We start from the raw sequence: 1,153,433 nt of genomic DNA, 5'->3' as shown, positions 1-1,153,433 counted from the left end.
GATGACATTGTTGCACGATGCATCGGTGTTAGTAATACAGTGCGTTGCTGTGCCGGGTGATTGTGGTTGATAGCGTAGAAGTACAGATCGGTGTGGATAGGGTTTTTCTACAGACGTGGCCAAGGCATCCATTTCGTTTGCGGCGGATGAGGACTTCGAGGAGCAGCATACATTGTCTTTTTTCGTCTACCTTTCTAAAATTTGATCTGACGAGGGCTGGAATGCTGAAACCATTACCCGTTTAAATAAATTAAAAGTGTCACCAAGACTACGAATTCTACAGTTTATTAGATTGCGTAGCCAGCATGCGCGTAGGATAATCGCTTGTAACAGCTCCTGCATATTTTAATTTACTGGCGAATACAAAATAATAAAAAAACCGTTCTTAAACGCAGTGGAGCTAAAACACACTACTGCATTTCCAAGGTAAGTGCAAATGGTTCGGCGACAGCTTAGAGATGCGAAACAACAAAGCAATCAAATGACCTTCAAGTAGAGTCTTCCCGAAGAATTAATTCTGCTGATGAGCGTTTGCTACGTATATTTATTTATCATGTTCTGTGGAACCATGAGATCTAATGCTACTTGTTCATGGAATGAGCAAGTACATAGTTTGCAGAATGTTGCTTAGAAAATGTATAAACAGACACAAAGAATTAATAAAAAACGAAAACATTAAGAGCCAGTATACGAATAAATAACAAATTACAGAGGGAAGTTCTCAACTATAGCGAGGAACTCCTGTGCAGAATGGAAGGAGTGTGCCACCAAGAAAATATTTTTACTTGGATTTGAATATGTGGGGGTTCATACCCCATTTTTTTCAGTTCTGTTGGTAGCATATTGAAAGTGAAACCCGCTGAACAGTCAGTGCTTGATTTGTGGCGGTACGCGCTGGTACCTCTGACGAAAAAAAGCATTAAAATAACATTTTAATAGGTCTAAATTAAAAAAGAGTCTCTCTCTCTCTCTCTCTCTCTCTCTCTCTTCTTAATGAAGCACGTAATAGTAAACATTATTCTGCACAATATTTAAAGCAGTGTTATCCAAGTGTGTAAAGTTTTTTCATCTAGTCTCACTGAATGACTGTTTCAATTTCTTTTGGAAGATCACTGTTGCCAACAACAAATCCCACCATGGAACATATGTACAACGACAGCAGAGTTAGAACTCCGAGACACCTGACCGACGGCCAACACGAAATAGGCGAATCGACATCGCAATGAGTAGCCGCAAAATATAACCGTATGATATAATAGAGTGAAAGGAAGCAAAGCTGGCAAGCCTTCAAATTCCAATGGAGATCAGATTTTAGCTTTCAGTATCTGTACGTGATCTTGAACATAATACTTTCAAGAAAGCTTTTTATCTAACCTAAGTCCTAAGACCCCTCCACGAACCATGGACCTTGCCGTTGGTGGGGAGGCTTGCGTGCCTGAACGATCTGAAGAAACTGCAAAAAGGTATGAATTTAAGAAGATGGGACCTCGATAAACTAAAAGAACCACAGCAGATTGTGGTGAGCTTCAGAGAGAGCATTAGGAAACGATTGAAAAGAACAGGGCAAAAGTCTACAGTAGAAGAAGAATGGGTAGCTCTGAGGGATGAAGTAGTGAAGGCAGCAGAGGATCAAGTAGGTAAAAAGATGAGGGCTAGTAGAAATTCTTGGGTAACAGAAGAAATATTGAATTTAATTGATGAAAGGAGAAAATATAAAAACGCAGTAAACGAAGCAGGTAAAAAGGAATACAAAAGTCTCAAAAATGAGATTGACAGGAAGTGCAAAATGGCTAAGCAGGGATGGCTAGAGGACAAATGTAAGGACGTAGAGGCTTATCTCACTAGGGGTAAGATAGATACTGCCTACAGGAAAATTAAAGAGACCTTTCGAGATAAGAGAACCACTTGTATGAATATCAAGAGCTCAGATGGAAACCCAGTTCTAAGCAAAGAAGGGAAAGCAGAAAGGTGGAAGGAGTATATAGAGGGTCTATACAAGGGCGATGTACTTGAGGACAATATTATGGAAATGGAAGAGGATGTAGATGAAGATGAAATGGGAGATATGATACTGCGTGTAGTGTTTGACAGAGCACTGAAAGATCTGAGTCGAAACAAGGCCCCGGGAGTAGACAACATTCCATTAGAACTACTGATAGCCTTGGGAGAGCCAGCCGTGCCAAAACTCTTCCATCTGGTGGGAAAGACGTATGAGACAGACGAAATAACCTCAGATTTCAAGAATATAATAATTTCAATCCCAAAGGGAGCAGGTGCTGTCAGGTGTGAAAATTACCGAATAATTCACGGTTGCGAAATGCTAACACGAATTCTTTACAGACGAATGGAAAAACTGGTAGAAGGCGACCTCTGGGAAAATCTGTTTGGATTCTGTAGAACGTTGGAACACACGAGGCAACACTGGCTCTACGAATTATCTTACAGGATACGTTAAGGAAAGGCAAACCCACGTTTATAGCATTTGTAGACTTCGAGAAAGCTTTTGACAATGTTGTCTGGAATACTGTTTCTCAAATTCTAAAGGTGGTGGTGGAAAAATACAGGGAGCAAACCGCTATTTACAATTTGTACAGAAACTAGATAGCAGTTGGTTGGTTGCTTGGATTAAGAGAGGGGGAAAGGGACGGAACTACGAGGTCATCAGTCCCTCGTTCCGAATAAAACAATGCCACAAATGTGAGAATAAAACAAACCAGACTGACAACCCAAAACGGAATGAAAGGAAAAATCACAAGAACAATGGAGGGCAACAAACTCGTAAATGGACAAAAGGGGACAAGAAAACCACAGAAACGCAAGAAACGGGATGAATACATCAAAACAACAAAGGTTACCATGTCTGGCTGCCCATGAGAATAAAAACGGAGAAGCCAACCACTCAGCAACACATTAAAAACTCCAACGTAGAAGCACTACGGTGGAGGACACAGAGGGACAAAGGACATGCTCTAAAACTTAGATCAAATGATAAAACCCACCCTCACGAATAAAACTTAGAACTAAATCAGCCAATGAGGCGTTGTAAGATAAAATTAGCGGCAACGAGTCCGCTAACTCAAGATTTCCTCGCTGGGCAGTCAAAGTGGAACAGTGCACTAGACTATGGGCCACTGTCAACCGGGCGCCGCACCGACACTGAGGCGGGTCTTCACGGCGCACGAGTTAACCGTGGGTCGCCCGAGCGTCGCCAATGCGGAGCTGGCAGAGGACAACTGATTCCCTGCGAGAGGGCCGCATGGAAGGCTTCCACACATTCGTAGTCTTCTTAATGACACGCAGTTTGTTGTGTGTACTGTTATGCCATTTCTTCTCCCAAAGCCGAAAAACCCTACGGCGTAAGTCAGAACGCAGGTCAGGTTCAGAGACGCCCATCTCCTGAAGCGGTTTCCACGTAGCCTGTTTGGCCAGCCTGTCGGCAAGTTCGTTGCCTGTGATTCCGACGTGTCCTGGGGTCCACACAAACAACCACTGAACGACTGGACCGGTCCAGGGTATAGATGGACCCCTGGACGGACGCTACCAAAGGATGGCGAGGGTAGCACTGGTCAACAGCTTGCAGGCTGCTCAAGGAGTCAGTGCACAGAAGAAACGATACCCTGGAGCATGAACGGGTATACTGGAGTGCACGAGAGATGGCCACCAGCTCTGCAGTGACAAAACTGCAGCCATCGGGCAAGGAGTGCTATTCAAAATGGCCTCTGTTGACGTAGGCGAAGCCAACATGACTATCAGCCATCTGCGACCTAAGTGTACACCATGGAGGTGCATGCAGACGGACCTGGATGGGAGGTAGTAAAGGGAAGGACTCCAGACATAAGGGATCGCTCGCGAACCGCAATCGTTAGCCCTGACCTGGGCCGCCGATGCGGGAGATTAACTGCCGCAGGTGGAAGGAGGAGGACTACGAATGTGTGCAGCGTAACTGGCGAGCAGTTGTGCACGTCAGATCTGCAATTGAGGGACTCCTGCCTCCACAAGGATGCTGGCCACCGGACTCGTCCTAAAAGCTCCTGTCGCTGGGCGAACGCCACAAGGGTGCACTGGGACGAGTACACGCAACGCTGAGGGCGCCGCTGAACCATAAATCAGACTCCCATAGTCAAGGCCGGATTCAACAAGGGCTTTATAGAGCTGCAGCAGAGTAGAGCGATCTGCACCTCAGTTGGTGTTGCTCAAGCAGCGGAGGGCATTGAGGTGCTGCCAGCAATTCCGCTTAAGCCGACGAAGGTGAGGTAGCCAAGTTAATCGGGCTTCGAAAACCAGTCCTAAGAATCGATTTGTGTACACTACAGTGAGCGGATCGTTATGAAGGTAAAGTTCTGGTTCCCGATGAACGGTACGACGCCGACAGAAGTGCACGACACACGAATTAGCGGCCGAAAACTTGTGGATGGCTCCTTTTGGGCGACGCTCTGCAACACCAGTACTGGTGGAGCAGTACGAAATGCAGAAGTCGTCTGCATACAGATAGTGTGGGACAGACGGCCCTACAGGTGCTGCTAGACCGTTAATGGCCACTAAAAATAGTGACTCACTCAATACAGAGCCCTGTGGGACACCATTCTCCTGGATATGGGGGGAACTATGTGAGGCACCAACATGGGCACGGAAAGATCGGAGCGACAGGAAATTCTGGAAAAAAATCGGGAGCGAGCCTCGAAGACCCCCACCCGTATAATGTGGCAAGGATATGATGTCACCAGGTCGTGTCATACAGGTCGTGTCATACGCTTTGCATAGATAAAAAAAGACGGCAACAAGGTGTTGGCTCTGGAAAAGGTCGTTCAAATGGCATAATCGAAGGACACAAGATTATCAGTGGTAACCCCTGGCGGAAGCTACCCTGACATGGAGCCAGTAGGCCACGTAACTCCAGGATCCAATTCAACCGCCGACACACCATACGTTCCAGCAGCTTACACACAACGTTGGTGAGGCCCAGGAGCTGTGTCGGGGCAATGTGGAAGCGCACTGAGTAGCTCCCACTGCTTAAGTGGGACATCATAGGGTTCACTGTGGCGTGTAGTGAACGAGAGGACTTTCCTTTCCATCTGCTAGTTGTGGGTGCGAAGGCTGGGTGGGTAGTTCTCAGACGCAGAGGCTCGAGCATAGTGCTCAGTAAAGTGCTCACGCAATCGCGTTTGCGTCGGGACGTAACTCGACACTGATAGTAACACCAGGGACACCTGTTGGTGTCTGCTACCCAAAAAGACGTCTGATCTTCGTCCAGACTTGGGAAGGTGTCGTATGGCACCCAATGGTCGACACATATCTCTCCCAACACTCCTGTTTCTGTCGTTTTATAAGCTGGCATACACGGGCATGGAGCCCCTTTAAAGGCTATCAGATGCTCTAGGGAAGGGTGTCGCTTATGTCGCTCTAGAGCTCGCCGACGCTCTGTAATTGCCTCAGCGACTTCTGGCGACCACCAAGGAACTGTCTTCCGCCGGGGGCATCCTGAAGAGCGGTGATATCAGAGGTGAAAGTTTCCCAGTCCGCCTTGTTTAAAGTCCATCTAGGCAGGCGTCCATGGGCATGAGCCGGTGCAGTGACAGGAAGATGGGGAAGTGGTCAGTACCACACATGTCATCATGTGGTCCCCAGTGGATAGATGGGAGAAGTCCTGGGCTGCAAATTGATAAATCAATGGCAAAGTAACTACCTCCAGCCACGGCGGCCCCAGTATTTAAGAGGCAGAGGTCGAACTGAGACAGTGAAGTTTCGACATTTTTGCCTCAGCCAGTAAGCACGGTGTCACCCCACAAGGGGTTACGGCCGTTTAAATCTCCCACAAGTAGGAAAGGTTTATTAGGGAGTTGATCAATCAGTGCAGCTAATGCATTCAGGGGTACTGCACCATCTGGAGGAAGATATACGTTGCAGAAAGTTATTTTCTGCATCATCCATATTCTGACAGCAACAGCTTCAAGAGAGGTTTGAAGGGGAACAGGTTCATTACAGGCTGAGTTTAGGACATAAACGCAAACTCCACCTGACACTCGATTATAGTCGCTACGGCTCCTGTAATATCCCTTGTAGCCACAGAAGGCAGGGGTTCACATTGCCAGGAACTAGGTTTCCTGGAGGGCAATGCGGAAAGCAGGTGTAAAGCTTAACAGTTGCCATAGCTCAGCCAGGCATTTGAAAAAGCCGCAATTCCACTAGAGGATGACATCATCGTGAGACTGCAAAGGCATGGAACAGTCAATGAGGAAGTTTACGCCTCCGTGTCACCTGCTGCCACCGACGTTTTGCCTGAGCAGTCTATATCCATTGTGTCTGAGGGTCTGGAGAGATCTAGGTCCTCAGCAGACGCCAGAATCTCCAACCCATCCTCAGACGCAGAACTTGTAGGTAGCGGTGGTGTGGGTGACACCGCAAGTTCCTTGTTCTTTGGGGGTTTTCTTTTTTGATTTCTCGCGCTGTTCCTTGAGTTTCCGTGGCTGGGAGGACTTCATTGAATCAGTCTCAGGGACTGAGGGTGAGCATGAAGCCCTACGACCAGTTGCTTTTGGTCTCTTCAGCCGCTGGTGAGTGTCATCTTTCCCACTAGCAGAAACCTGGGAAGGGAGTGACGCAAGGGACCCCTTCCTAGCGAGAAGAGCCAAAGAAGCCTTACGCTTCTCTGGCTCAGAAGTGGGGACTGCAATCCCTGATGGTTGGGGGAGGGGGGGGGTGTTGCTCCCAAAGTAGGTGGTGCAGGAGCAACATGGAGGGAAGTCTCCCAGTTCTGAGAGGAGACAGGAATTCGAGGAACTGATAGGGCAAGAACTGTTCTCATAGCAGCGGCATGTGAGGTGGTCATAGCTACAGGATATAGGCGCTCAAATTTCCTCTTAGCCTCAGTGTAGGTCAGTCGGTCCAGGGTCTTATATTCTATAATTTTCCTCTCTTTCTGTAAAATCCTGCAGTCTGGCGAGCAAGGTGAATGATGCTCTCCGCAGTTGACACAGATGGGTGGGGCACTTGGAGTAGTGGGATGGGATGGACGTCCACAATCTCGACATTTGATGCTGGAACTACAGCAGAAAGACATATGGCCGAACTTCCAGCACTTAAAGCAGCGCGTCCGGGGAGAGACCATCACCTTGACTATCTCAGCCAACGTGTCACCCTCGAAGGCCAAGATGAAGGCACTGGTGACAACCTCGTTTTCCCTTGGACCCTGATGGACGCGCCGGACGAAATGAGCACTTCGCCGCTCTAAATTGGCGCGCAGCTCGTCATCAGACTGCAAAAGAAGGTCCCTATGGAATATAATACCCTGGACGATATTTAAGCTCTTATGAGGCGTGATGGCAACAGAAATATCCCCCAACTTGCCACAAGCGAGTAATTACCGTGACTGGGCAGAAGATGCTGTTTTTATCGAAACTGACCCAGAGCGCATTTTGGACAAGCCCTCCACCTCCACAACCTTGTCCTCCAAACGCTCCGCCTCCACAAACTTGTCCTCCAAATGCTCGACAAAAAACTGAGGCTTCATGGACATGAAAGATTCCCCATCAACTCTCGTAAATACGAGGTACCGGGATGAATAAGCTTCACTGCCATCCTTAGCGTGTCATTCCTCGCATGGTGTGGTCAGGGAGGGGAACGACTTGGGGTCATATTTCTTGGCATTAAAGTTAGACTTTGCCCACTTAGAGAGTGCTGCCGGCGGACCACCAGCAAGAGATGGCGTACTATGCTTCATGGCGTGTCAACCGCCCTGATACCACCCACTCCGACCAGTGTCCCTCCCCACAGGTGCCACCCAGCCGCAGCAAAGGCAACAGGGTAGTATGGCCATTGCCGGGAGTCCCGATGCCCTAGGGTGACTGGCATCTACTCCTTGGCATACGTGGATAGTTAACGGCGCAGGCATCAGCAGAGTAGCCCCGAGTGATTCCTGTGTTGTCAGGGGGCTACAACCAACAGGGTACATAGCAGCCCTACCACAACAGACTGGCTACCGTGCTGGATATGACGTACAAAGAAGTCCACGGTCATCGTCGGCACAGAAAGTGACATGGCATAGTGCATGTTGGAAAACGCACCCAGGAAGGTGTCCTCGCCCAAGAGATGGAGAATGGGCGGGACTGCAATGCGACGACGAGAAAGTGGGCTAAAGATCTCAATGCACGATGGACACGATACATCATGTAAGGCGCCATACCCCAATAGGCTTACTCTTCGGATAAATTTTGAAAAATGGAGGTCAAACTCTACAGAAGACCATCACACAGCTGGCCAGGGTGATCGAGCGGTTATAGACGCTACAGTCTGCAACCGTGCGACCGCTGCGGTCGCAGGTTCGAATCCTGCCTCGGGCATGGATGTGTGTGATGTCCTTAGGTTAGTTAGGTTTAAGTAGTTCTAAGTTCTAGGGGACTGATGACCTCAGATGTTAAGTCCCATAGTGCTCAGAGACATTTGAACCATTTTTGAACCATCACACAAAAGCCGAAACGTGAGAGACTCCTTTTAGTCGCCTCTTACGACAGGCAGGAATACCTCGGGCTATTCTTATCCCCCGACCTGCAGGGGGTTAGATGGCAGTTATGAGAGTCTAGGGGCACGAAACGAAAGCAGTGATTGAGAAGGGAGTAAGGCAGGGTTGTAGCCTATCCTTGACGTTATTCAATCTGTAGGTTGAGCAAGCAGTGAAGGATACAAAATAAAACTTTGGAGTAGGAATTAAAGTCCAGAGAGAAGAAATAAAAACTTTGAGGTTCGCCAATGACATTGTAATGCTGTCAGAGACAGCAAAGGACTTCGAAGAGAAGTTGAAAGGAATGGACAGTATCTTGAAAGGAGTATATAAGATGAACATCAACAAAAGGAAAACGAGGATAATGGAATGTAGTCACATTAAATCAGATTAGGAAATGAGACAAAGTAGTAGCTGAGTTTTGCTATTTGAAAAGCAAACTAACTGATGATGGTCGAAGTAGAGAGGATATAAAATGTGGACTGGCTATCGCAAGGAGAGCGTTTCTGAAAAAGAGCAATTTGTTAACATCGAGTACAGATTTGTGTGTCAGGAAGTCCTTTCTGGTAGTATTTGTATGGAGTGTAGCCATGTATGGAAGTGAAACATGGACGATAAATAGTTTGGATAAGAAGAGAATAGAAGATTTCGAAACATGGTGCTACAGAAGAATGCTGAAGATTCGATTGGTAGATCACGCAACTAATGAGGAGGTACTGAATATAATTAGGGAGAAGAGGAATTTGTGGCACAACGTGACTAGAAGAAGGGATCGGTTGGTAGGACATGTTCTGAGGCGTCAAGGGATCACCAATTTAGTATGGAGGGAATCGTGGAGGCATCAAACCAGTCTATGAACTGAAGACGACGACGACGACGATGGGCGGCAGTGCATACAATCCGCTGTGTCAATTTCGACCCGAAATATAACTGTCATAGCACATTTGGTGTCTCTCTCGAGCAATATTTGCTGGATATCACTGAGTGGACTCTGCCTGTATGCTGCCTATTCTCACATTGTGCTCATTTCTCTTTTTCCATTATCATTATAGGAGTGATAGTAGTAAATTTTATTATTAGGTAGGGTATTTCATAATTCCGATTAAAATCTCCTAGTGGTTGTAGAGGAGACTTAAAAAAGTTTTGGTTAGGAATACATTTCTGGAAATTTACCGTTTGGGTGAAAAATAAGTTTAATAAGATGGGATCACTTTAGAATCTATCGCTTTGTGGTACGCAAAAAGCTCATTAGCTCCGAACTGTGTGTTCTACAGGAGCTCATGGCATGTTGAGTGTTTCGAGTACTCGTTGTCAGGTTCCTTTCTACGTGATGAAGGACGTCCTCTTCAAATATGAGAGTGCGGCACTCCATGGAGCACCACAGTTAACCCTCCTATTGCGAACGTACATGCTGTTTCTTGCACCCTTTGTTGTAGTCTGACAAAAATGGTATATGATGTAATTACAACAGGAAATGACGGGCCCCTCTTCTCAGTTTGTGCGTGCTGTGAGTGAGCGACTCGAAAGGGATCAGATTTTCAAATTATTTTATATCAAAACGTTACAAATAAATGGTTCAAATGGCTCTGAGCACTATGGGACTCAACTGCCGTGGTCATTAGTCCCCTAGAACTTAGAACTACTTAAACCTAACTAACCTAAGGACATCACACACACCCATGCCCGAGGCAGGATTCGAACCTGCGACCGTAGCAGCAGCGCGGCTCCGGACTGGAGCGCCTAGAACCGCACGGCCACCGCGGCCGGCCAAAACGTTACATTTCCGGACATGGCTTCCTTATCAAAACGTGCTCTACTAAGTTGCCTCTACAACCCCTAGAAGCCTGTAATAGGAATTGTGAAATATCCTGCATATTATGGCGAAATTTTGGAAGACCCCCTACTCCAGCCACTCCCCCACTAAATGGAGACACAATTTCCCTTTAAGACGACACAGGCCAGCAGACCTATACTTTAAAGACAAATGCGCATGCATGTTACTTAGTGTGTGGCAGGGTTGTGTGTTGGAAACTAAGCAATTTTAAACGCCATCAGAAGGACCATCCGTCTACTCCTGCAGTGCATAAATACAGTTAGGATCATCCTTTGTAGTGCTCGTCTCAGGAAGCGCCAAGTAAATAACAAACCTATCAATTCGTCTGCCTTAACTGCTTTTGTTCTTCAGCTATAGAACGTGCTTAGGTGGTCGGATTACAATCGTTGTATGTGGTTGGAGTAGAGTTGACCAATCTCGGCATACAAGATAGATCCTGCATTTCCCAGTGTTATTCTGGGCTGCTGCGGCGGCTATGCACAGCTTGGAATTACGGTTGCGCTGTCTGATGTGCCTGACCTGAGAGGTTTACCCCCAGTCCCGTACAATAGATAGTGGTAGTTGTCTCTTTCTGACAAGATGTCTCAGTCAACAATTTTTCTCATCTGCTTTGTGTCCGATCTTATGGGGAGGTAAGCACAAGCACAAAAAAATGGTTCAAATGGCTCTGAGCACTATGGGACTCAACTGCTGTGGTCATTAGTCCCCTAGAACTTAGAACTACTTAAACCTAACTAACCTAAGGACATCACACACATCCATGCCCGAGGCAGGATTCGAACCTGCGACCGTAGCAGTCGCACGGTTCCTGACTGCGCGCCTAGAACCGCGAGACCACCGCGGCCGGCAGCACAAGCACAGAATGAAGTTTGTTACTTTTTGGGGGAAATAGTAGACGTGTCAGAAAGGAGAGTGTGCATTAAGTGTGAAGTATGGCCGGGAGGGTGCTAAAAAGGAAGGAGGAAGGGAGGGAGGGAAGGGGAGTATCGAAGTGCATGCATTAAATCAATTAATGTCGTGTGAGATAAATTAAGGTTGTGTGACGACTCGAACACGTTACAATAACAATGTTAGGAAATTACTATGAAACCAAATCGTTTCACAGCACTCTCATGAAGTCAAAACAGTGTTGACAAACAAAGCTGAACGAAATGGAAACAAGCTATGTGAGCATTCAGTGAACTTATCAAAAAGATCACATTGACAGTATAGCCGCCGGCCGGGGTGGCCGAGCGGTTCTAGGCGCTACAGTCTGGAACCGCGCGACCGCTACGGTCGCAGGTTCGAATCCTGCCTCGGGTATGGATGTGTGTGATGTCCTTAGGTTAGTTAGGCTTAAGTATTTCTAAGTTCTAGGGGACTGATGACCTCAGAAGTTAAGTCCCGTAGTGCTCAGAGCCATTTTGACAGTATAACCTAAGATTTTCTGCGCTGCATCAAGACAGTCAAGGGATCAAAACAATCTGTGTCTTGCACTTGATGATAATACCGAAACGAAATTTGGAAATTGTGCTTTCCGAAATGGGATCTTTCTACAAAACCACTTAACAGATCCTCCTTTAGATTGTCATCTGTGTGCAGATATAACAGAGATTAACAACAAAATAAAGAAGTTAATGTCTCTCAATGGAGGGAAAGCCACTGGATTATTATTATTATTGATTGATTGGTGGTGGTGGGATTAAAGGGGCTAAACACCTTGGTTGTCAGTATTTCATTTCACTGGAAATTCACGTAAAAGAAGTAAAATGACAAAACGAGAATTGTCAACTCCGGTGTGTGTGACCATTACGTCGTGGTTGAAACGTGCATGACAGGAGCTTTAGTCATATGTTTAAAATTGAGAACAAACCCAGGTAACTGAAAACTGTAGTGTCCACTGATAGATATACCAAAAAGGATCACCATAGGTAGTAAGAATAAAATGGGATGAGAAAATGAAGACTGTATGGATCAGAGAGCTAACTAGCGCAAACAGTTAGTAAATAAAAAACCTACATATAAATTTAAAAGTACATGACAGTGCAGAGGGAGAAAGTAGCCTGAGGCCACTCGGGGCACACGCTACAGTGAGAGGTACTCCCTTCACATCCATTCCTGACACAGAACGTTGACGTTCATTAAATTTTGTTATAAAAGCCGCATTTCACCAGGAAACAAAAGACTTTGTTAGTTACTATCCCATCGTCTGTATTTATCTGGGATAAGTAGGTAGACAGGCTGATGGCTCATCTCAGATCAGCCAGTAGGCACACACTGCGAGAATATGGACTATTGTGAAATGACTACCACAGGCGCGTTGGAGGGCAGTCCTCTTGATGTGAACGAACCCATGGGTAAGTTTGGTGTGGCCGATACACAGTTGGCACTATATGATGAGACTTGGAGAGAAGTATGTCACACCTCGGTGGTCCCCTTGACTGCCCTCAGCATGTTGTTGTAAATGGTGCATTTTCTTTGCAACTCAAGTTTTATTTTGTGTTATTCCCTTGCTTATACAGGGTGAGTCATGAACTATTGCCACCAGGAATAACTCCGAAAGTATGATAGGAGCTGAAAAGTTTGTGGGACAAAAATTGTATGGGACAACCGAGGCCATAATACGACGTTGGTTTTTTGTTGCTGGGTGGGGTCGCTTCAGAGATATGAAGATAAACTTTGTTTTTTAAGTGGGATGCTATAGTTTGGCACTTATTTTCTAATAGCAACTGTCGAGACGAATCCAATTATGTGTAACAGTAAGGTCCTTGAAGATCAACGAAGGTCAAAAAAGGTAGCATGAACGTCCAGTTACAGAAGGTGTTCGAAGTGATGACCATTGGTATCAATGCAGTGCTGCGATCTCATCATGGACGGAGTGGTATTCTTCATCACATCAGGACTTATCGAAGCATATGCTCTGACAATTCTCTCTCGCATATCTTCAGGTGTAATTGGAATGTCTTTATAATCAATGTATTTTACGAATCCTCACAAGAAAGAATCTAGATGCGTCAAGTCTGGCCTCATTTCTAGCCATCAGCGAAAAATGTGCCGAACATCCATCGTGTTGATACCACATTCTGTTCCTTGTTCCTAAAGGTATTTCTTCCAATAAAAGACCTAATGTTTCTTGCATGGACGTGGTGTACTGCATACCATTAAGATTTCTTTCGATGAAATAGGGGCCTATAATTCTGTCCTTCAGAAGCCCACACCATGCATTCACCGACCACGTTTTTTGGTGTGCAACTTGCCGCAATCAGTATGGATTTTCAGTTGCCCGATAATGCATGTTATGCAAATTTCCATGGTTCGTTTTGTTCTGCTTTAGGGCGCAAAAGACAACTGGGGTCATACGCGCCCAAGTCAGAACTGCAGAACACGAATACAGAGAGGAGTACACGACTATACGTCAGTCCCCATTGACAGAAGAGAAGATATCTAAAAACAGGCACGTTTAGAAAGGGCAAAAAAAGACATCATACAGAAACGGAGGTCAAAACTAAAAAGTAAATTGCCTTCGGCAAATTGCTTCGGCGGAGAAAAAGTAAAACGCGGTTTACAGCCCGCGCGTCATAAAACGGCTGATGACTCAGACGGCAAACACAAGCTGGAACGTAAATGGTTAAAGAAAGGACAATCCATCAGGAAGTGGCGAACAGTTAAAATGTGGGGGCAATATGTACAAAGTGGTGGGGTAGCGCCACTCAGCAAATGACGATACCAAAAAGGCAGTGCCCAATACGCAGCCGTGCTAAAATAATCTCCTCACGGCGGGAGGACCGTGAGGTCGTCCAAGGCGCTGGGAGAGGCTTAATAATCCGAAGCTTATTCCCGTGATGGGAGGACGATTGGCGACGCCAAAGGGATACCACCTCCTGACAGACGGCAACGCAGAGATCATCGGGGGGAATATAGGTACTCGCAGGATGAGGTACGCCTTGGCAGCAGCGTCGTTTCTTGGCAGACCGACATGACCAGGAACCCACAGAAACACGACACTGGCTCCACCAAGAGTGAGCAAGTGACAGTTTTCCTTGTCCCGCTGCACTAAGAGATGGGCTGTGTTCAGCGCACATAGACTTTGAAGGGCACTGAGTGAGCCTGAGCAGAGGACACAACTGAAAAGCCTGTGACGCCGGGTGTACTCCGTGGCCTGATGCAGGGCGAAGAGCTCGGCTGTAAATACTGAGGAGTGTGCCGGAAGCCAATATCGAAAGATACAGGTGCCAATGACGAAGGCATACCCGACCCCACGGTCAGTCCGAGAGCCATCAGTGTATACAAAGGTACTATCGCGAAGTTCCATGCGAAGGTCGTGAAACTGAAGGCGATAGACTGAGGCTGGAGTAGTGTCCTTGGGAAGCGAATGAAGACCAAGGTTAACATAGGTCACTTCACGAAGCCAAGGTGGTAAAGGGTTCAAACCCAAGGGGGAAGTTGCGGGTAGTGTGAAGTTAAGCCGCCGTAAGAAGTGCCGAAAGCGGACTCCAGGAGGTAACAGAGAAGAGGGACGAGCCCCATACTCACCATCAAAGGAATCATCAAAGAAGGAGGCATAGGAGGGATGGGCACGCATGGCAGACAAACTGCATGCATACCTGCTGAGAAGAAAGTCACGGCGGTAGGACAGTGGTAGTTCAGCAGCTTCAGGATACAGACTCTCAACCTGGCTGGTGTAAAAGGCACCTACGGCCAAATGGATGCCACGATGGTGGATAGTGTTGAGACGGCGTAAGGGGGATGGGCATGCAGACGCATACACAAAGCACCCATAGTCGACTTTCGAACGGACAAGGATCCAGTACAAACGGAGGAGGGTGGTTCAATCGGCACCCCAGGAAGTACCATTGAGGACACGTAGTACATTCACCGACTGCGTACAGAAGACTGCCAGGTAAGATACATGGGAGGACCAAGGGAGTTTCCTATCGAGCAGGAGCCCCAGGAATTTCGTAGTGTCAACGAACGGAGGGGCAACAGGCCTAAGATGGAAAGCCGGCCGATGTGGCCGAGCGGTTCTAGGCGCTTCAGTCTGGAACCGCGCTGCTGCTACGGTCGCAGGTTCGAATCCCGCCTCGGGCATGGATGTGTGTGATGTCCTTAGGTTAGTTAGGTTTAAGTAGTTCTAAGTCTAGGGGACTGATGACCTCAGATGTTAAGTCCCATAGTGCTTAGAACCATTTGAACCTAAGATGGAGAGATGGTGGGAGAAACCATTTACGCCGCCAGAAATTCATACAGACGGTTTTGTCAGTGGAAAAGCGAAAGCCATTGTCGATGCCCCAGGAGTAAAAACGATCAAGACAGCGCTGAAGCTGCCGCTCAGTGAGACATGTCCGTGGAGAACTGCAATAGATGCCAAAATCATCAATAAAAAGAGAACCGGATGCCCGATGGGAGACATGCCATTATAGGTTTCATGGCAGTAGCAATGAGGACGACGCTCACGACGGACCACTGAGGCACACCATTTTCCTGGATACATGGGTCAGACAATGCAGAACGCACACGCACCTTGAAAACTCGGTCTTGTAAAAATAACCGAAGAAAACAGGGCAGGCGCCCACGGAAGCACCACATATAAAGAGTATGGAGGATACCAGTTCTCCAGCAGGTGTCGTAGGCCATCCCCAAATCGAAAAACACGGCCACAGAGTGGGATTTCCGCAGAAAACCATTCATAACATGGGTGCACAAAGTAATGAGATGGTCAACTGCAGGACTCCGCACTCTAAATCCACACTGTGCATTCTTTAGTAAATGGCTAGACTCGAGCCACCACAGCAGCCGGGCATGAATCATATGTTCCATCACCTTGCAAACGCAGCTGCCAAGAGAGATGGGGCGGTAGCTAGAAAGAAGGTTTTTGTCCTTACTGGGTTTTGGTATGGGTATGACGGTGGCTTCGCGCCATTGTCCAGGAAATATGCCCTCTGCCCAGATGCGATTGTACATGTCAAGTAGAAAGTGCTTGCCCGCAAGAGAAAGGTGCTGCAACATCTGAATGAGTACATCGTCTAGCCCTGTGGCGGAGGATAGAGATGAACTGAGAGCATGATCTAGCTCTCTCATAGTAAAGGCGGCATTGTAGCACTCACAATTCGGAGAAGAGAAAGGTATCGCCCGAGCCTCCTCCGCTCGTTTCCGATGGAGGAAGGCAGAGTGATAGTGGGAAGAGCCCTAAACTTATGCAAAATGACGGCCCAAGGTGTTGGAGATAGCAATAGGGTCCACGATGACATCGTCAGCTACTGTCAAGGCTGGAAATTGGGGAATGGATCTTGGTTCTAAAGAGCCGTCGGAGGTAGGCCCACACGACAGAGGAAGGTGTTGAACTGTTAAATAAGAACTAGTGAATAAAAAATCCAGCTAGTTCTTTTGCTATCCCGAAGAACGCGACGACACCTTGCACGCATCTGTTTATAATGAATGCAGTTTGCCTGCGTAGGGTGGCGGTTAAAAACGCGGAGAGCACGTCTCCGTGCGCGAATTGCGTCGCGGCATGCCTCAGTCCACCAAGGGACCGGTAGACGACGTGGTAAAGAGGAAGTGCGGGGGATGGAACGTTCTGCAGCAGTAAGGATAACGTTTGTGAGATATTCCACCTGGTCATCACAACTGGGGAAATCTCGTTCTTCGAAGGTCGCCAGGTAGGAGGAAAGCCGCCAGTCAGCCTTAGGAAGCTGCCATTTGGGCATGCACGCAGACGGAGTAGGAGTCAGCAAATGGATAGCACATGGGAAATGGTCGCTCGAGTAGGTGTCAGAAAGAGCGGACCACTCAAAACGAGGGGCAAGCTTGGCAGTGCACAAGGAGAGGTCCAAATGGGAATAGGTGTGCCAGGAGTCGGAAAGGAAAGTGGGTGCTCCAGTGTTAAGGCAGAAGAGGTTAGGTTGGTTAAGAACGTCAGCCAAGAGGGCACCTGTCTGACAGGTCCTGGGAGAACCCCAAGAGGGGATGATGCGCACTGAAGTCACAAACTGTCCTGGTGACAGCGAATGATGGAGGGACATATATGGTACAGAGGGAAAATCCATGGTTCTTGAATGTAGCCTCATCAGTAAATAAAATCAAATTAAATCAATAAATGTGTCATCCGTCTTAATCTGAAGTTGAGCCCATCGGCAGAATTCAATGCGACGCATACAATCCATACCAGTTAATGCTTGGTGGATAATGATATGGTAAGGATGATATTTATGGCGATGCATAACACGAACAACACTACTCTGCCTCATGCCAGATTCCCTTGCAATTTGACGCCGGCCGGAGTGGCCGAGCGTTCTAGGTGCTACAGTCTGGCACCGCGTGACCGCTACGGTCGCAGGTTCGAATCCTGCATCGGGCATGGATGTGTGTGCTGTCCTTAGGTTAGTTAGGTTTAAGTAGTTCTAAGTTCCAGGGGACTGATGACCTTAGTAGTTAAGTCCCATAGTGCTCAGAGCCATTTTGCAATTTGACACGAACTAACACAAGGACAAGACTACCAATTTCCGTTTCCTCATCAGTAACTTACCTTTGCTGAATATGTTTCCGATGCGTTAAAGATCCAGTTGTTCTCAATTTATCATACACATATTTAAATGTACGACGTGTAGGATGAGTACATTGAGGATATCTTTCAGCGTATAATTCTCTAGCTCTCACTGAATTCCGTTGGCAATCTCCATAAATGAGAAGCGTATAGACTTGTTCTTCGAAGAAATACATCATTCACACTCGCTTGATTCGACGATACTAGTCTTACCATTCCTATTAGTGTTGTACTGTGAAACCATCGAATGGTGTTTACACGTCAATGGCACGTTAGATGGATACGCCATTTTCGGCGAATATTTACTATTTGCAAGATATATGAGAGAAAATTGTCAAGAGCATGTGCTTCGGTAAGTGCCGATGTGATACAGAATACCACTCAATCCATGGGAAGAAGATTGCAGCACTGCGTTGATACTAATGGTCATAACTTCGAACACTTTCTGTAAATGGACGTTCATGCCACCTTTTTGACCTTCGTTGACAATCAAAGACCTTACTGTTACACATCATTGGATTTGTCTCGATAGCCGCTATCAGAAAATAAGTACCAAACTATAGCATCCGATTATTAAAAAAAAATGACCTTCATATCTCTGACGCGACCCCACCTAGCTACAAAAAACCAACGTCAATACTATGGGCCCCGTTGTCCCATGCAACATTTGTCCCACAAACTTTTCAACTACTATCATACTTTCGGAGTTATTCTAGGTGGCAATAGTTAGTGACTCACCCTGTATTTTATTGCTGCAGTATTATTCTGCAGTAGCAGTCTAAAGAAAGCATATTTGCTAGAACATCAGTTCTTACCAGTCAAAATTACAAAAATTTAACTGAAAACTAAAACAACAAATAATTCCCAGATTTTTCCCTGATTTCTCCCGGCTGAAAAAATTCCAGGGTTTTTCCTGGATATCCTGGAATGTATACACCTTGTCCCACCTACAACGGGAGTGAACTGTGAAAGGTTTTGCACTGACTGAAGAGGATTGTTACACTGTGTCTCAATGTGATTGTGTATCTCGCAACTGAGAACCACAGTTTGAAACTGTTGGAAAAGTTGTTGCTAAGGCCCATACGTTCGCATTGCTGAAAACTGGCGGTGGACTCTGGAAGCACTGCTGCTACTCGCATATAACCCTCTGACACACCTCAACCATCTCTTCAGGAAATGTCCTTTGTCCCAGAATTTGTTCAGAACAAGGGAGGGGGAGAAGGGATAGAGGTGACCTTGGGAGACAATGGCTATTGTCCCAGAACTGGTAAAGGGGAGGGAGAAAAGTGAGGGAGGGATAGGTGACATTGGGAGACAATGCCCATTGACCTAGAACCAGTGGAGAAGAAGTGGGAGGGGTAGCAGCGCCCTCTGTGCTGGAAGCTGCACAGTTATACTGCTATTTGAATTTCGTACCAATTTATATTTAAAACAACAGACCTACTTCCACTGTGATGTCTGAGGGTGTGGGGGGTGTTGGTCATTAAAACTGTAGCATTTTGAAAACTGTGCAATTGCTGTTACAGTACAGTTAAACCTTAGCCCGGACCCAGAACTGTCAAAGGGATGGGAAATTCTCGAAAAAAAAAAAAAAATGAATAAGCAGCCGCAGAAGCACATTCATGCAGTGTAAACAGGATTTGATGGTGCCTTTTGCAGCTCAAAGGACACAGTATCACTATTTCGGCAATATATGAAAGCACTGCACACAGCAGATTCCAAATAAATCAACTGGTCTGCGGTGGGCCAGACTGCCCTAAGTCACTCTGAAATCGCGGAAAATATCTTCAGACTCCGATGCACCAACATAATGGGTAGTTGACTATTCTTCCAATTAATTTACGCAGCCCATTCTTTAGAGAGATTGGTCGATCATTAATCAAAATTTGAGAGTCTTTTCCTGGTTTCAGGGTAGGAATAATAATTCCCTCTCACCACTGGGAGGTAAATACCCCTTGAAACGAAATATGATTGGAAAACCCAACAATGTTGTTCCTAAGGTGCTTAAGCATTCGATTCTGGATTTTATCGGGTTCAGGGCTACATTTCAACACTCTGATCATGTGCTGCGCAATTCACATTCATTAAATGGAACATTGCATGACTCAAGGCCTTGTGCATGGAAGGGTAAGTAGTTTACTCCGCCAGCTGTTTCTTGGTAAGGAAATTAGGATGTCAGCTACTGTAAGTGGACACTTCAGTGAAGTTTGTGCCAGTGCCAAAAATTTAGCAATGACTAGGGGATTACATATGTTGTCATTGAGGAAGATATCAAGAACTACTGTGGACAATGGGTGGCTGCAAATGCGGAAGAGTTTAGTCCATACTTGAGAGGATGGATTATGGGCCCTTGTAGTTCATACACACAGTTCCCATTATTCCTGCTTTGTCTCTTTCTTTAATTAAAAACTGTGCCCTCTGAAAGTTTCTTTAATACTACTAAATGTTTCGTAGACTGATCTTCACGTGTATCCAGTGGGGAGGGCCTAAAGAAGATGGTACCATTACTTCTGTGACACGTATAATCTTGTCAATAGTATTCTGGTACCGCGCGCCGCGGAATTTGAATCCGCGCCAGACGTCATGAACGTCGAAGACCCATAGAGGTCTCTGCACCATCGCGCCGTAAGCTGTGGCGGCGCGCGTCTCCTGGCCCGCTTCTAGTGTGAGGGCGCCACAGCGGAACATGCGTTTCCAGCGGCCAATATTGGCGGCCCCGAAAACGTACTTAAGCGCCTGCCTCTAGCTCAGCCAGCGTGGCCTCCTTCCTCTCCCACCGCCCCTCCTATGTTACCATCCATAATGCCAATTCCCACACCTTCTACCCCTCTGCAGGTGTGCCCCAGGGCTCTGTCCTCTCCCCTCTCCTCTACCTCCTGTACACGGCAGATATGCTCCAACCCCCCCCCCCCCCCAGTGCACCTCTTGCAATATGCTGATGACACCGCATTCCTCGCCCTCGCTCCTACCCTCCAACGGTCCCAATGCCATCTCCAGAATCACCTTGACCTTTTTGCTGCATGGTGTAACCAGTGGCTCCTGAAAATCAATCCTTCCAAGACCCAGGCAATCATCGTAGGTCGTACCACTCGCTCCTTCCGGCTCCTGGATTTCTCCCTTACTGTCTGTGCCCGTCCTGTCGCCTCACCCCCACCATCACCTACCTTGGCCTCACCATTGAGCGTCACCTCACCTGGATCCCTCATCTCCGCTCCATCCAATCCAAAGCCCACAACCGCCTCCAACTCCTCAAACTCCTCTCTGGCCGGACAAGGGGGTTGCACCCCTCTACCATCCTCCACACCTACAAATCCTTAATCCGTCTCATCCTCTGTTATGCCAGTCCTGCCTGGATATCTGCCCCCCCCCCCCCCTAAATTCTATAAGTCCCTCCAGATCCTTGAGCGTCATGCACTCCACCTCGCCTTCCGTATACGCCTCCCGTCCCCCACGCAGATACTCTATGATCTCATTCCTTTCCCCCATCTGCTCCTCTTCCTCGAACATATCCACATCCTCTACACCTCCCGCCGCCTTGAACCCCCTCACCCCCTGGTTGCTCCTCTCCTCTCCTCTCCTCTCCTCTCCTCTCCTCTCCTCTCCTCTCCCATCCCTGCCCCCTGCCACATCTTCACTGTTGTATCCCCTACACCCTACATCTCCTTTCCCAAGGTGGCTTCCATCAACTCCCCCTCCCAGATGGTGCCCTCTCTCCCTCCATTTATCCCTCCTATCAACTCTCATCCTCACTCCCCTCCTTTCCTCTGTCCTTTCCCTGGGCTCCCTCTTCCTTCCCCCTTCCATCCTGTGTTTTCTCCCTGCCTACCCTCTCCCTATCTCCTTTCTCCCCCCCCCCCCGAGTCCTTTTGTACTCCCCTCCTCTGCCTTCCCCACTCCCTGGCACGTCTGCTCAGCACCCCCCACCCCTCTTATGGATCCTCATCTTCCATTGGCTCCTTTCCCCCCTCCCCCTTCACTTCTCCTCTCCTTCCCCCTTTTTTTCCCCCGTCATCTGACCAGTTTCCCCCCACCTGCTCTCGGGTGTGGTATGTCATATTTGTGCCAACTTTTTAGTGCAGTGTTTAAGTGAGTGTTCAGTGTTGTGCGTCTTTCCACTGTGTTGCGAACAGAAATCATGCTGTCGCTGGGTGTGCATTTTATATCTCTCTTGCAAACAGAACCCAGACTGTCGCCGTGTTTTTTTAATTGTCTGTCTATTATTTTTCTGCTTCCTGTGTATTTTATTAGCCTCATCAACCCTGTGTTTTATGTTTTAAGCTCCAGAATTTTCTGCCATTTTATCTTTAAGTCACCGATTTTATCGGCAACTGTTATTTTTTATTATCTTCATCTTTTTTAAAACAAATTCTGTAAGCTGAAGAGCGGCGTAACGTAATACGCTGCTGCCAACCCCCCCCCCCCCCCCCCCCACCTTTAGGGGAATCTAAAAAACTCAGCCAGCCAGTGTAATCACGCGTAGGTCGGTTGACACCGCGCCTCACGTTAGACAGTTTACTTCCTTGTTCTGTGTACGAGTGGACGTGCTTGTTTGCTTGTGACTCCGTGGTTCGATCTTGTTGTGTTCGTTCTGTCCTTCGTTGGTCGTGTCCGTCCTCTCCCGTTGTGATGTTGTTCGCGGGCCTCTCCGCGGGTCCCGCCGCGCTTTCCGTCATTGCTACCCCGCGACAGTCCCGGTCGCAGTTAGAACAAGTATCTTGAACCACGCCCGCCCGGTTAGCCGTGCGATCTAATGCACTGCTTTCCGGGCGGGAAGGCGTGCCGGTCCCCCGCACGAATCCGCCCGCCGGCCAGTCTGTGGATGGTTTTTAAGGCTGTTTTACATGTGCCTCGTCGAATGCGGGCTGGTTGCCATTATTCCGCCTCATTTACACTACGTCGGCGATTGCTGCGCAGACACTTTCGCCATGTACGCGTACACCATAATTTCTCTACCACGCAAAGATTGGGGCTACACTCGTCTGGTGTGAGACGTTCCGGGGGCGGGGGAATGCTGGGTTCGGTGTGGTGGGGCGGCGGTGGGGTGTGTGGACTGCTCTTGTTGTGGGTTTGTGAACCACTGAGAGCTACGGCGGGGACAAAACCTCTCCGTCGTTTCTAGGTCTCCAGTTCCATACAATACAATACAATCTTGTATCACTCCTTCAATATCCTGTTCTTGACTGCATTCAAAAGTTGCTGTGGAGATGAAAATTTGCCAGTTGTCTTTCCGAAAGTACCAACGTGGTTGTATACTGCTTGAGAAAGAGATAGTGATAGGAAAGTGTTCACTGTAACAGAGTTCACCGTGGATAAAGGGTGAGATTCTCGGGCTGCAGACAATAATATCTAGGTCTGAGTATGTTCCATGGACCATATTGAAATGTGTTGGAGCTCCTGTATCAAGCAGGCAGAATTCCAGTTACGAAATTAATTACTCTGTTATTTGAACCCTGCTGGATATGTTTGTGCTGCCCCTCAGTTGATTGGTGGTGTTGAAGTTCCCCAGTATGATGAAGGGTGGAGGAAAATGTCCCACTAGTTCCGCCAGCTCGTGATATAATAAACATCTGCCTGGAGATAAAAATATAATACGAGGGTGAGTCAAATGAAAACCTTAAATATTTTTTTTTAAATATTACTTATTTTGCAGAAGTGGTACAACACTGAAATACTTTTAACATAATTTCCCCCAAGTGCGCCAGCGCTTACAAAGTGCATAAATTCCTTTAGAAAAAATTTCTTTTGGTAGTCCGCGCAACCACTTGGGCACCGCGTGGCGTACCTCTTCATCAGAAAGGTACTTCTCTCCTCCAATTGCGTCTTTGAGTGGTCCAAACATATGGAAATCACTTGGGGCAAGGTCTGGTGAGTATGGTGGATGAGGAAGCCACTCAAAATGCAGCTCTGATTGTTGCAACTGTTCTACGGGCAGTGTGGGGCCTTGCATTGTCATGTTGCAAAAGGACACCTGCTGACAGCAATCCACGTCGGTTGATTGCAGGCCGCACATGATTTTTTTTTTTAGGAGATCTGTGTATGATGCACTGGTGACAGTGGTCCCTCTAGGCATGTAATGCTCCAAAATGACGCCTTTTTCGTCCCAAAAGAGAGTCAGCATAACCTTCCCTGCTGATGGTTCTGTTCGAAACTTCTTTGGTTTTGGTGATGCGGAATGGCGCCATTCCTTGTTCGCTCTCTTCGTTTCCGGTTGGTGGGAGTGACCCAGGTTTCGTCCCCAGTAACGATTCTTGCTAGGAAGCCATCAATTTCTCGTTCAAAGCGCCGAAGTAGTTCTTCACAAGCATCAACACGTCATTCTCTCATTTCAGGAGTCAGTTGCCGTGGCACCCATCTTGCAGACACTTTGTGAAACTGGAGCACATCATGCACAATGTGGTGTGCTGACCCATGACTAATCTGTAAACATGCTGCAATGTCATTCAGTGTCACTCGGCGGGTTTCCTTCACTATGGCTTCAACTGCTGCAATGTTCTGTGGAGCCACAACTCGTTGTGCCTGACCTGGACGAGGAGCATCTTCCACCGGAGTCACCATTTGCGAACTTCCTTCTTCATTCGTAGACTTGCTGCTGTGACAAACATGTATCACCACACTGAACCTTCATTCGTCGATGAGTTTCAATAGGTTTCACACCTTCACTACGCAAAAACCGAATAACAGAACGTTGTTCTTCCCTGGTGCAAGTCGCAAGTGGGGCGGCCATCTTTATACTGATACTGCGATGGTATGTGTGTGCACATGCACTATGCTGCCACCTACACGCCATTCTGCACGCTGTTTATAAGCACGATTACCAACTTACATGATAACGGCGCGAAATTTCGATTTGTTATTACAAATTTAAGGTTTTCATTTGACTCACCCTCGTACATACTGTTACCCAAACTGACAGGTGGACACTAACAACCACAGCTTGTAACACAGTGTTTAATGGCACTTGCTGAGTGGGAGTGTCCGAGTGTATTATTTTTCAGATTCCTCCAGAAGCCTTCTCAGTGTTAAAGCCATTTTTATAGCGGGATCTGTAATTTCAACTAGTACGGAGTTGGTTCTCTGTCACGACACGTCAACTGCAGAGTTGCCCCGAACAGCGATGGTAGCCATTCCAGTTCCATTGAAGCGACGTCAGCTGGGATCTCAGAAAGCAGTGACAGGATAAGAAGAGTACGAATTATTCTGCTGCTGAGTAGTGCTCCACCTGAATGTGCGATTATTCATTGGTATTCACTGGCTCAGGATCGACGTGGGGGTGGGGGGTTGTCCCGCTGACGTCTTGGTTTCTGCGACAATTTTTCTATCTTGAGTTCTGAGACAGAGGGTTTCGTCCCTGGTGGCACCTTGGCAAGTGTCCTCTTCCAGGAGGAGGAGGAGGAGGAGGCATATCTGGCTGTGCTGATGAGGTGGTTACCACCAGTGCTGTGGGTTTTGGGGTTCGAGGGATCTGATATCCCCTTCCCTGAGTGAAAAACGGGCTTTTCAAGTGGCTGAGAGTAGAAGTTGCGCTCTGAGATGTTTTCAGTGTGCTGGTGTGGATTCTGACATAATATTTCCAACGACAGACGTCACATTTGATTGGCTGGAGTCGTTCAGTATTTATCTTAGTATCTTGAAAGCATTTAATATTCCTGGATTTCCTTCTCCCACTTGAAAACTGAACATGGCGGCGATAGAGGCGTGTGGTGTTCTGGGCCGTGTACACACGAAGGATGTTGTTTGTACGGACTTCCCTCATGCATTCTCCTTCTCCTCATTACCACAGTGGAAGGACAAGCGTCCAAACCTCTGACACCTAAAATATCTCACAGGCAGAGGAAAACACGGTTTGATATTAGACCTATAAATCATGACCTTAACTTTCTCAGGTAAAACATTTCCATAGAAGGCTTGGATGAAAGCTCCTGTGTCCACCATACTATCCTTAGGTCCTCTCTGAATGTGACGAACAATATTTATTCCGGGCCACTCTAGGTTAGTGTGCAGAGCTTCATCTGTTTGTGGCTTCAGGTCATGATGGAAAATGACACCTTGAATCATGTTGAGTTTGTTATGAGGAGAGATGGTAACTGGTACATCCCTGAGCTTGTCACAGTTTTTGATCAACAAAGAACTATTTCGCATTTTTTCTATTTCAGTAACTTCTCCAAACCTACCCTCAAAATTTTGAACGAAAAACTGTGGCTCCTTTGTTGCAAAAGGTTCTTCTCCAGTCCTGGCGCATACCAAAAACTGGGCTAATTGTTTACCAAGACGGCTGTGTTGGTACGGTCACCAGTATGGGAGAGTTTGATCCGTTTCATTGCGGGTCGTCTGCCCTGATGCCACTCACTCTGATCCGAGGCTCTACCAATGGGCGCCACCTCACCACGACATAGTAGCAGTTGTCCGGAATCGCAAAGCCCTGGATTGGACAGGCAGCTACTCTTCGGCATACGTGGGGAGGTTAAAGCTCAGGCATCAGCACTGCGATCCTTAAGTTGTCGGGAGGCTATCAACCGTGAGGGTACGTGACGACGCATTCCCCCTCCCCCCCCTCATCAATGACGAATTGGCAACGCGCTGGAGTTTGGGTGTGAACATAAATTTCGTCTAACAGTAGGCGCAGAAGAAGATGCACAGGGTGGATATATCATGCATCACGTAAGGCGTCCTTCCCTAAACGGCCCGCACTTTTGTGATATTAAGAAAAGTGGAGATCAAACCCTGAAAGGAGGCCATAAGTAATTAAACCAAAAATGTTGACAGAAAAGTGGTGAAATGAAAGAATTGGTTTGTCGTCGAGCAGCGTTACTACTAAGCGCCCCCAATCTGACTGGAAGGAGGCACAGTTCATTATAGGTTTTCAAACTAATGCTAGGACATTTGGGGAGCAGAAAAGGCATTTCGCTGACGTCAGTTTATTGTAAAATGATGGGCAGTGTTTTTTCATGTCACGTGACAACATTCATCTTAACACGGTTCCGGAATTGCATAAAACTGTGCTAGCTCTTTTCGATCACAAGAGCCAGATCTGCAGAAACAGCAGCTTAGATACATCCCGTGCTTGTTCACTTCGCAAAGTCTATGGCCCAATTCTGCACTGCTGAGTAACAGGCCAGGTATGCTTCAGGACTAACTTTTCGATTAGCATTCGTGATCTTGTTTTGTAGATGATGTCGACATTTCTCCGAAGCTGTTTGCAGCCGACACAGTTTTACATTCGGAGACGATATCTTCAGAAAATTACTACGAAATGAATCAAGACCTGTAGATGAATGCTGCTCGGTGCAGAGAAAGGCACCTGATCTTTTGCAGAGAACGGCACCTGATCTTTCAGCAGCAAATTTACAGTAACACACGAAAACACAGAAGACTGCGGGCCCTTCGATCAATTGAAAGAGTCCGTAACAAACTTCCAAATATCCATCCGGAGCGACTTAAGCTGGAACGACAACAAACTTAATTTGAGGAAGATTATGGAAGTATCCTGAAAAAGAGTAATTCATGGCCACAAGAGTCTACTTGCAAATCTTCCGTCTGAATGATTCTTGAATGTGGGATCAATAACACGTTGGATCAACGGGAGGGAGGAAAGGAGGGCGGGTAGAAAGAGAAAAAGAGAGAGAGAGAGAGAGAGAGAGAGAGAGAGTTGTGTGTGTGGGGGGGGGGGGGTGCGTGTAAGACTTGCGCGACATGTAAAGAGCTTATTTAGTCAACGCGAGAACTTCAAAGACATGTTCACCGAATTCCAGCGTAAGGCGGTACTAAGAAGTTACGTACAAGAGGCGTACTGGTAAAATTCCGAGAGCAGACGTTCACAAACGAGCCACGAAACCTATTACTTCTTGCAACATACAGTTCGCATAATAGTGATGTCAGAAACAGCAATTCATGCTTGTATATAGGAGCATTGATAGCGTATCCTCCTAAGCATGAAAGGCGAACGGATTGAAATGCTTACACACTCCTCGATCGCTAGCCAAATGCGAAAGTACATGTTTTTATTTCTTGTTTTGTACTATGTTCCGTCAAAACACATAATTACAAATGTTGAGTGATTTCAATATTAGTGTCGTGGCACTGTGGTGCCATTTGCTTCTGGGATACATATCGTCTAGTTTAGGTGTGTGTGTGTGTGTGTGTGTGTGTGTGTGTGTGTGTGTGTGTGTGTGTTTGTTTGGATCTTACGGGCGCTCAACATCGAGGTCATCAGCGTCCGCCTAGTTTAGATAACATCTGCGGATAAATGTTGTGTGGTCAAGTATACTAAACACTCCCTCGTGCCTAATCGGGTGCAGCATCCGTCAGAAGTACAAATCAGTGTGCGGCGACTTTTAATACATGTGTCTCAATACGACATCAGAATTTCTTCTGGCCGGATCACAAAGGACAGGAACACACCCAGAATTCCCCTCCTCTATGCTAAGAAGGTATAGAGATAATAAAAAAATGGAAGTTCCAACTAACGAATCGTCCTTACACCAATGAGCGGTACAGTGAGCTTCCAACACTGACGCCTCTAGTAATAAATAGCTATGCAAAGCTGAATAAGTTCGAATATCGCACGGAAGAATTAAGTGAGATTTCTCGATTCCATAATTTAGATCAAGTGAAGGTTCCAGCCCTCTCCTCTCAAGCATGTGGTACCAACTCAATCAGTACAGGCACCTTACTGAACAGGAGAATAGTAACTGCCTCCTCCTGAGAGTTAAGGGAAGCCCCCCCCCCCCCCCCACACTCAAGGCTAGATTATATTACAATCACATAGAGAACCTTCTTTGTCAATTCCGTAGCTGCTACGAGGTACAATGATTGTCATCTGCCCGGGGTGTAATGTTGTGAATTCCACATCGGTTTTTTTCTTTTTTTTTAATTTTGTAGAGGAGGGTCAATTCAATCCTCCGAAGGGCGTCCGTTGGTATTTATTGCAGGATCTTTAAGGTCGTTAGGTTTGGTTACTCTGTAAGATACCATCGGTATCTGAGCAATATTGCGTTCTGGAGCCAGAATAAAATAGTTACTGATGACACTGCTTCTCCAGTTGGGTTCCATTAGGAAAACACCGGATATTTTGATTCTACTTCTCCTCTTTCATCCGTCTTGATGTTTACATTTTAGTTGAGAAGGTGGGGAATTTTTTGTAGCGCTCTGATAAGATGGAAATAAGTGCATCAGATGTCACCAAGACATGGAGCAATTTTACCTATTAAGACTGTAGTTTATCAACATGGCTACAAACTGTTTACAAGAAATAGGACCATGAACAGCATTTAACTCGCTGAATAATTAGTACTAGTGGTCAAGCACACAGTTTGGGTTTGCTGTGTTTCAAAATTGCATCTCCCAACAGATCGCTTGAAGCTTAACCGCATAGCGGTGTGACTAGATGTATGATATATTAAAGCACCGGGTTGATGTTCCCGGTTATAGCTGGTTAACTCGGCCCTACTATAGATGAAGATGAGACTGGGGATTGACATTACGAGAAGAATTTGATAGAACACTGAAAGACCTAAATCGAAAGAAGGTCCGTGGAGGGGAACGAGTCCGGCTACAGGACATGTATACATAATTAGTGTTGACACTGATTAACTTTTTTTAGTGCTGCTCATACAACTACACCTACAAAGTATTTCTTTACAGGGTACCAGTTTTGAACTAAAAATTTGTCCATGGAATGGACGGAGCTATTCAGGAGAAATAATTGTAGGTTAGATTTAAAACTTGCTTTGCCACCCGTCAGGTATTTCATCGTCAGGTATTTCATGTCACTGCATGCTGATCTCCTTCCTAAGTCTATACAATAAAAGGCGATTGTCCTGACTGACTGACTCATCATCGTCCATATTATCACAGCAAGTTCGACCAGCATCTTCAACATAATTCTATTTCCTATATACTATTACTTGTATTGGATGTAAGTAATTACTATCTTTTCTCACATCCAGTTAAATGAACATCACAAAGCGTAGATTCATTAAGTACTAAATTGATATATCAGTATTAGACGTAATAACGAAAATAAGAGAAATTGTTAGATTCATAAAACGCCAACACCAATGACCTTTTGAGAGACGAGCGAAAAATGAGAGAAATCCTCGAAGGAAAAACCTTCTAAATGACATTGGATGTGAGAACAGAGTTTGACAAAACAAAAATATTATCAGGGCTAACCTATGCCGTGACAAGAATGTCAATCTCCCTCCTGAGTTTTCCCCCTCCAGTCAGTAATAGCATACACTAAAAAATTAACCTTGGCCATCAGCTTGAAAACTGATCTGAAAGATTTTGACAGGACACTTAAGGACAGAGAGTAGATATTTAGTTATTTTTTTGTTTTAGGGTGCAAAACAACTAAGATGATATGCGCCCAAGTCCGAAACGTATAACACGACGACGAAATAGGAGTTAAAAGCGACTACACGTTAAGGTTAAGTCCAATTGACAGAAGAAAAGATAGCTAGAAACAGGAGCTTTCTCTTGGAGAAAGGTCCATAAAATACACCACAGACACAATGGAGGTCCCGAGCTAAATATTAAATGTCGTTCGCCATAATGCTACGACGGATAAAAAGCAAAACGCGGTCAACAGCCCGCGCTGTTCGCTAAAACGGCCAATAACGCAGACGGCACTATAATTAGAACGTAATTGGTTAAAAAAAGGGCATTCCGTCAAGAAATGGCGAACCGTCAAAAATTGATGACAATGAGCACAAAGTGGTGGCGGATCACCACGTAAAAAATGGCAACAGCCAAAACGACAGTGCCCAATACACAACCTAGCTAACCTAAAATGATCTCCTCGCGGTGAGAGGTTTAATTTCCCGGAGCTTGTTCCCATGAGGGTAAGACCAGTGATGATGCCTAAGTGACACCACCTACTGACCGATGGCAACACAGAGAACATTGAAAGGAATGAAAGAACTAACGGGGCGAGGTAGGAGGACTGCAGCCTTGGCAGGAGCGTTAGCAGCCTCGTTTTCCGTTAGAGCGTCGTGACCAGGGACCCTACATAAACATCAAAGTGGCTCGATCAGCAGTGAGCAAGTGAAAGCTTTCCTGCACCCGTTGCACTAATGGATGGGCAGTGTAAAGCACACACAGGCTCTGAAGGGCCCAGAGAGTCAGAGAAAATGACACAATTGAGAGCTCAGCTGTAATTGCTGAGGAGTGTTCTAGAAACTCGTCGGTGCCAATGACGGAGGTACACCCGACAACGGTCAGTTCGAGAGCCATCAGCGTACACAACGGTACTATCGCAAAGTTCCGTGCAAATGTCGAGAAATTTATGGCGATAGAGCGAGTTTGGAGTAGTGTCCTTAGGAAGCGAATGAAGTCCAACGTGAACACGGGCCGCCGCATGAAACCAAGGTGATGAAGGGCTCACACCCATCAGGATAGTGGCAGGTAGCGTGAAGTTAAGCTGCTGGAGCAGTAGCCAAAAGCAAACTCCAGGAGGTAACAGAGATGAGGGACGCGCCCCATACTGGCAGTCAAAGGAGTCATCAAAGAAGCAGGCATAGGATGGATGGCCAGGCATGGCAGGCAAACGACGTTAGTATCCATGAGGACAACGTCACGTCGTTGTAACAGCGGTAGTTCGGTAGCTTCCGCGTACGGACTTTTAACTGGGCTTGTGTAAAAGACGCCAGTGGCTAAAAAGTTGCCACAATGGTGGATTGCACTGAGATTTCGTAAGATGGACGGACGTGCAGACACAAACGAAAAGCCCTAGTCTAGTTACAAACAAAAGATGGTGGTCTGATCCGCTCTCTAGGAAGTACTGCTGAGGACACGTAGGACATTGAGGTTCTGGGCCCAGTGGGCGGCCAGGTAGGACACGTGGGAGGAACAAGAAAGTTTCATCTCGAGCATTAGCCCCAGGAATTTCGCCGCTTTCAGCGAACGGAAGAGTAACAGGCCCAAGATGTAAAGACAGTGAAAGTAACCCATTGCACCGCCAGATATTCATACAAACGGTGTTATCAGTGGAAAAGAGAAAGCCATTGTCGATGCACCACGACTAAAGACGACCGAGACATCGCTGAAGACACCGCTCAAGGAGACAAGTCCATGGAGAACAGCAATAGATCGTAAAATCGTCAACGAAAAGGGAACGAGACATGCCCGGCGGGAGACAGACCACAATACGGTTAATGGCAATAGCAGAGGATGACACTCAGAACGGAACCCTAAGGCACACCGTTTCCCTGGATAAAGGTGTCTGACAAGGCAGAACGCACACGGAACTTTAAAACTGTGTCTTTTAAAAATTCCTGAAGGAAACGGGGAAGGTGGCCTCGGAAGCCCCATGTGTACAGAGTGTGGAGGATACCAGCCCTCCAGCAGGTGGCCACAGTCTCTTATTTCCTCAGAAAACCATTCACGACATGTGTTGGCAAAGTGACGAGATGGTCCACTGCATAATTGTGCGCTCGAAATCCACACTGTGCAGTGGTTAGTAAATTGTGAGCCACGAGCCACCCTACCAGCGGGCATGAATCATACGTTCCATCACCTTGCAAAACCTAGCTGATGAAATAGGGCAGTAGCTCGAAGGACCGTGTTTATCCTTATGAGGCCTAGGTATCGGTATGACAGTGGCTTCACGCCAGCGTCTGGGAAACGTGCCCTCTGCCCATATGCGGAGATGATAGATAAACTCCAGTGGAAGACTCTGCAGGAGAGACGCTCAGTAGCTCGGTACGGGCTTTTGTTAAAGTTTCGAGAACATACCTTCACCGAAGAGTCAAGCAGTATATTGCTCCCTCCTACGTATATCTCGCGAAAAGACCATGAGGATAAAATCAGAGAGATTAGAGCCCACACAGAAGCATACCGACAATCCTTCTTTCCACGAACAATACGAGACTGGAATAGAAGGGAGAACCGATAGAGGTACTCAGGGTACACTCCGCCACACACCGTCAGGTGGCTTGCGGAGTATGGATGTAGATGTAGATACGTATTAAGGAGGAAGTGCTTGCCCACAAGAGAAATGTGCTGCAACATCTGAATATGAACATCGTCTGTCCCTGGGGCGGAGGATCTGGAAGAAGTGGGAGCTTCATCTATCTCCCTTATAGTAAAAGTGGCATTGTAGCACTCACGATTCTGAGAAGGATATCGCCTGAGCCTCCTCCACTAGTTTCCGATGGAGGAAGGCAGGTTGATAGCGGGTGGAGCCCGAAATCTCCGCAAAATAGCGGCCCAAGGAGTTGGCGATAGCAACAGGGTCCACTATGACATCATTTGCTACGGTCACGCCGGAAATTGGGGACTGGACCTTGGTCCAGACAGCCATCGGAGGTTGGCCCAAATGACAGAAGAGGGAGTGGAACTGTTAAAAGAACTAGTAAATGAAATCCAGATAGCTTTTTTGCTATCCTGAAGAAAGTGTCGACACTGCACATGCAACTGTTTATAACGAATACAGTTCGCCATCGTAGAGTGACGATTAAAAACGTGGAGAGCACGTCTCTGCGCGCGACCTGCGTCGCGGAACGCCTAAATCCACCAAGGGGCCACACGTCGCGGCGCAGTAAAGCTAAAGTGCGAGGAATGGGATGTTCTGCAGCGGTAAGGATAACGTTTGTAAGATATTCCACCTGGTCATCACAACTAGGGAAATGTTGTTCGTCAAAGGTCGCCAGGAAGGAGTAAACCCTCCAACCGGCCTCAGAAAGCTGCCATTGTGTTTGCACATAGGTGGAGTAGGAGTTAACAAACGGATAGCACAGAGGAAATGGTCGCTTTAGTACGTGTCAGACAGAATGGACCACTCGAGACGACATGAAGGTGGGCAGTGCAGAACTAGAGGTCCAAATAGAAATAGGTGTACATGGATTCTGAAAGGAACATGGGTGCTCCAGTGTTACGGCAGATGATGTTGAGCTGATTCAGAAAGTCATCCAAGAGGGCACCTCTCTGACAGGTTCTGGGAGAACCCCAAAGGTGTGGTGCACATTAAAGTTATCAAGCAGCAAAAAAGGGGCGAGGGAGTTGTCCATTAGCTGGAGGATGTCTGCCCTGGTGACATCGAATGACAGAGGGATGTAAACGGTACAAAAGGATAAGATGATGCGAAGAAGGAAGATACAGACTAAAACAGCTTGCAGCCGGGTGTTCAGGGAGATAGTTTGACTATGATCATCATCCCGGATGAGCAGCACGACTCCCCCTTGAGACAGAATGCTGTCCTCGGTAAAAGCAGACCTGAAAGAAATGCGACAGGTCTAAGTGGTTCTGAGGACGCAATTTTGTTTTCTTGATGCAGAGAACAAGTGGACGCTGTGATTCCAAGAGCAGCTGTAATTCCTCCTTGTTGGATCTAAGATGTTCCATTGGGGGATAGTCATGACGAGGAAAGGGAAGGAGGGAAAAACATGAAGGGGTGTCACCTCGGCAGCTGCCAAGTGCCAGCCTTCGAAGATGCTCTGCTACAGGGCTCAGAGGTTGGAGGCTATTGCTCCTGAGATCGACAGAGGCGTTGGCATCCTCCCTCAGTCTGTCCAGGGCAAAAGAACGATTGGCGGTTCGCACCAGCGACATGGAGGTCGGCCGGATGACGGTTTCACGCGGCGACACCATTGAAGAGGATCTCCGAGTCGGCGAAGGAGAAGACCGTTTGCCTTTGTTTGACTTCTTGGACCCTTTGCAGTTGGCAGATGGCGATTCAGATGTTTGCTATCTGGAAAGACGTAAAAAGTCTTTACAGGAGTATACCTTCTGTCCTTCCCCGCCTGCTGGTTGTGCAGCAGGTGATTTTGCCGAGTGAGACGAAAATCTGGTGCCTTGTTCCACAGGTGGAGGAGAAGGCAACAGGGATGCTACTGTGACACTGGACGATTTTACAACCGCGGTGCTGAATTTGAGGTCGCCTGTCAGCATGGCCATGTCTTTTGTGGAGCGAGATGTAGCAAGATCGGTACTCTAAGTGTCATATGGTGAAACGCTGGGTTTCTGATTGCCAACAACTTGCAAGTTACAGGGTAAGGCACTTTTTCCTTCACCGAGGTCTCCTCATCGAGATACATGGAATAATCTCGGGAGGAGGCTGCATGGTCGCCATTGCAGTTGATACAGCGGGGAGAAGGCGGAGGACATTTGCCCCTGTGAGCATCCCTGCTACAGGTTACTTATTTGGCCAGGTGTGGACAGTACATTCGAGTGTGGTTATAACGATGACACTGGTAGCACAACGGGTTCGGAATGTATGGTCGGACTGTGATAACTTCATAGCCTGCTTTGACCTTTGATAGAAGCACTACTCTACCCTACCACGTATGAAAAAAAGTGTGTGTGTGTGTGTGTGTGTGTGTGTGTGTGTATTTTTCATCACCTGATGGACTGCAGTGGTGACCTGGTCAGAGCGGTAAGTTCGGATTTCTGTCTCAGTCAGACCATCAAGCAGCCTAGTGTAAATAACACCACGCGAAGAACTCAGCATTCGATAGGCCTCGGCATAAACAGGATAGCTGTGGAGGAGTGAAGTTGCAAGCAGTTGTGTTTGAGAATCACAAGTAGAGTCCAAAACCAAATTGCCATTACATAAACGAGAGCAGGACTTCGCAGGGCTGGCAATTGCATCAACACCTTTCTGAATAATAAACGGATTAACTGTAGCAAAGAACTGAGGGTCTTCAGTACATGAAACCACGAAGAACCGAGGTGCAGCTGGGAGGGTCTTCGAATCGTTAGCCTCATTCCGTTTACATTTAGTAGACATAGACTGAGATGAAGATGTTTTGCTCATTGCAAGGAAATACCCCATGATTGCCAGCGTCTCCAATGGCGCGCTCTTTCCAACTGGGGGTCCCGGGTCCCCCTCTGTGGGGGGGGGGGGGGGGCTCTGCCACCTTAGGTGATTGTTCACACCTCCGGAACACTTGACAGAGGAATTAATTGGCAAATTGGGAAGGTAACAGCTCAGGCAATCACCCCTCCCAGGGCCTGGCCTGTACGTGCGAGCCCTACCTGTCGACCCGGGGTCGGGAATTACGCATTACCCAGTCACCTGTTACGCATCAGACGCGTGGTCCGGCCTTTAGGAGCGCACAGGGAGGAAGAAGAAAAAGAGTAACCTCAAACGCCGAAGCGGAGGAAGGATACGATAAGGGGGGAAGAAAGAAAGAAAGAACGATAAAACAGTGAAGAGACTGTTCTGATGTCAGGCTACAGTAAATGCAGAACAGATTCCCAGAAATATCCCAGCCATGTTCTCCAAGGTAGGGGAGAAAGAACAACAAGAGGACTGACATGCAGCACGGAAGGGAAAAGATGCTGCTAAGACTGGAGCCCCGCAGTAGCCAAGCACGGACTCGCCGAAGAGTGGTGAGCCCCCTGAGGGTCGGATACGGAGACTGAAATGGAAACAATGAGAGATACTTCAGGTATGTACTATCACCAGGCTCTCTCACTAAACACAACCAAGAATGTAGGAGTGCCTTTGCCTTGAGCTGCGAATCTTGATTTTGCAGAAAAATCCCTTCGCTTTTCAACAACTGTAGCTGACATTAAGAGACTGAGCCCTATAGAAATGTGAGAAAATCTCAAGAATATGCACCCAACACTATGTTTCAGGAACCAAGTGTTTGAGTGTTTTTGCGATTTCTGTACCAACTAAGAGACTTCTTTCAAATGACGGTAAAGCCATTACCGAAAAAATTATTTTTGGAAGTGAATGCCACAGCGATATTGGAGGTATTTTATTTGTAACTGCAGATTATGACATATGCTCAAAAATGAAATACTCTCTCTATTACTACAGAGAAAAATAGGCCTGTAGAAAAAATATTGTTCTCAGTTTTAAAGATGAACCCCATTTAGAATTTTGGTGCTGAGGGGCCATAGCCAGTATACAGGTGGTCCATTGATCGTGACCGGGCCAAATATCTCACGAAATAAGCGTCATACGAAAAAACTACAAAGAACGAAACTTGTCTAGCTTGAAGGGGGAAACCAGATGGCGCTATGGTTGGCCCGCTAGATGGCGCTGCCATAGGTCAAACGGATATCAACTGCGTTTTTTTTTAAATAGTAACCCCCATTTTTATTACATATTTGTGTAGTACATAAAGAAATATGAATGTTTTAGTAGGACCACTTTTTTCCCTTTGTGATAGATGGCGCTGTAATAATCACAAACGTATAAGTACGTGGTATCACGTAACATTCCGCCAGTGCGGACGCTATTTGCTTCGTGATACATTACCCGTCTTAAAATGGACCGTTTACCAATTGCGGAAAAGGTCGGTATCGTGTTGATGTAGGGGTATTGTGAGCAAAATGCCCAACGGGCGTGTGCTATGTATGCTGCTCGGTATCCTGGACGACATCATCCAAGTGTCCGGACCGTTCGCCGGATAGTTACGTTATTTAAGGAAACAGGAAGTGTTCAGCCATAAGTGAAACGTCAACCACGACCTGCAACAAAAAATGATGATGCCCAAGTAGGTGTTTTAGGCGCTGTCGCGGCTAATCCGCACATCAGTAGCAAACAAATTGCGCGAGAATCGAGAATCTCAAAAACGTCGGTGTTGAGAAGGCTACATCAACATCGACTGCACCCGTACCATATTTCTAACACCAGGAATTGCATGGCGACGACTCTGAGCGTCGTGTACTGTTCTGCCACTGAGCACAAGAGAAATTAGGGGACGAGGACAGATTTTATGCACGGGTTCTATTTAGCGACGAAGCGTCATTCACCAACAGCGGTAACGTAAACCGGCATAATACGCACTATTGGGCAACGGAAAATCCACGATGGCTGCGACAAGTGGAACATCAGCGACCTTGGCGGGTTAATGTATGGTGCGGCATTATGGGAGGAAGGATAATTGGCCCCCATTTTATCGATGGCAATCTAAATGGTGCAATGTATGCTGATTTCCTACGTAATGTTCTACCGATGTTCATATCCTAGATGTATCAGGCTGTCGGAGATGAAACGTCAGGAAATACACTGCCCGACAAAAAAAGTGACGCACTCGGATGGGGAGAAGGAAACGAAATGAAATTTCACAATTTTAGTGCTTATAAAGTAGAGTGAAATTTACAAAGAATCTGACAGTATGAACTCACTGATCAGGATGAAGTAACCCCCCGCGTGGCCTGTATATTTGCACCGATTCGGTTGGGAAGGGTGTCAAAGCCGTTGCATCTTCTTCTGCGGCAAGTTGTCCCACAACTGTCGTAACTGGTCCTCGACATCCTGGGCACTGGCACGGAGTTGACGATCGACGTCCACTGCCACGTGTTCCACAGGTGACATGTAGGGATCGTGCTGTCCGTGGGAATACCTCACCACAGGCAGATAGTTCACTGAGACACGTGGCATGTACGGACGAGAATTGTCCTTTAGAAAAGTGGCACCAAAATCCTGTCCCGCGAGAGGTACAGACACGAGGATGCTGGTTGTCCGTATTATACCATTGTGTCGTCACCCAGAGTTCCCTCAGACACTGTGAGCCGTTCCTGAAGTCTCTCCCGGTGGTGGCTCCCAACACGCCAGGGGCAACACCGCAATGCCTGTCCAAAACACTGAAAAACTGAGACTCACCCTAGGCCGGCACCATACTCGCCGAAGATGGGCATCCGCCATTCACGCCTCCGAGTCACGGCACCACTCCAAAGGCAGCCGTTTGTGTTGCGGTTTGAACGGCAGCCCGCGCGTGGGACAGTAATTCCCTGGTCCAGCTGCTGCTAGGCGTGGGAAGCAGGGAGTACATTACTTATTCTCGGATGGAAGGCGCAGATGTGAAGGAGTTGCGATGTGCTCCCTTCTGACGTTCAGGCACTATCGACCACAACCTTAGAAGTATGCCACCTGCACGTTCCCACTCAGTCTAACGGCAGGCCACTGTTACATCCGAGTGCCCCACAAATCTGTATATTGCACGATTCGACCATCCGGCCAAACGGAGATCCACAGTGAAGCTCCCTTTGAAACTCTGCTAGGTGCTGATAACGGTGACTCATCACAAGAGTAGGCCGGTATGCGTCACAGTGATCACTGAACATTTGACGCTGTTCACGCCGCTTATTATCCAACAAGTTTGGTAAAAAAACTAATTATGTCTGGTCGCCGTCCTATCTGTCACAGAGAATTGCAACTTAATGATTTGCATACCTGACAATGGTGTGTACTTGTACAAAGTTACAGGGGCATCCGACCATGTCTTCTGGGTGCTTCACTTCTTTTGTTAGGCAGTGTAGCTTTACACTCGTATACTGACCATTGCATCTCAACCTCAAAGTTCTAACCGAAGTAAACATTAGCCGCGAAAGCGTACCTTGTATGTTTAAAGTTGAATGATACGGGATTTTCCTCGTCTTCATTGTTTTTAAGAGTGAACTTATTATTATATTGATGATTTTTTGGTAGTATTTAAATTGAGACAACTTTTAAATATCATTATTTTGGGACAACTTTCAACTGAGATACTAAGCCCCACTTTGAAGTGTTAATTTTGCTCTTCCCCAGTAGTATTTCTGATTTAGAATAACTATTTCCTCTTTGAATTAATGTAAGGTCAGTTTAGTTAACTATCTATAAATTTTATTTTATAAGCAATGAAAATCAAGTTTTTACCTATAAAAATGCAACAAAATTCTTGAAACAGCTTGTTTGTAAATCAACAATTTCAAGTCTGTAACAGAAAAATTTAAACAATAACATGTTCCTTTATCAAAATAATGAACTTTTTTCATTTAAGAAATTTTGACATAAAGAAAACCGACACACGGAAAAATAGCAATAGTTTTCCTTAGGTATATTGCTTGCATCGATACCATTCAGAAGATTTATCGAAAGGTATATATATACCGATACTTCGGAAAATTTTGCCATATCTATGCAGGAAAGAAACCCGTAGCTCAGCCTAAGCGCATCCTACAAAGTTTTAACTGGTAAAAGAACGACTTTCAAAGCAAGGTCAGTTAGGATATTTGGAATATTCATCGTTTAGTACAGACTTGACTAATTATGCTGCGCCAGACACACGGAGTAGTGTGGAAAATACTCCCGACTTGCAACCAGATATGCTAATAGAAGGCACCGAAAATAAGGAAAAAATATTTGAAAAAAGCAAGCAGATTTGCTGAAACTGATAGGAATGGTAGGAACTGAGAGCTGCTTGAATAATTCTAAAAAAACTGATCATCAACATGAGGTATGAAGATGAATCTTCTGAACGCAACACGTACTTCATAAAATACTGTGTAACAGCCTGTCAAAAGACAAATAGCTGTTGGTGTATCTTAAGGCGCTGTGCGGCAGCTTGCGAGAAAGGGAAATGAGCCAGAACCGTATGGGATCCCAGCGACGGATTACTGATCGTTGGTCTGGTACACCAACCAACGTACGCATGGCATTACGCAGTTTCACACACTCGTTTGGGCAAATGCTGAGCTTGTCCCCGAACCCCGCCTCAGAAAATAACGATATCCAAACGGTTAGAATACAACACAGAAAACTAAGTTTACACAAATCGTAGACAGATGGCGCACACGACTATTCTCCCTTATATTCACTAGCAAACAAGGCGAAAGCAGGGCACTTGTCACAAAGTTAAATCCACATAAATTTGCCATATCACGAAACCCGAGGAGCCCGTACGACGGAATAAACGCTAGTAAAGAAGGGGTGCTTCAAAGACAACAAATTAGAACATGTTACGTAGGTGTCTAGCCTGTAATGACTCCGTTGACAGCTGGGAACCTGAATTTAGTCGTTTGACGTGGCTAGCGCCAAACTCGTGCTTCAGTTAAATATCCATCACATCTGGTTAGGGCCTTGTAGTTATTGAGGCAATTCGTCTCTGACTATGTATATCACCAAATTATTAAACATCACTAAATATGAGGAGGGTAAGTAAAAGCCTTAGACGTAAAAAAAAGCCTATAAACCTGTAACTTCATGAGGCAGGAAAGTATGCACACAAACGACCTCGCACAATTGATTTTAAGTTTGGTATTTTCTGTTAGAGTTTTACCATCTCGCCAGAATAGGAAACAAATGGCTTGACATACTACTCTCTAACAGTGTGCGAGTGTTTTTCATCTCCCACTGTGACAAGTTTCAACCAGATCGATCAGCACAGAGGCAGTGGACGAGTACCTTTCTACAGACGCGTTTTTGAAAAGCCAAATCGGCGGAATTCCTGCGCGGCGTCAGTAAAAACGACACGTACAAATGTTTTAGCGGTGGAAGGAGCGAATTCATACGACTGTGGAGTCGTATGCTTCCGACTACATAGGCAACCACCACCAGTTGTTTCAAATTTATGTGCTTACCAAACATGTTCGTCTGTCTCGTTTGTGTCAGACCTCGTACATATTTTCCGACGCAGCACAAAAACATGTGTGTTGTAAACTGCTCGTCCACTGCCACTAAGTGGATCAATTCTGAAAAAAAAGAAAAAATACCAATTCACAGTCTACGGATGGTCACGCACTAACATGCCACGACAAATAGTCCCTCCGTAATATGACCATTTTCGATTCTTCTGCATCACAGTAGAAAGTAGTCGGAATGTTTTCGAAAAAATATAGATGTTAACTCGTGATGACACGGAAACTACCTTTGAAAATATGCCTATGGCACTTGCGACAAAGACATCACATTAAATCTAATGTCTACGATTGCGTAGATGTGCTTTTTAAGACATTAAGTCCTCTGGGAACTAAGAGACTACTATTTTTCAATAAGGAATTATTTATATTACAACACAAGGTATTCAGGGGTCTTAACTTTTTGGCTTGGAAGGTCTCCTAATAAAAATTAATTGTACTTAAATACAGAAAAATTATTAGTACACTACCAATAATTTCTGACACACAAACGTCTTTGCTATGAAAAATGTCTATGAGCGAATTAGCAGACGGGTGGGAAAGGTTTAACATTTCTGATTCTACAGATTTCTATGTTACTTAAGGGCTCAAAAAATTAACCATCATAGCGAGCATGCTAAAAATAATTAGGACAAGACAATGCGGTTCTCTGGGTAACGTACTTCCAAGCTGTCAGCTATATTCGGTGCACAAGATATTATTCCAAATAGATACCTTTTGAGAAGCTATTAAATATAAGGGTATGCCGAGAAGTAAATCCTCCGAATTTTTATTGAAAACTCTGAAAGCTGTTTTTATCACACTGGCGACGAACACATTTCTCCCAACGAGAGATCAGTTTGTTGATACAGTCACTGTAGAATGTTCGACTTTTTGACAGAACCACAAACTCACATCTGCTTGCACCACTTCATCACCGTCAAAGTGAACCCGTCGAAGATGTTCTTTACGTTTTGGAAACAGATGAAAATCGGAAGGGGTCTAGCGGACATGACGTGTCTATAGACTGCACAGCTCCTGCTAGTTCTGCAGCGCAGATAAGTGAACAATCGAAAGCCTTGAAATAACGACGTAGTCTGACACGAGCGTGTTTACACCGCAATAGCCGATTCCGACCGATTTGCCTTTGAATTTTGGAATATTTCTCGGATTCTTTTGCGAAAGGTTTCTATATAAACACTGCCAAACGCTATATCACTGTACTCTTCTTTTCAAGCGCTTTGGATGACGTTAAAAAAGTTTCATTCTATTTAAAAAATAATACTTGCTTCAGTATTTCAATCGACACAAGAGTTAACACTCTTAATCACATACCAAAGTACATGCCCCTTAGCGTGCTATGATTTGCCGAAAAACTACCTGGAACCGTTCACGACATAAAGGCGGTGTTATGTCTTACGTGACTCACCCTGTGTATCGCACTCTGACAAAAACAGTGACAATTCAGATTGTAATACTAGAGAAACTTAGACTTAAAGAACTAATTCTATAAAACTTATATTTCAAATAGGATAACCTTCCATTAAATTTCAAGTAAGTATTGTTGGCAGTAAATTCCATTATTTTTTCGTGCACGTTGGGACATATGGTTCAAATGGCTGTGAGCACTATGGGACTTAAATTCTGAGGTCATCAGTCCCCTACAACTTAGAACTACTTAAACCTAACTAACCTAAGGACATCACACACATCCATGCCCGAGGCAGTATTCGAACCTGTGACCGTAGTGGTCGCGCGGTTCCAGACTGTAGCGCCTAGAACCGCTCGGCCACCCCGGCCGGCCACGTTGGGACACCTTACACGCGTATTTCAGTAATAAATTAAAAATTTCCGATTTTCGAAATGTGTCACTTTGCCTGCCAGGGTGAGATGTTCACTATGTAATCAAAAGTATCCGGACGCCTGGCTGAAAATGACTTACAAGTTCCTGGCGCCCTCCATCGGTAATGCTGCAATTCAATATGGTGGTGGCCCACCATTAGCCTTGATGACAGCTTCCACTCTCGTAGGCATACGGTCGATCAGGTACTGGAAGGTTTCTTGGGGAATGGCAGCCCATTCTTCACGGAGTTCTGCATTGAGGAGAGAGATCGATATCGGTCGGTGAGGCGTGGCACGAGGTTGGCGTTCCAAATTTCCCACAGGTGTTCTATAGGTTTCATGTCAGGACCTACTCTGCCACAGGCGTGTGCTCGATCGTGTTGAAAGATGCAATCGCCATCCCCGAATTCCTCTTCAACACCGGGAAGCAAGAAGGTGCTTAAAACATCAATGTAGGCCATTGTTGTGATAGTGGCACCCAAAACAACTAGGGGTGCAAGCCCCCTCCTTGAGAAACACGACCACACCATAACACCATCGCATTCGCATTTTACGTTGGCACTACACACGGTGGCAGATGTTCACTGGGCATTCGCCATACCCACACCCTGCCATCGGATCGCCAAATTGTGTACCGTGATTCGTCACTCCATACAACGTTTTTCCACTGTTCAATCGTCCAATGTTTACGCTCCTTACACCAAGCGAGGCGTCGTTTGGCATTTACCGGCGTGATGTGTGACTTACGAGCAGCCGCTCGACCATGAAATCCAAGTTGTCTCACCTCCCGCCTAACTGTCATAGTACTTGCAGTGGATCCTGATGCAGTTTGGAATTCCTGTGTGATGGTCTGGATAGATGTCTGCCTATTACACACTACGACCCTCTTCAACTGTCGACGGTCCCAGTCAATCAACAGACGAGGTCGGCCTGTACGCTTTTGTGCTGTACGTGTGCCTTCATGTTCCCACTTCACCATCACATGGGAAACAGTGTACCTAGGGATGTTTAGGAGTGTGGAAATCTCGCGTACATACGCATGAAACAAGTGACGCCTAATCACCTGACCACTTTCAAAGTCCGTGAGTTCCGCGGTGCGCCCCATTGAGCCTCCCACGACGTCTAATGACTACTTAGGTCGCTGAAATGGAGTACCTGGCAGTAGGTGGCAGCACAATGCACCTAATATGAGAAACGTATGTTTTTGGGGGTGTCCGGATACTTTTGATAACACAGTGTATGTAACGAATGTGTTATGTTCCATATCTCTTCCTAAACCACTGACCAATTCCACCCAAACTTTGTATACATATCACTTACTGTTTGGACAGCTCCTCTGTGGGGGTAAGAACCACCTAACTATCAAAGGGGTGGGGGTGAAAATGCAGTGCAGCACACGACGCGCTAATAGCCACACTTTAGTCATCCAGTATTTGAGAATGAGAACACATAGTGACTTTGAACATACTTTGTGCGTAATTTCAAACCTTTGCGAAACGTTCTCTTGCTGAAAACCCACAAAATGATGAAAGGAAAAAAGTATCTGTTACCACATTTTCGCTGTTCATGCAGTAAACCGCTGCATGAAGCATGACGTTTTAATTTATTACTTCTGTACTACTAATTATATTCTCTACACATTTCGCAGACAGTAGTCACATATACCACTAGATGTAGCTGCAAATTTGTATCACTGTACAACACACATTTCAGGATACAACGTCATAAACATTGTGCTGCGTGAAAATGAAACAGCAGGGCGCAATTCGGCTACACATACAGGTGCAATATATGTACAAATGCGTGTGAAGTATGTTGGATATATTTGATATGTGCCTACGCTGACAACGTCACGAGTAAAAATCTCATCCAAAACCCCTGGAATGATTTCAACAAAATTTGGTACGCATATTAGTTACGATATGGAAAGAACCATCTGGTCGTACTCTGCCGAGCTTGATAACGTGGAGTGACAATGGTGAGGAAGAGATGGACCGGGGGGGGGGGGGGGGGTGAAGGATGAGGTGGACTAATAGAAGAATTGGTAATTGCATATTACACACTACGACCCTCTTCAACTGTCGACGGTCTGTGCGTCGACATTATTAACGGCTTCGCTACGTTCAACACAGCGACCTTCCAAGAACAAATTCTCTAACTCGCCTGTTAGAAAGTATAGGCGAGTAGACTTCAGTCGAATATTTAAAACTGTCTTTTCTTCCCCATCCACCAGTCCACCCTAATATTTATAATCTGTATCTACCAAGTGATTCTTACAAGTACGAAGATTGTTCAATACATAATGCCCCCCCCCCCTCCCGATTTTTTTCTCAGAACATTTTTTTCTTAAGAGTTAGAATTTGGTGACAAAACCAGTCAACATTTCTTTTGTGTGTAAAGCAACGCCGGACACTCAACTTATGAAGAAACACGTTGATGTTAACAACGTTTCTTTATTTACAAAATTTTAAGCGTTTTCACCTAAAAATTCGAAGACCTTACTTTTCAGAATGCCTTCTTACAATATTGCTTTGCAAGGGCGTTATTTTAGAATGTAAAAACGTACTGTTATACTGTTGTCACACTGTTTACAGGAATTACGTATTACACATACTTAATATGTGATCTTTCTCTGATTAAGTGCTCAGACTGCTACAATCGTAGGAACAAATGGTATATGAAGACACCAAACAGGTCACATTCAACAATTATTATTGTGGATCACAATGAGTTCCGATATGAGACAAAGATATCACTCACTGTCTGCCTATCTTGTTCAACGGACGTGACACAGCGAATGATAAAATTTCTATCTCACCAAATACTAGCCTATGACAAGTGATCCAAATTTATTCGCCTAATTATTAACAAATGTATCCATTTCTCAAACAGTGAGAAATACTTGCGTATCAGCAGTTCTTATGATCAGGTAGCATAAAAGAAACAGCAAAAACAACTGAAATTAGTTGAAAACATGTCGTTTTCAACTCATAGTCCACTAAAAACTTTCGATAAACCTTTAACTCTTCGCGAAAAAAGGCATTACAGCAACCAGTTTTTTAGAGGTTTCAAAGTCAAAAAATAACGCTCTTTGTAATTTCGACGGTCGTTGTATTTTGTTGTGTCTTGGCGATGCCAAAGTCGAGCGGTAAGAATCTTGACTGGCAGCGCCTCAGGTGGAGTCAGCGCATGCCTCTCGACTTTCCCAGTTCCTGGAAGCGGAGCCAACACACGGCTCTCGGCCGAGGGACCCGGACTGGGCGATAAGGACTCGGCACTCCACAAGGCATGTAGCGGTTGCGTCTGCAGCAGTCAAAGGGTTCCAACTGATAATATTTCTTCGAAACCAACGGACTCCACCGCTTCTACGTACCAGATTTGTGCGTCGACATTATTAACGGCTTCGCTACGTTCAAGACAGCGACCTTCCAAGAACAAATTCTCTACTCTACCTTTGTTAGAAAGTACAGGCGAGTAGGCATCAGTCGAATGTTTAAAGTTGTCTTTTCTTCCCCATCCACCAGTCCACCCTAATATTTATAATCTGTATCTACCAAGAGATTCTTACAAGTACGAAGATTGTTCAATACATAATGCCCCCCCCTCCCGATTTTTTCTCAGAACATTTTTTTCTTAAGAGTTAGAATTTGGTAACAAGACCTGTCAACATTTCTTTTATGCGTAAAATATTACTTCACAGTCCGCAGTACCTTCTAGGGCAGATCTGCTCAAATATATATGTACATAGAAATCGAGGAGGATTTGCATTTGTAAAAACAGGCGGATCCCACCCACTCCTTTAATTATCTCTGGAAATCAGAGAAGTCCTTGGGCGCTAGATCTGGGCTATGGCTGGGGGAGGCAATAATGTGGCGATGTGTTTCCCGGGTTCTGAGAGTTGTGTGTGGGCGTGCATTGTCGTTTTGGATCATGATTTCTTTTGGATTCTTGCCAGACAGAACAGGTCGGAAAAGACTCTTGAGTTTCTTCAGAGTTTTCACACATGTCTCTGAATTAACGGTTGTCCCTTTTGGCAACATTATCCCAAAAGACCCATCGTGTCTTTGTTAGAAGAGGGAGCTACCTTGACTTTCTTCTTTTCTGTGATTGTAGGTTGTGTCAGTCCAGTGAGCGCGTTTATGTTTCTGGCTCAAAGCGATGCATCCAGGTTTCGTCACCTTCAACGAGCCTTGACAGAAAGGCATCTCCATGGGCCTAAAACTGCTCCGACAGTTCAGACGGAATAGCTCTTCCTTGAATCTTGTGATATGTTGCGAGGATTCGTGGAATCCATCTTTAGCACACACTCTAAATATCCGAATATCCAACGCCACCTGTAAATGTAGTGCCAATATTGTCGAGTTGTGATGCCTTTGTATGCAAGAAAAAAATGTATCCGCACAAATCACCATGTCCGGCACAGTGGCTGCGACAGGGCATCCCGAACATGGTCGATCGTGAAGCGCAGTTTCTGAACTGGGGGGAGGGGGGAGAGGGGGGAGGGGGGAGAGATCTAACGAAGATTGGTGCGATTCGTCACGAGGTCGCTAAGTGTCAGACGCTAGAACAGAGTCGTTATGCATCATAGAAAGGTTTACTACTGAAACTTCGAGAGTGTACGTTCCGGGAAGAGTTGGGAAACGTATTATTTCCTCCCACATGTCTCCCGAAAGAACCTAAATTCGAAAAATTAGAGCTAATAGGGAGGTTTACCGACAGTCGTTCCTCTCACGTACCATTCGTGAATGGAACAGGTAGGAGAGTAAGCAACAGTGGTACCAGAATAACCCACCGCAACACATTTCCAGGATATAGATGTAGATGTAAAATTACTGATGCGCCTTAGTTCAGCTTCATTTGCTAATGCACTGCTAAAGAAGGTTTGAAGATCAAGAAACTAGTGTGTTCTGCATATTTCTACTCACTAATGAGTTATGGAATAACTTTATGGAGTATCCACATTACGGGAATCCTATTTCCGGAACAGTGAAGTGTGTTACAAAAATAATATCTTGTGACAGATCTACAATGTTCTGCAGAGCCGTTTCTAGAAAAAACTTTCTGTTTTGGCAACTGCTTTACTGACCTTACAGCCGAAATCCATTGAAATATCGATGTACACTTTTTACTCGGGTGTTCATCGGCGTGTCTAAAGAAACAAATTTAGGATTTCCAGATGTGTCAGTTACATTTACATGGCTACTAGAGATGAAACGGATATCCAGCAACTATCTGGTATCCGGCCGATCCATCATAATTTTCCTATACGGAAAAGTGAGCGAATAGCAGGTCAATATCTGCCTCATACCGGATTTTCAGTCAATTTTGAAAATTTCATGAAATCGACATTTAATTTGTATGTACGATACGCTAAACACAAATAAAACCACGGTATCTTGAAATTAAAACATTGTGTATTATTCTTTCTAACAAAATTAAATTAGTACTCATACTGAGCAAGAGTCAAGTTATGGTGAATGAAAGCAAATATATCTACAATAAGAGTCAATAAATGTTCTCTTTTGTCTTTATAAACAAGTCCAGCTTCAGGGAAAAGTCTTTCGCTATATATAGGGTAGACTGGGTATGGTTGTGACAATTTTCATTTGATTCCCTATATTGTTGTTACTATGCGAGTTAGATGGAGTAAAAATGTTTTTTATAGTACAGTGTACATTTGTCTAAATGAAAATATTAAAATTTTGTCGCTAGTTACAATGGTTAGAAAAAAAATGAAAAATGTCACAACCGACCACACCCCTGGGGCGGTTGTGACAGTACCTGGGGTCGGTAGTGACACGTTAAATATTGCATCAAAATAATATAAAATCAGTTTTATTGCAACTAATATCTAACATAATAGCAACATAACCTTCTGTAAAAATTTAACTTTTATGCATCAAAAGAAATATAATCTTGGAACACTTTAATAGCTTGTAATTAATAAGGAACTCTAGCATCTATAGCTGTTATTATAACAGTCATCATATTACAATCAGCAAAAGAATTTAACTAAAATATCAAACTATACAATATAATAAGTGTGTTGAAATACAAAACATATAAATAAATAGGCATTATAAAAACCAGTGAAACAAAAATCTTAAAATGCCTTATTCAAGGAAAATCTAAGCATTTGTGTAAATATGATCACAAAAAAAACAAAGGACAGTAGAAATATAAGGCTGATTCTTAAGTTCTAAAAGTGCAAAAGGACGACACTGAGATCTAGTCTGACTCATCACTCCAAGTGGGACTAGAGCTCACATTTTCCTTGACATTTTATCCATTTTTCGCCAGGCCTACTTTTTGAATATGGGCCTAAGCAAACCAGACAGAAATAATCTTCTTCATCCGATGACGATGGTGGTATCTTCCTTTTCTTTGCTTTGTTTTTTCCTTTTCCTTTATTTATTCCTCTCGATTCAGTAAGATGTTTCTTTACCTGCTGAGCCTTCAATCGTTTTTCTTTTTCGTCATATTATTGCCTAACTGCCTCTTTTTCAGGCGTGTCTGTATAAATGGTTGACTTTTTATTTCTGGAACCTCTTGTTTTTCTTTGCGGAGCCTCAGGAAAAGGCCGAACAATTTCAGGCGAGAAAACAGGTGCAGTGGCTGAGAATGACGCAGTTAGCTCAATACTACTTGAACTTGGGATTGAAGATTCGCATAATAAAGAAGCTGAAAGTGGCTCCAATTCATCATTGCGTTCAGGATTGTTCTCTCCAGAGTCAGGTCTTTCTATTTCAGACGATGGTGAAAAGCCAAATTCTTGTGTTAAAAACTGTGGTATTTCATTGTTAACTCCAGCATTGTTTTTCCCAGTCTCAGGGTTCGGTGTGTGCATTTCAAGAGATGGTGTTGCACAAGTGTTCTTTTCTGTGTCAGGGTTTGCTCTGTCCGTAACAAAGGAAGATGCAAAGTCAGGTTCTTGAAATACATTACGATTATAGGGGTGAATACCAGTTTTGCAAAAACCAGCCTGAATGTTCGATTGTGTGAAAGCCAGAGGCATAGCAGTTTTGAAAATATCTGGTATATCGTAGATTGTCATTGTTTTTCCAGGGTGACTCCGCATCCAGCCATCACAAGCAGTATTTATAGCTTTCTTGAAGGGTCCGAACACAGATCTATCCAAGGGTTGAAGTTTGTGCGAACAGTGTGGAGGAAATGAAAGCAATGTGATTCCATTTTATTTACAAAAATCCAGTGTGTTGATGTGGATGTGTGAGAAATGGTTATCCAGCAATAGCAACACTTAATGCGTTTGAGAAGCATTAGAGAATTTCTTAAAATGTTGGAGAAATACTAAGAACGATTCATCTTGCATCCATCCTGAAGGATTTGCAGTCCCAATTGCTCCTACAGGCCCATCCCTAACAAAATGATCACGATAACGAACCTGTGGAAATATAAATAGAGGAGGCATAGTATTCACCAAGGCATTTACTGCAAAAGCAACTGTGACTAATGTGCCTCGCTCAGCTGAAGTAAGAGCTCCCACTTGGCGTACCCCACGTCTTGCTACTACCTTGTCAGGTTTTTGGACAGTAGTGACGCCTGTTTCGTCAACATTGTATATATCCTGTAGTTCATATTTCTGTCTCTCCATAACAATTTGCAAATTGTCATAAAAAGCTTTTACATTTGTTTTATTAAAGCTCGTTGCTCTTGAAAGGCTAGTTGCTTGAGCTACGCGAACAGAGAGTGAAGGATTTCTATTCATGAATGAACGAAACCATTCCTCGCCAGCGATCTCATTCTCGAGCCAAGTAGCAGGTCGCTTCAGATTGTATTTAGTACTAACAAGGGGAGGCCGCCAATTGTGAAATTCAGATTCGATTCATACTGCGCATAATAAAAGCTCATGGCCAGATGTGAAATGTGGCAAAGCACCAAGATGCACTTCTCAGCCGTTGTCGAGAAAATCGACAGTTAAAAGAAACCGTTGCGGTGAAATACTCTCTACGATTGATGATTTTGTGTAGCGTCGTGGCGCAGCGGTAAGCGCTCGGGTTCGTAATCCGAAGGTCGCCGGATCAAATCTCGCGCCATGCAACCTTTTTTTTAGATTCCCGACAATCAGTTGCAACAATTATGCATATAATAAGTTGCTGAAAGTCGTTTGTCGTGGAAAAACTGACGACTTCGAACATCATTATGTTTTCCGCAAGCAAAGTTGTATTTCACAAATGTTATTAATTGTCTTCATAATGTTAACCACGTATAGTTAACGGAAGACGTAGAAACGGTATTCCGAAACGAATACGTATAGCGTACGTCAAACGTTCGAATTAGAATAGAGACCCCACGAACACAAATTTGCTGCGGCAGGTATGCAATATAAACTCCGTTACTGGCTCGTTACACTTGAAGGACAGATGTTGAATGGGCCGAAACGAGCCGCCGCATAACAGCGTAGTTGCCTGCTAACTTCGAAAGAAAGTAGATGCGGTCCCTAGCGCAACTTATAACATCGTCGAAAATCAGTGCGGACGGGAGAGCTTTGGTACACCCTGTTAAAAAAACGGAAAAATGGAGGCGGTACAATTGGAGAGCGATCCGCCTTCACCAACATGCATAAGCAATTCATTAATAGTTATATATATATATTTCAAAAAAATAATAATAATAAAATTGCATGGCGCGAGATTCGATCCGGCGACCTTCGGATTACGAACCCGAGCGCTTACCGCTGCGCCGCGACGCTACACAAAATTATCAATCGTAGAGAGTATTTCACCGCAACGGTTTCTTTCAACTGTCGATTTTCTCGACAACGGCTGAGAAGTGCATCTTGGTGCTTTGCCATATTACACCTCTGGCCATGAGTTTTTATTATGCGCAGTATGAATCGAATCTGAATTTCACAATTGGCGGCCTCCCCTTGTAAGTTCGAAAGCTAGCTTCCGCACCTCTTTCGGAGAAAGGCCAAAATATATTTCTGCGCATCGTGTTATATAAAGTGCCAGCTGCTCTTCCTGCTCCTCAGAGAACACTTTATTATGTGCGACATATCCCATGCTGACGCTGTCATCATTCTGGCCTGCAGTGACTCCATCGCGTTTAAGAATGTATCGTAGCAAAGACATGCGATTAACTTCGTGCATTTCCGCGGCTCTGCGTATAGAACTCCCGTTTTTCACTTCTTTATAAGCGTCTTCATATTTTGTAATACCACACTGCCCTCTGTCAGTCTTCCTCAACCTCTTTCTGGGCATCTAGAAAAAAATAATTATCTTCGTGTCACAACGGTACCCAGAAAATATGTCACAACCGTACCCAACGCACTCCTCCACAAGAAAAACATCGCAATGGCAATACAAAATTTTCTACGTGCGAAGTAATCACTGATATAAAACTACTAATGTTTAACGATTAACGAGAAGAAACTCTCATTACTTTATCAGTACACATATAGCAACGATCATTAAAAGAAATGGAATCAAGAAACTTACTTTTGACTGTTGAAAAGTAATGTAGACCGCTGGTAGCGTTATTGTCGCGCGACGGCTGACGCAATACTGTGACACAAGTCCAGATAGGCCCGCCGCTTTTGTCTCCCTCCCACTCTCCACGTTATTCTTTTTTGTTTGGCTAATATGGCGACTGTCACAACCTTACCCTGGCACAACCGTACCCAGTCTACCCTACTGCTGCAAGGCCCTGTATAAAAAAGTCCAGCTTCAGGTAAAAATCTTTCGCTATATAAATTCTGGCAAACACTGTCAAATTCAGGTATCGTGTCGCATTAGCTGACCACGAAATTTAAGGGTCGCATTTGTGATCTATACGAACTGTCTTCAAACAATAGTCAATCTAGCTTGAAATCACGATTGTTTCTTGACATCACACTGACTACCATTTTCATTTGTCATCTCGTCAAAACTAAACCAAAACGTGACGTGAGCTTCGCGAGTCAGTTGATAGAATCTCGTCTCTAGTACATGTCTACTCCGTAATTCACACTTAAATGCCTGGCAAGGGTCCATCCAACCATTCTCAGACTAATTCTCTACAGTTTTACTATCGATAAGCGCGCGGGGAAAAATGAACACTTAAATCTTTCCGTGTGAGTTCTAATTTTTCTTATTTTATTACAATGATCTTTCTCCCTATGTGGTTTGGCGCCAACAAAATATTTTCACATTCAGAGGGTTTCAGTTGGTGATTGAAATTTCATGAAAAGATCTAGCCGCGACGCAGAACGTCTTTGTTTTAACGACTGCCATCCGAACTAGGTTCTTATATATGTGACACTCTCCCCTATTTCATGATATTACAAAACGGGCTTGCCATTCTTTGAAGTATTTCGATGTCCTCCGTCAGTACTATCTGATACGGATCCAATACCGCGTAGCAATATTCCAGAAGAGGACAGGCAGTCATAATGTAGGCAGTCTCTTTAGCAGACTTGTTGCATCTTTTAGCAGCCACTGCAGATGAACTGCTACTGGTGGAAGGCTTTAATCTTCATGCCAGGAAATAATTGTTATTTCTTCATAGGGCATCGAAAGCCAAACACTCTCTTCCATCACACGTCACTGATGAGACATCAAATTAGCTAGCGTATCGTCATCAGACACATACAGAGAGATACCCTGTCTTTGTTCCAACAAGCGCTGTACCATATTAAAAGTGGAATTCCACTGCGTGCTGATATCTTGCTCACCAGTGGATGATCTGGTAAATTTAGGTCATTTTTAATAGCAAACAGTTTTTCTTGAAATAGGCTCGAATGACTGAAGAGCGTTACCAGGCATCTACCGGTATACATCATTCCTACACTCCTGGAAATGGAAAAAAGAACACATTGACACCGGTGTGTCAGACCCACCATACTTGCTCCGGACACTGCGAGAGGGCTGTACAAGCAATGATCACACGCACGGCACAGCGGACACACCAGGAACCGCGGTGTTGGCCGTCGAATGGCGCTAGCTGCGCAGCATTTGTGCACCGCCGCCGTCAGTGTCAGCCAGTTTGCCGTGGCATACGGAGCTCCATCGCAGTCTTTAACACTGGTAGCATGCCGCGACAGCGTGGACGTGAACCGTATGTGCAGTTGACGGACTTTGAGCGAGGGCGTATAGTGGGCATGCGGGAGGCCGGGTGGACGTACCGCCGAATTGCTCAACACGTGGGGCGTGAGGTCTCCACAGTACATCGATGTTGTCGCCAGTGGTCGGCGGAAGGTGCACGTGCCCGTCGACCTGGGACCGGACCGCAGCGACGCACGGATGCACGCCAAGACCGTAGGATCCTACGCAGTGCCGTAGGGGACCGCACCGCCACTTCCCAGCAAATTAGGGACACTGTTGCTCCTGGGGTATCGGCGAGGACCATTCGCAACCGTCTCCATGAAGCTGGGCTACGGTCCCGCACACCGTTAGGCCGTCTTCCGCTCACGCCCCAACATCGTGCAGCCCGCCTCCAGTGGTGTCGCGACAGACGTGAATGGAGGGACGAATGGAGACGTGTCGTCTTCAGCGATGAGAGTCGCTTCTGCCTTGGTGCCAATGATGGTCGTATGCGTGTTTGGCGCCGTGCAGGTGAGCGCCACGATCAGGACTGCATACGACCGAGGCACACAGGGCCAACACCGGCATCATGGTGTGGGGAGCGATCTCCTACACTGGCCGTACACCACTGGTGATCGTCGAGGGGACACTGAATAGTGCACGGTACATCTAAACCGTCATCGAACCCATCGTTCTACCATTCCTAGACCGGCATGGGAACTTGCTGTTCCAACAGGACAATGCACGTCCGCATGTATCCCGTGCCACCCAACGTGCTCTAGAAGGTGTAAGTCAACTACCCTGGCCAGCAAGATCTCCGGATCTGTCCCCCATTGAGCATGTTTGGGACTGGATGAAGCGTCGTCTCACGCGGTCTGCACGTCCAGCACGAACGCTGGTCCAACTGAGGCGCCAGGTGGAAATGGCATGGCAAGCCGTTCCACAGGACTACATCCAGCATCTCTACGATCGTCTCCATGGGAGAATAGCAGCCTGCATTGCTGCGAAAGGTGGATATACACTGTACTAGTGCCGACATTGTGCATGCTCTGTTGCCTGTGTCTATGTGCCTGTGGTTCTGTCAGTGTGATCATGTGATGTATATGACCCCAGGAATGTGTCAATAAAGTTTCCCCTTCCTGGGACAATGAATTCACGGTGTTCTTATTTCAATTTCCAGGAGTGTATTTCAAGCTGGACCTTCAATGACTCAGTTGCAACCCCATGAAGCGAATGGATAAAACATCTAGCAGAATCATACTCAGCCACTTGAACATATTTCACCATGTTAGCGCCACTGTCATTAATGAATGAGTGTATTTTGCTCTGATCAACATTCCAGCGATCTACGATACTATTTAGCTCCCTTGCTATACTTTCTCCAGTGTGTCAACCTTCAAAATGCATCATAGCAAGAACACCATGTTCCAGCTGGAATTCCGGAGACAAACATTGAACTGTGAAACTCAGGCAGCTGGAATTGTTATACAAACAGATCCATATACTAGAACAGAAACCACGACAGCACCTGAAACGTTTCTTTCTATTTTTTCATAAACTTTTTCCCAGATGTCAGGAATAATTTTTGGGGAAATGTATGTAGGCTTGGCATTTTATAGCTAGGTAAAGCATGTTCTAGGAATCTTGTAAAATCCGGTCCTTTCTACAGTAGGTAACCACTCACTGTCTGGTGTAATCATTTCTTCTAGTGCATAACGATACTTTTTGGCGTTTTCAGCATTTAAATCTTACAACTTCCTTTCAAACGATACTGACATTGTTTTTCTGTCGGTGTTTACATTGTTTTGGGATGGTAAAAAGGTACTTTAGGCACAGCAGCGACTGTATCTTTATTATTTCGTCGATTTCACCTGGATATTTCGTTTTCAAATGATTTTTCACAGTTGAAGTACGGATGAAAATGTATTTCATTGGGTTTAAAGCACGTTGGGTATTTTCAATTGGCTCAATTTTTTTTTTATAAGGAGGTACCATAAAAACATCCGCACATCCCTAACAAGTTTAATTAAACCGAGTATTCGCATGTAAATAGGTGCCTACTTAATGATATTAATCATACCTATGGAACGACACCTTGTTGACCAGTGTGATAAAACAATTAATAACAAAAATGCTTTTTTGCATATCCTCTTTTTTTTTCCTTCTGCGCCAAAAAAATCTAAACTCGGGCACAACGAACTAACAGCATTTTCTTATTGTCACTGTTTATATCAAAATATTCTCAACCGACGTTTTAAATAATTTATCTGAAATTAAACAAAATATTTTCAGTAGTAACATCAAATAACAACAAGTGAAAGTTACCGCAATACGCAACTAATCAAATAGTCAAGTCAGTTAATCAATAAATATGCCATTCGCTCGCTTCACTCATAAACGATGATGCCCGAATTTATCCGAACCCGCCCGATCGTTCGCGCCGGACTCCCGCAGGCTCCCTAACACGCACAGAGTTACGAGAAGCTCCGTGGCAATATTTGGCCGAATTTCCGGTTTATAGGATGGTCAGACATCCGATATCCGGCCAAACAGCTATCCGTTTCATCTGCCATTTCTATTCTACAAGCCACCACGCGATATGGGTGACGGAATACGGTACAACAGAATGATTTTCCCTCTTTCTGCGCTATTCGAGGATGGTATACAGGAATAACGAGTTTCCGTACTCCTCTCAATGTCTCATTTTACCGGAGTGGGCAAGTTGAGCGAAATGATCCAGTTCTCTACTCATACTGAAACACAACATCCTGGCACTTTGCAATAAGACTTCCGCGAGGCAGAACGCCTTTGTTGTGACGTTTCACACAGCAGTTTCTAGACTCTATCAGTCACTATTAAATAATTAGTGTGAGATCGCCGATTCTGTAACGTCTCCAGCAGCAGAAAACTGAGGTGATATTTGCAATTTCTTTTTCACAATTTGCAGCAGAGTACCGCACCCAATCGCATTTTCTGCAAGCACGGCAACGTATGACGCTATTTACACGTTTGAGACAATTTCTAACCATTATATCGATGTTCATCCACTTTTTTAGGTCATCATCTTAAAATACATGTAAATATCAGGACTTTAAATATTAGACAATTTCCTTAGTGTGGTATTTTCACAAATACACCAATATACCACGTTAAACAAGCAGCACAGCGCAACAAATACACTCTTGCTACGTGCCAATGCAATGAACTGGACCTAGCATTATTAGTTGGCTGTAACAATGATGTCACTATAAGGTCGCCTAAGAGGAGACTAACACCACGCCATTACTGTGGACTTGTAAATAACGAGTAATGATGGCTTCGATCACTCACTGTCTTGTGTAAGTCTTTAAAAATTCTTCTTCTTTTAACAAGCCTAATGTGCAATACGTATTAAACAGATATTATGGGGCACCTACCACACATAATTCTACCACTTTATACCAGTAGAGCACACTCGACAGCAATTGGCTAAAATGTGTATGCCTATCCACAGATGCGTAATGTAATCCATTCCAGCATCTTAATAGCGTACTGGTGTACCATCTGCACCCAATACAACAATTCTATGTAAAACAAGGTATACGACTTGAAATGCTTATGAAATTCACGTCTGATATGGTTTGGCAATTGTATTATCTTTCCTTCATTCTGATACAATGATCGTCACGAATGTATCAACCAGGAACTAACGTTAAAATTGCGGTAGATTGCTCTCCTTTTAGTTGCCTGACAGTTCGCCGTGTGTCCCTCGTAGGAGTCATCACGTGCATCTGTCTCTGCCGTTTTGGTATATATCTGCAATTTCGCTTTTTCCAATTTGTAGCTGGAGTCGAGTCAAACAAATAGTATTGACTGTGTCTTTAATGCGTCGCCCAGTGTTGACAGAAAGCTTCGGTTTGTTTCCTGTTACCAGGAGAATGATTTTCACTGTTGTAGCGGTTAGATATATAGGCATTCCCTTCTAAGGGTGACGTATTGTTAACATACCACCACAATGATTACATACTTTCTTCTGTAGCAAGATATGTACAGTAACCATTTTTACATTATTAGTAGATTTAAGGGAGTAATGATGGCTATGCCAACGTCATTGCAGTAGCGCACTGGATGCAGCAAGGAATATTCTGGCTTCGAACACTACCATATGTAATTCTCAACACACCTAAAGTGCAAAACGTACTAAACAAGGTTCCTCAGTAAAGTGTTCACATCACTTCGCAGGTGCAGGCCCCCAATTAGTATAGTGCGATACCCGTTTAATCGGTATCTATTATTAGGGACGCAAAATATATACCAAGCACCCTCCTCCACGCACAGTGATCTGTGGTATACATATGGAACAAAACATGGGTTTAATACTTCGAGGTCTACATCACTTATCAGTAGTAGTCATACAACAACGAGATAGGTACTGACTTAGTGCATAGTTAGTTTTTTACCATCCGCTATTCGAGAGTGGAATGACTTCACTATGCTACTTAGGGTAGGGTAGCACAGCTGTCTTCCATCTTCTGCAGGAACCAAGGAGCGATTTCTTTAACGAAGATCTGTCTTAGTGTATTACAAAACACCACCTCATTTCCTTAATATTTGTAAACTTACAGTATTTTTTTCTTAAAACCTATGGAATAACAAAATGTAAACTGTCCAGCCTACCACAAGCCGATTCAATGAAGCCATCCCTTTTGAAGCAAATAGGTGTTTTGTAATATTCTCGAAAGCATATCAATTGTAAATACAGATTATCTACACTACCTCATGTCAGCTCCATTTTAGAGTCTTGCTGTGTGATACCCTTTTCCTCATATCCGTGCCATTTAACAAGTGTTCCATTAAAACTAAAGTCTTCGATAAATAGTACTTGCATCACCAACATCCATCTGAAACTCAACATGCTTCTTGTTATCACCTCTTCTCTTTATTTAATCCCTAAATCGTGATTTGCCAATCATCCAACAACGACTAATCTATAGTTTTTTTTTTTTGTAGCAATAACCTCATTCCACAACTACGAAACTGTCTGTTCCTATGACTAGTGCATGACGGCGAAGAACTGCAGGATATTACACTACTGGCCATTAAAATTGCTACACAAAGAAGAAATGCAGATGATAAACGGGTATTCATTGGACAAATATATTATACTAGAATTGACATGTGATTAAATTTTCACGCAATTTGGGTGCATAGATCCTGGGAAATCAATATCCAGAACAACCACCTCTGGCCGTAATAACGGCCTTGATACCCCTGGGCATTGAGTCTAACAGAGCTTGGATGGCGTGTACAGGTACAGCTGCCCATGCAGCTTCAACACGATACCACAGTTCATCAAGAGTAATGACTGGCGTATTGTGACGAGCCAGTTGCTCGGCCACCATTGGCCAGACGTTTTCAGTTGGTGAGCGATCTGGAGAATGTGCTGGCCAAGGCAGCAGTTGAACATTTTCTGTATCCAGAAAGGCCCGTACAGGACCTGCAACATGCGGTCGTGCATTATCCTGTTGAAATGTAGGGTTTCCCAGTGATCGAATGAAGGGTAGAGACACTGGTCGTAACATATCTGAAATGTAACGTTAACTTTTCAAAGTGCCGTCAATGCGAACAAGAGGTGAGCGAGACATGTAACCAATGGTATCCCATACCATCACGCCGGATGATACGCCAGTATGGCGATGACGAATACAAGCTTCCAATGTGCGTTCACCGCGATGTCGCCAAACACGGATGCGACCATCATGATGCTGTAAACAGAACCTGGGTTCATCCGAAAAAATGACGTTTTGTCATTCGTGCACCCAGGTTCGTCGTTGAGTACACCATCGCAGGTGCTCCTGTCTGTGGTGCAGCGTCAAGGGTAACCGCAGGCATGGTCTCCGAGCTGATAGTCCATGCTGCTGCTAACGTCGTCGAACTGTTCGTGCAGATGATTGTTGTCTTGCAAACGTCCTCATCTGTTGACTCAGGGATCGAGACATGGCTGCACGATCCGTTACAGCCATGCGGATAAGATGCCTGTCATCTCAACTGCTGGTGATACGAGGCCGTTGGGATCCAGAACGGCGTTCCGTATTACCCTCCTGAACCCACCGATTCCATATTCTGCTTTGGATCTCGACTAACGCGAGCAGCAATGTCGCGATACGGTAAACCGCAATCGCGATAGGCTACAATCCGACCTTTATCAAAGTCGGAAACGTGATGGTACGCATTTGTCCTCCTTACACGAGGCATCACAACAAAAGTTTCACCAGGCAACGCCGGTCAACTGCTGTTTGTGCATGAGAAATCGGTTGGAAACTTTCCTCATGTGAGCACGTTGTAGGTGTCGCCGCCGGCGCCAACATTGTGTGAATGCTCTGAAAAGCTTATCATTTGCATATCACAGCAACTTCTTCCTGTCGGTTAAATTTCGCGTCTGTAGCACGTCATCTTCGTGGTGTAGCAATTTTAATGGCCACTAGTGTATAAAAGTTCATTCGTTCTCGATGGTAGCTCTGATAGCAGATTTAGGTTAAAGCGGTGTATATATTCTATCACATATGCAGTACAAATGCGTATAGAGACAGTTATTTTAGAAACATAGCTTCTTTCCAAAGACGGAAGCGCATTGTAGTTTAGAGCCTCTAGGTGGCACGTGGATGGTATTTACCTGGTGCACAAAGGCTTAACATCCACATATGGAATTCCTATTCAGAATCACTGAAACCAGTCCCTATTAAAAATTTTGAGTAAGTAACATAATACGCCGATGAGCCAGAACATGACAACCGCCGCCCATCGCGATGCTGAATGCCTCCTGATGGTATTACGGGCACTTGAAGTACATGGTCCGGCATAAAAAAAACTCCCCGCTTACAAAGTAACGTGCAGCGGACAGTAGAAGGAGCAGAGTGGTGGAGGGCGCGTCGTTAAGTAGCTGCCTACGTGCCGTTTTCAGTGTACGCCATGGCGTGGTCTGGTGAACATCGTGCCTTCGTAGTGGAAGATTTTATTCAAAATGGCGAATCGCCTATTAATACTCAACGTGCTTTTCGCGTTCGCTTTGCGCTCGGACGACGGGACCCTGTTCCCGATAAGAAAACAATTTATTCTTGGGTTGCTAACTTTCGTGAGACAGGTTCCGCATTAAAAAGGAAACCACCTGGACGACCACGGACTGCAACAGGCCCCGGAAATGTTGATGCAGTTAGAGCTTCAGTTCAACAATCTCCTCGACGATCGGCTAAAAAGCATGCGGCAGCATTACGGATATCTGATCGAAGTGTGAGAAGAATCTTGCATCGAGATCTTAAAATGCATCCTTACAAAATTGTAACTACGCAGGAACTGAGTGAACGAGACTGTGGTGTCCGTGTAAGTTTGTGCCAAGACCTTCTTCGGGACATTCGTCCCAACGATATTGTGATTTTTTCTGATGAAGCACACTTTCACCTTGCCGGAACAGTGAACAGCCAAAATTGCAGGTACTGGTGTGAACACAATCCCCAAAGAACTTCATCAACGACCACTTCATAGCCCTAAAGTAACAGTATGGTGTGCTGTTTACAATTCCGGAGTGATCGGTCCTTACTTTTTCGAAGAAAATGACAGGAATTTAACCGTCAACAGTGAACGCTATTGTGCCATGCTCCGCGACTTTCTCCAACCGCAACTAAGGGAGCTTTTTGGTGAAATAGAGAACGTGTGGTTCCAGCAAGATGTTGCTACAGCCCACACAGCGCGGCAGTCACTGGCATTGGTGAAGGAAATGTTTCCTGGACATGTGATCTCGTTGCGTGGAGACATTGGCTGGCCCCCACGATCGCCGGACTTAACGCCCTGTGATTTCTTTCTTTGGGGCTAATTAAAAGCAAAAGTTTATGAACAACGTCCACAATCTTTACGAGCCCTGAAAGAAGCAATTACACAAGAGGTTGAAGCTATTCCACCTGAAATGACTCAAAGAGTAATGAATAACTTCAGGAAAAGACTCAATCAGTGTGTCGACAGTGCAGGAAGCCATTTAAGGGATGTTTTATTTAAAAAGTAAGACCATAAGAGTATTTTCTAAAATGGCATAATATGTACTTTTATTTAGTATAAATAAAATTGTTCTACCTTATTTGGTTTTGTTTTTATTAGCTTTCCTTAAAGGGGAGGTTTTTCTGCCGGACCTTGTAGTAAGGAAAGAGTATAAGTGTGTTGGCGTACGCCTTCGCCAGCACACCGGTCGGCACTAGGAAAGATTATATAGCAAGCGCTGAACTAAGTGCTCCTATGACAGGAGAAGACCAAGACACGCCCCCTAGGCAGCGTGCATATAGGCACGACGACGACAAAGTTGTCCCACTGTCAACCTCAGTACCTCGCATCGGACTGAGTTCGCATTCCACCTCAATATGTCGCCACTGTGCTCTGGTCTTCCACAGTCGTAGTCGTCGCCTCGCATCGTAGCTAGCTGTGAGGGAACGTTAGTCATTGTATGCAGGGTGTTACAAAAAGGTACGGCCAAACTTTCAGGAAACATTCCTCACACACAAAGAAGGAAAATATGTTATGTGGACATGTGTCCGGAAACGCTTACTTTCCATGTTAGAGCTCATTTTATTCCTTCTCTTCAAATCACATTAATCATGGAATGGAAACACACAGCAACAGAACGTACCAGCTTGACTTCAAACACTTTGTTACAGGAAATGTTCAAAATGTCCTCCATTAGCGAGGATACATGCATCCACCCTCCATCGCATGGAATCCCTGATGGGCTGATGCAGCCCTGGAGAATGGCGTATTGTATCACAGCCGTCCACAATACGAGCACGAAGAGTCTCTACATTTGGTACCGGGGTTGCGTAGACAAGAGCCTTCAAATGTCAAGAGGGTTGAGGTCAGGAGAGCGCGGAGGCCATGGAATTGGTCCGCCTCTACCAATCCATCGGTCACCGAATCTGTTGTTGAGAAGCGTACGAACACTTCGACTGAAATGTGCAGGAGCTCCATCGTGCATGAACCACATGTTGTGTCGTATTTGTAAAGGCACATGTTCTAGCAGCACAGGTAGAGTATTCCGTATGATATCATGATAACGTGCTCCATTGAGCGTAGGTGGAAGAACATGGGGCCCAATCAAGACATCACCAACAATGCCTGCCCAAACGTTCACAGAAAATCTGTGTTGATGACGTGATTGCACAATTGCGTGCGGATTCTCGTCAGCCCACACGTGTTGATTGTGAAAATTTACAATTTGATCACATTGGAATGAAGCCTCATCCGTAAAGAGAACATCTGCACTGAAATGAGGATTGACACATTGTTGGATGAACCATTCGCAGAAGTGTATCCGTGGAGGCCAATCAGCTGCTGATAGTGCCTGCACACGCTGTACATGGTACGGAAACAACTGGTTCTCCCGTAGCACTCTCCATACAGTGACGTGGTCAACGTTACCTTGTACAGCAGCAACTTCTCTGATGCTGACATTAGGATTATCATCAACCGCACGACGAATTGCCTCGTCAATTGCAGGTGTCCTCGTCGTTCTAGGTCTTCCACAGTCGCGAGTCATAGGCTGGAATGTTCCGTGCTCCCTAAGACGCCGATTAATTGCTTCGAACGTCTTCCTGTCGGGACACCGTCGTCCTGGAAATCTGTCTCGATAAAAACTTACCGCGCCGTGCTAATCCATACATCAAATGGGCATCTGCCAACTCCGCATTTGTAAACATTGCACTGGCTGCAAAACCACGTTCGTGATGAACACTAACCTGTTGATGCTACATACTGATGTGCTTGATGCTAGTACTGTAGAGCAGTGAGTCGCATGTCAACACAAGCACCAAAGTCAACATTACCTTCCTTCAATTGGGCCAACTGGCGGTTAATCGAGGAAGTACAGTACATACTGACGAAACTAAAATGACCTCTAACATGGAAATTAAGCGTTTCCGGACATGTCCACATAACATATTTTCTTTATTTGTGTGTGAGGAATGTTTCCTGAAAGTTTGGCCGTACCTTTTTGTAACACCCTGTATAGTTGTGATATGGGCACGGACAAGATTAAAGAATTAGTACATGATATTTGATTGCTGTTAACCACAGAACTTTAGATTGGATGTAATTGAAGTTAAGCACTCAGATGGTTCCTGTAATAAAGTGTATTTTAATCACGTGTGTATTTTGTGTTGGAGTGAGAGGAAACCGGCCACCCACCTACCATACCACCCTCCATCCAGCCAGGAACCAAAAAACACTACATGAGGGCACAGCCACAAAAAGTGGCGACGAGTCTGAACAACAAATTGGTTTGCTTTTCATGTGTTTTAGCTCGCTGCAGTTGAGCTGTCGTTACAGTGATTCTATTTGGTCATTTGTTCTTGTTGTTGCATGCATTACACGAGGGGAACTGCAGAAAAAAATCTATTTTTCTTTTCAGAGGCTCTGCACATTGCTTTTGTACGAGGGTTATTCGGTCGCGAAATGGAAACCACAAAGAAAATCCGATGACGCTACACAGGTGTGTTGGGCAGTGTTTCTAGTATGCCCGTCGATCGCGTTACGTGGTTCTTTTTAGTTCTGAGCACACAGGGAGCACATAAAGATACCCAGACCAATAGTGTCTCCCGAACGATGGGGCTGGTGAGAAATTTCGCCTGAAGCTATGCAGCCAACATTACATAACTGTCGTGCGTTTTCTTCTTCAAGACAATTCTCATCCGCATTCTGCAGGGGCAATGAAGATGCTCCTGCATCATTTTCAATTGGAAATGTTTGATTACCCACAATACAGCCCGTAATTGTCTCCCTCTGAGTTTCATCTGTGCTCACATGAACCGCTGGCCATGAAGACAACATTTTGGCACAGACAACGAGCTGTAGGCCAGCGTAGAGAATTGGCCGAAAGCACTGGCGGCTGCCTTCTATAACGAGAGTATTGGAAAGTTGGTACAACGCTACGACAAAAGTCTAAGTCGGATCGGCGACTATGGATATAAGTAGCTGGAAGTTGTAGCTAACTGTTGCAAATAAAAGAGTTTTGATTTTCACAGTGGTTTCCATTTCGCGATCTATCGTTCCTTACTTTCCGAATAGCCCTCGTATTTGTCTTTTTATATTTTGCTGGAATTTGTTAGCGTAAGAATGGCTACCGCCCCCTACACCCCCTGCTCCTGCGCCTCTTACCCAAACGTCCAGATGTCAAGCACTCAGATTGGTACCAAATTTTGTATGTCGATAGAGTACCAACCAAAACACCGATTTACACACATCAAAAAGAGTTTTGCATCACCTCGGTTCCGAGAGTTCCGGAAGCTGTACAGAAAATTGGAATAGAGATAAACATAAACAACATTTCCGCCCTTTTTATTGCTCATGAAAATCATACATTGCATGTTGTACCACCATACAGCGAGACCTTCAGAGGTGGTGGTCCAGATCGCTGTACACACCAGTACCTCTAATGCCCAGTAGCACGTCCTCTTGCACTGATGCATACCTGTATTCGTCGTGGCATACTATCCACAAGTTCGTCAAAGCACTGTTGGTCCAGACTGTCCCACTCTTCAGCGGCGATTCGGTGTAGATCCCTCAGAGAGTGGTTGGTGGGTCAAGTCGTCCATAAACAGCCATTTTCAATCTATCCCAGGCTTGTTCGATAGGGTTCATGTCTGGAGAACATGCTGGCTACTCTAGTCGAGCGATGTCGTTATCCTCAAGGAAGTCATTCACAAGATGTGCACGATGGGGGCGCGAATTGTCATCCATGAAGACGAATACCTCGCTAGTATGATGCCGATATGGTTGCACTATCGGTAGGAGATTGGCATTCACGTATCGTACAGCCGTTACGGCGTCTTCCATGACCACCAGCGGCGTACGTCGGCCCCACATAATGCCACCCCACCTTGCTGCACTCGCTGGACAGTGTGTCTAAGGCGTTCAGCCTGACCGGGTTGTGTCTAAACACGTCTCCGGCGATTGTACGGTTGGAAGCATATGCGACACTCATCGGTGAAGAGAACGTGATACCAATCCTGAGCGGTCCATTCGGCATGTTGTTGGGCCCATCTGTACCGCGCTACATGGTGTCGTGGTTGCAAAGATGGACCTCGCCATGGACGTGGGAGTGAAGTTGCGCATCATGCAGCCTATTGCGAACAGTTTGAGTTGTAACACGACTCATGTGCCTGCACGAAAAGCATCATTCAACATGGTGGCGTTGCTGTCAGGATTCCTCCGAGCCTTACTCCGTAGGTAGCGGTCATCCACTGCATCCGTTGGGCGGTCTGAGCGAGGTATGTCATCGACAGTTCCTGTCTCTCTGTATCTCCTCCACGTTCGAACATCACCACTTTGGTTCACTCCGAGACGCCTGGACACTTCCCTTGTTGAGAGACCTTCCTGGCACAAAGTAACATTGAGGACGCGATCGAACCGCGCTATTGACCGCTAGGCATGGTTGAATTACGGGCAACACGAGCTGTGTACTTCCTTCCTGGTGGAATGCCTGGAACTGATCGGCTGTCGGACCCCCTCCATCTAATAGGCGCTGCTCATGCATAGTTGTTTACGTCTTTTAGTGGGTTAAGTAACAACTCTGAACAGTTCAAATGGCTCTAAGCACTATGGGACTTAACACCTGAGGTCATCAGTCCCTTAGACTTAGAACTACTTAAACCTAATTAACCTAAGGACATCACACACATCCATGTCCGATGCAGGATTCGAACTTGCGACCGTAGCAGCAGCGCGGTTCCGTACTGAGGCGTCTAGAACCGCTCTGTCATAGCGGGTAGCCAGGTCTGTAAATCTAGTGCAGTCTTGCCCTAGCTGTTTTGCTCGCCGTAAGCGGCAAGATTGCCCGTCGCGCAACGCGACATGTTCCTCATGTGGACAGAAAGGCCATGTCCAGGCAGTTTGCTTGCAACGGCAAATGAACGCCAATTCTGCCCGCTCTCGCAACAACAGGTCTCACGCACATTCTGTGAATGCAGTGTTTTCAAAACCGACTACAGGTGCTAGCAATAATTCAAGTAAGGTTGTGCTCTTATCTCGCCCCAGTGCAGTGCAACGCCATTCCAAAAAACTATTTGTAGCACTATAAATTGCTGGCCGTCGCGTTGACCTTCAATTGGACACTGGTGCTTCTGTAACCTCACTTAATCGTGCCGCGTACCAACATATAGGCTCACCACGCCTGTCAAAATGTAGCACGCACCTCACTGCATACAACGGACAGGAAATCCCAGTACTTTGACAGTGTAGTTTGTCTGCAATTTACAGAACTTACACTAGGACAGTGTTGCAATCGCGAGACAGTGGAAATCTTTTTGGCTTAGATTCGTTTGACTTGTTTGGCCTTACTATCCAAGACAATGTACTTCAGTGACTGCTTTTAATCCAAAGGACAGTGTAGCTAGTTTGCTTAAGCACTTTTCTGAACTCTTTTTTGGTGGACTTGGAAAAGCTAATAATTTTGTAGCGCATATTACCCTGAAAGACAATGCACAGTCTAGATTTTTGCGGGCTCGGCCCGTTCCCATTGCTTTACGAGACAAAGTAGCCAGTGAATTAAAAGAACTGCGAGACAATGGTGTGATTGCTCCAATACAAGCTAGTCAGTGGGAAAGTCCATTAGTTTTGATGTCAAAGTCTTCTGGTCACATTCGCATTTGTGTTGACTTTAAAACTACCGTCAGTCCACAGAGAGTTATTGACACCCGTTGCCTCGCCCTGAGGAACTTGGCACAGGCCGTTTCTTTTCTAAGATAGATTTGTGTGATGCCTATTTGCAAATACTGTGGTGTCATTGCCAGACACCACACTTGCTAGGTGGTAGCTTAAATCGGCCGCGGTCCATTAGTACATGTCGGACCCGCGTGTCGCCACTGTGTGATCGTAGACCGAGCGCCACCACACGGCAGGTCTCGAGAGACGTACGAGAACTCGCCCCAGTTGTACGACGACGTTGCTAGCGACTACACGGACGAAGCCTTTGCTCTCATTTGCCGAGACACAGTTAGAAATGCCTTCAGCTAAGTTAATGGCTACGACTTAGCAAGGCGCCATTAGCCTTAAATAGCTTGTACACTCCTGGAAATTGAAATAAGAACACCGTGAATTCATTGTCCCAGGAAGGGGAAACTTTATTGACACATTCCTGTGGTCAGATACATCACATGATCACACTGACAGAACCACAGGCACATAGACACAGGCAACAGAGCATGCACAATGTCGGCACTAGTACAGTGTATATCCACCTTTCGCAGCAATGCAGGCTGCTATTCTCCCATGGAGACGATCGTAGAGATGCTGGATGTAGTCCTGTGGAACGGCTTGCCATGCCATTTCCACCTGGTGCCTCAGATGGACCAGCGTTCGTGCTGGACGTGCAGACCGCGTGAGACGACGCTTCATCCAGTCCCAAACATGCTCAATGGGGGACAGATCCGGAGATCTTGCTGGCCAGGGTAGTTGACTTACACCTTCTAGAGCACGTTGGGTGGCACGGGATACATGCGGACGTGCATTGTCCTGTTGGAACAGCAAGTTCCCATGCCGGTCTAGGAATGGTAGAACGATGGGTTCGATGACGGTTTAGATGTACCGTGCACTATTCAGTGTCCCCTCGACGATCACCAGTGGTGTACGGCCAGTGTAGGAGATCGCTCCCCACACCATGATGCCGGGTGTTGGCCCTGTGTGCCTCGGTCGTATGCAGTCCTGATTGTGGCGCTCACCTGCACGGCGCCAAACACGCATACGACCATCATTGGCACCAAGGCAGAAGCGACTCTCATCGCTGAAGATGACACGCCTCCATTCGTCCCTCCATTCACGCCTGTCGCGACACTACTGGAGGCGGGCTGCACGATGTTGGGGCGTGAGCGGAAGACGGCCTAACGGTGTGCGGGACCGTAGCCCAGCTTCATGGAGACGGTTGCGAATGGTCCGCGCCGATACCCCAGGAGCAACAGTGTCCCTAATTTGCTGGGAAGTGGCGGTGCGGTCCCCTACGGCACTGTGTAGGATCCTACGGTCTTGGCGTGCATCCGTGCGTCGCTGCGGTCCGGTCCCAGGTCGACGGGCACGTGCACCTTCCGCCGACCACTGGCGACAACATCGATGTACTGTGGAGACCTCACGCCCCACGTGTTGAGCAATTCGGCGGTACGTCCACCCGGCCTCCCGCATGCCCACTATACGCCCTCGCTCAAAGTCCGTCAACTGCACATACGGTTCACGTCCACGCTGTCGCGGCATGCTACCAGTGTTAAAGACTGCGATGGAGCTCCGTATGCCACGGCAAACTGGCTGACACTGACGGCGGCGGTGCACAAATGCTGCGCAGCTAGCGCCATTCGACGGCCAACACCGCGGTTCCTGGTGTGTCCGCTGTGCCGTGCGTGTGATCATTGCTTGTACAGCCCTCTCGCAGTGTCCGGAGCAAGTATCGTGGGTCTGACACACCGGTGTCAATGTGTTCTTTTTTCCATTTCCAGGAGTGTATATAAAGAGTCACTTGTATCGCCACAATCTCCAGATGTCTCATCAAGAACGATGTATACAAGGATGTATTAAAAGTTAAGTATATTCCAAAGATACGTATTTTCTTTATCACATTCATTAAGTCTCCTGTTTCAGACCTCACTCCATCCTTCGTGAGTTAGCGCGTGCATCTTGGCCGCCTCTTTCAATTAGTGTGCGTAGTGTTGGCAAGTCTGCCGACACTACAAATACCGCTAGATGAAGAAGCACAGTAAGTTTTTGTTTTTAATACGCACTTAGGCCTGTTCAAGTATTTGCGTTTGCCCTTCGCCAGTGCCTCCTCACCCGCCATTTTTCAACGTTACTTGGAACAGCTGACTGCTTAAGTGCCTTTCTGTTCGAACTACCTTAACGATGTTGTTGTGTCAGGTCGTACGCCTGAGGAACACATTATTAATTTGCATACTCTTTTTCGAGTGTTCTCTGATGCACGACTCAAGTGTCGTCTCGAGAAGTGTGACTTTTTTCAGACAGAACTGCAGTACTTAGATCATGTGATAAACAGTCAGGGTGTGCACCCCTTCCAGTCTCATTTGCTTGCAATCCGTGACTTGCCTGTTCCTCGCAATGTATCTGAACTGCAGTCAGCGCTAGGCAAGTTGACATACTACATTCGTTTCGTTACAACGCTTCACAGATCGCGGCTCAATTGCATCGCATGCGTAGGAAAAATGTGCCTTTCGTGTGGACCAAAGATTGTCGCGACGCATTTCAGGAACTCAAAAATGCCTGGGTCAGTGACAGATGTTTAGTACCTTTTGATCCTGCCAAACCAACGATTTTGCAAGCAGATGCTTCCTGTTGGTGCACAAGACAGACCTATTGCTTTTGCCTCAAAGTCGTTAACTCAAACTCAGTGCAGTTATTCACAAACTGAAAATGAAGCTTTCTCTATTGTGTATGGTGTGACAAAATTTCATCACTATCTGTTGGGTCGCAAGTTCTATTTAGTGACAGACCACAAGCCTTTGCTGGCCTTGTTTCATCAGTCAATGCCAGTTCCTACACGTACTGCTCCAAAATTGCAACGCTGAGCATTCTTTCTATACCAGTACCAGTACGAAATTGTGCACAGAACTACGGCAGAGTATGGGAATGCTTACGCCCTTTCTCGCCGTCCGATCGGCCTCGAGGCGAAGAACTCGTCAAGCGACGTTCGGAGCGCATATTCTTGCGGAAAGGAAGTTGCTTGAAGGTTATTCGACAGAGATCGGAAAAGGTGAAAATCTGAGGGCACAAGGTCAGGTGACTAATGCGGGTGGAAATGACTTCCCAACCAAACTCCTGTACAGTGTTTTCTGTCAGTCTAGCAGAATGCAAGCGGCCGTTATCGTGCGGTAGAATCACTTCACGCAGACTTCCTGGTAGTTGATCTTGGACTGCGTCTGCAAAAAGTCTCACTTGTTGACAATACATGTCAGCAGTGATGGTCACAACTCGTAGAAGCAGTTCATGGTACGCCACACCGTCGCTGTTCCACCAGATGCGTAACTTTATCTTTTGTGGATGCACGCGGGTCTTTGTACGGATAGTTGCTGTTTTGCTTGGACTCAGCCATTCCTTTCTTTTCCTTGTGTGTAAGTATAAACACACCATTTCTTGTCACCACTAACGATACAGGATTGGAATGGTCGGTGTCGTTCACGAGCCAAATTATGATGAACAAGCAGAGATTTTTTTCTTTTTTTTTTTGCCCTGAGCGTGCGGTACCCACACACCCGATTTTTGAACATTCATCATTACATGCAGTTACGCACGATGACGGAATGATCATAGTTCATCACATTTGCCAGTTCTCGTGAACACGGACGTGGATCATTGTGTATTAATGCGTTTAACCAATCTTGGTCAAATCCCGAAGGTTTTCCAGAACGTGAAGAGTCACTGATGTCAAAAAGATCCGAAAATCACTTTCCTACTGTTTCTCTGTTCAGTGTCATTATCGCCATACACGGCGCAAATGTTTCTAACTGCCTCCACTGCTGTCATCCCTCTGTTGAAGTCCAACGCAGGAATATGTCAAAAATGTTTCGATATCTCCACTCGCTACTTCATTTTGTAGTGTGCACAGATTCACTCACTACCTCCAAATGATAAAATGACAGTATTTAAACTCAGTAGCAACAGTTAACTACAAATAAACAACGACAGTCGATAAATAAACCCACAGGAACCGGTATACCAATATGTAAAACAAAAACGCTATGAACTTCACACCAGCCTAGTACTTCAGTAGCTTCCCTGCAGCTGACACGGCGAGGGCCGAACGAAAGGTGTGGCGGGATGGGCCTCCGGTAACGGGGCAGACACATAAGGGTGAAAAAACTGACAATAAAGGAAGTAAAGACGGTTTAAGAATTAACCGAGAAATGCGAACGAGTTCTCGAACCCCTCCTGTTGTTACCTTCTGCCTACGAGGAGAAGCCTTTCTCTCGGTCCGTGACTGTAAACGCTGTTGTCACCATGTCATTTCATCACTGTCATTTTTACCATATCATTTCATCCGTATGACATAATAATGGAGCGATTACTGATAAACATACATCTGTCACTAAAATGGTTTGTGTGGCAGCAGTGCATTTGGTTCACATAGCTGCCACTACACAGTTCACTCATGTTCAACAGCGGAATTCTTGCTGGTACTTCGATAGTGTTGTAGAAGTTTGAAAATCTGCGAGCGGTAGTTGGAGCAAATATAAGATTATACCTCTGTGGTTTCAAAGTAAGACAAGATACACAGGAAAATGACGTATCAGTGGATAGAGCATCTCTCCAAGTTTCGATCCGTAATGCACGCCGTGGTGCAGTGCAGAACGCCCAATAGGTAGCAGGCGTGTCACAATACGTAGAAAAATCGTCAACTCCATCATGTTCCGTCGAATTAGTTTGCGGCTGCCGATAGGTAGCCCAATGAACAGATTTCAAAAACGGGCTGCTATCACTGCACTTTTCCGGGTGCAAGACTTCAATAAACTGCAAGCATTCACTGACGTTTGCTGTGTCACAAATGGTGCCCATATTAAGCGCCCGCAATGTGAATTGAGAACTCTATCCACTGGTATGTGGCTATTTTCCGTACATCTTGTAGTTTTGGCATACTCGTCTTGTGGATCAGCAGAGGTACTTATGAATAACCCTGTATGCTATCTGACCTAATACGATCCGTGGCGATTCTTGCCCATTGAGAACTGCGCGAGACGCAGCTCTGGAGGAAGCAAGCAGAAACATGCGCTGTCAGACCAGAAGTATCCGGAAACCTATTAGTGGAAATTAAAATCGGGTGTGTCCTCCTTAACCTTTATGACGGCTTGAACTCTGCTAGGGACAGTTTCAATGAAGTGTCGAATATCTGTGGAGGAATGGAAGCCCATTCTTTCTCAATAGGCGAAATCAGAGAAGGTAGTGACGTTGGACGCTGAGTTCTAGAGCATATTCGACATTCTAACTCAACCCAAAGGTGTTCCATTGGGTTGAGGTCAAGACTTTGGACAGGCCATTCCATTTCAGAAATGATACTGTCCACAAACCACTCAGAGACGCTGCTTTAAGACAGGATGCGTTATGCTCATACAAACGATCATCGTCTCTGAAGTGTTCCCCTACTGTTCGTTGTACACAATGATTTAAAATGTGTTCATATCCTTCTGCATTAAGTGTTTTCTTAAGCACAATAATAAGACCACATCCTAAGCACGAGACAAATCCGCATACCGTAACGTTACCTCCTCTGTACATCATGGTTGGCACTACACATGATGACAAGTAATGACCTCCAAGCATTCGGCAGACCCAAACCCTTCCATCGGATTGCCGCAGGGTATAGTGTAATTCATCATTCCAAATCACTCGTTGTTTTTAAGTCACTATGCACAGTCATTCTGCTGGTTGGTTTGTACGTAGCACTCTGGAACTCACGAGTCATTCCTTTCGCTGACTCATGTGATTTTTTTTACAAACAACTGCCCCTGTCCGTCACATGTCGTCTGCGTGGACTTTGTTTAGCTGTGGTTGTTCCTTCGCGTTTCCACGTCACTATCACATCACCAACATTCGACTTGGGTAGTTTTATAAGGATTGAAATGTCCCTGATGGATCTGTTACATCCAATGTCTAGTTCACAGTCGAAGTGATCAGACAGTGTACATGACTGTGTCTATGTTGTTACACGTAACATCGCGAAGCAGCGCCAAAACAACTTGCAGAGGTACAAATACGAGTACACTGAGCATACAGATGTAGAAACAAAAGTACTTTCGCTTAAAGATTTCAGTTTACGCTATCGTTTACTTGCCACCACGTGACAGAGTGACGTTTATAACAGCAAGCGGAGCTGAACCTCTGGCTGCGAAGTGCTGCAGGAATTTTGAGCACTACCGTAAGACGAGCCGAGCCGAGGCCTACGAGAAAGACAGGCCGCGGCGCGTACGTCACGAAGGTAGGCCTGCGCTCTCCCGCTCACTCAACTCGACAAACTACTTTTCTACACCTGTTAACTCGTAACTAAGTGTGTACGTACAAACTATAATTGTATCTTCTACTGGAATCCGCTTTTATGTAGTCTCACGGTTATTAGTCCTACAATGTTCGGAAGTTCATAGCTCTACTTCGGTTACGGTTGTACTGGAGAACAATAAAATTAAAATCATGCCAGAATGATTATCAGTTGCATAAGGCACCACTTCTTGTATGAAATGAGAACTGTTAAACAGAAGAGACTAAATGCTATAAGCAAGCCGTTATACCATTTATATCGAGCATTGATCTTAAATTAAATTTTGCCATTTATATCGAGTATTGATCTTAAATTTTGTTGTAGTACTGTTAATCAGTAAGACTTCATAATAGCAGATTCCAGTAGAAGATGCAATTCTCTTTAGTACGTACAAGCCCAACTGCGAGTTAACAGATTTGTCTGCTGAGGTGAGCGAGCGAGATCAGTCTACTTTCGTGACGTACGCCGCCCCGCGGCCTGTCTTTCTCGTGGGCCTCGAGCCGAGATCGCGGGCTGGCTGCCGCCTGGGAAAGAGCCTTCGGGTCTCGACAGCTTTGCACCACAAACCGCCCCGTGGCAGCAATACAAATATCCGCGATGGCAGGGTGCAGCAACGGCCGCTCCAATGAAGACCCGCCGAGGTCGCCGATCACCAAAAGCACACATCTATAGCGTCACAGACTGCAGCTGTTCACATCAAACACTCCATTACAAATAATGAGATTCACTCCATTAGGAACTAAGCGACAAAAGATGAGTTATATCGAACAATTATCAACCTAATAAACGACTACAGCGCGTGTTGGTGACAATTTAAAACTGCGTACCAGGCAGAGATTCGAACCCAAGTCCTTATCTTTCGAGGGCATAACGCATTAAACTATGCGCTCCATGCCATGAGGTGGTTAATGTGGAATGCTCTGGTAGTGTTACCTGTAGCGCACTGATAGCGGAAGTCAGGAATCCGATATCGGTCTGCGAAAGAATTTTAGTTATCACATAACTGCTGCAGCAAATGCTCTGCAGACTAAAAGAAATAACTCCCAGTTACGATGCGTGTATCCGTCAGTCGTACACAATACACGCGCCAAACAAACTTCTGATGTCTACGACTTCCCCGTTGTTGGCTATTTAAGGAACAGTCTCACTGTTTACCCAATAACAGTTAATCGTCAGTCACTTCTCTGGTACGTGTGTTGTTGTTGTGTTGGGCGAGCTTCTGACAAGAACCGTCTGAACATCTTCGTAACGCTAGGGTTTTCTGAGTAGTGTGTATAGCACCCCGAAGACATACGTTGAAATCTAACTCCACAAATCACGACGCTTTTCCCAGTTTTACACGAACTTACGAAATATTAACAGCAATGGCTGCTGATTAGTAGAGAAAAAAAAAGCACATTAGACATTGAAACGCCTTGGCGGTTTCGAGTGAGTGGCGCCTTTGTCCTGCTTCTTTTTAGATGACAGCCAGTGTTAACTCAGAGTTGCTGCTAAAATGAATACATGGAGATTCGTGTAGGAAAACCTGCAGGCCTACTCACAGAAACGCCAGAAAAGAAATGTTCTACGATGGAGATGGCTTCTTAAAGTTGGAGCGTTTCCATTTTATTCAGTGACTTATAAGCCATCCCCCCCCCCCCTCTCTCACTCACTCACTCACTCTCTCTCTCTCTCTCTCTCTCTCTCTCTCTCTCCCCGCCCCTCACCCCCTCCATGCTAAGCTTGGTGGTCGGGACACATTTTAGCCATGGCTTTTGTGTGTGTGTGTGTGTGTGTGTGTGTGTGTGTGTGTGTGTGTGTGTTTCCAAATACGCCAGTCATGGAACAAACACCGTAATACAACAAACTCAGTCATGGAACTCCTTTTATTACTATTGCGGCGTCTCATCATCAATACAGTATTACTGATAAGTTCTGATGCTGAATACGGAATTTGTAATTCGTGAAGTATGAGGAATAATTGTTGCCAGATTTTTCGGTGAACTTACCGGGTACGCAATCGGGCCTCTAGGGCCGTGGACGAGAGGGACGGGGAGTCCGTAAGGATAGCGTATCTCTCTTGTTCATCCCATCATCCCCATGATGTTCCACATGGCTCAGGACGCAGCCTTGAGCAGCTCAGCCCAGTAAATCAACCGATTTCTTTTAGAGTATGATACAGTGTTACTTATTCTGGGAACAGAAGAACTACGGTGCTGATATGTCGGAGTCTAAGCTGTTACTGTAGAGATAGAAGCATGTTACTGTCTAAATACTTTAAACACGTACTTCCGTTCTCACAGATGAAAACCCACAACGCGTGAAAATGGACAGACTAACATACCGCTTCCACTGAATACCACTGTCAGCACATCTAACACCATGAGACTAATTTTCCCCGATGAAGTTGAACGATTTTTTTTTCTCGAGAAACAGAACTACCTGGTGCAAACAGATGATACAGAAGGTGACTGGGCTGAAATAGTCGTTTCGTCAAGTTTCCGCCTGCGATTTCCGTTGTGGAATGGGCCAGGGCTTATTTTTCTGCGTCAACTGTCTTTGGCATCCTTCCCATACAGGCTGCTTTTATCGTCAGTCACGCAGCAACAACCACGATATTTGCTGCACTACGTTTCGTCCGTGTGAGGTAATGTCTCAAAACTATGTAGTAAATATCATCCCTATCGATAATTTGAACGGTGTACCAATAATAACTAATGATTATCTTCTGCACCAAAACAACCACGTGACTGTTTCTTTCTTTCCTACGTTATTGTTAATACTGGACAGCAGTAAGTTACTACAGACATACCGTAACAATCAAAGCAGTAGCTCATAAGGATGCCTGACAACTTCATCGTGTAGTGTGTTTTAGAGGTTGGAAGCCTTAGGCTTACCAAATCGATGACTAGGTTTAGTATTTCACCTGGCGCTTCCATTTCACAGTAAAATCGCTAACAGAAGACTTCGGCTCGTTCGGACATGTAACCATTTTTTTTTCTCACAATAGCAGAAAATGCGTATCGTGCTTGTAATAACACACCCTCTGATGCACAGCCTGATGTCCCACACAACGCTTTTGACGGCAAGTTGGAAGAGCTTTGACCACATCGGATTTCTTACCGCAGAGAGGATCTTATTTATTGTGAATATGGAAGCCCTGGTCATTTGTTAAACGAATTTAGGATTTACACGATTTAAACATTTTGATGAGAAATTGTGGACTCTTTACAGTTAACAGTGTTTTCGTGTCTGATCACTCTCAGTCGGTGACCTTTATCGAGGAAGCACGCTCAGATCACGCTGTCGTGCGTCCTACTATGTCCGGAGACTCCTGATAGCAACGGTCCAAGATAAATAAATTCCTGTTTCCCTTTGGCGGAGACGGGAGAGTCACAGACATAGGGGAGTACAAACGACTGGGCACAGGCGGTAAGCATATGGCGCGAGAATTCTTGCTGGAGCTGTTTAGGATTGATGAGAGTAAATTCGTTATAAAGAAAGGAAGATTAAGACCCATCAAAGACGACGTTATTAGAAACGCAGAACACGGTTCGACTGGGGAAAAATTGGGAAGGAAATGGTCTATGTATTTTTCATAGGAAGCGTTCAAGCATTTGGCTTAAGGGATTTAAGGAAAGAACGGAAAAACTAAACCTGCATGGCAAGTCGGGGGTTTGAGCCCTTGTCCCCTGTCAGTCATAGGATTTTTATTTGTCAATCACTTCTTTTACATCTGCCAATATTTGCTAATGTGAAAAATGCCTAGTTGCACTGCGGTTCGGAATCCAAGTTAAACTGTAGATATCCTTATAACCGGGTGGGTAAGGCAGTTCTAAGGCGTATCACCTCCAACGGGTGCGTGCCTTGTAAAGCACTGTGGTGTTTAAAACAATATTCCGTTTGATGACGGGTTTACTTTACCCTACCTACCGAACCCGAGTCCCGTGTGCTAACCACAGCTAACCACTGAGCCATTTCGGTCGCTAATTCGTTATGAAGCAGACAACAGAGTTGAGTTAGAATAAAAGCTATAATGACAAAAAGTTATTTAACAGAAAAGTGAGGCTACCCGGCAGCCAGTTTATAGGGGGACGTGTGGTTAAATGTTGACTTTGAACCACAGAAAATCTTCGCATTTTTCCGCGCATACAAATAATTGCTTGGACTACGAGGATAACTGTTTATAGGAAACCAGCAAGACCGACGTTTTGTATGAGCGGACCATCGAACAAGCGTCAGCAAACAAATACTCGCCCTAGGTCTGATTCTATGAAATGACAGTGTGGCATTGTTGGCCGGGAGGGCCCAACTGGGGAAGTTCGGCCGCCGGGTGCGAGTCTTATTTCAGGTGACGCCACACTGGGCTACTTGCGCGTAGCAGATGATGAGAACAAAACACCACCCAAGTCCACGGGCGGGGAAAATGCCCAACCCGGGCCCGCTGCATTGTAGGCAAATACGTTACTACTCAGCTAAGCATTCTATGAATAATACCACGTCCACAACTTCTTCCTGGAGCACACTAACTGAATTTCTTGGGTTTCAAAAACAAAGAGTTAACTAAACACCACCAATATCTAATGATGTTATGTCTCGTCTGTTATTTGGATCACTGGGCCCTACTGCCAAGCATTGGCGGGTACAGAAAAACCTCAAGGAGGGGGCGCTAAAGATATGTTGAGCTACCTTTACTTTTACCGTAATAAAAAATAATCAAGTTACGTGAAAAGTTTAAGAAAGTTTTATTTAAACTGATTATACACATATACCACGCAATGCCATATTATGATATAAAAAAGTTACAATTGTGGTTCTCCTCCTTAAATGATGAATTCTGTGCGCCTATTCCTCCTGGCAAATTGGTTAATTACATCGTCAATAGGACAATCAATGTCAGAGTGAGTGTTCAACAGAGCTAAGCCATTACAGAGAGAAACGTATAAAATACGATGACGCGGATGTGCGTGCTACATAGGAAAGTACAACTACTCGATTCAGCCCAGTCGACTGACGGAAGAAACGAATAGCGTGCGGGCTGACTGGCGCGTGTGGCAATGCGGGCGGCCCGGCAAGGGGGGAGCCCTGCGCGTCCCACCCTACGCATCCGCCGCCACTGCTGCCAACAGGATTCTCTACGTAGATACTTCGTTTTTACCTTAGTGGCATATTTGCGAAGATTTTTGTCCAACTAAAAATTGAGTTTCTAACAACTGCTTACGCGAAACGTACGAACAGCACACAGTAAAATGTGACCACTTTTATCAAAATTTATTCAAACGGAAGAGGCAGTTCTCTCATTTGATGTCACACCGCCGCTTGATTGTGTTTGTATAAAAACAGTTATCTGGAGTAATGATTTGACGATAGCTATACTACCACATTCAAAGAGAGATAGCTAAATAGAGAGAGAGAGAGAGAGAGAGAGAGAGAGAGAGAGAGAGTGTGTTCACGAAAAAATGTATTTTCTCTTCACAATTCTCTGTCATCAAGTCAGGCGAGGATATTATCTCTATCACATTATCGCAGTAATTTCCCCATAATAATGGGACTGAAGCTAATAGTTTCGTGACAACGGACGATTTTTTGGAAGAGCCATCCTGCGCTTTTAGTTTCCCGTATCACTAACGAGGCAAGTTCTACGGAACTGACTGCAGTGGATCTCGCAGAACCGCAATTGCTGACCGTACATTCGGAAAAAACTTAGCTAAAATCCCGTTTGTCCTATTACATTAGAGATTTCGCGTTGTTTATCCAAATCACTTCAAACCAATGACAGTAAGATTTCTTTTCAAAGGACACAATTTTCTTCACTTCAAAGCTCGTGCTCGTCTCTGATGAACTTGTCGTCAACGAGAAGGCAGACGCTAACCTGCCATCTTCAAACTGGCAAATAGTCTGTATAGATGTATGCGTGCCGTGAGAATTTTATTGTCATTACCGAAAAGAGTTAGTGTTTACTGGAAATAATCGTAATCAGTAACGAAACGAAATTTTATGTTAACTGAATCTTCCGTCGGTTCTTGGTAGAACAACGTTATAATAAACGAAAAGCGCTAGTTTGCTTTTGTTCTACATATAATTTTTTCTGTTAACCGTTTTTCGGCTTACAAGGCCATCTTCATGTCTGAAGATGGCCTTTTAAGCCGAAAAACGGTTAACGCAATAAAAGTAATACTGTAAAACAGAAGCAAACTAGCGCTTTTCATTTATTATAAAACGAAATGTCATTTGTCTGAGAAAGTCAGCAGTTAAGCTGTTCGACTATTTCGATATGAGAAACGCTGCATTGTTACTGAGATGGAAATCTTACCGTGCCGTTTGAAACAACGAGTGTGCTTTTTTTCCTTTTTTCCGCTGTAAGCACCACAGGGCATGTATACTTGCACATATTTGAAAACTTAGTTAATGCCAGAAGTCACAGCAATGGTGGAGAAACCTGAGTTTATTTGTCGATGAGACGGAACTGCGAGTACACCAAATTGGTATGTAAACGTCAGGTCGCTATACAAAGAAGTTTCATAAAATGTTTTACGGTGAAATGGGGTACCTTTTCTAAAAGCTAGAGCGTGGTCCTATCTTTCATCATAGATCTTTGATAGTGAAATACAGGCCTAAGGCAAGTAATACAACGAAGACAGAAGTGGCTTTCGAAAGCTTGTCTCCAGTATAGATTTCTGATATTGCCCAAGACGGTGATCTTTCTTGCAGAGATTTACATGTAACAAATATAGCCATTCTGTAACACTCTCGACTAGCTGAACAGGCCGGTTACATAATCTACAAGCACACCTCAGAAGTGTTTCGACCTTCCCCTTTAATCTTTAAGGATCACAAACATTCTCGCAAATTTCTGTCTTCTTTGCAGATACGTTAACACTAGCCAAGAATTTTTTCAATACATCTCTGTCGTCCGTTTACCCGGCCTAGAACTCATTGTTCGTATTATTTTCACATCGTGCGTGTATTCGCTATTGCGATATTAAGTGGAACGAGATAGTAAAATCGTTTGCTTATGAGAGTGGAGGTACGGTTCCGGATTGATTGGTTGGATGATTTGGGGAGGGAACCAAACAGCGAGTTCGTCGGTCCCATCGGATTAGGGAAGAATGGAAAAGGAAATCGGCCGCGCCCTTTCAAACGAGCCGTTCCCGCATTTGCCTGAAGCGATTTAGGGAAATCACGGTAAACCTAAACCAGGACCGCCGGACGCGGGTTTGAATCGTCGTCCACCCGAATGTGAGTTCAGTGTGGCAACCACAGCGCGACCTCGCTCGGTGAATCGGGATTGTCGGAAGAGTCCAGGTACAGCATTTCTGCCAAGGGCATTGCTAACGTGACTCTCATGGAAAATATTTTTGGGTACTTGGGATTTTTAATAAGACACGTTGGCACGATCATATGCATCAGTTTATACTACAGCAGTTAGGTGGCACTCCGCAACTTGCATACCATCCGTGCAAATACAGGGACATATTGTCGATTGGAAATGGCACAAACTGTGAAACAATTTTACCCATGTGACCGTAGAATCAAGTGACTTACATTTATGCATAATTATCTTAAGTATCTTTTTCTTAACGCAAAAGAAAGCCGATAAAAAAATCGAGCTGATATAACTTATAAATCGAGAGCTTCTGCGAATTATGTAGAATTTTTGAACTTCCGACTTTTAGATTTAGGTAACAACAACTGTTTATGTTTCGCGTTGACTAAGATAATGCCCCATGAAATTTTCTAATAAACTAAAATTATTATGTGTTGATAAAAGCCCGCATCTCGTGGTCGTGCGGTAGCGTTCTCGCTTCCCACGCCCGGGTTCCCGGGTTCGATTCCCGGCGGGGTCAGGGATTTTCTCTGCCTCGTGATGGCTGGGTGTTGTGTGCTGTCCTTAGGTTAGTTAGGTTTAAGTAGTTCTAAGTTCTAGAGGACTTATGACCACAGCAGTTGAGTCCCATAGTGCTCAGAGCCATTTTTTTGTTGATAAAATAGCTGACATGCAATCCTGGTTTACAACGTTAAAAGATGGCTCTATGCGAATTCGCAATTCGTTGATGCTAACTGCTGTATAGCGCAAAGATTGTAGTAAATAAGGTATGGCCTCAGGTTTTAGCTGGTTGAGAGTAACACAGAGTTCGCCGCAGACGGTATCTATACTCGTGCATAACAGCTATCGTGCAATATAGTTATCCGGTCGTTTTGTATCACACTCTACAATAAATACTGGAACATGCAGTCAGGCATAGTTCCGTGGGATGCGATTGTGGTAGCGCAGCATATCAGAAAATGCAAACTGATAAAATCTGCTCGCTGTTCCGAAATAAAACCCCCACAAAGTAAATTTGCGAATAGGAAATCGTGAAGGGAATGCGTACTATCCGTTTCATAATGATTGACCCCTGATCTTGAGATCATATTCTGGTTACATCGCATGTCGAACATCGGTGTGTTGGAATTGTGGAAATGCATATTTTTATCTGGTATATGAATATTACTTTTTAGTTGAAATGCTATCGACATAGTGATAATATTTAAGACAAGGCGTACTTTTTCGAGCATATTTTGGCGCGTCTTAAATTTTAGGTGTCATAGAAGTCAGACTGTAACTGGAAAAAAACATTTCCTTTATACAGCATAAAGATATAATCTTCAAATTTTTGTTGCTTCACTATTAGTCATTTTATCGTAATAATGGCGGATGTGAATTGCTGCAGTTCACCTAGTGGTGGTGCGTACTAACAAGACGAAATGCATAAATGCAAGCTCTGTTGTTGCCTTTAACAGCTGTTACGTTTTTACACACAAATCTACAGGACGCCCTAATATCACATCTTTAATTTATTTGCTTTTGCGTCTTCATGCACCGCGTGCACGAAAAAATGCTTAAAATACGCATGAAAAGCGTCGAACGTGCACAATCAAATAATAAAAAACATAGTAGTTGCTGCATGTGATATACACTATCTGACGAGAAGTAACGGGACACTCCCAAAAACATACGTTTTTCATATTATGTGCATTGTGCTGCCACCTACTGCCAGGTAATCCACTATCAGCGACCTCAGTAGTCATTAGACATCGTGAGAGAGCAGAATGGGGCGCTCCGTGACACTCACGGACTTCGAACGTGGTCTGGTGATTGGGTGTCACTCGTGTCATACGTCTGTACGCGAGATTTCCACACTCCCAAACATCCCTAGGTCCATTGTTTCCGATGTGATAGTGAAGTGGAAACGTGAAAGCACAAAAGCGTACAGGCTGACCTCGTCTGTTGACTGACAGGGACCGTCGATAATTGAAGAGGGTCGTGGTGTGTAATAGGCAGACATCTATCCAGACCATCACACAGGAATTCCAAATTACACCAGGATCCACTGAAAGTTCTATGAAAGCTAGGCGGGAGGTGAGAAAACTTGGATTTCATGGTCGAGCGGCTGCTCATAAGCCACACATCACGGGTAAATGCCAAACAACGCCTCGCTTGGTATAAGGAGCTAAACATTGGACGATTGAACAGTGGAAAAACGTTGTGTGGAGTGACGAATCACGGTACACAATGTGGCGATCCATGGCAGGGTGGGGGTATGCCGAATGCCCGGTAAACGTCATATGCCGGCGTGTGTAGTGCCAACAGTAAAATTCGGAGGCGCTGGTGTTATGATGTGGTCGTGTTTTTCATGGAGGGGACTTGCATCCCTTGTTGTTTTGCGTGGCACTATCACAGTACAGGCCAACACTGATGTTTTAACCACCTTCTTGCTTCCCACTGTTGAAGAGCAATTCGGGAATGGCGACTGCATCTTTCAACACGATCGAGCACCTGTTCATAATGCACGGCCTGTGGCGGAGTGGTTACACGACAATAACATCCCTGTAATGGACTGGCCTGTAAAGAGTCCTGACCTGAATCCTATAGAATACCTTTGCGACTTCGTGCTAGGCCTCATCGATCGACATCGATACCTCTCCTCAGTACAGCACTCCGTGAAAAATGGGTTGCCATTCCCCAAGAAACCTTCCAACACCTGATTGAACGTATGCCTGCGAGAGTGGAAGCTGTCATCAAGGCTAAGGGTGGGCCAACACCATACTGAATTCCAGCATTACCGATGGAGGGCTCCACGAACTTTTAAGTCATTTTCAGCCAGGTGTCCGGATACTTTTGATCACACAGTGTATCTCCAAGTTGAACCTGTGGATACCGATTGTGAGGTAGAGCGCCGGCCACGGGAAAAATCGGGACATCTAGAATGTTCATCTCATGATCTGCATATTTTGTGGTAGGGGTTAGGCAGCGTATTTTTCGAGATTAGTTTTTAAAAAAAGTGCAAAAAAGAAAACGCCCATCATGTTTCAAATATTGTTCCTTCTTTCCTATTGTTGTCGATAACAAGCAAATGCGATGAGATTTAGTCGGCGCGAAACAATCTATGAGCACAGGTCCAGCTTCGCGATACATCACACGCAGAAGGACACGCACAATATACAATAGGAACTCTTTCAACAACATTATCTTTTAATTCATATTATTGGACTGAATTATCCTTTACAAATTTTTTGCTACTATTGTAAAAATAAACGATCAGGTACTGTTCCAAATGTTCGGTAGTAAGATTGTGCCTTCGATCACTCAAAACTACATTTATGAGTAGAAAAGGACTGTTCTACATCAATTGAGATAACTGCACAGTATTTAAATTTGGGTGCTATGTTGGCACGTATAATTTCTGGCAAAAGTTCACCAGGTCTGTTACCAAAACTGTCAATTTGGGACAAAGGTTCAAAGCCAAACTTTTCTTTGACTAAATTCATTCATTAATTGAATAGATTCAGTCATTGCCAAACCTTGAGTTTCAAACTTTTTCAGCAAGGTGACGTACTCAGTGAGCCAAAGCACGTCACATGAATCAAACTGGTACAAAATACTTTGAGGGCTTTTCCTGCTTTGATTATATGGGGACCAGCATCTGAGAGAAACACAAACACCCTTTCATCTGCAGAAGGTCCTGGAAATATTTTTCTGATATCCTCATTCACAAATCTGGCGATTGTAGAACGATTTGTCTTTTCAAGTTCTTCGCAGGCCACTAAATACGAAGAAGAAGGCTCTTGTTTTAACGCACCAACAATTATATTTGCAATGTAACTGCCCAAATGTCGGTAGTTTCGTCGGCTGAAATTCAAGTAATGTTATCCTCGAGTTCATTGCGTATTCCATCCAGGACATATACCTAAATTGTCGGTATGTAATTTTTACGCAATGTTGTTATTTTGGTTTAAACAATATTTGCGTAGGAAACCTTTGAGGATATGGTCTGCAAGTTTGTGAAGAGGAATATTACTTGCAATGAATGCTTCACATATATCCAGATTAAAGCGATTTTTTTTTTTTGTTACCTGTGGAGCATAAATCCCTGCTACTGCTACTTGCCGCTGTGAAAAGTAGTTGTTGTGGGCCTTTCTTTTGCATTCCTGCGATATGAAGGGTTGACTGGGCATGCTGGTCTGTTTGAAACTTTGTTTGCACGAAAAGTTTTTCTCGCAAACTCAACAATATAAAAAGAAACTTTGTACAAATAAAAAGAGAACTAAACTGACACAATGGGCGTGCGACTAACAACTTGCGTAATTTAATTCAATTGTTGCCAACGCGTGGGGTATGACAGGAGAGGAGATACAGCGGGGGCGCGGGCGGGGGCGGTAAGCGCGACTCCGCCTGCCCGACTCGCGCCAAAAAAAAAAATAAATAAATAAATAAAATAAAAAATGCTCCTAAAAGCACGTTTTCTCTTAAAATATTGCCGCTAATGTCGCTCGCATTTCAACTAAAATGTAAAATTCCCGTAGTCACTTGTTCGAGGCTTTTCAAAGTCTTTGTCCGCAAACTTATCATCACCTAAATAAACAAGTGTGGTTGTGAAAAGTTACGCAAACTGGTCATTTGTTCCCGTGGGACCTCTTTGATATTTCTATCAGTGTTTGGACATCAATGATGCGCGACTAACTGCATAAAAAAATTCACAGTTCACTGAGTATACACTACATGTGCTACACAAATAGCGTATAGTCAGCGAGCTGTAATATTTTTTATGCAACTATTCGCGCATCATCGATGTCCAAAGATCCAAAGACTGATACAAATATCAAAGAGGTCCCCCTCAACAGCTATTTCGTGTGTCTCATTCCCTCGTGCCGCTCTAAGGAAGGTTAACGCCTCGTCTATACAGACGTCACTAGAGATGGAGTAGAAAATACCATAAGTAATCGGGTGTGGCTTAGTTGAATGAAGCATTCCGGCAGTTGCCTGAAGTGATTTAGGAGTACAACGGAAAAAATAAAACAGTATGGCCATACAGGGATTTCTGCTCGTTTTGAAAACCATGTGATAGTGAAGGTTTCATGAACTTCGGTGTACTTTTCCCTACACGACATATTTCAAAGCAAATACAGAAAAGTGTACTGGTAATCTGCGCGCTGGAACGACGTCTGGTAGCCTAATAATTATTTCTGGTTAGTAAATTTAAACACAGAATTTTTACACGTCAGGAACCACTGTTTGTCCCGCAATACGAAAGGGCGATAATATCAAGACGTCTGCTAAAATTTATTATATATCTTGATCGCAGCAAAGTGTACAAGATTCACTGTTTACGGTATAGAATTACCATCTTCAGATAGTTACCAATCTTTATTACAAATACCTCTTCAGGATATCATCGTGCAATATGGCATACCAGAAATGGAATGAAACCCAATTTTTAATTCCTATTTCTGGCAAACGATAAAGACGGATAACATAGTTTTAATTACAACCTGGCTATGTCACCGTCTGCCGAAAAGGTACCTTCATGATAGTGATGTAATCAACTGATGATTGTTCGAACATGGGATTAGGCTCGTAGTCCCATGTGAGAATTGTAAAAAGTGAATAACAATGACTGACAGATAAATTTAACACAAGTCTGATATATTACAGACGAGAAGTGAACAGTTTTTAAGAGACAAAACTAAGTTATCGCAAAGAATTTAACAAGCCAAAGAGGAGGATACAGACAAAACGCCATACTCGATTACAGAGACAAACAAAGTGCGAGAAAATGCCATATTAGTGGATGCTGCTTTTGGTAATTCAATCTACGGGGACTTCAATGTGTGTTTTACAGTGGTTAGTCTCATAGGAAACGTAGGGGTCAGAACGGTGTGGTGGTGATGTGGTGCGGAAGGCTTTTGGGCGGGTACTGTACTAAAGCACGACTTACATCATGACAGGAGACAAGTCTAATGACTAATATATTTCCTGCTGGATTTCGCACGGTCACAAACGGCTGGAAGAGAGAAAAAATACTTAACCACATATTAGTAAAGTGAAGGAAAGCTTCATACAATTACGTCCTGCTGCTGTAGGACAAAAGCTTCATAAAATGACTTGTTGCAGCTGCAGGACTCTCACATTCCTCATTCTATAGGAATATTAGACCTTACGAAAAAGTAACCTCCTCTAGAATGGATTTTCTCCTCTCGAATGTTTTTTTTTAAATCAGAAACCTTTTTATCAATACTTTTTCGACAGCAAGAAATCGGCACATAATGCCACTTGTGAAATGGAGGTAAAAGAAAACCTGCATTCTCTGCGCAGTTCAGTAGAGTTCCAATCATGGACGGAGGAATGCGGTTTGAGCACACTGTTCACTTCATCGGCATGCCTAGATGCTTCATTTCATGCTCAGACCGCGTGTGCAGTCACTACGGCAAGGAAGGTTATCAGCAAGGGAAGCTGCTCGTCATATTGGCGTACACCACTGCGACGCCATTTCAATATTCGACCGTGATCGACAGACACACATTACTGATGGTCTGCATCGAATTGATCGTAAGTAGTTAACAACAACAGCTGATATGGCTCCTAGGTACCCCGAGAGGACTGCGACAGCTTTCTGTGCTGCCGTTTTATTTGGCAACCGGGATTGTTGTGTCAACCCAGACAGGACGGTCAATTTGGCATCTAGGCGTCAATTTCGAACGACAGTACAAACTCACATTACCGTGGTGTGCGAAGAAGGTGAACATGGGAACACCTGGAATGGAACTTTAATCAACTGAGGTTGGTTCTCTTCAGAGACGAGTGTGGACTCGGCTAGGTCGTCCATCATATATCAGGCTTGCAATCCCACGGGTTAAGCAGGTGTGTCATGTTTTGAGCCAGAATCATGTACGAATCGGACTCCTTTCAACGCAGTCGAGAATAGTTTGAGGGCTGCAAAGTATCGGTACATGATCCTGTTTACTGTCTAGCCCTACAGACAACATTTCGCTGCTGGGTCTGTATTTCACGGCGAAATGCGCGAGTACATCACACCCACACCGTGCTCACCTCTGTCCAGGAGGCAGGGATCAGCCAAATATTTGCTGACATGAACCAGCTTTGTTGGGACCAGTTGAAACTTGCAGTGCGTCGCAGAAATACGACACACACACACACACACACACACACATTGTGTCAGCAGGGCCACCGTCTAAGCGTGGGACACGATTGAGCAGCACCATCTCAACCCCTTTGGGACATTATGCCGAGGAGGGTCCAAGCATTTCAGAATGCATGGGGTGGAGATTCGCGGTATTTGGTGTTATCCAGCCGCAGGTTTTTATTTTACAATTCTGCAATGTTGAACACCTTCGGAGATACTGTCTTTGTTTTGTTAATTTTTATATATGTAGCGGATACTTTTTCCGTGCTCCCCTTGAATATAAGCCGACACACGATCACAGATACGAAAGCGGTACAAAACTTTTTTTCATTTTATCATCCTCTGGTTGTAGTGGTTTATATGTCTAATCCACTGAGTTGTAAGGTCACCGGACAAAATATTTGTAGCACCTGTGTCTATGGACTGCTGTAGGTGGCGTAGAACTGGTATCAGGCGGTCATGTGACCTACCACCGTTGAGATTAATCATGACAGTGAAGTTGTGTGTATGTGTCAGTTTGTTGTATAGAATCAGCGCAATAAGACGAATCGACGAGGGGACGTAGCAAAATGGAAGAAGGGAGTTATCGAGTTTGGACGTGCCCATGACCACATTGTGCATTAATTTGCCAGATTCGTGGACTGTTCAACGTGCCTAGAAAGAATGGTTCAAATGGCTCTAAGCACTATGGGGCTTAACACCTGAAGTCATCAGTCCCCTAGACTTAGAACTACTTAAACCTAACTAACCTATGGACATCACACACATCCATGCCCGAGTCAGGATTCGAACCCGCGACCGTAGCAGCAGCGCGGTTCCGGACTGAAGCGCCTAGAACCGCTCGGCCACAGCGGCCGGCCTAGAAATAATGATATACCACTCGCAGCCTTGTGTAATGTGGTATAAGAACAGAGGCCGCAGAAGGATTCTTACCGACAGGGATTGGAGCGGAGTGTCACGGACTGTCAACAACAATCGGTTTCAAACCCGACAGGAGTTGCCACTGCCCATCTCAAACAGCTTAGCTGCGAACATTGTGAATGAAACTGAAGGCAGTGAACATCTGAAGTCAGGTACCTTGGAAAGGGCCATTGCTGAAAGTGGCAGATAGAGTCTCATGTCAGTTGGCCACAAAACACAAACTCGGCAGTAGCTGGCTGGAGGCGTGCAGTGTGGTCCGATTAGTCGCGATTTTGCCTCTTTTCATGTGATGCAAGGTGTCGACTGCACTGACGGCCCAGTGCTTCATTTAACGTGGAATGTGTGGAGGGTGTAATGAAGACCGGAGGTGGTCGTTTAGTGTTGTAGGAGCGTTTGTCGAACCATGACCTGGGCCAGCTCATTCGGGTTACCATGAACATGGATTGGATTGTTTGAGGGAAGAGACCAAACAGCGAGGTCATCGGTCTCATCGGATTAGGGAAGGATGGGGAAGGAAGTCGGCCGTGCCCTTTCAAAGGAACCATCCCAGCATTTGCCTGGATCGATTTAGGGAAATCACGGAAAACGTAAATCAGGATGGGCGGACGCGGGATTGAACCGTCGTCCTCCCGAATGAGAGTCCAGTATGCTACCACTGCGCCACCTCGCTCGGTACCATGAATATGAACTGGGGCAATTATTTCAGCATTCTCGGTGACAGAGTGTTACCCCTTCTTTTACATCTTCACGATGAGTTGAGTTGCTGTAGACACATCTTCCAGATGACAACAGCTATGTTGACACAGGTGCGCACGCACGCACACACGCACTCGTGTTCATGATTTTACGAACACGCAGGCACTCTACAGTATCTCGACAAGTCCGCTAGACCACCCGATATTAATCCCGCAGAAAATGTCGGATTATTTGGAAACGTAGCAATCAACATCCCCGCAAATCTTTGGGTCCTGAGCATAAAGAAGTGGCTTCAGCTGGATGTTGGGAATATGAAGAAACTTGTCGACTCTCCTCCTCGTCGAAATGAGGCAGTTAAAAAGGCTGGAAACGGTGTTGCGTTTCCTAAGGCTAACTTATTTTTTTGTCTAGTGCGCGTCTTCAGGGGGTTTGTTAAAGATTTGCCACAAAATTTTCTGACACTGTAAGTAAAAAAACCACCATCAACGTCCAACAATTCTCCACAAGCCACCGTTCGGTGCTTGGAGGAGGGTGCCTTGTACCACTACTGGACATTTCCTTTCCTGTTCCACTCACAAACAGAGTGTGGAAAAACCGAGCCTCTATGTCTCCGTACGAGCCCTAATTTATTGTATCTTATCTCCGTGGTCCTTACACACCATGTATGTTGGCGATAGTAGGCTCGTTCCGCAGTCAGCTTCAAATGCCGGTTATCTAAATTTACTAAATGGTGTTTCTCCAAAAGAACGTCGCCTTCCCTCCAGGGATTCCCACTTGAGTTCCGAACCATCTCCATACACTTACGTGTTGTTCGAACCTACCAGTAACAAATCTAGCAGCCCGCCTCTGAATTGCTTCGATGTCGTCCTTCAATCCGATCTGGTACGGATCCCAAACACTTGAGCGGCACTCAAGAATAGGTCGCACCAGTAATCTACATGCGGTCTCCCTTAAAGATGAACCACTCTTTCATAAAATAACCCGAAGTCGACTATTCGCCTTTCCCACCACTGCTTTCACATGCTCGTTCCACCTCATATTGCTTTGCAAAGCTATGCCCCGATATTTAAACGACTTGATTGTGTCTAGGCCGGACACGACATTTTTCCACATTTAGTGCTAGCTGCCATTCATCACCCCCATCTAGAAATTTTGTTTAAGTCATCTTTCAGCTTCCAACAGTCAATCAGCTTCGATACCTTACCGTACACCACGGCATCATCAGCTTCGTCTAGAACTTATCGACGGTGCCTACACGCTCGATTCATCAGCTGCGACTTTCACAGGGAAGAGCATAAAACCAACGGCGGCTAGACGTCCCCAACAGAATTTGAAGTGGTGACGGAGTGTCAAAGGGTTCTGTTGTGATTCCAAATCAGGCTTCAATTTACCAAAGAGAGCTGCTGATGAGTTTCGAGGAAAGTAAATTACTACAAATGTATGATTGCTCCTGCCTATATCAGAGATGCTTCCATAACAAAAATTACTGAATAGAAACCACTGCTGACAACTCAAACAGGTCTGACACCATATTTCCAGTTTGTTCTATAACAGCAAGAATATCTGCAAAGCAACAATCTGTTCAAGGCTGATACATAGTTGGTGGACCTGGAAATAAAATCGCCTTAATTCCTTGACTGCTTAGTTTCGGAGAAACAACAGCTTGTCTATGATCGAGATTTACTTATTGATTCTGCTTCTCTGGCACTCCAAGGGTCACCAGAATCGCTAAAACGCCCTAAATAGATCAGATTTAGAAATGGCGTCTCCCGTCGGCACAGATTTTTGTGGAATAATGTTTACTTAGAATTTAATGCTCTTAGCAAAAGTCACGGCGTCTATAGACGGATCGATCACTTTCCTCACCATCTCTACACTTACTAGAAACTCTTTACACATTATACCGAGATATTTTAAAACACATATCGATGACAAGGCCTATCCAGTGATGAATATAACCAACTCAGAAAGGCTAGAGAATACCGTAGCAAATAAAGGAACTGCGCACCAACGCCATCATAACGAAGTTATCTCAGTTCGAACAGGTGACTGCACTAAAATCTCTAGTTTTTATCAGCCAGCGCCGGGAAAATATTTGTTGCCGACATTGACACAATGGACAGTCTCGTATAAAGTAAAGCATGTGTTATGAATGGAAAAAGCGACCGACGGCTGAGCGTAAAATGATGTTTATAACAGCTCGGTGATGTTCGCTCTAACTGATACACGCCTCCTCAACAATTGCTGACACACCCTTCGCAGTGTTAGGTACTTCCGTGACAATTTCTTCACAGGAGTAATGTGCAGTCATGCGCCTCGTTTACGGCACTGCACCGGATAAGCAAAAGCTGCAAGACAGCCGGATAAGCAAAAGCTGCAAGACAGCTGTATAAGAAAAATACAAACAGTTTACACCAACAAAAACATTTTACTCGGGTATGGTGAATGGATCATGTTCAGCAATCATTCCGCCAAGGCTCGAAGTCTGCCGCACACAACATTCGGACAATATTAGTGAAACCCAGGGCAGCCTAAAATTGCGTTTATTCGTTTTTTACGCTTGTATTACGTACATATGGTTTAACTAACTCGAGATCTGTATTTTGTATAGTGGTTCTCTGTACCAGTTCTTTAATTCCAGCGAAAATAAAAAAATGGACATTCATTAAATCAATTCCCTTGTCACTTGGCTTTCCCCATGACAACCAACCGTGATACATAGTACCATGGTGGGAGGGAGAGAGGAGGGGAACACGCGATCTTTGCTCGGGTGGAGTCGCGCTGTGTGTCGCATGGATCCCCACCCTCGCCTTATAATCTACCGCATAGACTTCTACAAAGCGCCGATGTTACGCGGTCTTGCGGCTCTTTGCTCCCGGCTTACATGGGCGCAGACTAAAGTTCCCATCATATTTCTCGATTTTATGAAACTCAGTTGAACACTGGGAAACAATTCCGTTTTTGTAAGTCGATGTGTGATGTGATACAATACAATACAATAAATACTTTTCCTCGTTTATGAAGCACCCTATCATACCTCTGAAGTAACCTTCGGAGTTTATCATGTGCAGATCTTCCTGCATCTGGCAATACTTTTCTAATGATACAACTTCCCGGCACACGACATCGCAGGTAAACACTTTCAGAGCGCTACAGACGTTCTCTATTGGGCCGGTACGTGTTTAAAAAGGAGTGATGTGAAAAAGCTCTGGGTAGAAATACGCGTGAAGTGTGTTTCAAGTAGCGAGGAGTATGTGAACTCGTGCTCCGACGTGCGATTTTTTTATTTCATAATACAAGAAGTGGGAGGTAAACAAATCTTGGGTATTTTTGTCCTCTCACGTGGAGTGTGACTTCGGTTCAGTAGCAAGAAAGGGAGCGGATTGAAATAACGTTTACTGTTTGACGGTACACTGTCGAAAAGGAACTGTAACTATTAATTATCCCGTGTGAGCGAAGGAACGAACTGGCAGGCGAGCATTGTCATGTATAATAATAATAATAATAATAATAATAATAATAATAATAATAAGAGCTGGTAGTAACAAAGCACAAGTAAGCCTTCTTCCAGGGCGAATCCACTGTCTGACAGCCATGTTCAGTGCCAAAAACCATATCGACAATAATTCTGAAATTCTCTAAAAGTTCTCCGTGACGATAATCAACTTCCTGCTACGAAAAATGATAATTGATCCGTTAATACTGAAGCTCCGTCTTGAAGTGATAAATTTGATCCAGCGTTAAGTCTGTAGGCGTTCCTTAATGATTGTGGGAAGGCAAGACAAGGTCTGTCGGGAAAGCGAGTTTGTATCAACGAAATTTTGGTTTCGTTATGTTGTTTCATGCTGTGCAATAACTCAAGTGTCAGCTGACTTGCGGAAAATTTCGGTTTTTCCACCGTATTAATTCAGCTGAGCTTTTGTTTTGTTACTATACATAAGCTCGAGTGACCTACCACTGTAAAATTCTTTGTTTTGAACGGTACACCGCCGACAGAGACCATTCGACAGTTAGCGAACGATTCTTACTAGTCACCTTCTTAATTTTCTAACAGTTAAGGAATGAGACGGTACATTTAAGCGTGACCCTGCTCCTCTTGAAGGTGATCCACGGGAAGGACGTCTCAAATATGAAATTATGTATAAGAACTATGAGAAAGGACACAATGAAATATTGAACGGTCGTTGACTGAAGACGTGAGTACGAGATATAAGACAGCAAAATCGTAAAAATGAATACAGAACATTTTTAATGAGGAATTAACTACGACAAAGGTTTGTGCTTACATTATTGGATGCTGAGGAAATGCTAATTTGAAAACCAGTTTCTCAGCTACGTCTGGATATCTGATTCACTAGATTTTATTTGACACTTTGTCATAGTAGATGAGACGTGGGCCCGCGCTTATAAGTCACGGGGAAAAAAATAATAATAAAATAATAATCTATCCAGTTGGTGCAATCCAGTTGCCCAGCACATGGAAAGAAGTTGACCTGATGTGCTAGAAAGTCTACGTTCAGATTCTGGTAGGCAAAATGGTTTATTCTTGTTAAAACAATTTACAGTCGGGTGACGTCGTCGACAAGCGCCGATTTTCAACAGGAGTACAGCCTGCCATTTTCAAGGCAACACGGCAGCAAGAAGGTGCAGAGGAGTTCGTGGCAGAGTGTGATCCTGTCGAAATATAGGTGGTTGGGTGGCTGCATTCCCTTAAGCTACTCGAACACTGTCTACGCCGGGAGAAAAACAAATCTCTCACGATTTGTTCTTACTGACTACCCTGCCAAGGTAGAAGCAGTAACTAGCGAACACTCGTAACGTCTTCGGGCCGACTGGAAGAAAAAATGGGTTACAAGACACCTGGATTGCAAAAGAAAATCACACTTCATCAAGACACTGTAGCTAAAGAGTCCGCAGCTCGTGGTCGTGCGGTTGCGTTATCGCTTCCCACGCCCGGGTTCGATTCCCGGCGGAGTCAGGGATTTTCTCTGCCTCGTGATGACTGGGTGTTGTGTGATGTCCTTAGGTTAGTTAGGTTTAAGTAGTTCTAAGTTCTAGGGGACTGATGACCATAGATGTTAAGTCCCATAGTGCTCAGAGCCATTTCAACCATTTTTTTTTGTAGCTAAAGGTAAACGTAATTTGGCAAAGGGAAAAGTAAGGGATTTGAAGCCACAATTGTTGGAACGTCCATCCCATTCATATTTCCGACATCGACCTGCTCCCACATCTAATGATATTTGTGGCTGGAGCACGTGACCTAAATATGGATTATGTCGAAAAATATGTGCAATTTCTTTTAACAAAAAGCAATCTTTAACTGCCCAGTTAAAAACCCTTCCTTGCATCAGAAATGACAATGTAACCACAGTTAAAAGCATGTCATGTTCTTTGGGGCACACTGGTATTTTACTTATTGAAATGTGTGGCATGAGGAAATTTCCAGGAGTTACACTTCCTCACGCTGTCATCAGGTAGCAGTAGACGAAGCATTCGAAGTTTTGGCGGTGTTTAAACATTTAGAAGTAAGCTAGTAGGAAAATAATGGAGATACAATTGAGTTTTACAACTGGAGTGTTGTCAAATCAAATGTAGTGGAAGACTGGAACTCATAGATGGCAAAGCATGGATGTGATAATAAGATATTTAAAAAAAAACTACCAGGATTACTTATCGCTTCCTGCTAATCAGAAACTGAAAAAAGTCCACAGACATGTTACACATATCATTATAGCATGTAGCTCATCTACTAATAAGTCTGGCAGGGAATATTTGACACAGTCAAAGCCGTGTAGAAATGCAATACATGCTTAAGAAGAATGCAGAATAATCAGCTGAAATAGATCAGTGGGAAAGGGGATGGATGGAGAACATACGGATCACGAAGTATGTCCCATAAAAATTGTCATTCATTATTAGGTAACACTCATTTCGGACAATGGCAAATGAAAATGTTAGATCACGGTTTGCTTATTACCAGAACAATCATCATTCAGTTTCCCATATGTTTATGCACTGGAGAACAATAAAAACTGAGTTAAGTCATAAGCTATATAAATCCTCCATATGAGAACTTTATTTAGGAGATATGTATTTATTTGTCAGGAGGTTTTTTTTTTCTATTCATCTCTGGGTGTGTAGTAAGCAAATGAAGGTTAACAATTCATCCTTTGAAAATGAGATTGCAAAATAATGCTCTGTAACATACTGAAACAGACTAAATATAAACATTATCTCTGCACTTCTGGCTATTCCTTGTGATTGATCTGCGCAGTTGGTCTACAGTGCCTTCTTGGAAATGTTACTGCAAGAAATCGACTTCAAGGCCAAGGAAAAGACACACAACACATTAAAAACTGGTTGCCACATAGGGGAAAAATGGATAGAAAGTATGGCTTTATTCAAGTGGTACATCCTGCTTGCTGAAACATTTTGAAGGCAAGATAGTGCTGTGGCACAGATTCATTTTTCCTCTAGAATTCCAAGACACTTTTAATTGCTTGTGAAATTCATGCATAAAATTGCAGCTGATATAAATGACAGAAGATCAGCTACACACATGACTGTATTGATCCTGCATCCTCAGAGAAATCTGGCCTATTACAAGTTTAATGATGACAGCAGGAATATAATGTTGATTGAAGAATTCAGTTTTAATAAAAGATATGTGTGGGAGAGGGGCATGGATGAAAATTTGGAGCAAACTAGAGAGGTCCATCTCAGTTCTCTGTTTGGCAGAAAATGGTCAACTCCTAATATGAACTCTGTTAATGGAATAATGCTTTCCAACTTACTGAAAAATTCTGTTTCAACCAAAGGAGAGGAAGAGAACATTTTCCTGATTAGTAAAGGACTGTCTTGATGGACTCAGTATATGTAATCTAAAGACATGATAGTGCAATGACACAGCCTAGCACCACCACACCACACTTTATTTACTGTCTTAGATATGTAACTACTTGCCAAAAATATTCAGCAAAAACTAACTGTGGAAAATAAGGAGATTTAGTTAGGAAAATTAACTTAAGGAAATATTAATTGACAAAAATATGGTCTTGTATTTTTAGACATCCTGGAATGATATATTAGATGAAAATTATAGTAAGGGTAAGTCAGTCTATAACTGCAAAAATACCTTTTTTTAAATTTGACACTCCATCACTGAAGAAAAGGTTCTTTGCCAAAAATTAATTGCATACTGTAACTGACTGCATTACCAATTATACTAATGCTTAGTGACACAATCACAGACCAACTGATGTAAAATTCCACAAGGCTTACACAAAATGAACATATAAGCTATCTTAACATATGAGCATTTTCCTCACTGTCAGGTTCAGAAAACAGCTGTTATCTACTGAATTATGAATCAGCTGGTATGGGAAAGTAAACAGATTGTCAATTAAGAACAAAAGAAAAAAAATCTAGTTCTGTAACATATTTTCATTATGGAAGAAGTTCAGTGGACTTCGTCTCAACAGACATGCATACATGAGTTTCATTGCCGCAAAAACTGAGCTATAAAAATTTAAGCAAAAAGTAAACAATTCTCAAAACAATTTTTTGCTGAACAACCCAAATTAAATAATTTGTTACGAAATTTCGTCTATTATGGCGAATGTGTCTCATTAAGGAAATGTGACTTGTAAAAATGTAAACAAAACCATATTTATGGCCTTTCTAAATCTTGGGGAACAAAAAACTCCATCAACGACGTTAATTCAGGTAACAAGTCTCACTAATCGAAGGAACCTACTGAGGAGAAGCACTAGGAATGTGTAGTTAAAGAATTTATGTAGGCATTTGTATGCACCAGTTTGGAAAAGCTACGGTAAACGTAAACCCGGACGACGAGACAGGAAATTTACTCACTAAGCCTCAACCGTCGCTCGGAACCACAGCACACAGCGGAAAAGGTTACAAATGATTGACAGGTAGCAAGAGAAATGGATGGAGCATCAGTAATCAGAGCATTATCAAGCTTTTGAAGAAAAAAAACTTTTCGTAAATAGGATATATAGATTTTTCTACCTGCAGGCTGTATACCATTAACTATCTCAAATAAATAAATAAACTAAACTTCGGTTATAACTATGAACAGCCGGTTATGCAGATGCAGATCAGTTGCTTTACGTAACAGTTGTATTCGTATGTGTGTATGTAAAAAAGTACGGGAGGAGGTTGGGGGGGGGGGGGGGTATCTCACCCCCTACAATCATAACAATCAAACAGTTGGTATATACCACAAACATTATCCGAAGACCTGTGAATCATTGGTCTTCAGCATATTCTATGTACAGTGTACAATGTTTGTGAAACTGAAAACAAACCTTCCTTATTTCCGTTAAACAACACGAAAACAAAATATCTTCCAGCAATAAACACGTTCTACCGTTCGTGACATTTATCTAGACACTAAAAACAGGATCTGAAATCGTGTTCTATGATTGCGCAATGATAATCTCGCCTCTCGTAAAAGTATTATCTATCAGGCCCGGAATCACTGTATGATTCGTTTACAAACATTAAATTTGTGTCTTGTTGATCACGTAACTAGTACGCGTTCTATACCCGCGACTGCATTTCTCTTTATGGCTAACAGTGACGAAGTCTTCTTTTACTGTTTCACTTGGTACTAATAAATCCTTGTTTCGTTGTCACGAGAATTGCACTGTGGTCACTAGAAAAAGGCAACACTATAAAATACCAATAAATGGCTACTGTTTACACTTCAAATCAATCTACAATCATGTTTAAATTCATTGATTTCGTTGACGACGGGACCTTCGCTGCTATGCTTTGCACACCTGATAAGCAAGTTAAAAAAAAAAAAAAAACCTCGATAAATTATGCAGCTTATTACAACCTATCTCCAAGTAACACAGTTAAGTAAATGCAAGCAAATTGGAATGGTTTGGTGGTAAACTTACCAGTTCACCAAAAGTTTGTTCATGTTCATTTCCTTGCCAATCGAGTCGCCTCGGCAGTATCTGGAATAAATGTTAAAAATTACTATTCTGGGTAAACTATTCGAGGCTTATAACAAATATTTTCGGTCAGTGACCTCCCCATACCGAATGTTTTGACTGTCAAACCACGTGCTACACGCGCGATTACAGCTCGACAGTCAACCGGGTGACAAAACAGTGAGTGATACTAACCTTCAGACGCTGAAGTTCTTGTTTTAACACCTGAAAAATTAAAGAACACATTAAAACTACGTCGTAAAAATACACCTATAAACAGCATCACAAGTACTTACCGCTGCTGTCTGATGACAAGGGCTAGCATCCAAGAACTTCGTAATTAGAAAATACAATTCTGTGGACAAAACAATCGCTGTTAAATTCGAAAACAAATTTCCACCTCGGTATATAAAACACTATAAAGCGTAGTTACCTGAAGCACATTGAGACCGCTGTCTTATTATTTTGTTTTCCATATTTACAGTATCATGATTATGTTTGCAAAATCCTACGGCAGAAAAATTATTCCACCCGCCAGTACAACTCACACAGACGCACAATCACCAAAACAGCCGCACGACTCACACAGCCGAAGTCCATGGTTTTAGCGGTAGCTGCCGTGCGATGCAGTTGTATCGATTTGTTGCATTATACTTGTTTCACAAAACACAACACAATGTATATTTTTTCAACGCTTCCAGGTATGCATACACACGTATAACCACATCAACAAATACAACTCCACTCCGTGCTGACTAAGGCTACGCCACTTTCTTCCATCTTTGTTTTTGCAACGTTTCATATAATACACAGCCCAGTGCACACTCGTTTCGAGAACGCGCGGTAACAGGAAAATCTTCGCCTAAGACTGATCGTAATGAATTCTGTTGTTTACTTGCAGTTAATCAAATATAATCTTGACCGCTCAACCATGAAAATAGTTATGGAAGTCTCACCTTTTATCGGCCGAAAGACGAACTGAAACTAAGAGTGTCTTTGGATTATTCGAGTTCGAAGGTGCGAATTTGAAGTCAAAGTATCCTATATTTGTTTATGTTAGTGACAATACCAAGGTTCAGGTGATTTACCCGGTGCAGTTAATTTATATTATTTGAGAAAAATAACGGTACTTGAAATTTGTTACGTTTAATATCAAATACCATATACTAGAGCATCATAAATGTGATGTTACATGCCTTTGAAGTTTGGCAAGTACCCACTAAAAGATGTGACTATACATGTTCAAATTCAAGTGTGGCTTCGGTTTTTCATTTTTCTCATTCAGTGTTTAGTTATGCTGGTGCTATGTTTGAGAAATCGTGAACTTTTCTGTCACAGCTTGTTACCTGCACAAAAAAGAACATCTAAATCTATGGTAATTGATACAAATAACTTTTATTTCAAAATAATTTTGAGTCCAGTGTACATAATAAATCATTTACCATGTTACTTTAGGCCTATACCCCCCTTTATTTACTTTTACATAATAATTTTGCTCGTGGAAATACAATTCTTGTCGAGACATTTATTTGTTGTTGTAGAGTGCAACTTGTTCTGATGTTTCGAACTGATTTGTTATACTAACATGACAACCAAAACAACCACATCAGCAGCCAGAATAAAGATGTGCATACATCTCTCACAACTACTGTTTAATAAAGTGTCAACATTAACATGAAACAAAGCATCAAAATCAGTATGTAAAAATATGATATAATGTGAGGCAAATAATACAGGATAAAAAAATTGCAAGGGAACAGTTTTATGGGAAATGACAATGAGATATGAAAGGCTACTGGAATACTGTGGCAAGTTAGTGGAATCAGCAAGAACATACATTATCAGCTAGCGAACACTACACTGTATCTTCAGTAGTACATTTACAAGGACATTAGATATGTAATATCATTACAGTTTTTTTAAGGTTAAGTCATACATACAGGCACTTACATATTTATAGGTTCAGTTTGGTAAGGATGGGACAGGTGGGTGCGGTGGCCTTATGGAGAGAACCATCGTGGCATTTGCCTGATGTAATATAGGAAACTGCAGAAAACATAAATCAGGATGATTAGATGTAGATTAAAAGCTATGGCCAGTCTTTTTAAAATGGCTCAACTTCATCTTTAGTGTATAGTTTCATTCATAGACCTAGTGAGTGAGCAAGCCCGAGGGAGTATGAAAAGACAGAAATGATGTGGAGGGAAATTGCAGCTTTTAATCTCTCTAAGAGGCATGCCTAGCTAAAAACTATATGAAAAGCAGAATCTTGAGTGAATGTGGAAGAGGTTCAAAATGCTTTTGAGCTTAGACTTCTCACACTCTGGCATTAGCACAGATTGGAACAAAGGGGGAAATTTTATTTAGATGCTAACAAACTGCAGGATTGTTAACTAAGTTTAGAATGGAGAGGCTGAAGGTAATGTTCATTTAATGAAAGGAGGTGTCAAAATAACATAAATTCCAAAGACACGCAACACACATTAAGTTAATAATGCAAAAAAAAGTTTGCATACTAAAGTAGGCTTTGTAGTGGCTTTACAAGTAATTGCAAATGTAAGTGAATGCAAGAAAGGGTGATAGAATCTGTGAGAAAATGACTGGAGAGAAGGTAAATTAATCATAAAGTAGAAAATAACAGAGAATCAATAAGTTGATGTCTGAAGTACACATATAAGAACATTAGAGTATAGAGAAAAAATGAGAGAACAAAGAAATAATATATGTTCCGTGACAGTCACTCAGCTTTGAGATCCTCACACTTGTTCAGTTGAAACTAAGTTTGCAAAGTACACAGGCTACTCTAGACAATGTCCCCATATTACATGTAGACATCTATCATGCATACTCCTAAAATAGAGCCACCATCATATCAGTTCATTTACCAATACTGGCATTCTTGTGTCATGTGAGTAGTGTATTTGTCAAAGCAGGGAACAGTAAAATATGGATAAGTAGTTTGGAGGACACAAAAGTTACAATAGGCTCAATGGATTATTGAGTGTGACCATATTGAAAACTGGATAGATGTGAGTTCTACATCTCGACAGGATGAGTTGTTGCAGTCTCTATGTTATGTTCAATCACATGTTAGCAAGATAGGTGTAGGAATGTTTGGGAGGCAATTTCACTTCCTCCAAGGAAAATTTTGTATGACCTAAGGCACCTTTATATATTATTGTATTTGGCACAATATTTACAAATAATTTTTAGATGACACAAAAAATGTGTGTGTAAACATTTAACTTAGTCCAATGCAGATTTATCTGATTTGACACACATTTTAATGATATGCTATATGTAGCTCTCAGTTCTGTCATACCTTGTGTAATATGTTGATTGTATTCTTCATTTTACATTGTGTATGTGACCAGCCTGACTCCTTAACATGTTCACACACAGATACAAATCCATACTTTAGTTTTACATATTTTTGATTGGCAGGATGGAGTCAGATTGGCCACTGCATAATGTAAAAGGAAGGGTACCAACAAACACATTATACTGTGAGTGGAGGGGGGTGGATGGATCAAGAATTGCACTTAATACAGAATGAAAATATTTGTGCCTAAACAGATAAATAATTGGACTCGGTTACATTTTTATACACACATTTTGTGTGTATAAAAATATTGGAAATATTGTGTCAAATGCAAAGACAAGATTTATGAAATTTATTCACAATTGCGGAATCTTTCTGACATTAGCAGCATTAGATATGAAGATATTACCTGTTTGTGAGACATGAAAATTTGTGCCAGACTGGGACTTGAACCCAAATTTCCTGCTAATCCCATTCTTCACACATTGTTAAAACTAAGTATCTCTATAAGAGTTAAATTTCAGTAGAATTAAACTGAGAACATAATAATTCTTACCCCAGACTGAACTAAATGGTCTTATCTTTAAAGCATTCAACTAGCATTAGAGGGGAATGTGATTCAGATCACCATTTTCCCATATAGAGTTATGTTTTCGATGATTTACTAAAATGGTCAGTGTGAATCATATTATGGTAACTTAGAAAATCACACTGATTCCCTTCTCCCTATGAACTTGTTGCTGACTGGGCATTAAACCACAAGTTTTCCTTCCTTAATCCCTATGTCAGCAGAACACTAGGTTTTTGTGAACAAACTGTTATGTAAAACTTTTCGTTAACAATGTTTCTGTTATGTAAGGTGTATTTTCTTGAAATCATTATATTTAATATAAATATAAGCTAAGTAGATGACAAGTATTGTCTTACTGTGGTTCAGTCCTTTCTTTTACATCCTGGACTAGATAAATGCATCTCAGTTTTGAAAGTCTTTATAGTATCTTCCTGTTCCGTCTTGTTTTGGTTACATGTTGTGTTCAGTCACTGACATTACTTGCTATCACATTTAAGCCTCTTCTCCATATTTTGTAACTTGACAACATTTTTTATAACATCCATTGTAGGGATCTTCCCTGTGTTCGTAATTGTGTGGTTATGTAGTGTACAATATATCTATTTTTGGGTCGACAGAAGCGTCCGATCCCACGCGTCGGCTTTGACCCGTGACGTAAGGGTGTTGTCGTGTGTGATGTCATGACGGCGCGGAGTTTGGTTTGAGTGTGGCTGTCTCCAGTTCTGTTTTATCTTATTTTATTTACTTTTCTGATCTGTTCGTTCTATCCCGTGAGATTTTTTTTTTTTAAAGACAAAAATCACTAATCAGCTACTGAAGCATCTTTATCTTCTATGGGTTGCAGGGTTACGACCCCTGGGGAGGTGGGTGGATATTCATGCATGGCTGTCTTCACTTACACGTTGTAGCTACGCAAAGCGTCTAAATTTGTTTATATTTAGTTTGCCCCCCCCCCCCCCCAACCATAACACCCCATTTCCCACGCTTGTCCCGTTAGTGTCATTAGGCTTCTTGTGGAAAGTGTGTGTGTTTGTTTTTGTTTCCGCCATATTTGTGACGTCATGGTCAAAGCAGACGGATGGGATCGGACGCTTCCGTACTTCCCTATTTTTCTTTAAACTGCCTTTATGCTGCTTAAAACAAAATTGATTGCCTATAATATCATATCAGATATGTTACACGAAGGAAACTATAGAATTTAAAAGCATGCGAATATTTTAAGTGTGTGGTAAATATACTGTTGGGTGTACAAGAAAACAGCTATGGGGCAGCACATTAACATGACAGTTTGTTCTTGACTTGTTTTTATGCATAGTATCTTATCTAAATTTTGTTGGCTTTTGTGAATTATAGACTAATTCCAAAAATGACAGTGTTGTTTTGGACTGTTGTGAAAAAATAAATCCAGGCAGAATATCTTGTTTCAGAAGTACTGCAGAACTGTGAACCTTAGTAAAAGAAGAAAGAATATTGACTTAGTGTTTGCAATGCTACTATATCATGGGTTCTTTACAATTCATAACTTGCATTGCCTTTGTAGCTCTGAAATTTTCTATCTGCTATGATGGACTTGCAGTGCAACAGAATGCAATAACAAAGTCGTTCACTGCAGTTGTTCATCATTTTCCCAGGCACTGTAAGTGCAATGGTAGTGGTTTCTTTTCATATCATGGTCTTTATTATCAAGTGGTTCCAAGGAATTGTGCTTTGACTTTATCTTTTTATGTGTCACCAAAGGGAAAAAAGTCACTGGATCAAATCAAGGTGATTGGACAAGTTAAATGAGGTCATCACACAGAGAGAACAGATTACCCGTTAGCCATGAGAGATTAACAAGAAGTTTGAGCTCTGGTTCCACCCTGTTGACTTGATACTCCCACTTCAGATTCATCTAATTCTATACTGTATCACAATAACAATACAGTGTCATAGCTACAGTCACACGTTATTTGCAGCAGGTACTTGTTAAGATCATAGAGTTTTACTACTACTCGGTACTATGTTTACGGTGTCACGAAGATGAAAATGTGCATTTCTGTATACAGGGTGTACCAGGAGGAATGGTCAGTGTCAGGGATACGACAAGGATGCTCATTTGAAGCAAAAAAACTTCATACCAAGATATGCCTTATTCTGTATGGTTTCTGAGATAGACCACATTTAATGTATATTTGTTTTTGGGCTAGTGCACACAAATATGTGTCTTACCCACCCAACCTCTTTGTTGTTTTCAACCTCTTTGCTCAGGGATGCCTTTCTGCCATTAAACTAGCCCGTTGAATGTGCAGTTGTCCATTATGTCTTGTGAGTGAAGTAATGTGAGGGACTGAGAGTGTCTCAGAAAAGCATCGGTTAACTCTGTTTGTACATGTGCTAGCTAAAATGTTACACATGTACACTGATGAAGAATATGTGATTGTAGTGCTGTTGCTACAGTCGAAGAATACTGTTGGCACTTTCAGATATGTCGAATTCCTTATCGTAGAGTGTTCACCAGAGTTTTCAGCACATTGTGTGTAACAGTTGTTCTTCCAAGTTCCCATTATTCTTCAGAATGTGTAGTTCAACCACCTGTGCAGGAATAGCAACACGTTGATGAAATGGTACAGTGTAGTCCTGTACATTAAATGTAATCTGTCTTGGAAACCATTTGGAACAGGGCATATGTCCACATGAAGCTTTTTGCATCAAGTGATTGTTCCTGTCGTATCCCTGAGTATTGACCATTCTCCTGATCCTGTGTATAGAGATAATGCAACTATTGTACATACGTACATTCATTCGTTAATACTTGTTCAATAGATCATGAATACGACATTTCATGATGATGTGGAATGTGTCACTTTAACATAAGTTTTCTTTACACATAACTTTTTTTTTTTTTTTTACTCTTTTTCATAAAAAGGTCATCTATTAAGAGACAAAGGACTCCTGAACACAACATAGAGGGATATGTCAAGGGAAAAAGACCAATAGGAAGACCACGACTGAGGTACATGGATCAAATTGTGAAAGATGTGGGATGTAACACCTATAAAGAAATGAAGAGAAAAGCTGAAAGACGCACAGAATGGAGACAAGCTGCCATTGTAGCTGTTGCAAACCAATCCTTGGATTGACCACTACAGAAGAAGAAGAATCTTTTGCTTATTTCTTGTACTGACATCATGTAGTCACCTGTGCTGACCACTCAACTATGGTGGTGGACAAGAAAACTATTTCCTCAGTATATTATGTACACAGTGGTCAGCAGTGGATATCATTTCTTTTTATTTTTGAATCTTGTTCCAATCATAATATTCAAGCTGTCCTGTAAGTTGAACAGTTGTTTCGCTATAAGAAGCATAGACAAAATAGAGAGTAATATTTATGTATTTATAATGTTCTGGGGTAACTCACCTATAACAAAGAAAGTGCTCTGTGCCTGAAAACATGCTGTAAGGATGCTGTGATGCTCATCCATAACCATCTTATAGACATCTGCTTAATGAGTTGGACATTCAGTCTACTGCTTCACAGTATATTTATTCCCTCATTAAGTTTGTTGTAAGTAATTCTCTACAGTTCAAAAGGAACAACAATGTATTTAATTAAAATACAAGAAGGAAAAAAGACAGTCATTACACCACATATGAATAATAATAATAACTTAGAAATGTTCAGCACATAACCGCATTTACAAATTAATTTGCGATGTGAATGTAGAATAACTCGTTCAACAACATTACGATTTGTCGTGCAGAATGATCCATGGAATGTAAAAGTAACAAACTACGATTTGTCATGCAGAATGATCCATGGAATGTAAAAGTAACAAACTAACTGCTTCTAATGCCATCATTGTCAAGACAGTGTTAAAGCCTAACCATTCTCTTATTTTTCCAAATGTGAGCCCAGTGTCTTAACTCATACCATGTTACTCAATAATGAAAAGAAAGAGGTATTGATAACTAATATGTAAAAGGCTGTTACAGCCAGAGTTGCAGTCTTGGGAGTCAAGATTGATAATCGCTAGAAATATCAGAGGTTGCTTCAATTAAACTATTTCAGCCACCACAGTATGCTCTGGCCACACTGTCACAGTGTCGTGAACTATTTGTCTGGGTTTTTGGAGACTTAACCTTCACCCATATGAGTAGAGAACTTATGTAAGTTTCATAACCACTACATACCATGTTATCATGCTGAATGTTTTAGGTGTGTTGAATCCGTACCAATTTTCATGGAAACACTCTGCCACAGAAGTGAAGGAATGTGGTGATATTCTCCTGTGTCATAAGTGGAGGAATGTTCTAAGAATCAGTTACAGGGGATAATGTGTATATGTGTATCCAGGGTTTTATTTCTAGGGGGGTTCACAGTTTGATGTTGTCCCCCTCTCCCCTTCCCCCAAAAATATATCTTGCTGTCCACCACTTTTAATTTGCTACAAATGTGTATGGTTTTAATATTAATTATTATAGTTTAGAATTAATAACTATAGAATGTTTTAATAATAATAAAATTGTTTAATTATGGTATAATACATAAACTGTTTATATTATTATTATTATTTGCTTAGAGGAATACAGCATCCAAAAAGCATTTGTCTGAAAACTTTGGAAATATATGTACCATGAAATTGACTTAAGAAGTGTAATAACAACAAACTCTCACAACTTTCACTATCGGCTTACAGAAAATAAAATTGAAATGTGCACCTGCTATTACCAGTATTTCATTTAGCACTAGCACTGTGGACAAAGGTCTGCGGACTATGGCTGTGTGAGCTAGTAAGTGTGGAGATACCATTTCTTTGTCATTTCTGCTTCTGTTCACAAAATCAGTCTCTCCATTATATTTTTCCTAGTGGAACGATTTTGTCATCAGTCTCGCCCAGCTCAAATTCCTGTGGTTTGCGAGTTCTACCTGTGTGCTCATTCATGAGCCATGTTGTATTTGTTGTGTTGATGATAGGTACAATCAGACTGTGAATGTGTGCCTTTTCCTGGCTGCAGTGTTTTCTGTAACCAGTCAGTCTGCAGGTCTATCGCTCACAGAAATAACTGAAAAGTTCCCTGTGTTCAAATTAGCCTGTAACTTCTAGAGTGCCTTTCATTTTCGAAACTTTGTTTTCAGGCTATTTTTTATTCCCTAAAAGTTAGCCATGGAATTTGGAAATGGATGTAGTTCAAGATTCGCAGAAAGGAAGTATGTATCTGAAGTTTCTATTGATTTGTTTATTTCACAAATTTTTGAAGATGCATCCCATCTTATAGACTAGAGCTATGGTGGGACTGTAGCATGTCTTTACTTCATTAGGATGCTGTTTTATCCTGAGGCCTATTTCAACAAATTTCCTGAAATCATTAATGTAGGTCAGGCTTAACAGCAGAAAAGAGGAGGATGTAAGTTTTACATTAACATTTTGTAGTAAAAAATTGAAGATCATTTTAAATCAAGTTTTTTGTATTTTAACAGATGTCTGTGTTTGCTTTCATGTATAAAAATTGGGGGCGATATCCACTACTTCCCTCATTCAGTGAAAAGAGCATTCCTGTGCCCGTATGACGAAAAAATTCAACAGGTCACCATTACTTTATATGGCAGCAAGTTTAATTTTAGAGCATCAAAGTTATTTGTGGAGGAATTGTAGTAATTCAAGCCTAATGTTTATGAACTATTAGAAGTGTTTAGGGAAGTGTACATATATTATTTACATATTTCCAGTGGTGTTAGGTGTCAGCATCAATATTTCAATATTAGCATTGGATTGATGAGACCACTGTGGTATCTATATTAGGTTGGTGCATGAGCTCATAGCATTTTCCCATAAGTTTAATCAGTACAACAGGTACACATAACAGAGAATTTGGTCATTCATAGCATATTCTCCTTCATTATTTAACCCAGTCTGCCAGTGCTGGGATAACTTTTTGAGTCTGCGACAGTAGAAATCACATGGTTTTGAGGCAAAGAACTCGTTGATCCATTTTGGAGTGCATTTTCATCTGGAAAACAAGTTCCTTGAAGGTTGTTTGATAGTATGTGGAAAAAGATGAAAATCTGAGGGCACAAGATCAGATGAATAAAGTGGGTACAGAATGACTTCCCAACTCAACTATATATAATGTTTTTTTGTCAGTTTAGCAGACTGTGGGCAGCCGTAATCACGGAATAGCGTCACTCTACACAGTCTTCCTGGTGGTTGTTGTTGAATTGTGTCTCCAAGAGGTCCAGGTGTTAATAAATGTCAGCAGTTATGATTAGGTCTTGGGGAAGCACTTTGTAGCTCACCACACCATCAATGTTCCATCAGATCCATAACATTATCTTTTGTGGATGTGCATAGGTCTTTATATGGGGAGTTGCTGCTTTTTTTGGACTCAACCATTCCTTTATTTTCTTTATGTTAGCGTAAAGACACCATTTCATGCCACTGGTAATGACAGGGGATAGAAATGGTTGGTGTTGTTCATGAGTCAGTTGATGAAGAGCAAGCAAATACATATATGGCCACCCACTGATTTTTGCGATTTTGGCTTGAAGCATGTGGTAGCCATACACCCGATTACTGAACCTTCCTCATTGCATTCAAATGTCGCACAGTGGTGGAATGGTCATGGTTCATCACATTTGCCAGTTCTTGAGTGCACTAACGTGGATCATTGTGGATTAATGCATTTAAATGTTCTTCTTCAAGCCCTGAAAGTCTTCTTGAGTGTGGAAAGTCATTAATGTCAAAATGATCCTCCATAAAGTGAGAAAACTGTTTTCTTGCCATGCTCTATCCAGTGGCATTATACCCACACATGGCACAAATGTTTCTGGCTGCCTCTGCTGCTGTCAGCCGTCTATTGAACTTGAACAAAAGAATATGTCAGAAATGTTCCAATTTATCCACTTGGCATTCCATTTTCTAGCATCCACAGCTCCACTCACTATCTTCAAAAGACAAAAAAACAACATGTAAACTCAGACAGCAACTGTGAACCACAAACAAAAATTGACAATCAATAAATCAGCCCATAGGAACCGGAATACCAACATGCAAATGAGATGTGTGATTTGTATAGAGACAGATTAGTTACAGAAGCAATTTGTTGGTTGGTTGGTTGGTTGATTGATTGATTTGGGGGCAGTGACAAAACAATGAGGTCATTGGTCCCATCAGATTAGGGAAGGATGAGGAAGGAAGTAGGCCATGCCCTTTCAAGGGAACCATCCTGGCATTTGCCTGAAGTGATGTAGGGAAATCACGGAAAATCTAAATCAGGATGGCTGGACACAGGTTTGAACAGTCATCCTCGAGAATGCGAGACCAGTGTACTAACCAGTGTCACCTCGCTTGGTGAACATTCTGTGTTTCACGTTTTGCAGAATGGTGTCTAGTTCATGACCCACTCATGGTTATACCAAAACCATGCTGGAAATTATTGTCCGGCATTGGAAGTTTACAACAATGTAGTCATTAAGATTGCCAAACATCAGATGGCTATGGAAGTTCAATCCCATCAGCTGTAGATAGTTAATGGGACATGCAACTGTCATAACTGCCAAACTACCTGTTTCCTTCCCCAGTACCATTTGGGAATAATTCGTTAACAGTTTACAACAGTGCAAGCCTCCTGTAGTGTTCCCTTAAGTGAAGTTCATACACTGAGTGAGTCTTCAAAGCCAAGGCCATCCAATTGTGCAGACAGAAGAATGCTGAAGATTAGATGGGTAGATCACATAACTAATGAGGAAGTATTGAATAGGATTGGGGAGAAGAGGTGGCACAACTTGACCAGAAGAAGGGATCAGTTGGTAGGACATGTTCTGAGGCATCAAGGGATCACCAATTTAGTATTGGAGGGCGTAGGGGGATGAATTTAGGCAGAAGTTTTTGTGAATCCTTAGTTCTACATCCTAACTTCCCCATTCAAAGTAAAATACACAATGTTCACTAACACTGAGATTCAGACAGCATATTGTGTTTCACTAAATAGAGATAGAATGTACTTTAAGTAATGGATTTTTATATGGTGTGACAAAACGAAGTACAGGTTGTAACATAAGATGGAATTTTCAACAGAGAACAGGCCACATGACACACAAGATAGCAGCGAGTAGGTGGCGTGCACAGATATCAATGAACTCGAGACACCTAACTTGGATTTTGACAGACAACATATGCCCCACATCAGCTTTGAATTATTTTCCATAATACACAGCTGTTAATGTGGAAGACCTTGAGCCACGAGCAGGTGGCACACACAACCACAGCTGAACTTAAGGCAGCTGAGTGCATCTAACCAGACACTTTATACAACATGCAAGCTGTGAACAGTTCTGCAAGCCATTAATGTAGACCAATTCAACTGTTGAAAGTGCAAAAAAAAAAAATTGCAAATTGAATGAACATGTAAATCTACATATATGACCACCAAAGCTAATGGACAATGTGTAACGAGAGTACTTCATATCAATATTATCAGCTTCCTCTTGCATTACATCTCCTAGAAAAACCAACAGTGTTCAAGCTTAGAAAACGCTTATGTATGCTGTGGTAGGTAGGCACTAATATTGGTTTGCAATTATTCATTTCCATGTGAGTGCCACAACGCCTTACAGACAACAATGCCATACTATTTTTTCCAATTACGTAGGACTTATAGCTGCAGGGTAAATTGTGATAGATATGAACTAAAAGAGGCTAATTTCATTACTTACTGGAAGCAACATCTAGCAGAATTCCATTAACAACTTCACCGCCTTAAATAGTTACACTGTTTTTGACATAGCACCTATCTATTTCACTAACACCTATTTTCAATTTTCAATGCTTATCAATCACAAAAAACTGCTCTTACCAGTTTTATCAATACTCGCTTTAAAAGACTAGAGTAACTAATTGAAGTCAGAAGTTCATAAATTAATGCTCAGCTTTCTGGGCTCACATAACAGTCCATTACATTTCACAAATAATATTACAGCTGCCATCACAAAACAATAAACCATTACATATATGCATATATTTAATAAATAATATTTTTTCATGCTCACATTCTGCCAAATGAAGACAGGATTGAATCCACATCATAGAATACATAATAGCAACCAGGTTTTTTCCAAATGTCTATCACTACAACACTGAGATTCAATTCACAAGCCATCATTGCAGTACAAGACAAGCTGAGGGGTAAAGTGGTTACACATCAGATTCTGGTATTTCAGTAATTCCATGTGAGCTACATAGTGATGCAGGCTAAGTATGTAGCCACTTAACAAAGCTGTTTCATTGTGACATTTAACTGTTATCATTTGCTGTTTTGATGAATTGAGGTTAGGGAGCATTTCTCTCTCTAGTTTCCCATCATCAGTGAGAACCTTCTGTTTCAATAAAATCAACAGATAGAATAGCCATTCTGGTGTACTTTGTTAACAGAGGTGACTAAGGATGGGGGGCTAATAAGCTTACCAAAATGGATGGCTGAAGCAGAAATAGGTAAGTACACACTCAACATTTATCATCATACATTTTAAGACATTGCTGTTGTTGAATCTCTCTACAACGCACTGTTGTTGTTGTTGTGGTCTTCAGTCCTGAGACTGGTTTGATGCAGCTCTCCATGCTACTCAATCTTGTGCAAGCTTCTTCATCTCCCAGTACCTACTGCAGCCTACATCCTGCTTAGCGTATTCATCTCTTGGTCCCCCTACGATTTTTACCCTCCACGCTGCCCTCCAGTACCAAATTGGTGATCCCTTGATGCCTCAAAACATGTCCTACCAACCGATCCCTTCTTCTAGTCAAGTTGTGCCACAAACTCCTCTTCTCCCCAATTCTGTTCAATACCTCCTCATTAGTTATGTGATCTACCCATCTAATCTTCTGCATTCTTCTGTAGCACCACATTTCGAAAGCTTCTATTCTCTTCTTGTCTAAACTATTTATCGTCCATGTTTCACTTCCATACATGGCTACACTCCATACAAATACTTTCAGAAATGACTTCCTGATACTTAAATCAATACTCGATGTTAACAAATTTCTCTTCTTCAGAAACGCTTTCCTTGCCATTGCCAGTCTACATTTTATATCCTCTCTACTTCGACCATCATCAGTTATTTTGCTCCCCAAATAGCAAAACTCCTTTACTACTTTAAGTGTCTCATTTCCTAATCTAATTCCCTCAGCATCACCCGACTTAATTCGACTACATTCCATTATCCTCGTTTTGCTTTTGTTGATGTTCATCTTATACCCTCCTTTCAAGACACTGTCCATTCCATTCAACTGCTCTTCCAAGTCCTTTGCTGTCTCTGACAGAATTACAATGTCATTGGCGAACCTCAAAGTTTTTATTTCTTCTCCATGGATTTTAATACCTACTCTGAACTTTTCTTTTGTTTCCTTTACTGCTTGCTCAATATACAGATTGAATAGCATTGGGGAGAGGCTACAACCCTGTCTCACTCCCTTCCCAACCACTGCTTCCCTTTCATGTCCCTCGACTCTTATAACTGCCATCTGGTTTCTGTACAAATTGTAAATAGCCTTTCGCTCCCTGTATTTTACCCCTGCCACCTTCAGAATTTGAAAGAGAGTATTCCAGTCAACATTGTCAAAAGCTTTCTCTGAGTCTACAAATGCTAGAAACTTAGGTTTGCCTTTCCTTAATCTATTTTCTAAGATAAGTCGTAAGGTCAGTATTGCCTCACGTGTTCCAACATTTCTACGGAATCCAAACTGATCTTCACTGAGGTCGGCTTGTACCAGTTTTTCCATTAGTCTGTAAAGAATTTGCGTTAGTATTTTGCAGCTGTGACTTATTAAGCTGATAGTTCGGTAATTTTCACATCTGTCAATACCTGCTTTCTTTGGGATTGGAATTACTATATTCTTCTTGAAGTCTGAGGGAATTTCGCCTGTCTCGTACATCTTGCTCACCAGATGGTAGAGATTTGTTAGGCCTGGCTCTCCCAAGGCTGTCAGTAGTTTTAATGGAATGTTGTCTACTCCCGGGGCCTTGTTTCGACTCAGGTCTTTCAGTGCTCTGTCAAACTCTTCACGCAGTATCATATTTCCCATTTCATCTTCATCTACCTCCTCTTCCATTTCCATAATATTGTCCTCAAGAACATCGCTCCTGTATAGACCCTCTATATACTCCTTCCACCTTTCTGCTTTCCCTTCTTTGCTTAGAACTGGGTTTCCATCTGAGCTCTTGATATTCATGCAAGTGGTTCTCTTTTCTCCAAAGGTCTCTTTAATTTTCCTGTAGGCAGTATCTATCTTACCCCTCGTGAAATAAGCCTCTACATCCTTACATTTGTCCTCTAGCCATTCCTGCTTAGCCATTTTGCAGTTCCTGTCAATCTCATTTTTGAGACGTTTGTATTCCTTTTTGCCTGCTTCAGTTACTGCATTTTTTGTATTTTCTCCTTTCATCAATTAAATTCAGTATTTTTTCTGTTACCCAAGGATTTCTACTAGCCCTCGTCTTTTTACCTACTTGATCCTCTGCTGCCTTCACTATTTCATTCTTCAAAGCTACCCAGTCTTCTTCTACTGTATTTCTTTCCCTCATTCCTGTCAACTGTTCCCTTATGCTCTCCCTGAAACTCTCTACAAACTCTGGTTCTTTCAGTTTACCCAGGTCCCATCTCCTTAAATTCCCACCTTTTTGCAGTTTCTTCAGTTTTAATATACAGTTCATAACCAGTAGATTGTGGTCAGAGTCCACATCTGCCTCTGGAAATGTTTTACAATTTAAAATCTTGTTCCTAAATCTGTGTCTTACCATTGTACAATCTATCTGAACAACGCATAACATTAATTTTATTTCATCTCCAGAGTCAGGGAAAGGATAATAACAACAAAGGAAGCTGCTATATGAGCACAGCTATTGTAGTTCAGAGGAGATTTTCCATCCACACCTAAAGGAAAGAAATTTGTGTGTGGTGTGATGCATTATCTCCATACTACATTGACCAGCCAGAGATAATTTTCTAACTATACCTTATATGAAAATTTTCTGCATTTATATTGATTATTTTTCATCTCGTAAGGTGGAATCACTGGCCAGGGAATCTATACCACCAGTGCTACAATGAGAGCAGATCCTGATATCATTGCACACATGGGCTGCGTATGGTGAGGCAAGAGCATTGGGCATGTGGCGTTATGTGAGGTGAGAGTGGGCACATAACGTTATTCATCTATGGGCAACAATTTACCAATAGCTGTCAGCTGCACCACTCCACATTTCCGACCATCTGTCAGCATCTGGATGAAATGGATGGTTTCACATTGCATCGACACAACAGTGGTTGCACACGAAGCATACACAAGCCACGATTTGTGGAGGATGCACTAGAGAGATTCAGTGCAGACACATCTGCAGTCACCTGCAATGTGGCACATAAAATGCAAAGCTCCCACTCATCCATGTGGCGGGTGCTGCATGAGGAGGAAAGGCATCCATTCCATCTTTATAAGCACAGGTGTTGTTAGTCCACATATTTGCTCCACGTGTGGAGTTCGGGCAATGGTTCCTGCAGCGTTGCACCAGACAGCTGTATTACGCTGCATATGTGTTGCCCATGGGTGAAGCATCTTTCACATGTGAGGGTGTGTTCAACCCCCCCTCCCCCTCTCCAGTTGCCATGTGGCAGCAGAGTTGAGCCCTCACACAACCCACCAATGAGGTCATCAGGAAAAGTTCATCATTGATGCGTGGGCCACAATTACTTGATTCCCCTCTACATGTCTCCCCCTTACTCACTGGCAACAGCTATTCATCATTCATGTGGGAAATGCTGCCGGAATTACTATAGGAGGTGCTTCACTCAGATGCCAGAACCCAGATTGGACAGATATTTTTGGATTGCTGGATTCATCAATGTGGGCTTATAATGTGGTCGCATCAGTCACCCAGCCTGAACCTGTTGGTCTTTTTCCTGTGGGACCATCTGAAAAATGTTATGTATGAAACCCTAGTGAAGTCTGTGGAAGATGTAATGGTGAGGCTACATACAGCATGTGAGGCTGTTTTCACTATGCCCAGTTTGTCTGAGTGAATGCGGCATTCTATGATACGCAGACGTCAGACATGCTGTGACACTGGTGGCAGGCATTTTGATCACCTACTGTAATTGTGTTTAATTTGCAAGTGGTGAAAGCATTGTTGTGGGGAGTACCAACAATCCATTAAAATAATTTAAAAAAGTGAAGAGTACAGTCTCGATTGCAATGGAACATTTAATTACTAACATTTTTTGCATGTGTTGTTTATTTTGTACAATGTATTTATTTTTCTGTGCCAATGGAATAAATGATAATGAGCATTCCTTCTTTCCTCTTTGAAGCCTGTCACAATGTGCATATCTGTGATATCTCCATTTTTCCTTGATTTCATTGTTCCTATCTTTTAAATTCAATAAAGGTGCTGATGTCTCGGAATGTCTGTTGTTATTCATGTAATGTGGCCCATTGCCACACACTGCAGCTGAGTAGCTGGTAATGGCTGCTGCATAGGCTGTTGTTTGCCATTGTAATTTGGGTGCTGTTGTTCTTTGTCTGTTACGTCCTGTATATATACCATAAAACATTGAAAATTGTATAGAGGATTGTGGGAGACAATACACTGAGGATAGAAGCGTATGTCTGACACTGTCAGCCACCACGGCAACAGAGCATCGCATTTACACAAGACAAGGCCTGTCTGTGCAGCAGCTAGCTCCACCTGCTATACTGATGATCTTGGCAATCAGTCAAGATCACTGAATTAAAAAAAAAAAAACACAGGTCTCAGCGTGCCCACGGTCTGTTCCTATACATCAGGCATGCTGCTGGTGGGGAGGCCTAGTATCAGGTGCTGGTGCCCATAACTTTGAAGCTCTGTAGCATCATTGGATGATGTTTCCAGGCACAGGTACCTATCCTCATATTGTTGCTCAAGGCCCCTCAAAGTTTGTCGATGTAATTTTGAAACACCGTATATATCCTTTTCTAGGAAGGTGATTAAGAATATCACAGTATGGTTCATAGATACCTTTATTTCATGTGATGTTCTTTAGATCAACTTGTTGTAAGATTCCAGGGAGATGAACTGCGTTGTACAAAGTCTGCCAAGCCTGAGAAGTTCCACCTGTTACCTAGTAACAGGTGGAACACCAGGGCTTAACAGGTTGAACATCAGGGCTTAACAACTGGCCGATTTTGAGCGCGAGTACTCGCGTCTGCTCAGGCCCGTGCTCGCGAGCAGGTGCAAGGTCGTGGAGTAGGGAGGGAGGGGAAATGCGCGCGCACGTTTGAATAGGGCCGCAGCGTGCCTATTGACTTCGCGCCGACTGTGTAACGTTTAAAGTACTACGATCAGCTCTAACAGTCACTTCGCTGGTTAAGAATCAAGTCAAGTCGCCGTTGTGTAACCCCAAGCATGCTTTCGCAGTTGAACCCCCACTGGGAGGAATTGTATATGTTTACAGGAAAAGATGGTGTTGCAAAATGTTTAGCATGTCACAAAACGCTGAATTCTTTTAGGAAATTTAATTTGCAGCGACATTATATGTCGTACCACGCGAAAGACTACGGAAGAGGAAAATGTGATGGACCAGATCGTGCACGGGAAGTTATTAAACTTAAAAGGAAGCTATCCGAAAAAGATCTGGACGACGAAGAAAAATCAACTGAGGCAGCTCTCAGAGTGAGCTACAAAATTGCTTTGCTTTTAGCAAAATCCCTGCGCCCCTTCACTGATGGCGATTTAATAAAAGAATGTTTGGTAGTTGCAGCGGAACATTTGTGTCCATCTCAAGTTTAACAGTTTCGGATTGTGCCATTATCTAACATGACCATTATGCGTCGCATACAGGACATGGCAGACGACGTCCATAGCCATCTTGCAAATATCTGTAAAGATTTTATGGCGTATTCTCTAGCTCTGGACGAATGTGTTGATATCACTGGAACAGCGCAGCTTGCCATATTTATTAGAGGTGTTAATAGAGATCGTCAGGTAAGGGAGGAGCTCCTCGATGTAGTAGCCATGAAGAACACTACAACCGGAGGTGATATTTTAAGTAGTGTTGAAGAAAGTGTTGAAAATATAGGATTGTCGTGGAATTCTTTAGTTTCAGTGTCTACAGACGGTGCACCAGCGATGACAGGGAACAAATCAGGTTTCGTTGCGCTGTTGAAGGAGAAAATGCAAAAACTGACCGTGCCGAATAAAATAAGGGGCGTTCAGTGTGTGATCCACCAGGAAAACTTATGTGCAAAGAGTATCACTCTAAAAAATGTGATGAGTGTTGTTGTTCGTACAACCAATTATATAAGGAAGCATGGGCTATAACACAGGCAATTTAAAAGCTTTCTTGAGGATGTAGAAAGGCAGTATGGTAGCCTGCCTTATTACAGCGAGGTCCGCTGAGTTAGTCGTGGCGAATTATTAAATCGATTTTTTTCCCTAATAGATGAGATAAATATGTTCATGGAAATAAATAACATGTGTATTCCTGAATTGAAAGAGCCTTCATGGAACTGTGATCTCGCGTCCTTAGCAGATTTAACTAGCCATCTGAATGCTTTGAACATTTCACTACAAGGTAAGGATCTGCTAATTACTCATTTCATAGATCGAATATGAGCTTTTAAAATGAAATTTACACTTTGGGTGAGTCAGCTGGAAACAGGAAATCTAGCTCATTTTCCTAAATTATCATCCATGCAAGATGTTCACAAAGACTGTGAACGTTATTCACATAGTTTAGTTGCCTGTAAGGAAGAATTTGATCAACGCTTTCAAGATCTGACAGCACTAGACAGTGATTTTGATCTGTTCTCCTCTCCATATTCAGCGAATATTGAAGAGATTCGTCCTGAGCTGCAACTAGAAATTATTGACCTGCAGTGTGACAGAGAATACAGAGACAAATTTCAGAACAAGAAAAACATTTTGGAATTCTACAGACACTTCCCTCAGTATAGATTTCCTTGTTTTCACAAACTGGCGGCTACAATAATATCAATGTTCGGTTCCACGTATGTTTGTGAACAACTGTTCTCTGCAATGAAATGTAACAAGACGCGCCTGAGAAACGCATTGTCTGATCGAAATTTAAACCGCTCGCTGCGCCTACAATGCGCAAGAACATTACTTCGAACATAGACGCAATTGTAAAGGGCAAAAAGTACAAGCTAACCGAGAATCCCACACTTCAGTGACACCTTTTATTGTGTAACAGTTCACAAATTAATACGAATGTAGATGCATACACTAAGTAAAATTATGTGGCACATGTACATTCTCCTTTATTTGTTTCATTTGTCGCAGTAATAATTCGTGGGTGATATCCCTGCGGGTGGCCGCAGATTTACATTGACTGGCGGCAGCCGTTGTGTGCCCCACGTGCCTCTCCCCACTCTCCGCTCTAGTCCGGTAGTGGGGGTAGAGTGCTCGCGCTGCTCCGTGCTCGCGCCTTGCTGCTCACAGCTTGCTCCGCGAGCACGTATGTTGTGAAGCCCTGCCATACACTATATTTATTTATTTAGACTGATCTGATCAGGGACATCAGGTGCTCTTTTACATCGGACCAGGATTTCACACATACAGTATCTTTTTTGCATCATAATTACCTAAGAAATAACAATTTTAATGTGACAACTAGTATTAAAACTATTTGAGTGTCTGAAGTGGCAGTACAAGTTAATTATAGTGACTATGAAATAATAAAGTTATTACTCCTAGTACTTGTACTACTACTGCAGCTGCTGCTGCTAATAGTGATAATAGTAACAGTAAATACACTGAAGCACCGAAGAAACTGGCATAGGCATGCATGTTCAAACACAGAGATATGTAAACAGGCAGACTATGGTGCTGTGGTCGGCAATGCCTATGTAAGACAAGTTTCGGCGCATTTGTTAGATCAGTTACTGCTGCAACAATGGCAGGTTATCAAGATGTAAGTGAGTTAGAACGTGAAGTTATAGTCAGTGCACAAGTAATATGACACAGCATCTCCAAGGTAGCAATGAGATGGGGATTTTCACATATGACCATTTCACGAGTGTACCGTAAATATCAGGTATCCGGTAAAACATCAAATCTCCAACATCGCTGTGGCTGGAAAAAGATCGTGCAAGTATGGGAGTAACGACAACTGAAGAGAATTGTTCAACGTGACAGAAGTGCAACCCATCTGCAAATTGATGCAGATTTCAATGCTGGGCCATCATCGAAATGGGCTTTTGGAGCTGAAGGCCGACTCGTGTACCTATGATGATTGCGCAACACAAAGCTTTACGCTTCGCTCGGGCCCATCATCACCGTCACTGGACTGTTGATGACTGGAAACATGCTGCCTGGTCAGACGAAACTAGTTTCAAATTGTATCAAGCAGATGGGCGTGTACGGGTGTGGAGACAACCTCACGAATCCATGAACCCTGCATGTGGGCAGGGAACTGTTCAAGCTGGTGGAAGCTCTGTAATTGTGTGGGGTGTGTGCAGTTGGAGTGATATGGGCCCCCAGATATGACTCTGATAGGTGATATGTACTTAAGCATTCTATCTGATCACCTGCATCCATTCATGTCCATTGTGCATTCCGACAGACTTGGGCAATACCAGCAGGACAATGTGACATCGCACACATCCAGAATTGGTACAGAGTGGCTCTAGCAACACTCTTCTGCATTTAAACACTTCCGCTAGCCACCAAACTCCCCTGACATGAACATTATTCAGCATATCTGGGATGCCTTGCAACATGCTGTTCATGAGAGATCTCCACCTCCTCGTACTCTTACAGATTTATGGACAGCCCTGCAGGATTCGTGGTGTCAATCCCCTCCAGCACTACTTCAGACATTAGTCTAGTCCATGCCACATCGTGACATCATGTTGCGGTTCTTCTGCGTGCTTGCGGGGGCCGTACACAATATTAGGCAGGTATTCTTTGGCTCTTCAGTGTATAATGACAATAATAACAATACTGATAGTGGCGGATATGAGAAGAATTTGTAGGTGTACAAAATAGATGTTTTCTGATACAGCAAGTTCTGGGGAAAATGAAATTTAAGGAGACTGCATCGGCTAAGAATACTTGGAAATTAGGAAGATTAAGTTGGAAAGGGGTATGTATGTTGACTTGGGAGAACAATTATCTGAAACCAAGTTGATACTTCTTAATAAATTTTTTACTTAAACTGAAGTAACTGAGAAGGGGAATCTTCTACATTTTTACTTAAATTGCTGAATTCAACTGAACCTACAGTCACTTAAATTGTTTTTATCATTTCAACACTGACCTACAGAATTTTCCCTTACAAATACAACTCAAACTTATCCTATTCATTTATGACCCACAATATACAAACACAATGCAATCTGACTGCAAATAATTAACACTAAAGAATGGCCCTGAATTAGAAGAAATCCTAACAATAACCCATACATTTCATAAGTCACTTACCTCACAGAAAATCTTCATTACTTGTACTGCAGCAAGCAGCAACTACAGCCAGCTAAATAAAAATATTCTAGCTACTATAGGCTCTAATTACTAATAGGCATGTGGTTAGCAAAGGTAAGATTTTGTTGCAGAGCAAATAATGTATTTAGCAGATTTTACCTTATTCATGCGACATCCAGTTTCATTATATGATCATCAATAATTCCATTACCCAAACATTAGCGGATACATCAATCATCATCATCATTTTACAATCCATTTCCAACCAATACTAAATCTACATGATGGACACAGGTCCAGACCATTCGCTTGCTTTAACACTGCCAACCTCTAACACTGCCAACTATTAACTTCCAACAACGAGTCCTTCCAGCCACAGAGTCTCTTCCCGAAGGTGCAGAGTGCTGTCAGTGATATTAATACAGTCTATGGTGCTACCAACATATAAACAGGCTACTGACATAGTCCCCCTGCTCCCCTCAAAAAATTTTATAAAGTGTTTTGGGCAGTGGCCAAGACTAACTTGTTAAATTTTTATATTAACTATGTCAAATAGATCAGATGCCCACAATTAGTAATGTACTGTTGGTCAGTAAAGAAAAAATTCTCCTCACACTCCTTAAAGATAGTCCTAATCATTCATGAGAAGAAAGGTCTATGGCAGTTTTATGCACAAAGGCTGAGCAGTTAAAGAAAATGCACTCATAAGTAGTGAACCACCATGCGCGCGCGTGTGTGTGTGTGTGTGTGTGTGTGTGTGTAAGCTTAGGGACTGATGACCTTAGCAGTTAAGTCCCATAAGATTTATCACACTTTTTTTTTTTTCTTTTTCTTGATATGAAGATTTCAGTAGGAAAGACCAGCAGCCATCCATTGCAACTGTGCGGGTGCACAATCACAATTGAAGAGACTTGAGGATAAAGTAGCAAGTGCATGAACCACCACTTGTGCACTCACAATTTTTTTTTAAATATCCGTAAAACCAGCAGTGCTGTTAACCAGTCCTTTGCTGAATTGTCAACACACGTGCAAGAACTAACACAGTCATATAACCTCTGAGATTTTATACATATGGTATGACCAACAGACAAATATGTGCAGTAAAATGAATCCCTACTATTTACCTAACTTGGAGAACTGTTGTCTATACAATTACAATTTTACAGCATAAGAATACAATTACAAATGTAAAGAGAACAACATTACAGTAAAGAAAATGATGATACATATAACATTTATAGTAATACAGGCTTTACAAACAGAATAAAAATAAGCATATACATGAGTATTACAGGAATTATGACATAAGAAAATGAATGAAAAATGAGAATATCATTGGAAACATTAACTTGACACATGAGCACTAAAAGAAAACATAACAGAATAATGTCTGAACATCTTCCCAAAGTATAGAATGTGGTATAAAAACAGCTTAGATTTGAGGATAACAGTATTTCTCATCATAGTGAATGCAGCTTAGTACTAGAAGGAAAAAATTCTACCAAATTTATCTTATCAGGTAAACACACAGACAGGAAGAACACAGATACACATGGGTACACATAAACATAGTGGAATAACACAAAGGGAAAGGACAGGCTCAGAGTTTTCAGTGTAACATTTGGTACTGCAATACTCGTGCGCATTTTATACCTCTGTTTCATTTTTCTTCTTTCAATAATATCCTTCGTGCTCATACCTCCTTAACTTTCAACCAAAACTACTTCGTTTCCAACCAAAACTTCATTTACCTCTCTTACTTCAACATTTGTTCCCACAAAAAAATTCTATGTAAGCATGCTTTCTGTATTTGTACTTTCATATATTTTTTACCTCATCATTTGTTTCGAAGAAAATGTTATCTAAACCTGTTGTCACTATACCCTACTTATCTCCGTTCATTTCCTCTTTCAAAGTATTTGCTCCTCATTATGCAATACTTTTTGGCCAAACCTTTTCCTTATAGCTTCTCAATGCATTTCTTCCCGACTCATCATAACTCATTTTCTTATATAGCATACCCCCATAGCTAACTTAAATCTACTGGGCTCAGATACATAAAGTAGAGAACCAGGCAATGTAGCAGCACAAAATATTAACACAAACAATGACAAAAATACAAATTGGCAAAGCAAGCAGCAGCATATCTAAATTAGCCAAGCAAATGCAACATTACAACTAATATAAGGCAATATGCAGCAAACAAGAGAAATAAATCAGTGGTAAAACTTGCTTATCACAGTAACACAAAGTAAAATTCAGTAGGACATTGTCTGACAAACAGCAGTATCAATGCAATAACTTATACCTAAACATGGCAAGGCACAAACAGAAAAAATATTACAGTAAAGACAGCAGTGCAGATAAGGGAAATGTCTATTCACATCTTAATGTCTATGTCACATCTTAACATTAAAGTGGTGCACCACAACAACTTATTCTACCAAAAAAATTACCAAGTCCTTGAAAAGAGAATTGTGTATGCAATTCCTGTTACTAGTTCCCTCTCCTTATCGTTCTTTCCTTTCCAAGTGCTCTTATTTAAGAATGTGGATCATAAAATTATTATTTAATAGTTCTGTTGACAGAAAGTGTTTTTATCAGCATACATATTAAATTTTATTTTATAAAACGACTGCTGCAGGGCAGCTAGAAACTAGATATCAAAGAAAATAAGCAAACATGTACAAAGCAAAACACCATTCAGCAGCCATGTGGCAATTCATAAGTCAGTAAAAATTCTCTCAACCCTCATAGAAAGACGCTTGTCATAATCAGGTGCATAAATGTAACAATATTTCTCATCAAATCATAAGCATTTCAATAAGTACCACAAAGTGCTAACTCCAAAGTGTAATCATATGTTTCCCAGTAATAGTGTGTTGTGTTTGTGGCATGTTCTGCAAAGAAATGTAAATAGCAAGGCGAATGGCCTCTCTTTTCTACAGCTGTGCAAGCACTTGTGGGAGTGCAGTGAGCTTAAAAGCAGCTAAAGTGACACTATTTAAGGTGACAGGCAACACAACAATGGGTTTTTCCCACTGGCTAAAGTGCGCGTCATTTATGTTGGCGGCCGAGTTTAGGTTCGTTCTGCGCAACTGACGTCACAAAACACATTCAGCCAATGAACAGAGAACGACGTTGCCAGAGCTCAACTGCAGTGCAGAGCACTGACGAGTGTCTTCAGTTTTAGAAATGTTCAGTCATAAATAAAGTAATTGAACAAAAGCAATGTCTTGATAGCAGACTTTCTTTTATAGAAAGTTTGGAAAAAGCAATCTTTATACCAATTGCTTCATATTCTATTAATTAATTAAACCAAACAAGCAATAAGCTTCCTAATTAAGGCGATAGCAACGAAAGGTGTTTGTATCATTCTCACTAACTGGTTTTTCGCAATAAAGAGCAGCGGTAATTGTTTATTTCCTATTGTACTTCGACGAAACGTGAGTAATTCATAGTCATACAAGCATTGTTTGTCAGTATTTTGCGTGGTATTTTAAAGTCCTCCGGGAGTACTACAGAATGAGAAGCTGCGTTAGCGTAACGGTTAAAGTGAGAGGCTGCTGAACGAAAGGTTCTGGGTTCAGTGGTGCTTCATATTTACTTTATTTTAAAAACAATATCGAAGTGTCTTACTTCACGAATTTTATTCGTTTGAATGTAATTTTTTGAAATTTCTAGTGGCAACTAAAATCGACCATATGGAAAGTATACGCTATGGAGTTTTACCTCTGCAAACTCTTAAAAATTTCGTGCACTGGTTTACTACATCTAATGCTGCAAAATAACTGCGTTGAACATCGAAACAAAATTAAGTCATTTATGGGGGGAAGGTATCAGTCAAGAAGATGAGTAAAAATAAAATTTTTGGGCCAAATAGTTTTTGTGAAATCGAATGATAAAGTGTGTCAAAGCAGTCGAAACACCATGTGTCTGCACAGGCGAACAGTGCAATGATGACAAAATCACGGAATGCGAGGAGCACGTCTCTGTAGCAGCGAAAGGGTTAATGCGGCCGTGGTGGCTTTTACTTCATAAACTGCGCGCTCCCCCCTAAACGTAAGTTTGCGAACTATACTATGGCGCTGCTTCTCTTAGCGCGTACAACTGGCAACGCAGCAATCTCCCGCGTCTGGGTGGGCATGCGCGAACCGCCAAGATAAAAGAATTGAACTATAGCGTGCAGCCCAGCACAGCAGAGCATTAGATCAAGGTCACACACAAAATACATCACTCGAAGATCTCACAGTATTACAATGATTCTGAAAATATATGAACAGTTCACAAATATCAGACAAAGTACAATTTCCTAAATGCAAAGTAATTACGTAGACGTGTCACTGAAACATTATATGATCATCAATAATTCCATTATCCAAACATTAGAAGATACATAATCACCATTTTACAATCAATTTCCAACCAATGCTAAATCTCCATGATGGACATGTGTCCAGACCGCCTGCTTGCTCTAACACTGCCAACCTCCAACACTGCTAACTGTTATCTTCCAACAACAAGTCCTTCCAGCCACAGGATCTCCTACCGAGGGCACAGAGTGCTGTCAGTGATATTAATGCAGTCTATAGTGCTGCCAACATACAAACATATAAACAGGCTACTTATAAAATTACTGGATAAATCATTGTATTAGCTGGAGAGGAAATTACAAATCCTGGCTATCAACTTACTGTGAAGTTGTGGGAAGAGGTTAGTGTAGTGTCGGCAGACTTGCCAACACTACGCACACTAATTGAAAGAGGCGGCCAAGATGCACGCGCTAACTCACGAAGGATGGAGTGAGGTCTGAAACAGGAGACTTAATGAATGCTATAAAGAAAAGTACGTAGCTCCTTGAATACTTAACTTTTAATCCATCCTTTGTATACATCGTTCTTGATGAGACATCTGGAGATTGTGGCGATACAAGTGAGACTCTTTAAATACATGCAATGTTACAAATGGCGCCTTGCTAGGTCGTAGCCATTAACTTAGCTGAAGGCTATCCTAACTGTCTCTCGGCAAATGAGAGAAAGGCTTTGTCAGTGTAGTCGCTAGCAAAGTCGTCGTACAACTGGGCGAGTGCTCATACGTCTCTCGAGACCTGCCTTGTTCTCTCGAGACCTGCCTTGTGGTGGCGCTCGGTCTGCGATCCTGACAGTGGCGACACGCAGGTCCGACATGTACTAATGGACCGCGGCCGATTTAAGCTACCACCTAGCAAGTGTGGTGTCTGGCGGGACACCACATTCCTCCCCCGCAAATCGGCGAACGGTCGTGTGATAAGGCTTCCGCCCGCCGTGGGGAGGACCCCATGTTGACGTATGCGATGAGGTGGGGAGCCTAAGAACAGGCGAGGCTGTGCCACCCGCACCCGGCCATTCGGTCCGAGGGGAGCTAGGAAACGCCTGAAAACCTAGTCCAGGGTGCACGTCAACATGCGGTGTATGCGCCCGTAGAGAGACAGGAGGGGCCGAAGGGTCGACCTCCATAGCGTCGGGGGATCCGACGCGCGATGACGCCATGTGGTCCGGAGCGGGCAAAAGTTCCATGGCGGAGGACAGCTGGTCACGGGAAGCGATCGGCGGCGCGTGACCCTGGGAGGCGCCAGGCGGTTGCAGCGAAGCGTCCACTGCGGGCGGCGCCGGCGGGAGAACAGGCGGCGGCGGCGGCAGCGGCGCGCCCCCGTGGGGCAAAATGGAAGGCATCGTCGGTAACACCTGGGGATGAGGCGAGCCAGTAGATGGGTCCCCAGGGTGCTGACCGGACGGCACCGTCGCTGAAAGCAGACGGGGAGCGGCAGAACCCAGGCGACGACAGAGGTGCAGCTGATTGAGATGCCGACGCACCTCACCAGAGGCCCCCAAAACCAAATACATCGCGTGGCCGAGGCAGCGAAGAATGCGCCCTGCGAGCCAACGCTGTGAACCGCGATAGGTGCGATAGAATACAACGTCGCCTGGAGCAAAAACAGGAGTCTGCCGCTGCACAGGAACCTGATGCGGCGGATGCAGCAAAGACATCAAGGTTCGATGAGGACGACCGTGCAACAACTCAGCCGGCGAGCGACCATCGCGGGGCTGAGAGCGATACGAGGACAAAAAGAGCAATAACGCGTCCTCCCGAGAATGCGACTCTTTCAACTTCAACATCTGTGACTTGAAAGTCCGGACTAATTGTTCAGCGGCACCGTTTGACTGAGGCGAAAACGGCGCGGATGTCAGATGTTGAATACCATTGGCCCTGCAGAATGACTGAAATTCTGCGGACATGAATTGTGGGCCATTGTCGGAAACAATAGTCTGTGGAAGACCTTCAATGCAAAAAATAGCGGATAACGCTTGGATGGTGGCAGAGGACGTCGTGGAAGACATCCGGACAACAAAAGGAAAATTACTGAAAGAATCGACCACAACCAACCATTTAGCATTCCAGAACGGACCAGCAAAATCGCTGTGCAAGCGTTGCCAAGGGGAAGTGGCTTTTGGCCAGGCAAAGAATTGCCGCGGTGGTGCGGACTGGTGTTCAGCACACGCCATGCAAGAAGAGCACATATTCGTAATCGCAGCATCGATTCCGAACCAAGTACAGTGCTGACGAGCAAGTTGTTTCGTGCGCACTATACCCCAATGTCCTTGGTGAAGAAGCCGTAAGACAGAGGACTGTAATGAACGTGGGACCACGACTCTGGACTGATCATTATCAGAACGCAACAACAAAACACCACGTCGTACAAAAAGTCTCTCCTTGTGAGCAAAAAATCGGCGAAGCAACAGATCCTCGATCCGCGACTTTGACAAGGGCCATTGCGTAGCAACAAAACGCAAAACGGTAGCAAGGACAGGGTCAGCAGCTGTGGCGGTAGCTACACGACGAAAATCAATCAGAAACAATTAGACCACGTTATCGGTTTCCGCATCAATGAACATACAAGCAAGTTCGGAAGAATCGAAAGCTCTAGCCTCAGCAACAGGCAAAATTACTAAGGGTGAGGCCCAGAGAGAAGCCTGCACACGTTCAATTACACCTTGTGATTCTAAATCATGTAACGTTCTTGCGACCTCATCACGCAATGCATGGGGAACATTGCGCGCCCTGAAAAATTTCGGTTGCGCGTTCACTTTCAGTTCCAAATGTGCTTCATAGTTCTTAGTGCAACCAAGGCCCGGTGCAAAAATGTCTGCAAATTCCTCACATAGACGAGAAACACTGGCGGAAGGCACAGTCCCGTTCACTGATAGGACCTGATTTACGATTGACAAGTTAAACAACTGAAATAAATCTAAACCAAACAAGTTCACTGCAGAAGAAGAACGAAGAACGTAAAATGACACAAGTTTTGTTTGTCCCTTGTAAGTTGCAAGAAGAGTGCACTGTCCTAACACAGGGATAGCTTGTCCTGAATAACTATTTAACTTAACATTTGCGGCACGCAACGGAGGTTTGCCCAGTTGTTTGTACGTGTCGTGATTGATCAATGAAACTGCAGCTCCGGTATTGAGCTGGAATGGTATCACTTTGCCTTCAAAGTCCAAGTCGACAAAAAGTTTATTGTCCTGCCGACGACAAGAGTGACTTGCTCGTGCAATTTGAACTGATACTGGTACAGAAGCACTGGCGACCTTACGGGATTTCCGGCGACGTCGAAGCACACTTTTTGTGGGACGATCAGTGTCACTGTTAGAGAAAGCGGCACTGGACGGGGTGGAATGAACTACATGAATGTCCATGGGCGAAGGTTCACGAGCCTGATTGTCCTTGGTTCGATTCCGGCGCGAAGCAAAGGGCCTGGAATGGTTGTGATTGTCTGATCTGAGCTTTTTCTGGCAAACACTTTGAACATGTCCTTTCTTATGACAGTAAAAGCAAATAGCTTGGCGTGACGGGCAATTGTCACGCGAATGTCTAGTTGCACACCACGGGCATGATTTCACTGCATTTGCTTGCCTACGCGGCACATGTGTTTGAGAGCTAGGCCGCAGCTGCGCGGACGTGCGCGAGGGCTGTTTAGCGGTCTGTGCAGCGCGCCCGGCGGGCCGGTTAATGTGACACACGGCTGGCGAAGTTTCAAAGGATTCCTGAGCAAAGTCAAGTGTGTCTTGCCTATCTAATATGTCTATCACTTGTTGAAGGGAGGGATTAACTAGTTTCAAAATCTGTTCCTGTATACGAACATCAGAAACGTTCTGTGCTATGGCATCACGTACCATTGTATCTGAATAAGGGAGTACACATTCACACTCAAAAGCACAATCTCTAGTAAGGCTTTGCAAAGTTGCAACCCACTCACGATTAGTTTGACCGGCCGTACGTTCTGTACGAAAGAACGTATACCGTTTTGCAACTACATTGACTGTTTCTTTGAAATAGGCATCTAAAGCAGACAAAATTTCGTCGTAGGACAGAGTTGCTACGTCGCGTCGGGGAAACAATTTCACTATCACACGGTACGTTTGCACCCCTACACATGATAATAAGTGAGGCTGCCGCTCAATACCTTGAATTCTGTAGGCGGCGAGATGGAATCCAAATTGGCGTGACCACTCCGTCCAGGTTTCCTCGTCCGCGTCAAACGGACGAAACTAGGGTGCAACTGCGTGTTGTGGCTGCGGCAGCGGTGAAGCGGCGGCGGCCGCATCGTGTTGCAGTGCACGTTGACCCTGGACGAGCTGTCCAAGGGCATCCAATAACGCCTGCGTCTGCTGATTCTGCAAGCGATAAAATTCGGACAGTACATCTGGCGAAGCCATGACACAAGGAAATGTAAGCAATTAGAAAGAACAAGATCCTGATTGATCCGCGTCGCCAAAATTGTAGTGTCGGCAGACTTGCCAACACTACGCACACTAATTGAAAGAGGCGGCCGAGATGCACGCGCTAACGCACGGAGGATGGAGTGAGGTCTGAAACAGGAGACTTAATGAATGCTATAAAGAAAAGTACGTAGCTCCTTGAGTACTTAACTTTTAATCCATCCTTTGTATACATCGTTCTTGATGAGACATCTGGAGATTGTGGCGATACAAGTGAGACTCTTTAAATACATGCAATGTTACAAATGGCGCCTTGCTAGGTCGTAGCCATTAACTTAGCTGAAGGCTATTCTAACTGTCTCTCGGCAAATGAGAGAAAGGCTTCGTCAGTGTAGTCGCTAGCAAAGTCGTCGTACAACTGGGCGAGTGCTCGTACGTCTCTCGAGACCTGCCTTGTTCTCTCGAGACCTGCCTTGTGGTGGCGCTCGGTCTGCGATCCTGACAGTGGCGACACGCGGGTCCGACATGTACTAATGGACCGCGGCCGATTTAAGCTACCACCTAGCAAGTGTGGTGTCTGGCGGTGACACCACAGTTAGTGTTCCAAATCTGGGTGAATATGCAAGATACTCTGATGTACACATACTTTCAGAAGTTTTTGAAAAATTCAGGAGTTTGTGCATGACAATGGACTCTCTAGATGCTGCACATTGCTTCACAGCATCAGGGTGAGCTTGGGATGTAGTGTTAAAACTGTGCATATCGAGATACAGTTTTTACAGGATATTGATATGCTGCCGTTTTTTTTTTAAATGGGGCAATTGTGATGAGATTTGTCAGTGTGTCCATAGACACGACTTGGCAAGTAACCCGCATAATTTATGTTAGTGTTCAGCCCAGACTTTATATGTAGACGTAAATATTGTTTATGGCTGGGCAATGTGTGAATATTTACCATTTTTAAGGGCTTCACTGGGTCAGTAAGAAATAGCTCATATTGATTTCACAAGCATTTCACCTCCTTTGGGGTGTGTTTTAGAAGCAGATATAGCTCACCTCTTTAATTTAAACAAAGTGACAACGACCTACCACTACATGTAGATGATCAAACCTTGATCTGCTGACGACTGTAATGGAAAAAAAGTACGTATTGCGTTACAAAAACCTACAACTGGGCATACATTTAGGAATGGAGGTAATCAAAAGCCACTGCATTATTGGTATCAACCAAAACCCTTATTTGAAGAAATACATTCATTTAAATTCTATAAATTTTACTGCCATGAGAAATGATTTTCAGAAAGACTTCTTGAAATTAATGAATAATTCAGTTTTCGACAAACCTATCGAAAATTAATGTAAGCATTGGGATATTAAACTATATAATAGCCGGGAGGGGTGGCCATGAATTCGGTGGCCCGCGTTCCATAGTGTTCAGTGAGACTGCAATTTCACCCCACCGCCACGCCGCCGGGTCTGCTTGGGTAGAGGGAAAGAGGGGTAAACGGTGAAAGCGCCATATTTAAAAGGCATCGCAGTTGCGCTGCATACAACTTGGATTCATATTCCTCAAAAACGTAGATCACAAGTGAAACAAATGTTCAGTATTACGTAATTATTTTTGGCACACTGAAGACATAATTTTTATCTGGTACAAACCGCTATCATACAGACAGACAGATGGAAACAATTTCACAGATTTTCGCACTCAGATTCCCACTTGTTTGTGACTTGTTTAGTTCCACTGTGGAAAAAAACCCTCGCGCACATATTCTGATTGACATATTTTATTACGTTTCTTAACCCATTATGGACACAAGGAAACTCTCCCTGAGGAAAGCAATGTAAACGTTCTGGACAGTTTTAGTGTAAAAGGATTCGTCTCTAAAACGGGAATTACATTGCAGATAGATCAGTTACATTTGTTCATACACAAGGGTACTTTCAACTGAAATGGCAAACGGTCTCGAAAACAGATGTAAAATTGGCAAATGCTCCCAAAATTCAAACCTCGTGTTTTCTTTAACGCCTGTGAGCTTGGGGGATCGGACTGTGTTTCCTGTCAGAATTTGTCCATTCTACAGTGCATCAAATCAGAAATATGTCTTTTTCTTTTATAAACTCAACTACAGCAGGTTTTAAATCGTTCCGGGAATGCCCCTTGTCTTAACCCACGTACTTCGCAGTAATATACAGGGTGGTCGGAAATTCCCGTTACAAATTTCTAGGACTTGTAGTGGGGAGTGAGTACATAATATTTTGAATATTTGCTAGGTGGTAGCCTTTAAATCGGCCGCGGTCCGTTAGTATACGTCGGACCCGCGTGTCGCCACTGTCAGGATTGCAGACCGAGCGTCACCACACGGCAGGTCTAGAGAGACGTCCTGCCACTCGCCCCAGTTGTACAGCCGACTTTGCCAGAGATGGATCACTGACAACTACGCTCTCATTTGCCGAGTCGATAGTTAGCATAGCCTTCAGCTACGTCATTTGCTACGACCTAGCAAGGCGCCATAGCATTTGATATTATTATATGAAGCATGTACCATCAAGAGCGATGTTCTGCAATTATGAATTAAAGTTAAGTATTCCAGAAGCTATGTACTATTTTTGGCTACTATAATTCCCGTCATTGTTCCAGACCTCACGCCATCCTGCGTGAGCTTAACGCGTGCTATTCGGCTACCCGTCCTAGTGGATTGGCTATCGGGTCAGTCCACTACACTTTCTGCTCGGTATTGTGATGTTGTTTGATAGCAAATTTGCAGTACACTTCGATTATGCAACTGCATTATAGACACTAAACATTATCATAACTCTCTTCAGTCATTCACATTCATTTTTAAAGGTTTATGACGAAAGATTGCTAGACTGCCTCAGTTTGTGCAAACAGCCACTGGACCTGTAAACGTCCGCCATACCACGAACAAATGGCGAATGGTAAACAGCGCCGGCACCATGACACTACCGAATTAAAGAGAGTCGTGCTGGCTGATAAATGCCCCACTGCAGCGCTAAATGGAACGTCGCGCTGTACTGACAAGTGAACCTCCCCATCGCACTCCCCTCAGATTTAGTTATAAGTTGGCACAGTGGATACGCCTTGAAAAACTGAACACAGATCAATCGAGAAAACAGGAAGAAGTTGTGTGGAACTATGAAAAAAATAAGCAAAATATACAAACTGAGTAGTCCATGGCAACATAGGCAACATCAAGGAGAGTGTGAGCTCAAGAGCGCCGCGGTCCCGTGGTTAACATGAGCAGCGCTCCTGAGCTCACATTATCCTTGATGTTGCATACCTTGCGCATGGACTACTCAGTTTGTATATTTTGCTTATTTTTTCATAGTTCCACACAACTTCTTCCTGTTTTTTCGATTGATCTGTGTTCAGTTTTTCAAGGCCTGTCCACTGTACCAACTTATAACTAAATCTGAGGGGGGTGCGATGGGGAGGTTCCCTTGTGAGTACTTCCGTGGGGGGAGGGGACGAGCTAAGCTGAGCCTGTAGCCCGCATGACGTTTGACACGCCGTGGCTGGCCCTGTTCTATAGCAACGCAGGCACACTCCACATGTGTGTATTCACGAAGAACTTACCTCTGATCTAAAGTGATATTTAAGATATTTAATTAGATTTAAACCAGCAAAGTTGCCCACTTCTTTAGCTACCCGGAGTGGAAGGAAGTTACTAACGGCGGTGTCAGCAAATGTCTACAAGGGTGCTTGATTACATTTACAGAGATTTAGCGGAGACGAAGTGTGTTAGTCAGTACTTGCACTTCACAACTATTCCCCTGTGATGAACAAAACTCAAATTAGTATCGTTGACGGTCGAGTCGAAGCTCTTTAGAGACGTATGTATTGTAATGCGGCTTGGTATTCATAAAGCAGACATCTACAACAATTAACACAGTTTACTGAGTCGAGTTTGTGAGAGGACTTAATGGGTAAAGGTTTTCATCAGATTTTGATGGAGAATTCCTCCTAGCAATTTGCAGCTGCATTAAATAAAACGGAAAATAAGAACCGTGAGTGTACTGGTCTGCACCGAGATTAGAACTGACCACTGACACGCCATTGCAGTACAAGACACGTGCAGAACCACGTAGATAATGAGATGCTACTGGGAGCACGTCTCTCTCATCGCAGTAAAGGCCACAGAGCATGATAATGCAACGTTTAAGATACGAAATGTTGTTACTTATGTGAAGTATGCCATTCCTGGAGTCAAAAAAATTAAAGTTCCTGTCTCAGTGTCTCATATTACATGAGGATTCCGTACCATACGTTATCGAAGTGGAAACGAAATGACAAGTGAATCTAGTGGAACAATTCAGGGCCACACGCGGAAGTAAATACACTGTCATTGGGTTGCCAAATACACTACTCGGGGGGAAAAAAATTGGTACCACCTTTTAGAGGTTTCCAGTTTATTCAAGATTTATTGTTGCAACAGTGCTTATGGAGTATATAAACTGATTACGTTTACGGATCAATAGCAGAAGCAGTTCTGAGGTAGCAGGTATCGACCCATGCTGAAACATCCATGTTAGTACATGGTGTATCCTTGACTGGCGGCAATGTAGTCTTGACTGGTGGCATCCAGTCGATTGTACAGATGGCGAATACTGTCCTGGGATACGTTATTCCGCTGAATGTTGCGAGTTTGGACTGAGCAAAGGTTGGGAATTTGTACGGGCGCTGATAACCGCGTAGTTGAGCTCCCCACAAACCAAACATCATCATCATCATCACGTTATTCCCCGCCTGCTCGAACTGTTCACGCAGTTCCGTAAGAATTGTTGGTTGATGAGTCGCACGATTCACTTTCCGTACCATCATCCACACGTGTTTGGTTGGAGACAAGTCTGGAGATCGTACTGGCAAGGGAAATTGCTGCACGTTTTACAGAGCATGTTGATTTTCACGGGAAGTGTGTGGGCGAGCATTATCTCGTCGGAAAAACGTCACCTCCCTGTTGCAAGAATGGGTCTAATAGCATTCTGGTTTGCGTCCCCTCTGGAAACACCAAAGATGAACGAGAGTTGTAGCTTTTAGCACTCCAGACCGTGAGGCCTGCGATTGGGCCAGTGTGTCTTGGACGAAAGCAGTCTGCGAGACAGCGCTCACTAGGTCTGTGAAGTATGCCCAAACAACCATCAATTGTCTGCAGACAAAATCTGCTTTCATCGCAGAAGGCCATGGCGTGCCATTCCATCTTACAAGTGATCCTCTGAATGCGACGGTCGTGCTACGCACGTCTATGCTGTGGCGTGAGTGGATGATATACATGCCCACAGTCCCACTGCAAATAAGCAGTTCGCAACAATTCGTGCGTAGACACGTCTGAGCTCACAAACCCTCTTATCTGTTCAAATGGCTCCAAGCACTATGGGACTTAACATCTGAGGCCATCAGTCCCCTAGACTTAGAACTACTTAAACCTAACTAACCCTAAGGACATCACACACAACCATGCCCGAGGCAGGATTCTAACCTGCGACCGTAGCAGCAGCGCGGTGCCGGCCTGAAGCGCCTAGAACCGCTCGGCCACAGAGGCCGGCCCTCTTATCTGTGCTGTGATAGATGTACGGATTGCCACTGCTGCCCTTACAATATGAGGATCGTTGGCGGGCGTCTGTGCTGCGTGGTCTTCTATAACCTCGTCTACAGGTGTGAGAATTTTTATGTGACCAGTGATATCAGCAACTGACGATTCACGTCCAACTTGTGTGGCAATTCTGCGAAAAGACCATTCCACAACTCTCAAGACCACATTTTGACCCCTTTCAAACTCTCATACTTGGCTGCAGGAAGCACAAGTGCATTTCCGTGGTGCGATTGCCTGCATGCTTCACACGTTTGCACTACACAGCCTTCTGTCTGTGAGCATTCTCTATTAAACGGTAGACACGGACGGTGCACTGGTAGCTACGCCACTACGCTATCTGTTGACGGACGCTATTGAAACCATTATCAGTACATCTACTATCCCCAAGGTGGCATATGCCGTCATCGTATCAAAATCAGCGTCGTCTTTCCAGGTGTAATAATTGTTTATTCTGGCAGTGTATTTGCAACGATGTTGCCAATTCGTAACAGTGCGACACTCCGCAAGTCCAGAATTGTTACAGAGTGGCTCCAGGAACACTCTTTTGAGTTTAAACACTTCCGCTGGCCACCAAACTCCCCAGACATGAACATTATTGAACACTGCATCGTGGTGTTCAGAAGAGATCTCCACCCCCTCGTACCCTTACGTACTTACGGACAGCCCTGCAACATTCATGGTGTCAACTCCCTCCAGCACTACTTCAGACATTAGTTGAGTCCATGCCACGTCGTGTTGCGGCACTTCTGCGTGCTCGCGGGAGCCCTACACAATATTAGGCAGGTGTACCAGTTTCTTTGGCTCTTCAGTGTATAACTAGCAGCTGAGTCAATAGTAAACCATGGGTGTGGTCACACATTCTTAGCTATCTGGAGCTGTGACAGAGTCGATACTACATATTAGATTGTTGAGTAATATACTGCGACGCGAATTAATCCGTCGTCACGGTGTTAAATCAACAGAAATTGTTGCCGATTCTGTCTGTGTCACCGGTCTCACACTATCGTCTTCTCTCATTAGGTTTTTTCGATTGCCATGAAAACGAGAAGCCGAGATAAATGTGCGCATTCTGTATATCGAAACATCCAACATTCCATTCTTCCAAGAAAACTGATCATGTGCATCGGTACCACATAGCGATTGGAAAGCTCTGGCTAGTGAACGAATAAAAGTAATAATGGTAAGAATAACTAATAATGAATGCCAAACTTCGTCAGTTATATCGCCAAGTCTCACCTTGACTAGCAATATGAAGAACTTTATGGACAACTCACGACGTCTTCACTGTTGTCCAGTCCTCAGTGAATTGCAGTGCTGGACACTAATCTAAGGGAAGGCTTCAAACTGCCAGCAGATTTCACCACTGAAAAATACAAATCACTTACACACTTACCCTGTTTGGCTTTTAGAAGAAGCTTACTTTAACGAAACTAAAAATGTTTACAAGACGGCCTTGTCCAAAATTTCAAAAACCAGTGAGGCACCAACACATCGTTGACCTAAAACGGACAGTATTTTCATCCAGTCCTGTATCATAAACAACTAGAATATCAGGAATACCACTATAATGTGGATGATACACTAATACAACGAAGCTACGGAGTAATAAATCAAACTGGGGATTCACAAGAAAAAATTGAATGTACAACTACTGAAGCAGAAACATAACAGAAGAAATTGGAAAATGAGCAGTTACGCAGTTTCGTACATTTTCACCTCCAGATCTACCATAGGTAAAGCATACTATCAAGTTTGTTCATTGCTGCCGTAATTTATCCCATCTTTTTTGACACTGAGATGATGAACAAAATTCAAATTTGTGTCAATGGCAGTTGCTTCGAATGTGTTCAGAGACTTTCCCTTATCATGTTGGTGATATAACTTGGGTTCGCGAAGCTGACGAATATGGTTACTCCTACGAGGTTGCCAGGAGACATACTGCTGTGTCGTCCGAACAAGACATAGCCAGGAAAAGGCACCACAGGCGCAAAGATGCGAGTTTGTTCCAGTGCCCTAGAGACTCGCCACTTGAGCGAGTTCCACCAGCTTCACGGGCGGCGCTAAGGATGAAGATATCGACTTCGCCTCGGCCAGTTGCCGGCCGAGTACAATCCGCCAATGACCAGACGACAACGGACGGAAGTCAACTCGAAAGGCAGAAGAGCAGCTCTCGCCCACTTGGTTGTAGATGATCGTCCAGGGCTGACTTAGACAGGGAACATCGTATAGTGAACTCTTAGAAGTGAACAGACATTTGTTGCAAATTGCAGTTGCTAGGTACTGTGAAGTTTACCTACGATTATTTTCACTTAGTCATTGAGGACCTTTTTTGTGTCATATTACATGCAGCGTTGCAGACTTCATTGTTCAACAAGTCACACAGATAAGTAAACCTTTTTAAGGGGCTCCGGAACGCCCTATACTTGCAATGTTAAAATAACGCTTATAAATTACATCTTTCCTCACAAAGTATTTGAGGTAGGAAGTTGAAATTTTTACACATTATTTATTGGAATATGGGCTACAACTTAACACAAGGATTTTACAAAATTTTAGTTCAGTTATTAAAGATGATTTTTTTCAATTGTAATGAAAATTCACAACATTTTTTTGCAATTTTTTATTTATATATTCAAAAATATACAGTTTTTTGGAAAAAGGCTGTGTTAAATTATGCAGAAGGTACTGTGTAACATTTACTGAAAGTTTTAAACAAATATGTTTGGAAGATCCTTAGAAAACATGTAATTAGTATGAGAAAATAAAAGTTTTGGGAATCGAGCGACAAAGATTGGATTAACTTTTTAGTGCATTCCAGGTCCATAGGATGGATTATCTTCATCCTCTGCAGTCCATAGGATGGATTATCTTCATCCTCTGCAAACTCCTCCTCCAGCTTCCTCTTGTTCCTCCTCCTGTTTACTCTTGCTTGTATTTCTAGACTCTTTACAGCCCTGTCTGCAGCCCGAAGGCGTTCCTTGTCTAAAGCAAGCATCGCTCGTACCATTTTAGAACCTATTCTCCTTTTCTTAAAAGCCTTCAGAGGATTTCTAATAACTTTACTTTTACTCATTATTATACTTCAACAAAACAGAGACTCAAGAAACAGAATTAATTATGAATATTTTCGAGATAACGACAGAGTAAAGAAACATGAAACAATCGACAATCACACCAGCGATATATATTGAACCATCACAGGTTAGCCACAACACATACTTTATCTCACATCACTAAAATGTACCTGATGAACACGGACGTTAATAATAACACCATTTGACAGCAGTTTAACAGCGCCACAGTGGGTCACGCCCATGTAGAACACATTTCAAAGAAAATTTAAAAATAGTTGTAGTCTTCGGAATTGAATAAATTATATATCTATTAAAAGGTAATAGTCTGCAGATTCAGAAAACGCAAAAAAGTAAAAATTGAACTGTTCATGATTTTGAGCCTTTCCGGAGCCCCTTAACTCATTTGTGTGACTTTGTTACTGATTTGTTGGAGTGTTGTAGAACCTTCGTTCTCCTATTCTGTTACCTGACCCAGGGGCATAGCTGTGTTATAGTGGTAGGGAGAAATTGTCTTAGCGGTGTACTGCACCAGAAGCCGTTTCACGGACTCTCAAACTCGGCTTACCGTAACAACAGTAGTAACTCGGCCTCCCCAGCAGTAGCGACGAGGCCTGTACAAAACTGGCGACGAGGATTTACAAACTGCAGACGAGGGTTTTCAAAACGGGCGACGAGGGTTCACCAAACATATGACACGGAGGTTTAAGATTCATAGCTTCCTTGTGACAGCTAGCAGCTCAATTAAAGTAGTGGCGAAAGGAAGTAATAAGGCACAGCTTTTGCAGCGAAACGGGAACTGATTTCGAAAGCAGCTACCATCGTAGTAAGCAGACAGGACATTTTTGCCATAATCGTGGCTGAGATAGCAAGCAGTGTGAAAGGTGGGGGTTAGGATAGCTTATGCATGAAACGACCTTCTTGGAATCAGAAAAATTTGCTTTATTTACTCGATGTAATGTCTTAGTTGGAAATTATTCTGAATATTTCATCGAAACTACAAGAAAAAGTCAAGGAAATTTAGCAGGATAAATCAGTCTCACACCCGAAAATACCACCACTTCACTAATATATTTAATGCCGCAGCCAAGGCATCCTGACGAGAAAAATGAATTAAGCCTCTCCCTGTACAGAAATTACATAATTATGTTAACACCATGGGAAACAGACACAGGGACATATGGAAATGCGGGTCGGTTTCAGACGCATTCTCGGATAGCTGGAGTGGTTAAGGCAACCAGTTGCGACGAATGGGAAATCCGGGTTCGAGTCCCGGTCTGGCAAAATTTTCTTATATTTCAAGTAAATTGTATAGCTGTTGCGGTTCTGCATTTGAAATTTGCGAATGCATTTCATGAAACAAAATAGAGTGGTGTTACTTCTGTCTATGACGCACCATGATGGAAATGTTGATGAACCAGAAATTGTCATTTTCTATAACCTTGCTATGGGTAGAGTTGACGTGATAGACGGAATAAGTGTAACGTATAACGTAACTAGAAATAAAGAAGATGATCAATGGTTGTATTTTATAGTATCATGAACAGAGCTGTGATAAATGGCAGTATTATTTTCAACACAAATAAGAAAGAACAACTGAGAAGAACAGGGTTCTTGGGGGAGCTTTCTTTTAAACTAATGCAAGACCATCCTCAGCAAAGGGCAATACAAAAAACTTTGCCAAAAAAAGTAGCTGAGAGAATTGGAGAGCTCTGCGGTGTGAAAAATTCTGAAGTAGGATCATTTGCGAGCTCATGAGCATGTTGTGTGTACTGCTAAAGCAAAACCGAAAAACCTGGTAAATTTGTAAAAACTGTAAGAAATACATCTGCCTTGAACATTCTGTTACTGTGTGCTAAGTCGGTATTGACAAAATATCCCATTACATATGTGCATTATTTTGATAGCAGCTAATTTCTAGGTATGTCCATTTTGCACAAATGCCTTTGACCAAAATACAACCGCGTGAACCGTCGGTTTAATACCAATACCAGCAACCAAACATTTCCACAAAGCAGTATTTGAAACAGCTAATGCGTGTCACCTGCTTAAGATCAACAGTTCTCAGAAGGCACTCTCGGTGCAGCCAAGCGTGCTGTAGTCAGATGAGAAAAAGTCCAAAACCACAAAGTCAGAGGTATACTACCTTTAATTCCCCCTGCCATTGATTCATTAGCTAGCGGGTGTGCTGCTATTTTTAAAGCCGTTCAGACAGCACGAAATGAAAGAATGCACATAAGAAAAAATGAAGTGCAATAAGGTGATGGAAGCAGTTGACATCGTTCGAGGTTTGTACCTAATGCTTTATTGTAAAAGTATGGGCATGTTGATGAAAGGAGTGGTAGGAAAAAAGTCAACTCCTTTATCAGTCGTTCCCAGACTACCACTTTACAAATAACATATTTAAGTAGGCTACCCCACCCCTGCAAAGCAGCAGGAAGATGGTTTCACTGCATCAGAATTCTTCATCTGCTAAATGTGTCAGATGTCATATTTTATCTATCAGGACAAACCGCTGTGCTAAGGCACATTTTTCCCAACAGTCGATTTAAGTGAAGGTGTATGTATTAAAGGATTAGTTGATTTTCAGACAACTAATTTTATTCCAAACATCACAACAACAAACAAGAAATTTTATTATTATACCAAGGATTACACAGTAAGGAAGGTGGTGATTCTGGTAAGCTCCTATAGTACAGCCGTTGTTAATGCATACATTTATCATTTTATCAAAGATATTGTGATTCACACCAACGCTAAGACACTCAAGTGTGAAATAAAGACTGTTATCCCTATTGATTTTGGAGGTGAAAATTCACTGGGTTCTCTGGTAGAATTTTCTTCAAAACAAGTCTTAACATTGAAAGCGGAAAATTACATGAATCAGATTTACCTGTTCAGATTTTTCCTATGACTGCTATACGAATAGAGTGTAATAGAGTCACCAACTCGCAATAACAAGTTAGCACACACTTCCTGAATTATTCGCGGGTGTAGCTCCATGCTACAAAGTGACTCAAGTGCCTACTAACATTATATACTTATCTATAACGGTTTCAGCTCTCAGTCATTTAGAAATTAGAATTGTAGATCAAGCCAACCGGTGAATTTCCGAGACAAAGTCATGACTCTTAAGATTTTACTTGCAGAAAAAATCGTGATGGGGAATCTACTATAAGACATCAACTCCCCCTAAATCAAGTGTTTGTTCACCACCAAAGCTGAAACGTTATCATCAGCTAACATTGAATTTTTTGGGTCACTAGTATATGGATTCCAATTTAATGGCGGAATTCTAGACATGACAGCAAAAACTGTCTTTGATGACTCAATTACATGTTGTAAGGATTTTCTAATCAACTCCATACATCATCTACATAAGAAAAGTACAACATCATGATACAATAACATTTTTTTTCAAATAGTTTCTTACGTATCAAAGGGAAATTTTTGAAGAAAACAGATGGAGTGGTCCTTGGTTCCAACACATCATTTTTAACGCAAGAGCTACGCTATGAGCTTAATGGTGAACAAATTGATACAAACAGAAATGTTGGTATTGCAAACTCATTAAAAACAAATGTTTCATAAAGTGATTCAGAAATATGAGCAATTGATAATGCTGAGCGGACAGGTGGATGGCTGGCTCTGAGCACTATGGGACTCAACTGCTGAGGTCATTAGTCCCCTAGAACTTAGAACTAGTTAAACCTAACTAACCTAAGGACATCACACACATCCATGCCCGAGGCAGGATTCGAACCTGCGACCGTAGCGGTCTCGCGGTTCCAGACTGCAGCGCCAGAACCGCGCGGCCACTGCGGCCGGCGGACAGGTGGAAAAACGCTGATAGGTGGTGATGGAAGCTTCAATGTTTACATTGCACTGAAACTGCTTTTAAAATTCTTTAAGGATATATAGCGGATGAAATTACACATCAAACAAGAAGACATATTAGTACATGATCCATCTTATGATAATTCGTATATTCATGTGAAGGTGTGTCTCTAAACGAGTAATGTAATCAGTAAGCTGTGCTGAAAGACACCTCACATATAATTTTCAAACATTGAATTACGAACGTGTTAAAGTGTTGCACAGAGTGAGATTCTTACATCTCACTGCCCTGGGAACTGTATGAGTGTCCAGTAGTGTTAACAGCATCTAAACGTATTTGGGCAGTTAAAACAAGTCATACATCTAGAAGCATGTGGGTATATGATTCTAGGTTTCCAGAGACATAGAAAGGTAACCCTGCAGCTCACACTAGTAAGTCTGAGCACTGCAACTTAACCAGTGTACTAGTAAATCTCAATTCAAAATTTTACCCATATGAAATCTAAATCTGAATTTCAGAGAAAATATTATTGCGTTGTTATATGTGTATTCTCAGTTCATGACTTAGTATAATGAAAGAGAAGGCATGTCACGTCTTTTAGGACCAGACAAATTAAAAGATCGTTCACGAATAGCCATTATGTACTGTTCGTGACAGACAGAAGCATTAAAAGCAGTTTATCGATATATGTATCGAGTACGATAGCTATACTCATATCTTTGGAAGCACAACAGTTCATTGTCTAATTTTACATGATGGCATTGTAGAGTATACGCCTCTGACTGGTATTGTATGTGGATTAGTTAAGATACTCATCTATCATTTGCTACAGAATCAGTCTACAATAATGGAATGTAGAGTGATGACTGTTGACACTCAAGGCTGTTTGAATGATGTGAAGACGTTTATATTCAAAGAGGTGTCATTACACAACATAAAAAAATGGAATGCTGGTATGATGTTAAGATTTCTCAGTAGGTTCCCAACATCCTCTGAAGGCTGAAAGTGGTGCAGTACAACCTACAGAATGGTTAGCAGACGATTACTATGGACTTAACTTGGACGATGACAGAATCTCTTACAACAACATGGTGGGCCTGCTCTAACTCTGGAAGGAAGCAAAGAATTACAGTACCGTATATGTTAAGGGACATGAAAAAGTGAACTGGTTTGAACTGGTTCTGTTAATATCAGACATGAGAAACATTGAGGACTATTGCAACTGTCTGGCAATTTATACACTTAGGGAGACAACGCTCCCAGTACTGAAGTTGATACAGCTGTGCCATACAGTCTGTAGCTTTTCTTGTAAACCGGATGTGTGAAACTATTTCTCCTTTCAAATAAAAATGTAAAAAAATACATGTCATTCTTTTTTCACCTAAATAAAAATGCAAGACAGTTTTTTACGACTTTTTTTTAGGAAAATAGTGTTCCACTCTGAAACACTAACTTTTATATGCAGAATGAAATTTTGACTCTGCTCTGGAGTGTGTGCTAATATGAAATTTCCATTCGTATTAAAATTATGTGCCAGACCGAGACTTGAACTCGGGCCTTTGCCTTGCGCAGACAAGTGCTCTGTGGTACAGCACTTGTCTGCTGTAGGCAAGGGTCCAGAATTCGAGTCTCGGTCTGGCACACAGTTTTAATCAGCCAGGAAGTTTCATTACTAGTCCCACAAGTTTCGCAGGGGAACCTCTGTGAGGTTTGGAAGGTAAGAGACGAGGTAATGGCGAAAGAAAAGCTCTTTTCCCGCAATAGCAAAGGTTCCAAGTTCGAATCTCGGCCTGACACACAGTTTTAATCTGCCAAGAAGTTTCAACTCATATATGCTTTAATTTCTGCAAGTAAACAGCTTGAATCAAGGGACGAAGCTTCGACTCCACGTTCCGCCACATATTTTATAACACTGTCGAAATCAGTTCTGGCTTGCAACTGCTAACGATCCAGTCTCTCAGTAAGCAATAAACGAGGCATGATATAAATCTCGAAAATTTTCAGTGGTAGAATGTTTTAGGTACACAGACTGAGCAGAGATTCCTGTCTTCAAAGCAATGTTCAGAGTGCTTGGCCTCTTCACCTGAACGAGAAGTAACGTATGACTAAAGGGATCAGTTGTAGGAAACAAATAGTAATCTGTGCTCATCATACAATATATTCCACCTTCGTATACAACTGCTACAACTGCATTTCATTGACCACCACCTTCGTGTGAAGGCATGTGCTATCTGCTTTGATTACAACTTCACATTTTCTATCAGGCGCTACACCAGCAGTCACATATTTTGAATCACTCCATGTTACCTTGTACATACAAAAAATCGCAACACCAAGAAGGAGTTGTGCGACATACGCGAAAGTTAATAGGCATTTTTGTACTTATGAAAGACAATATCTGTTCAAATTTCGCGCCAGTCGCATAAGAGTAGCGCTAGTAGCCCCGCTATGAGGATGCAAATCAAGTTTGCTTTAAATACACGCTTTAACGGCCGTGAGCGTTAGGTACCTTTGAGAATGGACGTGATGGGATGATGTCAGTCAAGGATCCTTCTAAGACGATAAACACGCTGGATGTTCCTTCTGCGATAATGCGGAAATACTTGGCAGAAGTCCGCAGCTCGTGGTCGTGCGGTAGCGTCCTCGCTTCCCGTGCCCGGGTTCCCGGGTTCGATTCCCGGCGGGGTCAGGGATTTTCACTGCCTCGTGATGACTAGGTGTTGTTTGATGTCCTTAGGTTAGTTAGGTTTAAGTAGTTCTAAGTTCTAGGGGACCGAAGACCAAAGATTTTAAGTCCCATAGCGCTCAGAGACATTTGAACCATTTTGAACTTGGCAGAAATGTAGCCACTGTACATAATTGCTGGCAGCGGTAGCCACGAAAATGTATCGGACTCCGGACGGCCAGGTAGCATTACCGAGAGGGAAGACCATAGTGTTCGACGTATGGCTTCAGTACCTCCGAACCAGACGCCCTGTAGCGTGCAATCCGCTGACCCCAAACCACCACCATTTGCGACTTCAGTGGTGTCAAGCGAGAGCTCATTGGAGGTGAGGGTGGAGGTCTGTTGTGTTTCTGATGGAAGCTGATTCCGCCTCGGTGAAAGTGATGGTCGTGAGTTGGTTAAAAGAAGGCCACTTGAGGGCCTGCAACCAATCTGTCTCTGTGCCAGACACACTGGACTTCCCCTGGAGTTATGGGCTAGGTTCCGATTTCCTGTAACAGCAGGAGTTCTCTCGTGGTTGTACCACTCACACTGATTGCAAATTTGTTCGTCAGTCTGATGATTCGACCTGTTGTGCTGCTATTCATGAACAGTATTCCAGGGGGTGTTTTCTAACAGGATAACGCTCGTCCACGTACTACTATTGCAACCCTACATGCTCTACAGAGTATCGCAATGTTACCTTGACCTGTTCGGTCACCAGACCTGTCTCCAATTGAGCACATGTGAGACATCATCGTACGACAACTCCAGCGTCGTCCACAACCAGCATTAGCCACCCCTGTATTGACCACCGAAGGGAAATAGCCATGGAACTCCATACCACAAACTGTACAACACAATGGATGCACATTTAGCCATGGAACTCCATACCACAAACTGTACAACACAATGGATGCACATTTAGCCATGGAACTCCATACCACAAACTGTACAACACAATGGATGCACATTTAGCCATGGAACTCCATACCACAAACTGTACAACACAATGGATGCACATTTGCATGCTTGCATTCAACATTCTGGCCGTTGCACCGGTTATTAATGTGCCAGAATTTCACATTTGCAATGGGCGTATCTCTCACAGTAGCCGGTGAGCTTGCAATGTTAATCACTTAAATATGTTACCTAGGCAAATATATCCCCGAAATTTCATTACTCTACATTAATTATTTTTTTTTGGTATTGCGATTTTTTCCCGTCAGTGTACAAGAGCACACACTCTCTAGCCCTACGGCTTCTCTATGTACAGCAGCTTCATCTGCGAACAGTCTTCTAGAGCCACCAGCATTTTCCTCTGTGCCATTTATACAGGGTGGTCAGAAACAGTCTGCAAAGCTTGTAAGGGTGTTGTAGGGTAGGCTGCGCTGAGAAATGATTGTTAAGAAAAAACTTTGATACGTTGCACCATTTCCGAATTAATTATTACTGAAGTTAGCCAATCAGGCAAATTGAAGCGGGGAGGCAGAGACGGTGTCGCTAAACATGTTCTTCGTCTTGTTTCCTAAAGCCGAACAAGAGAGCGATACAAAAATTGGACATGGGATGGTAGTATGGATCGAATCCGAGCCAAAGGCTGTGCCGTCTCGTGCACTGTCATCTACGCTATGAGAACAACTGGCACTAACGAGTGTAAGAGAGTTCAAAAGAAGCAAACACGTGTGTTGGCTTGGATGCTCCACCATTTCTGAGAAAACGACGGCCAAAGTTTTCGAGACATTTTATCTGCCTTTTAGCGAGTGGCATCACACAGTTTTGCGTCCCACGTTTGAAACCCATTGTTTTTTTCATTTTTGTTTTTCGTTTATCTACCTATGTCCGCAGAAGATTCCTACAAGAATGTTTTCCAATCTATGTTGAAACAGCTTTGTCATTATACGTCTGCTAATTGTATATCCGGTAAATGGATTAAAACATAAATGATTGAGAAAATTATTTGAAATTGTTTTCGGAAAAAATTTCTGTAGTTCATCTTGATTCATAATCAACTGCAAGCGTCAGATTTCGCTAAAGTGATTCGTTATGCGTGGTTTGATGCGAAAATATTGCCAACGCGTGAAGTCTTCAGCAATGTTAATGACATTTCTTTCGCGAGTGAGTTTCAGTAGAAGAAATGTCACTAGCCACTGTGCCTCAATTTCGACTGAGACTGTCGCTCGCTAAAAGGCGTATAAATTACGTCGATAGTTTAGATCATCGTTTTCTCAGAAACGGTCGAGTATCTACGGATACACCAAGACACGTTTTCGCTTATTTTGATCCCTCTTCCACGGACGAAGTTTCTGGGAAATAACGTTACGCTACTTGGCGTGTTCTCCTCGTGACGCAGTGGTTAGCACACTGGACTCGCTTGCAGGAGGACGACGGTTCAATCCCACGTCCGGCCATCCTGATTCAGGTTTTCCGTGATTTCCCTAAATCGCTTCAGGCAAATGCCGGTATGGTACCTTTGAAAGGGCACGGCCGACTTCCTTCCCCATCCTTCTCTAATCCAATGAGACCGATGACCTCGCTCTTTGGTCTCTTCCCCAACCAACCCAACCTCTCCTCGGAAGTGTATTTGGCGGGCAGCTTAAATTTGTGCCCACAATGGCCTGATTGGCTAACTTCAATGCTAGTTATCTCTGAAACGGCGCAAAGTATGGATTTTTTTCTTAACAGTTATTAAACAGCACACCCTGCCTTGCAACACCCTTACAAGCTTTTCAGACTACTTCTGCCCATCCTGTGTATACCGTGAACAGTCATGATCCTGAAAAGCTCCTTTGGGATACATACGAGCTTACTTTCACGTCCGACGATTTCTCTCTGTTAAGGAAGACGTGTTGCGTTTTATTCGCAAGGAACTCTTCAATCCAATCATTAGCCTGGTCCGATATTTCATACGTTCGTATTTTGTTCATTAGGCAACAGTGCGGAATTATGGAACACCTTCCGGAAGTCAAGCAAAACGGACTCAGCCAAGGAGCCGGTTCCTGCTGTCTTGTGGGTTTCACGGTCGAAAAGAATTTGCTGAGTAAGAAAAAAAAAACTGGCTTCAGCGATATAGGTCTATAGTTGTGTTCAACTCTTCCACAACGCTTCCTGAAAACAGAAGTGACCTGTGCATGTTTCGTTCGTCTACCGACCTACGAAAGACTGCTGCTAGAAGAGAAGCAAAGTTTGCACCCTCTGTGTAGGAGCGTTTAGGGATCCCATCAGGACCAATAGAATTTCCTCTGTCAGGCAGTTTGGTTAATTTTATAATCTATATGACTTATCTCTATGACATTTTGTTGTTGAGAGAAGGAACCTAATACGATCTCCTTCGATGAAACAATTTCGGATAAAGGAAGGGCTTTTTCTCTGTCATTCTGCTTTTCTGTGCTAGTTTGTTCACTCACTGACTGGTTAGATGAATGACACCTTGTAAGTAGGCTGTTTATGTTTTCTTATTGGCAACGTTACGTAGCGCTCTGTATGAAAATCACTGGCTGTGCTGTGTGCAGTCTGTGGCTAGTTTGCATTGTTGTCTGCCATTGTAGTGTTGGGCAGCGGCAGCTGGATGTGAACAGCGCGTAGCGTTACGCAGTTGGAGGTGAGCCGCCAGCAGTGGTGGATGTGGGGAGAGAAATGGCGGAGTTTTGAAATTTGTAAGACTGGATGTCAAGAACTGCTATATATATTATGACTTTTGAACACTATTAAGGTAAATACATTCTTTGTTCTCTATCAAAATCTTTCATTTGCTAACTATGCCTATCAGTAGTTAGTGCCTTACGTAGTTTGAATCTTTTATTTAGCTGGCAGTAGTGGCGCTCGCTGTATTGTAGTAGTTCGAGTAACCAAGATTTTGTGAGGTAAGTGATTTGTGAAAGGTATAGGTTAATGTTAGTCAGGGTCATTCTTTTGTAGGTATTATTGAAAGTCAGATTGCGTTGCGCTAAAAAAAATTGTGTGTCAGTTTAAGCACAGTCTTGTATAATTGTTCAAAGGGGACGTTTCATATGGCGACCCTGCCAGGATACCTCACTGGAATCTTCTGATTTTTTCTTGTAGTTTGTGTAACCAGTGTAGCTTTTGTTTATTGCTAGCACGAAATTGTAGAGAGAATCTCCTTTGTAGTTGTAGTCTTTCATTGTTGTACAGTAAAACAGTTGTGGCATGCATGTAGATTTGCACCAAGTATTTTGCAGCTGTGCTTGCAATTAACTAGATATTATTTTCAGTGCTATGTTAATGTGTTCTCTTATTTTTGCTCTTAAAATTGTCCTTTTCTGTGTTGTCGTGTGAAATATTGTGACAATAATGGTGTGTGAAAAACTTAATACTAGGCTCCAAAGTAAACTGAGAAATGACAGTGAAGACGAAAGCAGTGTGTTAGCGCCACTGTGTAATGAATTAACTAATGTTCAACATAGTAATTTGGTAATTGTGCATAGGGAAATGGAGCAGGCAGCAAACAATGGTGTAGACAGTGAAACAATTAGTGAACAGGGAAGCATTATCGATCGATCGGTCAGCAACAGTGCGCCTCAGGAATCGGGAATGACAGGACACAATCTTGCAAATACTGCAGATTCAGGTTTTGGGTCCTCACCGTTTTCTCAAATAAGTCAAGACACATTTTCTGCTTGTCAAAATGTGAATGTTGCCGGTGCAACTTCACTGCCGAAAAGCACTGAGGAACATGTTTCAGACATCAGTGCATTATTATTACAGTTAATGCAACAAATGGGACAAAGGCTACAAAAGTTAGACACAACGCTTGAACAAAATCAGAAACAAATGGGACAAAATCTTCAAAAGTTAGACACAATGGAACAAAATCTTCAAAATTTAGACCCAATGGAACAAAATCTTCAAAAGTTAGACACAATGGAACAACACCAGAGACAAACACAACAACAGTTAGACACAATGGGACAAAATCTTCGGAAGTTAGACACCACACTTGAACAAACACGTGAAGATTTAACTACTGAGTTACATAACATTGAATCGAAATGTCAAAAAGTCTGTAATGACGTAAAAACACAAATTTGTGAGCATTTCCAACCTATTTTTTCGCGGCATGAAAATACATTACAGAATCACGAAGCAGCCATAAAAGAACTGCAAACTATTGTTCATGAAAATCATGAGACCTTGCAAGCTAAAATTGACTCAGTTGCATCTACCGATTCGGTTACGCAACTTGCAAAAACTCAGGAAAACTTAAAGGACACAGTAGATACGATTTCAACACAAATGGACACTCTGAAACTTGGTTCAGAAAAACACAATGAGGAAATAAGTACACTATCGGAGAAAGTAACCGAACTTTCGGATCAGTTCACTAACTTATCTACAAAAGTAGATGATGATCTGAATGACACAAGACCTGTAGCCATCACTGACACAGAAATTCAAACAAAATCAGAATCAAATTGATGTGCAACACCAAAGAGAAATCCGGGAAGTACAAGATCAGCTGACACAGGTAATACAAGAATTACGTATTTCAGAGGACACTCACGCCCCAATACGGGAAGAGGGACATAGAAATATGGAACAGCCACAAAATAATAACACAGGGCATTTCGGAAATTATGAAAGAAATTGGCAAGGTGCACCGAATTATGAAATGGAACCGCCGAAACGACGTAACAATGACCGATATGCGACTCGCCGACATGATGATTTTGACTATAAGCTGTTCATTACTACACGTAAATTTAAAACATTTAAGAATTCTGGCAACGACATTCATCCACCAGCGTGGCTCCATCAATTCTCTCATTTTTTCCCTCCCAACTGGTCATTAGAGCACAGATTAGAATTTATGTGTGGCTACTTAGAGAATGAACCAGCTGAAAGAATGCGATCGGTCATTCACGATTGTCACAGTGAAGGAGAATTTTACCATGCCTTCCTCTCAGCATATTGGTAAAACATAGCATCATGAAGATGAAACACTTTGAACAATCTGAATTTTCCAGTCTTGTCAAATATTTTGAAGACATGTTACATAAGAATCAATATCTTTCAAACCCATACAGCCCTTCAGAACTCATCCGCATTTGCTTAATGAAATTGCCTGAACATTTAAGAAATATTATTTTGGCAGGACGTTGCAAAGACGATATTGAAGCTTTTCAGGGACTCTTACAAGAATTAGAAATTGACACAGACAGTCGCGGGATGCGAAAACAGGAAGACAATCACAACAGGTCACATCTGTCACAATTCCATGACGACAGAAACAATAACTGGACACGACAAGTCTATTTTTACAACGCAAATCATGACCAAAACAGACACCACCCATATGTCAACCACTGGCAGAGTAATAATAGTTACAGAGAAAGATCGCATTTCCGTAGTAATGAATATGACAGAGATTACCATAGAAACAGACAATATGGGAACAAAAACAATTATTATCAAGGGAGACAGAATAACTTGAGACTCAACAGTTCAGCGCGCTGTTACGATTCCGGGAGAAATTCTCCACCACATGACCGACAAACAAGAAACTATGTAAACTACCGACAAAACGACAGACCTGAATTCCATCAGAACTGGTGGGATTCAAACAGAGCAGGGCACTCTCGACAAGGTGAATTTGTAGAAGTTAGGTCTCCTAATCCCAATAACGACGCACGCCAACAAAGAGACAGACAATGACTCGCACCGCAGGCAGCCACATGCGCCGGCTGGCTCAGGGAAAAATTACATAGACGCTAACCTTGAGAAAAATTTTAGCATTCTTTGCCGATGTACCATATACCACATGATAATTCCACTGAAGCTGAAACTCTGCGTACTAGGAAGAGTAAAGGTTTACACCACATTTCATATGTAAAACCATTTATTGAAAGATAATCTGCTTTTTAACTTTGTCTTTGCCATATAACTTTTCACTTTACATTACTAGTATGCTTTGTCACACTTAGAAACTGTTAACATGCAACAATGTTTGAAGTTAAATATCTAATCAAGAACCAAGAGAACTTATTTAAACAGAAATTACGAATGCATTGTTATAGTGAGCAGACGACACAATTTTTAGTTTATTTGACAGCTACACGACTATATCACGACGCTACTAATGAGTGACACAATTTATATTACTGCTTTTGCGCTGTATCTGTTTTATATCTGCACAGTTTTTCTGTATTATTCCGGAGAGTAAAACATGTTTTAGTAGTAACTTTTGTGGTATAGCTACAAGGAGACAGCCTTTTCCGTAGCACAACAATACGTTACAGCACAGTACTTTCTTCATCACGGCAATAAGCGTAATAACTGAGATATCTATACGCAAAGCATTTCACTTTTGTTTATCATGAGGTAAGTACATTGACTTGTGCAGAACTTAGCTTTCGGAGGACGATAACTACGACACTTCCACAGAGATTATCTTACAACAAGGCGCACAGTTCAGCGCTACAGGACACGCATTTGAGTGATGAATTTTGTACTTAAAACATTTATTTTTAAAGATTTTTGAATTACAAAGAAAGTTTTCCGTGATACATTTCATTCCATTGCTGTATTCTGTAACACCTGAGGGTATAATTACATTAATCCTCAGGGGGGTACACGCCTACTTTGTGTACCATGTGTCTGGCAACCTCAAGGAGCCCTAGCGAATATGGTATTTGCTTATACAACTTTACACATCGGTACCGTATTTCTCTAACACATAAATTACACAGCTCTCTGATCATTTAACTGAGAGAGACAAACATTTTTTTTACTACATCAGTGACACATGTTTACACAATTACACAGTTGGCTAACTTCACACTTATGTAACTGTATTTTGTCTGTACTTTGTGAACTGTTCATATTTTTTCTGAACCATTGTGATACTATGAGAGCTTTGAATGATGAATTTGATATGGGATCATGATTTTTAAAGTACGTTTGAGGTAAATGACACTATTTAAATGAGCAGAGAATTCTTTTTGGGTTCTGAAATTATTGCAGAAATCTACGTCGATTTTGAGATTTGACTGAGGTGTTATGATGTTATTATTACGACGATCATGTGTATTTTACTGTTGAGGTATGTTTATGATCAATAAACTGATGCTATATGAGGACTTTATTATTATGAAATATTGAAGAAGTGTCGACGAATATGTATATGTGTGATAAGGTAAGGAATAATGAGTAATGGCTAGGAACTCTGATTTGTGACAAAAGGATGTTGGAAACCAAGAATCGCACTTTAAGAGTTATGAAATGTGTGTAAATGTGTGAATGTATCACAATGCCGGCGAAAATTTTTGGTCACTGTTATATTCATAGGATTTTGTTTCTACACATTTGTAACGCAAATTTTCGACCTGTGAAAATTTTTATATGAGACTCACTGTAGCGGAAACTGCTGTCGTAAATATTTCGTTCAGAGAGGTAAGTGACCTTGACGTAATGCGTTTTGGGTGCCCAGCTGAGAGATAGTCGTCTGACAAAAGAAAGCCATTAGGTGGAAAAAAAGAGGCCATTATCCTCGCTATTGACATTTCTTTGTCGAAAGCATCGCAAATACGACATGCTCAAACTTGAAAACATATGATTACACTGTGGAGCTCTTAATTAATGATATTTACTAAAAATGCCTAATGAAATGATGAGAAACATTTTACATCTATTGTATTGCTAGTTGAGAGATTTTTTTACTCACTTATGAAATGCCACATGGCTATTGAATAATGTTTTTATGCTTTGTACATAGTTGCTTATTGCATTTGATATCTGGTTTCCAGCTGTGTTGCAGCATTGGTTTTATAAAATAAAATTAAATGCATTTGTTAATGTGAACACTTTTTGTCAACAGATCTGTTAGATAATAATTTTATGATCCATATTCTTCAAAAAAAGGAGCACTTGGAAAGGAAAGAACAATAAGAAGGGAATAGTAACAGTAACTGCATACATAATTTTCTTTTCAACTAATTGGTAATATTTTTCGTAGAATAAGTTGGGTGCACCACTTTAATTACATAGACATTAAGATGTGAATAGATATTTCCCTTATCTGCATTGTTTTTCTTTAGTGTACTATTTTTTCTGCTGCAGCTTTGTCATACTTAGGTATAAGTTATTGCATTTGCTGCTGCTGTTTGCCAGGCATAGTGCTACTGAATTTCACTTTGTATTACTCAGTTAAGTCAGTTTTACTACTGATTTATTTTTCTTGTTGCTGCACATTGGCTCATATTAGTTGTAATGTTGCAATTGCTTTGCTAATTTATATTTTTTTGCTGCTTGCTTTGCCAATATCCATTTTTTTTGGCATTGCTGTTTGTATTAATTGTTTTGTGCTGCTGCATTGCCTCGTCACTTAGTTTAGCATCTGAGCTCAGTAGATTTAAGTTAGCTTAATATGGGGTAGGCTATATAAGAGAACGAGTTGTGATGAATTGGAAGAAATGCATTGAGAAGCTATAAGAAAATGGTTTGGCCAAAAAAAGTATTTTGAAAGAGGATATGAACAAAAAAGTAGGGTTTAGGGGCAACAGATTTAGGTAAGATTTTCTTGGAAATAAATGATACAGTAAGATAATGGAAAATAAATAATGAGGTTAGAAATATGTGAACATATAAATACAGACAGCATGCTTGGATAGGATTTGTTTGGGTGGAAACAAATGTTAAAATAAGACGAAAGCTATGGAATGAAGTTTTAGGTTGGACTGCAGTACCAAATGTTACACTGAAAACAAACCCTGTCCTTTCCTCCTGTGTTATTCTGCTATGTGTTTGTGTACCTGTGTGTATTTGTGTTCTTCCTGTCTTTATGTCTATAGCTAATAAGATTTATGTTGTAGAATTTTTCAAATACTATGTTATTTTCTTTGTAAAGATGTTTAGACATTATTTATTTGTTCTGTTTTAATGTTCATGTGTGAAGTTGATGTTTCAAAACTTATTCTGATTTTTTATGTATGTACTTATGTCATAATTCTTGTAACACTTGTGTACATGTTTATTTCTATTCTTTTGTAAAGCCTGCATTACCAAAAATGTTATCTGTATTGTTATGTTCTTTAATGATGTGTTTTGCACCTTTGTTATTGTATTCTTATGTTATAAAATTGTAATTGACAGCAGTTCATCAAATTAAGTAACTTGTAAGTTACATTTCACTGCACACGTTTCTGTTGGTCATAGTATATGGACAATATGTGAGAAGTAGGGACTGTTAGTGTTTGCACGTGTGTTGATAATTCAGCAAGGGACTGGATAACAGCATTGATGGTTCTAAGGACATTCCAAAAAGTTTTGTGAGTACACAAGTGGTGGTTTATGGACTTGCTATACTGTCCGCAAGACTCTTCGATGGTGATTGTGCACCTGCACAGTCGCAGCAGATGGCTGCTGGACGTCTCTACAAGGACTACAGTGGGTCTACAACTTTGATGATCCACCAATACCATAATCTCTACCAGGACTGCAGTGGGTCTGCTCTGTGATGACCTACCTACCAATATTCTTCAAAACTTCGACTGACTCTACTGTGGGTTTGCTCTGTTGTGGCCCATTACCTGCCTGCATGTCAAGAGTCAGCACTGTCTTTCCGTTGGAAGGACAACGCTACTTCTTCAAGACTGCATGGAAATCCACTACTTCCGTGTGCATTTTCTTTTACTGCTCAGACTTTGAGAAAAACACTGCTATTTTACTGTGATGAACGATCAGGACTGTCTTTATGGACTGTGAGAAAATTTTAGCTTTTGACCAACATTGTATCAAATAAGTGTGTGCATTTGATATCTTTGTTATTGTAATTATGAAAAATTTTATCAAATCATTATTGGCCACTGCCCAAAACAATTTGTAAAATTTTTTTGTGGGGAGCATGGTGGCTATGTAAGTAGGCTGTTTATGTTTTCTTATTGGCAACGTTACGTAGCGCTCTGTATGAAAATCACTGGCTGTGCTGTGTGCAGTCTGTGGCTAGTTTGCATTGTTGTCTGCCGTTCTAGTGTTGGGCAGCGGCAGCTGGATGTGAACAGCACGTAGCGTTGCGCAGTTGGAGGTGAGCCGCCAGCAGTGGTGGATGTGGGGAGAGAAATGACGGAGTTTTGAAATTTGTAAGACTGGATGTCATGAACTGCTATATATATTATATCTTTTGAACACTATTAAGGTAAATACATTCTTTGTTCTCTATCAAAATCTTTCATTTGCTAACTATGCCTATCAGTAGTTAGTGCCTTCCGTAGTTTGAATCTTTTATTTAGCTGGCAGTAGTGGCGCTCGCTGTATTGTAGTAGTTCGAGTAACGAAGATTTTTGTGAGGTAAGTGATTTGTGAAAGGTATAGGTTAATGTTAGTCAGGGCCATTCTTTTGTAGGGATTATTGAAAGTCAGATTGCGTTGCGCTAAAAAATATTGTGTGTCAGTTTAAGCACAGTCTTGTGTAATTGTTTCAACCTGTTTACTGACTTAATGTACTAAAACTTTAGGATATCTTGTCAGATCAGTAGATACACTACTGGCCATTAAAATTGCTACACCAAGAAGAAATGCAGATGATAAACGGGTATTCATTGGACAAATATATTATACTAGAACTGACATGTGATTACATTTTCACGCAATTTGGGTGCATAGATCCTGAGAAATCAGTACGCAGAACAACCACCTCTGGCCGTAATAACGTCCTGGATATACCTGGGCATTGAGTCAAACAGAGCTTGGATGGCGTGTACAGGTACAGCTGCCTATGCAGCTTCAACACGATACCACAGTTCATCAAGACTAGTGACTGGCGTATTGTGAGGAGCCAGTTGCACGGCCACCACTGACCAGACGTTTTAAATTGGTGAGAGATCTGGAGAATGTGCTGGCCAGGGCAGCAGTCGAACATTTTCTGAATCCAGAAAGGCCCGCACAATACCTGCAACATGCGGTCGTGTATTATCCTGTTGAAATGTAGGGTTTCGCAGGGATCGAATGAAGGGTAGAGCCACGGGTCGTAACACATCTGAAATGTAACGTCCACTGTTCAAAGTGCCGTCAATGCGAACAAGAAGTGACCCAGACGTGTAACCAATGGCACCCCATACCATCACGCCGGGTGATACGCCAGTATGGCGATGACGAATACACGCTTCGAATGTGCGTTCACCGCGATGACGCCAAACACGGATGCGACCATCATGATGCTGTAAACAGAACCTGGAGTCATCCGAAAAAATGACGTTTTGCCATTCGTGCACCCAGGTTCGTCGTTGAGTACACCATCGCAGGCACTCCTGTCTGTGATGCAGCGTCAAGGGTAACCGCAGCCATGGTGATACGAGACCATTGGATCCAGCACGGCGTTCCGTATTACCCTCCTGAACCCATAGATTCCATATTCTGCTAACAGTCATTGGATCTCGACCAACGCGAACAGCAATGTCGCGATACGATAAACCGCAATCGCGATAGGCTACAATCCGATCTTTCTCAAAGTCGGAAACGTGATGGTACGCATTTCTCCTCCTTACAAGAGGCATCACAACAACGTTTCACCAGGCAACGCCGGTCGACTTCTGTTTGTGTATGAGAAATCGGTTGGAAAAACTTTCCTCATGTCAGTACGTTGTAGGTGTCGCCACCGGCGCCAACCTTGTGTGAATGCTCTGAAAAGCTAATCATTTGCATATCACAGCATCTTCTTCCTGTCGGTTAAATTTCGCGTCTGTAGCACATCATCTTCGTGGTGTAGCAATTTCAATGGCCAGTAGTGTAGAATTTAATTTTCAGATTCGTCCAGTGTTTCACCCATGGCTCTACCTACAATCATTTTGGCTTTGCTCAGACTTTCTTTATCAACAAGGCTTTTCCTACGTTTAAATCGGTGATGAAGTTCTCTTTGCTTTTGGAGCAACTTTCGAACACAGCTGTCGAAGAACGGCATGTCCTTCTCATCCCTATATCTCTTGACTCAACTGATAGCGTGTAAGGAATATTGTACACAACATTTTCAGTCTTTGAGATGAATATTTCGTGTTGACTGCCCAGGTAATCTTACATCTGTTGCTTGCTGCTCTTACTAAGCAGAAATGTTTCCCTACTTTTCTATACAGTCCTCTTCATCATAACGCTACAACAGCCTTATTTTTATTACTTCCCTGTTGTACATTAATTGAATCGAAAAGTTTAGGCTCATCGAAAAGTTTGGGGATCTAAGATGTTGCCTTGACAAGCTGGTCCTGTCATTAACAGGTTAAGATAATTTTCGGATAACACATTTAGGAGAAGTCACTCGAATCCCTGTACCTAGCTCCACCCTAATCACTAGAATCTACCAGTCTGCATCTTCCTATATACTCAGCTGAACACTTCAAGGTGTGTGGCAGGGGGTACTTTGTGTACGAATGCCACTTTCCCCCACCTTTCCTGTTTTCCACTATATCATTTATATAGCTTTTGAAGAATAATGATCCTATAAAACAGCCTTGTGTACACCCAAGGTGACTATGACGTTTGAAGATTTTTCTCCGTTTAGAATGGAGTTCTGTGTTTTATAGCTGGTAACCTGAAATCTCCTTTGAATAGTATAACATTATAAGAACATTTATGCACGACCTTCTCCAAGAAGATGGCCCTTCTCCAAGTTTGAATGCTGTGCTAGTACAGCTTCTGAGGTAGGGAATCTGAAATGGCACCCGAATGTCACATTTGATCCCTTTTTAACAAATTTCGCATTTAGAATCTGTAGTAATCTCAGTAGATATTCTCGTACTATAAACATCCCTTTAGCAGCTGCCTGCAGCACTTATTTGGGAGATACATTCCAGCCAAAATTTAAAATTTTATTGCTATTCACTTATGGTTTCAGCCGGCTTTCTGTTCCTAGTACTATGCGGTAGTGAACTGCAGGAATGTAGTTCCTCAGCAGCTTGGTAGGCCTCAGACATGCAGAGTTATACCTGACGAGTGCTTGCGTGTGTGAGAGCACTGCTGGCTAAGTGAAGCCAAACTGTGTGAAAAGCGGATGAGTGCGAGCAACTGCCCCTGCCGCAACTTTGCTGCGTGGCTGCAGTGCTCTACTTATTACCATCGACAAGTGAGGCTAGTGAGAGGATATTTCCATGTACGCTCCAGCAGATAACTAATTCTATGTTAGCATTTTCCTTCTTCGATTTGCTATGACACACGCTACTCTCTGTAATTAATGAGGCTAATACTCTACCATCTGCGGAATCAGTACCTAACTTTTTTATCAGGTGAGTGGCAGGGTTTCGCTATCCTAAGGAACCCACATGTGCATGTAACATGTACCCTGTTACCCTAGTAGCCACTTCCAGCATCTAGTGCACATGTGACCTATTAACAGAAATCCAACAATTCTCCACCCTACAGCAGATGTCGAGTAATTCGCGTCAAAGATCGTAAAAGAATTGTTTGAGACTCTTGTTGAAGCCCTTCACTCGGCTCCCAAACAGTGATGCAGAAGGCTATCTCAGCTTCCACCCCAGGTGTGAGGCTAACTATTTTCACCAGTTAAGCCAGCCACCTGTAGGATCTAAAGATGGCCTTTGGACCTAGCTCGTAGGCGTCATACTTTCCGACATGTGTCACAATTTGCAGCCAGTACAACTCCATTCATTTTTTTAGTTAGATGCGTTTGGCATACTATGTACACTACTGGCCATTAAAATTGCTACACCAAGAAGAAATGCAGATGATAAACGGGTATCCATTGGACAAATATATTATACTAGAACTGACATGTGATTACATTTTGACGCAATTTGGGTGCATAGATCCAGAACAACCACCTCTGGCCGTAATAACGGCCTTGATACGCCTGGGCATTGAGTGAAACAGAGTTTCGATGGCGTGTACAGGTAGAGCTGCCCATGCAGCTTCAACACGATACCACAGTTCACAAGAGTAGTGACTGGAGTACTGTGACGAGCCAGTTGCTCGTCCACCATTGACCAGTCGTTTTCAATTGGTGAGAGATCTGGAGAATGCGCTGACCAGGGCAGCAGTCGAACATTTTCTGTACCCAGAAAGGTCCGTACAGGACCTACAACATGCGGTCGTGCATTATCCTGTTGAAATGTAGGGTTTCGCAGGGACCGAATGAAGGGTAGAGCCACGGGTCGTAACACATCTGAAATGTAACGTCCACTGTTCAAAGTGCCGTCAGTGCGAACTAGAGGTGACCGAGACGTGTAACCAATGGCACCCCTTACCATCACGCCGGGTGATACGCCAGTATGGCGATGACGAATACACGCTTCGAATGTGCGTTCACCGCGATGTCGCCAAACACGGATGCGACCATCATGATGCTGTAAACAGAACCTGGATTCATCCGCAAAAATGACGTTTTGCCATTCGTGCACCCAGGTTCGTCGTCGAGTACACCATCGCAGGCGCTCCTGTCTGTGATTCAGCGTCAAGGGTAACCGCAGCCATGGTCTCCGAGCTGATAGTCCATGCTGCTGTAAACGTCGTCGAACTGTTCGTGCAGATGGTTGTTGTCTTGCAAACGTCTCCATCTGTTGACTCAGGGATCGAGACGTGGCTGCACGATTCGTTACAGCCATGCGGATAAGATGCCTGTCATCTCGACTGCTAGTAATACGACGCCGTTGGGATCCAGCACGGCGTTTCGTATTACCCTCCTGAACCCACCGATTCCATATCCTGCTAACAGTCATTGGATCTCGGCCAACGCGAGCAGCAATGTCGCGATATGATAAACCGCAATCGCGATAGGCTAAAATCCGACCTTTCTCAAAGTCGGTAACGTGATGGTACGCATTTCTCCACCTTGCACGAGGCATCACAAAACGTTTGACCAAGCAACGCCGGTCAACTTCTGTTTGTGTATGAGAAATCGTTTGGAAACTTTCCTCGTGTCAGCACTTTGTAGGTGTCGCCACCGGCGCCAACCTTGTATGAATGCTCTGAAAAGCTAATCATTTGCATATCACAGCATCTTCTTCCTGTCGGTTAAATTTCGCGTCTGTGGCACGTCATCTTCGTGATGTAGCGATTTCAATGCGCAGTAGTGTATGTGTAAGTTAGTCAACAAGTAATGCAATTATCTTTCTCAGACAGTTTCCATTGACAAAAGGCAGAATTCGTTGTGGGACATCGTGAAATAATCCGGCTTCATCCTCTGCAGTTTCACGAAATTCCGATATGTGTGTGCACTATACGTAGCCTTCCAAGTGGCATCGGTAGCAGAGCTGCGTTCTAAACAGAAAGCTGTCACTGAGTTTCTTTTGGCGGAACACCAGAGCATCACAAATACGAGGGCAATTCAATAAGTAATGCAACACATTTTTTTTCTGAAACAGGGGTTGTTTTATTCAGCATTGAAATACACCAGGTTATTCCCCAATCTTTTAGGTACACAACACTATTTTCCTACGTAATCTCCATTCAATGCTACGGCCTTACGCCACCTTGAAATGAGGGCCTGTATGCCTGCACGGTACCATTCCACTGGTCGATGTCGGAGCCAACGTCGTACTGCATCAATAACTTCTTCATCATCAGCGTAGTGCGTCCCACGGATTGCGTCCTTCATTGGGCCAAACATATGGAAATCCGACGGTGCGAGATCGGGGCTGTAGGGTGCATGAGGAAGAACAGTCCACTGAAGTTTTGTGAGCTCCTCTCGGGTGCGAAGACTTGTGTGAGGTCTTGTGTTGTCATGAAGAAGGAGAAGTTCATTCTGATTTTTGTGCCTACGAACACGCTGAAGTCGTTTCTTCAATTTCTGAAGAGTAGCACAATACACTTCAGAGTTGATCGTTTGACCATGGGGAAGGACATCGAACAGAATAACCCCTTCAGCGTCCCAGAAGACTGTAACCATGACTTTACCAGCTGAGGGTATGGCTTTAAACTTTTTCTTGGTAGGGGAGTGGGTGTGGCGCCACTCCATTGATTGCCGTTTTGTTTCAGTTTCGAAGTGATGAACCCATGTTTCATCGCCTGTAACAATCTTTGACAAGAAATTGTCACCCTCAGCCACATGACGAGCAAGCAATTCCGCACAGATGTTTCTCCTTTGCTCTTTATGGTGTTCGGTTAGACAACGAGGGACCCAGCGGGAACAAACCTTTGAATATCCCAACTGGTGAACAATTGTGACAGCACTACCAACAGAGATGTCAAGTTGAGCACTGAGTTGTTTGATTGTGATCCGTCGATCATCTCGAACGAGTGTGTTCGCACGCTCCGCCATTGCAGGAGTCACAGCTGTGCACGGCCGGCCCGCACGCGGGAGATCAGACAGTCTTGCTTGACCTTGCGGCGATGATGACACACGCTTTGCCCAACGACTCACCGTGCTTTTGTCCACTGCCAGATCACCGTAGACATTCTGCAAGCGCCTATGAATATCTGAGATGCCCTGGTTTTCCGCCAAAACAAACTCGATCACTGCCCATTGTTTGCAACGCACATCCGTTACAGACGCCATTTTAACAGCTCCGTACAGCGCTGCCACCTGTCGGAAGTCAATGAAACTATACGAGACGAAGCGGGAATGTCTGAAAATATTCCACAAGAAATTTCCGGTTTTTTTAACCAAAATTGGCCGAGAAAAAAAATGTGTTGCATTACTTATTGAACTGCCCTCGTATTTATAGGCGCTTGCATAATGTCTACGGAGTGCAGGCAGTGAACAAAACCCGGTGAGTTGTTGGGCGAGTCGACGGCAGCGTCGCAACAAGGTCGCGCAAACCTGTCCGATCTCTCTCGCGCCGGCTGGCCACACACAGTTGTGATTCCTGCAATATTGGAATGTGTGGCCAGTCTCATTCGAGGTGATCGACAGATCACAACCAAATACCTCGCTGCACAACTGGATCTCTCTATTGCTAGTGCTGACTCACTCGTCCTCCAATACTCACAAGGGAACCTCCCCATCGCACCCCCCTCAGATTTAGTTATAAGTTGGCACAGTGGATAGGCCTTGAAAAACTGAACCCAGATCAATCGAGAAAACACGAAGGAGTTGTGTGGAACTATGAAAAAAATAAGCAAAATATACAAACTGAGTAGTTCATGCGCAAGATATGCAACATCAAGGATAATTTGGGCTCAGGAGCGCCGTGGTCCCGTGGTTAGCGTGAGCAGCTGTGGAACCAGAGGTCCTTGGTTCATGTCTTCCCCCGAGTGAAAAGTTTACTTTCTTTATTTTCGTAAAGTTATGATCTGTCTGTTCGTTCATTGACGTCTCTGTTCAGTGCAATAAGTTTAGTGTCTGTGTTTTGCGACCGCACCGCAAAACCGTGCGATTGGTAGACGAAAGGACGTGCCTCTCCAATGGGAACCGAAAACATTTGATCGCAAGGTCATAGGTAAACCGACTCCTCCACACGAAAACACGTCTGATATATTCTATACGACACTGGTGACGGCATGTGCGTCACATGACAGGAATATGTTGTCGACCCACCTAACTTGTACACTTGGCGAATGGGTAAAAAGATTCTTCTACCTTGCCCGATTTAGGTTTCCTTGTGGATGTGATAATCACTCCCAAAAAAGTGTGTTTCGATGTTTGTTTAAGTGTAGCGTCCCCATACTACGGCGCAGTTACCTCGCATCCGACGGACGGAGATTACCTCAGAAGTTGAGTCCCATAGTGCTCAGAGCCATTTGAACCATTTTTTTCGAACAAAGTAAGTTGACTTTGTCAGAAGAGTATCATGGAGAAACGAATTTGACAGTGTTATTAATAGGGAATATAAATGTGTGAAAGGTTTAGGTTAAGTTAATGAGCGTGGCAGCTGAACCTGTGTCCACACAAAAGGCTACAGGTTTGGTGGCAACGGTTAAGGAAATGGAAATCCCTTGCAGTTCCTGTTCAAATGGCTCTGAGCACTATGGGACTTAACAGCTATGGTCATCAGTCCCCTAGGCAGTTCCTGTGCAGTGTGTCGCACAACATGTGTTTTGGCGGCAGTCTGTACCAAGTCAATTCCCATATTGTCCTCTGAGAACGCAGCCACGCGGGGTAGCCGTGAGGCCTGAGGCTCCTTGGCACGGTACGCGCGGCTCTTCTCCCTCGGGCATGGCTGTGTGTATTGTCCTTAGCGTAAGTTAGTTTAAGTTAGATTAAGTACTGTGCAAGCCTACGGAACGACGACCTCAGCAGTTTGGTCCCATAGTCCTTACCACAAATTTCCAGCTGGGAACGCATTTTTAAATTTCCTTCCGCTGTTGAAACAGACGTTTTGCAGGTGACCTTGTTTTCTGCAGCCATGGCAAACGGCTTTGCAATTGGGGAAGCCTGCCAGGGTGATGATGTTTGGTTTATGGGGCGCCCAACTGCTTTGTCATCAGCCGGCCGATGTGGCCGAGCGGTTCTAGGGGCTTCAGTCTGGAACCGCGCGACCGCTACGGTCGCAGGTTCGAATCCTCCATCGGGCATGGATGTATGTGATGTCCTTAGGTTAGTTAGGTTTAAGTAGTTCTAAGTTATAGGGGACTGATGACCTCAGATGTTAAGTCCCATAGTGCTCAGAGCCATTTGAACCATTTTTTTGCGCGGTCATCAGCACCCATACAAAGTCCCAGTTGTTACACAGTCAAATTTTTTCACAGTCGAGTCTAGCCACTGTCACAAATGATGATAATGATGATGATGAAATGATGAGGACAACACAAACACCCAGTCCCCAGGCTGAGAAAATCCCCAACCTGGCCAGGACTCGAACACGGGACACCGTGATCCAGAGGCGCCTGCCCGGGTGTGTGGAATGCTGCAATGAAAAAAAAAAAGACTTGAAGTTGGTGGGTGTCCGCTGCGCTAGGGCGACGACGAACCACGTTTACCGTGCGCAGGCATCACTGCGGTCATGCAGATGAGGTCTGCTGCGCCGATGAACCACTGCTTTATCCATAGCTTCCGAGTCAGTAAATTCAGCGACCTGGCGATTAGTTTCATAGGTTTGGGCCACTCTCTTAACATTGTGCAACGTTGGGCAATCCAGTTTAAAAAGCGCCTGCTGCGATATCAAGTCAGAAGTATTCTGGATTATGATGTCTCGAATTATTTGAGAATAAAATCGTGGTTTACAAGTAGTAAAAGAAAAATCACATTGCTTTTGTAAGCCTTGAAGTTCAACAATCAGATCAGAATATGACTGCTCTGGTTGTTTAATCTTCCAAAAAAACAAGAATCTGGAAGCAGTGATGTGTTCGGGCTTGACGAGATGGGTCTCAAGCTTGTTTGCAAGCTCAGTGAATAAGAGGTCAGTGAGCACAGTCATAGGGCTTTGCAATTGAGGGAGCCTGCCAGGGTGATGATGTTTGGTTTATGGGGCGCCCAACTGCGCGGTCATCAGCCGGCCGGTGTGGCCGAGCGGTTCTAGGGGCTTCAGTCTGGAACCGCGCGACCGCTACGGTCGCAGGTTCGAATCCTCCATCGGGCATGGATGTATGTGATGTCCTTAGGTTAGTTAGGTTTAAGTAGTTCTAAGTCTCAGTAGTTCTATACGTCTCAGTGATGCACCGCGTAATAAAGAAGGCTCTTGGTCTAGATCAGCGGTGAGATGATAGATTCTGAAGAATTTTTGCATTCGCTCGGCATAACTGCATAACGGCTTGGCATCCTTACAGTAACCTTCGAAAAGCTACTGGCTTGTCTCATTGTTTGAAGCTGTAGGAGTTTTCATTTGTTCCTAGACACTCTGCAAAAACTGCCATTGTCTGTCCAGGAAGGCTCGCACAGTTTGTCCTGTCTTTTACACTGAAGCAGATATGGTTACATAAATGTTATGTACGGAATCAGAAAGAGAACACAGAAACTCAGAAGTAATGCGTGCAACAATAATCAGTAATGAACACTCGACACGCAGACTTTTCTGATAGTGGTCCTGATAAAATCACTATCCTCACGATTTCCTCCTTGTCGCCACTGTAGAATTCGTGGCGAATTCCAAAAATGCATGAGTAAAATAAGCAGCTCTTAATTCTAACAAAGTAAAAATTATTTCCTTTGCGAGAAATGAGATTATTTAATCTCAGTTACAATAGTTCGGGTACATAACGTATCTGGACTTAACTCTGTCACTATAGTAAGTAATAAACAAAAAAGGTTCGCTAATACATTGAAGAAGTGTGCGGCACAGTTCCTGAATTAAGACGTGTCAATGTAGCAGAGATGAAAAAGCTATCACAGTACATGTTGTATACTTAAAGTGCGGTACTGAACAGTCCGTTTCCAGGTCGTCTTCGGCAGTGCTAGAGAACCCATATCAGATTTCTGGGCGTAGTCCAGGTGAATAAGCACTCGGTTGGAGTTCAGCGTGATGAGTCGTCATTATCCAGGAAGCATAGGAAGCAGTGAATGTCTCTCCTGCTTGCTGCGCGTTGGTTTGATAGCCCGGAGGGATCGTAGTAGATTCAGTAGGTCTCATGACGAATTCAGAGTGCATTAGGCTCCCAACGAGATGTACTGCAGCGATCCACACACTGTCTTGACGGATGGCAGTATTATGTTTTAACTAACGCCAATTTCCACTCCCGGTACGCCTTGGTGTGACTGAAATTTGATGTCGATGTAGACGAAACGTTAAACTCAAGCCATCCTTCCTACAAACAGGACGCGATCTAATGTCCGGGCTAGTACCGCAGTCTTAAGCGACTCCCCACACAAATTTTGTACATATGACATCAAACATTCCCAACAGATTTCTATCCACAACTCAGCTGTAGCGTCCAGGCTCACTACCCATTAAGAATATATTGGAGCAGTATGCAGAACTGTTTCCAGACGAACTCCATGATACACTCGCAATTGTTTCCGGACTTCCATTTTCCACTATCTTCAACGTTCACATCACTAACATCACGTAGCGCAGCTATGGATGTTGCGTAACTTTCTGCGACGTCAAATGCGTTGTAATAGAAGATTCAGCGAACCGAGAGTTCAGTGTAGTGGTAATTAACGAAAATCCACATTTTACTGATATGAAAGTAGTGCTGCCAGGTTATGATTGATACCAATTACGAGAGTTGCCCAGAAAGTAATGCACCGCATCTTTTCTCGGCCGAAAACATTGCTACGAATGCGGAACGTCACGGATGTATTATTTGAAGTCTCCCGAGTTAGCGCGCCAAGCTTCCGTCATTTCCGATAGATGGCTTCTGTAGGTGATGGGCGTTACAAGCAACGTGCCATCATTGAACTTCTCACTGCAGAGAAAATAAAATCATGTAGAATATTCACAAACACTTGTGCTAAGTCTATGGAGCATCTGCTGTCGACAGAAGTACATTTAGTCGCTGGGCACGGAGGGTGAGGTCATCAGAAGGCGGTTTGGCGGAGCTCTACGATTTGCAACGGTCGGGGAGACCATCCACAGCTGTCACACCTGACATGTTGCAGCGAGTTTCCACTTGTTTATGCCATTAAAGGATGCCATTCGTGGAAGACATTTGGAGGAAGAAGAGGAGGTAAAAAATGTTGTGTGACTAGGGCCTCCCGTCGGGTAGACCGTTTGCCGGCTGCAAGTCTTTCGATTTGACGCCACTTCGGCGACTTGCGCGTCGATGGGGATGAAATGATGATGATTAGGACATGAGCGGAGAAAATCTTCGACCCAGCCGGGAATCGAATCCGGGCCCTTAGGATTGACATTCTGTCGCGCTGACCACTTTTTTTCGGTGTTGTTCGTTGCGTTTGGTCTGGGCGGACGTCACAAGACATCCGCTCAAGTTGATCGTTGATTCCTTTACTCAGTTTTTTTTTTTTAATTACAGAGGGCGAGCAGCCCTCTAACCGAACACGCTGAGCTACCATGCCGGCTACCACTCAGCTACCAGGGGCAAATGATGAGGACGTGATTCACATAGTGAAGCACTGGCTCCGCCACCAGGACAAAGACTGGTACCGACAGAACATACACCCCCTTTTTCCGCGCTGGAGAAAGACCATAGAACTGGATGGAGATTACTTGGAAAAATAGGGTGTGTAGATAAAACACCATTATTTCGGGTGTGTAATTCTCATGATGTTCAATGATGAATTGTTGAAGAAAGCCGGCCGGCGTGGCCGAGCGGTTCTAGGCCCTACAGTCTGGGACCGCGCAATCGCTACGGTCGCAGGTTCGAATCTTCGAATCCTGCCTCGGGCATGGATGTGTGTGATGTCCTTAGGTTAGTTAGGTTTAAGTAGTTCTAAGTTCTAGGGGACTGATGACCTCAGCAGTTAAGTCCCATAGTGCTCAGAGCCATTTGAACCATTTTGTTGAAGAAAGAAAATGCGGTGCGTTACTTTCTGGGCAACCCCTGTATATCAGAATTCAGCACAAATAACTGCAATGTCCAACTCTCAGGCGCTGATACTGTTAATGGATTGCAGTCTGCAAGAACTATCCAAGAACAGTGATAATATACATAAACAATTGAATGAACTGTGGCAGAATCCGGCCGAAGTGGCCGTGCGGTTCTAGGCGCTGCAGTCTGGAACCGCGAGACCGCTACGGTCGCAGGTTCGAATCCTGCCTCGGGCATGGATGTGTGTGATGTCCTTAGGTTAGTTAGGTTTAACTAGTTCTAAGTTCTAGGGGACTAATGACCTCAGAAGTTGAGTTCTATAGTGCTCAGAGCCATTTGAACGATTTGAACTGTGGCAGAAGCCAGAACAATAGGGGACTGACTTACTAGGACATGTACTGAAACTGTGAAATAGTGCATCGATAACGGCTAGGCACTAGGCAAAATGTAGATTTGCTTTAATAAAACCTGAAAGGAAAGGGCGACTGATTGCTGCACTCCATCATTTTGAAAGAATAAATAAATAACATATTTTGACAGTTGGCCACGACGAGCTACGATGCGCCACACTTTACGTTATGGCCCGCGCTATGCGCGTTTGTGGCTAGTGCTTCTCCTTCGTATTTGGTATATGAAGTCAGCTACAATGACGCTTTAAGTTAACAGTACGTTAAGAGTTATTTTCATTTTAAAACGAGACATAGATAAAAGCAAATCCAGCGACAGAATTAGCTGTATACTGTATAAGTAAATTTTTCTTGTCTGGACTAAAGTTTCATTCACGAATTATTCAGTAACTGTTTTCTTTCACATAATTCCGATCAGATGGCGTGTGATCGAGCGAGCAGTGATTGTGAAATGGAATTTTGCTTCTGATATAACTAGAGTATACTATGTTCTGGGTGTTTTATGCGTACCTATTTTATGCTTGCCGATTTGGGATTCCTTGATGCAGGCAGTGTATATGAGGCAAAACACAATTTTGCATAGTTTTGTAACGGTTATTACGCAATTACTTACGTTATCTTTGAAAATATAGGATTTTTTTTTTTTTTTTTTTTTTACTTTCTTGGACGAACAACGTTTTGTGCGCTTTCAACGTTGTGCTGTTGAAACTCTTTGGTTCCTCTCTGTTACTTGTTGCAGAAACAGCAACCATTTTTTGATAAAGTACAACAATACAGGTCAAAACACATAATGTTTCTGAAATAAACATCTGTCCAAAGACCAGCAGCAGGTACAGAAAAATTTTACAGCAATCCTGTAGCAATTACACTAAACATGTACAGTCAGCGTTACGTTTTCTGTATTTAACCAAAAGGTTTTGCTAGATGGAAGTGCTAATCCAATATCACCTGGTACTCGCTCATAAAAATTCCATTTTTGAGCTGGTATGTACCGCCACATGTCAATTAAAGCATTATTCTTGGTTCTTTTTATTGGTAGAATTGCATCACACAATATAGGAAAAACTAATATTACACTACTGGCCATTAAAATTGCTACACCAAGAAGAAATGCAGATGATAAACTGGTATTCATTGGACAAATATATTATACTAGAACTGACATGTGATTAGATTTTCACGCAATTTGGATGCATAGATCCTGAGAAATCAGTATCCAGAAATACCACCTCTGGCCGTAATAACGGCCTTGATACGCCTGGGCGTTGAGTCAAAGAGTGCTTGGATGACGTGTACAGGTACAGCTGCCCATGCAGCTTCAACACGATACCACAGTTCATCAAGACTAGTGACTGGCGTATTGTGACGAGTCAGTTGCACGGCCACCATTGACCAGACGTTTTCAGTTGGTGAGAGATCTGGAGAATGTGCTGGCCAGGGCAGCAGTCGAACATTTTCTGTATCCAGAAAGGCCCGCACGGGACCTGCAACATGCGGTCGTGCATTATCCTGCTGAAATGTAGGGTTTCGCAGGGATCGAATGAAGGGTAGAGCCACGGGTCGTAACACATCTGAAATGTTATGTCCACTGTTCAAAGTGCCGTCAATGCGAACAAGAGGTGACCGAGACGTGTAACCAATGGCACCCCATACCATCACGCCGGGTGATACGCCAGTATGGCGATGACTAATACACGCTTCCAACGTGCGTTCACCGCGATATCGCCAAACACGGATGCGACTATCATTATGCTGTAAACAGAACCTGGATTCATCCGAAAAAACGACGTTTTGCCATTCGTGCACCCAGGTTCGTCGTTGAGTACACCATCGCAGGCGCTCCTGTCTGTGATGCAGCGTCGAGGGTAAGCGCAGCTATGGTCTCCGAGCTGAGAGTCCATGCTGCTGCAAACGTTGTCGAACTGTTCGTGCAGATGGTTGTTGTCTTGCAAACGTCCCCATCTGTTGACTCAGGGATCGAGACGTGGCTGCACGATCCGTTACAGCCATGCGGACAAGATGCCTGTCATCTCGACTGCTAGTGATACGAGTTCGTTGGGATCCAGTGCGGCGTTCCGTATTACCCTACTGAACCCACCGATTCCATATTCTGCTAACAGTCATTGGATCTCGACCAACGCGAGCAGCAATGTCGCGATACGATAAACCGTAATCGCGATAGGCTACAATCCGACCTTTATCAAACTCGGAAACGTGATGGTACGCATTTGTCCTCCTTACACGAGGCATCACAACAACGTTTCACCAGGCGACGCCGGTCAACTGCTGTTTGTGTATGAGAAATCGGTTGGAAACTTTCCTCATGTCAGCACGTTGTAGGTGTTGCCGCCGGCGCCAACGTTGTGTGAATGCTCTGAAAAGCTAATCATTTGCATATCACAGCATCTTTTCCCTGTCGGTTAAATTCCGCGCCTGTAGCACGTCATCTTCGTGGTGTAGCAATTGTAATGGCCAATAGTGTATCTGGTAGCAGATTTCTTTTCCCTGTATCTCTCGGATTTTTTTGCAGTGCTTTGACAAATCCACGGTTGGGTGGTGTTATGACTTTTGTGTCCCCTTAGAGTAGTAGCCTGACATACTCAGTTATTTTGAATAAGCCTCTTTGTAACCATTGGCCTTGTGCGCTAAGATCCCTGAATCCTCAGGTTCCATCTTGACCGGTAGGAATCCGTTGTTCTTGACGTTGGCAATTACTGGAATCCAGTTATGTGGCTGAAAGTATATTTTGTTCCTGTCTGTAAGGACCAAATCTCTATCAAATGGTTGGAAACTATGCCCTGTAACGAGGAATTTTTTTGTTTACGACAGTTAAATATTTATGAACGGTCAGATTTTGGAAGAGTGTCCTAATCTTTTGAACAGTTCTCGCAAAATTTGCAATTTTTAGACGTACGTTCAAACGAGAATCAGGTGAAAAATAGGAAATGTGATAAGAGCATTTCATTTCGTTACTTTTCTCTGAATTCTGTCCTTCACTTTGTCCAACGCAGTACAGAAACACTTTTGAGACATTCTGAAAAAATGCTGGAAACGTTCGGGATACATTACGTCGAATGTGCGATATTTTCTCCCTTTTTTGCAACCGTAATGGTTGTACCCGAGATCTTCTTCGCAGCTCAACATTCACGAGTTAAAAATATCCACTGCATCAACATATTCATATGATGACGACGATACATTCTGACACTTTTGTAGCACGACCTTCCAACGCCTCTCTGACAGCGCCACTTCAGTGTGAATCGGTCACGTCTCGCCCGCACCACGCTTCTGACTCGCCGCTGCCACGCGTCCCCGCCGCGCCTATTAAACTAAACTAAATTTCATCCGAACAGGCCCCGTAAGGCCCAACGGTACCGATTGCCGTGTCATCCTCAGCCGATAGGCTTCATTCGATGCGGATATGGGGGGGGGGGGGGGGGCACGTGTCAGCACACCGCTCTCCCAGCTGTTGTCAGTTCCCGGCCCGGGTGGTCGAGCGGTTTTAGGCGCTACAGTCCGGAACCGCGCGAACGCTACGGTCGCAGGTTTGAACCCTGCTTCAGGCATGGATGTGTGTGATGTCTTTAGGTTAGTTAGGTTTAAGTAGTTCTAAGTTCTAGGGGACTGATGACCTCAGAAGTTAAGTCCCATAGTGCTCAGAGCCATTTGAACCATTTGTTGTCAGTTTTCGCAACCGGAGCCGCTGCTTCTCAGTCAAGTAGCTCTTCAGTTGACCTCACAAGGGCTGAGTGCACCCAATTTGCCAACAGCGCTCGGAAGACACGAACGGTCATCCATTCGAGTGCTAGCCGAGCCCGACAGCGCTTAACTTCGGTGATCTGACAGGACAGTGGCGGGCAACCAGCCACGCCACATAGCTAAGGCCGTGTCCTGCGTGAGCGACAGCGTGCGACAGCTTCAGGCGACAAAACACAACCGCAGGTGTAGTTACGGAAGTGTCCTACATGAGCGACATCTGTGTCGCTGCCTGTTCAGAAATGGTTCAAATGGCTGTGAGCACTATGGGACTTAACATCTGAGGTCATCACTCCCCTAGAACTTAGAACTACTTAAACCTAACTAATCTCAGGACATCACACACATCCATGCCAGAGGCAGGATTCGAACCTGCGACAGTAGCGTTCGCGCGGTTCCAGACTGTAGCGCCTAGAACCGCTCGGCCACAACGGCCGGCTGTCGCTGCCTGTCTCCCGCTGCAAATGGCGACGTTTGAATTCAAACGTGTTTGAATCTTGTCGCTGCAGTACGCGCGACACAGAGCGACAGCCACGTGTCTTCTTGACAAAGCAGTGGAGCGGAGGCGACGGCAGCTGTGAATTACTTAACATCCGGTTTTAAGAAAACTATTCAGTGTAAAATTTGATTCTTCCGCAACCTATAGCTTGATGTCCTTAACTGATAAAGGCCAGAATTTATTTTCGTTATTCGTCATAGTTACTGTGGTGCACGAAATTGAGTACATGGCTGCACGAAATTTTTAAGAATTTGCAGAGGTAAAGTCACATTTTGTAGACTCTCCATATAGTTCATTTAAGGCTATACATAATTGCATATGAAATGTAACCAATATATCTAAATTGCATTTAAATTGCGACCGGTATTACATCTCTTTTCATTCTTGAGATATTGGTTGTTATATCCGCGGGCGGGTCGCTCGCGGCGCGTCCGAACCTTACCTGCGCTTCTGGAATCAAGTGGTCGTAAAAATCGTTGTGTCTCATAAAAGGTTCAAGGTATCGAAACGACGAATTTTGAAAATGACAGTACGCAGAAAGAACTATTTTATCCTATGATTAACACTCGATACGTTTTTGTAAACGCGCGAGCAGAGCGAAAACAAAACTCCCTATAGCTTACACCATGAGGTTTTGTCCAAATGTTCATAGCCAAATAAAGGGAAAGAACAGGTAGACGGGGTATCAAAGTGACCAGCATCAGGTCTAGTTTGACATGAAAGTATTTAACTGCTTGAAAGTAATCAGGGTAATTAGCGAAAGTTAATTAATAAGCTGAAAAAAACTTGAAATATTTCACGAAAAGCTGCTGCCAAGCTACGTAAATGAAGTATCAAAAATTTCATCTGTTCAAGACCTAGCTATTTTGCACATAAAAAGATATATTGGTGTGGTATTTAAACGTCAAAAAGGCTTCCTTCGAATCAAGTAAGTTAGGAAGGCAAACAAGGAGTCAGTAAGATCATGCTTTCTGAATAAAATCTGAAGTTCAAAAATGGAAGAAATCTGTCATATATTTTATGAAATGATTTGTGTAAAAGAAATAAGTAGATCAGAGAAACGTTCTACGTGCCTTTGAATGATGCTCGAAATCATGAACAGAAAATGAGGTGCACCAACTTTTAGACAAATCATTACACAAAACGTTTGACTTTCTTTTAAAAAATTTTGGAAGTTTTACTTTTACAGACTATTTAGAGTAATTGAAACGCTTGGCCATAACACTGACTGCTGATGAATAACGTTCGCAACATCAAGTATCCGTAAAATTTCATTGTTCATTGTAATATATTAGGAATTAAATGTGTGTGATATACTGGGTTAGGTGTGAAGATCAAGTTCTTTGGCAAGACCTTAAAAATATACTTAGCGATCCAGTGTAAACAGTACACATGAAACTTGTATACAGAATCGTAACTGAATCAGTAAAAAGATAGAAACGGCTCAGATTCGAACCCGGGATCTTTCCCTCGGACATAATCATGAATTATATACACTACCCCTACACCACAGCTAGCTACTATGCACGAGTATCAATTTGTGTGCTTATCTTTGTATTTAGCGTAGTTAGTCATGTAACAGTCATTCCTCCACAGTTATTGGCTGTTAAAAGTTCTTGATCATGTAAAAAACCGTTCGTATTTCATTTATTGATGAGATAGCCGAATGCTCCTCTGCTCATTCACGTGTATTCGAAGAATTTGTCTGGTGATCTTCGTAGTTGACAATGCTTATGAAATTCTCCATGGAGATTCCTCCCTTTGTAAATTTCATGCACAGCATTCCTTTTCGCTTTATTTTCTTAAGTAAACCTAATTCTGTAGCCTTACTCTCCAGCTACGCTATTCTACAGGTTAAGGACGCCGTTTTATAGAAACAGGTGGTTGGCTCGCAGCCATCTTGTAGCGGTAAGGCGGTCTGCAGCAGCGGCACGCTGCAAGCAGTCGACAGCTGGTCAACGCATGTTTCGGCACACCGGTCCGAATCGGAGTAGTTTGCAACACCAGAAGAGTTGCAGGTGCAGCGCAAAGTTGAGTTGAGCAGCAGGCACACTATTGTAATTTTCAGCTCGCTTCATCAGGCACAGCAGTGGAGGAGAAAATTAAAAATTCACCGAGTGATTGTGAGCCTCTAAGCCCACGGAGGAAAGAAGAAGTTGGGGAACTGTTGATGAGTGCTCGGACCTGAATACCATGGAATACCTATGGACCAAACTGAAGCTTTGGTAAAGGAAGATTGAGGTTCAACGTCCCGTCGCCATGCGGTCATTACTGATGGTGCGTTAGTCGGATTGAGGAAGTACATCGGACGTCACATTCTTAAGGAAACATCTAAGCATTTGCCTTAAACGACTTAGGTTAATCACGGTAAACCTGAATGTGGATGGGCAGATGGGGTTTTGAACTGCCGTTCTCCCGTAAAAAATGTCACCGTACTGTAGGAAACACGGAAGAAAGTTCCAACTGAGGTTCGTGACTGGCGAGTTTGGAACGAACGGCACTATGAATCTGTAAACTTACGGCACTTAGTCGTAGCTTATCTTGCTATAACGGCCACACACGAGTGGAAAACCAGCGAATGCCGAGTCAGGCAAAATAATCTCTAGTGAGATAAATGGGTCACACCAAACTAGAAACACAAAAATGAAATGTTCCCGACAGTAGAAGTGCGAAAAATAATTGCCTGAAAGGTTTTAGTTTCTCAATAAAGAGTCTGTAGTTTGAAATGGTTCTTCTGTCTTACGAAATTCGTGACGGAACTGTAAATGTAGCAGCACGCATATGGTGAATATGTTGTACGACAAACAGCAGGATGTCGTCGATTCAAACATTATGAAGGCCGTACAGTACGTATATGAACGACGTCGTCATCGGACCGGTTTTCAGCATAATACTGGAAGAACGCCGGCGACAATGAATATACTAGCAGAGATGCTAAATACTTCCCGAGGCAATCCGTTCAATGTTTCGCTAGTTTGCCTGCAGGTGAGGCGCACTGCGGATTCCGAGACAGGCAGCACTAAAGCAATCGGTGCGCGGGCCGTGCTTTCGAACGTCAACGTTCTGCGTGCCGAGTTCAACGTGCTGCTGAACGCTCAGAAACGATGCACTTTGTGCACAAGGTAAGTGTTGAAGTGGGACTTTAGGTCTCCATTATAAAAAATAATTATCTAGACCTGAAGGACAAATTATCTAAGCAATTATTCCTTTAATTACTTTTTTCTAAATGAAATGTAATTAAATTAAGTAATCTGTAATAGTATATAGATATATTCAACTTGAGCGTGAGGACGTTACAGAGTGAGTTACAGAAGAGAAAAATGCGTATCAGAAGTTATTTCAAGTTGTGTTCCAAAAGAACCTTAGAGAAAATGATTCTCCGACAAGGAACTGAAGTCCATATAGCTGCACGACGACCGAACTTCTACACAGGATCCGACGAACAATTCATACGTCATTGCCTCTTAGACAAAATAATAGATACAGCGTACTGTCATAAGTGACTAACGAAGCTTATAAGAATAGAGAACCGTTCTGTATAAAAAAAAATACTCTGTAAGAAGCTGGTTTAATTACGCTGTGATTGGGAACTAAATGATGATATTGTAGGACTGTATCTACAGGTATCACAACTTCCAGTTCAACACATTTAAATATAGAGATATATTCTCATTTATATAATTAAATAACGTCTCTTTATTACTCATGTTTTACAATTTAATTACATTTCTATTTTAGATCATGCTATAGTGTTCTGAACGTGGTACACGCTCTAGCGGCAGTAAGTATCTCGCACATCACCCTGTTTACGAAATGGACAGGCGTAAAATTAATGCGTTAGTTCAGTTAAAACGCACATTTGCTCCCTTATCCACATGCTATTCGTATTGTTCTTTCTGTAGGATAAATAAATGAAAACTTAAGTATCCATGGACGTGTCATAAGACGAAAAGGAAAGTACCACGTCCAGTCAATAAGGACATCAGCTCATAAAAGTTCTATTACACGCAGCACAATAAAAATTTACGATAGTTCTCCACATAAGATAAAAAGTATTTCATTAGTCTCACTTTTTAGTAAAATACTAAGCTCATTCTTAGTTGATTTCTGTTCCTACCCAGCAGCAGAATCTTTACAACATGTGAAATGCAAAACTTAAATACTGCAAGTAGTGCGAGCTGTCTTGAAGATTAAGCAAATCGAATAAACTAACTTCTCAGAAAGAGCGCACTTGTATTTAGATAACGTCGAATATTATAGAATATACTTTTATTAAACTAATCAGAAAGAATCAGATCCCATTAGGAAACGCGAGGGCTAGTAAAATATTGTTTTGGATCCAGCGAGACGTAAAACAACAACATATCAGCCACTATGTTGGAAATCAGCGACTCCACTCATTGCGCAATAGCGTACATGAGCGCAATACGACGATACTTTGCATCTTATCGTCTCCCGAAAGCTTTCACCGTAGAAATGTTATCGACTGACACTTCATTATAACGAATTGTACCAAGAATATTGCATTTGTTATTGATCCTCAGTGTGCCGTTTGCTCATAACACGCAGCTTACAATAATTCTTTAACCGGCAATATGACGTTTCCCATCATTTTATTACAACAAATCACACAATTAACGACGAGTTTTCGAGAGGTCCTGAATCTGCTGCAGCTTGGAAACTGTACCGATGCATTGGACTACTACTAAAAGCCAATATGGCGTCTGACGATTCTGTACTGAGGAGAGAATGGCGTCCATGTGACGTAGTTGACGTTCTTCCATCTCATCGTTCAACGTCCGAAGGTACGGTCCGTGTGCCAGTGGCTTAACCTGCACCTTGTCGACAAAAGCCAGGTTAAAAAAAAAAGAACCGTACCACACAGAACCAGCTAGTTGGTGTGTTGGTTCAGAGACAAGACTCTTATCGGAATGTGCAGGATTTAAATCTCCGCTTGACGATCGTCATTACGGTTTCCCACTGTTACACTATATCAGACTTTCGTATGAAAATTCACTGAATGGCTTCTAAGCATTTCCATATAAATTACACGGAGTGATTAAAAGCGTAGTAGGATATTTTAACGTCATCTAGCGCCTCGACACAGCAGTCTCTTGTGCGCGGTCTCCGTGGCTCGCTGAGTGCAGGATTCTGTCTGCAGCTAGTGATGCGGTTAGCGTTGCTCCAGGGACTCCTTCCGCGGCCCGTGACACCCACAACACCCACGCCCTCGCCGTCGCCGCAGACGCACTCCCACACCCCACAAAAGTGATGTGTTTAAAGTGATAAGTGAAAACCGATTCAACGTCTCATCTTTTTAAAGTATATCTTGCATTTCGCAAACGAAATACACTGACGGGAAAAAAAATCGCAACACCAAAAAATAATTAACGTAGATTAATGACATTTCGGGAATACATTTGTCTACGTATCATATGTAAGTGATTAACATTGCAAGAACTAAGGTAAATGTAAGCGCGAGATAAGCCGTTGGAAATGTGAAACACTGGTACAATAATAACCGGAGTAACCGCCAGAATGTTGAATGGAAGCGACCAAACGTGGATGCATTGTGTTGTACAGATGCTGGATGTCAGTTTGTGGGATGGAGTTCCATTCCTGTTCCACTTGGTCGATCATTACGGGGGTGGTTAAGGCTGGTTGTGGATAACGCTGGAATTGTCGTCCGATAATGTCTCATACGTGCGCGATTACAGTTGTGGTGATCGAGCAGGCCGGAGTAACATATCGACATTCTGTGGAGCATGTTGGGCTACAACAACTACATATGGGCGAGCGTTATTCTGCTGGGGAACACCCTTGGAATGCTGTTCATGAATGGCAGCACAACAGGTGGAATCACCAGACCGACACACAAGGCTGCAGTCAGGGTGAGAGGGATAACCACGAGGGAGCTCCTTCTGTCATACGAAATCGCACCCCAGACCAAAACTCCAGGGGGGGTTGCAGACCCCCATTGGCCTCCTTCTAACCAACACGTGGCCATCACTGGCATCGTGGCAGAAGCAGTTTTCATCTGAAAACACAACAGCGTTCCACCCTGCGCTTCAATGAGCTCTCGCTTGACACCTCTGAAGTCAGTGGAATGCACGCTACAGGGCGCCCGGATCAGAGCTGTACTTGAAGTAACCGATTTGTAACAGTTCGTTGAGTCACTGTGGTGCCAGCTGCTGTTGAAACTGCTGCTGCAGACGCAGTACGACGCGCCACAGCCGAGCGCAATGGTCTTCATTCGTTGTAGTGTTACGTGCCCGTGCGGAGTCCGGTCTTCTTGCCACCGTACAGTGTTCTGACCACCGCTGCCATCAATCATGTACAGTGGCTACACTCCTGCCACGTCTTTCCGCAGTATTACTGAAGGAACATCCAGCTTCACGTAGCCCTATTACACGACCTTGTTCAAACTCAGTGAGGTACAGCGAGCATTCGAAACGCTTGAAATGTGCTGACATTTTATGCACAATTCAGCAGTACTAATATATTATCAAACTGTTTGCTGTAGATTTAATGTGCGTTATTACTAATGGGGAACCGTCTTTCTTAACATCGTCTACATGGTTATAATTACGTATGATTATGTTCCTGGATATCCGACGTACAGTACAAATTACACTACAGGCCATTAAAATTGCTACACCACGAAGCTGACGTGCTACAGACGCGAAATTTAACCGACAGGGAAAAGATGCTGTGATATGCAAATGATTAACTTTTCAGAGCATTCACACAAGGTTGGCGCCGGTGGCGACACCTACAACGTGCTCACATAAGGAAAGTTTCCAACCGATTTCTCATGCACAAACAGCAGTTGACCGGCGTTGCCTGGTGAAACGTTATTGTGATGCCTCGTGTAAGGAGGAGAAATGCGTACCATCACGTTTCCGACTTTGGTAGAGGTCGGATTGTAGCCTATCGCGATTGCGGTTTATCGTATCGCGACATTGCTGCTCGCGTTGGTCGAGATCCAATGACTGTTAGCAGAATATGGAATCTATGGGTTCAGGAGGGTAATACGGAACGCCGTGCTAAATCCCAACGGCCTCGTATCACTAGCAGTCGAGATGACAGCTATTTATCTGCATGGCTGTAACGGATCGTGCAGCCACGTCTCGATCCCGGAGTCAACAGATGGGGACGCTTGCAAGACAACAACCATCTGCACGAACAGTTCGACGACGTTTGCAGCAGCATGGACTATCAGCTCGGAGACCGTGGCTGTGGTTACCATTGACGCTGCATCACAGACAGGAGTGCCTGCGATGGTGTACTCAACGAAGAACCTGGGTGCACGAATGGGAAAACGTAATTTTTTCGGCTGATTCCAAATTCTGTTTACAGCATCATGATGGTCGCATCCGTGTTTGGCGACATCGCGGTGAACGCACATTGGAAGCGTGTATTAGTCATCGCCATACTGGCGCATCACCCGGCGTGATGGTATGGGGTGCCATTGGTTACACGTCTCGGTCACCTCTTGTTCGCATTGACGGCACTTTGAACAGTGGACGTTACATTTCAGATGTGTTACGACCCGTGGCTCTACCCTTCATTCGATCCCCGCGAAACCCTACACTTCAGCAGGATACTGCACGACCGCAAGTTGCAGGTCTTGTACGGGCCTTTCTGGATACAGAAAATGTTCGACTGTTGCCCTGGCCAGCACATTCTCCAGATCTCTCAGCAATTGAAAACGTCTGGTCAATGGTGGCCGAGCAACTGGCTCGTCACAATACGCCAGTCACTACTCTTGATGAACTGTGGTATCGTGTTGAAGCTGCATGGACAGCTGTACCTGTGCACGCCATCCAAGCTCTGTTTGACTCAATGCCCAGGCGTATCAAGGCCGTTATTACGACCAGATGTGGTTCTTCTAGATACTGATTTCTCAGGATCTATGCACCCAAATTGCGTGAAAATGTAATCACACGTCAGTTCTAGTATAATATATTTGTCCAATGAATACCCGTTTATCATCTGTATTTCTTCTTGGTGTAGCAATTTTAATGGCCAGTAGTGTATTATCTAACTGTTTGCTGTTGATTTAAAGTGCGTTATTACTAATGGGGAACCGCATGTCTTGACATCGTCTACATGATTATAATTACGTATTATTATGATCCTGGGTATGCCACGTAGGCCGGCCGCTGCTGGCCTAGTGGTTCTAGGCGCTTCAGTCTGGAACTGCGCGACCGCTACGGTCGCAGGTTCGAACCCTGCCTCGGGCGTAGATGTGTGTGATGTCCTTAGGTTAGTTAGGTTTAAGTAGTTCTAAGTTCTAGGGGACTGATGACCTGAGATGTTAAGTCCCATAGTGCTCAGAGCTATTTGAACCATTTTATGCGACGTACAGTACAAATTAGTTTACTGATTTCGCACGATACAAGCACAAGCAGCTTTTGTTAGTTTAGAACTGCCTGAACATCGTGACTGTGAATACGATTTTCATTTTATGAAATCTATCTTTTTTTGTGGGACTATTTTCACACAAAGCCATAAGAGTATTGTTCCTGAACACAGCTATGTATGTGTATGTTAGACTAAGTTTATCGTTAGCCTGTGTTAATTACGAGGTGCGTTCAATAAGGAATGCAATACATTTTTTCCTCGGATAATCTCGGTTGAAAAAAATGTGGAATTTGCTGTTGGACATCGGGGAACAGTCCCGCTTAATCTCCTATTATTTCATGAATTTCCGGTAGGTGGCGGAGCTACAGGTAGCCTCCAAAATAGCGGCTGCGTTCCAAGCAGAGAGTTGCCATTGAGTTTCTTTTGGCGGAAAACTAGAGTATCGCAGATTTTCATAGGCGCTTGCAGACTGTCTACAGAGACCCGGCAGTGAACAAGAGCACGGTGAGCCGTTGGGCGAGGCGTCTGTCATCATCGCAAACCAGTCCTCTCCCTCCGCGTGTCGTCCGGCTGCACACAGCTGTGACTGCTGCAACCTCGCTGCACAACTGGAAGTCTCTGTTGGTAGTGCTGACATACGCATCCACCAGTTGGTGTGCCGCTGGGTTCCTCGCCGCCTAACACAAGACCATAAAGAGCAACGAAGGACCTTCTGCGCGGAATTGCTTGCGCATTACGAGGCTGATCATGACACTTTTTCGTCGAACATCGCCACAAATCTTTATTGTACTACAGTCCAAATCAAATGGTTCAAATGGCTCTAAGCACTATGGGACTTAACATCTGAGGTCATCAGTCCCCTAGACTTAGAACCACTTCAACCTAAGTAACCTAAGGACATCACACACGTCCATGCCCGAGACAGGATTCGAACCTGCGACCGTAGCAGCAGCGCCTAGAACCGCTCGGCCACAGCGGCCGGCCCTACAGCCCAGATCTCGCATCTTCCCGACTTCCATCTGTTTGGCCCAATGATGGATGCACTCCTCAGGAAGCAGTATCTGGATGGTGGGGAGGTTATTGATGCAGCAAGACGTTGGCTCCGACGTCGACGAGTAGAGTGGGACCATGCGGGCACACGGGCACACTGACCCTCGTAGCAGTCAGGTGGCGTAAGGCTGTCGAACTGAACAGAGGTTATGTTGAAAAGTAGGGTTTTGTAGCCAAAAGAGCGAGGAATAATATGGTGTACTCGAATCCTGAATAAAACGAACCTGGTTTCAGAAAAAAGTGTTGCATTACTTATTGAACGTCTCTCCTATTTTTCCTATACTCTCTTTTTCGAATCAGTGTAGATAACTGATCTTTTTGTCGTTTTCCATATTGCATCGCTATAAGCGAACAGCAGGCATACTGAATACATTTGACACACGGTATTGGGAGGCAATCACAAACAATTGACTCTACTTGAACCGAACAAGGTACAAGGCCCTGACACAATTGCAGCTTCTTTCGTAGCTCATACTTATCGAGAACCTCTTGGTAGCGAACTGTCCAGTAAGAAACTTTAAAAAGTTTTGACAATTTTGTACGTGGTGCAATGAATGAAAACTCTATGTAAACGTGGATAAATGTAGGTTGATGCCTGTAATATAGAGAAACAACCCGATAGTATCTGACTGCAAGATAAATGGTGAACACCTTGAGCTGATCACATCTTCCAAGTGTACAGGGGTAATACTAAGAAGCGATATGAAATGGAACCATCACTTAAAATTGGTATCTGGGAAGTCGACTGGAAAACTTAGACTTGTCGGAAGGGTTCTGGCAAAGTGCAATGCATCTATGAAGAATAACACGTCAATAGATGAGGATGAGCTTTCAGAGTGCATCGACAGCGATCAGTAGAACTATGGACGGAGTTTTGCCTCCCCCCCCCCCATATTGTTTACATTAATAATGTGTACAGCAGACCAGGCAACCGCTCGCATATGGCCGGCTTCTGTCTCTGTGTTTCATTTCATCTTGTTTGTATTAATGTACGACTGTCTCGAAGAGACATACGTATCAATAAATGTGATATTCGTCTAAGAACAATAAACCGTAGTCTCTGCAAATTAGGTTGAATGAAGGAAACCCCTGATCTATGAAACAGTATTCCCGTCACGAGCATTTCTTGTTGCGGTTGGTTTGCTCAACACAGCGGTGATCAAACATTCCATAGCTAACAAAGGCGGAAAAGTTAATACGATCGTCACTAGTTTACATTACTGCGTCGAACATCTCATTGAAGCAGCCTAGAACAAAAGTTAAAAAAGTGACAGGAAGGGCATCCGGCCACCCCCTACCACTAACATCGCTAAATCCGAAAATTAACGTGCCGATCCAGTGAAGATACGGGATCAAGACCAGGAAAAAAAAGAGTGTCATAACGTATTGTCTCATGGCCGTATCTCAATGATTTGTAATTGTGTAACTGTACTTAAAGTCTACAGTTGTTTTGAATTGCACAGCAAGTCCCGAAGGAACTGTAAATGCTCATTACAGCAACGAGGATAACTATATGTGGAAACGGGACTCCATTCTGATAAATAAGTGTATTTATCGTATCTCGACTTCGTCAGCTTTGAATAAGCGTTTTTTGAAGCGTATTGTATAATACACAGCTATATTGTTTCTTAATTAGAACAATTATTTCAGTCTATACTGGCACCAACCTCGAATTATGAAAGTAGTAATCAATTTTGCATCCTACAAAGTAAGTGAGATCCTTTATCATAAATTCTAAATGCTCCATTGCAGTAAAACTGTTTAATCAGTAGGTAGATTGTGTGATTTAGTTCCACTCGTGTTACAGACTGAATAGTAAAGACCGGATTGAAAGAATAAATTTTTTTGCAGACTTTACTACAGTCGAAAATTCCAAACTTCCGATAAGGGGTTGCATTTGTAGCATGCACTACAACTGACTACTGCACTTATGATCCGAAGATGGTCCAAATACAGACCGAAATCGATTGTTGTTGTAGAGGAACACTCATGCTTAGTTTTCTTTTCCCAAGCGTTTATCCTATGTACCACTGGTTTAGCTTTTTCACGATTTATAAAATTTTATTTTGTTTTTTAACTATGTGGCCAGATGCCCTTCCTGACGCCACAGTCCTGAAGGTAAGCTATGGGTGGGAAGTCGTGTGCGTCAACTGATTGTGAATCGTCTAAGCTTAGTTCTCTGCGTTAACATAATTTTAACTGTTTGCTTATCGTATCCTATGCAACGGATTTGGGGCCCAGCCAACTATTCGGAAAAATGTGCTTGAGAAACCGCCAAAAAACACACTCAGGTTGGCCAGTGTACCACAGTTGACTGTCGCCGATGTTAGACTGTGAATCAGTATCTTCAGCATCTATGGTTGAAAGTGTGCTGATTGGGTAACGTACATGACGCCACAAGGAAGGCATCTGACTATAACTAACGCTATCTGGTGACATTCGTCTATAACTTGTCTTTCGATGTAAGTGACGTCACTCACCTGTTGGACAGAGATCTGTAAAAAAGTTAGAACACCTATCAGTACTCAATGGAGTGCTGCGTGCATTTTCGGTGACGTGTAAGTGAAATGTGTTGAGAAACAGGGTTCCATTGTTATAAATTTCGTATGTGGTAACAGATTAATCCGTAGTGTACTTACACATTTGACTTTAACTTAACAGTCTGAAGCCAGTGAATGTAACTACGAATTATTAGTAGAATGACAGGATAATTTGTACCACGTACCATGATCTAGGTTGTAACTTTAATCAGAAAACTGATGAGTATATTGTCGGTATCTTCATTTCCCTCAGATTCACTTACGAATACTTTATTTTAGGAAAATGATGTAGTTGTCTAGGTGCATATATCTTAGAATCTGGTAAGTGATTGAAATATGATCAGTAATGGTCATGTAACTATAAAAATTAGTTCTATGCCACTTTGCTTTAATTATACATTGTGTCTCCATAGTTTTGAACATAACTTATTTATTATTTTCAATCATTAAGAATATAAATGCAGTTAACTGAAGCCTTCGACAATGCTTCGCCAACTCACAACCAAACTGTCACCTGTCAACGTATCCTAGGGATTGGGGTACGCTACCATCAGTATTCCACCACAATTAAGATATCGTAATCACATTCGCTGGCTTCGCTATCACACAACCAAACTGTACTAACAGCAGTTCCGTAATCAGACAGATGCCACAAAACAGAACAAACCCATTCCTGAGAAGCTGTGCCCTTATACACTGACGGAAAAAAAATCACAGCACCAAAAAATAATTAATGTAGGGTCGTGACATTTCGGGAATGCGTTTCTCTAGGTAACATAATTAAGTGATTCACATTGCAAGATTGCAGATCAATGTAAGAGCGAGATAAGCCATTGCAGATGTGAAATGCTGGTACATAATGTCCGGTACAACCGCCAGAATATTGAATGCAAGCATGCAAACGTGCATGTATTGTGTTGTCTAGGTACCGGATGTCAGTTTGTGGGATAAAATTACATGCCTGTTTCACTTGATCGGTCAATACTGGTAGGGTTAATGTTGGTTATGAATGACGCTGGAGTTGTCGTCCAATGATATCATGTGCTCGATTGGATGCAGGTCTAGTGACTGAGCAGGCTGAGGCAGCATGTCGGCAACCTGAAGATCATGTTAGGTCACAATAGCGTTATGTGGGCGAGCGTTATCCTGTTGGAAAACAGCCCCTGGAATGCTATTAATGGATGGCAGCACAACAAGTCGAATCTACAGACTGACGCACAATACTGCAGTCAGGATGCATGAGACAACCACGAGAGCGCTCCTGCTGTCACACGAAATTGCTCCCCAGACGGTATCTCCAGGTGTAGCGCCAGGGTGTCTAGCACGCTGACACTTTGGTTGCAGGACCTCAGCTGGCCTCTTTCTAACCAAATGGCCTGAGCACTATGGGACTTAACTTCTGGGGTCATCAGTCCCCTGGAACTCAGAACTACTTAAACCTAACTAACCTAAGAGCATCACACACATCCATGCCCGAGGCAGGATTCGAAACTGCGACCGTGGCGGTCGCGCGGTTCCAGACTGTAGCGCCTAGAACCGCTCGGCCAACCCGGTCGGCTTTCTAACCAACTCAGGGCCATCACTGGCACCGAGGGAGAACAAGCTTTCATCGGAAAACACAACAGAGCTCCACCCTGCCCTCCAATGAGCCCTCGCTTGATACCACTGAAGTCGCAAATCTCGGTGGTTTGGGGTCAGTGGAATGCACACGACAGGGCGTCTGACTCGGAGTTATCCTGAAGTAACCGATTTGTAACAGTTGGTTGTGTCACTGTGGTGCCAACTCCTGCTCAAATTGTGCTGGAGGCGAAGCACAATCCACCAGAGCCATACGCTGAACACTATGGTCTTCCTTCTCGGCAGTGCCACGTGGCCGACCGGAGTCTGGTCTTCCTGCGGCGTGACCACCGCTGCGAGCAATCATATACAGTGACTACATTCCTGCCAAGTCTCTCTGCAATATCGCAGAAGGAACACCCAGCTTCTCGTAGTCCTATTACACTAACTCGTTCAAACTCAGCGAAGTGTTGATACTGGCGCCTTTGTCGCTTTAAGGGCATTCTTGAGTAACATAAACTCACCACGCCCAATCTCAACTAAAGCCCACGACCGTTACAGCGTGTATTTAAAACAAACCTAATTTGCATCCTCATAGTGGCGCTAGTAGTGCCACTCTTATGCGATTGGCTCGATATTTGAATAGACATCATCTTTCAGGTGCAGAAACACGCCTACAAACTTTCGTTTATGTCGTACAACTCCTTCTTGGTGGTGTGATTTTTTTCCGTCAGTATATGTAAACAACATCGAATATTGCAGAACATGCTTGTATTACATTAATAAGAAAGTCCAAGGATCTGTAACAAGTGTGAATATGAGAGACACGAACCTATTTATTTCTACTCTGTAACTCTACAGCTCTAAATTCACAAGACCGCAGGAAACTCAGTTTTCACTGTTATTATCATCCGTGCTGAAATCGTTCAAATGGTTCAAATGGCTCTGAGCACTATGAGACTCAACTTCTGAAGTCAGCAGTCCCCTAGAACTTAGAACTACTTAAACCTAACTCACCTAAGGACATCACACACATCAATACCAGAGGCAGGATTCGAACCTGCGACCGTAGTTGCCTAAAACCGCTCGGCCACCCCGTCCGGTTGCTGAAATCGTCATTAATTGACATTTAATTGTAAGAAAACGTACCAATAGTGAGTGCTTCTGATAAGTCTTCAATGCGCCGTTGCCATGAAACTCCACACTGCCGTAAAACGCATGTTATAGTAGAAAAACAACGAGATACAAGGAAATCAATATGGTGTCTCGAAATTTGTCGCCTGCTGTCGTCGAATGACACACCATTTTGACGTCTCTTCCGATGAAGCTGAGTATGTCAGGAACCCGACTCTTTGAGGGATAGCTGCCTTCTAAAAGCAAGTAGCGATCCTGATTTGGCCGGCCGTAGTGGCCGAGCGGTTCTAGGCGCTACAGTCTGGAACCGCGCGACCGCTACGGTCGCATGTTCGAATCCTGCCTCGGGCATGGATGTGTGTGATGTCCTTAGATTAGTTTGGTTTAAGTAGTTCTTAGTTCTAGGGGACTGATGACCTCAGAAGTTAAGTCCCATAGTGCTCAGAGCCATTTGAACCATTTTTGATCCTGATTGGCTAGAATGGTTGGCCAATCGCTATCAGTATCTGAGTGCAGCCTAACATTGGAGAGACAATACTGGTGTACCACCCTATGGCTGGTTGCGTTCTTCATCAACAGCTCTATTAGAATACATTTCTTTTACCGCCGTTAATTTGATCGTAGCGGTAAAATTAAATGGCATGGGAACTCCAGAACCCTCAGGAATTCAGCGAGCACGAAAGAAATTCGCCTAAAGTAAACGTGTTTTATTTCATTCCCCATGGAAACGCGTAAAACCTATTCTTATTTAGAAAAACATAGCGCCTGGAATAAACTGTCTTGTAACTTTGCAGCTGTGGCTTTTTCAACAACTTCAGGAGCACCATGATGATTCCATACTCCAATAGAATGTAACTGCCTTTCAATTGCACGACGGTGTACAACAATTTCTCAACGACATTTAACCTCATCGCTGGGTGCAGCATACGGGATTCCAAAACACTGCCCTAATTTCTTGGCCTCCAAGATTTCCAGGTATTGACCATGTGACTTTTACTTGTTTGTTCCTGAAGGAATATGTTTCCGTTCCACATTTAGTTCATGATAAAAATGAGACCAAAACTTCTTTCCATGAAGAATTGTTATATAGAACGCATTACGAATTTAGATATAGTCTAGATGTTGTCCGCTTGTGGTGGACACACAGAGCATCTGTAATAACACAGCAACAATTTTGGATTTTTGTGAGTATTTTGGAAGTTGTTCGTGCTTTTTGGCATTTTCCATCAATAGAAACAAACTGCTAAAAAACAGGTCATTTTCTTCGAAACGTCCTGTAGACTTAAAAGAAGAAGCTGAGCCATTAGAGATGACAATTTGCAGGAATGCTACAAACCAAGTTGCAATAGCTGTCGCTCCTATAACGTATTCTTTCAGTTATGTGATTATGTCTCCCTGAAGAACCACGGCACACCATTCGGTTATCATCACAGATCCTGCATCACGATTGATAGCCAGAACAATGGAAAGACTGATTGAAACCAACCTCGGGGAAGATCAGTTTTGCTTTCGCTGAAATATAGGAACCCATGAGATAGTATTTATCCCACGTCTTATCTTAGAAGGTAAACGAAGAAATCGGACAGTGGTAACAGAGAAGTCGCGGGAATGAATCCCAGTCGGACCATGGAAATATAGCCTTCATTAGTCAGAGATGTGAGGAGTCGCCAAGAATGACACGTGCTTTGGATTACACGTTAAATTATAGGTCCCCATTCGCTCGGTTGGATAAATGGAGTGGATCAGGGACACTCAAGTCGCCGAAATGGCGTCCAATTGAAAGAAATGTACTCTGCCATTGAGCCACGCTTTCTGAAGAAACAGAAATCTACGTTTATAGAATGTGTAGATTCAGAGAAGACCTTTGGCACTATTGACGGGGATACACTATTTGAAATTCTGAAGGTAATAGGGATAAAATACGGGGAGCGAAAGGTTCTCTACAGGTTGTAGAGAAACTAGACTGCGATTATAAGAATCGAAGGAAATGAAAGAGGGGCCATAGCTGAGAAGCGCGTGAGATAGAGTTAACTACTATCTCCGATATTACTGAATCTGCATATTGATCAAACAATAAAGGAAATCAACCAGAAATTTGGGAAGGGAATTAAATTTCATGGTGTAGAAATAAAAGCTTTTAAGGTTCACCAAAGACATTGTAATTCTGTGATAGACGGCGAAGGACCTGGTTCAAATGGTTCAAATAGCTCTGAGCACTATGGGACTTAACATCTGAGGTCATCAGTCCCCTAGGACTTAGAACTACTTAAACCTAACTAACCTAAGGACATCACACACATCCATGCCCGAGGCAGGATTCAAAACTGCGACCGTAGCGGTCACGCGGTTCCAGACTGTAGCGCCTAGAACCGCACGGCCACAGCGGCCGGCGAAGGACCTGGAAGATCGGTTAAACGGAATGGATAGCGTCCTGAAAGGCTATAATATGAATATAAACAGAAGTAAAACAAGGGTAACGGAATGTGATGTAATTCAACAGACGATTCTGAGGGAATTACTTAGGAAACCAGACATCAAAATAATTTGATGAGCTTTGCTATTTGAGCAGCAAATCAAATGACGGTGGCCGAAGCAGAGAGAATATAAAAGACAGATCGGCAGTAGCAAGAAATGAGTTTCTGAAAAAGAGAAATTTGTTAACATCGAATATAAACGTATTTTCTGAGGGTATTTGCTTGGAGTATTTCCTTCTACAGAAGTGAATAGTGGAAGACAATACAATTCAATGATGAAGAGAATGGAAGCTTTTTAAATGTGCATCAGTAGGTGGGCAACTAATGGAGAGATTCTGAGCCACATTGTGGAGGAAAGGAACTTGTGGAACAGGGTAATTAAAAACGGGGAACAGTTGACAGGTTATGTCCTGAGGCATCAAGGGGTTGACAATTTGATTATGGAGGGAAGTGTGGGAGGTGAAAATTGTAGAGGAAGGCGAAGGTTGACTACAGGTACAAGTGGATATGTGTGTGACAGTAGTTTTGCAGAGATGAATAGGCTCGCTCATAACATACTTGTGCGGACTGCTGCATCAAACCAGTCTTCGAACTGAAGACAGTAACAACACTACATACTTATTCCCTCCAGTAACACAAACCACAGTAAACAATCACAGACGGCGAACCTGCTTGGTGTGGAATAATTCATTAATTTCTTCGAATTGGTCTCCTGCATATATACTTTCTTGCAGCTGCAAATATAATTTAGATATTACGCGAATATTTACGAGTTACTTGCATATACTGACCGCTTAGAAGTGGTTAAAGACACAATAAGGTGAGAGAGTAAACCGTACAAAATTCTGTGTAAGTATAACTTCTAAATAATGGGAAAATAATTCCACTTAATAGTATACGCTACACATACTTCTGTTCTTTCGGACATGTCCGAACAGACACCACATATACATAATTAAGGCACTGACGGCCAATGATCGCTCCAATGCAGATGCACTCCAAGCTCGAACTTTTACGGGAATCGGCGAGATGCCGTGAGTAATGGGACTAATGAGTAGGGGCAGTGGTCTGTGGTGTAAGTTGAGAATTTGGGCCTAACGGGAGACATGCTAGGGCAGTCCGTGCAGTCGCGGTGACTGCTGTGTCCGGATGGCGTGGTCAGCGCATCTGCCTAGTAATAAAGCTACAGTTGCACCATTTTTTAAAGAAAGATTCTCGTGGCTGAAGCAACACAAGTAATGTACAAAATTATTTCAGTTTATCCTTTGAATCACATTTTTGGCAACATTTATAACTGTCATTCATACTTGTTATAATCATATAATCATGTAAAAGAAAAAGAAAAGAGTATGCTGGAGACCTGGGTTCAAGTCCCGGTCAGGCCCAAATTTTCAACTTTCCCCATTCATTTAAATCAATGCCTGCTGGCAGCTAATGTCTTTAATTCCTTTGTGTCTTAATATACGCTATGTTTGGGAAAACAGTGGAAATGCTTTGCGCTAATTAACACCATTACTACAGCGTTGTCACGAAGCATTTGCTTTCAAACCCTTGTCTGCTAGGAGAACATACTTGTTTCTTTTCTGGCACATAATACAGCATGTACCCTATTTGGCTGGACGCCGCTATACGAAACTCCTGATTCTGATGCTACTAGAGACGCTATAACGGCGCTCCTGTGGCCCAGAGACGGTTGGGTGAACAGCTGTCGAGCTTTGTAAGCGACGAGATACCTGGTTTTTTGTAGCGCGCGGGTTCCCCGCCGTCTGACTTGCTCAACCGTGCTCCTGCCTTCATCCCTAATGAGAAGCAGGCTTTTCCCTCTCACGCTCTTAACATTTGGCTCACCTATTTTCACTTCCTTAAAATGCAGTTTTTGCTGCAAGGGTGCAATTGTAGGCAACTGGGTTGAACCAGGCGCAGTTGTACGTCTACCGTATACTCCACAACCCACTGTGCAGCCCGTAGCGGAGAGCACTTCGTATCAATAATAGTAAATTTTTGTCCTGTTCCATTCGCGTATTGAAAGATCTCTCTGCTCTTATTCTCTTGGCCCTTACAGGTTGTACACGGCGATGGCAGCAGAATTGTCATACAGTCTATCTCGACTACCGGATCTCTGAATTTATCCAGAAGAGTTTTTCGAGAACGATGTCGCCTTTCTTACGAAGATTTGCATTTACATTTGTGGGGCGTCAAAAATTGGAACAGTACACTAAAACTGGTCGTACTAGCGCCTAATCTGCTATTTCCCTTACAGATGCGTAGCACTTTTCAACAAATCGGAGTCTTCCATTCACCTTCCCTAATACTAAATCGCTTCTTAGTTTTACCTCCATACACTTACAGGATGTGCCGTGCTCTAGATATTCATTACTTGTCTTGTAATCAGATACTATCGGTCTCCTTTTCTTTGTTACAGGCGTTATCTTACATTTATTCACATCTAAACAGAGATTCTGTTCATTAAACCGAGTAGAAATTTTGTCCATACCTTTCCACTTTTCCTTACAAAACAACCATACTTTCACACAGACATCGTCGGCTAACACTCTTATAGAGCTACTTGATCATACGTGATTAACCTTTTATCTACAGTGAAAGCCTTAGAGGTCCTAATACGCTTTCTTGGGGTGTTACTTTCTGTGGTATATTCGCCGTCCAGTATAACATAACGGATTCTATTAGTCAAAAATATCATCGAGCCAATGTCATGTATGTCGGAATTGTGCGTACTATTTTATCTTGATTATTAATCGACAATGTGGTACACTGTCGAACGTATTTTGGAAATCTTCGAAGAGAAAACCTACCTGTTGACCTGACCTACCATTAACAAGATATTGTTAGCGAATCCTTAAACTGTGTTTCACGTAAGCGATTCTTCCCGAATTCGTGCCGATTCTTTGATAGAAACTTATTTTTCATGTTTGAGCTTATAGACGTTACAATATTAGTCTGAAATTCTGTGGGTTCGTTGTTTTACTCTTTCGTAGGGAGGAGTAATCTTCGCTGATTTCTAGTCTCCCGCGACTGTTAGCTGCGCAATATATCCTTCATAAATATTATATAGGAAAATGTCCAATTCCGCTGTATATTCACTGTTAAAAACTTATAGGAGTTCAGTCAGCGACCACTTTCTCGTTCGCTTCTTGGAGTGTTAATGGTTTTTTAATGCCGTGGATGGTATTTCAATCTCTCTCATTTATGTCACTATGGTGCTGAAAAATCGGTGTCTTAATATTTTCATTACTGAATAGCCCACATTTATAAATGCGAAATTTAATATTTGAAATTCCTTTCTCTTGTCCTCAGTTTAAACACCAGACCCATCTAACTGAGGTTATACGGAAGATTTTGATCTCTTCAGTGACTTTACACATGACAGAACGTACTACGATTTTCTAATAAATAATTCGTCAGGATGTTATTGTGGGGATTATTGTATGCTTGACGTGTAGCCGTTGGGCCAGGTGATTCGTTGCCATATTTTATTTACTTGTTACGTACACTCATGTTCAGAAAAAAAACAGAACACCTGGAACGACTAGAGATAGGTCGTTCATATTCACAGGAAATGTACGTTAGTATGTTCTGCATGTCGGCCGCGGGTTCATTGTCAGCATCGATATCGCGGCGCAACACCATCTACCGGTAAAATGTGCCTACGGCTCTCGTTGTCCCTATAAACCGAAGGTAATGGATAAGTTTCACTTGGGCAGAAGTGCAGGATGCATCGCAGACGTATGCACGAACCTTTCCGTCAAATCAGTGAGTTTGAAAGAGGGCGCATTATCGTCATGAGAGAATGTGATGCATCCATCCAGGAAACTGCTGCTCGTATGGGACGAAGTGTTTCGGCAGTGCGACGAGTGTGCGCAGAATGGTTCACGGAAGGCCGTAGAACATGACGAGATGAGTCAGATCGCACCAGCCAGACCATCCCTGGTTCAAAAATGGCTCTGAGCACTATGGGACTCAACTGCTGAGGTCATTAGTCCCCTAGAACTTAGAACTAGTTAAACCTAACTAACCTAAGGACATCACAAACATCCATGCCCGAGGCAGGATTCGAACCTGCGACCGTAGCGGTCTTGCGGTTCCAGACTGCAGCGCCTTTAACCGCACGGCCACTTCGGCCGGCTCCAGACCATCCCTCATCCGAACGACATTGCAGGACAGATCTGCGCCCTCCTCGGCTCTGGCGCAACAGTCGAACAGCGTAATACATCGTACACTTTCAGAGGTGACAGTCCGTCGCCATTTATTACGACAGGAGTTACGTGTGCGTCGTCCATTTTTCTGCCTACCTTTGGCGAATATTCAGCAACATGCTAGGTGGCAGTGGTGAATGGAGCGACGTCATTGGGAACAGGAATAGCATCATATAGTGTTTCCGGACGAATCCAGGTTCTGTTTGTCTCAAAATGACGGCCGCATTTTGGTTCGCCGCAGGCAGGGGGAGCGGCATCACAGTGACTGCATTCACATAAGACATACAGCGCGGACTCGAGGCGTTGTGGTGTGGAGTGCTATTGGGTGCAACCACAAATCACAGCTGGTGTGTGTCCAGGACACTATGACCAGTGTGATCTACGTGAATGACATCCTTCGAATTGTAGACATACCTTTTCTTCACAACACCCCAGACGCCATTTTTGAGCAAGACAATACACGACTACATGTTGCTGCAAGAAACGTGCCTTCTTGGTGTCACAAGATGTCAGCCTTTTTCCCCGGCCCGCCAGATCATCACACTTGTTCAAAAATGGTTCAAATGGCTCTGAGCACTATGGGACTTAACTTCTAAGGTCATCAGTCCCCTAGAACTTAGAACTACTTAAACCTAACTAACCTAAGGACATCACACACATCCATGCCCGAGGCAGGATTCGAACCTGCGACCGTAGCGGTCTCGCAGTTCCAGACTGTAGCGCCTTTAACTGCTTGGCCACTCCGGCCGGCATATCACACTTGTGGCCAATCGAAAATGTGTGGCATCTGGCGAAATGAAGGGTGCAGCGTTGTGACGCAATGCCAACCACCACAGACAAACTTTGGAACCAGGTGAATGCAGCATGGATGGCTGTACCACAGGGTGACATTGACGCCTCGTAAGCGCCGATGCCATCACACATGGGCCAAGTTATCAGGGCCCATGGCGGATCCTGTGCCTACTATGAAACAGGACACATGCTGAACCGACGTGACTGAAATGCTAATCATTTCTGCAGAAGATACTAATGTGCATGTCCTGTGAATATGCACGTCCTATCTCTAGTCGTACAAGGTGTTTTGTTTTTTCTAAGCATGTGTTCAAATGGTTCAAATGGCTCTGAGCACTATGGGACTGAACATCTAAGGTCATCAGTCCCCTAGAACTTAGAACTACTTAAACCTAACTTACCTAAGGATATCACACACATCCTTGCCCGAGGTAGGATTCGAACCTGCGACCGTAGCAGTCGCGCGGTTCCGGATTGAAGTGCCTAGAACCGCTTGGTCACCGCGACCGGCTCTAAGCATGTGTATTTTGATCTGGCCCGCGCTTGATGAACACTTTGAGTTTTAACGACGCTTCCTCCGCGTTTTTCGGATTTGTATAAAAAGAAAACTCAACAGATTATAGCTGACGATTTAGAAAGCTATAACAACCATAGCTATTGGCTAAAAAACAAAAATAATAAGCTTCAACAGAGATACTGAGCCCCTCGAAATTAGGTTCGGTAGTTTTTCTCGGCAAAAATCCTCCTAGTAAGGTCGATACTTTCTATATTATTGTTCAGATTTAAATAAAGCAAGAGGTGTAACTTTTGCGAGTATCAGGGCTTGCTCTGTCTCGTACGACTCATCGATATGTTCTTAAAATGAAAAAAATGCCTCTGTGTTGGGACATCCAAAATAAACAGACTTATTTCTGTACGTAATGGAGACGCGTGCGAGAGCATGCATCACCTACTTGTGTTGTGGCACTGTCTGTATCGAGCAATCTACTTAATTTCGTAGATCACACATTACTTAATGCATCTGGAATGTATATATTTCCCCATTACTTTCTTTTTTCTTTTATTTCGTATAACAAAATTATATGTCCATTTCGCAAATAATATAGTTGACCAAGAGATTTACTGTTGCACTGAAAGAGCGCAACTAATAGCTTCCTAGGCATGTACCGGTAAATGACACTAAAGTTGTACATATAAAATTAGTTCAAGCAGACAGTGATAAAGATTTTGGTCTGCACGCATGCAAAAAAATATTATAACGTAAAGTAATTACTGTGCCTTGTCAAAGTACTCATAACAGCCTGAGATAAACAACTTTCTTGTGTTATAGAACAAATGTGAAGCCACATGACGATTCTCTGCAGTGCGTAGTTCACCTTTTTAAGACAGTACATGCCTTTAGCGATTTGGCACGAAGTAACTAAACGACTGTGGCACAGAATGGCAAAAGACCACAACCTAATTGACCTTTTACAGAAAGTACTTATGACTGATGCTCTGGTTTCCAACTTCTTTTTCAGTAAGCGCTGCTTATCTCTCCCTGTGAGGCTCCGGATTGACTGTCTGTGCGCAGCGTCGGTGGAGGAGGAGGAGGAGATTAGTGTTTAACGTCCCGACGACAACGAGGTCATTAGAGACGGAGCGCAAGCTCGGGTCAGGGAAGGATGGGGAAGGAAATCGGCCGTGCCCTTTCAAAGGAATCATCCCGGCATTTGCCTGAAGCAATTTAGGGAAATCACGGAAAACCTAAATCAGGATGGCCGGAGACGGGATTGAACCGTCGTCCTCCCGAATGCGAGTCCAGTGTGCTAACCACTGCGCCACCTCGCTCGGTAGCGTCGGTGGAGAGAAGGCGCGAGTGGAAGTTGAAATTCCCAGCAAAATTAATTGTTACTCTCTTGTATACCTATAAATTCTTTTTATATCAGGGACTGTTATTATTATTATTATTATTATTATTAGTGGCAGCAGCTGCAGTACTGCCAGCATTTACTTTATTAGTTTATAGTCAGTATTATTTATTCACATCGCCACTTATGACACTCATATAACTTTAATACTACACTCCTGGAAATTGAAATAAGAACACCGTGAATTCATTGTCCCAGGAAGGGGAAACTTTATTGACACATTCCTGGGGTCAGATACATCACATGATCACACTGACAGAACCACAGGCACATAGACACAGGCAACAGAGCATGCACAATGTCGGCACTAGTACAGTGTATATCCACCTTTCGCAGCAATGCAGGCTGCTATTCTCCCATGGAGACGATCGTAGAGATGCTGGATGTAGTCCTGTGGAACGGCTTGCCATGCCATTTCCACCTGGCGCCTCAGTTGGACCAGCGTTCGTGCTGGACGTGCAGACCGCGTGAGACGACGCTTCATCCAGTCCCAAACATGCTCAATGGGGGACAGATCCGGAGATCTTGCTGGCCAGGGTAGTTGACTTACACCTTCTAGAGCACGTTGGGTGGCACGGGATACATGCGGACGTGCATTGTCCTGTTGGAACAGCAAGTTCCCTTGCCGGTCTAGGAATGGTAGAACGATGGGTTCGATGACGGTTTGGATGTACCGTGCACTATTCAGTGTCCCCTCGACGATCACCAGTGGTGTACGGCCAGTGTAGGAGATCGCTCCCCACACCATGATGCCGGGTGTTGACCCTGTGTGCCTCGGTCGTATGCAGTCCTGATTGTGGCGCTCACCTGCACGGCGCCAAACACGCATACGACCATCATTGGCACCAAGGCAGAAGCGACTCTCATCGCTGAAGACGACACGTCTCCATTCGTCCCTCCATTCACGCCTGTCGCGACACCACTGGAAGCGGGCTGCACGATGTTGGGGCGTTAGCGGAAGACGGCCTAACGGTGTGCGGGACCGTAGCCCAGCTCATGGAGACGGTTCCGAATGGTCCTCGCCGATACCCCAGGAGCAACAGTGTCCCTAATTTGCTGGGAAGTGGCGGTGCGGTCCCCTACGGCACTGCGTAGGATCCTACGGTCTTGGCGTGCATCCGTGCGTCGCTGCGGTCCGGTCCCAGGTCGACGGGCACGTGCACCTTCCGCCGACCACTGGCGACAACATCGATGTACTGTGGAGACCTCACGCCCCACGTGTTGAGCAATTCGGCGGTACGTCCACCCGGCCTCCCGCATGCCCACTATACGCCCTCGCTCAAAGTCTGTCAACTGCACATACGGTTCACGTCCACGCTGTCGCGGCATGCTACCAGTGTTAAAGACTGCGATGGAGCTCCGTATGCCACGGCAAACTGGCTGACACTGACGGCGGCGGTGCACAAATGCTGCGCAGCTAGCGCCATTCGACGGCCAACACCGCGGGTCCTGGTGTGTCCGCTGTGCCGTGCGTGTGATCATTGCTTGTACAGCCCTCTCGCAGTGTCCGGAGCAAGTATGGTGGGTCTGACACACCGGTGTCAATGTGTTCTTTTTTCCATTTCCAGGAGTGTATTTGTCATATTAAAACTGGTTTTTCTTAGGAATCAATGATGTAAAAACGGTACTATATGTGTGAAAACCTGGTTCGATGTAAGAGTAGAACTGATGGCCCTAATCATATCGGGTTAAATAGATAAATAAATAAAAATAATATGCCTGTCCGTCGCTCAATGCTTACTCTGTGGCAGTCTTTCCTCATACCATGCTATACCTCCAGCCGAAAAACCTCCGTTAAGGATCACAATAACCACTGACACGACGACAGACCACCATTGATATGTGAGCAGTATCATGCGTTAATCACCAACAAAATGTAGCACATGGCAGCGGAAAACGTGCAGTTGAAAATCTACAACCATGTATGCGATCCTTTCTTTACCGAGAACTCGCCTCGGCCAGCATGGTTAACAAGGAGGCTGTTGCTTTTTTGTTGTTGTTATGTTCAAATGACCACAGAGTAGCTTTGTTCATATAACTTCTTGAAGTAGTCCTACACATGTTTTGTTCCAAGGGATACACTAGAACATGATTTCTTCGTGCTGCTTATCGACATTGGCAATTCATTAAAAGTTACTAGCAGTTGAGTTAGGAACTGGACAGCTGTATCCAAACGTACCTTGAAGATGATTCATGTGAAAGACGTCCCAAAATTGCAAAATCAGATTGAAGTAATGACAAAGTGTTCAACATTTAGTGATTGTAGGTGATTATATGTACAATTAAAGGAAAGGTTGTGATACATTTTAAAGGGCGAATTAAGTAGCACGAAGCTTCGTGCAGTATGATGATCATTGACCAAAGAAATAACGAGTTGTGTTGCAATGTTGGCTGGGAGACCCCGAGATGTACTTTGAGCCGCTCCATCGGAAACGCCTTCCTACCCCTGAACGCAATGGCCTGCTTCTCCGTGGTGTGTGAGCTGCGCCGTAAGTGTATCTGTCGAGCATGGTGTTATGTTTATTTTGCACGCTGATGAGAGGAGGGAAGAGGTGAAACTTGGTGCCGACACGTAGCAGATATCATCTCGAATAGAGGCAACTGGGGTTTGGAGCTAAACTTACCCATCCGAAGAACGGATCACCATCAACAGTTTCACACGCTCTCATTTCACGAGACACTGCGATGGCGCAAAGTTTAGTAATCATTTAAGGGGAGTTGGAACGCCCTATCCCGACAATGTTAAATTTAGTCACTTGGCTTCCCAGTATTTCTGGAACCTCTATAGCCATTCACATGAAACTTTTACAGGACATTAAACTGTATGTTCTGAGTCTACTGAACTACAATAATTGCATTTCAGCCACTGCTTTCGGAAATACAAATTTTTAATTACACGGTTAAAATTTTATGTGCTTCTTTGTACGTTATCCTAAATAATATTAAATAAATGTAACATAATGTTCTTCTTTTAGTTCAATAGACTCAAGATATGTATGTTATAACTCCCTGAAAATTTGAATACTCTAAGTGGTTTCTGAGATTTTGGAAAGAATGAAACAGAAAATGTAAATTTTCAGAAACGGCTTCTAAAGTTTCAAAAGACTGTAACTCACTTAATATATACTTAATTTTTTTTTAGTCATTCAGAAGCACCATACACCTTACCGTATATCATCCTCTTGATCTTTTTCCAAATTTTTTCTTCTTTTCTTCTTTCTGGACTTCTTAGTGGCCAACTGTGCTGCATACTCTGCTTTATCAATGCGAACCTTGGCCATCCGTTCAAGTTTTCTGATGCAGTTTGCTCCAGGATTAATTCCCATATGCTGTAGCACTTTCACCCTACCAATATTGCCATCATTAAAAGCAATAACAGCATCACTGGTTCCCCACTTTAGTGTCGTCGTTCTAACAAAAACAGTTTTTGGTAAGCGAGTCCATATAAGTTTATTGAATAAGTCACTTCTTCAGTAATTCAGGATTTGCCAGGCATCTGTAAATAGGTTTTATGATATCCATGACTGCTGCTGGGATGGAATGTTTATGGCTGTATGAACTGTTTGAATACTGGGCATTGCGGTAATTGCACCATGAATCAGGTCCAGGAGGGCATAGGTGGTGTACTGGTTTTTCATCAGTTGACAGTCTGTGGAAGAAGGTAGCCCATACTGCCTGCTTCATTTTCAGCAAAAAAATGTTCAGATGTGTGTGAAATCTTATGAGACTTAACTGCTAAGGTCATCAGTCCCTAAGCTTACACATTACTTAATCTAAATTATCCTACACACACCCATGCCCGAGGGAGGACTCGAACCTCCACCGGGATCAACCGCACAGTCCATGACTGCCATTTTCAGCAAATCCTCGGTATTATTTTTAATGGCCATAAATCATTTTGTCTGTCAGCCTGCCTCTGATGGTTTTATCATCAGAAAGTTTCTTGTCTCTCAAACTTTGGACTTCCTCAACCTGGTGCCCATCCTCTTCTGGACATGACCTTTATAAAACAGCAATCCACAGCCTTCTATATGAAAAATTACCGATTTTGCTAGATCTTTAAGTAATTCATGTAAAAATTTTGGCATTTTCAACTGGGTGTAGATTATATTTAAAAAAATAAAATAAAATACTTCCTATGTGAGTTTATAAGTGATATGCATCATTTTATTCGGAAAATTGCGAATTTTATAATGAGATAAGAATCCGAAAATGTGAAAAAAAATTTTTTTCCATTCTAACTCCCCTTAAGCCACCATAGGTTTTCCTAAACCTATTCCCCCATATCGCTTCTGATTTGCCGTGTAATCACTCCAAAATCGATTTGGAAATGTATTTATAGCTGCAGGCTATCCTCTTACACAGTCGATATTCGCTTCCATGTAAACGAACTCTTTTTGAAACGTCCTTGGAATTTCTATGAGGTCGACTAAACTGTACTTTTTGTGCAGCGAAGAAGAATAAATATTAGACTGAGCAAAAATTATGTACCTCCTATATTTAACTGAAGAGGAATAATCATCATGCAGATAAAATCGGAAATCGAGTAGCTGATTTTAAGAGTCGTAAAACAACTGACGATAGGGAAACTGATATCATACTGGACTAGCAAAATCGATTCAGACGTTAACATGTAAAGTCTTCAGCGGAAAACTGATTTCCGCTATTTGATTTTCGTCTTCAGGAAGTAGTATTGCAGGTAAACGTAGGATGAAACGTAAGTCGATGACTTCTCGCCAGGAAAGAAACAACAATAAAAGCAGTGGGTCGAAGTCGGTGTCCCAGGACCAAAAAAAGCGAATTAGATTCCATCTTTCAGAATGGTTATAGACAGCATTTTCTGGGATGCGAAAACGTATCTTCTTATTATGTACACTGCGAAGAGTAAAACAGTAACTAGCGAATAGTATGCACTTCTGCTAAATTAGTAGGATAACAAAACGTTCAAGAGAAGACCAGGCGTACAATGGGAAAAAAATTTTTAATCAGGACGTTGCATCCGACTATAAATGTGTTTTCACAATGGGGAAAAAAGATGAATCTGAAGACTGAATTGTTGGCGAATATCACTCTCTGCACTGTATTTGGCAGACTCTTATCTTCGACCTATTCTTACATGGGGATGACTTGCGATTGTAAAACTTCTAATGCCCGATTAAGCGATCATGGTAGTCAGTATTAGGGTAATGGGGCTCTTACCACAATTTTGATGTCACATTGATTTGCAAATTAATTAAATTGATCAATTAATTCCCCCCACTGACCACACCTACCCCCACCCCGAGCTGACATCATGTGTTTCTATCAGCCTGCACGTGGGCCCCAGCCCCTCCCCCTCTTCCTACCTATACTATCGGTGGGAATTTCGAATTTTTGCGGTAATTTCAAATTTTGCCAGGAATTTCGAATTTTGTCAGGAATTTCGAATTCCGGCGGTAATTTCGAAATTTTGGCTGGAACTTCGAATTATAGTGGGAATTTCTTTGTCCCAGGGCTGTGCTGACATTCCACACTACTCCCCGCCCGGGAATAGGCGGGAAATTAAATTGGCACTGCCCTTTCTGGGACTCGAACCCTGGTCCTTCTGGACAGAAAGCCCATGTCCACCCCCCATCGCATGGAGACTGCCCAGATGCAGGAGAGGAACTAACATAAAGATCGGTCATAATTATGTAATTAATCAAACAGATCGGTCCTAATTACACAGCTATACGCATAGCGCTACACAAGGAATCCCTAAAATCGCAACACAGCTCAAAAATTGACGATCCCATACAACTGTGGTGTTATCCTGCTGGCAAAAAATTTCACAATACCATTCAAACTACTGACAGCCACACTCAAACTTTACCCTTCACGTACAAGCTGACAGGAAAAAGGCTGGGGTGTAAAGATAATCTTTATTCTTTTTGGCGGGAAAGATGTTCTACTGACGAGATGCTGGTGTTGGATAGAGAGGAGTTTAATAATTGTGTTACCTGTAAGCATACAGCTGAGGACTGTATCTATCATTATTTGACGTCAGAGTCCGCTATAGACGCCTGCTCAACAATCATCCTGCAACCAAGCTAACTGAGGTCATTTCAAACTACCACAACTGATGGAAAAAATGCATCATTGCTCTAATTACACTTAGAAATTGTCATGAAAAAAAAGCATTTCGGGTCACAATGCGACATATGTACTGGGGAAAAGTCCTAAAAGACTGCAGAGGGGGTGATAGTTGAACATGCATTCTCCTCGGTAGGCACTCATAAACTGCTGAAAATTAGAGGCCCCTCTTACCTCCCCTCATGCCTCCGCTCCCTCCATCCACGTAAGGGGGGGGGGGGGGCGGCAGGCTTTTTTAAACGGCCAGCTGTTCTGCCGAGCACCTCGTGGCCTTTTAGCGGCCCTCTGTCCTGGCATGGCACAAGTTCGCCGCGGTCACTGACCGCCTTGAGGTGATGGTCCTTCGCCACCACAAAAGTGTGTGTAATCAACACAACACAAAAGGACGATAGCCACAAGTGCAACTTGTTCGTCTAAAATATGGTGACACAGCCCCAACCTCGCACGCTGCCCCTAATGGTCAGGTGGCAATCTCACACAGGCTAGGCAGGCCTACAACGCCTCCAACAGGCCTGTCTTTCTGCAATGGAGAATACTTTTATTTAACGTCAACGCAACTGTTTCTTGCAATCTGTTAAACGTATTTCTCGGAAAGACACAGACATCCAGAAAATATAGCAAACACACTGTAGTTGTAGAGTATGTGGTTGGCGGTGACTGGATGCATTCGAAAACAGTGCTATGCGTGCCGTCCGATCAGAAAAATAGTGCATTCGCCCTGGGTGTTGACAGCTGTACTACATTTACAAGCAATTTTAGAATACGTAGCAAGAAGTGATGTCATGGTCCCATGGGCAGAGTGACATAAAATCGATAAAATTACGAAAAATTATGAAAAATATGTATAAATTGAGGGAAAATACGCCGAAATAGAGGGAGAATTGAGAGGAATGAGTGGGTACATGCTTGTCTTCTGCTTGGTGCAGGACAATTCTTCTGCATGGGAACAAGTATGCGACAGCAAGAGGAATACGAGAAAAAGTTGACATGAAAGCACCTGGAACCAGGGAAACAGTCATTTTTTGTCGGCAGCTATAAGACGGTTGCGATAAAATATTTAAAGTGGATGACCATGAACTGTAAAGCAATAAATTCATATATGTCGGGTCAAAACCCCAGGTGTGACCCCAAAGTTATCTTCAACCGCCTTATAAATTTTTATAAAGTGTCCTTAGCTAAAGAACGTTGTATTATCACCTGGGGTGACTGCAATACACAAATACAGAGTGGATTGCGTGATTGAACCTCTGCAGGACTGTTTAGGTGTTTTCAACGCTAACAAACTGTATTTACAATGTGATTCTCTGTGCTCTCCACCAATCACAGTCAGGCGGTCTGGACTAACAAAAGCCTTACGAACAGTTGCTGAATGGCTTTTTTTTCTTTTAGCAACTTTCTATTGTATGTCTATTGGGGTAATAGTGATACATGGAAGTTGACTGCTGTCTTTGATGCTTTCCTGGAAAACAAGAGCCATCTACAAGTTCCTCTAAACTGCCTGGATCTGCATTACAGAATGATACAAAGTGTATGGAGTGATCAGTTGAGATGGATTGTAGCGAGGTATGATTTAATGGTAGACTGATGATGCGTACTACGGAGAGGGAGATGTTGCTGCATGCCATTTATCACGCATTTAACCATTTTTTTCCGTTTTTCTCTCGGGGTTGTATCAGTTGTGTGGCATAACCTGCGATCGACTAGTATACAATTGCATATTCTGTGTTTGTGACTTAAGGCACTTTCCACCTGCGATCGTTAGCAGCAAACGTCTCCATACCACAATCATCAGACGGCTTCCAACGCATGTGTGATGATGAAACATATACGTCAATGGAAAACTTGCTTCGGCGCCCTCGTCTATACGAACGAAAATGTATTTCATGTACTCCATTTCTCTGTCACATTCTGGACATAAATCGCGTCTTCAGTTTCATAGAGGTACGAAGCGGCTGTTACTATACTTTTCATGTTCGTCATATCCAAAATGAATTCAAGTGTATCATCGGGGAGGGGGCAGGACTTTTTAGTAGGTTTGTGTATAAGATGCGTAAAGATTCCCGTAGAAAATCAAACAGCACATGGATATGTCAGCAATATGACCATATACATAGGGAAAACTGCGGAAAAAATACGGGAAATGACATAAAATCGGTAAAATTCGAGGAAAACCTGGTATAATTGCACCGGAGCAATACCTCCTAACATCGGGCCACAACTTCTGTGTGCAAGAGGTAGGTTACCAGGGGCGGTGGTGAACTGCAGTGAGACTGTTACATCTCCTCTGGCTACTGATCGTGGTGTTTATTTCTTCGTATGAATTTTCGGCTGTCGACGATCATAAGTGTATCATAATTTCCGAACCATAATCGGGCTTGAACTTCGTAAACGACAGGCGTCATACACCTCTGGAAGCCTGTGAAGTGTTTGTGTTACAAAAAGTCGATGTTTTCTTTGTGTTACGAGGTAGTAGCTTTATACTTTACAGTTTGTCACCATAGTTTATCGTAGAGAAACTTGCAGGGAGAAAGTATGTCAAATATATATTTTACATTGGAATATTAACAATGTTGTATTGCACACGACTAATAGGTCGGCAGCCGCGCACTGTAGCAATACAACGTGTTTTAAGTGCAGAACCGTGTAGCCTTAGGAATGTATGTGTTTATGTTCCATGAGCATTTCTCTCTTAACAATATCTTATTGGTACTGACCCCAGACACTTGAGAAATACTTCCGAATTGATAGCACAGTTGATTTACGCAAAATGCTTCAAACTACGTCCGTCTGGAGCTCCATCATGCACAAACGACACATTTCTTCTTCATACCCATCTGCTATATCGTCACAGCACCCTCATATGTGTTATACAGATGCGCGCATCTGGAGAGATCTTGTACACTTGAATGGGCTCCGTGAGTAAGATTAATGCGGAACAATCTTCGCTGAACAGCAGTTACGGACTCGTTTCGTTCTGTTCCTTCACGAGACGTGGAGTGTAGTGCATATAGTAGCCTCCTACTTCCGGTCAGCTGTAAATTAAATCTGTGACATAGTTTCAGGGAGAGTTGGTCAAAGACAATGCGGAGAGTTCTCTCAATCACCAACTTCATCCTAAGAATGCGAGAATGCTCTGTGACTCTCATTCGCATAGGGAAAGATGGGCAATTGCAATCGTAAATAAGGCACTATGATCGAAGTACTAGAAATATGTATTTCAGTATAGGATGCTGTCTGGTATACTTCGGTATATATATGTTCGAGAATAAACAATGAATGGACGTACTGCACAGTCATCTATCTACATTCGCAATCTTGCATATGGTACTCGCAAAGTAGTGGAGTACAAATGGTTCAAATGGCTCTGAGCACTATGTGACTTAACATCTGAGGTCATCAGTTCCCTAGAATTTAGAACTACTTAAACCTAACTAACCTAAGGACATCCCACACATCCATGCCCGAGGCAGGATTTGAACCTGCGACCGTAGCGGTCGCGCGGTTCCAGACTGAAGCGCCTAGAACCGGTCGGCCACTGCGGTTGGCAGTAGTGGAGTAGTATTGACTTAGCGATGATACAGAAACAGCGAAGCATGCTGCTGCCTCATTGGTCGGTGTTTAAATTACGGAAAAACTTCTAAAATTGGGGAAATTGGTCACATTATCAACTGTGGTGCTTATTATAGTAAATCGACATCGTCTTTTCCATTCCATCCATCCAACGGTACGCTGTTGATTACCACATGATGATTGACTGACATCACTTGTTTCATATGGAGAGAGGATCTTAGTGGCCTCAATACCCTCCGAGGATGGTCTGCACCTAAGCAGTGATCGCGCACGTGACTGCAAGATGACGGATCAATCGAAACGGGGAATCTGGACATCTGCTACCACGTCACTGTGAAAGATAGCTTTACATGCAGAGGTCATCAGTCACCCTCAGACATCTCTTTGGAAACTCCCCACAATGCCACAGAACTCTACCAGTTTCCATATGTCATGGTGTCTTCTGCATTTTTTTTCGATAAGAAACACCGATTCTGTCTTTTATTTCAATCATCCTGTGTGTATTGTTGAAGCAGTAGCAGCATAATTCACACCATGCGATGTTCTGTTTTCTATAAGAGCCAATGGATCGAGATGTGTTATTGTAGGTTTAGCATCTGACACAGACCTCGAAGTTGTGATGGAAAAAACAAAATGATGGCGGTGCATGTAGCTATATTCATGCACTGCTTGGATGTGTTACAGCAGAAAAAAAACATTGTATCAAACAACAACACAGGGACCCTCTCTTGCGATTGATAGTCTGTGGGATATGGTTCTCCTACATTACAAAAAATGGTTAAAATGGCTCTGAGCACTATGGGACTTAACATCTGAGGTCATCAGTCCCCTAGAACGTAGACTAAAGCGCCTAGAAGCGCTCGGCCACACCGACGAGCCTACATTACAGGTGACGAAACTTTACACTGGTCTGTGGAAGCGACTTCGATCACGAGCCACCTGCTCCATTGAACCAATACCTGTATATTTAATAGGATCGCCACATATGGTCAGTGCCGGCATGTAGACTGTATCTGTTTTCGGTATATCAGAAGACAGGGACACAGTAACATCAAATTCTGTTGATGTTGTTAGCGGAGTTTTTGTAGTTCGTTGTTTTTCTCTGTTGGATGGTACAAAATACTGAGGTGGCAGAGAATGGTTGGGTAACAGACATGAATGCACCCTGAGAGACGCATATCTCCTTCATACTACAGTCCCTGTGTGTAGTTTGGAGATATACCGCAATGCAGTACCAACCTCCTTGTCCATCTTCCATGCCCTATATGATGTGGAGTCTTCCTGATTTTCCCAACAAGAGAAACCACCGTAACTGCTCGTACTATCTTTTCTACTACCTCGTGTTGAGGGGAAAGCTTCTTTTGGTGCTGGCCTTTCACACTGAACACGGTTGGCGTAGCTAAGCTAACACGTTCCCATTTCCACCGAGTGGTCAAAACGCGGTCCTGTCGCATTAACTCAGCTCGTCCTGTTTCTCCATGGGATGCAGAAGGTCTTAGATATAGCGCTCTCTGACTTCTGTTTAGGTCCAATTTAAATAGGGATAATCACATGGACGAAGATGGCGGGACAGAGACTGAGGAGCAGTGACGAGATGCAGAGGGGCTGTCTAAAAAACTACGCTGGAGTTTTTGCTGTATGCGATCCTCAGCAGATTGGTTCGAAAAAGGTTACTCGTTTCGAGATATGAGAGTGGCACGAATATGTTTCACCAGTGGCTGTAATCATTAAAAGATGTCCCTACAGGATCCAACGCAAGTTTGTGGTTGAATGGATATATTTGATTGCAAATCGCTGACATCATTTCTAAGAGAAAGCGTAACGCTATCAGCGATTCGTGTATGCCTGTAGACTCAAGACCACTTTTTATGCAGTGTGACGGTAACACAGTCATTATGGTCGTGTTTTTAATAGTGCAGTCATTTCGCAAAATGTATGTTGTGGGTTGTAGGCTCCCTCTGCAGTCAGCTTCTAATGTTGGTTCTCAATAGTGTTCCTCAAAAAGAACATCGTCTTCCTTCCACGGATTCCCATTTGACCTACCTGGTGAATGTAATCCGACTGCTGAAAATCGTGCAGGCTTAGAAAAACACATGACGTCATCTGAGGGTGGGGCTGGGGATGGGCGCGATCGAGAGGGGTGGGAATTAATTGATCAAATTAATTAATTTGCATATCAATTTGATATCAAAATGGGGACTATGTGGAAACATAAGTATGTTTTTATCTAAAAACTCAGTCTTTCGCTGTTAGGCTAAAAAAAAGTTACTCGTTGCCCTCGTACCGTGCTGTGTCATATTTGGTCTTGGAGTGCTGCAGTAATTGGAAAACAATGTTGGATGATTACCGGGGACAGATCCTGGAACCTACATGCATCAGCTGTCGCGACTGTTTTCTGCATAGGAGCTGGTACCCTAACGTCATTAAATAATGAGGATATGATGATCTTTAATAAAATGGATTCTGGGTGATTCGAACAAACGCCGCTGGAGAGGTAATGTTCTTGTAAAATTTCTTATTTTTATCAGCCGGTCGAAGTTAAGTGTAATATTTGGAAGAACACCGCTAGCGCCTTTGTTCCCTGGTGCGCTCCATACTGCAATCACGGGGTCGGGGCCGTGTGGCGCGGTAACGATTTCAGATAGCGGTTCGCTTCTCCCCGGACGCTCGCTATTCGCTTTATTGCACACTTTCTGCGCACATGGTTTCAGATCAGTGGTGCAGAGTACGCTCTTGTTTTCTGCTCTTATTTTGTGAAGAAACTTCATTTACACTGGCTGCATAATAACTCACTAAAGTCTAGCTATACACTGAGGTGGTAAAACTGATGGGATAGCGATATGCACGTATACGCGTGGCGGTAGTATCCCATACACTAGGTATAAAAGGGCAGTGCATTGGTGGAGCTGTCATTTGTACTCAGGTAATGCATGTAAAAAGGTGTCCGACGGGAAATAATAACAGACTTTGAACGCGGAATGGTAGTTGCAGCTAGACACATGGGACATTCCGTTTCGGAAATCGTTAGGGAATTCAATATTCCGATTTCCACAGTGTCAAGAGCGTTCCGAGAATACCAAATGTCAGGCATTACTTTTCACAACGGATAACGTAGTGGCCGACGGCCTTCATTTAACGACCGAGGGCAGCGGCGTTTACTTAGAGTTATTAGTGCTAACAGACAAGCCATACTGCGTGAAATAACCGCAGAAATCAATGTAGGACGTACTACCAACGTACCTATTAGGAAAATGCGGCGAGTGCCATTGCTAACAGCTCATCGCCTGCAGCGCCCCTCCTGGGCTCGTGATCATGTCGGTTCGACCATAGAAAGCTGAAAACCCGTGGCTTGGCCATATGAGACCAGATTGCAGTTGGTAAGAGCTGATGGTAATGTTCGAGCGTGGCGCAGACCTCACGAAGCCACGGAACCAAGATGTCAACAAGGCACTCTACGAGCTGGTGGTGGCTCCATAAGGGTGTGAGCTGTGCTTACATGGAATAGACTGGGTCCTCTGGTCTAATTCAACCGAACATTCGCTGGAAATGGTTATGTTCGGCTATCTGAAGACCATTTCCAGCCATTCGTGGACTTCGTATTCCCAAATAACGATGAAATTTTTATGGATGACAGTGTGCCACGTCACTGGACCATAGTTACACACTTTTGATTTAAAGAACATTCAGGACAATTCGAGCAAATGATTTGGCCACCCAGATTGCTCGACAGGAATCCCATCAAACATTTATGGGATATAATCGAGAGGTCAGTTCGCGCACAATATCCTGCACCGGCAGCACGTAAGCAATTATGGACGGTGTTGTGTACGTAGTTCTGCGTAGTCAGCGCGTACACAACTTTCCCACTAGAGCGCGCCCCGCTAAGCACAACAACGCAGGCGCAGCGCTCGTCTGTCTCCGCACTACAAGATGGCGCTGCCTTAGAGACGGACCAAATTCTGCTTCCACCGATCCGCGTATTAATATGTAATGCAGCCAATGAGATTGCTGCTAACGTAGAACGTTTTCTCCTCACGGATCACACTCGCGCAGTGATACCTGAACGCGCGAGGTATTATAACGAGTGTACAGACCTCCAATTAGTCAGTCTGCATTAGTCTGTACGAGTCTGCATTTATCTGCACCTGTCTGTACCAGTCTACATTTGTCTGTACCAGTCTACAGTCAAGTTTCAGTCTGCGCCTAATAAGATTACCATATTCCTGTACATAGCCGTGAAGATAAATGAACAGACACTTTGTCAAGTATCAGAGATATGTGAGAATAAGATTAACGTACCAAGACCAAAGGAACTTCAGATTGTCAATTGTAAACAGCATCCAGAATCAAGTTACGTAATGTCTATGCTTTTTATTATTTTAATAAATGTGTGTGAAAATTAAGCAAGTTCTGTTTAAAGTTGGTCACTGTCAATCTGATACTCTAAGCGTGCAAGTGGCATTTCTATCGTCTGACCTAACGGCAGAAGATAAACACGCCACGATAAGACCACGAGACATATTGCTGACACTCGTCTACTTCATTAGAGCGACAAGTCAAATAATCTGATGGTGTGTGTACCGAAGGTCTTACAGTACGCACACCACAGACGGTTATATAGGCAGGATGTTTTAATAGTTCTGCACGGGACTTCCAACAACTTGCGGACTCCACGCTACACCAAGTTGCTACCCTAGGCCGGGAAAAAGGAGGTCTGACACAATGTTAGGAGGTATCCCATGACTTTTGTCAACTTAGTGTATAGCTCAAGTGATGTTCACAATTACATCTACCATGCAGGAAGTTAATAATTAACGGTTACCATACGTCGTGCTAATTCAACAAACTCATGTAAGCTTCTATTTAAAGAGCTGGGTATTCTTACGCTCAATAAAAGATAGGCGGTCAATTTTTACGTGCTGAGCGCATCTTAACAAATGTCGAGCACGGCAGCATTCTGTGACGCACAATTTGGAAAGGCTTCCGATAGAGCTGAGGGGTGTTGGAGATAAACGGCAGGCTTCAAACCCACGTTGAAGGCGTTTCTAATGGCAAAATCCTAGTCTGTGTCGGAATATTTTAGGTCTTCAAAATTATCCTACCAGTAATCCCCACCCCCGATTCTTTGTACAATCGAACTCCCGTGTCTAAAACTCCTTGTAAAACACCGTATGAGTACAGCCTAGGCAATCTGCACTTCGTTTTAAGAAAAGCGAGTTTTTCACGCATCTCAATAGTTATGATGTCTTATCTCCTGAACTATTAGTCGCACAATGATATAGTTTTGTAGGTACGTTCAGTGGAATATTTCAGGAGTATTCAACATTTCTACCTAACATCCATTTTTGTACCTCTGTCGGTAGTAAAATTAAAACCCCCGCCGGTTCCACTCTAATGGTGATCTGTCACGAAGAGAAGTAACTTTGCATTATAAAATTGGTAATACAGATTTACAGCAAGCTAAAGCATGTAACAGTAATTATTTACCAGATGCAGTACGTTTAAATTTTGTAAAAACCTAATGACAATGTTTTTAAAAACCCTACCGTCTACCGATCGCTTTGACAGCTGGAACACCCACTAATCGGTGGTAGCGACCAGGTTCACTATTACTGGTGTATGTGGTTACAGTCTGCAAAATATGTTACGAATAGAGTTACACTATGAGATCAGAAGTATCCGGACACCCCCAAAAATATACGTTTTTCATATTAGGTGCGCCGGCCGAAGTGGCCGAGCGGTTCTAGGCGCTTCAGTCTAGAACCGCGAGACCGCTACGCTCGCAGGTTCGAATCCTGCCTCGGGCATGGATGTGTGTGATGTCCTTAGGTTAGTTAGGTTTAAATAGTTCTAAGTCTAGGGGACTGATGACCTCAGAAGTTACGTCCCATAGTCCTCAGAGCCATGTTAGGTGCATTGTGCTGCCACCTACAGCCAAGTACTCCATATCAGCGACCTCAGTAGTCATTATGCATCGTGAGAGAGCAGACTGGGGCGCTCTGCGGAACTCACGGAGTTAGAACGTGATCAGGTGATTGGGTGTCACATGTGTCGTACGTCTGTACGCGATGTTTCCACACTCCTAAACATCCCTAGGTCCGATGTAAGCGTAGGCTTCCGCGGCCGTTGTCTTCTTCAATAAAATTCTTCAGGGTATCAGACCGCATCGTCATAATTTAAAATGCGCCAACATTTCGGCCAGCGTTGCAGCTAGCCTTCATCAGGGCCTTACGTTAACTGCTAAATGGACACACTTGGTTCCTTAAATAGCTGCACGAGAAAACCGTGTCGTTACTTGATTGGCTGTAAAAGGAGGAGGAGGAGGGGTGAAAGGTATGCTTTATTGGTGTTTCCTTTATTATCTGTCATTGGTTGAAATAGCTGTTTTCTATTGGTCTTTATATTAATCCACCCCATTGGAGGAGACGGACGAATAGCGAACAGGTGATGGCTGTGACGTCACACTGTTTCCATGCTGTCCAGAAGCCGGCTGCGGCATGCCATTGCTTTGTGTGCTCGCGACCACTACTGCGGCTCTCCGCGTGTCTGCATGGGCCGCCACGGCTCTGCCGCCGCTCCGTAGCCCTGCTATTGCAGGCAGCCAAGACCTCGGAAGCTTGTACCCGTCCTCTCTATTCATGTTGGCGGGTCTTTTGGCTATTTCTATCGCCTCTCTAATCTTTCTTTTGAAAGTGAGAGGCTGTTTCGCCAGGACGCGGGCTTCTTGAAAAAATATTGGTTTCCCGCACTCGTCTCGGTGTTCCGCCACTGCTGACTTAGTGTGTTGTTGTTTATTGAAGAATCCCTAGGTCCACTGTTTCGGATGTGATAGTGAAGTGGAAACGTGAAGGGACACGTACAGCACGAAAACGCACAGGCCGAACTCGTCTGTTGACTGAGATCGCCGACAGTTGAAGAGGGTTGTAAAGTGTAATAGGCAGACATCTATCCAGACCATCACACTGAAACTTGTCAGGATACAAAATCTATTAAATCTGCGTACTGCAGGGTAATAAATCAGTCAGAAACAGATAATTTTTTGAGATTGTTCAAAGGCATGAACTGAATAGATGTTTACAATACTTCTGAACATCTATTCAGTTCATGCCTTTGAACAATTTCAAAAATCTGAATAGATGTTTACAATACTTCTGACCTCCCCCCATGAACCATGGACCTTGCCGTTGGTGGGGAGGCTTGCGTGCCTCAACGATACAGATAGCCGTACCGTAGGTGCAACCACAACGGAGGGGTATCTGTTGAGAGGCCAGACAAACGTGTGGTTCCTGAAGAGGGGCAGCAGCCTTTTCAGTACTCGCAGGGGCAACAGTCTGGAGGATTGACTGATCTGGCCTTGTAACACTAACCAAAACGGCCTTGCTGTTCTGGTACTGCGAACGGCTGAAAGCAAGGGGAAACTACAGCCGTAATTTTTCCCGAGGGCATGCAGCTTTACTGTATGATTAAATGATGATGGCGTCCTCTTGGATAAAATATTCCGGAGGTAAAATAGTCCCCCATTCGGATATCCGGGCGGGGACTATTCAAGAGGACGTCGTTATCAGGAGAAAGAAAACTGGCGTTCTACGGATCGGAGCGTGGAATGTCAGATCCCTTAATCGGGCAGGTAGGTTAGAAAATTTAAAAAGGGAAATGGATAGGTTTAAGTTAGATATAGTGGGAATTAGTGAAGTTCGGTGGCAGGAGGAACAAGACTTCTGGTCAGGTGAATACGGGGTTATAAGTACAAAATCAAATAGGGGTAATGCAGAGGTAGGTTTAATAATGAATAAAAAAAATAGGTGTACGGGTGAGCTACTACAAACAGCATAGTGAACGCATTATTGTGGCCAAGATAGACACGAAGCCCACGCCTACTACAGTAGTACAAGTTTATATGCGAACTAGCTCTGCAGATGACGAAGAAATTGATGAAATGTATAATGACATAAAAGAAATTATTCAGGAAGTGAAGGGAGACGAAAATTTAATAGTCATGGGTGACTGGAATTCGTCAGTAGGAAAAGGAAGAGAAGGAAACATAGTAGGTGAATATGGATTGGGGCTAAGAAATGAAAGAGGAAGCCGCCTGATAGAATTTTGCGCAGAGCATAACTTAATCATAGCTAATACTTGGTTTAAGAATCATGAAAGAAGGTTGTATACATGGAAGAACCCTGGAGATACTAAAAGGTATCAAATAGATTATATAATGGTAAGACAGAGATTTAGGAACCAGGTTTTAAATTATGAGACATTTCCAGGGGCAGATGTGGACTCTGACCACAATCTATTAGTTATGAACTGCAGATTAAAACTGAAGAAACTGCAAAAAGGTGGGAATTTAAGGAGATGGGACCTGGATAAACTGGAGGAACCAGAGATTGTACAGAGTTTCAGGGAGAGCATAAGGGAACAATTGACAGGAATGGGGGAAAGAAATACAGTAGAAGAAGAATGGGTAGCTTTGAGGGATGAAATAGTGAAGGTAGCAGAGGATCAAATGGGTAAAAAGACGAGGGCTAGTAGAAACCCTTGGATAACAGAAGAAATATTGAATTTAATTGATGAAAGGTGAAAATATAAAAATGCAGTAAATGAAGCAGGAAAAAAGGAATACAAACGTCTCAAAAATGATATCGACAGGAAGTGCAAAATGGCTACGCAGGCATGGCTAGAGGACAAATGCAAGGATGTAGAGGTTTATCTCACTAGGGGTAAAATAGATACTGCCTACAGGAAAATGAAAGAGACCTTTGGAGAAAGGAGAACCACTTGCATGAATATCAAGAGCTCAGATGGCAACCCAGTTCTAAGCAAAGAAGGGAAAGCAGAAAGGTGGAAGGAGTCTATAGAGGGTCTATACAAGGGCGATGTACTTGAGGACAATATTATGGAAATGGAAGAGGATGTAGATGAAGATGAAATGGGAGATATGATATTGCGTGAAGAGTTTGACAGAGCACTGAAAGACCTGAGTCGAAACAAGGCCCCCGGAGTAGACAACATTCCATTAGAACTACTGACAACCTTGGGAGAGCCAGTCCTGTCAAAACTCTACCATCTGGTGAGCAAGATGAATGAGACAGGCGAAATACCCTCAGACTTTAAGAAGAATATAATTATCCCAATCCCAAAGAAAGCAGGTGTTGACAGATGTGAAAATTACCGAACTATCAGTTTAATAAGTCACAGCTGCAAAATACTAACGCGAATTCTTTACAGACGAATGGAAAAACTGATAGAAGCCGACCTCGGGGAAGATCAGTTTGGATTCCGTAGAAATGTTGGAACACGTGAGGCAATACTGACCTTACGACTTATCTTAGAAGAAAGATTAAGGAAAGGCAAATCTACGTTTCTAGCATTTGTAGACGTAGAGAAAGCTTTTGACAATGTTGATTGGAATACTCTCTTTTAAATTCTGAAGGTGGCAGGGGTAAAATACAGAGATCGAAAGGCTATTTACAATTTGTACAGAAAGCAGTTGGCAGTTATAAGAGTCGAGGGGTATGAAAGGGAAGCAGTGGTTGGGAAGGGAGTGAGACAGGGTTGTAGCCTCTCCCCGATGTTATTCAATCTGTATATTGAGCAAGCAATAAAGGGAAAAAAAGAAAAGTTCGGAGTAGGTATTAATATCCATGGAGAAGAAATAAAAACTTTGAGGTTCGCCGATGACATTGTAATTCTGTCAGAGACAGCAAAGGACTTGGAAGAGCAGTTGAATGGAATGGACAGTGTCTTGAAAGGAGGGTATAAGATGAACATCAACAAAAGCAAAACGAGGATAATGGAATGTAGTCGAATTAAGTCGGGTGATGCTGAGGGAATTAGATTAGGAAATGAGACACTTAAAGTAGTAAAGGAGTTTTGCTATTTGGGGAGCAAAATAACTGATGATGGTCGAAGTAGAGAGGATATAAAATGTAGACTGGCAATGGCAAGGAAAGCGTTTCTGAAGAAGAGAAATTTGTTAACATCGAGTATTGATTTGTCAGGAAGTCGTTTCTGAAAATATTTGTATGGAGTGTAGCCATGTATGGAAGTGAAACGTGGTCGATAAATAGCTTAGACAAGAAGAGAATAGAAGCTTTCTAAATGTGGTACTACAGAGGAATGCTGAAGATTAGATGGGTTGATCACATAACTAATGAGGAGGTATGGGGAGAGGAGCTTGTGGCACAACTTGACTAGAAGAAGGGATCGGTTGGCAGGACATGTTCTGTGACATCGAGGGATCACCAATTTAGTATTGGAGGGCAGCGTGGAGGGTAAAAATCGTAGAGGGAGACCAAGAGATGAATACACTAAGCAGATTCAGAAGGCTGTAGGTTGCAGTAGGTACCGGGAGATGAAGAAGCTTGCACAGGATAGAGTAGCATGGAGAGCTGCATCAAACCAGTCTCAGGACTGAAGACCACAACAACAATACTTCTGACGCAAAAATCTAAAATAAAAATGATTCATTAATAAAGTTACTTCCTCATTTGAAAATTGTTTTCCCTGAAGGTAACTCAAATCAAACCGACCCTAAAAATAAACCGTGGGTTACACAAGTTATAAAGGTATCATGTGGGACAAAAAGAAAACTGTATCTACTGTCTGATGTTAGCACTGTAATGCATTACAAAGAATACAGCTAAATATTGAAGCAAATAATCCAGAAATCTAGGCACCTTTATTATGAGGAAAAGATAATTATATCAGGCAACAAAAAAAAAAAAACTATATGCTATATCTTGAAGACAGAGACTGGTGGGTCGAGAAAAGAAGAGGGACAGATATCTCTAGAAGTAATTAAGAAATTGGTAACAAGTGCATGTAGTGTTGTAAACCTTTTAAACAAATACTTTGTTACCTGTACTGACAACTTGGGGTTTTCAGATGCAGTAAACAGTGTAGTCGAATATCAGAGATCTGTCTCTACAAATAACTTCAGTGAAATGGAAGTGACGTTCGTTTCTCTCAAAGAGGTAGCACCTATCATAAATTCCTTAAAATCAATTAGTGGTTATGCTGACATATCAACAAAGTTAATCAAAGAGTGTTCATGTGAGTTCAGTTCTACCTTAATTTATTTGTATAATCAATCTCTTATCAGTGGAATACTTTGAGACTGGCCGACATATGCTTAAGTTAAACCTCTTTACAAGAAGTGGCGTAAGGAGACATAATCGAAAATATTTGAAAAGGTCGTGTTCAAGCATCTGCTTAAGGGTCTGATTGCAAAAAATGTACTGTCCAAGTCACAGTTTGGGTTCTTTAAGGGTTCTGATAGAGGGAATGCTATTTACATGTACAGAGAGAATGTACTTAATTCATTAGATAACAAATTACTGGATACATAGTATCAATGCTAGAAATAAGAACAATTTACGTAAAGATGTAAAATTACCTTGGTCCAAAAAGGGGTCCGATATTCAGGAACACACATTTTCAATAAATTGCGAGCAGTCATCAAAAATTTTATTTCAAATAAAGTACAGTTTACACAGAGTTTGAAACACTTTTTGGCATAGTACTCCTTCTATTCTATGGATGAATATCTTAAGAGGGCTGTTACACCAGCTTAAGTAAAAATGTCTGTTAGGTTTCAATTAGGACAGAACGTGGTTACAACTGTCAAGCTTAGGTATTTGGTCTATGACAAATTTATTAGAAGTGCATAACTCTGTTTCATTCTGACAGTGTATAATTCTGTAAAATTAGCAGTTCCAGTTTACTTTAATGTATTCACATATCTTGACAAACTCCTGGCAAAAGATCCGAGAAGTGAGTATTATATTCAAATGATCTACAATTTTTATGTTATACTTTCTAACATGTTACACAGCCACGAAAATCATGTCATTTTTGGGTCTATGGAACGAGAACTGAATCTAATCTAATCTAATTGCAATGTTTTCTGGAATTTGTTAATTTATGTGTCCATCAGAGTTCCAGATAATATGTATTTTTATTAGTGACTAGCTTCTAACATTTTCGTTGATTCTCAAACCATTACCTGTAATAGAAGGTACAATGTAGCTTCTAATATAGGTAATGGTTTGAGAATGAACGAAATTGGTTGAAATTAGTCTACGATAAAAAGCAATGACGAAAATATTAATTAAAAAGATACAGATACCCACATTGCATCACAAACACAACACATTACCCTGCCTAACACGGCTGGCATTCAAGACGGCTTCCAGCCATCTCGGACTGGATAAGAACTGGTTCTGTACAGTTTGCAAGGTAATTTTATACCGTTATGGAATTCCAGCTAACCCTACAGTTGACTGCTTCTGGAGCTGACAAGACTCACGAGTATGACATTCAGCGCTGCAGTGTCCTTTATAGCTGTCGTCCTTTCATGTTTCGTCTCAGTCGTCTTCAATGACCGTCCATCTCGATTAATGAACACACCCTTTCGTCCACATTTTGACTTAACGGATGACGTCTCTCCACTTTCCCCGTATGCGATATAAATCTTCAGTATGGTTCCTCTTGAAACACCAAAGACTTGAGCTCTCTTGGTGTGTGCTCGCTGGGTTCCTCACAGCCTATCAGAAGACCATAAAGAGCTGCGAAATATCATCTGTATGGAAGTGTTTGCGCGTTACGAGGCTCATCGTGTCTTTTTTGTTTTGTTTTTTTCGAACATCGTTACAGTCAATGAAACGAGGGTTCCTCAGTTCGAACCAGAAACGAAACAGGGGTCCATGGAGTAGCGTCACCCACCCCCTCCCCGCCTCCCCCCCCCCCCCGAAGTAAAAGTGCAAAGATGAGGAAACGACTTCAGAGTGTTCGTCGCGACAAAAATGCAAAAGAACTTCTCCTTATCCGTGACAAAGCAAGACTTCACGCAAGTCTGTGCACCCGATAGGAGCTTAGAAAACTTCACTGCACTGTTCTTTCTCATTCATCGTACGCCCGGATCTCGCAACTGCCGACTTGTACCTGTCTGGCCCAACGAAGGATGCTCTCCACGGGAAGCAGTACGTCAGTGAATGGGAGGTTACTGATGCAGCAAGGCAGTGGCTCTGAAGTCGACCAGTAGAGCATACAGGCCCCCGCAGTAAGGTGGCGTAAGGCCGTTGCACCGAACGGAAATTATCTTGAAAAACAGGGTTTGGTAACCAGAAGAGTAGGGAATAATATAGTGTATTGGTATCCTGAATAAAACCAACCTGACTTTAAAAAAAGAAAAGTGTTGCATTACTTACTGAACGCCACTCGTATCGTAGGATATCCAAGACTACACAAGAATTCGGAATGCTGAGATTATCAGTGTCTAGGATGGGTCGTCAGCGATGTTTCGACACGCGTAAATCGTCGCTGAGGAAGGGCCGTTGCTTGGTGTTTTGCCGCCCTAGGCGAGAATCTTTCTTACTACCATCGGTCTCCCCGCCATCCCCCCCCCCTCCCCCCGCCACCATCAGCAATATCCAACGACACAACAATGCCCATCACCTATTATACTTTTAATCATTAAACTAAGGTGACCAGATGTTCTCATTTTCTGTGACAGTTCTCAGTTTTCATTCATTGCCCTCAGTTCCTAAAAAAACATTGACGACAACAAATGTCCCCGATTTCTTATATTTTATCCTCACTTTTCGAAATTTCCAAAAATAATTGAAATAGGAAGAGTGTGTGAACATTATAAACTAGAACTCAACTGAATACACCACTGCAAACGAATTTGGCATCAATTACTTATTTTATTTAAGGGGCTCCGGAAAGGTTCAAAATCATGAAATGTTCAGTTTTCACTTTTTTGCATTTTAAAGTCCTACAGACTTTCTGCTTTCAATTGATATATAATTTATTCAGTACAGAAGATTACAAATACTTTTAAAATATTTTTTAAATATGTTCTGCATGCGTGTGACCCACTGTGGCACTGTTAAACTGCTGTCAAATAACGAACTCATGAATCTACATGCTCATCCTGTACATTTTGATGACGTGAGAGAAAATAAGTGTTATGGCTAACCTGTGATAGTTCGATATATATCGCTCGATCGATTGTCGTGTGTTTCATGTTTATGTACTCTATTTGTCATCCTGAAAACATTCGTAGTGAATTTTGTTCATTGAAGTCTCTGTTTTATTGAAGGATAATCATGGGTAAACGTAAAGTGACTAGAAATCCTCTGAAGCATTTTAAGAAAACGATAAATGTTGGAAAACATAAACAATAAAGACGATAACCAAGTGTGTGAACCTAACTTTCCTGGTACACCTGCCCATTGTAATGAAAGTGAGAAAGAAAGGACTTCGCAGAGGAAATTTGGTTGAGTTAGTGAAAAATATGAATGTTTTATGGCCGAATCGGATGTGAGTGAAATACGTATTTGATATGTCAGTTCTCAACGGAATATTTGGAAACTGTGTAAGATGTATTCAGTGTAGTGAAGCCGGTCTGGAACTCTCTATAAAAAAAACATGTAGGACCTGCCAGAGAAGTGGAACTGAAGTGTGGTAAATGTTCATACATGACCACCGTTTGGAACAGTATTGCAGTAACTCCAAATGAAGAAAATAGTAGCAAAATCTATAAACACAACATTAGGTTTGTTCATGCCTTGCCTATAGTTGGTAAGGGTGCTGCTGCAGGTGCAGTTTTCTGTGACATGATGAATCTCCCAAATCCCCCAACCAAGTTTACAAACTATAACAAATTTATAGGGTATAAAGTAGATAATGTCTGTATAGAATCTACTAAGTAAGCTGTGGAAGGGGCAGTAATAGAAAACTGCTGAATTCGATGGTACGTGGCATAAACGGGGACACACACCTCTTCATGGTGTAGTATCTGCCACCAGTATGCATACAGGGAAAGTTTTAGATGTAACAGTAATATCTAAATATTGTAGGTGTCCACAAAAAGTAAAGGTACACATGAAAAATATTGCACAGCTAACTACAGTGGCTGTAATGGAGGAATGGAAGTGGCTGGTGTTGCTAGTGTATTTCGACGTTCTGTTGCGTGTGATGAAGCGCGACATGTGAATTACCTTGGTGACGGTGATTCAAAAATTTTCAAGCATATTCAAGAACTGAAGCCCTATGGTGATGATGTTGTAGTGCAGAAATATGAGTATGTTGGACTGGAACAGAAACGAATGGGATCAAGACTTCGGCGAGTGTAAGTTTCGTACAAGAAACAAAAACTCAGTGATGGTAAAGGATTGGGTGGGAAGGGAAGGTTAACTGACAGTGTAATTGACAAAATACAGAACTATTAATGAATGGCTATTAGGCAAAACACAAAGTGTCTATGAAAAGAAGAAGGCTGTTCGGGCTTTTTTTTTCGTACTTCTTTAACCGATGAAAATCCCCATCATTACTTGTGTTCCAAAGGAGAAAAGAGTTGGTGTAAGTATACAAGGGACTGCTAACTGATGAAGTGCACACTAACAACCATAGTCTGCCTAATGCAGTAATGGAGGTAATGAAACCTATTTTCAGAGACTTTGAACTGTTGAAAAAGTGTGCTCTTGTTTCAAATATTTGAGGGCAGTCTCGAACGCATCTTTTGCTCCAGAGTGGTCGATCTTTTCATCTTCCTTTTCTTCATCATGCGACTCCTCTTGCTCAACATTATACTGTTGCAAAGCAAGATCGATGATCTGATCATCCTCAAGTTCTTCATTGGTGACAGCAGCACCATCACCTTCTACTACTCATTCCTCTACATCGGTGTGCTGGATACAATTCCGAAGAGTCTGAAGCTGCAGGGTCTGATTCACTAGATTCTGGAAATTATTGCTCTTGGTTTAGGGTACGACAGACTTTATTCCATGATTTTTGAAGAGTAGTTTTCTTAAGTTCTTCCCAAACTTGAACGACTGTGTAAATTGCATCTTTAAAGCTGAAGCTTTTCATTGCTTCAAAAAGACCACAACCCACTTCTGTTTTCTGTAACAAAGTGCTGACGTATTTCCTCCTATAACGTCGTTTTAACCACTCAGTAACACACTGGCCCATTGGTTGGATTATTGAAGTCATGTGGGGGAGCAAAAATCTTTCATGTCATCTTGTTTGAGTCCTGGCTCTGAGGTGTGGTCTGGGGCGTTGCCTAGCAATAAAAATTTACGGGGTTGCAAGTTTTATGATTTGAAGTATTTTTAGAGGCTAGAGCAAATGCATCAAAACACTATTCTTTAAACAAATTACCATTTATCGAAGTAGTTTATATCTTTGTAATGAAAAGGGAGTGCCGATGTGTTTGTTTTTGTAGCTGCTTAGTTTCTTAGAATTGCGTTTTACAAACAACGGCAATTTGTAGTCACCACTTGCGTTCTGCATGTTGCAATGGTCACCCCTTCCTTTTCTAGTCTCGTGCCTGTGGCTGTTTCGTTCTCTGAGGCAGCGGTTTTTTAAGGAGCATTTTATGGTTTAGCCCAGTCGCATCAATGTGTTGTGTAACTGATTCGCTATCAGTTTATTTTCTGACACATTTTTTTCAAAATTTTCTACAAACTCCCTACTTGCATTATCATCATCAGACAGATTTTCACCTGAAATAGCAACTTGCCTAACACCGTGACAATATTTCCACCCGTGAAGCCGAACTTCACTTGCTTGGAATATGTCTTTTTCATCACCCAGTTTTTTCTGCAACTGAATGGCTTTCTTTCACGATGAGACCAGATAGTTTGGTCCTCTTACGTCTTTTATGACAAAACCAAACCCACACAGCGTCATCCAAGAGCTCAAGTTCTGATTTTTTTTCCCAATGCTTTTCTAGTTTTCAAAGCGTTTCATCACCTACAGTCAACGAAAAAGCTTCATACATTTTCGGTTGTTTTTCCAGTATTTAATGGTTGTCACTCCAACACTCATTTCAGAGGCTAATTTAATAACAAGCTCACCTTTGTAAAGTCTGTGCAGAACACTTACTTTCGGTTCGATTGTCCACACAATACGTTCCCTTTTCTGATTTGTGGCGTTTTTAGTCTTTAAGAATCCCTTGCCTTCTGTTCACAACTGAGCGTGCATGAAGAGCCTGACTCGGACGGACACCTGTTGCTACAGCAGTAAAATCGAGCGGTAACGCTAGCACGCTTTTCGGGGCGGAGCGCAGACCGACGTTGGACCCAATGGTTGGATAATCCGTGGAGTCGGTTCATCGAAGATCGGATAATCAAGAGTCGACTGTAAAGGTTTATTAAGCGACTGTTTCGCATGCTTTTGAAAACAGTTCAGTATTTCAATTTTTCCTCTTTTTCATTTTTTTCTCCTAATTTACTCAATTTTTTCGCTGTTGGATTTGAAATTAATTTTTTTCGCCCTCTGCTGCCCATACCATTTTGCTACCCTAGGCGGCCTCCTAGTCTTGCATAATTGAAGAAACGGCCTGGCACACTGGACGAACACGACTGTCTGAGTGACGAACGTCACATCGTCCTCACAGACTTATACGGACCGATCGATGCCGCTACTGTTCAACTTATACATCGAAGACGCAATGGCGGAAATAAAAGGAAGGTTCAAGAGTGGGACTAAAACTCAATTTGAAAGGATATCAATGATAAGACGCGCTGATGACATTGTTGTCCTCAGTGAAAGTGAGAAAGAGTTACAGGACCTTCTGAATGGAATGATCAATCTAATGACTACAGAATATGGACTGAGAGTAGATCGACGAGAGACGAAAGCAACGAGAAGTAGGAGACATGAGAACAGTGAGAAACTCAACATCAGGATTGGTGATCACGAAGTAAATGAAGTTGAATTCTCCTACCTCGGCGGCAAAATAATCCATAATGGACGGAACAAGGAGGACATAAAAAGCAGATTAACTCAGGCAAAAAGGGCATTCCTGACCAAGAGAAGTCTAATAGTATCAGACATAGGCCTTAATTTGAGGAAGAAATTTCTGAGAATATACATTTGGAGCGCAGCATTGTATGATAGTGGGAAAATCGGAAAAGAATTGAATTGAAGCATTTGAGATGTACTGCTACAAAAGAATGTTGACAATTAGGTGGATTGATAAGGTAAGGAATGAAGAGGTTTTCCGGAGAATCGAAGAGGAAAGGAATGTATGGAAAACACTGACAAAAAGAAGGGAAAGGATGGTAGAACATCTGTTAAGACATCATAGAAAAACTTCCATGCTACTAGAAGGTAAGAACTGTAGAGGAAGACAGAGATTGTAATACATACGGTAAATAATTGAGGACGTAGGCTGTAAGTGCTACTCTGAGATTGGCACACGAGAGTAATTCGTGGCGCATCGCATCAATCCAATCAGAAGACTTACCCTGACGACTGTCGCGTCAGGAAGGGTATTCCGACGACAAAGTAAAATAGTTAGGTGAAATTTCCGAAATTCCGAAAAAGCGCGCCCTGCACTAGACGGAATAAACGCCAGGGAAAAGAAGAAGCAAGTGTTTCAGATAAGGTGATTTTCTCTGTAATTTACGAAATAATATGTGAAAGGAATGTTTATTGAGATAGGTATACATAACATACGAGGGTTGTTTTTTAAGTAAGGGTCGTTCGCGCGTATAGTCCCGTAGTTCGCGCGGACGCCGCAACAAGCCACCGCGCCACTTGCCGGCATCCTTCCCGTTCACACTGATGCAAGTTGCAGCTCTGTAGCTGACGTGTACGCATCGCTGTGCTACTTTATAATGTTTACGATTATTAAATCGCCCGCCGCGTGTGAGATACGGTCAGTAATACGTTTTTTGACCGCGAGAAGCCTATCAGCTGCTGAAATTCATCGTCAGCTAACAGAAGTTTATGGCTTGAATGCAATGAGTGAAGGTAAAGTGCGTCAATGGGTTAGAGAGTTTAAAAATGGCCGTCAAAACGTCCATTACGAAGAACGCTCAGGCCGGCCCTCTGTGATCACTGATGATTTGGTGGCTGCAGTCGAAACAAAGATTCGTGAGGACGAAGATTCACAATTTCCACTCTTTCTTTGGAATTTCCACAAGTTTCAAGATTGGTTTTGTACAAAATTGTGTCTGAGAACCTAAACTTTAAGAAACTGTGTTCTCGGTGGGTACCCATACTTCTCACAGAGGACCACAAAGACAAGAGATTTGCCACTTCATTGGACTTTTTGATTCGTTACGAGGAAGAAGTGGATGACATGTTGAGTTAAATTGTCACTGGAGATGAAACATGGGTATCCCATATCACTCCCTAAAGCAAGCGACAATCGATGGAATGGCGACACACAACCTAACCCGTCAAGGTCAAAGCCAAACAGACGCTGTCAAAGCGCAAGATTATGGCAACTGTGTTCTGGGACCGGCGCGGTGTTTTGCTAGTGGACGTTATGCCACGAGGAACGACAATCAACTCAGATGCCTACTGTGCAACTCCAAAGAAGCTCCGCAGAGCAATTCAAAACAAAAGGCGCGGCATGCTGACAAAAGGAGTTTTGCTCCTGCACGGTAACGCTAGGCCTCACACCTCTCAAAAGACTCGGGATTTGATTGATTCTTTTGGCTGGGAAGTTTTAGACCATGCACCATACAGCCCCGACCTTGCTCCAAGCGATTTTCACCTTTTCCGGTACCTGAAACACCATCTTGGCGGGCAGCGCTTCAATGACGACAATGAAGTGAAAGCGGCCGTGAACTCTTGGCTGTCAGAGCAGGCGGCCGAATTCTTTGAAGAGGGAATTAAAAAATTAGTTGTAAGGTATGACAAGTGCTTAAATAAACAAGGCAACTATGTAGAAAAATAGGTAAAAGTGTGTAGAATCAGAAAATAAAAGTTTTTTTACAAAAGTATTTGTATCTTTTTTTTAAAATAAAAACGGCCCTTACTTAAAAAACAACCCTCGTACATAATTTTTTCTGCGGAGTTATGAACATAGTTTATTTACTTATTTTACAGAGAATTGCAACAAGTTATAATTTTATACAGAACATTATTTTTACTATCATTGCTGACGTATTTATATCAGTCTGTTCAAATTTCACCTGCCAGGATAGCTCTGCGTGTTTAAGGCGCCGCCTGGAGGACGGAGAGGTGCTCCGGCCCCAGACCGAATCCGCCTGCCACCCCCCTTCCCCCCTCTCCAGCAACCTCCCGTCGGCGTGCTGCCTTGACTGGATGTGGTTTTTAGGTGGTTTACCACATCTAGCTAGGTGACTACTGGGCTGGTACCCAAGTCCCGCCTAAGCTACACACTTTGCAAACATTTAGACAATTTTTGCACATGGATCACACTACATGCAGACACATTCTATCCTGGGGAGTAATGGGGTGGTGACAGGAAAGGACTCTCCTTAAACTAGCTGCGTCAAATCCGTTAATAACCTCGCCGACCATGTGCAGATGGGGGACAAAAGCACAAGAGAAACATAACAAATCAAATTTCTATCAGTTCTGTTATGTAGCAACAAACTTTCAAAATCTTGCAGCTGGATTCAACATGCTGTACATAATTGTCTGTACTCAGTGGATGTTCAGGGGTGGAATGTACATTTAAGTGAGGTGTTCGAATCAGTACCCATTTTCCATACAGATTTACTTATTTTCCGATGCTTGACGTATTCAAATCATGCACTCGATAAATAATGTAGAGCACATATTTCTTTTTCTCACTCCAATAACAGCTCTTCCCACCTGTCCTTCATTTGCAGGTATCGTTGCTGGCCACTACTGCATCTAAGTGTTAAATTATGTATCTGGACTAATTACGCCTGCCACTAGGACATATACTCTTCAGCGTTATCTGCTATGGAGATCCACGCTCCCCATTACTATCTCGGGATCAGGCAGATTTCCCTTTAGGGACTGATCGTCATATTAAACAGCCAAAAGCATAGAATTTCCGTAAACATTAAAACTACTGTTAGGCTATAGAGTAGCTACTACTCTAGAATGACGTTAGAGTAGTGGAGAGAGGGGCATGTTTGCAACAGAGTACAACGCAACATCTGCATTTTTTCATGAAGTATCCTATCAGGTGCAGCCATCATATGGAGGCCCTTTCATCTCCGTGGTATCTTCATTGTGATGGTCGGATTTGGCGCTAGAAGCCGTTTTTCTTTGTGTTCTCTTCCTTTGGTCGAAATCGTCATTGGTGTTTACCTGTTTATAGTTCTAAAGACGTTGTATTTGCAGGGTGAACATTAATAAAACCGAAAAACCGCAGGGATAGATTTCTGACTGGAAATGGTGGAAAAAAGGTCGTATGAACATGTGTCCGGGAATGCATCGTTGCCACGGTAGATGGCGCTGACGAATGAACGTTCGCCTGACCACGTGCCCGGTTTTCCTTGTCTGTTGCAGGTTGATTGACGCAGAGTACTGTAAGCAGCTAAGTGATCCAGTATTCATGCAGGGAACAAGTCGATATGGTGTTTGTGTACGGCTAAGCAGGTGGAAACGGTCGAGAGGCAGCACGGCTATACTAAAACAAGTACCCTCACAGACACCAACCACATTAAACAACATTTCAAGCCCTTTTGGCTCGTTTGTGTGGTCATTGGTCCTTTCAGAAAGACGAACGCGCATGGAGGAGCAGACTGTGACTACACCAGATTTGGAGGACCAGGTTCTACAGGATGCTGACCCTAGAACAGCTTCCAGGCAAGTGGAGCGCGAACATGGTGTAAGGCAAAGTACGTCGACTGTCTGAAACAACCCATGGTCACACAAACGTCTAATAAGGGCTTGAAACGTGTGGTGTGTTTGATGCTGTGAGGATACTTGTTTTGGTATAACCATCCTGCAACTCGACCGTTCCATCTGCTTGGACGCACGCAAGCACCAATCGACTTGTTCCCGACATGAATACCGGACCCTTTTGCTGCTTACAGTACGCTGCATCAGTGAACCTGCAACATATAAGGAACACACTGCACGTGGTCAGAGGAACTTTAATTCGTCAGCGCCATCAACCGTGCCAACGACGCATTTCCGGACACATGTTCGTAGGACCTTTTTCCCTCCATTTTCGGCCAGGAATATGTCCCTGTAGTTTGTAGGTTTTATTAATGTTTACTCTGAATATTAAGACTTTCGTTGACCTAGATTAAATTTAACACGTGATAAATGGTTCCATTTGAAGTTTATCAATGTAAGAACTGATTTTAAAGTGTTTGTTGGGAAGTTTACTTGTGTTTTATATGGCAGTGCGATGTGGGGCATGTTCCAACGCAGTGTTGCAACATACCCCACCCTTAGTTAGGCAGACATATTATGCCTGCTGGATAATGTAGTCCTTTTATTTTTCCTTTCTTGTATTTACTTTCATGTAACCGAAATGCTTCCTTAAAACCGCAAAACAAAAAGAAGTTTGGCACCTTTAGACGTGAGTCAGAGAGCAGTCACTATGGCTCGGAAAAGAACGATTATTGTATAAGAAAAACTGCACAAGAATGTAATATTTGTTACTGTACTCTCTCTCGATTCATCAAAAAGAAAAAAGAAACAGAGGGAAAAGTTACCTGTGCGTACTACAGGGTGCTTTTTTCCATCGTTTACAAATTCTAGGGATTGAGCGATCGCCGGCCGGAGTGGTCGAGCGGCTCTAGGCGCTTCAGTCTGGAACCGCGCGACCGCTACGGTCTCAGGTTCGAATCCTGCCTCGGGCATGGACGTGTGTGATGTCCTTAGGTTAGTTAGGTTTAAGTAGTTCTAAGTTATAGAGGACTGATGACCTCAGCTGTTAAGTCCCATAGTGGTCAGAGCCATTTGAACCATTTTTGATTGATGGATGAGAGAGTATGGAACATAAAAGTCTAATGAAATTATGTCCGGAAATGCATGGTTTCTATGCTAGAGATCATTTATTCAGGCATACTTTGTTACAGACACTGTGGTCTAATACGCGCAGTACCATGCAGGCACAGTTACAGTACGCATAGTTTCCTCCTGGAGGGTGCTACTGTTCCCCATATGTCATGCCCTAGCCCCCTCTCTTGCCATTGTCATTGGTAATGTTGTGTCCGATACACTTCCATTGCTGACTCACCTTGTAGTGGATGTGATACAGCGTTGTACACAATGATTCCCTGTTCGAATCGAGAGCTTCCCGACATGGTGTTTACTTACGGAAAGGCAAATGGGAAGGGACGGCGGGCAGCAAGGTTGTATCAGGAAACCAATCCCCGCAGAAAACAACCACAGCAACAGTGTTTCTTCGTTTATCTGAGACAGGGTCGTTTCAGGAAGCAGCAAATCATGAAGGACGTACCCGAAATGTTCGGATTCCAGACCTGGAGGAAAATGTGATTAACATTGCTGAAGGCGACGGCCGTGTCAGCACCAGGCAGCTGGCCCGCCAGTACAGGGTAAGCCAGACGACCGTGTGGAACGTCCTCCACGACAACTGTTACTACTCTTATCACTTACAGCGGGTGCAGGGTTTACTAGCGACAGACTTTCCACATCGGAAGCAGTTTTGTCACTGGTTTCTTCACCAGCCAACCACGATTCCGGCATTTGTGTCATCCATCGTATTCACAGATGAGGCCAGCTTTACGCGGAGTGGTATCTTCAGCTTTCATAACAGTCATGTGTGGGATAGTATGCAGAACCCTGATGGTATGGTGACAGCGAATCATCAGTATCGTATAGGCCGGGATAACTGGGGACCTCATTTCCGCCGGAACTATCGGTGTTTCTTGTGCGGGACTTGGCCTCCCCTGCTGGAAGAAGTGTCATTGATAATTCGAAGGGTTATATGGCTGCTACATGATGGTGCTCCAGCCCAATTGCCCGATGACATCCGGACGAATCTCAGTCGCGTCATTCCTGGTCGATGGATCGGACGAGGGGGTCCTGTTGCATGGCTTGCTCGTTCACCGGATCTCAAACCATGCGATTTCTGGTCATGTATGCACAGCCCATTCCAGCGTATTCCTGCTGCCTTTGACACTGTTCGGATGCAGCCTGGCCGGTGTGGACGTGTGAGACAGAACATGCTACGGCGTGTACACGCATGCGTTGAGACACAGGGAAACCATTTTCAGCACCTACTGAAACTGTGGCTGCATGGTGCAGCGCGTATTATACCACAGTCTCTATAACAATGTATGACTGGATAAACTGTATCTATCATGGAAACCATGCATTTCCGAACACAAGTTCATTAGAGATTTTTTGTTCCGTATCCTCTCATCGATCAATTCCTAGAGTTTTTACACGGTGGAAAAATCACCCTGTATAAACACATGAAAGTATTTTCAGTCAGTCAGTCAGAAAATAATACTCAGGGATTATATCACGAGCTCCAGCGAAATTATGTTCGATTTGACCAAAGGCGATGTACGAAAAGTGGGGTGTCTTTCTGCTGAATATTTTAGCTTGAAAATGGCATCATACTGTTTACTAAAGGAAACAGCTGGAGCTGATTGGCTTTCAGCATTTTTGGAGGGAAAGAATGATCTTTCCATCAGACTACCCGAACGCACAACAGCGTTTAATTAAAAAAAATGTTGGGGATCTTTAGCCAGAAATGTGGAGATGTTTATTCTCGTCATCCTCTTCCGACTTCCAGAATATGGAACGTGGATGAAACGGGTATAATTACGGTGTTGAAACCAAACATGATACTTGCGCAGAACGGCGTAAAAAATTTGGAATTGTGAGCTCCGCCGAACGGCGAGAAATGGGAACAGTAGTAGCTGCTCTATGTGCTCAAGAGACCTTCACTATACCCATGATAATTTTTCAAAGGAAAAATTTGAAGGATCGTTTTATCCGTGACGGGGCCCACTGGATGCATTGGTGCCATCACAGGTTTGGACCTAGCGAGGTGGCGCAGTGGTTACCACACGACACGCATTCGGGAGGACGACGGTTCAATTCCGCTTCCGGCCATCCTGATTTAGGTTTTCTGTGATTTCCCTAAATCGCTTCAGGCAAAGGCCGGGATGGTTCCTTTGAAAGGGCACGGCCGACTTCCTTCCCCCTCATTCCCTAATCCGATGAGACCGATGACCTTGCTGTTTGGTCTCTTCCACCAAATCAACCCAACCCTACAGGTTCTGGATGGATGGTGCAGCAATCTTTTTTAACATTTCTCAATCATTTTATCTGGAAAACCAGAACAACTAAACAGGATCTTGTTCTACTACTGCTGGACAACCATTCGTCCCATCTTAGCATGTTGTTGTTGTGGTCTTCAGTCCTGAGACCGGTTTGATGCAGCTCTCCATGATACTCTATCCCGTGCAAGCTTACTCATCTCCCAGTACCTACTGCAGCCTACATCCTTCTGAATCTGCTTAGTATATTCATCTCTTGGTCTCCCTCTATGATTTTTACCCTCCACACTGCCCTCCAATACTAAATTGGTGATCCCTTGTTGCCTCAGAATATGCCCTACCAACCGATCCCTTCTTCTAGTCAAGTTGTGCCACAAACTCCTCTTCTCCCCAATTCTATTCAATACCTCCTCATTAGTTATTTGATCTACCCATCTAATCGTTAGCATTCTTCTGTAGCACCACATTTCGAAAGCTTCTATTCTCTTCTTGTCTGAACTGTTTATCGTCCATGTTTCATTTTCATACATGGCCACACTCCATACAAATACTTTCAGAAATGACTTCCTGACACTTAAATCAATACTCGATGTTAACAAATTTCTCTTCTTCAGAAACTCTTTCCTTGCTATTGCCAGTCTACATTTTATATCCTCTCTACTTCGAACATCATCAGTTATTTTGCTCCCCAAATAGCAAAACTCCTTTACTACTTTAAGTGTCTCATTTCCTAATCCAATTCCCTCAGCATCACCCGACTTAATTCGACTATATTCCATTATCCTCGTTTTGCTTTTGTTGATGATCACCTTATACCCTCCTTCAAGACACTGTCCATTCCGTTCAACTGCTCTTCGAAGTCCTTTGCTGTCTCTGACAGAATTACTATGTCATCGGCGAACCTCAAAGTTTTTATTTCTTCTCCATGGATTTTAATGCCTATTCCGAACTTTTCTTTTGTTTCCTTTACTGCTTGCTCAATATACAGATTGAATAGCATCGGGGAGAGGCTACAACCCTGTCTCACTCCCTTCCCGACCACTGCTTCCCTTTCATGTCCCTCGACTCTAATAACTGCCATCTGCTTTCTGTACAAATTGTAAATAGCCTTTCGTTCCCTGTATTTTACCCCTACCACCTTCAGAATATGAAAGAGAGTATTCCAGTCAACATTGTCAAAAGCTTTCTAGCATAGAAGCTCTTAATAAATGTAAGAATAATAATGGTGTAGTGCTTCTGTCATTTCCTCACCACTGTTCTCACAGATTACAGCTTCTAGATGTAAGCGTTCACGGCCCTTTAAAGAAGATAGGCAGCAGGGGAATCAATGCCTTATTGAAAGCAAATCCAGGAAAGACACTAACAATTTATGATTTGCCTTCCACTATAAATAAAGGACTTCTCACCACTTTCGCGTCAGAAAACATCACTTGAGGATTCTCAGCAACAGGCATATTTCCATTTGACCAGGACAAATTCCAAGAAAGTGATTTTTCTGCATCACTTGTGACCGATAGGGCTGTTTCAGAAGAAACATTTTCAGATCCTCTGGTTATCTCTGTGAACGTGGCGAATGGTGTTAATGCTGTTCCAGGAACTTCAGCGGAGAAACGTTTTCCCCCCGAGCACATTCACTTTTTCCCTAAAGCTGGACCGAGGGAAAAAGAGCACTCTTGGAAGATAGCAAAGGAAGTGTGCTATCTTAACAGACGCACCTGAAAAACAACACCTAGAGAAGAAAGAGAGGAGAGAAATGATAAGAAGGCACAGAAGGATGAAAAAAAAAAAGAAAAGGAAAGAAGGGAGCAACCACTAGCAGCAAAAGAAAACTGCAGTTCCATCCATCTACAGGAGAAGAAGAAGGAGAAGAAGAAAATTACTGTTTTATCTGTGGGGATGTTTACAGAAAGATAGAGGAATAGGTACAGTTCACTAAATGAAAATTATGATCTCATTGGTCATGTGGAATAATGGTCCACTCTACGTGTGCGCAGACTGTGGAAACAGTGAAGACACTTCCCACACGCCAAACATTTCAAGCTGAGTAGATTATTTCCAGTGAAATTTTGGTAGATTGCAGCGTGACCCGTTGTTGTTGTTGTTGTTGTGGTCTTCAGTCCTGAGACTGGTTTGATGCAGCTCTCCATGCTACTCTATCCTGTGCAAGCTTCTTCATCTCCCAGTACCTACTGCAACCTACATCCTTCTGAATCTGCTTAGTATATTCAACTCTTGGTCTCCCCCTACGATTTTTACCCTCCACGCTGCCCTCCAATACTAAATTGGTGATCCCTTGATGCCTCAGAACATGCCCTACCAACCGATCCCTTCTTCTGGTCAACTTGTGCCACAAACTCCTCTTCTCCCCAATCCTACTCAGTACCTCCTCATTAGTTATGTGATCTACCCATCTAATCTTCAGCATTCTTCTGTAGCACCACACTTCGAAAGCTTCTATTCTCTTCTTGTCCAAACTATTTATCGTCCATGTTTCACTTCCATACATGGCTACACTCCATACAAATACTTTCAGAAACGACTTCCTGACACTTAAATCTATACTCGATGTTAACAAATTTCTCTTCTTCATAAACGCTTTCCTTGCCATTGCCAGTCTACATTTTATATCCTCTCTACTTCGACCATCATCAGTTATTTCGCTCCCCAAATAGCAAAACTCCTTTACTACTTTAAGTGTCTCATTTCCTAATCTAATACCCTCAACATCACCCGTCTTAATTCGACTACATTCCATTATCCTCGTTTTGCTTTTGTTGATGTTCATCTTATATCCTCCCTTCAAGACACCATCCATTCCGTTCAACTGCTCTTCCAAGTCCTTTGCTGTCTCTGACAGAATTACAATGTCATCTTATATCCTCCCTTCAAGACACCATCCATTCCGTTCAACTGCTCTTCCAAGTCCTTTGCTGTCTCTGACAGAATTACAATGTCATCGGCGAACCTCAAAGTTTTTATTTCTTCTCCATGGATTTTAATACCTACTCCGAATTTTTCTTTTGTTTCCTTTACTGCTTGCTCAATATACAGATTGAATAACGTTGGGGAGAGGCTACAACCCGGTCTTACTCCCTTCCCAACCACTGCTTCCCTTTCATGTCCCTCGACTCTTATAACTGCCATCTGGTTTCTGTACAAATTGCAAATAGCCTTTCGCTCCCTGTATTTTACCCCTGCCACCTTTAGAATTTGAAAGAGAGTATTCCAGTCAACATTGTCAAAAGCTTTCTCTAAGTCTACAAATGCTAGAAACGTAGGTTTGCCTTTCCTTAATCTTTCTTCTAAGATAAGTCGTAAGGTCAGTATTGCCTCACGTGTACCAGTATTTCTACGGAATCCAAACTGATCTTCCCCGAGGTCGGCTTCTACTAGCTTTTCCATTCGTCTGTAAAGAATTCGTGTTAGTATTTTGCAGCTGTGGCTTATTAAACTGATTGTTCGGTAATTCTCACATCTGTCAACACCTGCTTTCTTTGGGATTGGAATTATTATATTCTTCTTGAAGTCGGAGGGTATTTCGCCTGTTTCATACATCTTGCTCACCAGATGGTAGAGTTTTGTCAGGACTGGCTCTCCCAAGGCCGTCAGTAGTTCCAATGGAATGTTGTCTACTCCGGGGGCCTTGTTTCGACTCAGGTCTTTCAGTGCTCTGTCAAACTCTTCACGCAGTATCGTACCTCCCATTTCATCTTCATCCACATCCTCTTCCATTTCCATAATATTGTCCTCAAGTACATCGCCCTTGTATAGACCCTCTATATACTCCTTCCACCTTTCTGCTTTCCCTTCTTTGCTTAGAACTGGGTTTCCATCTGAGCTCTTGATGTTCATACAAGTGGTTCTCTTATCACCAAAGGTCTCTTTAATTTTCCTGTAGGCAGTATCTATCTTACCCCTAGTGAGATAAGCCTCTACATCCTTACATTTGTCCTCTAGCCATCCCTGCTTAGCCATTTTGCACTTCCTGTCGATCTCATTTTTGAGACGTTTGTATTCATTTTTGCCTGCTTCATTTACTGCATTTTTATATTTTCTCCTTTCATCAATTAAATTCAATATCTCATATGTTATCCAAGGATTTCTACTAGCCCTCGTCTTTTTACCTACTTGATCCTCTGCTGCCTTCACTACTTCATACCTCAAAGCTACCCATTCTTCTTCTACTGTATTTCTTTCCCCCATTCCTGTCAGTTGTTCCCTTATGCTCTCCCTGAAACTCTGTACAACCTCTGGTTCTTTCAGTTTATCCAGGTCCCATCTCCTTAAATTCCCACCTTTTTGCAGTTTCTTCAGTTTTACTGTGACCCGTTGGTGGGATAAATTGAAACACGTGTCAGCATCTCTCCTGTATTTTATTGTTGCCATTCTCATGGGTGACTCGGACATTTTATTTGCGATTTCTATGTGTAAAATTATTTAATTTCTCAATATCATTTTCAAATTTAATAAAAATAAAAAAAATTATTTTTTTTAATTTTTTTATTTTTTATTTTATTTTATTTTATTTATTTTTTTTTTTTTTTGCTGCATCATGCCCCTCCCTAGCCTATCCCGTTCTTTCTGACTATTTTTTCATGGATCACTGAATTTCCTTAGTTCTTTCTCTTTGCGCTCGCTTGGGATGTGAATTCTGCAGAAGCTTTGGTTTTTTTAATGACAAACTAACAAGAGCCATACCATTTGGTACTTGTGTAGAACAAACAGAAGGTACGTACGTCTGGAGGTCCCTTCCTTATAGCTCGCTGCTGAAAACGCATGTTACACCACAACACAGACACAAATTTAAATACAGCGAACAGACACATCAATGACTGTACGGGCAGTTCATAATTCTGTGAAAAAAGGAAGAAATATGAGGCAAGTGGGACATTTGAACACGGATCTCCCCTACGCAGTGCAACACCGTCACCAGAGAACCATGACGCTGTGGCTCTTCCAGTTCTATCGATATTGCACATCTTGAGTTCGGACCGTTTACTGTTTCGATTTTGCTCCATTTTACACAGCTTAGTACACCTTCTTCCTGATTTTTTTGCTTGATCTGTTTTCAGTTTTTTGATGAGCTATCCACTGGGACATGTTACCACTAATTATAAAGGGGGTGCGATGGGGAGTTTTCCCTGTCATATCGTACTCACAGTGACTCAAGGAACTCAAAGCGCAAATAGAGGACGAATGCTGTTTCTGTTTCCAACAGTAGGGGTCTGTCTATGTCAAATTCATGAATGTCCGACACCCCACTCCCTCGCCCAAATTCTCCCTTAAAGGTCAACGACAAGATCTCCCGCTTCTCCCTCACCTCTTCTCTTATCCATGGGCGCCCGCAGAAATTTTTTCCGGATTGGGGGTGGGTGGGGGGGGGGCGGGTAAGACTCTAAAAATTGCCATTTTTTATATAAATGAGTTGGTCAGTTTTGAGACATGACATGATACAAAAAACCTATTACATCCTACAAAATAAAGGTTATCCACTCAACATGTGGGTAAAAACTCTGTACTCCAGATATCAAGTTGGGGAGAGGGATCAAGTGGCTCCCTCTTGCCCCCTCTTGGACGCCTACGCTCCCATACCACTCCTTATAAAGCATCTAGCCCACTGGTGCTTTCAAGACATCGGAAATGGCAAAACCGGTGTTTGTAGGTATCTACTACTATGTTGGGGTAGCTCACCTATTCTACCTTAAAATGTTCACAATCACCCCTCTTCCCCCCATCCCTCTATTCCTCCCTATTTCCTCCTGCCCATGTTTGTGTGTGAGCTTTTATTCTCAGTTATAACCAATTAAGCCAGAGCATTCAGCATATGAGGGCTAGAGCAGTTAGTGTCCACGTCTGTAAATTGCAGGAACCGGGAGATGGCTTTTGACTGGGAGCTCAGACCACTCCCAGAAGCTGTCATTGGGGCTGTAAGGCCTTAGTTTTCTTACATATCCATGGCTGCATATGTGGATGCTGCAAGAGTAGGAGAAACGCAGCTAGAGCTTCAGGCGACACCTAACTCGCTATAGGGCGAAGGTCTGGGACAATTTTTTGAACGATATACAGCTCCATCACACACCTGTATGAGCTTAAAGAATAAGAATGGTTCACTATGGGATGGAATTGTGTGTGTTTCAGGTGTCCGCATAATAATAAGTCAGGTGTGTCACAATGGGGCTGTTGGGGAACACAGTAATGAGATATCTCGTGCTGGGGTGCACGCCACCCACCTTCTTGCCTTAACTAGCCTACCGTATTGACTGAGCTTCCTGGTTCCCGATGAAGCTCAGTGTTTCGTGTCTGGTGCTCTGTACCCCCACCATCTCAGTTAGCTCCTACCTTTATACACTAGTATATAAGTAAGCATACTCAGTTCATTCGGACAATGGATATTCGAGATGCAAGACGTACTGCTATTTATTCCATCATATGAGCTGAATGCTGGCTCTGAGCACTATGGGACTCAACATCTGAGGTCATCAGTCCCCTAGACTTAGAACTACTTAAACCTAAGGACATCTCACACATAAATGCCCGAGGCAGGATTCGAACCTGCGACCGTAGCATCAGCGCGGTTCCAGACTGGAGCGCCTAGAACCGCTCGGCTACCTCGGCCGGCTATGAGCTGAATGCCTGTGATACGAAATGTGTTCTCATTAGCATGTCTTCAAGGTGTCAATACGAGCCTGTTGTAACAATTGAAAATTCCCAATGTAACGAGAAAGTGTCAGCTGCACAGCAGTTCGTTGCATAGTGTGTCAATGTTCGAACAGAGAAGACCATCTCCAGATGTAATATTGGGTAGTTGTAGGATATAACAGGCATTGTGGCGACCACAGTCGTTATGAAATACATGAAATGTATTCGCAGTTGCGAATAGGATCAACCATCAGTTGTATAAGGGAATGATGATAAGGAAATTTTGTGCCAGACCAGGACTCGAACCCAGATTTCCCACTCAACTGGTTAGGCTACCTGTGCAAGACTCACGGTCAGACCCAAACTCCCACATATCATCATTCCTGCATCATTACGTGTACTCGTACATACGTTATGTAATTCCCATACAAGGGAGGAGGTTGTTAATTGAAAGTCGCTACCTGATATCGACAGATGAATACGATATTGCAATACATGTGTTGTTAAGAATGTAAGTAGGCTGTTTATGTTTTCTTATTGGCAACGTTACGTAGCGCTCTGTATGAAAATCACTGGGTGTGCTGTGTGCAGTCTGTGGCTAGTTTGCATTGTTGTCTGCCATTGTAGTGTTGGGCAGCTGGATGTTAACAGCGCGTAGCGTTGCGCAGTTGGAGGTGAGCCGCCAGCAGTGGTAGATGTGGGGAGAGAGATGGCGGAGTTTTGAAATTTGTAAGACTGGATGTCATGAACTGCTATATACACTCCTGGAAATTGAAATAAGAACACCGTGAATTCATTGTCCCAGGAAGGGGAAACTTTATTGACACATTCCTGGGGTCAGATACATCACATGATCACACTGACAGAACCACAGGCACATAGACACAGGCAACATAGCATGCACAATGTCGGCACTAGTACAGTGTATATCCACCTTTCGCAGCAATGCAGGCTGCTATTCTCCCATGGAGACGATCGTAGAGATGCTGGATGTAGTCCTGTGGAACGGCTTGCCATGCCATTTCCACCTGGCGCCTCAGTTGGACCAGCGTTCTTGCTGGACGTGCAGACCGCGTGAGACGACGCTTCATCCAGTCCCAAACATGCTCAATGGGGGACAGATCCGGAGATCTTGCTGGCCAGGGTAGTTGACTTACACCTTCTAGAGCACGTTGGGTGGCACGGGATACATGCGGACGTGCATTGTCCTGTTGGAACAGCAAGTTCCCTTGCCGGTCTAGGAATGGTAGAACGATGGGTTCGATGACGGTTTGGATGTACCGTGCACTATTCAGTGTCCCCTCGACGATCACCAGTGGTGTACGGCCAGTGTAGGAGATCGCTCCCCACACCATGATGCGCGGTGTTGGCCCTGTGTGCCTCGGTCGTATGCAGTCCTGATTGTGGCGCTCACCTGCACGGCGCCAAACACGCATACGACCATCATTGGCACCAAGGCAGAAGCGACTCTCATCGCTGAAGACGACACGTCTCCATTCGTCCCTCCATTCACGCCTGTCGCGACACCACTGGAGGCGGGCTGCACGATGTTGGGGCGTGAGCGGAAGACGGCCTAACGGTGTGCGGGACCGTAGCCCAGCTTCATGGAGACGGTTGCGAATGGTCCTCGCCGATACCCCAGGAGCAACAGTGTCCCTAATTTGCTGGGAAGTGGCGGTGCGGTCCCCTACGGCACTGCGTAGGATCCTACGGTCTTGGCGTGCATCCGTGCGTCGCTGCGGTCCGGTCCCAGGTCGACGGGCACGAGCACCTTCCGCCGACCACTGGCGACAACATCGATGTACTGTGGAGAGCTCACGCCCCACGTGTTGAGCAATTCGGCGGTACGTCCACCCGGCCTCCCGCATGCCCACTATACGCCCTCGCTCAAAGTCCGTCACCTGCACATACGGTTCACGTCCACGCTGTCGCGGCATGCTACCAGTGTTAAAGACTGCGATGGAGCTCCGTATGCCACGGCAAACTGGCTGACACTGACGGCGGCGGTGCACAAATGCTGCGCAGCTAGCGCCATTCGACGGCCAACACCGCGGTTCCTGGTGTGTCCGCTGTGGCGTGCGTGTGATCATTGCTTGTACAGCCCTCTCGCAGTGTCCGGAGCAAGTATGGTGGGTCTGACACACCGGTGTCAATGTGTTCTTTTTTCCATTTCCAGGAGTGTATATTATGACTTTTGATGATATTAAGGTAAATACATTGTTTGTTCTCTATTAAAATCTTTCATTTGCTAACTATCCCTATCAGTAGTTAGTGCCTTCCGTAGTTTGAATCTTTTATTTAGCTGGCAGTAGTGGCGCTCGCTGTATTGCAGTAGTTCGAGTAACCAAGATTTTGTGAGGTAAGTGATTTGTGAAATGTATAGGTTAATGTTAGTCAGGGCCATTCTTTTGATGGGATTATTGAAAGTCAGATTGCGTTGCGCTAAAAAATATTGTGTGTCAGTTTAAGCACAGTCGTGTATAATTTTTCTAAGGGGACGTTTCATATGGCGACCCTTAGCCGAGGATACCTCAATGGAATCTTCTGATTTTTTCTTGTAGCTTGTGTAATTAGTGTAGCTTTTGTTTATTGCAAGCGCGTAATTATAGAGAGAATTTCCTTTATAGTTGTAGTTTTTCATTGTTGTACACAGTTGTGGGATGCATGTAGATTTGCACCAAGTATTTCGCAGCTGCGCTTCCAATTAACTAGATATTATTTTGAATGCTATGTTAATGTGTTTTGTTATTTTGCTCTTCAAATTGTGCTATTCTGTGTTGTCGTGTGAAATATTGTGACAATAATGGCGTGTGAAAAACGTAATACTAGGCTTCAAAGTAAACTGAGAAATGACAGTGAAGACGAAAGCAGTGTGTTAGCGCCGCAGAGTAATGAATTAACTAATGTTCAACATAGTAACTTGGTAATTGTGCATAGGGAAATGGAGCGGGCTGCAAATAATGGTGTAGGCAGTGAAACAATTAATGAACAGGGAAGCATTATCGATCGATAGGTCGGCAACAGCTCGCCTCAGGAATCCGAAATGACAGAACACAATATTGCAAATACTGTAGACTCAGGTTTTGGGTCCTCACCGTTTTCTCAAATGAGTCAAGACACATTTTCTGCTTGTCAAAACGTGAATGTTTCCGGTGAAAATGCACTGCCAAAAAGCATATAGAAACACATTCCAGACACTAATACATTATTATTGCAATTAATGCAGCAAATGAAACAAAATCAGAGACAAACACAGCAACAGTTAGACACAATGGAACAAAATCTTCAAAAGTTAGACACAATGGAACAACACCAGAGACAAACACAGCAACGGCTTCAAAAGTTAGACTCATTGGAACAAACTCTTGAACAAACACGTGAAGATTTAACTACTGAGTTACATAAAATCGAATCGAAATGTCAAAAAGTCTGTAACGACACAAATTTGTGAGCATTTCCAACCTATTTTTTCGCGTCATGAAAATGCATTACAGAATCACGAAGCAGCCATAAAAGAATTGCAGATTATTGTTCATGAAAATCATGAGACCTTGCAAGTTAAAATTGACTCAGTTGCATCTACCGATACGGTTACGCAACTTGCAAAAACTCAGGAAAACTTAAAGGACACAGTAGATACGATTTCAACACAAATGGACACTCTGAAACTTGGTTCAGAAAAACATACAGAGGAAATAATTTCACTATCGGATAAAGTAGCCGAATTTTCAGATCAGTTCACTAACTTATCTACAAAGGTAGATGATGATCTGAATGACACAACACCTGTAGCCTTCACTGACACTGAAGAGTATGAAGAAATTACAAAATTCAAACAAAATCAAAATCAAATCAATACACAGTACAAAAGAGAAATCCGGGAAGTGCAAGATCAGTTGGCACAAGTAATACAAGAATTATATATTTCAGAGGACACTCGCGCTCCAGTACGGGAAGAGGGACATAGAAATACGGAGCAACCACAAAATAACAACACAGAAAACTTCGGAAATTATGAAAGAAATTGGCAAGGCGCATTGAATTTCGAGATGGAACCGCCGAAACGAAGTAACAATGACCGATATGCGACTCGGCGACATGATGATTTTGACTATAAGCTGTTCTTTACTACACGTAAATTCAAACATTTAAGAATTTCTGGCAACGACATTCATCCTCAAGCGTGGCTCCATCAATTCTCTCATTGTTTCCCTCCCAACTGGTCATTAGAGCACAGATTAGAATATATGTGTGGCTACTTAGAGAATGAACCAGCTGTAAGAATGCGATCGGTCATTCACGATTGTCACAGTGAAGGAGAATTTTACCATGCCTTCCTCTCAGCATATTGGTCTCAAGCTACACAAGACCGAGTAAAACATAGCGTCATAATGATGAAACACTTTGAACAATCTGAATTTTCCAGTCTTGTCAAATATTTTGAAGACATGTTGCACAAGAATCAGTACCTGTCTAACCCATATTGCGTTGCGCTAAAAAATATTGTGTCAGTTTAAGCACAGTCGTGTATAATTGTTCTAAGGGGACGTTTCAAGAAGAATGATGCAAATTTTCTTTGGACATGCATGCATGCAGTACAACTGAGATAAAATACTTCATTCTGGAAGACAGTACTCTCTTATCAGGTCGTAGGCTCAAGGAACTTGTTAAGAAAGAAATACTTGAGCAGATAAGCATTTTCTGGCTAGCCAAAAAACATGAAAAAAGAGCTCTGACCTACTTAACGTTCAGAGGTTGCAACAAAGTCGGTGACTTACCTCGTGGACAGTTTTTTAACTTTTTCACCGGACCTGTAATGCGAGGCTAGCTAGTGGCTGAGTGAGCACTAATTGGTGTGTTAGTAGTGACGTCAGGAGGACGCAACTCTTAATGCGAAGATTTTTTAGAAAAGAGAGAATAAAACTCAGTTCATTGACTTGTTGACATTTCACCGCTTCTTTGTACGATATTTTGTTAAAAAAATAATTATGCCATTGGTGTCCTGTAGTAATTTTTGAGAGTGTTAGTGGATACGTTTTGTTGGTGGGAAGCAAGGAGCAAGCTGCTTTCTAGAGGAAAAAAAAACATAGGAGGCAGACAAGTCACAGTCAGGAGACGGGGGCTGTGCTCTCAAGTGGTGCAGTCATCTGGGGTCCAGTGTTGGAGTTCTCAGCTGCCTGATCATAGTGCTGAACATCAGACCAGGGAGCCTCAGTGTCTCCTCTCTGCTCGCATTACACTGAAGTTTATGGTAAGCGTTGCTTACGGCTATGGTGCATTAGGCCAAGCGAGAGTAGTATAGTTCAAATTCAAGATAGGTTTCACTGTCTCATAAACATCAGTGCCTCCTCAGATCTTTGGGATTTTTAGGTTCTTGTTGCAGACAAACAGTCACTGTGATCGCCATAGTCAGGTTGCAAAACAGTTCAATGAATCAGATGCGAGATTAGTAAGCAACTCCATCTCATTTAGTAACTTTGCCAATTCGTAGTTCCAGTTTGAAATTCTCATCAGATAGTACCAGGAGGCTATAATCAAACTGATGATGTTCCGTGTGCTAGAGTGTGGACTGTATACATCACAGGAGTATGCTGACAAAAATAATATTTCCACTTTCTGCCAGCAGGTGAAAACAAGTCGCTGTAAGCATCCAGAATGTGGTGTAGGTGCAGTAAAAAGGGGAGGAACGATCAAACACATGATAACGGTGGTTCTGGCACATTTATTAGGATATGGACATAAATTGAAACATGTGTTCAATGTGGTCTCCCAACTCAGCAACATGCTGCATCCGTAAAATGGCACGGTCGAATGTTGCTCGCAGCATATCCTATGTAATCAGAGTGACGTGTCATCATATGCTATCCTTCAGATCAGGAAGAGTCCAGACACATCCTTGATAGATACCATCTTTCAGATATCCCCACAACCAGAAGTCACAAAGATTAAGGTCGCGGGATCTGGAAGGCCACACATGCTGAAATTGCCTAAAGATGAGGCGGTTGTTACTGAAGGTTTCTCGAAGCAAACCTTTACCTGGCAAACGACATGGTGTTGCCCCATCTTACACGAAGGTAGTGGTGTGGACACAATTGCATTCTTGTAAAGTAGGAATCACATTTTGCGCAAGGAGGTTCTTATAACGTGCATATGTCACTGTACACCTATGAAGCCCACGAGGTGTCGTCTCCTTGAAGAAAAACTGCCGGAGAATGAAGGAATGTGCGAAACCACACCACATGGGACACATAAGCTGAGTGCAGTGGATATTCCTGCACAACATGTGCCGGAGTAGAACTCCATAAGCGGAAGTTTTGTGCATTCACGACACCGTGCAGAGAGAATGTGCCTTGTCCATCCAGAGGATATGCCCCAGCCACATGTCATCTATTTTCATCCATGCCAAAAGACGGAGGACAGAGTCACGGAGTTTTAGCAGGTCTTGGGGCTTCATTTAGTGCCTATTCTGAATCTTGTAGTGGTACCAGCGTAACATGCGTCCCAAAATCTTTTGAACTGTTGACAGGGGAAAGACAATTCCTGTAACACAACTGGAGCACTGCCCACAGAATTTTATGCGTGTGCAAACGGTCGGTTATAGCTGCAGCAACTTCATCAACAACTGCCATGGGAATGGGCTACCTCCACCTCCCTGCTGCACCGCCTAATTCACCTGTTTCTTCAGATTTCTTGATCATATCCTTCAGCTCATTTTACTGACATGGGGTCTCTTCGCAGCTGTTTCTGTCAGGTATATTCCCACAAAGCAACGCTGCTAATGCTGCCGTTCTTATAAAACAACTTCACCAGCCGTGTCCAACAGCCATTGAATTCTGTACGGAAAACTTCAGTATTTTTAACCCTTTACACCAACAGTCATTTCACATAAGAAATCAACATTTGTCGCCAAGCGACAAACAGCATACTGACGTCAAAACAAGGAACATGTCAGATGCTGACTGCTTACAGTGCCAAATGTTCACCTGGTGGCATAAAGTGGAACTATTAATTTTTCCAGCATACTCCACGAGCGCACTAATTAATGAATATACCTACGATGTTTCAGCGTCCTGCGATGTATACAGCCCACACTGCAGCACTCAGAACACTGTCAGCTTAATTACAACCATCCGGTACATCACGGTAAATTCCAAATTCACATAATTGTTTTTAATGCTTTATAACTCCAATTCTCTTCTGTAATAAACTATAGAGTACACTAAAATCTTGAGTCCATTATCACTTTTTAATCCCTTTGAATGGTAAGTATTATGTCAGTTCTTCCTCTAGATTCACTGCTAGGCCCTAAATAAATATGAGAGCATTAGTAAATCCGTTGCGCACATTAAATTCAGCACTGAGTCTCAACGGTGTGCCTGATTCATGATTAATTCAGATTCAGTTAAATTTCATTTTCACACAAGTAGGTTTTTGTAACATTACTCAGTAACTTTTGGTGAAATCACCTATCATCATAATCAGTATGTAAGCAGAAGAACTACGTCACAGAATATAATCGATGCGAGTAGCTATCACGAAAATCTTCATCAGTTTACATATTCGAAATATATGTGTGTTGCTGCTCACTGGTACTGAGGTAGCTTGTGAACCATATATCTGTTGCGCACATTAAATTCAGCACTGAGTCTCAACGGTGTGCCTGATTCATGATTAATTCAGATTCAGTTAAATTTCATTTACACACAAGTAGGTTTTTGTAACATTACTCAGTAACTTTTGGTGGCCACTCAGCTATTAATAAATATATAATACGAAATTTCCCTCATAAGTAGATGTTTTGGATATTCTGCTGGAGGACGTGGTGGCTTCCACATGTCAGCAGTGTCAAGGATACATAGGAGCGTGACAGACGGCAGAGTTTTGAGGCATTGTTTCGGTAGGATGGAAGACACGGGAATTGGTGTTGGTTATGGTGACAAAGGATGGGCAGTTGGATAGACTACAGGGTAGTAATTTATTGGAAGGGAATAAGTATGGAGTGGGAAGAGGAGACTGTACACCGTTGAAGCCTTTTTCGAGGCCAATGGGCACCAAAATGACAATTTTTCGGTTATTAAGCTGATTGGATAGGAGATGACGGTAATACAGCACTTCGTCAGCACCTAATCAGGTGCTGATTTAGATGTTTATGGATGCTTCTGGAGAGAATCGATTCGAAGACCTTGCTAAAGGCTGATGAGTCGGTAATACGAGGTATAACAAGGGGATTTGTTATGTGTAAGATAAGGTAGCATACGAGAAGTTTTTCAAAGCTCAGTGTAATAACATGCGTGGAAGATGACATGATACAGGGTAGTAAGGATTACTAAAGAGGGCAAGGGGCATTCTTTCAGATGTATGTATGCGATGCAATTGTGACCAAGAACAGTGATGCGTTTTTTGTTAAGCATTTGTTTTGTGTATTGTGCTGTAATTGACGTTTTACATTTTGTTTGTGGTATGTTATCTAGGTACTGAAAGGTACGAACCGGAGGTTAAAAATATTGTGTAGTATTAAAAGCACTTTTGTTGCTTGTCAGTCATAAGTGTTTACTTCAGTTTATATCTCAAAAGCCAAACGATTATTACAGCGTGTAGCTATCTCATGTAAGTTTAATTATATGATTATTATTGTTATTCTTAGCTTCTCCTTAGGATGAGTGGTAAGCAACTGGACTCTCGCACTCAAGTTCTCGGCGGCAAACCCAGTTGAGGTCGGTGTTCTATTTCTTTCTCTTAAGATTCAAAATATACAACGCACACTATATCGTACGAGTATATACCCTCTAAAATTACCATGGATAGTATTTTGTGTACTACCATGAAAATTTAATCCATAAATTTCGCGTCTACTTTGTTACTAGTGGAGAAGGTTTGCAATGTCACCCCACAGTCAAATTTGTATCGTCAACTTTGTTAAAGCATCAGTGCAACTCCTTGCGAAACAGTGTAAATAGTCTTTTCAATAATGAGAGAGATACTAAAATTTATTCTAAAGACATCAATAAATGAATATAGTTCGAGGAAAGCACTAGACTCCGTTAATGTTCCAAGCTACCGAACAGGCTAAAGTTGGATACAAGATTCAAATGCCCCTGATGAGGAAGAAAATCTTTCGGATGAGGCTGCGGGTAGCATTTAGTTATACAATGGGGTGACAAGTCATGGGATAGCGATATGCACGTATACAGATGACGGTAGTATCGTGTGCACAAGGTATAAAACGGCAGTGTATTGGCGGAACTGTCATTTGCATTCAGGTGACTCATGTGAAAACGTTGTACAGCGTGATTATGGCCGCACGACGGGAACTAACAGGTTTTGAACGCTGAATGGTAGTTGGAGCTAGACGCATGGGGCATTCCATTTCGGAAACCGTTAGGGAATTCAGTATTCCGAGATGCACAATGTCAAGAATATGCCGAGAATATCAAATTTCATGTATTACCTGTCACCTTGGACAATGCAGTGGCCGAAGGCCTTACTTAACGACCGAGAGCCGTGACGTATGCGTGGAGTGCTAACTGGCAAGCAGCACTGCATGAAATATCTGCAGAAACCAATGTGGGACGTACCGCCAACGTATCCGTTAGGGCAATACGGTAAAATGTGGCGTTAATTGACTACGGCAGCAGACGACCGACACGAGTTCCTTTGCTAACAGCACGATATCGCGTACAGAGCCTCTCCATTGGTCGTGACCGTATCGGTTGGCCCCTAGACGACTGGAAAACAGTGGCCTGGTCAGATGAGTGCCGATTTCAGTTGTAAGAGATGATAGTAGGGTTCGAATGTGGTGCAGATCCCACGGAGCCATGGACCCAAGTTTGTGCAAGCTGGTGGTGCCTCCATAATCGTGTGGGGAGTGTTTACATAGAATGGAGTGGGTCCTCTGATCCGACTGAACCGATGATTAGCTGGAAATGATTATGTTCGGCTACTAGACCATTTGCAGCCATTCGTGGACTTCACGTTCCCAAACAACGATGGAATTTTTATGGATGACAAGACGCCTTGTCAGTGGGTCACATTTGTTCGCAATTGGTTTGGAGAACATTCTGGACAGTTCGAGGGAATGATTTGGCCTCCCAGATCGCCCGATATGAATCCCTTAGAACATTTATGGGACATAATCGGAAGGTCAGTTCGTGCGCAAAGTCCTGCACCGGAAACACTTTCGCGATTGTGGATAGCTATAGCGGCAGCACGGCTCAGTATTTCCTCTGGGGACTGCCACGTCTAGTTGCCGCACTACGCCGGGCAAAAAGAGATCCGACACAATATAAGGAGGTAGCTCATGACTTTTGTCATCTCACTGTATGCTCAGAACTCTGTTTATAGGATACGATCTGTTCGCTTGGCGTCCGGCTGTGTGTGTCTCCTGACAGTAGTACAGAAACGCCCAGAGATGTAGATATGAGACACTGAAACTATCTTTGCGACTTTTCAGACGTACAATTGATCCAGAGTTCATCTTCGTGGACTGTAATCTCCGATCGAGTCGAGATGCTCTGTTGGATGAATTCCTTGCAGGGAAGATACCCACCGCATGAACTGACCAGCGACGATTTCGGATCAGAATCTTATGGAGCATGTGTTAAGAGCATGGAGTAGACCATATCAACCCGTCCGCCGCCACCGTGGGCTCATCCGTCGTTCTCAGCTATGGCATCGACTGCTAACAACACTCTTGGATTAGCTCACCGAGGGCCTGCCACGTCGTTAGTACGCATGCCTGGGATGTAACGGTAGCCAATACCTCTACCGTTTCGTGCTGCCAGAAGAGACGTTTATGATTTCCTTGTCTTAAAAAACCTATAGTTATCGTTTTCAGCTGTTGTTGCAATCTTCAGACCGGAGAATAGTTTTATGCAGCTCTCGACGCCATTCTATCCTGTGCAAACATCTTCATCTGTGGATAATTACTAGAACCTACGTCCTTTTGACCTAATACTATATTCAAACTTTGGTCTTCCTCTACAATTTTTACACTCCACAATTCCGTCTATTATTAAATTTACGATTGCTTCAAGCCTCCGTATATGTCCTGTCAATATACACCACTGGCCATTAACATTGCTACACCACGAAGATGATGTGCTACAGACGCGAAATTTAACCGACAGGAAGAAGATGCTGTGATATGCAAATGATTATCCTTTCAGAGCATTCCCACAAGATTGGCGCCGGTCGCGACACCTACAACGTGCTGACATGAGGAAAGTTTCCAACCGATTTCTCATACACAAACAGCAGTTGACCGGCGTTACCTGGTGAAACGTTGTTGTGATGCCTCGTGTAAGGAGGAGAAATGCGTACCATCACGTTTCCGACTTTGTTAAAGGTCGGATTGCAGCCTATCGCGATTGCTGTTTATCGTATCGCGACATTTCTGCTCGCGTTGATCGAGATTCAGTGACTGTTAGGAGAATATGGAATGGGTGGGTTCAGGAGGGTAATACGGAACGCCGTGCTGGATCCCAACGGCCTCGTATCGTGCAGCCACGTCTCGATCCCTGAGTCAACCGATGGAGACGTTTGCAAGACAACCATCTGCACGAACAGTTCGACGACGTTTGCAGCAGCATGGACTATCAGCTCGGAGACCGTAGCTGCGGTTACCATTGACGCTGCATCAGAGACAGGAGCGCCTGCGATGGTATACTCAACGACGAAACTGGGTGCACGAATGGCAAAACGTCATTTCTTCGGATGAATCCAGGTTCTGTTAACAGTATAATGATGGTCGCATCCGTGTTTGGCGACATCGCGGTGAACGCACATTGGAAGCTTGTATTCGTCATCGCCATACTGGCGTATCACCCGGCGTGATGGTATGGGATGCCATTGGTTACACGTCTCGGTCACCTCTTGTTCGCATTGACGGCACTTTGAACAGTGGACGTTAGATTTCAGATGTGTGACGACCCGTGGCTCTACCCTTCATTAGATTCCTGCGAAACCCTACATTTCAGCAGGATAATGCACGACCACATGTTGCAGGTCCTGTAAGGGCCTTTCTGGATACAGAAAATGTTTGACTGCTTCCCTGACCAGCACATTCTCCAGATCTCTCACCAATTGAAAACGTCTGGTAAATGGTGGCCGAGCAACTGGCTCGTCACAATACGCCAGTCACTACTCTTGATGAACTGTGGTATCGTGTTGAAGCTGCATGGGCAGCTGTACCTGTACACGCCATCTAAGCTCTGTTTGACTCAATGCCCAGGTGTATGAAGGCCGTTATTACGGCCAGAGGTGGTTGTCCTGGGTACTGATTTCTCAGGATCTATGCACCCAAATTGCTTGAAAATGTAATCACATGTCAGATCTAGTATAATATCTTTGTCCAATGAATACCCGTTTATCATCTGCATTTCTTGGTGTAGCAGTTTTAATGGCCAGTAGTGTACGAGGGTAAGTCTATTATTATCCGCAATTTAGTTATATTTTTGTTTATTTTCGTAGTACTGTCGTTTTACGTTGATGCCGTATCCTTTGTTTATTTGTTGTTATATCTTTGAAATTTTCAAGCTTCTAGTTTAGTTTCGTTATCGCTGCCGTGCTGTTAGTCATGGCTGCTTCGCCGTGCATTTGCACCAAAGAAGAGCGACGTTCTGTGATCAGTTTTTTGTGGTCGGAAGGCGTATCAGGGGCCGAAATTCATCGAAGACTTTCGATACAATACTGGAAAAGTGTTTTGCCACAACGAAGCGTCTACGAATGGAGTGAAAAATTTCGAAGTGGTCGCACAAGTGTTACGCACGATTAAGGAGCTGGACGACCGTTCACCGCCACAAATGAAGAAACCATTGAGGGTTCACGTGAAATGATAAACAAACGCGCCTGGACATCTGCAAAAAAAAAAAAAAAAAAAAAAAAAAATTTGGATCGCTATAGTAACGAAGGGGACAGTTTCTTAGACAGAATCATTACTGGTGACGAAACAGGGATCCATCATTACGAGCCGGAGAGTAAACGGCCGAGTATGGAATGGAACACCCAACCGTCCGCAGGAAAACTGATGCGTACGGTTGATTGGGACGCATTAGGTCCAGTACTGGAACATTTGCGGAAAGGGGCACAACAATAAACAGTGTACGTTACAGTGAGATGCTTACTGCCAGGCTAAAGCCTGCAATTCGAAGCAAATGCCGAGGATTGTTGTCAAAATGTGTTGTGTTGTTGCACGACAATGCCCGTCCGAAAACTGCTGCCCACACTACTGGAACGCTCCAGAAACTCAAATTTAAAGTACTGGATCATCCTCCATATAGTTCCGATCTTGCTCTTCTTACTATCCTTGTCTGGTCCACCCAAACAGGCATTAAGGGGCCGTCGATTTGCCTCGGACGAAGCAATGAAAGAAGCAGTGAATTCCTGGCTCGCAGCTCAACCGAGAACCTTATTTTCTGAGGGTATCAGGAAACTTGTACAACGATGGGCCGAGTGCGCTGAAACGAAAGGAGGCTATGTTGAAAAATGATGTTCTTGTAAGTTTCCTGTTTGATTACAATAAAATTTTGTAACTACTTTCCGGACTTACCCCGTATCCTCATGTTTCTTTTTTCCACAATTATCTCCAGTACTTCTTCATAAATTATTGTCTACAAGTCTAAACATCAACGTTCTTCTGTAACACCGCATTTCAAATCCTTCTATTCACTACTTGTCTGAACTGTTTATTTTCCACTTTTCAGTTCAATACAAGACTACACTCCAGACAAATACCTTCAGAAAAGACTTCCTGACGCTTAAATTTGTATTCGATGTTAATAACTTTCTCTTTATAACAAACGCTAGTATTGACAGTCTAAATTTTGTGTCTCCTCTGCTTTGGCCATTATGGGTTATTTTACTGTCAAGTAGCAAACTCATCTTACTTCATTTGCTAATCGAAATCCTTGAGCATCACGTGATTTAATTCGACTACATTCCATTATCCTCTGCAGAGGTTCAACTTATAACCTCTTTTCCGTACACTATCTGTCCGTTCAGCTGATCTTCCAAATATTTTGCCGTCTGTAACAAAATTACAATGTCGTTGGAAAACTTCAAAAATTTTATTTCTTGTCCCTGAACTTTGATTCTCTTTCCAAATTTCTCATCGGTTTCCATTACTGCTTACTCAATGCACAAACTGAATAACATCGGAAATGAGCTACAAACGATTCATTCCCTTTTAAAGAATGGACCCTATTCATGTCTCGAATTTTATCACCACTGTCTGATTTCTGTACAAGTTACAATCTTTTGCTTCCTGTATTTTATCCCTGCCACCTTCAGTTTGCGAAAACGGTATTCCAGTCAACATTTTCGAAGACTTTCTCTAAATTTAGAAATGCTATAAACGTAGGTTTGCCTTTCGTTAACCTATCTGCTCAGGTAAGACATATGGTCAGTAATGCGTCAAATGTTTATACATTTCTTCTAAACCCAGCTCATCTTTCCCAAGGTCAGCTTTTACAAGTTTTTACTTTAGTCTGCAAATAATTAGTTTCAGTATCTTGCCGTAATTATTTACTTAACTGTTGGTTCTATAGCATTCACAACTCCCTTTGGAATTGGGAGTTATTACATTCTTCTTGAACACTTAGGGTATTTCACATGTCTCAATTATCTTGCACACCAGGTCGAATAATTTTATCGTGGCTGGCTCTCCCAAGTATCTCAATAATTCTGGGGGAATCTCTTCCACTTTTGTTTCGACTTAGGTCTTCTAGTACTCGGCAAATTCTTCAGAGTGTTCCTAACTTCACCTGCTTGAAGTTTTATGTCTATTGTCCTGTTACTATGTTTTAATTCTTTCTGTAACCATTTCGATATCCTGTCCCGGGAACGTTCTCCCATGTCTTGATTATGTTTGATTTTTGAGCTCTGGTGTAGTTGTCTGCTAGTTTGTGGAAGAGACCAAGATTCTTCCAGAGAGTGAGAAAGTATTTCGTTGGCGTAATGCATTTTAGACTTCGATGAGAATTATTTCGAATAATTACACTAATTGCAAACTGTGCGTGACTGTGACCAAGTGAAAACTGACAAGTTCCTTAGTCAATTACAAAACGGTACTTACACACAGTGATGCCGTGCTCTTGTATACGGTGTAAAATCAAGTACTGGGTTTGTGAGGCACGCAAAGGGCAGCTGTGTTCATATTTTCAATGAAAATTGAAGCGCCTAAATAAACTGGTATAATGATTAGGCTACCCCTCTAATTGTTCTCTGCTACACTCATAAGGAGGTACTCCTTTCGGACGCAAGAGTTTGTAATAGATTGTATGTGCCAAATCCCTTCTTCTGTCTCCATCTGTCACATGTCCTTCCTCTCAAGGTGTGTGAAGCTCGGATGATACCAAAGTTTACTTATTTACTTATTTTGCTGTTTTATACTGAGGATGTGAGAGAGAGATTAAATTAATTTTATCGCCAATTTCTCGGGCTTTTTGTTGAAGAAGAAAACAGATGAGAAAGCATATTTTGATTAAACTTGCAACTGGTGTTGTATGCTAACTTAAATGACGCTTATTGCACTTTCGTAGGTTAGATGTAACTTGAAGATCATCTCTGGATTCGTCTAGAAAAATACTAGGTCGTCGTGACGCTATGCAGAGGATTCACACACGGGGTGTTTCCGTTCTGCTCCTTCGTAACTACTTACCTCCACATATTCAGTGATTCCTGAGAACTATTAGCCACTATACTCGCTTTTCTTAACAGTCATCAGGATTTTACAATTTAATTTACAAAATTGAAACACATTTTCCAGTATTAGATATTTTATTTTTGAAAGTTAAAGAATGGTTCTCATATTACAAAGACTGGGAAGAAGAAATACCGCCATTGACTTAAGGTACTGGAATTTGATGGACTCCCTCCTGTAAAGAAAAGAAATGCATTATCATTAATTCGTGAAATGCTTGTATACAGCAGATTACCTATATTTTTCGTAAAAGACCAAAAATTGAGATCTCATGCTACTTTCTGTATTATTAGAAAACAGTATTGTAGTAGAGCTAGATTGCTTAAATGGAGAGGCTTTTGCGTTTGCAGAGTTCCAGAAATGAAATAAAATTCATTCTAAATATTGCGACAAAGTATCGATGACCTTGGAATATATATACTGACGGCTTATCACCCATACCAAGAGAAAATGGTCACAAACTCCACACTAAAATTAATATTTTTTCGTTTCTTTTGTGCTTTGATTTTACTATTAAACAATATTTTACTTTATCATTGCTCTTCTATCCCACGTGCTCGATGAATTTTGTACACCAGTGTTTGTGTCCATTTGTTCGTGTCTAAAATAGAGTACCAATGAATCAATAATTGCTCTGGGAGGTGAGGCATTGATTAAGACACTGAACATGGATTTGAAAGAAGCTAGATTCAAATTCACTTTCATTCATACAGATTTAGATTTTCCGAGCTTTCCCCAAATCCCTAAAGGTGAATGCACGAATGGAAGGTTCTTTTGAAACGGACAAGACCGATTGTCTCCCAACTTTTTTCAAATGAAAAGGCTGTACTCCGTTTCTAGCGACCTCGTCGGCTGGAAGACAACACTCCTCCAGGCACCCCACCTGATTCCTTCTTTCCTTTGTCCTAACAGGACGAACTTCTTCACTATCGAGTGGCGTGTTTTCGATGGATGTACACTATCTGATCAAAAGTATCCGAACACCTGGTAGTGGACATTAATACTGGGTGTGTTTAACTGAAAATCGCTGTCTGTATTTGTTAGCTCGTAATGCAGCCATATATCCACTGCCTGTTGGAGGATACAGTCCCAGAAGGTGTTCGATTGCTGTAACACCTTTGTGCGTATTTCGGCCTTCATTCAAAACGGAGACGTTATTAGGATCAGTCAAGGACGACTTAGGACTCCGGAAACCGGGAGTTTACCGCATCCCTTGTCAGTGCGATAAAATGTACACTACTGGCCATTAAAATTGCTACACCACGAAGATGACGTGCTACAGATGCGAAATTTAACCGACAGGAAGAAGATGCTGTGATATGCAAATGATTAGCTTTTCAGATCATTCACACAAGGTTGGCGCCGGTGGCGACACCTACAACGTGCTGACATGCGGAACGTTTCCAACCGATTTCTCATACACAAAGAGAAGTTGACCGGCGTTGCTTGATGAAACGTCGCTGTGATGCCTCGTGTAAGGACGAGAAATGCGTACCATCACGTTTCCGACTTTGATAAAGGTCAGATTGTAGCCTATCGCGATTGCGGTTAATCGTATCGCGACATTGCTGCTCGCGTTAGTCGAAATCCAATGACTGTTAGCAGAATATGGAATCGATGGGTTCAGGAGGGTAATACGGAACGCCGTGCTAAATCCCAACGGCCTCGTATCACTAGCAGACGAGGTAACAGGGATCTTATCTGCGTGGCTGTAACGGATCGTGGAGCCACGACTCGATCCCTGAGTCAACAGATTGGGACGTTTGCAAAACAACAACCATCTGCACGAACAGTTCGACAACGTTTGCAGCAGCATGGACTATCAGTTCGGAGACCATGGCTGCGGTTAGCATTCACGCTGCATCACAGACAGGAGCGCCTGCGATGGTGTACTCAACGATGAACCTGGGTGCACGAATGGCAAAACGTCATTTTTTCGGATGAATCCAGGTTCTGTTTACAGCATCATGATGGTGGCATCCGTATTTGGCGACATCGCGGTGAACGCACATTGGAAGCGTGTATTAGTCATCGCCATACTGGCGTATCACCTGGCGACTGGTCAATGGTGGCCGAGCAACTGGCTCGTCACAATACGGCAGTCACTGCTCTTGATGAGCTGTGGTATCGTATTGAAGCTGCATGGGTAGCTGTACCTGTACACGGTTCAAATTGGTGCAAATGGCTCTGAGCACTATGGGACTCAACTGCTGAGGTCATTAGTCCCCTAGAACTTAGAACTAGTTAAACCTAACTAACCTAAGGACATCACACACATCCATGCCCGAGGCAGGATTCGAACCTGCGACCGTAGCGGTCTCGCGGTTCCAGACTGCAGCGCCAGAACCGCGCGGCCACTTCGGCCGGCACCTGTACACGGCATCCAAGCTCTGTTTGACTCAATGCCCAGGCGTATCAAGGCCGTTATTACGGCCAGAGGTGGTTGTTCTGGGTACTGATTTCTCAGAATCTATGCACCCAAATTGCGTGAAAATGTAATCACATGTCAGTTCTAGTATAATATATTTGTCCAATGAATACCCGTTTATCATCTGCATTTCTTCTTGGTGTAGCAGTTTTAATGGCCAGTAGTGTACTATGGTAGCAAACGCTGAAACTAGTTACATGTGAACTGCGATCTGAACTTAACTCTTTATTAAGACTGGCGGTGAAAGCTGTGTTATAAACTTTTCCATTCATGAATTTTAATACTTAGAAAAACAATATTATGTATAGGATAGACTGCTACTCACCATATGGTGGAGAACTTTAAATGTATTCGCAGTTGCGAAAGTGATAGCATCAACTATGTAATGAAATGACAACGAAATTTTGTGCCGGATTGGGATTCGAACCTGAATTTCCCGCTTATCGCGATCTTTCGCCTTACCATTTTTTGCGTTTTGTTCGTTATTGTTCGTTGTATTTGGTTATAGGGGACGTCACAGGATATCGGTTGAAGTTATTTGTTCATCCCTTCACTCAGCTTTTTTAATTACAGAGACGAGCCAGCTCTCTGAGCGAACACGCTAAGCTACCGTGCCGGCACGACTCACGACCAGACCCAAATTTCTTAATGCCGTGATCCATTTGTCTACAACCTGCACTCGTACATTCATTATGTGTATCCCCGTACAGTGGAGACATTTTAATTGAAAGTTGCATGCCCGGTGTCGACGGATAAGCGCGATATTGCAGTAACTGTGTTGTTCGTGTATGCCCGAAGGAATATTGTGTCATATTTCTGAACAGCACAGGTTCAGCAATATCGTATACACTGAAGAAGTTGAGTCGCAGACAAGCACAACAAAAAGACTGATAAACAAGTAAGATTTCGGCCAAAAGGCCTTGTTCTAAAGCAGATAACACCCACACATCCACGCAAGCACAACTCTGGCCGCCGAGGCCGGAATTCTTTAGCAGTTTTTTTGTTATGCCTGTCTGCGACTCAGCTGCCACTACATGGTGAGTAGCAGTGTGTCCTTTTCACAATATTGTCATTATTCCATCTTGGATTTTTCCATCGTTTGATATCTGGAAAGTGATATAGTAGAGAAAGAAGATTAGGGTTTAAAATTCTGCGGACGAGAAGGTCATCGGAGCTGGTATAGAATGAGCTAAGAATTGGAGGGCTAAAGAAAAGAAATTACGTCTACGGTCACAAATTTTTTGTCCTCAGACTACCGGTTTCGTTCTATAATGACCATATAATATACTTCATTAACTAGATAATCTTCATGCGCTGGTACGCCGGCCGGTGTGGCCGAGCGGTTCTAGGCGCTTCAGTCTGGAACCGCGCGACCGCTACGGTCGCAGGTTCGAATCCTGCCTCGGGCATGGATGTGTGTGATGTCCTTAGGTTAGTTAGGTTTAAGTAGTTCTAAGTTCTAGGGGACTGATGACCTCAGATGCTAAGTCCCATAGTGCTCAGAGCCATTTGAACCATTAGCCATGCGCTGGTACGGAGTTTTATCATTCTTTTCTTGCAACGGCGTGCCGCAGTGTACGAGGGACCCTCTGGCAATCACGTTCCTCTACCCACTATCCCGCCTATGAGGCATTCTGGGGTTAGCGCCAACAGAGGGCGCTGATTATATGCGGCAGTCTGTTTTTCTTTCATTGTGTGTTATTTACCTATTTGTTTCATAATTTTTATATTATTCTGTGCACTCTGAAAGATGTTTATTATTTATGTCATTATCTATAATATTGGCACTTGAGCGTATTGTATCCCGCCTAGATAGGCGGTGCGTGGTCTGCTCCTGTGAACTGCTTCTGTAATATAGGCCGAGAATGAAGAAGCGAGTAAGAGCAGGAGAGGTGAAGCACTTCGGTACTGCATGTAAATTTAACACTTTTAATGGACTCAAAAACACAAGTAAATATCAAATGCATAAATAACTTTGGCTAGGATGAGCACGTAGGTGTGAAGCCGTGGTCCATATCTAATCCTGTGAAGTTAGGATGACTGTTCTGTTTAATCCCAAAACTAGCAAATACTCGTTGCTCTCCAAACTTTAACTGAACGTAACTAATACAATGTCTCAATACCAAGCTAGCCCACTCGGTAGTAGAAGCGATATTTCCAGGCCGTCGGCTGTTGATGAAATGAGCCGAAAATCAAGACGACACTCCCTGAGCTCCACAGCGTCGGCCAGAGGGTGCTGTGGTCGTCGTTGCCAGTCTTCTCTTGTAGTGCCAACTTACGAGAGCCTGCACCTACGTTGTGGCATCGTAACTATCGACGCCACAGAGCGTATGTCAATTACTGTCTCTTAACTCTTCACCTTTTTAACAAACCAACTTTTGTCGTGTTTTATTTCATCGCTTTTCATTACCCTAGTGCTTCTTACACCTTATAAGGATAATACAAACTTTACCGATTCTGTTCCCCTTTGCCGGCCGCGGTGGCCGAGCGGTTCTAGGCGCTACAGTATGGAACCGCGCGACCGATACGGTCGCAGGTTCGAATCCTGCCTCGGACACCGATGTGTGTGATGTCCTTAGGTTAGTTAGGTTTAAGTAGTTCTAAGTTCTAGGGGACTGATGACCTCAAAAGTTAAGTCCCATAGTGCTCAGAGCCATTTGAATCATTTTTGTCCCCCTTTATTTTACCTTGTTCAATTAATCATTGAAGAATATGTGCATGCTTACATATGCGACATCTGGTGAACTTGCAACAGAAGCATTTTGTGCCAACTGTACGGCAGTCTGTTTTGAACAGTAGTGCTGCTGACAAGATGTCTGTTGCATATGCTGTTATTTATATACACTCCTGGAAATTGAAATAAGAACACCGTGAATTCATTGTCCCAGGAAGGGGAAACTTTATTGACACATTCCTGGGGTCAGATACATCACATGATCACACTGACAGAACCACAGGCATATAGACACAGGCAACAGAGCATGCACAATGTCGGCACTAGTACAGTGTATATCCACCTTTCGCAGCAATGCAGGCTGCTATTCTCCCATGGAGACGATCGTAGAGATGCTGGATGTAGTCCTGTGGAACGGCTTGCCATGCCATTTCCACCTGGCGCCTCAGTTGGACCAGCGTTCGTGCTGGACGTGCAGACCGCGTGAGACGACGCTTCATCCAGTCCCAAACATGCTCAATGGGGGACAGATCCGGAGATCTTGCTGGCCAGGGTAGTTGACGTACACCTTCTAGAGCACGTTGGGTGGCACGGGATACATGCGGACGTGCATTGTCCTGTTGGAACAGCAAGTTCCCTTGCCGGTCTAGGAATGGTAGAACGATGGGTTCGATGACGGTTTGGATGTACCGTGCACTATTCAGTGTCCCCTCGACGATCACCAGTGGTGTACGGCCAGTGTAGGAGATCGCTCCCCACACCATGATGCCGGGTGTTGGCCCTGTGTGCCTCGGTCGTATGCAGTCCTGATTGTGGCGCTCACCTGCACGGCGCCAAACACGCATACGACCATCATTGGCACCAAGGCAGAAGCGACTCTCATCGCTGAAGACGACACGTCTCCATTCGTCCCTCCATTCACGCCTGTCGCGACACCACTGGAGGCGGGCTGCACGATGTTGGGGCGTGAGCGGAAGACGGCCTAACGGTGTGCGGGACCGTAGCCCAGCTTCATGGAGACGGTTGCGAATGGTCCTCGCCGATACCCCAGGAGCAACAGTGTCCCTAATTTGCTGGGAAGTGGCGGTGCGGTCCCCTACGGCACTGCGTAGGATCCTACGGTCTTGGCGTGCATCCGTGCGTCGCTGCGGTCCGGTCCCAGGTCGACGGGCACGTGCACCTTCCGCCGACCACTGGCGACAACATCGATGTACTGTGGAGAGCTCACGCCCCACGTGTTGAGCAATTCGGCGGTACGTCCACCCGGCCTCCCGCATGCCCACTATACGCCCTCGCTCAAAGTCCGTCAACTGCACATACGGTTCACGTCCACGCTGTCGCGGCATGCTACCAGTGTTAAAGACTGCGATGGAGCTCCGTATGCCACGGCAAACTGGCTGACACTGACGGCGGCGGTGCACAAATGCTGCGCAGCTAGCGCCATTCGACGGCCAACACCGCGGTTCCTGGTGTGTCCGCTGTGCCGTGCGTGTGATCATTGCTTGTACAGCCCTCTCGCAGTGTCCGGAGCAAGTATGGTGGGTCTGACACACCGGTGTCAATGTGTTCTTTTTTCCATTTCCAGGAGTGTATATTTGACGATGCAGGTGCTGATTTTGTGTTTAACATTTGACGATGCCACTATGACTCCAGTATATTAGGACATGTTTTTATAAAACAACTATGCCCTTTTCGTACTTAAAGCGCACAAATGCACATTTATGTCCGTACTACGTTTTATTATGATCATCGCGCGGGGTAGTCGCGCGGTCTCAAGCGCCTCGTCAGGGTTCGCGCGGCTCCCCTCGTCGGAGGTTCGAGTCCTTCCTCGGGCATGGGTGTGTGTGTTGTCCTTAGCGTAAGTTAGTTTAACTTAGATTAAGTGGTGTGTAAGCTTAGGGACCGATGACCTCAGCAATTTGGTGCCGTAGGATCTTACCACAAGTTTCCAAATTTTTCGTTATGGTCTATTTTATTGTTTTAAACTGTAGACAATCTGCTAGTGTAGCGATGTTTTTCCAATATTTTGCTGCAGATCTGAAGATGTTCATTATAGACCGAGACCGGTAGCCTGATGACAAAAAATTTGTGACCATAGACGTAAAGTAAAGGAATTTTTTTCTATATTCGGGTCACTGTCTTATTCGCAACCATGTCGCAGTTCGTAAAGGAAAGAAAATGTAGCGAAATCTGGGTTTATCAGAACGTACCTTATCTGCGGTAGTAACCAAAGTAGTCTCCGTAGTAGGGGGACGCGCCAGAGTATCCGTAGTTGTAGCCGTAGTTGTAGGCGTAGGGGTAGGAGGAGTAGCCGTAGCCAATGGACAGCTGTGCCGCCGCCACCGCCAGCAGAGCCAGGACAACCACCAGCTGCAACACACACACACACCCGGCTTTATAACCAAGCTACCGCCTACACCATGCGATCCACGCTACTTGGCCGTGGAACGACTCTACAGAATACTGATTACAAAATTTAGTAACAAAAATTTAAAGAATTAATAAAACACGGAAAAAATGTGAGAAAGTAGAAAAGAAAAATTCGGAGTAGGTATTAAAATCCATGGAGAAGAAATAAAAACTTTGAGGTTTGCCGCTGACATTGTAATTCTGTCAGAGACAGCAAAGGACTTGGTAGAGCAGTTGAACGGAATGGACAGTGTCTTGAAAGGAGGATATAAAATGAACATCAACAAAAACAAAACGAGGATAATGGAATGTAGTAGAATTAAGTCGGGTGATGCTGAGGGAATTAGATTAGGAAATGAGACACTTAAAGTAGTAAATGATTTTTGCTATTTGGGGAGCAAAATAACTGATGATGGTCGAAGTAGAGAGGATATAAAATGTAGACTGGCAATAGCAAGGAAAGAGTTTCTGAAGAAGAGAAATTTGTTAACATCGAGTATAGATTTAAGTGTCAGGAAGTCGTTTCTGAAAGTATTTGTATGGAGAGTAGCCATGTATGGAAGTGAAACGTGGGCGATAAATAGTTTGGACAAGAAGAGAATAGAAGCTTTCGAAATGTGGTGCTACAGAAGAATGCAGAAGGTTAGACGGGTAGATCACATAACTAATGAGGAGGTATTGAATAGAATTGGGGAGAAGAGGAGTTTGTGGCACAACTTGACAAGAAGAAGGGACCGGTTGGTAGGACATGTTCTGAGGCATCAAGGGATCACCAATTTAGCATTGGAGGGCAGCGTGGAGGGTAAAAATCGTAGAGGGAGACCAAGAGATGAATAGACTAAACAGATTCAGAAGGATGTAGGTTGCAGTAAGTACTGGGAGGTGAAGAAGCTTGCACAGGACAGAGTAGCATGGAGAGCTGTATCAAACCAGTCTCAGGACTGAAGACCACAACAACAACAAGGCCCTATACCGATAACTAACCCATTAATAAATGAAAAGCACCATTTTCATTTATTATAATGTTGTTCTACCAAGAACCGGCGGAAGATTCTGTTAATATAACTAACACATTATCGGGAAAATTTTTCAGCTACTGCGAGGATTGTTGGTTGTTTGGGGGAAGAGACCAAACAGCGAGGTTATCGGTCTCATAGGGTTAGGGAAGGATGGGGAAGGAAGTCGGCCGTGCCCTTTCAAAGGAACCATCCCGGCATAGCTACTGCGAGGAACTCCTGCACATAATAGAAGGGGCGTAGCACAAGGAATTTGAATAACTGCCGTTTATCGCTCAATTTCTTTCAGTTATTCGGAAGGTCTACTGAAAATGAAACCTGCTGAAGAGTGCACACCTTCGGTTAACGAAGTGTTATCCAGTTGCATGCTGTTTTCCGTTTAGTGTTTGCTGAATGAATGAAGTAGTTTCGTCTGAATGGGTCAATATTGTTAACAGAAAATCGCCTGGTGGAATCTACGTACAGGAATGACACTGTTAGAATTCCTAGACACACTGAAGAACAGTCTACACGAAGTTCGCGAACGGACACCCCACATCTGTGTGACCGCCCCTTTCTGGACTATGAATATTCTTATGAGTGCACAGAAGAACGTCAAAATACGATACCATACGAGATAATAGTTACTGAATGGGGAAATTCTTGGTAGGGCGTGCACAACATGTTATCTTCGATGGAAAGTCAGCGACAGCTGTAGAGCCGGCCGGAGTGGCCGTGCGGTTAAAGGCGCTTCAGTCTGGAACCGCGTGACCGCTACGGTCGCAGGTTCGAATCCTGCCTCGGGCATGGATGTGTGTGATGTCCTTAGGTTAGTTAGGTTTAATTAGTTCTAAGTTCTAGGCGACTGATGACCTCAGAAGTTGAGTCGCATAGTGCTCAGAGCCATTTTTGACAGCTGTAGAAGTAGCATTAGGCGTGCCCCAGGCAAGTGCATTGGGACCCTTTGTTGTTCATGTCTTATATTTGTGACCTGGCAGACAATATTAACAGCAGCCTCAAATTTTTTTTCAAATGATGCAGTTATCATTAATGTATTACTACCTGGGAAAAGCTGCACTAATATTCAGTCAGACTTTGATAAGATTTCAAAGCGTTGCAAAGACTGACAACTTGCTTTAAATGTACAGAAATATGAAACTGGGCAATTCGCAGAACGTAGAGAAGCCTGTCCTATGACTATAATATCAGTGAGTGAGTAAGCTCATAAAACTGCTTGCGTAAAAAAAAAAAAAAAAAAAAAAAAAAAAGCTGTGAGGATATGTAATGGACTGATCACGTGGGCTCAAATGTAGGTAAAGCAGGTGGCAGGTTTCGATATATTGTTAGGATACTGAGATAATACAGTCTACGCTGAGGTGACAAAAGTCATGAGATAGTGGCGTACACATAACAGATGGCGGTAGTACAGCGTGCACAAGGTACTGGCGCAACTTTCCTAACAGGACAACATCGCCGGCTGTGCCTCTCGTGGGATCCTCACCATGTTGGTTGGGTCCCAGACGAGTGGAAACCCGTGGCGTGGACAGACGAGTCCCGATTTCAGTTGGTAAGAGCTGATGATAGGATTCGAGTGTGGCGCGGAGCCCATGAAGCCTGGACCCAAATTTTGGGTTGGGTTGGGTTGGGATGTATTGGGGAAGAGACCAAACTTCCAGGTCATCGGTCTCATTGGATTAAGGAAGGATGGGGAAGGAAGTCGGCCGTTCCCTTTCAAAGGAACCATCCCGGCATTTGCCTGGAGCGATATAGGGAAATCACGGAAAACCTAAATCAGGATGGCCCAAATTTTGAACAAGGCACTGTCCAAGCTGGTGGTGGCTTCATAATGGTGTGAACTGTGTTTACTTGGAATGGACTGGGTTCTCTGGTTCAACTGAACCGATCAGTGACTGGAAATGGTTATGTTCGCCTACTTGGAGACCATTTGCATCTATTCATGGACCTCAGGTCCCCAAACAACGACGTAATGTCACTCGGCCACAATTGTTCGCGATTGCTTCGAAGAACATCTGGACAATTCGAGCGAACGATTTGGCCACCTAGATCGTCCACATGAATTCCATCGAACATTTGTGGGACATAACAGAGAGGTTAGTTCGTACACAAAATCCTGCACCGTCAGCACGTTTGTAATTATGGACAGCTATAGAGGCAGCATGGCTCAGTATTTCTGCAGGAAACTTCCAACGACTTGTAGAGTCCATGCCACGATCAATTGCTGTATTACTCCGGACAAAAGGTCCGCCACAATATTCGGAGATATTATATGACTTTAGTCACCCCAGAGTAAAATGGATATTGCTTGAAAAACACTAGTGCAACCGCCCCTATAGCTCAGATGTGTGGGCCTATTCCAAACAAGAAAGACGGGATAATGAATGCATACAAAGAAGGGCAGCAGAATTTCAAGGATCAGTCTGAAGTGAGGAATCTGGTACTCTACAGCCGACTACACATCGGTAGGTGCCACAGAAGCATTTAGACAGTTACTTGTCCCCTCTAAATGGAACGGGAAATAACTCTAATACCTAGAAGCATAAATGTACCCTTTGCCGTACTCTTCACAGTGGGTTGCTGAAGATATTAACACTGCATTGTCATTAGCTGTCATACCTGCTCGTACTGCGTAGTTCTGTACCTGTGGTGTTGACAATGAATATGAGAGAAACCCTACACAGACCTATAGTTAACTGCTCCTGAAAATCATTAAAGGTGTTACGAACCCTAACGTCCCCATTCGCAGACAGACTACCATCGACAGTGACATATACTGTCACACCACAAAACACTGCGGAGAGATTTGCATTGTAACGCGAGATATTAGCCCACATACTAGTGATCATAACTTCTTTTAACGGTGATATTTTCTAACTCCTGCGGTGTTCGAACTGACCAATTTCAGATAGGGTCTTTCTCTGAAGCGACCTGAGCAGCGCAGGTGGCTGCTTTGTATATAACTTGCTGCGTTAGGCTCGTCATTGTTTACCGCAGTACCTCTGTCGCTAACCAGACGCACCATGACAGATTTTATTGTGAATTCGTAGTTTATAAATCAATGACACTGGAGTCATCAAGTATTCACCGACACTCATACCGAGCGAGGTGGCCTAGTGGTTAGCATACAGGTCTCGCATTCGGGAGGACGAAGGTTCAGATCCCCGTCCGGCCTCCCGGACTTAGGTTTTCCGTGATTTCCCTATGTCGCTCCAGGAAAATGTCGGGTTGATTCCTTTGTAAAGGGCACGACCGCTTTCCTTCTCCATCCTTTCGTAATCTGAGCTTGTGCTCTGTCTCACTGTCGATGGGACGTTAGACTCTAATCTTCCTACCTTCCGAGACTCGTACGCGGAAGCCTCGAATCAGGATGTGCCACGAGGAACTCTGTCTCTCGCGAATCAAACAGGTGGACAGTCGCGCTGGGTCGCTCCGTCTGTTTGTGGAATCATAACACACACTGTCCGAAGTTAATAGAAGATAGGGTGAAAAGTTTTCCTAAATTTGCACCTTTCCATAAATAGTTAAGTATTTTTCCACGAGCACGTATTTTTCTGGAAATTAGTTGCTGAGCAGAAATGGCCGACGAGGAACCTTGACGCGGTATGTGATTAGCGCTGCAACGGCATACAGTGAACAACTTACTACAGATCGCCCTACCACCATGTGCGCCGTTTCCAAACATGTGGGTTACGAGGTATTTTTCTTCTGGCGTTTTATTCTGATCCAGTGATATACTCCATCTAGACCTACTACATGGTTATACTGATCGTCACATCAGATCTCATAGCAGCGATTTTTCTGGATCTTATAGTATGCATCCATCACTGCAATATGCAATTCCTTTTCGATCCGCAGTCACTGTAGTAGCAGTTGACTCGAGGTACGTAGACGAATCTAATCTAAATAGTTACGTTGATAAATGTGTCGATTTGGTACGGTCGAGAACGTTACAGCTGCTAACTGAGGCTTCAGGTACGAGAACCCTGGGGTCAGAGATCCAAACATAATACGAATCTGGACATCACAGGTAAACAGTATCTAGCTTCTAGCCGAAATGACGTGTTTGTCTTCATTTGGAATAAATGTACTTTCCATCCTGCCCTATGTAGGACCAATTGGCCAGCCCAAAGGTGCCTGGGTACCGACCCTGCCCAATAAAGCGGAACTACTGGAATCCAGTCCGCCTCATACGTGGGTGAATGTTTTAATATGCCATTACTACGTGTTGGTGATCTATACTTGGAGAATTCCAACGTATGTGAAATGATTACAAAGTAAATGTTGAGGCAGACTGCAGTGAAACAATAATGATGTGTCCCTTCAAATGTGTGCCCTAGATTTCCAAACAAGTAATGTGGCTTATGTCTAAGTTGCAAAATACCTATTTTTTTAAAAGTAAAAATAATTTAATTTCATTACTGAGCAAGGTTTATTTCATCTGATATCCTTAGATGTAGTCCTTTATTGATTTGCAACACGCTCATGAGCAATTGCATTAGAAATTGCAACTCTGATGGAGATATGGCACTTCTACCACCACGGAATGGAATAATTTCTCCATGACACATAAACTGTATGTTGTCAGACCTTTTATTCACTATCCACGTGACAGCTAAGCTCAATCTGGGGAAGGTGCCCTATGTTAGAACATTTGATCGTGGTCATCTCGTGTGCACTCGACACCGACACATGGGGCAGTCCCTGACCAAGGTCTGGGCTTTTCGCGTGCCACAGTGTCAAGGTGTTTTGTAACTTACCAGGGTCAGCTGCCGTGGGAAATAACGTGAAGGTGACAAGGGTCGCCATCGACTATCGCAGATTGTAACTGGCTGGGGCACATTATATCACTCAGGAAATAAGTCCTGGAGAGCAAACCATACTATCCAGAACCACCTCCACCCCTGTGGCGTACGGACGTTATCACTCCACGCCTATATTACTGCTCACAGGGCATCACAGACTTCACAGATTAGCACGTTAGCAGGAAGACCGTCATTTCGACTCTCACAGCATGAAATGAGATAGTCTGGGCAGATGAGTCACAGTATGTGTGGATACATGGAGGGCCGGCCGGTGCGGCCGAGCGGTTCTAGGCTCTACAAAAAATGGTTCAAATGGCTCTGAGCACTATGGGACTTAACTGCTGTGGTCATCAGTCCCCTAGAACTTAGAACTACTTAAACCTAACTAACCTAAGGACATCACACACATCCATGCCCGAGGCAGGATTCGAACCTGCGACCGTAGTGGTCGCGCGGTTCCAGACTGAAGTGCCTAGAACCGCTCGGCCACACCAGCCGGCTAGGCGCTACAGTGTGGAGCCGCGCGACCGCTACGGTCGCAGGTTCGAATCCTGCCTCAGGCATGGATGTGTGTGATGTCCTTAGGTTAGTTAGGTTTAAGTAGTTCTAAATTCTAGGGGACTGATGACCTCAGAAGTTAAGTCCCATAGTACTCAGAGCCATTTGAACAATTTGATACATGGAGATTCTAGGGTACGATTACATGGAAAACAACCGGCCGCCAGTCAGACGGGTTGTGGAGGTAGTCTCATTTGGGAAATGTTTACACACGGGCCCCTGACGCGTCTATCACTTTCTCTTAATGGGGCATGACGCACGAACCGACTGCCTGATCACGTGTATCCGTTTGTTCGTCTATATCATCCCAGAGGCATCCTGTACGTTCAGCGAGGTAATGCACCATCCTAAAGCTCCGTAATTGTGTCAGAATTGTTTGAGGAATTCGGGCATCGAGGGGCCATCTAGCCATCTCGTTTCAATCCTGTTTAGCACTTCTAAGTCATCGCGCACCAAGTGAGCACCTTGGAACTTCGACTAGTCACCGCCCATTTTGGATGGCATTTGAGTGATCACGGATCAGGATGACCCATTAGCGCTTTCGTGCCTCGTAGAGTCCAGGCCAGGCGAAAACCAGCCTACACTCTACTACACAGGCGTCTAATCCACCTGCAAATGAGAGTCTCTCGTGCATTTCACGAAGCAGGGGATCGAGTGGGGTAGCACAGTGGCTAGCACACTGGTCTCGTATTCAGGAGGACGACGGTTAAAATCCGCGTCCGGCCATTCTGATTTAGGTTTCCCTGATTTCCCTAAATCGCTTAAGGTAAAAGTCAGAATGGTTCCTTCATTAAGGACAGTGTCGCATTTTCTTCTCCGCCCTTCTCTAATCCAAGCTTGCGCTCCACCTCTAATGACCTCATTGTCGACGGGACGTTAAACACTAATCTCCTTCTCCTGCTCTGAGCGATGAAACACAAGACTGATTAAATTTCGAGTCAATTTTTTTAAAAAATTCTGAAATCTGTAAATATGTGGCTATGGTGGACGTAATTATTGTAGCTCTGTAAGTAAATTATTACGGAGTCGAAAGTAAATTAAATAAAGATGAACGTCATCAGTAGATCAACAGTGCGGTAAAAATATTCCATATGCTAGGAATAAATTAACAATAAAATCTTAAACAATGAACTTCTACGGAAAACGCGATTCTGGATTGACTTGTATCTGTATGGGATTTTTTTTCAAATGGGTCAACAGCAATATTCCGATGAGGAAAAGTGTAAATTGAGTGCGAATACACTCGGTATCATTTTAAGCTCTTATTAATGTGCTCGTTGTCAGGATTCTCCGCAATAGTTCACTTTACATATTTTACTTGGTTTCAGGTCTTTGAAAACATTTAAAGGAAGAGAACATACGAAAACATGGTTATATTAGTGTTAAAATTCTCGTAGACACCGCGATGTTTACTGAAAGAAGCATTCGATCTATAACGGCTGAAGAAATTGACCACAGTCTTTAAGGACAACCCAAGCATTTGTCCGGAATTAATTTACACATTTTCCGAAAAAAGGATGGCTGGTTGCGGATTTGCACGTCTATCCTTCCGCATGTCCTCTCGGGTGTTAACTACGGGCTCGAAAATTGTTAGAAGTTTGTAGCTAGCGCATTAATTATATTGCACCTAATTAAGTTCCAGTACATATTCTAATGAACAATTTTACCTTTTGCTTTTTGCACGTGAACGTGTGTGGGCTGTAGTATGAATATGACGTTTTACAAAAAAAATTAAATAAAATTAAAAAAAAATTTTTTTTAATCTTTGAATGTGTCTGCAGAGGAAGCGAGCTATGTTGCAGGTACAGCACAGAACCACGGAGAGAGTCTTGTGACAGCCAGAGCGAGAGGACCAGCAGCAGCGAGTACTGTTTGTATAAAGCGTTTATTTTGCATTTTGTTTACGACCTTTGAAAGGGTACAGTACCGCCCAACATTGAGAATAGGTACGAAATTCTGTCAGAACAACACATTTTTTTTGTAAAAGTAACTCAATAATTTCAATTAATACAGCGAAGCCGGATACCAGTGTGGGAAAGAATGACAATTTATTTATTTAATTGATCACATGTGCACTTCCTCAACATAAATCCTTACATCCAGTTTGGTGAGATCTGTGTGGTGTAAATGAATGAATGTATGGTCGTCTGCTAACCACAGATAGTGAATCGATATGAGCATCTTTGAGTCGATCCTTTGGGTACCTTTGGTGAGACCAAAGAGATGGAAGTTACCAGAGCTTTTGAGCGTTTGAAATGTGGCCGACCAATAAGGTAGCAAGGTGCTTCTCCCACTTCGAGAGAGGTGCGAGAGAACGAAAAGACGGCCATGTTTCAGACTCGGCACTCTGGCGCTGAACCTTCTGCTGTGAAGACCTGTTTTTTGTTGTGCTCCGTAATGAAAGCGTGGAGGCATGGTATGGATGTGGAATACTTAAGAGTAGTTAGAACTAATCATTTCTCTTTCCTAGGATCTTTTGTGGGGAAAATTACAAAGTGAGGCAGGTAATTTTAAAGGGATTATAGTAAACCAACGGTCACAAAGGGACCACGTGTAGTTATAAGTTGAGATACTAGCGTGGGTACAATAAGCTGAAATATTTAAGAATTAATATCGTGTGTACCATAAGCTGAAATATTTGAGAATTAATAGCGTGTGTACAATAAGCTGATATATTTAAGAATTGCGTGTGTATCATAAATTGAAGTATTTAAGAAATATCATTCCGTGTGACGCTGAATTTAAACTCTGAGAGAAAATCAAGGTGAGTCGGCCGTTTTTCCAGCAACGCCACTTGGCTTGCATTGCACAGGAAGACGAGCGTTTATCTCCAGAGTTCACAGTAGGAAACTGGAATTACAAATTGGGGCAGTGTCGAGTGAAACTGGGTTAAATATTGATTGAAGTGGGAAAGCGGAAAATGATGAAGTTGTAACGGTTCTTGTGTATTATTTCAGATTGTTGTATTGGGTATGTCTTGTAATTTGAATATGTGTGTTTTGCATGGGAGTAGCAAGGTAGTTTCGGAAGATTTTGTGGGTATGCCTGTTCCTTCTGCATCGCTCGATCTGGAGGAATGTTTCTGGAGAATGATTGTGAGAGGCGAAGTGTGAGGTATAATAAAAGATCCACCATCCGATCCAGGGAGTGCACAGTTGTGGTAGATAGATTACGAGACCGTAGTATGGAAATTCTCTTATGATATTGTCGTAGGTTGTAGAATTTGTGTGCTAATGAATAAATCAAATAGTGAAAAGAAAGAGATTAGTGGCCTATTTCATTAAATTGTATGTTATCATAATGTCCCGAATTTGTAGAAAAGCCGTTAAATCAAAGACAAAAAGTAAGTGTGGTATTGCCAGTGCGTAGTGTGCAGACAGAGTTCTATAGTCAGATGCGTGTTTCCGTTGCGTATTATTCATGCAGGAGGATAATTTATAACAAAATCGTAAGATACGAGAATTCATGTTGCTAATCCACTCGCTTGGCAAACCACCCATCTTGCAGGCCTGACTGCTTGATGCCACAGTATGAGAAAGGCAAGTGGGTGCCTCTCATAATTTCGACCCTGCCAGGATGTTTAAATTGTTAGGATAATTGTTGCCAGGATTATTTATTGGTTAGGATATTTTGTTGCCAAGATTCCGTTTTTGTCACGATAATTTTGTTGCCAGGATCATTTTTGTTAGGATATTTTGTTGTTAGGGTTTGCTGTTAAATTTTTTTTTTGATGGAATATATTGTGATAGCGCTAAGAAGTAAAGTTTTTTCCGTTTGCAATTTCTTTCTGGATTGGTGAGGATCTTTTATTTTATTTTATGTAATTAATTGCAGTATAGCACAAGGCTAGAAGATCGTTTTATAATTTTTTTGTGTAATGTCCGTAGTAACTAGGTCGCAGGCTAAAAGTATAGTCACCATGGAGAATAACGATTCTGGCGTGAATGTAGCAGTGCAGCGGGAAGTAGGTGTTGACCGTGAGTTAATGAGAGGGGACGGCAGGCACTCCGAAGAGGCTGTATTGTTCAGTGGACCGCTGCAAGGGGAGCCTTTGTGCAGGGGGCTTTGCTCACAACCGGGGGCCTTTCCCGACCACGCGGGCGAGCCGAGATTAGGACAGGTATGCAGTGAAAGTGCAGCTACCCTTAGTGAAGCTACGGTTTCTCAGGCGCACGAGGTGAGCGCGTCGACAGTAGCAAATAACGATGTGATACTGCAGTTTTTACAGAGGATGGACGAAAGATTGGAAGCAAATAACGAAAGGTTAGAAGCGATGAATAGGGAGACTAAGAAAGGATTGGAAGCAAATAACGAAAGGTTAGAAGCGATGAATAGGGAGACTAAGAAAGGATTGGAAGCAAATAACGAAAGATTAGAAGCAATCAATAGAGATAATAAGGAGAGAGATAGGGAGACTAAGGAGAGATTGGAAACAATGGATAGGGGAAATAAAGAGGCAATGAGGAAGCTACACACAGTTATCGATGAGCGTCTGTCCGCAGTTAATAATCGGTTAGATGAGGGGGAGAAGAATCTGGATGCGTTGAAGCAAGTATGTGATGCCGTAAAAGAAAAAGCCAATAATCTAGAGGTACGAATAAGTGCAATAGAGAGCGATGTTACAGAACGTAGGGACGTTTTGCCGGATGAGCGAATCGAAGAGGTAGTGGTCAGAATGAATACGATTAGCGCAGATGTAGAAAAGATCAGTATAAGAGGCGAGACAGGTTCTGACAGTACGCAGCGAGAGGTTTGTGCCGATCAGGAGGAGATACAACCACCATTACAGTTTAAAGAGGGACAATTAGAAATAAGTAGGAAACATAGTGAAGAACTAGCACAGTTGCAATTAGCGTGCAGTAGCGGAGGTGACACACCACCAGGTAAATTGCAGAAGGAGAGTGAGATAAACTCAAAAGGCGAAAATAGGCAGAAAGAGGAAGACGAATTCACAGAGTCAGAAGAACGGTTGTGTCGGATAAAACAGGTGGCAGACTCAACTGGGTATAGTCCAAGGCTGTCTCAATTTCAAGATTCATTACCTTCATCGAGGGGACTGCTCCGCAAAACGAAGTTTGTGTATAACTATTTGAGGGACGAGGCTAGAGCGAAAATGCGGGAAGACCTTAAAGACTGTAGTAGCTATTTAAATGAATTCTGGTCGAAAAGTAAGCAGGACCAGGTTACGCAAAGCATATTGATGATGCCAAATCGTAACGAATGTGGTATAAGGGATTCAGTGTCATGCTATCAGGAGATGTTCAGACGAAACAGGTACTTGGATGTGACATACGAACCAGCGGAGTTCATTAGGATCCATATAACGAAGTTGCCAGTGAAATTGCGCAGAGGTATAGTGATGGCAGGCAGAGGCTTAGACGATTCCGCGTCATTTCAACACTTGGGTAATGAGAGCGATATCGTGAACGGAGACACGACTCATAGGTCAGTTAGTGTCGAGGATAGGAACGGCAGAAACTATCATAATGACAGGAGAGCGTGGAATCCAGGCATTTCATTCATGTCGTAATAGATTGAAAAATAGGAGAAACTAATCCAACATATCAGCCCTTAATATCTTGCTCTAAAACACATGCAGCTGGCACTGAAAATTGTCTATGTAGCAGACAAACTCAACAGAGAAATGAGGAATGAAAATACCATACTTCTGATCAGAGAATAAAACGGCAGTAATGGAATCTGTTAGGCTGGTATCTCAGTAAAATTTGCAAATTTTATTTCGAACAGTAAAGTAAAAGAATTGTTATGTAATAATGCCAATGAGTCCAGTTGAATTAGTGTGATTCGACTATTGTAGATACTAAACAAGTAATGTAAGAGGTAAACATTGTGATCGAAGTTTTCAAATTAGATGCCATCTGATCTATAGTATGTCATTGTCGTGGTGACAGCTATAATGAAGTGTTGTGTATGGTTGTTCGGAATCTGGTGTTAGTGAAAGAGGCCACTAGCACCAAAGTTACTAACACTTGGGCTGCCCAATTCTCCCAGCTTGTATATTCTCTGCACACATTTAATTTTCGTGTAAGCACGTATTCTTAACTAGCGAATTCTTTATTGTGTATAGTGGACCATTCAGAGTGAGGCGGATTGTACATGAAAATGCTGTACTAATTGAGACGATCAAGGGAAAACAATCTCGGGGGCTTCATCACATTTCTAACATCAAATTATGGAAAAGTTAAGGATAGATCTAAGGTAGGCAATTTATGGTAGATAGTCAGTGTATTTAATTGTGGTGTGTAACGTTGTGCAGGGTCAAATCGAACGTAAGAATTTTCAGGCGGGATGTCAGGAAGTATGACGGAATAGACTGGTCAAATGAGTCATGAACAGGAGTCGACAGAGTGGTGTATGTACGTGTTTTTTTTGTCGTATGAATAAGGATCAAGCAGAAACGACGTGATGATTAATGAGTGAATAAAGATGGTAGATAGAGAAGCGACGTGATAAATAGTAGTGGATAAAGGTGAATTTTTGAGGAGAGAATCGACGTGAAGCAGTGTGAATGATGAAGGGAGATTCGACGTGATGAAGCAGCGGTAAAATAAAGGTGAGTAGAATTGAATAATGTGGAGATGTCTTAGATGTATGTTACAGAGAGGCCTGTGTATGCTGCAATAGAGATTGATGCCAATGGCGAAGGAAGACCAGGAAATGATGGAGTAATGGACGGACGGAGAGCCGAAATACGAATGAAGAGATGAGGACAACTGCACAATGTGAAAGGACGTAAAGGGAGTATGAGACCCAGATGGTGAACGTTGTGGAATACTGACGAAAGATGTAATGTAGGTGTAGATCTAATTCTTAGCATAACAATTGCGATTTGAGAAAAATATTTTTTGTTGTTGTTGAAGCCTCGTACCAGTATAACTAATCAAAACGGTACCAAGAATGTGTACAGCTATTTTTTGCAGGATGAATAATTTGTGTATTTTTTGTTCTTAGATGAAATGCCGCAATTCTAGGTTGATATTAGCATAAAGTGAATGCAGAGGTAAGCCGATGGAGAGAGGTGCCAGAGTGAAAGGACGAATTCGGAGACTGGAAAGCTATCTCCGAAACAGCTTCATGTGTTATGTGGTTGAGTATAAGGGAGCAAAGGTATGGTATGTTGTAGTGAGTGTGGTGGTGTTAAGGTTAACTGACTTCTAAACCTATTCTGTTAGTGTGTTAATGGAATGAATGAGAGGGAAAATGTGATGTCTGGTGAGTGAGAGTCGTAGAGTAGTGTGATCAATGCGCACACTCCTGAAAAGGGGATGCTGCCGATCCATAACTAAAAGATTATTGTGTTTTATTGTTTGTTGGGATGAACCTTGATGTGAGGTCAGGATCTGTCATACGTGTCCTAGAAACGTTGTTATATATAATGAAATGTAAAGTATGTGAAGAGATACGAATTTTCAGTCTGTCACAAGCACAGAGGTGCATTATATGTTGTAGATTTAAAGTCACCAGTTTCTAAAATGTTTATTGTGTTAGGATGTTAAAGTAGTTTACTATTTAATAACATGTGGTAGGTAATTGAGAGTTGTGTAGATTATTTTCTCATTTTTTTGTTAGAACACTTTCAAGGGATTTTAATTTCAGTGTGTCATAAGCACAAAAGGTTCATTGTATATTGTAGCGTGAGAATCAACAGTTTCTAATATTTTTCACTGTGATAGGATGTTAGAGTAGTTTACTATTTTGTATTGTAATTATGAGTTGTATAGATTGTTTCTTATTCATTTTGTTCTTTATTTTACACCTTCATGTTTTGTATGAGGGACGACAGGTACAAAGAATAGCACGAGTGTGGGCTATCTATAGAAAAAGGATAGATAAATGTATGTTGTCTGTGTAGAAAACTAGGGTGTATAATTTTATGTTCTTTTTAGAACAAAGATTCTTTTGTTACCAATGTAGCTAATAGATAATACATGTAATCAATGAGTATTTAAATGCTGTATATCCTTTTGTCTGTAATGTTGCGAGATGCACGGAAGATCTGGCTAATTGGGTGTCGTAACGCCCATACCGCTAACGGGCCGAGCTGACGTCACCATGACGACAGGCGACACAGCCGCGGCACTCCCCACTCCATTGTCGGGACGAGGTACACTCCACGCGCCCGCTACAGCAGGTCAACGGCCTGGGGCGACACGCACGTATCACTGGCCATTCATGAGTTCCGCCACCCTTACGACTGGGGAAGGTATCCCGCGGAGGCAACAGCGGGTGGTTTCTTCTGCTCAACGGCGCGCGCAGCGACGCTACTGCTGAATGGACGAGGCGCGACAGAGCCCGGCGAGCATTTTTTACCTGCAGCTATTAACTTGTACTGGACTGTGGAGCCGTGAAACAAGATGACTGCGACTTTCCATAAGGTGGAAAGTGAAGGACTGGTGTTTCCACATTGTGAGAGGTGGAAAAGATGTTGTCCTTAGCAGACAGGACGATTGTTTTGTTTTGTCTTGACCACTGAATGGTGGGATCCATAAACTTTTGGCAGTGACTTGTTAAGTGTGCTTTGTGAATTGCATGTGGGACACTTGGTATACTTAGAGGACAGTTGTCGTTTGGTGAACAATTAGAGTGGGACATTGACATTTGCGTCTGTAGTAGGAGACATTTCTTGGATTGGCGCGGGAATAAGTGCTGTTTGTTGAAACTTACGACTTTTAATTACACCATGAACTGAAAGGACAGAACCGTGGGTAATAGTAGTTGTAGGGCCATTTTTTTTTGGACGAACAGTTTCGTGTGGATGGTACTCTGAGAGTGACTATGACATTTGTGTTTAATGAGAGATACAGTTTACTGTTCAGTGCGTGTTCAAAATGCCGAATTGAATGACTCAAAGACTTTCGTCCGGGTAACCATGGGAGAGCTTTGACACCGAGACAGTGGTTCTAGGAAAACTATCAGCAACTTTTTGACCCCAAGAAAATCACAGAATGAAATGTTTCCGTGTGACTCGCAAGATAGGGAATAATGTATTTGTAATTGTGTAAATGTTTTTTTTATATGTTTCATTCCTGAAGGGACAGCAAGCGTAATTGTATTTTATTAATATTTGTGTTTAGAATAGTTAGTGTTAGTTTTTTGGTTTGTTCTGGGTTATCAAGTTCACGTAGCATGTTTATTAGAATATTTGGTACAATGATGCTTTAACTATTAGCCAGTGGCGTAATACTAACGTAGCGGCTCTTGTAGTATTGATCAGTAAGGTTGTCACAGGGGAGAAGAATTTGCATTGCACAACAAATATCGGAATTAACTGATGTATTTTGATGTCGTGCATAGTAAATCTTGTTGGTGTTTTGACTGAAGCCACTTATTTTTTTTATTATCACAGTGGTGACATTTCACATTAAAGTGTAACGAAGGCTAGTTGAAATGCAAGTTCTTGTCGTCTATATGTGTGACAACAGAGAAATGAACAGTAGAGTAAGATAAGAGAGCTACTGGTGGATTCAAGCACTTATTGATAAACTATTTATTGCGAGTATTGATCAAAGTTGATGGACTGACTAGCTCAGCAGCAGGTATTTGCACTGATGGATATAGGATAAGGTTAAACTCACTGTCGAGTAGCTGTGGCAATTGTTTAGGTGATGATAGTTAATGAGGTGTGACATGATGTCTTAGACGAACTATATTACGTAACCAGTATGTAACTTGTGGAATATTTTATTGTTTTTCTTCTCAGTTTTTATTTCTCTGTAGGTTTGAGGTATATTTTAGAGTAATGGTATGGAGCCTGACATTCTACGTGTAACTAGTGTACGAATTTTTTTTCTTTTGTTGATTTTGTTTTGTATTTAGACTTTGCTATGTAAGGGTTTTTACAGCGCAATTTATGACTGTCAGATTACTTGCTCTGTGTTTGGACGGTGAGCCATTTAAAATTTCATGAGTAACGAAGATCCCAGTAACTAAAGCAAATTTTTATCTCAATATTATTTTTTCATTTCTATGATGTGATGTTTTATTTGTCATGTGGATTGTTATATATTTGTATGTGTACGTTACTCCGGATTGTGGAGAGTACAATATAATTTGATCGTCTATTTGAGGTCACCAGGGGCTAAGGTCTCCTCCTGGTTATTTTGATGAATTGCTACGTTTGTTTTAATACAGTTTTCTTAAAAAAATGTTCGGAACTACCCTCGCATTGCAAGGATAGTACCGTGCCATTTTTTTCTGCATGGGTAGCCGGTGATGAAAGGGTACAGTACCGCCCAACATTGAGAATAGGTACGAAATTCTGTCAGAACAACACATTTTTTTTGTAAAAGTAACTCAATAATTTCAATTAATACAGCGAAGCCGGATACCAGTGTGGGAAAGAATGACAATTTATTTATTTAATTGATCACATGTGCACTTCCTCAACATAAATCCTTACATCCAGTTTGGTGAGATCTGTGTGGTGTAAATGAATGAATGTATGGTCGTCTGCTAACCACAGATAGTGAATCGATATGAGCATCTTTGAGTCGATCCTTTGGGTACCTTTGGTGAGACCAAAGAGATGGAAGTTACCAGAGCTTTTGAGCGTTTGAAATGTGGCCGACCAATAAGGTAGCAAGGTGCTTCTCCCACTTCGAGAGAGGTGCGAGAGAACGAAAAGACGGCCATGTTTCAGACTCGGCACTCTGGCGCTGAACCTTCTGCTGTGAAGACCTGTTTTTTGTTGTGCTCCGTAATGAAAGCGTGGAGGCATGGTATGGATGTGGAATACTTAAGAGTAGTTAGAACTAATCATTTCTCTTTCCTAGGATCTTTTGTGGGGAAAATTACAAAGTGAGGCAGGTAATTTTAAAGGGATTATAGTAAACCAACGGTCACAAAGGGACCACGTGTAGTTATAAGTTGAGATACTAGCGTGGGTACAATAAGCTGAAATATTTAAGAATTAATATCGTGTGTACCATAAGCTGAAATATTTGAGAATTAATAGCGTGTGTACAATAAGCTGATATATTTAAGAATTGCGTGTGTATCATAAATTGAAGTATTTAAGAAATATCATTCCGTGTGACGCTGAATTTAAACTCTGAGAGAAAATCAAGGTGAGTCGGCCGTTTTTCCAGCAACGCCACTTGGCTTGCATTGCACAGGAAGACGAGCGTTTATCTCCAGAGTTCACAGTAGGAAACTGGAATTACAAATTGGGGCAGTGTCGAGTGAAACTGGGTTAAATATTGATTGAAGTGGGAAAGCGGAAAATGATGAAGTTGTAACGGTTCTTGTGTATTATTTCAGATTGTTGTATTGGGTATGTCTTGTAATTTGAATATGTGTGTTTTGCATGGGAGTAGCAAGGTAGTTTCGGAAGATTTTGTGGGTATGCCTGTTCCTTCTGCATCGCTCGATCTGGAGGAATGTTTCTGGAGAATGATTGTGAGAGGCGAAGTGTGAGGTATAATAAAAGATCCACCATCCGATCCAGGGAGTGCACAGTTGTGGTAGATAGATTACGAGACCGTAGTATGGAAATTCTCTTATGATATTGTCGTAGGTTGTAGAATTTGTGTGCTAATGAATAAATCAAATAGTGAAAAGAAAGAGATTAGTGGCCTATTTCATTAAATTGTATGTTATCATAATGTCCCGAATTTGTAGAAAAGCCGTTAAATCAAAGACAAAAAGTAAGTGTGGTATTGCCAGTGCGTAGTGTGCAGACAGAGTTCTATAGTCAGATGCGTGTTTCCGTTGCGTATTATTCATGCAGGAGGATAATTTATAACAAAATCGTAAGATACGAGAATTCATGTTGCTAATCCACTCGCTTGGCAAACCACCCATCTTGCAGGCCTGACTGCTTGATGCCACAGTATGAGAAAGGCAAGTGGGTGCCTCTCACCTTCCACTAAGGAGGGGATTCTATTAGTGTTTATCTGCTCTGCATAGTAACTAACAGTTCTTGATAAAACTTTACGTAGTTTTCGTGTTAGATTTCTTAGTGTTTTCTTGATCGTTTAGAACAGAAAGCGCCCAAAAACCGTCTTTTGTTTGTTCCGCGGCCGTTAGCCACTAGTCACTTGAATCAGCAGTTGTCTTGTGACAGCCAGAGCGAGAGGACCAGCAGCAGCGAGTACTGTTTGTATAAAGCGTTTATTTTGCATTTTGTTTACGACCTTCCACTAAGGAAGGGATTCTATTTGTGTTTATCTGCTCTGCATAGTAACTAACAGTTCTTGATAAAACTTTACGTAGTTTTCGTGTTAGATTTCTTAGTGTTTTCTTGATCGTTAGAACAGAAAGCGTCCTAAAACCGTCTTTTGTTTGTTCCGCGGCCGTTAGCCACTAGTCACTTGAATCAGCAGTTGTCTTGTGACAGCCAGAGCGAGAGGACCAGCAGCAGCGAGTACTGTTTGTATAAAGCGTTTATTTTGCATTTTGTTTACGACCTTCCACTAAGGAAGGGATTCTATTTGTGTTTATCTGCTCTGCATAGTAACTAACAGTTCTTGATAAAACTTTACGTAGTTTTCGTGTTAGATTTCTTAGTGTTTTCTTGATCGTTTAGAACAGAAAGCGCCCTAAAACCGTCTTTTGTTTGTTCCGCGGCCGTTAGCCACTAGTCACTTGAATCAGCAGTTGTCTTGTGACAGCCAGAGCGAGAGGACCAGCAGCAGCGAGTACTGTTTGTATAAAGCGTTTATTTTGCATTTTGTTTACGACCTTCCACTAAGGAGGGGATTCTATTAGTGTTTATCTGCTCTGCATAGTAACTAACAGTTCTTGATAAAACTTTACGTAGTTTTCGTGTTAGATTTCTTAGTGTTTTCTTGATCGTTTAGAACAGAAAGCGCCCTAAAACCGTCTTTTGTTTGTTCCGCGGCCGTTAGCCACTAGTCACTTGAATCAGCAGTTGTCTTGTGACAGCCAGAGCGAGAGGACCAGCAGCAGCGAGTACTGTTTGTATAAAGCGTTTATTTTGCATTTTGTTTACGACCTTCCACTAAGGAAGGGATTCTATTAGTGTTTATCTGCTCTGCATAGAAACTAACAGTTCTTGATCGTTAGGAGAGAAATTTATTTTGTACTTATTTGCTGCGCTTAGCTTTTAAATAGTTTTTCTGGGAAAACCTAGCGTAGTTTTCGCGTCTCGTATTTCAGTGAGTGTTTCTTGATTATCAGAGTAGCTCATCAGAAGATTATCTTGGGAATTTGTCACCGTATAGAGTAGGGTAAACATAGTCATGTGTAGGGACTGTGGTTGTTGTGAGCGGACGCAAGGAGAATTGGCCACTCTTCGGGGGCAGGTGGAGGCTTTGTCTGTTAGGCTCATCGAGCTCGAGGCGCAGGCGTCGGCTCGTAGTGGCGTTGGGGCAACTGTGGTGAGACCTATGCCTACTTCGGTGGCCTTGGAATCACATGGAACCCCTGATGTCGCTGCGTCTTCCGGCAGTGAGCATCTTACCGGTCAGCCATCACTCCAGGGTGAATGGCGGACAGTGGTGGGCTCGCGCGTGCCTGGCCGAAAGGCGAAGGTGGGATCTGGCCGCGTGGCAGCTGCCTTACCCCTTTCCAACAGGTACGGGGTGCTTCCTAGTGGTGATGACATCGTTTCCGAGCCACCACAGGATGCCTCGCCTGTTGGGCCAGTGGCCGATTCTCCGGCAAGGTCCCGACAGTCACAGAGGGCGGGCCTATTAGTTATAGGGAGCTCCAACGTTAGGCGGGTTATGGAGCCCCTCAGGAAAATAGCGGGTAGGTCGGGGAAGAATGCCAGTGTGCACTCGGTGTGCTTGCCGGGGGGTCTCGTCCGTAATGTGGAGGAGGCCCTTCCGGCAGCTATTGAACGCACTGGGTGTGACCGGCTGCAGATAGTAGCACATGTCGGAACGAATGACGCCTGCCGCTTGGGTTCTGAGGCCATCCTTGGTTCCTTCCGGCGGCTGGCTGATTTGGTGAAGACAACCAGCATCGCACGCGGAGTGCAAGCTGAGCTTAATATCTGCAGCATAGTGCCCAGAGTCGATCGCGGTCCTCTGGTTTGGAGCCGTGTGGAGGGTCTAAACCAGAGGCTCAGACGACTCTGCGACTATAATGGTTGCAAATTCATCGACCTCCGTTATTGGGTGGAGAACTGTAGGGCCCCCCTAGACAGGTCAGGCGTGCACTACACACCGGAAGCAGCTACTAGGGTAGCAGAGTACGTGTGGCGTGCACACGGGGGTTTTTTAGGTTAGAGGGACCCCCCCTTGGGCGAAACGATAAAATACCTGACGGCTTACCAGAGAGAACATCAGCACCGTTGATAAAGAACGTCCGTCCTCAGAGACCAAAAACAGGAAAAGTTAACGTAATATTGGTAAACTGCAGGAGTATCCAGGGCAAGGTTCCTGAATTAGTATCGCTTATTGAAGGAAATAGTGCGCATATAGTATTAGGAACGGAAAGTTGGTTAAAACCGGAAGTGAACAGTAACGAAATCCTAGACACAGAATGGAATATATACCGCAAGGATAGGATAAACGCCAATGGTGGAGGAGTATTTATAGCAGTAAAGAATTCAATAATATCCAGTGAAGTTATTAGCGAATGCGAATGTGAAATAATCTGGGTTAAGTTAAGTATCAAAGGTGGGTCAGATATGATAGTCGGATGCTTCTATAGACCACCTGCATCAGCAACCGTAGTAGTTGAGCGCCTCAGAGAGAACCTGCAGAACGTCGTGAAGAAGTTTCGTGATCATACTATTGTAATAGGGGGAGACTTCAATCTACCAGGTATAGAATGGGATAGTCACACAATCAGAACTGGAGCCAGGGACAGAGACTCTTGTGACATTATCCTGACTGCCTTGTCCGAGAATTACTTCGAGCAGATAGTTAGAGAACCAACTCGTGAAGCTAACGTTTTAGACCTCATAGCAACAAATAGACCGGAACTTTTCAACTCCGTGAATGTAGAAGAGGGTATCAGTGATCATAAGTCAGTGGTTGCATCAATGACTACAAGTGTAATAAGAAATGCCAAGAAAGGAAGGAAAATATATTTGCTTAACAAGAGTGATAGGGCACAAATCGCAGAATATCTGAGTGACCACCATCAAACGTTCATTTCTGAGGAAGAGGATGTGGAACAAAAATGGAAAAAATTCAGAAACATCGTCCAGTACGCCTTAGATAAGTTCGTACCGACTAAGGTCCAAAGCGAGGGGAAAGATCCACCGTGGTATAACAATCATGTACGAAAGGTACTACGGAAACAAAGAAAGCTTCATCATAGGTTTAAGAGTAGTCGAATCATAGCTGATAAGGAAAAGCTGAACGAAGCGAAAAAGAGCGTAAAGAGAGCAATGAGAGAAGCATTCAACGAATTCGAACATAAAACATTGGCAAACAATCTAAACAAGAACCCTAAAAAGTTTTGGTCATATGTAAAATCGGTAAGCGGATCTAAATCCCCTATTCAGTCACTCGTTGACCACGATGGCACCGAAACAGAGGACGACCGAAGAAAGGCAGAAATACTGAATTCAGTGTTCCGAAACTGTTTCACTGCGGAAAATCGTAACACGGTCCCTGACTTCAGCCGTCGCACGGACGCCAAAATGGAAAATATTGAAATAAACGATATCGGAATTGAAAAACAACTGCTATCACTTAGTAGCGGAAAAGCATCCGGACCAGACGAGATACCCGTAAGATTCTACAGTGATTATGCTAAAGAACTTGCCCCCTTTCTATCAGCAATTTATCGTAGATCTCTGGAAGAACGTAAAGTACCTAGCGACTGGAAGAAAGCGCAGGTCGTTCCCATTTTCAAGAAGGGTCATAAATCAGATGCGAATAATTATAGGCCTATTTCGCTTACGTCAATCTGTTGTAGAATAATGGAACATGTTTTATGTTCTCGTATTATGACGTTCTTAGATAATACAAATCTCCTTCATCATAACCAACATGGATTCCGCAAACAGAGATCATGTGAAACTCAGCTCGCCCTATTTGTCCAAGAAATTCACAGTGCCGTAGACACTGGCGAGCAGATTGATGCCGTATTCCTGGACTTCAGGAAGGCATTTGATACGGTTCCGCACTTACGTTTAGTGAAAAAAATACGAGCTTACGGAATATCGGACCAGGTTTGTGATTGGATTCAGGATTTCCTAGAAGAAAGAACACAACATGTCATTCTTAACGGTTCAAAATCTGCAGATGTAGAGGTAATTTCGGGAGTACCGCAAGGAAGCGTGATAGGACCTTTATTGTTTACAATATACATAAATGACTTAGTTGACAACATCGGTAGCTCCGTGAGGCTATTTGCAGATGACACGGTTGTCTACAAGAAAGTAGCAACATCAGAAGACTCGTACGTACTCCAGGAAGACCTGCAGAGGATTAATGAATGGTGCGACAGCTGGCAGCTTTCCCTAAACGTAGATAAATGTAATATAATGCGCATACATAGGGGCAGAAATCCATTCCAGTACGATTATGCCATAGGTGGTAAATCATTGGAAGCGGTAACGACCGTAAAATACTTAGGAGTTACTATCCGGAGCGATCTGAAGTGGAATGATCACATAAAACAAATAGTGGGAAAAGCAGGCGCCAGGTTGAGATTCATAGGAAGAATTCTAAGAAAATGTGACTCATCGACGAAAGAAGTAGCTTACAAAACGCTTGTTCGTCCGATTCTTGAGTATTGCTCATCAGTATGGGACCCTTACCAGGTTGGATTAATAGAAGAGATAGACATGATCCAGCGAAAAGCAGCGCGATTCGTCATGGGGACATTTAGTCAGCGCGAGAGCGTTACGGAGATGCTGAACAAGCTCCAGTGGCGGACACTTCAAGAAAGGCGTTACGCAATACGGAGAGGTTTATTATCGAAATTACGAGAGAGCACATTCCGGGAAGAGATGGGCAACATATTACTACCGCCCACATATATCTCGCGTAATGATCACAACGAAAAGATCCGAGAAATTAGAGCAAATACGGAGACTTACAAGCAGTCGTTCTTCCCACGCACAATTCGTGAATGGAACAGGGAAGGGGGGATCAGATAGTGGTACAATAAGTACCCTCCGCCACACACCGTAAGGTGGCTCGCGGAGTATAGATGTAGATGTAGATGTAGAGTTACTTTTTTTGACTACTGGACCGTCAAGCTGAGCCATACGTATTAATTATTAGTGTCCATGGCGAAACAATATGCTAGGTGCTATCAGAAGAAAGTCCTACAGAGAGGAAGGAATACAGCGGCCTATCAACGTCCGGAAGTGAACGTTGAGAAGTTTGTATCTGCTGCAGAATGAATAATGTACTCACCAGCTTGTACATGTTTGCGGTTGTAGTACTTGCTCCACTTGCAGCAAAGTAACCAATGCTACTGCCAGACTTCTGGCACCCTTTTATACCCATACTCCTAAAAGCAGAATAACCTTGACAGACTGTGGCCTTGCTCTGCAAGTCGAGTTTTTATTCGAATGATGCCACGCCTCTTTCGCCTGTCGTAGCAAAGGCAAAGAAATTAAGGTGGACTGTTGTCTGAGGTCCATAAATTAGGCAGGATTCGTATGTTTTCCGACAGCTTGCATTCGCGTCCTTGAATGAACAGGGTCCACTAGCGGGTGTGATCAGCCAGTCCATTTCCAGAGATACTCCTAAGCTGTGTCTGCTACTTGAGACGAGAACAACGTTTTTCACCAAATCTCTCGTGGAATATTCCGCTGCACTTTAACCGGGCACAGTGCAGTGTTTCATAACAGTATTCATGTATTCAAACCACCAATTTCCACACTGTTTAATTCACTTTTTCACCGACTCGTAGCACAAGTCTTTATTAATAATGTCGTCGAATTTTCTCTTTACGTGATTCGAGTAACATTAACGAGAAATAAGTGAAAATTTCTCGTTTGTTTTAGTTGAAAATGCACTTATTTTTCGACGTAGTTTCGTTTAAGATCACTGAGCTTTGATCAGAGTATTATAAGTGGGCAGATGCAACCCAAATGTGTCCTTATGACAGAATAGCTCTCCATGGCAGTCATAACCTCTTCATTAGACTCAGATCGTTTTCCAGACCCAAACTTTCTTTGAATTTGGGAATATGTAGAAGTCAGGGTGTACCAAATTCGACGAATACGGAAGACTTTCGTAGGTTATCCCATTTCCAATGCATTTTTGGAGGCAAGTGCGTTGTCCTGCAGATTTTTTTTGGGGATCCGGGTCTCTTCTCAAATATTATCTCGTAAAGATGGCTCAGTAGACTTTCTTAGTATTGATAAGTTCTTGATTTACTATTTGTAAGGTATCAATAAGAAGAGACAGTTTTATATCCGAAAAACACAAGCCATATAATTTTTCAGGCAGTTGAAACCGATCTTGCATTTGGCGTTGAATGACCGGCTTCGACCCACTGCTTTCGTTGTTCTTTCGTGTCTGGTGTGGAGTGGTGGACTTCTGTTACAACTACAGGAAATAGTTTTGTTCAAAATATTGTTTGGGTCATATTTAAAATGGTTCAAACACATATAGAGTTATTAGAAGAGATAAAAAGGAACACTTTTGTTGCTTGACGCAAATGTGACAGTTGAGCAGTTTTCCGGCTAACCATCTTCGAAGGGCTTGACGCTAGGCTTCTACATCTACATCTACATCTACATGATTACTCTGCAGTTCACATTTAAGTGCTTTGCAGAGGGTTCATCGAACCACAATCATACTATCTCCCTACCATTCCACTCCCGAACAGCGCGCGGGAAAAACGAACACCTAAACCTTTCTGTTCGAGCTCCGATTTCTCTTATTTTATTTCGATTATCATTCCTACCTATGTAGGTTGGGCTCAACAAAATATTTTCGCATTCGGAAGAGAAAGTTGGTGACTGAAATTTCGTAAATAGATCTCGCCGCGACGAAAAACGTCTTTGCTTTAATGACTTCCATCCCAACTCGCGTATCATATCTGCCACACTCTCTCCCCTATTACGTGATAATACAAAACGAGCTTCCCTTTTTTGCACCCTTTCGATGTCCTCCGTCAATCCCACCTGGTAAAGATCCCACACCGCGCAGCAATATTCTAACAGAGGACGATCGAGTGTAGTGTAAGCTGTCTCTTTAGTGGACTTGTTGCATCTTCTAAGTGTCCTGCCAATGAAACGCAACCTTTGGCTCGCCTTCCCCACAATATTATCTATGTGGTCTTTCCAGCTGAAGTTGTTCGTAATTTTAACACCCAGGTACTTAGTTGAATTGACAGCCTTGAGAATTGTACTATTTATCGAGTAATCGAATTCCAACGGATTTATTTTGGAACTCATGTGGATCACCTCACACTTTTCGTTATTTAGCGTCAACTGCCACCTGCCACAACACAGCAATCTTTTCTAAATCGCTTTGCAACTGATACTGGTCTTCGGATGACCTTACTAGACGGTAAATTACAGCATCATCTGCGAACAACCTAAGAGAACTGCTCAGATTGTCACCCAGGTCATTTATATAGATCAGGAACAGCAGAGGTCCCAGGACGCTTCCCTGGGGAACACCTGATATCACTTCAGTTTTACTCGATGATTTGCCGTCTATTACTACGAACTTCGACCTTCCTGACAGGAAATCACGAATCCAGTCGCACAACTGAGACGATACCCCATAGGCCCGCAGCTTGATTAGAAGTCGCTTGTGAGGAACGCTGTCAAAAGCTTTCCGGAAATCTAGAAATACGGAATCAACTTGAGATCCCCTGTCCATAGCGGCCATTACTTCGTGCGAATAAAGAGCTAGCTGCGTTGCACAAGAACGATGTTTTCTGAAACCATGCTGATTACGTATCAATAGATCGTTTCCTTCGAGGTGATTCATAATGTTTGAATACAGTATATGCTCCAAAACCCTACTGCAAACCGACGTCAATGATATAGGTCTGTAGTTCGATGAATTACTCCTACTACCCTTCTTAAACACTGGCGCGACCTGCGCAATTTTCCAATCTGTAGGTACAGATCTCTCGGTGAGCGAGCGGTTGTATATGATTGCTAAGTAGGGAGCTGTTGTATCAGCGTAATCTGAAAGGAACCTAATCGGTACACAATCTGGACCTGAAGACTTGCCCGTATCAAGCGATTTTAGTTGCTTCGCAACCCCTAAGGTATCTACTTCTAAGAAACTCATGCTAGCAGCTGTTCGTGTTTCAAATTCTGGAATATTCCATTCGTCTTCACTGGTGAAGGAATTTCGGAAAACTGCATTCAATAACTCCGCTTTAGCGGCACAGTCGTCGGTAGCAGTACCATCGGCACTGCGCAGCGAAGGTATTGACTGCGTCTTGCCGCTTGTGTACTTTACATACGACCAGAATTTCTTCGGATTTTCTACCAAATTTCGAGACAATGTTTCGTTGTGGAACCTATTAAAGGTATCTCGCATTGAAGTCCGTGCCAAATTTCGCGCGTCTGTAAATTTTAGCCAGTCTTCGGGATTTCGCGTTCTTCTGAACTTAGCATGCTTTTTCCGTTGCCTCTGCAACAGCTTTCGGACCTGTTTTGTGTACCATGGGGGATCAGTTCCATCTCTTACCAATTTATGAGGTATGAATCTCTCAATTGCTGTTGCTAGTATATCTTTGAATTTGAGCCACATCTCGTCTACATTTGCATACTCAGTTCGGAAGGAATGGAGATTGTCTCTTAGGAAGGCTTCTAGTGACACTTTACCCGCTTTTTTAAATAAAATTATTTTGCGTTTGTTTCTGGTGGATTTGGAAGAAACGGTATTGAGCCTAGCTACAACGACCTTGTGATCACTAATCCCTGTATCAGTCATGATGCTCTCTATTAGCTCTGGATTGGCCAACACTCACAGTTGTTTAGATTACTTCATGCGCAACACGATGACACTGGAATTTAACATTCAACGCAATTACATCATATTGCTAGGAAGGGTAAGTTTTCATTACTGCCAGCAGTGTCCACGTCCTTGAGTAAACAAATACATTATTATTGTTTACGTTACGTATGAAATTTTCTGCTGATGCTTCCAGGTTCTGGATGGTTCATTACGCTCTAACCGAGTTAGCTGACATGCATGTCATTTATGGGGAGATGATGCAACAGTCGAGCAGCAAGGCGCCTATGAGCAGAACGATTTCCAGCGAGGAGGTTGTAAGTAGGCCGTTTAGGTTTTTATATTGGTAACGCCACGTAGCGCTCTGTATGAAAATCACTGGCTGTGCTGTGTGCAGTCTGTGGCTGGTTTGCATTGTTGTTGGCTATTGTAGTGTTGGGCAGCTGGGTGTTAACAGCGCGTAGCGTTGCGCAGTTGGAGGTGAACCGCCAGCAGTGGTGGATGTGGGGAGAGAAATGGCGGAGTTTTGAAATATGTAAGACTGGATGTCATGAACTGCTATATATATTATGACTTTTGAACACTATTAAGGTAAATACATTGTTTGTTCTCTATCAAAATCTTTCATTTGCTAACTATGCCTATCAGTAGTTAGTGCCTTCAGTAGTTAGAATCTTTTATTTAGCTGGCAGTAGTGGCGCTCGCTGTATTGCAGTAGTTCGTGTAACGAAGATTTTTGTGAGGTAAGTGATTCATGAAAGGTATAGGTTAATGCTAGTCAGGGCCATTCTTTTGTAGGGATTTTTGAAAGTCAGATTGCGTTGCGCCAAAAATATTGTGCGTCAGTTTAAGCACAGTCATGTATAATTTTTCTAAGGGGACGTTTCATATGCCGACCCTTAGCCGAGGATGCCTCACTGGAATCTTCTGATTTTTTCTTGTAGTTTGTGTAATTAGTGTAGCTTTTGTTTATTGCTAGCGCGTAATTGTAGAGAGAAACTCCTTTGTAGTTGCAGTCTTTCATTGTTGTACAGTAAAACAGTTGTGGCATGCATGTAGATTTGCACCAAGTATTTCGCAGCTGCGCTTGCAATTAACGAGATAGTATTTTCAGTGCTATGTTAATGTGTTCTCTTATTTTTGCTCTTCAAATTGTGCTTTTCTGTGTTATCGTGTGAAATATTGTGACAATAATGGCGTGTGAAAAACGTAATACTAGGCTCCAAAGTAAACTGAGAAATGACAGTGAAGACGAAAGCAGTGTGTTAGCGCCGCCGAGTGATGAATTAACTAATGTTCAAAGTAGTAATTTCATGTAAAACTGTTTATTGAAAGATAATCTGCTTTATAACTTAGTCTTTGCCATAAAATTTTTCACTTCACGTTACTAGTATGCTTTGTCAGACTGTTAACATGCAACAATGTTTTGAAGTTCACTATCCAGTTTAGAACCTAAGGAACATATTTAGACAGTATTTACGAGTGCATTGTTATAGTGAACAGACGACACAGTGTTATTGTGTGTGCACATTCTTGCTTGTTAGTTGCACGATTACGTAACGACTATAAGGCTGACATACTTAGAACATGTACCGGTACTGCTAATGAGATTTTAATGCAACATTTTGGTTTACTTGAAAATACATTCTGGATTTAAAGTACTTTCTGAGAGATACCAGATGACACAGTGGTTAGTTTATTTGACATCTGCACGATTATATCACGACGCTGCTAATATGTGACACAATTTACATTGTTGCTTTTGCGGTGTATCTGTTTTATATCTGCACAGTTCTTCTGTATAATTCTGGAAAGTAAAACATCTTTTAGTAGTAACTTTTGTGGTATAGCTACAATGAGACAGCCTTTTTCGTAGCACAACAATACGTTACATTATAGTACTTTCTTGATCACGGTAAGGTACGTAATATCTACGATATCTATACACAAAGCATTTCACTTTCGTTTATGATGAGGTAAGTACATTGACTTCAGCAGAACTTTGTTTACAGAGGATGATAACTACGACACTTCCACAGAATTATCTTACGGCAAGATGCACATTTAGCGCTACAGGACACGCATTTGAGTGATTAATTTTGTACTTAAACCATTTATTTTTCAATTACAAAGAAGGTTTTCCGTGATACATTTCATTCCATTGCTGTAATCTGTAACACCTGAGGGTACAATTGCATTTATCCTCAGGGGGGGTACACGCTTACTTTGTGTACCATGTGTCTGGCAAGCACAAGGAGCCCTAGCTAATATGGTCTTGGCTTATACAACTTAACGCATCGGTACCATATTACTCTAACACATAAATTACACAGCTATCTGATCATTTAACAGAGAGAGACAAAAATTTTTTTCACTACATCAGTGACATATGTTTACACAATTACAGAGTTGGATAGCTTCACACTTATGAAACTGTATTTTGTCTGTAGTGTGTGAACTGTTCATATTTTTTTGGAACCATTGTGATACTATGAGAGCTTTGAATGATGTATTTGGTATGGGATCATGATTTTAAAGTACGTTTGAGGTAGATGACACTATTGAAATGAGCAGAGAATTTTTTTTAGGTTTTGAAATTATTGGAGGAAGCTACGACGATTTTGAGAATTGACTGAGATGTTATGATATTATTATGATGACGATATGTATTATGCTTTTGAGGTATGTTCATGATCAATGAGATGATGCTATATGAGGAATCTGATTATGCTATGTATTTATTACGATGAAATATTGAAGAAGTGTCGACGAATATGTATATGTGTAATAAGGTAAGGAGTAATGAGTAGTGGTTAGGGACTCTGACTTGTGAAAAAGGATGTTGGAAACCAAGAATCGTACTTTAAGAATTATGAAATGTGTGTAAATGCGTGAATGTATCACACTGTTATATTCATAGGATTTTGTTTCTACACATTTGCAACGCAAATTCTCGACCTCTGATATTTTTTATATGAGACTGTCACTGTAATGCAAACTGGTGTCGTAAATATTTCAGTAAGAAAGTTAAGTGACCACCTTCACGTAATGCGTCGTGGGCACTCAGCTGCGCGACAGTCGCCTGGAAAAAAGCCATTAGTGTGTGCCTTTCAGAGGCACAGGTGAAGAAAAAAAAAAGGCCATTATCCTCGCTATTGACATTCCTTTGTAGAAAGCATCGCAAATACGACACGCTCAAACTTGAAAACATATGATTACACTGTGGAGCTCTTAATTTATGATATTTACTAAAATGCCTAATGAAATGAGAAACATTTTACATCTATTGTCTTTCTAATTGAGAGAATTTTTTGCCTTAGGAGACGCCATTTGCCTAGTGAATGATGTTTCATATATTGCTTTATATATATATATTTGCTCATTCTGCTTAATATCAAGTTTCTAGCTGCACTGCAGCATTGGTTAAAATAAAATTTAATAGATGTACTAATATCACTATTTTCTGTCTACAGACCCAGTAAAGAATACGTTTATGATGTACTTTCTTAGAAAAGAGAGCACAAATAATCATTTCCCTTCACAGGAACTGCATAAATAATTTTTTTACGATTTGGTAACTTGTCTGCTAGAGTAAGTTCTCATGGTGCATCACTCTAGTGTTAAGATGTGACATAGGTATTAGACATGGCCATCTTTACTAAAATATTTTTTATGCTTGAGCTTTGTCATAATTAGATATAAGTTATTGCATTTGCTGCTGCTGTTTGCCAGGCATAATGTTACTGAATTTGACTTTGTATTACTCTGTTAAGCCAGTTTTACTACGTATTTATTTTTCTTGTTTGCTGTGAATTGCCTTATATTAGTTGTAATGTTGCATTTGCTGTGCTAATTTAGATTTGCTGCTGCTTGCTTTGACAATTTCCATTTTTTTCATTGTTGTTTGTATTAATTGTGTTGTGCTGCTGCATTGCCTTGTCCCTTAGTTTAGTATCTGAGCTCAGTAAATTTAAGTTAGCTTAAGAGGGGGTAGACTATATAAGAAACTAACAATGATGAATTGGAAGAAATGCATTGAGAAGCTATTAGAAAATGGTTTGGCCAAAAAAGTAGTGCACAGTGGAGAAAAACTATTTTTGAAAGAGGATGTGAAGAGAATACAGAAAGCATGCTTTGATAGGATTTCTTTTGGCTGGAGCAAATGTTGAAATTAGAGGGACGATCTATGGAATGAAGTTTTGGGTTGGACTGCAGTACCAAATGTTACACTGAAGACAAACCCTGTCCTTTCCTTTTGTGTTATCATACTATGTGTTTGTGTACCCTTGTGTATTTGTTTTCTTCCTGTCTCTGTGTACTATTTCATAGAATTTTTTCTCTTCTAATACTAAGCTATATTCACTATGATGAGGAATACTGTTATCCTCAAGCATAATTTGCATTTATAATATGTTATTTACTTTGTAAAGATGTTTAGACATGATTTATTCTGTTTTGTTTTAATGCTCACGTGTGAAGTTGATGTTTCATAAGTTATTCTGATCTTTTATGTATTTACTTATGTCATAATTCCTGTAACACTGATGTATATGTTAGTTCGATTCTTTTGTAAAGCCTGTATTACTACAAATGTTATCTGTATTGTTATGTTCTTTAATGATGTATTTTGTACCTTTGTTATTGTATTCTAATGTTATAATATTGTAATTGACACCAGTTCATCAAATTAAGTAACTTGTAAGCATTCATTTCACTGCACACATTTCTGTTGGTCATAGTATATGCACAATGTGTGAAAAAAAAAAGAGGACTGCTAGTGTTTGGACGTGTGTTAATAATTCAGCAAGGGACTGATTAACAGCATTGCTGGTTCTAAGGACAATTCCAAAAACTTTGTGCGTGCACAAGTGGTGGTTTATGGACGTGCTGTATTCTCCGCAAGACTCTTCGATGGTGATTGTGCACCTGCAAAGTCGCAACAGATGGCTGCTGGCCGTCTCTACAAGGACTACAGTGAGTCTGCATCTTTGATGGCCCACCAATACAATTATTTCTACAAGGACTGCAGTGGGTCTGCACCTCTGGTGGCCCACCAATACCGTAATCTCTACCAGGACAACAGTGGGTCTACTCTGTGATGACCTACCTACCAAGGTTCTTCAAAACTTCGACTGACTCTGCGGTGGGTTTGCTCTGATGTGGCCCATTACGTGACTGCATGTCAAGAGTCCTTCCATTGGAAGGATAACACTACTTCTTCAAGACTGCATGGAAATCCACTACTTCCGTGTGCATTTTCTTTTACTGCTCAGACTTTGAGAAAAACACAGCTATTTTACTGTGATGAACGATCAGGACTGTCTTTATGGACGGTGAGGAAATTTTAGCTTTTGACCAACATTGTATCAATAAGTGTGTGCATTTCATTTCTTTGTTATTGTAATTGTGAAAAAATTTTAACAAATATCTATTGGCCAGTGCCCAAAACAATTTGTAAAATTTTTTGTGGGGAGCATGGGGGATATGTAAGTAGGCTGTTTAGGTTTTTATATTGGTAACGCCACGTAGCGCTCTGTATGAAAATCACTGGCTGTGCTGTGTGCAGTCTGTGGCTGGTTTGCATTGTTGTTGGCTATTGTAGTGTTGGGCAGCTGGGTGTTAACAGCGCGTAGCGTTGCACAGTTGGAGGTGAACCGCCAGCAGTGGTGGATGTGGGGAGAGAAATGGCGGAGTTTTGAAATATGTAAGACTGGATGTCATGAACTGCTATATATATTATGACCTTTGAACACTATTAAGGTAAATACATTGTTTGTTCTCTATCAAAATCTTTCATTTGCTAGCTATGCCTATCAGTAGTTAGTGCCTTCGGTAGTTAGAATCTTTTATTTAGCTGGCAGTAGTGCCGATCGCTATATTGCAGTAGTTCGAGTAACGAAGATTTTTGTGAGGTAAGTGATTTGTGAAATACAGGTTAATGTTAGTCAGGGCCATTCTTTTGTAGGGATTTTTGAAAGTCAGATTGCGTTGCGCCACCAAATATTGTGTGTCAGTTTAAGCACAGTCATGTATAATTTTTCTAAGGGGACGTTTCAAGGTTACCAAATCATGTCACATTTCGAAGGCTCGATGGCCGACTTCATGGAACAGGATCCCTTAAACCAGACCGTCGGAAAACTGGTAAACCTCGTAGGGTGAGAACTGTTCAGTTTGAGGAAGCTGTATTACAGCGAATTGACGATAACTTCAGTACCAGCACACGATTCATAGCCAAGGAACTAAATACCTCCAGCGCCAATGTGTGGGACGTCGTGGCTTCCAAATGTGCGTTTCTTTAAGTTCAAATGGTTCAAATGGCTCTGAACACTGCGGGACTTAACTTCTAAGGTCATCAGTCCCCTAGAACTTAGAACTACTTAAACCTAACTAACCTAAGGACATCACACACATCCATGCCCGAGGCAGGATTCGAACCTGCGACCGTAGCGGTCTTGCGGTTCCAGACTGAAGCGCCTAGAAACTCTCGGCCACCCTGTCCGGCTTTCTTTAAGTAATGAGGCTGCCTTTATAAGGGAAGGAATGTTCGCCAGCCACGACGACCATATCTAGGAGTTGCAAAATTCCAAAACAACTCGTATATTCCACCATCGACGGAGATTTGCCATAAATGTGTGGGCTGGTGTTGTTCACGACCATCTGATGGGACCGTATCTTTTGCCTAACGTGTCTGTTGTATGAAATTACCGTATCTTTCTCCGTGAAGTACTACCGGAAATGTTGGAGAATTCAACGCTAGCAGTCAGACAACGATTATGACTCTAGCATGACGGGGCCTCACCTCACCAGATCAGAAATCATTTAAAAAATGTTGGATTGGGAAGGGTGCGGCAGTATCGTAGCCACCACAGTCTGTTCTACAATCCTCACTTCTATGGACTTTTTTTTGTGAGGGAGGACGTAGAACGACCGATAGACACTCCAGAAAATCTGGTTGCTCATTTGTCTGAAGCTGCAGCCATTTTTCGTGAAACAGTTGGTTGTTTGGAGTATAGTAGCCGATCATTAGTGCTCAGATGACATTTGTGCATCAATGTAAACGGACGACATTTTCAGCAATATTCATTACACGGCAGTTTGAACACCATCTCTGAACATCACTAGCGTCAAATCTTCATGAATCCCTTGCGAGGAAAGGGTGCACCTGTGACGTTCTTGTCACATTAAAAAAGTGTTTCAATTTATCTCCTCTGAACATTCTGAAATCTTATACACAGTTTTTCACATCATATCTTTCACATACGAAACTTTCTGACTTGCCTGTGGCGTCAATTACACTGAAGCGCCAAAGAAATTGGTATAGGCATGCGTATTTCGAATACATATATATATATATATATATATATATATATATATATATATATATATATATATATATATATATATATATATATATATACTCCTGGAAATTGAAATAAGAACACCGTGAATTCATTGTCCCAGGAAGGCGAAACTTTATTGACACATTCCTGGGGTCAGATACATCACATGATCACACTGACAGAACCACAGGCACATAGACACAGGCAACAGGGCATGCACAATGTCGACACTAGTACAGTGTATATCCACCTTTCGCAGCAATGCAGGCTGCTATTCTCCCATGGAGACGATCGTAGAGATGCTGGATGTAGTCCTGTGGAACGGCTTGCCATGCCATTTCCACCTGGCGCCTCAGTTGGACCAGCGTTCGTGCTGGACGTGCAGACCGCGTGAGACGACGCTTCATCCAGTCCCAAACATGCTCAATGGGGGACAGATCCGGAGATCTTGCTGGCCAGGGTAGTTGACTTACACCTTCTAGAGCACGTTTGGTGGCACGGGATACATGCGGACGTGCATTGTCCTGTTGGAACAGCAAGTTCCCTTGCCGGTCTAGGAATGGTAGAACGATGGGTTCGATGACGGTTTGGATGTACCGTGCACTATTCAGTGTCCCCTCGACGATCACCAGTGGTGTACGGCCAGTGTAGGAGATCGCTCCCCACACCATGATGCCGGGTGTTGGCCCTGTGTGCCTCGGTCGTATGCAGTCCTGATTGTGGCGCTCACCTGCACGGCGCCAAACACGCATACGACCATCATTGGCACCAAGGCAGAAGCGACTCTCATCGCTGAAGACGACACGTCTCCATTCGTCCCTCCATTCACGCCTGTCGCGACACCACTGGAGGCGGGCTGCACGATGTTGGGGCGTGAGCGGAAGACGGCCTAACGGTGTGCGGGACCGTAGCCCAGCTTCATGGAGACGGTTGCGAATGGTCCTCGCCGATACCCCAGGCGCAACAGTGTCCCTAATTTGCTGGGAAGTGGCGGTGCGGTCCCCTACGGCACTGCGTAGGATCCTACGGTCTTGGCGTGCATCCGTGCGTCGCTGCGGTCCGGTCCCAGGTCGACGGCACGTGCACCTTCCGCCGACCACTGGCGACAACATCGATGTACTGTGGAGACCTCACGCCCCACGTGTTGAGCAATTCGGCGGTACGTCCACCCGGCCTCCCGCATGCCCACTATACGCCCTCGCTCAAAGTCCGTCAACTGCACATACGGTTCACGTCCACGCTGTCGCGGCATGCTACCAGTGTTAAAGACTGCGATGGAGCTCCGTATGCCACGGCAAACTGGCTGACACTGACGGCGGCGGTGCACAAATGCTGCGCAGCTAGCGCCATTCGACGGCCAACACCGCGGTTCCTGGTGTGGCCGCTGTGCCGTGCGTGTGATCATTGCTTGTACAGCCCTCTCGCAGTTTCCGGAGCAAGTATGGTGGGTCTGACACACCGGTGTCAATGTGTTCTTTTTTCCATTTCCAGGAGTGTATAAACAGGCAGAATACAGCGCTGCGGTTGGCAACGCCTATAAAAGACAAGTTCAAATGGTTCAAATGGCTCTGAGCACTATGGGACTTAACATCTGAGGTCATCAGTTCCCTACGACTTAAAACTACTTAAACCTAACTAACCTAAGGACATCACACACATCCATGCCCGAGGCAGGATTCGAACCTGCGACCGTAGCGGTCGCGCGGTTCCAGACTGAAGCGCCTAGAACCGCTCGGCCAAAAGACAAGTGTCTGCCGCAGTTGTCAGATCGGTTACTGTTGCTACAATGGCAGGTTATCGAGATTTAAGTGAGTTTCAACGTGGTGCTACTGTCGGTGCACGAGCGATGGGACACAGCATCCCCGAGGTAGCGAAGAAGTGGGGATTTTCCCGTACGACCATTTGTCGAGTGTACTGTGAATATCAGAAATCCGGTAAAACATTAAATCTCCGACATCGCTGCGGCCGGAAAAAGATCCTGCAAGAACAGGACCAACGACGACCTGAAGAGAATCGTTCAACGTCACAGAAGTTCAACCCTTTCGCAGATTGCTGCAGATTTAAATGCTGGGCCATCAACAAGGGTCAACGTGCGAACCATTCAACGAAACAAAACCGATGTTGGCTTTCGGAGTCGAAGGCCCATTCGTGTACCCTTCAAGACTGCACGACACAAAGCTTTACTCCTCGCCTGGGCCCGTCAGCACCGACATTAGACTGTTGATGACTGGAAATATGTTGCCTGGTGGGACGAGTCTCATTTCAAATTGTATCGAGTGGATGGACGTGTACGGGTATGGAGATAACCTAATGAATCCATGCACCCTGCGTGTCAGCAGGGACTCTTCAAGCCAGTGGAGTCTCTTTAATGGTGTTAGGGGTGTGTAGGTGGAGTGATATGGGACCCCTGATAAGTCTAGGTAGGACTCTGACAGGTGACACGTACGTAAGTATCCTGTCTAATCACCTGCATCCATTCATGTCCGTTGTACATTCCGACGCACTTGGGCAATTCCAACAGGACAATGAGACACCCCACACGTCCAGAATTGCTACAGAGTGGCTCCAGGAACACTCTTCTGAGTGTAAACACTTCCGCTGGCCACCAAACTCTCCAGACATGAACATTGTTGAGAATATCTGGGATGCCTTGCAACGTGCTGTTCAGAAGATATCTCCACCTGCTCGTACTCTTACAGACAGCCCTGCAGGATTCATGTTGTCAGTTCCCCCCAGCACTACTTCAGACGTTATTCGAATGCATCCCACGTTGTGTTGCGGCACTTCTGTGTGCTCGCAGGGGCCCTATCGATATTAGGCAAAAAAATGGTTCAAATGGTTCTGAGCACTATGGGACTCAACTGCTGAGGTCATTAGTCCCCTAGAACTTAGAACTAATTAAATCTAACTAACCTAAGGACATCACAAACATCCATGCCCGAGGCAGGATTCGAACCTGCGACCGTAGCGGTCTTGCGGTTCCAGACTGCAGCGCCTGTAACCGCACGGCCACTTCGGCCGGCCGATATTAGGCACATGTACCAGATTTTTTAGCTATTTATTGTATTTAGATACCTTTAATTCTGATAGTCCAGTACCATATCGTGCCCTTTCTCGATGTTTCCAACGGTAGTTTCGGTTTTTGGGTGTCCTTGACGCAGGTTAAATGGTTCAAATGGCTCTGAACACTATGGGACTTAACATCTTAGGTCATCAGTCCCCTAGAACTTAGAACTACTTAAACCTAACTAACCTAAGGACATCACCACATCCATGCCCGAGGCAGGATTCGAACCTGCGACCGTAGCAGTCCCCCGGTTCCGGACTGTAGCGCCTAGAACCGCTCGGCCACTCCGGCCGGCTGCAACATATTCTGCCCGATCGTTGCATTTTCAGTTGTTCGCCAAGTTTCAGTTGAGTCGACAATCCATCAATTTGTGTGACTTATCATGTAACAGAAATCCAACGCAATTTTCGTGGTATTCATGTGGAGGAACCCACAATTTTATTGTTTCGTGTGAATTGCCACTTCCTGCTCCATTCAGATATCTTGTCGAAATCATTTTGTAGTTCGTTTTGATCTTCTTTTGACTTCACGACGGCATAATCTGGAAACAATATAAGGGGCTACTCAGAGTATTTCCTAAATCATTTACATAAATCAAGAATGCAAAAGGGAGTCCCACACTTCCTTAAGGAATGCCAGCTATAACTTCAGCTGTACTAGATGACCTGCTGTCGGTTACTGTGTGATGTGCGCTTTCTCACAGGAACTCACGAAGCCAGTTATGTAGTTGAGACGGTAGTCCGTCGGCCAAAGGCGTGGAATTTGGTTAGAAGCACCTTTTGAAGGAGGATGTTAAGAGCTACCCTGAAGGCTATGAATACGGAATCAACTGATATCCTGTCTATCAGACTCACTGCTTTCTACGAAAACACAACCAGTTTTGTTGACACGAACAGCATTTTCTGAATTTGTGATGGTTACGTGGCAACAGCCCGTTTTCTTCGGGGTACCTTGCAATGCGCTAACACAATAAATATTTCAAAATACTACTACAAATAGATGTTAATGAAGTTGAATTATAATTTTTGGCACTGCTTATATTTATTTACCATGTGTTTGTGCGACCTGTACAAAATTTTTCAGTCCTTAAGTAAGGATTTTTGTTAAGCAAACGGTTTTATTCGATAGATACAAATAGAGTTCGGCACCATATTCTGAAAGGAACCTAAGTGTTACATAGTCTGGACCAGAAGACTGTCCTTTATTAAGTGACTCAGGTTACTTATACCTATGGGACCTATTGTTAAATGAGTCATATTGGCAGTTGTCCTTGAAACAAATTCTGGAATATTAACTGTATCTTCTTTGCAAAAGATTTCGGAAAATCGTGTTTATAAACTGTGGTTTACTGGTGCTGGCTTCTGTTACGCTAACATTGCTATGACGTTTTACTGCTCATATACGCGACATAGGACCGAAATTTGGATTTTCTGGTAGGTTGCGAGACAATATTTCATTGTGGTAACTGTTAAATATCATTTCGCATTGAAGTCCACAATAAATTTCAACATTCTGTAAGCCACTGTCAATCTCTGAGATTTTGCGTTCTTTTAAATCTGGCAGGGGTATTTAGCTGCTTATGCAATACCGTTCTCACCTGTTTTGTATAACATAGAGGATCTCCCCCCTCTTATTAATTTGCTCGGTAAAAAATCTTCATTGCTGTCGTCATATTTCTCTGATTTATTGGATTTTGAATACAATACAAAGAAAGATAATACACAACGTATCGCTCTCTGAAGGAGCAAAGCTGAGCACTTGAAACATTAAAACGAATGCTCTTTTGATATTTGTCAGAAAGAAGTTGTTTATAATTAATTCACGCTTCAAGGACAAGGAGTCATTTAACGATAGTAACGTGAAGTTTTAAGAAGGTTTACATGACGTGTTGGTCTTGTAAGGATAAGGTAATTTGTTCTCTGTAGCAGTACAATGATACTTATTGTCACATGACGCTGACCGTTACTGATTTACAAAAGAACTGACGGCTGTTATGGAAACTACACTTTCCATACATGTGCAACTTTCTAATTTTTCCCAAGAACGAAAATTTCTTGAAATATGTCAGTTTCGCCATGGGCAGCATTCTGACAGTAGTTGCGGCCTAACTGAATCGACTACAATTCCATTTCGGGGTCTTCAGGTATCTCTCATATGCATTGTTTGATATTATAACTCGCCCCTTACGACTTTTCTGATATAACACTTACTTTATTGAAAATTTCATTTAAATGACAACGCAATGGAGCTTTTTCAGCCCGCATGTTGAGCAACAAAATAATTTCGGTAAAAAAAAAAACCAAGCCTAATTTCTGTCACCTTCAGTCTTTGATAATTATTTAGTTACACGTATTTTATCCAGCCTCCAGATTTTGCCAACCTTCAGTCAGCTGCAGCAATATTCCAGGACATTTCGAGAAGTAGAAAACTGGTAACGATTTCTGTCGATGAGCAATCTAGCTGTTGCCGTGAACTCTTAAAAATCCAAGCGCGCTGAGTGGCGATCGCCATTCGGTTTTTATTTGGTCCGTGTGCTGCCCCGGAAATGGGGGATGGGGGAATGAGTGCGGCGGCGCCACTCTCGCTGTATTGATCAAATCTCTACTGCTGGCGCTGCCCGGATCCATCTGCCACCAGGCCGCTTTCACATATTAACCCATCAGTGCCGCTCGGGCACCAGATTACGCGCTGTACAGAGGCTTAGCACTCACACCTGGATGCATGGCGATCAGTCTTCTGCGATCCACTTCTGTTTGAGTATATTGTTCGCAAAGGCAAATATTCCGGATAATAAAACCCAATAATAAACGATTCGTGTGTGACATTGAATTTACGGCGATGCCACGAAAGCGCCTACGCAGTTGCATCTCTAAACTGACAGATATTATGTCGCACGGTGTGGGGAGTTAGTGTTGTTGGCAGCGTATTTTACGTACTCACTTTTGCTCAGTTTATCGTACAGAAAGTATATGTGATAAAAATACGACTCGAAAAGCAGATTGAGACCATTTAAAGAACCGTAAACTTTAGGCACATACACAAATGTACACTATGTGATCAAAAGTGTCCGGACACCTGGCTGAAAATGACTTAAAAGTTCGTGGCGCTCTCCATCGGTAATGCTGGAAATCAATTTGTGCTGGCCCACCATTAGCCTTGATGACAACTTCCACTCTAGCAGGCATAGGTTTCAGTCAAGTGCTAGAAGGTTTCTTGGGGAACGGCAGCCCATTCTTCACGGAATGCTGCACTGAGGAGAGGTATTGATGTCGGTCGGTGAGGCCTGGCATGAAGTCGGCGTTTCGAAACATCCCAAAGATGTTCGATAGGATTCAGGTCAGGAATCTGTGCAAGCCAGTCGATTACAGGGATGTTATTGTCGTGTAACCACCTCGCCACAGGCCGTGCATTATAAACATAAGCTCGATTGTGTTGAAACATGCAGTCGCTATCCCCGAATTGCTCTTCAACAATGGGAAGTAAGAAGGTGCTTAAAACATCAATGTAGGCCTCTGCTGTGATAATGCCACGCAAAACAGAAAGGGCTGCAAGCCCCCTCCATGAAAAACACGACCACACCATAACACCACCGCCTCCGAATTTTACTGTTGGCAGTAGAGACGCTGGCAGATGACGTTCACCGGGCATTCGCCATACTCACATCCTGCCAACAGATCACCACATTGTGTACCGTGATTCGTCACCCTACACAACGTTTATCCACTGTTCAGTCGTCCACTGTTTACGCTCCTTACATCAAGCAAGGCGTCGTTTGGCATTTACCGGCGTGATGTGTGGCTATGAGCAGCCGCTCGATCACGAAATCCAAGTTTTCTCACCTCCCGCCTAACTGTCATAATACTTGCAGTGGATCCTAATGTAGTTTGGAATTCCTGTGTGATGGTCTGGATAGATGTATGACTATTACACACTACGACCCTTTTCAACTGTCGGCGGTCCCTGTCAGTCAACAGACGAGGTCGACCTGTACGCTTTTGTGCTGTAGTGTGCCTTCACGTTTCCACTTATCACATCGATAACAGTGGACATAGGGACGTTTAGGAGTGTGGACATCTCGCGTACAGACGTATGACACAAGTGGCACCCAATCACCTGACCACGTTCGAAGTCCGTGAGTTCCGCAGAGCGCCTCATTCTGCTCTCTCACGATGGCTAATGACTAGTGAGGTCGCTGATATGGAGTGCCTGGCAGTAGGTGGCAGCACAATGCACCTAATGTGAAAAACGTATGTTTTTGGGGGTATCCGGATACTTTTGATAACATGTGTCTTTTTATTTGATTGAATCTCAGTGATTTGCCGTGGCGGAAATGATTTTGTTTTTCTAAACACTGACAATCACTGAAGTGTCTGGCAGAGGATATTTTCTACCGTAGGATATGAGAGTGTTTCTTCCATTCGATTCACAGATGAGGCCTGCGAAGAAACATTGATTACACGCCTCTGTGCAGATCATTATTACCCTGATTTTATCTTCAGCACTTCTACCTAATCGAAATAAAGAATATTCGTAGTTTCTGACACGAGAAGCAGTTCTTGAAACTTTCGGAGTAGACTTTCCGCGACACATGCGGCGCCTGTCATTGAAGAATGTTCAGCATGTATGTTCCCGTCAGTCAAACAACCGAGACCACTCGCATCGCCTTCCTTTCTACACGCTCGATGTTATCTGTTAGTCCGGCGTGCTACGACACTGTAGGAGCGTTCCCTTTTTACACGCTTGATGTTCCCTGTTCGCCGCTCGGAGTGGCCGCGCGGTTTAAGGCGTCATGTCACGGAGCAGACGGCCCTTCCAGCCGGAGTTTCGAGTCCTCCGTCGGGCATGTGTGTGTGTGTCGTTCTTAGTATAAGTTAGTTTCAGTTAGTTTAAGCAGTGTGTAAGTCTAGGGACCGATGGCCTCAGCAGTTTGGTCCCTTAGAAATTCACACACATTTGTTCCCTGTTGGTCCTGCATGCTATGGAACCTGACGAGTTTTCCAGTATGTACCGTGCACGTATTTTGTAAGTAATGACTTTTATTACAAACGTAAGTTTCACATTATCCTACCTTTACCTACAACTGAGTTCATTTTTCCGAAACATTTCGTATCTCCACACTTATTTGCTATCAGTTATTTGAATGACATTTGTAGCTCTCCTTCTGACTCAATAATTGTCTGCACTCCCGCATTTGTGCTTCCGATGAATGTTGAAAATTACGCGGACTGATAAGATATGCAATGAGGAGGATTTCCGCACACCGCATCAAACAACTCAGTAGAAGACTGATGAGCCAAGGAAAAAGTGCAAAACTTGCACCCATCAGCAACAAAGGGCAGCCGGAAGGCGAGTGACCTTCACAGCGGGCGCCGAACGAATGACCACGAAACATAGATCTCCCTCCCTCTTTATTTACATGAACTGAAAGTTTTACTTAACTTGAATAGAGTACATGTGTTGTGGTACAAGCTCATTAGTAATAGCACTTTTGCTGACTGATGCAAAATACTAGTCCCACTATACTCACTAATCTGGTCGCTATGCACTGTCGTAGCCTGTGATGAACTAAACCCGCTCTGCAAGTAAACTGACAGATGCCAAACTGGATGAGTGAGTGCCTGAAGTCCTCCAGTCAGAGGCGGCGACTTAAATACTCGTACATGCTGTCGAGAGGGCGTCGGCGTTGGCTCAAAATGGTTCAAATGGCTCTGATCACTATGGGACTTAACATCTCAGGTCATCAGTCCCCTAAGACTTAGAACTACTTAAACCTAACTAAATAAGGACATCACACACATCCATGCCCGAGGCAGGATTCGAACCTGCGACCGTAGCGGTCGCGCGGTTCCAGACTGAAGCGCCTAGAACCGCTCGGCCACAACGGCCGGCATTGGCATTGGCGTTGGCGTTGGCGGTATGTTGCTTGTCGGTGTGTCTCTGTCCTCTCTCGGGATAGACTCGCTTGATCCAGCGCCTACTAATCGATCTTCGCACTTCATCTTTGTCGACCGGTGTGCTAGCGACAGCTTACGCCAGCACAGAGAATGTCGCTTATTTCCTGAAAAACTGGGGTAACGCTGCAGAAACTTCCCACTGTTGGCATACAAAACGGAACTTAACATGTAAGAGGTTTGTACCGAGATGGAGCAGTGTCCCATCGATTGGTCGCTTCTTCGCGCCAAGCACGGTGGAAGAGCGACTCAATTCGGTTGGGTTCACCAAATTTGCAGCGAAAGCAGAGGACCTTCCCCTGCTGGTCAGGCAGTGCCTCGTTGTCTCGTCTTTTGATGTCCAAACAGAATAGACAAAATGTTATGGTCAGTAATTCTGTAGGAATGTCAATGACGGCACAGTGCCTCCCCTTCAGGGCAAGGAGAGGCACCGGCTCTGCCGACAAAAGCACGAAGGAGGCTGCAGCCTTACTTCTCCGAAAACTGACCAGCTCCCAAGGGATCCTCGCTCTTCCCAATGAGCCGACAAAGAGGACCCACAGACCACACTGGGAGACCGCCTTCCCAGTGGAAAAGCGCCAAGAAAATGTGCCCAGCACACACTAAATAAAATTAAAAACGAAATGGAGACAAAAATAAATCAAAATCGCGTAGCAATATGTGACTGCAGTGTCAAAAAAGCAGATGAAGACAATGAATGCATGGACAACAAACATAAATGGCCCGGAGCTCTTTTCGTAAATTATGGACGGTTTCAAAAACAAAGCTTCGATTGTGTAAAGTTTACAATCAAGGTTTATTCACATTTCTGCCTTGTGATGATGACATAAGATTTTTTGATCTAAATATTATACGAAAAATTCAGGTTGCATTGTGCACAATGGGGAGACGCATTTTCGGAATTACTTGGTCAGACAGGAAACAAATAAATGGATACAGAGACAGACAGGAATAGAAGATATGATTCTGACTTCAACGGAAAAGCATAATGTTGGGGGGGGGGGGGCATGTACAATATGAATGGATGGTAGATGGACTAATGAAGTTCTTTGATGGATTCTGAGAGATAAGAAGAGAGCCAGACGACGTTCTAATGTGAGGTGAACCTGTGTGTAAGGTATAGAAAAGTCTAGCAGCAGTTGAAGCCAAATGGCTGTTGTTACTGTTGATAATTATGACGATTTTCCACTAAACAAGTAATATTTAACGAGAATATTAATGGTCTTACTACAGTTTCCGGAACACACTAGATACTACATCTGAGTCTTTAGATACCCCTCCATATAGGATTGTACCGAGCGAGGTCGTGCAGTTGTTAAGGCAGTGTACTCGCTTTCTAGAATACAGCGGTTCAAATCCCCGTTAGGACACCCATTTTTTTTTTCGAAATGTCCCTAAACCACTTAATACAAATCATTTGTTGGTTTCTTTATTAGAGGAAACGTTTGATTTCCTTTCCCATTCTTCTGCAGCATTCTAACTCTAATTGCTTCGTTGTCAACGGGACGTTAAACGGTAAACTATTTTTTTCGAAGGATTGCGTGCTGTGTTCTGTCTTTCATGAAATTTTAATGCTCCTGGTCAGATACCCCATACTAACGTTTTCATTAGCAGAAGTTGCTGTGGGGCCACATCAGAGGCTTTATTGAAGTCCGTAAACACTATAATCGCGGCCCTTAAGGTATCATGTAAAGAAAGCAGCGAGGAATGTTAATCAACTTTGGAACCGTGAAGAGATAGTTGTCTCGGCGGAGTATCTCTGACATTGGAGAGAAGTGACTGACAGCGTGTTCGAGCTACCGTTCGTTGGAGTAACCGAAGACAAATAAACACCGTGGTATTATATCTCGCCTGCTAACCGCTTATGTTCACAAATGAATCACGAGGTCCTCTGTGATGGGTCCAGCCGCTACGTGTTACCCCTCCAGAACCCCGGCAAAACTGAGGCTGCGTGGCCCTACTCGGTCCCGTTTAGTAAATCGGTCCCAGCAAGTAAACGCAGACTGTAGGGTATGCGACTTTTCTATTGCAACACTCAATGGTCTTTCCTACAGACAGCTATTTGTCTTTTCAACTAGTTCTGAGCGAACTCTGTTATGTTGCCCTTGTTCCGGCGTAAAGTCAAGCACCGGCAAGACGGTCAAGAACGTTAAAGAAGACAGGGCTGTAAAGAAGGCGTCAGCCAATAGTAGACTGACCGACCCCTCTCTAGGGCGACAACGAGACAGAAGCGGCCTCTACACGAAGAGCGCCTCCTGGCCGCGACCCAGTTGAAGAATAGTCTACGAGCTCTACAGCAGCGACTTAGGAGCTGTATAATTTCAATTGTATTAGGCATTGTCTATACTGATGAGATTTCTTATTTTGTCTGTCACCCATTGCTTACGACATCTCATTGTAAATTCTCAAAGTTAAGTATTGGCATTTATCTTGTATTGTATTGAAGTGGGGACCTAGAAACGACAGAGAGGCTTCGCTCCCTCCGTAGCCCTCAGTGGTACACAACTCCACAACAGGCTACAGCAGTCCACTCACCCCACCGCCGCCCCATGCAGCCCCCAAGCCCCCAGTGGACCCCCCTCCCCCCCCCCCCCCCCCCTCGCGGAAGCGTCTCACACCAGACGAGTGTAACCCCAATGTTTGCGTGGCAGAGTAATTATGGTGTATTATGGTGCACGCGTACGTGGAGACAGTGTTTGCGCAGCAACCGCCGACACAGTGTAACTGAGTGGAAATAAGGGGAACCAGCCCGCATTCCCCGAGGTAAATGGAAAACCGCCTTAAAAACCATCCACAGACTGACCGGCACAACGGACCTCCACACTAATCCGGCCCGAAACGCTAACTGCATCCTAGGAATGTACCCCTACGTTCGTGGCGTCGTTCTTCAAACCAGGGAGTTTCTTCAAAGGTCACCTCCATCTTGCTAACAACAAATAATTGTAGTTAGATAAACTTTACCGTACATGAAAGTGGCCCAAAATTACTGCTGTGCAGATGGAATAATTTTAGGTAATTTCCGTGTCTCCCTCGTCTTGGAGACACACAGAACATCGGAGGCAAGGTTTTCATTTATTTTTATTAGTATCTTAATTTGCTGGTAAAATAAATGTAGTACCACAACATCACAGTTTACGAATCCATCAGTCGTGGGAAAACGAACCGTTCCTCAACTTGATTGTATTAATTTACGCTTTTAATCTTGCCCGTTTTTGAGAATGAGACTTTCATAATGTAGCAATTTGTACGCTGTACAGAACGTTGTGACGGATTAAAGTAGTTCGTTAAATTTGCCACCCTGTGATACAAAGAAAAGAGTGGATATCTAGAACATTCGAATTGCATTGGATGCCCAAACGCATTAGCCGATACATTTGATGATTGTTGGGATAAGATCGTTTACAGTTCTTCGAATGGGAAACAACAGAAAGCCTTATTCAGCATGTGAGCATATGAATTTGGATTTAGTCCTTGTTGAGTTATGTAAGTCACTTTGCCATTCCTAGTGGCATCTTACAAACTGGGCAGGTCAGTATGACCCCTGTAACCTGCTTCGATCGGGAAATGTTGCTACTTGGGTGCACCTAAGGCCCGCATTACACTGTAAAAGATCTTCGTCGGAGATTTTTATCAAAGCTTTTGGTCAAAACGTTGACAGTGTATTAGGGGGGCTTTTATAAAAGACAATTCTTTAAAAGATCTCTGATAGAAGTTAGAGCGTGGGCCTAACTTTTATCAAAGTTCACCATTGTATACTTGTCAATTCGCTTGCTTTACTGTCGTTAATTTATAAAATGCCGTCGAACTATATTTTGGAACGTGGCTACCGGCACAATAGTTGTTGCAAAGTATGAAACATATGAAACTGTTTATAAAAAAAGCATATAGGTTGTAAAAAAATCGCAATTGGCGGTTAGAATGTCATAAAGAAAAAGCTGCAACAGTCAACTGTATTCGAAATGGCTGCACTATAGATGATGTAGGAAAGAAATTAAATTGACTAAGGTGTCCATAGCGACGTGGAACGTCAAGTGTTGTCAATGACGTGAAAATTACAAAATAAATTTTTTACCGACTTTCCGATTTGAGTAAATGATAAAATACAACTGCAGATCATGAGAGGCAGAACATCACACCTGCGAGAATAGACATCACATAAAATAGCTTTGTAAATATTTGCTCTCGATGATGTGAATTCATTCACTGCAGCCGGAAGTCAGAACCAATCAATAACTAAATTATGGGTGATCATCTCTCTACAAATCTTGACTATGGTGAACCAGGAAAAAACCCTAAAAAATTTAGTGATACTTTGAAAGGATAGACCACAACCGGGATTTTCTGTAATGTCATTGTAGATGTAACAGCCTTGTGTGTATTTTCAATGTCGCGCGAGAAATGCTATCAGTAGCTTATTAAAAAAAAAATATTTTTAGAATTCTGGGAATCATATATAGGAACTAAACCGTTTAGTGGCTAATTTCCACGGGATATTTCCACTCTCCCCCTTTTTTCTTTTTAAATGCATTATGTAATCAATAAGATATGTCTAGGTCTCTGTTTCCGCCTCCTGTCCAGCAGTGCAACGGTGAAATGTTTGCAACTTTGTTGGTTGTGGATAGTTCTGTGGTATCTTTAGCCACATTGGGTCCCTAAAAACGTTGATATGGAGGCGGCGGAAGTATCGAGTGACCGAGGTGCCGTTCCAAGAAGTACTACAAGTGCTCAGTTGGACGCGGCTGTTGAGATACTAAGTGACATTCATTATGTTGAAGGTCTGACTGAGGCTGCAGTCTTCAAACCATTTTTCCACAGTAGATGTCACCAACCCGGACAGCAACCTCGTGCAATTCGCATTAAATCAGTATACCAAACTCGCATTCGGGAGGACGACGGTTCAATCCCGTCTCCGGCCATCCTGATTTAGGTTTTCCGTGATTTCCCTAAATCGTTTCAGGCAAATGCCGGGATGGTCCCTTTGAAAGGGCATGGCCGATTTCCTTCCCAATCCTTCCCTAACCCGAGCTTGCGCTCCGTCTCTAATGACCTCGTTGTCGACGGGACGTTAAACACTAACCACCACCACCATCAGTATACCAACAACTACGCATTGTAATTCTTCAGGCCAGCATGCTTTGACTGCCATTAGTCATTCGGCAGACTTTCTCATTAGTTAAGGTGAAAGGGTACAGTACCGCCCGACATTGAAAATAGGTACAACTTACTTCATTATTTTTGTCAGAACAACACAGTTTTTTTTTGTAAAATAACTCAATTTCAATTAATACAACGAAGCCGGATACCAGTGTGGGAAAGAATGACAATTTATTTATTTAATTGATCACATGTGCACTCCCACAAAATAAATCCCTACATCCAGTTTGGTGAGATCTGTGAAATGAATGAATGTATGGTCGTCTGCTAACCGCAGATAGTGAATGTGAATATATGATCATCTGTGAGACGGTCCTTTGGCCACCTTTGGTGGGACCAAAGAGATGAAATTTACCGGAGCTTTGAGCGCCTGAAATGTGGCTGACCAATACGGTAGTAAGGTGCTCCCCCACTTCGGCAGAGGTGCGAGAGAACCTGAAGAACGGCCATGTTTCAGCACTCTGTCGCTGGATCTTGTGCTGTTAAGACATATCTTAGGTGTGGTCCGTAAAGACAAAAGAGTGGAGACATGGTATGCATGTGGAATATTTAAGAGTAGTTTGAAATACTAATTTCTCTATTTCAGGAACTTTTGTGGGGAGAATTAAATGTCAGGCAGGTAATATTAATGGGATCGTAGTAATCTTCGGAAGTGACCAACAGTCACAATGAAACCACGTGTAGCAATAAGTTGAAATACTTCCGTGTGCTTAAGGTAAGCTGAATTACTAGCTTGTGTACTATAAGTTGAAATATTTAAGAAATAGCATGTGCAGGACTTGAAATTAGAGGCGAGTACTTCCACGTGGTGAGTACTGTGTGAGTCTCAATCTGTGTATGAGACAAAGGATAAGGAGAAGTACTCGTCCATGGTATCAGTTGAGGACTCATGTGTGTGATGAATATGTTCTTAATATTACTTTGCGAGATATGTTTCCATGTGACGCTTGATTCAAACTGTAATACTCTGAGAGAGGAACAAGGTGAGTCAGCCGTCTATCCAGCAACGCCACTTGGCTTGCATTGCACAGGAAGACGTGCATATATCTCCAGAGTTCATAGTAGGAAAGTAGAATTACGAAGTGGGGCAGTGTCGTGTGAAACTGGGATAAATATTAATTGAAGTGGAAAAGCTGAAAGTGATAAGGTTGTGACTATTCCTTGTGTTGTATTTCAGGTTGTAGTGTGGTGTATGTCATGTAATTTAAGTATGTGTGGTTTGCATGGGAGAGTAGCAAGGTAGTTTCAGAGGTAGTGGGTTACGCTTGTTCCTTCTGTACCACTCGGTCTGGAGGAAAGTTTCGTGATGATGATTGTGAGAGTCGAAGTGTGAGATATAATAAAAGATCCACCATCCTATCCAGAAAGTGCACTGTAGCGTTAAATAATTACGAGACCATAAGATAGAGATTCACCAATGTAAAGCCATGCCCACTGGGCGGAATTTCTCATGTGTTATTGTTGTAGGTTATAGAATTTGTGTGTTTAGGTTATAGAATTTATCGGAATAAATAAGATAGTGAAAAGAAAAAGATTGGTGGCCTTTTCCTTCGAAATGTCATGATATCCAGAATTTATAATGTGTGCGCCACTCATATTCAGTGCGATGGCCACGTGTTGATAAAAGCCGTTAAATTAAAAAAAAAGAAAATGTGGTATTGCCAGTGCGTAGTGAACAGTCAGAGTTCTGTAAATTACTGATAGTCAGATGTGCGTTTCCGTTGCGTATTATTTTTACAGGAGGATAATTTGTAACTTAATTGTGAGTACGAGAGTTCATGTTACTCGATAAATAAGAATGAATCCACTCGCTTGGCAGACCACTCATCTTGCAGGCCTGACTGCTTGATGCCACAGTATGAGCAAGGCATGTGGGTGCCTCTCAAAGGAAAGTCGTCTATAATGATGCAATGACAGTGTCGCAACGGTATCTGCTGGAATAGTCCACACAAGTGAGTGTGAGGTATCGGTCACCAGGGTTAGTCACTGAGCTTACCAGTGTTGCGTCACCTGGCCAGTGGCTCCACTGAGTTCGATGGCCTCGACTGTCAACATTTCACTGTCCACAGTCCATCGCCGTGGGAAGGAATCTTACTTCCCCGTATTGAACTGATCACGGTGGTCTTTAAATACAGTGGTTCTCGGACATACCGCAAAAACATTCACGGAATAGGTTCAGCTACAGGAGCCCGTGGTGTTTGAACATACTAATTTTTCTGGCTCTTCCATTCACGGCTGGCACGTGCAAATAATGATTGGTATCTATTACCAGCTTGCTGTTATGTCTGTAACAATTTCTGTAAAGATATGTAGGGAACTGAATACTGTTTATGGAATTGAGCACGAAAACCGGATCTTGGAATATTTAAGCAGTTCTTGATAAGATATTAGGCTCGTTTCTTGAGGTTTCTGATAGTCTATATTTTGCAGTAATTTTGTAACACTCTCCAGCAAATCAAACAAGCCCGTGACCATTCGATCTGCCGTTCTTAGTATACTTTTGAAGTCTTCTGTTAGCCCAACTTGATACGCAAATAATGCATTTGAACAAAATTTCAGAATAGCGCATAAACGTGATTTACTAGTACGCAAACCACTTTTGTGGTCAAACTGTGGCTTTTCAGGTCGCTGCTGACGAATCGATGTCTGTCTTCTGTTTTACCTACAACTTACCATATGAGACTATTTTATACATATCCTCTCGAATTAATGCTCCCACGTACAGTATTTATAAAATGAAAGACTCTAGTTATGACTCTTTACTTTGTAGTATTTTGTGTGGTGTACTGTTTTAGATTTCATTACATTTACGTTCATTTTACGGTCTTTGAAACAGACCGGTATCGTATCTGGGTGTAAATGGATATTTGTGCAATTCGTTTCAGATGATAATTTCCCGTGAGAGACATGGCAACGGCCTTAAGTGTGAGTCACCAACTAATATTATCCATTAATTCTATTCTATAGCCTGACAGTATTTTTAACGTTTACGGAAATTCGGGGCTTGTGGCTGTTTAATATGACGATCTGTCCCTAAGGAAAATCATAACCGTTATTAACTGCAATAGTCACTTCAGCGTGAGTGTTTTTTGAATTAACGAAGGATCATAACTGTTATTAACTGCAATAGTTAATAACGGTTATCATACCTTGTTAGCTGAAAACATCTTCAAAGCTAAAACTGACTCTAAAGTGACTACTTTAAGTATCAGTGCTGTATCTGACAGTAACGAGTACAAAAAAAGTTTTTTGGATTCCATTTTTAGGTCCTATTTCTTATAGAATTCATCGTCTTTTAGTTAAAAAATACGGATGAAAAATTGTCTTTGCTACTACAAGTAACTTGCAGGAAAATCTTATCCACAGTTGTTCATATGCACTGTTCAAGAGTTTATTAAATCACTTTTGATACGTGCCCTGTTTATCATATGGGACAAACTGGAAGATCTTTAAATGTCAGGTATAAGGATCATTTGTTGGGAAAAAGAGGCACTAATGTACATAATTCCACTTTTGCTGATCATCCGTTAATTTCCGGTCGCAAACCGAAAAGTGGTGAAGAAATTTCCGTTTTACATTTGGAAAAGAAAGGTCATAGGCTGAACATCTAAGAAGAGCTGGAAATGTTCAATCATATTTCTAAAACGATGGCCTGATCCTCAACGAACAGTTACAATTATGTAACAAAAGTTTTTCAATGGCTTTAATCCTCTACTAGCGGAATTTTGATTCCTTTACTTTTTACTACATTTTTCTGCCGCTAGTCCCGAAACATCTTTTTCTTCAAATCTCATACAGAAGTGTACTACTAAAGTTTCCTTAATGTAGATGTTTTATGGACTGTGCAGCTGTTTGTTTAAATATTCTACAATATTCTGTACTTCACGTAATGGGCATTTCTGTAAAACCTAATAGATGGCTCTTAGTTGTACTTCATTTACTTGACTACTTTGTATTTTCAAAAAGACATTAAGCTCTCATCTTTTGAATTTTTTATAGTTAATTCGATTATTTCTGTTATAATGTCTCAAATGAGCGGATGTACTGTCCACGTCCTATAGGCTGGAATGTTCGTAATCTTTAATTTTTCATTTGACTATGTCTGCTCTAAACTTTGACTATTGCTTTCTTCCAATGTAACTTTATGTGAGGAACCTTTCCATGTTATAGCTTTTTTCATCTTGGTTAATGTTTGTGTCAAACTTATTTTCTTTGTGTTATTTTATCGAACTTAAAAATTAATTGTGATGAAGACATCGTTATAGGTGTCTAAACCTAGGTCATTGCAATAAAAAATTATATGCAACGAGTTCACTGAGTTATTCCCCCGTTGAAACTTATATACGGTTGCTAAAAGACAGCCATCTTCAAAACTGAAAGTAAGGATACCGATAGATATTAGTCGCTGTTGAACTATCATCAAAATTTATGACTCTGACATGACTACGTGTCAAAAGCACTGTGCAGAGACGTCATGGCAAAAGTAGGACTTGTGGACAGTTCAAATCAGAATTCTGGAGGGCCATTCTGAGGAGGCATACACTGCAGCCTATGTACATCTCAGCATACCATCCGATTTAAGACCCTGCGGAATGAATAACGCGAGAACTCGGAAATTTGTGCCGTATATATTGCAACAAACAGCACGAGACATGGGATGTCTTCGTCACGAAATTTCAAGGTGTCCTCGGTGTGGTGCCACACAGCTCTACTCTCTTTCCACCTGTAACCGTTGTCAAGAATTGTGCACTGCCCGAGAGGACAGGAGAATTAATGGAGCGCCACACCTCCCCTCTCCAGTTCGACAGCTCAGCCCAAAGGGACAACGGCTGCCGACGTCATAGTTAGTTGGTTCTGCAAGAACCAGCGCAGCTAGAAAGATAGTCTCCTGTTGAGTTGACAAAAGACTTTATTCAGAGATTCGAAATGCTTGTCATGTTCTACATGACTGCTTCTCAAAAGATAAGTAAATATGTCTGATTATTCAAGTAAAGCACTGCCTGTTGATATTCTGTAGTGTGCCCAGCTACCCTGGCCTGTCTGCTGATTCCTAGTCTATCAGTTATTGTTGTGATCACCCAAGATACAACATATTTCTCACACATCTGGTGATTGACACATGTTAGATTACTGTTGCAAGGGCTATGATACTTATTTTGTTCCGCTAGAGGTGCATTTAATTCTTTGCAGTCTGTTAGATTGTCTGGTTGTCAGTTAATAGCGTAGAATTTGTGCTCTTTTTTATTTTCTGTCGGCGCAGACCCATGTCAGAGACGATTATTTTTATATTGATGTCCTTGTATGGGAGGTTGATGTTGCATGTTGTGGCGCTTGACGTAAAAAACGTTCGAGCGAATTTTTGGTTCTGTATATGAACAGTGTTTTATGTTTTGTGGGAGCATGAGGAGCAAACTGAGGTGGCAAACAAGGTTGTTTGACTTGTCAACGGTAACTTTCGTGAGAAACGACTACAGGAATAAGCTACCTGCTGCAGAACGCACAGATGTTCGACAATGCGGAACTATCAAGTATCCAACAGTATGTAACTCATCCAAATGTGTAGCGTTTCTTAACGTGTATCATTTTGATTTTGTTTCAGTAGCTCTCAGGAGGATGACAGCTCTTTTAATAAACATATGAGCAAAGAAAAAAAGGGAGAATGATGAATCCAAAAGTAATCCCTGAAATAATAAATGAAGTGAAAGCTATGTCGAACATTCTACAGGAAGGTAATTTACGTACGGTAAAATGTACCATGATAGATAAACTTCTTGTCATGGTTTTGTGCAGTAATTATTAGAAGGGTTAAGATGCTAATGAGAGGCAGAAAAATGGTGTGTGAAATTTTTGTTTGTGGGAGACCATGGGAGAACACGATGAAGAAGTCAAGGCCAGATGAACACTGGGATGTAAGAAAGCATTTAAATTTTAGTCATTCTTCATTAGGATTATGTGCATGCATTAGAGAATTAATTAGGAGCTAAACACGCAAATCAAACTAACATAGAGATGTAAGGCATGGCATGCGGGACATGGGCACCTACCTGCTTGACAAGGGAGAAATAACACGTATCATACATATTATGCCCGAAAAAACAAATTTGCACACTTGCACACTCCACATATCATGTTGCCATCACTCACACCGTTTGCAGAGCTTGATCTAAATGGTCCGTGAGTACTTTAGGTGAGACGACTCTGTCATGTTATTTACCATAGTAATTAATTAAGATTAATATTAATCAGCCTGACTGTGTGGTCGTCAGTTTCCTTAATGTTTTTATTTCATAAACTAGATTCATTGTTTGTGCAATCTTAGTGTATTCGATAGCATGTACGAAAGGTTATAAGAATGCATATACTGAGGCTGGTCACATACTACTGTGCAGGACCACTTGTTGATGAGGAGTAGGAGCACCCTGGCAACACGACGCGTGATGGTAGCTGATGCAATTGCCGACCGAAGTGGCGATGGGGGAAAACAGTGATGTCGGGGTGTCCAGCAAGCGGCCCAATGACACATGCCCAGCTGCTGAGGCCAACTGGTCTCTGCCGACGAGCGACTTACCAGGGTGCACTGAATGACACCAGGGACTACAGCACACTGGAATGTTTCCGAGGGATGCAGGAGATTTTTGGATGCCAAGGTAAACACTAATCTACCTTGGCAGTATAAGGATAACAAGGAACTCACACCACCTACGAGGGTACTTCGAACGGATCATGCTGGTGTAAGCCACACAAATCCTTACCACAGGCACTTCTCCAAGGAATATGTCAATTAACCCTGTTACACACTACTGCAATCTGCTGGTGGAAATCAGTGCCCGTTAGCTACATTGCGCCATCAATCAACTCTGTGCAAGGCAGTAATAGTAAACAAAAATTTTCTGTTCTCGTGATGAGAACTTCCTCTGCTACCTGGCACTGCACACAGTACAGGTCAGCAAACCCTGACTGATTATAACCTTGGAATAATGGAATGCTTGTTCATGCAAGTCACCCAAGAAACTCCCATTCAGCCTGAAGGAGCGCATTACGTCACTGTCATCACAGCCAGCACCCATTACATCTACAAGAAGTTTGGCAACGACTGCAACTTGGTCTTTGCCACTCACCAGTGCACGAGGGAACACCCTTGCTGGGATGATGCGAGCCACAATTATGGAGCGTGATGTTGTCACACAGCGTCACTGTCACCCCTCTATGAACCCCTGGAAGACTGGAAGGAGGTCCTCCTGCTGGCCTGCACATAGACTTTTCCCATGAAGAGAGACACGGCCCTGCTGCGCGCGGCAACGAGACAGCTGTATTGGACGTTTCTGTGAGCCCTCCCATAGGTCAGTGTGCCTTTAGTGAACATCACTACACTAGTGTGATAGTTGTGAACCTACTGCATGTGTGACGAAAACACGGTTTTCTCAAAAAGATCAGACTCAATCCTACTTTGTGGTTTTTGTAAGTATTAGTATTGAGAGGCACCCACATGCCTTGCTCATACTGTGGCATCAAGCAGTCAGGCCTGCAAGATGAGTGGTCTGCCAAGCGAGTGGATTTATTCTTATTTATCGAGTAACATCAGTGACTGATTATGAGCTCTAGTACCCACAATTAAGCTACAAATTATTCTCCTGTTTGAATATTACGCAACGGAAACGGATAACGCACATCTGACTATTAGTAATTTACACAACTCTGATTGTTCACTACGCTCTGGCAATACCACATTTTCTTTCTTACGCAACGGCTTTGATCAACACGTGGCCATCGCACGGAATGTGAATGGCGCACACATTATAAATTCTGGATATCATGACTACACACTATTCGAAGAACAAGGCCACCAATCCTTTCCTTTCACTATCTTTTTTATTCCGATAAATTCTATTATGATTCAAAGATAACCTAAGCACACTATTACATTTTATACAATTACACATGAGAAACTCCGCCCAGTGGGCATGGCTTTACATTGGTGATTCTCTATCTTATGGTCTCGTAATTATCTAACGGTACAGTGCACTTTCTGGGTAGGATGGTGGATCTTTTGCTATACCTCACACTTCGACTCTCACACCCATCATCACGAAAATTTCCTCCAGACCGAGCGGTGCAAAAAGGAATATGCTTAACCCACTGCCTCTGAACCTATCTTGCTACTCTCCCATGCAAACCACACATAATTAAATTACGTGAAATACATCACACTGGCAACATAGAATCAATCACAAAGAATAGTCACAACGTTAGAATCAGATCACTTTCAGCTTTCCCACTTCAATTAGTATTCATCCCAGTTTCACACGACATTGCCCCACTTCGTAACTTTTCTTTCCTACTACGAACTCTGGAGGATATATGCACGTCTTCCTGTGCAATGCAAGCCAAGTGGCGTTGCTGGATAGACGGCTGACTCACCTTGCTTCTCTCTCAGAGTATTACAGTTTGAATCTAGCGTCACACGGAAACATAACACGCAAAGGTAATATTAAGATCATATTCATCTTTCCTACCACGAACTCTGGAGGATATATGCACGTCTTCCTGTGCAAAGCAAGCCAAGTGGCGTTGCTGGATAGACGGCTGACTCACCTTGCTTCTCTCTCAGAGTATTACAGTTTGAATCTAGCGTCACACGGAAACATAACACGCAAAGGTAATATTAAGATCATATTCATGTTTCCTACCACGAACTCTGGAGGATATATGCACGTCTTCCTGTGCAATACAAGCCAAGTGGCGTTGCTGGATAGACGGCTGAATCACCTTGCTTCTCTCTCAGAGTATTACAGTTTGAATCTAGCGTCACACGGAAACATAACACGCAAAGGTAATATTAAGATCATATTCATGTTTCCTACCACGAACTCTGGAAGATATATGCACGTCTTCCTGTGCAATGCAAGTCAAGTGGCGTTGCTGGATAGATGGCTGACTCACCTTGCTTCTCTCTCAGAGTATTACAGTTTGAATCTAGCGTCACACGGAAACATAACACGCAAAGGTAATATTAAGATCATATTCATCTTTCCTACCACGAACTCTGGAGGATATATGCACGTCTTCCTGTGCAATGCAAGCCAAGTGGCGTTGCTGGATAGACGGCTGACTCACCTTGCTTCTCTCTCAGAGTATTACAGTTTGAATCTAGCGTCACACAGAAACATAACACGCAAAGGTAATATTAAGATCATATTCATGTTTCCTACCACGAACTCTGGAGGATATATGCACGTCTTCCTGTGCAATGCAAGCCAAGTGGCGTTGCTGGATAGATGGCTGACTCACCTTGCTTCTCTCTCAGAGTATTACAGTTTGAATCTAGCGTCACACGGAAACATAACACGCAAAGGTAATATTAAGATCATATTCATCTTTCCTACCACGAACTCTGGAGGATATATGCACGTCTTCCTGTGCAATGCAAGCCAAGTGGCGTTGCTGGATAGACGGCTGACTCACCTTGCTTCTCTCTCAGAGTATTACAGTTTGAATCTAGCGTCACACGGAAACATAACACGCAAAGGTAATATTAAGATCATACTCATCTTTCCTACCACGAACTCTGGAGGATATATGCACGTCTTCCTGTGCAATGCAAGCCAAGTGGCGTTGCTGGATGGACGGCTGACTCACCTTGCTTCTCTCTCAGAGTATTACAGTTTGAATCTAGCGTCACACGGAAACATAACACGCAAAGGTAATATTAAGATCATATTCATGTTTCCTACCACGAACTTTGGAGGATGTATGCACGTCTTCCTGTGCAATGCAAGCCAAGTGGCGTTGCTGGATAGACGGCTGACTCACCTTGCTTCTCTCTCAGAGTATTACAGTTTGAATCTAGCGTCACACGGAAACATAACACGCAAAGGTAATATTAAGATCATATTCATGTTTCCTACCACGAACTCTGGAGGATATATGCACGTCTTCCTGTGCAATGCAAGCCAAGTGGCGTTGCTGGATAGACGGCTGACTCACCTTGCTTCTCTCTCAGAGTATTACAGTTTGAATCTAGCATCACACGGAAACATAACACGCAAAGGTAATATTAAGATCATATTCATGTTTCCTACCACGAACTCTGGAGGATATATGCACGTCTTCCTGTGCAATGCAAGCCAAGTGGCGTTGCTGGATAGACGGCTGACTCACCTTGCTTCTCTCTCAGAGTATTACAGTTTGAATCTAGCGTCACACGGAAACATAACACGCAAAGGTAATATTAAGATCATATTCATCTTTCCTACCACGTACTCTGGAGGATATATGCACGTCTTCCTGTGCAATGCAAGCCAAGTGGCGTTGCTGGATAGATGGCTGACTCACCTTGCTTCTCTCTCAGAGTATTACAGTTTGAATCTAGCGTCACACGGAAACATAACACGCAAAGGTAATATTAAGATCATATTCATCTTTCCTACCACGAACTTTGGAGGATGTATGCACGTCTTCCTGTGCAATGCAAGCCAAGTGGCGTTGCTGGATAGACGGCTGACTCACCTTGCTTCTCTCTCAGAGTATTACAGTTTGAATCTAGCGTCACACGGAAACATAACACGCAAAGGTAATATTAAGATCATATTCATGTTTCCTACCACGAACTCTGGAGGATATATGCACGTCTTCCTGTGCAATGCAAGCCAAGTGGCGTTGCTGGATAGACGGCTGACTCACCTTGCTTCTCTCTCAGAGTATTACAGTTTGAATCTAGCATCACACGGAAACATAACACGCAAAGGTAATATTAAAATCATATTCATCTTTCCTACCACGAACTCTGGAGGATATATGCACGTCTTCCTGTGCAATGCAAGCCAAGTGGCGTTGCTGGATAGACGGCTGACTCACCTTGCTTCTCTCTCAGAGTATTACAGTTTGAATCTAGCGTCACACGGAAACATAACACGCAAAGGTAATATTAAGATCATATTCATGTTTCCTACCACGAACTCTGGAGGATATATGCACGTCTTCCTGTGCAATGCAAGCCAAGTGGCGTTGCTGGATAGACGGCTGACTCACCTTGCTTCTCTCTCAGAGTATTACAGTTTGAATCTAGCGTCACACGGAAACATAACACGCAAAGGTAATATTAAGATCATATTCATCTTTCCTACCACGAACTCTGGAGGATATATGCACGTCCTCCTGTGCAATGCAAGCCAAGTGGCGTTGCTGGATAGACGGCTGACTCACCTTGCTTCTCTCTCAGAGTATTACAGTTTGAATCTAGCGTCACACGGAAACATAACACGCAAAGGTAATATTAAGATCATATTCATCTTTCCTACCACGAACTCTGGAGGATATATGCACGTCTTCCTGTGCAATACAAGCCAAGTGGCGTTGCTGGATAGACGGCTGACTCACCTTGCTTCTCTCTCAGAGTATTACAGTTTCAATCTAGCGTCACACGGAAACATAACACGCAAAGGTAATATTAAGATCATATTCATCTTTCCTACCACGTACTCTGGAGGATATATGCACGTCTTCCTGTGCAATGCAAGCCAAGTGGCGTTGCTGGATAGATGGCTGACTCACCTTGCTTCTCTCTCAGAGTATTACAGTTTGAATCTAGCGTCACACGGAAACATAACACGCAAAGGTAATATTAAGATCATATTCATCTTTCCTACCACGAACTTTGGAGGATGTATGCACGTCTTCCTGTGCAATGCAAGCCAAGTGGCGTTGCTGGATAGACGGCTGACTCACCTTGCTTCTCTCTCAGAGTATTACAGTTTGAATCTAGCGTCACACGGAAACATAACACGCAAAGGTAATATTAAGATCATATTCATGTTTCCTACCACGAACTCTGGAGGATATATGCACGTCTTCCTGTGCAATGCAAGCCAAGTGGCGTTGCTGGATAGACGGCTGACTCACCTTGCTTCTCTCTCAGAGTATTACAGTTTGAATCTAGCATCACACGGAAACATAACACGCAAAGGTAATATTAAAATCATATTCATCTTTCCTACCACGAACTCTGGAGGATATATGCACGTCTTCCTGTGCAATGCAAGCCAAGTGGCGTTGCTGGATAGACGGCTGACTCACCTTGCTTCTCTCTCAGAGTATTACAGTTTGAATCTAGCGTCACACGGAAACATAACACGCAAAGGTAATATTAAGATCATATTCATGTTTCCTACCACGAACTCTGGAGGATATATGCACGTCTTCCTGTGCAATACAAGCCAAGTGGCGTTGCTGGATAGACGGCTGACTCACCTTGCTTCTCTCTCAGAGTATTACAGTTTGAATCTAGCGTCACACGGAAACATAACACGCAAAGGTAATATTAAGATCATATTCATCTTTCCTACCACGAACTCTGGAGGATATATGCACGTCCTCCTGTGCAATGCAAGCCAAGTGGCGTTGCTGGATAGACGGCTGACTCACCTTGCTTCTCTCTCAGAGTATTACAGTTTGAATCTAGCGTCACACGGAAACATAACACGCAAAGGTAATATTAAGATCATATTCATCTTTCCTACCACGAACTCTGGAGGATATATGCACGTCTTCCTGTGCAATGCAAGCCAAGTGGCGTTGCTGGATAGACGGCTGACTCACCTTGCTTCTCTCTCAGAGTATTATGGTTTGAATCAAGCGTCACACGGAAACATAACACGCAAAGGTAATATTAAGATCATATTCATCTTTCCTACCACGAACTCTGGAGGATATATGCACGTCTTCCTGTGCAATGCAAGCCAAGTGGCGTTGCTGGATAGACGGCTGACTCACCTTGCTTCTCTCTCAGAGTATTACAGTTTGAATCTAGCGTCACACGGAAACATAACTCGCAAAGGTAATATTAAGATCATATTCATCTTTCCTACCACGAACTCTGGAGGATATATGCACGTCTTCCTGTGCAATGCAAGCCAAGTGGCGTTGCTGGATAGACGGCTGACTCACCTTGCTTCTCTCTCAGAGTATTACAGTTTGAATCTAGCGTCACACGGAAACATAACACGCAAAGGTAATATTAAGATCATATTCATGTTTCCTACCACGAACTCTGGAGGATATATGCACGTCTTCCTGTGCAATGCAAGCCAAGTGGCGTTGCTGGATAGACGGCTGACTCACCTTGCTTCTCTCTCAGAGTATTACAGTTTGAATCTAGCGTCACATGGAAACATAACACGCAAAGGTAATATTAAGATCATATTCATCTTTCCTACCACGAACTCTGGAGGATATATGCACGTCTTCCTGTGCAATGCAAGCCAAGTGGCGTTGCTGGATAGACGGCTGACTCACCTTGCTTCTCTCTCAGAGTATTACAGTTTGAATCTAGCGTCACACGGAAACATAACACGCAAAGGTAATATTATGATCATATTCATGTTTCCTACCACGAACTCTGGAGGATATATACACGTCTTCCTGTGCAATGCAAGCAAAGTGGCGTTGCTGGATAGACGGCTGACTCACCTTGCTTCTCTCTCAGAGTATTACAGTTTCAATCTAGCATCACACGGAAACATAACACGCAAAGTCCGCACCTCGTGGTCTTGCGGTAGCGTTCTCGCTTCCCGCGCACGGGGTCCCGGGTTCGATTCCCGGCGGGGCCAGGGATTTTCTCTGCCTCGTGATGACTGGGTGTTGTATGTTCTTCATCATCATTTCATCATCCATTGAGTCGCAAGTCGCCGAAGTGGTGCCAACTAAAAAGTACTTGCAATACGGCGGCCGAACTTCCCCACATGGGGCCTGCCGGCCAACAATGCCATAGGATCATTTCATTTCATAACACGCGAAGTAATATTAAGATCATATTCATCATACACGCGAGTCCTCTCTTTATCCTTTGTCTCATACACAGATTGAGACTCACACAGTACTCACCACGTGGAAATGCTCGTCTCTAATTTCAAGTCCTGCACACGCCATTTTTTAAGTATTTCCAACTTATAGTACGCACGCCTGTAATTCAGCTTAACGTTAGCACTCGGAAGTATTTCCACTTAGTACTAGCACTCGCAAGGATTTCAACTTATTGCTACATGTGGTTTCATTGTGACCGTTGGTCACTTCCGAAGATTACTACGATCCCCTTAATATTACCTGCCTGACATTTAATTCTCCCCCCAAAAATTCCTGAAATAAACAAATAATTATTCCAAACTACTCTTAAGTATTTCACACGCATACCATTGTCTCCACTCATTTGTCTTTACGGAGCACACCTAAGACAGGTCTTACCAACAGAAGATCCAGCGCCCGAATGCTGAAACATGGCCGTTCTTCAGGTCATCTCGCACCTCCGCTGAGGTGGGGGAGCAACATGCTACCATATTGGTCAGCCACATTTCAGGCGCTCAAAGCTCAGGTAATATTAAAGGACCGTCTCAAAGATGATCATATATTGCATATTCACTATCTGCGGTTAACAGACGACCATACATTCATTTCACCGATCTCACCAAACTGGATGTAGGGATTTATTTTGTGGGAGTGCACATGTGATCAATGAAATAAATAAATTGTCCATCTTTCCTACACTGGTATCCGGCTTCGGTGTATTAAGTGAAATTGAGTTATTATTACAAAAAATATGTTGTTCTGATAAGAATAACGAAGAATGTTGTACCTATTTTCAATGTCGGGTGGTACTGTACCCTTTCACCACCGGCTACCCATGCAGAAAAAAATGGCACGGTACTATCCTTGCAATTTTAAGTAGCTCACCGTCCAAACACTGAGCAAGTAATCTGGCATTCATAAATTGCAGCAATGTCTAAATACAAAACAAAATCAACAAAAGAAAAATAATTGTGTACACTAGTTACATGTGGAATGTCAGGCTCCATACCATTACTCTAAAATGTGCGTCAAACCTACAGAGAAATTAAACTCAGAAAAAGAACAATGAAATATACCACAAATTACATACTGGTTATGTAATGTAGTCCATCTAAGACATCATGTCATACCTCATTAACTATCATCACTTAACCAATTGCCACCACTACTCGACTGTGAGTTTAAACTTATCCTTGTCCAGCAGTATAAATACCTGCTGCTGAGCTAGTCAGTCCATCAACTTTCATCAATACACACAGTAAATAGTTAGCAATAAGTGCTTGAATCCACCAGTAACTCTCGTATTTTACTCTATTGCTCATTTCTCTGTTGTTACATATTTAGACGACAAGAACTTGCGTTTTGACTAGCCTCCGTTACACTTCAATGTGAAGTATCACCACTGTGATAATGCAAATAAGTGGCCTCAGCCAACACCCCACCAAGTTTATTACTGTCCACGACATCAAAATACATCAGTTAATTCCGATATTTGTTGTACAATGCAAACTCTTGTCCCCTGTGACAACCCTAGTGACCAATGCAACAAGAGCCGCTACATTAGTATTATGACACTGGCTAATAATTAAAGCATCCTTGTACCAAATATTCTAATAAACATGCTATGTAAACTTGCTAACCCAGAACAAAAAAAAAAAAACACACAGCTATTCTAAACACATATGTTAATGAAATACAATTATACTTGCTGTCCCTTCAGGAATAAAACATATAAAAAAATTTACACAAATACAAATACATTATTTCCTATCTTGCGAGTCACACGGAATCATTTCATTCTGTGATTTTCTTGGGGTCAAAAAGTTGCTGACAGTTTTCCTAGAAACACTGTCTCAGTGTCAAAGCTCTCCCATGGTTACCCAGACGAAAGTCTTTAGGTCACTCAAATCGGCGTTTTGAACACGCACTGAACAGTAAACTGTATCTCACACAAATGTCATAGTCACTCTCAGATTACCATCCACACGAATCTGATCGTCCAGGAATAGCCCTACAACTACTATTACCCACGGTCCTGCCCTTTCAGTTCGTGGTGTAATTAAGTCTTAAGTTCCAACAAACAGCACTTATTCCTGCACCAATTAAAGAAATGTCTCCTACTACAAATGCAAATGTCAATATCCCACTTCAGTTTCTTGCGTTCAGACAATAATTAGTCACCAAACGACAACTGTCCTCTGAGAGGCACCCACTTGCCTTTCTCATACTGTGGCATCAAGCAGTCAGGCCTGCAAGATGGGTGGTTTGCCAAGCGAGTGGATTCTTCCTTAATTTATTGAGCAACATGAATTCTCGTATCTTACTATTTAATTACAAATTATCCTCCTGCATGAATAATACGCAACGGAAACACGCATCTGACTATCAGTGATTTATAGAACTCTGACTGCACACTACGCATTGGCAATACCACACTTACTTTTTGTCTTTGATTTAACGGCTTTTATATAAATTCGGGACATTATGATAACATACAATTTAATGAAAAAGGCCACCAATCTCTTTCTATTCACTATTTGATTTATTCCTAAACACACAAATTCTACAACCTAGAACAAAATCACAAGAGAAATTCCGCCCAGTGGGCATGGCTTTACGTTAGTGAATCTCTATACTATGGTCTCGTAATCTATTTGCCCCAACAGTGCACTCCCTGGATCGGATGGTGGATCTTTTATTATACCTCACACCTCGTCTCTCACATTCATCCTCACGAAACTTTCCTCCAGATCGAGCGATACAGAAGGAACAAGCATAACCCACAAATCTTTCGAAACTACCTTGCTACTCCCATGCAAAACACACATCCCCAAATTACAAGACATACACATCACAACAATATGAAATATTACACAACGAACGGTTACAACTTCATCACTTTCCACTTTCCCACTTCAATCAATATCTGTCCCAGTTTCACACGACACTGCCCCACTTTGTAATTTTACTTTCCTACTGTGAACTCTGGAGATAAACGCACGTCTTCCTGTGCAATGCAAGCCAAGTGGCGTTGCTGGAAAAACGGCCGACTCACCTTGATTCTCTCTCAGAGTTTAAATTTAGTGTCACACGGAATGATATTTCTTAAATACTTCAACTTATGATACACACGCTATTTCTTAAATATTTCAGCTTATTGTACACACGCTATTAATTCTTAAATATTTCAGCTTATTGTACACACGCTAGTATCTCAACTTATAACTACACGTGGTCTCATTGTGACCATTGGTTTACTACAATTCCCTTAAAATTACCTGCCTCACTTTGTAATTTTCCCCACAAAAGTTCCTAGGAAAGAGAAATGATTAGTTCTAACTACTCTTAAATATTCCACATCCATACCATGCCTCCACACTTTCATTACGGAGCACAACAAAAAACAGGTCTTTACAGCAGAAGGTTCAGCGCCAGAGTGCCGAAACATGGCCGTATTCCGGTTCTCTCGCACCTCTGTCGAAGTGGGAGAAGCACCTTGCTACCTTATTGGTCAGCCACATTTCAGACGCTCCAAAGCTCTGGTAACTTCCATCTCTTTGATCTCACCAAAGGTAGCCAGAGGATCGACTCAAAGATGATCATATATTCCGATTCACTATCTGTGGTTAGCAGACGACCATACATTCATTCAGTTCACAGATCTCACCAAACTGGATGTAGGGATTTATTTTGAGGTAGTGCATATGTGATCAATTAAATAAATAAATTGTCATTCTTTCCCACACTGGTATCCGGCTTCGCTGTATTAATTGAAATTGAGTTACTTTTACACACAAAATGTGTTGTTCTGACAAGAATTTCGTACCTATTTTCAATATTGGGCGGTACTGTACCCTTTCAACACCCCACCAAGTTTATTACTGTCCACGACATCAAAATACATCAGTTAATTCCGATATTTGTTGTGCAATGCAAACTCTTGTCCCCTGTGACAACCCTAGTGACCAATGCAACAAGAGCCGCTACATTAGTATTATGACACTGGCTAATAATTAAAGCATCCTTGTACCAAATATTCTAATAAACATGCTATGTAAACTTGCTAACCCAGAACAAAAAAAAAAAAAAACACACACAACTATTCTAAACACATATGTTAATGAAATACAATTATACTTGCTGTCCCTTCAGGAATAAAACATATAAAAAAATTTACACAAATACAAATACATTATTTCCTATCTTGCGAGTCACACGGAATCATTTCATTCTGTGATTTTCTTGGGGTCAAAAAGTTGCTGACAGTTTTCCTAGAAACACTGTCTCAGTGTCAAAGCTCTCCCATGGTTACCCAGACGAAAGTCTTTAGGTCACTCAAATCGGCGTTTTGAACACGCACTGAACAGTAAACTGTATCTCACACAAATGTCATAGTCACTCTCAGATTACCATCCACACGAATCTGATCGTCCAGGAATAGCCCTACAACTACTATTACCCACGGTCCTGCCCTTTCAGTTCGTGGTGTAATTAAGTCTTAAGTTCCAACAAACAGCACTTATTCCTGCACCAATTAAAGAAATGTCTCCTACTACAAATGCAAATGTCAATATCCCACTTCAGTTTCTTGCGTTCAGACAATAATTAGTCACCAAACGACAACTGTCCTCTTTAAGTATACCAAGCATCACACATCCATTTTACAAAGCACACTTAACAAGTCACTCCCAAAAGTTTATGGATCCCACCGTTCAACCGTCAAGACAAAACAAAACAATCGTCCTGTCTACTACAGACAAAATCTTTTCCACCACTCACAATGTGGGAACACCAGTCCTTCACTTTCCAACTTATTGAGACATACGGGCAGTCATCTTGTTTTCACGGCTCCACAGTAGAGTACTAGTTAAAAGTTGCTGTTAAAAAATCGCCGCTGGACACTGCTGCTCGTCGTTCATCCTACCGTCGCGCCGCTGCAGCGCGAGCCGTTGAGCAGAAAAACCACCTGCTGTTGCCACAGTGGGATACTGTCTCCAGTCATAAGGGTGGCACAGCTTATGAATGGCCAGTGGTAGGTGCGTATCGCCCCAGGCCATTGACCTGTTGTAGTGGGCGCGTGGAGTGTACCCAGATCGACAGTGGAGTGGGGAGCGCAGCGGCCCTTTCGCCTCCCGCATTCTTATGCAGGTACGGGCGCGTTCTGCGTAGCACCTCAGCGCTACGACACCCAATCAGTCAGACCCTTCCGTGCATCTTGCAACATTACAGACAAAAGGATATTCTTACAGTATTTAAATATTCATTGATTACATGTATGATCTATTAGATACATTGGTAATAAAGGAATCTTTGTTCTAAAAAACATAAAATCATACACCCTAGTTTTCTACACATACAACATCGACATTTATCCCTTTTCTATATACAGCCCACACTTGTGCTATTGATCGTACCTGTCGTACCCCATACAAAACACGAAAGTGTTAAAAAAAGGAATAAGAAACAATCTATACAGCTCAACATTTATCCCTTTTGTATATACAGCCCACACTTGTGCTACTGATTGTACCTGTCGTACCTCATTCAAAACATGAACGAGTTAAAAAAAAAGGAATAAGAAACAATCTATACAGCTGATAATTACCCATCGCACACTATCAAATAGTAGACTACTTTAACATCCTATCACAGTGAACATATTAGAAACTGTTGATTCTAAAACTACAATATACAACGCACCTTTGTGCTTGTGACAGACTGAAATTAATACCCCTTGAAAGTGTCGTAACAAAAAAATAAGAAACAATCTATACAGATCACAATTACCTACCACATAATATTAAATAGTAAACTACTTTAACATCCTAACACAATAAACATTTTAGGATCTGATGATTCTAAATCTACAACATACGATGCAAAAAAAAAAATGGTTCAAATGGCTCTGAGCACTATGGGACTCAACATCTGTGGTCATAAGTCCCCTAGAACTTAGAACTACTTAAACCTAACTAACCTAAGGGCATCACATACATCCATGCCCGAGGCAGGATTCGAACCTGCGACCGTAGCAGCCGCGCGGTTCCTGACTGAGCGCCTAGAACCGCTAGACCACCGCGGCCGGCAACATACAATGCACCTTTGTGCTTGTAACAGACAGAAATTAGTATCTCTTTACATATTTTACCTTTTATTACGTATGACAACATGTCTAGGACATGTATGTACCATCCACATGACGTCACATTCCGACCTACCATCGAGGTTCATCCAAATCAAACAATAAAGCACAATAATGGTTTACTTATAGATCGGTATCATCCCCTTTACAGGGGTGTGTGCATTGATACACTACTCTACGACTCTTTCTCAACTGACACCACATTTTCCTTCTCATTCAACCCATTAACACACCAGAGCTAGGAATTGGAGCTCAGCTGCGAAATATTTTGTTATGGAGAACTGAGGCTACTCTCTTAATACTTTCCTTCTACTCAGCTTTGTTTATTGTTTTAATTTAATTTGGAAATAAATTACACAGATTTTCAAATAAGTGAAGGAAAAGCAATGAGAGTGTATGCTTCGTTCTCCACACTGTGATGTAATGGATAGTAAAAATAATGTTCTCAAACAAGACCAACACTTGTGATTTGATGTATAATAAATGGAGACGTTATAGTTCTTGCTATCTTGTTGATTCCACGATATAATTGTTCAATAAACTTATAGCTACCATGTGCATCAGCATGAATAATACATTGTAAATGAGAAAATCGCTGTTTATAGGGCCTCTAAATGGGTATTTGGATTTTTAAGTGTTGGCTACACTACAGTCTAAGGGTCAACCAACGCTTTTGTCGCATTAATGCTAAGAAAACTAGTCACAAAGTTCAACAAATGCAGTCAGGATTTTGTGGTAAAAAATTATGTTCACTACCCACAGCATATTAAATGTCAACAAAATTGAGTTTATATCAATATGCTGTACCACTATCAAAAGTTAATAACGATTTATCATTGAATTAATTAAGGGCTGAAATAAAATGGAAGAGTAGCTCACATTTGTGTAAACTTCTGTAAAATTATAGAAAATAATTAGACTTCCTTTAGCGCAAATTTAAAGTTCCACTACTGTGAACTAACTAAATTCCGAGTGCAACTCATTTGCAGAAATAAGTGCAGTTAAGTTCAGAATTCGTTCGCCTACACGTAATATTCAACGTCCACAAGTTGAAAATATTTCAGAGTATCCTCTAGGGACACACATGATATCACAAGTCCTCTACCTAACACTGAGATAAAATCTCAACACACTTAAAACTTGACCTACTGCTACCCATACGAGCTGTCTGTTGCAGATCTCAAACCCGACTGCCACATGAATACTAACCAAAGAGTCATCTGCCAAGATGGTTGCCGCTGTTTAAGCCCTCGTCTTGACGTCAGAAAACCACAAACACTTCCAACTTCCACAGCATACTTAAAAATTATAAATTTAATGTTATATACGTGTATCATGTATGAATTTCCCCGTACATTTCCTCGGTTTTTTAGTGCTGTTCTTAATTTTCCTCTAATTTAAATAGTTTGTTGATAGATAATGTTTTAATCTGCGCAAACACTAATTTACGTTGTTCTGTTACTAATAAATATATAAGTAACTACAACTAAGTACATTTATATATCCCTAGCTATGTATGCTTCGTAAACCTGCCGCTACTATTAGGGTTTCATTCATTATTTATGTAAAAATTCGTAGTTTTACACGCAGAATGCACATTCAGGCCTATAATTCAAAATATGTAATATTTATTAAATATCTACTATAATATTCCGATAGTGCACAATGAGATCTATCCGTTAGCACTTTGTTTGTGTTTGTGAAAATCTCTTAACAGTTTGTCGAATATAAATTTTTATAGTGCATTTTATTTCTTAGAAACAGCACTTCGTATCAACAAAGCATTTTTACCCAAGCACTCGTCTTACTTTTGTCCTTGTAAGCAAATTACTAGCTTGTCTGTAACTAGTTGGGTTCACGATGTTTGAGACATTGTTGTATTTGATATTTATTGTGGTCACTCAATCTGGCCATTGCAGCTACCCCTCCCCCCCTCCTCCTCCCCCCCCCCCCCCCAATGTCACAATTCAACTGTCGGGTTTTCCGACCACGCGATCGGAGCATGTATTTACCAGAGCATGTATTTACCTGACCTGTGGTCTTCGTAATTCTCACACTCAGAGTGTCCACCACTCACTGAGTAGTTTGACCAATGTGTTTTGATGACGTGGATGCATAACTCCCCCTTTATCGTGGCTTGCGACAGGCAAAGCCTGGGCCTCCAAAACTGATGTTTGCTTGGCGTGTTTAGGCAAGGAATATTGTCTGCCACTCTTAAAGAACGCGCAAAATTTGAAAACAAGTAATATCGAAAGAAAACTGAAATCTGAATCGGTTCTTATAATATTGTCTTAGAATTAGAATAACTAAAATCGTAAACCCTAAGCTAACGTCTCTTTCTGCTCTAGCTGCCTAGGTAGCCGAGCATGTTAAAGCGCTGCTGCCAAAACGAATCCGCGACAGGTTAACGACGAGGTTCGGTGTATCGACCAACCTGGATGTGGCTTTTAGGGGTTTTTCCACATTGAGCTAGGTGAATACTGGGTCGGTACCCAAGTCCCGCCTCAGTTACACGATGCACAAACATTTAGAGAGCTTTCGCACACTATCACATGAGCAACACTACACGCAGACTATTGGCGTACACACATTATATCCCAGGGGGCAACGGGTTGGCGACAGTGAGGGCATACTGCCATCCCTTAAATTAACCATGCCCAGTCCCGACCCTGCTCAGAAGTGGGACAAACTCCAACAAAAAAAGAAGAGAGAAGAAGAATGTCTCTTTCTCCTCTTGTCCATTCTCTCTTTGAACAGATAAAATAGAAAAGCACACCCATCTGACGAGGAAGAAATTTTAAAATAGCGGAAAAGGACGAGTTGTTGAGTGACCTAGTGCTGTCTCCTGTTGCCGCCACTATGAGTGAATTATTTTACATTGTTTTCCGATTCCTCACTGCACAGTCTCCAGGCCATCTGTGTGTTCGCATCAGTAGGTAGTTTAATTTACTTGGATGTGTTAATGATTTCGGTACTGCTAACAAGGGAACCTCCCCATCGCACCCCCCTCAGATTTAGTTATAAGTTGGCAGAGTAGACAGGCCTTGAAAAACTGAACACAGATCAATCGAGAAAACAGGAAGAAGTTGTGTGGAACTACGAAAAAATAAGCAAAATATACAAACTGAGTAGTCCATGTGCATGATATGTAACTACAAGGGTCACGTGCGGTCAGCAGTGCCGTGGTCCTGTGGTTAGTGTGAGCAGCTGCGGAACGAGAGGTCCTTGGTTCAAGTATTCCCTCGAGTGAAAATTTTAATTTTTTGTTTTCAGACAATTTTTATCAGTCCGTCTGTCCGTCCGATGCGATCACTTTTTTGGGAGTGATAATCACATCCACAAGAAAACCTAAATCGGGCAAGGTAGAAGAATCTTTTTACCCATTCGCCAAGTGTACAAGTTAGGTGGGTCGACAACATATTAGTGTCATGTGACGCACATGCAATAACCAGTATCGTATGGAATATATCAGACGTATTTTCCTGTGGAGGAATCGGTTGACCTATGACCTTGCGATCAAATGTTTTCGGTTCCCATTGGAGAGGCACGTCCTTTCGTCTACTAATCGCACGGTTTTGCGGTACGGTCGCAAAACACAGACACTAAACTTATTACAGTGAACAGAGATATCAATGAACGAACGGACAGATCATAACTTTGAGAAAATAAAGACAGAAAATTTTTCACTCGAGGGACAACTTGAACCAAGGACCTCTCGTTTCGCAGCTGCTCACGCTAACCACGGGACCACGGTGCTCCTGAACTCTCAATCTCCTAGTTGTTGCCTATGTTGCGCAAGGACTACTCAGTTTGCATATTTTGCTTATTTTTTTCGTAGTTCCATATAGCTTCTTCCTGTTTTCTCGATTGATCTGTGTTCAGTTTTTCAAGGCCTATCCACTCTGCCAACTTATAACTAAATCTGAGGGGGGTGCGATGGGGATGTTCCCTTGTAAGAAGGAAAAACTCACTTAAAGCACACACATACAAAGAAATCCACACTCTCCTTGGAAATGCTTCTCGGGTATTATTTCTATGATTTCAGACTGTATCGTCCACAGTTGCATCTTAACAATTCGTTGGCTTATTGATATAATAACTTCTGCAACTCAGAACTGCCATGTGAATAACGTCTGACGAAGTTCGCCATTTATAGCGATATAACTTTTGAATGGTATGGCTATGGCGACATTGACCCACATTGACCTTCAACCGTCTGTTGAAGGTCATCACGTGCCCATCATAATCCTTCCCCCCCCACCCCCCACCCCCACCCACCCATAACGACACAAACCATGCCTCTCTTATCTAGGATGTCATTATCACCACATACAGGTCATGACCGACTTAATACAAAATATCATTCAAAACCCAAGAACACACACCTCATTGCTTGGAATTGTGGTAGCCATTAAAAAGAAGCAGTAAGTCATGTCCCAGTATTTCACTGGCTGACAGCCAAATGTAGCCCAGTATTTTACTGGTTATTAAAATGAAACAGCTAATTACAGTGCAGCTGCCATGTTAACAAATTTCTGAATTTTTCTGGCATATTCCAAAATAGCTAACAGTCCAATATTACACTTGATACTTCTCTCTGTAGGGCAAAACCAGCAGCAGTAGCAACAGTGGCTGGCAGGGGGCACATATTATCAAAAGTCATCTCTGCAGTTGGGTCATGAAGCCATACACTCCACCGCTTAGTTGATAAGGTGTCTTTCTCAGAGATGTTAGCTGTCTATAATTCTGGACCTCTCTCTCGCTCTCTCTCTCTCTCTCTCTCTCTCTCTCTCTCTCTCTCTCTCTCTTTCGATCTTCCAGTTAGTAGCTGTACAGAAGTCCATAATATATTTGTCACACGTGTGTGTGTGTGTGTGTGTGTGTGTGTGTGTGTGTGTGTGTGTGCATACAAAAAAAAGGAAAGCTTCTGTAAAAATGGTTGTTTCATAAAAACATATACACAATTGCTGGATAACTTTCCCAGAGAGAGACAATGTGTAAGGAGTACAATTTTTGTCCAAAACATTTTTAATAAAATTTGAAAGGCAGATACATGTGTGCTGAATGACACCAGTTTACGCAGTTCAGCTTCAAACGCTTACGTAACTTTTTTTTTAACATAGCATCAATTCAAGTGAAGGTTACGTAATTTTTTGAACATAGTGCAGTATTGACAAGTATTTTTGAATATGGCACCATTTTATGCAATTCAAGTAAAGTTTACTTATCTGTTGGAAATATTGTAGTACTTATACTATCTTAATGTGACAACATTTTATGCTGTTCGAGTGAAGCTTACGTAATCTTTTAGGAAATACTATATTTTTGGTAATACGTTTTTTGAACAAGGTGGAGCCATTTTTATGCAGGTCAGTTGAAACTTACATTTTTTTTATTCTATGTGAGCAGATGTGAGGTAATAGGTACAAAATTTGAAATAAATTTGTTTATTAAATAATACAGAGGTGGAAATACTACATTTTCGCATATTTTTTGGACATAGTGCAAAATAAATTCAGATACTTTTGAACATGGCCGCTCCATTTCGATTGACTCTTGCATTTTAATGGCTAGAGCAGTACTGGGCTGTGATTGTATGTGTTTTAATGCCTAGTGAAAGATTGGGATGTGACTGGCTGTTTTACTTTAATAGCCATCACCGTTCCAAAAATTGAGGTGGGGAATTTTGGACTGTGAATGACGTCATTGATATCGTTCTACGAAATGAGATGGTGATTCTTGCTTGTGAATGACGTCATTGATAATAGGGACATGGGTTGCAATGTGATGACGAGAGGTCATAGATAAGCGGGAGGGCCGGCATGGCTTGTGACTTCGTGGGTAGGTGCACAGGACGGCCACGTGATGACCTTCAGCAGACGGTTGAAGTTCAAAGTGGGCTAACGTCACCATAACTATAACACTCTTTTGGAAATAAAACAGAAACGCATCTGGCATCAATGCAAATCGAAATCCTTGTTTACTCAAGTAATAAAGTACCGAATAATTTGAGAAGGAGTTCACAAAGAAGTGATCCCCGTTTTCAGCAGGTAAAGGAACAGTAAACAAAGTGTAAGGCAAATATCACACATGAAAACATATTCTCCACTACAAACTGATATATCAAGGAAAGTAATAATAACTATTCACATATATTAGTTGGTGCAGACAAACGTCTGAAAACTTTCGAATCTTTAGTTTCTATTCACCCTAAGACAATGGTAAAATCATAGCGACAGGCACACTACTGGCCATTAAAATTGCAACACCAAGAAGAAATGCAGATGATAAACGGGTAATCATTGGACGGATATATTATAGTAGAACTGATATGAGATTACATTTTCATGCAATTTGGGTGCATAGATCCTGAGAAATTAGTACCCAGAACAACCATCTCTGGCCGTAATAACGGCCTTGATACGCCTGGGCATTGAGTCAAACAGAGCTTTGATGGCCTGTACAAATACAGCTGCCCATGCAGCTTCAACACGATACCACAGTTCATCAAGGGTAGAGACTGGCGTATTGTGACGAGCCAGTTGCTCGGCCACCATTGACCAGACGTTTTCAATTGGTGAGAGATCTGGAGAATGTGCTGGCCAGGGCAGCAGTCGAACGTTCTCTGTATCCAGAAAGGCCCGTACAGGACCTGCAATATGCGGTAGTGCATTATCCTGCTGAAATGTAGGGTTTCGCAGGGATCGAATGAAGGGTAGAGCCACGGGTCGTAACACATCTGAAATGTAACGTCCACTGTTCAAAGTGCCGTCAATGCGAACAAGAGGTGAGCGAGACGTGTAACCAATGGCACACCATACCACCACGCTGGGTGATACGCCAGTATGGCGATGACGAATACACGCTTCCAATGTGCGTTCACCGTAATGTCGCCAAACACGGATGCGACCATCATGATGCTGTAAACAGAACCTGGATTCATCCGACAAAATAACGTTTTGCCATTCGTGCACCCAGGTTCGTCGTTGAGTACAACATCGCTGGGGATCCTGTCTGTGATGCAGCGTCAGGGGTAACCGCAGCCATGGTCTCCGAGCTGATGGTCCATGTTGCTACAAACGTCGTCGAACTGTTCGTGTAGATGGTTGTTGTCTTGCAAACGTCCCCATCTGTTAACTCAGGGATCGAGACGTGGCTGCACGATCCATTACAGCCATGTGGATAAGATGCCTGTCATCTCGACTGCTAGTGATACGACGCCATTTGGATCCAGCACGGGGTTCCGTATTACCCGCGTGAACCCACCGATTCCATATTCTGCTAACAGTCGTTGGATCTCGACCAACGCGAGCAGCAATGTCGCGATACGGTAAACCGCAATCGCGATAGGTTACAATCCGACCTTTATCAAAGTCGGAAACGTGATGGTACGCATTTGTCCTCCTTACACGAGGCATCACAACAACGTTTCACCAGGCAACGCCGGTCAACTTCTGTTTGTGTATGAGAAATCGATTGTAAACTTTCCTCATGCCAGTACGTTGTAGGTGTCACCAACGGCACCAACCTCGTGTGAATGCTCTGAAAAGCTAATCACTTGCATATCACAGCATCTTCTTCCTGTCGGTTAAATTTCGCGTCTGTAGCACGTCATCTTCATGGTGTAGCAATTTTAATGGTCAGTAGTGTAGTTACGTCTCAAAAGTGTGTCACAAGTTTCCGCAGATATGAGACCCATTGTTAGCACAGTGTAGATTTCGTTCAAGATCAGACTTGAAATGACAGCAGCCTTGAGCAGGCTGAACGACAGAAACCGCAGGGAACTAGTTGCGGCTGAGACCGGGCAGTTGGTACTCAACGGAATTTTATTAAGTTGTCTGCAGGCGGCATAAGTAGCTTATCAGAGCGGGCTGCGGGATGTTTTTGGCACGGGCGTGTCCGCCACACCCTACAAGGCCACGCCTGCGTGGCTGTCTCTTATGTAAACCTCAGATGACCCACGGTGTTTTGCTTCTTTATGCGACCTATCCAGTCGAGCGGCTACGTATTACATCCAGGCCTCGGCTAAGGGCTTTACACAAACGCGGTCCCTTTTTACCAGATGAGCCCTTTGCCAGCATCTAATTGTTCCACCCAGTCTTCCCAGAAACTTACGACGCTGATCTGTAATTGTGAGGGTAAATTTTTATTCTTCTCATAGATATACTGACGGGAAAAAAATCGCAGCACCAAAAAATTACTAATCTGGACTAGTGAAATTTCGGGAATACACTTGTCTAGGTAAATGATTTACATTGCAAGACACAAAGGTTAATGTAAGTGCGAGATAAATCATCGATAGTATGAGTACATTAATAGCCAGTGTAACTGGCAGAGTGTTCGAATGCAAAAATTCAAATCTGCGGTCACTACAAAAACAGTTAGGCCTAATGCTGTTTGTAGGTGACGCCTGAGTTGTCATCCGATGACGTCCCATATGTGTTCGATTGGAGACAGCATCTGGTTATCGAGCAGGCCGAGGCAACATGTCGACACTCTGTAGAGCATGTTGGATTACAACAGCGGTATGTAGGCGAGCGTTATCCTGTTGGAAAACACACCCTGGAATGCTATTCGTGAATGGCAGCACAGCAGGTCGAATCGCCAGATTGACATACAAATTTGCTGTCAGGGTGTTAGGAATAAACGAGGGTGCCGCTGCTGTCATGCGAAATCACAGCCTAGACTATGATTCGAGGTGTAGGTCCAGTGTGCCCAGCAGGCAGAGAGGTCTATTAGAGAGCCTGAGATGACATCCATCTAACCAACACACGGCCATGACTGGCGCCGAGGCAGAGCCAGTTTTCATCAAAAAATACACTACTGGCTATTAAAATTGCTACACCAAGAAGAAATGCAGATGATAAACGGGTATTCATTGGACAAATATATTATACTAGACCTGACATGTGATTACATTTTCACGCAATTTGGGTGCATATATCCTGAGAAATCAGTACCCAGAACAACCACCTCTGGCCGTTATAACGGTCTTCATACGCCTGGGCATTGAGTCAAACAGAGCTTGGATGGCGTGAACAGGTACAGCTGCCCATGCAGCTTCAACACAATACCATAGTTCATCAAGAGTAGTGACTGGCGTATTGTGACGAGCCAGTTGCTCGGCCACCATTGACCAGACGTTTTCAATTGGTGAGAGATCTGGAGAATGCGCTGGCCAGGCAGCAGTCGAACATTTTCTGTATCCAGAAAGGCCCGTACAGTCCCTGCAACATGCGGTCGTGCATTATCCTGATGAAATGTAGGGTTTCGCAGGGTTCGAATGAAGGGTAGAGGCACGGGTCGTAACACATATGAAATGTAACATCCACTGTTCAAAGTGCCGTCAATGCGAACAAGGGGTGACCGAGACGTGTAAACAATGGCACCCCATACCATCACGGCGGGTGATACGCCAGTATGGCGATGACGAATACACGCTTCCAATGTGCGTTCACCGCGATCTCACCAAACACGGATGCGACCATCGTGATGCTGTAAACAGAACCTGGATTCATCCGAAAAAATGACGTTTTGCCATTTGTGCACACAAGTTCGTCGTTGAGTACACCATCGCAGGCGCTCCTGTCTGTGATGCAGCGTCAAGGGTAACCGCAGCCACGGTCTCCGAGCAGATAGTCCATGCTGCCGCAAACGTCGTCGAGCTGTTCGTGGAGATGGTTGTTGTCTTGCAAACGTCCCCATCTGTTAACTCAGGGATCGAGACGTGGCTGCACGATCCATTACAGCCATGTGGATAAGATGCCTGTCATCTCGACTGCTAGTGATACGACGCCGTTGGGATCCAGCACGGCGTTCCGTATTACCCTCCTGAACCCACAGATTCCATATTCTGCTAACAGTCATTGGATCTCGACCAACGCAAGCAGCAATGTCGCGATACGATAAAGCGCAATCGCGATAGGCTACAATCCGACCTTTATCAAAGTCGGAAACGTGATGGTAGGCATTTCTCCTCCTTATGCTACACGAGGCATCCCAACAACGTTTCACCAGGCAAGGCCGGTGAACTGCTGTCTGTGTATGAGAAATCGGTTGGAAACTTTCCTCATGTCAGCACGTTGTAGGTGTCGCCACCGGCGCCAACCTTGTGTGAATGCTCTGAAAAGCTAATCATTTGCATATCACAGCATCTTCTTCCTGTCGGTTAAATTTCGCGTCTGTAGCACTTCATCTGCGTGGTGTAGCAATTTTAATGGTCAGTAGTGTACAACAAACCTCCACCCTGCTCTCCAGTGAGCTCTCGCTTGACACCAATGTAGTCGCAAACGGTGTTGGTTTTTGGTCAGTCGAGTGCACGCTACAGGGCGTCTGGATCGGAGTTGTCGTTGAAGTAATCGATTAGTAACAGTTCGTTGTTTCACTGTGGTGCCAACTGCTACTCAAATTGGTGCTGCAGATGCAGTACGATGCGCCAGAGCCATACGACGAACACGATAGTCTTCTCTTTCGGTAGCGTCACTTGGCCATCCAGAGCCCGGTCCTCTTGCGACCGTTCATTCTCGTAACCACCGCTGCCAGGAATCATAAACAGTGGCTACATTCCTGCCAAGTCTTTGCAGTATTGCAGATGGATAATCCAGCTTCTCTTAGGATTATTACACAACCTCATTCAAAATCAGTGAGATGTTGATAATGGCGTCTTTGTCGCTTTAAAGGCATTCATGACTAACATCAACTCATCATATCCACTCTCAAAGGTAACTAACGATCCTAATAGGAGCGCTACTAGCGCCACTCTTATGCGACCGGCCTCAAAACTGAACAGACATCATCTTTCGGTCGTAGAAACACGCCTACCAACTTCATTTTATGTCGCACAATTCATTCTTGGTGTTGCGATTTTTTTTCCGTCAGTGTATATTCCAGTGCCCACCGTCGCATACTGATCAAGTAACACTTTACGTCACTAAGCTTTTTCATAATAACAGGGGCAATTTGAAGTTACGATCTGTTGTACCAAACATATTCTTTAATGTGGCTAAAATTATATATTTTTCCTTCTTCATAAATTTTAGACTGCAGTAAGTATATGCAATTATCCACCTATCCGTCGTTATGCAGTCCATTCTAACAAAGTAGGCCGTCTTAGTTAACGCCAGATTGCCGGATCCGTATCTTACCTTGGTCATCACTATGAAGTTTAATCTGTCGATTCGTCTAGACGATGTCCGGTGTTGTATTGTGACGGTGTCTGTGCCTGATTTCGCTACATAACCACAAATGCACGTCATTGTATCCGTATGAGTGTTCACGAGCTCGATGTTGTGCTCCCTATCCTTAACTACCACCACTACTGTATCCGTATGACACGTTGTCTACAAAGATAGCTACTCGCTCGCAAAAAAACACCGTTCTACCACTATGCAATTCAACATAGTATATTCTGTTTCATTCTTTTATATTTCGTGAGCTATGCTAGAGTGTTGTAACTTACATTCCATTGCAACTGCGTACACTGATAACATCTAGACGTTCATTATCACAAGTCGTTCTGCTCATTGCTGTGCGTCGTGACCCCATGAACCAAGCGTCCCCTCTCATACCGGACTGTTACCAGCATCTCTAAGAACCTGCTGATGAGGTAGACCCAAGATATTCTTCATTTGATCAATCTACGTGTTCGCTGCTCTTCTTCTTGGTCTCTTGTCCTTGAGTTTCCCTTCCATGATTATTTCCTTCAGGTTTTCTCCATCTCTTCTCACATAGGGCCAAAGAGATGGAGAATTTTTTGGTTGATACAAGAAGAAAGACGCGTGGAGATACTGAGTTGATGGATACATTTGTTCTTCCTTCAGTCCATTCTATGCGCAGCATCGTGCACCAGCGCCAAAGCTCAAATGCATCGATGTGTTGTTTGTCTCTGGCTTTAAGGGTCCATATTTCGCAACGATTAAAGAAGACGGAAAACACGAGTATTTCAACAAGCCGGACCTTTTAAGGTTCGGTATTGCTCTCTTCTGCCAGATCTTGGTGAGCTTCCTCATAGCCACTCATCCTAGCATGATCCGGCTTCTTACTTCATCTTTACAGATTCCCAGTAGTGGAATTAAAAATGTTCTGAGAAAGAACATTGGAGTGTTTGGATAGGGAAGGAAAGTGGGCTGTGCTGAAGTAGGAGTGTTAATAAGCCAGTGTTCTTAAGGATAGGAGATATTGTACGAAGGGGTGTTGGGACCCAAGTTTTGGCAAAGTGATTAGACGAGATCAGCGAGCCTTATGATGTGGTACAGGATAGAGATGGGAGAAGGTAGTTGCCTGCAGAAAACGAGGTAGAATGCATCACATTCAGGGCTTTTAAGTGGTGATTGGGACAAACACAGGTTCATGCAACATTAGCGTAGTCAGAATGGGGAAAATAAGGGGCTTGTTTGTGTGGGTGTAAGATGTAGTCCCCGCTTTCGAACGGTTGGCAGTTATAGTCTGTTCTGGACCTTCTTTTAGATGGTCGGTAGGTGCGGTTTCCTGTTAGGTTTTGTTCAAGTATAAGTTCGTGGTATTTTAGTGTTTTAGTTTTGTGGATTTAACTGCAATGTATATTTAGGTAAACGTGTGGGGGCATAATGCACGTTTCATTTTGCCTACAATTATTGTCAAGGTTTTTGCTTGGTTTGTCGAAAGATTCTAAATGCTTTCTCTGAAAACTACTTGTAGATTTAATAATTCGGAGGAGAAATAGTGACAGATAAACATTAGATGTAATGGCAACAAATGGACCTGACCTCTTTGATGACATCCATTCTAAAACTGCATCAATACGGCTGTTGTAGCGACAGTTATTATCAAAGTACAAACGGTTACAAAAACGTTTCTTTCACATGATTTAACGATCTGCAGCTGTATGATATATTACTCAAAGTTATTCGCTGAATGTGAATTTCATATCATGAGCTGCAGTGAGTGTAGATGAATTACCCAGTTACGACATACGAAAATTTGTGTCGGACAGCGACTCGAACTCGAATTTCCCGCATATCGCGAGTGATGGCCTTAATAGTTTCGGCTATCCGTGCACGCTCTGTGGCCCGAGCCAAACTTCCGTAACAGGTGCTCAATTTGTAATGTATTTCGTCAACCTACATCTGTAATACGATAACAAGACGTGCAGAAGACATGAAAACATTTGACACCACATTGACCGACAAATCGATAGTCAAATCGAAACCAGCTCTATTTCGACCGCCATCTTGTCCACTGTACTACAGAACTGTTTGTGATCGTGTTTCCAAGCTACTGTTATGTTAGTGACAATTTGTGAACAGTGACCAAGAGAGCCATGCAAATGGAAACACCTAAGCGGATCACAATGATACTGCCACGCCAGAATAACAAAGTGAGTGACCGTTACAAAACATTTTCGTGCAAACATCAGACCAGCTTCTAAAGTGACATCACCTCTTACTAAGTTTTCTCTTCTTCCACAGGATGACCACAGCATTTACGAAAAGACTATGTAACATCAGTATGACCTTATTGTAAAGTTGTTTTCGTAATGCCATTTAGCCTGAAGATGAGGTATTCCCTCGAAACATGTCGCTAAATAAATAAGTACTACAATAGTTGACAAAGTTTGTGACTGGTAGCGGAATTAAAAAAAAACCTTTAAATGTTCAAATGTTCATATATGTGTGAGATCCTATGGGACTTAACTGCTAAGGTCATCAGTCCCTAAGCTTACACATTACTTAACCTAAATTATCCTAAGGCCAAACACACACACACCCATGCCCAAGGGAGAACTCGAACCTCCGCCGGGACCAGCCGCACAGTCCATGACTGCAGCGTCCCAGACAGCTCGGCTAATCCTGCGCGGCAACCTTTAAATATAGTATGGTTTGTCATATAAGTTATTTCTAACATACATAACACAAAAATTTAAAACAAAAGTAAATTACTCGCATATATAATGCAAGGGGAGACTGGAACTGCCTCTCTTCGTTGTTCTAGCATTACTGACACCTGCTTAGGAAATTTCTCATTACACTTTACATTTCCCTCTGAGAAATGGCAGAAATTTCTTTACGGAGTGTTAGTTTTATGTTCATCTAAACTGAGTAGATCTGATTTGTTCACTTTCTCTTTTAATGCCCCCAGAGATAAAAGTTGCTGAGCGTTAAACTGGGTTAACGAAGCGGCCATATGTTGTTAATCGTAACTCTATCTTGCAACAAGTTCAAATGGCTCTGAGTACTATGGGACTTCACATCTGAGGTCATCAGTCCCCTAGAACTTAGAACTACTTAAACCTAACTAACCTAAGGACATCACACACATTCATGCCCGAGGTAGGATTCGAACCTGCGACCGTAGTGGTCGCGCGGTTCCAGCCTGAAGTGCCTAGAACCGCTCGGCCACATCGGCTGGCCTTTGGACAAGTCATGAATACCCTGTAATGAGGAGTTGGCTGTATGTCCCGTAGCAGAGTCCTGCTGAATGGTCGCCGATGCACGTTCTCTCCCTATGTTAATTGGCTAAACAAAGGCCACAAAATTCTTGTCACATATTAACGCTGTACTGTTCGTACGCATCATGTAATCCCTGAGGGTTGATAACATAAGGAATCATTCTACTGATAATCGCGACTTATAGTAGCGGAAGGAGCGGCTACGCCCTCTAACCTTCTCACACGAGGGCCATCTGGATCTGAAATGGCCAATTTTCTGTGTTTTATTTTACCTAGTCACACTTCCTGAATCCTATCTTTACATTTCCACTAAAATGAGTGAATGAAAGTGTGACTGTCTTGAGTTGTACAGCTCTGGCACTAATCAAAGATGTGTAGAGGGTGATGTTTTTGAGGTTGGCATAGGTTTCACATCGTGTTCATAGTTTCAAGGGCCGTTTGGCAGCTCAGACAGTCGGAGGCTTCTTCCCCCCCGTGGCTCAAACTGAGAGATGTTGGTCCCGGTGGTACGCCATCTTAGGACTGCACAGTGCGAGGGCGTGGAGGGTGAAGGTCTGCACGTCGGGTGATCGGGTGTGGTAAGAAAAGTTAGTAGAAAATGTGCTATATCATCTTAGATCATGGTCGACATGTTTTGTTTAAGGTCAACACAGAGAGAGAGAGGTGCTAGGAGGTGTGACAATTGTCGTAACCTTGAGAATTTAAATGATTGAAATAGTGTAGCTGCGACTGGATGGTGCTGGCCATCGGTGTGGTCCCTTTTTTATTTTATAATCAAAATTAAAAGCTTCTCAGTTAAGAGAGCGGCTATGACGAAGCATTTCCGTGTACGATCTGATTAACTTTGGTTGATTAGCACGATCTTTTCTTTCTGTGTTGGTGCTGAGTGCACTTCGCACCGAACACGTACAGGAGCCTAAGCTGTTAAATTTCAAAGTTTCATGCATCTTCAAGACCCAAGTAATTATTGCTAGGTACTGTAGAAGGTTAGACGAATAATTTCACGAATTTTATATTAACATGTCACGCGTTTTCTTTGCGACTCCAAAATGAATAACAGTTGGCACCCCTGATAGTACCTTATACTAAAGCTGATAACCAGCTGTAATTGTACAGAAGTATTTACTGCAATAGGTACTGGATGTGATTTAAACTGATATGAGATACATTTTAAGTATCATTTTACAAATCTAAGATGCTTTTCTTTGTATTCAAGGCTGTGTTTCGCGCCACGTTAGGTAGCTAGTGTTCAGTGCTACATAATTGTTAATTTGTCTTCTTGATTAATGTACGATCGTTACTAGGGAAAGTCGCACCCCAGTGAGAGCATTGTTGTTGATTAATGACGGTAAAAGTTCGAATTTTCTTTGTGATGAGTGGCAGTACCACGTGGTTTACCACTTGTGGCTATGTAAGCTTGTGCATTGTACAGAGGCTCGGGGTGTAATGTTAGTTCACTAAATATTGGAATTCTTATCACGAATTTTATCGTAGATTATATGAGATATATTTCTGTGTTGTTTATGCTAATTCAGTTCATTAGACCATCACAGTAAATTCACTAATAATAGCAGGCTCATTCGTATGGCTGATAATTTTAATTAACTAAATTTAATGTGGACGATAATGCAGTAATTGTGTTATTACATGCATGCATGTCCAAAGGAACTTTGCATCATATTCGTAATAACACAGGCACTGCCATATCGTCTCCATCCACCAACAATGGGCAAGGAATTTTCGCGCAAAATGTCTCGCCTGTATGGGAATACACATAATATATGTACGAGTACATGTTTTCGACACAAGGCTGACGACATGTGGAAGTTTGGGTCTGACCCCCGACGCGTGCAGGGATAGCCAAATGGTAGCCAGCACGGTAGCTCAGCGTGTTCGGTCAGAGGATAAGTTGCCCTCCGTAATGAAGAACTGAGTTAATGGATCACCGATGAACTTGAACAAGCGTCATGGGATGTCCGCTCCGAACAAATAGAACGAGCAATAACGAACAAAATGAGATCAACAAAGAAAAAAAAATGGTCAGGTGACCGCTCGCGGTAAGCGGGAAATCCGCGTTCCAGTCCTGATCCGGCACATATCTTCATTGTCATCATTCCATTCTATAGCTGATGGTTGTCTGTATTCCAATTTCGAATACATTTAATGTAAATTTAACATAAACTACAGGAGAAATAGTATAGCGAAGTCACGTTCGAATGTTCTACCTGATATAATCACTAATTCAGCATTCCATTCTGTTTCGTGCTAATAAAATGCAGAGTAGCCTTTTTTCATTGCCTGACGCTTGCCTCAGTTATTCAGGTAGCGCAGGAATTTTTTGGCGCTGTTACGTTGTAATGAGATCTCATAGTCAGTATGCTGTTCTACCTATCTCAGTTGCTTAGCCTTCCCATGCATAATGATATTCAGATCGCACTAGTTAGATACAGAGAGGTTCCCGCATGACAGTGAATAGTGTACTGTGAGATGAGACTTACCCCATTACATAAAACATTTATACTACCTAATCGTGTGATGTCCTTAGAGTAATCGTGCGAGACCAAGTTAAGCCCCACTGGAAATGCCATAGATAAAAGAGTAACTGAAACTTCTACCATTAACTGTTGAGGAATAAATCTACTCTGTATAGAAAATATCCGTGCACTGATCTTGTTATAAATGTGAGCCCCACAGTTTCCCCATCAAAGTAAATTCCCAAGTACTTGATGGTATTTAATTCAGGATAATCACTAAATCAGAAGCTACTAAGGTGAGGATGAAAATAATTCAAAGTTTAAAGGGAAGTAGTTTTGGCAAATGCAAATCTCTACTCACGCTCTGTGCAGATTGTTCTGGATGTTGACTGATTTATAGTGTGTTATCCATTTGCATTATTTCAATAATTACTCGCAGTGATAAAATTCAATAATTTATTTTCGTAACTAATCGAGCCATAATCAGAAAGTATATCCTGTTGTCAATAATCACAACAACAAATAAAGCCCAAAATAAGTACAAACAAATTAATACTTATGAATAGCAGGCATTAGGATTTAACACCGCCGAGGGCAAGTTTACAATATCTTTCAGTGTCAATTGTTCCCTGGAAAAAAAAATAGGAGCTACACTACTGGCCATTAAAATTGCTACACCAAGAAGAAATGCAGATGATATACGGGTATTCATTGGACAAATATATTATACTAGAACTGATATGTGATTACATTTTCACGCAATTTGGGTGCATAGATCCTGAGAAATCAGTAACCAGAACAACCACCTCTGGCCACAATAACGGCCTTGATACGCCTGGGCATTGAGTCAAACAGAGCTTGGATGACGTGTATAGGTACAGCTGCCCACGCAGCTTTAACACGATACCACAGTTCATCAAGAGGAGTGACTGGCATATTGTGACGAGCCAGTTGCTCGGCCACCATTGACCAGATGTTTTCAATTGGTGAGAGACCTGGAGAATGTGCTGGCCAGGGCAGCAATCGAACATTTTCTGTATCCAGAAAGGCCCGTACAGGGTCTGCAACATGCGGTCGTGCATTATCCTGTTGAAATGTAGGGCTTCGCAGGGATTGAATGAAGGGTGGAGTCACGGGTCGTAACACATCTGAAATGTAACGTCCACTGTTCAAAGTGCCGTCAATGCGAACAAGAGGTGATTAACAAACTGTCGGATATCTGATCCGCAGAATCAGTGATGTATTTCGTTTCAAAGACGAACAAACAAGCTATTAAACAGTAGCCATAATGTTTTGGCTTATCAGGGTACATTACTCACGTTTACGGTGGAGCGAGGTTTAAACTGGGAAATTGCTCCTGGGTCATCCTTTGTAAAGGAATATTTGAAAACAGAATATCATTTAACTGGAGTTCAAAAACTTGGATTCAGAATTTTCAAAAATTTGTGCAGTGAAATCAGTAGCAAAGTGGAGGTATATGCAATGCCAGAAAAGGAATGGTTGAAGTATTATAACAGCTATTAGTCAAGGAAAATGATCTATACTGCACCAACGCTGTGAATGTTGGACAATACAGTGCAGTCACAATGACAGACTCGGAAAGTTTAAAGGAGACCAGGAACAGTATGGCTACAGGTACAGAGAGAATAAATATGGAACTTGTAAAATATGTCATTATTAAATGGAAAACGTTTTTTGCGCAGTTGGTGAATGATATTGGTGCTTGGGAAAAATTCCAGAAGAATGGAAGGTAGCAAGAATTATTATAAGTACAGGGTATCTCAAAACATTCGGTGCGACTTTAATGTGTTATAGCATCCAAACTCACACCATGTTTGGCTTATGTGGCAAACTATCTCACAAAGTTCTTACGCCCTCCAATAAATTTCAACATAAACGCTTTTGGTGGCATGCACATCATCCAGTCTGTACTCAAGCTCTGTCCACACTCGGCGCAACATATTCGCTGTCAATGGCAGCAACGATTCGCTTCTTTAAATCATTGGTGTAGCCCACACACGTTTGGTAGACGCTGTCATTGACATACCCCTATAGAAAGAAGTCCATCGATGCAAAGTAAGGCAGCTTAGGAGACCAGGAAATTTGACCACCCCTACCATTCCAGCGATCTGGAAACACCATTGCGTGGGCCCAGTGAGGCGTTGCACCATCGTGTTGAAAAACGACTGTCTTGGCGTCAGCCAGTTGTTTTATTGCAGACAGCTCCATCATATCAAGATGACATAATTAACTGATACGCCAGTCTGGCGATGTCGAATACACACTTTCAATGTGCGTTCACCGCGATGTCGCCAAACACGGAGGCGACCATCATGAAGCTGTAAACAGAACCTGGATTCATCCGAAAAAAATGACGTATTGCCATTCTTGCACCCAGGTTCGTTGTTGAGTACACCATCGCATGCGCTCCTGACTGTCAAGGGTAATCGCAGCCATGGTCTCCGAGCAGATAGTCCATGCTGCTGCAAACGTCGTCGAACTGTTCGTGCAGATGTTTGTTGTCTTGCAAACGTCCCCATCTGTTGACTCAGGGATCGATACGTGGCTGCACGATCCGTTACAGCCATGCGGATAAGATGCCTGTCATCTCGACTACTAGTGACACGAGGCCGTTGGGATCCAGCACTGCGTTCCGTATTACCCTCCTGAACCTACCGATTCCATATTCTGCTAACAGTCATTGGATCTCGACCAGCGCGATCACCAATGTGGCGATACGATAAACTGCAATCGCGATAGGCTACAATCCGACAGTTATCAAAGTCGGAAACGTGATGGTACGCATTTGTCCTCCTTACACGAGGCATCACAACAACGTTTCACCAGGCAACGCCGGTCAACTGCTGTTTGTGTATGAGAAATCGGTTGGAAACTTTCCTCATGTCAGCACGTTGTAGGTGTCGCCACCGGCGCCAACGTTGTGTGAATGCTCTGTAAAGCTAATCATTTGCATATCACAGTATCTTCTTCCTGTCTGTTAAATTTCGCGTCTGTAGCACGTCATCTTCGTGGTGTAGCAACTTTAATTTCCAGTAGTTTATTATTCCCTCACTGCTAATACTGAATCACTCTCCTATTTTTTGATCATGCACTGGTACCTCGTATATTAATTTAGGCTTTTTAGGATTCCAATAACGGTTATTTTGTGAATTAACATATCGACTTCGGAGAAACCATGCTTGTTCGAAAAGAAAGGTGAGGCTCAGTTTTGTGGGGTCCTGCCCACTCGTCGCTTATAGGGCGCCTAAAGGATGCTGCGTTCTCGGAATGCTATACAACAATTCAAGCAAATCACATCAATAGTTTTTATTACAATAAAGAAGATTGACAATACTTAACTTTGAATTTAAAATGGTGTCGCAAGCGATGGGCGACGTGCAAACAAATCAGTGTCTTTTACTACATACAATGCCCACGTAAGCAGTTTATCTGGGTCACTGATAACTGCTATCGTAGTGCCGGTCTAGTACTGTGGCGGGTCTTGTACTGTGCCTAATACTGTGAGGCTGGCTTTTTTTTCCTGTATTGTATTTCAATGCCCCATCTTTGGTGAGCTGGCAGCAGCATATGGGCCGAACTTCAGCCGAAAGACACTAATTATACAATAGAAGAGATTTAAAATAACATAAAGGAGAAAATATGGCTTACATAGATATAAAAAGGAACATTATGGAAGAGAACAGAGAAAAAGGGGGTGACTGTAAAATGGAGATAAAAGGCATAGAAAAAGTAGTACACACAAAAAAAACACACACTGGGACAATGAAAAGAACACAAGGCGAAGTACGGCCGGAGCATAAAAGTATCAATGGGTAGCATAGCACATAACAATCATTGACAGTAACACTATGTACAAGTCCAGCACACAATTAGAATCACAGCTCTCGACATCAAGGGAGAACAGCACCAAACACAACACTGACGTAGCACACTGATAACGATGAGCAAACGGAGAGGATCTACCAGTGGCAAGGAGACGAGGGAGAAGGGAAGAAGGGAGGGAGAGGGAGGAGAGGGGGAGATATGGGTGGGGGGGGGTCAAATAGGGCTGGGGAGGGAAGGATGTGGGACAGAAACAGTCGAGGAGGGGGTGAAGGGACTCTGGGGTGGGGGGAAGGAGGAAAGTCTGCTCTGGGAAAAGGAGGGGAGAGGAAGAGGGGGGCCCTTGGGAGGGGGGAGAACAAGGCCAGGTTACAGTTGGAAGGAAGGATAGATGTGACAGCGAAGTTCAACATCTGGGAGGGGAAGGTGCTGGAAATTGCCCTGATGAAGGAGGTGGAGGGTGTAAAGGTAGAGAGTGGGAGGGATACAGCGATAGAGGCGCGGAAATGGGCAGGAGGTGGAGAGGAAGGAGGAAACGAGGCGGTGGGGGTATCAAGCCTGCGGACAGTGTAAAGGATGCAGAGATATTGGAGGAAAAGGTGGGGGAAGGGGATTAGGGCATACAGGAGTTGTGTGGAGGAAGGGCAGATACGGAAGGCAAGGCGGAGCGTGTGGATTTCTTGGATTTGGAGGGCCTTATAAAAGCGGGGGGGGGGGGGCGGAGATCCAGGCAATGCTAGCATAACAGAGGATAAGAGAGCTGAGGGTTTTGGAGGTGTGGAGAATGGTGGAAGGATGCAATCCCTATGTCTGTCCAGACAGGAGTTTCAGGAGGCGGAGGTGGGAATGGGCTTATGGGCTTTCTGCTGGATGGTCAGGAGATGAGAGGTCCAGGTGAGGTGATGGTCACAGGTGAGGCCAAGGTATCTCTGGGCTGTGGTGAGCTGAATGGGGAGGGGGTGGACAGGTGGGGGCTGAGGCTGGCAGAGGCGGTGCTTTTATTCTCTTCTTGTAGAGGCCGCTCCTGTCGTGGTGCGGTCCTAGTCAGCGTGCTATTAGCTGACTGTCTCACAGCCTTCTCTGCTGTGGCGTTCTTCGTCTTCGTGCCGGCACTTGTGGTTATGCTGGAACATATTTATCCATCTTCCACCCTATTCAAAATTCTTTCAGAAAAACGCAACCTTCTTGCACGGTAGTTTCAGTTCTTGCACTGCAGTTATTTTATAAGGCAGTAACTTTTAAGATAGTCATCGAATTGATTTCCTGGGAGTCCTTTCCATAGCATACCCAATGTTATCCAGTTTCTTTTGTGAGTACTGTACGTGGTTGTCTATGTTTCCTGTCAAGAACACATCCCGTTTCGCGAAGTGTATTCATCAATCGACGATTTGCACTCTGATTAGGAACTTGAACATCAGGAAATTCCTCTTGAAGTAATCTCCATCCACATGTAGATCATACATGAATACTCTTTGACAAATAGAATGTTTGTGCTTCACCATGTCACTTGAAGTACTTTCACTCAATACGCTGTATTTCGTCACCTAACAAACACGTGCTACATGCACAAGATTTCTGCACAAACAAAGGCCTCGCAGCGTAGGGAAAACACACTCTCCACCATCGGCGGCCGCTGGGCAGTTGCGTTAACGTTTTATCACTCTGTACATCAAAAAGGATTTGTTAGAGATCACCCCCTTGTTTTAGTCCCTGGTTTACAGTCGTTTCTACTAATTCAAGAGTTATCTTATAGTGATTTAATGGCGTTCAACAAATTTCATCCTACCTATCTTACGACTGGCCTTGTCATAGTGTAAGATGAGCATTAATAATGGCTTGTTGAACCCTGCTTTCTTTTCTGTCGGTTGTTTCAAAACGAATGTTGCCTCTGCAAGTGATCTGCCTTTACGAAATTCGCATTGTTCCTCTCGTAAAAATGTTTCTGCTGTTGGCCGGAGTTTTCTTTTGATGATAGGTGTATAAATTTTATAAGTAGTATTTAAAATGGACATACACCTGTAATTTGAGCAGTGTTTTTTATCCACTTTCTTGTATATACAGGATGTCTCAATAGGTACGCTACAACTTCAATGTGCTATAGCACCCAAACTAATTAAGATATTCATACTATCTTCCCCTTACGTGACAGACAAATTCACGAAGTTTTGTTTGTGTGTGTTTCAGATTGTCGTGAATGAAGCATAATGACAAAGCTTCAAGGAAAGGTTCAGTGTGTGAAATGATTTATTGAGACCAAATCGGACACGCTGGTTGAAAGGAACGTCTAAACACGATATAGGAAGCACCCACACTCGCGGACGTTGATACGCCGTGGGAAAGGAATTATGTGTAGAGAGGAAGTGTTAATGTGAAGCATCAGACTGGACGACCTGACATAAAAAAAGACACAAAACGGATACGGTTGGCTTTTCAGTGTTCCCGCAAAATAAGTTCTGTGGGCGCCGCAGAAGCTGTAAATCTCAAAGGATCTCTTCGAAAACGGTTACTGATGTATTCATAACGACTACTATTGTTGCACGCATTGAAACCAGACGACAAGCCACAACGTATGCATTTCACTGTGGACATTCTTTATCGTCTGGAAGAGGATGGAAATGTTCTAAACAACCTAACGAAGCAGCGTTCCACGTGTGTGGCAAGGTAAATAAACACAATGTTGGCACGTGGGACGCAACCAGTCTGTATGCCGCAACGGGAGAGATACGTTACAGTCAGAAAGTGGAAGTTTGATGTTGTTTGTTGGTTGATAGCATTGTGGGACTACACTACTGGCCATTAAAATTGCTACACCACAAAGATGACGTGCTACAGACGCAAAATTTAACCGACAGGAAGAAGATGCTGTGATACGCAAATGAGTAGCTGAAACAGAGAAATCACACAAGGCTGGCGTCCGTGGCGACACCTACAGCATGCTGACATGAGGAAAGTTTCCAACCGATTTCTCATACACAAACTGCAGTTGACCGGCGTTGCCTGGTGAAACGTTGTTGTGATGCCTCGTGTAAGGAGGACAAATGCGTACCATCACGTTTCTGACATTGATAAAGGTCGGATTGTAGCCAATCGCGATTGCGCTTTATCGTATCGCGACATTGCTGCTCGCGTTGGTCGAGATCCAATGGCTGTTAGCAGAATATGGAATCGGTGGGTTCAGGAGGGTAATACGGAACGCCGCGCTGGATCCCAACGGCCTCGTATCACTAGCAGTCGAGATGACAGGTATCTGATCCGTATGGCTGTAACGGATCGTGCAGCCACGTCTCGATCCCTGAGTCAACAGATGGGGACGTTTTGCAAGACAACAACCATCTGCGCGAACAGTTCGACGGCGTTTGCAACAGCATGGTATCAGCTTGGAGACCATGGCTGCGGTTACCCTTGACGCTGCATCACAGACAGGAGCGCCTGCGATGGTGTACTCAACGATGAACCTGGGTGCACGAATGGCAAATCATCATTTTTTCGGATGAATCCAGGTTCTGTTTACAGCGTCATGGTGGTCGCATCCGTGTTTGGCGACACATCCGTGTTTGGCGACGCATCCGTGTTTGGCGACAATGTGAACGCACATTGGAAGCGTGTATTCGTCATCACCACACTGGCGTATCGCCCGGCGTGATGGCATGGGTTGTCATTGGTTACACGTCTCGGTCACCTCTTGTTCGCATTGACGGCACTTTCAACAGTGGACGTTACATTTCAGATGTGTAGCTCTACCCTTCATTCGATCCCTGCGAAACCCTACATTTCAGAATTTCAGCACGATAATGCACGGCCGCATGTCGCAGGTCCTGTACGGCTCTTTTTTATTACAGAAAATGTTCGACTGCTGCCCTGGTGTGCACATTCTCCAGATCTCTCACCAACTGAAAACGTCTGGTCAATGGTGGCCCAGCAACTGGCTCGTCACAATACGCCAGTCACTACTCTCGATGAACTGTGGTATCGTGTTGAAGCTGCATGGGCAGCTGTACCTATACACGCCATCCAAGCTCTGTTTGACTCAATGCCCAGGCGTATCAAGGCCGTTATTGTGGCCAGAGGTGGTTGTTCTGGGTACTGATTTCTCAGGATCTATGCACCCAAATTGCGTGAAAATGTAATCACATGTCAGTTCTAGTATAATATACTTGTCCAATGAATACACGTTTATCATCTGCATTTCTTATTGGTGTAGCAATTTTAAAGGCCAGTAGTGTATTTTTTTCTCAGAAAAAACAGTTAATTATAACTGTTGACTTGATATGCTGGAACTGTCTGCATTGCAACAACTGGCTGACGCCAAGACAGTCGTTTTTCAACACAATGGTGCAACGCCTCACTGGGCCCATGGAATGGTGTTTCCAGATCGCTGGAATGGTAGGGGTGGTCAAATTTCCTGGTCTCCTAAGCTGCCTTACTTTGCATCGATGGACTTCTTTCTATAGGGGTATGTCAATGACAGCGTCTACCAAACGTGTGTCGGCTACACCAATGATTTAAAGAAGCGAATCGTTGCTGCCATTGACAGCGAATATGTTGCGCCGAGTGTGGACAGAGCTTGAGTACAGACTGGATGATGTGCATGCCACCAAAGGCGTTTATGTTGAAATTTATTGGAGGGCGTAAGAACTTTGTGAGATAGTTTGCCACATAAGCCAAACATGGTGTGAGTTTGGATGCTATAACACATTAAAGTCGCACCGAATGTTTTGAGATACCCTGTACTTATAATAATTCTTGCTACCTTCCACTCTTTTGGAATTTTTCCCAAGCACCAATATCATTCACCAACTGCCCAAAAAACGTTTTCCATTTAATAGTGACATATTTTACAAGTTCCCTCTGTACCTGTAGCCATACTGTTCCTGGTCTTCTTTTTAACTTTCCGGGCCTGTCATTGTGACTGCACCGTATTGTCCAACATTCACAGTGTTGGTACAGTAGAGATCATTTTCCTTGACTAATAGCTCTTATAATACTGCAACCATTCCTTTCCTGGCATTGCACCTACCTCCACCTTGCTATTGATTTCACTGCACAAATTTTTGAAAATTCTGAATCCAAGTTTTTGAACTCCAGTTAAATGATATTCTGTTTTCAAATATTCCTTTACAAAGGAAGGCCCAGGAGAAATTTCCCAGTTTAAATCTCGTTCCACCGTAAACATAATATAGTCAAAACATTATGGCTAGTGCTTAATAGCTTGTTTGTCCGTCTTCGAAACGAAATACATAACTGATTCTGCGTATCAGAGATCCGGCAGTTTGTTTGTAGGTTTATAGAGATATGTGGCATTAAGTGTCTACGCACAGGTCATGTAATGCGCGTAAATAACGGGCCGCTGATTTGTGGACGCGGTGATGGCGCCCGATAGCGACCCAGATGCGTTCCATAGGATTTAGATCCGGCGAATGTGGTCGCAGAGACAGCAACGTGAGCTCACTATAATGCTCCTCAAAGCACTGTACCAAGGTCCTGACTCCGAGACACGGACAATTATACTGCTGAAAGATGACGTCGCCGTTTGGGAATACCGGGTGATCAAAAAGTTAATATAAATTTGAAAACTTAATTAACCACGGAATAATGTAGATAGAGACGTAAAAATTGACGCACTTGTTTGGAATGACATGGGGTTTTATTAGAACGAAAAAAAAAAACAAAGTTCACAAAACGTCCGACAGATGACGCTGGACAGCAAAACGTCAGTGACTGCGCATGACAATCGTTGTAATGAGAGAGAGACCCCATCTGCCTTTGGAACGGGAGTGTCATCTTTGTGCCGCCACTTTCGTGCAGTGTTCTACAGTGAGTGTTCTACAGTGCGTGTTTTACAGTGAGTGCTCCGTGTTGTGTTTTTTTGGGAAGTGTTGCGAACGGCCATCATACTGTCGCTTGGTGTGTCTTTTATCTCTTGCGAACAGAAAACAGACTGTCGCCGTGTTTTTTTTTTAATTGTGTGTGTACTATGTTACTTGTCTCATTCCTGTGTCTTTTATTAACGTTGCCAACCCCTTTTGCTTTCTGTTTTAACTTTCCGCATTTTTCCGCCATTTTTCACTTGACGTCACCGTTTTTTCGCCTGTTTTTCTTGTTTCTTTTCTTCTTCCGTTCTTTAACATAAAAGTCTGTAGGCTGTAGAGCAGCGTACTAAGCTGCTGCCAGCCCGCCCCCTTCGGGGGGAATTGAAAATCAATAAAGGAAAAAAAAAGGGAGAGAGAGAGAGAGAGAGAATCAGATGCGCCAGCAGTCGCAGCATGTTGACGTTACCTGAAAAGGCGCTTTTGTGAAGCTGTATTATCAGAATGGGGAATGTGCTAGTTCAGCGTTACGATCATATCGCCATAGAAAGGGGATTCGAACGGGTAAAGATCCGTTGACAAATGTAACTGTGGCGAGAATGATTTCGAAGTTCAAAGTCGCGCGTTGTTTAGACGATAGTCTCCGTAGTGGCCGACCGAGCACAAGGCGTAATGCTGCTGAGACAGTTCAGGAAGAAATGGAGACTGTAGCGGGTTCGTCTATGCACGGGGAAGTCAGCTGTCGTGCAGTCGCACGTCGCACCGGCATTCCATACACTACTGTTCGGTTGGCACTTAGGCGTACCCTCCGATGCTATCAGTTCAGAATCCACCGGCATCATAAACTGTTACCAGGCGATTTAGTGAAGCGGAGGGCATTTGCGGTGTGGGCGTTTCAAAAGATGACGGAAGATGACGATTGGTTGAGTAACGTGTTGTGGACCGACGAAGCTCATTTCACGCTCCGAGTGTCTGTCAACGCCCACAACTGCAGAATTTGGGGTACCGAAAATCCTAGAACTGTCGTGGAAACTCCATTGCACGACGAGAAAGTCACGGTATGGGTTGGATTTACCACATCTACCGTTATTGGTACCGAACTATCAGTTTAATAAGTCACAGCTGCAAAATAATAACGCGAATTCTTTACAGACGAATGGAAAAACTGATAGAAGCCGACCTCGGGGAAGATCAGTTTGGATTCCGTAGAAATGTTGGAACACGTGAGGCAATACTGACCCTACGACTTATCTTAGAAGAAAGATTAAGGAAAGGCAAACCTACGTTTCTAGCATTTGTAGACTTAGAGAGAGCTTTTATCAATGTTGATTGGAATACTCTCTTTCAAATTCTGAAGGTGGCAGGGGTAAAATACAGGGAGCGAAAGGCTATTTACAATTTGCACAGAAAGCAGATGGCAGTTATAAGAGTCGAGGGGTGTGAAAGGGAAGCCGTGGTTGGGAAGGGAGTGAGACAGGGTTGTAGCCTATCTCCGATGTTATTCAATCTGCATATTGAGCAAGCACTAAAGGAAACAAAAGAAAAGTTCGGAGTAGGTTTTAAAATCCATGGAGAAGAAATAAAAACTTTGAGGTTCGCCGATGACATTGTAATTCTGTCAGAGACAGCAAAGGAGTTGGAAGAGCAGCTGAACGGAATGGACAGTGTCTTGAAAGGAGGGTATAAGATGAACATCAACAAAAGCAAAACGAGGATTATGGAATGTAGCCGAATTAAGTCGGGTGATGCTGAGGGAATGGGATTAGGAAATGAGACACTTAAAGTAGTAAAGGAGTTTTGCTATTTGGGGAGCAAAATAACTAATTATGGTCGAAGTAGAGAGGATATAAAATGTAGACTGGCAATGGCAAGGAAAGCGTTTCTGAAGAAGAGAAATTTGTTAACATCGAGTATAGATTTAAATGTTAGGAAGTCGTTTCTGAAAGTATTTGTATGGAGTTTAGCCATGTATGGAAGGAAACGTGGACGATAAATAGTTTAGACAAGAAGAGAATAGAAGCTTTCGAAATGTGGTGCTACAGAAGAATGCTGAAGATTAGATGGTTAGATCACATAACTAATGAGGAGGTACTGAATAGAATTGGGGAGAAGAGGAGCTTGTGGCACAACTTGACTAGAAGAAGGGATCGGTTGGTAGGACATGTTCTGAGACATCGAGGGATCACCAATTTAGTATTGGAGGGCAGCGTGGAGGGTAAAAATCGTAGAGGGAGACCAAGAGATGAATACACTAAGCAGATTCAGAAGTATGTAGGCTGCAGTAGGTACTGGGAGATGATGAAGCTTGCACAGGATAGAGTAGCATGGAGAGCTGCATCAAACCAGTCTCAGGACTCAAGACCACAGCAACAACATCAACTGTTATCGGGCCTTTTTTCTTCTAGGAAATACGTGATTCTGGTTTTGTAGCTGCTACCGTGACGGGTGAGAGGTACGCCGATATGTTACAGAAGCGCATCATCCCCAGCCTGGCTGATAAATACCTGCTAGAACGTACGATGTTTATGCAGGATGGCGCTCCACCCCATATTGCTAGACGCGCGAAAGATCTCTTGCGGCCGCGCGTGATTAGCCGAGCGGTCTAGGGCACTCCAGTAATGGACTGTGCGGCTGGTCCCGGCGAAGGTTCGAGTTCTCCCTCGGGCATGGGTGTTTGTGTTTGTCCTTAGGATAATTTAGGTTAAGTAGTGTGTAAGCTTAGGGACTGATGACCTTCGCAGTTAAGTCCCATAAGATTTCACACACATTTGAACATTTTTTGATCTCTTGCGCGCGTCGTTTGGTGATGATCGTGTGCTCAGCCGCCACGTTCGTCATGCTTGGCCTCCCAGGTCCCCAGACCTCAATCCGTTCGATTATTGGCTTTGTGGTTACCTGAAGTCGCAAGTGTATCGTGATCGACCGACATCTCTAGAGATGCTGAAAGACAACATCCGACGCCAATGCCTCACCATAACTTCGGACATGCTTTACAGTACTGTTCACGACATTATTCCTCGACTACAGCTATTGTTGAGGAATGATGGTGGACATATTGAGCATTTCCTGTAAAGAACATCATCTTTGCTTTGTATTACTTTGTTATGCTAATTATTGCTATTCTGATCAGATGAAGCGCCATCTGTCGGACATTTTTTGAACTTTTGTATTTTTTTGGTTCTAATAAAACCCCATGTCATTTCAAGCATATGTGTCAATTTGTACCTTTCTATCTACATTATTCCGTGATTCATTCAGTTTTCAAATTTATACTGACTTTTTGATCACCCGGTACATCAAGCATGAAGGGATACAGGTGACTCGCAGCGGTCAGTGTTTCTTCGATCACTACCACAGGTCCCATGCAAGCGCAGGAGAATGTTTCCCATAGCATAATACTGCTCCCACCATCCTGCGTCCGTTTGTAGCCGCCGTTCACATTTATGACGGCTTTTGTGGAGACGACCATCGACCTAGTGTAGGAAAAATGTGATTCACCCGAAGAGCCGACACATTTCCATTGTTCGACGGTCGAATCCCTATGGCTTCGTGCCCACTGCAATGGTAACTGACGATGTCGTTGGGTCAACGTGTGACCGTGTGGGGGTGGTCTGCTTCGGAGCCCCATGTTCAACAATGTACGATGAACGGCGTGCTGCGAAACATTTGTGAGTGCACTAGCATTGTGCTCTTTCGGCAGAGATGCCACACATCACCATCTATCCTACTCTACAGAGTGGACAAGCTTCCGAAGCACGCGTTCTGTGAATAGTCGTGGACGTCCAACCATACATAGCGCCTGGTGGTAGTTTCACTGTCCTTCTCCCTCTTTCCGTAAATGCTCACGACAGCAGCACGTGATCATTCCGTCAGCTTCACCGTTTTCGAGATACTTGTTCAAATGCTCAGCGTAACAATAATCTGCCCTTTGTCAAAATCGTTTATCTCATTGGATTTCGCCATTTGCAGCCCATACCTTCGCTAGAGTGATCAGCCATCCTTGTCTGCTCCGTTTACATACTTTTGTTACCGTCTCCCGTTCCCACAAGGCCACCAGGAGGAATCCAACATCGCGGTGCGCAGCGGTCATAATGTTTTGGCTTATCACTGTAGATATTTATGTTACTGACGTTCAGAAACAGCTGCTATGGCAAAAAGTATACCATGCCCCAGGACCCGATGGAATCCATGTCAAATTCTATAGAGAATTTGTGGTTACGTAGCCCCTGCCTTAACTGTAATCTACCCATGGAACAAACTCTATGTCCAATGACTGGAAGAAATAACGTGTCACTCCTAACTACAAAATGGGTAGCAGAAGTGAACCACAAAAATACCGTCCAAAATCGTTGATATCTATCTGGTTTAGAATGGAAGAACGTATTCTGCGTTCAGACGTAACGAAGTACCCCAACAGAATGGCCTCCTCCATGTCAAGCACCAAGGATTCTGGAAACGCTACTCGCTATATATCATACGTCATCCTGAAAACCATGAGTCAAGGTGTTCAGGGGAGTGCATTATTTCTCCACTTCCTAGAAGTGTTTGGCTCAGAACGACACCAGCAGTCATGAGTCTAAGTATGATCATACATGGCATCAAACGAATTTTGTGACTGGACTGAGAATTTCTTGGTATGGAGGATACCATATTATCTTGTAAGGACAATCATCGACAAATTTCGAAGTAAATTAATACGTGTTCCAGGGAAGTGTATTGGGACTCTGGTGTATTAGCCCTTTCACTGCTGAGTGCGCCTTAATAGTGTGCACGTCCATGGCGAAGCTCCACACGACAGTGCTCGCCGTACTGGGCACGATGTGGGTCTGAGCACTGCAGAGCCAGCTGCGCCGAGGCGGTATCATCGGAGGATCTTCTGAATTTATTCTCACCAATAAGTTCTTAAAATAAAGTGTACTTAGAATATCCTTTATTGTTGAAGTTCCTAAAACATTACAAACAAGGAAATTTCAGAAATTTTTTTGTGAGATATATTTCGAAACAAGGTACAACACATAGCCCCACTTCACATGGCGATTCTTTCTGTTTTTTGTTCTTTCTGCATATGATGCATCTTCTTACAGGTGCGTGTTGTTTCACTGGCAATTCAACGGCGCTTGAAAAGGACCTTTCTCGAAGCCGCAATGGATTTTCCTCATCTGGTCGATGACATCCTGGAGCTCTCCTTTCTTGGTTGTATGTCTAAAATTTCACAAATGATGCTGGGATGAATTCCGGTGAGTAAAGCATTGTTTCCGATATGACCCTTCCAAATAATGTGGGAATTTAGCATAGACATGTCTAAGGAGTGAAAAAAGAATGTTTTGTACCATTTCAGTGTTTTATGAACACATTGCGTTGAGCTACGTAGCTTGTTGTAGTTGTCCACTCCACACATAGACTCATAGTCCAACACACAGTTTGGTTTAAATATTGCGGTATCAGTTTCGTGGTCCATTTTCACATCTGACTTAATTGCAGATGTATGGCATGTCATCAACATAAAAGTGTCTCTTTTGTCATGCCACTGTAAAGTCATCATAATGTCTGTTACCTTTTGAATTTATTCTCCTTTCGTGCAAATAGCGGAAGAGAGCTGGACTTGTGTACCAATTGTTCACACACATCGTGTGTTTTACAGTGCGAGTTTCCTGCAAAAAAAAAAAACTCGAAACACATATAGAGGACGTTAGCACCCCTACCACGCTCAGCACCTGTCGCGCATATACGTCGTTAGCGCTGGAGGCACGACAGTGCGCAGATACACTATGTGATCAGAAGTATCCGGACACCTGGCTGAAAATGACTTACAAGCTCGTGGCGCCCTCCATCGGTAATGCTGGAATTCAATATGGTGTTGGCCCACCCTTGGCCTTGATGACAGCTTCCACTCTCGCAGGCATACGTTCAGTCAGGTGCTGGAAGGTTTCTTGAGGAATGGCAGCCCATTCTTCACGGAGTGCTGCACTGAGGAGAGGTATCAACGTCGGTCGGTGAGGCCTGGAAGTCGGCGTTCCGAAATATCCCAAAGGTGTTCTATAGGAATCAGGTCAGGACTCTGTGCAGGCCAGTCCATTACAGGGATGTTATTGTCGTGTAACCATCTCGCCACATGCCGTACATTATGAACATGTACTCGATTGTGCTGATACATGCAGTCCCTATCCCCGAATTGCTCTTCAACAGTGGGAAGCAAGAAGGTGCTTAAAACATCAATGTAGGCCTCTCTGCTGTGATAAATACGACCACACCATAACACCACCGCCTCCGAATTTTACTGTTAGCAGCACACGCACTGGCAGATGACGAATACCGGGCATTCGCCATACCCACATCCGCCCATCGGATCGCCACATTGTGTACCGTGATTCGTCACTCCACACAACATTTTCCCACTGTTCAATCGTCCAATGTTCACGGGCCTTACACCAAGCGAGGCGTCGTTTGGCATTTACCGGCGTGATGTGTGGCTTATGAGCAGCCGCTCGACCACGAAATCCAAGATTTCTCACCTCCCACCTAACTGTCATAGTACTTGCAGTGGATCCTGATGCAGTTTGGAATTCCTGTGTAATGATCTGGATAGATTTCTGCTTATTACACATTACGACCGTCTTCAACAGTCGGCGGTCTCTGTCAGTCATCAGACAAGGTCGGACTGTACGCTTTTGTGTTGTACGTGTCCCTTAACGTTTCCACTTCACTATCACATCGAAAACAGTGGACCTAGGGACGTTTAGGAGTGTGGAAATGTCGCGTACAGACGTCTGACACAAGTGACACCCAATCACCTGACCACGTTTGAAGTCCGTGAGTTCCTCGGAACGCCCCATTCTGCTCTCTCACAATGTCTAATGACAACCGAGGTGGCAGTAGGTGGCAGCACAATGCACCTAATACGAAAAACTTACGTTTTTCGGGGTGTCCGGATACTTTTGAGGCCGGTCGTTGTGGCCGAGCGGTTCTAGGCGCTTCAGTCCGGAACCACGCGGCTGCTACAGTCGCAGGTTCGAATCCTGCCTCGGACATGGATGTGTGTGATGTCCTTAGGTTAGTTAGGTTTACGTAGTTCTAAGTCTAGGGGACTGATGACCTCAGATGTTAAGTCCCATAGTGCTTAGAGCCATTTGATTCATTTGATTACATAGTGTATATACGTCGCTAGCAATTAAGGGTTTAATAACCTGGCAGATAATACTAAAACATAATACCATTCGAGATAATAGAGTGAAATCGTGAGGTATAGCAAACGAATTTTGTTCCTGCATGGAGCATTTCTTGGTAGGCCAGATGCAACATGTATGCTATTTAATTAAATCTATGGGCAGACCTTTTCCCTATATTCTTGTGTGTAGAACTAGTTTTTTCCACTTTATCAGACAAATAGCTCTAAAATGTAGTACATTCCAAAAGACTGATCGTTAATTTGCACCACACTAGAAGCATAATGCATCACGAGCTATACCGTAAAAATACTGTTTACTTGTCTGAAAAATGCCTAGCATCACCATGTAGCTATAAATAGCAACTTAATACTATATTTTTTCAGTCAGGAAAAAGTGTAGATATTGATGCATTTTCTGCAAGCACTCTGACGCATGAGCACCTTGCGTTGCTATTTACAGTAAATCTTATATTACCATGGTGTGTCCAGATTTTTCCAGACCCAGTGCTTAAAGTAATCTGTAAATCTGTTCGGCACATTGGTTCGTTTTTAAGACTTGTGGAATAACATTATTCATTGAAACCAATCCTACTTCAGTTGTATCTGTATCTGAGGATACTGTGAGGAATAATGTCCTGCATTAAAAATCAGCACATAGTTTACAGGTTAATAATTAACAGTATAGATAGGCAGTACGTAGTATATAATCTTTTCTCGTTCTTGATTGTCTAGAAGATTTACTTGCGCACTAGTCAACTGCCATGTGTTGTTATTGCCCCGAGTAGACAAATTGAAGAATGCTGTTTAACACACTTTTCTACGCTATCTAGCAATTTACACCACATGGAACTGATTATTGCAGAGTAAAGTGCAGCACATTTAAAAGAAACGCTGTTTGTTAACATTTAATACACTCCTGGAAATGGAAAAAAGAACACATTGACTCCGGTGTGTCAGACCCACCATACTTGCTCCGGACACTGCGAGAGGGCTGTACAAGCAATGATCACACGCACGGCACAGCGGACACACCAGGAACCGCGGTGTTGGCCGTCGAATGGCGCTAGCTGCGCAGCATTTGTGCACCGCCGCCGTCAGTGTCAGCCAGTTTGCCGTGGCATACGGAGCTCCATCGCAGTCTTTAACACTGGTAGCATGCCGCGACAGCGTGGACGTGAACCGTTTGTGCAGTTGACGGACTTTGAGCGAGGGCGTATAGTGGGCATGCGGGAGGCCGGGTGGACGTACCGCCGAATTGCTCAACACGTGGGGCGTGAGGTCTCCACAGTACATCGATGTTGTCGCCAGTGGTCGGCGGAAGGTGCACGTGCCCGTCGACCTGGGACCGGACCGCAGCGACGCACGGATGCACGCCAAGACCGTAGGATCCTACGCAGTGCCGTAGGGGACCGCACCGCCACTTCCCAGCAAATTAGGGACACTGTTGCTCCTGGGGTATCGGCGAGGACCATTCGCAACCGTCTCCATGAAGCTGGGCTACGGTCCCGCACACCGTTAGGCCGTCTTCCGCTCACGCCCCAACATCGTGCAGCCCGCCTCCAGTGGTGTCGCGACAGGCGTGAATGGAGGGACGAATGGAGACGTGTCGTCTTCAGCGATGAGAGTCGCTTCTGCCTTGGTGCCAATGATGGTCGTATGCGTGTTTGGCGCCGTGCAGGTGAGCGCCACAATCAGGACTGCATACGACCGAGGCACACAGGGCCAACACCTGGCATCATGGTGTGGGGAGCGATCTCCTACACTGGCCGTACACCACTGGTGATCGTCGAGGGGACACTGAATAGTGCACGGTACATCCAAACCGTCATCGAACCCATCGTTCTACCATTCCTAGACCGGCAAGGGAACTTGCTGTTCCAACAGGACAATGCACGTCCGCATGTATCCCGTGCCACCCAACGTGCTCTAGAAGGTGTAAGTCAACTACCCTGGCCAGCAAGATCTCCGGATCTGTCCCCCATTGAGCATGTTTGGGACTGGATGAAGCGTCGTCTCACGCGGTCTGCACGTCCAGCACGAACGCTGGTCCAACTGCGGCGCCAGGTGGAAATGGCATGGCAAGCCGTTCCACAGGACTACATCCAGCATCTCCACGATCGTCTCCATGGGAGAATAGCAGCCTGCATTGCTGCGAAAGGCGGATATACACTGTACTAGTGCCGACATTGTACATGCTCTGTTGCCTGTGTCTATGTGCCTGTGGTTCTGTCAGTGTGATCATGTGATGTATCTGACCGCAGGAATGTGTCAATAAAGTTTCCCCTTCCTGGGACAATGAATTCACGGTGTTCTTATTTCAATTTCCAGGAGTGTATATTTAGACCACTGGTTCACAACCTGGGGGTAATTACCGCCTGAGGGGTAAAATGAAATTTTCTGAGGGGTAAAAACTAAATGAATCGATTCAGTTTCAGTCACGAAACTAAATTATTTCCATAAGATCATAACTATTATCACAATTTTGTAAGACTCTAATACTGATTGTGTAAGTTACCAGTAATTACTTTTTCTCAATTAGTAGCATTAATGCAATGGAGGTTACTGGTTCCTCAGGTAGTCCACCCACTACACACACATGTTGTTCTGCGTCCCGTACATCGCGGATGATAAAAGTGAGACACATACAATACGTATCAAATGCTAAATATCTCAAGATAGAATTGCAGATAATACCTGCAGTAGGCTACAAATTGCTTCATTACTCGGTTCGAAACAGGTAAATGAACTAATTGACAGTACAACACAGCAGTAACTAAGGGCTACTATAGTACTGTACACAGTATTATTATCATTGTCGCAGAAGAAGCTGAGTAGCAACGTGGTGTAGTGGTTATGATTCTAAACTGTTCAATGCAGAGGTGTGAGTTCAAAACTCCCCTAGACTGTACCATTTTTATTTCTATGTTCGGTTCGAATACATTCTAGAAGTATCCACAAGTGTCAAGAATCATTGAACTGGAATGTTCTGCAGCTGTAGACAGGGTGGTCCATTGATAGCGACCGGGCCAAATATCTCACGAAAAAACTACAAAGAACGAAACTCGTCTAGCTTGAAGGGGGAAACCAGATGGCGCAATGGTTGGCTCGCTAGATGGCGCTGCCATAGGACAAACGGATATCAACTGCGTTTTTTAAATAGGAACCCCCATTTTTATTACATATTCGCGTAGTACGTATAGAAATATGAATGTTTTAGTTGGACCACCTTTTTCGCTTTCTGATAGATGACGCTGTAGTAGTCACAAACGTATAAGCTCGTAGTATCACGTAACATTCCGCCAGTGCGGACGGTTTTTGCTTTGTGATACATTACCCGTGTTAAAATGGACCGTTTACCAATAGCGGGAAAGGTCGATATCGTGTTGATGTATGGCTATTGTGATCAAAATGCCCAACGGGCGTGTGCTATGTATGCTGCTCGGTATCCTGGACGACATCATCCAAGTGTCCGGACCGTTCGCCGGATATTTAAGGAAACAGGAAGTGGTCAGCCACATGTGAAACGTCAATCACGACCTGCAACAAATGATGATGCACAAGTAGGTGTTTTAGCTGCTGTTGCGGCTAATCCACACATCAGTAGCAGACAAACTGCGCGAGAATCGGGAATCTCAAAAACGTCGGTGTTGAGAATGCTACATCAACATCGATTGCACCCGTACCGTATTTCTATACACCAGGAATTGCATGGCGACGATTTGGAACGTCGTGTACAATTCTGCCACTGGGCACATGAGAAATTACGGGACGATGACAGATTTTTTGCACGCGTTCTATTTAGCGACGAAGCGTCATTCACCAATTGCGGTAACGTAAACCGGCATAATATGCACCATTGCGCAACGGAAAATCCACGATGGCTGCGACAAGTGGAACATCAGCGACCTTGGCGGGTTAATGTATGGTGCGGCATTATGGGAGGAAGGATAATTGGCCCCCATTTTATCGATGGCAATCTTAATTGGGCAATGTATGCTGATTTCCTACGTAATGTTCTACCGATGTTGCTACAAGATGTTTCACTGTATGACAGAATGGTGATGTACTTCCAACATGATGGATGTCCGGTACATAGCTCGCGTGCGGTTGAAGCGGTAATGAATAGCATGGCCCGCACGTTTAGCGGATCTGACGTTCCCGGATTTCTTTCTCTGGGGAAAGTTGGAGGATATTTGCTATCGTGATCCACCGACAAGCCTGAGAACATGGGTCTGCGCATTGTCAATGCATGTGCGAACATTACGGAAGGCGAACTACCCGCTGTTGAGAGAAATGTCATTACACGTATTGCCAAATGCATTGAGGTTGACGGACATCATTTTAAGCATTTATTGCGTTAATGTGGTATTTACAGGTAATCACGCTGTAACAGTATCCGTTCTCACAAATAATAAGTTCACAAAGGTACATGTATCACATCGGAACAACCGAAATAATATGTTCAAACGTACCTACGATCTGTATTTTAATTTAAAAAACCTACCTGTTACCAACTGTTCGTCTAAAATTGTGAGCCATATGTTTGTGGCTATTACAGCGCCCTCTGTCACAAAGCGAAAAAAGTGGTCAACTGAAACATTCATATTTCTTTGCGTAGTACACGAATATGTAATAAAAAATTGGGGTTCCTATTTTAAAAAACGCAGTTGATATCCGTTTGACTAATGGCAGCGCCATCTAGCGGGCCAACCATTGCGCCATCTGGTTTCCCCCTTCAAGCTAGACACGTTTCGTTCTTTGTAGTTTTTTCGTTTGACGCTTATTTCGTGCGATATTTTCCCGGTGACGATAAATGGACCACCCTGTATAAACTGTATGTGTTCTGACCGGAGGCAGTTCGCTCGGCGCTCTTGTATGTGCAAGTGCTGAATAAACCTTCGTTAAGTGAAGTTAGTGTTCGTCATTCATCTAATCACACCTTCTATGGGACGTTATTATTACTACTATTATTAGTGGCTGTGGTCAGACACAACGTATTGACAGCCTGAAGTCGTCCAAGATCTGCCAGTTCAGAAGTAAGGAGTGGAGCAATCAAGTGATTTACGAACAGTAAGTATAGTGCACACATTTTAATTTGGTTGATTTTAAAGGGGGTTTCAGTGTACAGCTGAAGCAAGTATCGCAATGGAGAGGAGTAATGTGGGAGTGTCTGGCCTCATTGTGGAAAGATAGCTTTCTTATCTGAGAAGGATTCGTGAGTAGCACTTGCGATGCGCCACGAATTCCTTCGTCATTCGTTCCAACACACACACACACACACATACACAAATTAAATAATTAAATGCCTTCATCTTTCATCATTTTAAAAATAAAAGTGTTCCATGAAAAGCCTTTCATTCGACAGCTTAGTTAGGTGCTAAACTTGTTGATAATGTGGGACGGTGGATGGGGGGGGGGGGGGGGGGGAGGGGAGGAGGTACTGTACTAGCTAATGTCTAATTGCACTCATGGGTGATGGACTACGAAAGGTGGGGAACCATTGATTCAGACAGCCCTCTACAGAGTTAAACACGCACATTCCATTCATATATATAAATCGTAGCTTGTAGTTTGATAATACGATGTTCTTTAGTCAAGGAAGAAATAAAAGTTTCTCGTAGACGAGTATCACAGCACCACTTCATTTTTTAAAATATAAAGTGCATAATACGGCCACCAATAACTTTGTCAAATCCAGGGCATGTGATATATGTTTATACTACAATTGGAGCTAGTGTAAGTAGGCTGTTTAGGTTTTTATGTTGGTAACGTCACGTAGCGCTCTGTATGAAAATAACTGGCTGTGCTGTGTGCAGTCTGCGGCTGGTTGGCATTGTTGGAATATTCGCTGTTGTAGTGTTGGGCAGTTGGATGTGAACATCGCATAGCGTTGTGCAGTTGGAGGTGAGCCGCCAGCAGTGGTGGATGTGGGAAGACAGATGGCAGACTTATGAGAGCGGACGATCTGGACGTGTTTCCGTCAGAAAAACCAAATTTGTAATGACTTTTGAATATTATTAAGGTAAATACATTGTTTGTTCTCTATCAAAATATTTCATTTGCTAACTATGCCTATTAGTAGTTAGTGCCTTCAGTAGTTAGAATCTTTTATTTAGCTGGCAGTATTGGCGCTCGCTGTATTGCAGTAGTTCGAGTAACAAAGATTTTTGTGAGGTAAGTGATTCATGAAAGGTATAGGTTATTATTAGTCAGGGCCATTCTTTTGTGGGGATTATTGAAAGTCAGATTGCGTTGCGCTAAAAATATTGTATGTCAGTTTATTGATGATCAGAATAAGTAAAGAGAGAAATGTCTGAGCACGTTCAGTTTTGCTCAGCTGTTTGAAAATCAAATAACGTAAGAGGTTTACTAGCACAGTCATTCATAAATTTTTCTCAGGGGAGGTTTCACTAGTCTTCATTAAATAGTCTTATCATTGCTTACAATAACATTACTCATTACGGTTTCCTTGTAGTCTTCTGCTTGCAGACATAAGTTGTGGCTTGATGTTAGACTCTCACACATCTCCATTTTTTAAAAATCCAAGCTAAATCTTGTGTTGTATCCATGTCCATAACGTAACAGTCGTGTACATGTAGCTGCTCCATTAAGACATCCATTTTAATGTCGTATTTATGTGGTATAGCGACAGAATTTTTTATATTTCCTGGAAACGGCTTCTAGTGCTTTGGACAAAATCTCGTCCCAAGGGCTTTGGCAGCTGCAGTTGATCAGTATTACATGTTATTAATTTGCAAGAAAGTGCCCATGGAGTGAGATATTGTAAGAATCAGGAAGCTTAAAGCTATATTTAAAACAGCTAACTAACATTGTAGTGCACTCCACCTCCTCATAGTAAATGTGTTGTAGTGTATGTAATGGGTGATTCTGACAGTTTGTATTGTGTGTTTACGGAAGATTTTCTGAGTAGATGTTTGGAGAAAGAGGAAGTGCTCGTGAAGCAGTTTATAGGTACTGTAGCTGGGTGAGGAATCTGTTATCACAGATGGATGGTAAAGAAAGCAGCTCACACCTAGTAGGATAACCAATAAGAACACAAATATTCTTGTACAAAATCTTTATTAATTTTCATATACATTTACACACAGAATATGGAAGAATCTGGATACGAAAGAGGAATACAAGGTATCTGCATTTTCCGTTTATACTAATGCAAAGTGGTCACAAATTGGCGTAGTTACCAAAAAAATTATGGATTTGAGGATGTTCACTGCATTATGAATATGCGAAAAACTGTTTATGAACCTATAGTCCATAAGTCTTTTAAATATATTTATATAAAGTACTACTGTTCCCACAGATAATGTTATTCCACAGTCTTAAGAAAAAGAAGCAGTATATCAAATAGACTAAGATACCGATTCCTATTGAAGATTGTTATACTCTCAGTTCAAAAAAGAACGCACAAATGTCGTCAGGTAAACGTTAGAAAAAATTCGTGCATCTGTAAGACATCGATGCCCACAGCATACTACAAATTCTGCCGCTATACCTAAGCGAATGACCTTGTCGAGAACATTCCGGTCCTACGTAAAATCTCTAAATGGGTCGATGGCTTCTGTCCAGTCACTCATCAAACAGTCTGGTGTGGCAATAGAATACAGCAAAAGGGTCGATAAAAACAAAGCGTAGATAAAAAGAAATAAACTGTGTTTTGCATAACCAGAGTTTAAAAGAACCCACAAGGAAACCTGAAGTTTTACATCTCGCAGTTAAGAAACCATTTACACGAGGATTGTGCAAATGAGTCATTGGTTGACTGTCGTGCAGACTCCCACATGGAGGACATACTAATGAACATCCCTGATGTAGAGAAGCAACTGAAAGAGTTGAAAAGAAATAAATCATCAGGTCCGGATGAAATCCCAATTCCGTTTTACGGAGAATACTCTACGGCATTTGTTCCTTGCTTAACTTGCATTTATCGCGAAGCTCTCACCCAGTGCAACGTCCCAAGCAACCAGAAGGAAGTGCAGGTGGCTCCTATGTGTAATAAAGCTAAAAGAAAAGACCCGAATAATTACAAAAATCGCTCTGAGTACTATGGGACTTAACTTCTGAGGTCATCAGTCCCCTAGAAATTAGAACTACTTAAACCTAAGTGACCTAAGGACATCACACACTTCCATGCCCGAGGCAGGATTCGAACCTGCCACCGTAGCGGTCGCCCGGTTCCAAGCTGTAGCGCCTAGAACCGCTCGGCCACCCCCGCCGGCAATTCTTGAACATATTCTGAGTTCGAATATAATAAATTTCCTTGAGACAGAAAAGTTTCTGTCCAAAAATCAACAAGGATTTGGAAAGCACCACTCTTGCAAAACTCAGCTTGCCCTTTTCTCATTTAATATCCAGCAAACAATGGATGGAGAGCAACAAGTAGAGTTCATGTTCCTAGATTTCCAGAAAGCGGTTGACACGGTGCCCAACTGCAAACTGTTAACCAAGGTCCAAGCATACGGATTAGGTTCCCAGATATGTGAGTGGCTCAAAGACTTCTTAAGTAATAGAACGCAGTACATTGTTCTCGGGGCCGAGTGTTCACCAGAGACAAGCGTTTGTCAGGAGTGGCCCAGGGAAGTGTGATAGGACTAATCTTGTTCTCTATATGCTTAAATGATGTCACGCACAGGGTGAGAAGCAATTTGTGACTGTTCGCTGATGACGCAATGATGTATGGGAAAGTGTCATCGTTAAGTGACTGTAGGAGGATGCAAGACGACTTATACATAATTTTTAATTGGTTTGACGACTGGTAGTATTTAGTGTCTTCGAGTACGAGTGGCATCTTGCTCTAAACGTTGAAAAATGCAAATGAATCGAGATGAGTAGGAAAAAACAATCCTGTAACGTTTGACTAGAGCATTAGTAGTATGCTGCTTGACAACAGGCACCTCGATTAAATATCTAGGTATAACGTTACAAACCCATATGAAGTGGAATGAGGACATAAGGAGGGCTGTAGGAAAGGCAGATACTCACCTTCGGATTATTTGGACAGTGTTAGGAAAGTTTAGCTCATCTATAGAGTACGCTTGTAAAACTCTAGTGCGACTCATTCTTGAGTACTGTTCAGATTAAAGGAAGACCGGTAAGTTCGATCAGCACACAAGTATTTAGATGTTTCATGAACTCGCATGGGAAGCCCTGGAGGGCAGATGGCGTTCTTTTCGTTGGGCGCTGTTGAGAAAGTTTAGGGAACCAGAATTTGAGGTTGACTACAGAACTATTCGATTGCTCTCAACACACATTTTCGGTATAGACCACAAAGATAATATAAGAGAAATTAAGGCTTGCACGAAGGTATGTAGACAGTCGTTTTTCCCTCAGTCTGTGAACTGCTGCTTGAAGAAGAATATCGACCTGTGACAACAAAGATGATATAAGAGAAATTAGGGCCTGCACGAAGGTATGTAGACAGTCGTTTTCCCTCAGTCTGTGAACTGCTACTCGAAGAAGAACATCAACCTGTGACCAGGAACTCCGAACAGCATGCACTTTCTAACAACGGCACAGTCTGGGGCCGCTTCGGCAGTCAGTCAATCGTTGCTGTATATTGATATAAATGAGAAAGGCTGCAGGTAGATTAGATTTGCAGGAGGTATTTACTTACTGTGCAAGAATGTAACATACCTGTCAGTCTACGGCCGGCCGCGGTGGTCTAGCGGTTCTGGCGCTGCAGTCCGATCGAAGTAAAATCGCTTTACATGATTGATTTAGTAGTGGCGGACCTGTGAAACAAGCATACATTTACAAATGATCCAGTGGAAACTGGTCATAGATGATATGGTTGTCTATAAGAATATGACAGTGCTGGAAGGCTGCAGCGAATTGCAGTAGACGGGTCATTGGTACAGACACTGGAAGTAAGTAAATGTTATGCACTTCATACACATAGGAGAAAAAATCCTGAACTGTACTACTACACTATTAGTGGAAACAGTAATAGCAATATAATACCTAGGAGCAGCCGTCCAGAGCGATCTAAAGTGGAATGCCTACCTATGGAAATGTAATCCATACACAAAATGAGCAGTTTAAAAAACCCTTATTCCACTGATTTTTATGAATATTGCTCGTCACACTGCGAATTATAAAAGAGCGGCACATTCTTTGTGACATTGTTATGGAAACGCTGAACAACAAACTCCCAGCTGTGGACTCTTGAGTATGTTGCAAGTAGTACAGTGCTTCCTACATGGCTCACGAAATGACAACTAAGAGGAATTAGAGCTAATGCGGTGGTTTACCGATAATAGTTCTTCATGTAGAATGCAGCAGGGATTAGTGTTAATGTGCTTTCCACCACACACTGTGAGGTGGCGTATAAGCATTATGCATCTGGTTTTCGGTATAGGCACAAAGTAATCTCAGAAAGCATTTGTGTTTCCTCCATGGAATCCTATTTATGTTCCCATAAAACACATATAGGCAGCTTATCGTAATACACTATTGCCCGCGTCACATAGGATGGCACTTCCACTTACGAAGCGGAGCGGTAGGGAAGCGTTGCAGGAATGGGATCTGCGCATGCGTGGCAGCAGAGAGTGGGCTAACCAAGTCCACGTTGCCGAACAGTATTGCTGCGGGCAACAATAAGGTTCATTTACCTACGGTACAGCGTATTAAGATGAGGGGAATAATATAATTTAAAATCGATTTCGATCAATCGTCATCAGAGATATCTTACTTCACGTCTTGTCGACCTTACGTCCACTGCTAAACAGCTTTATTCCGCGTGGCGTCGGACAACTAGAACAGCTGACAAAGCTGTGTGAAGACGTCAAGTACAGTTTTTCTCAAAATGACAGTTGTCTAACGAGAAGGTCACTGAAAGGGCTTGCAATAATTGTCATTTATTGCGATTTGGACTGTATTGTAAGAAGAATGTAAACACAACAAAATTAATTTCAAGCACAAACCAAAATCATTGTATTTACTTGACAACTGCTTCTATTCCATAGAATTTTTAAAAAAATGTGTATAAAGGTTGTATGTGGGTGTGCTTGACTGTACTTAAGTGTAATTACTCTGCGTAAACGAGAACTGAAGGAAAGTCTAATGTAAAAGACTATCTTAAAAGTGGTCAGTATGTTATCTTTTTCCCTGTCAACTGGTATTATGAGTGTAAACTAATTCGTTCGACATTACAGTGAGAGACGGAATTTATAATCCATTGAACAAGCAAACAATTAACCGTCTTCTGTGAATCACTCGGGGGAATGCTGACCGATAACATCGAAAACCATCGATATCTCGACACGTAACCGTCGCTGTCATTTGAAGGCATTTTCCGATTCGTGCCTTGAAAATGTCCTGTGGGAATATCGCAGTTTCGAAGAATTTATCCGGCCACAATCTCGCGCGCTATTAGAGTGTACAAAACGTTTGGAAAATCTTATCTTCCTCTTGCAATACGTTGGATATTATGGTCTGCATACTCCACAGGATACAAATTTCAAATCAGTAAAGGCTAGGAAGTTCTCATATACTATGTACGCAACTGAAATTTTGACAAACACATTTTTGTAACCATGAGTCTTTAAACCAAGAGATATTATTACTTTGCTTTGTTCCAAAGCCTGCATCGTAATACCATCGTCACTGTTATCTGAACCTGTGTCCTAACCGTGTGATTGTAAATTTACGATGATTGGTTCAAGGCTTATATGCATCTTCATCTCCCTACCAAAGTCTTCTTCCTGAAGCTTTCCACGCTGAAGAGGCGATGTTGTCTCTTACTTCATGCACAAGCGATTCAGCGTATGGTACCTTGAATGTATTTTTTTTCCTCTCACATAGAATTTAACTTTGCTAACATTAATTCCATGGGATTGTATTCATAGTGATATGTGGGTAAACGCAAGACTATGCGACCACATTGACGTGCAAGAAATTCAAGTTTTTACGTTCTGTCGCGTGACTTACACAAATTAACGAGCTTTAGGAGTTCGGCAAAAGTCTGGCTTATAGTGTGCAAAATCTACATCTACATCGATACTCCGCAAGACACTGCACGGCGCGTGGCGTACGGTACCCTGTATCACTACTTGTCATTTCACCTCCTGTTCCACTGGCAAATAGACCGAGGGAAAAACGACTGTCTGTACGCCTCCGTATGAGGAGTATTTCTGCTAGATAGAGCAGATAAGCTGTTATTAACATCTCACTTAGTGAATTGGCATCACTTAGTTCCCTAAGATGAGCCCTAATTTTTCGTATTGTGGTCCCTACGCGCGATGTGTGTTAGCGGCAGTAGAATCTTTCGGCAGTCAGCTTCAAATGCCAGCTCCCTAAATTTTCTCAACAGTGTTTCTCGAAAAGAACGTCGCCTTCCCTGTAGGGATTCCCATTTGAGTTCCCGAAGCATCTCCGTAACACTTCGTGTTATTCGAACCTACCGGTAACAAATCCAGCCGCCCGCCCCCGAAACGCTTCGATGTCTTCCCCCAGTCCGACCTGGTACGGGTCCCAAACACTCGAGCAATACTCTAGAATAGGTCGAAACAGCGTCCTATATGCGGTCTCCTTTACAAGTGAACCACTCTTTCCTAAAATTCTCCCAATAAACCGAAGTCGACCATTTGCCTTCCATGCCACAGTTTTCACATGCTCTTACCACCTCATATCACTTTGCAGCGTTGCGTTTAGATAGTTAGACAACTTGACAGTGTCGAGCAGCATCAAAGTAATACTGCATCCGAACATTATAGGTTTGTTCTTTCTACTCATCCGGATTAACTTACATTTTTCTGCGTTTAGGGCTAGCTGCCTTTCATCACACCAACTGGAAATTTTGTCTAAGTCGTCTAGTATATTCCTACAGTCACTCAACTTAGCGTACACCACGGCATTATCAGCAAACAACCGCAGATTGCTGCCCACCATGTCCGCCAAATCATTTGTACGAGGGCAGTTCAATAAGTAATGCGACACATTTTTTTTCTCGGCCAATTTTGGTTGAAAAAACCGGAAATTTCTTGTGGAATATTTTCAAACATTCCCGCTTCGTCTCGTATAGTTTCATTGACTTCCGATAGATGGCAGCGCTGTACGGAGCTGTTAAAATGGCGTCTGTAACAGATGTGCGTTGCAAACAACGGGCAGTGATCGAGTTTCTTTTGGCGGAAAACCAGGGCATCTCAGATATTCATAGGCGCTTGCAGAATGTCTACGGTGATCTGGCAGTGGACAAAAGCACGGTGAGTCGTTGGGCAAAGCGTGTGTCATCATCGCCGCAAGGTCAAGCAAGACTGTCTGATCTCCCGCGTGCGGGCCGGCCGTGCACAGCTGTGACTCCTGCAATGGCGGAGCGTGCGAACACACTCGTTCGAGATGATCGACGGATCACCATCAAACAACTCAGTGCTCAACTTGACATCTCTGTTGGTAGTGCTGTCACAATTGTTCACCAGTTGGGATATTCAAAGGTTTGTTCCCGCTGGGTCCCTCGTTGTCTAACCGAACACCATAAAGAGCAAAGGAGAACCATCTGTGCGGAATTGCTTGCTTGTCATGTGGCTGAGGGTGACAATTTCTTGTCAAAGATTGTTACAGACGATGAAACATGGGTTCATCACTTCGAACCTGAAACAAAACGGCAATCAATGGAGTGGCGCCACACCCACTCCCCTACCAAGAAAAAGTTTAAAGCCATACCCTCAGCCGGTAAAGTCATGGTTACAGTCTTCTGGGACGCTGAAGGGGTTATTCTGTTCGATGTCCTTCCCCATGGTCAAACGATCAACTCTGAAGTGTATTGTGCTACTCTTCAGAAATTGAAGAAACGACTTCAGCGTGTTCGTAGGCACAAAAATCAGAACGAACTTCTCCTTCTTCATGACAACGCAAGACCTCACACAAGTCTTCGCACCCGAGAGGAGCTCACAAAACTTCAGTGGACTGTTCTTCCTCATGCACCCTACAGCCCCGATCTCGCACCGTTGGATTTCCATATGTTTGGCCCAATGAAGGACGCAATCCGTGGGACGCACTATGCGGATGATGAAGAAGTTATTGATGCAGTACGACGTTGGCTCCGACATCAACCAGTGGAATGGTACCGTGCAGGCATACAGGCCCTCATTTCAAGGTGGCGTAAGGCCGTAGCATTGAATGGAGATTACGTTGAAAAATAGTGTTGTGTAGTTAAAAGATTGGGGAATAACCTGGTGTATTTCAATGCTGAATAAAACAACCCCTGTTTCAGAAAAAAATGTGTTGCATTACTTATTGAACTGCCCTCGTATATACAGAAAACAACAGCGATCCCATCACACTTTCTCTCATGAACATTCGCCGTCGAGGACAACATACTAGGTTATATTTTATAAGAAGTCTTCGATACACTCACATATCTGTGAACTTATTCCATATGCTCATAGCTTCGTTGACAGCCTGCAATGGGGCACCGTGTCAAATTCTTTCCGTAAATGTAGAAATATGGACTCTGCCTGTAGCCCTTCATACATAGTTCTCAGTATATCAAGTGAGAAAAGGGCAAGCCGAGTTTTGCACCAGCGATGCTTTCTAAAACGATGCTGATTCGTGGACATAAGCTGCTTAGTCTCAAGAAAGTTTATTACATTCGAACTAAGAATATGTTTAAGGATTCTGTGGCAAACAGAATTTAGGGATATTGGTCTGTAATTTTGCGGGACCGTTCTTTTTTCCAGTCGCTTGGGACTTTGTGCTGGGCAAGAGATTCCCGATAAATGCAAGCTAGGTTAGGGCGCAAAGCTGTAGAGTACTCTTTGTAAAATCGAAGCGTGTTTCCATCCGGACCTGGTGATTTATTTGTTTTCAAATCTTTCAGTTTTTTCTCTACGCCAAGATATGCTTATTTTTATGTCGTCCTTACGGGAGTGTGTTCGATGGTCAAATGACTGTATGTTTGTACGGTTCTCCTGTGTGAACGATTTCTTGAACTTGAAATTTAAAACTTCGGCTCTCGTTTTGCTATCTTCAACTGCCACACCCGACTGATCACCAAGGGACTGAATGGAAGCCTTGGACCAGCTTAGCGATTTTACATACGACCAGAATTTTCTCGGGTTCTCTGCCAGATCTTTCGCTAACATGTGACGGTGGTAGTTGTTGTATGCTTCGCGCATACATCTTTTCAGAGACGCACGAATCTCTACTAACCTTCGCTTGTCGCCATTTGGCGTCCCCTTTTGCACGTAGAGTGCAACAGTCTCTGCTTCTTCAGCATCCTCAGAATTTCGTTATTAAACCGTGGTGGGTCTTTTCCATTATTTATCCACTTACAAGGCACGTAACTTTCCAGACCACGATTCACAATCTGTTTAAACTTCACCCATAATTCCTCTACATCCAGCTTAGGGAACTAAGTGATGCCAATTCACTGTCTAAGTGAGATGATAATAACAGCTTATCTGCTCTGTCTAGCAGAATGACTCTCCTAGCCTTCTTGACTGATTTATTAACTTTCCTAATCATAGTTGCTATAATGATATCATGATCTCTAATCCCCGTTTCTATACTGACATTGTCGTTAAGGTCCGGCCTCTTTGCAGCTACAAGGTTAAGACGTTTCCATTATGTGTGGGCTGCCTAGCTAACTGCTCAAGACAGTTTTCAGAAAACGTGTTTAAAAGTATTTCGCATAACTGTCTGTGTGTATCGCATACCCAGTTTGCCTACATTACAGTCATAAAATACACCTGCACAAGTGAGGCGGTTTGTTTGTGTAAGGACACTAGGCTAAGTGGCTGGTTTGTTTACGGTAGGACAAGGGAGCAAGTGGGCTACTCAGAGAGGAGGGCGGAGAAGGGAGTGACCTTGAAAGTGGCAGATGATATTTTTTTACATAAGGGTCATATATCACAGCGCCCATTTGCACCCAGTCCCACTACTTACATAGATATAAAATTTGCAAGATATAGTGTCTGAATACAGTTAGTTGTGTTTCACACTAGTGGTTCGTTTCAAATTGTCATCATTCTTTGAGATAAGCTTATTTTCCTTCAAGTACGTCATGATGTCTGAACTTAGAACATGCTTTAGGATCCTGCAGTAGACGTTAGTGGCAACAGTCTGTAATACTGTGCATCCGTTATTTTACCTGATTTGTGAACTGGAGTGACCTCAGCTCCTTTACAGTTATGCAGTCATAGTCTGTACACAAAGAAATCTCGATAAATATGAATTAAGGAAGAGCTCATTTCGCAGCATATTCAATGTAGCATACAATAGGTATTTTGGTACTGACTTATAGCTTCTTCTCTATGGGCTGTTGTAATTGTTTTTTTAGTGCCAAGGCTAGCCTCAGTGCCCTTGTGTGTGTGTGTGTGTGTGTGTGTGTGTGTGTGTGTGTGTGTGTGAGTGAGTGAGTGAGTGAGTGTGTGTATGTGTGTGTGTGTGTGTGGAGGTTACACATTGTTGTCTCCTGTCCTCAATTTCAACTTCAGACTCCTCCACAAGATATTGGATGGGAGGTTTAGAAACTTTAACTGACTTTGCATATTACCAGAATTTCCAAGGATTTTATGGTAAATCTCTTGCCACAATCTGACTGAGGAAGTTATTTTGTGCTTCACATACAGTCTTCTTACAGATACACCTGGTGGGTCTTTGCCATCTTTTATTAGGTATATTGGTTCGTATTTGTTTAGACCATGATTCATGATGGTTTAGAATTTGTACCACAATTGTCTTTCTTTGTTCAGATTTGAACTAAACATTCTCACTTCATCTTATAAATTGTTAGTGACTTTCTACAAATCAGAAATAAAATCTTTTGTTTCTTGAAGACCTTCTTGACTGTGGTGAGCATCGCCCTAGTGACAGCATCAAGGTCGATAATCTCTCTCTCACTGGTGACACACTCAAAGTGGTCGGTCTCGTTCGCAGCCAGGAAGCTTAAAACAAATCCATCGTGCTTGTGGGTTGTTGTACTAGTCCAACTGATCGAGGTACTTGTCTGAAAATGAGTTCAGTATTATATTGCAGGACTTTTTGTCTTACCACCAATAGTGTACGTGTAGTTTTCCCAGCTGATACCGTACAAGTTAAAGATACCACGCAATATTATCGTATGCTTGGGGTATGTCTGCGTTGTGAAGTTGAGACAACGTAACAAGAAAAATCTTTCAGCGACGAAAAAAAAATTTCCAGTAGAAGATCATCTGGGAATCATGAAAATTGGCGCATTATCCCGAGTATACACCGTACATCCGAACAACGCCGAATGTTTCTGTCTTCGGATATTGCAACGCGAAATACGGGGGCCAACAAGTTTCACAGATCTCAAGAATGTTGACGGTTACCTATGCAAGACGTACAGAGAAGCATGCCAACGCTTATTACTACTGGAAATGACAAGCACTGGAACCCTACAAAAGTCTGACCCACGGCCTCAGCTGAATAAATGAGAGATGAATCCAAAACAGCTATGGGACTCTTTCAAAGAGAGTATGAGTGATGACATACTGTATGATATCCGGTAAGCTCATTCTGAACTGACTGTCGAATTCAACGACGACCTCTTCAATGAAACACTCTTTCGCCTGGAAGATAATTATTTAGCAATAAACAAACAGACCTAAGTACAACTTGGGATGCAGCACCGTGAAAAGATGCTATCAGTCTGCTAAACTTCGAAATAACAGAGGAAAAAAGGTACAACATCAACGAACTACTTCAGAACATTGCTCACAACAAGCCACTCCTCAGTGATAATCAAAAGTAAATTTACAACGTTATCATGGATCGGATTGGCAACAACGCTGGCGGAATTATTTACTCGGACACACCAGGCGGCACCGGAAAAACGTTTCTAATAAATCTATTGCTGGCAGAAATGCGTACTAAACAACACATCGCACTTGTACTATATCATCCGCCATTGTAGCCACACTTATGGAAGGAGGACGAACGGCCCATTCCGCCCTACAACTACCGTTGAATATAGCCGAAGAACAATTCCCGATATGTAAAATCTCAAGAGCATATGGCCGGGGTGAACTTCTAAGGCAAGTTAAAATTATCTTCTGGGACGAATGCACAATGGCATATAAAAAATTACTCGAAGCCATGGACAGAACATTACAAGACTTGTGAGGGAACTCTGAAGTGATGGGAGAAACTCTACTCATACTCTCAGGAGATTTTTGGCAAACACTTCCGGTTATCCAGAATGAATAATGGTAGGAGGCGAGGTACTGGCGGAATTAAAGCTGTGAGGATGGATCGCGAGTCGTGCTTGGGTAGCTCAGATGGTAGAGCACTTGCCCGCGAAAGGCAAAGGTACCGAGTTCGAGTCTCGGTCCGGCACACAGTTTTAATCAGCCCGGAAGTTTCACTTCCAGTTATCCCCAAGTTATCGGTAGTAGACGAGATCAATGCATGCTTTAAAAAATCATATCTCTAGCCATACATATAAATACTGCGACTAACAAAAATATGAGAGTTGAATTATCGAAAGACGAAACAACTGAACATTTTGCTCAACAACTTTTACAAATAGACGGAGACACATGTTCTACTGATGAGATGACCGGCCTCACTAAACTCAGTAGTAATTTCCCTAACATAGTCACTGCTGAAAACGAACTCAACGACCAAATTCATCCAAACATTGTGCACAACTATATCAAACCAGACTGGCTATTTGAAAGGGTAATTTTGGCAACTAAAATTAATATTGTAGACGAGATCAGCTTTAATATTCAAAGAAATTCTCAGTGAAGAGGGAATATGCAAATCGATCGACATGATGGTAAACATTGAAGAAAGAGTGAACTTCCCTACAGGATTTCTAAACTCTTTGCAAGTACCAGGAATGCCATTACACTGTCTTCGACTTACAATTGGGTCTCCGAACACACTACTCAGAAATATCAACTCACCAAAACTACGTAATGGAACAAGGATGATCGTCAAACAGCTATCATCAAAGCCGAACTAGTGACTGGAAAGTATAAGGGACATACACTATTTATCCCCGGAATACCAGTGATCGCCACTGAACTGCGACTGCGACTTCCAATCAAATCAGTCTACAATTTTACAATTAACAAAGCACAAGGGAAAATTTTAAAATATTGTGGCATCAACCTCAAATACTCATACTTCTCTCTCTCGGGAATAGGATATTCGAAAAATTTGTACGTATATACACTGGACAACAAAATGAAAAATGTTGTTTATAAAGTCTTGTAAATAGAAAATATTTTCAATAAAAAATTTACCGCTTATACTTTAAGAAGTATTGTAAATAGTTAGTATATGTTTTAAATAAAATTTATTTTACCTCTTGTACTTTGAAGTTTATCCTTTTATTCCAATTAACGCACAATCTCATATCAACTCCCTGAGAGAAGCCGGGTACCCCAGATGGTATATAAGTAAAATAACAAAGAAACACAACAGTATGGGTCACAATAAAAAGAGTGTGAAGAAGGATGTAAAGTTTTAAAGTCAGGACATCGGAGTACGCACTCTAATGTAGATAGTCAAAAAGCTCAAAGAAGTGTTTGTCTATGAAGTCTAGTTGCCCATTTACAACAGATGAGGGATTGTTTTTGTAATGTGAATAAATTTTGATTTCTTCTAACGTATTAAGAAGTAGCCCTTTAGTTGCATTATGTAAAATGTTCATGTTGCTAGAAATGAAAACTTCGGAGTGATTATATTTTTCCAGATGCTGTCCAAACAAGGATTTAGTACGTGGAGTACGGGTAGAATCGACCGGTTAGCCGTTCGGTCTAATGCCCTGTTTCCGGGCGGGAAGGTGTGCCGGTCCCAGGTACGAAACCGTCCGGCGGATCAGTGTCGAGGTCTTGTGTGCCGGCCAGTCTGTGGATGGTTTTTAAGGCGGTTTTCCGTCTGCCTCGGCGAATGCGGGCTGGTTCCCCTTATTCCGCCTCAGTTACACTATGTCGACGATTGCTGCGCAAACACTTTCTCCATGTACGAGTACACCATAATTACTCTACCTCGCAAACCTTGGGGTTACACTCGTCCGGTGTGAGACGATCCCGGACGGGTCCACCAGGGACCGAACAGCACAATAACACTGGGTTCGGTGTGGGGCGGCGGTGGGGTGAGTGGACAGCTGTAGCCTGTTTTGGGGTTGTGTACCACAGAGGGTTACGGCGGGGACGAAGCCTCTCCGTCGTTTCTAGGTTTCCAGTTCCCTACAATACAATACAATATGGGTAGAATGCTTTCTAAAATGCATTACACAGCTACGGCCAGTTTCTCTGATATATCGTTTATCGCAATCGTTGCACTGTATTTTGTAGATGCCAAAATTTTTATATTTATTAGATTTGCCAATTGTATATTTTAATTACTCTTAAGGTTGCGTTTCTTAAATCTTTTTACACTGTTATTAAAATTAAAAATAACTGGCATATTAGGTCAGTCGTAGCCTTGTATTTTTCATTTGAACCGAAGCGTCAAAGAAACTGGTATACGCATGCGTATTCAAATACAGAGATATGTAAACAGGCAGAATACGGCGCTGCGGTCGGGAACGCCTTTATAAGACAGCAAGTGTCTGGCGCAATTGTTAGATCGGTCACTGCTGTTACAATGGCAAGTTATCAAGATTTAAGCGAGTTTGAACGTGGTATTATAGTCGGCGCACGAGCAATGGGATACAGCATCTCCGAGGTAGCGATGAAGTGGATATTTTCCCGTACGATCATTTCACGAGTGTACCATGAATGTCAGGAATCGGGTAAAACATCAAGTCTCCGACATCGCTGCAGCCGGAAAAAGACCATGCAAGAACGGGACCAAGGACGACTGGAGAGAATCATTCAACGTGACAGAAGAGCAACCCTTCCGCAAGTTGCTACAGATTTCAGTGCTGGGCCATCAACAAGTGTCAACGTGCGAACTATTCAACGAAACATCATGGATATGGGCTTTCGGAGCCGAAGGCCCACCTGTGTACCCTTGATTACTGCACGACACAAAGTTTTATGCCTATCCTGGGCCTGTCAACACCGACATTGGATTGTTGATGTCTGAAAACGTGTTGCCTGGTCGGACGAGTCTCGTTTCAAATTGCATCGAGCGAATGGACGTGTACGGGTATGGGACAACCTCATGAATCCATGGACCCTGCATGTCAGCAGGAGACTGTTCAAGCTGGTGGAAGCTCTGTAAATGGTGTTAGGCGTGTATAGTTGGAGTGGTATGAGACCCCTGATACGTCTAGATACGACTTTGGCAGGTGACACGTACGTAAGCATCCTGTCTGATCACCTGCATCCATTTATGTCCACTATGCACTCCGACGGACTTGTGCAACTACAACAGGACAATGCGACACCTCACACGTCCAGAATTGCTACAGAGTGGCTCCAGGAACTCTTATCTGAGTTTAAACACTTCCGCTGGCCCTCATACTCCTCAGACATGAACATTATGGAGCATATGTGGGATGTCTTGCAAGTGCTGTTCAGAAGAGGTCTCCACTCCCTCGTACTGTTACGGATTTACGGGCAGCCCTGCAGGATTCATGGTGCCAAGTCCCTCCAGCACTACTTCAGACATTAGTGGAGTCCATGCCGCGTCGTTTTGCGACACTTCTGCGTGGTCGCGGCAGGTGTAACAGTTTCTTTGGCTCTTCAGTTTAAATCAGTTCTTCATTAAATCATTTTAATTTATTTCCTTTCGATGTTACTCAGTTTCACTAGTTTATTTTAGAAATATAGGCATGTATTTTTCCTCTAATACTGCTCGCTTCTCATACCACTTTTGTCACTATTAGCTGGAGTATTACGATCTACAGCAATCACTATAAATCGATACCTACATTAACGGAAACTGCTTATTTTTATCCTGGGTCTGTATCTATAGAGCGTTATCTACTACATTTATCCTATGCTTACAGCTGCTTCAAAGGAACCCGTCCAAGATCAGCGTCTACCATCTCCATAGTAATCGACTGTTTCGTACGTCTATGGAAGGTCGTCTGCTTGACATCATCTATCGATATTCCCTGCCATCTCTTTGGAAATCGCCCTGACGCTACATCTTTGGCATGGCGTCAGTCATCGCCATAGAAACCAACAACATCCTAATTATTTTCTAGTATGTCCCTAGAGGGCAAACTATACACAGCGAATGTCATGTTTATTTATTTAACAATAACTGTGTCAACAAACTGTTTTGTTTTTATTGTAAAGTTATTTTGCTTAATTATGACGTTTTATTTACTAACAAGTAAATCTTTTTGTATATAATTCTCTCGGCTTATACCTGCTTGGATAACGCTGACATCATGCCGTCAGCGGTCGGCGGAGCTTCCAGTATTTACGATGTAGCTGTACTGCTCCTTCCAGTCACCCACACAAAACGCCGCCAAGCCCCAGTTCCAACCCCCAGGAAACGTAGCGCCCCACCGCCACCCTCACCCATGGAAAGACGACCCACTCACACACAAGAAGCGCCCATCGAGACACCACTGAGGACCACAGATGCCCGGAAAGAACAAACACAGGACATCGTGGCCGAAAATCCAGACGAACTCAACGAACTGCTAAATGCCGACATGACCGCCATGAACACCATAACGCAAGTTACGACCAGCACACAGCAAGCCCTCTAACAGCTGGCAGCAAACATCACAGCACAGAATGGCACATGAAATGGCTGACCACCTCAGGGACTTAATCATCTGTACATGGAACGCCAACGGCGTTGTGCGTCAGGCAGGTTAATTCCGCCAGTTTTTTCATGATGAGGCAGTAGACGGTGTCTCGTCACGGAGACACATCTGAAGCCTGACCTACATGTGCGGGTAGCAAATTACTCCTGATATAGGAACGACAGACAAACAGCTATGGGCGGAACTGCGGCGTACGTACGCACATCACTACGCCACTATTGTATGCCTACGCCACCACTGATGGCGACAGAGGCGACTACAGTGGTGGCAGAGACCTTCGTGGCAGCGTACCGCCCACGCAGTGCCTCATAGTCCCACAAGACGTCGGTACCCTGCAATCTCTACGCTATAAAGTCTTCAAGGCCGGTGACTTCAACGCAAAACACGTGACATGGGGATTGAGAGTAACTAGCAAAAACAGCCGCCGCCTACTCCGAGCAGCAGAAAGACACGCAGCGGTAACAGCAGGGCTCAACAGCCCCATTATCTTCTCGCTGCATGGAGCCCCTGCCATCCTATATATCACGGTGATAAAAGCAATACCACAGCAAGTAACAGCTTTGACCAGGACAGGCCTATCATCTGACCATGTTCCTGTTGTCTTCGGACTAGCTGCTGATGCAGTATACAGATTTTAAAGGAACCTGAACAGCGAGAAGACAAACTGGCAAACCTTCACAGAAGAATTCGCCACATCACTGACGAATGCTCTACGTGCAGAAGAAGCAGAAGCAGATCACATGCTGCAACACTTTACTACCAGCGCCCTAGACGCAGTTAGGGCAACTACATTACCTGACAATGTGTAACAATACCGACCAAAGAACTTACCATCAGGAATACTGGCTGCCTTTGCGGAGAAAAATAGAACCTATTGTGAATGGCAGGTCACGTGGCAGCCAACCACCGAGCGCCAATTAAATAGGATGCGCAAAAGAAATCGAGGTCTCTGTGGAAGCCCACCGAAATCAACAACGGAGCAACAAAATTGCCAAACTCAAACCAGAAGACGGTTCCGCTTGGAAAGTAATCAAATCCATGCTGAGAAAGCCACAACGCATAGCTCTACTACAAGTTGGTGGAGAAGTAATAACAGAACTAGATGAGCAAGCAACCGCCCTTGCCGACGCGTTTGCCGAAAATTTTAGACTCATCACGAACCCCATAGGCCCTCCTACGATCCAAGAAGCAGCAGACCATCTCCCATGATTTCTGAAAGAACAGGGAGAAGATGACAACACTCCCATAACTGAAGAGGGGTAGCAGAGCAGCTCAACCATCTCAATAGCAGGAAAGCAGGCGGTCCTGACCTTCTAACAGATCAGATGATAAAAAAACTCCAATCTGCGGCTTCAAATCACCTAACAGAAAAATTCAACAAAGAACTGCGCACAAGAAGGTATCCCACGGCATGAAAACATGCAGAAGTCGTGGCAATACCAGAACCAGGCAAAGATACACGAAAACCCTCAAACTACAGACCAATAAGCCTGTTACCAGGCTTATCGAAAGTATTCGAGAGGCTGTACCTCTGCCGCCTAATGTTCTACCTGAAGAACAATTTGGTTTCAGGAGAGACCACGCAACGACCCACCAACTGCTCCGACTTGTTGAAAAAGCGCTGTGTGCTATCGAACATAGAGAGTACTTTGGAGCTGTCTTCATGGATGTATCCCGAGCATTCGATTCTGTGTGGCATTTAGATCTAGGCCTCCCCATGTCACACGTCCACCTACTGAAATCGTACCTCGAAGGACGAACGTTCCACGTTCGAACCCATGAAGGTATCTCCACCGAGAGGGGCATAGCTGCAGGCGCACCACAGGGGTCAGTCCTGGGACCAATACTGTACAAACTGTATAAGTCCGGCATACCAAGAACAGCGGACTACAGCACCACCTACAAACGGTCTGTGATGATCTCGTCGGCTGGGCAGCTAAATCGTGCCTCTCCTTCAACACCAGCAAAACCCAGATACTGGCGATCAGCAGGAGCCCGTTTCAACTTGCACTGCCCCAAATTCGCTTCAGTGGCGAGGCGATATTTTGGTGGGTTCTGGGGATATTTACTATATTAAGGGAATGACTGGGGCAGTATATTCCTAGTCTATTTCTCAGTACGAAAAAAACTTGTATGAATGTGTGGCTGTACGACAGTGGTATGTCACAGATTGTAATGTCCCCACGGACAAGTGACAAATAACAAACGTCGAAGTTGTAGTGGCGACATTAATGTTCATATGTTATCCATAAAACTACACATGAGGTAAACCTAATTCCTCATTTTCTATGTTCTATTTTTCTGTTTTTGTCAACAGCAAAGCAGGTGGCAACCGACAACAATGAAAATACTGTAGGTCCATCAAGCGAGTTCGGAGTCATTCCCCACGGGCTGAAAACTCCACAAATCTCGAGCGATTATGCTGCGAGTGCGCTCTCTCCAGCAGTTGAGAATCGTCATTCAGCGGTTGCTGGTCCATACACATTGTCCATCAGAATGGGTATATCTACGTTATGAAATTTTATATCAAATTTTAAGTTCTTTTAATGTGTCCCACTAATGTATATCCTGTATTGTATTACAGCTGTAAGTCTGAATTTGATTATGTGATGATCTACACCGCTCACTTTTTAATAAACTTGCCTTGTGATCTTGAATGTCATTATTTCCAAATATTATATTTGGATCGCTGATATCTCCATTAATCTTGAATAAGAAAGGAGGATATAAGATGAAGATCAACAAATCAAAACAAGTGTAATGGAATTCAGTCAAATTAAATCAGGTGATGCTCAGGAAATGAGATTAGAAAAAAAAAATACACTAAAAGTAGTAAATGGGTTTTGGTATTTGGGCAGGAAAATAACTGATGATGGCCGATGTAGGAACATTATAAAATGTTGACTGGCGATGGCAAGAAAAGCGTTTCTGAAAAAGAGACATTCGTTAACGTCGAATACAGGTTTAAGTGTTAAAGTATTTTCTGAAGGTATATGTTTGGAGTGTAGCCACGTATGAAAGTGAAACATGGACGATAAACAGCTTAGACAAGAATAGAATGAAAGCTTTTTAAATGTGGCCCTACTGAAGAATGCTGAAGATTAGATGAATAGACTGCGTAATTAATGAGGAGGTACTGAATAGAATTGGGGAGGCAAGAAATTTGTGGTACAACTTAATCAAAAGAAGGGATCGGTTGATAGGACACATTCTGAGACATCAAGTGATCACCAATTTAGTACTTGAGTGTAGGTATGCGGGTAAAAATCGTTGAGAGAGACCAACAGTGGAATATAGTAAGCAGATTCAGAAGGATTTAGGTTACAGTAATTATTCTGAGAGGAGGAAGCTTGCATAGGATAGAACAGGATAAGACAGAGCTGTTTCAAACCAGTCTTGGGACTGAAGATCATAACACAACTACTATTCTGACAGCATTCCATGTGGCTCTACGTACCTGCTACTCTGCCAAGAATTCAGTATAGTCATTGCGATCTGCAACAAGATCAATAAAAACTCAAACCATCCTACCCAGTTGCAGACAGGTAAGCTTTAACCTTCGATAGCAAAAGAAACTTCAGAGAATACCATTTAACTGTGATGTGATGTAAAATTACTTGACGTATTGAAATCATCCGTACACTCATTCGTTATTCAGTGCAGTACTAAATAGAAAACAAGAGACGGAAAGCGGAAATTACAAAATTTAACATTTAAAAATAAATGTTACAGGAGAGTGGTGTGCTACGCTATAGCCGGCCGCGGTGGTCTAGCGGTTCTGGCGCTGCAGTCCGGAACCGCGGGACTGCTACGGTCGCAGGTTCGAATCCTGCCTCGGGCATGGGTGTGTGTGATGGCCTTAGGTTGGTTAGGTTTAAGTAGTTCTAAGTTCTAGGGGACTTATGACCTAAGATGTTGAGTCCCATAGTTCTCAGAGCCATTTGAACCATTTTTGCTACGCTATGATTTTTTAAAAGCTGGTCAAGCTTTCAAATGAGCAGCGTAGAAACAACCACGTTGTTAAAACCTAATTGAAACTGCTCGAAATAATTTGGATGTCAAGGCTGGATGAAATCTGTGTTACTCGGAACCTGGTGGTATTAGTCTAGAGTGATCACGTGACTTCAGTTTGTAAGAAAGTATCATCGCCTCTCTAAGCACTCCAGATATAAGTAAAGTGTTAAAACCTCTAGTATATCCATTTCTCGATTACGGTGTTGGCCCGCATCTCGTGGTCGTGCGGTAGCGTACTAGCTTCCCACGCCCGGGTTCCCGGGTTCGATTCCCGGCGGGGTCAGGGATTTTCTCTGCCTCGTGATGGCTGGGTGTTGTGTGCTGTCCTTAGGTTAGTTAGGTTTAAGTAGTTCTAAGTTCTAGGGGACTGATGACCATAGATGTTAAGTCCCATAGTGCTCAGAGCCATTTGAACCATTACGGTGTTGCTATTTAGCGGTGACTTTCATACGAGAGCATATAGTGCTTTGAGCAGACAATGAAGTATTGCATGTGACTAGGAGCGCACTCCACCACCGCAATATTGCACGCCCGGCGGCAGCTGCTCGACCCACACGCAGTAACCGAGCGAGGTGGCGCAGTGGTTAGACAATGGACTCGCATTCGGGAGGACGACGGTTCAATCCCGCGTCCGGCCACCCTGATTTAGGTTTTCCGTGATTTCCCTAAATCACTCCAGGCAAATGCCGGGATGGTTCCTTTCAAAGGGCACGGCCGACTTCCTTCCCCGTCCTTCCCTAATCCGATGAGACCGATGACCTCGCTGTCTGGTCTCCTTCCCCAAAAACCAACCAACCAACCCACACGCAGTCGGAGCCCCATCGCTACGGCACCGTCATTCGTGCTTCGTACAGTCAGCCTCATCCTAATTGCTACTGCATGAGCTGGCTTCTGTTCGTTGCTGCGTTACTTATAACGAATCTACATATGCTCGGGGTGCTGTGTTGGCAGAAGAGCCAACACCGTGTTGCTAGAGGAGGCCGAAATGCACGCGTCAAAGCTCACGCAGACTGGCGTGAGGTCTGGAACAGTTAAGGGAATTTTTAGTAGCAAATAAAGTACGTAGTTGATGTAATACTTAACTTTAATCCATAATTGTAGAACATCGGTCTGACGGTACAGGCATCACAAGTTAAATATCTATTGATAATGGCGCCTTGCTAGGTCGTAGCAAATGACGTAGCTGAAGGCTATGCTAACTATCGTCTCGGCAAATGAGAGCGTATTTGTCTGTGTAGCATCGCTAGCAAAGTCGGCTGTACAACTGGGGCGAGTGCCAGGACGTCTCTCTTGACCTGCCGTGTGGTGGCGCTCGGTCTGCAATCACTGACAGTGGCGACACGCGGGTCCGACGTATACTAACGGACCGCGGCCGATTTAAAGGCTACCACCTAGGAAGTGTGGTGTCTGGCGGTGACACCACACGGAGAAATACAAGTTAAGTAAATCTTCTGTTTGCCTGTTAACTTGCTCGGTAATGATGTACTCTCCTGTCCAGAGCTGTCCTACAACGACAGTTGCCGGTTTTCGTCTGTTATGCCATCATCAGATACAAAGATAAATAAATGGTGCAGTGGAATTTTGTAGGATCAAAGGTTTTAGACTAGTGCACTACAGAGTATCTCCATTTCCAGAGATAAAAAATGTTAACATTATTTCAGTGTAAATGCGATTTAAGATTATTTAATTAAGTTGAAATATGTGACACATTAACTACTGAACTATATACAGTTTACAACGATTGTTCATAGCCCGCATCTCGTCGTCGTGCGGTAGCGTTCTCGCTTCCCACGCCCGGGTTCCCGGGTTCGATTCCCGGCGGGGTCAGGGATTTTCTCTGCCTCGTGATGGCTGGGTGTTGTGTGCTGTCCTTAGGTTAGTTAGGTTTAAGTAGTTCTAAGTTCTAGGGGACTTATGACCACAGCAGTTGAGTCCCATAGTGCTCAGAGCCATTTGAACCATTTTTGATTGTTCATAGAAGAAAATAAACAACAATAAACTTTGGCAATATGTCCCAAGGGTGTGACTGAACAAAATAATCTTGTCGTTAATAGGTCCTAAATTACAAACAAATAACATATACTAGTGAGATTAACACTTTCGCTGCGGCTGACGCTTATAAGCGTCAAAACAAGCCACGAGCCAGTGCGGCTGGCGCTTATAAGCGTCCACGCTCACTGTCGGATTACTCAGTTTAGTTGCAGCGTCTAAGCTGGCATCAAAGCGTGTAAACTTTTGTTTTGTGTGGTCAGTTATCGAACGTATATTGCTGGTAATGGCGGCTAATGAACCAACACCTGGACCTTCCAATGTGAAAAGGAACAGGAAAAGTGTTCAAAAAAATGGTTCAAATGGCTCTGACCACTACGGGACATAACTTCTGAGGTCATCAGTCCCTTAGAACTTAGAACTACTTCAATCTAACTAACCTAAGGACATCACACACATCCATGCCCGAGGCAGGATTCGAACCTGCGACTGTAGCGGTCCCGCGGCTCCAGATTGTAGTGCCTAGAACCGCACGGCCACCGCGGCCGGCAGGAAAAGTGTCAAATTGACAAAGGAACAGTTACTTAGTGTACTAGACGACAGTGATTTTCTGTGTAGTGAGGACGAGGCATACCACGGAGATTGTCATTTAGAGGCTGCAAAAGAATTGCAGAGTGATGATAGCGTGGAAGCACAGCTTTCAAATCTGTTTCGTGACAGTTCCGAATCTTACGATACGAATCACGACGATTGTGTGGAAATCGACGGCGAAAAAGAGCCCGACCTGTCACACGGAGATAATCCAGGTGAGTCCTGGCCTAAAGAACCACATAATATGCAGTATCACCCATTTACGAAGAAACAAGTTCTGCAAATTCATCCTGCTGGCAATTCTCATATGGATTTCTTCAGATTATTGGTAACAGACGAATTGTTGCAACTTGTAGGTGACGAAACGAACGATAACGCAGTCAACATATTGCTGAGCGAAAATACAAAAGAGGGATCTAGGATCTGTAACTGGAAACCTCTAAGTGTAGGCGTCATCATTAAGTCATTATAGAACATGATCGTACAGATCTTACAAGGTCTTGACGTCGGCCTGTCGCTCAGGCGTGCTTAGCAGCGTCGGCTCCGAGCGGTACCAGCCGTTTCAAAGTGTTGCCGGCCCGCACTCGCACGTTCCCAGGCCGCACTGGAGAGTTGCGCGCCTGCACCGATGCCGCAGCGAAAGTGTTAAGCAGGTAAGTGAATAACCCGTGATTATGCAAAGTAAATCTTTTTTAGCCGGCCGCTGTGGCCAAGCGGTTCTAGGCGCTTCAGTCCGGAACCGCGCTGCTGCTAAGGTCGCAGGTTCGAATCCTGCCTCGGGCGTGGATATGTGTGATGTCCTTAGGTTAGTTAGGTTTAAGTAGTTCTAAATCTAGGGGACTGGTGACCTCAGATGTTAAGTCCCATAGTGATTAGAACCAATTGAAATATTTTTTATTATGACAACAAAAATTATAGTAACTGAAATAAAGGAAAATGGATCATTGAGTAAGAGGTGTAATTTACAACATGGCCTGGATGGGATTATGAATAGTGTCTGCAGTTAGAAGAAGTGGGTAAGAGAACTGTGTCTGGTCACTCAGTGCTGAACTTGGGCAGAGAGACATATGTTTAATAATATCCATTATTTCAAGGTAGTTCATCTTGCTCCCTTTATGTATGTGATGTAATACTTCGTACTTCTTTTGTTCCTAATTGTCTATGACCGATAACAATTTTGTAGTAGTTCCCAATATTTTTTTTCTAAATTCTGTTTGTTTAAAATATGACTCGGATTTCTTTCCAGATATGTGTAGATTTCTACTTTCTATACGATGTTTATGTAGCCTCCTTTTTACTCACTGTAAATAATGGAAAGATTAGTGCATGTGTCAACTGTAGAGTCTCGATTTTCTGTTCCTGATTGGCCGAATTTTTTTGCTGTGGCTGTTCTTCATTCCCGGTTCATAAACCAGGTATGAAAAACGAGGCATTGCTCGAATCAGGTAGCGACAAATAAAATACAGAAAATTAGCTCTGGATGTTATTACATCAATATTCATTTTGTGCAGTGAAAAACTATCAAAAAACCTTGTTACGATAATTTTCATAACATGATTTACGTGTGTATACTATTCCATTTCAACAAATTTAACTGAAGAGAGAGAGACGTGTTTAATGTGGTACCGAAACCTGCTATGATTTTTGTTGTCTGCTAGTTAACTTTGAAAGAATTTATCTGCCAACGTTCAACTGTCGATATCCACCAGGAATAATTAAACAAATCTGTCGTATGTGATACTTTCAATACGATCTCAGTGCTTGAAACTGCCATGTTATTCCCTCGCTGCGCTCTTTGTCACAGCTGACTCGGCCCACCGGCCAATTAGTGCGCCAGGCGGGAAGGTCTGTACAAACCGCCGATAAGAGCGCTTCAGCGTGTGAAAAAAATAAGTAACTTCAACTATTTTATTTAAGTGCTTGCAGCCCGCCTTAACTGCATGAACTTTGACACTGTAGTTCTTTCGGTGTTCTTCTTGTGAAAATAATTTCAGGGCAGGTTTCGACATGTCCGATTTGACCACTCCGTTGTTAAAAGCGCTCATGCGCCCAATTTTGGCTGAACAGTGTAAACTATATACCCAGCTCCAGCCCTTACTACAATATGCTAAATGTGATGTAGGTGTCTAATAACTGTGACGTTATAACTGCAGTCTGACGATGTTGAAAATCTGCACAGACATTGTAGTCTTGTTTATATGTCGTTCCGTCATAGCGCTACAGCGAAATAATTAAGCTGCATCACTGACATGTCGATTCGAGAGGAAAGACGCCCCTCGGTATTCTGAAGCGAGAAAATTCACACCAACGCGAATTTTGGTTTTACTTTTGTACACAAGACGCTGGTTTTTCAACAGTTGTGTAAAAAATACGAAATATCTATCTGATCAAAAGTATACGGACACTTCCATGTAATGTGACTTGGCCACAAGATTTCATGAGCGGCGGACCCGCCAGTATAAAAGGAGGCGAGTGGTATCGTGTTGTCAGTAGAGAAGTCGTAACAGTCGAATGGGCCAGTCAGGAAGGCTCAGTGATTTCGAACGTGAGCTAGTTATTGGATGTAACCTGAGACACGAATTTGTCAGGGACATTTCGACCCTTCTAAAGCTGCCTTTATCGACTGTTGTTGATGTGGTTGTGAAGTGTAAATGCGAAGGAACAACAGTGGCTAAACCGAAACCAATCAGAAAATGTGTTCAAAGGTGTGTGAAATCTTATGAGACTTAACTGCTAACGTCATCAGTCCCTAAGCTTACACACTACTTAACGTAAATTATATTAAGGACAAACACACACACCCCTGCCCGAGGGAGGACTCGATCCTCCACCGGGACCAGCCGCACAGAAACCAATCAAGACCTTACCTACTGACAGGCAGCGGCTGTCGAACGTGGCGGAGGGAGGTTGTAAAAAATCGCAAGAAATCCGCAGAAGGAACCTCCCGTGAGTTCTAAAGTGCTACCAGCAGTCCAGCTAGTACAGTGACTGTGCATAGGGAGCTCAAAGGAGTGAGGTCTAATGGTCAAGCAGCTCTTCATAAGCCGCGCAAGTCTGTAGCGATCGCTAAACCACGCTTGAGGTGATGTAAACAGCAACGCCACTGGACAGTGGTTGACTGGAAACGAATGATTTGGAGCGATGAATCACGATATACCCTGTGCCAATCGATGGAATGTCTTCGGTTTGGCGAATGGCTAGAGAACGTTACCTGCCATCACGTGTAGTGACAACAGTGAAATATGGAGGAGGTGGTGTTAAAGTGCTGGGGTATTTTTTGTGGTTAGTGTTTGGTCCCGTTGTTGCGTTTCAGAAAACGCTTAGTGTGGAAAGATATGAACACGTTGTACAGCATTATGTACTGTGTACAACAGATGAACAGGTCGGGAGTGATGAATGTTCGTATTAGTGTGACGATTTACCCTGTCTTGTAGACTCCACGGGTGTCCGCCTGGGCTATGTCGTAAGTTGTCCACGGTATTTCAGCAAACAGACTCGTTGCCATTTTCATGACCACTGTTCTACACAGGGTGAGTCAGTAGGAAAGATACATGCTTTGAGGGGTGATAGTATTAGTGTTACTGAACAAAAATTTTCATATGGACATATTATGCCCTATTCCGAAAGGTTTCCGAGATAGAACACATTTAATGTACATCGTTATTTATTTTCTGTATTATTCAAACATTTTCAGGGTTTACGACGCACCACAATAGCGTAAAGGAAGTTAAGTCGGGAAGATACATCAAATTGATCTGCAAAAACTAGCTAAACTACAAGCGCATGAGCGACGCACGTGATTTCCGATATTCTCGCGCTCTCTTCGCGCAAGCCATTAGTGCTAGAGATAAAATGGATAGGTCGTTTTTCGTAGGAAATTTAATGTAGTTAAATTGTGTGCTGAGACACATTTTCACTGGAGGATGCAGTTTTTTAATTATTTGAGAAATACGTACGAAAGTGATATTAATGTGTTCCATCTCGGAAAACATTCAGAACAGGGCATTTATCTATATGAAGTTTTTTGTTCAGAATCACTAATACTGTCACTCCTCAAAAGTTGTACGTTCGCTCCTCACTCACCGTGTATGCAATGACCGTTACCCTCTCCGTCACCGAGCGAGGTGGCGCAGTGGTCAGCCCACTGGTTTCGCTTTCGGGAGGACGACGGTTTAAAACCGTACCGGCCATCCTCATTTAGGTTTTCCGTGATTTCCCTAAATCGCTTCAGGCAAATAACGGGATGGTTCCTTTGAAAGGGCACGACCGACTTCCTTCCCCATCCATGCCAAATCTGATGGAACCGATGATCTCGCTATTTGGTCCCCTCCCCCGAATCAACACAACCAGTAAACCCCTCCGTCACTCCGCTCCAGCCGCTATGCTGGGAGGTGGCGGTGGTAATGGTGGTAAGGATAACGACGTCCGGCTGCGAACTCTGGTATCCAGTGTCCCCGCTATGGTAGTCAGCTGTGGACCTCACTGTACGGTATTTTGGTTGCTCCCGCACATTGCTGAGGTCCGAGCCTGACTCAGTTGTTAATTAGAGTCCCTTAAACCCTGATTCCAATGACCTCTTTAATCACGCAGTCCCAGAGGCAGGAATACGCCATCAGAAAGACAGATCGCACAGTGCACCCTGTCATAAAGCAGTATCTGTGAGGCAACGGTATGCGGACAGTGACAGCCATGAAATGGACTGTCTCAACCCAATGGATCACTTTTGGGATAGATTATCGGCTTCACTCCAAACCCAGCGTTCAGGCCGCGCGTGGTAGCCTCGCGGTCTGAGGCGCCTTGCCACGGTTCGTGCGGCTCCCTCCGCCGGAGGTTCGAGTCCTCTCTCGGGCATGTGTGTGTGTTGTCCTTAGCGTAAGTTAGTTCAAGTTAGATCAAGCAGTGTGTAAGCCTAGGGACCGATGACATCAGCAGTTTGGTCTCATATGAGGTTACCACCATCCAGCGTCCAACATCACTACGTTCTCTGGTTTCGGCGCTTGAGGAAGAATGGGTTGCCATTCCTCCACAGACATTCAGATACTTCATTGGAAGTGACCCCAGCAGAGTAGAAGAAGTCATAAAAGGTGGACCAGCCCATAATTAATGTAAACTAGTAGGTATTAGGATACTTTTGATCAGATAATGTGCTTATCTTTCGGCAATAAATATTTCTCAACTATTGTATATTACGTTAGATCAAGTTAGAAACTCTGATTTCAGCTTAACCCCAAGACACGACACAAAAAAGAGACACAAAAACAATGAGAGTAATTAACCGCAAGCATTTGCAATGTGTGGTGTCACCGCCAGACACCACACTTGCTAGGTGGTAGCTTAAATCGGCCGCGGTCCATTAGTACATGTCGGACCCGCGTGTCGCCACTGTCAGGATCGCAGACCGAGCGCCACCACAAGGCAGGTCTCGAGAGACGTACTAGCACTCGCCCCAGTTGTACGACGACATTGTTAGCGACTACACTGATCGAAGCCTTTCTCTCATTTGCCGAGAGACAGTTAGAATAGCCTTCAGCTAAGTTAATGGCTACGACCTAGCAAGGCGCCATTTGTACCATTGCATGTATCTCAAGATAATCTCACTTGTATAATCAAGAATGCTGTATACCAAAGGACGATATAAAAGTTAAGTGTTCTAGTAGATACGTTCTTTTCTTTATCACATTCATCACGTATCCTGTTCCAGACTTCGCGCCAGTCGGCGTGTGTGTACGTGTGCCCTTTCGGCTACCCGTCTCTGTGGACTGGCTGCCTTGTCAGTCCACTACACAATGAATACGTCAACGTTCACATTGAACGTTATACCAATGGACGTGATTTCTTTTTGAGGGTGAGTCTCGGCTTAGCTTTCAGAATGATGACACATTACTGGACTTTAAATTGCAACCAGTTATCTTCTATCAAGCATCAGTGTAAGAAACGCCTTTGGACGAGGCAGTTTCTGTGTGTAGCGTGATACAGCTAAAAGAAGGAGCACAAACCACCATATCTTTCCTCCTGAAAATGAGACTGCACATGTCAATAAAGACGACATCGCTGATGCTTTATGATCTGCATCTAAATTTACATCTACATCCCTACTTCTCAAGCCAATGTGCGGTGTCTGGCGGAGGGTATATAATGTGTCATTATTATTTTCCCACTTTCCGGTCGCCGGTGGTAAGCAGAAAGAAAGGCACCGGAACCCCTCTGCATTCTTATGCTATCACTACAGGTGATGATTTAATTCTACAAACCGACAATGCTCGACTATGTGTATCAGCCCGTTTCGCGGTTAAAGGCTCAGGATTCAAAGCATGGTCAATCTGATCCCAATGATCAGCATTACGTATTGGGTATGCTTTATCACGGTGGTGGAAGGGGGGAGCGGGTAATTGTTGCAGTTCAGAGACTGCACGCAGATATTTCAGTAACAACTTTCTTTAGTTGTTTGGCACAAATATATTTTATAACCACAGTATAGATTTACGAAACTGAAAGACTTTTTAGGTAATCAGATTGAGAATGTCCCCAGTGAGAGGTTTCCTGGACATTGGCAGAAACGAGAGACCACTTTTGCGAGAGAGTCTGCTGTGGGCGTTTCTGATGAAGAGATTCGATCTGGGATTTCTTTAGCGGAGCTGCTGCATGTTAGCTGGCGATAGCCTCCGGTGCCACAGTTGAGCGAACGGTAACCGTGCCAGCGGACATAAGTTACTCTGCCACAAGAGATTTTCTGTATCGAGGAAAAGCAGACTGGCGCACTGGACGTCGTTGATTGATCGAGGATAGCTGATGTCACAGCCTTGCCCTCTCTGTAAAATAGTCTCTGAGATTCTAATAATGTAGGTAACTTAAATACATTCTCAGTTACTATTAAATGCAATTTAATTTTTCTTGTAATGATTTTTAATGTCAAGTAAACTTTGTGTATTGCTAGACATAGCAGCCATAAGAAAAACACAAACATTTACTCATTCGTGGCCCAAACAGGTTCTGGTGTACTAGCATTCAGATTCCTCGCAGATGGCTCAATTTTCTTTCTTTCTAGTTTTCCTTTTTTTCCTTTTTATTTAAATTATGTTGCCATATTCCGGTGCGTATTTTTACTATTTCAAAAATTGCAAATATCACGCAACAAATATCAGTACGATCATAAGTACACTGCATTTTCTTATCTGCTCTCGTGCATCATCATTAACATAAGGCTGATTTAAGTAAGCAGAATCTTCACTGATGTTACTAGTACCATATCAAAATTACAAAAAAATGGCTCTGAGCACTATGGGACTTAACTTCTGAGGTCATCAGTCCCCTAGAGCCTAGAACTACTTAAACCTAACTAACCTAAGGACATCACACACATCTATGCCCGAGGCAGGATTCGAACCTGCGACCGTAGCAGTCGCGCGGTTCCGGACTGAAGCGCCTAGAACCGCTCGGCCATCATGGCCGGCTATCAAAATTACAGCACCACAGTATACGTCTAAGCTACGTTTTACGTACGAACATAATCTCTTTGGTTGAAAATGTGGTTACGTGTTTTATTTTAGGTGTTTCTTATGTTCTACACTTTGACTAAGTTTTATCACATTTTACACATAAACTTCTGAATTATAACTGACGTTTTAATTCCTCCTTGATTTTTGGAAACCAGTGCAGCTGTTCAGTTTCGAATTTCCGGCCTTGGCAGAGTCTAGTGTTTAATAACGTCGGAGGACTTTTTTCAATCTTGTCTCCATTTATCCGTGTTAAAGAGTATTATTTTCTTAGGTTTTTTTCTGTGGTCCTGCCAGGGCAATGTTATTTTTCACTCTCTGTCGTACATATCGTCTTACAGCCAAGGGGAAGCGTCCCTGAGTGAAAGAAGTCTTATGGATCAGAGAAAGTTTTGTTCCACCAGGTTATGTGCACTATTACGTTTTGTTCTAAGTTTTAAGTCACGTTCACATTCGGTAAGAATGGAGCCGTTCTTGCCCCGTACATGGACGATTAACATTATGAGAGACGTTCTTCAAGAAAAAAAACTAAAATGTGTGTGAAATCTTATGGGACTTAACTGCTAAGGTCATCAGTCCCTAAGCTTACACATAACTTAACCTAAATCATCCTAAGGACAAACACACACACCCATGCCCGAGGGAGGACTCGAACCTCCGCCGGGATCAGCCGCACAGTCCATGACTGCAGCGCCCTAGACCGCTCGGCTAATCCCACGCGGCGTTCTTCAAGAGACAACCATCGTTATAAAAACGACAGTACTCCACATAATTCGCATTCATATAGTGAACCGTACGACTAACCTTGACTTAGGGCGGATGCCACGGAAGGGGTCAACACCTTTTCGGCGGCCGTGTGTGGATTTTAGAATATTTCTCACACTCACCGAGACCGAGTGAGGTGGCGCAGTGGTTAGCACACTGGTTCAAACCCGCGTCCGGCCATCCTGATCCAGGTTTTCCGTGATTTCCCTAAATCGCTTCAGGCAAATGCCGGGATGGTTCCTTTGAAAGGGCGCAGCCGACTTCCTTCCCCGTCCTTTCCTAACCCGACAGAACCGAAAACCTCGCTGTTTGGTCTCCTCCACCAAACCAACCAATCACACTCACCGAAGTAGTTCTGTTTCTCTCCCGCTACATTCATGACTGCTATATAAATGAGACTTCGTACTGAGTCTTGCAGTGCCGGAATGCGACGCTTCAGGCCGTTAACAAGTTGGGACTGTGGTGCTAACGAAAACGTTTCCCTCCCTACTCTTCAGCGGGTGTTGATGTTCACTATTAGCTTGGATACACAGACAGCAGTCGTCCTTACTTTGTTTCTGAGACAGCGTGCAATGTCATCTGCGACGCTGCACATCTGCATTAATATCACTGTGTCGGCCGTTCCGCACGGACGGTGGTCACAGCGACAGTGAGTCCGCATTGGGTAAACGCGAAGTGAGCGGCATGACAAGAATGATGAAAATTTATCATTGTTGAGGATATTCATTTTATAATATGATTATTTACTGTGGCAGAAAAAGATTTTTGAACGATTTGATGAAGACTTCATAATAAGGTAATAATTTTCCTTGCTTTAATTGCGCGCGAGCTGCTGCCTGCACACCATTATAACAATCTGGTCTCCAATACAGAACTTTCCCGTCTTGTTAATTAGGTAACATTAGCGACAATTCAGGAAAGATTAACTCAATTAGTGCAACCTTTTTGTAATACACGGTGAACCTATATACACCCCTGGAAATGGAAAAAAGAACACATTGACACCGGTGTGTCAGACCCACCATACTTGCTCCGGACACTGCGAGAGGGCTGTACAAGCAATGATCACACGCACGGCACAGCGGACACACCAGGAACCGCGGTGTTGGCCGTCGAATGGCGCTAGCTGCGCAGCATTTGTGCACCGCCACCGTCAGTGTCAGCCAGTTTGCCGTGGCATACGGAGCTCCATCGCAGTCTTTAACTCTGGTAGCATGCCGCGACAGCGTGGACGGGAACCGTATGTGCAGTTGACGGACTTTGAGCGAGGGCGTATAGTGGGCATGCGGGAGGCCGGGTGGACGTACCGCCGAATTGCTCAACACGTGGGGCGTGAGGTCTCCACAGTACATCGATGTTGTCGCCAGTGGTCGGCGGAAGGTGCACGTGCCCGTCGACCTGGGACCGGGCCGCAGCGACGCACGGATGCACGCCAAGACCGTAGGATCCTACGCAGTGCCGTAGGGGACCGCACCGCCACTTCCCAGCAAATTAGGGACACTGTTGCTCCTGGGGTATCGGCGAGGACCATTCGCAACCGTCTCCATGAAGCTGGGCTACGGTCCCGCACACCGTTAGGCCGTCTTCCGCTCACGCCCCAACATCGTGCAGCCCGCCTCCAGTGGTGTCGCGACAGGCGTGAATGGAGGGACGAATGGAAACGTGTCGTCTTCAGCGATGAGGGTCGCTTCTGCCTTGGTGCCAATGATGGTCGTATGCGTGTTTGGCGCCGTGCAGGTGAGCGCCACAATCAGGACTGCATACGACCGAGGCACACAGGGCCAACACCCGGCATCATGGTGTGGGGAGCGATCTCCTACACTGGCCGTACACCACTGGTGATCGTCGAGGGGACACTGAATAGTGCACGGTACATCCAAACCGTCATCGAACCCATCGTTCTACCATTCCTAGACCGGCAAGGGAACTTGCTGTTCCAACAGGACAATGCACGTCCGCATGTATCCCGTGCCACCCAACGTGCTCTAGAAGGTGTAAGTCAACTACCCTGGCCAGCAAGATCTCTGGATCTGTCCCCCATTGAGCATGTTTGGGACTGGATGAAGCGTCGTCTCACGCGGTCTGCACGTCCAGCACGAACGCTGGTCCAACTGAGGCGCCAGGTGGAAATGGCATGGCAAGCCGTTCCACAGGACTACATCCAGCATCTCTACGATCGTCTCCATGGGAGAATAGCAGCCTGCATTGCTGCGAAAGGTGGATATACACTGTACTAGTGCCGACATTGTGCATGCTCTGTTGCCTGTGTCTATGTGCCTGTGGTTCTGTCAGTGTGATCATGTGATGTATCTGACCCCAGGAATGTGTCAATTAAGTTTCCCCTTCCTGGGACAATGAATTCACGGTGTTCTTATTTCAATTTCCAGGAGTGTATTTTGTAATACCTTTTCTTTACAATTCTGGATTATAACGAAGAATACTTTTGTAAAGCGCCTTTTCTAATTTTGCCAATACATCTTTTAAGGGAATCAGCATTAACGTAATTTATCACGCCATCTTCCATTTTCCAGTCTTTGTCATTCACTAGATAAAGTTCCAGAACTGCAGTTTAAAATGCAGACACATTACGTGGACTCATTGCACACAGAGTTCACCTGTAGTTACTTTACCACTCAGTAAATAAGACGACCCTTTTTAGTAGCTCTCAGTAGCAGCAGCAGTTTCCAGAGAGCAGTTTCCAGAGAGCAGTTTCCCGACCGTTATTCATTGCCACAAGTAAGCCAAAAAGAGAAAAAGAAAAAAAAATGCATTTCAGATTTAAAGGGACTTCCTTTCATTCAACCAGAAATCAGTAAATGTATTGTCAAATTTCATGTCAGATAAGTAAAGAACCATGAAACAGAGTGTTACGATTTTTGAAGGGAACTTATGTAGAATCTGGTTTTCTTTATTAGGCGACTCAGTACACCTTCTTGCAAATCACTCAGTCAGATTAACTTCTGTTTCGTTTCATGGTTTTCAATAGACGCTACTTCTCAAACAACCTTTCAAACAATCAAAGCAAAGAAATTACCAATGCAAAATCAGAAAATAGAAACTTAACAATGATAATATTTATTTTTTAAAAGAAATTTTCAGTGTTCACTCCCCTCCAGCTAATAACTATATTTTGGGGTCGAAATTCTGCCTCAATATATCTCATAACCAACACCTAAACCGTAAACAGAAGATATGGCTGTGTCGCTTTCGAGGGTGAGCATAGACTTAATGAACTAACAGAACACATCGACGCAATGAACGAAACGATTATTAGTTTCGTCCCGTCCTCTTTTAAAGAGGTCTTTCCGCAGAAAAAAGTGTGCAAGCAGCTGCTTTATCTTGCAATTTTTAAAAACAAGCATATTTAATTCAATGAGAAACATGTTTAAGCTCTAGCAGCTGGATCCTTGCATGTGCACCTGCTAGTTTGCTCCTTTTAGAACACAAAGTAATGGTACAGAAAAGAGGGGAAATGGATGAGGAAGATAACCTCGTGTCGTTATTCAACCGTTCGAGGCAAAACGTCTTCCTCTCGAATGGATAAAATTAACGAGGACTGAAAAAATACCGTTAATAAGCTTTTTTTTTTCAAATACAAACGCTATGTGAGAAAGCGTTTATTGTTAGCGTGTGTATACATATATAGCAAGTTATGTAAATGCTCTGTCAATTTATGTGATCGAGATGTGAGATTTACTTGAAGCTTCTTAGGCTATAGCTGTTTGTGAAATTCGCTGATACTGGTTTCAAGGCGGTCAAGAAGCAAGGAGCTAAATTCTACTCTCGCCGAAGGACGTTTAGTGATCTCAAAAACAAGTATAAAGAAGCAATGAACAGTAATGCCAGTGTTCCTTTTCTTACTTCGTGGGTACTGTTTTAGACAGGGAAGGGGATGAAAGCAAAAAACTGAAGAGTGGAAATTCAAACGTCCCAAGCGCCATTTTTTCACAAAACGCGTTTTCAATGCTATTGTGTTCTTGATACTTTGTCGCCTGCCCCTGGACTTGTTCCAAGTGCCAAATCGTGGAGAAAATGTTTCAAACAATCATGATGAGGTGAGTCACGGTGTTTGTGACAAGCAGTGCTTCCGCCTGGAGTTTCAAGTGCCACGCGCCAGTCCTTCCTCTGCAAGATTTCCACAGGATTGTTGAGCCAACTTAAGCTATGAACTCACTCAGTGTAATTCTAATTCATACAACTTACTCATTTGATTATAAAGATGCTGCTGAAACATTTTTGTCAATGCAGGCGTTTAATATTTCGAAACGCAGTGTGATCAAAGTATGCCGGCCGCGGTGACCGAGCGGTTCTAGGCGCTTCAGTCCGGAACCGTGCGACTGCTACGGTCGCAGGTTCGAATCCTGCCTCGGGCATGGATGTGTGTGATGTCCTTAGGTTTGTTAGGTTTAAGTAGATCTAAGTTCTAGGGGGACTGATGACCTCAGATGTCAAGTCCCATAGTGCTCAGAGCCATTTGAACCATTTTGTGGTCAAAGTGATTCGTATTCGTCCGTTTCAAATAGTTATTAAAAATTTTCGTTGTGAAATATAAGACTGGAAAAATGTCATTTTATTCGAAACATGAAAGACCGTGGCTGATGTGTGCCAAGCAGTGCTTCATCTGGAAGATCAGCGATATTTATCAGTTTCCAAACAGCAAGACCTGTTGACGAAGCTGCCTTTCTTCCTCAATACGACAGGGACTTCTACAGTAAACTTTTCTACTACTAGCCCCGAGAACGTAATCGTGTAAGAAACAGAAGTCAATACTAAGAGATTTTTCGTGAATTCAATTTCATTATTCTCTAGCAAAAATTTTTTTGAAAGATATGAGAAATGATTTTTGTCAACTACTGTTCAACTAGTTAAACCATTACTGCTGTATTTCCGTACCTGTATTATCACAAATAATACGTAGACCCTCAGTATTAATGACACTCGAAATAAAAACTTGCTTATTGTCAGTGAGAACCAATCAGTTCCTACAGACAGGCGCACGAAATGTGTTACCATTTTGTTTTTTAATATAAACTTTATTGTCAATACAATATGAAAGGAACATATACTACAATGAAGAACCATCCACGGAGATTTGTTCTAACTCAGCACATGCTAAATATGCCCACCATTTCGTTTCCTAACTTTATTTAAGGAGATGGGACCTGGACAAACTGATTAAAACAGAGGTTGTACAGAGTTCCAGGGAGAGCATAAGGGAACAATTGTCACAAATGGGGGAAAGAAATACAGTAGAAGAAGAATGGGTAGCTCTGAGGGATGAAGTAGTGAAAGCAGCAGAGGATCAAGTAGGTAAAAAGGTTAGGTTAGGTTAGGTTAGTGTTGTTTAACGTCCCGTCGACAACGAGGTCATTAGACACGGAGCGCAAGCTCGTGTTAGGGAAGGATGGGGAAGGAAATCGGCCGTGCCCTTTCAAAGGAACCATCCCGGCATTTGCCTGAAACGATTTAGGAAAATCACGGAAAACCTAAATCAGGATGGCTGGAGACGGGATTGAACCGTCGTCCTCCCGAATGCGAGTCCAGTGTGCTAAGTAGGTAAAAAGACGAGGGCTAGTAGAAATCCTTGAGTAACAGAAGAAATATTGAATTTAATTGACGAAAGGAGAAAATATAAAAATGCAGTAAATGAAGCAGGCAAAAAGGAATATAAACGTCTCAAAAATGAGATCGACAGGAAGTGCAAAATGGCTAAGCAGGGATGGCTAGAGGACAAATGTAATGATGTAGAGGCTTGTCTCACTAGGGGTAAGATAGATACTGCCTACAGGGAAATTAAAGAGACCTTTGGAGAAAAGAGAACCACTTGCATGAATATCAAAAGCTCAGATGGAAACCCAGTTCTAAGCAAAGAAGGGAAAGCAGAAAGGCGGAAGAGGTATATAGAAGGTCTATACAAGGGCGACGTACTTGAGGACAATATTCTGGCAATGGAAGAGAATGTAGATGAAGACGGAATGGGAGATACAATACTGCGTGATGAGTTTGACAGAGCACTGAAAGACCTGAGTCGAAACAAGGCCCCGGGAGAGCCAGTGCTGACAAAACTTTACCATCTGGTGAGCAAGATGTATGAGACAGGCGAAATACCCTCCGACTTCAAGAAGAATATAATAATTCTAATCCCAAAGAAAGCAGGTGTTGACAGATGTGAAAATAACCGGACAATCAGTTTAATAAGCCACAGCTGCAAAATACTAACGCGAATTCTTTACAGACGAATGGAAAAACTAGTAGAAGCCAACCTTGGGGAAGATCAGTTTGGATTCCGTAGAAATATTGGAACACGTGAGGCAATACTGACCTTACGACTTATCTTAGAAGAAAGATTAAGGAAAGGCAAACATACGTTTCTAGCATTTGTAGACTTAGAGAAAGCTTTTGACAATGTTGACTGGAATACTCTCTTTCAAATTCTAAAGGTGGCAGGGGTAAAATACAGGGAGCGAAAGGCTATTTACAATTTGTACAGAAACCAGATGGCAGTTATAAGAGTTGAGGGGCATGAAAGGGAAGCAGTGGTTGGGAAGGGAGGGAGACAGGGTTGTAGCCTATCCACAATGTTATTAAATCTGTATATTGAGCAAGCAGTAAAGGAAACAAAAGAAAAATTCGGAGTAGGTATTAAAATCCGTGGAGAAGAAATAAAAACTTTGAGGTTCGCCGATGACATTGTAATTCTGTCAGAGACAGCAAAGGACTTGGAAGTGCAGTTGAATGGAATCGACAGTGTCTTGAAAGGAGGATATAAGATGAACATCAACAAAAGCAAAACGAGGAAAATGGAATGTAGTCGAATTAAATCGGGTGATGCTGAGGGTATTAGATAAGGAAATGAGACACTTAAAGTAGTAAAGGAGTTTTGCTATTTGGGGAGCAAAATAACTGATGATAGTCGAAGTAGAAAGGATATAAAATGTAGACTGGCTATGGCAAGAAAAGCGTTTCTGAAGAAGAGAAATTTGTTAACAGCAAGTATAGATTTAAGTGTCAGGAAGTCGTTTCTGAAAGTATTTGTATGGAGTGTAGCAATGTATGGAAGTGAAACGTGGACGATAAATAGTTTGGACAAGAAGAGAATAGAAGCTTTCGAAATGTGGTGCTACAGAAGAATGCTGAAGATTAGATGGGTAGATCACATAACTAATGAGGAGGTATTGAATAGAATTGGGGAGAAGAGGAGTTTGTGGCACAACTTGACAAGAAGAAGGGACCGATTAGTGGGACATGTTCTGAGGCATCAAGGGATCACAAATTTAGCATTGGAGGGCAGTGTGGAGGGTAAAAATCGTAGAGAGAGACCGAGAGATGAATACACTAAGCAGATTCAGAAGGACGTAGGTTGCAGTAAGTACTGGGAGATGAAGAAGCTTCCACAGGATAGAGTAGCATGGAGAGCTGCATCAAACCAGTCTCAGGACTCAAGACCACAACAACAACAACAACTTCCTTCAAACGAACGCTGAAGTTAGTGATTACCCTACGGCACATGTCTTCCGTAATTTCACTGCAAGCTTGAAGAATAAGTCTTCTGAGCTCCGTTAAATCACGTGGACGTTACGGGAAAATCTTTTCCTTTAGGTACCCCCAAAGAAACAAGTCACATGGATTGAGGTCTGGACTATCGGGGGCCAATTTTGTCTGTCATTGAAGCGACCTGGAAACCTGAGTGAAATGATCCGCATGTCGAAATGCTCGTGTAAAAACGGCAACGCAGTGTTTGCAGTATGTGGCCTTGCTCCATCTTGCATGAACCACTGCGTGTTGAAGGGCAAGGCAGTAGGAAGAAGCTGTGAAATGAAGCTATTGCGAAGCATGCTCAAATAACGCTCGCTGTTCACAGTTTCTTCAAAGAAAAAGGGTCCAATAAGTCCGTGCTTGGAAATTGCTGCCCACGCTGTAATCCTCGGAGCATAATGTTGTCGTTCGTGAAGCACTTGTGGGTTTTCAGTGGCCCAAAAGCGTACATTTTGTTTGTTAACCACACCATCTAAATGAAAATGCGCCTCGTCTGAAAACCAAACGTTGTTGAGAGTTTCTTCCCTATCCTCCGCCCACTGAGCAAACAGTAGTCTCTGCTGCTTGTGTTCTTCAGTGAGCTTCTGTGCACTGGTCATCTTGTATGGGTACACACGGAGGTCACTTTTAAGAATGCGTTGAACGGAGCGTCTGGATATTCCGTTGCACTGCTGCCTTTCTACACGATTTCCCGGGACCTCTCTGTACAGCAACTCGTACCGGTTCAATATTCTCCGGCGAACAAACAGGCTTAGGCCGAGGTCGCTTCGCTTCCAGTACTGTTCCTTGCTGTACAAATTTATCGTACAACCTGTGGATGGTCTTCTTGCACCCATCGTGTGTTAAACTGTTGTCGAAAACGCCTCTGAGTCACAACAAGGCTTTTCGTTTCATGAAAAAGTAACACAATTGCTGTGTCGTCAGTCTTCCATTGTCAGCCATTGCTGCTTACTACTCTCCTAGCGGCAGTATCGTGAATTACACGTCATTTCGTAACTCATTTGTTTTTCAAAGCTCTGCTGGTACTGCCGTAGAGATCCCAGCGGGATATCTAATGTGCGTCGTAAATTGTGAAAGAAACAATTGGTAACACATTTCGTACGCCACCCTGTAGGTATGATAATTATTTATTTTCTAATTTGTCTCGTAATTTTTTGCAGTGATGAAGTGAGCAGTATAATTCCGTGATATCAAAATACCTCCTTAATTTTTTGTATACAAATAAGTTTTGTACAAAAAGAGATACATTATTTTCTGATTCTCCTGACAAGTGTAACAACTGACACTTAGAACGTTTGGCGTTTTCACTCCTCATACGGTTATAACAACACAAGTATCTCAAATGTACGTCTTCTGTTACAGGTTAACCCGAACAAAGGAAGCTTGACAGAGGCCTAGTTGCTGTTGTGTGCCCGCACCACCATATAATCACGGCGTCCTAGCTGCGAACTTGGACGCCATTTGCTTTTGTACTATATCAGCTCGACGCACGCTACGTTAGTCACAGAGCACACAGGTCGCCGTGGAGCCCTGTAAATTTGGTAACGGGAAGTAACGTGTGGCGTGTATGTGCCAACCGCTCTTTGGAATGATACGTAGCAGAAGCCAGGGGTGTTGTCACACGGTATGAGCTTGCTGTCTGCTGGGAGCAGTGCCCGTTGTGAGAACTGACGAATTAAATGTTGGCTGTCGAAAATATTCTTTATTTTGTACATGACACAGTGTAAACAGCTATGGAGAACAGTTTTGATTTGACAATGCACAAATTTAAATAGATTGCTAAAGCAATTTTGACATAAAACGAGATTCTTCGTAACAATTCTGAAATATCAACAAAGGCATAAAGGACAACAGAAGGGCTAGAATTTGGCAACAGCGGAGAAGGGGCTACGGCTGGCTGTTAGCTGCCCTGCACGCCTCCTTGAGACGGAGGCCGTGTATGTTGATGAAGCCGTCGGCGTGCGACGAGTCGAAACCTCCGTGCTCGTCCATCGACGCCAGCCGCTGGTTGTACAGCCCCACCGGAGACCAGCGCGCCACCACCGACACTGCAACATTGCAGTATCTGCAACACATCTGCGCTTCTAGAAGTCTACTACATCTATACAAAATGTTCACCGTCGATCGATGGACTGTGACGGTGGCTTGCGGCCTCGTAACAGATGATGCCTTCTTTAACTTTGGCTACAACGATGGTCCCGTATGCAGAGTGGTCCATTGATCATGACCGGGCCAAATATCTCACCAAATAAGCGTCAAACGAAAAAACTACGAAGAACGAAACTGGTCTAGCTTGAAGGGGGAAACCAGATGGTGCTATGGTTGGCCAGCTGGATGGCGCTACCATAGGTCAAACAGATATCAACTGCGTTTTTTTAAAAATAGGAACCCCCATTTTTTTATTACATATTCGTGTACTACGTAAAGAAATATGAATGTTTTAGTTGGAACACTTTTTCGCTTTGGTATAGATGGCGATGTAACAGTCAGAAACATATGGCTCATAATTTTAGACGAACAGTTGGTAACAGGTAGGTGTTTTAAATTAAAATACAGAACGTAGGTACGTTTGTACATTTTATTTCGGTTGTTCCAATGTGATACACGTACCTTTGTGAACTTATCATTTCTGAGAACGCATGCTGTTACAGCGTGGTCCGCAGCTCGTGGTTGTGCGGTAGCGTTCTCGCTTCCCACGCCCGGGTTCCCGGGTTCGATTCCCGGCGGGGTCAGGGATTTTCTCTGCCTCGTGATGACTGGGTGTTGTGTGCTGTCCTTAGGTTAGTTATGTTTAAGTAGTTCTAAGTTCTAGGAGACTGATGACCATGGCTGTTAAGTCCCATAGTGCTCAGAGCCATTTGAACCAATCTGTTACAGCGTGGTTACCTGTAAATACCACATTAATGCAATAAATGCTCAAAATGATGTCCGTCGACCTCAATGGATTTGGCAATACGTGTAACGACATTCCTCTCAATAGCGAGTAGTTCGCCTTCCGTAATGTTCGTACATGCATTGACAAAGCGCTGACGCATGTTGTCAGGCGTTGTCGGTGGATCACGATAGCAAATATCCTCCAACGTTCCCCAGAGAAAGAAATCCGGGAACGTCAGATCCGCTAAACGTGCGGGCCATGGTATGGTGCTTCGACGACCAATCCACTTGTCATGAAATATGCTATTCATTACCGCTTCAACCGCATGCGAGCTATGTACCGGACATCCATCATGTTGGAAGTACATCACCATTCTGTCATACAGTGAAACATCATGTAGCAACATCGGTAGAACATTACGTAGGAAATCAGCATACATTGCACCATTTAGATTGCCATCGATAAAATGGGAGCCAATTATCCTTCCTCCCATAATGCCGCACCATACATTAACCCGCCAAGGTCGCTGATGTTCCACTTGTCGCAGCCATCGTGGATTTCCCGTTGCGCATATTATGCTGGTTTACGTTATAGCTGTTGGTGAATGACGCTTCGTCGCTAAATAGAACGCGTGCAAAAAATCTGTCATCGTCCCGTAATTTCTCTTGTGCCCAGTGGCAGAACTGTACACGACGGTCAAAGTCGTCGCCATGCAATTCCTGGTGCATAGAAATATGGTACGGGTGCAATCGATGTTGATGTAGCATTCTCAACACCGACTTTCTTGAGATTCGCAATTTTCGCGCAATTTGTCTGCTACTGATGTGCAGATTAGCCGCGACAGCAGCTAAAACTCCTACTGGGGCATCATTTGTTGCAGGTCGTGGCTGACGTTTCAAATGTGGCTGAACACTTCCTGTTTCCTTAAATAATGTAACTATCCGGCGAACGGTCCGGACACTTGGACGATGTCGTCCAGGATACCGAGCAGCATACATAGCACACGCCCGTTGGGCATTTTGATCACAACAGTCATACATCAACACGATATCGACCTTTTCGCTATTGGTAAACGGTCCATTTTAACAAGGGTAGTATATCACGAAGCAAATACCGTCCGCACTGGTGGAATGTTACGTGATACCACGTACTTGTACGTTTGTGACTATTACAGCGCCATATATCACAAAGCGAAAAAAGTGGTCCAACTAAAACTTTAATATTTCCTTACGTACTACACTAATATGTAATAAAAAATGCGTGTTCCTATTTAAAAAAACGCAGCTGATTTTCCGTTTGACCTATGGCAGCGCCATCTAGAGGGTCAACCATAGCGCCATCTGGTTTCCCCTTCAAGCTAGACGAGTTTCGTTCTTTGTAGTTTTTTCGTTTGATGCTTATTTCGTCAGATATTTGGACCGGTCACTATCAATGGACCGCCCTGTATATAGCTAACATGACAGTGCGATTAGAGCCAGCGGCGTAGATAAGGGTCTGTCAGCGGGACGCGTGTCCGGGCACGGTTTCCGTGGAGACACAGATTTGAGACAGGCGAAAACAAAGGAAAATAGGAAGGGGCTGGGTCAAGTAGGATGGGAAAGAACTACAAGAAGGAGAGGAAGAAGAACAAAGTGTTAATGATGATGAAAAAGAAGACACAGGGTGAATAAAAGAGGAGGAAGAAGAAGAAGAAGAAGAAGAAGGAGGAGGAGGAGGAGGAAGAGGAGGGAATGGATTGGAGTGCACTGAAACGAGAAGGAGTAGAGGTGTATCTCTTTTGGGAATCATGAGGAGAGTAGGACTGGACAAGGAAACGAAAGCGTTATCTGTATATTTTGCATTTGTTTTTATTGTTTGTGACGACTTTGCATTGATCGGCATTGAAATAATGAAATAGGAATCACGCGATACTCTTGTGTACAATGTCACTTTGTACTGGTGTTGTTCCATGTTTTGAACTGTACAACAGTAAAAAGAATTATTGAAACATGTACCTTTTACTTAATTATAAAGTGGTGCTGATCTCAATAAAGGAATAAATGATCTAAGCAGGATGAAAAAAAAAAAAATTTGGGAGATGCCGGTGGGTCCGGAAGGGGGTGGGGGATGGAGGGAAGAATCTAAGTTTGTCCTACTTTCGCCAGTGAACGCAGCACGCGGTGGGAAAAAAGCATCTCTGTGGAAAGCGCTTCTTTTATGATGAGCAGCTTCCGTTTCTACAGATTAATGGTACTCTTCACCTATTTCTACGTAAGAGAATTTGTTGAGGCTAAAGTAGCCCCTTGCTTACAAATGGTAGACAACACCGGACCAAATATTACACGGATTATACAGTGAACAGTGCTTTTCTTTAAGATGTGCCGTTACAAGACATAGCGCCGACAGGAGTGTGCAAAAGATAGTCACTCAACAACTCAAGGAGTAAGTAGACTGCGGAATTCAGTACTAATTAACTTCGGGCTTGGTGAAAATTTCCCGCTTAAAATATTTTATACACATATACATGGTCTTCGTAACTCTCTCCTTACTGTTGATGCTTGTTTCACAATGCTTTTGCCAGTAATCTGCCTGTAATAATTTGAAGTATTGAATATTAAATTGTTTCAGTGTCCATCATATGTGGAAGAAATTTCGTGTATTTCTGTTAGAAAAAGAAATAAAATCTGACAAAAAACGCCCAAAAAGTGCTCGTTTACGTTTCTCTTTAGGATGCAGTGTCGGATCAGTGCGTCCTTTCCAGGTAAGCTACTCGTTATTAGTTTAAGTCAGCTCAAATTTTGGCAGTATACACAGGTAGAAATCATTTTGCAGGAGGTTGCATCACGAGCGGATGCTGAACACCTTGACTTCCGACGATCCTGACTTAAGGGATAAGGACTTCTTATTATTGGGATACATTATGAGTATTGCATACGAAACCGCTAGAAGCAATCTATAAATTTTCCTATTGTATCTTTCGTTATTTTGCAGACCATCATGCGTAAATATTGAATACTTCATGAAAGGAAGCTAGGCTATACTATAACTTACCATCAACGTTGAGGTCTAAAGAGACAGATCACGGGTTGAGATTGCGAAACGGATGGGTCGTAGCCTTATTGAATGAACTATCCAGAATTCACCTGAATTAATTTAGGAGAATCCGTCAAACAAAATGAAACAAGCCATACGTGTATTTGACCCACGCAACCTGAACACATCTTTGCGTAATAACACACTACTACAACACACAGAATAACAATAAACATTGTGTGTCGTCGACACTTCACAGTTATGTTTGCTCCGAATATTTGCTGTAAATGTGAAAGGTGCTGAAGTTTCATGCCTACATTAGTAAATGATCATGTTTTCTTGAGATTAGAAGAGAGCAAATATTCCTTCTTACTAGGGCTATCCGTCGCTCTTTACATCGCTGCAATAAGGTTCACACACTAGCCTCTGCGTCCCTCCTTACGGGAACCCCGAACCTAAAAATGATGAAATTTTGGGTTTTCAGTTTATTGTGAAATAAAATACCACAGATCTTCCTCTTTAAAATGACATATTAATCTTACCTGTAGCTCAACAAGTATTGAAAATATTATTTTCAATAATGTGCTGTAGAGGGCATGTCGCGACATTGAATTTCCATGGATACATGTTCATTGAGAACATCGTTTTTCAAAACTCCCGGTCTTTCCAAAGACTTTATATTATGTTGGAAACACGATTTGATAGGCAGTTGTTTTGTCTGCATATTGTAGTCTTTGGATACTGTTGTTTACATTGAGCATTTGGTGGTTATTGCACGATTTGTGTTGTATTTCTATTGCGTAACTGGAACTTATCAAATATGCCACGATTTAGTAACAGAGTTTACAAGAGGAAGAAGCCTCCTCCGAGGTACACTAGTGAAACTGTGACAATTTCTCCGACCTTGGGAAATGATTCTGAAAATAGTGAGGTTATTCATGAAGTGAAATCTACTCCTGTCTCTAGCACAAGCAAGAAGTTGCATGGATCAACTGAATAATGTAATGTGGACCAGAATCGCAAAAAATGTGTTGGTGGAAATTCATACTCTTTGGAGTATATGATGCCATTGCTACGTACAACAAAGGTAACATTATAAAGTGCAATGTGCTGAAGAAGTTGGATGTGATGCCCGGAAAGTACACTGTGAGTGCAATGATGTCGATAGACAATGAGAGGAAACGGGATGCTGAAAGGAAAGAAAAGGAGTGTGAGAGGCAAGCCAGACAAAGAATGAAAGGTGTGAAAAGAAGGCTAGATAGGGAGATGTCTAGTGACAGTGAAAACCCCTCTTATGGTGCTGGACTCCACTAAAATGTCAGTGAAACTTTGAAACTCGTTTTCCACAAGTTCACTTTTTTGCCATATAAGGAACATTTTCTGCTAAACTATTAGATATAAAGACTTAAAATTTTCAAGGAATATGAACAGTGCCAATATACACCTTGTATCATAACCTTTTTGTGATACATAATTGATAACAGATTTTATTTCAAAGATACTATGCCAAAAAATGTGTCTATTATTTTCAGTAACAAAATAATTAATATCTTAACCAAAAAACACCAATAAATTAAAATTCATATGGTACATGGTATTAAATATATGTAATATGGTACTGTAAAAGTTTAATGATTCTGGTGTTAATAGTTCATAAGAAAATGTTCCTTACATTTAACATTGGAAGTATAGGACGTTCCGGGTCCCCTTAAGGATGTTTAACCTCACACACGCTGCTGTATCCACTGTAGCTTTGCAGTACGATTACACCGTAATAAAATACACTGATAGAAAAAATCACAACATCAAATCTAGAATTAATGTAGAGTAATGAAGTCTCGGGAATACATTTGTCTACGCAACATTTTTCAGTGATTAACATTGCAAGATAACGGTGTAACCACCAGAATGTTGAATGCAAGCATTCAGACTTGCATTCATTGTGTTGTACAGGTGCCGGATGTCAGTTTGTGGGATTGCGTTCCATACCTGTTACACTGGGTCGGGCAGTACAAGGACGGGTAATACTGTTTGTGGATGATACGTGAGTTGTCGTCTATGTCGAGTGTATCTAGCACGCAGACAGGTCGGTTGCAGGCCCTGAAATGGCCTTCTTCTGACCAACATGCGGCCATCACTGGCACCGAGGTAGAAACAGTTTTCACCAGAAAACACAACAGACCTCAATCCTGCCCTCCAATGAGCCCTCGCTTGATACCACTATAGTCGCAAATATCGGTGCTTTGGGGTCAGTGGAATGCACACCACAGGCGTCTGACTCGGGGCTGCCCTTGAGGTAACTGACTCGTAACAATTCGTTGTGTTAATGTGGTGCCAGCTGCTGCTCAAATTGCTGCTGCAGATCAGTACGATGCGCCAGACTCATACGCCGAACGTGATCGTCTTCCTTCTCAATAATACCGTGTGGCCGACCGAAGCCTGGTCTTCTTGCGACCACACATTCTCGAGACCACGGCTGTCAGCAATCGTGTATAGTGGCTACATTCCTGCCAAGTCTTTCTGCAATATCGAGCAAGGAACATCCAGCTTCTCGTAGCCCTATTACACAACCTCGTTGAAATTAAGTGAGGTGTCCATAATGGCGTACTAATCGGCTTAAAGCCATTCTTGACTAACATTAACTCACCATGTCCTATCTCAAAGGTAACTAAAGCTCACAACCAGTACAGTGGGTATTTAAAGCAAACCTGATTTGCATCCACATAGTGTGCTACTGTTGTTGTTGTTGTGGTCTTCAGTCCTGAGACTGGTTTGATGCAGCTCTCCATGCTACTCTATCCTGTGCAAGCCTCTTCATTTCCCAGTACCTACTGCAACCTACATCCTTCTGAATCTGCTTAGTGTATTCATCTCTCGGTCTCTCTCTACGATTTTTACCCTCCACACTGCCCTCCAATACTAAATTGGTGATCCCTTGATGCCTCAGAACATGTCCTACCACCCGATCCCTTCTTCTAGTCAAGTTGTGCCACAAACTCCTCTTCTCCCCAATTTTTTTCAATACCTCCTCATTAGTTATATGATCTACCCATCTAATCTTCAGCATTCTTCTGAAGCACCACATTTCGAAAGCTTCTATTCTCTTCTTATCCAAACTATTTATCGTTCATGTTTCACTTCCATACATTGCTACGCTCCATACAAATACTTTCAGAAACGACTTCCTGACACTTAAATCTATACTTGATGTTAACAAATTTCTCTTCTTTAGAAACGCTTTCCTTGCCATTGCCAGTCTACATTTTATATCCTCTCTACTTCGACCATCATCAGTTATTTTGCTCCCCAAATAGCAAAACTCCTTTACTACTTTAAGTGCCTCATTTCCTAATCTAATTCCCTCAGCATCACCCGACTTAATTCGACTACATTCCATTTTCCTCGTTTTGCTTTTGTTGATGTTCATCTTATATCCTCCTTTCAAGACACTGTCCATTCCGTTCAACTGCTCTTTCAAGTCCTTTGCTGTCTCTGACAGAATTACAATGTCATCGGCGAACCTCAAAGTTTTTATTTCTTCTCCATGGATTTTAATACCTACTCCGAACTTTTCTTTTGTTTCCTTCACTGCTTGCTCAATATACAGATTGAATAACATCAGGGATAGGCTACGACCCTGTCTCACTCCCTTCTCGACCACTGCTTCCATTTCATGTCCCTTGATTCTTATAACTGCCATCTGGTTTTTGTACAATTTGTAAATAGCCTTTCGCTTCCTGTATTTGACCCCTGCCACTGTCAGAATTTGAAAGAGAGTATTCCAGTCAACATTGTCGAAAGCTTTCTCTAAGTCTACAAATGCTAGAAACGTAGGTTTGCCTTTCCTTAATCTAGCTTCTAAGATATGTCGTAGGGTCAGTATTGCCTCACGTGTTCCAATATTTCTACGGAATCCAAACTGATCTTCCCCGAGATTGGCTTCTACCGGTTTTTCCATTCGTCTGTAAAGAATTCGCATTAGTATTTTGCAGCTGTGACTTATTAAACTGGTAGTTCGATAATTTTCACATCTGTCAACACCTGTTTTCTTTGGGATTGGAGTTATTGTATTCTTCTTGAAGTCGGGGGGTATTTCGCTTGCTCACCAGATGGTAAAGTTTTGTCAGGACTAGCTCTCCCAAGGCTGTCAGTAGTTCTAATGGAATGTTGTCTACTCCAGGGGGCCTTGTTTCGAATTAGATCTTTCAGTGCTCTGTCAGACTCTTCACGCAGTATCATATCTCTCATTTTATCTTCATCTACATCCTCTTCCCTTTCTATAACATTGCTCTCAAGTACATCGCCCTTGTATGGTCCCTCTATATACTCCTTCCACCTTTCGGCTTTCCCTTCTTTGCTTAGAACTGGGTTTCCATCTGAGCTTTTGATATTCATGCAAGTGGTTCTCTTTTCTCCAAAGGTCTCTTTAATTTTCCTGTAGGCAGTATCTATCTTACCCCTCGTGAGATAAGCCTCTACATCCTTACATTTGTCCTCTAGCCATCCCTGCTTAGCCATTTTGCACTTCCTGTCGATCTCATTTTTGAGATGTTTGTATTACTTTTTGCCTGCTTCATTTACTGCATTTTTATATTTTCTCCTTTCATCAATTAAATTCAATATTTCTTCTGTTACCCAAGGAGTTCTACTAGCTCTCGTCTTTTTACCTACTTGATCCTCTGCTGCCTTCACTACTTCATCCCTCAAAGCTATCCATTCTTCTTCTACTGTATTTCTTTCCCCCATTTGTGACAATTGTTCCCTTATGCTGTCCCTGAAACTCCGTACAACCTCTGGTTCTTTCAGTTTATCCAGGTCCCATCTTCTGAAATTCCCACCTGTTTGCAGTTTCTTCAGTTTTAATCTACAGTTCATAGCCAATAGATTGTGGTCAGAGTCCACATCTGCCCCTGGAAATGTCTTACAATTTAAAACCTGGTTCCTAAATCTCTGTCTTACCATTATATAATCTATCTGAAACCTGTCAGTATCTCCAGGATTCTTCCATGTACACAACCTTCTTTTATGATTCTTGAACCAAGTGTTAGCTATGATTAAGTTGTGCTCTGCGCAAAATTCTACCAGGCGGCTTCCTCTTTCATTTCTTACCCCCAATCCATATTCACCTACTATGTTTCCTTCTCTCTCTTTTCCTACTGCCGAATTCCAGTCACCTATGACTATTAAATTTTCGTCTCCCTTCACTATCTGAATAATTTCTTTTATTTCATCATACATTTCTTCAATTTCTTCGTCATCTGCAGAGCTAGTTGGCATATAAACTTGTACTACTGTAGTAGGCATGGGCTTTGTGTCTATCTTGGCCACAATAATGCGTTCACCATGCTGTTTGTAGTAGCTTACCTGCACTCCTTTTTTTATTCATTATTAAACCTACTCTTGCAGTACCCCTATTTGATTTTGTATTTATAACCCAATCGCCTCACCAAAAGTCTTGTTCCTCCTGACACCGAACTTCACTAATTCCCACTATATCTAACTTTAACCTATCCATTTCCCTTTTTAAATTTTCTAACCTACCTGCCCGATTAAGGGATCTTACCTCCGGAATATTTTACCCAAGAGGACGCCATCATCATTTAACCATACAGTAAAGCTGCATGCCCTCGGGAAAAATTACGGCTGTAGTTTCCCCTTGCTTTCAGCCGTTCGCAGTACCAGCACAGCAAGGCCGTTTTGGTTAGTGTTGCAGGGCCAGATCAGTCGATCATCCAGACTGTAGCCCCTGCAACTACTGAAAAGGCTGCTGCCCCTCTTCAGGAACCACACGTTTGTCTGGCCTCTCAACAGATCCTCCTCCGTTGTGGTTGCCCCTACGGCACGGCTGTCTGTATCGCTGAGGCAGGCAAGCCTCCCCACCAACGGCAAGGTCCGTGGTTCACGGTGGACGGATGGTTGGTGGGGGGGGGGGGGGGGGGAGGGGGGGGGAGTGTGCTACTAGCGCCTAGCGCCTACGAATTTTCGTTTATGTCGCACAACTGGTTCTCGGTGCTGCAATTTTTTTTTTTTCGTCAGTGTGTTTACAGTAAGTGCTAGGTGGGACTGACCGTTGCTAACGAACGTCACAGAACGTGCTGAGAATAGTCACACATATAAAATAAGTTTTGGATTGCAGACTTTGCTGGAGATTTTGCCAAAACACTTACAGTTTTAAGCTCTTGCTGAAACAGTTTCGCATATGTTTTCCACTGTGCTTCACTTAACAGTCGACAATCAACACGCGCTGTTTTCTCGTAAGCACCATTCCGTGTTGCATTCAACTGATCATTAATCACGTCTACTCCTCTCATTCATTCAGATGTAACGGCACAGCGAAGTACTCGGGGCAGAACGCGTGGGAGCTGTGAATGGGCACACATTTGACAGCAACTGGTGCATCGAAATCATGCTTCCCAGTTTTTTCTGCGATGAGCTGTTCTCCTGTCCATTAACAAGGTAAAATTGCGTGTCAGTCTTATAATATTTTCCGAGCCAATTTTATTTTGTCCACGCTGTATACATTTCTGTGGCGATGTGGTTTAGTTTATCCTCTTGTAATCAAGAAACTATCTGGGTCCAATGTGCAGAACTGACGATACAATGTGTAGTACGCTTGAAATGGAGTAGTTAGTTTCAGCTTTCCTCAGCTGTGCGAGATGTAAAAATGTGTCCCTATTTGTGCATACCTGAACCCTTGAAGAGCTCCACCTGCACCCATCCTGTGACATTTCTTTGCGATGCAGTTATGCACTCGCGAACAAAGTTACATTCCGGGCTGAACCAGAAACCTGAAACGACGAAAATCAACCAATCAGCTTAAGTCCCCATCTGTATATGGCAATACATCATAAAATAAGACGGATTATCTTTAGATTTGTAATTCAGGTAACCTGAAAAGCTACAGTTAAACCAAGCAAAGAGTTTGTTTCTTACCGTTGTAAACATAATCTGACATCTTGTCTTTGAGAAAAGTTTTAACTCTAAGGACCTCGCGATCCATGCAGAAAGTCTCCAGGTCCAGATGGGCGTCATGCAGAATTTTACCAGCGGGCGTCTCGTATACACCGCGTGACTGGAGACAAAAAATATTGCGTCGTTATACATCACTGTATTAGAATTTTGAGAGCAGTTTTAGGCAGGAATAGAAATGTATTAAAAAGCACAGGCGTAGCGACATGTAGTAAACAGACGTTCCACAATCCATGCGAGAAAGACTGGCAGTTTTCTGCAATAACAATTTTTCTTATGTGATATAGATACTCAGAGGTTTGCGTCCACGTCAGTTCATCCCAGGATTAACTCTAAAAATGCAAAGTTTCTTTCTGTGTGAAGGTGGTGTCTCCTGCAATCAGTCTGACATCGCCAGGACAGTTCCTTCGAAAACTTCACTGCATATTTTCTGCTTCATCCTCAGCCTATTCGAAAAAAGTAAGGAAGATTAGGATTTAACATCCCACAGATCACGCAGTCTAAGAGTGGAATACACGCTTAGACTACACAAGGGTGAAGAGGAAATTGGCCATTACTGTTTTAAAGAAACCAACCCGAAATTCACTTCGAACTATTTAGGGAAACCATTCTATACCTAAATTTGGATTGCCCGACGTGTATTAATAGACTGTTCTTCCTGAGTGCAAGTCCAGTGCCTTAACCACTGCATCACCCCACTCACAAGTCCAATCCGAGCTTGTTCTTCGTCTCTGATGCCCTAGTCGTTGGGAAGACATTGAAGTCTAATCTTCCTTCCATTTTTAGCAGTTAATTACGTTAACTGAAATGAGAGTACTGAAAGAATTTCAGGGAGGCCACCTGCTAGCCGTAACTAACAGAATACGTCGATCGTTCAACGACAAGGGCAGTGTGAATGGCCACAAATATGTCTGAGTTGTAAAAAGTGTATCAAAATCTTTACTGACGGACCTCTGAGGAAAGACGGCCGTTCATTTCCTGAGAACATGCTTAAAAAGCTTAAAGAAGCATCTTTCAGTTAAGAAACTACAAATATTTCCCAGATCGAAAAATACGTATCATCTAGAGATCTGGCAGAGAGACTCAGTTAACTAACTGCTCGCACAGAGAAGCAGTTACATTTCCCACACTATATTCTGTGAATGGAACGGGATAAAACCTTAATATATGAAACAATAAAACGCTCTCTCCGTCACACCCTTAACAGTCTTTACAGAGAAAAGATTTTGATCTAAAACACAAAAAAAGTTGTCGCATCCATCGCATGCTTCTTTTTTAAACACCCTGCATACTCAGATGCATGATTTGATGATAGTGTTAATGTTCAAAAACTATGCACAATACATATAAAGACTTCACATGAAGATGACAAGTAGGAAACTCGTCGAAATGTTGCGACAAGACGACGGTACAACCCGACTAACAACCCGAGATCACAGGAGATATTAGACAGCCATTAACAGCAGCAACAGAAACAAGAAACAAGATGCGAAACTTAAGTGAAAACACATGGACAACATTATGCAGAGAAAAATTGTAAGGAAAAACGAGGACTATACAAGCTTTAGAACGGTTTGATGAAACCTTAAACATATACCGTACTTGAACGGAACCGTATTTTACAAGAATTTCATATTCTTTTCTTGTTTTCTTGCTGTTGTTGATCCAAATCGACCAAGGCGCGTATTTATTGCCATATATCTTTCTTCACCAGAAGTCATTAACAGAAACCCTGCGAGCCAATTTTCTCTGAGACGACTGGACCCAGGATTTGAACTTGACACCTCCCGAAATCGAATCCATGACTTTCAGTTGTACATTCATCTCAGCAGTGTCACAGTCTCGTAACTGACGATTAATGTGGCTATAGTATTAGCTGACAAACTACATACGTTTTGTTTTTCAGATTCGCAATTGCAACCCATTTGAACTTACTGTTGTTCTGGACAATTACTCAGGCGACAGTGACATAGTGATCAGTATCGAAACATAGGAAAAGCACATTTACTTGCTGTAACACTTAATGACCGGACAGCAGCCCACCAATTGTCGGTGGATTTTACGGCTTTAGTGGGTGGAGTCATGCATTGTAGGTTTCCGTAAAAATGCTTTTGTGTTTCTATGAAATTTTACCCATCTAATTGATGAAGTGAATCTGATTCCGTTTTTGGAACGATATCGAACGAAATGTGAGTCCAAAGACGTACGCGCGAATGACCGACGAGCGACCGTTGGTGTATCTGCATAACGATGTAGTGCTTGCTCCAAGAACCAGTCCCTTCTGCACGCATAAGACGGGCCGCATCTTGCATGCTAAACAACGGGTTCCTTACTGTGCGTCCTGCCTTCCCAGCACAACTAGCCAGTCACCTGGTGCACAAGTCTGAACACAGCTGCAAATATACAGGCACACAGATGGAAACAAAAATTACACCGCCTTGATGGAATCACCAGAAAAACAGAACTATGACACATCGGAATACTCTGAGGTGACAAAAGTCATGGGATACCTCCTAATATCGTGTCGGACCTTCTTTCTCCCGGGACAGTACAGCAACTGGACGTGGCATCGACTCAACAAGTCGTTGAAAGTCCCCAGCAGAAATATCGAGCCATGCTACCGCTACAGTCGTCCATAGTGGCGAAAGTGTTGCCGGTGCAGGATTTTGTGTACGAACTTATCTCTCTATTATGTCACGTAAATGTCGATGGGATTCACGCTGGGCGGTCTGGGTGGCCAAATAATTCCCTCGAGTTTTCCAGAATGTTCCTAAAACTAATCGTCAACAACTGTAGCCCTATGACATGGCGCATTGTCATTCATAAAAATTCTATCGATGTTTGAGACGATAAAGTCCACGAATGACTGCAAATGGTTTTCAAGTAGCAAAAAAAATGGTTCAAGTGGCTCTGAGCACTATGCGACTTAACTTCTGAGGTCATCAGTCGCCTAGAACTTAGAACTAATTAAACGTAACTAACCTATGGACGTCACACACATCCATGCCCGAGGCAGGATTCGAGCCTGCGACCGTAGCGGTCACGCGGTTCCAGACTGAAGCGCCTAGAACCGCTCGGCCACACCGGCCGGCTTTTCGAGTAGCAGAACATAACCATTTGCAGTCAATGATCGGTTCAGGTGGACCAGAGGACCCAGCTCATTCCGTGTAAACACAGCCCACACTATTGTGGAGCCACCAGCTTGCAAAAAACTGTTCAAATGTGTGTGAATTCCTAAGGGACCAAACTGCTGAGGTCATCTGTCCCCAGGCTTACACACTACTTAATTAACTTAAACTAACTTATGCTAAGAACAACACACACACACACACAGGCATGCCCGGGTGAGGACTCGAACCTCCGGGGGGGAGGAACCTCGCAATCAGCGACATCGCGCCCAAGAGCGCGCGGCCAACTTGCACAGTGCCTTGTTGACAACTTGGGTCCATGGCTTTGTGGGGTCTGCACAACCTCGGATCCTACCATCAGCTCTTACCAACTGAAATCAAGACTCATCTGACCGGGCCACGGTTTTCCAGTCGTCCAGGGCCCAACCGATATGGTTGCGATGTCGTGCAGTTAACAAAGACATTCGCTTTGGTCATCTGCTAACATAGCCCATTAAGACCAGATTTCACCGCACTGTCCTAACGGATATTTTTCTCATATTGAATTATGCAGTTATCTCACGCAGTGTTGCTTGTCTGTTAGCACTTACAACTCTACGTATACGCCGCTGCTCTCGGTCGTTAAGCGAAGTCTGTTGGCCACTGCGCTGTCCATCGTGATGTAATGCCTAAAGTTTGGTATTCTCGGCACACTCTTGACACTGTGGATCTCGGAATATTGAAGTCCCTAACGATTTCCGAAATTAAATGTCCCATGCGTCTAACTACATCTCTAGCCCGCCAAGTTAGCCGTGCGGTCTAACACACTGCTTTCCGGGCGGGAAGGCGTGCCGGTACCAGGCACGAATCCGCCCGGCTGATTAGTGTCGAGGTCCGATGTGCCGGCCAGTCTGTGGATGGTTTAAAGGGCGGTTTTCCATCTGCCTCGGCGAATGCGGGCTGGTTCCCCTTATTCCGCCTCAGTTACACAATGTCGGCGATTGCTGCGCAAACACTTCCCCTCCACGTACGCGTACACCATAATTACTCTACCACGCAAACATTGGGGTTACACTCGTCTGGTGTTAGACGTTCCCAGGGGCGGAGAGGGGGGGGGGGGGGGTCCACTGGGCACTGGGGGCCGAACCGCACAATAACCCTGGGTTCGGTGTGGGGCGGCGGTGCAGTGAGTGTTGTGGGGTTGTGTACCACTGCGGGCTACGACGAGGACGAAGCCTCTCCGTCGTTTCTAGGTCCCCATTCCCATACAATACAATGCAATACAACTACAGCTCTCATTCCGCGTTCAGAGTCTGTTAATTCGCGTCGTCCGGCCATAATCACGTCACGTCGGAAACCTTTCCTTATGAAACACCTGAGTACAAATGTCAGCTCCACCAGTACACTGTCCTTTTATACCTCGTGCATGAGATACTCCCGCCATCTGTATGTGTGTCCCATGACTTTCGCACCTCGGTGTGATGCTGCAGTACTGCGACTGGGTTGCCCTCTGTAGAGCAATAGCGCTGCACAACGTCGTTGTGTGGCTCTTCCGCTGCATTCAGCGAGCCCATACAAGAGGGCTACTCGTCATCACTAAATCCATCTTTACTGCTATGTATCACTGTTAACGTAAAATATGATTGTCGAAAAAAACAAGCCCAAGACATAGCCGAGCAGTGCTGAATTCAAGTTTGAGGGCATAGACTAAATTGGACATTACTGTTTACAACAAGTACCATCAGTGAATGGAACAAATTTGTTTCCAGACAAGACATAGAGCACATTTTGTCGACATTTGCACCGTTGTGCACTGTTTTGAGTGCAATACAGATACAAAGCTAATTATGCAAGCTACCAAACGAAATGCAATAATTCTCTAGCGTACCACTGGAGAGAGTGTGTCCTTTCTTTGTTTCGCTTACGCCATAGTCCCACAGCGATCGCAGGGTCGGCGCGGTTAGAACGGATTTGGCAATGTTAGTGTAAGGGGTGGCCGGATGCCCTTCCTGCCGCACCCCGTACCCTCAGGGATGGAATCAGTGTACCCCAGCTGTCTGCATCTAGTGTAAAACGTGGAATAGTGCGAACGTGTTTCAAATGTCTGCGACGCGTGTAACTGAGGCGGAACGTGGGGACCAGCACGGTATTCACCTAGCGGGATGTGGGAAACCGCCTAAAAACCACATCCAGGCTGGTCGGCACACCGGCCCTCGTCCTTAATCTGGCGGGCGGATTCTATCCGGGGCCGGCGCGCCTACCCGAGTCCAGGAAGCAGCGCGTTAGCGCTTTTTTTTTTTTTTTTTTTCATTTTGTTCGTTGTTGATCGTTGTGTTTGGTCCTTGCGGACGTCACATGACATCCAGTCAAGTTCGTTTTGTTGATCCTTTCACTCAGTTTTTTTTTATGACAGAGGCCAACCGGCTCTCTGACCGAACATGCTGAGCTACCGTGCCGGCGCGCTCTCGGCTACCCTGGCGGGTCTACTGGAGAGAGTGTGTCCATTACACCAAAATACTCAGAAGGCATCCCTGAACACCCTCTGTAAGTTTGTCGGTGGAGTTCTGATCCACCTTGCATATGAATGAGCTAGCGAATGACGTCTGCAGTTCCATGAGGCTTTTGCCGGCCGAAGTGGCCGTGCGGTTAAAGGCGCTGCAGTCTGGAACCGCAAGACCGCTACGGTCGCAGGTTCGAATCCTGCCTCGGGCATGGATGTTTGTGATGTCCTTAGGTTAGTTAGGTTTAACTAGTTCTAAGTTCTAGGGGACTAATGACCTCAGCAGTTGAGTCCCATAGTACTCAGAGCCATTTTTCCATGAGGCTTTTCATGAATGATGCTGTTGTATAAAGAGAAGTCGCAACGCTTGGAAATTGTAGTGAAATGAGGGAAGACCTGTGGAGTATCACCACATAGTGCAAGGAGTGGCAGCTGACACTCAACATAAACAACTATAACACTTTGCGCATAAATAGGCACAAATACCTGTTATTGTACTCGACGGAGAATAGTCGCGGTCAGCGGTCACATCGATAAAATATCTAGTAGTATGCGTACGGAGCTATTTGAAGCGGGACGACCACATAGAACTAATCGCGTGTAAGGCAGATGCCAAAATGAGATTCATTGGCACTCCTCGAGAGATGTAGTCGACCCACAAAGTAGGTAGCTTCCAAAACACTCGTACGGGTTGTAACTGAATATTGCTTGTCAGTCTGGGATCCGTGCCATTAGAATCGATCGCGGAAATAAAAAAGGTCCAAGAAGATGGTTCAAATGGCTCTGAGCACCATGGGACTTAACATATGAGGTCATCAGTCCCATAGAACTTAGAAGTACTTAAAGCTAACTAACCTAAGGACAGCACACACATCCGCGCCCGTAGCGGTCGCGCGCTCCCCGACTGAAGCGCCTAGAACCGCTCGGCCACCCCGGCCGGCGGTCCAAAGAAGAGCAGCCCGTTTCGTTACAGGTTCATTTAATAAGCTCGAAAGTGCATGGATCTGATTAGCCAACTCCAATGGCAGACGCTGCAAGAGATGCGTTCTGCATCACGACGTAGTTTACTGTCAAAATTCCGGGAGTTCCGTTCATGGAAGAGTCAAGCAATATATCGCATTCTTATGTATGTCTCGCGAAATACCATAAATGCAAAATCAAAGAGATTCGAGCTCAGACGGATGGTTACCAGCAATCCTTCTTCTCGCGAATCATTCGCGACTGAAACAGGAAAGAGGGAAGCGACAATGGTACACGAAGCGCCCTCCGCCAAACACCATAAGGTGGCTTGCGGAGTATTGATGTAGATATAGGTGCAGGGCGTTGCTTTTGGAATTGCTTTGCTCTAGCCCTACAATTCAGTAGTAGTGACTGAGGAAGGACACTAATGGGGCCATTCCGAAGCATCCTTAGCCTATTTACTTTTAATAGGTGATACGTGAGGCCAGATTAGAAGCTGCTGTGCTGTCCGTTTAATAATGTATTAATTATGCTCTGTATAAAGCACAAATAACCTGTAACAAATGTAATATAAGAGTAATACAATACACATCTGGCACAAAAATTTATCAAATTAGTATTAAAGATGTATTTTGTACGTTACCTCGAATATGACAGGCTCGATGATTTGCCGAGTCCTGACACCCGAGATAGCTAGATGGTAGGATCTCTAATACAAGTCTACTTACTTTCCTATTTTCTTTTATTTCTTCTTCTGAAATGCAAGATTCTCGCTATTTTAGTAACTTTTTCCGAATTTATAAGATGTCATAAAGTGATAATATGTCATAACCTCTTTCCATCTTCCTAAATTACTATCTCCTGTTCATAAATCATTAATTTTAAGATTTTTATTTCTTAATTACTTTTAAGTCTATTAAGATTTTAAAGCTGCAATATTACTAATCCTTATTACAAATAAGAAATATCAAATATTTTACACGTTCTGTGCATGTAATATTTCAACTAGGTGGCAAGTCATTTGTAAACGGCAGCAGCAAATGCATAAATAAGAAATGTCCGCTGGAGATGGCTTCCAGTTTTTATTCATTTTTTTAAAATTATTGGTTTATTTATCTTGGCAAGATTATGGGCATCAGATCCTCTCTTACATCTAACAAGGCGTTGCACATATTTAACGTTACACGTTTTACTATTAGTACGTTATACTTAATTTACAAAATAAAATTTCATTTGTGCAGATAAAAAACACACACAGTTTATATTCGTACATGACAATAATTAGAAATTAAGGGACGGTAGGTTTTAATGATGAGCGCTTGCAGAAGTGGGTATGAAAAGAGGGAGGTAAAGAATATCGCGATAAACACACAGATAATGTGAATATGAGGAAAGAAAAAAGTGGTGTGATTCTTAGAGGAAGGAAAGGAGAAAGAAGCGTAACTGGGTGAAGTTTGCAGCACTGATTTTACTATCTGACAGAAGAGAAGGTAGTCATATATCTTTGGGGAAACGTGATGAGGGTGAAGAAGAGCTTCGGCTCCTTCTTATAAGAAAGCACTGAACTGTGCGCAAAGAGCAGGGCAGCTTGTTCGAACGGCAGGGACCAACAACAGAGATGGAGTTTGCCAATGTTTCTATTTTATGAATGGGCACAGTTAGGATACTAGGTAAGTAGGACCTTGTGTTTAGCTTATGATGAGGTGACGATTATTTAAGCTCTGAGGCGAGATACTGTGGTGGGGGCTTGCGCAGTGGGGAGCCGATGAAATATACATAGTGTACGGTAGTCACGTGACTTTTCTGGGCGCAACAAACCTAACTGGGAGTAGGAAGCACTGACATGGTCATACAGATGAATGCTGCAAGTGTAACGCATACAAGAATTCACGGTTAGTTGTAACCGCCTACTGTTTTACTAATCGTGCCGTGTTGAATTACGTGACAATAGCAAAAGGTTCGGTAGAACGAGTTCCCGTTTCACATCGTGTGAAAATACCGTCCGAAATTTTTGAAGACACAGAGGCGAGCGGAAGTCTTCTGGCAGATGGCGACAATATTTTCTGCCTACTTGAGGTGTTCATCCAAAGTGACACCGAAGTTCTTCGCTGTTGCCTGATATATTATTGGAATACTTTCGAACAGAAGAGGAGGCAATTGTTCGTGGACCTCTGAACTCACGAATTTCTGACAGGATACAAGATAACTTATCACATTCTTGTATTTATTACGAAACTGCGAATATGTTTTGAGGAAAACTGTAGGCTATATTTCATAAGCGACACATGACAATTTGGGCCAGATCAGGACTCGAACCCAGACTTCCCGCTTATCCGAGTGGCCGTCTTAACCATTTCGGCTATCCGTGCACGTCTCCCGGAGCGACCCAAACTTCCATTTGTCATTTTGTCCATTTCCCCTATGCTCGCACTTCGTAATTCCTCACGGAGAGAGAAAAATTTTTATTATCCCCATTTTATCCCGTAGAGGCATGCATATCAACAATCTGCACAATATGTGTAACATACAGACACTGTATAAACACCGACATTGTGTGATTCATTGGTACATCTGCCTCGACGGGCAAAAAGAGCGATAATGAAAATTTCTCTCCCTGTGTGGAATTACAAAGTGCGAGCATAGGGGATACGGACAACGGCCGGCCGCGGTGGCCGTGCGGTTCTAGGCGCTCCAGTCCGGAGCCGCGCTGCTGCTACGGTCGCAGGTTCGAATCCTGCCTCGGGCATGGGTGTGTGTGATGTTCTTAGGTTAGTTAGGTTTAAGTAGTTCTAAGTTCTAGGGGACTGATAACCACAGCAGTTGAGTCCCATAGTGCTCAGAGCCATTTGAACCATTTGATACGGACAACATGACATATGGAAGTTTGGGGCGGCCCGGGAGACGCGCACGGATAACCGAAATGGTTTTCTCTCGATCCACCGCTCACTGTGGCACCTATTTCTCCATTATTGTACCACGTCGCCAATTGTTTCATAGAACTCAGCTACGCTCGGGCTGATCTTCCAGTCACCCGTCCTCCCCGTACAAGAGATTATTATCGTTTGTTTATGCTGTCCAACCCTTGCGACCCCATGGTGCTACAGCACACTGACATTAACTGGCGAACGGTCTGGGGGTGTGTGCATGCACCCTTTTTACCGTCGTCTGTGTCTGCACGCTGGTATGTTTTAGTCTATGGCAAATTCCCGACTAATAGTCGACTTCATCGCATAGGACTGGCCACCTCCCCACTCTGCCCTGACTGTCAGCTCGAAGACACAGACGAGCAGCGTCTTACGTACCCCCTGAAACGAAACGTATGGCTCCTCATCCAACGAATCGTGTGCGTTTACCTCCGTGCCCCGCCAACGACGATAACCCCAGATTTCTTGTTGTTGCCCCAGACATTTCACTACCCTCTTGCTAAGTACCATACACTAATCTGGTTTCGAGGACAGGCTTTAGAATACCTCTTTCAGAGTGGTCCGCATACAGTCCTTGACTTCTGGTACAAAGTTGTGACCGTGCATAGCACCCTCACCCGAAACCCATCTTACCGACAAATTTTTGCCGGTTATCTCCGCAGCGTCTTCCTTGACCCCCACCCCCCCCCCCCCCTCAAAAAAAGGAAAGAAGAAGACAGAATATGTTATATTTTGTTGTATTTAATGTTTTTCTAATATTTTTTGTTTAACTAACAATCATTTCTATATGTTTAAATAGTACCTTGAAGAACTTTGTTCAATAAAGATTACTGAAAAAAAGGAGGAAGACAGAATGCACCAAAAAAATAAATAAAAAAAGGAAGACGACAGAATTTTTAAAAAAAGTGGCAACCGAGCAGACTCCTGTCCAGGCGACCCTGGTTCGAGACCCGTCTATTCTACTTTTGTTTCCTTTTTTTTTCAAATACCTGTTTTAATTTATACACTCCTGGAAATTGAAATAAGAACACCGTGAATTCATTGTCCCAGGAAGGGGAAACTTTATTGACACATTCCTGGGGTCAGATACATCACATGATCACACTGACAGAACCACAGGCACATAGACACAGGTAACAGAGCATGCACAATGTCGGCACTAGTACAGTGTATATCCACCTTTCGCAGCAATGCAGGCTGCTATTCTCCCATGGAGACGATCGTAGAGATGCTGGATGTAGTCCTGTGGAACGGCTTGCCATGCCATTTCCACCTGGCGCCTCAGTTGGACCAGCGTTCGTGCTGGACGTGCAGACCGCGTGAGACGACGCTTCATCCAGTCCCAAACATGCTCAATGGGGGACAGATCCGGAGATCTTGCTGGCCAGGGTAGTTGACGTACACCTTCTAGAGCACGTTGAGTGGCACGGGATACATGCGGACGTGCATTGTCCTGTTGGAACAGCAAGTTCCCTTGCCGGTCTACGAATGGTAGAACGATGGGTTCGATGACGGTTTGGATGTACCGTGCACTATTCAGTGTCCCCTCGACGATCACCAGTGGTGTACGGCCAGTGTAGGAGATCGCTCCCCACACCATGATGCCGGGTGTTGGCCCTGTGTGCCTCGGTCGTATGCAGTCCTGATTGTGGCGCTCACCTGCACGGCGCCAAACACGCATACGACCATCATTGGCACCAAGGCAGAAGCGACTCTCATCGCTGAAGACGACACGTCTCCATTCGTCCCTCCATTCACGCCTGTCGCGACACCACTGGAGGCGGGCTGCACGATGTTGGGGCGTGAGCGGAAGACGGCCTAACGGTGTGCGGGACCGTAGCCCAGCTTCATGGAGACGGTTGCGAATGGTCCTCGCCGATACCCCAGGAGCAACAGTGTCCCTAATTTGCTGGGAAGTGGCGGTGCGGTCCCCTACGGCACTGCGTAGGATCCTACGGTCTTGGCGTGCATCCGTGCGTCGCTGCGGTCCGGTCCCAGGTCGACGGGCACGTGCACCTTCCGCCGACCACTGCCGACAACATCGATGTACTGTGGAGACCTCACGCCCCACGTGTTGAGAAATTCGGCGGTACGTCCACCCGGCCTCCCGCATGCCCACTATACGCCCTCGCTCAAAGTCCGTCAACTGCACATACGGTTCACGTCCACGCTGTCGCGGCATGCTACCAGTGTTAAAGACTGCGATGGAGCTCCGTATGCCACGGCAAACTGACTGACACTGACGGCGGCGGTGCACAAATGCTGCGCAGCTAGCGCCATTCGACGGCCAACACCGCGGTTCCTGGTGTGTCCGCTGTGCCGTGCGTGTGATCATTGCTTGTACAGCCCTCTCGCAGTGTCCGGAGCAAGTATGGTGGGTCTGACACACCGGTGTCAATGTGTTCTTTTTTCCATTTCCAGGAGTGTAATTCATCATGAAAATTCCACAAGGAATTGAGTAAAGGAATTACAATCCTCTATAAATCAAAATTACAAATTGAATGTCATATTTTGTTTCAATCTTTTGTGTTTCTTTTATTTTAATAGGAAAAAGAATGTTTAAGACGGCCGCTCGGGTTAGGCGGGAAGTCCGGATTCGAGTCCTAGTACGGCACAAATTTTCATGTGCCACTAATAAAACATACAACTGACGTCAAAACGTATTCGTAATTTGTGAATCCTTTTGGTAATACTTACAACAGCTGTGAATCGTGAAACAGTGTCTGTTCCTTGCGTGCATGTCTGAAGTAACATGCAGACAGTGTATGAACACAGACAAATCTTTCTTGGCATTTAGTTTATGTCCCAGGTTTTGCGCCCACGCTCACTGACGACAGATCATCATTCATATAGACGACCACGGTATTATGTCTTCAGGTCCACGACTCAAGTAAAGCTGAAAGTAGTCGGCATAAAAATGATACCACAGAAGCACAGAACCGACGAAATATAATCGGCATACAAGAAAAACAAAACTGAGAGTAGGATTGACCAATGTGGCACTCCTGAGAGGACGTGCCACCTACTGATATACGGTAGGTGGTTGACTTGTTTGCACCAGACACAAGACTGTTTTCAAGGAGCTACAGCTCTGCCGTCTGTGGCTTTCGAGATATACTAATTGTTGGTAACAATCCGCTATTTCTAATAGATTGGCTCGTCAAATATCTGCGACAGGTATCACAAAGTATCAACTGTCATTAGCCTGGCACGACGTTCATGTCCCAGCATCATTTGCAAACGGTGGTCAAATTAATCTTCGCAATATGCTTAATGTTCGGTTGAAAATCCACGCTGGCCTAGGGTACTAGATAAACAACGAACGGCGTGGGCTTTTCATGAATTGTATCACTGGTCCCCACTTTAGTCATGGGACTCTAAGTAGCCTTAAGGATCTAGTATCCTCGTAGAAATCTCACAATCCACGTGGAATCTCACAAGACATAGGGAAATCCCGTGGTACCAACATGACGATGTCCCGCTATTGCACAAAGATAATTACAACCCATCTTAAGAGAATATTTGGAGGCAGTTAGATGTTTCGATACACGCAAGATTACCTGCATGCTCACCAGACTTAACGCTTCAGAAATTTTATCAATGGAGAAAATTAAAAGAAGGAGACTATTTAGAAACAAAGTCTCTCGAAGATACGAAATATAGTAAAACACAGCCCTGTGCTGCGATAAGTCCAGATGATAGTCAACGTGCGGTATGTCTCTCCGGAATCGCTTTATACCATGGGTCAATGCTCAAGTTCACATTTTGAGAACTTGATATGACAGTAATAATAATAATAAACACAAGAATAGTATCCGAGTTATGCGATGGCTTACATTTCGTGCAGCAGGACATATCTTCCTCCCCTGGCAGTGGGACAGTGGTTGTTACGCTCTTATCTTGTACTGCTTGTTCAATTTCCACACAGGTTATGTCACTGAAGTCCGCTTTGAAGGATCTTTCCTTCGATACAAAAATATATAGTTCCATTAAAGAACATTGTTGGTACCCTACCTCGTTAACGATGAGAAAAATGAATCGCATACGTCAGAAAACGCGCCACATTGCCCTCTATAATCTAGCACACGGATGTATATAGTCGTTCTCGATACACTCTGAGTTTCCTGTCATAGCAGCCTCTCCCTCTATATAGGATTCTATTATGGAGTAAAAATCAATGCCGTGGAAGCCTTGCCGTTATTTCTATGCGTTAATTTTGTTCGACATTAAAACTATGCGATAAGCTTTTTGATTCCCTTAGAATATTCACAGAAACTTACTTTCAGATGTGAAATATCTATACAACTTGTTACAGTACTTATTTACCTTGAGTCCGAGGAATCTGTTTTCGACGATGTCTATTCTGCCAACACCGTAGAGGCCACCGAGCTTGTTCAGCAGTTTGAATAATTTCAGTGGATTGGTTTCATCTTCTCCTGTTGTTATGTTCTTCACCCCAACTGGAATACCTGTTAAATGAGGACCAGAGAAATTTGTATAAATTTAATAAATTTGTATAAATTTAATAAATCAGACTAAACTAATGCAGTGCCCCAGATGGCAATTCGAAAAGTCCCAGCAACAGCAGAGATTTGAATCAGAGCATCCTCGGGATCCTTCTAAAACAAATTTTAAGAAATAGTTATTTTTAAACCCTTTAAATTAAATGTAAATTCTTTGCTCAACACTGGAAACAAAAAGAACTAGAGATCATTTTAGAAAAAAATAAAATTCAAATTTCAGCAGTTCGAGAAATCAGATTCTCTGAAAAATCTTTAATGGCAAAACCATCAATCACAAATACGAAGGGGATGCCATTACAGGGCACACATTTCACTCGGCCTCAGAAAGACTATCTGTCTTATCAATTAAATGAAGAAACAATAATATTTTAGAAGAAATTGCCAGTATGCTTATGAAGTACTGCAGAAAAAATAAATAAATAAATAAACTTAACAGACATTAAAAATACACCGAAAGTTTTAAAAACAGAAAATGGCCAACAAAAGACAGACAAGAAATTTAATCATCATCGGGAGATAATCCAAGAAAATGGCTTAGAAAAACCGCTATCGCGGAAAGGATACAGAAAATGAGAAGGCCATATGGTAGAACTAAAGACTATTATACTAAAAAAATGCGTGTCTAATATTGAAAAAAAAGTATTACAATAAAGCAGTGAAGCCAGAATGTCTACATGCAAGTGAAAGGTTAGTATTACACTTTAATACCGATAAATTAGAAATACTAGAGAAGGGAATCATTAGGAAAATATTACGCCCACGAAAAACTATGGGAAGTTGGAAATGACGAGTAATGATGAAACTTATCGAAACATAGTTAACATATGAAAAGTAATGAGGAAAAGAAAAGTGGTGTTTTGTGGACCTTTATATCGAATGCAAGACAGTAGTTTAAAGAAAAAGGTCTTCAAATATTTGTGGAATAAAAAGTCAAGAACAAGTTGGATCCACGAAGCGAAAAACGATTTACAAAAAAATAACATAAAAGCTGATGAAACAACTGACAGAGAAGTGTTTAGGGAAAAATATTGAATATGGAAAGATTCCAAGGTGAAAGAGTGAAAACATTTGAGGTGATCTGGTCAGAAAAGAAAAAAAAGAAATTAAAACTGGGGAGTGGTCCGTCACAAAATAAATCGAATTACGGTAAAAAGTTTATCCATTGTAAAAAGTGTTTTAAAACGACCGGAAGGACGAAAATGGGAAGGTATGCAATATGAAATCGTAAGGAAGATTATCCAAGTCACGACGTGATAAGGCAGTTTCAGAATTCGAGAATAAAGTAAATTAACAAGATGCTGCATGCTTTACATATTACCTACTGATATATAATTTAATAAAAAAATGTTTTTTGTTTAATTCCCCACGATTTCGTCACAGAGGAACAGAGCACAGTCAGTTATTAAGAGACCTTGTATCTACTTGGTCTCCGAATAATCTGACGTCAGAGATATTGGACTAATTTTGCACGTGTATCACCCATTGTTTCATCATGGTGTCGGTGTTATGCCTTTCCTTTGACTTTTATGGGACACATCGTAGTTCGACTGACACACGTTAGATAGATGACACCTAGAGGTGGAGACAGTTTGTCACATATGTAGTATAGAAACTTACGGTAAACCTGTCGGACCATGAGGGCTTAATTACTTTCCGATGGAGAAATCAAATGTATGTATCTCCCTTCTTGAGGCTATTAACCCTATGGGATCTACTCGCAGACTACAGACTATTATTAACGCCAGCTGGACTAACAAGCTAAACTATATAATAACTATATAATACAAGAGACGAGGTGTGATTAATCGCATGATTGAGCAAGTCAAAACGGAAGCGATCCAAAACTGTAGTAGAAACTAAAAACATGTGCTGAGCTCAGATGTAGTAAGATATTTGGAACAGAAAGATCTCCTCCAGGCCAACCATCACTATTTCGAAAACATCGGTCATATGAAACCAACCACGAGCTTTTCTTTAGTGTCATTCTGAAAGCCATGGACCAAGGGAGCCAGGTAAATGCAGTATTTCTTGACTTCTGCAAAGCACTTCACTCAGTACGATACGACACATAAGCTTATTACCCAAAATGCGGTCGGTTGAGGTATTAAGCTAAATTTGTAAATACATTAGGACATCTCGGTAGAGAGGACGCAGCATGTTTCCTTGGACGGAGAATCGCCGTCAGATGTAGAACTAACTTTGGGGGGGGGGGGGCAGTGTGTTAGAACCCTTGCTGTAAATTATGTACACTGACGGAATAAAATCGCGGCACCAAAATGTAATTAACGTAGAGTAATGAAATTTTGGGAATGCTTTTGTCTAGGTAACATATTTAAGTGATTAACTTTGCAAGATCACAGTTTAACTTAAGCGTGAGGTAAGTCATTACAAATGTGAAATGCTGGTACATTAACGTGCTAACATGAGGAAAGTTTCCAACCGATTTCTCATACACAAACAGCAGTTCACCGGCGTTGCCTTGTGAAACGTCGTTGTGATGCCTCGTGTAAGGAGGAGAAATGCGTACCATCACGTTTCCGACTTTGATAAAGCTCGGATTGTAGCCTATCGCGATTGCGGTTTAACGTATCGTGACAGTGCTGCTCGCGTTGGTCAAGATCCAATGACTATTAGCAGAATATGGAATCGGTGGGTTCAGGAGGGTAATACGGAACGCCGTGCTGGATCCCAACGGCCTCGTATCACTAGCAGTCGAGATGACAGGCATCTTATCCGGATGGCTGTATCGGATCGTGCAGCCACGTCTCGATCCCTGAGTCAACACATGCGGACGTTTGCAAAACAACAACCATCTGCACGAACAAAAATGGTTCAAATGGCTCTGAGCACTATGGGGCTCAACTGCTGTGGTCATAAGTCCCCTAGAACTTAGAACTACTTAAACCTAACTAACCTAAGGACGGCACACAACACCCAGCCATCACGAGGCAGAGAAAATCCCTGACCCCGCCGGGAATCGAACCCGGGAACCCGGGCGTGGGAAGCGAGAACGCTACCGCACGACCACGAGATGCGGGCTCTGCACGAACAGTTCGACGACTTTTGCAGCAGCATGGACTATCAACTCGGAGACCATGGCTGCGGTTACCCTTGACGCAGCATCACAGACAGGAGCGCCTGCGGTGGTGTACTCAACGACGAACCTGGGTGCACGAATGTCAAAACTTCATTTTTTCGGATGAATCCTGGTTCTGTTTACAGCATCATAATGGTCGCATCCGTGTTTGGCGACATCGGGGTGAACGCACATTGGAAGCGTGTATTCGTCATTGCCATACTGGCGTATCACCCGGCAAGACGGTATGGGGTGCCATCTATTACACGTCTCGGTTACCTCTTGTTCGCATTGACGGCACTTTGAACATTGGACGTTACATTTTAGATGTGTTACGACCCGTGGCTCTACCCTTCATTCGATCCCTGCGAAACCCTACATTTCAGCAGAGTAATGCACGACCGCATGTTGCAGGTCCTGTACGGGCCTTTCTGGATACAGAAAATGTTCGACTACTGCCCTGGCCAGCACGTTCTCGAGAACTCTCTCCAATTGAAAACTTCTGGTCAATGGTGGCCGAGCAACTGGCTCGTCACAATACGCCAGTCACTGCTCTTGATGAACTGTGGTATCGTGTTGAAGCTGCATGGGCAACTGTATCTGTACACGGCATCCAAGCTCTGTTTGACTCAATGCCCAGGCCTATCAAGGCCGTTATTAATGCCAGAGGTGGTTGTTATGGGTACTGATTTCTCAGGATCTATGCACCCAAATTGCGTGGAAATGTAATCACATGTCAGTTCTGGTATAATATATTTGTCCAATGAATACCCATTTATGATCTGCATTTCTTCTTGGAATAGCAATTTTAATGGCCAGTAATGTATATTCTCGTGACCACAGCTGCCAGCAATCACGTGCAGTGGCTACATTCCAGCCAAGTCTTTCTGCGGTATCGCAGAAGGAACATCTAGCTTCTCGTAGCCCTGTTACACAACCTCGTTCTAACTCAGTGAGGTGTCGATAATGGCGTCTTTGTCGCCTTAAAGGCATTCTTGACTAACATTTAGCTCACCACGTCCAACCTCAGAGGTAACTAACCCGCACGACCGCTACAACGTCTATTTATATCAAACCTGATTTGCATCCTCATAGTGATGCTACTAGCGCCACTCTTATGCGACTGGCGTGAATTTGAATAGACATCACCTTTCAGAGGTAGAAACACGCCTACCAACTTTCATTTATGTCGCAAACCCCATGTTTGTGATGCGATTTTTTTTTCTGCCTTCACTGTATGCTAATGACCTTGCATACAATATTAATAGTAACCTCAGACTTTTCGCAGATGACGCAGTTACCTACAATGAATTATCGTCTGAATAAAGCTGCAGAGACATTCAACCATATCTTGATAAGATTTCAAAGTGGTGTAAATATTAAAAATTTACTTTCAATGTTAAGAAGTGTAAAACTATTCACTTCACAAACGAAAGAGGTTAGTATCCTATGACTACGGTCGCAATAAGTCACAGTTGGAATCGTCAACCGATAAAAATAAATGTAACAATTTTTAGGGATATAAAACGGAATGATCACATAGGTTTAGCAGTAGGTAAAGCAGGTGGCTGACATCGGTTTATTAGTAGATCCTGAGAATTTGCAACCAGTCTGCAAAGGAGATTGTTTAGCACACACTCATGCGACCCATACTAGAATATTGCTCAAGCGTGTGGTATACATACCAAGTAAGACTAACACGGGACACTGAACGTGTATAAAGAAGGGCAGCGCGAATGGTCACAAATTTGTTTGATCTTCGGGAGGGAGTGACAGAAATCCAAAAATAAAAAGAAACTGAACTAGCAGAGTCTTGAAGACTGGTACCAACTATACTGTGGATGCCTCCTTAAAAAGTCTGAAGAACCAGCATTAAGTGAGGAATCAGTGAAAACACACGACCTCTACGTGCCTCTGCCGTAGAGTCCGCGAAGGCGAATTACGGTTTGGACAGCGACATTTAAATAGTCATTCTTCCCGCATTCTAAACGCTAATGGAGGGGAAAAAATCATAACGTATCGTACAGTGGGAAGCACCCTCTGCCATCCACTTCACAGTGATTTGCAGAGTATAGATGTTGAGGAGATGTATGTGTACAAAGTGTCGGTAGATGCAAACTATTCTGATCCAGCAATGCTTCATAATCGTTACGTAGGAATGTGAGGGTGGCATAAACGTTGGTGCATTCATTTGTCTTCTGCACTGAGCAACCTAATCAGAAACGGTACCCTATTAACTCTGCGGTAGGGATGACTCGACTGTTTCGCACGCACCGAAACCTGCATCAATAACAGGGCAGAGAGGTGAAAACCTGTGGCATCTGTAGTGCGTGTACTCTCGTTCGCTTACGCCATATTTATTGCGGATAAAAGTAGCAACCCGACAGCTGTTTCATCGTAGTCGAAACGGTTGCTTACTTTGAAGATCGGTATTAAAACAGGCTGAAGAGTGGCGGCGGTCTCATGTGTGTGGAAGATAGCTGCCCTTGAGGTGACTCCGCTCCTCGGAGATGGCCGTTGACCCGCTACAAAAAATAAATAGCCTCCCGCAGGAGGGATCGGCAGTTCGTATCTTATTTATGAAGCCTCTGTACGCTCTCAAATACAACTGCTACGTTGCCTTCCGAAGATGGATTCTGAATTGGAACTGTATTTCGTATGGTGCTGTTTAAGGCGATTTTGGCTTTCTTCATCGGAACTGGCCAAGCGAGGTGGTGCAGTGGTTAGCACACTGGACTCGCATTCGGGAGGGAACCATACTGTTTTAGGTTTGCCATAATTTCCCTAAATCGCTTCAGGCAAATGCCAGGATGATTCCTTTGAAAGGGCTCGACCCACTTCCTCCCCCACCCTTCCCTAACCCGAAGCGACCGATGACCTCGCTGTTTGGTCCCCTCCCCCTAACCAATCATCGGAACTGTTTCTGAGCTCACGTTGCTTGCAGTCGTAACGTTCGCCCTCCACTGTGTTGCCGGTCACATAATGAGAATCCATCTTGGTTTCAACATGCTACATTGTTAGCAGCAGCGACCAGTCTAGTTTGTATCCAGCTAAAAAAACTGCCTGTGCATAGGTTTAATGTCTTCCGTATCCTTGGGTTCTCTGCTACCAAGTTATGAATATCAAATTAAGGGCACTAAATTTCTACTGAGGAGTAACTATACTAAATAAAACTCCCTAAAACAAAAGAAGTAGATCATAGAAACTAACTGAAGAACACTAGATCGACAAAAGTAGATAGCGGCTCCTTGACTCGATCACAACTCACGTAACGAGAGCGCTTCTTATGAAGGCAATCACAAGGAGAACAAACGCAAAGGGGACCTTCCAAAGCAATATCTGCCACTTCCTCCACCTTCAAAACAGCTGTACCAATGATCCTTGTCTCTCCTACCCTGTTTGCCATTACAGGGTCAGTTTCGAAAAAGAATTTTAGAAAACCTAAAGGAAGAGTTCACTTTGACCTTCGCCGTGACATGTGGCCAATTTTAAAATTCTCGTGGTTGTGTGGTTGCCTAGGAGAAGGCCACACATTCATCGATTTGCCTGATTACTGCGATTTTAACTTCCAAATTACTGAACAAAATGAAGACGGGATATGGTTGACGAAATAATACGTCCTTCACGCAATGTTAATGCTGTTTAGTAAATAAAAATATTTGTTTACACTTGTTTAACTGCTATGAGCGCAACGACAGACTCATTCGTCTATATTAATACAGCATGTAATCTGCAATGAAAAACCTCATGAAATGTTACCGATGTTCACAAGGTTACTTTAAACATAAAAACAGAACAATACATTCAGCAAGCAAATAGTAACGCACAGCTCAGAACATGTCAATTACAGTAATGGCAAGCTTTAAGAAATCAGGCCTATGCCTCTATTTTACCAGAATACATAATTTAGGAGTTATATTGTAAATAAAATTTCAATGCAGACATACCTGTGTTGCATATGGCATGCTGTATTAATATAGACTTCCGGTTGATTTGTGTTGGCAACCACAGGAGACACATAATACAAAAGAGATGAAGTACATATCTAATCTAAACAACAAAAAAATATCTTTTCAACATATTATTATCCTACATAAAATATGTATGCATATATCTCAGAAACATTTAAAGAATAAAACCCACTGAAGATGTCACAACTGTGGTGAAATATTTTTGGGGGGATAAGCAAAACAAAAATTGTGTTCTTGGAAGAAGGCAGACCCTCTTTAATTCATTATGAACCCTAAATTACTAAACCCTCGTAAAATTTACCATTGCACTTGGTGTCTCTTCGTAGCTCCCGCCAATAAGGACACATGCTCTCGAGTGCCTTTATTGCAAACACTACTGTTAACAATGGCTGAATTATTTATTGCCTGACTCCAAACGGTTTGCTGACACTGGTCCGCTTGTCGTAAATATTACGACTGTTTAGTAATAGTCTCCTTGTTTCCTAATAGTCGACATATTCGTTTTATCACTTAGAATTTTGTCTAATTGTGGCTACTTGGGTGAAATACAAGCAATCACAGTTAGAAGAGTGGTAGTTTGTATCAGATTTGTCATCGTCAGTGTTAATCTAGTCATTTGCTCCTAAAATCAGCACAATATGGATTGGGCCGAGTTTGATTTTTACACTAACATACTGAATGATCTTCAAGCATTTCACCTGAACAGAAGCAGCAGAACCTACAACAACTTCAAGGGAGAAACGTATGATCATTTTGTCCTACTAGCAAACGACGACATTTTGCAACCACTGCTCAAGGGGCCATTTGTGCACAACACCGAGCTGTGTCTTGCTTACTGCATAGATTGTAATAAATTGACTAAAGCAGAAGACTTTCTACACATTTTGTGTGTAAAGTACTCTTGTAGTTATACCAATGATTTGTAACTAGTGCATAGCATGAATTAAGACTTCTTTTGGACAGTAAAATTGTCGTTATAGGGTATAAATTAGGTCATTTTGTACTTATTTTGTATGTAACATACCATTGGAGATTAATAGTTGTGATTAGCTATCGCATAACCTATAAATTATCACTTCCTTTGAATAAAATTTGTAGTAGTAAAATGTACGATGGTTTAGTAGCAATGTAGCATTTTCTTCCTTTACTGCTCTAGGGTTACCAGAAATATGTTCTGTAATATTCGAACTTATGTGCACATCAGATCTCCCTCAAGAGTGAGTTTGTTCGATTTTGTAAACATGCCTGGGAATGTGGAGCGACGAGCTGCAAGATTGCTTTCTACGTCACTACCTGACTCGATCGCAATTCAGTATTTATTTATACATCCAAAAAAGTTTCCAGGTCGTGGGATACATAATTCCTTCGTAAATATTGCGTATGATTGTGTGCACAGACATGTACATATGTGCACGTGTACACACTCACTCTCTCTCTCTCTCTCTCTCTCTCTCTCTCTCTCTCTCTCTCTCTCTGCCGGCCGGAGTGGCCGAGCGGTTCTAGGCGCTACAGTCTGGAACCGCGCGACCGCTACGGCCGCAGGTTCGAATCCTGGCCTCGGGCATGGATGTGTGTGATGTCCTTAGGTTAGTTAGGTTTAAGTGGTTCTAAGTTCTAGGGGACTGATGACCTCAGCAGTTAAGACACATAGTGCTCAGAGCCATTAAAACCATTTCTCTCTCTCTCTCTCTCTCTCTCTCTCTCTCACACACACACACAAAGTAAAGAAAATTCAATAGTAATACTGCAGTAAATAAAAGAATTTTATCTGCAACATAGCTTACTTAATTGCTGTAGGATATTTTGCACTTCTTCGGATAAAGTCTTGTATTTTACATGTTTCAAAAATTCTGCCAACGAATAGATGCAATAATCTAGCAACGATGACATCGGCATTTCACTAAAAACTGACAATGATGAAATTTTATTTTTCTTATATGTAAGACTACAGTAAATTTCTATCGCACTGTTTGTAATGGATATTTTAAAAGATGGTGTTCTTACCGACTGAACATGGTACTTCACTTTGTGCCATATATCACGTTCAAGGATAATGAAGTTTTTATTTACGTAAACTACAGAAAGAACAACATGGGCTATTATATGGTCAAGGAAGGAAGTGCGTGTTTTAATAGAGCTAACGTAGCGATTTTACGCGCGTCCATTTTCGTAAACAAACTGTACGATTCGCGAGCCACATACAGGCGACAACTCCCTCTGGAGAGCGCTGTGGTCGCAAATCACGATGAGAAGCACGTTCGGTGTGTAGCAGCAGCTCGTTTCTGAGCGTGTAGCAACCGCGATCTAAACAATGCCTGGCGTGCTTAACGATGAGAAATGCGTCCCGTGTAAGGAAGGCTTAAAGCAGGACCGTACCGACGGGGTGGTGAGATAAGCCCCGCCAAGGGCGCAAGGGGTGGGGGGAGGGGGGGGACAAAACCTGACCGACGAAAAAACCAACCAAGAGAGACGGTTTAAGAACTAAGGGAAAGAGATACGTCCGTGTTACTATCTTGTGCCGATGATAGAAAGCCTTTCTCCGGGTCGCAGCTGTAAGCGCAGTGTCATTTCTATAGCGTCTTTTCATCCAGTTAGCATAATAAAGAAATGAATACTACCAAAAGTATGTGTGTCGGTATCACACAGCTGCCGCATACACTGCTCGCTTAGATGAAGATCGTGTTTCTCGCTGCTACTTCACAACAGAATTGTACATCTCAAAAGTCGGCGAGCGGGTGCCGAAGCAACTACGCTATTTCACCGAACGATTTCTATTTTTGCCGATTTCTGCCGACAGAGTACTGGAGCGAGGCGCAACGATGGAGGAACCAAGCGAAAAAAGATGGAGCGGACACAGTTTTTCCGTTTTACTTTCAGTTTGCTTACCACGTTTTTACAATTCGTAATTTATTTACTAAATTTAGTTGTGTCCAATATTTTCGGTTGTTATAGATCACCTAAGAAAATAATGCTTCATTTTTTATTAGAACTGTGGTTTCACCGCCAGACACCACTCTTGCTAGGTGGTAGCCTTTAAATCGGCCGCGGTCCGTCAGTATACGTCGGACCCGCGTGTCGCCACTATCAGTGATTGCAGGCCGAGCGCCGCCACACGGCAGGTCTAGTCTAGAGAGACTCCCTAGCACTCGCCCCAGTTGTACAGCCGACTTTGCTAGCGATGGTTCACTGACTACATACGCTCTCATTTGCAGAAACGACAGTTCAGCATAGCCTTCAGCTACGTCATTTGCTACGACCTAGCGAGGCGCCATATTCAGTTACTATGAATGTATTCTGAACAGATAACATTGTGAATCATGTACCGTCAAGAGCGACGTTCATCATTAATGGATTAAAGTTAAGTATCAAACTAATTATGTCCGCTTTCTGAATTCTCATTCCTTGTCATGTTCCAGACCTCACGTCAGTATAGTTCTTCCCTCCTCACGCCAGCCTGCGTGAGCTAAAAGGCGTGCATTTCGGCCTCCACTAGTAACACGGTGTTAGCTCTTCTGCCAACGGTCGGCCAATGTGGCCGAACGGTTCTAGGCGCTTCAGTCTGGAACCGCGCGACCGCTATGGTCGCAGGTTCGAATCCTGCCTCGGGCATGGATGTTTGTGATGTCCTTAGGTTAGTTAGATTTAAGTAGTTCTAAGTTCTATGGGACTGATGACCTCAGATGTTAAGTCCCATAGTGCTCAGAGCCATTTGAACCATTTTTCTTCTGCCAACACAACAAGAACCACTTACAAATTTATATAAGTCACGTGGAAAAATTTCAGAAACGTAGTTTTGTGGGAAGGGAGGAGAGAGGAGCGGCCGGCTTAGCAGTTCTGCCAGTGGCGCAGTATTGCCTCGGCACGCCTCTCAGCTAAAGCACTATTTCACTTGCAGGTTAAAAGCCGCATCCTGCCATGCAGATTTGAGATTTCCGTTATTTCCCAAAATCGCTTAAGGCAAACGCCGGAACGGTTCCTTTGAAGGGGCACGGCCGGTTTCTTTCGCCGTCCTTCCGTAATCCGAGCTTGTGCTCCATCTTTACTGACCTCGTTGCCGATGGGACGTTAAACACTAATCTCCTCCCTCTCCTTCTCCAGTTGCAGGGTGGGTCGTTAATCCTGCATTCCAGCCTCGGTTTGTCTTGCGGGTGATTCGATTGCCCACTGTGTAGCTTTATTAGCATTAGTTTTACTCGAGCAGCTGCCGTGAAATATTTTGCAGCTTTTGAGTTTCCTCTCTGTTGTCTCCCTCACGCTACACACCGCCTTGCAAGGGTCACTCGTCCGGGGAAAACCAGTTCCAGTAACCATTCATTATACTTGCTGTCCTACCATCATAAGTGGATTACTTCGTGGTTGCTACATCCCGCCATTAACAGAGGCTGAGATGTCGTCTGCTCTGATGTGACAGCTCCAACACACTACCTTCTCCTGAGCATGGAGTGGCGCCCCAACGCGCCTCTGGCGTGCGTTAATCGCAGTTGTCGTCTCACATAGCGACTACATTCTTCATTTGTGTAGCCTGTTGTATAATTAGTTTATTACAGCTGATATCGTCTACGCAACCACTGAAATGCGTTTTCTCGTCACGACGCGCGAATTAAAACATTGTCATTCGTGGGGGTTTCCCGACTTTTTTGTAGCTTATCGTGAAACTGTGACATCCGCATGCGTGTAGTGCAATGCCTCTTATTACATCCACATCCAAGTAATCACAGTGACACTTACACTACTGGCCATTAAAATTGCTACACCACGAAGATGACGTGCTACAGACGCGAAATTTAACCGACAGGAAGAAGATGCTGTGATATGCAAATGATTAGCTTCTCAGAGCATTCACACAAGGTTGGCGCCGGTGGCGACACCTACAACGTGCTACAATGAGGAAAGTTTCCAACCGATTTCTCATACACAAACAGCAGTTGACCGGCGTTGCCTGGTGAAACGTTGTTGCGATGCCTCGTGTAAGGAGGAGAAATGCGTACCATCACGTTTCCGACTTTGATAAAGGTCTGATTGTAGCCTATCGCAATTGCGCTTTATCGTATGGCACATTGCTGCTCGCGTTGGTCGACATCCAATGACTGTTAGACGAATATGGAATCGGTGGTTTCAGGAGGGTAATACGGAACGCCGTGCTGGATCCCAACGGCCTCATATCACTAGCAGTCGAGATGACACGCATCTGATCCGCATTGCTGTAACGGATCGTGCAGCCACGTCTCGATCCCTGAATCAACAGATGGGGACGTTTGCAAGACAGCTACCATCTGCACGAACAGTTCGGCGACGTTTGCAGTAGCATGGACTATCAGCTCGGAGACCATGGCTGCGGTTACCCTTGATGCTGCATCACAGACAGGAGCGCCTGCGATGGTATACTCAACGACGAACCTGGGTGCACGAATGGCAAAACGTCATTTTTTCGGATGAATCCAGGCTCTGTTTACAGCATCATGATGGTCGCATCCGTGTTTGGCGACATCGCGGTGAACGCACATTGGATGCGTGTATTCGTCATCGCCATACTGGCGTATCACCCGGCGTGATGGTATGGGGTGCCATTGGTTACACGTCTCGGTCACTTCTTGTTCGCATTGACGGCACTTTGAACAGTGGACCTTACATTTCAGATGTGTTACGACCCGTGGCTCTACCCTTCATTCGATCCCTGCGAAACCCTACATTTCAGCAGGATAATGCACGACCGCATGTTGCAGGTCCTGTACGGGCCTTTCTGGATACGGAAAATGTTCGACTGCTGCCCTGGCCAGCACATTCTCCAGATCTCTCACCAATTGAAAACGTCTGGTCAATGGTGGCCGAGCAACTGGTTCGTCACAATACGCCAGTCACTACTCTTGATGAACTGTGGTATCGTGTTGAAGCTGCATGGGCAGCTGTAACTGTACACGCCATCCAAGCTCTGTTTGACTCAATGCCCAGGCGTATCAAGGCCGTTATGAAGGCCAGAGTTGGTTGTTCTGGGTACTGATTTCTCAGGATCTATGCACCCAAATTGCGTGAAAATGTAATCACACGTCAGTTCTAGTATAATATATTTGTCGAATGAATACCCGTTTATCATCTGCATTTCTTCTTGGTGTAGCAATTTTAATGGCCAGTAGTGTATATACATCAGATCTTGACGCTTGTTACAAGGAGCACATAGAGGATACAACAGTGGAAATTCCCAAAAATATAATGTACTAATGAAAAAATATCGAATGCTCGAATGTCGAAAAACGAAACACTATTGAATGACGATATAGTTCAGTAGTAAGGCAATGTTTCTCGGGCGGCCAGTACTACAACTGCCCACATGCGCGGTGCCGAAGGAAGCATATGGGAGAACTGCTTTCCTGCTCCCCGCCTCAGCTCTCCCGCTGTGCCAGAGCTATGCGCGGTGCAAGAAACTGTGCCTCAACCACGCGACCTGGCGCACACGCAAGACGTGGCTCGTCGCGTCGCGGTCCCACTCGAACCTATTAAGCCCCCTTTACACCGAAGGGAACGCCCAACACCGAACGAGAATTTTCTCTGCTGTAAACGCTTGGCGCGTGGTGTTAGGTCGTTTATGGGCCGCATTCGCAAGTGTTCCCTTGTGATCCGCTGGGCAAACCGTCAAAGGAAGTTCGCGTTCTCTCCCCTACGGCGCTAGCATCGTCGATAGTCGCAGTACACTCGCTTTGCCGCAGTGTGCTGATTTTCGCGCGCGAACTGTTGTTGGTGTTGTTTATTGTGTCATTTTCGTGGCAATAGAGTAATGAAAGCGCATCCTACGGATCCTCAGCATGAAATGCTCAACAAAAACATGGTGCTTGACCGTGCCAACAGAGGAAGTTAACAAGAAAATGAACTCATTACTATCTTCTTATAGTGATGAAACGGATAACTAACGTACAATCACGGGAATGGGTCCTGTCGAAAAAAGTAATTCCTAGTGGTTTGCCTTCAAACCGCTGTGGTATGATATACTCTTCTTCCCCCTCCACATCTGCGGGTACGCATTGCACGTCCTGTTTCATCTACATCACGCCCCACAAGCCACCTAATGGTGTGTGGCGGAGGGTACTTTCGGTACCACTATCTGATCCCTCCAACCCTGTTCCACTCGCGAATAGTGCGTGGGAAGGATGATTGTCGGTAAACATATGTATTGGTTCTAATTTCTCGCATTTTCTCCTCGTGGTCAATACGCGATATGTATGTGGGGGGAAGTAATATGTTGTCCGACTCCTCCTGAGAAGTGCTGTCCTGAAATTTCAGTAGTAAATCTCTCCGTGATGCACAACACCTCTCTCGTAACGTCTGCCAGTGGCGTTTGTTTAGTATCTCCGTAACGCTCTCTGGCCAGATAAACAATCCCGTGACAAAACGCGCCGCTCTTCGTTAGATCTTCTCTATCTCCTCTATCAGTCCTACCTGATAGGGATCCCAGATAGATGAACAATACCGGAGAATCGAGCGAAGGATAATTTGGATAATATTTCGAGTAGATATCCCCACCATGTTATAGTTCTGGGTGGAGATTTTAATTTTCCAGATATAGACTGGGAGACTCAAACGTTCATAACGGGTGGCAGGGACAAAGAATCCAGTGAAATTTTTTTAAGTGCATTATCTGAAAACTACCTTGAGCAGTTAAAGAGAGAACCGACTCGTGGCGATAACATATTAGACCTTCTGGTGACAAACAGACCCGAACTATTTGAAACAGTTAACGCAGAACAGGGAATCAGCGATCATAAAGCGGTTACTGCATCGATGATTTCAGCCGTAAATAGAAATATTAAAAAAGGTAGGAAGATTTTTCTGTTTAGCAAAAGTGACAAAAGACAGATTACAGAGTACTTGACGGTTGTCTCAAGTACAGATAGTGTTGAGGATCAGTGGACAAAGTTCAAAACCATCGTACAATATGCGTTAGATGAGTATGTGCCAAGCAAGATCGTAAGAGATGGAAAAGAGCCACCGTGGTACAACAACCGAGTTAGAAAACTGCTGCGGAAGCAAAGGGAACTTCACAGCAAACATAAACATAGCCAAAGCCTTGCAGACAAACAAAAATTACGCGAAGCGAAATGTAGTGTGAGGAGGGCTATGCGAGAGGCGTTCAATGATTTCGAAAGTAAAATTCTATGTACTGACTTGGCAGAAAATCCTAAGAAATTCTGGTCTTATGTCAAAGCGGTAGGTGGATCAAAACAAAACGTCCAGACACTCTGTGACCAAACTGGTACTGAAACAGAGGATGACAGACTAAAGGCCGAAATACTAAATGTCTTTTTCCAAAGCTGTTTCACAGAGGACGACTGCACTGTAGTTCCTTCTCTAGATTGTCGCACAGAGGACAAAACGGTAGATATCGAAATAGACGACAGAGGGATAGTGAAACAATTAAAATCGCTCAAAAGAGGAAAGGCCGCTGGACCTGATGGGATACCAGTTCGATTTTACACAGAGTACGCGAAGGAACTTGCCCCTCTTCTTGCAGCGGTGTACCGTAGGTCTCTAGAAGAGCGTAGCGTTCCAAAGGATTGGAAAAGGGCACAGGTCATCCCAGTTTTCAAGAAGGGACGTCGAACAGATGTGCAGAACTATAGACCTATATCTCTAACGTCGATCAGTTGTAGAATTTTGGAACACGTATTATGTTCGAGTATAATGACTTTTCTGGAGACTAGAAATCTACTCTGTAGGAATCAGCATGGGTTTCGAAAAAGACGGTCGTGTGAAACCCAGCTCGCGCTATTCGTACACGAGACTCAGAGAGCCATAGACACGGGTTCACAGCCGCGGTGGTCTCGCGGTTCTAGGCGCGCAGTCCGGAACCGTGCGACTGCTACGGTCGCAGGTTCGAATCCTGCCTCGGGCATGGATGTGTGTGATGTCCTTAGGTTAGTTAGGTTTAAGTAGTTCTAAGTTCTAGGGGACTAATGACCACAGCAGTTGAGTCCCATAGTGCTCAGAGCCATTTGAACACGGGTTCACAGGTAGATGCCGTGTTTCTTGACTTCCGCAAGGCGTTCGATACAGTTCCCCACAGTCGTTTAATGAACAAAGTAAGAGCATATGGACTATCAGACCAATTGTGTGATTGGATTGAAGAGTTCCTAGATAACAGAACGCAGCATGTCATTCTCAATGGAGAGAAGTCTTCCGAAGCAAGAGTGATTTCAGGTGTGCCGCAGGGGAGTATCATAGGACCGTTGCTATTCACAATATACATAAATGACCTTGTGGATGTCGTCGGAGGTTCACTGAGGCTTTTTGCAGATGATGCTGCGGTGTATCGAGAGGTTGTAACAATGGAAAATTGTACTGAAATGCAGGAGGATCTGCAGCGAATAGACGCAGGGAGTGGCAATTGAGCCTCAATGTAGACAAGTGTAATGTGCTGCGAATACATAGAAAGATACTTCCCTTATTATTTAACTACAAAATAGCAGGTCAGCAACTGGAAGCAGTTAATTCCATAAATTATCTGGGAGTACGCATTAGGAGTGATTTAAAATGGAATGATCACATAAAGTTGATCGTCGGTAAAGCGGATGCCAGACTGAGATTCATTGGAAGAATCCTAAGGAAGTGCAATCCGAAAACAAAGGAAGTAGGTTACAGTACGCTTGTTCGCCCACTGCTTGAATACTGCTCAACAGTGTGGGATCCGTACCAGATAGGATTGATAGAAGAGATAGAGAAGATCCAACGGAGAGCAGCGCTCTTCGTTACAGGATCATTTAATAATCGCGAAAGCGTTACGGAGATGATAGATAAACTCCAGTGGAAGACTCTGCAGGAGAGACGCTCAGTAGCTCGGTACGGGCTTTTGTTAAAGTTTCGAGAACATACCTTCACCGAAGAGTCAAGCAGTATATTGCTCCCTCCTACGTATATCTCGCGAAGAGACCATGAGGATAAAATCAGAGAGATTAGAGCCCACACAGAAGCATACCGACAATCCTTCTTTCCACGAACAATACGAGACTGGAATAGAAGGGAGAACCGATAGAGGTACTCAGGGTACCCTCCGCCACACACCGTCAGGTGGCTTGCGGAGTATGGATGTAGATGTAGATGTAGATGTAGATGTAGATATAGATGTAGAACAAGCGCCTTCTGAGCCACTTCTTTCGTGAATGAGTTACATTTCCTTGAAGATTCTTCCGATGAATCTGAGCCTGGTGGTTGCTTTTCCCACTATCTGTTCTATATAGTTCTTCCACTTACGGTCGCTCTGGATAGTTACGCCTAGATATTTTACGGCAGACGCTGTCTCCAGCTGTTTGTCATCAATAGTGTAGCTGTACAGTAGTAGATTTCTTTTCCTATGTATGTGCAATGTGTTACATTTATTTACGAACAGGGTCAAGTGCCAGAGTCTGCACCATTCATCAATTCTCTGCAGGTCGTTCTGCAAAATCTTACTATCTTCTGGCGTTGCTACTTTGGTAGACACAACTGTATCATCTGCGAATAGCCTTAAGAGCATCCGACGCTTTCTACTAGATCATTTATATATTTTGTAAACAGCAACGGTCCTATCACACTTCGCCGGCCGCGGTGGTCTCGCGGTTCTAGGCGCGCAGTCCGGAACCGCGCGACTGCTACGGTCGCAGGTTCGAATCCTGCCTCGGGCATGGATGTATGTGATGTCCTTAGGTTAGTTAGGTTTAAGTAGTTCTAAGTTCTAGGGGACTGATGACCACAGCTGTTAAGTCCCATAGTGCTCAGAGCCATTTGAACCATTTTTTTCCTATCACACTTCCCTGTGGTACTGGATCTAAGCACTATGGGACTTAACATCTGTGGTCATCAGTCCCCTAGACTTAGAACTACTTAAACGTAACTAACCTAAGGACATCACACACAGCCATGCCCGAGGCAGGATTTGAACCTGCGACCGTAGCACCCTGTGGTACTCCAGATGTTATCTTTCCATCTGTCGATTTAGTTTCGTTAAGAGCGACGTGTTGAGTTCTATCTGCAAGAAAGTCTTGAATCCAATCGCCGGTTTGCTCCGATGTTCCGTAAGCTCGTATTTTTTTCATTAAACGGCAATGCGGGACGGTGTCAAATGCCTTACTGAAGTCAAGGAACACGGCATCAACCTGAGCGCCGTTGTCCACTGCGCAGTGGATCTCATGGATAAACAGAACGAGCTGAGTTTCGCAGGATCTCTGTTTGCGGAATCCATGTTGATTTTTATAGAGGAGATGTTCATTTTTGAAAAACGTCATAATTTTTTAGCATAAGACATGCTCCATAATTGTACAACAGATTGACGTCAACGATATAGGTCTATAATTGTGTGGATATGTCTTACGGCCTTTCTCAAAAACTGGAATGACCTGCGCTTTTTTCCAGTGGTTAGGTAACTTTCGTTGCTCAAGCGATCTACGATAAATTACTGATAGAAGGGGAGCAAGTTTTTTCGTATAATCTTTATAGAATCTTATAGGTATCTTATCTGGTTCTGAAGCCTTTCCACTACTAAGCGATTGTAGCTGCTTTTCAGTTCCGCGATCGATTATCTCAATATCTGCCATTTCGACGTTCGTACAACAATTGAAAGGAGGGACAGAGCTATGATCTTTCGCGGTGAAACAACTTCGGAAGACCGAATTCAGTATTTCGGTCTTCTCTCTATATTCCGTTTTGGTGCCGGTGTGGTCGCTGAGAGAATCAATAGATGATTTTTACCCATTTACTGATTTTACATGCGACCAAAATCTCTTAGGGTTTTTACTCAGGTCGGTTGACAACGTATTACTTTTAAAATCATTGAACGCTTCTCTCGTTGCTCTCCTTACGCTCATTTTCGCTTCGTTCAGCTTTTGTTTGTCAGCTAGGTTTTTACTTCTCTTGAATCTGAGATGAAGCGCTCATTGTTTACGTAGCACTTTTCTGGAAATTGGAAATTTGTGGTAAGGACTATGGGTCCCTAGGCTTACCACTACTTAATCTAACTTAAACTAACTTACGCTAAGGACAACACACACACAGTCCTGCCCGAGGGAGGACTCGAACCTCCGACGAGGGGAGCCGCGCGAACCGTGACAAGACGCCCTAGACCGGCGCTTTTCAAACCCTGCTATTAAACCGTGGTGGATCTTTCCTATTCCTTAAAACCTTAATCGGAACATACTTTTCTAGGGCATATTGAACGATGCTTTTGAATTTTTTCCATCTGTTCTCCACATCTTCGTCCTCATAACCGAATATTTGATGCTGACTGCTGAGATATTCTGATATTCTTTTTGTTTATTTCTTCATCCGTTTCATGCAACTGCTATAAGAGGGATGAATGTCATCAAAATAAACAGCTTACGTAGATTAATATTTTAAAAAAATATACGAAAGACTTGATCATTCTCGTGGCTTACATTCAAGGTATCTGTCTTGTTTTCACAGTTTAGCTATTATTTTACCAAGATTAAATTCAGGAACAGAATACGTGAAAACTGCTTTCCCTCCAATAAAGATGCATCTGGTCTTTTGTATATTTTTGTATTAAATTACTCATTTTTAATGACGGTAACTACCTCGCATTTACCTTTATAAAATCCACGAGTGTTTAGCATACGACACTAAATACTTCAGGAATTATTTGGGAAACAGATGCGGTTTATATACGAAACATGTATTTGAGGCTTGCGTAACTGTCACGTGTTGCTAACAATCGCAGCGTCAGTGCTAGCGTCTCTTCCACTGATATGGATCGTCGATAATTTGTCTTCTAGTCGTAGCTAGAAGAATGTGAAAATATTCCATCGACATGGGGGTGTAGTTTTGGAATAAAGCAAGCGATTGTTGCAGCTCTATATCACTAAACATAGCCAAACCACCACTTCTTTCTCGCCTCCGCAAAAATTCAGACACCCACATCAGGGTGCGATTTGTGCTTTTACCAGGGGGGGGGGGGGGGGGAATGTCTTCGGGGGCTATTAGAATTATGTACGTTACTAGCTTGGACCGTGGCGTTACGCATGGTTAAACAGCTATTTATAAATAGATGTTAATGCCAAAACTCACTATTCACACGTATGCACTATCAGAAAAGCCATCCCTTGTTATATCTTTAAAAGTGCATTATAGGTAAAGCTTATTTACAAAATCATCTACATACAGGTATACGAGGGGAATTCAAAAAGTAGAGGCACATTTGTGAAGAGCTGTACTTATTCTGATGATACAAAACTGAAACATATTAATAGTATTAATAGTAAGACTTATTAAAAACTTTCAGTGTTCGGCTCCACAAATTTAAATTATATGTAAAGTTTTACTCCAGTGCGTGGGAAATAAACATCCCAGGTTGGGACGCATAAACTAAAACCAGAGGAGGGGATGGTCTGATGCAGAGGGGGGGAAATCCCCCCCATCCCCCCCTGCAAATCGCACACTGACCCACATTTTGTGTGTCTACATTACTTTGCTTTCATGACCGACAACGTGCTCGCTTCTCCGCCACACTGTGCTGAATATGGGCTAAGCAACGTTACCGCGAAAACGTTTTGATGCCTAAACACAAAACACGACGGATGCTTTCTCTTCCGTTCGCTCTAGTGTAAATGGTTATTCGCAGACACACGTCAATGGTGGCGTGCGCAAGCGAACTCCCTACGCATTGCCTGCGAATGCGCATTCGCTTGCGTTCGCTCGTGTTCGCTTCGGTGTAAACGGGGTTTACGTTACAAAAATGCGCGCTGCCCTGTGCAGCGCCACACGCACTATCCGCGTCTCAGTTTGCATCTAGCCTCACGTCAGAATAGGAATTTGGAACAGCTGAAGGAATTTTAGTTAGAGGTCTTTCTATCGTGCACGTATTCCGTTCAAATGCAAATACCTGTGAAACCAAACATCTAAAATGCAATAAAATGTTCTCGGGTTTCTTGCCGCGTCAGTGGTTGGCAGCGTGACCGCTACGTTTCGGAAGGCATGGGCTCTGCTGTATCTTTTGGGAAATTGGCGCGACGTGAAACCCGAAAAACTTTTATTGCATTTACACGTTGGGAGAATCATTTGCGTATTGAATTGAAGACAGTAACTGTACTCGTGGTGTTTGCTCCTAACTCCCGCGTTCCAATTTCATGCATACAGGGTGTCCCACAAGGAATGGCCAGTATTCTGCGATGTGACGCGAACGGTCATTTGAACCAAAAAAGTTAACCCTTTCGTGGGCAAAATTATTTAGCAGTTTTTTTAATGAATGGAGAGCAGATAGTAGTTAACAGATAAGTATATTTATCATACAGAATATCAAATTTGCTCCAAATGTGCAAGTGAGGTCACACAACAAGGTGGGAAGTATTCTTCCCACTGCCCTTCATTGGAGTTAAATGACAAAAACAATTTTTTCAATATATGTCATATTTATTTCATAAATTTACTTCTCTTGTTAAAATAATTGTTCACAATTACTTGCTATGAAATTTTCTGAAACATGGGTCTATGCAAAGTGGTATTTGACAATATGTACAAAACACAGCGAGTGCTCTTTTCCGCAGCATTGGTACTACAATGACGGCACGTCCAGTAGGTTTCTCCTAAAATGAGTTGATGCTCCCCTACAGCCACATGACGAAAATCTTCAGGTACTTTACCCCTTTTTGCCAGAAAGACAGGTTTTTATCCACGCCTTTTTTGGGATCAGAAGCCAGCGATCAATTGTCTGACTAGATGGATCCTGTATGTGAGCTGATCATGTTGTCCACTTTTTCTTTTGCTTATTTTCCACAGGATAAAACTGTTCACTGCAGCAACGTCCACCAGGAAATAAAATATTCTGTGCCACCATTTTACAAAACGTCTGCCAATAGCATACCTTTCTCGTAATTGATCAAACTTATCGACACCACTCATTATTTTGTTGTATGCTGCCACAACTTCAGGACAAGAAATCTCTGTACTAGTACCATCCTTGTTTTTCCTTTCCACTGTTGCTGTTTCTCATGGGTCATGAATTGAGGACAGGAAAGAGACTGGACGGTTATCCATCCATTTTACTGCAGAAATGGCTCCTTTTTTTTCAAACTGGAATTCTCCTCGTTCCAATTTTACGTTTTCCTTCATAAATTTGGGTAAATCAAAAGTATTTACCTTATACTACAGCTTTGAGGAAAAAATCACAAAATGTCACGCAAACAGCACTGAAAGGCTCCTCTACAGAGCAACACTCTGCTATACAATGCCTCTGCGCGAAGGTACAGCAAAAACGGCGGGAATTTACCGATTGGAAGCAGTGGCTCTGAGCACTATGGGACTTAACATCTATGGTCATGAGTCCCCTATAACTTAGAACTACTTGAACCTAACTAACCTAAGGACATCTCACAACACCCAGTCATCACGAGGCACAGAAAATCCCTGACCCCGCCGTGAATCGAACCCGGGAACCCGGGCGTGGGAAGCGAGAGCGCTACCGGACGACCACGAGCTGCGGACAAGATTGGAAGCAGTACCCTATACTGTTCACTAGGTGGTAGCACCGTACAGAGGTGGGAACTGTGAATCCCACGGGACTAGGAGCGAGTTCATTGTAGTGGGAAGCATGTTTCACACGGCTCACGAAAGGGTTAATAGACGTGGAATCTAAGATGCGTGCCTTAAGAACTAGGAGCACTTCTTCATCTTCGATACTGTGACACAAATCTCTTCCACTACAAAGTTCTTTGCTTTCCTCATCTGAGAGTCGGTAGTATGTACTAAAATAATAAAAAAGTGCCCAGCAAACATGGGCTGTAAAGTGCATATCTTAAGAACTATGGGCAACTCTTCAGTAGAAGAGATGTGTTTAAGGTAGCGAAGATGTTCATAGCTCTTAAAGTATGAATTTTAGAGTCGATGCTTACTAGACTTTTTTGCTTCTGCGATCGTTCCTGCATACATCCCCAAATATTGATCATTTCTCCAGCGACATCCTGTATATACAGGGTGTAACTAAATTCCATTTACAGACGTAGAGGACTCGTAGTGAGAAACCAAGACGGTTAAGTTTAGCATGTCCGGAAACGTACCGTTTTCCCATTGCACGGAGAATACCACAACACTCGTTGCTCTCTGACTCCTGCTGCTTGTCGCCTGGGTCCACTTACAAGCAGGTCTCGATGTGACGACCACTTATATCACCACAGGTACGATACGTTCGTACCATGTATTGGTGTACACGATCACAAGTGTCTGGTCCTTCAGCATCCAAAATGGTTCAAATGGCTCTGAGCACTATGGGACTCAACATCTGAGTTCATCAGTCCCCTATAACTCAGAACTACTTAAACCTAACTAACCTAAGGACATCACACACATCCATGCCCGAGGCAGGATTCGAACCTGCGGCCGTAGCGGTCGCGCGGTTCCAGACTGAAGCGCCTAGAACCGCTCGGCCACACCGGCCGGCTCCAGCATCCACCGCAGCCATAACCCGCACCAGTAGGTCGCCCTCGGATGCCACAGGAGTCTCGTAAACCGAGGATTTCATGTGAGCCCACAGGCGGTAGTCTAGCGGGTTCGAGTCGGGAGAGCGTGCAGACCGAGCAATCGGGTCATCACGACCTATCTACTGTTGCCCAAATCGTTGGTCAAGACGATCTCTGGGCAGGTCACAAAGTTATCTGAATGGCATACGAACAGATCTGTAGTGGGTACGGAACATCAGATGATCGGTCAATAACGCACTGTACGTAATACACTGGTCAGTGGCTCCGAAAGAGTTGTATTTTACGTGTATCGGGAAAACGGTACATTGCCGGACACGAGTTCCTATGCTAAACTTAACCGTCTCGGTCTCCACTACAAGTTCTCAACGTCTGTAAAAGTACACCCTGTACACGAACGCACCAGGTTCATCGGAAGCTCCTTCCACAGCAAATGATACTGGTTGGTAAAGAAGTCCATATTAGCGAAATATAATGCTGTCAACACGTTTTTAGCTATCCTATTCAATGAGTTTAAATCGTAGCCAACGTAGCAGTCAGAACCAAAGATGTAGATACAACGTTTTTGTATCTTTATTTTACTTTTGATTGTATCTTCGAGTTCTTTCAACATTATATTTGTATTATGTTTGCAGTCAAAAAGAGACTCGAGGACACATAAATGATGGTTAAACATTTTGTGGGGATGGTGCGTAGGATCAGTGTTGGTGCAGCTGGTACAGACGAAGAAATGTCTGTATATTGCGCTTTAATTGGCTTACCGTTTTGGAAATCTATCTGCAGGCGACAAGGCGAGTCCGGCGAACTCCTGGGGTCCATGGTCATCTGGAAGAGCTCGGGCGGCGCCGGCTGTGCGGGGTCCTCCAGGATGCCCGACTCGTAGCTGCGGCAGGAGGCCGGGTGTGTTTAGTTATTTACTTATAAAGTTGTGTGGATGACACGGTTGCGTAGAATATTTCATAAAATATCCAGAATAGCTTAAACGAAAGGCAAATAAAATCATAAAACCTGGATTTTCTTAATGAAGATAACACTGGAAGCAACTAAATAATAATAATAATAGAAAAGAAGCCACTAACGCCATAGAGAAGTTACACGAAATTGCATAAAGAACTGGCCTGCAAATTTCGTATGAGAAAACCCAGTACATAGAAAGAGTGCCACAAGACAAATTGTCTATTGTGACAACCCATGGGAAAATCGTACAAGTACCACATTTTAAGTACCTGGGAGAAATCATCCAGACATCAGGGATCAACCTAAAGGCCAATGAGGAAAGAATAAAAAAACTACAGAAAGCATATAAACTCACGTGGAACCAATACAACAAAAATTCCATATCCATTAACGCAAAATTGAGGCACTACAACACTGTCGTACTTCCGGAGGCACTGTATGGATCTGAAACAACACAAATAGGTGGGATAACTAAAATCAAAGAAATAGAGAAACAAGAAAGGAAAATTCTCAGGAAAATCTTTGGCCCGATACAAGAGCAAGGAATCTGGAAGAAGAGACCAGCATCAGAATTATATAAATACACAGACAAGATTACGGATACAATAAGGAAAAGAAGAATGCAGTTCTATGCACATATCCACAGGATGAATGAAAACAGAATTTCAAAGCGAATTCTTAAAGTCATCAACTCAGGCAGGGGAAAAACAAAATGGATAAAAGAAGTTGAAGAGGACCTCAGACAAGCACACATAACAGTAAACGATGCAGAAAATAGAACTGAATTCAGGAACATTATCAAAAAACAAATTTGACACCACAACACAGAAGAGACCAGGATGCAAATGGACAGCGGAGCGAAAGAAACAACACAGTGAACACATGAAGAAAATTTGGGCTCAGAAAAAACATAAACAATCATCATAAAGGAATTCAAGTTCAAACGCTCTGTTTAAATGGGAATAATCGAAAATAATAATAATAAGTATGAAATTGTCCAGAACCCAAAGAGAGATTCCCGAACGTGCAGCCAGAAATCTCACCACAAAATTCGTCACCTCCAACATAAGAAGAAATTTATGCGTACATCAAGAAACTTAAAAGCAATAAAGCATCAGGGGAGGACGGAATTATAGCAGAACTCTTGAAAAATTTAGGTCCAAATTCGCTCAGAGAAATTACTCAAATAATCCGAAACATCTGGCAAACCGAAAAAATCCCAGATGACTGGAAGATTGCTCTGATTCATCCACTACATAAAAAAGGTAATAAATCAGATGTAAACAACTCTAGGGGATCTCTCTATTACCAGTGAGCTACAAAATTCTATCAGCTTGTCTCTTGAATAGAACACAACAGCAATTAGGACCCAAAGTAGCAGTATAACAAGCAGGATTCAGACCGCCACAGACCATGTCCGGAGCAAATTTTCAACCTCAAAACCATACTCAAAATGCGAGCTCTCAGACAAAAACCAGTAGTATGCACATTTGTATATTTCAAAAAAGCATACGGTTCAGTACACAGGCCCTCACTATTCGACATTTTAGAAGAGAGGGGATTAGATCCCAAAACACTAATTGCCACTAAATCCAAAGTAAAATTTATGGGGGAGATCTCAGAACCCTTCGACATTCAAACAAGTGTGAGACAACGTGATGGACTCTCTCCTATTCTGTTCAACTTAGTTCTAGACAAAGTTATTGAAGAATGGGAGAAAGAAATCAAGAAATGTGAGGTTTGGAAGCCAATCCGACTGGGCGTTGCCAGAACAACCTGTACATACCATATCTTGAATTTGCGGAGGACCTGGTGATACTAACTGAGGGTGAGCAGACTGCAGTCAAACAGCTGGAAATACTCAAAGAGTGTGCGGAAAAAGTAGATTTACAAATTTTATTTGAGAAAACAGAATTCTTTTGTCCAGAAACAGAAATTGCAAGCTCGAAAACAAAATACGGTAAAATTAACAGGGGCCCATACCTTAAATACCTTTGAGAATTCATCGAACAGACAGGTATTGAAAAAATTTCACAGCAACATGACCTCCAATAAATTAAAAAAGGCTTAGGGTTAACGCAAAACCTCTACAACAAAAAATCAGTGTCAAGAGGGGCAAAGATTCGACATTACAATATTGACATAAAACCAGCAATCCTCTACGCAAGTGAAACACTAACCCTTAACAGAAAACAACAATTTGAAGACATCAAAAATAAGAGAGAAAGATCATCAGGAAAATTCTGGGAGGAAGACATACCCAAGACGGTTATACGCTACAATCAATTAAAACAACAGAAAAGTTTTCAAACATCAAAATTAATATTATGAAAAAGCGAATGAAATTCTTTGGTCATCTCAGCCGACTACCAGAAAATCGATTGACGAAGAGAATAATAGATTATGTAACCTCACTTAAGAATACCACATCTTGGCTAGATGAAATTCGAAAGGACCTAAATAATGCAAACATAAGAGCAGCCGACATTCTAGAAAGAGACACATTGACACGAAAAGTAAACAAGTGGGAAGTTATATCGGAGCAACCAAACGAAAAACAGTACAGACCAGAGTGGTCTGATGAGTGTAAACTTTCCTTTTGGGAAAGAATGAAAGCCTATTGGAAGAACAAGAACAACTCAAAGAAAAATTGATCGAGTTATTTGCTTAACATTTTCCATTTCTGGGGAGAATTCACCAATAATAATAATAATAATAACAAATATGCAGTATAAGAACAAACTTACAAATCTTAATAACTGGCTAGAAAACGAAATGGTGTTGGGTGTTAGTAGGGATCATCGCGGTATTCACCTGGCATATATTCGGAAACCATGGAAAACGCAAATCAGAACGGCTAGTGTCAGGTAGAATCAGTAGCACCAACAGTTCGCTGACGAGGCATGTAAACAATCGTTTTTACTTCAGTCAGTACAACCGAATAGCATAGAAAATCACCTAAATATCTCCCAAAGTATATTGCAATGGCTGACGTCTCACCAGCAATGGCACGCTGGGGGCAGGTAGTACCAGGCGTTTGGTATTAAGTCCTACACTCTTTTCATTCTATGTAGATGATCTGTCCTATCGCAAATACCACACGTATTGAAAACAGCAATCGAGAATCTCAGTACCGACTTGTGTGCACTATAAAAGTAGGCGAAGGATATAGGATTAAAGCTCAACCCATCCCAAACCCAAGCAGTACTGGTAGGTCATTCTACGCTCATTATCCCGAAATATCGTGAATTCCGCCGTGTTTAACCCTTAATGGAACAGATCCCTGCCATGTTTAACCCTTAATGGAACAAATATCAACTTCTTTCTCTCAGAAGAGAGTGTAGGACCATCCGCTGTGGCCGGGCGGCTCTAGGCGCTTAAGTCTGGAACTGCGCGACCGCTACGGTCGCAGGTTCGAATCCTGCCTCGGGCATGGATATGTGTGATGTCCTTAGGTTCGTTAGGTTTAAGTAGTTCTAGGGGACTGATGACCTCAGATGTGTGGTCCCATAGTGCTCAGAGCCATTTTCAGAGAGTCTAGGGGTAATAATAGATGAAAATCTAAGTTGGACTGAGCACATAACTGCAATGTGCAGGAAGGCATCGGCATCCCTCTACGTCCTACAAAAGTATAAAAGGCTCTTATCTCTTGACCTGAAAAAGAAACGTGTATAAACATCTATACCTCCAATTATTAATTACACGATGTTATACGGCAAGGTCTTTTTCTGGAAAGCTCACTGCGCCTCGAGCTGGTTATAAATGCCTGTCTGTTATATCTGTAATGTTCGACTCTTTGATCATATTTCACAATCATATGCACAGCTATCAAGGCTGCGTCCAGACAGGCGCAGAGATTTTCATACCATCTATCTTCTCCATTGTCTTATAAACGAGTAGTGTCCTTTATATCTCTACTCAACCTTAACTCTCTTATCTGAACAACGTGGCAGAAACACCCATTCCCACCGTTCCGTCCCACCCATCGTTAAGCCACTTCCTCCAAGTTCTTCTCAGTAGCAGGAAGCCGACTCTGGGATAACCTACCGCATTAAATTAGAGAACTGTATAACGCCTCCACCTTCAGAAGACAGTTAATGACATATCTCGTAAAGCAACAATAACGACTACTATTGTCCCTGTACGCACTCGTTACTCCTGTACATCCTTCTTTCCAACCAGATCCTCCTCGTCTGCCAGTATTCTTAGTTGGAGCAGTTTCCTTAAATTTCTTTTCCCCAGAACTATCGATATCAGTAAACATTTATTTTGTACACCTGTAAATTATTTTTATATCTGCCAGTATCATTAACGTTATTATTATTATTGTCATCATCATCATCATCATCATCACTAGTAGCAGTAGCAGCTATGGTACAAGTACTGCCAGTATTAACTACGTTAGTTGATAGTTGGCATTATTTATTCACACTGCCACTATAGACACTCAAATCATTTTAACGCTATTTGTCAAATGGTTCAAATGGCTCTGAGCACTATGGGACTTAACTTCTGAGGTCATCAGTTCGCTAGAACTTAGAACTACTTAAGCCTAACTAACCTAAGGACATCACACACATCCATGCCCTAGGCAGGATTCGAACCTGCGACCGTAGCGGTCGCGCGGTTCCAGGCTGTAGCGCCTAGAACCGCTCGGCCACTCTGGCCGGCTCCTCGTGGGTCACTCCTTCTATTCTGTCGAGGAGTTCCTTGAAAAATTAAGCTGATTCTTGTTGTATTGTTGATTTCGTTTACTTAAACTTATAGATTGACTTTTTTCGGGTTCATAAACATTTTATTTTTATCTGTTATCACTTTTATGTTGTAATTTCATGTACTGACACGTTCCATGACCTTGGAGATTTGCTCCTAAATTTGGTCCTATGGAACTTGACGTGTAAAGAAATAAATAAATTGAAAAGGGCTGTTTATGGACGACGTGATCCACCAACCACTCTGAGTGATCTACGCCGAATCGCCGTTAAGGAGAGGGACAATCTGGACCAACAGTGCCTTGATTAACTAGTGGATAGTATGCCACTATGAGTACAGGCATGTGTCAGTGTAAGAGGTCGTGCTACTGGCTATTAGAGGTACTGGTGTGTACAGTCATCTGGACCACAACCTCTGAAGGTCTCGTTGTATGGTGGTACAACACGCAATGTGTGTTTTTCATGAGCAATAAAAAGGACGGAAATGATGTTTATATTGATATCTACTCCAATTTTCTGTACAGGTTCCGGAACACTCGGAACCGAGGTGATGCAAAACTTTTTTGATGTGTTATTATTATTTTGGTATGTTATACTGTTAGACTGAAATAGAGAATGAATGTGGTGTATATGTGAAACAGAAATTAGTGGAATTGTGAACAACTACGGTCACCCCGGCCGGCGCTATTTGTCATATTAAAAATATCATACCTTAGGTAACTATGATGTAAAAATTATACTGTGTGTGTGTATGAACAAATAAACACCGTCCGAACAGGCCTCGAAGGCCCAGCTGTATCGAGCGGCTGCCTTGTAATTCCTCAGTACTTAGGCGTCACCAGATGAGAATGGGCATGTTGTCAGAACACCGCTCTTCCAGTCGTCGTCAATTTTCGTGACCGGTGTCTTCTCAGTCAAGTACCTCTTCAATTGGCCTCACAAGGGCTGAATATGCCGGCCGAAGTGGCCGTGCGGTTAAAGGCGCTGCAGTCTGGAACCGCAAGCCCGCTACGGTCGCAGGTTCGAATCCTGCCTCGGGCATGGATGTGTGTGATGTCCTTAGGTTAGTTAGGTTTAACTAGTTCTAAGTTCTAGGGGACTAATGACCTCAGCAGTTGAGTCCCATAGTGCTCAGAGCCATTTGAACCATTTTTGAAGGGCTGAATGCACGCTGCTTGCCCAAAGCACTCGGCAGACCCGGATGGTGACTCATCCGAGTGCAACCCAAGGCAGACAGCGAATAACTTCAGTGATCCGACGGGAACCGTTGTTACCACTGCGCCAAGGCCGTTGGCACTGTATATACGTATAAACCCTAGTTTGATGTAAGACCAGGTTAAATAAATAAATAAATAAATTATCTATGGTTCTTGTCATTTTCGTAGATTAAATTAATGTAAAACAGTTACCTGGGTTTAAAGTATTGTTACAGTGAATAGAAGCTTTCAGAAGAAAAGCCCACAACATAGGTTTTAAATCCGATGTTTTGGCTCTAAGAGTTAGGAGCCTACTGAAAATGTGTGCTTTACATACACTATGTGATCAAAAGTATCCGAATACCCCCAAAAAATACTTTTTCATATTAGGTGCATTGTGCTGCCACCTGCTGCCAGGTACTCCATATCAGCGACCTCAGTAGTTCAAAATGGTTCAAATGGCTCTGAGCACTATGGGACTCAACTGATGTGGTCATTAGTCCCCTAGAACTTAGAACTACTTAAACCTAACTAACCTAAGGACATCACACACATCCATGCCCGAGGCAGGATTCGAACCTGCGACCGTAGCAGTCGCACGGTTCCGGACTGCGCGCCTAGAACCGCGAGACCACCGCGGCCGGCGACCTCAGTAGTCATTAGACATTGTGAGAGAGTAGAATGGGGCACTCCGCGGAACTCACGGACTTCAAACGTGGTCAGGTGATTGGCTGTCACTTGTGTCATACGTCTGTATGGGATTCTGGGCTGGCCATTGCATTTAAATTGCCTCACAGATGCTGTTTTATGACAGGGTACATTATTCTGATACAGTAATCGCCTCCAGACTGTTCCTCTAACGTATACAGCATGCAATAGTATAAAATGTATTCATATTCTTCTGCATTTAACGTTTTCTTAAGTGGAATAACGGGATCACACCCTAATCACGAAAAACCCGCCCGTGCTGTAACACCGCTTCGTCTGTTCTTCACCGTTGGCACTACGCATGATGGCGGGTGACGTTCTCTAACCCTTCCCCCGGATTGCTGCAGGGTAGAGATGACTCATTGCTTGCTTCCAGTCACCCACTGTCCATGGCGTCGTTCTTCACTCCGGACCAAGTGTCGCTACAGAAATGTGTGGCTTTGAGGGGTGCTCCACCATTGTACCGGATTCTTTTTAACTCCCTACGCGCATTCTGTTAGCTAGGCTGATGGCAGCGCTTTGGAACTCACGAGTGGTTTCCAGTTTTTACAACCACCACGTGTAATGCTCGACGGTCCCTGTCCGTCAGTGCATCACGTCTGCCTGGTCTCCCTATACCTGTGCTTTTCCATCCCGTTTCCACCACACAGTCACATCGCTGTCAGTCGACTTGGACAGATTTAGAAGGATTGAAATGTCCTTGATTGATTTGTTACTCAGGTGACATCCAGCCCACATTCGAAGTCACTGAGTCTTCTGACTGACCCATTCTGTTGTTACTGCTTCTCTATGACAAAACTATACTCCCCATCACCTTTTACCAGGTGTACCGGTATGAAATGAGCGTTTCTTTGTGAAAATGAAGCACTAATTTTGAATTGAAAAGTAAAAACATTTTATTCAAAGTACTGACCATTGCTTTCTATACATTTTGACCACCTTTCTGCCAGTTTGCGGACACCACGCCAATAGAAATGTTCGTCTTTTGAAGCAAACCAATCAGACACTCAATTTTCGACTTCTTCGGAGGAATCGAAGTGTTCCTCAGCCAATGCGTGTCCCATTGATGAAAACAAATGGTAGTCGGAAGGGGCCAAGTCTGGTGAATACGGCGGGTGGGGTAGCAGCTACCAGCCAAGTGTTTTGATTGTATCCTGAACCAGTTTTGCTTTGTACTTTGCCACGTTCAATGGCCTATCCTTTTTTTTTTTTTTTAATCAGTGCATAGTTCAGATTGATCATTTGTTGTCTGTAGCGATTAGTATTCACAGTTTCACCGGGTTTTAGAAGCTCATGATACACCACACCTTTCTGATCCCACCAAACACAGAGCATTGTCTTCTTGCCGAATCGCTCTGGTTTTGCAGTGGATGTTGATGGTTGTCCCGGATTAACCCATGATTTTTCCCGTTTAGGATTCTTAAAATAAATCCATTTTTCATCGCCAGTAACAATTCGATGCAAAATTGATTTTCTTTCGTGTCTTTGAAGCAAAATTTTACAAATGGTTTTTCGGTTTTCCATCTGTCTTTCATTCAATTCATGTGGCACCCATTTTCCACACTTTTGGATATTTCTCATAGCTTTCAAACGGTCAGAAATTGTTTGTTGTGCAACATTTAGCATTGCTGCCATTTGCTTCTGACTCAAAGTATCATCTTCATCCAATATTGCTTGCAATTCGGCGTCTTCGAACTTTTTTGGTGGTCTTCCACGTTCTTCATTTCTTACATCAAAATCATTATTTCTGAACCGTTGAAACCATCTTTTGCATGTTGGTTCTGATAGAGCATGATCACCATATGCCTCGACAAGCATTCGATGCGACTCTGCAGCACTTTTTTTTTCAAATGAAAACAAAAAATTAATGTTTTTCGCAAATCATCACTTTCTGGTACAAAATTCGACATTGTTAACACGATGAAAACATATGGTGTTGTTTGTTCCATGACTTGATGTATACTAAATATCTTTGACAGATGTCATACCAACCAAACAAAACAAATTAAGGCTCGTTCACAACAAATGTTCCCTATCGACACATTTGTACGGTTCAAATGGCTTTGAGCACTATGGGACTTAACATCTAAGGTCATCAGTCCCCTAGAACTTAGAACCACTTAAACCTAACTAACCTAAGGACATCACACACATCCATGCCCGAGGCAGGATTCGAACCTGCGACCGTAGCGGTCACGCGGTTCCAGACTGTAGCGCCTAGAACCGCTCGGTCACCCCTGGCCGGCACACATTTGTATCTTAACGCTCACGGTACACCTGGTATACCTCTCGTGACATCTGCTGGTCGATTCTGTATTACATAGAGCGTCCGGATAATTTTGATCAGGTACTGTAGCTTAAACTGGCATATCATTGTGAATTTGTCACTCATAACATAGCATGAAATACGTGAAAATCTCGTGTCGGCCTTACACAGGGTACGCTTTAGTCTACTGAACTTTACACAAACGTCAGACAGATCCTATTTTACATTTTTTTTATCAAAATACTATAATCATGTTACGCTGAGATGTTTGCTGTTGTCATTCGAGCTGCGTGGTAAAAGGCCTGGCACTTAGATCTAAAATCAAATAGATGGTATTCGAACCAGGATGCTTTTACATGTGCAATCAACATTTCACCAACGGAGAAATTCGAGAACGCATCACAAACTGACTATAATTTCAGCTTTAGTGGAAAAATATGGGCAGACGGAAATTTTGAGCCGTCCTGTGACCTACACTCGGATGGATCCATTGGCAAATCGTCGATGGGAAAATACAAAATTTGCATTCGAGTGCAGGTCTGGTACAGAGTTTTAATCTGCCAGGAAGATCTATATCAGCAAGCTGTTCGCTGAAGACAGATGCGCTTTTCGAAGTGCCACCAGTCCGTAGCCGTTCAACACTTTTTATTTTGCTTGCGGATCCTACAGAGGCGCGTTTTAAGGTAAATAATGGTTTCCTCGAACGATTATACAGTCGAGAGTAGATTTACAAAAGACAGTAGCAACACTTTGGAAACATGTATTCATTGCACGACGGGCGTTATAGGATTCTACCTTCAGTCGTCATCTCAAATGAATGTTATTTAACCGTGTCAGTCAACAACGAATTGTATCAGTGGCTGTTTGAATGAACCAACAAATTCACATAAACGAATAGCTGTGTACACGGTCATACGGCACATGGCGACATCACCAGAAGGCGCCACTCCCCACGCCAGGCGCCTCGAAGTTCCGAGCAGTCACCACACAGATGACGGTCACGAACTGTAACCTCTTTCTGCTGCACCACGAGACCTTCGAATGCTCCATTCCTTACACATACACGAGGGGCGTTGAGTAAGCAATGCAACACAGTGTGTTCCGAAAGCACTCTTTTGAACACAAAACCCTATTTTTCAGTATAATCTCCGTTCAATTCGGCGGCCTTACCCCACCTTAGTGGGATGGCCTGTATGCCCGGACGGTACCACTCTACTGGTCCACGTCGCAGCCAACGTTTTGCTCAGCTGTGCAGCGAGGTGTTTGATTGTGATCCGTCGATCACCTCGAATGAGTATACGCAAATTCCAACAGTGTACGAGTCACAGCTGTGTGCGGCCTACCAGCACGCGGGAGGTCGGACAGATTTTTGCGACCTTGTTGCGATGATAACACGCCTAGCCCAACGACTCGCCGTGCTTTTGTTCACTGCCAGGTCTCCATAGACATTCTGCGATTGTTCACTGCCAGGTCTCCGTAGACATTTTGCGATGCTTTGGTTTTCCGGCAAAAGAAACTCCGTGAGAGGTGTCTGGTTGGAACGCACTTTCGCTACAGACGCCATTTTTAAGACAAGTTCTTTCCAGTACAATAAAAAAAGGTTCAAATGGCTCGAAGCACTATGAGAGTTAACATCTGAGGTCATCAGCACCTAGACTTAGAACTACTTAAACCTGACTAACCTAAGGACACCACACACATCCATTCCCGAGGCAGGATTCGAACCTGCGACCGTAGCAGCCGCGCGCTTCCGGACTGAAGCGCCTAGAACCGCTCGGTCACGGATGCCGGCCCAGTACAATCAGTGGCAGATAATTTTTTTCCCGACAACATTAGAAAAACATGAAAGAAAAATAAGTATTTGAAGGAAACCTAAGGGAGCGTCACGCGAAAAACAAAAAATGTAAAAAAAAAAAGAGATTTTTCAAATGCATCTAAAAGTTTCCAGGCATAGAAGCATATAATCACTACAACTGATAAAATATTAAAATTATGTGGAAGTGATATAAATAGCACATTAGCTGAAGAATTACAAACAGCCAAAAGATCGATAATATACGAGGGGTAGGAAAAAAAACAAAAAAAAAAAAAACAAAAAAAAGAGAGAGAGAGAGAGAGAAAGAAATTACATTGCTGCGAAAGAAGCTTGTGAAGTACGCATGAACGCATTTCTGCCGCTAGGCTTGAATAACGCAGCTCGTTGCCAGTTCAGTGCCACCTGCGTTGTAGACCTGGCTTGTTCTGTTCATCTGCAGTCATTGTTTTTGCTAGTTCTGTTTTGTTCTTGTTTCGTTTTTTATGACGGCAAGTTTAAGTGAACAACGTGCAGCTGTGAAATTTTGTTTTCTAGTAGGTAAAATGCTGCTGAAACTGTTTTAATGTCTCAAACAGCTTACCATGATGATGTTATGGGAAAAACTCAAGTGTACGAGTGATTTGCTGGATTTAAAAATGGCGAAATATCGACTGATGACAAACCTCGTTCTGCCCGAATCGACGAAAAAATTGAAAAAATTCGAGATCTTGTGCTCACAGACAGTTGACAGACATTTGATCAACTGTGAGAGATTAGTGGGTTGTCTCGGAGCTCGGTTCAGCGAATCTTAGCGGAACATTTGGGAATGAAAAGGGTTGCTGGCACCACGACACTGCACCTGCACACACGGCCATCTCTGTTAGACAGTTTCTCGATAAAAATGGCATGGTTCCGATGCCCCAAGCACCTTACTCGCCTGACCTGACTCCGTGCGACTTTTTCTTATTTCTACACATGGAAAGGGCATGAAAGGACACGGATTTGACAACATTGAAGAGGTCAAGAAAAAAACGAGGGAGGAGCTGTCAGCCCTTTCTAATGATAACTACAAAAAATGTTTCGAACAATGGAAGAAGCGGTGGGACAAATGTATTGGTTCCAATGGAGAGTATTTTGAAGCGGATAAGATTGTCTTGCAAACAATTTGAAAATATGTAGGTTTTAAAAAATAATTCCGGTTTTTTGGGTACCCCTCTTAACATATAATATTAAAATTATGTGCAAGTGACATAAGTAGCATATTAGCTGAAGAATTACAAACAACCAACAGATCGATAAAATAATGTAACGTGGCTTAGACATGAAAACACTGCCGTAACTAATATTTCCTTATAAAAGAACAGATCATTTCGGAAAAATAGTACAACATTTCAAAATGCTCCGAATGAAACAATTTCACCAAACAATATTACGCAAAATGCGTGTAGATATAGAAACAATAAAATTCTGGACAAATTTGACAGACACTCTTAAATTTAAAAAACAGTGAAACGTTTTCATTGTAGCAAGCTGATAAAACATGTTATATTGAACTAAGTGTTATCGAAACTCCACTCGTGCAAGACAATATTTATCGTTTATTTACAGATGATTTAGCACGTTATGTGCTTCATTCAAAGAGATTTCAGATTATTACTTACTTCTGTGATGAAATTTGCAGCGGATTACAGCGTCTAAAAATAGTTCACATAAAGACGTAAGTGTGAAAGAAACGTAAATGAGTAGGCTACTGCACATAACAGAATTTCAATACCAATTCCTACAATTTTTCTTTACAAAGAAGGAAATCAAGTGATACAATACCCAGCTTATGAGTGTTGTAGGATTTAGGGACAACAACGTCCTTTCATATGAAATACTGTGTAATGTACAATCAAACATTACAGTTAAGTAGAACAGGACACATGAAATATGTAAAACGATTTCCAGAAATAAAGAAAAATAAACTCAAGAGAAAACTGAAATTCTTTTAGAGTACTCTTCAAGAATAAATGAATGAGTTAAGCCTCTGTTGATGTACGCTTCAGTGTGAGAAAGAAGATTAAAATAATCAATACAAATTCGTCAGTGTAGAAAAAAGTACTACTGACTATTGTAAAGAAGCAAAGAAATAAAGAAAAAGAAGCTGATTTCCACATCTTCAGGATGTAAAATACTTTATAGACAATTAAAATTGAATGGAAATATAAAATAATAAAAAATATACTGACGACATAAATAGAGGCAATTTAATACAAACAAGCATTCCGATATGCTAGTATTTTAAGTTCAGGATCTGTTATGAGTCACATAATATTCATAAGCTTTCTGGAATTAAGAAGTACGAAAATTCATAAAAAAGTAAAATGAGTACAATGCAATGTAGAATCTTCTTGTAAAGTTCTTCGCTTATGTGCTAAAGAAACAAATAATCTTACTTTGTTTGTTTTTTTTATCTAATACTGAAGTTTACTTCAATATAACACTGTAGACTTTCACGACTGTAGTCTGTTTCAATAACATTATTTTTGGTGTGATCGCGTCATATGTGATAAACCTAGCAACGTTTCGTTTACTATTGCAGGCAGTTCTCATCACTTACCCTCATGAAGACTACCTGTACTAGTAGTCAAAACGTCGGTAGTTTAATCACAAATGACGCTGTCAAACACCCAGAAGCATTTTACTGAAAAACTGTGCTTAAATGTTTATGAAATTATTAATTTCTCAATATATACACATAATAAATAAATAATGGTAGACAGGAACACAAGGAAAGAGTACCATAAATTATGTGACTAAAGTAACAATTTAAACAGGAAATGCTACAATCTATAAGAAAATATAAGCAAGACCTACGAAAAAATTAATCCTTCGACCAAGAACATTTGTTTTCTACATTCATAGATGCTATATTTTTTAGAACACGGCGTTTCTGTGGCTGAGTTTTGATCAGCGCTTTCTGTGATCAAACAGTCTACGAAGTGTTATGACTTACATTGGTACTGGAAATTTTATTTATGTTGTAAGTATGATTATATATGGAAAGAACTGCATAAAGTTAACAAGATACAGTGGACTAATATAGTACTGAAATAAGTGTTTTGGAAGACAGTAACTCCAGAATTGTCACATACAGGTTACTAAATGATGTCGATAAACGAAGTTGGTATAAATGGTGAGAGGGTTCGTTGAATAAGATCGTGGCCTATTCCATGCACCATCCTTGTCCATCTGAGCTGTTATCTTTATTGACTTTGATATATACGAAATGCTGCATTTCAATCTTCCTTCGGTCGAAACGTCCGTCCATGGTCTGTGCTAACCTGGATGGTCTGCTCCATAGTGGCGTTGGGCAGTACTGATCACTTACTATGGAGCCCGCAATTGCATCAACCTCTGGTACATTCTATGCAATACAGGGACACAGCAGGTGGCAAACATAACAGAAATGCATCTTTCATTATTAATAAATGGTCACCATTTATCATTAATCAGCGTTCATATTCACTGTAGTTCTATGCTAAGGATTTAATTTATATATTGAAGCATACTACTCACTCGGAATTTTCATGAAGTACCGACAGTAAAGGGTCTATAACACAGGACCACAGAAAAAAGTAGCTACGATGTATGTGGAACCTCAGAGTTACGTGATACGCAGTTAATGTGTGATATTTTTTAAATACCGTGAAGATGATCTATGTACACACATCAAAAACAGTTTTGCATCACCCCGGTTCCCAGAATCCCTGAAGATAGACAGTTCCTGTGAATATTGTATCACAGAGACAGTCGCTTTGACTGTTCAGAGATGTCACTAAACCCGCCCAAACATGTAAACAACCACGCATTAGCAGCGCATATTAGACGGAGGGGATGTGACAGCCGATCAGTTCCAGTCATGCCACCAGAAAGGAGGTGCACAGCTCGTGTTGTCTGTAGTTCAACCGTGCCTAGGCGGTCAATAATGCGGTTTGATCGCGTCCGCATTGTTACTTTGTGCCAGGAAGGGCTCTTAACAAGAGAAGTGTCCAGGCGTCTCGGAGTGAACCAAAGAGATGTTTTTCGGACATGGAGGAGATACAGAGAGACAGGAACTGTCGATGACATGCCTCGCTCAGGCCCACCAAGGGCTACTACAGCAGTGGATGATCGCTACCTACGGATTATGGCTGGGAGGAGCCCTGACAGCAACGCCACCATGTTGAATAATGCTTTTCGTGCAGCCACAGGACGTCGTCTTACGACTCAAAATGCGCGCAACAGGCTGCATGATGCGCAACTTCACTCCTGACGTCCATGGCGAGCTCCATCTTTGCAATCACGACACCATGCAGCGCGGTACAGATGGGCGCAACAACATGCCGAATGGACCGCGCAGGATTGGCATCACGTTCTCTTCACCGATAAGTGTCGCATATGCCTTCAACCAGACAATCGTCGGAGACGTATTTGGAGGCAACCTGGTCACGTTGAACGCCTTAGGTGGAGGTTCCCTGCTGTTTTGGGGTAGTATTATGTGGGACTGACGTACGCCGCTGGTGGTCATGGAAGACGCCGTAACGGCTGTACGATACTGAATGCCATCCTCCGACCGATAATGTAACCATATCGGCAGCATATTGTCGAGGCATTCGTCTTCATGGACAACAATTCGCGCCCTCATCGTGCACATCTTGTGAATGACTTCCTTTAGGATAGCGACATCGCTCGACTAGAGTAGCCAGCATGTTCTCCAGGCATGAACCCTATCAAACATGCCTGGGATAGATTGAAAAGGGCTTTTTATGGACGACGTGACCCACCAACCACTCTGAGGGACCGCCGTTGAGGAGTGTTACAATCTGGACCAACAGTGCCTTGATGAACTTGTGGATAGTACGTCACGACAACTACAGGCATGCAATAATGCAAGAGGACGTGCTATTGGGTATTAGAGGTACCGATGTGTACAGCAATCTGGACCACCACCCCTGAAGGTCTCGCTGTATGGTGGTACAACATGCAATGTGTGGTTTTCATGAGAGATCAAAGCTGACTGTAATAAAAGATGTTTCATATAGCTGCGTATTCAAAATAACTTTATACAAATGCGAAACAGTTGTTTCTCATCGCATCTTGAGAGTGTTCACTTCGTCCATGTGTTACCGTTCTCGTCCTCGTGATAACATGAAGTTATGTAGAATTTTTTCGCTCTCTTATATCAAATGTCATAAGCATTGTATGTCTAATACGATGAAATTAATTATCTAGCCTCCTGAGAGGCAATTTCCCTCGCTATGTGATGAGGTAACAGCATGTGTCAGTTATGCAACTTGATTGTGTTCATAGAGTGAATAATTGCTTTCTGAAGCTTATCGGATAATCAGTATGCAACATACCTGATGTGCATTAGGTTTGCGTCCATGCTCCACGGTGCTTCCTTTGTGGCTGATACTGGAATATTATTTGCAGCAGCGTACTGTAGCAAATCTTGTCTTCCCTGGAACTTGTCTGTAAACTCCTTTATTCTCCAAGGAGCCAGTATCTGTAAAATGAAATAATTGATGTCGGAGCAACGCAGAAAAATATGAAAAAAGCATTTCATTCACATCTTCTACATTATAAAAGCCGTTCGTTCAATCACGTAAAGGAGAGTAGTGAAGGAAAGTCGACCGTATTCTGTAATTACTTACTCGAATTGTCTGAATTTTTATCGCTCTCTATTTAAATACGCTGTTTATAAGCGGAGACCTACTGCAAAACAGCAGTTGAAACGTTTATGGTATTCGTGAGTACAGCACTAAAGAACATAGGGTAGCTGAGGGTAATAACACAGCGCAGGTTTTAAGGCTGTGTGTTGTTTAAAAGCTAGTTTGGAAAGATTCCCATGGTGGTAGCATCGTGTAAGTAACAAATAACAAACGGTGCACTTCCACTGCATGCTTGTAGAGTCTTTGCCACAACAGCAACCTCAGTGAGAGTCGGACAGCTGTCAGAGTGAGGTTGCGTGCTGGAAGTTTGCTTTCTACTGGCACTGAATGTTTTCTGTGAGATAAAGGAGATACGTATAAATTTCTTGCGTTATTCTCATTTAATGTTTTGATTACTATGTGATTAAAATAAGTTCTTTCGTGTATTGAAGCATATAAATAGATCTTAAAATATTTAAATATTTTTTCAATGCGTTTGGCAAAAAGATTAATAAGACACCTGCAGTTAATAACTCTATTTCTGTATTTTTCCCACCTAGGCGATGTTATCGGTAAACCGTGTCCAAATCTTCATATAAAGTGGACTACCGAGGATCTACGAAAGGCAATTCAAGCAGCTAGATCTGGAATTAGTGTTGCGGTGGCTTCAAGGACATTTTACAACCCACGAAGAATTCTTCGAGACTGGCTGAACAAGGACGAATGGAAGACGCCACCTAGAAAACATGACCGTAATCCAAAGCAACAGTTCTCAAAAGAGAGTTGTTTAATACTGATTCATTAGCAGCATCAGCATCTTGTCTTGCAAATTCTGTCAAGGAAACCTCAATCAAAGCGCCCTCCAATTCCTGCAATAAGGGTATATACAGCGGTGACTGAGGCGGCTACTTCTACGACAAAAGGAGAGAAGGATTGCATTCAGTGCACACAACATAAAACATGGTATCGTGAAATATATGATAATGGATCTGTAAAAAAATCATGTCTGTGTACACTGTTCGAAAATCGCTGTGCTGAACTTAAAGTGACTGAATTAGAAGTTCGTTATATGCTCAAATCTTGCATTGTTTCCATAACTGTTGAATGTATAACTTCCATTATCGGTTACAATTGTACTCCTTTCTCATTTTTTGCTAATGTATGGGACGTCGGGTGTCATAAATGTGAGAGAATTTCAAGTTGGCGTTATTACGTTCACTGCTCCTTACAAACACTTGTTTTCCCTTTCCTACTTAAAAAATTGTATCTAAAAAATTCATTTTTGAAGGAATGCATAAATTAGGTGTTAAAGTATAACTCATCAAAAAAATAAACATTTTGCATCTTTCTAAACAACATCATGGACATTTAACTGAATGCATGGTGTTATTAACTGCAGTTACCCTGTTGTAACTGGAAATGCCGTGTGGCTAGGGCCTCCCGTGGGGTACACCGTTCGCCTGTTGCAAGTCTTTCGAACTGACGCCACTTCGGCGACTTGCATGTCGATGGGGATTAACTTGGGCTGTTACAGGGTTTTCATTAACCGCTTTATATAAAGCACACGTATGAACACTGTAGTTCAATGTCCTCTACTGACTTTATCGAAGTTTAACTCACTCTAGGACACTCCAAACCTTTTACAGTGACTTATTAATGAGCAATTCGATCAGTTTCAAAATGAAAAATTACCAAAAAATGTTACAGACTCATTTCACGTAGTGTACCTGCATTTCTTCGTGAATGTAAGTCTTTTCTACGTATAAGATTTACCAGCAGCGCTGCTTGTCGAAGTGTTTAGAATGGAAAGCGTATGTCGTCATTATCCTCGTGGTCGATGTTCGAGAGAAGGCGTGCCAAATTATAAAGTTCATTTCATAGGTCAGTCTCGTTTTAATAGTACGAACCTTTATGAAAAATCCTTTAACATGTTGATAAATACACCTTATGATTATTAATACCAGAGGAGAAGCTACAATCCCAAACGGAGAACTGCACCGAAACAAGCACATACCAAAACGCAGCTCAGACTTGAGGGAACGAATCTGAGCAGTTCACTACACAGTTATTTCTTAGTTAACACAGTAGAGTCAGAAACAAAACCAAGGTTTATCTATACAATACCATTTTCACTACATTCGATAATGTGCCTTACCCTTCTAAAAATTTCAGTCTATGTGCCTTCTAACCGTCTATTTCCATCATCCGCTGCATATAAGAATTCATCAGCTGTTGAAAGCCTTTCAGCTTATATTTTATGTAAGGAACTACGGCTTTCTTATGAAGTAAGATGAAGGACATAAAGAGGATGGTCAGTAATTTCGGAGCCCACTACAGTTAGCTATGAGTAGTCAATACAAGCTTTTGGTACATGTGCTTGAACACTGTCGCGATGAAAGAATTAACAGTCGGATTTCGATATTAGATGGTTTCTTTTAAACTGCTCTGTAACTCGCGATATGTTTTGTCCCGGGTACCGCATCCGAATATTTAATTGTCTGAGAGCCTATCATTACACATTAAAAAAAAAACTCTTTTGGAACTTCCAGAACACATGGTTGTCATTCATCAGTCGTACTGAACGTAACAAAAAACACAGAAATGGCAGGGCCCCTACAACACATTGAGACCTACTGCGAGTTTGTTCACTGTCTATACGGTATACATAAGAATAAGAGTCATCCAAATGCTTTAGACTTCTCCTGAAACTCCATCTACATTATTTGAGAATGTATGGAGCATGATAGTAGTATCTGACGTTACTGATAAGTGGCGTCGTAGTTGCTTTCCTCACTTCTGCAAGATGTTTATAATTATTGTAATTCATCTATACAGAGAGTTCGGAAATATCCGTTAGAAACATCTACGACTTGTAGAGGGGAGTAAGTACATAATATTTTGAACAGGGATCCTTGCCCTGAAACGTACCGTCTCCGTGTTATAACCGTTTGAAAATATGTTTGCTATATAAGTATGCAACAGGCTAGCCCGCCCGGCTAGCCGCGCGGTCTAACGCGCTGCTTCCCGAGCAGGAAGGCGTGCCGGTCCCTGGCACAAGTCCACCTGGCGGATTTGTCTGGTATGCCGGCCAGCCTGTAGATGGTTTTTAGGCGGTTTTCCATCTGCCTCGGCGAATGTGGGCTGGTTCCGCTTATTCCGCCTCAGTTACATTATGTCGGTGATTGCTGCGCAAACACTGTTTCCACGTACGCGCACACCATAATTACTCTAGCACGCAAAAATTGGAGTTACACTCGTCTGGTGCGCGATGTTCCCGGAGGCGGGGATCCACTGGGGGACGAACCGCACAATAACCCTGGGTTCGGTGTGAGGCGGCGGTGGGGTGAGTGGACTGCTGTAGTCTGCTGCGGGGCTGTGAACCACTGAGGGCTATGGCGGGGACGAAGCCTCTTCGTCGTTTCTAGGTCCCCAGTTCAATACACAACGCGCGCGCGCACACACACACACACACACACACACACACAATGCAACAGGCTATTCATGGTGGTGAGAGGGGGGGGGTGGGGGTTGGGGGAAAAGCGCTTACGTCAGATCGGCTGAAGTCTTTTGACGTCTATCCTAGCTCTCTGATCTGGTTCGAGCTGCGTGTCAGAGTAACTTGATTGAGTACACATTTGCAGAATACGCCGACATGATCCTTCTGAATGCCGAAGCTCACGGTAATGAAAGAGCTGCTCGTCGCCTTTATCAAGACCGTTCTCGACAACGTCCGATTCCATCGCATACCCTTTTCGGCACAATTACAAAACTGCTTCGAGAAAGGGTACCTTTACTGTCAGCAGCAACCGAACTAGAAGAGGCTGTACTGCATCACGTTGAAGAGAACCCGTCAACGAGTACACGAGCAATCTCTTCAGCAATTAATGAGCGGAACTGTAAAACAAGTGATTCACTGGGTCACGCCTGACCAGCTACCTGTACTCGCGTAACCAACATGTTTTCAAATGGTTGTAGCACGGTAACGGTACGTTTCCGGACATGGGTTCCAGTTCAAAATATTCGGAATATTATCTACTCACTCCCCTCTACAAGTCCTTGAAGTCCGTAAATAAATTTCCGAACGCCCTGTATATAATCACTGTTGGTGAGAAATTTACAGTTCAACAGGAGAAAGAGACTCCAGCGACATCACTTCAGAAGGAACGGAGGGGGGAGGGGGGAGGGGGGAGGGGGGAGGGGACTCTACTCATCTTTTCCTTTTCATTCTCGATCATCCTGACACCACAATCATTTTTTTTAATCATGATGGTAATAACACTTTTCATGCTAAATGCAATCAATAGTATTTTCTGTAATTTATACAATATCGCAGTATTGTTCAGATAATGGGCGGCCTGTAATAGATGTCAGCGAGTAACGCTAGGGTTTGTGCCATTCTGTATGTAATATTTCAAATTATCAGGTCCGGCAACTGAATGCGCAACTACGACGATGCAAGGGTGCCCATGCCCGGAAACAGGGAAGGGGTGCTGCCCGCAACCCCATAACTCTCAGGGAAAGAAAAAAAAATTAGTGTAGTCAGGTGTTTTTCTTTCAAGGAAACGATTTAAACGTCATTATTATACAAGTTTTTGACAGGTCGGATCTGTAAATTTTTATGGTTACTTACAAGTCGCCATTCGTCTTCCAAAATATTAATAACGCTCCATATCACCAGGTCTAGGCCCCGTCCTCTTACAAACCACCGCATGGGCGCACTTGGGAGATGATGGCCAGAACCTCTCTCACAGGTTGTTCGCTGGCCACACAGCTCTAAGGGGACGCGGTAATTGTAGACAATTTTAACATCGTTGACTGAACTCTAGGTGTAGGATTCTTTGGTGAATAACGCCGCGAATCATCCCCCCCCCCCCCCCATGCCACCCCCCGTCCTCGCATTTATCGAAAGCTTCTTGTTCAAAAACTACGCCGACACCATTATACAGCAGCCTTGGTAAATCGAGTATAATACAGATCATGCAGTTACCGCTAATTTATCGATTCACATCATTTAGACGCCTCCTTTCCAAAGTAACGTGCATTTCATACCTTACTTGTAGGTCAATGGGCGTGTCCCTCGCTGTTCCGTTGTCTTTTACATTAACCGAGCCGTTATTTAGTACAGGAAGACAAATTTCGTCGCCAGGGAATGTCGTTACTGGCTTGACATTCCTCTCGCTTTCCACTTCGACGAAATCATTTGAAGAGTGGAAATGGAAAACGTTCTAAGTTCTTCAAATCTGACATTTCTCGGGAAAATGAAAAAGCAATGTATCTCTGTTTATGCGTAGCTGACTTGTATCCGTAAAATTGAGAAAGTATCCTGATACCAGCGAATTATGTTGCTCAGCGCATCACCGCCAAAAATAATTAAATGAATGAGAAAATAAATACTTTATTAACAACGTTTTAAGTGCCATACCAAAAACTGACTGTTCTAGTTGTGAAAAGGAAGCAGTTTCTCGCAAAGAAGAAAACAGCGGCCCGACACTTTTAATAATGGTATTTATTTACACAAATAGAGCCTTCCATTTTGAACCCAAATGGCGCCGCTATCCATTTCGAACCGATACGTTCATCTTCAGACGGCTGTTCACGTTATATTACATTTGTTGTTGTTTACATTACTTGTCGGAAAGAACAGCGAGTATCTAACGTAAACAACCATCAATGTAATATAAACGTGAACAGGCGTCTGTAGACGAACGTGTTGGTTTCAAACCAGTAGAAGCCGTGTTTGTGTAAATAAATAACGTTATTAATAGCGGCTGGTTCCTGTTTTTTTTCTTTGCAAGAATCAGCTTTTATCTTGTACACAGCCACGGCTTCATAAATGTCAGTTTTCGACAAAATAGAGTGAAGAAAGTTTTTGTTTCAGGCGCCATTAATACTGAGGCACTATGTTTTATTTGTGATAATACATGTACAGAAATACAGTATTTGATTTTTAACTAGTTAACCTGTAATCAACAAAAACCACCTCTTATATCTTTTAAACTTCGGAACTCCATACGGAAGCACAGGTTGGCACAGACACCATGCGCCATCTACTAACACAATTTTGAAAGACTTTCTTCGTAGTTTGACACCTGGATAAGGTCTAACGACATGCAACAGCGCACCGAGAGCACAATAACACTGAAAAGACGTTTTTTTAATGGCACTTGGATAATTTTTCATTTCCTCTCTTCATCTGTGAAAAACACTTCCGCGGGGCATCACACCACCCGCACTGAATTCACTGTTGTCCATAGTGTACGTTAGTTTAAATTAGATTAAGTAGTGTGTAGGTTTAAAGACAGATGGATCTTGGTGACCGAGGGATCACCAAGATAGTTCCGAGTTGTCGATAAAGTTAATACAAATATATTTGTAATTAATTTGAATGTAACAAAATTTTTGGTTAATCGGCTACTTCTGAGTAATATTTTAAGGATAAAAATTAAATGAGATTTTTACTGTTGACTTTACTTGGTGGAGTATGATGACATGGAAAAACACACATTTTTGCCATTTGCCTCAGTAATTGTTTAATTTTTGGCCCTATATATGGCGTTATTAGCCCACTGTCTAGTATAACTGTGTCAGGAAAATAGATAGGTAAATGTGCACCAGACTTGAAGAACACCACCTAACGAGGCAGTTGCAAAAACAGACTACGCCTTGGTGCGACATTGTCTGGAAACCAGACACAGTTATGTAATAAATGTATAAATACTGAACTCTGGATACAACGAGCAGGAACTGTCTTCACTTGAACCGGCCGGGGTGGCCGAGCGCTTCTAGGCGCTTCAGTCTGGAACCGCGCGACCGCTACGGTCGCAGGTTTGAATCCTGCCTCGGCATGGATATGTGTGATGTCCTTAGGTTACTAAGGTTTAAGTAGTTCTAAGTTCTAGGGGACTGATGACCTCAGATGTTAAGTTCCACAGTGGCCAGAGCCATTCGAACCATTTTTTGTCTTCATTTGACGTGGTGGAGACGACAACAGGCACTCTGAACAGCTACGGAACAAGTAAACAGATCTACGTCACTCCGTCCTCTTTGTCTGGCCACGAACGTCGGCTAGTGTGAGCGAGTGCAGGTTTTCCAGCTCCTGGGGGACGGGGCTAATCTCCAAGCTGCACATAATGGTCCAGTCTTTGCTTAATTCGGATAAATGGTGGTGGTGTGCCCGACAAGAGCTTAACGCCAGTACGGCTGCGGAGGGTAGAGTGGGCTTAATTGGGCGGGAGAAGCTATTCAGACGCCCTGCTTTCTCGACAAGTGCGTTGCAGGACCCGTATACCTCACTGGCAGCGCTTGCTCGAGAGTGATGTCAAAACGACATGTACGTGTCCACCAGCATATTTCGAGTAAGCCAACCGACACACTGACACCAGCTCCTCCCACGAACGAGTGGATCCTCAGAAATCCCAGGAACAATAGCTAAATATTTCAGTCGCTGAAATTTAAGATGTTTTCTTAGGTTTCTGCCTAACCACACCCTCGGAAATCGCGATATATTTGGAGAAAACGGACAAATATTTGTGACAAGCAAGAATACAACTGTCATTGGCGATCGTTTCACTTGTAGCAATTTCGTCCGTCGTTTTCAAATCAGACAGATGTCACAAAATCGAAGAAGCTCATTCCTGAGAGAGCGCAGTCATATGTATAAATAACACCGAATATTGTAGAGCATACTTGTATTTCGTTCACACTGACTGACATTTAATTATAAGAACCCGTACAGAGACAGATGTGTTTATGATGTCTTCAGTGTGCCATTGCCTAGAAACGTCCTACTGGAGGTGATAATAAGAAACCAGCGGAATACGACAAAACCAATATGGCTTCCAGTCGCGCAGCTGTTAGTAGGGGATGCAGGTGAACAACCATGCTCACGTTAACGTTTGCATCTGCCCGACCCTACTGTTTTCAGAGGCGAGTGCTTTCCTCTGGATGGCCTGTGTTTCTTAATGTATTTTGGGAAACATAGTTCTGAGAGTATCAGCAGGAAGAAGTATGTTGTAGCGGTACAGCGAGTATTAACAGGAAATGGCCAGTGGAAGTGCCTACATTCTGCTCTGGAGGATGATTAGCCCAAACGCCTGCCCTTTAAAATAATTGTGTGGAGCAGCTTGGGGCCGGCGATATCGGCAGCTCTCGTGGGGAGAAGGAGGCAAGTTTAGAGCCTTCTGGATTATAGTGGCTATTGCGGTGGGTATTTCCGAAGTCGGTTGTTAGTGATGAAAAACTTTCTGTGTGGAAATTTTCGAAAGAGTTGGCGAGTGCATACCCGTGCTGTGGTGGAGGTACTAGCTTTTTCGTTTGCCTGTTTTCAAAGCGCGTGTTGCCGTCAAAGAGGGCGTACGCGGACTCAGCAGAGAGGCTGTGTGGCAGACTGCCGAGCCGTTAGCTACCTGGAGGTGTTGCTTGTTAAACGAATCAGACTTGGCGAAGGTTATTAGAAGATAATGTGAGTGTCCTTACGGTTTTTTACTTTAGACTGTGATGCTGTGTTGTACTGTGTGTGAGGAGATGGTAGAAACTGGTTGGTAGTGGTGTAGTGACTGACCGGGCGGGTGGGGGGGGGGGGGGTGTTCGTCGTCTGAGCCAGAGGTCAGATTTGGGAGACTTTTGAAAGTAGTTGGATTGCTGCAAGGCAACGATGACAAATCTAGAAGAAGTCACTATTTTAACCCAATCTCACAGGTCAAGGTGAGGCTGGTGACCCTTATTTAGCTTCACAGTATTTATGAATCAGTGCATAGAAATAATCCGGGTACTCCAAGACACGTTTCTCAGGAATTTTACGGAGCAATATGTCGCGTAATTTGTTTCGCGTTGATTCTGGTCGTGATCGAGAGTGGGTTTCGGCCAAACACTACAGAAGCTCCGTGGACAGGAGGAGAACGAACGTTTCACATTTTTCATTACTGCTAAAGCTGACTGACTGTCGTGTCCTTTTTCTTGAACTGTGCCCCACTATCAAAGGATCCGCCAGTTATTTAGTTTATTGTTGTATGATAGTGAATGTATTATTTTGTATATTTAGCATTTGCAATTAGTTTCTTCAACGAATGTATATCCCTTGGTGTTAATGTTTGCAACATTATGCACAATATCAGCTTTGTCAGTTAACCCAGACAGTGGGGTAATAACGAAAACCCTAGGCCACAAAAATCAATAATTATTGAAACAACTACAAATAAGTGTCGTGTTTCTTGAAGTTCTCCTGACGGAGAGAATATCCCTCTATGTTTTGGGCAAGCATGAGGGATAGCATCATTTCTTGTTTCGATATTTTGGCTGGTAACCTTGAAGATGGCTGTAAGATAATCAACCGAAATATCGGAAGAAGAAGTAATACTAATCCCAGACGTACGGCAGAGAGATGACGGAATAAGCAAAAAAGAGTCGTTTTCTTTTCTTTTTTTTTTCAAATAATATGTTTATGTGATTGTTCCTTTTTGCAGATGTCGGGTCCGAGGTGCAACCTGTCCCCTTTTCCTACTGGGCCCTAATTACATACATGTTTTTGGGACCAGTCCAAAGAGAGGTAGAAAGGCGCCTGTGGCTGGTGGTACGTACCTTGACCTGTGGCCACAAGGCGCAGCAGCCGAGCTCGAGGCGCACCTGGTCGTTGCCCTTGCCGGTAGCGCCGTGCGAGATGAACTGAGCGCCCTCCCTGCGCGCCACCTTCACCAGGCCCCGAGAGATGCACGGCCGCGCCAGAGAAGTCCCCAGCAGGTAGCGGCCCTCGTACAGCAGCCCGCCACAGACCGCCGGCCACACAAAGTCCCGCACAAACTCCTCTTGCAAGTCTTCTATTATCACCTGCGTCAAATAGTTAACAATGTAACTGCACGAATCTACACCTACACTTCCAGCTAACGAATAAAATAAGAGCGCAGGCTATATCAGACCAGCTGTGTGAATCGCAGCAAACACGATACAGCATGTCATTCCCAGTGAAGAGAAATCTTCAAACGTAAAATTAGCTTTGGCTGTACCCCAAAGAAGTGTTATAGACGCTAGAAAATTGTACCAAAATGTCCAAAGACTTTCAGAGGGCAGACGCTCGGTGCAGTGATTGACAGTTGACGTTCAACATACACAAATGTAACATACTGCGCATAAATAGGCACAGAGGTCTTTTACTGTACGACTACTCAATTACTGAAAAATCACTGGAGGCAGTCGTATCGATAAAACATCTAGGAGTATGCGTACAAAGCAGACTGAAGTGCAACGGCACATGTAACTAGTTGCAGCTAAGGCAGACTCCAGACCGAGATTCACTGTAAGAATCCTCAGGAATTGTGGTTTTGTTTTATCAGAAGAGCCAACACCGAGTTACGAGAAGAGGCCGAAATGCACGCGTTTCAGCTCACGCAGGCTGGCGTGAGGAGGGAAGAACTATACTGACGTGAGGTCTGGAACATGACAAGGAATGAGAATTCAGAAAGCGGACGTAATTAGTTTGATACTTAACTTTAATCCATTAATGATGAACATCGCTCTTGACGCTACATGATTCACAATATTATCTGTTCAGAATACATTCTTGAAGTAATTATAGTAACTGAATATGGCGCCTTGCTAGGTCGTAGCAAATGACGTAGCTGAAGGCTATGCTAAACTGTCGTCTCTGCAAATGAGAGCGTATGTAGACAGTGAACCATCGCTAGCAAAGTCGGCTGTACAACTGGGGCGAGTGCTACGGAGTCTCTCTAGACTAGACCTGCCGTGTGGCGGCGCTCGGTCTGCAATCACTGATAGTGGCGACACACGGGTCCGACGTATACTAACGGACCGCGGCCGATTTAAGGGCTACCACCTAGGAAGTGTGGTGTCTGGCGGTGACACCACAGTGGTCCATCGGCAAAACGACCGTTCTACCAGTGCTCGAATATTGCTAGTCAGTCTGTGATCCATACCAGAAAGGATTCGTACAGGTCTGTGAAGCTTGTGGTTTAGTGGTTTGCGTTGCTGCTCTAGATTCTTTGGGCCTGGTCTTCCCAGCTCAGGGACTGGGTATTGGTGTTTTCCTGGTCATTTCATCTGAACTGCAACGTCCCGCAAGTCTCCAAAATGGCGTAAAATATAAAGACTCGCACCAGGCAGCCGAACTATCTCAGAGAGTGTCTCCTGGTCAGTAATGCCATACGATCATTTCATTTCATAGAGGAAATACAGAAGATACAAAGAAGAATAGTTAATTTCGTTACAGGTTAATGTAGTAAGAGCAAAAGTGTCAGTAGGTTATCAGTGTGGGTACAGCAGCAATTAACGACTTTATCTCGAGGTCAGTAATATGGATTTCCAGTGTCAGGCTACACACTTAGGCGACTTATATTAACGGTCAGCCCCATTTCTCTCCCCACCAAGGAATCACTGGCACTTAATCTGTTGTGACTATGCAAGACAGCCAAGTCACAATGAGAGGAAGCCGAAAGGCACGCGCTTAAACTCACGCAGGCTGGCGTGAGGTCTGAAACAGGATACGTAATGAATGCTATAAAGAAAAGTACGTAGCTGCTGGAATACTTAACTTTAATCCTCAATTGGTGAACATTGGTCTTGTTGACACAGTATTATCATCTCAATATAACTTGGTGATGGCGCCTTGCTAGGTCGTAGCAATTGACTTAGCTGAAGGCTATGCTAACTATCTTCTCGGCAAATGAGAGCGTATTTGTCAGTGTGGCTTCGCTAGCAAAGTCTGCTGTACAACTGGGGCGAGTGCTAGTAAGTCTCTCTAGACCTGCCGTGTGGTGGCGCTCGGTCTGCAATTACTGACAGTGGCGACACGCGGGTCCGTCGTATACTAGCGGACCGCGGCCGATTTAAAAGGCTACCACCTAGCAAGTGTGGTGTCTGGCGGTGACACCACATAATCGAGGTAACGCAGGGGTACCACCACCCCCTCCACTCCCGCTATCTCCCTCTCAAACTCCCCACCCTGCCCCCTAGGCTGCAGCAATAGGAAACAAGATCTCCCCACTCTTCCCCTTTATTGTATTACGAACCCCGCTGTCTGAGTCCCTTCATTCAAGATCTGATCTTCATGTGAGAGTATGAAGTGGCAGCAGCAGGAGTTGGCCAACGCTCCCAGGCGCAAAGGGAATAAGACTTAGATTTAAAACTAAGTATATAAGGACATTGTAATTATTGTTATTAATGTATATACACGATTACATTTGTGGTTTATTATTGTTCCAGTAATAGAACTGCTGGATGAGGACACCCACATACTAATGTCTGCACTGCTACAGCAGCAGCAGCTGGTGCCTATAAATGGCCTTTCGGATCTGTCGGGCGTTGCGTTGTTCAACAATGCTGTACCACTGCTGCAGTCACAGCAGTAGCAGCACCATTGATACAACTCACAGAGCTACAGGCAAGTCCCCAATCAGGAACACCACTCTTCACCAGAATATATAACGTTACAGCCAGTGGATCGAAATGTATTAATGTGGGTCCAAATCTAGATATTCACGTTGTCATGGTGACTAAAGTAGTAAACGTGAAACGTGTCGGTATGAATGAATGGTAATATTTGTGTGATATGATGGGCTACATATAGAATAATGTGATAAACGAATATGATCCATCCCATGCTCCAGAAGATGTCCATATGTATAGCTGTAAAGTGTAAATAGTTGATGCATATGGCGAGGCCACGTTAAAATTTACTTCATACGACACAAGTATATATTTAAAATATGCAAGTGTTCTGAATTTAGAAGATCTGTATTGTGCATTACCGACCGCCACAGAAATACTGTGAACGCTGGCGCTCTGCTGTAACAGCAGCATACCACGAGTTTGTAAACTGTTTGAGCAAACCACGACACCATGCACCGCAGTACAGATGGGCCCAACAACATGTCGAATGGACCGCTCAGGATTGGCATCACGTTCTCTTCGCTGATGAGTGTCGCAAATGCCTTCAACCAGACGATCGTTGGAGACGTGTTTGGAGGTAACCCGGTCAGGCTGAACGCCGTAGACACACTGTCCAGGCCGGCCGCGGTGGCCAAGCGGTTCTAGGCGCTTCAGTCCGGAACCGCGCGAGGTTAGTTAGGTTTAAGTAGTTCTAAGTCTAGGGGACTGATGACCTCAAATGGATGTTAAGTTCCATGGTGCTTAGAGCCATTTGAACCACTTGACTGTAATATCGCAAAAAATTCATACCTCAATGGCCAATTAATACATACCATCTGCGGGTTCTCTGCTATAGTGTGACGAGGATACAAAATAAGTGAGGTGCCCAGCAGTACAACGTATCTCCCAGTGACTGCTCAGACATTACATCATCTAAAAAAAATGGTTCAGATGGCTCTGAGCACTAAGGGACTTAACAGCGGAGGTCATCAGTCCCCTAGAACTTAGAACTACTTAAACCTAACTAACCTAAGGACATCACACACACCCATGCCCGAGGCAGGATTCGAACCTGCGACCGTAGCGGTCGCTCGGATCCAGACTGTAGCGCCTAGAGCCGCTCGTCCAGCGCGGCCGGCCTACATCATCTCAAGTTGAACATCATTGGCCAGGACGGGAATATGGTTGATTTTCGAGGGAAGGAAATCATGGAACATCTTCATTTGAAGCAGTAGGACTATGGCTGTAAAGTTTAAAACCAGCCTACACACCACAGTGTTCCATCATGCAGCGGAAGGACAAGTTGATAACACGTCAGAATTACAAGTTCCTCTAGTCTACCGAGCAGTCTCAGGCGCTGCAGTCACGGACTGTGCGGCTGGTCCCGGCGGAGGTTCGAGTCCTCCCTCGGGCACGGGTGTGTGTGTTTGTCCTTAGGATAATTTAGGTTAAGTAGTGTGTCAGCTTAGGGACTGATGACCTTAGCAGTTAAGTACCATCAGATTTCAGACACATTTTTGACCTCAAGTCGATATCATTGCAACTTCGTAATGATGTTACTCGAAATAACAACTCTAGTTCAACATGATGAACAAATCACCAGTCAGAAATCTATCTCCCACAAACGTTTTGCTTTGGCGATATTCAACTGTAACGATGAAATAAGAATTCTGATTCAACATCATGATGAATTAACAATTCCGAGCAGCAGTTTCCTATGCTTGGAAAGTACATTTATGAAGACTGATGGAGGCGCTCCAGCAGAAACATCACGGATTACACACAACACGTTCACCTTTCTGTTTCAGGAAATACGATACAGACATAATGGTGTCGAAGTTGACAGCACAAGAAACATTGGAACCATATTAAACTCAAAACTTAAACATCCACATCAAATTTGGACTTGAATGTTCTTCAAAATGCAGGATGCTTCAATGATGGATCGATAAATAATCACTTTATATGTATATCCCTCCCAGAATGCTTATGGGGTTCTTTGAAGATAATAAATGTGTCATTATGAACGTCAAGTAGGAACTGACCCTCATTTGAAGAGCTACAAATAATAATATGTACTTTCAAGGAGCGTAAGCAGCACAATATAAAACTGTATTGGATAAGTTAGTGTGGAAAGTACCGCACATATCAATATCAGATGAGAATCTTCTGAAACTTTTACATGTGGTAAATTATGGAGTTTTGCTGCCATTAAGTTTCTGTTCATGAGGACTCTACGAGTATCCAGCTCTAGCGACGACATCAAGACACAGCCGGTCGAGTAAGACAACGGTTCAACTAGAAATGTCTGTGTTCGTTGTTCTGGGCTGCAGACGGAATGGAGAGGGAATGCAACTAAGGATTACAGCGTGTTTGAGGACTGTGGCCTAACCGGTGCAAAAGTGTTCCTCAATTCAGAGTATTTCCTATACAGTAGTCTACAGCACGGCTCGAACAATGATAATATCAGTCTACTGTATGACATGTACTCAAGGTGATGAATTTGGATGTATGCTCAGCCTACAGCAGTTCAAAGATACAGCACCTGTTGTTGTGTTTGATTGCACGAAGCAAAGCAAGAGTATTGCGGTACGTCCTATAGATATCCGTATTGAGTCTGAATCATCACACAATTTCCCTCCAACCAGTAAGGTATTTACATTTTTTTTCAGTCCAGTTATTAATTAAGCACCCCTCACTGGAATTGTGCAGTGACCAGTATAAATCTGCAGAACACTTTGTAGTTAGGGTGCAATAGCCTGGATATACCATTTTGGAGGTAAGACTGCTTCAGCTGTAAGTACTTTATAAGCATGACCGGTTTCGCAGCACTGTAGCGGCATCATCAGTTGCAATAAAATCAAGTAATTTTCTGATCGTTCATTGGTGACTGTGAACGCCGGGTTACCTCATTCTCTTTTCTCGATCAGAACATGACTTGATTTTATTGCCACTGATGATGCAGCTACAGTGCTGCAAAACCGGCCACGTTTATAAGCAAAGTACTTACAGCTGAAGCGGTCTTATCTCCAAAATAGTATAAATGTGACCGTGCTACTGCACACTGGAGGAATACAACGATGGCCGGCCGGGGTGGCCGAGCGGTTCTAGGCGCTACAGTCTGGAACCGCGCGACCGCTACGGTCGCAGGTTCGAATCCTGCCTCGGGCATGGATGTGTGTGATGTCCTTAGGTTAGTTAGGTTTAAGTAGTTGTAAGTTCTAGGGGACTGATGACCTTTTAAGTCCCATAGTGCTCAGAGCCATTTGAACCAATTCAACGATGACACCTCAAAGTGTGAACACAGTCGCAGACTTGCAGGGCTTTTACAACAAATTTGAACAATTCGTGTTTAAAGACATTGCATTCGTTGTATTCAACAACCCTGGATGGGTATTGACAATGTTTTCAACTACCGTTGCATCACCAAAGCGTTTAGAATGGTGCAGAGTCCCAAGAACCAACGGATGGTTACCTGGTTAACGCATCATCATCAACGAAAGCTGTGGGACGACGACGAAGAAATGGTAACATTGCTCAGATTCTGCCATCACAATGGCAACATTGTTACATCAAAGACCAAGAGAAAGTTTTTTTGCTTTACGACATTTTCAAAACTGTGTCAGTTTGGAAACTTGAAGATTATGACTGCTCAGCTATTCTGAGACTCAGGAAAAAGGTAGACACGTAATTGATTATATATGTGTTCAGAAAATGTGCAAATACCTTTAAGCTGGATTATCGATAACTGATATTGTCTTTTTTTTAAAGCTGTGTTTTCTTTTCTTTTTTTATTTATTTATTTATTCACATCCTTCTCCTCTTCCTCTTACAGGATGCTTACACTGCCTGAGTGGTTCACTGAGCACCAGGATCACAATTCTCAACACATTTCTTGAAGCGCTACCTGCCCACAGCAATATGCATCTGAGGGCCCACACAAGGTTCTCTGTACATGCCACGTCTATGTCACTATCCTTTTTTATATACAGTTGCACGTATGCACAGTGCATCACAGTCAGCACTCAACACCAAGCTGCCGCCAGCCGCGGTGGCCGAGAGGTTCTAGGCGCTTCAGTCCGGAACCACGCGACTGCTACGGTCGCAGGTTCGAATCCTGCCTCGGGCATGGATGTGTGTGATATCCTTAGGTTAGTTAGGTTTAAGTAGTTCTAAGTTCTAGGGTACTGGTGATCTCAGAGGTTAAGTCCCATAGTGCTCAGAGCCATTTGAACCAACCAAGTTGCGACGGCCCGCCGGCGCAGAGCAGCAGCGGATATGTCTCTACATGCGGCTGGTGATATCGCTCCAGCAGCAGGTGTGTAGGCATGACTCTGCAGAAAGTGGCCTCATGGCGGTTAGCGGTAGCTGGTGGCAGCTGGCACATGAGTGAGTGGGTGGCACTTCTACCATGAATGGGGAAGTCCTGTAAACTGTTGGACGAGTATTTGTCGGACGTGCTGTAGCCCAGTATGACCCAAAATATGATATATAGCACACCTGCACTGAAATACACTGAAGTGATGAAAGTCATGGGATACCTTCTAATATCATGTTGACCCTGCTTTTGCCCATTGTAGTTCAGGAACTCGATGTGGCGTGGACTCAAGAAGTCATTGGAAGTCCCCTGCAGGAATATTGAGCCATGATGCCTGTATAGCCATCCATAATTGCGAAAGTGTTGCCAGTGCAGGATTTTGTGCACAAACTGACCTCTTGATTATGTCCCGTATATGTTCGATGTGTGGCCAAATCATTTGCTCAGATTGTTCAGAATGTTGTTCAATCTAGTTGTGAACACTTATGGCCTGGTGACATGGTGCACTGTGATTCATAAAAAATTATATTGGTTTTTGGGAACATGAAGCAGCCGAAAATGACCATTTCCAGTCAATGGTCGGTTCAGTTGGACTAGAGGAGTCAGTCCATTCAATGATGGTTATATATGGGAAGTGCATGGGAAGTCGGCTGTACAACTGGGGCGAGTGCCAGGACGTCTCTCTAGACCTGCCGTGTGGTGGCGCTCGGTCTGCTATCACTGACAGTGGCGACACGCGGGTCCAACGTATACTAATGGACCGCGGCCGATTTAAAGGCTACCACCTAGCAAGTGTGGTGTCTGGCGGTGACACCACAATTTTCATGGTTCTTAGCTCATAGAAATGGGATGTTGGGAGTTTGAAGCAATTGGCAGAGAGCCCATCCCTCAGTAAATCTTGCCGGACAGGCCCACAGCCGTACAGGGCAGACAGAGCAGCCCCTTGTTGACACAGGTCTCCTGCAGAACAATACCTGCATTGGCGCCAGCCAAAGGCTGGGCTGGGGGCGACGGACTGAAGGGACGCGTCTTCACAGTGGAGTCGTAAACCAGGCATTGTGTGCAGAGCCACGCGTAATAAAAATCCACAAGTTTTTGTGTTCGCCGATACTGCAAATAGGCCTGTGACCCACTTCCATTGGCCGCCTCGGTTTTATAATAATTCCGGCGTCTGAGAAACGTTTAGAGATAGAATCTTTATTACACCCCATAGCTACGACTAGCAAGCTCCAAGGCACAGGCGATTTAGATAAAGATCTACAAGACTGTATCTGTTTGCTTGTTGCCACGGGAAGCGACGCGACTTCAGAGAAAAACATCTTACCCCTCCACGAAAACTTAAAAAAGCCAATAATTAACGGTTTCTTCTTTTTCTAGAGACGCGGGTTTCTTAACACTTGCACTGGTTCGACAGGAGTTTGTGCTGTCGTGTGGGAGGGGAGATTTAGCGCCTCTAGAGCCCATATGATTGGCTCAAGGCGGTGAGAGGGCGGTGTCGTTCGTACACTTAACGGGAAACAGATTTTTTTTTCTGAAGAGGTTCAAATGGCTCTGAGCACTATGGGACTCAACTGCTGAGGTCATTAGTCCCCTAGAACTTAGAACTAGTTAAACCTAACTAACCTAAGGACATCACAAACATCCATGCCCGAGGCAGGATTCGAACCTGCGACCGTAGCGGTCTTGCGGTTCCAGACTGCAGCGCCTTTAACCGCACGGCCACTTCGGCCGGCTTCTGAAGAGGTGCGAGGCTCTCGGGTGCTGGACTTTGGTCTGGTAAGGGGACTTCTGGTCGATGCTCTGGCATGTGTGGTTGGTGCTTGGGACCTGTCCTGAGGCTGACTTCACTTGCGAGTAATTTCGACTGGGGAGCCTGTGGTTAAGTTCTTTCTGTACCGACAGTGTGACTATAAATGTCTCGGACTACTCGTTTGCCAAGGGCACACTTATTCGTCTTTGGTTAACCAGTCTTGACGTTTGGTATCCTTGTGCACTCTGTCGTATAAATGAGCCAAATTGGTCCTTGGTACGAGCAGCGAACCGGTGTGTCATACACTGAAATCTACCGTGATTTCAGGGCTCTGGTAGAGAGTAAATTGCAATCTGTCTGCCTGATCGCTAGACCGTGGGATTTTTGCATTTCTTACGAGGCCGCAGTCGATTCACACGTGCCGCCTCACGTCTCGCCTCTGCCGCGCACACTCGCCAGCTGCAGGTTACATCACAGGATAACGTATGCCACTCCAGCCTTGTCAGAGCATACAGATCTCAATCGCCACTTGCTCTCAGCTGCACCTATATTGAGAAACTTCTGCAGATTATCAATCAAAGTCTGCTCAGCGTCAGATCAATTCAGATTGCGTTATCCACATTTTTAGGGCCAGAGTACTTCACTCACTTCTGCCACCAAGGGTCCTTGTCCACTGGTGTTTTAAACCAACTGTTAGTTGTTTACAGTGTACAATTATAACTCGTTTAGCATAATTTATGTGTCTTTGTTTTGGGAAAATAAATGTTGTTAGTAAACTAAATTTTGCATAGCCCGCCCGTTTGGCCGTGCGGTCTAACGCACGGTTTTCCGGGCGGGAAGGAGCGCCTGGTCCCCGGCACGAATCCGCTCGGCGGATTTGTGTCGAGGTCCGGTGAACCGGCCAGTCTGTGGATGGTTTTTAGGTGGTTTTCCATCTGCCTCGGCGAATGCGGGCTGGTTCCCCTCATTCCGCCTCATCTACACTATGTCGGCGATTGCTGCGCAAACGAGTTCTCCACGTACGCATACACCAGCATTACTCTACCACGCAAACATAGGGGTTACACTCGTCTGGTGTGAGACGTTCCCTGGGGGGTCCATCGGGGGCCGAACCGCACGATAGCCCTGGGTTCGGCATGGGGCGGCGGAGGGGTGAAGTGGACTGCGGTAGTCGTCGTGGGGTTGTGGACCACTGCGGCTGCGGCAGGGACGGAGCCAATACAATACAATTTTTGCATACATTCTCACCCATTTTTATATAGTCCAAACAGTGTTACCTTTTAAATTGTACAGATATATACCAAACATCTGATGTCCACAGGTATTACAATTTCCAAAGCATCTCATTCTACATAAAATTCCATGACCTACCAAAATTCGAGAGGCAGAGCCCTGATTACTCAGTTCATGTTTAACGCCTGGATGTTGATGACAGAAAGCCAGAAGATATGACCATGAGCACATTTTGCAGGAAACAGAAGTCAAGCATAATGTACTTGGATCCTTCTACTTTTCACAATTAGCCAATCAGTGCCCCAAACAGGTAGATCAGTTGCTCTTTTCCAAGGGCTAGTAGCAACACTATGTGTGGATCAAAAGCATGTCCCACCTAGTTTCCTCACAAATGTCAAAAAATAAATGGTCAATGTACTGTTCACATAGATGGCTCAACTCATTTACAAAGAATAATTATCTTGAAAGGCACCTCGTTGCTTGCTCGAGCCCATAATCTCTGTGCGTGGATATGCCTACCCAGAGTTAAACGTTCTTAAAGATTAAGAATCCCCATCACCAGGCGCAATGTCCCTTCCTCGTTTCGCTGACTTCGAGTGCCTCCAAGCTCCCGTGGCAAGTTGTGAAGGTGACCCCACCGCTTCCCATAGTAACTTCACAGAACAGCATCTCCATATGTAGCAAAAAAATGGTTCAAATGGCTCTGAGCACTATGGGACTTAACATCTATGGTCGTCAGTCCCCTAGAACTTAGAACTACTTAAACCTAATTAACCTAAGGACATCACACAACACCCAGTCATCACGAGAAAGAGAAAATCCCTGACCCCGCCGGGAATCGAACCCGGGAACCCGGGCGCGGGAAGCGAGAACGCTACCCCATATGCAGCAGCATATCAAGTTGTATGATCGTGTGGCTCTAGCCATGACAGATTCGAATCATACACCAGGGAAAGTCAAGCAAGATGGTTGCCCACTGAGCTTAAAAAACTTGCTTAGGAAGTTAACAGAATTTATTGCAGCAACATTCCTGGGCTGCTTTTGGATAGAGAAGTGGAAATTCCATGTAGAGACAATTGTTATCTAACTTAGAACTTCCACAGTGCAGCTCACAGTGCATGTAATTTGAACTACCAACTGCCATGGCACATACCCATTTTTTTCACAGTTTGCGTGAGTATGATGCTCACTTTCCCATACAGCACATGGATGATTTCGATCTGAGGGATGACAAGGCAAGTTTTATTCTTGACGCTGTTGAAAAGCACATTTATTTTTCCAAGAATAACGTTCTGTTTCCTGGATTTGCTTTGTCTCATGCAAGCATCCCTTCAGCAACTTCCTCAGATCAGGAGGATACGCATATCGCCAGAGCTGCATACACTGATGATGCTAAGTTTCAACTTGTGACGAATAAGGTGGTTTTTCCATATGAATACCTGGATTCGACGGAGAGACTCTATAAAGCCGCATTGCCTTACATAGCCACATTCTCCAGTAAACTAACAGGCACTGCCATAACAGATGCACACAGTGAAGGTTTACCATGAGTTCGGCATCCCTTGTATGCTAGATTCTATATGAACACAGATGTACACCTACTCGTGGACATTTCTCAGGAATTCCGGTGTGTATGCCTGCGCACAAACTATCTGGATCCTGCCCTTTATTTCACTGTGCCAGGCCTTTCGTGAGATGCAGTGTTAAAAATAACATGTATCAGCACTTAACTGTTAATGATGTTAATATGTAGCTCTTCTTTGAACGCAGGATTCGTGGGGGACTTTGCCGATGCATGCAGAGGTATGCCAAGGCAAATAACCTGTGAATGAGTGAGGAGGAGTACAGGCCATATTAACGATTTAAGTTACATCCTTTACCTGAATTTAAACAACGTCTATAGGTACAGTGTGCATCAAATTCAACCATTTGCTGGGTTCTGATGGCTGCTTGAGGAGGAAATCGCCAGACTGAAGGAAAATATCCATCGTGTGGATGATAATGTTGGCAGGGATATGTTATGGAGGCAGAAGTGGCATATTCCACCCATTTACGTGACGAGAATAGTGACCTGCCGCTGTGTATAGGGTGCCTACGCTCTCAAAATGGTCTCATCCCATAGCTGCTGACAATGCTGGGCTACAAACAGCGATGTATTCTGCTCTACAGAAACCTCCAGCAATGTCTCAGGTTGAGGATGGAACTGTTTAGTATCACCCACGGCATCTCAATCAAGCAGGGTTGCCAGCAGGGCCATCACAATGTGTGACTTTCAAATAGATTTTACAAGTTAATGAATAATACAGTTTTCAGAAAATCCATGGTAAATGTTAGAGAATATCGCGAAATTCATTTAGTTTACTGCTGCGATGGGCGTTATGGCACAAGAGTTTGCTTCGCAAGGTCAAATTTCAAGTGGGCCACAGTCTTCAATGAAGCACTAGACGCTGTGGAGATAGCCAAGGTTTTAGTGCAGTTCACAAAGCCTGACTGTATTGGTATGTCTAATCTGGACGTCTCCAAACACAGTATGTACCACTTTCACTGCGAGTTTGCAAAGCCAAACTTTGCAGATCCCAACTTACTTTATATGGAAACAGACAGTTTCACCTACTGGGTGAGAGACTGTGACCCATACGAAGTAATCAGGGACAGTCCCAAACCATTCGACATTTCTGGATATATGACCGAAAATTGTTTTGAAATAACACATCAAAAAAAGAATGTTATCGACCTGATGAATCACGACGCAAATGGGTCCCAGATTGTGCTCAGGTCAAAGGTGTACACATTCTGCATAGGTACAGGTGCCACCCAGAGGCACGCTAGGGCTGTGCATTTTGTGACTTCAAAGGCTCTTACGATCAATGATAACAAGAAATACCTGCTCGAGGGCATTTAATAGCTCCACATATGGTTAAGTTATCTCTTGATCATGAGGTCATGAAGTACATACTGCACTGCAGCTGAAAGTAGGGCTGTCTTATCATGATGACAAACGGCTATGGGTACAGGATTAACAACCTTCCATCCTCACACTATTCACTGAAGTGACTGCGTATTTATTCATTTGCAAATAGTGCATGTATGTGTGAGTGTGTGAAGAATAGTTGGATGAACCACTTGTCATAGTTATGTGTGTGCGTGTGAGTATACATGTCTGATTGCACAGTATATGTGCATCTACTGTACATATATTTTCGATACCATCTACATGACTGCTCACTACATGTGCATATAAATATTTTCCCAGTTTCCCATTTATATACTGTTTAAAGAAATAAACGATTGAAATTGAAAAATACAGAAATGATCAGAAATTTAAATATTGTATATATCGACAGAAATGTAAATACTATATACATACTATATACATTAATAAAATCTAAAAATTGAGTGGACAGATTTCTGACTGGAAATGGAAGAAAAAAGGTCCCATGAACATGTCATGTTATGCTATGTCTGCTCAACATGTTCACGTAATTCTGTAAGAGTTGTTGGCTGATGAGTTGCATGAGTCACTTCTTGTCCCATCATGTCCCACACATGTTCAATTTGGGACAAGTCTGGAGATTGTCTCTGCATGTCTTATAGAGAACATTGAGTTTCACAGTCAATGCGTGGGCGAGCATTACCTGTTGGAACAACACATCACCCTTTTGTTGCAAGAATGGCAAAAGAACAGGTCTAACAACATTCTGTATGTACCGAGCGCTGGTTAGCGTCCCGCTAGAAACACTAAAGGTGGACGAGAGTTGTAGCTTATGACACCCCAGACGATAAGGTTTGAGCCGGCCGGAGTGGCCGAGCGGTTCTAGGCGCTACAGTCTGGAGTTACGCGACCGCTACGGTCGCAGGTTCGAATCCTGCCTCGGGCATGGATGTGTGTGATATCCTTAGGTCAGTTAGGTTTAAGTAGTTCTAAGTTCTAGGGGACTGATGACCTCAGAAGTTCAGTCCCATACTGCTCATAGCCATTTGAACCATTTATGAACCATAAGGTTTGGAGTGAGGCCAGTGTGTCTCGGATGAATGCACTCAATGGGACAGAGCTCACCAGGTCTGTCATACGTGCGAACGACCATCACTTGTATGTAGGCAGAATCTACTTTCATCGCTGAAGACGACAATGAGCCATTCCATCTTCCAAGTGATCATGTAACGACAGCAGTTGAGCTGTGTCTGTTGATGCTGTGGCATGAGTGGAAGACAGGCTAGAGGTGTGCGTGCCAGTAGTCCCACTGTTAATAACCAGTTCTCCACGCTTCATGTAGACTCATCTGGGCTCATAAGCCTTCTCTTATCTGTGCTGTGGTGGCTGTACGATTTGCCACTGTTGCCCTTACAACAGTCCTGGCAGGTGTATGTGCTGCGTGGATGTTGAGAAGCTCATCTACAGGTGTGAGAATGTTGACGTGACCACTGATACCGGCATCATTGCACAACTGATGTAGCACGTCCAACTCGTGTGGCAGTTCTCCAAAAGGACTATCCCGCCACTCGAAAGGACACAATCTGACCACTTTCAAACTCATTCACTTGTCTGTAGGAAACATGAGTGTCTCTGTGGCATGGTTGCCTGCTTGCTTCACACATCTGCTCCACACTGAGCCTTCTGGCAGTGAGAGGATTCCCTATTACGACATAAGCACAGACGGTGCTCTGGTAGCTATACGACTACATTGTCTGTTGCCAGACGATGTCCAAACCATTATCAGTACATCTGCTATCCCACAGGTGGCATATGCCATCATCGGATCAAAATCGATATCATTTTTCCAGATGAACTAATTTTTTTCTGGCAAGTATAATGCAAAAAGCAATAGTTCATGATAAACTACAGCTAATTTTGTTATATCATTGTTATTATTTCAAACCCTTCCAATATAGAATTATTGCATATGACAAAACTGGACCTCTCCCCAATGATGCACAGACATGGAATGAGGAGGACAACACAGCTGAGTTAGTCATAAAGGATGATAAGGGGAGTGGAAGCTCGAATATTATTGGGCTGTGGGGTTTCCCTATATTTTAATGTGCTCCTATTGGTCCCAGGCGTTCCCACCAATTTTATGTCATGTGACCAGTGTCGAGTTACGTCATGACCTTGAATTTAAGCAGCCCACTTGCCTAAGGTGTGTGAGTAGGGCAGGGGTTGCCCTGGATGACCTCAAATATAAATCACACAATTGCCTAAGTTGTGTAGAGATTTCTCCCAGTACACCTGATCAGTTTCTAGTTTCTGGTGATTCCCTGGGGGCAGAGGATGGATGGGAGGGGGGGGGGGGTGACCGTGAATATAAGTCAGCCAAGTGTGTAACCTGACACGGGAAGTCCTTATAGCGACCGTGAGATCGTTATACTGAAGGATGATTATTGTTAATGAAGTAAAAGATCCACGCAGTGGACACCAAGTGAAAAAGCTACTCCTTATGTTTCAGATCTAGACTGCCATAAAAAAATGCGAAGGAACTGTTAATCAGAACTCAGGGAGAAGTTGTAGTCTAATTCACAATCGACTTATTGATCTTAAACATGACAAGACAACGAAATTATTAAAGAAACATCACACAAAAAATTTTTATTTAACAAACGCCTAACTAACATGGGATCTATGGTGGACAAAGTGATCTACTGGGGATCGACATACGACACTAACCAGAACACTACTCACTCTATCTGACTTCATACACGTGAGTCCAGGTTATGGCATCAAACTACGCCACCACTAAGTATCTATATTCTACCATACAAAAAAAAAGAAAAATATGGTTCGAAAGAATAGGGTGCTAAGAAATATATATTATAGCCCTACGTCGCAGCAGCGAATACTTTACCGTCCTGCTGGTCAAGGTGGCACACCATGATGCGTTCGGCGAATCAAGTCATGGACGGCGGCAATCTGTTATTGAATGCGGGTTCCCGAAAAATGCAAGTGCTCGGTCTCGCGTTCGGTTAATTCAGAACGCAGGTACTTCTCTATGAGCCTCTGAAACCCCGATGGATTCCAATGAGCAGGTGGACCCCTTTGCTGATCTGCCAAACCAATTTGACTCCGTGCCACGATTGTGCGTGTCAGACTACGTCAAATGTTTAGACGGCCCACTCAAGACAAATAAGTACACGCACACGTCACTCGTTGTGACCGTGATGATATAAGCAGTACCTCTGACGGTTCAGAAGGTGACCGCCACAGGCACCAGATCGCACACTAGGAAAGGACACAAGTCTCACCGTTTAGGTAGGGACCTGCAGTTCTTTACTAGCGAACCGCCAATACAAGAGACTTGTACAAGAGTGATCCTTCTTCCTTCCTCCGTGTTTCCTCCTCAGCTCGGTTCCAAAAGCACATTTCTCTTTTTTTTTACTTCCCCCACTTTCGCACAAGCCAAGCGCGAGCTAGTGCCTGGCATTCTAAGCTCGGAGGATGGTCTTTGCACTGCAAACCGATTTGACCAATCAGAGACTTTAAAGTTAATTGACAGAAAACGGAAGAAAAAGATTCAGCTTTGAGGGCTCTTTCCCACGCGTTTGCCGTGTCTTTTGGTAACAAAATACAGGGTGGAAGCACAGCCCTCCATAAACAGCTTGTTCAGAATAAGAAAATTGCCATCGTATGTCCCCCTTTCTATTTTCTTCTCTACTCCTTCCTCCTGCTGTAAATGCTGCTGTCGTGACAGCCAGCTTTATTCAATAAAGAGTTTAATGTGCCATATGTGATGCACTCCTGCCGATCTTCCAGGTCTCAGGAACTCCAGCTCATACGCATTCTCGTGCGCGACACGGAGTATCCGAAGCGGTCCATTATACACATTGAAGAAATTTTGGCACTGTCTCTTCTCTTTGTTTGAGGGCCTAAACGATCTGACGAGAACCTTCTGTCCAACGCGAAATTCCCGGACCCGAGCCTTCTTATCTTCTCGCTCCTTCCTTCTCCTTCCAGCTTCCCGAATCCTTTCCAGCGCCATCCCGATTATCTCTCTGTGCGGAATCTGTTTCCGCCGGGGAAATTCCACCAGCTCCCGTACTTTCTCTGCTGGATTTCTGTTCTTCAATACAGTTATCGGTGCCAAGAGAGCGGAACCATGTGGAAGTTCATTCACAACATTTTGGAAATCCCGCAACATCACGTCCCATGTGCTGTGCTGTAGATGACAGTATATACGACACAGATTTTCCAGGTCCTTCATCCATCATCCGGCGGGGTTCGACCTCGGGTGATGTCCCGATATGTAGATGGGTGCCATCCTATATCTCTCCAGAGTGTCCTTCCATCGTTTTGACCTGAACTGAGCCCCGTTATTTGTAATAATTTTGTCCACCCTGCCTACTTGCGCTAGGAAGTCTTTCGTTAACGTTTTGCAAACAGTGACTGCCGCGGCTCGTCGTAACGGAGTAAATGTAACAAACTTCGATGTTAATTCAACGACTACTAAAATGAATCGGAAACCACGCCGAGTGACCGGGAGGGGTCCCATTTATTCCGCGGCAGCCATGTGTCGCGGTTTGTTTGGAACGATTGGATGGAGGGGTGCCTTCATTGTCTGGCTGTCAGGTTTTGCCTTCTGATAGGTCTTGCATACTGATAGAACCTTCCTTATGCGTCTTTCAAAATGGTTCAAATGGCTCTGAGCACTATGGGACTTAACATCTGAGGTCATCAGTCCCCTAGAACTTAGAACTACTTAAACCGAACTAACCTAAGGACTTCAAACATATCCATGCCCGAGGCAGGATTCGAATCTGCGACCGTAGCGGTCGCGCGGCTCCAGACTGAAGCGCCTAGAACCGCTCGGCCACAACGGCCGGCTATACGTCTTTCCATATGTTTAAAATGACAGTTCCTTGGCCGGCCGGTGTGGCCGAGCGGTTCTAGGCGCTCCAGTCTGGAACCGCGCGACCGCTACGTCGCAGGTTCGAATCCTGCCTCGGGCATGGATGTGTGTGCTGCCCTTAGGTTAGTTAGGTTTAAGTAGTTCTAAGTTCTAGGGGACTGATGACCTCAGATGTTAAGTCCCATAGTGCTCAGAGCCATTTGAACCATTTGAACACAGTTCCTTGAATTTAAGGAAGCAATTCCGTGGTCCGAAGTGACAATAACTTAAGTGTGTGTACCAGATTAACTTATTGACTAGCTCGTCTGGTATACAAAGGCTCCATATCGTGCTGGTTGCGTTGCGTCGGTGGAATAAAATCCCCTTCCTTACCAGGTAGAACGTTCGTAATTCGACTTCCTGGCGGTCCTTCCAACGTTCTTTCAGCTGCTTTAGTTCCGGATCTTTATCCTGCTCTTTTTTTATATCACGTAATGATGCAGTCATGAAGTTCTCGAAAGCGACTCCCCGCAGATAGAATAGACTTAAGTGACTATCCTCCGCATCTTCTCCCTTTTCATCTGGTCTCCCAATCGGCGAACATGAAAGTGCGTCCGCAATCACATTTGTTTTTCCCGGGAAATGTGTGATGCTGAAGTCAAATTGCTGTAGGAATAAAACCCACCGTGTCAGCCTGTCGTGTCCCAATTTTACCAACAGCAAAAACTCCAACGCTCTGTGGTCTGTAAAGACATGGGTCTTGTGTCCAACTAGGAAATATTTTAATTTTTTGAAAGGCCTCACGACAGCCAATGCCTCCAAATCAGTTACTGAATAATTCCTTTCGTACTTTGTAAGGACTCGGCTCCCAAATGCTATGGTCTTGTTTACTAATGTCCTCTCTTCCATAATTTGCTGGAATATTACTACGCCAAGACCTGTCTTCGCTGCATCAGCCCACATGCAAAAATCCGCTGTTAGGTCAGAGTGAGCTAGGGAGGGTGCCTCCACAAGAGCCTTTTTTAGCGAATTGAATTCATGATCCGCTGCCTCGTCCCATAGCCCCGGTGTCTTCTTGCCTGTTAAGGCACAAAGCCTTGGTGCACCATTCTCTTCCGTTCTAATGAATTTCTTGTAAAAATTTACGACGCCCAGGAGCCCTCTGAGGTCCTTCCTTGTCCGTGGTCTCAGGAATTGCGCTATAGCGAATTTTTCCGGATTAGGTGTAATTCCTTCTGCAGAAATTACGTGCCCAATAAAATCCACCTTCCTCGTTCCGAAACATGATTTTTCTAAATTCATTGTGACACCATGTTGCCTTAGTGTTCCTAGTAGTTCGCCAAGGACCTTGTTGTGTTCGTCCTAAGAGGGCTTTGCGACGAGGATAACATCAACATAGGACGTGATGTCGTTCCTCAAACTCTCCGATAAAATTCCGTTCAGCCCCCTGATAAATGTTGCTGACGATATATTGAGGCCAAAGGGCAATCGCCGGAACTGATAGCAGTGTCCTTCAACTAAGAAAGCCGTGTATTGACGACACGAAGGGTGTAACTCAATTTGCCAGAAACTTTAACGGAGGTCAATGGACGAAAAGACTTTGACCTCATGAAATCTTTGCAAGAGATCTTCCAGCTTCTCCGGACGGTCTGTTTCTGGCAAGATTATCGTGTTGATCTGCCTCGAATCAAGCACCAGACGTATCGATCCATCTTTCTTTTCAACTACTTGCAATGGGTTATTGTATGTGGGCACACCGGTTTCAATGATCCCTTCTTGCAGCATCCTCCGTACTTCTGTTCGGACTCTCTCTCTGTATGCGATGGGAATGAGATAAGGTGGGACGAAGAACTTCTGATGTTCTTTGACACGGAACGCATACTGGAAATTATTGATCGCTCCTGTCTTAGGTCGGAACACTTCCATGTTGTTCGGTAGCACGATTTGTAGTTCTGCCCTCTCCTCTTCCCTAATATTGTCAATACCACAAACGCGCTCTTGTATCGCATGACGGACGTCGTTCTCGGTATAGTCTCCGTCATAGCGGTAATCCCTACCTTCTCTCGGCACTTTTTTCTCCTTCACTAAATGCCAGTCATCTGAACCTGTGCAGATCTTAGGGCACCTCTCCAGGACTTGCTCTCGTATTGCCCGATCAATGAAACGAAGCATGATGCTTTTATCCTTATTGAATGTCGCTGTACCACGTCCTAGATCCAGTATTGCATTATACTCGCGTAGAAAATCGGTACCGATAATTAACTCAGTTGTCAGTTTCGGTACGCTCAGGAAGTTTCCCACCAGCGGCTCTAGCCTTGTCTGCATGTTTACTTCAGTTACGTTTTCCACTGTTGCTCCTTTTACCAAAAAATGTTCAAATGCGTGTGAAAACTTATGGAACTTAACTGCTAAGGTCATCAGTCCCTAACCTTACACACTACTTAACTTAAATTATCCTAAGGACAAACACACACGCACATGCCCGAGGGAGGACTCGAACCTCCGCCGGGACCAGCCGCACAGACCATGACTGCAGCGCCTCAGACCGCTCGGCTAATCCCACACGGCTGCTCCTTTTATCCTTAGTTCCCTTACCCATAGTTCCGCCCAGTCTTGCACTCCCATAACACATTCCTGTACCTGCACTGGAAACCTACTGATGTCATGGAGATGCTGAGCCAAGTCCAGTGGCAGGAACTACAAGAGAGATGTTTTCTTCATAACGATGTAGTTTACTGTTGAAGTTTCGAGAACGTATATTTCTAGAAGAGTTAACCAACCCTATGTAAACACATTTGAGAATTCATGCTACCCTTCTTTGTATATACTGAATATCTCCTGTGAGTCCTATCTGCCACAGTCCCACACATTTGCGCAATATTCTAGGATGGGTCACACAAGCGTTTCGTAAGCAGTCTCCTTTATTGACTGATTACACTTTCCTAACATTCTCCCGACGAATGATAGTCTTTTACCTGCTGTTACCATGATCAAACCCATGTTATCATTCCATTTCTCGTCCCCACGGATTGTTAAGCCCTTGTTACAGGATGAACGAAAGTATTCAAGATAGATTATGGTCCACTGAAGCGCTCCAACTTCCTGGGCCCGAACTAAAACTCGTACAAGATCTTGTAGAAGTGATAAACGTAAACACAACGTACCGTTACTGGCATAACAGTGCCAAACATTCACACGACAAACGGCCGCCAATCACGCAACTGGTTGCCAATCGATTAAAAACTCGTTCATCGTGTATAACGGGCATTCCATCCAGATATTTCTATGTGTTGATTGATTTCAGTTGTGACTCATTTATATTGTAGTCATAGGATACTATGTTTTTTCATTTCGTTGAATATTTATATTTCTGTTCATTTGAAACAAGTTATCAATTTTTACACCATTTTGAAATCCCATCAAGATCTGTCTGAAAATTTGTGTAGGTATTATTTTCCATCTTCACTAAAGAAAACTGTGTTATCTGCCAAAAGTACGGTGTAACCATTAACATTCCCCATCAGAGACAACATGAACAGTAGGGGTCATAATACACTTCTCTGGGGCACTTCCCTGCATCTGTCAATAATTCACCAACCAAGATAATATGCTGCGCCCTCCCTACAGAAAAGTCGTCAATCGAATCACAAATTTCATTTGATATCTCATACGATCGTAGAGGCATAAGTAATACTTAATTTCCCCTCCAATGGTGCAGCATTTCAATTACGAGGTGCGTCACATCGGAATGTGATTTTGCACAAAGGAGAATGAGAGAGAGAGAGAGAGAGAGACAAGATGGGGGAGAGCAGTTATCAGCACCGTCCAAAGCTATTCGTGGCAAGGGGTCCGCAGAACGACGTACCCGGGAGAGACCACCTGCACCCCCTCCGCTTGCTCCCCCTCCCCCCAAAAATGTTCGTAAGCTGATTTTCCATCCTGTTTAGCCAAAAGACCGAGTCATCCAAAAGACCGAGCCATCAGTTCAGCATCAGTAAGAAAACTAGAATATGCAATGCATATATGTTCACGAGGGGGGAGGTAACAGGGGGCGAGCAAGAACGGGCGCTTGTCGCCCCCCACCCCCGCGTTGGGAGTACAAAGGCATTATCCATTTACTAAATGGATAACCATAAGTTTTCTGGGACATAATAAAATTTTAATGTCATCTATAAAATGTAGTTATTATGGTACAATATGACTCGAAGCTGAAGAATTCATTTAAATTTTAGAGTTTTGCGCCCTCCCAGGCTGGAACAATTTCCGCTGACACCCATGAGGAATATTAAGTGCACTTGCACCTATCTGTCATGAAATATCATAAGTATTTCGTCATTCACCTCTAAGATAACATTAACAGCCACCTCATACCCTTTGCTCGTATCCTAGTTACATTTTCGCGTCAGCAGGAAGACTACATCTCGTTGGCTGCCATCGCTTAATAGGATGGATGGACAAACGGTTCAAAGCCGGGTCGACTTCCGACACGAAACGCCCTATAAATTCTTGCGTGGGTTTAAACATGATTAGCACCAAACAGAACTTTGGACTAGTAAAGTTTATCAAATACAAATCAAACCACTATTGACATTGAGAAAGAGAAGCAGACTTGCTGGATATTTTAAACATTATTGTAATACGTGATTGTGGACTGTGCCATTGGTGACTGAGTTAGCCAAGCACGGAACAAAAGTCAACTCTGTTTCACTTAAACAGTGTCTGTTATTATGATCATTTTGACTCCTTGAGCATTTATGTATGTATGTATTAAACTGGGGATGTATAAACGACAGAGAGGTTTCGTCCCGCTGGAGCCCTCAGTGGTTCACAACCACACTACAGGCCACAGCAGTCCACCCACCCCACCGCCGCCCCTCACCGAACCCAGGGTTATTGTGCGGTTCGGCCCCTTGTGCCGCCCCCCCCCCCCCCCCCCCCGGGAACGTCTCATGCCAGACGAGTGTAACCCAACATTTTTACGTGGTAGAGTACTTATGGTGTATGCGTACGTGAAAACTGTTTGCGCAGCAATCGTCGACACAGTGTAACTTAGGCGGATAAGGGGAACCAGCCCGCATTCGCCGAGGTAGATGGAAAACCGCCGTAAAAGCCATCCACAGGTTGGCCGGCACACCGGACCTCGACACTAATCCGCCCGGCGGATTCGTGCCGGGGACCGGCTCGCTTTCCCGCTACGGAAGCAGCACGTTAGACCTCGTTGCTAGCCGGGCAGGCCCTTGGGCATACTTTGGCTCCAAAAGAATCATCTGCTGCATCACAGATATTTTGGAAATGTTTGTACGTATTTTGCCGGATTGAGCTCCATGCAGTATTGTTATATTTACCAGATCTTGTATCAATTAAAATTAATCGTCGCATAAATAGTTCCAGTATATATCTGGGGTCATAGTGATGTTGGAACACGCGTACGGTTGGCTCCTCAATATTCTAAGCGCGTCGCTGAGCGTCATTACTGTATTGTCGTTACGTGTTATCTTGTCAAGTCTGTTGCAAATGAATATATGTCTAGCCTTATCCAATGAAACAGATCAGTGACGCCTTTTCTCATCGGTACCAAGTCAATTTTTCAGTGAACGCATCATCATCTGCAATGAATTTCCTAGAGAGTCTGCAGACACCCTATTATTCACAAGTGACACCTTTGATTCTACACGCGTATTAACATTGATTCTGTGTTTGATAGTAAATACGTGTACTCAGACGTAACTCTCATACAGTTTCTTCTGCGTTCATCACAAGCATAACCAACTCTTAATTATTCCACAGTTTTGGGCAGTGATGTGCAACATTTTTACCATCTAACAGTTTAGCAAAGCAAATCTGTAAGCTTTAGCAATGAATGTACAAATATAACATATAAGAAAGTCGTAAAATGCAGACAGCTCAGTTGAACGACGCATTATCATGTGGAGCATAAGTGATTAGTAGTATACGGGTAGGTTAAACAAATAAACAAATATAAGCTAATGCACAGTTAATTACTAGTTCAGTGTCTCAAAGCGCCACACTGCTCGAGAAAGTTGCAAGATTATTTATCACTCAGATCGCTATATTGGAGCTGTATAAGTGTCAATGAACGCATTTCTTGTGCGCTGTTATTTGCCTTTTCTTGGACATGAAAGGTCTGTAAATCTTTTATTATTTACCTGAACGCATGTTGTTGTAACAGCTACAAGGACGTCTTTTACTTTGTAATAACCTTCAATATAGCGGGAGTATTATGTTGACTACTGTGTTGAACTTAATTCTGAGCATAATGTACTTCACATCATAGATATAAAACTAAAATACTCTCCATCTGAGAAATACAGTGGAACGTTTCTGGATTTCTCTGCCGATGAAGATGTATTTAATAAGTGAATGCATCACAACATAATTAACACCAAAACAGATGTAGAAAGAAATCACCTACCTTCTTTGCTCCAATATTCGTGGCCTTCCTTCTGACAGCATCAAAATCGTCCTCCTGCCCGATATTAGCCTGTCAAAGAAGAGGGAAAATATTTATTTAAAGTCACTAATATTTAAATTGCATAAACCGAAGGAAACTCAAAGAAAAATCAGTAGAATATTTAAAAAGAAAAGTAATGATTTTAATATTGTTAGCTGTTCAAAAATGGTTCAAATTGCTCTGAGCACTATGGGACTTAACATCTGAGGTCATCAGTCCCCTAGAACTTAGAACTACTTAAACCTAACTAACCTAAGGACATCACACACATCCATGCCCGAGGCAGGCTTCGAACCTGCGACCGTAGCGGTCGCGCGGTTCCAGACTGAAGCGCCTAGAACCGCTCGGCCACAACGGCCGTCTGTTAGCTGTACCGAGCGAAGTGGTGCAGTAGCGAAGACCCGATTCCTTTTCGGGGGAGATCGTACTTTGACAAAGTGATGCCTCATTGCTTTCCTCGTCCTCCTCCAGCTGAGCTAGAGCGCCGGCTCTCGTAGATCTCGATGTCGACAGAAAACGGTTTTCTTTCTTCCTTTCAAAGACGGGGAGAGGAGGGGTTATTACACGATAATGTACTCGTCCCACAAGTTGCTGCTCTACGAGCTATGTCAACTGCTGAGAAACACACGAAACTGCTATCGAAAATACACTGCCTCGCAAAAAAGTGAATCAGCCAGAAAGGGACGAGAGAAACTTCACTTGTTGAGAGGGTATGTCATGCTGTGCCAGGAATTACAAAATCGAGTCAAATTTACAAAGAAGTTGGAAGTATTAGCCCACAAGTCAGTAAGACTCTGGCCATGATCCACGGCCTGATTCGGCTGAGAATTGTAAAGACGCCGTATCCTCTGCTGACGGAATCTGACCCACAGCTATTGTAACTGGTCCTCGATAGCCACTGGGACGGAGTGACTTCCGAATTGGCCCCACACGTGTTCTATTGGGAACAGATCTGGGGATCTTACTGGCCACGGGAATACCTTACCCTCAAGTAGCGGGTTCGTAGAGACTCGTGCCACGTGTGCATGAGCAGTGACCCAGCACCAAGATACTGTCGCATGAGAGGTAACACGTGAGGCCGTGGGATGTAACGTTGTGTCGTCAGAGTTCCCTCACTCACTACCAGCCGTCACCTAAAGTCATGCCCGATGGCTACCTACACTATGACGCCAGGAGCACCGCAGTGCCTCTCCAAAACATTGGAAAAATTGGAAATTTGTGGTAAGTTCCTATGGGACCAAACTGCTGACGTCATTGGTCCCTAGGCTTACACACTACTTAATCTAACTTAAAGCTAACTTACGCTAAGGACAACACACACACACAAACACACACACACACACACACACACACACACCTATGCCCGAGGGAGGACTCGAACCTCAGATGGGGGGAACCGCGCGAACCGTGGCAAGACGTCTGAGACCACGCGGCTACCCCGCGCGGCAAACCATTGGAAGAAAGGGTCCTCTTCCCAGGTCTCTGCCATAATCGCCAATGACGGTCATCCGACGTAGTGCAGAGTAATGATACGACGTTGAACAAAGTGCGATGTCGTTCGTCAGCAGTCCACGATTGTCTGTCACGGCACCACTCCAAACGTAGCAGTTTGCGTCACGGTGTCAACGGCAGCCGACGCGTTGTACGGTAACTCCCTAGCCCGGCTGCCGCTAGTCTCCGACCCATGTTGCGGGATGACACAGAATGTTGCAGAGGGTTCATTACTTGCTCCCGAATTGGAGGCGCAGATGTGAAGGGGTTTCTATGTGCTTGGTCTACAATACGGCGGTCCTCCCTTGTGGTGGTGAGACGTGGTCAACTGGAAACTTGACGACGAGTATGCCTGCCCTCAAATTGCCGTGCAGTCTAACATCGGGCTGCTGTCACACCCTAATGCTCCACAAGTCAAGCATTGCACGATTCGACCAGCCGACCAAATTTAGACCCACAACGAGGCCCCTTTCGAGGTCTCTCAGATTCAGATAACGCTGTCTCACACCTCCTCGTCCTTCACGGTGATCTCTCAACATCTGACGCTGATCGCGCCACTTATACAGCATACCGTGCGAGGCCTGGTAACAACACTAAAGGCGAACAAAACAAATACATCCCGATGGCCGTTCTACCTGTCACAGAGAATTACAACTCTCAATCATTTACATACCACCGATGGTGTGTATGTGCACGAAGTTACACTGTCATCCGACCGTATATTCTGGGTGTTGCCCTTTTTTTTCAGGACGTGTATTTATTGATGTGGAACACAGACACGTCACAAATTCGGTTTCAAGTTCGACAGAGGTGACGCCACGTCAAAAGGCCGGATTCAGTTTCAAAAAGTTCTAGAAGTACACTATTGGCCATTAAATTTGCTACACCAAGAAGAAATGCAGATGTTAAACGGGTATTCATTGGACAAATATATATTTACTAGAACTGACATGTGATTACATTTTCACGCAACTTGGGTGCATAGATCCTGAGAAACCAGTACCCAGAACAACCACCTCTGGCCGTAATTACGGCCTTGATACGCTTGGGCATTGAGTCAAACAGAGCTTGGATGGCGTGTACAGGTACAGCTGCCCATGCAGCTTCAACACGATACCACAGTTCATCAAGGGTGGTGACTGGCGTATTGTGACGAGCCAGTTGCTCGGCCACCATTGACCAGACGTTTTCAATTGGTGAGAAATCTGGAGAATGTGCTAGCCAGGGCAGTAGCCGAACATTTTCTGTATTCAGAAAGGCCCGTACAGGACTTGCAACATGCAGTCGTGCATTATCCTGCTGAAATGTAGGGTTTCGCAGGGATCGAATGAAGGGTAGAGCCACGGGTCGTAACACATCTGAAATGTAACGTCCACTGTTCAAAGTACCGTCAATGCGAACAAGAGGTGACCGAGACGTGTAACCAATGGCACCCCACACCATCACGCCGGGTGATACACCAGTATGGCGATGACGAATACACGCTTCCAATGTGCGTTCACCGCAATGTCGCGGTAGATTTTATTAGTTTCCAGATTGATAAACAACTACTCCGTTACAAGGGAAGGCCTCAGACATGGCCAACCAGCCGCACGGTTAAGGGCGCCTTGTCACGGTTCCCGCAGTCCCCCCGTCGGAGGGTCGAGTCCTCCCTCGAGCATGGGTGTGTGTTGTGCTTATCGTAAGTTAGTTTACGTTAGATTAAGTAGTGTGTAAGCTTAGGAACCGATGTTCTCAGCAGTTTGGTCCCATAAGGCCTTACCACAAATTTCCAAATTTTCCATGTCCAACCGATTCGCCTATATTTTGGAGGTCGCTTGTGTACAACCGAAAATGAACGACCCTTAAGATATTTTGGCTCAACACCTCTCCGGTTTTGAGAAAATCACCCCTAAAGTACATGACCAGCAACGATTCAAAATTGACGGAATCGATAGATAATTGAAAATTAAGCATTTTTCGTCATCATATATGACGTCCGCAGACGCATATTTTTCGAGAAATCGAGGAAAGAAACTGTCACTACTGCTGCTTTGGTATCCACAAGCTAAACGCTGTTGAACGAAATCGCCGCTGATGAAGCTAGCGAGGCATCTCGCTGTGTAGCAGAGAACCTGTGTTCGATTCTCTAATGCATTATACACTTTTTTATTTTTTTTTCGGTATCGAAATTTTTAGGAACAGGACGGTTAACAAGATATTCAGTAAGGAATAATAAGAAAGTGGCAAACAATTTTCTCAAACGACCTGGATTGCTGAAGAATTATAAAGTAAGCCTCCTTGTGTGAAAACAGTTCCGAGTAAAATTGCTGTGAATTCATCAGGTAGGACCACAGACAGCTGACTGCGCGATGCTTATTTACAGCGAGGAGCGGTACAGAACTTCATTTGGAGATTCCAAAATTGCAATGTTCTTCTGGAAACCTCGTGGCAATTGCACAACCGCGCGGATGTAACAACTATACACAGCATAATTCGTGATCAACTCTCAGCACTGATTTATCAGCGATGTTATTGTATGTGCTGTATGAATTAAAATTAATTCCCGAAGAAGGAATATTTTTGAATAAAAACCAACTTTGTTTTCTGCCAAATCTTCGGAAGGAAAGTTCTAGTTGCGCGAAGAAGCATTCGTTAAATGTTCTTGATGCAGCGAGTATATTTGCTTCGAATGTTTATATAGAAGTACCATCTATGTAGTTGATCGAAGGAAAATGAGGATACATAACAGAGTGGGTGAAAGACCCACTGTAAGGCGAACAGGATTAAAATTTTAATTTTTTACTAATCCAAGTCGTTTGAGAAATTTATTTGCCTACCTTGTTATTATTCCTTGTTGATTACCTTATTAACGCTATTCCTAACAACTTCGTTAAGGAAAAAAATACAAGTGAAAGAAATTGCATAATGCATTAGGGGATCGAATACAGGTTGTGTACTCCCAAGCGAAATGCCTCGGTCGCTACACCAGCGACGCTTTCCTTGAACAGTGTTTTCCTTATGGGTACATAAATGGCAGTCGTAACAGTTTCTTTCCTAGATATCTAGGAAAATACGGGGTTACGAACCCTACACATGATGATAAAAATGCTCAGTTTTCAATTATCTATTAATTCCGTGAATTCTGCATCGATTACGTGTGATGAACTTTAGGGGTGGTTTTCTGTAAAACGAGGAGGAGCGGGAGAGGGAGGTTGTTGAGCCAAAATCTTTTACAGTTTTTCACTTCAACTTGTACACATGAGACCTGCTGAATATGAGCCGAATCGGTTGGTCGTGTCTGAGGACTTCTCATTGCTTATGTACCTCATGAAGACATTGTAAACTTTCGCCATTAACACGGAGTCTCACGGTGATATGACGCCTAAAAATATTCAGCTATCCTAATTTTACACCGAGGTGACAAAAGCCATGTGACACCTCCTAATATCGAGTCGGACATCCTTTTACCCGGCGTAGCGGAGCCACTCGACGTGGCATCGACTCAACAAGTCGTTGAAAATCCCCTGCAGAAATATTAAGCCCTTCTGCCTCTATTCGTGTCAATGTTTTTGTAACTGTTGCCGGTGCAAGATTTTGTGCAAGAAACTGACCTCTTGATTATGTTCCATAAATGTTCGACGGGATTCATGTCGGGCGATCTGGGTGGCCAAATCATTCCCTCGATTTGTCCAGAATGTTCTTCAAAGGAAACGCGAACAATTGTGTCCCTATGACATGGCGCATTGTCATCCATAACAATTCCTTCGTAGTTTGGGAACATGAAGTCCATGAATGGCTGCAAATGGTCTCCAAGTAGCAGAACCTAACAATTTCCAGTCAACGATCGGTTCAGTTGCACCAGAGGACTCAGTCTATTCCGTGTAAGCACAGCCCACCCACACCGTTATGGAGCCACCACCAGCTTGGACAGTGTCTTGTTGGCAACTTGGGTCCATGGGTTCGTAGGATCTGCGTCACGCTCTGATCCTACCATCAGCTCTTACTACTGAAAGTGGGACTCATTTGACTAGGCCACGGTTTTCCAGTCCTCTAGGGTCCAACCGAGATGGTCACAAGCCCAGGAGAAGCGCTGCAGGCGATGTCGTGCTGTTAGCAAAGGCACTCGCGTCGATCATCTGCCACCGTAGCCCATTAACGCTAAATTTCGCCATACTGTCCTAACCGACTCGTTCGTCGTACATTATACATTGATTACTACGTTATTTCACGCAAAGTTGCTTGACTGTTAGCACTGACAACTCTATGCAAACGCCGCTGCTCTCGGTCGTTAAGTGAAGACCATCAATGACAGCACTGTCCGTGGTGGGTAGTAATACCTGAAATTTGGTTTTCTCGGCTCACTCTTGACACTGTAGAACTTGGGATACTGAATTCCCTAAGGATTCCCCAGACGGAATGCCCCATGCATCTAGCTCCAACTACACTCATGCTTATAAATTAAGGATAATTGCAGAATGTGGTGCCACACTACGTGGCACTACATAAAACTGGTCCTAATAGCATAGGCACATAGGGAACACACACGACACACATCTGTAAGTCCACGGTATCCCGAGCGAGGTGGCGCAGTGGTTAGACACTGGACTCGCATTCGGGAGGAGGACGGTTCAATCCCGCGTCCGGCCATCCTGATTTAGGTTTTCCGTGATTTCCCTAAATCGCTCCAGGCAAATGCCGGGATGGTTCCTTTCAAAGGGCACGGCCGACTTCCTTCCCCATACTTCCCTAATCCGATGAGACCGATGACCTCGCTGTCTGGTCTCCTTCCCCAAGCCAACCAACCAACCACGGTATTGGTGATAAGTTGAGAAAACCGTTCCGAAGCACATGTGCTACAAAACGCCACTGTTTCCTGCGAATGTACGCTGACATCAATATGTGATATGATCACATGCACATGTACACAGGCCGCACAATGGGTTGGTATACTCTGGATCAGGTGGTCGAGCAACTGCTGGGGTATAGCCTCCTATTCTTGCACCAGTGCCTGTCGGAGCTCCTGAAGTGTCCTAGGGGTTTGAAGACATGCAACGATTCGTCGACCGAGAGCATACCAGACGTGCTCGATGGGGTTTAGGTCTGGAGAATAGGCAGGCCACTCCATTCGCCTGATACCTTCTGTTTCAAGGTACTCCTCCGCGATGGCAGCTCGGTGGGGCGGTGAGTTATCATCCATCAGGAGGAAGGTGGGACCCACTGCACCCCTGAAAAGGCGGACATACAGGTGCAAAGTGATGTCCCGATACACCTGACCTGTTACAGTTCCTCTGTCAAAGACATGCAGGGGTGTACGTGCACCAATCATAATCCCACCCCACACCATCAAACCACGACCTCCGTACAGGTCCCTTTCAAGGACATTAAGGGGTTGGTATCTGGTTCCTGGTTCATGCCAGATGAAAACCCGGCAAGAAACAGTGTTCAGACTATACCTGGACTCATCTGTGAACACAACCTGGGACCACTGTTCCAATGACCATGTAGTGTGTTCTTGACACCAGGCTTTATGGGCTCTCCTGTGATCAGGGGTCAGTGGAATACACCTTGCAGGTCTCCGGGCGAATAAACCATGTCTGTTCAGTCGTCTGTAGACTGCGTGTCTGGAGACAACTGTTCCAGTGGCTGCGGTAAGGTCCCGAGCAAGGCTACCTGCAGTTCTCCGTGGCCGTCTGCGGGCACTAATGGTGAGATATCGGTCTTCTTGTGGTGTTGTACCTTGTGGACGTCCCGTACTGTAGCGCCTGGACACGTTTCCTGTCTTCTGGAATCGTTGCCCTAATCTTTAGATCACAGTTTGTGGCACACAGAGGGCCCGTGCTACGACCTGCTGTGTTTGACCAGCCTCCAGTCGCTCTAGTATTCTACCCCTCGTAACGTCATCAATGTGTGTTACTTGAGCCATTTTCAACACACAGTCACCATTAGCAAGGTCTGAAAACGTCTGTACACTTACTCACTGCACCGTACTCTGACATGCACCAATACACCTCTGCGTATGTGGACTGTTGCCAGCGCCACCGTGTGACGATCGCAGGTCAAATGCACCTCACGGTCATATCCCGAGGTGATCTAAACCCGCAAACCGCCCACCAGAGCGTTGTTTTACCATGTATCAGCATTATCCTTAATTTATGAGCATGAATGTATTATTCTGTTAACTGCCGTCGTGCGGCCATAATCACGTCGGAAACCTTTTTACATGAATCATCTGTGTGCAATGACTAGCTCCGTCAATGCACTGACCTTTTATGCGTTATCTACCGCCTTGTGTTCATGTGCCTATCGCAGTCCCATTACTTTTGTCACCTCAGCGTATATTTGCGATGTACCTTGGCTTTATCGTTTCAGGGGAAACCGTGAAACAACTCACTCTGGATGACCAGACGGGGTTTGAATCGCCATTCCTCCAAATGTAAGTCGGGAGTCATCACTGTGCCACCAACCAGGTCTTTCGCACTGACTGAGCAACCCGTAACGAAGCGCACAGTTCTTCTTTTAATTCACTTTCTCTCTGTTTCCCGTTAATTCAGTTTCGTAAGAATAATAGACCAACGGACATATGTACTATAAACTGAGGTAGTGGATTTGATACAGAACAATGACAAGTTGGGGTCGGAAGCTGGCTCTACAACTCTCGCGAAAGTGCACTTAGCGCAAGCGCCCAACGCCAGCACTAGTGTTTCGGTGGTTAAACAATGTAGGCGGGAGGCGTAAGCTGAGCAGCCTGTGGATGGGAGGTGGGCTGTTTGTTACACAGATATTGATGGGAAACCTATAATTCGCAAGTTGAAACTGTTGTATAGCTAGAGAAGGCCGAAATGCACGCTATAAGCTCACGCAGGCTGGCGTGAGGTCTGAAACAGGATACGTAATGAATGCTATAAAGAAAAGTACGTAGCTTCTGGAATACTTAACTTTAATCCATCATTTGTATACATCGTTCTTGATGAGACATGCTTCATACGATAACTATCAATTGCTATGGCGCCTTGCTAGGTCGTAGCCATTGACTTAGCTGAAGGCTATTCTAACTATCTGCTCTGCAAATGAGCGAGGCTTCGTCAGTGTGCATCGCTAACTAAGTCGTCCGTACAACTGGGGCGAGTGCTAGTCCGTCTCTCGAGACCTGCCGTGTGGTGGCGCTCGGTCTGCGATCACTGACAGTGGCGACACGCGGGTCCGACATGTACTAATGGACCGCGGCCGATTTAAAGCTACCACCTAGCAAGTGTGGTGTCCGGCGGTGACACCACAGAAACATAGTGGTGATTGAAGCACAGTGATACAGGAGCAAATAATTCTCAAGTAATAGCTATACTACCACAAATTACTAAGCGATCAATTCAGTTTTGATGATACATTCTTTTCTCAGATTTTTTTGCTAAGGGTAAATTATTTTTAAAACATTACATCAGTTAATACCTCACTATGATGTACGTGAATGCATATTCATTTCTCTTGAGAGGGCGTCGTCCTCCTATCGGGCATATTTTAGCAACTTACGTTGGTACAGTTATGACACTGACTGGCCAAAACATTATGACCGCCTGTTTAATGGCTTGTTTGGCCATCTTTGTACAGCAGTGCATCACCGTTTCTGCGTATCATCGACTCTACAGTTCGTTGGTAGATTTGTGGACCTATGTGGCACCAGGTGTGTTTACGCAAGTCATGTAATTCACGTAAATAACTTTCCGCTGATTTATGTACGCGTGAACGGCCCCCGATAGCGACCCATATGCGAACCATCAGGCGAATATGGTGGCCAAAAGATGAACGTCAGTTCGCTAACATGCTCCTCCAACCACTGTAACATGATTGTGACACGGACAATTATGCTGGTGAAAGATGACATCGTCATCACGGAAGACGTCAAGCATGAAGGGAAGCAGGTGGTCCGCAGCTGGCCTGGTGTCTTCGATTACTACCACAGGTCCCATTCAAGAGCAGGAGAATGTCTGTCGTAGCATAATACTACTCCCACCAGCCTGCGACCGTGGCGCGAGGCACGTTTCGAGCAACCGTCCGCCAGGATGACGACGTTTGTGGGGAGACCGTCGACGACGCGATTCATCCGGCAAGCCGAGACATTTCCAGTGAGACGCGGTCGAACCTCGATGACCACGAGCCCACTACAATTGTAACCGCCAACGTGTCTAGATGCAGTGGTCGTCTGCTGCATAGCCCCTTTTTCGACAATGAGCACTGAACGGTGTGCTCGTGCGTTCACCAGCATTGTGCTCTTTCGCCAGAGATGCCTCAGATCGCCATTATCCTACTTTACAGAGCAGACAAGCCTCGAAACCCCACATTCTGCTAACAAGGGAACCTCCCCATCGCACCCCCCTCAGATTTAGTTATAATTTGGCACAGTGGATAGGCCTTGAAAAACTGAACACAAATCAATCGAGAAAACAGGAAGAAGTTGTGTGGAACTATGAAAAAATAAGCAAAATATACTAACTGAGTAGTCCATGGACAACATAGACAACATCAAGGATGACATCAGCACAGGCGCGCTGTGGTCCTGTGGTTAGCGTGAACAGCTGCGGAGCGAGAGGTCCTTGGTTCAAGTCTTCCCTCGAGCGAAAAGTTTACTTACTTTATTTTCGCAAAGTTACGATTTGTCCGTTCGTTCATTGACGTCTCTGTTCACTGTAATAAGTTCAGTGTCTGTGTGTTGCGACCGCACCGCAAAACCGTGCGATTAGTAGACGAAAGGACGTGTCTCTCCAATGGGAACCGAAAACATTTGATCGCAAGGACATAGGTCAACCGATTCCTCCACAGGAAAACACGTCTGATATATTCTACACGACACTGGTGACGGCATGTGCGTCACATGACAGGAATATGTTGTCGACCCACCTAACTTGCACACTTGGCGAATGGGTAAAATGATTCTTCTACCTTGCCCGATTTAGATTTCTTGTGGATGTGATAATCACTTCCAAAAAAGTGATGAAAACATAAGTGTGTGTCACATAAACTGCAACAAATGAATGGAACAGTTTCACAGTCGCACAGTTTTCTCTGTGCTCTGCCAAAACATATGTTTTTAACGTTTTCAAATTTTTCCGTGTGTAGACCGTCAAATCCTGCATATGTCCAAGCAAATCTGAACATGTCCTGGAATTTTGGAGAGTTAAGTTGATTATGTGTGAGTGCCTGAACTCTGATAATTGTCTGAAAATAAAAAATTTTCACTCGAGCGAAGACTTGAACCAAGGATCTCTCGTTCGGCAGCTGCTCACGCTAACCACGGGACCACAGCACTCCTGTGCTCACATCCTCCTCGATGTTGCCTATGTTACCCATGGACTGCTCCGTTTGTATATTTTGCTTATTTTTTCATAGTTCCACACAACTTCTTCCTGTTTTCTCGATTTATCTGTGTTCAGTTTTTCAAGGCCTATCCACTGTGCCAACTTGTAACTGAATCTGAGGGGGGTGCGATGAGGAGGTTCCCTTGTAAGAGTCGTGAACGTTCAACCACTTAGCGCTTACAAGTCATTTCACTGCCCCGCTACCACTTTCCGTAGATGCTCATGACAGTAGCACGTGAACATTCGATCAGCTTCGCCGTTTCCGAAATACTCGTTCACACAGGTTTTCCCTAATAATAATCTACTCTCTGGCAAAGTCGCTTCTCTCATTTTCAGCGCATGTCTTCGCTAGGGTAATCACACGTCCATCTGCTCGGCTTACTTCGCTTGCTGCATCATGTACCCGCAACGCCACCAGGAGTCATCCAGCCTTGCGGTGGGCAGTGGTCATACTGTTTCGCGTTATCAGTCCAACTGAGGATGGCACAACAGCCGAAAGGTGATCGTATATACCGGGTGATCAAAAAGTCAGTATAAATTTGAAAACTTAATAAACCACGGAATAATGTAGATAGAGAAGTAAAAATTGACACACATGCTTGGAATGACATGCGGGTTTTATTAGAACAATCAAAAAAAATATTGCTAGACGCGTGAAAGATCTCTTGCGCGCGTCGTTTGGTGATGATCGTGTGCTCAGCCGTCACTTTCGTCATGCTTGGCCTCCCAGGTCCCCAGACCTCAGTCCGTGCGATTATTGGCTTTGGGGTTATCTGAAGTCGCAAGTGTATCGTGTTCGACCGACATCTCTAGGGATGCTGAAAGCCAACATCCGACGCCAATGCCTCACCATAACTTCGGACATGCTTTACAGTGCCGTTCACAACATTATTCCTCGACTACAGCTATTGTTGAGGAATAATGGTGGACATATTCAGCATTTCCTGTACAGAACATCACCTTTGCTTTGTCTTATTTTGTTACGCTAATTATTGCTATTCTGATTGGATGAAGCGCCATCTGTCGGACATTTTTTGAACTTTTGTATTTCTTTGGTTCTAATAAAACCCCTTGTCATTCCAAGCATGTGTGTCAAGTTGTACCTCTCTATCTACATTATTCCGTGATTTATTCAGTTTTCGAATTTATACTGACTTTTTGATCACCCGGTAAATACATTTAATAACAGTCTGGGCGTGAAATGCTGTTATTTGTAGAACGCAAGTAAACAGAAAATAATAAATAAATGTTGCTTTTTATTTCCAGTTGCCGGTCACAGAACTTCAAGTGGCAATTAATTTCGATCCGTAAAGACCACCTACAGATCTGAGCACAGAAAAAGTGCTGACACATCCAAGTCACACATCTCAGTATGATACAGTACAAATATCAAACTAATCCAAGCATGGCAATCGTACGAAATAACTGAATGAATTTTTAATGCTGGCTTCGAAATAAATATATCGGAAGTCTACAGTTCATTATTTAATAAAGCAAAAATTGTTTTTCTAGACTGAGCTAGACAACAGATATGATACTTCAGAAGTTAACAGCTGTGTCCGACGATAGGTGTGAGTGAAGAGGAGATTCAACTCGCCGTCAGGCCATCCAGATTAATTTTTTTTTCAGGCACCTGTCAACCGCATCAATTTACTTGGAAAAATGCATGATACACACTGTGCTGTCTTACAATACAATTATTCACTACCAGTTTCGATCATGGACCATATTCACAGTGGAAAAATATCTATTGTGACAACTTCACATGGCATACATTCTATTTAACCAGGGTAGTATACGCCATTGCTTGTATTGTATTGTATCGTATTGAACTGGGGACCTAGAAACGACGGAGAGGCTTCGTCCCCGCCGTAGCCCTCAGTGGTACACAACCCCACAACAGGCTACAGCAGTCCACTTACCCCACCGCCGCCCCACACCGAACCCAGGGTTATTGTGCGGTTTGGCCCCCAGTGGATCCCCACCTCCGGAAACATCGCACACCAGACGAATGTAACCCCAATGTTTGCGTGGTAGAGTAATTAATTATGGTGTGCGCGTACGTGGAAACAGTGTTTGCGCAGCAATCGCCGACATAGTGTAACTGAGGCGGAATATGGGGAACCAGCCCGTATTCGCCGAGGCAGGTGGAAAACCGCCTTAAAAACCGTCCACAGACTGGCCGACACACCGGACCTCGACACTAATTCGCCGGGCGGATTCGTGCCGGGGACCGGCACGCCTTCCCACCCAGAAAACGCCATTGCTTACTTGAAAAAGTAAGAAAGTTGATACTTAACGCCGTAATACAGGCTTAACCAAGCAGAAAACTACGTTAAAAACATGAATAACAACGTCGAAAACATGAAAACATGTAAGAGCAGTAAGTGCGCAGCACCGTTTTTCTGACCCAACAATGCCCGGCTTGAGCCTACAGCATCCAGATTTAGGTTTCCCGAAGTTTCCATGAATCGAGTAAAGCGAACACTAGAGTAGCTTCTTTGATAAGCACACGACCCACACCTTCCACACCCTCGGCTAATCCGAACTGGTGCTCAATCTCCAACGACCTCGTTGTCGGCGGGATGTTTATTCCCAATCGTCTTTTTTCTTCCTTGAAAATTTTATTGATTCTTTATCAGCTACACTGTGCAAGTCATTAAGGTCTAATTTCGTTTCAACTTTCTGAAATCCGGAAACGTAACAAAAGGGGGATAAGCGGGAAGGAAGGATGTCTTGGGCTCAGCGTCCCGTCGTTAACGGTGTAATTCGAGACAAAAAATGAAATCTATGTATGGCATTTTTGGCTGGGGGGCCCCTTCTGAGGTGTTTGGCTCCCTGGTGCAAGATTTTTTATTTGACACGACTTCGGCGATTTGCGCGTCGATGATGATGAGGACAAAACACACTCAGGCCCGGGCAGAGAAAATCCCCACCCCGGCCTGCAATCGAACCCAGAGCCCCGATACTAAGTGTCACTAACGCTAACCACAACACCAATAGCTGCAACCATTCGAGACAGATTACAAATCCGAACGTAGCACGAAATTGGCTTAGTGCTTTCCAAAGGCACCATTCTAGCATCTGCATCGTGTTAAGGAAACCACAGATAACCTAAATCTGGATGATTGGACAGGGATTTGAATCCCACTCTTTCTGAATGTGTGTCTAATATGCTAACGACCACACCACCTCATTTGATCTTACAGAGTGAAATAATGCAGTAGTAAAGACTGTGCCTTTGTTTCTTTGAATATGAAAATTGAATTACACCACCGTTCTGTTCCTTATCGTCAACCGATTTCTTTGTAGTGCATTCTGTTTAGATGCAAGACTTTCTGACAGTATCCTTTGAAATCGAGAAATATAAGTATACTGTGCACGAAATAAGTATTCCCGTCACGTACTGCCTGGTATTATTGGAATCTGACATGGGATAATAGCGATTAGAGAACCGCATAGAACGAAGTGGCACAGTGTTAAATCACTGGTGCCATACTCGGTAAAAGCAAGGTTTAAATGCTGGTGCAGCTCTCCAAATTTTGATTTTCCACAGTTTTGTAAATCACATCGATCGACTGCCACGATGCTCCTCCTCAAGGTAGCTATTAGCAGTTCCTTCTCCAACAAATAGAGCAGTTGAGCCGGTGGTTAAGAGGACGGGGACTCAGTTTCCCGTCTAGCTATCCGGATTTAGATTTTCCAGGACTTCCATCAATCGATTAAAATGAAAGCCGGAACAGTTCCTTTCTAAAAGACAAAACTGATTTTCTTCCCCTCTCTCATAACTCAGCTTGTGCTCAGTTTATGACGACCTAGTCATCGAGGGGATGCTAAATCCCATATACCACTCCTTTTTCTAGCCGAGATTGATCTCCGCCTGTCAACGCCTCGATACTGAAGTTAAGCTCTATATTTCCTTCCTTATTCCGAATAGCTGCCAAAACATAAAAGATTTAAATTTTGCTTTATTTCTGTAAATCGGTCCAGATGGATGATGCGAGGCTTCTTTTTGTCGACGCAACGATCAGCTGCCTCTGCTGTGTGTGCTCTGCCTCGAATGACCTCTCTGTTTACGGAACTACGGGTCCTAGTTATCTGTATTTATTCTTTGATGAACCGTTGGGACTGGAATCATTGTATTAACGCTGGACATGCACTGGCTGGGACAAGCCGCCGATCTTCATTATCAACTGTGCCTCCGTTCTAGGGACAGTAAACACGGGATCTCTGAGTGTACAAGGACTTGAGGTGTGACCTGTTTTCCTACGATAAATACGCCTCGTCGAGTACACAGTACCTTACATTGCAACAATGGGTGACAACTACCTCTCCTCAAAGCGCGTCCTTGCCAAGTGTTGCCTGACAACCAAGGTAGCAAGAGCTTGCTGTCTCCTACGTGAGATCGACGGACGTTGCTTAGCACTGGGAGCCACTCCACAAGCATAGGCAGAAGCATACCACCTACAATATGCATGGCCTATCGAAGCTGATCCTCCACTGGGTAACTTTGGCAACTGTTAAGCTATACACCCATGAGCCAAAAGCATTATGACCACTGCCCATCACGAGGTTGAATGCCTTCTGGTGGTGTTGTGGGCATGTGACGCAGTATAAGCGGAAGAGAGACAAATGGGCTGTCATTGTAGCGAGGCTACGGGCCGCAAATGAGGAAATCCACTGATGTAAGCGGTTTCGACAAAGGACACATTGTTGTGAGGCTGCAGCTGAAAATGAGAATCTCTGAAGGTGCGAAGCTGGTCGGCTGTTTGCGTAGTACTGTTGTGAGCACCTATGGAAAGCGGTTGAAGTATACTGGAAGAACACGTAGGCTGTACGAGGTGTGGCTAGAAAAAAACCGGACTAGGACTGGTGAAACAATAAAACGAATGCAATAAGGCTGAAAGTCGCGTGGCCTGTCACGTGACTCTCGCTCCGCCTACTGCTCGAGTTTCATCTGCCTCCTGCACTCAGTCTGCCCGTGGCGTCTGTTTTAAGTAGTTGACGTTTTGTCTGTGCGTCGGAAAATGTTGAGTGTACAGAAAGAACAGCGTGTTAACATCAAATTTTGTTTCAAACTAGGAAAATCTGCAAGTGAAACGTTTGTAATGTTACAACAAGTGTACGGCGATGATTGTTTATCGCGAACACAAGTGTTTGAGTGGTTTAAACGATTTAAAGATGGCCGCGAAGACACCAGTGATGACACTCGCACTGGCAGACCATTGTCAGCAAAAACTGATGCAAACATTGAAAAAATCGGTAAACTTGTTCGACAAGATCGCCGTTTAACAATCAGAGCAGTGTGTGAGTTAACAGGAGTTGACAAGGAAAGTGTTAGGCAGATTCTTCATGAAAGTTTCAACATGAACAAAGTGTGTTCAAAAATGGTTCCAAAGTGTCTCACAATTGAACAGAAGGAACGCCGAAGAATGATTTGTTCTGACATCCTGGAAAACATTGAAAGTGATCCCACCTTCTTACAAAATGTTATTACTTGCGATGAATCGTGGTTTTTTACTTACGATCCCGAAACTAAACGCCAATCGATGCATTGGAAAACTCCTGGTTCTCCACGACAAAAAAAAGCACGAATGTCAAAATCGAAATTCAAGGCAATGATGATTGTTTTTTTTTGACATCAAAGGGAGGGATTGTGCACATTGATTGGGTACCAGAGGGACAAACAGTGAATCAGCATTACTACATTAGCGTCCTGGCTACCCTACGTGAGCGAGTACGGAGAAAACGGAACGATTTGTGGAGAAAAAAGTCATGGATCCTTCACCAAGACAATGCCCTAGCTCACAGTGCGTTGTCAGTGAAGACGTTTTTGGCAAAACACAACATTCCCATCTTAGATCATCCACCCTACTCACCTGATTTGGCCCCCTGTGACTTTTTTCTTTTCCCTAAAGTCAAGTCAGCTTTGAAAGGAACTAGATTTGAGACTGTTGAAGCAGTAAAAGAAAAAGCGACGGAAGTAATGTATGGACTTACCGAAAATGATCTGCAGCATTGCTATGAACAGTGGAAAATTCGTATGGAGCGGTGTAGAGACCGAGGAGGAGAGTACATTGAAGGAGATAACATGAAATTGTAAATAATTGTAAATAAATGTTTTTTCCAGCATCAGTCCGGTTTTTTTCTAGCCGCACCTCGTATGGTACTGGACGTCCACTTCTTATGACAAAACGTAGAAGTCGGAGGATCCCCCACTGTGTTATCTAGGATTGGCAGCAATCTGTGGCAGATCTGACGACAGATTACAATGTTGGTGAAGGCACAAGTGTTTCGGAGCTCACCGTTCAAAGGCCATTGTTGAACATGGAAGTTCACGTCAGACGACTCCTACGTGTTCCTGTGTTAATCCAACGACATCGTCAGTTTCGACTGCAGTGGGCACAGCATCACTGAGTTTCCACTGTGGATCAATAGAAACGTGTGGCCTGTCTAGTGAATCGCATTTCTTGTTACACCAGGTCAATGATTGGGTCCTTACACGCGCTCAGCCAGGCGAATGGGTGCTTGAAACGTGCACCGCGCCACAGATGCGGGCTAGTGAGGGCAGAATAATGCTATGGGGTGCATTGAGTTGGGCATCTAGGAGGCCTACGGTAGTAATCGAAGACACCGTGACAGCAATGAACTACGTGAACATCACTGCGGACCACCTGCATCCCATCATGATTGAAGTCTTCTCTGATGGCGATGACATCTATCAGCAGGATAGCTCTCCGCGGCAAAAGGCCGGAATCGTGCTGCAGTGGTATGAGGAGAATGATAGTGAACTCACATTGATGTCTTAGCCAGCTAATGCCCCTAATAGGGTGCCAGTTGCGTACCCACAAACGACCGTCCCCTAATTTGCGGTAATTTAGTGACCTGTGAGTAAACACGCTTCTGGACACCTATCAAGGACTTGCAGACTCTATACCAAGCAGAATCGGCTCTGTACTGTGTTTCAAAAGTGGATCAACACGCTATTAAACATGTGGCCATAATCGTTTTGGCTCATCAGTCTAAATCTGAAGAGTACTCGACTGACGAATAAACTAAAGCGAATGATGTTGTACTCAGAGTGTTCCCATCGGCTCTCTTCGAAATTCAATTTAGTTCGTGGAATAAATTATTGCTGCTCTTCATTGTCGCAGCTGTTTTCTGAAGATGGATCAGCTTTGTCGAGAGGGCAACGCTTGAAACCTTCAACGACTACTGCAACACAATATTCTCGAAAGATAACTCACAAACCCGAGAGTGTCGTGGCACTTGTGGACGAGACAGGGTCTGAAATCGAGGGCAGCAAAGCAAAACCAAAAACAATGAATTCTGTTTCCTGACGTTCCTTCACAAATAAAAACCCAGTGGTATTGCCACAATCTTAGGCTGCGTTCACACTGCCGGCCGGGCTGAGCCGAGCCTGGCCGGGCCGCCGCCCGCTTTGGTATCAAACACACGGTTTTGAATTGCGGTGTTCACGCTGGCGGCCGGGCCGCGCCGACACGGCGTGAGCCTCCCGGAGCCGAGCCGGCGACATCCCGAATGTTTAATATTGCCGGCGCGAGCAGCACTACAGCTTCTGCAGTACACGCATCACTCGTCTCCCTTCTGCTTTCATCACAAGTGTGACTGCTCACGTATTTTATTTTAAGACGTTACCTCACATTTCACAATCGGTGAGGAAAAATTACGTTTATTACGAGGGCAGTTCAATAAGTAATGCAACACATTTTTTTTCTCGGCCAATTTTGGTTGAAAAAACCGGAAATTTCTTGTGGAATATTTTCAAAAATTCCCGCTTCGTCTCGTATAGTTTCATTGACTTCCGACAGGTGGCAGCGCTGTACGGAGCTGTTAAAATGGCGTCTGTAACGGATGTGCGTTGCAAACAACGGGCAGTGATCGAGTTTCTTTTGGCGGAAAACCAGGGCATCTCAGATATTCATAGGCGCTTGCAGAATGTCTACGGTGATCTGGCAGTGGGCAAAAGCACGGTGAGTCGTTGGGCAAAGCGTGTGTCATCATCGCCGCAAGGTCAAGCAAGACTGTCTGATCTCCCGCACGCGGGCCGGCCGTGCACAACTGTGACTCCTGCAATGGCGGAGCGTGCGAACACACTCGTTCGAGATGATCGACGGATCACCATCAAACAACTCAGTGCTCAACTTGACATCTCTGTTGGTAGTGCTGTCACAATTGTTCACCAGTTGGGATATTCAAAGGTATGTTCCCGCTGGGTCCCTCGTTGTCTAACCGAACACCATAAAGAGCAAAGGAGAACCATTTGTGCGGAATTGCTTGCTCGTCATGTGGCTGAGGGTGACATTTTCTTGTCAAAGATTGTTACAGGCGATGAAACATGGGTTCATCACATCGAACCTGAAACAAAACGGCAATCAATGGAGTGGCGCCACACCCACTCCCCTACCAAGAAAAAGTTTAAAGCCATACCCTCAGCCGGTAAAGTCATGGTTACAGTCTTCTGGGACGCTGAAGGGGTTATTCTGTTCGATGTCCTTCCCCATGGTCAAACGATCAACTCTGAAGTGTATTGTGCTACTCTTCAGAAATTGAAGAAACGACTTCAGCGTGTTCGTAGGCACAAAAATCTGAACGAACTTCTCCTTCTTCATGACAACGCAAGACCTCACACAAGTCTTCGCACCCGAGAGGAGCTCACAAAACTTCAGTGGACTGTTCTTCCTCATGCACCCTACAGCCCCGATCTCGCACTGTCGGATTTCCATATGTTTGGCCCAATGAAGGACGCAATCCGTGGGACGCACTACGCGGATGATGATGAAGTTATTGATGCAGTACGACGTTGGCTCCGACATCGACCAGTGGAATGGTACCGTGCAGGCATACAGGCCCTCATTTCAAGGTGGCGTAAGGCTGTAGCATTGAATGGAGATTACGTTGAAAAATAGTGTTGTGTAGCTAAAAGATTGGGGAATAACCTGGTGTATTTCAATGCTGAATAAAACAACCCCTGTTTCAGAAAAAAAATGTGTTGCATTACTTATTGAACTGCCCTTGTATAATTATACATGCGAAATTACTTTTATTTCATTTATTTACTCTACCGTATTTACAACAATAGCTTGCCAGCGATCGCGGCATTGCCGCCACTGAATAGTTCTCATTTACTTGTAAACGGAGACAGATATGAGTGTCACTGAGGGACGGAAATGTGTCCCTACCAGATGACAATGCATTGTAAAGTCATGCTGTGGCACGTTACTATAAGCTGTTGTATGTGACATCTTTTTGCGATGTTCTTGCTTTAATGAATGCAGAATAACATGTACAAGACATTAACTTGTGTCCATCAATTTGGATTCAGAAATTCGGATAGTATGACAGTAATGATGCAGTTTCCAGATTATGGAACGAAGTAACCAAGGAGTGTGTTTCAGATAGTACGCACAAATATAAAATATTTTCCTTTATAATTTTATTTGTTTTATTTACAATGAAATGATATACACAAAATTACACTAAATAGCTAAGTACTTTCAATTCCAAAATTTATTTTTATAAGGTTTTTTAATTATTTTAAGTTGCATTTTTAACGAAATATTCAACAAAAGTGTTCGTGACAGTTTTCGAACGTAATGTGGAATTTCTGTTGAATGTGGCACCAGCTGTCTGCATATCAGCATTGTTACAAAACTTTTCAGCTTCAACATTGCATCCTTCTCTGTCAATGACAATACGAAGTGTGGCTAGAAAAAAACCGGACTAGTACTGGTGAAACAATAAAACGAATGCAATAAGGCTGAAAGTCGCGTGGCCTGTCACGTGACTCTCGCTCCGCCTACTGCTCGAGTTTCATCTGCCTCCTGCACTCAGTCTGCCCGTGGCGTCTGTTTTAAGTAGTTGACGTTTTGTCTGTGCGTCGGAAAATGTTGAGTGTACAGAAAGAACAGCGTGTTAACATCAAATTTTGTTTCAAACTAGGAAAATCTGCAAGTGAAACGTTTGTAATGTTACAACAAGTGTACGGCGATGATTGTTTATCGCGAACACAAGTGTTTGAGTGGTTTAAACGATTTAAAGATGGCCGCGAAGACACCAGTGATGACACTCGCACTGGCAGACCATTGTCAGCAAAAACTGATGCAAACATTGAAAAAATCGGTAAACTTGTTCGACAAGATCGCCATTTAACAATCAGAGCAGTGTGTGAGTTAACAGGAGTTGACAAGGAAAGTGTCGAGCAAGACACTCCCCCTCGAAATAAATCAATTTTGGATTCTACACAGCCGGCCGTGGTGGCCAAGCGGTTAAAGGCGCTACAGTCTGGAACCGCGCGGCCGCTACGGTCGCAGGTTCGAATCCTGCCTCGGGCATGGATGTGTGTGATGTCCTTAGGTTAGTTAGGTTTAAGTAGTTCTAAGTTCTAGGGGACTGATGACCTTAGAAGTTAAGTCCCATAGTGCTCAGAGCCATTTGAACCATTTTTTTGGATTCTACACATTTTTTCGTGTGAAGCTTATTTTTCGAGTTATTCTCGTTTGTGAACTTAAAATTTACCCCTGTATAGTGGAGAACCATCAGTTTTCTGGAATACTACTGGCCATTAAAATTACTACATCAAGAAGAAATGCATATCATAAACGGCTATTCATTGGGCAAATATATTATACTAGAACTGACATGTGATTACATTTCCACGCAATTTGGGTGCATAGATCCTGAGAAATCAGTACCCAGAACAACCACCTCTGGCCGTAATAACGGCCTTGATACGCCTGGGCATTGAGTCAAACAGAGCTTGGATGGCGTGTACAGGTACAGCTGCTCATGCAGCTTCAACACGATACCACAATTCATCAAGAGTAGTGACTGGCGTATTGTGACGAGCCAGTTGCTCGGCCCCCATTGACCAGACGTTTTCAATTGGTGAGAGATCTGGAGAATGTGCTGGCCTGGGTAGCAGTCGAAAATTTTCTGTATACAGAAAGGCCCGTACAGGACCTGCAACATGCTGTAATGATACATTCCGACGCAGAGACATACGATACCTTAAAGGCTGCGCCAAAGATTAAATTGAGAGGCATGTAGATTATAATCTTTGTAATGTTCACATTGGATTCTCTTTTGTTTCATACTCCAAGAAGGAGCTAAGGGACACTTTCGATTGTTGCCTTGTGGAGGACGGATGTAAATTTTGGTGTGTGCGGAAAGGCAGCCATATAGTTAGTAATTATGGTTTGTGCGACGAGCAGAGCAAGTCTTATTGTCTTGTGAATAAAAAATAGTGAGAAGTATCGTAGTGTTACGAAAATTATTTAAAGCGACGTAGCATTGTATTCCTTGGTTTCCACCGTCTTCGTGAAGTGAACCGATGGCGACTCAGGAAGATACACACGGTCAACAAAGAGAAGAAAACCAATGGCGACTAATGAATTAATATTGTGGCAGAAGGACGAATTCTACGTCTAAGGTGAGAACTCTGAATAAATCAACAATGACGTAGAATTCAAAAATGTAATTAATCGGAATGCTAAATTATATTACAGGCAAATTTCACGCAGCACTGAATTTGTCCGCATTCAAGTCGGTCAATACAATCCGTAAAACAGCCTTTCAAAAATTCTAAACTTACAGTTCCATGTCCATAATTTTTCCTCTTTTCAAAAAATCAATAAATTTAATTTTTTTATTTATTTCGCCACACTGGCGACCGCTGCCAGGAACAGTGCTGGTGGAACAAAGAGTAAGTTCAAAAATGGCTCTGAGCACTATGGGACTCAACTGCTGAGGTCATAAGTCCCCTAGAACTTAGAACTACTTAAACCTAACTAACCTAAGGACAACACAGACATCCATGCCCGAGGCAGGATTCGAACCTGCGACCGTAGCTGTCGCGCAGTTCCAGACTGTAGCGCCAGAACCGCTCGGCCACCGGCGGCCGGCAAAGAGTAAGTACTTCATTGTTGTACTACAAATGTACTTGTACTAATTACTGTTTCTCTGTTACATGACGCACATGGAAAATGACGAATAAGTTGAAACAATATTAACTGTATAAACGGATGGCACAATAACCAGAAGGAACAAGGACAAGGATTTACAAAACTAACGTAATCGTGAGTGATGCAGCTCAGCCGGAATTAAGGTAGGAAAGCGCAAACGCATGCAGCGGCTGCACCTTGGCTTAGCTCCACTTAAAGCAGAACCTTTTCCTTTCCATATTAAAATCCTGGTAGTGTTGGTGGCAACACACAATTACACTTTGATAATTACTTTTTTATAGTCCGCCCCAGTAGCTGAGTGGTCAGCGTGTCGGATTGCCGACCTCTGGGCCCGGGTTCGATTCCCGGCTGGGTCGGAGATTTTCTCCGCTCAGGGACTGGGTGTTGTGTCGTGTTCATCATCATTTCATCCCCATCCGGCGTGCAGGTCGCCCAATGTGGCGCCGAATGTAATAAGACCTGCGATATGGCGGCCGGACCTGCCCCGCGAGGGGCCTCCCGGCCAATGACGCCCAACGCATTTTCATTTTCCATTACTTTTTTATGTTCAACAATCGCAGAATTAGAAGACGTACTGCGCCATCTTGTAAATTTCCGACGCGCAACAAATAACAATCGCGAGATATTTTTATTAATTCAACTGCGAGAGAATTTAAAAATTTAAATTAACTGTAAAGTACAGATAAAAATAATATCTTCACAATGGAATCGGAGAATTTTAATTTGACAAATGTCCATGGACACGTCACCGATTCTGACAATAGTGACGTCAATTATGACGCAATTAGTTTTTCAGCACAACATAATGTAGAAGTAAATACAATTCAATTGCACTCCACAGGGATTTACAATAACGAACCACTTGCAAATGAAACATTGTACACAGTCGATGAAGCATCGATTACCAGTTCAGATGAAAATATTTCGCGTGAAATCAGTGAACCTAGCCCGGTTTCGATTCAATCAGATCGTGGTAGAGAAACAATGGTTACAGATAATGGCATAAATACAAACACACAAGCTTCGTCAGTTACGCTTGAGGCATTACATAGTCTGATGTCAAACGTGAGCGAGCAATTGTCTGATTTAAAGATCAGTCACAACACAACGAACACAAAACTGTCGAATCTAGAAATCAGCCACAACACAACGTACACAAAACTGGCGAATCTAGAAATCAGCCACAACACAACGAACACAAAACTGGCGAATCTAGAAATCAGCCACAACATGACAAACACAAAATTGTCAAACATGGAAATTGGGTTCCAACAGCAGTTTTCAAGTGTAAACACGCTATTTGAAAATATGCACAAACATTTTGATTAACGCTTAAATAAACTCACCAATGAAATCGATCAAAAGATCGAAGACAAAGTCATCAAAACAGTCGATAGTGTATACAATGTTGGCAAATGATTTAGAAAAGAAATTGTCAGATCTTACAAACAAACAGGAACAGGAACTGTCAGAAATCGTAGAAACACACAATCAAACACAAACGATACAAAAAGAAATACATGAAAACGTACAGGCTATTCAATTAAATTTAACCAGAGTACATGTGAAGAAATACCCGACCAAGTTAATAAAGTTAACGAAGAAGTAGGTTTTCTGAAACAGGAGACTCGACGTATCAACGCGGACATTATCAAAATGAATGAAACTTTAGAAACCGATAATGTAAATAAATCAATAACTGACCGGGAAACAAAACTTTTTGAAAAATTAGGTAATGAAATCAAAGTAGCCGAGGACAGAATACGCAAGGAGTATTGCCACCGGCGCCAACCTTGTGTGAATGCTCTGAAGAGCTAATCATTTGCATATCACGGCATCTTCTTCCTGTCGGTTGAATTTCGCGTCTGTAGCACGTCATCTTCGTGGTGTAGCAATTTTAATGGCCGGTAGTGTATCACATATGAAATTTAATTCTTGTGACATAACATATCTCGGAACTGACCAACTCATTTATATCGAAAATGGCAATTTTGAAGCTTTTCTGCCTTGGTGCCCCACCCCCCTCCCCCACCCCCACCCCGCCCCACCCTCCGCAAGATATTCTGCGGACTACCGTGCGCACTACGTACCACTGCAAAGATAAATGATACAGGTATCGCTGTATGGCTAAAACTGAACGATGCTCGATGTGAACCATATCAGATTCTATATTGAATTTCTCACCTTTTAACCAATATCTACCGTAGATCCCTAAAACAAAAAACCGTGCTCAGTAGTTGCGAGGAAGCACAGGTCACACCCGTCTACTACACAGGCAGCACAAGAAGGTCAAATTTCAGGTCGGGTAGATACCTGCACACTAATTCTAGTCACCATCCCAGGCAAAAAATATGAGTGATCAAAACGTTGGTGGATCGGGCTGAAAGAATCTGTGAACCACAGTACTTGGAGCACCAGCTCTATCGTTTAAGAACTGCTTTAAGAAGAAACGGCTACTCAGACAAAGAGATAAATAGGACACTACATCCTAAAAGGTCTACAGCTTCTAATGAAAAAGAACGACTAAAAAGAAAGTTTTCCGTTCATGTATAAAAACTGTCTGAGAGAGCATCAGCAAAGTATTCAGAAAGCACGATATTGATACTGTGTTCAAACCAACCGTAAAGGCGCGCGAATATTTGAACACTGCAAAGGGCGTACGCCCGCCGCTTGCCACAGCAGGAGTACATAAGTTCCTTGCACTTGGGGCCAAGTGTATACAGGTACTACTAAAACAAGGATTAACACTCATCTTTAGGAACATAAGAGCAGTTGTCGCCTGGACAAGACGGATAAATAGCAATAGCAGAATGTGTACTAGGACCGGGAGTAGTTTCTCAGACACTGTGATTTTAGCAGTAGCTAATAATTACTGCGTTAAGATGTAGAAAGAGGCCATAGAAATTCAAAAGCACAAAAATAATTTCAACAGGAAAGAAGAACGATTGAAATAAGACACATTATGGGCTTTAGTGCTACACAAAACAAACAGCACCAACTCTTCCCCTCTACAAGCCCCATAGCATGCGTCGGTACGACTCGGCGATTTTATGCACCGGTATGATGACGTCACGAACAGACCGTTGCGTGGATACATATAAACAGTTCGGCTTGCTGAGCTTCTTCGAGTGTAACTGCTTTCCGAATCGTTTAAGCCTCTGATGATGTCTCCAGCATTGCAGGAGGAAACGTTAGGCCGAGAATTATGCCTTGTACCACGGCCTTATGCCCATAAAACAAATATAAGCAGTTACACGAAAGTCCGCAGCTCGTGGTCGTGTGGTAGCGTTCTCGCTTCCCGCACCCGTGTTCCCGGGTTCGATTCCCAGCGGGGTCAGGGATTTTCTCTGCCTCGTGATGACTGGGTGTTGTTAAGTTCTAAGTTCTAAGGGACTGATGACCATAGATGCTAAGTCCAATAGTGCTCAGAGCCTTTTGAACCAAGTTACACGAGAACATTAATGTAACTCATTAAATTCAGGCTAACTTTGTTCTCAACTCCGTTTTCCTGTATAAATGTCTCCAATGTGGTTCCCGCTCGGCACAGATAACCGATAACACGTCACGCAGGATTTGTGACCTAATGTGGCTGACTCAGAATGTACAGCTGCACGGTTGCTTCCACATATGAGTCACGTTTCGCTCTGTAGACTTAAATCTACGACTAACACACAACTTCCCGTATGTTATTACGATGCACTGTACCGCCTGTACATCCCCAGGCGCTTAAGCGATAAAAAATATGGCGCAATTGTAATTCCCATCCACTCAACCCGAAGACGATTCGATAATCTTTTAGTGTGGGTACCACTCATGTGCCATGCAAGTTTAGTTCAGTTTTTCGTACGCAGTCAGCGAACTACCAGAATAGAACGTGAACGTGGTATGAAGCCGCTGCAGAATTCTTGACAAGGTAATGCTAACAGATATGATAAACAAAACACGAAATACACCGAGTAGGTTGTTCAGATGAGACAAAATTCATAATTTGCATGGTGTCGCCTGTATTTGAATTACTTCTATTTAAATCTCTCAATAATGGCAGAAGAAGAAAAATAACTTAAATTTTCGATTATGGCTTTCACACATACTAGCGGTATAATGAATAGGCTGTCTCAGCCATAAAAACTAATGATACTTGGTTTCCTCCCTGAGCGTAGAACATCCTCTGTCGTCAGGAAACTGTCGATGGACGTTAGTGAGGTCTTTCATCGGTGTACAAAAAATTCACACAAATCGCACCAAAGAAAAGTGAACCACTTAGAAAAGTTAGGAATAACAGATAGAAACCATAGCTACAACACAGTTAAACGGTATGTTTGTATAAGGTAATACATAGACTCAACGAAAAATATTGAAAACGTATCTCGGAATATTTTGCGACGTTCTTCTGCAGTTGAATTTTCAGAAGACAACCGAAAACATTATTATGTTAGCTTGATTTCTACGATGATATTGCAGTTTTGCCCTTGTACATACCGGTTTAGGATTTACGCGACGTCCGCAGCTCGTGGTCGTGCGGTAGCGTTCTCGCTTCCCGCGCGCGTGTTCCCGGGTTCGATTCCCGGCGGGGTCAGGGATTTTCTCTGCCTCGTGATGAGTGGGTGTTGTGTGATGTCCTTAGGTTAGTTAGGTTTAAGTAGTTCTAAGTTCTAGGGGACTGATGACCATAGATGTTAAGTCCCATAGTGCTCAGAGCCATTTGTACCATTTACGCGACACGGATGCAACGTCTTACTACTTCCAGATGTACTTGTTGCTAACAGCTTAAATAAGAGACCTACTAAAATATTAATCCGCGAGTGTGTTTGTCACTGCCTACTGAGACGTTCATGTGATAGGATTGGAAACGATGATCGAAAGAAAAATGTCCGAACCTCAGGACTTAGCTGGAATTTAGTTTCATTGAGACTGGAATTAAGGTAGATACTGACATTCTCTGCGATGAACAGAGTTATTGAAACGATATACTTTACTTGTCGATGTGTTAAAGCGAATTACGCTGAATTCAATACATATTTCCAGAGTAGCAACGTTGTAATTGCCAACTTGCTTCCAAGTACTCTACATAAGTGGCTCTGCCGTATATACTACAAAACGTATTTCATTCACTTGAGTTCAAATAACAAGTCGGAATCTCTCCTTGCGAACAACCTGAAAACTCAAACTATCCACGTCTACATAAGGGATATAAAGCTCATGTGCACAAATTTCTAGTGGAAGTGTGTTTAAGGCGATAAAGGATACAATTCCAGAGGGTATCTTCGTTCTGTCGTTGCAACTAAAAAATTAAAAAAGTAAAAGAAAGAACGGCAGAACGAAAATATCCTCAGGAATTGTAAAGCAAGTACGGATAATATGGCCACACAAATGAAGAAAAAGGATCCAGCTTCATCAACTTGGAAGCACGGTTGTTGTACGGATAAATTAATCGATAATCGTTCAAACTCAAGTTGATATACAAAAACTCGGAAATCCTACATGAGACTGACGCCATCGTATTTTGCGTTCTTCTAGTTTCTCACTTAGTCGAGAATTAATTGCTGTGTATGTCACTGGAAAATATCCCATAGATAGTTAAGGGCAATTACGCAATTTCTTCATATGTTCGTATTAAATGAACAGACATCACATAGCCTGACGACACTTTCCTGTTTCAGCAGCTATTTGCTGATTGGCAAAATCGACATTGTGAGTTTACTGTTTCACAGAGGTAAGCGGCATTTTGAGAGAACCTACACTTATTGTACCTGCGTCAAAACGCAGTAGTGTAACTGTGCTTAAGTCAGGCTCTGATTTCCACTACTGCTTTTAAAATACCTCGAGGGGAAAAGAACTGCCAGCCATTCACAAGTAAATTTTCAATTTACATTTTGAAATTAAATGATAGTTAACTAATTTATATAAATAATTCCTGAAGTATAAAATGCGGAAGAGAATAATAAGATTTTTCGGGAAAAATATGAATTATACTCGTCTGCAAAGGCCTAACAGACGCGGTCTAACTGTCGGGCACTGCCCTTTCTTTCCTTTGCTCATTTATTTTCTTGTTCAAATACATTTTACACAGATAAAGTCTCGAGAGTTCGTCAGATCTGGCTACGAGAGAGACCAATGACGCATTATTCAAATGACCAATGGGGTCACCTTATCTGAGGGCCCTTAACATGTTAACCTTTGCTCGAAGATGTATAGCGGTCGTCGAGCATCCTCCCAACTGTGATCGATCGGTCCCGGTTCTACGGATACGAAACGCGCCTGCTTCGATCTGAACAGCAACACTAAGCATTTAGATGAATTTTTATATCACCGCGACTTCGGTACCGCTCACGTCGACATCCGCGAGTGCTACAGAATTACGTAGTTCTCTGCCTTACTTCATTGTTTCGTTGATATCTTCTGACATGGACACGGATCCCTCAAACAACACTCGTCCTTACCCCAGAACTTGAGGTACGTTCAAAAAATTCCAGAATATTCGTAATTTCGCGCCATTGGTGTGTTGGAGCGAAATGTGGTTGGCACCCCTGCCTGCACACGCCTGTGTTTAATGTGTAACTGTGGAAGTTTCATTGTTGTATATCTGTTAGTTACTGTTAGATGCTGTGTTGGGTAGAACGTTGTGTCTGACAGTTCGCGAATTTCGAGATGGCGGAGTTAGATGTTAGTTAGTTGGTTGCGTGTTCCATTGATCAATGGCACGGTACGGCAGCCGTTATGGTGTGGAACGTGTCAAGTGCATAAGCAATGCACATATGAAACAAGATTTTCTAATATATACAGGGTGTTACAAAAAGGTACGGCCAAACTTTCAGGAAACATTCCTCACACACAAATAAAGAAAAGATATGTGGACATGTGTCCGGAAACGCTTAATTTCCATGTTAGAGCTCATTTTAGTTTCGTCAGTATGTACTGTACTTCCTCGATTCACCGCCAGTTGGCCCAATTGAAGGAAGGTAATGTTGACTTCTGTGCTTGTGTTGACATGCGACTCATTGCTCTACAGTACTAGCATCAAGCACATCAGTACGTAGCATCAACAGGTTAGTGTTCATCACGAACGTGGTTTTGCAGTGAGTGCAATGTTTACAAATGCGGAGTTGGCAGATGCCCATTTGATGTATGGATTAGCACGGGGCAATAGCCGTGGCGCGGTACGTTTGTATCGAGACAGATTTCCAGAACGAAGGTGTCCCGACAGGAAGACGTTCGAAGCAACTGATCGGCGTCTTAGGGAGTTCGGAACATTCCAGCCTATGACTTGCGACTGGGGAAGACCTAGAACGACGAGGACACCTGCAATGGACGAGGCCATTCTTCGTGCAGTTGACGATAACCCTAATGTTAGCGTCAGAGAAGTTGCTGCTGTACAAGGTAACGCTGACCACGTCACTGTATGGAGAGTGCTACGGGAGAACCAGTTGTTTCCGTACCATGTACAGCGTGTGCAGGCACTATCAGCAGCTGATTGGCCTCCACGGGTACACTTTTGCGAATGGTTAATCCAACAATGTCTCAATCCTCATTTCAGTGCAAATGTTCTCTTTACGGATGAGGCTTCATACCAACGTGATCAAATTGTAAATTTTCACAATCAACACGTGTGGGCTGACGAGAATCCGCACGCAGTTGTGCAATCACGTCATCAACACAGATTTTCTGTGAACGTTTGGGCAGGCATTGTTGGTGATGTCTTGATTGGGCCTCATGTTCTTCCACCTACGCTCAATGGAGCACGTTATCATGATTTCATACGGGATAGAACATGTGCCTTTACAAGTACGACACAACATGTGGTTCATGCAACATGGAGCTCCTGCACATTTCAGTCGAAGTGTTCGTACGCTTGCCGGCCGGTGTGGCCGAGCGGTTCTAGGCGCTTCAGTCCGGAACCGCGTGACCGCTACGGTAGCAGGTTCGAATCCTGCCTCGGGCATGGATGTGTGTGATGTCCTTAGGTTAGTTCGGTTTAAGTAGTTCTGAGTTCTAGGGGACTGATGACCTCAGATGTTAAGTCCCATAGTGCTCAGAGCCATTTGAACCATTTGTTCGTACGCTTCTCAACAACAGATTTGGTGACCGATGGATTGGTAGAGGGGGACCAATTCCATGGCCTCCACGCTCTCCTGACCTCAACCCTCTTGACTTTCATTTATCGGGGCATTTGAAAGCTCTTGTCTACGCAACCGCGGTACCAAATGTAGAGACTCTTCGCGCTCGTATTGTGGACGGCTGTGATACAATACGCCGTTCTCCAGGGCTGCATCAGCGCATCAGGGATTCCATGCGACGGACGGTGGATGCATTTATCCTCGCTAACGAAGGACATTTTGAACATTTCCTGTAACAAAGTGTTTGAAGTCACGCTGGTACGTTCTGTTGCTGTGTGTTTCCATTCCATGATTAATTTGATTTGAAAAGAAAAATGATTCAAATGGTTTGAGCACTATGGGACTCAACTGCTGTGGTCATCAGTCCCCTAGAACTTAGAACTACTTAAACCTAACTAACCTAAGGACATCAAACACATCCATGCCCGAGGCAGGATTCGAACCTGCGACCGTAGCAGTCGCACGGTTCCGGACTGCGCGCCTAGAACCGCGTGACCACCGCGGCCGGCTGTGATTTGAAGAGAAGTAATAAAATTAGCTCTAACATGGAAAGTAAGCGTTTCCGGACACATGTCCACATAACATATTTTATTTCTTTGTGTGTGAGGAATGTTTCCTGAAAGTTTGGCCGTACCTTTTTGTAACACCCTGTATATATATTACAATACAGAGTTAAAGATTAATATTTCTATTATTTACCCCATTCCCTTAAATGGCACAAAATGCATTTACTATATTTATAGATTTATTTATTCCTATTCAAGAATTCATCTATGGCATAGAAGGAGTTGTGAAGGATATATGATTTCAATTTATTTTTGAAGTTATTACTGCTGTCTGTCAGACTTTTATTTCATCTGGTAATTTGTCGAACATTTTTATAGCAGCATATTTTACCCCTTTCTGTGCCAAAGATAGGTTTAGTAAAGGATAGTGTAGGTCTTTCTTTTGTCTGGTATTATAATCATGAATGTCACTGTTGTTTTTAAACTGGTCCATCTTGTTGAGAACAATTTTCAGTAGTGAGTAAATGTACTGTGAGTCTGTTGTACGAATTCCCAATCTTTTAAAAAGCTGCCTACAAGATGTGCGACTATGAACCCCGCACATTATTCTAACCACTTTCTTTTGAGCAGTGAATACTTTTTGTCTAAATGTTGAGTTACCCCAAAATATTATTCCGTATAACATCAGAGAGTGAAAGTATGTTAGCTTACTAATTTCTATATCCTAAAAATTGGCAATTATTCTGATTTTAAAAGTTGCTGAACCTATTCGCTTTAGAAGATCCAAAATATGAATTTTCCAATTACGATTCTCATCTATATGTACACCCAAAAACTTAGTATGCTCTACCCTGTCTACTGACTTCTGTTGGTGTGTTATATTTAATGAAGGAACTGTACTTTTTGCAGCAGAAAATTGGATGTACTGTGTTTTTTCGAAGTTTAGAGAAGCCCTTTTGCAGAATCCGATTAATGACTTTTCCAAAGACCTTATTTGTATAATTTTCAATTGGAGTTTCCTTTACTGGATTAATAATGATGCTTGTATCATCAGTGTCAGTTCAGCTTCCTGTTTCAGACAGGAAGGGAGGTCGTTCACATATATCAAGAACAGAAGGGGACCCATGATTGAAACCTGTGGAACAGCTAAAGTAATTTCACCCCAGTCAGATGTAATGGCAAACTTATTTAAATCACTTGACACACATAAGGAAACTTTTAGCTTCTTGTTCTGTAGGTATGACTTAAACCACTCATATGCTATTCCATTTATACCATAGAAATGTAATTTCTGTAACATAATGTCATGGTTCACACAATCAAATGCTTTGGGCAAGTCACAGAAAATTGCTATTGGTGACAATTTACTATTTAAAGACTCTATTGTGTGGACAGTGAAATTGTATACTGCTGTCTCAGTGGAACAGCATTTTTGAAATCCGAACTGTGATTTACTAAGTATCCCATTACTGTTGAGATGGCTAACCACTCTTGAGTAGATTAATTTCTCGAAGATTTTTGAAAATGCTGTAAGCAAGGATACTGGCCGATAATTATTCTGTGGTGTCCCCCTTTTTGTAGAGAGGCCTGACAATGGCATATTTTAACCTGTGCGCAACGCGTATGGATTAAATTTTGTTTTAAACTCAAGAAAATCTTTACAGACACACACAAAATGATGCAGGAAGTCTACGGTCACGAGTGCATAAGCCGCACTCGGAGTTACGAGTGGTTGACACGGTTTAAAAATGGTCGGAAGAAAGTTAAAGATGACCCTCGTTCTGGACGCCCAATGACGTCTACCGACGACGTCGACGAAATCCTGCGTACCAATCGAAGACTGACTGTGCGAGAGATTACAGAAGAATGTAACATTTCAGATGGATCATGCCATGAAATCCTGACGCAGCATCTTGGAGTGCATAACGTTGCCGCCCAGTTCGTCCCACGTCTCAGCAATCAAGACCAGAAAGACCTTCGCCACGCAATCTGTGAAGAGCTTTTGTATCGGACAAATGAGAAAGAGAAGAGAATCATAACTGGCGATGAGACGTGGATCTACGGTTATGATGTTGAGACCAATGTTCAATATTCAGAATGGGTCGCGAAAGTTTCTCCAAGACCAAAGAAAGCTCGTCAGGTCAGGTCAAATGTCAAAGCCATGCTGATAGTTGTCTTTAACTTTGAAGGATTAGTTCCTCATGAATTCGAGTACAGGCACAAACTGTTAATCGATATTACTATCGGGACGTGTTGCGACGCCTGCGAATAAATGCGAGAAGGAAACCTCCTGAAATGAGGCGAGACAATTCATGGCTCTTGCATCACGATAATACACCGTAACATTCATCGCTCTTGGTGCGTGACTACTGCACAAGAAACGAAATCACTGTGCTGCCTCAATCTCCGTACTCTCCAGACCTGACCCCAGCGCATTTTTTTTATTCCCAAAGTTGAAAACCCCGTTGAGAGGACGAAGATTTGGAACGACCGACGATATAAAAGAAAATTCGCAGGCGGCGGTTCGCGCGATCCAGCAAGAGGCGTACCAAGACTGCTTCCAGAAGTGGAAACGGCGTTGATGGCGGTGTATCAATTGTGGAGGAGGGTATTTCGAAGAAGACCACGCACAATCAGTAAATCGTAAACGTGGAAAAGGTTCCGGAGTTTTTTGAACAGAACACGTGAAAGCGAGATTCGATTAACTCACTGGTTTACTCCCTGAGAAGCATACTGATATCAATATTCTTTGATTAGCTGTCCTAACTATACATTGGTAAGCCTGCATCGCTTGTTCAAATACACTAATGGCCATTAAAATTGCTACACCACGAAGATAACGTGCCACAGACGCGAAATTTAACCGACAGGAAGAAGATGCTGTGATATGCAAATGATTAGCTTTTCAGAGCATTCACACAAGATTGGCGCTGGTGGCGACACCTAAAACGTGCTGACATGACGAGAGTTTACAACCGATTTCTCATACACAAACAGCAGTTGACCGGCGTTGCCTGGTGAAACGTTGTTGAGATGTCTCGTGTAAGGAGGAGAAATGCGTACCATCACGTTTCCGACTTCTATAAAGGTCGGAATGTACCCTATCGCGATTGCGGTTTCTCGTATAGCGACATTGCTGCTCGCATTGGTCGAGATCCAATGACTGTTAGCAGAACATGGAATCGGTGGGTTCAAGACGGTAATATGGAATGCCGTGCTGGATCCCAACGGCCTCGTATCACTAGCAGTTGAGATGACAGGCATCTTATCCGCATGGCCGAAACGGATCGTGCAGCTACGTCTCGATCCCTGAGTCAACAGATGGGGACGTTTGCAAGACAACAACCATCTGCACGAACAGTTCGACGACGTTCGCAGCAGCATGGACTATCAGCTCGGAGACCATGGCTGTGGTTACCCTTGACGCTGCATCACAGATAGGAGCGCCTGCGATGGTGTTCTCAACGACGAACCTGGGTGCACGAATGGCAAAACGTCATTTTTTCGGATGAATCCAGGTTGTGTTTACAGCATCATGATGGTCGCATCCGTGTTTGGCGACATCGCGGTGAACGCACATTGGAAGCGTGTATTCGTCATCGCCATACTGGCGTATCACCCGGTGTGATGGTATGGGGTGCCATTAGTTACACGTCTCGGTCACCTCTTGTTCGCATTGACGGCACTTTGAACATTGGACGTTACATTTCAGATGTGTTACGACCCGTGGCTCTACCCTTCATTCGATCCCTGCGAAACCCTACATTTCAGCAGGATAATGCACGAACGCATGTTGCAAGTCCTGTACGGGCCTTTCTGGATACAGAAAATGTTCGACTGCTGCCCTGGCCAGCACATTCTCCAGATCTCTCACCAACTGAAAACGTATAGTCAAATGTGGCCGAGCAACTGGCTCGTCACAATACGCCAGTCACTACTCTTGATGAACTGTGGTATCGTGTTGAAGCTGCGTGGGCAGCTGTACCTGTACAAGCTATCCAAGCTCTGTTTAACTCAATGCCCAGACGTATCAAGGCCGTTATTACGGCCAGAGGTGGTTGTTCTGGGTACTGATTTCTCAGGATCTAGGCACCCAAATTGCGTGAAAATATAATCACATGTCAGTTCTAGTATAATATATTTGTCCAATGAATACCCGTTTATCATCTGCATTTCTTCTTGGTGTAGCAATTATAATGGTCGATAGTGTATGCATGTGTGTGTGTGTGTGTGTGTGTGTGTGTGTGTGTGTGTGTGTGTGTGTGTGTGTGTGTGTGTGCCCGTGTGATAGGTTCTGTAAGAATTGTTTAATGTGGAGTGCCTTTTGAGCTTGAAGAGAAATCTAAAGTGATGAACGATATCTTGACTCGTCAGTAAATACCGTATAAAGTCAGTAATCTGATATAGTGATTTCAGCAAACCACAAGATGTGAAATATCATTATGAATGAGTCTGTAATTTCAGCCGCCTGTAATCGAAGGAATGAAGCATACTACGAGAATAAGGGATGTGGTAAGCTGGGTAGGCGCCTTTCCCTAAAACGCTGAAATTGCTCGTTGCATTGGCCGTTCAAACAGTAATTGCATAGTCGGTACTATCTTCGGGCTTATACAGAAAAGTACCGACAACTGTTCTTCCCATGTACCATTCACGACTGGAACAAAAAAAAAAAGGGACATTGTGATTGTGGTTCGCAGTGTAACGTCTGCCACACACCGCATGATGGTTTGCGGTGCTGGGATATACAAGGTGAAAAGTATTTAAACCGACAAACTCTGGGACGTTGTAGGGGACATCAAAACAAATATTTTTCCTTATGAGGAGTATTTAAACCGGTAGAGGAAGATTTCTTTGGCGGCAAATTAATTAAACCAACAAACGCTTTTCCATTTTTTATGACCAAGAGACAACACATTAACACAACTCAATTTCAATCACAGTAGATTTTCAAAAATGCCTCTAATGACACGTAAAGAAAGGTTACACTGTCGGATCATGGTCTGTCTGACACGGGCAAAAACCCCAGGAGTAACATCTTCGTGGTGTAGCAATTTTAATGGCCAGTAGTGTATTTATCCATTCCGAGATGAATGTAAGCTGTTTTGAACGCTAACGGTTTTCCTGCAGCGTATCAATCGTGGTAACGTTTATTATTATTATTTTATTATTATTATTATTCGCGCGAAACCAATTAGTGACAGAAGTAAAATTTTCTTCTTTACCCAAATAGTATAAAGTGGACGAGGAACTGGTGACGTCGCATCGTGGAATTCCACGTTCCACTACACTACAGAGCGTAAAATGGAGAATCTGGCATGTCAGAGATTTGCCTCCCGCAAGGGAGCGTGGCCACTGAGATGCGACGTTGTTTTTGCGTCACAGGCAGAACTTATGGACAGCCATATTATATGCAACTCAAATTTTCATTTGGTCGGTTTCCTTTATAACAGCGTAAGTGGTATGAAAAATAAGCTCTTCCAAAGCATCAGCAAATTGAGGACGTGTCGAAAACGCGTAGTTCTAGTTACGGTTTGTTATAGAAAAATGACAGGAAACAATGTATCGATAGTTAAAAGCTTCCTGTATTTGATGTTTTTAGCGTTATAACTCGTGTCCTATGAAAGTACACTGTTTCAGTGCTACGGCACAATGACGATCTATCAAAAGCGCGTCGTTTCGATACAATTTGTCATAGTTAAAAATCGGAAAATAACATTTCTAGATACAGTCCTTAGTCAGTGTACACCACATACGCCGCGAGGGATTAGCCGAACGGTCTCAGGCGCTGCAGTCATAGACTGTGCGGCTGGCCCCCGGCGGAGGTTCGAGTCCTCCCTCGGGCATGGGTGTGTGTGTTTGTCGTTGGGATAGTTGAGGTTAAGTAGTGTGTAAGCTTAGGGACTGATGACCTTAGCAGTTAAGTCCCATAAAATTTCACACACATTTTTGACCATATACGGAGAGCTGGCTGCGGTTTTGGAACTGTAGTGTAGTACAAGAGTTATAGTGTAGTAGAAGAGTTATGAGCTGCGAAATAAAGCGTAGCATATTCGTGTTCACCTCCCTCAGAATTATTTTTTTTCACCTATTGTTTTCTAAAAGATTCTGGGTTCATCTTATTAACTGAATAGGAATATTATTTGCAATAGACTATGTTATTTATTATAAATAACGTATTTGCTGCAATTCTTGTTGCAAAGGCCAGCGGCTGGAATGTTTACACAGTGGTCTGAAATCTTAACGTGACTGGCCAGTCTATGTGAGAAAGTAAACAAAAGTACACTCTGGAAGTTTTTGCTATTATGAAACTTCTGTGTAGCGTACATAATATTTATCTCTTGCTTTTGTAGACTGCCTCGTGTCTGTATCTTGCCAGTAAATATCTCTTTCAGTGATGGTGAGCAGTTTAGAAAAAAATCTCGTCTTCCATTCAAATGAAATTACGAAACAAAGCTCCCTCTTGAAATTATATGATGAAGTAAATTACATCAGAGTGATGGTAGTTAATGCAACATCAAGAATGTGTGTAGTATGCATGCGTAAACCGACTTTAGACACTATACTTTAACTATATTCAGTTTAAAACCGGAAATTGAGAGAATATTCAAGTGTGTTAACGAAGAACTGCTATTAGTATGTATTTCAAATCTTTATACATCATTACGTAGTGTTCCACTACTAGTGATTTGTTGTTCAAGCCATCGACGAGTGCAGAATCTTCTTTACGATTGTCTCCGCTCTTCTACGACAGTTAATGCTGCTGTCTGACGCGCTTCCAATGTCGTAAAGAAACTGTGGAATTTACGCGCCAGAAGTAGCTGGGAACTGCCAATGGAGAGCGATAAGGAGCACGTTCCGGGCGATGTAGCAGGTCGTTTCAGAGCGTGCAGCAATCACAACGGACATCACGTCTGGCGGTGAGAAACACGTCCCGTGTGACAACAGCTTAACTCTCAGCTGAAATGCGATATTTAAACAAATTGTTCTAAATTTCCTTTGTAGAAGTGCGTTTTATCATTCCGCTGTTACCGAGGAAGCGCCTAATAACAAATAAATATGGCACAGTTCAACCAAGTAACATATTTATGTCTGGGTGAAGAACCAAAGGTGTAAAGTTTATCGAATTTCCTCTAACAGGAAATATTCGTGGTCTATTACGCCTTAAAGCTTTTTTCTAATCCATTCTCATTATTCTTCGATTTCTTCTTACACACTAATTTTACGGAGAACAGAAACAATGTATGAAATGGACCAATCTTATACTAATCTGACACAGAGGGCCAAATCATTCTTTCGTAAGCAGTTGTAAGATAGAATAAGAATGGATTATTTTCCTCAGAGTGATGGCTAATATGCGGTTCTATGTGTAAGCGCTTATGACGAAGTAGACAGTGGAATAGAATCGAGGTGTTAAGCACCCGAGTGCTCGAGGCAAGATTGGCGGCTCCCGTGACTATTAATTTGACGCAAATAATGTGGTAACGCTATACTATCACTTCAGAGAAAAACTGTTTATCTACCATACGTCATATTTGGAGTGTTACACCCTACTGCTATTGCATACGTAGGTATCTTCCAGCGCCACGCTGCATACTGAAGCAACGGCGGAAACATACCACTGAGAACCAGTGATTCTCTGTTTACTCACACGAGCGAATTGCTTTAGTAAGCACAGTTAAGTGGATCAGCGAAGATGGAGCAAGAGCCGTGTACGAGAAATTAGCTTGTCTCTGGCAAACTATCTGTGTCTGTAGCCAAAGTCGAGGTAGACCTGTGCGTTGGCACTCGACTCGGAACTAGCCTGTTCGAATCACCACCACTATTTTTGCATCAAGGGTGAAAAGTTCCTGATCACCACACTTTGCGCCAATGTCCTGAATTAAATTCCAAACCTATCCGCAGTGTCTCACGGGGTGAGGACACGTGGCGTTGTGGATGGCGTTCCGTCCATCAGATGAGGGCGTTAAGCTCGGCGCTCCCCTTGCTGTCATTTGATGAGAGTAGGGTATGTGGTGGCGCAAGGTATCAACCTCCCCCTTATCTCATCATACAACAACTCATGACTCCACGCTATACACACAGTCACCTACACTCAACAGATACACTTAAGACACAATGCACGGAAAGAGGCCATTCTGCAATTAGGCCTCTCGCAGTCTCCCAGCCAACAATGCCAGTTTGATGAACTAATCATTGAGTGCAGGTTAAACCTCACGAACGCCTGGGACTACATCGCTCATATAAGTAATATATTGCGAAAATATTTTTTCTGCATATAGCTTCGTAAATAACAAACACAAAAACTTACCATATAAGCGATGACGTCGTACCCTTTATCGATAAGCCAGCGGAGGATACATGAAGTGTCCAGTCCTCCGCTATATGCTAGGACGACGGTGTTCTTCTGTGTTGACATCACCGACTGAAACATTAACATGACTTTATTAGTTTTCTTGTAAGAATGTGTTACAAAGTACAGGGTGATTCAAAAAGAATACCACAACTTTAGGAATTTAAAACTCTGCAACGACAAAAGGCAGAGCTAAGCACTATCTGTCGGCGAATTAAAGGAGCTATAAAGTTTCATTTAGTTGTACATTTGTTCGCTTGAGGCGCTGTTGACTAGGCGTCAGCGTCAGTTGATGCTAAGATGGCGACCGCTCAACAGAAAGCTTTTTGTGCTATTGAGTACGGCAGAAGTGAATCGACGACAGTTGTTCAGCGTGCATTTCGAACGAAGTATGGTGTTAAACCTCCTGATAGGTGGTGTATTAAAGTTTTCTGTGCCATTTCAGCCAATAAAATTTTTGGTCCCTTTTTCTTCGAAGGTGCTACTGTAACTGGACTACAGTATCTGGAGATGTTACAGAATTGGCTGTTCCCTCAGCTCGAACAAGAAGCACAACAATTCATATTTCAGCAGGATGGAGCGCCACCACATTGGCACTTATCTGTCCATAACTACCTGAACGTCAACTACCCGAGGCGATGGATCGGCCGCCAGGCAGCCCGTGACAGAGCACTTCATCACTGGCCTCCAAGAAGCCCTGATCTTACCCCCTGCGATTTTTTCTTAAGGGGGTATGTTAAGGATATGGTGTTTCGGCCACCTCTCCCAGCCACCATTGATGATTTGAAACGAGAAATAACAGCAGCTATCCAAACTGTTACGCCTGATATGCTACAGAGAGTGTGGAACGAGTTGGAGTATCGGGTTGATATTGCTCGTGTGTCTGGAGGGGGCCATATTGAACATCTCTGAACTTGTTTTTGAGTGAAAAAAAAACTTTTTAAATACTCTTTGTAATGATGTATAACAGAAGGTTATATTATGTTTCTTTCACTAAATACACATTTTTAAAGTTGTGGTATTCTTTTTGAATCACCCTGTATATTTTCAATGTATCGTCTTCGAAACACGTAATCTTTAATTTCTTAGTTTAAGAGGATAAAATGTTCAGCCGATGAGGTAGTCATTTTGAACAGGTAGATAATTACAGAGAAGGAAACTGGCAGTGGCCTGGACACTTGCATGAAGAGCCTAAATCGTGTTAACCGGACAGAGATTATTGCTCCACTCCCTACGATACGAGTTCCGTAGCCCGCTGAGACACCTCGAAAGCTACAATAAAGACATAATTTTTGTACACGAAGAGAAAACTATTTTTCTTCAATGTCGTGTCGACGACTGAATGACACCAGTCCCTTTTTTAATATCGTGATTCGTGAGCAGTGAGGGAATCCAGAACTTCCTTTATGTCACGGTCCACGATGGCGTGACGGTGCCTAGTCTGCCCCCAATAGCAGAAAACCAACTTCGGGATTAAAATTGCTGTACAGTAATCTACATCTACATTTGTACTCTGGAAATGTATGATGGAGGGTACCTACCACTGAAACGTACGTTAAAATTTCTTCCCGTGCTTATATGCTCGTCTGCGCTCTGTAATTAGACAAATTTTCTCCATGCGATACCTCCGGTAATGATACGTAGGGGATTATAATGCATTCCTAGATTCCTCGCTTAAAGCCGGTTCTTGAAACTTTGTAGGTAGGGTTTCACACCGTACTTTGTATCTATCTTCAAGAAATAGCCACTGTAGTTTTTTCTGCATCTCCGTAACCCATGCATCAAAAAATCTGTAGCCATTTGTGCTGCTCTTACTTATAAACGTTAAATATCCCTCTTTAGTCCTATTTGGTACGGGTCCCACACGGATCATTAATGTACAATATTAAAAACCAGGCTCCTACACACTTCCCAGGGAAACATCTGAAGTTAGTTCTACACCTGTCGGTGACTCTCCTTTCAAGACACCACGCTGTATTCTCCCTGCCAAGAACTCTTCAGTCACAAATTTCGCTTGATATCCCATATGCTCCTACTTTCGGTGATAAGCGTAGGCATAGTATTATTCAAATTCTTTTAAAATCCAAGAAACGCTGCATCCACCTGACTACCTTGATCCATGGCTTTCATGTGAGAAGAAAAACGGGAGTTGGGTTGCACATCACTGATGTTTTCGGAATCTGTACTGGTTGGTATGGAGGACATCATTCCGTCCGAGATATCTCATTACCTTTGAGCTGAGAATATGTTCTCGGGTTCTGCAACAGATGGATGTCGATGAGATTACGGTAGTTTTGTGGAATGTGGATCATTTCTGCTACCCTTTTTGTACGCGGGTTTGACCTGTGCTTTTTTTCCAACTAGTAAGCATACTTTTTTGTTCGAGGGGTAAAAGAGGGTTTTGTATTGTATTGTATGGGAATGGGGACCTAGAAACGACGGAGAGGCTTCGTCCCCGCCGTAGCCCTCAGTGCTACACAACCCCACAGCAGGCTACAGCAGTCCACTCACCCCACCGCCGCCCCACACCGAATCCAGGGTTATTGCGCGGTTCGGCCCCCAGTGGCCCCCCCGGGAACGTCTCACACCAGACGAGTGTAACCCCAATGTCTGCGTGGTATGGTGTATGCGTACGTGGAGAAAGTGTTTGCGCAGCAATCGCCGACATAGTGTAACTGAGGCGGAATAAGGGGAACCAGCCCGCATTCGCCGAGGCAGATGGAAAACCGCCTTAAAAACCATCCACAGACTGGTCGGCACACCGGCCCTCGACACTAACCCGCCAGGCGGATTCGTGCCGAGGATCGGCACGCCTTCCCGCTCGGGAAGCAGAGCGTTAGACCGCACGGCTAGCCGGGCGGGCTAAATGAGGGTTTTACTCAACCACAAATTCTGTATAGAATCTGATAGGGATTCCATTGGACCCTGGAACATTTTTCAGTTTTAGAATATTCAGTTCTTTCTCAGTGTCACTGGCACTAATATCTACGTCGCTCAGCATTATGGTGGCGCGATAATTAAATTGTAGTACTACACCTGAATTTTTCTTTGTAAAGGAAAACTTGAAATGTAGTACAGCTTTTTTCGTTTGCTTTGCTGTCCTCGGTTTCAGTCTCTGTGTCATCCATGAATGTCTGGACATTAACTTCGGTGCCACTGACAGCCTTCGCATGTTATCAGAATTTTCTGAGAGTTCTTTCAACAATACTCTTCAACAGTAATCGTTGAGGGCTCCACGCATTGCCTTCTTGACAACCAAACGTGTGTCATTCAGCTCCTCTCTATCTATAGCGCCATGCTTTGTTTTGTACCTATTACGCAATAGTCTCAGTTTCTTTAGAAGTTTGTTTAGAGTGACTGTATACAATGGAGGGTCCCTCATATCACGAACTGTTCTACTATGTACATATCTGTCAAGTGCATGGTCAATCATTCTAACATGAGCAGTAGTTCTTCTACGTGTTCCTACACAGAGATAAATGTCTGAAGTTACACAACCCCTTTGTTTACTATACTGAACATATAAATCCTTCTACTTGTTTTAGTTACCCTTTTTACTTTGGTAATCACTGTTGCTACAGCTGCCTCAGGTCACTGATACCAGTTTCATGGTGAACGTACTCAAAGAGGTCAGGTCTGTTAGTTGCAGTTAGATCCAATATATTTCCATCATGAGCGGGCGTCTGAACTATCCGCTCTAGGTAGTATTCATAAAATGCATTTAGTATTGCTTCACACGATCTCTTGCACGCCCATCACTTACAAAACTGTATGTAACTATCCAAATTGATTGCTGGATCATGAAAGTCTCCTCTGATGATGACAGTATGATTGGAGAACATGCGTGTTAGCGAAATGACGTTTTCTTTAAAGTTTTTGATTACAGTTGAGGGTGAGTCTTGTGACTCGTAGAAGGATACAAAGTAAGTTTACTCCCACCCTTGATTCTGAGTCTTGCCCAAGCAGTCTCCCATCCAACTTCAATTTTTATTTCGGGGGATTTCGGTTTCTTGTCTACTGCGATAAGCACACCACCCTTATTTCTCATTAGTGTATCCTTTCGATATACGATTGAATTTTTCCGAATTTTTGCCACATTTCTACACCTAGTTTTACGTAGGGTCCGTCGCTTTTTAGGAGGGCTTGAAACCCTGGCACTATGAGCGAATGCTTCGGCAATTAATCACTAGGATTTAATACTGTACTCTGTGGGAGCCATTTTTTTGGATCCTATACTCACACTTGTGGGTCCCCTACAGCTATCGTTATCTGAACTGGATGGAGAGCTGCCTAGTCCATTAAAACTATAGTGTGCACCCCCACACACAGTCATCTACCTGGGTAGCAGAATCTCTGTTTAGTCCACACCTGACCCGGTTATGAGGGCCCTACATTTCTCAGCCCTATGGCGCAAGTCCAGGAAGTCGCAGACTAGCTTGTTACAGAGCCTTCGAAGTCTTTGGTTCAAGCCTTAATCAGTACTGGAGACAATGCTGTTGATTGTTAGCTTCGTTGAGACTCTGTGAGTAAGGCTGGTCTTCTCAACCTTCTGTGCCAGTCATTGGAATGATCCAAGTATGATCTCGCAGCCGAGCCAACTTCGTTTGTTGCGATGAGCGCCACAATCTGCAGTTGGCTACATCCTGTTCCGTCAATGGCTACCGGAATAGCCTCTTAACACGTTGAGTGAGGCCCCCAGACTTACACACTGTGGTGATCCTTCTCATCCCTTGCTGTCACTTTCTTAAGTTGACAGTAGTGTGCCACACGTTTGAACTGCCAATGGTGAATGGCCCCCTGTCCTTTTGCATTTGCCTCCCGTTTAACAAAGGACGTGGCAGGTTTCTCAAGAGGTGAAGTGAGTGTCATTGGGCCATTTCAATATTAGTCGAAGACAACAGCTCTAGTTTGTTCTCTAGGAAGGAAGGAGAGTTAGAGTTTAACATTCCGTCGACAGTGCAGTCATTAGAGACGGAGCGCAAACACAGATTACGAAAAGATGGGGATGGAAATCGGTCGTGCTTCTTTCAAAGAAACCATCCCGGAATTTGCCTGGAGCGCTTTAGGAAAATCACGGAATCTGGGTGACAGGTCGCGTACTTGAACCATCGTCCTCTCGAATTCGTGTCCAATGTTCTAACCACTGCGCCACCTCACTCGATTTATTCGGTAGGTGGATGGGTGTAATAACCTGAGATCTCTTTGATCCCTCGTATGGGGTACGAGTAGTAAAATATCAGTATCCACAGGAGGGGGCAATACGTGAAGTACCTTTAGCATCTCTGGTATGCATCGCTCAGTAACCCTCCCAACACATCGATTAGCAGCAGCTTCCAATCCCGTGACAGTAGTCAGGGCAGTTGCTGGTCGGGAACAGCAATCAACTCGTCCCATGCCTGAGAATAGCGTTCACAGCGGTGTTGCGTTGTGGCTAGTGCAGTTGTTCTGCAGAACAGTAAACAAATAACTTGAAACTAACCTTTCAATTTCTCGGTTTGTTACGCTTCAAGTATTTCCAGTTCCCTTGAACAACAAAAGTGATTAACGCACAACAAAGAGATTTCCGTGGTCTTCCTATGATCTACAGGCAAATTCGAGTACGATTCCTCAAAAAAACTTCGCATCTGTTTCCCTTATACATTGCATGTTTATGCTCTGCCTGTAATGAACTACAGGTCGATGGGACGTTAAAGTCGGACCTTCTTACTCTTTTAACGTATTCAACGAAATCCTCTACGAAGGTAATTAGCGGAATATGTAAGAGAAGCAGTTGAGAGTAAGAATAAGGGGGAACTCTGCACTTGTAACCGAGGGACGAGCCTTTTGAAGAGCTGATGTTTCAACCATCAGCTTTAAAATTCAGACTGAGTGGCATTTCACTTAATCCCAGTTTCTCGTGAATCCCTCCCACCAGCCCCAGCCCACGTAATGATCAGCTGCACAAAATATTGCTGATGTATTCTAACGATGACACGTCGTTACAAGAAAAAATGGTTATACACTTATATCGAGGCGCAAGGATAGAACGCAGATGAATATGTAAATCGATCCACTGACAAGGCTCCATCAGCTACCAACCAGACCTGAACCACATACACGCCTATAGGGAAGGTAGAAGAGCAAAGGGTCGGCGTAGTCACGTCCACGTGACGCTAGACACAAAGAGCGCCAATTGTGAGGCCACTAGCTAACACGGTGAGTCCTATCTCTGATATAGGAATAGATGCAATGACGAGTAACACTAAACATGTTCCGAATGGTGTCCTGATGCACATTCCGCCACTACTTCCTAGAGAATAGGAGCATTACTAATGAAAATGGACTTTTACTCGAAAATAATGGAGTTCAAGTTTACGGTGGTTTTCCTAATTCATTTCAGGCGAATGTCGGACAGTGTTTTCAGTAAGAGTACTGCCAACTCTTTCCTCTATTCTTGTGTAACAGAGCTACTACGATGTCTCTGATGACGTAGATACCGATGACACGTGAAACTTTAATCTTCTTCTGCCACTGTCCTTCCTGCTTAGATCGTCCAGTGTCTGAGTTTTGAGCTTATTGTGAATCATATCATGTGCTAATGCTTCCTGAATGTGTTCAGCCACTGGAAAATTCACGGGCCTCATAGATCACAGAATCGTGTTAACATATCTGTTGCGGCCACATGTAGTAAGCGTTGCTTCACACAGTGGAGAATGGCAAAACAGGGGCAGCTGGCGATCGAGGCGTTGCGAAGTAAGCGCGGCACAGATAGCCTTGCTGACAGTTGCAGTCTACCAACAAACTGACGCAAGGACGCACACAGACCGAGCGCCAAGCGAAGCCTGGAGAGTGCTGAGTAAGGAGAAGTGAGGCCAGCACGCTAAGTTAGCCTGCAATATACTGCGGGAGTAATAACAAGAAGCTACCACCGAGGGTGAAAAACGTCCTCCTGCTGGATAAAATAGTAGAGCGCAGGCAGCAACGAACAGAAGCCATTAGGAAGCAGTTCGGATCTGAGGACGGACGTGGTCCGTGTCCGAATGTTCAATCTTCATAGGTGACGATTCCGGAAGTCTGTTCCAGCTCGCAGGAGTCATCCGTTCGCCGCCAGATGTCAGCTTCAGCTCTGGAGGTCGGCCCGAGTCCGGTCGGCACCATGGCTGACTAACTACAGCGAGAACTTCCAGTAGGACCGGCCGCAGCACGGTCTCGGTCACCGGCGCCGCTGGGGACCGCTGGGGACTGACGCCCGGACTTCACAGCAACCTGGCCCCACGGCGCGTGGTCCGTCCATGACGGGACCTCGCAGACATCGCGACTGACGGCTTCCCAGCCGCCGGTGCAGCAGGCGTCGGCAGCTGACCTCATGGCGACGCGGCTCCGTGGGCGTGCCCGTACTGGGGGCGCCGAGCGGCGACGAGTTCATCTCAACCACAGGGCATCCTGGCTTCAGCGGAGCACTGGTGGCACGCATTGTCAGAGAATCTACACAGCAGCAGCCAGGCAGAGGGATCCGCAGGGCTGGGCAGCGACGACGAGGGAGACATTGTAAAGAAAGTTCAATAAATAATTGTAAAACTCCACGCCGTCTCAGTCTTTGGCGCAGCCACTGTGTCTGCTGCTAACAAGTGGTGCAAAAGTCGTAACAAGTGGCCATCTGTCATAACATATCACAGACTTTTTTGCTTGTGCTGAGATGTATGTTATTGCATTGTCGTGCTCTACGAGGTGTGTGAGAAAAGTAATGAGGCTGACAAAACTGCGAGAGATCTTACGATACTGTGTTGTTCTGCTTTTGTATAGCGGTGTGTCCATACCTTCCAGATGCTCAGTCCGCGTTTCAGCTCCGTACAGCCATCACGTCATTATTGAAAGTGAAGTTGTGTTTTCTTTGTGCATTACGAAAATGAAACGTTATCCAATCAAATTTTGTGTTAAACCTGGGAAATCTGCGAATATGACCTTTGAAAAGTTGAAACAACGCTATGAGGGACACTCATTACCAAGAGCACAAGTTTCTCACTGGCATAAATCATTTTTGGAGGGCTGAGAACACATCGAAGATGAACTTCGCTCAAGGATACCTTCAACTTCAAAAACCGACGAAAACGTCGAACGTGTGCGCGGTCTTGTGAGATCAGACCGACGTTTAACAATAAGAATGATGGGTGACTTGTTAAACTTTCAACGTACATCGAATTTTGACCGAAGATTTGCAAATGCGAAAGGTTTGTGCCAAAATCTGAGCAGAAGGACAATAAAGGAAACGAGTGCGTTCATCTTCTTCAGAGGACTGCCAATGACCACGAATGGTTCAGTCGTGTTGTCACAGGTGAGGAATCCTGGATTTTTTAGTAGATAGTGAGAGAAAACGGCGAAGTGAGGAGTGGCACACTGAGACATCTCCTCGCCCGGAAAACGCTCGAATGACGAAATCAAAACAATGCTCATTTGCTTTTTTGACAGTAGGGGTACCATGCGTAAAGGATTTGTTCCTCCAGGAAAAACTATCAACCAAGTGTTTTACAAAATGGTTCAAATGGCTCTGAGCACTATGGGACTTAACATCTGTGGTCATTAGTCCCCTAGAACTTAGAACTACTTAAACCTAAGGACATCACACACATCCATGCCCGAGGCAGGATTCGAACCTGCGACCGTAGCGGTCGCGCGGCTCCGGACTGAGCGCCTAGAACCGCTAGACCACCGCGGCCGGCCAAGTGTTTTACAAAGACGTCTTTGAAGCGCTCGGGAAAAGGGTAACTCGAGTGAGAACGGACATTGCAGACAAGTGAGTGCTGCGTTATGACAACGCACCTTGCCACACGGCCACTTCCATCATGGGAGCTTTCACCTTAAAAGGCATTCCTAAAGCCCCCTATTCACTTGATCTGAGTCTTTGTGACTTGTTTTCTTATCTCGAAACTGAAAAATGTCTTTTAAAAAGACCTCATCTTGGGACTCGGGAATGACCGACATGAACGCCCTACCAGTTGAAACTTTTCAGCGCTGCTGCCAAGACTGGGAACAACGACTCCACCGGTGTATAGCTACCGGAGGGAACTACTTTCAATGGGACGATATAGTTGTTTGGCAGGTAAAAAATCTCACACACCTCGTATAACGGTGTTCGGCACGCCACACGAAAACAGCAGGAAGTCGTCTGCCAGCTCGACAAAGCGCTATTTTCTCTCCGTTGTAGCTAGAAAGACAAGTCGTGATTTGGAGTGTACGAGTGTAAATATATCTACATTTGCACTCCGCAAACCACGGCCCGAAGAATGGTGAAGAGTAGAAAGCCCCAGAATATTGTCACCCTCCACCCATCTTTTCTGGAAGGTGGAGTGTCGGAACTTCATCGTATGAATTATAATTTTTCTAACTTTACCCCTATTACGCGAGGAGTAGTTTAGAGAAAGGAATGTGTTTCGTAACTTGGGATGGAAAGCGGCTCTTGGGATTTTGAGGGCGAAGCCCTCAGTGGTCAGCACAGTTAAGTCGTATTCAGAAAGACGACGGTTCAAATTCACGTCTTGCCATCCAGATTTAGGTTTTCGTGATTTCGCAAAATCGCCTCAGGCAAATATCGGGATAGTGTCTTTGACAAGGGCACGGCCGATTTCCTTCCTCACCATTGACACAGTCCGAGCTCCTGCCCCGTCTCATTGTCGACGGGTCGTTATACTCTAACCTTCTTCCTTCCTCGCAAAAAAGGCCCTTTGTGATGGGCAGCGCCTTCTCTGTAGCGTTTCGCACTCAAGTTTGTTGGGCATTACTGTGATGCTCTCACTCTGATTAAACAACCCTATTATAAACCGCAAAGGTCTTCTTTGAATGTTCTCTACCTTTTCTGTTAATTCAGCTTTTTATGGCTTCCTATTCGGCGAACAAAACAACTGGTCAAACATGGGCTTTGTAAGTGGCCTGCATCGCGATTTAATTACAGTTCCTTATGATTCTTCCGATAAATTTCAGTTTGACAACCACATCTGTGTCGTCGCCGTATTTGAAGGCCCTCCGCATAGCTGTTAGTAGGCACTGCAACTGATCCCTGTGAGTGAATGCCAATCGTGTGGTAAAACGTTGTTGGATCTATTCAGCTGTTTAAGCTTATGTGGTGTGCGTACTGTAACACCTTCAGTACACACACCATCAGATTATTTGACTTGTCGCTCTAACGAAGTAGGCGAGTGTCAGCAATATATCTCGTGGTCTTATCGTGGGGTGTTTATCTACTGCCGTTAGGTCAGACGATAGAAATGCCACTTGCACTCTCAGAGTAGCAGATTGACGGTGACCAACTTTAAACAGAACTTGATTAATTTTCACACATATTTATTAAAGTAATAACAAGCATAAAAATTACTTAACTTGGTTCTGGATGCTATTTACAATTGACAATCTGAATTTCCTTTGGTACTGGTACGTTAATCTTATTCTCACATATATCTCTGATACTTAACAAAAGTGTCTGTACATTTATCTTCATGGCTATGTACAGGAAAATGGTTATCTTATTAGGCGCAGACTGAAACTTGACTATAGATTGGTACAGACAAATGTAGAACTCGTACAGACTGATACAGACTAATGCAGACTGGTACAGACTGGTGCAGACAAATGCAGAGTGACTAATCTGAGGTCTGTACACTCGTTACAATACCTCGCGCTTTCATGTATCACTGCGCGAGTGTGATCCGTGAGGAGAAAAGGTTCTATGTTAGCAGCAATTTCATTGGCTGCGTTACATATTAATACGCGGATCGGTGGAAGCAGAATTTGGTCCGTCTCTATGGCAGCGCCATCTCGTAGCGCAGAGACGGACGAGCGCTGCGCCTGCGTTGTGCTTAGCGGGGCGCGCTCTAGTGGGAAAGTTGTGTACGCGCTGACTACGCGGAACTATGTGCACAACAGATTCTTACATTAGATATGTTTATATTGAGTATCAGATGCCAGTCTCTACAATAAGTGCTAATTGTCTTCAGGTCTTACAGCATGTTCTAACAATTTTATAACGACGTGCACGTGACTACACCTCAGACAGCCAAAAACAGAGTCTTCCAACTTATGTATGTACAGGGCGTTTCGGTAATGAGGATCTGATCGTGCAGTTCCAGCAAATTGTGGGGATGCTGATGTCGGCATTTTACCCGCTGTTCCAATGTGACCCACAGATTTTCTATGGAGTTCAAGTCAGGTGATTCTGCAGGCCAGTCGAGATGTGTTCCGAAAACCAGTCACATATTCTTCTTGTCCAATGAACTTTGCCCTGTCGTCAATAGGTGCCCGTGTGAGCAACGGCCTCTTGCGAGATGACCAACTCTCAATATTCATTGCACGTAGTTCCCATCCCAATGTTCTGTCGCTGAGAGTCGGGCATGGATCTATTCACTGCCTGCGGCAATTTCAGCCGGATTTGGAAGTGATGTTAATTCTCAAGCTGTGAAACACATCTCCCATCCCTCTCCTCAGAATTTTTTCCGACCGCAGTTCTGGCGTCGTGTTTCGTGACCCCGTGTGTTACACCACTGCTTGTCGACACACTGAACAATCCGCCACGAAACGCCAATAAATTCAACTTTGATTCCCTACGGAGCCAGTGTGCACAGCGTTTGTGCATTATTATTATTCTCGTTATTATTCTTGCACACACATATTTCAGCAGAAGGTTGTTTCTCTCTGCCTGTAAATCGATAAATTCATGTGGTGATATGTACTGCTGGGAGGTTGTTCGATTATAACTCACTCAAATGCACTGAAGATGGATGTTTATAACTGAAATCTGGTTGTGCAACAATAATAAAAAACCAACTGAGTGCGACTGATTGCTGTGGTCCTATCCTTCCTTGTACCACCAAATCCAGCAACTTCACACACCATCTGCACGACCATACGCGATTGCCCCTTTTTTGCCTCTCTGTCACATTTGCCATGTTTACGTACAATGTCCTCTTGAAACATAAATGTCTCAGTGATCGCTACTGCCTTATGCAAGTCGCACGCGGTTGACCACGTGACTCGATCGCTGCGCCATCTGTAACGGCTTAACGAATCATCTGTGCGTGAGCATTGGGATGAATAATTTTTTGTCCGGGAAGCTTATTATGGACGCAGCTGCTAACGTTGTCGGGCAGGCAAACGAGAATTGCAACCGCGCCTCTACCTTTCATCACAGGAAATGCTTTAAATCCTGAGAACTTGGGACCTCGCGACGTGTCGAGACAATGGGTGCTGCTCCGCTCTACGATCGATTTTCATTTTTCTATGGTCCGCCCCCGGTAGCTGAGTGGATGCCGGCACGGTAGCTCAGCGTGTACGGTCAGACGGGTAGCTACCCTCTGTAATAAAAAAACTGAGTTACTGTATCAACGACGAACTGAAACGGGTGTCTTGCGACATCCGCGCCGAGCAGATGCAACGAACGAAAACGAACAAAATGAGATTAAAAAAAAAAAGTGGTCAGTGCGACAGAATGTCAATCTTCAGGGCCCGGGTTCGATTCCCGGCTGGGTCGGAGATTTTCTCTGCTCAGGGACTGGGTGTGGTGTTGTCCTAATTATCATCATTTCATCCCCATCGACGAGCAAGTCGCCTAAGTGGCGTCAAATCGAAAGACTTGCACCTGGCGAACGGTCTACCCGACGGGAGGCCCTAGTCACACGACTACGTTACATTTTTCTATGTATTTATTTTTTCGGGTGAAACGCGCTGTACCAGAGACTGAATGGTCAGCGTTCATGTTTGGGCAATTGAGACTCCGCACATTACATTTTTGAACAGACGTCGACGTGGTTTTGTATTGAACTTGTAGCTGCACATCGTCAGTGACTGGGAAATAAGCCCCGTGTATGTTTTCTCCCCACTTGACTGCATACGGTGTACACCGGGTTTCTGACAGACACGTTTCCATTGTCTTGGTAGAGATCCTACCTCATCTTCGTGAAACTGTATCGTTCCAGCAATATGGCGTATCAGGTAACTTTGCACAAACTGGTCGTGAATAGATGCAGCAAACATTCTCTGAGAGGTATGTAGAAAAACAAATGCCAGTTTCGTGACAAACTCGTTCATATGATCAAATGGTTCAAATGGCTCTGAGTACTATGGGACTCAACATCTGTGGTCATAAGTCCGCTAGAACTTAGAACTACTTAAACCTAACTAACCTAAGGACATCACACACACCCATGCCCGAGGCAGGATTCGAACCTGCGACCGTAGCGGTCGCGCGGTTCCGGACTGAGCGCCTAGAACCGCTAGACCACCGCGGCCGGCTCATATGATCCGACCCTATTTGGTTTCTTCTCATAGCACCACGTGAAAAGTCTTGTGTACGAAGACCTTGTCGAGCCCGAACAGGGTCTTCTGACAAGAATTATCGCTACTTGCGGCACTGTTCCAACAAGCCCAGCGTTATTTGATCGTGTACGGCAGAGCTCGTGAGTGACGACGTACTGTCTGCGGAGATGCGTGGGCAAGCCTTCTAGAACAACTGGTACGAATGCAACACACTGTGCAAGTAAGTAAAATTGTTACAAAATTCGCCTTCTTGGATTTTTATTAGCGTCAGCGGACCAACGATAAAATCTAAATGTGCTCATTTCCGCTGATAACTTTAGATACAGGAGTTTACGGGTCGGGGTCCGATATTTCGGATTAATACACTTTCACTTCTTCTTCTTCCCTCAAAGGTAGTAGCTTCGTCACGGAAGCATACTGTAAATCGTGAACAGTCACACTCCGAACACTACGTTAGCTTGTGGCGGTGCTTCAAGGTTATTGGCGACATATGAGTTTTGCTGCTAAGAAGTCTTCAGTCCAGTCGCATGTATGTTTCTAAACAACATAAGCACTTATTTAGTGTGCTACAGGACGTTTTGAAATGTCAAGAGATATCTCATCAACTCCGGCTCCGCCAACTGCAGCCTACTGAATCTCGTGAAAGAACAGAAGAATCTGAGAGTGATACAAACAACGTTTGCGGAATTATTACTGATTATTTTCTTGTCCAGCTTACGGTGGATTGTGGGTCAGGTTCTATAACTGTAGTACTGATTTACAATCGAATAAACGCACCAGTTCCACTTTCTTTTTCTTTCAGATGACACGACCGCTCATTTTTCAGTGGCTATATGTCTGTCGTCATGAGGGCACACAGACAGGGATGTGAGCCGAAACCGGTCGTGCTATTTAAAAGAAAAAAGTGCGACTGGACCGTTTATTCGATTACAAATCCTTACCGATTTCTGCAGAGGAGTTGTTCATCTCTAAAAAAATAATCATACGCGAGTATGAAATGTACTAACTCAAGGCCACTTCTGCAACCTATTTATAACACACAGCGTTCAGTTATAGCTTCTGGATTATTTCTTTGCCCACTATGGAATCAAATCCTTCCGCTACCACGTCTGCACCACAGTTGGACAGTGGTTGCCGAGAGACCATAATGTGTAATCATATCTCTTTCTGTCGTCGCGTTTGTGCGCGAGCTGAGACTTACCACGCGATGCTAAGGGGTGAAACACCGTCGAAGCAAATGTAGTGCAGGTTTAGATGCCTGTACTGTGCATATGCAGTAGGTGCCATTGTTGCTGCCGCATAGCGACAGATTTGGTGATGCACTCTCTCTGTGTCCTGAATTTGGAGCAGTAGGGGGCACACTTTTCCTGGTTCACGTAGAGTTCAAAATATGTGCCCGTTTCCTTTCCCAACCGGTTGAACAGTCTGTAGTGGTGGACGAAGAAACCATTTGAGACATTCGCATTGGCACTGAAGTGGACCCTAGCAAACCCAGGATTACTTCTGGAGGAAATCGAGCAGATACTACAGCACGCACTAAATATTAAATCACTTTACTGAATCGTGAACGAGATAGAATACTTAACTTAGAATCAATCCCGGTCCGCAGGAATGATAAATATGATAACTGCGTATGTTACTGTCGCTCGAACACAATAACTTATCACTCGATACATTACAGAATGACAGTCTTATCTCAATGTACAGTTGACTATAAACTTTGTAATACAACACGCATTGCTGGATTTGTAGTAAGATGATGCTGGCGCCTTAGGTGACGATGATTAGAGAGTGGGGTGAGCGGCGCTGCGCTCTGACGTAAGTACTCTTCTGGCAGCGGTGGCGTATGGGCGTGTCTCTCTTTGGTCGCTGCCGTCCTTACTTGTGGTCCTGTCGGTAGGCACCAACTCTGACATCGCACCTTGTTCCAGAATGAGATTTTCACTCTGCACCAGAGTGTGCGCTGATATGAAACTTCCCGGGAGATTAAAACTGTGTGCCAGACCGAGACTCGAAATCGGGACCTTTGCCTTTTGTGGGCAAGTGCTCTACCATCTGAGTTACCCAAGCACGACTCACGCCCGGTCCTCACAGCTTTACTTCTGCCAGTACCTCGTCTTCTACCCTCCAAACTTTACAGAAGCTCTCCTGCGAAACTTGCAGAACTAGCACTCCCGAAAGAAAGGATATCGCGGAGACATGGCTTAGCCACAGCCTGGGGGATGTTTCCAGAATGAGATTTTCACTCTGCAGCAGAGTGTGCGCTGATATGAAACTTTCTGGGAGATGAAAACTGTGTGCCAGACCGGGACTCGAACTCGGGACCTCGGGACAAATGGTAGAGCACTTGCCCGCGAAAGGTAAAGGTCCCGAGTTCGAGTCTCGGTCCGGCACACAATTTTAATCTACCAGGAAGTTTCACATCAGCGCACATTCCACTACAGAGTGAAAATCTCATTCTGGAAACATCCCCCAAGCTGTGGCTAAGCCATGTATCCGCAATATCCTTTCTTTCAGGAGTGCTAGTTCTGCAAGTTTCGCAGAAGAGCTTCTGTAAAGTTTGGAAGGTAGGAGACAAGGTAATGGCAGAATTAAAGCTGTGAGGACCGGCCGTGAGTCGTGCGTGGGTAGCTCAGATGGCAGAGCACTTGCCGGCGAAAGTCAAAGGTCCCGAGTTCGAATCTCCGTCCGGCACACAGTTTTAATCTCCCAGGAAGTTTCATCGCATCTCGTTCTTCGGAAGCCATTGCACAGTCTTCCTTTTTACGTAGCTTTGACTGGTTACTGTACATTTACATCCATACACACTGAATCAGTGCGAAATGCGTGGCAGAGGGTACTTTTTGCACCGAGATGGCGTGACAAAAATGACTGCTTGTACGCTTGTGTGCGATGTGTTATTTACCTCATTTTATCTGCACTATCTCTACTGTACAGATACGTAGAGGAATGAAGAACTATTGAATTTCAGGTGCGTCTATTTTGCAAACAATGGTTTGTACGAATTTTCAAATATGTACCGTTGTCAGTGGGTTCTTTTATCCAGTTCTGTAAAATGTAAACACGTTTTAAGTAATTATTATTCTAACTAAATAAGGTCTGAAACAATTTTTGTCTGTTGTTATTACCTCAATCCTTTTACTTTGTTGGAATATGTAGGACCTTGTTTTCAAAAAATGGTTCAAATGGCTTTGAGCACTATGGGACTTAACTTCTGAGGTCATCAGTCCCCTAGAACTTAGAACTACTTAAACCTAACTAACCTAAGGACATCACACACACCCATGCCCGAGGCAGGATTCGAACCTGCGACCGTAGCGGTCGCGCGGTTCCAGACTGAAGCGCCTAGAAGCGCTCGGCCACAACGGCCGGCGGCACGTTGCAGCTGAGAGAGGGAACGTGGAAACCGAAGACGACTGCCGGCCGCGGTGGTCTTGCGGTTCTAGGCGCTTCAGTCTGGAACCGCGCGACCGCTACGGTCCCAGGTTCGAATCCTGCCTCGGGCATGGATGTGTGTGATGTCCTTAGGTTAGTTAGGTTTAATTAGTTCTAAGTTCTAGGGGACTGATGACCTCAGACGTTAAGTCCCACAGTGCTCAGAGCCATTTGCAACGAGCGGTTGGCTCGACTGCCGTCTGGGGGCACTTCTAACACCCCCTCACGTTACTTCGAGCCTGCAATGGGCGCAGCGCCTGCTACCGCATTGTCTTTGTTTTCCAGTTCCCCTCTCCCCCACCTACCACTGCTGTGACAGACCATGGAATTTCATGACTACAGTTGGGTATCTCCTTCCTCAACTGTCCATTGTCGGTAGTATTGGGGACGCCATGGCCACGCCTCGTGTGGTCGATCCTTGCCCATTCGGAACCCCGCCCTGTCACCGAGCCGGAGGCACCCCATGCGTGCACGTCTCCCATCGTCCCTACCTTCGATCAACTTATAAGGAACAATCAGTTTTCCTCACTTGCATTTTCTGACGTTATCTGGTGATTTGTTGTATTTTCTGGAAATAATGTTCTCATGTTCCCTTAAAAAATAATGCCGTACACATATTTCATTTTTTTTTTTCGGGCTTGTTAGCGGGCATTAATATTATAGACCTCTTTGAAGAAAAAAGTTTGCGTCACTGCCTTCGCCGTGGAAGGAGCCAGGTTCGACTCTTGGTTCCTCCTCGGATTTTTTCTGACGTAGGGAGGCCTGTGTCGATTCCACCCAGCCTCGCGAGGCCAAATGAGGAGCTGCTTGAATAAAGAAGGAGCGGCACCACCAGGATTCTTCTACTGGTAATAATGGCTGGAGGAATTGGTAACATGCTGATCACATGTTCGACGATCATAGATTGTTGCTCGTACTGCGTCTTAGGAAGCAGACGGCCAGTCGGTACAAATCTGAGGCCTAAAAATGTTCAAATGTGTGTGAATTCCTAAGGGACCAAACTGCTGAGGTCATCGGTTCCTAGACTTACACACTACTTAAACTAACACGCTAAGAACAACAAACACACCCATACCGAGGGAGGACTCGAACCTCCGGCGGGAGGGCCCGTCTAAGGCCTAATCCATGAGAACTGTTTAATGTAGTTTAGATAAAATGATTTGTTAACTTACCAATTAAACTCGCAGTAACACCAGTTAATTGCTGATGATAAGCTATCAACATCCAGTAATACAAAGAGGTGCTACATAACCCGACAATTTAGAAACAAAATTGAGTAATAACAACAATAGACAAAAACTGTTTTAGGAGTAATTTCGTTAAAATAATTATTACTTAAAACATCTTTGCACTTTACAAAGATGAAAAGAAGTACCCATTAACGATGGCACAAAGGTGTTGAATCCAGTCTGGGCAGTAATACGAAACAGTTGCTTGTGTAATAGGTGGACCTGAAATCCAGTAATTTAGTGTGTAAACATGGTTACTAGTATAGGTTCGAAACCAGATGATGAATGAGGACTGAAGAATATTCGCAATTTTTGCCCTGAAAGTCGGTTCTTCAAGTTCTCTGAGAAGGTTCTCGCGAGGTGCACAGCGTATCTCTTCGAGAGTCTGACAGCTAACATTTTTCACTCTCTCGTCACTCTAACAAGCCTGTGACCATCCGCGCTGCCGTTCTTTGTCCCTTCTAGTCCGCTATGGGACAATGAGCCGTACAACGCTTTAGTGTGCGGTCTGTTCCTGCAGTTTCTCAGTATTATACCAGTAGCCTGCCGTATGAGTCATCTGCAACTGACAACTGCCTTCGGTTGTGAGTCACTAATCCTGCAGTCAAAGGATACCAATCTTTTACGCTTCGTTTAGTTACAAGAACATTAACACATCGACAGCTAGTTACGAGTCTTGGTATCAATGTGATATTTTGTCGAGATCTTACAGGATTTTAGTACAGTTTCTTACAGGAAAGAATTTTTTAGTAGGTCACCACATCAACTGCGAAAAGTGAAAGCTGCAACTATACCGTTCGCTAAGTCATTATGTTTAAAATGAATGGCAACGATTCTATTACACTCTCATTGAGAACATCAGATACTGCTTCAGTGTTTGTAGAAGACTATCTATTCAGGATAACGAGTTATGTCCCACACGTCAGGAAATTAACGATTCAATCACAAACTGGTTAGTTTTGCCGCAAGAAAGCGTTCTCTTTAGAAAACGTAAATGTGGTAACGAATCAAAAGCTATCCGAATTTCTAAAAAAAACCGAAACAGGCTTCTTTTCTCTACACATTTTAATGACAATATTACAATTGAAGAGCGCGAAATAAATTTCGCATGATCGATGCTTTCAGCCCCGTACTAATTTCTATGGCAAAAATATTTTGTTTCAGGTACGTCGTAATGTTTGGTTCAAAATACGTTCTGGAATTCCGCTACAAGTATATGTGAGTGATGTAGGACGCTAGTTATCCCTCCTTTGTGTAGATGAGTGTGACCCATGCCCTTTTCAAATCACAGGGGACACATCGACTATCGAGGGATTTGCGGCAAATTACGGTCAAGAGTGGAGATAATTAAATTTGAATTCTATATGAAATTTAATAGACTTCATCGCGTCCTAGGGGCTTTTATTGACATTAACGACTGAAGCTGCTTTCCGACACCACTTTCAGTGACTACTGAGTCACTCATCATAACGGCTGTACGACTATCGAATGACACTACATAAGTATCCTTTGTAAAAGAACACTTCAAGACAGAATTCAACATTCACGCTTACTAACGTTTGTACCATTGACAGCCTTAACATATTACCAGAATTGCTTCGGTTTCGAGACAGATCCTGTGATATTTTTCTGCGCCAGTTCTTGAAGGCTAGACACATTGCTCTTCTGACAGCCGAGATCGTTTCACCTAACATCTGCTATCGGCGGATTTAGACTTTGTTTTGTACCTGTTTTGCAGTAGGTACTGCTAATATTGCCTGTATGTCAAGGAGGGTCTCCACCACCTTTACTTATTCTGAGAGGTACACATTTTATAGAATTTCGTCAACTATTCGCTTGAATCAAATTGTTCTATTTCCTGTTTAAGAAATAATATAACATCTTGCTTATCTATTTTGAGGGCAACGGCCTTGCCGCAGTGGATACACCGGTTCCCGTCAGATCACCGAAGTTAAGCGCTGTCGGGCGTGGCCGGCACTTGGATGGATGAACATCCGGGGCGCCATGCGCTGTTGCCATTTTTCGGGGTGCATTCAGCCTCGTGATGCCAATTGAGGAGCTACTCGACTGAAGAGTAGCGGCTCCGGTCATAGAAAACCATCGTAACGACCGGGAGACCGGTGTGCTGACCACACGCCCCTCCTATCCGCATCCTCAGCTGAGGATGACACGGCGGTCGGATGGTCCCGATGGGCCACTTGTGGCCTGAAGACGGAGTGCTTATCTATTTTGCTAAACATACACACTGATCAGCCAGAACATTTTAACCACCTAACTAATAGCAGGTATGTCCCCCTGTCGCACTTTCGCACAGATAACAGCACAGACGCGTCGTGGCATGGAAGCAATGAGGCCTTGGTAGGTCGCTGGAGGAAGCTGGCACCGCGTCTGCACACACGAGTTACCTAATTGCCGTAAATTCCGTGGGAGAGGGCGTTGAAATTTGACGCCACGTTCAATCACATCCCAGATGTGTTTGACTGGGTTAAGATCTGGTGAGCTGGGGAGCCAGCACATCAATCGGAACTCGCCATCGTGTTCCTCGAACCACTCCATCACACACCTGGGCTTGTCACATGGTGCATTATCTTGCTCAAACATGCCACTGCCGTCAGGAAACATGATCGTCACGGAGGGTGTACGTGGTCTGCAACCAGTGTACTATACTCCTTGGTAGCTGCGCGGTCTAGGGCACCTTGTCACGGTCAGCGCGGCTGCCCCCGTCGGAGGTTCGAATCCTCCATCGGGCATGGGTGTGTGTGTTGTCCTTAGCGTCATTTAGTTTAAGTTAGGTTAAGTAGTGCGTAAGCCTAGAGACCGATGACCTCAACAGTTTGGTCCCGTAACACCCTACCACAGATTTCCAGATTTTTTACGATACTCCTTGGCCGTCATGGTGCCTTGCACGAGCTCCTCTGGACCCATGAATGTCCACAGCACAATGGAGCCGTTGCCTGCTTGTCTCCGTAGTACAGGTTTCAAGGACCTGTTACGCTGGAACACGATGGCACGATGAAGAAGGTATCGGGATTCATCAGACCATGTAACGCTCTGCCACTGCGCCAAAGTCCAGTGCCGATGGTCACGTGCCAATTTCTTTCGTAGTTGCCGATTTCACGGTGTTAACTTTGGCACGGACCGTCGGCTGCGGAGGCACATCGTTAGGCGTGTTCAGTGCACTGTGTGTTTACTCCACACAGCATCAAAGTCTGATGTTAGTTCTGCCACAGTTCGCCGCCCGTCTTGTTCTACCAGACTGCACAGCCTACGACTTCCGACATCTGTAACAACGGGTGGCCGCCCAATCCCATGACGTCTGGACATGGTTTCACGTTGGTTTCTCCACGTGTTGAAGACACTCACCACAGCCCTTCTCGAACACCCAGTTTCTGAAATTCTCGTGCTGAGTCGCTGGGCCATCACAATCTGCCCTCGGTCTAATTCGGATAGATCGCGCGCCTTCCCTACTCTACACATCGACAGCACACTCAGTGATACTGCAGTCATTCCTCGCCAGGTGACGCTGCTATCGTCTGAACGGGTAGTAGGTCGGTGCTGATAATGTTCTAGCTGATCAGTCTACACTTTCACACTTAAATTTATAGCTCTTTGTACTTTGGTGCTGTTAGTTGCTACAGCTGCAGCGTAATCAGTGATCCCAGTATCTACATAAACATCCTTTAGTATCTGGTCTGTTTGTTGCTAACAAATCTAGCACATATCGATCATGGGTAGTTTGCCTAACCGTTTTCAGAGAACTCTTTCAAAATCGTGTCGCAGATACGACGCGGCTTACAGGGACTGGAAAAAAATGAACACCCACCCAATATGGTGAAAGGCCGCTTCTGACATACGAAAAAATTAAAGTTAAATTCTGCCGGTGTCAATGCATATTGTCACCAACAGTATTTCATATGGCTGCACGGACAAAAACTGTTACAAGAGTCAGAGAGATTCAACACGAGGTAATAAGTCTTCATGACAGTAGCTCGATGATGTTAAACTATGATGACTGTGGTGGGAGGGGGAGAGGGAGGGAGGCAGTGAGGAAAGGCCTGTTGTTTCAGCGTCATGCTCATCAATTCTGTCCATGATATTCCAGGCAGGTGCGATGACATTATAATTTTGAAAGATGCCCTACTCAGTCTGGAATAATGCGCGCACCATTCGCTCAGCTAAATGGTCTCATTAAGCTTAAAAATTGTCTTTCAGTCTCATTATTGCAACTGCTGAAAATCATAATATGGCGGATGAAAGCAGACCACCACTATGTATTATTTCCGGAAGAAAGAAACGTTGATTGTACGCCTGTCCTAATGTTTTGCTTATGCAAATACGTTCTTCTGTAGAGGGTTGTGAAAAAGCAGAGTCACTGTACCGCATTACGTGTTTCTAGTTGGGGTTGTGTGCTCGTTGCGTCATTAAAGCACCCTCTACTAATTCATATTATTTAGGAGAGTTTAGCTATATGCGCGAACGTTGATCCTATGTACATCACGTCACATGGTTTTTTGAACACTGTATTCTCTGGAAGCACACTTAGTCAGCAAACAGTTTCGTGACAGCGGTCTTCTGGTTGGAAATAAAAACCCACTTTGAAACCCTCCTGTCTCCATCAGTTCAGTTTCACTTCCACTATTCTGTTCAACAGCCGATGCCTTGCCATGAAACACATATGCCGTGCCACACGATATGCAGTAGCTCTAGATACTTCTTTAGAATTCCTGAAGATGTCACAGACGCTCCATCTAAGAGACTGCGCACAATTTGCATTTATCAAATGGAACGAATTACTGTGGGTAAAACTGGACACTTCCGATGCTGAATCTTATTTCTTATGGTAAGAACAAAAAACATTAACAAAAACGACGTTCGATTACAAACTACTGTCTCAGCGCCCAAAGGTGAGAGGCATGTAAGAAGTAAACTGAAGTTTTATTTTATATTGGTAGCCATAATTATCAGCTGCGAATTAAATGCTTTTTTTTTGTAGCAGAATGTTTCACTCGTCTTTTGTCAGAAACGTTTGCTGTCTTGTTAACCAAACATAGTTTGTGTAATTGTTCTTCGCATTATCAGCGACACGAAAATAATTGTGTTATACGTTTCTTACTTTTATGGCATATACGTGTATATTTAAGTTTCAAAGTACATAGTACATACAATGAGGTGACAAAGTCATGGGATAGCGATATGCACATATACAGATAGCGGTAGTATCGCGTACAGAAAGTAAAAAAAGGCAGTGCATTGGCGGAGCTGCCGTTCACATGTGGAGAGGCTTCCATCGTGATTGTGTCTGCACGACGGGAATTAACAGACTTTGAATGCGAAATGCTAGTTGGAGCTGGACGGATGGGACACTCCATTCCGAAAATCGTTGGGTAATTCAATATTCCGAGGTTTACAGTGTCAAGAGTGTGACGAGAATACCAAATTTCAGACATGACCTCTCACCACAGACAAGGCAGTGGCCGACGGCTTTCACTTAACGACCGAGACCAGCAGCATTTGTCTAAAGTTGTCAGTGCTAACAGACAAGCAACACTACATGAACTAGCTGCAGAAATCAATGTGGGACATACGACGAACGGATCCGTTTGGACAGTCCGGCGAAATTTGGTGTTAATGGGCTATGGCAGCAGATGACCGACGAGAGTACCCTTGCTAAAAGCACGACATCGTCTACATCGCCTCTCCTGGGCTCGTGACCATATCGTTTGTGTGGTGTCACCGCCAGACACCACACTTGCTAGGTGGTAGCCTTTTAAATCGGCCGCGGTCCGCTAGTATACGACGGACCCGCGTGTCGCCACTGTCAGTGATCGCAGACCGAGCGCCACCACACGGCAGGTCTCGAGAGACTTACTAGCACTCGCCCCAGTTGTACAGCCGACTTTGCTAGTGACGCCACACTGACAAATACGCTCTTATTTTCCGAGACGATAGTTAGCATAGCCTTCAGCTAAGTCAATTGCTACGACCTAGCAAGGCGCCATTTATCCTTTGCTATGTATCTAATGAAGCATGTACAGTAACAAGACCAATGTTCACCAATTGTGGATTAAAGTTAAGTATTCCAGAAGCTACGTACTTTTCTTTATAGCATTCATTACGTATCCTGTTTCAGACCTCACGCCATCCTGCGTGAGCTTATAGCGTGCATTTCGGCTTCCTCAAACAACACGGTGTTGGCACTTCTGCCGACACTTCAGTTTGGACCCTAAACGACCGGAAAACGGTTACCTTGTCAGATGAGTCCCGATTTCAGTTGGTAAGAGTTGATGGTAGGGTTCGTGTGTGGCGCAGACCCCACGAAGCTACTGACCCAAGTTGTCAACAAGGCACTGTGCAAGCTGGTTGCGGCTACATAATGGCGTAGGACGTGTTTACGTGGAATGTACTGGGTCCTCTGGTTCAACCGAACAGATCATTGACAGTAAATGGTTATGTCTTGCTACTTGGAGGCCATTTTTAACCATTCATGGGCTACATGTTCCCAAACAACGATGTAATTTTTTATGGATGACAGTGAGACTGGTGTGAAGAACATGCTGGACAAATCGAGTGAATGGTTTTGCCACTCACATCGCCAGAATAGAATCCCACTGCAAAATGGGACATAGTTGAAAGGTCAGTTCGTTCACGAAATCGTGCACTGGCAACACTTCGCCGGCCGGATTGGCCGAGCGGTTCTAGGCGCTACAGTTTGGAACCGCGCGACCGCTACGATCGCAGGTTCGAATCCTGCCTCGGGCATGGATGTGAGTGATGTACTTTGGTTACTTAGGTTTAAGTAGTTCTAAGTTCTAGGGGACTGATGACCTCAGAAGTTAAGTCCCATAGTGCTCAGAGCCATTTGAACCATTTGGCAACACTTCCGCAATTATCAACTGCTATAGAGGCAGCATAAGCCAAAGGCCTTGCCGCAATGGTAACACCGGTTCCCGTTACATTACCTAAGCTAAACGCTGTCTGGCTTGGCTAACACTTGGATGGGTGACTGGCCGGGATGGCCGAGCATTGTTGACAAAACGGGATGCACTCAGTTGTTGAGGAGATACTTGATTGAAAAGTAGCGTCTCCAGTCGCGAAAGCTGACAACGGCCGGGACAGTGGTGTGCTGATGACATGCCCCTCCCTTATGAGAAACTTAAGTCAAAAATACGTGACCAAAAAATGGTTCAAATGCCTCTGAGCACTTGGGACCTAACATCTGAGGTCATCAGTCCCCTAGAACTTAGAACTACTTCTGTGCCATATAATGGTGCACTTTCCGGCAGAATTGCACAAGCTCTCACAAAAACGAAAGTGAAAATTGGATTTCAAACGAAAGGTACAATTGGTTCTAGGCAACGCCAATTTAGAATCTGATGTTTATAAGATCAACTGCCAAGATTGTGACAAGTTTTATATCGGTCAGATGGGAAGGAATTTCAAGACTCGTTGTAGAGCTTTTTCGGTACACATTTGGACAGAGAAAAACATTCTGCAGGAAATATGGAGGATAATATGAACGTGTTGCATAGAGCGCTGAAGGGGCAATTACTGAACCAACTCGAGGAAATGGAGATTTATGTACAAAAAAAAAAAAAACGGCAACCGGAGTTACTGACCTGAATGCTTATTTTGATGTGTTCAGAAACCTACTAGTTTGAGCAGCGTCGAGCACCCCAGCAGCTTGGCGTGCGGTCGTGTGCACAGGAAAAGAACTTCAGAACAGCCACGAAGCGATGCCATTGAGATCCCACTCCGGGTGTATTATAGACTATCGACTTTTTAATTAATAGCCACTGTTTCGTTAATCACCGTACACTTACGGTTATGGTTTAATTGTTTTGTCATGCTGGAATGTTTCGATTTATAGATGTGATTTTATTTTTTTATTTTTAAACTTCTTATACTGGCTTTTACACAATTGTGTGTTTTACTCTGCTAGGCTAGGAGATTCGTATTATTACTATTAGGACTTTTATGTGGATTTTAAGTATGGATTTAATTCCACATAGTCTATGCCAGTACATGTTTTATTGTCAGGCTGTCAGGCACTTATTTTGCCATGTGAAGTATTTTTAATTAATGACTACGCATACCGCCTTTTAACTGTTAACTTTGCGATACTGGTTACCCATGTACCCTAGCTAGTGCCCTCTGTTGACGTCGGTTATTTGTATAAACACCAGACGCGTCCATGTCATTATTAGCACTTACTATGTACCGGCATGTATAGTTGGACGTTGATACCTACATCTGAATATTTTATGTTGCGTATGGCTGGTATGCACGATTGTTAATCATGTGAATACTTTTCATTTTTCTTATGTAGCACCAGGCCCCTTATAGATTTATCTGCTGAAAATTGAACTTAGTTGTTTACACCACTTTCTTGTTTGTAACAGATCTGGAAATAGCAGTAACCGAAACCGGTAATAGTGAAGTGTAAAAGTTTGTGTGATCGAGACGGACTTGCGAAATAAAAACAACTTCATAGTACAGCGAGCTGCATGTAAGCCTACTTGTAGTGATCCCTGCCTATCTGTCCTTGGCAAAATAACAGATTTATGACATAATTGTATTTACAGAATCAGTGACATACAAGATGGCCAACCATGTTTGCTTGAAAAATAAGTGAAAATTATATAATTAAAATTACAAAATATGTAGCAACCAGTCGCAAAATCATGTTTTATATATTCACTTTTGCAAATCGATTTCAACTGATGATGGCTGTTAATCAGTTGAAATAGATTTGCAAGAGTGAATAAATAAAACATGATTGTGCGACTGGTTGCTCGATATTTGGTAATTTTATGGTTTACGGTCGCTACACGACTTGGGAACCACATGGAGTCCACCATTCATAAATTATATAATTTGTCGATTGGGGGCTCCGCAGCCTCTACGTGCTGTGGGAAGGATATAACCAATGTTACACCTCAGCTAAACAATATTGACTTCTTTTAGCCATTTACAAGCAGTAACTACGGCTCAAGCAAAGATCATTCCACGTTAGTGTATTTCAAACAAAATGTTTCACCTTGCATGTTAATATGAGAACCGATAACGGGTAGCGGGTCTTCAAGCAGTACATATGAGGTAAGCAAAGGTCATGTCAGAATGCTTTCCATCCCATAACAGTGTGTTATCCGCCTCCACAGCACCGAGCGAGGTGGCGCAGTGGCTAGCACACTGGACTCGCATTCGGGAGGACGACGGTTCAATCCCGCGTCCGGCCATCCTGATTTAGGTTTTCCGTGATTTCCCTAAATCCCTCCAGGCAAATGCCGGGATGGTTCCTTTGAAAGGGCACGGCCGACTTCCTTCCCCATGCTTCCCTAATCCGATGAGACCGATGACCTCGCTGTCTGGTCTCCTCCCCCAAACAACCCAACCCCCGCCTCCTCAGCCGATGTCACTAACGGACGCCTGTGCGTTGGCGCTCGACTCGGAGATAAGCCGGTTCGAATCCTGATGATGAATGAAAATTTCACCGCCAGTACTTGGTCAGCAAGTGGAGGAGAGGTGGCAGCGTGAAGTTCCTGATCACCAGTCCTGGATTACATTCCAAATCTGTACGCAGTGTCTCACCAAGTGAGGTCATGTGACGTTGTTGACTGTGACCCGTCCGTCGGGTGAGGACGTTAAACAAGGTGGTGGTGCTGTTCGAGAGGAGCAGGCACCGATTTTCACCCTCTCCCTTCCCTCAGTATCCCCATCATCGTCATCATTATCATTCGACATAAACATAACATTACACCATTATTCTCATCTGCACTCCACAAATACCCATACCAAACAACTTTCACATATCCGAAAGAAAAGGATCCAGTGTGCACGGGGGAAGCATACCCTTTCCGACATATGCCTGAACCCACCCCTTGTGATGTTTCAGCCAACAGTGTCATAGGACATTTACATTTTTTTTACCATTTTGTTACAAGTACAGAGTTTCAGATTACGCATGAATATGAAAACCGTATAACGAATGGTGGAACCAGCTCACCGTGTTTTATTTGGATAGTACGCTCAACGCTGGAGCCGGCATCCATTTCCCAGTTCTCATACTAACACGCAAGTTGGAACATTGTATGTGAAATACATTGAAATGGGATGGAAAGCTAGCTGATACAGTTGTATATATGGTTCTCGGGCAAGACGTCGGATGTCATAGTTTTCACTATGACATCCGACGTCTCGCCCGAGAACCATATATACGACATGTCCGTCGGGAAAGCCTCAAGCAACACATAGCTGATACAATGTTTGCTTTCATCATATTTACTGCTTGAAAACCCACTTCCGTAGATGTGGTCGCAAAGCGCACGTCCGTCCGGTGGCAAGTAGCCCAAATAGCCAGTTCTAATCGTAGCGGGGAGAGAAATTTGCAAAACCAGTATTTGGCAGGCAAGAGGAGGCGATGTGTTGGCGTAGGGTTCCTGATCGCCAGACTTCGCGCCAATGTTCTGGATTAAATTCCAGACCTTTCCGCAGTGTCTCTCGATGTGATGGCGATCCGTCCGTCGGATGGAGACGTAACACCCAGTGGTCCCATTGGTGGCATTCCAGAGGAGCAGGCTATGCCCCGACTCCAGGATTCACCCCCCACCTCCGCCTTCCCCCACCCCGCGCTCATTCTCTCATCATGTACAACACAAACATGACACCACACTGCATACACACCCATTACAGTATAACTTTCAATCACCATATGTAAAGTGGCTATTTTGCCCGGTAAAAGGAAATCCTTTCGGATTAGGCTACTGAACCTACACCTCGGGGTCTCCCAGCCAGCGATGTCATGCGACTGTTTCTATCTTCACTATTTCAAAATGGCTTTACGTCGAAACTGGCGACGTACATACAACAAAAACAGACGACGTTATGCAGCCCAAATGGAGTAATACTTGATTCCGTCACACACGAAAAAGACATTTGCAAAGTACGAGTGAAATATTTCCATCAACTAAGAAACTTATAACTATCATATAATAAGTATATGTAGAAATACAAACAATTTACAGCACTCAGTCACACAGTTCTTAAGTAGAATCAAAGACAGAAAGCGTTAATTTATTGATTCTTTAAATGGCTCTGAGCACTATAGGACTTAACATCTGTGGTCATCAGTCCCCTAGAACTTAGAACTACTTAAACCTAACTAACCTAAGGACATCAACCACATCCATGCCCGAGGCAGGATTCGAACCTGCGACCGTAGCAGTCGCGCGGTTCCGGACTGAGCGCCTAGAACCGCTAGACCACCGCGTTGATTCTTTAAGTTTCGGAGTATCCGCTGGAGATGCTTTTGCTCATAGTTCCTGCAGATCATTCGTCATTCTTTTTCTACATCTCAGATGTTTCGATTTTTTGCTGAAGATTCCAAAATAATTTATTAAATGTTCAACTACGTATAAATCACTACATTTCGGACGTCCCCTCGGTTGGCCTGGAGCACGCATGAAAATCATTTCAGTTGCAGGGTGGAATATTTGCTGCTATTGCGATAGAACTGAAGCTATTTTCCAAAACTACTTTATCTATTCTTGAGAGGCAGTTTGTCTTCAGTTCGCCAGTATGCACTTCATCCGTTATTACGTGAACGTAACGTACGTTTCTGACTCTGTGTGTACTCATGTTTCCGCAGACAACTACTGAATGCTTTGTGACTGGAATTAAATTTCTCGACTGTGGCTTCGTACTATTTCAACTTTTATGACGAGTAAAACTGTGTGATTCAAACGAACTGTAATCTGGATTTCTGCTCAACACCTTAACTTCTCGCCGGCCGGTGTGGCCGAGCGGTTCTAGGCGCTTCAGTCTGGAACCGCGCGACCGCTACGGTCGCAGGTTCGAATCCTGCCTCGGGCATGGATGTGTGTGATGTCCTTAGGTTTGTTAGGTTTAAGTAGTTCTATGTTCTAGGGGACTAATGACCTCAGATGTTAAGTCCCATAGTACTCAGAGCCACTTTAACTTCTCAGAATGTTCTTCGCAACATACAATCTACTAACAAGGGAACCTCCCCATCGCACCCCCCTCATTTTAGTTATAATTTGGCACAGTGGATAGGCCTTGAAAAACTGAACACAGATCAATCGAGAAAACAGGAAGAAGTTGTGTGGATCTATGAAAAAAATTAGTAAAATATACAAACTGAGTAGTCCATGCGAAGATAGGCAACATCAAGGACGCTGCGTGTCACGGAGCGCCGTGGTCCCGTGGTTAGCGAGAGCAGCTACGAAACGAGAGGTCCTAGGTTCAAGTCTTCCTTCGAGTGAAAAGTTTAAATTTTTATTTTTAGTTTATGTGACAAACTCTTTTGTTTTCATCACTTTTTTCGGAGTGATCATCACATCCACAAGAAAACCCAAATCGGGCAAGGTAGAAGAATCTTTTTACCCATTCGCTAAGTGTACAAGTTAGGTGGGTCGACAACATATTCTTGTCATTTGACGCACATGCCGTCAACAGTGTCGTATAGAATATATCAGATGTTTTCCTGTGGAGGAATCGGTTGAACTATGACCTTGCGATCAAATGTTTTCCGTTCCCATTGGAGAAGCACGTTCTTTCGTCTACTAATCGCACGGTTTTGCGGTGCGGTCGCAAAACACAGACACTAAACTTCTTACAGTGAACAGAGACGTCAATGAACGAACGGACAGATCATAACTTTGCGAAAATAAAATTTTCGGTCGAGGCAAGACTTGAACCAAGGACCTTTCATTCCGCAGCTACTCACGCTAACCACGGGACCACGGCGCTCCTTATGCTACAATCTCCTTGATGTTGCATATGTTGCGCATGTACTACTCAGTTTGTATATTTTACTAATTTTTTTCATAGTTCCACACAACTTCTTCCTGTTTTCTCGATTGATCTGTGTCCAGTTTTTGAAGGCCTGTCCACTGTGCCAACTTATAACTAAATCTTAGGGGGGTGCGATGTGGAGGTTCCCTTGTAAGCAGAAAAACAATCATTGCCTCAAAAAAATGGTTCAAATGGCTCTGAGCACTATGGGACTCAACTGCTGAGGTCATTAGTCCCCTAGAACTTAGAACTAATTAAACCTAACTAACCTAAGGACATCACAAACATCCATGCCCGAGGCAGGATTCGAACCTGCGACCGTAGCGGTCTTGCGGTTCCAGACTGCAGCGCCTTTAACCGCACGGCCACTTCGGCCGGCTCATTGCCTCAAATCACAAGAAGTGGAATTCCCTAATATAACTGAAACTGACCTGTTTCCGGAAGTGTTGGACGCAATTTGAGCAACGAGTAGCTTTTCACAGTTCACCTAACAAGACGATGTTATCCTCCAGCTAGAAGATTACGGCAGTGGAGAGAAACAGGGTTCACATCCGGCCGTCGAGGGTCAGGTTCGTGTAGTATCCCTAGACCCCTTAAGGCGAATGCTGGGGTGGTCTTTTAAAAAGAAGTGCAAATAGGAGTGTGCATCTGGGGCTCGTAGTGTATCAGCTTATTTTACATGATTTACGTGATCTGCGTTATTTTTTAGAATATTTTCTGAAATCTCTGAGCTTGATAAGCATGACGACTGTACCGGACTGTACCGTTCATTGTTATCTAGCGTTACAGCTCGGCCACCCTCGCGTCGCACGGGCTGATGCTAATTTTAATCGTTAGAGCGCTTGCGTTTTATTATTGAATTTCTGGTGAGCTCTTCTCGGCTGTTTAAAACCGACACAAATATGCGTATCATTCTGCAGACAGTGCAGTACCAAGTCAGTAAACAATCTACTTTCTGTCATATACATCCAGCGTAATGACGATTTTGTTGAAACTAGAAAAATTCGGGCTTTAGCTGGTGATCCTTACAATCGTTATTCGTATGCATAATCTTTGAATCGAAGAGAAAAGAGGGATAATGGCACTGGTACAATATCAACGACCGAGATTGTTCAGTAGTTAAGGCACTGAACTCGTAGTCGTAGCAGTGGGGTTCAACTCGTTGTCCGGCCATGAAGATCTGGGTTTTCGGTGGCTTTCCTGAAGTCGCATAAAACGAATGTTGGGATGTTTCCTTCGGGTAGATCGCAGTCGAATAACTTCCACATGTACACCCACTGCCAGCCGGTGTGGCCGTGCGGTTCTAGGCGCTTCAGTCTGGAACCGCGTGACCGCTACGTTCGCAGGTTCGAATCCTGCCTCGGGCATGGATGTGTGTGATGTCCTTAGGTTAGTTAGGTTTAATTAGTTCTAAGTTCTAGGCGACTGATGACCTCAGAAGTTAAGTCGCATAGTGCTCAGAGCCATTTGACCAATTTTTGTACACCCACTACTCTCCTTACAGTAAAGCAAATACTAAGCGTCCTTACCTGAAGATGGTCTGCAACAGTGCAATACTAAGTTTGTGAACACCACCTATTTAGGGAGTTTCAGAAAAGTGAGTTATGACTTACTGTTCGCTGTATAAGAAAGTTCCATTGCCCACCATCCACGTCGTCGCTGGGCACTGTGTGAGCCAAAAAATCGTGAGGATGTGAGGTACGAGTTCGCAACATCGTGAAGGAAGTCAGAATGAGAAAATGTCGATTCGTTTGTTTACTGGATTCAGGAAACTCTCTAAAATCTGAGTAATTACAACAGATGACTGTACCTAGTACCGGCCCTGATGCCACATACCTGTTGTTCTCTATAAACACAAAGGATTTGGATGACAGGGTGGGCAGCAGTCTGCAGTTGTTTGCAGATGACGCTGTACTTTACGGTACAGTGTCGAAGTTGAGTGACTGTAGGAAGACACAAGACGACTCAAAAATGGTTCAAATGGCTCGGAGCACTATGGGACTCAACATCTTAGGTCATAAGTCCCCTAGAACTTAGAACTACTTAAACCTAACTAACCTAAGGACATCACACACATCCATGCCCGAGGCAGGATTCGAACCTGCGACCGTAGCAGTCGCACGGTTCCTGACTGCGCGCCTAGAACCGCGAGACCACCGCGGCCGGCACACAAGACGACTTAGACGAAATTTCTAGTTGGTGTGATGAAAGACAGCTAGCTCTAAACGTGGAAAATTGTAAGTTAATGTGGATGACTAGGAAGGACAAACGTGTTACGTTCGGTTACAGTATTATTTGTGTCCTGCTTGACACAGTCAGCCGGCCGGAGTGGCAGAGCGGTTCTAGGCGCTACAGTCTGGAACCGCGCGACCGTTACGGTCGCAGGTTCGAATCCTGCCTCGGGCATGGATGTGTGTGATGTCCTTAGGTTAGTTAGGTTTAAGTAGTTCTAAGTTATAGGGGACTGATGACCTCAGCAGTTAAGTCCCGTAGTGCTCAGAGCCATTTGAACCATTTTGAACCAGTCAAGTTCTTTAAATATCTGGAAGTAACGCTGCAAAGCGATATGAAATGGAACGAGCATGTATGAACTGTGATAAGGAAGCCGAATGGTGGATTTCGGTTTATTGGGAAAATTTTAGGAAAGAGTGGTTCACCTGTAAAGGAGACAGCATATAGGACGCTGGTGCGACCTATTCTTGGGTTCTGCTCGAGTGTTTCGATTTTGTACCATGTCGAATTGAAGGAAGACATCGACGCAGTTCAGAGGCGGATTGCTAGATTTGGTTCCGGTAGGTTCGAAAATCACGTAAGTGTTACGGAGATGCTTTGGGGACCCAAATGGGAATCCCTGGTGGGAAGGCGACGTTCTTTTCGAGAAACACTATTGAGAAAATTTAGAGAACCGGCATTTAAATCTCACTACCGAACGATTCTACTGCCGCCAACATACATTGTGCGTAAAGACCACGAAGAAAAGATTCGAGAAACAAGGGCTCATATGGAGGTCCATAGACAGTCGTTCTATTTGCGAGTGAAACAGGAAAGGAAATGAACGGTAGTGGTACAGGGTACCCTCCGCCACGCACCGTACGGTGGCTTGCGGAGTATCTATATAGATGTAGACGTACCTTACGTGTTTCGCTGACAAGTAGGGCATGTTCGACGATACGAAGTCGGAAAGAACTTGCGTAAGACCCAACTACACTGCAATATATGTTTGACCAACCTTTTATGAAAGCTACGACGACGTTCCAGCTTTTACATAACATGTGATAAAAGCACCTCGGTGCACGGTCGATTATTTTATAAAAATTCTTTTATAAAAGACCTTTGACAAAGTTATTTTACAGTGTAATACAGGCCTAAAATGCGAGAAGTCTCGTATGATGCTGAAAAATCTGAGTTCCGCTATTAACCAGCTTCTTGCATTTTTCCATTTACAATGACTTTCCATAAATGTTTAAGAATACCTTGAGGTAAGCTATCAGAATTTTGTACTACAATTAACGGTCGTGTTTGTATTGGTATTTGGCGACATTAATCAAGAGCACCGCTTATTAACATTCCCATCCTCGATAGTAAAAATTCCTGTTCTTTCGAAAATTAGCCGCTAACAACTGCAACAACATAGCCTTAAGCCGTTTTACTCACATAGATTCCTGGTGCTCCGAATATACACCGTTGTACAGTGAGCCACAGTAAACCGCTGCAGGCTTTATAAACACGCTGTTATCAAATCCTTGACCGTCTAAAGGTCAAATCTTTTTGAGGAAACTTGTGCAGCGGTCAGGCTCCAAACACTTACGCATCTTCCACTAAGACTATCAACATAAGACCGCTGCTCACAGTGTTAGATTTTATGCTGTCAGAAGAGTATCTATACGAATAATTGTTCGTATTAGAGCGGACATTTTAAGCTCGTCACCACTTGACGAGTCTCCCTACTCAGATAAAGGAAAAACCATAAAACGGAATCACTGAGAGAAAGCTGTGGCCGTGAAAAGCGAACATCTTTGAAATAAAGAAGTTAAAACGTTTATTTACGGAAGTGATAGGTGGACAGCCGGCAACAAGTCTGTGTGCCAGTCTTTATTAACAGCAGTCAGTGCGCAAGCCTGCCGTATTGATTGTTCCAGATAATGATTAGCATCGCCAAACGAGCCCCCTACTGTGTCGTTCGCAGGCAACAAAAACACTTCCAATATGCAGCTCGCGGAAGCGATTGTACTCGCATCGTTTCAGGGTACATGTACGCTAATAACTCTAACTACGTATTTTTGCTAGCCTTCCTTTCTTCAGAGTTATATACCTAAACTATACCGACAGTTTCTTGGAAGCAGCAAGACCGTGAAAATATTGTATTCGTAAATAAATCCCAGATACCAAAAAGGGAAAGGAAACACGAGCACACCGGAAACAGGACACAGTTTTAAACCACGCAGTCCTAGAATAACAGCCCACTGACCTGATCTTTGTATTACATCAGAGGTAACATATTCACAAATAATTTTTTAAATCTGAATATTTTGATCCTGTATACAAGTCTGTAAGTTCCGTCATGGATGAAAGCTGTTATGAAAAGAAACTCACAACACATAAATGCTGAAATAGTAAGAAAAGGCGTTTTACTCGACAGTACTGAAAATGACTACTACTACTATTATGCAGTGAGTCTGCTTTGTACACTGACTACATTTTCCCAGGGTCCTACAAATAAACTACCACCTGCATTACTCACCGTTGGCCTATGTGATCATTCCATTTCATATCCCTAGAAGTTGTGAAACTCATGTGCCAAACGCGAACAAATTTTTTTTTCAGTACCAAGGCTGCTAGAACGGTTTGCGGCCGCTAAATTGTTTGGCTGTTGGTTCTACAGGAGACCTTACACTGTCGCACTCTGTTCCACTCAAGTTCAAAGTTTCTGTTTCCACAACCAGTGATCATTAAAATATAGGAAGTGGATAATCAATAACTCTAGGTGACGCACGAGAATCTGATGTTGTGTTTAATTAAAAGAAATCGGTAATAAATACCGCTAGGCTATTGCATATAGTGAGCACATGAGTATCTAATCTAGCATAAGACTGCACGACAGTGACGTTACCTTTCAGGTTTAAGCTGCAATTTTTTTGGCAAATAATTCTTCAGATTCCAGCACCGTAAACTCAGCTGAAGTCTATCACCAGTAACCAGTATGAGCTGACTGATTCCAACTGAATTTGAAGGAAAATCGCCAGACTCGTGACTTTGTTTCTCCCGTGCATTACCGTTGCGTCATTAAAACGGATCATAGACCCGGTCGGAACAGTGAACAGTATTTCCGTACCTGCTCAACAGCCTCGGTTCATCGCACTCCTCAAGTAGTTGAGACTTACATGACGTAGCAGTTTATTTCATTTGGGCGATGTGCAGCGCACCTGATAATTCCTAGTTTGCTAAATTCTGAAAAGCGGATGTGCATAATATGACGTGTGTACCTGTCAGCTATGTCAGTTTTGCTCTGGAGAGGAATTCACTTCACTAGGGTTCTACTCTCTTGAAACTAAATTCTGACCCACTGGAGGCGTTACAGTACAAAACAAACCTGGAATTAAATACGTCGGTGGAGGTGAATTATTTGAGATGTAACTGTAGAATATTTGGATGTGTATTCTAAATAAATGAGACTCGAAGCAATGCAAGCAAAATAATTCTAAGTAAGCTACAAGATTTCACCGCTTTTCGGACAGAACACGGAGATCAGAAAAAGTATTCTTTCTGTTTATAGTTTCAAAAGGATTTTAGAATACTTTAAAAGTTTCCAAAATCACGAAACTGACTGTTATATTACTCTTAGCGTCAATACATTGTGGGATCAAGTGGTAAATTGTGATTTACACACAGGCAGTGGAGGTAATGACCAGCAAAGTTGGAAGGATTTTGTTACGTAGAGTCGTAATGTCACTGTCGATAAGTGTAGTAGTATGAATTAAAACTACTGTTGCGAGGAAAACAGAAGGAACGACGAAAACCACTGGAGACAGAACACAAGCTTGGACTGGACAAGAAGGAGCAATTCCAGCAGTCGCCTGTAACTGACAGTTACGAGTAATGTTGGTGGAGACAGAGTTACAGAATACCTAACATTACTGCAATATTATCATTTCATTTAGCTAGAGAGCGTAGTGGTTAAGGGACTGGATTCATATCACGGAGTATCAGAGTTCAAATTCCCGTCCACTCAGGCTAATTTAGTTTTCTGTGGCTTTGTTAAATTAGTTCAGGCGAATGCGTGGATGAGCTCTTCAAACTCGCTGAAGGGCAATTCCTTCCCCGGGTAACGATTTCGATGTCAGTGGGTCTCTGAACTCCAATCATTTCTACTCTTTGCACCATTATCACGAAGTAGAAACGGGTTCTTTGAGGAATAGCTGCAGTTACCAGAATACAGGGTTTTATAAAACGTGCCCTATACTCATAAAACACGTGGTATTGTCAAAAGTAGAAAAAATACTTAAAACATATTTTTATGTTATTTATTTCTTAGGTTCTGCGGGATCACGTGAGCCAAAGCTACTTGGTCACGGTTCGAGTTACTACATAGATTACAAAATGATGATTAGAAAATATATAAACAAAAAATTAAAAAATTAGTATAAGAAGATAAGAATTTTGAGAGAGTTTACAAATAAAAAACACATTACAGAGGAAAGTTCTCGACTACTGCAAGGAAGTACTGTGTAGAATAGAAGGAATGTATCACAAGGAAGCCTTTCAACTTGGATTAGAGTGCGTTGTGGTTTATCACTCAATTTCCTTTTGATGGAAATAAAACCTGTTGAAAAGTACCCACCACTCTATACATTTCCTAAGGAAGTATTATCAAAGTGTACATCATTTTTCCGTCTAGTGTTCACTGGAACACTTGCAGTTTCTTATGAGAGCCACTACTGTCAACAGCAAATTTCGTGACGGAATGTACACATATCAAAAAAAGTTGTGCATCTCCCCCATTCCCAGAACTCCTGAAGATATACGTTGACTGTGGATATTGTATTACAGACACAGTCCCGTTGAGTGTTCAGAGATGTCACTAAGCCCGCCCAAACATGTAAACAACCATGCATCAGCAGCACCTGTTAGACGGAGGGGGTCCGACAGCCGATCAGTTTCAGTCATTCCACCAGGAAGGAGGTACACGGCTCGTGTTGTCTGTAGCTCAACTATGCCTAGACGGTCAATACCGCGGTTCTATTGCGTCTGCATTGTTACTTTGTGTGCCGGCCGGAGTGGCCGAGCGGTTAAAGGCGCCACAGTCTGGAACCGCACGACCGCTACGGTCGCAGGTTCGAATCCTGCCTCGGGCATGGATGTGTGTGATGTCCTTAGGTTAGTTAGGTTTAAGTAGTTCTAAGTTCTAGGGGACTTATGACCACAGCAGTTGAGTCCCATAGTGCTCAGAGCCATTTGAACCATTTTGTTACTTTGTGCCAGGAAGGGCTCTCAACAAGGGAAGTGTCCAGGCGTCTCGGAGTGAACCAAAGCGATGTTGTTCCGACATGGAGAAGGTACAGAGAGACAGGGACTGTCGATGATATGCCTCGCTCAGGCCACCCAAGGGCTACTACTGCTGTGAATGACCGCTACCTACGGATCATGGCACAGAGGAACCCTGACAGCAACGTCACCATGTGGAATAATGCTTTCCGTGCAGCCACATGAGTCGTGTTACAACTCAAACTGTGCGCAATAGGCTGCATGATGCGCAACTTCACTCCCGAAGTCCATGGCGAGGTCCATCTTTGCAATCACGACACCATGCAGCGCGTTACAGATTGGCCCAAAAACATGCCGAATGAACCTCCCAGGATTGGCATCACGTTCTCTTCGCCGATGAGTGTCGCATATGCCTTCAATTAGACAATCGTCGGAGACGTGTTTGGAGGCAACCCGGTCACGCTGAACGCCTTAGACACACTGTCCAGTGAGTGCAGCAAAGTGGAGATTCCCTGCTGTTTTGTTGTGGTATTATGTGGGGCCGACGTACGCCGCTGGTAGTAATGGAAAACGCTGTAACGGCTGTGAGATACGGGAATTCCATCCTCAGACCGATAGTGCAACCATATCGGCAGCATACTGGCGAGGCATTCGTCTTCATGGACGACAATTCGCGCCTCCATCGTGCACATCTTGTGAATGACTTCCTTCATGATAACGACATACCACGACTAGAGTGGTCAGCATGTTCTCCAGACATGAACCCTACCGACAATGCCTGGAATAGATTGAAAAGGGCTGTTTATGGACGACGTGACCCACAAAACACTCTGAGGGATCTACGCCGAATCGCCGTTGAGGAGTGGAACAATCTGGACCAACAGTGCCTTGATGAACTAGTGGATAGTATGCCACGACGAATACAGGCATGCATCAGTGCAAGACGACGTGCTACTGAGTATTAGAGGTACCGGTGTGTACAGCAGTCTGAACCACCACTTCTGAAGGTCTCGCTGTATTGTGGTACAACATGCATACTGTGGTTTTCATGAGCAATAAAAAGGACGGAAATAATGTTTATGTTGATCTCTATTCAAATTTTCTGTATAGGTTCCGGAACTCTCGGAACCGAGGTGATGCAAAGCTTTTTTTGATGTGTGTATTTTCAGCGGCAGCTGAGTTGGAATTCCGAGACGCAAAACAATGGACTACGCGAAGCTCGATGCGTAGGGTAGTCTGGCAGCCCATTTCTGGGCTGAAAGTATTCTAGCTGAATGCACAGAGTTACCCCATACTAAGCAATGGCGTGACAGTAAGCAGATTGTCACTATCAGAAACAGCGGTGATCATTTGTAGAGTGAAGATAACAACATTCACTTTCTGCACATGATGTTCAAATGGTACGCCCAAGACAGTCTTCCCTCCACCCTCAGCCTTAATGTAAAATGGTTGACTTCAGTGACCGTTTAACTATCTTGAGACAATAAAATTTCGCTTTCACAAGGGTTTCGTTTCAGAAACTGTATGCACTGTGTTTTGTTGCAGCAATCTGTTCTCTGAAACCCACGTACTTACATTGCTGACTATACTGTTAGCTACATCACCTCTATGGCGTTCCATGTCTTTCACTATAACAATTTTTGAGTCATTATCACATTTAGTGGCACATCATTAAAACATCGACGGAAAAAATCGCAACGCCAAAAAACAATAAATGTAGAGTAATGAAGTTTCGGGAATACGTTAGTCTAGGTAACAAATTTAAGTGATTATCATTAAAAGATCACAGGTTAATGTAAGCGCGGGATGTTGTTGTTATTGTTGTTGTCTTCATTCCAGGGACTGGTTTAATGAAGCTCTCCATGCTACTCTTGCCTGTGCAACCTTCTTCATCTCCAAGGAACTACTGCACCCCACATCCTTCTGAATCTGCTTAGTGTATTCATCTCTTGCTCTTCCTCTACGATTTTTTCCTTCCACGCTTCCCTACAGTACTAAACTGGTGATCCCTTGATGCCTCAGAACATTTCCTACCAACCGATTCCTTCTTCTAGTCAAGTTGTGCCGCAAATTCCTCTTCTCCCCATTGGGGAGAAGCGCGGGTTAAACCATTCTAAATGTGAAACGCTGGTACATTAATAACCGATGTAATCACCAGATTGCTGAATGCAAGCATGCCACCGTGCATGCATTGTGTTGTACAGGTGCCGGATGTCAGTTTGTGGAATGGAGTTCCATGCTTGTTGCAATTGGTCGGTCAATATAGGGACGGTTAATGCTGTTTGTGGGTGACGCTGGAGATGACGTCCGATGATGCCCCTTATGTACTGGATTGGTTATCGAGCAGGTCAAGGCAACATGTCGACACTGTGTAGAGAATGTTGGGTTACAACAGCGGTGTGTGGACGAGCGTTAACCTGCTGGAAAACATGAATGCTTTTCATGCAACGACGTACCAAAACGGGCGGGGGGATGCAGGGGTTCCGGACCCCCCTATCATCTAAACGAAATTACACGCCACTTAGTTGCCGTATAAAGTAACTGAAAGATACTTTGAGTTTCAGTCATACGACAAAAAAGGGATAATCACTATCATTTGTCAAAAAGGTCATAGACAGATTTCAACTATCGAGGTATCTATAGCACTATCAGCTACCGCCCATCTGTACCTTAGCCAAGACCATCTGCTGAACATTATTGTCCTTAACTGAGCTCATTTGTTGTTTTGTTAATCAGTTCAGTTCTTACTTGCAGTTGAATGTAATGTAAGTGCTGCTGTTTCCAATTATGAATCAATTTGCTGCTGTTTCCAATTATGAATCAATTTGTAACAAGAAAGAAGAAGGAAACCAATTTTGACTCTTCCATTAGCGAAATGATTAGTTAAAAATATGTACTCACTACTACAATAGCTTAGTTAGTATTGGAGTGGCTATTTGGAGGCCGGTAGAACATTGGGGCTGCAATATTTCGGTATTTCAAAGGCAGTGGAGCGTCAAATATCATTAAAAATAATACTCAGTTAAAATAAGTGTATAAAAATACACTTGGATTTGCCTGTGTCACCAAACATCGCGCTGATCAACATAAATATCGCCCAAACTGCAATGATTAAATTTCTTTAAAACATTTGCTCAAAATTCTATCATTAGTAGCCCAAATGGCAAAATATCGCCCAATCTAGTCACCCGGGCAGAAACCAATTCCAATACACAACGTTGGCGAGAAGTTTGTGGAGAATGGAAAGAGGAAGGGGTGACCGCACATTCTATAGTTCGTCTGTGAAAGATTTTTTCAGTGGCCTACTTGAATTCGTCGGAACCGGCTGCGCCCTGCATCCCTCCCCCCGTCCAAACTCCCTTTCGTCCATAATATATTTACACTTTTTTAATACTATAATACCTGAAGCTTGGAATTCCAGGCACAATTAAATCTTAAAATATGCATGCATTTCAATCACTATCAAATGATCACACGTGCATAATGGAGGGAAAAACATGCAATATCAAAAGTCCGTCGTTTGTTGTCATGTATTTTATTTTATTTTAAAACACTGTTCAACATCAGTTTTTCCACATTCGCTATCGACTGGGGTACCTCTGCGCTTTGAGACGCTAAGCTAGCAATCCCTGTATTCGGCAGGTAAAGTGATTTGAATCCATCTATGGTTTCCCGATTTAGAGTTAGGCAAATGCCAAAGTTGGCCCCTTCCTACAGGCCTCAGGCAATCCTTTCCGAATATCTTTATTTCCTGACAGATTGCAATTCCACTGAAGGAGCAGTGTCTCTGCTTAAATGAAAAGATCTGCATGCAAGGCAATCCAGACATCTCTTTGGAGACTCCCGGAAATAAAAGCCATTTTAAATTGGAAGACGGCTAGCGATCGTCATTTTCTACTATGTATGCCTGCATAAAGATGGCTCAAGTTTTACTATAGTGGGTCCAACCGTCACAATTCTTACATATTTGTAAATAAACTTCATACAAACGTCAATGTACGTTGAACACCGTAGAGGCGTTTATTTGCACCGTATAACCATATTATCCTGGAGAAATAGAAACCCATTTATGAGGTCACATACATTAGAAGCCAAGTTCAAATCAAGGCGTGAATCAGTGTTAAGATCTGTGGCACCTCTGGCTAACGAGCACAATGTCGTTGGACGCACATGTGTTTCGGAGCACATAGTATTTGTGTAATCCGTTTTGGTTTATAAATAAATTTGCTTGCTAATTTGAAAAAAAATCTTGATCACTTACGGAAGTTGAAGAATTTTAACGAAATGAAAGATACTTTAATAAAATTGAGGAACTTGGGCTGCTTTGAAGTATCGAAGGAATTCTCATTTGGTTTCAGAAAAGCCGCAAATTTAAATACACGACTGTAGTAGGAGAAAGGTAGCAACTGCCAAAAGAGATTTGAACTCGTTTAACTTTATAAGTTATTCAAGCCAGCGTTAAGGTTCTTCTGCTCTGCGGCAGTGAACCTCATATCAGAAGATTGAGTTGTTTTGTTAACAAAGAGGCAATATGTTATATTTGATATGAATTCGTTTGGAAACAGAGTGAAGTTATCATATTGCCAAATAAAAAAATATTTTATTGTGAATTTCGGTATTTCTTTTTGTATAGTGAGGAAAATATGCTGCAATTTTTAAAGAAAAGGTTTCCTTGTTTAATTTCATACACTGAAAACTATTTGTATGAAGGCCCCCTGAAGCAAATTATGCACATAAAATTAAAAAATAAATATGTGTGTGTCCAGAATAAAATGAAAAACGAGTCATTTTAAGGTTCTCTTAGCAAATCGGACCCCACCTTTGACAAAATCCTGGCCACGTCCTTAGTTCGTAAATGGTACACAACAGGTCGAATCACCAGACTGGCGTACAGCTCTGCAGTCTGGATCCGTGGGATAACCACAAGAGTGCTCCCCACCCCAGACCAAAAGGTCCAGTGTGTCTACCCCACAGACTGGTTGTTTGCAGGCCCTCGACTGGCCCCCTTCTAACCAACACTCGCAGCGGAGCAGAAACAGCTTTCATCATAAAACACATCAGATCCCCACTCCGCTCTCGCTTGACACCACTGGAGTCGCAAATGGCGGTGGTTTGAGGTCAATGGAATGCACGTTACACTGGCTAGGAGACGTTCTTAAAGTAACCGATGTGTAACAGTTCGCTGCGTCACTGTGGCCCCAACTGGTGCACAAATTGCTATTGCAGATGCAGATGCAGTACGACGCGCCAGTACGACGGTCTTCCCTCTCGGTAGTGCCACGTGGCCGTCGGGAGCCCGGTCTTGTTGCGACCGTACATTCCTGGACAACCGCTGCCAGCAGTCATGTACACTGGTTATATTTCTACCAAGTCTTTCTGTAGTATCGCAGAAGGAACATCCAACTTCTCGTAGCCCTATTACACGACACCGTTCAAACTCAGTGTGGTGTTGATAATAGCGTCTTTGTCGCCTTAAAGACATTCTTGACTAACATCAGCTCACCACATCGAATCTCGAAGGTAACTAACGCTCACGACAGTTATAGTGTGTATTTAAACCAATCCTGATTTGCACCCTCGTAGTGCCGCTACTAGCACCACTCTTATGCGACTGGTGCGAAATTTTAATAGATATCATCTTTAGGGCGTAGAAACACGCCTATCAACTTTAGTTTATGGCGCACAATTCCTTCCTCGTGTTATGATTTTTTTTCCGTCGATGTACCGGGTGATCAAAAAGTCAGTATAAATTTGAAAACTGAATGAATCACGGAATAATGTAGATAGAGAGGTACAAATTGACACACATGCTTGGAATGACATGGGGTTTTATTAGAACCAAAAAAATACAAAAGTTCAAAAAATTTCTGACAGATGCCGCTTCGTCTGATCAGAATAGCAATAATTAGCATAACAAAGTAAGAAAAAGCAAAGATGATGTTCTTTACAGGAAATGCTCAATATGTCCACCATCATTCCTCAACAATAACTGTAGTCGAGGAATAATGTTGTGAACAGCACTGTAAAGCATGTCCGGAGTTATGGTGAGGCATTGGCGTCGGATGTTGTCTTTCAGCATCCCTAGAGATGTCGGTCGATCACGATACACTTGCGACTTCAGGTAACCCCAAAGCCAATAATCGCACGGACTGAGGTCTGGGGACCTGGGAGGCCAAGCATGACGAAAGTGGCGGCTGAGCACACGATCATCACCAAACGACGCGCGGATGAGATCTTTCACGCGTCTAGCAATTTTTTATTTTTATTTTTTTGTTCTAATAAAACCCCATGTCATTCCAAGCATTTGTGTCAATTTTTACCTCTCTATCTACATTATTCCGTGGTTTATTAAGTTTTCAAATTTATACTGACTTTTTGATCACCCGGTATGTATCAAGAAAAGCAATAGCTCCAGAACATAACCCTGTGGCACCCCCGACCTTCCGTGAAACCAATCAAATTCGAATATATTCCTTGTTTTTTGACACTGGGAACAACCATCCGCTTCCTACGTCTCAGATACGTTTCGATACATATACTTATTAAGATATGGGCCATTCCATCCTTTATTAATCATATATCTATAGACGCTACAGGATATGTTCAATGTAGTTACTGCTCATCCTTACATAACCCTCTGCCCTCCTTCTCAAATAATCATGAACTTGTGCGAACACACTTGGCTGCTGCCGGATAGGACTAACACATGAGATATATGCACGTTGCCAATCGGTGTGGAATACAGCAGTGCCTTTTAATCTTCCCGTAGCCGTAAATCAGAGGGACTGAGGTCAGGAGATCGGAGAGGCCACGCTACTGGATCTCCTTAACTAAGCCATCGCTGCTCAAAAAACATTTGCGTTAGCTACTGACGTATGAGGCGTAGCAAATAGCGTGCTGGCGTGTTATGCATAAACTACACTAGTTATCTTTCTGCAAGGCAAATTTTTTCCAGTAGCGCAGGTAATATAGTCCTGGAAATTGAAATAAGAACACCGTGAATTCATTGTCCCAGGAAGGGGAAACTTTATTGACACATTCCTGGGGTCAGATACATCACATGATCACACTGACAGAACCACAGGCACATAGACACAGGCAACAGAGCATGCACAATGTCGGCACTAGTACAGTGTATATCCACCTTTCGCAGCAATGCATGCTGCTATTCTCCCATGGAGACGATCGTAGAGATGCTGGATGTAGTCCTGTGGAACGGCTTGCCATGCCATTTCCACCTGGCGCCTCAGTTGGACCAGCGTTCGTGCTGGACGTGCAGACCGCGTGAGACGACGCTTCATCCAGTCCCAAACATGCTCAATGGGGGACAGATCCGGAGATCTTGCTGGCCAGGGTAGTTGACTTACACCTTCTAGAGCACGTTGGGTGGCACGGGATACATGTGGACGTGCATTGTCCTGTTGGAACAGCAAGTTCCCTTGCCGGTCTAGGAATGGTAGAACGATGGGTTCGATGACGGTTTGGATGTACCGTGCACTATTCAGTGTCCCCTCGACGATCACCAGTGGTGTACGGCCAGTGTAGGAGATCGCTCCCCACACCATGATGCCGGGTGTTGGCCCTGTGTGCCTCGGTCGTATGCAGTCCTGATTGTGGCGCTCACCTGCACGGCGCCAAACACGCATACGACCATCATTGGCACCAAGGCAGAAGCGACTCTCGTCGCTGAAGACGACACGTCTCCATTCGTCCCTCCATTCACGCCTTTCGCGACACCACTGGAGGCGGGCTGCACGATGTTGGGGCGTGAGCGGAAGACGGCCTAACGGTGTGCGGGACCGTAGCCCAGCTTCATGGAGACGGTTGCGAATGGTCCTCGCCGATACCCCAGGAGCAACAGTGTCCCTAATTTGCTGGGAAGTGGCGGTGCGGTCCCCTACGGCACTGCGTAGGATCCTACGGTCTTGGCGTGCATCCGTGCGTCGCTGCGGTCCGGTCCCAGGTCGACGGGCACGTGCACCTTCCGCCGACCACTGGCGACAACATCGATGTACTGTGGAGACCTCACGCCCCACGTGTTGAGCAATTCGGCGGTACGTCCACCCGGCCTCCCGCATGCCCACTATACGCCCTCGCTCAAAGTCCGTCAACTGCACATACGGTTCACGTCCACGCTGTCGCGGCATGCTACCAGTGTTAAAGACTGCGATGGAGCTCCGTATGCCACGGCAAACTGGCTGACACTGACGGCGGCGGTTAGTGGTGGGCAGGAAATCGCGTATCTGTTAGAAATCGCAGTGACTGAGAAGTCACAGATATCACAGTAGCAACTTTACAAAATCTAACTGCGATTTCAGTCACAGTTAGCAGTCGCAAGTAGTATTTCACATTCAAAGACGTGAGCCATCTATTGGTCGAATTTAGCACTGCTTTCTGCGATTTCCGTGACAAGTCGCAACTAAGAGTCGCATGTAGCAACTAAAAAGCGCGGTTAACAGTGCCATCTGTGGGTCAAAGTTCGTACTACGCCCATCTCTGCGGTACGCTATGGAGTCTAACTGCGATTTCCGTGACAAGTCGCAACTAAGAGTCGCAAGTAGCAACTAAAAAGCGCAGTTAGCACTTCCATCTGTTGAGCAAAGTTCATACTACGCTATTCGCTACCGAGTCAAACTGCGATTCCTGTGTCAAATCGCAACTAAGAGTCGCAAGTAGCAACTAAAAAGCGCAGTTAACATACTTTTCCTAGTGTCATCTGTTGACCGACGTATGTACTTCGTTATGAGAGCCTTGTGCCTCACGAGATCGATGTGCTGTGTGTGCATATGAAGGGCTTATTTCAATAGTGGTACAAGTCCATTTTTGTTAATTTTGAGATATAGAGTCGTAAAATTAAATGAGCGCTGAAAAATCTGCAGTTGAGATACCAGAAATATTCAAGCATATGGCTTCTTGCTAGAGATGAACCTTTATTTATGTTTGTTTGGATCACTAATTTCAGAAGCATTATAGACAGAAAAGTGGAGGTAATGGACTTGTACCACTATTGAAATAAGCCTTTCATATTATATGACGACATGCACATTCAGCATCAGTTATGGTTGGTCAAATACTGCTGTGACTCTGAATGTATTATATTAATAAGAAGCAACATTGCCGTTTTCTCCTGAAAATATCAAGTAACGTAACAAATGTGTTTGATTCTGCTTCCAATATGACAGTTTTGGTTAATACTCCACATGCCTACAGGACTTTGCAATGTTAACACAGCAGAACTCAGACATCTGTATAAGTGTAGAGAAATGAAAACAGTCATATGAATGCCTCACTTTTGTTACGACACAGTTCAAGACTCGGGAGAAAAGTTTTACACCTGGTGTTCTACATGGCAACTTCACACACAAGAACTTTTTGCCGACACTACTACCACCTACATAAGTAAGCTTTTCCTGTGTTACTTTCAAGTAATGCACTTAAGCTATTCCTGATTTAACTGGAAGATCTGTACTTCCCACTTTCATATCAACAGCCTCAAAATGCATATTGTAGACTTCGGGATATGTTACAGGTCAGTGTCACACCAAGATTGTGGAGAAAGGGGGCGGGGAGGGGGGGCATGTCGCTCTCCAACAAGTGTTTACCAATAAGTAAGTGGCGGAAAATTATGGGTATAGGACGGCTTAAACATGTGGAAAATGAGATTTTTATTATTCACTCACTGTATTTGACATTTATTATTCCTTTAAAATCGCACAACAACTTCGATAAAACACAGCTTAATCATTCACACACTTATTTCACAATTGTTTCACTTTTAAACTGCAAATCCTCTAAGAGCTGTCTTGAATCTTCACGAGTCCCTCCCAACAGCCTTGATGTGGATAGATACGTACAGCAACCAGTAATCAGAGTCAGAACTGTGTCTGCAAAAACACAAGGATTATTAAACAATTTTTGCTGTCATTAATTACTAGAAGTATAATTGACAGAGTAGATTGCTAATATTTGCTATAATGAATATCACATTTGCAAGAACGATCTCACTGAAGTAATTAAGTCCATCGAAACGCTTAGAAACTAACCTCTCGTCTGACGAAAACGGTCTAAAGATGCAGTGGCAATTTCTTCAGATCTGTTGACAATGATATTTTCAGTTATCACTTTACTGAGTGACTGAAATGTAGTTCAGGTACCTGTGAACATAACAATATGTTAGAATTCATTTTCTAAATACGAACTATTACGGTACTGTACGGCTACTTACATATTAATTACACTATTAATATTTTCACAGTTGTTTCTTTAATACAAAATTAAAGCCAACGGAAGAAAAAACGTAAAACATACTTGCCAATGACAGGTTTGTTGCGATGCAATTTTCCGTGTTGACAGATGTAACTTTTTCATACAGTAGTAAGTCGCAGAAATCGCAGGAGTCACAGAAATCGCAGAAGTAGCAGGAGTCACAGAAATCGCAGAAGTAGCAGAAATCGCAGAAGTAGCAGAAGTCACAGAAGTAGCAGAAATCGCGGAAGTAGCAGAAATCGCAGAAATAGCAGTGGCGGAGGGATACACGACCTATGTTCCTTAACTGCGACTCTTAACTGCGACAAATCGCAGTTAAGAATAACAGATACTGAAAAGTAGCATTCACAGAAATCACTGATATCGGAAAATCGCAGTTTAGCCCATCACTAGCGGCGGTGCACAAATGCTGCGCAGCTAGCGCCATTCGACGGCCAACACCGCGGTTCCTGGCGTGTCCGCTGTGCCATGCGTGTGATCATTGCTTGTACAGCCCTCTCGCAGTGTCCGGAGCAAGTATGGTGGGTCTGACACACCGGTGTCAATGTGTTCTTGTTTCCATTTCCAGGAGTGTATGTGGTGCAGAAACGGGCGACAAACTGACCCTGTCTATTTATCGCAAAAAGTGTTTGAGTCCATAAACTTATCACCTGCAGTTCCTGCCCCACACAAATTCTCTGTAAGGTAAATTTGGCACAGATGCTGCACATTTTAAATCATTTGTTAAATCACGGTAGAATTACTTTAAATATTGTTGCAAATTGATAGAGCTCAAGTTTAAAATGTTTGTATTACGTCACATATGACGAAACGTCGGTAAGTGTAAATTAAAGGGAGAAAAGGAGGAACAAAGGAACTATTGCATGGACGGCGTCGCTCCCGAGAATACGATATAGACGCCGACTTTTCTTGGGAGAGATGCCGCGTGTAAAATAATTAATAACAAAATTAAGTTTAAGTTGATTTCTTTAACTTTAACATAACTGAGCAATATAAGATACAACAAGACAGTATACGCATACAATTGAACATGCATACATGAACTGAATCATAATTTACAACATTAATTTTCGTAATGTTTTAATTTCAATTTACAGCGTACAAGGTACAAATTTACATACACTCATGCTCATAAATTAAGGATAATTGCATAATGTGGTGCCACACTACGTGGCACTTCACAAAACTGGCGCTAACAATATAGGCACATAGGGAACACACACGACACACGGTATTGGTGATAAGTTGAGAAAACCTTCCCGAAACACATGTGCTACAAAACGCCACTGTTTCCTGCGCATGTACCCCGACGTCAGTATGGGATACGATCACCATGCACACATACACAGGCCGCACAACGGTTTGGCGTACTCTGGATCAGGTGGTCGAGTAGCTGCTGCGGTATAGCCTCCCATTCTTGCACCAGTGCCTGTCGGAGCTCCTGAAGTGTCCTAGGGGTTTGAAGACGTGCAGCGATATGTCGACCTAGAGCATCCCAGACGCGCTAGATGGGGTTTAGGTCTGGAGAACAGGCAGGCCACTCCATTCGCCTGATATCTTCCGTTTCAAGGTACTCCTTCACGATGGCAGCTCGGTGGGGCAATGCGTTATCATCCATCAGAAGAAAGATGGGACCCACTGCACCCCTGAAAAGGCGGACATACTGGTGCAAAATGACATCCTAATGCACCTGACCTGTTACAGTTCCTCTGTCAAAGACATGCAGGGATGTATGTGCACCAATCATAATCCCACCCCACACCATCAAACCACGACCTCCATACAGGTCCCCTTCTGGTTCACGTCAGATGAAAACCCGGCGAGAATCATTGTTCAGACACCTGGACTCGTCCGTGAACATAACCTGGGACCACTGTTCCGATGACCATGTAGTGTGTTCTTGACACCAGGGTTTACGGGCTCTCATGTGACCAGGGGTCAGTGGAATGCATGTTGCAGGTCTCCGGGCGAATAAACCATGTCTATTCAGTCGTCTGTAGACTGTGTGTCTGGAGACAACTGTTCCAATGGGTGCGGTAAGGTCCCGAGCAAGGCTACCTGCAGTTCTCCGTGGCCGTCCGCGGGCACTGATGGTGAGATACCCGTCTTGTTGTGGTGTTTTACACTGTGGACGTCCCATACTGTAGCGCCTGGACGGGTTTCCTGTCTGCTGGAATCGTTGCCATAATCTGGAGATCACACTTTGTGGCGCACGGCGGGCCTGTGCTACGACACGCTGTGTTTGACCAGCCTCCAGTCGCCCTAGTATTCTACCCTCATAATGTCATCAATATGGGTTCTTCGAGCCATTTTCAACACACAGTCACCATTAGGACGTCTGAAAACGTCTGCACAGTTACTCGTTGCACTGTACTCTGATATGCACCAACACACCTCTGGGCTTGTGGACTGCTGGCCACCGTGCGACGACCGCATGTCAAATGCACAGAATGGTCATACCCCGAGGTGATTTAAACCCGCAAACAGCCCACCAGAGCGTTGTTTCACCATGTATCAGCATTATCCTTAATTTATGAGCATGAATGTAGATTGCTTCTTAGTGCTTTGTTCTGTAGCATCCTTCCTGCGACAATCTATACACATGTCCACATATGTAGATCATGTTTTGTGGAGCCATTGATTGCAACGCACACATTGAATCCAGTCACCTTTTTTATGGTTACGAAATAATTTCCCAACATTCACAGCAGCGGTTGGTTTCTGAATTTATTGGGTTCTTTCCAGTTTCTGCGATGGTCCCCTTAGGTGGTCGTGTCCTGCCTCATGCAGTCACGGATGATATTGTTTCCACCTTTTCCTTCTGCTTTGTTTCCTTAGTTTCGTTTTGCCTTTGTTTCCCATGCTTCTTTTCAATGTTTGTAGCATCCGTCAGTAAGTGCTTTGGGTTGAGCTTTCGTCTTACTGACGTTGATTTGGGCAGTTCTGCTATCGGACTTATTTTCTGGAAGAGTTTCGTTGGTGTCATTTTATCAGGTGACATGCTACATGTGGTAGGGTGTGGGGAGTTCTGGGAAGAATCAGCACGAGTTAAGTGAGGAGTCCATAGCACTGAGAGCTTGTTGAACTGATGATGATGGTGATGAGTCATTTGTGAGTGACATTGAGGACAAGTGTTCAGATACTCGATTTGGGTTAAAGGGACAAATGCCCGTGGGTTCAAAGTTTCTGAGCTCTATTCCGACAGACGCGGCTTTACTCGAAGTTGCAACGATTGATCAAAAAAAATGTATCAAATGTGTGTGAAATCTTATGGGACTTAATTGCTAAGGTCATCAGTCACTAAGCTTACACACTACTTAACCTAAATTATCCTAAGGGCAAACACACAAACCCATGCCCGAGGGAGGACTCGAACCTCCGCCGGAATCAGCCGCAAAGTCCATGACTGCAGCACCGATTGATCTACCCATCTGACATCGAGTGATTTTCCTTTGATAGTTTTGCGCAACCTATGCTGCAGCTTCTTTCCGGAAATATGCTTTTAGGGGATCGAAAAACGACACATCCAGAGGCTGCAAGGCATGAGTGCCGTGATTAGGTTCGCAGATCATTACCACATCGTTGTCAACAGCTGTCTGAAGCAGCTGCAGAGCCCTGCTGTGTCCGTCTAAAACGATAAGGGCCTTTCCCGATGGCTTGTGTTTCAGGAAACGATCCGTGAACCATCTGTAGGACAAGTCTGTACTAATGTACGATGACTTTGAGTGCCTGTAGACGTCGGAACCTGGAGGCAAGCCGTCAGCGAACTCCGCTTTCTTGTTTACCCCCTTAATATCAGAACAGGAGGCACAAATTGGGCGGCAGCATTACAACAAGCGCCGGCCGTTGTGGCCGTGCGGTTCTACGCGCTTCAGTCTGGAACCTCGCTGCTGCTACAGTCGCAGGTTCGAATCCTGCCTCGGGCATGGATGTGTGTGATGTTCTTACGTTAGTTAGGTTTAAGTAGCTCTAAGTTCTAGGGGACTGATGACCTCAGATGTTAAGTCCCATAGTACTCAGAGCCATTTGAACCATTTGTTTACAACAAGCCACAACTGTTACGTTTTCGCCTTTCTCTTCTGACGTTAGCACATGAACCGGTTTGGTACTTTTTTCGCTATCACAGAACCACGTTGGTTGTTTGCCTTCATTCAAAACTCATTCATGTTAAAAATTCTTTCTGGCTTACCAAACAAATCATTTTTTTCAGGACGTCTGCCAATACTTCAAAACAATTAATAACAATTTCCTTGCTCATTCCCGACGCTCTTGCTGAGGAAAGACCTGTCAAGCACAAACCCAGCTGCTGCAAGAACCTTAATATGAGCAACCAAATTTCTTCTCATTTTGTGGTCCAAATATACCTAAGTATGTGAAAGGAAAAGGGAACAAATAAATTTCTCGAACTAAATTAGTTATAGCAGATAATATTTATTTAATTGTCATTAATACACTACTGGCCATTAAAATTGCTACACCAACAAGAAATGCAGATGATAAACGGGTATTCATTGGACAAATATATTATACTAGAACTGACATGTGATTACATTTTCACGCAATTTGGGTGCATAGATCCTGAGAAATCAGTACCCAGAACAACCACCTCTGGCAGTAATAACGGCCTTCATACGCCTGGGCATTGAGTCAAACAGAACGATACCACAGTTCATCAAGAGTAGTGACTGGCTATTGTGACGAGCCAGTTGCTCGGCCACCATTGACCAGACGTTTTCAAGTGGTGAGAGATCTGGAGAATGTGCTGGCCAGGGCAGCAGTCGAAAATTTTCTGTATCTAGAAAGGCCCGTACAGGACCTGCAACATGCGGTCGTGCATTATCGTGCTGAAATGTAGGGTTTCTCAGGGATCGAATGAAGGGTAGAGCCATGGGTCGTAAAACATCTGAAATGTAACGTCCACTGTTCAAAGTGCCGTCAAGAGGTGACCGAGACGTGTAACCATCACGCCGGGTCATACGCCAGTATGGCGATGACGAATACACGCTTCCAATGTGCGTTCACCGCGATGTCGCCAAACACGGATGCGACCATCATGATGCTGTAAACCGAACCTGGATTCATCCTAAAAAATGACGTTTTGCCGTTCGTGCACCGAGGTTCGTCGTTGAGTACACCATCACAGGTCTCCGAGCTGATAGTCCATACTGCTGCAAACTTCGTCGAACTGTTCGTGCAGATGGTTGTTATCTTGCAAACGTCCCCATCTGTTGACTCAGGGATCGAGACGTGGCTGCACGATCCGTTACAGCCATGCGGATAAGATGCCTGTCATCTCGACTGCTAGTGATACGAGGCAGTTGGGATCCAGCACGGCGTTTCGTGTTACCCTCCCGAACCCACCGATTCCATATTCTGCTAACAGTCATTGGATCTCGACCAACGCGAGCAGCAATGTCGCGATACGATAAACCGCAATCGCGATAGGCTACAATCCGACCTTTATCAAAGTCGGAAACGTGATGGTACGCATTTCTCCTCCTTACACGAGGCATCACAACAACGTTTCACCATGAAACGCCGGTCAACTGCTGTTTGTGTGTGAGAAATCGGTTGGAAACTTTCCTCATGTTAGCACGTTGTAGGTGTCGCCACCGGCGCCAACCTTGTGTGAATGCTCTGAAAAGCTAATCAATTGCATATCACAGCATCTTCTTCCTGTCGGTTAAATTTCGCGTCTGTAGCACGTCATCTTCGTGGTGTAGCACTTTTAATGACCAGTAGTGTATTTATTTTGATCAAATATAATTTAAAAGTATTACAGATTATTAATTTGACTTGGGTGATTATTCAAATACCTACACCCGCCGGATCTAGTCTGCCTTTTTCCAGGATGCCGGACTCCAGTCATCGTTTTAAGGTTCGTGCCAGAATACCATAGTGCCTTTCTGCCTTTCTGAATAGTATTTCCTTTGCTTTCAGCCTTTTTACGGCTTCTCTTAAATTTTCCTCTGTCCACTGAGCTGTCTTGGCAGTGGCCTTCCTTTTGTATTGCGCAGGCATGTTATAAATACTTCCGCACCTCCGTAAATAATGGAATTGTATACAGTCACAATGACGTTAACAATGCAAGAAATAAAACAACTTATCTATTAAAAAAAGCATGAGGTAACACCGGTATCCTTTGAATGGTATGAAATATTTTCAAATCACCTACAAACTGTGATAGCAGTGAGGCATCTCTACCGCATTGGTGTGCGGCAACTCTCCTGCCAACGTAGAGAGGCCACACCTCCCTGTTGTCGTACCTCAAAGCTAATGTGGCCGAAAATAACCTTACTCCCTACTCTATGGCCCAAAATAAGCTTACTCTCTATTATACTCAAGTTATGACTTCTTCTATGCTAAGAATGGCTGATTTAAGCATTTGAAACCAACTTAATACACAATATATGAACACAAGGAAAAACTTCGTCAGAAGGAAACATGCCCCCCCCCCCCCCAAATGGCGCTGAGCACTATGGGACTTAACTTCTGAGGTCATCAGTCCCCTAGTACTTAGAACTACTTAAACCTAACTAACCTAAGGACATCACACACATCCATGCCCGAGGCAGGATTCGAACCTGCGACCATAGCGGTCGCGCAGTTCCAGACTGTAGCGCCTAGAACCGCTCCGCCACCCCGGCCGGGTACACCCCCCCCCCCCCCCCCCCGTCCCCCGTATATCGACTACAATTTGCGTAATATCCGAGCAACTTGCACCACACCCGCACACAGTGGTTATTACAAAGAAACTAATACAGAATGCACAATGTCTTCTTGTGGTCACGGTGGGATCCTCTATTTCCAGTGTGTGCGTCGCCTCTACCGGAGCGGCATCTGTGCCGTATTTGGCCTACTAAACACTGAAGTCACGTACCCGCGTCTCTATATGCAGGCTGCTAATCTCAGGAACTGCTGTAGGGGTTTTGTTTTGGTTTTGACTAATAGACAGCCTATTCACGGTGAACGTTTTTGTATATAATTTGTAAATATTTCAGAACACTTTATACTCTGGACAGCCGCATTTGTGAAATACATCTTGAGCTGCAACAGCTGTTAAATGATCGTCTATTGAAACGACCGGTTTCGCATCCTTGGATAGCGGGTCGGTTCCATGCCCCTGTGCACTCTCTCTTCCACAGGCTCTCACCTATATTTTGTTCCGGCTACGTGGCTTCTGAGTTCCACATTCTGGTTTCCTATTTTACGATGGTTTTTATCTGACATGCTTTTTTGTCTGCATACCACCCTATGCTACTGCCAAACGAGCCTGTTCCGCATGATGTTGCTTTCCCAACGGATCCCTTGATACACTATGTGATCAAATGTATCCGGACACCTGGCTGAAACTGACTTACAAGTTCGTGGCGCCCTCCATCGGTAATGCTGGAATTCAATATGGTATTGGCCCACCCTTAGCTTTGACGACAGCTTCCACTCTCGCAGGCATACGTTCAGTCATGTGCTGGTAGGTTTCTTGGGGAATGGCAGCCCATTCTTCACGGAGTGCTGCACTGAGGAGAGGTATCGATGTCGCTCGGTGAGGCCTGACACGAAGTTGGCGTTCCAAAATATCCCAAAGGTGTTCTATATGATTCAGGTCAGGACTATGTGCAGGCTAGTCCATTGCAGGGATGATATTGTCGTGTAACCATTCCGCCACAGGCCGTGCATTATGAACAGGTGCTCGATCGTGTAGAAAGATGCAATCGCCATCGCCGAATTGCTCTTCAACAGTAGGAAGCAAGAAGGTGCTTAAAACATCAATGTAGGCCTGTGCAGTGATAGTTCTACGCCAAATAATAAGGGATGGAAGCCCCCTACATGAAAAACACGACCACACCATAACACCACCGCCTCCGAATTTTACTGTTAGCACTACACACGTGGCAGATGACGTTCACCGGGCATTCGCCATACCAACACCCTGCCATCGCATCGCCAAATTGTGTACGGTGATTCGTCACTCCACACAACGTTTTTTCACTGTTCAATCGTCAAATATTTACGCTCTTACACCAAGCGATGCGTCGTTTGGCATTTACCGGCGTGATGTATGGCTTATGAGCACCCGCTTGACCATGAAATCCGAGTTTTCTCACCTCTCACCTAACTGTCATAGTACTTGTAGCGGATCCTGATGCAGTTTGGAATTCCTGCGTGAGGGTTTGGATAGATGTCTGCCTATTACACATTACGACCCTCTTCAACTGTCGGCGGTCTCTGTCAGTCAACAGACGAGGTCGGCCTGTACGCTTTTGTGCTGTACGTGTCCCTCCACGTTATCACTGCACTATCACATTGGAAAATGTGGACCTAGGGATGTTTAGGAATGTGGAAATCTCACATACAGACGTATGACACAAATGATACCCAATCACCTGACCACGTTCGAAGTCCGTGAGTTCCGCAGAGGGCCTCATTTTGCTCTCTAACGATGCCTAATGACTACTGAGGTCGCTGATATGGAGTACCTATGGCAGCACAACGCACCTAATATGGAAAACGTATGTTTTTGGGAGTGTCCGGATACTTTTGAGCACATAGTGTATCTGGGGTGGTCGACTCCATCGTTCCGCCGATTTTATTACCTGACTACCGTTCCTTCGACAGAAGTTTTATTTTGATTTGACTGAGAATGTTGGGTCGTCCATTTAACCCCAGTCTGGATTTTATATGAATCAATTATGTACTGCTGAGGATGCATCAACTTCCTGCGAACCGGTCGTTTCAATAAAGCATCATTTAACAGCTGTTGCGGTTATACATTTGTCAATATCTTAATACAGCCAGTTCCACAACAAAGAGTACGCCGTTATCTGCGTGAAATAAAAGACACTATTATAAATATATGTTTACATGAAAATACATGTTATTGCTAATTGCGCAATTACTTAATAGTTAATCCAATCGCCGCCATTATCGATTATGTCTTGGCACCTTTTTGGCATGCTTTTCACGAAATTTTCTGCACATTCTCTCCACAACGATCTCCATATCGTACTGATTTGATATGACAGCTGCTTCAACTTATATATTTGGTTTGCTTTAAGCTTCATCTTATTATACGACAAAACATTTTTGATCGGATTTGCATCCGAAGACATTGCAGGCCAATCCATCGTGGACACCCCATTGTCTTGCTTACACGCTGCACAGAGACGGCTGCGCTGTTTCGGATCATTACCCTCTTGAAGCACCCACTTTGCCTCATTCGAACCAAATAGCTGCTCAACGAATCTCAGAAGGTATTTTTGATGCATATACATAAGTCACGCTTCAGATATTTTGCACTTAATTTAAGCTGAAACAGACAAAACAAAACATTCAACTCTCACACTGTTTATCTACACACTGTGCAAAAGTGCATTTATTACAGATTCGAGACCACTACCAGAGGTGTTGCTGCGGGCGTTACATTTAAAATTACGGCCTACGCTTTATTGTGGCACTGACTGTATTTCGTACAAATTGTCTGAATTATAACGAATTAAAGTTTGGAAGAACATAAACAACAATATCCACACGACAGACTTGGTATGGTACGATATTGTCAGTGAGAAAACTGGAGAAAGTCTAGAAGATTAAACTGAAGCTTCACCTATATTATTACCACTGTCATCTGGTACACAAGCTAGCACATACCTTTGATCTTAGAGATCGCACTAAGATCTGAAACGCGATGCGAAAACAAGAAGCCGTTATGAAGAGGACGTCGGATACCGCAGTATGTATACAGGATGTGCTCTGTCCAGACTGTGGTTTATACCCCAGTTATGGTTGGCTGCTTGGAAATTTTGCCAACTAATCTCTGTCATTAGAAAGAAAATTACAACGTTAGAAGATTTTATGATTTATGTGGCAGAAGAACACTTTAAGTTTAAAAAACTCCGTAAATACAGTGTTTTCAAAACTTTTTTTTATAGTTAGACGTAGGAATGTGAATAAGTTGCAGTGACTTGGGATAGCAGAAACATGTTAAGCTCATATTCAGAAGTTTTACTTTAGTAATATCGTCATCTGGTTTCTCCAGAAATACAGGGAGAGGCTTCTGACGAAAAATCGTAATATTTTATTTTATTAATTTTCTTACGAAAAACTCGGTTACGTTAAAGTAGATTATTTTATTTGCATCCCAATCTATTTGCCACTTCCTTCCACCTCTGAACGACGCAACGGCAAAAGCCCTTTAGGTCACTTAAATTAAAAAGAAAGATAACAGAGCTGAGTTAACACATAAATTACACTTCAGAAGAAATATAAGTGTTAGGTCACTTTCAGAAGAAGAGCTTAGTTAAGTTAAGAAATTACGAATACAGCTGAAGGAAGATAGGCCATGAAAGCATATTCTGGCCAACATAAGACGAAGGGCGGATGGAGCTTGATTAAAGAAAACAATACAAAAATTATAAAAATTAAAAAATTAAAACTAGTAGAGTCTGTAGCTGGAAAATGAAAGGTGGTGGAATCGGATCCCGCCTGAGGCATTACTTTTCACTCTGCCATTTAAACTAGCATTAATTTGAGCCTGCCAGTTTCTGCTTCCTTCTGATTAGCAATCGCAATTTCACACTCTTAATTCACTGCAAATTCTCCAAACAACGGATTGTGAATTACTCAGCTCGTAATAAATATGACCAATAACGAAAAGATAACCACCTCATCATCCGGATATAACGTTAGACTTGTTGTTGTTGTGGTCTTCAGTCCTGAGACTGGTTTGATGCAGCTCTCCATGCTACTCTATCCTGTGCAAGCTTCTTCGTCTCCCAGTACTTACTGTAGCCTACATCCTTCTGAATCTGCTTAGTGTATTTATCTCTTGGTCTCCCTCTACGATTTTTACCCTCCAAGATGCGCTCCAGTACTAAATTGGTGATCCCTTGATGCCTCAGGACATGTCCTACCAACCAATCCCTTCTAGTCAAGTTGTGCCACAAACTCCTCTTCTCCCCAATTCTATTCAATACCTCCCCATTAGTTATGTGATCTAACCATCTAATCTTCAGCATTCTTCTGTAGCACCACATTTCAAAAGCTTCTATTCTCTTCTTGTCCAAACTATTTATCGTCCATGTTTCACTACCATACATGGCTACACTCCATCCAAATACTTTCAGGAAAGACTTCCTAACACTTAAATCTATACGCGATGTTAACAAATTTCTCTTCTTCAGAAACACTTTCCTTGCCATTGCCAGTCTACATTTTATATCCTTTATACATTGACCATCATCAGTTATTTTGCTCCCCAAATAGCAAAACTCCTTTACTACTTTAAGTGTGTCATTTCCTAATCTAATTCCCTCAGCATCACCCGACTTAATTCGACTACATTCCATTATCCTCGTTTTGCTTTTGTTGATGTTCATCTTATACCCTCCTTTCCATTCCGTTCAACTGCTCTTCCAAGTCCTTTGCTGTCTCTGACAGAATTACAAAGTCATCGGCGAACCTCAAGGATTTAATTTCTTCTCCATGGATTTTAATACCCACTCCGAACTTTTCTTTTCTTTCCTTTATTGCTTGCTTAATATGCAGATTGAATAGCATCGGGGAGAGGCTACAACCCTGTCTCACTCCCTTCCCAACCACTGCTTCCCTTTCATGTCCCTCGACTCTTATAACTGCCATCTGCTTTCTGTACAAATTGTAAATAGCCTTTCGCTCCCTGTATTTTACCCCTACCACCTTCAGAATTTGAAAGAGAGTATTCCAGTCAACATTGTCAAAAGCTTTCTCTAAGTCTACAAATGCTAGAAACGTAGATTTGCCTTTCCTTAATCTTTCTTCTAAGATAACTCGTTGGGTCAGTATTGCCTCACGTGTTCCAACATTTCTACGAAATCCAAACTGATCTTCCCCGAGGTCGGCTTCTACCAGTTTTTCCATTCGTCTGTAAAGAATTCGTGTTAGTATTTTGCAGCTGTGACTTATTAAACTGATAGTTCGGTAATTTTCACATCTGTCAACACCTGCTTTCTTTGGGATTGGAATTAATATATTCTTCTTGAAGTCTGAGGGAATTTCGCCTGTCTCATAGATCTTGCTCACAAGATTGTAGAGTTTTGTCAGCACTTACACTTTGAAATAATCAAATATTTTAACGGATAATTTCCCTCCAATCATTTTAGAACAACCGCACAGCGAAAAAACATGTGAATCCAAAATATGTGGTGTTTTATCTTTTATGCCTCAGGTACAACGTTTTTCGAAATAGTACTTTGCTTCGTTTACATACAATAGCGGCGCAGTAGATGACTCAACCTTCAGCTTTCTGCTTACCTTGAATCAAACCCAGATAGGGACAGGAATCTTTGCGTGCCACGGCGAAGAAGTCTGCCATAAAGAGTCCACGACAAAGAATTACGTCCAAAGTTGCCAAATCAACTCTTTTAGAGCTAACTCTTGCTTGTTTTTAATACCATTTAGCTGGAAAATGAATGATTTAGATGGGTTCCGAAAGTATGGCTCTTTTCCACAATCACTTGGCTTCTTTTGTAGCCTTTTCCTTGACAGTAGGAAAGCATTAAAATCCATGTTGCACTGAACTAAGCTTTTAAAAGTAGCTTCAGAATTTCTTGAAAATGTATTGTTGAATTGAATTAAAAAGCACAACAAAGCAAACTAATGCTGTGTTGGTGTACGTATGTTCAGGAGTACGCAAGACCACATACGTAACTACAAAAAATAAACATTTGAGAGCCTTACTGGAAACGCTGTTGCAGCAGAGCTGACATCAGCAAAGTATCGAAACTTCATAACAATGAAGGTAGGTGCTCTAACCAAAAGAAACTTTGATTTATGCAGGGTGATCAGAAATAATAACACTTCACAGATGTAATGAACAAAGTGCCAGTGACTGAACTGAAAAGAGGAGTAGAGACTTCTGTTCAGTGCAGTGGTTTGCTAAGTCTACGAAATAGTGTGATATTACAGGGCAGATATTCTTAAGTGTGTCCCCTAAGTACCTAGCAGAAACATTATTTATATTTTTTATTGCGAGGGAAAAAAAGTTATGCGAAAGAAACTAACATGAAGATGTTTATTTAAATTTGTTTTTGCGTCAAAATATCGAGGTTTTTAAAATGAGCTGCTAATTTATATGCATGTCATAAAAATAAAATCTCAAATCATTATATCTGTATTCGAAGTACTAGTGCATCCAGAAATCGTTTCTCTAATGAGATGCACAAGCCACACCTCTAAATTTTTATTCCTTTCCGCTTTTCTCTCCTTCTATTAGATCCATTAAAACGTAACGTCGTACAGGCATTTAAGACAGAGTGCAAAATCCTGTGGAACAGTTATTTCCTGAAGTTGTTTAAACTGAATTACATACTTGATATGAGTAACTCTGAGTGACTATTTTGCAACAATTTGAATACAAAGTAAAAAAGAGTCCATCAAAATAATGTCAGCGTTGATTATATTTCGGCTTGTCTGTGTATAAAATTTGATCAAATTGTTCTTCATACAGTTGAAGTCATCTAACAATATCTACCTTACTAGACGTTCGTATACGTCCCTTCCCAACTTAAATGCCTAACACAGCACAATTATTGCAAAAATAAAACTACACAGTAACACACCTTATTTTATTTTATATTCGTCCTGGCTTTTTTGTAGAAACATTTAGCTTATTTCATTTTGGAGAGTTTGCAACTCTGAATGCGGCAATGAATCTCAACAACGCATCGCAGTGCGTACTAACCTCACAAGAGTGCCGTAACACAGGTTAAACATGTAGATCATGCACGTTTCTTTTTTTTTTCTTCTTTTCTTTTTTCCTTCATTTGTGCCACGTCAGCCAACCTTCGACACATATTGAATCTCTCACACAGACATATACCCATAATTCGCACAAAGTATTTACACTGGCAGTAAACGTTTTACTTGCATTCATTGCCATGAGATGTCACTCCAAACGCCAATTCTGTATGGAACACAAAATAATCATGCCTCCAAACAACTATCCTGCTGTGCTCTGCATACATCGCATAAGTTATACGAAAGCGATGATATTCAGTTACGCAGCCCTGTTCACTTGGATTCCTTCGTAACTCCACGCAGTGGCCTGTAAACATACGCTGCGCCACAAGTGGCCAGCCGACCATGATCAGCGCTTATGTGTGAAACCAAGGAAGCGGCCCTTCAACACTGTAAATGAGTGAACAAGTTTACGTAAAAAAAACTCATATTAAATAACAATTATTTATTATGTATCTGTCAATACATCTTAAATACAAATTATAAGAGATTAAGGATTTTATTTCTTGTACATTATTATTTATTTATTGGACATGACTTTTTTAGCGATAATGTTTCACGACGTTACATATTTATAGGTTCATGACAAATATTACATCTCTCAACCGCTTTTTAAAGAAAATAATAAAAAAATATGTTCTTATGTGTAAACAGCAAAATTTTTCTTGCTGTTTTGTTCGCGGTTTTACTCTTGTGGGTTATCGCCGGGTATCTAAATTTTAATATTCAACGTAGTTAAAATATAAGACTGCTGTTAGAAAATCTGAACACAGTTATACAATATCAACTGTTCTAGCTTTTCTTATTAATGTTGTGAGTATATATGTTACCTAAAATGTTTCCTTCTACCGATATTAGGGCCAAGTTGGACAACCGTCCCTGATTAATTTTAATTTTGAAAAGGATCTTTCTGCCCTTCTTGCAGTGACTGGCATTGTTATTAAAATTGGTTTTGAAATTGTGACATTAGGGCGTATTATTATTAAATTAAAAAAATATATAAATTCCAGATTTTTGTTGCGCCATTGTTTAGATCTTTAAAAAGGGACTGACCTGGCGTAATTTCTTCGCTCAAATCTTTGGTATCTATATCTGATAAACCATCGTTCACCGGAAGTCTTTTCTTTAAATGATTACAGTTAATCATAAGCTGGCTTTTATCTTGAACATCGCTGAGTTTAAGTAAAAAACTAAAAACGTTGTTATGGCTAAACAAGTCAAATCTGTCTTTTACTGACATTAGCACAGCAGAAGTAGACATTAACCTTGAAAGAGGTATTCGAGTCCATTTGAGATGTCTGGTCTTCATGTTCATAATAGAAAGTTTTCGGAGTTTTTCGGCGTCTTGGGGATCTGTAAGTTTCGAACTTAATTTCTGTTTCTGATTTTGCAGCAATTTCTTTGGCATTATTTACAATTGTTTCAGGTTTATCGTCAGTTCGACAGCTAATCAAAAAAGTGATCTGCATATTCGCAATACAAGACTGAAGAATTTCACTAACAAAGTTTACTTTTCTCAGTGCATCATGCCGTACATAAATTGAAGAAATAAATGAAAACGTACATATTTTGTCTGCTAGACACTGCGCATCATATTTTGCTTTTCGGTCAAAAGAAAAAGTGTTGATTATTTGGTATAAAGCACCATAAATCTCTGGTAAATTATTATGCAACTGTCTTACAGCATCTATTCCAGTTGTCCATCTTGCCCCAGACAATGGTTTTAAAGTTAACCCTTTCATGGATAAAATTCATTTTTTACATATTTTTAAAATATTATGGTGATAACAGTTTCTTTTCAGTCCCATTATTATATTTTCACCACCAAAATATTTTTTAAGTTCTCCATTTTTTCACAACAGGAAGTGGGACACACATGTCCCATGAACCAACGCAAGATACCTTTTCTGCTGACTGACTGATTCTGTAATTTTATTTTTTTAGCCATAAACAGGATTTTGCAGAGGATAAAATAACTACAAATTATATATGCATGTAATCTTTTTATTTGTGTAGAGCCAGGGTAAAAAATATTCATTACATTTTAGTTTTCATGATACGTGATCAATACTTACAAAACTTCACATGCCATGAAACTTGGAAAAACATGGTGTGGCACAGAGTGGTACACCACAATCAGTGCAAACAACTTTTGTTCTCTTCTCTTTAGAGTTTGTGCTGCAGAATCTGCATCGCTTCCTAGTGCCACTGTCTTTGGTACATGTTTGCCTACGTTCACGAGCCGGACGTCATTTGGCACACTAGAGACTCCTCTCTTTGCTGGGAAGAAAGTGGGCATTGATCCCCTCTTTTTCCTGGATGAATACCCATTAATCAATTGTCTTGCTAACCTTTACAAATAATGTCTGCTGGGACACATGTGTCCCACTAATTTTATTTCGATTATAAGATAGTACAGTCGCTGAGAAGTACATTCCACACTGTATTTGTACTAAAAAATTATTATTAAGTTAATAATAAGATGAATTACTTACTTCAGACATCGCTGGAAAGCGAGAAATGATGAAAACTGAAGAATGACACAAATAAGTGGCGTTGCAGCGGCCATATATACACGCCAGTCAACACAAGTAGTCACCGCTTCTCTATTGCCTTTGCAGTGCAGTCCCGATTTTTTTCTTAGGTTCAGTACAGTCGTCCCTAGATGGCAGCACCGTGCAGAGCTAGGTAACATATATCCCGACACTCGAACTGGCGCTCAAAGTTAGTGGGACATACAGGGTGTTTCAAAAATGACCGGTATATTTGAAACGGCAATAAAAACTAAACGAGCAGCGATAGAAATACACCGTTTGTTGCAATATGCTTGGGACAACAGTACATTTTCAGGCGGACAAACTTTCGAAATTACAGTAGTTACAATTTTCAACAACAGATGGCGCTGCAAGTGATGTGAAAGATATAGAAGACAACGCAGTCTGTGGGTGCGCCATTCTGTACGTCGTCTTTCTGCTGTAAGCGTGTGCTGTTCACAACGTGCAAGTGTGCTGTAGACAACATGGTTTATTCCTTAGAACAGAGGATTTTTCTGGTGTTGGAATTCCACCGCCTAGAACACAGTGTTGTTGCAACAAGACGAAGTTTTCAACGGAGGTTTAATGTAACCAAAGGACCGAAAAGCGATACAATAAAGGATCTGTTTGAAAAATTTCAACGGACTGGGAACGTGACGGATGAACATGCTGGAAAGGTAGGGCGACCACGTACGGCAACCACAGAGGGCAACGCGCAGCTAGTGCAGCAGGTGATCCAACAGCGGCCTCGGGTTTCCGTTCGCCGTGTTGCAGCTGCGGTCCAAATGACGCCAACGTCCACGTATCGTCTCATGCGCCAGAGTTTACACCTCTATCCATACAAAATTCAAACGCAGCAACCCTTTAGCGCCGCTACCATTGCTGCACGAGAGACATTCGCTAACGATATAGTGCACAGGATTGATGACGGCGATATGCATGTGGGCAGCATTTGGTTTACTGACAAAGCTTATTTTTACCTGGATGGCTTCGTCAATAAACAGAACTGGCGCATATGGGGAACTGAAAAGCCCCATGTTGCAGTTCCATCGTCCCTGCATCCTCAAAAAGTACTGGTCTGGGCCGCCATTTCTTCCAAAGGAATCATTGGCCCATTTTTCAGATCCGAAACGATTACTGCATCACGCTATCTGGACATTCTTCGTGAATTTGTGGCGGTACAAACTGCCTTAGACGACACTGCGAACACCTCGTGGTTTATGCAAGATGGTGCCCGGCCACATCGCACGGCCGACGTCTTTAATTTCCTGAATGAATATTTCGATGATCGTGTGATTGCTTTGGGCTATCCGAAACATACAGGAGGCGGCGTGGATTGGCCTCCCTATTCGCCAGACATGAACCCCTGTGACTTCTTTCTGTGGGGACACTTGAAAGACCAGGTGTACCGCCAGAATCCAGAAACAATTGAACAGCTGAAGCAGTACATCTCATCTGCATGTGAAGCCATTCCGCCAGACACGTTGTCAAAGGTTTCGGGTAATTTCATTCAGAGACTACGCCATATTATTGCTACGCATGGTGGATATGTGGAAAATATCGTACTATAGAGTTTCCCAGACCGCAGCGCCATTTGTTGTTGAAAATTGTAACTACTGTAATTTCGAAAGTTTGTCTGCCTGAAAGTGTACTGTTGTACCAAGCATATTGCAACAAACGGTGTATTTCTATCGCTGCTCGTTTAGTTTGTATTGCCGTTTCAAATATACCGGTCATTTTTGAAACACCCTGTATATGACCCATAAACCACGAAAGGGTTAAAATAGTAACGTGCTTTTTAATAAATCCAATTTTTTGTAGACGATGAAAAATAATTGTACAACTCTTGAAGTATATTGAAAAAATCTGTAGTGCAGTGATTTAAATTAGCTGCGCCGTTAACAGTTAAATGTAAACTATGGGCAGCACGCGGTACATACAAAGCCCGCGGATTTAGCTCCAAAAATTGCTTTTGTAAAACATTGTTTTTACCGCGCATATGTGAACCATTGTCATGGCCCTGCCCCCTTGAATTATTTATATCTAAATTATGTTTCGGTAGCTCTTCTGCAATACAAGCTGTCGAGCCGGTACTAGCAGCATTAAAAATTGGACAAAAAGCTAAGAAGTGCTGTCTTATTTTCAACTGTGGTAAGTGTTTGATGGAATCAAAAAATCTAAAAATAATACTAATTTGTTCAGCATGTCAATAATCGAGAGTATAGTCAAGTATATTTGAAAAATATTTATTAATTTTGTATAAGTTTAAAAATCTCCGGCATATTCCTGAGACTTGTATCGTTCATCATGCGTCTTATGAGTTCGGTAATACTTGGATTGTGTTTTCCTAATATTTCAGTGCATTTCAGAAAATTGCAAATTGTTCCGGTCATATAATTTTCTGCTCTTTCCACGCAACGCCATGTTTTGTGAACTCAAAAACTGAATCACATATACAATCCCTTTAATAACGTTGTACCAGCTCTCCTTTTCAACGTCTACAAGTTTTTCATGCGCGCTGTCGACAGTTGTTTTGTTTTTAAAGACTTATGCAGGTCGATTCATTTTTTATGTTCACTGAGATGACAGAATTTTTCTCGTGTATGTTTAAATATAAAGCTAAATGCTACCGGTCACTGATTCCCTCACAATATTTGTTATGTTTTGTTTCGAAAATCTTAAAACACAAGCAGCAAACAACATTTTTTCGAATATGAGTAGAGTAGCCATTCTCTGCGATATTTCTCGCCGTTTCCAAAATACTTTCCATAATAGTAATTTGGAAACCTTCTGTTCGAAGTGTCACGCTTATGATCATGCTTCTGATGTATTTGGGTGGTTTCTATCAAATACCGCACCACTTCAAAATTTAAAACTTCAGACCAAAGTACAGGATCATCTTTAGAAATACTTGGTATCCTTGGAAAGTGTGGACTGGGCCATGGCGTTTGTATGCTTATACAAGCCGCAGACATCATTTCAACGGCGTCGACTTCTGTCTTATCATCTTCGTCAGCATTCAAGAAATATGCAACATTAAAAAAAACAGTTTTTCTCTTTACTTTTTAAATAATTCAGTGTGCTGAAATTGATAACACGAGAAAAGCGTGGCCCAATACCAAGTGGTACAAAATATTCTGGTACAATTTATGAAAAAAAACCACTCCAGCTCTTATTTGAAATTTACTACAGCGATATAAATTGAGTGTTAGATGTATTGTTAGTGAGTAAGAGAAAGAAAACGGCGAGTCGGGACCGCACTCATACACGTGTACGTCACCGACCAAGCTTGATATACAGGCAAACGGGCTCGACTCGTATTTGAAGGACCCGCGTTCAATCACCGGTCATCCACCAAATTTGGGTTTTCCGTGGTTTTCTCTGCCATTTCAAGCAAATTTCGGGATGTGTCAATGAAACGGTACGCACACTCCCTTCTCTTCCGAAAAATAAAACTCCGTTTCTAATAACTTCAGATGACGACCGGACGTAAAATTTCCTTTCTTCCATCTTTCGGTATGCGTGCACTGGATATTCGTATTAATCCTCCATTATAGCTTTTAACAATTCAACTGCGAGAAATTAGCTCTCGGTATTAAACAGAGCATTTTTTACTGTTTAAGCTGACATTGTACCGAGTAGGATATGCAAGTTTGCATTTTCATCTCGGAACATAAATCGTTATACCTCTTAAGGTTCTCAGTGCATTTTAATGAATATTTTACTGTACATGGTACATATATAACCCAACGTAGGTCTAGATTTTAATGGTTCTAGGGTTTCTGATTCAAAATATAAAAAGATAATTAGTTGATGAATATAACGTAAAAAACTATTCCTCTTTAGGCACTATTTTCTCAAAAAGTATAAATGATATTTTTATGGAACTTTGCATGTGGTTTTTATGGTACACCCTTGAGAAGTGTAGGACGAATTGTGTGTTTAGCCCAAATAGTTCATCTGGTATAACATTTATTATTTGATAAGAAAATTATTTGAAAATTTTATACTGTTTTTCGCTCACAAACGCCTTATAACACCTCAAGTATGAATTTTTTTTACTAGGTATTAGAATACGCAGTACGGCGCATAGGGTAATTTGTAAGCAATAAACTCCTTAAATTCAGTTTAAAGCTTTTAGGCCTGAACTTTTCAGACAGAAATTTTTTTCGTTGATTTGTAGACGCCTTGAAGAATTTGAAGAATTTTCGGAATTCATACGCCCTCGCACGCAGAGGGAACAATGGTTTAAGGCTTTAAACACAAAGAACACAAATTTAAAGAGACGTAATAAGTGGATTTATCCCCAACACTTACTGCAAGCACGTGAAAATTCGGTCGATTACCTCAGGGAAGAGGTGGGATGCAGAGCTACAGTAGGTAAGCCGCTAGGGTGAGGGGGGGGGGGGGGAGGGAAAGCTTAGAAGCACAAATGATTAGATGGTTTTTGATGAGCATTGCCAACTAACAGGTGAGTGTTATAGATCAACTGCTATGGCATAAATTTCAGTAGGTAACACAGATTTGTAAATTTCCGTTGTAGAGCCGACCACCTTCAAGTATGGTTCTCGTTTGTAGCGAAGAATGTGAAATTAAATTAAGGTGTTGTGCAACGCAATAAGTAGGAGCAAAATGGCCACCAGTGATTCCTGAGGCCGGTGACAATCGGAAACAGAAGAAGAAATTTATTGGCCTTATCATTGCTCAATGATGTCTTACTGTCCCATATCACATTGTCTTACTCTGAAGGGTTTTTTATATGAATACGCTCCAGTACATGAAATGAAAGTGAAATGTTTGTAGTGCGACGCATTTCGAGTTATCCAAAATTATTAGTTGCAAAAAGATAAAATTGTATCGACTGAGAAGTATATACGGACATGACACTGAAATAATACATCCAACAATGTATTTGCTCAGGGAAGTAGGCGACGTTTGGTAGCGAATTTCATCATCTCGTCAGAGTCTAGATAAATTTGAAAAAGAGGGTTTCGAGACCGCCGAGAATGCTTTTGTTAATTTACTTCACAGAAGTTTCGATTGATACATTAAATAAGGAATTCAGCTTGTTGAAATCTTCAATGGACGCAGTGGTACAAAGTCTGACACAACACCATCATTATAATAATTGTAGCAGATATACCAGTTAATTCTAAAGAAATATACAGAAAACTTTGTGGCAGTAGTGCCCTACATACCAAGATCTAACTGCTATGCGGAACGCGTATTTTCAAAAACTGAACATTGGATGCTATGATGTGAGAGATACTCCGAATTTTATGAAGATTCGGTTTTAGAGCTCTCCTCCTCAAAATTTTGCGGATACATTAAAGATACCTGCCATTGTGAATTTCGTAACTGAAATGTTTTATTTACGAAAGCACTAATTGTTCAGTTAGGAAGTGAATTGCTGGAACTTTAGTGAGAAAAAAATACTGCGGTTAACGATTTCTAAAAGCATCAGGCTGTCGCGGAATGTGGGAACTTGAGAGAGGGAACGATTTGTCCACGGTTACTACGTATGTTTTGTCGGTCTATTGCACAATAACCAACAAGGTTTTGTGAAAGCGCTTTACAGTCGTACGTGTTCTGTTGCCTTACCAATATGCTATTAATTTATTTCTCAACAGACTTACTCACAGCACAACAAGACTTCACCATACCGCTATGACCCGCAACTGTCAGACCTCTGAAGTTGCTAGCAGTTGCAAAAATAAGACAGTATACTGATTTTTACCGACATGTGTCTATCAGAGCTAGGAATCTGAAGCTCATATTCCCCAGACAAGCAATTAAACCACGTGAGTAACCAGTCACACACTACATACAGTAACAAACTAACAAGGACAATGTATTTTCCTTGTTTTCGATAGTAAAAAAAAAAGATGTCACTAGTACCGTAGATTCATAAAACTGTAAATTGCCCTTGTTTCTACGTTTAATTGAGGTAAATCACACCAGAGATGCCTGTAACATCAACAGAAGCCAAGCCAATAGTTTTTGGAGTTTTCATCTGTGTGAATGTTTGTTTGCACAGGCACCACAAGAAAACTATTAAGCCAAAACGGAACAAGGCGTTGCTTCGAGACTAGCTTAAGAAACTGTTCGTTTAATCAGATTTTGATGGTTGCAAGCTGAGGTCCAAAACGAGCGGCACATGTGAGACGAGTGCAGTTGAAGGTGGTTTTCGTATAACATAATATCGTGAATTAAGTCGCACGCAAACACACACACACACACACACACACACACACATACACACACAGCCGGCCGGAGTGGCCGTGCGGTTCTAGGCGCTACAGTCTGGAGCCGAGCGACCGCTACGGTCACAGGTTCGAATCCTGCCTCGGGCATGGATGTGTGTGATGTCCTTAGGTTAGTTAGGTTTAATTCGTTCTACGTTCTAGGCGACTGATGACCTCAGAAGTTAAGTCGCATAGTGCTCAGAGCCATTTGAACCATTTTTGAACACACACACACACACACACACACACACACACACACACACGGGTGGACATTAATAAAACCGACGAACTGCAGGGACGGATTCCTGAGTGGAAATGGAGGAAAAAAGTCCTGTAACTTTGTGTCTGGAAATGCATCGTCGCCACTATAGATGGCGCTGACGAATGAAAAGTGCTCTGACCACGTGCCGTGTGTTGCAGGCTATTTGATTGACGCAGCGTGCTGTAAGCAGCACAATGGTCCGGTATTCATGTCGAGGTGGCGTTTGTGTACAGCCAAGCATACGGAAACGGTTGAGAGACAGCTCGGCTGTACCAAAACAAGTACCGTAATAGACACGAACCACATCACACAACATTTCAAGCCCTTTTAGGGCGTTCATGTGATCACGGGTCCTTTCAGACAGGGGAACATGCAGGGAGACGACGGACTGTGCTTACACCAGATTTGGAGGCCCGGGTTCTACAGAATATTGAGACAAACCCTACTACGAGCGCCAAGCACGTGGGCCGCTAACTTAGTGTAGGACAAAGTACGATTATGTGTATCCTGCATGACAACCGCTGCTATCGCTACCACCTGAAAAGCGTGCAAGGATTATCAGCAGCGGATTTCCTCTGCAGGAAGGATTTTGTCGATGGTACTTGCACCAGACCATCACAGTTATGGGATTTCTGTCATTAATCCTCTTTATCGACGAAGCAACCTTTACCAGAAACGGTATCATCAGTGCGTATAATCGTCATCTGTAGGTTACAGGCAACCCTCAGGGAATGTGTATTCCGAGACAATTTGTTGTCATTGGACACACCCCGCCCATTTCCGGGCACATATTCATAGGTTCTTTTTTCCTCCATTTCCAGTGAGTAATCCGTTCCTGGAGTTTGTCGGAGACACACACACACATAAAAAAAATTTTTTTTCATCACTCCGGTCCCCAGAACTCCTGAATGGAGATATTGTATGACAGACACAGTCCAAAAATGGTTCAAATGGCTCTGAGCACTATGGGACTTAACATCTTAGGTCATGAGTCCCCTAGAAATTAGAACTACTTAAACCTAACTAACCTAAGGACATCACAGAAATCCACGCCCGAGGCAGGATTCGAACCTGCGACCGTAGCAGTCGCACGGTTCCGGACTGAAGCGCCTAGACCCGCTCGGCCACCGCGGCCGGCAGGCACAGTCCCTTTGACTGTCCAGAGATGTCACTAAACCCGCCCAAAGATGTAAACAACCATGCATCAGCAGCACCTGTTAGACGGAGGGGGTCCGACAGCCGATCAGTTTCAGTCATTCCACCAGGAAGGAGGTACACGGTTCGTGTTGTCTGTAGTTCAACCATGGCTAGAAGATCAATACCGCGGTTCGATCGCGTCCGCATTGTTACTTTGTACCAGGAAGAGCTCTCAACAAGGGAAGTGTCCAGGTGTCTCGGAGTGAACCAAAGCGATGTTGTTCCGACATGGAGAAGATACAGACAGACAGGAACTGTAGATGACATGCCTCGCTCAGGTTGCCCAAAGGCTACTGCAGTGGATGACAGCTACCTTCTCATTACGGCTCGGAGGAGCCCTGACAGCAACGCCACCATGTTGAATAATGCTTTCGTACATCCACAGGACGTCGTGTTACGACGCAAACTGTGCGCAATAGACTGCGTGATGCGCAGCTTCACTCCCGACATCCATGGCGAGGTCCATCTTTGCAACCACGACGCCATCCAGCGCGGTGCAGATGTGCCCAGCAATTTGGCGAATGGACCGCTCAGGATTGCCATCACGTTCTCTTCACCGATGAGTGTCGCATATGCCTTCAATTAGACAATCGTCGGACACGTGTTTGGAGGCAACTCGGTCAGGATGAACGCCTTAGACACACTGCCCAGCGAGTGCAGCAAGATGGAGGTTCCCTGCTGTTTTGTTGTGGTATTATGTGGGGCCGACGTACGCCGCTGGTGGTCACGGAAGACGCCGTAACGGCTGCACAATACGTGAATGCCATTCTCTGACCGATAGTGCAACCATATCGGCAGCATACTGGCGAGGCATTCGTCTTCATGGACGACAATTCGTGCCCCCATCGTGCTCATCTTGTGAATCACTTCCTTCAGGATAACCATATCGCCTGAATAGAGTGTCCAGCATGTTCTCCAGACATGAATCCTGTCGAACATGCCTGGGATAGACTGAAAAGGGCTGTTTATGGACGACGTGACCCACCAACCACTCTGAGGGATCGACGCTGAATCGCCGTTGAGGAGTGGGACGATCTGGACCAACAGTGACTTGATGAACTAGTGGATAGTATGCCACGACGAATACAGGCATGCATCAATGCAGAGGGCGTGCTACTGGGAATTAGAAGTACGGGTGTGTACAGCAATCTGGACCACCACCTCTGAATGTCTCGCAGTTTGGTGGTACAACATGCAATGTGTGGTTTTCATGAGCAATAAAAAGGGGCGGAAATGATGTTTATGTTGATCTCTATTCCAGTTTTCTGTACAGGTTCGGGAACTCTCGGAACCGAGGTGATGCAAAAGTTTTTGTGATGTGTGTATATACTGAAGTGCCAAAGAAATAGGTATAGGCTTGCGTATAGAAAAACAGACATGTGTAAACAGGCAGAATACGACAACGCCTATATAAGACAACAAGTGTCTGGCGCAGTTCTTAGATAGGTTACTGCTGCTACAATGGCAGGTTATCAAGATTTAAGTGAGTTTGAACGTGGTGTTATAGTCGGTGTACGAGCGATGGGACACAGCATTTCCGAGGTAGCGATGGAGAAACGAGCACTTAAATTTTTCTGTGCAAGCCCTGATTTCTCTTATTTTGCCGTGATGATCATTTCTCCCTATGTAGGTGGGTGCCAACAAAATGTTTTCACAATCGGAGGAGAAAACTGGTGACTGAAATTTCATGAGAAGATCCTGTTGCAACGAAAAACGCCTTTGTTTTAATGATTGCCAATCCAATTCACGTATCGTGTCTGTGACACTGTCTCCCCTATTTCGCGATAATACAAAATGAGCTGCCCTTCATTGAACTTATCGATGTCATTCTTATGAGATAGTGTTTGGCCGCCCTATGAAATCTCCCTTTGAGATCGATAAATTACCTCCGGAAATCGATCACAGAGCTGTTAAGGGGCAAGCCCGCCGCCTTAAGGCGATTTGGAAGAAGGTGCAAGGGAACAACCGCAAAGCAACTAGTAAACAGATCGAAGGAAGTAATAGAAATGCCATCCTCCCCCTGTATAAACCTGGTGATTTGGTTTTGCTAAAAAATAATGGTTCAAATGGCTCTGAGCACTATGGGACTTAACATCCGTGGTCGTCAGTCCCCTAGAACTTAGAACTACTTAAACCTAACTAACCTAAGGACATCACACACAGCCATGCCCGAGGCAGGATTCGAACCTGCGACCGTAGCGGTCACGCGGTTTCAGACTGAAGCGCCTAGAACCGCACGGCCACACTGGCCGGTTGCTAAAAAAATCCTAGTACAAAGAAAGGAAGAGTGAAGAAACTCACCCCTCTGTATGATGGACCATATTCAATCATTCTACTCACTTCTCCTGTCAAGCAGAATTACAGTTGCCTGACTGCAAGGTGGTCGTCCATTTTGATAGACTAAAACCCTATTCAGGAACTATGCCCCTCCCACTGCATTCTGAGACAAGCGCCAGACCACCAGCAGGTTCTGCCCTCCTCCCCTCCCCCCCCCCCCCCCCCCCGTTCCCCCGTGAAGTGGAGGGCAAGGAAAGTTCCATCACCCCCAGCTAGCCCTAGATACGCTCTGAGATCTTAACACCCATATGCCCTTAGATCCAGGAACTAAACACTGAAGTACTTCCTCTTACTTAGGAGATTCCCAGCAATATCAACAAAAAAAAGTAACAAGGCTAAAGCAACCACCTTATTAGTTTCCTTTGCAAATGAAGATATCAGTAAGTGATATACTTTTTTTCCTTCATCATTTTGTGGGGGTAGTCAACGAGAAAAAGTTTCGTAAGCGTTTGAAATTATGTGTAAAGTTTGACGCAAGTAATGAAATGCTTCATTCTCAAATACTAGATGAATGAAGTCTGGGAATTCGCACGTCATGGGCTATACTTCTTTTCCAACCTCACAGTCACATCTTTCATAGGCATGTGGTTCTTACAGTCACAGTGACTCTTTCCAGACAGCAATTGATATGTGTCCTAAGTTTTGTCGAAATCAGTCCTATGGTTTAGGAGGAGATGTGGAATGCAGTATTTCCAACAAAAACTACACTTGAATTGAATGAAAATTACGTCATGCTCACACACACACACACACACACACACACACACACACACACACACACACACACACAGTTCTGTATTTCATATTTCATTTAAATAAAGGTTCATGTTAAATACTGTAAGTAGTGTGGCCTAGGTATGTTCAAGTACTGTCTACATTGGTGCCAGATTTCTGTCTTCCTCTATGACATCATTAATGATGTAACACATTTTTGTCAGATTCCTCCCTCTCTCCCACACCTCTGACATAGGCCCATTGCTCCGTATACAAAATTTTGGGAAATTCAAGAAATTGCTGGAATTTTAAAAAGAGCCCTGGTATACTCACTGTGAAAGTAATGCAGTTGTCCTAAGTATAAACTGGTGGCAAATTAAAAAACCCAACATGGGGTATTGTCCTACTGATGTTAAATTCAGAAATCCAGGATGGCGATTCAGTGTGGCAGACATGAGGATACAGGTGCAGCCTGCATGGGTGTCAGAGTTCCCCAGCCCTATGACATCAGAATCCACTCTGGTGGATCTGGAAATATGGGTATGCGCTGCACAGTTTCCACATGTCATATCCTAAATTTAAAATGGTGGTTAATCCAAAAAGTCATTGGTTGTCCATACTCCTATGATGTTACAGTTCACTTCCCCTAAGTTTAAAATGTTGCTACCCCAGCTGTGCAAAGTTTAAATGATTCCCCTCTGATGTCACAGTTCAAGCATTTTGTAACCCAAGAGCTGACTTGTGCTATGCTCATATTTAATGGTTAAACAACTGCCATCACTGTTGGGTAGGATAGGAACATTTATGTCTTTATTTAAACAATCACCAAACTGTGGAGTGTCCGTGGTTCTCACATTGCACCAGGTGCAGCCAATTCATCCGTGTCACTGCCACGACTGGAATTCCACTCACCAGAGTCACGGTATTGGAGTGCTGCGACCAAACAATCACATAGAGGTGTTACACGATGAATAATACTTATTCAGTTGCCTAATGAGATGTGCAGGATAGTAGTCCTGATTCCTGTTGTTAGTAAGCAGTTTGTGATGGCACTATAGTCACAGCCCATGCAGGAAATCTGAAAATGCAAGAAGCACACTTATCCCTTAAACCATATTTTCTTAAAAAATCTGAAATTCAAAACTTTAATAGCCGGCCGAAGTGGCCGTGCGGTTAAAGGCGCTGCAGTCTGGAACCGCAAGACCGCTACGGTCGCAGGTTCGAATCCTGCCTCGGGCATGGATGTTTGTGATGTCCTTAGGTTAGTTAGTTTTAAGTAGCTCTAAGTTCTAGGGGACTAATGACCTCAGCAGTTGAGTCCCATAGTGCTCAGAGCCATTTGAACCATTTTTTTAAACTTTAAAATACATTCACACATTCTACATGAAAATTCAAAAATTAAGGAAACACAATCGTCCTCCTGGGGGGAAGACTTGTACAGTGACTCAGGAACCAACAAAAATGATTTGAGATTTATTTTTATAAAATATAACACAATAAAACTATGTGTGGGGTAGATGCCAGTTATTAGACCACCAGTCTTGTTCACAGCCAAATGCACCAGTTCTTGCACATTTTCTTCTTCTTTATTGTTATTTCATCACCCCCCCCCCACACACACACACACACCATATAGATGGTAGAGGGGCTGTCAGCGATACGGTGATCCTGCTCTTCAGCCAAATGAGAACAAAAACTAAATACGAAGAAAAAAGAAGAAACAGAGAGGTGAGATATTTGCAACGTACTTAAAACTTTTTAAAGGTCAAGATAAAATGGAATTTTTTTTGTATACAAGAGATATGACTTCCTGCACTTTTAGTTAAAAACGGTAATAATAAAAGGTAAAACGAAATACAGTTAGAGCACATTTAAAGACATTTGAAACCTGATGTTGAACACTGATATTTAAAAGAAGCGCTTTCCTGGCACCGAAACTGAAAGAACGTGCCTTAAGATAGGAAGTCTGTTGTTGAAGGAGAGAAGGTTGGTTGGTGAGGAGGTAGTAATTTGGTTGTGTAAGGATGGATGACTGGTGCACAGTATCAATGGTGTAGGAGTGGCTGCTGGGACATAAGAGGGACTGGAGCAGAGGGGATATTGCTGAGGCTAAAATTTGATGATGAAATGGGGGAAGGTAAGGAAAGAAAGGCATATGAAAAAAAGACGGTAAGGACAGATGTGGAGGGGAGGGACAGGGAGCCCTGGTGATGTGAAATGGGTAGGGTGGATTTAAAGATGATAGGATCGGCAGGGCTCATGATCTGGCAGGGGGAAATGGTTCAATTGGCTCTGAGCACTATGGGACTTAACATCTGAGGTCATCAGTCCCCTAGAACTTAGAACAACTTAAACCTAACTAACCTACGGACATTACACACATCCATGCCCGAGGCAGGATTCGAACCTGCGACCGTAGCGGTCGCACGGTTCCAGACTGAAGGCAGGGGGAAATACTTGAAGTTTCTTTAGGTGAGTATGTGAAAGGTGTGTAGGTGTACAGTTGGTCGGATGTGTCGGTGAAGTTGCAGCAACATATGAGGATTGTAAAGTAGAGGGGAAACTATAGGATTATTGGAGTCGAGATTTTGGGTGGTGTAGGTTGTTCAGAGAGGTGGAAATCTGATGAGTTGGTAAAGGATCCTTGTGGGGGATGGTAAGCAGATGCAGAAAGTGAGGCAGAATGCATGGTGTCCCAGGATCTGGAGGGACTCATAGAACTTGGGTGGGGTGGAAATCCATGAAACATTCACATAGCAAAGGATGGGTCAGATCAAGGTTTTGTAGGTGTGGAGGACAGAGAAGGGGTGTAATTCCCAATATGGCCAGTTAGCAGTCTTAATAGTTTTAGTCTGTTGCGGGCTTTCTGTTGGGTGGTTGGTAGATGAGCTTTCCACGTTAGTCACTGGCCAATGGTTACTCCTAGATTGTTTAGTGTATTAGTTAGCTGAATAGGATGGTTGTAAATTGTAATGTAGAAGTCACTGTTCCAGCGTAAAGTTAAGTGCCGGCACGTCGGCCAGGAACGTTAGAGCAGAGAGGGTTGTGAAGACGACGTCAGGCAATAGCACGCTGACCGACCCCTCTCTGGGAAAACACCTGAATTATGCTACGTGACGTTGTCGAGTTCATTGGCAAAGCAAAAGGACACTTGCTATACCAGTTAACCACAATAAACCAGCGATCGTTCCAAAAAGGTCCCGCAAAGTCTACGTGCACACGTTGTCATGGTGACTGCGACTTAGGCCAAGCAGAGAATTTTTGTGGTGGAGCGGACTGATTATCCGCACATTCTTGACACTGTGACGTCATCTGTTCTATTTCGGTGTCCATACCATGCCAAGTACAGTGTCGACACGCCAATGTTTCGTACGCACCACCCCCCAGTGTCCTTGGTGAAGTAACTGCAACACTTCTTTTTGCATAGCTTTAGGGATCAACACACGTGACTGTCCACTGTCATTTCGAACAAGAATCACACCTTGCTGTATGGCGAGGCTATTCCCACGTGCGCAGTATCGCCGCACTACCTAGTTCTTTATGCTATGCAATGAACGAGGCCAAGATGTGTGATAGTATTTTAGCAAAATGTTCAAATCTGAATCAGCTTCCGTGGCTTGTGCAAATTTCCTATAAGTCAGAGGAAAGGACTGAAGCAATTCAGAATCCTGAGCATCAATGTGACAACAAGATGCAGGAGAATCGTCAAAGTCTGTATCAGCGCCAATCGGCAATCGGAAGACGTGAAAGTGCGTCCGCATTACCATCTTTAGCCGTTGGACAATACACCATCTCGCACTGGTATTGAGACAACAACAAAGCCCATCTTCGCAATTTTGGACAGTTAACGGGCTTCGTCGGATGAAACAAGGACTGCAATGGCTTATGATCCGTTACTAAGTAAAATTTCCTGCCTTACAAATAGTGGTGGAATTTGGTGACACCAAACACAATAGCCAATGCCTCTTCCTCTATTGTGAATAGTAACACTGAGCTTTGGACAACACTTTTGATGCGAAAGCAATAGGCCTGTCTTTATCACCAATTCTGTGCGAAAGACAGTGCAGCTAGCTTGCTAAAAGAATTCCCGGAACTCTTCTCTAAAGATTTAGGCAAGGCTAACAATTTTGTTGTACATATTACTCTGAAAGACAATGCTCAGCCGAAATTTTGCCGGGCCACAACTGTTCCCATTGCATTATGGAACAAAGTCGCTGCTGAACTTAAAGAATTACAAGATAGCGGAGCTATTGCGCCCATACAAGCTAGTCAATGGGCAAGTCCACTGGTTTTGCTCCCCAAACCTTCAGGTCGCATTCGCCTCTGTGTTAACTTTCAGTCTACACTCAATCCACAAACTGTGACTGATACTTACCTACTGGAAATGGAAATGCCGTGTGGCTAGGGCCTCCCGTTGAGTGGACCGTTCGCCTGGTGCAAGTCTTTCGAAGTGACGCCACTTCGGCGACTTGCGTGTCGATGGGGATGAAATGATGATGATAAGGACAACACAACGTCCAGTCCCTGAGCGGAGAAAACCTCCGACCCAGCCGGGAATAGAACCTGGACCGTTAGGTATGACATTTCGTCGCGCTGACCACTCAGCTACCAGGGGCGGACACTTACCTACTGCCACGCCCAGACGATCTCATGGACCGATTAGGTGCTGGTCGCTACTTTTCAAAAAACTGATTTGCGCGACGCATATCTTCAAATCACCACATGAAGAATCTCAGAAAGTGTGTGTAGTTAACACTCATTTAGGCTTGTTTAAATATTTTCATTTGCCTTCCGGCACTGCTTCCGCACCTACCATTTTCTAACAGTATATGGAACAACTGACTGCTTAAGTACCAAACTGTTCAAACTATTTGGACGATATTGTCGTAGTAAGTCGTAAACCGGAAGAACACAATGCAAATTTGCTTGCTTTGTTTCGCGTGTTATCTGATGTAGGACTAAAGTATAGGCTGGAAAAGTATCATTTTTTAAAACCTGAGTTACAGTTTCTTGGTCAAGTAATAAACAGTCACGGTGTACATCCTCTTCAATCACGTCTGTTACCCATACGAGATTTGCCAGTTCCCGAGTCGAAGTCTAGCCGACCTACGAGTTCTACAGCAGTGACTTAGGAAATATATTATTTCACTTGCGTTACGAACTGTATCTACATCTACATCTTCATCTACATACATACTCCGCAATCCACCATACGGTGCGTGGCGGAGGGTACCTCGCACCACAACTAGCATCTTCTCTCCCTGTTCCACTCCCAAACAGAACGAGGGAAAAATGACTGCCTATATGCCTATGTACGAGTCCTAATCTCTCTTATCTTATCTTTGTGCTCTTTCCGCGAAATGTAAGTTGGCGGCAGTAAAATTGTACTGCAGTAGCCTCAAATGCTGGTTCTCTAAATTTCCTAAGTAGCGATTCACGAAAAGAACGCCTCCTTTCCTCTAGAGACTCCCACCCGAGTTCCTGAAGCATTTCCGTAACACTCGCGTGATGATCAAACCTACCAGCCCGCCTCTGAATTGCTTCTATGTCCTCCCTCAATCCGACCTGATAGGGATCCCAAACGCTCGAGCAGTACTCGAGAATAGGTAGTATTAGTATTTATAAGCGGTCTCCTTTACAGATGAACCACATCTTTCCAAAATTCTACCAATGAACCGAAAACGACTATCCGCCTTCCCCACAACTGCCATTACATGCTTGTCCCACTTCATATCGCTCTGCAATGTTACGCCCAAATATTTAATCGACGTGACTGTGTCAAACGCTACACTACTAATGGAGTATTCAAACATTACAGGATTCTTTTTCCTATTCATCTGCATTAATTTACATTTATCTATATTTACAGTTAGCTGCCATTCTTTACACCAATCACAACTCCTGTCCAAATCATCTTGTATCCTCCTACAGTCACTCAACGACTACACCTTCCCGTACACCACAGCATCAATGGACTGTATGTAATAAAGAGATTGCTTATGTTCCATGTCGCCCTTTACTTGCGACATCTCATTGTACATTTCTCAAAGTTAATAATTGTCATTGATCTTATTGTAATAGACATTCATTAATGCGATTTGCTTTAATTGTTGTCTAGCGATATGAGAAAGCAGGTTTCCTATTCACCTTGTATTACACGAGTGGTCAAGACACAACAGTCATGGAGACGGAAGGTGCAGATTCTATGTCCTATAATTTTTGTCTGGGTTTTGGAAGGATTGATCTTGAGGAGCCATCGCTTACACCAGGGGGTAAACTGAGTGAGGTGGATATGGGGGCATCATTGGAATTTCTGGAATGTAGGATAAAGAGCGAGAAAACTGGTGTCTTCAGCATACTGAAGAAGGTGGACTAGTGGAGGTGGTTTTGGCATATCAGATGTGTAGAGGAGACAGAGGAGAGGAGAGAGGACAGAGCCTTGGGGCACTCCTGCAGCCGAGTGGAAGCTGCGGGAATTGGTGTTGTTAATGGCGACAAAGGATGGGTGATTAGAGAGGATGGAATACGGTGGACATAATTATTTGGAAGTGCATAGGTCCAGATGCGACGTGGCAGGGTTTGAAAATTCCGTGTGCAGTGCAGGCTGCAAATTAGAAATTCACCTACCTCAGAACGGCGTCTGCTCGATGTCCCTTCACTCGACAACGTAGATACTTACAAGATGATGCAAAAGCAGCGTTGATAAGAAACACCATCTAATATCTACAGTTACTGAGGCGGCGCAACTCTAGTAATGAAATAAAGTTCTGAAGAAAAACTGTCAATAAAAAGTGTATCGAGCGATAAGATAATGGATTGGCTTCTGTAAAATAATGTCCGAAATTTCCACACAAAAATGTTTATTTGTTCTTATACCATAGAAACTGTACTATTCAGACCACATTTAAACTATTGGTTATTTTCGTCGAATTCACAATTCATACACTCATTTCGTATGCACACCAGCCAAAAATCTGTCCAAATCCGACCAGAGTCAAACAATGTTTCCACAGTCATTAATTCCACCACTAACTTGAGTTATTACATTCGGTCCTTCTGGTGGATTTTAGAAAAGAAATTGCTCGCCAAAGATGCTCAGTGGTTGAATACTGAAACTTGCCACTCGGATTCTATGAAGGCCAAATTTTCACACGCGAATATCATTCCAACAATACAGTTCTAAAACTTTCAAACTTCACAAAACTGTCCACAACTACATCAGCGTTAGTCACGACACATATCATACGCGAGGGACTCACTATTCCTTCATTTTACACATTATTTTGACTCGCACTAGTAACATGACCGTCCGTGTTCAAAGCTAGCGAGAGACTTCCTTCTGGCAGCCTCACTCCCAGTATAACAATCAGGTAACGAGCGGGAACCTTCTCAACTCTGATTGGCTAACCATACTCGCTGCCAATCGGAATGCTTGCTCATGATCATACTCGCGCCAAAACTGGCCTGCACCAATCCTTACACACAGATGCATTTACGTCAATCTGACATACAAATATTAAAGTAATGTTTAATAAACGAAAACGAAAAGGCAGTAAATCTGGAAATATTCTTTCGATACAGATAATACTCCAGCTGACTTTCTGTCTGCTCTGTTACAATAGCAATCACACCTAGACATACGTCATCAGCAAAGTGGGCAATTCCCTATGTACATTTTCTCACGACAGGTTTGCGTAACTCTCACAAGTTACTTAAGACGGTGTATAATGCAACATAAAAATTTGATGAATGTTCCACGTACACACTCTCATTCACTCACATATACTTCCACAACATTATTAGACACCAATAACAATTTTGTCTGATTTTTATATTACGAAAACGAATAATAATTAAAGTTTTAATCTGAAAGTATTAATTAATTAATTCTGCACACTGAGAGTTCTGTTTATGTTTTCCAATTATACCAAAAGATAAACTATTATATTTTCAAAATGAATTTAGTTCCCTAAGTGTCGGTTTTCTACTTTTTAGCACTTTTTTCTATCTCTGAAACTAAGATAGTTATAAAGCTAAAATTTGGATACAATCTTCTCCTGAATGTCAAAAGGTAGTGCACCGATTTTGAAAACCATTGCCGGCCGGAGTGGCTGAGTGGTTCTAGGCGCTACAGTCTGGAATCGCGTGAGCGCTACGGTCGCAGGTTCGAATCCTGCCTCAGGCGTGGATGTGTGTGATGTCTTTAGGTTAGTTAGGTTTAAGTAGTTCTACGTTCTAGGGGACTGATGGTTCAAATGGTTCAAATGGCTCTGAGCACTATGGGACTTAACATCTGTGCTCATCAGTCCCCTAGAACTTAGAACTACTTAAACCTAACTAACCTAAGGATATCACACACTTCCATGCCCTAGGCAGGATTCGAACCTGCGACCGTAGTGGTCACGCGGTTCCAGACTGTAGCCCCTAGAACCGCACGGCCACACCGGCCGTCGGGGACTGATGACCTCAGAAGTTAAGTCCCATAGTGCTCAGAGCCATTTGCACCATTTGAAAATGATTGAATAATATTTTATATCATTTATTTAGATTCTTACAGGTGGTGAATGTACGGTCGGTAAGAAGAGACACAGGAGCCGTTCTCATTCTGCCGTAGTAGCACGTGCACATGACTCATTGGCTGAGACACAAGTGGCGGTTTCTTTCACAGCCTCCGGCTCCATTACTGTGGGCTGTATAGCAACGAATGTTATCGCGCATTAACTCGCGACGTTACACAGTCTGCAAAGGAGACCGAAATGCCATACATATGGTATCGTTTCTCTAGGTCGAGAGGGACACAATTTATAGGTGTTGAGCTGTTGGGATAAGAGATGGATGAGGTACAGGAGCTGGTCATTGGAAGAGAAAGTGAGATGGAAGTCACACTGGTTACTAGAAGGAGGTACTGTTGGTACAGGTGTTTATGGATGTATCAGGAGAGGATGGATTCGAATACCTTGGTAAACATTGAGTTGGGACATATGGGGCAATAGGAGGAAGTGCCAGTAGGGTGTTTGTGCAGTTTGTGGAAAAGTAGGATTCTGGAGGTTTCTTGTGTGTTAGCAGAAGAGCCAACACCGTGTTACGAGTGGAGGCCGAAATGCACGCGTTTTAGCTCACGCAGGCTGGCGTGAGGAGGGAAGAACTATACTGACGTGAGGTCTGGAACATGACAAGGAATGAGAATTCAGAAAGCGGACGTAATTAGTTTGATACTTAACTTTACTTCCCCCATGAACCATGGACCTTGCCGTTGGTGGGGAGGCTTGCGTGCCTCAGCGATACAGATGGCCGTACCGTAGGTGCTACCACAACGGAGGGGTATCTGTTGAGAGGCCAGACAAACATGTGGTTCCTGAAGAGGGGCAGCAGCCTTTTCAGTAGTTGCAGGGGCAACAGTCTGGATGATTGACTGATCTGGCCTTGTAACATTAACCAAAACGGCCTTGCTGTGCTGGTACTGCGAACGGCTGAAAGCAAGGGGAAACTACAGCCGTAATTTTTCCCGAGGACATGCAGCTTTACTGTATGATTAAATGATGATGGCGTCCTCTTGGGTAAAATATTCCGGAGGTAAAATAGTCCCCCATTCGGATCTCCGGGCGGGGACTACTCAAGAGGACGTCGTTATCAGGAGAAAGAAAACTGGCATTCTACGGATCGGAGCGTGGAATGTCAGATTCCTTAATCGGGCAGGTAGGTTAGAAAATTTAAAAAGGGAAATGGATAGGTTAAAGTTAGATATAGTGGGAATTAGTGAAGTTCGGTCGGAGGAGGAACAAGACTTTTGGTCAGGTGATTACAGGGTTATAAATACAAAATCAAATAGGGGTAATGCAGGAGTAGGTTTAATAATGAATAAAAAAATTGGAGTGCGGGTTAGCTACTACAAACAGCATAGTGAACGCATTATTGTGGCCAAGATAGACACAAAGCCCATGCCTACTACAGTAGTACAAGTTTATATGCCAACTAGCTCTGCAGATGATGAAGAAATTGATGAAATGTATGACGAGATAAAAGAAATTATTCAGGTAGTGAAGGGAGATGAAAATTTAATAGTCATGGGTGACTGGAATTCGTCAGTAGGAAAAGGGAGAGAAGGAAACATAGTCGGTGAATATGGATTGGGGGGAAGAAATGAAAGAGGAAGCCGCCTTGTAGAATTTTGCACAGAGCATAACTTAATCATAGCTAACACTTGGTTCAAGAATCATAAAAGAAGGTTGTATACCTGGAAGAATCCTGGAGATACTAATAGGTATCAGATAGATTATATAATGGTAAGACAGAGATTTAGGAACCAGGTTTTAAATTGTAAGACATTTCCAGGGGCAGATGTGGATTCTGACCACAATCTATTGGTTATGAACTGCAGATTGAAACTGAAGAAACTGCAAAAAGGTGGGAATTTAAGGAGATGGGACCTGGATAAACTGAAAGAACCAGAGGTTGTACAGAGTTTCAGGGAGAGCATAAAGGAACAATTGACAGGAATGGGGGAAAGAAATACAGTAGAAGAAGAATGGGTAGCTCTGAGGGATGAAGTAGTGAAGGCAGCAGAGGATCAAGTAGGTAAAAAGACGAGGGCTAATAGAAATCCCTGGGTAACAGAAGAAATATTGAATTTAATTGATGAAAGGAGAAAATATAAAAATGCAGTAAATGAAGCAGGCAAAAGGGAATACAAACGTCTCAAAAATGAGATCGACAGAAAGTGCAAAATGGCTAAGCAGGGATGGCTAGAGGACAAATGTAAGGATGTAGAGGCTTGTCTCACTAGGGATAAGATAGATACTGCCTACAGGAAAATTAAAGAGACCTTAGGAGAGAAGAGAACCACTTGTATGAATATCAAGAGCTCAGATGGCAACCCAGTTCTAAGCAAAGAAGGGATGGCAGAAAGGTGGAAGGAGTATATAGAGGGTTTATACAAGGGCGAAGTACTTGAGGACAATATTATGGAAATGGAAGAGGATGTAGATGAAGATGAAATGGGAGATAAGATACTGCGTGAAGAGTTTGACAGAGCACTGAAAGACCTGAGTCGAAACAAGGCCCCGGGAGTAGACAACATTCCATTAGAACTACTGATGGCCTTGGGAGAGCCAGTCATGACAAAACTCTACAACCTGGTGAGCAAGATGTATGAGACAGGCGAAATACCCACAGACTTCAAGAAGAATATAATAATTCCAATACCAAAGAAAGCAGGTGTTGACAGATGTGAAAACTACCGAACTATCAGTTTAATAAGTCACAGCTGCAAAATACTAACGCGAATTCTTTACAGACGAATGGAAAAACTGGTAGAAGCGGACCTCGGGGAAGATCAGTTTGGATTCCGTAGAAATGTTGGAACACGTGAGGCAATACTAACCTTACGACTTATCTTAGAAGAAAGATTAAGAAAAGGCAAACCTACGTTTCTAGCATTTGTAGACTTAGAGAAAGCTTTTGACAACGTTAACTGGAATACTCTCTTTCAAATTCTGAAGGTGGCAGGTTTAAAATACAGGGAGCGAAAGGCTATTTACAATTTGTACAGAAACCAGATGGCAGTTATAAGAGTCGAGGGACATGAAAGGGAAGCAGTGGTTGGGAAGGGGGTGAGACAGGGTTGTAGCCTCTCCCCGATGCTATTCAATCTGTATATTGAGCAAGCAGTAAAGGAAACAAAAGAAAAATTCGGAGTAGGTATTAAAATTCATGGAGAAGAAGTAAAAACTTTGAGGTTCGCCGATGACATTGTAATTCTGTCAGAGACAGCAAAGGACTTGGAAAAGCAGTTGAACGGAATGGACAGTGCCTTGAAAGGAGGATATAAGATGAACATCAACAAAAGCAAAACGAGGATAAGGGAATGTAGTCTAATTAAATCGGGTGACGCTGAGGGGATTAGATTAGGAAGTGAGACACTTAAAATAGTAAAGGAGTTTTGCTATTTAGGGAGTAAAATAACTGATGATGGTCGAAATAGAGAGGATATAAAATGTAGACTGGCAATGGCAAGGAAATCGTTTCTGAAGAAGAGAAATTTGTTAACATCGAGTATAGATTTAAGTGTCAGGAAGTCGTTTCTGAAAGTATTTGTATGGAGTGTAGCCATGTATGGAAGTGAAACATGGACGATAACCAGTTTGGACAAGAAGAGAATAGAAGCTTTCTAAATGTGGTGCTACAGAAGAATGCTGAAGATAAGGTGGGTAGATCACGTAACTAATGAGGAGGTATTGAATAGGATTGGGGAGAAGAGAAGTTTGTGGCACAACTTGACTAGAAGAAGGGATCGGTTGGTAGGACATGTTTTGAGGCATCAAGGGATCACAAATTTAGCATTGGAGGGCAGCGTGGAGGGTAAAAATCGTAGAGGGAGACCAAGAGATCAATACACTAAGCAGATTCAGAAGGATGTAGGTTGCAGTAGGTACTGGGAGATGAAGAAGCTTGCACAGGATAGAGTAGCATGGAGAGCTGCATCAAACCAGTCTCAGGACTGAAGACTACAACAACAACAACTTAACTTTAATCCATTAATGATGAACGTCGCTCTTGACGGTACATGATTCACAATATTAACTGTTCAGAATACATTCTTGAAGATAGTAATTATAGTAACTGAATATGGCGCCTTGCTAGGTCGTAGCAAATGACGTAGCTCAAGGCTATGCTAAACTGTCATCTCTGCAAATGAGAGCGTATGTAGACAGTGAACCATCGCTAGCAAAGTCGGCTGTACAACTGGGGCGAGTGCTAGGGAGTCTCTCTCGACTAGACCTGCCGTGTGGCGGCGCTCGGTCTGCAATCACTGACAGTGGCGACACGCGGGTCCGACGTATACTAACGGACCGCGGCCGATTTAAAGGCTACCACCTAGCAAGTGCGGTGTCTGGCGGTGACACCACAGTTTCCACAGTTCAGGATAGTAATCTGTGGAGAGGATAGTAGTATAAAGGGTTACAAGGGTGGTTAGAAGGGAACAGGACATTCTCTAAGGTGTCGAAAAGTAATGTGGTCGTCATCAGAGGATGTGTTGCGTTTTCTGTGAAGTACCGGTTTTATTTCAGGTGCTGTGATTTTGGTGTTTAATTCTGATCCTGCTATGTTTTCCAAGTACTGGAAGCTGGGAGCCAGGGGTGCGATAGCGATATTTGTACATTCATGGATGATAGGGAATAGGGAGTAATGAAAATGAGGGTCATCAGCGATGGAGAAGATGTCAGAGATATAGGGTGCAAAGTGGTCAACTTTGCTCACGTTGTCAGGTAAGGGATGACGTTATAGAAGAGCAGGTAGTGAGGGATGGAGTGACTACCACTGAGTCGGTGGAATGCCTTCCAAATATTTGGAAGATTTAATAGGGAGTGTAGTGTTGAGTTTGGTGCATGTCTGGTGCCAATCCCAGACTTTTTCAGCATTCAGTAAATTCCTGATGAGTCTCTGTATTTGCCATTGGCAAATAAGTGTATCCTGACCACGAGTCCTTAGAAGGGAGCAGTACACAGACGTGTTCAAATTACTAGACTAAACTATTATTTTTTATATCGTACTCTTAACTTTTCTAGTGTAAAAATGTACTTCAACTTGTTATTTATTCTATCAACTTCTTGCTACATTAACAATACACTATATAGCTTGTGAACTTGCATATTTTTAGCTATAGCAATAAATCGTGGAGTTTCCAAAGAAAGTGAGGTTATCGGGAAGGCAACAGGTGTTTCATCACAGAAAGTTTCGGCTGTGGTAGCACTTCTTGCTGAAAATCATTATTGCTGACAGAATGAGAATATCACACAAAACTGTCAGTAGAATCAAACTTTCAGTGCAGAAAGGTGATGAATACAAGCCAAACAGGAAAGGAAAATGTGGACATAAAAGAAAAATCAGTCACACAACAATGAGAAGACTTACAAACATGGCAACAATGAACCGTAAACTTACCTCTACAGACATGAGCCATCAGCTGAAACGTTTGGGTGTTGAAGTTTCACCTGTGACAGTGAGGAGCAGGCTGTTTGAAAGTGGTTTAAAGGCACGCCGACCAAGGAAAATATAGAAAGTCACACCTGCCATGGAAACCAAAAGATTGCAGTGGGCTAAAGAACTTCAGTAGTGGACAAGTGCGGACTGGGCTAAGGTGTGTGCAATAACATGGTAAATTAAGTGGGTCTAATCTCTAAAGTTAGGAGTTTTGGCATGCAATTGTGATGTCTTATTGACACTGAAGAAATGCACAATTGAATTTTGAGACTATTGAGGTCTTCTATGCTAATATTTCCCACTTTTCTAACCTGCTATTTTGTACACATGCTTCAGGTATGCTTCAGTGATGAATCTGTATTCACTGTGATGGAAGAAAGCAGCCACTATGTTGGTCGCAGTTCTGGAGAACCGTTCAAAGCTGAGTGTGTGCATCAATGTGTGACGCATCTGACTTCCGTTATGGTATGGAGTATGAGGCCCGTGAAAGGTCCTGGCAGAATACACATTTTTGAAGGGACAATGAGGCAAGAACAATATACAGAAATCCTTGAAAAGGAGATTTTCCCCCAAATAAATGAGTGGGTTCCTTATAAAGATGCCATTTTTATGCATGATGGGGCACCTTGCCACAAACCCAAAAATGTTTCCAAGTACTTGGAAGAAAAGCAGCTGAAAGTGTTGCCCTGGCCAGGAAACAGCCCTGATAGGAACCAAATTGATAAATTATGGGCTATTGTGAAGAAGAGGATAAGAAAATTTACAATAACCACCAAACAAGATCTCATGAAGAAACTAGAGGAAATCTGGTACCACGACAATATTGGTTAAAATGTCATGTGAAAATTTAGTAAAAACTATGTCAAACAGGATAAAAATGTTGATTAAGAACAAAGGCATGCATAGAAAGTATTGAATGTAAAATATAATATTTATGTGGATGTAAATGTGTAATAAATGTAAAGTTTTGGAAAAATGTCTTTAGTCTAATAATCTGAACACGTCTATAAGCGACAAGATTCTCAGAGAAGGAGTAAGGCTTGTGAAGGAAAAGTGGGGCGATGGGGATATGTTGTCTTGGTAGGCATGTGGGCAGATATTGCCTCTGACCAGATCTGCTGCAGGAAGGCCGTGGTATGGGGGATATCATCGCGATGCTGAAAGGTTACAGAGTGGCTTCCAATCTATGTATCTCTGGATTCCCAGTAGGTATTCCAGATGGTACAGGAGTAATTGTCGATAACTTTTAGATGCAGAATGGAATGGGTGCATGGGGATGAGGCTGTGAAGAGGACAGATATGTAGTCACTTCCAATTGGATCGAGGACTTCTGCTATAATGTGTTCAAGGAGGTTGGAAGGTGTTAGTATGACAATGGGGATGATGTTGCCTTCAGGATTGATTTTCCATAGGTTGGGGACAATGTCACCTTGGAAAGAGCCTGTAAAATGACACCGCGACTGGAGTTCTCCAGGGGATCTAGTATGGATATTGGGGTCAGCAGCAATAATATAGGTGGAAAATGTACAGTTGATATGGGTGAGCAAACCATAAGGGATGGGGTTATTAGGTTGGATGTGGATAGTAGCACAGGTGATAATTAGGGTTTTAAAGAAGAGGCTAAGGATAAAGTGTTTGGGGGGCTTATTGAATAAGGGCAGTGGCCGAACAGAGATATTCTTGTGGCAGCCAACTGCAACTATGCCTCTGACAAGGGAAGGGGTTATCTGTAAGGTGGAGGACACAGGGAGAAATTCGGATGGTGTGATATGGTTGGAGGAACGTTTCATTAAGGATGATGTTATTGACGTTGTGTTGGGACTGGGTATGCATTAAAAGGGATATTTGTTGGAAGGTATGAGGCGGATTTTGTGGTATAGAATTCTGAATTGCTGTCACACCATAACGGGAGCCTAGGGATTGGGTTGTGCAGGTGAGAGGGTGGGGAAGTACAAACGAGTGTTGAGATGAGTAAAAACGAAGTGGACTTGGTTTCAGGAGTAAGTGGCTTGACTAAGGTGGAAAATGAGATGTTCAGCAGTGGGAGGTAGGCGGAGAGAGTATTGGGATGAATAGTATAATCAATAGGACGGACAGGGACATTTAATTATGGTTTTACATGTGGGGGTTGGCTATACATTTGACGGAGTAGGTAGGGAAGGTGTCATTTTGTGTGTTGCGGATGGGAGGGGAGGTGTGGTTTCGACATTGTTTGTGGAAATGGGAGGCGTTGCAGTGAGGACAGGTGGGTGGATTTTTACAACTGGGGTGATGTAGTGTTGTGTATGACACCATACACAATGGTAAGGAGAGGTGAGCTACCTAGCAATGTGACGACTGTTGTACGAAATCTGGACAGGACCAGAAATGATTAGTGAACAAGTAAACACAACAAACAAAAGATTTACTTAACTTGTATTTCTCCAAGCGAATCCTGTATGAGGTGAAAACAGCAGATGAGGATAACGGCGGTGGTGGTAGCGGTGGTGACAATCAGGCGATGAAACAGTGGTGACTGGCTTATGGAGGCGAAGACTGGCGGCAAAGATGTGGACTGAAGATCACTGGCGAGGGCGAGGTCTGGATGTGAAGCTGATGGCTGGCGATGATGGGTAGTGAAGACTGGCAGCAAAGGCGAAGACTGCCAAAAGAACTGGCAGCAAAGGCGAAGACTGCCAACAGGACTGGCAGCAAAGGCGAAGACTGCCAACAGGACTGGCAGCAAAGGCGAAGACTGCCAACAGGACTGGCAGCAAAGGCGACGATTGGCATCGAAGACGACGACGATGACGGGCAGCCAGGCCTGCCACAAATGGTGAGGTCATAAACAGCGATGGCTGGAAACTTTGCCCTATGGAGATTCCAACCCTGAGAGCAGTCCAGGCAGTTGTTAATCCAGGGAAGAAGAATTGTTCCAACCCTCGGATGACACCAGTTCTTCCACAATCGCTTGAAGTAATATCAAGCACAGCGATAACAAATCACCTTTATATGATGTGACAAGTGAATTGTTACTGTCAAAAACGTGACAAATGCATGTAATGGAAAGAATGACATGTAACAGGAGTAATGGTCAGTAACCCAGTCGTGCAATACATTTAACAAGGAAAAAATATTAGCGGCGCTAGACGTTACACACCTGCGCCTCCTAGGGAACATGAGACTAATTGAAAACATCGTGGGGCGCGAGCTCATCACTTGGGACCATCTGTCACAACACACACACACACACACAGCAAAGCGGCGACAGTACTAAACATCTCTCTAGACATACTGTTATTACTTTCACAGATGTTAGCACCCTTTAAGAATGTGTAATACCAATGTCCCTGGTAAAATTTGAATTCAGTGCAGTAATGTAATGGGTTCCTGATGTTTTTGCAATGGAGGTTCTCAGGAAATGACAAAAATGTCATGTTCTGGACAACAGTTTCTACGTCTACTACCATTTAAATACACACTAAGACAAAAAGAAAAAAAAACGAGGCACCGTTAAGGGATTATCCAAATTAGACAGCAACAGGTAGATGTGATGTACATGTCCAGACAAATGATTGCAATTTCAGAATAATTCAACGATTTATTCAAGAGAAAGAGCTTCACAAATTGAACAAGTCAATAATGCGATGGTTCACTTATGGTCTCTATGCAAACAGTAATTGATAGAGTTGTTGAATGTCCTCCTGAGAGGTATTGTGTCAAATTGGCGCGTTAAATAGACAAAATCTAGAGCTGGTGGTCAGTGCTTAATTCGAAGCAGGACTCATCACTGAAGACATGAGATTCCAGGTCAGGCCATCATACTGCGCGACAACAAGGAGTGATGTTCTGGGGTGCCATTTCTTTTCATATCACGACCCCTTTGGTTGTCATCTGTGGCACCCTTACAGCACAGCCATACTTGGACAATATTCTATGCCCAATTCTGTTACCCTTCATGGCAAGTCGTCCTTGGATTACATTTCAGCAGGAGAATGCCTGTCCACACACAGCGAGAGTTTCTGCTACTTGTCTTCGTGCTTCCCAAACCCTACCTTGGCCAGCAAGATCGCCGGATCTCTTCCCAGTTTGGAGCACTATGCGCAGCGCCCTCCAACGTGCTCGGGATTTTGACGATGTAACGTACCAGCTGGACAGGATTTGACATAGTACCCCTCAGGAGAACATCCAACAACTCTGTCAATCAATGTCAAGCCGAATAACTGGTGGCATAAGGGTCAGAGGTCGACCAGTACTTTACTGACCTGCCCAATTTGTGAAGCTCTTTCTCCTGAATAAACTAACCAATTTTTCTGAAATTGTAATCTTTTGTTTGTCTGTACATGTATATCACATATACAGATTTGCATCCCTTCGGATACTGCCTTCATGGCGCGGTGCATCGTTTTCTTCAGTCGTCGTTGGTCCCGTTCTTGCAGGATCTTTTTCCGGCCGCGGCGATGTCGAAGATTTGATGTTTTACCGGATTCCTGATATTCACGGTACACTCGTGAAATGATCATACGGGAAAATACCCACTTCATCTCTTCCTTGGAGATGCTGTGTCCCATCGCTCGTGCACCGACTATACACCACATCCAAACTCACTTAAATCTTGATAACCTTCAACTGTAGCAGCAGTGACCTATCTAAGAACTACGCCAGACACTTGTTGTCTTATATAGGCGTTGCCGACCGCAGCGCCATATTCTGCTGTCTACATATCTCTGTATTTGAATACGCATCGCTATAGCCGTTTCTTTGGCGCTTCAGTCTATACGTGGTGTGTCTATAAAGTTCGGTGAATGGTATCATACCCGAACGGCAACTTGGCGTTTGTGTGCGAGCATGCGCATGGGTCTTCAGACAGTTGAGAATCGATAAACGGCATTTACTGTATGTGACTGGCTGTGTAAATAGACTGCGACCAGTTGAACGTAGTCAGTGTGAGAGGAAGTGTCACAGCGCAATGGAGCAACGTGTAAAAATCAAGTTCTGCTACAAATTGGGGAAGACTGCAACGGAGACACACGGAATGTTGGTGCAGGTGTCCGGGAGGCAAGCCGTGAGCAGAAAATATGTTTACGAATGGTTTAAACGCTTCCATGTTGGGAAGGAAACAACTGAGGATGAGCCACATTCAGGACGACCATCGACAGGCAGAACCCCAGAAAAGATCAAAAAAGTGCGACAAATGCTGGCACAAGTAAGGCGACGAACTCTGAGATTGGTTGCGGTGCATACCATCGTCGGCGATAATTTGGGTAAGCGGAAGATCTGCTCCCGATTTGTGCCGCACAAGCCCCCAGACGAACCGAAAGTAAAACGGATGGAAACTTTGGGTGGTTTCATTTGCATGTGTGACCAGGATCCATTGCTTCTGAACACCATCGTCACGGGAGATGAATCAAAACGGCAATCGATGTCATGGCGTTCATCGTCTCCCCGCGAAAAAAAAAACCGTCTGCAAAAATCCGAGGTTAAAACACTGTTGATCGCCTTCTTCGGCAACTACGGGACCATCCACAAGGAATTTGTTCCTGCAGGTCAAATCATTAATACTGCATTTTACCATTCCGTTTTGAACCGATTGCTACGTGCGTATCCGGTGGGTTTGGCCAGAGTTGCGCAGGACTGGCAAATGAACCCTGCTCCATGACAATGCCACTGCACACTGCGCGATCCGTGTGCGCAGATTCCTGGCGCAGAAGACAGTAACTGTTCGTGAACACCCTCCGTACTCCCCTGATCTGGCTCCTGCGAACTTCTTCCTGTTTCCCCGCTTGAAGGCGCCCATGAAAGGTGAACGTTGTGCGGACGTGCATGCCATCAACGATCGTGTGACAGCCGTTCTGCGATCGATCCCACAGGAGGTCTCTGCTGATAGTTTCCAGAAGCTGTACGAACGTAGTCAAAGGTGTGTTGTAGCGGCAATAAAGAACATTTGTTTGTATCTTTTGTTTGTTGTCTGATACATTCACCCAACTTTTTAGACACACCATGTATACACCCTCAAACAAACATAGCCAGATTCAGCCCTTGTACAACAATACCCATCTTGCTGGAAGACAGAACACAGTTCGTTATACTGTCCCATATCTCAATATATAAAAAAACAGACACGGATATCAAACTTTGCCATGGGATCTCTAAAATACGACAGGTTCTGACGAATGCTGGTGTATTTCGTTCAGTAAGGATGTTTATGCGGTAAGTCTTTCGCTGACCAAGGCTACGAACACTAATGATAGCGAGAGTCTGCTGCAATCCACATGACAGCTTCGAATGGTCAGCAGCTCAGGTATACTAAAACAGGTTCTTCTTGGTTTATGAAGGATTCTGACATCATATGTTTACACACAACTATCATAAATTAGCGGTGCAGAGCAGATGTCCTATAGTGCTCCACACGCATTCATATCAGATGAATTTGATGTCTGAGACATCACCGTGAGTGTGTCTCGAACCACTGTAGCATGATTTGAGCCTTATACCGTGGCTCTGTCTTATGAAACTCTATCCATCAGTAGTCCTGACAGGTTCAATGTCACAATCTCCCAATTCGTCTGTCATCAGTACCATCTCCAGCCTTGCGTTAACCCACTTTCCAGCACTATTAAGACGTGGCCGGCCGTAGCACCAGAGCTATTCAACAGAGTGGACATTGGTGCCACGAGTCAAGGAAACTATGTTCCTAGGTCGCCATCTGTCATACGCCCAAAGCCTGACAAGATTGTTTCCTATTCCACTAGTTCCATTTAGCTTTCTGAAATTCCTGCACAAAGGCCCTAAGTCCTACTCCTGTTAACTCAGTCCTGCACTTGGTTTAATTGTGCTGGTAATGTGATATGAACGTCTAGATTATGGTTTCTCTTATCACAGAACCTTTATTTTATCAGTAAATGATGTAGTCTGCGACTATAATAACAAATCACGACTGGAAGCATTTAACTCATACAAACATTGGAGTGAAACAATATGTGGACATATGAAACTGAATCATCATATAAGCTCAATCGCAGATAAAAGAGATGCCAAACTGCAGTTCCTATGTGGAACACAAGGAAAATACAGTCAGTCTACACAGGAGAAAGCTTAACAAGCTTTCATTCAACCTATTCTAGAATATACTCTAGTGTTTTGCTCCTATAAACATAGGACTGACAGCTTCCGTATCATCAGCAGTACACCAGAGTCCAGCATTTCGTTTGTGAGTTGTACTGAGCTTCTAATAACAATATACGACTTATGTTCTAACTTAATGGGTGCAGTTTAGTCTAAAATCTTAAATTTCTTGCATGTTTAGGCATCTAGCAGCAATAGTTCTGCATTTGAATTACTGTCTGGTTACTGCCTACATAGAAGGTAACAGCTCATCCGTGGTTGACTGGGAGGTAGTTTCAAGGGGTGGCAGTCAGACTTTCTGCAAATCTGATCAAAGTGCCTTTCAGGTTCGTCTGACAGACAGATTTCGAGCACTATCTGCGACTGACGAACTTCGTCAGCTGCATGCAGTCGCTCGCCCTGTTCCAGAGGAAATTTCTCGGCTAGCAAGTCCTGGGCGTTCACAGAGGGTGTGAATACTGGTTGTTGCGAGTTCCACTGTCAGGTCTGTAATGAGGCCACTTAGGGATATCGCTGCCATGGAGGGGAAGAAATACAGAGTGAACTCTGTGTGCATACCGGGAGGAGTCATTCCAGATGTGAAAAGAGTGTTTCCAGATTCTATGAAGAGCACAGGATGCCCATCTGAAGGTGTTGGCTCATGTCGGAACTAACGATGTGTGTCGCTTGGAATCAGAACAGATTCTCTCTGGTTTCGGGCAGCTAACTGAAATTGTAGACAGCCAGTCTTACTTGTGAAATGAAGGCATAGCTTACCATCTGTAGTGTCGTCAACAGGACTGATTGCTGACCTTTGGCACAGAGTGAAGTGGAGGGTCTGAATCAGAGTGTCAGATGATTCTGTGACCTTGTAGGTTGTAGGTTGCAGATACGTCATATGTCCACTACACACAGGAGTAGCTACGTTGTTAGCGGGGTCTGTGTGGAATGGACTGGGCAGTCATTTAGGTTAGAAAGTCTCAGGAAAGTGCAGAAAAAGCTCCAGTCTCAAATGGCGCAGGGTGCAATCAGTGTTGTAGTTGTACTGTAGTGGCTGTGTTGGGAAAGAAACAGAGCTCCAAGCACTAACAGAAAGCAATGAAGCTCAAATCGTTATAGATACTGAAAACTGGCGGAAGCTGGAGGTACGTTCAGCAGAAATTTTCACAAAGGACCTAACGGTATTAAGAAAGGATGGATTAAATGCAGTTGGGGTGGTGTGTTTGTTACTGTTAGAAGTAGTTTAGCTTGTAGCAAAAACTGAAGTAGACAGTTCGTGTGAGGGTCGTATGGGTAGAGGCTATACTTGACAACCAGAATAAATTAATAATTGATTCCTTTTACCGACCCTCTGACTTAGATGATTCAGTTGCTGAACAGTTCAAAGAAAACTCGAGTGTCACCTCAAATAGGTACCACACTCATGAAATTATAGTTGGTGGTGACTTCAATCTATCCTCGATATGATGGCGAAAATACATGTGCAAAGCCGGTGGTAGGTATAAAAGATCGACAGAAATTGTACTAAATGCCTACACAACGCTGGTGACTGCTATGAAGGACAGTAACAGGTACAAACATGTAACTCTTTTGTATCGGTTGTGAATAAATAGTTGGCACTATTTAAGTTCCAACCCTCCTACATAAAGGAAAGTAAAGTAGATGCTTCTTTTTTGCGCAGTTCAGTTCAATGTATTTAAGAAATATTTCACTCCTATACAATGTGCAGTACAGAATTGGATGAACCGCGCTGTATCCTTATGCCACAACCAATAACTCGAAAATGAAAATAGATATCGCTTTACGGTAAACTCTGAATAAAACTTAATCATGTTAGCTACAGTTCAAAGCCAATAAAGTATGGCCTAAACTAAACCAAAATCAAAATGGTAGCAACATGAAAAATCCACTGTAAGCACAGGCAATAACTTGCTTCATTTCAAAACTGTACAATAAACATAACGAATTACGAAAAGGTTGTCGGTTGACTATCAAGCTAATCTATTTGACTATGTCATGTTTAAACTTTCAATTTTTTTTATAATGAATAGTTTCCTTAAAATCGGATGACGAAGTATTTCTGAGAGGCCGTCACTTTTGCGCTAGCGAAGTTCCTATTTAAAAATATCACACCATGAAAAGTTTTTACTGTATTGCTTCTGTAAATATATTTGGCGAAAGCGCACTTTTGTCTTAATATATACACTAACTGTTGGTCAGTGGCCTCATTGTTTCCACAAAGAGATCCGCGCAATTCTCTGTGGCGATGTAAACAAGAACGCGCTATGCCGTCCTGTGTCTGCTTTAAGGAGTGCAATTTCTCAGTTCCTTCCTATGATGCGCTCCTTGGATTAAAAATAATAATATGTAATTTGCATTTACACGTAGGTAGTAAAACAACAAATCTTTCTCACCAAACGCGACACTAGGAATTGATGAGTTAATTGATCTAGCTTCGTTTTATTCTTTTTGATTAAGTATGGTTTTAGGGACTGGGTTGCTAGGATTGTGTATAAATATTTATTTGTACATTTATTTAATTTTGTAATATTTTTTAATTTTATTTTATGGGTCTCTGGATGACATCATGATGGCATGACCTGGCATGGAATAGCGTGAAGTCTTTTCAGAAAACAGTTTGCCACAGTGAGTGATCCTGAAAGCGACAATAATTAATGTAACCAAGATGGAGAAATTGCAAAAATACCTCAGTGTACTCCCAAAAAAGGCAAAATCTTTATGCAAATTCCATGATGAATGGTTACAAAGTAATTCATGGGTAGCCAAAGGCAGTTCAATTTTTTACGCACGATGCAAAATTTGCGATAAGGATTTTTCCATATCTCACGACGGATTGAGCGACGTTAAACATCACGCGAATGGAAATGAACATAAAAAGAAACAGTTTTCGAGGAGCACATCGAACTTAATGACAACTTTTTTTCCTAAACGTAATTCAGCATAAATTAATGTGATAACCCTGGCTGAATTAACGGAAACATATCAGTGTGTTAAACTTAATATTTCATACTCATCCAAGCACTATACCATGAAATTGCTTCCTCATGTATTACCCGATTCAGCTATTGCAAAATAAATAAATAATTTCCTGTGGCAGAAATAAGTCCGAAAGTACAGTCAAAGATGTACTCGGCCCTAAAGCTGAAGAAATTGCGATTACAGCTCTTAAATCTTGTGGTCGCGACGGATATCCTAAAACGTAATTCAGTATCACTACAGTTACATCTAATAAAGAAATTATAAAAATTTATCCCATATGTATTCAATATTTTTCTCGTAAAGACGGATGTCAAACAAAATGATCGGATTTTTTTGAGTGTCCATTCGAAACGGCTGAAGCTATAAGCGATGCTATTGTAGCCAGGCTTTCAAAGTTTGATTTGGATATCGCATGTGTCTCGGCGTTTTATGCAGATAATACGAACGCCAATTTTGGAAAAATAGATCTGCTACCCTGCTGAAGGATAAAAATCCAAACATATTTAAAGCTGGATTCCAGGCTCATATTTTGAATAATACATTCAAACGCGCTATGAACCAATTGAAACCCGATGGGGAATTTGTGGTTTCCAAAAATTATAGTCATTTCTCATTTTCCGCCTTAAGAAGCGAACATTTGAAGGAGTTTGTAACCTTTGCGCAATTGGAATGGACGGAGCTAAATCAACATGTGACTGCAAGGTGGCTTTCTCTGAGCACAGCTATACAAAAGGTTTTGAAAGCAACAATTTCCGACTTTATGTCAATTGGTAATGAATGTCCCAAAGCAATTAAGACATTACAACAGATGATGAAAGAGACGTGGAATCGCATATGTTTAGGAAGACGTCTCCGTGCTTACATATTTGTGCCAATGTATGCACAATGTTTGAAAAGGCTAGCTCGCGTTGCAGGACACGAAAAACCGGTTCGACCCAATTATATAGAATTTTAGAAAATGTGGCAGGTCTGCAGACAAGAATTAAAGAAATTTTTTTTGGGTCGCATTTACATATTGCACGAAACCGCGCTGATGAGAAAGCTTATGAAGCACCTGTTTTAGATTTAAAAGTATTTTATCAAAATGCACTTGCTTATCTTCAAAGCCACTTTGATTTTATGAATTCCAATCCATTAAAAAAAATGGAATCATTGTCACTCAATGGTGGGTTGATGTTTAGAAACTTGGTGATGCTTCTTCTGTTTTAGAATTCGATTCAGCTGAAGGATTTCAGCCGATGAACTATTTGAAGATTACAGTGTTTTAGAGAAAATATTGACTCACATCGATCAAATTCAAAGCGTAGATAAAAAATGGGTACAAATATTGTCACACAGAAGAAGGTGTAATTAGATGAATGACGAACACTAACTTCACTTAACGAAGGTTTATTCAGCACTTACACATACAAGAGCGCGAAGCGAACTGCCTCCGGCCAGAACACATACTACGGTATATACACAGTTACTGAACATTCCAGTACCATGATTCTTGACATTTGTGGATACTTCTAAAATGTACTCGAACCAAATATATAAATTAAAATTTGCAGTTGAGGTGATTTTTGAACTCACAACCCTCCATGCAATACTCTAGTATCATAACCTCTACACCACAGTGACTGTGTTATTCTCGTTTTGCGATAATACTGAAACCCGAAAAAGATCATAAGTTAAATACGTTATTTGGTATTGTATCTCGCGCTTTGAGCATACCGCCCTCAAATTCATATGTGGAACAAGTTTTTTCTTCAGTGATCACGAAATGGACGAATATCAGTAACCGTTGCTCTGTGGACTTAATAAAAACAGAGTTGCAAATTTCGATTAATATGGACATAACATTTTGGGAATTTGTTGGTATCTACAAAATTGATGCCACATTTTAGAAAGCGACTCGTAGTAATAAAAGGTTTTGAACTCACAACCCTCCATGCAATACTCTAGTATCATAACCTCTACACCACAGTGACAGTGTTATTCTCGTTTTGCGATAATACTGAAACCCGAAAAGATCATAAGTTAAATACGTTATTTGGTATTGTATCTCGCGCTTTGAGCATACCGCCCTCAAATTCATATGTGGAACAAGTTTTTTCTTCAGTGATCACGAAATGGACGAACATCAGTAACCGTTGCTCTGTGGACTTAATAAAAACAGAGTTGCAAATTTCGATTAATATGGACATAACATTTTGGGAATTTGTTGGTATCTACAAAATTGATGCCACATTTTAGAAAGCGACTCGTAGTAATAAAAGGTTTTGAACTCACAACCCTCCATGCAATACTCTAGTATCATAACCTCTACACCACAGTGACAGTGTTATTCTCGTTTTGCGATAATACTGAAACCCGAAAAGATCATAAGTTAAATACGTTATTTGGTATTGTATCTCGCGCTTTGAGCATACCGCCCTCAAATTCATATGTGGAACAAGTTTTTTCTTCAGTGATCACGAAATGGACGAACATCAGTAACCGTTGCTCTGTGGACTTAATAAAAACAGAGTTGCAAATTTCGATTAATATGGACATAACATTTTGGGAATTTGTTGGTATCTACAAAATTGATGCCACATGTTAGAAAGCGACTCGTAGTAATAAAAGGTTTTGAACTCACAACCCTCCATGCAATACTCTAGTATCATAACCTCTACACCACAGTGACAGTGTTATTCTCGTTTTGCGATAATACTGAAACCCGAAAAGATCATAAGTTAAATACGTTATTTGGTATTGTATCTCGCGATTTGAGCATACCGCCCTCAAATTCATATGTGGAACAAGTTTTTTCTTCAGTGATCACGAAATGGACGAATATCAGTAACCGTTGCTCTATGGACTTAATAAAAACAGAGTTGCAAATTTCGATTAATATGGACATAACATTTTGGGAATTTGTTGGTATCTACAAAATTGATGCCACATTTTAGAAAGTGACTCGTAGTAATAAAAGGTTTTGAACTCACAACCCTCCATGCAATACTCTAGTATCATAACCTCTACACCACAGTGACAGTGTTATTCTCGTTTTGCGATAATACTGAAACCCGAAAAGATCATAAGTTAAATACGTTATTTGGTATTGTATCTCGCGATTTGAGCATACCGCCCTCAAATTCATATGTGGAACAAGTTTTTTCTTCAGTGATCACGAAATGGACGAATATCAGTAACCGTTGCTCTGTGGACTTAATAAAAACAGAGTTGCAAATTTCGATTAATATGGACATAACATTTTGGGAATTTGTTGGTATCTACAAAATTGATGCCACATTTTAGAAAGCGACTCGTAGTAATAAAAGGTTTTGAACTCACAACCCTCCATGCAATACTCTAGTATCATAACCTCTACACCACAGTGACAATGTTATTCTTGTTTTTCGATAATACTGAAACCCGAAAAAATCATAAGTTAAATACGTTATTTGGTATTGTATCTCGCGCTTTCAGCATACCGCCCTCAAATTCATATGTGGAACAAGTTTTTTCTTCAGTGATCACGAAATGGACGAATATCAGTAACCGTTGCTCTGTGGACTTAATAAAAACAAAGTTGCAAATTTCGATTAATATGGACATAACATTTTGGGAATTTGTTGGTATCTACAAAATTGATGCCACATTTTAGAAAGCAACTCGTAGTAATAAAAGGTATTTGTAAAGGCAACAGTGATGAAATCTAAATGGAATTTTTATATTTTATGAAGTTGCCAAGACCTTTAATAGTTATAGGTCATTACTGATAACATGATGTAATATCTTTAAAAAAAAATTTTTTTTTGTTTATTCTTTGGTAGCTAAGATGTGATGATCCTGGGATAGCTGCTAAGAAAAGTGAATAAAGAAGTCTTAAGCAGGCCAAGTGGCGTGTGTTCTTGGTGATTTAAAATTAGACTAAATATCGTCAAGCAACATCTTTTGGGAACTGCCGCAAATATTACGTTACAGCAGTTATATTTGGTGACCCCAATGTGATCTGAACACGGTTGGGGCGGATGTTTCTGTAATTCCCGCTCACGCAAATGTTAATGGTGAGTCACCATATAAATTGTATGCTGCAGATGGTACCGAAATTCCTACATACGGAATCGAACTTCGTACTATTGATCTGGGACTGCGACGTCAATTTCAATGCCCATTTATAGTTGCAAAGATCAATAAAGCTATATTGGGTGCCGATTTTTTGAATAAATTTCAATTATTAGTAGATGTCCATAATAAAAGATTAATATATGATGTAACCAAGCTCAATGTTCAGGGTAAAGTTATGTCAATCTCAGAGCACCATGAGCCAAAACACAAAATTTACAGATATACTGTTACAGTATCCAGACATAGCTAAACCTAATTTGGTACCTAGCGAAATTAAACACGATGTCAAACACTATATTACCACTGAAGGCCCGCCTGTGTTTTCTAGGGCAAGACAATTAGACCCAAAGCGCATGGCGATGGCAAAACAAGAATTTAAATTCATATTAGACAATGGCATCATTAGACCATCTAAATCTGCATGGGCAAGTCCTCTCCATATTGTACCTAAGAAGGATGTCTCAATACGTTCGTGTGGAGATTATAGATGGCTAAATGAAAGAACAATTCGAGACCGTTATTCTGAACCGAGAATAGGAGATTTCCATTGTATTCTTCAAGGCAAAAACATATTTTCTAAAATCGATCTCTTTAAGGCTTATCATCAAATATCTATTACTGAAGAAGATAAGCACAAAACAGCTGTAATCACACCATTTGGACTGTATGAATTTAATGTCACGAGCTTTGGCCTGCGCAATGCACCTTCAACATTCCAGCGATTCATTAATGAAGTTATGTTTGGGCTAGATTTTGTGTTTCCTTACCTCGATGACATTTTAATAGCCTCATCTAGTATTGAAGAACACGGAACACACCTGAAACTAGTCCTGGAGCGATTGTCTAATTATAGACTTCGAATCAACATATCAAAATCAACCTTTGGAGTAAATGAAACTGAATTCCTGGGGTACTGGATAACATCAGAGGGATCCCGTCCACTACCTGAGAAAGTGCAAGCAATTTTAGAGAATAAGTTACCTGACAAACTGCATGAGCTCCGTAGATTTCTTGGCATTGTCAACTTCTACCGTCGCTACCTTAAAAATGCGGCACAGACCAAAGTTGTTTTGCATGACTATCTTAAGGGAGCAAGAAAGAAGGATAATAGACAAATTCAGTGGACCGAAGAAGCAAAGAAAATCTTTGAGAAATCTAAGCAAGATATAGTAAATGCTGCATTATTGGCTTTTCCTAACTCCGAGTTACCCCTAGCATTATGTACAGACGCGTCAGATATTGCTGGTGGTTCTGTGCTCCAGCAACTGGAAAATGGAAATTGGAGAACTGTTGCATTCTTTTCACAGAAACTGAGTAAATCACAGAAGGGTTACAGTACCTAAGACCGAGAATTATTGGGAATTTACCGTTCTGTAAAAAAGTTTAAGCATTTACTGGAAGGAAGAGACTTCATAATCTTCACTGATCATAAGCCACTCACATTTGCTTTCAAGCAAAACAATGATAAGGCATCTCCTCGACAGATGAGACAGTTGCAGTACATTTCACAATTTTCGACCGATATTCGTCATGTAAGTGGCCATGACAATATTGTTGCAAATGCCCTATCCAGAGTTGATGAAGTAGTAATACTGGACTATGATGAAATTGCCAAAAACCAGCAACAATATCGAGAACTACAGCAACTCCGAACAGGGAACAACTCCTTAAACTTCAAGTCATATCAACTTCCGTCAGGAAAAACACTGTGGTGTGACACATCCACTGCAAATATCAGACTTTATATTCCTCAACCTCTTCGTTATCAAATATTTCTTCATTTTCATGGTTTAGCTCATCCTGGCATAAAGACAACAGTGAAACTGTTGAGTAGCAGAGACATTTGGTCAAACATCAAAAGTGATGTGCGACAGTGGACTAAATCCTGTGTCAGTTGTCAGGAAACCAAGGTCACTCGCCACACAAAATCACTGCTAGAGAAGTTTGAAGAACCTGATGAACGTTTCAGTGTTGTACACATTGACCTCATCAGACCTTTTCCTCCTCCTAATGGCATGACTTATTGTTTAACTTATATTGACTGTTTCACATCTTGGATGGAAGTCATACCACTTGAAGATATTTCAGCTGAAAAAGTGGCAACAGCCTTCTACCAGCACTGGATTGCAAGATTTGGTGTACCATCACAGGTAATCACTGACCAAGGAACACAGTTTAGATCGCAGTTGTTTAATAATTTGGGCATAGTATGTGGAATGAAAATTCAGAACACAACGCCATACCATCCTCAATGCAATGGTAAAATTAAGCGACTACATAGTACTCTGAAATCTGCAATCAAGGCCCATAACAGTTCTACTTGGACAGAAATTCTGCCTACTGTTCTATTGGGGCTGCACACTGCAGTGCGAAAAACATCGAACCATTCCATTACACAGATGGTATATGGAAAAACTATACGACTTCCTGGTGAATTTTTTGAAGAGCCCACTACAAAGATTGACCTTGATTCATTTGCATCTAATTTGCAAAAGCAAATGCTTCATCTGAAACCTAGGAGGCCTACACAAAGCAAATCAAGATCAGTATTTGTTCCAAAAGATCTGCAAACCTGTTCCCATGTCTTCCTGACATGTGACAGGGTTAGAAAACCATTAGAACCTACATATGATAGTCCCTTTCCTGTCATTTCAAGACATGAAAAATATTTCACTATTAAAAGGAAGTGCAAACACATAAATGTGTCAGTGGACAGACTTAAACCAGCTTATCTCCTGCAAGAAAAATGGGAATCAGAGAAGGAACTTCTGAACTTTTCCAAGGACACTGAACCACAACATCGTATCGAAGTCAGGGCGGATTATAATGTTCCCACCTCGATTCTTAGAGCAGTTGTCTCTGTGGATAATTAATCAAATATCATACCAGACACTGTAAAAAGTTTTTGTAATTATTTTGTACCATATCTTTTGTCATTTCAATATGTTTTTTTTATTGTTTTATGTTAATGTTGTGCTGATTTCTTTTTTAAGAAAATTCCTTCACCATCATGTATTAATTCGTAACCATGTTACTGGTGGGGGAGTAGTGTAAAGGCAACAGTGATGAAATCTAAATAGAATTTTTATATTCTATGAAGTTGCCAAGACCATTAATAGTTATAGTTCATTACGTATAACATGATGTAATATCTTTATTTATTTATTTATTTATTTGTTTATTCTTTGGTAGCAAAGATGTGATGATCCTGGGATAGCTGCTAAGAAAAGTTGATAAAGAAGTCTTAAGCAGGCCAAGTGGCATATGTTCTTAGTGATTTAAAATTAGACTAAATATCGTCAAGCAACATCTTTTGGGAACTGCCGCAAATGTTACGTTACAGCAGTTATATATTCATGGAAAAACAATGAATAAATACAGTTATGTAATAATACTAATAATAAAATAACACGTAAGTATAAACGCATTGCGTTTTTATTTTCCTACACTCGATGCTTCATAACCTGCCCCCCCCCCCCCAATTTTTGTACCCCAAAAGGTGCAATCCTGGACGTAGATGTAGACAGGAGGTACTTAACTTTTACAACGAAGGGAATTATGAATGGTCGCATGTTTGTTTAACACATGGGAGAGTGTAAAACATGACCAAACTGTATAGGTAAGAATCTGTTACTTAACTTCTTGATGTTAGTTGATGTTGAAATGAGGTGAGTATCTCTTCATTGCATTAATCTTCACCTGTAAGAAATTCTGGGTTCTCCTTATGTCAGAAGCTGCAAGTCAAATTAATCAAATAAAAATTATGTGACCTAAACAGTAAAATGCCTCAAAAACTTGAGTATTGCACCACAAACTGAAATATGATGTAAGAGTGACCTATCACTGATGTCACACCAGTCTTGCCACTGTAGCCTTTATACCTTTTAACAATCAAAATATGTGATCACATGTTATAAATAATTTATTAAAGTTTACAATAAAAATTTGATTGGTTTTACAAAATAGATTACAGAATTTGGTTCTATGATTTGTTACAAAATCAATAAATCAACTAACATGCCAAAATATTGCGGTCATTATGACCAAATTATATGAAATACCTTTCTATGGAAGTTGCTGAAGGTGGGGTAATCCAGTGATGAACACTGATTGCACACTTTAACACCTTTAATTCCAACACTCAGTATCAGACAAAATACAATGTCACAACACGGACCATGACATCAAGGTCGCTCCCCAAAGTAATTCAGTTAGTTATCGATCTGTGTTGCTACATCAGCCCCCACCCCTGTTTTAAAAAAACCTGAAGCCAGGGGTATGTTGGGAAACTGGTGTTTTACCGTGGGGCCAGATCCTGTAGTCTTCAGAACCATTTCCAACAGGGGAATGGGAGGGACGCACTGGTGGCAGCCTTTCAGGGTGGGGTCCACCGCACTGTGCTGTCTGGGAGCGGCTGGCGATGTGGTGGACGGTACAAAGCAGTGTCCTCTGTCACCTCCATGTCCAAGTGTGCAGGCTTCAACCACTTGGCAGAAACCATTTCGTCTCATCCATTGTGTCAAATTTTAAAAGTGTGCTGCAGAACCTTATACAGCCCACTGTATGGTGGCACAAGAGATGGGCAGACTGAGTCATCCCACAGACAAACAAGAGGTACGCTGTATAGATCCAACTGAATTAAGATATTCCTGTGTCCATGAAACTGCCGTGCAGAGAGGTGTAGTAGGACCATAGTTCCTAGAAGGTATTAATCAAACTCAGTGATGGAGGCCAGCATAGAGAGATTGGGAGGCTTGTCAGTACTTAGTTCTACTGGTAGGCGTAGCTTCTTGCCTTATACAAGGTGAATGTTTCAGATCCTCCTTAATTGACAATTGCATGCCCAACAGGGTGAGTGGTAGTCTGACCATGTGGGGCTGGCACACATCAACATCACCTTGATGCTACAGTGGAAGCTCTCCATCATACCACTGCAGACTGAGTGCTAGCTGGTGGTATGTACATGAGAACAGCTACATAATCACAGGGTTTCCTGGAGTAAGGATGCCATGAACTGCCTGCTCTTGCTGGTTGTGATGGTGAATGGTGTGCAGAACCTCATGACCTAGCCCCATTAGATAGACTTCACTATCATAGTGGCCATGATACCAGTCACAGTAATGGCCTCCACCCACCAGCGATCCACCAAGGTTACAAGGTAACAGAAGCATTTGGTGTATGGAAGAGGGCCCTTGAGATCAACGTGTACCATGTACATGTCCAAATCTGGCAAAAGGTGTGACGAATGATCCTTGTGGGTCAAGGACATGGAGGCTGATTTTGTTCTGCTGACACCTGCCATACTTCTTTGTCCATGTGTGGCAATCTCTGTTCATCCCAGACCACACACTACCTTATTCTCCATCAGTTTCAAGTAGCCTGCACTCCAGAGTACAAGAGATTGTGGATGGATGAAAAAAACGATTCTCCAGAAGTCGCGCAGAATATAGACGCACATAGTACCTTTTGCCACGTCACACCACAGAGTTGTATTTGTCTGTGCTGATTTGACTCTCTTTAATTGTAGACTTGAACTCTGTTGCTTCTGTAGTGCATCTAACTCCTCGTCCATCACTTGTGCATGCAGAATATGGTTCTATCATATCACCCTAATATTGGCACAAGTTCAGTTTCCCTGACATCTGTAATTCAGAAATTTCACATGATTAGCTCCTGTAGGGCTACGTTGATTCACAATCCTTCTCACCGTGTGATAATAGCTGCTGTAATGTGAAGGGTAGTGCCATTTGAGTCCATTTGACACAATGTTTTTGGTAAAATGCTATTGTTGGACCTTGTGTCCACCAAAAACTTTGAATGTGATATTTTGTCTGTAACATAGAGTCTTTCTGATAATTTCTGTGAGCAGGTAAAGTCATACAAAAATGATCTGCAGGTGAGGCTCTGCTTAGTGAATAGTGAATCTCAGTTGTTCAAAGCTTATGGTTTCACAGCCAAATGAAGTGGTAATGTAACTACAGCACATGTGTATAATATCAGTGCATGTAAACAGCTGAGAAATGATTTTCTTCCAGTTTGTGTGGATGTCATCATGCTATTCATGTCCATTGTAAGCCTGAACCCCATCACAAAGATGCATGTGGCAAAATCAGCATGACAATAGACCGAGATGACAATGTGGAGGTCAACATGGACATCATCATTTGTAGCATGTCCAGGCACATGCCACAGACAAAAACGTGAGCTGCAACCTTTAGTGGCTGTTGGGGGCAGTTGAGTACTAGCACGGTGCTGACAAGGGAACCTCCCCATCGCACCCCCCTCAGATTTAATTATAAGTTGGCACAGTGGATGGGTCTCGAAAAACTGAACACAGATCAATCAAGAAAACAGGAAGAAGTTGTGTGGAACTATGAAAAAATAAGCAAAATATACAAACTGAGTAGTCCATGTGCAACATAGGCAACATCAAGGATACCGTGAGCCCAGGAGTGCCGTGGTCCCGTGGTTAGCGTGAGCAGATGTGGAACAAGAGGTCCTGGGTTCAAGTCTGCCTTCCAATGAAAAGTAAAATTTTTTGTTTTCAGTGTATGTCACAAACTCTCATGTTTTCATCACTTTTTTGGGAGTGATTATCACATCCACAAGAGAACCTAAATTGGGCAAGGTAGAAGAATCGTTTTACCCATTCGCCAAGTGTACAAGATAGGTGGGTCAACAACATATTCCTGTCATGTGACGCATATGCCGTCACCAGTCTCGTATACAATACATCAGACGTGTTTTCCTGTGGAGGAATCAGTTGACCTATGACCTTGCGATCAAATGTTTTCAGTTCCCATTGAAGAGGCACGTCCTTTCGTCTACTAATCGCACGGTTTTGCAGTGCGGTCGCAAAACACAGACACTAAACTTATTACAGTGAACAGAGACATTAATGAACGAATGCACAGATCATAACTTTACAAAAATAAAGAAAGTAAACTTATCACTCGAGGGAAGACTTGAACCAAGGCCCTCTCGTTCCGCAGCTGCCCACGCTAACCACGGGACCACGGCGCTCCTATGCTTACATTCTCCTTGATGTTGCCTATCTTGCGCATGGACTACTCAGTTTGTATATTTTGCTTATTTTTTCATAGTTCCACACAACTTCTTCCTGTTTTCTCGATTGATCTGTGTTCAGTTTTTCAAGGCCTATCGACTGTGCCAACTTATAACTAAATCTGAGGGGGGTGCAATTGGGAGGTTCCCTTGTGAGCAATTGTGAGCCTTGTTACCAAACCTGCTGTGGTACCAGCACCAACCCCTCTCATCTTTCTGGTGCCTCCCATTAGCTAGTTCCTTTTTATCTCATTGTCTGCCTTGGCATTGCTCTCCCAAGTGCTGTGCTTTGTGTAGTGCTGCCACCTGCAAGGCATGCACTTTAACCCCTAAGGGGAGTTGATGTGAAGATCTGTGTTTCCCCAGAACACTTGCACTGAGGGCAGGGTTTGTTGTAGCTGCTGAAATGTTTGAGGCACAACCGTTGGCGTAATGAATAATTTTGCACTGTACCTCGGTGCTAACCACCGTACTTTCAGCTTTGTCTGCCAGCACTTGTAGTGAAGCATTTTTATCTGCTGCAGGGATGAGTCTCATGTTTCTTGGAAGCCTGCTGAGCCACATTATGGAGAGGGACTGCTCCGAAAGTATGTCAGGTCCCACTAGCTCCTGCAGGTCATACAGTAGTTGGGTGGGGGACACGTTTTCTAAGCCATCGTCCACCATTAATCTGCAGAGCCTGTATTCAGGTGACTGTGTGAAGTACTTGATTATGCAGCAACTGTAACATGTCAGCCTGTATGTTATACTGGCAGAAAACACGTTCCACATACAGGAACCAGAGTTCTGAGCTTGAGGTCCAGAACATTGGTAATTTGATGTTTTGTAAGTTCCTGCCTTTGGGAGCCATTTGCTCACACTGCTAATGTTGACGGGTACGTGTCATATTACTGTTTGGTGGGTAAGAAGTGCTGTTGCTGCCCTCCATTTTTATGCCAACTCCACTCATTCACTCGTTCTGCACGGTGTCACTACTGTAGGGTAGTCACTGATGTGGGGCAATCCAGTGAAGAACACTGTCGCACATTTTAATATGTTTAGTTCCAACACTCGATACCAGTCAAAATGCAATGTCAAAACATAGAGCATTGCACCAAGATTACTTCCTGAAGTATTTCAGTTAAAGGTATGTCATACTTATTTAGTTTGTTGCTTGTTTATCAATCTGTGTTGCTACACTTTTCTACAAAAATGTTTGAATTACTTTTTATACTAACTTCATAAATACAGATTTGATTTTGATACTAATATGAATCATGTGTTTATGAATAGCTGAATAATAATTGCTATCACTTTTCTGTGTACAAATTTAGAAAAACGTAGTTTGGACTTTTGTTTACAGTGGTCTTTACACATTTTTAGTTAGTGATTAGATACTGTTACATATTAACTATGTATCATTTTAGCTACACTTCAGGTACCTCAAGTTCATCAAGACAATGAATTAACAACTTTACAATTCACTGTTATAGCTTTACAAAACTTCATGTGAAGTATGTAATGTAGTATTGGATATTTTTAAATGGTTGTAATCCCAGTTTTTGTTAAATGTCTTCACATTCTGCTACTTAACACCCCCCCCCCCCCCCCAACTACAAAGTATCGTGTTGTACAATAATTTTGGTGTCTGTATTTGTCTGTATAGCAAACTGGTGATAAATACTATTAGTTAATCACACTAACTAAACTAAACTCCACCCAAACAGGCCATGAAGGCCCAATGGTACCGACCAGCTGCCATGTCATCCTCAGCCCACAGGCATCATTGGATGCGGATACGCAGGGGCATGTGGTCAGCACACTGCTCTCCCGGCCGTATGTCAGTTCACAAGACCGGAGCCGCTTCTTCTCAATCAAGTAGTTCCTCAGTTTGCCTAACAAGGGCTGAGTGCACCCCCCTTGCCAACAGCGCTCAGCAAACCAGATGGTGACCCATCCAAGTCCTAGCCCAGCCCGAAGGCACTTTAACTTCAGTGATCTGACGGGAATAAGTGTTACCACTGCGGCAAGGTCATTGGCAACTAATCATACTACATAGAAATGTTGAGGAAAGAGTAGTTACACACACACACACACACACACACACACACACACACACACACACACACACACACACACACACACACACCTTTTTACGAATTTCTCTTATTGCAAGTCTTGTTTCTTCTTCATGGATTCACAAATATAATGGAAAATTGTCTTTGAAATATAACCAAAAGATGTATCTCTTCTTCTTGCTTGTTCTTTCTCTAAAATTATACACACCCTCCATCACCAACAGTTCAGTCAGAACACAACTACTGGAAGTTTATATGGTTTCAAATGATCGATGTGTGATTAAAGTCTTATAGTTTTGAATGTCATATAAATTAAAATTCAAATATTTCCGGGAAATTTTGTTATCAGTTACTACAAGTATGATATATAACATAACTAAATCATATTCACTTATTTTAGCAATCTTTTTAGTTTCTTTTTAATCCATATATCATAGTTTACAATTATATTAGTCTTGTCATGCTTACAGTTTTATACAGAATAAAACAAATTTCTTAGAAATTTGTCATTGAGACATGAAACGTTTTTTATAAGAATGTTTTATAGATAATCAATATTTATACAGAATGATGAAATATACCAATAACCTACATTAATTTATGCAACAGTCCTGCATACTTAAAGAAAGTCAGCAAAGTTATTTATTTTTGACATACTACTGAAAATACAAATACATTTAGACAAAACTATAACTAATTTTTTAGATCATATACAGGGTGAGTCACTAACTATTGTCACCTAGAATAACTCTGGAGGTATGATAGTAGTTCAAAAGTTGCGTGGGACAAGGGGAGCCATAATATGAGGTTGGTTTTATGTTGCTAGGTGGGGTCGCTTCAGAGATATGATAGTCAACTTTTTTTTTTAAATAGGATGCTATAGTTTGGTACTTATTTTCTGATAGCAACAATCGAGACAAGTCCAATGATGTGTAACAGTTAGTTCTTTGAAGGTCACAAAGGTGGCATGAACGTCCATTTACAGAAGGTGTTCAAAGTGGTGACCATTGATATCAATGCAGTGTCTCAATCTTCTTATCATGGGTTGAGTGGTATCCTTATCAGTGTGGCACTTACTGAAGCACATGCTCACACAATTCTCTCTTGTATATCATGCAAATAGTAAATATTCGCTGAATACAGTGTATCCATCTAATGTGCCATTGACATGTAAACACCATTTGACGGTTTCACAATACAACACTAACAGGAACAGTAAGTCAAATCAGGTCAATGTGAATGATGTATTGCTTCGGAAAACAAGCTGCTATGTTTCTCATTAATGGAGAATGCCAACGAAATTCAGTGAGAGCTGGAGACTTATACACTGAAAGATATCCTCAAAGTATTCACCCTATAAGTCATACATTTAAATATGTGTATAATGAATTGAGAACAACTGGATCTTTAACGCATCAGAAACATATCTAGCAAAGGAAAGTTACTAACGATGAAATGGAAGTTGGTACTCTTGCTACTGTGGTTCGAGATCCTTGTCCGTGAACCGTGGACCTTGCTGTTGGTGGGGAGGCTTGCGTGCCTCAACGATACAGGTAGCTGTACCGTAGGTGCAACCACAACGGAGGGGTATCTGTTGAGAGGCCAGACAAACGTGTGGTTCCTGAAGAGGGGCAGCAACCTTTTCAGTAGTTGCAGGGGCAACAGTCTGGACGATTGACTGATCTGGCCTTGTAACACTAACCAAAATTGCCTTGCTGTTCTGGTACTGCGAACGGCTGAAAGCAAGGGGAAACTACAGCCGTAATTTTTCCCAGCAGCATGCAGATTTACTGTATGATGAAATGATGATGGCGTCCTCTTGGGTAAAATATTCCGGAGGTAAAATAGTCCCCCATTCAGATCTCCGAGCGGGGACTAGTCAAGATGACGACGTTATCAGGAGAAAGAATACTGGCTTTCTACGGATCGGAGCATGGAATGTCAGATCCCTTAATTGGGCAGGTAGATTAGAAAATTTAAAAAGAGAAATGGATAGGTTAAAGTTAGATATAGTGGGAATTAGTAAAGTTCGGTCGCAGGAAGAACAAGACTTTTGGTCAGGTGAATACAGGGTTATAAATACAAAATCAAATAGGGGTAATGCAGGAGTAGGTTTAATAATGAATAAAAAAATAGGAGTACGGGTAAGCTACTACAAATTGCATAGTGAACACATTACTGTGGCCAAGATAGACACGAAGTCCATGTATACTACAGTAATACAAGTTTATATGCCAACTAGCTCTGCAGGTGACGAAGAAATTGAAGAAATGTATGAGGATATAAAAGAAATTATTCAGGTAGTGAAGGGAGAAGAAAATTTAATAGTCATGGGTGAGTGGAATTCGAGAGTAGGAAAAGGGAGAGAAGGAAACATAGTAGGTGAATATGGATTGGGGCTAAGAAATGAAAGAGGAAGCCGCCCAGTAGAATTTTGCGCAGAGCATAACTTAATCATAGCTAACGCTTGGTTCAAGAATCATGAAAGAAGGTTGTATACATGGAAGAACCCTGGAGATAATAAAAGGTATCAGATAGATTATATAATGGTAAGACAGAGATTTAGGAACCAGGTTTTAAATTGTAAGACACTTCCAGGGGCAGATGTGGACTCTGACCACAATCTATTGGTTATGAACTGTAGATTAAAACTGAAGAAACTGCAAAAAGGTGGGAATTTAAGGAGATGGGACCTGGATAAACTGAAAGAACCAGAGGTTGTACAGAGTTTCAGGGAGAGCATAAGGCAACAATTGACAGGAATGGGGGAAAGAAATACAGTAGAAGAAGAATGGGTAGCTTTGAGGGAAGATGTAGTGAAGGCAGCAGAGGATCAAATAGGTACAAAGACGAGGGCTAGTAGAAACCCTTGGGTAACAGAAGAAATATTGAATTTAATTGATGAAAGGAGAAAATATAAAAATGCAGTAAATGAAGCAGGCAAAAAGGAATACAAACGTCTCAAAAATGATATCGACAGGAAGTGCAAAATGGCTAAGCAGGCATGGCTAGAGGACAAATCTCACTTGGGGTAAGATAGATACTGCCTACAGGAAAATTAAAGAGACCTTTGGAGAAAGGAGAACCACTTGCATGAATATCAAGAGCTCAGATGGAAACCCAGTTCTAAGCAAAGAAGGGAAAGCAGAAAGGTGGAAGGAGTATATAGAGGGTCTATACAAGGGCAATGTACTTGAGCGCAATATTATGGAAATGGAAGAGGATGTAGATGAAGATGAAATGGGAGATATGATACTGCGTGAAGAGTTTGACAGAGCACTGAAAGACCTGAGTCGAAACAAGGCCCCGGGAGTAGACAACATTCCATTAGAACTACTGATAGCCTTGGGAGAGCCAGTCCTGACAAAACTCTACCATCTGGTGAGCAAGATGTATGAGACAGGCGAAATACCCTCAGACGTCAAGAAGAATATAATAATTCCAATTCCAAAGAAAGCAGGTGTTGGCAGATGTGAAAAAAAAAACAAAAGTATCAGTTTCATAAGTCACAGCTGCAAAATACTAACGTGAATTCTTTACAGACGAATGGAAAAACTGATAGAAGCCGACCTCAGGGAAGATCAGTTCGGATTCCGTAGAAATGTTGGAACACGTGAGGCAATACCGACCATACGACTTATCTTAGAAGAAAGATTAAGGAAAGGCAAACCTATGTTTTTAGCATTTGTAGACTTAGAGAAAGCTTTTGACAATGTTGATTGGAATACTCTCTTTCAAATTCTGAAGGTGGCAGGGGTAAAATACAGGGAGCGAGAGCCTATTTACAATTTGTACAGGAAGCAGATGGCAGTTATAAGAGTCGAGGGGTATGAAAGGGAAGCAGTGGTTGGGAAGGGAGTGAGACAGGGTTGTAGCCTATCCACGATGTTGTTCAATCTGTATATTGAGCAAGCAATAAAGGAAACAAAAGAAAAGTTCGGAGTAGGTATTAAAATCCATGGAGAAGAAATAAAAACTTTGAGGTTCGCCGATGACATTGTAATTGTGTCAGAGACAGCAAAGGACTTGGAAGAGCAGCTGAATGGAATGGACAGTGTCTTGAAAGGAGGGTGTAAGATGAACATCAACAAAAGCAAAACGAGGATAATGGAATGTAGTCGAATTAAGTCAGGTGATGCTGAGGGAATTAGATTAGGAAATGAGACACTTAAAATTGTAAAGGAGTTTTGCTATTTGGGGAGAAAAATAACTGATGATGGTCGAAGTAGAGAGGATATAAAATGTACACTGGCAATGGCAAGGAAAGCGTTTCTGAAGAAGAGAAATTTGTTAGCATTGAGTATAGATTTAAGTGTCAGGAAGTCATTTCTGAAAGTATTTGTATGGTGTGTAGCCATGTATGGAAGTGAAACGTGGACAATAAATAGTTTGTACAAGAAGAGAATAGAAGCTTTTGAAATGTGGTGCTACAGAAGAATGCTGAAGATTAGATGGGTAGATCACATAACTAATGAGGAGGTATTGAATAGAATTGGGGAGAAGAGGAGTTTGTGGCACAACTTGACAAGAAGAAGGGACAGGTTGGTAGGGCATGTTCTGAGTCATGAAGGGATCACAAATTTAGCATTGGAGGGCAGCATGGAGGGTAAAAATCGTCGAGGGGGTCCAAGAGATGAATACATTAATCAGATTCAGAAGGATGTAGGTTGCAGTAAGTACTGGGAGATGAAGAAGCTTGCACAGGATAGAGTAGCATGGAGAGCTGCATCAAACCAGTCTCAGAACTGATGACCACAACAACAACATACCATATCATACAGATTGTATAAATCACATTGAATTCTGCTGATGGGCTAACTTCAGATTTAGAGGGATTACACATTTATTAATTTGATTTTATTTACTGATGAGTATTCATTCATGAAACATGGAAATGTTAATTTGCATAACATGCATTATTGGGCAACTGAAAATTCATGTTGGCTGTGCCAAGTTGCACAGCAAAAACTGTGGTTGGCGAATGTATCGTGTGGGATCCCAGAAGACAGAATTATAGGCCCGTATTTCATCAAAGGCAATCTTAATGGTAGGAAGTACACCACATTCCTGCAAGAAACATTAGGTCTGTTATTGGAAGAAATACCTTTAGGAACAAGGAACAGAATGTAGTATTAACATGATGGGTGTCCGACACATTTTTCACTGATGGCTAGAAATGAGTTGCAGAGACAATTCCCAAATCATTGGATTGGATACAGAGGAGATGTGTCGTGGCTGTCTTGTTCACCGGACTTGACACCTCTGGATTTTTTCTTGTGGGGATTCATAAAAGACATTGTTTATAAAGATGTTCCAACTACACCTGAAGATACGTGAGAGAGAATTGTCAGAGAACGTGCTTCGATAAGTGCTGATGTGATAAGGAATACCACTCAATCCATGATAAGAATATTGCAGCACTGCATTGATACCAATGGTCATCACTTCAAACACCTTCTGTAAATGAACATTCATGCCACTTTTGTGATCTTCGTTGACCTTCAGAGACCTTACTGTTACACATCATTGGATTTGTCTCGATAGCCGCTATCAGAAAATAAGTACCAAACTATAGCATCCCATTTTAAAAAAAAGTTGACCTTCATATCTCTGAAGCAACCCCACCTAGCAACAAAAAACCAACGTAATATTACGGCCTACATTGTCCTATGCAACTTTTGTCCCCAAGCTTTTCAGCTTCTATCATACTTTCGGAGTTATTCTTGGTGGCAATAGTTAGTGACTCACCCTGTGTGTCGACCATATGGCAGAAAATATTTGGACATATAACACATAGTGAAAACTCATTTTTATCATATCTGCACCAGTATACTTAGTCTGTATGTTTTCTTCTGTATTTTCAGCACTGCACTTCACTTTCTATTTTCCTTCTTTAAGGAAATTTGTTCCCACCCAAAAAAGAAAGTGCTTTACCCCATTTCCAACTTTACATTTGTCCTGTGGATTTGACTACAAGTACTTCTTCACCTTATACCAACATTGAAAGGTGAGATGTTCTTTCAGTTTTCTTTTGAAAGTGTTCACTTCCTTTATAATAAGTGGCACCCTGTTATAAAATAAGTTTCCTGCATTTGTAGTGTCCGTATCTGTCATTTTCATTCTTTGTTATCTACAGTTCTTGTGTGGTGATTGTGTAAATCTCTGCTTAGAGATGCTGTGCAATTTACCATTAAAAGAAGTATTATCTCATATACGTAGAAACTTGGCACAGTCAATATTTTAAATACTCTGAATTTGTTTTTGTGGGATTCCTGTGGTATTAGTTTAGCTATGCATCTTATGGCTTTCTTTTGAAGTTTTAAGATTCTTGGAATATGTACATTTACTTCTCCTCCCCATATTGGTATACAGTACAATATGTGTGGGAAGACAGACCACAGTACATTTTTAGCAAGGTTTCTGTGTCTACCATATACACAGTCTGTTCAAGAAATTCCAGAACTTTGACCACAATTTTTTTCTGCACTTGCCTATTACTTATTGTGCATGGTCTCCTTCGAGATACTCTCCTCCACAATTGATACTCCACTCCCAAAGCTGTTCCCCCTTATGGAAGCAGTCATGGTGTGCCTCTTTCTGGATCATGTGAAGCACCATCTGAGAATTTATTTTACCTTATCTATCATTGCAAATTTTCATCATTTCAACTGGGTTTTCAACTCTGGAAATATGAAAAAGTCCACAGGGTCCAAGGCTGGAGAGTACAGAGGCTGAGACAGCACAGTGATTTTGTTTTTTTTGTGCAATAGTCATGCATCAACAAGGATCAATGTGCGGGGGCATTATCCTGATGCTAGAGCCATGAATTGTCTCACCAAATTTCAGGCCATTTCCTTCCCCCGTTTTCTTTCAGGCATCACAAAATGTCCCGACAGTACCATCAATTAACATTTTGTGCCTGTGACACAAATTCATCATAATCTAATCCTTCAAAGTCAAAGAAAACTATCAGTATGGCCTAACCTGACATGTTTTTTCTGGTCTTGGATAACCTTTTCCAACCCATTGTGAAGACTGAACCTCAGTCTCAACATCTTAACTGTTGCCCCATGTGTCATCACCAGTTATGATTCTCTTAAGGAACATCTTGTTCTCATTTGCATGATCAAAAGCTCTTCACAGATTGCAAGGTAAAGATCTTTCTGGTCTTGACTCATGATTTATTGATCCATTTCCATCCACAGCTCCACAATGTGCAAGAGATATTTGGATTTTTATTTTAATAGTAACAATTTTATATACGATTATATCTTTGTACAGAAAACACATATTAATATATCAATTAATGATGAATACTTAAATAAATGTTTTTATGCTATATACAGAGAGATAATATACAAATGTTCTTCTGTATGAGACTACATTGGGTTAACATAGAAAAATTTATTTTTGTAGATATTCATTTACTGTATAAAAGCAGTGATCAACTAAATATGACTTCAAATTAGATTTGAAGTGACCAGTGTTCTGTATGTGTTTAGTGGTATCTGGTAAGGTATTGAATAGTTTGATACTAGGATGGATAAGACTGTTTTAAACTAACTTTTTGTTGGCACTTTGAACATGTACATCCAATTTTTGCCTTGTGTCATAGCTGTGTGTTTTGTGATTGATGAGTGGTCTTTTTGCATGTAAGCTTTCTTTTAAATATATTATATTTTCAAGTGTATATACACAAGGAAGAGTCAAGATAATCCTTTTTTGAAACAATTTGCGATTATCTATCCCCTCCACTATTCCTTTTTTTTTTTTTTTTTTTTTTTTAAATGGCATCTCTAGACTTTACCCAGAACATAATCCCATACCAGAGGTGAGACTGTATGACTGCGTAATATACACACTGAAGAGTGCTGTAGCTGCTACAGTTTTTTAATGTATGCAACACAAAACAAGACTCAATGTAGCTCTGAACAATAACTAACAGACATACAACAATGAAACTTCCAGCACTTACACATTAAACAGAGGCCTGTGCAGGGATGCCAACCACATTTTCCTCCAACACAGCACTGGCACAAAATTACGAATGTTCTCGAACTTTTTGAACAGACCTCGTAGCTCATTCTTTTCATTAAAATTAAATTTGTACTCCTTTTTGAACAGGACTTATTAATGTGGTTGTTTTTGTCAGAGACTGGTCCACCTCTAGTCCCAGAAACCTATTACAGCCCACTTCTTCTAACTCTGCAATGTTCAGAATAAATTCCTGTGAGATGATAGTTCTGTTAGTTTCAAATTTTTTTACATATAGCTTTCTTTCTGTTGATCAATAAATTATTTTTTCTAAAATATTGTTCTGCCATTTCCAGATTCTCACTTGCTCTCCTTTCCAAATCCTCCACTGAGTCACTACATACTAATAAAGATGTGTCATCAACATACATAATCACTTTTTTCATTAACTGCAGTGGGCATATCATTTATATATATGAGATAAAGAGCAGAGGCCCTAGTACTGAAACCTCAGCTGTTCCATCTTTCACCTCCAGAAAATCAGCGTAGGAGTTTTTCTATGTATTTCTGGATTTATGATTTATTTCAACACACTGTCTTATAATGTCTGCAGCTTTTTCTCTTATGCCACAGCAGTCCAGTTTTTCTACAAGAATTTTATGACAGGTGCAATTGAAAGCTTTTGAAAGGTTTAAGTATACACTAGATACTCTCCTTTGATGATCCACTGCCTTAGTGATGTGCTTTATGGAGTTTACCACTGTAGTCTTAGTGTATTTCCCCTTTCTAAATCCATGTTGTGCTTTGTTTGAGATATTTTGTTTCGCTGTAAAGTTTATAACTCTGTCTTTAATCAATGGTTCTACAGTTTTAGGTAGAAGAGTTGTGATCATTATGGATCTATAACTTACCTGAATCTCCTTTCTCCTCTCCTTTAAATAGTGGCTCTACCTTACTCCTTTATAAACATTTTGGGAATATCCATTCTTTCATAACTAAATTTATCAGGAATGTGAGGCTGTGCAAGATATCTAGCACAATGTTTGACCATTTTTGCTAATATGCTGTCCAAACCCGCTTTATTTTTATTTTTAGTGCTGTATTTGTTTAACTTCCCGTTCATCCATTGGGTGTAGGTATAAACCATCAGCCAACCTTTTCAGACTTTCCATGCCCTTTTGTAATTAAACATTTTGTTTTAGAAGTTTCTCCACTATAGCTATGTAGTCTGTGGATTCATTACAGGTGGTACAGACAAGCCGTCGTGTGAATTACTTTTGAACACATTATCCGAAAACTGTCTTGAGCAGCTAAGTTGACAGCCAACACATAATGTAAATATTTTAGATCTTGTAGCCACGAACAGACCAGACCTCATTGATGGTGTCAGTGTTGAGACAGGGATTACTGATCATGATGTTGTCATTACATGGTTACAAAAGTTAAAAAGTCGGTCAAGAAGGCCAGGAGAGTATTCTTACTAGAAAGAGCAGATAAGCAGTTGCTAGCATCCCACTTAGTAAATGAATCGACTTCATTTGCTTCTGGTACGATGGACGTGGAAGAATTAGTGGGTAACGGACGGAAAAGACCCACCGTGCTTTAACAGCACAATTCGGAGAATGCTCAGGAAGCAAAGGCATTTGCACTTGTGGTACAAGAAAGATCGGGAGAATGAGGAGAGGAAAAAGTTAGTAGAGGTTCGTGCTGCTGTAAAAAGAACGATGCGCGAAGCATTGAACCACTACCACTGTAATACCTTAGCAAAAGATCTTGCTGAAAACCCAAGGAAATTCTGGTTTTATGTAAATCGGTAAGGGGGTCAAAGGCTTTCATCCAGTCACTCACTGATCAGTCTGGCCTGGCAACGGAAGATAGCAAAACGAAAGCTGAAATTTTAAATTTAGCATTTGAGAAATCTTTCACGCAGGAGGATCGTACAAACATACCGCCGTTTTAGTCTCGTACAGATTCCCGTATGGAGGACATAGTGATAGACATCCTTGGGGTTGTGAAGCAGTTGAATGGGTTGAAAATAAATAAATCACCAGGTCCTGATGGGATTCCAATTCGGTTTTACAGAGAGTACTCTACTGCATTGGCTCCTTACTTAGCTTGCATTTATCACGAATCTCTTGCCCAATGTAAAGTCCTGAGCGATTGGAAAAAAGTGCAGGTGACGCCTGTATATAAGAAGAGTAGAAGGACGGATCCTCAAAATTACAGACCAATATCCTTAACATCAGTTTGCTGCAGGATTCTCGAACATATTCTTAGTTAGAATATAAAGAATTTCCTTGAGACAGAGAAGTTGCTGTTCATGCATCAGCACGGCTTTAGAAAGCATCGCTCCTGCAAAACGCAACTCACCCTTTCTTCACATGATATCTTGTGAACCATGGCTGAAGGGTATCAGACGGATGCCATATTCCTTGACTTCCGGAAAGCTTTTGACTCGGTGCCCCTTTGCAGACTCCTAACTAAGGTATGAGCATATGGGATTGGTTCCCAAGTATGTGAGTTGCTCGAAGACTTCTTAAGTAATAGAGCCCAGTACATTGTCCTCCATGGTGAGTGTTCATCAGAGGTGAGGGTATCATCTGGAGTGCCCCAGGGAAGTGTGGTAGGTCGGCTTTTGTTTTCTATCTACATAAATGATCTTTTGGATAGGGTGCATAGCACTGTGCGGCTGTTTGCTGATGATGCTGTGGTGTACGGGAAGGTGTCGTCGTTGAGTGACTGTAGGAGGATACAAGATGACTTGGACAGGTTTTGTGATTGGTGTAAAGAATGGCAGCTAACTCTAAATATAGATAAATGTAAATTAATGCAGATGAATAGGAAACAGAATCCTGTAATGTTTGAATACTCCATTAGTAGTGTAGCGCTTGACACAGTCATGTCGATTAAATATTTGGGCGTAACATTGCAGAGCGATATGAAGTGGGACAAGTGTGTAATGGCAGTTGTGGGGAAGGCGGATAGTTGTCTTCCGTTCATTGGTAGAATTTTGGGAAGATGTTGTAAAGGAGACCGCTTATAAAACACTAATATGACCTATTCTTGAGTACTGCTCGAGCGTTTGGGATCCCTATCAGGTCGGATTGAGGGAGGACATAGAAGCAATTCAGAGGCGGGCTGCTAGATTTGTTACTGGTAGGTTTGATCATAACACGAGTGTTACGGAAATGCTTCAGGAACTAGGGTAGGAGTCTCTAGAGGAAGGTAGGCATTCTTTTCGTGAATCGCTACTTAGGAAATTTAGAGAAACAGCATTTGAGGCTGACTGCAGTACAATTTTACTGCCGCCAACTTACATTTCACGTAAAGAGCACAAAGATAAGATAAGAGAGATTAGGACTCGTACAGAGCCATATAGGCAGTCATTTTTCCCTCATTCTGTTTGGGAGTGGAACAGGGAGAGAAGATGATAGTTGTGGTACGAGGTACCCTCCGCCATGCACTGTATGGTGGATTGCGGAGTATGTATGTAGATGTAGATGTAGTGCTGATTGAAGATATTACACACATGTTGTGGATCTGTCACTTCTTTTCCTTCCTCTGTCAATATTAAATGTGTATCTTTTAAGACATGTGACTATTTTCTTTTCTCATTTATATAATTCCAGACTGTTATGGAGATGTTATAAGATCTTTGTAGTTTGAGTTTTTGGTGGCTAGCCTTTGCTTCTCTTCTTATCCTAGTGTATACTTTTTTCTTGAACCTGAAGTCTTCATGACAATTATGTTCTTTGTTTTACTGATAATTTTTGTAAAGTTCAATCAGTTCATCTCTTGCTTGTTTAATTTCTTTGGTGTACCATTTTTTTGTTTGTTTTAGCCCTAATAGTTTTGCATATATTAGGATAAGCTATGTCTATGTGGTGTCTTAATACATCACAGAAAGACTCCCAGCTCTTTTCACCACTGCCCTCTATGTACACATCATCTCTCTTTTCTGCTTTTAGCAAAAGTTTTAGTCTACTCAAATTTTCAAATTTAGTTTGTCTAAATCCAGTCACAATGCTTTCCTCACTTTTTATATTGTCTCACAGTTTGATTGTCTATCCAAAGTGGACTGTAATAACATTACTTACAACTTGAACTTTTTGTCTTTCTGGAGATATATTTGAAAGAACATGATCTACTAATATGCTTGATGTTTCTGTATATCTTCTTGGATTTTTTACATGAAACTGGAGATTGTACGTCCTCATGTCATCAAGAAAACCTTCTTGTTTTGTGTTCAGTTCTGCAATAATATGTTACATTTTTGTATCCCATTTCACTGAAAACCTTTAATTTGTGAATCCTTCAAACCATGCTCTGTCATTATGAAAATATTGAGTACTTTAGCTGCTAATAACACTTCTAATTCTTCTGGTTCATTAGATGCATATTGGACATTTTTAGGCAGTATTTTTAAATTGATTTTTTAAAAATCTATTGCTCTTTTGTTATATTGGCTTTTTCCTACCTATGGATGCCAAAAATTTTGGTCCTTCTGTGTGGGCTCCCTGTTCGTTGTCCTTCTTTCCATGGATCCAGGTGCTATCAGAAAATCTACTGCTGATGTTTCCACTGCTGTTGCTGTTGATGTTGGAAATACTATTGATGATATGGTTGGTAACACTTCTTTTGTGGATGATGTTCCCTCTTCTTTTGCAGGTGATGCTTTCTTTGCTGGTAAGTTCACCAATTCAGATGATGAGGTTATTTTAGATGAATCTTGTTTTTCCACTTGTTGGTCAGTTGGAAAAGCATTTTTCTCTTTTGAAGTATCAGCATAGGAAGGTGTTTTAGTCTGTCCTTGCCATTCCACATTCGGGAAAATTTTAGGACTGTTTTTCTTATTTAAATTTCTGATATGTTCTCTTATTTTCTGGCAAGGAAATCTTTTACCTGAGTTGTTTAAGTGCACGCCATGCTTAGTGAGATGTGTTATTTCATAGGCATGCAGTTCAAGAAAAGTTGCATTTGAAAATGCTTTAGATATTTTCTGTACTTTCCTGTTAGTGTTTGCAATTTTGTTGTTTACACATGAAGTATGAATTAAAACATAGCATGTGGGTATACTGGAGAGGATGACATTTACATTTAGTAAACTGTTGAGGTCTTTCACTGTTGCTCTGATAGCCTGATTTGCATTGTTATGATACACATCATTAGATCCTCCCATTAAAATAACATCATTTCAGTTAATGACTTAGATTTTTTTGCAGTTTTTTTATTACCTCCTGCATAGGTGCACCAGCTCTGAGCCAAAGTTTACATGATAAATTGGTAACTAAGTGGATTACTAATTAGAATCAATTCTAGAATTTTGTCAACATTGTTAATATTATTCTAAGAATAATTGTGTAGGTAATCTCACTTCAAAATGTATGTAGTGCTTCTGATTTATTTTTGATTTATTGATCCATTTTCATCTACAGCTCCACAATGTGCAAGAGATATTTGGATTTTTATGTTAATATTAACAGTTTTATATATAATATACCTTTGTACATAATAACACACATTAATATATCAATTAATGATGAATACTTAAATAAATGTTGTTAGGTACACTATATACAGAGAGATAAAATACAAATGTTCTTCTGAATAAGACTACATTCGGTTAACATAGAAAAATTTAGTTTTGTAGGTATTCATTTACTGTGTAAAAGCAGTGATCAACCAAGTATGACTTCAATTTAGATTTGAAGTGACCAATGTTTTGTATGTGTTTAATGTTATCTGGTACGGCATTGTATAGTTTGATACTAGGATGGATAAGGCCGTTTTGAAATAACTGTATGTTGGCACTTTGAAAATGTACATCCAATTTTTGTCTTGTATCATAGCTGTGTATTGTGTGATTTTGAGTGATGAGTGGTCTTTTTGTATGTAAGTTTGCTTTAAATACATTATATTTTCAAGTATATATATGCAAGGAAGTGGCAGGAGCGTCCTCTTTTGAAACAATGGTCTACATGATTTGCAATTATCTACCCCTTCCATTGTTCTTATAATTTTTTTAAATTTTGAATGTTTTGATGGCATCTCCAGAATTTCCCCAGAACATAATCCCATACCGGAGGTGAGAGTGCACAACTGCATAATATACACACTGGAGGGTGTTGTAGCTGGTACAATTTTTTAATGTATGTAACACAAAACAAGAAGTACTTAGTTTTTTGTTCATTTGCTCAATATGTGCTTTCCATTTCAAGTTGTCTTTTAGATGAAGTTCAAGAAATTTGGTACAGGCTGTTTTGGCAATTGTCTGTCCATATAGCTCTAGATTGGGTGATATCAGATTTTTTGTTTGTGCTGTGTGTATATCCATTGCTACAGTTTTTTCAGTGTTTATTATTAAGTCATTGTTATCAAAGTAACATGTTAGCCTGTCAGTGGCTTCTTTAATGTTTTTTACAAGAGTTTCTTCTGAGTTTTCTGTAATTAGAACACTCGTATCATCAGCAAATTGAAATATTTTACTGCTGTCATTGCGTATGTTTAGGTCATTTACATAGAGTAAGAACAGAACAGGACCCATTACTGATCCTTGTGGCACTCCATATTCAACAGTCAGTAGCTTGGAATTATATTTCCTAATGACATTGTCCCTTTTTTGATCTATTTCCACATATTGCTCCCTGTTCTTAAGATAAGAGCTGAGCCAGTTGTTAGCTGTTCCCCTAATGCCAAGATTTTCTAGCTTGTTTAGCAATTTGTCATGATTTATGGTGTCAAATGCCTTTGACAAATCTAAAAATTTGCCCATTGTAAGTTTTTTCTTGTCTAATGCTATCAGTGCCTCTAACAGAAAGGAGTGAACTGCTGATTCGGTTGAACGGTTTGCTCTAAATTCATGTTGAGATACTGACAGAATGTATAAGAAGTCTGTTAGCCTCTTATTGAAAATCTCTTCTAATATTTTTGAGAAAACAGACAGAAGTGCCAGTGGTTTGTAGTTGGAAATATCTTTTTTTTTTTTTCCCTTTCTTGTATAATGGCTTTACTTTTGCTATTTTCGAACATGAAGGAAACGTTCCTGTAGCAAAAGATATAAGTTACATGGGTGGGTTAAGGGCTCAGTAGTCAAGCCCCACACTTCTTTATAATGAAATCAGGTATATCATCTACGCCTGCAGAGTGTTTCGTTTTGAGACTTTTTATTGTAACCTGTACTACTTCTACATTTGTTGGGTACAGAAACATTGCACAATTACATCTTCCACTTATAAACCATGATCAGAAACTTCATGTATTTACAGTAATCAATAGTCATTTGGTCATATAAAAAATATATGAGTTGTAGTTACTCTTGAAAAAGTGTGAACAATTTTATTCTTACGAATATTCTTCAAATGGGATATTTCATACATATAAGTGTCAGTGTATGACATTGGATAGCTCATTCAAGAATAGTCTTGTTATATAATCTGCATTTGATTCTGCTGCACTAAATGCATCATCAACGGTTAAGATACAAATCATTTCAGGCATATGGTCAAATGTGTGTACATGCAAATTAAAGCATAAATGAATTCTGTTTCAAAATGTATTTCTGATATTCAACTGGGGAGCATGCTTAGACAGCCTACATGGTTAGGCAACTGCTTGTGATAAGTGGGAAATCTGGGTTTCAGTCCCAGTCCGGCACAAATATTTAGATGTTGCTTTAGGTAGAACATCTATACCTATTACAGTAAAATTGAAGTTCAGGGATAAATTTCAATATTTGAGACTGTAGTTCATCACCAAATATAACTATGTATATGGCAAAGATGACAATGGTGGTCTATGATGTCTTTTTGTCTTGATTCTAAAAAACCTATCCGGGAATCATGAGAAGTGTGAGTTCGGGTAAAATGAATTAATAATCTTTGAGAAGAAATAGATACGTGTGAGACATATGGAAGTTTGGGTTGGTCCAGGAAGCATGCTTGGATAGCTTAAGTGGTACAACAACAGTCAATGTGGTAAGGCAACCACCTATCATAAGCAGGAAATTTGGGTTCGAGTCCTGGTCCAGCACAAATTTTCATGCTGCTTTAGGTACTACATCTATAGCTATTACAGTCAAGTTGAATTTTGGGAATAAATTTCAATATTTGAAACTGTAGTTCATCATCACATACAAACAATTATGTTTCATCTGGTGTAAACTTATGTAAGTGCTGCTTTTGCAAAAGTATAGAGCAATAGTTATAAAAGTATATCTTCATAAGTGAAATTGTATCCTAGTTGATAGTGCTTTACATCTCACTCCTTTCTTTATCATTGGAATTAGCTAGGGTTGGTGTGAATAAACAAGGGATTAACTTCCACATATTGTTGTGTTAATTATTCATTTGGAGATTGACACATCTCATATCAAAATGAATATTCTTCATTTCATGTAATAAGTTTAACAGTAAGCAGTAGCACATGTATTTGTACAGCTTCCTGACAATATATTGACATATTTGGTAAAAATAAACGCAAACGCAAAAACAAACACACACACACACACACACACACACACACACATAACTCTGCTTACATTATCCTTTGTCCCATTCATGATCTTTATGTAACAAAGTAAACTCAACATGGTGCACTGTATCATTGAAATCTGAATTTTACAGGACAGAATAAAAAATAATGTGAATCTGGAAAATAGTAATTACCAGGCGCTCTCTTGAGTGAAATTCTAAAAAACTGTGAACATTTTTTGGAGAATGGAAGAAACTGTTTAATAATTGGGGTGCTAAGGACATTTATAGGAATGAGGGTAAACTCGGCACAAGAGCGCTAAGAAGCACACTACAGAAAATTACAAATGTGAGCTTCTATGTTGCAAGTATACCACAAAGACATGGCCTGGTGGAAAAATCTTGTGTCAACAAAGAAATCGCTGTTACTAATAGAAAATTTGAAAACATATGCCGAAGCTTCCAAAATGCCACATATGTGAATGTACCATCTTCAGAAATAAGTCATTTTACCAGGCATGGGCTACACAGAAATAAACTTGGAAAAGCATTCATTAATCGAGAAATACTTAATGCAGTGTTAGCAGTTGAAGACAATAATTGCCCTACCATACCACTACCACCACCCATCACAACGACTGAAATTCTCAAACATAAAAATTAAGATTTAACAGATGTAGTTTCAGCTCCTTTATCAATGCTAACAAAGTTCACAGAAGGGGTTGCCTCTCCCACACCAGCAGCAGAATCTACTACAGTTGGACACACATCATTATAAGAATATTCATCATTAGAAGATGAAACACCATCCACACCACCACCAGCTGAAGAAATATCTGAAGGCAACATTAAACTTCGACTAAGAAGAAAAACAGCTCCACCAAAACATTTCCAGGATTTTTTATTAGCAGGCAGCATCACACAAATAGTAAGTTAAATGGTGCACCGAAATCAAAAAAACAAATATAAGTTAACAGTTTTCTATCAGAATGTACAGGGTTTAGGCAGCAAGCTAGGTGAAATAGAAGTCCTCCTAAATGACTATTTAAAAGAGACTGCAGTCTTGTGTGTAAACGACCATTGGCTGAAAGACACACAGTCATGTACTGCTGTTATTCGTAAATTTGAAATGATAAGTATGTTTTGTAGAGTTAATAGTAAGGGTGGTGGTATGTGCATGTATGTTAGGACAGGTCTTGATGCAAAAGAAGATAAATACAGTAGAGCGTCAATTATCCGAAGTAATTGGGAGACATGGGTGTTGGGAAAACTGGTTAGTTCAGATAATCAAACTGTACATGTTTATTTGCCAAAAAGAAGTACTGTACAGTAAATTTATTCATAAAAACAGGCATCTCTTTTAGTATTACAAAGTAACATACAAAGGCAACTTCAGTAGGAATATATAGTAATAATCTTGTACTTGTCCCTCATAGAAAGAACAACACGTTTACGTTTAAGCATTTCGTATTGTCAAGTTCACTTCTTCACACAGCAGCACACAAGTGGTCGTACTAGAGAACAGAAGGTGATGGTTGCACCATGAGAAGCTCTTCTTGGGGGCGCGCAATCCTTCAAACTGCGCGGAGTGCCACACCTCAACTCAGCCGGCGCAGCTGTTGCTGTGAACAGCTTTGACACTGCCGCTACTTCTACTGCCATTTCCAAGCTGACAGAAGTGTGCTGATTGTTGAAACACAGCTACTGGCAGCTTGGCCGGTCAGCAGTGCCTTGTGAAGGCCCCCATTAGAAGCAATGTTCCGCCAGCGTTGGCCCAGTGCGGTGATTACTGTGCGAAACTTGGTTTGGGAGTGAGGGGGATGATGGACGGTAGGGTGGGAGAGTAACAGGTGCGAGCGAGTACACAGTTCGGTTAAGCGGTTGTTCGGTTGACCGACGTTCGGATAATTGACACTCTACTGTATAGTAATGTAAAATGCATAGAAAAAGACTTTGAATACTGTGTATGTGAGTTAAAAAAACTGAAAATGTTTATTGTGTGCATATATAGATCACCATCAGGGAATTTTACTTCTTTTCTCCACAACCTTGAAATGCTGGTAAATCAACTCAAACAGCAAATAACAAATACAATTGTCCTTGGAGATTTTAATTTTAAAACTAACTACAGTAAACAACAACAACTGACCAATCTGTTCTTGTAATATGACAGCTACAGTAACAGAAGACACTAGATGTTAAAATGGGTCTGAAACAATAATTGATCAAGTATTTGTCAATAAGAATAAATGTTAGCATATCACTGAAGTAATAGAGACGGGGTTCTCAGATCATAAGCCAGTCACGTTAACATTATATAATATATCTATTAAGGATCCAGTGGTATATGAAAAATACAGAGAGAAACGATTTTTAAATGAAGACATCATAAAGGTTCTTAATCACATGTTAAAAAATATAACTTGGGACACAGAATCAACCTGTGATGTAGATAAAAAAATTGAGTCGTTCCTAGCAGATTATTGGCATTGTTATGATATCGCATTTCCTATTAAACGAGTCAAAATTAAAACCAAAACAAAGACATGGGTAACACAGGGAATAAAAAAATCTGCAGACACTCTGAAAAAGATAAACAAATCTGCAACAAATACTGTTGCATTAAAACAATATGTGAAAATTTACAGGAAAGTATATAAAAAAGTTATGATAGTGGCTAAGAGACTAAATAATGACTCATATGTCAGGAAAGGTACAAACAAAATAAAATCAACCTTGGAGGTAATAAATAGGAGCATAGGTAAACAAAAAATTAAAAACAACATTCTTGTAATTAAAAGTGAAGGGAAAACAGTTGAGGACCCACTAGAGATAGCCAACATATTCAACACACATTACACAAATATTGCAACAAAACTAATTCAAGGAAGATGTGATTTTAACTCCAGAGCGCAACTACCAATGAATGATAAAACCATGTTTCTATACCCTGTTACTGCATTAGAGGTACAAAATGCCTTAAATCAGTTAAAAAATAAAATGACATGTGGCTGTGATGAGATTCCAGACAAAGTAATAAAGAACACTGCAAGATACATAGATTCCCCACTTGCTGACATGTTTAACATGTCATTTAGCACAGGAGTCTTCCCAGGAAAACTAAAGAAATCGATTGTCAAGCCTATTTACAAGAAGAGTGACCAGTCTGATGTTATCAATTTCTGGCCTATATCATTGTTATCTGGATTTTCAAAACTAACTGAAAGGGTAATGCATGAAAGACTGTCTCATTTTCTTAATAAAAATCAAATTTTAGTTAATGGGCAAAACGGTTTATGAAAAATGGGTCAACTTACACAGCAATTTATAACTTTTTGAAACTGATCATAAATTCTGTATACAAAAATGAATTAAACTGTGGCCTGTTTTTGGACCTGTCTACAGTTTTCGATGTCAATGACCAAAATTTACTGCTCATGAAACTATATTGCTATGGGGTTCGTGGAGTAGCAAATGATTGGTTCAAATCCTATCTTTCTAATAGGTATCAGAAGATAGAGATACACCATGCGGGTAAAGTCTACTCATCGGCATACCAAAGAGTCAGGTATGGTGTGCCGCAGGGCTCTGTACTGGGGCCATTGCTGATCTTAATATTTATAAATGATTTGCCAAGCCATTTATCAACAGCAGATGAAGTATTGTTTGCTGACGACACCAGAGTATTTGTCAAAGCTACGAACGAAACTGACTTACTGGAGAGAGTCACAGTAGCCACAGAAGAAGCAAACATATAGTTTACAAACAACAAATTAATTGTTAATGACAAAAAAACAGTTTGGATGAACTTCAGACATATAACAAAAAATGGTTCAAATGGCTCTGAGCACTATGGGACTTAACATCTGTGGTCATCAGTCCCCTAGAACTTAGAACTACTTAAACCTAACTAACCTAAGGACATCACACACATCCATGCCCGAGGCAGGATTCGAACCTGTGACCGTAGTGGTCACGCGGTTCCAAACTAAAGCGCCTAGAACCGCACGGCCACACCGGCCGACATATAACAAAACAAAGTAAAATCTGACCTAACTGTAAAACTTGGGCAGTGTGAGATAGAGCAAACCCCCTACACTAAATTTTTAGGATTATGGCTAGATGAATATTTAATGTGGGAGAAACACACAGAAATGTTAACTTTTGTATAAGTCAATATTTTTATTTTCTAAGAATACTAAAAAAATTCCTGCAGTGTTGATGCAGTGTTATGTTCATACTTTGCACTCATACATAGCACACTATGATATGGTATCATATTTTGGGGGAATACCAGTTTGGCCAAACACTCGTTTGTGCTTCAAAAGAGGGCAATAAGGATAATCAAAGGCATGACACACAGAGAATCATGTAAAAAAGTTTTCAAGGCGCTACAAATCATGACTCTACCATGTATCTATATTTATGAAAGTATATGTTTTATGAAGGCACACCAGGAACATTCTTTGTTAAACAGTCAAGTTCATAATTACAAAACGAGAAATAGAGACGACTTTCATAGAGAAAGTCACACAAAAGCTATGTATCAAAAAAGTGTTCTTTATCAGCCAAAATCTTACTTAGTGCACTACCTGTAGTGGACTGACAAGGCAGCCAGTCCACAGTGACGGGTAACCGAAAGGCACGCGCACACACACGCCGACTGGCGTGAAGTCTGAAACAGGATATTTAGTGAATGCTATAAAGAAAAGAACGGAGCTTAGGTTTACTTAACTTTAATTCACTTCTGCGGTACCTTGCTCTTGATAATACAAGTGAGACTCTCTCCAGATATGGTTAATGGCGCCTTGCTAGGTCGTAGCCATGGACTTAGCTGAAGGCTATTCTAACTGTCTCTCGGCAAATGAGAGAAAGGCTTCGTACGTGTAGTCGCTAGCAATGTCGTCCGTACAACTGGGGCGAGTGCTAGTACGTCTCTCGAGACCTGCCGTGTGGTGGCGCTCGATCTGATCACTGACAGTGGCGACACGCGGGTCCGACATGTACTAATGGACCGCGGCCGATTTAAGCTACCACCTAGCAAGTGTGGTGTCTGGCGGTGACACCACACTACCAAAGGAAATTAAAAGTACACCAAAATTCCACATATTCAAAAAAGAACTTTAAAAAAAATGTTAATTAGCAAGAGTTTTTATAGTGTCAAGGAATACTTAAATCACCAGCATTCAATATACAGTAGCTTATTTCCTTCATCGTAATGACCCAAAATGCTCATTGAAAACTAAATTGTATTCATCTATTATTCTAATTTAGCATATTATGAATGTTGTTACACATATGGTTTCATGTTTTATGTAATAATATTTTATTTATGGACATATAATTGTAAATCTTTTCATGTCCTATTTTCTATGTAAGGCAATGTATGACAAATCCTATATCATTTTCATGATTATGAGATACAAGGATGCTAAGTAAATACAGGAAATACTTGATTTTCAATGTCTGTGAGGTCTGGCAGCACCTTGTTGGGCTATGTACAATTAACATGAGAGTGTAGCTATTGTTCGGATCATAGAAACTTCTTGTATGGCAACTATATTTTAAGGTATCAATATTAACATCACTTATTAATACTATATATAAGGGAATTACTTAATGGCCTTATCTAGAAGTGTTTCTAGTTCTTTTAGAAACCTGTTTACCAAGAGCTAGGTGATTGGTATGGGTCTAATATCAAACACTTAACTTCTTGTGGCTTTATCTGCATAGCTGCTGCTAAAAACAATAAAATAAAAATAAAAAATCTCTGAACAATCACAAACCGTTATAAGTTTCGTAGAACAGGCTGTTTTTAAACTACCTCTTGGTGCTACACAGAAGGTTAGAAGGGAAGCATGTAATGTGTTGACTGGGGCAGGTTCTGCTAATAGTAATATAATATCAGCTGAGAGGACTGCTTTATGTTCACTTAGAGTGGATCTGGATAATGTTATTTTACCCGTGGACCAGGCCAATGGTACAGTGGTTTGGACAAGCAGTATTCTACTCAAAAGTGTTAAGGGAAAGACTTACAATCTCATGAAGGAAAATTCCTTTTCAAGGGAGATTATCAAGCTTCTTAATTCCTATTGTGGTGTCAGCCTTAGATTATAAGGACTTCTGAAGATCCACAAGTAAGATGTTCCTATTAGGCCAATTGTGAGCCCATTAAGTGGGTCATTGTGAGCACATTAAGAACTTGGAAGATTTATTATGTCAATTAGAGGGATTGTGCTTGAATGACTCCGATAGTTTAGTAAGTTTTGATGCTGTCCCTTTCTCTTCATTCATGTTTCGTTTCTCTGTCTAAGTTGTTACAATTAATTGAGGTTAGATTTGGTGTTGATTTAATTAACATATTTTGAGATGTGTTGACCAACACTTGCTTTTTATTCAATGACCAGTGCTCTGAACAGATGGATGGAGTTGTGAACCAAAACCCACTGTCCACTATTATTGCCAATTTGTTAATGGAAGGCATCCAGGTACATGCCTTAGAGTCAGCAGGATTGAAACCTGCATGTTACCTTTTCTTTTTTTCCTTTTTTCTTTTTTTTCCAGATATGTAGATGTTACTTTTATTGTTTGGTTTCATGGTAGTGTGAATTTAAATGGCTTTTTAGAACATCTGAATTCAGTCCATCTGCATATTTGTTTCATGATGGAAGTGGTAAAGGATGGCTCCCTTCTATTCATTGATGTGTTTGTGAGGAGGAAGGTTGATGATGCACTGGGACATGCCATTTATAGGGGGCCAACTCACAGTAACTTGTATCTACAGTCTGATAGTCGTCACCAGCCAGGCCAGTGCGAAGGAGTACTTCGTACATTGGTTCACAGGACTCAATCATCTCAGACCTTGAAAGTTTGTCAGATGAGTTAACCCATCTTGAAGTTACCTTTCATCAAAATGTTTATGGTGAAAGAGAGATAATATGTGCGCTTCACTATCGACCAAACATGCTGTGGGTGAGGGATAATATTGAAAATCCGTGGTGTTTTTGTCTTACATGGGAAGCATTTCCAACAGGATATGATGCAAAACGTGTTTTTCAACTCCCATCTAAGATTAGGGTCCTTTTAGCATACCCCATGAACCATGGACCTTGCCATTGGTGGGGAAGCTCACGTGCCTCAGCGATACAGATACCCATACCGTAGGTGCAAACCACAACGGAGAGGTACCTGTTGAGAGGGCAGACAAACGTGTGGTTCCTGAAGAGGAGCAGCAGCCCTTTCAGTAGTTGCAGGGGCAACAGTCTGGACGATTGACTGACCTGGCCTTGTAACATTAACCAAAACAGCCTAGCTATGCTGGTACTAGGAACAGCTGAAAGCAAGGGGAAACTACAGCCCTAATTTTTTTCCAAAGGCATGCAGCTTTACTGTATGGTTTAATGATGATGGCGTCCTCTTGGGTAAAATATTCCAGAGGTAAAATAGTCCCCCTTTATGATCTCCGGGCGGGGACTACTCAGGAGGACGTCATTATCAGGAGAAAGAAAACTAGCGTTCTATGTAGCAGGGCATGGAATATCATATCCCTTAATTTGGGAGGTAGGTTAGAAAATTTAAAAAGGGAAATGGAAAGGTTAACGTTAGATATAGTGGGAATTAGCAAAGTTCAGTGGCAGGAGGAGCAAAACTTCTGGTCAGGTGCAAACAGGGTTATAAATACAAAATCAAATAGGGGTAATGCAATAGTAGGTTTAATAATGAATAAAAAAATAGGAGTGTGTGTAAGCTACTACGAACAGCATAGTGAACGCATTATTGTAGCCAAGATAGACACGAAGCCCATGCCTATCACAGTTGTACAAGTTTATACGCCAACTAGCTCTGCAGATGACGATGAGATTGATGAAGTGTATGGTGAGATACAAGAAATTATTCAGATAGTGAAGGGAGACAAAAATCTAATAGTCATAGGTGACTGGAATTCGACAGTAGGAAAAGGAAGAGAAGTAAAAGTAGTAGGTGAATATGGAATGGGGCTAAGGAATGAAAGAGGAAGCCGCCTGGTACAATTTTGCACAGAGCATAACTTAATAATAGCTAACACTTGGTTCAAGAATCATGAAAGAAGGTTGTATATATGGAAGAGGCCTGGAGACACTGGAAGGTTTCAGATAGATTATATAATGGTAAGACAGAGACTTAGGAACCAGGTTTTAAATTGTAAGACATTTCCAAGGGGCAGATGTGGACTCTGACCACAATCTATTGGTTAAGAACTGCAGATTAAAACTGAAGAAACTGCAAAAACGTGGGAATTTAAGGAGATGGTACCAGGATAAACTGAAAGAACCAGAGGTTGTAGAGAGTTTCAAGGAGAGCATCAGGGAATGATTGACAAGAACGGGGGAAGGAAATACAGTACAAGAAGAATGGGTAGCTTTGAGAGATGAAATAGTGAAGGCAGCAGAGGATCAAGTAGGTGAAAAGATGAGGGCTAGTAGAAATCCTTGGGTAACAGAGGAAATATTGAATTTAATTGATGAAAGGAGAAAATATAAAAATAAAATAAATGAAGCAGGCAAAAAGGAATACAAATGTCTCAAAAATGAGATCAACAGAAAGTGCAAAATGGCAAGCAGGGATGGCTAGAGGACAAATGTAAGGATGAAGAGGCATATATCACTAGGTATAAGATAGACACTGCCTACAGGAAAATTAAAGAGACCTTTCGAGAAAAGAGAACCACGTGTATGAATATCAAGAGCTCAGATGGAAACCTGGTTCTAAGCAAAGAAGGGAAAGTAGAAAGGTGGAAGGAGCATATAGAGAGTCTATACAAGGACGATGTACTTGAGGACAATATTATGGAAATGGAAGAGGACATAGATGAAGATGAAATGGGAGATATGATACTGCGTGAAGAGTTTGACAGAGCACTGAAAGACCTGAGTCGAAATAAGTCCTCGGGAGTAGACAACATTCCATTAGAACTACTGATAGCCTTGGGAGAGCCAGCCCTGATAAAACTCTACCATCTGGTGAGCAAGATGTATGAGACAGGCGAAATACCCTCAAACGTCAAGAAGAATATAATAATTCTAATCCCAAAGAAAGCAGGTGTTGACAGATGTGAAAATTACCAAACTATCAGTTTAATAATTCATGGCTGAAAAATACTAACACGAATTCCTTACATACGAACGGAAAAACTGGTAGAAGCTGACCTCGGGGAAGATCAGTTTGGATTCCACAGAAACGTTGGAACACATGTGGCAATACTGACCCTACGACTTATCTTAGAAGATAGATTAAGGAAAGGCAAATGAATCTTTCTAGCATTTGTACACTTAGGGAAAGCTTTTGACAATATTGACTGGAATACTCTCTTTCAAATTCTGACAGTGGCAGGGGTCAAATACAGGAAGCGAAAGGCTATTTACAAATTGTACAAAAACCAAATGGCAGTTATAAGAATCAAGGGACATGAAATGGAAGCAGTGGTCGAGAAGGGAGTGAGACAGGGTCGTAGCCTATCCCTGATGTTATTCAATCTGTATATTGAGCAAGCAGTAAAGGAAACAAAAGAAAAATTTGGAGTAGGAATTAAAATCCATGGAGAAGAAATAAAAACTTCAAGGTTTGCCAATGACATTGTAATTCTGTCAGAGACAGCAAAGCACCTGGAAGAGCAGTTGAACGGAATCGACAGTGTCTTGAAAGGAGGATATAATATGAACATCAACACAGGCAAAACAAGGATAATGGAATGTAGTTGAATTAAATCAGGTGCTGCTGAGGGAATTAGATTAGGAAATGAGACACTTAAAGTAGTAGATGAGTTATTGCTATTTGGGGAACAAAATAACAGATGATGGTTGAAGTAGAGCGGATATAAAATGTAGACTAGCAATAACAAGGAAAGCATTACTGAAGAAGATAAATTTGTTAACATCGAGCATAGATTTAAGTGTGAGGAAATCTTTTCTGAAAGTATTTGTATGGAGTGTAGCCATGCATGGAAGTGAAACATGGACGATAAATAGTTTAGACAAGAAGATAATAGAAGCTTTCAAAATTTGGTGCTACAGAAGAATACCGCAGATTGGCTGGATAGATCACATAACTGATGAGGTGGTGGTACTGAATAGAATTGGGGAGAAGAGGTATTTGTGGCACAACTTGACTAGAAGAAGGGATCGGTTGGTAGGACATATTCTGAGGCATCAAGGAATCACCAATTTAGTATTGGAGGGCAGTGCGGAGGGTAAAAATCATAGAGAAAGACGAAGAGATGAATACACGAAACAGATTCAGAAGGATGTAGGTTGCAGTAGGTACTGGGAGCTGAAGAAGTTTGCACAGGATAGAGAAGCATAGAGAGCTGCATCAAACCAGTCTAGGGACTGAAGGCCACAACAAAGGTTGATCTTGGTTTGTGGAAGGGGAGTGTCTATCGTATTCCCTGCAGTTGTGGCATGTCATATATTGGTCAGACCAACAGCACCATGGAGAGCCGATGACCTGAGCAAAAGGGTCACACACGCTTACAACAGCCAAGCATATCTACTAATGCAGAACATTGCCTTGGCACCAGTCATCCTTTCGAATATACAACACGAAGATTCTGGCATGCACTTCCAGCTATTGGAATAGTGTTATTAAGGAAGCAGTTGAAATTAAATTAGCAAGTGACCTTCTAAATAGAGATGGAGATTTTTGCTTAAATTATGTGTGGAAACCCCTGCTCTTTCCCTTGTCAAAAAATAGGGACATAGTTAATGCTACCTCACTCGTTGATTATTAATATCAAGTACTGAGAATGTCTAACATAGGTCACCTTTGTTTTTGTGGTGTTGGTGTTTACATGCACGTGACCCCACCCCCCTCCCCTCCACACACACACACACACACACACACACACAGAGAGAGAGAGAGAGAGAGAGAGAGAGAGAGAGAGAGAGAATGTGTGTGTGTTTTGAGCCCAAATGTCACGCCTAGTTCTTATTCTTACAACCCTTTTCTGCAATTTAAAATCTGTGTCCATGTTTTGTGCCTTCAATCCACAGAAAAGAGTCCCATGACTAAGAACTGAGTGTACAAAGGTGCAGCATGTCACTACAAGACATTGGCTATTACAAACTGATGCCATAACCCTAAGAGCATAAGGCGCTGATGCTAATCTTTTTGACAGTATCTTTCTGTATTCTTTCCATGTTAGCTGCTGACCAATTTTCATCCCTAAAAACTTTGTGCTTATTACACAACCTGCAGATTTATTATGTATGCTTAATGTGTCGGAGTTGTTTCTCCTCTTTATGCTGAAGTGCAAACAGTTTATTTTCTTCGCATTCAGTGTTAATTTATTACATACTGCCTAATCATATTCATTATTGAGGGTCTCCTTTGCTTTCTCTAATAGGAGTTCTGGTGTTTTATCAGTGACTATGATGTTGCTGTCATCAGTAAAGAGAGCTTTGCCTCCATGTCTTCTTATCTGGAAAGTCATTTATGTATATTAAGAACAGAACAGTATCCTATATACTATCCCGAGGAAAACCTATGTAAGTTTTTTGCCTGACAATTGTTTTACTGAAAATTTATCATGGGCAGGTGTGTGAACCATCTCAACATATTGTACCTTTCTTTCCAAATAAGAGTGGAACCACTCATTCACTATTCCTTTTATACCAAGTGCTTCTGGCCTGTTTAGTAGTATTTTGTGGTGAACAGTGAAAAAATAGTGTGAAAATGCCTTAAGTAAAGGACTTATTTATTATGTTTGTTAGTGGAGCTTTTATGCTGTCTATGGATGCCTTCAGAACAGAAACAGGAACTTCATCCACACTTGTTGACTTCTTACTTTTTAATTGTTGCATTGTCTTCCATTGTGAAAATCATCATCATTGTGCTTGCTGTGTAAGTCATAGTGGATGTTACCTGTGTTTTAGGAAGGTTTTGCTACAGCTTCTCTGCAATGCTTGAGAAATAATCATTTACACAATTTGCTAATTCCTGAGGACTTTTTATTATTCTACCACATCACTAATTTGTATGTTATTGTACTTGTCTCTGCCTTTTCGAGTTTCTTGTTTTATAACATCCCACACTACTTTCATTTTATTTTCTGCAATATATACTTTCACTGAATGATTTTTTGCAGCAAGTAGTACATATATATATACTGTGCCAAACTTATATTCACTGGTGGGAAATGCAGATGTTCCTTCTAATATTGTACTTGTGAAAAACTGTCACTCTCCAACTGCAGTAGACTGTTAACAACAAATTTAATCATTGAATAAATGCACTATGAGGCTGTGATTCGTATTCCCAGTTGCTTGAAACCACAACTTCAATGTGTACCTGTGTGTACCCTACACACAATTCTAATTAACTTATTTTTTGCAGTGAATACTTTTTGCTGAAATGAAGATTACCCCAGAATATTATCCTACAGGACATAAATGAATGAAAGTATGAAAAAATGATAATTTACTGATCATTACAACCCCAAAGGTGGCACTAATTCTTATTGTGAAAGTAGCTGAATCTACCTGATGAGTTTGTACACCATCCAATTTTGGATCTGCTGGATGATTTCCACCCACCATGAGTCCATGATGTTTAGCTTACACTACCACCCATGGACCTTGGTGGCACCATATAATCAACTTTGCCTCTGCCATCAAGAGCAGTAGCTGTCTGTTTCTCTGTCCCAATAGGATAGCATGCCAGTGAAGGCCCAGAGAAACTCAGCTGTCAAAATTAATGCTTTATTTTGCTCATACATTTCTGCTATGTTCGAGCTGCTTAGTGACTACACCGCCCACTCCATGTGGGAAGAGCTGGGTGACTGGTGAGATGACAACCAGTAACCAGCTGCTGGCTGTACACACATGCGCATCTTTGCTGATGCCTGTACCCAGTTTGTGGAAAGTGACCCCATTGCAGGAGTCATGCTACAAAAACCCTGCATTGCAGCCAGCTCTCAAATTAATGAATGCATCCCACCAGCCTTTGGTATGGAATGTGCACACCATGATGGTGGAAGAATGGCTGCTGTACAGGGTTATGACCCATTGCCCCTGGGCACGAGTCCAGCTTGCTGATGCAGTGAGCCTGGGATGATCCACTGTGCCATTCCACTTAGTCCAGAAGGTGGACTTAGTGCGGGAAGCTGGTACTATGACGATGATCCAAACTCATGGCTGCTGCTAGTGTCTCCGTGTGTCTCCTCATCTGATGTAGTCTCCACTTCCTCGTAGAACTGCTGGACTGTGAATGAAACTGCTACCAAAATAAGAGCTATTTATACAAGGTAGCAGCACATATGTTATGCCAATGTGCTGATTCTAGTGACATCCTTGACAATCTCCTTGCCTGTACTTCAAGAACCATGTATTACCACTGCGAGGCAGGTTTCACTGCGTGAGCCTGACCAGTCTCATCATAATTCAACTGCTCTGTTGCTATAACCTAAATGACAATGCTCTTATTCACCAACTACCAGTAGCTACTGCAATACTCCACCACATATTTCCACACAAAATGATTGTGGCACTACATAAAATAAGTCATAATGTCTATATTGCCTCGCATGTTTCTACATTTTCCCAGAACCCAGACTGGTCTTCCTTGAGATCTGCTTCTACCATTTTTTTCCATTCTTCTGTAAATAATTCACATCAGTATTTGCAGCCATGCATTATTAAACTGATAGTTCAGTAAAGCACCTGCTTTCTTTCGAACTGTAATTATTTCATTCTTCTTGAAATCTGATGGTACATCCTCTGGCTCATTCATCTTGCACATCAGGTGACTGGCTCTTGTCAGGATATCAGTAATTCTGAGGGAATGTTGTCTACTCCAGGGGCCTTGTTTTGACTTAGGTCTTCCAGTGCTCTGTCAAATTCTTCGCACAGTGTCATATCTCTTCAATACTCCACCACATATTCCCAAAGATTTGCCCACAAAAGGGTAGTGGCACTACACAACACCTGTTCACATAAAAGACCTGGCCACCTGTGTCTCACTTAAGACACAAGAGTGCGTTGCAGCTTAACAAACAAAGTTCAGAGACTACATTTAACCTACAAGTCTTTCTTACTAGACTTCTTATTCTAATAAGCTGCTTATTTTCACCCCACTTAATAGTACATTAGTTCCTCTGGTACACTCATTATATAGTGTCATTTTAATTTTATTCTGCTAGTCACATGCTCTTGGCAGTCCTCTCTCCAAACCCTTGAGGTTTGTTCCATGTTCTCATATCCCCTTAAACACTATAAAATACATTTATCATCAGCATTCACATAACAATATTCCACATACACTTGCTATGGCTATTATTACCTTGGAATCTCTCCCTGTGTTGCTTAACCTTACAACATATCTAGTGCCCCATGCTCTGCTCATTATCTTAAATACTAAGAAACATTTCTGCTACCAGTCACCTTGCCATGCTTATGTACACACAACTTCTAACTCTTCATTTCACACTTACAGACTAAAAACCACCCTGGAAAACTTTTTCCCTCTTAATAAATTATCCTTAACATATCACCTTTAACAATACATAGTCTGGCTTATTAAACTCTTATGCTTGCATTTCATTTATCTGTCTGGTGGTTTTATTACTCTTGTTTGGGAATATCATTTGGAACTTTTGTCCATGCTACAAAAATTCCCTTTATGCTTCCCTAGAAAACATATTTCCAATGTTATCCTCAAGCAAGCCCCACATACAGTATTATAACTCACAATTTGTTGATGGGTAGTCCCACTTATACCTGATCAGTAAACCCAATGTAACATGTATAGATTATCTGAAGAGAGCAAACCTAAATCATAATAGGGCCAGATCATCATTGAAACACTTCAAAGAGGTATGCCAACATGAAGTTCTTAAAATAGTCAAAGAAATGAAAAATTCATACAGTACAGATATTTTTAATATGTCAAACAATCTATTGAAAGAAATCATACATTACATTGCAGCACCATTAACATATTCTATAAACCTGTGTCTCATAGAAGGGTTTTTTCCTGATCCTCTCAAACTATCCAAGGTAACTCCAGTCTTTAAGAAGGGTGTCAAATCAGATCCTGCAAACTACAGACCAATTTCACTAATTCCAGTACTAGGAAAAGTGTTTGAAGGCATAATATATAAGCAGATGTATGAGTACCTAGAACTAAATGGTATGTTAAGTGCATCACAGTTTGGTTACAGAAAAGGAAGGTCAGCTATACATGCCATAGAGCTCTTAGTCAGAGACATTCTAGCAGCATTTGAGGACCATGCGCATGCACAGGTAACCTTATGTGATCTGAGCAAAGCTTTTGACTGTGTTGACCACTCACTTCTGCTCTCTAAACTTGAGTACTATGGAATATGTGATAAAAGTTTAAAACTCATCAAATCATACCTCAATAAAAGGAACCAGGTGGTGAGTTCAGGAAGTCATCTGTCAAACATACTCGAGGTTCAACATGGAGTGCCACAGGGATCTAAATTGGGACCACTTCTTTTCCTTGTACACATAAATGACTTACCAGGAAATATAGATGTAAAGACATATATGTATGCAGATGACACAACTTTTCTATCTGTAAACCATGTACTTGATAACCTTGTAAGTGATATGAAATTGGCAAAAGAAAATGCAACATCATGGTTTAATGCCAATGGTCTGCTATTAAATGAGGAAAAGACCCAGAATATGTGGTTCAGTCTATCAAAGACTACAAAAATAGAAAAACAAAAGGCAAAGTGTTTAGGTATTGTACTTGACAACAGTCTAACATGGAACTCTCATGTTGATCACATAGTGGTTAGGTTGTCAAGAGTTATATATTTGTTGAAGAGACTGATGTGTTGTGTGACATTTGAGTACGTAAGGACAGCGTACTTCGCCTTTTTTCAATCTGTTTTAAGGTATGGGTTAATACTCTGGGGAAACAGCAGAAAAATAAATGAAATTATGGTGATCCAGAAGAAAGCAATCAGAGTAATGGCTAAGGTAGATAATAGAGCACATTGTAAACCATTGTTCATTAAATATAGAATTTTAACAGTAATTAATTTATATATTCTTGACAGTGTTAACTACATACTTGCTGAACTACCTAATTTAAGTGTAACAAATGAAAGGCATGGCTACTATACAAGAACGTGTACTTCTCTGCTGTTGCCACAAAATAGATTAGCTAAAACTAACAATAGTCATAAGTATATGGCAATTAAAATATATAACAAATTGTCTAAAAATGGGTCAATCAATCCTGACAAATTATTTAAAGATAATGTTCATAACTTCTTGTTAACTAATCCATTCTATTCATTAGAAGAATTTTTAGAAATGCCCAATATCAACTTAAATATGTAAAAATTTATTTTGTAAAATTAATGGGTTAAGTGAACTGACGAAGTCTATTGCATGTAACAATGCTGAATGACTAATAAAGAATCTGAATCTGAATCTCTCACAGCAGTGTGCATCACAGATGGCATTCCTTCTGAAATGCATGGCTTTCTGGTACTTTTGTTCTCCAAAAGCAGCTTCCTGGTGGCAAGTGGCACTATATTATGGGAATTATGCCTTAGTGTATTTTTACACAGTTTAAGTTGGTTTTCCAATATGATAGATGCACTTCATGACAGCTTTACACTGGCCACAGTCTCCTGTCACTGAAGGTTAACTTTGGCAAGATATTTGGTCAGAACATTTACTTTCAGGTTTGTCTCATACCCTTCACCCATTTTACACTCACTGTGTATATCAGCCAATGGTTGTATTGTAAACAGCCCACAGTGTGCTTCAGCAATTTGCTCCACGAGGCTGTAAGATAGCACTTGCACTACTGAAACATTGCAAACCTGTGGTGTGGACTGTTCAAGCTGGTGGAGGCTCTGTAATGGTGTGGGGCATGTGCAGTTGGAGTGATATGGGACCCCTGATATGTCTAGACATGACTATGACAGTTGATATGTATGTATGCATCCTGTCTGACCACCTGCATCTATTCATGTCCATTGTGCATTCTGACAGACTTGGGCAATTTCAGCAGGACAATGCAACACCCCACACATCGAGAATTGTTAGAGAGTGGCTCCAGGAACACTCTTCTGAGTTTGAACACTTCCGCTGGCCACCAAACTTCCCAGACATGAACATTTTTGAGCATATCTGGGATGCCTTGTTATGTGCTGTTCAGAACAGATGTGCACCCCCTCTTACTCTTATGGATTTATGGACAGCTCTCAAGGATGCATGGTGTCAATTCCATCCAGTACTACTTCACACATTAGTCGATTCCATGGTACGCTGTGTTGCTACATGATATTAGGAAGGTGCACCAGGCTCTTCGGCTTTTCAGTGTGTAATGAATACACAAGAAAAAGTAAAGGGCCTAAGATGGAACCTTGGGGGATACCACATGTGATTGATTCCCAGTTGGATAACGTCTGACAGCTTAATACATGTTTCTTTCTTTCTGACACTCTTTGTTTTCTATCAGAGATATAGAATTTAAACCATTTTGCAGCATTTCCTGTTACACCATAATATTCTAATTTACTTAAAATGATACTGTGATTTACACAGCCAAATGCCTTTGACAGGTAACAACATATACCAATAGCCTGTAATTTATTTCTAATGAATTATGTATACCAGATGTCACAAAGAAAAACAAACCATTGGAAAGAGTAACATGGGGCATTTCACAGATTTAACAATCCTCCATCAAAACATGCAATCAATAAAAAATAAAATACAGCTATTAGAAGTTGAGCTCCAATCTTTGAACTGCTCAGTAGTTTGTATTACTGAGCACTGGTGTAGAGACACAGAAATCCAACATGTAGCATTATCATTGTATGAAAAGGCAAACTCTTACTGCAGAACTATTTCAAGGTGTGGAGGATCATGCATTTATAACAGAAAAGGAACACAGTTCAAATCTTGACCTCAGTACAGTAAGTGAAGACAAACACATTGAAATATTAGCTATTGAATTAACAGGGCTTGATATCACCAAGAAATTAATCATTTTGTGAGTGTATAGATCTTCCAGTGGTAGTGTGGGCACTTTTTTCAATAAATTAACAGAAGTTCTAGATAAAGTCTCAAGTACAAAGGTCAACATAATTCTGTGTGGGGACATTAACATCAGTGCTAATATCATAAATGAATCCAGCAGCACCTTCATAAACATCCTTCAAAGTTTTGGCATGTCCCTATTGGTCAATAGTGCAACAAGGGTTACTACAACTACTGCATCAGTAATTGACCATGTGGCCACAAACATGGACAGGGAAAAATGTGATGTAGCTGTAAAAGATCTCTGACTATCAGACCATCTCTGTCAAACAACAACAGTAAAATCAGGCATTCCCTAAACTACAAGCCTACAAACAACATCTATCAGAAATCAAAATAAAAGATTTTTCAAAAGAACTAGCTGGGATGAAGTGTATAAGGAAAATAAATTCTCCATATTGTTTAAATTGAAATTTGAAAATGCAGTTCCAAAAGTATGCATGTCTGTATCAACATCTCACAAAAACAGAAGGATACCAGCAGGTGTTAAGAAGTCCTCCCAAACACTTAAACATCTCAGTTCCATGAAAAATATTTGCAATCATCCACAATTCTTAAATTTCTATCATAGATTATAATTCCCCAAGGACAGAAAACCCCAAGTAACAAACTTTGTGGAAACTTAAAGTAGGGAAGTGAGTCATCTTGATAGTGATGGCAACTATTGACAATAAAATCTACACTGGTAATATTTTGATTAACACCTACATTATTCAAATACTGAGAACAGCATATGAAAAGGTGAGATAAAAGAAAAGGATTATCATAGATTCTTTATCCAATATCTATAGAATAAATTCAAAATCATATGAACGAAGGTTAAATCCAAGAAAGTAATTCAGTCAAAGATAACATTGAACATGGAAGAGAGTTGTAGCTGCATCGAAAAGGAAATTCAATGCGACTACAATGCAACTTGGAAATGGAAATGTTCAGTTAGTTAGTTGCTCTTGAGTCGCTCTAGAATACTTTTGCGATAGTTGTCTGGACGCAGACGCTATTAGATTGTTTCAGTTTTGGAAGTTTGATAATTTGTGAGGTAGAGACTGAAGTCTTGCTCAGTCATTTGACTGATGAAAGTTAATCTTTACCGTTCTCAATGAGACGGTATAGTAAGACGAGTGTTAGACTTCAATTCAGTGATATTGGTTTATCGGACTTAGCCTTCGTACTGATGAACAGTTACAAACTTTGAGAGCAATGGATCAACGACAGAAAAACAATTCATAGTCTTGAGTAGGACATAATAAAATGAAGACACGAAGAAAGACAAATATGCCGATTAGTCAAAAGTTGTCGTCAGCATCACGATTACTGAAATGAACAGAAGTTAATCTTGAATGACATATCAGTGTGCATGTGTTGTAGGGACAAACAATTGATTACCAAAAGAACAATAAAATCTGAATCAAAAGATAAATCTTACGTGTTGCCTAACGCTTTAAACATTTTAAGTGACTAAGTGAGTACATGAATAATGGACAGTGAAGAGTGATTAGTTTAAACCAGTATTATGGCATATTAAAAAAAGAAAAAAACATTTACTCCAACATAAGTTATCTCTGGAGTTACATCGGACCGTTGTTAGTAACTGGACATAGCAACGGCATAGCAACGGAATAGTAGACAGCAAATTTCCATCCTCCTATGTATGATACGAAAAACAACCGTAAGGATGAAATCAAGAATCAAGATTTTATTTCATCATGGAACTAACCGGGCATAATAATAAAAATAAACTATTGCACTTTACCAGTTCACACAAAATGAGAAGACTGTTGCAGACAGATAACAGAATATTTCTAAACCATGTGAGGAGTTGTGTTCTTATGAGTTTTACAGGTGCTGTTCCACGTCACACCGATGGGGACGAACATCATCTCCTCCCGACGAGTGAAGACGGAGAGAAGGGACATCACAAGATACAAAAAGATCTATAGGAAGGTGCTGATTGCTGCAAAAAAGTCAGTTAGTGACAAAATAATATGTAATGCAGAGAATAAAAGCAAAGCAGTCTGGGATGTTATAAAAAAGGACATGGGGAGAGGCAAACAAACACAGGATAACATACTGCTAAGGGAGGGGGATAAGGTAATAAATGATCCACAACACTTAGCAAACTATGTAAATGAGCATTTTTCAAGTACTGCAGACAAGTTGCAGCAAAAATTCCCCAATACAAATATAACACCTGTAAATAATGTTGCACTAAATACAATGATGTTACTTTCAACAACACAGAATGAAGTCAATAAAACTGTTCAGAAACTAAAAAATAAAAGGTCAGTAGGCTTAGATGAAGTACCAATGTGTGTACTGAAACCATGCATAGGGATTATACAAGACCCCTTGACAAATATAATAAATGAATCCTTCACATCAGGGACATTTCCAGAGCAGTTAAAACAGGCAAGAGTTGTACCTTTGCTTAAGAAAGGTAATGCACAAGACACACAAAATTACCGGCCCATTTCCCTGCTGTCAGCATTCTCAAAAATAATAGAAGCAATTACGAAAGAAATATTAATGAATTACCTGAATAAATACAATCTCTTAAGAGAATCACAGTTTGGTTTCCGAAGTGGCAACAAAAACATTGAGCCAGCTATAGTAGAATTCACAAATGTTGTACCTGATGCTCTTGATAAAGATGAGTGTGTCGCAGGCATATTTCTGGATCTTTCTAAGGCGTTTGATACAGTTGACCACAAGATTCTACTCAATAAATTAGAAGCATTAGGAATAAGAGGGGTAGTTAATGACTGGTTTCGATCATACCTAACAGATAGGGTACAAAGAGTAGAGATAACACATACTTCAAATAGATCTAAACATTTACTAAAACACTTATCAGTATCAAAATACATTAATATAGGGGTTCCGCAAGGTAGCATATTAGACCCAATAATGTTCCTGATATACATCAATGACTTTCCGAGTAGTCTTACTCATGGTGAAAAAATTTTCTTCACTGATGACAGAAATATTATAGTCACGAGAAAACAAGAGAACTCCTTTCCGAGAAAGCAAATGAAACTCTCAAGGAAGTTTATGATTGGTCAATAAGCAATAAAGTGACATTGAACATAAAGAAAACTAATGCCATGAATTTCAGTTTGAAGAGGAAAAATGACAATGTTAAATTAAATGTAGATGCACCTCTATAGACTGTGTAACAAATGCAAAATTTCTAGGAATGAATATTGATTCTCAGTTGAAGTGTTGTGAACACACAAAGGTACTTGCAAAAAGAATGTCATCAGCATGTTATGCCCTTAGAATCCCATCATCAGTGTGTAACATGCAATGTCTTTTGATTACATATTATTCATGTGTACACTCAGTTCTTAGCTATGGCATTCATTTTGGGGGAATAAATGCACAAAATATGAACATAATTTTCAAACTCCACAAAAGAGCCATAAGACTAATATCCAAAAATACTAGTCGAGCTCATTGTAAAGATCTGTTCAAAACACTGGGGATTTTAACTGCTTCATCTGAATACATTTACCAGTCAGTTGTACACAGAAAAATAACATTGGTAAATACTGCACAAATAACTCTGTCCATGACCATGCAACAAGAGACAGACTCAACTTACATTTACCAAGAAAAAATAAACATAAAACTCAAAACAGCATTTTATACCAAGGGATAAAACTGTACAATAAATTACCGAAAGAGATTAAAGAAATTGCAAAAATACACTTATTTAAAAAGGCAGCTAAAAAGTACCTGTTATGCAACACATTTTATACATTGAAGGATTACTTAGATAAAACAGTGTAGGGGTTTGATAAAAAAATGTTATACAAATAAATAAATAAATAATAATGATTATAAAACACCCAACATTCCACATAACACCGTCACTTTATATTTGTTTCCTTCTTTTTTTCCTTTCTAGAAATACTTACCCCAAAGCTATGCATACCACAAGTGTGTGTGTGTGTGTGTGTGTGTGTGTGTGTGTGTATTATGAAACAATGTGTGTATAGTGTGTGCAGTGACTGATAGACATGAGTGAGCAGTGCGGGATTACGTTATCTAATAAGTTATTTGTAAAAAAAAAAAAAAAGTATTGTATACCAGGAGTAAATCTAATGATTGTCTCTAATTAGAAGTCTGTAAATATATGTGTATATGAATTAGCTTATTTCAAATTGATCTAAACTTGTAAATACTTTGTCATGTCCTATAGCCTTGTAAAAAGAGATCTACAGATGAATAAAGCTGCTACTACTGCTACTACTACTACTACTACTACTACTACTACTCACTATATGTGTCGATAACCTTCTCAGTACTAGTACCCTTAAGAAACACGAACTGTGTCTTGGATAATATTATATTTGTGGTCAGATGGTTACCATGACAACTTTTCTAAAATTTCTGAGAATGCGGGCAAAAGTGAAATTGGATGGAAGTTTGAATGTGTTTCTTTATCTTCTTCCCTATATCAAGACTTCACTTTATCATATTTCAACCATTCAAGAAATGTTCCACTGGTTAATGGCTGGTTACACATTTAACCAAACTCAGAGGCACACTCTTTGATCAATTTTTTGATGTATTGTCATACCCAATAGCATTTTTTTATTTTAAGAATTACAGTGAGGGACATTACTTCTACTGGTATTGTGAGGGTTATAGTCATATTATTGTAGTTAATGGTAGTGGCTGGTCTTAGATATTCCATGCAGCATCTACTGAACCTGACAAACCCCCTCTTTTCAGTAACAATGATGAAGTGCTTATTGAAAAGTTTAGCAACACTGTGTACATTTGTTACCCATGTATCATTTACTCTTAATGCTATGTGTTCCTCTTCATCTGTGGTTCAACCAGTCTCTTCCTTCACTATATCTCACATTGCCTTTGTTTTGTTATCTGATGTGACTACTCTTTCCTAAGAATTCATTTGCTTCGATGTCCATATTACTGTCATCAATATTTTGCATTGTGCTTTGTAATGATCTATAGCATTTACATCAGAGCTCTTTCTGACTGATAGTTTCCTATTTGTCTTACAGGATAGCTTTATTCTCTGAGTAATCCATAGTGTTTTTTAGAGACTTTGCTCTAAGCTGGGCTACTTTCGGGAGGAAACAGTTGTCAAATAAATTAAGGATATTATTAATAAAGTTATTGTATTTCTCATTCATGCTATGAGCCTTGAACACATCACTCCAATTCATGTCTTTGAGGAGTTTCCCAAAACATTCAATTTTTGGCGTACTGACAACCCTCTTGAACTCAGATTTAGTAGATTTTATATAGTGATCAGTATTAATATTTAGCAAAAGGAACTGCATGTCATGGTGTGAGAAGCTACTTATATTTTCGTAATACAATTTTGTTTGTTAGACATTTCAACAAAGATGGTATCAATGGCCGTCTTTGAACCCTTAGTTATTCTAGTTGGAAACTTAACACTACGAATTAACTTGACTGCAATAAGTTATTAATGGAGGGGTTTCAAGAAAATCTACATTAAAATCACCAGCAACCACTAATTTTTCTTTTTTGTTGTTAAACAGACCAGTAGATCTTCAAAGTGATTTACGGACATATTCAAATTACCTGCTGGTACTCAGTATACACTTGCTATTGAGGAATGATTTATTATGAAATTCTACTTCTATTACACATTCTTCCATGTGCTGCTCTAGGCAAAATTTATGAATGCCTATGTTATGAAATTTATGGTAGTCCTAATGAATGTGGGAACTCCTCCATCCTCCATTTCTGCCCTACAAAAGTGAGAAGCTAACCTAAATCTTGCAACACTTAACACATCCACACCAACTTTCTCCATGCTCCCACCTAACATAAAGCATGAAATTGGGAATTCCTACCAGTTCAAAAGAAAACTAAAAACACATCTCATCAACACTTTCTAGAAATTATCTGAATACCTAGATACTGGAATTTAATATTTCAGTTAACTCCACGGCAAGTAGCAGTGTTTGTTATAAAGTTGTACAAGTAATCAGTACTTACAGATGTAAAAATATTTTCTCTGAAAAATACCATTGTAATTACGTAAATATTAAGCTACTAAGAGCAGAGAAATAGCGGCGGTCTTACTAATTTACTGGATTAAATTTAGAGGGCATAAGTGTAAATAGCATCAAGCAGTGTAGAGATTGTTTATTGTTAATGTGGTGTCACTGCCAGACACCACACTTGCTAGGTGGTAGCTTAAATCGGCCGCGGTCCATTAGTACATGTCGGACCCGCGTGTCGCCACTGTGTGATCGCAGACCGAGCGCCACCACACGGCGGGTCTCGAGAGACGTACGAGAACTCGGCCCAGTTGTACGACGACGTTGCTAGCGCCTATACGGACGAAGCCTTTGCTCTCATTTGCCGAGAGACAGAATAGCCTTCAGCTAAGTTAATGGCTACGACTTAGCAAGGCGCCATTAGCCTTACATGGTTTGATAGTTATCGTATGAAATGTCTCATCAAGAATGCTGTATTCACAACAAGGATAAATAAAAGTTAAGTATTAGAGGAGCTGCATACTTTCCTTATTAGAATTCACTACTTATCCTGTTCCAGAATTCACGCCCGTCTGCGTTAGATAGCGTGCATTTCGGCCTCCTCTATCTACAAGGTGTTGGCACATTCACCAACACATCAGTTAATGCAGTGTACATATAAAGTTTCCATGGTGTCTTTGTTTCATCTTGACTCTTTCCACATCCCGGAAGGTTCTCCTTCTTTATGGGATCTGAAGTTCATCATGAATGAATGAATTGGTGTGTGTGATTGGATGTACTTTTCCGATATATAAGAATGATCCTGCTGCTGCTTCCCCTTTTTTGTATGTGCCAGGGACCTAGGAAACACATGATACTGCAGAATGAATGTTGAAAAGAGTGGAACTGAGAACACGAGTGAGTGAATGGGTGCAAGCTGCAGAAGCAATGTGAAAGTGTAGACTTATGAGATGAGTGTGTGAATTGGCTTGACCATTCGAGGACCTATTATCATATATTTATTTTGCTCAGAATATGTTAATAAAGTCTTGGATTGATTTTGTGTATATATCTAAGAGCAATTTAATTAATGATTAGATATAGATTTAGAAACTGAGGTTGGAATAGATGTACTATGCCTGACTGAACATCATATAGTCACACATATGGAAAAGGTAAATGTAATTGGATGTAAGTTTCCAGCACAAGTAAGTAGAGACACTATGGAGAGAGGAGGAGTTGCCATATATGTTAAAATGTATCATAATGTGAAAAATGTAGATACTAAAAAACTCCGTGTAGAGCAACATATGCATGTGCATGTGACTTTAAATTAAATAATGGTACTTTTATAATTGTAGCTGTTTATAGGTCCCCATTGGGAAAGTTTCAGCTATTTTTGAAAAACTTGGGTTCTTTGTTGTGCTATCTGTCAGACGGTGGGAAGCAAACTGTGGGGATTTCAATGTAGATTTTCCGAAAGGGTCCAATAAAAAGCTTGGCCTTTAAGTATTACTTGGTTCTTTCAATTTGACATCAGTTATTTATTTTCCTACTTGGGTGGTACAGGAAAGCAGCACACTGATAGATAATGTTTTCATAGACCAAGATAAATTGAATCAAATATGAACTTTTCTTGTTGAGAATGGTCTGTCTGTTCCTGATGCACAGCTAATTACAGTATATGACATAGCTCTATACAGTAATACAAAACAGTCCTCCAAAACAGTGCATTCAGTTAACAATTTAACAATTGCAGATTTTAGGGAAAGCTTGCAACAGTTAGACTGCGATGAGGTGTACAGGGAACCAGAGGCTAATTTAAAATTTAACCTATTTGATAATACCTTTGTGAATATATTTGAAAACTGTTTCTCTAAGAAAACAATTAAACATATATGTAATTAACCATCTAAAAAACCATTGCTTACAAAAGGGATAAATATATATTATAAACAGAAAAGGGAAATGATTCTTATACCTAGAAGAAGTAATGATCCAGAAACAGTGAAACATTATAAAAACTACTGCACTGTATAAAGAAAAGTTATTAAAAAGTCCAGAAGTATGTGCATTACGTCTGAGGTTAGCACATCTTTTAATAAAATTAAAACTATTTGGAATATTCTTAAAAGGAAACAGGGCGACCGAGAGTACAGAAAGACTGCATTCCTATCAACCTCAATGAAAAGTTCGTTAACAAGAAGTCAGAAGCAGAAAACACTTTTAATAATCATTTTTAAGTGTTTTAGAGGAAATAGGATTCAGCTAGTCATTAGAAAATGCAAAGCACTATGTGGAAGAGGCAATAGATATGCAATTTGATAAAATTTAAATTCAAATGACCTCTCCTACTGAAATTAGGAAAATAATAAATTCACTCAAAAGTAAATGCTCACATGGAATTGATGGCATTTCCAAGAGAGTACTAAAACTGGTTCTCAGCAGATAAGTAGGATTCTCAGCCATATATGTAGCAGCTCACTGATACAGGGCATTTTTCCAGATAGACTAAAAATGCTATTATAAAACCATTGCATATAAAATGAGATAAGTCTGATGTTAACAGCTACCACGAGTCTCAGTTCTGACAGCTTTATCCAAAATTCTTGAAAAAGTAATGTGTTCAAGATTACCTTCAAATATTTGTAAAAATGACGTACTAGCAAAATGTAAATATGGTTTTCAGAAGTGCTTTACAAGATGAAATGTTATATATGCTGATTGAATATTAAATGCTCTAAATAACCAAACATCATCCATTTGGATATTTTGTGATCTCTCAAAGGCTTTTGATTGTGTGAATCATGAAATTCTTCTAGATAAGCTTAAGTGTTGTGGTATGAGTTGGACAGTGCAAAAATGGTTTAATTCATATTTAACTGGAAGAATGTAGAAGGTTGAAATTAACAGTACAGGTAGTCTGGAAAAATCAGCAAAGTCCTCTAACCGGAGATGTACCAAGAATGATGTTCCACAGGCTTCAGTCTTGTGTCTGTTATTGCTCTTAATACACACATAAAATTTTTTGCATCACTTCAGTTCCCTGAACTCCTGAAGATAGACATTGACTGTGGATACCGTATCACAGACTCAGTCCCTTTGACTGTTCAGAGATGTCACTAAATCCGCCCAAAGATATAAAAAACCATGCATGAGCAGCACCAATCAGACGGAGGGGATCCGACGACAGCCAATCAGTTCCAGTCTTTCCACCAGGAAGGAAGCACGTGGTGCATGTTGTCTGTAGTTCGACCATGCCTAGACGGTCAATACCACGGTTCGATCACGTCCGCATTGTTACTTTGAGGAAGGGCTCTCGACAAGGGAAGTGTCCAGGTGCCTCGGAGTGAACCAGAGAGATGTTGTTTGGACACGGAGGAGATACAGAGAGACAGGAACTGTTGATGACATGCCTCACTCAGGCCGCTCAAGGGCTACTGCTGCAGTGGATGGCTGCTACCTATGGATTATGTCTCAGATAAACCCTTACAGCAATGCTACCATGTTGAATAATGCTTTTGTGCAGCCACAGGACATCGAGTTATGACTCAAACTGTGCGCAATAGGCTGTATGATGTGCAACTTTCTTCCTGACATCCATGGTGAGGTCCATCTTTGCAACCATGGCACCATGCAGTGCAGTACAGCTGGGCCCAACAACATGCCAAATGGACCGCTCGGGATTGGCATCATGTTCTATTCAGCGATGAGTGTCGCATATGCCATCAACCAGACAATTGTCAGAGATCCGTTTGGAGGCAACCCAGTCAGGCTGAACGAATTAGACACACTGTCCGCTTATGGTCATGGAAGGCGGCGTAACGGCTCTACAATATGTGAAAGCCATCCTCCGACTGATAGTGCAACCAATCGGCAGTATTCATCTTCATGGACAACAACTCGCACCCCCATCATGCACATCTTGTGAATGACTTCCTTCAGGATCATGACATCGCTCGACTAGAGTGGCCAGCATGTTTTCCAGACATAAATCCAATCAAACATGCCTGGGATACACTGAAAAGGGCTGCTTATGGATGACGTGACCCACCAACCAATCTTAGGGATCTACGCCAAATTGCTGCAGAGGAGTGGGACAATCTGGACCAACAGTGCCTCGATGAACTTGTGGGTAGTATACCACAACAAATACAGGCATGCATAAATGCATGAACATGTGCTGCTGGGTATTAGAAGTACCGGAGTGTACAGTACCTCTGAATGTCTCGCTGTATGGTGGTACAACATTCAATGTGTAGTTTCCATGAGCAATAAAAAGGGCAGAAATGATGTTTATGTAGATCTCTATTCCAATTTTCTGTACATGTTCCGGAACTCTCAGGACTGAAGTGATGCAATTTTTTTTTTTATTTTTTATTTTTTTATTTTACTTTTTTTTATGTGTGTATAGACTAATGACTTGCCACGCAGTATTCATGAAGATGCAAATCTGCTTTTTGGTGATGATACAAGTATAATAATACGGAAGCGTCCGATCCCGCCCGTCTGCTTTGACCCATGACGTCACAAATATAGCGGAAACGACCATAAACCACGATTCCAATATGGCGCATATAAAGTCGTTACGTACACATTATGAAGACGAAAATACATCGAAAAACAAACACACACACGTTCCACAAAAAGCCTAATGACACTAACGGGACAAGCGCGGGAAATAGGGGGGTTTTTGCGTGGGGGAAACTAAATATAAACAAATTTAGACACCCACCCCCATACAAAACCACGCAAAACGACGAAAAAACCGACATCACAAAACTCCCCAAATACCACTAAACACAATATCATCTGGAATCGGACACTTCCCTTGACCTATATAGCTCAACAGCAGCTCCCGATCCTATAAATTAGGACCTAACACTTCCCTTGACCTATATAGCTCAAAAACGTCTCCTGATACCAATACCAACATTCACAGCCACACATTGGGATCGAACACTTCCCTTGACCTGTTATCCTTACGACATCTCCACATACAGGCGTCCATGGTCCGAGACGCCGGAACTTTAAGTAAGCCTCATTTCTTCAAGACATAATGAACACCTCACGACTTCATCCAAAAATCCCTATGGTTGAAGAAATTTTATTAGAGACAACGCACTGTCCCTCATCATAGCCGACAACCGAAAACTGTTGACCCTGTCAGTCATATTCATATCTACCAAAGACATAAAAAAAGCAATTTACCAAAATTCATACACGACGCCACACTCGCAAACTAAACCAAAAACATCACCTAACACACCACCAGAGAGCACCACCGATCGCATCAAAACGACACCTACAAACACATCACTCTCACAAACTAAATTCCGCGCCGTCGTGACATCACATACCACAACAGCCTTACGTCACGGGTCAAAGACGACGGGTGGGAGCGGACGCTTCGGTCGACCCCCAACAAACAAGAATTAGCTGAGGAAATTTTCAATAACGTCTTTCACAAAATTATTAAGTGGTTCTTTGCAAATGAACTCTCACAAACTTTTGAGAAAACACAGTACATACAATTCTGTAATACAGTTCTATTGGTAAATATAGACTTTGAACAGAAGTCTGTTGCTAAGGCATAATATTCAAAATTTCTGGTTGTGTGCACTGATGAAATATTGAATTGGAAGAAACACATTAGTGATTTGCTGAAACAGTTAGGTTCAGCTACTTATGCAAGGGTTATTGAAAATTTTGGTAATAAACATATCAGTAAGTTAGCCTACTATGCCTATTTTCATTCACTGCTTTCATTTGGCTTCATATTTTGGGGTAATTCATCAATAAGAGAAAAAGTATTCATTCCACAAAAGTGTGTAGTCAAAATAATAGCTGGAGCCCACCCAAGATCAGCTTGCAGAATTTTATTTAAGGAACCCAGGATATTCACAGCACCTTAGCAATACATATATTCTCTTATGAAATTTGTTATTAATAACCTGTACCAGTTCAAAAATAATAGCAAAATGCATAGTTACAACACTAGAAGAAAGATTATTGTCACTATTCTGGGTTAAATCTGACTTTGGCACAGAAAGGGGTGAATTATGGTGCCACAAAAATCTTTGGGCATTTGGTAAATAGTGTTAAAAGTCTGACAGATAGACAATCAACATTTGAAGACAAATTAAAATAATTTCTGAATGTCAACTCCTCCTACTCAGTAAATGTTTATCTATGTATTATCATCTTTGGGAATCAGTAATGTTCTTGAAAATGGGCTTATAACCCGAGACCCAGGATGTGCAATAACATTACTATAATAATAAATAGTAAAACAAGGCTAAAAACAGTGTTTGTTTAGTTAAATGAATATTTAGTTATCAAGTAGCAGTTGTAAAAGCAATTATATTGTGTAATGAAAACCTATGTTAAACTGACCTTCCACATCATTAGAAAATGTCATATTCATAATCTATGGAACAAGTATTAATGTAATGCAATGTTTAATGTATAAATACAATGGAAATCATGTATGTTTTGAGTACACACATAAATAGGTGTTGTCTATTACGGATGAGTGAGTAAACGAGCGAATAAATTTCTGGAACAAGGAACTTATTAAGTAAAGTATAACATTGTTTATGTGTGTTTTTTCATTTTTTCATAATTCTGGGTCTTGGTTTGGGCATTTCATATGATGTCACTCATTTCTTACATTTCTGTGAGATCTACATTCAATTATCATAACTGCTGATGCAGTTTTGGGTTGTTGACTTATTCCAAACACCAAGAATGAAACCTGAGATTAACGGATGTTTTTGATACTGCTTCAACAACTCACAACCTAGATTTGTATTTTCACTAAACGTATGATGATATGAATAGCTCTAGAGCCTTACATGCTGTTGTAGGTAATTGGGTTGCATAGTTTTTTTTAAATAGGCCTAATGTTAAAAAACGAAAAGCACGTAAATCAGTGCTTTTTGGGCACGATCCTAATCCCTGCTTTCTGCTGGCCTTTGAATCGACTTACACTGCCTGACAATTGGGCTCACATTTTAACAGGGTCAACTGATCCTCCTGGCACCCAATGTCAGCTTTGTGTTGTAATTATGGTGTATCATGTGATGTCGTCTTACACACGATGACATAGTGATCTGTAGTATAGTTCGATGTCTTAAGTTAGTTCGAAATGTGACTGGCTGTGGGCAGGTGAAGCGGTACTGAGTGCTCCAGTTAAGCTGATAACATGTTGTGCATTCACATTTTTTCACAATAACAAATCATTGCCGGATGAGAAATATCGCGAGCAATGAATGACAGAAATAATTTACATCTTACATTTGTGTAGACCTTAGCGATATGTAATTATTTTTATTTCCTTTTCGGTAACAAAATTTTTTTCTGCATGTTGCATAACAAATCCCTGGTAAATAACTGTTAGTAAATAAAACATAATTGATGTACCAACTTTACCTATCGTAAAAACTAATTTTGTAGCACATGCCTCTCATCTTAACGTTTTTTTACATATTTAGAACAGATAAATATCATCATTTGACAAGAATCTGTATAATTACCGGTACATACAATTGAACTACAAGTTAATCAAAATCTCGCAGCAGCTTTTCATTGTATACGACGAGCAACAACTGCTGTTATAAATTGAATTATCTATAAATTTATAAAACCACATGGCCTTGGTTAATATTCTGTGAACTTTCAATAATTGTTGTAGCTATTAAATATTAATAAAGATACAAACAGGTGGTTAAAAAAATTATAAGCTGCTGTGCTACCCCATGTCGACCAAAATGTAGTCGCTTCGATAATTTCTCCAACGTGTCCGTCTACAATCTTTGGAGTGGAAGATCTATGCTAATCTTAAGTTAGTAAATATAAGAAACGCCCTAATCAATTTTATGACGGCAAAGATCTGTATAAGTGCGATATGCGTTCAGTTTCTATTTTAATTTTTAGTATTACGTCCAATAAAACGTAGCAGAAGTTACGTGTTGTTAGTTGTAGGCAACAGCTTCTGCTGACATAATTACCCACATTCGTTGGGCTACGGAGCCAAGAGATCATTTGACAGGGCGTCTGATCTGATCCGATGTTTCATGAAAGTTAAGCAGGGTGTTTCAAACCCATATATACTAGCCGCGTTCTCCAAATAAATATACTGTTCACGACGCTTGCAGTGCCAGTACAACGGAATTTCCTCTGCTACTGGATTTGGAAGCATTACGGATAAACACAGTTCTGTAAGCGCATGTTCACTGCTATTGAGTTTGTAGTTACGAAGATCCGATAACAATGTACAAGCGCTCGGTAGTAGAAAGCTGCTTCTCTACGAAATACTTCAATTTCCTTCCTGTATAACAGAAAACATTCTATTAATGTTTCTGGTAGTGAAGTATTTGAATCTAGAGCAGTAGAAACAACGAAAAACCGCTATTGTTATAATTCTATTGATTTGATTTTTGCAACTAACACTGTAGCTTTCATCAAAGGTAAAAACCCGCACACATTCGTTTTCAGTCTTCGGCAGTAAAAGAGTGTTTACGTTTGCTTTGCATTTCTCTCTCACACTTTTTCTCAGTTGTAGTATCATTGACTAATTTTAGTGTCCTCACGTTTTTATATCTCGTTTATTAAGAACAGACGGAGATTTGCTATTTGTCTGAATGTAATGGTGAACTCTGAGATGACAACAATAAGAAACTGACAATAAATAAATAAGTCTGTTATAATCACTTTCTGTGTTTGGCTTTTAATATTTTTTGCCCTTCTGCTGTTGTGTTGTCTCAAGTGTCACCTTAGAATACCGGAAAACTTCTCTTTCCTTTAAGTATGCCTAACTCTATGTTTTTCTATTATTTGCCCAAGTGGCACTAATTATAAGCTGTGATGATTAGTTACAATTACTCTGGCAGCTTAGTTTCCCCACTGTCTCTCAGTGTTTTCTGTACAGCTTCAAACAGCATTACTTATGTAAGTTGATGAGCTGTACACTGAATTAAATAGTTAATATTCTGGTAAATACCCAACCCAAAACATATTTTTAATGTGTAATATGGGTACTTACAATGTTGTCTGCCACACAAATAGGGATGGGTGTTTCACCACCAGGGTAAGCCACAATGTCAGGTCCTGCTGTGACTGCCAGAGAGCACCCTAGCATCAGGTGTAAGGCTCTGCTGTGGCCTCGTGGCAGTCAATATGTTAAAATGTGTGTTCACAGTATTTTATCATGTTGCTATATTTGACAACATTATGTCAGAAGGTATTGGAAATGATCTCTCATAAGAAAATTTGAAGAGTTCCTTCCTTTAAGTGCATGTAAACAAATGAACTGAAGTGAATTATTGATTTTTATAGTTACAGTGTGCAGTTTCAAATGTGCTCAGATTTCTGCACATAGAATGTGGTATGTTACTTTGGCAAAGTTTAGAGTTTTAAACTGGTCTGTTATTCCAATATCTAATGAGAAATGGAAAATTAACTACAATTTATTGTTACCCACTGGAATGTTTTTTCGACACTTATCTCTAAGTAATTAGATCATCAAAGGTATCGGAGCAAGGGTCTTCTATATCTGTAGTCTGCAAACCATTTTACTGTATGTGGCAGATGCTATTAGTGGTGCCACCGTCACTTTCCTGTTACATTTACAAATAATTTGTTGAAATAGCTGACAGTAAGACTTCTTATGAACTCTAATTTGTCATTTTCTCATCGTTATTTCGCCAGATGTACGTAGGAGGAAATAATATGCTCTCAGCACAGTTTGCAGAAGTATCACTTAGCATTTCCCCACAAAATGGGGAGAAAAGCATTCCCAAGACTAGGAGTGTAGGCAGAAGTCACTGTATTTGTACCTCCATACTATCGCAAATGATATTCAGACAGCTCAAAGTAATAGAAATAGCAGCCTTCATACTTTGTTGTAATGTATGTAAGGGGTGGTGGTACATCCTATGTAGTGATGACACCGTTCATGGTTGGAGTATGCATAGTGGATGAAATATTAACCACTCTTCAACCTCACTGAAATTCACACACACATTTGAAACAATGTTATGAACTCGCTGTAATCTCTCACTGTGCTGCAGAACAGATGGTGTCCTGGTGTTACATTAGCACCTTGATTTGTTTAATTTTTTAACAAATATTACAGCCCTGAATTGGCTATACCAGAGAATTCTACTAAATCTGAATGCTTAACGTTTTGTATGTATTACCTGAGCCAAGCATAGCCTTTTAGTAGCAAAAGGACTTGCAACCTCTTTAGAAGTTTTTGTGCATATTTTTAGTACACTTGATATAAATTTCAGTAATTTTGCCTCATCTGATACCTGTGCAGTAACTTTTAATCTGGCTAATGTGATGATAAATCATTTTAAAAGATTGTAAAGTAACTGGTTGCAGTTTCTACCAAATCTACCTCCATTATTGTGCCCAGAATGGAGAAGATAAAAATAATTGTTGTAATAAAAATGAATTTTTAATATACCATGTTTTTTAGATCTTTCTAAAGAGTACAAAAGAATTTCTCCTAACACCATACAGACAGTCCTGAAAATCTGCGATCTTGAATTCTTAATAGCTATAGAAATACCTGTAAGATTTAAAACCAGACATTGAGATGCATGCAACAGAGAATAGCGAGGAGGTGAACTACCCATACTAATCATGTATCAGTAAATAGTGTAATAGTAAGCAGTGTAATGCATCAATTATGTACTGCATGCGCCCCGTAGTTTTCATTTTAAATCTTAAGTGTTTTTTTATAGTTACAAAAAATTCATACTCACAAATTTTCAAGACTGTACACCGGGCTAGGCTAAATTGCTTAATACTTTTTACTATGATTTTAAAAATGCTGTACACAAAAAAATCATTTTTATTTAAATAATTATTTCCTGCTTTTGACTCTTGTGTGTGAAATTTTTCATTTAATTTCAAGAACTTTGATGAAACTACAACGTGCAAGTTGTAAATTTCAGGTTCATTTCACTTTTCTTCATGTGAGCCTACAAGTATATTGCTGCCTTCTACTTATATCTCACAAAAAACCTGTGAAGGTAAAAATTAGAGAGATTTGAGTTCATACAGACACTTGCCAACTATAGTTCTTCCTGTGCACCATTCACGACTGGAAAAGGAAACGGGGGGGGGGGGGGGGGGGGGGGGGCGATGGCAAGGTACACACAAAGTACTCGCCACCACACTCCAGGCAAGGAAGTGAGTTATATTTCATTGTTGTCCAGTTCGGAGCTATGTGGGAAGTTTAAAGTCTCTAGGTCGAGTATCCCCCTCTATACACCAGACGGGGAAAGCGAGTTAATATTGTACCATCATCCAATTTTGAGCTATGTTTAATATTTAAAGTCTCTCGCTCATTGGGAAGTTCGTTTTAAATCAGTTGCTAGATCAAAGACGAAACACCTACTTGTGAACCCATATTTTTTTTCCTAATAAGTTGTTTTATAGGCAGTGGTATTAGTCTAAAACAGTGTGTACACAACTTACTTTCCTTGTGCTAGTCTCCTAGTCGGCATCTCTTCTATTTACAAGAAGTGAGCTAGTCTTGTATACTTAATTTATTGAATCTGTGGTGCAAGTTTTGTATCTTAGTAACAATTAAACACTAATATAAACTATGAAAGACTGCTCCCAAGCACAACTAATCCAGTCAGCACTAATGTGTCATGGCATACATCACCCCCTCATTTATGTTAAGAAAGTCCTTTCAGTCCCTGTTGGTACAGCATCCAACACCTAACCAGCTAATCCATAGTATCGCAGCAACATTAAAACCTTACAAAAATAAATATTGGTTTCGTGCAAAAGTTTGTAGTGTTTTCCCACGAGTTCAATAGATCTAACAGATGCACATAAAAGAGAATTTAGTCCTCAAGAATATATTCTCCTTTACTACTTAAAAGTCTGCCAATGCCGGGGAACTTTTTGATTCTGCAGCTGTGGAAATCACATGGTTTTGAGGATAAAGAATTCATCGAACAATGTTCGGAATGCATTTTCATCCAGAAAGGAAGTTCCTTGAAGGGTGTCATCAAGTGGGCACAGAATAACTTCCCAACCCAACTCCTGTAGAGTAATTTTTGTCAGTCTAGCAAAATGCTGGTGGGCATTATCATGGAGTAGCATCACTTCACAGTCATTGTTTTTGGATTGCATTTGCAAGACATCATGGTTGTTGACAGTAAATATCAGCAGCGGCGCACAAGTATTTATACAGAGTGTTGCTGCTTTGTTTGATCTCAACCATTCCTTTCCTTTCCTTGTGTTTGCATAAAGACACTATTTCTCATCACCAGTAATGGTAAAGGATAGGAATGGTTGTTGTTCATGAACCAATTGATGACCAACAAGCAGAGATCCACATATGGCTGCCTGCTGAGTTTTGCCTTAAGAGCATGCAGTAGCTATGCACCCATTTTTGAACCTTCACCATTGCATGCAAATGTCACACAGTGGTGGAATGATCACAGTTCATCACATTTATCAGATCTTGAGTATAGTGACATGGATGATTGTGGATTAATGCGTTTAAACAATAAAACCCTGAAGGTATTCCTGAATGTGGATAATTGCCAATGTCAAAATGATCCTCCTCATAATGAGAAAACCATTTTCTTGCTGTGCTCTTTCCAACGGCATTTTCTCCTTACACACCACATAATGTTTCTGGCTGCCTCCACTGCTGTCATCCTTCTACTGATCTCAAACAGACGAATGTCAGAAATGTTCAAATTTCTCCACATAGCACATTTTCTAGCACCCGCAGATCCACTCACAATCTCAAAATGACAACATGTAAACTCATATAGCCACAACTCCACTCACTATCTCCAAATGACAACATGTAAATGAAAATAGCAACAGTGAACCACAAATAAAAAAGACAATTGATAAACAAACCATAGCAACCAGGATACCAACTTTCAAAACAAAACACTACAAACTTATGCATCAACTGTTAAAACTTTACAAAGTACCATCAGAGAAATCTCAGGTAACTCAACAGCTGAATTGTGAATCACTGTGCCATATGGATTTTGGAGGCCTTGCCGACATCTAAAATACAAGAGGTGGAGCCCCTCCACACCCACACCAGCATGATTGCCAACTCAAAAGGTCTAGTGTTATCTCGTCCAACATCTGTGCATGGGCATCCCATTGCAAACTTTAGCCCATCAACCTAATAAATGTGTGCTGTGACTGTTACTAATTCCACATAAAATTTCTCCAAACTAGATTACAGTATTATTATTTCATTTCATGTTGATATTCTTCACTGTGGGCGTACCATCTCTACCACTATGTACCTATGACCTGCAACAGCAATTCTCCTCTCAAAATTGGAAAAATGTTTATAAAGAAATACAAATATTTATTGTTTATGAGTACATGAACATAACAATGTTTATATTTAATACAAACATTATTCATAGAGTTTATTAGTATGAAGAAAAGTTGTAGGCTAGTTTAATACTCCTATTGCATATGTTGTGAATATTCATCACAGACCTTGTTTTCTTGATTCCTTTATCTTAATAGTACAAATGAGACAAAAACAAATGCTAAAAAACTTTTTCTGTCACTCCAGTTTCAAACAGGGCTTTATAAGTCCCTAACCACAATATGCAAATTTCTTCTAGCCTGTCTTTTTTGCAGCTGTTCTTAGGTGAGAGACATCAGAAACATAAAATACTGTATCCATAATCCTATTCTACATAATTCAGTCTTCATATTGAATACTATAGTACAAATGAATAATGCAATGGTCAAATTTAGTAATTATAGACAAATGTATAAAAGTACATATAATAGCTGAATATACAATGCACCAATGTTCTTGTCAAATCATGTGGTGATTACGACAAACATGGGATAATAATGAGTGTCATAATCTGTTACAACTGAGTCACTGTATTCATCCTCAGCTAATACAGACAATACAATAAAAACTTTCCTGAAACCATTATTAAAAAATGATTCACAATGCTGTGGCATTGCATAAAATTTTGTTCTCTTGTTTGAACATTGCATGTAATTAGAGTCTGCATTGTAGTATCTTGTGTCACAATTGTATTCTAATGCTTGATCTACGTCCTTTTCTAGCACGGGGTGGTACATCTGTCTCTGTAACATACAAAGTTATTATTAACAATTAAAAATAATTACATTGAGGGGATATATTGAAGAACATGTTTCACAAAAAGCAGTGGTCACATCATTGTCTATAGCCACATGACTTTCTCAGCTGTTGGCGAACCAACAAAAAAGTGTTTGGTATGAGATTCCATTGTAGTTTAATCACAAGCACTGTCTTTTCCAGCAAGAAGCTGGGAAACAGCCAGTATGTGCTTAACTAGCTATTCAATGTGAGTAATGGTCAGGCCATTAGAGAAGTGTTAAGAAATCCTGCAGAACGGAACCTCATATGATTAGTCAGTGATTAATACAAAGGGAGTAAATGCTTCCTACAGCTAGAATGGTTAGAACGTTCATCACTGCCCAAATGCAAGAACTGTGTATGCTGTCACATACTAATATAAATTACAAAGAAACATATACTAATGAAGTGAAAATTTCCAATCTCCTTCATTACATTTATTCCTTTTCACAGGTATTAATGTCTTCACAGAGCAAAAAAAGTAGTGGAGAGAAGAAATGGAAAGATCTGAAAATTATGGGCTTTTTTTAGTAAAAATGTACTTTGATAAGAATTTGGGCGTGAGTTAGCAAATGAATTGTTAGAATAAGTGAAAGCCAAGTAATAGTAGTGTTCATGTTCACATGTACACCAACATTTATGAAACTGTCAATGTCAGAGGATATAAGGAATAAAGTCAAGTGATTGCAGCAATAATGTTCACATGTATACCAACATTTATTAAGTTGGCAACATCAAAAAGTATCGTTATGGCTGAAAGGAACTTAACACAGCAGATGAAGTATGTCAGAATACACAAATGATAAATACGGGACTGTAAGTGATGCTGACTTTCAGAAGTGAGTATACTGTGAAGCCCCAACATGCTCCAGTCTGTATAAACATTGTGCTACAGAATTGAAGGTGGTCTGAAAATTTTCCTGCGAGACCTCTCTCCTTATGGTTTGTTAATGAGTTCATGAAGGATAAACAGCAGTAACTGAATACCAGTGATGAATGCAGTGACAAACAAGATGCTGACCAACCATGTGCTAGAGACATTTGATGTATGATTCATCAGTCAAATGTGCAGGAAAAGCAAATGTGCATTCATTTTTATATGTGGCCAGGCGGCACTGGCTTTAGTATTGCATATGGAGTAGCATGAAATATGGCAGTGCCTGCAGCTTATTTCAGTGTTGCATATGGAATAACCTGAAATGTGCAGGCAGTGCCTAGGGCTCTGAAACCATTATAACGTAGTGTTTACTGCTCAGATTGCCCTCAATATATAGATGATGATGTAACACTCCAAACCGTAACACTTGGTGCTTCTAAACCAGGGGTGGCCAAGATTTTGGCTCGATGTCCATGCCCCGGCCTTGCTTAGCTTTGCCGCACATTTCCCCGCTGCCACGGCACACTGTCTGGGTGCGAGGAGGGGGGAAGAGGGGAAAACTGTGAATGTGGCGCATTTAAATGGCAATGCAGTCACACTGTATGCGACTCGATTTTATATTTAACATTTATGAACAACACAGACCACAAAAAACACAAAGTTTCAGTATTAATTTTTATTTTTGGCATGCTTAAGACATAATATAATTTTGATCTGGTACAAACAGTCTGTACAAATGGACAGACAGACAATTTCACAGAGTTGACCAAGTTGCCATGTAATCATGACATTTAGTTTCACAATGGAAAAAAGGTTTTTCTCACAAATATGTCGATTGAAATATTGTAGCACTTTTGCGACCTCATTATGGGGACTCTGAAACTATTTGAGAAAAGCAATGTAGACATCCTAAACAGTTATAATGTACAAAGATTTGCCATTATAACAGGAATTTCCTTGCAGATCCATCAGTTACATTTGCATCTGCACAGAGGTGCTTTCAATTGAAATGGCAAAAGGACTCAAAAACAGCTTGACAACAGATGTAAGATTGGCAGTTTCCACAAAACCCTTATAAAACTATCCTTGTAATTCATTCAAGACCATATTTAATTCTTCAAACCTCACATTTTCCTGTGAGTATAGGCAGCTGGACTGTCTTTATCGGAATCTGTTCCATCTACAATGTGATTTTCTTTTAAAATGCATCACCATCAAATTAGAAAGAAGTTGTGCAGTGTCCCACAGTGGGCACTGTGCAGTCAAGGCCACTTAAGGTGCAAGTCCACAATACACTCCATATGTTCTTTCATTCCTGCACTCCTCTTTCCTTCATAATTCAACAGTAGTGAGTTTCAAACTGAAAAATCGTTCCAGGCATGACCCAAGGCTTAACCAACATACTTTGCAGTAATATATGAAGTCTCCATATTACAATTCATTCTTCCTTATTCAAATTCATATGCTGATACTGTGGGCTTTTAACCTCAACTATTCAGGCTAGCACTTGCTACTATATTGTTTGACAGCTCAACTTGTGGCACGACACTAAGCTGTCTCGACCCACAAAGAGCCAACACGTGGCCTTTGTATTAGCCATTGATGTTAAAATGTTTTACAAATCTTCTGAGTTTGGTTTCATACTGACAGTTGTTTGTGTATGTCGCATTTCGACAATGGTTTGTGTATTTTTATAACTGGGACTCTATTATTTTGCAACCATCATTCATGAATCATACCTATTATGATATGCTACACTATTTAATAAATCATTTCCAATAATTACATTCAATCAGGTAACAATTAGTGTTTTGCGCCTGTATGAAACTTTTAGTCTTGTCTTCCAATGAGAGCTAAACTTTGTGTGTTAACAAAGATTCTGTATTATAGCTTAACTAATATTGTGATTTCTGTTTTAATGCGCCATGCAGTGCAGGCCTTCATTCACCAATATTGTCTTGCTCATTAGTAACTGAGTTGCTACCCACTGAAGTGCTGGAATTCTTCCATAGCTGCTGATTGGACTGTTCTTTGAATAAAATGCTCCTGTTACCAAAGAAGTTGCAATTATACTCATACAATCAGTTTTGATTACATTATGAATCAATTTCAAGTGCATTAAGTGATTCTGCTCGTTAAGTGGTTATGCTGAACACAGCACGCTAATATAAATTGTGTTCAGAATCGCACAGCATGCACTGTCCTGGTAAGACAGTGATGTATTTTGTCCAGTTTTATACACTGTGTTATCTGACTATGACTTCTAGAATAACAACTTGAACTTGCAAATGTGGAAGGTGATCATCAAAAGCTCAAATTTATATTCTAATTTAATGCCATAAGGGCACCAAGAGTATTTCACACAAACCTGAGAATGATTTGTAACTGAATCATACACTATATGAGTAAAATTGCAACTTATTTGGAAACTGAAGTTTATGATTTCAAGAAACATTCCTTCATTCATCACTACATGTTGTTAGAGTACATTTATTTGCTGTGATACCTACTCTGTGAAGATGCATGAAACAGTGAAAAGTGCAGCAGTGTCAGTATACTGTGCATGGTGTGGCAATGCTGCTTACTTTCCTTATATAACCCCACAATTGCTGCAACACAGTGTATGCTTTATACCATGATTCCCTCTTAGACATACACATTAATCAAGTGATGAGTTACTTGAACTTACTGTGCGGCTATTGTGAGCAATTATTTATTTAGATGTCTACTTCGTGTGTTCATTCCTTGTTCTATATTTAATGTTCTATAATTTCCACAGGCATATCTTCACACACATTATTTACATTGCTGTGCTACAGCATTACTTCGAGTCACTGCTCAGCTATGTATACCAGATCAGTTGTGACAGTAAGAAAAGCATGCGTATTTGCTAGTCTTTTTCACCATTACTGTATGTATATCACTTCTGTGACCTTGAACTTTCTCACACACAAGTGTCAACAACTGAGTAGAAAAAAATCGAATGACAACAGACATCAAGTATGCTAAGAACAAACTATGTAAAAGATACCATGCTTTCATTGCAGAATTCACATTAAAACATTGCTTTATTACCAATTCAATTGGTGTTTGGTTTCATGAAGACTACAAAACATGTTATCAGAGATTGAAAAAAATGTTGCTTGGCATCTTACACCTGACACTGAATAGAATGTTCCTCCAATTCCTAAATTAGCCACCACTCTACTACCTACTGAATCTAAATTATCCGTAATCTAACAACTTTTCCCAAAATGCAGCAATTCATCAGGGTTCACAAGAATGCGTCTGAGAATATCAAAACTGGCAGACAAATCATCTAAAAGACTCAAGTCCCCTGATATCCACAAACTACTGATAGCAAAAATTTTGATGCATAAAACTATACTCTTTCTTTTCTGTACCATAGTGTAATTCCTATCATCCTAGTTTTGTTTCAGATATACATCTCAAAGAAGGCACCTGTAAACTTCAGCACTGACTTCTTTGCTATTGGTAAATAAAATCAAAATTCCCAGTTCAAATGTATGACAGTCTTGTATATGGAAGAACAGATAATACATTCAGTCACAATCCAAATAATCAGTGATCTCAAAGATGGTAAACATAAATATCGCTAACATTTCGACAATTAGATCTAAGTGGGTGCCTGATGATACTTATTATCCACTAATCAAACATGTCAGTGTATCAGTGTGTGGTGCTTTGGTAAATGTGGAATCTGGTTTCCTGGATACCACTTCTATCGAGTTGCAGACATACACAGATACTTCACAGACATTTAATCTTCACTAACACCATATTTCAAGTAAGTGCAGAAACAAAGTTCATCAGTACATGCTTCCTACAACTACTGTACATTACTGATCCATTATGTTGTACTCCTCCACAACCATTACATTTCGCTTTGGAACTACTATTCTGAAATCACTAGCACCTGATTTACTCATCCCTCCACTCACAATACGCTGATTCCAGATACGTCCACAAGCAAGATGTGAGACTGCATGCAATACCTTTTAACTTACATTTTAAATATTTTGTATCTTTCAATACTCCTTCATAAAGCTAAACATCCACTCAATATTCTTTTCATTAGGTAAGATAATACATCTTTCTATAATTATTACAAAGATAATGCACATCTGATAATCACTACTGTTAGTTTTCACACATACATGATACCAATTGCATTTCAAACCGTACTGACTGATAATAATTATTAAAAATCAGACTCTTAAGTCTGGGGCAAATATGTATATAAAAATAAATATTTGGGACCCAAACCAAAAGGTCATCTGTAGCTTCAATTTTTAACGAAATCTGTATTCGAGTTATGTTCATGGCTACATTATGGCACCACTTTTTCCTATCATCATAAAATAAACCTCACCTCTAAATGTAATGCACACAACACAGTTCACTTACCACTACCACATGTCTCCCCTGTTTCCTAAGATGTTCCTTGCGTATAAGGAATCTCCCGTACTGGTATGGGTTTTCAATTACGTCCACTTGAAGAATACTGTAGTGACCTCGCAAATCTCTGACTGCCATATCATATGCTTCGCCATGGGAAACGGTTTGTCTTATGTACCTCCTGCCCTCAAACTCATTACGGCTTGTGGAGGTCCAATAATCTGGAGCATAATTTTGTAAGATGTCGTCTAATAATCTCTCTGAAATAAATGTCAAATCGAATAAGTATATGGATGTTGTCGAAAGTGAGAAGAAATAAAATGATTTTATCATCATTCACTCACTCTCAGTAGCCATTGTGGTCTCTCACTTCACGCACTGACCGCTGAAGACCTTCTGCGGCAAGTCTTTGTTGCGCATTCAGCGGGAAACGCGATAACGTCTCTTAGTGTTTTAAGTGCTACATTTACAGTTTGTCAATACAGAATTGTTGCTTTCAGCAGATTTTAAGGGTGAAAACAAATTTATTTGTATTACATATCAATTATAAAATAAATTCACATTTCGGAACTGTTAAGCTGGATATCGGGTGGGGAAGTCCCTATCTCAGTCGCTGCTTCACGCTTTCCCCGGTCATCGGTAGATGGCGGACCAATCCACAAACTGCAAGTACGTGTCGCCTCGCCAGGCGTACTTGAATGCTGCCGAGTAAAAAAGTAATGAACGTTTTGCGTCTTCAGAAGTTTACAATCTTGTTATCACACACTAAACAAATAAAGAAAAGTGAATATTAATTAACATAGTTTTATAAATACTGTTATCTAGTCCAAGAATTTCCACTACCGGTACTTCCTTGTTTCTTTTTTTAGGACACGATGGAGGAAGATAGAGGGGACGTCGGAAAAATGGAGAGTCAGGCGCTGTCTGGATACAAGGCTGGTGAGTACGCACTCATACAGTGGAGGACAGAGCTACAACCAAACTTGTGATCCTATCTTATTGGAGTAACTTCAGGAATGTACAAGGGGGCAGGGAAGGGCAGGTGCAAACACCCCCACCCCCATAGCAAACTGAATATGCAATCTTGCTCTACATACATACATACGAGGGTTGGAACTTAAATAGTGGTAACTATTTATTAACAACCGATACAAAAGAGTTACATGTTTGCACCTGTTACTGTCACCAGCGTCGTGCAGAACGCGTTGCCAGCGATGTGGAAGGCGTAGTATACCGTTAGCAGAGACTGTTCTGTCGATGGTGCGAATGGGGCGGTCTACTGCCCGTCGAATCTCTGGAACAGTTCTGAAGCGAATGCCACGAAGTGGTTCCTTCATCTTCGGAATCAAATCAAAGTTACAAGGACTCAAGTCCAGGGAGTATGGTGGATGGTACAGTACTTCCCAGTCCTATCGATCGAACAGATCAGCCACAGCTTGTGCTGTATGCACCCGCGCATTGTCGTGCAAAATGATGGGTGGGTTGTGCAGAAAGTGTCGCCGCTTCTTTCGCAAAGCAGCTCGCAGGTGATGCTCCAAAAACGAACAGTAATACTGTGTGTGCATTGTCGGTGTGCCGTGGAGGAACGTAATGCGTTAGGATAACACCATCACAGTCGTACAAGAGAATCACCATAACTTGAGACCGCTCCATTCGCACCATCAACAGAACAGGCTCTGCTGACGGTATACTACGCATTCCACATCGCTGGTATCGGGTTGTACACAACACTGGTGACTATTTTGAAGGGCAGTAACAGGTGCAAACATGTAACTCTTTTGTATAGGTTGTGAATAAATACTTGCCACTGTTTAAGTTCCAACCCTCGTACATATATAGCAATTTAGTATCAGCTTGAAAGAATGCAGGACATGCAATGGGTATTGACTAGTAGCAAGGTGTATCTAGAGCCATTTGTCGTGAAACTACACTGCGCAACAAAATTAAAGGATCGTGCTTTCGAAACCTCATAATTATCTCCCATTGCAACGAGTAAGTTTGAAATTTAGCACAAAGGTGCCTAGAACGTTTGACACGTGTGAAAAAAGGCCACAGGGCAGAAGTTCATGTGAGCTGTAAGGCAGGTTAATGGTGTCACAATGGGAAGGTCACACCCTCATTTACCCACATTTCACCCCTTCTTTTGACGCCTCTCCGATTTAGGTCAGAACCGCCACACCCAGTGTCAAAATGGCTCTGAGCACTATGGGACTTAACATCTGAGGTCATCAGTTCCCTAGAACTTAGAACTACTTAAACCTAAGGACATCACACACATCCATGTCCGAGGCAGGATTCGAACCTGCGACCGTAGCAGTCGCGTAGTTCCGGACTGAAGCGCCTAGAACCGCTCGGCCACCGCGGCCGGCCACCCAGTGTCGAAATCTTGCTGTTTCGTAATGGTTGGCAAAGGAAAACATTTCACACACCTCCGCTGTGAACCGAAACGAAAAGGCCTCAGGATGTGGCATAGAGGGCGTCAATGAAACTATCCCTGCTATTGGCGTGTTGATTCCGATACATCTCGCGGTCGAAAACGACAGTTCGATATGCACTGAGCAACAGGGCGTCATTCTTGATAAATATGGCCATTGCTGCCACCCTCCTGGGTGTTTCAACACTACTAACTCCACTGAGCGTGATCTAACCCCTTTGCTGTGCCATACAGGGTAGAACCACTAGCGATCGTTGAAAACCATTCGAAGAAATTTTGAACCTGATCCGAAGCAGCAGTGTGTTTTCATCCTGATCTGTCCTTTCTTTTTCGCGCTCTTCTATGGCGTGATGACGGGATTGTTCGATATTGACACATGCGTGAATAAAATAACAATGTGTCGCTCTAAGACCACCCAGTTAACATCCCCGGTGCCTCCCATGCACCTTTGTTGAGCACCTGTCGGGAACTTCGACACCAATTCACTTTGCTGCTGCTCTAGCACCTGAAGGTAGGCAAACTCCACCCAAGCGTGTCGAAGGGGGGTTGCCTAACTCTCCAGCTCAGTCCTCTACAGATGATGTGCGTCAAACGTTTCATGCGGTCCTCCTCTACTTCCATTTACGCGCGTTTAAGACAAATAATACAGCATTACGATTGCGCCAAAGAAGTATAATAATAATAATCGGACAAACATGAGTCGTCATTATTTCTAATTATGTCAAAAATGAGAACAAGAAGTTACGAGTAATTGATACACACGTTCATTCTGAGGCTCATTGCATTTCACCTTCTGAAAATTCTGAAGCTCCTCATATCGCATTCGAGAGAACGGCGGTTCAGGTTACCGTCAGGCCATCCTGATGTAGGTTCCTTAAGTTGCCTAGATCGCTTACGGAAAATGCTGGCATGGCAACTTTGAGGGACACGTATCATTTCCTGCCCTATGCTTGTCCTACTCTTGCTTATGCTTTGACTCTAACAACCGACATGTGTTGAACCCTAATACGTACACTGTCAAGTCACATGTCAAAAGCATGAATAACCACCGTTTGCAGCGCAGATCGCTGCGAGATGTGGAGGAAGTGTGTCAGTGAGGTTCTACATTCTAGAATGTGCCGACAGGGATGTGGAGCCGTGCCGTGGCCAACTGCGATAGGTTTCTTGATTAAGGATCCGTGGCATGAACAGCCAGATCGAGATGGTACCACAGAATCTGGATTGGGGGATTCGTTGTGGCCAGGGGAGTACAGTAAACTCATCTTGGTGCTCTTCGAACCACGCATGTGCACTGCGAGCTGTGTGACTCGTTGCATTGTCCTGCTGGTAGATGCCATCGTACTGGGGGAAAACCAAACTGCATGTAGGCACGGGCATGATCTCCCAAAGATAATTGCGTATTTATGTTGATCCATTGTGCCTTCCAGAATGACCAGATCACTCAGGGAATGCCACTAAAACATTCTCCAGATAATTAACACTCCTTGTTCCGGTCTGTACCCTTCCGATGTTGGTTGCGGGGTCTCGGTCATCTACATCCATACTCCGAAAGCCATCTGACGGTGTGAGGCGGAGGTTACCTTGAGTACCTCTATCGGTCCATCTGTCCGATCTACATCTACATTTATACTCCGCAAGCCACCCAACGGTGTGTGGCGGAGGGCACTTTACGTGCCACTGTCATTACCTCCCTTTTCTGTTCCAGTCGCGTATGGTTCGCGGGAGGAACGACTGTCTGAAAGCCTCCGTGCGCGCTCGAATCTCTCTAATTTTACATTCGTGATCTCCTCGGGAGGTATAAGTAGGGGGAAGCAATATATTCGATACCTCATCCAGAAACGCACCTTCTCGAAACCTGGACAGCAAACTACACCGCGATGCAGAGCGCCTCTCTTGCAGAGTCTACCACTTGAGTTTGCTAAACATCTCCGTAACGCTATCGCGGTTACCAAATAACCCTGTGACGAAACGCGCCGCTCTTCTTTGGATCTTCTCTATCTCCTCTGTCAACCCGATCTGGTACGGATCCCACACTGATGAGCAATACTCAAGTATAGGTCGAACGAGTGTTTTGTAAGCCACCTCCTTTGTTGATGGACTACATTTTCTAATGACTCTCCCAATGAATCTCAACCTGGTACCCGCCTTACCAACAATTAATTTTATATGATCATTCCACTTCAAATCGTTCCGCACGCATACTCCCAGATATTTTACAGAAGTAACTGCTACCAGTGTTTGTTCCGCTATCATATAATCATACAATAAAGGATCCTTCTTTCTATGTATTCGCAATACATTACATTTGTCTATGTTAAGGGTCAGTTGCCACTCCCTGCACCAAGTGCCTATCCGCTGCAGATCTTCCTGCATTTCGCTACAATTTTCTAATGCTGCAACTTCTCTGTATACTACAGCATCATCCGCGAAAAGCCGCACGGAACTTCCGACACTATGTACTAGGTCATTTATATATATTGTGAAAAGCAATGGTCCCATAACACTCCCCTGTGGCACGCCAGAGGTTACCTTAACGTCTGTAGACGTCTCTCCATTGATAACAACATGCTGTGTTCTGTTTGCTAAAAACTCTTCAGTCCAGCCACACAGCTGGTCTGATATTCCGTAGGCTCTTACTTTATCAGGCGACAGTGCGGAACTGTATCGAATGCCTTCCGTAAGTCAAGAAAAATAGCATCTACCTGGGAGCCTGTATCTAATATTTTATTGGTCTCATGAACAAATAAAGCGAGTTGGGTCTCACACGATCGCTGTTTCCGGAATCCATGTTGATTCCTACAGAGTAGATTCTGGGTTTCCAAAAACGACATGATACTCGAGCAGAAAACATGTTCTAAAATTCTACAACAGATCGACGTCAGAGATATAGGTCTATAGTTTTGCGCATCTGCTCGACGACCCTTCTTGAAGACTAGGACGACCTGTGCTCTTTTCCAATCATTTGGAACCTTCCGTTCCTCTAGAGACTTGCGGTACACGGCTGTTAGAAGGGGGGCAAGTTCTTTCGCGTACTCTGTGTAGAATCGAATTGATATCCCGTCAGGTCCAGTGGACTTTCCTCTGTTGAGTGATTCCAGTTGCTTTTCTATTCCTTGGACACTTATTTCGATGTCAGCCATTTTTTCGTTCGTGCGAGGATTTAGAGAAGGAACTGCAGTGCGGTCTTCCTCTGTGAAACAGCTTTGGAAAAAGGTGTTTAGTGTTTCAGCTTTACGCGTGTCATCCTCTGTTTCAATGCCATCGTCATCCCGGAGTGTCTGGTTATGCTGTTTGGAGCCACTGGAGCATGAAACGTCACTTCTATGAAAAGGCCATCTATCGCCACTCAGTGGACGTCCAGTTGCGGTAACTTAGTGCAAATTCCTTCGTCGCTGATGAACATTTGTCAGCACGGGTGCACGAACCAGGTGCCTGCCGCGGAAGCCTATACACAGCAGCGTTCGCCGAACGGTCACTGAGAGGACACAGTTGGTAGCCCCGTGGTTCCCAGTTGGTAGCCCCGTGGTTCATCTGGGGGGGGGGGGTCAGTTGCACGTCTGTTCACCTGGACACATCTCCGCAGTCATCGTTCACCCTGTCATTTATGACCCGTGGTGCACCGCAGTTGCCTCGGCGCCAGTTTTGGACAGCGCCATTTTGCCATGCACGGTACACTTTAACCAGCGCAGCACGCCAACACTTTACAAACTTAGCCGTTTCGGAAACGATTTCGCTCTTGGCCCGAAGGCAAATGATCATGTCCGTTTGGACGTTAGATAAATCGCTCCGTTCCCGCATTGGGACGACGACTGCATTCAGAATGAGATTTTCACTCTGCAGCGGAGTGTGCGCTGATATGAAACATCCTCCAGGCTGTGGCTAAGCCATGTCTCCGCAATATCCTTTCTTTCAGGAGTGCTAGTTCTGTAAGGTTCGCAGGAGTTAAACTCTGCCAGGAAGTTTCAACGACTGCATTGTTTTCTGCGTCCCCCCCCCCCCCCCCCTCCCTGACACACTAGTGCCGCCACCTACCGCCTGTGAGTGGTCACTGTATGTTGACGTCGAACATAGGCGGTGTTCACATTAATGTGACTGAACCGTGTTTATTCATATATGTATCCACTTCGGCGTTAAATTAATCATCAGTGTCTTTGTAAAGTATGGTGCAGTGGTAAGAAATTGGGCACTACTTACCAGAAAATTATGCTAAGCAGCTAATGAGAACTCGTGAAGGTAACATGTTAGATCTTCGGGTCATGAACAGACCCGAACTTTTCGACTCAGGATACAACAGGGAATCAATGATCGTAAGTTGCAATATGACTTAATACTATGTAAATACGAATGTAAAGAAAGTTTGGAAGATATTTCGGCTTAACAGGAGAGAAAAGAAACCGACTTTACATTACCTGAGCGATCGACATGCGAATTTCATCTCCAGCACTGCCAATGTTGAGGATCGATGGACAAAGTTAAAGAGTACTGTACAATATACTTTAGACGGGTATGCGTAGAGCTGATTTGCGAGGCACGTGAAAGACCCGCCGTGGTTTGACAGCCGTGTTAGAAAGCTGCTACGAAAGCAAAGAGAGTTCACTGTAAATTTATTAGCCAAGGCTTCACAGAGAAATAAAAACTGAACGGAACCATAATTAGCGGAACGAGAATCACGCATGAAGCACTCAACGGATTCGAAAGTAAAATCCTATCTGTCGACTTGACATAAAATCTTAGCAAGTTTTGCTCTTGGGTTAACACAGTCATCAATACTCCGCAAGCCACCTGACGGTGTGTGGTGGAGGGTATTTCTGGTACCACTGTGTGATCCCCTCCTCCGTGTTTCACTCGTGGATGGCGCGTGGGAAAATGATCGGGAGTAAGCCTCTGTATTAGCTCTACTTTCTCCGATTTTCTCGTCGTGATCATTCGCGACAGGTATATGTGAGAAATTAATGTGCTGTTCACGGAAAATCTCTCTCTCCGTTCGAACAGGTTTCGGAAGACCCGACGGTACTGACTGTCCGCCGTGTCATCCTCAGTCTACAGATGTCATTGGATGTGGATATATGGGGGCGTGGGGTCAGCACACCCCTCTCCCGGCCTATGTCAGTTTTCGTGACCGAAGCCGCTACTTCTCAATCGAGTAGCTCCTCAGTTTGCCTCACAAGGGCTGAGTGCACCCCGCTTGGCAACAGCGATCGGCAGATCGGACGGTCACCCATCAAAGTGCTAGCCAAGCCCGACAGTGCTTAACTTCGGTAATTTGGCAGGAACCGGTGTTACTGCTGCGGCAAGACCGTTGGCTCTTCCCGGAAAATACTCCTAAATTACAGCTGTAACCCTCTTCGTGACGCACAACACTTCTCTTTGCGTCTGCCACTGGGGTTTCTTGAACAGCTCGCTCACGTGCCGACGGAACGATCCCGTGACGAAACGCGCCGCAGTTCTTCTTGGTAGGTCCCAGATTGATGGAAAAATACTAAAGAATCAGTGGAACAGGCCCCTTGTAAGCCACTTCATTTGTGGCTGAGTTACATTTCCTTAAATTCTTCCTACGAATTTCAGCCTTTTTTTGGGAGATACAGCCACCGCTTCCGCACGTTTCCGTGCGCAGCGGTGTAACCCCGACCGAAGTATCTGGTTCAAGATATAGGTCAATGGCTGATGGACCCCAGGTGGAAAGCTCTTCAGCAGGTGATTGTTGATCCCATCACGGACTCCTGGTGTTCAGAGACAGGAGTTGCGCAGCTGCTTCTTCCTCTGCGATCAGTTGAATGACGGCTTCTTCTGCCCTATATGCCAGGATGGTGGCTCTTTGACCCTGCGGATGTGATTCTCGTCCACGGCGTCTGTCGCCGGCGTGAAGATGACCGCAAATGTGTCGGCCAGCTTTCTGGCCTTGGCATCTGGCTCACTTGCCGACCTGCAGCGACGGGATGCGATGCCGGCAATGCGGAAGCATTTTACAACTTTCCAGCCGCTGCCGTCGTCAGGGTTTAGCGTGGACACAGTGTGTGCCCAGACCTGGTTCCTGTGCTCCTCCCGCCTCGTGCGGTTAACGCGGCGTTTCATATCTGGTTTGGTGGGTGAGCCGCCATTCGCGGAATGGCCTGTTCGTCTTGGTGATCGCTCCAGTATGTAAGGCGGGAGTCGGCGTGAAAAATCTCGCTGCCGTTGTGGCTACCTCTGAGCGTCTGTATCTACCACCCGGAGTGTTCTGCAGTGAGAGAGGCCAGTGCTGCGTCGGCCGCCACGTTGATGGAGGTCAGGTACGTCGTGGAGAACCTGCGCTCAGAAGCGCTCGTTCTCCATGTTTCGCTGATTTTAGGTGGCCGGCTAGCAGCGCCGCGTCCATTACGTCCGTGTCGAAAATGCTTGTGATCCGATGACAGCACGTTTCGCGTCGTCACGGACATGAATTGCGCACCTCCCTTCAGCAGAGCAGTGTCGAGCACGTGCAGGAGGCGTCCGCTGGGAAAGCAGGTGGGGTCGAATGGCCTAAGGATGACAGCGCCGTTTGTTTGTACGGCGTGAAAAACACCACGACCACTGGTGTTGGTATCGCGAGACATCCTCCCCTCCCCTCCCCTCCCTTTCGTGGCTGGCAGGACGTCGAAGTTGTTAATGGGACCTTAAAATCCCAATCTTTCTTCTTTCGTTGTGGAATAGGCGGAGAGAGCCCGTGAACTGTTGTCAAAACAGTAACGATTATATCCCGCGCCCCTGGCGCAATTCGCAAAACTGCACTCCCCCTTCCCTCACCCCTACCTGCTCGTGAAGCAACTTTTCTGTAGTTTTTTTTTCTGCACAGTTTTAGAAAATTTTGTGCACTGCCTGACAAAAAAAGGGAAGCGCCCAGAGGGGCAGAATGAAACGAAATGAAACTTCACGATTTGAGAGGGTATGTGATGGTACTTCAACGATTACGAAATCGAATCACAAATTTGCAAAGAACTTGGCAGTATGAGCTCAGTTAGCGTTATGAAGCTGTGCCACCTCTGGCGTGGATGCAGGCACATCGCTTCGGAAGGATGTAATAAAGCCGTTGTATTGTCTCGTGAGGCAAGCTGGCCCACAACTGTTGCAATTAGTCCTTGATATCGTGGATACTGCCACTGGGACCGATTTGTCCGTGTCTTTCGGTGACCGCGGGAGTACCTCAACACCACGCAGACAGTTCGTAGAGATACGTGCCATGTGTGGACGAGCATTGTCCTGTTGAGAAATGGCACCACATTGTCGCACGAAAGGTAACACGTGGGCAGGATGTCCGTGACGTACCGTTGTGGCATCAGAGTTCCCTCAGTCACTACAGGTAGGGATGGGCTGTGATCGCGCTCGAGAAACGACGCGAAGACAATTTCTCGAGAATGTCTCGGGTACGCTCGAGAAGTTGACAGTGCTGCGCTCTCTGAGAAATTGCGCAAACCTTCAGTACACGAACCACTGAGCCGCAGCGGTCGTACTCGTTGTACGTACGTGCACGGAAAACTTTGAAATGCTATGATTGATATCAACTGTACTACCGTTAATAATGTGTACGGAAGTATTAGCATATGTCTCATAAGACAAAAATCATAGAATTGTTGTTTAAAACAAAGCACAGAATTCGCATGAAACAGAGGTTTTATTCTTACAAAATAAATTACCTTGTACATTCTGCATGCATGCTTAAGCGTAAAAGTGAAGTGCTATAGCCTTTTATATACAGAAACTGCGTACATGCGTTTACTTACTGAAGAAAGAAAGGAAACAAAAGTTGTTCAGCAGCAGGCATTTTTACATCCCATTGCTGTACTGCCGTCGATTTTTGTTTAGAAATACACTCCTGGAAATTGAAATAAGAACACCGTGAATTCATTGTCCCAGGAAGGGGAAACTTTATTGACACATTCCTGGGGTCAGATACATAACATGATCACACTGACAGAACCACAGGCACATAGACACAGGCAACAGAGCATGCACAATGTCGGCACTAGTACAGTGTATATCCACCTTTCGCTGCAATGCAGGCTGCTATTCTCCCATGGAGACGATCGTAGAGATGCTGGATGTAGTCCTGTGGAACGGCTTGCCATGCCATTTCCACCTGGCGCCTCAGTTGGACCAGCGTTCGTGCTGGACGTGCAGACCGCGTGAGACGACGCTTCATCCAGTCCCAAACATGCTCAATGGGGCACAGATCCGGAGATCTTGCTGGCCAGGGTAGTTGACTTACACCTTCTAGAGCACGTTGGGTGGCACGGGATACATGCGGACGTGCATTGTCCTGTTGGAACAGCAAGTTCCCTTGCCGGTCTAGGAATGGTAGAACGATGGGTTCGATGACGGTTTGGATGTACCGTGCACTATTCAGTGTCCCCTCGACGATCACCAGTGGTGTACGGCCAGTGTAGGAGATCGCTCCCCACACCATGATGCCGGGTGTTGGCCCTGTGTGCCTCGGTCGTATGCAGTCCTGATTGTGGCGCTCACCTGCACGGCGCCAAACACGCATACGACCATCATTGGCACCAAGGCAGAAGCGACTCTCATCGCTGAAGACGACACGTCTCCATTCGTCCCTCCATTCACGCCTGTCGCGACACCACTGGAGGCGGGCTGCACGATGTTGGGGCGTGAGCGGAAGACGGCCTAACGGTGCGCGGGACCGTAGCCCAGCTTCATGGAGACGGTTGCGAATGGTCCTCGCCGATACCCCAGGAGCAACAGTGTCCCTAATTTGCTGGGAAGTGGCGGTGCGGTCCCCTACGGCACTGCGTAGGATCCTACGGTCTTGGCGTGCATCCGTGCGTCGCTGCGGTCCGGTCCCAGGTCGACGGGCACGTGCACCTTCCGCCGACCACTGGCGACAACATCGATGTACTGTGGAGACCTCACGCCCCACGTGTTGAGCAATTCGGCGGTACGTCCACCCGGCCTCCAGCATGCCCACTATACGCCCTCGCTCAAAGTCCGTCAACTGCACATACGGTTCACGTCCACGCTGTCGCGGCATGCTACCAGTGTTAAAGACTGCGATGGAGCTCCGTATGCCACGGCAAACTGGCTGACACTGACGGCGGCGGTGCACAAATGCTGCGCAGCTAGCGCCATTCGACGGCCAACACCGCGGTTCCTGGTGTGTCCGCTGTGCCGTGCGTGTGATCATTGCTTGTACAGCCCTCTCGCAGTGTCCGGAGCAAGTATGGTGGGTCTGACACACCGGTGTCAATGTGTTCTTTTTTCCATTTCCAGGAGTGTATGATTTTATTAACCAATTGGCCTTTTAGTCTGCTTCTTTGTTTATAAGTAGTCCTGTTTTGAAAATATTCTTCACTGGGAACAGAAGTTGCAGGTATTGCAAGATATTTTCTTACCACGACAGCTAGACCTGGGTAACTGTTTTCATTTTTTTTCTAGTAGTGTAAAGGAGTATCCGTGCGTTGTAGGTACGGTTCTTCCAAATATCGTTGTACCTCCAGGTTGAAATGGCTCTGAGCACTATGGGACTCAACTGCTGAGGTCATTAGTCCCCTAGAACTTAGAACTAGTTAAACCGAACTAACCTAAGGACATCACAAACATCCATGCCCGAGGCAGGATTCGAACCTGCGACCGTAGCGGTCTTGCGGTTCCAGACTGCAGCGCCTTTAACCGCACGGCCACTTCGGCCAGCGTACCTCCAGGTCTATGCTATCACAACCGCTTTTCATTAGATTTTTATTGGAAACCTCTTCATCGAAAGAAGCCCATAAGGAACTACTGGCGTTTTGTACGAAATGGTACTCGTGGCTAGTGTCGTTAGCAACCAGTTGATCGTACGGTCTTTACCACATTTCTGCACTCCGCAATTAGGCTTGCAACGGTATGTTTTGAATGAATGCGATTCGTAAATGGTAACGTTTTGAATCTTGGGTCGAGAACTGTGACAACGGCATGTACTTTGTTTGTGTCTATTAATTCTAGCCGGGCTATTAGTGAGTTGTGCAGATGTTGCTGTAGCTCTTGCGCTGTCGTGGTAGCCCACTTCCCACTGCATACGGTTAGGATTAGCTGTCTGATTATTGGAATAGCTTTCGAAAGAGAGGTATAGTTTTCAGTTGAGATTTCACTTGTTACTACTTCAAATGGCCTCCAGTACACACAAACATTCGCTCAAAATTAGCCACTCGTCAGCTGTGAGGTTCTCTACACCTGCATACAAAGATGATAAATAGGCTGCAATACATTCCTTTTGCCCCACTAGACGTTGTAGCATATAAAACGTTCTGTTCCATCGGGTTTCGGTTTCCTGAATCAATTTATGAACAGGTTTTTTCATTAGATCCTGGATCTCATGGAGTTTTTCATTAGCATTGCAACTTTTTTAAAATAGCTAACAATTTTTCTGGCCTTTTCCCGCATTATGCAGAGCTCACTGTTGCTGTTCAAAGAACTTTTCATAGTTAAATTGATGGTGTGTGCTAAACAAGGCACATGTTGCATATCTATGTTGCCACTGTGAATAAGTTGTACGGCTGCCGTCATGTTACTGGCGTTGTCAGTTGTTATGCTTACAACTTTGTTTTCAATGTTTTATTTTGAAATCACGTTATCTAACTCCTCACTAATGTTTACCGCTGTATGCTTTTCCGGGAAACAGAATGTCTCGAGAGCTAGAGCTTTCAGGCACCAATTAGTGTTAATGAAATGACCAGTTACAGCAATATATGCCTCACTATTGAGTGAGGTCCAAATATCGGTCGTTAAAGAAACACAAGTAGAGTCTTCCACGGCCAAGTTTACAGCCTCTTTCTGTTTATGGTAGTAGTCCTCAATCATGAGGTGCAACTTTTTTCGATTTGGTATCGAGTATTGTGGGTCCAACAGTGAAACAAAACGTCGAAAACCAGTGCCCTCGACGATTGAAAGCGGTTGAAAATCGTCTGTTATCGTGCCCATTAGTGCTTCATCCAGCTGTTGTTGCCGTTTACTTCCCTCTATGAAGAGCAACGTAAGATTTAGATCAGTGCTCCTGCAAGGGGACACGTTATGCTCGACAACTAGTCCAATAAAATTACATATCGTATCGTGCAAAAGCTCGGATAATATAGGTTAGATTTTGGGGTATGTTGTAGATTATCGGAGTAAGATTAAAAAATCATTGTTTTTTAAGCGTGGCGGACCGCTCCGGACAGTATCCGAACTTTTGCACGGAATTCACCTCTTGTACCATACGTACCTGGATATTTTGTCTGCCTCGCACTATTGGAAGAATGAGCCCCTGTATACACGGACGTCGCTGTTTTATTGCTCGATAAATTGTGCAGTTTAAGATGTCTAATCATGCCCGGTGTATTTTTTGATACATGACGGAGATTTTTACGACAAATGTTGCAAGTAACGTTATCTCCATCCTCCCTAAAGTATTGCCAGCACCATGATGTTCGTTTTCGAGTGTCCATATTGATTTGAATAACAACTTTACTCGAATGAACCCTGAGACATGATAGTTACGAGCACAGCGAGCGTGTTTGTCTAGCGGGGCATTCAGTTCATAAAACAACAGCGGCGCGGCGTATGTTGTTGCAGCCAACTGGCGCGCCGCGGCACACGCCGCCGAGCTGTTTCTCGTGAGCTTCTCGAGAACTGCTTGAGAACTAGAAGCTGGAGGAATTCTCGGTGAGCTCGAGTCGCCGCGCCTTGCCATCCCATCACCGAGTCTACAGGCCGGGACCTGAAGTCATACCCGATGGCTCTTTACTCCATGACGTCGACACATTAAGTTCACTTCATCAAACTCATGTGTCACGTCATTATGACGTGTAGGCGGTGTATCGACTTTTCACCTTTCGTGATCATTCGAGACGCTAGTGCAGTAGCCATTCTAACAGACGAATTAAAGGAGTAGTTCATTAAATCTGCAATTTGTTTATTAGTGCAAATAACGTCCTCCAAAGTAGACGATGGTAGAGTACAGAGGAAGGCCGGCCGGGGTGGCCGAGCGGTTCTAGGCGCTACAGTCTGGAACCGCGCGACCATTACGGTCGCAGGTTCGAATCCTGCTTCGTGCATGGATGTGTGTGATGTCCTTAGGTTAGTTAGGTTTAAGTAGTTCTTGGGGACTGATGACCTCAGAAGTTAAGTCCCATTGTGCTCAGAGCCATTTGAACCATTAGAGTACGGAGGAAGTATGTACATTAGCATGTTTTGACGTGTCCGATATCTGAAAACAGCATAGTGTGACGGCATGTCTGATTTTGACCCGAACTTGATAGAAAATAATACAGATGCTAATATTAATATCGTTGCAGTGCAGGGGGGAAGAAAGGTGCCAGTCTGATTTATTTGCTCTGAGATGCTAGGGAGGTCAATAGTCACCTCATAATGAAAAGTTAACTTCTCATTTAATTTCTGTGCTCATCGTGTACGTGATGAGCACAGCGTTTCCGTGATAAATAGGTGACCAAAGAGCCATTCTTCCTTAAATACTAGTTTCGAATGACTACACTAAGCTGACAATATTTGAAAATGGTTCTTTATATCAGTAAAATACAAACTTCTGTTAACATGTCTCATTTGACAAATACTTTCTAAACATTTTGAAATTTGCTCTGTACGTTTCTTGCAGTAGCATACGATGTTGAATACTAGATTGAAGAATTCTATACACGTTCACTGTCTAGTAAAATCGTATGAAGATATTAAATTACTTGGAAAAATAGTTTCTACGGCATGCTATGACATTCAGATTCTAACAGCAGTACAGTGTTTTTGTGTGTCAGGACATACTTGCTTTGCTTACGTACATTGTCATTAGTCATGTCCTAAATTTTCAGGATTGTGACAAATAACCAAACTACCTTCGTAATGCAGAAATGAGTAATACATATGATAACAAAAAATGGCAAATGCCATTGCTTAAAAGACATAAATTTTGACTTACTTTTGAATGGAATTTAAACAAAAATATTGATAACTATGTTAACAATAACACAATACCTAGTCCTAAATGAGGGCAAACTTTACACATCTTCAATGAAAAGAAATTAGTCGTAACTTTAACCTGTTAGCAATAAAGTACACATTTTTACAAAATGTAGATTCTACTAACGAATATATTTATTAATATCCAGCTCATTTTGTTTCTAGTTATGGCGAAAAGCAGACTCACCGTGACATTGTGTTGTTTTCGGATGTGGGACACGTCAAAATACGCTACTGCACATACTCGCTCTGTAGTTTTGTTTCTGTAGTTTGTCCTCCATGGCACAACGTAGCGAAATTTTCGGGTAAAGGAAAGAAAACAGGTTCCCTCTAGGTTCCTGCATTGGACTTAGCGACACTTAAGCGACTGGGCCACGATGACGTTGCGTTGCATGTGGCTATTTAAACTATACTTAGCCCGTTGTTAGGTCCTTTTCGTAAAATTTGTAGGTTATCGCTTTAAAAGAAAGAAAAGATAGCAACTGCTTTCAAAATTACCATGAATTGAAGATATAATTGGTTAATGCTTTAACTCGTCTGCAAGAATGGCTACCGCAGGTCAGCGTCTCTAACGATTACGAAATCTAATTAGAGGATTTATATACAGCAACTTCGGTTGCACACAGTTTTTGTCAGTTGACAATGGTTTCGATTGCACTAGGGCAGTCTTCATCAGAATAAAAAGTTACATGTAATACCTTAACAATATAATGACATGGCTTGAAATAAAATACACTTGATAGGCTTACTTCCATAAATTATGTACTAACAGAACGTACTTAAATGTAATCACACCATGGTTAAAACCGTCGGAGCAAAAATGCTCTCGTCAAAGAAAAATGTCATAGAAATAAAAATTAAAATGTAAAGTAACATGATTGTCAACTAGATAAAATACTCCAAGGAATATAACGACAGCCGCAAGGTCGCTTAGGACCAAGAGCGACATAACACAGCCGCTACCGTCAGACTAAACGGCTAACACGCCAAAGCAGCCACTAGGTGGAACGAAAACAGGAAAACAGATTCACGCCATCTAACAGGAAGTAATCGAATTACAGACAACTTAAGAGCAAATGAGGCATTGCAAGGACAATTTTAAACATTACTGGTAACAAACAGGAACTAGTGTATGAAAGTTACAACATAACGTAACAATCTTTTTTACAAAAGAAAATACAGTTCGGGTAATATACAGAGAAAACATAATATTGGAAGGAAAGACGATGTTTAGGAGACTACACTGACGAGAGTATCGCCATTCAGACAATTTTAATTACCGGCTCTGTACCTTGAAAAAAGATTTTGTTGCATAATTGCAACTGTTCCTTAAGAATGAGACCGTCCTTCAGAGATAGGTGTTTAAAAATTTCTGGCCCTTCTAAGATGTTAAACCTAAAGCCTTTTTTCTCTGAGTGCAAAATCTGGACGTCTTTTGCGTCTTCAGGAATATGCCCTGTGATTAATAAATGATCAGCGAAAGTTGAATAATGAACATTGGTGCCTTTTTTTCCCTAGAAGGTGTTCCTTTGTTACGAGTAATGTTTAAAATTGTTCTTGCAGTGCCTCATTTGCTCTTAAGTTGTCTGTAATTCTATTACTTACTGTTAGGTGGCGCGAATCTGTTTTCGTGTCCACCTCGTGGCTGCCTCGGCGTGTTAGCCGTTTAGTCTCACGGTAGCGGCCGTGTTTTGCCGCTCTAGATCCTGAGCACACACAGCCAACATGAAAATAAAAGTTTTGTTAATAACACTGAAAGAGGGATTTTACCTGAAATCGTACCAATTACTACAGGTTACAGTTTACGTTTTGAATTTGGAGGGTTATATTATTCTCAACAAAATAAAATCTACAGGAAAACTTCTGAATAATTACTTAACGTAGATATATAGACTTTGTGACAGTGGTAAACATACTCACTCTATTTTGGATTAAATTTTAAAAGGAACATGAAATTGGACTGCATTTTGTTGGTAGCCCTAGTTTTTCAGTCCATGAATACAACAAATAATGTTTCACTTGGCCGATAAAGACTTTTTTGGGCGTTTCATGAGAAAATGTCGAGCAAGATTAAATGTAATACCTTCTTTATATGTGACAGGCTTCTCTGTTTATCTTTCCTTTGTCCCCTTCGACCACGCTCTATTTAAGTTAGCTGAGACGCTGTAAGAGCGTAAAACGTTGCGTGCACGTTACTGCATAGGTGGCCATCTGTTGGTAAAAATATGAAGTATTACGAACCTTTATTGTACGAGCGAGGCGAAGCGAGCGTAGCCGCGGCTGAGCGGCGAACTGGGCAACTTCGCCAGGCTTCCGTACTTCATGAATGAACTACTTCATTTGAACGCTTCACGGCAAAGAGTGAAATGAATGAAGTAGTTCACGGGAATCAACGAGTTCGACCCATCTCTACAGAAGACAGGAACACGAAGGGTAGGAGAACTCACGTATTCTACGTGTTAGTTCTTAAAGCGTCTTTCCGTCGAGCCGTGCACGCGAAGAGCTGTGGCCGTCTCATCTCGGAAGGCGGCATCAATAGCTGTACCTGTGGCTCCTGCCCCCCTGCGAGTCCGGGGGTAAGAATAGGCCCGATGTATTCCTACCTGTCGTAAGAAGCTACTAAAAGGAGTTTCACATGTTCCGTCCTTTATGTGATGGTCCACTGTAGGGTTTGACCTCCATTTTTGAAAATTGTCCCGAAGAGCGAGGCAATTGGGGAAGGGCGCCTTAGTTGGTGCATTGTGTCCATCGTGCATTGAGATCTTTAGCCCACTTTCTCGTTGTCGCATTGCAATCCAGCCCATTCTCGACAGCTTCCAGGGTGCGTTTTCCACGATGCACTATGCAGTGTCCCTTTCTGCGTCGACGATGAACATGGACTTCTTTGCACCTGATATCCAGCACGGTAGCCAGTCCATTGTGGTGGGGCCGCCATGTATTCTGTTGGTTGTAGTCCCCTGACCACACACGGATCACTCTGCTTATGCCTGCGCAGTTTTTTGTTGGACATTTATAAGACAAGTTTTGGGAGGTGGCGATGTGGGCCAGTCTTGATCCAAACAGCATACTCTGCCCAGTCACTGGCGTTACTCGCTTGTGACAAGGTGGGGAATGTTTCTGTAACCATCAAGCCCCATAAGAGCTTAAATATGGTCAAGGGTATCATATTTCACAGGGACCTTCTTTTGCAGTCTATGAGCTGTGCGTCAATTTAGAGCAACGAGGTGTACATTTCGTCCAGCGTGTCCACCGGGGTCCGAGGGATAATCAGGTTGCCACCAGTGCCTTCATCTTGGCCTTCAAGGGTGATGCATTACCCGAAAAGGTCAAGGTGATAGTCTACTACTGTGATGTAAAGCCCTATATTCCTCCCACGATGCGGTGCATTAAATGCTGGAAGTTCGGCCATATGTCTTCCCACTGTACTTCCAGCATCACATGTTGAGATTGCGGACGCCCATCACATCCCAATACTCCACGTGCCCCTCCTCCCATCTGTGCCAACTGCAGACAACACCATTCCCCTTGCTTGCCAGACTGCAGGATTATCCAGAAATAAAGGAAAATCATGGAGTACAAGACCCTGGACCGACTGACCTACACTGAGGCTAAGAGAAAAATTAAATGCCTGCATCCTGTATGTATGACATCGTCTTACGCTGCCGCTACAACAGTTCTGGCACCACCAGCTCCACCAACCTCAGTCACCTCTCAGAGCCAGAAGACTACACCTGTCCCTTGATGGTGGGGGGCATTTCCCTCCCTGTTGCTCCTGCACCACCTACTTCGGGAGCAACACCCTGCCAACCTTTGGGGACATGTGTTCCCACTTCTAAGCTGGAGAAGCGGAAGTCTTCTTCAGCTTCGCTCGCTAGGAAGGGGTCCCTTGGGTCACTCCCTTCCCAGGTCTCTGCTAGTGGGAAAGATGACACCCACCAGTGGCTGAAGCATCCAAAAGCATCTGGTTGTAGGGCTTCACACTCATCGTCAGTCCCAGAGACTGAGCCAGTGAAGTTCTCCCAGCCAGGGAAACCCAAGGAGCAGCGAGAGAAATCCAAAAAGAAAACCAGTAAGACCAAGGAAATTGCGGTGGCACCCACACCATCGCTACGTACAGGCTCTGCGTCTGAGGATGGGGTGGAGATTTTGGCGTCTTCTGAGGACCTAGTCTCGCCAGATCTTCAGACACAATGGTTATAGACTGCTCAGGCAATAAGTCGGTGGCAGCAGGTGACTCTGATGGGTAAACTACCTCATTGAATGTTCCATGCCTTCCCAGTCTCACGATGACGGCATCCTCCAGTAGAATTGCGGCGGTTTTTTCCACCGCCTGGCTGAGCTACAGCAACTGTTAAGCTTTACACCTGCTATCTGCATTGCCCCCAGGAAACTTGGTTCCTGGCAATACGGACCCCTGCCATCCGTGGCTATAAAGGATATTACGAGAACCATAGCGAGTGTAATAGAGTGTCAGATGGAGTTTGCGTTTATATCCTAAACTAAGCCTGTAGTGAACCTGTGCCCCTTCAAACCCCTCGTGAAGCTGTGGCTATCAGAAGTAGTACGACGCAGGAAATAACTGTCTGCAATGTATATATTCCTCCAGATGGTGCAGTACCCCTGAATGTATTAGCTGCAATGATTGATCAACTCCCTAAACCTTTCCTACTTTTGGGAGATTTTAACGTCCATAACCACTTGTGGGGTGGCACTGTGCTTACTGGCCGAGGCGGCAGAGATGTCGAAACTTTACTGTCTCAGTTCGACCTCTACCTTTTACTGGGGCCGCCACACATTTCAGTGTGGCTCATCGTAGATACTCGGCCATTTATGTATCAATTTGCAGCCTAGGACTCCTCCCACCTATCCACTGGAGAGCACATGACGACCTGTGTAGTAGTGACCACTTCCCCATCTTCCTGTCACTGCCCCGGCGTCAGGCCCACGGGTGCCTGCCCAGATGGGCTTTAAACAAGGTGGACTGGGAAACTTTCACCTCTGCTGTCACCGTTGAATCTCCCCCACATGGTAACATCGATGTGATGGTTGAGCAGGTGACTACAACAATTGTTTCTGCGGTAGAAAACGCAATCCCTCGCTCTTCAGGGCGCCCGAGGCGTAAGGCAGTCCCTTGGTGGTCGCCGGAAGCCGCTGAAGGAATTAAGGAGCGTCGGCGAGCGCTACAGCGGCATAAGTGGTACCCTTCCCTGGAGCACCTCATAGCCTTTAAAAAGCTCCGTGTTCGCGTTCGCCATCTTACCAAACGACGAAAGCAGGAGTGTTGGGAGAGATACGTCTCGACCATTGGGTGACATACGTTACCTTCCCAAGTCTGGGCAAAGATCAAACGTCTTTTCGGGTACCAGACCCCAACAGGTGTTACCATAAATGGCGTGTTATCTACCGACGCAAACGCGATTGCCGAGCACTTTGCTGAGCACTTTGCTCGAACATCTGCGTCGGAGAATTACCTCCCAGCCTTTCACACTCTCAAACGGCGGCTGGAAGGGAACGTCCTCTCATCCACTACACGCCATGGTGAATCCTATAACGACAGAGAGGGAGCTCCTCAGTGCCCTTGCACATTGCCCTGACACAGCTCCTGGGCCTGATCGGATCCACAACCAGATGATTAAACATCTCTCATCTGACTACAAGCGACATCTCCTCATCATCTTCAACCGGACCTGGTGCGATGGTGTCTTTTCATCGCAATGGCGGGTGAGCACCATCATTCCGGTGCTGAAACCCGCTAAAAACCCGCTTGATGTGGATAGCTATCGGTCCATCAGCCTCACCAACGTTCTTTGTAAGCTGCTGGAACGTATAGTACGTCGGCGGTTGAGTTGGGTCCTGGAGTCACGTGACTTGCTGGCTCCTTGTCAGGGTGGCTTCCGCCAGGGTCGCTCTACCGCTGATAACCTTGTGTCCATCGAGTCTGCAATCCAAACAGCCCTTTCCAGATGGCAACATCTGATTGCCGTCTTTTTTGACTTACGTAAACATATGGCGCGACCTGGCGACATCATATCCTTGCCACATTGTATGAGTGGGGTCTCCAGGGCTCGCTCCCGATTTTTATCCAAAACTTCTTGTCGCTCCGTACTTTCCATGTCGAAATTGGTGCCTCCCACCCTATCCAGGAGAATGGAGTCCTGCAGGGCTCTGTATTGAGTGTCTCTCTATTTTTAGTGGCCATTAACGGTCCAGCAGCAGCTGTCGGGCCCTCTGTCTCACCTTCTCTGTTTGCAGACGACTTCTGCATTTTGTACTGCTGCTCCAGTACCGGTGTTGCTGAGCGTCGCCTATAGGGAGCCATCCACAAGAAGCAGTTATGGGCTGTAGCCCACGGCTTCCAGTTTTCAGCCGCAAAGTCGTGTGTCATGCACTTCTGTCGGCGTCGTACCGTTCATCCGGACCCAGAACTTTACCTTCATGACGATACACTCACTGTAGTGGAGATACATCGATTCTTAGGACTGGTTTTCGACGCTCGATTGACTTGGCTTCCTCAACTTGGTCAGCTTAAGCAGAAGTGCTGGCAGCACCTCGATGCCCTCCGTTGCCTGAGCAACACCAATTGGGGTGCAGATCACTCTACGCTGCTGCGGCTCTACAGAGCCCTTTTTCGAATCCCGAATATACCATGGGAGTGTGGTTTATGGTTCGGCAGCGCCCTCGGGGTTGCATTTACTCGACCGTATGCACCACTGCGGGGTTCGATTAGCGACAGGAGCTTTTAGAACGAGTCCGGTGACCAGGGTACTGGTGGAGGCTGGGGTCCCTCCATTGCAAATCAGACGTGCACAACTGCTCGCCAGTTACGTAGCACACATTCATAGTTGTTCTGATCATCCGAATTAACGTCTCCTTTTGCCGGCCGAAGTGGCTGTGCGGTTAAAGGCGCTGCAGTCTGGAACCGCAAGACCGCTACGGTCGCAGGTTCGAATCCTGCCTCGGGCGTGGATGTTTGTGATGTCCCTAGGTTAGTTAGGTTTAACTAGTTCTAAGTTCTAGGGGACTAATGACCTCAGCAGTTGAGTCCCATAGTGCTCAGAGCCATTTGAACCATTTGAACGTCTCCTTTTCTCGCCCGCGGCAGTCCATATCCCGCATCGGTGGCCCAGGTCGGGGCTAACGATTGCGGGTCGCGTGCTGTCCTTTCTCTTCGAACTGGAATCCTTCCCTTCACCACCTCTACTTGCGGTCCGTTCACGTACGCCTCCATGGTGTACGCCTCGGCCGCAGCTTTGTCTAGCCCTATCACGTGGCCCTAAGGACTCCGTTAACCCTGCGGCTCTCTGCTATCACTTCCTCTCGATTCTTGACGTGTTCCGGGTCTCTGAAGTGGTTTCCACCGACGGCTCGATGGCTGATGCCCTGGGAAGTCTTTTCTTTTATGTACTGACACCTTGAGCAACCTGAAAACTATCGACCAGTGCTACCCTTGTCATCCTTTGGTAGCTTCCATCCAGGAGTCCATCTACGCCCTGGAACGGCCCAGTCGTTCAGTGGTGTTCGTCTGAACCCCTGGTCACGTCGGAATCCCAGGAAATGAACTTGCTGACAGGCTGGCCAAACAGGCTACACGGAAACCACTTCTGGAGATGGGCATTCCCGCAACTGACCTGCGTTCGTTATTACGCCGTAAGGTTTTTCAGCTTTGGGAGACGGAATGGCAAAATCTCAGCACACACAACAAACTGCGAGCCATTAAGGGGACCACGAATGTGTGGAAGTCGTCGATGAGGGCCTCTCCCAGGGACTCCGTGGTTCTCTGCCGGCTCCGCAATTGGCCATGCCTGGTAGACCCACAGCTACCTCCTGGGCCGTGAAGACCCGCCTGAGTGTTGGTGCGGCGCCCGGTTGCCAGTGGCCCATATTCTTCTGCTCTGTACTTCTTTGGCTGCCCTGCGACTTCATTTCAGTTGCCAGACTCGTTATCATTGATTTTAGCCGACAACGCCTCATCGACCTTTTTAGTTTTACGTTTCATCCGTGAGGGTGAGTTTTATCATTCGATCTGAGTTTTAGGGCATGTCCTTTGTCCCTCTGTGTACTCCACCCTAGTGCTTTTATGGTAGAGGTTGTAATGTGTTGCAGGGTGGCTGGTTTTTCCTTTTATTTTCGTGGTCGGCCAGCCACTGTAATCTGCTTCCTTGTTTTACTCTCTTCTAACTGTTTCGTGGATCTTTCTGTTTTTTTAATGTCCTTTTGTTCCTTTTAGTGTTCATTGTCTTTCCTTCGTTCTTGTGGTCTTTCCTTTCTTTCTGTTTTGTGTTATATGTCTTGTCTGTTGTATTCTCACACCTGTGACATTGTTTTATTAGGAACAAGGGACCGATGACCTCGTAATTTGGTCCCTTTCCACCTCTTTTAAACCAACCAACCAACCTGTGGCTCCTGTTCCAGTAACGAAGTTCGCTCAAGTGAATGTGGTGGCGCGTAACTTGGATAATCGGTTTGGACTTCACAGATGGAGGAAAAAACAAACAGCGAGAGGGTGGAGAAAATATTGCGGTAATATTATCGGGAAACGACAATCTTACATATGAAATATTTTGGCACTGTGCAGTATTTTGAATCCAAATATGACAGAAGCTGACAAAATCTCACACTTGAAGATTGGATGATAGGAGTTACAGAAGACGTGTATCAAGCTCTTCTGGTAAAGGATGTTACAACTACCGAGAAATCCATCAAGTGCTGCCAGTGAATCGAGGAAATGTAACAGAAAAGAATCAGACGAAAGAAGTTTGACTGACCTCCGATTGTGGCCGCTACGGCAGTTGTGGAAGACCACCACGACATCGTCTCTGTCATATGCCGGATGGTGAGAGAAGAGATACAGCGTTTTATGACAACCAGACGTGTCGGATCGAGTAAGCAAGAAATAGCAGCCATGGATCTCGACCCCATATTTCAGGAGGTAATAGAGTGTTGAAGAAGAGGTGTATCGACTTTAGCAGCAATCTCCGCCAACAGTTGAACCTTCCAGGAAGAATGGACTCGGCCAACAAGGATTTATGCCGCAGGCATCAAACGACAACCCAACACTAGACCAATGCAAGTACATCAACTCCTCTGCCAAGTACAGCGTACCGCAGAGCAACAGACATTTGGAGGATAGAGGACAAAACGCCGGTATGTTTACAATTTAGGCACCGTGTACACCTTTTACTCTGTTGCAGAGAACGAAGAAGAGTTTTTCGACGACTACTACGCCGTCAGACATCAACCATCACAACAGTTCTGTCCACGCCAGTTAACAGCATACGACTGCAGTCAATGTGTGGCACGAAGCCCATCTCCTTATTCAGGGACGAGGTCGCTCCCCAACACCCCTTAGCTGTTCCCCGTCCCCTGTCACTCGCCTATCCACCGGACTCAGTAAAACTGAGGCGATAATCTATCGAGGTGAGGCCGCCACAGATGAAAATCCTCCATGGACGACAGTCAGGAAATCTCGTTGACGTCATCATCGATGGCAAGCCTGTAGATGTGATAGTCGTCTCACGGGCTTCTTTTTTTGTAATATTAATGCTTATTGTCACCGGCTAAAGAAGACTATGTTCCATACTACGAAAGCGATTGTGCTGAAGGTCGCAAATGGGAAATACCTCCAGTTGACAGCAACACGTTTTCAAGAATATCTATTAGTGACGGAACACAGCCCTTTGATTTTATCATTTGAACAGAATGTAGTCATAATGTTATTCTTGGATAGGTCTTCTTGCAGGCATCACAAGGAACCATAGATTGTGGAAGGTCAGACCTCCAGATGGAGGAGCCATTCCAAAAAGCACACACAACTAAGATTATTCTGGGCGGTTGTTTGCCATTGAAGACATTGCTATCGTCATCGAGACTATTTCCAGACGCCAACGGAGGTGCTCAGTTAAACTGCGATTGTCGATTGCAAAAAGCTACTCAGGCTCACAAAAGAAATCTATGTGCCAACAATGATATAAGCATTGTAGGTGATCAAGGAGAATTTCGAGTCTCTAGTTGTCACGAGCAGTTATAACTAATCCCTACAAATATGTGCGGAAGCACAGCTGAACCAGTCCAGGAAGAACAGCTTAGTGCCATAGACGAGGAACAACGCAGAGGAAGTAGCTGCTATCAAGTGGATTTGGGCTTACCAAAGAACAACATGGATGCTTTCAGATCTGAAGTACAGGAAAGACAGACCAAGGCCTCTGCCTGAATCCGAAAAGTTGCCTTAATGTTGCCCAAGAAATAAAACTCTTGTGGCACCAAGTTGGTGGCGATGAAGTCTTCTTCGACCCAGAGAAAATATGAGTGGTCACAGATGTTCAGAGTTCTCGACACATTCGTGATGTGGGAATTTTTATGCGAATATGCTCATACTACGGGCGATTCATAAAGGACTTCTCTACCAAGGCACTTCTCTTGCAAGACCTACTGCTAGGAGAGCCAAATTTTCACGGAACAACATGCAAGAAAGATCTTCCCCTATCCTTAAGGAGGCGCTAACATAACCTCCTGTCCTAGTATTGTATGACGAGAATGCCGAGAGACAGAACTTGACACTTACGCTAGCTGTTTTGGAACGGAGGCAGTTCTAGTGAAAATTCAGTAAGGTGCTGAAAATGTGATACCTTATACTTCCTAGGCACTATCCAAGTCGTAGATGAACTGCTCTACATTCAGAAAGACCGCCTTGCAGGTTTTTGAGTCATCAACAAGTTACAGCAGTTTTTATTTGGCAGACCATTCACTATTGTGATGGTACGCCATTCTTTATGCTGGTCAACTAGCTGGAAGGATCAGTTAGGTCGACTGGCAAGATGGGCTCTGAGGCTTCAGGGTACATCATAGTGGTTGACAGAAAGAATCGCAAACGTAAGAACGTCGACTGCCCTTCAAGGAATTTTTTGCGGGAACTCAACAGCGTGGACGAATTTTTAGTCATCACTGCATTATGCAGGATGGGGCCAATAAAAAGGGCCCAGGTGAATGGGTACGATTGGACATGAATGTATGCATGTAACCAAACCCCGCGACGTGCACAGCAAGTGTATGCCCGCCACATGATCCACACCAGCCCAGAGCGTTGTGCAGGCTGTGTGAGTGTGCAAAGGGGACGATGGTACTCACAGTGGAGCAGCAGGTATTCGTTGTGAAAAGTTATGTGACAACAAAGCCGTGGAAACGGTGTGGTCAGTTGTTTGTTGAGAAGTTTAGCGGTGTCAAAGTGCCAGCAAAGAGTGCCATGCAACACTTAGTCCGAAAATGGCGTCAGAAGGATCTGTTTTGAACAAGTAAAAAAAAAATCCGAAACGTGCCCATACACCAGAAAATGTGGGTGCAGTTTACCAGAAAATGCTTCAGAGTCCTACCAAATCAACCCGACATCTGTCGCATGAGACTGACATATCACATTGATAATGCAAATGAATATACCATATGGACCTGCACCTGCATCCCTACCGAGTGTCTGCTGTTCATTTTGTGAGTGGCTGTTCACTGAGATAACAATGAATGGCTTGGACTAAGTCAAGTAACAGAATCACAGGTTCTGGGCAGCGAAGAATCGACATAACTTCCACGAAATGCCATTGCATGATCAGAAGGTTGGGGTTGGGTGTGCAGTGTCTGCATACGACATTTTCTTTCATCAGGCTGACTTTGGCGCGTTATATTGCCAACATTTTGAAACCATTTGAGGCAGCATTAATGGAGGATGGAAAGACCTACAGTTAATTCCAACAGGATGGAGCGACTATCCATACAGCCAGCTAAACCTTGGAGCACATTTACACAATCTTCATGGCTGACAGGAGTTGTTAGCAGGGGTCTAGTTGGCCACCCAGGTCGCCTGATCTACCACTTTGCGATTGCTTTGTGTGAGGAGCTCTCAAGTTTAAGGTCTATTGCAGCAACCCTCATAGTCTTCAAGAACTGCAACAGAACATTTCATATGAGATTCCAGCAATACCAGTAGTCTAGCGTCGATCTGCCTTCATCAATTACCTGACGAGGGGTCACTTTCAGCATCCGCTGTGGTCAGCTTACTACTGAATTTCCTTTCCCCTGCTGTGTTACTTTTTAGCCGGTACTCTGTTCTCCAGGCCACTTTTATTGGCCCCAACCTGTATGACATCGTAACAGAATAGAGCGATGATCCAGTTCCGTTGTATACTATAGAAGCCTTGAAGGAAGAGGAACCGACCAAAGGAGAATTCCAGTTAATGAACGAAATATTTTATAAGAGGAACTATGATCTGATGTGGCAGAAATGGTTGCTCATCATACCAGCCCACCTATGGACAGTTTCCGAGAAGTTTTTCCATGACGCTAAAATATCTGGTCAATTGGTACTCGTGAAGACTCGAGGCAGAATCAGATGCAAATATCACTCTCCAGGACATTACTGATCCACTAGACAATATGTGTGCCACTGTAAGGAATGCTAATGCTGGAAGAATGTCTCGCGACTACCTCTGGGGCATCTGGTACAAATTGTGTCTGCAGCATCGAATTGGAATCGACCTCTTGGGGATCTTCCCCATATTGACAAAAGGGAATCGTCGGATAATAGTCAAAAATGGTTCAAATGGCTCTGAGCACTATGGGACTTGCCGGCCGGAGTGGCTGAGCGGTTCTAGGCGCTACAGTCTGGAATCGCGTGAGCGCTACGGTCGCAGGTTCGAATCCTGCCTCAGGCGTGGATGTGTGTGATGTCTTTAGGTTAGTTAGGTTTAAGTAGTTCTACGTTCTAGGGGACTGATGGTTCAAATGGTTCAAATGGCTCTGAGCACTATGGGACTTAACTTCTGTGGTCATCAGTCCCCTAGAACTTAGAACTACTTAAACCTAACTAGCCTAAGGACATCACACACATCCATGCCCGAGGCAGGATTCGAACCTGCGACCGTGGCAGTCGCGCGGTTCCGGACTGAGCGCCTAGAACCGCTAGACCACCGCGGCCGGCGGATAATAGTCTGCACTGACTGTATCGCCCACTATGCTGTGACCTAAGCAGTGCTGACTGCCGAAGCTCTGGAAATTAGAAGGTTCCTTGTAGAAGACGACATTTTGAACCGTTGAGCATCCTGTGTGATGACTCTGATCATAGAAAAGTTTTCAAATCGAGGAGACTAGTATCAGAGGTAATTTCACATCACTCACAGGGTAACTGCCTGCCATCCACATAGGAATGACCTCACGGAATGATTTAATAGGACGTTGGCAGATATGCCCTCGATGTTTGTTGGTGTTGAGCAGAGAGACGGTTACAATACTGCACATCGTTACTTTCGCATACAACACAGTGAGACAAGACGCAGCAGATTTCACGCCGTTCTTTCTGCTCCACAGTTGTGAGGGCGAAACAACAAAGGAAACGCCGTCCCCGTTTCAGCCAAGTGGCACTCAGAATGACTACTTGAAGCACATCATCACCAGGATCGAAGAAGACAGATGACTCGCATATGTCCTGGGGAATCAGAGGACAAAACCCGAAGAGAAAAGAGCGGTAACATCAAACACTGGTCAGTGAGATACGGACTGGGTAACTTGGTATGAACTTTTATGCCTGCGTGGAAACAGAGCGGGGTGGCGCAGTGGTTAGACACTGGACTCGCAATCGGGAGGACGACGGTTCAAACCCGCATTCGGCCATCCCGATTTAGGGTTTCTGTGATTTCCTTAAATCGCTTCAAGCAAATGCCGTGATGGTTCCTTTGATAGGGCACGGCCGATTTCCTTCCCCATCCTCCCTTCGTTCTATGGGAAAGTTACTAAAGTGATTCTTTGGGCTCCATTGTATTCTTCGTCATTTGTCGGAAGTCACATATAAAGTCGAGGATTGAGTCTTCATCAAGAAGACAAAAGGTCAGAGAACCCCATGTCCTTCGTATCAGGCACTACTACAGTCCAGAGGCGCAAATCGACGACGGGAGGCTCGAGGAAACTGAAGATCACCTCAGTGACCGAGAAACTTCGGCGGGAGGGACTACCCTCGACACTCATCTTCGTGAAGAGGATGTAACAACATGACTATAGTTCAATTCTTTTATCTTGGCGGCTCGCGCATGCCCGCCTAGACGCGGGAGATTGCTGCGTTGCCAGTTGCACACGACGCACGCGCCAAGAGAAGCAGCGCCATAGTATAGCATAGTTCGCAAGCTTACGTTTAGGGGGGAGCGCGCAGTTCATGAAGCAAAGCCACCACGGCCGCATTAACCCTTTCGCTGCTACAAAGACGTGCTCCCTGCATTCCGCGCTGTGGGCGATTTTGTCACTGCACTGCTCGCCTGTGCAGACACATTGTGTTCCGACTGCTTTGACACTCTTTATCATTCGATTCCACAAAAACTATTTGGCTCAAAAATTAGATTTTTACCTATCTTATTGACTGATACCTTCCCCCCACAAATGACTTAATTTTGTTTCGATGTTCAACGCAGTTATTATGCAGCATTAAATATAGTAAACCATTGCACGAAATTTTGAAGAGTTTGCAGAGGTAAAGTCCATAGAGTATACTTTCCGGATGGTCGATTTTAGTTGCCACAATGTTGAGAATGAAATGTGGACAAGATACCTATATATTTCATTTAATTTAAGTACCACATAAGTGTCGTATGTAATATTCAGAAATATTACACCTTTCGCGACTGTAACAAAAGTTTTACTTACACTGGGCACGTTTGGCTTTATTTTAAAGCACTTCAATCAATCAAAAGGAAGTAGACAAAATACATTAAACAAAACTGTGGACTTACAAAAACATTAGGACTTGAATATACCGTCTGTCAGTGAAGTGCTCAGAGCTATGTCAAATATAATTTTGTGTGTGGCACACACAAAAAGCATTTATTTGCTAAAACACTGATGAGCCAACACAAACGCTGAATATTGTGCTACCGCAGCACAAAACTACGAAAGGTGACTTGGCAATGGAGGACACAAAATACAGTCCTCTTATGATGCTTCAAAAGAGAGAAACGCATCTGGTCTAAATAAGTCGCTTATTACAGTTGCAGAAGAGGGATATATTTCAATACCATTGGTAAAACTGCGACTGTGGAACAAAAACAAGAAATAGAACATGAATACCATTGTGTATGTGCCATACCTTTTCACCCTTCACTTTAAAATAAAGCCAAACGCGCCCTGTGTAAATAAAACTTTTATTACAGTCGCGAAAGACGGAATATTTCTCAATATTACATACGACACCTATGTGGTAGTTAAATTAAATGAGATATTGTTATACAGTAAATATTATATGAAATTTAGGTATCTTGTCCACATTTCATTCTCAACATTGTGGCAACTAAAATCGACCATACGGAAAGTATACGCTATGGACTTTTACCTCTGCAAACTCTTCAAAATTTCGTGCAATGGTTTACTACATTTAATGCTACACATCAAAACAAAATTAAGTCATTTATGGGGGGAAGGTATCAGTCAAGAAGACGTGTAAAAATCAAATTTTTTGGCCAAATAGTTTTTGTGAAATCGAATGATAAGTGTGTCAAAGCAGTGGGAACACCATGTGTGTGCACAGGCGAGAAGTGCAGTGATGACAAAATCGCGCACAGCGCGGAATGCGGGGAGCACGTGTCTGCAGCAGCGAAAAAGTTAATGAAGAGGCAAAGCACTAGAAATTTCATTCAAACGAATAAAAATCGTAAAGTAAGGCACTCCAATATTGTTTTTAAATAAAGAAAATATTAAGCACCGCACAAGGTTTGAACTCGTGACCTTTCACCAGGCAGCCCAACACCTTAACCGTTCCGCTACATCGGCTCATCGAACAGTGTAACTCCATAAGGACTCTAACACCTCACGCAACTACTTATAAACACTGTTGGTATGACTATGAATTACTCACGCTTCGTCGAAGTACAATAGGAAATAAACAATTACCACTGTTCTTTATTGCGAAAAAGCAGTTCGTGAGATTCAAACAAACACCTTTCCTTGCTATCGCCTGAATTAGGAGTCTTACTGCTTGTATGGTTTAATTAATTAATAGAATATGAAGCAATTGGTATAAAGAATACTTTTTCCAAACTTTCTATGAAAGAAAGTCTGCTATCAAGACATTGCTTTTGTTCTATTACTGTATTTATGACTGAACGTTTCTAAAACTGAAGAGACTCGTCCGTGCTCTGCACTGCAGTCGAGATCTGGCAACGTCGTTCTCTGTTCATTGGCTGACTGTGTTTTCTGACGTCAGATGCGCAGAACGAACCTAAACTCGGCCGCCAAGATATATGACGCGCACTTTAGAACACGAGGATCCGCCAATGCCGCCATACAGAGAACTATTGCCAAGACCTAGATCCAGAGTGGTGTAGTCGCCTCTATTAGAACAACAATGCATCGAACTGTGGTGCATGCCGTGTATGCATATTGGTTAGCGTCACTGGCTGGCGTGTTCTGGTTCAAAAAATGGTTCAAATGGCTCTGAGCACTATGGGACTCAACTGCTGTGGTCATCAGTCCCCTAGAACTTAGAACTACTTAAACCTAACTAACCTAAGGACATCACACACATCCATGCCCGAGGCAGGATTCGAACCTGCGACCGTAGCAGTCGCACGGTTCCGGACTGCGCGCCTAGAACCGCGAGACCACCGCGGCCGGCGGCGTGTTCTGGGTCGCCAGTTCAAACCCGACCATCAGAAGTTATTTGTTATTTAGTATTTATAATTTCTGGTAGGTTCATGAAGTCTCGTATGTTTGCAATATTGTGGAATATTCGACGTTTGTATAAATGGCAGAACATTCCGCCCAGTGATGTAGTTATGTTCTGGCAGTTCGTTGATACTCCTAAAAAACGTTCTTTCAGTGCTACAGTAAGTATTGAAGTTAATTGACGACGCTGCTTTCGGAATAGGACTTGGCTGTGGCTACGACGTGACAGTACCATATTAATGAGATTCTGAACTATCTTAAATCTATTATAAGATAACTGAAAGCAGTTCCATTGGGTCATTTATTTTTTGGAATCGCAGAAATCATATTACTGGTATTAAAGTAAATATTTCCTACAGCAAAATTATATTTTAAGTTACCGAGATGAATTTCTACAGAGAATCATCGGCCTCACAATATGCTTTTTTTAAAGTTTAGCTTTGCTTATATGCACTGAGGTGACAAAAGTCGTAGGACACCTCCTAACATTGTGTCGGGTCTCCTTTTGCCCGGCGTTGTGCAACAATGGTATAGATTCACCAAGTCATTGGAAGTCCCATGCAGAAATATTGAGCCGTGCTGCGTCTATAGCCATGCATAAGTTGCGGAAGTGTTGCCACTGTAGGGGTTCGTGCATGAACTGAGCTGCGATTACGTCCCATAAATGTTCGACAGTATTCATACCAGCGATCTAGGCGGTCAGATCATTCGCTCGACTTGTCCAGAATGCCCTTAAAACCAATCGCGAACTATTGTGACCCGGTGACATGGCGCATTCTCAGCCATAAAAATTCCATCGTTATTTGGGAACATGAAATCTATGAATAGCTGCAAATGGTCTCTGAATAGCCGAACATAACTTCCAGTCAGTGATGTGTTCAGTTCGACCACAGGTCCCATTCCATTCCATGTAAAATACAGCCTGCACCATTATGGAGTCACCACCAGCTTGCACAGTGCATTGTGGACAACTTGGGTGCATGGCTTTGTGTGGTCTGCGCCACACTCGAACCCTACCACCAGCTCTTATCAACAGAAATTGAGATTCATCTGGCCAGGCCAAGGTTTTCCGGTCGTCTAGGACCCAACCGAAATGGTCACGCGCCCAGGAGAGCGCTGTAGGCGATGTCGTGCTGTTAGCAAAGGCACTCTCGTCGGTCGTCTACTGTCATAGCGTATTAACGCCAAATTTCGCAGCACTGTCCTAACGGATACGTTCGTCGGACGTCCCATATTGATTTATGCGGTTATTTCACGCATTGTTGATTTCTGTTAGTGCTAACAAATCTACGAATACGCCGCTACTCTCGGTCGTTGAGCGAAGGCCATCGGCCACTGCGTTGTCCGTGGTGAGAGGTAACGCCTGAAATTTGATATTCTCATCACACTCTTGGCACTGTGGTTCTTGGAATGTTGAACTCCCTAACGATTTCCGAAATAGAATGTCCCATTCGTCTAGCTCCATCTACCATTCCGCGTTCAAAGACTTATTTCCCGCTGTGCGGCTATGATCACGTTAGAAACCGTTTCACATGAATCACCTGAGTACAAATAACAGCTCCGCCAATGCGCTGCTTTTTTATAACTTGTGTGCGTGATACAACCGTCATGTATATGCACTCCTGGAAATGGAAAAAAGAACACATTGACACCGGTGTGTCAGACCCACCATACTTGCTCCGGACACTGCGAGAGGGCTGTACAAGCAATGATCACACGCACGGCACAGCGGACACACCAGGAACCGCGGTGTTGGCCGTCGAATGGCGCTAGCTGCGCAGCATTTGTGCACCGCCGCCGTCAGTGTCAGCCAGTTTGCCGTGGTATACGGAGCTCCATCGCAGTCTTTAACACTGGTAGCATGCCGCGACAGCGTGGACGTGAACCGTATGTGCAGTTGACGGACTTTGAGCGAGGGCGTATAGTGGGCATGCGGGAGGCCGGGTGGACGTACCGCCGAATTGCTCAACACGTGGGGCGTGAGGTCTCCACAGTACATCGATGTTGTCGCCAGTGGTCGGCGGAAGGTGCACGTGCCCGTCGACCTGGGACCGGACCGCAGCGACGCACGGATGCACGCCAAGACCGTAGGATCCTACGCAGTGCCGTAGGGGACCGTACCGCCACTTCCCAGCAAATTAGGGACACTGTTGCACCTGGGGTATCGGCGAGGACCATTCGCAACCGTCTCCATGAAGCTGGGCTACGGTCCCGCGCACCGTTAGGCCGTCTTCCGCTCACGCCCCAACATCGTGCAGCCCGCCTCCAGTGGTGTCGCGACAGGCGTGAATGGAGGGACGAATGGAGACGTGTCGTCTTCAGCGATGAGAGTCGCTTCTGCCTTGGTGCCAATGATGGTCGTATGCGTGTTTGGCGCCGTGCAGGTGAGCGCCACAATCAGGACTGCATACGACCGAGGCACACAGGGCCAACACCCGGCATCATGGTGTGGGGAGCGATCTCCTACACTGGCCGTACACCACTGGTGATCGTCGAGGGGACACTGAATAGTGCACGGTACATCCAAACCGTCATCGAACCCATCGTTCTACCATTCCTAGACCGGCAAGGGAACTTGCTGTTCCAACAGGACAATGCACGTCCGCATGTATCCCGTGCCACCCAACGTGCTCTAGAAGGTGTAAGTCAACTACCCTGGCCAGCAAGATCTCCGGATCTGTGCCCCATTGAGCATGTTTGGGACTGGATGAAGCGTCGTCTCACGCGGTCTGCACGTCCAGCACGAACGCTGGTCCAACTGAGGCGCCAGGTGGAAATGGCATGGCAAGCCGTTCCACAGGACTACATCCAGCATCTCTACGATCGTCTCCATGGGAGAATAGCAGCCTGCATTGCAGCGAAAGGTGGATATACACTGTACTAGTGCCGACATTGTGCATGCTCTGTTGCCTGTGTCTATGTGCCTGTGGTTCTGTCAGTGTGATCATGTGATGTATCTGACCCCAGGAATGTGTCAATAAAGTTTCCCCTTCCTGGGACAATGAATTCACGGTGTTCTTATTTCAATTTCCAGGAGTGTATATGCATATCGCTATGCCATGACTTTCGTCAGTTCATTGTATCACCCGTCTAGACCCAACTAAAATCTCACGCTGTAAAGTAATAAACTACTTCCTGCACCGTTTATGCCGACTGACATTAAATCTTGTGCTTACTAATTCAATTTTTAAATCTTATGTTAAATGTTGCATATGCTTCTGAAAAAGTAACCATTACTGAGAACAGATTTTCTAAATTTGTATATGGGCCCGCATATGCTACTGCATCCTGTTAGTATATTAACCACGGAACCCACCATAGGTCACTCTCCTGACAGTCGTAACTTAGCAAAATGAAGGAAAGGTGAAAATAAAGACCTGTATTTTGGAGCAGGTTAATGTTACCGATGAAATTGCGGTCAAAGTTTCGACGACACTTCATCAGTCTGCTCGCTCAGCGTATAGTAAAAAGGAGGTCTACAGATGCCGAAGACGAGCCCTGACCAGTTTGGGTTATTTTTGTCTCCCTAACGTCATAGTTTGGGGAATATCTTCAAATGTGTGTGAAATCTTATGGGACTTAACTGCTAAGGTCATCAGTCCCTCAGCTTACACACTACTTAACCTACATTATCGTAAGGACAAACACACACACCCATGCCCGAGGGAGGACTCGAACCTCCGCCGGGACCAGCCGCACAGTCCATGACTGCAGCGCCTGAGACCGCTCGGCTAATCCCACGCGGCGAAATATCTTCATTCAGTTAGGAATTGTTAAGAGAATAGACGTTCAATGGAGCCTCGGAGAAAAAGAAAGGCATTGAGTGTAAGGCTGAAGGTTCCCACAGCGAAACGGTTAAAAGACAAGCAACTGATGATCATCTGGAAGCGTGTGACAGCAAGAACCCGGAAACGGAAGAAATGATAACTGGTGTAGTGTACTATGCAGTCAAGTTTTGGAAAAGGTGAGCATAATAGTCAAAATGCGAGTTACGGTTACATATAACTGGACCAAAGAAGGCTCAACAAATGGCCAAGGAATTCATTAACTTAATAAACGACAGAAAATTTGTTGAAGACACGGAACTACTGACTGCAACGGAAACATGCAATGCGGATATTACATATGCAGCGGCAAACGTTGAACACACCGAAGCAGAAGCAGTATGTTCCGACTCACTAGAAACAAGCGAAGATAAACCTGAAGGAGATTTCGTTCCTTACGATTGGAAGGTAAATGTGAAACAACACATTTATAAATTTAAAAACATTAAATCATCAAATACTTTACAAAATACATCAAAATGCTTATTTTGACCTACCTACGTCGTTCGTGCTCCGTATGACATATAACGGGAGTTTTATGTCTGATTATACCGTAGTCAAAAACCGTAAGACTCCACGAACTCCATCCATAGTGATCACTGAAATCGTTGACAAAGAAGCGTAGTCTACGCGCAAGCTCGCGGCTAGAAAACAGTTATTGCAAATGGAGGATCCAACTGATGAGCGGCTGGCCGACTCGGGGGAAAATGTAAAATGATAGGTCCGTCCCTGTTGGCTCATTTTACACAGGCCAAGAATAGTAGACATCTTGTTGCTACGCGAGAACTGCAGCAGTGGACAGTGGCTGTAGGAGACATAGTGCAGCCGGAGACATTTGAATTCAAAGCTCCAAAAACACGGCGCGATTCTTTCAAGAATAAACGCAGAATCTTGTAGCGTCATGTCACTAAATACGCCAGCACCAGAGATAAGCGTAGATTTCATGAGTTATTGGAAACGGCAAGAGTGTTTCAACTTCAAACCTCCACTATAGTTCCAGAACTCAATTCTGATGTCGTCATAAATACGGATCATACCAGTTGTCACATTTCTAGTAAGAGAACGTGATCGTTTCGAGGTGAGAAAGTTATGGAAGTGGCTGTTGCCAATTGAATCATCTGACGCACTCGTATACTGCCGAGTACGGATTAACGCTTTACACAATACTTTTTCCAACAGTTTTTGTTTACCTCTAAGACGTCAGAGGCAAGTTTGGTCCTCGAGTCCAACAACATGTTAACCAACGGAACGGCATAAGAATATGTAAGCAACAGTCACAACATTTGTGAAGCTCAAAAAGAAACCTGTCATCAGTAAATGTAGAAATGGAAGCAGTCCCTTCTTATAGGACGGGGTTTTTGGCGATGGAATTGTTATACTAATGGGTTCGATGTAGGTAATTCTGCCAAAGTGTGTGCCGTTCTGCCAACCCAATGACGTATACTTTTACCCACAATGAAGAATCACATTCGTCGATATTTGCGATTTGTCGCGAAATTATCGACAGATGGCCAGGTATTAAGCAACGTTAACGGTGTTGCTTTTTCTAATGATATTCGCACTCAAAATCTGACTGTGACATATGTGCCTTCGCAATCTGCTCATGATCTTCTGAATTTTTATGCTTCGAATCTTTTTTTACGATGGATATCACCCTGGAAAATTCACTGGTTCTCTTGAAACTTAAAACTAAAAATCAAAGCCAAAATTGAAATACTATAATTTATGTGTTTTTCATTTCAATTACTGTTAGTTATATAAGGTTATATACTTCCTCGACATCAAAAGATAAAGAAAAAAGTATAAGATTAGATTTTAACACGGGTTGCAAAACTTCTAAACTGTGTTCTTAGCCACTATACTACCAACTCACTTAGTTTTACTCCGCGCGAACGGACTAAGTTGCCTTGAAAATTTGACCGTCAAAATACATGTTCCCGTTATTTCACCCTTCTTACACTCAACGAGGTTTCGAGCGTGCCGTCCGCAGTCCGTGGTCTAGTGGCTAGCGTTGCTACCTCTGGATCACGAGGTCCCGCGTTCGATTGCCTGCCGGATTGGGGATTTTCTCCGCCCGGGGACTGGGTGTTTATGTCGTCTTCATCATTTCATCATCATTCGTGAAAGTTGCGAGACTGGACTCTGTAAAGCTTGGGAATTTGTACGGGCGCTGATAGCCGCGCTGTTGAGCGCCCAACAAACCAATCATCATCATCATCATCATCATCATCATCATCGAGCGTGTCAGATAGTTTCCCCTTGCTAGAGCACCGAGAAATAGGGTGTAGTGTGATGACGACACGTAAGACTCGTGGCAAGACATATTCAGCGTGGTGTATTAGTGGACAATCCTCATTAATCACAATCTGCTGTAAAGTACGCATACGTATAGTCAAATACGGAAAGACTCTTACTCATCTACACTGCTCCCACACTGAAGGTAGGAGCTTGAATATTAGAGCGTCAAACTGATATCCGACCCAGCAATATATCACCGTGTACCGTGTCCATGTAGTAAACATACAATTCCTATCCTCTGCCATACAAAATCATCCCTTTTACATCAGAAAACCATCCAGACTGTTGAGAAACGCGTTACTATTTCCGGACCTGCTTGTTTGATCGCGCTTCTACACCTATCTCCAGACTCTGGGATTACACGAACAAACATATGTTCGCATGGCTTGCGAAAATATTATGCAATTTTCGTCGTACTCCTCGATATCAAGCACGTAGCAATATAGTCCGTATAGAAGTATCGCTCGCGCAACATAATTCGGAAGATAGAGACTCGAAATTATTTCTCCCCAAAAGCCTGACTTTAGCGAAGTGTAGTGTGCTGTAGACCACTGACCAGGTAGAAACAGATATACGAAAATCATATTTCCACTTGCGAATACCGATCCCAGTGATGTAACACATTCGAAATGGCCCCTATAATTTTTTACGAAGTCAACTAATTTATTTCTCATGTCTAGAGAACCAGCAAATGTGTCCTCGAGCAGCTACATGCACACATGACAATCAGTGTTCTCTCTCTACTAAATAAAAATTCTATATTTGAACAAGCAGTCAACCTGGCAGTTTACATGAGACAGAATAACGAACCAACCCAAACACATGCCCGTATCCAATCTTCTCAAATTTTCACGCGATCACGAAAGCTATCCAGCACATACAAAATATTAGTTCGCTATTCATATAGGTAAGAAAAGGGGTTCGCTATGCTTTCAACTACCTAGTCTCCACTACCTTTCAAGGTCATCTGTATTTCGAGTGGAGGAAGTGGGTGATTGGATGACCTTGAAAAGTAGTTGAAACTAGGTAGTTGAAAGCGTAGCGAACCCCTTTTCTTACCTATATGAAGACTATAAACTAAATAGAACAAAAATGGTTCAAATGGCTCTGAGCACTATGGGACTTAGCATCTGAGGTCATCAGTCCCCTAGAACTTAGAACTACTTAAACCTAACTAACTTAAGGACATCACACACATCCATGCCCGAGGCAGGATTCGAACCTGCGACCGCAGCAGTCGCCCGGTTCCAGACTGAAGCGCCTAGAACCGCTCGGCCTCTCCGGCCGGCTAAATAGTACATGATCTGGATGGATAGTGATAGTGAAGCGGCAATAACTAAAAGCTACAGATAGCGAGCTCAACGGGGTAGAACACACACTCTAGAGTACATATATGAACTTCCGTTGTATCACAGATGAGCGGCCGCGTTTGGCGTCGTCAGCGCCGTTGGCAGCGGTTCCACTAGTCCTCTTCATGGCGAATACACGGACGAACGACCGAACAGATGAATAGTCTACAGCGGGGTGAGAAAGACTGCCTGAAAGCGAGTCCTTATATAGCAGTGGTGACGTCATACCACGTGATTATGACGTTGGCGAATGGGTATCGAGTATCGAGGAGAAAGTTGGGCGCGATTCCAGCGATACTAGCGGCAGAATGTTAGCTGATTCCAATACTTTGAGCAGGACAGAGTATCTAGTTTAACATCATGGCACTTTGAAATATTTCATCTGCTACCGCGAGATGGCTATTATTACGTGTGTATTCTACCCCAACGTTCGAAATATTATACCCACTTTTAGTTACTGTACAAGTCTGGCAGATCACTGTTCAGTCCAATATATGTTCCATAGTTTGCACATAATTACGTTCGTATATGTGAAATAAAATCCTAAGTATATATTCAAAATGCCTTAGGCTAAATACAGAGATCTGCCTACAGCAACGTAAGATTTTATTTCACATATACGAACGTAATTATAAATATATTTTCAGAACATTATAGTCAAGGTCTGAATAATATTTCGAACGTTGGCGTAAAATACATGCGTAATTATAGATACAGCAGTCGAAATATTTCATAAAAATATACACAGACATACAGAAAACAGAGCAAACGCTCTCCGAATGTGGAGGTGACTGGTTACAGTCAAGTACAGTGCTATATTACGCCTTCCGATCAGTGCATTTGGGCTAGGGGTTGGCAGCTGTTATGTCATGATCGCATGGATAAATCTGACATAAAATCGAGCGGTCTTCTTCTGATCGGTTGCAGATTACTTCGGTAACGGTGCTGCTGGGTGGGTTGGTCAATGACAGTGTGAGGAGGGTCTTTCATTCTCTAATTTTACCCTAAGTCAGCGAGAATGCTCTGTGACTCTCATACGTAGAGAGACAGATCGTAAATTACGCACTATGCTCGAGGTGTTAGAAATATGTAAAGTGCTGTCTTGGATACTTTGATGATTTATGTGTTAGAGAATTATCACTGAATGTATGTTCTGAGTAGTCATCTATCGACATTTGCAATGATACTCATAAAGTAGAGAAGGGGTGCTTTAGCTATGATACTGAAACTGGGGAAACATGCTGTCACATCATTGGCCGGTGTTGAAGTTACTATAAAATTGCTAAAATTGTTCACGCTATCAACTGCATTGCTTATTATTACAGTACATTGGCGGTGTTTTTCCATCCTATCCATGCATTGGTGCGCTGTTGGTTACCACATAATGATTGACTGACAACGCTTGTTTGAGTTGGGGAGTGAGTTTTGTGGATGGGTGACAACTTCTGGGGGTTGCTAGCAGCGAAACAGTGATTGCATACATGAGTGCAATATGAGTAATCAGTTGAAAGGGAACGCAGAGCCATCATCTATTCCATCACTGTGACAGATGAGCTTAAATGTAGAGGTCGTCAATCACTTTCGGGCATCAGTTTGGAAACCCTCCACAACACAGCCAAACTCTTCTAGTTTCCTTATGTCGTGACTGTCATTTATTTAAAATCATCCACCGTGTGTCGTGTGTTATGGTAGTTGCAGTAACAAAATGATTTACACCATGCGATGTCTAGTTTTCTGTGAGAGGCCGCGGATCAGAGCGTCTTAATTTCAGTTTAGGACGTGAGACAGACTTCGACGTCGTGGCAGAAAAACAGAATATATGGCAGTGTATAAAGCGTGTTACAAAACAATGTTTCATAGACACAGGGTCTCGGGGAGCGCCTCTTGCGAGCTACAGTATAGTCTGTGGGATACGGTCATCATCGTACATTATGGGTGATGAAACCTTAAACTGACGTCTGCAATGGATAAAAAGTTGTATATTTAATAGGATCGTCCCACATAGGCAGCAGTAGCAGTTTGACAGGTAAATTCGATGACGGACTGGGTGTCCCATTAGGAGTGCTAGGAGGAATGCTGTTCTGGGAAACATTGCGACAACTCTCTCTCTGCGCCGGATCCACATCGCAGCTATGCGTCATCGTGTGAGCAATGACGCCTAGGTAAGTTCTATATTGAGTGAAGTTAGTGGAGCTTCTGTAGTTCTTAATTTTTCTCTGTTGGATGGTGCAGAATAACGATGATAGCATGTTGGGCTGATAGACTTGAATGCACGCGGATCTGCTTTGGTCTGTAGTATGTGTATCTAGTTCGGAGACGTACTACATTGCGCACATTTCCACCGAATGGTTAAAACACTGTCCTGTTGCACTAACTCAGGTCGTTCTGTTTCTACATGGTTTGCAGAAGGTGGTGGATATGTCTTTCTCCGACATCTGCCCAGTTCCGACTTAAATTGGAACGATCACATGCGCTAAGCTGTAGAAATGGGAGCAGTTGCAAGATGCGCAGGGGCTGGCTAAAACCACATTGGAATTTTACTGTAGCAGGCAGGTTCGAGAAAGGTGACTCGTTTCGAGATATGAGAGTGCCAGAAATTTGATTCACTTGTGGGTGTGATCCGACACAGGTATGTCGTTGAATGGAAAGACTTGATTCCACATAATGGACATCATTTCTAGCGGATAGTGTAACACTAGAGATCTGAAAACCTTTTGTAAATTTTCTTACGACCTCAGTCAGCACATCATCTACCACTACTGTTTGTGTTCCTTGTCAGTCAGTCATCGCCAATAGCTCAGTGGATATATCGCAGAACCTCTGATATGGTATCGAGTCAGAATGCGTTACAAGTACTATAGAAATATCTAGCTGGGGCGGTCCTGCGAATAAATTCTGTCCTCCAGTTGCTGCCACTGTCAAAAAATTAGAAGACGAGTGCGAACATGTTGTCGTTACTTGTTCCATGTCAGGGAAACTGACAAAAGAGCTTTATGCAACATTCTTGGAAATATCATTGAAGCCATACGTCGCAGACAATAAATTTCTTCTGTTGTGGAATCTTGGAGTGGCCAAACAGATTCAACATTGTATGATGAGACATTTGTGAATGATCTGGGCGAGGCAATGTGTACCATGAAGGTCATTCCACCAAAATGTACACCGCTGGTTCAACCGTGTGATGTATATTTCTACCGCCAAGTCAAAATTCTAATTAAAAGACTACAAAGTGCCCCTGAATTGCTCCAACAACAGCGAGAAATGTCATCAAGAGAAGATGCAATTAAAATACTTTCGATCGTGCAGCATCAATTCAGTGCTCCTGTGTTCACCCCTATGATCCAGTATGCTTGGTTTGCATCCAAACTGATAGCGGACAGACCGTCGTTTCGAAACCTGAACGAAGTGTTCTTTCCAATGATGCATGTTTCGGCAAAATGTAACTGCTCAAACAAATCCTTCATAAAAAGTGCCTGGTGTGAAACATATATATGTTTCACATGTTTCTATACAGATGTCACCATAAAAATTGCAAACCTTCTACTGTGATACTGAATAAAAAGTAGCGCACTTAATCACAAGAATCTTTGGAAACTTTATTTTCATTAACACATTCGCCTAATTATATAAATATACTGCTTGACTGTGTTTAATTTCTACGGTAAATAGTTGAACAATTGGAAGAAAAGAAGTAAAATAAACATGGGAAAAAACAGAAAAAAAGTCAGGAAGCACCTTGGATTGATCCCAGGTCGCCTCTTTCGTAAGCAATGCGCTTTACCATTATGCTACGCCGTTAACGATGAACAGAGCGCTGAACAAGGTATATAGTGCTATAGGAAAAACTTTCGAGAGCATTTTCTCCTTTCGTAAGGCCCACTCAGGCGAAATATTTAAGGCACGTGATGTGGAGACCCACCTCCTTCTACACACGCAATTTCGGCGAAATCGGCGTGTCCCGATTGGCTACCTCCCCTTGTTAGTAGTAGGGGGTGCGTGATATGTTCGCATTTGAGGATCAGGCTTATAAAGTATGTGTTTGTGTTCCGACATGTGTAAAGGAAGTGACTATGTCCAGTCGCAAGGAAGGTATGGATTTGACGTGGAGTACTCTGATAGCATGGGAAGAGTATGTCAAGTCGTAAGAATGGTACTGATATTTCTATTTCCAAAGCCACATCCGTCAACAGTGTGTATTTCTGATACTTCGCTCATTGTCGAATGTCGTTCAACTGAAACCGCGATCGTAACATTTAGTTGCAAGTACAGGGATAAAATATATATGTGACCGATTTCTTTGGATAAACATTCTACCTGTACGTGCTCGGCCTGCACCGCCGGTGACCTGTGCGGGGTGGTTCACATTTCCCGTTAACGGTATGAGCTGTCTGACTGGAGATGCTTGTTGGAGTGTAGGAATGTAGATGAATTAACTGTGTTGTCCTCTAGACGATCAGATAGCGAACTAATACTTAGTATGTGTTGGATAGCTTTCGTGATTGTGTGAAAATTTGAGAAGATTGAATATGGAGGTGTGTTTGTGCTGGATCGTTATTCCCACCCTTGTAATTTGTTCGGTTGACTGCTTGTGCACATTTCGCGCCTTTATTTAGTTGAGAGAAGATAGATTGTGCGTGTAATGTCCTTAGGTTAGTTAGGTTTAAGTAGTTCTAAGTTCTAGGGGACTGATGACCTCAGAAGTTAAGCCCCATAGTGCTCAGAGCCATTTGAACCATTTTGGAATCTACTACATCACCGACATCGGTATTTGAGAGTGAAAATATCGGTTTCCTGTATTTGTTTGGAGTTGCCGAGTAAATGTCTTCGCAGACATGACAAATGGTTTACAGCATGCCCCACCTAGCTAAAGTTTCGGGTTTGTAGAGAACTAATTTCCAGCCTATATCTTGGGAATTATGTTGCGCTCGCGATCGGTAGGATGCTGCTTAGTGCTTGATATCGAGAAGTACCTCGAAAATGGTCTAATATTATGGCGAACCGTGCGAAAAAATACATGTGTTCTTGTAATCCTGGGTGTAGAAAAGCAAGCAAGCAACGAAGCAGGTTTGGAGCAGAAACAGTAACGTGTTTGTGCCGAGGGGAAACAATCCCGAATTTGTACAACAGTTCTGAGAGCGACTTCAGTCCACTGTGGGTGCTATGGTCACACGTTGGGGGTGGATGTCTTGTGATTGTCGGCTGCTGGAAAATATCTAGTGCCGAGAGGAGTATATATACGGTACTGCCCGTCTTCTCGGTATATGTACAAATGATATAAAACGGGTGATTTTGTTTGGCGCAGGATACGAATTGTATGTTTACTACATCGACACGGTACGCAATGATATATTGCTGGGTTGGAGATCGTTTTTGTACACTAATATTCGAGCTCGTGTCCTCGGTGGGAGAGCAGTGTAATTTGACGTTATGTAGGTCACGCAGTGATATATTGATGGGTCGCAGGTCGGTTTCGTGTTCTAATATTCGAGCTCCTGTCCTCGGTGGGAGAGCAGTGTAAACGAGTTAGTGTCTTTCCGTGTTTGACGAAATGTAAGTTTGTAATATTTAATTGCCGTGCAATCTGGCGATCTGTGTAAAATAACCACTGAAAGTCTTGTCTACAGAAAGAAAGAAAAGGCATATGGTGCTTCGATACCGGCAGCATCAGTAATTCGGTGGGAAAATTCGATAAGAGCCAATCGTAATGCTCGAGTCATTCACATCCTTTGTGCTGGGATATAGGAGCCTCTACATAGCAGAGGGAGCGTTTGTCTGTGTTGAGAGCAGGAAGGGTAACACGTGACGGATGGGGTACCATATTAGGTCCGCGAGGAAGACTGCATTCGACGTTATTATGCGCTATTATGCGTTATTCTGCGCGTAAACAGGTTCTGTTAGGGCAAGAATTTCCGTGCATACACGCTAAGACATCAAGAAAGCGAGCGTTAACTATATCTGGGACACTATACAATTTCCGTGAGGTCGACTTGATTCTTATTTTTACATAGTCCTGTGACATCAGTATAAGATTGAGAACCTTGTTAGATGCACTTGCAAGGGTTTGTAGCTAGAACGCACACTTCACGGCGTTGTGTCAGTCACATTGGGCAGTTAAGCACGGTTAGACGCATCTCTTATGTTGTGTGAGGAACAATGCACCCTGTGCTATTCTGGGAAGCATTGGAACATCTCTCTCGATGCTGGGCCAAACCACAGCTATACATCATCACATATGGGACCAGCGTGAGAGCGGCTTGGAGTTTTGTGATGTCAGTATAACACTAGAACAATTCTAACTGTATGCACAAAAATAGACCCAACTTTCACCTGCAGCAGTGTGAGACCGATGGCTCGTGCTGGCTTGTGTCCGGCGGTGGCTCATGGCTGCTGTGGGGGTAGCGGCAGCGGCGGTGTCAGGCGTCGAGTGACGGGATGTGTTTTTTATTAGCAATCTTTTGTTTAAGCTCTATTCCATCGATTTCACCGACCAATAGGATGCTGCGAATTAAGAAAAACCACACCATACATGTGAAGAATACCGATTTAATTAATTTGCATAAATTGTTTATATCAATGTGGTGTTAGCGGTACAGTAGTTAATGGGAGGGAGTGCGTGAGTGGGTGACATGGAGCATAACAGCAAGTTAAGTTCAGAACATGTGAAATTCGAAAAGTATACCAGAAAATGGTGGGAGAACGTAACTAATTACTTAATTTGGTATTAATGGCGGTAGAATATTTTAAGGAAATCTGGGTGACGTGGAAAACCACTTAATAGAACAGTAGGTTAAGTGCCGACAAAGGTCCAAACATTAGGTTATGCATCATGTTTGCTCCATGTAATTACTTCTTACAAGACCTACATGTTTCCAGACAGCAGGGAATTATGAGCAAGAGAAATCTAACCTCCACAAACTGATTTTTTTTTATAAATAAACAATATACCCTTGAATTTCCTGTTATGAGATCCTTCCTCTCCACCAATTTCCATATATTCCATACAGTGCCTTGAATCCCCTAAATTGTTCAAATAAACAATATTCCACATGATGTCTAAATTGTTTAAACAATGTTAACTAATTGATCAGTTTAATTAAGTAGTCAATCAAATTGATAAGAGTGAGAGGGGGCCTATTCCAATAACTGAGACATGAAAGTGTAACTGTAGCAGTGAGGGAGGAGGAGGTTGGTGGAGGGGGAGGAGGTGGGGGGGGACAATATATTAAGCGCCTGTCAATCAAAAGGAAATGTGGGTGACATGGAAAACCATGTAACAGAACAATAGGTTAACTCAGACCTGAAAGTGTACCTGTAGCAGCCAGGGAGGGGGAGTGGGAGGAGGTGGGGGAACAATAGGTTAAGTGCAGTGACATGGAAAATCACTTAACAGAACAATAGGTTAAGGACCTGTCAATCAAAGGAGCCCAATACGTTAAGTACCTGTCATTCAAAGGAGAACAATAGGTCTGCCCCTGAGTGCATACCTGCCCCTGATGTAGTCAACCCGCACTAACAAAATGCGCTCGTATGAACATAGCCCCACTACTCAGTACCTGATAAGTATCGGGGCACCCCTATGTATTGTGTAATTGACTAGTAGCTGTCACGAGATGTGGATGCGCCAGTGTACAAGGAGAGGGGGAGTATTGTTTTGTCAGTAGGGAAGCAGTAAAAGCAGAATGTGTCAGGAAGGAGGGCTCAGTGATTTTGAAAGGGGACTAGTCATTCAGTATCAAGCTTCGAAAACTGTTGGTGATGTGAGTGTGATGTGGAAAGTTGAAGGAATAGCCACAGCTAAACCGAGACCAGGCAGACCTCATGTCGTGGTGGACAGGGGACGACCATTGCGGAAGGTGATTGTAAAAGTCAGTCGAAGAAATCACTCTTGGGTTCTAAAGTGCTACCAGCAGTCCAACTAGCGCAGTGACTGTGTGTAGGAAGCAGACAAGAATGGGGTACAACGGTCGAGCAGCTCCTCATTAGCCCCACGTTTGAGTAACGATTGGTAAGCGACGCTTGAGGTGCTGTAGACAGCGACGCCACTGGACAGGGGACCACTAGAAACGAGTGATTTAGAGTATTGAATTACGCTGCACCCTGTGTTAATCCAATGGAAGGGCTTGGTTTGGCGAATGACTGGAGAATGTTGCCTGTCATCTGTGTGATGCCGAGAGTGAAGTACAGAGGGTGTAGTGTTACCGCATTGGGGTATTTTTCGTTATTAGGATGTGATCCATTGTTGAGCTTAAGAAAACGTTAAATGCGGAGGGATATGAACACAGTTTACTGCATTGTATGGTGTATATCGTAGAGGAACAGTTCAGAGACAGTGACTGTATCTGCCTGACAATGCACCCTGTCATAAAGCAGCATCTGCGAAGCAGTGTTTTGTCGACAACAACATTCCTTGAATGGTCTGGCCTGCCCTACGTCCCGACTTGAATCCAATGCAACAGCTATGGGATGAGTTAGAACGTCTACCTCGCTTCAGACTCCAGCGTCCAACATTACTACTTTCTCTGGGTCGGGAAGGAGGGCTCGGTGATTTTGAAAGGGGACTAGTCATTCAGTATCAAGCTTCTAAAGCTGCCCCTGATGTAGGCAACCCGCACTAACAAAATGCGCTCATATGAACATAGCACCACTACTCACTATCTGATCTTGAGGAAGAATGGCTGCTATTCGTCCACAGACGTACAGTCACAGAAGGCAATTTGATATTACTCCCAGCGGAGTTGAAGCCATCCTAAAGGCGAAGGTTGGGAACATTACTTATTAATATCTACTAATATAAGTCCAGATACTTTTGATTAGACAATGTATTTATCAGGCCTGCAAATTGTGGAAACAGGTCCTTGCTAACTAAGGCCTTCAGGGAAGTCACTTTAGACTGGCCCCCGGGTAGTATGTCGAAGCTAATCGAAATTGTTAAGCTTCTCCATTTGAGATTACAGGCACTGTCTCAGTGAAAGTTACGTTGCAAATAGTATGGATGTTGAGACCAAGACTTCCTTCAGTTTCTCCTTCGTGGACGGTCGGAAGACAGGGCTTTTTAGTTTGTCATTTCTGAATGTTATGTGCGAAAGTACTCCTCATATGCACACGTGACATATTATTGTTCAATAGGCATAATTAATACGCCAAAACACTTTTTACAAGTTCATAGAGCATACTGTCACTAACATCCGGTAGAAGGGTTGGGTTGGGTTGTTTGGGGAAGGAGGCCAGACAGCGAGGTCATCGGTCTCATCGGATTAGGGAAGGACGGGGAAGGAAGTCGGCCGTGCCCTTTCAAAGGAACCGTCCCGGCATTTGCCTGGAGCGATTTAGGGAAATCACGGAAAACCTAAATCAGGATGGCCGGATGTCCGGGAGAAGGCAATTTGATATTAATAACTGCGAATGTCTGTTTACAATATACTGTATTATATCAGAAGTATATATATACGGAATGTGGATAAAACAACCTGATCGTAAGGTCAGATCAGGGCAGGGGGCGTAGAATAGAGCAAAATGTTCCAAATAACCACAGGTCGGAACCGTTGTGCAGCTACGCCCATAAAAAAAAGACAGCCAGTGAGCGACGATTGCCTACAGCTAACTTGATTTGCCCCGGTAATACCTGTTGTGCTAAACTGCGCAGTTAGTAATGAATTAGCTGAAGATAATGGTTTCATCTGAACAAACTAAGCTAAGCATACTTTAAATTCGTATCCGTGGCTGCGTTTGTTAAGACGCAAATTTTCTGTGATGTTTGGTACCGCAATAGCGTTAATTCGTTGAGATAGTAAGCTGTATTACATTTCTTGACGTACCAAAACACGTCCGCTTACCGGGACTGTCTTCCGCTGGTCGCTGATTGTCGTTTTATGGCCGTAAGTACACAAAGGTACAACGGTACAAATGGTTATTCGGAAAATTTTGCTCGATTCGACATCTCCTACCTCATTACTGGTATTTTTTTCCCTCTATTCTATATACAGTGTGGCTGAAGAAGATGGTCAATATTCAGAAAGTTGACAGGAGCGATCATTCGAGGCAAAAATGTCTAGTAAACATGGCTCGAAAGCGCATACCTTAGGAAGTATGAGCTCTTGTTCATCTTCACTACTGTGAAACATCTCTTCCATCGAACAAGTGCTCATAGCTCTTAAGGTACGTATTTTAGAGCCCACGTTTACTAGATTTTTGGTCGTTCCTGTCATATCCCTGGATATTGACCATTGCTCCTAACACACCCTGTATAAAGTGAACAGGAAGTGATTATAAAAAGACTCTTTCTGTACCCAAATAATGTTTTATTGCTTCAACCGTCTTGAAGCTGCAGCAACAGCAAGTATTCGAGGGATTTTGTTCCTCCTTCGCGAGCAGTGGATCTGCGCTGTTGGATACGGTGTGGGGCTTCGGCCACCTCCCTCCCTTCCCCACCAAACATTTTTAGCTTGGCCGTGCGCCCACTACCATGTCCACGAAAAAGGACACACTTGCAAAACACACAGCTCTGTAACCTAGTTAGCGAGATGGCTCCACTTTGCTTCTGTTTTTCCATAAAAACGCCGTTTGACTTTGTCTGGAAATGAAAGTTTGTTACGGCTATGGCCGTCAGAATAAATTAAACACTTTTCTGCTTGCCCTACGAGTAGCCGAAATGACGTATGAGGTTGGACATAGTTATAAAATAGTAAAGCATTAATGTAAGGCAAGAATAAAGCACCACTTTGATTATTAATTAATGCATGAAGAATAGTGTCGAATTCATTGTGACCTACATTTGGTGGCCGAGTGGTTCTAGGCGCTTCAGTCCGAAACCGCGCGACCGCTACGGTCGCAGGTTCGAATCCTGCCTTGGGCATGGGTGTGTGTGATGTCCTTAGGTTAGTTAGGTTTAAGTAGTTCTAAGTTCTGTGGGACTCATGATCTCAGAAGTTAAGTCCCATAGTTCTCAGAGCCATTTGAACCATTTGACTTACATTTGACTTTACTGTTATGCTCCCATCAAATCTTACACTGTCGTTAGAACAGTCAGTCTTATATTTGTACACAATTAACCTGCCAGAGAAAGAAGAATTCTCGTCGCGTGAATCAACTCTGCAGTATTAGAGACCTATATTCTCGGGAATTTGTGCATATTCACATCTTAGTCCTTCTACTCTGAAATGTGTTTGTTTTCTGGCGTTTCATAATTGTAATTACTATTGTGCAAGTAGTGGAATGAAGTCTGGCTTGATTACTGTTTCTCTAACTGGTTGGGTGCGATATGTAGATAGTTACCAAAACTGCATTGTTATTCACTGAGAACCAGTTACTTGAGTATTGCATCCAACTTTTTCGGCGACATCCATGCATAAAATGTTTAAACCGTGTCACATTTGGGTAGAACTTGAGCAACTCCGCCGTCAGAAAATGACTGTGTTTCTACCCAAATGTGACACGGCTTGAGCACAGAGAGACTTCTATACAATTAGTCTGAGTAGTACGGAATGTCTTAACTAATTTCGTATGTATCGTACGGTAGAGCAAAAGGAGTGTTGCAGTTACAGTTGAGGAAATATGCTTTCGGTATTTCGCTAAAAGTATATTTTATGAACTGTTAACACCACTATTATTTAACTGATAAGTAACTAGTAATAACATGTAAAATCTAGGATGTAATGTAACAATATTAGAGAAGGAAAGTTGCTACTCACCATATAGCAGAGATGCTGAGTCGCAGATAGGCACAACAAAAGGACTCTCACGATTATAGCTTTCGGTCATTAAGGCCTCCGTCAACAATAGACACACACACACACACACACACACACACACACACACACACACACACACACAACTTTGTCACGACGACTCGGTATTTACAGAGTTCGAATCGCAGTTTCTGCTCCCACTTCTCCTTGTTAGACTTGAAAAAAGATTGTTATCCGCACCTCAAGACACTGCAGGTAGTCACAACTGAACGAAATTCAAGGAAATGCTGTGTGCCGTACAGGTCATTTGAAGAAAGTCTGTTAGCTCGAGTTAAAATAGATAAATTCAACTTCTCTGGGAGATTGTGAATGTTTTTCTTCCACGAGAGTTTACAGTGTAAAGTTATTCACAGAAACGTGATGTCTGCTCATCTAACTGTCGCAGTGATGACATTGGACTCGCATTCAGGACCTCGTTTCAAATCCCTGTCCGCCCGTCTCGATTTAGAAAAGAAGCAGGTCGATTTCCTTCTCTAACCTGCCCAATATGAGATTGCACCTTGTCTCCAACGACAACGTCATAGAACGATTTAAAACACTATTCTTCTTTCCGTCATTCGTTCGAGCTATCAGGACAATCCTTACGGTCTTCTAGACAGGCAAATATCATCTCTTGAAATCGATGAAAGATTCGTTGAGTTGCTCTCGCTGGCTGGGTGTGATACATTGGAGCGGATGAATAACCGCCGTCTGACATGGGCCCTAGAGACAATGAAGTGTTTAGTCGACTTCGAGCAGGTTTTTAGTTAGCGTTTTGAAAATGGTTACCTTACCCTGGTTTAGCACGATTTGAAAAGCGCAACTCTTCACTTCGATTGCTATCCGGAATTCTACGATACCAATTCATGTATGTCAACCACCTCAGTATAACTTTCACATGTGAAACATATGATGTCGTTCATAAGTTAATTCATAGGTTCACCAGAGGAATCGCACCTGAGATATGATCTTACATCCGAAGGATACTTCGATCATAGATTGTACAACCCTAAATTGCAGTAACATAAGTGAAATGACACAGGCCGAAAAAGCTGCGATACGTACGATCCAAAAACAGCGCAGCAGTTTTGATGATCGGACACCCGGATACTGACATAATTCACAATCGACTAGTTATTTTCAACGATTATTTTCATACATAGAATTAGAATATCAAATAATAAGGTTCCATAAGAACTACGCAGAATTATTTGGCAATTGGCTGAATACAATAATCAGTTCACTATACGAAAGAAGAAGAAGGAAAAGAAGAAGAAGAAGGGAGCTGCAACAATGGTCAGCTAAGACTGAAATGTTTCAAAGTGCTTAGCTTTCAGTCATGCGGTACAAGAAACCCCAGAGATACAACACAAAGCAAAATTTGTATTATACTTCAAATGTAAATTTTGTTGTAATATTACTATGTACAATAATCTTCAAAGTTATTCTGAGGCAATATGCTAATCGCAGTGGTATTTATAATATACATAAATAACATAAAACTTAAAGTTACTTTCTGATATTACGTGGATGATACTGAAGAACACAGAATTGTGTGTTGCTGAATACAGAATGAGTTACAGAAAATCAGTGCTTAATCCACGGGCTGCTCATGATTCTCAGTATAAGAAAATGTAACGTCAGTTTATGGAAATGATAAAAGATTTTGTACTTACAAATTCGTTGATGAAGCAACAGTCAATTACAATGTACACACACACACACACACACACACACACACACATATACACATACACATACACGCGTGTGTCCTTCAAAAGCTCCAGAAGACGCGCGCGCGCGCCTGTGTGTGTGTGTGTGTGTGTGTGTGTCTCCTTCAAAAGCTCCAGAAGACCTAGGTACCAGTACGATATTCAACTAGTTGGATTTGGGAAACCACCTAAAAACCACAAAGAGGCTGACCGGCACACCAGCCCTCGTCGTTAACTCGCCGAGCGGAATGGGTCCTAGGCCGGCGCGCCTCCTCGAATCCCGGAAGCGATGTGCTAATGCGCGTGTCTATCCTGGCGGTTCGTTCCCAATTTACGCTCCTTCCAATAATTTGTCACGGCCGATAAATTGACAAAAGAAGCATTAAACGTTTCGCTGTTTAAGGTAGTAATGATTGTTGCAACCAGGAACTGATTACGCTAGCCGCTGCAGTCACTGCCATTAAGAAAGATATCAGTTTTTATGGTACACGGTCGTGCTAGTCTTATGTCATCAAGTATTCGTGTAGTGCACCTTATTCCTATGAAATGAAATGCATCTAAATCTACAGAGATGTTGCTCGTAAAGTGCCGCAACTGAAGTGATGGTTTCCATAATTTGCGGCTCTGAAGGTTGGAGGATTTTGTCTCAGCTGTCGTGAGGTTCCAAAACTTGTAATTACGGTATTGTGTGACTATCATTATTTGGATCAGGTCTTGTAACGCTAACCATTCCACTGACATCAATGTCTTAACCGACACGATAACCACACAGGATTTAGGAAATACTGCTATTTTATGAAATTATGAGCAGTGGAATGTGCCGTATTCTTTTATCATTGGTTCCGGAGATCAGTGTGGATGCATTGATTAACTTTGAATCCAAATTTTGCATATGCCACCCCCTGACTGGAGTAGCTTACGAAGATTTTGTGTCGGTACTTATATCCGCACTATCTGTGCAGACCTTCTCTAATGGCCTAGATGCAGACTGGTTGTTAAAAGATATCGTTTCCTCTGAATAATCGAGACAAGAACGCTTAACGAGAGGGGTAGTAATCCTGTTACAAATATTCGATGTTTGTAGCACACATTACCATTCAGATAAGATGAATGAAGTATTGACTGAAAATGTGGAATATCAAGAAATTGTGGACATTACAGCCAAGTTTATATCAGCACCGAAAGAAATGGTGCTCAGTGCGAGAATGCACAAAAGATTTTATTGAAATCCAAAAATAATTAAAAATTCGGTTCATAACGTATAGTTGAAGATAGAGAAACATAGAAACTTAAATGATGTGTATTTCCTGTATTTGGATAAACCCAGTGACACTTTTCTCGTCTATATTATTTCATTCTTCTGTAACGCAGCAAACGCAGTTCCATTGTCAATGAATATTAAAAGAATACTGGTAATTGTTGTATAAATTATAACAATGTATACAAATTCGAGAGCGTGATGTAAAAAGCCTTCAAATTCTAGAACGGACCCTAGAAACGCGTGTAAATATGATTGTCACTTGGTGCTCGTTCAAGCCGAACTTCAACGCTAATGCGTGCGATTTTGCATGGAAAACGGAGCAGATATTCTTCTGTACAATAATATCCATACATACGTGCAATGACAAGTTCAGCAAAATGTCCGAAGTATGTAATTGATAGCCAGATCTTCGGTCTTAATTAAGCTTGAAGACAGGTGGTGTGCCCTCGGTCGTTGCTTGTCTGTCTGTCCTAATTCTCCCCCATTTTCAAAGTAATCTTCAGACGTAGTGGTTGCCGATACTAATTGATGTGATTCACATTCATTTTAATATGATGTTACATGGTTGTAAGATTTGTACTGTTGCTCGGGGTGATTATATACTTGGACTTCACTCCAATGTCTACTTGAAATTCGCTCTTGCTGTCTTCGTAGGCTACGTTCCAGATACACTGTGTGTTCTTTACTTTGTTTCGTTTTAATAAATATGTTGTACATTGTATTCCGTTGAATGTAGCATATTGTATTGTATACTCGGGATTCCCCATCAATTTCTGTTAATTTTGCATTTTACGTGAAGCAGCGTACATGCACTCTTCATGAAGTGAAGAACGATTAGTTACAAAATTTTTCTATCTTAGTAAAGTCCGTATGCAATCAGTAGCGCTGTATGTATTTAGACCTTTTAAAAAATGTTCTCGAAAGGGACTCAGATCTAAATTTTTCATGGCTTGCCAAAATAACTTCGACTGATTACTGCGATGGTTCACTCCCACAGCCGGTTCATCCTCCCATTCTTGATTAGTATAATGTGTATACTATCACTAATGACGTCGACTTCGAGTGTACGTTTAAATCTAACTTCTCCTTCCAGAGTACTTTTTGCTCACTAAAAATTTTCTTATGTTTGTGGTTTGCTTGAAGAAGTGTCTGCTTCATTTTTAGTTTTCGTTGCTTTTCTAAAGTAATGATATAGCCAGTATAAAAAATGCCGAACGTTCAGAGTACTAGAATAATGAGTATTCATATAAGCGTCAACACCAAAATCTCGGTGTCAAAATATGTATTTGGGTGTGGTCGAATATGTCTTATTTGCACTAGGCGTAATGTTTTGTTTCCAGAATACTTCCGAAGCCAATTTAACGTGTGAGTACTTCCTAATTCTATCCTTCATTTCCATTCTAGGTAGAAATTGTCTGTCGTCGCCTGAAACATTTCTATTCCCATAAGACAACGCGAATCCTTCATTGCTCATGAAAGGTGTATAACTTCTGTAACAAAATGCGTGTGCATATCTGCACGTTAAGCTGCAGCTCAGACAGAAATCTACTACGTAGTGCTAGGACGCGGGTTGTAAATGGAGTTGAAATTGCGGAGCTGACGTCACCTGCACGCAGCAAGCGGCATGACTACGGGAAGCCAGCCATTGATCGCGCCCCACCGACCTGCTACAGAACTTCTCGCACATGTCATACCATGCAGGAGTGCAACTACTCTGTGCTTAAAATAATTATTCTCGGGCGTTATTTACTCCACTTTGTTCTCTTTGAGCACCCAGCGTCTTCTGAGCTGCCGTATTGCAGTCGGTTCTTTTACAAGTGCTGGCGTTGTGTATTAGCAGGCCATTTCCTTATCCATTTGCCTGCTTATTCTCTGATATCGAGTGCCACAGATGTGAAATCCATTTTCTGTTAACGCCAGAGATACAGTATTGCCATTGAACATTGAGTAAGGCCTACGCTGCACGCTGCAGAAAGCCACCGCTCGTGACACTTTATCGAGAGCAATTTTGTGATTTTGTTATAGTAATCGAATTAACATTAGCATTTCCCCACAAACATTGCCTTCAAATGCGTCACTTTCAGTAGAATGGAGTCGGTCACTGCTGTCCGTGAATTTCGTTTTATGGCCCCTTTTGCTGGCAGTGCGATTCGAAACCTGTATAATGTTCGTAAAATTACTAATTCGTTTTTCTGATGCATGCAGTCGCTTCAGTCAAATGCTATTACTGTAGGCATCAGCATAATATTATTGGTGCTACCGTTTCGTACGTGCAAGCGTTAGGTAAACATACCTCCTTCCCCAGTCTGCGACGCCAGTTTACAGTGAGTTGCAGGAATCCCCACTGCAAGCGGTGTGCACGACTGAATTCTGTAAATCCCCGCCCGCGAGAAGCCCGGTGTGTGCGGTGATAGGGGAATACCCTTTGGCGCTGCCTTTGTGTTTGCTGCCAGAGTCAGCGCTGTTCTTAGCGCTGATGCAATTCATTACTTTGTGTGCAGGCGTGACCTGCGAGGATACGCTTTGAACTTTATAATGTGTTACAATACTGTACACTAATGGGAAAGAAAAATGAGCGCCTTGAATGAATCTTTATGTGCTGTACGCATTATGCGATCGTAAAAAACAGGTCAAATAATCACAGCGGACAAAAATATAGTCATCCCAGGAGACATACCGCATCACTTCCCGTACCCTTGATCATAGCCTCAATTCAGCATGAAAGAGTCCAGCCAATGATTAGATTCCGCAGAGATAACAAATTACGGAGATGTTGACTGCTATGTTTCATATGCTGTTCCAAAAAGCCTCTGAAATTTAGAGTTAATATCGGGTATTTAGCGGGCTAGTCCAGGTATAATACGATCAAACCAGTAACGCAGGCATGGAACTTTTGAAAATCGCTCTTGCCATCTTGGAAGATGCGAGTTTACACTGCATACTCATCACGAAGACGCAGAAGAGAGGACAACACTAGGTCACTGTGTATGTTGAAATAAACATCCTGATTCATACTCGTGGTCACGTAATTGAATGAGTGGATGCGGGCCATTGTACCAAAAACGGCCCCAAAACATGGTAGAACCACTTCCTGCCTGAACCTACATCCTCCACACGTTGAGGGTTGAACGCTTCATTAGGTTGTCTGTGCACTCAACGCATTACATGATTTGAAAAAGAGTCAATACTGCAATTCGTCGGACGACACTACCCGCCTCTAGTCATCTACTGTCCAGTTTCCGTATTGTTGGGCCCATTGAAGACGTACAGCTTCGTTTGCCGCTGTGAGCAATGGCCTTTCGCGAAGTACCCGAGACCAGATGTTCATTGCATGCAGCTCCTTTCGTAATTTTTGCTCGGTAAGTAGTTGAGATGGACCTGCATACAGTAACAGCAGCAATTCCTGTCGGATATGAAACCAGTTGTGATTGTAAAGGGCGTGACAGTTGTTAACGGTCCCTGTCAGTTCGGATCCTTTTATAACCCCTGTCGTTACGGTGTGTTACGTGGCTGCGAGTGGTGCAGCATTCCTTGTAGACATGTAGGACCACCACAGGCTTCGTTGATAATGCACAGATCGGGCAACGTTATTCATGGTGTGGTTATAGGCACGTCCAAACGCGACAGCTCCTTTCGGCCATTCTGTCACGTCCCCAAGTTGATCCATGTTATTGCACTGACTACAAACAACCGACTGGCACAAACACACCGCTTCACTGACACGACTTCCGGCAGGGGTGAAAGGCAACATGACAGGCTGATACCAGTCATACACAATCTACGGCGCTCCATATCGACCAGTGTTCTTTCTTAAGGAGGTGACGAATGTCTTTTCCGGTAAGGTTACCATATACGGACGTTCTTTGATACGTCATAAGTCATTTTGGGAGATAATCTTTCACGCCGTTCCTACGTCTTGTCGTGGTTACTGAAGGGGTGATGCCCGTAGTGCTGGCCAGATTGATGACGAACATCTTTGAGAGCTCTTATGGTAGGATGATATGGTTAATGTATCCTGCGTTGTATGTCTGGAACCAACATCGGAGATGCACGGATATTGTAGGCTGTAGATCATGAGGGGCGTTCCATATATAAAGCAGCACCTTTTTTCTGAAAGCCGGTTGGTATTATTCAGGATTCCAATACACCATATCATTCCCCACTCTTTTGGCCACAAAACCCTATTTTTAAACATAATCTCCGTTCAATGCGACGTCCTTATGCCATCTTACTGGAAGGGCTTGTATGCCCGCATGGTACCACTCCACTGGTCGAAGTCGGAGCCAACGTCTTGCTGCATCAATAACCTCCCCATTATCCACGTACTTCTTCACGTGGAGTACATCTGCCGTTGGACCAAACAGATTGAAGTCGGAAGGTGCAAGATCCAGGCTCTGCAGGGTGGATGAGGAAGAACGGTCGAATGAAGTTTTGTGAGCTGCTCTGGGCTGCTCAGTTGTGTGTGATGTCTTGCGTTGTCTTGGCGCAGTCCAACTTCATTTGCATTTTCATGACGACGAACACGCTGAAGTCGGTTCTTCAATTTCCTGAGGGTAGCTCAATACACTTCAGAGATGATCGTTGCATCAGAAAGGAGGACACCAAACATAATAACCCCTTCAGATTCACAGAAACCCGTCGACATGACTTCACTAGAGTGCCGCTTTAAACTTTTTCTTCGGAGGAGAGAGAATGTGGCGCCACTCCGTGGACTGCCGTTTTGTTTCCAGATCGAACTGATGAAAATATATAGGGGTTGCATTACCTGTTTCAACGAACTACGTCGTCATTTTCAAGTGTAAAACATCAGTTGGAGAATATATAATGGGAATTGTGACCATATAATATATCTACTTCGGCTGATCTTTTACATTTGAAAATGACGACTTAGTTCGTTGAAACCGGTAACGTAACATTTTTTTTAAAGAAACATTTAACTTATACTATAGTCACACTCCTTCACAACAATTATGTCGCAATATAGAACACACATTTCGTCGCCTGTGAGGATGTTCGACTAAGTAATTGTCACGATCAGCCTCGTGACGTGCAAGCAATTCCGTGCAGGTGGTGCTTCGTAGCTGTTCAACTGGTGGACGAGTGTGTCAGCACTACCAACAGAGACGTCCAGTTGAGCAGAGAGGTGTTTGATTTTGATCCGTCGATCACCTCGAATTAGTTTGTCCGCACATTCTAACATTGCAGGATTCGCAGCTGTGTGTGGTCAGCCAGCACGGGAGAGACCATGCAGGTTTGCGGGACCTTGTGCGATGACGACAGACGTCTCGCCCAACGACTCACCGTGGCATTGTTCACTGCCAGGTCTCCGTAGACATTACGCAAGCGCCTACGAATATCTGCGATGCTCTGGTTTACCGCCAAAAGGAACAGCCCTCTCCCTGAAAAGCACTCCGTTACTTTCGCCCTTTTCAAGGCTACGTACAGCGCCTCCACGAATCAGAGCTTCATGAAACTATAGGAACTGAAGCGAGAATATGACATTCCACAACAAACGCATTTTTGCAACCAAAATTAACCGAGGAAAAACGTGTTGCATTACTTATTGAACGCCCCTCGTAGCTTTCCACACCACGGATGTTGCTGTCACCTGTCCTGACACACGCTGCTCCCATAAATGAATAGTAAATGACAATGATTAACGTTAAGGTAGTAACTGATATCACCAGTAAGCAATTTTCCATCATCCTGGCCGCCATTACGTATTTAGTTACACCATGAGCGAGCCCCCCTCCCCCCCCCCCCCCCCAGGGGGCCCCACAGTCCCTTTTGTGGGTACATGTGTGGCACACACGAGGCCCCGAGCTATTGCAGTCTCCTTCCTTTTTACAGACTGCATTACCGTCCCTGTTCCTCTCCTTACCTGTCCTTCCTTCTTTCTCCCTGCCCCCTCCTTTCCTTCTTGGTGGACCTTTTTATATGGACCTAGCTATCCTACCGGCTTTGTTTTGGAATGTGCTGTTGTTTAGATTGCTGTTTCTATCTCCTTTTCGGCGTTTTTGGTCCCCTTGGGGTTTGACCTCCATTTCTAACGTTTTCCGTTCAGTGTGAGCCATTTGGGGATGAACTCCCAACCTAGTTTCCATGGGGCAGGCTCCTCTCCCTCTCCCATCCCTTTTCCCCTTGCACCCTGGCTCCCTTACTGCTAGACCACCAGAACGGTAGCCAGTCCGTGTGGTGGGGCTGTTATGTACCCACTTGGCTGAGCCCCCTGACAACACAGGGATCACACTGCTAGTACCTGAGCTGTTAACGTTTCGTGTATTATGCCAAGTAGTCGATGCTCATCACTTTGGGGAAGTCACGGCAATGGCCGCCGTGCCAGACAGCCCTTGCTTTGGCGGGTGGCGCCCACGGGGCAAGCCCCTGGTCAGAGTGGGTGGTACTAGGGCGGACGCCTTGCACATGAAGCGACGAAAGCTTCAAAATCCTGGCCATTCTGTGGTCGTCTCTAGGAGTGACAGAAGACATGACACTCCTTCTTCTGATCCTTCAGCCTTCAACCTTCCCCCGTCGGAGGTTCGAGTCCTCCCTCGGGCATGGGTGTGTTTGTTGTCCTTAGCGTAAGTTAGTTTAAGTTTCTTTAATTAGTGTGTAAGCCTAGGGACCGATGACCTTAGCAGTTTGGTCCCATAGGAACTTACCACCACATGGGAAGAGGGTCAAGCTCGCCACCTTGGGTTGAAACCTTTCCATCGGTACCTGGTTTGTACCAGGACAGATGGCGAAAGTCTTGCCACGACCAAGCCTTTGTTTTTTGTGGAGACGATTGAAGATAAGTATGGCGAAGTGGATCCATGAGTAAAATGCGGTCTGGTTCTGTGCTCATAAGACATCTTCTGCTGCCCAATCTGAAGCCATGCGTGCTTGTGACCATCTCAGTGACATCTCAGTCTCTGTTGCATCCCACCAACCTTTGAACTCTGTACAGGGCATAATTTTCCACCAGGATCTTCTTCTCCAAACTGATGAGGAGCTCCGTGCAAACCTCAAGCGGCGAGGAGTCCGATTTATCTGCCGTGTACGGCGAGACCCTAAAAACAGTCGCACTGATACAAGCGCCTTTATCCTGCCCTTCGAGGGGCATACCCTCCCAGAGAAGGTAAAGGTGATGGTGTATCGGTGTGATGTAAAATATTATATTCCACCACCAATGAGATGCTTTAAATGCTTACGGTTTGGACACATGTCTTTCCACTGCATCAATGATCCCCTCTGCAGTGACTGTGGGCGCCCCCTACCAGTGTGTGTGAATTGTAATGCGCAGCAGCCTCTAGACTCGGCAGCATGCCTGGTGTGCGAGAAAGAATGACAGAGTCAAGAGTACAAGGCCTTGGATCGACTTACCTACACTGAGGCTTGTCGAAAGTATGACCGGCTCCATCCCATGCCTATAACTTCTACTTTTGCTTCAGTTATGTCTATTCCCCCTCCTTACCCCCTCCTCTTCCCAGCCCTGCCCCATTCGCCCCACACCTTCCGCCTCACCCTCAGTCTCCAACTCCCCTCCCCCTCCCCATCCCACTCCCCCTCTACCTCCCCATCAGTACCCATACTCACCCCTTTGGGTGCTGTTCCCCCTCTCTGGCTGGAGAAGCACTCGCCTTCTTCGGCAGCCACTGCTACTGGAGCTCCCTCCAGGGGCTCCTCTTCCCGGCACTCCCCTGTAAGGCGACTTGCAGCTCCACATCGGTCACCCAATGCGCGGCTGGTGGATGCCAAGATTTTCAGGTATAATTCCGTGCCCCCCCCCCCCCCCCTCGCTGCAGTCTGCTCTTCTAATCCTTCACAAGAGAAGAAGCAGAAACACAAGAACAAGGGCAAGGCCCCTGTGGTACCCCTGAGGTGCCGCCTTCCCCTCCTCCAGCCAATGAACCAACAGTCTGACCCCACCTATATGTACATTACCCTGTCCTTATTGGTGACGGATGGCGACTTGGCGGTGTGACTGGCTCCGGTCCGTTTGCTTCCCATTTGGACTCCAGCTTGAGAATCCTCCGGTGGAATTGTAATGGCTATTTGCATCACCTCCCAGAGTTGCAGGCCCTTCTTTCTCCCTACTCTGCTGCCTGCATTGCTCTACAGGAGACCCATTTTGTAAATTCTTACTCAACACCCTTCGTGGGTTCCACGCTTTCTGTCGAAACCGAATTGGCCTCTTGTGGGCTTCTGGTGGTGTTTGCACCTTGGTCCACAAGGACATTGTTAGTAAATGGGTTCCCCTCCATACCACTCTGGAAGCAATTGCTGTCAGGGTCCATCTGGCCACTCCAATCACAATCTTTAATCTCTACCTCCCACCTGACAGGCTGCCCACATCCCTTGCACTAACCTCTTTTCTTCAACAACTCCCTTCTCTGCTTCTAGGGGACTTTAATGCCCATAACCCTCTTTGGGGTAGTCACAGGACTATTGCCCTGGGCAGGACAGTTGAAGCTGTTCTAGTAGGGCTTGACTTCTGTATCCTAAACACTGGCGCTCCCACACACTTCAGTGCTGCACACAGCACTTTCTCTGCCATTGACCTCTCCATCTGCAGTCACGGCCTTTTTCCCTCCATTCAGTGAGGTGTCTAGATGACTTATGTGACAGCAATCATTACCCGATTGTTTTGACCTTCCTTCAGTATATCTCGCTCCATCACCCTCCCAGGTGGGCTTTCTCTAAAGCTGATAGGGATGCCTTCTGCTCTGCTACCATCCCCCATGTACTACCACACAGTAGTATTGATGAGTCTACACAGACTTTGACTGCCGCCATTCTTTCTGCAGCTGTTTCAGCCATCTCTTCTTCCTAAAGTTCCCCCGTTGGAAGATGGTCCCTTGGTGGACTCCGGAAATTGCTGTGGCCATAAAAGACCGCCGCTTTGCTCTTCAACGCTTCTGGTCTTTATACGATTCCGCGCCCAGGCCCATTACCTAATCAAATTTCAGAAACGGATTTGCTGGGAACGATTTGTGGCTGCCATAGGACTGCACACCCCCTCTTCACAAATCTGGGCGAAACTCAGGCTAATTTTTGGCTATCGTCCTCCCACCGGCATTGCAGGAATTCCTGTGCATGGTGTTATCCTTACCCATCCGGACTTTGTCACAGAGTATTTCGCTCAACACTTTGCCCAAGCCTCTGCATCGACTCAGTATCCACCCATGTTCCTCCTCCTCCTGAAAGAGCACTCGGAATAACTGCTTTTGTGTTTCGTTTCTCGCTGCTTGGAGCCTTATAATGCCCCATTTAGGGAGTGGGAATTCGCCAGTGCCCTCGCCCTTTGTCCCGACACGGCTCCTGGACCGGATCAGATACATAACCAAATGCTCCAACACTTATTGGTGGCTGGCCACCATTGTATACTGACCATTTTCAACCGTCTGTGGAATGAGGGGGTATTTCCTACCCAGTGCCAGGAAAGCATTGTTATTCTGGTGTTGAAGCCTGGGAAACCGCCTCTTCAGTTGGATAGCTACCGTCCAGTTAGCCTTACCAACACCCTCTGCAAGCTCCTTGAACACCTGGTGTCTCGGCGGCTATTTTGGATCCTTGAATCCCGCGACCTTTTGTCATCGACTCAAGGTGGTTTTCGCTGTGGCCGCTCTACGGTGGATAACTTAGTCCACCTGGAGTCTGCTACCCAGTCGGCTTTTGCCCATCGGCAACACCTCATTGCAGTCTTCTTTTACCTGCATAAATCCTACAACGCCACCTGGCGCCACCACATCCTCCCCACCCTTCACAAATGGGGCCTTCGGGGTGCTCTGCCCGTTTTTATCTGTAACTTTCTTTCTTGTCGCTCTGTCTGGGCCCAAGTTGGGTCCTCCTACATCTCTTCCCAACAGCAAGAAAATGGGGTTGCACAGGGTTCCTTGCTGAGCGTCTCTCTCTTTCTTGTAGCCATCAACGGACTGGGCTGACAGTGTCCCCCTCTTTATATGCTGACAGATTTTTGTATCTGCATCACTCCCTCCGTTGTGGGCACTGCAGAACGCCATCTACAGGGGAAAATCTACTGAGCGCAATCTTGGGCTCTCTCCCATGGCTTTCAGTTTTCAGTGGCCAAGTCGTGTGTCATGCATTTCTGCCGTCGCTGCACAGTCCATCCCCATCCGGACCTGATCCTCGATGACCAAGCCCTCGAGGTGGTGGACACCCATCACTTCTTGAGTCTGGTCTTTGATGCCTGGTTGACATGGCTCCCACATCTTCGCCAGCTGAAGAGGATGTGCTGGTTACATTTCAATGTTCTTAGATGTCTGTGCAGTACCACCTGGGGTGCAGACCACTGTATTCTGCTGCGATTATACAAAGTGCTTTTTGAGTCTCATTTAGACTACGGGAGTCCTATCTATGGTCCTGCATCACCTTAGACATTGCAGATACTAGACCCCATCCACCATTGTGGGGTACGACTTGCGACTGATGCCTTCCAGACTAGCCCTATGATTAGCCTTATTGCAGAGGCACGGATTCCACCGCTGCGAGTTTTGCGCCGACAACAGCTGATACCTTACGTGCTCCACATTCGCTGCACCACAAAGCACCCTACTTATGGTCTCCTTTATCCAGAGATGGAGATCAACCTCCCTCGGTAGCAACCACAATGTGGGCTTACTATGGCTGCCCGCATTCAGTCGCTCTTTTCTGAGCTCCAACACTTCTCTTTACCGCCTCTTTTCTGTGCTCACGCACGTACCCCTCTGTGCTGCGTCTCTCGGCCATAGCTCTGTCTTGATCTCTCCATCAATTTAGAGGATTCTATCTCTCCGGAGGCCCTTCGCCACCCATTCTACTGTCTCCTCAGTTCATTACAGGGTTCAGAAGTGATTTATACTGATGGCTCCATGGTTGCTGGTCACACTGATTATGCTTACACCTTTGCGAGACACACGGAACTTTGTTGCTTGCCAGATGGCTGTAGAGTTTTTACTGCAGAATTGGTAGCCATCTTGCACGCACTGGACCATGTTCCTTTCCTCTGCTGTATTTCTTTGTATCCTGGAATACTGTTCTCCGGGCCACTTTTATTTGCCCCACACAAAGGTACACAAAGATACAAAAAGCGCACGCACTTCAAGTTGTCGATTTTGACGAGAAAGTCGCTCGTGTAAAAAGAGCTCCAGAGTAGTATAGAAGGGAGGCTTCAGTGACAGCTCAGCAGTGTGTTCGTCGCACCTGAAGATGACTGTCTATTGCACCAATGAAATTTTTCTGCGCCCCAGAAAAGTTCGGTGAGCGAATTGTAAATTTTTTTAAAAGTTTATTCCGGCCGCTGACAGTCAATATAGGCCAACACGGCCCAGTGTGCTAATCGAGGAGGCCACTGAGCAGTACTGCAGACATCAAAAACTCCGGCCGGACGGGTTTGCGACAACATCCACGGGCGAAGCGCATAGAACAGCTAACGCTGCAACACATTGTCATCGAGAGTGAAGTAACGTCTTGTAACTCAGAGCACTTGCGTGCTGCCGAAAACTCACGCATTGCAGATACGCCTTAACCGAGCCTAGCAACCCGTGCTTGCTGCGGAAATCGGGAGCGAGCCTCCCCCTGCTCCCTCAGACTGCGTCAGAAATGAAGCAATAAGCGTATAAATATCTGTCCTAGAGGCTCAGGGTATTCAGTCCTGCTGCCACTCTGTCTGCATCTTAAACCGGAGAGAATGAGGTCTGTTGAGTTTCAGAGAAACCGCGACTAACACTTCGGTGATGAAGGTTTGCTGGCTGCCTGCCTGCTGATCAACTTGTCGAGGTCCAGCCCGAGGCAGCTGCTGGATTAGGAAACTTCACCAGTGCGAGCAGCTGGTTTGCGGCCAGCCCCCGCCCTCTGAGGGACTTTGGCCGACGGAATGCAAGCTGTTTACAATCTGTCTGGGGGAGGCGCGCCCTCGCAACCTCACCGGCCACCGTGCTGGTCTACCCCTGGTGGGTCACGGGGACCATTGCTGCTCTGCATCAGGACACTTAGTGTCGGCTACCGCACCCACGTACGGCGTGGGGACCTCGAATGAGCGCACGAGTGCTTATCCGGCGGCCCCGAACGAGCCGTGCTCACTTCCTCGTCTGCTTGCGGACCGCACGGCGCCGTGGTAGCAGCCGCCCATGACAGGGCAACGGACGTCACGGGCGCATCTGCACATTCTGCAACCGACTGCGCTGACATGATAAACGCTTTTTAATGCTCTCACTGTTTCACTGTGCGCCCCGGGCTACATCAGCGTCTCCCGCACCATTTCTCTCGCCCGTCATGACGCGTAGCGGCCGTGAGTAGGCAGGGCCGCTACACTATCGTGGGAATTTCACTATGACATCAGATGCCTCGCCTGAGAACCATTTCATCAACAAAAATGTTTGGAAAGACTCAAGCAACATGGAAACTTTGATGTTTGCGGATGACATTCTTATTTTATCAGAGACGCCAAAAGACTGGGAGATTAGTCGAAAGGGATGTAAAGTGTCTTGAAAACATGTTATAAGATGAATATCAAAAGAGTAAAACAGGGGTGATGGAGTTTAGTGTCATTAAATCAGATGATGATTAGGAAATTGGATGAAAAAGTCAGACAGTAAAAGTACGGGACAAATTTTGATATTGAGCAGAAAATGACTACCAACGCCAGAAACAGAGGATCTGCTGACAGTCTGACAATAGCAAGAACAGCTGTTCTCAAAAATATAAGTATATTAACATGTAACATAGAGAGTGACAATTATTGAACTATATGAAAAAAAACGTGAATTGGTTACAAACTACGGCGTGCACACACTTTCAAAATGGCTCTGAGCACTATGGGACTCAACATCTTAGGTCATCAGTCGCCTAGAACTTAGAACTACTTAAACCTAACTAACCTAAGGACATCACACACATCGATGCCCGAGGCAGGATTCGAACCTGCGACCGTAGCGGCCGCGCGGTTCCAGACTGTAGCGCCTAGAATCGCATGGCCACATCGGCGGGCGCACACACTTTATTCAACATATGAACGTCACTACAGGGCGATTATTTGGCGCAGACGAACAGTGAAATTCTGCATGACGCACTGAAGTGTCGGGACATCGATGCTGTTGACGACCTCCTGAATGGCTGTTTTCAGCTCAGCAATGGTTTTGGGGTTATTGCTGTACACATTGTATTTCATATAGCCCCACAAAAAGGAGTCGCATGTGCTCAGAACCGGAGAATATGGCGGCCACTGGAGGTGCATGCCAGTTTCCCAAAGTGCTCCTCTAGAACATCAAACACACTGCTGCTTCGATGGGGTTGAGCTCCATTCTGCATGAATCACATCTTGTCTAAATCGGGATATCTTTGGATAATGGCGATGAAATTATCTTCCAAAATCTTCACGTACCGTTTGTTAGTCACTGTGCCATGAAGGAACACCGCACTGATTATTCCGTGACTGGGCATTGCGCACGACACAGTCACCCGTTGAGGGTGAAGAGACTTTTAGATCGCGAAATGCGGATTCTCACTCCCCCAAATGCGCTAATTTTGCTTATTGACGAACCCATCCAAATAAAAGTGGGCTTCGTCGCTAGACCAAACCATGCATGCGCATGCTAATTCCCATGATGTCCCGCGGCCAACCGTGCCGTTTGAACGTCCTGACGCAAACCGTTCAAAAATTATGACGATTCTATTTCATGTAGTTCAATAACTATCACCCTGCAAATTTAAGTGTTAGGAAGTGTTTTCTTAAAGTATTCATCAGGAGTGAACAGAAACTATTGAAATATACTACTACAGAAGAATGCTGAAGGTTATGTGGCTGCCTATACAGGGTGTAACAAAAACGTATGGCCAAACTTTCAGGAAACATTCCTCACGCATAAATGAAGGATATATGTTGTATGGATAAGGGCCCAGAAACACTTTGTTTCCATGTTAGAGTTCACTTTCTACAAATCTTCAACACAGTAATCATGGGTAACACAAGGAAAAGAACTTATCAGCATAGTATGAAACACTTTTGTAAATAAAGTGCTCAAAATGCCCTTCGTTGGCATCGAATCCCTGCTGCGCTGATGTATCCTTGGATAACTGCGTATTGTTTCACAATCTTCCACAATACGGGCACGAAGGCTCTCCATATCTTCTCTGGAGTTCTGTACACAAGAGTTTTCAAATGCCACTACAAACAAAAGTCTAGTGGGTATAGGCCCGGAGAGTGTGGAGGCGAAGGAAATGATCCACCTCTACGTATCTATCCGTCACCGAATCTGTTATCTAGAAACCTACGAGCATTAATATCGAAATGAGGAGGGTCTCCATCGTGCAAAAAGTACATTACATGTTTAGTCACATTCGTAAATACACATGGTCTAGCAGAAGGGGTTGAGTATTCTCCAAGAAAGAATGTTTAATTTCTCTCTCGGGTCTGAGTGGAAGTACATGAGGCCCTACCAAAAAGTCACTGACACTGCCGGCCTAAACAGTGACAGAAATCTTTGTTGATGACGTGATCGTACAATTTCGTGAGGATTGTCGACAGCACATAACAGGGAATAGGAGTGGATCCAAAACTGTACCTCGTGTGACTCGCTTCGAGAATTCTCCCTTGCCACTAAATTTTTATTTTCTCCCGACGTTGTTTGAAGTATTCAGTAGAACGTTTTACATTCTGTTTGTTAACCGTAATGCAAAAAACTTGTTTCTCTTGGTATATTCAAATGGCTCTGAGCGCTATGGGACTCAACATCTTAGGTCATAAGTCCCCTAGAACTTAGAACTACTTAAACCTAACTAACCTAAGGACATCACACACACCCATGCCCGAGGCAGGATTCGAACCTGCGACCGTAGCAGCCCCGCGGTTCGAGACTGCAGCGCCAGAACCGCACGGCCACCGCGGCCGGCTCTCTTGGTATAGTTATGAAGAGAGTTAGAAAATGAGCTCTGATATGGAAATGCAGCGTTTCCTTACCCACGTCCCTATAACACACTTTATTCCTCTGTGTCCGCAGCTCGTGGTCGTGCGGTAGCGTTCTCGCTTCCCACGCCCGGGTTCCCGGGTTCTGTTCCCGGCGGGGTCAGGGATTTTCTCTGTCTCGTGATGACTGGGTGTTGTGTGATGTCCTTAGGTTAGTTAGGTTTAAGTAGTTCTAAGTTCTAGGGGACTGATGACCATAGATGTTAAGTCCCATAGTGCCCAGAGCCATCTGAACCATTTTTTTTATTCCTCTGTGTGTGAGGAATGTTTCTCCGTGTATAGGTACCCACATAACCGTCAGCATGAGACATCAATACGTAACTAATATGATAATGGAGGTAAGTGTGTGTGTGTGTGTGTGTGTGTGTGTGTGTGTGTGTGTGTGTGTGTGTGTGTGTGTGCGTGCGCGCGCGCGCTGGGTGAGGGGAGAGGAGGTGGAGAATGAATTAGAATAGGGTGGCTAAAGCTTCCATAGAGTAAGATCACAATACGTATGTAGGTTGCAGTTGTTATGTAGAGAGAGTTGCGTCAAACCAGTCTCTGCACTAAAGCCGACAACAATAGCTTCACTCGTTTTCTGTATTAAAAGAAACACGTTTAAGGACAGATCTGGATGTAAATCAACTATCAAACTGGAACGTCATTTAGGGGTTGAGGCTAGTGGTCGGTATGTAGACTGGTTGTGTCGATTCCAGACTTTGAGATCCAGAAGCACTCTGACTCGGACTGAGACTGCACTGCCGAGGTTCAGTGCTGTTGCATGTCTAGCGAAACTCTTCGGGCCCTGGCATGCTGATATACCATGGGTAGAGCTGTGGGAGACCTTACTGCCACGTGGAAGTTCCTGAGATTACTTTGTTCTGGCCCGGATAAAATTCATTGGCTGAAGTGGTCTGAGGCATTTCGTATAATGGCGTCAGGCCGCGGGACACGCGCAGCTACTGCTACGCATTACTATAGACGTTTTGTTAAATAAATATTAACACGGATCTTAGAAACCCAATTGCTTCTACTACATTTTATTTTGGAGAAAAAATTGCAGAACTCCAGGGCCTGTACATAGGTTAGTGGAGACGAAAGGTTACGTAAACTATGTAAAATGGGATATTGTAAAATTATCATAAGTGCGGCGAAAAATCGGATACCAAATACCGTGACAATGAGAGAACGTGTTTTATTACAGAGAAACATAGCAGGGGTAAAATTAAGGCGTATAGAAAATTAAAACAGTGTAACAAATATTGAAGGAATGTTAAGACTTGTTTTAAAAATGGTGATATTTAACAGAGACAATCAGGTAAAAAAGAAAAGACGCTGAAAGCATCAAGGAGACCAAATACAGGAAGAATCCCAAAGGTAATAAAGCATCTATTAAAGAGAAGGCGGGAGTTTCAGGTAAACGATAAGAAGAACGTGATACAAAAAACTATTCGAAAATGTCTATAAGACGACGTGAGAATATACGGTGAAAATTTCATAAGAAAAACGATTGCAAGCAAGAATAATATGAAGCGAATACAACAGAGTTTGTGAGTTTTTGGGTACAAGGCAATTGTAGCAAATACCTACATCGGCAGCAAAAGAAATAAACAGAAAAGAAAAATGGCACGAAGTGCTTTGCGAGTGATTCTGTCGTATGATTTATTAGTTTTTGTGGTTGAATTTTCCTCTGGTGTATTAGTTTCAGTCTTTGTAAATAATTACGTGTAATTCGTTTGAAGGTCTTGTATCAGTTTAAGGACATGTCCGATTTTAGCGAAAACTGGATGGACTCTCGACAGTTCACTCATAAGAGATGGTTATTCCTCCCTTGACACACAAAGCACCGCGTCTGTGCCTCTTCATAGTTATTCACCCTAAAATATGTTTTTCCTCTCTCGATACACAGAGTGAGTCAGACGTGTGGCTGAATCCTGTCTGTTAATTGTTTACTCCGCCGACATACACAGAGCGCGACAGAGAAAGGAATTGGCAAAGCAAGGCGTAGGACGTGCGTGCACCAGTAGTGTTTGTGGCAGCTGCGCCGACGGATCAAGTGACAGGAATGTGCCGCCCACACTCAGTAGCCGTACAGCTGCTGGCGCATCAGGGCGGACCGTTCTCGTTGTCTTCCACAGCTTCGCATCGCTAAACTAGAGTCCGTTTCGGTTTTGCTCTTACCTCGTTTTATTCTTAGCTCCAAAACCAGCAACATAATATTGTCACTACGATCGGCCAATTTCCATCTTAGTTTTCATTTATCTGAAGATGTATATCTTCGAGTAAGCGGTTGCTGATTTTCCACAGAATATCTTCTGTATCTTTGTCCATTTTATTGTCACGTAGTAAGTACAGCTTTCAGTTCTCGAAGCATAGTCCACTGTTATTGCGAGCAACAACAGATTTGTTTGCTCCAGAAGCGAAGTAATAAAATATCTGGAACTGCAGTTCGCTACAGAAAGCCAAAACACAACGTCACTTGGAGATGTCTCTATTCAACACGACTTCTTTCCTTTCTCTTTTGCCATAATGTCCGACCTCTCGCGGGAATGCAGTATGGCTGCGAGTCAAAAGGATTAATGGACAGCGGGCACTACTCCGTAGTGTGCGGCACATCGAGATTTGGTCAGAAGGGAGACGTGCTCAAATAGCTGAAGCGGTTAAGGCGACCGCTCGTGTAAAGCGGGAAATCCGGGTTCTAATCGCGGCCCGACACAAATTTTCGTATATAGCCATTAGTTATTTCATTGCCCCATTGCTTCAAGAGTCGGAAATTTCTTTCGGCATGTACAATAATATGACGTTAAATTTGGACTATATCCTATATTAATTCCGAAATATCTCAGAAATAATAATAAAAAAACTTAGCTTGCCATCATGGAGAACATTTTTTCTAGCTAGTTTACACTGCTGCAGATACTTTGAAGAAGAAATATATTTACAATTGCGAAAACAATTATGTTATGAGACGAACTATTTTACATTTTATGGAGATAACTTTTTAATTCACTGTTATACACAGTGTAGAGGGTATATTTATAGTTGCATTGTAATGTACAGAAATACACAAACGTAGGTGAGAGTATGATCGTTTAAATAATGCCACACTATCGGCTGAAGCTTATGCTTGCGTCCTATGGTGCTTTTAGAGGAGAGCAGGCATGTGCTGGCTCCGGCTTTTGCCCGCTCCCTTCCATTGATTTTCATAATCGTATGTAACAACACTATTTCAGTACTACAGAACGCAAGCGCTCATGTGCCGTCACGCGATAAAGGTACGCATCCTTATCCTCAGGTCGGAGGAAAGTAACGACGAACAATCTCCTCTACGACCATCCTAAAACAACACACTCAGATGTCGTACATTCCTAACTTATACAGTAATGTCAGGTACTAAGTTAGTTATGCTGTACATAAAATGAAGCAAAATAGTCGTTTCTTTTAATATTATACAGTTCTTGTATCTGCGTCATTCTTTCTATCCTTTGACGTAATTAACGACAAAACCTGCAAAAAATTACCACCAAAAACAAATACATTCTGCTCTGATCGAAATAACCAAGGGATCGGCTAAAATATCTGGATACATATTAACTGTGCACCAGCGTGCAGTAAAACCGCTCCGTGTTTCTAAAGGAAGAGGGAAAACCTGTCCTGGCCGGCCGAAGTGGCCGTGCGGTTAAAGGCGCTGCAGTCTGGAACCGCAAGACCGCTACGGTCGCAGGTTCGAATCCTGCCTCGGGCATGGATGTTTGTGATGTACTTAGGTTAGTTAGGTTTAACTAGTTCTAGGGGACTAATGACCTCAGCAGTTGAGTCCCATAGTGCTCAGAGCCATTTGAACCATTTGAAAACCTGTCCTGCATACGTAGACACGTGATCTACACATGTGAAAGCTTAATGGAACGTTGCACATTTAATGGAAATGGAGGAACCGTTATTCGGTGATAGATTTCGATGGGACTTAAAGTGATGCATTGTCTCGTGAATGTGATCGCGTTAAATCTATTGCAAGGCGAAATAGAAGCTGCTGAATCACTTGAATCGAAAGCAATTGGAATGTGTAAAAAGAGTAATGTTACAATCTTGGACTCTTACTCTCTTATTGAAAGCACTTGTTGCATTTGAAGAAAATAATGGGAAGGTCGTCTAGGGCCCGTCGAAATGCTAAGTGCAACACAACTGTAGTGGGTATGATAGATGTCATCTTTCTGAAGATAAAATCTGTTTAGGTATGATAATGACATGTGTACCTTCAATAGCGCGACACGTTATACCCGAAGCAATTGAGCGGAGGAACATGGTGAATGGAACCAGTTTCGTAGGCTATCAGCGAGATTGACAGATCGCCTATACGTGCGGAGTGAGAGGGAAAAAAACAAAAAACAAAGTGTGGACTGTAAGAGCATAAACGGACTTAGAATTCACCATGTTATGTGACTGTGGTATTGAGAAAAGATTCTCCGACTTTCTGAACTGCCGCATGCTGGTGTCACACACATTTATGTACGACCATGCTTTTCCACCGAGATTAGTTGGCTGGCGCCATGCTACACTATCACTCGAATGCTATGTCCAGCGCTTCGTGCTTGAATCGGACCGAGCATATCTGGGATCGATTGGAAGGCATATTCTGTCTGCTACGTCATCGCCCGTACCAAATGTTCCAGGGGTAAGGTTTATCTTTCTTAGGAGCAGCAAAATTTCATGAACTCATCAGTTATCTCAAAAATGGTTCAAATGGCTCTGGGCACTATACGACTTAACTTCTGAGGTCATCAGTCGCCTAGGACTTAGAACTAATTAAACCTACCTAACCTAAGGATATCACACACATCCATGCCCGAGGCAGGATTCGAACCTGCGACCGTAGCGGTCTCGCGGTTCCAAACTGAAGCGCCTAGAACCGCACGGCCACTTCGGCCGGCTCCAGTTATCTCAGTTAATCGTTGCCACTAAAGTGGGCTGGCTCTGAGCACTATGGGACTTAACATCTATGGTCATCAGTCCCCTAGAACTTAGAACTACTTAAACCTAACTAACCTAAGGACATCACACAACACCCAGCCATCACGAGGCAGAGAAAATCCCTGACCCCGCCGGGAATCGAACCCGGGAATCCGGGCGTGGGAAGCGAGAACGCTACCGCACGACCACGAGATGCGCCACTAAAGTGAAAAACTTGCGGCGGCAATGCATCGCGTTAGGGGACAGTTCTCATAATTATTATTACTTTTCCTGTTTCCGTATTCCACCATTTTTGTGCATAAATTGTCTTCTTGTGAATTATACAGGTAAGAATTGCAGACCATCGACATCAGTATATTACATTTTATGAAACTATCGTATGACAGAATGAATTCGAAGCTGAAATATATATAATGCTTGATATATCACCCAGCAACCTAATTATTTTGATCCTTATATTTTTATATGGAACCGTGTCTGGGATTTGTGTGTTCGTTGGCAAAGAGCATCGACTCGTTGCAAGGCAACATATTGCGGCCCGTGCAGAGATTAACGCAGAACATTACAGAACACTTGCAAGTAGTCGTAGTGGCAAGAACAAACTTTAGGACATGCGAAGGGCTGAGTGTAAGCGAAATGCATGTATTCTATCCTGCGGAGGTGTACATTACCCGCCTTGACGAAGGCTGATAAAGCCCTGTGATTTCTTAGAATTGTTGTGCTTAATTTCGGTAAAAGTAAAGCCTGAGGCGGACGTAAGGATTAGGTTACGGAGAAGGTGCGAAGCAGCGCGAAACTACTGCATCAGAACTGCGCAGTTCCAGGCACTTGCGCCGCTTTCTCGCCACAGCACACTACCGTGACGTCACACCGGCCTCGCGTGTCCACTGCCGTGCGCTGCTACTTTGTTTTTCGTGCCACTCATCATACCAAATGCATGCCTTTCGTGTTAGGCTTAACTTGGTTCACATGCGCACATTCACCAGAGCAACCGTCGCTAAAGCATCAATAAAACAACTTGTAGTCGCACATGTAGCCTTGATACCGAAATGAATTCAATAAACCGAGAGAAACTCTTCTTAAGCATAATGGATTAAGATGTTCAGCTGTTTGATACATTAGTAATCGCTGTATTACTCGTTAGCCGCCTCTTTAAATGGAAGAAAGCGACGTATGAACAAACAAATTCTATCGCTCCTTGTGCAGAGATAATAATCCACTCTTCGAAGGCACCTTATTGATGTCGATTCGTCTGACATGATTTGTCGACCTACTAAGGTCTTTAGCCCTGCCAAATTTGGACACCTGGGAACAAAAGATAAGTGGAGAATTGCTGAAACAAAATCCAAACATGAGCACTTGCAGCGTGTAGTTCATAAGGAGGGAAACAGTGGCATAGTGATGCTTAACTCAGTCGATGGGTTGTGCTCCAGTTGTGGTCATCTGGAAAACTGTGGCAAAGATAATAAGTTGCCCCAAACGCGAACAGGTTGGGTATAAAATTAGACATTTTTTTTGTGTGTGTGCAAGACGACTGTATTCGATACTGACACATGAATCGCACTAATGATTAATGAATAGAGTTCTGTTGACTTCAGATTTTTTGCATATACTAGTGTACATGGGGAACCGTGTAGCCATTGTCTGACAGACGATTGTGGGAATTGTGAGACCAATTAATTTTATAAGTAATAATAAATAAAATAAGCCAGTAGACGTCCAGAATTCTTTAGCATCAGGTGTTTAGGAGTCGCTTAAAGGAGACGGTAGAAAAATGAATTATTCCACTATACAGGTTTCATCAAACTATAAAGCACGGGTGGGCATCAGATCCGCGATTGATTTCATTCCGGGCTGTGGAAGAATGAGCTGCACGTGACCGTTAATAGCAATGTTACTCCAAAGAGCCTGTCGACTGGGATTGACTATCTCATTGCCTTATTTTGTCTGCCTATTCTTTATCGTATTAATATTATTGAATAATTCTTGTCAATTGTGGACACGTTAGAACGCAGCGACTGCAGCTAGTTGCATTTATAGGCGTTTATGTTTCTGTGATTTCAAAATGCATGGCATCCCATCTCTAGATGTTTACATTTATTTACATGTCGGAAACATTGTTTCCTTACTATAAAAAATGGCTCTGAACACTATGGGACTAAACATCTGAGGTCATCAATCCCCTAGAACTTAGAACTACTTAAACCTAACTAACCGAAGGACATTACACACATCCATGCCGGGGCAGGATTCGAACCTGCGACCGTAGCGGTCGCGCGGTTCCAGACTGAAGCACCTAGAACCGCTTGACCACATCGGCCGGCTATTACAAAAGTGTTGCAGAATTCCAGAGCTACTGTAAAACGTCGTTAAGTACAGGAAAGATGTCCTCGATACGCAAATAATGTAACATCAGATGATGAGGTGAACATAAAATGATTACTCTCAAAAACGCATGTTTTGAAGCGTAATTTACTGGCGTGGCGTGTAGAGAAAGGATTTCCAACCCTTTTGGTGCGTCAACCCATGAACATTAACGTCATGTGTAACGTCGTTAATATTGACTGAAATTTCCGTGGCGACCCAATGTTTAGCTTCTCACGTACCTGGTCGATAAGGACTCGTCCACTCGGCTTTAACGATGCAGCGTACGGTGTGCTCAGACTAGGAACTGCTAAAACGAATCTAGGAGCATTCAACTGTTTCTCGGAATTCCTCCCACTGATGGACGACCAGGGTAGGACAAATGCAGGCATCCGGATAATCTACATTACTGTCCGTATAGAGCTGCTTCGTTGCTCGAGATATCATTCCAACTGTTCTGTTTCTAACAAACTCCGTGCTTACTTAGGCCTCACATTTATGATATCTGTCTCCTCACTATATCGTTACACGAGACAGTTTGTTTTGTCCACTGCGTTACAATGTGATCCTTCACATTGGTGTAGTGGCGACAGTAATGAATAGTATAGGTTCTGCGTTGATGTTACCACTCCAGTTAAAGATGCATAGTATTATAAAACTTTTATGACCTGTCAGATGTATCAAAAAACTAATGGCGCTGCTCCTTTACTAACATTACACCGGAACTGCAAATAAGCAGTTCCACGGTTCTAGGTGCGCAGTCCGGAACCGTGGGACTGCTACGGTCGCAGGTTCGAATCCTGCCTCGGGCATGGATGTGTGTGATGTCCTTAGGTTAGTTAGGTTTAAGTAGTTCTAAGTTCTAGGGGACTGATGACCACAGCAGTTGAGTCCCATAGTACTCAGAGCCATTTGAACCATTTGAAGCAGTTCCATTTTCAAAATATTCCTCTTAGCTGACATCTTCGCAGACACACAGCGACTGTATGAAATAAAAGAAAGCTCAGGCGATCTGTCACATTCGGATGAGTCGCTTTCTCGTTTCGTAGATGACATGGAAATATTCGTCTAAAATGGAACGAGTTGTCAGTTGGAAACGGCTGCAGGATTTGATGAGGGTTTATATTTTTGGCAAAATTGTGCCAACTATTGGCTGAAGACTCTCCACAGTCTGTTGCAACTTCCATCTACTTGATCTCATATTGTGTAATTTTATCAGTCAACATTTCGCTATCTCGCTGTTCAGAATTATAGATATGAGGCTCAGCAGCGGAAAAAACACTGGACTTGGCACCTGCCGGCCGCGGTGGTCTCGCGGTTCTAGGCGCGCAGTCCGGAACCGTGCGACTGCTACGGTCGCAGGTTCGAATCCTGCCTCGGGCATCGATGTGTGTGATGTCCTTAGGTTAGTTAGGTTTAAGTAGTTCTAAGTTCTAGGGGACTAATGACCACAGCAGTTGAGTCCCATAGTGCTCAGAGCCATTTGAACCATTTGAACCATTTGACTTGGCACCGAAAGAATGCGGTTTTAGATACCGTACCTGACTCTGTGCTTTAGATGTCCAATGCATGATAACACTACGACCTACTGCGTTCCTCAAGCTTCTGAAAATGAGAGGGGCACAGTACGCAATACATTTACCCCCTGCTCAGTCCCCCGCGAAAAATAAAGACCACAATCGCATATTCAGTTTGTTACTTCACTGTTAAACTCGTAAAAATTTTATGAATTGGTGTTGTGGCTTTGTAAACGTCGACAAAAAAGGATTTAAAACATTTCGTCGCAACCGGTCCTCCTATATGTAGAGCGTTATCACTATTTGGTGAAAAGGAGTCAGCATGATTACATTATTCACGCAGTCCGCATTACAGAACATTCTCAGATCAACTATGAACTTAAAACAGTTTAAGCATATTTGTTGCCTACAATCAGTAATTCTGTTTTTCAGCCTACTTTTTACAGTACAACGAAAAACCAGCCAGAGTTGCAAATTTCACCATTTTTTATTTACTCGATGACTCGTTTCGAGCCGGGGCCCATTTCCCGATCATCGTAACAGATGGTCAAAATGTTATTTCCGAAAATGCAAAAGCCGTGTCAAAAATATGCGTGTATTATGAAGTGCAAACGAACAGTTACAGCGCATAACAGAGTTGTGTGTATGCGCTGTAACTGTTCGTTTGTACTTCATAATACGTATATATATTTGACCTACATTTTTCATTTTCGGAAATACAATTTTAACTATCCACTTCGATAATTTGAAAATAGGCCCCGGCCCGAAACTATACAGCGCGTAAAAAAAGGTGAAATTTGCAACTTTCGCTCGTTTTTCGTTGTATTGATTAACAGAAGTTGTTGGCCTACAATTATTCCAGCATGCTGGAAGTTCGTACATCCTATTTAGCCGTACTTTTATGCTGAATGTGACAGCGGACTCGCATTCAAGAGCTTAATTCTCGTTTGACTGTCTAGATTTTGGTTTTCAATAGCTTCCTTAAGTCGAATAAGGAGAAGGCTGTGATGCTCCCTTCGGAAAGGACACGGTCGATATCCTTCAGCACTCTTTTCGTTGCGATATTGTGGGCTGCTTCTACTGACCTCGTCGACCATGAATTTTTTTTTCATATCTCCGTGGTACTAATGGATTTCTCTCGTACTTTTAAGCCTTATTGCATATTTTTTTTGTTCTTACCAACCTATTCAACTTTGCTAGTGTGTTCGTCTGTTTTCAATAGCTAATATATCGTGATCTGCCGATGATTTTTCATTCCTACAAACACTTACTCCTCGTAGCTCGCCACTTATTTGTAATCCATAGCAAGCACTGTCATGTCGTTTGTTTTCCTTAGTAATTTTTGTGTATAAAGACGAGGAGAACACGGAAAGCCGGCCGCGGTGGTCTCGCGGTTCTAGGCGCGCAGTCCGGAACCGTGCGACCGCTACGGTCGCAGGTTCGAATCCTGCCTCGGGCATGGATGTGTGTGATGTTCTTAGGTTAGTTAGGTTTAAGTAGTTCTAAGTTCTAGGGGACTGATGACCACAGCAGTTGAGTCCCATAGTGCTCAGAGCCATTTGAGCCAACACGGAAAGTGCCATAACCCGATTTCCCAGAAACTTGGCTCAGTGGAACATGGGTCAAAATAAGCGAGTACGTGTATCGGCTTATCTGTAGATACTTGACCGTTTCTGAGAAAACGACAGAGTTTTCGAAGCCCTCCACATGCCCTTTAACGAGTAAATAGTTCAGCCGAAGCGGTGCCGCAGCGGCTAGCGTCGTGGCCGCACAAGTTCATAACCCGATTATCATCTAATAATTTTTGTTTTTCATTTATCTATCCATGTCCATAGGAGATTACGAAACGAATGTTTTCCAGTGTATACAGAAATGACGTTACCATTATTCGCCCACTAATTGTGTGATGGATGAATTAAAAACAAGAAAAACAATAAATGAATGAAAAAATTATTTGTAACTGGTTTCGGCGAAATTCCTGTGGTGTATCTCGATTCATAATAAATTTCACGCACCAGTTTTCTGAAAAGTAATCCGTTATGCGTGGTTTGCCATGAAGTTATTGCCAACTCGTGAAATCTTGAGCAGTGTTAAGGACGTTTCTTTGTCGATTGAGATTCATACGAAGAAACGTCGCTGTGGCAAACGTGGTTTCGTGCGATGCTCGTATTGTTTGGAAGTTCGATGTTTCGAATGTTTCTACGATCGGTATTATCGAAAAGAATGTACCAAATCATTCCTGAAGAATGAACATAAGAATAAAATATAAAAATTAAAAACCGAAATAAGAATGAAATATAAGAATATGAGAATTTAAAAAGATTTTAACCCCTAAAATACCATTACACATGTACAATAAATGTGTGGTACTTATTGTGGAACCTAGTTGTAATTTTACAATTAATATATCGCTTTGTACCCCCTAACTTGATAAGTAACATTCCTGTAGTAACCTTGTACGGACACGGGTAGATAAATTAACAAAATAAAATAATGTAATAATCGGGTTTCAAACACGGGGCGCAGAAGTGCGAGGCCGGGACGCTAGCCACTGTACCACTAGTTGGGTTGAACATATCGCGCTAAAAGGAAGCTAAAAGTACGTTTAAACTGAGAGTCGTTTTCCACGAAACCGTCGAGTATCTGTGGATAAGCAGACACACTGGTTTGCTTATTTTTACTTCTCTTTCACTGAGCGAAGTTTCTGGGAAATCGGGTTATGGCACTGCCGTGTTCTCCTCTTGAGTATAATGAATCTTGTGAAGCATTCAGTTTTTTAGTGAACTTGACTGTCGTCATCTAGTGTCTTGGTGGTGCAGAATCAGGGATTACATAGGGAGAAGACCGCTCTCACCTCGCAGTGAACTGCTACAGATGTTGCACCGATGTCCCTGAATAATAATACTCTGAATGAGCAAAGGAAACATTGCAGGCAGAATTTGAATCTTCACGAGATAAGTGAAATGTCAGATTGAAGTATTTAGTTTTTTAAAATTAATTTAGGAGAGGACGAAGGAAAGTATTGAAAGATATGACAACTGGACTGACTTACTGGCGAAGGCTAAAGGGGTAAGCGGGAAGACAACGGATGGGAAAAGGAGTGGGCTTTAGCAGAAGTTCGAAAGTTTAGGAGCGACAGACGAAAATCAATACGAGGTTCTAAATAGAAACCAGAGTCGTGCTGACTGTTGTGATGGTTTGCCTCCAATGCATAAACGAAATAGGAAACTGGAGCGAGGATACTTCGCTCTGCGCACTTGCGGAGTTTAGATGCTGGAGGTAGCTTTCGGCGTCTTACGCCCTGCTAAAATGTTTGACTCGTCTGTCGCCAGGAATAGCGTTGTTGGTTACCGTGTCGCTAGCCTCTACATCCGACGTCACACTGGCCGGTCGAACTCGAAAGGGTCGATGGTGAGTCGGGAGACAAACGTGTGGCGCAGCTAACGCACTGTGGCACGGGCCAGTGGCCTTCCATCTCGGCGCCTCTGCAGAAGTGAGGGCGCGCGCAGACAAATGCAGACAGCAATTAGCATGGAGCCGATGGCGGCGCCGGCGGAGCCCCGGCAGAGCAACAGGCCCAGCTTCAGCAGGATACTGGGGGGCGGCGCGCACGCCGACGACCTCGGCTCTTTCTTCGGAGCCTCCACGCGAGGTACCTGCCTCTCTTCTACGTTCTAACCCAAAACAATACGAAAACAAATAAAATTTAAATTTTTTCACATAAACTACAAGAAGAAATTGCCAAAAAGTAAACCATCATTTGTTTAAAAGTTGTTGTTTCACTTTGGGACTACTGGGGCCTACAATTGTCAACCACCCATCACTTCGTATGATATATTTGAAAGCAAGTTCGCCTTTTTCTTAGACACTATCACACATTTGGAAAATTCTATGAACTTTTAATGCCTAAAACGTCGTAATAACGAGCAAACAGGGACCTAAAAATTAATAATTTTTATATCAAAACTACATACGGCCCCAGTGGTTTCATTTCGAAACCACTCATAAAAGAAATAGTACAAACTCAAAGTTATGTTACAATAACATAGATACCCTTACTTTCCTCAATATGTCTACTATAAAAAAGGCGCTTATCACCATCTGTTACAGTCACGTACCACAATTTCCGACTGTTGCTTTGAACGCTGTAAGTGACTGCTACAGTGGACTGTATTCACAGAAGTACCTCAGTGTACCACTAGATATCTCTGTCTTGCAACAGCAACGCTGGTTTCATGCACTGATACTCCAAAACACAATGAACAGGATGGTCGTTGCAAGAAGAAACTACTGGCGCTAAAAGGGTTAAACACTCGAGATCAGGGAGGGGAGATAGTAACACTGTACATTCAACTATTCACGCGATACGCGTCCATAAACTAAGCACCACAAGGCACAATTATCGCTTAAGTTTGACAATACTTCTCGCGCTATGACAACATTTATACACAGCGCGCCGGCCGGACTGGCCGTGCGGTTCTGGGCGCTACAGTCTGGAACCGGGCGACCGCTACGGTCGCAGGTTCGAATCCTGCCTCGGGCATGGATGAGTGTGATGTCCTTAGGTTAGTTAGGTTTAATTAGTTCTAAGTTCTACGCGACTGATGACCTTAGAAGTTAAGTCGCATAGTGCTCAGAGCCATTTGAACCATACACAGCGCAAGTACAAGAATCGACATTTCGTCCGAGTAAGTCATTGGCCGCTTTACTTCTGACGAGTGGGGTGCTTTCGGGCGTATACGCGCGTTGCTGAGCCCATTTTATGCATGATATATCAACGACTTACCAAGCGCTGCGAGCCGTATTTAGTGCCTTGAATCCCAGACAGGCTGCCTGGGTTGAGTGCAGGCAGCGATTACGCAGGAGTGCAGGCAGCTCGCTATAGATGAAGAAGACTAGCAAGCAAACAGGCTGTCTCAACATCCTTTTTTTTCTTTTTCTTGTACGTTTATCCCGCATCGGTGCAGAATCGGAATGTTTATTAACGGATTTGACACGGTTAGTTTAAGGCGTGACCGGATGGCCTTCCTTTCACCAACTCGTTACCTCCGGAATGGAGTATGTGTACCCCAACTTTCTGCGTGTATTGTTATGCTTGTGAAATTGAACAAAAGTTTTTCTGAATGTTTGTGAATCGAGTAAATGAGGCGGGGCTTGGGTGCAACCCGGTATTCAACCAGTGGGATGTGGCTAAACACCTGGAAACCTTATCCAGGCTGGCCGGCACACCGTCCACCGTCCCGGAAGCGGCACCAACACGCACGGCTATCAGGACGGGTAAACAGGCTACAGAGAATCAATCACGCCGAGTTAAGTACATACATCGTATAATTCTGATGCTCTATTTTTGTCGGAAAAGTATAATCTTTTCTGAAACAATGCCGTCTCGTTCTCAAGTGAAGACTCGTTTATTGAGACACCTCTTACAGACGAATTTCATACATACAACTTCATTTCTTGGTGTTCCTTCCTTTGTTTTGTTCACAACATCACAGAAATTTCTGCCTAACAATATATTGTGGTATTTGTGTAATTTTTGCAGCTGCTTCTTCGGGAACCCCACGCCACTTGGCATGGTGTCCTTACGGCCGTATATGCACATTATAGATTTACTCGGCTGTATCATTGTGCTTGCATGTTTCGTCACATTTTCTTTCCGGACCATCTTTAAACTAATACGAGGCCGTACCTAGTTCCCGTTACGGCCGGTCTGCGGTTTCAAAAATGGTTCAAATGGCTCTGAGCACTATGGAACTTAACATCTGAGGTCATCAGTCCCCTAGAACTTAGAACTACTGAAACCTAGCTAACCTAAGGACATCACACACATCCATGCCCGAGGCAGGATTCGAACCTGCGACCGTAGCGGTCGCGTGGTTCCAGACTGAAGCGCCTAGAACCGCTAGGCCACACCGGCCGGCGGTCTGCGGTTTGCTTCGTTGAGTATATGTACCGCTGTAGCGCTTTGTCCTGTCCGCTGTTTCATCATCATTGTTGTTGCTTGATTTTTTTCTTTCGAGCACTCAGATTTTGTTTATTTAATGAAATCTTCTGTGGTGGGTGAACATCACGAAATACAGCGTCTCGTACAAACATTGATAATGTTTTTTTTTTTGACTGGATCCGCCTTGTTAAAAGACAATTATTTCTTTTCTTCTACTAATCAGACATGTTTCGCTGTAGTTTCAGCATCATCAGCGGGCTTTTATTTTCTTTTTATTAAACAGGATAACTGCGCTTCACTACTTGTACGCATATAAATTTGAGTTTTTAACAGAGTATTTACAAATTTTAAAAAACGGATAGTTTCACCACATGCTGTGCTTTTTCTGGTTTTTAAAGTTTTGCATTAAACTTGTTTTCCTTTCATTGTTTGTCATCTGCAACCGTGTCGAACTTAATGCAGAAAAGTTATTTAGTTCTAAATTTTACGACTGAGTATCTTGTGGTTAGGTCTAACACTAATTAATTCTCTGAGTGTGTTTGTTAGTGCCTGTATTTACAATGTGTTACACTTTTCTGTGGTTTCCCCATAATTTTCACTGTTAAAAAACTGCATTATGTGACATTCACTCTAACTGTTTATAAACTAGGAAAACAAGATAGCGGACAGTGGAACAGCTGATTGTGTTCTAAGCGGGAGTTTTGAATCTTTGTGAGGTGTATCTGGGTTTTGTTTTATTATATAGTTTCGTGGTGTGTGTGTGGGGGGGGGGGAGGGGGGGGGAGGGGGGGTGGGGGGGCAGGGGGGGATTGGTATCTGCTGATAGTTCTTTCAGAGCAGAGAACAGAGTGCCATTGCAGAGAGCTGTGTATTCATTTATTACTTGTTTCCTGTCGATTATGGCTTTTTGTATTTGGTAGTCTTTCTCAATTATTAGTTTTTGTGGGGTGCTGTCGCTGCATTTGAGAATTTTCAAGTCGTTGTTCATGTCTGTTGGACTGGGTTACAGACATGTAAGTTACTTTCTGCCATCGAAGAACTATCAGGTGACACCAGTCCGTACCCCCCTCAACCCCCCCCCCCCTCTACACACACACACACACACACACACACACACACACACACACACACACACACACCACAAAGATTCAAAACTCCCGCTCAGAACACATCAGAACACTTTCTGTTACCTTGTTATCGTTGTTTGTAAACAGTGATACTAAAAGTTATATTGTGCAGTTTTTCACAGTGAAGATAATGGGGGTACCAGAAAATGTAATGTTGCCAACACAGACAAAATCACACACAATCTTCCACATGGAATTAATTAATGTTAGGTCTAACTAGAACATTCACAGTCTTAAGATTTAGAGGTAAATAACTTTTGTACATTAAGTTTATGTAGTTACACATGACAAACTGTGAAAGGAAAACATGTGTAATGCAAACCTTACAAAATCAGGACAACTACAGCATATGTCAACAAGATATATAAAACTTTGTCATCGTTTTCTTCAGATTTGTAATTAATTTAATAAAAACCCAAATTTATGTATGAACAAAGAGTAAAGAGCATTTGTGTTGTGTCATAGAAAGAAAATAAAAGCCCACTGATGATACTGAAATTTCAGCGAAACATGTCTGGGTAATAGCAGAAAAGAAATAATTGTGTTTTGCTAAAGGCGGACACCCTATAAAAATTAATTTATTTGTAATAAAAGACAGCCAGAAGAGCTTCAACCTTAAGATTTGTAATTACAAGAGAAATTCAAGTGTGATCTCGCGCACTGGCATGACCGTTTGCTATGAAAGGCACTGGAGTTACTCATAGTGAAATAAAAGAGAAGCAATCCCACGAACGGAGAAGGAAGTTGGTGACGTAAAAATTACGGAAGGGTGTGGCACAGCACAGAGGTGACTTGGATTCGAATATCTATTCCTACGAAGAAGCAGCAGCGTACTACAATAACTATTCCATCGACGGGTGTGGATAAATGTGCTATTAGACTGCAACCTCTGAGATACCATGTAGAATATGAGAATATGAGCACTTACGAGAATTTGTTGCACATAACTAGGCGTCAAGTTTAGCAAACATTAGCTTCGAAAGGTACCATACTAAATTAGATGTTTCGTAAAAATGTTTTGAGAAAAATGAAGCGACAGATTATAAACAGCCATTAGTGTTTTTTTTTTTTAAGTCGAGACTTGATGCAAGTGTAAGAAAAGCTACGTATACAAATTTTGAGTGTGTTTAGAGGAGATAAAATCGTATTTTTCTTTTTAACAAAAATGTTACCGGTGCATCGTTTCTCAACTGGTGGTCCATGGAAGCTTTGACGATACCGATATTCGTAAACGCCATGTGTTGAACATTGTTTTAGAGAAGTTGCTGAAAATGTCGTCCGTTAACATTTGTGCACAACTGGAATCAGCGTGCCAGTGATTGTCTAACACTCTGAAAACAACCAGCTTTTTAACGACGAGCAACCAGCTGTTCTGCACTGCCTGTCGCTGCCTCGTACACCAATCCCACGAAAAGAACTCCATAGGAGTTCGGCAACATTTCAAAAACAATATTCATCCCACGGAAGTTTGAATACCGTCTCTGAACATCACTACCGTCAAATCTTTCGTGGCCCCTTGCTGCAAAACGGTACACCTGTGACACTTTCGTCACCTAAAAAAAATTATTTTTATCTCCTCTAAATATTCTAACATTTTATATCCCGGTACATAGCTTTTTTTTATTTTTTTATTTTTACATCCTGCATGCATTATACTGTGAATAAATACTAGCTTAGTATTAGTGTGCGATGAGTGTTGTCGAAAGAAAGGACCCATCAACAGTTAATTGATGCTCGCTAGTGCTCCACTTGTAACATTAACGTAGCCACTTTCACGAATGATGATGAAACGACGAGGAGAACACAAACACCCAATCCACGGGCAGAGAAAATCCCCAAACCGGCCGGAACTCGAATACGGGGCCCCGTGAACCAGCGGCAGCAACGCTAGCCACTAGACCACGAGCTGCAGATGTGACTTCAGTATAATTATAGTCTTTTAATAAAAGTGCCATTTCTGTTCGACGCATTGTGTATTTATTTCAGTTACCTTCTGTACTATGCTGTAGTATTTCTTCCTATTTATGGTCCAAGTTACATACAGCTATGTTATTTGGCAGTGAAAAACCGTGCGAAAGTTACTTTCGTCCTTACGTTTTGCACAGCAGTATGTGCATAATATATAAAATATTGTATGTCACCATGAATACTGAATATGTAAGATCGGTTCAGAGTTTCAGGATAACAGGTCTAAAATTCATGGCAATAAATAGAATTGAATTGGTTTGGAAGGTAACTATATCGTAATCGGGTACAGTGTTTCGTTTTTTAGCGAGTGTTTGTAGAATGTCTTCATCTGACACTGGCGTGTTTAGTCCCGTTGATTGAATGCTGTGCAAGTACTGGATGTTCGTTGCGAGAGATGGGATACTTATGTTGTGCGTTCATACCCTCAGAGATCAGTCGAGCAATCTATGCTGCGATGGTGAAAGTGTCTTCCAGGTAAGATGCAATTTGGTTGGCGTAGGTCAGATTGTGAGGAAAGGGGTCTACTGCTACGTAAGTTGAAAAGGTGTGTTGTACGAAATCACTCATGCTGGATTTCGTCAGGATTTTGAAGCGAGTCATGGCTTTAATTCAGGGTATGCGCTTGGACACGGTATGCATTTCAGTATGCTTGGAAATAATCCTAGCTCACGTCCTATTTTTCCGACTTTTTTACTCTCTAATAATTCATGAGTTTCGGCATTTACGTGAAAGGTTACGGAAACCATTTCTATGGTCTCGCACGACGTCATCTAATCACTGTGAATCGTTGTGCCACGCCACAAAAGTTGCCCGCATCAAAATCTGTTAATGAAGGTATAAAACCATGTAACTGTTTGACAATATTTAACATCTTCCTTATTTACAAGAAGGAATCGTGGATGTATTATCCGACGAGACGAACTGAACTCCTGGCTTGAGTTACGAAAATAATTATAAAATCTGGAAACGTGCGCTGCAGTTTGAAAATAAGGTTGAAAAATTCAGAACAATAAGGTGTCGAGCACTACTAGTGAAGACCAAAAATACCACAGATCACAATTGCATTGCAGCCAAGAACTGGTAAAGGAACAGAGCCACCCATTAAGAGAAACAAAGTTCAACAGAAGAAATGCCGATGCCCCTTAAGGTCGTGACTCAACACAATCTAGAGTTCATAACATGAACATTGAGACAGGACAGACAGCGATGAACAATTTCAAGTTGGAGTAAAACGTTCATAAACCCACAACAGTGTATGCCAGACTGGAAGAACCTTCAAATCTGCTAACAGTACTCAGACTTAGGGCCTACAATAAGAATGAAACACGTGAAAGAAATATCTGTAACGTTTCCACTACCCGGTGCTGTAGATGGTGTTCAGTTGGGATCGAAGAGCCTACCTATTGACGCTCAGCTTCTGGAGAATTTACTGCTTAAAGTTTTCTCAGAAGAAATATAGTACGCGATATGAGCAGCTGTATGAGCAGTTCATTATATATACCGCATTATAGGATAGCACTTGACCCTCAGCAGTGGTGGCCACACTGCTGCTTACACATATACCGTCTATAGATGGACTCGAGGTGTTTAAAAATAGCCCAGCCAGGATGTCAAGCATGAAATTCGTAAAGTGGCCGAGGCAATGAAGTTCGACGTTCTATACTTACAGGAATCGTACATAAAAAGCGGGAATGCCAGCCGCAGCTCTGTTTATCACACATGGTAAAAAACCGATGACAGCCATTGTCATTTTAATATACATCTTAGCTATAAAATAGCATAGTACTGTAATGAACACGTGATTTGTGTTTATGTTGTGATACTCACTGGAAGTTTGATTTTTTTCTCAGTTAAGTGATGCCATGGAGCGATTTTAAGACATTAGTCACCTTGACCAAAGATGACTAACACTAAATAACCACTATGGTTTCGTTCAGTGCAGGATGAAAGAGGCATTATGCTACAGGAAGCCGTAATGAAATTAAATATGAAAGTGGCAAACAGACATGGAAATCCACTCACACATAAAGGGAGGACAGGTGCGCATCACCCGGTTCTAGGCGCTACAGTCTGGAGCCGCGCGACCGCTACGGTCGCAGGTTCGAATACTGCCTCGGGCATGGATGTGTGTGATATCCTTAGGTTAGTTAGGTTTAAGTAGTTCTAAGTTCTAGGGGACTGATGACCTCAGAAGTTAAGTCCCATAGCGCTCAGAGCCAACCAGAGTGGAAACGCAACAGTGGGCTGTGTCTCGTCACCCGAGGAGCTGGAACCGATGTGGCGTGAGCCGGCGTATAGCTGCGCTCCGAACTGGTACCAATGAAGCTCCCTCATAACAGGGGATTAGTCTACATTGACCACGGAGCCGGCAGACAACTGATGTGACAAATACAAACACAACACCCTCCGTTTCGTGAAGTACCGGCAGGGGATTCGTACGAACCAGGAAGCAATGGAGTGCATTGTGGAATGTGGCAGACAAAAACTGATGATGTTATCATAGGGTGGACATAGATATGGTAGTACGTGTAGTTTTATTTATAGCATAAATATTTACAATGATGGACAGAAGCATTGTATTGAATGTGGATGTATATTGTATGATTGGTTGCCAATATATAGAAAAATTCCTGTCGATATTAATAATTCATGTAAGAATAAAACAGCCTATACTTTATGTATGACAGGCTACAATTTAATAAACAAAGAAATTAACAAAATAAATATCATTATGTCGAAACCACAATGACATCGACATCTGAAGGTAGGGTCATCAATGAAGTATAACACATAGCGCTGAAAAAGCGTTTATTACGGACACCAATGTACAACCAGAGGAGAACTGTCCTCCTGGACATGCCGTACAGCTATTTATACAGACATCGAATATTACAGAATATACAAACATTACAACCCTTTGATATTTCAAGAACCTTCCGGAAATAATAAATACTAAACAACAAATAATTGCCGTGGTTGGATTTGAACTGATGATCCACAGCACACCAGCTGGGCGACACTAACCATCATACCACACAGAATGCACTACAGCTCATGGCAATATCATTGTCTATTGTGGAGGAAACAGTTCTGCTTTGTGCTTATGATCGGTTGATATTGTGACATTCAGGATGTACTTTTAATCTTAAAGACTGAAAGCTGACCTTGGCCTTTTTAGATCTTCGATGTGCAGTCATATTAACTTTAATCTATACGTTTTGGTCATTTACAGGTGTTTGCAGACCACAGTCTAATTTACATACGTACATCTTCTGACGTATTGAAACAGCAGATACTATGTTCTTGTGCAATAATGATGATGATAATGCGTTCAACTGTGTCTATTACTTTCTAATTATTTATGAACAGTTTCAGTCGTAAAATAGATATAAAAACATAGTGTTCAAAATATTATACAAAAACATAGTATGAAAATAGTGAAAATATCAACTATAGGAAGTGTGTGTGTGTGTGTGTGTGTGTGTGTGTATGGTAACAAAATTTAAATTTTTTGAAAACCGAACAGCCTGTATTGTAGGCATATAGTATTACTGAGGACTATATTGCTCTAGTGTATAACAGAACAGTTATAGTTAATTTGGTTTAATTGAAACACATGTTAAATAAATTTTTATATACGGCAGAAATACGGTTTGTAATAGATTACATCTGATTGCTAATGATGCTCCACACTCTTTGTCTAACACAGGTACATGATTTGGAGTGGAATTTCTGGAACAGTGAGAAAAATAGTTCTACGTGTGTGTCAATCCACAAATGGAAACTTATCGGATATAGACGTACTGTGTGTGTAATAAATATAGCATGTGATAATACCTGTTGGTTGATGTGAGCCTCAGTGTATTTGTTTACTATAAGCAGTATAAGACACATACTAAATCATTATTTACAAGTTTATGTGAAGGATGAAATGTGCCCACCTCTGCAATGTGTTGTGGTCATATTTTCGATGCAAGACTACCATTATAGTTCTCGTAAAGATCCATAACCATTAGTGTCTGTGAAAGTGGTGCTGAATGTAATGTAATGTAATACATGAAAAAATGGTTCAAATGGCTCTGAGCACTATGGGACTCAACGGCTGAGGTCATTAGTCCCCTAGAACTTAGAACTAGTTAAACCTAACTAACCTAAGGACATCACAAACATCCATGCCCGAGGCAGGATTCGAACCTGCGACCGTAGCGGTCTTGCGGTTCCAGACTGCAGCGCCTTTAACCGCACGGCCACTTCGGCCGGCTGTAATACATGAGAGTCAGTCTATAATCAAGATTATTTCTCGCAAGTAATATGTTAAGTTTATCGTAGTGTCTCTCCATACCTTTCGTTCGAGGTATATACAGCTGTATCAGATCAACTTAATTCCTAGTAGAAACAAAGATGTTAAGATATCAGAATCAGAGATTCGTGTACTAGCATGACTAATGTGTGTGTTAATGTCTGATAGGACCACTGGGAAGAGACGTAAATTACAAACAGTACCATGCAGACATAATTTGACAGAATGACATATATGGCTTTAGTAATGAAGTGCAACTCTCTGTGTTCAACAAAAAAGTTGAGAGCTGAAAAACACTTGTCACCATGATACATCATGATTTAATTTGTAGCTCATACTGGTTGTAGTAAACAATTATTCTGACATTCACATAAACACACAGATATATTACACGATAGCCGGCCGGTGTGGCCATGCAGTTCTAGGCGCTTCATTCCGGAACCGCGAGACCGCTACGGTCGCAGGTTCGAATCCTGCCTCGGGCATGGATGTGTGTGATGTCCTTAGGTTAGTTAGGTTTAAGTAGTTCTAAGTTCTAGGGGACTGATGACCTCAGATGTTAAGTTCCATAGTGCTCAGATCCATTTGAACCATTACACGATATATTTATTACACGCATGATATTTGTATACAGATAAGACTCTTTTTCCAGACTGATGTATGTGTAGAACCATTTACCAGATAACTTTTGTTACACAGACGAAGTAATATCTCGTTGTTATAATATACCACACTTACAGCGATTCCATTTCAAATCACATACCTACCTTAATCGGATGAAATGTGTGGAGTGTCATACATAATCACATGTAACTTATCATATTATAAGTAATATTTCTATCCTATATAAATAGTTTTTTAAACGTATGTTTCAGTTATGACCAAATTAACTATAAATGTTGTGTTACACACAAGAAGATGAAGCTGGAGACCAGCAGCGATGGACTACCATCTACAGTAGATATCTCCTCTGTTTGACTGACTGATACCTTTATATTGTGCTTCTTGTAATATCTTCTTTTATAATATTTTGCAGAGTGCTATTCTTCTCCGTTTGTAATGTGGCTGTTTCTTTTGTCTTCTGCTGTAGGGCTTACAGACCCGTTAATGCGATGATGATTATAATGTACACAATAGTAATACAGTTCTCAACAATCCCCTGTACCTAAAATATAGGTTGATTGGGTCTCTCAAATAAATAAATAAATAAATAAATAAATATTAGTTACCATAGGGAGACACTCTGTATTTGATGTCTTCACTGTTATACTATGTTTTTGTACAGTATGTTGAACGATATGTTTGCTGTACCTAGAGACCTGAAGACAGTGAATTTTATCACCAAAACTGTCGTAAATAAATAAAAACTGACGTCTGCGTTCTCCCTCCACATGGAAATGGGGTCAACTGAAAACGATATGATCAGCCGAACTTTCCACATTCCCAGATTGGTGTGTCCCAACATCCTACTCGATAGAGATATTTGGATATGGCCCATCAGCTCTAGGTCGAGCAGGATTAGTGTCGTACACGCTGACCCTGTTCCCAATGCTTAAGGATATGCTGTATATCCGCCTTGCAGTGCCTCTGTTTTCCCAGTTAGACTGCAATTCGCCTAATTTCTAGGCTCCTAAGTATCTTTTATTAAAAAAAGTACGAGTTCCTGTGATCTGGTACAGTCAGTAATATTTTTCATGCCCCACCCAATACAAAGCTGCACTGTAGCGTACCACGATCTCCATGGGACATATCCCGAGAACCACCAGTAAACCTTCAACAAGTTTAGTGCTATAGGCACAGGTGAGGCTCGGAAGTACATTCCGATGTATTCGTTGGATTATCGCTGTGTAGCTCTCCAAATGCGCCCAGATGCTGGCAGCGAAGCCCAAAATAGCGTCAAAGATAGCTGCCTAATATGACGGTACAACATGCAGCGGTAATTTATATTTGACAGTGCCAGCACAGTCAGTATTATGTGTAATTTTAGCTGCTTTCTCATTGTACATGTCCAGGAAAGTTCCTTTTCTCGTTTAGAAGAATGCGTAGATCTCTGCAAACCATGCTGCGTTTTGTAGGGATTCCATCAAGCCTAAGGGAATGATTACCTACCGCCATCTCAAGGAATAATCCAGAGTCTGCCACAAAACACTTTTCATCTTAGATAGTAACATCCTCTACATAGGACATTACCCAAATCTGTGGAAACGTTCTATTAACGTATCAGCCTCATGTCACTTTTCAATAAAAATCTGGAAACCATCATTACCCAACGATTCCATCAGCACCTTGCAACATTCGCACCAATCCCAAACGCCCAGTTTGACCTTTGTCCCAACTATTCCTTAGTCCTCTTATCTCCCATCAGCTGAACGGAAAAAACCAATTTTTGTCTCCCTTGATGTCCCTAAAGCCTTTGATTGTGTATGGAATTGTGGACTGCTCTTAAAGCTACAAACTTATATACTTCCAGTTAACTATGTCTCCCTTATAGCATTCTTTCTTCACGACCATCCTATGTATGTCACAATCAACCACAACCTGCCCCCCGTATCTCATCCCCATTGCAGATATGCCTCAGTGCTCTGTCCTGTTCGCCCTCCTTTACATCCTGTACACTGCAGACAGATCCAAATCACCACTCCCCACCCACCTCTTGTAGTATGTTGACGACATCACCTACCTAGCTTATCACCACAACCTCCTACTCTCCTATGCCTCTCTCGAACACCTATTTGAATCTCCTGAGCAAGTAGTATAATACAAGGAAACTTCAAGAATCCCCAGAAAAGCCAAGCCACCATCCTTGGTCGCACCACTCGGCGTTTCTATCGTTCAGATTTCCATCTCTCCATCTACAACTTCTCTGCATCTATAGCCAACGCATCCCTTTATTTAACACAGTAAAGGATGCACACATCCTTGCCATCCAACATAAAGCCTGTACCTAACTAAAACTACTAACAGGCCGCACCTGTGCTCTACATCCTTCTTCCAGTACCGTCACCTATAAATCCCTCATCTGCCCCATCCTCACTTACGCCGACGTTGGCTGGATCTCAACCTCTTCTAAATTGTACCTAGCCCTTGAAACTCTGGGAAAATATATATTGCACCTCACCTTCCGTATCTGCCTGCTTTCTCCATCTTGCATCCTATGCCAAATGGCTCTGAGCACTATGGGACTCAACTGCTGAGGTCATTAGTCCCCTAGAACTCAGAACTAGTTAAACCTAACTAACCTAAGGACATCACTTACATTCATGCCCGAGGCCGTAGCGGTCTCGCGGTTCCAGACTGCAGCGCCAGAACCGCGCGCATCCTATACCTACTCATCCATTTCCCACACCACCTTCTCTTCCTAAAGCACCCTCGGATCCAGTACATTAATCGCAAAACCCAGTGCAGCTACTCTGCTTCGCAACTAACACACCAGGGACATTTGCCAGGTGAACTAAATTAGAATTATATTAATACCTTCAGCCGCTGACGTGCGTTGATATACACTCCTGGAAATTGAAATAAGAACACCGTGAATTCATTGTCCCAGGAAGGGGAAACTTTATTGACACATTCCTGGGGTCAGATACATCACATGATCACACTGACAGAACCACAGGCACATAGACACAGGCAACAGAGCATGCACAATGTCGGCACTAGTACAGTGTATATCCACCTTTCGCAGCAATGCAGGCTGCTATTCTCCCATGGAGACGATCGTAGAGATGCTGGATGTAGTCCTGTGGAACGGCTTGCCATGCCATTTCCACCTGGCGCCTCAGTTGGACCAGCGTTCGTGCTGGACGTGCAGACCGCGTGAGACGACGCTTCATCCAGTCCCAAACATGCTCAATGGGGGACAGATCGGGAGATCTTGCTGGCCAGGGTAGTTGACTTACACCTTCTAGAGCACGTTGGGTGGCACGGGATACATGCGGACGTGCATTGTCCTGTTGGAACAGCAAGTTCCCTTGCCGGTCTAGGAATGGTAGAACGATGGGTTCGATGACGGTTTGGATGTACCGTGCACTATTCAGTGTCCCCTCGACGATCACCAGTGGTGTACGGCCAGTGTAGGAGATCGCTCCCCACACCATGATGCCGGGTGTTGGCCCTGTGTGCCTCGGTCGTATGCAGTCCTGATGGTAGCGCTCACCTGCACGGCGCCAAACACGCATACGACCATCATTGGCACCAAGGCAGAAGCGACTCTCATCGCTGAAGACGACACGTCTCCATTCGTCCCTCCATTCACGCCTGTCGCGACACCACTGGAGGCGGGCTGCACGATGTTGGGGCGTGAGCGGAAGACGGCCTAACGGTGTGCGGGACCGTAGCCCAGCTTCATGGAGACGGTTGCGAATGGTCCTCGCCGATACCCCAGGAGCAACAGTGTCCCTAATTTGCTGGGAAGTGGCGGTGCGGTCCCCTACGGCACTGCGTAGGATCCTACGGTCTTGGCGTGCATCCGTGCGTCGCTGCGGTCCGGTCCCAGGTCGACGGGCACGTGCACCTTCCGCCGACCACTGGCGACAACATCGATGTACTGTGGAGACCTCACGCCCCACGTGTTGAGCAATTCGGCGGTACGTCCACCCGGCCTCCCGCATGCCCACTATACGCCCTCGCTCAAAGTCCGTCAACTGCACATACGGTTGACGTCCACGCTGTCGCGGCATGCTACCAGTGTTAAAGACTGCGATGGAGCTCCGTATGCCACGGCAAACTGGCTGACACTGACGGCGGCGGTGCACAAATGCTGCGCAGCTAGCGCCATTCGACGGCCAACACCGCGGTTCCTGGTGTGTCCGCTGTGCCGTGCGTGTGATCATTGCTTGTACAGCCCTCTCGCAGTGTCCGGAGCAAGTATGGTGGGTCTGACACACCGGTGTCAATGTGTTCTTTTTTCCATTTCCTGGAGTGTATATCAACGGGGACAGCTGAAAATGTGTGCTCCGAACGGGACTCGAACCCAGGATCTCCTGCTTACATGGCAGACGCTCTGTCCATCTGAGCCACCGAGGGCACAGATGATAGTGCGACTGCAGGGACTATCTCGCGCACGCCTCCCGTGAGACCCACATTCTCACCTTATATGTCCACTCACTACATTCGTAGTGTCCCACCCCAACACACTCATTACTCGCGGAAGACATTCTTACCAAGTCCCGCAAGAGTTCGGGTAATATGTGTGCATCCGCACAGAAGAAGGTCATGACCGGTATTGCCAGAACTATATACTTATATGGATATGTTGTCTGTTCTTTCGGACTTATATCCATATAAGTATATTTGCTAGGTGCGTCAGAATCTTATTCGCCGATGTCATGCTTGCATTGAGGTTGATGGCCGTCAGTTTCAGCTCATTTTGTAAGATACAGTATAAGTGGTACGTTCATTGTGTCAATGGTGGCAATTGCAGTTAACTGTATCTAATGTAAATAAAAAGTACATAGTAATCTGATTTTATTCCTATTATCTCCTTAAGCTGGCTCGTCGGATCCCAGGATCCCTACCTCAAATTGTTCAGTGGAGCATCCTCTATGTTCGGTTAAATTTTTACATGCTCTTACAGAAACACTCTGTATATAGGTGTACAACAATTAGGAAACATTGCAACAGGCGTTTTACAAAGTATCGATTGAACAATACGTATTTTTAACACATTCACCTACAAACATGATCGTCAAGTTAGGTTACGCATGTTGTGCAGTTCACAATAAATGTTCGAATATCCCACCATCAACTTCAGTGCATTTGTGCACTCTTGGGAGAACATGATGTGTTGGTTGTCTGAGTGCCTCTGCACATTCCCTAATGAGGACAACAAAGTGCATGATGTGGCCAAGCAGTTCATCTCACCTTTCATTTGTACATCTCAGACTTCCTCAGACTTTGACATTAGATTTTGGTCCATAGGGTTGGATGATCTTAGTGGACAATTAATTGTCCTACCGCAACCAATCCTCCAACGATTAGGGCAAATGAGGCTGAAATGCTCCCTCACACATCTGGTAAAAAATGTGGAGGGCCTCTGTCATGTTGGAAGTACATTGTATTCCGCGCGACTAAAGGAACGACATCAGGGTGTTCAACAAATTAATTTAAAAAAAGGCAAATAATTCTTTCCCCTGATTCGCTCTTCTATAATGGCTGAACCTACCAACATGTTACCTATCATGCCGCACCAAACACTGATCGAAAAACTAACTTGGAAATTGGTTTCCGCAATCGCGTGTAGATTTTGCTACGACCGTCGATGATTCTTATGTGTGTTGTTGGTTCCATTCCGTGTAAATGTTACTTCATCAGTGAGTAGTATTAATGGAAGCAAGTGACGACTATCATTTAGACAGTGACATAATTTAAGTCGTGCGGCATTGTCGCCAGTGTGCAGATTGTGGATACGCTGTATGTGAAATGGGTACAGGTTTTCCGCAAGCAATGTTCGCCATTCACGTGTTCGAGGGACATTCATACCACAGAAAGTCGCCGTGTGCTGGCAGTAGGCCTACTCTGCACCATTTCAACAATGTGTTACCTGCACAGGCTGTTCAACTACACGTTCAAAAGAAAAATGGGACTACATGTTTCACTCAATATGCCTACAACTCTGGTAAACAGTCTACAATCACAAATTCGACGCGTCGGAAAGCGCCGACAGTATTCTCCGGCAGTAGCAGGCGCACTACTGTCGCACAAGCCTTACATACACCATATATTCATTAGTGTAGATGTGTGGTACTCCAGCCAGCGCGTCTACGTACACAGTTAGCCGACGCTTCTCTCTGATACACTCTCACTCGCTTGCATTTCTTCGCTTACAACACAACGTGGACAACGGCTCGCTCGACGGGCTGGTTGAATAGCAGAAAGACATCACGAGTAAAGGGGTTGAAAGCAACTAGAGGAAGTGGGCTAGAATAAAACGTCAAAGAGGTTGGGTGGTTAAAACACATACGAATGTGCGCGCAAAAAACGAATGTGCGTTAAATGTGTTGTATTCGGAAACAATTTGATATAAGGCACATGTCGATATGAATTTTTTTGCTTCAAATGGGCGTTCCTGCGTACTGAACATTCCTCCTGGGGCACTCTGTATGTCATCCACCGTAACTATTACACTGCGTTTAGTAACATACAATGTTAGTGGATTCTTATACAGGGTGTCCCATGTGGAGTAGTCATTATTCACAAATATAACAGGGACGATCATTCTAACCAAGAAAGTCCAGTAAACATGGGCTCTAAAATGTATACCTTAAGAGCTATCAGCACTTGTTCAGTAGATGAGATGTTTCACAGTAGCTAAGATGAACGGGTGCTCGAAGTTCTTTAGGTACGAGTTTTAGAGGCCATGTTTACTAGATTTCTTTGCTTCGAATGATGGTTCGTGTCATATCCCTGAGTATTAACCATTCCTAGTGGGATACCCTGTATAAGGTTTGACTCACAGTATATGTTACTAATCGCAGTGTAACAGCCGAGGTGTTGAAAACCAGCAGAAACAGTTACAACTTTAGTTATAAGAGCAAAGGAATACAGGTTGTAAATTTTTAAAATGTGATTTAAGACTGTGATAAATCACAACCAAATATACCATTTGCAGAAAAGTTTCTATAGTAATGTATCACATCACCAAAAACTTTACCTTGGCACAATACAGTGCACCTTTAACCCATACGGACACACTCTGATTCATTTACTTTACGACGGTTCCTTTTCCTAAGAACCAACGGCATTGTAGACATATAGTAAGATTACTATAGAAACTGAAATAAATATATCTATCGACACAGACTAGTTACGCCACGTCATTTTAGGAGGAGAAGGCGTACGCGCGTTACAATGTTCACTACTGGCCATTAAAATTGCTACACCACGAAGATGACGTGCTACAGATGCGAAACTTAACCGACAGGAAGAAGATGTGCAAATGATTAGCTTTTCAGAGCATTCTCACAAGGTTGGCGCCGGTGGCAACACCTACAACGTGCTGACAAGAGGAACGTTTCCAACCGATTTCTCATACACAAACAGCAGTTGACCGGCGTTGCCTGGTGAAACGTTGTTGTGACGCCTCGTGTAGCATAAGGAGGAGAAATGCGTACCATCACGTTTCCGACTTTGATAAAGATCGGATTGTAGCCTATCGCGATTGCGGTTTATCGTATCGCGACATTGCTGCTCGCGTTGGTCGAGATCCAATGACTGTTAGCAAAATATGGAATCGGTGGGTTCAGGAGGGTAATACGGAACGCCGTGCTGGATCCCGCCGGCCTTGTATCGCTAGCAGTCGAGATGACAGGCATCTTATCCGCATGGCTGTAACGGAGCGTGCAGCCACGTCTCGATCCCTGAGTAAACAGATGGGGACGTTTGCAAGACAACAATGACCTGCACGAACAGTTCGACGACGTTTGCAGCAGCATGGACTACAGCTCGGAGACCATGGCTGCGGTTACCCTTGACGCTGCATCACAGACAAGAGCGCCTGCGATGGTGTACTCAACGACGAAACTGGATGCACGAATGGCAAAACGTCCTTTTTTCGGATGAATCCAGGTTCTGTTTACAGCATCATGATGGTCGCATCCGTATTTGGCGACATCGCGGTGAACGCACATTGGAAGCGTGTATTCGTCATCCCCATACTGGCGTATCACCCGGCGTGATGGTATGGGGTGCCATTGTTTACACGTCTCGCTCACCTCTTGTTCGCATTGACGGCACTTTGACGCAGTGGACGTTACATTTCAGATGTGTTACGACCCGTGGCTCTACCCTTCATTCTATCCCTGCGAAACCCTACATTTCAGCAGGCTAATGCACGACCGCATGTTGCAGGTCCTGTTGGCTCTGAGCACTATGGGACTCAACAGCTGTGGTCATAAGTCCCCTAGAACTTAGAACTACTTAAACCTAACTAACCTAAGGACATCACACACATCCATGCCCGAGGCAGGATTCGAACCTGCGACCGTAGCAGTCGCGCGGTTCCTGACTGAGCGCCGAGAACCGCTAGACCACCGCGGCCGGCGCAGGTCCTGTACAGGCCTTTCTGGATACAGAAAATATTCGACTGCTGTCCTGGCCAGCACATTCTCCAGATGTCTCACCAATTGAAAATGTCTGGTCAATGGTGGCCGAGCAACTGGCTCGTCACAATACGCCGGTCACTACTCTTGATGAACTGTGGTATCGTGTTGAAGCTGTATGGGCAGCTGTAACTGTACACGCCATCCAAGCTGTGTTTGATTCAATGCCCAGGCGTTTCAAGGCCGTTATTACGGCCAGAGGTGGTTGTTCTGGGTACTGATTTCTCAGGATCTATGCACCCAAATTGCGTGAAATTGTAATCACACGTCAGTTCTAGTATAATACATTTGTCCAATGAATACCCGTTTATCATCTGCGTTTCTTCTTGGTGTAGCAATTTTAATGGCCAGTAGTGTATAAAGCTATTGATAATATATCTATTACTACGAAGAGCGGAGTAGGTGCGCAAGTTATTCTTCATGCTTCTTCAGTGTTTTGTGGGTGCGTACTGACTTTTACACTTACTAATGCTGATGCTAGTGCACATGGTAATGTTTGGGCTATTGTGGCTCTAGATCGTGGTGGGAAAGTGGAGACTGCATCAGAGTTGGAGACTTTCAACAGCCGAGAAGTTATTGCTTATCGTACATTTCAGATATGTGAAGTGTATAACAGAGATCGTGGTTCTTCTTAGTATATGCCGTTGGTTCTTAGGACAAGGAATCAGCGTCTGTGACCGCAAGATTCAAATTGTTCAAATGGCTCTGAGCACTATGGGACTTAACATCTATGGTCATCAGTCCCCTAGAACTTAGAACTACTTAAACCTAACTAACCTAAGGACATCACACACATCCATGTCCGAGGCAGGATTCGAACCTGCGACCGTAGCAGTCGCGCAGCTCCGGGCTGAGCGCCTAGAACCGCTAGACCACCGCGGCCGGCTGTCCGCAAGAGTTAAAGGTGCAGTGAATTGTGCCAGGGTGAAGTTGTTGGTGATTTGACACATTACTATAGAAACTGAAATTGAGTGCGATAACTATAATCGAAAATGAAGGGCTTAGCCCATCCCTAGCGACCAGGACTGTGCACGTTTCTCCCGTCCTTCGCTAGGTGCGGGCATGCGACACCTCCGGAGGTGTCGGGTGTTGAGCCACGAGACTGTCAGCAGCAGTGTGTAGTAGCTGACGAGGCTAGCAGCAGCGGCTGGTCAACCATCTCCACTGGACAACAACAGCACTCTTTGTGCATGATGCTCTCCAAGGCTCCAACCGGACACAATCGTCTCGCAAAAGGGTTCAAGTCGATTCACATTGGTCGTCAACGAACAGAACGTCAAAACACCTCAAACTGCGGCATTAACGCGTAACGTCAACAAATGGCGGGACGCAAAGGAAGGGAACGTCAACGTGAAGTATTTACGGGAAGAAAGTTTAAACGTTGACATAGGTAGGAGGAGAACGGTAGTTACGTATTTTCACCCCGCCCACTCGTGTTTTAGAGGCGCTGATTTTATACTTTTCCGTCTTCTTAATCATAATATTATTGTTTGCTTTGTTTTAAAGGTACGTTGTGAATGTTCCACGAGGAACTGGATATTTTTCTTATGAGTGTTCTTGCAAAACCGAACTCAAATATCTGAAATGGAAGAAAAATGATTTAAGTTTAACAATACCTGGTGAAAGAAAAAGCCTACACTGGAAATGAGTAAGAATATAAATTGATGGAACGATTTTCATTAAATAACCTTTTTTTAACAGTGATGCAGTCTGCTCTACCGAAGCAGAAAAATGCTGTTGTTTTTAACATTATTTAATGCTTGGAAAGAAAATAAATCACGTTGCTTAAATAGAGTAAAATGGCTCTACGTATTGCCTCCTAAATATTGTTTGATGTGTTTGTATGTGTACATGTCTTCGAGCAAGTATATGTCGACATTTTGAAATGGTTAGAGTCACTTTACCTATTCTTTCACTCCTGAAACTTGTGGAAAATTTACAGTTCAGTCTTTTTCAAAAACACCAGTAACGAATTTTTTAACTTTTGCCGCTAATGCAATCTAATATAGTCGCTAGGTCTTTAATTCTGATATATTTTATAACTCCACGTTCACCACTCCGATCAGGGCTAAGCGAAATGACGTCGTATTGATGTTCCGTCTAGTGTGGACACATCCATTTGACTGTTACGTTCGGCCGGCCGAAGTGGCCGTGCGTTTAAAGGCGCTGCAGTCTGGAACCGCGAGATCGCTACGGTCGCAGGTTCGAATCCTGCCTCGGGCATGGATGTTTGTGATGTCCTTAGGTTAGTTAGGTTTAACTAGTTCTAAGTTCTAGGGGACTAATGACCTCAGCAGTTGAGTCCCATAGTGCTCAGAGCCATTTGAACCATTTTTGACTGTTACGTTCACATACAGTATGAATCGACTTTTCTCCTGGCCCCTCTCTTTTTCTCTCGGTTTAATGCAACTGAGCACAAGGTCATCTTGAGTCCACTTTCTTAATCCGCAGCCGGCCGTGGTGGCCGAGCGGTTCTAGGCGTCTCAGTTTGGAACCGCGCGACTGCTACGGTCGCAGGTTCGAATCCTGCCTCGGGTATGGATGAGTGTGATGTCCTTAGGTTAGTTAGGTTTAAGTAGTTCTAAGTTCTAGGGGTCTGATGACCTCAGATGTTAAGTCCCATAGTGCTCAGAGCCATTTGAACCATCTTAATCCGCCAAACAAATCCCCTAGAAACAGTGATCGGAATTTTCTGGTATGGTTGCCAAGTTCTTCCGGACGTGGGGAACATTCCTTCTAAAGACAGCCGCTCCGCCGCATCCGTTCCTCAGGGACTAACGTTCCCTGTTTACGGAAGTATGCCAAGCCATGTACCCACTAACAGCTAACGGGCAGTTGCCAGGAATGTCATCTTGTAGCGGTCTGCCACCAACTGCTGTCGTGGGCTGAATTTTGCACACTGCCGACACCAGCCACCGCAGTCGTGTCACTCACAAATACGAGGGCGTGCTCAAAATCAATGCCTCCGAACTTTTCATATGAAAACTTTTAAACCTTCGTAAATAAGACAAACGTTTTTAACATTCTACATCTTTATTCTTCGTGTGTACAGATTTGCAGCCCGTTGCCGCTAGAGGGCTCCGAATTGTAGCGTAAAACATGGCGGGGTGTAACGTAACTACGTTAGTGCGTGAGAAACAGCGTGCTGTAATCGAGTTTCGAATTCGAAGTGTTCGTCCACACAGAAGTATGCCCTTCAGCAATACAATGCCAGACCACATTACTCAGTAAGTATAAAGATGTAGAATGTTAGTAAAATTTGTTATATTTAACAAGCTTCAAGAATTTTCACATAAAAAAATTCGGAAGATTTCCTTTTCAGCTTTCCCTGTAGAATCACTTCGCTCCAACATTTACGACCACGTGCTCTCATCTGTGTTGTGAGCGCACAGAGTCCTACATGGTATTAATTTGTGTTTAAGGAGAGAGAGTGCAAATTCCAGTGTGATCTTAGTGTCGTGATATAGGTCCACCATGATTTCCATCGATTGTTTGGGACGAATGTCGGGACAATTTCTTGACTAAGACCACGACCAATTCCTCCTCGGTCCATATCCAATTTATTTGTGCTCCGTCTGTAATGACTTTAATATCGAGAGGATGGTAAATTGGAACGTAATATTTTTATTTGCTTGGAAGTTGTTATTTAGAATGCTGTGTTTCTGGATATTAGATTCATTTCTGATTCCAATCAACTTGCGGTAGTGTGCAGCCTGAAGTTTCTTTCTCCGGGAGCTCGATAAATTTGCTAACAACTCTAAATTCCCGTATATGTGTTCGTTATAGATGCTTCTCAATAATGAACCAAGCCTGAGTGTAAAATGTTGAGGGATTTCTGTGTTAATATGGGCTTTCCTGGCGTATACAACTGATGAAAACCTGTCGGGTTTCTAGGCGGGTGACAGTACTAATAAGTCGCTATGTTTCATCTCCTGATAAGATGACATTCGGCGAAACGTCGCGGTATGTCAAGACTGTCACCCAGCTGGAAACCCGAGAGTCTTTCATCACATGTGTGATGGACGTTTCATAGAGAAATAACACAAACGAATACAGGAAGTTTCACTGATTAATGTCACATAGTACTTGGGTGCAAGCCTCTATTCAGTTCCACAGATGTGTTCTTAAATTTAAGTTCCATCTGAGCTCTGTGTGTTGTTCTAACTGTCTCAGACTGCAGTGTTTTTGGGCAAACATACTTGGACTCACAGCCAGTCTTTTAGTAAATTCCTTCGTTCGCCAACGCTGCGCTATTATAAGACGATTTTTTCCACAATTTTGTATAAACAACAAATTTATAAATAGATGACAATGTTTCACTACATTGACAGTCTTTCATAATATGCCACATTTAACATTTCCTTTTGTTCAGACTTTTATATGAAATACTTGATTTTCTTCCATGTGTGCTCTCAAAAACCGTCGTTCACAACGTTGTCCTTTCTCTTTTCTCATAGTTTCTCATTTCTGATAGTTTTCTTTCCGGATATAAAGTAGTCTGCTAAAATAAAACGCTGAACAGTGCTAACCCAAACTGCCACTGCGCAGTTCCGCATCTATTTATGACTCAGTCACATCACACTGACCTGGAAGTCATACTTTGCTTAACATCTGGGATGTTTCCAGAAATTGACGACGTTAATTCCTTGGTTCAATTTCTATAAGAAATTTTAGAATGGATTTTTAACGACAGGCACAATTTAGCGAAGGTATGTACTACAGAAGAAGATCATAAAAGTGTTTGGTTTTTGTTAAAGAAAGCTACGAAATTTCGCATTTAAATTTTTACCAACACTTGTTAACGTAGTATGGGAACACTTTTTACGTGGCAAAACCGAGCCATCATAAGTAACTGAAATGGTATGAAACTGAAATCTTCATGGCCAGACTGGCCAACCAACAAGTTCATTGCAAAGAAATTCAAGAAGTGCCACATGTAGTCAGACATACACCAACGTCTGTGAAAACTACGACTCCCAAAAGTGCGGCCCCAGTGAATCCAATTGCCGAAAATGTGAACACTTTACTAGCTATAAGTGATTAAGAACGCAGAACAAGGCAGACGGTTGGGAAAAATTACATGAAATGTCAGCGTTGCGTCAACTAAGTCAATCAAACAGGTTATGACATAGCGCCTTGTACTCGGCATGCTGAAACTGTGGTGTCACCGCCAGACACCACACTTGCTAGGTGGTAGCTTTAAATCGGCCGCGGTCCATTAGTACATGTCGGACCCGCGTGTCGCCACTGGCAGTGATCGCAGACCGAGCGCCACCATACGGCAGGTCTCGAGAGACGTACTAGCACTCGCCCCAGTTGTACGACGACGTTGCTAGCGACTAGACTGACGAAGCCTTTCTCTCATTTGCCGAGAGACAGTTAGAATAGCCTTCAGCTAAGTCCATGGCTACGACCTAGCAAGGCGCCATTAGCCTTAGATAGCTTGTATCTAAAGAGTCTCACTTGTATCGCCACAATCTCCAGATGTCTCATCAATAACGATGTATACAAAGGATGGATTAAAGTTAAGTATTCGAGAAGCTACGTACTTTTCTTTATAGCATTCATTACGTATCCTGTTTCAGACCTCACTCCATCCTTCGTGAGTTAGCGCGTGCATCTTGGCCGCCTCTTTCAATTAGTGTGCGTAGTGTTGGCAAGTCTGCCGACACTACAGAAACGACAGTGATGTGTGTGAGGAACTAGTGGATAGAAGAGGATCGTTCGCAGTGTCGAATGATACACAACATGACCACGACATGGCAAGGCACATAACTATAGGTGTAGAGCTTCATCCACAATGTTAGTTCCGCCCTGGAGCACTGAAACGGTTGTGGATCAGTGTGCGTCGACGATTAAGCAGCGTCTGCATCGGTGTTCACCGTCCGGAAACCACAAAAACCTCGGTCTGAAATACGAACCTGAGCTCAGTCGCTGATGTGCTTTCAAATAACACATTTTCAACCTGCCTTGAGTGACGGCTCCTCGAATTTTCGAAGCTACTGTGTGACTGCAGACTGGCAGGCTGTATTTTTGTTGACCGATCAAAGTTAATGCATTGGACTAGCATATAGAAAGAGCTAGGTTCAAATCTCCTTCCAGCCATCAAATCTTATTTTTTATGTGGTTGTCCTAAATCGATTAAGTTAAAATCTGGGGTGGTTCAAAAATGGTTCAAATGGCTCTTAGCACTATGCGACTTAACTTCTGAGGTCATCAGTCGCCTAGAACTTAGAACTAATTAAACCTAACTAACCTAACGACATCACACACATCCATGCCCGAGGCAGGATTCGAACCTGCGACCGTAGCGGTCGCGCGGTTCCGGACTGAAGCGCCTGCAACCGCTCGGCCACCGCGGCCGGCTGGGATGGTTCGTTTGAAATTAATTTGACCGATTGCTTTTCCCATCCGAGCTTCTACTTCTGACCTTTCCGCTGAAGGTACAGTAAACACTAAAGCCACTTCCATGTCGGCCGCGTCACGGCCCGCAAAATCAAGGAGAGAGGTTGGGCGCACCCCGGCGCTTCCGGTTTGTACGTCAAACCTTGCCGATCTGCACAAGTTCCGCGCACTGTCTGTACATCAAAGGAAATGGTTCGTTTGCGCGCGCCGTTTCTCGTTTTCCATTTTTATTAACACGCGCGCAGGCGCTGAAACAGCGCGGCGCTCGTACGAACACACTGCTCCATTCTGCGCAGTTCTGCCGTTGACACAAGCACAGATACGGAGTCGGACGCTACATCACATAGACAGGAAGAGAAGACTTGACGATCATAACAAAAGTAAGGGAAGGTTCTACAACACTACGTCGAATTAATCTGAAAAAAAAATCTCTCTGTGCAGCTGTTTGTTATAACATTTCAGGGCATGTAACACTATCTGAAGATGTGACATTTCGTCTTCTATCGCTGCATCAGGTGTGACTGGCTAGAAGTTTTACCGAGCCGTCCCACCTGATGCAGCTGACTATGACATTTAAATCAACTCCCAATCTCCACTGTTATCATAAGTTCGGAAACACATTATAAGCTAACTATTCAATAAGTTAAATTAAGTATTACCACTGTCAAGACAACAAATTTTTTAACAGACGTAATCATACACGCAGAAGGGTATAAAAGGGAAGAACTGTCACACCATAGCTAAGTGAAATTTCCATCTCTTGTTTCTTCCATTAAATACACTTTTAAATATAAATTAAAATATATCCACAACCTATTGTGTATCTCATTACTATCATTATGTAAGTTAGCAACAAGTTTAAACAAAATTGCCTATATGCGTTTGTACTTATTATATATATTTTTATTTGTTTTTTTAAATTTATATATGTTTTGTAAAATTTTCAAAAAAATGGTTCAGATGGCTCTGAGCACTATGGGACTTAACATCTGAGGTCATCAGTCCCCTAGAACTTAGAACTACTTAAACCTAACTAACCTAAGGACATCACACACATCCATGCCCCAGGCAGGATTCGAACCTGCGACCGTAACAGTCGCGCGGTTCCGGACTGAAGCGCCTAGAACCGCTCGGCCACAGAAGCCGGCAAAATTTTCAACAAAAGAAAGAAATGTACTTGTAATTATACGGAATTTGTATGGAAGAACATGTTAAATCACACAATGTACGACCTGCTGTATAATAACAGGCAGCAGGTTTTAACTTAATAAATAAATAAATAGTTCTGACGTGGTGTGTGCCGTTCTGCGCTACCCTTGCGCGTTGGTCCGCAGCGCGACGCGGCGTTCCTGTATGGACTCGACCTTAAGCCACTTCCTTGCCTTCCTTTTAATTGTTGAGCAGTATAACGGGTAAATGTCAAGTGTGATGGTTAGGAACTCTTCTAGATTCAACGTCGATCTTTCATCCCGGGTTTCTAGAACGATGTGAACAACAATCACTACAGTCTCAGGGATATTTCGGAGACCACGTTATTGCCCATCGTCCCGGCAACTATGCATATTATACTTCAACAGGAATATTCCCACCTGTGGGAAGGGATGCACAAGGATTCGTGTAAGGCTGTCATACCTCTCCTACCCTGGCCTGCACGTTCTTTAGACATGTCGCCCATCGAACATGTCTAGGATATGCTCAGTCGGCACATTTACGACTGAGTTGGGTAAAACAAAATGGGGCGTATAGTATAATCGACGTACCACTGTGCTGTAAGGGTGCCGCGGATGACATCCAAAGCAGCCGTGCTATGAAAAGAAATGCCATCCCAGACAACCACCCTCGGTTGTTGAGCCGTATGGCGGGCGACAGTCAGGTTGGTATCCCACAGCTGTCCGGGGCGTCACAGGTTGGTATTCCACCGCTGTCCGGGGCGTTTCCAGACTTGTCTTTGGTGGTCATCGGGGCTCACTTGGAAGCGGGGACTCGCCACTGTAGAGGATTCTACTCCAGTCAGTAAGATTCCAGTCCGAAGACGTGTCTGGAGGCAGATGAGGTGTGACCAGAAGCTTGGCAAAAGGCACTCTGGTTCGTAGTTGATAGTTGACCTTCCACAAACGCTTCCTGAGGGTTCTGCTTGCTGTTCTGGGTGCAATGTGGATTTCTGTTTCTTCTGAGTTCGCCGGAGAAGTCAGCGATGGTTCCGCATCGAATACCGTATTTCTGACATGACTCTCTATGATGCTGTGCGGCACCAGAAAGCCGATCATGCGCATCTTCCTTCACAAGCGCTCGTGTGCTAGATGCCTCTTTTGCAAAACTGACTATTACTTGAACATGTCAGATCAATTGTGTTTCTATGCAGATGCTGCTGATGTAGGAGGACGCACTTGATAGGTAATCACAAATACGGCGTTAGATGCGGAACCATTGCTGATTTTTGCGGCGAACTCAGTAGAAACAGAGACTGACATGCACCCAGAATGACATGTAGAACCCTCAGGAAGCGTTTGTTGGAAGGTGAACTACGAACCACAGTGCCTTTGCCAAGCTTGCGGTCACGCCGCTTCACTATGCAACCCCCTTTCTATTGTGTGATGGAAGATGTAAATGGAGGGGTGAGTGTCGAAGCTTTGTGCTTAGTGATAAGACCAGATTCTGCCTTAACGTCAGTGATCGTCGTTTGCGAGTACGCGGTGACCAGGAGAGCGGCAGTCACCGGAATGTTTGGGATAGCTTCAAACTTCATTGAGAGGGGGAACGGCAGTCTATAAGGACTGTATAAATATCGTGTTTGCGGAGAGATTCGTGAACACTGCTGATTCGTCGAGGACATCACCCAGTCGGCTGTGTTGCCATTTCTACAACTCTGGGCAGTGTCCGAGCACACTGTTCTCACATTACCCAACGCTGCCTCCAAAATGTCTGTCAGATGCGCACAAGCCACCTCTTAATTATATCTACGCTTGATTGCTGGACTGAATTGTAGCTAAGGGAGACTATACAAGCACTGAAATTCTTGGCCAAGACAGTGTGTTTATTTGATTTGTGTTTATGATAAATAAATGTCGTGTGACTAGGGCATCCCGTCGGTTAGACCGTTCGCCGGGTGCAAATCTTTCAATTTGACGCCACTTAGGCGACTTGCGCGTCGATGGGGATGAAATGATGATTATTAGGACAACACAACACCCAGTCCCCGAGCGGAGAAAATCTCCGACCCAGCCGGGAATCGAACCCGGGCCCTTGGGATTGACATTCTGTCGCAATGACCTCTCAGCTATCGTGGGCGGACTGTGTTTATGATCATATACAGGGTATCCACAAAAAATAGGAAGAAACTTTAGGGACAGGTTTTTACACCAAAAAAAGAAAAAAGGGTCTAGTAAACATGGGCTGCCCGCCCGGTTAGCCACGCGGTGTAACGCGCTGCTTCCAGAGCGGGAAGGCGTACCGGTCCCCGGCACGAATCCGCCCGGCGGATTAGTGTCGAGGTCCGGTGTGCAGGCCAGCCTGTGGATGGTTTTTTAGGCAGTTTTCCATCTGCCTAGGCGAATGCGGGCTGGTTCCCCTTATTCCGCCTCAGTTACACTATGTCGGCGATTGCTGTGCAAACACCGTCTCTACACCATAATTACTCTACCGCGCAAACATTCGGGGTTACACTCGTCTTGAATGAGACGTTCCTGGGCGAGTCCACTGGGGGCCGAACCGCACATAACCCTGGGTTCGGTGTGAGGCGGCGGTGGGGTGAGTGGACTGCTGTAGCCTGTTGTGGGGTTGTGTACCATTGAGGGCTACGGCGGGGACGACGCCTCTCCGTCGTTGCTAGGTACCCGGTTCAATACACAATACATGTTCATCTTCGATACTATGAAACTGATCTCTTCTACTGCAAGGACTTTGCTTTCCATATTTTGGGAGGATGTTGTATGGACGAAGCCAAAAAAGTGTCCATTAAACATGGGGTCTGAAATACATACTTTAAGAACTATGTGTGAAACACATCTCTTCTACTGAAACAATTCTCATAGCTCATAAGGTATGCAATTTAGAGCCCATGTTTACTAGGCATTTTTTTCTTGTTTGGCAATACTACTACCCCCAAAATATGAAAAGCAGAGAGCTTGAAGTGAATTCCATACTATCGAAGGTGGATAAGTGAATAAGTGTATGTATTTCAGAGCCCACTGAGCACTATGGGACTTAACATCTGAGGTCATCAGTCCCCTAGAACTTAGAACTACTTAAACCTAACTAACCTAATGACATCACACACATCCATGCTCAAGGCAAGACTCGAACCTGCGACCGTAGCGGTCACGCGGTTCCAGACTGAAGCGCCTAGAACCGCACGGCCACAGTGGCCGGCATTTCAGAGCCCATATTTACTAGATTTTTTCGTTTTGGTATAAGGAATCTGCCCCTAAAGCTTGTCAGTGTTGTTTTGGGGCAACCTGTGTACTTTACATTTTGTGTAATACGGGAGTAAATTTTACATACGTGAATCTGTTTACTCGGAATGTTCAGTTTTCATTTTATGCTAGCGTACATCACGGCCTGATACCATGTTTGGCGTTATGCTTCAGTTTTTCGACTATTCTTCTGAAGTCCACAATTATTTTCCTGTAGATGTCGCCAGCTCCTTCAGACAAAGAATGTAACTGACAAACTGGCGATAACTTCAGCAATCAGTTTAGAAGGCTGTAGCTGGAAGAGCTCGCTCAAAAACAGGGAAATTGTGTCAATGAACCGTGCATGCTTGGCGCGGGAATCGAATGTGCTGCACACAGTTTCAATCTGCAGGAAGTGAAGTGCAGCAAAGATACAGAACTGAGATACTGAGCAGGAAACTCATTGAAAGCCTTGCCATGACACTTCAAAATTTTCACTATTTTCGTTAACACCGCCAAGCGAACGCTTCTGCTTAATTCTTGAAACTGTCTGCATCACCAGAATGCCCTGATGGAGTGTGAAAGTGAGTTTCGTACATATTGATCCCGAACTCCCGTTTCTCATTAAAACATAGGAGGAACGAGTATGCCGAAGTTTAGAGATTGGGGGAAGAGAAGATAAGAAGGCAATAGCATTTAGGGGCGTTCAACAAGTAATGCCACACACATTTTTCTCGGCCAATTTCGGTTGAAAAAATGTTGAATTTGTTGTGGAACATTGTGGAATATTCCCGCTTCAGCCCCTTTAGTTTCATATAAGTTCCGATACACGGCGGCGCTATCCATGGCCTTCAAACTGGCATCTGTAACGGAGGCCCGTTCCAAATAAAGACCTGTCATTGAGTCTCTTTTGGCGGGAAACCAGAGCACCGCAGATTTTCGTAGTCGCTTGCAGAATATCTACGGAGACCTGGCAGTGAACAGAAGCACGGTGAGTCGTTGGGCGAGGCGTCTGTCATCATCGCAACTAGGTCATGCAAACCCGCCTGTTCTCCCCCGTGCCGGCCGGCCGCACATAGCTGTGACTCATACAGTGTTGGAATGTGCGGACACTCTCATTCGAGGTGATCGACGGATCACAATCAAACACCTCGCTGCACAACTGAACGCCTCTCTTGGTAGTGCTGACACACTAATGCACCATTTGAGGTAGTTAAAGGTGTATGCCCGCTGGGTTCCTCACTGCCTAACATAAGTGTTTGGCCGAATGAAGGATTCACTCCACCGCAAGCAGTATGCGGATTATGGGGAGAATGTTGACGCAGCAAGATGGTGGCTCTGATGTCGACCAGTAGAAATGTGTTATGCGCGCATACAGGCCCTCCTAGTATGGTGGCGTAAATCTGTCGTACTGAATAGAGATTGTTAAAGAATAGGGTTTTGTAGCCGGAAGCGCGGGGAATAATATGGTGTATTGTAATCCTGAGTAAATCTAACTTGCTTTCAGAATAAAGTGTTGCATACTTATTGACTGCCCTTCGTATATTGACGAAAAGCATATAGTTAATTCCGTACTAAGTGAGTCAAATTCAACAGCGATTGCTTTGTGTTAGGTTTTGTCGTAAGTGACAAAGCATTAAACAATGTAAAGATGGCACATGTGAGTAGAATCGGCTTGATTAAAATAAAAAGTGTAGGTCTAAGATTAATCTGAAAAAAATTCACATCTGATCCCGCACCTTTATTCTGCGAGCTCCCGTACCGTGCGTGGCCTAGGTTACCGTAATTTTCCGTTTTTCTGTTCCATTTGCGTGGTAAGAAAGACCGCCGGTACTCCTTTGTCCTATACTGACGAGCAGCACCCAGTAATCGACCGAAGTACGCTCTTGTAAGCTGCCACTTTTTACATTACATTCTTATTGTGAATCTCCGCTGGTATGTTATTTTCCTGCAACTAGGTTTATGTGACAGTTCCACTTTAGGACGGTAACTCCCAAATATTTTATGGTTCTTACGGCTTTGATGAGTTTTATCCTCAATCGTACGATCGAGCAGTAGTATACCTTTCCGCCTATTTTTGTGCGAGACGATAAATAGTTATGTGAAGGGTCAACTGCCAGTCCTTGACAAAACCACCGAGTGAGGTCGCGCACATTGGAGAGGACGACGGTTCAAACCCGCGTCCGGCCATCCCGATATAGGTTTTCCGCGATTTCCGTAAATCGATTCAGGCAAACGTCAGGATGGTTCCTTTGATGGACACTTTCCGATTTTCTCTCCTATCTTTCCCTAATCCGAACTTTTGCTGCGTCTCTACTGACCTCGTTGCCGACGGGACATTAAACACTAATCACCTTTGACACAAGCGTCAGTCCTCTTCAGATCTTCCCGCATTTCGCTGCAATTTTCGGACGTTGTGTCTTCCGTACTGTTACACCATAGAGTAGAAAAGGGGGAGAAGTTAAAATTTTTCTTAAGTACACTCTAGCACAGCCACAGGTGACAACAGGCAGAGGTGGTGACAAAGCTATGAGGGAGAAAGAAACAGTCAATACTAGGCCGGTCGCGTACATGGGCACACGTCGCTGCATCGGCTCCAGTCCGCAGGCACAAGTTACACATTCAGAAAAATGCCAGTCGAGAGAGAGAGAGAGAGAGAGAGAGAGAGAGAGAGAGACGTTGTTCCCCAAGCTTTACCTCGCATTAGTAACACCTTTCAGGGACTTGGCAGTGCAGTTAAGAGTCTGTAACAAATTGGTAAGCGAACACAATAGGAGGAAGACCAATCATCAATAGTTAAGAAGCGGGCCACATTCGGTATTAACAAACGGAGCCTAACGTTATTTCCTCCCGCCCGTCTCCATAAATACCGCAGTTCTGAATTCAGTTGGTCATTGGGATCGTTGGCGTTCGTACCAAAGCACCCGATTCAATGATTTTTACGGTGTTGTGACATCCATGTGTTAGACGTTCCAGCACTTCTCGTGAAAACGCTGCTTCCTGTTCCCGAGAAGACAACATCCGAGTAAAAACGACCTGCCGCTCGTGGGCCCTAGCATTGGCTGCTGCTGCCTACCACGCCAGTGGTGGGTTCAAAATGGCTCTGAGCACTATGGAACTTAACATCTGAGGTCATCAGTCCCCTAGAACGTAGAACTACTTAAACCTAACTAACCTAAGGACATCACACACATCCATGCCCGAGGCAGGATTCGAACCTGCGACCTTAGCGGTCGCGCGGTTCCAGACTGAAGCGCCTAGAACCGCTCGGCCACACTGGCCGGCGCCAGTGATGGGGAGGCGGTGCTTATCGTACTAACATTTTCGTCACTACTGAGTGAGATGGCTATCCGGCGCCTCTGTTCCGGATCGTCGCTACAGGCACTTCAAGGTGTCGGTGCCTACCTGTGCAGTAGGGCCAGGACTAGCCGAATACATGACTTCCGACAGCGCGGTACATCCCGATGGGTCTCCGCGGTCCATCGACGTCTTCCGGAGCGGTATCGAGGACGATGTAACAGTGTGGTGGCATAATCGTAGCTGTGGCTTCGCCTGCAGATTATCAGACGTCAGCTGGCAAGATTTCAGCCTAATTGTTCGAGCAGCGGCCTTACCATCCAACCGAGCTGACAGCAGGAGTCGCTGGAATTTCACTGTGTCATTAGCACGAGGCTGATGGGAAACCACTGAACTGTAGATCAGAACGAATAAATGTATATTGCTGATTAGCGCCGGAAGATGCTCTACAGGTTCCCCAACGCCATCCTGACAACGTAGGGGTGTCTCCGCTCGGTACCCCCACGTTGCGTCATCTACTATCGGCCTCGAGAACTTCCCAACACTATCTGCCACGTCATTAAATAATCCAATATAGTGAACGGTAATGGACTTTTGGTCTAAGTCCGTATGTCCTTTCACATTGATGATTACTCCCCACTAAGAACGAAGTGTTAATTTCTAGCTGCAAGGAGGTCCTCAGTCCAGTCTCAAAGCTAGTGCGGTATTCCCTAAACTCGTATTTCGTTCACTAAGCAACACTACGGACTCGTATCGAATGCCTTTCAGAAGTCAAGGAACGTAGTATCTGGGTGCCGCTATCTGTTGCCTTGTGTATCTCTTGGAAGAACAGAGCAGTCTGAGTTACACAAAACCGCGGTTTACGGAATCTTGCTGAGGAGATTTTCCTTTTCCACAAACACAGCACTACGCTAGCATAAAACGCGTTTCATATGAGATGTATTAGAGGAAGGCGGTAGGAGGAGGCGATTAGTGTTTAACGTTCTGTAGACAGCGAGGTCATTAGAGACGGTGCACAAGCTCGGATTAAGGAAGGATGGAGAAGGAAAGTGACCGTGCCCTTTCGAAGGAGAACAGGCATTTGCCGTAAGCGATTTAGGGAAATTACCGAAAACCTAAATCAGGATGGTCAGAAGCGGAATTGAACCGCGAGTCCAGCGTGATAACCACTGCGCTACTCTGCTCGGTATGTATTCGATAAGGAAAGGCCGTTTGGTTTTAATAAAATATATTCATTACAAACAGCATTTATTGTCGGGCTTGGTTTCGTGAAAAGCCTACTTAATTTTTTCACTTAATCGCGGTTCACGTATAAGCACTTTTCGTAACGTAGAAGACAAGTTCTGCAGCCGATAATTGAACCTGATCCCAACGGTTGTCTTGAGTTCCGCTGCATCTTCAAGCTGTTGTCCACCAATCTGTTGTTTCAAGCGCAAGAAGAATAATCACTGGGTGCAAGGTCGGGAAATTGGTTGGTCAGGAAGTTCCCAACGGAAGTGCTAAATCTTATCTCTGGTACGGACAGCGGTATGTGGCCGCGCTCTTCGGTGTATGTTTGTTCCAGACGAGATTTTCCCGCGCAGTAGATTTTGGATGCGACATCAAAGTTTTGTGATCGTTTCGCAGTACACGTCAGGTCTCATTATTGACGCACGCTCCGTGAAATCGTTCTAAAGAACGTCTTTTTCGTTCCAGGAAACGGCAGTCGTCATTCAATTGGTTTATAGAAATAGCTTGATTTTTTTCTGTTTTCGCTGAGTATAATGACGCTCCTGCACGGATTAGGTGTAGGATATTCACGTTATTTGTCAGAAACAATGTGGAAAAACTAATCATCTCCGTCTGGTCGATAGCGGCCTATAAACGCTGGTGCGCTTGACATTTATTACTCTTTGTTCTGGCCGGTAAACATGTTCGGTACCCACCTTACACACAGTTTGCAATTCCGAGCTTTCCCGCGACAGCTGTGCAAATAGTGACGTGTCAACACGAGGAAATTCATGAACCAGACCAGCAATCGACAAACGTCGATAATGCGGCAGTTTTTAGCCGACTTGTTGCACGATTTGATCGGTCTATAATCTTGGCGTACGTCTTCTCTCTTCACCACGCACATTTGTACTGACATTTCGAAGTCTTGACACCACTGTCTAACTTTTTTTCCACGTATTACATTTGGTCCCTCACAACTCCTGATTAATTCAAGCAGCTGTGGATCCTTCTGCGCTCAAAAATCTCATTACATCACGCACTTCTAAACTGACAGAATCAATAGTTTTCGATGCTATTAATGTTTGCTTTCATCTTCAGTCAAAAGACAATTGAATCAAAAAATGTTCAAGTGTGTGTGAAATCGTATGGGACTTAACTGCTAAGGTCATCAGTCCCTAAGGCTAAACACTACTTAACCTAAATTATCCTAAGGACAAACACACACACCCATGCCCGAGGGAGGACTCGAACCTCCGCCGGGACCAGCCGCACAGTCCATGACTGCAGCGCCTTGAATCAAAAGAATGACTTCTCTGCTTTCATAATTAATTGCGCAGCATTCGTGCAACTTTCTCCTGGATTGGGAATATTTGAATATAAGCCAACGGTCTGAGGAACCCGTGTCCGGAAATGCATCGTGTTCCAGTTACAAACTTCTAGGACTTGTAAAGGAGAGTGAGTACATAATATTTTGAATAGGAACCTGTGTCCGGAAACGTATCGCATCTGTTCTACAACGGTTTCAATTCAGATGTGTAACGCGTCCGCGTCTGCTGAGGGAAAGTGAGAAGTCTGAGAATTGCTTGTCCTGGTATGCGAGAGGGTAGACAGGATGACGGTCACCTGACGTCACTTAACGTCTGCCTTGTGGGGTCGTATGCAAAGCTTAATTTACGCGACTTCTGTAGAGGCAGTGAGATCTGCTGGCACGAGTTCTGGAAACTGAAGAGACACCAGCTGGGATGGAGAGTGTGTATCAGAACATGCTTCGTAGGTACAAAGTCTGTAACAACGGTGCTGGTCGCCACATCGCGAGTCGCTGTTGTAATACATCAGTACTGTCCTGTATGTACAGTACGCTGTGTTCGTTTTTTTATTAATGTAAACACATAATGTTTATATGTTAATACAAACAAAAGTGAATGAGTGATAAATTAATGTTTCGCTATGTTTCCTTTCGATGTTACCTAATAAATGTTCGGCATCACGCATAATTCAATTCCTCAAGCAGAAGTGGATGAGTTAAGCATCTGAACTGAAACCATCGTAGAACGGAAACAGTACGTTTCCGGCCATGGATTCCTATTCAACATATTATGTAATCATTCCCCTCTACAAGTACTAGAAGTTTGTAACGGTAATTTTCGAACACCCTGTATCAAATTTCTTTTTTTGTTTAATAACTTTATAATTATATAATTTACAAATTATTTCACTTTATATCGGAGAAAGTGGGTCAGAATCACATTTTTTACGTTGACATGTTAAACATAATAGAGTGTTTAACTACGTAAGTTGTATTTTTCATGAGAAAATAATTCACGAGTAAATTGTAACATGTAACGTGCTGAGTAGCATAGAATTCTTGTTAAGGTAGGCCTTGAGTGAAATTCGAGGCCAGTTACACTTCTGGCCATTAAAATTGCTACACCAAGAAGAAATGCACATGATAGACGGGTATTCATTGGACAAATATTATACTAGAACTGACATTTGATTACATTTTCACGCAATTTGGGTGCGTAGATCCTGAGAAATCAGTACCCAGAACAACCACCTCTGGCCGTAATAACGGCCTTGATACGCCTGGGCATTGAGTCAAACAGAGCTTGGATGGCGTGTACAGGTACAGCTGCCCATGCAGCTTCAACACGATACCACAGTTCATCAAGAGTAGTGACCGGCGTATTGTGACGAGCCAGTTGCTCGGCCACCATTGACCAGACGTTTTCAATTGGTGAGACATCTGGAGAATGTGCTGGCCAGGGCAGCAGTCGAACGTTTTCTGTATCCAGAAAGGCCCGTACAGGACCTGCAACATGCGGTCGTGCATTATCCTGCTGAAATGTAGGGTTCGCAGGGATCGAATGAAGGGTAGAGCCACGGGTCGTAACACATCTGAAATGTAACGTCTACTGTTCAAAGTGCCATCAATGCACACAAGAGGTGACCAAGACGCGTAAACAATGGCACCTCATACTATCACGCCGGGTGATACGCCAGTATGGCGATGACGAATACACGCTTCCAATGTGCGTTCACCGCGATGTCGCCAAACACGGATGCGACCATCATGATGCTGTAAACAGGACCTGGATTCATCCGAAAAAATGTCGTTTTGCCATTCGTGCACCCAGGTTCGTCGTTGAGTACACCATCTCAGGCGCTCCTGTCTGTGATGCAGCGTCAAGGGTAACCGCAGATATGGTGTCCGAACTGATAGTCCATGTTGCTGCAAACGTCGTCGAACTGTTCGTGCAGGTCAGTGTTGTCTTGCAAACGTCCCCATCTGTTGACTCGGGGATCGAGACGTGGCTGCACGATCCGTTACAGTCATGCGGATAAGATGCCTGTCATCTCGACTGCAAGTGATACGAGGCCGTTGGGATCCAGCTCGGCGTTCCGTATTACCCTCCTGAACCCACTGATTCCATATTCTGCTAACAGTCATTGTATCTCGACCAACGCGAGCAGCAATGTCGCGATACGATAAACCGCAATCGCGATAGGCTACAATCCGACCTTTATCAAAGTCGGAAACGTGATGGTACGCATTTCTCCTCCTTATGCTACACGAGGCATCATAACAATGTGTCACCAGGCAACGCCGGTCAACTGCTGTTTGTGTATGAGAAATCGGTTGGAAATTTTCCTCGTGTCAGCACGTTGTAGGTGTCGCCACCGGCGCCAACCTTGTGTGAATGCTCTGAAAAGCTAATCATTTGCATATCACAGCTTCTTCTTCCTGTCGGTTAAATTTCGCGTTTGTAGCACGTCATCGTCGTGGTGTAGCAATTGTAATGGCCAGTAGTGTATATGGGATTTAACAGTAATTTTACATTGAAAATACTTACAAGGACAGTGTTTGATACTGAAGCAAATGACGGCTCGTAAGCACACACTCTCAGTTATATCGTAAATGACTAGTTTGCGGATTCATGTTTCTTGGAACAGATTTGCTTCGGTTATCGTATAGCGTCACGTGTCAAGTTTCACTACTTATGACGACACACGCTGTATACAAATTTTGCACTTGGGCGGCCTTCTTGGCACATCAGGCGGCCGCTTGTGTCGCATGCGCCTTAAACCGCCCCTGGGCATTATGAAGTATTGACTTATACCATATATATAGTGTCATAACAACTGTAAGTTAAACAAACTTGAAAGAAGTTTCGGCTTAAAAACAAAAATTGGAATTAAAAATGTAAAGGCCTTGAGAAGTTTCGGCATGAGGAGCTGCATACAGGTTGGTTATAATTAAACTTTTGCTACTTGAGCCAGTTTAGACGAACTCTGCTCTGCAGGACTTGTTATTGGTGCTAGTGACATGATTTGCCGTTAACCGCAGGTACTGGTACGGCGACGTCGGTTTGAAACACGAGCATCAGTGTACGCTATAGTTACAGGCAGTCAGAATGGGTCTGGACAAGGTGATCAAGGCTGTACTCGTAAAGTTGTTTTGTCAAAACAACAGCAGTAGTGCTACTGCTCTTCCCAAGTATGTACACATTAAAGGATTACAGAGAGGTCCCCTTTCCGCACTGGGATTGAAGAACATGATTCGGAAGTTCGAAATAAGTGTCAATTTGGGAATTGCTCCTGGACGAGGTCGACGGCCAATTGTGTGACAACTTGTTGAAGTTGCTGTTTCCATGGCTGATAATCGACACAATGTGCGATCTCCAAGCAGTGCACGAGTTGTGCCACGTCAGGTGACCATTCCATGGTCCACCGTTCGGAAAGTGCTGCGAACAATTGTGAAATGTTGTCTCTAGTGTGTGCTCAGGCTGTCGAGGATGCAGATGGTCGTCACGCTGAACAATGTTTGTAATCTGGAACGTAAACATGGTACGCAATTGACAAATGTTACGCTGTCATGTAAAGATTAAAATGTGTTCCTTTCGGTGGTTTATTCGTTGTTTCTCTTCCGCATGTCCTTACTAATGTTCCCACAAAGTTTTCGCTGTCCTACGATCACCCGTTTTTCATCGGGGCCCTCGCAAGTAGCGAAAGCAAAATTATAACCATCCTGTGCATCAGACCATTAAATCATTCGATATAGAACTGAATTGTTCCGTAATTTATAATCTTGTGGCCTATTAACGTCTGTTTAAAGGAATATCATTGATGGAAAGGAAAGGAAGGCTGAAAGATTAAGCATTAACGTCCAGTCGAAGACGAGTCATTAGGCTCCCAGCACAAGTCCGTACTGGATAAGGAAGGAAAACTGTCGTGTCAAAGAAACCATCCAGGCATTCGCTTAAAGCGATTAAGGGAGAGCACGGAAGCCTAAATCTGGATGCTCACATGGAGATTTGAAACCTTGTCCTCCCGAATACGGGTCTAGTACCGTAACCAAAGCATCTGCTCTCTTGCTGATCAAAATTATATTACAGTATCACGGAATATACAAAAAAACTCCCACTCTTAAGGCAAAATTGGGCAGAAAATTATAACTGTAACACCAGGAAGTGTAGCAAACAACGAAATGGCACTTATTTTGCACATACAGTAGCGGTACTAGCGAACCCGGCAATGCTTCATAGTTGTAAAATATGAATGGGAATGGGATATAAGACCTAGTCTCCCCTCTCCCCCTCCCCCTCTCTCTATCTCCTCCTCCTCCTCCTCCTCCCCCCTCTCGATATCCATTTCCTTCACCCCACTCTCCATCTCCTCTTCTTCCTCCTCTCTGACCTCGAACCTTGTTTATTGTTATTGCAGATTGTGGTTCCGTAGCAATCTGCTAACCGTAAGACGATAACCAATAAATACAACTTTTCTGTTTTCTGTGAAAACCGAATACGAGGAAGAAGACAATTCAGCAAATTATTGTTTGAAAATATGTGCAATAATAAGAATGTACAGTCGTGGACAAACCGAGCGAGACCCCTCGCCTTTTCGTTAGGCTGAACCGCACAGCTTTAAAGTCTGCAACACAGCATAACAGGCAAGGCGACGAAGTGCTACCAACACACTACGCACAGGCGTGAAATTGAAAAACTATCAGAACTTTGTCAGATTGTTTTCAGTCATGTGTAAGACTATATTAACGCTGATTAGTGTGTTGAACACAACACGTAAATATAAGATATAAATGAAAGAAGAAACGCTATTTAGTATGAACTATACTAATAAAAATTAATTTCAATTTATGGAGATATCATTACTGTTTTAGTAAGACAAAGTACCCCAGATAGTTACGAATTAGCAAAATGTTATGCGCATTCGGCCGCGAAACGGTCTGTGTCAACGTTCAGACCAGTCATACTGGATTACCGTTGCTGACCTACCATGAAAGTGTGCAAATTTAGCAATGCGTGAAGACTCATAACGAAATTCAGCTAAAAATCATTCAGTGCCACACTTAAGTCAATTCAGTTATTGATTGTAGCGGAAAAAGTAGGCAGTAACAAGTATGAAATTCTACAATAGTTTCATATTGACATCCAAAGGGCGCCGGTACAGAATAAAGGTAGCAATAAAACGTATTGGGGGCGCGAGAATTTCTTAAAATTGTTTTACTGGTAGTTTATCTGCCTCCAGTGAGATTAGAACCGAAAACAAACCAGACCTTCCTTGCAGTGGCAAACACCTTTGCGCTAGCAGACAACCCAGGCAAACAGCCCTCTATTATTACCCCAGACATGAATAAGCCGGCAATTTCGAAATGAAATTGGCAAAATGATCGGCAGTTTCTGTTGCATAGAGCTTTCTGGACTCAAAAACAGGAATTTCCTACCTTTATGTCACCGCTTATGTGACAATCATTCGGGATGTTTATCGAAATAACGAAGTATTGTTATTAGCGAGTGAATTTAGTAGGATAATTCTGCACCACCCCAGGAAATAAACGGCGACATAGCTGCCAAACGTATTCTACTATGTTTCGAATTCTCCATTAGACTCACCACAGCCAGAAAACGTTCATTAGCCGAAGTGTTTCTTAAGCTAGCTAGTAATGGGAATGATCGCACTTCTCACATGCGGTGGCGTTAATACTGGGATCTGAATTACCACGTTTAAAGACAAATGGATTTTATTTGCATTCCTGTAAACGTGATTTGTATCGAAAGCGTAGCCACGATTCATATGCTGCTGTACCGACTGCAACTAGAACATTTCGAATAAAGAGTAGGGGGAATTATTTATGCGGCCTTCATCTTCAGTAACTATCGTAGGTATTTTCGTTGTTAGGATTTCGTCAGCTAAATCGGTAAAAATGGAACCCTACTAGTCTCACTTTTTTGACTGCCTATCTGTCTACCAAACCCTTAAAACCCGTTTACCTCGAGTACGGGTAGACATAAAAAACGGAAATGTTTCCTAATTCCTGTGGTATACGGTCCCTTGGTGATGTAAAAAAGTGAGCTTCTACGTCAACGCAATTGAAAGATACGGTCGTTTATGTAAAGAAAATTTACGCGAAAGGTCAAAAAAATGGCTCTAAGAACTATGCGATCAAACTGCTTAGGTCATCAGTCCCCTAGACCTAGAACTACTTAAACCTGCCTAACGTAAGGACATCACACACATCCATGCCCGAGGTAGGATTCCAACCTGCGACTGAAGCAGCCGCGAGGTTCGTGACTGAGGCCCCTAGAACAGCTCGGCCACCGCACCCGGCGAGACCCCTTTCACTTCATGTATATTGATAATATATACTGTCTAGAGAGGATAAACTGTATTCGCCAGCAACTCAGATCGTTTGATCACGGAACCTTTACGTAGCTACAATCAAATTTTGTTTGAAGTCGTCTGCAATATCCACTTATAAACACCCTAGGAAGGTCGTTTGCGATATCCACTTCCGAAGACGCTGGCAGATACTGCAGTACCATAACAAGTAGTTAAGAATTTATTGTTATGGGTCCATACATGACACTTTATTTCAGTAACAATTTAACGCACCTAGGTGTTTGTCTATCGCTGAAAATAATGAACAAAAAATGGTTCAAATGGCTCTGAGCACTATGGGACTCAACTGCTGAGGTCATTAGTCCCCTAGAACTTAGAACTAGTTAAACCTAACTAACCTAAGGACATCACAAACATCCATGCCCGAGGCAGGATTCGAACCTGCGACCGTAGCGGTCTTGCGGTTCCAGACTGCAGCGCCTTTAACCGCACGGCCACTTCGGCCGGCAACAAAAAATAAATAAACAGCAAACAACTTCGATGTTCAAATCTAATGTAACTCACATGTCGCAATTACAACATAATTTCGTTGTTAAATCGACATGACTACATTTACAGGATTTCTTTGCAATGCGAACTTACGTGCCTGGCAGAGGGTTCGTCGAACCACCTTCGGACTATTTGTCTACTTTCCTACTCTATAACAGCGTGCGGGAAAAAGGACAACTTAAATCTTTTCTTACGGGCCCTGAATTACATTATTACTATGGTCATTTCTTCCTGCGAGGAAATAATGTTTTGGCATTCAGAACAGATGTTGGTGATTGAAATTTCGTGCAAATATCTAGCGGCAACGAAAAACGCTTTTGTTTTCATGAAGGTCACCCCAACTCGCTGTCCGCCCCCGGTAGCTGAGTGGTCAGCACGACAGACTGTCAATCCAAAGGGCCCGGGTTCGATTCCCGGCTGGGTCGGAGATTTTCTACGCCCAGGGACTGGGTGTTGTGTCGTCCTAATCATCATCATTTCATCCCCATCGACGAGCAAGTCGCCGTAATGGCGTCATATCGAAAGACTTGCACCAGGCGAACGGTCTACCCGACGGGAAGCCCTCGTCGCACGACATTTCATTTCATTACCCCAACTCGCTTATCAAATCTGGGACTCTCTCTCCCCTATTTCGTGACATTACAAATCGTGTTACCGTTCCTTGGACGTTTTTGGCGTGCACCGTCAATCACGTCTGTCAAGGATCCCATACCGCGCAGGAATACTATAGCAGTGGACGGACAAACGTGGTGTAAGCAGTGTTTTCACTAGACCTGTTGCGTATTCTTAACGTGCGGCCAATAAAACGCTATCTTTCGTTTGCCTTGCCCACAAAAGTATGTTTGCGATTGTTCCAGTTTAAGTTTTACTGGGTACTGAGATGAATAGACAGTATTTCGACTTGTGTTTTGTCATGTAACCGAAAGTAAATTATTGTTACTGGACGCAGCTTTTGTGTTTAATGTATTCCTCATTCAACAGAGTACACTCCTCGTACACCACACGTAACTGTTTCAAAGTATTAAATTGTTACTGATGTTACCAAGTCGCTGAGGTCATCTAAACATGCCGTTTTGAAACAAAGGAAAATATTATAGCGAAATATGGCAACTAAGAAGCGGACTATCCAAATAAACAAACATTTCCGGTTCAAGTTGTTGCAGTAGGTCTACTACACAGTTACGTAAATTAGGAGCAAAGTCCATTAGTAGATCGTTATCAGGAAAACCAGCCCTCATAATGCAAACTGCCACTACTAGAACGAAAGCTTCCAAACATGTCAATGAGTAGTCGAGGAAAGCGGACGCATTCTGTCTACTGAATCGCAATGCACGCCATTTACGAGGGGACCCGCCAAGTGCCATACTCCGATCTTGCTGAAACTTCGCTCAGTGATAGAGGGGACAAAAATAAGCGAAAACGTGTCTCGGATTATCTGCATGCACTCGACCGCTTCTGAGAAAACGACGGTCAAAGTTTTCAGTGCGCTGTTGCTATAGTGTAGATACCTTTTAGCAGCTGAGCCACCACTTCAATTGAATCCTTACACGCTAAAAGGTTTTCCGTTTCAGTCAGTAATTGAATTGACTTACGTGTAGCACTGAATGATTTTTAGCTGAATTTCGTTATAAATCTTCACACATTGCTAAGTTTGCACACTTTCATGGTAGGTCAGCAACGGTAATCCAGTATGACTGGTCTGAACGTTGACACAGACCGTTTCGCTGCCGAATGCGCATAATATTTTGCTGATTCGTAACGATCTGGGGTACTTTGTCTTACTAAAACAGTTATGTTATCTCGATAAGCTGAAATTAATTTTTATTAGTACAGTACATACTAATTAGCGTTTCTTCTTTCATTTATATCTGATATTTACGTGTTGTATTTAACACACTAATCAGCATTAATATAGTCTTACAGATGACTGAAAACAATCTGACAAAGTTCCGATAGTTTTTCAATTTCACGCCTGTGCGTAGTATGTTGGTAGCACTTCGTCGCCTTGCCTGTTATGCTGTGTAGAGGACTTTAAAGCTGTGCGGCGCAGCATAACGAAAAGGCGAGGGGTCTCGCTCGTTTCGTCCACGACTGTACATGGAAGAAACAATTTGTCTGACAGTTTAAATATCCTGCTATCGTAGCTAAAACTGGTTGCGAGAAAGAAAGCTGAACCGCACATTTCACAGCAGAGCACAGCACAGTATTTTCTTTCTCGTAATTGGAAGGTCTTGTCTTTATATAGCAGTATCGACAGTAGTAAGTATAACATGGGGGTAACTCGATGAAAAATTAAACTAAAATGGAAAAATCTTGAGATGCGGTAGATATCGTCTTTCTGTACATAAATTCAAAAGTGATAATACATAATCTCTGGAATTGTACAGTACACGCCATAATTTAAATAATTTTATTTCTCCTGAAAAAGAAATGATGATTTACTAAAAAAAGTTGAAGAAATTCGTGACTTTTGATAAATCATATTTTGATGCTAAATATATGTCATTGCTATTTCATTGTTTTCATTGAATCATTTAGACACCTACGAACAATTTAAAATAACATCTGGACATACTTTTAACATTTCGGACACAAAAGAATAAAATACCTTAGGGATTTCGTATGCTGTTACATCTGTAACAAATTAAGAGGAAATGTTTGCCCCTACATCCATAATTTTGAATATAACAAAACAAAATTATTGATATATATGGTGTCTGTTCTTTTTGATATGTCTGAAAGAATAGGTACGACACGTATAAATATATGTGTCTTGACAGCAAATAATGATACCTTCAGTGCGGATGGACGCTTCGTTCGACCTCTTGCTGGAATCAAGTGCCGCCGCGAGCAATGAGGGTAATGGATAGGGGGCACTATATACAGGGTGTTTCAAAAATGACCGGTATATTTGAAACGGCAGTAAAAACCAAAACGAGCAGCGATAGAAATACACCGTTTCTTGCAATATGCTTGGGACAACAGTACATTTTCAGGCAGACAAACTTTCGAAATTACAGTAGTTACAATTTTCAACAACAGATGGCGCTGCGGTCTGGGAAACTCTATAGTACGATATTTTCCACATATCCTCCATGCGTAGCAATAATATGGCGTAGTCTCTGAATGAAATTACCCGAAACCTTTGACAACGTGTCTGGCGGAATGGCTTCACATGCAGATGAGATGTACTGCTTCAGCTGTTCAATTGTTTCTGGATTCTGGCGGTACACCTGGTCTTTCAAGTGTCCCCACAGAAAGAAGTCACAGGGGTTCATGTCTGGCGAATAGGGAGGCCAATCCACGCCGCCTCCTGTATGTTTCGGATAGCCCAAAGCAATCACACGATCATCGAAATATTCATTCAGGAAATTAAAGACGTCGGCCGTGCGATGTGGCCGGGCACCATCTTGCATAAACCACGAGGTGTTCGCAGTGTCTTCTAAGGCAGTTTGTACCGCCACAAATTCACGAAGAATGTCCAGATAGCGTGATGCAGTAATCGTTTCGGATCTGAAAAATGGGCCAATGATTCCTTTGGAAGAAATGCCGGCCCAGACCAGTACTTTTTGAGGATGCAGGGACGATGGGACTGCAACATGGGGCTTTTCGGTTCCCCATATGCGCCAGTTTTGTTTATTGACGAAGCCGTCCAGGTAAAAATAAGCTTCGTCAGTAAACCAAATGCTGCCCACATGCATATCGCCGTCATCAATCCTGTGCACAATATCGTTAGCGAATGTCTCTCGTGCAGCAATGGTAGCGGCGCTGAGGGGTTGCCGCGTTTGAATTTTGTATGGATAGAGGTGTAAACTCTGGCGCATGAGACGTTGGCGTCATTTGGACCGCAGCTGCAACACGGCGAACGGAAACCCGAGGCCGCTGTTGGATCACCTGCTGCACTAGCTGCGCGTTGCCCTCTGTGGTTGCCGTACGTGGTCGCCCTACCTTTCCAGCACGTTCATCCGTCACGTTCCCAGTCCGTCGAAATTTTTCAAACAGATCCTTTACTGTATCGCTTTTCGGTCCTCTGGTTACATTAAACCTCCGTTGAAAACTTCGTCTTGTTGCAACAACACTGTGTTCTAGGCGGTGGAATTTTCCAACACCAGAAAAATCCTCTGTTCTAAGGAATAAACCATGTTGTCTACAGCACACTTGCACGTTGTGAACAGCACACGCTTACAGCAGAAAGACGACGTACAGAATGGCGCACCCACAGACTGCGTTGTCTTCTATATCTTTCACATCACTCGCAGCGCCATCTGTTGTTGAAAATTGTAACTACTGTAATTTCGAAAGTTTGTCTGCCTGAAAATGTACCGTTGTCCCAAGCATATTGCAACAAACGGTGTATTTCTATCGCTGCTCGTTTAGCTTTTATTGCCGTTTCAAATATACCGGTCATTTTTGAAATACCACTACGGTCGCAGGTTCGAATCCTGCCTCGGGCATGGGTGTGTGTGATGTCCTTAGGTTAGTTAGGTTTAAGTAGTTCTAGGGGACTTATGACCTAAGATGTTGAGTCCCATAGTGCTCAGAGCCATTTGAACCATTTTTTTGAAACACCCTGTATGTAGTGTGTGATGTACGGGAATTACGGTTGGAATGGAAGCGTGCTCGGATAGCCGAAGCTAGGGCGCCCACTCGCAATAAGCTGGAAATCCAGATTAGACTCCCTGTCCGGCACAAATTTTCGCTTGTCACCATTGGATTTATTTCAGTACCCGATAGCAGCTGACGTCGGAATTTCTCTTTCGTCAAAAATTATTTTCGTTTATTAGCTACTAGTAAATCCCCAGTTCTATAAAGAATCGAACTCCCATGTACAAAACACCCACAAACGTCTAGAAATGAACTCCCTTATACAAAATAGCTACAATGGTCTGATTACTTTACAGAAGAGTTTGTGAGTTAACGAGCATTTCGCTCTCATTTAAGTGTATGGCCGAAAGGGTCAGCCTTCAGGAATTGTGAAACAAACATCTTCGCCAAGAGATGGGGAAACTGTCTGTTGTTCTGAATGAGGCCTAAGCGCTGTAGTGTGCGAGTGAGACAGGCGAGAACCTACGTCATAGGGAAACCCACTAGAAGCACTTTGTGGCCAAGGAGATGTAGCAGTGTTAAATATGGCGGACCTAAGATCGGCCATAAAGGGAAACATTTATGGAAACTATTTAATTCTGTAGTAATGCAGGGAATGAAGCCACGTTAATTTTAATCTCCCATCTTTTATAAAACTTCATGGTGATCCCAATAAAACTTGAATATTGATCATATCTATAATAGTTTAGGATTTACTGTTAAAGTGAAATTAACAAGTTTTGTAACAAAGACCTGAATGCTAAAATCTGAACGCTTTAGTCGATCTTAACGATTGACATTTCATATAGCAGCGCATCTTTAAAATGACAAACGTTGTAAGTATCAACTCTCTAACTTTATTTGTTTAAAAGATACAGTAAATTTAAATTATCAGTATTTACAGTTAAGCATCAGATCATCATTTCCTCCACACAAAGCACATTGAACGATGACAGCATGACACATAATTAAATCATTAGGTAATAGAATATTTGTTGTAAAGTTTAATGCGTCATATTTACTTTTGTTCTTATGTATTTATCAGAGAGCACATTGGTGCAAGGCTACTGGTCGTGTCATTCAAAGCTAAGAAGGAAATTGTATTGGTTTTATGTAAAAGAATTTAACGTTCATTATGTAATGGATATTATTGTTACTTTATTTAGAACGTGAAAGTGGTGAAGCTTTCATTATTTAAAAATGTTAAAGTGTAAAATAATGTAGAATGAGATGTAGCCAATCAGATGGACGGCTTCAGGAAAGGCAACTGCTCTAGTCAGTGAGCGAGGATATTCGGCGCGCGGGAATCGCGGCCGGGGACGGGCAGAAGGGACAGTTCTGGTCTAGACACCAAAGAGTACAGTTCGGCTGGAGACACCAGAGGGTACAGTTCGGATTGATACGCAAAAGCGGACAGTTGGTCTTTAGGCAGCTAGGAAGTGACACGACTTAGAAAATATCGCGTTGTGTGGTATCGCGGGACTTAGTGTCTGAGCGGTGAGCTGCCGCGCTCTTGGTGTGAACTCAAAACTTTTCGCATAGTAAACGAGGTGGAGTAGTGAACTGGTATTTCTCGATGAGATTGTGAATGATAGAACTGTGTCAAATGGATATGCGCTCGAGTGCAACAGCAACTCTAAATACGACCACTTTCTCAATTAGTTTGCTTTGTGAATAAACATTATTCTAACCAAATCGCAACTGTGTGGCGTACATCATTTATGGGCCGTTAATTTGGTTCCCGATATTACTATTACTGTAATTATATGTCATATTAACTTCATACAATTTCGCAAACTTGCCATCAGCCAGACAATTTAACCAAAGGGTCGCAAGTGTTTAATTTAGGGCGTGTAATGCGACACGTGCGGTTCAACCCATAGACGAGTTTGAGCCAAGACATTTCGACGAAGTGGAACCGCATGTGAGCCCGAACATCTTTTGGATGTTAGCTCGCAAGTTAATGTGTTAAATTTTTGACGTTAAGCGCGTAAGCGAGAAAAAGTTTATAAAAGGTTTGAAATCACGCTTAAAGTTTGTTGGAAATCGCTAACTGTTCTCATTATGAAACACTGGATGAATATAGGCTGGCTAATTTGCGCTCCATTTTAAGCGCAAGCAAGGTTTTCGTGCATCCAAATGTTCATGACGTCATATGCCAGGTACTCTGTTGCGTACAAACTCAGATTGGAATGTGTACCGCAGAGACAGGCTGGACAGTGAAGGGGGAGGCGTGTTTATAGCGATAAGAAGTGCAATAGTATCGAAGGAAATTGACGGAGATCCGAAATGTGAAATAATTTGGGTGAAGGTCACGGTTAAAGCAGGCTCAGACATGGTAATTGGATGTCTCTATAGGCCCCCTGGCTCAGCAGCTGTTGTGGCTGAGCACCTGAAAGATAATTTGGAAAATATTTCGAGTAGATTTCCCCACCATGTTATAGTTCTGGGTGGAGATTTTAATTTGCCGGATATAGACTGGGAGACTCAAACGTTCATAACGGGTGGCAGGGACAAAGAACCCAGTGAAATTTTTTTAAGTGCTTTATCTGAAAACTACCTTGAGCAGTTAAACAGAGAACCGACTCGTGGCGATAACATATTAGACCTTCCGGTGACAAACAGATCCGAACTATTTGAAACAGTTAACGCAGAACAGGGAATCAACGATCATAAAGCGGTTACTACATCGATGATTTCAGCCGTAAATAGAAATATTAAAAAAGGTAGGAAGATTTTTCTGTTTAGCAAAAGTGACAAAAAGCAGATTACAGAGCAACTGACGGCTCAACACAAAAGTTTTGTCTCAAGTACAGATAGTGTTGAGGATCAGTGGACAAAGCTCAAAACCATCGTACAATATGCGTTAGATGAGTATGTGCCAAGCAAGATCGTAAGAGATGGAAAAGAGCCACCGTGGTACAACAACCGAGTTAGAAACTGCTGCGGAAGCAAAGGGAACTTCACAGCAAGCCAAAGCCTTGCAGACAAACAAAAATTACGCGAAGCGAAATGTAGTGTGAGGAGGGCTATGCGAGAGGCGTTCAATGAATTCGAAAGTAAAGTTCTATGTACTGACTTCGCAGAAAATCCTGTGAAATTTTGGTATTATGTCAAAGCGGTAGGTGGATCAAAACAAAATGTCCAGACACTCTGTGACCAAAATGGTACTGAAACAGAGGACGACAGACTAAAGGCCGAAATACTAAATGTCTTTTTCCAAAGCTGTTTCACAGAGGAAGACTGCACTGTAGTTCCTTCTCTAGATTGTCGCACAGATGACAAAATGGTAGATATCGAAATAGACGACAGAGGGATAGAGAAACAATTAAAATCGCTCACAAGAGGAAAGGCCGCCGGACCTGATGGGATACCAGTTCGATTTTACACAGAGTACGGGAAGGAACTTGCCCCCCTTCTTGCAGCGGTGTACCGTAGGTCTCTAGAAGAGCGTAGCGTTCCAAAGGATTGGAAAAGGGCACAGGTCATCCCCGTTTTCAAGAAGGGACGTCGAACAGATGTGCAGAACTATAGACCTATATCTCTAATGTCGATCAGTTGTAGAATTTTGGAACACGTATTATGTTCGAGTAAAATGACTTTCCTGGAGACTAGAAATCTACTCTGTAGGAATAAGCATGGGTTTCGAAAAAGACGGTCGTGTGAAACCCAGCTCGCGCTATTCGTCCACGAGACTCAGAGGGCCATAGACACGGGTTCACAAGTAGATGCCGTGTTTCTTGACTTCCGCAAGGTGTTCGATACAGTTCCCCACAGTCGTTTAATGAACAAATTAAGAGCATATGGACTATCACACCAACTGTGTTATTGGATGGAAGAGTTCCTAGATAACAGAACGCAGCATGTCATTCACAATGGAGAGAAGTCTTCCGAAGTAAGATTGATTTCAGGTGTGCCGCAGGGGTGTGTCATAGGACCGTTGCTATTCACGATATACATAAATGACCTTGTGGATGACATCGGAAGTTCACTGAGGCTTTTTGCAGATGATACTGTGGTGTATCGAGAGGTTGTAACAATGGAAAATTGTACTGAAATGCAGGAGGATCTGCAGCGAATTGACGCATGGTGCAAGGAATGGCAATTGAATCTCAACGTAGACAAGAAGTGGAATGTGCTGCGAATACATAGAAAGATAGATCACTTATAATTTAGCTACAAAATAGCAGGTCAGCAACTGGAAGCAGTTAATTCCATAAATTATCTGGGAGTAGGCATTAGGAGTGATTTAAAATGGAATGATCATATAAAGTTGATCGTCAGTAAAGCAGATGCCACACTGAGATTCATTGGAAGAATCCTAAGGAAATGCAATCCGAAAACAAAGGAAGTGGGTTACAGTACGCTTGTTCGACCACTGCTTGAATACTGCTCAGCAGTGTGGGATCCGTACCAGATAGGGTTGATAGAAGGGATAGAGAAGATCCAACGGACAGCAGCGCGCTTCGTTACAGGATCATTTAGTAATCGCGAAAGCGTTACGGAGATGATAGATAAACTCCAGTGGAAGACTCTGCAGGAGAGACGCTCAGTAGCTCGGTACGAGCTTTTGTTAAAGTTTCGAGAACATACCTTCACCGAGGAGTCAAGCAGTATATTGCTCCCTCCTACGTATATCTCGCGAAGAGACCATGAGGATAAAACCAGAGAGATTAGAGCCCACACAGAAGCAAACCGACAATCTTTCTTTCCACGAACGATACGAGACTGGAATAGAAGGGAGAACCGATAGAGGTACTCAAGGTACCCTCCGCCACACACCGTTAGGTGGCTTGCGGAGTATGGATGTAGATGTACAATGATATAATTTTGCTGGTACATTCAGTGATACATGTCGATACTGTCTGCAAAATGGATTGCGAGTAGAGGTAGTAATAAAGAGGTATAAATTATAACGTCGTGCCTGGTGATGAAGTTTCACAGCGCGCCACACTGCCTTGTTAATAGAGACGGTGGAAAAGAAGTATAAAACTGAAAACGTCATATCTCGTGCTGAAGTTTTACTGCACGAATAGCGAAAATGTTGTAAGCGATAAACGTTTTTCTTTCCATCATTTTATGGGAGGGGAGGGGGTATCAGCGAGGAAAAGTTTCGCAAATGTTTGAAATTATGCGTTATGTTCGTTGAATATCGCTAAGTGCTCTCATTCTCAAATACTGGATGAATAGAATATGGGTACTTGTGCGCCGCCAGGTACGCTGCCTATCTGTGATACTTGTCTTATTGTGTTAAATTTTTAATGTAAGAGTGAGACAGCGTTTTAAATTTTGAAATTCGGTCAATAATTACGCCAAATATTGAAAATCAAGTTTTGTTGTCCCTGGAAGTCGTTTGATAGCCAACCCGCAACTGGTATTGGGTTTCGGAATAGTCGCTTAGTAATATAGTTGGCAGACAAAATGCCGGTAAAGAGATATCACGGTTACCAGCAATGATGTTACAGACTTAAGCATTGATTTTTCTTTAATGAATCAAGGAATTACAAAACATTTTTCAAAAAGTTATTCTGCACATTCCAGAAATGTGGATATTTAAAGAATTTCTCAACTCATTGCCACCTTGCTCGGATGAACTCATCAGCTGATATCAGTTGAATAATGACGAGACAAGAAGAGTAGTTAAAGTGATGCAGGAAGGTTCTGTAGATCATGGTTTCAAAATGTTGGAGAACAAATTACCAAATTTTCTTATTTACCATGCAACGTCCCCTTTGAAAAATTATGAATTACTGTGCTGGTGAACCTCTTACGTTATTTGATTTTCAGACAGCTGAGCAAAACTGAACGTACTCAGACATTTCTCTTTTTACTTATTCTGATCATCACTAAACTGACACACAATATTTTTAGCGCAACGCAATCTGACTTGCAATAATCCCTGCAAAAGAATGGCCCTGACTAACAATAACCTATACCTTTCATTAATCACTTACCTCACAAAAATCTTCGTTACTCGAACTACTGCAACATAGCGAGTGCCAATACTGCCAGCTAAATAAAAGATTCTTACTACTGAAGGGACTAACTACTTAGCAAATGAAAGATTTTGACAGAGACCAAACAATGTATTTACCTTAATAGTGTTCAGAAGTTATATATATATATATATATATATATATATATATATCAGTTCATGACATTCAGTCTTACAAGTTTCCTTTTTCTGACAAACACACGTACAGATCGTCCGCTCTCAAAACTCTGGCATCTCTCTCCCTACATCCACCACGGCTGCCGGCTCACCTCCAACTGCTCAACGCTACGCGCTGTTCACATCGAACAGCCCAACAGTACACAAGCGAATATTCCAACAATGCCAGCCAGCCACAGACTGCACACAGCACAGTCAGTGATTTTCATACAGAGCGCTACGTGATATTACCAACATAAAAACCTAAACAGCCTACTTACAACCGTTTTACCAGAAATAAGCAAAGTTCCTTTTGTTTTGCTTTGGTGAAATTGTTTCGTGTAGCATTAGTTCATTTCAGTGAGAATTTCGGTATTGCTCATCGGGATGAGGTGCACAGCGCACACCGGGGTAGGGAACAAATGACTGTTCGCACAGCAGTGGCTTACACAATAACTGGTCCAGCCTTTTGTGCCACTATATCTGATGATCTATAGAATGTTAAGCTAGCTGTGCATTCTTTTAGTCAGAAAACTCTTCAGAACCTCAAAACTAAATTTCCTAATCAAAATGTGATGGAAATATTCTCTGATGGAGATAGTCAACATTTCAAACAGTGGTACACAAGCGCCATTGTAACTTCAAGTAAACGAGACTGTGGTCTTGTGTTAAAGTGGCATATTTTGTACGTCTCGTGGAAAAGGAGCTTGTCGGAGGAATGTTGAAGCATAGAATGGCATTGCGTGAAAACTAGACAAGTTTTCATTACTGATTGTCTTTTGTACAGCGTGCAAAATCTATAACTGTTAAAGTCAATACACTGAAGCGCCAAGAAACTTGTATAAGCATGCGTATTCAAATACAGAGATACGTTAACACCGACCGCGGTGGCCGCGCGGTTCTAGGCGCTGCAGTCCGGAACCGCACGACTGCTACGGTTGCAAGTTCGAATCCTGCCTCGGGCATGGATGTGTGTGATGTCCTTAGGTTAGTTAGGTTTAACTAGTTCTACATCTACATCTACATCTATACTCCGCGAGCCACCTTACGGTGTGTGGCGGAGGGTACTTATTGTACCACTATCTGATCCCCCCTTCCCTGTTCCATTCACGAATTGTGCGTGGGAAGAACGACTGCTTGTAAGTCTCCGTATTTGCTCTAATTTCTCGGATCTTTTCGTTGTGATCATTACGCGAGATATATGTGGGCGGTAGTAATATGTTGCCCATCTCTTCCCGGAATGTGCTCTCTCGTAATTTCGATAATAAACCTCTCCGTATTGCGTAACGCCTTTCTTGAAGTGTCCGCCACTGGAGCTTGTTCAGCATCTCCGTAACGCTCTCGCGCTGACTAAATGTCCCCATGACGAATCGCGCTGCTTTTCGCTGGATCATGTCTATCTCTTCTATTAATCCAACCTGGTAAGGGTCCCATACTGATGAGCAATACTCAAGAATCGGACGAACAAGCGTTTTGTAAGCTACTTCTTTCGTCGATGAGTCACATTTTCTTAGAATTCTTCCTATGAATCTCAACCTGGCGCCTGCTTTTCCCACTATTTGTTTTATGTGATCATTCCACTTCAGATCGCTCCGGATAGTAACTCCTAAGTATTTTACGGTCGTTACCGCTTCCAATGATTTACCACCTATGGCATAATCGTACTGGAATGGATTTCTGCCCCTATTTATGCGCATTATATTACATTTATCTACGTTTAGGGAAAGCTGCCAGCTGTCGCACCATTCATTAATCCTCTGCAGGTCTTCCTGGAGTACGTACGAGTCTTCTGATGTTGCTACTTTCTTGTAGACAACCGTGTCATCTGCAAATAGCCTCACGGAGCTACCGATGTTGTCAACTAAGTCATTTATGTATATTGTAAACAATAAAGGTCCTATCACGCTTCCTTGCGGTACTCCCGAAATTACCTCTACATCTGCAGATTTTGAACCGTTAAGAATGACATGTTGTGTTCTTTCTTCTAGGAAATCCTGAATCCAATCACAAACCTGGTCCGATATTCCGTAAGCTCGTATTTTTTTCACTAAACGTAAGTGCGGAACCGTATCAAATGCCTTCCTGAAGTCCAGGAATACGGCATCAATCTGCTCGCCAGTGTCTACGGCACTGTGAATTTCTTGGACAAATAGGGCGAGCTGAGTTTCACATGATCTCTGTTTGCGGAATCCATGTTGGTTATGATGAAGGAGATTTGTATTATCTAAGAACGTCATAATACGAGAACATAAAACATGTTCCATTATTCTACAACAGATTGACGTAAGCGAAATAGGCCTATAATTATTCGCATCTGATTTATGACCCTTCTTGAAAATGGGAACGACCTGCGCTTTCTTCCAGTCGCTAGGTACTTTACGTTCTTCCAGAGATCTACGATAAATTGCTGATAGAAAGGGGGCAAGTTCTTTAGCATAATCACTGTAGAATCTTACGGGTATCTCGTCTGGTCCGGATGCTTTTCCGCTACTAAGTGATAGCAGTTGTTTTTCAATTCCGATATCGTTTATTTCAATATTTTCCATTTTGGCGTCCGTGCGACGGCTGAAGTCAGGGACCGTGTTACGATTTTCCGCAGTGAAACAGTTTCGGAACACTGAATTCAGTATTTCTGCCTTTCTTCGGTCGTCCTCTGTTTCGGTGCCATCGTGGTCAACGAGTGACTGAATAGGGGATTTAGATCCGCTTACCGATTTTACATATGACCAAAACTTTTTAGGGTTCTTGTTTAGATTGTTTGCCAATGTTTTATGTTCGAATTCGTTGACTGCTTCTCTCATTGCTCTCTTTACGCTCTTTTTCGCTTCGTTCAGCTTTTCCTTATCAGCTATGATTCGACTACTCTTAAACCTATGATGAAGCTTTCTTTGTTTCCGTAGTACCTTTCGTACATGATTGTTATACCACGGTGGATCTTCCCCCTCGCTGTGGACCTTAGTCGGTACGACTTATCTAAGGCGTACTGGACGATGTTTCTGAATTTTTTCCATTTTTGTTCCACATCCTCTTCCTCAGAAATGAACGTTTGATGGTGGTCACTCAGATATTCTGCGATTTGTGCCCTATCACTCTTGTTAAGCAAATATATTTTCCTTCCTTTCTTGGCATTTCTTATTACACTTGTAGTCATTGTTGCAACCACTGACTTATGATCACTGATACCCTCTTCTACATTCACGGAGTCGAAAAGTTCCGGTCTATTTGTTGCTATGAGGTCTAAAACGTTAGCTTCACGAGTTGGTTCTCTAACTATCTGCTCGAAGTAATTCTCGGACAAGGCAGTCAGGATAATGTCACAAGAGTCTCTGTCCCTGGCTCCAGTTCTGATTGTGTGACTATCCCATTCTATACCTGGTAGATTGAAGTCTCCCCCTATTACAATAGTATGATCACGAAACTTCTTCACGACGTTCTGCAGGTTCTCTCTGAGGCGCTCAACTACTACGGTTGCTGATGCAGGTGGTCTATAGAAGCATCCGACTATCATATCTGACCCACCTTTGATACTTAACTTAACCCAGATTATTTCACATTCGCATTCGCTAATAACTTCACTGGATATTATTGAATTCTTTACTGCTATAAATACTCCTCCACCATTGGCGTTTATCCTATCCTTGCGGTATATATTCCATTCTGTGTCTAGGATTTCGTTACTGTTCACTTCCGGTTTTAACCAACTTTCCGTTCCTAATACTATATGCGCACTATTTCCTTCAATAAGCGATACTAATTCTGGAACCTTGCCCTGGATACTCCTGCAGTTTACCAATATTACGTTAACTTTTCCTGTTTTTGGTCTCTGAGGACGGACGTTCTTTATCAACGATGATGATGTTCTCTCTGGTAAGCCGTCTACGTTCTAGGGGACTGATGACCTCAGATGTTAAGTTCCATAGTGCTCAGAGCCATTTGAACCATTTTTAGATACGTAAACAGGCAGAATATGGCGCTGCGGTCGGCAACACCTATATAAGACAACAAGTGTCTGGCGCAGTTGTTAGATCGGTTACTGCTGCTACAATGCCAGATTATTAAGATTTAAGTGAGTTTGAACGTGGTCTTATAGTCGGCGCGCGAACTATGGTACACAGCATCTCCTAGGTGGCGATGAAGTGGGGATTTTTTGTACGACCATTTCACGAATGTACCATGAATATCAGGAATCCGGTAAAACATCAAATCTCCGACGTCGCTGCGACCGGAAAAAAGATCCTGCAAGAACGGGACCAACTACGGCTGAAGAGAATCGTTCAGCGTGACAGAAGTGCAACCCTTCCGCAAATTGCTGCAGATTTAAATCAGCAAGTGTAAGCCTGCAAACCATTCAACGAAACATCATCGATATGGGCTTTCGGAGCGGAAGGCCCACTCGTGTACCCTTGATGACTGCACGACACGAAGCTTTACACCTCGCGTGGGCCCGTCAACACCGACGTTGGACTGCTGACGACTGGAAACATGTTGCCTGGTCGGACGAGTCTCGTTTCAAATTATATCTAGCGGATGGACGTGTACGGGTCTGGAGACAACCTCATGAGTCCATGGACCCTGCAAGTCAGCAGGGAACTGTTCAAGATGGTGGAGGCTCTGTAATGGTGTGGAGCGTGTGCAGTTGCAGTGATACGGGACCCCTCATACGTCCAGATACGACTCTGACAGATGACGCGTACGTAAGCAACCTGTCTGATCGTCTGCATCCATCCATGTCCATTGTGCATGCCGACGGACTTGGGGAATTCCAGCAGGACAATGCGACACCCCAAACGTCCAGAATTGCTACAGAGTGGCTCCAGGAACACTCTTCTGAGTTTAAATACTTCCGCTGGCCACCATACTCCCCAGACATGAACATTATTGAGCATATCTGGGATGCCCTGCAACGTGCTGTTCAGAAGAGATCTCCATCCCCTTGTACTCTTACGGATTTATGGACAGCCCTGCAAGATGCATGGTGTCAGTTCCCTCCAGCACTACTTAAAACATTAGTCGAGTCCATGCCTTGTCGTATTGCGGCATTTCTGCGTGTTCGCGGTGGCCCTACACGACATTAGGCAGGTAAACCGGTTTCTTTCGCTCTTCAATGTATAATACCAATTCCTGTAGAGGAACTAAAAAAGCCATGCTGACCAGTTACAGCAGTTTTGTAGCTATATCAAATCGCTTCCATACACTCATCAACTCGGCTGTCTCCACACCACTGGGAAATATACAGTTAAAATAGATTTATTGTCTGAGAAAGACGACACACTTTCCATTTCAAACCTATTGCAGATCAAAGCGTTCAGGAAGAAACTCAATTTCTTTCATAACCAATTACTGTGACAAGTTCTCTCTGCCTTTATTGTGTGGGTTGTTGATAAACTAGAATCAGAGCAAAGACATTTGCACAAATTTGCTGGACCAGTTGTCAGTGAAAGATATGAAAAAAGTCTTTTAATTAAATTCTTGAAAAGAGCAGAGAATAAATTTAATACCAATAAAGGTGACATTTCCGAAGTGGTTTGTATCGTACTAAGAGCCTATCGCAGGTTCTCGGGAAAGATTAACTTTTGCTGAACTGAAATTAAACCTTTTAAACTAAACTAGTTCGCTTTTATCTGCATGTTCTTCCTTTTGTTCATAAATATGCCAGTGCACAATGATTTTAACATTGGTAGGTATATAATTCCAGTCCTTCACTATATGTTAGGTATGTGTGTGTTGCGTCTGCAGTACTAAAATGTACGTCCGTAATATTCAGTTGTCTTAATTCATATAAGGTATCATATACAGGGTATTTCACAAATCACGTTATACATTTCTAAAGGTTGTAGAGGGGACTTAGTAGATCAAGTTGTACGTTGGAACCCATGTCCGGAAACATTCATCGACGCTACTACACCGAGGGGGATGCCACAGTGGTTAGCACAATGGACTCGCATTCGTGAAGACAACGGTTCAGACCCGCGTACGGCCATCCTGATTTAAGTTTTCCGCGATTTCCCTGAATCGCTTAAGGCAAATGTCAGGATACCGAGCTTGTGCTCCGTCTCTGATGACCTCGTTGTCGACGGTACGTTAAACACTAATCTCCTCCTCCACAAACGACGCTACAGAGCATCAAAGCTATATAGGCGCCGGCGCCTGTGTTTACAGGATGATTCCTTGACGATGTTACAAACTTTCAAGGATGATGGACAAGGATAAATTTCAGGTAAGAATCCCTATACCGGAAACGAATGATTCAAAAGCTATAAGCGAAGAACTTTCTGATACTTCTGACAGTGGAATAGATGTACCAATACTGTTGTTGCTAAGATTGTAGGGTAGGCAACTTTCAGAGGTGGCAGTACGGACCAAAACAGGAAACCATGTGCAGTAAACATGGTCTCTACAATGTGTACCTTAAGAGCATTTGTTCAACAGAGGAGACGTGTTTCACACTAGCGAATATGAACAGGTGCTCATAGCTCCTGAGGTATGCATTTTAGATCCTATGTTTTCTATACATTTTTTCTTGTCTTGATCCATACTTACACCTCTGAAAGTTGCATACCCTACATGCAACAAAAATACCAGTACATGAATTCCACTGTCAGAGATATCAGAATGATTTTCGCTTGTAACTTTCAACTCGTTCGTTTCCAAACTAGGAACTCATAACTCAAATTGATTCATTTATTCGTCTCCATCATCCTTGAAAGTTTGTAACATCATCACGGAATCACCCTGTATACACATACATTTACGCACCGGCGCCTATAACTCTGTGCTCTGTACCGTCGTTGGATGACGTTCCAATGCAAAACTTCATCCACTAAGTCCCCTCTACAGTCTCTAGAAGTGTGTAACAAGAATTGTGAAACACCCTATATTTATTTAATGTTTGATATAGTTTCATAAATGCTGTCCCTATGTGTACTAAGTAATTCAACAGATATTTCAAAACTTTCAATTACATGTGCATTAGCTTTGATTTTCTTAGTTACGTCTGTAACACTACCGTTTTAATTTTTTAGTGGCAAATGAACACAGCAAAACTTGGCTATACTAAGTCGTTGAGATTAAAGTCTATCTAAAAAAAATAAGTTTTGGGTATTATTTTCATGCTAATACACTCATGTTCAGAAAAAACTAAACACCTTGAACAACTAGAGATAGGACGTTCGTACTCACAGGCATGTAAATTGATATGTTCTGCAGAAATGAAAGCCGGCCGAAGTGGCCGTGCGGTTAAAGGCGCTGCAGTCTGGAACCGCAAGACCGCTACGGTCGCAGGTTCGAATCCTGCCTCGGGCATGGATGTTTGTGATGTCCTTAGGTTAGTTAGGTTTAACTAGTTCTAAGTTCTAGGGGACTAATGACCTCAGAAGTTGAGTCCCATAGTGCTCAGAGCCATTTGAACCATTTTTTGCAGAAATGATTAGCATTTCAGTCACGTCGGTTCAACATGTGTCCTGTTGCCTAGTGGGCACAGGGTCCGCCATACACCCTCATAACTTGTTCCATGCGTAATGGCATCGACGCGTAAAGGCACGAATGGCGTCCTGTGTTATAGCCATCCATGCTGCATTCACCAGGTTCCGAAGCTCATCTGTGGTGGTTAGCGTTGGGCCACAGCGCTGCACGTGTTGTTTCACCATATCCCATACATTTTCATTTGGTGACAAGTCTGGTGATCTGGCGGGTCAGGGCGAAAGGCTGACATCCTCTGACACCAATAATGCACGTGTTCGTGCAACAATATGTGGTCGTGCATTGTCTTGCTGAAAAGTGTCGTTGGGGTGTTGTGCAGAACGTGTATAGCTACGGGTCGCAGGATGTTATTCACGTAGGGTACACTGGTCACAGTGCCCTCGACACGCACCTACTGTGATTAGTGGTTGTAGCCAATAGCGTCCCACACCGTAAGGCATGATTTGGCGCTGTGTGTCGTGCACGAATGCAGTCAATGTGATGCCGCTCACCATGTCTGTGGTAAACCAAAATGCGGCCAGCATTTTCAAACAAACAGAACCTGGAATCGTCTGAAAACGTGCCATTCCTATCGCCAGTGACATCGTTCCATACACCATTGCCGTCTAGCATGTTTCTGCACATTCGTCGAAGGTAGGCGAAGTGGACGACATAACCCATGCCGTAATAAACGCTGACGGCCTGTCACTCCTGATAGCGTACGATGTGTTCCACTGTTGCGCCAGAGCCGAGGAGGATGCAGGGTCTGCGAGGCATCCTGCACGTCTGGTCAAATCACACTCATTCATTACCTTTCGGTTTATAATGACAACCAGCGCAGGCACATTTTACGGGTAGGTGGTGCTGCGCCGCGATATCGATGTTGACACTGAACCCGCGGGCTGACATGGTTCAAATGCTAATCATTTCTTCACAACATACTAATGTACATGTCCTATGAATATGAACGTCCTATCTCTAGTCGTTCAAGGTGTTCTGTTTTTCTGAACGTGAATGTACTTCACTTTCAGTGGTGCAAATGTTACATTTGTTACACTGGAATTACCCGCGAATAAATTTATAGGTGATTTGGGGTAATACAGGGTGCGAAATTTAGTGCTTGGAGCCTCCACCTGTGGCAGTAACGACGGCTCTGACCGGAGTGGTCATCGAGTGCAACAGAGCTGGAATAACAGACACCGGTGCATCATTCCATACTGCTTCAACTCTGTCCCAGAGTTCATCTCTCATAGTGTCTGGCGAGTGTCTTGCGTGCCAGTCTCTCGGCAGCCGATCAACAGATGTTTTCACTCGGTGAAAGATTTGTAGAACGTGCTAGCCAGGTCGACAGTCGACCACTCTTTGTATTGCTTTAGGTCACGACAGCACGGGCAACATGAGGTATTGCGTCAGCTTGTTGGAAGATAAATTCACGAAGACCTCGAAGACAGGACAATTCACTGGCCTCGGAGCGTTTTATATACCCAGTGGCACGCCATACCATGAGTTGTTTCTATTCGTAGCTTCCATACACGGATACGTTCATAGTGATGCTGTTCATAGATCCGAGAGTCGTCTGACAAGAGGGCATAGTATCACTTCTCCGTCTAGTGTTGTCGCTGGGAGCACCACAGTCGGCTCAATCCGCTGCCGCGACATGGGAAGCCGCAAAAATGGTCGCCATACTGCCAGCCCGTGGTGCTCGAGACGTCCTCACGCTTACCGTGTGACTGCTTGCCTTGCCGCATACAAGTCCATTTCCTGGCTCAAGGTATGTGACGTAGCTGTCTTGCTCCACGAACGAGTGAACAGTGTGTTTGCCCTCTCGGGCACTAGGCACACACGGCATTTGAGGAGTTTATGGCGCTGAATGTGGCTCTACTGAAACCATCGTTTCCATATTAACAGGCCTGTTTTGGGATGCAGACCAACACATGCAACACTAACGCGTAACGATAAACCACAGTCTAAATGAACCACAGATCTGTCACTTATGAATTACTACACATGGTTGTAGATAATTCTGAATGAGAAGTCCACTACGTAATCTTTCCTTCTATACGGAATGTAGATGACGTTATTGCTACCTACTTTGTTGAGCTGCACTCAGCCTTCGTGGTGTTGCAGTTTTAGTGGCCAGCAGTTTGCGTTCATACTCGGAAACATCGTTCCATTAGAGAAGAGAGCACGACGAGCAATTAATGTGCTCGTGTCCGAGATCTTGGAGATTACGAACATGGATCTCAAAGGCTGGCGCAGAAGTATTCTGCTTGCACGCAGAAAACCGTACGTAGCTGCGAAGTATGGACTTTGAGTTCCCTCGTTTCTGCGTTGTGTGCGCTCATTAGCAGTCGAACAGAGATAACCGCTGCAGTAGAATGTTACGCAAAACGTTGGCGAGGTATGCTTATCGATGAACGCTCAACTACCACCTACGACTCTTTGAAATTGAGAGCTGGGTCCAAGGTTTCACATCTCACTTGATGTCCTAAGTATTCTCAGTAGGATTTAGGTCGGGGGGCCTGCGGGAGAGAAGGTACACTAGCAATCTCTATGGATATGACTCTTCCTTAAACGATTCTAACATATCTAGGGAGCGATCTGGTGGTGCGTTGTGTTGTTGAAGCTGCAGGTTGCCTGTGAGCTGCTGTAGAAGAACAAACCAATGCCCATCATCGGACAGTAAGTTCTTGCATTGTTAACTTGTGAGAGACGTTTCAAGAATGCTATTTCATCCCATTCACCAGTTCGAAGGTGGGTGCTACACGCTGCTGCATAGGTGTCATTAATTCAGTTGCTCGTTAAGTCTACATCACAGTGCCCACTTTCAAGCTCTTTTCTGCTTATTCTACATTACTTAAGGCAAATGTTGGTTGCTGCTACATCTGCATTCACAGTCTGCAACCAACCGTGAAGTGCGTGGCGGAGGGTACTTCCCACTCCACTGCGTATTACGGTTTTTCCCTTTCCGTGCGCGTATGACAACTGAATATGCTTCTGTGCGCGCTATAATAAGATTCTCTCTAGATTCTTCACTATGTATTGGTTCATGAAAGTATATGAGTAGGCTTCTTCGAGGTAGTTGGCCTCAATCATTAAACGTCTGCCAGTTCACGTTTTCTTAACATTTCCGTGATCCCCTTCCACAGGCCAAACAAGCGTATGACCATTCGTACTGCCCTTCCTTGTGTACGGTCAATATCCTCAGTTAGTCCTTTTTGGGATGAATTCCACACTCTTGAGCAATATTCTACGATGTGTTGCGCGAGTGTTTTGTAAGCAATCTCCTTAATAGACTGATTACATTTTCCCAGTATCTTACCACTGAACCGAAGTCTACCTCGTGCTTTACCAACAACTGAACGTGTGTGAGCATTCCATTCTACAGTGTGTCCCAGGAGGAATGGTCCGTATTCAGAGGTATGACAGGAACGATCTTAGAAGCAAAAAAGTCTAGTAAACACTACCCCTAAACTGCATACCTTAAGACTTATGGGCACTTTTTAATCGCTACTGTGAAACATCTCTTCTACTGAACGAGTGTTTATAGCTCTTAAGGTATGCAGCTTAGAGCCCAGTTATACTAGAAAAATTTTCTTTGTTTTGGTCCATGATACTGCCTCCAAAAATATGGAAAGCAAAGAGCATGCAGGAGAAGTTATTTGTTTCACAGTATCGAAGATGAAGTCCTCATAGGTCTTCAGGTGTGCATTTTAAAGCACATGTTTACCAGAATTTTTTGAATTTTTTGCTTGTTCCCGTCATTTCCCTGAATGTTGGCCGTTCCTCTTGGGACACCCTGTATATCCCCGCAACCCGATCTCTCTGAAAAAGCCATGGTGGTGTTTTTTGCCCTATCCTTCTCCAAGCCGTGATCTTGCTCCGACTGGAATGAAAACGTTGTCGACGAGACTTTAAACTCTAATCCCGCTGCTTTCCTTTCCAGCGACCTGAGGAGAAGCAGGGGAAGAGGACTGACAATACCAATTCTAGCTTTACGTGGTTTCCAACTTCAGGCAAATGCTGAAACAACTCCTTCAAGACGACTGTAATTAATTCTTTTCCTCTCTTTTGTGGAACTGATTAAATGATTTCGTTTTGTAGGAATTCCTCTAGGATGCGAAATTTATTTCTCCTCATAGGCGACTGTATTTTTAAGACTGTTATATTAGAAAGCACATTCACTCACACTACATATGCACACGGACTGTGAAGCCATAGAAAGTTGTTCGATAGTGCTCTGAAAGAAGCAGTCAGTATGGTGGCTGTTGCGCAATAGCGGGCGACGTCACTCTAGTACCCGGAACAGGCTGCTCCGCAAGTCACGCGCTTTCCATTGCAGAACTGGCTTCAGTGCGGTTGAGGGCTCATAGTTACTTACCCTGGTACAAGTTAACACAACAGCCACCACAATATTTCTGGAATACTGAGGAACGGAGGGCGAGAACTTGCTTTGAAATTTGTTCTCCAGATTATTGTAGTAAATTCAACAGCAGCATCACTGAACAATCTGCCTGCCTCATTCTGAGCTGACACTAATCCTGCAACTCATTTCCTGGTCCCCCCCCCCCCGCCCCCGTTCCCCTGCCAATGTAGCTTCCCGAGATTTCCCTAAGTGACTCTAAACGAAACGAAGTTTCGTTGAACAAGCCGTGGACGATTTCCTACTTCGTCGTTCCGTAATAATTACCTCGAAACTGAGCTGACACAAAAGTCTTGATCTTTCTGTTTGCGTTGTTATACATTGTTATTATTGAAACAAAAGGGAGGAGATGGAGGAGTCCTGTGCCGATTTACAAAATAGCAGCAGAGAAACCGCAGAGTTTATTACGCCCATCCGGCAGACAGATCACCTTCGACAGTGCTAACAAGTCCTAACTCCAAAAGACTGTCGGATCTTTTGGGATCTAAGCGACTACGCAGCCGCAGTCAATTGATAAGGATTCTCTATGCCACATAATCTTTTAGATTTGTGGACTATTTCCAGTTGTGAAAATTTCTGTCACGACCAAGTTTCGAAGTGGAAACTTGCGTACTGAGCGCCACTGTACTAGTGTAGTATTGCGACTGCAGGTATAGGGGCGGGGTCCTTGAAAACTAGCTACTTACAAAGTCCGTGTTTGAACTAGAGTTAAATGAAGACAAATTACAGCTGAATCTTCTCTGAAACTATTGAACAGAAAGCTTTATCGAACGACTTTGGAAAAATAAAATCGACAGTCAAATGAAAACGAGCCAGATGGAAAAAAGTAGGTAAACTGTTGGTAATTGTAATCGCTATAACTGTTAATACATTTATCCCTCTGTGAGACAAGACGATCAGTGCCTTCATGGAAAAATGTTTGCTATTGCCATGATTGTACCCACGCGTGCACCTCTTCGTCCGAAGCAAATAGCGGCCACGAATGTCTTTCTTCATGGCTGGAAATCGCATGTTGGGAGACCGTGACTACATGGAGGATGTGGAACGGCTTCCCAGGGAAACCTCTGCAGCGTAGTCGAAACAACCTTGACAACATGTAGCTGCATTCGCGACCGTCGATTTGATTCGGACGAAGATGTGTACGCCTTGGTACAACCTTGATTTCCTGCAACCGCAAATATTTTTCCACGAAGGCAGTGACCGGCTTGTCTGACAGTGGCATAAATGTAGAAACAGTTATGAATATTACTTTTGAATAAAACAGTTTACGTATTTTTTCCATCTGTCTTCTTTTCATTTGACTACCCCTTGTAAGTTTTACGTAATGAAAAACCTTCATAAAAAAACTTACATATTTCATACAATTACGACTGGCAGTTCGTGCTTTTTTGCTTAGGCGCTCCACTGTTTAAACTATAGCAACGTAATATTCGACTGCAAGCTGGGTTTTAAAATAATCTTCAGTTTTTACCGTGCGGTTTCTACAATCTATATTCGTCGGAACATGCGAGAAAAGCAAGTTTTCGAATTCCGATGGTGCGAATTTCGCAGAACTGCTGGAACCTTGCGTGATCCATAGCACTCTCTGAGCAGTTTAGGATAGACTCAGTAATTTATGAGGTTTAAGTGAACTAGCCACGAGACAGACGTAAACTAAAGTCACATGAGCCTGCCTGTTGTTGAGCAGATAGTAGCGAGTGGGAAAACGCGGGAAGTGACGCTAGAGGACGGAAGCACGAGATGCGACGTTGCAAGGTCAGCGCATCTGGCTGGCGTGCGCCAGCCTCGTGACTGCGTTGTGGTAGGCGCCTGCAGCAGTTGCTCGCTGGGTTTCATATACACTGAGGGAAGAAAGTCGCATCACCAAAAATTAATTAATGAAGAGTAATGAAATTTCGGTAATACAACTGCCTGGGTAACATTTTTAAGTAAGCGCGAGATAAGCCACTGCAAATATGAAATGCTGCTACATTACTAACCGGGGTAACCACCAGAATGTTGAAAGCAACATTGACTAACATTTCGTGGTAAAGGTGCCAGATGTCATTCTGTGGAAGGGAATTCTATGCCTGTGTACGTCGTCTGTCAATACACGGACGGTTAATGCTGGTTGTGGATGACGCTTGAGTTGTGGTCCGATGATGTCCCATATGTGTTCGATTAACGACAGATATGGTGATCGAGCAGGCCAAGACAACATGTCGACATTCTGTACAGCATGTTGAATTACAACAGCGGTATGTGGGCGAGCGTTATCCTGTTGGAAAACATCCTCCTGGAATGCTGTTGATGAATGACAGCACAAAAGGTCGAATCACCCGATTGTCGGAGAGTGTTGCCGCTGTCATATGAAATCGCACCCCAGACCATAACTCCAGGTATAGTTCCACTGTGTCTAGCACGCAGACAGGTTGGTTGCGGGCCCTCAACTGGCCCCCATCTAACCAACACACGGCCATCACTGGCATCGTGGCAGAACCAGCTTTCATCAGGAAAAACAACAGACCTCCATTCTGTCCTCCTCTGAAGTCGCAAATGGCAGAGATTCGGGGTCAGTGGAACGTGCACTACAAAGCGTCTGGCTCGGAACTGTCATTAAAGTAACCGATTTGTAACAGTTCGTTGTGTCACTGTGGTGCCAAACGCTGCTCAAATTGCTGCTGCAGATGCAGTACGATGCGCCAGGGCCATATGCCGGACACGATGGTCTTTCCTCTCGGCACTGCTACGTGGCCGTCCAGATCCCAGACTTCTTGCGCCAGTACATTCTCGTGGCCACCGCTGCCAGCAATCATTTACAGGGGCTACGTTCTTGTCAAGTCTTCCTGCTGTATCGCAGAAGGAACATCGAGCTTCACGTAGCCCTGTTACACGACCGCATTCTAACTCCATTGGCTGTTGATAATGGCTTCTTTGTCGCTTTAAACTTATTCTTGCGTGACATCAACTCACCATGTCCAATATCAAAGGCAACTAACGCTCAAGATCGTTACAGCGTATATTTAAAGCAAACCTGATTTGCATACTCATAGTGTCGCTACTAGCGCCACTCACGCGACTGGCCCGAGATTTGAATAGACGTCATCTTTCAGATGTAGAAAGACGCCTACCAACTTTCCTTGATGTAGCACAACTTTTTCTTTGTGTTGCTATTTTTTTTGTCAGTGTATTTATTGGGAACAGTGGTGCCAGGCTTTTGCTCACGAAAGTCGTGAACTGCCAAAGAAACCTCACATACTAGTAACGGGTGACAATGATGGTTTGTCAGCAATTGTGCTTGCAGAGCTCGTTCTGGAGAGCATTTGTCCGCTAGATGCAAAAGTCCCAATTAGCGCACACTCCGCTCCAGAGTGAAAAATCATTCTGAAAAAAAAAAAAAACTTTTGCTGTAAAATCTTGTTTTCAGTGATATACTATTTGATCTGTGCACATCTAAGTTCGACTTTCGTGACCGAAGAGACTCCTCAAAGGTGTGCGCTGCACAGTTACTTGAGCAATATTCAGTGTCGAGAAGTTACTCTTACGAAATTTCATGGTATAGAGGTTACAAACACTGAAGAGCCAAAGAAACTGATATAGATGTGTAAACAAGAAGAGTACGGCTATGCGGTCGGCAACGCCTATATAAGACAACAAGTGTTTAGCGCAGTTGGTAGATCGGTTACCGCTGCTACAGTGGCAGGTTATCAAGATTTGAGTGAGTCTGAACATGTAGTTACAGTCGGCGCACGAGGGATGGGTCACAGCATCTCCGAGGTAGTGATGAAGTGGGGATTTTCCCGTACGACCATTTCACGAGTGTACTGCGAATATCAGGAATCCGGTAAAACATCAAATCTGCAACATCGCTGCGGCCGGAAGAGGGTCCTGCTAGAACGGGACCAACGAGGACTCAAGAGAATCGTGCAGCGTGACGGAAGTGCAACCCTTCCGCAAATTTCTGCAGATTTCAGTGCTGGGCCATCAACAAGTGCCGGCCGCGGTGGCCGTGCGATTCTAGGCACTTCAGTCCGGAACCGCGTGACTGCTACGGTCGCAGGTTCGAATCCTGCCTGGGGCATGGATGTCTGTAATGTCCTTAGGTTAGTTAGGTTTAAGTAGTTCTAAGTTCTAGGAGACTGATGACCTCAGAAGTTAAGTCCCATAGGGCTTAGAGCCATTTGAACCTAAGGCACAGTTTACATCCGTAACATCGTTCCAGACCATGTGAGTGCAATGTTCATGATGCGGATCTAAAGAGGACGACTTCTTCGGCGAATGTACTAGGTTCTTCATGATAAAAAAAAAAAAAAAAAAACACTTTACGTGAATGTCAAAACTGACAACTGACAAATAAAGCTTTGCCTCAGATTGTATGCAACCAGGAATGTGATTCACTCGACTATTCTTCCGATAAAAAGCTTTAGCATGCTTTTGCAGATACTGTAGGAGATAAGGTGTTTGCCACCTGACTCTCTCCGCAGATACCGAACGCTTTTTCACCTTTTTGAGTACATGGCATATCAGATGACATCGATGTGCTAACACATCATTCACAGGCGACGCTGTATTTATTGATAAGGTTATACGGAGATTCCGATCATCTGCATGTGAAAAGCTTTTGCCCGCATCTCGTGGTCGTGCGGTAGCGTTCTCGCTTCCCACGCCCGGGTTCCCGGGTTCGATTCCCGGCGGGGTCAGGGATTTTCTCTGCCTCGTGATGGCTGGGTGTTGTGTGCTGTCCTTAGGTTAGTTAGGTTTAAGTAGTTCTAAGTTCTAGGGGACTGATGACCATAGCTGTTAAGTCCCATAGTGCTCAGAGCCATTTGAACCATTTTTTTGTGAAAAGCTTCGCCAGAATTCAGTTTAAATTCCCGCAGTTTGAGAATTAGTTATTACTACACACTCTTGTCATCCGTAAGAGAACTCCGTTGGAAAAAGCTGGAAGAGAACAAAAGGAGTACGGAAGAGTAGGCGATGACGCGATTATTAACAATGGGGTAGAACCTTGGGTTCGGTAAGATGAGGAAGGAAAGGTCTGTCTCAGTTCAAAGGAACCATCTCGGGATTTGCCTTGCCCATATAGGAAAAACCACGGATTTGAACCACTCTCCTGAAACGCTGGTTCAAACAATAAATTGTAGGTTACCACGAATATGCATTCTGGTTAGCACGTATAAGCATTCTACACACATCAAAAAAAGTTTTGCATCACCTCGGTTCGGAAAGTTCCGGAACCTGTACAGAAAATTGGAATAGAGATCAACACAAGCATCATTTCCGACCTTTTTATTCCTCATGAAAACCACACATTGCATGTTCTACCAACATACAGCGAGACTTTCAGAGGTGCTGGTCGAGATTGCTGTACACACCGGTACCTTTAATACCCAGTAGCACGTTCTCTTGCATTGATGCATGGCTGTATTCGTCGTGGCATACTGTTCACAAGTTCATCAAGCCACTGTTGATCCAGATTGTCCCACTCCTCAACAGCGATTCGGCGTAGCTCCCTCAGAGTGGTTGGTGGGTCACGTCGTCCATAAACAGCCCTTTTCAATCTATCCCAGGCACGTTCGATAGGGTTCATGTCTGGAGAACATGCTGGCTACTCTAGTCGAGCTATGCCGTTATCCTGAAGGAAATCATTCACAAGATGTGCACGATGGGGGCGCGAATTTTCGTCCATGAAGACGAATTCCTCGTCAATACGCTGTCGTTGTGGTTGCACTATCGGTCGGAGGATGGCAGTCACTATCGTACAGCCGTTACGGCTCCTTCCATGACCATCCACGGCGTACGTCGGCACCACATAATGCCACCCCAAAACAACAGGGAACCTCCACCTTGCTGCACTCGCTAGACAGTGTGTCTATGGCGTTCAGCCTGACCAGGTTGCCTCCAAAGATGTCTCCGACGATTGTCTGGTTGAAGGCATATGGGACACTTTTCGGTGAAGAGAACGTGATGCCAATCCTGAGCGGTCCATTCGGCATGTTGTTGGGCCCATCTGTACTGCGGTGCATGGTGTCGTGGTTGCAAAGATGGACCTTGCCATTGACGTCGGGAGTGAAGTTGCACATCATGCAGCATACTGCGCACATTTTGAGTCGTAACACGACGTTCTGTGGTTGCACGAAAAGTATTATTCAACAGGGCGGCGTTGCTGTCAGGGTTCCTCCGAGCCATAATTCGTAGGCAGCAGTCATCCACTGCAATAGTACCCCTTGGGCGGCCTGAGCGAGGCACGTCATCGACAGTTACTGTCTCTCTGTATCTCCTCGATGTCCGAACAACATCGCTTTGGTTCACTGAGAGACACCTGGACAAAAAAAAATGGCTCTGAGCACTATGCTATGGTCATCAGTCCCCTAGAACTTAGAACTACTAAAACCTAACTAACCTAAGGACACCACACAACACACTGTCATCACGAGACACCTGGACACTTCCCTTGTTGAGACCCCTTCCTGGCACAAAGTAACAATGCGGACGCGATCGAACCGCGGTATTTACAGTCTAGGCATGGTTGAACTACGGACAAGACGAACAGTATACCTCCTTCCTGGTGGAACGACTGGAACTGATCGGCTGTCGGACCCCCTCCGTCTAATAGGCGCTGCTCATGCATGGTTGTTTACATCTTTGGGCGGGTTTAGCGACATTTCTGAACAGTAAAAGGGACTGTGTCTGTGATACAATATCCACAGTCAACGTCTATCTTCAGGGGTTCTGGGAACCGGGGTGATGCAAAACTTTTTTTTTGTGTGTGTATGTATATGTTGACTTTGGTGGAGATCGTTCACTGGGTAAGATTGGTTGTAGAATCAGGTTCTTATTAGGTTGTATTGTATTGTATTGTATGTTAACCGGCGACCTAGAAACGACGGAGAGGCTCCGTCCCAGCCGCAGCCGCAGCCGCAGTGGTCCACAACCCCACAACGACTACCGCAGTCCACGTCACCCCTCCGCCGCCCCACACCGAACCCAGGGCTATCGTGCGGTTTGGCCCCCGATGGACCCCCCAGGGAACGTCTCACACCAGACGAGTGTAACCCCTGTGTTTGCGTGGTAGAGTAATGGTGGTGTACGCGTACGTGGAGAACTTGTTTGCGCAGCAATCGCCGACATAGTGTAACTGAGGCGGAATAATGGGAACCAGCCCGCATTCGCCGAGGCAGATGGAAAACCGCCTAAAAACCATCCACAGACTCCGGTTCACCGGACCTCGACACAAATCCGCCGGGCGGATTCGTGCCGGGGACCAGGCGCTCCTTCCCGCCCGGAAAGCCGTGCGTTAGACCGCACGGCCAACCGGGCGGGCTTTCTTATTGGATAGGCGAGAACAGCGGAATAAAGATCGCAGTTCTAGTAATATGGAAATAAAATCCATCCCGTCCGATTTAAACTCACGTTTTATTTGGGTGTAGAAGCTACTGTTTTGCCTCATTATCTGTGTTCAGTGTGCACTTGAGACAGGACTTATGTTCGATTTCCTATGGCACTAATGATACAGCTGGAAAAAATGCATTAGTAATATTACTTTATATTTTATAGTAATAAAATGGTATTTGGGAATTAGCTTATGCTATGCTTACACTAGTACTTTATCCGAAAACAGTGAGGATATACCTACTCTACATATTACTATTTGAAGTTATCAGAGATCAGTTTGTTTCAATACTTGCGCATCTCATTTCTCACTATAGTATCACCTTTTGTAATTTAGTTTTACATGTTCCTACATCACCGTTTTTCTTACCGAGAATGTATTTCGGAAACAACGCAAAAGAATAGAAAAGATCCTTTTATGAGGAAAACGTAATTACTGGTAGGTGGCAGCAACCAGCGGCACCAAGTTTCTTCTTGTTTTTTAGACACTGAGTGGGAGAAATAGTAATGATGGCAGTGAATGCGACCTATTTCTTAAGAGACTCCTCTCGCATATTGGAGAACCTTACACTAAGTAACTGTAGCGTCAGCTTCAGTGTAGATACAGTGCTTCCCTTCGCTTTCAGTTACATTTGAAACGGCGTTTATTTTGTGGTTTTTATTCATTTATTATTATTAGTTTTTCTACGATGAGACTCTTTGGAAAGGAAGGGTGTCATAACATTGTGGTTACTGTAATTACCTAACGTAAATCAGGAATTTAAATTTGTTTTAATGCATCTTTGTGTTCTTTGTTTAATCGATTGTGGTAAATAACGCTGACAGAAGTCCAGAATCAGGCACATGACCAGCATATAATATATCATCTTATAGACTTACCAGTTAGAGATACGAATGCAGCCATTGAAATATCTCCACGAAAACTTTCCTGAGCTACATATGTCTTCAGCTACAGGAAGTTCAGAATAATATTTCTGAAGTGCATCCATATTTTGGTAGAGTAAACAAAAGCAAGTGCACGTAAGTCAGAGAATAAGTTGTCCATAACCAAACGTTTAGATGCGTCGCAGGACAAACAGAGTGTGGGTGTAAATGAGACCAGCTTCTTTCATTTTCACTCTTAGTGCTCATTCAGGTTTAGCTCATTGCTGTTCGGAACAGCATTGATTGGAACGTCATTTCCTCGTATCTGTGTGGAACAGTGATGTAACGCATTGTTGACGTAAACATCTTGAATGCTTGGTGCTACGCATCTGTAAGATATTTATTAAAGGACGTCTGGTAAACACCATGAGCTGAAATAGTTGTTGATTGAACAGACGTTTTGTTATTTATCTCTTGTTCAGTTCTCTGGAAAATATAAGGGTTATTCAGCGTATGACAGTTGCTTGCAATATAACGTTTAATACAGTTTTTTTTATTATTGAGAAAAGGAAGTGATTCTACGGTTACCATATGCTATTTATGACACACGTCGTACGTGTGGAACCCGTGTAGTATTGTTGTACTGGGAGCTGACCATTCTGATTTGTATTTTGCGCCTTCTTCTCATTCTGTTGAGTTCTATCTCAGGCTATGCTTTTTCTGTTCCATCCCACTTCCTTGTATAAGGATGATTCCTTTGACAGGTCACGACCGACTTCCTTCCCCATCTTTCCCTAATCCGATGGGACCTTCTGTAAGACTACAATGCTCACCAAAGAAAGACAGAACACTTAATGATCCTTTGCAGTAGTTTTTACTCGCTCACGAACCAATTTAGTTTCCGGCTTCATAGGCTATGACAAAAATATGACTGACTGTTGTAACTGTAGATAAAATAAACGAAGAACAGGCCGGTGAAACTGTTTATATTTTGATTTAGTATTTTATGACCTGTACGATGCAATTCATCTCCTCCATAGACCGAAAAAAGGTAGGTAGATAATATAACACGAAATTATGGAAACTGATTAGTACATATCACATAATCCGCTGTTCAATATAGTTTCACCACTAATGGAATTTATGCATGTCGCAGAGAGCAGACAGTTACTACTGGAGAATCGGCTCTGTGTTTAAAATGTGTCTCTTTCTCTTTATATGACATCTGTAAGTAGGATGTCATAACATCATCACTAATACCTCTTTCAGCCCTAAGCGTACTTTATTTGCGGTTATGAGGGACACTTGTTAATTGGAGATCGCATAAACCCGATAAACCAATTAGTGACTAAATAAAAATTGTTGTACTACTTCAAGAAAAACGTCTTTTTGTGATGCAATGCTTTTGCGGAGCTGTCATTCGTACTCAGGTGATTCACGTGAAAAGGTTTTCGACATGATAATGGCCACACGGCGGGAATTCACAGACTTTGAACGCGGAGCTGTAGTTGGAGGTAGACGCATGGGACGTTCCATTTCGGAAACTGTTAGGGAATTGAGTATTCCGAGGTCCACAGTGTCAATTGTGTGCCCAGAATATCAAATTTTAGGCATTACCTCTCAGCACAGACAACGCCGTGGCCGACGTTCTTCACTTAACGACCGAGAGCAGGTGTTTGCGTAGAGTTGTAAGTGCTAACAGACAAGCAACACTGCCTGAAATAACCACCGAAATCAATGTGGGACGTACGACGAACTTATCCGTTAGGGCAGTGCGGCAAAATTAGGCGTTAATGGTCTATGGTAGCAGACGACCGATGCGAGTACCTTTACTGATACCCAACATCGCCTGTAGCGCCTTCTCCTGGGCTCGTAACCAATTTGGTTGGACCCTAGACGACTGGAAAACCGTGGTCTGGTCAAATATGACTGGATTCGTGATTTCCTGTCAGAGAGGTCACAGTTTGTAGTAATAGACGGGAAGTGACCGAGAAAACCAGAAGTGATTTCTGGCGTTCCCCAAGGTAGTGTTATAGGCCCTTTGCTGTTCCTTATGTATATAAACGATTTGGGAGACAATCTGAGCAGCCGTCTTAGGTTGTTTGAAGACGACGTTGTCGTTTATCGACTGATAAAGTCATCAGAAGATCAAAGCAAATTGCAAAACTGTTTAGAAAAGATATCTGTATGGTGCGAAAATTGTGAGGTCATCCACATGAGTGCTAAAAGGAATCCATAAAATTTCGGTTACTCGATAAATCACTCGAATCTAAAGGCCGAAATTCAGCTAAATACCAAAGAATTACAATTACGAACAACTTAAATTGGAAGGAACACATAGAAAATTTTGTGGGGAAGGCTAACCAAAGACTGCGTTTTATTGGCAGGACACTTAGAAACTGTAACAGATCTACTAAGGAGACTGCCTACACTACGCTTATCCGTCCTCTTTTAGAATACTGCTGCGCGGTGTGGGATCCTTACCAGATAGGACTGACGGAGTACATCGAGAAAGTTCAATGAAGGGCAGCACGCTTTGTATTACCACGAAATATGGGAGAGAGTGTCACTCTAATGATAAAACGTTTAGGTGGACATTATTGAAACAAAGGCGTTTTTCGTTGCGGCGGAATTTTCTCACGAAATTACGATCACCAACCTTCTCCTCCGAATGCGAAAATATTTTGTTGTTGACGCCGACCTACGTAGGGAGAGACGATCAGCGTAATAAAAATAAGGGAAAAATAGAGCTCGCACGGAAAGATGTAGGAGTTCGTTCTTTCCGCGCGCTATACGAGATTGGAATAACAGAGAATTGTGAAGGTGGTTCGATGAACCCTCTGCCAGGCACTTAAATATGATTTGCAGAGTATCGATGTAGATGTGTCCCGAACTCCGCTGGTAAGAGCGGATGGTAGGTCTCGAGTGTGGCGCAGACCCCACGAAGCCAAGGACCCAGGTGTCAACAAGACATTCTACAAGCTGGTGGTGATTCCATGATAGTGTGGGTCGTGTTTACACGGAATGGACAGGGTCCTCTGGATGTTCGATTACTTTGAGACCGTTTACATCCATTCATGGACGTCACGATCCCAAACAACGATGGAATTTTTATGGATGACAAGGCGCCATGTCACCGAACAACTGTTTTTCGCAATTGGTCGGAAGAATATTCTAGACTGTTCGAGCGAATGATTTGGCCACCCAGATCACCCGACATGAATCATATCGAACATTTATGGGACATAATCTAGAGGTCAGTTCGTGCGCAAAATTCTGCACCGGTGACACTTGCGCAATTATGGTTGGTTATAGCGCCAGCATGGCTCAATATTTCTGCAGGGGACTTCGAACGACTTGTTGTGTCCATGCCACGTCGAGCTGCTACAATATACCAGGCAAAAGGAGGTCTTACACGATATTAGGAGGTATCCCATGACTTATCACCTCAACGTATTTGGTTTTATTACCAGATACAAGCATTTAACGTGTAAGAAAACTAAATCATAGTTACAAGTACTTTGGAAAGATTGCATACCACGCCACAATGTGTTTGTTAAGGGGGATAACACTGAGAATGCTAATTTTCGTAATGCTTGCTCTAGAAGGACGACAATAAAACTGCACCTTAAAAACTGAGGAATTCTTAAGAGGTTATTTTACTCAGGGCATGATGGCTCAGTAGGCGTCGTATTACCGATCCAGTGGTTGAGGATTCAACCCTTGGTCATTATATGGATATTTTACTGTCCCGTATGGATTCTTTCACTTTTGTTAGTGCATTGTTAATTTCATGGACAAGTTGCGTCGTAGCCAACGGTAAACTGTAGGTCTCCCAATAACTGCCTGGGGAACTCAGTTTGCCTTGGTAACTCAGTTCAAAGGTCTGGCGGGGGCAAGGGTATACTATCTCTTATAGCATTAAGCGTAATAAAACATGTGATTTCCAAACCAATCTTCGAGTTGATGAAAGTTTTGCCTTATCTAAAACTTCTAAACCTGAAATATAGGTACTCCGAATATTTCATGAACCGTTCAGTGTATCTACAAAGCCTTATTTTTGTGACAAAGAAGCGAAACTGCACTTCGCTTCCGGTCGTGACTTTCATATTTAGCACGTTCATAGCCCTCTTTGGCAAAAGTTTCGCTGTGGGCTGTAACAAGTGTTACATCAATATGCTTCTCCTTCCAGGTGCTCACGAATACCTCTATATAAAATAAAGCTGTGAGCATTGGTCATACATTCACCCATTTGAATACTACAGTTTGTCGGAATCCTTGTTTCGATTTCTTGAATCGCTTATGGAAGATTAAGGGTATCGGCCGTAAGTGGAAGACAAGTTAGAAGAATGTCATATGATGTAGCTCACGTATTCGGTGTATTGGGACACTTGGCAAAATTTACATATTAATTGCAATTCCAAAGAAAGCAGTTGCTGACAGATGTGAAAATTATCGAGCTATCAATTTAATTAGTCAAGGTTGCAAAATACCAACACGAATTCTTTACAGAAGAATAGAAAAATTGATAGAAGGCGACCTCGGGGAAGATCAGCTTGGATTCCGGAGAAATGTAGGAACACACGAGGCAATACTGACCCTACACTATAGCATTTGTAGCCTGGAGTACTCTTTGAAGTTCTGAAAATAGCAGGGGTAAAATACAGGGAGGAAAGGCTATTTACGACTTGTACAGAAACCAGACTGCGGTTATGAGTCGAGGGGCATGAAAGGGAAGCAGTTGTTGAGAAGGGAGTGAGACAAGGTTGTAGCCGATCCCCGATGTTATTCAATCTGTACAATGAACAAGCAGTACAGGAAACCAAAGAAAAATTTGGAGTAGGAATTAAAGTTCAGGCAGAAAAAAATTTTTTTTGTGTTTTACCGATGACGTTGTACTTCTGTCGCAGACAGTAGATGACTTGGAAGAGCAGCTTAACGGAATGGACAGAGTTTTGAAAGTAGGATGTAAGATGAACACCAACAAAAGCAAAACAAAGATAATGGAATGTAGCCGAATTAAACCAGGTGCTGCCAAGGGAATTAGATTAGGAAACAAGACACTAAAGTAGTAGATGAGTTTTGGTATTTGGGCAGCAAAATAACAGCTGATAGCCGAAGTGGAGAGGATACAAAATGTAGGCTGGGAATGACAAGAAAAACGTTTCTGTGGCAGAGACATTTGTTAACATCGAATATAGGTTTAGGAATTAGGAAGTCTCTTCTTAAAGTATTTGTGTGGAGTGTAGCCACGTATGGAAGTGAAACCTGGATGATAAACAACTTAGACAAAAAGAGAATAGAAGCTTTCGAAACGTGGTGCTACAGAAGAATGTTGAAGATTAGATGGGTAGATCACGTAACTAATGAGGAAAGTGGGTACTGAATAGAATTTGGGAGGCAAGAAATTTGCCGGCCGGTGTGGCCGAGGGGTTCTAGGCGCTTCAGTCGGGAACCGCGCGACCGCTACGGTCACAGGTTCGATTCCTGCCTCGAGCATGGATGTGTGTGATGTCCTTAGGTTAGTTAGGTTTAAGTAGTTTTAAGTTCTAGGGGACTGATGACCTCAGATGTTAAGTCCCATAGTGCTCAGAGCCATTTGAACGATTTGAACAAGAAATTTGTGGCACAACTTGACCAAAAGAAGGGATCGGTTGGTAGGACACATTCTGAAGCAATCACCAATTTGGTGTTGGAGGGAAGTGTGTGTGTGTAATTTGGTGTTGGAGGGAAGTGTGTGTGTGTGTGTGTGTGTGTGTGTGTGTGTGTGTGTGTGTGTGTGTGTGTGTGTGTGTGTGTGTGTAGGGGGGGGGGGATCGGGAGGGTGGTGGAGATCGTAGAGGGAGACCAAGAGATTAGTACAGTAAGCAGATTCCGAAGGATGTCGGTTGCAGTAGTTATTTGGAGACAAAGAGGCTCGCACAGGATAAGAGTAGCATGGAGAGCTGCAGCTTACCAGTCTTCGGACTGAAGACCACAACAATTGCTGAGGAACTGACTCCATAGACGACTCGCTTCCCGCTTTCATTGGGAGGATACAGGAGATAGGCTTTGGCCAGTGACGTAATCATGACTTCGCGTGGCGTTGTGTGCGCGCAAACGAAAAGAGAACAGAACATTGACTTTTTTTTTTGCGTCTGTTTCTCGGAATGTAGGGTATGGTGACTGACTGGCCTGTAGCGTAGCTCCCGGTCTAGGCTAGGCTAAATGTGTTAATTTGTTGTGGTCCTTAGATTATACATATTGCATTTCGACGAGTCGCTTATGTCCGCCACTTTGATGACATCGTTGGTCATAGGTGACGGGCGGTATCGAAGGCTCTAATATGAATAACAAAAAAGAAAAAAAATCGTAGGAGTTAAGCTGTCAGAGTACGCTGTGAGGAAGGCGGACAGGTCGGGTAGTGCTCTTGGGGTAGCGGTAGTGTTAACCATATATATACTAAGATGGTATCTGTTCTTTCGGACATGTCCAAAAGCAGGAGATCCCGAGTTCGAGTCCCGGTCGGGGCACACATTTTCATCTGTCCCCGTTGACGTGTGTAACGCCTGTAAGCAGCTAAGGGTGTTCATTTCATTATAGTAGTGTTAACCGTCTAGTCAAACGCTCGAAACAGGGGAAGGACAACTTCTCTAAAGCGTTGGCGTATCCTGTAATCGGAATACGGTTGGGTTGGGTTGTTTGGAGGAGGAGACCAAACAGCGAGGTTATCGGTCTCATCGGATTAGAGGACAGGGAAGGAACTCGGCCATGTCCTTTCAAAGGAACCATCCCGGCATTTGCCTGGAGCGATTTAGGGAAATCACGGAAAACCTATATCAGGATGGCCGGACGCGGGTTTGAACGTCAGCGGTTATTGAAACAGTTTGTACTTCCCGCTACCTTATCATATTGACTTTCACGAGATCGCCGGCGGTTACAGCCGAAGGCTCGCCTGAGGCCCAGAGGCAGTCAACGTGTTTAACGGAGTCCCCAGTGACACACAGCGCTACGCTGCATGCGCACGAAACAAGCCCGCCCAACGGGAATAGCAAGAACGATAGAGGTGAATCGCGGAAAGACAGATATCGTCGGCAGTGCGCGGGGCCCGTTAGTGAGCGACGCGCGCCTGCCGGTTCCCGACGCTGTGTGTACTCGAGCCGTCCGTCACCTGACTGGCGGCGTGCCAAGGGGAAGCGCTGCTGGCCACCGACTGTACGCCGCTGCGAATGGAGAGCGAAGTCGACATGCGGGAGGTGATCGTCGACCGAGCGTCCGGCTACAAGCCGTCAAGAGGTGACTGCTGCAGCGGCTTATCTGCTCTCAAACGCTTTATCTGGCCTCGGCCTTCGCTTCTGCGCAAATCTGCCCTTCTGGCGTGCCATTCTCACGTGCCTTCTGTCCACCGCAACAAGTTACAGTGCTGCCATGTCGAACGTTCTCGATTGCGTTACAGACGTATGCTTCCGTTCTGGTCTTGCACAATTGTAATATGTTTTGAACCTGTGGTATCTAGCCTCCTATCTCATACCCGAACGTACTACATTTTCATCTGCGGTCAAATGCCTGTTGCGTAATAAGTAGGTACGGCAACATTTTAATATATGCCGCCGTCTGTATTTTTCACGGAGCGAAGCTACATTGCAAGACTACAGGGAAACAGTGAAAATAAGTGAAGTTGTGCGCAATAGTGAGAGAACCGGCTAGAGTGTGACAGTGGTCCTCCCCGGAAAATTGATTGTGGTGGTAGACATCTGTAGCAAAGTCAGAGGTCTAAGTTGGGTTGGAATGTGATAATTTGGGTGTGGGTTGGCGAGGCTAACGAATGTAGATGAGAAATAGAGGCCGTAGTTAAAGATAAACTTGTAATGTAGCCTGCTGTCCAAGTTCGCGACGTATTTAGCGCAGTTTGCCATATTTAACACGCTTTTCGTTGTAAAAATTGAAACTACAAGATAAAATCAGAAAGCCTATATTAGAATATGGACATGTCTCGGACTATTTTGATGCCTATAATGTACTTAATTCGTTCTCAGATTTTTCTAGGTGTTTGTTTTGTATTTATTTTATTTTAATGGAGTACTTCATACGCTATGAAAAATACAAAAGGGGGGGGGGGTGCACTACGTAACTTTTACATGGGAATCCACGAATTGAGACGTTTCGTGTGATTAATTACAGTCACTTCAGACGACTTATGTAAATGCCATTGATCACAGACGACGGCACTTCTCATATCAAATGGCTCTGAGCACTATGGGACTTAACATCTGAGTTCATCAGTCCCCTAGAACTTAGAACTACCTAAACCTAACTAACCTAAGGACATCACACACATCCATGCCCGAGGCAGGATTCGAACCTGCGACCGTAACGGTCGTGCGGTTCCAGACTGTAGCGCCTAGAACCGCTCGGCCACTCCGGCCGGCACTTCTCATATCCAAGTCTCTACTGTCAGAACCTTACGAACTGCGTCTCCGGTAAAAACGTAGAGTTTTAAAGACAGTAGTGGTCTATTACTTCTAGGAATTGAAGCGGAAGTGCCGGGTTAGATTTTCGGGAACCATCTCAAGTTTTACTCTTGCGGAAAGGTCTGCAGGAGGGGGCCCACTGTGCTTCGTGGGGCCAAATGAGAAGCTGTTTGATAAACTAAGCCGCGAATTCGACACATAAACCAACAAACTGGCATCAAGCCCAAGGTCTCCGCACAAGACTTGGAGGCATGACAACATTTATTTAGTGCTTTATTTGGTGGTGCTGGTGGTATTCGTGGCTGGGACGTCTTCTCTTTACTGTACGCTAGTGGCAGTGCTGTTCCTGTATAAAGGTTTCTGAGAACTTTGGTCCTTCCCAAACTCACTTTCTCTTGTTTAGTGGGCGTGAACTCTAACACGTTATCGTGTCTATGGGCCAACATAATTATTTTTTCGCCAGATCGCGTTCGTTGTTTTATAGAAATTATTTCGATTTTTCTTGTGTTATGGATTTGTTGTTCTCACACCTGAACCTTGTCAAGACTCCTTTACTGCTTCAGAAGACTTAATTCGTTCTCAGATTTTTCTAGGTGTTTGTTTTGTATTTATTTTATTTTAATGGAGTACTGATTGTTAGGGCAGCAACATCCTTGCCAATTCATTAGCCAATTATACGTCATTTAGTGTTTCAGAAGAGTGCAGCACTATGTGTTGAGCAAATGTGTTCCAGTACATTGCTGGATGTAATGAATAGCCCCTACGAATAAATGCTAATGTGTTTCATTTCTAATGGATGAAGGTTCCGGTATATTTATGCCGGAAGCCGCGAGGAGAGCGACTGACGCTATCAACAGACAACTATTCTTCAGCACTAATTAACCACTATGGCCACTATCACATCATACAATGATACGTACAGTATTATATCAACGTAGCGGCACCTTTGAGAATGGGGATATTTGGACACGGACATTCTTACTATTAACGCCTTCTAACATTGGTACTAAAAACTTGAAAATACCAGTAAATGAGAGAGTATGGGGTTTTAGCAGGGATGGAAATATAATGCGAATTGCGCAACATATAAAAAAATAGCCATGTGACGTTCGTTGGCTTCACCAACTCACCTCAAAATTGCTACTTTCCAACCCAACCCAAAACTCGGGCTACGCTGCTGATCAGTGTGACACAACCTTCATTTCAAAATACTTGCACGACGGTGATATCATTGATCAAACAACCGTTAACCGACATTTTTTGATCTGTCCCAAAATTATTTTACGCGAATGGTTCCTTCAAAAAGCCACGGCCAAATTTGTTTCAGAACCTAATTTCTTTTGATGAGATTACAAAATATACGTAGAAAAATAAAGAAATATTTCATTTTCGTATCGTTCCATGCCTAAGAACATACTCTAACAAAGCCAGTGTGTAATAATGCTTGAATTGCGCTCTCTTGTTTAATCATGTAATCTTGTATTTCTCTGCGGAAATGGATCTCCAGAACATTTATCTCAGAGAGAGATTTTCGTGTTTGCAGCTAGCTTTACTAATTCGCGTCATGTTTCACCGCATTAATTGATTTTGTATCTCAGTTGTGGGGATATTAGGTGTGAATATAGTATGTCTCACTGGTAGTTACGAGTTCAGTGGCGATTGTGGTGGAATAGTTCACAGGCAGCGTAATAAGTTAACACCTATGATGGCTGTAGGCGACCGTAGAAAACTTAGAACTGCTAATTTTGGTGCGTGACCAAGTTAGCCGTTGAATGCATTAGTCGGAGAACCTGAACTCGTAATCGGGAGGAGCACGACTGAAATTCGCGCCCGGCCATCCTGATTTAAGGTTTCTGTGACGTAACGTCTATTTACCAACAATTTGTCATTCACCGCTTTTACACGCATAGCACGACAATAAAACTGGTTCTTTCAGGAAATGGAAATGTCAGTGCGAGTACGAAATTTTGGTGAGACAGACCCGTAAAGAGAAGGAACACTACTTAGTGGATTAGCCATTGTTTATCGCTTGTCACGTAAGAGATCAGTCAAAGAAAAACAGTTGTTTGCGTAGCGAATGCCTTCCTGGAACTCGTTTCGCAGAGAGCGCTATCATTGACGAGCAGTGTTGCTCCACGTGACCCACCATATCCAGGAACTGATAGTGATTACCTCGGCCTCATGAAATATATCTAACATCAGACTTTTCTCCTTCCTTCGCGGAACTGTTTTTCTGCCCTGTACGTCTTTGGAACATATTCCAAAACGATAATCTACAGTAGTGCACATATCTTTTTATATTGTACCGTGACGATTTAGATTAGACTGGCTGAGTTCTTCCAGCTCGTCGCCGTATTTGATGATCCGAGAAGTTACGAATTTGTTTTCTTTGCACAAATACTAGACCTATTTTTGCCCTGAATTTCTGTCTTGCTTTTGTCGCGAGGCAAGTATAAAAGTGTACTGGAAAAAGAAGCAAAGGCGCTTTAAACTTCACTATGGCAGTGAGCCGAGAGGGAGCTACGGGTACGCGCTCGTTGATGTACAACTGGCACAGTATCTGCCGTCAATCGTATGTATGAAGGTTACTCAGCAGAGTTGATACCGTAGTTGCATCCACTAGTTTACTGTTTGACACAACAGGATTGTTAAAATGAGACATGGTTGGCAGCTGTGCATTATCTCTTCGTTTCCATCAAGTTGACGTCTCTGGATTTTTTCTTGTGGGGATTCGTAAAAGACGTTTATAAAGACGTTCCAACTACACCTGAAGATATGCGAGAGAGAATTATCAGAGCATGTGCTTCGATAAGTGCCGATGTGAAAAGGAATACCACTTAATCCATGATAAGAAGATTGTAGCACTGCATTGATACCAATGGTCATCACTTCGAACACCTTCTGTAAATGGACGTTCATGACACCTTTTTGACCTTCGTTGACCTTCAAACATATTACTGTTACACATCATTGGATTCGTCTCGATAGCCGCTATCAGAAAATAAGTACCAAACTATAGCATCCTACTTAAAAAAAAAAAAAAAAGGTCTCTGACGCGACCCCACCTAGCAACAAAAAACCAACATCATATTACGGCTCCTGTTGTCCCATGCAACATTTGTCCCACCATCTTTTCAGTTACTATCATACTTTGGGAGTTATTCTAAGTGGCAATAGTTAGTGGCTCACCCTGTATATTGTACACGAAAATCCAGTTAAATTCTTAATTACCGATCCCTTACAAAAGATTGTTAATCGAGCCGGTTTAAATAAAAAAAGATTACAAATTAATTTTTTCCATCTTTATGTATTTGAAACTTCATGAAAATGCTCGTAGAACGTATACCTTTGTTCAAAAATTTGATTTCGCCAGCACCCCCCAAGTCACGCTTGCAACTTATCAAATAGCCACTTTGCTTGTCGGAAAAACAACCATGCTTTACGATAATTAAGATGGTCGGGAAACTCGAAAGTCGATTTTGTCGAGAATTTTTGGGAGAGTGATGTTTCAGTTCTAAACTTCAAGTGCCGGAAAAAAAAAAAAAAAATAAAATAAAATAATCAGATTGCCGTGTGACAAAGTAGCGGAGAATTCTACAGAATTATATCACGTAGTGCAGACATGTTGAAGGGAATCGTCACGCACCCAACTACCAAGCCGAATGAATATCCCCGGCCGGGGTGGCCGAGCGGTTCTAGGCGCTACAGTCTGGAACCGCGAGACCGCTACGGTCGCAGGTTCGAATCCTGCCTCGGGCATGGATGTGTGTGATGTCCTTAGGTTAGTTAGGTTTAAGTAGTTCTAAGTTCTAGGGGACTGATGACCTCAGATGTTGAGTCCCATAGTGCTCAGAGCCATTTGAACCAAATGAATATCTCTTCATGAAAAACAATCGCAATCTAACCTGAAACTCTCTGCATGCATATTCTGGACGCTGTGCGTTCTGTTAGAAAACATCAGTGAAAATTTCGTCTTGCTACTACTTTCCACCAATTCAGTTGCTCTGCAGTGTGTTTGTAGAAAATAGCCGCGAATACCATTTGCAGCAACTTTTTCATAAGTATAGAGAACGCTATTAATTTTTGGTAATACTGAATAATAATACTTCTTACGGATATCAACAAAGTAGACTGAACATGAAAATGGAAACGTGTAAGCAAGCAGCACATCACGAAGGTGCATTCGATGGTACATTAAAAAACTGACATGCTGAAACAGTTCGCATCGATCGGCTCAGGGAAGCTGCGACTGTTCAAAGTAACAGGATGATAACACTAGGAGCAGTGAGGGAATTTCATGAGAACTGAGGGGGACAATAGTGATCATTGTGTGCTGCAACTGCCTTTCTTTGACCAGATACTGATGAGGCAAAGTAGGAGACCTTTGTTACTTTCGACGAGGGATGAAAGTCTGGGAGCTTTCATTTGCAGCTAGTGCAGCAGTGCGAAGACTGTGTGTATCAATCCACACACGAACAATTCAAAGAATTCAATATCTTAGAGGAATAACAGACGAAAACCAGCTCTCCGTGAATTTATGAAAACTGGGTAGATGACTACACGAACCTTTTACCCTTTATTTCTGTCCTGAATGTTACCAGTTTAAAGTTTCATATTGTAATTGTTCTGGTCTTCAGTCTGAAGACTGGTTTGATGCAGCTCTCCACGCTAACCTATTCTTCATCTCTGAATGATGCCTCACGATGTGTCCTATCAACCAATCACACCTTTTAGTCAAGTTGAGACATGAATTTCTTTTTCCCCCTCAGTTCGATTCCGTACCTCATTAGTTATTCGGTCTACTCGTCTAATCTACAGCATTCTTTTTTTTTTAACGCCGCATTTCAAAAACTTCTGTTCTCTTCTTCTGTGAACTGCTTATTGTCCACCTTCCACTTCTGTAAAATGCTACATTTAAGACAAATACCTTCAGAAAAGACTTACTAACCCTTAACTACACGTATAATAGATGTTAACAAATTCCTCTTTTTCAGAAATACCGTACTTCCCTTGCTACTGCTAATCGGCATTTTATATCCTGTCTACTTCTTCCATCATTGGTCATTTTGCTATCCAAATAGAACAACTCGTCTACTACTTTTCTTGTCTCATTTCCTAATCAAATCCCTCAGCATCGTCTGATTTAATTCGACTACATTCAATTACCTTTGCTTTACTTTCGTTGATGTTCATCTTAAATTCTCCTTTCAAGACACCAATATCGTTCATCTGCTCTTCCACGTCATTTGCCATCTCTAAAAGAATTACAGTATCATTGACAGATCTCAAAGGTTTTGTTTCTTTTTTCCAAATTTCTTCTTGGTTTCCTTTACTGCTTGCGCAACGTACAGATTGAATAACACCAGAAATAAGCTACAAATCTGTCTCATTCTCTTCTCAATTACAGATACCCTTTTATGTCCTTAGACTTTTAGAACTGCAATCTGGTTTCTTTATAAGTTATAAATAACCTTTCGCTCCCTGTATTTTATCCCATCTACCTTCAAAATTTCAAAGAGTGTGCTCTAGTCACATTGTCAAAAACATTCTTTAAACCTACATATATTACAAACTTAGGTCTCTCTCTCTATTCAACCGTATTTCTTCAACCTATCGTCTAAAATAACACATAGGGGCAGAATTGCGTCACATGTTCATACATTTCTCTGGGACAAAAATGATCTTCCGAGAGGTAAGCTGTTACAGGTTTTTACCTTCTTCTGTAACAGGTAGAATAGTCTTATCATGGCTGGTCCTCCCAAGGAAGTCAGTTTGGAGGGATGTTGTCTACTCCGTGAACCCTTGTTTCCACTTACGTCTTTCAGTGCTCCGACAAATTATTCTCACAGTACCCTATCTTCCATCTCATCTTCACTTACTTCCTCTTCTGTAATATAGTCCTCAAGTTTGTTCCGCCTACATAGACCCTCTATATAGTCCTTCCACTTTCCAAATTTCTCTTTCTTGCTTAGTACTGATTTACTATCGGATCTCATATTCATAAAGCTGCTTATCGTAAGTCTAAAGATCTATCTAATTTGCTGTAGGCAGTATCTATCTTCTACAGTGTTGCATTGCCGGCCGAAGTGGCCGTGCGGTTAAAGGCGCTGCAGTCTGGAACCGCAAGACCGCTACGGTCGCAGGTTCGAATCCTGCCTCGGGCATGGATGTTTGTGATGTCCTTAGGTTAGTTAGGTTTAACTAGTTCTAAGTTCTAGGGGACTAATAACCTCAGCAGTTGAGTCCCATAGTGCTCAGAGCCATTTGAACCATTTGAACCACTCTGCATTTCCTGTCAGTTTAATTTTCTTAGACGTCTGCATTCCCTTTTGTCCGCCCCATTTGCTGCATTTGCATAATTTCTCTTTTCGTCTGTTAAATTCAGTATCTCCTTTGTTGTTCAGTGATTTCTACGAGGCCTTATCTTTTTACCTAGTTCATCCTCTTCTGCCTTCATTATTTCATCTCTCAAAGCTACCCATTCGTCTTCTGCTGTATTTCTTTACCTTGTCTCAGTCAGTAGTTGTCTAATTTTCCCTATGAAACTCTCAACCACCTCTCGTTCTTTCAACTTATCCACGTACCATCTCCTTAATTTTCTACCTTTTTTTTCAATTTATTCTGCTTTAATCTACATTCCGTAACCAATAAATTATGATCAGAGTCCACATATGCCCCTGTAACTGCCTTGCAGTTTAAAATCTGGTTCTGAAATTACCATTACACAATCAGTCTGGTCGCATTCGGGAGGACGACGGTTCCATCCCGCGTCCGGCCATCCTGATTTAGGTTTTCCGTGATTTCCCTAAATCGCTCCAGGCAAATGCCGGGATGGTTCCTTTGAAAGGGCACGGCCGACTTCCTTCCCCATCCTTCCCTAACCCTATGAGGCCGATAACCTAGCTGTTTGGTCTCTTCCCCCAAACAAACAACCAACCAACCAACATCCACAGATAAATGTTTGAAGCAACGTGCGTGAAGAAGTGTTTTTAGCACAAGGACGTGATTTACTGTATAAAATGAGTATTGCTGTCTTAGCTAAGTGGTAATGGAATTAGCGGTTCTTCACCTCTGCTGTATATTATCCCTGTGATATAAACCATTTAGATAGCTTGACTCCTGCTAAGTAATTATAAATTATGAATAAAGTTTGTTTAAAACTGTTGGTGTGTCTAAGAACATAGAAGGTTCGCGCTCTCCGATTTTAAAGTTTCATTAATTAAAAATGGTGTGTTGGCAGAAGAGCCAACACCGTGTTGCTAGAGGAGGCCGAAATGCACGCGTTTAAGCTCACGCAGACTGGCGTGAGGTCTGGAACAATTAAAGGAGTTATAGTAGCCAAAAATAGTACATAGCTTCTGGAATACTTAACTTTAATCCATAATTGGAGAACATCGCTCTTGATTATACATGAATTACAATCTCAATATAAACTGGTAATGGCGCCTTGCTAGGTCGTAGCAAATTACGTAGCTGAAGGCTATGCTAACTATCGTCTCGGCAAATGTGAGCGTATTTGTCAGTATATCATCGCTAGCAAAGTCTGCTGTACAACTGGGGCGAGTGCTAGGAAGTCTCTCTAGACCTGCGGTGTAGCGGCGCTCGGTTTGCAATCACTGACAGTGGCGACACGCGGGTCCGACGTCTACTAGCGGACCGCGGCCGATTTAAAGGCTACCACCTAGCAAGTGTGGTGTCTGGCGGTGACACCACAAAAAACTCTGTAACTGAATTATGAATGCAATCAACAAAAGAAATGACGAGGTTTCCCAATTTCAGTTTTAACTGGTAACGCCCAGAGTTTTACACAATCTATTCTACTTTACAGTAACTCATGAAAAGATGAATGAAAATGATTCATTATGATAAATACGAACAAGTCAACCTTAAATTCAGGTCACGAGAGATTTTTACGTAGGGATAATACACATTTGAAGCGTTCTGGGAAAACCCAGCCATGAAGTCGTGAGGCGGTTGTCGGAGAACATGAAGTGTGGAACGAGAACCAGCAGAAGAAAAGCCGATAAACGTATTCACCTGGCCTGTGGTTAGTCTTTTTTGCAGTTGTCGGCCTCAATTATCTTCCGTTACAGAGGACAGGATTGGCAGCGGTATGCAGTTACGCAGCGGAAACTTTATTACCTACATTAGTGATTACTGAAACCGTATTAACAGTTGCAGTTTGAGGAGGATATGACGTTTGGCACTGAGCCATTATTCTTTGTTACGAAAAACGCTGGTGCGTACCACAGCAACTTAGCGAATGAACAGATTGTCGAATCTCTACGAATTCAGCAGACATTGCTATTGCGAAGGAGATGACCGTTACTACCTCTGCCCCCCTCTTAAAAATTTCCTGTTCAGCAGAGACAGCAGACAACCGGCGGCACCAACTCAGCAGGCTGGCTGCGGAGCCGCGGTGCCCAGTTGTTGAACTTCGAACAAGGGCGTTTATTTTTACCAGCCGCTGTCTTTTTCTAAAAATTATTATCTGGGAATTGCCAAGTTATAGAATCGGAGCAACAACACTAAATAACACCCGCGATCAGGGAATTAATTAGGCTTTGTCCAAGCTCTCGCAGCAATCGGTAATACTTAGATTCACTTATAGAATAAACAGTAAAGTAATTGCTTAGTTTAAATTTTAATAACTAAACAATGTTTGTAATAAAACCGTTATGGATATGAAAAATCACAAAGAAATTGCATCACTGTAATGTCATATTAATACCGTACACTGGTAAAGAATCGGTACTTAAAATTTCTCTGTTCCTATGTGGACCTACGTAATACGTTCGCTGCATGACTTGTAATCGATAGCTCCTGGGTCTTTATTCTGGAACAACTAAAATGATTCCTTGACAGACGACACGCTGTATTTCATGTACATCGTATCAGAACAATGCAGAAGTACTCAATCTCCAGCGACGTCGTTGTCGCCCTTAAATTCAACAGTAATGTGCGGAAAAACCTGCTTTTCGAAATGTGTGGCACATTTCTGTAGGTTGTTTGGAGTTCCTCAATTCTACCGTGTTGATCACTTCGGCGGTATTCTCGTTAAGCAAACCGCCGGAGTTAGCAACATACGTTCCCTTAACACCTCAGTCGATTGTTTTAAAGTCTCGGCGTGTCGGATGAAATGCAGCTGTGGTCGAATTTCTTTGGCCGGTGGTAACAGCAGTAGCTAGCAGGAACTGGTCAGCTGTCTTTGTTTAGATCCACCCAGAAGATATTTCCGCTTATTCCGTAATATCCTCGTTTAACCTACATTCGACTACTTTATTTTTCATAAACGCATGTAGTAATTTTATCAATTCATTTAATTTTAATGCATGTAGTTTATACGTGGTTTCTCGGATAATGAGAAATGCCGTTAGAATGGCTGCAGATGGTAGAGACGCACCCCGTGATATAATAACAATATAAAGCAGTCTCGAAAAAACAGCAACTGCAGTATTATCAGGCTTGAGATTATAATACGTTTAAATCCAGGCGTACAACTGCAGAAAGCTAATGTTAAGGCACACTTGGCTATGAGAAGATAGACACACAAAACCAGTTTAAGTTATCAACTAAGTCATAAGAGACTGGAATGTACCTGATTCGTATCACAATATCTCAGTCAATAGAATATATGGGATGGGGCTAATGTAAAAACATGTTAATTGCTGTACCTCGTTTGCTTGGTAGTAATGGAGAATCTACGAGGGTCGTTCAATAAGTAATGCCCCAAATTTTTTTTCTCGGAACATATTTATTGTTAAGAGTCAGAATTTGGTGACAATATACATCAATATGTCTTGTCCATGTCCTATTTTTCTACGTAGTCTCCATCACGTTCTATGGACGTACACCAACGTTGTGGAAGAGCATGTATTCCCTGCTGGTAAAAGTTCTTGTCCTGTAGGCGTTGCCATGTTTTCACTGCATGACTGACACTCTCATCATCTTCAAAGTGTGTTCTCCGTAGATAATCTTTAAGCTCCAACAATTCAGATGAAATAGCCTCTCTTTGATACTTGTGGTCCGCTGTGAGCATTCGTGGAACCCATCGTGAGCACCGCTTTGAATATTTGAGAGTCTCGATCACTGCAGACGATTTGCCAATGCTGACCGACAACTGTAGAGCCAGTTGTCGAATTGTGATGTGCCGGTCGGCCGAATAATGGCATCCGCACGATTCAGCTGGTCTGGAGTAGTGGCTGTGACACGACTTCCCGAGCATGGCTGATCATGGAGCTCTGTTTCTGCATTTCCTGAGGCTGTAACTTTCTTTACCCATCGGCCAATGTGCTCTTAGCAATTGCAAACGTTTATGGATGTGCACTACGGTTTCTTTTTCTGCACAAGATTTCAATAACAGCACGCCGCTTGTAACGTGAGCCGTGTGTAGACGCCATTTTGACGCTATACTTCGGCTCTGCTATTTGCCAGAGCTGTTCCAAACTTCGACGGCGCACAGAACAAACGTCAAATGTGAAGCACCAACAAGGACGTTTGTCTATGTATATTAATGGCATTAAAAAAAGTGGGGCGTTACTTATTGAGCGACCCTCGTACAACTACATGGATCGTCTGCAAATCACATTTAAGTGCCTGGTAGACGGTTCGGCGATAAACGTCCAACTCAACAGACTGCGACCGCTAAAAGCATCCATCAAAAAGTGGAAAGCATCACTTCGCCCTTCTCGAAGGGAAGCTGTTGTCTTACGTTGCACCCATGTTGGTGGGACTTACCTCAAGCACGGTAACATCCTACGCGAAGAAAAAAATGTTCAAATGTGTGTGAAATCTTATGGAACTTAACTGCTAAGGTCATCAGTCCCTAAGCTTACACACTACTTAACCTAAATTATCCTAAGGACAAACACACACACCCATGCCGGGACCAGCCGCACAGTCCATGACTGCAGCGCCTGACCGCTCGGCTAATCCCGCGCTGCCCTACGAGAAGAGAACCTTCCGCAATGCAGCTGCGGAGTGATCTTGTCTGTATGCAACATCCACTGAGGAATGTCCAGACGCACTCGGCCAATGGCATACAGCAAATGCTATCAGTCGTTAGCAGATATAGTTGCTGCCTGAGTCTGAACCTTCCCACGGAAAAATGAGTATTCCACATGATTTAAAGCATTTATTTTAGTAGTGTACCGAAGAGGTAGATACGGTGAGGGGACGCCTCCTGCCTCACGTTTGTTTCTAGATATCTCCACATCCGGTTCCACCACTGCCCAGACATATACGCGAAATGTTACCTTCCTATACCTGAAATACAGGTATTCTCGTAAATTCTCATTTCCCCGATAATACACGTAATGACTCCTTTTTTATGGTATTCTTCCCAAGTACCGATGCTATTGGGGACGATGATTACATATCTTTCGCCACAGTTTCCGTCGGGCTGGTGGAGAGGGTGATTGCGCTGGGAGAGGGGCGAGGATGTTGTCTTGGTTTATTCTTCCATTTCCTTCCTCTGCTCTTCTTTCACCTGGGTATGTCCTACGTCTTCTATTACTGGTAATCTCGATTCGCTATTCTTCGTAAGTATTTTTACGTGACAATGTCACAGCTCTTGAGCCGACTAAGTCCTAATATTACTTGCAAAACTCTGGTGTTGGCTCGATTATGAGGATACCGGGTCTAATAACCTCGCTGTTTGAGTACCTTAGAAACCGTATTCATGTTCATAAGCCGTCATAAGGGAAGACGCTGAATTCCAAATTCCCTGTGCACTTTAACTTAGCATTAACTTACACCTTCGACAACTACTTGACTGACGCTTAACACAAGATATTTTCAAGATCTCTTGAAAGTTTTGTTCATATTTTGAGGCAATAGTTACTGTCAGGACATTCAGGCAACAGAAAAGCGAGGAAGCTAAAATGCCACATTCAATTTTCAAATGTTCATGGTCAAAGTGAATGCAAGACATTCTTCCGAGTTTGATTCTAGCACAGAAAAGTGTATGGCTACGTTAGTTAATTTTAAACTGAACTTTAAATTGATAACATCAGATCCTGTGGTGTTGTTTAAGTTGGGAGAATTCAAGGTTCCGTGAAGGAAAGAACGCAGCACACTATCTTGGATGGAGTGCAAACTGTGACAGAAGTAACTTCGTGTGTGTCTCATGGAAACCCAAAAATTGTGGCATTATCATCAAAACAAAACTACCCCATTATCTACTTAGTTTTTGACAGTTTCATGGCGTAATGCAAAGACTAACAACTGAATGTAAACATGGATGTGTAAGTTGTAGACTCGTAGACAAAAATATGCTCGAGAGTGTAGGGTCCATATCAGTGATGACCGAGTCGACGTGCAAAGGCGACTGCAGACATTGGATTGCTTGGTTCACTGGAAACATTTGTAGGTACGTTGTAGAAATTTTGGAAGTTGGTGAACTCTAGAAGAAAGTTGATTTGCATTTGTGTTCTGGAGTCTACAGTGCGACGTGTTGGCGGAGCCAGCACATCAGTTGGAACTCACCACAGTGTTCCTCGAACTACTCCATCACACTCCTGGCCTCGTGACATGGCGCATTATTTTGCTGAAAATGTCTCTGCCGTCGGGAAACGTGACCGTCACGAAGGGGTGTACGTGGTCTGCAACCAGCGTACCATACTCGTTGGCCGTCACGGTGCCTCGCACGATCTCCATTGGACCCACGGATGTCCAGAGCATAATGGAACCGCCGGCATCTTGCCTCCGACTCGCAGTACACATGTCTAGGAGTTGTTCCCCTGCAAGACGACGGATTCGCGCCTTCCCGTCCACATGATGAAGGTATCGTGATCCATCAGACCGTGCATCGCTCTGCCGCTGCACCAACGTCCGGTGCCGATGGTCGCGTGCCCATTTCAGTCGTAGTTGCCGATGTCGTGGTGTTAACATGGGCACGTGCAGGGGTCGTCGACTGTGGAAGTCCATCGTTAGGAGTATTCTGTGCGCTGTGTTTTCAGACATACTTGCACTCTGCTCAGCACGAAAGTCTGATGTTATTTCCGTCACCGTTCGCCGCCTGTCCTGTTTTACCAGTCTGCCCAGCCTACGACGTCCGACTTCTGTAATGAGGGGTGGCCGCTCAACCTCACGACGTCTGGACGTGGTTTCACGTTGGTCTCGCCACATGTTGAAGTCACTCACCACAGCACTCCTCGAACACCCAACAAGTCGTTTTCGAAATGCTCGTGCGGAGCCTCCGCGCCATGACAATCTGCCCTCGGTCAAACTCGGATAGATCGCGCGCCTTCCCCATTGTACACACGGACTACACGCTCGCTGATTGTACGCGCACCGCGCCTTGAGTAGCAGTCATTCCTCGCCAGGTGACGCTGCTATCGCCTGGACGGGTTTATATGATAGTAGGTCGGTAGTCATAACGTTGTCGTTGGTCAAGTTAATACTGCGACTCGATCGTTACGCCTTGCCATTCCCTGTATTTTCGAAAAACCGGACAAATGCGAGTAGGACTCGCGTTCTGTGGGTTCTGTATGAACCTAATTATGTATATAGATAGTTCATCTGTAGGTTTTGATGAGTGAGTTTGCGACTGTCAAAATATGTGACATAATGGCCGTATCGTTTGATTCCATTGACTTATAAGCTTATACTTTTTATACCGCTAAGGGACCGCAGACCTTAGCATTTGACGTACGAGTAAATTTCAACTTGATAACCTTTACCATTTCCCGAGAAACAGGGATCTTAATAGACGGACAGCAAAGCGACCCTGTAAAGGCTCCGTTTTTACCGATACTGGTACAGTACCCTAAAATCGAAAAAGAAAGCTACATCTACAACTATATTCCATAACCGGTGTGTGGCGGAGGGTACTCGGTGCACCATCTCACTTCCCCACTTTCCTCTTCCAGTCGCCGATGGTTCGCAGGAACGACGATTGCTGGTACGCCTCCGTGGTGTGAGCTCTAATGTCGTGAGACATACGTACAAGAAGCAATATACTGGTTGTTGTAGAAACGTACGCTCTAGGAATTTTAACCGTAAACCTTGATGGAGAACGCGTCTTTTGCAGCGTCTCCCACTTGACGTGACTGAGCACACCCGTGAAGCTTTGCTTCATACTAAAAGTACTTTTAACGAAACGCGCTGCTCTTCTTAGGGTCCTCTCTGATTGCAGGTATCGGTTGAAAGAAGATTTTGGTTCAAATGGTTCTGAGCACTATGCGACTTAACTTCAGAGGTCATCAGTCGCCTAGAACTTAGAACTAATTAAACCTAACTAACCTAAGGACATCACACACATCCATGCCCGTGGCAGGATTCGAACCTGCGACCGTAACGGTCGCTCGGCTCCAGACTGCAGCGCCTAGAACCGCACGGCCGCTCTGACCGGCAAAGAAGATTTTGTAACATACCTTGTTTGTAGGTGGACTACACTTCCTGCGATGAATCTGTCTGGCATCTGCCTTACCTGAGATTTCACAAAAAAAACACCTTATGAATGAACGTTTTGAATGGTAAATTGGGAAAGTGTGGCACAGAGCTTATGTTAGGACTGCTATCGATAAGCAGAAAATCCAAGTCCGAATCCAGTGTGGCACAGTGTTTCAGTTGTCCAGAATATTGTAATACAACATTATGCTATAAATTTAAGCAGGTAGTCACGATATTTTTATCCGATAAACGTAGTAAACTATCATTTTTCTAGACAAGCGAGGCAATACTCGGTTCTCGTGACACTGATTTATTGAACAGCAGCTTTCTGCTGTAGCTGAGGTTCAAAAGAATGTGTGAGAGGGCACAATGGCGCGTTCCGTTTATTTCATAAGCGGATATTTACAAGCCGCAGCTGCCAATTTTAATGTGTATATCTCGGGCTGTTTGTTACCTCTGGAGGCGCGAGGATGGGATCCCCACACGGCTGTCCCAGTCTGACTCGGAACGTGGACGTGCTTCCTTCGCTGCCTTGCTCGAATGGCGCTACTTTTGTTCCATCGCGGTAGGGTCCTTGAAAATATACGCGGGCCTCAGAGAAACTGACTCTTCTGTGAACATTGTGTTTATAAAACTGTTATTTTGCCAGTGCGTTTATAAAACCGTGATTTACCAGAAACTCTTGTCTAAATAGGTGTGCTGCTTCTGTAGAGCGTCATGAAACAAAAGTGTGGGAGATGGCGTAAGTAAGAATCAAAAGTTACCATCGTGAGCATAACATTTCGCAATAAATCTAAATAATGTAAACATTTCAGTTCTCCGTGTGTGTCCAAGTGTAAGGTACCTGCCCTGCACCTGAAGTGTCGAAACTAATGCAATGACTAATGGTGATGGTGCACCGTGAGACCTCCTGCTTAGGATTTCTCTCGTGGTTATTGGACAGAAATAGAAACCATTACTCGGCGCCGCGCTGTAATACGCCGTCATGAAGAATGAGGACAGAACAACAAAAGCCTTAGGCTTGGAGTGCAACTGCTCGTGTTGTGAGTATACTATGTGCCAAGTAATGTTTTATTTTCGTTGAACAACTTGAACTGCGTGCGTTGTCACATGCTAAGAGAAGTAATTTCCCAACAATCTACAGAGATCGGTTTTCATATTGTTGTAAGTTTCTCTCATTTTTCGACCCAACAAACCGTTAGTGTTTTAATGTGCTAGTAAAAATATTTTTATTTTGGTCGCACGCAGTATTACGAAATTATTTCTCTGCAAGTTCTGTCTGTTCAGTTAAATCGAAGATAAGTTACACAATTCTAGTAGCAGTGAACTACCATTCTCATTTCATTTCACAAGCAAAATACAAAATCCCTCGATGCCGCGCGAAAACGCAACGGTGCCGTCTTGGCGTTGACCGTCAGGAGAAATAACACACGATATTCGTTTACATAATATATCATTTTTCAACTTCACAAGGAAGAACACGCACGACGTCTACTAAAATAAATAAAAAATAACCCTGAACAAATGTTCGTCGATGTCATAAAACGTCCAAGAAAAGGACTAAAGCTCTTCGAAGGCAACCAGAAATGACAGGCGTTAGATGACTAGCACATTCTGAACTTGTATCTTCATTAATTAGACGGACTGATAAAGAAATTACACATTCGAAACCATTACGTTAAGTGTGAGGTTAGAGAAATAGTTTCCGATTGCTTTCCTTCTGGTCTTCAGCTCACTATTGCCTACTTTATGAAATCGTTCCCTTTTATCCAGAAAGAGAAACTAAAAATTAGTCAGAGTTTCGCTCTCGCTCTCCCCCTCCCTCCCTCCGCTGTTAGGAACAAATGGATCTGGACGAACATGCATTGTGATGGTCATCTATTATCGCGAAGTTTTTTAGTGGCTATATAGATTCGTGACAGTTTTTAGCTAGTTTGTGTGAAGGGCGGGACTTCAGAGAAGGAACAGTATTGGTACATCTTTATCTGGATAATTGTCACTAGTCCATTGTGTTAATCTTTGATTCGAGGAACACAGTGTACAATGTTACGTATGCACATACACAAATCAAAACAAGAGTGTATCAAACAAGAGAGATAATGGTCAGACATTACCATTGACTAGGTTGCAATTTATATGCCTATGCTTCCACAGATGCAGTCATTCAATAAAATTTCGTTTTCTGATTGTGTTCTCTACATCTCACCATACGGCTCGTAGCGTACCTGAGTCGACTTTGATTCCAACAGGAACTGTCGTGCACAGCGACCGTAGACCATAAGGAAGTAGGGGCACACAGCAGTCGGTCACTGTCCCATTAGCTTTTATTATTCTTGCAAATTACATTTCGCCAATGAAGGGCCATATTCAGTGCTAAAATATAAGGAAAAATTACAGAATTAAAATTAATTTACTTAACATAGTGAGCACTATGTTATGGAAATGAGCTTTTGGCGTCATTGGCCGGGAGGCCCCTTGCGGGGCAGGTCCGGCCGCTTTGGTGCTGGTCTTATTACATTCGACGCCACATTGGGCGACTTGCGAGAAGAAAATCCCCGACCCAGCCGGGAATCGAACCCGGGCTCGTAGGACGGCAATCCGTCACGCTGACCACTCAGCTATCGGGCGGACAACACTGTTATCCAAAGCAACAATCCACTGTGGTCGTTATACCTCAGCAGACTCGCGGCAGTTCATGTCGCCATATGTTCTTACACGTGTGTAGGCAGAATGACACTGAGGCGGTTGTTTACAGCAAGTACAGCAGCCTTAGTTTACGTCATGTATTACAAGTAACGCCCTCTATGTTAAGAATTAACTAACGGAGTTTTGTGCAAATGGTTCAGATGGCTCTGAGCACTATGCGACTTAACTTCCAAGGTCATCAGTCGCCTAGAACTTAGAACTAATTAAACCTAACTAACCTAAGGACATCACACACATCCATGCCCGTGGCAGGATTCGAACCTGCGACCGTAGCGGTCGCCCTGTTCCAGACTGTAGCGCCTAGAACCGCACGGCCACTACGGCCGGCGGAGCTTTGTATCTATACAGTAGTTTAAAAAGTCTTTTTTATATAATACCGGAAATCAGAAAGCATATTTTCGAATCATTTGAAATATTAAAGGAATTCCAAATTACAACGTACTTGCTCATATCTTAGTGGTGAAGCGATCCATCAAGACGTATGCAAAGGATCATTAATAGGTTCACATAGCTATCCTATACAAAATTATTACATCACTTTAGAAATAAAAATTAACAAATTAAAAAAGATTTTGTTGAAAATCGTCTCGATAAAATACAGTTACATACCAAACTGAAATTCGTCAGAAGCTAAAACCTAGCGTAGTCACTCATATCATAATGGTAATGTGATCCTCTAAATGTGGAATGTAAGAGAAATAAAGTCCTTACAAACAATTTTTATGAAGATCTGATAACGTCATAGTAAAATAATTAAGATCAAAATTGCAGGGCTGATTTAACCAGGCATATTTAATAAAACATACAAACGCCCTCTAAAACTTGCCTTGACGTGAAACTTCGTACATAAACATATTGTGTAGTTGCAACTGCGTACGCTGTTTGTAGAAAGGCGATAAAACACACTGCCATGATACCTATCCTCTAGGCTAAAACTGTAGTGATTTATTTGGTTGGTAGTAATATAGATATAGCATTGGACAGTATCAACAAAATCTTTTAAATTTGTTAATTTTTATTTCTAAGGAGATGTAATAATTTCATATAAGATCATTATGTGAACCTGTTAATGATCCTTTGCATAGGTTTCGATGGATCGCTTCACCACTAAAATGTGAGAAAGTACGTTGTAATTTGGCATTTCTTGAATATTTCAAAGTGATATGCAAATATGCTTTTTGATTTTAGATATTATATAAACTACAGTACTGAAACAAAACTCTGGTAGTTAATTCGTAACATAGAGGGCGTTACTTGTAATACATGACGTAAACTAAGGCTATTGTACTTGCTGTAAACAATCGCCTCAGTGTCATTCTGCGTAGACGAGGTTTGTTCAAAAAATTCCGGAACACTGGTAATTTCGCGCCAATGGTGTGTTGGAGCGAAATTCGGTGGCCATCTGTGCACACACCTGTACTTAATGTGTAACTGCCGGATGTTTCATTGTTGTATGTCAGTTACTTATTGTTCAGTATTGAGCATAACGTTGTGTCGCACAGTTAGCAAATTTCGATATGACAGAGTTAGAGCAGCAACGCGTCTGCATTAAATTTTGCATGAAACTCAAGAAAATCTTTACAGAGACACCAAATGGTGCAGGAAGTCTTCGATGGTGAATGCTTAAGCCGCACTCGGTGTTAGGAATGGTTCACACGGTTTAAAAATGGACGGACAGAAATTGAAGATGACACTCGTTGTGGACGCCGTTCGACGTCTACCGACGGCGCTTATGTCAGGAATATCAAGGAAATGGCGCGTGCCATCCGAAGACGGATTGCAGGACAAAGTAACATTTCAGTTGGATCAAATCCAGACACAGCATCTTGGAACGCATCGTGTTGCCGCCAAATTCGTCCCACCGCTCATGAATCGAGACCAGAAAGACCTTCGCCTCTCAATCTGTCAAGGGCTTTTGGATCGCGCAAATGAAAACGAAATGTTCCTTAAGAGAATCATAACTAGTGATGAGACGTGAGTCTACGGTTATGATGTTGAGACCGAGGTTCAGTCATCACAATCGATCGCGAATGGTTCTCAAAGATAAAAAAAAGCTCGTCAGGTCAAATGTAACATCCATGCTGATAGTTTTCTTTGATTTTAAAGGGTTAGTTCATCATGAATTCGTGTCACAGGGACAAACTGTTAATCGATGGTACTATCGGGACGTGTTGTGACACCTGCGAGAAAATGTGAGAAGGAAACCTCCTGAAATGAGGCGAGACAATTCATGGCTCTTGCATCACGATAACGAACCCGCACATTCATCCCTGCTGGTGCGTGACTGTTGCACAAAAAACGAAATCACTGTACTTCCTCATTCTCCGTACTCTCCAGACCTGGCACCTGCGGACGCTTTTCATTTTTTTAATTCCAGAGTTGAAAGGACGAAGATTTGCAACGATAGACGAGGTAAAGAAAATCCGCAGAATGTGCTTCGCGCCATCCAGCAAGAGGCGTACCAAGATTGCTTCCGACAGTGGAAACGGCGTTAAGAGTGGTGTATCAATTGTGATGGAGAGTATTTCGAAGGAGGCCGTGCACAATAAGTAGAAGGTAAGCGTAGAAAAATTATGTGAACAGAGTTCCGGAATTTTCTGAACATACCTCGCACACCTATGAACTGCCGCGCCTCTGTTGAAATATAACGAAAATGGTATGTTGACCAGAGTGGATTTCTGCTATTGTATAACATGTTTACTTTTTGTTCTATATGAAGTAAATTAATTTTGGTTTCTGTAATTTTTCCTTATATTTTAGCGCTGAAGATGGCTATTTATAGCCGAAATCTAGATTTGCAAGAACAATACGGTAACAGGGTAATGGGAGTGCGACTGAGTGCTGTGTCCCTCTCTTACCTTGCACGTGAATCATGCAGTCCTTTCCATTCAGTTCGCAGGTGGCACACAGCAAGAGCGACAGACAGAAACCTATATGTACGCGCCCGAATTTCTCTAATTGTACCGTCGTGGTAGTTAAACGAGATTTATATTGGAGGTTTCTTGATTCACTAGAACGCGGTATCTCGGAATTCTGAGGATGATTCTCTCCGCCTTTGTTGTAGCGTCTCTAGCAGGAGATTAAGTATGTCTGTATCGATCTTATGCTGCGGCACTATTTTGAACATTTTCTCTCTTTCCTTCAATCATGTTTGGTAAAAGTTCTTGATCGACGAACCATACTCCAAAAGTTGTCGTATGGGGCTTTGATGAGCGCCGGTACCGGCTGTTTTCTTAGGATTCTTCCGGTTAATGTCAGTTAGTATTAGCTGTGAAAAGGACACAATCAATTTTCTTCCCCAGTTCGAGCTAGTGCTCCGTCTCTAATGACTTTGTCGTTGACAGGGCTGAACATAATTCCTGACACATGATATCTATAACTGACCGCTGATGTACTCCGTACTGGGCGTCGTTGCCAGCATTCACTGTCTTGGTGATGCATTCTTGTCTTTTAGAGGGTAGTCTTTGATTCTGGCGGCTGCGAAATACCATTTTTATTTTCTAAAACGAGAACGTCTACGTAGGTAAGTATTTGTTATTCGTGAGAGTCTTTTAGAGGGTAGTCTTTGATTCTGGCGGCTGCGAAATACCATTTTTATTTTCTAAAACGAGAACGTCTACGTAGGTAAGTATTTGTTATTCGTGAGAACTTTGCGCAGCTGGATCTCCGTTCCATGCGATTTCCGGGCACAACTAGCAGCAGGTTATCACCATAAGCAGCGACTACTGTTTCGTCTGTACAGCGGTTACTGATTGCCGGAGAACAACTCAAAGATCATAATATAGCGGCTGCTAGCCGTTATACACTGAGGTGACGAAAATCACGCGATACCTCCTAATATCGTACCGGACCTTATTTTGCTCGGCGTAATGCAGCCACTCGATGTGGCATGGACTCAACTAGTCTTTGTAAGTCCCCTGCAGAAATACTGATCTATGTTGCCCCTACAGCAGTCCATAATTGCAAAAGTGTTGCCGTTGCAGAATTTTGTGCACGAACTGACCTCTCGATTATCTCTCATAAATATTGGTTGGGTTCGTTGATTTTGGGGAAGGGGACCAAAGTGCGAGGTCGTCGGTTCTATCGGACTAGGGGAGTATGGGGAAGGAAATCGGACGTGCCCTTTCAAAGGAACCATCCCGGCATATGCCTGGAGTGATTTAGGAAAATCACAGAAAAACTAAATCAGGACGGCCGAACGCTGGTTTGAACCGTCGTCCTCCCGAATGCGAGTCCAGTGTGCTAACCACTGCGCCACCTCGCTCCGTATCGTAAATGTCTGATGTGATTCATGTAGGTTCTAGGCGCTCAGTCCGGAACCGCGCGACTGATACGGTCGCAGGTTCGAATCCTGCCTCGGGCATGGATGTGTGTGATGTCCTTAGGTTAGTTAGGTTTAAGTAGTTCTAAGTTCTAGGGGACTGATGACCACAGATGTTAAGTCCCATAGTGCTCAGAGCCATTTGATTCATGTAGGGCGATCTTGGTGGCCAAATCATTCGCTCGAACTGTCCAGAATGTCCTTCAAACCAGTCGCGAACATTTGTGGCCCGGCGGCATGGCTCATTGTCATCCACAAAAATTCCATCGTTGAATGGCTACAAAAGGTCTCCAAGTAGCCGAACATAAACATTCCCTGTCAGTGATTGGTTCAGTTGGACCAGAGGACCCAGTTCATTCCATGTAAACACAGCCCACCAGCTTGCACAGTGCCTTGTTGACATCTTGGGTCCATCGCTTCATGAGGTCTGCCCCACACTCCAACTTCACCATCAGCTCTAATCAACTGAAATCGGGACTCAAGTGGCCAGGTTCAAAACGGCTCTGAGCACTACGGGACTTAACAGCTGAGGTCATAAGTCCCCTAGAACTTAGAACTACTTAAACCTAACTAACCTAAGGACATCACACACATCCATGTCAGAGGCAGGATTCGAACCTGCGACCGTAGCGGTCGCGTGGTTCCAGACTGAAGCGCCTAGAACCGCTCGGTCACAGAGGCCGGCAATACACTGTCCTCTTATACCTTGTGTAGGCGATACTGCCGACATCTGTGTTTGTGCACATCGCTGTCCCATGACTTTCGTCACCTCAGTGTTTTTCCCAACTCGCACCGCGAAATGAATATTCGAGTTGCTGCACCGTCACTTTTGGACGATAGTATCTACGTAAGTTTGTGTTCCCTTTGATCCTGTAATTTTTGTCGTCGTCCATATTAACTCATTACTTCTTGGTGATGGTCCTCGTTGATCTTCCGGAGCTCCATATGCCATTTGTTTCCCTGCTGTGTCAGAGGACGTGTGTGTATTTGCAATTATTTTACGAACGTTCTAAGCTTGTTGCCGTGTTTCAATTGGGCACAGCTTGTTTTGGAGTATTGAGATGATTAATTATTGCAGACGCTGAAGTTCATTATATTCATCAAATTTTGACTACTCAAACATGGGTCATGATAAACCAGTCACCCTCTACTCTCATGATACCCTGAAAACCATGGATCAAGGTAATCATATGCATGCAGTATTTCTTGACTCAGAAAAGACATCTGACGCAGAACCACACCAATGTTAATTAATGGAAGTAAGATCGTATGGGGCATCAAACGTTATTTGTGTCTGTATTGGGGATTTCTTGGCAGCATATTATAGGGGGACGATCAAAAAGTTTCCGTTTGAGGACGTTGCTGCAGCGTATTTATGCAAGGTAGCGCGACTCCGGTGGTATATAAGCACCGAGATGTATGCAAGGGATTTATGTGGCATTGTTGTCTTTCCGACGTGCACGCGGTAAATGCCATATGCTCCCAAAGAAGACCAGCATGCCACTATTCTTTTCTTGGCTGCCGAAGGACAAACATCGGTAGACATCCATCGGAGAATGAAGACTGTGTAAGAGACTGTCGGAAACCACCGTTGTGGTTTGGTGCACCAAGTTCCGTGCTGTTGCCTCATAATAACGCATGTCCCCATATCACAAATGTCGTAACGCACCAATTAAAGTGGGAGGTACCCCCTTGCGATTATCACACCTTCGGTCCCTTAAAAAAGGCCTCGAAGAGTCTACGATTACTGTCGTATCAGGTTGTGGGGCAGGCAGCTACGGACTACTTCACTCAGCAGAACACGGTGTTTTACCAAATGGGTCTCTTCAACCTCGAGTGTCGGTGAATAATTGCCTCAATGTTCGTGGCGATTTTGCGTGGTTGGCATATCGATTCTGGACTGTACTGCCTTCGAATGGAAACTATTTGATCTCCCCTTTATCTTGCGCAGAAAGATAGCAATTCGTGGGAATATGAAATGGTGTAATCTCATTAGCTCAATCGTAGGTAAAGCAGGTGGCAGACTTCGATTCATTGGCAGGGTACTGGGAAAATGCAGTCAGTCTACAAAAGAAACAGCTTACAAAAGACTCGTCAGACTCATCCTAGAATGTTACTATAGTTTGTGGAACCCATACCAAATAGATATAACAGGGGATATTGAACATATAGAAATACAGAAAGAAGGGCAGCATGAAAGGTCACGGCTTTGGTTGACTAACAGAAGAGCGTCACGGAAATACTGAAAAACTTCAGCTGGTAGACGCCACAGTAGTGGAAATCAGTACAAACGCAACATTCCTACGACAGTAATATTCAATGTCTGAGGCAGATATATATCGAATTTATCATGAAAGTAGTAGATACATATAAGACGTAAAAATCATGACAGAATTACATATTTTCTTTCATAACACGCGTAACGAAATAATGCGTTTGCATTTCCTGAATAGAAACTGGTATAAAGGCACTCACTGTCCTGTTGTGTCATTGCATTGTTTGTACTTTGTTCGACCTCCGTTGTTCCTAATTACCTCAAAAATTCTATCCGACATAGATTTTGTTAGGGCTTGTAGTTTTTGCAGTGACATTGTCGACCACTCTTCCCGTATCGCTCTTTTCAGCTCACTTACGGCCTCAAATTGCCTTCCATTCCGATAAACACGCCTTTCAAGTATTCCCCAGTGGTTTTCCATGGGGTTCAAATCTAGGTTGCGTGCAGCCCAGGGCAAGACATCGATATCTTTATCTTCAGACCACTTTTTTGTTGTGCAAAAATGAGCGCAGATGCATTATCTTGTTGAAGGATTAGACTTTCATCGCCTACGCCCTCATACGGTATTTTATAATCCATTCTGTCCCTAACGTCTCAATGTACATATTAGAGTTCACTTTAGTGTTCAGCCAAGCAATGCGTGATTTACCTTTAGTGCAGAATGCTGCTCAAATCATAACAGTTTCACCACCTAAATTTCTGCTTATTCTTACCAGCTGCTCTGTTCTCAGGATCATGCTAGTCATATTGAAATCCATCCGGATCATTTAAAATAAAATTTTCTCATCACGTTATCCCATTCACAAGTCCAAGACATATATTTTTCAGCAAACTCCAGTCTGGCCTGTTTATGTTTGGCTGTTAGAGCAAGTTTCTGAAGTCGTTTCTTGAATGCAAGATGTTTTCATTTGATAGAATTTGTCGCACACGTCTGACAGATACTGGAGACTGTAAATCAGGAACAAGTTGAGAAGCATAACGGTTTGTTTTGCGCAAAAGTAACCGTTTCGATGCCTCAGATAAATTTCTACTTTTCCTATATTTTTCGTTCTGTCCATATCGGGCGCCGAATCTAATGACATTATGAATCACTGTACTTCAACGATTCAACTTCTTGGCGATTTGGCCATTAGATAGTCCCATTTTCTTGCTTGCCCCTACCTTTGCTTTTTCATCTCATGAGCACTGTTTTCCGCGTGGCATTGTCACGTCGTTGTTTATGTACACACCACGCACTGTCACTAATGGTGTCTGTTTCCTATCTGCAGTAAAGGCACATACGCACACACTAATGCCACACAGAGCCGACTGCCTTTATGATGAGCTCCACCTTCTACTCCCTGAATCGTTGATGTCTTGTTATATAATGTATTGCTAACATCAAATGCGATACTGTGTGGCTGCAATTGTGTTACTTGATCTCGTACTAATGTATTTACTCTGTGCGTAACTATTACAACCGACAATGTAAATTTCCTACAAATATCCATGTCTTTATACTGAATTCCACTCCTATATAAGGTGGACGTCAGATACATGCTAACAAAGTTTCGAGAACCAGTACTGAATGAGTCATCAAGGAATATACTGCATCCCCTAAGGCCCAGTTCATACAGAAATGGCGTGGCGCGGACGCCTGGCGGCCGCGAGTCCGGACGGGAGACGACGAATTCAGACTGAAGTAGCGCTGTCGGAGAGACTCGGGACGGTATTTCTGCGACTGGCTGTCAGAATATGTCGTCTTCATCACACGAAGATATTGATGCACTGGATCTTTAATAGCTCGCCAATGTTGAGCAGCGAGGAAGATACTGGGTTCAACCGTTATGGGTGAAAAAAGGGAAGGAATATGCGTTTCGAGCATTTTTAGAGAATGTATCAAAAGTGTTTCTATACTACCTTAGACAAAATGAAGGACAGCATTCAAAGAAAAGCAACGAAACTGGAGTGTTTTAATCATATTTTCCTATGATTTTCATTTGAATGTAAGCCCAAACGTTGCTGAGAGATGTTGTGAGAGATGTTCAAAATATTACGAGATTTTTCCAAAATCTGATCATCCGTAAATAAATATTCAAATGTGTGTGAATTCTTAAGGGACCAAGCTGCTGAGGTCATCGGGCCCTAGACTTAGACATTGCTTAAAATAACTTATGTCGCGGCCATCCGTAAATATTCCACTGCTGTAGACCAGAAATTCCTCCTTTGTGATAGTGATTTTGCTCTGACAGAAAGGAACAAAATATCCATTGACCCAGAAAACTAGATTTCAGTCATTGCCAACGCGAAGAACAAAGGATACTTTCTGTGAAAGATGGATCGAGAGGATTTCAGGGATCTTAGCGCACTAGACCATGGCTTGCATAGAGGCTCATTCAAAATAACTGAATATGTCTGGCGACACATTTCGTCTGACAACCCTGCTATACTAAGGGGAAAGAAAAGTCATAACGTCAAGCAACCGTGGATTTGTCAAAGCATTGCAAAGAAGCCGAGAGGTGCTGGGAGAAGAAATCTGTCGCTAGATAACGTTACAGTTTTCCCTATCTTGTGTGATAAGATTCTGTCAGTAAAAAAAATCGACAAGAAGAAACCCTTACTTGACATCTGGCAGTATATCCCAGCTGAAATACGGAATTTCTGTGAGCACGTACCAAGTGAATAGTGGATTTGCACGTTTGACTGGCAACCCATTGATTGAGGACAGAAAATTAAGCTAATTTTGACTGTACATATTTAGCGTAATTGCAGCAGGAATAGTGTTAAATTTTTCGGTATCCTCTGCTGCTGCTGCTTGGGCAGACTTGTATTGCAGTAAATATTATATGGTTTTTGTCCGTGTTGTTGTACTTTCTCAAATTAGGGTTTCTACACTCCTGGAAATGGAAAAAAGAACACATTGACACCGGTGTGTCAGACCCACCATACTTGCTCCGGACACTGCGAGAGGGCTGTACAAGCAATGATCACACGCACGGCACAGCGGACACACCAGGAACCGCGGTGTTGGCCGTCGAATGGCGCTAGCTGCGCGGCATTTGTGCACCGCCGCCGTCAGTGTCAGCCAGTTTGCCGTGGCATACGGAGCTCCATCGCAGTATTTAACACTGGTAGCATGCCGCGACAGCGTGGACGTGAACCGTATGTGCAGTTGACGGACTTTGAGCGAGGGCGTATAGTGGGCATGCGGGAGGCCGGGTGGACGTACCGCCGAATTGCTCAACACGTGGGGCGTGAGGTCTCCACAGTACATCGATGTTGTCGCCAGTGGTCGGCGGAAGGTGCACGTGCCCGTCGACCTGGGACCGGACCGCAGCGACGCACGGATGCACGCCAAGACCGTAGGATCCTACGCTGTGCCGTAGGGGACCGCACCGCCACTTCCCAGCAAATTGGGGACACTGTTGCTCCTGGGGTATCGGCGAGGACCATTCGCAACCGTCTCCATGAAGCTGGGCTACGGTCCCGCACACCGTTAGGCCGTCTTCCGCTCACGCCCCAACATCGTGCAGCCCGCCTCCAGTGGTGTCGCGACAGGCGTGAATGGAGGGACGAATGGAGACGTGTCGTCTTCAGCGATGAGAGTCGCTTCTGCCTTGGTGCCAGTGATGGTCGTATGCGTGTTTGGCGCCGTGCAGGTGAGCGCCACAATCAGGACTGCATACGACCGAGGCACACAGGGCCAACACCCGGCATCATGGTGTGGGGAGCGATCTCCTACACTGGCCGTACACCACTGGTGATCGTCGAGGGGACACTGAATAGTGCACGGTACATCCAAACCGTCATCGAACCCATCGTTCTACCATTCCTAGACCGGCAAGGGAACTTGCTGTTCCAACAGGACAATGCACGTCCGCATGTATCCCGTGTCACCCAACGTGCTCTAGAAGGTGTAAGTCAACTACCCTGGCCAGCAATATCTCCGGATCTGTCCCCCATTGAGCATGTTTGGGACTGGATGAAGCGTCGTCTCACGCGGTCTGCACGTCCAGCACGAACGCTGGTCCAACTGAGGCGCCAGGTGGAAATGGCATGGCAAGCCGTTCCACAGGACTACATCCAGCATCTCTACGATCGTCTCCATGGGAGAATAGCAGCCTGCATTGCTGCGAAAGGTGGATATACACTGTACTAGTGCCGACATTGTGCATGCTCTGTTGGCTGTGTCTATGTGCCTGTGGTTCTATCAGTGTGATCATGTGATGTATCTGACCCCAGGAATGTGTCAATAAAGTTTCCCCTTCCTGGGACAATGAATTCACGGTGTTCTTATTTCAATTTCCAGGAGTGTATTTCTGCAATATGTAACACAGGAAAACCAGTATTTCAGCAGCAGAACATTGTAACTACGCATATTCAAGGGTGTTCGCCAGGAAAAGAAAAAAGATAGTGCAATTTCTTGAAAGATAACATAAGTAATTGGGTAATAAGTTACAAAAAATTCAAAATGGCGTTTTACCTCACACACAATGATTGCGTCAAGAAATCCCGGATATGTAAGCATAAAACATCCAGAACGCAGAATACTTTAGTTATATCAGTAAAAAATCCCATTTCTCATTCATTGCTCGCTGGAATAAACGCCATTTATTCGAAAATAAGTGATCGAAAATAATTATTGACTGTTTCGTGAATGAAACTTTTAATGTAGGCTAGAAAAAATTATGTATACAGTATACAGGTAGTTCTGCCACTGAATCTGCTATTGTCTACTCCTAGTTTTGAAATGATAACTCTTAATGCAATATTAATATGAAATGTGATTGTAACTGACCTCACAAACCACATACGAAAGAGAAACACGAGCCAAAAATTTGCGTAGCACGTCGCCAGCCAAACGTCAAAATATATCATTTTTTCTCGGACTGGAAAGAAGTATCGCTCTCCTTCCGCCGTTAAAAACAATTTCGATATGTTAGCTATATTTTAAAAGCAGCAACCTCTTTCCTCAAACCATCAAACGTGAGCTGGCCAGCGACTGCATTCTTCACTGCATACTTCTCAAAATATGCGTCGTAGTTTACTTATTTGGGAAATATTACAATAACTAAGGGCAGTAACGTAAATAAAACCAGTTAACTATCAGTCTGTGATGTCAGACTATAATATGTCGAAGAATCAGTGTCTTTAAGTCAAATAGTTTCGTCAAAATCGAATGAGGAAGACTGCAGAGCGGAGAACAACGCGCGACTCCGAAAACAATGTTTCTTAATTTTTTACTCGAAAAGTAAAAGTTTTACTGAGAAGCTATACACACAGATAGATGCAGCTTCGCTCCATCTACACAAAACAATTTTATGCACATCGAATGACTTCAAATTAACGAAAACAGCAGGCGCCACTTCGACGCCTCCGCCAAGCGTTCCTTCGGTGCGCTATTCGTGGCGACAAACGGACACAGCCATTTCAGTCAGTTTGCTCAGGCCGGTATTGCGCTATCATAATTCTTTGACAAAGAAATGTGATCAAATATTCGTCAAATTTCTTTGACAAAGATCTTTGACGTGGTGCTAAAAAGGTGTTTTACACTGTCATCATATTTTTCGTCAAAACTCAAGATGGCGGACACCACCGCCACCATATTATACGCTGCAGTCGCTTGTACCGCAATTGCATTGTGTATGCATTTGTAAGAGAAGCGGTGGCAAAAAAAGGAAATATACTTTGGGTGAAGCCGTGGGTTTTACATCGAGACAGTAAAAGCATTCAGCAAAATTTGTTACTAGAGCTGAAAATGGATGTCTTATATAAATGACTTACGAATGCAAGATGATGCATTTCAGCATTAGCTCAGTAAAGTGGCTCCTCATATTACAAAGCAGAATACTCTCTTGAGTAATGCTATATGTGCAGAAGACAGGTTCACAATAACACTGCCATTTCTTGCTACAGAAGAGAGCTAGTCGCGCTTACTATAGGCCCACAGCACTCGAATACCACCGTACACTTTAACCAAAATAATTCCAGAAACGTATGAAGTAATGTATAAAGCGCTGTAGGAGGAATGTCCGAAAATAAATAAATGTTTAATGCACTATATGGATATTAAGAACTATTCTTATTTTCGAATAATTTATTTAATTACAAAATTAATAAAAAGTACGAAACAGATGAAGCACTTTTTAACTTGTGGCAACCGGAGTTCAAAAAAAGAGAAGCTAAAACGGAGAGTTAAGAAAAAAAATATTTTGGAGTTGTCCTCTATTCCGGCTTGCTGAATAGCTGCCAAGCCGTTTCCAAAAACAGAGGTGGATGGCTGTAGCTGTAATTGTGGATTTGAAGTCGCCCACAGCATATCCCACCTTCCCATCAGCACACAATTAATAGCATACATCGTGCTCCTTGCTCAGTACCCCGCCCCTGTCGAAGCGAGGTTATTATAAAAGAGAGTCGAAGGAACACACCAATCAAAGTTTACAACCATTTTTACAAACACATTACACATGTCAAATATCTGTAGCGATGCTAGCGCTCCAAGCGGTTACATTTCACATTGCAGTGAACAGAAGACGAACTACTTTTATGACCGAATCTACGGCGAGGTCCTAGATCTGATCATATTTCTTTGACGAAAGGCGAGATTTGATAAAGTTCCCTATTGCACTATCAAATTCCTTTGACATAAGTATTTGATATATCACCTTTGAAAATTGTGTTCATATTTTGTGCATTTGCTCCGCCTCAATGTTAGGCCAGTATTACAATATCATATTTCTTTGTCAAACTCCAGAAAAGAGCCATAAGAACAATAACCAAAAATACTAGTCGAGCTCATTGTAAAGATCTGTTCAAAACACTGGGCATTTTAACTGCTCCATGTGAATACATTTACCAGTCAGTTGGACACATCAAAAATAACATTGGTAATTACTGCGCAAATAGCTCTGTCCATGACCATGCAACAAGAGACAGGCCCAACTTACATTTACCAAGAAAAAAATAAACGTAAAACTCAAAACAGCATTTTCTACCAAGGAATAAAACTGTACAATAAATTACCGAAAGTGATTTAAGAAATTGCAAAAGTACACTTATTTAAAAAGGCAGCTAAAAAGTACCTGTTATGCAATACGTTTTATACATTGAAGGAGTACTTAGCCAAAACAGAGTAGGGGTTTGATAAAAAAAATGTTATACAAATAATAATAATAATAATGATTATAAAATATCCCACATTCCACATAACACCTTCACTTTGTTTTTTTTTTTTTTTTTCCTTTTTAGAAATACTTACCCCCAAGCTGTGCATACCACAATACTAACACCTCTTCCTCTTTCTGAGTTCAACATCTCACTCATTATGGTGGGATGCTGACTCAATTTTTCAGGGTAGCAAATTGGAAGTTGCGGTACAGAAAATGGCCCAGAGATCACCAGTGTGTGTGTGTGTGTGTGTGTGTGTGTGTGTGTTTAGTGAAGTGTTATGAAACAATGTGTGTATAGTGTGTGCAATGTCTGATAGTGAGATATGAGTGAACAGTGTGGCATTACATTATTTAATAAGTTATTTGTAAAAAAAAGTATTGTATACCAGGAGTAAATCTAATGATTCTCTCACAAGAAGTCTGTAAATATATGTGTGTACGAATTAGCTTATTTTAAATTGATCTAAATTTGTAAATACTTTGACATGTCCTATATCCTTGTAAAAAGAGATCTACGGATGAATAAAACTAATATTGCTGCTGCTGCTGCTGCTGCTACTACTACTACTAGAAACAGCGCCACACGTCCGCACCACAAAAGGAGAGAAACTGCAGCGTGCACCGATGCATTTAAGCAGTCATTCACTCCTCGCTCCCTAATGAACGGAACGGGGAAAAATCCTAATATACAGGGCGATTCCGTGATGATGTCACAAACTTTCAGGGATGATGGAGAACGGTAAATTTATATTTTCAGGGTCAGATTCCCTGGTTCGGAACGACCGAGTCGAAAGTTATAAGCGAAAATTGTACCAATACCTCTGACAGTGGACCCCTTCTTCTACAATCTCTTCGTTTTCCATATACTGGGAGCATGTACTGTGGACTAAGAAAAGTTACCTAGTAAACAGGGGTTCTAAAAGCATACCTTCAGAGCTTTGAGCACTTGTTCATCTTTGCTACTGTGAAACATATGTCTTCTACTGAACAAGTGCACTTAACTTTTAAGATGTGAATTTTAGGGCCAGTGTTTACTGGGCAATATCTTTTATTCATTTTTAGGTCCATACACTCTGCTTCCAAAATATGGAAAGCAAAGAGCGAGAAGTAGAAGAGGTCCACTATCAGAGGTGTCGGAAAGATTTTCGCTTGTAATTTTCAACGTGGTTTTTTCCGCACTGGGTCGCTCACCACAAATTGATACAACTACCTATCTCCATCATTCATCATGGAATCACCATGTGTATATTACATTAGGAAGTATCATCTGCCATGCTTCTCTTATTGGTTCGTAGAGTATGGATCTAGATAGAGAATTGCATTAAAAGTGATCTCAAACTACTATGCAAGCCAAGTTAGAATGTTAAAGCCCCTCATATTGGCAAAGGGTTACAGTTACTAGAGGGTGCCTTGAATATTACGTCTCAGAAGCTACGCACCTTAAGGTTAGCTTGTATATGGTACTTTTTAAAATTTTGTCAGTGTCCCTTGGTCTATCCTCCAAGTTGGTTCTACTTCATGTAAAAAATTGAGCTATCATATTTGGGCTCAATAGGATAAGAGAAAACGCTGTCCCAGAGCTTCAAAAATATAAAAAAATCAAGAAAAAAAGAAAGGCTTAAATTTCTGTTGATTACCTAATGTAGGCCGATTGCTTGCTTCATTTTCCATACCTGAATGTGTTCTCATATCACACTGGTCGAGTGACGTGCTGGTCAATGAAACTAAGACAGGAAGACACGGGGCAGGACAAGCTGTGCCTCTCCATTTTTACGACCCAACGAGGTCCTACTTCAGAGGGAAGGTAGCAATCGTAGCATGTACAATGCTTACTTCCTCAGTTGCTTTATAGGATGTATTATGTTCACTTGGTTATTACTCACAGAAATAAATGAAAGTAAACTGCCATTTTTCAAATGAACGTTTACAATTTGTGAATGCATAAATTATCTGCACTTCAAAGTACCCCACTAGCTGTGTGGGAGAAGTGATGTGTTGTTGGGAAAAAGTACACTTTCCAACACATGAGCTGAGAAACCCTACTTACCAAAATTAGAAGTTTTGTATCTACAATGTAGTTAACTAAAAGATCCTGCTGGAGATAATCGGAGGTTTATAGGTGAGAGAAAAATTGAGAACATAGAACATCTTAATACTTTGAAGATTAGTATTTTCGAGACGACAGGTAAATTTTGATCAGTCAACTATTGAAAGGAGAGCCAAGGTTGATGCACGGAAACGGCCACCAGTTACGATGTGTAGGAACACAGGTCATCTTGAAGGAAAAAAAAGTTAAATGCTTTGTTTGAATCATCGGTAACTGATTCTACTCAGGGATTCACCAAGAAAAGGTCAAGGAATACTTGGAGCAAGTCGATATGCCGCTATTCTCAGATTTTGTGCGAGATACTTCGAGAAAACAGCAGCCAAGGGAGAATTTTACTGAATTTTTTGAATTAACTGAAATTTCTCTTGTTAGAGTACCATCTCATGGAGTATCTTTCCGCGCTCCAGGGGCTGTCAATCGTGCAATGTGGATTGCGAAAGCTCTTCTTTACTTGAAAACTACTGTCCTGTAACCAGTTTGAATTAAGACCGTAAGAAGAGAACGAAATTCGCTTTGTTTTTATTTTATATTTCACTGTGTCGAAGCACGGTTGTGTGTTCATTCTGAAGCCAGAGCACAGTTATTGGATTTCATTTCTCTTTCAAAACTCTAAAATATTGTGTTGTTGATCGTGATATCTTTTATGACATTTTTACAAAAAATGGAATATGATTTATGCCATTTGGCTCGTGTTCTGTTACCGTGGCTGCCGTTGCTCCTCATTAGTCTCTTATATATATATTCCGTAGATCCTTGTATGTATGGGAGGCGCAGGGATGTGGAACAAGTTAAAGAACTTGTAAATTATAAACTGAAATACATGTTTAATATACGTAAATTACATAGAGCATGTAACAAGGGAAAGTACAAAATTCCGCATTAAGCAAAACACAGTTTTTATTTATTTGTATTTATTTACATTTTTTGGATATAGCCATCAATCCAGTGACTTTTGCATACTTTATACGTGTATTATATAGTGAATTAACATAAACAACACTTACAGACCGTAGTAGAACATTATTCACCTTAATTGTCTAAATATATCACATATTAATAACTTGAATACAGTTATTAATGTTCCAAAATAATTATTGTGAAACATTAATACGTTGTATTCGAGTTATTAATATGTCTATGCTCCTCCAAGAATAGGCGGAATATTCCACACACACACACACACACACACACACACACACACACACACACACACACACACACACACACACATATATATATATATATATATATATATATATGTGTGTGTGTGTGTGTGTGTGTGTGTGTGTGTGTGCGCAATTTAGAACCTGTGAAGTAGCTTTGCTTCACAAGTTTTTAAAGTATGTGGCAGCTTGTTGAACCATATCTTCCCATTACTATAAGAACTATTGCCAGTTATTTTTAACTTTGCTTTTTGCCTGAAATAGCATTACTTCTATTACTTCTAATGTTGTTATGTGTATCACTGAATTTATTTGCTTCCTTTTTACTATTCACAAAAAGTTTATAAAAATATAAGGAATATAGCTAAATATCTGTTGGACAAATGTTTCATGACGGAAATTCATGCATTAACCTAACTGCACTCTTCTACAGTACTACTATTCTATCCAGGTGCGAGTCGGCTGCACATCCCCAAAGTTCAATACCGTAATGAAGAAATGGATAAACTGTTCGATAATTTACTGTTTTTAAGGTTTGACTTGGAACTACTTTTGCCAGTTGGCTTATCAATGCAACCTACTGCTGATTTTCTTGCATACAGAATAAATGTGATTTACGCAACAAAGACTTTTGTCCAGGTGGACACGAAGAAACATACCTGTTTTTACTGACATAATTCCACATATATAGTTTATTTCAACCTCATGAGAACCAGTTTTTTTAAATGTTAGTAGCTAGGATTTACTGATGTTAGCGTTTAGGCACTGGCGTAGAAAATATGTGGTTGCTTCTGATACACCCCCAGTTGCAACTGGCTGTAATGCCTCAAAATCTTTCTTGTAAAATAAGCGGAAGGTGTAATCAGCATAGCTTACAATATGTGATTTAAAGGGTTGAGACGGCCGGAGTGGCCGTGCGGTTGTGCGTGCTACAGTCTGGAGCCGAGCGACCGCTACGGTCGCAGGTTCGAATCCTGCCTCGGGCATGGATGTGTGTGATGTCCTTAGGTTAGTTAGGTTTAATTAGTTCTAAGTTCTAGGCGACTGATGATGACCTCAGAAGTTAAATCGCATAGTGCTCAGAGCCATTTGAACCATTTTTGAAGGGTTGAGTCATGTCATTGACATAATCTAAGAAGAGAAAGGGACCAAGGATTGACTCCTGCAGCATCTGTATCTCTATAATACGGGAAATCTATGAATTTATTATCTATTTTGCATGAAATTTTAGTACACTTATTGCGAGTTGTTAAGTTTATGGATTGTAACTGCAAAGAGGAGTCTTTGATGTTGTATACCTTCAATTTCTTAATGAGTTGCACTTGACTGACCGAGTCAAAGGCTTTTGAAAGACCTAAGAATATGCCCATTGTCTTCATTCCTTCTAGGAGGTTGTACACTTTACGGAGAAATTCAGTCACTGCAGTTGTTGTTCAGCGATCTTCCCTAAAACCATGCTGTTTTTCTGTTAAGAAAATTTGAAGCCTCTTTTGCCCCTCCCTTCTTATGCACTGGTTTAACAATGCTTGTTTATCGACTACTAGGATAAATGTTTTCCCTAATACTACAGTTTGTGAGGTAGGTTAGTGGTTTAACTACTTCTCCTATGCATTTTTAACTACAGCACTTGACATACCATCCCATCCATCTGAGTGTGTGTTCGTTAATGTGAGGATTACCTTGCTTATTTCAGTTTCATTAACCTCATCAAATTCAAAATCCACTGTTTGAGAGAGTTTATTTGATACGTTTCTTTCTGCCAGCATGTTTCTTTTTCTATTTACCCGTACATGTTTTGCACCTATGTGTCATCTTCTGGGGGTTTAGATTTATTTATGTAAAATATGATACAAAGTTCGTCGTTGTTTTCCAGTTTTAGGCCTAACAACTACAATATTTGCATTTTGTTTAGATTAAACAGTTACAGGGGGACCTGCAGTTTGACACGGGCTCTCAACCACGCAGCAACGTATCATTTTTCGCATGTAATAAAATCATTGTGATCGGCGTTAGAAAACAATCCTAGGACACCTTCTGATTGAACCATACACATCTGGATTTTTAGTCTGTCAGTTGGCCACAGAGCCACACTCCTTCGAGGTACTGGCCATTAAAGTGTCTGGTACACAATCGAATCAGAGGTATCTAGACATATATTAGTGGCCATAAACTGGAGTGCGTCCGTCATTCGCCTTTATGACGGCTTGAACTCTGCTGGGGCGTATGAACCTCTGTGGACGAATGCCACCCTATTATTCCTCAAGAGCCGAGACCAGAGAAGGTAGTAATGCTGGACGTTGGGGTCTGGAATGAAGTCAACTTTCTGATTCATTCAAAAGGTGTTCCACTGAGGTCAAGTAGGGACCCAGGGCACGCCAGTCCATTTCAGGAAAGTTGTCGTCCACAAAGCATTGTCTTACAGATGATGCGTAATTACAGGGTGGATTTGCTGATACCAACAAATCTTCTTCTCCTAACTGTTCCTCTACCATACGGAGCACACAGTGCTGTAAAATATGTTCATATCTTTCCACTTTTAGCATTTTCTTCACCGCAGTAAGGGACCCTATACCCGTAACACCTTCATTTCCATGCTACACATGACAGGTAACATTCTCTAGTCATTTGTCAAACCCGAACCCTTCCATCAGATTGCCAACTCAAGTGTCACTTAGCATTGACTTCAGGAATGTGTGGCTTATGAAGAGCTGCTCGACCACTGTGTCCCATTATTTTTAAATTTCTATGCACAGTCACTGTGCTAGCTGGACTGCTATAGCGCTTTGGAACTCATGAGTGATTCCTTGTGCTGGTTTCTTGTGACTTTTTACAACCACCCTTCGCAATGCTCGACGGTCCCTGTCCGTCAGTACATAGGGTCTACTGGTCTTGGTTTAGCTATGGTTGTTCTTCAAGTATCCAACTCACAACCACATCGCCAATAGTCGACTTGGGCAGCTCTGGAAGGCTTGAAATGTCTCTGATAGATCTGTTACCCAGGTGACATCCAGTGACTAGTCTCATGTTCGAAGCCACTGAGCTGTCCTGACAGAGTTATTCTGGTGCTACTGCTCCTCCACTGACAACACTTATTCCCTGCCTCCTTCTATGCTGGAGGCACGCCACATCTTGTTTTCAAATATTTTATTTTTTAAACTTTGTCACACTTTTGATATGCGGTGAGCTGACAAAAGTCATGGAATACATCCCAATATCGTGTCTGACATCCTTTTTCCCAGCATAGAGCAGCAACTCGACGTGGCATGGGCTCAACAAATCGTCGGAAGTCATCTACAGAAATATTGCTGCGTCAACAGCCGTCTGTAATTGCGAAAGTGTTGCTGGTGCTGGATGTTGTGCACGAACTGACCTCTCGATTATGTCCTATAAACGTTCGACGGGATTCATGTCAGGTGATCTGGGTGTCCAGACCATTCTCTCAAATTGTCCAGAATGCTCTCCAAGCCAATTGCGAACAATTATGGCCCAGTGACATGGCACATTATCATTCATAAAAATTCTTTCGTTGTTTGGGACACAGAGTGCATGAATGGCTGCAAATTGTCTCCAAGTAACCGAACATAATCATTTCCGGTTCTGGTTCAGCTGGACCAGATGACCCAATCCATTTCATGCAAACGCAGCCCACATCATTATGGAACCACCGCCAGCTTCCACAGTGTCTTGTTGACAACTTGGGTCCATGGCTTCGTGAACCTACGCCTCACTCGAACCCTACCATCAGCTCTTACCAACTGAAATTGAAACTCGTGTGACCAGGCCACGGTTTTCCAGTAGTCTAGGTTCCAAGTCCAACCGATAAGGTGACAAGCCCAGGAGAGGTGCTGCAGACGATGTGCTGTTTGCAAAGACACTCGCGTCAGTCTGCTGCCATAGCCCATTAACGCTTAATTTCGCCGCACTGCCCTAATCGATACGTTGGTTGTTTCACACAGTGTTGCTTGTCTGATAGCACTGACAACTCTACGCAACCACCTCTGCTCTTGGTCGTTAAGTGAAGGCCGTCGGCCACTGCGCTGTACGTGGTGAGAAGTATGCCTGAAATTTGGTATTCTCAGCACACGTGTGACACTGTGGATCTCGGAATATTAAATTCCATAACGATTTCTGAAATGGAATGTCCCATGCGTCTAGCTCCAAACTATCATTCCGCGTTCAAAGACAGTTAATTCCCGTCATGAGGCCATAATCACGTCAGACGCCATTTCACGTGAATCTCATGAGTACAAATGACAGCTCCGATAATGCACTGCCCTTTTATAACTTGTGTGTGCGATGCTACCGCCATGTGGATATGTACATGTCGCTATCCCATGACTTTTGTCATCACTGTTTATTCCACAGGGTCCTTTCAACGCGTTGTCGTGCTTCCACAAGCTCGTTTCAGTATCGAAACCGCGGTAGAAGATTTAAGTGCACATTTGGACAGTTTTGTGCTTTAGGGTTTATCTGAACACTATGTGTGTGTTTTTAGGCCCGTGTATAGCTGAAGGTGTCTATTTCCTGCTGTTGCGTTGCTACTGAAACGTCTGCTCCACATTTCACGCCTGGCAAATCAGTGCTCACAGGGCTTTCAAGCGTATATGGTGTACCTATATGTAGGTAAAAGTATTTTTGAATCAGTTTCTTTCTTGTGCTGCTGGAGGATATAGATACTACCATTCTAACATTATAAGCCTGTTTTTTTCCGAGCAGGGGCGTGTCTCATTCGCTTGCACGTCAGCAAAGGGAAAGGTCATAATATAATCAAGGCTAGTCCTTGCAGTTTGCAGCACGCACCGCTAAACCTACTTTCTGGCTGCGTCCTTATTTCGAACTGCAACATCCATTTGAGTTCGCATACTCCTGTTATGATACCTGATTTATTTGTTACGTTGGCGTCCCGTTCCTGGGTCATTCGTTTGTATTTTTTGGTACACCAGAGGGCTGAACTTATGATTGCAGTCATAATAGTACCGTAACATTCACAGATAATTGCCTATTTACTGTAAAAAGGGAAGAGCACCATTTGATGACCATTCTGTAACGACCGCCTTTTCAGAATCTGTTGATACATCCGAAAGTCTGTTACATGTGGCACTTTAACACAGCAGCTATCTTCAAACCAGATCACCTGAAAACGTGTTTTTAGGCTCCTGCACAGCTGGAGTGTCTATTTCCTGCTGTTGTGTCGCTCCTGAAACGTCCGCTCCACATTTAACACATGGCAAAGCAGTGCTCATAGGGCTTTCAAACGAATGTAGTGTGGTTCGGGGATTCACACAGATCACAGTGTACACGTGTAGTCTGCATCTGGGATACCTCAGAAAACTATAATGCTTCTCTTGCTTGAACATCTGTTTGCTGATATTAACAGGAAAAGTTATATTTCTGTGTACTGCACTCAGAACACAGAACAAGTAGGGGAGAACACATTATGAAAAATTAAGCTTTTAACGGTAATTCAAAACATCATTAGTAGGAGATTATAGTTACTGAGCATATTGAAGGTGGAATGGATTCAGAGGAATGATCATTGTTAGATAGATGCTTTGCTATTCATGGGGTGCAATCTCCAGGTCAGTCGTAACTCGTAAGAAGTACTGGTCAATGTAAAATAACTCTGCCAAACGAATCACGGAAGTGAATGGTAGGAATTAAGATCATACTGGTAGCAGCATTAGTGATGATGATGATGATGATGATGATGATGATGATGATGATGATAATTGGTTTTGCCGACCGTTGTGGACGAGCGGTTCTATGCACTTCAGTCTGGAGCCGCGCGACCGCTACGGTCGTAGTTTCGGATCCTGCCTCGGGCATGGATGTCTGTGCTGTCATTAGGTTAGTTAGGTTTAAGTAGTTCTAAGTTCTAGGGGACTGATGACCTCAGATGTTAAGTCCCATAGTGCTCAGAGCCATTTTGAACCATTTGATGATTGATTTGTGAGGCGCTCAACTGCGCGGTCATCAGCGCCCGTACAAAGTCCCAATTTGTACACAGTCCAATCTAGCCACTGTCACGAATTGTGGTGGTGGTGGTGGTGGTGAAATTCTGAGGACAACACAAACACCCAGTCCCCGGGCAGAGAAAATCCCCAACCAGCAGCAGTAGTGAAACTGTCATTCACCATCAGATATATAGGGTTTCCATCTATAAGATGAAAGGAATCTGCAGAGGCACCAACATACAGCTCAAGAACTCATTTCTGTACAGCAGCTGTCTAGGAACAATTTCACATTGCATCGAGATCCTCACATCTGAATTATGGATTTCTCACCACACCATCAACCTAGTCCATCTACAGATGTGCAGTTGTTACATGTCCCACACTCTGCATGTAAGCACCACCTAGGGATGCACAGGTTATGGTTCGACCTTCGAGTAGCCCGTCGTATCTAACGAATTCTAAGTGCAATACACCATAGAGAGGTGTATTTAAAATTTTTGCGCCAATAGGGCCCTCAAAAAATATGATTTAAATCATAACTGTATAATGTTTAAATCTTAATTTACTTTTACTACAGATGTAGTGCTAGACCTATCGAAGTCGAATTAGCAATATTTGTTTGTGAAAAATTTGTCTACGTTGCCAAGCGTAGACATTAGCTTCTCGGTCTCTCTTTTCCGTCGCTAATTTCCGAAATCCCGCTCTTAATTTAGCACGTTTGGTTTTGTCACTCTTGTTAATTTTAAAGACACATACGAAATTGTCAACCAACACCAGCACAAAGGAAAATAAGTTTGTAAATGAAAAGTAACCTGTTTAAAATCTTACCACACGAGCACGAAGTTTTTCACTTTAAACACGACGGTGATAACTAACTGACTAGCTTGGATTACTTGACCGAACTATGCTATGAAATAAAATAAAGACAAGAACGACCATGTAGAATAATTTAATTTCATTGGAGCCTCTTTCTTTATTCTCAATGAACAGAAGTAAGAAGCTGACAGCTCGGAATAACAACGTTTCAGAGCTAGTATTGTCGACTGTTCTGATAGCTTACTGTAAAATACTATTGAACCATTTCATAAAAACGATTGCGGGCGGAAATTGAGTATTTGAAGTTACATTTAGTCACCAAGTAAACTGATAATATTGCAAAGCTTGTATTGTCGATTTTCGTTCTTATGGCTTGCTTAAACTACCAAATTATTTGACAGTATTAATAATTTTTGTCATTGTAAGAGCACTTACTTTAAAACGTAAAATGTTGAATTAATACTGTACCAAAAATGCCGCCCTCTAAAGCTAGGCCCGTGCCTAGTGTGCCTATATGTAAATCCGCCTCTGGCACCATGCACTGCAGTATCACCACTTGGGAACGTCTGTGATCTGTAGGTCAGCCTTCTCAATCTCTAGAGAAGAGGAATCATTCTTATGCTGAGAACCGTGACGTGGGTGCACTGATTGTAATGATGGCGTAACCAAGCAAGGTTTTAACCAATGCATTGTAACAATATGATCATTCCTGTAGTGGTTTGCTACAGCATTGTTGAGACAATAAGTTATAAGTCTCCCGAATGAGTCTTTCAATGTGTAATGGAAAATGCGCCGTTTTGCACTTCTCGGCAGATTAGAAGTGTATACTTGACCGGGACTCAGACCCGGAACCTTGCCTTCGGCGATCAGTTTTCTTACCAGTTAGTTACCCTGGCAGACAACCTACCCTCCCAGCTTCACTTCTGCCAATAGCTGTGTCTTCCCTCTCAAAGTTCACAGTTCTCATGAATACCTTGTGGGGCTAACTGTCCTATAAGAAATGATATTGGGTAGTGAGGAGAAATTGTGAGAGTGAGTCAAGAGTCGTGCTTCTTCATCTCATCTGTAAGAGTGTGGCCTGTGAAAGGTGAGGTTTCAGGTTCAGGTCCTTACACGGTGTATAGTCGTAATCTACAATGAAGTTTCAACTTGTATGTCAGTGGCAAAATGGATGGACAAAAGTGATAGTGAGTGGCAATGAGTGGAGCAATTGGATCACCAATGCTGCACATCCTTCCAGCACTGTGAACAAGATGTTTTGCATTCCAAGTGCTTGCTGGTAGAAAATTGTCCCTTAACTCATGGCTTCCTTTTATGATAAGACAACCAAACAGAATATAATAAAAGTCATTGTGTGTCACATATGTGCGTGGTTGAATGCTGCCACTGTCGGTGTGTTGTAGATCCAAATAGTTGAGCCGTATGTGCATTATTACTTTATATTAGCATTAGGTGTCAAGATTTTAAAATCATTGTCTGTTCGAGATTTTTGATGAAAAATGTATCCATTCTTTATGTCTAAAAATGTACTAAAAGCAGTTTAGCTACCTATGCCCTTAAACTACCTGCTGCCACAAGATGTAAATCAGTTAGCTACTAAGCTGGTTATTCCTTGTCTTAGATTGTCTTGGTGCACTAGGATGCTGTGTTGTTAATGAGACAAACACCTATGTTCTTAGACACCAACTTCATGAAGGTGACTGCAGATTTGACATAACACTGCTCTGTTTCACATGCATTTCATTGTTCAAAAGCATACATCATGAAATTGTTCATTGACTGAATGAAAAGGTCTTTCTGTAAGCCATATTTTTATTGTTTGCTTAAATGTCTCTTTCAAGCTAATGTTTAAAATAAAAATGCTAAACAGCTCTATAGTTTTATTGCCATACAAACAGTGCTGCTTTCTAGTTCGGCTGTGTCATTTTGTGAAACTCTTAACTTTGTACTGTTTCTGATAGCATGGTACGAATATCTTCATTTTTATTGAACTTGTTTTTATGTTCTCATGCAAGCACTAGTATATGTTTCTGAGAATCAATATAGCTGAATTTAATTTGCTGGTTGAAGGAAGCAGTGTGGTCTTTCAACAGCAAACAGTGTCTACAGTGAGACCTAAGAACTTTGTCTTTTGAACTACATTCATATCCAGTTCTTATAGTTGTGGATTCCTTTATTATTCTTCTGATGTTGTTACTAAAATTGTTGTTTCAGTTTCCTCTTCACTGAGAATTAGCCTATTGGTTGCTAGACACTGAGTGATTGACTCGACTAGGAATTTCCTTTTTGTTATGATATCAAGTATATTAGTGCCAATGGTCATGCTAGTGGTGTCATCTGCAAAAAGAATCATTTTCCTTTCATAGTTAAGTCATAAGTCATGTATATATCTCAGAAACAACAGGGCTACTAATATGCTGCATTATGGTACACCATGGCTTATTTGTTGAAATTATGATAAATATTTCTTTTGTTCAAATTGCATTTCTGCTGCTTGTTTCCTATTTTGCAGGTATGATTTAGTGATATTCAGAGATGTTCCTCATATCCCATAGTGATCACGTTTCCTTAATTAGTTGAGAAGAATAACATTCTTCCTCTTCCTGTCATAATACTGAACGAGGTGTCCTGTATACAAAATTTTGTGCAATTTTTGCTGTTATAGCAGAGAAAAGAACTTAAATGTGTGGAGATGTACCAAACTTTGATGGGATTTATAAAGTTATACCTGAATTAAGCCATAAATAAAATAATAAAGTTCACAGGAAACCCACACAGATTTTTTCCATTCTGCTCAAACATGTGTGCTGCTCACACAGACTGAACAGGACAGTCTGCAAACTATTTTGTGTTTTCATCATTCCATCACTTGCTTTCATGAATATCACATACTATGATGTGAAAAATAGGACACCGTAATTGGGAGGGAATTCCTAACTTTGTGTAAACACATACAAGAAAAAAATGTGCATGACATAAAAATATTTTCTGTAACATTGTGCTGCATTCATCTGTAGGTAGAGTAGTTGATACTAGCCCTAAAGGACAATGAAACATTTCTGTTACTATTGTTCTGTGTGCAGATACCAAATGAGTCAATGCAGTTGTCCACTTTCTGAGAAAAGTGGCTCATGGCTGAAACTAATGGCTGCTCTGTTGGATGTCATCTGAGTTTTTATCAATGCTACTTTGTGTTGGTGCAGACCAGCTTCCACTTCTGTAGTATTGGAGGAGTCATCTGATATATCAGAGGAATTGCCTTTGATTATTGCTCCAGGCTCCTTCATTTAGGGCTTCCCTGTTGCTGTTGTTGTAGCACATGACAACTGAAGTTTGTATGCAGACAATTTTCTTGTCTGAATAAAAATGAGTGGGACTTAACAATATTAATGAAATGTTGGATCCTCCACCACCACCACCATTACAACAACAACAAATCAGCTGATTCTGAACTAATGCTGAATATTTACTATTTTTATAGTTGAGCTGTGTCAGCTGTTTCCATTCCATTCCATTTTATGAATATGCCAAAAGTAAAATTTTATATACTTGTTAGATGACCCATATTATTTAAGTACATGAAATACTGTGGTTGAGATGAGAAACATCTGCAGAAGTCTATATCTACGGGGGAAGTCAATTATTACGCGCAAAGTAGTTATAAAATTTTATTGTAATCAAATAGGAAACTTACAAGAAGATCATCTTTCGACATAGTCTCCTTGCATTATAGCACACTTGGTCCATTGTTGTACAAGCTTCCTGATGCCCTCATAAAAGAATGTTCTCGGTTGAGCTGCAAGCCAGGGTTGCACCACTTCTTTCACTGCTTCATCAAAGGCAAATCGATGGCCCCTTAATGCCTGTTTGAGTGGACCAACCAAGTGATGGTCAGAAGGGGGCAAGATCGGGACTATATGGAGGATGATCCAGTACTTCAAATTTGAGTTTCTGGAGTGTTTTGGCAGTGTGGGCAGCAGTATGTGGACGGGCACTGTTGTGCAACAACACAACACCTTTTGACAGCAATCCTCAGCATTTGCTTTGAATTGCAGGCTTTAGCCTGGCAGTAAGCATCTCCCTGTAACATACACTGTTTATGGTTGGGTCTTGAACTTTTTCTTGCGTGGTGAATTTGGATGTTTCCATTCCATACTCTGCCATTTACTCTCCAGCTCATAATGATGGATCCATGTTTTGTCACCAGTAATGATCCTGTCTATGAAGTTGTCCCCTTCGTTACTATAGTGATCCAAATGTTTTTTGCAGATGTCCAAGTGCGTTTGTTTATACAACTGTCTGAGTTGTTTTGGGACCCATCTTGCACAAACTTTATGAAGCCCAAGTCTGTTGTGGATGATTTCGTAGGCAGAACTGTGAGTAATTTGCAGACGATGTGCCACTTTGTCAATAGTTAATAGTCTGTCTAAGATAATCATTTCACATGAACACTCAATGGTTTCTTCATTTGTGGAGGTAAACAGTCATCCAGCTCCTTCATCGTGCGTAACACTTGTGCGACCATTTCAGAATTTTTCAAGCCATTCGTAGACACTCCACTGTGGCAAAACACTGTTCCCGTACTGTACCGAAAGTCTTCCATGAATTTCGGCCCTTGATACACCTTCTGACCAGAAAAAACGGATCACCGAACATTGCTCTTCTTCAGCGGAGCAGCCATCTGTTTCTCCACATCTCCTGTTGGGAAACATACTACAGCATAAGTTGTATTAAATCATGTGCAGAACATACTTGACTAATGGTATATGGTGGAGATATTACAAGATAAACTGAACTTCTGTATCAACATCTGTGCCTGGAAAAGCACTGTGAAATGCCCATCATATAGTACCTCTTATTACATAATACATTGAGGTGACAAAATGTCATGGGATAGTGATATGCACATATACAGATGGTGGTAGTTTTGCATGCACAAGGTATAAAAGGACAGTCCATTGGCACAGCTGTCATTTGTACTCACGTGATTTCTGTGAAAACATTTCTGACATGATTGATTTCTCAGTGGGAATTAACAGAATGGTAGTTGGAGCTAGATGCATGGGACATTCCATTTTGGAAATCATAAGGGAATTCAGTAGTCTGAGATGCACAGTGTCAAGAGTGTGCTGATAATACCAAATTGCAGGCATTACCTCTCACCACAAAAAATGCAGTTGCCAACAGCCTTCACTTAACAACAGAGAACAGCTGTGTTTGTGTAGAGTTTTCAGTGCTAACAGACAAGCAACTCTTTGTGAAATAACCTCAGAAATCAATGTGGTACTTGTAACGAATGTATCCGTTAGAACAGTGTGGCAGCAGATGACCAATGTGAGTGTCTTTGCTAAAAGTGTAACATGGGCTGCAACATCTCTCCTAGGCTTGGGACCATATCAGTTGGACCGTAGACTAGTGAAAAACATTGGCCTGATCATGAGTCCCAATTTCTGTTGGCAAGAGCTAATGGTAGGGTTCAAGTGCAGTGCAGATCACACAAAGCCATGGATCCTAGTTGTAGCAAGACATTTTCCAAGCTCGTGGTAGCTCCATAAATGTGTGGATTCTGTTTACATGGAATGGACTGGGTCCTCTGGTCCAACTGAACTGATCATTGACTGGAAATGGTCATGTTTGTGTACTTGGGGATTATTTGCAGCCGTTCGTGAACTTCATGTCCCCAAACAATGATGGAAGTTTTATTTATGACAATGAACCATGTCAGTGTGCTGCAGTTGCTTGCAATTGGTTTGATGACCATTTGGCCAATTTGAATGAATGATTTAGTCACCCAGATTGCCAGACATGGACCCCATCGAACAATTATGGAATATTATCGAGAGGTCAGTTTGTGCACAACATCCTGTGCTGGCAACACTTTCACGATTATGGACAGCTATACAGGCAGCGTGGCTCAATATTTCTGCAAGGGACATCCAATGGGTTGTTGAGTTCGTGCCACGTCAAGTTGCTGCACTATGCCAGGCAAAAGGAGGTTTGACATGATATCAGGGGATATCCAATAACTTTTATCACCTCAGTGTAAATTAAGGCTTGATCCTGTTCCGTTCACAGATGAGGTGTCGACAAGATGATTGCCCACAGGTTTCAGTGTGAGCTACTGTTAATTAATTCTTATCTTCACAGTCTCTGTGTGACAAGAAACTGTACAATCTGCACTCAGTGGGTAAGCATAGTGGGTAAATCCTGAGCTCTGCAGCAGTATTATTAGAACTGAAAAGCCCCCTCATAGTTCAGCTGGGTGGAAACCTTAGTCACAGACTTCACTGAATATACGATAACATAGACTGTGACCTTTTTATGCTTGCACCATAGATTGAAAGCTATATATTATTTCAGAAGTTAATTAACTGTGTGAACAACTTTGTGTGCAGTTCCAGGTTGCCAAAGGAGTTTTGTTGTTAGTTAGTTAGTTAGTTAGTTAGTTAGTTATCCAGTCTACCAACCTAATCTTCAGAATTCTTCAGTAACACTGCATTTCAAGAAGTTCTATCCTCTTCCTGTCCGAACTGTATATCATCCATGTTTCACTTCCATACACAGCTGCACTCCAAACAAATACCTTCAGAAAAGACTTCCTAAACACTTACATTTATATTAGATATTGACAGCAGTGAAAACCAAAAGGCACAAACCATTATTATAGTTGAAGAAACAATTTTGTGAAGGATATTTGTGTACTACCTTGTGTCTCTTGAAGCTGCTAATCATTATTAAGTTTTCTATTTTGGTGGAAGTTTTATGCCACAAAGCTAATGGGTGTGATTACTGTGCATTATTTGTGCTTGAATTTTTATAATTTTGGTTTAAAGATTGAGAGAAGGGAGATTCCTGAAATGTACACTCAGAATTTTGTTTTTAGTCTCCTTTTTTAAAATTGTACATGTATGATTTGTTGCAGATCCAGAGCCTTTGGGTTGCATTGAAGTGTTAGCCACAGCATTCTCAATTCTGCTTCTCATTCTCACCTTTCCAGTTGCAATTTTCATGAGCTACAAGGTAAGTGTATTAAAGGAATGTTAAGTTCAGCTGAAGTATAATAGATAGTGTATCATACTGTAAAACACAAACAACAGCACGGCCACAATGAACCAAAGTTTATTATTCCTTTACATACAGGTTAACAACAGTGGAGAACATAGGCACAAATATATAAACAGTCCAGGCACTGATACAAGCAGTTACAGACAGCAAGAACGAACAAAATACAAGAGCAAGAGCCTGCTGCACTGTGCTTGTACAAAGGAAGGCTCCGTTAGGCAGTGCGGAGGATGCCATGCCTTGTGCACAAGTCATATGGCTCAGGCAGCCTCTGGTGTCAGGCCCACACATATGCCATTGACAGAATATTCTAAGTGTAGCATGCCGGCAGCCTGGTCCTACAACACATAGTTAAGTATCACATGGAGGGTCATACCACTTCTGCCCCCTTGGGGAAAAGGTGTTCCTCTGATGCAGGCCATAGCGTGACTGTTGAAACATCCATGGCCTCTGCAGCAGATGCATCAGGTGATGATGGTTGTGGTAGCAGAAGATTCTGGGCCAGAACTAGTGAATAAGGGTGGAAGTGGCACGGCTGTGAACACACGCAGCGGCTGCTCCCCTGTGAAGGACCAGTGACAATGGTGCTGGTAGCACCTTGAGGGTTCCTTGACATGGTGGAACTGTGCTGACGATGCAGGCACTGGCCGCTCAGTTGGGGGCACCAGTGTTGCTGGTGTTGAAGGGCCCGAAGGCATTGGCCCAGCCAGTGGCAAAATCACCTGTAGGAGCAAAGCCTTGTGTGAAGGCGTGGCAGCAGGGGCCAGGAGCACTGGATCCCGTAGGAGAGGCACATCACAGTGATATCCACAAGGAATGTGTGTCCACCCATTCACCATGGATGCCCTGTGGGCCAGGGAAAGTGATGAGGGAGGAGGTGGAGGTGACTGCATTGGACCCTTAGCTCTTGCCATGGCATGAGGACACAACTGGTCCTGCTGGTGTGCCACCAGCCTATCACTGATGCGCACCATACAGAGACGGTGACCACAGCAGCTGTGGTCCACTTTGGTCGTTGGCTGCGCCCTTGAGCCCAGACCACGGAGCCTGTAGTGAACCATGACAAGGAGCAAGCTGACACTGGTGGAGCAGAATGAGCATATGCTGGAGAGTGTGTGGCTGGCAACCATTGACATCTCAGCTGGACCCAGATTCCCCATTGGTGTAAACCTGTAGGAACTCTAGAAGAGTGTCAAGGCATTGTCCATGGAGGAGTCTGCAACGTGATTTTTCATTTGAACCTTGAATGTGTGGATGAGATGTTCTGCCTCACCATTACATTGGGGGTGAAAAGGAAGAGCAGTTAGGTGTCAAATACCTTGATGGGCGCAAAGATTATGGAAGGCCCGAGACAAACTGTGGACAGTTATCCATCACAAGCGTATAAGACAAACCTTCAGTAGAAAAATTTTGGTCAGGCCCTGAATCATCATTGCAGCTGATGTCAAAGGACACTAGATGACATATGGAAATTTAGAGAAACATTGACAACCAACATTCAGGAAGAATTTAGAAAGGGTCCCACGAAATCAGCATGGACACATTCCCACGGATGCTGCAGTGCGGGCCACTGAAGAGCATCGCCCATGGCACCACCTGTTGGATAGTACACTGAGAGCAGGCTGCGACAAGATGTATAATGTCACCATTGATGTGTAGCCAAAACACGTGCTGACAGGCCAATAACTTGGTACGCGAGACCCATGTCCCTGATGTGGGAGCTGAAGCACATCTCGCAATAGGGTGACCAGGATCACAATCCTAGGCAACAGCCCATCAATAGCTAAGAAACCAACACAATCTAATACTGAAAGGCTGTGACTAAGGTCAAAATAATTAAGCAGAGGATCAGAAGGCCTGCCCAGAGTCCTGTCCAGCCAACTTTGCTGAACGAGGTGAACAACTTGACGCAAAACCAGTTTGGCAGTGACAGCAGCTGCAATTTGGGTGCCCCTGATAGGGAATACTTCCACTGTATGTTGCTCCTCAATATCTAAATGAAAACAAAGTAGTTAATCCTGATCAAAAGTAGGATCTGGTTTCATCAGAAGCTGGGACAGCACATTGACATTGGCATGTTGTGTGGTAGGCCACAAGAGTATTTCATAGTTTTAGCAAGACATAGACAAGGGCCAACACTGAAGGTGATGTGCTACTTTGTTGGGTAACAAAACAGATGGATTAAACAACAAAACCTAGGGCTTTGGATCAGTAATGAGGTGGAACTTAGACTTGTACAAGAACACATCAAACTTTTTGAGTGTTTAGATGATAGCAGACTTCCTTTTCAACTTAGGAGTAGTGCTGCTGAGTGGAGTTGAGCGTTTCTGATGTGTAAGCTGTTGGACGTTCAGAACGATCCTCATGTTGAAGTACGAGAATGGTCCCGAGTCTATACTGAGAAGTATTCGAAGCCAAACCCAGGTGGTGACCAGACAATGAGCAAAATGTAATTTATATTTAAAAAGTGTGAGGCTACTGGTAGGTCAGCATCCACTGAAAAGGAACATTCTTGTGGAGTAACTTGTGGAGGGGATGGGCGAACACACCTGTACCCATAATAAATTTGTGGTAGTAAGCAATGTCACCTAAAAATGTTTGGAGTTCTGTGACATTGATAGAATGAGGCAGAGCTGAGACCATGGTAACATGACAATGTAAAGGCTTAAACCATCCCGAGAAACTTCAAACCAGAAATACACAATGGATTTGCCGAAACTAGGCCGAGTCGGATTTCAACGATGCAGTATGTAAGACTGTGAACAAGGTGAGTAAGTTACGTAAATGCTCTCCGGGATGCACCCATCACAACAATGTGATTGAGGTAGCTGATGCACTCTGGAACGGCCATCATCAAAAATCATGGAAAATTGTCAGGCTGCTTGCCACACCAAACAGGAAGCAACAGTACTGGTACAACCTGAAGGGCATGTTAATCACAAGGAGCCATTTAGAATCCTCATCCAATGATACCTGTAAATAGGCTTCAGATTAATCAGTTTTGGAGAAAAACTGGTCCCTGGTGAGTTCAGCCAGTAACTTGTCTGGACGAGGCAAAGGACAGGTGTCAATGATAGATTGAGCATTAACTGAAACTTTAAAGTTGCTACAGATGCTAAGATGACTAGTCAGTTTTTTAACAATCACGAGGGAGGTAAACCATTCTCTCAATGTAATAGGCTGTATGACCCCCAACAACATCAGCCTGTCTAGTTCCATTTCACTTTGATCACACAAAGCCACTGGAATATGGCACGCACAGAAAAAACGGCCATGTCATAGGTTTCAGGGTAACATGTGCCACAAAATTAGTGGCACAACCTAATCCATCTGAGAAAAAAAAAGACAATAACTCAGAAGGCAGAGTATCTAACTGCTGGTAAGGGTGCTGGCTGGAAACAAGGTGCACCACATCCAAAATGGAAAACCAAAAGCATTGAAAACATCCAGACTGAACAAATTTGAAGTACCATCATCATCCACTACCAAATAAGTTAAGGAACAAACCATAGATTTATACATAGTTGGAGCCATAACTTGCCTCAAAATTGGAATATGCTGTTGTTGTAACTCACCAAATGTTCAGTAACTGGAGACACACCAGAGACCAAAATCCATATAGGTTTATGAGTTTAGTAAACCACCCGTGTCCACTTGTAGTCTGAGCACTTTGATAAACATAAGCACTGGAGACAGAATTAACATCCATGTTCATGTCTAGGAGGCGGTTGGGAACAACACACAGATGCTATATGTCCTCTTTTCCTACAGTTGTCACAAGTCACCCAGCGCTTAGGGCACACAGCCCTGTCATGTTACACGAAACAGTAGGGTGAGATGAGAGCACGGAGCTGTGGTTGATGTGGAGGTTGGTTGTCATATCACTATCCAGTGTGCTGCAGAGGCCACTTTTGTACAGCTGCCATGCTGTACTTTCCTGAAAACTGACTGATGCCTGACGACCAAGCCTCAATCTGACCACCAGCAGCATGAGGTACATCAAAAAATTGAGCAATATTCAACACTTCAGCCAAAGATGGATTCTTACACTGTAGTGCACATTGAAACATCTCCTTATCAGGAGTCAAACAGATGATAATATCATGGACAATAGAACCAGCATAGGAATCATGATGAGCATCAGTAACAAACGGTCATTTGTGACTGAGGCATGGAGTTTGGCTTCCAAGCCCAGTAAGACTGGTGGTTTTTTTTTATGACAATGCTAGAACTCTACAAGTACTGCAATGACATGCACGCATTTACGGTGATATTATGGCAATGTACACATTTCATTGAACGAAAATGATACAGGTTCCTGGAGCAGGACTAGCTGGCACAACAGTTGGTAGATCCAAGGAGAAATCCGAGAAAGGAACGAAGCCTTCCACATGATTGCATCAGTGACACCAAAAGCAAGGAAGTGATGCTGAAGCCACTTCTCATAAGCCTGCCAGTCTTTGGGCGCATTGTCTTAAGAGTGAAAGGATGACGGGTATGCCGATGGTGTGGAAGCCTGCGTAGTCATTGTGCCTCCCAACTTTGTGATAGCAACTGTAAGAACCTGCTGCTGCTCGAGGAGAGATCGGATCACTGCCTCCATGGATAGAAGAAATGAAGGAACAACCAAATAGACTGAGCACTTGGAAGTGAACACCACACTTGTCACCAATTCTATCACACTGTAAGACACTACCAACAGCATGACCACAATCAACCAGAGTTAATTCTTCTTCTAGTTACAGGCAGACAACAATTGAGAATGTAGATACAAACATAGAAACAATCCAGGTGCTGATACAAGCAGTTGCTGACAGTAAGTATCAACACAATATGAGAGCAAGTGCCTCCTGCACCAGGCTTATAAAGAGGAAGGCTCCGGTGGAAAACAAGTGATTGCTGTTCCGTGTGTGCAAGTCGTGTGGCCCACCGCAGGTGTTTATTCAAAATGTAGCGCACTGGCAGCCTGAGCTGTGGCATTTAGCCAAGTATTACGTACTGGGTTATAGCAGATAGTACATTATGTGCATATAAAATACTTACCACAGTCAGTCAGTATTGCTCACCATTAAAAAATTATTTTTCTGTTAAAAGTCTAAATGAATTGTATTTAATTCTCTTATCAAATTATCAAACAATAAATATTTTAAGTGATTTTTTTTTGTTTAGGTAAATATAGTGGGAACTAATTTCCCATTTGTTGCTTGAAGCAGTTTTAATATTAAAAACTGCCAGATGCGTGCTCTAATCCCAGAATAGTTGTCATAATTACTTTTGAATGCATTACGGGAACAGCAGTGATCAATGTCTTATAAATACAGAAAGAGGTTCCTACTCAATAGTCTGAAGATGACCACAGTAGTGATCGAAACCGGTCACCTTGATAAATAAATCGTGATCAAGACTGTTTTTAATAGTAAATAGTTGTCATAATGCTTTACCAATGCACAACTGCACTCGGGTAGCTTAGTAGCCATATGCGACTGTGTATCGTGTGAAAAGTGAGAAATTTAAGGAAAATAACCAAACAGGTGAATAAATAAAAGAGTTAAAGTAGGTCAAGTCAATGAAAAAAATTGCACTGAAGAAAGGCTGTGAACAATAAAAATGTTAAGATTTAGAATGTGATGGATGCTGAAAGGAAAAGTTGACAGGGTTATTAGTCACATGACTGAAGGTAGAAACTAGGGCAGAAAAATTAATAATATCAGTGCAGTGGGTCGTGATACTTTGGGACAAGTATTGCTGGAGTGCTAAGGGATGTGGCAGATGCAATAGGAGAAAGTTACCTTATTTCAGAATGACAAATGGGTGCAGATGCTCTCTCAAGAGCAGGGAAAAAGGGGATTAAAGTATAGGGTAGATTGGATGCTGTGGGCTGACAAAAACAAATAAATTGTAGCTGCAAATGTCTTTTTATTGGACTATGACTAGATTAGTTCTTGTAACCTACTGGACTTGGTGGAAGGGCTGGTGGAAGATTGATGAGGTAATAAGCTTTTCCTTAGCATGAAAGAAAATTAAGCATTGTTGAATACATACCCATATGTGTATTTGAAATCGCTGCTATCAAGGAGGAGAATTCAGATGGCACAAAATATACAAACCTCTTGTGACTTGTTATAGAATGTGCCCTGGATTGGGTGGTTGCCCATGTGGCAGATTAAAACTGTCGCTGGATGAGAATTTTGTCTTCCATAGGGCACCATTCACCAGAAGATGACAAGTGTAACATTCATAAAAACATTGAGGTTTCTGAATACTGCCACCAGCAGTATACGCTCGAAATGTTTACATTGACACAGACTGTAAATTGCAGCAGTGGTGAGAAAAAGAAGATTCTGCATCATGGTTGCTGACAGATTTCAGAGGAAGGTATGTTCAACAATACAGAAATAATTAGGGATAAGATGGTTTCTGGACATGCTATAGATCATTGCTTACATAATATATGTAAAGGTGATGCATCTTTACTACATCTTTTCTGCTGAGTAATATAGACTCACTTAAGACTGGGACTGGGAAGAGCATCTGCTCAAACACAACACTGACAACATTTGGGATTTAAAAATGTGCCAGAAATGTCAACCAAGGTGAGAAAAGTTGCACATGATGAGGAATAGGAAGAGAAAACAGCAAGAGGTTCAGAATGCTAATGATCCCAGATCTCGGTTTTAGTAGGTTTCTTGCGTCTATTTAGGAAGTAAGAGACCACTTACAAATTACTGTAAAACAAACTTTCATCAATATAAAAGGTGTAGCATCTGCGCTGTAAAAGTAAGACATTTAAAATGTAGGTAATAAAATTAAAATCACGAACTGTTGACATATCAATGAAAAGCTCTTGTGTTTTGAGCTGGGTGGCAGTGTCAAAATACTGTGACACTTTGTAGAGTGCCATACTGATAATCTTCTGGTGAAGATGATGATAAGTAAGACAGTCTGTGAATTGAATTGTTGCGTTATTTTAACGGTGTCATCCAAGAGGTTTTGTCAGTAGCACATGTTAGGAAAGTCTACATTCACAGTTGACATTTTGGTTAACATGACATTAGTTCAAGAGGGAATATAGGATATAAGGATTGCAGATTGGTTGATCTCTCTGAAGGATAATTCATTTGTCATAACAAATTTGACTGGTGAATGTGTTAAATGTCAGGAGGAGGCAAGTATTTTCATTAAAAAAGTTAATTCCATTATTAATTTTATAGCTATATTTTTAATGTTTCATTAACTGGCATTGCTTTATATAACTCTTATGGTATCATTTCTTTCCTTAAAGGTGTATTTTCAAAAAGACATGTGATATTTGTACTGTGAGCTATATGGATACTGATTAAATTAGTTAACTCTTTCTTAGTTTTTTGTCATTATATGATACTGCAGCTTATTATTAATGAAGTAGCAGAAGTTTTCTAAAGCTGTAGAGTATTTGAAATGATCAGTTCGGAAATCTGGAAACCAATGGACTTGTGACAGTAACAATATTGAAACTTCCTGGCAGATTAAAACTGTGTGCCGGACTGAGACTCGAAATCAGGACCTTTGCCTTTCGCGGGCAAATGCTCTACCGTCTGAGCTACCCAAGTAAAAAGTGTGTGCCAGACCGAGACTTGAACTCGGGACCTTTGCCTTTTGCAGGCAGGTGCTCTACCGTCTGAGCTACCCAAGCACGACTCATGCCCCGTCCTCACAGCTTTACTTCTGCCAGTACCTTGTCTCCTACCTTCCAAACTTTTGCGAGCGTTATACGTGTAAAACTTCCTGGCAGATAAAAACTGTGTGCCGGACCAAGACTCGAGCTCGGGACCTTTACCTTTCGCGGGTGAGTGCTTTACCAACTGAGCTACCCAAGCACGACTTACGCCCCGTCCTCATAGCAGGAGAGATTCTGTAATGTTTGGAAGGTAGGAGACAAGATACTGGCAGAAGCAAAGCTGTGAGGACAGGGCGTGAGTCATGCTTGGGTAGCTCAGATGGTAGAGCACTTGCCTGTGAAAGGCAAAGGTCCCGAGCTCAAGTATCGGTCCGGCACACAGTTTTAATCTGCCAGGAAGTTTCATATCAGTGCACATTCCGTTGCAGAGTGAAAATCTCATTCTGGAACAATATTGAAGCATACATAGAATTTCTACATCAAATTTTGTCCGTGACAAACCACAGAGATTTGCAGCATCTAGTATCCCATATTATATAATACGTCAAATTCACAAGTAACCAACCAGATTTAGGTTTCCCACGATTTCCCTAAACTGCTTCAGACAAGTGGCCAGAATGGGTCCTTTGAAATGCCACATCTGATTTCTTTCTCTATTTTTGAATCATTCAGAGCTTGGGCTCTGTCTCTAATGCCTCGATGCTGATGAGATGAAAAACCCTAACCTTCTTCCTATCTTTTATTGCACACTCTCACAAAATCGACAAAACTGCAAACACTCCTTTCTTGTGTGTTTTCAACTTTTTGTGTTAATCCAAACTTATGTTGATCTATCTCATCAGAGTAAGTAACTCAGTACTATTCAACAATCCAATAGCTGAATTCGAGTAGCACTATAGTTCCTTAGCATCAAAGTCCTAGATTATTTTTTTCAGTTATGAAGGAAATATCCAGTAAGAAAAGCAGTGCAAACCTGATGCAGAATATGTACATTCTGTCAATATGACCCAGGCGCTCTGTTCAAAGTGTCTTGCTATTTCTTTTTTGTGTTTGTGCTAAATCAAACAGCCATAATTTTTTCTGAGGGCGTGCAGCTCTGCTGTATGCTTAAATTATGATGACATCCTCTTTGATAAAATATTCTAGAGGTAAAATAGACCCTATTCAGATTTCTGGGTGGGGACTACTGAGGAGGGTGTTGTCATCAGGAAAAACAAAACTGGCATTCTATGGATTACTGTGTGGAATGTCCGATCTTTTAATTGGGCAGGATGGACAAGACTTTTGGTCAGGTGAGTACAGGGCTATAAACACAAAATCAAATCTAGGAGTAGGTCTAATAATGAATGAGAAAATGGGAATGAGTGTAAGCTAAAGCATAGTAAATGTATTATCATAGCCAAGATAGACACAAAGCCAACAAACACCACATCAGTACAATTTTTTTATGCCCACTAGCTCTGCAGATGATAAAGAGTTTGAAAATAGTGTACAATAAGATAAAAGAGACTGTGCAGATAGTTTAGAGAGATGAAAATTTGTGGTGGGAGACTGGAATTTGATAGTAAGGAAAGAAAGAAAAGGAAAAATACTAGAAGAGTATAAAGTGGGAGAAAGGAATTAAAGAGGAAGCCACCTGGTAAAATTTTGCACACAGCATAATTCAGTCATCACTAACACTTGGTTTAAGAATCGTTAAGGAAGGCTTAATATCTGGAAGAGACCTGGAGACTCTGAAATATTGCACATTGACTATACACTGAAGTGACAAAAGTCATGGGATACCTCCTAATATCATGTTGGGCCTCCTTTTGCCTAGAATAGTGCAGCAACTTAACACGGCATGGACTCAACAAGTCATTGGAATTCCCCTGCAGAAATATTGAGTCGTGCTGCCTCTGTAGGCATCCACAATTGAGAAAGCGTTGCCAGTGCAGGATTTTGTGCACAAACTGTTCTCTCAATTATTTCCCACAAATGTTCAATGGAATTCACGTCAAATGATCTGCATGGCCAAATAATTTGTTCAAATTGTCCAGAATGTTTTTCAAACCAATTGAAAACAATTGTGTCCCGGTGACGTGGCACATTGTTGTTTGAGAACATGAAGTCCGTGAATGGCTGCAAATGGTCTTCATATAACTGAACAAAACCCATTTCTAGTCAATGACTTGTTCAGCTGAACCAGTGGACCCAGTCCATTCCATGTAAACCCAGCCCACACCATTCTGGAGCCACCACCAGCTTGCACAGTGTCTTGGTGACAAATTGGGTACATGGGGTCTGTGCCACATTTGGAATCTATCATCAGTTCTTACCAACTGAAACTGGACTCGTCTGACTAGGCCACAGTTTTTCAGTCATCTAGAGTCCAACCAATATGGTTGGCCACATCATGATTTTAGCAAAGGCACTCACTTCGGTCGTCTGCTGCCATAATCCGTTAATGCCAAATTTCGCAGCACACTCGTAACTGATATGTTTGTCCTACATCCCACATTTATTTCTCTGGTTATTTCATGCAGTGTTGGCTATGCATTGGACTGACAACCCTATGCAAACACCACCGCTGTTCTTGGTCATTAAGTGAAGGCCATTATCCACTGTGTTGTCCGTGGTGAAAAGTAGTGACTGAAATTTGGTATTCTCTGTACACTGTGGATTACAGAATATTGAATTCCCTAATGATATCCAAAGTGGAATATCCCATGTGTTTAGCTCCACCTACCATTCTGTGTTCAAAGTCTGTTAATTCCCTTCGTGTTGACAATATACTGCCATCTGTGTATGTGCATATCACTATCCCATGACTTTTGTCACCTCTGTGTATAATATTAAGCCAGAGAGTTTGGACCCAGATTTTGAACTGTAAGACATTTACAGGAGCAGATGTGGACTCTTACCATAATTTATTGGTTACAAGCTGTAGATTAAAACAGAAGAAACTGCTAGTAGGAAGGAAAGTAAGGAGATGGGACGTGGATAAGTTAAAAGAATGAGAGGTGGTTTAGAGTTTCAGAGGGAGCATTAGGCAATTATTGACTGAAACAAGGAAAGGAATATAGAAGAAGATGAATGGGTAACTTTGAGAGATGAAATAGTGGAGGCAGGAGAGGATTAAGTAGTTAAAAAACATGGAATTGTATCACTGAACAGCACAGTAGTTACTGAATTTAACTGATGAAAGGATAAAATACAAAAATGCAGCAAATGAAGCAAGAAAAGGGGAATAGAAACATTGAAAAACATGAGACTGACTAGAAGTGCAAAATGGCTAAGCAGGAATGAGTAGAGGACAAATGTAAAGATATAGAAGCATATGTAATTAGGGGAAAGATACATACTCTACAGGGAAATTAACGAGACATTTGAAAGAAAGAAAAGCAACTCTATGAACATCAAGAGCTCAAGTGGAAAATCAGTTCTAAGCTAAGAAGCTGAAAGGTGGAAAGAGTTTATAGAAGGGCTGTACAAGGGAAATGTACTTAAAGGCATTTTATAGAATGAGAAGATGACATATATGAAGGTGAGATAGGAGATATGACACTGCAAGAAGAATTTGACAGAGTCATAACTACTGATACCCTTTGGAGAACCAGCCATAACAAACTATTCCACCTGGTATTCAAGCTGTATGAGAAGTGTGTGATGCCCTCAGACATTCAAGAAGAATGAAATAATTCCAATTCCAAAGAAAGGAGGTGCTGCAGGTGTGAATATTACCAAAATATCAGTTTAATAAGTCATGGTTGCAAAATACTAACTACAATTATTTACAGAAGAATGGAAAAATGGTAGAAGCCAGTCTTGGGGAAGGTTAGTTGGGGTTCCAAAGAAATATAGGAACATGTGAGACAGTACTTGACCCTTTGAGTTCTCTTAAAAGGAAAGGCAAACCTCCATTTCTAGCGTTTTTAGATTTGGGAAAGCTTTTAACAATGTCGACTGGAATACACCCTTTGAAAATTTGAAGGTATCAGGGGTAAAATACAGTGAGCAAATGCTTATATAAAACTTATACAGAAACCAGACGGCAGTCACAAAGGGCAAGAGGCATGAAAGGTTAGCAGTGGTTGAGAAGGGAGTGAGAGAGGATTGTTGCCTATCCCCAATGCTGTTCAATTGCTACATTGAGCAACAAAAGAAAAATTTGGAAAAGGAATTAAAGTTTACGGAAAAGAAATGAAAACTTTGAGGTTTTCTGACAACATTGTAATTCTCTATGAAGATGGTATCTGTTCTTTCTGCCATTAGTAATGAGTATAGTGGGCAGGGGCACTACAAATGTAGTGTGTGGACAGTAAGTTGGGAATGTGGATCTCACGAGGAGCATGTCAGAGATAAGTCCCTGCAGTCGCACTATCCTCTGAGTCCTCAGTGGCTCAGGTGGATCTGCCATGTAAGCAGGAGATCCTAGGCTTGAGTCCCGGTCAGTGCACACATTTTCAACTGTCCCTGTTGATATTTATCAATGCCTATAAGCAGCTAAAGGTCTGGATTTCATTGTAATTACTTTGTAATTCTGTCAGAGATGGCAGTGAAGTTGGAACGGTAGTTGAATGGAATGGACAGTGTCTCTACGGGAGGGTATGAGATGAATACCAACAAAAGTAAATAGGGTAATGGAATGTAGTCAAATTAAATCAGATGATACTGGGGGAATTGGATTAGGAAATGTGACACTAAAAGTAGTAGATGGGTTTTGCTGTTTGAGTAGTAAAATAACTGACGATGGCTGAAGCAGAGAGGATGTAAAATGTAGACTGGTAGTGACAAGAAATGCATTTCTGAAGAAGAGAAATTTGTTAACATCTATTATAGACTAAGTGTTAGGAAGTATTTTTCTGAAGGTATTTGTCTGGAGTGTAGTCTTGTATGGAAGTGAAACATGGACAATAAACAGTTTACACAAGGAGAGAGAATAGAAGCTTTTGACATGTGGTGCTACATATGAATGCTGAAGATTAGATTGTAAATAGTGTAGCCAATGAGGAGCTACTGAATATAATTGATGAGAAAAAAAAATTGTGGCACAATTTGACTAAAAGAAGGGATCTATTGTAGGATATATCTTAACACACCAAGGGATCACCAATGTCAGATTGGAGAGAAGTGTGTGGGATAAAACTGTAGAGGGAAACCAAAAGATGAATAGATGAATACAGTAAGCTGGTTCAAAACGATGTAAGTTGCAGTAGCTATTTGCAGATGAAGAGGATTTCAAAGAACAGAGCACTACGGAGAGCTGCATCAAACTAGTCTTTGGACTGAAGACGACGATGATGATGATGACAACGGCAACAAAAACATCTAAATCAAATTTTGGTGACTCTTCTGTAACAACACACTTTCATAATCTTCCAGTGATATCAGTAGTGTTGATTGTGCATTAATTATCTATAGTTTTCCAGTTGTGTTATCTCGTAGAATTTTCTAAGTTAAGTGGTAGTATAAACTGTTCTTTTATATTTAATTTCTTAAATGAAGTAAGAAGTCACCACTGTCTTTAATTTTTTTTAGAAATTGTTCATGGAACTAAAGTTTACTGTTTCCTACTGTGTACTGAATAAGAATATTGTAAATAAACTAAGGTTGACAGATTATTTTCATTTAGATAACAAAGGGTTATGAATGCTCTTAAATTTTTAGGTGGTCCAGGAGTACGAACGTGCTGTTATCTTCCGCTTAGGGAGACTTCGTAAGGGGGGAGCCCGTGGTCCGGGAATTTTTTTTGTCTTACCATGCATTGATACATACTGCAAAGTAGATCTACGGACTGTTTCATTTGATGTTCCTCCACAAGAGGTATGTTAAATATAGAACTAACAAATAATAGTATTTATAAGGAAAGCTAATGTGAGCAAAGTAAGTAGCATAACACAGTGTATGTCTGTAGTTAAGATGAAGCCCGATACTCTGTATTTTGATTTGATGCTGATATGGTCCCATTTCCCTAGTAATTCAGAGCAGAAGTGATTTCTGTCAACAAAATTTTCAGTATTTTTCAGGGATGTTGGCTGAGTGTTGTTGTAAAACCAGCTCATAGTCTCTGGTGGTTTATTCCTGAGAAATTACATTTTTGAATACTTTAAATGAGCTACCTTTCTGTATGGCTATACAACACTTGTTTCATAGTTCACACTAAACCATATTTGCTTCAGTTCAATTAGTACTTTTGTACTTCTCAGTTGCTGCAAGCAAAACCTTTGCACACTGTTTCATTGCAGGTGTACCCTGATCATTTCAGTTATCATATACGATACATCGGACTTCATCTTCTGAAGTTCAGGAGTATGCAATTGAGACTTACATGGAGTATGTATTACCATTTTTACACTTACTGAAAGTATATGTCACCACCTAGAACACCCAAGGATTTACGACAATCGAGAACATATCATTTAACTTTGTCATGATGACAGTGCCCACATCATGAAACACTTGCTTTAAAGAGCAATCCAGGTTGTTTTGTAGTTTTGTTCTAGACATGCTGTGTAATTTACATATATCAAAACTTCATAAATAATTTTTCTCAATAATTTCTCAGGCTTGGAAGGACAGTCACTCACTAGAACCTTGGCTTTTGTAAGGGAGGGTGAAGGGTGGGGAGGTGGGTGGCTGGTGGCAGCGGCAGTGGCAGTGGCAGCACATCACATATTGTTCTGTGAGTGCAGTGTATCTGTAAAATTGTGGCATTTCCAACCAGATATTTGTTACAAAACACAATTAATTGGTAAAGTTTTAAAGTGGTCCAGCAAAGTGAGCTCTTGTTTTCAAGGAGATCTCATTGAGTGTATTAAAATTTTATTTTGGGGCCAATAGTTTCTTGAATAAGTTAAGTTTTCTGTTTCCCTACTGCACTGTCATTGGTGTTAACATATCAATAACAACAGCTGTTTGCCAGTGGTAGTAATGTGAATGTTTGGAAAAAAATATGTCAATTATGTTTCTGGGAGAAAATTTAAACTAAAACACTAATTGAGGAAAACATGTTATTTCAAAGAATAAAACATATTGTAAGAAGTAAGTTAACACAAAAAAAATTATTTATAAGCAGCAGACATAAGGGGTATCAATGAAATTTTACTGATTCCTTTCACTGAAACATGGGAACAGTAGGCTTTTATGTAAAGAAATTTATTCCTCGTGTAGACCTTCAGTTTGTGATTTGATATGATGTTGTGTTCATGAAAGCAGGGCAAATATGACCTTTTGTTTTACAAAATGTAGAACAGTAAGAAATTCAGTCTAGAGCTGGTGTTGTCCATATGTCAGCATTTTTATTTATGAACTGAAATTGAAATAAAGTGACCATTTGGAGAGCAATTGTGATATGCATAATTTTTACATAATTGTCTGATTGCACTGCTTTTTAAATAGAATTACCAGTTTTGGCTATATGGTAGCCATCTTCAGAGCCTGCAATAGAAGTAAAAGAAGGTACAGTAATAACTAATACATTAATAGATTAAAAAAATATGACAAAACTTATAATAAAAACAATGCACCTCTCATTCTGCTGCACCACAAGTCATAACATGCAAAAGTAACATGTCAAAACTGCTATGCATCCATCAACTAGTAATGCACTGAGATGACAGAAGTCATGAGATACCTCCTAATATTGTGTCGGACCTCCTTTTGCTTGGCATTGTGTAGCAACTGATGTGGAATTTATGCAATAAGTCATTGGAAGTCTCCTTCAGAAATATTCTGTCATGCGGCCTCTATAGCTGTCTGTAATTGTGAAAGTGTTGCCAGTTCACGACCCATAGATGTTGAAGGAGATTCGTGTCGGGTGATCTGGTCAAATTATTTGCTTGCATTGTCCAGAATATTCTTCAAACCAATTACGAAAGATTGTGGCCTGGTGACATGGTGAATTGTCATCCGTAAGCCAGCATCAGGGGTGGCGGCTGGGTGTCATGGTGGGCCACAAAGGTTGGCAGTTTGTGGTGGATGCTGATGGGGAGCAGCTGACTCATCATAGAAATCAGTTGCACCTGTGCCCTGTTGTCGGGGCACCGCAACTGCGGCCTTCCGGTCGGCTGAGAGCCAGGGTTGCTCGTGACATTGTTTTAGGGGTGGGCTCCCGCTTGCAGTAGTGAACCTTTCCGTTTTGCCCCCTGCACTCCCTCCACCATCCCTCAATTGCCTGCAGCCTCGCTACCCAGTGAGACTTGCACCTCCACCTGCTGAGGTGGAGCCCATAAATTTCGACCTGTATCCATCCCCTTCTGCCTCCTCTCACTTGTCATCTTGGAGGGGCACATGTCCCCGCTGACACTGGTGGGCCCACCGTTGCTGCAACCTCTGAGTCATTCCACCGTCCTGGTGGGGCCAGAAGTGCCGACATTTCTTCCTCTGGTGGTCAGTCTGCTGTCAAGTTCTCTGGCACCCTCCCAGGTTCTGCACTGGAGGATGTGGCCTAAGAATGGCCATTTTTGGCCATCGCCTTTTCAGGTGAGGGAGGGATTTAGTATCCCCGCCAGAAGAAATCGCGATGGAGGCAGATGAGATGGGATGGATGGAGCAGTGTAGTAGTCTAGGAACTTGCCACGGGGGGCCCACATATCGTATAATAAGGACAGTCCTACTGACCGAAGTGTTTACTGGCGGTGTCAGTAAGTGAAGCAGGCAACGTTCACTCTGCACCCAACTACTGCGGACCTCTGCTTGTGTTTCATGCCGAGTGCTACTGTTGTGTGCTTAGTTGTTAACTGTCCATGCCATCCACTGACTGAGATTATTGCTATGCAAATCTCTGCATGTATTTGGACACTCTGCTTCCCATAGACTAGATCACATGGCGAGTTTTTTTTCTCCGTCAGGGTTCTGTTACCCAGTTGTTATCGAGGCATCGTTGGCCCGTGAAGTTACTGCACTAACAGCAAGAGTACCAGCATTTTCACACCTGTGCAAATGCTAAACAAACTTAAAAAAGGGTCACACTAGAATATATAACATTTAAAAAAAGGCAAGCTGAATTAAGGCTTCATAGCTTGAGTCCCAGGAATGAGATCTTCTGTTCTCAGCAGGTGGGAAGGATCTTGAACATAAAATTCCAAAAATTTGCTGTGAACAGAATTATGTTTCGTGTTAGTTCTTGCAGCACGTGGATAGAAAACACATCTATAAATAACTCAAAATAGTTTGAAAGTCCTATGCATTGGAGCAAAATGCAGAAATTTAATCTCTAGAAATTCAGTGAACCCATGGAACGTAATTCAAATATACAAATAAAATACTTCTGTGCACATGTGAGTGACAAGATAAAAGTAAATTATTTTGATTTTTAACAAAATATCTTCATGAGACGTGCATCCCCCCTTGCTCCTACTGCTACCCTCCCCCTGTGCAACTCATCATTTACAGATTTGTCATAGTATTAGTCTCAACATTTTGGCTGAACAGGGCAAGTTGTAATCCATGGATTCCATTTATTTTATCAGCAGCATTGCAATAATCAACAGGCACAATTACTCTTGTTATTTTGGAGCAGCAGGACTTGCATCCCTATCTGACCATTCTCGTTCAGATGTTCATATTTATCTGTGAATCACTTGAAGTGGATTCGAATTGTAGTTCCTTATTTAGCCACAGAGCTTCCTTCACTCGTCCTTGTCCAACTGTGCTAGTGTTCTGTCTTAAATGGCCTCAGTTAGATGTTAACCCCCAGATACCCCTGAGCGTTCCTCCTCCTGCCCCTTCCCCCAACTCCCACTCTGCAGGTCCCAATACAGTACATCCCTGCAATGAGAGCTCAGGAAAAACTGCAATTCATTGGCTTTCTCCCAATGATTGGACATTTCATACTGGCTACTGTATCTTTTTTCATAAAGATTATGTGAATAATAGAATGAGTAAGTAATTGCTGTTAATTTTTATATATGTTTTCACATGTTAAATATTTGTATTGAATATTTCATTGATGAAAATTATGTCAGTGTAAATCAAAACCATATCTTTTTCATGAGGGTTACAATAACATTTTTTGTCTTCAAGATGTGAACATTTTACTATATGAGTGATCAGTATATACATTCTTCCAGTTGCTTTGAGGCTTTGGCTGTAGCTGTTAGTTGTGTATAGGATGGTCGTACGGAAAGATATAGCTGTTCATTCTTGCTGCGTGCTATACGAGATTGGAATAATAGAGAATTGTGAAGGTGGTTCGATGAACCCTCTGCCAGGCGCTTAAATGTGATTTGCAGAGTATCCATGTAGATGTAGACATAGATGTAGATGGTCTTTTGTCATTGCAATATTTGAAATAATACTGAAAAAATAGGAAGACTGTTTACTGTAAACAGGTTTTTTTAAAGATAATTGTGATTTCTATACCATTAAAAGAACTTCTGCTGCTGAATCTGAAACCTATACAAATACTTTTTCTTTGCATTGTTGGTTTGGTCAGTGCTGTAGTGCAGTAATATCAATTTCTGCAGCCGTACCGAATATCGTTAGTAGCCGCAACACTTTTTTAGATTTCAGGCCCTGATGATGGTGTATTAGATATTGTTTTATTCACATCAAAAGTTGTCATACTTAAGCATTGTCTTTTGCCTATTTCTCCAACTTTTAAAAATTTTTTGTTGTGAATTTTTGCTGTTGTATGTGCTACTTTTGGAGTAATTCAGCTCTGAATTGATCTTAGTTAATTGTGTTATTAGATTAAATTATGAAACGAGAGGGACACATACGTTAAGCATTATGTTTGATCAGAACTGTACTGCAGAGCTAATGCTACCATTCCTGGAGGTACATTTACACAAAAGCTAAATACACAATAATATGAAAATATCAGCCAAGTGCTTTTTGCTACAGCCTGGAAATGGGGAACAGGAAGGTTCAAGCAAAATTTTAAAATGTAACAGAAAACAACATGAGAATAAAATATTCTTTTTAAATACAGTGTATGAAGGAGGGGGTATACATATGTAATACATAGCAGCAAACTGTGTTTTATCACCACTAACGATGTATCTTCATCTCATGAAAATTAACTGCCCACATATGCATAATTCTCCTGAATAATGAGAGCAGTTTTTGGCATCCATCTTGCATAGAAACTGAAATTTACCATGAATCTTAAAATGAAAAATGAAGTTCATTGGAAGATAAAAGGAAATGGCTACCAATTTCACCTTTCCTTTTTAAATTATTCAGCTTCATATTTATATTGTATATGCTATAGATAAGATTGATTGCACTGTAGGAAGTTACTTACAATTAGTGTCAGGCATGTACAACAGATTGTTGCAGTAATGTATGAACACATTCTTCACTTGATTTCAAAAACTGAAGAGGGAAAGGAATGTTCAGTATGAGACAGAGTAGTTTAAAGCATCTCTCTCCCATCCTTTTCATGTCTTACCCATACCTCATTCCCCCCCCCCCCCCTCCCACCCCCCTCCTCTCTCTCTCTCTCTCTCTCTCTCTCTATCCACCCCTTTTTTTTTCACTTTTCTCTGTTTGTTGTGGGTGGTTTTCCCCCCTTCCAGAAGATGCTATTATAGAAATGGATTTCAGGTGCTGTCACGTGACTCAGTCACAGTCAATGTAGATGCTGTTGTATTCTACCGTGTCAGCAGTCCAACAATGGCCACCAACAATGTTGAAGATTACAGGTATCCTTAGGAAAGCATCTTGGAACACATTTACTGTGAATTATTATATATTTGATCAACTCATTTTTAATAGCTACATTAATGCTTTTTAAGCTTCTTTAGTTTATTTTTGGTTGCATAATTTTGTATTTACAATCAGATTGATCTAAAGATCACACCAGGTGTCACTTCTACTATGACACTATGTTCCTTCTGTAGTTTGAATCCTGTAGTCACTGATTTGTTTGCATCACAGCCTAAGCCTGGGAATCATCAGCATTTTGGCATGCATACTTTTCAGTTGGTATTTAAATTCTTGTCAGCACTGGTAAATGATACAGTATTTTGGTTTGTGATGAGGCTTTCATGACACATTCCTCACGGTGCTCATGCATGTGTGCACACCTTTTAAGTTGTGTAAAAATATATACAGATAGGGCTGTGGGGGATGAGTATTTTCGTGTGTAAATTTTTACTATTGCATCAGATGAAGGGGGTTCATATAGAGACACTAAAAAAAGGATATGGAGAAATTATAGCTTCAATTTTAGGTTAGAATTTATGACTGCACTAGAGATTTCTGAATCTTTCATTCCCAACAGAAATTTTAGGGGAAGAATGTAACATAAATTGTTATCAGAAATTCTTACCAAATAGAAGACATTAACGAATTGTATGGCATCTTTATTACAGAAGTGCCTAAGTTCTGTGAATACATCAGTTCATGGAATAAGTTGTAGTATCATCGCTCTTGCCACTATTGAAAATGAACAAAGAAGGTGCTTTTGTTCTATGAAAACACATTTTTCTGAACTAATTCTATGCAGCAGCTGTCATTACAAGTAAGGTAGAAGTGTATGACAGAGCGTAATATATTTGCTATCATTTACTACAATGAGTGTAGGGAATATACAACATATAATTTGGAATCTAGTTTGTTTTAGTGTTATTCTATGGAATGTAGATCACACCTATTCTTAAACTGTAGGTAACAATTAATGGAAGTATTTTTATGCACCCATACTTCTACCCTCTTTTATATTTACAGAAACTATTAAATGGCCTGCTGAACTTAGTTGTGTTAGCGTGTGTAAAAGGACGAAAGGACGGATTAGCACTTTAAGTTGAAATTACATTTAACAAAATTAAATTGAACTGGTACTATAGACTGAAACCAATCCAGATGCAAGTCATGTATTTATTTTCTTCATAATAACTACAATTACATTTCAGATATTTAACTGATGATTTGTTATGCAAAATAGCTTAAATGTTTATTAAAAAGAATTTTTATACCATGTGTACATATGTGTGCATGAGCGAAAACTATGAAAAATTTTTGCTGTTAAGATCACCTGTCTTCATAGATAATTATAAAATTAAGTTACTTGTTTAACCTTCACTGCCACAAAAAATCATCACACAGCTGTTTGATATTTACATGTAAATATAAATGTTCAGGTTATGTTTGCTTGCTTTGCATGTTATATGCTCATGTAGTATATCTTGTAATATTCTCAAAAATGTGGGTTCAGGCACTCACCAGGGATTCAGTGACTGTCACAGTGGATGCTGTCGTCTATTATAGAGTAAATGATCCTTTGAATGCCATCGTCTCAGTTAACAATTACAGGTGAGTGCCTAAAACCTATGGAAAGAGAGTACTGTGCTGAATTTAACTTGTTGTTGTTTTTGTTATTGTTGTTGATGTTGTGGTCTTCAGTCTGGAGACATGTTTGGCTATAGTGATTTTTGATTATGAATGCTCTCAAGATATTTCTGCATGAAACTAGAAAGTGTAGAACTTTTGATGTTTAATATTCATGCACTGTGTGTTTTAGGAGTACAAGCATGCTTTTTAAACCTTTTAACTTAATAAATCAAAGTTCACATAAAAATGTTGTTGATTGGAGTGGCATTAAAATATGATAAACATTTGACAGTAGTTTAGCAAAAAGTCAGATTTTTCTGGGAAAAAGACTATGAAATTTTCCAACTGTTAAATTTATAGGGTGTATGTGTAAAATCTGTTATCAAGATAAATTCTAGTATATCTCAAGGACTGCTCCTATGTGAACAAACATTAGTACAACTCTAAAATTTATTTCCAGTGATTGATTTCTTTTCTTTGTCAGTTTTTACTGAAAAGTACATTGCAACAAACTGAGACTGAATAGTGACCACTTCCTGTAAAACATTACATATAGCCTGGGACATGTGTTATGTAGTAATGATCATATTTGGTGCTGAACAGGGAACATTTTTTCTTATGTGTCACAAACCAAGGTCGACTGTACATTCAATCCATGTTAGTGGCACATGAAAGTACTCCAAGAGGACAGTAAATCCAGATCATTGATTAAAGTAATAACAGAGGTGACATGGTATTAGTGTGAACATTAGCTAGAGTGTGTGCATTGTTAAATGTAGTATAATGTACAGTATGTTCGTTTTTGATAGAATTTATAAAATCTGTGAATGTATTATTTTGAGAACATCAAAATATGTGGGAACAAAAATGCATGAGATAGCACCCCGAGTCAAAGAATTTTACAAGATACTCTGGTAAATCTTCGATATTACATTACTGGTTGCACACAGCATAGTTGTTATATATGTCTTACGTTTAATAGTTTGAGTAGTGTAGGTGAAATATTAAAACACTGTAAGTAATGCCTAGCGATAATATCGGAGAAACTATTTTTCATGTTCACACAGCTTTTAACCACCAGGAAATCAGATCAATTTTTTTATCAGCTGCAAGACAAGAGATGCAAGTGCAAATTATTAAGTTAATTGGTAACCTACTTCTGCCATAATAATTGACAACTTTAACTGCTCCCTGACTGCAAACATCTTTCTAACAGCTGGAACTAAATGTTTACAATTGTATTTCTGGAAAAAGATTACGTAAATGCACTATTGGACTACTGTCACACTTGTCTTCTGAAAGTGTAAGGCAAGATTTTAGACAATATACCTTATATAACCAGTTTTTTAACTACTTAACCTAGATCAACTTATTTGGGTTTCTGCAGATACAGTAGAATGATCCCTGCTCATATGAGATATGGTATGAACAATGAGAAATTAACTTTGGACATATGAGAGGTGAGTGTGATATTCATGTGACACTGCTGAGAATAAAAAAGGAAAAAAACTGCTTACCAAACAGAAAAGCTTAAATTTTTGTGACTGTTGTACAGTATCTCTGTTTGTGTTCTATTTCTGAGGAGCATAGATATGGCCATTATTTTTTCAAATTGTAAATTAATTAATTATCAACTGTTCTTATACACTGCAAGTATCATTGTACAGATTGATTCCATAATGCTATTGGAAACTTTCGGGGATAATGGAGAAGAGTAAATTTATCGATTTGGTGTTGTGGCGTAACAAGCTAGTCACGCCACACTGAGGAGGAAGCCGAAAGGCACGCGTACACACACGCTGACTGGCGTCAAGTCTGGAACAGGATACGTATTGAATACTATAAAGAAAATACGTATCTTTGGAATATACTTAACTTTTAATGCTTCCTTTGGTACATCTCTCTTGACTCTACAAATGAGACTCATAAGATACATGCACTGTGACAATTGGCGCCTTGCTAAGTCGTAGCCATTAACTTAGCTGAAGGCTATTCTAACTGTCTCTCGGCAAATGAGAGCAAAGGCTTCGTCAGTATAGTCGCTAGCAACGTCGTCGTACAACTGGTGCGAGTTCTCGTACGTCTCTCGAGACCTGCCGTGTGGTGGCGCTCGGTCTGCGATCACACAGTGGCGACACGTGGGTCCGACATGTACTAATGGACCGCGGCCGATTTAAGCTACCACCTAGCAAGTGTGGTGTCTGGCAGTGACACCACATTTGGGGTCAGGGACTCTGGTTCGGAAACGATCAAGTTGAAACTTATAATCGAAAATGGTTCTGATACCTGTGACAGTGTTGCTATGGTTGCATGGCAGCCAACTTACAGAGGTGATAGTATGGAGCAAAACAAGAAAAAAATGTCTAACAAACATGGGCTTTTAAATGCATACCTGAAGAGCTGTGGCCACTTGTTCAGTAGAAGAGATGTGTTTCATAGTAGCAAAGATGAACAAGAGCTCATAGCTCTCAAGGTATGCATTTTAGCACCCATATATACTGGACTTTTTTTCTTGTTTTGGTCCTTACTACCTTCTCCAAAAATATAGAAACCAAAGAGCTTGCAGTAGAAGACATGTTTTTCACAGTATCAGTTCACTGTCAGAAGTATCAGAATAATTTTTTCATATATCTCTCAACTTGGTCATTTCTGGAACAAGATCTCTTGCCTCAAACTGACACATTTATCCTTCTCCATCATCCCTGAAAGTCTGTAACATCATCAGTTTTACTGATATGGAAGGATGGTGAACTTGAGAACAACTATCAGGTACATTACTGTTGACTTTCTAGCATTTTCGCAGTGTCCATCGACTATATGTCTGAAATTTATGACCTGTAAACCCCAAAAAATTCTTCACTCATTCTGTGCTTATTCCTTTCAACAAATAATTATGACACAATTTGAGACTGAGCACCTAAACTTCTTTGGACACATGGGGTTAGTTTTTAATGATATGTCCTCTCTCCACTGACTATAAGTATACAGAAAACTCTTGTCTGTAGAACCAAACAAAAAATTGTGATTACAATTACAATCACAAGCACTCTCCCTTCTCAATTGTGATGAGGCTATTTCTTGAGGACTTTCACATCTGATCGCATGTGGGTGGAGCAGGTAGTAATGTTTGTATTCAATTCTTTCCTCAAGAAAAACAAATTTATATGAGTTCCATAATAACAAATACTATTAATATCAGAAATAATCTCCACTAAAATTCTTATTGAGCAAAAAGAAAAAGAACTTCACTATTTCTCATTACTTTGCAGATTACATGTTGTCTTGCCCTAAAAAAAAATGTGAAACAACATACCAGTTTCTGAAATCTGTCCCAAATTATTTACTCGAGTCTAAATAATTATGTTGGAATAATTATGATAAAGTAGACAGACAGATGACAAACTGACAGATATACTAGTTTTTAGTCCTAATATAAAATTTAAAACCACCTAACATTTCCACAGAAATATAGTGAGGGTCACTGATAACACACAGTGCTGATACATGACTGGATAAAAACAGAAAAGAGACCCTTTTTTTCAGAATGTGAATTCCAGACTCAATCTTCTGTAACAATAATTTAGAGCCACTAAAAGAAGCATTTGTGGTATAGGTTTTACCAAATTAAATCCCACACTAGGTGCACTTGTTTCTGTCTTGGTTTTGTTTTCTTTGAAGTTTAATATGAGCAGTGATGGAGAATCCCCAATGAAATGCAAAAAGTTGAATGGCTGAAGACAAGCAATTGACATACTCAGAAGGTAGCAGATAATCACATAGAGTAGTAGTTGAGGACTGATTGTAGCTCAGTTTCAAAACTAAATGAGTACTGAGTGAGACCTTGACAACTGCCAACTGTAGAAAATGTTCGATGACTAAATTGTTATAGTGTTTTTTAATGAATACTATTATTGCATTTTTTTTTCTTTACTGGAAATATTCAGGTCAAGCATAGTTGCAGAGCAACCAATCAGTTCGAAGTGGTGTGCGGTCTACAGCACATCAAACTTACTGGTTGCTCTGCATCTATGATACATATGAAGATATTCAGCAAAGCATGAAACACACACACTTACACTTGGTGCTACATTCTCCTGTTCCTGCAAGCTGATTAAGCTGTCTAGAATTTAGCTCAAGGAGCAATGAAAACTATTATCTAGCGAAACTACATGAAAAAGAACTGAGATACATTTGAAACTGTGTGCCTTATTAGGTGAGAATATTACCATAGATTATGCTTGTATAAGTAGCTTTCGTTCACTTGTAAACTTACAGCACAATCCACAAAAGTAAAAGAAATAGTTGTTTTTGCAGTGAGTGTCTCCATATCCAGCAAACTGTCTTATTGTTTTGTATTACGGAATTTGAAAGTGGTATCGAGCATTTGACCGGCAATCTGCAGTTGAAGGCAATGTGGGAACTGTTCTTTCTGATTTAAAGATTAGTATTCATTAGAAAGAACATGACTCTATTAATATATTTTGTGCTTATCCTGAAGACAATGGGTTTGTGATTGTATTTCCTTACAGAGAAGACAACACTCAACCCTCTACCATTCTTTCCCCACTCCCAACCTCCCTCCTTCTTCAATGGATGGACACGATCTCTATGAAGGTTAAACTTTGTGTTTTTGTTTTTAAATATGTTTTGATTTCTGTAATTGTTTTTCAGAAGTTCTCATGACAGCTAGCATTTTGCTGTAGACCGCACACCACTTCGAACTGATTGGTTGCTCTGCAACTATGCTTGACCTGAATATTTCCAGTAAAGAAAAAAAAAATGGAATAATAGTATTCATTAAAAAACATTATAACAATTTAGTCATCGAACATTTTCTACAGTTGGCAGTTGTCAAGGTCTCACTCAGTACTCATTTAGTTTTGAAACTGAGCTAGCATTTATCCTCAGATGTTTAATTCTGCACTTTTACTTTGCCAGATTTACAATAACTGACAGTTTGCACTTTCTGTGAAGTGTTTATTGTACTATAGTGTTATTAAAACAAAAGTAAGCTGTCATCAACATCATAGTTGGTTTCAAGACCATAGTGCCTTTACTAAGTGTGGTTTTATTGGAGGTGGTACACCATCGTCTTCATCCAGTTTTTGATGTGATGTCTTGTATTAATTTTGATACCTTGATATAGTACTCAGACCCATATACACTCCTGGAAATGGAAAAAAGAACACATTGACACCGGTGTGTCAGACCCACCATACTTGCTCCGGACACTGCGAGAGGGCTGTACAAGCAATGATCACACGCACGGCACAGCGGACACACCAGGAACCGCGGTGTTGGCCGTCGAATGGCGCTAGCTGCGCAGCATTTGTGCACCGCCGCCGTCAGTGTCAGCCAGTTTGCAGTGGCATACGGAGCTCCATCGCAGTCTTTAACACTGGTAGCATGCCGCGACAGCGTGGACGTGAACCGTATGTGCAGTTGACGGACTTTGAGCGAGGGCGTATAGTGGGCATGCGGGAGGCCGGGTGGACGTACCGCCGAATTGCTCAACACGTGGGGCGTGAGGTCTCCACAGTACATCGATGTTGTCGCCAGTGGTCGGCGGAAGGTGCACGTGCCCGTCGACCTGGGACCGGACCGCAGCGACGCACGGATGCACGCCAAGACCGTAGGATCCTACGCAGTGCCGTAGGGGACCGCACCGCCACTTCCCAGCAAATTAGGGACACTGTTGCTCCTGGGGTATCGGCGAGGACCATTCGCAACCGTCTCCATGAAGCTGGGCTACGGTCCCGCACACCGTTAGGCCGTCTTCCGCTCACGCCCCAACATCGTGCAGCCCGCCTCCAGTGGTGTCGCGACAGGCGTGAATGGAGGGACGAATGGAGACGTGTCGTCTTCAGCGATGAGAGTCACTTCTGCCTTGGTGCCAATGATGGTCGTATGCGTGTTTGGCGCCGTGCAGGTGAGCGCCACAATCAGGACTGCATACGACCGAGGCACACAGGGCCAACACCCGGCATCATGGTGTGGGGAGCGATCTCCTACACTGGCCGTACACCACTGGTGATCGTCGAGGGGACACTGAATAGTGCACGGTACATCGAAACCGTCATCGAACCCATCGTTCTACCATTCCTAGACCGGCAAGGGAACTTGCTGTTCCAACAGGACAATGCACGTCCGCATGTATCCCGTGCCACCCAACGTGCTCTAGAAGGTGTAAGTCAACTACCCTGGCCAGCAAGATCTCCGGATCTGTCCCCCATTGAGCATGTTTGGGACTGGATGAAGCGTCGTCTCACGCGGTCTGCACGTCCAGCACGAACGCTGGTCCAACTGAGGCGCCAGGTGGAAATGGCATGGCAAGCCGTTCCACAGGACTACATCCAGCATCTCTACGATCGTCTCCATGGGAGAATAGCAGCCTGCATTGCTGCGAAAGGTGGATATACACTGTACTAGTGCCGACATTGTGCATGCTCTGTTGCCTGTGTCTATGTGCCTGTGGTTCTGTCAGTGTGATCATGTGATGTATCTGACCCCAGGAATGTGTCAATAAAGTTTCCCCTTCCTGGGACAATGAATTCACGGTGTTCTTATTTCAATTTCCAGTAGTGTATTATAACATCTAAGACCTTGCTCTTAATTTTATTAAGGATATAATGCTGTTAAACGTTTTATAAAATGTATTTTGTAAAAGATATGTGACAAAGTTCTTTTATAGTGCAAAATGGGCCTCAGAAGTGACACTTGTTTCACAGTGGGAAATTGCTCCCTCAGAAAGTAAAAAATAGAGTAAAAATTAAGAAATTCTAAGTTGTTATAAAGCAATACAATAATGGGAAATCATTGGTGAACTGTAAAAAAAAAAAAGGTAGCATCAGGAAATACTAGCAGTAGCCATGTAGTGTAGGGCTTCACTGCAGCCTGCCTTCATCCATTAAGAACTCAATGTCAAAAACCAAAACATTGTTGCTCACACATCTTTTGTATGCTTGCCTATTGATCAAGACTGCTTTTATGTAGCTGGTTGTTGCTTTTTTTCATAATTTTACAGTTTAGGTTTTAGTACTTCATTCTGTTGATGGTCATGATGCCCATGAATGGGATGCACTGTGCTGCTTCATGTCCACTATGAACTTAACACCATCACATGGGAAACAATGAGCTCCCAATGGATTTAGATTGAATAGAAGGCAAGTGACTGAATGTCAAATAGATAAGTCTGTAATGATGGGAAGAGGGGGAGGACATTCTACTGAAACTGAAAAAGTGCTTTGAATGGTATACATAAGAAACAAAAATTGTTTTGTTTTGAACATACACAGACAGCAGATGGGCACAACTTGAAATTCAATGATTGCAGCTAAGTTGGAAATAACAATATTTCTTATAAAAAATGAAACAAAACATTTTAATTGTGTTATCATAAATAAGAGGGAATACAGGTGATTACTGGGAATTTTTTATTGCTGTATGGACATGCTCTCATTGTCATTAGCGTATGGGCTTAGAAAAACAAACTAACTAGTAGCCCGAGAAAACACTTTAACCTAAACTGCTTTCATTTACAGCCATTCTACTCGCCTGCTTGCTGCAACAACATTGCGTAATGTTCTGGGCACAAGAAACCTATCTGAGATACTGTCTGAACGAGAAGCAATTGCCCATACAATGCAGTCAGCTCTTGATGAGGCTACAGATCCATGGGGTGTGAAAGTGGAACGTGTTGAGATGTAAGTTACGGCACTTTAAATATCTTCAACAAATTCTGTTTTTATGAATTTTTGGTATTATAAATGTTTGTAATAATATTTATGGAACATTCCAACAGTTCTTGGAGGAACATAGACATATTAGCAACATGAATACACAATTTTAATGTTTCACAATAATAATTATTTAATAGTTCATTACGAACCAGCTTTCAATTCCTTAGGCCACCATGAGATAACTTAATACTAAACAGATTCCACACAACTTCAGCAAGAATTCATAGCTGTACAAAGATTTTATGACTATGTCAATATAGTCATAAAATGTCATGTGTCTTTGTACAACAATCTTTGTATAGCTATGATTTTTTATTGAATTTGTGTGGACTTCTGTTTAGTATTAAGTTATTTGATGATGGCCAAAGAAGATGAAAACCAGTTCATAATGAACTATTAAATAAATATTGTTGTGGAACATTAATACTGTGCATTCAAGTTACGAAAAAGTTGATCATATGTTGGTATAGAAATCTTGATCAGTTCATAGTATATGTGGACCGAGCGAGGTGGCGCAGTGGTTAGACACTGGACTCGCATTCAGGAGGACAACGGTTCCATCCCGCGTCCGGCCATCCTGATTTAGGTTTTCCGTGATTTCCCTAAATCACTCCAGGCAAATGCTGGGATGGTTCCATTGAAAGGGCATGGCCGACTTCCTTCCCCTTCTCTGCCGAATCCAATGAGACCGATGACCTCGCTGTCTGGTCCCCTTCCACAAACAACCCAACCCCATAGTATATGTGGAGACTAATGCAAATCATCTCTTATGACATCTGCTCCACTACTGTCAGAATTTGTAATAAATAATGTTAAGTAAGAATTCAGGTTCCAGAATCTTGTATTTTAGTGAAACCAGCAAGGATTGGTTGGTTGGCTGGTCAATTTGGGGAAGGGGACCAAACATCGAGGTCATTGGCCCCATCATGTTAGGAAAGGATGAGGAAGGAAGTTGGCCATGCCCTTTCAAAGGAACCATCCCGGCATTTGCCTGAAGTGATGTAGGGAAATTGCAAAAAACCTAAATCAGGATGGCCGAATCCTGGTTTGAACCATTGCCCTCCCGAATAAACTCCAGTGTGCTAACCACTGCACCACCTTGCTCGGTAAACCAGCAAGGAAAGGGTATTCATAGCCTGAAAGTTGATTCATTACATTTCTGCAGACCATTACACTAACTATGTGTCTCTTTATGTGGCTGTAAAGTTTAACATCTGAAATGTCTTAAACAGGATTAAGTGGCGTGTCACTAGACAAGCTATGGGCAATAAAAGTTTAATTCAGCTGATAAATGAGAGAAACAGTGATAGCCAGAGTGTCAGGTAGCAGTGCAGCAGATGTGGATTCAACAAAATCTGGAATGTGTTTTATCGATATTTCAAAAATTATTTCATTACAAACACCGACATGATTACCTGTTTGATATTCATCCTAAGCAGACTGTTATGTCAGAATAAACATTCTTTCTGTGGGTGCATCTCTTTCAGTAAGTGACTGTAACTGTGCAATAAAGTCACTTGTTTAGAAACAGTGTATCTTACGTGAAACCTGAGTTTCTTCCAGCACATAATGTTCAAGCAGCGTATGGATTTGTAGCCAGGTGATCAGTGTCTCCAGGCTGATAGTTTGTCACAATCCGGTGCAGCATGGAGTACTTTTGTACCTTCGTTTATAGGGCCCACAACATCTGAGATCCCGAAAGTTTGTTAGATGAGTTGTCCCACTTTGAAGTAATCACCAGGATTCTTAGAGTGAAAGACAAATCAGCTATGCATTGTGTCATCCATCAACCTTCAATTGGGTGAGTGAGTGTTGGAAATAATAAGGGGACACCAAAGTCTACAGCCTTTTACCCTTGCATAGGTATCATTTCCAACAGGATTTGTTGTACTATGTGGAAACATGATGTGAAATGTGTTTTCCAACCATCATCTAAGATTAGGACCCTTTAGTACCAGTAAAGGATGATCATGGTTTGTGTAAAGTGGCTGTCATAAATTGGTTAGGCCATCAGGATTATGGCAGATTAGAGTATTACTGAGTGTGAACAAAAAGCGCACACACACACACACACACACACACACACACACACACACACACACACACACACACACACACACACACACACACTGCATTGGCACCTGGCCTCATATGCACTGTAACAACATTGAGATTATGGCAGGCACTTCCAGCTATTGGGATAGTGTTAGTGAGGAAACAGTTGAGATCAAATTAGCAAGTAACCTTACAAATAGATATGGAGGTTTTTGCTTAAATTCTGCTCTGAATATTGCTCTCTCCTTGTTCAAATGACGGAAGGACAGAGTTAATGCTACTTCGCCCATTAGTAATTAATAATTAATATTCACTATAAATACTTCTTGTGCACATGCAGATGTGTGTGCATTGCTGTATACATTTGATGTGAATTTCATAACAAAATTCATCAATGTATTCCTTAGGTCAAGAAAATTTCTATAGATTATATGTTTGCGACGTTACACATTTTGCAGTCTCATGTGTATTGAAGCCAACTTCTAAGTGCTAGAATAATCAGGAAGCTGAATTAAACACAACTATCAAATGATTTGTACTCTCTGTTTGTATCCAATTATCATCATAATGGTGAATCTTTTCTATGTCTAGAGTTAATGTCTGTGTTATCGTGTACTATGGAGTGCAGTTAAAATAACACTTTGTTAGGATTAATTACCTGCTTTGTGCAATATTGTAACCAGTGGTTAGTGCAGGATAAATAAGTCCCAAAAGTTGAATGAACATATTTTGACATTATTCCAGTTTTTCCAGTTTTAATAAAAACGTTTCCTGTCATGTGAAACACTCCTAAGTTTTCCAGGCAAATCATTCACCATATAGTGGAAAGGTTCAATTTTTTTTCAAAAATAGAAGAAAAATGGTAAAAATGAAGTGATAGAATTCTCTCAATCTGTGTTTTCACTCTCAGCCACTAACTTGTATTTCTATACAGGGATGAGTTACAGAATAACAGATCATATGTTTTTATTTATTATTCATTTATTTGTTTTTAATACTTACAGAAAAGATGTACGACTACCAGTTCAATTGCAGAGAGCTATGGCAGCTGAAGCAGAGGCTGCACGAGAGGCTCGTGCTAAAGTAATAGCTGCAGAAGGAGAAATGAAGGCTTCACGTGCTCTGAAAGAAGCTTCTGATGTTATGTCTGAAAGTCCAGCTGCCTTACAGGTTGGTGGTATTGTTTTTAGGTTTCCTCTAGTACTAGGTACTTATGAATGATGTAGTGTTTCCATGATCATTGTCTCATCTATTGAAAAAGATAGAAATAGGGAATCTTCCTGCTGTGATACATTGCTGCATCTAAATATGCTGATACTGTAAGTTGCCCCTTATGTGAATTTGCTTACAGAGAGCTGAGTTAGATAAACTGCAGGAGTAAATCTGATCAGTATGCACTTGGTGTTTTGCTGATTGTTTGAGAAGAAGCTTGCTCACCTCATATCTTCTAAAGCTGTCTCGTTTTCCCCATAAATATTCTTTTCTGTAGATTGTGACTCCAAACAATGCTATTTTTAACAGTGAAATTGTGTGTGGCTTTTGGAATTGCTGCTACTGTCACTACAATAATGTTTCAAGTCTCCACTTTAAGAAAAAATGGGTGCTGCCTTCTTTATTTGCCCAAAGGAAACAAGGAATCATTTATGCCTGTCTATTTGACACAGTCAATCCTATGTGAGACCCTGTCAGAATTTAGAAATCACTATAATGATCGCGTGATCTGAGAATACGATCTCAAGCACCACAGATATTAAACATGACTTCACTGTCTTTATGTCCAACTCTTTTTAAGATAAAAGTAACGTTTCCCAAAGTAAAATTATAATTTATATCACTTTTCTATACAGGAAACTAACTAGTCCGTTTGATCATGAGTGAGTCATGTTCATATCACCAGCATTGACAGATGACTCATTCAAGACTAGTATTTGACTAAAATGTATTGTTTCCAAGTGCTTGTACTGTGTCACACTTCTGTGATGGCTCAGCCATCTCTGCCTATATTCATAATAGTGATCTAGCTGATTTGTCATCTTTTACAGGTTAATTTTTAATAAATGACATTGCAATTGTAAAGTGTCAGCATTTTTAAATTGTTTGTTTTAATATGCCAAACATTAAATGTTATTTCAGGATGTTATGCATTTGGATCCAGTTCCAGTATGGGAGTTTCTATGATCCAATGTCACTCAGGGGCAAAGTACATCTACAGCTACATCTGCATGCATACTCCATAAGCCACTGTATGGTGCATGGTAGAAGGTGCCTAGTACTACCACTAATCATCCCCTTTCTTATTCCATTTGTAAATGAAGTGAGGGAAAAAGATTGCCTTCATGCCTCTGCATGGGCCCTAAATTCTCTTATCTTGTCTTTGCAGTCATTACGTGAGCTGTGTGTTGGTGGCAGTAAGACTGTTTTGCAGTCTTTCACAAATGCTACTTTTCTAAACTTTCTCAGTAGTGTTTCACAAAAAGAATGTGGTTTCCCCTTCAGGTACTCCCATTTAGGTTCATGGAACATTTCGATAATGTGTTGACTGATTCTAATGAAGAGAAATATAGCAGGATGCCTCAGAACTGTTTTGATGTCTTCCTTAATAGGACCCGGTGGGGATTCCAGACACTTGGACAGCACTCAAGAGTGTGTTACACAAGTCTTCTACAACCAACCTCCTTTCTTGGTGACCTGCAGTACTTTTCCCAATGGACTGAAGGCAACCATTTGCATTCCCTATAACTGACCATATGTGCTTGATCAATTTCATGTTGCTTTGCAATGCTGTGCTCAGATATTTAATTGATGTGGCTGTGTCAAACAGCATACCATTAGTACTGTATTTGAAAATACATGATTGTTTTTCCAGTCCATCTGCCTTAACTTACATTTGTGTACATTTAGAGAAAGCTACCATTAATCACACCAAATAGAAATTCTAGCCAAGTCATCCTCTGTCCTCCTACAGTCACTCAAAGACAACATGTTCCTGTACACTACAGCATCATCAACGGGTTGTACTGGGTTCTATTATTTAAGAAGTCTTCAAGACACTCCACTACCTGAGAACCTATTTATGCTGGGAACATTCATTAACAGTCTGCAGTGAGGCACTGTGTCAAATGATATGTGGAAATATGGAATCTGCCTGTTGCCCTTCATGCATGGTTCACAGCATATTGTACAAGAAAATTAAACAGTTGTACACAAGCAATGCTTTTTAAATCCCTGCTGATTTGTGGACATCGGCTTTACTATCTCAAGTAAATTTATTATATTGCAATGTTAGAGCTTTTCCACACTCTGGATCCAGGTGTCATGAGGATCTGTCATTCGTGGGGTGAGTAACCTTTCTCACTACTGGCTCACACAGCTAAAGCATGAATACAATTCTATATGTGCAACAAATCATGACCCACAGCTTGCCATAAATTCCTCAATGTGATAACTAAACAGTTAATGTGTGATCAGAATCATTTGGTGCAGTTTCTGTAAACTATACAGACCAGGACTCAAACCCAGATTTAGTGCTTCTCATGAGTGGTTGCCTTAACCACTTAGGCCATCTGGACACAGTCCCTAATAGATCCAAATTTCCAACTTAGCTTACATCTGTTAATCTCTTACTGAAAATTATTGCTTCCTGTAAGAGTTCAGACAATATTAGTGCTCCCACACTGAAGCAAATGTCATGGAACCATCACTCTATCACAGAAGAGGGTGTGTTTGGGGGGGGGGGGGGTTGCAGGTTTGCCACACACCCCCTCCCCCCCCCCCTCTCCCCCCCCCACACACATTTCTGTGATTGCATGATGGCTCCATGACATTTGCTTCAGTGCAAGAGCACTAATACTGTCTGAAGTCCTAAGGGAAACAATAATTTGCCAGTAGGGGGTTAATGGACAAGGGACACTACATTGCATTGTACAATAAGCTGGAAAATTGGGTCGGTCAGGGACTGTGTCCAGATGGCCGAAGTAGTTAAGGCAACTGCTCATGAGAAGCAATAAATTTGGGTTCGAGTCCCAGTCTGGCACACATTTTCTACTTTCGCCATTGCATTTCCACAGTGCCCTGTGCAGCTGGAAGGAACTGGTTTCCCACCTACCCCTTCCCCTTTCCTTCCCATTCATGTACTTCAGATACAGTCTGACAACAGTTAACTGAAATAACAACACTGTCAGTAGATGCCATGTAAGAGATTATCCAGGCATATCTTCAGCAGCTTCAAAATGTTTCTCACTCTCAGTGAAATATTTGACTTACAATAGATGTGCTCTTACCTGGCAGATGATCTGTTGCCTGTTGGAGAATGGTGTGTTAGTTCTGAAATTCTTTTCAGGAAGCTCAGTCAAGGAGGACTGTATGGTATTGAGCCAGTACTGCGGGTCATTAATACAGCTGCACAAATTTTTGTGATTGAGATGATGTCATGAATGTCTTAGATGGGGATAAAATTGGTAGCTATGCCTAATGTTTGTAAATGAATCATGTTACATTCTATATTACGTCCTGCGGTTTGTTTCTTAAGTGCAGTTTTATGTGTCAAGTACCAGGAATATGTCATCTCATCAACTTCATCAAAGGTGCCATTCAGCAAAGGTTCCATATGTCAGTGATGGTTGCTTCTGTATCTTTCTTGTGCTCATTAACTCTGTGTAGAGCACAGCATTCCCTTGAGAAATGGAGATTTTTATGTTAGCATCACTAGGTTGATTAAATCATGTCCGCAAAATAGAAAGACTTCATGGGTATCCTATTTCATCAGACATCAGCGTGGAGTGTCCTTTATTGATTCTGATCTTTTTAAGTGATTTCCTATTTTGTTCAAATACTGAGAGAAAATTTACTCTTTTTGCTGGTGATACTACTATTCTTCTTGAAAGTTGCTCAGTTAGGAAACTAGAAAGTAAATGTAGTGCTCTACTTACAAACATCTTGCACTCTTTCACGGCTAATGAATTAATGCTAAATATTGAAAAAACTCAATACTAGCAATTGTGTGTGTCTTGGCAAGAAAATGTAGTAGTCCATTTGAACTGTAATAACCAAAATATTTTACATTATGAATCTTCTAAGTGTCTGGGCATTAATTGATGGCAAGTTAAAATGGTCTGTGGATATTCTAGATCTTCCTAAAAGACTCAGTTTGGCAGTTTGTGCCCTGCATGTTATTATGACCCCTCTTGGAGATATGTTTACTACCAAAGCTGCTTATTTTGGGTATCTTTAATCTTACCATGTAATATGGTATAATTTTATGGATTAATCAAACTTTAGCCAAAAAAGGTCTTTTTTGCATGAAAGAGAGTAATTATAATCCTGAGTGACAGTTTTCCAAAATGTTCTTGCAGAAACCTGTTCTGTAAGCTCCAAATATTAACCACCACATCTCAATTCTTATTTTCTTTAATGATTTTTGTCTCTAACAACCATTCTCCACAATTATAGTGCTTACCATGATCACAATACAAGGTATAAAAATGACTGACACAGGGATCTAAACCATACAAGTTTTGTACAAAAAAGGTGTTCATTACTCTGTCACAAAAATTTTCAGCATCCTTCCATCAGCTATCAAAGTTCACATAAATGTCTTGTCTACATTTAAATACAAATGTGAAAAGTACCTTATTATTGGTTTTTTGTACATTTTCTATTGTAATTTGTACTTTGCAACTTTGTTTTTAATGTGTTAGCCAAAATTCTCTGTACTTGTTTAAGATGGGCAGTGTACCAATATTTATTTCTGTATTTAAATTTATTTTGAGTGATCATGTCATGTTAGTTTGACTACTTCTTATTAATATTTGTTTTGTAAATAAAAAACACCTTCTCTTGCTGCACTGTATTTTATTCTCTCGGATGCGTTTTCATCTTTTTTCACTTTAAGGTATCATCAATGGGACCTGTAATGATACAGTTATGATGCATTTCTGTTTTGATACGTATTATTCATAGATTATAAAACAGTTCACTTCTCACTTTTTAAGTAAATAAGGAATTACTTACAGTTCTTTGTATTTTTAGTTGGCATCTGTGTTTCCTCTCATATGTCCATATACTGCAGTTCACACTGGTGCTCTGTTTATGAAATGTTAACACATTTTTATGTTTCAAACATTTTTCTTCCCACTTTTCATGTTGTTTGCCCTTGTTGTTGTGGTGCACTAGCAGTCTTCTGTCATTAATACAGACATTTGATAGAAAACTATAACTTCCACCAGACGTAACTACTTTGAGTTCACTTACGGTCTCATCATGTTTAGTTTGTTTATGTGAATGTTACCAACCTAACAAAGTATATCCTGAAAACTAATAGAGGGAAACATTCCACGTGGGAAAAAAATATCTAAAAACAAAGATGATGTGACTTACCAAACGAAAGCGCTGGCACGTCGATAGACACACAAACATACACACAAAATTCAAGCTTTCGCAACAAACTGTTGCCTTATCAGGAAAGAGGGAAGGAGAGGGAAAGACGAAAGGATGTGGGTTTTAAGGGAGAGGGTAAGGAGTCATTCCAATCCTGGGAGCGGAAAGACTTACCTTAGGGGGGAAATGGGACGGGTATACACTCGCGCGCGCACACACACACACACACACACACACACACACACACACACACACACACACACACACATATATATCCATCCACACATATCTCTTCCCAAACTCTTTGCCTTTAAATATGTCTGTGTGTGTGTGTGTGTGTGTGTGTGTGTGTGTGTGTGTGTGTGTGTGTACCCATCCCTTTTTCCCCCTAAGGTAAGTCTTTCCGCTCCCGGGATTGGAATGACTCCGTACCCTCTCCCTTAAAACCCACATCCTTTCGTCTTTCCCTCTCCTTCCCTCTTTCCTGATAAGGCAACAGTTTGTTGCGAAAGCTTGAATTTTGTGTGTATGTTTGTGTGTCTATCGACGTGCCAGCGCTTTCGTTTGGTAAGTCACATCATCTTTATATATATATATATATATATATATATATATATATATGAGCTGTAGAATTTTGAATGTGAAGGTAATAGCAGAGAATGTTTGAAAGTTTTTGTGTTCAGTTGATCTGGGTTATGTTTTAAATCTTTTGTGGAGAGGTTCATCGACAAATTACTGGAAAGTGGGTTAGGTGGTATTATTGTAGTCCTCTGTTGCAGTGTTACTATATTATTTTATCTATTAGTGTAAACAATGAGTTGATTGGCATATGTACTTGATCATTCAACTGGATTTTCTTTCCTACTTTGGTTTTCTGTGTGTGGTAATTTTCTTGCAGGGTTAGAAGCTGTTTTTTTTTTATTGTTGATTCTAATTATTTTCATGTCTTCTTCTCTTGTGGTTGGTTTGTGATTGTGTTCTCTTAGGAGCTCTGCAAATGTGGAGAGATTTGTCACATACTTCCAGGCTCTCATGTGTTCTGTGTTCTTTGTATCCGACATCAAATGTTCTGCCTGTTGGTCCTATGTTCCTGCTATCTCAAGTTTTACACTGTAATTGACATATTTCTGGAATATGTTTCTGTTTCTTGTCAGTTTTGGGGTGTATTATTATATAGAAATGTCTGTTGTGTATGCTATGTTTATTCCCTGTCTTTTGAAAATGTTGGTGATTTGTATGTTATTGTGTGCCATCTTGTGTTTTCTCTTATATTTTCCTGATTATTCTGCATGGTTGTTTTGGTGCTGGGTATTTGTGATTGTGTTTGGTTATGTTGTGATGTTGTCAATAGTTTTGTGCTTTCTGCTTTTATTTTTCTTTTAATTTTGCTGTTTAGCCTTGTGACTATGTTACTATTGTACCCATTGTTTCAGGCTATATACAGTATTATGTCCAGTTCCTTTTGGTAGTTTTGTTTGTTGAGCAAGACTGTGTTGAATCTGTGGAGCATGTGTTGAAGTGCTGCTTTTCTTTTGTGAGTGTGGGTGGTTAGAGGATTGGGGGATGATAACGTCAGTTGCTGTGGTTTTATGGTAAATTTCAAACATCTGCTTATTGTTTTGCTCTTTGATGGTTATATAAACAGAGTTAATTTGGTTATTCTGTTCTGTGTCGATTGTGAATTTTATATTTTTATGTACCTTGTTGATGTCAGTGTGTAACTTTTCAGTTTCTATTTGTGGTTCCTCTATGAAGCAGAGGATGTCATCCATATTTTTGAACCAATATAGTATGTTGTATTCTTTCGTTCGATGTGGTTTATAAGAATATTTGCTAAGGCTTCTGACACTGAGGATCCCATTGTCAACCCATTTTCTTGTAAATAAAATTCATTATTGAATTGGAAGTAATTTTGTTCTTTTATGAACTTTATTAATGTGAGTATTTCCTAAATCTGTTTATCAGGGAGCTGACTATGTGTTTTCAGGTTCTTATCTATGATTTCTATTGTTTCTCATACTGGTATGTTAGAATACATGCTTTCTGTATCAAATGAGAGGAGTATTGCTGTGTCTGAGATTTTTATATCTTTTATTTGTTGTATTAGCTGTGTAGAGTTTTTAATAATTCTGTCTTCTTGTACACTGAAGTTTTCAAACAGTAATTGTAACATCTATCCTTGTACATGGGAAATTTTCTAAAATCCTGAATCAGTCTTAAAGGAAGATTCAGTTTGTGGACCTTTGGTTGGCTTTGGAGGACAGTTGCAGTGGGATTACACTGTGTCAGCTTTCTTTAATCTGTGTGATGTGTACATTTTTTTACTTATGACTGGAATATGTGTGTTGGGTCCAATTTTAATTTTGTAATGTTATTTTGTGAGATGAATTCTTATGTTTTTACAATGTATTGTTCTTCGGGTATAAGTACTACTGTGTTCCCTTGTCTGCTTTTGAAATGATGATATTTTGATTTTGATGTTTTTTCCTAAGTTTTTTGAGTGTTATAAATCCTGTGTTTGTGTTGTTTTTGTGTTGTGTTTTCATATTGGTTATTATATTATGGTTTTCTTTTTTTAATTAGTGCTCTAGTTAATCCAGTGTTGATACTGATGTTTCCTCACATATTTTCCCTTGTCAATATGGTTTTTCTTCTATAATTAGATTTTCTGTGTAATCTTCATCTGTTTCTTCTCCAAAAGTTCATAACAGAACAAAATTAGTTCCAGTTCAATAATGAATTTTTTTTGCAAGAAGATGGATTACCAATGAGATCCCCTGTGTCAGGAGCCTTAACAAATATTTTTGTAAACCACACTGAACAGATCATTTTGACAAAAATGTAGCAAAAGGATGCAACATGGTTCAGGCATATGGATGACATCCTATACTTAATAGATGAACCACAAACAAAAATTTAAAAATTACATACTGACATCAACAACATACATAAAAATATAAAATTCACAATTGAAACAGATCAGAATAAACAAATTAACTCTCTTTATATAACCACCAAAGAGCAAAACAATATGCATATGTTAGAAATTTACTGTAAAACCACAGCAACTGACATTATCATCCCCTAATCCTCAAACCACCCACACTCACAAAAGCAGGCAGCACTTCAACACACGCCTCATAGATTCAACACAGTCCCACTCAACAAAGTAAATTACCAAAAGGAACTGGACGTAATAATGTATATAGCCCAAAACAATGGGTACAATAGTAACATAGTCACAAGGTTAAACAACAAAATTAAAAGAAAAATAAAAGCAGAAAGCACAAAACTATTGACAACATCACAGCATAACCAAACACAATCACAAATACTCGGCACCAAAACAACTACGCAGAATAATCAGGAAAATATAAGAGAAAACACAAGATGGCACACAATAACATTCATATCACCAACATTTTCAAAAGACAGGGAATAAACATAGCATACACAACAGACAATTCTATCCAAAAATACACCCCAAGACTGACAAGAAACAGAGACATACACCAGAAAGTAGATATATATCAATTACAGAGAAAAACTTCTGAAGGCAGATAAATGGGACCAACACGCAGAATATTTGATGTTGGATGCAAAGGATACATGAGAGCCTGGAAATATGCGACAAATCACTCAACATTTGCAGAACACCTAAGAAAACACAATCACAAACCAACCAATAGAGAAGAAGGCATGAAAATAATTAGAATCAACAATAAAAAAAAAAACAGCTTTTAACCATGCAAGAAAATTACCACACACAGAAAACCAAAGTAGAAAAGAAAACCCAGTTAAATGATAAAGTACATGTGCCAAACAACTCATTGTTTAGACTAATAGATATAATAACAGAGTAACAGTGCATCAGAGGACTGCAATAATACCACCAACTCCACTTTCCAATCATTTGTCGATGAACCTCTCCTCATAACATTTAAAAGAAATCTCAAATCAGCTGAACACAAACTTTCAAACTCTCTCTCTCTCTCTCTCTCTCTCTCTCTCTCTCTCTCTCTCTCTCTCTCTCTCACACACACACACACACACACACACACACACACACACACACACACACACAGATATGAACATGACAAAATGAATAGACATTAGTTTTCAGGATATACTTTGTTAGGTTGGCAACATGTACATAAACAAACCAAACAGTATGAGACCCAAAGTGAACTCAATGTAGTTACATCTGGAAGTCATAATTTTCAATCAAATGTCTGTATTAGTGACAGAAGACTGATAGTGCATCACAACAACAAGGGCAAACAACATGAAAAGTGGGAAGAAAAATGTCTGAGCCCTAAAAAGATGTTAACATGTCATAAACAGAGCACCAGTGTGAATTCCAGCATATGAACATATGAGAGCAAAATTACTGATGCCAACTAAAAACGCGAAGTACTGTAAGTAATTCCTATAAATAATACATATCAAAACAAAAATGTATCATAACTGTATCATTATAGGTCCCACTGATGATGCCTCAAAGTGAAAAGAGGCAAAACATGTCTGGGAGAATAAAATACAGTGCAGCAAGAGAAGACATTTTTTGTTCACAAAACAAAATATTTATTTGCTTTCTGCAGAGGATGGCCATGCATCAAACTAGTTATACCTTATTAATTTTGCTTCAGCTTTCAAAATTTAAACTTATTCACCAATTTGTGCTACATTTTTGCTACAGTACATTTCTTAATTATATTTGTTGTGTCTCTATAGCTGTAAAACTGATGTGTTCCCCATCCTTATAGCTTATCACAATATGGATTCATGGAATTCATAATAAATGAAGAATAAAAAAACAAAAACCACACCATTTCATGATCTTCCTTTTATTTTGCTCCTACTTAGAGCTGCTGCTGAGTTTGTGGAGCAGTGCCTAAGCAGAGCTGAAGTAAATCATATAGCCTACAAATATCTATTTACATATGAAGCTGCAGTGTACATACAGATCGCAGTATTTACAAAACTGAAATAATAGGGAGCAGTTTTTCACCTGCAATTTGTAGAACATTTTTAAAAATTTAATTTGTTTGTTTTTCTGATAGTTTATTACCTTTTTGTTTACATTAATAATTATGGTCTTTGTTACAGCTTCGTTATCTCCAGACCCTGAATACCATTTCAGCTGAGAAGAATTCTACTATTATATTTCCACTGCCAATGGACATTGTCACTCCTTTTCTCACTAATCTTAAAAAGTCTTAATTCAATCTTCAAACAAATTTACATATATTATTAAGTGATGTGTTTATTGTAATATGTTTATTCTATGTGTGCACAGCATTTGTTTGTATCTCAGGAATTTACATCTAATTTTATACTTTCTTGTGCTTCGTCAAGAGTGTGTTTCATACATACGAAGGAATCCACAAATTTGTATCAGAGTTCACTTTAAAAGCCAATAGAATATAATGTTCAAAATATTCATGAACTTTTTTTTTCATACAACTATAAGAAAATGTAGAAAAAATATTACCTGAAATGCTACATTTTGCATTAACTTAGAGTAATCTATAGAATTCAGCCGTACATCTCAAGAAATCCATTGCTTCTTATTACCCAGATGTTACGTTAGGTATGTGTTGTACAATGAGTATTTAAGGTTAGTTTGGAAAACGGAACTAAAAAGTACTGACATAACACCTCAATCTCTGATAAGATTAAACCAAGTGTGGTTTTCAATGCATGGTGTGACAATAAGAGGTGAAAAGATTAGAGTTTCCTACATACATTCTGCTAGAGGCAAGGGGGAGAGGAAGGGATTTGGGTGGGTGGGGGGGATTAAGACACTCACCATTAACACCAGTTGTCAGGGACTAATGCAGTACTGACAGATGGAGCTGAAACTATTTTACTACTCTGTTGACAGTATCCCCACGTGATTTGTGAAATGTGTTGGTACTATAGCTTTTGCTCATAGTAAAAAGTGAATTTATGTATTATTTTCGTATTCTCCCTGAAAATCCAATCCTTATACTTCCACTAGTCACATTACCTAAAGTATAGAATGCCATCACATTGCCCAGTTTGGTCCTGTGAGAGTTATGACACTAAGCTCTAATCTTCCTGTGCTCTTTTCTGTGAGAGTTTATATCACACATTATAAATAATAATAATAAATCCTTGTATGAAAGTACAACATGTATGTTGTCTCAATAACACTCTGTAGTACCTCAGAACCTGTGGTATTAAGTTCCTATTTATCTTTATAAAATAGTCTATGAGCACAGTTTTGTGAATTAGTGGGATGAACATATTTCATTCTGAACTCCATCAAACAGTCATGGTTCCTGCAGTACTAAATGATGAGATTGTACATCTTGGGAACAAATATTCGTAATGAGTGGGCACCCGTCACTGTTTCAGATTTAAGTGTTGTTTCGTCAATTGAACACCAGAGTAAAATAAAATGATCATATAGATAATTAATGCAGACATCCATGGGATTAGTTTCTGACAGCATGGTAAAAATGAGACAACTAATGGGTTAAGTTGCCCACACTCTATAGTTCACATTCTCTACAATCTTAAAGAAAAATAAAGTAAAGAAAAGAATGAATATATTCTATGATACAGTGATATGTCAGTGTAATAATTAAATTCTAAATTTTGTCTCACCATGATCAGTATATTTCAATACTTTTTCATTTATTTTTCTCTGTAATGCTTTTTTGGTATGGCCTGTGAATATCACAGAAGTGTTATTCATATTAGAGACATTGATAAGTAGTAACTACCAGAAAATTTGTGCTGTGTTTGTTTTGACAGCAGGATTTTATGTCATTGGTATTTTGTGATACTTCTCCCATTTTGTGGATATTTGTTTTACAGAAAAGGGGGAGATATAAATTGGTTTCTGTGTGTATTTGCAACTGATGTACTGCTATCATTATAACTGTCACTGGCTATGCATTAATTGCTTTTCCAAGATTCATATTGTACTTTTTTGTGATTTGCAGAATAATTTCAATTTGTGTTAGTTTAATCCAGAATTCATACTACTTGCTGTAACAATAATGCAAAATTTCTAAAGTGTGTATCCATTTCTTTTTTTGTATGTTCCAAACATTGTTTGACAACTTATGGGTTGCAATATGAATTTGCTGTGTAAATAGTTCTCTGTGCAAGCCTAAAGTTAATGAAATATATTTGCTTGTAAGATTCTGAAGTGCGAGCCTAAAGTTTATGAAATATATTTGCTTGTAAGATTCTGAAGATACTTTAATTTTTTACAAATAGAGGATTGTTATATGCTGTGTGACTTTTTTTATAATACAGCTCTTCAGTGATTGGTAGTCAGCATTCATTTTCTGTAAGTATGACTAAAAACATTCATTACATTGTACATTTTCTCTGCATTGTGACATTTCATTCTGCAAACATAACTGAAGGTCGTGTTCCAAAACTAGTTTCTTGATGTTTTCAACTGATAGCTCTGTAGCATACTAGGTATAAGAATTTGTGTTTTCTTTATATATCAGTCATTTTAGAATTTTTATGGATTGTGGCTTGATTGGCTTTTACTTTGTGTGTTAGTTTTTACTGTATCTTTCAGATAACAACATTGTGACTGATGCATGTAATAAAATTGTGTGTAACATTGTAAGTTTACATGTACATTAAAAACATTTCTTTTATAGATGTTTGTTATCATAGTATCATAGTGTGGAAACAGCATCTCTTCATTCTGTACTCTTTTAGTTTCAGTATGTAGAATGTGGGTGGTGGTTTATTTTAAAGGTTTGTAATAACATTTGAATGACTGACAAGGATGAAGATGTCACCATGGTTGGTTGTGTTTAATATCCTGAAGCTGTAGTATTGTTAGCTACAAAGTACTGAAAGAGAGAGAGAGAGAGAGAGAGAGAGAGAGAGAGAGAGAGAGAGAATCTAATTACACATCTGTGCACCACATATCAATTGACTGCATGAGAATGGCTGTCTGTCCTCATTATTGTTTATAATTTTTGTATTTCTATAAAAGATTATCTGTAGATTTAAAAATTATGTAAATGTAATTCATATAGTGAGGAAAATTATGTCAGAATGTACACAATTTAGGATTAACCAAGACTGCTCATTGAATAGCAGAAGCTTTGAGTCATCAGCTGTCACACACAAGAGTCTGTTGATGACTCAGTGCTAATGCTATTTGATGAGTGATCTCCTTTACTCCTAAATTATTTATGTAAATTTAATTCACTTTCCCACAGTTGGTTGGGGGAAGGGGGATAGTCAATAGCATTCCTAAGTGTCATATACTTCCTTAGTCGTTCTAAGTGGCTTGCAACTCATTGAACCAGTTCAGAAGTGGTTGGATTTCGATTTGGCGAATCCATGTTTAGTGCCATTTTCTCTCTAATATCTTGTGCTTTGCATGTAACAAATAACTGAAAGTGCTTCAGGACATTGCATAGTGCTGCAATGCATTGCGTTGTTTCAGCTTGGGAACTTAGGCACTGCACTGCTCAGACAGGTGTAGGGGTGCTTCGATAGCAGCCTAGTAGTGTCGTGTTGGTATGTAGTGCTGGTGTGCGCTCCCTACTGGAGAGTGGGCTCAGATACAGATGTGCACAGCCTCCTGGTAAATGAGTAGCTGCAATCTCTTTAAAGTCATAGCAGACAGACAGTTTTGTAAAACATCTTACGACATTTGTAGGCTCCAGAAATGGTTTGATTTTTCAAAGTAGAAAGTCGCTTTGAAATGGACAGATGATGATTTACTGGCAAAAATCTGATTTAGAAATTAAATGATCACATGCAGTTTTTACACAGTTTTATTGAGTCTATCATCAGCTAAATTCAATTATAGTGAGTGTTTTTTAAATAAAGTAATTGTAAGGCAAGATTTATGACAGAGGAAAATATTCATCACGTCACATTCCTAAAGTTGAGGTGTTAAAGAGCTATTGGACTGTTCCTTCTGATATTCTGTAACCATTTTAATCATGGACATCACCGCTGTGTCTCTGACTGCAGGATTTCTAACAGATCCACTATAAACATTGACCTACTACCCACAGATAATACATACGGATGCTCAAGTAGTAATGGAGTAAATCCATGAAGGCACACTGACTACTATAAGAATTTGTAATTTTTGCAGGGCTTACACAGATTCCATTTGCAAGAGTGTTTCAGCCTTTTACAATGCAGTACTTAAGGAGTATACCTGGCAAACAATGCAGGGTTACTATGATGTTCTGGACACTAACCAGCTTGATTTATGCACTGGGGAGTGGCCCATAGTTGTTAAATGGTATTACATGGCTGAGCACATAGTGATATGCAGAGAGATTGTGTATGTTAATTCTGCAGAACTTATTGATGAGTGAACATACAATGTCGCTGAAATACATAATATAATATGGTGAGTAGTGACTTTCCTTTCATAATATTGATATAATGCAACACATGAAGGGTGTGTTCCTCTAGCTGTGAGGAGGATACCTTTCCTCTGTAACATCATTATTACTGACTTCAGTGAATTCTCTATGTGCCCACTCCTACAACAATTCAGCAGTATAATTATGCACAATATCATTGTATGTCACAACAGTGCACTTTTCGTATACAGGGTGTCCCAGTTATCTTGACCATCCTAAATAACTTTGTCCAGATGCAAATTACAAAATGTTTCAAGCAAATGTTCTTTAGCCATCAGGGGGACATCAATCAGCATGATTGCCTTCATTGTAGTTTTGTTTTTTTACAAAGATATGAACAGCAGTATGACTTTTTAAAATGGCACAGTGTATTTTTTATTCAGTAATTCATTTCCTCTCGTAAAGACCCATTCAAAAATGTACCGTAGTGTACCATTCACTGAAATACAACATTATTAATTACATAACACAACATTGACTTTGAGCCCGGGATCACAAACTTGCCCAATTGCTGGAGTTGTCAGAAAACAAATGAAAACCAAGTCAAAACATAACACGAAATTGACTTTGACTCTCCTGTACCATTGCCCAAGAGTAGAACATTCAAAGGTGCTCAAAGAGGTGACCCTGGACACTGATACACTGGTGCAATCATTGAGTGAAAGAATTATTTACTGCATCCAGTGTTGCCTGCTGAAGAGAATTACAAACAGTCACAATACGTTCCTAAATGTCCTCTAGAGTTGTTGGAATATCATGATAGACAACGTCTTTAATGCACCCCGAAAGAAAAAAGTGCAGAGGATACAAATCAGGAGACCTAGCCGGCCAAGTAACTGTTCCTCCTTGACCAATCCATTTGGCAGGATACCTTCAGCTCAGAACATGACATGCACGCGAGGCATTATGTTCTGGACATCCATTGTGTTGATACCCCATAAGCATTCTGGTTCTTAGCGGCACTTCATCCAGAAGAGGAGGAAGAATTCATCTGAGGAAGTTGACATACGCTTTGTCGTTTAGACTACCATTAATGAAACAAGGGCCAGTAATTGTAGTACCAAGCATCCCACAGCAGATGTTAACTCTCCATTGATGCTGATGTTACACCTGTCTAAGCCCTTGTGGGTTGTGACTGGACCAATAATGCATGTTCCTTGTATTTACCTGTCTTTTGTTTGAAAAAGAATACGCATCGGTAAATAGAACATTGGAGAAGAAGTTTGGGTTAGTGAGGATTTGCTGCTGTGCCCACTGACAATTCTGGAAATAACTCCCATGCAATTCTTGATGTAGTTGTACATGGTAAGGATGGAACTGGTGACTTGTAAGAATACAATGTACACTGGTTTCAGGAATGCCAATCTCGTGTTCAAGCTGTCGTGTGTTCACATGTGGATTCATAGCAACGGAAGTGAGAACAGTAACTTTGACAGCTTCGTCTGTGCAAGTGCTACAATGATTGTGTTGTTGTGGGTTGAAACTTCCCATTCCCTAAACGGTCGCAAAAAGGTGAGAAAACATCCATCGAGAAGGTGGGTTCTTGTCAGGATATCGCTCTCTGTACAGTTCCGCTGCCTGTGTAGCATTTTGCCTACCTTCAACAACAACTACAATAAAAGAAACGTTATGTCGATGCAGTTTGTAGGAAGGACAGCCTTTACAGTATGCCTACTCTGCACAACAGCATTTAAAAGGACTAAACTACTGTACTAAATGTACCCGCACGTAAGAAAACAGTATTGCAATTACTGTTCTGCTAACTTACATTCCCCATAGGTGAGTAGCATTTCTACCTTCTCTTCGTTGGTGTACATTCTACTTACACAACTCTTCAACTGACGATGGTTGACAGAATGACAGGTGTGCATTCTACTTATGTTTGCATTTGTCCTCTGTCAACATCAGCACGTGGATGTTTTCCATTACCCTGGGTACCTGCATTAAGCTTTGGGAGCGTCTGTGTAAATGTTGTGTTATGTAATTAATAACATTGTGTTTCAGTGAATAGTACACTGTGATACATTTTTGAATAGGTCTTCAGGAGAGGAAATGAATTACCAAATTAAAAATACAGGGTGCCATTTAAAAAAGCCATACCGCTGTTCATATCTTTGTAAAAAAACAAAAAGCAAAGCTATAACAAAGGCTATCATGCTGGTTGATGTGCCCCTGATGGCTGAAGAGCATTTGCTTGAAACATTTTGCAATTTGCATCTGGACAAACAGTTATTTAGGGTGCCCAAGATAAATGGGCCCTCTGTATATGGAATGTTTTCAGAGTTAAGACAATTTCCAAAAACTGGATCAATGATATAATTGTTCTGAAACTTCCTGACAGATTGACACTGTGCACCAGATTGGGGCTTGAACCTGGCTCCTTTGCCTTGCAAGGTTTGAGTTCCAACACACTGTTGCAGAGTGAAAATTTCATTAAGGACATAATTGTTCTATTTCGCAAGAAAGACCCATAAGACATAAAAAGAATTAAAGGTCTATCAAGCCAAAACTTCCATACTATACAAGATAGTCACTAGAATTACACCGACAAAATAGAAAAAAACAGTTTTAATTGGGCAAAGGCTCTGTACACCTTTGAAGCAGAGTTAATGCTGGAACATTTGCACGTTATAAACACCGTTATAGAATGAAGCAACAAACATAGATTACCACTTTGTCTGGGATTTATCGATTTGGAGAAAGCTTTTGACACAGTTTTAACAAAATCTATACTGAGAAACAAGACACTGATTCAATCTATGTTAGTGTTCAGAAGACTATCTATACCCAACAGGTAAAGGTGGCAAGTGCAGTTTTTGCAGTTTTACCTTAAGACCTTATTTGTGATACCCACACACTGCTTCACTTGTGGAAGAAGGATGACTATTCTGTTGTAGACCACTGCTGATTTAGAGAGCCTTAAATGGACATATGTCCTTTTAATTTGGCCTAAATTGGCAATGGACCAGTGTGGGACCGCCACCCTTCTTTCTCAAATGAAGATGTATGTGTGTATTACTGATAGGGACAGGAAATTAGCCTTATACCCCTTTATATCTCAGGTATAGAGATATATATGTCAATGACACATTTTTCATTAGACTGCATCATGATAGTGGAAAATACACAATTAAGCAGAAGTGCTGTCAGGAATTTCAGTTTCATTAAAACTCTTCTCATCAGTTATAGAGGAAGTTTTTAGATCCCTAAACTAGGAAAAAGGAAGAGGAATTTGGTTTAATGAACTACATCTGAACTACCTTAGCCCAACTGATGACACTGTACTAGCTGCCTCAAGTGCACTTAAGTGTAAAACTAACAGAGAATGTTTAGAAATAGGAGTGAAAATAATTTCCAATAAAATTAACACAATGAAAAGAAAAATTTAACACATTAACAAATGTCATACAGCTGGTTAACACACTGACTGCCACGAAGTAGGCGGTGATGAAGCAGAGCCACCTGTTGTGGCTGCCAGTGGCTGCATGGCAGTCCACATGTTAATGAGGGAGTTTTTATAGTTGAATACAGTAACTGTATGGACAGCAAAAGAAATAACAAAAAAGTAAAACTGGCCTACAGTGTGTTTGGGAAACTAAATGGTTTTTAAAACTGTTACCAATGTGTCTGTAAAGGAAAGTTCACTATCAGTGTGTGTTATCAGTTTTGACTTAAAGGCTGTGAGATGTAGATTCAGACATGAAAAACTATTAAAAAACTGAGAGTTTCTCAATGAGCAATAGGAAAATATATGTTTGGATTTATTAGTAGAGGCAGAGGGAACAAATGGCACAGAGGGAAACCGGAGTGGAAGATGATGTACTGACTCTAATCAAAAAATGAAAGAGAGGTATGTAGGACAAGACTGCAGAATGGATGGCTGGCAGACCAAAGAAGTGCTTTGCTTGCACACAGGATCTAAGAAAAGTTAAAGATGATGACCATATGAAAGTGGGACAGATGACATTAGAAATTTCTGGCAGTAACACACACATAGAGGGCCTTAATGCCTGGAAAAGTCCAGAGGTGGTCTTTAGGTAGCAGTGGCTGTTAAATGGATGATGATGATGATGATGATGATGATGATGATGATAACGACAATGACAATCTGATATGTCAAAGATAACTTTTGCATTCATCTTTTCCGTATTTCCTGAGCATATCACAGCAGGTTGTCCAGAGTGGACATGACACATTTTGATTCCCCACAAATATGGGCTATGTCTTAACTGTTTGAGTAATTAGTAGAGACCGGGTTGTATGCATTTGCATGTTGCATGTGCACTTGTGTATTTGGCTCATTTTCACTGGTTATTGCATATTTTAACTAAAAACTAGTGACGATGCATATTTTTGCTCTGTGTTTACAATATTTTAAAAATTTAGATGGGGGATCTCTAGCTCCATCTAGTTTTGATGTCTCACAGTCAGATTGACTGTGATCTAGAACTGCATGCAGTCGCTAACCAAGAGGCCACTGCCTAGCAAAATCATTACAAAAGAGGAACAGAAACAGGCAGACAAAATCAATCCTCTTACGCCTGCAGCCCTGGTTAATCCCCTCTGCTGTAATACCGTATGTGTGAGCAACATTCAAATTAAACTAAGCAAGCTTTTAGTCGCAAGTCCGTTGTTTCAGTTTAGCTTTCTATTTACTTGTACACAGTTGAATGTGTTTACGATGTATACTATGTAATGTGTTGTGCGCCATGTTGCCCGAAGAAAGAAATGTCATTTAGTGGATACTTGACCATCCTGGAACATTTACATATGACAGATTTGTTTTGTATTGTGGAGTTTGCGAGAAAAAGCTTTGTGCAAAAAAAAAGTTTCATATAGACCAGCATGTCAAGAAAAGTCTTCATATCGCAGGAATGCAGAAGAAAGGACCACAACAACTTCTGACAACAGCAAGCTGCAGTAGCGGGGAATCATCCAAAGGTAACCAAAAAAGTCAGTTTAACATGGATCTATGTGAAGCATTCACTGCAAGCAATATTCCTCTTCACAAACTTACAAACCCTATCCCCAAAGGCTTCCTGCACAAATATTGTGTAAATCAAAACGTACCAGATGAGTCAATACAATACTTACAATACATACTTACAGTTTACATAATGTTGTGGAAGAAATATGCAATGAACTCAAGGACATCAATATCTGGATTTCAGTTGACGAAACTACAAACGCTTGTGGTTGTTACATTGCAAATTTAATTGTTGGTGCTTTAAAAGAAGAGCCTTCCTCTTCCTATTTAGCGGCCTGCGAAGAACTTTAAAAAGTAAATCCATTCTACAGTTGCCAGATTTGTGAATGAGCGTATTAGAAAAATATTTCCAGAATCTTCTGCATATGAAAGGGTGTTTGTGTTTATTCCAGATGCTGCTCCCTATATGATCAAAGCAGGAAAAGCCCTCCGAGTATTTTATCCCAATTTGATTCATGTGACGTGCTTTGCTCATGGAGTAAATTGCCTTGCTGAAGTAGTACGTTCCATGTATGTGAATGTAAAGAAACTGATTTCATCCACAAATAAAGTGTTTCTAAAGGCTCCTGCTGACATTAAGACCTACAAGGCAAAGCTACCAAATGTGCCTTTACCTCCCATACTCATTGGAGTACATGGGTTGAAGTTGTATTGTTTTACAATGAACATGTCAAGGCAACTAGAGGGATAGGAAACGACTTCAATAGTGCAGAGGCTTTGGAAGTTTGCCAGTGCAAGGAAGCTTTTAATGATTCCGGTATTAAAAAAGACATTGTTGTAATTAGCACTCATTTTTCCCATATACCTATGAGTATTAACAAGCTTGAAACTCAAGGTTTGGTGTTGAATGAATCTATTCAGTTAATTAATAAGATTATTCTAGTGAACTCCTCATTGTTGGAGGTATTCCCAAGAAAACTTAAAGAAAAGTTTGAAAACATTGTAAACAATAACTCACGCTTCAAACCCTTGTGCCAAATTGATAGTTTTAGTGATGGGACAAGTGAAGTTTTACCAGAAACAATAAGTGGCAACATAGCACCCAAATTTAAATACTGCCCAGTTACCTCAGTTGATATAGAACTTACAAAAATGTTTTGAGTGATCGAAGACACTACCGAGCATTTGGAACAGTACTTGGTCGTTTATGTTTACAATAGTAGAAAAATGTGAAATAAATGTTAACAGAATCTTCCGTCAGTTCTTGGTAGAACAACATTATAATAAATGAAGAGCACGAGTTTGCTTTTGTGCTACAATATTACTTTTATTGTGTTAGCCGGTTTTCGGCTTACAAGGCCATCTTCAGACATTTAATGTGCTTTTCATTTATTGTAAAATAAATTGTAAATGATGCTTTTCTCAAATAGTATTAACTAAAAGTTAATGCTGTTCAGAAAAGTTCATGATTGTCTGTTGTTTTTTAGCAAAATATTGTGGAATTTTTGAGCGTGGCTCCCTGTGTGCGATATATCTCGAAGTTGGTCCTGTACATATCGATTGTTTTGGTGCAAGTCACTTGCATCGCTTCTGCTCCTTACAGACAACAATAGCAAAGAAGGAACAATTCTTGAAACACAGTACGTGTCTCCATTTTGCAAATTTGTAGAAAATAACCCCCAGAAAGGCCTTCTTCCTAACCTCTACCAGAAAGTACTCAGAAAATGATATCAGCATTCTAAATGTACCAATTTTTCGCATGGCCAATGCTCTACCTCATAACTGATATGCATTGGTTTGACTTTGAGATATAATGCATGCAGTAACTACCATGTTTTTTTATTATTTGATCTTGCATATTTTGACACTTTTCATGCATTTTTGTTTCATATTTGCATGGATATTTTAAAGTTTTTATGATGCATATAATCTGGTCTCTAGTAATATGTATGATATGTCCTGCTTAACTGCATTTCAGTGTTTTGTCAGCAATGATTCACCTTACTCTTATATAATACAAAGAAATAATTGTACTGTCACCATTTACTGTCATACTTAGAAATGATACCACCAACCTGGTTAAATTGTAGTGTACTTTGTGGCCATGAATAGAGGTAGTCTTTGTATTTCCTCTAATGCCTATAGTGTAACATACCACTTTGTTAAATTCATGTTGCACAGGGTATTTAGGGCCAATGAATGATGATCACAAACTACGGCAGAAAATTTGTTAAATGTAATTTGTGAAGCAGGACATGTGTATTGAGTGTGGGGTTTCTTTGTAAGTGCACATTGATTGAATGGCAATGGAGACGGTGCATTTGGCCACAATTCTAGTTCTTAATGTTTTCTCTGCACAGTGGATCTCCACCTCAGAGTTACACCAGCCTCCATGGAAGAAGATGGCTGTGATAATGCATGAAAAAGTTGTGGACAAAAGAGGTTGGAGTTTGTAGGGCCGTACAAACTGTGGCTCTGATAATTACGAATACACTTGTCAACCAGACAGAATTCTTTGAAGTTCTTTCCTGAGTGTAAAAAGTTGATATATGTAGCTTATGAAAGAAGAAAATTCTCTCATTTAGTATATGAAGAGAAGCATTCTGTTGTCAAATTTTCAGGACCCACCAGCAAGTCAAAAAGGAGAAGTCAGTGATATGAAACATATATGATATAGCTGGATGCTGATTTGCTGAGTGATAGAGGTTTTCAAGTCAAGATCCAGGTAACAATAAAAAAGGTGTTTTGACATCATCTGCCTGCCCTCCAAGTAGCGTATTTGTTCTCATGCAATCACAGAGTTTAGCTCTCATATTCGCCTGTTTCTTGACATTATTTGCAGATTGGAAGTCATTGATTTCTTTTTGTCATTTTGCGGACTTTGAAACAACTATTGAGTAACCTTTTGGTCCCTTCATTACATAGACATTTCAATGATTTTGGTGTTTCGGTTTTTTTCCTCTCCTTACTGTGAAAGCTTAATAAAAGTCAGCTTTAAACAATATTTTGTCATGTAACAAGAGTGATTTTCCTTGAAATAAGCAACCATTTTCTATGGTTTCTGACCAATGAAATCGAAAGTAACAAATGTTTTTGTGGTGTCACCACCAGACACCACACTTGCTAGGTGGTAGCTTAAATCGGCCGCGGTCCATTAGTACATGTCGGACCCGTGTGTCGCCACTGTCAGGATCGCAGACCGAGCGCCACCACAAGGCAGGTCTCGAGAGACTGACGAGCACTCGCCCCAGTTGTACGACGACGTTGCTAGCGACTACACTGACGAAGCCTTTCTCTCATTTGCCGAGAGACAGTTAGAATAGCCTTCAACTAAGTTAATGGCTACGACCTAGCAAGGCGCCATTAACCATTTGTAACGTTGCATGTACCTCAAGATAGAGTCTCACTTGTATCATCCAGAATGCTGTATACCAAAGGACAATATAAAAGTTAAGTGTTCTAGTAGCTACGTTCTTTTCTTTATCACATTCATTACGAATCCTGTTCCAGACTTAACGCCAGACGGCGTGAGTTGACGCGTGCCCTTTCGGCTACTTCACTGTGGACTGGCTGCCTTATCAGTCCACAACAGTTTTTTATTATTTCAGTGACATTTTACTCTTCTTGTTATCAAGAGTTTTGCTTCTAGTATATTTCCTGTTAAATTTGTTTCAGAACAAATTATAGTACTGCCACTGCATATCATTCATTGCTCATTAATTTTTATAGGCATACATGCAATATATTTTTTCCCCCCATCAAATTATGTTTTTGTTAATCACTAATTATTTGACAGTGATTACATCCAGTATTTCCTCTAGTACTGAATCTGTTGTACTGTTCAGCCCAAAGCTGAGTACCTCTGAAAATTCTATCTTGCAAATTCAATCCCACATTCTCATCATTTACTCTAGTATATCTTTGTGTGCTGAAATTTGTAGAAGTGGATACAATTGTAGATGCAGCATAATTTCCTGAAAACTTACATATAAGTCCTAATGCTGAACTCGCACTTTGTAGTTGAAATTATATGAAAAAAATATACACTTGATGATATTTTCTCAGATATAACAGTTAATTTTAACAATAATGGTTTTAGACTTAATCATATATTCAGATGAATGACGTAATGTGAACACAGTGGCACTATAATTCTCATTGATCATAAAAGAAAGAATAAACCTCAAGACTTTGTTGTCTAATAATTAGATATCAATTGGTGTAAACATCTCATTTATCAGACTTGTTTTCTGCGATCTCTCTAGTGCAACTACGTTTACATTCTAGAATATATGAGGTGACGTACTGGTGGAGTACTTAACATGACCTCACTACATAATGAGAAATAATGCTCAAGAGGAAAATCAATAAATGAAACAGAATTTCTAAATTCTTAGGTGTTTTTAGTGATAAGAACCTGAAGTGGAAGTCATATGTTACAGATCATCATAAAAACCAAAGTTCTGCAACTTTTGTATTGGGGATAATATCAGTTTTTTGAGATGAAAAGTGTCAAAGAGTTGACGTACTTTTTCTATTTTCTTTCAATAATGTCTCACGGTCTCATAGTCTAGGATAATTGATCATTGGAGGGGGCCGGGAGGGGTGGAAGTGTTTGTTGCAGGCAGCATGCCCATGCTGACAACAGTCTCTCAGTATATTTATTCCCTTATGAAGTTTGTTGTCAGCAGTCAATGAAAGTCTGAAAACAACAGTAACATTCATAAAATAGTTGTAGAAGCAGAAATGATTTGTACTAACCATCACCCAGCCAGAGTGTGGCACAGAAAGGAATGAGGTATTCAGTCATAAAAGTCTTTGACCACCTACCCACTGATGTCAAGAATTTAATTGGTAATAAAATTAACTTTAAACACAGTGTAAAATCATATCTGCTAGTTTGCTTCACTATTTCTCCTACTCCATATTTGAATGTGGAGAGAAAGAGGGACTAGTCAACGATACACTTGTGTGATGTTTTGAAAAAAAGTATAAATAACTGTATGCATAGGCATGTATGCATTAAAATGAAAACACTTAAGAAATCACATAACAGTTCAGAATGTCATTTTTTGCACTAAGATGTACTATAATTGTAAAAATCACTTTTCCGCATTGTGAGAGATCATAAGGATCCATGGAACATGCAAATAACTAAGTACATTTGGACAGTTTCAACTAGTAGGTTTATAACCATTGTTTTCATCTACTGTCATGCTGGACTTCACTGGCTCAAGAAACTATTGGTGCCACAACAGTTACAAATCTGCCTGAGATATTTAGAGCTTCTGTTACTAATGCCATGAAAGTATGTAGAGTTCAGGGGATTATTTGGTCTACTAAACACAACATTCAAACAAAAACTAGATGCTCTAACAGAGACAAGGTGATGGATGGCTGTATGGTGATGACCAAATGGGAAAAAGAAAGAAAGAAAGGGAGACACAGGAGAGCATTAAAAACTGTTGCGTATAATAAAAATACAACTGCCATGACAGTTTTATATGTATTTGTAGTATCGAGTATCAATGAAACAGAGTGATAAACCCCAGTAAAACATTGATTATAGAACTGCTTTCACAAAATCTTTCTTAACACATTGACTACCAGATGGCTCTACTGTGGTTGCCAGCAGTCTTATGACAGTCAGCATGTTAAACCAAGTGAATGCAAAGAAGCAGCTTCAGTGGTGGAAAGTCAACAAACCCTGGGCTACTGAACAAAAAAGGAAAAAAAGAATTGTGATCCGAGCCAGTTATTACTTTATTTCATATTGTATAAAGTGTTTTGAGTGTTCAATAATGGTTTTCAGTAGATCCTATAATTTCTTTGTAGGGAATGGTAAAGAGTAAGGTCTGTGAAACCATTGTAGGTGATTATCTTGATTCATTGTTGCAGACACTGATCAGACGTCTGTGAATGACCCCAATAAGTTTGCTGAGAACACTGATGAAATTGACATCTTTTCTGGACTACACAATCACATGTTTTAAAAATTTTTGAGCTATTGTGGCCTGTATTATAAAACAATAGTTGATGTACTGTTATCTCTCCTTAGCATATTCTAAAGAATTCATTTTATGGATGTATTTATCCCCAACTGGGTGTTATTTATGATAATTTTGTTTCTGTGCTTTTTCAGAGGTTTGTTACTATTTTCTCCAATTTTAATTTTTTCCCCAGGAAAGATCAAATCCGTGAAGTAGTCCATAGTTCCCAGAAATAAACACTGAAGCTCATACTTTACTTTACTTGTTGTTATAATTCTTGGGGCTGAGTAGATGGTAGTTGTGCCAAGCAGTAAAAATTGGTAAACTATATCTGTGCTTTTGGTGGATGTAGCAAGTTCACAAAACACATTCACATGTTTGCAACAGCTTTGGTAAGCACTTATCGTGACTGGTTAATATCTCTGTCTCTCTATCCCTTGGGATAGAGCAGGGCCGGCCAGAAATTCTGCACGCGTGCGGTGCTCCTGCACATGCGCAACTTCTGGGTCACAGCATGCACACCGCAGCCATCAGCATTCATGTAGTGCATGTTTCTGCGCACAGATGTCACTTTATCCACTTGCTGGGATACTCTGTACCGGCGCATTCTAGTGCTCTTTCTGCAGGTTGCAAGCCAACCATGGGAAGGTATTTTGCGTATTAAACATTTAAAATACTGTCACAGTCTACTCATCTACTCATTGAGACATCTACTTTTATGTTAAGTGTTTAACCCAGTAAGACAAGTAATACAGTTAACAACCGTGGGTTTTTATTAAGCCAGCTTGATTGACGGCACGTAAATATGCATAATGTTTTTGTTTTAGTATTTAAGAAAAAGAGCACTTAGCGACTTCCAACAAACCTTATTCATGATTTCAAATAACATTAAACTAATGCAAGATTTCCTATAACTAACTCTTGGTGCCCTCAGTTACACCCACATAATTTCTGTCTCACTGACCTCTGAACAGAATGATAACTGCAGACCTCTCAATGATCACCTGTTATTTCAATACCATTATTGCTATATCTTTCATCAGTTCCGTCTGAAATCTGCATAATAACCGACAATTAGATGAATGTATTTTTTATCGACTTCAGCTGAGCCCTTCACACATATAAAAACCCTAAATGTAAGTATACATTGGAACAATCAGTTTAATGACCAATTTTCCTGATAATAATGTAACATGGAGCGGAATGAGGCAATAATGCACAGTTGTTGTTGTTGTTGTTGTTGTTGTTGTTGTTGTTGTGGTCTTCAGTCCTGAGACTGGTTTGATGCAGCCCTCCATGCTACTCTATCCTGTGCAAGCTTCTTCATCTCCCAGTACCTACTGCAACCTACGTCCTTCTGTATCTGCTTAGTGTATTCATCTCTTGGTCTCCCTCTACGATTTTTACCCTCCACGCTGCCCTCCAATGCTAAACTTGTCATCCCCTGATGCCTCAGAACATGTCCTACCAACCGGTCCCTTCTTCTTGTCAAGTTGTGCCACAAACTCCTCTTCTCCCCAATTCTATTCAATACCTCCTCATTAGTTATGTGATCTACCCATCTAATCTTCTGCATTCTTCTATAGCACCACATTTCGAAAGCTTCTATTCTCTTCTTGTCCAAACTATTTATCGTCCATGTTTCACTTCCATACCTGGCTACACTCCATACAAATACTTTCAGAAACGACTTCCTGACACTTAAATCTATACTCAATGTTAACAAATTTCTCTTCTTCAGAAATGCTTTCCTTGCCATTGCCAGTCTACATTTTATATCCTCTCTACTTCGACCATCATCAGTTATTTTGCTCCCCAAACAGCAAAACTCCTTTACTACTTTAAGTGTCTCATTTCCTAATCTAATTCCCTCAGCATCACCTGACTTAATTCGACTACATTCCATTATCCACGTTTTTCTTTTGTTGATGTTCATCTTATATCCTCCTTTCAAGACACTGTCCATTCCGTTCAACTGCTCTTCCGAGTCCTTTGCTGTCTCTGAAAGGAATTACAAACCGCCATCTGGTTTCTGTACAAATAGTAAATAGTCTTTTGCTCTCTGCACAGTTAGTAAACAATAATTTTTAATTATGAAAGGAATAAATCCAAAAACGTTTATCACTGGTCATGAGAAATGATATAGTTCATATCAGGCACAAAAGCACGGCTCATTGACAAACGCAAGCAGTTGCGAAGATTTTCATCACTTATGCTTGATCAAAACCTTGATTTATTCATTTTCATCACTGAGAAAAATCTTTCACAAACATATGTCAACCAGAACATGGACATAACTCTCACGGCTTCTTGGTGCAGGCATGGAAATTCTTGTTGTGAAGAATTTTCGTAAAATTCTTTTGTACTTCGCACTGCAAAGAACTTGTCCTTCAGTCTTGTATTGCATTGTAGGTCGATCAGTTCCATCTGTAGATCATTCGGAGCATCTTCAACTGACGACGAGAATGGTCGAGCAAAGAGGCGAATGACAGGAGACAAACTCGTATCATCTGCAAATCTTGCTCAAAATTGTTCCTTAATTTTTACAATTATTGACACGTATTCTTGAAGTCTAGCACTTTCATGGACCAATCCAAGAGTCGGGAAATGTGCAGTGTTTTCTGTCAATAGCTGGCTCTCCCAAAGCGCAAGCTTCCTTTCAAAAGCATTTACTTTTTTCAAGAAGTCAGAAATTAAATTATTTTCACCTTGCAAACTGACGTTCAGGCTGTTCATGTGAGACGTAATGTCCATGAGAAATGCAAGGTCTGATATCCAACAAGGGTCTTCCAACATAGGTTCACTTTTACCTTCTCATGTAAGAATGTTACTATGACCAAACGTAAATCAAAAAATATTTTCAGCATTTTATCTCGACTGTGCCAACGTACTTTGGTATAGTAAGTTATGTCGCCGTACTTGGCTCCTAATTCCTCCAAGAACCGCCGAAACTGGCGATGCGTTAGCCCATGTGTCTTCAGATAGTTTACAGTACGCACAACAATTTGCATGACGTTTTCTAACGTTACTGATTTTGCACAAAGCGCCTCTCGATGCAGAATGCAGTGAATTCCATACAACGTCTCGTCTGTGTGCCCTAGCTTTTTGCGCATCCATGCTATGAGTCCTCTCTGATGGCCTTGCATTGATGGTGCTCCATCTGTGGTCACTGAGACTAACCGATTACAGTCCATACCAACACCATCAATAACTTGCTTGACAGCTTGGAGTAATTCCGCACCTGTAGTAATCCCTTTAAAAGGTAATAAGTCCAAAACGTCCTCTGTTACACAAAGTGCGTTATCGACACCTCGTACGTATATCACAACATGGGCTGTGTCTGTAAGATCTGTTGCTTCATCAAGCGTAACAGAGAAGGCAACAAAGTCTTTAGCCTTATTTATTAGCTGCCTGTGCACATCACCGGCCATAGCACTGATACGTCTTGTCACTGTTTGTTTGGATAGATTGATTTCTTGAAACCTGCTAACATTTGTGGGACACACAAGTTCTGCAGTATCAGACAGACACCCTTTCACAAACACCCCTTCGGAAAAGGGTTTCCCAGATTGTGCAATTCTTAATGTGATTTTAAAACTTGCTCACAGTGAAGATTTAGTGTGGTTGTCATTCTGGAAAATTGAAAACGGTACATTGTACAGTGTACAGTAAAATAGACATAAATGTAATACAAGAAAGTAAGACTTCAAGAAGTATCAGTTACTTTGACATACAGTAAAATCAAGATGATGTGTCTCATCCATTTTCTTAAGGACATTTAATTTTGCTTGCCGTTCTTCACTGTTGAGTACACTACACTCGTCATTGTGATATGAATTGTAGTGTCTTTCGATTGAAAACTTACACTGGCCACCTATTATTCGGCGGCACAGCAAACACTGTGAGTTTTCACCAACGGCTAAAAAAAAGAATTGCAGTTCCCAGTCATTTTTAAACTACTGAGAACATAGATCTCCCGTCGTTCGCTTTTTCGCACTACCTGCCATTTCTCAATACTTCCCTGTTAAGGTTACGGTCACCAGGGATAAACGAGACTGGGTTTGCCGCGCTCTTGCCTGTACCACATAAACAGGGAAGGGGAACCGCCGCCGTTCATTTAGGACACACGTCTAATAACAGATGTTGCTGTCGCTCGCTGTCGCACACATGCGCACATGTGCAGCACTTCTGCACGTCTGCACACTGTGCAGCGTTTGGCCGGCCCTGGGATAGAGAGACAATAGCAGTCAGTTCACTATTGATCTCCATTTATTTTTAAAATGGTCCTGTGAAATCAGGAAAATTGTGCTAAATGAAATGTTTATATTCTGAGGTTTATTTTTCATGAAGTTGCACAGGGTAACTAGCAAAAATGTGTCACTGCAACAATGGCCTTGATTTATTTGAATTAACACCTTAAATATTTTCACCTTGTCACAGTATTCATGAGAGTAACAGTTTCCATTGGATATAAAAGTAAAAGAAAAAATTGTTTTGTATGCAAATTATTCAATAACTACAGTGATAACAGCACTATGTCTTCTACTTATACTACTACACATACTATGACCTCTTCCTCTATCATCTTCTCACCCTTTCCATTCTTTCAAATATCACAGCAAAGCCATTTTCTGCCTTTCCTTAACAATTTCACCAAGCACAGTTATTACTGCCCGTACATTTACTTTTAGACACAGCACACTCAGTGTGCACAACACTGTTAATTCATATTTCTTGATGAGTATGTGATGATTTATACTGATTTATAATGCTATTTAGAAATTGTGCCATGGATTCCAGAGCTGCAGTGTAATATATTTACAGAAAAGCTTACCATGACATTAGAGAATCTCTAGGAGAACCTTCCTGTTACAAAGTATAACTAATTGAACAACCCTAGCATGATCTGTGTGTGGCACGGAGCTGCTGAGCAGGAAGTCAGGTCGAAGCTGCTCTTCCTGGGGAGGACCCTGCCTGGGGCGCAGCTGGTTATGATAGCAATTGACAGCCCCTTTTTCAGGTGCAATAATACACCTATTGTAGCCTTTGTATATGTGAACTACTGGCAGAATCCAGGCAGAGTGGTGGCTGTACAAATGGGCCAGATGAGGGCACCTGCAGTGTACTGCCGGAGCTCCAGATGTGGCAGCTGCTGCATCTTCCTAGTACCTTGGCGTTACAAGAACAGGAAATAAAAGATGGTATGAGGCTGGCAGTCTTAGCAGATTTCTTCTATCATTGTGTGTTAATCTCTAAGTGCTTAAAACATGGTTAGTCACATCTCTATGGATATCCGCCACAGACTTGGACATCTGAGATTTAAAGGCTCTCTCTGTCTTTGCATTATAGGCCCGATGGTAAAATGCAGAGGTGAGATACAAGATTGTTGAGGCTTTCGTGGCCACTCGTTGACAAACTGGCTATTGGCTTCTGTCTCGGGTTCTTTGGCCGACATTCCTCTGATGGTTTTACCGACGTTTCTCCAGCACAAGTGACTGGCATTGTCACCCTCCCTTGCTGGTGGTGAACTGGAGCCGAGCTCACGGTCACAGACTATATGTACCTGGCGCACCAATGTCTGAGGGCTTCTCCGCAGTCATTTCCGTTGTGGTTCTCCTCTTGCTACCTGTGACAGTCATTTGCTGCAGCACTGGAACCCAGAATCCATTTACCTTAAGGTGTTCTTCCTTCTTGTTGAAGCTATTGCCATGTTTTTGTATTTGTATAGCTTCTCTGAACAAGTGAGTATGATAGTGCTTCTCTACAGCCAGAACTTCTGTCCGCGAATTTTACTACGTGGGCGGTCTTGCACAGTGTGTGCTCTGCCACAGTCGATTTCTCCACCTGCTCCAACCTGCAATGTTGTTTATGTTGTTTGATCCTGGTGTTGACTGACTGTCCAGTCATTCCGACATAAACTTTTCGGCATGTGTTCGGCACGTGTTATATTCCTGACATTCCAAGTGGGTCCCTTTTCTCCTTTGCTGATCTAAGACACTCTTTGATCTTCTCTGTCAGTTTGAAAATCATCTTTATGTTGTGTTTGTGGAAAATACGGCCGATTCTTTCCATCACTCTGCAAATGTATGGCAGAAAGGCTGTACCCGTTATTTATTTTTCTGATTTGTCACCTCACCGAGTGTTTGGCTCTGTGACACTTCTAATGTACACTACTGGCCATTAAAATTGCTACACCAAGAAGAAATGCAGATGATAAACGGGTATTCATTGGACAAATATATTATACTAGAAATGACATGTGATTACATTTTCATGCAATATGGATGCATAGACCCTGAGAAATCAGTACCCAGAACAACCACCTCTGGCCGTAATAACGGCCTGGATACACCTGGGCATTGAGTCAAACAGAGCTTGGATGGCATGTACAGGTACAGCTGCCCATGCAGCTTCAACATGATACCACAGTTCATCAAGAGTAGTGACTGGCGTATTGTGACGAGCCAGTTGCTCAGCCACCATTGACCAGACATTTTCAAATGGTGAGATATCTGGAGATTGTGCTGGCCAGGGCAGCAGTCGAACATTTTCTGTATCCAGAAAGGCCCGTACGGGACCTGCAACATGCGGTCATGCATTATCCTGCTGAAATTTAGGTTTTCGCAGGGATCGAATGAAGGGTAGAGCTATGGGTCGTAACACATTTGAAATGTAACGTCCACTGTTCAAAGTGCCGTCAATGCGAACAAGAGGTGACCGAGACATGTAACCAATGGCACCCCAAACCATCATGCCACGTGATACGCCAATATGGCGATGACGAATACACGCTTCCAATGTGCGTTCACTGCAATGTCGCCAAACACGGATGCGACCATCATGATGCTGTAAACAGAACCTGGATTCATCCGAAAACATGACTTTTTGCCATTCGTGCACCCAGGTTCATCATTGAGTACACCATGGCAGGTGGACCTGTCTGTGATGCAGCGTCAAGGATAACCGCAGCCACGGTCTCTGAGCTGATAGGCCATGCTGCTGCAAACGTCATTGAACTGTTCATGCAGATGGTTGTTGTCTTGCAAACGTCCCCATCTGTTGACTCAGGGCTCGAGACGTGGCTGTATGATCTGTTACAGCCATGCGGATAAGATACCTGTCATCTCGACTGCTAGTGACACGAGGCCGCTGGGATCCAGCACGGCGTTCCGTATTACCCTCCTGAACCCACCGAGTCCATATTCTGCTAACAGTCATTGGATCTCAACCAACGCAAGCAGCAATGTTGCGATATGATAAACCGCAATCACGATAGGCTACAATCTGACCTTTATCAAAGTCGGAAACGTGATGGTACGCATTTCTCCTCCTTACACGAGGCATCACAATAACGTTTCACCAGGCAAAGCCGGTCAACTGCTGTTTGTGTATGAAAAATTGGTTGGAAACTTTCCTCATGTCAGCACATTGTAGGTGTCGTCACCGACGCCAACCTTGTGTGAATGCTCTGAAAAGCTAATCATTTGCATATCACAGCATCTTCTTCCTGTCGGTTAAATTTCGCATCTGTAGCACGTCACCTTTATGGTGTAGCAATTTTAATGGCCAGTAGTGTAATTTGTGGAGTACCCATTGCTCCTCAGAACACTTTCCAAGTGTTGAATTTCGTGTCGGAGGTGCTGCTGCTCACATATTTGTCCTGCACGTGTTACAAGTGTATTAATCATGCCTGTTTTCTGGCTCAGTTGGCGGTTCAATAGTTTGTGCAGGTATCGGTCAATGTGTGTCGGTTTTTGATACACACTGTGTCCCAGGTTTTCACCATCCCTTGTGACTAGCACATGTAGAAATGGTAGTTTCACACTCAGGAATGGAGGGTGAAGCTTTGACAATGCCAGCCACTCGTGCTGCCGAAACATCAGTAAAATCATCAGATGAATGTCAGCCGAAGAATCCAAGATAGAAGCCACCAGGCAGCTTGTCAGAGGTGAGATGTCGGATCACGTTTTGCTAACAGAAGTACTGGAATAACTCCAATACGTACTTCTATTAATGGTTTCTGTGAGTTACAATGTTGTTTCAGGAGAGAGCACATTCACTCATCGGATGGATATATCAATGTGGAAATGTGCATCAGCAGCCTTTTCAAATCTGGAATGAGGCTCCATGGGTAACTACAATAATGCATTCACTATAGCATGCAGGTGTGTCATGTGGTAATTCATCTGGTAACTGTAGGTGCTTAATACAACACCCAGCACTATATTTCTTGTGCTGTCCTCACTAATAGCTTATCATGTGATAAGGTGCAAACTTGGAACCATAGAGATACCTATGAACTTGACTAAGACTACTGGAATGTACTTCTGCAGCCACTATCATTGCCCCTCTTTCCTGTTCCATTCACAAATGCTACATGGGAAGAATGACTGCTGATAAACCTCAACCTCTCTATGAGCTCAAGTTTCTCTGTTTTTGTCACTGTGCTCATTTTGTGAGATATACACAATATGTCGCTTGACTCTTCTTTCTATGTATACTCCTACAATTTCAACAGTAACATTCCTTTCACATAATCCCTGTAGTATCTCACAGCTATCTCATCCAGTCCAGATACACTATGTGATCAAAAATATTCAGACACCTGGCTGAAAATGACTTAAAAGTGCATGGCGCCCTCCATCGGTAATGCTGGAATTAAGTATGGTATTGACCCACCCTTGGCCATGATGACAGCTTCCACTCTTGCAGGCATACGTTCAATCAGGTGCTGGAAGGTTTCTTGGGGAATGGCAGCCCATTCTTCACAGAGTGCTGCACTGAGGAGAGGTATCGATGTTGGTCAGTGAGGCCTGGCACAAAGTCGGAGTTCCAAAACATCACAAAGGTCTTCTATAGGATTCAGGTCAGGACTGTGCAGGCCAATTCATTACAGCAATGTCATTGTCGTGTAACCGCTCCCCCACAGGCTGTGCATTATGAACAGATGCTCGATTTTATTGGAAGATGCAATCACCATCCCTGAATTCTCTCCAATGGTGGGAAGCAAGAAGATGATTAAAACATCAATGTAGGCCTGTGCTGTGATAGTGCCATGCAAAACAGCATGGGTTGCAAGCCCCCTCTGTGAAAAACACGACCACACTATAACAGCACTGCCTCCGAATTTTACTGTCGGCACTACACACGCTGACAGATGACATTCACCGGGCATTCACCATACCCCCACCCTGCCATCAGATTGCCACATTGTGTACCATGATATGTCACTCATACAACGTTTTTCCACTGTTCAATTGTCCAATGTTTATGCTCCTTACACCAAGTGAGGTGGTGTTTGGCATTTACCGGCGTGACGTGCGGTTTATGAGCAGCAGCTCGACCATGAAATCCAAGTTTTCTCACCTCATGCCTAACTGTCATAGTACTTGCAGTGGATCCTGATGCAGTTTGGAATTCCTGTGTGATGGTCTGGATAGATGTCTGCCTATTACACATTATGACCCTCTTCAACTGTAGGCAGTCTCTATCAGTCAACAGATGAGGTCGGCCTGTATGCTTTTGTGCTGTACATGTCCCTTCACATTTCCACTTCACTATCACATCAGAAACCGTGGATCCAGACAAGTTTAGGAGTGTGGAAATCTTGCGTGCAGACATATGACACAAGTGACACCCAATCACACGACCACGTTCGAAGACTGTGAGTTCTGCGGACTGCCCCATTCTGCTCTCTCACGATGTCTAATGACCACTGAGGTCGCTGATATGGAGTACCTGGCAGTAGGTGGCATCACAATGCACCTAATATGAAAAACATATGTTTTGGGTGTGGCCAAATACTTTTCATCACTTAGTGTACCTTTCTACTACTGAATGATTTTAGTTGATTTTGTATTCCACGGTCACTTAACTGAATATCTGCCATTTTAGTGTTTGTTAGAAGATTGAAAAGGGGAATCATATAACAGTCATCTGCAGTGAAACACATTTGGGAGACCAAATTTAGTATGTCAGCCTTCTCCCTGACATCTCTTGTCTTGGTATCAGTAGGGTCAGTGAATAAATGAATTTATTCACTTAGTGACTTCATGTACGACCAAACTGTTTTAGGCCTTTTAGTCAGATCAGATGGCAAATTTTACTTTCATTCTTAAATAGGAAACACTTCCTAACATTCTGCAAGATTATACATATTTGATCACGAACCAGATTTTCACTTCTCAGGCCATCATCACCTGATGCTGTCCTAAGAAATTGAAAGTCTGCTGGTGACCAAATAAATATAATCTTGCAGAACAATAAGAAGTGTTTCTATTTGATATTGCTATCATATTCTGTGAAGCAATGACTGAAAGCTTTTAAATTTGCTTGTGCAGACAGAACAATCTGTAACTTAGCTTGAGGTCTATTTTAGGTTGTGATGTGACAGTTTGGTTGTGAATTGGTGAATCCATCGAATCTGAAACCTAAGAAACTTACTTGTGATAACAGGCAGATCTGTAGCATAGCCCTAGGTCTAGGTTACATTGGGATGTGCGAGTTTGGTTGAGAGTTGGCGAAGCCAAAAAATGTGAAAGCTAAACACCCTGCTTGTGATGACAGACTGATCTGTAGCTTAACCTGAGATTTAGCTTAATTTGTGAGCTGACAAAAGCAACAAATCTTTAAGCTAAAAACCATACTTGCAGTAACAGAATGATCTGTAGCTTAGACCAAGGTATAGGTTAGGCTGGGGTATGACAGTTTGAGCCACAAAAATGACATTAATAATATTTCTTGTCAGAAATATTATATTGCTTTTTTCTGCATATGTTACGAATTTGTGAGCTGTGGTTTGGTTAGGACCTAATAGCACATCTTAATTTGCTGTGAGTGGAACATGAAACTATTTGAAGAATAATTTTCATTGTTACAAATATTTTACTGCTTTTGCCCAACATGTCACAAATTATGAGGTTGTAGTTAGGTTCAGAGGTAATAGCACAGCTGAAATTGCTGCAAGTTAAAGACACTGCAGTTATATTAATAATCTTTGTTGTCACAAATATTTTACTTTTTTCAAACTAGTCTTGAATTATATAGTTGGGGTTAGGTCTGGATCCAATACCACAGCATAAATTTTTGGGAGTGAAAGGAGAAGCGATTAAATTTTTAATCATGGTTGTCAGAAATATTTTACTGTTTTATGGGTATATCACAAATTACTAGGTTCTTAGGTTCCAAGATAATAGTACAGTTTAAATTGCTGGGAGTGAAACAAGGAGCAATTAAATTTGTAGTGTTTATTCACTTAAATATTTTACTCTTTTTTTTAATGTATTACAATTTTCAAGGCAGTAGTATACTAATGTGATAATGTAATAATTAGTCACTTTCTTGCTAACACATTACATGCTCTCTCGTTTTCTGCATAGGACAAGCAGCTGGCACATCCCCTTTCATTCCTATGACACCTCATGGTGAGCCCTGACAACATAGCTGCACAAAACGAGTACACCACTGGACCTCTTCTAGATTTTTACCCTAATTTTTGAGCAGGATACCTTTATAAGTGAATATTAAGAATGAAGATGGTCTTCTTATACATCATTTGGGTATAAACCGTAGTATCAATCATTTTGCTATATAGCTGATTTGGGTTTAGAAAGAAACACACTGTAATAATATCTTTTTAATTTTTATTTTACTAGAGGAGTATTTTCCAGCATCAACTTTGCAGACAATGATTTAGAATGCATAAAACAACTGAAGTCACATCAATATCTGGTGCATACTTTTTAAACAATTTTTAACTCCATCATGCTATATGTATGTTCCAAGTTAATTTTGTGGTCTATAAAATTGAATTACAGAAATTAAGACCCTGAATTAGAACTACTGATGGCTATAAAAGAAACTTTCATTCACTGCCTAACAGAAGTTTACATATCTTATACTGTTTCATATCTAGTCTGTGTGAAACCTAGTCTGTGTGAAACTGTGCCACTTGAGAAAAACTCAAGAAATTAGTGAAGAAGCAGACTGAAATTATGAAAAATTCTGTCAAATTAGTTTAACAATTGTGAAATTTCAGGAAATTTGTGAAACATGATGGAATTTTGTGAAAAATGTTGAGGTAACTACTACTCCACATGGATTTCATACACGTGAACATCACATCCACTGAGATGATAATTTTAGCATAGTTGAAGTGATAAGATTTTTCAGGTAATGACAGTTACAAAATGAATGATATTGCAGCACATTTTGATTGTGCAAAAACATCTGTGAGGTCTGATTTAGTTCTCACATAAAGAAAAAGCTACATTACTTCTCAGACCATATGAACATCATGCGTATGATGAAATTTTTGGCTGTATGTTGTTTAATATTCAGAAAGCGTAAAATTTATTAGTGAAATTATGAATAAATGAAAAAATTTCAGATAATTAGCTACTAAATTCTTAAACAGTGTATCATATTTCAACAAAATTTATGAAACAGGGAGAACTTCGGTAAACTAATTTTTCCTTCTTACAGGTTTGCAATTATATGGATAAAGTATAAGATTGGTACTTCAAAATGTATTTCCTTCATAAAAATGGGCAAAATTTGATAGCCAAGCACCATGTTATTCAGGTAGTTTAAAACTTTGCCCTCTGTACTGTTCATTCTGTCTAAATTTGAATTGTGTATTGCTGCATATTTAGGAAATCTTGGATATATTTATATTACAATGCACATGTAGGATATGAAATAAAATTGCTTTAGTGAGGGAACACTGCCACTGATGACATTTGCTTTCACGAAACCTTAAGTGTTCATTACTTCCATATTACAGTTCTACATTTATGTGGAAGCACAAAGCACACTCACGGTGCCATGGTTGAGGTCAGTTCCACTTCATCAGTTATATTCAATGAAATAACATTGTAAGATCATTTTCAGAGTGCGTTAATGCAGCAATTTAGTACAAATGATGTGCAGACACAGCCCAGCCACATTAATTTGATCACCACATATATTTGGCATCAACATGCAGTAACCACTCACATATGACAGGTGGAAGCAGTAGCAGTGGAGGGTATATAATGCATGTCAGGGAGACACAGAAACATGCTGTCATTGTCATGATGCAGAAACTGAGTGATTTATCTGACATCCAAGAGGGTATGATCTTTGGCTTTTGGGCCAAAGGTGCAATCATTTATGAAGTGGCTAAATTTGTAAACTGTTTGCATGCCGTTATGGTTAAAGTGTACGGTGCACGGCAAAATGGCACTATCCAAAACTGCCACTGAGGCAACTGTAGTGTACCATGGGCCTTACTTAGATAACAGGGTTGAATGATGACTGTGGAGATGTGTACGGGCAAATAGACATGCAACTGTGAGCAGCTGACCAACCATATGAAACAAGGGGCTACCAACAATGTCTCCTCAGTGAATGTTGCTACATATGGGCCTCTGCAGCAGGCATGCACTCATGCTGACTGCTGTTTAGCAATGACAAAGGCTGGAATTTGCACTCCAGAACTGCAATTGGATGTCCATTGAGTGGCGACAGATGGCCTTTTCAGAGAATTGCGTTTTACATTCCATCAGACAGATGACCATTGGCATGTGTGTCATGAAATGTCTGAAAGCAAACACCCTGCAACAATTGTCGGAAGGGTTATGGTTTGGGAGGGTGATCTCGTGGCATTTTCTGGGTGATCTCGTGATTCTGGAAAGCACAATGGATCAATACAAAAGCATGCATCTATCATGAGGAACCATGTCCACCCCAATCTGCAATTATTTCTTTGTTTCTTCCTTGGCATGATGGCATCTACCAGCAGGACAATGCAATATGTCACTCAGCTTGCAGCGGAGGTGTGTGGTTTGTAGAGCACGAGGATGAGTTTATCATACTCCCCTGGCCAAGAAACTCCCTGAATTTAAACCCAGTTGAGAATCTTTGGGACCACCTTGAGCACACCATGGATCCTCAACTGAGAAATCTAGTGCAACTTGCCGTGGCACTGGAGTCGACATGGCTCCATATTCTTTTGGTACCTTCCAGAGCCTCACTGACTCTCTTCCTGCATATTTTTCAGTGGTCTGCACTGAAAAAGGTGGTTATTCAGGCCTTTGATAGGTGTTTGTGTGTGTTTTTATATATTTTGTTTGATTTATTTTGTTTTATGTTATTTAAATCCTAAAATTTTTGAGGTACGTATGTTATACCCTAGATATTGGACAAAATTTCATTAATTTAAACACTGTTCCTTCAAATATTATTTGCTAGTGTCATTTTTATGATGTTTGTATAAGCATATTTTAACAGGGAGAATTTTCTACATGGCCATTTTGAATAATTTTCCTTTGTTAAGTGGGATATGTTTAACATAAATACAATACACTTAACACAATTTAGAACTTTTGCACTCTCACTTTTACAATACTTGTGTGTGTGTGTGTGTGTGTGTGTGTGTGTGTGTGTGTGTGTGTGTGTGTGTGTGTGTGTGTGTGGGTGGGTGGGTAGCAGTGGTTCGAGGTCAAAAAGTGGTCCAAAAGCCATATTGTTCTCCTATGAAGTTTTATTTTCTTGTTAATGTGCTGCTTGAGGTGGGAATCTCAGACAAAAGATTATAAATCTCTTGTGATAAACTTCAAATGTGAATTTTATGTTTGTAAACTGTTAGACTGTATGGATAACTGACAGTTGTTACAAAATGAATTTTCATTGTAAGTGGTCAATACTTTCAGATTTGATCCTATTGCAAATGACTCTGCTCACTTCTCTCAGCTTCTAGCAAAGCCAGTGATTGTTTTGTGAAATTACTGTCAAATTTTTTTCCTTTGTCAGAGTGTTCAGCAGCACCATATTACTGATGTTTAATAACTTATTAAATATGTACATGTAAAAATGGCATTTTGTCTTGCAATCTGACTTACAGGTTTGTGTATTATGAGTGAACAATTTTGTTTTCTATTTGTTTAGGTGGAGGAATAGTTTACCTTCACTCTCATTTTCATGACATTGCATAAGGGATTTCAGTTGATTTATTGTACCATATAGCAACCATCAGTATTGCTTTTATGTTTCAGGTAACACTGTTGAAGGTCTCCCATAGACTAGTTTGTTCTAAAGAAGTAGCAGTTGTAAATATTTTGGTGGTATTCTGATATCAAATGGTTCAAATGGCTCTGAGCACTATGGGACTCAACTGCTGTGGTCATAAGTCCCCTAGAACTTAGAACTACTTAAACCTAACTAACTTAAGGACAGCACACAACACCCAGCCATCACGAGGCAGAGAAAATCCCTGACCCCGCCGGGAATCGAACCCGGGAACCCGGTATTCTGATATCAAAGCATCCTTTAGTACTCAGTATTAGTAATACAACATTATAAAAAAGTATACTCAGTATTAACAATACAACATGAAACTGACATAAGAGATATTTGACAAAAAATAGAATGTTCTATGGAACAGAGTCAACTAAACTACTCAAAAAATTTGGCATCATTTCAAAGCTAAGAACCATTGTGGACTCAGATTTGAGGTAAGCATGGTTTGAAAAAATTGGCATAATGAAACAAAAAAATAATGTTACAATAACCCAAATAAAGGCAGTATGTTACATGCATGTCCCTCCACACATGCAAAATCAAAATTTGCTGCTGGCTAACATTCAATACTGAATTGCTCAACACTGTACATTTTAACATGCTGTGATACTCCTTAGCACACTGCCTACAAGGTGCTTAAAACACTGATGCTCAAGTCAGTCTCGCTCATCAAAGACTGTCGCCCTGAGGTGACTCATTGTGTAAGGGTGGTGTTTGTAATGACATACTGCAAATTTCAACTGGTCCTAAGTACACCCAGTCAGATTTGTGTCAGCAGATACCATCTTGAAAGATATACCTATCATCAAAAGGTTGACTATATGGCTGGACAATAGATCAGAGATACCTTTATTACACCACAACCTCTTAAATAACCCTAAAAAGTGATGAGATATGTTTGACATAAAAACATGATACAGACCCCAACAATAAATGACACACCTGCCTCCTGCACCCATGGGACTACATGCCTATTAGGTTCACTAGTACCTGGTATCTTCTATGATGTTTGTTAGGTATAGTGCAAATCCTGCACTTGTTGGATAAGACAACCCAACACCCTTGTTCTTTCAGTTGCCTCCAAAAAAATCAATGCACATTTCTGATGCAGCCTCCTCTGGCTACTTACGAGCCACAAGTTGAATGTAGTGATTGTCATCTAGCGCCGTTGGCATGGGCAGTGACTATGATGCTCTGTGTCTCACAGTAGCTGCTGAATATTCAAATGGTGTCTCTATGGTGTGTACCATTTCAGAGGACAACTTCCCATGCTGGCAATCCTTTTCATCACAATGTGACAACATGTGCATGGTCTGAGCTTAAAATGACTCTTCAGGGCATTGACCAGAGTACACAAGCCCAATTGCTCCATTTACAATTTGATGCACAGTGCACTTTACTTGTATTCGCTGGGAATTCAGGTTTACTTTTACTTTCTCCTTTTCTTGTAATTATAATAATACTGAGGAAGAGAATTCAGAAGAAATTCACACAGTGAAAGTCATGAGGATGATGTTACTACACAAGTATTCCATTCCAGTGTTCACATTAATAATAATACGAGCACGAAGGGTCTCTACATTTGGTACCGGGGTTGCGTAGACAAGAGCTTTCAAATGCCCCCATAAATGAAAGTCAAGAGGGTTGAGGTCAGGAGAGCGTGGAGGCCATGGAAATGGTCCGCCTCTACCAATCCATCGGTCACCGAATCTGTTGTTGAGAAGCGTACGAACACTTAGACTGAAATGTGCAGGAGCTCCATCGTGCATGAACCACATGTTGTGTCGTACTTGTAAAGGCACATGTTCTAGCAGCACAGGTAGAGTATCCCGTATGAAATCATGATAACGTGCTCCATTGAGCATAGGTGGAAGAACATGGGGCCCAATCAAGACATCACCTACAATGCCTGCCCAAACGTTCACAGAAAATCTGTGTAGATGACGTGATTGCACAATTGCGTGCGGATTCTCGTCAGCCCACACATGTTGATTGTGAAAATTTACAATTTGATCACGTTGGAATGAAGCCTCATCCGTAAAGAGAACATCTGCACTGAAATGAGGATTGACACATTGTTGGATGAACCATTCGCAGAAGTGTACCCGTGGAGGCCAATCAGCTGCTGATAGTGCCTGCACACGCTGTACATGGTACGGAAACAACTGGTTCTCCCGTAGCACTCTCCATACAGTGAAGTGGTCAACGTTACCTTGTACAGCAGCAACTTCTCTGACGCTGACATTAGGGTTATCGTCAACTGCACGAAGAATTGCCTCGTCCATTGCAGGTGTCCTCATCGTTCTAGGTCTTCCCCAGTCGCGAGTCATAGGCTGGAATGTTCCGTGCTCCCTAAGACACCGGTCAGTTGCTTCAAACGTCTTCCTGTCGGGACACCTACGTTCTGGAAATCTGTCTCGATACAAACGTGTGCGCCACGGCTATTGCCCTGTGCTAATCCATACATCAAATGGGCATCTGCCAACTACGCATTTGTAAACATTGCACTGACTGCAAAACCACGTTCGTGATGAACACTAACCTGTTGATGCTACGTACTGATGTGCTTGATGCTAGTACTGTAGAGCAATGATTTGCATGTCAACACAAGCACAGAAGTCAACATTACCTTCCTTCAATTGGGCCAACTGGTGGTGAATCGATGAAGTACAGTACATACTGACGAAACTAAAATGAGCTCTAACATGGAAATTAATCGTTTCCGGACACATGTCCACATAACATCTTTTCTTTATTTGTGTGTGAGGAATGTTTCCTGAAAGTTTGGCCGTACCTTTTTGTAACACCCTATATATATATATATATATATATATATATATATATATATATATATATATATATATATATATATATATATATATATATATATATATATCACTCCATCTTCAGGCCAAAAGTGGCCCATGGAGACCATCCAACCGCCGTGTGATCCTCAGCTGAGGAAGCGGATAGGAGGGACATGTGGCCAGCACACCACTCTCCCAGTCATTATGATGGTTTTCTTTGACCGGAGCCACTACTATTCGGTCGAGTAGCTCTTCAATTGACATCACGAGGCTGAGTGCACTCCGAAAAATGGCAACAGCGATGGCGGCCCGGACAGTCACCCATCCAAGTGCCGGCCATGCCCGACACCACTTAACTTTGGTGATCTGATGGGAACCGGTGTACCGTAAGCAATATATGTACAATACACTTATCGAGCAGTTCACACACAGTCATATGCATGAACAAATGTTCACAGATGACTATGTGACAAAACCAGCTATTCTTTTGTATGAAACAGAAACAAATATGGAATCATTTACATCTCCAAATTTTACAGATGCAAAAAAAAATCAAGCAGAATATGAGTAACATATTCACAGTGCAATTCAAAGAGTGCAATACACACAAGAAGTCACAATCAGGAACACAGTGCAATGATACTAGCTTCTGTCTAGTACAAAATGAAAGCAAATATGGAAGATTTTGAATCACCCAATAAAAAATGGAGATGACGAATTGATAAACTTGTAACACTCCAAGTGGCCTGGCAGTAAACCAAAGTCACATTACTGGAAGTCCGTACATGAGTCTCACCCTCTGACCAAATCACTTGGAGCTTTCCACTTCATACATTGTGTTGCCATAGTCAGAGAGTAGTATCTTGAGATACTCATGATGTACAGTGAAAAACAGAAAACGTGAACAAACAGCACAAGTGGCTCAATTTCAGTGCTAGAAATGCATTGCTTCTTTTGTCACCTCTCACTGATTATGTAAAAGTATCATCGCATTGGGTATGCAAAACTGTTGCATTGCCAACCTACGAGTAGTACAGCAACACTGCCATGACTGCCACTGGTTCTCATCTCAACTTTAGCCATAAACTAGATTAAAAGCCACTGTCGTAAACAAGTGAAATGCCCACAGCCAATCAAATGGGTGAAGTTGTGCAGTGATTAAGGCACTAGGCCAGTGCTTGGATATAACGGATTTAAATTCAAATCTAACACTCTAGATTTAATGTGCTCCATTTCCCCTGACTTTTTCATTGATAGGATATTAAGATGTCATCTTAGTTTCTCCAGAATTACTTGGACTCTCCTTCCACAACAATGAATAACTTTAGATAACTACCCAGTTTATCAAAGTTGGTGTTGAGCAAAGAAATGTGGTTAAAGTGTAAAACTAACAGCAAAAAACTCTACCACTGTAGACAAAGTGACAGATAATTTGGGCTGTTTGGTAATAGTAGCAGAAAAGACAGACCAAGGTGTGATGTCAGGCAGAGGAAGTGAGTCATCAATTTGGGAAACTTGATGCTATTCTGTAAACTGCCTCTGCCCCACACTTAAGGATTGCTTACTTGACTGGCTGGAAGAGGGTGCTCCAGAATGCCTGCTGGCTATGAGACAGATCATCTACTTGACTGAACATTCAAAAAGCAGTGACAACAATTAAGATACCGACTTATACACATTGTGGAGGCTATAAAACTTTTGAAATGTGTTTATAATGGCTCACTATGTACTGCTCAATTTTAACTTTTTAATTGGGAATCACCAGAGGTAATTTTCAGGAAAAATTTTAAGTGGAACTCTGAGTGACCTGTTGCCAATGTACAACATTTACAAATAATTACCGTAAGAAATTATTACATAGTTTTGATGCATATCTTGAAGTAAACAAATAATTCAGATCTATATTTAGTATCTAGAATTAATCTTAAAAGCAGTACCTTGCAGAGAAACTTATTGTTTAAAGGAGGTTCCAAATTGGCATAACAATATCACTATCATATTTCTCCTGCTTCTGCTCCTTACTTTTGCTGCTTGTAGGTAGGTTTCTTTCTATGAGAACCAGGTCACCACATACAGAGCTATGTTGAACAGTTGTGAAGGAGCTCCTACATAGCAATGAAATCAGTAAAATCTCGAAATGTTGGCTGCCAAGACACCTAAAAGAAGTACCAACATACCATTTACAAATGCCCCAGATATCGACAAAACCTGATATAATTACCTACTTTTGATAATTATGTTTGAATAACTTTTCTGCCTTTTTATATAAATAAAATGTAGCTTTTCTTCTCTTTGAGGATCCAAAAACTTAAAGGGGACACATACGTAAGTGTACCCCTAGAAACCCAGAACTAGAAAGAGCTAAAAATGAAAGTCCTGTTATATGTTCATGTTTCTTACTAAAATCACCTAGCTTCATCTTTTGCAAACTGAAATTATAATTTTGCATGTTTAGCAATGCAGGTTAATTTAAAAAAAATTATCTACCATGAATATGTGGACGCTTGTGATTATGGAGAACACTCTCTGGTGTAATAGCTTGGGAAGTGGGGTGATGAGCTGAAAATAAATCATTTCTTATTGAATTCACTCAAAAGAAAACAACCATAAAAATTTAGGAGAATATTTACTCCAACTATACAATTGAGTGTGAGAGTAACAAATTAACTGACCTTAAGCATATAGGTTGCATTGTAATTCAAATATGTATCTTCTCCAGAAAGAAGTAAAAGATCTGGTGTCTTATGTCAGAAAAAGTATCTAACGACTAAATTAAACTGTTGGAGAGTGATTCTTTACAGTTCCTCGTCTATAATTACTCTCAAGATATATAAAATAATTCAGTTTTAATTAATCCCTATTTCATTATCCAGTCTTAATTTTCAAATCATCTGTGACTAGCATTCATTTATCACACCCTGACATAAATGAAATTATGACATACTTTATGTCTACTTCACTTGTTTTTTAAAACACACACACACACACACACACACACACACACACACACACACGCACGCTCCTAACCAGGAGCGAATTTTATTATATCGTCTGTGTGCTTTAATAGTTTAGTTTCTTGAGTTTCTGCATGTAAATTTAATATCTAATAGCCACAGTTGTCACTTTTACTTTTACATCAGAAAGTAAACCAGTTGTGTGATATACTACAAGTTCCTAATCAGGGGCAAATTATTTAGTTTGGTTCAAATGGCTCTGAGCACTATGGGACTCAACTGCTGTGGTCATAAGTCCCCTAGAACTTAGAACTACTTAAACCTAACTAACCTAAGGACAGCACACAACACCCAGCCATCACGAGGCAGAGAAAATCCCTGACCCCGCCGGGAATCGAACCCAGGAACCCGGGCGTGGGAAGCGAGAACGCTACCGCACGACCACGAGATGCGGGCCAATTATTTAGTTTCACCTGAGTGCTTCGGTAGTTAGGTTTTCGAATACCTGTGTATTACTAGACACAGTTCGTGCGTTTCCATCAGGGTCTAGAGTAGAGTTGTGCAGCACATGCCGATAGTCCGTTTATCTGCATAGTTTAGTTTCTCACGGTCTTTAGTATGGACAGGGACTGCGATTGTTGTTTGCGGATGCAAGCCGAGTTGGTGACACTTCACTCTCAGCTTCAGGCTGTGATGGCTTTGGTTACACAGCTTGAGGCTGCAGTGGATGGGCACCACTGTTGTGGGCTAGTCATGGGGATCCAACGGACGTCCAGCACGTCCGAGTCCTCTGATTGCTCCTCACCGGTGCCCAACCCAGTTACTGCTCGCACTGAGGCTGACCCTTTACCTGTGGTCGAGTGGGAGGTAGCCCCAGGGTGAAGCAGGCAGTGAAAAACTTCACAGGTGGCCGCACGTAAGGCCTCCCTAGTTTGTCTGATAAACAGGTTCCAGGTGCTGTCTGTGCCTGACACTGTCGCTGAGCTAGATGCTGTTGCCTGTCCTGTTACAGAGGAAACCACTCAGCCTGCAAGATCCGGGCAATCGCAGAGGGTGATCCTTATTGGTAGTTGGGAGCTCCAATGTTAGACGCGTTCCGGGTCCCTTAGGGACTTGGGTGACAAGAAGGGTAAGAAAACCAATGTGCACTCCATGTGCATACAGGGTGGAATCATTCCAGATGTGGAAATGGTCCTCCCGGATGTCATGAAGAGCACAGGGTGCAGCCAACTGCAGGTGGTTGCTCACGTCGTTACCAATGATGTGTGTCACTTTGGATCAGAAGAGATTCTCTCTGGTTTCGGGTGGCTAACAGAAGTGGTAAAGGCTGCCAGTCTTGCTTGCAAGATGAAAGCAGAGCTGACCATTTGCAGCATAGTCGACAGGACCAATTGCGGACCTCTGGTACAGAGCCGAGTGGAGGGTCTGAATCAGAGGCTTAGACGGTTCTGCGAACGTGTAGGCTGCAGATTCCTCGACTTGCGCCAAAGGGTGGTTCCATTGAATAGGTCAGGTGTCCACTATACGCAGGAGGCAGCTACATGGGTAGCAGGGGCTGTGTGGCGTGGACTGGGCGGTATTTTAGGTTAGAGGGTCTCGGGAAAACACAAGAAGGACTTCAGTACAAAGGGTGCAGGCTAAACACAGGAAGAACGTAGATACAGAAACCATTGGTATAACAGTTGTAAATTGTCGTAGCTGTGTTGGGAAAGTACCAGAGGTCTAAGCGCTAATAGAAAGCACTGATGCTCAAATCGTTATAGGCACTGAAAGCTGGCTAAAGCCGGTATAAGCTCAGCTGAAATTTTTGCGAAGAACCTAACGGTGTTCCAAAAGGATAGGCTAAACACGGTTGGCAGTGGCGTGTTTGTTGCTGTCAGAAGTAGTTTCTCTTGTCGCGAAATTGAAATAGATACTTCCTGTGAGTTAGTATGGGCAAAGGTGATTGTTGGCAACTGGAATATAATAATTGGATACTTTTACCGACCTCTCAATTCAGATGATACAGTTGCTGAAAGGTTCAAAGAAAAGTTTGATTTCAAACACGTACCCGACTCATACGATAAAAGTTGGTGGTGACTTTAATTTACTCTCGATATGTTGGCAAAATACATGTTTAATTCCGGAGGTACGCATACAGTAAACGGTTGTGAAAATACACTTGACCTCTTAACAACAAATAGTCCTGAATTAATAACGAGCATCAAAACTGATTCAGTGATTAGTGAACACAGTGTTATCGTGGCGAGACTGAATATTGTAATCCCCAAATCCTCGAAAAATAAGCGAAAAATATACCTATTCAAAATAGCAGATAAAAATTCACTTGACGCCTTCCTAAGAGACAATCTCCACTCATTCCAAATTAATGAGTGTACATCAGATGTGGCTTAAATTCAAAGAAATGGTATCTGCAGCAATTGAGAGATTTGTATCAAATAAATTAACAAACGACGGAGCTGATCCTCCTTGGTACACAAAACGGGTTAGAACACTGTTGCAGAAACAACGAAACAAACATGCCAAATTTTAACAGACGCAAAATCCACAAGATTGGCGATCTTTTACAAACGCTCGAAATTTAGCGCGGACTTAAATGCGAGATGCCTGTAACAGTTTCCACAACGAAACATTGTCTCGAAACCTGGCAGAAAATCCAAAGAGATTCTGGTCGAATGTGAAGTATGTTAGCGGCAAGAAACAATCAATTCCTTCTCTGCATTATAGCAATGGAGATACTGTCGAAGACAGTGCTGCCAAAGTAGAGTTACTAAACACAGCCTTCCGAAATGCCTTCACAAAAGAAGACGAAGTAAATATTCCAGAACTCGAATCGAGAACAGCTACCAACATGAGTAACGTAGAAGTAAATATCCTCGGAGTAGTGAAGCAACTTCAATCACTTAATAAAAGCAAGTGTTCTGGTCCAGACTGTATACCAATTAGGTTCCTTTCGGAGTATGTTGATGCACTAGCTCCATACATAAGTCATATACAACCGTTCGCTCGACGAAAGAGCCATACCCAAAGATTGGAAAGTTGCACAGGTCACACCAGTATTCAAGAAAGGTAGTAGGAGTAATCCACTAAATTACAGGCCCATCTCATTAACGTCGATATACAGTAGGATTTTAGAACATATATTGTGTTCGAACATTATGAATTACCTCGAAGAAAACGGTCTATTGACACACAGTCAACATGTGTTTAGAAAAAATCGTTCCTGGGAAACACAGCTAGCTCTTTATTCACATAAAGTTTTGAGTGCTATTGACAAGGGATTTCAGATCGATTCCGTATTTCTGGATTTCCGGAAGGCTTTTGACACTGTACCACGCAAGTGGCTCGTAGTGAAACTGCGGGCTTATGGTATATCGTCCCAGTTATGTGACTAGATTTGTGATTTCCTGTCAGAGAGGTCACAGTTCGTAGTAACTGACGGAAAGTCATCGAGTAAAACAGAAGTGATTTCTGGCGTTCCCCAAGGTAGGCCCTTTGCTGTTCCGTATCTGTATAGTCGATTTTGGAGACAATATGAGCAGCCGTCTTCGGTTGTTTGCAGATGACGCTGTCGTTTATCGACTAATAAAGTCACCAGAAGATCAAAACAAACTGAAAAACGATTTAGAAAAGATATCTGATTGGTGTGAAAAGTTACAGATGACCCTAAATAACGAAAAGTGCGCGCTCATCCACATGAGTGCTAAAAGGAACTTGTTAAACTTCGGTTACACGATAAATCAGTCTAATCTAAAAGCCGCAAATTCAACTAAATACCTAGGTATTACAATTGCGAACAACTTAAATTGGAAGGAACACATAGAAAATGTTGCGGGGAAGGCCAACCAAAGACTGTGTTTTGTTGGCAGGACACTTAGAAAATATAACAGACCTACTGAGGAGACTGCCTACACTACGCTTGTCCGTCCTCTTTTAGAATACTGCTGCGCGTGTGGGATCCTTACCAGATAGGACTGACGGAGTACATCAAGAAAGGCAGAACGTCTTGTATTATCGCGAAATATGTGAGTGTCACAGAAATGATACAGGATTTGGGCTGGAAATCATTAAAAGAAAGGCGTATTTCGTTACGACGCAATCTTCTCACGAAATTCCAATCACCAACTTTCTCCTCCGAATGCGAAAATATTTTGTTGACACCGACCTACACAGGGAGGAACGATCACCACGATACAATAAGGGAAATCAGAGCTCGTACGGAAAGATATATGTGTTCTTTCTTTCCGTGCGCTATACGAGATTGGAATAATAGAGAATTGTGAAGGTGGTTCGATGAACCCTCTGCCAGGCACTTGAATGTGATTTGCAGAGTATCGATGTAGATGTAGATTGACAATATAAAAAGAGATGTCTTAGCACCCAGAGATATGCATGACGACAGGGATTAATTTCGGCAGCATATTGGTTTGTAAAGACATATTGTAATCCATGGGAAATTTATTTGTTTATTTTCGAGTTCCGTGGATCCTTAACGTGAGTGTAAAAACATTTGTAGAGGAATAATGAATATCATTAGCTCTTTAAAATTCTCCAGTTCTGGAGGACATGATGGCCTCAGTGTTAATGTACTAAAAGTGTGCAGACAAAATATCTCTGTACCTCTGTCTGTAGCACTAAATAATGTTATAGAACCAGGCTCCTTCCCAGACAGAGTAAAATAGTCTTGATAACACTGATCTTTAAAAAAGGTAACACATACAAAATGAAAAATTACAGGTCAATCTCGATACTTCCCAACTTTTATAAAATAGTTAAAAAAGTCATATAAAATATAATTACCAATTTTCTCAACAAACATAGTCTACTGTCTGAAAATCAAACTAGATTCCTAAAATGTAAATCAACTAGCATTGCAGCTGCTCAGTTAATTGAAGAAGCATTGCAAGGGCTTGCTGAAAAGTGATGCCTCTGAATATTTTATGTGAAAACTCTTAAAGCGTTTTAAATAAAATGCATGTTTACATATCTGCAGGCCTCTGCTGTTACAGGGCTTTGAATTGTAGTATGTAACACGGAGGTGTTAACATGACTGTTGGTGCATGAGGAACAGCATACTGTAATCAAGTTTCGAATTCAACGAGTCCATCCACACATGGAGCACATTCTCCTTCACTGTGACAATGCCAGACCACATACAAGCTCTGTGACATCTGTATCAACCTGATGCCTTGGGTTCATTGTCACTGATCATCTCCATACAGTCCCGACTTGGCCCCATTCGATTTTCATTTGTTTCCAAAGCTTCTTCACTTTGATAGTGATAAAGCAGTGCAAGCACAGGTGAGGTTCAGGCTCTGTCAACAAAGTCAAACATTCTACAGTGACAGTATCAACTGGTATCTTGCAGGGAGATATGTGTTTGTCGCCAGGGTGGCTAAGTTGAGAAATAAATCTGTAGACTTGAAGAATAAAGATGTAGAATGGTAATAATGTTTGTTTTATTTAAAAAGCGTTAAGACTTTTCACATAAACAAAATTTGGAGGCATTACTTTTCAGCACACGCTCGTAAGTGTCATCAAGAACAAGGAATATTTTGCATGTTTGTACCTAGACCTTTTAATTGTGTGAATGTCACTATTCTACTATATAAGCTATGGAACACTGGCATCAGAGGCACTGCCTGTGACCTAATAATTTCCTGCATGAGTAACTGAAAACAGTTTGTACTGCTTAAAATTGAAACTGGGGTTCACAAATGTAAAATGACCAAATAAAATATGGAGTGACACAGGGCTCAATTTTGGGCCCTCTTCTGTTTTTGATTATGTGAATGACATTAAATATTGCTCTGTAAATTCTTAAATACTTCTGTATGCAACTGATATGACCATTGTGTAAAAAAAGGGAATCATTTAATGGACTACAGACCCATTGTAATAATGTGACAAATGAAATTTTTCAGTACTTTAATGAAAGCCACCAAAATGTGAGCGCCAGTGAGACTTGTCTGATACTGTTCAACAACTATATATTTAATGATGAAATTAAACTATACATAGGCAAGTAAACGGCAAAAAAGAGCTTAGTGAAAAATTCATTTGTTTAGCCATTCAAAGCAATCTGGAATGGGAAATGCATGTTGATTTTCTAGCATGCAAGTTATCTAAGGAAATATTTGCAATCAATATGGTTAGCAAGTTTTGCAAAGACACTGTTGCCCTACAAAATGTGTACCATGCTTCATTTTTCTCGCACTTGAACTACAAAATAGAAATTTGGGGAGCAACAACCGTGGCAAATCTAAACAAGCTAATGACACCTCAAAGAAGTGCTCTAAGAATCATCAGTGGAGCCAAATATAAGGAATCATAAAATGACTTGTTTCCAAAAACTGGTGTGCTGACAACAGTAAACATGTGCATTCTAAAAGCCATATTGCTCACTGAATGTTGCACTACAACATATATTCCAATTTGCATAGGTATGATACCAGAAATAAAGAAAAATAATTTTACATCAGCAGTTACGGAACAGCACTCTATTGACTAGAATTTCACAATGCACCTGAAACATTAAAGCAGAAATCAAGTCAGCATACAGAATTGTTTACAGACTTTGAATTTCCAGTGTATCCAACATACGCACCAATCATCATGCCAGCAGCATTGCATGGTGCATCTGATTCATTAGAACTGAAATCAAGTCAGCACGCAGAACTGTTCCAGACTTTGAGTTTCCATTATCACCTTGGTCTGCCCCACTTGTCGAGCTACAACAACTGTATAGCGGAACTATGAAAGTGGTGTTATTTTCTTCAATGCACTAGCCGACTGAGAGAAACAGTAAATGTGTTGTTGCAGACTTGTTCACAGATCATGAGCTAAACGTAATGGTAATTTCCGGAAACCCAAGATTCAGTGGCATGGAAGTAGTGCTTTCAGACTATGAATGGTATCAATGATGTCAGAATTCAACACAAATAATTGCAATGGTCAACATTCAAGCACCTGCAGTGTTACTGGATAATCATACAATACGGGTTGGGGACTAACCAAGAACAACGAAAGTGAAAAACAATGACAATATCATGCAGTGCGTTCATTTTCAGGAATTTACATTGAGTAACTTGATGTGTGCTAGCTGAGCCATCCATTGTGTTGTGTATAAGCATCATGGGTGGTCGGAATATGAGTATGGATTGTATGGAAATATGTGGCATGCACTTACAAACCTTATTTGTCTGAACACTTCTGAGGAAGTTTTCACTAAAGATTTTGATATGTGTTGTATTTTAGTACACAGTATGTATAATGGATCAGCAACATCACTACCTGATGTTGCCAGAGAACTATGTGCACATTTGTACCTATTTGTATAGACTAAAATGCAAGCTCATATAAAACAAGCCAAAATAAATGAAAATTTATCTCTCTAAACTATGTTTAATTGAATTAAATACCTCAAACATTTTGAATAAAAATATATGGTTAAGATTTCTGAAGTACAAAAGCCAATTAGATGATTGACATGATCAGTAATCTAGATAAAGAGGCAATTGAGGCATATCTCAAGGAGGAACTGGAAACATTTTTATATGGGCAGGAGTATGTAGAAGATCTATCACTGAAGTTTAGACGAATAGTTGTCCGTGCACAGAATACATATGTCTGAAGTACAACAGTTCTCGATTTGGGGGACCATGACTTTACAGCTCAGCTAAATGGTAGCTTTTATTACTGCAGCAGCGTACTGAAGTATACTATTTTGTTTGAGAGTTGACACAGCTTTTCATAAGAAGTGACTTATTTTGAATTTGCTCTGCACCCTTTAGTTTAAAATCCTGCATTTTGTGCATGTTTGTCTATTTATTGGGTGCAATTCTGAGCATTAAAAACTGTCTACAGTATATTTCCGCCATCTTTAGTATGGGTAGGAACTGTGATTGCCGTGTTCAGATGCGAGCTGAGTTGGTGACATTTTGCTCAAAACTCCAGGTGGTGCTGGCTTTAGTCAAGCAGCTTGACACTGTTGCCAAGGGGCATCACTGTGGGGCGGGGAGCAAGGCCGGATGCAGACATGGTGATCCAGGGGACTTCCAGAACTTCCCATGTATCCACCAATTGGTCCACTACTGTAGCTGCCCTGGGCACTGCCTGTGCTGAGGTTGGCTGCTCATTCATGGTTGAGTGGGAGGTTGCTCAAAGGTGTGGCAGGCAGCAAAAGACTTTCCAGAGGGCCAATCAGAGGGCCTCCCCGTTCATATGATGAACAGGTTTCAGGCACTGCTTTTGTCTGGTAAATACCCTGAGCCAGATGCAGTCACTTGCCCCATTTTTGAGGAAGCCTCACAGCCTGCAAGATCTGTACAGTCACAGAGGGTGGGATTAGTGGTAGTTACGAGCTCCAAATTAGGCATGTGATGGAGCACCTTAGGGATATGGGTACCAAAGAAGGGACGGAATCCAGTGTACACTCTGTATGCATACCGGGAGGAGTTATTTCAGGTGTGGAGTGGGTGCTTCCAGATGCCGTGAAGAGCACAGGATGCAGCCAACTGCCGGTGATGCCTCATGTTGGTACTAACAATGTGTATCACTTTAGACTAGAGGGATTCTCTGCGGTTTTGGGTGGTTAGCTGAGCTGGTAAAGACTGCCAGACTTGCTTGTGATACGAAGGTGGAGCTCGCCATCCATTGCATCATCAACAGGACTGAATTCATAACTTCGGTACAGAGCCAAGTGGAAGGTATGAATAAGAGACTCATACAGTTCTGCAAGCATGTAGGCTGCAGATTCCTTCACTTACGCCATAATGTGGTCGGATTTGGGTTGTGCTTAATAGACCAGAGAAGTGGGTACACGAGTAGTAGGGGCTATTTGGGTGATTTTTTAGGATAGAGGGTTATGGGAAACTATAGAAAGGGTTAAGGGCAAGTAGAGGATAAGGGTAGACCTATCAGCAATCAGTATTGTAGTTGTAAACTGTAGTAGCTGTGTTGGGAAAGAGCTAATACACACATGGCAAAAAAATCGCAAGAGCAAAAAATCACCAGACTTGCAATCAGGGTGAGTGGAATAACCACGAGAGTGCTCCTTCTGTCATACGAAAATGCACCCTAGACTGTAACTCCAGGTGTAGGTTCATTGTGTTTAGCACTGTTGTGCTTGGGAATACATTTGTATATGTAACATATTTAAGTGATTAACATTGCAAGATGACAAGTTAATGTATGAGATACGCCATTGCAGACATGAAATGCTGGTACATTAATAACCGGTGTAAGCACCAGAATGTTAAATCCAAGCATGCAAACGTGCATGTATCATGTTTTACAGCTGCCGGATGTCACTCTGTGGGATGGAGTTCCACGCCTGTTCACTTGGTCAGTCAATAAAGGGGCAGTTAATGCCGGTGGTGGATGACGCTGGAGTTGTTCTCTGACGATGTCCCATATGTGTTCGATTGGAGACAAATCTGGTGATTGAGCAGGTCAAGGCAACATGTCGACACTCTGTAGCGCATGTTGGATTGCAACAGTGCTATGTGGGCGTGTGTTATCCTGTTGGAAAACACTTCCTGGAATGGTGTTCATGGATGACAACACAATAGGCAATATCACCAGACTTGCATCAGGGTGCGTGGGATAACCACGAGAGTAATCCTTCTGTCATACGAAAATGCACCCTAGACCATAACTCATTGTGTCTAGCACACAGACAGGTTGGTTGCAGCCCCTCGACTGGCCTCCTTCTAACCAACACGTGGGCATTACTGGCACTAGCACACAACAGACCTCCAATCTGCCCTCCAATGAACTCTCGCCTGACACCACTGAAGTAGCAAATGGCGGTAGTTTGGGGTCAGTGGAGTGGATGCTACAGGGCGTCTGGGGCGGAGCTGTCCTTGAAGTAACCGATTTGTAGCACTTTGTTGTGTCACTGTTGTGCCAACTGCTGCTCAAACTGCTGTTGCAGATGCAGTACTACGCGTCAGAGCCATACACCGAACACGATGGTTTTCTTTCTCGGTAGTGCCACACGGTCGTCTGGAGCCCGGTGTTACTGCGACCGTACGCTCTCGTTATCCCCGCTGCCAGCAGTTACGTGCAGTGGCTACATTCCTGTCCAGTCTTTCTGCAGTATCGCACAAGGAAAATCCAGCTTTTCGTAGCCCTATCACACGACCTTGTTCAAACTCAGTGAGATGGTGATAATGTCATCTTTGCCGCCTTAAAGGTATTCTTGACTAAAATCAACTCACCTCGTTCAATCTAAAAAGAAACTATCGTTCACGGCCATCACAGCGTGTATTTACCGCAAACCTGATTTGACTCTACTAGCGCCACTCTTATCCGACGGGCGCGAAATCTGAACAGGCGCCATCTTTCGCTGTAGAAACAGGCCTGTCAACTATCATTTATGTCTTACAGCTCATTAGTGGTGTTGCGGTTCTTTTTTTTTTTGCGTTAAGAAAGCGCTGAAGCTCGAATCGTTATAGGTACGGAAAACTGGCTAAGGCCGGATGTAGGTTCAGTCGACATTTTTGCAAAGGCCGTAACCATGTTCAGAAAGGATAGATTAAACACAGTTGGTGGAGGAGTGTTCATTGCTGTCGGAAGTAGTTTCTATGGGTTAGTATAGGTAGATGTTATATTTGACTACTGGAATAAATTAATAATTGGTTCCTTTTCTGATTCCGCAACTCAGATGATACAGTTACTGAACAGTTCAAAGAAAACTTGTTTCTCATTTCAAATGGGTAACCCTATCAAACCATTATATTTGGTGGTGACAGTATATGTTTAAAGTCGATGGCAGGCAACAAACGTCGTCCGAAATCGTATTCAATGCTTTCTCAGAAAATTATTTTCAATAATCAGTTCTGGAGCCCACTCAAAGTGTAAGTGGTTGTGGAAACAAATAATCCTGAGCAAATAGGGAGTATAATGACGGATACAGGCATTAGTTACCACAAGATGGTTGTAGCATGACTGAATACTGTAACGTCCAAAGCCACAAATAATAAACTAAAAATATATTTATTTAAAAAAGCCAATAAAAATTCGCTTCTCGAATTCCTGAGTAGGGGTCTCCACTCATTGCAATCTGACTACGTAAGCATAGATCAGATGTGATTTAAATTCGAAGAAATAGCATCGATGGCAACTGAGAGATATATACACATAAATGAATAAGAGATGGTACTGATCCCCTATGGTACACAAAACAGGTCACAACACTGTTGCAGAAACAACGAAAAAAGCATGCCAAATTTAAAAGAATGCAACATCCTGAAGACTGGCCAAGTTTTACAGAAGCTCGAAATTTAGCACGATCTACATAGCGAGACGTTTTTAATAGTTTCCACAATGAACCTCTGTCTCAGAATCTGCAGGAAACCTAGAGAGGTTCTGGTCGTAGGTTAATACACTAGCAGCAAGATGGAATCGATACCTTCACTGCGGGATAGCAATGGTAATGTTACCGATGAAGGTCTCACATAGCAGATTTTCCGAAAATCCTTCACCAAAGAAGACCAAGTAAATATTCCAGAATTCGAATCAAAAACAGCTATCAACATGAGTAACTTAGAAGTACAAATCCTCGGTGTAGCGAAGTAGCTTAAATTACCTGATGAAGGCAATGACTCTGGTCCAGAATGCATATCACTCAGTTTCCTTTCAGAGTATGCTAATATCAGTAGCTCCACACTTAGCAGTCATATACAACCACTCGCTTGTCGAAAGATCCACACCTAAAGACTGGAAAGTCGCACCATAATGAAGAACGTAAATAGGAATTAAAGACCTACATCACTAACGTAGGATTTTGGAATATATAGTGTGTTCGAAAATTACTTTGAAGAAAACAGTTTATTGACAAATAGCCAACATTGATTAAGGAAATATCGTTATTGTGAAAGGCTCTGAGCACTGTGCGACTTAACTTCTGTGGTCATCAGTCTATTGTGAAAGGCAACTAGTTCTTTATTCTCATGAAGTAATGAGTGCTATCGTCAGGGGACGTCAAACTCTTCCATATTTTTAGATTTCCAGCAGGCTTTTAACATTATTCGTCACAAGCGACATGTAATTAACTGCATGTCTATGAATTATCATCTCAGTTGTGTGACTGGTTTCATGATTTCCTGTCAGAAAGGACACGGTTTATAGTAACTGTTAGAAAGTCAGAGTAAAACAAGCGATATGTGGCGTTCTCCAAGGAACTGTTATAGATCACCCTTGTGTTCCTCGTTCACATTAACGATGTACGAGAGAATCTGAGCACGCCTCTTCGATTGTTTGCAGATGATGCTGTCATTTACTATCTTGTAAAGTCCTCAGATGATCAGAACCTATTGCCAAATGGTTCAGACAAGATATCTGTATGGTGCGAAGAGTGTCAATTGACTCTAAGTAATGAAATATGAAAGTCACTCACATGAGCACTAAAAGGAATCCGTTAAATTTGAGTTACATAACAGTCACACAGACGTAAAGGCTACGAAGTCAACTAAGTACTTATAGATTACTATTATGAATAATTTAAGTTGGAAAAGTTACATAGATAATGTTTTGGAGAAAGCGATTCATTGGCAGAACACCTAGAAAATGCAACAAATCTACGAAAGAGACTGCCTACACTACGCTTCTCCATCCCCTTCTGGAGTATTGCTGCGCATTGCGGGATCTGAATCAGATAAGATTGACGGAAGACACTGAGAAAATTCAAAGAAAGCAGTTCATTTTCATGATCACAAAATAGGAATTTGGAAATTTGTGGTAAGGTCTTATGGGACCAAACTGCTGAGGTCATCGGTCCCTAGGCTTACACACTACTTAATCTAACTTAAACTAACTTACCCTAAGTATAACACACACACCCATGTCCGAGGGAGGACTCGAACCTCCGACGGGGCAGGCCGTGCGGACCGTGCAAGACGTCCAAGACCACACGGCTACCCCGCGCGGCTCACACAAAATAGGGGAGAGGGGGCCACGGATGTGATACATGAAATTGGGGCGAGAGGGGGGCAAAAGGCGTTTCTCGCTATGGCATGATCTTCTCATGAGATATCAATTACAAACTTTTTCCTCTAAATGCAAACATATTAGTTGGCGCGTATCTACATAGGGAGAAACGATCATCATAATAAAATAGGAGCAATCGGAGCTCACAAGGAAAGATTTAAGTGTTCGTTTTCTCCACACGCTGTTCGATAGTGGAACAGTAAAGAACTAATTGGTTTGATGAATCCACTCCACCAGGTACTTAATTGTGAATTGCAAAGTAAACGTGTAGATGTAGGTGCATTGCTATGTCAATGAAACCTGGCACAGTTTTGCATAAGGTAAAACTTAATAGTTCAGTTATTGCAATGTCAGGGAGTGAAGGAGGCTTAATAGTTGCTGCAAAAAATATCATATCTTGCAGTTAAGATGTAGCAAAATACTCAATGCTACAGCATAATTGTGACAAAATGTCTCTCAGTATATGCAAACGTCATATAGCTCTATGTAGAGAACTCTCAAAACCAACCACCTCAGACACCCATTGCATAGTAGGAGTAAAAGCATAAGACTGCACTTAGAGAGGGACTTTACAGACCAAGTTTTTGCCATGTTGACATGACTTAGGACATTTTACTTCAGATGAAACTTAACAGTTCAACTGTTGCGATGGTAGAGAGAGACTTAAAGATTTACACATTTCTAGTTGTTGTCGCAGTGTTAGAGAAACTTGGCAGCTCATGCATTTTCAGGTATTGATGGACTTCGCAGTTCATTATTAGAAGATATGAAATATTTGTCAAATATGGTTGCTCAAAAATTAAAATATTTAAAGGCGAACCCTTCAAGATGTCTGTAGGAGGGAACGAGGCCTCCCACGTGTGTTGCAGTTGGGCTGATGTTATAACCAGTCGCAAGTCATGAAACGTAAGTTTTCCTTACCGGTAGAATAAAATTTAGAAAAAATATTTAAATAAAGCGTAAGCAGTCCATTTAAGAATGATTTGCCTTGGGAAAAGTAAATTACAAGTGCGACGGCACGATGCAGTTATCAGAATAACATACATCACTATGTATTTTTGCTTCTTACCAATACAATGCCACCGCGGAATGAATGACCATTGCGGCTATTGCACATCTTCATTGTTTGAAAGCTTTTATGACCGTGGTAATACTGTATTAATTTCCGCGTAGTAAATGTACAAGAATTTATTCGGACTGTAAGAAAAGAATTGCAGGTTCGACTTGTATGTAGACAATAATTTGACGACACGACGTGATATAGCATTCGGTCGTCCTTCTCTCAAACAGTAAGCGCACATCCCTAATATTGTTCCTCTGAAACTTAAAGAAACTGATATAAAAGTTAATGTGACCAACTAAAGGAATCTACAAATGATGTGCAAACACGTTTTTACCAAAATATGAATTATTATTACCAGAGCAAATTCTATATAACACCATATTTTGTTTTAAAAAATTTGAAAATTTCACAGAGTTTAGTCTATTTCGTCACAACGTATATGCACTACAGTATATTCTTTGTCCTCTAAATACGTTACGGGTTTTTATACGAAAATATTTTCATTACAGACTGTTTGACTTTTCTTCACAAGTTACACAAAATGTGACATGTTTTATTTTATTATGATACGTTTCACTGCCCCCTTGAATTCTGGAAGTTATAGTTCGCAGATACCTCTCTTCCGGAATTCAGCTTAAGTTAATGGGACTTGGAAAACAATTATTTTTTTGCGGCTGCACTTTTTCTTACAAATTGACAGAAATGGCTTTGTGTGCAGCAGGTTTTGAGCGTTTATTGGCTCGATCAGAAAATTCGGAATTGTATTAGCTGTGGTACGAATAAATTTCTATTTGTTCACCCATTCAGGCGAAAGAGCACAGGAACGAAAACCCCGATCTGCAACTTGGGACTCCCTTGGTTCGAATAATTTAAAATTACAAAGTTTCTGAATAAGTGATGCATAAAATTTTACATAGAATTCAGATATACAATGAAGAGCCAAAGAAACTGGTACACCTGCCTACTATCATATAGGGCCCTCGCAAGCACGCAGACGTGCTGCAATACGAAGTGGCATGGACTTGACTAATGTCTGAAGTAGTGCCAGAGGGAATTGACACCACGAATCTGCAGGGCTGTCTATAAATCCGTAAGAGTACGGCGCGGTGGAGATCTCTTCTGAAGAGCACGTTGCACGGCATCCCAGATATGTTCAATAAAGTTCATGTCTGGAGAGTTTGGCGGCCAGCGGAAGCCTTCAAACTCAGAAGAGTGTTCGTAGAGACACTCTGTAGCAATTCTAGACTTGTGGGGTGTCCCATTGTCCTGTTGGAATCGCCCAAGTCTGTCGGAATGCACAATGAACATGAATGGATGCAGTTGATCAGAAAGGATGCTTACGTACTTGTCACCTGTCAGAGTTGTATCTAGATGTATCAGGGGTCCCATCGCACCCCAGCTGCACACGCCCCATACCATTACAGAGCCTCCACCAGTTTGAACAGTCCCCTGCTGATATGCAGGATCCATGGATTCATGAGGTTGTCTCCCTACCCGTTCACGTCCATCCGTTCGAAACAATTTGAAACGAGGCATGTCCGACCAGGCAACATGTTTCCACTCATCAATCGTCCATTGGCACGCTGGGTAGCCGCGCGGTCAGGGACGTCTTGTCACGGTTCGCACGACTCCCCCCGTCGGAGGTTCGTGTCCTCCCTGGGGGCTGGGTGTGTGTTGTCCTTAGCCCAGGCGAGGCGCAAAGCTTTGTGTCGTGCAGTCATCAAGGTTACACGAGTGGGCCTTTGGCTCCGAAAGCCCATGTCGGTGATGTTTCACGGAATGGTTCGCACACTGACACTTGTTAACGACCCAGCATTGAAATCTGCAGCAATTTTCGGAAGGGTTGCATTGGGTCACGTCGAATAATTCTCTTCAGTAGTCGTCGGTCCCTTTGTTGCAGAATCTTTTTACGGCCGCAGCGATGTAAAAGGTTTGACGTTTTACCTGATTCCTGATATTCTCGGTACAATAGTGAAATGGTCGTACGGGAAAATCCCCACTTCATCGCTTCCTCGGAGATGCTGTGTCCCATCGCTCGTGCGCCGACTATAACACCACGTTCAAACTCCCTTAAATCTTGATAACCTGCCTTTGTAGCAGCAGTAACCGATCAAACAACTGCGCCAGACACTTGTCTTAAATAGGTGTTGCCGATCGCAGCACCCTATTCTGCCTGTTTATTTGAATACGCATGTCTATACCAGTTTCTTCGGTGTAGTATGTAGTAAGTCATTAGTTCGTTGAAAACAAATAAAGATTTCAGTATTTGGTTTGAAAAACACCGTACTGTATGTTTTGTAGAGGTCCCTTTGGAATATTGATTAGCTTTGCCATACTGTTACGTCCACGTCTTATAGTAGTTCAAAAGTTATTGGATAGTGTTTTTTTTTCAGTCGAAGTTTTAGTACACACTTGTGTACTATATTAATATAACTATGTTGTAGAAAATGGCTCTTCTGTTCGTTTTACGTATTTGTGATACTGTGGTCTGGAGTTGAGAAGTTCTGTTGCCGTGCAATGAGCGCCGCAAGTAGGTGGACAGCCGTGTCGACGGCCGGTATGTCACCGCCGCCATTGCTGCGCAGCCGCCGTCGGAATTGCTCCGTTGATCTTCACCACCAGGTCGATCGGTCACTCAGTGGGGTTTGTTACATGCAACAGTTGTACGACAATATCGGTTCTCTACAGGCATAGTTTGTCTTATCGTACAAAAAGAACAATAGTGTCATTACATCGACTTTTGTTCAACAATAGTTTGAAATATTTGTTTTTGAAGAGTCTTATTTTATTGATTCGATCCGTATCAGTTGTTGGGGATTGTATTTCGATTCCTGAACGTTAATATACGTATAAAAAGTCACTGTATTTTCATCTTTATTTTTACATCTACAGTTTGTTAGTTAGGTCGAGGTGCCCATCTTTTGTTTATTAGAGTCCATGCACTACTTAATCACCAACACAAGCACTTTTTATAGTGTCCTTGTATGGGCGCTTTTAATCACGCAGTTCCCAGCTAGTTCATAAGTGCGCTGTTCATGTATGCAAATTTTAAAAGTGACAGTTGAGTGTTGCTGGCGGTTGGCGCCCGTGTAGTCGTGGCTGGGAGTAGCACGCGCCGCGCTGCTATATTCCGTATGGGAACATGCGCGGTGTTTACGGCACCGAAGTGATCTCTGCTATGATCTAGGAAGTGCTTCATTTTGTCTGAAGATTCCATCCTTGGCAGCATTTACCATCGGATTTGCTCTTTATCCCACTGTCCGTGACCCCATGAGGTAAGCAATCACTCCACCATACTTTCTTCGCTTTGCTGAGTCCCCGCATACTGCGACACATTGCTCCTACGTTTCTGAACATCTCGTATTTCACCAGATTTTCTTACTGTTCATACTCTCTATGTAACTTAACTTATCAACGGATCGGAAATTTATTTTTATTTACGTTAATTTTTAAAATTTTCGGGAATACTCTGTATTTGCCAGTATGACATTATTATTTACATTAGTAATTTACCATCTATACAGTCATTTCATGAGTTCAGTACGTAGCTCAAAAATGGTTCAAATGGCTCTGAGCACTATGGGAGTTAACTTCTGAGGTCATCAGTCCCCTGGAACTTAGAACTACTTAAACCTAACTAAATTAAGGACATCACACACATCCATGCCCGAGGCAGGATTCGAACCTGCGACCGTAGCGGTCGCGCGGTTCCTGACTGTGGCGCCTAGATCCACCCGGCCACACCGGCCGGCCAGTATGTAGCCATGGGCTAGATACTTTTAGATTTTGTCTTCCTGTTTTCTTCTCTTTTTATTTTTAAACTGTTTTTAAATCATTTATACATCTTTACGTCTATTTACATTATGTACAATCCTAGTAGGATATCCTTGTTCTATCCCAAACCACACCACATGGTTTCATAACAGAGGGACTAGCGAACGTAAACAAACACCAAACAAAACACACACGAAATCCACAGGGTAAGCACACGTGTCACAGATTCCGAGGTTTCACGAAGACCACCATAGCCCACTTGGTTACATTGATATGAACTTGCGTTTACACGAGAATATAAATTAGAAAACAACAACCTATTAACTAATTGTGATACTTTCTTTTCTTACTAAATTACGCCGGCCGCGGTGGCCGAGCGGCTCTAGGCGCCTCAGTCCGGAACCGCGTGACTGCTACGGTCGCAGGTTCGAATCCTGCCTTTGGCATGGATATACGTCATGTCCTTAGGTTAGTTAGGTTTAAGAAGTTCTGAGTTCTAGGGGACTGATGACCTCAGATGTTAAGTCCCATAGTGGTCAGAGCCATTTGAACTAAACTACGCAGTTTTATTTACAGCTTTCTGTGCTTCGTTACTCCTTATGTTATTGAACTAATGTAACGTTATTGGTGACTGATCATCATTACGTTTATACCATAACCAAGTCACCTCTATTTAAAAATACAAATAAATCAAATGTTCCTTTTTAGCATGTAGAGAAATTAGTACTTGCACATTTAAGTATTACAGTTCATCTTACATTGCAAAACAAAAGGAAAATATTCACAACATTAGTGACTACACTGTTCATCTACATGTTTACAAAATAGACTGATATGAGTAGTTACTCTGAATATTATTCCTTAGCGTCGTACATTTTTGCATTGTAAATCATAACATCTGAGAAATATCCCTCCATTACTTGTGATAATTAGTACATGCTCATGCTGGTAGCACTCTTACGTACAAGAATAGCGCTTAAAATTACTCTGCACAACAGCACTGTCCATATGATTTTATTTGTCTCGGATTACAATAGAACTTAGAACTACAAACATAAAACAACATGGGAAAATTTGTCCTTTAGGCTTGCTTACTGCCAGCAATTTAGTATTGTATGAGGATAATGACGTTTCAGTTACTTTCCAATCCAGCATTTTTCGTATCTCCTGCCTCACGCCTTCGCACTTTGTCCTCGGGATGTGGTACGTGGGAGTGCAGTAGATTTTGTGTAGAAATACTTCCATATTGTATTAGTAGCTCTTGACAGTCCCATGTTTGTCTGAAAAGATATCACTGTATCTTGTTAATAAATCGGCAAATTGGGTTAGTTCCGTTCCATAGAGGCATTGGGATTGTGTTAATTTGTTACCAATGCGACTCGTGTTAGATGACACATTTGTATCACCTGTGCATGACTTTGCATCATCAAAATAGTGAAACTGTACGTCATAAATATACAGCAGTTTCTTCTTTGTAATCCTTATTCTATTACCATTTACAGTTTCTGGCATGCCGTGCTTTCGTTTCCAACATATACACAATGACTTCTTTCCCATTAACAGTCAAAATCCACTTTCCGAGAGAGAGGCCAATTACACTGTTCCCCTCATGCAAAAACTCGAATACTATTATGCAGGACGCAGACACCCCCTTCACTGATAGGAACGTGCACTTAATTGCTCCGTTTCCTAAACTTAACGTTCCTATATTTAACATTTTGAGATATAGCACCAGTAGCTCCAGAAATCCTGCAGCTCTGCACCGGCAAGGTGTGTATCTGCTTTGTCTCACTGATTTTATTACAAAAGTTAGTATCCATAACATTTGTCATGACACCTGTGTCCACAATAAAAACAGCAGGAATCGTGTCCTTGGAGTCTTTCGCAGCGGCGTGTTTGGATAAAATCTTCTCGGTTTTCAAGCCGCGTCAGTTCTAACAAAGCTCTCGAGCTTTCTACAGCTAGCGCCGCCATCGTCGTCAGGAGTAAAACTACTGATTACTGGGGCTGTTTTTTCTTATTGTGATTTAATTCCCCTGCCCCATATGGGTAGGGAGGGCTGGCAGCAGCACAATCCTCCGCGCTTCAGCTGAGGGACATGACAGTTATTCAAGAGATGAAACGATATACACTCCTGGAAATTGAAATAAGAACACCGTGAATTCATTGTCCCAGGAAGGGGAAACTTTATTGACACATTCCTGGGGTCAGATACATCACATGATCACACTGACAGAACCACAGGCACATAGACACAGGCAACAGAGCATGCACAATGTCGGCACTAGTACAGTGTATATCCACCTTTCGCAGCAATGCAGGCTGCTATTCTCCCATGGAGACGATCGTAGAGATGCTGGGTGTAGTCCTGTGGAACGGCTTGCCATGCCATTTCCACCTGGCGCCTCAGTTGGACCAGCGTTCGTGCTGGACGTGCAGACCGCGTGAGACGACGCTTCATCCAGTCCCAAACATGCTCAATGGGGGACAGATCCGGAGATCTTGCTGGTCAGGATAGTTGACTTACACCTTGTAGAGCACGTTGGGTGGCACGGGATACATGCGGACGTGCATTGTCCTGTTGGAACAGCAAGTTCCCTTGCCGGTCTAGGAATGGTAGAACGATGGGTTCGATGACGGTTTGGATGTACCGTGCACTATTCAGTGTCCCCTCGACGATCACCAGTGGTGTACGGCCAGTGTAGGAGATCGCTCCCCACACCATGATGCCGGGTGTTGGCCCTGTGTGCCTCGGTCGTATGCAGTCCTGATTGTGGCGCTCACCTGCACGGCGCCAAACACGCATACGACCATCATTGGCACCAAGGCAGAAGCGACTCTCATCGCTGAAGACGACACGTCTCCATTCGTCCCTCCATTCACGCCTGTCGCGACACCACTGGAGGCGGGCTGCACGATGTTGGGGCGTGAGCGGAAGACGGCCTAAAGGTGTGCGGGACCGTAGCCCAGCTTCATGGAGACGGTTGCGAATGGTCCTCGCCGATACCCCAGGAGCAACAGTGTCCCTAATTTGCTGGGAAGTGGCGGTGCGGTCCCCTACGGCACTGCGTAGGATCCTACGGTCTTGGCGTGCATCCGTGCGTCGCTGCGGTCCGGTCCCAGGTCGACGGGCACGTGCACCTTCCGCCGACCACTGGCGACAACATCGATGTACTGTGGAGACCTCACGCCCCACGTGTTGAGCAATTCGGCGGTACGTCCACCCGGCCTCCCGCATGCCCACTATACGCCCTCGCTCAAAGTCCGTCAACTGCACATACGGTTCACGTCCACGCTGTCGCGGCATGCTACCAGTGTTAAAGACTGCGATGGAGCTCCGTATGCCACGGCAAACTGGCTGACACTGACGGCGGCGGTGCACAAATGCTGCGCAGCTAGCGCCATTCGACGGCCAACACCGCGGTTCCTGGTGTGTCCGCTGTGCCGTGCGTGTGATCATTGCTTGTACAGCCCTCTCGCAGTGTCCGGAGCAAGTATGGTGGGTCTGACACACCGGTGTCAATGTGTTCTTTTTTCCATTTCCAGGAGTGTATATATAGACGATAAAAAGGGGAACATAAGAACATGGTGAGCGGAGACAGTGGGGGTTAAAATATACACTGTGTGAGACACAATTAAAAAAAGTCCACATAATGATAAAGTTGGCGAGGTATGTGGCACATAAAATACACCAAAGTCACAAGCACAAGATAAAAGTTGGCCACAGTATTAAAACTCCACACCCAAACGACGGCACTATCAAGACCACTGCACAACATGGAGCACACACGACAAAGAGTAAAAATTGCCAAGAACGACCTGCCGAGGGAGGGGAGGTCTGAGAGGAGGGAAGAGAGGGAGGGCAGACGGCGGCTGGGGGGGGGGGGGGCTGAAGAGGGCGGGATGAAAAGAAATGGGGATGGATGGCAGGAGATTGGTGGGGTGGGAGAGGGATAGCAAGCGAGGAGGGAGTGCAGAGATGCGGAAGGGATGCGCTGTAAAGGATGGGGGGGGGTGGCGTAGGAGGGAGGAAGGCAAGAGGAAAGAGGTAGCCCTGAGGAGGGGGTGAGAAGGTGGGGTTAGTGTTGGTAGGGAGGGTAGATATCAGCGCAAAACTCATCATCCAGGATCTGGAGAAGGCGCTGGAAAGTACATTGGTAAAGGAGTTGGAGGGTGTGGAGATGGAGAGAGGGTGGAACATAACAGTAAAAGGGTGGAAATGGGTGAGGGGTAGAGTGGATAGGAGAGACCAGGGGGTGTGGAGGAACTTGTCTGTGGTCGATGTACAGGGTGTGGATGTGTTTGAGGAAAAGGAGAAGATGTGGAAAGGGGATGAGGTCATATAGGATCCGTATGGAGGACAGGAGGCGGATATGGAAAATGAGACAGAGTGCATAGCATTAGAGGATTTAGAAGGCTTGATAGAATTTGGGTGGGGCAGAACTCCGGGTGACGCATAGTAAAGGATGGGATGGATGAAGGATTTGTGAGTGTGAAGGATGGTGGAAGGATGCAGTCCCCATGTCCAACCAGGCAGGAGTTTCAGGAGATGGAGTGTATTGTGGGCTTTACATTGGATCGTAAGGAGATGGGGAATCCAGGTGAGGTGAGGTCAAGGTATTTCAGAGCAGGAGTGAGTTGTATAGGATGACCGTAAATGGTAAGGTGGAAAGTGTGGAGCCAGAAGGAGGGTGTGGTATATCCTGCGTTGACTGCCTGGGTATTGGAAGGTTTAATGGGAATGAGCCACTAGTTGCACCAAGTGTTGAACTGGTCGAGGTTGGTTTGAGGGGTATGTGGGGACTGTTGAAAGGGAGGATAGAGGGCCAGGAAGACAGTGTCACCAGCATATTGGAGGAGATGAACAGGTGGGGGAAGTTTGGCCATATCTGCAGTATACAGAAGATAGAGGAGAGGGGAAAGGACAGAGTCTTGGGGCATGCCCGTGGTGGGATAAAACATACGGGAGTTGGTATTGTGGATAGTGACATAGGAGGGACGATGGGAGAGGAAGGAAGCAACAAGATGGATGAAAATGATAGGAAGGACATAGGTCTGAAGTTTGAAGAAGAGCCCGGGATGCCAGACATGGTCATAGGCGTTCTGGAGGTGGAGGGAAATAAAGATAGCGGAACAACAGGATTTAAGTTGGTGTTGAAAGAAGATTGGTAAGGTTGAGGAGCTGCTCATCAGTGGAGAAGGAGGGCTGGAAGCCACAATGGGTAAGGGGAAGGAGGTGGTGCTGGTTGAGGAGGTGGTGAACACATCGTGAGAGGATAAACTCAAAGATCTTACTGAACATGGGTGTAAGGCAGATGGGACGATAGGAAGAGGTGTCAGAGGGGGGTTTGTTGGGTTTAGGGCACAGCAGGACACAGGAAGTCTTCCACAGGTCAGGGTAATAGCTGGTGGAAAGGATGACGTTATACAAGATAGCAGGGACAGCCAGGAAGGAGGTTGGGGGGATTCCTTGAGGTGTCGGTAGGTGACACAGCCATGACCAGGGGTTGAGTTGTGTTTGAAGCGGAGTATGAGTTTGATGTTGTGTGGTGTAGTGGGAGTGTTTAAATCTGAGGGAGGTAACTGATCCAAGTACTGGAAACTGGGGGCGAATGGCCATTTGGAGGCATTGGTGCATTCAAGGACTGTGGGGAAGAGGGAGTAATCGAACTAGGGATCATCAGGAATGGAGAAGACCTTGGAGAGATGGGAGCAAAATTGTTAGCCTTTCTGAGGTTGTCAGGGAAGGGGCTGTCATCGTGGAGAAGGGTGTAATGCAGGGTAGGATGGCTAACAGTAAGGCGGTGGAAGGCAGACCAGTACTTGGAGGAGTTGACAGGGAGGATGGCGTTGAGTCATGGGCATGTATGGCGCCAGTCCCAGCGTTTCTTTGCTGTTAAGAGGCTACATGTGTGTCATTGTAATTGCTGTATCTCAGTCACAATTGCAGAGGAAGGAGTGGTAGAGCCTGTGAGATTCATAGAGAAGAACGACAGCCTGCAGAGAAAGAGTAGGGTGGTAAGGGTGGATATGTTTGGTAGGAACATGGGCCCCCACAGCGTCAGTGGTGGTTTTCTGGAGAAAGGATGAGGCTGGGTGATGTCAGTGTGATGATGAAAGACAAGTGGGTGGCTTTCAACCTGGGAGGCCATGGATTCCCAGTAGGCATCCCAGTCAGCTTGGCAGTAGTCATGGACGAATTAAAAAGGGGCAGCTGGGTGGGGTGGGGGGGGGGATGAGGTACGCGATGGGCTGAGGAGATGGTGCAAAGGACTGGGAGCTGGTCACTACCAGTGGGGTAGAGGACGTCTGCAGTGACAGTGAAAGGGTACAGTACTGCCCGACATTGAAAATAGGTACAACATACTTCATTATTTTTATCAGAACAACACATTTTTTTTCGTAAAATAACTCAATTTCAATTAATACAACGAAGCCGGATACCAGTGTGGGAAAGAATGACAATTTATTTATTTAATTGATCACATGTGCACTCCCACAAAGTAAATCCCTACATCCAGTTTGGTGAGATCTGTGAAATGAATGAATGTATGGTCGTCTGCTAACCGCAGATAGTGAATGTGAATATATGATCATCTTTGAGTCGATCCTTTGGCCACCTTTGGTGGGACCAAAGAGATGAAATTTACCTGAGCTGTGAGCGCCTGAAATGTGGCTGACCAATACGGTAGCATGGTCTTCCCCCACCTCGACAGAGGTGCGAGATGACCTAGAGAACGGCCATGTTTCAGCACTCTGCCGCTGGATCTTGTGCTGTTAAGACCTGTTTTAGTTGTGCTCCGTAATGACAAAAGAGTGGAGACATGGTATGCATGTGGAATATTTAAGAGTAGTTTGAAATAATAATTTCTCTATTTCAGGAACTTTTGTGGGGAGAATTAAATGTCAGGCAGGTAATATTAATGGGATTGTAGTAATCTTCGGAAGTGACCAACGGTCACAATGAAACCACATGTAGCAATAAGCTGAAATACTTCCGTGTGCTTAAGTTAAGCTGAATTACTAGCGTGTGTACAATAAGTTGAAATATTTAAGAAATAGCGTGTGTACCATAAGTTGAAATATTTAAGAAATGGCGTGTGCAGGACTTGAAATTAGAGACGAGTACTTCCACGTGGTGAGTACTGTGTGAGTCTCAAACTGTTTATGAGACAAAAGATAAAGAGAAGTACTCGTCCATGGTATCAGTTGAGGACTCGCGTGTGTGATGAATACGTTCTTAATATTACTTTGCGTGATATGATTCCGTGTGACGCTAGATTCAAACTCTGAGAGAGAATCAAGGTGAGTCGGCCGTCTATCCAGAAACGCCACTTGGCTTGCATTGCACAGGAAGACGTGCAAATATCTCCAGAGTTCATAGTAGGAAAGTAGAATTACCAAGTGGGGCAGTGTCGTGTGAAACTGGGATAAATATTAATTGAAGTGGGAAAGCTGAAAGTGATAATGTTGTGACTATTCGCTGTGTAGTATTTCACATTGTAGTGTGGTATATGTCATGTAATTTGGGTATGTGTGGTTTGTATGGGAGAGTAGCGAGGTAGTTTCAAAAGATTAATGGGTTATGCTTGTTCCTTCTGTACCGCTCGGTCTGGAAGAAAGTTTCGTGATGATGATTGTGAGAGTCGAAGTGTGAGATATAATAAAAGATCCACCATCCTATCCAGAAAGTGCACTGTAGCGTTAAATAATTACGAGACCATAATATAGAGATTCACCAATGTAAAGCCATGCCCACTGGGCGGAATTTCTCATGTGTTATTGTTGTAGGTTATAGAATTTGTGTGTTTAGGTTAGAGAATTTATCGGAATAAATAAGATAGTGAAAAGAAAAAGATTGGTGGACTTTTCCTTCGAATTGTATGTTGTCATAATGTCCCGAATTTATAATGTGTGCGCCATTCATATTCAGTGCGGTGGCCACGTGTTGACAAAAGCCGTTAAATAAAAGACAAAAAGAAAATGTGGTATTGCCAGTGCGTAGTGTACAGTCAGAGTTCTGTAAATTACTGATAGTCAGATGCGTGTTTCCGTTGCGTATTATTCATACAGGAGGATAATTTGTAACTTAATTGAGAGTACGAGAGTTGATATTACTCGATAAATAAGAATGAATCCACTCGCTTGGCAGACCACTCATCTTGCAGGCCTGACTGCTTGATGCCACAGTATGAGCAAGGCATGTGGGTGCCTCTCAACAGGACCAAGGAGTTTGAGGGAAATGAGGACAACATCGGGGGTGCAATTACTTTCAGGATGGTTGTGCTGTGGTAGGGGACCAAGGTCACCTTGGAGGGTAGTGAGGAACTGATGCCACCACTAAAGTGTGGGAGGGTTGCAGCTGTGGATGTTGAGATCTGTGGCAATCAGATAGGTGGAGAAAGTGCAGTCAACATGGGAGATGAATTTGTAGGGGAGAGGAGTTGCCGGATGGACATAGATAGTGGCACAGGTGATGGTGAGGGAGGGGAAAAAGACGCTGAGGATGAGATGTTTGGTCAGGTCATTGAGCAGGGGTTGCGACCGCACAGGGAAATGGTTGAGGTGGCCCCACCTCGAGCTAGGGGAAGGGGATTGTTTGTGCATTGAAGGAGGTAGGGAGAGGAGTGGACAACATGGTGAGGTTGTAGGAAGGTTTCATTAAGAATGAAGGACTCGACCTGGTGCTGGGACAGGGTATGCATGAAGAGGTATTTGTTGGCAGGGAGGGGGAAAATGTTTAGGTATAGGAGAGGAGACAATACCGTTGGTGCGCCAGAGTGGGGAAGGGAAAGGGAGTGGAGGGAGGAGGAGAGAGAATTAAACGAGGGTGCTGAGGTGGGTAAAGATGGACTGGCCCTGGTTGTGGGAATAGGTGGCATAGGTGTTCAAATGGAAGACAGTGAGGGCGGCAAGGAAAGTCTGCTGGAGGATGTGGGCACGTTGGAAGGGATGTATGTTCTGGAGGATGATGGTTAGGAAACAGATGATTTCTTTGGCTCTAGGAGTCAGGTGGAGGGAATTGTTGGGGTGGATGGGCTGATCGATGGGGTGAATGGGGATGATAAGCTCAGGGTTGGTGGGGGGAGGGCGGCTTGGCCTTGCATTTGTTGGAGTATGTGGGAGGGGATTCGTTGCAGGTGTTGCAGGAATGAGAAGAGGCGAGGTTAGTAGGACACTGTTTGAGGAAGTGGGTTGGGTTTTTTGTTTGTTTTGGGTTAGGTGGTCATTGCAGAGGAGGCAGTGCTGGCAGTGGTAGGATTGAGGAGGGCAATTTGAGGAGTCGATAGGGTGGCAACAGTTAAAACTGAGGGCTCCCTGAGTGAGGAGGTGATGTATGGAGCAAGACTCTGCGAACTCATGTATCAGGAAGATAGCGCTGGAGTCATTATAGATGCATCGGCCTGAGTGGATTTCCAGGGCAGGGTGGGCTTTCAATTCCAAACGCTCCTCCACCTCTGTGAGCATGGGGCTGAGCTTTGTGATCTTGTAAGTGAAGGTTGGCAATGAGGGGGTTGGCACTGATTGGGAAAGAAGGAGGTAAGAAAAGGAGTGAGAGATGCATATGAGCCAAAGGTGATATGAGGAAGTTTCTGGAGGAGGTCAATGTGGCAAGAGGGAGAGGGGGATTTGATGAGGATGGAGTCTCTGCAGGGGATAAGCTGGATAAGCTGAGCAATGGGGACACTGGAGATATACTTGTGGGTTTCTAGCACGTCACGTGCTCTTCTCAGCCTGCACATGGGCCGCAGCTCCCTCCCCTCTCCCCACCCTTACCCTCCCCAACGTACCGTATTAGCGAGAATTTCGAATTTTGGGGAAATTCCGAATTTTGGAGGGAATTTCGAATTTTGATGGCAATTTATTTGTCCCCGGGCTGCGCTGATGTGCCACCCCATTCCCCCACCCAGGAACTGGTGGGAAATTAAAATTGGCAGTACCCCTTCTGGGACTTGAACCCTGTTCCTCCTGGACGTAAAGCCCAAATGCACCCACCATAACACAATTATACCACCAGAGATGCTTCGAAATGACGGGAAATTAAAAATGACGGTGCCTTTTCTGGGACTCGAACCCTAATTCTACTGAATGGATAGCCCAGGTGCACCCCCAAACACATGGAAACTGTCGAAGTACAGGAGAGGAAGGTTAGGTTAGTTTACATTATTTATTTTGGTCAGGAAACTGATGCAAAGATCAGTTCCAATTATGTAATTAATCATAAATATCGGACCTAATTACACAACTATATGCATAGTACTACACAAGGACGGCTTAAAATCTCAATACAGCTCAAAAATTGAAAATGCCATACAACTGGTGTTATCCGGCTGGGAAAAAATTTCACAGTACCACTCGAAACTAGTGACAGACACACTCAAACTTTACCCTCCATCTACAAGCTGGCAGGAAAAAAGGCTGAAATGTTAGGTACTGCCTTTATTCTTTTTAGCAGGAATTACGTTCAATTGACGAAATGCTGGTTTTGGACAGAGAGGAGTTTAAAAAGTGTATTACCTGTAAGCATACAGCTGAGGACAGTATCTATCGTTGCTTGACGTCAGTGTTCGCTACAGACGCCTACATAAAAACAACCGTGCAGCCCAGATAACCGAAGCCAATACACGATACCACAACTGGTGGAAAAAACGTGTCACAGTTCTAATTACACTTCTAAATCGTCATGAAACAGCCAGCACTCGTAATGAACAGCTCATAATGCAACACATGTACTGGGTAAAATCGTTTTCCCAAAAGACTGCATCGAGACGGTAGCTGAACATGTATTCTCCTCAATGTACAACCACAAACTGCCAAAAACCGAGACTCCTCATCCCTCCCCTTCTCTCTGTCTCTCCCCTCCGTCCATCCATCCACATATGTGGAGGGCACAATGTCCAGCTGCTCCGCCGAGCATCTCGTAGTTTTTCTGCAGCCAGCAGCCATCCCCTCGGGTACCGGTCACACCAGGCCTTCCGCTGCCCTCCGCGGTCGCTCACGGCACTTGGCCTGCCTTGAGGCGGCGTCCCTTAGCACAAAAGGGAAATTTAGCAGCACTGCCCCATCCCTCCGGAGGACGCTCCAGATGGCTTTTTCGAAAGTCTGCTGATTGGAAAACAGGAAGCCTTCCGCCTAAAGCGACCGCAGCCTCACACCACAGTGTCTTCAGTACAATGCACTCCGGCAAGCACACTGCTGGGCGGCCAGCGTTATCGATGCCGACAAAAGCTACACATACAATAGGGCGCGATGTCGACATCCCTCAGAAAAAAAACCTGTGATAAATGAGGGCTATCCCGACCACGGGTTGTTTGTCTAAAGGGGTAAGGTGTCACTTCATAGGATTCTCGGCCACCACGCCGCTCTGAGCACTGGGCTGTAACATTTGTATTTAACATCAGTGTGACTCCTATGATAAAGCAACTATTAAAAAAAGAAGACACAATTGTGACGGTAATAAATGTCCACTTTCCATGAAAATAGGCATAGTCCATTTTCTTTTAGTTGTATGAGCAAAATCGGTATAGTTTTTACATTCAACTGCAGGATACAATTCGCATCTCATTATTTTGCGACATCCGGCGAAAGTGCACTGCAGCCGATCACAGATGATTACGTGTGTATTACAAACATTACATTCGACAACAACAAGCTATGAAATGAAATGAAATGTCGTGTGGCTAGGGCGTACCGTCGGGTAGACCGGTCGTCTTGTGAAAGTCTTTTGAGTTGACGCCACTTCGGCGACTTGCGCGTCGATGTGGATGAGATGATGATGAAAACAACACAACACCCAGTTCCTGAGCGGAGAAAATCTCCAGCCCAGCCGGGAATCGAACCCAGGCCCCTTACTATGGCATTCCACCACTCTGACCACTCAGCTATCGTGGCGGACTAAGAAGCTATAATATTTACCAATGTGATGCTACATCATACTAGCATTTATGAAAAAAATTGTGAGAGCCTGTTTTGCCCTGTGTAGGTGGGAGATTGAAATTTCGTTAATAGATATCACCGCAACGAAAGAATAAAGAAACAAACGCCTGTCAAGAATCATTCCATGGTGTCCTAGCCATCTCCTCCACCCACCAGGCGGAACATCATTCATATCAATTTGATAGGCTAAGTAATTAAATTGATCATTAGAGTCAGTTTCCATAGCGAGTATTTTTTTTCAGTAGTCGGATTACACTCACCAGGTAGGTACTAGGATGTTACACTCACCATTGTAACTCATCTCCAAATCACATACTGGTACTGCAGTCCGAAGGAGATATGCGTCTGTCAGGGTGCATTCATGTCTATCATCCAAACATTCTCTCGCACCTCCGTATTTTGTACCATCCAACAGAGAAAACCTATGAACTATAAAAACTCCACTGACGCCATCCGTTAGAGAACTCAATAAGATATTACATCACTGTCTTCTGTTATGTCTGAAACAAATACAGTCTGCTTTCCAGCATTAACCGTATGTGGCGATCCTATTAAATATACATGTGGCTTGTGATCAAAGTCGCTTCCACAGACGGGTGTAAAGTTTCATCTCCTGTACTGTAGGGGGACCATATCCAATAGATTGTCACACGAGAGGATTCCTGTATTGTTCCTTCATAAGCAGTGTAATACATTTTTTTCGGTTGTAACACACCCAATCAGTGTACACTGCCATACACTTTGTTTTTTCTACCATGACTTAGAGGTCCGTCAGCTGCTGCTAAACAGACATTAACACGTTTCGATCCTTTGGCTCTCATAGAAAGCTGAACATCACATGGCGAAAACTGTACAGCTACCACAACACAGGCTGGTAGACATAAAACACGGATGCGATGTTTCTCATTGACAAAAATGTGGAAGACATGGCAACATATGGAAACTGGAAGAGTTTGCGGTATTGTAGAGCGCTTCCATGAGCTATTCGAAGATGATGACCTGTACAGTTAATCTCATCTTCCCCATCGACAGGGTAGCGGATGTCTCAGTGTTCCATTTCGAAAAGTATTGTTGCTTCATTTTGCAGTCATGTACATGATTACTGTTCTGGTGTTGACCATCGCCGGAAGATGCTGTTCACAACACGTGTGAGGTGGTACAAATAAAAAGAGGTACTGTTATCTTATTGGCGAAAAAAAATAAAAATATGTGGAAGGCAGCCCAGCATATGGAAACAGGACGAGTCTCTAGCATTGAAGGATGCCTCCAAACAACTGTATGCAGGTGATGACCTGCAAATGTCCGCTGAGTGGTCGCCGGCACCGTAGCTCAGCGTGGTCGGTCAGAGGGTTTAGCTACCCTCTGTAATGAAAACTGAGTGAACGGATCAACGAACAACCTGAACGAGTGTCATCGGACGTTCGCCACGAACAAAGTCAACGAAAAATATAGAACAAGACGAGATTTTTTTTTAAGGTGGTCAGTGTGACAACATGTCAATCCTAAAGACCCGGGTTCGATTCCCGTCTGTGTCGGAGATTTTCTCGGCTCAGGTACTGGGTGTTGTGTTGTCCTAATCATCGTCATTTCATCCCTATCGATGCGCAAGTCACCGAAGTTGCGTCAAATCGAAGCACTTGCACCTGGCGAACGGTCTACCAGACGGGAGGCCCTAGTCGCATGACATTTTTTTACCTCTGAATTTAATCCTATGCTCTACAGCGACAAGTAGCAGATATTCGGTGTTCCGCCAAGGCTTCCTCCATATCAACCGAGTGGTGTCAATCAATCATTATGCGGTAATCAACAGCGTACCCAGTGGACGGTCGGGATGGGAAAGACACCGTTGATATGTGACGATGTACTGTAATACACACCACAGATGATAGCGAGATCAGTTTTAGCAATTTTAGCCAGAAGTTAGAGAGAGCTATATGTACCACATTCTGCAACCCTTGTGGAAACACAATGAGCTGAGTTAGTGCTATAGGACCATATTTTGACCACTCGGTGAAAGTGGAAACATGTTGTCTTAGCTCCACCAACCGTGTGCGATGTGTAAGGTCAGTGCCAAACGGAGCCTGCTCCTGCAACATGAGGTAGTATAAAAGACACTACGAACAGTTACAGTGGTGTCTCTTATTGGGAAAATTAGGAAGACTCAACATCATACAAGTACTGCAGTCCGAAGCAGATCTGCGTCCCTCAGGGTCCATTCACGTCTATCACCCAATCATTCTATGATCATTACCTTCTACCATCCAACAAGAGAAAAATTACGAACTATAAAAGCTCCACTAACTTCATCCGATAGATTTTTACCACATCTCTCTCTTCCGTTTGATTGATTCCTCATATTGCTGCCATGTATGCAATTACTGTTTTGGTGTTAACCATCCCCAGAAGGTGTTGTCCCCTCCACCGAGACTCTTTCTCTATCCCAAACAAGCTATGTCAGTCAGTTATTATGTGATAATCAACAGTGTACCAGTGGATGGATGGGATGGAAAAGACACCATAGATGTACTGTAATAATAAGCATCATAGATGATAGTGTGATCAATTTTAGCAATTTTATCGAAATTTCAACACCGGCCAATGACGTGGCAGCATGCTTCCTAATTTCTGTCTCATCACTTAGCAGCCCCTCCACTACTTCGCGAGTACCATTACGAATGTAAATAGATGACTGTGCAGTATGTTCATTCATTGTTAATTCTTGAACATATACGCCAAAGTATACCAGACAGCGACCTACATATCTCTAGCACTTCGATCGTAGTGCGTAATTAACGACCTTTCTCCATGTGGATGGGAGTCACGGGGCATTCTCGGATTCTTAGGATAAAGTTAGAGACTGAAAGATCTCCTCGCATTCTCTTTAACCAACGCTCCCTGCAGCACTGGCACCAATTTAATCTGCAGCTGACCAGAAGTAGATCGCTACATTCCACGTTTTGTGGAGGAACAGTGCGAACCGAGGCTGTAACTGCTGTCCCTCACCCATCCAAGAGCACAAGATTTCTCCAGATGCGCGAATGTCGAGGAGATTACCACCCATTATCGGTGTATAGTAGATATGAAACTGTTGTGATATAACAGGTGGTTAAGAACAAGAAACGGCTGGTTTTTATGCATGATGGATATCCAGATGGACAGAACTTGCGGCATTTTACATAAATCAACTGCGCTATCGATTATAAACTATTGTTTTAGTGTCTGCGGTCATTACCAAGAAGGTATTCAGAGAGAACATAAACATGTGCACTCCTAAAGCTACAAGGTTCTGCACTTAAAACTCGCTATTATGTTAGTCGTATGGAATGCAACGCTGCTACTATCCCAGTGTAAGAAATACACTTCCAGCGCATGACATGTCCGCCCCTGGTAGCTGAGTGGTTTAGAGTAGCAGTAGGAACGATTACATCGAGACCCGAAAACGGAGGCCTAGGGCTGACAGACCTTCGGAGGAAAAACACTGCCCTCTTCATTAGAAGAACGCTAAAACTTATAGAGACACAGCCGAACAGCGTAACTGCCGCTCTATTTGACCTTCTCAAACCCGGAAGCATGCAGCCGCCAGTAGATGTTCACAACATAAATTACAACCTAAAGCATATTAAGGATTTTTATGTAGAATTAAGCTACTTGGCATGCATTTTAGCAGACAAAAATAAGAGGAGAAGTAAATATATAGTAGAGAAGTTACAATCACGCGAAAACCAAAATAAAATGGAGCTGAAGTATCCCAACAAAAACTGGGAAAAAATATGGACTAATATAAATAACAAAACACTGACTACGGAAGTGCAAGCGTCATGGTTGGTTGGTTGGTTTGGGGAAGGAGACCAGACAGCGTGGTCATCGGTCTCATCGGATTAGGGAAGGAAGTCGGCCGTGCCCTTTCAGAGGAACCATCCCGGCATTTGCCTGGAGTGATTTAGGGAAATCACGGAAAACCTAAATCAGGATGGCCGGACGCGGGATTGAACCGTCGTCCTCCCGAATGCGAGTCCAGTGTCTAACCACTGCGCCACCTCGCTCGGTTAAGCGTCATGGTACAGAGTTGTCAACAATATTATTAGTACCAATGAAAAACTGTATTCAATAGGACTACAAGCAACCAATGTGTGCCAAAAATGTCACAATTTGGACTCCTTAAAGCATCGCTTCGTCTGTAATGGATACAAGAATATTTGGAATGACATTGTATTGCAAGTCGCTTTTCTCAAAAGGACCGATGGAAGGGAAATCACGCTAAACGATATACTCTTCCCACAAGAAATTTCCTTTCCACCACAAAAAAACAATGTCATCTTGTGGCTATTCGGAAATTTTGTCAGTTATGTTGTTAACAACAAAGGCAATGACAATCTACAAGAATATCAATATATGAAAGACGAATACTTCAAAATATACTGGAACAAAGACCATAAAAAGAAGTTCGGAAATATGATGCAAATTTTGTTTCAGAAACAAGGAATCGGTTAATACCTAAATAATATGAAATCGACCGAACAAGATAGACTGCCAAAGTAGGGGATTGCTGTTGAGGGTGAAGTACGGTGGGGACTTCGTGTGCCCCGGGACCGATACGGTAGCCGTGAAGGCCTCAACAGAACCCCGAAAAAGCATTTTATCCCAAGAAGTAACAGGAGTCACGCCACAGCACAAGAATAGTAGGGAAAAACTATTCTCATGCAAAAAACGTGCATCACTGAATAAGTTTAATTTCTTCTCTTAATTTTTACTTTTGCATCTCTCTCATTTTTGTTTAAATTCTAATGGAAGAATATTTTGCGTTCCGTTAATGCAGTAAATAGTATTATAGAGAGAGTTATTTTCACCGTAATCAATTCGGATTACAATTTACAATTTTCTAACATTGTCATCAAGATGCAATTCAGTTGCATAACCCTTAAAGAAGAAGAAGAAAAAAAAGTGGTCAGTGTGACGGAATGTCATGCCTAACGGCCAGGGTTCGATTCCCGGCTGGGTCGGAGATTTTCTCCGCTAAGGGACTGGGTGCTGTGTTGTCCTTATCATCATCATTTCATCCCCATCCCCAAGTGGCGTCAACTTGAAAGACTTGCACTAGGCGAACGGTCTACCCGACCGGATGCCCTAGCCACACGTCATTTATTTTAGAGCATGACATATATTCTCCCTGCAGGTTTCTCTACGATAAAATATGGTGACAAACCGTTAAAGTGAAAAACTGCTTCTTTAAAACATTGATTCCTTGTGATACATGTAAAATATAGCTTTCTAGAGGTGTATGGCCCCACTGTTCACATCCGATCACGGTTCAGAAATTCTACTATGCTCGCATCAGTCCTATATAAAATGATCATTAGTAATGGAGAATCCTTCTTTCAAAGAAAGAGACAAACACATAGCAGCGGTGTATGACATGTGAAATTACATGTCATACCGCCACTAACTCGATAAACGTGGCATCTGTCAAGCAGATGTATGCGCGGGGATTGTAGTACCTCACAAACAGCTGTCGCTAACTTAGAATCACCGTAGTTATGAAACTGAAGACTCGATTTTATGCCGAAGATGCGGCAGGGGAATGTAGTACGTCGCCTAAATCGTTCGTCTAGAGGAATGGATTGAAGAAGGATGGAAGTCCTCTGATGACCAAGAGGTTTGCTGTTAACGATCCTCTAAGTCATGCACAGAACACGCAGTTGTATGTGAGTCGAATGCAGGTTATGTCACCCAACTGATGCATCCCGACAGCACAACGGAAAAAATGGTCAAATGACCTGCAGCAACATGTCCCTCTCTCTCTAGAACGCATCATCAGTCTATCATTAAATCCTACCTCGCTGCAGCTTCATCTCAACCGATCACTCCTTCCACTCTCTGTCATCCTTTAACGCATATACAGATGGTTCTCTTTTTTCCAGGAAAGCATCAAAGACAGCAGTCAACTCTCATGTGTCACTATTACCTCAATATACATAGAGTAGAATGTTGCCTCAATGAAAAATAAAAGACTGTTTCCCCGGTTCCCAGTGCTTCCATCTCAACGTTTTCTGGTATTACTCTTACTGTTGTGTACTCGTTCCCATGAATTGTTCTGCACCAATCATAAGACATGCAAGTACTCCCTCAATTTCCCCACATTTCGGTGTGTTTTCCCTCAATTTATACTTATTTTCCGTCATTTTTCTTTATTTTATCGATTTTACATCACTTCTATCCATGTGATCATGACATCACTTCTTGTTCTGTGTTCTAAAATTGCTTGTAAATGTAATACAACTGCCAACACCTAGAGCAAATGCGCTATTTTTCTGGTCGGGCGGAATAGCATAGCACTGCACTCGAATGCATACAGTCACCTTCAACCGCATATTCTACAGTTGCAGCACGTTTGCTCTGTTATCTGTATGTCTGTGTCTGTGCATGTGTCGCGAATGGCTCCCAGGTCCCACAGTAGGCCAGAGATAGCGTTCGAGTGTCGATCCGCCGAGCGTTATATCCGGAGTGATGTTGGGATGCAGATCCACAATATGCCACTTCTGGAATAGGATGCGAAGGTGAATCTGTCGCTCGTTATATCCGGAGCGATTTTGGGATGCGGATCCACAACACGTCACATCTGGTTCAAATGGTTCAAATGGCTCTGAGCACTATGGGACTCAACATCTGAGGTCATCAGTCCCCTAGAACTTAGAACTACTTAAACCTAACTAACCTAAGGGCATCACACACATCCATGCCCGAGGCAGGATTCGAACCTACGACCGTAGCAGTCGCACGGTTCCAGATTGAAGCGCCTAGAACCGCACGGCCACCACGGTCGGCGTCACATCTGGGATAGGGCTGGAAGGTGCACCAACCACGCGTTATGTCTGTAGATGTGTGCTATGTTTGAAGTTGGATCCACCAGCTGGAAGAACATGTCATGGGACCCAGTTCTGGTGCTAATAATCCTGCAACATATTTTGCCAGTCTGTAGGTGGACGAGCTGTTTTCACTAACAATGGTCCTAAGAGGAACATGTTTCTTATGTACCTTCGGCAGTCCATAAAGCCTGGGAGATCTGGCAACACGTGGTTTTAATTTCTTCACCACTTCATCTGGTAAACCAGAGTCTTTTAATAGCTTCCATACCTTCCTGACTGTGGCCTGTTAAAGATGACATAGCTCTTCGTGTGCCCAGTGTATATGGCGTCCCTTCTGAGTGCAGCAGCATCTATATAGGCCAGACATTTCGCACAGTTGCGGAGCGTTGTGCCGAGCACAAGAGAAACATTATGCAAAGGGAGCTCGACAAGTCGGCCATAGCTGAGCATTGCCTCGAAAATTGTCACAAAATACAGTTTGAGAACACAAGAGTCTTGCCTCATACTAGGACTCTGTTATAAAGGAGGCGGTAGAAATTAAAATGAATAGCAACAATTTCAACAGAGACCACAGCTACACACTGAGTAGGGTGTAGGGGCGAGCTTTGGAAGTCTAAAGGAAGCAATGGCGGATGCTTAATGCTTGTAGGGGAGCGGGAGCGGCAATTTCAAACGTGGGGCCAGCCTCTCGCGCCCCCCGATGTCAGTCGGTCCCACAGTGGGTCCGGAGCTGCTATATGAGCTGCCAAACTAGCCTTCCACGCACGCGTCGCTTCAGCCCTCTCTGATTGGTGCCAGCGGCCGTAATCGTAGGTATATAAGCGGGAAATAGTGCGAGCCCCGGAAAATCTCGAGGGTTGGATCCCCTCAACTTCCAAATCGAAAGATTTCGGCACCTGGGCTACTCTCAGGATGCAATCGACGTGTTTGTAAGAGGCCCCCCCCCTTACAATCTGCAGTCTGCCGCCCTCCGCTGCCGTCGTCCGTCCGCCAGCCACCACCCGGTGCTCGTTGCGACACAGTCGCCACCTCAGAGCGCCCAGCCTCCATTCACAGTGCCGCTGCCTCACAAGAGGGGCCTGCCACCCACCACCCAATCCAACCAGTCCCTCCCCCTCCTCCCAGGCCACACCCACCAAAAAACCTCCCAAGTGCCCAAGTGGCGACCTCATCTCCTCTCCCTCCTCTAAAATGCCACCACCCACCCCTCTTTCTTCTGATCCTCCCATGGACACCACCCCTTCTCCCACCTCCCCAGCCCATGCCCTGTATAGTTTCATCCTGGACAGCCTCGATCCAAAATTCCTAGATACCCGCATGCTCACCCGCAGAGGCTCTGTCCTCATCAAATCTCCCTCTCTCTCTTTCCACACTGATACACTGATCTCCTCCGGTGACTTCCCCGCATCACCTTTGGCCCCTATGTGTCCCTCACCCCTTTCCTTACTTCCTCCTCTCCTCAGTCCTGTGGTCGTGGAGGTTGAGGTGTCGGTAGAACTGAATGTCCAACCCACCCTGGAAATCCGCTCAGCCCACATTATTTGCAACAACTGCAGCCCTACCTTCCTCATGTGTGTCCTTATCGAGTCCGCCTCCTCCATAGACCACCAGTTCACTCAGCAAGCCCTGATTTTTAACCGTTGTCACCCAGTTGACCCGTCCCATTCCCCTTCTCAGTCCTACCACTGCCGATGCTGTCTCCTCTGCAATGATCACGTCACCCGAGACCGCAAGAACATCTCCACCTGCCCCAATTGTAAAGCCTCCCACTTCCTTAAGCAGTGTCCTAATTTCCCCTCTCCTCCTTCCTGCGACACCTGCAACGAACCCCACCCCACCTACTCCTCCAAATGCAAAGCCAAACCTCCTCCCACCAACACTGAGCTCACCGTCCCTGTTCACCCCGTCGACCGGCCCATCCACCCCAACAATTTCCTCCGCCCTCCCCCTATGGCTGAAGACATCATCCAGTTACTGATTATCGTCCTGCAGTATCCACCCCTTCCAACGCACCCAAACCCTCTGGCAGATCTCCCTTGCCACCTGCTCCATCTTCCATTTGAATACCTATGTCACCTACTCCCACAACCGTGTCCACTTTAGCTTTACCTGCCTAGACACTCTCGTTTAAGCCCCCCCTCTCCTCCTTCCCCCACTCCCTTCCCCCCTCCCACCTCCTGGCACAACAGTATCGCCTCATATACCCAAACATTCACTCCCTCCCTGCCAACAAGTACCTTTTCATGCATACCCTGTCCCAGCACCAGGTCGACTCCTCCATCCTTAATGAAACCTTCCTCCAACCTCACCATGTTGTCCACACCTTTCCCTATCTCTTTCACCATACCGACAACCCCCCTCCCCTCACACGAGGCGGGGTCGCTATTGGCCACCTCGAGCATCTCCCCGTCTGGCCACAACCCCTACTCGATGACCCGACTGAACACCTTCTTCTCAGCATCTCTTTTTTCTTCCTCACCGTTACCTGTGCCACTATCTGTATCCGTCGCGCAGCTCCTCTCCCCTACGACTTCATTTCCCATGTTGACCGTACTTTCTCCACCTATGTGATTGCCGCCACAGCTGTGACCAAGCCACCCTTCGGCAGTGACATCAGTTCCTTTCCGCCCTCCACGGTGACCTTGTCCCACAGCCCACCCGTCCTGAAAGTAACTCCACCCCACGATTCCCTCAGCCTCCTTGGTCACATCGCCGCGGACGTCCTCGAGCCCACTGGTAGTGACCACCATCTCTTCCGCCCATGGCCACCCTCCTGCTCCCCGCCCTGCTGCCCCTCCGAAGTCCGCCCACGACTACCGCCGCGCCAACAGGGATGCCTACCGAGCAGTATCTGTAATTTCGACACTGGATTCCGACATGTTGCCGTTTTCGACATTTTCCTGGGGTAGAATTTCCTCTGCGTTCCCTACTTTATCTATTTTTCCAATTTCCTTCATACCTAGACTGAATACTTGAAATTTTCACATCAACTGCTTTACAAAAGTTTGCCTGCTTGTGAGCAATACTGTTATCAATAACGAAATTTCTCACAAAAATTTCCAGCGAAAGCGCTCCGCGTTACAAAACAGAGCAGAGTCGAGTCGACATTTTAACTACGCGCTGCAAAACGGCCATCGTAGTGCCACGAAGCTGAAGTGTATGACGATTAGTATAATTACAAGCTTTGTTTTTGTATTGAAAATTGAAATGTAAAAATTCCTGATACGTCCACAGTAAAATCTCAAGATTCATAACACTAAAATGTAAGCGATACATCGAGGATGGCCTCACCTGGTATTTCTGCTGATTGCTGCGATCTCAGCAATTCATTAGTTTTAAATCGGATGTTTTCCATACATACATATTATGGTTTGCCTCTTTGTCTTTGTATTTGCCTTTATATTCTCCTTTCCTCAGTCGTTGTATTCAGCATAGTACATGTGACAGTAAAAACATTTGTAATACCTATACATACAATTCGTCCTGTCGCGCGTCGCCAGTTGTAACGTTACTTTTCCTTACTGGCGGAATAAAGTTTGGAAAAAATATTTACATAAGTCAAAAGCGTATGCAGTGCATTTAAGAATAGTTTGCGTCGGGAAAAGTTATCAATAATGTTCATATATCATTGTGTATTTTTCCTCCTTACCAATACATTGCCATCGCGGAATGTATCAGATCATGGCGGCTATTGCACATCTTCATTGTTTGAAAGATTTTATGATCGTGGTAATACTGCATTAATTTCCACATAATAATTGGGTTACAAGTATTAATTCGGACTCCAAGAAAAGAATTGCAGGTTAGACCTTGTAGTAGACAATTTTTAGACAACATGACGCGATATAGGATTCAGTCGTCCTTCTCTCAAACAATGAGTGCACACAGAAACGTGATACTGTTGCTCTGAAACGTAAAGAAACTGACGTACAAATTAATGTGACCAACTAAAGAATTCTACAAATGATTTGTTCAGACACGTTTTTATCAAAATATGAATTATTATTAGCTGAAGATTACAAAACACAGAGAGCTCATGAACGTACCTCTTCTCTCTCCGACAAGAACAACAGAAGTGAGTCATACCAGAGCAAATTCTGGATAACACCATATTTTGTTTTAGAAAGTTTGAAAGTGTTACAGAGGTTAGTCTAACTACTTCGTTACAATGTATATGCACTACAGTATATTCTTTATCCTTTAAATACATTACAAGTTTTTATACGCAAATACTTTTCATTAGAGATTGTTTGACTTCTCTTCAAAATTTTGCACAAAAAGTGAAATGTTTATTTTATTATGATATGTTTCAGCGAGATTTCGCTGTGGCCCCACGTGTGATGTGAGCATTATACATAAGGATGTGTGTGTGCCCATCAGTCCAATGCAACTAACGCCAGTGTTCGTCAGAAATAATTTAGACGTCCCGTGGAAATGTTTAATGTCTATATCTGTTATGAATGTGTATTGAGATGTAAGACATTCGAAGTCCAGTATAACGAACTGCATTAAGTGTTCCATCAGGCTGGGTGTCTATGATACAAGGGTCGTATTGTGCTACGTCGGTTTGAGGGCATACATAGTTCACCGTAATGACAGAGTAACATACAGAGCCGTGACACTCCCGTTGCGTGGTCCTGTAGGGCAGGGACGGCCAAGAATTCGGCCGACGAGGCGTGCGCTGGCAGAAGCACCATCGCGCCAAACCACGTTGCACACTTCCCACGTCGCTACGCCACGCTATTTGAGCCCGAGGAAGAGGAAAATGGAACTTCAAACGTGTCTCACTTAAATGGCCGTGCAGTCACACTGCATATGACTTGGTTTTAAATTTCACATTTCTCAACAACAAAGATCACAAACAAAACGAATTTTCAGTATTATTTAATTATTTTTAACGTGCTGAATACATAATATAATGTTTATCTGGTACAAACTGTTGGCATAACGACAGTCGCAGACAACTTCAAAGATTATCGCACTCATGTTGGCACATAATTGTGACTTATTAGATTTCTTAATCAAAAAAGTCTTTCACACATATAAGTTGATCGAAATACTATAGTACTATTACAATCTCATTATGGAGACGTGGAAACTTTATCCGAGGAAAGCAATGTGGACGCCATGGACAGTTTTCACATAAAAGAATTTGTCTTTAAAACGTGAATTACCTTCCAGCTCAATCAGTTACTTCTGTACATGTACAGGGGCGTTTTCAACTGAAACGGCAAATGGTCTCGAAAACAGCTGTGAGATTGGTGGTGTCCTCGAAATGTTTACGAAACTACTATTACAATTCCTTCAAGGCCACAGTGAATTCTTCAAATCTCGTGTGTCCCTTAACGCCAGTGAGCTTAGGACCATCGTTGTCTGGATGTGTCCCTTTTTTTTTTAATTTCAACCTCATCAAATCAAAAAGTTTTTTCTCACCTTGCAGTGTCTTACTGGGGGCAGATTTCAGTCAAGTCCACTTAAAATGTGAGGTCTGCAATCCTTTCTAGATGTTCCAATTTTCATTCGTGAACACATTTTCCTTCATACATCCACAGATAGCGGGTTTTAAATCGAAAGATCCTTCCAGGCATTTCGCTTGACCTAACCAACGTACTTTTCAGTAATATATAAAGTCTCCATTATATTGTATTGTATGGAACTGGTGACCTACAAACGACGGAGAGGCTTCGTCCCCGCCGTAGCCCTCAGTGGTTCACAACCCCACAGCAGGCTACAGCAGTCCACTCACCCCACCGCCGCCCCACATCGAACCCAGTTTTATTGTGCGGTTCGGCCACCAGCCGCTGGTGGTCATGGAAGGCGTCGTAACGGCTGTACGATACGTGAATGCCATCCTCCGACCGATAGTGCAACAATATCGGTAGCATATTGGCGAGGCATTCGTCTTCATGGACGATAATTCGTGCTCCCATCGTGCACATTTTGTGAATGACTTCCTTCAGGATAACGACATCGCTCGACTAGAGTGGCCAGCATGTTCTCCAGACATGAACCCTATCTAACATGCCTTGGATAGATCGAAAATGGCTGTTAATGGACGACGTGACCCACCAACCACTCTGAGGGATCTACGCCGAATCGCTGCTGAGGAGTGGGACAATCTGGACCAACAGTGCCTTGATGAACTTGTGGATAGTATGCCACGACGAATACAGGCATGCATCATTTCAAGAGGACGTGCTACTGGGTATTAGAGGTACCGGTGTGTACAGCGATCTGGACCACCACCTCATAAGGTCTCGCTGTATGGTGGTACAACATGTAATGTGCGGTTTTTTATGAGCAATAGAAAGGGCGGAAAAGATGTTTGTATTGATATCTATTCCAATTTTCTGTACAGGTTACGGAACTCTCAGAACCGAGTTCATGCAAAACTTTTTTGATGTGTGCAGCACAAAGTGCTTGATGTACGGAACAATGAGTCCCATCGGTAGTTGTAACTTTTTTCTCTTTCATTGTCAATTAACACTTTAAATTCTTTCTGCACGGTACTGTAATGTCGTTTAGTAGAAAAATTGCAGCACCAGTATTTTATGCGACTGCGTGGTATGTACTGAGGAATCTCATCCGTCTCTTCGGTCATTCCTATTTATTTTAAAGGCTTTTGGTGACAGATCGTTTGATTGCCTCTTTTTGTGTAAACAGACATTGCACCTGTGAACGTCCTTCACACCACGAACAAAAAGCGAAACGTAAACAACACTGACGCCACGGTTCTGTCGAATTGAAGAGAGTTATGCCGACTGAAAAATGCCACACCGCAGTAATAAATGAAACGTCGCACTGTAGTGGCTAGTTCCGAGTCTTGGCGCACGCGCGATCCGCACACCCGACGTGCTTCAAGATTAGCGAACCGTGGCCAGCCCTAGTATTGGGTGTTGCAGTTACACTACTGGCCATTAAAATTGCTACACCAAGAAGAAATGCAAATGATAAACGGGTATTCATTGGACAAATATATTATACTAGGACTGACATGTGATTACAGTTTCACGCAATTTGGGTGCATAGATCCTGAGAAATCAGTACCCAGAAAAACCACTTCTGGCCGTAATAACGGCCTTGATACGCCTGGGCATTGAGTCAAACAGAGCTTCAACACGATACCACAGTTCATCAAGAATAGTGACTGGCGTATTGTGACGAGCCAGTTGTTCGGCCACCATTGACGAGACGTTTTCAATTGGTGAGATATCTGGAGAATGTGCTGGCCAGGGCAGCAGTCGAACATTTTCTGTATCCAGAAAGGCCCGTACAGGACCTGCAACATGCGGTCGTGCATTATCCTGCTGAAATGTAGGGTTTCGCAGGGATCGAATAAAGGGTAGACGCACGGGTCGTAACACATCTGAAATGTAACGTCCACTGTTCAAAGTGCCGTCAGTGCGAACAAGAGGTGACCGAGACGTGTAACCAATGGCACCCCATGCCATCACGCCGGGTGATACGCCAGTATGGCGATGACGAATACACGCTTCCAATGTGCGTTCACCGCGATGTCGCCAAACACGGATGCGACAATCATGATGCCGTAAACAGAACCTGGCTTCATCCGAAAAAATGACGTTTTGCCATTCGTGCACCCAGGTTCGTCGTTGAGTACACCATCGCAGGCGCTCCTGTCTGTGGTGCACCGTCAAGGGTAACCGCAGCCATGGTCTCTGAGCTGATAGTCCATGCTGCTGCAAAAGTCGTCGAACTGTTCGTGCAGATGATTGTTGTCTTGCAAACGTCCCCGTCTGTTGACTCAGTGATCGAGACGTCGGTGGGCTGCTCGATCAGTTGCAACCATGGGGAAAGATGCCTGTCATCTTTCCTGCTAGTGATACGAGGCCGTTGGGATCCAGCACGGCGTTCCGTATTACCCTCCTGAACCCACCGATTCCATATACTGCTAACAGTCATTGGCTCCTGACCAACGCGAGCAGCAATGTCGCGATACGATAAACCGCAATCGCGATAGTCTACAATCCGACCTTTATAAAAGTCGGAAACGTGATGGTACGCATTTCTTCTCCTTACACGAGGCATCACAACAACGTTTCACCAGGCAACGCCGGTCAACTGCTGTTTGTGTATGAGAAATCGGTTGGAAACCTTCCTCATGTCAGCACGTTGTAGGTGTCGCCACCGGCGCCAACCTTGTGTGAATTCTCTGAAAAGCTTATCATTTGCATAACACAGCATCTTCTTCCTGTCTGTTAAATTTCGCGTCTGTAGCACGTCATTTTCGTGGTGTAGCAATTTTAATGGCCAGTAGTGTATGTACTGATGAATAGCAAGGAATACTCTACTGCGAAAAGCTGAATCACATTCTTAAAAAGATCTGCTCTGTCACATCTGGAATACTTTCGGGCAATCTGGACACAAACCTAGTAGCTCAGTTCCATAGCTGTAGCTATTCTGAAAGACACGAACTGGTAGGGTTCTATCAGCACCGTGTGCACAGTCATCGTGCCACTCGTCTGACCCCGACTGTCAGATCAGAGTGAACTATTGTTTTCTCTATTTATGACGTTAGTACAAGATCAGCAGCATGCTGCTAAGCTCAGACCTAAAAACGCTGATACCCTGCGCGTGGGTAACAACTTGATTTTGAAAGTTCTCTATGCAAAGCTATACAGTACCACTGCAGTTACGTAGGGAAAACAATGAAATTCGCTGTATGTATGCACTATACTTCCAACAGGATGGGTGTCTGTGAGACAAGACCCAAATCATTTGAGAGTGTATACAGTTCATTGTAATGGCCGTCTAACAAACGTTACTGAATATGACGACCATCTGAATACAGGGCAGGCTGGAACCGCACTAGAGATACCATTTCACAACTATCCGCAGCACTTTTCGAATGGTGGACCGTGGAATGTTCAGCTGTCGTGAAAGCTCGTGCACTGCTTGAAGATCGCACATTGCCTTCAGCATTCTCAGCCATGGCAACAGTAACTTCTACAACAATTTGTGGAGCAATTGGGCGTTGGCCTTTCGCAGAGATAAAGAACTAAAGGAGGAAAGAAGATCACTTTTAATGTAGACGAAAGTTCTTTTAACGACAGCGTATCCAGAACTCAACTGACGCAGTGAAATGTATACTACTTCTTTTAATACAATCGCCAGGAGAAACGCCAGACATAGATGACCGCAGAAATATGAACTGAAACTTGGCAGCGTCTAAATCTGTAGAACACCTGGTTTTTGTCAGTGAACTAACGACACAGGTATTCAAATCGCCATATGAAACAGAGTAGTTGATTGTACTCCGGTTTTTTACACATGCAATCCAGTGAGTCCAATATCCCCCTCCCCCTATCACAACATCTGAATTGACAGTTCCACATTCTTTGGATTTCCACATCATTTTTGGCAATGAAGACACGGCGACATCTATTGTTTTGAGTTTTCTGACGAGTTTACACAGATCTATGTTTGTTAGTGGTCTGTCAAGTAGTATCGCTATGAGCTTTCCTCTTACTGAACAGCCCAAGCCCTTTTCTGTACGATTTTAAATATAGTTCTTTACCGACAGCGATAGCCTCCATTTCCACATTACGTCTCTTAGCCTCCTGCAGTTGCTTCTCTGCATTCGTGCATTTTTTACTGCTTGAGTTACGGCAACAGCTCCTCTGCTAACGATCCAATAGCCGACACCCCAGCAAATGCAGGGATAAGAAAGTTAATCATTCCACCATATGTCTTAGGTACTGGCATAACCGTAGGCGCTTTAATCTGTCTTTTTCTTCCTTCCTTCTGCCTCAACTCACCTTTAGCCGCTGCCAACGCTGACTGGACACTGTTTTTTAAACATTGCATAGGTTTTTTTATTCTGCTTTAGCGTGCGACGATCTGCATTCATAATTATCCTGCAAGTTATTCCAGCACTCAGTTTAAGTTTGGCACGGATTGTCTTATCGACCACGAATGCAGCAACACGTTGTCCTTTACCAATGTGCTTTCTTTGACGTATCTACCTAGCTAAGTCAACTAATATTCGGTCTACAGTGCGACGATCTCTATTTGTGGCATAACCAATATCGTGCTCCTTGCATGCATCGTCTAGTATATTAATTCTCTTACCGCCATCAGCTTGGCGCTTTTTAAATTTCTTTCCGTGTCCACAAAAACTGTATCCCGGGATATGCAGTTCAACAGGTAGGTTCTCGAGAATACCATCGCATCTCTGCTGACGCATTTCCTAGCACTCAGACCATGCTACTGCAGGGTTTGAGATTGTGTATCTTACGAGAAGCATTCAATAAGTAATCCAACACACTTTTTTACTCGACAAATTTCGATTGAAAAAAATGCGGAATTTGTTGTGGGACATGGTGGAATATTCGTGCTTCGGCACTATAGCTTCATGAAGTTCCGATAGGATGCGGTTATATACGTAGCTTTCAAAATCGCGTCTGTAACGTAGACGCGTTGGAAAGCGGGGAGTTGTAACTGACATTCTTTTGGCAGAAAACCAGAGCATCACAGATAGACATAGGTGCTTGCACAGTGCCTACGGAGACCTTGCAGTGAACAAAACCACGGTGAGTCGTCTGTCATCATCGCAACAAGGTCACGCAAAACTGCCGACCACCTGTGTGACGGCTGCCTGCACACAGCTGTGACTCTTGCATTGTTGGAACGTGCGGACACTCTCATTCAGGGTGATCGACACACCACAATCAAACATCTCGCTGCTCAACTGGACGTCTCTGAAGGTACTGCTGACTCACTCGTCCTCCAGTTGGGGTACTTTAGGTGTGTACCCGCAGGGTTCCTCACCGCCCAACAGAGCAACAAACGACCATGTGTGTGGAATTGCTTGCATGCTGTGAGGTTGATCGTGACAATTTTTTGTCAAATATTGTCGCAGGCGACGAGACATGGGTTCGTCACTTCGAAACGGAAACAAAACGACAATCTATGGAGTGGCGCCACACCACCGCTCCTAAGAAGAAAAAGTTTTAAGTTGCACCCACAACTAGTAAACTCATGGCGACGGTCTTCTGGGACTCTGAAGGGGTTGTTCTGTTTGTTGTCCTCCCTCATGTTCAACGATCAACTCGGAAGTGTTTTATGCTACCCTCAGGAAACTGAAGAAATAGCTTCCGCAAGTTCATCGCCACAAAAATGCAAACGAACTTGTCCTTCTCCATGGCAAAGAAAGGCCTCGCACTAAGCTGCGCCTCCGAGAAGAGCTCACAAAACTTTATTGGACTGTTCTTCCTCATCCGCACTACATCTCGCACCTTCCGACTTTCATCTGTTTGGCCCAATGAAGGACACAGTCCTCGGGAAGCAGTACATGGATGATGCAGAGGTTACTCATGCAGCAAGACGTTGGCTCCGATGTCGACCAGTAGAATGGTACCATGTGGGCGTACAGCCCCCCCCCCCCCCCCAGTAAGGTGACCTAAGACCATCGCATTGAACAGCAATTACGTTGAAAAAACAAGGTTTTTTAGTCAAAAGCGTGGGGAATAAAATGTTGTGTTAGAATCCTGAACACAAGCAACCTGTTTTCAGTAAAAAAAAAAAAATGTGTTTGCGTTACTTATTGAAAGAACCTCGTATTATATAGCAAATTGCAAGCGTTCACCCAACTGGTGTACTTTGATGGGAAGCCGAAACATTCCACTAATGCCATTTTCCCTCAATATCTTATGAGCCACTGTGAGGTACACGTCCAGTTCAGATCTATTCTGTAATCCCTCTCCATAAAAACTCCCTGTAATTTCTTCGACATCATCGTCCTCTAAGATGTACGTTCTTGGGTTTGTGTGCTGCACTTTGGTAACTTTAAATATCTCTGTCGACCAGTATGGTACGTTTGACTTCTCAAATGCTGTTTTTTATTTCGAAATGCGTACAAAATCACCTACGTTGGACATCTGCTTGCGTGAATCCACCACCTTAGTATTTAGAAGTCTATTATCACAGACACCAACAGATCTCATCTTAGTTGTACGATGAGTGATCTGGTTAAATTCGTCAATGATTTGTGATAGAATTTTTAGCTATTTATATGACACTTGAAGATTAAATTGGATCCGCATCCGGTTTTTGATCAACCTGTTTAAGCATTCAACAATACAAGCTTTCGAATGGGAGAATGTCGAATAGTGGTTTATTCCATATCGTTCCATTACCCTTTACCATTTACGTAAATGATGTTTTGGATAGGGTGATAGCATTGTGCGGCTGTTTGCTGATGATGCTGTGGTGTACGGGAAGGTGTCGTCGTTGAGTGACTGTAGGAGGATACAAGATAACTTGGACAGGATTTGTGATTGGTGTAAAGAATGGCAGCTAACTCTAAATATAGATAAATGTAAATTAATGCAGATTAATAGGAAAAAGAATCCTGTAATGTTTGAATACTCCATTAGTAGTGTAGCGCTCGACACAGTCACGTCAATTAAATATTTGGGCGTAACATTGCAGAGCGAAATGAAGTGGGACAAGCATGTAATGGCAGTTGTGGGGAAGGCGGATAGTCGTCTTCGGTTCATTGGTAGAATTTTGGGAAGATGTGGTTCATCTGTAAAGGAGACCGCTTATAAACACTAAACGACCTATTCTCGAGTACTGCTCGAGCGTTTGGGATCCCTATCAGGTCGGATTGAGGGAGGACATAGAAGCAATTCAGAGGCGGGCTGGTAGGTTTGATCATCACGCGAGTGTTACGGAAATGCTTCAGGAACTCGGGTGGGAGTCTCTAGAGGAAAGGAGGCGTTCTTTTCGTGAATCGCTTCTGAGGAAATTTAGAGAACCAGAATTTGAGGCTGATTGCAGTACAATTTTACTGCCGTCAACTTACATTTCCCGGAAAGAGCACAAAGATAAGATAAGAGAGATTAGGACTCGTACAGAGGCATATAGGCAGGCATTTTTCCCTCGTGCTGTTTGGCAGTGGAACAGGGAGAGAAGATGCTAGTTGTGGTACGAGATACCCTGCGCCACGCACCGTATGGTGGATTGCGGAGTATGTATGTAGATGTAGATGTAGAAATGCGTATTGTAAAATTCGCTTCCATGGCCGTTTTGAAGATAGTCGCGACACCGATTCATTTCAGTCTGTAGCAGTTGTCCAAAATCTTTCGCAGCCTCGTTCCCTGTCTTGACCTTCAAAGGTAGTGCCCAAGCGAATTTGGAACATATATATCTATTACCATTAGGATGTAACTGAAACCTTTATTCAGTCGTGAATATTCTTGTATATCTATGAGATTAAGCTGCCATAAACCATCCAGTCCTCATTTTATCAAATGTCTGTGCAGGAATGTTTTGTATGCCAGTCTGTGGAGCTCATGAACAAACATCTCATTAATTATTTGATGATATTTCTTTCTCGAAGGCTCTGAAATGGCTGATATGATTTCGTTCATGTGACTTGTGTTCCCTGTGGAAACTGATGCTGTAAGTAATGATATTCGTTTTATGATTTCATTTGGGTCATCATAATATATGTACTCCAGAGGTAGATTGTTCAGTCCTTGATGCTGAACTTCAACCCCCTTTACCTGTGCTATGTGCAGCTGCTAAGGCTAGTTTGATTATATTCTTGTATTTATCGCTCTTTGTGTCTTTCATTTGTCCCTTTGAGGTGTCGCTCTTCTTATGCACGTTAGTCATGCGTAATATTTGGCCATACGCTTCTATCTTTTTGGGAAATACTTTATTACGTTCTAAGTTTCTAAGCATAGTAGCTCTAATAAACCAGGCGTTCTTTCATATTCCTAATTCCCAACTTGTATTGCATTGTCAGTTAAATGTACTGAGTGATTACCTGATTTATGGTTTCCTGCTGACTCCATATGTTCCGTCTAACACAGCGTTACTGTGACAGTTAATGAAATCAGTAATAGCATCTTCGACTGATGACCTCAGAAGTTAAGTCCCATAGTGCTCAGAACCATTTGAACTATTTGAACCAATAGCATCTTCCTCTCCTACTCCTTCTTCTTCTTCCTCTCCTTCTCCTTCTCCTTCTCCTCCGCCTCCTTCTCCTGCTTCTTCTTCTTCTTCTCCGCCTCCATCCATAGTATGGGACAGTCTTTTTAGACTCTGTAATGGGACACCCGTTTCTAACATAAGCTTTTTCTTATAGAAATAACCGATACCATGTATACTGTCGATTCTTACATACGTGAACATTATATCAGCTGTTTAAATAAATGAACTTCATATGATTTTGTATATGATGTGTTATGTTTCGAGTAAAAATATGTAAAAAGAAATTAATTTGTTACTACTCTATACATACAGTTAAAATTCCTCTTCTTTTAGAAATGTTTAAAATTTTGAAAATCTGGCGTACTTAAAATTCCTATTATTAACTGCACAATCTAACGCAAATTATTAAATTTATTTCTGGATTCATTTATAATGTTATATCTTCGTGATGATTGTTCTTTTGTCAACAAAGTTTGTAAGCTCTTTTGCTTTGTAAACTCTTTGGAATACTGTGAGTACCGCAGAATGTAAGAGTAGTGGGCATGACTTTGATGGAAGCGCACGTGTTTTTTTTTTTTTTTAATTTTGTCTACAGTATAATTGATGGTTGTATGAAAATGGATATTGTGAAGTCAGTGTGTTTTAGAAGAATGGGGCCGGCCGCGGTGGCCGTGCGGTTCTATGCGCTGCAGTCCGGAACCGCGGGACTGCTACGGTCGCAGGTTCGAATCCTGCCTCGGGCATGGATGTGTGTGATGTCCTTAGGTTAGTTAGGTTTAAGTAGTTCTAAGTTATAGGGGACCGATGACCTAAGATGTTAAGTCCCATAGTGCTCAGGGCCATTTGAACCATTTTTTTTAGAAGAATGGGATAAAAGAAAGGAAAATCATAGCAACAGATAGTACTTCATCAGTTATTTAGTCATCTGGAACCCAGGAAGTCAACATTTCAGACTCAAGAATGTACCCCTAGACGCAAGAACTGAAGTCAACAACAAGAAGTGAAAATGAAGATAAGTAAAACGTTTTTCTTTTTTATGTCTTTCGTCTTCAGAAGCCTTCGAAATTTTTAAGACAGGAAAAATTAATAGTGATGTGTGAGAGGATAAGATTACAACTCTCACTTACTGGTTTAAATGCTTTTGAGAGCAACTGATCTTGTTGCAACTGCACAATTTTTAACAATGGTAATTTCCATCGAATAGCCTTCCACACTTCAATAAATTTATGCTTGGTTGAAGGGATGCTGCTGTATAGTAAGATGGTTTTGAGATAGCGTATAACTACTGGTGATGATTTAGGTGCCTTAGCTATCGCCTTGATATAGCCACACATATACGTTAGTTTTGTGTTGACTTCTTCATCAACTTTCTCAGTGACATATAGTTCACAGTACTGTATTGTAAGATTCAACATCTCATCATTTCTAGCCACATCCTCAATAAGAACTTCCAGTTCTGTTACTTTAGCACTGATTGCCTCAATTTTGCTGTCAATGTGTAGATGCATGTGCTTTGCACCCTCTAATGCAGTGTGCAAACCATGTACAAATTTGTCCATAGTCTACAGTGTACTGATATAACTATATGTTGATACACTGACTTTTATGCAGAAATACGTCGAAGTTTCGACCCTTATTCAATTTTCTAGATTTGTCTATTACCAGAAAGACATACTACGAGTTATTTCAACAATCCCAACATACGATAATGAATTCCCTAAATGACATGCCAGTTCTTACAAGTGCTTGGTAAATATGCTTTAAATTCAGATTGTTCTGTTTGAAAGCGAAAATAAGGTTCGCATTTTCCTGGGCAATCTACTTTGGGATCTTTGAATATGCCTGGCCCAAATAAAATACATTGACTAGCATATGGCGATCAAAGCAGAAACATCTCTGGATCTCATCCTGATTTTCCACTGCGACGTCATCAAATATAAATACACTGTTTGGCTTTACTTTTTCAGGAGGTAGAATATTGCATTTGGTGACTGTCTGGTAAATTACACTGGGCAACAATGAAAATGTTTCGGGCTTGAAAATAGTAAATTTACATGTAATTCCATATGCTGAATTCAAAAATCACCATAAAAATGACAGATAAGCTCTTGTTTTGAAGATAAAGTGACATTTCATTTTTTAGAATGAAGATTTTAAATTTGGGAGAATTGTTTTTGGGAGTTGGCACACCTGTCAATTAACAAAACTCAAATACTCTTCAGCTGTTTGTAAGTCATAAACATAGATACTGTTGGTGTGACTGTCAATTACATGTAGTTTCTACTCAAATTAATGCAAAATTTCTGGTTCGCGAGTGCTTTTTTAGTGTAAAATTTATAAAAATGCCACGAGAATGTGTAAATATGGTGAATAACTTTTGTTATATTTGTGGTGAAATAACATTTTCCTCACAGAAACGCAATCTGACGCCTGTTGTAAAGACTGCCTATTAGTATTATTTCGGTATGAAAGTAGGGGACCAGGATGTCTTAGGCTCCACATATATGTTGCAACGCACGTTCAGTTACACTGCGAGAATGGCTGAAAAAGAAGAAACGATCTATGGCTTTCGCTGTGCCTATGATTCGGCGGGAGCCTACAAACCATACAGATGACTGCTATTTCTGCCTGAATCTACCTATAAAGGCAGGATTGTCTATGAAGAAAAGAAGAACAGTTCAGTACCCGAATCTTCATCTCCTATTCGACCCATTCCACATTCGGATAGTTCACCAATTCCTACTCCACCCGAAAATTGTGTGTTTGAAGTAGAAAATGAAGACAGTGTGGAACGAGAAAAACCAAACACGCCTTCCACATCCCATGACCCTGATTTTGAGGGAAAAGATGATAACCCGCACAGACTGAGTCAAGTGAAATCGCGTGATCTCATTAGAGACTTGAGAGGAGAGACAGCATTGGTCGTATATTTTTGTTTATTATCGCAAAATCGATTTTCGGTCACTTAGTGACCATCTTCAGTGCTGTAATATGTGATCGCCGTAAGCTTATTGACACCAGTGCTTAATAATTTAAGTTATATATTACAGCACTGAAGATGGTCACTAAGTGACCGAAAATCGATTTTGCGATAATAAACAAAAATATACGACCAATGCTGTCTCTCCTTTCAAGTATACCCATTATCTGGTCGTAGTGCACAGGACACTATGGAGTCGCCAATCAATAACTCATTAGAGACCTTGGCCTGTCAAAGGAGAATTCAGAGATCCTTGCGTCTCGACTACAGAAATGGAATCTTCTCCAAAGTGATGTGAGAATCTCACAGTACAGAAAACGTCACATGGAACTGCTTCCCTTTCTTGAGAAGAAAAATAATCTTGTTGTTTGCTGCGACATTAATGGCTTGATGAAATCTTTGAATTTGAACCACGATCCAACTTATTGGAGGCTATTCATACATTCCTCCAAGCTTAGTTTGAAAGATGTGTTACTTCACAACGGGAACCTTCTTTCATCTATTCCTAATGGTCATGCTGTTCACATGAAGGAGACATATGCTAATATGACAGCTCTCTTGCTCAATTAACTATCATGAACACAAATGGAAAATCTGTGGTGATCTAAAAGTCATTGCCATACTCTTAGGAATGCAACTGGGTTAGGCAAAGCGTTGCTGCTTCTTATGTATGTGGGACAGTAGAGATAGGAAATTGCATTATACTAAAGAAGACTGGCCTGCAATAAATCTTCAACCTAACGAGAAAAATGTCGTTGCCAAGCCTCTTGTGGACCCAAAAGACGTTCTTCTTCCACCCCTGTATATCAAGCTGGGTTTAATGAAAAACTTTGTCAAAGCTATGAACCGAGAAGGACGGGCCTTTAAGTACATAAGAGAGAAATTTTCGAAATTAAGTGATGCAAAAGTTAAGAAAGGCATTTTTGTCGGACCACAAATAAGAGAACTTGGAAAGGATCCTGCATTTGACCAAGTTTTGGAGGGAAAGAAAAGGAAGCTTGAGAAGCCTTCAAGGGTGTTATTCATGGATTTTTAGGCAACAAAAGAGATGACAACTACAAACGTTTGGTGACAGTGCTTCTGCAAAAATACCATAACCTTGGATGCAACATGTCCCTTAAGATCCATTTTCTCCACTCCCACCTAGACTTTTTCCCTCCTAGTTGTGGAGCTGTTAGTGATGAACATGATGAGAGATTCCATCAGGACGTTTCTGTTATGGAACAAAGATATCAGGGCAGTTTGAATGAAGTAATGCTTGCGGATTACTGTTGGTCTTTGTGTAGGGATTCTGCGGAACTCCATTACAAGAGGCAAGCTAAAACACGACGAAGTCAATAGGCCACCACATGATTCTCTTCAGACACGACCATCTGCAAAGTATTTTTCGAGCAGTTTAGAGCTCTTAGCATGTAATTACCAGTTAAAAAAATCAAATGCAATTTCATTATTGTTAGCATGTATGTAATTAAAATGTATCATTTTCTCTCAATCCGCTAGTATGTAATACTTCCACCTTGTGTATATCATAGAAACTAAAGCTAATAAAAATTTTCATTGTCATATTTGTTTTTCTCAACCCAAAATTAGTAGGAATTGCCTCATGAAGTACTCGAAACATTCAGAAATCATTTTTTTGTTGCCCACTGTTATTGTCTCCATGCAATTCAAAATCTCCTGCAATGGCTGATATTTTGGCTGAAACAAGGTATTTGCAAAAGAATATATACATGCTGGAAGTGGAGTCCCCCAGTGTTGGAACAAGATTAGTCTTCCCACAATCTGAAGGCCCTATAATTAAAGCAAGTATGTTATCAGGAAGTAGTGATCCATTGTTCTTTGACTTCCACTTTCCAGCATCACCACTGCTGGACCAGGCTCTTACAACAAGACAATTGTAGTGAGGCTGTTTCGTCCACTCAGTTATGATGGTAAATGTTCGTTTACAATACGATGAAGTGCGTTTTATAGGGAAATAAATGACGCACATATGGCTCTTAAACTGAATAAAATCTTACATAGAGTTACATAAACAAACTTAAATAAGGACATTATTATATTAAGTTATAAGACCAAAGACCCTACTGTGTTTGGTCCCATAACATAATATAATAATGACCTTATATTATATATATGGCACAGTGGGGTCAGATAAATACAAAAACATTAAATAAGGTCATAGTTCTGTGCCCACATATGGTAAAGTTGAATCATACATCCCTACCTCCATCGATGCACAGCAAGCATTGTAGAGCTGAACTACGGTTTCTTCTGATGGGGGAGAGTTTGGTGTGTTAACTCCATCAAATTACTTCACAATGTCTCACGGAAACAGTGGAAACATGGCTTCCGCATTAGTTGACACTCTAGCTCATGCTGTATTGCATAGATTGCATACATTAAACTCTGAAAAGTCTGCTCCTGAAGATGTACACACTCTATGTTGTTAAATAATTAACTGTTCCAGGGAACTTCCCTAAGAGCTTGTATGAGTGTCCAATATCACTGTTGGAGAGTCAACTTTTCTGTGCAGCAAGGCTGAAATCTGTATTAACATATCAAATAGTCGACACCATTCATCCATGGAGAATATTACTTTGATGTCACTAAATCAAGGGTGTTCAAACAATACTAATGGATAGACCTCCCAATTTGATATCATACCGACACTGAAACGCTGACAGCCACTGGTATTCAAAGAGTAGATTTGATTGACTAGCATTATTTTCACGTCAGGTGGCTGTTGTTGGAATGGATTCACTTTGCCTCCAAGGAAAAAGAATTATTAGTTTATCATATATATTTTTTGCTATTCATCACCATCAGTTTTATTACTTACACTGCCTCGCAGCAGGGAGTGTTGATATACATCTTGACATCCTTACCCTTTGGCGGTTCTCTCATAAGGGGGTCAACTGCTCATCAATTGCTGCAAATACTTGTACTATTCGTGACCTCTACTGCAAGCCCATTAAGATTGTTATTATCTTTCATACTAAATTTACGGTTAACCTTGTCTGTGCATGAGTGGTTAAAACGTCTAGGAAAGTATTGTAGGTAATTTGTGTGTGCTGTAGTCGCAGCTGTGGCTGATGTGATGAAGTACCCTGGGTACTGAATATCGTACTGCATGGCTGATGAGTGTCTCATTGTCAGAGCTGGCACATTCAGACAGTGCATCATGCCTAGTGGCATGTATTTAAAGTTTTTCTAAGACAACTGCAACATGGACTATAAGTGAACACATCCTCCTTATAAACTGCAAGTGTGTGTCATTGATTGGGTTGAAAATAAAAGTAACATATTTTTGTAAGATATATTTATTCAAAACTTTTTACAGTATTCCTCCTAATTGCAAACTGTTGTTGCTACTGTGAACACCTCCACTTCCTGGTCCAGCGTTGTAATAACAATAGTAATTATATTTATAGATGGATGAATACTTACTGCAACTGATGGTGCTTCTTGTGTGCTGGGAGACTCGACTGACGTTTTAACAAGGGTATATAATTACAACATATGCAGCATGGTGTGTGATGGACCCAGTCACATAATGCATCTTCTTGCCGTTCTGTTGCACTGCCATTATTCGGTGAACAGTATTCATGCTGTTTACAGTTATATGCACCTCTACTATCGTGCTTTTTCATTCTTCATGCAGAAAGGTGTGTGTACATTTCTTTGGTAGCTGCTTACAAAAAATAGACTTGTGAAATCATTCTTTGCTCGACACAAGTGTCTCATCAACTGAACACATGAAACCTAGACGTATGTACAGACTGTGAAGAAATGATGGTGCTTACTTCGGCATTATGACTTTTACACTACTGGCCATTAAAATTGCTACACCAAGAAGATATGCAGATGATAAACGGGTATTCATTGGACAAATATATTATACTAGAACTGACATGTGATTACATTTTCACACAACTTGGGTGCATAGATCCTGAGAAATCAGTACCCAGAACAACCACCTCTGGCTGTAATAACGGCCTTGATACATCTGGGCATTGAGTCAAACAGAGCTTGGAAAGTGTGTACAGGTACAGCTGCCCATGCAGCTTCAACACGATACCACAGTTCATCAAGAGTAGTGACTGGCGTATTGTGACGAGCCAGTTGCTCGGCTACCATTGACCAGACGTTTTCAATTGGTGAGAGATCTGGATAATGTGCCGGCCAGGGCAGCAGTCGAACATTTTCTGTATCCAGAAAGGCCCGTACAGGACCTGCAACATGCGGTCGTGCATTATTCTGCTGAAATGTAGGGTTTCGCAGGGATCGAATGAAGGGTAGACGCACGGGTCGTAACACATCTGAAATGTAACGTCCACTGTTCAAAGTGCCGCCAGTGCGAACAAGAGGTGACCGGGACGTGTAACCAATGGCACCCCATGCCATCACGCCGGGTGATACGCCAGTATGGCGATGACGAATACACGCTTCCAATTTGCGTTCACCGCGATGTCGCCAAACACGGATTCGACCATCATGATGCTGTAACAGAACCTGGATTCATCCGAAAAAATGACGATTTGCCATTCGTGCACCCAGGTTCGTCGTCGAGTACATCATCGCATGTGCTCCTGTCTGTGATGCAGCGTCAAGGGTAACCGCAGCCATGGTCTCCGAGCTGATAGTCCATGTTGCTGCAAACGTTGTCGAACTGTTCGTGGAGATGGTTGTTGTCTTGCAAACGTCCCCGTCTGTTGACTCAGGGATCGAGACGTCGGTGGGCTGCTCGATCAGTTACAACCATGGGGATAAGATGCCTGTCATCTCGACTACTAATGATACGAGGCCGTTGGGATCGAGACTTGGGGATCGTGACTTGGCCATGCGGATAAGATGCCTGTCATCTCGACTGCTAGTGATACGAGGCCGTTGGGATCCAGCACGGTGTTCCGTATTACCCTCCCGAATCCACCGATTCCGTATTCTGCTAACAGTCATTCGATCTCGACCAACGCGAGCAGCAATGTCGCGATACGATAAACTGCAATCGCGATAGGCTACAATCCGACCTTTATCAAAGCCAGAAACGTGATGGTACGCATTTTTCCTCCTTACATGAGGCATCACAATAACGTTTCACCAGGCAACGTCGGTCAACTGCTGTTTGTGTATGAGAAATCGGTCGGAAACTTTCCTCATGTCAGCACGTTGTAGGTGTCGCCACCGGCGCCAACCTTGTGTGAATTCTCTGAAAAGCTAATCATTTGCATATCACAGCATCTTCTTCCTGTCGGTTAAATTTCGCGCCTGTAGCACGTCATCTTCGTGGTGTAGCAATTTTAATGGCCAGTAGTGTACATATTAAATTATTCTCACGTCATCATAACCAAAATCTCCACCAAATCACAGACTGTCTATAGTATAGCAGTGGGAAAACTGCAGTCATTCAAATGGCCACAGCATGATGACTAGTGGGGCCACAGGGGCGCTCGTGGCAGTGGCCAAATGTGCAGAGGGCTTGGGGTGGGGGGGGTGGGGGGGTGCGTGGGGGCACTGAAGGTTGGGGTGTGGCCTTGATGATAAGAAAGTGCTGGTCGCGACATCAGCAAAATTCCTGCCAGAACATACACTGATCCACTACTCACCTGAAACAGTGTCACCTCCTCTGCACCGGCCGAAGTGGCCGTGCGGTTCTAGGCACTGCAGTCTGGAGCCGATCGGCCGCTACGGTCGCAGGTTCGAATCCTGCCTCGGGCATGGATGTGTGTGATGTCCTTAGGTATGTTAGGTTTAATTAGTTCTAAGTTCTAGGCGACTGATGACCTCAGAAGTTAAGTCGCATAGTGCTCAGAGCAATTTGAACCATTTTTGAACCTCCCCTGCACCAGGTTCCAGCAGCTTGTGACTTAGCTTATCACAATCGGGCCCTTTATGTATTTTTCTGTAACAAAATTGTAAGAATTATGAATATCTAGAAATTGCAACATTTTACCAAGCAGTAGCTTATACAGTTAGCAAACCCTAGTGGGAGACTGTTACTACGGCCAAAGAGAGCATATACGGCGTCATATGGTAATAGCACTTCGGTGGAGTGAGGAACGACTCGCAATGTGAGAACATGTCTTGCACACTGACTTATAGATCAGGGATAACAATGGGTTCAAATGGTTCAAATGGCTCTGAGCACTATGGGACTCAACTGCTGTGGTCATAAGTCCCCTAGAACTTAGAACTACTTAAACCTAACTAACCTAAGGACAGCACACAACACCCAGCCATCACGAGGCAGAGAAAATCCCTGACCCCGCCGGGAATCGAACCCGGGAACCCGGGCGTGGGAAGCGAGAACGCTACCGCGATAACAATGGGAATCGTTGCCAGTCAGTCATAACTTTAATTATAATTATTAAGAGTACTGTTTTATTTGTAACTAGCTGAGTGTCCGCTGTTGCCCTGGTATGTATTTATTTCTGTTCCATTAGTCCATCTCCTTCATCCTCCTCTCTGTCCATCTCTTCCTTCCCTCATACCTCCTGAACAATGTGTTGCACAAAGATATAATTTTGTAGGTATATTCAGCAGCACATGTGGAGGCTGTCTGCTAGATGTGTTGCGAATAGAGTTCGTAGCAAAGAAGCAATAAATGTAAAATTCATGACGTCATGGCTGACGCGATGGTTTTACTCCATGAACAGCGAAAATGTAGTAAGCGATATACTTTCTTCTTTTTATCATTTTGTGGGTTTGTCAGGGAGAAAAAATTTCGTAAAGGTTTGTAATTATGTGTACTTTTTCTTGTAAGTCACTAAGTTCTATCATTCTCAAATACTGGATGGGGCGCGTAGTAGCTATACATTATTCAACGTGTACAGTATGGAACAAATACTGTGAGAATGTGGAATAAACACACTGAAGACTGTATAAGCACTGTATTGATTACTTTGAATCGTATCTTGTAGCACATATCAACCAAGAAAAGCATTTTCGCAAGTATGACAGTGTTCAAAAGTCAAAGAGTAAATAGTTTTTTGAAAGAGTAATCATTTTTCCCTAATTCGTGAATTGTTTCTCAAATCGATAAGTATATTGTACTACACACTTTCTAAAGCAGCCTATGTTCTTCCTCAGGGTTCAAGCTATCATCGTACTAAATTTCATCGAAATCGGTTCAGCATGTTAGTAATGCTAAATTTAAACGTCATGCATGAGGCGGCAGTTTTTCACACATCTCAGTGTTTGTGACGTCATATACCCTGAACTATGTGTAGTACATAGATATAAATTTGCAGGTACATTCGGTGATATATGTGAACACTATCTGCAAAATGTATCGCGATTACAGTTAGTAATAAAGAAATAATGAATTAAAACGTCATGCCTGATGCGAAAATGTGTTAAGCGACAAACATTCGTACTTTCATCATTATGTGGGAGGTGTCAGTGAGAAAAACTTCCTTAAAGGTTTGAAATTACGTCCAAAGTGTGTTGCAAGTCACTAAGTGCTCCCGTTTTCAAATACTGGATGAAAAACCTGGGTATTAGCGAGTCGTGGCGTGCACATCTTTTTCATCCCCACCCCCACCCTTTTAATAAGCAGGTGGCTCTTACCCCCACATCTATTCTTTGCAGATAGTAAATGATGTGTCCCAAGTTTGGTTGAAAATGGTTCAGTGGTTTCGAAGTGGAACACACATACACATGCACTAATACCTTTTCGTTCATCATCCGATTTTGATGAAATATAGCTTATACGATGCCCCTAGTTACACTAAAGTTACCAGTGAAAATCCCAAAACAATCCGTCTATTATTTTGGAGATCAGCGTGTTCACGCAGAGGGACAAGAAAGTTTTAGGAAAAATTTGAAACACGATAACTTCTTTTTCGTGATCCAATTTTGATGAACTAAAGCCTATACAGTGCTCCAAATTATGGTCAAGTTACCTGCGAAAACTCCATGAAAATTCTTCTAGTGGTTTTGGAGATCAGCGAGTTCAAAGACAAACGGGCAGACACAACGGTTTTACAGATTTATTATTAATAGATATGAATGTACGGGATGGAACAAGAAGTTATGGTCACACTTTCAGGAAACATTGTTCGCAATCAGAGAAATAAAATGTGTTATTTGGACATGGATCCGGTCTCGCTTTATTTCTATGTTAGAGCTGATTTTCTGCTTCTCTTCATAATAACATTAATTGTGGGAAACACAGAAACAGAACGTACTAGCATTACACGAAACGTTTTCTTACATTAAATGTTCCGCAGTCAACGTTCGATTCCCAGAGATATAAAGGAAGGAAGGAAGATTGTCGACAGCGAGGTCATTAGAGATGGAGCCCCAGCTTGGACTACGAAACAGTGAGGAATGAAATCGGCCATGCCCTTTTCAAAGGAACCATCCTGACGTTTGCCAGGAGCGAATTACGAAAATTTGGATGGCCGGGAGGGGATTTGAACTGTCGTCCTCTCGATTCTTTGGCCATCACGCCCTCCGGGTCTAAACCCATTTGAAATCTCTTGCGTACGAAAGCCTGGTAAGACATGTACAGAGTCTTCGTGCCCGTATTCTGGAAGGCTGTGAAGTAATACGTAATTCTCCAGGGATACATTAGCGCACCAGGGATTCAATGGGACGGCGGGTTGATGCATGTATCTTTGCTAATGGAGGGCATTTTGAACATAAAAATGAACCGTTTCCAGACGTATTTCCGTATACAATGGGGTGACAAAAGTCATGGGATAGTGATATGCACAAATGCAGTTGGCGGTAGTTGTGGTGTCACCGCCAGACACCACACTTGCTAGGTGGTAGCCTTTAAATCGGCCGCGGTCCGTTAGTATACGTCGGACCCGCGTGTCGCCACTGTCAGTGATTGCAGACCGAGCGCCGCCACACCGCAGGTCTAGAGAGACTTCCTAGCACTCGCCCCAGTTGTACAGCAGACTTTGCTAGCGATGATATACTGACAAATACGCTCTCATTTGCCGAGACGATAGTTAGCATAGCCTTCAGCTACGTAATTTGCTACGACCTAGCAAGGCGCCATTACCAGTTTATATTGAGATTGTATTCATGTATAAACAAGAGCGACGTTCTCCAATTATGGATTAAAGTTAAGTATTCCAGAAGCTATGTACTATTTTTGGCTACTATAATTACTTACCTTGTTCCAGACCTCACGCCAGTCTGCGTGAGCTTAAACGCGTGCATTTCGGCCTCCTCTAGCAACACGGTGTTGGCTCTTCTGCCAACACATCAGTAGTATCGTGTACATCGCGTATAAAAGGGCAGCGCATCGGAGAAGCTGTAATTTGTACTCAGGTGATTAAAATGAAAAGGTTTCCAACGTGATTATGGGTGCACGACGGGTATTAACAAACTCTGGACACGGAATGGTAGCTGGAGCTGTATGAATGGGACATTCCATTTCGGAAACCGTAGTGAATTCAATATTCCGACGTCCACAGTGTAAACAGTGTGCTGAGAAAATCTATTACAGACATTACCTCTCACCACGGACAACGCAGCGGTCAGATGGCCTTCACTTAACGACCGACATCAGAGGCCTTTGCGCAAGTTTTCAGTGTTGACAGACAAGTAAAATTGCGTGGAATAACGCAGAAATCAATGTGGAACGTACGACTGAACGTCTGCGGAGGACTTCGAACGTGGGGCATTGCAGCGAAATTTGGCGTACCGGCAGATGTGGCAGAGAGGTTCTAGGCGCTTCAGTCTGGAACCGCGCGACCGCTACGGTCGCAGTTTCGAATCCTGCCTCGGGCATGGATGTGTGTGACGTCCTTAGGTTTAAGTACTTCTTAGTTCTAGGGGACTGATGAACTCAGATGTTAAGTCTCATAGTGTTCAGAGCCATCTGAACGATTTGAAATTTGGCGTTGATGGAGTATGGTAGCAGATGACCGACGCGGATGCCTTTGCTAACAGCACGACATCGCCTGCAGCGCCCCTCCTGGGCTCGTGACCGTACCGGTTGAATCCTAGACGTGGCGTGGTCAGATGAGTCTCGATTTCGGTCGGTAAGAGCTGATGGTGGGTTTCACGCGTGGCGCAGCCCCCGCAAAGCCACGAATCCAGGCTGTCAACATGGCACAGTGCAAACTGGTGGTGGCTCCATAATTGTGTGAGCTGTGTTTGCATTAAACGGACAGGGCCCTCTGGATGTTCGGCTGTGCAGACCATTTGCAGCCATTCATGTTCCCAAACAACGATGAAATTTTTATGGCTGACAATGTGCCATGTTGTCAGCGATAGGTTTGAAGAACATTCTGGACAATTCGAGTGAATTGTTTGGCCACCCAGATCGCCCGACACGAATCCCATCGAACATTTACTGTGCATAATAGAGAGGTCAGTTCGTCCACAAAATCCTATATCTGCAACTCTTTTGCAATTATGGACGGCTATAAAGCCACCATGGCTCTGTATTTCTGCGGGGGACTTCGAACGACTTGCTGAGTCCATGTAATGTCGAGTTGCTGTACTACACTGGGAAAAAGGAGGTCTAACACGATACTAGGATGTATCTTATAACTTTTTTCACCTCTGTGTTATACATTTTCTTCCTCTACGTGTGAGGCACGTTTCCTGAAAGTTTGGCCATCCCTCTTTGTTACCTGTTTATAACATGTCTGGGGACGACTCTAAATCATTGACAATAGCTGTGGCATTATTAAGATGCATATGAGTGATGTTGCGAGTACTGTACGGCTGGCGCTGCTACTCGCTTGCTCCGATCATGCCAGTCTCCCTTCTTGAGCCCTCTGGCCTCTGGCATCCGTCGGGTCCCAGACCTCTGGCTCCGGCTCCTGCCAGATCGTCCACGCTTTCTTCCTTCCGCTGGGGCTACTACCACACTTTCATCGGCTATCGTCCATCCTTTCTAGATGTCCACACCGTTTTAAGCGTATCATGTCTGGTGTCTACTATTGTTTTATCGTCAAATGGTTCAAATGGCTCTGAGCACTATGGGACTTAACAACGGAGGTCATCAGTCCCCTAGAGCTTAGAACTACTTAAACCTAACCAACCTAAGGACATCACACACATCCGTGCCCGACGCAGGATTTGAACCTGCGACTGTAGCAGTCGCGCGGTTCCAGACTGAAGCGCTCAGAACCGCTCGGCCACTTTTATCGTCACCCACAGCCTCTCTTATGATGGTATTTGCTAACTACGATTCCAAATGGTTTTTGACTGTCACAAGTTTTATGCCATAATCTTAATATACATTTCTGAAGCTATAATCGAGAATGATACGCGTCTGACAACATGTTGCTTAAAATGCACAAATCTCCTTCGCAGCACGGTATATACCGTCCGTCCAAAAATTTCCGAGACTGATTAATTCCTGACGTATAAGCGATATTAGTGCAGTAACTGCGGTGAAAGTTTGAGCTAAAAACTGTAAACAACCGACGTTTAGGGTGTTTATAATTAAACATTCACTACTTGAGCCAGACTTGGTAGAAAATCCTAAGAAATTTTGGTCTTATGTCAAAGCGGTAGGTGGATCAAAACAAAATGTCCAGACACTCTGTGACTGAAACAGAGGATGACAGACCAAAGGCCTAAATGCTAAATGTGTTATTCCAAAGCTGTTTCACAGAGGAAGACTGCTCTATAGTTCCTTCTCTAGATTGTCGCACAGATGACAAAATGGTAGATATCGAAACAGATGACAGAGGGATAGAAAAACAATTAAAATCGCTCAAAAGAGGAAAGGCCGCTGGACCTGATGCCATACCAGTTCGATTTTACACAGAATACGCGAAGGAACTTGCCCCCCTTCTTGCAGCGGTGTACCGTACGTCTCTGGAAGAGCGTAGCGTTCCAAAAGATTGGAAAAGGGCACAGGTCATCCCCGTTTTCAAGAAGGGACGTCGAACAGATGTGCAGAACTATAGACCTATATCTCTAACGTCGATCAGTTGTAGAATTTTGGAAAACGTATTATGTTCGAGTAAAATGACTTTTCTGGAGACTAGAAATCTACTCTGTAGGAATAAGCATGGGTTTCGAAAAAGACGGTCGTGTGAAACCCAGCTCGCGCTATTCGTCCACGAGACTCAGGGGGGCCATACACACGGGTTCACAAGTAGATGCCGTGTTTCTTGACTTCCGCAAGGCGTTCGATACAGTTCCCCACAGTCGTTTAATGAACAAATTAAGAGCATATGGACTATCACACCAATTGTGTGATTGGATGGAAGAGTTCCTAGATAACAGAACGCAGCATGTCATTCTCAATGGAGAGAAGTCTTCCGAAGTAAGACTGAATTCAGGTGTGCCGCAGGGGAGTGTCGTAGGACCGTTGCTATTCACAATATACATAAATGACCTTGTAGATAACATCGGAAGTTCACTGAGGCTTTTTGCGGATGATGCTGTGGTACATCGAGAGGTTGTAACAATGGAAAATTGTACTGAAACGCAGGAGGATCTGCAACGAATTGACGCATGGTGCAGGGAATGGCAATTGAATCTCATTGTAGATAAGTGTAATGTGCTGCGTATACATAGAAAGAAAGATCCTTTATCATTTATCTACAATATAGCAGGTCAGCAACTGGAAGCAGTTAATTCCATAAATTATCTGGGGGTAGGCATTAGGAGTGATTTAAAATGGAATGATCATATAATGTTGATTGTCGGTAAAGCAGATGCCAGACTGAGATTCATTGGAAGAATCCTAAGGAAATGCAATCCGAAAACAAAGAAAGTATGTTACAGTACACTTGTTCGCCCACTGCTTGAATACTGGTCAGCAGTGTGGGATCCGTACCAGATAAGGTTGATAGAAGAGATAGAGAAGATCCAACGGAGAGCAGCGCGCTTCGTTACAGTATCATTTAGTAATCGCGAAAGCGTTACGGAGATGATAGATAAACTCCAGTGGAAGACTCTGCAGGAGAGATGCTCAGTAGCTCGGTAAGGGCTTTTGTTGAAGTTTCGAGAACATACCTTCACCGAGGAGTCAAGCAGTATATTGCTCCCTCCTACGTATATCTCGCGAAGAGACCATGACGATAAAATCAGAGAGATTGGAGCCCACACAGAGGCATACCGACAATCTTTATTTCCACGAACAATACGAGACTGGAATAGAAGGGAGAACCGATAGAGGTACCCTCCGCCACACACCGTCAGGTGGCTTGTGGAGTATGGATGTAGATGTAGATGTAGACAGAAAACTGTTTACTATATGGATAGCAAGCTTTATAGGATTTATCTTCAGACTGTGCGCCTAAAGAATTGCGTTGTTTGTAGTGCTAATGTGATGACTTGTCATTAGGCGCCGGTACCGGTACGGAAACATAAGTGTTGAAACACAAGCAGCAGTGGACTTCACAGTTGCAGGCAGTCAGCATCGGTCTGGGCAATGTGAGAAACGCTTTACTCGTACCTGTTTTAGCAAAACGATATCAAGAGTGGTGCTGCTCTTCGCCGGTATCGACGCATGAAAGGAATATGGAGAGGTCCTCTTTCCGCACCAGAGCTGAAGTTAGAATTAATTGGTGATTTGGCGATTGCTCCTGGGAGAGGCCGACGGCCAGTTGCGCCTCATATTGTACAAGAATTTACTGTTGTCGTGGCTGACAATGCTGGACGCAATGTGCGATTTCGAGCAGTGCACGAGCTGTGCCAAACAGTTGAACATTCCACGGTCCACCGTTGTTTCGGGCAGCAGAAGAGCAATCTCTAGTGCGGTTCCAGACTGTCGTGGATGCAGACGGGCGTCACACTGAGCAACATTTGTAATCTGGAACGTTAAACGCAATTAACACATGTTACCCTGTCGTGTGGAAGTTAAAATGTGATTCTTTTCGTGGTTGATTCGTTATTTCTCTTCCACATGTCCTTAGAAATGATACCACAATGTTTCATTGTCCTACAATCACTCGTTCTTCACGGGGGCCCTCTTAACTGGCGGAAGTTTAATTAGAACCACCCTGTATGTTCGACCGGTCAGATGTGAGTAGGCCGTGTTAAGTAGTGGACGTGCGACCATAGTGTGCCATCGTTGTGTCACAAATCGCAATGGAATAACTTCTGTAAATCAAGTATTCGCCAGAAGGTTTTGAAGAAGAGAAAAGTGTGCGCAAAGTATGCCCCGCACTCTTTGACTCTGGAACACAAATAACGATACATGGACGTTTGTCGCGTGCTGACTGAAATGCGAAAGATGGACAATTCTGTTCTGGAAAAAGTTGTCACGGGTGATGAGAATAGGTGTCATCAATACGAACGCTCCAAAAAACCACGAAGTATCCCACAGGAATTTTCTGGCAGTTTCACATGATTGTATGGACGTTTTGTGCGTTGAACCCGAATGGGAGAAGAGTACGTAGAACACCTGGAGCAATAAAATCTTCATCTTAACTTTTCTCTATGTTTTTATTAATCCAGTTTTTGGGCAGACGTGGAATAACCTTTCTCCCCATGTCCATATGTTCGCTAAATATGTGGCCGATTGAGCACATATTCTCCTATAAAATTTATTTTCTCTGGTCTGTTCATAGCAATTTTTTTAAAAAATGTGCTTGTTTAACTTCGGATACAGTGAAGCGATTCTTGTCAGAGCCCTCACTCACTTGTGAAATGAGCCAATGAATACCTTTTCCAAGGAATTATCCTGACATACGCTGGCATGTGTTAGACACTCTAGGGTGAGTGTCAATCGGAAAGACCTGAATGGTGTTCGGAATGATAATCTTTTCACCGAGCAACGTGGAGCAGTGAAGACGTTTCATTTTTGGGAGGAGCAGGTTTCAAGTTGCCGTGTAAACATTGTGGTTTCGTTTTCCATGTTTTGACTGAGTAATCTGAGACCAAGCTACCCTGAACGCTAAGTTCAAAGGGCAAAGAATGTGCGTATAACCGCTGGCGGGACTTTCTCCACCATACTAGCCACGCTGTAAACTGGCAGAGGTCTTGGGCACCTCCTGTACTTTCATCACACGCTTCTTACACGCATTCCAGAATCCTCAGCATTTAACGAAACAGTCGATTCTACAGACCAGTAGTCGCTGACGCACTTAGAACTTTTTACAAGTTAACTGAATTCGATAAAGCACCGGCTCCCTCATATCCGTGCAGAGCACAAGAGGCGAATAACGATGTAGCGGGTGGTTATAACTGTTACTCGCAGAGGTCCGGTGTGGGCGTTAGCTATTGTATGGCAGCGAAACTTGGTAGATATTTTAATGCGTTAATGCTGAAACGATTAACACTGCAAAAAATTTGTTCCAATTTTGGCCACCAGGAGCGTATCTGCCGTCATGAATGCACGAAAGTAGAATAGAAATGTTCCCATATGTAATGGATAAGAAACGGTATGTGCATCGGAAGATCAAACAAGTGAGAAAGGGATAATTTTGGTTTTATTATTAACCATCGCTTCCACAGTATGAGTACCAGAGACGTCGACGAGATGCTGTACAGCGCCAGATTTGCAAATGGTGGCCAAAATTAGAACTAATTTTTTCCCAGTGTAAATCGGTTCCGCATTGCTGCACTAGCATATCTACCAAGCTTCGCTACCATACGATGATTATAGCCCACACTGGACCTCCATGAGTGGCTGCACTTTAATTATAACCACCCTGTAGTTACAGAGGGTCATATCGTCAGAGTCAAATGTTTTTGCTTGTTGCTGCAACGTCAGCCCTGACTGATGAACTTCAAGGCCGTGGTGTCGAATGCTTTACGGATTCCTTTCCGTGTGTGGTAATACGCAGCTGTTGGTCTTCGCCTGAGATGCATTAATTGTCCATGGCTCACTGATTACTGTACCTGTGTGGCTAGCCGAAGCAATTGAATGAAATGCAGTGGGCAGATCAATGTTACTGAACGATTCCTCTGACGTAATAACCGCACACATTAATCGAAATATAAATGTACCAGATCAAAGGGCATCGATTCGATACTACTTGCAAGGTCGGACAGTAATGTTGTGGCCGTGGATCGACTCCAGAGCTGCAGAACAAGTAAGCGTATCAGCAGACAGTCTATTATTTCGGTTGGTCACATAAAATAATTTATAAACACTGGAATTCTAGTAAAAACTGCGTATATTCTTAGCGCATTTCAATGCACAAGTTACAACGATAGAAAAGCTCAGAAATCCGATGAGTGTGCGAGAAAGCAGATTAACAATTGCGTCTGATTTTTCTACGAACAGAGTGTTTGCCTGCATGCTGCAATGTGGTTTGCTGCTTTGTACCACCTCGAAAACCGTTGGCCTTTCTTCGGCGGTTAGTTACACAGAATCTGGTTCACCGGCTCCTCCCAGGTTGCCAATACAATTGCTGCTGCATTCCACGTCTACAACAAGGTACTTGCAGAACATCAGTATTAACCGGCAAGAAACCGTTCCGAGGATATATCTTTTACTATGGAAGTTAGTATCATTTAAATGTCACCTCCAATCGAAGAAAATTATTACAGCAAACGCTTGCAAGGATGGTTCCTTGCAGTCGTAAACCATTACAAGCATTCATGTACACTCCTGGAAATGGAAAAAAGAACACATTGACACCGGTGTGTCAGACCCACCATACTTGCTCCGGACACTGCGAGAGGGCTGTACAAGCAATGATCACACGCACGGCACAGCGGACACACCAGGAACCGCGGTGTTGGCCGTCGAATGGCGCTAGCTGCGCAGCATTTGTGCACCGCCGCCTTCAGTGTCAGCCAGTTTGCCGTGGCATACGGAGCTCCATCGCAGTCTTTAACACTGGTAGCATGCCGCGACAGCGTGGACGTGAACCGTATGTGCAGTTGACGGACTTTGAGCGAGGGCGTATAGTGGGCATGCGGGAGGCCGGGTGGACGTACCGCCGAATTGCTCAACACGTGGGGCGTGAGGTCTCCACAGTACATCGATGTTGTCGCCAGTGGTCGGCGGAAGGTGCACGTGCCCGTCGACCTGGGACCGGACCGCAGCGACGCACGGATGCACGCCAAGACCGTAGGATCCTACGCAGTGCCGTAGGGGACCGCACCGCCACTTCCCAGCAAATTAGGGACACTGTTGCTCCTGGGGTATCGGCGAGGACCATTCGCAACCGTCTCCATGAAGCTGGGCTACGGTCCCGTACACCGTTAGGCCGTCTTCCGCTCACGCCCCAACATCGTGCAGCCCGCCTCCAGTGGTGTCGCGACAGGCGTGAATGGAGGGACGAATGGAGACGTGTCGTCTTCAGCGATGAGAGTCGCTTCTGCCTTGGTGCCAATGATGGTCGTATGCGTGTTTGGCGCCGTGCAGGTGAGCGCCACAATCAGGACTGCATACGACCGAGGCACACAGGGCCAACACCCGGCATCATGGTGTGGGGAGCGATCTCCTACACTGGCCGTACACCACTGGTGATCGTCGAGGGGACACTGAATAGTGCACGGTACATCCAAACCGTCATCGAACCCATCGTTCTACCATTCCTAGACCGGCAAGGGAACTTGCTGTTCCAACAGGACAATGCACGTCCGCATGTATCCCGTGCCACCCAACGTGCTCTAGAAGGTGTAAGTCAACTACCCTGGCCAGCAAGATCTCCGGATCTGTCCCGCATTGAGCATGTGTGGGACTGGATGAAGCGTCGTCTCACGCGGTCTGCACGTCCAGCACGAACGCTGGTCCAACTGAGGCGCCAGGTGGAAATGACATGGCAAGCCGTTCCACAGGACTACATCCAGCATCTCTACGATCGTCTCCATGGGAGAATAGCAGCCTGCATTGCTGCGAAAGGTGGATATACACTGTACTAGTGCCGACATTGTGCATGCTCTGTTGCCTGTGTCTATGTGCCTGTGGTTCCGTCAGTGTGATCATGTGATGTATCTGACCCCAGGAATGTGTCAATAAAGTTTCCCCTTCCTGGGACAATGAATTCACGGTGTTCTTATTTCAATTTCCAGGAGTGTATTTTACGATTTATGACTTCAAGAAACCTTCCTCCTAAGCGTTTGCTTTGGCGATAACTTTTGTCAGTTGAATATGTTCTTTGACCGGAGAAAACCTCGGCTATAAAGAAAGTATAATTGTAGCAGCTCTTTGCTGGTTAACAACGATGTTCTTAAAATCTCAGACAAATTGAACTGGCTACTTGGCGGTGTATCCGAGAATAAACTTAAAAAAATTCTGGTACCTTTCTCAATAAATAGAAAGCTTCCATTATTCTCACATACAACTGGTTTCTATATGTTAATTTTACTTCATTCGATTCTTCATTTAACACTCGAGATGTTTATCGTTACTCCAACGTAATTAAGATCCGTGACCTGACAAACGCTGTCGTTGAATGCCAGACGGCTAGATTTATATTTTGAACAGTTTATGCTGTCAATATTTAGCTACAGATACACTACGTTGCTTTGTTTCTAGGCGTTTACTGTAACTTTAAAATGTGAACATCGTTGTAATAAATTTCTACCACGATCGAGGGTATATTTGTCGTTAAATACAATTCTCTTGTAAGGTAAAACCTTCCGTCACGTTTGTAAGTACTGAGCTATTTTCTTGCCTAGAAGAGGTACTCCGTTATTACTCGTGGCTGGGGACTTACCGCACGCAGCATCCTATGGCGAGGCACACTAGCTAGTTTCTCAAAGGTGCTGCCGATTGTGTTTCGTGGGAGGCCAACGGTGTCACGGAACCAGCTGCAATGCGATACACTTCACTCTGTTGCATAACTTCGCCTGTAACACAATCACCACACTGCTACTCCAGTGGCTGTATATTAATTAGTGCTTCCATATTACCGAATGGCCGGGGCGCATTAGCGCGCTTCATTCGACGGACGTGGCAATGCTTTAGCTGGGCCATACTGTATTTCAGAAGGTATACACGGTGTCCCACCTAACTCTGGCATCTGTCAGAACAATATTCATTTTGATGTGACAACAAAATTATTTTGTTATAAATGTATGCTTGCACAACGAAAATCGCTGGCACATATTCTAAAAAAGGTATTTTTAAAACTGAGACTTGTATTCAGGGCCGTACCGAGGATGTGGCGAGAAAGTCTCCTGCCAAGGGCGCGGGAACGGGGGAGGAGGGGGGGGAGGGGGGTGGCGGGAGAGAGGACAAAAACAAGGAAGATTTAAGAATTAGGCGGGAGAAGTACTTCGCTAGACTGTTAATACACTCTGTTGTCACAGTGCATATCGTCCAAGTGGTGTCATAAACTATTGACTACAACAGAACATGGATTACGTGGGTTACATGTGGAGATATGAATTATTTGAAATACATGTATTTGAAACGCAAATACAAAATGCCAGATACCTATTTTTATTTTGCATTTGAATTACTTTTTTTTCAAAAAGCATTTTCTATTTTGTTTGAAATACTTAAAATACAGATATTTTGCATTTGAAAAATGCAAAATGCTTCTCTTGATTTTTTTATTTCATTCTTTGTACTTTTTATTCATGTAATGAGCCATTTTTTTATACAAAAATAGCTCTGTGACGAATACAGATGGCACACTAGCATAATAAGCACCAAAGATATATTTGTCAAGTGAATATGATCTTGACGCTAATTATTGTGAAATATTCAAATGTGTGTGAAATCGTATGGGACTTGACTGCTGAGGTCATCAGTGCCTAAGCTTAGACACTACTTAACCTAAATTATCCTAAGGACAAACACACACACCCATGCCCGAGGGAGGACTCGAACCTCCGCCGGGATCAGCTGTACAGTCCATGACTGCAGCGCTTGAGACCGCTCGGTTGATACCGCGCGGCCCTAATTATTACAAAAGGCAGTAAGACTTGACTAAACCTTATATGTTTACCATTACTGTCTGTTTAATGTAAAATGTACTGAAATCATTAGGTAATTCCCAGTGATCCCAAAAGGAAGCGAAGGAAGGGGAGAGCGAAATGAATATAGTATTTTTCTGAGACCACGGGCAACACTAAGTGTGTTCATTCAATGCGACAGTGACAGCTATACCTTGCAAACAATGTCTTCATCTATGGAGTACTTGAAAAACTGTCTTTTCTTTTTGTCGGTAACATTAGTGTCGATAGTTTTTTATCGTCAATCGATAATTTCGATACTACTGTTGTACTAATGATGTTTATCCAACGCTACATTGTAAGAGCGCACAATAACGATTTGACCGTGGTGATTGTTTGCTTCCTAAGTAGTTTTGTTCAGTTTTTTTTTCATTTGCTGGATGGAAATAAATGAAATGTAAATAAAACGATATTGTTAATTTGTTTTTAACTGGACATCAACTTATTAAACATAAATACTGTATTATTTCTTGTGATCTAACCTCAAATAAAATTCCACCATTATCGATATTTGTATGGTAACATGTAAAATTGTATTCAAAATTTTTAATTTACACTAGCTGGAATACTTGGCGTTGCCGGGAGTCTACGACTTATGGACTTAATAATGCACCGACAATCAGGCACAGCGTCTACATTCCTGCCAGGTCTTTCTGCAATATCGCAGAATGAACATCCAGCTTCTCGTAGTTCTAATTGACGACCTCGTTCAAACTCAGTGAGGTGTTGATAATGCCATTTTTGTCGCCTTAAAGGCATTCTTGACCAACGTCAACTCACCACGTCCAGTCTCAAAGGTAGCCAACCCTCAGTACCGTCAGAGCGCGGATTTAAAGCAAACCTGATTTGAATCCTCATAGTGGCGCTACTAGCTCCACTCATGCGACTGGCGCGAAATCAGAATAGCCATCATCTTTCAGATGTAGAAACGCGCCTACCAACTTTCGTTATGCCGCACAAGTCCGTCTTGGTGTTGCGATTTTTTCTACGTCAGTGTGCATTATTAAAGGTGAATTCAGTTAACGCAAGACAAAACCCAGCCGAATTCACAATACATTCCTTCAAAATTCTATACTGAACACATGTTTCTCAACTAAAATGGGTACCTAGGGCAAGCAGAGAATACGTTAAAGAACTGCGTATTTCAAAAGCATGGAAGATGAAACGAGAAGAATGAGTGGGATGAACTTGCAACATTCTGATAAAAAAAAGTTTCAATCTTATTACGTGTTTGTTTTCTTTAGCCAGTGATAATGCCAGCAGTAGAATAGATCTGGAAACCTAAAATATTTAAAAGATAATGACAATAGTTTATATTCCTTGAACAGATACCCAAGTCTGAAAAAAAACCTTTTCTTTAAATGTAATACATGTTTATCAAGTTCTGCTCCTGTGAAAGACTGTTTGCCTTTGGTGGAATGATAATGTGGCCACACAAGCGAAACATGAGAGATGAAATATTTGAACAATTATTGGTGTTAAAATCAGTGAAATAAGTGCCACGTGAAATGTTCACTAACTAGAGGCATTTTATTTGAATAAACGTATTTTGAAAATACGTATTTTGTATTTATGTACTTTTATTTCAAACCATTTTTACTTACAGCAGAAATAGAAAAACACCCAGTATTTGCATTTTGAATTTATATACATTTAATGTACAATTTTGCATATCTATGGTTACGCGTTAACAGTGCCCTTGATTCCTACAGATATCGCTTACACAGTTGTTAAGACGATTCAAACAGAAAGGCGACGACACATGCAAAAAAAAAAAAAAAAAAAAAAAAAAAGGCCAGAACTCGGAAGTGCATGTTTGGTGTAGGCGTATTAATGATGTCACACTGGCACCAAATGTCACCACAACTCTGCCCAACGCCACCGTGGGCGTGTCAGACGATTGTTGGGTCTTACCCACATTTCATCCCTTATTTTGACATATCTGCACGGAAGTCAGAACCGCGGCGTCAAACTTTGAAATCACGCAGCTTTCATATGAGTGGCAGAGAAAAATATTTCAGACAGGCCGCTGCTCAGTATCGACACGAAAAGGCCGTCAGGGGTTCGTCAAAGAAAACACCCGTTCGCCTGGGGGCGTTGATCCCCACGTATTTCGCGGTCGAAAAGGACAGTTCTCACTGCGATGAGTAACAGGACGACGTTCTTGACAACTTTTGACACTGCTTGCTCCGGCGTAGTGACAGGCGCCGGCATGAAGAGCAAGAACGCAAGAGCAGAGTCGGCTGTGAGATAACGTCAGCCAATAGTACGCTGACTACGACATCGTGACTGGATGGTTCAAATAGGTCTGAGCACTATGGGACTTAACATCTGAGGTCATCAGTCCCCTAGAACTTAGAACTACTTCAGCCTAACTAACCTAAGGACATCACACACATCCATGCCCGAGGCAGGATTCGAACCTGCGACCGTAGCAGTCGCGCGGTTCCGGACTAAATCGCCTAGAACCGCTCGGCCACCGCGGCCGGCTCACGACTGGAGCGGCATCTACACGAAGAGAATAAAAGCGACGCGCCGCCAAGCTGTGGCCGCACTTGTGATCCATATCAATTACTTGCATGGAAATTGTATGTTTCGAAGGACACTGATTCATTTGCATGTCGCCAATTGCCTGCGACACCACCTTGTACATACGCAAGTTAAATATTGTCAATTCAATTACTGTAATAAACTCCATTAATGTGATTTGCTTGTATGTTGTCTGTCTATCCGAGAAAACAGCTTCCTAGGCACCCGATAAGAGACGAGTGGGCAGGATCCCACACTGCTGACATCCCTCGGTAGATCCAACCCTTCTCTAAGAACATCGTCGGCCTGCAAACCCACTGATCGTCATCGCACCCTTTTTCAGTGTAACGCGACCGCAAGTTTTTCTCTGGTATAAGTGTGGAACGACTAGGGACTGTTCGGAACCATTCGACGAAAGGACGTTTATGTTTTTTCAGTCCTCGTTGGCACACTCCTATAGATTTCGCATGCGACCAGCAGGCACAAGGTTTTTTTTTTCTTTTTTTTAAGTTAACTGGCTTTCTGGATGTGCCCATTCAGCCATCTCCTTTGTGGAATGTCAGTGATGACGATACGAACATAAGGACATCACTACACTCAGTCCCCGAGAGGAAAAAATCTCTGACCCGGCTAGGCATCGAACCCGGGCAGCTTCGCTCGGCACTCCGCAGCGCTGACTGCGCAGCTACGGAGGCGGGCAAAGGGCGCTGGTTCAGCGACATAGGGCCACTTAATAAAGGGGTGTCGAAGTGTTAGGCTATCACATCGGCGCCTAATAATCAGTGATCGGCTGTGTGAGTACAGGTACATTTTTAAAGCGTTCAACAAAGGTGCACGTGCGGCATTTAATGTTTTGTTGTAATCACAAGCGCCGGAACGAAGACGAAGAACGGAAAACCAGAGAAAGCGGTGAGGAAACGTTAGCCAATAGCACTCTGCCAAGGACCGAGCGCCCCCCGCAGGAAGTGAATATAAGTGCAGCTCCTGCCAGCCTCGGCATCCCCACTTTGATTATTCCCTCTTCCCTGATGTCATGGACCGTACGAATACCTCTGTTCCTCCCCTTGCTCCTAGCTTCCAGTACTTGGGCCACACCCCGCCGTCTGCACTTAACACTCCCTTCACTGCACAGGACATCAGCCTCACACTCCGCACTAAACGCAACACTGCTTCCGGCCACGACTGCGTTACCTACCGCCACCTCAAACACTGCCCTCCCTCCTTCCTTTCCCTCCTTGCCACCCTCTACAATGTCATCCTTGCCACTGGCTTCTATCCCGACCTGTGGTAAACCTCCCGTATCCTGATGTTCTCCAAACCCAATAAGCCTCCATCTGATGCCTCTTCCTATCGTCCTATCTGTCTCACATCGGTGTTCAGCAAGCTCTTGGAATCCATCCTTTCCCGGCGCATCCATCTCCACCTCCACCAAAACCACCTCCTCCCGAACACCTAATGTGGCTTTCGACCTTCCTTCTCTGCTGATGACCAACTCCTCCGCCTCACTCATCTCCTCTCCCTCCAGCTTAACTCCCGTCGCTCCGCCATTTTTGTCTCCCTTGACCTCGAAAAGGCCTACGACCGTGTCTGGCATCCCGGTCTCCTGTTTAAACTCCAAACCTACGCCCTTCCTATCAACTACATCCGTCTGGTGGCCTCCTTCCTCTCCCACCGCCCCTCCTATGTTACCATCCATCATGCCAATTCCCACACCTTCTACCCCTCTGCCGGTGTGCCCCAGGGCTCTGTCCTCTCCCCTCTCCTCTACCTCCTGTACACGGCCGATATGCCCCAACCCCCCCCCCCCCCTCCAGTACACCTCTTGCAATATGCTGATGACACCGCATTCCTCGCCCTCGCTCCTACCCTCCAACGGTCCCAACGCCTTCTCCAGAATCACCTTGACCTTTTTGCTGCATGGTGTAACCAATGGCTCCTGAAACTCAATCCTTCCAAGACCCAGGCAATCATCGTAGGTCGTACCACTCGCTCCTTCCGGCTCCTGGATTTCTCCCTTACTGTCTGCGCACTTCCTGTCCGCCTCACCCCCGCCCTCACCTACCTTGGCCTCACCATTGACCGTCACCTCACCTGGATACCTCATCTCCGCTCCATCCAATCCAAAGCCCACAACTGCCTCCGACTCCTCAAACTCCTCTCTGGCCGGACATGGGGGTTGCACCCCTCTACCATCCTCCACACCTACAAATCCTTAATCCATCCCATCCTCTGTTATGCCAGTCCTGCCTGGATATCTGCCCCCCCCCCCAAATTCTATCAGTCCCTCCAGATCCTTGAGCATTATGCACTCCGCCTCGCCTTCCGTATCCGCCTCCCGTCCCCCACGCGGATCCTCTATGATCTCATTCCTTTCCCCCATCTGCTCCTATTCCTCGAACATATCCGCATCCTCTACACCTTCCACCGTCTTGAACCCCCTCACCCCCTGGTTGCTCCTCTCCTCTCCCATCCCCGCCCCCTGTCACGTCTTCACCGTTGTGTCCCCCCTACCCTCCATCTCTACACCCTCCATCTCCTTTCCCAAGGTGGCTTCCGTCAACTCCCCCTCCCGGATGATGCCCTCTCTCCCTCCATTTATCCTTCCTATCAACTCTGATCCTCACCCCCCTCCTTTCCTCCGACCTTTCCCTGGGCTCCCTCTTCCTCCCCCCTTCCATCCTGTGTTTTCTCCCCGCCCAACCTCCCCCTGTGTTCCTTCTCCTCCCCCACCCCCCGAGTCCTTTTGCATTCCCCTCCTCTGCCTTCCCCACTCCCTGGCACGTCTGCTCAGCACCCCCACCCCTCTTATGGGTCTTCCCATTGGCTTCTTTCCCCCCTCCCACCCTTCACTTTTCTTCTCCTTTCCCCCCCTTTTTTATTTTCTTCATCATCTGTCCAGTTTCCCCCCCACCTGCTCTCGGCTGTGGTATGTCATATTTGTGCCAACTTTTTAGTGCCGTGCTTAAGTGAGTGTTCAGTGTTGTGCGTCTTTCCACAGTGTTGCGAACAGAAATCATGCGGTCGCTGGGTGTGCATTTTATATCTTGCGAACAGAAACCAGACTGTCGCCGTGTTTTTTTCACTGTCTGTCTGTTATTTTTCTGCTTCTTGTGTATTATCTTAGCATCATCACCCCTATGTTTTATGTTTTAAGTTCTAGAATTTTCTGCCATTTTACCTTTAAGTCACCGATTTTATCGCCAACTGTTATTTTTTATTATCTTCCTCTTTTTAACACAAATTCTGTAGGCTGCAGAGCGGCGTAGTCAGCTGCTGCCAGCCCGCCCCCTTCGGGGGGAATTGAAATTCAATAAAGAAAAAAAAAAAAAAAACAGCCTCGGCCGCTCAGATCGGCTCAGTGTACTGACATTAGAGGAACGTATTTGCGGAGCATGCTACAAGAGCAACTAGTTGTGATCCTTATCAGATCCTTGCCTGGACTTTGTCTATAGCGATGACTATTACTGTTTGCATGTTCAAACGGTTCAAACGGCTTTGGGCACTATGGGACTTAACATCTGAGGTCATCAGTCCCCTAGAACTTAGAACTACTTAAACCTAACTAACCTAAGGACGTCACACACATCCATGCCCGAGGCAGGAATCGAACCTGCGACCATAGCGGTCGCGCGGTTCTAAACTGAAGCGCCTAGAACCGCTCGGCCACCCCGGCCGGCACTGTTTGCATGTCACTTGAAACACCGATGTAACCCCAAAGTATTGTTAATTTACTTTATAGAAATAAAACTACTAATGCTATTTGTTTGAATTGTTGTATAGCATTCCGAGAACGCAGCATCCTTTAGTCACCCTATAAGTAACGAGTGGGCAAGATCCAACGCTTAAGATGTTGCCGAAATGAGGAATATTAGAGGGACTCTTTGCCCCGTTTTATTCACGCATGTAACAATGTCGCATCCCTCCAACCCTCCCCCCCCCTCCCCCTCCAATGAGATCACGTCACAGGACGGTGCGAAACAGGTGTGCTGAAAAAGCATAAAGACCCTTTACCGATTCGGATCACATTCAAATTTCGTCGAATGGCTTTGAACGGTCCTTAGTAGTTCCATCCTGTATACCATAGCAAAAACTGCAGTCGCGCTACACTCCAAAGGGGTGTGATTACGTTCAGTGGGACTGCAGGCCCACAATGTCCTTAGAGACCATTTGAATCGTTTGGGGTCAAAGGCTGTCAAGAATGTTGTCCGTTTGCTCATGGCATTGCGAACTGTCGTTTTCGACGGCAAGGTGTCTGGGAATGAATGCCCGAAGGGAAGGGGTGGTTTTATTGACGCTCTTTATGCTACACCCTGACTGCCCTTTGGTGTCAGTACTGAGCTGCGGTGTGTCTGAAATGTTTTCCTCGGACACCCATAGGAAAACCGCGTGATTTCAATGCTGGGTGTTGCGATTCGCCGGCCGGAGTGGCCGTGCGGTTCTAGGCACTTCAATCTGGAACCGCGTGACCACTACGGTCGCAAGTTCGAATCCTGCCTCGGACATGGATGTGTATGATGTCCTTAGGTTAGTTAGGTTTAAGTAGTTCTAAGTTCTAGGGGACTGATGACCACAGATGTTAAGTCCCATAGTGCTCAGAGCCATTTGAACCATTTGTTGCGATTCTGACCTCCGTCACAGAGACCTCAAAAGACGGGATAAAATATGGGAAAAAGAGGGTGTGACGACCTTCCCATCGTGTGACGCTTCCGCGGTGGCGTTGGACAGAATTTTGGTGAAATTTGGTGCCAATGTGACTTCAGTAACTCGCCTTATACCACACGTCAGCTTGTGAGCTGTGGGCTTATTTCCTTTCTATTCTAAGCGTCGTCGAGCCCGTGGGCAACACGCTTTTGTATCATTGCAGAAGTATGTTGAACGCACCTTTGCGCCAAATTTCAAAATTCTGCAGAGACAGTTAATTGTGTTGCGCAGTGTATTTGTGGTACCTCTGGGGCCATTTGAGTGGTCGTCACCTGGAAGTTAACACCACTCCCCGCCGATAGTGGCGAAAACATCACGTATCGCTGGCATCGACGGCGCAGGTTTCCTTGGAGTATGAGAAAACGTTCCGGGAGGTACACCATTCTAGATGCCGCAACAAAAACGCAGAAATACCGACATTAATTTTATTTTTTTCTATGCACCTTTTCATTAGATTTAGAAATGAGTGAGGCGTGGAAGGTTTAAGGTAACTTTCCGCCGAGCATGTGGAGCCTTGCAATGAATAACCAATGTTCACTAAGCAAGGGATTTCTATCAATTATACTCAGTGTACCTACGGTACAGAAGGAAAAACTACTTCTTTAGGTTACTTATTTGTCAGTCATGCTAAGTCTAAAAGCTATATATGATCAGTGGAGCCTGTCCTGTCAGCATACTTCAGCATTTTGTATCATGGAGCTGTGAAGCAGTAGCTTGGTGGGAAACGTTCTGTGAGGACTCAGTGATGCATCTGTACCGGACGAAGTTCAAGAAATCGGAATGACGGCATTTTGACAGACGATGAAATTTGAGCCTGACTAAGTGGCCATGTCTACCTGGAGTGGCAAACGTAAGTTGGAATTGGTAGCAGGACGTGACCGGGGTGTGACGCGAGATCTGATGGCCGAGAAAAGATTAGTCTCAAAGTAAGGCGCCGGCGATCAGGAAGATTACTTATCTTTATTTTCCACACTGAAACAGGCACCGTCTATTGCTCTCATAGCAAGTAGCTACGTAATTAAGTTCACAATACAATTCACAAATCCGCAGTTCAATCCAAAGCGTAACTAAGTTCTAACAAGGGAACCTCCCCATCGCACCCCCCTCAGATTTAGTTATGAATTGACACAGTGGATAGGCCTTGAAAAACTGAACACAGATCAATCGAGAAAACAGGAAGAAGTTGTGTGGAACTATGAAAAAATAAGCAAAATATACAAACTGAGTAGTCCATGTGAAAGATATGCAACATCAAGGACAATGTTAGCATATGAGCGCAGTGGTCCCGTGGTTAGAGGGAGCAACTCCGGAACGCGAGGTGCTTGGTTCGAGTCCTCCCTCAAGTGAAAATTTTACTTTCTTTATTTCCGCAAAGTTACGATCTGTCCGTTCATTCATTGACGTCTCTGTTCACTGTAATAAGTTTAGTGTCTGTGTTTTGCGACCGCACCGCAAAACCGTGCGATTAGTGGACGAAAGGACGTACCTCTCCAATAGGAACCGAAAACATTTGATCGCAAGGTCATAGGTCAACCGATTCCTCCACAGGAAAACGCGTCTGATATATTCTATACGACACTGGTGACGGCATGTGCGTCACATGACAGGAATATGTTGTCGACCCACCTAACTTGCACACTTGGCGAATGGGTAAAAAGATTCTTCTACCTTGCGCGATTTAGGTTTTCTTGTGGATGTGATAATCACTCTCAAAAAAGTGATGAAAACATAAGAGTTTGTCACATAAACTGCAAAAAATGAATGCAAAAGTTTCACAATCGCACAGTTTTCCCTGTGCTCTGTCAAAACATATGTTTTTTACGTTTTCAAATGTTTCCATGCGTAGACCGTCAAATCCTGTATATTTTCAAGCAAATCTGAACATGTCCTGGAATTTTGGAGAGCGAAGTTGATTATGTGTGAGTGCCTGAACTTTGATAATTATCTGAAAATAAAAAATTAAACTTCTCACTCGAGAGAAGATTTGAACCAAGGACATCTCGTTCCGCAGCTGCTCACGCTAACCACGGGACCACGGCGCTCATAAGCTGACACTCTCCTTGATGTTGCCTACCTTGCCCATGGACTACTCAGTTTGTATATTTTGTTTATTTTTTTCATAGTTCCACACAACTTCTTCCTGTTTTCTCGATTGATCTTTGTTTAGTTTTTCAAGGCCTATCCCTGTGCCAACTTATAATTAAATCTGAGGGGGGTGCGATGGGGAGGTTCCCTTGTAAGTCCAAGGGTGTCACATAAGATCTAGACAATAACACTTCGATATTATCACAGCTAGCGAGCAAGAGCGAGTGGCCGTGGCGTCAGGTCTGTGCTCCCGTTATATCTTGTGTCCATAGAGGGAGCTGCAGGCAAGAACTATTGAATGGCGCGACGTCTTCAGCCGGAGATAACGCCATGAATCTCCGGCGGCCGTGACGTGAAGCTAAGGCCGACCACCGCGCATGTGCGGCCGGGCTAAGCGACGGTAGAGCGCGCGTGATTCGGTTAGGTCCGCAGACATAGCAATTAGTACCACGGGTCTGAAACTTAACGATATTCTTGGTTGGAACGGTTTTTTTTCGCGTTATATTTCGTATTAAGTAACTAATAACGAAATTGGCCTGAATAACGTTATCGCGGATTGGAACGGAATTGAGGGTCAAGGCTTTGTAGTGTTATGTCAAATAACGTTATTGCTAAAACGAAATTGAATTACGTTCCAGAACTTATAGATCTAATATAATTAAGTTTTCCCTGGGACATTTAAGTCTCATCTTTATCTACGATAATGATGGAAGCTGAAGAAATGAGCCGGCCGCGGTGGCCGTGCGGTTCTAGGCACTTCAGTCCGGAACCGCGTGACTGCTACGGTCGCAGGTTCGAATCCTGCCTCGGGCATGGATGTGTGTGATGTCCTGAGGTTAGTTAGCTTAATTAGTTCTAAGTTCTAGGGGACTGATGACCTCAGATGTTGAGCCCCATAGTGCTCAGAGCCATTTGAACCATTTTGAAGAAATGAGTTAAAATTTGTGCCACCGCTGAGAGTCGAACCCGGGTTTTCTTGCTTACTAGGAAGAAATGCAGCAATGTTTTTTTTTCAATATTGTTCTTATTGTTCGTTGTTATTGGTCGTAGCAGACGTTACACGACATCCGTTAAAGTCGGTGATGATCCCTTCACTCAGTTTTTTAATTACAGAGACCAGGCAGCTCTCTGACCGAGCACGCTGAGCTACTGTGCCGGTGCAATGTTGACCATACTGCTGCAGTGGTGTAATGGTTAGAATTTCTGCGTAGTAAGCAAGAAAACCCGGGTTTAAGTTCCGGCTGTGGCACAAACTTTAATTCATCTTTTCAGCTTCCATCATTAACGTCCCAGAACGTAACGTAATGACATAGTAACCAAATAGATATAATGTTATTTGGACTGAATAGCGTTCCTGGACTCTGACACGGAAGTAACATAATCATTGATAACGTTACGCCATATACCGTTCTCGTAACTTAAGGAATGACTTTCCAGAACGTAACGCAATAGGGTAACCAAAAAGAAATAACGTTATTTGGCGTAAGTAACGTTACTGAACTGTGAAACAGAAGTAATGTCATCGGTGATAACGGTGCGCTTTGTACTGTTATCGTTGTAACTAAATGGAATTACGTTCCGTAAACACAAAAACATAACAAACAAGTGGTGCAGGAAGATTGCACATACATACTCGTGCTTATATTAGCAAAATTCATAGTGGCAAAATGAACAGAACAGGTGACTGTCTGTATACAGTAAGTTGGCGTCTGGGTTGCCGGCTAGAGCAGTGCAGCGATTGGCTCTGACCGCGACTAGCGCGTTCATGACGCGCTCAACCTGTTTGAAAGGGAAAACTCGAGCTGGCTCGTACTCTGCTGGTCTGCTCGCCGCGCTGGTTCCAGCTCGCCGCATTGTGACCAAACTCGTCGCCTTAGGTCCAGCACGCCGCGCTGAGCCACGCGTGTATCACTTGAAATCGAATCCTCATTCTTATGCTTCGTCACGAGTAGGATTACCGTTTGATTTAATCTTTTATTTTAATGATTATTTAATTTCTTCATTATTATGAATTTATTTAAGTTAATAAGACTGAACTAAAATGAGGCAATTTTCTTGGCAATTTTAATTTTACAATGTACTAAAGAAATTTTGTCGTAGTAATGTTTTTCACAAATTTGAAATCTATTTGTTTAACCTTCATTCAGCATATTATGAATTTATTTGAATCTGGATGTATTTATCATTGTTATGCAATTACATGCAATACCTGAACATAATTTCCTGTAGGTAGTAAAAATATTAACGGATAGAGTACCTGTTTGACAGGGCCTATGCCATTGTCTACTTGGAAGAGACGAAATGAAAGATAAACAGAGCGTGACAGATAGAAAACGGAAGAGAGAGGGAGAAAAATCGGGAGAGGACAGCGCACAAAAATGTGCTTCAGTACAAGGTCCTGATCCGTTCATTCTGCCACTACGAGTTTTGCTACATATAATTCATATGTAGCAAAGTGAAAGTATGTGAGTTGTTCCTCTACCACGTGTTTCAAAATTATTTACCGTTCCCAAAATACATTGAGCCTAAAACTGATACTCTCAAAAAATTACTCTAAGTCGATTTCCTAGAAAACTCTTATTCTCTTTTGAAATTTTAAAAATCTACTCTACGAATAGTTACGAAGGTCATACGTAAGTTTCAGGTTGTTTGAAATATTGGCGTAGTGAAAATTTACACAAAGTTGAAAGAATTTTCTACTATTCACTCCCAATAGTACCGTAAGAGAAAGTATGTGCACCACTTGTTCTTTTTGTTCGATTTTTGGAAGTCTGGGCAATGAGAGGATACTTCATGGTTTTCAAAGTATAGAACATAAAATGACACACATTTGTCAATGAATAACACAATAAACATTTCGTGATGAAACACGAATTTATATTGCCAACACATTGGCACTTAAATACAAAATAGCAACATATATGGCTTAACTTAGGTGCTGGTATCACCATCATCGACGACTCCGGTTCCAAATGGGAAAACAGAGAAGAACATTGGTTTTCCCTAGATGACAAAACTGATGTAGTTAATGGGGATGGAGATCGAGGGAGATTTCCAGCACAATATCCTTTTTACTGTTGGGGAAAAATATATTTGTTCACGTGTTCTTCGCCAAGTTTGTACCTCAGTGGGATCAGCATGTATCACAGAGAAGAGAAGAGCGTTCCACGCTCACCTGTGTTGCTGGGATAGCGAGAAAGATACAATTAAGTGCATGCAATTCTGGCTGTACTAAACGTTGGAGGACATTTGCGCTCTTCTTGAATTGCTTTGTACCTTCGAAATAACTGCTGAGTTTTGTGTTAATACATAAAGCCGCTCGGTTACTCTCGCTCGGAGCTCTGTATCGCTGGGCATTCTTCTCCGCCAGTAGTCGCTGAAGTTCGTCATTCTTTTCATCGGATTCATCATCCACTGCAGGACCATGTCGCACTTCTTCCTTGCCAATTTCGGTATCAATCACCGTCTGGATCTTAAACCATGTTTTACATAAGTAACAAATAGCAGCTTCCATGTCATCGCCGGCCGCTGTGACCGAGCAGTTCTATGTAGGTGCTTCAGGCCGGAACCGCGCTGCTGCTACGGTCGCAGGTTCGAATCCTGCCTCGGGCATGGATGTGTGTGATGTCCTTAGGTTAGTTAGCTTTAAGGAGTTCTAACTGTAGGGGACTGATGACCTCAGATGTTAAGTCCCATAGTGCTTAGAGCCATCTGAACCATCCACGTCATCCTGTTCCAGGAACGAAAAATATTGAAGATTTATTAAGGGGGCCGATTTGAAACCTCAGTAATCTAACAATGCCGTATATCTCACTTCACCACTTTTATACATTTGCGCACATTCTCTATTGCCCATTGCTATTTTCACGTTTTCACGTTCTTCGCGAGATCGCTGCCGGGCATGTTGTCAAGTCGAAGTTTGCACTTTAGCCAAAACGCATAAAATCTCCAAAGAGCAACCCTTCCCCTTACAAGGCGGTTATTGGGGCTCTGATGGGCTCGAGCGCGGATATGATGTTGTCAAGAAGGCCTCAATCGGTATCGCTAACATTATACTCTCCTCATCTTCGTCTGTAAAAAAATCGCGAATAAAAGTTGTAATCCTCTTCACCGACGTCATCATATCGTAAGACGAACCCCATCTAGTTCTGATACGTAGCGTGGGTAGAGCTTGTTGCTGTCTTCGTATGATGCGGGCGACCGTTAGAGTACGAAGATGCTTTGCTAAAGAGCGAAATTTATCGATGAGGCCATCCATGCAAAGGACGGAGTTACAGCGATTCCGTCAACAGCCAACTGCACACTCAGGCAATGAACAGTCTTCATCCCAGTCTTTCAACGTAGAAATGTCTTCACGCAAAAGTCGAATGGCCTTGAGCATAGCCCCGTTGTCTGTTGTGAGACTCACTACGTTTTGAGAAGAACTTCGAAGCAATCCAGCAACAGAAGAATTTCCATCTTGAGGTTGGCCCCCCGAGTGTTTTTCGAACAGTTCGACGACTCCCAGGGTCCTAACTACAATCTTCCCGTCCTTGATGTACTGGACGTTTACTCCTAAAAAATGTCGATGGTTTACTGGCGTTGCGTCGATTTTTGAAAAGACCTGTCTGCACTTGAATTCCTGGATTAGTTTTGCTCGTAGCGCGGCAGCAAACTCCGGAATGAGTGGGGGAATGGTTGCAGAATCCACGACAGCTCTGAAAAGCCACAGATATCATTTTTTCTTTTTTGGAATACTATCACCATAGAAACAAAAAATAATAATTCTGGACAGTTAAAGAAACACTAAACTTTGCATATTTTCCTTTGCAGAACCTACAGAAAACAACAGAACTGACATTACCTATAGTATAGACAATTTCAGAGAGCTCTTATAAAAAATACGTATAACATTTTCTATTTAAAAAACTTCCAACGTATACTAGGTTAGATAAAAATGATGGAAACAATAAATTAAATTATTTTACAAGTAACAATCTATTTAGACAATTTTCTAAACCTTGTGTTGTGATGTTTAGAACATATGCTGTAAAAAAAGAAATTAGTAGCAAAAGTTGTTCATCATTCAAGATTACCCAATTTTTATTCTTATAACTTTTCCGTCTAGGATGAATATTTAACCAGCTATTAAACATTTTTACATTTTATGCTTTTTCTGCAATGAAATGTGAGTGTATGATATATTTTCAACTACGGGAAACGTCAGTCGTTGCTGTTTCTAACATATGTCACGTCGTGACTAAAACATTCATATTTCTTTACGTACTACACGAATATGTAATAAAAAATGGGGGGTTCCTATTTAAAAAAAACGCAGTTGATATCCGTTTGACCCATGACAGCGCCATCTAGCGGGCCAACCATAGCGCCATCTGGTTTCCCTCTTCAAGCTAGACAAGTTTCGTCTTTGTAGTTTTTTCGTTTGACGCTTATTTCGTGAGATATTTGGCCCGGTCACGATCAATGGACCACCCTGTATATGTATATATATTAACAACTTTATAACGAGACATCTGCTTGCTACCTTCTCCTTAGAGATTATAACGTCATCGCGAAGAAATGTTGGTCCGTGATTTGTAACCTTTACTTTTTTAAATTTTATCTGACATAAACCTTCCTACTACAGTACCTGGTGGCGGATCACTTGCAATGCTCTTAGCAAATACAACTCTAATGCATGACACAAGGGGAGTCCTCTTGTTTACATGACATACGTAGTAGACAATAATTTACCAAAATTACACTTAAAATAAACTAATTTTCCCTGTAGAGCAGGGGCGGGCGCAGGCAGTCTGCTTCCTCTTGCTGCACAGCATAGGACACAGGCACAGGCTACACATTTTTCCCTTAAAATTTTGCAATTGAAAGAGAATAATTACAAAAATGATTGATATGATCCAATTTATATTGCGATGTTAGTTCTTAAGGCAATAAAAAAAAGTTCAAAAAATCTTCGATGTTTGTTCGATATTGAATATAACTTGCATGACGGATTTGTTTTGTAAATCAATTTAATCAACTAACACCTTTTATTTATGTAACATTTTCCAAACGTATTTGCCGTTTCCAAGATGCAGTGACCCAAAACTGATAGTTCCAAAACAACACTCTAAGTGGATCTCCTTGAAAACGGCTTAATAAAGTTTTCTTGCAAAATTTTCCAAATCTACCCTACAAATTGTTCTTCACATCGTGAGCAAATAACTTCAAGTTCATTAAAATACTAAAAACTAAACTAAACTCCTCCCGAACAGGCTAAGAAGGCCCAACGGTACCGACCGGCCGCCGTCTCATACTCAGCCCATAGGCGTCACTGAATACGGACATGGAGGGGCACGTGGTCTCCCGGCCGTATGTGTTTCCGAGACCGGAGCCGCTACTTCTCAATCAAGTAGCTCTTCATTTTCCACACAAGGGCTGAGTACACCCCGCTTGCCTACAGCGCTCGGCAGACCGGATGGCCACCCATTCAAGTGCTAGCCCAGCCCGACAGCGCTTAACTTCGGTGATCTGACGGGAACCGGTGTTACCACTGTGTCAAGGCCGTTGGCTCATTAAAATACTAGTTATCTAAATATGAACAAACGTTAGAAAGATTTTGCCATTAGCCACTCCCGTAATAACGTAAGTACGGGAAGATATGTGCATTGTTTGTACACACTTGTTTTTTAACTATATTCATCAGTAAATTTCCTCTGATAATGCGTCTCTAGAAATTTCTTTAACTTGTTGTTATTTAGTTTTTTCAACAGTGTACTCATAGCAAAATGGATTAACGGATAACAAAACGGATTAATTCGTTACAGGTCCCAAATAACTTTACTACTACGTTTTGTTACATTATGAACCTCTGGTTATTAGTTATTGGTACAGTACCGTTGTCCCTGTGCCACAGGACAGTAACGTTGTTGAGACCAGGAAAGACATTCCTTTTGTGTTACCACACTGCATTTCGTTATGTGCCGGAATTTATTCGTCACTACAACAACGTTACATGGCATAACGTTTCAGCCGATAATTTCATTATTCCAGTACCGTTATTCCTTTCCTGTTACCAAATATTGTTACGTAACGTATCGTCATTCATCTCTTTACTGCGATAACGGTGCACTGTATAACGTTTTATATGACAATAACGTTATTCCGGTACCGCAGGACAATAACGGCACTGTTCAAGTGGAACGCGCAATAAAACGGTTTAATTTGTTACGAGTCCAGTATAATGTTACTAATACGTTACATTAAGTTACGGACCCCTGATTAGTACCTCTTTTAGAGGACTATGGTAAAAAAATGTATATGTCGTAGAGTCCGCATCTCGTGGTCGTGCGGTAGCGTTCTCGCTTCCCACGCCCGGGTTCCCGGGTTCGATTCCAGGCGGGATCAGGGATTTTCTCTGCCTCGTGATGACTGGGTGTTGTGTGCTGTCCTTAGTTTAGTTAGGTTTAAGTAGTTCTAAGTTCTAGGGGACTGAAGACCATAGATGTTAAGTCCCATAGTGCTCAGAGCCATTTGAACCATTTTTTATATGTCGTAGAGAATTATTGGCTAGGATTTACCACGGTGTGAATTAAGCAGTCTGCCGGAAAGGGTTTTCTTCCGACGCGAACATTGGTCCCTTTACTTGCTGATATGTGAGAGTTTTGCTGTATACGTATTTTTGGAGTGTAGGTGAGTGTAATCGGTGCGTGTACAGGGTAGTGTTATATTTGTGTCGTATGATGACGATGAGGCAAGGGAGAGGGTAAGAATTGGTGCCGTGACATAGCCTATGTCTCCTGAATAGCGCTAAGAAGGCTGCCGGTCTTAACGTCCCCATCCAACTGACGGTCACCAATAATGTCACACTTCCCCACTTCATGAGACACTGCGGAGAGGTTTGGAATTTAATCCAAAATATTGGCGCAGAGACTGGTGATCAGAAACTTCACGCCATTACCTCTCCTTCCCTTGCCGACCAAATACTGGCGCTGCAGTCTGGAACCGCAAGACCGCTACGGATGCAGGTTCGAATCCTGCCTCGGGCATGGATGTTTGTGATGTCCTTAGGTTAGTTAGGTTTAACTAGTTCTAAGTTCTAGGGGACTAATGACCTCAGCAGTTGAGTCCCATAGTGCTCAGAGCCATTTGAACCATTTGAACTGAAAATTCCAACTACCAACAGGATTGTAACCATCTTACCTCCGAGCCGGGTGCCACTGCGCAGGCGTGTGTTAACGACCTGCGCTACTTCTCTTTGCAACTAAGATGCAAAAATCGTGACTATTCGTCATCACTGATTCTGTCTAGATTTATGGTATATGCAGGGCTCGGCCAGAAATGAATGTGGCAGAGGTGGGAGCTACAGACAGCAATGCTCAAAAAAAGTAAAATAAAATAAAATAAAAAATATAAAAAGCGTTTTTCACTTTTGGCGCGGTGGCTTGGGTCAGGTGAGGCATGAGCCATTTATGTTAGCGTAGTTTCCAGGTAGCAGTTGGTAAAAAGAAGGGGGAGGGGGAGGAAGGAAGATTAGGGTTTAACGTCCCGTCGACATCGAGGTCATTAGAGGTGGAGCACAAGCTCAGATTGTTTCAAGGATGGGGAAGGACATGGTCAGTGCCCTTTCAGAGCAACGATCCGGGAATTTGTCTGGAGCGATTTAAGGACATCACGGAAACCTGAAACTGGATGGCCGGACGCGGGTATGAACCGCCGTCCTCCCAAATGGGAGTCCAGTCTGCTAACCACTGCCCTACCTCGCTCGGTAGGCAGCGGTTGGCGCTGTGGAAAGAGTACAGAGCTGCAATCCGTTTACGTTACTTACACTTCAAATAAACTGAAATAATCCTCAGTATTGTATTTATTAATATTTTCGTAAAAGAAAGATTTACGACTGCAAAGAAATTTCCAGGAAGGGATTGTAAGGCGTACACGACAACTTGATATATAAAATGCTTTTATACTATGCTATATATAAAATACTTTTATTGTTTTACAGTTGATGATTTACACGTATTGGGGAAAAAATCATCGTAAAAACAGTGGAAGCAGTTATTTTCTCAGCATCCCGCACACGTTATACATGCCACATTTCTTCAATTACATTGTTATTTTACAGTTCCTGTATAAAGCAAAGCTATACGATATCGCAGTGTCTGTGTTATTATGATGAATGAGGGAATGTTCCTTCCGACATGCATGTATGTCCGAAGGAACAGACACTGTAGCGACTACAGCCGTTATGAAACACGTGAAACGTATTGGCAGTTACGAATACGAACAGCCATCAGCTGTACAAGGGAATTTGTGCCGGACCGGGACTCGAAACCGAATTTCACGCGCCTTAGCCGTTTCTTTTTTTTTTTCAGGGAATACAGGTAATTAAGGAAATAATTGTGAGTGAGTCTCTTTTAGTTATATAGTGTAAAAACAATAACAGAAAACATCTATATTTAACATAGGAAACAGGAAAAAACTTAAAGATGCTCCTGTTGTGCGAAAACGAATCGCCGACTGCTCGTTTTGAAGACATCGGTTAGGGAAATACCTTCGGGAAGCGAACGCCGAGCATTTGATGGTCATGAGAGTACGGCTTCACCTGTCAACCCCGTTCACCCGCGAGTTTCCAACTGTGGGGCGGGTTCGAAGATGTGGTGGTTAGAGTTTAACGTCCCGTCGACAACGAGGTCATTAGAGACGGAGCGCAAGCTCGGGTTAGGGAAGGATTGGGAAGGAAATCGGCCGTGCCCTTTCAAAGGAACCATCCCGGCATTTGCCTGAAACGATTTAGGGAAATCACGGAAAACCTAAATCAGGATGGCTGGAGACGGGATTGAACCGTCGTCCTCCCGAATGCGAGTCCAGTGTGCTAACCACTGCGCCACCTCGCTCGAAAAAATGCTTCCTGGATAGTTAGCAAAAGTGGACTGGTATTTAAGGTGTCGTCTCATTATGTGGTGTTGTGTAAAAAACGTCCCAAAATTGATCACGTTCTTGGATCCATTTCTGAAAAGATATAGGACGGCCACACCCTTTATCCAGGTGACCGAATGCATCTTTGATGGTGGAAAATGCGGAGATAAAGGGCCAGGATCTGCTGGAGAAGGAGCCATATGTCCGCCGCAGCGCCGCAGAGGCTGTATCGTCCACATTACACCTCAGGCGTAGAGGGCTGTCTGCCAGGACGATATCATGGAGTTTGTGTCGCGTCGGGTGTTTACCGGTAACGGCTATGTACCACGTGGCGCTTGTTCCCGTGATGAAGTATGGGTGACAAACTGCGCGCCACACTGACCACCCCAACCTCTGGGTGACATTCTTCGACAGCATTCCTGGGCTGAGTCCGCTTTAACGGGTGATAAAAGTCTCGCGTAATGCGAGCCCTAGTGCGAGGAAAGTCTTCATGGACATAATTGTATTCCAGAAGGAAAAGTCTGATGTGGTAGGCCTGGTGCAATATGGGCCATGGCGATAGGCGGTTGACATGAATTAGGTGCGAGTTCGTCGACCAAAAGTCCAGTGATACTCTTGAGGCTGTGATTCCATTAACTTCAAGATTGAACGTACGTAAAGAGTTATAGAGCGTGCATGGACACTGACCAGGACTTAGGGAGTGTGAGTGTGTAATATTTGATTGAGTATGTGACCAGTACTGACAAAATAACCGAAGAGCCCTTGGATCCGATGACGCCATCACTGTAGAGATAGGTAAAATTTGTGCGATATGTGTTACGGGGGTATGGCATATATATGATAATAAACTGCACCTTTTTTAACATGCCCATTGCCCGCAATAACTGGCTCAGAACTCCCGTCCTGATGTTCTGAAGAAGACATAGTTGATCACCGTGGTGCGACGAATGTCTCGAGGAAAAACTATTCCTAGAGAGCGTAGAGTCTCCATCGTCCTAAACGGAGCCGCACTTTCATGAGGGAGTCCCCGTTCAGTGGTCATTGTGCAGGATTTGACGAAGTTCATATGGCTGCCTGCACCGATCCCGTGTTGTTCCATCTACCATGTTGCCTCTTGAACCTTCTCGTTGGTATTTACGATGAAGACGAGGTCGTCTACATAGCCGCGGCATTTTAATGTGTGTTCCTCGCAAGGGTGATCCCTGATAAACGACGTTGCAGGCAACAGAGAAGCGATTCTGGTGCAATAACGTACATGATCGTTGAAAGGGCATAATCACGTCGGACTGACCGTACGATCCATATTGGCGTCGTCATCCGTCCATTGACCATCATCCACAACGAAGCGTCACGAAGTGGGCCCATCATTTCGAGGACGAAGTCAGGGGGAAATTCATTCGTTCCATCACCTTCTCGGGGAAGGTGTGGTTCACGCGATCGAATGGTTAATCGAAATCGTCGGAAATCTTAGTTCGCTGCAGTTGACAGACTGTTGCAATGCAGATGACGCCTCGATTTTATATTAGTGTCTCCGCCCAAGGACGTCTGTGCAGGCGACGGGAGCTGGTGCAGGACTCGTCTGAGACGCATTGCGCGAGGCGCGTAAAAATCTTAAAATCTGAGTTGAGTAAAGTGATGGTCGATAGTTATCGAATCGCATACCTCCAGATGGTTTGGGTATCGGAATGATTAGACCTTCCAGGATTTCCGGCGGTGGTGGCGTCATGGGGGACAGCAATTCCTGGTATATTTCCCTCCATCGCGGCAACATTAAGTCCTTGACGGTCTCACAAAATTCTAACGGCAAGCCGTCTGGTTCTGACGATCGGTTGAGAGCCCTCTTGGCGAGAGCATCAATGATGTTTTCATTGAAGATATTTGCTAAGAGAGAGTCCGCCGCATGGCCATCAAGGGTGTGGTGGACCATCTATAGTATGTCTGTAAGTGCTTCAACTTTAGGATCTTCTTCACGATAGAATTGACGGTGGTGAGCTTCGAAGGCTGCTGCTATGTGTGCCTTTGATACCAACCGTCGGCCGTCAGGAAAATCTAAAGAACGGACCAGCACTTGTCAACGGCGTCTAAGATCTGCGACGACGTGATGTATTGGGGACGTTTCTCCGTTGATGCCGTCTTGGCATCGCACTCTGACAACTACGCATTCCAAGCGGCGTCGAGTAAGGGCCAAAAACATAGTCTCGTTGGACCTCTGCCTGATGTTCCGGGCATGGCGAGTGCTCCGTAAGGTCCCGGAGGATCATGTATAAAATTCTGTCGTATCTCTCTGCCACTGCATTCGTTCCTTGTCGTTCGACCAGCGCGGGGCGTAGGGCTGGCTTTACACATTGTATCCACCACAAGAATATGGACGAGTATCGGGTGATGCGTCTTTCGCAGGATTCCCATGTGGTCGTGGCCATTTGTCGAAATTACGGTACCTGTAAGTAGGCAACGCTAAGCTTCTACTGTCCCCGACAGCGCCATATTGTTTGTCGTCAGAGGTTAATCGTGCACACATAAAAACTATTGTCTAAGATGGTCCAAGGCCACGTTTCCGCGTTCAGGGCGTGCGAAGCGAGTGGGAAAGTCACTTAGATACAATCCAGTCGATTGGCTAGTGTGACGTGTGTGTATCTTAGGCGACTGCCATGTACCACTTCCCATCTTATCGTCCCAGAAAAAGTGGCGTGATTGTTCCTGAATAAAACGGTGCGCGCCCTCGTCGTTGGTCTGTGCCGGATGGCGCATAGACATTCACTAGTGCACTGTTAGTGCTGGCTGCAAGTAAGTGACGTCTTCTATTGCAATGCCGTCACGCACGGTAATCGCTCCTCCATTATCTCCGTTGGCTGTTGAGGTGACGTATGCAGTATAACAATAAAAACTGGCCCTAGTCTCTGTCGGTAGCTCTCGGAACAGGACAATGTCAACGTCCGCTGCTCGAAATGCGTCACATAGCAATTGAAGTTTAACTTAGGAACTGATCGTATTTAAATTGACTCGTACCGGTAAGAACGAATGTCGCAGAGTCTTAAGCACTGTCTGTCTCCTAATCGTGCCCAGCCCACCGGGGTGGCCTGTGGCTTTACTTCCTCTAGTGGGGGTTCAGGAACAACGTCGTCCGCCCACGAAACAGGGCAGTCAGGTCTGATCAGCGTGTCCATGCTGGCGGCGTTGGAAACCTCGCCGGTGGCATCTTCGGGCGTTGTTGCGTTCTGGAGTCAGTCGGCAAATTGACCTACCCGCGATGGGGGTGAGTGCGCGTGTGACCTCCCCCTGGGCCTGTGACGGTTTCATCCTGGAAGCACGACTCCAACTCTGCCGTCGATGTCATCTTCCTCTTATTGCGTCGTTTTAGTGACACCTGTTTGCGCGGATGTGGTTCAGTGTCGGACGACGGGATGCAGACGCGACGAAGGCTGCAGAAGGCACAACCGTGGCAAACCAGAGCCATATCACCTTCACGCCTATCGAGATCTTCATCATGCACAATGATCTCCGGGGGAGCGGTCGGTCGCTGTTGTAGACGGTCAGCCTCATCTCGCCCGGTCTCTGTAGGTTGTGAAAGATGATTCAAATGGTTCAAATGGCTCTGAGCACTATGTGACTTAACTTCTGAGGTCATCAGTCGCCTAGAACATAGAACTAATTAAACCTAACTAATCTAAAGACATCACACACATCCATGCCCGAGGCAGGATTCGAACCTGCGACCGTAGCGGTCGCTCGGTTTCAGACTGTAGCGCCTAGAACCGCACGACCACTCCGGCCGGCCCGGGATGGTTCCTTTGAAAGGGCACCGCCGATTACCTTCCCCATCCTTCCACAATCTGAGCATGTGCTCCGTCTCTAATGACCTCGTTGTCGACGACCGTTAAAAACTAATCTACTCCTCTGCTAAATGGCCGAATACTGTTCCATAAGGACGCAGTGCCGCCATCACGCCTTCTGCCAGCTTTTCGAACTGAAGTTGGAAGATACGGATTGTGCATAATCTAGGCCGACACGTTCAACAATTACTGTTGCTGGAATTTGAGGGCGTCTTTCGTCCATTCGTTCTAAGATCTTATCGCCGGCTGCGTCGTTTGTAAACCACGCTACTAACGATGGACAGGTGTTCCCCGATCGTGTCTTCATGAGGGATCTTCACTTCGTCACGTACGAATTGTTTGACGGTGAGTGCTTTTGGTCGCGGACGGTCGTTAGAAACGTGAACTCCAATATGGTTTCATGATAGTTGGCCATTCTGTCGTTGATCTTAAAACATGCGAATAGCGCTGTGAGGTACACGCCGCGGCGAGGACGTAAACAGCAGCGCTTCACCACCGAAGGCGAACTGTTTTGGACTTAACTTCCCCATGTCGTCATTCCTACGTGACAGCTTGTACTCGTACACACATTATGCAGTTTGCTTCTGACATACATATATGCGTACTTTTCTCTGCAGCATTACTGACTTCGGTGCGTCAGCTTACAATAGAGAACTGCTTTGTGCACGTGGTGGCAGATGCCACTGTTCCAACACTGCTCGACAAGCACGAAGGAAAGTGTCTGGATCTCGATACGACGCACTGGAGTTATCAATGTGGGATTGCAGGATCCTGTCCCCAAAAGCACTGGCCACCGCAGAGTTGTGTAACGCAGCTGTGTGATTTACCTGGTGTGCCGGCCGCAGTGGCCGAGTGGTTCTAGGCACCTCAGTCTGGAACCGCACAACCGCTACGGACGCAGATTCGAATCCTGCCTCGGGCATCATTGTGTCTGATGTCCGTAGGTTAGTTAGGTTTAAGTAGTTCTAAGTTTTAGGGGACTGATGACCTCAGATGTTAAGTCCCATAGTGCTCAGAGCCATTTACCTGGTGTACATTAACAAGACGGGCTCAGGGACTCCTACTGCTGCTAGACCCAGGACGTTGCCATAGAGATCGATCGCAACGCAGCACGGTAAACGTGATACTCCAGACCAGGGTGATGGTGTCGCACACGGTGTTGACATCGCAAACGCCAAACGTCCCGGAAAACGCCCCGGCGTCGATGTCCCGCACCAGTTTGATATTCCGGGCTGGGGCAATGGGGGTGCCATATGTGGTGTCGGGGAGGTTTCAAGCGGCGGCTACAGCGAGCGTTATGACCTTAGTTGTGGTGCTTGTGGCCTCCATTTCGAAAGTACAGGCTGGGGTGGTGTAGTTAGCCGCCTCCAGACGGCTCCGATATTTCTGTAAAAGAAAGAAGTGAGATAAGTATCTCCCTCTCTCTCTCTCTCTCACACACACACACACACATGCGATAGATATATATACATCCATCGATTATAATTTCCGACACTTACGTTGCGGTTCACCGACACTTAACTGATTTTAACCACTTCTCATTTCCGTCATTATGGATTTTGGACGTATGTTTAGATATTGTTTTAATTTAATAGAACAATACTGCTGTAGCTATATTAACATCAAGCGCACGTACAAAACAACAGAGAAAAAAAATGGTTCAAATGGATCTGAGCACTATGGGACTCAACTGCTGTGGTCATTAGTCCCCTAGAACTTAGAACTACTTAAACCTAACTAACCTAAGGAGATCACACACATCCATGCCCGAGGCAGGATTCGAACCTGCGACCGTAGCGGTCGCACGGTTCCGGACTGCGCGCCTAGAACCGCGAGACCACCGCGGCCGGCAGAGAAAAAGACGCCACAAGCACTATATGCAAGCGCAAATTATTATTGATAGAGGAAGTAGTAATGCTCATGTATCCGATTCTTAATGACCACTGACATTCCCCGTGAGCTCTGGCTAGAAAATGGCGCCTGGGCCTGTGGCAGTTTGATGTCTGTGGCAGCTATAGAAATAAATTTAAGAGAACGTAAGCACTGCATGCAAGCATGAGAACAAAATTAAGAGGCATACATATAAATATGAATTCTTAGGGTCACCCTCCTGCAAATCACGCATTAATAGCTTCATCATCAAGCTGTAGCGATGCCATACTGTTGTCCTACTCACACATATGCATGACATCGTTCAGATCACCTGCACAAAAAGCATTTTATAGGTGCTACCTAAAGTACTTTTAAAGAAAAAAAACACATAAATTTGAATGCTTACATTCCTGGAGAAAAGCCATACTTTGTGCATCAAAGAGCGGTGACTGTATGTCACCGTCACTCAAGAAATGAGGATACTAACCCACACATCCTCAGATTGGCCTACAAAAGCCACCTAAGCTACAGTGCATGCGCGGCGCGCGTGATTTTGGCAAAAATCGTCCTTCACTGTTGAAAACCTCTTGTTCCTGGACTTACAAACTGTAAAATTGAATTTTCTGTACATTTCATCTCAAAATATTGCGATTTTAGAATCATAAAATTAACAATTAAAGCATTTTATTTATTTCGCTTTCTTAGTATGAAATTACTTTGCTTGTAAGAGTTAAATTTAGAGCGAACTCCAAAAGTAATTAGCTTTTGCCGGCCGCAGTGGCCGAGCGGTTCTAGGCGCTTCAGTCTGGAACCGCGTGACTGCTACGGTCGCAGGTTGGAATCCTGCCTCGGGCATGGATGTGTGTGATGTTCTTAGGTTAGTTAGGTTTAAGTAGTTCTAAGTTCTAGGGGACTGATGACCTCAGAAGTTAAGTCCCATAGTGCTCAGAGCCATTTGAACCAATTGGTTTTTGCATAACGTTTACGAAAGTGCTATTTCGTCCATTACTCTCACGGTAAAGTTTAAATTAATAATGTTAACGATGTATTCGACTAAGCTGATGGCGTAAGAGTGTGAGAGGGAATTGAAAAACTCGGCAGCGCGCTTGCGCTGTAGCTTGGGTGGCTTTTGTAGGCCAATTTGAGGTTGTTTCTCGGCTTGATAGACTGCAAATTGTTGGTCTCGACTTTCTTACAACACTGCAGTACGTTATAGCTCTTATCGTTTACATCCTGCAGACAATTTTTTTGAATGAGGCTCCACCAGGAGTTGTGTGCACCACGACCGCCACACCAATATTTAGAAGCCTATTCGGAAAGTACGGTCCGATCGGTCACAAAATGGAAACCACTGTGAAAATCAAAAAAGTTTTATTTGCAACAGTTAGCTACACCTTCCAGCTAATTCTACACAGTCGCCGCTCCGATTTAGACATTTGTCGTAGCGTTGTACCAACTTTCAGTACCCTCGTCATAGAAGGCAGCCGCCTGTGCTTCCTGCCAATTCTCTACGCTAGTCTACAGCTCGTTGTGTGTGCCAGAACATTATCTTCATAGCCAGCGGTTCATCTGAGCAGGAATAAAATACAGGGAGAGTCAATTAAGGGCTCTATTGTGGATGATCAAACACTTCCCATCGAAAACGCTGCGGGAGCATCTTCATTGCCCCTGCAGACAGCGGCCGAGAACTGTCACGCAGAAGGAAAAGCATGACAGCTGTGTTATGTGGGTTGCATGACATTAGGCGAAATATCACCCCAGGCCCTCATACGTGCGGGAGACACTATTGTTCTAAGCGTCTTAACGTGCTCACTGTGTGCTTAGATCTGAAAAGAGCGACGTGACGTGATCGACAGGCATACTAGAGGCACTGCCCAACACATCTGTGCAAAGCTTCATCGGATTTTCACTGTGGTTTTCATTTCGCTCCCCAATCGGACCTTACTTTCCGAATAGCCCCCATATAACAAAAGGAAAGTCATTACTCATCGTTGAAGTATAAATCTATATTTGTGTTGCAAATCGATTTAAATCGCTGTGTGACCATCATCAGTGGTAGCATTAAAACGGTAAATAAAAGCAGTAAATTGCCATATCTGAACAAATCCATGAAGACTACTTATCAAGCCGATACACTCGACAGAATAAAAAGCGGGCCGCGCCTGAATTCCAATGTGTAGGCCACACCTGACTTTATGCAACCAACAAAGCATAGTTGTGTCGCAGGTCCTCTAAATCCTCTACAGTACAGCCGTTTGACATGCACAATGGTTACCACAGAAGACTATTAGAGGACACTACTCATTATCGCAGTCAGTCCAGATGTAAACCAATACCGTCATACGACAAATATTAGAGAAGACGTTATTGGAGATAAGACAGTCCTTTGTTGTTGTTGTGGTCTTCAGTCCAAAGACTGGTTTGATGCAGCTCTCCATGCTACTCTATCCTGTGCAAGCTTCTTCATCTCCCAGTACCTACTGCAAGCTACATCCTTCTGAATCTGTTTAGTATATTCATCTCTTGGTCTCTCTCTACGATTTTTACCCTCCACGCTGCCCTCCAATGCTAAATTTGTGATCCCTTGATGCCTCAGAACATGTCCTACCAACCCATCCCTTCTTCTTGTCAAGTTGTGCCACGAACTCCTCTTCTCCCCAATTCTATTCAGTACCTCCTCATTAGTTATGTGATCTACCCATCTAATCTTCAGCATTCTTCTGTAGCACCACATTTCGAAAGCTTCTATTCTCTTCTTGTCTAAACTATTTATGGTCCACGTTTCACTTCCATACAAATACTTTCAGAAACGACTTCCTGACACTTAAATCTATACTCGATGTTAACAAATTTCTCTTCAGTAACGCTTTCCTTGCCATTGCCAGTCTACATTTTATATCCTCTCTACTTCGACCGTCATCAGTTATTTTGCTCCCTAAATAGCAAAACTCATTTACTACTTTAAGCGTCCCATTTCCTAATCTAATTCCCGCAGCATCAGCCGGTTTAATTCGACAACATTCCTTAATGCTTGTTAATTAAACCTCATTGCAGTAAATGACACGACAGAAGTCTTATCACACTCATTTAATGACATGACGAGACCTAAAATATTGAAGTGTTCACCGGTATCAGTTTACAAGGCCGAATGTCTGAACCTGGAAATAAATGACGATATGTTTAGCACTGCACCGGGGAACCCCATGAAGCTTATACTGCCCCTGAGAAGTAACAACGAAATGTACGTAATAAAGTGCAATGCATAAGTGTGAAACGCCATGAAGTAAAGTTGCGGTGATGGACGGGGAATAGAACCCAGTACCTATACGAATTGTTAACTGAGGAAAATCAGATGTCAGATATTAAATACGAGGGTGAGTCAAATGGAGACCTTAAATATTTTTTAAATATTATTTCTTGTGCAGAAGTGGTACAAAGCTGTATCACTTTTCAACATAATCTCCCCCACGCTCAATGCATGTCCTTCAGCGCTTACAAAGTGCATAAATTCCTTTAGCAAAAAATTCTTTCGCACAACCACTCATGCACCGCGTGGCGTACCTCTTCATCTGACGGAACTTCTGTCCTCCCACTGCGTCTATGAGTGGTCCTAACATATGGAAATCACTTGGGGCAAGGTCTGGTGAACATGGTGGATGAGGAAGACACTCAAAATGCAGGTCTATGATTGTTGCAACTGTTGTACGGGCAGTGTGGGGCCTTGCATTGTCATGTTGCAAAAGGACACCTGCTGACTGCAATCCACGTCGCTTTGATTTGATTGCAGGCCGCAGATGATTTTTTAGGAGATCTGTGTATGATGCACTGGTGACAGGGGTCCCTCTAGGCATGTAATGCTCCAAAATGACGCCTTTTTCGTCCCAAAAGAGAGTCAGCATAACCTTCCCTGCTGATGGTTCTGTTCGAAACTTCTTTGGTTTTGGTGATGCGGAATGGCGCCATTCCTTGTTCGCTCTCTTCGTTTCCGGTTGGTGGGAGTGAACCCAGGTTTCGTCCCCAGTAACGATTCTTGTAAGGAAGCCATCACCTTCTCGTTCAAAGCGCCGAAGAAGTTCTTCATAAGCATCAGCACGTCGTTCTCTCATTTCAGGAGTCAGCTGCCGTGGCACCCATCTTGCAGACACTTTGTGAAACTGGAGCATATCATGCACAGTGTGGTGTGCTGACCCATGACTAATTTGTAAACATGCTGCAGTGTCGTTCAGTGTCACTCGGTGGTTTTCCTTCACTATGGCTTCAACTGCTGCAATGCTCTGTGGAGTCACAACTCGTTGCGCCTGACCTGGACGAGGGGCATCTTCCACTGAAGTCACACCATTTTCGAACTTCCTACTCCATTCGTAGACTTGCTGCTGTGACAAACATGCATCGCCGTACTGAACCTTCATTCGTAGATGAATTTCAATACGTTTTACACCTTCACTACGCAAAAACCGAATAAGAGAACGCTATTCTTCCCTGGTGCAAGTCGCAAGTGGGGCGGCCATCTTTATACTGATACTGCGACGATATGTGTGCATCTGCACTATGCTGCCACCTACAGGCCATTCTGCATGCTGTTTGTATCACGCTTACCAACTTACAGGATAGCGGCGCGAAATTTTGGTTTGTTATTACAAATTTAAGGTTTTCATTTGACTCACCCTCGTATGTTCACCAATAGTGTGACACTGCAAACTGAAATGACGATACAAATGATTTTTACCTCTCAGGTATTTGAACCCAGCACCTTTTGCTATTGTCTTATAGCTACGAATAGACATGAAATATTTATTGTGTCTTCACGATTAGCGAGATGTGCACATGTTTGGCTAGAGGTAACGCAACGAATAGTTCTGTGCTGCCTGGGACTCCAATCCCGTGCATATTGTCGTTGTTGACCCCACACGAAGAGGTGTCAACTATCAAATTCTCTTTCACTAGCAGTTAGGATCGCACCATTCGCAAAGAATCTGGCATCATGAGGAAACAGTGAAATAATGGGACAGTATTGTCTCGAAGTGTTCAAGTCCAGATAAAACTTGGAATCAGAGTTCGAATCTCAGTCCAGGCCAATATATTCAAAATCTCAAGGTCACTTAAAATAAGAAATGAAGGTCCCACGACCTTACATTTCGATTGGTTCGTGAACTAAAATAATAGTACCAGTGTAAGAAAGCTTACTAGAGACAGAGTTTCTGCAAGCAGCAACAGCCAGTACTAATCCAACTCTCTTCCAGTCAGAAGCGGATGGAAATGTTTAATGTTGATTTGGAACCGCAGCGTAGTCCAGCGTTCTTTACTTGGCGTTATCGGAGGTGAAGAAGGTATGTTTGTTGCTGTTAAAAACTGGAACCCCCTGCGGGAATCGAACCCACCACGCCTTAGCCATTACAAGCTAACCTCAGTCCAACTAACCACCGAATTTCACGTTTTTGTCATAATGTGGCATGTAGCACACGGTACAAGATGTGTTGACTTCCACTTGAGCTTTTGTTATGAATAGCCAATCCGTGGTCTAGTAGTCAATATCATGCAGTGCGAATGCAAAGCCGTGATATTGAACCCATCCTTTTCCTTTCTTTTTTAAGCAGTATTCCGTCTGTCTGTTAAGAGCATCAGTCTGACAGAAGGTCAGAGACAGTTTCGTTCATTTTTTAACCAGCCAGTAATAGAAAAATCTTATGGAAACGATATTTGTGAAAGGGCTTGTGGATGTCTGTGATGGGAAGACCAATTTCAGCGCCATCAGCTACCAGCCGCTTGATGCAGACTGGCGTTTTTCGTGGTCGTGGTGTGGTCCTCTATTGCTCTTAAGAAAACGATAAATGTAGAAGGATATGAATATATTATAAAACACTGTGCACTGCATACGGCAGAGGAATAGTTCGGAACCGATAATTGTTTGTATGAGTATGCTGTCAAACAGCAGCATCTGTGAGGCTTCGGTCTGTGGACAATAACGTTCCAGAAACGGACTGGCCTGCGCAGAGTCACACCCTGAACCAAATGGAATCCCTTTGGGGTGAGTTAGGGTGTCGACTTCGCTCCAGACCTCGCTGTCCAACATCACCATCTTCTCTGGTTTCGGCTCATGAGGAGCAATGGGCTGCCTTTCCTCCACAGACATTCAGATAAGTCACTAAATGTGTCCCCAGCAGAGTTCAAGCCGTCATAAAGGCGAAGGGTGGACACATCTCATATTGATCTCCACTAACAGGTGTCAAGATAATTTCGACCAGATAGCATATGCGATGTCTTCCGTCCATAATGAGCAACAGATCATCTAGCACATTCTGTCGCTAGTTGCCACACAACGTGTCACCCCAACACGCATATTTGTCTCAGTTTTTCAGTTCAGTCTTCGTGACGCACAATACTTCAGGAATTTTGTCGACACTCGGCAGGTTCTCCATGTAACGCAAGTATGGTACGGCAAGTTAACTGATGGTAATGGTTGTGGGAGTGATCACCAGAAGTGCTTTAGTCAGACGTAAGAGCGCACCTCTCTCTCTCTACATCTCTCACCTCTGTATCGTTGATGAAGGAGCTCTATTCCTGGAACGCTGCGGTTTTAGGTAGATGTTTTTGATTTGTTGTTTAGGGTGTAGAAAATGCTGGGCTGGTCCGCAATCTCCGTCTTTGAAAATGTGTTACACAAATAGTTATAATACCAGGAAACAGGGAACGAAGTTATCACAATTGACAGACAGGTGACACACACAACTTCCCTCCCTTGGGTTAACTGACGACTTTGATGACAAGAAGAGCATCCGGCGAGTGAATTAAAATCTATTGATTTTCCCTAATCGTAACCACAATGGACTCCGTTCGATGGAACACAGCTAGGTGGTGGTGGTGGTGGTTAGTGTTTAACGTCCCGTCGACAACGAGGTCATTAGAGACGGAGCGCAAGCTCGGGTGAGGGAAGGATTGGGAAGGAAATCGGCCGTGCCCTTTCAAAGGAACCATCCCGGCATTTGCCTGAAACGATTTAGGGAAATCACGGAAAACCTAAATCAGGATGGCCGGAGACGGGATTGAACCGTCGTCCTCCCGAATGCGAGTCCAGTGTGCTAACCACTGCGCCACCTCGCTCGGTTGAACACAGCTAGGAACGAGAGGGTGGCTTCGTATTTGATCGTGCAGTTATTAGCTAGCTGGAGATATGTGTTTAATGATACACACAGACTTAACGAGGCTTATGTAAAGTCAATGTACAGCATTTTCATGCGAGCGGATTTCAAGTGCTTTCATTTCAGTGTGTCTCTCGACTTACATAAATTTGAACTACTACCCTCCTTTTGTTTTTCGAAGGTAGTCTGTGGAAGATTCAACGAACCACTTGGTGCTACTCGTATTTTGAGTATTAGTAGTATACGTTTGCCAGTCTGGCGATTAGATCTTATAATCTTTTTGAGTGGAGCTGGATTGCTACAAGACATTTATTGGCGTTGTGACTTTTTAAATTCTGGCTTAGGGATCAAAGCGAAAAAAGAAGGAAGATTAGGATTTTCACATCCCGTTGACATTGAGGTCATTAGAGATGGAGCACTACCTTGGAATGATTCAGGGATGCAAAAGGAAATCGAACGTGCCCCTTGAAAGGAACCATCGCGGCATTTACCTGTTGCGATGTAGGGAAATCACGGAAAACCTAAATCTGGATAGTTGGACACTGTATTGAACCGGTGGCCCCCAGACGCGAGTCCATTGTGCTGACCACTGCGCTGAGGGTCAAAGTGAGCGTAGCGGCCCTTATTAAGACCCTCCCAGGGGGCGCACGGTTCTTTTGTGAGTTCGTGTGTGGCCCTGGGCTATTGCAGCCCATTCTTCCCTCCCTAGCTGCATCTCCTACATTGTGCCCATTCCTCCCTATCCTCGCTACTTCCCCACTGTTCCCTTCTTCCCCTCTCTCAGTGTTCTGATGTATGTCGAACTGGCTATCCATCTGGTTCCCTATATTACTTGCAATTTTTGTTCCTCCTGCCTATTCTCTTTCACCCTTTTTGGGGTTTGGTCTCTGCTTGGTGTTTGACTTCCTCTTAAAAAAATTTTTTTTTAGTGTGAGATATTTGGGGAAGAACTCCCCCTCCCCCTCCCATGTCTATGGCGTGGATGCCTCTCCCTCCCATTCCTTCCTCTCTTCCTTCCCCAACTGTAGCCCCCCTCCACCCTGTTAAGTCACCAGCACGTGTAGGCAATCAGTGTGGTGGGGCTGTAATGTAACCATTTGGCTGAGCCCCCTAACAACACAGGGATCACACTATTCATACCTGAGCTGTTACCTCCCAATGTATACCAAGGAGTGGTTGCTTGTCTTCCTGGAGCATTGGAACTCCCAGCAATGGCTGCCAAGCCAGTTGGCCCTCGCTGTGGCTGGGTGGCGCCCATGGGGAGAGCCCCTGATTGGAGTGGGTGGTATCAGGGGGGATTCTTGGCGCACGAAGTGTATCAAGCTGCAAAAATCTGACCATTCTCAAATGGCCGTCTCTCAGAGTGGTAAATGTTTCTTGAATGCTGCTTCGTATGACCCTACAGCCTTCCCTTCCCTTGCTAACCCCTGGGAGGAGGGCCAGGCGCATCGTCTTGGGATGAAACACTTTCCCTGCTACCTGGTCTGTACTAGGACAGACAGAAACAGATTCACTGCCACCAAGCCGTTGTTTTTTGTGGAGAACATTGAGGACAGGTTTGGTGAAGTGGAGTCTCTCAGTAAGAATTCATTGGGCTCCCTGTTGATCAAAGCTCCTTCTGACACCCAATCTGCAGCTCTTCGTTCTTGTGATCGTCTTGGCGACGTACCGGTGTCTATTACCTCTCACCTGTCACTGAATATGGTCCAGGGAGTGATTTTTCATTGGGGCCTCATCCTGAAAACTGATGAGAAACTCCGGGATAATCAGGAGCTACACAGCGTTCATTTTTGTTCGACGTTTGCAAAACCGTAATAAAGACAACTGCAGAGATGCCGGCGCCTTTATTCTGGCTTTTGAGGGAGATACCCTCTGAGAGGAGGTCAAGGTCATGTGTTAATGCTGTGATGTGAAGCTGTAGGTCCCGCCATCCATGAGCTGCTTTCAGTGTTTGCATTTTGGGCATATGCACAACAGACCCTCTGTTTGATGACTGTGGACGCTCACTTTATGAGGATTGCCCCTGTGTTCTGCCATCTGTGTGTGTAAAAGTGTAATGACCACCACTCTCCACGCTCGCCAGACTGCCCAGTTTACAACAGCGAAAAGAGGATCCAGGAGTGTAAGTCCCTAGATCGCCTATTTAATGCTGAGGCTCGCAAAAAATATTACCAACTCCATCCAGTGTAACTTTGTTCAACTTTTGCTGTTACATCCTTTCCATCTCCCCCCTCTTCCTCACCCAAGCCCCCTTCTACTCCCCCTTCCCCCCTCCTGCGGTTCCCAGGCCCTTCCCTCTGAGTGCTCCCCCTCACCAGCTGAGGAAGTGCCCCCTTTCTTCGACACCCACCGGTGCTCCCTCTGGCGTCTCTCAGGCCGGAAGCCTGCTACCACAACTCGGACATGAGATGCAATGTCCTTGCGCCCCAAGGTTGCTCACTCTCTTTCGGTCCCGGGTCTTGCAGAAGCCTGCTCTCCCTCTGTGCCCTGCTCTTCTTATCCTCTGAAAGAGAAGAAGAACAGACAAAGTGCCAGGAGAAGGCCTCCCTGGTGTCTCCAGAGGTGCCCTCTACCGCCTTGCAACCTGAGTCTGACATCTTATTTATGGATGTCACCCTGTAATTGTTGGTGACGACCACTGTCCAGGTGGCATGACCACCCCTTGGCTTCTTTATGTCTACCCTGGACTCTCGCCAAATGTTAGTCCAGTGGATTTGCAATGGATATTATCGGCACCTAGTGGAAGTACAACACTTCGTTCCCTCTGATTCTGTGTACTGTCTTGCTCTTCAAGAAACGCACTTCTATGATGACTACACTCCAATGTTTCATGGCTATCAGGCATTGTGTTGAAACCATGCCAGCCCTGTGATAGCATCTGGAGTGGTCTGTACTCTGGTTCGCACTGATGTCATTGGTGACTGGATCCCCCTTCGTACCAACCTGGAAGCAATAGTGGTTCGAGTGAAAATGACGCCAGCAATCATCATTTGCAATGTCTACCTTCCGCCAAGTAGGCCAATTCCTATGGTGAACTGTCTACCTTAATACAGCAACTCCCATCCCTGTATCTCGTCCTTGGAGACTTCAATGCACACCACACCCTGGGGGGAGTGCCACTTCGATGGGTAGGGGTCTTCTAATTGACCAACTAATTTGATTTGTGTCTCCTCAATGATGTATCCCCCACCCACTTTAGTGTTGCTCATGGCACGTTTACTGCTATCGATCTCACAATCTCCTCTCCTGCTCTAGTGGCATTTCTACATTGGTCACCCCATGATGATCTTTGTGACGGTGATCACTTTCCAGTGATATTTTCGTTCCCCTGCCGCCGCCAGGCAGATAGACCCCCATGTTGGGCATTCTGCAGAGCCAACTGGCCTTTATATATGTCTGATGTGCATTTCGACACCTCTCACTCAGACTGCAGTGATGCAGTCATGCAAGACGTCTCTGCCACTACTCATCATGCTGCTGACTCTGCTGTTCCCCAGTCCACAGGTCTCCCTCGTCGTCGACCAGTACTGTGATGGACCAAGGACGTAGCAGTCGCTATCCAGGACCGCCAATGAGCGCTGCAGCGATTTACACGTCACCCTAACATACCAACCTCGTCACGTTTAAGCGTCTCGATGCTAAGACTCGCTACGTGACCAAGAAGAGTAAAAAGGAATTCTGAGAGCGCTATGCTTTCTCCTTGGGGTCATATACCTCTTCACCTCAGGTTTGGCCCAAGCTCCATAGGTTTCTGGCCCACCAGCGACAGTCAACTGTCCAAGGTCTTATCCTCCATGCTGTTCTGCGTACTGATCTATTGGTCCTTTCAGAGCACCTCATGTCACGCTTTGCAACAGCATCAGTGTACTCTTCCTATCCTGCTACCTTTCTCTGGCAGAAACACTGAGTTGAAAAGACCTCCCTCTGCTTCAACTCCCCATCAAGTTAAATCCTATAATGAACACTTCACTGAATGGGAATTCTTACAGGAAATATCTCTTCACATGACATATCCCCAGGCCCAGATTCCATCCACAACCAGATGATCAAACACTTGGACGTTACCCAGTGGCAATATCTCCTCAGAGTCTTTAACCTCATTTGGCTCATGGGTGCCTTTACCTCGCAATGGCAAGACAGCATAGTTATCCCCATCCTTACGCCCCGGAAGAACCCTACGTCTCTCGTCAGCTACTGCCCAATTAGCCTGGGGAACGAAATTTGTAAACTGCTCGAGAGGATGGGCAGCTTCTGATTATGGTGGATACTCGAATCTAGGACCTTTTGAGCCATATCAGTGAGGGTTCTGGGAAGAATGATCTGCAACTGATCATTTACTCAGATTGGAACAGCAGTATGTCAGGCTTCTTTGATCTACATAAGGCATACGACAAGGTTTGCCGTCATCACATTTTAGTTGCCCTCCATGATTGGAGCTTTTGCAACCCCTTCCAATTTTTATAAGCGAGTTTTTATCCCACCAGCTCGTCTAGGTTCGAATTGGCGCTGCACTCAGCACCCCTTGAATTCAGGAGAATGGTATCCCACAAGGTTCTGTATTGAGTGTCAACTTTTGCCTGTAGCGGTCAACAGGCTTGTGACCTCTATTGGGCCTCTGGTTACCCCAGCGGTGTATGTCGACGATCGTACATCTGCTGTAGTTCCCACTCAGTAACATCTACTGAACCCCAGCTCCAAGGTGCCATCTGACGGGCGTCTGCCTCTCCCATGGCTTCCAGTTTCTTCCTCCAAAACGTGGGTTTTGCATTCTTGCTGTCCATCCACAGTACACCCCAATCCAGAACTTTATTTAGGCGACCAGCACCTAGAGGTTGTAGCACAGTCCAGTTTCTTAGGCTTTATCTTTTATAACAACCTGATGTGGCTGCCCCACATTCGCCACCTCAAGACTAAATGCTTGCAGAATCTTAATGCTCTCCACCTCCTGACCCACACCTCTTGGGCTGCAGACCATCCTACTCTTCTCCATCTTTACCATGCTCTGGTTTTGTCAGATTTATGGTTCAGCGGGTCCTTCCACTCTGAAACTACTTGACCCTGTTCATCATGGTGACATGCATCAGGGTATCAGTGCCTCTCACACTAGTCAAGTCGACAGTCTCCTCGCAGATGCAGTGATTCCCTCTCTACATATACGATGGAGCCAATTCCTTGTTACTTACACAATCGCCATTTGACGATTCCCTGACCTTCTAGTGTACCCTGCCAGTAGTTAGATTTTGTACCACTAGACCAATCTTATATAAAAAAAGAAAATTACTCACTAACACTCGCAATTTTTTATTTTCCATAAGATTGATCTAATGATCCAGAACATACAAAATCTAAATACTATCCCTTTTACCTAATAATATATTATAATATAATATAATAATACAATAACAGCTATAATAAAAAATCATTTTTACATACATTTCCCATAGGTGAATGAAATAAATATATAATAAAAATAAATATATAAAATTATTTACTTTCGCTTTATCAGCCATAAGATTATTATGAACTGTTGTTTGTAAATGTTTTTTGAAGGAAGATTTATTTACAGTTCTACCACATTTACAAGTAACTTTAATTTTCTGACGTTCATTCCGGTATTCTTTACATACATAAGAATGTCCACCAGTTCGATATTTAACTTTACAAAATTCTTCAATACTTTTTTAATCATACATTTACTACACTGTCTTAATTGTGGCTTGGCACGGCCTAAAGTCTGCTTTAGATGTCGCTTAGTGTTGTTCATTTAAAGAATATAAATTTTTTTTCACTATCTGAAAATTGCAAAACATCCAACACAATGTCCTACACATTTTCTGTGTTTTGGACTTCTCTGACCCTATGTACACAGCGCTACATGAAGACTAAGTTCTGAATTAACAGAACTGCTTCTTTTATCAGGCTGTTTTTAAGTACATAGGCGGGTGTGTTGGATATTTTAGCCAAATGGCTAGCACTTTCCACACAAATACGTTATAAAGACCTTTGATATCCGCACTCTCATTGGTCAACGATTGTGTAAAGTTTGGCTGAAGTAAAGGTGCTTGAAGAATGTATATATAGTTGGAGTATCTTCTAAAAATCAACTTCATCAATTTATTTAAGGCTCATATTCATTATTTTCTTAACATTATTCCATTTTAAAATTGGAGAACAACCCTGAACAATTGATTAATGTGATTTGCACAACAAAATTAGAAACAAAAAATAGAGAAAATTACATCTAAAGTGAAGTATGTTCCTAAGTTATTTTAAATTGAACATACACCAGTGCCATCTGTTGACAGAAGTTGGAGTACAGTTAGTTCAAACTACTTTTCACATATGCCTCTAGAGGTCTCAAAGTACAGCTCCAAACGTATAAAATGCAACAAGTGGATACCTTGAAACATATAAAATGCAACAAACCAATATTTTATTTTAAAATGCAACAAACTGAATTTTTTCTTCAAATACGTTCGTCCCATACTCACAGTAGGACATATACCGAATTAAAATAACTTAATAAACAAAAAAGTTGATTTTCATGACTCAGCACTTTTTGACTTAAATTAAGTGACGATTTCTCAGTCAAATATTATCCGATGTTGAAAATTCAAAGTGCTAACATAATCTACATAAAAAGAGCTATCTAGAAAAAATACAATAAAATAAATCAGAAATCATTTAATAAGTAAGATACTAAAATTTTCAGTTTTTATTTTTTCTGTCTTTCTTAAAATGTTTCAGAAATGTATATAAGCAAGAAGTTAACACTTTTATAAATTTTTTAAGTTTCTCATTCATTTATATAGAAGCAAATGTTAATAATTAAAAATTTTCAGTAAGTAATCTATGTTGTGCATCGTATGTAAGATTCTTCTTGCCATACATAAGTGTATCACTTGGAATTTTATCATTAAAAGTTGCACAAAGTTTCATAGTAGTTTTCTGTGTAGTTAGAACATTCTTTCTGTGTGTCATATTGATTACATAAATTGGATAATTATTTATAAAACTAAATGGACTTATATCAATATCTGATTTTAGTAAAGTACTTCTTTTAAAATCAAGAAATGCATCATATGCTTTCAGAAAATTATTTGGCGCATTAATATTCCACATTTCTTAAGGAAAAACTTCATTTCTACCATTTTTAAATAAATATTCTTTAGTTTAACATGATCAAATAATGACAAATCAACTAATTGATTATCAAAATATCCACGGGTGTGCTGCCGGTCTATAGTGTCCAACGGGCACAATATTTCGGCGATCATACATGTCGCCATCATCAGGTGAACTGACTGACTGAGCTCCTGTGAACGTGCCGGCACGGAGATCCGTGCGCTATGGCTGCTCAGAGGGAACTGGGTTCGGTCGCGGCGCCGGCCGATTTAAATATGCTCCGCCCGCGGCGCGCTCCCTCCGCCGTCCGCGTCCCGCGCCACGGTCGCACGGTGGAACAGATTGCGGCGGCGTCTGAGATGACGTCGGTGTGATGGCTTTGTCCGCCGTGGTCGTCACAACTATACGTTTGCTCGATTTACTCTTGATTAACCCATTCGCTGGTTCCCAAGCCTTGCTAAGATTATAGCCACAGTCACGGTTTTGAGGTCGTCATTGGTGCGAATTTCGATGGCCTCTCTAACAACGCTGTCCCAGTATCTCGACGTCTGTACCAGAATCCTCGTGCGGTCATACTCCATAGCGTGATTTTCCGACAAACAATGTTCAGCGACCGCCGACTTGCTCGGATACATCAGTCGAGTGTGCCTCTGGTGTTCACGGCATCGATCCTCGACGGTACGCATCGTCTGACCAATATACGACTTGCCACATTGACACGGAATCTGGTACACGCCGGCCGTCCTCAAACCGAGGTCATCTTTGGCGCTCCCACCAGTGCACGGGTTTTATTCGGAGGACAAAACACAGTTCCGACCCGGTGTTTCTTCAGAATGCGGGCGATTTTCCCCGAGAGTGCGCCTGTGTATGGAATAAATGCAGTGCCTACCTCCTCCCTCGTGACTTCATCCATCTCAACAGGTTGTGCTGCAGTTTTTGGGCGGAGAGCACGTTGAATCTGCCACTCTGAGTACCCATTTTTTCGAAATACAGTTCTCAGATGTTCCAGTTCCTGGGGTAGACTCTCTGCGTCAGAGATAGTGCGCGCCCTATGTACTAGAGTTTTAAGTACCCCATTCCTCTGTGAAGGGTGGTGGCAGCTGTCATATAGAAGATTTTGGAGATTTATCACCAATTAAACCATTAAAAGATTGGTCTGATGATATTCCTAGAAAATATGATTATACATTAAGTGAATCAGACATTCAAGATGTATTAAATAAATTTCAAGAAGAAAAAGAATCACGTAGGCCTCCAAATTAAAATAAAAAGATAAATGTTAGTGAAAGGATGTTAAAGTACATTAATCATAGTGAAGATAAAGTTTTTGGTTTAAAACTTGTTGGAATGTTTAAATATATTTGTAATTTACCTGTTGAATTCAGTTGCGATACACTAAAAATTGGTGAAAAAACATACGAAGGTACAGATGAGACATCTAACTGAAAAACAAATTACTATAGATGATAAGAATGAAAAATTCGATGGTGTCGATTTATCAAATTATGCTGATATATTATATAATACAGGAGCATTGTATTCTGATAATAATCCAAATAAAATAAGATCAAGTAAAGGTAATAAATATAATTACTTAATAAAAAAATTGTTGATAATTATTTTCCAAACTTAAGAAGAAAATCAGTTATACATTCTCAGATTTTAGTTCACCTGAGAAAAAGGGTAAAGGTTTAATTAAAAAATATACAGATAAATCAGTTGAATATGTTTGGATGAACGATGTTAGACAATTAATTGATATATTAGCAGTAATTCATGGTGAAGAATTAGCTGGAAATAAGAATTATTATAGTGAAAAAGTTAGTATTGCACAAATGTTAACAAATAAATTTAGTGATTTTATAATCGATAATCCAAACGGAATTCCATATTTAATTAGATTTTTAAATAATCTTCCACATACATTTTGGAAAAGTGATAAATATGGAAAAGGATTAGTCAATTGGGTTTTAAATAATGTTCCAATGCGTGAGATGCAGTTACCAGGATATAATTACTGTGGACCATTTACTAAACTTGAAGAAAGATTAGAATGTGGTGATCCAGGAATAAATCCATTAGATGAAACTTGTAAACAGCATGATATCGCATACAGATATCATAAAGATGTACAATCTAGAAATGATACAGATAAACAACTCCAGTTAACTGCAAAAGAAAGAATGCATGCAAGTGATGCTAGTTTGAAAGAGAAAATTGCAGCAACAGCAGTTAAGAGGAATAATGTATGGAAAACGATAATTGGGTATGGGAATTAATGTTGATGAAAATGGTTGGAGATTATAAATTTAAAAAATCTTTATTAAATTTTTAACTATATAAATGAATAACTTTACAATTGGTTATACTTTGCCACCTGATGGCAAAACTAAACCAAAATCAATTAAATTAAAGTTAAATAATGAACAATTAAATGCAATTGAAAGATTTTTAACAGATGTTCAAAAAAGAAAGAAAGAAAAGAAAGTTGGTGGAAATTTACTTATTACATCAGGTATTCCAGTTGTTAAAAAAATTATTGAATATTTAACAAAAAAGAAAGATGGTACAGTATTAACACAACATGAAGGAAGATTTTACCATTATTATTAGCAGCATTACCATATTTAGCTGGTAGATCTGCAACAATTACAAATGCAGTTATAAACAAAAAGATAGCTGATAAAAAATTAGAAGAACAAAAAAGACATAACCTAGTAATGCAGAAAAAGGATTGTAATGGAATAAAGAAAACAAAAAAAATTTCGAATAAGTGATTGATAAATATCCTAATCCAGTAAGTAATTTTGATATAGAAGAACTTACTAAACAATTAAAAATTAAACATTTTTGTGGTGTATACATGTTTGATGAATTACAAAATAAACCATTAAAAATTTAGTTTGGTATAGTAAATTTAGATACATCTAATAATCCTGGTACACATTGGATTTGTTGTTATAAAAATAAAAAAGTTGTTTTTTATTCATTTGGTGGATATATATCCAATCAATTAGTTAATTGTTTAGGAAAAGATGAATCATATTACAATTAATAAAGAATACAAAATTTTGATGAAGTAATATGTGGTCATTTGTGTCTTATTGTTTTAAAATTGCTTTGTGAAAATTATAATTTTAATGATATTTTAGATTTAAAATAATGGTAGAATTTTGTGGTTTAACAGCAAAGATGTATGCTTATAAAGTTGGTGACAAAATAGAAAAGAAATGTACAGGAATTAAGAAATGTGTCATTAAAAACAAAATAAGTTTAGAAGATTATAAAGATTGTTTATTTAACAATATAAAACAATATTGAAAATTTAATTTAATTAAAAGTGAAAAACATGAAATATATACAATTCAAGTAAACAAAACAGCACTAAGTCCTCATGATAACAAAAGATATGTTTTAGAAAATATATTAGATACATTACCATGTGGTCATTACACATTATTGAAAATCTGATAAATAATTATTATGTATAAATCTAATAAATTTTTTTTCTATATAAATGGAGACTATAATCAATACACACAATTGTGTTATTGTCTCAAAAGAGATTATAAAAATAACTGTACTAGAGATTAATGTTTTATATAATGTTACCGACTGTGAATATTTAAATACTAGATATGGAGAAAAAATATGTATGGAACTTAATAATGATTTTAAAGTTATGTTACCAGATAGATATTACAAATTAATAATCAAATTAATTATCTAATTGGGAACTTGAAATAATTAAAAATGGACTAATGAAACTGAAATATAAAGGAATGAAGAAACTTAAAAATAGAAATAATGAATTTCATGATATAGAATTCACTATGTGAAATTTTTAAAAAATTATTTTTGTCATTAATTTAAGTGGAAAATACTAAGTGACACCTAAATCAGACTTTAGGTTGTGCCACGCCACAATTACGACAGTGTAGTGAATGTATGATTAAAGAAAGTATTGACGAATTTTATAAAGATAAATATCGAACAGGTGGATATAAATATGTATGTAAAGAATGCTGTAAGAAATGTAAATAAGTCTTCATTCAAAAAACATTTACAAACAGCAGCTCATAATAATCTTATGGCTGCTAAAGTGGAAAGTAAGTAATTATATAAACTTATTCTTTAATATAATTTTAGAAAACATATTTTTCACAAAAGTAAAAAATAGGACATTTTTTGGGGCTAAGAAAAAGTTATAAAGAATGTTTTTTTAAAATTTGTTTCGAAAATAATTTCAACAAACGCGTTTTTCACAAATGTCAAAAATAGGATAATTTTTGGGGCTAAGCAACTGATGTAAAAATGTCTTTTTAAAAATCGTTTTTTAAAATAATAGTTAATTCTCTAATTTATTTAATTACATTACATTCACCTATGCTATATGTATGATTTATTATTATGATTATTATTATATTATATTATGTTATATTATATTATTATTATATTATTAGGTAAAAGGGAAAGTAGTTAGATTTTGTATGTTCTGGATCATTAGATCAATCTTACGGAAAATAAAATATTGCGAGTGTTAACGAGTAATTTTTTATAAAATTGGTCTACTGGTCCAGAACATACAAAATCTAACTACTCCTGTCCTCTTCGAAAATGAGAAATGTCTCCCTCCTGATACCCAACCTTGGGTGGGACTACTGGCTGGAATGCGTTTCACTTTCCTCTGTCGGCTTCTCCATCTCCACTCACTGGAATGTGCCCCTTGTATTTATTCCCCCCCGCCCATCTTGGATGGGATGGTGCCTAGACCACAGATTACGATCGACCTATCCCAGGGTCCTAACGTCTCTGTCGCCCCTATGATCCTCTGGCGTCTTGTATGTTCCATCCTAGCAGAGTTTCAGGGAGCCACCATCTTCTACACTGATGGTTTTAAAACGATAGATCAGACGGGATACACTTTTACATCTCCTACTGGCATGGAATACCATTCACTGCTGGGATCATGTAGTGTGTTCACAGCAGAGATCCAAGCCATTAACATGGCCCTCCATTTTGTTACTCAGACCTCCCTCCACAGTGGTTGAATATGTACCGACTCAATGAGCAGCCTGCAGGCCACCGACTGACGCTACTCTCGTCACCCTTGGTCTCTGTTATCCATGGCCTTCTCTCTGCTCTTGGTCATGCCACCTGTTCAGTTATTTTTCCCTGGGTCCCAAGTCATGTGGACACCTCAGGGAATGAACTGGCTGACCGTTTGGCTAGAGAAGCAGATACTTATCTCCCACTCCCTTTCATGATTCCAGGTGCAGATATGCATATCCACATCAAATCTCTCTTAGCCGAAAAGTGGCATGACATCTGGTTCGGTACTGCTCTCAGTAACAAACTCTGTACAACCAAAGAGACTACTGCAGTTTAGCCCTATTCCTTCTGCTCTCCTCGGAAGGACTGTCTTATGCCGTCTACGCATTATTTACAGCAGGCTCACCCACTGTTTTCTCTTGCGTAACGAGCCACCCCCACACTGTGGCTGTGGGCCCAGACCAATCGTATCCCATACATTGCTGGAATGTCCCCTTGCTTTGGCCCTTCATACGAAGTACAGCCTTCCAGATTCTTTGTCTTCAGTATTAACAGATGATTTACGGATGTTTGAACTGATCCTCAATTTCCTACGTAAAAGTGGTTTTTATTTTCAGATATAACGTTTTGCTTTACTCATATCTTCAAGTTTCTTCGGCCTGGGACCCACTCACCCGAGCAAAGACCTCTCTCATTCATCCCTCTGTTTTTCCAGATTTTAGATTTCGTCTACTCTTTTATGCCTTCTACACTGTGTGTTTTAACTTCGTCTTTTTATGGTTTGACCCCTCTGAATGTATCCATCCACTTTTAGCAGACACTCTTTCTTCCGTAAGTAACTTTGGAATCGCGGGATTGATGACCCCACCGTTTGGTCCCATAACCCCCGCCCCCCCTCAACCAATCAATCAGCCAAATCAGGCAACACTCTTTCGTATCTGTCGATAAATCTTTTCTCGTTAATCAGTGGCGCAAGACCCGCCTCCGCAGCCAAGGACGCTAAAGCACGCCTGAGCGGTGGCGCTCGACTCGGAGGTATGCCGTTTAGAATCACGATGATGATTGAAATTCTCACTCCCATTATTTGGCGGTCGCCGGCCGCTGTGGCCGAGCGGTTCTAGGCCCTTCAATCCGGACCCGCGCTGCTACTACGGTCACAGTTTCGAATCCTGCCTCTGGCATGGATGTGTGTGATGTCCTTAGGTTAGTTAGGTTTAAGTAGTTCTAAGTCTGGGGGACTGATGACCTCAGATGGTAAGTCTCATAGTGCTTAGAGCCATTGGAACCATTTTTTATTTAGCGGTCAAGGGGAGGAGGGTTAGTGACGTAAATTTCCTGATCACCAGTCTTCGCCCCGATGTCCTGGATTAAATTCCAAACCTCTTCGCAGTGTCGCACAATGTTAGGGCACATGACGCTGTTGATCGTGATTCGTTCTTCGGATGGGAATGTTAAGGCTAGGTTCTCATTCAAAGTGGTCAAAAATTCGATTTTTTTAATTGCATTTTTTGAAAGGTATATGTGTCTACAATGTTGGGACGAAAAGGTTTTTTAATCCGTGCATTAAAAATGTTTCCACAGCCCATTGCTCGAAGTAGTGTCACACGGCCGCGATGGGGCGCTCTCGTCCGAAGACGCCTGGCTCAGGCAGAAAACTTGTCGTGGCGTGACGCACGTACATAAAGTCATTTATATTGCGTGCAAACATATTCACCGAAAAAGCTGACGAACAACCTGTGCAGGCTGCCGAACGCAAAAACTCTAGCTGAGCGAGATCGCCTTTTTTCGCCACGAAGAACGAGGGATCTGCTCTCCAGCAATAATTAGAGTTAGAGGAAAGGTTGATATACGGTTCTGGAGTTGCAGAATAAACGTAAGTAATTAAAACACCTTTTTTGGTCAAATTTCGGTCCAAATTGGTCAAAACATAATATTTGGTTTGCCATATTGTGAATTTTGGAAATCTAACTTCAGATTTGTGTTCAGCAACATCAAAAATATATAAAAACATGTAGCTTTTATGCAAATTGAAGTAATAATACATATAAACGTTTTCCCTGTGCTTTAAACAGATTTTTCTCGAAAAACGAGTTTTTAAAAGTGCGTGCAGCATAAAATAAAAGGAGTTCAACCTATTAATTTCTACCTTTTTTTCATTAACCTCAGTCTTTATTCCTGTGTTATTGACTCGAATGGTCTGTTATTCGTGAGTGTGCTTACGTCGTTCGTAGCGATTATAAAGCTAAGTACTGACTAACTTATTTCTGCACTGTTGTACAGTTATTAAATTTAATAGTTTTCAGCGGTGTTTCGTGCTATTTGTGGTGAAATAACGATTTAGTAAACTTGTGGAAACGTTCGCTCGCTCTGTTTTTTAGAGTTTCTGTGCATTGAAGTCGTTTAGTCAATTTCGTGGTTTAGTTTTCAGCTGGCGTTTCTTATTGTTTCTAGTGAAATATTTCAGTAAAATTTTCATTCAGTGTTTTAACTTCGTTGAGGGTTCCAGTGGTAGAATGAAATTTTGGTTTTATCTAATAATTTGATGAAGTTTTGTTGGTATTGTTATTAGCTGTGGTGTAGTAGTATTAATACAAGTAGTTGCCTTCTTAGTAGACATAGAATTTCGAGACCGCTATTGTTACTTGTACAAATAGTTCTACTGGTGTTACTGAACTTTGGTAACGTAGATGTATAGTTTTTTTCAGTAACTGTAAAATTTTACCATGGGTGAGAAGTGTGGGCTCTGTCGTAGGTTTGTGAGTAGCGGGTTACGGTGTGGGATTTGTTCGAAGTATTTTCATTGGGGGCAATGCAGTGGGGAAGCCAGTGGGCATTCTAGCGAGATCCTCTCCTGGGAATGCAGAATCTGTAATAGAAATAAGTTGGGGAGGGGCAGGAGCGTAAGATATGTGTGCTTCAGGTGCAGTTGTAACGCGCAAAGGAGGAACTAGATAGGTTGAGGAGGGTGAAGGGTGGTGGGGAATGGGAACTGGCAGTTGGCAAGGTGGTGGTTAGTGTTTAACGTCCCGTCGACAACGAGGTCATTAGAGACGGAGCGCAAGCTCAGGTTAGGGAAGGATTGGAAAGGAAATCGGCCGTGCCCTTTCAAAGGAACCATCCCGGCATTTGCCTGAAACGATTTAGGGAAATCACGGAAAACCTAAATCAGGATGGCTGGAGACGGGATTGAACCGTCGTCCTCCCGAATGCGAGTCCAGTGTGCTAACCACTGCGCCACCTCGCTCGGTCTGGCAGTTGGCAAGAAGCCAGCTGGGAAGAGGAGGTATTCAGACAGTTTTACTTTTCGTATATGCAATAGATTTGACCAACTGTCAGAGCTGAGCGGAGAGGAGCCTCGTGTAGCTGTAGATGTAGGGAACATGCAGCAGTCCTCAGCAGTTAGGAGGCCTAGGTCAGTTGCAAAGCCTAACAAAAGAAGAAGGTTCTGCTGCAAGGTAGCTAGCACGGTAGAAGTGTGGGCCAGCAGTTACAGGAAGTGTTGTGTAGTGAGTACCAGGTCACCAGCATTGTGAAGCCTAGTGCAGGATTGGCTCAAGTGACTGACAACATAGGGAAGTTATGTAGGAATTTTACGAAGGAGGATCAGGTAGTGATAGTGGGTGGAGCAGAGAACAGTCTTGATAGGGACGGGGAATATGATGTAGGTGGTGACCTGGTAAAGATCGCTACTCAAACTGGTGGCACTAACGTGCATTTCGTGCAACTGTTTCAGCATCATGATCGGCTGCATCTTAATGTGGCTGTTAGGAGGGTTAGCATGGGGCTAGGGAGGGCGTTGATGGCAGAGGGCATTTGTCACATCTCAGTGGTGCCAATTGGGTCTATCAGTAGATCGAGATTCACTAGGCATGGCCTGCTCCTCAATAGGTATGTGAAGGTGATGCAGGCTAAGTTTATAGGTGACAGTGCAGTGGATGGTGGTGGTGGTGGGATCACTCGTGGGAAAATTCCTGTAGTAGCTGATGTTAGAGCTGCACCTTTTTTAGATTGAAGTCAGCTAATAGGTATCCCTGCTTAAAGGAAGTCCCTCTAACTAAGGGCTCACCTTCAGAGAATGTTATGTTTCCAAGTAGAGAAGGAATTAGCATTTTTCATCAGAATATAAGAGGTATTAGAGATAAAGTTAATGAGCTGCTTATAGATGTTGACTCTAAAATTATTGGTATATCAGAGCACCACTTAAAAATTTTGACAATTCTGAGGCTTCCTTTACCAGAATACAGATTAACTGGCTGTTTTTCAAGGAGTTCCTTGCGGAGTGGGGGAGTGGCTGTGTACCTAAAAAACAGTACTCCACTTGAGTCCATAGACGTATCACGGCACTGTACTGAACAGATATTTGAATGTTGCGCAAGGGCAGTTGAATTTAGTGAAACTGAACTTCTAATTGTTGTTGTTTATAGGTCCCCTAACTCTGACTTCAGAGCATTTCTGCTCAAGCTGGAGAGAGTTCTTGATTCACTTTGTAAGAAGTACCAGAAATTAGTTATAGGTTGTGACTTCAATATAACTTTGGATATAATGGAGCAAGAAAAAGGATGTTGATAGAGCTTATAAATTCATATGATATGATGCAGACTGTGCTTTTTCCATCTAGGGTGCTGGGGAACAGTAAGCACAGCCATAGACAATATTTTTATTCATTCTTCATTACTAGATGGGCATTCTGTTAGTAAAAGTATGAATGGCCTTTCAGAGCATGATGCACAAATTTTAACACTTAAAGGCTTTAGTACTCAAACAAATGTCACATTTAATTACAAACTATGTAGGAAAGTTAATCCAACAGCAATAGAGAGTTTTTTAAACCTTGTCAAGGAACCAGAGTGGCAGGATGTTTATAGTGCTAATAACATAGATGATAAATATAATGCTTTCCTTAACACATTTCTCATGCTCTTTGAGAGTTGCTTTCCATTAGAACGTTCTAAACGGTATACTAGCAGCAAAAGAAAGCCCAGGTGGCTGACTAGTAGGATAATTATATCATGTAGAATAAAGCAGGAATTACACTACTGGCCATTAAAATTGCTACACCGAGAAGAAATGCAGATGATAAACGGATATTCATTGGACAAATATATTATACTAGAACTGACGTGTGATTACAGTTTCACGCAATTTGGGTGCATAGATCCCGAGAAATCAGTTCCCAGAACAACCACCACTGGCCGTAATAACGGCCTTGATACGCCTGGGCATTGACTCAAACAGAGCTTGGATGCCGTATACAGGTACAGCTGCCCATGCAGCTTCAACACGATACCACAGTTCATCAAGACTAGTGACTGGCGTATTGTGACGAGCCAGTTGCTCGGCCACCGTTGGCCAGACGTCTCAGTTGGTGAGAGATCTGGAGAATGTGCTGGCCAGGGCAGATGTCGAACATTTTCTGTACCCAGAAATGGCCGAACAGGACCTGCAACATGCGGTCGTGCATTATCCTGCTGAAATGTAGGGTTTCGCAGGGATCGAATGAAGGGTAGAGCCACGGGTCGTCACACATCTGAAATGTAACGTCCACTGTTCAAAGTGCCGTGAATGCGAACAAGAGGTAACCGAGACGTGTAACCAATGGCAGCCCATACCATCACGCCGGGTGATACGCCAGTATGGCGATGACGAATACACGCTTCCAATGTGCGTTCACCGCGATGTCGCCAAACACGGATGCGAACATCATGATGCTGTAAAAAAAACCTGGATTCATTCGAAAAAATGACGTTTTGCCATTCGTGCACCCAGGTTCGTCGTCGAGTACACCATCGCAGGCGCTCCTGTCTGTGATGCAGCGTCAAGGTTAACCGGAGCCATGGTGTCCGAGCTGATAGTCCATGCTGCTGCAAACGTCGTCGAACTGTTCGAGCAGATGGTTTTCTTGCAAACGTCCCCATCTGCTGATTCAGGGATCGAGACGTGGCTGCACGATGCGTTACAGCCATGTGGATAAGATGCCTGTCATCTCGACTGTTAGTGAGACGAGGCCGTTGGGATCCAGCACGGCGTTCCGTATTACCCTCCTGAACCCACCGATTCCATATTCTGCTAACAGTCATTGGATCTCGACCAACGCGATCAGCAATGTCGCGATACGATAAATCGCAATCGCGATAGGCTACAATCCGACCTTTATCAAAGTCGGAAACGTGATGGTACGCATTTCTCCTCCTTACACGAGGCATCACAACAACGTTTCACCAGGCAACGCCGGTCAACTGCTGTTTGTGTATGAGAAATCGGTTGGAAACCTTTCTCATGTCAGCACGTTGTAGGTGTCGCCACCGGTGCCAACCTTGTGTGAATGCTCTGAATATGCATATCACAGCATCTTCTTGCTGTCGGTTAAATTTCGCGTCTGTAGCACGTCATCTTCGTGGTGTAGCAATTTTAATGGCCGGTAGTGTATATCAAAATGTTAGAAGTAGTCACAATCAAGCTACTGTATCCCACTACAAACAGTACTGTTAAGGTGCTTAAAAATGTTATTAGGATGGCAAAGAGTATGTGGTATGCAAATAGAATAGCTAATTCACAGGATAAAATTAAAACCATATGGTCAAAAATGTGTGTGAAATCTTATGGGACTTAACTGCTAAGGTCATCAGTCCCTAAGCTTACACACTACTTAACCTAAATTATCCTAAGGACAAACACACACACCCATGCCCGAGGGAGGACTCGAACCTTCTCCGGGACCAGCCGCACAGTCCATGACTGCAGCGCCTGAGACCTCTCGGCTAGTCCCGCGCGGCCCATATGGTCGGTTGTGAAGGAAGTGTCTGGTAAGCAGCTCAAGGTCGACGATATAAAGTGAGTTCATAGTAAAAATATTTCTGTTAATGATGAATCAGCTATATGTTAAGTGTTTAACAATGTTTTCTGACAAGGGAACCTCCCCATCGCACCCCCCTCAGAATTAAGTACAAGTTGGCACAGTGGATAGGCCTTGAAAAACTGAACAAAGATCAATCGAGAAAACAGGAAGAAGTTGTGTGGAACTATGAAAAAAATAAGCAAAATATACAAACTGAGTAGTCCATGCGCAACATAGGCAGCATGAAGGACACTGTAAACTCCCACGCGCCGTGGTCCCGTGGTTAGTGTGAGCAGCTGCGAATCGGAAGGTCTTTGGTTCAAGCCTCCCTCGAGTGAAATTTTTTTTTTTATTTTCAGACTATTATCAAAGTTAAGGCACTCAAACATAATCAACTTCGCTCTCCAAAATTCCAGGACATGTTCAGATTTGCTTGGACACATGCAGGATTTGACGGTCTACACACGGAAAAATTTGAAAACGTTAAAAACATATGTTTTGACGGAGCACAGGGAAAACTGTGCGACTGTGAAACTGTTGCATTCATTTGTTGCAGTTCATGTGACGAACTCTTATGTTTTCATCACTTTTTTGGAAATGATTATCACATCCACAAGAAAACCTAAATCGGCAAGGTAGAAGAATCTTTTTACCCATTCGCCAAGTGTACAAGTTAGGTGGGTCGACAACATATTCCTGTCAGGTGACGCACATGCCGTCATCAGTGTCGTATAGAATATATCAGACGTGTTGTCCTGCGGATGAATCGGTTCACCTATGACCTTGCGAGCAAATGTTTTCGGTGTCCATTGGAGAGGCACGTCCTTTCGTCTACTAATCGCACGGTTTTGCGGTGCGGTCGCAAAACACAGACACTAAACTTTTTGCAGTGAACAGAGACGTCAATGAACGAACGGACGGATCATAACTTTGCGAGAATAAAGAAAGACAAATTTGGTTGAAGGCGCAGGCGGCCGAATTTTACGACGAAGGAATTTCCAAGCTCGTCCATCGCTACGATAAGTGCCTTAATTTAAATGGCAACTATGTAGAAAAGTAGTATTTAAGTGTGGCTTTCATCTGCATATAATAAAAAAAATTTCCAATACTTCATTTATTTTTAATTTCAAAACGTAATGTCCTTTGTGGATAGCCCTCGTATACCGAGCATGGCAGAATGGCGCTGTCCAAAAGCGGCGCCGAGGCAACTGCGGCGCACTACGGGACATAGGTGGCAGGGAAGAACGACGGCTGCGGGCGAATAGACGTGTAACTGACTACCCTGATCAACCGAGGGACTACCAACGGTGTCTCCTCAAGCAGCGTTCGGCGAACATTGCTGCGTACGGGTGCCCGGTTCACACACTCCTGGTGAGTGCTGTTCATAGCCGACCGAGGTTGGAATTTGCACGCCAGAACCACAACTGTACGTCCAGTGTATGGCGACAGGTGGCCTTTTCAGATGAATCACGTTTTATGCACCATCGGACAGATAGCCAAGGGAGTGTATGGCGTGAAACGTCTGAAAGCAAAGAGAACCAGACCTGAGGAGAAAGCGTTATGATCTGGCTAATTTTTTCGTGGAATTCTCATTAAGGAAGGCACAAGGATGCATCTACCCTCGGGGACCGTGTCCGCCCCTACATGCACTTTGTTTTTCCTCGGCCGGTGGCATCTACGAGCAGGAGAGTGCGAGTCAAACAGCTTGCAGTGTTTGCGCGTGGCTCGAGGAGTACCGTGATGAGTTCACCGTACTCCCCTGGCCAACAAACTCGCGTGATTCAAACACAATCTACACTACTGGTCATTAAAATTGCTACACCACGAAGATGACGTGCGACAGACGCGAAATTTAACCGACAGGAAGAAGATGCTGTGATATACAAATGATTAGCTTTTCAGAGCATTCTTACAAGGTTGGCGCCGGTTTCGACACCTACAACGTGTTGACATGAGGAAAGTTTACAACCGATTTCTCATACACAAACAGCAGTTGACAGGCGTTGCCTGGTGAAACGTTGTTGTGATGCCTCGTGTAAAGAGGTGAAATGCGTACCATCACGTTTCCGACTTTGATAAAGGTCGGATTGTAGCCTATCGCGATTGCGATTTATCGTATCGCGACATTGCTGATCGCGTTGGTCGAGATCCAATGACTGATATCAGAATATGGAATCGGTGGGTTCAGGAGAGTAATACGGAACGCCGTGCTGGATCCCAACGGCCTCGTATCACTAACAGTCGAGATGACAGGCGTCTTATCCACATGGCTGTAACGCATCGTGCAGCCACGTCTCGATCCCCGAATCAGCAGATGGGGACGTTTGCAAGACAACCATCTGCACGAACAGTTCGACGACGTTTGCAGCAGAATGGACTATAAGCTCGGACACCATGGCTCCGGTTAACCTTGACGCTGCATCACAGACAGGAGCGCCTGCGATGGTGTACTCGACGACGAACCTGGGTGCACGAATGGCAAAACGTCATTTTTTCGAATGAATCCAGGTTTTTTTTTACAGCATCATGATGTTCGCATCCGTGTTTGGCGACATCGCGGTGAACGCACATTGGAAGCGTGTATTCGTCATCGCCATACTGGCGTATCACCCGGCGTGATGGTATGGGCTGCCATTGGTTACACGTCTCGGTTACCTCTTGTTCGCATTCACGGCACTTTGAACAGTGGACGTTATATTTCAGATGTGTTACGACCCGTGGCTCTACCCTTCATTCGATCCCTGCGAAACCCTACATTTCAACAGGATAATGCACGACCGCATGTTGCAGGTCCTGTTCGGGCATTTCTGGATACAGAAAGTGTTCGACTGCTGCCCTGGCCAGCACATTCTCCAGATCTCTCACCAACTGAAACGTCTGGCCAATGGTGGCCGAGCAACTGGCTCGTCACAATACGCCAGTCACTACTCTTGATGAACTGTGGCATCGTGTTGAAGCTGCATGGGGAGCTGTACCTGTACACGGCATCCAAGCTCTGTTTGAGTCAATGCCCAGGCGTATCAAGGCCGTTATTACGGCCAGAGGTGGTTGTTTTGGGAACTGATTTCTCAGGTTCTATGCACCCAAATTGCGTGAAAATGTAATCACACGTCAGTTCTAATATAATATATTTGTCCAATGACCACCTCGATCGCTGACGAACCCAGGGCAGCTTGCCACGACGCTGGAGTCGGCGTTGCTCCACATCTTGTCGCTACTTTCCAGAACCTCACTGATCTCTTCCTGCACGTGTCGCAGCAGGCTTTCGACACGTGATCACGTTAATGTGACTGGACAGTTTATATACCTGCAAAGAGTAATATTTAGTTATTGGCTGTTCTTCCTAGCATTGCAGTTTTAATGTTCGGGAGTGTATAATGACAGTCCCGACATCGTTTCTTTCACAGGGTTTAGAGAAACATATGCTGACGTTGCCAGCGCGTTGCTAAAAGTGTAGCGAACTGTTCAGGCAACATTTCTCAGTGGGACAAGTACTCATTGGATGAAGTCCAGCGAATTCGGGCAGTGGAAAAGCTCGAGAAAAGTAAACGACTAGTTCTGCTCTTTAAATTGGCTCTGCCGAAGCCGATTTCCTGAGGTAGTTACGCAACCGACCGAACGTAATCTGTGCTGGACTTTTGGATAATGAACAGGAGAGATGCGACCCCAATTACAGTAAGCCTTCCAGCCAGAAGTTTGAGAGCAGTGCGGCTGACCGGCAAGCGAGATAGGCCGAACGTGCCCGTCTGTCGAGAGCGGCTTCGCATTACGCAGGGGCCGGAGAGTGGGCTGTAGGCCGTACTGCAGCTTCCCGGGACCATCGCGCGCCCGTACTGCTTCCACTTCATTCCGAACTTCGTCCTGCCTCTAGTGCAGCGTAGACTGCAGCCTAATTAGTGCAACGTATGTCGAACACTCTCTGTGGCAGCAAAGCAATGAAATTAATGCCAAGATGATGTCTGTATTACACTACTGTTGACCTGGTACCGACGACATCTGTACAGTGCGCATGTCATGAACGTAACTCAGTAAACAAATACACTTTCTTATTGTGGATTTCAGCTTCAGGTCTCACAAGTGGTATCACTACCGATTTCGATTTATTACCAAGCCGTCATCAGAGCCGGCCGAAGTGGCCGTGCGGTTAAAGGCGCTGCAGTCTGGAACCGCAAGACCGCTACGGTCGCAGGTTCGAATCCTGCATCGGGCATGGATGTTTGTGATGTCCTAAGGTTAGTTAGGTTTAACTAGTTCTAAGTTCTAGGGGACTAATGACCTCAGCAGTTGAGTCCCATAGTGCTCAGAGCCATTTGAACCATTTTGAACCGTCATCAGATAATCTGCTTAAAACGAAATAAAATAGGATACCGAAATGTTAGGGAACTTAAATTATATAAAAAAATACTGCAGTGCACAACCATACATTATTTAACACGTTACATACTAAGTTGGCTAGATAAAACCACCCCGGAAAATATTTCGCACGCTTTCACATAGGCAAACCAACTTATATGCTTTTTCCTGGGAGCGGATGAAATAAGCAGTGTTGCCTATCTTAATGTTCACGAAATATTTTGTGGACCAGTTCTATTTGCCCTTCATGTAGTAACTCGTCAGATGAGAAGGCTCGAAGAGACACTTTCAATGAAACATATCTGCACGCAGGCTGTTGGAACTACAGGCTACAGCTGACTGCGTAGTAATATAAAGGTGATAACTTTTAAATTTGAAATGTAAAATTAAGAACATCGCCAATGCAAAATATATTGTGAGACAAAGTCTTCTCAAAGTAAAAGCTAGTAAAAATTTAATTCATTACCGGTCTAGATATGCTGGACTTACACTAGGAGCAGGGTAGGTGATGACCAACTGCAGACTCTATCTGAGAGCAGGTGTACATAGAACAATAGTTTAGCAAATTTTTACTAGTGTTCACTTTGAGAAGGTTTTCTCTACAATCAGTTTTGCATTCTGACTATTCTAGATGGTGTATGTGTGATCTGATAGTGAATAACTTTACCTTATTACGCGTCAGCTGTAGCCTTCAGTTCCAAACATCAGAGAACACATAGAGTACGTCAATTTAGTGAACGCCTACCCGGGTCTGTTCCGTTGATGAATTACTGTATGACGTACTCAGGGGCCGTACGGTTACGTATAGAAGATAGTTCGATTTGTAATTTAGTGTCCTAGTATTTCACCATCCACCTTTCCTTTGTTTTTAAGCACGTCGTCTGGTGACGGCTTTGTAATAAGTCGAAAGCGGTAATGATACCACCTGTGTCACCTGAGGCTTAATTACATAATTAAAAAATTAAAAGACGGTCACTATATTTCCCTGGGGCAGTATTCTTAGTCTGTGTAATTACAGTTGTGCATACACCAACCTTCCAGGTCCACGGTTCTGGCCAAGGTTTCCGGAGGATTTCACTAAGCTCTAAGGCCGATGCCGGAACACGAAACGCCTTCCCACACATTCTCAATTTTGACTCGTTCTGCACCACTACCCAACTCGTCTAACATTTGGTTGAGAAGTCTCTGACAATGCATGGGTGAGGACTTCATCAGTCCACTCTATCTAGAGAGTTAGAGACAGAGAGAGAGAACTAGCTGTACAGTGATCTCTCTTTATATTCCTTTCCAACCTGACCGTGTCATCGAGATACAAGTATTCATCGACATGCTCCACAGTTAGTCCTTCAGTGATTGCCGAGATCAAATCTGAGTTCGGTAAGTGAAACGTTCCTTGAGTTCAAGCTCGGAGATGTGGCGTTGCGCAAAGTTTCAGGTGTGTCCACGGCCGGAATACTTGCGCTTCTAGCGATGTGAGACGCGCGACGCAGATCACGCTACATGTTGCACTACTAGTAATGTCAAGTCTTATGGCACTAGTCGCAAAATGTTTTCTTCCGCCGCGCACAGTGACCCATCTGCTTGTGGATACGCGAGAGATGAGTCTTATGTGTGATTATGGAGTATAGGTGAGTGCAATGGATGCATGTATTTTTTGTGTTATGTTTGTTTGTATGATGATGACGAGAGAAGGGAGAGGGTGTAACCCTGTGTCCACTCCTCTTCCACAGCACGGACACTGCTGCCGAGCTTAAGGCCAGGTTCTCATTCAAATGAGCAGGAAATAGGCAAAGTTCGGAAATTTTTTTTGTCACAACGAAAAGACATACAAAGGATTCATTACTTTTATTTTTTTATTTACACCTCAAGTTCCGTAGGACCAAATTGAGGAGCAAATCTCAAAAGTCATAGAGCGTGTCAGTACAGGAAATTACAACAAAAAGTTAATAACAGATAAAAATAAATGTTTATGAACCCGAAAAAAAGCCAGTCCATAAGTTTAAGTAAGCGCAATCAAAAACTTTCAAATGTGTGTGAATTCCAAAGGGACCAAACTGCGGAGGTAATTGGTCCCTAGACTTAGACACTACTTAAACTAACTTAAACAAACTGATGCTAAGAACAACACACACACCCATGCCCGAGGGAGGACTCGAACCTCCGGCGGGAGGGTAAGCGCAATCAATAATACAACAAGAATAGGATTAATTATTCAAGTAACTCCTCGACAGAAGAGGACGAGTGACCCACGAGGAAACTCTTCAGTTTCGTTTTGAAAGCGCGTGGATTGCTGCTAAGATTTTTGAATTCGAGTGGTAGCTTATTGAAAATGGATGCAGCAGTATACTACACACCTTTCTGCACAAGAGTTAAGGAAGTCCGATCCAAATGCAAGTTTGATTTCTGCCGAGTATTAACTGAGTGAAAGCTGCTTACTCTTGGGAATAAGCTACTATTGTTAACAAGAAATGAAAGTAAGGAATGTATATATTAAGAGGCCAATGTCAAAATACCCAGACTAGTGAACTGGGGTCGACAACAGGTTCGTGAACTTACACTACTTATTGTCCGAACCGCCCGTTTCTGAGCCAAAAATATCCTTTAAAATAGGAAGAGTTACCACAAAATATAATACCATACGTCATAAGCGAATAAAAATAAGCAAAGTAGACTAATTTTCGTGTCGAACGATCACTTACTTCAGATACCGTTCGAATAGTAAAATCAAAATGGCAGCATTAAGTCTTTGGACAAGATGCTGAACGTGGGCTTTCCACGACAGTTTACTATCTATCTGAACACCTAGAAATTTGAACTGTTTCACTAATCATATGCCCAGTCTGTGAAATTAAAGTGTCTGGTTTTGTTGAATTGTGTGTTAGAAGCTGTAAAAACTGAGTCTTACTGTGATTTAGCGTTCATTTATTTTCTACAAGCCATGAACTTATGCCATAAACTGCACTATTTGAAGCAGAGCAAAAGTTGCACACACCATCCTTTACTACCAAGCTAGTGTCATCAGCAAACAGAAATATTTTAGAGTACCCGTAATACTGGAGGGCTTATCATTTATATAAATAAGGAACAGGAGTCGCCCCAGCACTGATTCCTGGGGCACCCTCCACTTGACCGTATCCCACACCGACCCCACAACACAGTCATTCTCAATATTGTGAACAATAACCTTTTGTTGTCTGTTGTTGAAGTAGGTCGTGACCTATTGTGTATTCCGTAATGGTCCAACTTTGGAGCAATATTTTGTAATCAGCACAATCGAACACCTCAGTTAAATAAAAAAATATGCCTAGCGTTCGAAACCTTTTGTTTAACCCATCCAGTACCCCACAGACAAAATAGAATGTAGCATTTTCAGTTGTTAAACGACTTCTAAAGACGAACTGTACATTTGATAGCAAATTATGCGATATAAAATGATAAATTATCCTTAAATACACTGCCTTTTCAATAACTTCAGCAAACACTGATGGCATAGAAATAGGTCTAAAATTATCTAAATTATCCATTTCACCCTTTTTATAAAGCGGCTTTCCTACTGAGTACTTTAATCGTTCAGGAAACTGACCATTCTTAAATGAAGAATTACAAATATTGCTAAGTACAGGGCTAACATGTGCAGCACGGTACTTTAATATTCTGCTAGGCACTCCATCATATCCATGAGAGTCCTTAGCCTTCAGTGATTTAATTATTGACTCAGACTCACCCTTGTCAGTATCACAGAGGATTATTTCAGACATCATTCGCGGAAAGGCATTTTCCAAGAGAGTTATGTGATTCCCAGCAGAAACTAAGCTTTTATTGAACTCACCTGATATGCTCCGAAAGTGATTGTTAAATACTCTACATATATCTGATTTTTACTACTAACTCACTTTATATTGTCGACCTTGTGCTGCTGACAAGACACCTCCTTCAGAACTGACCATATGGTTTTGATATTATCCTGTGAATTAGCTATTCTGTTTGCAAAACGGTTCAAATGGCTCTGAGCACTATGGGACTTAACTTCCGAGGTCATCAGTCCCCTCGAACCTAGAACTTATTAAACCTAACTAACCTAAGGACACCACACACATCCATGCCCGAGGCAGGATTCGAACCTGCGACCGTAGCGGTCGCGCGGTTCCAGACTGTAGCGCCTAGAACCGCTCGGCCACCTCGGCCGGCTTCTGTTTGCATACCACATACTCTTTGCCCTCCTAATTACATTTTAAGCACCGTTACAGTACTGTTTGTAATGGACTACTGTAGCCTGATTGTGACTACTTCTAACCTTTTGTTTTAATTCCCACATTGTTTTACATTATATCCTTATCCCACCTGTCAGCCTCGCAGGCTGCTTTTTATTGCTAGTGCACCGTTTAGAACGTTCTAATGGAAAGCAACTCTCAAAGAGTATGAGAAATTGTTAAGGAAAGCATTATATTTGTCATCTATGTTATTGGCACTATAAACATCCTGCCACTCTTGTTCCTTAACGTGCACTTGCCTGTTAAAGGCAAAGATTCCGAGTTCGAGTCTCGGGTCGCCACACATTTTTGATCTGCCAGTAAGAATCAAGTAAGTAGTTATTACAAAAGTAATCACCATAACTGTTTATAAATTTATCCCACTGTGAGACAAGATGGTTAATGCGTTCATGGAAAAATATTTGGGTTGCCTTACGGAACCATGATTGTATCCAGGGGTGCACCTCTTCAACCGAATGGAAACCGTGTCGTGGAGAGATCGGAACTGTAAGGAGAACGTGCAGGTGTTCCCACTGAAACTTCTGCAGCTTAGTCGAAACGAGAAGCACGCCAGGCCCGTGAAAGTCGGGATGATCTTTTTCTTTCACTAAAAGGGCTTGTTGCTCACTGACTTACTGGAACTCGGCGCCGCACGGCGGTACGTGGACGCTTTGCAAAAACTGAAGCGCGCCATCAAATCCGAGCGTTCAGGTATGTTGACAGACAGCGTCATTCTGTTGCAGGATAATACCCGCGCACATGTTGCCGAGGTTATTTTGAGTACACCGGAGAAATTTCTCTTGGCTGCTCTTACACGTCCTCCTCACAGTCCCGATGTCTACCCATGTGATTTTCATATTTTTTTGAACACCAAAGAAAAAACATTCGTGGAAGTCAATTTGCTTCGGACGAAGAGGGTCACGCGTGGGTACAATCACGGTTCCATAGGCGACCGCAAACATTTGTCCATGAAGGCATTGATGGTCTTACCTCACAATGGGACACGTGTATAACAGGTATGACAGTTACTTAAAAATAATGAACAGTTTACTTACTTTTTTCCATCTGTCTCTTTTACATTTGGCTGTCCGCTTACAGTGTAGTAGAAAGAACACATGATGGAATTTGTCGTTAATTTTGGGGCTATACGTGGTACACAGAGCTGCCACTTCCGGCAGCTACAGTGGCTCCATCCAGGCTGGGCATCGAGTCCAACTGATCTTGGATGACAGATACGGATACATTATTCCGTGCTGCTTCAACTCTGGGCAAGTGTTCATTTAGTATAGTGGCTGGCGAGTCGTGGCGTGCCGGTCTCGAGGCAACTCTCGACCCGGTCTTATCACTGGGTAAGAGAACTGGAGAACGTGCTGGCCAGGGCAACTGGCGAACGCCCTCTGCAGCAGGTATGGCAGTACAGCACGGCCAATACACGGACCTGCCTCATCTTGTTTAACGATAACGTTTCAGAGATCTCGAAAATAGGTCACAGCCATCAATCTTAACAAGTCAGAAATCGAAAGCCTACTGTTCGTATCACCGGCTATGCAAATAAAAGGTGACGGCATTGTGTACTCAATGATACCCCAACCACTGTGCTAGATGCTGGACGACGATGAAGAATGCAATCTCGAAACGTTCGTCGCCATTGAAGCCTCTCGATACTGATAAGTCCAACGTGGCGCTGTTTGTAGAATCGGGACACGTGTTAAAAGACGAGTGTAGCCGCGCTCCCTCTGCTGCCGCGTCAAGGGAAGCTTGGACAATGCTCGCCCTGCTGACAGTCCAGGTGATCTAGATAGCCTTGTGGATACTTGTGTTGCTGCAAACAATACCCTGACTCAGCGTATGTGACGTGGCTATACATACTGCACTGCGGAGCGAACAATTTGTATCCCCTCTCTGGCTCTAGTCGTACGGGGCCTTTGAGATCCTGCATGACGTTGAGTATGGCCCTTATGTACTTACCTATTTCATAGGATCCTGAGCACTGGAAACACCAAAATAGACATATAATATACCATGAAAGCCTATTTTCAAAAAAAAAAAAAAAAAAAAAAAAGTTCAAATGGCTCTGAGCACTGTGGGACTTAACATCTGAGGTCATCAGTCCCCTTTACGTATCGCTCCCACAAGAATCGCGACGACAAGATTAAACTAGTTACAACACTTAAACAATCATTCTTCCCATGTCTCATACGTGAATGAAATGGCAAGAAGCCCCAATAACTAATAAAATCGGAAGTACGCTCTGTCATACACTTCACACTGACTTGCAGATGCGGAGGTATAGCGGAAAAGTGAACCGCAACCTCGATCGGCCACTACCCTTCGCTGTTGAATTCCGAAGCGTCTTTGTAGATGTTTCTTCGTTAAGCGGCATTCAAGTACGATTTCAGATTGGGAAACCCGCTGTCCAACCGATTTCTCATACACAAACAGCAGTTGACCGGCGTTGCCAGGTGAAACGTTGTTGTGATGCCTCGTGTAAGGAGGAGAAATGCGTACCACCACGTTTCCGACTTTGATAAAGGTTGGATTGTAGCCTAGCGCGATTGCGGTTTATCGTATCGCGACATTGCTGCTCGCGTTGGTCGAGATCCAATGACTGTTAGCAGGATATGGTATCGGTGGGTTCAGGAGGGTGATACAGAACGCAGTGGTAGATCCCAACGGCCTCGTATCACTAGCAGTCGAGATGACAGGCATCTTATCCGCATGGCTGTAACGGATCGTGCAGCCACGTCTCGATCCCTGAGTCAACAAATGGGGACGTTTACAAGACAACAACCATCTGCACGAACAGTTCGACGACGTTTGCAGCAGCATGGACTATCAGCTCGGAGACCATGGCTGCGGTTACCCTTGACGCTGCTTCACAGACAGGAGCGCCTGCGATGGTGTACTCAACGATGAACCTGGGTGCACGAATGGCAAAACGTCATTTTTTTGGGATGAATCCAGGTTCTGTTTAGAGCATCATGATGGTCGCATCCGTGTTTGGCGACATCGCGGTAAACGCACATTGAAAGCGTGTATTCGTCATCGCCATGCTGGGGTATCATCCGGTGTGATGGTATGGGCTGCCATTGGTTACACGTCTCGGTCACCTCTTGTTCGCATGGACGGCACTTTGAACAGTGGACGTTACATTTCAGATTTGTTACGACCCGTGGCTCTACCCTTCATTCGATCCCTGTGAAACCCTACATTTCAGCAGGATAATGCACGACCGCGTGTTGCAGGTCCTGTACGGGCCCTTTGTGGATACAGAAAATGTTCGACTGCTGCCCTGGCCAGCACATTCTCCAGATCTCTCACCAATTGAAAACATCTGGTTAATGGTGGCCGAGCAACTGGCTCGTCACAATACGCCAGTCACCACTCTTGATGAACTGTGGTATCGTGTTGAAGCTGCATGGGCAGCTGCAGGCACGCCATCCGAGCTCTGTTTGACTCAATGCCCAGGCGTATCAAGGCCGTTATTACGGCCAGAGGTGGTTGTTCAGGATACTGATTTCTCAGGATCTATGCACCCAAGTTGTGTGAAAATGTAATCACATGTCAGTTCTAGTATAATATATTCGTCCAATGAATACCTGTTTATCATCTGCATTTCTTCTTGGTGTGGCAATTTTAATGGCCAGTAGTGCAGATGGCGTTACTTCTACCTACTGTGTCTGGATGCGCTGAAATGCTAATCATTTGCATATCCAAGCATGCAGCACACTCCACTTCAACTTGACTTTTCTTGCCTGCTACCCTCATGATGCTGCAGTTCAAACGGCCAGCAGTGTATAAGGACAAAACTCCTTGGAAATATTTTGTTGAATCGAATTTCAGTTATTTATCCCTCCATCACGTCTTCGGTCTCGAAACAAAACAACATTTTGAGAGCGTGTTAATTGGCGAGTGTGGTGTCTAAGGCGTTGATTCACAACGAGGAAGAGCAGGCTTCAGCTTCCTACCCTGGGCATCGACATCTGTTTTCGTTGTTTTCCTAAAACTACGTAAGTGAATACTTGGATACTTACACTGAGGTGACAAAAGTAGTGGGATACCTCCTAATATCGCATCGAACATCCTTTTGCCCGGCGTAGTGCAGCAGCTCGACGGGGTATGGACGCAATAACTCGTTGGAAGTCCACTGTTGAAACAATGAGCCATACTGCCACTGTAGCCGTCCCTAATTGCGAAAGAGTTACCGGTGCAGGATGTTGTGCACGAACAGACCAGACCTCTCGGTTTTGTCCCATAAACGTTCGATGGGACTCATGTTGGGCGATCTGGGTGGCCCAATCATTCGTTAGAATTGTCCAGAATGTTCTTCAAATGCAAATAACTGTGGCCCGGTGATATGACATCGTTGTTTGGGAACATGAAGTCCATGAATGGCTGCAAATGGTCTCCAAGTGGTCGAACATAACCATTTCCAGTGAGTGGTCGGTTCAGTTGGACCAGAGGACCCAGTCAATTCCATGTAAACACAGGGCACACCATAATGGAGTCACCACAAGCTCGCACATTGCCTTGTTGGCAACTTAGGCCTGTGGCTTCGTGGAGTCTGTGCCAAGATCGAACCGTACCATCAGCTCTTGCCAGCTGAAATGGGGACTCATATGACTAAGCCACGGTTTCCCAGTCGTCTAATGTCCAACCGATATGGCCACGAGCCCAGGAGAGGCGCTGCAGGCGATGTGCTGTTAGCAAAGGCACTCGTGTCGGTCATGCGCTGCACAATTTCGGGGCACTGTTCTAACGGATACGTTTGTCGAAGTCCCACGTTGATTTCTGCGGTTCTTTCATGCAGTGTTGCTTGTCTGTTAGCCTTCTACGCGGACGCCGCTGCTCTCGGTCGTTATGTGAAGGCCGTCGGCCACTGTGTTGTCCGTTGTGAGAGGTAATACCGAAAATTTGGTATTCTCGGCACACTCTTGACACTGCGCATCTCGGAATACTGAATTCCCTAACGATTTCCGAAATGTAATGCCCCATGCGTCTAGCTCCAACCACCATTCCTCGTTTGAAGTCTGTTATTTCCCATCGTGCGGCCATAATCGCGTCGGAGACCTTTTCACATGAACCACTGAGTACAAATGACAGCTCCGCCAATATACTGCCCGTTTATACCTTTTTACGTAACACTACTGCCATCTGTATACGTGCATATCGCTATCCAAAGACATTTGTCACCTTTTCACATGAACCACTGAGTACAAATGACAGCTCCGCCAATATACTGCCCGTTTATACCTTTTTACGTAACACTACTGCCATCTGTATACGTGCATATCGCTATCCAAAGACATTTGTCACCTTAGTGTAATTTTAAGAGGCCTCGATCGATTTCCACCCGCAGTATCGTACAGTACCAGACTCTGCACCGTCCCTGGACGTTAAGCCATTCTTCGTTCCTTCTTCTCTGATCCCCCGTGGATTTATATTGTTTCAGCAGGCTATTCTTTCAGAGCAACAAATGTCACCTTCTGCTGTATGTGCAAACTATAATATAGGTATATGAGGTGGTCCAGGGATATGTTACAGCTAGTGACACGAACATTCAGACATATCTTTCGCTGGAAGTGCTGTTATAATTGTGCCACTATGGATCTGCTTGTGAGGAGCAATAGCAGTCGCCATATGGGGCGCCCTCAGATATGCGCAAAAGCCTGGTATTGGACTTTGAGTTATTAACAAACCAGCATACTTCTCATCTGAGCGTGTAACGGAATGCGGAAGTATGCGCAAAATTAATTGCAATGTTCCGATACGCAAGCAAAAATTTCACTTAACTTGGTACGGCTGAGAACAATATAATACTATAAATATCAGTTCAAATCTCTGTCTTACCTGAGCTAAAGTTATTCGTTTTATTTTATTATGGCTCGGCGTAATTTTATCTATCGATACTAGAAATAATACTCGCTTTCCCAGGAATTTTCTACTGTTAATTTAAGATGGTGTAAAATTTGTGCGTCTGTAGTTACTCGGCATGGAAGAAGAGAGACCGTTTACAGTTTTGTGCACGTTAAAGATGTTCGGTCAATGGTTATTCAGTCGTCTGAGGGGCTGACTTACGCTATTACGAAAAGACGCTACTTAATACGGGATATTATTGAGCGGGATATTATTGAGCAAATGTTGTAATACAAATAGTTTGATGGCAGTGCTACTATGTTTTACGTGATACATTTCTGAATTGTTATAAAAAAGTTTATCATTCCAGAGTGAATTTTCTCTCTGCAGCGAAGTGTGGTCAAACTTCCCAGTGCACTAAAACTGCGTGTCCGACGGGGACTCGAACGCGTGACCTTTTCCTTTCGAGAAGGAAAGCTCCCAGGTTTGAGTTCAGGTCCGTCACTCAGTTTGAATCTGCCACGAAGTTTCAAGTCTACCGTTGTTTTCGCATAACATTACATGTATACCCAGAAATAACTGGAATCTCCACAGAATACTGTGCCGGTATGTCACAAGAATCTGTCAATACAGTTAGTATCATAACTGAGAAGATTATAGGCAGGACTTTCTCATAACATTTAAATATAACTTAAGTTGATCTTGCATGGTACCCTTAACCACCATGCTTATGTCTTCGTGGAATCGACTGCTCACCGTATATTCACCGGACAATCAACTGTTATTCATTTATTCCAAGGAAAGTAATTTTCCTGGAGAGCTGTATTTTTTTTCTTTTGATGTTTGCCTCATATATGTACTATCGATTTCAAACATTATTGTCTCAACTTCACGTACGGATGAGTTCAGGTGCCTGGTGGGGCAAATTTATTTATTTACGTTGGTCGGTTACGTACTAAATATCGATAGGACTATCAGCTGCTATTGCAAGATATTCATTACAACAAATAAATAACAGCTGACTGTGCTATGAATATTCGGTTCCTAACCGATTCCACGAAAAGGCACTTGGACTAACCCGTCAATGAAGAGACAATACTGTCTTGAAATCGGTAGTACGTACATACTGATTCTGTGATGATACTACAAACTTTCAGGGGTGATGGAGAACGGTAAATGAATTAATTAGGGTCCCTGGTCCAGAAAGGACCGAGTTGAAAATTATAACCGAAAATCGTACTGATACCTTTGACAGTGGACATCTTATACTTCAAGCTCTTTGCAATTCGTATTTTGGAAGGAGGTAGTATGAACAGAAACATGAAAATACTGTCCAGTAAACATGGGCTTTAAAGATCATACCTTAAGAGGTGTGAGCACTAGTTAATCTGTGCTACAGCGAAATATACCTCTTCTACTGAACAAGTACTCATAGCTGTTAACGTATGCATTTTACAGGCCTTGTTTACTAGACAATTTTTTCTTGTTTTCGGCTCCCAAAATATGGAGAGCAAAGACTTTTCAGTATATCTACATCTACATCTACATTTATACTCCGCAAGCCACCCAACGGTGTGTGGTGGAGGGCACTT

At 42.9% G+C, this 1,153,433-nt stretch overlaps 4 protein-coding genes, 1 long non-coding RNA gene and 2 pseudogenes across 12 annotated transcripts in view; 2 read left to right on the top strand and 5 right to left on the bottom strand.

The window, feature by feature from the left end:
* The window catches only part of LOC126249102 (PH-interacting protein), a 278,680-nt gene extending 178,626 nt beyond the window's left edge, over nt 1-100,054 (bottom strand). Inside the window, exons 1-4 of the mRNA XM_049950753.1 lie at nt 99,528-100,054; nt 99,391-99,449; nt 99,290-99,319; nt 99,059-99,118 (exon numbers count right to left, since the gene is read on the bottom strand). Of these exons, the coding sequence (XP_049806710.1) occupies nt 99,059-99,118; nt 99,290-99,319; nt 99,391-99,449; nt 99,528-99,570 (192 nt within the window). The 5' untranslated portion in view covers nt 99,571-100,054. The remainder of the gene's footprint in view (nt 1-99,058; nt 99,119-99,289; nt 99,320-99,390; nt 99,450-99,527) is intronic.
* A 310,959-nt stretch (nt 100,055-411,013) lies between these two features.
* Nucleotides 411,014-585,194, bottom strand: LOC126248072 (argininosuccinate synthase). Its single transcript, XM_049948723.1, has 10 exons — nt 585,145-585,194; nt 550,697-550,810; nt 510,926-510,994; nt 486,576-486,821; nt 476,709-476,854; nt 460,452-460,573; nt 436,005-436,147; nt 422,152-422,290; nt 421,905-422,006; nt 411,014-411,379 (listed from the first exon to the last, which is right to left on the bottom strand). The coding sequence occupies exons 2-10, from the start codon at nt 550,802-550,804 to the stop codon at nt 411,219-411,221; spliced, it is 1,236 nt and encodes a 411-aa protein (XP_049804680.1). The 5' UTR covers nt 550,805-550,810; nt 585,145-585,194; the 3' UTR covers nt 411,014-411,218.
* On the top strand, nt 537,598-977,583 carry LOC126248073 (band 7 protein AGAP004871-like). Of its 8 annotated transcripts, none has more exons than XM_049948729.1 (8): nt 537,598-537,681; nt 724,410-724,479; nt 934,584-934,681; nt 948,030-948,185; nt 955,525-955,622; nt 963,182-963,343; nt 966,439-966,604; nt 976,919-977,583. In XM_049948729.1, exons 2-8 carry the CDS (start codon nt 724,416-724,418, stop codon nt 977,030-977,032), a joined length of 858 nt encoding a protein of 285 aa, XP_049804686.1. In that variant the 5' UTR covers nt 537,598-537,681; nt 724,410-724,415; the 3' UTR covers nt 977,033-977,583. The 8 variants fall into 8 exon arrangements, with proteins under 8 accessions (XP_049804686.1, XP_049804689.1, XP_049804687.1 ...); XM_049948732.1 differs by lacking the exon at nt 537,598-537,681 and adding an exon at nt 669,518-669,590; XM_049948730.1 differs by lacking the exon at nt 537,598-537,681 and adding an exon at nt 711,892-711,926.
* Nucleotides 570,581-570,698, top strand: LOC126250247 (5S ribosomal RNA; annotated as a pseudogene).
* On the bottom strand, nt 598,660-599,390 carry LOC126248075 (uncharacterized). The gene is made up of 3 exons (XR_007545410.1): nt 599,281-599,390; nt 599,016-599,126; nt 598,660-598,856 (listed from the first exon to the last, which is right to left on the bottom strand). It is a non-coding gene; the product is annotated as an uncharacterized LOC126248075 (long non-coding RNA).
* LOC126248074 (uncharacterized) lies at nt 717,438-724,019 on the bottom strand. The gene is made up of 3 exons (XM_049948733.1): nt 723,885-724,019; nt 723,550-723,800; nt 717,438-718,210 (listed from the first exon to the last, which is right to left on the bottom strand). Exons 1-3 carry the CDS (start codon nt 723,895-723,897, stop codon nt 717,932-717,934), a joined length of 543 nt encoding a protein of 180 aa, XP_049804690.1. The 5' UTR covers nt 723,898-724,019; the 3' UTR covers nt 717,438-717,931.
* Nucleotides 977,584-1,102,071: 124,488 nt separating the features above from the next.
* LOC126249821 (5S ribosomal RNA) lies at nt 1,102,072-1,102,189 on the bottom strand (annotated as a pseudogene).
* Between the last annotated feature and the right edge of the window lie 51,244 nt (nt 1,102,190-1,153,433).

The sequence above is a fragment of the Schistocerca nitens genome, chromosome 3 (assembly GCF_023898315.1).
Source record: "Schistocerca nitens isolate TAMUIC-IGC-003100 chromosome 3, iqSchNite1.1, whole genome shotgun sequence".
In the NCBI taxonomy this organism is placed as follows: domain Eukaryota; kingdom Metazoa; phylum Arthropoda; class Insecta; order Orthoptera; family Acrididae; genus Schistocerca; species Schistocerca nitens.
This window is presented reverse-complemented; position numbering and strand designations above follow the sequence as displayed.

Excerpts from the sequence above, each read along its gene's own strand:
- LOC126248072 (XM_049948723.1), bottom strand. The coding sequence starts at position 550,804 with ATGTCAACACAGAAGAACACCGTCGTCCTAGCATATAGCGGAGGACTG. Across the intron at positions 510,995-550,696 it reads ACGACGTCATCGCTTATATG|GCTAATATCGGGCAGGAGGA; the intron begins GTAAGTTTTTGT and ends CTTCTTTGACAG. Across the intron at positions 422,291-436,004 it reads ACAGATTCCTCGGACTCAAG|TCACGCGGTGTATACGAGAC; the intron begins GTAAATAAGTAC and ends TTTTGTCTCCAG.
- LOC126248074 (XM_049948733.1), bottom strand. Across the intron at positions 718,211-723,549 it reads AGGGGAGACATGTGGTAGTG|AGACAGATGTACCACCCCGT; the intron begins GTAAGTGAACTG and ends TGTATGTTACAG.
- LOC126248073 (XM_049948725.1), top strand. Across the intron at positions 963,344-966,438 it reads AAAGTGGAACGTGTTGAGAT|AAAAGATGTACGACTACCAG; the intron begins GTAAGTTACGGC and ends TAATACTTACAG. Across the intron at positions 966,605-976,918 it reads AAAGTCCAGCTGCCTTACAG|CTTCGTTATCTCCAGACCCT; the intron begins GTTGGTGGTATT and ends TCTTTGTTACAG.